The sequence below is a fragment of the Kogia breviceps genome, chromosome 4 (assembly GCF_026419965.1).
Source record: "Kogia breviceps isolate mKogBre1 chromosome 4, mKogBre1 haplotype 1, whole genome shotgun sequence".
In the NCBI taxonomy this organism is placed as follows: domain Eukaryota; kingdom Metazoa; phylum Chordata; class Mammalia; order Artiodactyla; family Physeteridae; genus Kogia; species Kogia breviceps.
Genome location: NC_081313.1, coordinates 88986050 through 90139482, shown reverse-complemented (window position 1 = coordinate 90139482; position 1153433 = coordinate 88986050). Strand labels below are relative to the sequence as shown.

Here is a 1153433-nt window from a genome sequence, read left to right as displayed (position 1 = left end):
TGGAGACCACTGTCAGTGCACACACAGCAGGGGGTGAGCCACAGCAGACATTGCCGGCACATGCACCAGGGGACGCCACAGAAACACAGCTTCTGGGTGCTGAGTCTTGCATGGACAGGCCATGGGCAGGAGTATGCAGCTGTTTGTTCCCCAGTGAGCGCACTCCAGCTTTGCCCACTCCACACTGAAGCTTGGAGCCAAATCTGGGGTGGACAGATTCTGGGAGACGTCTGCCACAGAGCAAGCCCAGGTCCCAGACAGCAGCATAGCTACCTCAATTCCTGTAGCCACAGCCTAGCACTAGGTCTGGGATAAACACAATGGAGAGAGGGACGCAACCTTGGGATGCTTCTGGGTGGAACTGTGGACACCTGCAAAGGTGGCACAAATGTTCACTGTGACTATATAGGCCTCATGTGCTTCAGTGCGTGGCACGGTATGCTCTCAAGGGCAACAGAGCCTGATTGAACCCTTAGTGCTTCTACTTCAATAACTGGGGAGCAGACCTTACCCACAACAGCTCAGTAACAGGCACGGAACAGAGGAGGCCCTACCCCACTTCCAGTGCCAGATCTGGACACCCAACACCAACCACATCCCCTATGAAAGGGATAGTGGCCAGCACACTGAAGAAAGATGTGGCTGGTATCCATACAAAAACCAGCCCTCAAACCAAAAATATTGGACTCACATAATCTACACAGGGATGCTCCCACATAAACCATCCCTTCAAGACCACAGTAGATAAATGTTTCTCCTAAATTCATAGAGACAGAGAAACTGAAGTCAAGTGAAAAAGCAGAGGAACTACTCCCCATTAAAAGAACAAGAGAAATCCCCTGAAAGAACAAATAATGAAACTGACTTCACCAATCTACTAGACCCTGAATTCAAAAAGGAGGTACTAAAAATGCTAAAGGAATTAAGATTATTGATAGAAATGCAGATCACTGTAACAAGGAACTAGAAACTATAAAGAGGAACCAATCAAAATTAGGCAATTCAATTGCTGAGATAAAAACCAATCTAGAAGCAATGAATAGCAGACTAAATGACACAGAAGAAAGAATAAGTGATCTGGAAGACAGAATAATGGAAATCACCTAATCAGAACAGCAGACAGGAAGAAAAATGAAAAAAAAAAGCAACATACATGATCTAAAGGATAATATAAAACATGCCAACCTACAATTCCAGAAGGAGAAGAGAGAGAGAAAAGGGGATCGAAATGTATTTGAAGACATTATGGATGAAAGCCTGACACCTAAAGAAAGGAAACAGATATCCAGGTACAGGAAGCACAGAGGGTCCCAAACAAGATGAACCCAAACAGACCCACACCAAGATATATCATAATTAAAATGGCAAAAGTTAAAGAGATGATTTTAAAGGCAGCAAGTGAAAAACAGAGTCAGTTACAAGCAAACCCCCATAAGGCTATCAGCTGATTTCTCTGCAGAAAATTTGCAGGCTAGAAGGGAGTGGCAAGATATATTCAAAGTCCTGAAAGGGAAAAACTTGCAACATAGGATACTCTACCCAGCAAGATTATCACTTAGAATAGAAGGAGAGATGAAGAACTACTCAGAAAAAGCAAAAATCAAAGTAATTCAGCAATACTAAACCTACCCTAAGACAAATACTGAAAGTTCTTCTTTAAATAGAAAAGAAGCAAGAATCTATAGGAAAGGGAAAATCACAACAGGAAAGGATTAAAGATCACTTAAATAAGCCAATAAAAAGATCTAAAAACAATCAAAAATTGTAAAAGCATTTATAACTACAATTAACAACAAAAGAATAATCATGAAAATGTAAAACGGGACATCAAAAAAATCACAAAATATGGGGGAGGGGAGTATAAAAATATAGAGCTTTTAGAATGTGTTTGAACTTGTGTGACTATCAGTTTAAGGCAAGAAGATATAGTTAAGGCTTGACATACTTGAGATCCAGGGTAACCACAAATCAAAAATATACAACAGATTCACACAAACCAGAAAGAACTCAAGCATAGTACAAAAGAAAACCATCAAACCACAAAAGGAAAAACAAAAAGAAGAAATTACTACTATAAATAAAATAGATAATCAACAAGGACCTACTGTATAGCACAGGGAACTATACTCAAAATTTTGTAATAATCTATAAGGGAAAAGAATCTGAAAAAGAATATATGTGTGTATAAAAAGTGAATCACTTTGCTGTATACCTGAAAGTAACACAACATTGTAAATTGACTACCATTAAAAATAAATAAGTGCTTAATATAAATTAAGAAAAATCTCAATTTAACCTACCAGCTAAAATAATGAGAAAAAGAAGAGCAAACGAAAACCAAATTCAACAGAAGGAAGAAAATAATGAAGATCAGAGAGGAAATAAATAATAGATCAAAAAATAAAAAGAAAAAATAAAATCAAGAGCTGGTTTTTGAAAATATAAACAAAGTTGGTAAAGCTCTAGCCAGGCTCACCAAGAAGAAATGAGAGAGGGCCCAATAAATAAATTAAGAAATGAAAGGAGAAATAACAACTGACACCAGAGAAATTAAAAAATCCTAAGAGAATACTATGAACAGTTACACACCACCAAATTGGACAACCTAAAAGAAATGGACAAGTTTCTAGAAACATACAGCCTGCCAAAACTGAGTCAAGAAGGAATAGATAATTTAAACAGACTGATCATTAGAAGTGAAATAGAACCTGTAATACATTTTTTATTTCTGCAAACATAATCCAGGACTGTACGGCTTCACTGGGGAATTCTACCAAACATACAAAGAATAATTTATACCTATACTTCTCAAACTACTCCAAAAGCTTGAAGAAAAAGGAACACTCCCAAAGTCATTCTATGAAGCCACCATCACCCTAATACCAAAACCAGAAAAATACAGTACAAAAAAAATTAAAAGCCAATATCTTTGATGAAAATAGATGCAAAATTTTCAACAAAATATAAGCAAACTGAATCCAACAATATATCATTAACCATGATTAAGCTGGATTCATTTCAGGGTCACAAGGGTGGTTCAATGAACACAATCAATGTGATACAACACATTAACAAAGTGAAAGACAAAAAACCTCATAATCAAGAGATGCAGAAAAAGCATGTGACGGCTAGAAGCCGCTTCACAAGCGGAGACTGCTGGTGGCAGAGGGGAAGCTTCAGAGCCACAGAGGAGAGCCACAGTAACAGGGTGCAGAGGGCAAAGCGGAGAGATTCCTGCAGAGGATCGGTGTCGACCAGCACTCACCAGCCCGAGAGGCTGGTCTGCTCACCCGCCGGGATGGGCGGGGGCTGGGAGCTAAGGCTCGGGCTTCAGTCGGAAGCCAGGAGAGGACTGGGGTCTGGCTGTGTTCACACAGCCTGAAGGGATTAGTGCACCACGGCTAGCCAGGAGGGAGTCTCAGAGAAGTCTGGAGCTGCCAAAGAGGCAAGAGACTTTTCCTTGCCTCTTTGTCTCCTGGTGCACAAGGAGAGGGGATAAAGTGTGCCGTTTAAAGGAGCTCCAGAAATGGGTGCCAGCTGTGGCTATGAGTGCGGACAACAGAGACGGGTATGAGATGCCAAGGCCGCTGCTGTAGCCACCAAGAAGCCTGTGTGCGAGCACAGGCCACTCTCCACACATCCCCTCCTGGCATCCTGTGCAGCCCGCCACTGCCAGGGTCCCAGGATTCAGGGAAAACTTCCCCAGGAGAATGCACGGCATGCCTCAGGCTGGTGCAACGTCATGCCGGCCTCTGCCGCCGCGGGGTCGTCCCACATCCGTAGCCCTCCCTCCCCCCGGCCTGAGTGAGCCAGAGCCCCCGAATCAGCTGCTCCTTTAACCCAGTCCTGTCTGAGCGAAGAGCAGATGCCCTCAGGCAACCTACACGCAGAGGCGGGGCCAAATCCAAAGCTGAACTCCAGGAGCTGTTCGAACAAAGAAGAGAAAGGGAAATCTCTCCCAGCAGCCTCAGGAGCAGAGGATTAAATCCCCACAATCAACTTGATGTACCCTGCATCTGTGGAATACCCAAATAGACAATGAATCATCCCAAATTGAGGAGGTGGACTTTGGGAGCAAAATATATTACTTTTTTCCCCTTTTTCTCTTTTTGTGAGTGTGTATGTGTATGCTTCCGTGTGAGATTTTGTCTATATAGCTTTGTTTTCACCATTTGTCCTAGGGCTCTGACCATCCATATTTTGGTTTTTGTTTTTTTTTACATTTAAAAATTTTTCTTCTTAATAATTTTTATTTAAATAACTTTATTTTATTTCATCCTACTTTTATCTTCTTTCTTTCATTTTGTTCTTTCCTTCTTTCCTCCTTTCTTTCCTTCCTTCCTTCCTTCCTTCTTTCTATTTTTTTCTCCCTTTTCTTCTGAGCCATGTGGATTTAAGACTGTTGGTGCTCCAGCCAGGCATCAGGGCTGTGTCTCTGAGGTGGGAGAACCAACTTCAGGACACTGGTCCACAAGAGATCACCCAGCTCCACATAATAGCAAATGGCGAAAATCTCCCAGAGATCTCCATCTCAACACGAACACCCAGCTTCACTCAACGATGAGCAAGCTACAGTGCTGGACACCCTATGCCAAAGAACCAGCAAGACAGGAACACAGCCCCATCCATTAGCAGAGAGGCTGCCTAAAATCATAATAAGGCTACAGATACCCCAAAACACACCACCAGACGTGGACCTGTCCACCAGAAAGACAAGATCCAGCCTCATCCACCAGAACACCGGCACTAGTTCCCTCAACCAGGAAACCTACTCAACCCACTGAACCAAACTTAGCCATTGGGGACAGACACCAAAAACAACGGGAATTACAAACATGCAGCCTGTGAAAAGGAGACCCCAAACACAGTAAGATAAGCAAAATGAAAAGAAAGAAAAACACACAGCAGATGAAGTAGCAAAGTAAAAACCCATCAGACCTAACAAATGAAGAGGACATAGGCAGTCTACCTAGAAAAGAATTCAGAATAATGATAGTAAAAATGATCCAAAATCTTGAAAATAGAATAGACAAAATGCAAGAAATACTTAACAAGGACCTAGAAGAAATAAAGAGGAAGCAAGCAATGATGAACAACACAGTAAATGAAATGAAAAATACTCTAGATGGGATCAATAGCAGAATAACTGAGGCAGAAGAACGGATAAGTGACCTGGAAGATAAAAGAGTGGAAATAACTACTGCCAAACAGAATAAAGAAAAAAGAATAAAAAGAACTGAGGACAGTCTCAGAGACCTCTGGGACAACGTTAAACACACCAACATTAGAATTACAGAGGTTCCAGAAGAAGAAGAGAAAGAGAAAGGGACTGAGAAAATATTTGAAGAGATTATAGTTGAAAACTTCCCTAATATTGGAAAGGAAATAGTTAATCAAGTCCAGGAAGCACAGAGAGTCCCATAAAGGATAAATCCAAGGAGAAACATGCCAAGACACATAATAATCAAACTGTCAAAAATTAAATACAAAGAAAACATATTAAAAGCAGCAAGGGAAAAACAACAAATAACACACAAGGGAATCCCCATAAGGTTAACAGCTGATCTTTCAGCAGAAACGCTACAAGCCAGAAGGGAGTGGCAGGACATATTTAAAGTGATGAAGGAAAAAAACCTACAACCAATATTACTCTACCCAGCAAGGATCTCATTCAGATTTGATGGAGAAATTAAAACCTTTACAGACAAGCAAAAGGTAAGAGAATGCAGCACCACCAAACCAGCTTTACAACAAATGCTAAAGGAACTTCTGTAGGCAAGAAACACAAGAGGAGGAAAAGACCTACAAGAACAAACCCGAAACAATTAACTAAATGGTAATAGGAATATACATATTGATAATTACCTTAAATGTAAATGGATTAAATGCTCCCACCAAAAGACACAGACTTGCTGAATGGATACAAAAACAAGACCCATATATACGCTGTCTACAAGAGACCCACTTCAGACCTAGGGACACATACAGACTGAAAGTGAGGGGATGGAAAAAGATATTCCATGCAAGTGAAAATCAAACGAAAGCTGGAGTAGCAATTCTCATATCAGACAAAATAGACTTTAAAATAAAGACTATAACAAGACACAAAGAAGGACACTACATAATGATCAAGGGATCGATCCATGAAGAAGATATAACAATTGTAAATATTTATGCACACAACATAGGAGCACCTCAATACATAAGGCAAATACTAACAGCCATAAACAGGGAAATTGACAGTAACACAATCATAGTAGGGGACTTTAACACCCCACTTTCACCAATGGACAGATCATCCAAAATGGAAATAAATAAGGAAACAAAAATTTTAAATGATACATTAAACAAGATGGACTTAATAGATATTTATAGGACATTCCATCCAAAAACAACAGAATACACATTTTTCTCAAGTGCTCATGGAACATTCTCCAGGATAGGTCATATCTTGGGACATAAAACTAGCCTTGATAAATTTAAGAAAATTGAAATCATATCAAGTATCTTTTCCAACCATGATGCTATGAGACTAGATATCAATTACAGGAAAAGATCTGTAAAAAATACAAACGCATGGAGGCTAAACAATACACTAGGTAATAATGAAGTGATCATTGAAGAAATCAAAGAGGAAATCAAAAAATACTTAGAAACAAATGACAGTGGAGACACGACGACCCAAAACCTATGGGATGCAGCAAAAGCAGTTCTAAGAGGGAAGTTTATAGCAATACAATCCTACCTTAAGAAAAAGGAAACATCTCAAATAAACAACCTAACCTTGCACCTAAAGCAATTAGAGAAAGAAGAACACAAAACCCCCAAAGTTAGCAGAAGGAAAGAAATCATAAATATCAGATCAGAAATAAATGAAAAAGAAATGAAGGAAATGATAGCAAAGATCAATAAAACTAAAAGCTGGTTCTTTGGGAATATAAACAAAATTGACAAACCATTAGCCAGACTCATCAAGAAAAAAAGGGAGAAGACTCAAATCAATATAATTAGAAATGAAAAAGGAGATGTAACAACTGACCCTGCAGAAATACAAAAGATTATGAAAGATTACTACAATCAACTATATGCCAATAAAATAGACAACCTGGAAGAAATGGAAAAATTCTTAGAAATGCAAAACCTGCCGAGACTGAACCAGGAAGAAATAGAAAATATGAACAGACCAATCACAAGCACTGAAATTGAAAGTGTGATTAAAATCTTCCAACAAACAAAAGCCTAGGACCAGATGGCTTCACAGGCGAATTCTATCAAGCATTTAGAGAAGAGCTAACACCTATCCTTCTCAAATTCTTCCAAAAGATAGCAGAGGGAGGAACACTCCCAAACTCATTCTACAAGACCACCATCAACCTTAAATTTCACTTAAGGAACTACTTAAGGTAGTTCCTTAAGAAATTACCAAAACCAGACAAAGATACCACAAAAAAAGAAAACTACAGGCCTATATCACTGATGAACATAAATGCAAAAATCCTCAAAAACATACTAGCAAACAGAATCCAACAGCAGATTAAAGAGGTCATACACCAAAAACAAGTGGGGTTTATCCCAGGAATGCAAGGATTCTTCAATATATGCAAATCAATCAATGTGATACACCATATTAACAAACTGAAGAAGAAAAACCATATGATCATCTCAATAGCTGCAGAGAAAGCTTTTGACAAAATTCATCACCCATTTATGATTAAAAACCCTGCAGAAAGTAGGCATAGAGGGAACTTTCCTTAACATAATAAAGGCCATATAGGACAAACCCACAGCCAACAATGAAAAACTGAAACCATTTCCACTAGGATAAGGAAGAAGACAAGGTTGCCTACTCTCACCACTCTTATTCAACATAGTTTTGGAAGTTCTAGCCACAGCAATCAGAGAAGAAAAAGAAATAAAAGGAATCCAAATTGGAAAAGGAATAAAGCTGTCACTGTTTGCAGATGATATGATACAATACACAGAGAATCCTAAAGATGCTACCAGAAAACTACTAGAGCTAATCAATGAATTTGGTAAAGTAGCAGGATACAAAATTAATGCACAGAAATCTCTGGCATTCTTATACACTAATGATGAAAAATCTGAGAGGGAAATTAAGAAAACACTCCCATTTACCACTGCAACAAAAAGAATAAAATACCTAGGAATAAACCTACATAAGGAGACAAAAGACCTGTATGCAGAAAATTATAAGACACTGATGAAAGAAATTAAAGATGATACAAATAGATGGAGAGATATACCATATTCTTGATTGGAAGACTCAACATTGTGAAAATGACTCTACTACCCAAAGCAATCTACAGATTCAATGCAATCCCTACCAAACTACTACTGGCATTTTTCACAGAACTAGAACAAAAAATTTCATAATTTGTATGGAAACACAAAAGACCCGAAGTAGCCAAAGCAATCTTGAGAAAGAGAAATGGAGCTGGAGGAATCAGGCTCCCTGACTTCAGACTATACTACAAAGCTACAGTGATCAATACAGTATGGTACTGGTACAAAAATAGAAATATAGATGAATGGAACACGATAGGAAGCCCAGATAAACCCACGCACATATGGTCACCTTATTTTTGATAAAGGAGGCAAGAATATACAATGGAGAAAAGACAGCCTCTTCAATAAGTGGTGCTGGGAAAACTGGACAGGTACATGTAAAAGTATGAAACTAGAACACTCCCTAACACCACACACAAAAATAAACTCAAAATGGGTTAAAGACCTAAATGTAAGGCCAGACACTAACAAACTCTTAGTGGAAAATGTAGAACACTCTATGACATAAATCACAGTACGATCCTTTTTGACCCACCTCCTAGAGAAATGGAAATAAAAACAAAAATAAATAAATGGGACCTAATGAAAATTAAAAGCTTTTGCACAGCAAAGGATACCATAAACAAGACAAAAGACAACCCTCAGAATGGGAGAAAATAGTTGTGAATGAAATAACTGACAAAGGATTAATCTCCAAAATTTATAAGCAACTCATGCAGCTCAGTAACAAAAAAACAAACAACCCAATCCAAAAATGGGCAGAAGACCTAAATAGACATTTTTCCAAAGAAGATCTACAGATTGCCAACAAACACATGAAAGAATGCTCAACATCATTAATCATTAGAGAAATGAAAATCAAAACTACAATGAGATATCATCTCACACCGGTCAGAATGGCCATCATCAAAAAATTTACAAACAATAAATGCTGGATAGGGTGTGGAGAAAAGGGAACACTCTTGTACTGCTGGTGGGAATGTAAATTGATACAGATACTATGGAGAACAGTATGGAGGTTACTTAAGAAACTACAAATAGAACTACCATACGACCCAGCAATCCCACTACTGGGCATATACCCTGCAAAAACGTTAATTCAAAAATAGTCATGTACCAAAATGTTCATTGCAGCTCTATTTACAATAACCAGAACATGGAAGCAACCTAAGTGTCCATCAACAGATGAATGGATAAAGAAGATGTGGCACATATATACAATGGAATATTACTCGGTCATAAAAGAAAACAAAACTGAGTTATTTGTAGTGAGGTGGATGGACCTGGAGTCTGTCATACAGAGTGAAGTAACTCAGAGGAGAAAAACAAATACCATATGCTAACATATATATATATATGGAATCTAAGAAAAAAATGTCATGAAGAGTCTTGGGGTAGGACAGGAATAAAACACAGGCCTACTAGAGCATGGACTTGAGGATATGTGACGAAGTGAGAAAGTGGCATGGACATATATCCACTACCAAACATAGGGCGGATAGCTAGTCGGAAGCAGCCGCATGGCACAGGGAGATCAGCTAGGTGGTTTGTGACCACCTAGAGGGGTGGGAGGGACGGAGATGCTAGAGGGAAGAGATATGGGAACATATGTATATGTATAACTGATTCACTTTGTTGTAAAGCAGAAACTAACACACCATTGTAAAGCAATTAAACTCCAATAAAGATGTTAAAAAGAAAGAAAGAAAAAGCTTTGACAAAATTTAGCATCCATTCATGATAAAAATTCTCACCAAAATGGGAACAGAGGGAACATATCTCAACATAATAAAAACCTTTTATGACAAACAAACAGCCAACATAATACTCAACAGTGAATACCTGAAAGCATTCCCACTAAATTCATGAACAAGATAAAGATGCCCACTCTCACCACTTCTATTCAACATAGTGTTGGCAGTCCTAGCCACATCAATCAGAAAAGAAAAAGAAATAAATAGTATCCAAATTGGAAGGAAAGATGTAAAATTGTCACTATTTGCAGATGACCTGTTACTCTATACAGAGAACCCTAAAGTCTTCACATAAAAGCTATTAGAACTAATAAATGAATTCAGCAAGGTAGCAGGATACAAGATGAATATACAGAAATCTGTTGCATTTCTTTACATTAACAATATCAGGAAGAGAAATTTTAAAACACAATCCTGCTTAAAATCATGTTAAAAAAATACCTAGGATTAATCTTAACCCAGGAGGTGAAAGACCTATATGCTGAAAACTATAAAACATCCATTAAGGAAAGTAAACATGATTCAAAGAAATTGAAGGATATTCCATGCTCTTGGATGGGAAGAATTAATATTGTTTGCTACCCAAAGCAGTCTACAAATTTAATGCAATCCCTATCAAAATACGCATGACACCTTTCGCAGAACAAGAACAAATAATCCTAAAATTATATGGAATCACAAAAGACCCAGAATTGCCAAAGTAATCCTGAGGAAAAAGAACAAAGCTAGATGAATAATCCTTAAAGACTTCAGACTATACTACAAAGCTACAGTAATGAAAACAGTCTGGTACTGGCACAAAACCATATATATACACACATTTATATAGATATACATTATGTATATAATGTATATATATACATTTTATATATTTAGTTATATATATACACACACACACACACACACACACACACACACACACACACACACACACACACACACACACACCAATGGAATAGAAGAGAGAGCCCAGAAATAAACCCACTCACCCCTATGGTCAATTAATCTATGACATAGGAGGCAAGAATATACAAATGTAGAAAAGACAGTTTCTTCAACAAGTGCTGTTGAGAAAGCTGGACAGCTACATGTAAATCAGTAAAATTAGAACACTCCCTCATACCACATACAAAAATAAATGCAAAATGGTTTAAAGTCCTAAATTTAAGACATGACACCATAAAAACTCCTAGAAGATAGGCAAAACATTCTTGGACATAAATCATAGCAATATTTTCTTAGATCAGTCTCCCAAGGCAAAAGAAATAAAAGCAGAAATAAACAAATGAGACCTAATTAAACTTAACAGCTTTTGCACAGCAAAGGAAACAATAAAGAAAATGAAAAGACAACATACAGACTGGGAGAAAATATTTGAAAATGATGTGACCTACAAGGGCTTACTTTCCAAAATATACAAACATCTTATACAGTTCAATATAAAAGAAAACTAACAACCCAATCAAAAAATAAGCAGAAGACCTAGCTAGACATTTCCCCAAAGAAGACATACAGATGGCCAAGAGGCACATGAAAAGATGCTCAACATTGCTAATTATTAGAAAAATGCAAATCAAAAGTACAATGAGATATCATCTCACATCAATCAGAATGGCCATCATCAAAAAGCCTACAAACAATAAATGCTGGAGAGGGTATGGAGAAAAAAGAACCCTCCTACACTGTTGGTGGGAATTGGTTGTAAATTGGTACAACCACTATGGAGAACAGTATGGAGGTTCCTCAAAAAACTAAAAATAGAGTTACCATATGATCCAGCCATCCCACTCCTGGGCATATATCTGGAGAAAACCATAATTCGAAAAGATACATGCACCCCAATATTCATTACAGCAGTATTTACAATAGCCAAGACATGGAAGCAAACTAAATGTCCACCAACAGAAAAGTCGATAAAGAAGATGTGGTATATATATACAATGGAATATTACTCAGCCATAAAAAAGAATGAAAAATGCCATTTGCAGCAACATGGATGGACCTAGAGATTGTCATACTGAGTGAAGTAAGTCAGACAGAGAAAGACAAATATCATATGATATCGCTTATATGTGGACTCTAAAAAAAATGACACAAATGAACCTATTTACAAAACAAATAGAGTCACAGATGTAGAAAACAAACTTATGGTTACTGGGGGGAAAAGGGGAGGGTGAAAAATTGGGAGATTGGGATTGACATATACACACTACTATATACAAAATAGATAACTAATAAGGACCTACTGTATAGCACAGGAACTCTACTCAGTGCTCTGTAATGACCTATATGGGAAAGGAATCTAAAAAAAAGTGGATATATGTATATGTATGACTGATTCACTTTACTGTACATCTGAAACTAACACAACATTGTAAATCAACTATACTCCAATAAAAATAAAATAAAAAACAATACAAATGAGTCTATATACAAAACAGAAACAGACTCACAGACATAGAAAACAAACTATGGTTACCAAAGGGGAAAGGGACAGGGGAGGGATAAATTAGGAGTATGGGAATAACAGATACAAACTACTATACATAAAATACTTAAGCAACAAGGATTTACTGTACAGCACTGGGAACTATATTCAATATCTTGCAATAAGCTATAATGGAAAATAATCTTAAAAAAATATGTGTATATATGTATGTATATATATATATATATATATACACACACACAGGTAGATAGATATAAAACTGAATTACTTTGCTGTATACCTGAAACTAACACAGTATTGTAAATCAACTATACTTCAATTCAAAAAAATCCAAAGAAGTTTAGTGTATAATCTATAAATTCTTGTATTGCTTAAAACTCCTTAATTAGTAAGTACAGTTCTTTCTTTCCCATATACCATCATATTCATCCCACTTAGTTCATACCACAAGGGTCTATAGCAGGGTTTTATCACAGTAGCACTTTTAATATTTGGGGCTGCAGAGTTATTTACTATGGGGGTGGGGCATTTTGTGCATTAAAAGCTGTTTGGCAGCACCTCTGGTCTGTAACCACTAGACACCAATAGCAGCCCCATCCCTTGTCCCCTATGAGTCCTGAAAACCAAAAGTAACCCGAGGGACGAAATCGCTCCTGGTTAAGAAAAAAGGTTCTATACTTTCATTAAACTTGATTTCCCCATTTCAAGGTTAATTTCTTAGTGATTTCTTTGAGATTGCTTCCAAATTTCGTCCAAGTGCTCACACAATTGGTCACAAAAGCTCTCACTTTTGGTCAGCCAGTGACTCTCAATTAAAATCGCCATGGGTCTCATGAAGCCTCTTTATCCCTCCTTACATTTCCATTTGCTGAAGTGGCAACATGAACAAGGGCACCCCTGTTTGTTTTTTATGTGATTAAGCAATGATATTTACCATCTTCCCCATGGGCTAAATGCAAAAAATGATAGGAAGTTATGAAAACCTGCTCTGCCAATGCCTATGTAGAAAAGACATATCTAGTAATAAATTCAGCTCACGCTGTGCTTCTCAGCCTTAGGCTGGCCACTTGAGACTTACAGTGTTTGTAAGGCTCCTTTTACTAATTCTAGCCATTTTCTCTGACGTAAAGTACGTGTTTGGAAACTTAGAGCAAAAGTCATTTAAAATTATCATCTTCTATAACATAAATTCATATATTTATATAGTTTTGCAAATTTTGTTGATGATTTGGTTACTTTTGAGCTACATGCATTTTTCATAGTGACATAGATTTCAAGGATAATTTGGCTTTAATGTTATTCAAGCTTACTTTTTCCTCCAATCATTCTAGCTAAGGGACCTATTTACATAATACCTAGTGCCTTGTTATTTTTTTTATTCCTGCTTCATTGCAAAGCCAAAAATAAACAAAAAGAAATGCATTTCCAAAGCATTTTTTAGTAGGAAGATCATTGTGGTATCCAACTTTCTAGTGAAATTTCCCAAGTCAATGCTATTTTTGAAAAGGCAGAGTCTTATGAATTAATGAACAAGATAGAGGTAAAACATTTTAGAATCACCAGTGTAACTTTTAAAATACATAGTCATCCTATTAGAAATCCAGTGATGCTTTGACCATTTACTTTCAAGTTTCTTTTTTTTTTTTTTCTTTTTTGTGGTACACGGGCCTCTCACTGCCATGGCCTCTCCCACCGCAGAGCACAGGCCCTGGATGCACAGGCCCAGTGGCCATGGCCCAGGCCCAGCTGCTCCATGGCATGCGGGATCCTCCTGGACTAGGGCATGAACCCATGTCCCCTGCATCGGCAGGTGGACTCTCAACCACTGCACCACCAGCGAAGCCCTCTAGTTTCTTTTTTAGGACATTCATAGCTTTATTTCATTGGAAAATTGAAGTTGAACAAGTGCTAAATTCTCAGGAAGACTGATTATAGGTAGCTTCCTGGTAGGCTCACTTCAGCCAAAAGTCAAAGAAAGAGAAATATAATGCTCAGAAATTGTCTTTCCATTAAGTTAAACAACTGTCAGTCATTTCCCATACCTGTTTGAGGGAGGAGGGTGAAAAGAAAACTAAAACCTAGTTATTCTTTAATTACCAAATAATAAATGTTTGAAGTCCCTTGAAGAAGAACTTGAAAACCAGTTACAACCCTTGCTCATGAGAATAGGGAGATGACAAGAGGAATAAAATAGCTCATTAGATGTTACTCCTAGAAGAGATCATAGAATTAATAATCTAATGCTCTCATTTTACAGATGAGAAAACTGAACACTTGAAATTCACCAAGTTAAACATGAGATATTCATTAGTTCATTCAATACAACTAAACTATGATGTAGGTACAATAATTTCTGTTGAATCATGAGGAAACAGAGACTTTTAGAGGTTAAGTAATGTGCCAAAATGTCACTTAAGTAAAAGATGAGGGTCTGTGGGCTCTTAAGCACCACACCACGGTCCCTCAGAGATTTGGCAAAATAGTGACAATAAGGAATATTACACAGGGCCCCAGCTCTTGGTGTTCTGCAGACAATACTATGATACCATTCTGAGGCTCTCTCTGTCCAAATATATAATGCCATTTATGAATATACACTAACAATACAGAAGTAAAAATGGAAGTATATAAAGTTGAATTGACAGTGCAGCTTTAGATGAGCTCTCAAAAGAATTGAAAAGTTAAAGTTCTTAAAAAGTTTGACAATTCATGAAATGTATGTGAAATCATGATTGTTTTTAGTAATCATTCAAGAGTGTATAGTAAGAGGCTAATCTCTATTTATTCCACTTTACAGTTATGATTATGATGGTTTGATAAGAGTAAATTATGCCTGGGAAGTGGAGGTGTAGCCAGTGAGAAAAGTTTTGGTTGTGCCATTTCTGTGTCCTTGCAGAGTTATTCAATTCAGGCAAATGGAGGTAGTTCCCTATTCCTTGAGTCTATGTCATTGTATTTGTCAACTAGATAGTGTTTGAACCTTGGAGAAAATCACTTTTCAAAAAGGGTTTTGGTAATAGTTGCAGCTAGATATAAGGGCCCAAAATTCAAAAGGCAAGTCTAGGATTTTAACTCAGCTTTCCAAGCTCCTATTCTTATGTCTGTAACAATTCTACATCAATATAACACACGTAATTTTTAGCACCACTTTACCTTGCAAGAGCACTGATGGTTTTATTAAAAACATGCCACTAGGGGGGAGACCTTCAAGATGGCAGAAGAGTAAGACGTGGATATCACATTCCTCCCCACAAATACATCAGAAATACATCTACATGTGGAACAACTCCTACAGAACACCCACTGAACGCTGGCAGAAGACCTCAGACCTCCCAAAAGGCAAGAAACTCCCCCACGTACCTGGGTAGAGCAAAAGAAAAAACAATAAACAGAGACAAAAGAATAGGGACGGGACCTGCACCTGTGGGAGGGAGCTGTGAAGGAGGAAAACTTTCCGCACACTAGGAAGTCCCTTCTTGGGTGGAGACTGCAGGTGGGGGTGGGGAAACTTCAGAGCCACGAAGGAGAGTGCAGCAACAGGAGTGCAGAGGATAAAGCAGAGAGATTCCTGCACAGAGGATTAGTGCGGACTAGCACTCACCAGCCCAAAAGGATTGTCTGCTCACTCACCAGGGCAGGCGGGAGCTGGGAGCTGAGGCTCGGGCTTTGGTCGGATCCCAGGGAGAGGACTGGGGTTGGAGGTGTGAACACAGCCTGAAGGGGCTAGTGTGCCATAGCTAGCTGGGAGGAGTCCAGGAAAAAGTCTGGAGCTGCCGAAGAGGCAAGAGACCTTTTCTTGCCTTTGTTTTATGGTGTACAAGGAGAGGGGATTAAGAGCACTGCCTAAACGAGTTCCAGAGACAGGTGAGAGCCACGGCTATCAGTGCAGACACCAGAGACGGGCATGAGACGCTAAGGCTGCTGCTGCTGCCACCAAGAAGCCTGTGTGCAAGAACAGGTCACTATCCACACCGGCCCTCCCAGGAGCCTGTGCAGCCCGCCACTGCCAGGGTCCCGTGATCCAGGGACAACTTCCCTGGGAGAACACACAGTGCGCCTCAGACTATTGCAACATTACTCAGGCCTCTGCCACTGCAGGCTCTCCCTGCATTTGGTACCCCTCCCTCCCTCTGGCCTGAGTGAGCCAGAGCCCCTAATCAGCTGCTCCTTTAACCCTGTCCTGTCTGAGCGAAGAACAGACACGCTCAGGTGACCTACATGCAAAGGCAGGGCCAAATCCAAAGGTGAACCCTGGGAGCTGTGTGAACAAAGAAGAGAAAGGGAAATCTCTCCCAGCAGCCTCAGGAGCAGTGGATTAAATCTCCACAATCAACTTGATGTACCCTGCATCTGTGGAATACCTGAATAGACAACAAATCATCCCAAATTGAGGCAGTGGACTTTGGGAGCAACAATATATATATTTTTTTCCTTTTTCTCTTTTTGTGAGTGTGTATGTGTACGCTTCTGTGTGTGATTTTGTTTGTATAGCTTAGCTTTTACCATTTGTCCTAGGGTTCTGTCTGTCTGTGTTTTGGGTTTTGTTTTTAGTATAGTTTTTATCACTTGTTATCATTGGTGGATTTATATTTTGGTTTGGTTGCTCTCTTCTTTCTTTCTTTTTTATTACTCTTTTAAAACTTTTAATAATTATTTTTTATTTTAATAACTTTCTTTTCTTCCTTCCTTTCTTTCTCTCTCTCTCTCTCTTTCTATTTCTTTCTTTCTTTTTTTTTTTTTTTTTTTGCAGTACATGGGCCTCTCACTGTTGTGGCCTCTCCCATTGTGGAGCATGGGCTCCAGACACACAGGCTCAGCAGCCATGGCTAATGGGCCCAGCCACTCTGTGGCATGTGGGATCTTCCTGGACCGGGGAACAAACCTGTGACCCCTGCATTGGCAGGTGGACCTTCAACCACTGCACCATCAGGGAAGCCCTCTCTCTCTCTCTCTCTCTTTCTTTTTCTTTCTTTCTTTCCTTCCTTCCTTCCTTCCTTCCTTCCTTCCTTCCTTCCTTCCTTCCTTCCTTCCTTCTTTCCTTTCTTTCTCTCTTTCTCTCTCTCTCTTTCTTTCTCTTTCTTTTCTCCCTTTTATTCTGAAACATCTGGAAGAGAGGGTGAGGTGGGAGAGCTGAGTTCAAGACATTGGTCCACAAGAGAACTCCCAGCTCCACATGACATCAAACGGTGAAAATCTCCCAGAGACCTCCATCTCAACACCAAGACCCAGCTCCACTAAATGACCAGCAAGATACAGTTTTGGAAACTCTATGCCAAACAACTAGCAAGACAGGAACAGAACCCCACCCACTAGCAGAAAGGCTGCCTAATATCATAAGGTCACAGACACCCCAAAACACACCACCAGACGCAGACCCGCCCAACAGAAAGACAATATCCAGCATCATCCACCAGAACACAGGCAATAGTCTCCTTCACAAGGAGGCCTACACAACCCACTGAACCAACTTTAGCCACTGGGGGCAGACACCAAAAGCAACAGGACTACAAACCTGCAGCCAGTGAAATGGAGACCCCAAACGCAGTATGGTAAGTAAAATGACAAGGCAGAGAAACACACAGCAGATGAAGGGGCAAGTTAAAAACCCACCAGACCAAACAAATGAAGAGGAAAAAGGCAGTCTAACTGGAAAAGAATTCAGAGTAATGATAGAAAAGATGATCCAAAATCTTGGAAATAGAATGGATAAAATACAGGAAACATTTAACAAGGACCTAGAAGAATTAAAGAGCAAACAAACAGTGATGAACAACACAATAAATGAAATTAAAAAATTCTCTAGAAGGAATCAATAGTAGAATAACTGAAGCAGAAGAATGGATAAGTGACCTGGAAGATAAAATAGTGGAAATAACTACTGCAGAGCAGAATAAAGAAGAAAGAATGAAAAGAATTGAGGGCAGTCTAAGAGTCCTCTGGGACAACATTAAAGGCACTAACATTCGAATTATAGGGGTCCCAGAAGAAGAAGAGGAAAAGAAAGGGACTGAGAAAATATTTGAAGAGGTTATAGTTGAAAACTTCCCTAATATGGGAAAGGAAATAGTCAATCAAGTCAAGAAAATGCAGAGAGTCCCATACAAGATAATTACAAGGAGAAACATGCCAAGACACATATTAATCAAACTATCAAAAATTAAATACAAAGAAAAATTATTAAAAGCAGCAAGGAAATAACAACAAATAACAAGGGAATTCACATAAGGTTAACAGCTGATCTTTCAGCAGAAACTCTGCAAGCCAGAAGGGAATGGCAGGACATATTAAAAGTGATGAAAGGGAAAAACCTACAACCAAGATTACCAAGCAAGGATCTCATTCAGGTTCGATGGAGAAATCAAAAGCTTTACAGACAAACAAAAGCTAAGAGAATTCAGTGCCAACAAACGAGCTTTACAACAAATGCTAAAGAGAAAGAAAAGTCCTACAATAAGAAACCCAGAACAATTAAGGAAATGGTAATAGGAATATACATATTGATAACTACCTTAAATGTAAATGGATTAAATGCCTCAGCCAAAAGACATAGACTGGCTGAATGGATACAAAAACAAGAGCCATATATATGCTGTCCACAAGAGACCGACCTCAGACCTAGGGACACATACAGATTGAAAGTGAGGGGATGGAAAAAGATATTCCATGCAAATGGAAATGAAAAGAAAGCTGGAGTAGCAATTCTCATATTAGGCAAAATAGACTTTAAAACAAAACAATCACAAGACACAAAGAAGGACACTACATAATGATCAAGGGATCAATCCAAAAGGAAGATATAACAATTGTAAATATTTATGCACCCAACATAGGAGCACCTCAATACATAAGGAAAATTGTAACGGCCATAAAAGGGGACATTGACAATAACACAATAATAGTAGGTGACTTTAACACCACACTTTCACCAATGGACAGTTCATGAAAACGAAAATAAATAAGGAAACACAAGCTTTAAATGAGACATTAAACAACATGGACTTAATTGATATTTATAGGACATTCCATCCCAAAACAACAGAATACACTTTCTTCTCAAGTGCTCATAGAACATTCTCCAGGATAGATCATATCCTGGGTCACAAATGAAGCCTTGGTAAATTTAAGAAAATTGTAATCTTATCAAGTATCTTTTCTGACCACAATGCTATAAGACTAGTTATCAATTACAGGAAAAAATCTGTAAAATGTAAAAACACATGGAGGCTAAACAATACACTGCTTAATAACCAAGAAGTCACTGAAGATATCAAAGAGGAAATTAAAAAATACCTAGAAATAAATGACAATGAAAACATGATGACCCCAAACCTATGGGATGCAGCAATAGCAGTTCTAAGAGGGAAGTTTATAGCAATACAATTCTACCTTAAGAAGCAACTCAAATAAACAACCTAACCTTACACCTAAAGCAATTAGAGAAGGAAGAACACAAAACCCCCAAAGTTAGCAGAAGGAAAGAAATCATAAAGATCAGACCAGAAATAAATGAATAAGAAATGAAGGAAACAATAGCAAAGATCAATAAAAGTAAAAGTTGGTTCTTTGAGAAGATAAATAAAATAGATAAACCATTAGCCAGACTCATCAAAAAAAAGAGGGAGATCACTCAAATCAATAGAATTAGAAATGAAAAAGGAGAAGTAACACCTGACACTGCAGAAATACAAAGGATCATGAGAAATTATTACAATCAACTATATGCCAATAAAATGGACAACCTGGAAAAACTGGACAAATTCTTAGAAAAGCACAATGTCCTGAGACTGAACCAGATAGAAATAGAAAATATAAACAGATCAATCACAAACACTGAAATTGAAACTGTGATTAAAAATCTTCCAACAAACAAAAGTCCAGGACCAAATGGCTTCACAGGTGAATTCTATCAAACATTTAGAGAACAGCTAACACCTATTCTTCTCAAACCCTTCCACAATATAGCAGAGAGAGGAACACTCCCAAACTTATTCTACAAGGCTACCATCACCCTGATACCAAAACCAGACAAAGATGTCACAAAGAAAGAAAACTACAGGCCAATGTCACTAATGAACACAGATGCAAAAATTCTCAACAAAATACTAGCAAACACAATCCAACAGCACATTAAAAGGATCATACACCATGATCAAGTGGGTGTTATCCCAGGAATGAAAGGATTCTTCAATATATGCAAATCAATCAATGTGATACACCATATTAACAAATTGAAGAATGAAAACCATATGATCATCTCAATAGATGCAGAAAAAGCTTTCAACAAAATTCCACACCCATTCATGATAAAAACCCTCCAAAAAGTAGGCATAGAGGGAACTTACCTCAACATAATAAAGGCCATATATGACAAACCCACAGCCAACATCGTCCTCAATGGTGAAAAATGGAAACCATTTCCACTAAGATCAGGAACAAGACAAGGTTGTCCACTCTTACCACTATTATTGGACATTGTTTTAGAAGTTTTAGCCACAGCAAACAGAGAAGAAGAAGAAATAAATGGAATCCAAATCGGAAAAGAAGATATAAAGCTGTCACTGTTTGCAGATGACATGATACTATATATTAGGAATACTAAAGATGGTACCAGAAAACTACTAGAGCTAATCAATGAATTTGGTAAAGTAGCAGGATACAAAATTAATTCACAGAAATATCTTGCATTCCTATATACTAATGATGAAAAATCTGAAAGAGAAATTAAGGAAACACTCCCATTTACCACTGAAACATAAAGAATAAAATACCTAGGAATAAACGTACCTAAGGAGTCAAAAGACCTGTATACAGAAAACTATAAGACACTGATGAAAGAAATCAAAGATGACACAAATAGATGGAGAGATATACCATGTTCTTGATTGGAAGACTCAACATTGTGAAAATGACTCTACTACCCAAAGCAATCTACAGATTCAGTGCAATCCCTATCAAACTACTAGTGGCATTTTTCACAGAACTACAACAAAAAATTTCACAATTTGTATGAAAACACAAAAGACCCTAAATAGCCAAAGCAATCTTGAGAACAAAAAATGGAGCTGGAGGAATCAGGCTCCCTCACTTCAGACTATACTACAAAGCTACAGTGATCAGGACAGTATGGTACTGGCACAAAAATAGAAATATAGATCAATGGAACATGATAGAAAGCCCAGATAAATACATGCACATATGGTCACCTTATTTTTGATAAAGGGGGCAAGAATATACAATGGAGAAAAGACATCCTCTTCAATAAGTGGTGCTGGGAAAACTGGACAGGTACATGTAAAAGTATGAAACTAGAACACTCCCTAATACCATACACAAAAATAAACTCAAAATGAGTTAAAGACCTACATGTAAGGCCAGACACTATCAAACTCTTAGAGAAAAACATAGGCAGAACACTCTATGACATAAATCACAGCAAGATTCTTTTTGACCCACTTCCTAGAGAAATGGAAATAAAAAGAAAAATAAACAAATGAGACCTAATGAAACTTAAAAGCTTTTGCACAGCAAAGGATACCATAAACAAGATGAAAACACAACCCTCACAATGGGAGACAGTATTTGCAATTGAAACAACTGACAAAGGATTATTCTCCAAATTTACAAGCATCTCATGCAGCTCAATATCAAAAAAACAAACAACCCAATCCAAAAATGGGCAGAAGACCTAAATAGACATTTCTCCAAAGAAGATATACAGACTGCCAACAAACACATGAAAGAATGCTCAACATCATTAATCATTAGAGGAATGCAAATCAAAACTACAATGAGGTATCACCTCACACCAGTCAGAATGGCCATCATTAAAAAATCTACAAACACGGGCTTCCCTGGTGGCGCAGTGGTTGAGAATCCACCTGCCGATGCAGGAGACACGGGTTCGTGCCCCGGTCCGGGAAGATCCCACATGCCGTGGAGCAACTAGGCCCGTGAGCCATGGCCGCTGGGCCTGCGCGTCTGGAGCCTGTGCTCCGCAACGGGAGAGGCCACAACAGTGAGAGGCCCGCATACCGAAAAAAAAAAAAAAAAAAAAAAATCTACAAACAATAAATGCTGGGGAGGCTGTGGAGAAAAGGGGACCCTCTTGCACTGTTGGTGGGAATGTAAATTGATACAGCCATTATGGAGAACAGTATGGATGTTCCTTAAATAACTACAAATAGAACTACCATATGACCCAGCAATCCCACTACTGGGCATATACCCAGAAAAAACCATAATTCAAAGAGTCATGTACCAAAATGTTCATTGCAGCTCTATTTACAATAGCCAGGACATTGAAGCAACCTAAGTGTCCATCGACAGATGAATGGATAAAGAAGATGTGGCACATATATACAGTGGAATATTACTCAGCCATAAAAAGAAACAAAGCTGAGTTATTTGTAGTGAGGTGTACCTAGAGTCTGTCATACAGAGTGAAGTAAGTCAGAAAGAGAAAAACAAATACTGTATGCTAACACATATATAAGGTATCTAAAAAAAAGGGGGGGGGGCTCTGAGGAACCTAGAGGCAGGACAAGAATAGAGACGCAGATGTACTAGGAATGGACTTGAGGACATGGGGAGCGGGAAGGGTAAGCTGGGACAAATTGAGAGAGTGGCACTACCAAATGTAAAATTGATAGCTAGTGGGAAGCAGCCTCACAGCACAGGGAGATCAGCTTAGTGCTTTGTGACCACCTAGAGGGGTGGGGTAGGGAGTGTGGGAGGGAGGGAGACACAAGAGGGAAGAGATATGGGGATATATTTATATGTATACCTGATTCACTTTCTTATAAAGCAGAAAGTAACACACCACTGTAAAGCAATTATACTCCAATAAAGATGTTTAAAAAAAAACCAAAAACCCATTCTTACCTGCTGAGTTCCTACTTTATAAGATCATTCAGTACTAATCATTACTTTTATAATTGTGAATATAATCATTGTTGCCTTTCTAATATTTGAAGTTTCTCCTTTTGTTTTTAAATTCATATTTTTATTCTTTGCCTCTCTCAAGTGGCCCTTTGTCTGATGTTATTGTTTTTGACATTGTTTCCTGAATTGCAAAAGTTTAAACCAACAAACAAAAATCATAATTCCATTGTCAAGCTAGTATCAGCTTTTCACTAAACTGTCAGTATTTCACAATATATAATTAAATTTTAAGTTCTGAAAAAAAAAAGTAGTGTGTATTTATCCATAATCCCCTTTATTGTAGCTTCTGGGTACATCCTGTACACTTCCAATTATAGTAATGAGAGTAAATAATTCCCCCTAATTTGGTCTTAACGCTCAACTGCTGTCACATTAATTGCTACCTTTCTGTAGCTACTGCCTAGTAATACATTTCTAGACAAGATAGACATTTTAGTGTCTAAATTCAGATATTAACTTAGCAAGTTTTTCATTTTTCAGTAATTTACCTTTTTTAGGTGAAAATTTTAAAATTCTGTTGTTAACTTAGTTCTTTATTATAATCTGGGCATATTTTGCCTTAGAGGCATCTCCAGAACTCACTTTTACCCAACGATGTTGAAAAGGCGGTTCCACAATATTTTAACATTTCTAGCTATAAATTCTTTCTACATCCCTAAATAAGATATTCCTGCCACCCCTACCACCCTCACCACCATGTGAAGCGGCAACTTGAAGATGGCTGTCTGCAAGCCAGAAAGAGGGCTCTCCCCAGACACCCAATCTGCTGGCACCTTGATCTTGTATTTCTCAGCCTTCAGAACTGTGAAAAATAAATTTTTATTGTTTAAACAGCAAAACAAACAAAACATGCCACTGAAAGGTGTAATGGAGTATTAATGCCAAGGTTGTAGATGCAGACTTGTCTGTTCCTCCAGGGATGGCAAAACACCCTTTGGGAATTGAAACAGGTATTTCCTGCTTCACTTGTCCCCTTAAGCTTACTCTGGATAAATGAATAACATGGCAACAATTTTAAAGAAGAAAAGAGTAAGCAGAAATGTTGACTTGGTGATGGTGATGGTGATGGTGACAGTGATGATGATGATAAAAGACAATGTGTATTGAACCCTTATGCCCTACTTTGGGCTAAATACTGTGTTAATGCTTCTCATTTAATTATTACCTTTTTGAAACTCTGGGTGTATGTACTATTATCTTCTTATAAATGAGGATCTAAGGCTTAAAGAGGCCAATGTACTTGCTTAAAATTGACCAGTTAGTAAGTAGGCTTTTTGAACCTGCCTTATTGTACTCCCAGGCATGCCTTCCTGAGCACTGTATGACAGTGAATATGCAATTATTAGCATGTTTAGTTAAGATTGAAAATGGTAACAGTCACAAGGATGATGAATAGAATGAGACTAAACACTTAAGAGCAAAAATTTTGTATTACTCAATTATGTATTGCTTAGAACTTAAAAGAGTATCTAGTCCATAGCAAGCTCTCAACATGTGTTTCTGAAATAATTGAATGAATGGATGAATGAATGATATTAAAGAGTGCTTAAGATATTTATATAAAAATGTATAGGGTTAGGGTTAGGGTAAAATAAAAATTAAAATTAAACTGTCATTTTTAGAGAAGCTTGTCATTTTGTTGTGCTGTGGTTGTAATGGTGACCCTGCTCTCATGGAGCTTACCATCTTCTCGCTGTTTTACATAGCTATTATAAATTCAAAAGGCTTGTATGTCATACATAACATATACAAAATAAAATGTAGTTTAGCCCCATTGTAACTGATATAAAAACCAGTATTTATAATACTGGAATCAGGGCAGGGGTGGGGAAAATGCTGTAAGAAAGAAGAATCAACTTGGTCATCTATAAGAAAACAATGCAGTTCACAAGTTACCTGACTGAAGGTTCATTAACCAAGTCTGTTATATTTTTTACTTACATATAAATTATTCTTATGAGCATACTGAAGCCTTTAGAAAATGAATTTTTATAGGGATTATAAGTAATGGCATATTTTTGATGTTATACAGCTATATTGAATCCTATTCATCTCTAGCTCTAAATTTTCATGTGGCTTTCCAAAAAAAGAATTCTAATAAAAAGCAATGGGTAGAGAACACATATAGTAGAATTCCTTCCAAAGTATACATGCTCCAACATGATCACTAGGTCATGAGACTTATGGCCCTGGAGGAGAGGAAAGGACGGTCTTGAGGAAGAGAAGATCCAACCCTATTCCAAGCAGAGATTGTGTGGAGAGTAAGATAGTTAGAAGGGATAAATTTAAGGGTGCTTGATATACTCACCCCTATATCATGGGATGGAGGTGGTTAAAAACATCCAGATAGATAAAGAGCCTGCACACATCAGGTTAGTAGTATTAACTCCTGCACTGCTGGGGAACTGGTAGTCAGTAAGTTGAAGGGAGAGGTGTTTTATGCATCCATTTCCAATGACACATGCAATCATGGGGTGGAGATGGGAAGCCAGGTATCTGGAGTTAGTACACTAAGTCCAAATTGCTAGAGAGGATTAAATCAACATCAGGGAACATTAGTACAGAAAGCACACCAGTTCATCCATTCTACAGTAGAAGCCACAGAGGATCCAGAGGGCATTGGGAAGATCTAAGGACCCAGTCTTCCCTCTACAGCCTTACACAGGTCATACCTCTCTCCTCCACATATTCAAACACCATCTTGGAAAAGAGAATCAGGGGTGGGAGGGAGCTATAATGCAAAGCAGTTATCCAAAAGAAACAAGTTAATATTTAAATGCTCTCTTGATTTCTTAGATTTGGATAATTTTTAAACTAAGTTAGACTGAGCTTCATCTTTGCCCTGCCCCAAGATAACCAGTAGAGGAGGCCTATTGAAGAAGGTCCAATTTATGAAACTTCAGAAACTAACTTTTCTCTTTAAATTAAAATCCTTGCAACACTGATATGAAACAGACATTTCAACACATAGATATAGATGGAGAGATAGGCAGTCTAAATAGCTAATTACCAATCTGATATATGCCTTCATTTATTCATTCATTCAACTAACATTTATTGACTTCCTTCTAAGTTCCAGATACTCTTTTAGGCACTGGAGTTATATAAAAGAATCAATGAACATGACAGAAAATATAGCATTCTACATATTAAAAATATGTGTGTCTGTGTGCATAAAACCAGTATCAAAATATGATATAGTTTCAGACAGGGATAAGTGAGGGAAAAAAACAAAGGAGACAGAGTGAGGAGGGAAGGACTATTTTAGGAAGGGACATTAGGGATGATCCTTCAAGGGATTTCAGCAAAATTGAAATGAAGAGAGAGTAAGGCATCTGAATTTCTGGGGGAAGAGCATTCCAGGCAGTGTTAATAGCAAATGCAAAATTCCTAGGGTAGTCATTCATGCTTTTTGCTAAATATTTCTGCTTCTTTCTGCTTGCAGGCACATAGCATCACTGTACTTTTTTGGCACAGTTGTGTTGTGGTGGGTCATATGGCAAATTCTGGCCAACGGACTGTGAAAGAAAATGATGTGTGTCATTCCTGGGCTGAAGCACATAGTAATTGGCTTGAAAATTTACAGTGCTTCTTTTATCCCCCTTCAGAACAATAGTTAACAATGTTCAAGATATTGAGTACTCTCCTTCTTATGGAAACACCAAAACCACAATTAAATGCTGAACAACCACAGACATAAAAATGTTGGAACCTACCAAAAAAGATACCCTACATAAGACAAAGAAGAAGCTACAATGAGATGGTAGGTGGGGTGCAATCACCATAAAATCAAATCTCATACATGCCAAGTGGGCAATCCACAAACTGGAAAACAATTATATCACAGAAGTTCTCCCACAGGAGTGAAAGTTCTGAGCCCCACATCAGGCTCCCCAGCCTGGGGGCCTGGCAATGGGAGGAGGAGCCTTCAGAAAATCTGACTTAGAAGCCCAGTGGTGTTTAATGATAGGAATTCCAGAGGACTGGGTGAAACAGAAACTCCACTTTTGGAGGGTGCACACAGTGTCTCATGCACATCAGGACCCAGGGGAAAAAAAGGGTGACCTCGTAAGAGACTGGACCAGACCTACCACCTAGTATTGGAGAGTCTCCTGTGGAGGCGGGGAGCTGCTGAGGCTCACTGCAATGACAAGGACACTGGCAGTGGCAATTCTGGTGAGTACTAATTGGTGTGAGCCCTCTTGGAGGCTGCCATTTTCTCACCAAGACCTGGTCCCACACAACAGACTGTAGGCTCCAGTGCGGGGATGCCACAGGCAAAACAGAGTGAGAACACAGCCCCATGCATCAGCAAACAGGATGCTAAGTCTTCCTGAACAGCTGCCTGATAAACACAGCCCCTGACATGGCACTGCCCAGAATAGGGACAAGACCCAGCTCCACCCACCAGTGGGCAGGTGTCAGTCCCTCCCACCAGGAAGCCTGCACAAGCTGCTCATCTACCAGGGGGCAGAGACAGCAGAAGCAAGGAGAATTATAGCCCTGCAGCCTGGGGAATGGAAAACTGCAATCACAGAAAGTGAGACAAAATGAGACAACAGGGGAATATGCCCCAGATGAAAGAATAAAATAAAACCCCAGAAGAACAACTAAGTGAAGTGGAGATAGGCAATCTACTGCAAAAACAATTCAGAGTATTGATACTTAAGATGATCCAAGATCTTGGAAAAAGAATGGAGGTACAGATCAGAAGATACAAGAAATGTTTAACAAAGACCTCAAATAACTAAAGAAGAAACAAGCAGAAATGAACAATACAATAATTGAAATGAAAAATACACTAGAAAGAATCAACAGCAGAATAACTGAGGCAGAAGAATAGATACGTAAGCTGGAAGACGAATGGTGGAAATCACTGCTGCAGAATGGAATAAAGAAAAAAGAATGAAAAGAAATGAGGACAGTCTAAGAGACCTCTAGGGCAACATTCAGTGCACCAACATTTGCATTATAGGGATTCCAGAAGGAAAAGAGAAAGAGTAAGCATCTGAGAAAATACTTGAAGAGATAATAGCTGAAAATTTCCCTAACATGGTAAAGGAAACAGTCACCCAACTCCAGTAAGGATGGAGAGTCCCAGCAGGATAACCCAAGGAGGAACATGCCGAGACAAATAGTAATCAAGCTGACAAAAACTAAAGCTAAAGAAAAAAATATTAAAAGCAACACGGGAAAAGCAACAAATAACCTACAAGGGAACTCCCATAAAGTTATCTGCTGATTTCTCATCAGAAACTCTGCAGGCCATAAGGGAGTGGCACCATAAATTTAATGTGATAAAAGAGAAGAACCTACAACCAATAATATTCTACCCAGCAAGGCTCTCACTGAGATTCAATGGAGAAATCAAAAGCTTTACAAACAAGCAAAAGCTAAGAGAATTCAGCACCATCAGACCAGCTGTGCAACAAATACTAAAGGAATTTCTCTAGGAAGAAAAGAAAAGGCCACAACTAGAAACAAAAAACTTATGAATGGAAAAGCTCAGCAGTAAAGGCAAACATAAAAGTAGGAAATCATCCAAACACAAATATGATATCAAAACCAGCAACTGTGAGAAGAGGAGAGCACAAATGCAGGATATTGGAAATACACTTGAAATTAAAAGACCAGTGACTTAAAACAATCTTGTTTATATATAGACTGCTATGTCAAAATCTCACAGTAACCACAAACTGAAAAGCTACAATAGATACACACACAAAAAAGAAAAGGGAATCCAAACACAACACTGAAGTTAGGCCTCAACTCACAAGGGAAAAGAATAAAAGAGGAAGGGAAGAAAAAAGACCTACAAAAACAAATCCCAAACAATTAACAAAATGGCAAAAAGAACATATATATCAATAATTAAATTAAATGTAAACAGATTAAATGCTCTAACCAAAGGACACAGACTGGCTGAATGGATACAAAAACAAGACCCATATATGTGCTGCCTACAAGAGACCCCCTTTAGAACTAGGGATACACATAGACTGAAAGTGAGGGAATGAAAATAGGTATTCCATGAAAATGGAAATCAAAACAAAGCTGGAGTAGCAATACTCATATCGTGGAAAATAGACTTTAAAATAGACTATTAGAAGAGACAAAGACAGACACTACATAATGATCAAGGGATCAATCCAAGAAGAAGATATAACATTTGTAAATATATATACACCCAACATAGGAGCACTTCAATATATAAGGCAAATACTAACAGCCATAAAAGGAGAAGGCAGTACCACAATAAAAGCATGGGACTTTAACACCCCACTTTCATCAATGGACAGTCATCCAGACAGAAAATCAATAAGGAAATACCAGCCTCAAATGACACATCAGGCAAGATGGACTTAACTGTTAGTTACAGGTCATTTTGTCTGAAAGCAGCAGAATACACTTTTTTTCTCAAGTGCACATGGAACATTCTCCAGCATAGACCACATGCTGGGCTGCAAAGAGAGCCTCAGTAAATTTAAGAAAACTGAAATCATATCAAGCATCTTTATATCAGATTAGAAATCAACTACAAGAAAAAAACTGTAAAAAAAAAAAAAAAAAACCACAAACACATGGAGGCTAAACAGTATGCCAAAAACAGCCAATGGATCACTGAAGAAATCAGAGGAAATTAAAAAAAAAATACCTAGGGACAAATGTAAACAAAAGCAAGATGATCCAAAATCTATGGGATGCAGCAAAAGCATTTCTAAGAGGGAAGTTTATAACAATACAATCTTACCTCAGGAAACAAGAAAAATCACAAACAACCTAACCTTATACCTAAAGCAACTAGATAAAGAAGAACAAACAAACCCCAAAGTTAGTAGAAGAAACAAAATCATAAAAATCAGAGCAGAAATAAATGACATAGAGATAAAGAAAATAATAGAAAAGATCTATGAAACTAAAAGTTGGTTCTTTGAAAAGATAAATAAAATTGATAAACTTTTAGCAAGACTCATCAAGAAAAAGAGGGAGAGGGCTCACATCTATACAATTAGAAAGGAAAAAGAAGAAGTTACAACTGAAACCTCAGAAATACAAAGGATCACGGGAGACTACTATAAGCAACTATATGCCAATAAAATAGATATCCTAGAAGAAATGGACAAATTATTAGAAATGTACACTTCCAAGACTGAACCAGGAGGAAATAAAAAATATGAACAGAACAATCACAAGTACTGAAGTTGAAACTGTGATTTTAAAACTCCCAACAAACAAAAGTCCAAGACCAGATGGCTTCACAGGCAAATTCTATCAAACATTTAGGGAAGAGTTATCACCTATCCTTCTCAAACTATTCCAAAAAATTGCAGAGGAAGGAACACTCTCAAACTCATTCTATGAGGCCTCTATCAACCTGATGCCAAAACCAGAAAAAGATACCACAAAAAAAGAAAATTACAGACCAATATCACTGATGAACATAGACTCAAAAATCCTCAACAAAATACTAGCAAACAGAATCCAACAAAACATTAAAAGAATCATACACCATGATCTGATCAAGTGTGATTTAACCCAGGGATGCAAGGATTTTTCAATATCTGCAAATCAGTGGTATACAGCACATCAACAAATTGAAGAATAAAAACCATATGATCATCTCAATAGATGCAGAAAAAGCTTTTGACAAATTCAACACCCATTTATGATAAAAACTCTCCACAAAGTGGGCATAGAGGGAACCTACCTCAACATAATAAAAGCCATTATGACAAACGTACAGCTAACATCATACTCAATGGTGAAAAGCTGAGAGCATTTCCTCTAAGATCAGGAATAAGACAAGGATGTCCACTCTAGCCACTTTTATTTAACATAGTTTTAGAAGTTTTAGCCATGGCAAGTAGAGAAGAAAAAGAAATAAAAGGAATCCAAACTGGAAAAGAAGTAAAACTGTCACTGCAGATGACATGATAGTATGCATAGAAAATCCTAAAGATGCTACTGGAAAACTCCTAGAGTTCATCAGTGAATTTAGTAAAGTTGCAGGCTACAAATAAATACACAGAAATCTGTTGCATTTCTATACACTAACAACAAACAATCAGAAAGAGAAATTAAAGAAACAATCCCATTCATCACCATATCAAAAAGAATAAAATACCTAGGAATAAACCTACCTAAGGAGGCAAAAGCTCTGTACTCAGAAAACTATAAGATACTGATGAAAGAAATTGAAATTAACAGAAACAGAACGATATACCAAGTTCTTGGACTGGAAGAATCAATATTGTCAAAATGACTATACTACCCAAGGAAATCTACAGATTCAATATAATCCCTATCAAATTACCATGGCTTTTTTCACAGAACTAGAACCAAATGTCTTAAAATTTGTATAGAGACACAAAAGACCTCAAATAACCAAAGCAATCTTGAGAAAGAAAAATGGAGCTGGAGGAATCAGGCTCCCTGACTTCCAACTATACTACAAAGCTACAGTCATCGAAACAATATGGTACTGACACAAAAACAGAAATATAGATCAATGGAAGAGGGTAGAAAGCCCAGAAATATACCCTTGCCCCTATTGTCAATTAATCTATGACAAAGGAGGCAAGACTATATAATGGAGAAAAGACAGTCTCTTCAATAAAGGGTGCTCGGAAAACTGAACAGCTGCATGTAAAAAAAAAAGACTGGATACTATGAAACTCTTAGAGGAAAATATAGGCAAAACACTCTATGACATCAACTGCAGCAATATTTTTTTTCAGTCGGTCTCCTAGAGTAATGGAAATAAAAACAAAAATAAATAAATGGGACCTAATTAAACTCAAAAGCTTTTGTACAGCAAAGGAAACCATAAACAAAATGAAAAGACAACCAACAGAATGGGAGAAAATATTTGCAAATGATGCTACTGACAAGGGATCAATCTCCCAAATTTACAAACATCACATGTGGCTCAATATCAAAAAAAAAATCCAACCAAAAAATGGGCACCAGACCTAACTAGACATTTCTCCAAAGAAGACATACAGATGGCTAAGAGGCACAGGAAAAGAGGCTCAACATTGCGAATTATTAGAGAAATGCAAATCAAAACTACAATGAGGTATCACCACACACCAGTCAGAATGGCCATCATCAAAATATCTAGAAACAACAAATGCTGGAGAGGGCATGGAGAAGAGGGAACCCTCTTACACTGTTGGTGGGAATGTAAATTGGTTACAGCCACTATGGAGAACAGTATGGAGGTTCCTAAGAAACTAAAAATAGAGCTACCATATGATTCAGCAATCCCACTCCTGGGCATATATCCAGAGAAAATCGTGGTTCAAAAGAATACATGAACCCCAATGCTCATTGCAGCACTGTTTACAATAGCCAAGACATGGGAGCAACCTAAATGTCCATTGATAGATGAATGGAAAAGAAGATGTGTTACATATATACAATGGAACATTACTCAGCCATTATAAAATGAAATAATGCCATTTGCAGCAACATGAATGCACCTGGAGACTATCATACTAAGTAAGTCACACAATGAAAGACAAATATCATATGATATCATTTATATACAGAATCTAAAAAAAAATGATACAAATTCACTTATTCAAAAAACAGAAAGACTCACACAGTTGGAAAACAAACTTATGGTCACCAAAAGGGAAAGGTGGGGTGAGGGATAAATTGGGAGTTTGGGATTGACATGTACACACTACTATATTTAAATAGATAACTAAAGTAACACAACATTGTAAATCAACTACACTCCAATAAAAATTTAAAAAAATAGATAACTAACAAGGACCTACTGTATAGCACAGGGAACTCTGCTCAATACTCTGTAATAACATAAATGGGAAAAGAATTTGAAATAGGTTACATGTATATGTATAACTGAATCACTCTGCTGTACACCTGAAACTAACACAACATTGTTAACCAACTATACTCCAATATAAAATAAGAATTAAAATAAAGATGTCAGTCATCAATGGCCAGATGATGGATCATTTAAAATTGGAAAAACTTCTAATCTGGTAAATTTTAGAGAACTCTCATTATTAACAGCTGTTTTATTGGTACCTAAGGAAAGACCAGATCAAAAGGTGGATATAAAGAAATATAATGTCTAACCTTAAGAAATCCCTTAATCTAAAACAAATAAACCAAATAAAATCCAAACAAAGAAAAAAAAATACTGAGTCCTTTCTCACCCTTGGCTCTCTTAATAAAAATGATGGAACCAAGAAGACAAAGCCTTCAGGTTTTAAGAATTTGAGATTTTTGGAGTTAATTCATTACTACAGAATATCAGCCTATCCTGGTGTGAGAGAAGTTAGTTTAGTCTGTTCAAACAAAAGGAAGCATCTGTGGGGCTGTAGGAGAGTAGATCCCAGAGGGATATGAAGGAAAATAAAATTAGGTAAATTTGGGCCAGATCAGGTAGAATTATGAGAGCCGTGGTTCCAGATTTGGACTTAGTTTACTGAGAGTGATGGGAAACTACTGTAGGGGATGATGAAACAAACACACACACTTAGCCTAATCTGTAATGCTTTGAAACTTATGTTAAAAAATGTAATGATTTCTTTCTTTTGAAGCTGATATTCAGCTTACCAGAAGTTTAATATGCTTTGATTAGAACTTAACAAATTATGAAACTGTGATTTAGGAGCTGAAAGGTTCTCAGCTTAATACCTTAGATACTTTATAACATAAAACAAGGATGCATCTAAGTATCTGTCCATTGGAAACATTCAGAAATTTATGGAAAGTATGAAACTAACCTGTTAAAAGTAAAATAAAAAACAAAAACTTTAAAAAATTTTCTCAGCTGTGTTAAACTTCTTTGGAAAAGGGTAAATTATAATTAAAACTATACATAGCTTTATGCTACAGAAGGATACACTTCTTATTATTGTTGCTCTGTTCAAAAGAAAGAGTTTGGCCACTTTATTTTTACTGTGAAGCTGATACAGCAGCCTTGATTTTTTTTTTCCTTCTCAATAAGAAAAGCACATATTCGACATGTCAATGGCCATGATTGCTTCAACCCAAGCAGAGATGTGGAAATTGAAACAGGGGCCCAGTGGAGCTCTTACAGCGCATACATGTAGGTGTTTCCGTGGTTTCCATTCACTTTGTAGCTGCCATATCAATTGCAAGGAAAATAGGTTTGATTGGATTTGGCAGCAGTTTTCATCTAACAATATTTTCAAGAGATGGGATTGTTCAGGGTTGAATTCCCAATTATTTCCTGCTGTAAGAAGAAGTTTAAAACAATGTCTCCAGCATCAAATGTAATTGGTTCTTCTATTGACTTGCGTTTTTAATGTTAAAATTATATTCCTCTGTGGGAAGAATTGACAGATACCATTCTTTCTCATGTATGCACTAATATCCTTGAAAACTGAGTGGGTCTTTTTGACAACTTATTTCTGTGTCTTTGAGATCAAAGCTCTTAAGAGTTCTGAGATCAAAGCACTAAGATGGGACACAAGATGTAACAAGAATAATATTTTGAAAGTATTCAGCTAAATAGATTGTGGATTTTATTCTCCCCCCACATATCATGTTCCTTTATCATCATTTAAATATTATGGTACTCAAAGAGAAGAGGGAACACTCTTTTTTATACCAGCATTATTCACAATTGTCAAAAGGTGGAAGAAACCCAAGTGTCCATTGATGGATGAATGAATAAACAAACTATGGTTTATACATTTAATAGAATAGTATTCAGCATTAAAAAGGAAGGGAATTCTGTCATATGCTACAACATGGACAAACCTTGAGGACAATACGCTAAATGAATAAGCCAGGCACAAAAGACAAATACTGTATGATTCCACTTATATGAGATTAAAAAGTAATTGGATTCATAGAAACAGAAAGTAGAATAGTGTTTTGCCAGTGCCTGAGGGGAGGAAGAAATAGGGAGTTGCTGTTTAATGTATACAGAGTTTTAGTTTTGTAAGATGAAAAAAATTACTGAATTTGTTGAACATCAGTGTGAATATACTTAACACTCCTGAGCTGTACACTTAAAAATGATTGAGATGGTAAATTTTATGCTATATGTATTCTACCACAATATATATATTTAAAGAGACGAGATGGTGAATATCATATCAAGAACGAGAAAGAAAGGGGATGTCTCTTACTGATAGAAAAATGAAGAAAGTAGACATTATACCACTGAACCCTGGAAAAGTTGGAAAAGAGAAAGAGAAGCATTGATATGAAGAGAGGTCAAATACATGTGTTCCTGTTTCTTCTCTGGGGATGTGACCTGACATAAGCATCCAGTAAGGGTACAGAACGAGCTAGGAGCATCAGGGCAAGCTTACCTGGGGTAGACAGGAAAGATACAGGCCTCTAGGAAAACGCCTCATCCTTTTTATACAGCATGGCACAGGGATGGTATTGCAGCATCTGCAAGGAAATAGCTGGATGGATGAATTGAGAATATACTTCTCATTTCTTTTTCTTGTGTGGGACTGGCTAGGGGTGGGAAAAGTTCCTATAGGCTGAGAGGGTTTCATAAAGGATGCTAAAATGATGTCCCAAGAAGCAGTACCTACAGATTTCACCTGAGAGACTCAGAACAGCACCACGATAAAGACTACGAGGGGCTTCCCTGGTGGCGCAGTGGTTGAGAGTCCACCTGCCGATTCAGGGGACACGGGTTCGTGCCCCGGTCCGGGAAGATCCCACATGCCGCAGAGCGGCGAGGCCCGTGAGCCATGGCCGCTGAGCCTGCGCGTCTGGAGCCTGTGCTCTGCAACGGGAGAGGCCCACGTACCACAAAAAAACATAAAAGAAAGACTACGCATTCTGAAGACAGTCTACCTTGTTTATTATTTCTGGTTTCTCTACCTTCTAGCTGTGTAAATCTGAACAAGTTAATTAACTTCTCTGTACATTAGTTTCACTCCTTAAGATGTAATAATAATAATAATACCCACCTCACTTTGTTCGAGGATTTAATGAGTTTGTACACACAGTCCTCAAAAATGTCAGTTATTATTATAATTATTACAAGTATTATTATTACTGAAAAGGGAATGGGAGGAAAGTGATCAAACCTATATTTGTCAACACTGCTTAAAGACACTAAGTCACCCCTCTTAACATGGCAATTCTAAAGCTTCCATCTTTTTCCATCTAAGTGAATATGGGTTAGGGGAAAACAGATGATCAGGTATAAAAAAAAAATTAAAAGCTAATTTTTTGTACTTTGAGTTTAGTGTGAGTAAATTTTTGATTCCACTATTTATGGGGTCCTCAAGTGTTCCTAATCTGTGTACCTGCACCTGATATTTGTGGGATTTGGGTGAAGGCTACAACTAGAGGCCCATATGCCATCTGCATAAATATTTCAATGATACAAATCAAGCTAACAAACTTAAAAGTTTTTTTTAATTTTAATTTTTAATTCTATTTTTATTTTATCTTTGGTTTGAAACCTACACATTAACAATGAACTGGAAGGCCAGGCTTGAATTGAGAATTAGCATGCAGTTCCATGCTAGAACCTGGTGGGGCAGAGAAAGTAGGCTGTGTCCCTTGCCTCTCGCCCACCCCCTTCTTTCCCACCATATGTCTCTGACCTGTACTGCAAGAGGCCTAATGCACATGCATTTTGTCAGCCACATCATCAAGCTCCATCTACATACACCTCTGTAAACAGACACCCCTTGCACACTCCTCAGGCCAAGAGTTACAGACATCAGCTACGTGGGCCACCCTCCCAGTACTTGAAGCATGGTCTAATTGGGGAAGGGGCCTGGGCTTTAGGTGGACACATCACTTTAGCACAATCAACTTCTTGCTCCATAGAGAAGACCTTGGCCAGAAGACTGGAGCAGTGTTTGCTCCTGGAGCCTAGAATAAGAGCTCTTCTTGCCTGCATCGGTGAGTGGCAATGTGCACCAGAAACTGATTCCAAATCCCTCAATTACAACTAGAGAGCAAAATTATCCAAAGTTAGAGCCCATTCCAAACCTGAAAGAGAAACAGTATACAGTAGGGGCTAAAAGATATTCAACAGATAGCGGAATGGAAGTGACACATAAGTTTATCTCTAATACCTTTCTTAAACTCAGGCATTTTGAAAATGAACCTCTTCTAAAAGGAGAAACCAAACTCCAACAACAGCAACTCGGGCTGTGAATGTGGTGACTGGAGATGTACCATTTTCCACTGATTATAAAAGCACATTTATTTTACATTTTAACATCTTGAAATTGGACTGTTTCCTATAATTGATGATACTTTACAATGGCCATCAGCCAAGAAACAGTTGTGACATGGTTGTCAGTGCCTGCGCAGGCACAAACTTGATCGTAGCTGTTCACCACCAACCCCTCTTCTCTTGTGTGCGTTGTTGGCTCTGTACAAGTTGCATCATATTGCTAGTTAAAATGTTTTCAAAAAGATAACACTAGGATTTGGCACTGAAACAAGTTAGCTTGTGTGCAGGAAGACACAGAAACGGAATAGCAGGGTATAACTTAGATGTTAGTGAAACAAATGTTCATTGTTGGAAGAATACCTACAACTTCAATGTTTGCAAAGTAACAATGAAGTGAATTATGGATCTTAACAGGAAGATAGGCACAAATAGATGAAGCTAGTGTAACATTTTGTTATTGAGTTTATTGGTTACCTATTGCTACAATAATGTTGGATAACATAAGGCCAAAACTCAGTGGTTTAAAACAACTCATTTGTCATGTGCATGTAGCTGAAGGTCATTTGGGGTTCAGCTGGCCTAAGTGAGAGTTACTTAGATGTCTCAGTTTCTTTCCTCTCTGTATGTTATGTGATTATATCAGAGTTTATTTATACATTTCCCTATTGATCATTGCTTCCAGTTTTGGCACTAGACATTGTCATACAAGATGTTTTGTGGACAAATATTTTCATTTCTCCAGGTAGATAACTAGTAGTATAATGTCTAGGCCATAGATAAATAGAAGTTGAACTAAACAAAAAAAACTTGAAGGTTTTCCATAGTTGGTGTATCATTTTACACCCACGCCATCAATGTATAAGGGTTCTATTTGCTCCATATCTTCACCAATATTTGTATGAATGAGTCATCCCACCATCTATTGGCCTGCAGTGTTTCTGATGAGAAGTCAGCTATCATTCTTAGTTATTCCTTTGTACTTAATGTGTTTTTCTCCCCTCTGCTTTAAGATTGTCTCTTTCTTTGGGGCTTTCAGCAAATTGACTATGATATGCCTAGATATGGCTTTCTTTATTCTACTCAGGGCCTGTTACTTGGCATTTGTTAGGCTTTGCAATCTGTGGATTGAAATTTTTTGTTAAATTTTTAAACTTTTCGGCCATAAAACATATTTTCTTCCTCATACTTTCATTTTTCTCCTTTTAGAACTCCAAATACACACTTATTAGACAGCCTGATAATACCCAGAAGTTGCATATGCTCTATTTTTTTCCTACCTTTTTTCCCACAGTGTCCTTCATTTGGAAATTTTCCATTGATATATCTCTAAAATTACTGAGTCTTTCTTTTATACTATCTAACTTATTTTAATGCCCATACAATGAAATTTTGTTTTCAAATATTATACATTTCAATTGTAGAAATTTGATTTTTTAATTTTCAAATTCCCACTTCTCTCCCCAAATAGTTCATCTCTTTAATATTTTATTCATCTTTTCCATAAGTTTCTTAACGTAATTTTCATAGTTAAGTCCTGGAGCTGCTAATTCTAGTATCTGATAAATTTCTAATTCTTTTATATTGATTTTTTTTCTCTTGGTAACGAGACATACTTTCCTGCTTCATCACATATCATAATGTTTTATTATATTCTGAATATTGTATATAAAATAACAATATAAAATTGTTCCAGAGAATGCAAGCCATTGCCCTGTTTGGCAGTTAAGGTGAGGGCACTGGCATTGTGTAGAGCCAAACTGGACTTGTGCTATAGCACAGCTTTAGTTATATTAATTAGTCCTTCCTCAATTTTTTTGTGTCACTACTGCCTTTTTTATCTTGCCCATATGTGAGCCAGGAGAAGGTTAAATTTCAGCTTAAGGTTTTTTGTTTCACTTTTGGATTCAACTTTGGCAGTGCTCTGGGATCTAAATAACACAAGAATATGTGATTTTTCTCTGCTTATCAGCCCCTCCTCCATGGCTGATTTCTTGATGGTATTTAAGTAGGGCAAAGTTATTTGACTAAGAAATCTATTTTTTGTTTGGACTCTTTTAGACTTAGATATCTTCTGCCATCTCAGTATCACCTAAACTCAGATTTTTAAAATTCTATCTACAATGTCATTATAAACATTTTATTAGCTTACAATGGCATTGTATCTTTCTAAAAACCAGGTATTATTTGAAATCACAGACAGGGTCCCAACCTCTACTAGGAAATGTAAGATATACAATGAACACATAAATGTAAAAGCCAAAGACCTTCAAAGGCAACATGAACTGTAAAACTGAGACAGCTCATCAATACAAATTGATTATGTAAATACAATTAACTTACTTTTTTCTTTTGAATTTTATTTTATTTTTTTATACAGCAGGTTATTATTAGTCATCTATTTTATACACATCAGTGTATACATGTTAATCCCAATCGCCCAATTCAGCACACCACCATCCCCATCCCCTGAGGATTTCCCCCCTTGGTGTCCATACGTTTGTTCTCTACATCTGTGTCTCAATTTCTGCCCTGCAAACTACGTCATCTGTACCATTTTTCTAGGTTCCACATATATGCAATAATATACGATATTTGCTTTTCTCCTTCTCACTTACTTCACTCTGTATGACAGTCTCTAGGTCCATCCACGTCTCAACAAATGACCCAGTTTCATTCCTTTTTGTGGCTGAGTAATATTCAATTGTATATATGTACCACATCTTCCTTATCCATTCAACTGTCGATGGGCATTTAGGTTGCTTCCATGAACCAGCTATTGTAAATAGTGCTGCAATGAACTATGGGGTACATGTGTCTTTTTCAATTGTGGTTTTCTCTGGGTATATGCCCAGTACTGGGATTGCTGGGTCATATGGTAGTTCTACTTTCAGTTTTTTAAGGAACCTCCATACTGTTCTCCATAGTGGCTGTATCAATTTACATTGCCACCAACAGGGCAAGAGGGTTCCCTTTCCTCCACACCCTCTGCAGCGTTTGTTGTTTGTAGACTTTCTGATGGTGCCCATTCTAATAGGTGTGAGGTGATACCTCACTGTAGTTTTGATTTGCATTTCTCTAATAATTAGTGATGTTGAACAGCTTTTCATGGGCTTGTTGGCCATCTGTATGTCTTCTTTGGAGAAATGTCTATTTAGGTCTTCTGCCCATTTTTGGATTGGATGTTTGTTTTCTTAATATTGAGCTGTGTGAGCTGATATATATGTTGGAGATTAATCCTTTGTCCGTTGATGCATTTGCAAATATTTTCTCCCATTCTGAGGGTTGTCTTTTCATCTTGTTTATGGTTTCCTTTGCTGTGCAAAAGCTTTGAACTTTCATTAGGTCCCATATGTTTATTTTTCTTTTTATTTCCATTACTCTAGGAAGTGGATCAAAAAAGATCTTGCTGTGATTTATGTCAAAGAGTTTTCTTCCTATGTGTTCCTCTAAGAGTTCTATAGTATCCAGTCTTACATTGAGATCTCTAATCCATTTTGAGTTTATTTTTGTGTATGGTGTTAGGGAGTGTTCTAATTTCATTCTTTTACATGTAGCTGTCCAGTTTTCCGAGCACCACTTATTGAAGAGACTGCCTTTTCTCCATTGTATGTCCTTGTCTCCTTTGTCATAGATTAGCTGACCATAGGTGTGTGGGTTTCTATTTTGTTCCATTAATCTATGTTTCTGTTTTTGTGCCAGTACCATATTGTCTTGATTACTGTAGCTTTATAGTATAGTCTGAAGTCAGGGAGTCTGATTCCTCCAGCTCCATTTTTTTCCCTCAAGACTGCTTTTGCTATTCGGGGTCTTTTGTGTCTCCATACAAATTTTAAGATTTTTGTTCTAGTTCTGTAAAAAGTGCCATTGCTAATTTGACAGGGATTGCACTGAATCTGTAGATTGCTTTGGGTACTACAGTCATTTTCATAATATTGATTCTCCCGATCCAAGAACATGGTATATCTCTCCATCCATTGGTATCATCTTTAATTTCTTTCATCAGTGTCTTATAGTTTTCTGCATACAGGTCTTTTGTCTCCCTAGGTAGGTTTATTCCTAGGTATTTTATTCTTTTTGTTGCAATGGTAAATGACAGTGTTTCCTTAATTTCTCTTTCTGACCTTTTGTTGTTGGTGTGTAGGAACGCCAGAGATTTCTGTGCATTAATTTTGTATCCTGCAACTTTACCCAATTCATTGATTGATTCTAGTAGTTTTCTGCTGGCTTTTTTAGGATTCTCTATGTATAGTATCATGTCATCAGCAAACAGAGACAGTTTTAATTCTTCTTTTCCAGTTTGTATTCCTTTCATTTCTTTTTCTTCTTTGATTCCCATGGCCAGAACTTCCAAAATTATGTTGAATGATAGTGGTGAGGGTGGACATCCTTGTCTTGTTCCTGATCTTAGAGGAAATGCTTTCAGTTTTTCACCATTGAGAATGTTGTTTGTTGTGGGTTTGTCATATATGGCTTTTATTATGTTCAGGTAGGTTCCCTCTATGCCCACTTTGTGGAGTGTTTTTATCATAAATGGGTGTTGAATTTTGTCAAAATATTTTTCTGCATCTATTGAGATGATCATATGGTTTTTATTCTTCAATTTGTTAATATGGTGTATCACATTGATTTGCATATATTGAAGAATCCTTGCATCCCTGGGATAAATCCCACTTGATCATCGTGTACAATCCTTTTAATGTGTTGTTGGATTCTGTCTGCTAGTATTTTGTTGAGGATTTCTGCATCTATATTCATCAGTGGTGTTGGTCTGTAATTTTCTTTTTTTGTAGTATCTTTGTCTGGTCTTGGTATCAGGGTAATGGTGGCTTTGTAGAATGAGTTTGGGAGTGTTCCTTCCTCTGAAATTTTTTTGGAAGACTTTGAGAAGCACGGGTGTTAGCTCTTCTCCAAATGTTTGATAGAATTCACCTGTGAAGCCATGGGGTCCTGGACTTTTGTTTGTTGGAATATTATTAATCACAGTTTCAATTTCATTACTTGTGATTGGTCGGTTCATATTTTCTATTTCTTTGTGGTTCAGTCCTGGAAGGATGTACTTTTCTAAGAATTTGTCCATTTCTTCCAGGTTGTCCAATTTATAGGCATAGAGTTCCTTGTAGTAGTCTCTCAGGATGCTTTGTATTTCTGCGGTGCCCGATGTAACTTCTCCTTTTTCATTTCTAATTTTGTTGATTTGAGTCCTCTCCCTTTTTTTCTTGATGAGTCTGGCTAATGGTTTACAAATTTTGTTTATCTTCTCAAAGAACCAGCTTTTAGTTTTATTGATCTTTGCTATTGTTTTCTTTGTTTCTATTTCATTTATTTCTGCTCTGATCTTTATGATTTCTTTCCTTCTACTAACTTTGGGATTTGTTTGTTCTTCTTTCTCTAGTTCCTTTAGGTGTAGGGTTAGATTGTTTATTTGAGATTTTTCTAGTTTCTTGAGGTAGGATTGTATTGTTATAAACTTCCCTCTTAGAACTGCTTCTGCTTCATCCCATAGGTTTTGGATCATCATGTTTTCATTGTCATTTCTCTCTAGGTATTTTTTGATTTCTCTTTGTTTTCTTCAGTGATCTCTTGGTTATTTAGTAACGTATTGTTTAGCCTACATGTGTTTGTGTTTTTTACCTTTTTTTTCCCTTTAATTCATTTCTAATCTCAAAGCATTGTGGTCAGAAAAGATGCTTGATATGATTTCAATTTTCTTAAATGTACTGAGGCTTGATTTGTGAGCCAAGATGTGATCTATCCTGAAGAATGTTCCATGCGCACTTGAGAAGAAAGTGTGATCTGTTGTTTTTGGATGGAATGTCCTATAAATATCCATTAAATCTCTCTGCTCTATTGTGTCATTTAAAGCTTCTGTTTCCTTATTTTTTTTCATTCTGGATGATCTGTCCATTGGTGTATGTGAAGTGTTAAAGTCCCCCACTATTATTGTGTTACTGTAGATTTCCTTTTATAGCTGTTAGCAGTTGCCTTATGTATTGAGTTGCTCCTATGTTGTGTGCATATATATTTATAATTGTTATATCTTCTTGGATTGATCCCTTGATCATTATGTAGTGTCCTTCCTTCTCTCTTGTAACCTTCTTTATTTTACAGTCTATTTTATCTAATACAAGTATTGCTACTCCAGCTTTCTTTTGATTTCCATTTGCATGGAATATCTTTTTCCATCCCCTCACTTTCAGTCTGAATGTGCCCTTAGGTCTGAAGTGGGTCTCTTGTAGACAGCATATATATGGGTCTCATTTTTTTTTTTTTTTTTTGTGATATGCAGGCCTCTCACTGTTGTGGCCTCTCCCGTTGCGAAGCACAGGCTCTGGACGCGCAGGCTCAGCGGCCATGGCTCACGGGCCCAGCCGCTCCGCGGCATGTGGGATCTTCCCGGACCGGGGCACGAACCCGTGACTCCTGCATCGGCAGGCGGATTCTCAACCACTGCGCCACCAGGGAAGCCCTTGGGTCTCATTTTTATATCCATTCAGCAAGCCTGTGTCTTTTGGTTGGAGCATTTAATACATTCACTTTTAAGGTAATTATCGATATGTATGTTCCTATGACCATTTTCTTAATTGTTTTGGGTTTGTTTTTTGTAGGTCCTTTTCTTCTCTTGTGTTTCCAAGTTAGAGAAGTTCCTTTAGCATTTGTTGTAGACCTGGTTTGGTGGTGATGAATCCTCTTAGCTTTTGTTGTCTTTTAAGCTTGTGATTTCTCCATTGAATCTGAATGAGATCCTTGAAAACTCAAATATTTTTTGTTGTGCCCCCAAAGAGGCTCTTTATCTATGGCAGGCCCACATCTCCACCCATCCACATTCAGACAAAGAACAATCCCACAGGTAGAGAAGTTTATATGGTACTCTGTTTATCTGTGTAGCACTTGACTTCCTCTGGAATTCAGTTCATCAAGGCTCTATTATATCTACTAATCTTCATTATCATTGTAGAAAATAATATTTATTTCATCCACTTTGTTGATGACGTTGTTCTTATCATGATTTGGAAGGAAATTTTTGGTTATTCTCCATATAAACTGGAAGTAAAAGTCACTTAAATATCTACCTTTGAACTTAAAATTACAATCCCAGTTTTATATTATTCTTTATAAAAATTACCCCAAACTGAATAAGCCTTATGGCACACATACCTAGCTCTCTCTTAAAAGAATTAAAACACTTCATTCAGAGTGCAGTTTTTCAAATCAAGGATACATTAAGATAGACATAAGGTAAATCCTACATGGACTCTGTATCAAACGTGTTTTCTCACTCCATCATCTTTCACCTTCTCTGCCACCTTCTATCTCTCTTTTTTTACTCAAGAAACAGAGGTAGAGATAAGGGGAAGAGGTCAGTACAAGGCAGAGTAAAGTCAGAAAGCAAGGAAGAAACCATGCTGGAGACAAAGAATTTGGGAGGATAGTAAAGAAAGAATTTTGAGGTATATTATAAGTTAAGCCTCTAGCAAATGTAGATGTTGCAGTTAAATTCATGTATTACAGTTTGCTGTGTTCCACATTTGAAATTCCAAGATGGCAAGATGGTGGAGGGGAGGAGGGTAGGCAGCCCACAGGGAGTGCAGTAGAAAGAGGGCTGGAGAGAGGAAGGTGAGGTTGTGGTCAAGGTGGAAAATAAGAAGGAAGCTTGATTGAAAAGTCCTTCACCCAGCCCACAACCCATATCACTGTTTTGGTCTTGTAACTAATTCTTCCTTGCCTTTCCTATCTCCCAGTGAGAGGACTTGCTTGAAGGTACAGCCTGTCCCTGATCAACACATTCCCCTCCTCCCACACTTCCCGTCCTCACCCCCCACCCCACTCCACACACAACTGAAAATCATTTAGGACATATCTTCAGCTCTCCGTGACAGGCCGAAACTGCACACAGAATAGTTCCAGTTTACTGTTTTTTTTAAAGGCTTTTGGGTTATATTAAGAAATAGAGGTTCCTAGAATATACAAAATTCAACTCAGTTTTGAATTCATTAGCTCAAATCCCTCTGTGTTCCTATTGTAATTCTTCCCTCCAGCATAAATAATTCCTCTACTTTTAACAAATCTTTGTAGCAGGTCTGCAGCTCACAAGCTTTAGATATCCTCTGATATCAGTTTTAAATCTCCTGAGCTATGAAATGTCCCTGGCAGCTCTCTGCCAAGCAACTGTTTTAGCTTCTGACAATCTATGGAGAGCTGAAACTACAGATCAAAATAAGAATATCGGGCATCATTAGTTATCCCAGAAAATCCTGAGGGGAAAGCGAGTGTTCTATCACAAGGCCACCATAGATTAGTAGGTTTTGTCTGGATGAGAGTAATGATAAAGAGGGCCATTCACATTGGGGGAAATCTGTCAAAAAGATTTTAACACCCAGACCTAGTTCTCTACCTTATGTTAGTTTACATAGACTTCCTAATTCTGCTCACAGTCTAAGAGATTTATTACTTAAATTTTTCTCCAGGAGGATTGGTTCAAGATGGTGGAGTAGAAGGACATGCGCCCACTCCCTCTTGCCAGATCACCCGAATCACAACTAATTGCTGAACAATCATCAACAGAAAGATGCTGAAACTCACCAAAAGAGATATCCCATATCCAAACACAAGGGAGAAGTCTCAATGAGATAGTAGGAGGGGCACAATCACAATAAAATTAAATTCCATAACCACTGGGTGGGTGACTCACAAACTGGAGAACAATTATATCGCAGAAGTCCACCCACTGGACTGAAGGTTCTGAGCCCCACTTCAGGCTTGCCAACCTCGGGGTACGGCAATGGGAGGAGGAATTCCTAGAGAACCAGACTTTGAAGGCTAGCAGGATTTGACTGCAGGACTTTGATAGGACTGGGGGAAACAGAGACTCCACTCTTGGAGGGCACACACAAAGTAGTGTGCACATCAGGACCCATGGGGAAGGAGCAGTGACCCCATAGAAGACTGAACCAGACCTACTTGTTAGTGTTGGAGGGTCTCCTGCAGAGTTGGGGCATGGCTGTGGCTCACTGTGGGGACAAGGACACTGGAAGTAGAAGTTCTTGGAAGTACTACTTAGTGTGAGCTCTCCTGAGTCTGCCATTAGCCCCACCAAAGGGACTGTAGGCACCAGTGCTGGGTCACTTCAGGCCAAACAACCAACAGGGAGGGAACTCAGCCCCACCCATCAACAGTCAAGTGGATTAAAGTTTTACTGAGCTCTGCCTAACAGAGCAACACCCAGCTCTACCCACTACCAGTCCCTCCCATCAGGAAGCGTGCAAAAGCCTCTTAGATAGCCTCATCCACCAGGAAGAATTACAGTCCTGAAGCCTGTGGAACAAAAACCACATTCACAGAAAGACAGACAAAATGAAAAGGCAGAGAACTATGTACTAGATGAAGGAACAACATAAAACCCCAGGAACACAACTAAATTAAGTGGAGATAAGCATGATATATTTAAAGTGATGAAAGGGAAGAATCTACAACCAAGATTACTCTACCCGGCAAGGATCTCATTCAGATTCGATGGAAAAATAAAAAACTTTACAGGCAAGCAAAAGCTAAGAGAATTCAGCACCACCAAACCAGGTCTACAACAAATGCTAAAGGAACTTCTCTAAGTGGGAAAACAAGAGAAGAAAAGGACCTACAAAAAACAAACCCAAAACAATTATGAAAATGGTCAGAGGAACATGCATATTGATAATTACCTTAAATGTGAATGGATTAAATGCTCTAAACAAAATACACAGGCTTGCTGAATGGATACAAAAACAAGACCCATCTCTATGCTATCTACAAGAAACCCATTTCAGACCTATGGACACATACAGACTGAAAGTGAGGGGATGGAAAAAGATACTCCATGCAAATGGAAATCAAAAGAAAGCTGAGGTAGCAATACTTGTATTAGATAAAATAGACTTTAAAAATAAAGACTGTTACAAGAGATAAAGAAGGGCACTACATAATGATCAAGGGATCAATCCAAGAAGAAGTTATAACAATTATAAAAATTTCTGCACCCAACACAACCTCAGTACATAAGGCAAATGCTAACAGCTATAAAAGAGGAAATTGATCATAACACAATAATAGTGGGAGACTTTGCTTACACCAATGGACAGATCATCCATACAGAAAACTAATAAGGAAACACAACATTTAAAAGACACAGTCAACCAGATAGATTGAATTGATATAGGACATTCCATCCAAAAACAGCAGAATACACTTTCTTCTCAAGTGTGCATGGAACATTCTCCAGGAAAAATCACATCTTGGGTCACAAATCAAGCCTCAGTACATTTAAGAAAACTGAAATCATATCAAGCATCTTTTCCCATCACAATGCTATCAGATTAAAAATCAATTACAGGGGAAAAAATGTAAAAAACACAAACACATGGAGGCTAAGCAATAAGTTACTAAATAACCAAGAGATCACTGAAGAAATCAAAGAGGAAATCAAAAAATACCTAGAGAGAAATGACAATGAAAACATGATGATCCAAAACCTATGGGATGAAGCAGAAGCAGTTCTAAGAGGGAAGTTTATAGCAATACTATCCTGCCTCAAGAAACAAGAAAAATCTCATATAAACAATATAACATTACACCTAAAGGAACTAGAGAAAGAAGAACAAACAAATCCCAAAGTTAGTAGAAGGAAAGAAATCATAAAGATCAGAGCAGAAATAAATGAAATAGAAACAAAGAAAACAATAGCAAAGATCAATAAAACTAAAAGCTGGTTCTTTGAGAAGATAAACAAAATTGATAAATCTTTAGCCAGACAAATCAAGAAAAAGAAGGAGAGGACTCAAATCAACAAAATTAGAAATGAAAAAGGAGAAGTTACATCGGGCACCGCAGAAATACAAAGCATCCTGAGAGACTACTACAAGGAACTCTATGCCTATAAATTGGACAACCTGGAAGAAATGGACAAATTCTTAGAAAAGTACATCCTTCCAGGACTGAACCACAAAGAAATAGAAAATATGAACCGACCAATCACAAGTAATGAAATTGAAACTGTGATTAATAATATTCCAACAAACAAAAGTCCAGGACCCCATGGCTTCACAGGTGAATTCTATCAAACATTTGGAGAAGAGCTAACACCCGTGCTTCTCAAAGTCTTCCAAAAAAATTTCAGAGGAAGGAACACTCCCAAACTCATTCTACAAAGCCACCATTACCCTGATACCAAGACCAGACAAAGATACTACAAAAAAAGAAAATTACAGACCAACACCACTGATGAATATAGATGCAGAAATCCTCAACAAAATACTAGCAAACAGAATCCAACAACACATTAAAAGGATTGTACACGATGATCAAGTGGGATTTATCCCAGGGATGCAAGGATTCTTCAATATATGCAAATCAATGTGATACACCATATTAACAAATTGAAGAATAAAAACCATATGATCATCTCAATAGATGCAGAAAAGTATTTTGACAAAATTCAACACCCATTTATGATAAAAACACTCCACAAAGTGGGCATAGAGGGAACCTACCTGAACATAATAAAAGCCATATATGACAAACCCACAACAAACAACATTCTCAATGGTGAAAAACTGAAAGCATTTCCTCTAAGATCAGGAAAAGGACATGGATATCTAGGACATGGATATCATGATGACATGATTTTTCTATACACAGAAAATCCCGAAGATGCCACCAGAAAACTACTAGAGCTAATCAATGAATTTGGTAAAGTTTCAGGATACAAAATTAATGAACAGAAATCTCTTGAATTCCTATACACTAACAATGAAAAATCAGAAAGAAAAATTAAGGAAACAATCCCATTCACCATTTCAACAAAAAGAACAAAATACCTCGGAGTAAACCTACCTAAGGAGGTAATAGACCTCTATTCAGAAAACTATAAAACACTGAAGAAAGAAATCAAAGATGACAGAAACTGATGAAGAGATATACCACAATCTTGGATTGGAAGAATCAACACTGTGAAAATGACTATACTACCCACAGGAATCTACAGATTCAATGCAATCCCCATCAAATTTCCAGTGGCATTTTTCACACAATTAGAACAAAAAATTTTACAATTTGTATGGAAATACAAAAGACCCTAAATAGCCAAAGCAAACTTCAGAAAGAAAAATGGAGCTGGAGAAATCAGGCTACCTGACTTCAGACTATACTACAGAGCTACAGTAATCAAGATAGTGTGGTACTGGCACAAGAACAGAAACGTAAATCAATGGAACAGGATAGAAAGCCCAGAGATAAACGCACGCACCTATGTCCAACTAATCTATGACAAGGCAGGCAAGGATATACAATGGAGAAAAGACAGCCTCTTCAATAAGTGGTGCTGGGAAAACTGGACAGCTACATGTAAAAGAATGAAAATAGAACACTCCCTAACACCATATACACAAAAATCTCAAAATGGATTAAAGACCTAAATGTAAGACTAGACACTATAGAACTCTTAGAGGAAAACACAGGAAGAACACTCTTTGACATAAATCACAGAAAGATCTTTTGTGATCCACATTCCAGAGTAATGGAAATAAAAACAAAAATAAACAAGTGGGACCTAATGAAACTTAAAAGCTTTTGCAAAGCAGAGGAAGCCATAAACAAGATGAAAAGACAACCCTCAGAATGGGAGACAATATTTGCAAATGAATCAACGAACAAAGGATTAATCTCCAAAATATATAAAAAGCTCATGCAGCTCAATATTAAAAAACAAACAGCCCAATCAAAAAATGGGCAGAAGACCTAAATACATATTTCTCCAAAGAAAACATACAGATGGCCAACAAGCCCATGAAAAGCTGCTCAACATCACTAATTATTAGAGAAATGCAAATCAAAAGCACAATGAGGTATCACCTCACACCCATTACAATGGACATCACCAAAAAATCTACAAACAACAAATGCTGGAGAGGGTGCACTGTTGGTGGCAATGTAAATTGATACAGCCACTATGGAGAACAGTATGGAGGTTCCTTAAAAAAACTAAAAATAGAACTACCATATGACCCAGCAATCCCAGTACTGGGCATATACCCAGAGAAAACCACAATTCAAAAAGGCACATGTACCCCAATGTTCATTGCAGCACTATTTACAATAGCTGGTTCATGGAAGCAACCTAAATGCCCATCAACAGACGAATGGATAAAGAAGATGTGGTATGTATATACAATTGAATATTGCTCAGCCATAAAAAGGAATGAAATTAGGTCATTTGTAGATACGTGGATGGACCTAGAGACTGTCATACAGAGTGAAGTAAGTCAGAAAGAGAAAATCAAATATTGTATATTAACGCAAATGTGGAATCTAGAAAAACAGTAAAGGGCTTCCCTGGTGGTGCAGTGGTTCAGAATCCACCTGCCAATGCAGGAGATATGGGTTCAAGCCCTGGTCCAGGAAGATCCTATATGCCACGGAGCAACTAAGCCTGTGTGCCACAACTACTGAGCCTGCTCTCTACAGCCCACGAGCCACAACTACTGAGCCATGTGCCACAACTACTGAAGCCCCTGTGCCTAGAGCCCATGCTACGCAACAAGAGAAGACACTGCAATGAGAAGCCTGCACACCGCAATGAAGAGTAGCCACTGCTCTCCACAGCTAGAGAAGAGCCTGTGCACAGCAACGGAGACCCAATGCAGCCAAAAATAAATACATAAATTAATGTTTAAAATGGTACAGATGAATTGGTTTGCAAGGCAGAAATAGAGACACAGATGTAGAGAACAAACGTATGGACACCAAGGGGGGAAAGCGGGAGGGGTGTGGTGGTGGCATGAAGTGGGAGATTGGGATTGACTTGTATACACTAATATGTATAAAACAGATAACTAATAAGAACCTGCTTTATAAGAAAATTAAAAAAAATTAAATTATAAAAAAGAACTACCCTCTCTCTCATGCCACATTTCCCCCTTAATATGAATTCAGTCAGTCCTGATGTACGTCATACAATGTATACGTGATAATAATAAACCTTCATGCACTGTTCCACAAAAAAAAAAATCTTTTTTGGGGGGGGAACAAAAAAAATTTTTTTTCTCCAGTATTGAATTACCAAGACTGATCCTTTTCTATTCACACCTATTCCTATTTTCTATTCAAAACCTATGTAAGGAGTCAGGCTGACAGTGTATGTCTTTATATCCATGAAGGCAGTGTGTCGAGAAACTGTCAAAAGCACAAAGTGAGTCATCTTATTTTTCTTTATATGAAAGCACTGCAGAATTTAAAGACATTAGAAGTCATCTGTTAAATTATAGTGAACAGATCCTGTAGTGGGCTGGAACTATTCCATGTGCAGCTTAGGCCTGTCAGGGAGAGCTGAAGAGATCTCCTAGCTGATTTTCAGTTGTGTGTGGAGTGGGATGGAAGTGAGGACGGGAAGTGTGGGAGGAGGGGAATGTGTTGATCAGGGAGAGGCTGTACCTTCAAGCAAGTCCTCTCACTGGGAGATAGGAAAGGCAAGGAAGAATTAGTTACAAGACCAAAACAGTGATATGGGTTGTGGGCTGGGTGAAGGACTTTTCAATCAAGCTTCCTTCTTATTTTCCACCTTGACCACAACCTCACCTTCCTCTCTCCAGCCCTCTTTCTACTGCACTCCCTGTGGGCTGCCTATCCTCCCCCACCCCTCCACCATCTTGCCATCCTGGTGTTTCAAATGTGGAACACAGCAAACTGTAATACATGAATTTAACTGCAACATCTACATTTGCTAGAGGCTTAACTTATAATATACTTCAAAATTCTTTTTCTTTGTCTACTATCCTCCCAAATTCTTTGTCTCCAGCATGGCTTCTTCCTTGCTTTCTGACTCTACTCTGCCTTGTACTGACCTCTTCCCCTTATCTCTACCTCTGTTTCTTGAGTAAAAAAAGAGAGATAGAAGGTGGCAGAGAAGGTGAAAGATGATGGAGTGAGAAAACACGTTTGATACAGAGTCCATGTAGGATTTACCTTATGTCTATCTTAATGTATCCTTGATTTGAAATATTGCACTTTGAATGAAATGTTTTAATTCCTTCAGGAGAGATCTAGGAATGTGAGTTGTAAAGCTTATCCAATTTGGGGGAATTTTTATGAAGAATAATATAAAACTAAGATTAAGATTTTTTAAAATTAATTAAATTAATTAATTAATTAATTTAAGATTAAATTAAGTACAGAATGTGTCAAAAGCACAAAATGGGTCACCTTAGTTTTCTTTTTATCAAAACATGGCACAACTTAAAGACATTAGAAGTTATCTGCTAGCTTATAATGAACAGATCCTATAGTGGGATTTTCTTGTCCTTTTGGCAATCATTCTCTTTTTCTTCTGGTCATAGGCATTTGGACTTTCTTTTGTAAAATTATCTTTCCTCCACTGTTTGTAGTTTTGGTGCAACTGTTAATCAGGGTAGTATACTGACCTCCCTTAGGGATAAGTGTCATTCACTTCAGGCCATCTGGACATCTGAACTTTGAGTCTTGAGTTCATGGATAGAAGAATAAAACTCACAACCTTTTAGAGATGTTACTTGTCATCAGCAGCATGTGGATAAAACTGTCACTCACCCCTGTCATCCAATTCCTCTGAGCTGTAACTGTTCCCACCCTGCCAGACCTAGATCTCTTCAGTCCTCTTAGAAATTATAGTACCTCCTCATACCCTTCTAATAAATTCTCTTTTAGTTCAATTAGCCAGACTTTGTTTGTATTGTTTACAACCAAAGAAAACCAACTCACACAAGTACACAAGGTTAGTGAGATGGCAGATGATTTTAAGAGTAATCAGCTACTCTATAATATGCCTCTGTTTTCCGAACAGTACAAACATTATTTTATTATTTGAAGTTCTGAAAGAGCTGTTTAAGTAGAAATTGATACTTTGTGAGACTGCAACAAGATGTAAATGATTTAGTTAGGAAGGAGTTTCAAGCAGCACCTGTAATCTACGTGGAGAAAGTGATGGATTAGTAAGGCAAGTCTGGTGTTCCTAAATCCAGAAGGGTTTAGAACTGGGATTACAAACTGAAATATCTGTAGGGAATGAGCAATGATGCAAATGAGTGAGACATCTGATATACTCTCACTTCCATGAAGAAATAACCTTGCCCATTTTTCTTTAGCTTCTCCTGTCTTTCTCTTCAGTTTTCACCTCAGATAGAGACACTTGTCCAGAGACATGTTGCTGAACTCTAAGGAAAACACCAATGCCAGTGTAGTGATGAATGGCAACTGAAACTCACCCTCTTTTTCAGAGAAACAATAGGATCATAAAGACTCAGGAAATGGAGAACATATGCCCTTTACATGGGGCAACCTTCCTGATTTTTTAAAAAGTAGTGAGAATTATATTATCAATATTTTTCTTAAATGTACAATCATCTGTTTATTATATATTGGTAACTAATTTGATTTTAAAAAAACATTGGGTCAGGCCAGGAAAAACAAGTATGCATTCTGTTCCTGGGCTATGATAACTGGTATAGATTTGAGGCATGTAAAACAATTATGGTGCTCAACATTCAAGCGAACAAAATATTTTTACAAATTAAACGCATAAGCTAGAACAAGCCACCACAGTCATGGAGTAAATCCCTGGGGGTGGCCTGGTGGATCCCGTAGGGCCCAGCCAGTGATGGAGAATAAGCAGAGAGAGGAAAACTTTTCTGGTGCTGGCAGCTCTGGAGGGAGTTTTGATGCACTTCTCTAGGCCAGACAGGTGAATCGCATGTGGGTCAGTAAGTGGTTTGATTGTTTCATTGTACATATTAGAAATACTTTTTTAAAAAAATAAATATTGACACTCCAAATTTATGAATTTATTCATTCTAGATCGTGGGATGCCCAAAGCTGAAAAAAGAATGTTGTATCCATGTCAAGTTGCTTTTAGATGACTGCATTTTACTACATGGGTTACCCAGAAAAAGGAACCACTGTTTTGCCAGTGAGCATCTTCAAAGAAGAGAATAAGATTGACATCACTGTTCAGATCCATTAGTCAAACTACAGTGGCTCTGGACAGGTAGTTTCCAAAATACATCAGCCTTATTTACACCCAACAGCAGCAACAGACAGTGGGTATTTTTCTACTGTGACACGAGGCTCCCAGATACTAAGGCAGAAAGTGGTTTTTGAAATGACAGAGTAAATTTCTGTATCCTAATAATTATAGAGGAGAAAGAAACAATCAACTTTTACTTAGGGACTAGATTAAAATAATTGAGAAAACAAAATAATACAGCAGGAAATCAACCGGTATGATAAACAGAGATCTTCCCAGAAGATATATGCCACATGGGTTTAAGTGTGTCTAAGAAAGTAGAAGATTCTGCTAATTCTTCAAAATTTTTGTTCGAATAAATACCACTGTAGTATTTACTGGTTTTAAGTGGTTCATTTCTTGTACCCTAGGCATCCTGTGTGTCCATATTTAAAATAAACCGAATTAATTTGGATTTTGGAAATATGCAACCTGAAAGTGGAAGAATTTGCTAACTTGACTTTTCCTGCTCATTGATGCACTGAGCAGGATGTGTGTTTTATCTGGTTTCATCAGGATTCACATATGTTCCCAAGCTTCTATTACCTAGGTGAAATACACCAGCTCTAGGAGAGTAAATCTGATTTCTTATTAATACAGAAAAATAATAAGTTATTTATGTGAGCATAATGGCAATATGGAAGGTAATATGTTCATTATCTCATTTAAATTTTAATTCTCATCATAATGTCAGCTAAATCATGGCATGTCACTTCTGCTTTTATATTTGAGAAAACTAAGACATAATGTTAAATTATTGGTTCAGTATCGTACATTTTATAGGTAGAACAGCTGGAATTTGATCTTATGTCTGCCTGATTCCAAATTGTACAGTTTCTACTCATCTATGCTGACCTGAGGCAGAATGAGTGAGAGTTGACAGATGAGAGGGGAATTGTTCTAAATAGGATAGTCAACATTTAAACAGGTATGATAGCACAGGGTTAAAGAAGGCAGGTCACAGGCACATGAAAAAATTTCCCTTTGTAGAGATACATGCCAGGGACTTGAGGTCAGGATTATTTTGTGTGTGTGTTCCTGCTTCCACCCCCTCAAAATACACAACTTAGTGGTTTTTGCAAAAGGCTCTCTGGTGAATGTGCACTGATCAAACATTAGTGTCACTGAATGTGGGGAGTTTGGGAAGAATAGCCTGACACTTGGATTGGGAGTTCACATATAATTAGGTAGTGGCTTTAGAATATCGAGAAAGAAAAGTCCTAGGAGTAGCCATCTGGTCAGAGAGAGCAAATAGGGGATTTGTTTTGAATATGCACTTGCATGAAAAGAACACTGGTTAATGTGTTGATTTGGACTGATGTAGGGGCTGCTGGAAATCAAGAAGAGCCTGTATGTTTCAGAGCTCACTGTCTCACTCCAGTGACACAAGAGGAAGAATAATGGGGAGAATCACAGGGCATGAGCGGAGGGGTGCACAGCTGCAAGATGACTTTCAGATTAGCAGCAATGAGTTTGGACTGATACTGGAAGAAGGCTAAAGTGGGTATTGTGGGGAACAAGGCCTGGACACACAACTAGCATTATCTTCGGGGATGGTGTGAAGGAGGAAGCAGCAGTGAAGCTGTGGTTAGTTGGCAGTGAGAATCAAACTACTTGAGGGTGGCCTTAGTTACTGAGTCTGACAAAGACTATCGTAAAGGTAGATGGCCATCCTGTACAGTGCAGAGAGATCTGAGTAGTGCCGGGGCAAAGAGGCAGAGAAAGGGAATTTGTGCAAAGCATAAGTCAGTCCTGAGGGGATAAAGGAATACCTGTGGGAAATATGTTGTTTTGTTGTTCTAAATGGGGTTGAGACAGAAGGGACTTAAAGTAACCTTTTCTCTTCTTCATGCCTCATTATTTTTTTAATAAAACCTATTATATTCCCCCATTAACATTTTTTTAAGTCGGTCAGTAAAAATACTTTAGATTTTCTGTGACCTCATTGTCTCCCAAAAGATTAAGAATTTCTGTAACTTAAAAAAAAGAAACAGGGCTTCCCTGGTGGCGCAGTGGTTGAGAATCCGCCTGCCGATGCAGGGGACACGGGTTCGTGCCCCGGTCCGGGAAGATCCCACATGCCGCAGAGCGGCTGGGCCCGTGAGCCATGGCCGCTGAGCCTGTGCGTCCGGAGCCTGTGCTCCGCAACGGGAGAGGCCACAACAGTGAGAGGCCCGCGTACCACAAAAACCAAATAAAAAAAAAAAAAAAAAAAAAAAACAACAACAACAACAACAAAAACAACTTATTTCACTGAAGTTTTGAAACAGGTTTGAAGCAAAGCTAACAAAAAGGAGGTGAGATGCTCTGAAGGGTTATTCTCGTTTGCATGTCACCACTGCTCAGTATTACAAGAATTCAGCTTTACACCTTGCTCAGGAAGTATCTTTATTCCTGCTGACAGTAGAATTAATGACTGTTATCAGAAGAAAATCAATTGACAAAAAAGTTTAATTCTTGGGCTTCCCTGGTGGCGCAGTGGTTGAGAGCCCACCTGCCGACGCAGGGGGCGCGGGTTCGTGCCCCGGTCCGGGAGGATCCCACGTGCCGCGGAGCGGCTGGGCCCGTGAGCCATGGCCGCTGAGCCTGCGCGTCCGGAGCCTGTGCTCCGCAACGGGAGAGGCCACAACAGTGAGAGGTCCGCGTACCGCAAAAAAAAAAACAAACAAAAAAACAAAAAAACAGTTTAATTCTTTTGTTGTCCTGCTTTTCTTTGTGCGTGTAAGCTTTTTTTTTTTTTTCTGGATTAAATGGCGTGTTATTCAGGGCTCTTCATGGCAGACCATGGAAGGTAAAGGGTGTAAGTAGTTCACAGAATCTTTGGCGGGCTAAGGAAACAGTCTTTAGCCTGAGCCTACAGAAATATACCCCACATTCACATTGCATGGTGGGCCACAGAGCTGCTTCTGCCACACCGAAGCCACCGTTATTGCTGCCAACACAGAACCATGCAGCTTTTGCTCCTGTTTTTATTATTTATTTATGTACCTATTTGTTCACGGTCAGTGAAATAGATAGCTTATATTCTTGCTGTGTCTCCAAACAACAACCCCAGGGACTGTAGCTATTGTTCACTGGAGAATTTCTATGAAATGGGAAGAAATCTCATATTTAAAGGTCTGAAGAGAGATTAAGGAATAATTTTGAATTTCTTAAATGTAGCCACGTGGATACATAGATATGGCCTTTTCATTATGTGGACACATTCTGAGACTATCACATCATATATACTTTACAACCTCATTAAGCATATAGCTCACAACCAAACTTAACCAAGGTAACTGGTGTGTGGCATGAGGGCTCATGGATTATGAAGTGACCTGTGCAGTTCCGGCTAGAGCAAGAAGTAGGGGAGGCTTGTGGACTCTGTGGCATCAGCCATAGCTCCTGCTCATACCCTCAAACCTGCAGGCACCCTGGGCATCTACAAAACTTGCATGCAACCCTTTCACAGATCTTCTGGAGTCCATGACTCAAGGTCAGAAGCCATTGTGTTAGAAGTCAACGTGTCAGTTTCATGTCATAATAATACTGAAATAAGGATTAAGAAGAACAATACACACCCATTTCCTTTCAAGGGAGAAATAAGACTTATTTTTAGAAATCGTTATTGCTTAATACAGTAAAGTCCTTTTCTTGAGAGATAAAAGTCAAAATAATTAATTTAAATCCAGAAGAAAAAGAACCTTATGAAACTGAATCCCAAAAATGTTACTTGTTTCAGCCACTTAACCTCAACATCATTAGGCCAAAAGAATGACGACTGACCTACCCTAAACAAAAGCACAGCTATAACTATGGTTTAAATGAAACAGAGTCTATTTTTAACTGATCATACATTTATAGAGTGCTTCTTAAGGACTCAGAACATATGGTCTGCATCTTTAAGGAGGGAAATAAGACTAACATACATGAAAATCTTAGCACAGAAGACAAGAAGTAAATTGTAGTTCATACTGTGAGAGCCAGAGTGATAAGCAACAGGCAAAACTTGACATTATAAGGCATATTCAGGTTGCAAATCAGAGTATAATTTATTGCATTCAGTTTCTCAAAGATTAGCATTTTATCTCTTGGGAAAGCATGTTCCCAAAGCAGTCATTCAGAGATGACTAATTGAATATTTAGACATTACACTCCTGGTATAAATAAATTTCCAAGGCTGAAAAACAAGGGGTAGAAGGAAAGAGAGTTCAAACCTATGTTACCCTCAATATGGCTGCCATCTTTACAATGACAGTTATCAATTCCCAGAACACTCATCAAATATGTTCTTCAAGTAGGGACTTCGATCCCAAGTATCATTTATACCCCTCCATAAGTCTCTACCTGATGGACTGACATCAGGAATATTTTGTACATCTGAACAAAGATACATGGTCCTTGTTCAAAGACATAAAACAGGAATGGTATAAATATGGTTCCTTCTGCGGATGGATATTCTTTTGTGTTATATGTCAGTTTTGCAAGTTTTTGTCTAGTAAAGAGCATGAATTATACTAAAGAAAAACTGACATGACCTCTTGGTTATGCAAAGTCGTCTTTGCATTTTCAATTAATTTTCCACTGATTTAAATGTCTCTGATATTCTATTTTTGTCACTCTTCTTAAAGACATGTCTCTGTGTTCTATAAGGAAATTTTCATAAGTGCTTATTGTGGCTTCACAGATACACCTGTGTCTTATTGCTACTGTAATAAATTACAAAAAATTTAGTGGCTTAAAACAACACAAATTTTGGACTTCCGGAAGGCAGAAGTCCAAAATCCGTCTCAAGGGGCTAGAACCAAGTTGTTGGAAGGACTCCATTCTTTCTGGAGCCTCTGGGGGAAAATCTGTTGTTTTGGCTCATGACCCTGCATCATTCCTACCTTTCCTTCTATTATCATACCTACATTTTTTTAAACTCTGACCTTCCTGACTCCTTCTCATGAAGACCCTTGTGATTACATTGGATCCACGTGAATAATCCAGGATAGTCTCCCTATCTCAACAGCCTTAATGTAATTACATCTGCCAGTTCCCTTTTTCATGTAAGGCAACATATTCATATGGATATCTTAAGGGGGGCAATATTCAGCCTACCACAATGGGAACAAACCACCAACCATTTATGACCTTGGTCTTTTTCTTGTAGAAGTTTGTTACATACATTAGCAACAATTTTGACCTTAATTTTTTTTTTTTTTTGCGGTATGCGGGCCTCTCACTGTTGTGGCCTTTCCCGTTGCGGAGCACAGGCTCCGCGGCCATAGCTCACGGGCTTAGTTGCTCCGCGGCATGTGGGATCTTCCCGGACCAGGGCACGAACCCGTGTCTCCTGCATCGGCAGGCGGATTCTCAACCACTGCGCCACCAGGGAAGCCCTTGACCTTAATTTTTCAGTGTCAGTATAAGATCCATTTTTTTTTTTTCCTACAGAGATTTGTTAATGACTGGGTAATGGCAGCATTATTTAGAATACAAATGAGCGAGAGGCAACTTATCCTAGCAGTAGTGGGTAGATAAAAAAAGGGAAAGGTGAAACAAAAGCAAATAAAAACAAATGAGACCTAATTAAACTTAAAAGTTTTCCAGAGCTAAAGAAACCATCAACAAAACAAAAAGACAACCTATGGAATGGGAGAAAATATTTGCAAATGATGTGACTGACAAGGGGTTAATATCCAAAATACACAAATTGCTCATACGACACAATAAAAAAAGAAAAAAAAATCCAATCAAAAAACAGGCAGAAGAGTTAAACAGACATTCTTCCAAAGAAGACATACAGATGGCTAACAGGCACATGAAAAGATGCTCAACATCGCTAATTATTGCAGAATGTAAATCAAAACCACAATGAGGCATCACCTCACATCTATCAGAATGGTTATCACCAAAAAGTCTACTAAGAACAAATGTTGGGGAGGATGTGGGCAAAAGGGAACCCTCCTACACTGTTGGTGGGAATGTAAATTGGTGCAGCCACTGAAGAAAACAGTACAGAGGTTCCTTAAAAAACTAAAAAGAATCACCGTATGATCCAGCAATTCCACTCCCAGGTGTATATCCAGAAAATATAAAAACACTAATTCAAAAAGATACATGCACCCCAATGTTCACAGCAGCATTATTTACAATAGCTAAGACATGAAAGTAACCCAAAGTGCCAATCAACAGACAGGTGGCTTAAGAAGATGTGGCATATATATATATATATATATATATATATATATATATATGTATATATATATAATAGAATATTATTCAGCCATTAGTAGCAACATGGATGGACCTAGAGAATAGTAGGCTTAGTGAAATACGTTAGAGAAGACAAATACTGTATGATATCACTTATATGTAGAATCTTACAAATAAAACAAATGAATCTATATACAAAACAGAAACTGACTCAGACATAGAAAACAAACTTATGGTTACTAAAGAGGAGAGGGAGGGGAAGAGGGACAGATTAGGGTGTGGGAACAACAGATACAAACTACTACACATAAAATAGATAAGCAACAAGGATTTCCTATATAGCACAGGGAATTATACCCAATATCTTATAATAACCTATAATGGAATATAATCTGCAAAAAAATGGAATCTCTGTATACCTGAAACTAAATTAATATTGTAAACCAACTACACTTCAGTTTTAAAAAAAAAGGAATAGGTAATGATGTTAGCTAAAGCTTGGAAATAGGGTAACTTGAAATGATTTTAATAAGATGCTTGGAGATAATTTGTGAATTTCATTTACTAGACTTCACTAGTCCCCTTTTCTGCAAATAATTGACAGTCTGTGGGAATCTGCAGCCTCTCTTGTGGTGAACTATGTTCACCTGAGGTGACAAGTTACTGAGAGAAGAACAGACTATCAATAATGGTTTTATATTTTTAAAACAATAATTTCCTCTCAGTCCAGACAGAAGCAACATGCTGTAAAAATTATATATCATGTAGCAACAGCTGAGAAATCAACATATATCACTATCAATGCTGCTTCTATAAGAGCAAAAAAATTACCATATCTAACAATAATTTTTACTTTAAAAGAGAGAAAAGGGGACCCAAAAAGAAACTAACTTATTCTTACAAATGGTTGGTTTAACACAGTGAAGAAACTGATGTGTAAATTGGCTTTGATGAATCCTTGTGCTAATGTGGTTATTTATTATGAGTTCCATTACATAAATTGGTTGCAAAATTATAACAAATGTTCTTTATTAATCTTACCTTCTCTGAGGCTAGAGAATGACTCAAGGCAATTATCTTTCATGGACTTCAGCATCATTAGTGCTGATGTATTGAGGAGGGCAGACAAATTGTAATAATACACAGACAAGAGAAACATGCCTTTTCTTTGCTTCTTACATGAGAGATGTTTTTCTCAGTACAGTTTTCTTCAACTCCAGTGAAATTCCTCAAGTAGTTAGTTTCTGGTATATTTGCAGTAACAGCAGATGTAAGAAATATCTTACATACTATGTTCTTTACGGTACGGTATTTGAAATTTAAACAGATGGCATAGATTCTGGTTATGAGGAACTTAGAGTTTACCCAGGATGGCACCAGTGCTCTCAGGCCACATTTGGCTACATGGTAGGAGCTTCGAGCATTTGCTCTGTGGTCCAGTGACAGATTGCAGAACTGTCTTACTGTTTTCCTCTTTGGCATGGGATATATAAATAACTGGAAGATAGTAGCTTTCTGGGAAAGAAAAGGAGCTATTTCTTCCAAGGACACTTTTATGGCCCAACATTCAAACAGAATCAACGAGTTAAAGAGTTATCCCAGGGGATGACCTGGAGCTACCTCTTAGTTATCAGAGGCCATTTTTTCAGTTGAGTTTTTTTCAGTTCCCTGATTCTCTTTTTCCTCTCCCCTATAGGCATGTTCTTGCCTTTTCAGCTCTCCTTACATCCCTAAGAGAGGAAAAACCAAAAGGAAAGAAAAATAATTCATTCTGTTAATTATGTATCTCTGACTGAAGATTGAAGGTGGGATTCAGTGGTGCAGGTGAAGAGGTGCTTATAAATCATGATTATATAAAAGAGTATAACAAATATAGGCAGGCAGATTTACAGTCTGGAGAAATCAGTCAGTTGGTATGCCTGCCTTTTCACTACTGAATTTTTATCGAGTACCAGTGATGTGTGAGCCCCTGAGCTGGTGCTGGGTACTAAAGGTTGGGGGATGGAGAGGAAACAATTCTACTGTACCAGCACACTTGTACCTGAAAACTTGCCTCATCTTGACGTCAGTTGTTCATCACTGTTGTGAATGCTTATAAAATGTATAAGTTAGAATTAGTTTTAGCAATGAAAGAGAATATCCAGTAAATTAAACAAGTTAGAAGTTATTTTATTTGTTTTTTCCTCTCTCAGGTGAATATTCGTAAAGGTAACCCAGTGCTTGTATAATGTTTCTTCTACTGGATTGGCCAAAAAGTTCGTTTGGGTTTTTCCATAAGAGGTTATGAAAAATCCGAACGAACTTTTTGGCCAAACCAATATATTCCTGTACTACCGGATGTGTGTCCTCTTTTCCTAAATTCACTTCGTGGTACAAGACGATTGTATCAGCTCTATATCTCATGCCTGCCTTTGAGTGAGCAGAACAAGGAACAGGATGGAGAAGAGCATGTTCCTCCCACTTTAAGAATATTTGTTGGAAGTTCTAGCCATAGGAGAGACCAGGAAATGGAGCCTTGATTCCAACTGCTCACATGCCCAGCTAAATACTGTGTATTCTGGGACTTTCACTTTCTGCTCAGGAGGTAGAATGATATAAAGAGCATTGCTCCTGTACTTAAAACAATAACAGCAGCAGCAGTGGTAGAAATGCTTAACAATCTGAATATTCATAAATTTCTTGAAACCAGCAGAGAACTGATGATTACCAACTAATCTGGAATCTAAGAAAAGCACATCTAAGACGAGTTAGGACATGAGAACTTGCTTTCCTGGGATAGATACTCTCTGTTACAGGTAAGAATTCAACTTAATATTTTAATGAATTGCTAAAGACCAACTTTGGGTGGGCAAAAGAATATGAACCCCTGGACACAAACACAGGAGAACTTGCACCCATCACAGGTTTATCTGCAAAGAATCAGATGCTCACACAAAAGATCAGCAACGATCCTAAAAATGTGTTCCTTATGGGCTTCCCTGGTGGTGCAGTGGTTGAGAGTCCACCTGCCAATGCAGGGGACGCGGGTTCGTGCCCCTTGTGAGCCGGTTCGGGAAGATCCCACTTAACGTGGAGCGGCTGGGCCCATGAGCCATGGCCGCTGAGACTGCGTGTCCGGAGCCTGTGCTCCGCAACGGGAGAGGCCACAACAGTGAGAGGCCTGCGTACCGCAAAAAAAAAAAAAAAAAAAAAAAAAAAAAAATTGTGTTCCTTAAGTTGCAGGCCTGGAGCAGCAATGGCACTGAAGGGAAGCATAGGTCATTCTCCCCTATATCTTCTATGAAATAAAAGATTTAAACCATTGGAGGGAGGGAGACAAAACCTGATGCTCTTAAGGCGCTGATAAAAACTCACTGATCCTGAGGGACGGGAACAAAACAAAACCTTTTACACTGGAAAGAGGGATGGAAATATTTGCTGAGCCCAGACCTACAGCTAGGAGTGGGGTAGAATCACCGAGAAAAACCTACCCCCGAGACTCAGGAACACAGCACCTGACTAAGATTAAGACATAAACAAAACAAGAGAAAATGTCACCCCTTCCCCAGGCTAACAAGCATTGAGTAACAAGTAACAGTGGTCTACTATTTGAAGAGGGGCGGGAACTTGCAGAGAGAAACTTTTTGAGGCACAGCACAAAGGAAAGACTTAAAATTGAGTGTGGAGCTGACACTGAAGAAGAGCCCTCTGGCAAACCAGCCCATATGCTACATAGAAAGTAATACTAGATAATTTGAAGCCTATCTTATACTGAGAATGATCATAGCAACAACTCCAAAATCCAGTTAAACTCCTAACAATAGTGACCCCACCACTCCCAACACACAGACACAGACACACACACCACACTAAGCCTAGCAGGAGAGATGTGTCTATTTCCAGCCCTAAGCATTTTTTATTTTTTTACCTCAGACTCTACTGTCCTCCACAAGATGGCCAGCTCCATATCTCACTAAAAAATTATGAGGCATACAAAAACACAAATAAAAACAATCCACTCTGAAGAGACAAAGTACCAACAGAATTAGGTTCAGATATGATATAGATGTTGGAAATATCTAATAAAGAATTTTAAATGAATCTCATCAGTATGGTGAAAGCTCTAGAGGAAAGGTGAACAGCATGGCAGATCGGATCAATAATTCAGCAGAGATAGAAAATATTAAAAAAAAGAACTGTTAGATATGAAAAGCAGAGTCACAAAGAATGGGTTCATCAGTAGACTCAATACAGCTGAGGAAAGAAACAGTGAACTTGAAGATGAGTCATTATAAAAATTGCTCAAACTGAAACATAAAGGGAAAAAAGGACAGACAGAGAACCAAACATAGGAAATGTTTAAAGAAATATTGAGAATTTTCTAGATGAGAATTTACAAAAATTAATGACATACACAAAATGATAGTTCTAAGAAGTTCAGCTAAGAGGGCAACAAGCAGGATAAATACAAATATAAATTAACAAATAAGGAAGCAGGCAAGCAAACAAAAACACCTAGGCATATAACATTCAAATTGCTAAAAACCAAAGAGAAAATCTTGAAAGTGACCAGAGATAATATATATATTATATACTGAGGGAAAAATATGGATAAAAATTACAGGCTTCTCCTGGAAACTACTCAAATCAGAAGGAAATGGAGTGACATTTTTTAGGTGATAAAAGTAAAAAAACCTGTCAACTCAAACTTCTATACCTGAACTCTATACGAAAACATCTTTCAAAAGCAAAGATGTTTAGAGAATTAATGGCAAGAAGATCAACACAAAGAAATGTAAAGGAAGTCCTTCAGAGAGAAGGAATATGCTATCCAAAAAAACTGAGGTCTACACAAAGAAATAAAGTGCCATGGAAATACAGTAAATGTAGTTAAATATAAAGATCATTTTGTCTTATTTTTTAATTGGTCATAACAGAGAAATGACTGTCTAAAGCAAAAATAATAACAAGGTATTGTGTGTTTATAGCATATGTAAAAGTAAAATATATGACAATAATAGCACAGATAATGAAAGGAAGGAATTGACAATATACTGTTGTAAGGGCCCTTTAATTCTGTAAAGTGGTAATAAATTATTTGATGTATCAATATACTGTAAATTCTAGGGCAACCACCAAAATATTAAAAAGGGGTATAAACAATAAGCTAATAGTGGTGATAAAATAGGAAAAAAATTTAAAACTAAAAAGAAGGTAGAAAAAGAGGGAAAAGAACAAAGAATAGATGTAACAAATAAAAAACAGATAGATGGATAGTAGTCTTTAATTCAAACATATCAATAATTATATTAAATGTAAACTGTTTAAAAACACCAATTAAAAGTTTTAAAATGTTACAATGGAGTAAAAAAGCAAGTTACAATTATATGCTATTTATGGTAAATCAATTTTAGTTATGAAAACATAGGTTAAAAATAAAGACAAAAATGGAAAAAAGATATACCATGTAAATACTAATCAAAAGAAAGCTAAGGTAGCTATATTAATAGCAGCAGAGAACAGAGTATTACCCAGAACAAAGAGATATATTACATAATGACAAAGGAGTTCTTCTAGAAGAACTGAATATTTGTATACCTAATAACAAAAAACTACAAAATATATGAGGCAAAATGTATGAAGCTGAAAGGAGAAAAAGAAAAATCCAGAGCTATTGTTCAGTACTTCAACACTCCTCTTTCAGCAGTTGCTACAACAAGTATGGGGTTGGCTAAAAAGATGGTTCAGGCTTTTCTGTTACATCTTATGGAAAAATCTGAAAGAACTTTTCGGCCAACCCATAGATAGAAAATCAGTAAGGATATAGGAGATCTGAAGAACAGTATCAACCAACTTCACCTAATTGATATTTCTAGAACATTCCATGCAATTACAGCAGAATACACGTTCTTTGCAAGCGCACATGGAACATCCCTCAAAATAGACCATATTCTGAACTGTAAAACAAACCTTAACAAATTTAAAGAAGTGAAATTATTCAAAGCATATTCTTAGGCCAAAACAGAATTAACTAGAAATCAATAAGAGAAAACTATCCAGAAAATCACAAGATATGTGGAAATTCATCAACTCACCTCTAAATACTAGGTCTTCCACTGTTATTGAAAGAGAGAGAATGTGATATCAAGGGCAACAAATAGTCTTCTCCAGATACAGTTATAGAAATGCAGTAATTATGTTGACAGAGTGACTCCATGTTAGGTCACTGAAATAAAAGTATTTAATGCAGTTAGGGGCTGAATGTTGTATCCCCCCAGATTCATATGTTGAAGTCACCTAATTTGGAGATGGGGTCTTAGGGAGGTAATTAAATTTAGATGAGGTCATGAGTGTGGGGCCCACAGGGTGGGATTAGTGTCCTCATAAAAAGAGGAGGAAAGACCAGAGCTCTCTCTATCTCTTGCCATTATGCGAGAACACAGTGAGAAGGCAGTTGGAAGCAAGTCAGGAAGCAGGTTCTCACTAGGAACTGAGTCAGGTGGCATTTTGATCTTGGATTTCCCAGCCTCCAGAACTGTGAGAAATAAATGTCTGTTGTTTAAGCCACCCAGCCTATGGTATTTTGTTAAAGCAGCCTGAATTAACTAAGATGGCAGTTCTTATTACCGAGATGAAGGGAACGGCCACTTCAATTTTATTCAGTCAACCAAATCATGTATGTATATCCTTTTAAAAAGTGCTGGACTTCTTAACCTTGTCTGTTCTTTCTGCTCACTGGATCATTTATCAAGGTTTTGGCTTCTTAATCTATGCACCACCATAAACAAAATGAAAAGACAACCCACAGAATGGGAGAAAATATTTGCAAAAGAAGTGACTGACAAGAGATTAATCTCCAAAATATACAAACAGCTCATGCGGCTAAATATCAGAAAAACAAACAACCCAATCAAAAAATGGGCAGAAGACCTAACTAGACATTTCTCTAAAGATATACAGATGGCAAAAAGCACATGAAAAGATGTTCAACATCACTAATTATCAAGGAAACGCAAATCAAAACTACAATGAGATATCACCTCACACCAGTCAGAATGGTCATCATCAAAAAGTCTACAAACAGTAAAAGCTGCAGAGGATGTGGAGAAAAGGGAACCCTCCTCCATTGTTGGTGGGAATGTAAATTGGTACAACCACTATGGAGAACAGTATGGATGTTCCTTAAATCACTAAAAATAGAACTACCGTATGATCCAGCAATCCCACTCGTAGGCATATATCCAGAGAAAACCATAACCTGAAAAGATACATGTGCCCCAATATTCACTGCAGCACTGTTTACAATAGCCAAGACATGGAAGCAACCTAAATGTCCATCAACAGAGGAATGGATAAAGAAGATATGGTACATATATACAGTGGAACATTACTTGGCCATAAAAAAGAATGAAATAATGCCATTTGCAGCAACATGGATGGACCTAGAGATTATCATACTAAGTGAAGTAAGTCAGACAGATAAAGACAAATATCATGTGATATCACTCATACATGGAATCTAATTTTTAAAAATGGTACAAATGAACTTATTTATAATACAGAAACAGACTTACAGATATCAAAAACAAATTTTTGGTTTCCAAAGGGGAAACGTGGTGGGGAGGGATAAATTGGGAGCTTGGGATGAACACACACACGCTACTCTATATAAGACAGATAACCAACAAGGACCTACTGTATTGCAAAGGGAACTCTACTTAATATTCTGTGATAACCTATATGAGAAAAGAATCTAAAAAAGAATGAATATATGTATACGTATAACTGAATCACTTTGCTGTACACCTGAAATTAACACAACATTGTAAATCAATTATATGCCAATAAAATTGTTTTAAAAATCTATGCACCCGGCAGAGTGCTGACCCAGCCTTCTTTTGGGAGGCAAGGGATCAGAACAGCAAGTGAAACATCAGGCTGCCGCAACTCATTCCGTAATACCACCTGGAGAATGACCTCTGCCACTTCTCAATATCAGGAACTCCTCAATCAGGAGAGCCTAAAAGGCTGATAGGTAGAGCAGACAAACCACTGTGAGGTCTTTACCATTTCTCTAGTTAGGCTAACAACGTACATGCCATGTGATGCATATGGAGGAGACACATGACATGCACCAAGCTCAATATATCCTTAAACATGCAAGCTCGACATGTTTCTTTCATCCATCCACCAAGCCCTTCAACATTTGATTTATCACTCTACCCCTGCCCAAACTCCTGTAAACTCCACCTGAGTAATGCCTGTGCTTTTGTGATCATAAGTGCAGTACAATTTGCATACTTTTATCTTGACTTGATGTCTAAATATCTTGATGATCAAGATATGTTCTTCCTCTGACAAAAACCATTTCTTTTAATTCTACTGAATCAATAGATTCTACTTTTATCAAGAAAATACCATATGTACAATCTTGCTAATTATGCTTGAGCACATAGTTTTAACTTTTTTCCAAAACCTCTAACCAAATTCATTTCATTATGATTATTTAACCTAAGATATGAGCATTCTCCATCACACTATATCTCCTTTCCAAATGATGCTGCTTATCATTTATTTGTTATTGAATAATATCTTTCTTTCCAATTAGATGATAAGCTCTATAAGGGCATGGATAGTCACTTTTATTTTCTGCTCATTTTGTTCCCAGCATTTGGCACAGTAAATATCAGTTGTGTGAATGAACGAATGCAGGATACATCCCACAGATGTTTCTCTCTCTGTCTCTCTTCACACACACACACACACACACACACACACACACACACACACACACACACACACACAATCATATGGGAGCCTCAGATTTCTCTGCTAATAGACACGTACCAGGCTTTCTCCAGCAGCATTTGACACAGTTATCTCATCATATTCATCAGATATGCCAATGCTTATTAGCCTCAGGGCATACTTATAAGCAATGCAGCAAAAAAAAGGCCATCCCTGCCATGACAGTTTATTGCAAAACAGAGGGGATAAAAGAAAGGAAGCATCTAGTGCTGCATATATACAGGCTAATAAACAAACAAAAGGTCTAAGGTACTGTGCCTCATTGTGACAGCAGTGTTTTGAAGACATTCCACTGGTTCTAACTCCTGTCAGAGGCAATGAATGCCTGTGGTGTGTGTGTGCTGTAACAGAGCTTGGGAGAACTGTGGCCAGTTCTTTGAAACTGTTAACATGCAAATGACAGCTGAATCTTCCCAAAGGTGAGCACTGCCAGTATTCAAATTCTCTGCTTTAGTCAAGGTCATTGCCTTTGTGCTATCACATTACTATCACCAAAGAACATTATTACTAAAATAGCACACGATCAAAACAGTGTATTTTAAGAGGAATTCAGAGTTCTGAGACCAGCAGAGTAAACGGAAGTTTGCTCATGTTATATATAACCAGGTTCTAATATCCACGGTGTTACTTTGGCTTTCCTGTGTCATAGGGGTGAGGTGTTCACAAGGGAATATCTCAATGTTCCCTTGGCCACTTATCACCCATCATTTGGTCCTGTCTGCTTCAAAATGTTCCTCAGAGGCAAAAAAACCAAAAAACAAAAAACAAGACATGCCAGGGTGTAATGAGAATGCAAGAGAGATTAATAAAATCTGACATGTTAGATTCTGCTCAGAATCTTCGTGCAAGAGATGTGATTTGGGACTGGACGCAACACCAAGCCAAGGTTGATCCATCCCCAGAGAGCAGTAATAAAGGGTCACTCTGCAAAGTGTACGAGGTGGCGGACTATGATGTCTTCCAAACCGTCTCAATTGCAGGGATTAGAGAAAACACTTTTAACCAAATAACCAATTATTCCTTCTATTAGGCAGTACTCTCCTGCAAAGGGATGACATCATTAAGTCCCTACAGTTTCCATTCTTACTTTCTGATGTTTAACAGAGATATAATGGTCATGAAATGTGGGAGAGGGAAGTAGCAAGGAAAGTGAGGAAGAGACAAAGTGGTTTAAGACATAAAAAGCTCAGTTCGCTATGGGAAGAGTCAGGGAAGAACAGTCATCTTTTATTTCTTAATATTCCCCCAAGGACAGGAAGTAAGATTCTGCACAAGTCAGTCCTTCTCCCTCACAGGGTGAATCCTTCTCTGACAGATGTACAAATGTACCAGGATTGCCAGCGTTTTGGGGGGTAGGATCATCTTAGCAGACACTTATTCTGTACCTGCTATGGACAGGTCTGACTTGCTCTTTACTTCTGTGGGCATTTTATTACGAATTTCACCGTGGCAATGGAAAGGATGAACCTGAGCTTCTTAGCAGTGGTAGTCAATGGCCTATTTATTTCTCGTGTCACTCATTTCCTGAGTTCCAGTAGAAACATGGTAATCTTGATACCTGTCTGATATTAGCATTTCAAAAAGAGCCGGCTTCTTGCTCAATTTATAGTACATACAGTCCTTTGAAAGACTTATTTTAATGCAAGGTCATGCAGTATGTTTGTGTGCAATTGATGTTGAATTTCTATGGCAGCTGAGCTTCATTTCAAAATCCAACGCCACCGTTAAAACAAACTCTACTTTTACTTCAGCACAAACTTTGCATCCAGAGTTATCAAGTGCCTTGGGTTTGTTTCAAAAGAATGTTTACAAACTCATTATCCTGTGGCCAGGGATGTAAGAGTTCTTTGCTCAGCCACATACTGGTTTGGTCTTTGTTGTTGTTAGGAAAAACACATGACCAATCAAACTGTATCTTAACCTCCTGGATGTCTTGAAAATCTTTTTTTTTTTAATGTTTCTGATGTTGAACACACTTCTGCTTTGAGATATCTTCCATCATCTCCTTTACAGTTCTCTCCTCCATCAAGATTAAGCTCACACTACAGTCTGACTCATTCAGTATGACAGCAGCCACTTCGAATCACTGCCATCCTTAAAACCCCTTGCTCATCTTCACCGTATAGGCCATCCTCTGCCTCTGCCTGCCCCATCCATATTCTCCATGCACTACCTCAATTACTACTGCCTAGAAGTCTTGGATTCTATTTATTTTTACTCTCCTTTGAAAAAAACTATTGTTTACATTGTCTCCACCCCCTCTGTATAAGATCCTTCTCCTATGGATGTAAAAGCCAAGTAGGGCAGTGAAGAAGACTACATGGAGTTTTGAAACCTGTGACCGAAAGATGTAGTGACTCTTGTGCATAAGTTTAGTGCATGAAGCCAGAAGAAAATTGTCAAAGCCCATCTCAGAGAAGGTTCCAAAAGTCAAATTTGTGATGGGTGGGCTAAAAGTTCTTCAAAGCAAGGGAGTTTGACCTTTAGATCCAAGGAGATGTTGAACAGTCAGAGAGTATAAAAGGGATAAGGTGCAAATCTGACCCAGTAAATGGGAGCTCAAGGAGAATAAGCAGAGGAGCTGGGCCACAGTATGCTGCTGGGTTTTCACAAGCATATAGAAGGATATTATTCTAGATTGACTTTTACGGATAGTTTCATTGATTAATGAAGACCATCTGTAAAATAAGTGGCAGTGGAATGTAACCAATCCTTGCCACTTCAATAGAATGTGAGATAAATAAAATCACCCTGGACTGGTGAGTTTAATCTGGATCTGTAAGTTTTTAAAGAAAAGGAGGAGGAGGAGGAAGGGGAGGAGGATGAAGAAAAAGAGCATGGCTTTTCCCCCTGCCAGAAGCCAGGGAGGAATACTGTAGGCATATGGAAACAGGAAATATAATTAAATGAACTTTGCACCATGCTATCTAGTCTCTCGTGATTCTTTTCTCCCTCTCTCTCTCTTTCTTTTGAATGTGATTATTAGTTGATTTGCTGATGACATCTTTTGTATTCTACTGGCCTGGGGATCTTGGAGAAAAGGAGAAGGTACAAGACAGCTGAGAGAAAAGGGAAAATGAGGCAGAAAGTAAGATGGAACTACTGAAGAATTTTGGGACAGTTGAAATCTTGCAACCTAATTGTTCTTTGCCAGAGTTTTCTTATGAGCATCTTTACTCACTAATAAAAGGCAGAACAGGGCAGGCTTATTGCTTATGATGGTATACATGGGCTACATTCAGGTCTCTGAATAGGGTGAATACTGTATCTTTTCTGCAGGGATCTTTTCATGAAATTCTGGGGATATGTCTAATGATTCATCAAATGTTTTGCTGCATTCCAAACCACTCTTGTTTGGGGGCAGGGATTCATATATCTCCTTCTCAGAAGACCAGAATCAGATTGGTTTGTCCTCAGGTAGCTGTTGACTCCTGTATGGTAACTCACCAGGGGACTCTGAAAGAGGCTCCCTCCCACCTGTTCCATCCCAGGGAAGTGCTGGGATCACAGAAGGCCTCCAGCCGACTGTGTGCTTGATCCTTAGTCCTAAAGAGGGACTAAGCCAGATGTCCTTTCCTTTTGTACAGAGACCTATTTGCCAGTCACCAAATCTAAAGGTTTAAAAAAGAAAGAAGCAGTCATTTTCATATCCAATATTCAATATCTACTTTAATTAAAATGGATATCTAAATTATTTAAAGGAGGTGGTTCTTTGATCATGAGTGCTTATTTCCAAAGACAGCAGAATTCAGCCTCCCCAAGTTCTAATTAAAGGTGATAGCCTGAATTAGCATGTAACTACTTGCTATGTTTGTCACATCACTAGTAAAAGTAGTTTCAATGTTCTCTTCTTGCTTAAAGAGATTGCTCCCACACAAGCAAAGAGCCTCAGCTCTCCCTTCCCAGAAAAGACTGGTGGATCTTGTTGCAGTCTGGAGGATTCCTGAGGAATACAAATGCTGATAATTATTTGGAAACAATCTAGAAACCACTTCAAAATTTCCCAAGCATTTAAAAACTCTTTCTCATTCTAATCTTTGCTGAAGACTGATTATTTGAAATTTGATGTCACTCACTTATTTCTACAACAGCTGAATGGCTCTTGCTAACTAGGCATCATTGAAATTTGTAACTTCTTTCCTAATGAACCAATACTTGAGGATTTAAAAAAGAGAAAAATAGTTAAGATTGATTCAGATTTTTTTATTACCCCCTTATAATTACAAACAAGGAAATCAGCTATTCCAGAGAATGATGTAATCTCATGGGAGCTGTGATTTGACAGGTTACATCCAAGGGAAGATGAGAATTGCAAGAAGGAGGAGTTTCTCTATAAGCCCTTGAAATAGTATCCCATGGTGAGCTGAGGTTCCCAATAGATTACAGAAGTACACAAAGGACTCAGGGGACAAGAAGAAGTTTTTTGTCTTCATTGTATGTTTTTGTGTGGCCCTTGATTCCCACACCCCCCTGCCCTAGAGATCAATGACTGTTTACTTCTCGCCATCATTATTCCTCTTCATCTGATAACAGCCTCTACCCCCTGCCCACAGGGGTGTGACCATGAACCAAGTCCGAGTAACATCCTTCTGGACAGAATGGTCAACATAGGATATGTTATCAAAGTAAGCCAAATTGGAGTGCTCCCTGGGAATGTTTTAAATTGTAGTTGCCAGCAAAGTACCCATTTCTTTCCAAATGGGCAGCTAAAAGGAAGTGAGCCAGGAATAGCAGAAAGCCATGTTTCTTCTGCTTGGAGGAGCTGAAGATTTAAAAAGCCACAGGGTAGAGACAGATTCATAAATGTACTTGACCTCCTAGTTCCAGATGTCCCAATGGCCAGCTCCCCACTCCTCTTTCTATAGTTCAATTATATGAGCAAATACAGTTCTCTTTCATTTAAGAAAATGTAGTTTTTGTCACTTGCAACCAAAGACTCCTGACCAAAACAATAACTTCAAATAAGAAAGAGGCTCACACTCCTGCTGCTTTGCATGTGAATTAAGTTTTATTTTGTCCAGCATATCAGCTCAGAATGGTATATTGTTGCAAGTGTAATATCTTGGTATTATTCTCTTGCTTAGTGTTTTTGCTGGCTGTCTCTGGAAATGGTAGCTGGGGTAAAGGCTGAGTGTGTTTGGGTAGGACCCGAGTTTTAAGCACCCACTGAGAAAGAAAACCTTTTTGTTCATGTAGCAGACACTGCCAATGCCTTTCCCCTGTCCCTCTGACCTTGTTGTTTTGGTGTGTTCCAGCCTCTTCTAACTGCCAGTATCTACATCTCTGTGCCTAAAATCTCCCTCAACCACTGCAGAGAGTTGCTCTTGTATACACCCCAACTGGAAGTTCTAGAGAATTAACATCTTCAGAAACAATGATCAGAAGTTATATAAAACGCTGGAGGTCCCTCATCTCTCAGGTAGCATAACTTGGAGGAATGCTTTGGTCACTTCTCACTGTTTCTCCATAAGATTGAACTCCAGTTGCCTACTCTGGGGGATGACTTAATAATACATTCTTTATTGTCTTCTTTCCCTTCCATGTGTCTCTTCTCCACTCTCAACCAATGTTTCCGACACTTCCTAAGTAAGCAACTCACACTTGGGTTCCAGTCTTAGAATCTACTACTAGGAGAATACAACCTAAAACAAGGCTTGAGAACCAGAAATAAATAATTTCTAGTCCAGAGAATGTGGTTTGAGATTTTTCAGGATAGGCATCTTGAACTTATTACTCCAAAATCAAGATGTTTTCAGAAGATAAAGGGATAAGAAATAGTTTTATACCAGAAATAAGCCCTTACTCCTATGGTCAAATGATTTTTGACAAAGTTATCAAGACAATTCAATGGAGAAAGAATAATCTTTTTAACAAATGATGTTGGATCTACTAGATATCCATATGAGAAAGGAAGGAAGGAAAGAAAATAAATTGTCCTCCTACCACATACCATATACAGAAATTAATTCAAAATGGATCACAGATGTAAGTGGAAGAGTTAAAACTATAAAACAATTTTAGAAGAAAACATAATTATAAATCTTTGTGATTTTGAATTGAGCAATGGTTTATTAGATATGACATTAAAATCATAAGCAGCAAAATTAAAAATAGATAAATTAGACTTAATCAAAATTTTAAAAAAGGAAAAACTTTTGTGCTTCAAAGAACACCATCAAGAAAGTGAAGACAGCCCACAGAATGGGAGAAAATATTTGCACATAATATACCTGATAAGACACTTTTATTCAGAGTTTATAAATAATTCTTACAACTCAAAATTTAAAAGATAAATAACCCAACTTAAAAATGGACAAAGGATTTAATAGATATTTCTCCCAAAAAGATATACAAATATCCAATAAGCACATGAAAAGATGCTCAAGATTGCGCCCCAATGTTCAGAGCAGCATTATTTACAATTGCCAAGATACAGAAACAACCTAAGTGTTCATCAATAGATGAATGGATAAAGAAGATGTGATACACAGACACACACACACACACACACACACACACACACACACACACAGAAGAATAATACTTAGCCATGAAAAAGAGTGAAATTTTGCCATTTGCAACAACATGGCAAATGAGAGTGTTATGCTAAATAAGTCAGACAGAGAAAGAAAAATACTGTATGATATCACTTATATGTGGAATCTAAAAAATGAAACAAACCAGTGACTATAACAAAAAAGAAAGAGACTCATAAATACAGAGAACAAACGAGTGGATACTAGTGGGGAGAGGGAAAGCAGGACAGGCAAGATAGGGGTAGGGGGTTAAGAAGTATAAACTACTGTGTATGAAATAAATAAGCTACAAAGATATATTGTATAACACAGGGAATATAGCCAACATTTTATAACTATAAATGGAGTATAACCTTCAAAAATTGTGAATCACTATGTTGTACACCTGAAACTTATATAATAGGGCATATCAGCTATATCTCAACAAAAATTTCTCAAAATCATTAGTCACTAGGGAAATGCAAATCAAAACCACAATGAGATACCTCTTCATAGCCACAAGTATAACTAGAATCAAGATGATGAATGATAAATATGTTGGTGAGGATGTGGAGAAATTGAAACCCTTATTCATTATTGGTAGAAATGTAAAATGGTACAGTCACCTTAGAAAATGGTTTGGCATTTTCCTCCAAATTTAAACTTAGGGTTATATGACCCAGAAATTCCATTTCTAGGTATATACTTAAAAAAATTGTAAATATATGTCCATGCAAAAACTTGCACACAAGTGTTCATAGCACCATTACCCATAATATCCAAAAAAATGGAAATAATCTGGGCTTCCCTGGTGGTGCAGTGGTTAACAATCTGCCTGCCAATGCAGGGGACACGGGTTTGAGCCCTGGTCCGGGAAGATTACACATGCTGTGGAGCAACGAAGCCTGTGTGCCACAACAACGGAGCCTGTGCTCTGGAGCCCGCGAGCCACAACCACTGAGCTCGTGAGCCACAGCTACTGTAGCCCATGTACCTAGAGCCCGTGCTCCATAACAACAGAAGCCACAGCAAAGAGAAGCCCACACACCACAACGAAGAGTACCCCCTGCTCGTCGCAACTAGAGAAAGCCTGCGTGCAGCAACAAAGACCTGACACAGCCAAAAATAAAAAAATAAAATGAGTAAATTTATTTAAAAAATGAAAACAATCTAAATGTCCATCAACTAATCAATGGATAAACAAAATGTGATCTAGGGAATATTATTTGTTTATATGAAAGGAATGAAGTATTGATATCTGCTACAACATGGATAAACATTGACAACATAGTACATGAAAGAAGCCAGACACATAATATGCATATTTTATTTTATTTTTTTAAAATACCCATATTTTATGATTCAATTTATGTTAAGTGTTCAGAACTGAGTCAAGGGCTGCGCCAGGGAGTGTGATATGGCTGTGACATCCTCTCCATGTTAACAGCCTGGATGGCCAGCAGACAAGTGGTCCCTTTCTTCCCTCTCCACTCTATGCGCTTTCCTTGCAGAATGTAGACTCCGTTAAAAGAGGAAAAGCTTCTTAGGAGAGAAACGTGGAGGAACTGCTCTAGCCTCCCTACCAGCAGCTCTATTAATGGATGTACCTTGTGCCATACTGTGCAAAATATGTGCTTTCTCTTTTTCAATTAAAATTGATCAGCATGACTAATACTAAAGGGCCTGGTGCTTTAAATCCACTAAGGATTAACATTTGGGTCATGTGGGAGGCCGAAACACAACCACAGAAGCTCTCACATGGAATTGCCCTAGATACTACAGGAAAAGCCCCAGGAAATGGGGTGCAGGGACCTCAGATAAGAAGTCAGTCTACTTCAGTATCTTTGCATGTTTCTAGCTGCTAGTTGTGATGATAGGCTGCTCTCACCTGGAGGACCAATTATCCTCTAAGAATCGCAGGTCAACATGCTATCAATCAAAAGAGGAAGTACCATCCATTGCTGTACTTACTATAATGGCTCAGATGTTAGGGGAGGGGACAGTGACACACGTTCATAAATATAAAATGAAAAGCTTCCTTTTATTTTCTTATGTCCAGCATATGAGAAGAAATTTTGCCTTTCTGGCTACTAGCCATCCCTCTTCATGGGAAGATTGATTTACTCATTTTTTCCTTTTGCTGAGGTTGGGAGTCGGGAGTGAGGGCTGCTATTCTAGCTTTGTCATCTCCTTTAATTTAACTTTGCATGACCTGTCAGACAACAGAAATGAATCTACATATTATTGTATGTTTAAGGAAACTGGAGACTGAATAGCAGAGGAGGCAATGAGAAGGAAGGTATATTAGTTTAATCCATGACTGCACAAAGAAACGCATGGTACAAGGAAATCCTAATTCCTTTAAAGAATGAATCGGAAATAACTCTTCTACGCTATCTCTGAATCTAGAACCGAGGCTGGCCAACTAGGAATACTTTATGAGATTGTATCTTAAGCACATTAATTTATCAACACCCAAAAATGTATATAGGACCAAAGTTTCTGAGAAATACATTCTTCTTACAGTGTTTAGTTTTGTGCAGTAACTATGTTTCATCACAGCATATTGGTGTTAATTTTATAGGCTGAATTTCCAATATGACTTGAAGGTGCAATTGTGGTGGTCATATCGCATTATGTTTTCAGCTGTATATATGACAGTTGCTGGTGAGGGAGAGTTTGGTGAAAGGACTGTTTTCAAGTGATGGACTTAAGTAAATGAAGGTAGAAACTGTCTTCCTAAGTGTTTCCCAAGCTAGTTTCAGCCTCCCTTTCTATAGAAGCAACTGTAAGGCACAAGTACAAACTCTGCAATCACAAATGCATAATGGGTCCAGTTCTTCCTTGACTGAGCATGGTCCACAGCATGGCCCGCCAGCACAGAAAGGTAAGTCAGCTCTGGGTTCTATTCAAGTTATTAGAAGCATCTCAGCTGATCTTCTACCATGTCCTCAAAGTGACCTTTCTTGTGACTCACATTTGAAACAATTTATGAAAACTGTTCCACATGTCAAACTTCATTTCATTCAATTTTCTCCTTGTTGAAAATTGACACTAAAGATGTTTTGTCTTTCAGAGCATTTTCCTTTGTGAGCTAAAGGCCTGATGATGTATAATCCTTCCTGAAGGTTTTACGGCAGGGCTTCACAAAGCAAACATTTTTCCCCTTATTTTATATCATCCTGACAAACAGAAATGCTGAGCCATTTAATTACAGAGCCTGCCTGACACATCCAGAGAGTCAAATATTCTAGTGGTGTCTAGCTGAAGGGGAAGAATGCACTGAATTCCCAGAGTTACTTGTCAAGACAATGACACCAAGGAAACTAGTAAATAATCTGGCGGGTCCAGAGGTGGATGCTACGATGTGCGAGAGTTGTCCCCATGGCTCTGTGTCAGCACCATTAGCCCTGCAGCATCTCATCCTGTGATAGTGATAGTTTGCTTGAGCTTCAGGCTGAGCATCCAGGAGATGATGGGGGAATAGGTCATAGAAACAAAGTTCAAGCCACAGGCCCATATATCATGAGCTGGTTTGGGCTTTACAGAGATTTCCAGATTGAGAGCTTGCACTCTTAATTCTCAAACTAACTCACAAAAAGAATCTGCACAGATGCAATTGAATATTCCTCTCTCAAACTCCAAGATGTGATAGACAGTCCCCAGGGCCAGGCATGAGTGCACTGAGGTATTATAACCTGTAGTATTTCAAGGCTCCAACACATAATCAAAATGTGTCAGGTTACTTTTATTTAATGCCCTTTCTTCCCTTTAGAATAGTTAATCCCTGTGATAATTTCCAGTCCATTTTACAGCAATAACTAAAATATGAAAGTCACTCTCTTGAACAGTTTTTGTTTGCATGCTTTAAATTTTTCTCTTTCTTCTGTCAATCACACAGTAAAAAGAAAAAGAAAAAAAGTACACCTACTATGAGGCAGCCACTAATCTAAGCACTGGGATTGAGCAGTGGAAAAGAGACAAGGTCACTGCCTTTAAGGAAATCGCATTCAAGTTGAGGGTTGGGAAACAAAATAAATACATAAAAAGATAAGATTATTTTGGAGTTGTAAATGTTCTGAATAAAATAGTTTACAGAATAGTTACAGTGGTGGAAGACTTTCTCAGGATAGCCAGGGAAGTTCACTTTGAAGTGATGATTTCTGACTTGAGATGTGAAGGATGAAAATGATGAAAGGAAGCAGCCATGAAATATTTGGGTGAAGAATGTTGCAGAAAAAAGGAATAACATGTGCAAGTGTCCTAAGACAGAAATGAGGGGAGATGAGCTTTGTGGAAAGAAAGGTCAGTGAGACCAGAACATAATGAATGAAGAGTACAGTGGACAGAGAGGACACTGGGGAGCTTTTCAGAGGTCAGATCATGTAATGCATTGCAGGCATATATTGTGAAAAGCAACAAGTAAAACTGTCTTTATTTACAAACAACAGACCCTGTATGCATAATACTCTAAAGAATTGACCCTAAACCCACTAGAGCCCCCAACCAAGTTCAAGAAGATATCAAGATATAAGATCAGTGCATATGACATTATATACTAGGAAAGAAAAATCCAAAAGTTCAATTAAGTAAACTACATTTGGGGGTTCCTTGGGGGGTTCCTTGGGGGTTCCCTGGTGGCACAGTGGTTGAGAATCTGCCTGCCAATGCAGGGGACACGGGTTCGAGCCCTGGTCTAGGAAGATCCCACATGCCGTGAAGCAACTGGTCCCGTGAGCTACAACTGCTGAGACTGCGCGTCTGGAACCTGTGCTCCACAACAAGACAGGCCGCGATAGTGACAGGCCCGTGCACCGCGATGAAGAGTGGTCCCCACTTGCTGTAACTAGAGAAAGCCCTCGCACAGAAACGAAGACCCAACACAGCCAAAAATAAATAAACAAATTAATTAATTAAAAAAAAAGAAAACTACATTCAAAATAACATCAAAAGGATTTAAGTGCTTATGAAAACTTTTAACAAAAAAGTGCAAAACGTGTACATTGAAAACTATAAAATAGTGCTGAGAGAAAATTTTAAAGATTTATATAAATTGAGAGACATACCATATTAGAGAATAGGGAGACCAAATAGCTTTAAGAAGGCTAGTCTGCCCGAATTGATCTATAATTCAATTCAATCCCTATCAAAATCCTATCAGGCTTTCTTATAGAAATTAACAAGTTGGTGTTAAAACGTATACGGAAATGCAAAAGACCTGTAATAGCTAAACTAATTTGGAAAAATAATAATTTTGAAGGATATACCACTTGATTTTAGGTAGTGGTGGTATCAGAACAGACAGTTACATTAATTAAACAGCATCAAGTGTTAGAAATATATCCTTATGTTTTTGAATAATTTATTTTTGCAAAGGTGCCAAATTCAATGGGAAAAGAATTGTATTTTCAGAAAACTGCTGGAACAACTGGATATCCATACTTTTTAAATAAGAACTTAAGTCCTTATCTCACACAACACACAAAAGTAAGCTCAAATGGATCATAGACCTAAGTGAAAAAGCTGAAACTATACATTTTTAAAACAGAATATTGGAGAAAATCTTTGTGAATTTACATTAGACAAATATTTCTTAGTTATGACACTAATTGTAAATTATAAAACAAATTATTGATAAATTGAATTAAAAAACATAAGCACAGTAAAAGACACCATTAAGAAAATGAAAAGGGAAGCCACAGAATGGGAGAAAATGTTTGTAAATCACATATTTAGTAAATGTTGTGTACCTTGTATAAATGTACAAAGATCTCTTACAACTCAATAACACAAAAAAATGTATTTTAAAGTGGGAAAAAATTTACATATAAATGGACAGCAATCACATGAAAAATTTCTCAATACGTTTAGACATTTGGCAAATGAAAATTAAAACCACAATGAGACAACACTATATAGTCACTAGAATGGCCATAAACCAAAAGACAGACAATCACAAGCACTGGGGGAGCATGTGAAGAAACCAGAAGATTCATCCATTGCTGGTGGAAATACAAATTGGTAAAGCCACTTTGGAAAACAGGTAGGCAGTTTTTAAAATTGTTAAACATACACATATCGTGTGATCCAGTAATTTCACTCCTGAGTATTTACCCAATAGAAAAGAAAACACATGACCACATCAAGATTTTGTCACCAATGTTTATAGCAGCATTTTTCATAATAACTCAAAAATGAAAACAATTCAAATACCTATGAATTGGTGAATGGATAAACAGTATGTAGACTATCCAAACAATGAATTACTATTCAGCAAAAGATCAAATTACTAATCCATGCAATAACATGAACATACCTCAAAAACACTATGCTATAGCACAGGGAGATCAGCTTGGTGCTTTGTGACCGCCTGGAGGGGTGGGATAGGGAGAGTGGGAGGGAGGGAGACGCAAGAGGGAAGAGATATGGGGACCTATGTGTATGTATAGCTGATTCACTTTGTTATAAAGCAGAAACTAACACATCATTGTAAAGCAATTATACTCCAATAAAGATGTTTTAAAAAAAAACAAAAAACACTATGCTAAATGAAAGAAGCCATATATAAAAGACTACATATAGTATGATTCCACTTATATGAAATTTCCATAAAAGACCAGTCTAGAGATACAGAAAGCTGATTAGTGATTGTCTGGGGCTGGAGGCGGGAGCAGAAATTAACCAAAAACATGCACGAGAGAACTTTTTAGGGTGAGAGAAATGTTCTAAAACAGGATTGTGGTGATAATTACACAGCTATGTAAATTTACTAAAATTTGTCTAACTGTACATTCATAATAGGCAAATTCTGTGACATGTCAATTATACCTCTATGAAGCTGTTTAAAAAAACCACAATGGTATTATCACCTGAAGTTATGATTATAACCTATATGTTAAGGATTAATTAAATTATTTTCATCAATTTTAGTTTCATTTTCCAAGATTAAATCCCAATTAAATATTTTGTCCCTATTCACTATGATGTTGATGCCCTTGCTATATATGGTTTCACCTTAAGTGGCCTTTTTCAACACCAATTATCCTCAAATAATCAAGAAGTTTTATATGTATATATTACTTCATAGTGTGCTACACCCATTAGGAATAGTTTAAAATACAAGTAACATGAAACCCAATTTTCAGCACTGTAAGATTAGGCTTTTTTGTTGGTTTGTTTCACACATCAGGAAGTCTGGAAGTAGGTGGCTACAAGTAGGTTCAGTGGCTCAACATGAAAAGAGACCAGACACTTGCCCCAGCTTCGGGTACCACCATGTGAGTGTTTAAAATAGCAATAAGAGGGGAGAGAGAAACACAAGAAGGAAAGAATAACTTCCCCAGGTAACTCCACTAAACTTTTGGTTACATTTAATTAATCAGATTTGGATAACTTAACCACATCTGCTGTGGAGGAGGCTGAGAACGACAATGGTTTCCCAGACTGTAATGAAAATGGAAATGGAGGAGAAGATTCAAAACGCATCAGCCTAGGCAATAAACAGTGACTATCACTTGTATCTGTAATGTCATTTGGAGAATATCAGAATAGGAGCTAATTGGGTGAGGATCAGCTCCCAGGATATAAGATGCTATTGGTAATTCATATAAGAAATGAAATAGGAACAAACATGTAAAAGAACCTCCCTTTGTATCATCTCTGCCTTCAGAAATATGATTACATGAGGAAGCCAATGCCACAATGTTAGTATAACACTATAATTTTATACAGAGTAATTTGTAGTCCAGAAAGTGACATAATTTGCCTAAAGCCTCCCACAGAAAACTAGCACAGCATGAAGACCCACCCACGTGTCTTGAATCCCAGTTTAGTGCTCTTACTTTCACACTGCAAGAGCTCTGTTCCTTGTTAATTTCTGATTGTTTTTATCTTGTCTTTTACTCCTAGATTATAAGGGGATGACGTTTTTCTACTTTTTTTTTTTTTTTTTTTTTTTTGCGGTATGCGGGCCTCTCACTGCTGTGGCCTCTCCCGTTGCGGAGCACAGGCTCCGGACGCGCAGGCTCAGCGGCCATGGCTCACGGGCCCAGCTGCTCTGCGGCATGTGGGATCTTCCCAGGCCGGGGCACGAACCCGTGTCCCCTGCATTGGCAGGCGTACTCTCAACCACTGCGCCACCAGGGAAGCCCATTTTCTACCCTTTTTTAACTCCCCTAGTTTTATCCATAGTTTTGAGCACGAATATCCTCAGCAAATATTTAGCTGAGTCATCATATCATAAAGATAACAAGAACCCTCAATGATTTAATGAAATGTATGAAAGAAAGGTATCATAGCTATGTTCAATTTTTATATGGAAATTTTCCATGATCTACTGGATGGTGTTCACTGAGAAAATTCAAGTCCTGAGGCATCTACTTTTAAAGACCTTGCTCACTAATGTTCCTGGGATGGATTTATTTAGAAGTACCATTTTTTTCTGTGAGTTCTCATATGTATTGCTGAGATTCCCTAGAAGTCTCCTGGTAATCGCCGTTGTAGAGATTTCCTTCAGGAAATCCGTTTGCAGAGCACTTTCTCTTTCTGACCTAACTTGCTTTTCTTGTTCAGAGCAGCCTAAAGTTCAGAGCAAAGAAGCCACTCTGGTTTTGTGCAACGAATATGAGTGAATCAGTCAGGCAAGGTAGCCTATATAAAATAAAATGCCTTCATACTTTTAGTCCCTGTGGTCTTGATATAGCAATGCAACATGGCACCTGGAACTGCAGAGTGTTTCAGTCAAATGAGAGAACACTGGTCTTGGAGTTTTGGAATGAAAGAATGAGCAATGAAAGCCAAGGCCCATGAGCCTGGTTTTAAAGAGTATTCATACGTGGGAGAACGTAGGAGCGGTGCTTACATTTGCAGACAATACTTTAACCAGTTCCCAAGTCTAGTGCAGCAATTTAGTGAGAGAGAAATCTGGTGGGTAAAGTATAGCTAAAGAATAAACATTTCAGTGCCAAGCCAGCACATTTGAAACATTGCAAGTCAAATGATCCTCCTATCTTTGTTTCAGAATTCAAACATCTGCATTACCTCTCAATGAAATACTTCCTAGTAACAGCAATAAATTCATGTTTCATGAGATAATTACTCAAATCTCATAACCATTGGAAACAATGTAACTGGTTTAAGTTCAGAAACACTTGAGAGGTATCAATATCCCATACAAATCATGCAACTTCTTTATTGCTGTAAAGCATCGCAGATCTGTAATTATACAGTATCATTAATCTCAATATTAAAAATGTCATTTCCATACTAAAGATAAAAATACAAAGAAAGTCGGGCTTACAGAAGCAGAAGACAAATTAGTACCTCAAAATAACAATCCATATTTATATCTGAATACTAACTCAATCACTGGAATCATCAGTTGTACTGAGGAAACTAAACATTAAATATATCCCTATGAGCTGAGCACATTCTTGAAGGAGCATCAGATTTAAAAACAAAAAAAAATTTGGAATATACAGAGATGACACACAGAAACTTTCTGAACGTCAGGGCTAGGACTGCTTTAATTTGGGGGTAATAAAACACTTATTGAACTTCTTGTTTTCCATGTAATGTAAGTGATCCACTGATAGATTCTTGTAATCATAACTAAAAGTCATCAGTTACCTGATAAAGTATGAACTCCCAGCGGGCACTCTCAAGCTTTCAGAAAATACTAAAAAGCCACTGTATTGATTTTTCCCTTGGCTCAGAGAATTATTCCCAGGATCATTTATTACCTCCTACTGACCACTTCTGGGTCAGAATACAGACCTTATATACTTCAGGTCTTTTATCTTGATAACCACCCTTCCACTTCTTGCCTTAATTCTTGCAGACATAGTAAGCCAGGTTTATACTGTCAAATTTGCGTATTACTCATAAACTTTACTGGCTATTGGTACTACCGTTTCTCTCAAACTCCTTAAACTCCAGGAAATACTAAATAATCTACTGTTTTCTTTACCCAGATTCTCTCTCTCTCTATTCCCTTCCAAGCTTTGGGGGAATTTTCCTCCCCCATTTTCTGTGGCCATGATGGAACTTCCCAATATATTTCTCCTCTCTTGGTCAAGAACATCATAGGACAATGATTGGCACACTGGTAGAATTATTTCCCAATATTTTATCTATGGTATTAGAAAGGAGAATTTGCTCTCTCTTTTCCACTGGATCATGAACTGTAAATATGTGTTACCAGAGCTGGGACAATCTGACTATATATCAAGTGCTTGGGATGACATAGAACAATTGGAACATTTATGCACTACTGATGGTAAATGGTACAACTGCTTTGGAAAATATTTTTTCAGTTTCTTAAAAAGTTAAACATACTCCTACAATATGATGCAGACATTCCATTCCTGGGTATTTACTCAAGAGAAATAAAAGCATATGCGCACATAAAAACTTGTATACAAATATTCATAACATCTTTACTGGTAACAGCCCCAAACTAGAAACAATCCAAATGTCCATAAACTGGTGAATGGATAAATTGTGATACACATACACATAGAGACATACACACACACACACACACTGAACTGCTACTCAGCAATAAAAAGACCTATTAATATACAAATGGATAAATCTAAACTATCCTGAGTGAAAGAAGTCAGATATAAGACAGTACATATTGTATGACTACATTTCCACACAATTCTAGAAAATTCCAGTTATACATTCTATACTTTACAAACAAACAGCCAAACTTTGTCCATGATGAAAGTCAAACTAGGCTGGAGAAACAGGTCTGTAGATAGTTGTGCAAGTGACCAGATAAGAAAGGTCAGTAACAGTAGAGTTGCATCATTCATTTGAATGGGAAGCAAAGGGGCTTGAGCTCTCAACCCCTCCTGGAGAATGGCAGGAATACCTGATATCATATCTTAAAAGCAGTGTAGCAGGAACAAAGGCACTGCAAGGTAGTATTAGGATTAATGTCTTTTGAGGAAGTTAGTCACTGCAAATTGACTAATATAATCTCTAGTGCTCTAAAGGAACATGGGAAGCAGGACGCTCACACACTTTGGGCCAGCCAAGCAGGGGGAATGTTGCAAGTTTTGAGAGTTCTTTGGTTTAAGAACCTAGGCTTGTCCATGTTCCTTGGCTAACAAGTGAGTGTTTTAATCGGCATTTAATCACTTGCTGTGAGCTTTAAGTAATCTCTTGTAGAAGAACAATAAAAATCATACTAACATGTCTAAGAGACCAAGCAGTGACACTTATTTTGGTGCTGCCTATTGATTCAGTTTCTCAGTGTGTGAGTTACATGGGAGAAACTTTTTTCCAAGACAAATACTCAGAAAAGTTGCATTAATTCATTCAGACTTCCAGAACACCTTACAGACTAAGGAAAATACTTGAAGAAATAGTGGGCTTGGGGCCTTAAAGAAGTTTCCAGATAGGGGACAAATGTCACACTAGATAAGATGTTAAGCACTTTTGGAATCAAATCTTTTCACCTCCACCTCTGAAACATACCCCAAATCTATCCATTCTCTTCACCTTCCAAGCCCCTTCAGATCTTACTGGCTTAGTGGCAACTGGTTAACCTGATTTCACTTTTGTCCACTAGCATCCATTAGCACAAAGAAACCAGAGAGCACTTCCTTGCTTACAACATTCAAATGGCTTCTCAATACATTTGGAATAAAATCTAAATTTCTTATCAGGACTTATGATGCCCCAAACCACTGGACCCTACTTTACACACCATCTCAGCCCTTACCATTCTTCTCTGTGCTAACTCTATACCAGCCACACTGGGCTTCTATCTGTTCTTTGATTATACCAAGTTCCTACATGAGGGCCTGCTGTTCCCAGGAACTGGAACAATTTTTCTCATATCCTCAAGTAGCTGATTCCTACTTATAAATCAACATTCAACTCAAAAATATTTGTTATTGCAGAAGCCTTTCCTGAACACTCAGTGTATAGTACCTTCTATCACACTGATTGTGTTATTGTCTTCATAGAACCTATCCCTATCTGAGACTGACCTTTATTTGTTTACTTATTTTTTGCCTGTTGCCCCCACTAGAATTAAGCTGTCTGAGAACACGGATCTTGTCTGTTTTAATTGTCACTGCATCGCCAGTGTCTACAACAGCGGCTGGCACATGGTAGATATTCACTAATTATAGAATAAATAAATAAATGAAAAGCAGAAGAATGAATCCCAGTTGCATTTATCCTTGCCTGGCAGTCCACTTGATGCAGAAATAGGATTAACCTATTTGCAGCCCCTTATGAAGAATGATTGCTCCTGACCCCCAGTGTCAAATCACTAATGACACTTAACAGATTATCCAAAATCAAGTATTTCAGTGCATACCATTAGGCTGATCCAGTACTTTTCATCAAGTTCAACTATTGGCTTATCATAATTAAATATCAGAGCTGAAAGAGATCTTAGATATACATTTTGAAATGTAACATTAACAACAACAAAAATAACAATAGGTAATGCTTACTGAGTATATACCATGTTCCAGTCACTGTTCTAAGTGCTTTATATGCATCACCATATTTAATTCTCATTACAGCTTTACAAAGCAGGTACTAATGTTATACTCATTTACAGATGAGAAAACCAATTCAGTAACTTGTCCGTGGCCCCACAGCTAATAAGATTCAGAACATAGCTGGTGTATGCATAGCACTCAATTTGCAAACTCATCCTTCCAGCCAAACAACAGACATCTTATTCATTATCTGAGCCAAAGTGTGGCCTCCCAACTTTTATAAGCGCAGTGCTCCAAGCAGGACCTGCCGACAGAGCAGTATTGGTGCCCAGAGAAAACTTCAGCTATTCTGATCTTAGAGATGATCTGTTCCAGCCTTCTTGTTGTACAGATAAAGAAATAAATGTCCAACCAAGTTAAGTAATTTTTCTGAGGTCACATAGTGTCAGGACGGAACCTGATGAGTCACTCTACTCCTTACAAAGCTCTACAAGTAGTCATGCAGGAATGGTAAACATTAGAGCAAGACTATTGATTTGGGGGTTAGAAAGAGTCACACTTAATGTGAAAAGATGACTGACCTGGTATGGTGGGCTGTTTGACTAAAAATGCCTAGAATCCTCCTAGCCACTAAATGGACCCTACTGCAGATATCTCAGACTCAAGTGACTTTCTCTCGTTTTGACTCATACACAGGAAAATAGCACCACTGAGAAAAGTATACAAATGTTTACTGAGCACTACATGCCCAGTGCCCTACTAGGTGGTGGTATGAGCTCAAAGGAAAGCAAGTGAGATGAAAATTGGTCCCTGTTCTCCTGCAAGGCAAAGCAGAGTGGTTTTCTCCTGCCAAGCAGAGAAGATAAATGCAGTGAATAGGAAGCAGGGATATTATGCTTCCAGGAACTGGTAATGGCCTTCAGACACACAGGCAGCTGTGCATAAAGTTTCCAGATGAACTGTTTAAAAACTACTTAGGGTGTATCTACTTTTCTTCATTTGTTCCTTTATTTGCAATTCTCCTGTTACCTTTTGGAAATCATTAAGAAAAAGGAGCAAATCAAAGTGGGCAGGCTCTATCTGAGTTCAGTTACAGAGTCAGCAAGATGAGCATAAATGCGTTTGGGGTGGAGCTTGTGCAGTGCAGAGGGTGGAGTTTGCTTCTCCCCAGCCACATCACCTAGTGCAGCCCACTCCTACCTGCCCAGGCCTTAAGATGTGACCCCTGATGGATTCTAGGAGTCTGACCTGCAATATCTGCTGATTCTACAATGGCAAAGGAGAATTCAATACCTGCTAAAGCTCTAGAGACCAGGAAGCTTTTTCTGCTTACCTTGTGCTTTATCTCCAAAAGTAACTGTAGAGGAAAATCTTAGCCTAATTTGTTGAATTAGGATGAATTCATAGATCAGTTGTGTCTTCAAAGAAGTCACCATTAAACCAAAAAGCCCGTGTAGTGTGTCTGAATTCCATAACGGTTTTTTTTTTTTTTTTTTTTGCAAACTATCCCCTCTGTAGCAAATGGCCATGTAGCTGTAGAGCCAGCTTAAAATAAATCCCCGTCAAAGTTGATTTCCCTATTCTCTTAAAACAGAGGGGAGTAAAATGAAGCCTGAAAAAAATGTTGCAACTATCTGACTCCAATGAGGAGAAGAGGAAGCCCAGATTGCCTCATTTTTCTTTCTTTTTTTTTTTTTTTTTAACTGAGTAGACCTGTTTTTCAAATTTAAAGCAAGTTGCCAAGTTTGACAGAATGGCTTCTTGCTTTATCCCTGCCAAGGTTTCTAACCCAAAGCAGCGTGAGTCACAAGGCAGACAGGAGGAGGACAAAACTTATCTTTCCTTTGTAACTTGGAAAACCAAAACTTAGAGCCAGAATATTTGTGATTTTTAAACTGGGAGCTTTGTGTTGGCTGTCATGACTACCCAGTGTATTCTTGAGCCTGAGACCTTTTCTTCATTCATTCAACAAGCATTTTCTGAACAGCTAGTATGTGCTGGGCATTGCATTCGGCCCCCAAGGATGCAGAAGTGAATGAATAAATAATGGCATTTGGCCTTGAGGAGCTCAAAATCTGGTAAAGAGAAGGACCTAAAAACAACTAATTACAATACATTGTGATAAATGCACTGAAGAAATATGCTCTTCTAATACAGGATGCTTTGGGAACATAGGTTAAAAAACTGCTAATTCTGCAGGCTGAGCATATTTGTTTTTGAATATGGTAGAGAGATTTGGAATCTTTCACAAGAAAAACACTCTGTTTCAAAATTGTTAATATCATTAGTTAGGAGTAATAAGGAGCCCTCAGTAGTTGTTAGTTTATTATTATTGACTTGTATTGGTGACCAATATGCTATGCTAATACTTAAGTTCTCACATTTTACCCATGAGAAAATTGAGGCTAAGAATTTAATAACGCCTTATACTTGTCTTCACATTAAATTTCTTCGGGGGAACTCAAGCCATTCAAACTTTGAAAATACACAAAGGAATTAATTTCTGCCATCATCATGGAAAAGGAGAGCTAAGACAAACTGAAGAACAGAGTACAAGAGTCTGCTGCTGCCCACCCAGAGGGCATAAAAAGAAGCTGAGGACACGGTCAAGAATTTCCATCAGCCCTAACATCAGCTACTCTGTAGGTACTAGACAGCTTATGGTGTGTAAACCTATCCCAACTGCTTCTCCCAGAATCAGTCTAAAGAGAAGAAGAAGACAAGGCAGAAATGGAAAAAGAAGTAGAAAGAGTGGCCAGATTCCATCAACTGCCATGATCTGGTTTCTCAAAGATTTGTGCTAGGGCATCTGGTTCTGCCCCTCAGCTAAACTAGCCATGTCAAAGGTTGACCACTTACAGCACAAGTTCCATGGTACTTGAGCCATCAATGCAGGAGTCAGTTGTGGTTGTTAAATGAACAAAGATACCTTGGATGGTCATCCCAAGGCCCAATATGTCAGTCAGATAAGTGGGGTGCATTCAAGGAACTGAAGAGAAAGCAAAACTGAAATTTCTTGTCTTGAAATTTCTAAGTCTTGTCCATTTTCTCTCCAGAATTTCTTGGATTCTTTTAGAAGCATCTTCCACTGTGACCTGGATATTTTGCCATTTTGATATTGAAATGTTCTCTTTTGTGATTTAGGATAAGCATTAAGAATCTAAATTTTCAGTCACATGTTAAAGAAATCATTTTAAAAATTCCAAAGAGATAATGGCATTGAAACCAGTTGTTTCAAGGAGCAGTTTGTAAGTGTTGGATTCAGAATGGTCCTGGTAGTCAGAGGCCTGTTCTGCCATTATCCAGCTGTGTTACCTTGGTAGTTGTTTTAACTCCTTTGTCACTTAACTTCCTTAACTATGAAATGTGGTATTTGGACTAGACTAATGTTCCCCAAATACAAGGTCATGGGACAGTTGCACATGGGTAATTTAAGAAATTCCCAAACTATACAGGTGTTTGGAGGTGAGTCCCAAGATTCTATATTTTTTTAAAAAAGGTAGGATGTGCGGCTAGTTTGGAAAACCATGAGGTTTCTTTCACCTCTGTCAAACAATGGTTCAATGAGGTGGACAAGCATGAAAAAGAACCTAAGAATAAATAAGTAAATTCACATTTTTCAAAGTGTTAATTCTGCATTAAAGCATAAAAAGTAGCAAACACTTGCATAGAATGTCATGCTGTTACTACCAAGCAAAACTATCTTCACTTCATCACAAATGGATACTTCTGTAATAAATTGTAGTCATGAGAGTTAGATTTTAGATGTTTTTTTCATTTTAAATGAGGTATTAATAGCTAAAATATTACTTTTTTTTTTTTTTTTGGTCACAGCCAAACAAAAGGCAAACCCAGAGATTGAGAGCAAGCAATTACGTGGGGGCTTGTGATGAAGGTAGTTTTATAAAGCCAAAGGCATTCCCAACCAATGAAGCAGGTGCCTTGATCAGCAAGCATAGTTAAAAAAGAAAATTGAATTCTTTGAAAACAGTTTGGAAAAGAACTTGGAAACCATATCCAAACAATGCTCTGGGGCTGACATTTCAAAAACGTATTTGCTCTTTATTCTAATCACTGTGGTACTTTCATTAAAGTGAAGGCATGACATATGGAACAGAAGATATTCAGTGAGATGAAGGGGTAGTCAGATGCAAATGGTTGGAAAAGGCCCAGAGATTACAATCTGGTTCACCTTACACATCCAATCTCAGCTCCATAAAGACTCGGAAGAGCTGTCATTTATGGAGAGCCTCTGGTAGAACAGGCACTGCATAGCTTTCCATTATCCTCAAAGACACTCTAAGTGAAGAAGATAAACCTTATCTTTTCTGCATGCTTTCACTATGTGTCTAAAATCTATAGTATTTACACACATAGTCAACCAATCAAAACTATCAGCAATAAGCAACTCATGCATGAAATGGTCTTTGTACACTGAAATCACAAATAACTGATAATGAGTTATTTTACATTCTAGAGCAAACTCATCATGTGCTGATGAATGGCATAGACTAGAACATACAAAGGCTCAAAGCAGAAAGCTGGTGGGAGGAGGTGGACTGAACAGATTACTTTTGTCTTTATGCCAACAGCTTCTTTTCCAGGAGAGGAAACAAACCCCCTTAAGTGGATCACTGATCCCACACAATACAAATCAAAACAAACAAACAAAAATGCATAATATCAATCCATCAAGAACTAATATGGAATCAGTCACTGATGCTTGGGCCTCACTGGCAGAGCATCTGAGCCTATTGTACATGTCCTGTCCCCAGCAGATGAATCCTTGTTCTACCGGAGTCCTTGTGTCTGTACCCTATCCTTCACCCTCCAGTGAGAGTAGCCTGGGGGTTACTATAGCACAGGATGGTCCTACAGAACAGGAGCTAGAGCTGGTTGCAGGTAATGGGAATGTAATTCTCTCAGGAGCATGCCCCCTGCCTTGCCCCACAGCCTGGTGCAAGACCCTTCTTCGGTGAACCCTCCCCTCAGGAGAGAGCCAGAGTGGAGGAGCCTTGGGGCTAGGCTTTGCCCACCTCTGAAACCGAAACTGAAGCCTTTCCTGAAGGTGTGGCTCTTTCCGAGGATCAAGCATGACCCTCAGTGCCATCAGGGCAGTAGGCCTCCTCTGATAAGGCTGGGGAAGCTGCACACCGGAGCAGCCCACAGCCTGCCAGTCTCTGATGCCGGTTCCTTTTATTTCCATGAAGCTACTTAATGAGATTCTTCATGCATAAAATTAATTTTTGCCCTCCTCTATCAGCTTTTACCACTAAAGGATTTACTTACAATTTTGTCAGATTTTATTTATACGTGCAATAAAGGGGGCCCGAATCATAATGAAGGATTTTATGGATAATGATGGGAGATACAAAGGGAAGCTGAGAGCGGGTGGCCATCCAGGCCCCCTTTGGATGCCAGGATGCATTATGCATGAGATACCCACCCGGCTCCACGCAGAAACGCACACGTGGCCCTGCCTTCCCAGAGAGATACCTCAAGTCAGATCCTAATTTGTTGCTGGGGGAGTGGAGGAGGAGCAGGGCTATTAATAAACAGTGCAGATAATTAGGCTTTAAGGGAATTTGGTTGTTTTTGCAAACACTAGGTTTGCTCTCAAACCCTTCACAAATGTGTCCTGAGCCACTGCTTGGCAGCCAGTGGGTTGCTGCATTGATTGCTCCCTGGGAAGCTGTCTGGAGTTGGAAAAGGAGCAGAGCTGGACAACATGCTCCTTGATCACTGAGCATGACCTTGTTCACTGAGCATAATCCCCCAAGCCCAGGCTCTGTGCCAGACACTGTGCTGACAGGATGTCACCTAATCGCCCAAACAGCTGGTAGGGTGGCTATTGTCATTCCCACTTTAAAGATAAGGAAACTAAGGTCCAGAGAGTTTCCATACCTGCCTAAGGTCACATACTAGTGTTTGTGGAATTCTCCTGCCCTCCGCCTCTGTTTGGGTAAAGGGAAAGTTGCTCTTTTTTCCCCCACTCCATTCTCAGCCATGAGCACTCCTAGCACAGGCTAGAAATTTCAGTCCAGTGTGTTCACAACAAGGACTAGATGGGGGGCAAGAAACCTGTATTCTAGTTCTACTCCCATTTTTATTACTAAATGCAGTGTGACCTTGAGCAAATCACTACACTTCTCTGGCCATTACATTATTCTTTTGCAAAACAAGATTATCATCTCAGGGAGCCTGTGCAGTTCTGGCATTCTTATTCTGGGACACGTCTCTCCACATAGCTGACAACAGAGTGTGTGCAAAGTGCATGTGTTAACTCAGACAGAGACTGAGCTCAGTTTTTAGACTAAAACACTTGGACCGATGCCACTGCACAGAGTTGGGATGGTCTCCGGATTTCCAAAGCTGGGAGTGACTGCCAAACTGCCATAGAACATCAGAGACTTTTTTCTTACTCACGCTTCTCTTGTCAACACTAGAGATGAAGAATCTGAAGGACGACCAAAATGAAAGTTGTGTCAGATGGCTAAGGGCTAGCAACTGGAGATGAACAGCACAGTGGTACAGTTTAGCCCTTTCCACGATGGGAACCTTGCCATGGAGTCCCAGAGGCTAGATGGGGACTTCATTTTCTGGAAAATTTGACTCTACTGGCACCTCATATTTCCAATATGGAAAAGACGTAACTGGCCATTTGAATCTCAGGGAGGAATTTCTGCAACACAGTGTGACCTCCCCCAGCCTGGGTTCTGTTTTTGACACTGCAACAGAAGGACGAGAGCCCCAAAACTTCATCCATTCAACAAGTACTTGCTGAGATTCTACTGTGCTCTAAGCTCATGCTAGGTGTCAAGGATAAAAAGAAAAGGAAGACACAACACTTTCCCTGAATGTGCTCACTGCCTAGTGAGAATGATGGCAAAGAGGGTATTGTGGGTGTTTGGAGGATGGTCATCTAGCTAAGGAGGGGTGGCTCACAGGGAAAGGTATGCATTGGAGTTAAGGCAGGAAAAAAAAGTTAATTCCAAAGAAGATAGGTGTTTGAGCTGAATCTTGAAGGATGAGTAGAGACTAGCCGGGCAGTTGCACAAGGGGAAGGTGTTCCAGAAGAGAGAAGAGTAGATGTGTCTTCATTGATCATGCCATGCTTAATGGGAGAAAGCAGTGTTTAAACAGAGTCAGGACGTTCTTCCCTCAGTGAGGTTTTCAGGAACTGCAATGTGGAATGTCTGGGTCTCTAATATACATCGCTTTTCCTATTCTAAATGGGCAGCTGTTTTCCCTCTCCTTCCTAGGAAACTGACTGTGAAATCTCTTTCTAGCAATCTCACTGTGAATATTCTTCAATGAGAAAGGATGAAGCAATGTTCTATTTCTAAAAGATAAAGAGGAAGAAAGGATGGGAGAGACAGAAGAAACAGGTCCAGTGAAGCCTCAACCACACCCAGATGCTCCATAGACTGAGGTGCCAGTTTCAATAAAGCCAAGCATCAATTCCCAAAGAAAGACCCAAGGGTGGAGAAAGCACAGAAGTAGCTTATCATGGCAGCAATATTCCCTAAGCAACTAGTAGTCCCGACATTGAGTCAGCAGTGGAAACAGAAAACGTAAGGAGGATAGAAAAGGCATCTTTGCTATCTTTCGAATTGTTAAGAAATAAACGTAAGAGACAGGAAGGAAATTGGTGGCCATGAGCTAATGGCTAGACCTGAGTAAAACCAGGTTGACCTTGCTATGGTAGCTTGAGAAGTGTTTCCCATGTATTTTGGTGAGGGCTGGAAGAAACTGAGCTTCACTGACACCCAGACTAGAGGTGGCACCAAAGGTGTGGAACGTGGGAGAAGGCACATGGTTTCCCTCTTTTAGGTCCATGTTCAGCCACAAAATGTTAATTGAGTAGATAGGGGAGGGTAAGGAGGTGCAGTATAGTGTCTAGACTACCAATCAAAGCTACAAGTTTGGAAGAAGTATTTTGTGTTTCTTCATTGACAAATAGCATCTTTATCTTCCCCTCCATGAACTATCTTATTACAAGAGTGGAAGCAGGGGTGATGAATAAGGTGGGGCCTTGTAAAAGAGACTTGATGGAAATAAGAATAACAAAGCATTGAGCAATTTCTTGTGACTCACATGCAGAGAGAAAATGTTTTCCTGGAAGAAAGCCAGAGGAGGGCCTCACGGGAAGTATTGCAGGCTTTTCTTTTGCAATCCCATTATTACTTTAATAGTTTTTTCTGATTACTAAAGTGATGGAGGGTCTTTGTATAATATTTAGAAAGTACACAGCAGCACACAAATGAAAATAAAAATCACTCACTATCTTAAAGAAAAGCATTATTAACATTTTAACTCTTACAGATCAAATAATTTTTTAAGAGAAAAACAAGAAAGAGGTGGCAAAAAGCTATGAGAACTTTGAGGGAATTCCTTGGTGGTTCAGGGGTTACGATACCTCACTTTCAGTGCCGGAGCCTGGGTTCTATCCCTGGTGGGGAAACCAGGATCCCGCAAACCATGCAGCACAGCAAAAAAATAAAAATTAAAAAAAAAAAGCTATAAGAACTTTTAACTCTAAATAGATGGCAAATAATTTAGAGACATAAAGCATTATCTCTATTAGTAAATATGTATTGAAATACATAAATTCTTATTAGAAACTTCTTTGCTAAAAATAAAAATAATTGAGACAATGTTATTTTGATATGGTGGTCTTTTACATCAAAATATTGACATAGCTTTATGATCAACTGTTATACACAGTGGAGGTCCTTACCATCATATCCCTGAGCCTCACTCTCCTTTATTCCATCCATTACTCTTTCCCTTTTTGATAGTCCAATGTTGATGTAAATGACACTGACTTGGCAAGGCTCAGGGATAGAGTGAATATCAAGGAAGGAATGAGGGTGAGTGCCAAGAATGATTTTTAGGCCAGATCAAAACTTTAAATAAATACTATTCTCTGCACTGCTCTTACACAAGTAAAAATGAGCAGAACTAGAAAGCCTCTCTTTTGAGTCTTAATAGGACAGATTTTTTTATTGGTGGCTTCCATTCTCCCCTCTTCCACTCAAGTTGAGGATGCTGTTGCCTATTGATAAGATAGGCTACCTCCCCCCTACCATAATGGTCTGTACCTGGTAACACAGTTTTTTTTCCAGCTGACCCTAGTCCAGGCAACACCTCACCTGCCCATTCATAGGTTGACAACTGGATTAAGCCAAGCCCAGATCTGGGCCCTGGGTTGTTTATGGAAAATCCAGAGAGAAATATTGCCATTGCTTCCCCTCATTGGCTGCCACAAATTCTAACCAGCTCTACCTTCATCAGACTCCATGTTCTCAGAGGATTTCCTGGTAGCAATGTTACTATAATCCAGTGAAGGACTGGGAAACCACAGTGACTCCATAGTTCCTGGAGAGAGGTAAGTACAGTTGTTCTTAGGAAAGAGCCCTGCTGTCCGCCACTCTGTCACCCGAAGATTGTTGTCTGTAATGTGGGTTCACTAGTAGGAAGCTTGTAAGGGAGACCCAACAAGGTAACATATAAGAAGGTTACCAAGAAGTTCAAGGGATTCTCTTTTATGAGGGCACCATTTTTACAAATTTCTAGCCATAGGGAAATCAGAGCAACATCTTTTCAATTTCCAGCCAAAGTTGGGACAAAAATTTCTTAACTATTCAGTATTCACACTGTGCTGAAGTATTTATCTCACTACATTTGCTCATTTGTTAATTCATTTATTCATATATACCCACCTATTAATTCATTTAATAAGTATTTATTGATCATATGATATGCCAATATCCTGCTAGTTACCAAAATGAATAAGGAAAATTGCTTTCTTAAAAAAAGCTCAAAATTTAATAGAGAAAACTGTAATGTATCAATAATAGCAATAATAACAAATAACACTCATTGAACACTTACTATATGTAAAGCATTATTCAAGTGTTTTGTGTGATTTAACTCATCCAATCCTCATAACAAGCCCATAAGGTATTTAATATTATTATTACCATTTTAGAGATCAGAAAACTGAGGCACATAGAGGTTGACTTGCCCAAGATCACCCAGATAAAATAGGGAGGCCTCTAGAGCCTATGTCTTGTTATTCTTCAGTGTGAAGTATGTTCTTTGGGCACATAGGGAGGAATCATTCTTTACTAAATCAGTGTCCATGCTTTGTCTCAAGGACTGAGATGAGAACTCTGTGCAACAGAACCACACCCTTAATCACCACAGACTTAACTCCCACAAGCCATGTTGAATACATTCAGGTCTGTGTGTGGAAGGCAAGAAGGCATGATTCCATGCTTGATATTGGGAACAGATGTGTCCCCAAATGACTCTGACTCAGAATTCTGCTTGCCAAGGGAATGAGTCTGAATTGTTTGTCCAACGAACAGATAATATGCTTAAGAAGAAAGCAAGTGTATTAGAAGAAGCTTTTTTCCAAATCATTGCTGGGGATTTGAAATCTTTGGCAGAGTCATTCCAAAGAATGAACCAGCCAAATAGCCACGTTTTATGGTGCACCCAACCCAAACAGGACATTATCTTGCTTATTGCTTTAAGTCACAGCTAGCCCGAAGGAATGAAAGGAATTTAAAAAACAAGAAAGGTTTGTGATATCAAGTTTTCTAATTCAGAAGCCCAGCTCAAAAATTTCAAAAAAAATCTGGATAATTCATGGTTAGGCACTGGGTATATCAGATAAAATTGGTATTTTCTACAAGGAAGGCAATATTTTGGGGGCTTTCTTTTGCTTTTTCTTTCTCTTTAATAAAAAACTTCCTTTTGTAGCTTAAGTCTTGATTTTTTTTTCTTCCATTTTTTTCTTTCAGGACCCTAAAAGACCATCAGTCTACCTGTTTTACTTTCAGCAAAATGCAAATAGGATATATATTTAGAATAACTTAGTGAATAATGTATAGCCTGAACAGTAAATTATTTACTTACTCCAGGCATACATATTTAGAATATGAACATAAATATTTTACAGTCTGTGCCACTGCTAACGAAAAATTAAATCAGCCTGCTCACAGCTCTGTTTGTACTGTACATACTCTCTACATCATCAATGACCTGTGAGCAGTCTCACACCATCATGGACTTTATGTTATTATACTTGCAGTATTTTCCAAAACATTCAGTCTTTGAAGCCTGTTTTAGTCTCTTCTCCTCCATACACTACCTTCTTGCTCTCACTTACTCCTTTCCTCTTTCTTGACCTTTCTCTAATCTGTTAAGAGTCTAGTTAGTCCTTTACCGATCAGCATATATTTATTGAGCACTGACCATATTTAATGCTTGCTAAGAATTGTAGATGAATTCGAGGAATTAACCTTGGGCCTTCCTAGGAGTTTGTATTCTGGCTAAGTTACATATATACACTGCAAACAAACAAGCAAACAAAAAAAAATGACAGAACACATTAAGTAATTGCTATTAATACTTTTGAAAAGTGATAGCATTTGAACAAACTATATGGATGCGATTTGGCTACTGTGGGAATTTGTAGAAACTGAGAATATATATGGAGAAGAATTTGTGACCTCTGAATAAAACAGTTTCTTCTGAATTTTAGAGCTACTCTAAAAACCTTAGAGCACTTACCGTCCAGCAGCAACTGGCATTATTATGCTCAAAAAATAGAATACAACTACAGAAAGGGAAGATTACAGTGACTGAAGCACAGGAATAGAATCTTTTGGAATTAAATATTTATTATTAAATATTGGACTGTAAAGCACAGGACAGAAGCAGAAAAAAACTTGAAATTATAGAAAACCATAAAAATTAGGGACAAATTGAATATAAGCTTATTTTACAAATCCTTGATATATTAGGACAGCTTTATGAAGGCTCTCCTCTTTGAAACCTGGGGTAAGTCAATATTAGGATAATGCATAGATAAAATTTCCTGAGTAGTTCCTACCATCTAAGTGTTTGACATACATTGTTGAATGCAATCCTCACAATAGTCTTACAAGATAACTGCTATTAGTATCATTTTAGAGTTGAGGAAATTGAGACTTGAGAGTTTTTTAAAAAACAAAACAAACAGACAAAAAAACAAAGTAGAGAAAGCCAGTAAATGACAGACATGAATATGTGGCTAATTTTTACACTTTTCACCTGTTTTTGAAAAAATTGAGCCCTTAGCCTTTGTTAGGTGGAAATGTCCTTAAATGTTTATTACTTCAAGCTTATTCATTGTGCTATTAAAATTTTCTATATTCTTACATATTTATTTTGTCTGCTTGATCTTTCAGTTCCTGTGACAGGTATGTTAAAAGTCTTTCTCAATTAAAGTGTGGACTTGAATATTTCTCTTGAATATTTTCTCTTAAAATTCTGTCACTTTGGGGTTTAAAAATATGAAATGGCATTAGTAAGTTTATAAAAAATTTAAACTGTTATATATTCCTGGTGAATTAACTCTTCTATCATTATGAAGTGACAATCTTTATCTCCCTTAATAATTTTTTATTATAGGCTATTCTTTCTGAAACTAATATGACTATCTAAATTGTCTTTTGTGTGTTTATATTACACTCAGCTCTTTTGAATGCTTTTAATGGGAAATGTATTCCCATTATTTAGCCTACCATGTTGCAAATTCAGAATGCTGTGATTTTATTTACTTATTTTTATTATAATATGGTCACTTAGATTACTTTCTTTTTTTTTTTTTTTTTTTTTTTTTTTTGCGGTACGCGAGCCACTCACTGTTGTGGCCTCTCCCGTTGCGGAGCACAGGCTCCGGACGCGCAGGCTCAGCGGCCATGGTTCACGGGCCCAACCGCTCTGCGGCATGTGGGATCTTCCCGGACCGGGGCACGAACCCATGTGCTCTGCATCTGCAGGCGGATTCTCAATCACTGCACCACCAGGGAAGCCCAGATTACTTTCTATTAGAATTTTTCTGATATTTTCTCTCCAATCTTCTTACTTTAATACTATCCCATACACACAAATCAATCAATGTGATACACCATATCAACAAACTGAAGGAGAAAAACCATATGATCATCTCAATAGATGCAGAGAAAGCTTTTGACAAAATTCAACACCCATTTATGATAAAAACCCTGCAGAAAGTAGGCATAGAGGGAACTTTCCTCAACATACTAAAGGCCATATATGACAAACCCACAGTCAACATCGTTTTCAATGGTGAAAAACTGAAACCATTTCCACTAAGATCAGGAACAAGACAAGGTTGCCTACTCTCACCACTCTTATTCAACCTAGTTTTGGAAGTTCTAGCCACAGCAATCAGAGAAAAAAAAGAAGTAAAAGGAATCCAAATAGGAAAAGAAGAAGTAAAGCTGTCACTGTTTGCAGATGACATGATACTATACATAGAGACTCCTAAAGAGGGTACCAGAAAACTACTAGATCTCATCAATGAATTTGGTAAAGTAGCAGGATACAAAATAAATGCACAGAAATCTCTGGCATTCTTATACACTAATGATGAAAAATCTGAGAGTGAAATTAAGAAAATACTCCCATTTACCATTGCAACAAAAAGAATAAAATATCTAGGAATAAACCTACCTAAGGAGACAAAAGACTTGTATGCACAAAACTATAAGACACTGATGAAAGAAATTAAAGATGATACAAATAGGTGGAGAAATATACCATGTTCTTGGATTGGAAGAATCAACATAGTGAAAATGACTCTATTACCCAAAGCAATCTACCGATTCAATGCAATCCCTATCAAATTACCACTGGCATTTTTTACAGAACTAGAACAAAAAATTTCACAATTTGTATGGAAACACAAAAGACCCCGAATAGCCAAAGCAATCTTGAGAATGAAAAATGGAGCCAGAGGAAGCAGGGTCCCTGACTTCAGACTATACTACAAGGCTACAGTAATCAAGACAGTATGGTACTGGCACAAAAACAGAAATATAGATCAATGGAACAGGATAGAAAGCCCAGAGATAAACCTACACACATATGGTCACCTTATCTTTGATAAAGGAGGGAAGGATATACAGTGGAGAAAACACAGCCTCTTCAATAAGTGGTGCTGGGAAAACTGGACAGCTACATGTAAAAGTATGAAATTAGAACACTCCCTAACACCACACACAAAAATAAACTCAAAATGGGTTAAAGACCTAAATGTAAGGCCAGACACTATCAAACTCTTAGAGGAAAACATAGGCAGAACACTCTATGACATAAATCACAGCAAGATCCTTTTTGACCCATCTCCTAGAGAAATGGAAATAAAACCAAAAATAAACAAATGGGACCTAATGAAACTTAAAAGTTTTGCACAGCTTGGGCTTCCCTGGTGGCGCAGTGGTTGAGAGTCCGCCTGCCAAGGCAGGGGACACGGGTTCGTGCCCCGGTCCGGGAAGACCCCACATGCCGCGGAGCGGCTGGGCCCGTGAGCCATGGCCGCTGAGCCTGCACGTCCGGAGCCTGTGCTCCACAATGGGAGAGGCCACAACAGTGAGAGGCCCGCGTACCGGGAAAAAAAAAAAAAAGTTTTGCACAGCAAAAGATACCATAAACAAGACCAAAAGACAACCCTCACAATGGGAGAAAATATTTGCAAATGAAGCAACTGACAAAGGATTAATATCCAAAATTTATAAGCAACTCATGCAACTCAATAACAAAAAAACAAACAACCCAATCCAAAAATGGGCAGAAGAACTAAATAGACATTTCTCCAAAGAAGATATACAGATTGCCAACAAACACATGAAAGAATGCTCAACATCATTAATCATTAGAGAAATGCAAATCAAAACTACAATGAGATATCATCTCACACTGGTCAGATTGGCCATCATCAAAAACTCTAGAAGCAATAAATGCTGGAGAGGGTGTGAAGAAAAGGGAACCCTTTTCCCACTGCTGGTGGGAATGTAAATTGATACAGACACTATGGAGAACAGTATGGAGGTTCCTTAAAAAACTACAAATAGAACTACCATATGACCCTGAAATCCCACTACTAGGCATATACCCTGAGAAAACCATAATTCAAAAATAGTCATGTACCAAAATGTTTATTACAGCTCTATTTACCATAGCCAGGACATGGAATCAACCTAAGTGTCCATAAACAGATGAATGGATAAAGAAGATGTGGCACATATACACAATGGAATAGTACTCAGCCATAAAAAGAAATGAAACTGAGTTATTTGTAATGAGGTGGAGAGACCTGGAGTCTGTCATACAGAGTGAAGTAAGTCAGAAGGAGAAAAACAAATACCATATGCTAACACATATATATGGAATCTAAGAAAAAAAAATGTCATGAAGAGATTAGTGGTAGGATGGGAATAAAACACAGACCTTCTAAAGCATGGACTTGAGGATATAGAGAGGGGGAAGGGTAAGCTGTGATGAAGTGAGAGAGTGGCAGGGACATATACACACTACCAAATGTAAATTAGGTAGCTAGTGGGAAGCTGCCGCATAGCACAGGGAGTTCACCTCTGTGCTTTGTGACCACCTAGAGGGGTGGGATAGGGAGGGTGGGAGGGAGGGTGATGCAAGAGGGAAGAGATATGGGAACATATGTATATGTATAACTGATTCACTTTGTTGTAAAGGAGAAATAACACACTATTGTAAAACAGTTATACTCAAATAAAGATGTTAAAAAACAAAAATACTATCTCAATAAAGATGTTGTACAATATTTTCTAGTTTGGGTGATTATCATCTGTAACCTATGACTCTGAGGTTAGCATGGCAAGAAATGTTTCCAGAGACTATAAATACACATACATAGGCACAACCTGTTTTCTCTTTCCAGTGGCTGAAGAATATGTCTTTTTCATATTTTATTTATGGAGATTTCTACTGTTTTCTCTCTATTAAACTTAAAGCATCTTAAACTACTCTGTTAAATTTAGAATAATCTCTTCAAGATCCCTAAGAAGTAAGTCACTGATGCCAAAATACAAACAAAATTTTGAGCCAAGCAAACAGAGCCAGCCAAAAAAAGAATCAAAGAAGTGAATGGAACTGCCAGAGAAGAGCTTGTCCACTCTCTGCTATCACTCTTTGCCTTCCTGTGCTGGCACCAAAAAGACAGGTCCTTGCCAAGTAGGTCTCCATTCGGTCCAGAATTAGAACTCAACCTGGCACTGCCAAGACTTTCCAGCATAGAGATCTTGAGCCATCATTTCCCACCTCCCTTTTCTTTAACATAATTGCATCCCTTAGTCATTCCGTATTTAGTTTGTTTCCTATATGAAATAGAAAACAACAGCAGCCTCACCAGGATGTTGAAGGAACTGTTAAAAAAAAATTACACAGATTCTGGAAATAGCAGAGAACAAATTACTAGCTTACAAAGTGACTTGGAATCAAATTTGTATCACTCCTGATCCCCCTTTGAAGGGTTAGATTACTGAGACTCCAAATCCTCAGGACTCATTTTGCAAACACCTAGCATACTTTCTAGTTCATCTTTCAACTTAGACTAATGCTTACCAGGTTTGCAATCATGTACAAATATGCAGGCATATACATTCATTCAAGTGTGCGTGCGTGCACGCACACACACACACACACACAAACACACACACACATGCACATTCCACCAACTATAGTAAACACTGTGGCAGGGATATAATTGTGTTATCATTGAATCGTTAATAATAAAATGGAAAATGATATTGAGTTCTGGATAGAAATATTTCAGACTTTGAATAGGACTAGTTTTCCTTGTAATCGATCTTCTACTTTTTTACAAGGCATAAAGAATCTGTATGTAGCTGTATTAATTAAATGAATACAAGTGCAGTTGCCTATTTTATCTAGAGAGAATTAAAGTGATTTGGGAGGATAGTAATAGCCTGTTGTCTCCCATGGATCCAGATGAAAGAAAACAAATTTTAGGCTGACACCCTAAAAAGGAACAATTCTCCACGGAATCAAGTTTTAGCCTGGCTTATTTCTAAACCAAGGAATTCAGCATGTAGTCTTTTAATAAATGGGCACTATGTACTCTAATTGCAGATAACTATGCCAGTGGATAGGGTTGAAAATTCTGTTAGCCAAAGAGAGAAAGAGGAAAGGATGTTGATGTTGCCATCCTGAGAACTTCTGCTTACAAAAGTCATCTAGATTAAAGCAAATTCTGAACAAAAATTTTGGGGCTTCTACAATGACATAGACAAAACTTTCTGAATGGACTATTTACAATGGACCCTGGCACTCTTCTTAGTACAAATGTTCATCAAACTTAAAGCAAGTTATAAATTTAAAATAAAACACTATAAATTAGAATTATGTGGAGTTGAAAATTGATTTTCTCATTAAAATAAAGTGGCATAATGAGAGTTAATATTCCTGAACAAATGTTTGCCACGGCTTTATCAAAATTACCATTAATATTCTATTTTACCAACTCTATGTAGTATACGTAAAGAAGATGAAGTTTTCTAATGTGCATGTAAATCAAAATCACAAGACCACTCAGTAGCCAACTTCCTCAAATTTAATTTACGAGAATATAGTATACCATGTAAAGTTCTTTTCTTCATTCCTCAGAGTTTTTTTAATTTTTACTGCCTCCAATCAGAAACCATCAGAGTCCTTAATCAGGATCAATGAAGGAATCTATGGTGGGGGATTTTCATAGTCAATTTAAGATGTATGGCTGCATTGAGTCATTCTAGAAGCTGTTCCAGGATTGTCTGTTCTTATTCTGGCTTATTTTTTTCACTGTACACTTACATATAGCAAATATAAGCATTGGGGATAAAGTTACTGGTCATTTTGTTGCTTTGGAAACAAAAATTTTATGTTTTCCTCAGTTGATATTTTATCATTATTAAGCAATGATTTACATTTCAATGAAAGATAAATCTCTCTTTAGGTATATAACTCATTATTTTATATTAATTGTTTTATTTGAAGAAAAGCCACAATCAAATGATTCCACTCATGCAGACAAATCATGTATGTCTGCTTTTCACGGTTTACCTCTGGGTCTTGCAATAAGAGGCCGCAAAATTCACTAGAGCTCTACTGTACTTTTTAGTCATTTTAACAGGATCTGTTACTATGAAGAAATGGCACTTTTTCATAAAAATATGTGAAAATTATATAGCCAAATCATACAGTGCTATTATATTAAATTATCATTCTTCAGAAGAGATAACATCATGCATAAACAAAAACATTGTCCTAAATTGTGAGATGTTTTTCTTAAATTTTAAATTTAATTTTATTTATTTTTTTATACAGCAGGTTATTAGTTATCCATTTTATACACATCAGTGTATACATGTCAATCCCAATCTCCCAATTCATCACACCACTACCTCCACCCCCCACCCCCCCCCGCCGCTTTCCCCACTTGGTGTCCATACGTTTGTTCTCTACATCTGTGTCTCATTTTCTGCCCTGCAAACTGGTTCATCTGTACCATGTTTCTAGGTTCCACATATATGTGTTAATATACGATATTTGTTTTTCTCTTTCTGACTTACTTCACTCTGTATGATAGTCTCCAGATCCATCCATGTCTCTACAAATGACCCAATTTCGTTCCTTTTTATGACTGAGTAATATTCCACTGTATATATGCACCACAACTTCTTTATCCATTCATCTGTCGATGGACATTTAACTTCCATGACCTGGCTATTGTAAATAGTGCTGCAATGAACATTGGGGTACATGTGTCTTTTAGAATTATGGTTTCCTCTGGGTATATGCCCAGTAGTGGGATTGCTGGATCATATGGTAATTCTATTTTTAGTTTTTTGAGGAACCTCCATACTGTTCTCCATAGTGGCTATATCAATTTACATCCCCACCAACAGTGCAAGAGGGTTCCCTTTTCTCCACACCCTCTCCAGCATTTGTTGTTTGTAGATTTTCTCATGATGCCCATTCTAACTGGTGTGAGGTGATACCTCACTGGAGTTTTGATTTGCATTTCTCTAATAATTAGTGATGCTGAGCAGTTTTTCATGTTCTTCTTGGCCATCTGTATGTCTTCTTTGGAGAAATGTCTGTTTAGGTCTTCTGCCCATTTTTGGATTTTTTTTTTTTTTTTTAATATTGAGCTGAATGAGCTGTTTATATATTTTGGAGATTAATCCTTTGTCCATTGATTTGTTTGTGAATATTTTCTCCCTTTCTGAGGGTTGTCTTTTCATCTTATTTATGGTTTCCTTGGCTGTGCAAAAGTTTTGAACTTTCATTAGGTCCCAATTGTTTATTTTTGGTTTTATTTCCATTATTCTAGGAGGTGGATCAAAAAAGATCTTGCTGTGATTTATGTCAAAGAGTGTTCTGCCTATGTTTTCCTCTAAGAGTTCTATAGTGTCCAGTCTTACCTTTAGGTCTCTAATCCATTTTGAGTTTATTTTTGTGTATGGTGTTAGGGAGTGTTCTCATTTCATTCTTTTACATGTAACTGTCCAGTTTTCACAGCACCAGTTATTGAACAGACTGTCTTTTCTCTATTGCATATCCTTGCCTCCTTTGTCATAGATTAGTTGACCATAGGAGTGTGGGTTTATCTCTGGGCTTTCTACCCTGTTCCATTGATCTATATTTCTGTTTTTGTGCCAGTACCATACTGTCTTGATTACTGTAGCCTTGTAGTATAGTCTGAAGTCAGGGACCCTGATTCCTCCAGCTTTGTTTTTTTCCCTCAAGATTGCTTTGGCTATTCAGCGTCATTTGTGTCTCCATACAAATTTTAAGATTTTTTGTTCTGGTTCTGTAAAAAATGCCATTGGTAATTTGATAGGGATTGCATTGAATCTGTAGATTGCTTTGGGTACTACAGTCATTTTCACAATATTGATTTTTCAAATCCAAGAACATGGTATATCTCTCCATCTGTTGGTATCATCTTTAATTTCTTTCATCAGTGTCTTATAGTTTTCTGCATACAGGTCTTTTGTCTCCCTAGGTAGGTTTATTCCTAGGTATTTTATTCTTTATGTTTCAATGGTAAATGGGAGTGTTTCCTTAATTTCTCTTTCAGATTTTTCATCATTAGTGTATAGGAATGCAAGAGATTTCTGCGCATTAATTTTGTATCCTGCAACTTTACCAAATTCATTGATTAGCTCTAGTAGATTTCCAGTGGCCTCTTTAGGATTCTGTATGTATAGTAGTATCATGTCATCTGCAAACAGTGACAGTTTTACTTCTTCTTCTCCAATTTGTATTCCTTTTATTTCTTTTTCTTCTCTGAGTGTCATGGCTAGGACTTCCAAAACTATGTTGAATAACAGTGGCAAGAGTGGACATCCTTGTCTTGTTCCTGATCTTAGAGGAAATGCTTTCAGTTTTTCACCATTGAGAATGATGTTTGCTGTGGGTTTGTCATATATGGCCTTTATTACGTTGAGGTAGGTACACTCTATGCCCACCTTCTTCAGAGTTTTTATCATTAATGGGTGTTGAATTTTGTCAAAAGCTTTTTCTGTATCTATTGAGATGATCATATGGTTTTTATTCTTCAATTTGTTGATATGGTGTATCACATTGATTGACTTGCATATATTGAAGAATCCTTGCATCCCTGGGATAAATCCCACTTGATCGTGGTGTACGATCCTTTTAATGTGTTGTTGGATTCTGTTTGCTAGTATTTCGTTGAGTATTTTTGTATCTATATTCATCAGTGATATTAGACTGTAATTTTCTTTTTTTTGTACTATCTTTTTCTGGTGTTGGTATCAGGATGATGGTGGCCTCATAGAATGAGTTTGGGAGTGTTCCTTCCTCCACAATTTCTTGGAAGAGTTTGAGAAGGATGGGTGTTAGCTCTTCTCTAAATGTTTGATAGAATTCACCTGTGTAGCCATTGGGTCCTGGACTTTTGTTTGTTGGAATATTTTTAATCACAGTTTCAATTTCATTCCTTGTGATTGGTCTGTTCATATTTTATATTTCTTCCTGGTTCAGTCTTGGAAGGTTATACCTTTCTAAGAAGTTGTCCATTTCTTCCAGGTTGTCCATATTATTGGCATAGAGTTTCTTGTAGTAGTCTCTCAGGATGCTTTGTATTTCTGCGGTGCCCGATGTAACTTCTCCTTTTTCATTTCTAATTTTGTTGATTTGAGTCCTCTCCCTTTTTTTCTTGATGAGTCTGGCTAATGGTTTACAAATTTTGTTTATCTTCTCAAAGAACCAGCTTTTAGTTTTACTGATCTTTGCTATTGTTTTCTTTGTTTCTATTTCATTTATTTCTGTTCTGATCTTTATGATTTCTTTCCTCCTTCTAACTTTGGGTTTTGTTTGCTCTTCTTTCTCTAGTTCCTTTAGCTGTAAGGTCACATTGTTTATTTGAGATTTTTCTTGTTTCTTGAGGTAGGCTTGTAGAGCTATAAACTTCCCTCTTAGAACTGCTTTTGCTGCATCCCATAGGTTTTGGATAGTTGTGTTTTCATTGCCAATTGTCTCTAGGTATTTTTTGATTCCCTCTTTGATTTCTTCAGTGATCTCTTGGTTTTTAGTAACGGATTGTTTAGCCTCCATGTGCTTGTCTTTTTTATGTTTTTTTCCCTGAAATTCATTTCTAATCTCATAGCGTTGTGGTCAGAAAAGATGCTTGATATGAATTCAATTTTCTTAAATTTACTGAGGCTTGCTTTGTGACCCAAGATGTGATCTATCCTGGAGAATGTTCCAGGCACACTTGAGAAGAAAGTGTAATCTGCTGTTTTTGGATGGAATGTCCTATACATATCAAGTAAATCTCTCTGGTCTATTGTATCATTTAAAGCTTATGTTTCCTTATTTATTTTCATTTTGGATGATCTGTCCATTGGTGTAAGTGAGGTGTTAAAGTCCCCCACTATTATTGTGTTACTGTCAGTTTCCTCTTTTTTAGGTGTTAGCAGTTGCCTTATGTATTGAGTTGCTCCTATGTAGGGTGCATATATATTTATAATTGTTATATCTTATTCTTGGATTGATCCCTTGATCATTATGTAGTGTTCTTCCTTGTCTCTTGTAACATTCTTTATTTTAAAGTCTATTTTATCTGATATGAGTATTGCTACTCCAGCTTTCTTTTGATTTCCATTTGCATGGAATATTTTTTCCATCCCCTCACTTTCACTCTGTATGTGTCCCTAGGTCTGAAGTGGGTCTCTTGTAGACAGCATATATATGGGTCTTGTTTTTGTATCCATTCAGGAAGCCTGTGTCTTTTGGTTGGAGCATTTAATCCATTCACGTTTAAGGTAATTATCGATAATGTAAGTTCCTATGACCATTTTCATAATTGTTTTGGGTTTGTTTTTGTAGGTCCTTTTCTTCTCTTGTGTTTCCCACTTAGAGAAGTTCCTTTAGCATTTTTTGCAGTGCTGGTTTGGTGGTGCTGAATTCTCTTAGCTTTTGCTTGTTTGTAAAACTTTTGATTGCTCTATTGAATCTGAATGAGATCCTTGCCAGGTAGAGTAATCTTGGTTGCAGGTTCCTCCCTTTCATCACTTTAAGTATATCATGCCACTCCCTCTGGCTTGTAGAGTTTCTGTTGAGAAATCAGTTGTTAACCTTATGGGAGTTCCCTTGTATGTTATTTGCCATTTTCCCCTTGCTGCTTTTAATAATTTTTCTTTGTCTTTGATTTTTCCCAATTTGATTACTATGTGTCTCGGCATGTTTCTCCTTGGGCTTATGCTGTACGGGGCTCACTGAGCTTCCTGGACTTGGGTGGCTATTTCCTTTCCCAAGTTAGGGAAGTTTTCGACTATAATCTCTTCAAATATTTTCTCCGGTCTTTTCTCTCTCTCTTCTCCTTCTGGGACCCCTATAATGCGAATGTTCTTCAATTTAATTTTGTCCCAGAGGTCCCTTAGGCTGTCTTCATTTCTTTTCATTCTTTTTTCTTTATTCTGTTCCGCAGAAGTGAATTCCACCATTCTGTCTTCCAGGTCACTTATCTGTTCTTCTGCCTCAGTTATTCTGCTACTGATTCCTTCTAGTGTAGTTTTCATTTCAGTTATTGTACTGTTCATCTCTGTTTGTTTGTTCTTTAATTCTTCTAGGTCTTTGTTAAACATTTCTTGCATCTTCTTGATCTTTGCCTCCATTCTTTTTCCAAGGTCCTGGATCATCTTCATTATCATTATTCTGAATTCTTTTTCTGGAAGGTTGCCTATCTCCACTTCATTCAGTTGTTTTTCTGGGGTTTTAGCTTGTTCCTTCATCTGGTACATAGCCCTCTGCCTTTTCATCTTGTCTATCTTTGTGAATGTGGTTTTTGTTCCATAGGCTGCAGGATTGTAGTTCTTCTTGCTTCTGCTGTCTGCCCTCTGGTGGATGAGGCTACCTAAGAGGATTATGCAGGTTTCCTGATGGGAGGGACTGGTGGTGGGTAGAGCTGGCTGTTGCTCTGGTGGGCAGAGCTCAGTAAAACTTTAATCCACCTGACTGTTGATGGGTGGAGCTGGGTTCCCTCCCTGTTGGTTGTTTTGCCTGAGGCAACCCAACACTGGAGCCTTCCTGGGCTCTTTGTTGGGGCTAATGGCAGACTCTGGGAGGGCTCACGCCAAAGCGTATTTCCCAGAACTTCTGTTGCCAGTGTCCTTGTCCCCATGGTGAGCCACAGCCACACCCCACCTCTGCAGGAGACCCCCCAACACTAGCAGGTAGGTCTGGTTCAGTGTCCCCTGTGGTCACTGTTCCTTCCCCTGGGTTCTGATGTGCACTCTACTTTGTGTGTGCCCTCCAATAGTGGAGTCTCTGTTTCTCCTAGTTCTGTTGAAATCCTGCAATCAAATCCCAGTAGCCTTCAAAGTCTGATTCTCTAGGAATTCCTCCTCCTGTTGCTGGACCCCCAGGTTGGAAAGCCCTGTGCAGCAACGAATACCCAACATAACCAAAAATAATAAAATTAAATCTTTTGACTTCTGAGATGACTCACTCACATGGCTGTAGGTAGGAAGCCTCAGTTCCTTGCCACATGGATCTCTCCTTAGGGCTGCTTGAGTGTCCTCATCAGACATCAATGAATTTAAATTCCAAACTGGAGTGTTGAGCTTAGACCTGACAATCCCATTCCTCTGTACTTATTTTTATTTTGTGTCTCATGGGGTACAACTATAAAGCAGAAGGTACAGCAGCATGGAGAGCTGGCTAGGCACTTGCTGCTAGAATGGGAAGAGTTATTTTCCTAGTTAAAGAGAGCATAACTGAGTTTAGGCAGAGCTTGGTGCTTGGAAGCTGAAGAGTGTTGTATTGGCTTCCTATGGCTGCTGTAATAAATTACCACAAAGTTGGTGGCCTAAACCAACACAAATTTATTATCTTACAGTTCTCAAAGTTAGGATTCCAACATGGATCTTACTGGGATAAGATCAATGTTTTGGCTGGGCTCTTTCCTTCTAGAGGCTCTAAGGGAGAATCCACTTTCTTGCTTTTTCTAGCTCCTAGAGGCTGCTGGCTTTCCTTGGCTCTTGGCCCCCTTCTATCTGAAAAGTCAGCAATGGCCACTTGAATCTTTCTTATATGCTGTCACTCTGACACTGACTCTTCTGCCTACCTCTTCAACATTTAAAGGACCTTTGTCATTATATCAGGCTTACTAGAGTAATCTAGTATAATCTCTTCATTTTAAAATCAGCTGATTAGCAACCTTAATTCCATCTGTAACCTTAATTCCCCCTTGTCATGCAACATAACATAGTCACAGATTTTTGGGGATTAGGACATGGACATCTTGGTGCAGGGGGTGGTCATTCTGCCTACCAAAGATGTGTCATGTTAGTGGGCACAAAACTGGGGATGGTCTGTGCATAGTGCCTTTTTAAATATGCAGTATTTTCTGGGAAGTCACAAGTTTAAACTGATCCATGAGTGTGGAGATTAAATAACAAAAGATAGAGGGATATAAACAACCAGCTAGTATTATAAGGCTATATTGAAGAGAAGGAAATACTTCATTTCTAATAGTTCACATCCTTCAATACAATGATTACACTTTAGAAATCCAGTCTAACTGTGACAGTAGTAAAGATTTGTGAAGAAAATATTCAGCAGAGTGCTATTGGAAATAGACAGGATGTCCAACAACAGGAGATTATTTTAAAGTATCATGACACCATTCATATGACTGCTTATTATATACATCCATAAGGTGCTATTTTGGGGAAAGAAGTTTTATTCTCAGCTCTGAGTGAATCCATTTTAACTCTCCCCATGTTTATCTCTAGTTTCTCTTGCCTTGATCCAGTATTCATTAACTTAACCACTAAATGCTAGTCTCTGTATTAGGTGATAGAATACAGTACTAAACATTCCAGATCAAGTTTTTATGGAGCTTACAGTTAAACACTAAACATAGACACTGCACAGGTAACCATAAATATGATGAATATTTCAAAAGAGGTGGTGAGAGATACTTGAGGAGAAAACAGGATGGAAATCTGTCTACCTTGCAGCCTCCCAAAACATAGAGACCTTATCTGCTGGCTAAGCCCAACTACCCTAACCTTACTAGGACTTAAATCACCTCTGCCTGCAGGTGGTACATTAACAGAGTTTGGTGCTTTAGAATCTATAACAATCCTAAAGGCATCACTTTTCTCTACCTTGTTCTTCATTCTATTGATACTTTATGACCCCTGACCATTTCCTTTCTAATTTTTCACCTGCTTTCAATAAATGTTACCTCATTGTACTTTATATAGCCTACAGTCTACTTTAAAATATTTCTAGAACAAGATAGGATAAACCAATCAGTATTTCAAAATAAGGACCATACCCACCAGATTAATGTGTTATTGGCAAATGGGCTGAAGACCATCAGTATATGACCCTGAGCAATTCGACCTTTGTTCTTCACCTTTTGCTTCTCCTTCCATCTGTTTCCAAAGCAGACAGGCACCCAGTTCTTTGTCTGGGATGTGGAAGTTTGCCCTACCAATCTTCCCCTAGGTCCTTGACTTCTCCATGACTTTTTCTTTCAGAGGAATGCCTAAATATGGACCTCTCTTCCTCTTTTTCAGAGTGACTGAGATTAGATTTGACTGATTTTTCTTGTATATTTCAGGTAGTCTCTAAATGTCACAATGCTTGGCATTGCATGAGTTCTAAATGAAGGTTAGCTTATTTTCCTTCACTTTGTTGAGGCATGCAGAGGAGACACTTCCATGGGACCAGTGGGTGAAATGGTTACCATGAACCCCAGCAGCTGCAGCAACTGAAGAATCCTGGGGTTTGTTTTGACAAGATCTACAGATTCCATCATTATTTACTCTCTCATATGGGAGATCCCTTGTACTATACCACCTCCAAAGTCTATCCAACTCTCCTCTCCTACATCTGAAAAAACTTTTAATGACACAGAAATATGTTTACCACATAATATTTTGTTAAAGAAGGAGAACTACAAACCATATAGAGCCCAATTTTCAGCAGGGGCATCTCTGCCCAAAACCTCCTTAAAATTAATTCATAGGAACCTTTTCCTGCACTTCCCCATACTATATACCATGATGATTGAAACCCTAATCTCAAAACCTTTTTAAATTTCCCCCAAAGCATTCATCCACGCAAGGAAACAATGGAGAAGTAGGAAGAAGGCACATGATGCAAACCATTTCTGGTCAAATTTAGGATATTTTGTTCAGATCCTAAGAGCAATGGAAAATCACTGAAATATTTCACTCACGATGATATTTGATATGTATTTTGGAAATATCATTCTGGTTACATGTGAAGATATGCTTTTGAGAACCAGAATGGGATAACATAGGAGCTTAATGTTATAGTCCAGGTAGACTATGATGGTGGCTTAGACAAGGGTAGTAGTAATAGCGAAGGAAAGAAAGAGATTTAACATCTTAAGACAATAACTTTGGCAGAGGTTGATGATGGATGGGGGATGAGGAATGAGGGAGAAAGAGATGTCTAGGATGACTGCCAAGTTTCTAGCTTGGTAACTATATTGACTGTGTGCAAGTGCCTTCACAAATCCTTTAAGGGACTCAGGAAAACAAAGCCTTTACAACTAATTGGATCCATCATTCCTGCAGCAGAGTAAGGATTCTAATTAGTTTTTTTGTCTTTACATATATGTACATAATAAAATCCCAATTATTCGAAGTATATATATATATGTTCATTTGTATATATGTGTACTTATACATATATGTACATAATACAAATGTATATGTATGTATATGTACATATATATACACACACATACATGGAAAGAGTTTAAGTAGGATTATGACAATATGATGATAATAGTGACAAAGAATGTTGAGGTTTTAAGTCATTATATTTTCTTCATTTATTTATATTTTTATTTATTTTCCAGAATTTCTATATTGAATAGAAATTATTTCTAGAATCAGAAAAACAACAAAATATGTAAATTTATTTTTTAAAGTTATTCTTTAAAAGGAAATGGCTTCTCTATGGCCATCTGCCCACATTCTTGTACTTCACCTCTTGGTGATTATAGCATATTTGTACATGTCAAAGATTTTCAGTTATAGTAAAATTTATCAAAGATGTAATGATTCTGCATTAGTTTTTGTTACCACTGTAACAAATTGCCAGAAATGTAGCAGCTTAAACAGTACACATTTATACTCTTACAGTTCTAGAGGTGAGCAATTCGACAAGGTCTCAGTGGGTATGTGCAAATCTGTGTTCCTTTCTGGGACACAGAAATACATTTACTTGCCTTTTCCAGATTTTAGAGTCCACTTGCCTTCCTTGGATCATAGCCTCTTTCTTTCATCTTCAAAGCTAGCAAAATAACATTTCTCTGATTCTTCATCTATTGTCACAACTCTCTCTGATCCAGCCAGAAAGGTTTCTGCTTTAAGGACTCATGATTAGATTGGATTCACCCAGATAATCCAGGATAATCCCCCCATCTCAAGGTCCTCAACCTTAAGTGTATCAATGTCCCTTTTGCCATGTTAAGTAGTATATTCACAAATTCTGGAAATAGGGATGTGGACATCTTTGGACAACTAGTATTCTCCCTCCCACAACTTCAAAGGAATAAACCATTTCTGATAACATACTTCTTGACTGAACTGTTTCTCAGTTGCTATGTAATTATTTAACATAGGATTTGTAAAGATGTATGTAAATAGCACTGCACACAATGAGGAAAGATTTCTTCTAATCCTAATTGCCCAACTCCCAGTGTTTGGCTGCCAACCATATTTCTTCCTCCTAATGTATTCACTGATTAAGGTCTTTATCCTCTGAGAATGGCATTTTTTGACTAACCATCTCAGATAACTTAAGCCTCTGAGTTTGACTGCTTGGGAAAATTTCTTTTCCATTTTGGATTTTTCTAAATTAGAAAAGATCATCACATGATGCCAGAAACCACCAAATGTAGGAGAATTCAAAGTGTAAGAGAAATTTGAGACTCAAGTCTCTAGTACCCCAGAAAAGAGAGCTTTAATAAACAAACAAAACAAACAAATAAATAAAATCACTGTATCCTGAATTGAAGTTGGAAGTTGCCTCAACATTTATCTGAGGGAGGTTGGAAGGGCTTCCAGGCTCTTTCCTGTGTAATCCTTTATAAATGGGTTAAAATGAACCTTTCAGAGGTGAAGAGCTAGACCATTAAAAACCACTTCCTCCGGTAGGATCTTATTTTCAATCCAATTGCAATAATTTTATCAGCGTGCCAATGAACACAGGTGCTGCCAGAGTCCATGTCTTTGCTGTACTTTTCTGTGTCACAGACAGATTTCCCTGTAACTAATCCCACACTGGCCAGTACCCCTCTTTTACGGTTTTGGCATTTTTCAATATGAATTTAGAAAAATCAAAACTTCCTCTCACTCCCTCATTTTCCCATTTGTAAAATGGTGTGACCATTTCCTGCTCTCTGAGATAATCTGCTCTGTCTAAAAGCCAAGCTCTTAATGAGGCAGCTGGCTCAGTCTCCCCCATAATCAGAGTGTGAGGAAAGCTTGCAAACTAGCATTTCAATCTGATGGTTAATTCTTTCAGGGAAGCTGTAGCCATGAAGTAAGGAGAACCATCTACCTCATTAATGAGTCAAGCAGAGAAGGTCAGATTTTCTAGCCCCTGAGTAATATTAGAGACATTTCCAGTTAAGTGTGCTTTTCAGGGATGTGTCTTATCTAATTTTCTTGAAAATCCATGATTTATAATGGAAATGGTGGTACCTTCTTCCTCCATCTCCTTCTCAAAATGATTCCCCCATGCAGATGTTAAACTCTGAAAGGCAGCTGCTGCCAGCAGCCCAAGAAACAGAGCCATATGGAATATTGAGAAATACGAAGAAGTGGAAGAGTGCCAAGTATCTTGACTTGTTCCTTTACTTCATGTTTTACCACCCCAGATGTTGGTTTCATTCTGAGTCAGACCTTGGTAAGTAAGCTCCAATTACAGACAGATGATTATTTTCCTAATATGCCAGGTTAACCAGGCAGACCAAAAATAAGCTGCTGAAATATACCAGGGTTATATGCAAAGTCTTAGCTTCTAGGCAAAAAATAAATTTCAACTATACAAGTTTCCATTCTCCTCCAATTTCCTCTTCCATCAAGCCTGCTACTCTTGCAGATTTCAATGTGGTGGTGAATAGTTACATCTCAATCTCATTGTTTGAGCCAAAAATCTAGTAGTCATCATCATTTCTCTTTTTCTCATTCCCTATACAAAATTCATCAGCAAATCCTTCTGGTTATATCTAAAAATATATCCCCAATCCAGCCTGTTTACAAAAACAATAAGAAATGGAAATCATTGATAAATTCAGCTGTGCCTTTCTCCTATGGTTCAGAGCTGATGATATAAAAAGCTGTTATTCCCTGATAGTAATGGGGATAAAGGGATCTCAAAATAATAGAAGTCAGATGATGATATTTATCCATCATAAGCGACGTAGACACAATTATTTAAATGAGAGGCATCCAGGGTAACCTAACACAGAGGTGTATGGAATGTAGAATTCTAGGAGCAAAACAGATGGTAGCCAAGAAGTTTATAGTTTAATTTATACATTCAAAATAAAGGAAAAGTGGAAGATTAGGAAGCTGAAGGCAGCCACCTCAATAAAAACTCATGATCCATTGCCCAAATTCTAGATGTGAGCCCATTTTTAGACCCAGAGCCCACTGGCTGAAGAAGAGGATTGGTCCCTAGGAAGAAGGACTGTGTAACACCACAGTAACGACTGTGATTTACCAAATTCTTCCCCAAAGGAATCAATGACCATTTACTTTGCTAATTGTATATGCTATGGACTGAATGTTAGTGTTTGCTCCCAATTAATATACTGATACCCTATCCCGCAATGTGATGGTATTAGGAGATGGGAAGGTAATTAGAATTAGATGATATCATAAAATTGGAGCTGTCATGAGTGGTATTAGTGCCTTATGAGGGTCACCAGGCAGCTTGTTCCCTCTTTCTGCTCTCTACTAGGTGAAGAGACAGTGAAAAGGTCCATGTGTAACCCAGAGGAGGGTTCTCACCAGAACTGGATCATACTGGCACCCTCATCTCAGACTTCCAGCCTCCAAAACTGTAAAAAACAAATTTCTTTGTGTATAAGCCACCCAGTTTATGGTATTTTGCTATAGCAGCCCAAACTAAGATAATACATTAGTGAAAGAAAATATTCAATACAGGTTCAACAGGTATCAAGTTGACATTTATACCTGGGGACTCAAAGTGTCATTATAGCCCTCCTGTTAGAGTGGGTTTTGTAGAGTAAGGAAGTAAACGGAGTCTTGGGTGGGGACAGCTCACGGTGGGTACGGTAGATCCATAAACCCTTCCAGTGGTCATTTCCCAAGTCCCTGAATGTAAAATGGCGTACTTGGTAGTTGATGGCTTGCTGTAATTTTCCCCTAGCCTGTAGGGTGAGAGCTATCATGAGGGAAGGCTAATTGGAAGTCTCTGAAACTACCCGCCACCACACATCCCCCACCAAGATAGTTAAGTTGAAAACAACAGTGCATATGGGATGAATGGAAGAAATTAAGGTCACTCTTAATGGCCCATAGATGGCCCGGGTGGTGACCACATCAAATATCCTTTTACTTCACCAGTGTGACCTACATAAGAAACACCCTGGAGGATGACAGCAGACAATGTCAAATTCGCCCAAGTCATAACCTCAGTTGCTGCTGCGGTATCAGCTGTGGTGTCTAGTAGAGCAAATCAGCATGGCTTCAGGTAGCTGGTATATGACCTCTGATATGGCAAATGAGATATTTTCCATCCCAATCAAAGGGAGTGCCTAAAGAAGTTTGCATTCATGTGAGATTTACAAAAGTATATGCCTACAGTCTCACCTTAGCCTGTGAATTCTCTTGCCCTCTACACAATATATTTATCAGGGATCTACACTATTTGGACATCCAGCAGCAAATTACATTGGTCCATATATCTATGACATCACATTAATCAAACTGAATGAGTAAGAATTGGCAAAATGTTGAAGGCCTTAGTAAGATACATATGCTCCAGATGGTAGGAGATAAACCTGACAAAGTTTCAGTCCTGTCACATCAGTTACCTTTTTAGGGGTTCATTAATAAGGGACATACCAGTACTTTACCATCTAAAGTAGAAGACAAATTTTTGCATTTAAAGACTCTAAATACTGGTTGGCTTCTTTAGGTTCTGGAGCCAGTGTATTTCACTCTTAGGAATACTTCTCTGATCATTTTTGAGAGGTGCAGATGGCTGCCAGCTTTAGGGTCCAGGCCACGAAAGGCTTCTGATGTAGGTCCTGGCTGTATGATAAGTAGCCCTGCTGCTCTGCTTATGCAGCTTGGTATATCCAGTGGCATTTGAGGCATCTATGGTAGAAAATGCCCTTTGACATCATGATAAGCCCCAGTAGCAGAATCGCAACACAAAACCTTAGTGTTTGGAGAAAGGTTATGCCAGGGTCTTGTTATTTGAAAAATAGCTTTCGGCATGTTAGCCAGTCCTGTGGGAAGCAGAATAACATCACGAGACATAAGTGACTCATGCAGCTGGACTAACCATCATGAGCTGGTTTCTCTCAGATCCACCCAAGTCATACATTTGGGTGGGCCCAACAGTGATTCATCATAAGATGGAAAAAACACATTTGAAAACTGGTGTGAACAAGGCCAGAGGACAGAAGTTGGCTGCATAGGCAGGTATCAAGAATCCCTATGACATTTACCACTGGAGCACCCTCTATCCCTCTCCTCACATGGCTGCATAGGAGTCCTTACGTACGACCAGCTAAGAAAGGGTCAGGGGGAAGGGGGTGGAATCCATGTAAGACTGATTCATGGATAGGTTAGCTGCATATGTTGGTACGAGCCAAAAATGAATTGCTGCTGCATTATTGCTCTACTGTGGTATGTTGCTGAAAGATATTAGTCAGAAGAAATCCTCCCAATAGGGGCAAGGCTTCAAATAGTGAGCATGGCCCTCCACTTTATATACAGATAGAAAAGTAGCCTGATATAATAATATATATTAACTCATTGACAGTGGTGAACGGCTTGGTTTGTTAATTTGGGAACAGGATAGAGAAAGATTGAAAGATTGTAACAAGAAAATCTGAAAAGAGGCATGTGAATATACCTATGGAAATAGGCACAAAGGTGAAAACCTTCCTATTGCATGTGAATGACCACCAGATTTTATCCACTATGGAAGAGACTGACCAATGAGTCAGACAGAATGATTTAGCCAGTTGATTTTCACCTATATCCATTACCAGCTGCTTCAGTACCTATTCCATAGGTATGTTAATGCAGTCACTTTGGTGGTAGGAATGTAGGCTACACATGTAACTCCCACTCACAAAGGCCAATCTAGTTTCTGCCACTGCTGAATGTCGAACCTGCCAAAAACAAAGGCTAATGCTGTATCCCTGATACAGCATTATCCCTCAAGAATCCAGTCATCAGTGGCAAGTTTATAGCATTGAGTCTCTTTCATTCTGGAGGAATCACTTGAAGAGTCAGCGTTTCATCTTGACTAAAATTGACATACATTCTGGGTATAGAGTTACCTTTGCTGTCCACAGGGTCTTAGCTAGCTAGCTTATCTGAGGACTTACAGAGTTTTGATTCACTGACGCAGGATCTTGTATAACACAGCATCTGCCTAAGGGTCCTGCTTTACAGCAAAAGAAGTATGTCAGTGGGCATATAACTATGGTAGCACTAATCCTATCATGTATATCAGCCCTCAGAAGCTGCCACTATGACAGAGAAATCAAATGGTCTTTTGAAGACACAGTTGAAGTGCCACCTTGGTTATGATACCCTGTGATACCCAGCCATCAGAACAGAATGTATACCCTGAATCAGCTGCCATTATAAAGTACTGTGTCCGCAGTATGTGAAATTAACAGGTCCAAGAACCAAGAGATAGAAGTAATAGGACTACTTAGCATTATTCCCAGTGACCTACTTGGAAATTTTTGATATTTTTCCGCACGATTCTAAGCTTTGTGTCTCGGATCCTAGTTCTCAAGAGGAAATACTTTTATCAGGAGACACAGAAAGAGACAAGTTAAACTTAAAGCTACATGTGCCACCAGATTATTTCAGGTTCCTCGTGCAGAGAGACAAATAAGCAAGGAAGAGTTAACATCCTGTCAGGGCAATTGACTCTAATCACAAGGATGAGGTAGGCTAGCTGTTTCACGGTTGGGGGCAGGGAAGAACACCTGGACATTCAGGTGATTCATGGGAGCATCTCTTTTTACTCCTTGCCCAATTTTATCAGTAAAGGGACAACTGCAGCAAACATGTCCTGAAAAGGCAAGATTGACTAGGGGCTCCAACCTTTCAGAGATGAGGATTTGAGTCATTTTATCAAATAATCAACCCAGACCTGCAGAGATGACAGCTGAGGGTGAGGAGAATCTAAATTGAGCAATATAGGACAAAAAATGGGTATGAATTGCATCCTGAGATGAGTATCCATGGCAGAAGGCTGTAGTTCATGCCACTCAACTTCTTCCCTTTCGTTCCCCAGGAAGTGAAACCAACCAGAATCCTGGAAATGCTGTTCCCTGATGGGATGAAAATTTTTTATGAAGCAAGCAGATCTGCGTATCACAATAAGTAGATGCTAATAACTCTTGTTGGTTGCCATCTCAGACCCTCTGAAACACTCCTTCCACAGCTGCCAAGGCTGTTGGCAGCCAAAAGCCCATAGATTAATTAGTCCCTTCCTGGAAAGTGGCCTCAGTTGATGGTAGTGGCATTTACCTCCTCCCCAGGAGCCAGCTACATCCAATAATTGGTCGATGTCAAGGTATAAAGGCCCAGTCCTCTTGGCTCAATTTAGGCCCATTTTGCAAGGTCTCAGAGTTCCAGAGCTCACTGTGGAGCAGGCTGAGGGCTCTGCTGTACCCGCATTGCACTTCCACATTTCCTCTAAGTGCTTCCCTCTGTACCTCACTCTTATTGTTCCCAAGAGCACCCACCACTAAACAGTTTACAAGTGAAACCCTGAGTCACGGTCTGTTTCCTAGGGCACCTAACTTAAATACATTTTATTACATTGTTAGTTAGTTGCTCCATACCCAAATTAAAGAGGTGACGAAAGCACAGGATCTGTACTCAGAAGAACACAGCTTGGACAGTGGTCTGGGTCTCATGTTTTAAGAGCGTCTGACAAATTTGAGTGCATAGGTTGATGAAATATTTAGAAAAGTATCAGATAAGGGTAGTTCAGGAGTTGAGAGTTTTAAACAGAGTACATTAGAACTAGTTAGATCAAGATAGCAATCTTCAGATACTTGAAAGACTAACGTATGATAGAAGAATTAGGGATTACTTATGACACTCCAGAACATGGATCCAAGATCAATGAATAAAAATTACAGGGCTTCCCTGGTGGCACAGTGGTTGGGGGTCGGCCTGACGATGCAGGGGACACGGGTTCGTGCCCCGGTCCGGGAAGATCCCACGTGCCGCGGAGAGGCTGGGCCCGTGAGCCATGGCCGCTGAGCCTGCGCGTCCGGAGCCTGTGCTCCGCAACGGGAGAGGCCACAGCAGTGAGAGGCCCGCATACCGCAAAAAAAAAAAAAAAAAAAAAAAAAAGAGTGGGTTTCAACTCAATATGAAAAAGACTATAGCGTTTAATAATTAAAAGCTTTCCAACAAATGAATGAGCTGCTTTGAAAGAGAATGAGTTCCTTGAACTGAAGGTAAGTAAGGAGAAGCTGCATGAACACCTTCATGGATGTTATCAGTGTAGTTTTTACATCATAAACTAAATGAACTTTGAGGCATATATTAGTTTTCTATTGCTCTGTAATAAGTTACCACAAAAGTAGCAGCTAAAATCAACACAAATTTATTATCTCACAGTTTTCATGGGTCAGGAGTCTGGGTATGAGTTAGGTAGGTCTCACCAGGTTAAAAGAATGGAGTCAACTAGTTCTGGGGTCTTACCTGATGCGTGGGGTTCTCTTCCAAATGCATTCAGGCTATTAGCAGAATTCAGTTCCTTGCAATTCTTGGACTAGGTTCTCATTTTCTTGCTGGTTATTGGCCAGGAGTGACTCTAAGTTATTAGAGGCTACTCTTAAGTCCCTGCCCTGTGACTCACTTTAGGCCCTCTCACATTCTCATGCTTCATATTCCCTTTCAGGAAGGGCCTAGGACGTTTTAAGGCTAACTTGCTTGGTCAGTCCCATCCAGATCATTTCATTTTTGATTATCTCAAAGCCAACTAATTCATAAACTCATCATGGGAATGATATCCCATATGTTCACAGTTTCTGTCCACACTCAGGGGAGAGAATTACACAAGGCATGTATACCAGGAGGGCTGGAATCTTGGGGACCATCTCAGAATTCTACCTACTCCAGTATGTTTTCTAGCTACAAAGTCCAGATTTCAAGTCACATGACCATCCCCAGATTCTCACTAAATTAAAGGTCTTCTGGGTTAACAAAGTGTGCCTCCTGGGGCTGCTTCTATAGTCTGGCATTAGCCTCAGTACTGACTGAGACAACCTGACCATCTCCAGATCAGTGATGCTTCAGAGGTTCCTGGGGAGGCTGGAGTGAGGTCTGAATCTGTAAAGCAACATCCATAGCTCTCCAAACTTCCATAACTGCCTCAGAAACATCACTGATCTGGAGACAACTTAGAATCACCAAAATATAGAATTTGGTGCTTAGATTTCTGAGCACCAAAATGAACAATTACTGAGCACCCAGAAGTATCTGGCACTAGTAGACACACATTTCTGGGAACAGACCAGAAATTTTCAGTGGTGAGACACGAAAAGGTCCAGTTCTCCTCTTTTTTTTTTCTTTCTCTCAGTTCTCAGCTTTCCATCTGGACACTAAGAGGGTTAGGATTTCGTGCAGAATTTTATCAGTAGCTCAACTGAGAACCCCCTGAAGAGAGGAAGGACAAAGTTAATGGGCAAGAGTTTGGAGATGGGAAGCCATACATGCTAAGAATCTGGCTGGAAACACCTCCAGGCCCTGAAGGAGCTGTTGCAGGGACAATTATCTGTCACCCACAATGGGCCAGCCTAATCTACTCTCGTTGTGTGTGGCTGCTACCTCCTGTGACTATGCCCCTCCAAATCAAACTGAATAAAACCTCATTTGGCTTCACCAAGGTGAGGAACTGGGAGAAATGCTGGCCCTCCTGACATTTTGGCTTCCAGTTCCTGTATCATTGGCCCTGAGAGAACTGAGCAGAGCATAGAGATCTTTATCTTTGCTCAGTGAGCTGCTCTTTTCATGCTTGAGCAGGAAATAAACAACCGTTTTAAGGAAGAGTATACTATTGGGCAGACCCAAAACAATGAACTATGCTTTGTTTAGAAATTCTAAGGATATACCCATCACATAGAATTATGACCAGATGAACACTGATCTACTCTAATATTCAATAGAATCACAGTGTGTTATTTTCTCAGATAAGCAATGAACATATTTGTGCTACGCTTTTTGATCTTGCCTTGAAATTTACACCCACAGAATTTGAAATATACTCTTCACTTACTTCTTTTTTATTCTTTGGGTATGTATGTTTGTGTGTAAAAGTCTGCATGTATGTGACTGTTCTGATAAAAAAAAAATCATTATAGAAAATACAGAAAAGATTAAAGAAAAACTAATAAAAGTTACCCATGCTTTATCCGTTTAGAGATAACCATTCTTAATGTTTTGTTATATCCAGCACATCATTGAGATATTTCATATGTATCATACATGCTGTTTGGTAGACTGATTTTTTTAATGTAAAAATATATCATGCATGAGACTGACAGACAGCAGGGACCATAAACTCCCAAAACCTCAAAGCAGCTACTCTTGTTATTACTGTTAGGCTTTAGCTTGATGCTTCTTTGTAGAATCCCATCTTCAGGGAATTTGACCATATCTGATAGGCAACAAGGGGCTATGTAAGTCCCTCTGGTTTAGGATTAGACTAACAGTCTTGTTGTTCCCTTTCTCCTGGACCCTTACACTCACCATGTACTTTTTTTTTTCCTACCATGTACTTTTAAGAGAGAGAATCTAGAGAGACAAGAGTTCCAAGAGCAAGTGTGAAAATTCAAAGAAGCCTTCTATGTAGACACTAGAATTACTGCCTCTTTTTTTGGCCATACCCAAAACCTCAGCCTCCAGCAGAATGGCCAGTGGGCTAGTAGCGGTCTTGTCCTATGGGTAGAGAAGAATCTTTGTACCCATACCCCCTTTCAATGCAAGAGTCGTCACATGCCATTTTAGGTGAGCATTTTCTCAATTAATGAATGTTTGAAGGCTTGCTTTTTCACGGTACAGTGTCCCACTGTTTGGATGTACCACAATTTAATCTACTGTGTTGGAGTATTCATTGTTTCCACTTTTTTTTCTTTATATATAAGGCTATGATAAATGTCTATGTACATTAGTCTTTAAAAATGTTTCCCTCATCATTTCAGAAGACAATCGAACAATTTTGTTGCATTCTGACAACTGACAACAAATTTCTTTCTTATGTAAACTGTTAAAAATACAATGCATTGTTCTAAATGACCTAAACAGAACTGTTTCTGGTGTTAAGAGTAGAGAAAATTAAAAATGGAAAGAGAACATAGAGAACTAATGTTTGGGAACCTCTTGGTACCAATCATAAACAAGCCTTTTACACAGAAGATATTAACTACTAACTATTCAAAGTTGTTGGAAAAAAAGAAGCTTTTATGCTTTGGGCTTAAATATATATATACTCAAACCAGTAAATTGATTATCAGTTAAAATGAACATAAATAATGGATACCAAATGAGAATAGGTCAGTGACATTAGTAGGTCAGTAAGATATACTTTATTATCCATTCAAACTTTTTGTAATCATTAAATAATTTTAAGTACCTAGTTGCTTTGACTCCCTAAAAAGTACCAATGGTTAAAATAGAGAAACCTGTACTTTCCTCTTTTTGGTGATCTTCCTTTGCTCCTTTTCAGAGTTCAACGTCATTCTTCGGTGTCATAAGGAAAGAGTTTAGAAACTCAAAGTCTTCACCCCTTCCCAAGTGGAAATAGATACTGATTACACTTGGGGGAAGGGCGAAGGAGACTATGTACCAATGATGAAACAGGAGTAAGAAAAGGCATATATAGCCTCAGAAGAATGTTCCAACCAATCAAAACCTAGATTTATATACTTAATAATGTAGTAGGAATCCTAAGTTTTCTGTCTATCTATGGTTCATCTGTTTATCTATCCACCTATCCATTCACTTATCCATTCAAGCATATATCTCTTGCCTACATCCCAAAGAATTTGAAGTGGTTCACTTGCCAGCTGTTACAGAAACTGTCTTGGTGAGAATTCATGAATACCAATCTTTCTACTAGAGCACTGATCCTGACCAATATTTTTGAATCAAGTTCAAGAATAACAATGACATTTTCATGTAATCCTTCTATTTTAAAAATAAGTTATTTTTAAAAATACTGTTTGAAGAGAAGAGGGAGAAAGATAGTGAAGAATACCTACTACTTCCTCTCACACTATGAACATTTACTTTTGACTCCCATATCTCAGATTTTCTTTTTTTCAGCAGACGAGATGCTGAGTATTTTACTCCTCTCTAGTTCATCTTAAGGATCATGCATTAAGAAGCATTGGAAGGGTAGGGTCTAGTGTAAAGCACTGAATCATCAGCATTATTGCTTAAGGTCTTAAGGTGTTTGAGTCTTCGGACACATCACTCATTTCTTGTGCCTGTATTTTCCCATCTTTAGAATAAGATGAATATGTCTTACCTTCCTTTAGAGTGTACCCATCCTGAGTCACTTGCTAGCATCAGTAAATTGCCTCTCAAGAAAGGGGTGTTTAGAAGAGTTATCCTAATTTTTAAAGGCCAAATGAAAAAATGGATTGGCTGAACTAAAAGAATAAATTTTTATGGCATCAGGAATAGCAAAAGGGCAGCACAGGGGCAGAGAGCTTTGGGAGGATTCTAGAAAGTAGAAACAGTAGAACTTTGGAGAAGAAAGTTCTGGCTCTGAGACTTCTCCAAGGCAGCCTTTTCTCTGGACTCTTCTCCCCATCAGGGCAAGGCACACTACAGCTAGCCCCTCTTTTGATTTCGCTCCTCAGGCCTAGTTTCTACAGGAAACCCGTCAAAATATATTCAAACTACAGGGTGAATGTCACCCTAGGGAGAAACTTTGGAAACAGACTTGCCTGTTTCTTAAACAGGTGGGTAAATTACACTCTCAAGAGCATGCCAAATAACCTCTCAGGGCTATTGGGAGTGGGAGAGCAGAGCAGGAGGTGGTTTCATATGTAGGTATATCTATAGCCAAACACTGGAAATAGAAAATACATATCCAAGTGATTATTAGTATGGTTAAACCTCATCATAACAGACTCCACAGACATGAAATTTCCTTAAAATAAGCATTCCTTGCTAGCTCTTCCCTTCCTGCAGCTTTTCAATATTACACCCACAGTGCTATAGGGTCCTGTCTAAAAATAATGCAGCATATGTTTATGTAAAAATACTGCACCATGAAGATAATAAGGGAGGACTCCCTTGAAAAGCTCCATGGGATAGTGAAAAGAGAGCTGGGCTCAAAACTGAGAGATTTTGGCTTCTACTTTTGATTCTACTTGTGAGTAAGTCTGAAGATGTGACCAAGTCAAATGACTTTCTAAGCCTTGATTTTTTTGTCAATAAGAATTTTTTGAACAGCATGCTCTCTAAAGCTCTTCTAGCTCTACTGTCATATGAGTCTATGATAGGTGATAGTGAAGGTTCTTTCTGGCACTATGATACATGAAGTCTTGCTTATATTTTCTATTTTATAAATTCCTTAAAATTATTAAATGAGAAAGTCACTTATTGGGGACATCCAAAAATAGCACTGGGGTAAATGCATAAAAATAAGCAAACAGGGCTTCCCTGGTGGCACAGTGGTTGAGAGTCCACCTGCTGATGCAGGGGACACGGGTTTGTGCCCCGGTCCAGGAATATCTCACATGCCGCGAAGCAGCTGGGCCCGTGAGCCATGGCCGCTGAGCCTTCGCATCCGGAGCCTGTGCTCCATAACGGGAGAGGCCCGCATACCACAAAAAAAAAAAAAAAAAAAAAAAAAAGCAAACACATCCATTTATATTTCTTGAAATATCAATTTAAATTTTAAATTGAAGAAGCCTTTTTTTCACTTAAATGGAAGACAAATCTCGGGCATGAAGATACCTCCAACTATGAAAGGGCAGATAGAAGAACACTACTGAGACAAAGAAAGTTGCCTTAGGGAATTTATTTTCTAATTATCAATTTATTAAAATCCAGTGGTCTCAAAAAGGGGCAATTTTACCCCAGGGAACATATGGCAATGTTTGGAGACATTTTTGGTTGTCACAACTGGTGAGAACCATTGGCATCCAGTGGGTAGAGGCCAGGGATGATGTTAATCATCCTACAAGGCACAGAACAGCCCCCTGTAACATAAAATTATCCAGGCTAAAATGTCAATTCTGCCAAGGTTGACAAACCCTGATATGATGCTCTCAAGACTACTAACCATATTATATTGAGCTTGAAATACTCAAGCTGACATTGAGAGCAGTAGCTTCACCATAAAATGGTTATTTTAGTTTTGCCTAGAGAGAAACCACCCTCTCAGATGAAATTCTCTAAAGGAATTAGGCAAAAATATTACTTTTGTGAATGCAGGCATTTATTCCTGTATTCTGAGATATAATCAAGCAAACTCAGCTATTTTGTGTTTCCTATATCACTATTTCATATCTTGATTTCTAAATATTCCTTTTCAATCTCTAGCAAAAAAAGCACCAAATATTAATTATAGTCATACTGAAAAATATTACAATCCAGGAACCTAATCAGATTTTCAGGCACTCCTGAGCCCTATCAAATCAGAAGGTATTAACGGAGATCCAGGCTGTGGTTTCAAGTACCCCATCTTCAAACTAGTTGTATTCTCTGTGTCTGATAGACTTTTGTGGTGGACATCAGTCTTCTCTATCTTTCAAATAAACACTGGTAGCTGACATTTACAAAGGAGAAAATGACTAGTCAACAATTAAAAAGGGAGTTTCTAAAATCTCCTGAAATAAAGGCAGGGGACTATTTGACCAGAAATCAAATGACTAATGTTACTCAGTCTTCCTTTTAAACCTATTGTCCTCTATTGATTACAGTGTGAGGGCTTGTATGCAAAGATGGCCACTATCAATTTATTACTTTCTTATACATGCATGCCACTTTCTTAACAGATGCAGTCTATTCCTTCACCCTCTTGAAATTTAGCTGGCCTGGGATTTCTTTGACTGGTAAAATACAGCAGAAATGATGTTGTGCCAGGCTGAGGCTGAATCTTTAGGAAGACTAGTGGTTTCTGCTTTCTCCCTCTTAGAACCCAGCCCTCATGCTCAGAGGATGCCCAAGCAGCTACACAGAGAAGTCCATGTGAACAAGAATCAAGGCTTCTAACCAACAGCCCTAGCTGACCTACCAGCTGACAGAAATAAACAATTTGTTTACCATGTGAGTAAGCCAGCTTATAAATGAATCTATCAGCCTCATTTGGGCCAACTGATATGGCACAGAATAGAAGCAAACTGACCACACCTAATCCTGTCCAATTACAAACTCATGAGCAAATAATTGTTTTATTTTTACTTTTTCTGAGCATTATTGAGGTAAAATTTCCAAAAACTGCATATATTAAAGGATGTTTTAATATATGTATACATTGTGAAATTATTACCACAACCAAGATAATTAATATATCATCACCTTATATAGTTATCTGTTTCCCCCCTGCCCCTTTGGTGAGAACATTTAAGATCTACTCTCTTACAGAAACTAAAAAAAAAAAAAAAAAAAAAAAAAAAATCCCATTTAAAATTATATCCAAAAAAAAAAAAAATCCTAGGAATAAACTTAACCAAGGAGGTGAAAGACCTATATGCTGAAAACTATAAAACATTGATAAAGGAAAGTGAAGAGGATTTAAAGAGGTGGAAAGATATCCCATGCTCTTGGATGGGAAAAATTAATATTGTTAAAATGGTCATACTACCCAAAGCAATCTACAGATTTAATGTGATCCCTGTCAAAATACCCATGATATCTTTCACAGGACTAGAACAAATAATCCTAAAATTTATATGGAACCACAAAAGACCTAGAACTGCCAAAGCAATCCTGAGGAAAAAGAACAAAGTTGGAGGAGTAACCCTTCCAGATTTCAGAGTATACTACAAAGCTACAGTAATCAAAACAGCATGGTATTGGCACAAAAACAGACATACAGGTCAATGGAACAGAATAGAGAGCCCAGATATAAACCCACACAATACAGTAAATTAATCTATGACAAAGGAGGCAAGAATATACAGTGAGAAAAAACAGTCTCTTTAGCAAAAGGTGTTGAGAAAGCTGGGCAGCTACATGTATGTAAATCAATGGATTTAGAACAGTCACTCACACCATACACAAAAATAAACTCAAAGTGGCTTAAAGACTTAAATATAAGACATGACACCATAAAACTTCTAGAAGAGAACATAAGCAAAACATTGTCAGATGTAAATCACAGCAATATTTTCTTAGATCTATCTTCTGAAGCAAAAGAAATAAAAGCAAAAAATAAACAATTGGTATCTAATCACCTTAAAAGCTTCTACACAGCAAAGGAAACAATCAACAAAATGAACAACCTATGGAATGGGAGAAAATATTTGCAAATGATGCAACCAACAAGGGGTTAATATCCAAAATATACAAATAGTTCCTACAACTCAATATCCAAAAAACGAACAACAAAATCAATAAAAAAAAAAAAAAAAAAGGGCAGAAGACCTAAATAGGCATTCCTCCAAAGAAGATATCCAGATGGCCAACAAGCACATGAAAAGATGCTCAACATTTCTAACTATTAGAGAAATGCAAATCAAAACCACAATGAGGTATCATCTCTTACCAGTCAGAACGGCCATCATCAAAAAGTTCACAAATATTGATAATAAATACTGGAGATGGTGTGGAGAAAAGGAAACCATCCTACACTGTTGGTGGGAATATAAAGGTGCAGCCACTAGGGAAAACAGTATGGAGGTTCCTTAAAAAACTAAAAGTGGAGCTACCATATGATCCAGCAATACCACTCCATCTTTTTCATCTGAAAAAGATGAAAACACGAATTCAAATAGATACATGCACCCCCATGTTCATAGCAGCACTATTTACAATAGCCAAGACATAGAAACACCCAAAAGCTCAACAACAGATGACTGGCTCAAGAAGAAGTTCATATACATATACAATGGAATATTACTCAGCCATGAAAAAGAATGAAAAATTGCCATTTGCAGCAACATGGATGGACCTAGACTTGTTTTCTTGCTATTGAGTTACTTGAGAACCTTATATATATTTTGGATATTAACCCCTCATCAGCTACATGGTTTGCAAATATTTCCTCTTATTTTATCCATTTTTCATTCTACATAACTAAGTTTTGGAATAGGTTTTATGCAGCAATCAAGTACCAAAACATACATCAAAGTCTGAATTTAAAAAAAAGATTCCTATTAATAACCCTTGTTAACATCATGTAAAGTATAATTTTATTTGTATGAATAGCAGCTGTCCTATGATTTATTATCTTTCTTATAAACTGGACTCTTTGGGAGCTTTGAGATGTTCAAATATATAAACCTTGCCAATTTTATAATCTACTGATGAGATAAGTACATGGCTTCTGCTAGGAAGCACATACATGTGGTTTTCGGTAGTATTCCAGGACCAAAATATTTCACACTCAGTTTTAGGTCCTCTCTGTGGTGGCATAGGCAAAACAAGGGCATGGCACTATGTGAATTTGGAAGGAATCCTTTACCTTTACCGTAACCCTCACTCACTTTACTTAACAAAGGAATAAACTTGAATGCACATCCTACTGAAACGCACAACTAGAAAAAAGTTGGTGTCGGGCTGTAATGTAAAGCCACTTAAATTTCTCTTGGTAGTAGGTAGTCAGCATTGCTATTTTCTGCTACTTTTAATTTCATGCTCACCACCCCTAAGCCAGTAAGCATTTAATCAGATGTCTCCAAACATCAGTCAATGCTTTATATTTTAAGCACAACTTAAGGAGCCTATATTAGAGTGAAAGCACCAAGAAATTTGGAAAGTGTTTCTTTTTTTTGCTTTGTAAGAACATTCAGAACATTAATAATTTTTACAAATTCTAGTTGGTTGTCCTGATGTCCTTTAAATTAGTATTTAAACCGGTAAAGTCTTACTTGATCAGGAACTAGAGTCAAATCTGACTGCTCCAGATCTGACTGCTCTAATTTTTATCAAATGCAAACCAAGTCTAGAGACCAGAGGTCTTAGACTAGAGCATCAGTCCCCAACCTTTTTGGCACCAGGGACCAGTTTAGTGGAAGACAATTTTTCCACGGTGGAGGAGGGGATGGTTCAGGCAGTAATGTGAGCGGTGGTGAGTGGCAGATGAAGCTTCACTCGCTCACCTGCTGCTCACCTCCTGCTCTGCGGACCGGTTCCTAACAGGCTGCGGACCAGTACTGGTCCAAGGCCTGGCCCACGGCCTGGGGGTTGGGGACCCCTGGCCTAGAGTCCTGTTTATCTACATCTGAAACTCCTACACTTCAGAAAAGCTAAAATATTGAAAGACAATATCTGGAGTAGACTTTTAATATAAACATGGAAATTGCATTTGTTTTTTGAATCACAGCTTCTTGAATATGGAAGGCACAGGGAAAATTACAAAGTAGGTGGCTTATGTCAGGAAAATGCATTCTACTTTCTAATGGCAATGGCCGGAGGCACCAAAGTGTTGAGCAGCAACTATTTCTGTTGATTCCTTTGTGGCCTCTGTGTGTGACCTGGTAGTTATTTGAACAGATGAAAACAGATAAGTTTCAATTCCACCCAGCTGAAGGAAGGCATTCGCGAGGAATGTAACCAGACTTTTATTTCAGGGACAAGAACTTGGTGTTACATAAAGCTTTGTGAAGTGTGGTTGCTACAATAGTTGGAATTGTTTGAAGGGAAATGTAGTGACTTCCAAAGAAAACTGAGAGAGAAGTCAGCAGAATGGATCACTGGTGTAGTTTGGACAAACGACAATTTCTGCTAAACCAGTCAGCTTCGAAGGGGGATTGCAATGAATTGGGTCATTTGAATGTACCTCATTCTACATGGACTAATCTCATTTTACATGCCTTCCATAGATTCGTTATGTGTATATCACTGGAATGTAATTAAACCACAAATAAGGAGGCCACTCAATGTCATTTTGGAAATAAAAATCATATACATTATAAATAACTGGAATAAATATTGTGCCTATTTGGTACTTGACAGAGCAGTTAGCCTATGACAATATGCACGTGTACATTTGCATATCTGTGTATATTTTGTGAGAAAGCCAATTTCTCTTGTGTTTTGTTTTTATTGTAGTAAGAACATTTTATTGTAGTAACATGAGATCTACTCTTTTACCAATTTTCTCAGTAACAATAAATATAGTACTGTTAACTATAAGCTGATTGCTCTTTTTTTGAACATTAACTGGATATTTAATATTAAGGAATAACTTCAAGTATCATGGAGTCATGATTATAATATATAATACGGTATATATAAAATATTATATTATTGTTAAAGGATCCTTATCTTTTAGAGATACTGAAATATTTATAGATAAAAAATGATATCTTGGATCTACTTGAAAATAATTAAGGGTAGGGAGGAAGTGGGCAATGTTATACAGCAGGGTCAGAAATGATGGCCCAGACCAAATCTGGTGTACTGCATGGTTTTTGGGGTTTTAAAAAAATATTTATTTATTTGGCTGCATTGGGTCTTTTTTTTTTTTAACATCTTTATTGGAGTGTAATTGCTTTACATCATTGTGTTAGTTGCTGTTGTATAACAAAGTGAATCTAAGCTGATTACTCTTTTAATTGGTTTTTCCACTTCATCATAACCAGCAGAATACAAAAGTTCTGTAAAATCAGGAAAACCACCTCTTCTATGACTAAACTTGGCATATTACCATCTGGGATGAGGCCATGAACACAACTGGTACTAACCAGGTATAGGAGGATCATGATGTTGGTGAGGAAAAGGGTTCAGTGCCCCACCTAGTGAGTGAGTGAATACTGCTGTGGACAGTGGAGTGTGAACTCTACGAGTGTGGACTCTGACCCGAATTTAAGCCCCAGCCCTGCCACCTTAGGAGCTGCGTGCCCTTGTGCAACTTCACTTCTCTGAGCCATTGTCTCCTTGTCTATCAAACAGATATATGATTAAATGAGAAGACGCATGTGTGAAGAATATTAACATATAAATAATTAAAGCCTTTTCCCCTCCTTTACCCATCAAAGACAGTGTATGAGTCAAGACAGGTTAGGTTTTTTATGATACAAAACAACCTCCAACTCTCATGCAGCCCTTTCATAAGTTCTCTGCAGACTGTGCTCTGTGGACAGGTTTCTGAGGAGCTGTCCCCCAGGTGTTAGCACAACATCAGCTCCTTTGATCTTATGACACCTTGATATCAACACATACTTCCACGATACCCAGCAGAACACAAGGCTAGAGCGTCAAGTACCAGTGGTGATGTGAAGACAGAGGCAGAGACTAGAGGGACATATGTACTAACCAAGGAATGCTGAAGATTGCCCAGAGCCACCAGGAGCTGAAATGGCAAGGAAGGATACCCCTTAAAACCTTTAGGGGCAACATGGCTCTGCTGACACATTAATTTCAGACTTGTGCCCTTTAGAACTGTGAGAGAATAGATTTCTGCTGTTGCAAGCCACACAGTTTATGGTAAATGTGTTGCAGCAGCTTTAAGAAACTAATAGAGATTTGAAGGCCAGTATCTCTGGCAACCTCCCAATACTTCTCTCTTTCTGTCAAGATGGGTGTCACATCTCCAGATATCATGTCTATGTGCAAGAAAAAATAATAGAGAAAGAATGTCACAAATACCCTTTGTCCCTTTAATTAGGAAAGTTAAAATTCTCCATTAAGTGAATCTCTCTAGCAGGCTTCCCTTATTTCTTCCTTAGCTGGGTCAGTAATAATGAGATGTTCCGAGTTTAAACAAACTCTGAGAAAGTGAAGGAAACAATCCCTATGATTGGCTCAGATCTATCAGGCTTCATTGCTTGGGAAAAGCATATTGCTGTCCCAAACAACATCTGTCTTCTACGAAGCAGGAGTGAAGAGGATAATGAATATAGGATAGGAATAAAGTGTCATCCAAATCAGTGTTAGCTATTATTACGGATCTAAAAATGGTGGGTCTTAAGATATTAGAAGAAGAATTTGGGGTTCAGGACTTCCCAAGCAGCATACCAGAGTACATTAGTTTGCCACACATGGGGTATAGGCTGTCACTGCTCCCCCAGAGACCAGGGCTGGTTATCTCTAGCATCGAGCACTTCATCTAATTACCCTAGCGGTACATTTAAATATAATCACGTTTTGTGTGTTGCATTATGTAGAAAGGCTTGGGATCATTTTTAATTGCTAGAGGGTGGCAGGGACTTCATCTAAACTCTTGGGAAAATCATAACACAGTCTAGAGCATAAAGAAAGAAGAAAAAAGGAATAGAAGAGTCAAAATACAAGAAGGAATAAAGTCCCCTGACCTCTTCATGCCTTCTGTGGTATATTTTCATACTCATAACTCCGATGAATTATGCCTCCAAGTATCCTAAGCCCTGCACATCCTCTTTTCACCTTGACTCTATGCCTGATAATGTGATTTGCTTTGGTCTTTGGGGCATCAAGAAACAAAGGCTTGGAAAGTGCTTGGGAATTGGGGTTTATATTCTTGGAATACTGTCACTACCATGTTAAGAAACTCTGGCTGGGGACATATAACTCAGCCAAGGGCCAGCACCAACCTTCAGATATGTGAGTGAGAACATCTCAGACCGGCAGTCGCTGTTGAGCCACCAGGTGACTGTAACCTAGACACAGGTTGCAGAAGAACCCCTCAGCTAAACCAGCCCAACTGCAGAACTGTGATCAAACATTTGGCTGCTGTTTTAGCAGACTAAGTGTGTGTAATAGTTAGTACGAGGTCATTGCTATTTCTCTCCCAACTTACCTCCTTCCATTTTCCCTTCCCTCATTCCATGTCTGCCTAAGGTCTTCTTGCTCTTCCCTGAACATGACAGGCTTATTTCTGCCTCAGGTCCTTTGACTGGGTGTTGCCTCCACCTGGGAAGCTTCAATTGCTTCATGGTTCATTTCCTCATTGCATTCAAGACTCTGATCCACTACTAACTCCTCAGGGAGGCCCTTGTTTACCACCATTTCTGATATATAACATACCAGTCCCTGTATGTTCCCTCTCCATTTCCTTTTTATACTTTATTTCTTCTTGAGATCTTATTTTGAAAACATATGATGTATTTCTTGGATTATGAGGTTATTTTCTGTCTCCTCCACAAGAATGTAAACTCCAGGAGGACAAAACCATGTCTACTTTGTTAATAGCTCTATCAGCTGCGGCTAGACTAGTTTTGGCATATGGTGGACACCTTAATAATGTCTTTTGAATGAATTAATAAATAAATTAAATGAAATTTATTAAGTGTGAATTTGGGCATGACCAGAGGGAATGAGAAGGTGATATTCAGAGCAAGGACTCATAGATTCCTTAATTGGAAATGTATTCCTAATAATTTTCATATAAGTGCAATTTTTACCCCTTTGATGTTTTTAATTGACATGTTGAATTTTAACCTCTTGCTTAGTGCAGAGCTCTTACAATATATTTATAACACTTTTATTTAATTCCAATTAAATATTTAGTTACATGTTTGCTATAATTTATACATAAAATTCTTAATAAAAGCTACTATTTTAAATGTACTTTTTTCTTCATGTGGTTATATACATTCTTCCTAACAAAATATCTCATTACCATTATTTTACAACTTCTTGAATGTAAAATTTCCAAGTAATTATGAAATTATACTTTACTTGTGTTGTAAAAGCTTCATAATTCTCCGCAGTCCTGTCAGGCTTGTTCAAAAAACATCTTTAATAATTATATATAATAATTCACTATTTCCATGTATGAAAGTCACATACCTTAAAATCCTTACTCTCCTGAAAGAACATGAAATGACAACCTGTGAGAACCCACTGTACATATCAGACCATCTGTGGGTTAAATCCAAGGCACTTCTACAAACATAATCTCATTCACAGCTGTTTTATCTTTAATGTGAACAGCAGTCTAACAATTTTATTATCTAGATCTCTAATCCCTAGCAGACTCTAAACAGAAAACTGTAGTTGAAGAGAATTGGGAGAGTCTGCTGAAAAAAGGCAGACTGGCAAATGCACCCTGCTCTGTCCTAGGTCCTTTAAATTGTTTGTGTCCATTCACACAGACTTATCCTTTGTTCTTAAATGACCAGCCAATGTCATCAACAGTCACATTTAACCAGGCTGCCTCAGTTCACTGACTCTTGTATCTTTACTGGTTCTGTCCATCCTGACACCCATCTCCTGTTGCCCTGGTGCCTCTAACAGTCTTATGGATTGACCATTACATCGCCCCCTCTCTCTCTCTCATTCTCTCTCTCTGTCTTCTTCTCAAACACACACACCTACACACACACCATTTTGGTGCTTCCTTTCCTTGTACAGTCACTAGGACTGCCGATAAGAGAAAGCCCCATCTCTGGTTTTAGTTTCTCAGTACCCACAGCAGTCAGCATACTTTTTCCCTCCCTTTCCAGTAGGGGACAACAGATTACAACAGAGAGAAAGAGTTGATAGGCAAATAGGGAGAAAGGATTCCATGAACACTTAAAAAACAACAACAGAAAAAAGTGAAGAAAACGTGTGTGATACACACACATATATTTTTATATCTGTCATGTATATGTGTATATACATACATAGATCCATATATACTACATAAACAAACATGAGCTGGGTTTTATTTTACAGTTTTTTGTGTCTGCTCTCACCACCGACCTTGTCATACCTCACAGCAACCTGGAACCACTCAGTGTAGGGACAAACGAATCGGTATAACATTCATATTGACCAGCACTAATGGTGTGCATGTGTCACAGCAAGCATGTGGCTTTTAAAAAAAAAAAACCAGAGCAATTGTTACAGGTCAACTCAAGTTAGTGTCATCCTTTACTGACTTAACCTGTCAAAGACAACATGCACTGAGTGGTTTGGTCCATATGAGACCTTCTCTGAAGACATGAAATGCTATTGTCCAACTTACCAGCATGCTCTGCAAGGGCAGAGACCAACTTATACCTGGCATCCAGCATAACATACAAATACTAGAAAACATACCAGGGGAAAGATCACATGACATGAGCTCAGCCCAATTACTGGTTCGTGAACACTGTTTGCAAGTTGTAGCCTGTCATTGCACAAAAGTGAGATGGTTCCAAGCATCCGCTTGAGCAAATAAGAATGTTATGCTTTCACAGTACAATTTAAGGGGGTGACAGAATTGTTACGAGATCCATGTTTAAGGACATGGACTCTTAAATTCAACAGGAAAAAAAGGGAACAGTTTCAGGAAGAGATAAGAAACATTTGACATGTTATTAAGGTATGAAGTAACATTTCTCTCCTAAAGTATGTCAGTGAAAAGAATAAAAGAAGGTAATGAAATATGTAATCTCCATTAGAAAGGTTTCTACCCATAAGCAGTTAAACATGAAAAAGTTTTGATGTTCAAAAATTCAATTATCTTAAGCTGAATAAATTAAACATCGTTGTGACTTGTCATGGTTTTTTAAATGGACAAAGGACAAAATAAAGCATACTATGGACCCTTCATTATAATATGACAAATTTGGCTAAAAATCAGTTCAGGCACCTTTACACATTTACTCACTTTCCTCCCTATGTTACCACCTATTCCCCTTCCCCCTAACCCCAACACACACTCAGCTCTTTTCTGTTTTCCTAACTTTGTCCCACTTATTACCTTCTTTCACCTTCCTCCAAGGCTCTGTGCTTTGCAAACTCACTTTTCATCTTCTTCTGAATTTCACCTCTTTTTTACAAATAATAATAACAATCATTTATTGAACACTTACTAGTTACTCAGATTTTTGCATTCAAAGGCCCATTTGATGTTCATAACAACACCAAGAGGTGGACACTTTATTGTGTACATTTCACATATGAGAAAATTAAGGCTTAGAAGGATGAAATAGTTCACTTAAAATAATACAGCTACTAAGTGGCAGAACCAAGATTTGAACCCAACTCCATCAAATTCCAAAACTCCTGGTCTTCACCACTCTGCTTTAAAGGCAAATTCCTTGCCATATTATGGCAGCGAATTAAATCAAACCAAGGCAAAACTACTGAGCATGTGAGTGCAAGACACCATTCTAGACAAGAAGGGCAAAGGTAGAGGATGCAGGAGAAATTCCCTTTGTGCTTGTCAGGATTCTGTCAGGAGACGGAAACCACATGGGTTACTTTATCAGAGAGAATATCATATAAACAGTGTCTAGAATAGTTAACTAGCTCTTGAAGAACCGAAAAATCATAATAAAATAAATGTCTCAGTATCACAAATGTAGTAGGACACATATTCTGCCCCTAGAACTGAAGGAGCAGAGGAAAACGTTTAGAATTTTTAAAACTTAGAAATTTGAAGATGGGGACCCAAAGATTTGCCACTCAGACCTCTGAGGAGGGGTCAGCCAGCAGGTGCTAGTGTCTCAACTCAGAGAAAGGCTGTGTGAGGCTGGTGACCAGACTTCTGCAGAGGGAAGATTGGCTGAGGGGAGCTGGATCTGTGCGAGGACACAATGTCACTGGTTCTGGGAAAGTGCAAATGTAAATCAAGTGCTCCTGCTAGAATGACCCACCACAGTTAAGATGCAGAAGTGTTCCTGGGGTGACACTGACAAGAACATGAAGGAAGCAGTAAGGTAAGTGTGCTTTCTTCCTTTTCCAGCCTTCCATCTCCCTCCAGTTTCCTTACTGGCAGAGTCTAACAGAGAGGCGGTAGGGCAAAGCAGATCCTTGCCTGTAGAGTCTCAGCACAAAGTAGAACATGAAAGTGTACATTTGAAACTGAGACAGAGGCTTACTAATTAGTACACCCTTGCGGCTTACACTCTAGCAGAATGACTTAAGCAAACTATCGTGTAAGGTATCACATAATTGCTAGGACACATAAAAGATGAGAGGGTATGAATCTTATCCCATAGCCTAGGGTGTAGGAGATATTAAATGTATTCTTTACGGGTACATTTAAATCCAATTCTGAGTTCCACTGCAGTCCTTATTGCAGCTCTCCCTTCCCCTAGGGTTTTGCAAATGTCATCTGCCCTGCCTCAGCACACACAAGGTTTGCACTGGTTTCTCCTAAGAGGCCCATTTTCTCCTTCTTCCCTCTGAGGCATAACCATCATTCCTTCAAAGAAATTATGCTGTTACAAAAGGGACAGAAACAACCTTTAGGTGTCTTCTGCTTTGGGTTCTACAAAAACATCCTGAAGTGGGAAAATACTAAGGGGCTGCCTACCTGCTTGGAAAACACTTCAGAAAATCAAACAAAAATTATTATTTAGCACACTGTCCTGTCACACAAATACAATGCCTATGGGTATAGAACAATTTAATACTATTCAAAGAAATGGAAGTGGAAAATGGCAAATGTGCCTGTTTTAAAGCACATCCCACTTCGTACCTACTGTGAACTGTCCTGAGTATATCAGTTCCTGAGAAATAGGCACTGAACCTAGAATATTCCTCCTGCTGTGCCAGGAAAAAAGAGCATATGAGAAAACTTCCTTCATGATCTAAGTTCCATTGATATGATTTACCTGTCCAATTGTAAATATTACTGAAAAAAGAGTAACAGTTCATAAAAAGAAACGAGATTGAGTTATTTTTAGTGAGGTGGATGGACCTAGAGTCTGTCATACAGAGTGAAGTAAGTCAGAAAGAGAAAAACAAATACTGTATGCTAACACATATATATGGAATCTAAAAAACAACAACAAAAAAATGGTCATGAAGACTCTAGGGGCAAGACAGGAATAAAGACACAGACCTACTAGAGCATGGACTTGAGGATATGGGGAGGGGGAAGGGTAAGCTGGGACAAAGTGAGAGAGTGGCATGGACATATATACACTACCAAACGTAAAATAGATAGCTAGTGGGAAGCAGTCTCATAGCACAGGGAGATCAGCTGGGTGCTTTGTGACCATCTAGAGGGTTGGGATAGGGAGGATGGGAGGGAGGGAGACGCAAGAGGGAGGAGATATGGGGATATATGTATATGTATAGCTGATTCACTTTGTTACAAAGCAGAAACTAACACACCATTGTAAAGCAATTATACTCCAATAAAGATGTTAAAAAGAAAAAAGTAATAGTTATTTTTTGTTTTAATCATCATTACGATTTTCAAGATGTATAAATCACTAGTTTCACTAGGGTGAGCATTCCCAAATGACAGTATTATTGGTGTCCATGAAAACATTTCCAATTCCCTGCTGTTTTCCTCAAAGCAGAACAGAGGCAGCCTGAAACTCAACTGAATTTCCAGTGCTAATTTCAAGGTCCTTGGGGATAATGAGCATGTTATTTGATTTATATATTAAACGTTATTTGCCAACTTGATTTGTGTTCTGAGATGCTGGGTGCATTCTAGAGTACACCAGGGTTAGAGCGTTACTTCAAGAGCCTCTCTTTAGGAAGGGCCTTGTGAAAGAAAGCAGGCTTATGATCTGCAAAACAGTTCCAGGGACACCAACTAAGGGCAGGTGCGAGGACTTGTAACAGTGCCGTGAACACTGAGAAATCACTTTCCAAGGCACTTCCCGTGGCTTCGAATGTCTGACGGTGCCAACTCAAAGTGCTGAATGAGATGTTAAAGTGTCTGTGCTTTGGGTGTGGTCTCTGCCAGAGATGACTTACGTTGCACCCCACAGAAAACCGGGCATAATAAGAACAAAACGGCTCTACCACAGTGCCAGGAAATGGGACCATACAGCACTATCAGAAACAAAACCACAGTCCACATGCCTCAGGACTTTTTTAGCACATAGCAAACAAGGGTGAGATCATGGTCCAAAGAAGTGGTATTTTCTACCTAGTTTTCAAATTTTGAAACATCTCCTCCCAGAATGATGACAAACCCCCAAGTGAAAAGGAGGGTACGTGACACATCTCTGCTTATTGTGTTTGCTCACTAGATTCTCAAACCCTTTTCGTCTATTACACATATTACTTCGAGATACTTCACAACAATGGGTGCTTATAAAACAGTATATCCATGAAAATGATTTTCTTCCACTTATCCTGACATCATAGAGAATTTAACTGTTCACAACACCAGCCTATCTCTTTGGTGTATTTGTGCAATCCAGAAGAAAATGAATGATGCTGTAAGACTTCTCAAACAATTATGCACAAAGATTTTATTTAGTCTTCTTGATTACAAGCAAATGCATGATGATAGCAACCCTTGAATCTTCTCTTCATTCGTTTTTTTTTCTAATAGAAGAACAGTGCTCCTTGTAATAAGGTTTCTCCTTCCTACCATCCCTCAGTGGCACCCAGGAAAAATAGTAAATTAAAGTTTGTGCCCATGAATCACTATGATTTTTCCAACCTCACTGAGGCAGAGAGATTTATGTGATGAAAGCAATAGCTTTTTGCAACCTGTCTTACACTGTGCACTGTCTGCTCAATAAGATATGTCTTTCTTTCATCCTCCATGTTAGGTAGTCTCTAAAGGTCACAAAAGCTAAATCCAAATATAATGACATCCAGTAACATTTCTATTGCCAAGAGACTACTAGCTGACTTTAATGCAGTGCGTTCATTAATGCAGAGTAGCATTTCTCTTAGCATTTATGATACTCCTGTGCATAGACTCAAATCAGTTTGTGTTTGCTCTAAAGAATAAGCTATTCTGAACTGAAAGAAAAATGAAGGTGTTAATGATCATCATCATCATCACAACGCTGGGCTGGATTTTGCTGCTGTTTTAGTTTGGGCAAGAAATTTCAGAAGAAATTACTCAATAGATGACTTTGTTTTAATCCTAAGAGCTAAACCCTATGTGTAGATTAAAAATATTTACTCCCATGGAAGTGGATATTACCTTACATAAAACTCTAAATTAAATTCTCAACAGAGCTGTTAGTCTAGGTGCTCATTAACCTGTAGGAGCTCAGAAATCCCAAGAACTGAAAGTCTGTTTCAGTCATCTCACTGGCACTAGGAATAACTTAAGAACGGTGTTGGAATTCTCTCCCAAAGCATTCAGAAAAAAAGGGAGAAGTTGTCTTCCTTGATGTTGCTATTTTCCCACCATTCTGAACCCAGTAATTTCTCTTGTTCTCTGTGCAATCCAACCTCTTTAGAGAGACTGGCCCTGGTAGCTGAGTTCTCACAAAGACTAAAATTAACTGTAATCACCTTTGTATAGTATATTATTTGAAATCCCACAGTGGCACAATGTAAATGGAAAACCTTCTTCTCTCCTTTCTTCATAAGGCCACAGACCAAATAAAAACTAAAAACAACCCCTTTCTTTTTCCAATGGGAATTTTTAATAGTAAAATGAAAAGATTCCAGCCTTCCTTTGCTGCAGCAGCTCCCATGCCTACCTAATTAATGACACTGTAAAGCTCTGGTAGTTGCACTCTGCAGATAACACATTAAAGTCTAGCTCTGGGTGAGAAATAACTTGACATCAAAGCGTCTCAAGAAAAACACATTCATTAGACATGAACACAACAAGAGAAGAAAGCTCAAGTTTGCCCTTGAAAGAAACATGAAGTGTCAAGATTCTGAGGTCACACTGAATCCTAGAAAGCCAAGGCAAACCTTCTATATTTGATAATGTTGCTTTGGTGTGAAGAGGGTGAGTATTTATGGAATTATGTCATATTTAACCTGAATCACAGGGTATGGTCTCTACTGAATACTCATGCTTAAGTTCCAACCCATCAAGTCCCCTGAGGAGAAATGAAAATGGTGATATCTGCTAATGATGCAACTTTTAGTCCTTCCAGGAAGGAAATAGGTAATGCAACAAACATTTCTCTGAGAAGAAAAAGAAGCCATTTAAATAATTTTGAGCTTCTCAGGAATCTGTGAAATAAGACACAGTGAGATGAATGAATTTGCTATTTCCTCAACTTGGTATAAAGGAGGGAGGGGGACTCAGAGCCAAGGATCCTAGCTGTCATTTCCATTTATATCTCTGGCTCATTAAAACATCCAACTCTTTTTCCTTGTCTTGGTTTCCATTGATTAAATTCTAAAATGTGTCTTTTTGTGGTAGTTCCCAAGTCACTCAGTCCTTCCAAGAGGCCCATGTAGCCCTATTCTGACCATAATTAAGCCCCTAAATAGTAAGTAGAAAACCGAAATATAAAACAGGTGTTTTAGCTTAAGTGAGACCTACGGGGTTGGTCAAATAGTTCGTTCAGGTTTTTCAGTAACAGCTTATGGAAAAACCCAGATGGACTTTTTGGCCAACCCAATATGTTTTCCAGGTCTCCCTTCCTTGTATGGTTCACATTAGTGTTGCCACAGAAGAATGTGCACGCCATGTGGAGGTGGGGTGTAGTAGCAGCCATTAAGCTCGAGCGGAGTCTCTAAAACTCATGCCTTCTACTGCTGATTTGATGGTTCACCTCATGGCGCCAGACAGCAGCAACTTGGGACTGTAGCCCTTCAACTGCTACATAATCTTTCATTTCATTTTTTCAGGTAACTGTGCAACTCTGCAGCCAAGGGCCCCAGATCTTTCTGCAGATCATCCCCATCATCGAGGTTAGATGTAGGGAGAGACTCACGTGAGTTCCAGTTTGTCCTTATGGATTCCATTCGTCCTGCAGATTCCAGTCTGTCCCTGCTTTACATCTAGCTTTTCCTTCCACTGCTTGTCCTGGGGACCAACAGTGAGTATACCCCCTCCCAGTTGCAGAAGCAAGAACCTTCCTTAGTGCTGTGATTTCAATGTTTATATCCCCCAACCCCACATTGATATGTTGAAATCCTAATGGCCAAAGCCATTGGTATTAGGAGGCCAGGTCTTTGGGAAGTGATGAGGTCATGAGGGCTCCCATTAGGTCATTTAGTGCCATTGTAAAAGAAGCCCAGAGAGAACCCTTGCCATGCGAGGGCACAGTGAAAAGGCACTGGCTATGAACCAGGAAGAGGGCCCTCAGCAGAATAAAATCATGCTGGTGCCTTGATCTCAGACTTCCCAGCCTCCAGAACTATAAGAAATAAATTTCTGTTTTTGTAACCCACACTTTCTGTGGGATTTTGTTATAGCAGTGTGAACAAACTAAGACTCTTTGACTTCTTTCCCTTCATGTCCCCTAGTGACTTCTCTGATCCTTTAACCATCCCTGCCAGACTTACTTCCCCAACTTTTCTCACAGTATTGTAATGTCTAACTCTATAATAAATCACTTATTTTAGGTCTTTCATTCCCTGATCAAACCCATCTCACAATTGTGTGTCAGGAATTTGGGCAGAGCTCAGCTAGATGATTCTTATGTCCTCAAGTGCTGACTAGGTCACTGGGTGGTATTCAACTGAGAGTTGGACTAGTCTTCAGGGTCCAAAACAGCATCAATCACATGAATGGCACCTTGGCAGGGGCATCTGGAAAGCTGAACTACACTCACCCCCTTTACATCACCATGTAGTCTCTTCCATGGGATATATGAACTTCTTACAAGGATGCTCAGGGCCTCAAGGGAGCAGGAAGCTGCCAGTCCTTTTAAAGCCTAACCTGAAGCTGGCATAACATCATATCCACTGTACCTCATTGGTCAAAGCAGTCACAAACCAGATGGTTGAAGGGGAAAAGAAAGAGACCCAATCTCTGACAGGAGGGATGCCAAAGAATTTTCAGTCATCTTAAATCCACCACAAGATCAAATTGGCCTTGTTTAAGCATTACATCTAGTTTGATTAGAATTAGGCCCTTCCCTCATATTTCTTCCTCACCCCTTTTTCTTCCTTTTTCCACATTTATTTACTTACCTACTCATTTATAGTTATTTCATGTGGTATTTTGAGATTGCCAAATCCTTTCAGGTGGTCATCTTCTACTTCCCAAACAAGATGATAAGTTTGGGAACAGGATTGGTTTCTCTCCTATACCTATCTCCCATCCCCAAGTGTCCCCAAATCTGTGGCCTCTGGGAAGTTCAGAGATAGGAAACCTAGTCTATGGGAGGCCTGGCAGTCAAACATGGTAGAGTCTCAGTGGCCGAGGAACTGGAAGCAAAGTGTAGTGTTAGACATGAAGTGAATGTCCTACCATGATAATTGACTGACACCGAGACAGTCAATGGCACCCTCTCACACATCAACCTACACCTCCTTTTATGTAGCTAAGAGTGTGGAAAAAGATTTCTTTCACTCTCGTTAAAAGCTTTGTATAATTTTTAAATTAATATCTACTATGAGTCTGAGTTTAAAGGCAATGAGAAAAGAAGCTTTTTAAAAAAATCTTTTGATTCTGATACCATTTTAAACTTACATAGAATTTGCAAAAATATTACAGAGCTTCCGTGTACCCTTTAACCCGCTTCCTCGAATAACATTTTACACAACTATAATAAAATGATCAAAATCAGGAAACTGTCATTGGTGCAAATCTATTAACTAAACTACAGACCTTATTCAGATTTCACTTGTTTTTATATGTTCTTTTATGAAATAAAATAAAGGTTAGATTTATGAAACGTCATCACATGTATAGATTCATGTAACTACAACCATAATCAGGATACAGGACTGTTTCATTTACCCAAAGAAACTTCCCCATGATACCCTTTTATGTTCACACTCTCCTTCACCCCTGTGGAAGACAAGCCACTCTACAGTGGAGCAGTGGGAAAAGGATAACAGCCAAACAAAGTTCCTTTCAGAGAAGGGAAGCATGAGAAACACCACAGACATTAATCCATGAAGTAACTCTACAGGGTGAGTTTTCTGAGGTCCCTCCACCTAGCCGTGAAAAAACTTCTTTAATTAGACCCTAATTCTGCTTTTGGAGAATGTCACAGAATGTTTTCTGCAGGAAGCAGACTTTAACAAGATTGTACCAGGAGGTTTACTAGAACATGCTCTTGGGAACACCACCTGTGGAGAAAAGCTAAGGAATAGGACTGAGAAGATGAAGAGGTAGACCTCCATCTACAGTCTTACTGAAAGCTTCAGCCTCCCAGTGGGGGATCCAAAAGACGGGATGTCTCTTCAGCACTGAGATGGGTTGAGAGAACTGGGCCTTTTTTTCCCACATAGAACTGTCACTAGACCTCAGAAGGTGTCATGACCTTGGGTAAGGCAATGGAGGGCTGTTATCCAATAGCACTCCCAACATCAGGGGTAATGAGTTTTATAATTTGGAATGGAGGGCAAAATGGATCATCCCTACAATCCCTATATGAGAGAAATTGTCTTTTAGACCTGGGGTTGCTGGACCATGAGGGCCCTGAAAATCTTATAGAGCACAGTGCACTCTCCAGGTAATTCTGGGCTTTGAGTAGGATGGGATAACTATTTCAGACTTATGGAAAGGAAAGAGGATTATGTCCACATAGAAAAAGATTTAATAAAGTAAAGATGTCACTTTTCTTACAGTTCTACTGAAGATTAAATGAAAGTCCTAACAGTTGTCAGTGAGGTACTTCATGAAATTTGACAAGCTTCTTATAAATGGATATAGAATAAAAATGGCCCCAAATAACCAAGACAATCCTGAATAAGAACAAGATAAAACAGCTCTCCTTTCTAAATATAATGATTTTTAAAAAATTATTAGGGGGCTTCCCTGGTGGCGCAGTGGTTGAGAATCCGCCTGCCGATGCAGGGGTCACAGGTTCGTGCCCTGGTCCGGGAAGATCCCACATGCCGCGGAGCAACTAAGCCCGTGAGCCATGGCCGCTAGGCCTGCGCGTCCGGAGCCTGTGCTCCGCAACGGGAGAGGCCACAGCAGTGAGAGGCCCACATACCGCAAAAAAAAAAAAAAAAAAAAAAATTATTAGGATTATAACATAGCATTAGTGCAGAGGCAGATAAAGACTAATGAACCAGAATATATAGCCCTGAATCAGACCCATGCATATACTGGAACATAATATATGATGGATCAGGATGGAAAGAATAAACCCTTTGATAAATGGAACTGGGGAAAGAATGAGTCATCTAAAATTAGATTAGACTTAAAAGAGAAAAGCATAGCTTTAAGGACTTTCAGAAGAAATATAAAATAATATCTTTATAAAATAAGAGTCAAAAGAATTTCTTAAAGTATATAGCCCATAAAATAAATGACTGATTGAATACATTAAAATTATGAACTTCTGGTTATCAAAATATACCACAAAGAAAATAAAAATGGGAGCTCAATAAAAACAATAAGAAAACCTGGTAGAAAAATGATCAAAGCAAATGAGTGAATGTGGATCAATAAGAATGCACATAGACTGCTGGTAGAAGTATTAATTAATAAAACAATACAAAAGATTATTTGGTACCATCTTACAAAGTTTAATTTTGGCTTCATGTGCATGAAAACTATAGAAAACTCATGTCATAATGTTCAAGTTTCTGATAGGCAAATGTTTTTAATAGTGACAAATTGGAAAAGAATCTACATGTGTGTAGGTAGAGGATGGATAAATTGAGGTGGACTCATACAATGGAATGTCACTTAGGAATGAAAATAAGTGTGTTATAGCTACAACCTTCAATTTGGATATATATCAGACCCAAAATGTTGAAAAAAACATGTATAATTTACATAAATTTTAAAACAATATATTCCTTAGATATATATTTAAATGAGTTACAACTAAAACAAAAAGTGAGACAATGCTAAACATGAAAATCATAATAGCAGTTAGTCCATAAGGCATTTGTGGGAATATAAAGAAGGGATACCTGAACTCACTGTGGCAGGGTAAGGTGAAAACTCACCCAGGAAAGAATCCCTGAAGACAAAAACACTTGAGGTGATTTCTGAAGAAATAAGATGTGCAAATGATGGGTAAAGGGAGAAGAATGGGAAACAGCAAGGAACTGAGAGGGAGATCAGGTAACAGTGGAAAAGTGCTGAGAATTTCACCCACTGTGATGGGAGGTGGGTGCAGTTATGCTGGTAAATGTCTAACAACAGGTCTCTAGGGGGAAAAATGTGTATACACACAATATATGGATATGTATATATACATATGTAAGTTTATTGTAAAATTTAATATGAATGATGTGTAGCCCACAATTTACAAATAACAATAATATTAAATACTCTATTGCTAATTCCTTACAGCCAAGAGATTCTCAAAAATTTTGCTGGGGGAAGGGGATCAAGATGGTTGAGTAGGAGGATGTGGAGCTCACCCCCCCCACAATAAACACATCAAAATATATTTTTGTGTGGAACAATTCTCACAGAAAACCAACTGGAAACTGGCAGAAGATATCCTATGCAACCAACACTGCAAGAAAGATCTCCACATAACTGGGTAGGGCAGGAAAAGAAAGTGGGGGGGGGGGCACAAGGACAGGACCTATGTCCCTTGGAGGAATCTGTAAGGGAGTGAGACCCTCACCCTGGGGAGCCCCCTTGCCTGTGGGAAATCTTCTGGGACAGAGGGGCTGGAGAAGCCTAGAATCTCCTCAAGAGGAATGCACGTGTACTGGCTTGCTAACAATCAGGGCAGAAAGAGACCTTTACTGGTGGCTGCAGCCTCTCCACATTTCCCAACCAGATGTTTGGTTTAGCTGTACAGAGACAGACCAGGGCACGTGGGGTGTGATCCAGGCTAAACTGTGATGACCATTGTCAGCGCATGCACAGGGATGATGGGTCTAGCCAGGCAGATATTGTCAGCTCATGTACTGGGTGGCACCACAAGAGTGTGTAACAGTGAAGCACTTTATTTCAGGCAGACAGGCCCTGGAAGAGGACTTGATATAACTAAGTATTAATATTGTTAAAATATTAAAACTAAAGGAACAAATAATCCTAAATTTTATTCAGAACCACAAGAAGCCCAGAATTGCCAAAACAGTCCTGAGGGAAAAGAACAAAGCTGGAGGCATAACCTTTCCAGACTCCAGACTATACTACAGGGCTACAGTAATCAAAACAGCATGGTATTGGCACAAAAACAGACACATAGATCAGTGGGATGGAATAGAGAGCCCAGACATAAACCCACACACCTACAGTAAATTAATCTATGAAAAGGAGGCAAGAATATACAGTGAGGAAAAGACAGTCTCTTCAAGTGCTGCTGGGAAAGCTGGACAGCTACATGTAAATCAACAAAATTAGAACACTCACTCACACCATATCCAAAATTAACTCAAATTGGTTTAAAGACCTAAATATAAGGTCTTTTATGACCTAATAAAACTTCTACATTTTTGGACACAAATTGTAGCAATATTTTCTTAGATTAGTCTCCCAAGTAGAAAGAAATAAAAGCAAAAATAAATAAATGGGACTTAATCAAACTTAAAAGCTTTTGGACAGCAAAGGAAACCATCAATAAAATGAACAAACAACCTATGGAATGGGAGAAAATATTTGCAAACAATGTGACTGACAAGGGGTTAAATATCCAAAATATACAAACAGCTCATGCAACTCAATATCAAAAAATCAAACAATTCAATCAAAAAATCAAACAATTCAATCAAAAAATGGGCAGAAGATTTAAATAGACATTTCTCCAAAGAAGACATACAGATGGCCAACATATACATGAAAAGATGCTCAACATTGCTGATTATAAGAGAAATGCAAATCAAAACCACATGAGGTATGTCACACAGACTAGAATGGCTACCAGCAAAAAGTCTACAAATAATAAATGCTGGAGAGGGTGTGGAGAAAAGGGTACCTTCCCCTTCACTCTTGGTGGGACTGCAAATTGGTAGAGCCACTATGGAAAAGTGTATGGAGGTTCCATAAAAAACTAAAACTAGATCCAGCAATCCCACTCCTGGGCATATATCCAGAAAAGACAAAAACTCTAATTTGAATAGATACGTGCACCCCAATATTCATAGCGGCACTATTTACAATAGCCAAGACATGGAAACAATGCAAATGCCCATCAACAGATGATTGGCTTAAGAAGATGTGCCATATATATATATATATATATATATACTATATATAGTATATATATATATACTATATATAGTATATATATATATATATATACTATATATAGCATATGTATATATATATACACACACACATATATGGAACTATATTCAATATCTTATAATACTATATATAATATATTAATATATATTATATATATATATTATATATATAAATATATATACACACATACATACACATATATGGAACTATATTCAATATCTTATAATAACCTATAATGGTAATAATCTGCAAAAAATATGTATAATTGAATCACTTTTTTGTACCCTGAAAATAATACAGTATTGTAAATCAACTATACTTCAATAAAAAAACTTTTGTTGAATTCTTAGCAACCTATAGTTTCAGTTTAACCATGATTTGACAGTGAGAGTAGCATCCCAATCCACTAATTTTACCTAATATTTATCGCCACTAAATTTGATGTGTGACTTACTTTTAAACTATTTTTCGTCCTTCTACAAATTTGATTTATTAAATAGAAAACTCTTTTGGCTTCAGCACTACCATATTTCAAACTTCACTCTTTCATCAATGAGGCAAACAACTTCTTTGCTGAATTAGATGATCGTGTTTAATACTGGAAGAATATTTCCTCAAATAAAGGTGCTATCCTATCCACTATGTAAAGGCTGTAAGCATAAGATACTTTTAAATTTAATCTGAATTATTAACATTTTCTTAAGTCCAGACAATCAACTGAACAATAAATCATCCCCTGATTTGTAGCATTGCCTATTGCCAGACTGAACACACTCCCATATTGGCTGATTTCAAGCTACCAAGGTAAAATCAATGAATGTGAATTTGGGGAAAGATACACAGTAGCACTCTGTTCTATGGTGCTTCCACCACGCAGATACTTTAGAGATTAGTAACCTCAAGAATTGAGTTAAGAAAAAAAGTGGTAACATAATTTTAAAACGGAAAGGTTTTCAGTATTTATCTTTAATCTTAAAGTAGTAGTTAACCTTTAAATAGTAGGTTTAAACATTTTAAAATAGTAGGTTTCTATAATTTACTTTTTAATAATGGCTGTGTTTAACAACCAGCTTTCAAAATTCCTGAAAATTTGGCGATTGGCTCTTCTGGTCTAGAACTAGTCCTCTCCAGCCCACCAGTTGGAGGACGGTCTGAGCGACAGTGAACAGGTTGGAAGCAGGAGCAGCCAAGCACCCTGTGGTAGAGCTTGCTGGCACCCCCGGGGAAAACAATGGTACTACAATTTTCTTGCGCTTGGATACGGTCATGGGCACTGAGTTCTGGCTAATAGAATATGAGTGGGAGTGATGTGCATCACCTTCAGGCCTAACTGATGGACCTCCCCACCCACCTCTCTCCCCAGATGAGATGTTAGCTCTTTTCTCATCTGCTAGCTTAATGGAGAAGATTCGGTGGTCCCAAAAGACAGAGACACAAGAAGCAAGGAACCTGGTTCTCTAATAGTCCTGTAGAATAGAATCACCTCTCACTTGACTCCTCCACCTACCCACTCATCCACATGCTGACCAGAATAGCGCCGAGATGAGCAAGAAAAACATTTTACTTTGTTAAATTACAGAGATTTCAGGACTTGGCTGTCAGAGCAACTAGTGTTTTTTACCTCAACAAATACAACATCAACGCAGAGTTTCCTGTTCTTTGCTTTGTTTTGTTCTGAGTTGAGAGTCTCAGCTTTGTTTTGTATCTATCTTCCTTGCTTCTCTATCACATCTTTAGGCTTAGGCTCCAATTTGGAGAATGTATTGAAGATCGGGGGCCAGAGCAATGGATCTTACTAAACAGGCCCCCACAGAGTGAAAATTATATTGAAAAACAAATTACATGTCAAGCCCACCTGGAGTTTGACAGCCTTTTTTAGGATAAACAGCTTCCAAGCCTGAGGATATGAAATTCCTTAGGGCCATGAGAGAGGAAGTGGGAAATCTTAGATACCCCCGGAAGGAAAGCATGTCCTTCAACAATAACATGTCAAGTTTTTATACTTGAATAGTGACACTAAAGGAAGTAGAAAATAAGACCAGGATAAAGAAATTAATTTTTAGAAAATCAGGCTTCCACAAAAAAACATTGACCAGTCTTCCAGGGGAGAGCTGTCCCTGCAGAACAGCCTATGGGCATTAGTCCAAATTCAAATAATTTCTTCTCCTTCCTCTTTCACCTCTCCAAGTAGATGTCGCACAGCCATATGACCTTTGAGTTATGTGCGAGACATTATACCTCTCTGCTTGGGGTGTCTTTATTTCTTTTTTTTTTTTTTTTCCTTTTACTGAAACTGCTTCCACATACCTTGAACAATATTATCTTTCACAGTCTTGGGTCTCCCTTTTTTTATCTTTTAGTAGGATCCTTTTAAATGTTTCCTGGCTTGAGTTATTTCTCTGTGTTTGCTGACCCTCTGCTTCATGGAAAGATAAGCACATCTCTCCTGAGCCTTACCTTGTTAGTGATCGCCAAACACAAACACACAGATGTGTCACTCTTTTATCTTCAACTATGGTGTCAGGCCCTCCAGTATCAGAACTTTTCCTGTGTTCTTTGAGCTCGCTTTTTTTTTTTTTTTTTTTTTTTTTGAGAATAAGAGGTAGGTTCTTTGCAAATAATCTGAAATTGAAATTAGTTCAAAGATTATTTTATGATATATTCAGATCCCAATTAACAGAGAGATATGAAATATTTAAAATGCTTCTTTCAAAACATAAGCCTCCTTTCACAGATGCATAAAATGCTAAATAAATATCCTTCCCCGCAACAGATTGCTCAGCAAAATTACTGTAATAATGCCATCTAATCAAGTCCTGCAGAGTATCTTCTTAAAACTTGCTATCAGGTTTCCTATTTTCAACATTTTTCTACCGTTGATGCTGTGTATCTGTGATTTTTCATCTGTATTATTTAAATACAATAAAAATCAAAAGCTCACCTCTCCATATCCATATAAAGAAATTCTAATATATAAGACCCAGATGCCATTATTTTGGGACCCAGCCTTCTACGGATTTTAAGGAAGAAGAACTATGAAGATGATCCATTATTTATGGCATCTATTACCTATTCATCACTTTTCTGGTAATTGTGCCTCAGTTCCTCTCTGAACCATCACTCTTCCCCCACGGTTAGCTCCCACACTTGGTAAAGGCTTGGCCATTGACTCCAGAGTTTTTATGTGCCTTAGGTCACATTCAATCAGAAGATTTCCCTGAGTGATTGCTACAGAGAACCGGCAAGTAACCTAATCAGAGATGGTGAGAAATGAGGTGGCTATTTCTGGAACTTGTATTAGTTTCTATATAGCTATTTCTTTAACTTAGGTCTCTCACTCAGGCTCCCTGGGATCATCTTCTATATACACTATGTGCACATTCTTGCCTTAGTCCTTTAGGGAGCATGAGGGAGCCTGGGGGTAGCAGGCTAACATACCTATCATACACAGTCCATCTTCCTCAGGGCAGCCACATTTAGCTTTTGAAATCAATTCATCCCTGGCTAAAAACATTCCAGTGGCTTTATTTTACTACAAAATAAAAATTAAAACTCCTTTTTGTGATAGTCTGCAGGGATCCATAAAATGTGACCCTGCCACCTCTGACCTTATCTTCTTCCAAACCTCCTCATTTACAGTTCTAGACACACCAGCCTTCTTTTTGCCCCTAGAATAGGTCAAGCCCATTTCTGTCTCAGGACGTTTGCACCTGCTGTTTATTCTGCTTTGAACAATCTTTCTCAGGATATTTTCATGGCTGTTTTCTCATTCAGGCCTAAATTCAAAAAACACCTTCCAAAAGTCCTTACCCCACCACCTTGCCTAGCTCACCTTATCACCAATTCTCTATCATACTTCTATGCTTAATGTTGTTTGTAAATATCTAAACTTGTTTCACTAAGATTCTCTCTTTCCCTCTGGACTGCCAGCTGAGAATAAAGTGCAGAACTGTTGTAGTATCTTATGGAAATGAAGAGAGAACCTGGAGGAGAATGGCACCAACAGGAAGAGTGTAGAGAATTGACACAGAGGAGAAACCAATCCTGGTGCTGTTGGTGGCTTAAACAGGATCCGAAGCCACCCTAGTTCTGCTCTTCCCAGTTAAATTATATATTAAATCTCTTAGTAGGTTTGAATTGGGTTTTCTGTCACTTGAATTTAACAGATAGTATGAACTCCATGGAAAAATCAGTGGGGATATCATTTAAAGACCAAAAAAGCACAGGATGCTCCTTGGAGAAATTGTTTCAAGTGTCTTAAAAGAATCATACCAGAGCAAAGAGTAGCAAAGCTAATAAGATTTGAAGATATTTGTCAAACAAAAATTTTATTTGGTATTTTGACATAAATTATCAAGGGTGTTGTACAGTGACCTTCCCTGGAGGTACTCTAAAAGAGTGTCTTACCTGTTTGAGGTGACTGAATTGGAATCAATCTGATGGTAGGGAGAATCTAAATGATCTCAGACTCCTTTTGACCCTGTGATACAAACAAAACAGGGAAAATGAAAGTTGTTGATAAAAAAGTAGGCATTTTTAGGGTAACACAATGTAATTAGCCTAAGCAAGGACACATACTTGGAGCATGAAGAAAAGAAAATGAGTAATAAAGCAATGCTATTAATTAGAGAGGGCAAACTAATGTCACATGATGGTGACTAGTCCAAGATGCCAGCAGGATATGCCGTGAGGGCCTCAGTATCACTTAAGTATATTCAGAAAGTCCTACTCTGTCATAAATGATCTCAACATTTTTAACATCTGATATCTGGAACCAAATGTCATTTCAGTAACAGATCTAATAATTATTACAACAATAATAATAACAATGTTTTGGAGCACTCTCCATATGTCAAGCACTGTTCTAAATACTGAACATTTAGTATCTGTTTTAATCTCTCAACAACCCAATGAAGTAAGTACTATTAATTTCTCCAGTTTATAAATGAAGTCACTTAAACAGAGACGGCATTTATTCTTTTGCTGGATGGAATGTCAGAGACCCAGGAAAGGATAACTAAGATAAGATGCATAAACTACAAAATATAAAATCAACTGAAGAATTTAATAGCCAGCAAATCTGGTCTTTACCAAATTTAGCTCTGATCATTTTTTTGGACCTCAGCTGTTGAGAGTATGTTCTTGAAGTTTAATATTATGAGCAAACCAGATAAAATCTGAAACTCTAGTTTTTCATAGAACTGGAATGTGGTAATTTATATTCAGCATAAGGCAAAAACTCTCAGAGAAGAGGCTGATGAAGCTGGGCTACTTGAGGAGACCAAATGGCAAGGAATACAATAAGGCCAGATTGTGTATGACAGAGGAAATGACAATATGCCAGTTAGGAAATAAAAATAGGGAAGTCCAAAGAACTTAATGCATGCAAAGGTTTTTTTCCCCTGCAAAAGAAGTCAATTTGAAAAGCTTCAGGGAAAATACAAGTTCTGTGTTGAGATGAGGTTTTAGATAAATGAAGAGCTTAAACTACTTTCAACTTGACATGGCTTGGTTTCAAGGTCTAGCGGTTCGTTATGAAGTACAGAAGACGTAACTAAAAGCACAACTCTTACCATGAACCAAGAGAGACCTAAAATGGTGAGGAAAAAGGTTTGATTGCAAACGTGAGTGCCATGCTTGCTAGCTTCCTCTGTTTTAAAGGGAAAACCCTTTTCCTCTTAAACTTTTACACTCCCTCATGCACAGGACATCTTTTGCAACAATCGCATAATTCTTCAGGGACAGCTCTGTACCCAAGGGAGCAGATCCCAAGGACAATACAGAAGAGGAACCCGAGGTGTGCACACCAATGAAGCTCTGGCTGGAACAGTAACTCAGGGATGCTCATTCCATCTACTTCTCTTAGCTTTTAGCCTATGTTGTCCTACATATGCCCCAGTGTTCAACAAGAGGTAGTGGGAAATAAGGTTTGACTAAAAAAAAAAAAATCTAATTTCCAAGAAACATTTTCAGGGTAAAACAGTAAATAACTGTCTTTCCGGTTGGCTGGTTGCAACAGTGCTCTGGAAAAAAAAAAGTGGTGTGAGACCACTTGAGATGTTCCTTACTTCTATTACTGAGATTCAGAACTGTGAACTTCCAGATCTCTCCACTGAGTCATTCACTCATAGGCCTAAGGCTCTGGAAACTTGGGTTGGGTTCTTTCCTTCTTTTAGACAGATAGGGTGTAGAGGTCTGCAGAAACTAGGGGACCTTACAAAAGCCTCAGTGGAAAGGACAGCCCGAAGCAGAGACCGTTAGAATCTTGAACTCTCCAGTTCTCAGCTTGGGGGTCCCAGGAACACATGATCCATCATTTTCACTTGTGCTTTTTTATTCTTCTCTTCCTATATTTTCAGTTTATTGTGATGAACACTAATAACCACCTATGAAATACCATAGTACAAGTACAGTAAATCCATTTGAAATACTGTGATATGATTCCAATCTGTCTGACTCCTTTTCTCGCCGTCTTCTGCTAACATACCTGGTGAAACTCTGAAGGTGCAGCTGGAGTCCTGCTTTTAGTCTTTTTTAAACATCAATTGGAAGCTGCAACTCAAAGCAATGTGACCCGAGGCCCTTCTGTGAATTAAATGGCCAGATTTCAAAAACTTGCTCGTGGCATCTGAATGAAGTTCAGGGCAGCTGGTCAGAAAAAGGAATTGAACAAAAGAAGGGCAAACTTAAACTCACTAAAAGAGCAGGCATACCAACAACAAAAGCAGGCAGACAATGGCACCGAGGTCAGGCAGAGCTTCCCAGGCCTCTGACAGAGCTAGGGCTCCTGAGAGTTTGGCAACAGTGTAACTAATTAGGGAGCTCAGGATACCAAGTGTCAAAGCACTATTTGGTCTCCCAGACATGACTTGGACAGTTTCATAGCTGTCACCTTTTCTGGGGACACCTTGAAACTTTCTGGGTCAACTCGAAGCCAATCTCCTTCAGCAATTCAGTGACACTTCTAGGAATGGCTTATGTGATTCTTTTCTTGAAAGGTGCCCTAGGGTTAGAACAGAAATTCTGCCCCACCTACCATTCCTTTCAATTAGTAATAAAGCAGCCTGAACCAACTTCTATAGGGCTCTGTAATATTCAAACCACCATTTTTTTCCCACGAGGGTCTATTTTGTACCCAAGACTGCACAAGTTGCTGTCACTAAAAATTTAGAAGTATTTCACAGCATCCCTGTAATTTACAATCTTTTTTTTGGACACAAGATTTACAAACCTGAAACAATGCTATAACAATACAATATTGTCCTGAAAACCAACTTAGCCTTAATGATATTCTATGTTAAATAGAGTTAGTCTCATATATCCTCTCAGAAAATGAAATTGTAGAGTGCAGGTCCATGTCATCTGTATCCCCTAGAGCTTGTAGCATTGAAGCTGAGCACTGCAGGTCTGCAATGAATAATGGATGGTTTGTAGGATTAATCAATTGGGAAGCTAAAATGCCTGTGTTTCTTCATGGGTTAGGTCCCCTGGTAGCCCTAGAGGTAGCACTAGGTGGAAAATGGCAGCAGCTTATACAAAGAACTTCATTCTGGGTTGCAAAAGGAAGTTTATCTTATTTTTGTCTTCCTATTTTGAAATCAGCAGGATGGCTTCCCCTCATGCCTGGGTGCTATCTGGTAAGTTAAGTAGGGAGTTGCTTGGCAATATTCCTGGCCTACTGTTATCGGCATCTGGCCCATGTCACAAGCATTCTCCTGCTGGATTCATCTGTCAGGAGGACAGATATGAAAGCACCTTGTAGCACAGAGAGTATGTTCGATGGCACCACACCTATATGTGCATGCATGGGCACACACACACAAATGACACAGGAAAGTACAAGACAATTGTATCAAACAGAGCAATTAGCTCAAAGAGAGTTTTTCATTTTTCCTCTCGCAGAATGGGGGGCAAGGGTGGAGGGAGTGCAATAGCCCCTCTCTCAGAACTCTTAGAAGAAAGTTGGTCGGCCACACGATATAACACACGTATTGGTCAGTTGGAGGAAAGAATCTCCCTACTTTCTGAACTTTATTGTAAAGGGAAATGCATACTAAAACTATGCACAAGTTTTGTCAACTCTAGTTGCATTTTACAGACTGTTTTTGCTAGTCCTATCTAAAGAAAATAATGAGACTCAATCATTCATCCATCTAACCAATATTTAATACCTACCCTCTGTATGCCAGGCACTAATTCTAGAAGCTGAGGATATAGTGTTGAACAAAAGATCCCTGTCCTCAAGGAGACTATAACTAGTTATAGTTTTAGTCATTAGTTATATCATTATAACTAGTGGTGTAACTAGTATATATCATTATAAATAGTGATATATCATTATAACTAGTGATTTCAGAGAATAAAAGCACTTTCTCTGAAGGAAATTAAACACTGTGGGATGATACTGGAGGGAGATATCTAAGGAGGTTGCCCAGAGCAATCCTGGATGAGGAGGTAACGTTTGCACTGAGAACTGAATTATAAGAATGGGAGAACATTCCTGGCAGAGAGAAGAGCAAACACAAAGGCCGTTACTTTTCTTTATTTTCTTTATTTACTTGTGAGTACGATCAGCCTGATACCTGACCCAGACAGTCTTCCACAGCGATAAAACTGTGTGTTAGCATGGCCTCCATTCAGAGGGGTTATCCTTTCAGCTGGCCCAAAGGCATGAGGGCCGAGGACAGAGACCCAGCAGAGAGACTATTTCTCAGCTTCCAAGGAAAAGAGAAACCATCAAAAGAGGAAGAATCACAACAGGCCAGGGCATATCTCTTACTCATCTTTGTAGTAATGGTCCCTGTAGTCCTGAGGTAATGAAAATTACCTTCAAGCATCCAGGAGGCAAAGGCCAATCAGTGACAGAGTATTAGATGCTTTTATTGGTCATAGAACACAGCCCACCACTGGAATCACAGCATGGCCTGGGCCAAGTTCAACTCAAAGAGATGGCCTCTCATGATCCAAGTTGAAATTAACTTTTCTTCCTCATTGTAACCTCCCATATAGGTGTGACAGAAGGAAAAAGACAGAGAGGCAGCTTGCCCCTGGGGCTCTAACTCTCTGACCTGACAAGTTTCTGATCCTTCCATATACTTGTGAGCTCATATAAACTTCAGTGTCATGGTTAAAAACAAAGAGTTCTGGAGTCAGGCTGCCTGGATCCAAACGCTGGCTACACTTCTGGCTGAGTGACCTAGAATAGGTTACATTATCTCTCTAAGCTTTGCTTTCCTCATCTGTAAAATAGTGGTTATATAACCTCATAGAATGGCTAAGAGGATTAAAAGAGATCATTCATGTAAAGTCAGAACACATGTACTACCTAGCACACAATATGCACTTGATCAAAGCCAGCAGCCATAGCAGTAAGGAGAAGAGAAAGAGGGACAAGTCAGTATCATAGTAATACTCACAGGCTCGGTACTCAGTACCCATTCATAAGCATCAAGAACACGTGGTTTCAGACATGGAAGCAACTTAAGCATCCATTGACAGATGAATAGATAAAGAAGGTGTATTATATACATAAAATGGAATATTAGTCAGCCATAAAATGAATGAAATAATGCCATTTGCAGCAACATGGATGGACCTAAAGTTTATCATAATGAGTGAAGTGAGTCAGACAGAGAAAGCCAAATATGTGATACCGCTTATGTGAAATCTAAAAAATAATACAAATGAATCTATACACAAAACAGAAACAAACTCACAGACATAGAAAACAAACTTATGGTTACCAAAGGGGAAATGGACAGGGAGAGGGATAAATTAGGAGTATGGGATTAACAAATACACATCACTATGTAAAAAATAGATAAACAACAAGGATTTACTGTATAGCATGGGGAACTATATTCAATATCTTATAATAACCTATAATGGAAAATAATCTGAAAAAATATATATATAGCTGAATGACTTTGCTGTATACCTGAAATTAACACAATATTGTAAATAAACTATACTTCAATTATAAAAAACGAATGCTTGTGTTTACTGAGCATGTTGGAACCTGAAACCAACCTCGAAACCCCTAAATTAGAGAAAGTGAGAAAAAAGTGTAACTTTCCCTTTTTATACTTTCAGCCATATTTTTAGAATACTCTAATAGGGCTCAAGGACTGAAAGTACATTTGTTTCAAATAAATATTAAAACAATTGCAAGAATTAGAGGAAAGGAAAGGTGTTTTGCATATGTCTGGCCATTCATCGTCATCCTGCTTTTGGATTGCACCCAGCCAGTGAAGGGAAGACAGAGCCCAATCTGAAAGACGGGTTCCCTATGAGGTCATTGCTGATTCTATTGCAATAGCAGACCTCCAGGAGATTATTGATTTTTCAACAATAAGCCTGAAAGGAAAAGAAGCACTAATCTAGCTCTCCCTGGATACTTGTAAACATTCATTATTTTATGCCCTTCTGTTCTCCCTTTCTATTGGGCTAAATTTTTTTCCAAAGCCAGAGATCAGGCCTACTCTTTTTATGATGCCAACAGCAAAGCTGATTTATATGGTAGTGATATTCATCTGATGTCACTCACCTGTACTTCTTTAGAATGGGGGATCTGGTGAATGCCTCACACCCATGAAATATTACATTGCTAATCTTTGTTTTCCAGTAGTCTGGCATAGTTTCTGGAACATTGGTTTCCACTAAAGTTTGTTTAAGGGAACATTTAAAATAGAAGAAGATATGTAATGATGTTAGGAGCTACCTAGATTTAATAACAATAGGAGAAATTTAATAACAATAGGAGAAAAGTAAACCCAGTATGTCAGCACATGCTGACATACTGTAGTTAATATAAGATTAAAAATAATATTCCAACTGGAGGTGAAAGGGTTAATAAGAGTTTATTTCTCATACACATAAGAAAAAAAGCATGGAAGTTGCCAAGCCTGGGCTGGAATGATAGCTCCATGGTCACCAGAGACTCAAGCTCTTTTTGCTATTATTAGGATCCAGCCCTCATCATCATAGTCCAAAAAGGCTGCTGGAGTTCCAGCTATCACAGCCACATTTTTGCATCTGTATAAGAAGAGTAGAAGGGAAGAAAGAGACTTCCCAGGATTTCTACGCAGCACATTTGCTTACCTTTCATTAGCAAGAACTTAATCACCTGAGTCAGCTAAATGCAGAGAAGACTATTGCCCATTGCCCACTTACTGGCTTCATAACAGTAGGGACCAGTATGTTTGGCAACAGGATCATAAGGATAATAACTCTAAATATAAAAATGTTTAGAAGCTTCCAGAGGATTTCACATGTGCCAGTGTTCTGAGAAGGCAGGAAGGAGGGCAGAAGAGGGAGAGCTGGCTCTTGGAAACCTACAGCTTAAAGTAGCAAGAGGAGCATCCAGCTCATCTGGGGCCTGTTCTGACGAAAACAGGTGCACTTATGGACATAGTGAGGTAGACTATATTAAAGGTAAATAGACAATCTTTAAATGGTCACTGTTGGTTTTTCTAGTACAGTTTATCACAGAGAAAAAGAAAGGGATTCAAGCAGAAAGCTCAGGTCCGAGTGAAGCTTCAGTCGTTAGCCTGTGTTCTGAATCTCTTTGAACTTGAGTATGACTGAGAGGGTGAAAAGGTGAAGGACCCTGACCCTGGTGCAATGCCAAAAGGGGGCAGGGAGGGCCCAGTGCTGCCTCTCTCCCTGCCTATCTTTGGGGTCTGTCATGGATCGTCTTGGGCCCTTCATTCTGGATCAGTCCCTTCCCAGACCTTCTGTAGCCCTGAATATTGTGACACTGTCATTTTTACAATGATAATTTTCAGCCGATGTTTTCTGTTGAAAGACTGAGAAATGGCCATCACTGTACATACACCACCACCTGCCCCCATACTCTCACACACTTCTTATCTCAGAGCAAACAGGTTTCTGGGAATTAATCTGTCAAATATTTTGAAAGAAGACTCCAAAGCCTGGTAACAAGGCTTCTCTTTCCCCAGTGAATATTCATTCCACTGGCAGCTATAACTGGGAGACAAGTATCACCTACATCCTCCAAATTCCTGGCAAGGAGAGGAGGGGTGTCTAAGACAACCAACAGCTGCAGAAGATGGCACCAGACTGAGGCTGTCCTAGAAATCTCTGTCCTCAGGGAAAATAACCCTGAGGCAGAGAGCAGCAGTGCTATTGTGAGGAAAATCATTTATTGAACGGTTGGACCCAGCTACAGGTTCAAATTAAGAATAGATGAAAATGGGAATGGCTGAGTTGGGGGTTATGTGTTTGGGTTTGTTGGCTTGGTTTGGGTATGACTATAAATTTTATCTCTAACCTCTCCTTTTCTACTCTAAAAACTGGGAATTATCCAAGGTATAAAGGGGTATGGACCAATAGCCTTAAATGAATTCTGTAAAACTGACCTATTCTCAGTGATGAAAAACCCCTAGCCTGCATTCCCTCGGCCCTTCAGCAGGTTTCTGAGGGCTCTGCCCTCAGCAGGCACTTTGGCTCAGGAAGGGGGTAATTTTGGTGCTTTTAGTTTACTGCCCATCTCATGACTTATAATACATTGCCTGAGTTTTGGATAACCCAAAGGTTTGGATAAGACCCATCACTTCTCTAACCCCCAGCTTTTCCTTTTGACAAAAATCAAGAATTCTCTGAACATTTTCTGTTCTATGTATTGCTGGAAGGCTTATAACAGTCATAGCAGGGATTCATGGCAAGGCGGTATTTTCACTATTTTTTTAGAACTCAGTCTGAACTTATCTCTGATGAGTCAAAGGGTGGGAGAGTTTTTAAGAGGTGGAATGGTGGGAAATCATAGGTTATCTGGATTCTATAAGGACCTGGGTGAGAGGGAGGTCAGGGTCCAAGGGGCAGAAAGAAGCCTGTCTAAACATTAGTCAAGCCGAGAAAAACATTAAGGTCACCTTGGTCAATCCTTACCATAACCTCATGGAATCATGTATCAAGATGCCCATTTTAGGGCAGAAGACCTAAATAGAGATTTTTCCAAAGAAGACATACAGATGGCCAACTCGGACATGAAAGGATGCTCAACATCACTAATCATTAGAGAAATGCAAATCAAAACCACAATGAGGTATCACCTCACACAGGTTAGAATGGCCATCACCAAAAAGTCTACAAATAATTAACGTTGGAGAGGGTGTGGAGAAAAGGGAACCCTCCTACACTGTTGGTGGGAATGTAAATTGGTGCAGCCACTATGTAAAACAGTATGGAGATTCCTTAAAAAAACTAAAAATTGAGTTACCATATGATCCAGCAATACCACTCCTGGATATATATATATATATATACATATATATCTGGAAAAGACAAATACTCTAATTGGAAAAGATACACGAACCCCAATGTTCATAACAGCACTATTTATAATAGCCAAGATATGGAAGCAAGCTAAATGTCCATCAACAGATGAATGGATAGAGAAGATGTGGTATATATATATAATGGAATATTACTCAGCCATAAAAAGAATGAAATATTGCCACTTTCAGCAAAATGGATGGACCTATAGAATACTAAATAAGTGAAGTAAGTCCGACAGAGAAAGACAAATATTATATGATATCACTTAAACATATACATGGAATCTAAAAAATAATACAAATGAATCTGCATACAAAACAGAAAAAGACTGACAAACATAGAAAATAAACTTACGGTTACCAAAGGGGAAAGAGAAGGTAAGTAAGGATAAATTAGAATTATGGGATTAACATATACAAAATACTATATATAAAATAAACAAGAATTTACTATAACACAGGGAACAATATTCAATATCTTATAATAACCTATAATGGAAAATAATCTGAAAAATATGTGTGTGTGTGTGTGTGTGTATATATATATATATATATATATATATATATATATATAATTGAATCACTTTGCTGTACACCTAAAACTAACGCAATATCATAAATCAACCATACTTCAACTTAAAAAAAAATTCTTTAAAAATGCCCAGTTTACAGATTAGGAAACTGAGGCACAGAAAGGTTGAGACTTGCCTTATTTCACAAAGCCTCACAAGTCCCAAGCCATCCCCAAGTTCACCTCCCTCCCACACCTCCCAATTTCTCACATATGTAAATTAATCTTTTCTTACTGTGGTTTGGAACCAGGTCAGCTGCATTATGTTCAAGTGCTGCCCTGATGAGAGCACCTTTGAAGGCTCAGCGCAAAGATAGTTTTGGGAAAATAGGGAGGAAAAAAGCATGGGCAAAGTATAGGAAAGGGTAAGTGTAGTCAGCCATCATCCCCCCAACCTCATTTCACACATGTACACAGTCTTCAACACCATGTTCAGAACTGCGCTGGCAGTAATCTAGGCAAAAAGGAGCAAAATCCTGGATGAGGTCAGTGGGAATAGGAACAAAATGGATGGGACAAATTTAAGGGATACATCAAAAGAGTGGCAGGAACAGAAAACAGAGAGGCTAAAAGAGATAGAAGGCAGGGACCTGTCTAACATGACATTAGTCCTAGAAAGGTGGGAACTAAAATAGTTGGGAGAGGGAACAAAATTTAAGGGGAAAGATGTGAATTAATAATTATAACATGGGGCTTCCCTGGTGGCTCAGTGGTTGAGAGTCTGCCTGCCGATGCAGGGGACATGGGTTCGTGCCTGGGCCTGGGAAGATCTCACATTCCGCGGAGCGGCTGGGCCCTTGAGCCATGGCCGCTGAGCCTGTGCGTCCAGAGCCTGTGCTCCGCAGCAGGAGAGGCCACAACAGTGAGAGGCCCGTGTACCACACAAAAAAAAAAAAAAAAGAATTATAACACGTTGTCTTTAAGGTAAACTGATGTTTATTACTTTGGAAATATTAGACCTACACTATAGCATAAAATGTATGCTGCTAATTTTCAGTTTTGAAGTGCTCATCTTCACAGTGATGCTGCAGATACATAATAAATGACCTTAATCAAAGAGGAATTTTCAAAGAGAAAAGAGCAAGATCAGGAATCTTAAAGAGCCACCATCTTTGAGGATCAGGGAAGGAGAGGCAAGAAAGAGAAAACAATAAGGGGGAATAAGGAACAGAAAAAGAATAAGAGAAATAGAAGAGTTCAGAAAGTATCATGTCATAGAAACCAAGGAAACAAGAAGTGTATAGAAGAAACAGATTTCAAAGAGTCAAATAGTGCAGTTAAGGAGAATTGTATTTTATAAGACAGAGGACTATACTGGTGACTTTCAAGAGAGAAGTCTCAATATAGTTATGAGGATGAAAATCAGACTCCAGAGGTTAAAGGAAGTGGTAGAAGCAAAGCACTGGGTCACAGTTAAGTAGTAAAAAGAAGAAAGTTTGGATGCTAGTTGGAAAAACAAAGATCTTTTTGTTTTCCAATAATAAGGGAAAAAATGTTGAGAACCTGAAGCATTAACCCTGGAGCCAGTATTTACAGGGGCTCCTATACAGATTACTAATGTGTACATAAAAAGTGTATGGTTCCGCAAGAATATTCTGTTTCTCTACCATACTTTGGTCCCATCTCTGATACACAGCATTCAAAATGGGGGAGCTCTAGCCTAGGGATTTTCAGCCTTTTGATTAGTAGAGAAGGGTGTTGCTCTCAGCCTGCTTCCCAGTCCAAGGCCCTGTAGCTTGTTACTATTTGAAGAGATTTTATTGTGGGCTTAGAGACAACTACAGATGACTAGTTAATCTTGATGTCTTAATCATTTCAGGCTGTTATAACAAGTTATCACAGACTGGGTGGCTTAAACAGCAATTTATTTCTCACAGTTCTGGAGGCTGGGAAGTCGAACATCAAGGTGCCAGTATATCTGGTGCCCTGACTGAAGACAGCCATCTTCTCACTGTATCCTCACTTGGCAGAGAGAGCAGAAAGGAAGCAAGCTTTCTTGTGTCTCTTCTTATAAAAGGGCTAATCCCATTCATGAGGACCTACCCTCCTGACTTCATTACTTTTCAAAGGTCCTACTTCCTAATACCACCACACTGGAAGTTAGGATTTCAACATATCAGTTTTGGGGATGATGCAAACATTCAGTCCATAGCACTTAGCAAGATGAGTCAGAGCTTCTGGGGATTCAAGGAAGGATGCTGATGCTCTTAAAATGGTTCAGGACATGGCAGTAGTTGTCACACTTGCAGGTGATGCAGAACATTATGTAAGAGAGTTGTTGCTTTGTCTAATGGGTTTCCCTGTGATAGGTAGCTGTTTCCAAATGGTGATCATTTGCTAGCTCTTGACAACCCCCAACTATTTGCTCTGAGGCTATCGGGCATATATCTTTGTCTTAATTAACCTTTTTGTGTACATACATCTTTCTTCCAGCTATGGCCAACAAATGCACTTGGAAGAAGGTAACATATCTTTCTATCCCTGCATTTCTGCACCCCTTAAAGCTATCTGCTTCTTTAAAGCAGGTCCACACCTGAACAACAGCTTAGTAGATTTATTCCAGTTCCTGCCTCTGATCAGTTCCTGTTCTTAACTGCTGTGTCCATTTCTCCTCCGTAGTTCTCCTGAGAGCAGACCTCCTCTCACCTCCACATCTCTTGGTTCTTCCATTTTATGTTTTCATTTCATCTCTCCCAGTAACCATCTTAAATCTGCTCTCCCTGGAACAACTCTCAATGATATCTCTGTTCTCCAGGGCCCAGAGTAGTCTGAGGGGCAAGGAACAATTAAAAGCAGAGATCAAATGTTTTCAATTACATGTTTGCTTTTGGCTATAATGGAAACAGCCAGCATATCAGTTCTGCATGTGCATGTGTGCATGGAGAATCTTTTAACCAAATGAGCAAAAACAGCAACTACACTCAAAATGCTATAAACTGGTATCAGAAATAAGTGAAAATAACTAAGTACAAAAAGTATATCTGATCCAGTCTTAGATAAAACTTCACCTGAACCATGTGATCTCTTCAAACATGCTATATGTAATTTCACATCAGAGAGTAGATCGAGGAACCTATGATATCAGTAGCAGAGATGATTTGCTAAATGTTCTGAGGATATTTGAAAAGTTAAAAGCTATTCAGGGGCTTCCCTGGTGGCACAGTGGTTGAGAGTCCGCCTGCTGATGCAGGGGACACGGGTTCGTGTCCTGGTCTTGGGGGATCCCACATGCCGCGGAGCGGCTGGGCCCGTGAGCCATGGCCCCTGAGCCTGCATGTCCGGAGCCTGGGCTCCGCAACGGGAGAGGCCACAACAGTGAGAGAGAGGCCCGCGTAACGCAAAAAAAAAAAAAAAAAAGCTATTCAGATTCCTATTTAAAGTCATGGCTTAGAACTGAGTAAGCTATGTTACTGCCCATACTCAAACATTGCTTAGGATGTTAATTATCTCCCCAGATTGTCAATGTCTTATAATGATGTGAGGCCCCAGTTTTTCTTGGGAGGGCAACGCGAAGTGGGGGGACTGCACAGGACACTGCTGCCCTGACCACATGGCATTAGGGAAAGGCTGATACCCTTGGTCTGGCCAAAGAGAGAAATGCAGTTTTCATAATTCTTTGTCTCTTTCACACATACACATTCTCCAAAGATCCGTTACTGTGCATGTGTTTCTCCTCTCCTTTTGAAAAGCTACATAATGAAAAAATATTTATACATTTTAAAATGTCTGGGCACAGAGTGAACCCTGTGTGCATCCTCTGGCTTTTGACATTGCTCTTTCTCTGAACCTTGAAAAGCCTGCATGAACCAGACCGCTGGCCGTTTGCCCTTAGACGTTCAGGCCCTGGCTGGTAGAGGCAGCTGGTGTGTGCAATTGGTTAATAGCTATTGCACAGCCCAGTGAGGCTGAAGAATAAAGGTGTCCCATGTGAACTTTCTTGCCCACATCTAAGGCTCTGAGGAAGTGCTTTTCAGAGTCTAGGCGGTGCAAGGAGAGTGCTGTGTGGGCCTGCCATGTTCCTCTGGCTGCAGGTGGGACCTGAATGAAGTGATTGTGCCAAACACTTGGCATTCCCTTGGACCAGTATGTAAGGTCTGTGCTTATTCCTAAGGCCAGACTCACCACAGCTAAAGTGACCTCCCCCAAAGCTTAATTCAGTCCATTATGGGATAGGCCCTGTGAGCTGATATCCACTGAGAAAGAGAGACAAAGAGAAAGTGTGGTCTGAGAGAGGGGGTACTTAAAGGAAAGGAGCCAGGGAGCAAGACAGACATGCCACTAAGGGTTGCTCTCCAGGACCTTCAAAGAACGGGTTAGAACTAAGATTGAAGATTCGTAGAGCTGTGCTGTGGGCAGCTGAGGTCTGAATGTGCGCAGACCAGCTAATGCAAAAGCAAAGAGTACAGCTGGACCTGGGAGCAGCACCCCATGGCTGTTACTGAAAAATTTGCAGGGAAATGTCAGCTGCACCTGCAAGCATAATTGAAAGGGCGGAGATGATAGTGGCATCTTACTTTTATTAACATAAATGAACACCAGGCTTTCAAATAGGGTGGGAATAGCAAGTATTAATCATACCTCTAATATGGTGGCTTGTGGCATTGGGGTGGGTGTGTGTGTGTGTGTGTGTGTGTGTGTGTGTGTTTTCCTGGGTGCAGCAAATAACAGTTGCTGCATTCTTTAGGGAAGCATTAATAAATTAAAAGTTTGGAACAGAAAAGTATTATCAGTGGGCAGGGAGTCCGGAAAAAATATTAAAATGAGGAAGGAGCTGGCGGCTGCATTGAGCCATGCTGGGAGCTATAAATATGGAGAGCAGAGGCAACCTCCTAAATGGCATCCTTCCCAAGCAGGCAGGCAGGCAGGCAGGCAGTGTGTGAACACGTGTCTGCTCCCAGCAGGCCTGCACAGTAACCTCTCTCTCCATGGCTGTGCACACTATCATAGAGCTGATCTCTCTAAGATGGAGATGCTCAAATTTGAGTGTTCCAAAGATCACATGGGAACTTACACAAATGCAGACTCTGAGTCCTGCCCACCCCCATCAGAGAACTGATTCAGTACCGATGGGACTCAGAAATGTGAATTTTTAAAGCTCCTCTAAACTTTAAGAAACACTCTTGTAGCCAATATAGAGGCCGATACTGGATGAAATTAAATGATAAATGTTTCCTTCAGAGATCTTACTATTTTCTTTCTTGAAGGCAATCTATTTACTGTCATCTCCCATGGACCACCATCCACATATAAAAAGTGGTTCAGGAAATTAGCAGCTGATAGACATTTACATCTTAGATTAAATTTAAGTCAACATACTATCTGAGGATCAATGTTGGGCACATAAATCACAATAAATGTTGATGCATAAAGTGAAACTGTTTAGAGAAAATAAACATACATCAAGGGATCCATAAAAGAAGATCAGATTCCTCTATATGGAATCATTAGTACATTTGCCTCCTTATTGGGCTGGGGACTGTCTTGGCCCATGGAGAAACTGGCCTCTATAAAACCCTACCACAGTGATTTTCCATCTACCCAGCTCTAGGCCACATGTGAAGCCTGCTTTTTTCCAAATTAAAGCAGGTTTTTATGCCTGCAGCCGCCAAGGGAAAACAATAAATATTAATTAACACCCTTTCCATTCTGTCCTCATTTGCTAGAAATCTAACTAAATTTAAGTAGAAGGGGAGCCTTGCTATTGTGGTCAATGTCACTGTGCTTTAGAACAGCCTGATGGTTGGACTAGGTAAGGAGGCCAGCAAGTTGAAATGACCTTTAATTTATCTAATTGGAGAAAAGAAAATATTTGTTGAGAAAGTAGTGGTTACTGGAGCCAAATAAAAATGTCCTCAATACTCCTGAGATGGCTTCTTTCGTTGTTTTCAAGAAAGTAAATGGGAATAATGATTATTCTATAAGTTAATATTTACTGAGCACATAATATGTATGCGCTGGCCACTGTGTTAAAGTTATGTAAATTTTCTCTTTTAATTTTCATAATTATTCAATGAGTATGTTACTTTTAGTATTCTAACTTTACAGATGAGAAAGATAATTGGATTTTTTTTCGGAGAGTGTCATTCCGCTGATTTGTAAGAAGTTGTACATAACAGAGTTCACCAGGGCCCAAATCTCCCTTATAAAATAAGCAAGGCAAAAAAGTTTGAGAATCAGATAGCTTAGATTACAACTAACGCAAAGCAGAGCAAGGACTCAAACACTGGTATGGTGATGCCAAAACTCATGTTCTTAAGGAGTGCCCTATATCGTCTCTTATGTTGTTTCACTGTTCGGATAAATCAACAATGGGGGATATTATAGTTCATATGTTAAGCGCATACATAGATCATTTTTTAAAAAGTCTCTTACTGTGTATATTTGGGACAACTACCATCAGATAAATAGATAATTGCTGTATTTCTTTGAAGTGGAAATTTTCTTAAAGTTGGGGCATATGAGGGAGTCAATAAACTATAATTTGATTTGTCTTTAAAATAGTGAATCATGGGCTCAGGGAGTTAGAAGCCACATTAGCCATCTTCTTGTAGGACCCTGGATCCAACCATGAATTCTGTCTGTAACATCCCCAGTGGAAAATCCTAGTAGCTCAGGCAACAGACACTCCTTTTCTTAGTCCCTGACTTCAGACTCTACTACAAGGCTACAGTAATCAAGACAATATGGTACTGGCACAAAAACAGAAATATAGATCAATGGAACAGGATAGAGAGCCCAGAGATAAACCCACACACATATGGTCACCTTATCTTTGATAAAGGAGGGAAGGATATACAGTGGAGAAAAGACAGCCTCTTCAATAAGTGGTGCTGGGAAAACTGGACAGCTACATGTAAAAGTATGAAATTAGAACACTCCCTAACACCACACACAAAAATAAACTCAAAATGGGTTAAAGACCTAAATGTAAGGCCAGACACTATCAAACTCTTAGAGGAAAACATAGGCAGAACACTATACGACATAAATCACAGCAAGATCCTTTTTGACCCATCTCCTAGAGAAATGGAAATAAAAACAAAAATAAACAAATGGGACCTAATGAAACTTAAAAGCTTTTGCACAGCAAAGGATACCATAAACAAGACCAAAAGACAACCCTCAGAATGGGAGAAAATATTTGCAAATGAAGCAACTGACAAAGGATTAATTTCCAAAATTTATAAGCAACTCATGCAGCTCAATAACAAAAAAACAAACAACCCAATCCAAAAATGGGCAGAAGAACTAAATAGACATTTCTCCAAAGAAGATATACAGATTGCTAACAAACACATGAAAGAATGCTCAACCTCATTAATCATTAGAGAAATGCAAATCAAAACTACAATGAGATATCATCTCACACCGGTCAGATTGTCCATCATCAAAAACTCTAGAAGCAATAAATGCTGGAGAGGGTGTGGAGAAAAGGGAACCCTCTTGTACTGCTGGTGGGAATGTAAATTGATACAGCCGCTATGGAGAACAGTATGGAGGTTCCTAAAAAACTACAAATAGAACTACCATACGACCCAGCAATCCCACTACTGGGCATATACCCTGAGAAAACCATAATTCAGAAAGACTCATGTACCAAAATGTTTACTGCAGCTCTATTTACGATAGCCAGGACATGGAAGCAACCTAAGTGTCCATCAACAGATGAATGGATAAAGAAGATGTGGCACATATATACAATGGAATATTACTCAGCCATAAAAAGAAATGAAACTGAGTTATTTATAATGAGGTGGATGGACCTGGAGTCTGTCATACAGAGTGAAGTAAGTCAGAAGGAGAAAAACAAATACCGTATGCTAACACATATATATGGACTCTAAGGGAAAAAAATGTCATGAAGAGATTAGTGGTAGGACGGGAATAAAACACAGACTTACTCGAGCATGGACTTGAGGATATGGGGAGGGGGAAGGGTGGGCTGAGACGAAGTGAGAGAGTGGCAGGGACATATACACACTTTCAAATGTAAATTAGATAGCTAGTGGGAAGCTGCTGCATAGCACAGGGAGATCACCTCTGTGCTTTGTGACCACCTAGAGGGGTGGGATAGGGAGGGTGGGAGAGAGGGTGATGCAAGAGGGAAGAGATATGGGAACATATGTATATGTATAACTGATTCAGTTTGTTGTAAAGGAAAAACTAACACACTATTGTAAAACAATTATACTCCAATAAAGATGTTAAAAAAAAAAAAAGTCTCTTACTGTGTATATTTGGGACAACTACCATCAGATAAATAGATAATTGCTGTATTTCTTTGAAGTGGAAATTTTCTTAAAGTTGGGGCATATGAGGGAGTCAATAAACTATAATTTGATTTGTCTTTAAAATAGTGAATCATGGGCTCAGGGAGTTAGAAGCCACATTAGCCATCTTCTTGTAGGACCCTGGATCCAACCATGAATTCTGTCTGTAACATCCCCAGTGGAAAATCCTAGTAGCTCAGGCAACAGACACTCCTTTTCTTAGTAATGCTTCAAGATCCAAATCAAGAGGTAGTTCCTGCACGATGATCTCCCTGACGGATGAGTCAGAATTTCTTTTAATAATTTTAATCAGAGTGTAGCTTACCTGAGATGATCATATAATTTTTTCTCTCTTTCTCTTATTTTCTTTCTAGCTTCACTGAGCTATAACTGACATATAACATTGTATAAGTTTAGGTGTACATTATGATGATTTGACAAGTGTATATTTTGTGGTGAGAACTTTTAAGATCTAATCTCTTAGCAACTTTCAAGTAAACAATACAGTATTGTTAGCTGTAGTCACCAACCTGCACGTTAGATCCCCAGGTGGCTGGGCTCCACGTTCACGTGGGAACACTGGGTGGGCTCCCTGCTCAGGCAGGGTTGCTGACTATGTTCTGATGTTAGGTGAGGCTAGCAGCTCACCTAACTGGGCTCTGTAATCACCTCTAGCCTGGTGGGGTTGCAGGCTATGTTCCCTAGCAGGGTGGTGGTTGTATTCCACGATTGGACAGGGCTGTAGGCTGTGCTCCACAATTGCTCCGGGTCTGATAGGACCTCAGACTGTGCTCCCAGGCAATGGTGCTGCCAGCTATACTCTGCACTTAGGTGGGACCACAGGCTGTGGCTGAAGCTGGGGAGGAGGGAACAGCCTGGGCTTCACTCTCAGGAAGGCTGTTGGCTGTGCTTCACTTTTGGGCAAGGTCACCAGCTAGGCTCTCTGTTTGGATGGGGCCCCCAGCTGTGTCCCACATTTGAGTGGGGCTGAAGACTGTTACACAGTCATTCGGGGTCTCTGTCTGAGTTCTGTGGTCTGATGGGGCTGCAGGCTGTACTCTGTAATTGGGTGGCGAGGCTGCAAACGTTTTTCAGCATTAAAGAAAGACTATATGCCTGACTTCACTGTTGTGTGGCCTTGAGTGAACAGAAGAATTCACTGGTGAAGCCATATGCATCATTGAAAAGTAATTTTTTTTAATACCAGATTTCCATTCCATTAACAGAACAAGATTATTCAGATTTTCTATTTCTATTTCTCTTAGCATTGTGATTGGAAATTTTTCACAGGTATTGTCCATTTTATTCAAATTCTTGAATATTTTGCCTAAAGTTTATAGCATTTCCTGTGTTTGTAAAATAAAATCTGTAGATCACTTTCTCTCTCTCTTTCTCTTTCCTGTCCCTCCTTCCATCCTTAATCATGCTTGATGATTAAAAGTTTATCAATTTCAGTAATCTTGAAAAAAAATTTGTTGATTTTCCTGTGTATTTTTTTCTATATCAGTTATTTCTGCCCTTACTGTATTTTTTTTTTTTTTTTTTTTTTTTTTTTTGCTGTACGCGGGCCTCTCATTGTCGTGGCCTCTCCCATTGCAGAGCACAGGCTCCGGATGTGCAGGCTCAGCAACCATGGCTCACGGGCCCAGCCTCTCCGCGGCATGTGGGATCTCTCCAAACGGGGGCATGAACCCACGAGCCCGTATCCCCTGCATCGGCAGGTGGACTCTCAACCACTGCGCCACCAGGGAAGCCCCCTTACTGTATTGTATATTCTATTTTCCATAGTTTTGATTTGCTCTTCTTTCTCTCATTTCTTGAAAGGAAAGGTGAATATATTTATTTTTATCTTTCCTATTTTTTTAAAATATATTTAAGCTAAGAATTTTCCTGCAAACACTAATTTAGATTTATTCCAAAAGTTTTGGTACTCTAATATACTTTGTCATTCCATATAAAATATTTTCTAATTTCCACTTTGATTGCTTTTTACCCATAGATGATTAAAAAATTCGTTAAGTTCAGTGAACATAGGGTTTTCCTCATTATGTTTTTGCTTTTGGTCCCTGGCTAAATCTCACTGTAGTCATAGAAGAAACTGAATAATTTTAATTTTTTTTAAGATTTTTTTATTTTTTTGATGTGGACCATTTTTAAAGTCTTTATTGAATTTGTTACAATATTGCTTCTATTTTGTGTTTTTGGATTTTTTGGCCCCAGGGCATATGGGATCTTGGATCCCACACCAGGAATTGAACCCATACCCCCTGCTTTGGAAGGCAAAGTCTTAACCACTGGACTGCCAAGGAAGTCCCCTGAATACTTTTAATTATTTGAACTTTTTGAAGCTTTCTTTTTGGTCCAGAATATAATTAGTTTTGGCATGTGCACATGAAAATGATTTGAATTTTATTAGGGCTGATTTCAGTGTTCTATGTATGTTGTTCAGATCTCCCATACCATTACTGAGATTTGTCTGTTTGTTAAATCAACTTTAATTAAACGAATTTTCTGCATGTCATTTTAGTTCTGCTTTGTGTATTTGTTCATTTTTGCTTTATCTATTTTGTAACTGTGCTATTGCATACATATAAATTTAAGATTGGGATATATTTCTGTTAGATTAACCTTCTTATTATGATAAAATACCCTTGCTTCTTGCTCTTTGTTATCTCTCAGTACAGCTATTTTCTTCCAGTTGGTGTTTGTAAGGTAAAATATTTTTCCAACCTTTGACTCTAAAATCTTCTATGTTATTATAAGTAATGTGTGTCTCTGGTCAGCAGCAAAAAGAGTTTTTAATTGTTACTCAGTCTATCTTAGATTTTTATTGGAGTATTTAGTCCATTTATATTTAAAGTAATTTCTAATAATAGTTGGGTTCATATTTACCATCTTATTATTCACTTTCCATTTTTCCCATTTGTTCACTTTTCCCTGATTATTGACTTCTTTGGGGTTAGTCATATATATTGAATATAAATATCTATGTATATACATATATATGTATATATAAATATATATATACTTCCACATTTTCTTAACTTTAGTCATATAGTCTTATACTCTTCTGTTAGCAGTAACTGTAGATGCTACAAAAATACACTTGAGTTATATAGTTCAATTCAGTTTATTACATTTACCACTTTGTAGTATTGTTATTTCCTCAAGACTTTTAAACACCTAACTTTTATTATTGTTATACATTTTAGTTCTACATATAATTGCAACTCCACAATCAATATTCATACATAATGAATATGCATAATTAATATATCTATCAATATATTTATCATATATTTATCTTTTATCCTTTCTATTTTTTATTCACTCCTACATTTCTCTGTTTCTGTTTGTGATAATCATTCTGCCTTACAAATTCTAAATCATTTTTTCTTTAACTGAAGGCTTATTGAAGAAAAGTTCTCTCAGTCTTTGTCTAAAATCACTGTGCTATTCTGAAGTATATTCTTTCAGCACACATAATTCTAGTTTGGCAGTTATATTCATTTAGCACTTTAAACATATTATTCCACTGCTTCTGACTTCCATTGTGTTTGTAAACATGTCAGTTAACAATCTAAGTAATGGGACTTTCTTCTCTGAATGCTTGTAAGATTGTTTTCCTTCTTTTTAGTTTTTTGTTTTGTTTTGTTTTACCAGATTAATTGTATATGCACACAGTTATTTTTCCTACTTCGGGTTTGCTATTTTTTAATTTTGAAAAAATTTAATCATTATCTTATTAAATATTACTGCTATACTATTCTGTGTTCTCCTTTTAGGACTCCTTTTACACATATGGTATATACTATATATTTTAAAGTAAATTCCATATGTCTTTTGCCCTCTATTCTGTTCTTTCCATTTCTTTTCCTCTGTGTGTCAATTTGGATGTTTTCTATTGACCTGTTTTAAACTAATTCTGTGTTCTATTGTATCAAGAGAGTTTCAGGTTTGTTTTTGTTGTTTAGTGCTAGGATGATTATTTGATTTTTAAAGATACGCTTTATGTATTGGGTCCTTTCCTCTAATTTCTTTAATATATTGTTTGTACTGGGTTGGCCAAAAAGTTCGTTTGGGTTTTTCCATAACATCTTCTGGAAAACCCCAAATGAACTTTTTGGCCAAACCAATAGTTATTTAAAATACTTTGTGCACTAACTTTGTTACTTTGATCATCAGAGGACTGACATGTATTTTCTGGCTTTTCTCTTAATCATTGGTCATATTACCTTGCCTCTTCATGGGGCTATTAATTTTTAATTGTATGCCGATATAATGAATAGACTTATCATAGATCGTTCAAGATACAGAAATCAATGAATGTTACGCACCACATTAACAAAAGAAAAGATAAAACCATAGGATCATCTCAATAAATGGAAAAAAAGAAGTTGATAAAATTGAGTATCCACTCATGATAAAAACTCTCACCAAGGAATTCCCTGGCAGTCCAGTGGTTAAGATTCTGCACTTCCAATGCAGGGGGTACAGGTTCAATCTCTGATTGGGGAACTAAGATCCCACAAGCTGCGAAGCATGGCCAAAAAAATTTTTTTAAAACTCTCACCAATGTGGGTACAGAGGGAATACACCTCAATGTAATAAAAGCCATTTATGACAAACGCACAGCCATCATAATACTCAGTGGTAAAAAACTGAGAGCCTTCCTGCTAAATTCAGGAAGAAGACAAGGATGTTCACTTTCATCATTTCTATTCAACATAGTATTGGAAGTCCTAGACACAGCAATCAGACAAGAAAAAGAAATAAAATGTATCCAAATTGGAAGGGAAGAGGTAAAATTGTCATTAATTGCAGATGACATGATACTCTCTATAGAGATCTCTAAAGACTCCACACAAAATCTATTATAACTAATTAGTGAATTCAGCAAGGCAGCAGGATACAAGATTAATATACAGAAAAATGTTGCATTTCTTTACACTAATGATGAAATATCAGAAAGAGAAAGTAAAATAAATTAATTAATTAAATAACACTCCCATTTAAAATTACATCAAAAAAATACTTAGGAATAAACTTAATCAAGGACGTAAAAGACCTATATGAAAACTATAAAACATTGATAAAGGAAACTGAAAACGAGTCAAACAAATGGAAAAATATCCCAAGCTCTTGTATTAGAAGAATTAATACTGCTAAAGTGGCTGTACTACCCCCAAAGCAATCCACAGATTTAATGTGATCCCTATCAAAATACTTGGATATTTTTCACAGAACTAGAAGAAATAATCCTAAAATTTATATGGAACCACAAAGACCCAGAATTGCCAAAGCAACCCTGAGGGAACAGAGCAAAGCTGGAGGCATAACCCTTCCAGACAATATTACAAAGCTACAGTAATCAAATCAGCATGGTATTGGCACAAAAACAGATATACAGATCAGTGGAACAGAATAGAGAGCCCAGAAATAAACCCACATACCTATGGTCAATTAATTTATGACAAAGGAGACAAGAATATACAATGGAGAAAAGACAATCTCTTCAACAAGTAGTGCTGGGAAAGCTAGACAGCTACATGTAGATTGATGAAATTAGAACACTCCCTCACACCATATACAAAAATAAACTCAGAATGGTTCAAACACCTAAATATAAAACATGATACAATAAAACTCCTAGAAAAGAACATAGGCAAAACATTCTTGGACATAAATCACAGCTATATTTTCTTAGGTCAGACTTTCAAGGCAAAAGAAATAAAAGCAAAAATAAATAAATGGGACCTAATCACACTTAAAAGCTTCTGCACAGCAAAGAAAACCATCAACAAAATGAAAATATAACCTATGGAATGGAAGAAAATATTTGCAAATGCTGTGACTGACAAAGGGTTAATATCCAAAATATACAAACAGCTCACGCAACTCAATATCCAAAAAAACAAACAACTCAATAAAAAAATGGGCAGAAGACCTAAATAGACATTTCTCCAAAGAAGATATCCAGATGGCCAATAGGCACATGAAAAGATGATCAACATATCTAATTATTAGAGAAATGCAAATCAAAACCACAATGAGGTATCACCTCATACTGGTCAGAATGGTCATCATCAAAAAGTCTACAAACAATAAATGCCGGAGAGGGTGTGGAGAAAAGGGAAGTCTCTTGCACTGTTGGTGGGAATGTAAATTGGTGCCAACCACTATGGAAAATAGTATGGAAGTTCCTTTAAAAACTAAAAATAGAGCTACCATATGAACCAGCAATTCCACTCCTGGGCACATATCCGGAAAAGATGAAAACTCTAATTGGAAAAGATACATGTACCCCAATGTTCATAACAGCACTATTTATGATAGCCAAGACATGGAAACAATCCAAGTGCCCATCAACAGATGACTGGTTTAAGAAGAAGTTATATATATATAAGGGAATATTACTCAGCCATAAAAAAGAATGAAATATTGCCATTGGCAGCAACATGGATGGACTTGGAGAATATCATACTAAGTGAAATCAGTCAGATAAAGACAAATATTATATGATATCACTTATATGTGACATCTAAATAAATTACAAATGAATCTATATATCAATACAAAACAGAAATAGACTCACAGACATAGAAAACAAATTTATGGCTACCTAAGGGGAATAGGGAGGAGGGGTAAATTAGGACTAGGGGATTAACAGATACAAACTACTATACATAAAATAGATGAGCAACAAGGATTTACAATGTAGCACAGGGAACTATATTCAATATCTTGTAATAACTTATAGTGGAAAATAATCTGAATATATATAACTGAATGACTTTGCCGTACACCTGAAACTAACACAATATTTTAAATCAACTACATTTCAATAAAAAAAGAATCATAGAGGGTCCAGATCATTTTATCTTTCACCATAGAGTGTTCTCTCCACAATTAAGGAAACAATGAAATATGATCATCTTAACCCATTTAGAAATTTATTAGGGACAAAACTAGATTTCAATCTTTATAATATTCAGTTCATTTCTGATTTTCACTGCTCCAAGGACATAAACCGCTCAGATTTTTTAATAGAACCCTCACAGGATTCTGCCGACTGAGCCCCAGAACAGTAAATGTTTTCCATCTCTGCCCTTTATAAGTTTCAGTCAATATATCCAGCACCCGAGCAAATGTTTTGAGTTCCTGACAGATGTTGTTCTTGATGAAAGCTCTATCACTGGCAGATCTTAGTTCCTAAGCACCAAGAAACTCTAGATACTTTCCTCTGTATTTTAGAAGCTTTTAGCTTAGCTCCCCTGCAGCTCCAGAACTTGTCTGGGAAAAACAAGTATCTGAGTCCCTTCAAGTTTCCAAATTGCCACATCAGCCCCATTAAACTGCTAAAAGCTTAGGTGGTTACTCTTGCCCCCAGAAGAGCCCTGCTGCATCAGCAAGACTAGTCCTTGAGTCATGCCCCAAATTGGCAGATGACTCAGGCTGAGAAATGACTGGAGGTAGTCAGCTTACTTCTCCCCTCTCAGAAGTTATGGTTTACCTCATCTCTGTTCCTTCTACAGCTCTCTCATGCAATCAGAAATTATGAATTTCACAATTTATCTATTTATTTCAAGCTGTTACAGTGGGAACATTACCCCATTAGCATCTACTGTATCTTACTTAGAAGCAGACGTCTACTATACTCTATCTAGAAGCAGAAAAACCCAAGTTAGGAATCTTTTGGTTGCAAGTAGCAAGCAACCCAATGCAAACTGGTTTAAGAAAAAGGAAATTATTTTTTCACCTAACTGAAAAGTTCATGTATTAGGCTGGCTTCAGCTACCGGCAATCTAGGAATTTTTTTAAAATCTCATTGGTTATAGTCAGTTATGTGCCCATTCCTGTCTCAGACATCACCCAAACTAAATGGCCTTAGATTGGGGGATGCATGATTCCTTAGAGCAAAATCTGCATCATGTTATTAGAAAAAAAATAAGTAGATTGTGGGCAGTGAGAGCAATTGCCCACTATGCCCGACCAGTCCAGCTCTCTTTCATCTGTCTTCTCAATTGCCATAGTTTCTACAAGCTATTTAAGCACTGAAATGCATTGTTTTGACTTGTGTATTGCTCAGATTAAGCTAAAATCTTGTTCTCAGTACTCTTTTGATATCCAGAGCACAAAAATTCATGCTGGGCTGCTAATAGATGCTTAATAAATACTTGTGCCTTGGTTAGTCCTGGGGTAGGTTACCTGACTGCATATCACACTGCAGATCAGCAACTGAAGAAGGATTATTTTGTTTTCAACTCTAATCATGTGCTAATAAGCACTGTCAGAAGAAAGCACTTTAAAATAAGATGTGGGTTATTGTTGTATATTTTATACAATAACGTTTTGAAGAAAAACTAAATGTGAAAATGGGTTGAGGATGCCTAGCTAATCCCTGAGCCATTTCACTGATGTGGAATATTGGCTTCAGCACGCCCGCATTTGCTGTGACATCACACATTCCAATTTTCCACCTTCCAGGCAGGCAATTATGGGAAAGACTTCAGTGCTGCTCTCTAAGAGACTACACTATGGGCTGAATGGAACTATGTCAGAAAGGCAGCCCCATTTCCTCCCAACTACTTGATGTGTTTCTCCCAACAAAGGACATGGTTTTGAATTCTTCCTTTCACCTGCTTGCCGCTGGAAATCGCATAAAAGGGTCTATGCTTTGAGCCTGAGCTTGAAACGAGAAACTGACTTAGTCAGTGGAGGGTTGGGATTAGCAGCTCATGCTGTTTCCAGTATGTGTGCAGATCTCACAGTGGCTGTGTTAACTAAAGCCATCTGAAAGAGGAAAACCTAAGGGAATTAATAAATTAGAGCAAATGCATAGTGTGACAATAAAGAGCATAGTCACCGAAGTCAGAATCTTGCCTCTGCCGCTGGGTGGCCCTGGGCCTCAGACTCCTAATTTGCATCATAGAGCTATTATGATTAATTGGAATAATGCATGTGAAATGCTTAGCATGATGTCAGACATAAACAATAACAAATAGTCATTATTGATATTTTTACTGAATTACACAGGAAACTTTAGGGATAGCACCACCAACTATCACCATGGTAATGAGCTAGCATGGCAACAGCTACAGATAAGTGCTACAGATAAGCAGAAAAGGCTTAAGGATTAGGCTTTTTGAAATGAGTCCATATATACTTTTTCTGCATGTTAAAATACCCAAACAAATTACTTTGAATGCCTGCAGACCCAAGGCAGAGGTTAACATTAAAAGTTAACCGCATTAATTAAGACAGGGGAAAAATTAGGAGTACATTCCTCTGAGTACCTGTGTTGCTCAGGACTAATACAGATGCCAAAGTCTCCTTAAACTGCAGCATACAATCTCTTATATTAAATGCTATTTTTTCCAAAAAAAAAAAAAAAATAGGAAGAAGCTATGTGGAAGGACTTGTATTTTATTTACTTAAATACCCTGCATCTATTGTTAATCCATAATTCATCCTAAACTGAAAGCAGTTAGTATCCAAGCTCAATCTATTTTCTCTGTTTCAAGTTTTGACTTCTTTCCTCTTTCCGTTGTGAAACTCATCCAAAAAAGCATTCTGTTCACCTAGTTATCACAGATAAATATTCATTTGTGACTGATGTGTGACATATATAGTACATGCCAGGCCCTATGCCACAGACATACGAATACAGGTCCTGCTCACAATCCACTTGAGGTGAAGGTAAGGAAATAATGCTTTAACACAATGAGAGAAATGTGCACTGACTGTGAGAAACTAATGGATTCTGAGTCTTAAATGATAGATGAGAGTCAGGCAGACAGGTCAAGAAGAGAGGATCTTGGCATGCCCAAATGTACAGAGGCAAGAAAGAGCTCAGCATGGAAAGAAACTAAAAACCATTTGATGTTACTCAAATAGGAAGTTCAAAGTAATCAGTGGCAAAGGAATTCTGGAGAAGTAGACGAAGGCAAAATAGTGAGGCGCCTCTCTTTTGCTTTAATAACTTTGAGCTCTTTTCTGTACATAGTGGGGAGTCACTGAAGGTCTTGAAGCAAGAAGTGGTCAGATTTCACATATTAGATAGATTACAGAGTGGAGGAGGTCATCCAAGTCTCTGGCCAGAGGCAACAAGATCAGCTATGAATCTGTTCCAATAATCCAGGCTAGAAACCTGAGGACCTGAATGCAGACAGTGGTAGTAGACAGAGAGGAGACTAGGCAAAGATATGTTTAGGTAAGATGAAACTTGAAGTCTTTCCAAAAGAACCTTTTTTGGGGGAAAAGAAAAATGAGGAAAATATTTAAAAGTGAAAGAACGATAAAGTATAAAAATATAGAAACCAATAAGTCTACATACTATGTATCCTAAGGTAGTTAAGTTATGCCAGCCTCATATTTTACCAGATACTTAAGCCTCAGAAAATTTCCTGGCCTCTATCCTATCTCCCTTTGATCCTGGGACAGACTTGGGATGGCACTGCAGCTAGCAATGGAGGCTCCTCCATTTTTCTCCTCTAAGAATCATGGATCAGGTCTTTAGGCCTTAAATCATGAAGCCATTACTATGCATCTTCACTGCCTCCTACAACTGACAGTCAGAATCCTAGGCCCTGAGCCCTCAAAAGAGAAAGTTGCTTCCTTATCTGCTTCCCAATACCTTTTCTTGGACTTTAGGACATTCTTCTTCATTTTTATATTTACTTCCAGCACCTGGCCTGATACCTTTCTTCAGAGTAGAACTTCTTGGAATTCCAATCAGAGAAGTTCTTCTTTGAACCCTGACCAATATCTTTTAATTCAGCACTGTTTAAGAGAAGCACAGTAAATGGTAGGGAGACAAGTTATACTCTTCGGCAAGTGTTTTGTTTAACTATGGTCCTAAACCAAGGTCCCACAGACTATGGCCCACAGGCCAAATCTGGTCCACTATCTGTTTTAATAAAGTTTTATTGGAACAGAGCCACACTCATTCATTCAAGCATTTTCTCAGTTGCATGTGTGCTACTGTGGCAGAGTTAAGTAGTCGTCCCCACGAATTGAGAACATGTGTCCCAGAACCTTAAAATATTTACCACATGGCCCTTTGCAGAGAAAGTTGGTTGACCCTTTTTCTAAACCATTATTAAGATTGATTTTTCTCAGTAGTTACATTTATTCTATAGTAAATGCCCATCTGCTTAGAGTCTTTGGAACTCTCTACCCAACTCTCTACTACAGCTGTTATGTCCCAACCTCAGTGCTTGTTTCCCATGTGAGGACAGTCTTCAGCTTCACCACCTCCTCACCCCATAATCCACCTTAGTGACCATCCAGAATTCTATCAATAAATTCTACAAATTTTCACACAAAATTCTTTTTTATATATGGTATCAATTTTTAAAATTTGCCTGGCAGCAGGACATGGAGGAGTACTGAGTGGTTAGGCCTCTATGAAATGGTGCAATTAGTTTTTCTCCTTTGTTTCCTTTCCTATAAGTCATATCAGCAGAGCAAAAGACATGGGAGAGCTGAAATACTTCAATTATCCATATTCCAGAAAATCAACTCATAGTAACTAAAATTTAGCTGAACCATTTTTCAAGGCATATAAAATGTCCTTGATTTCCTGTAATGTAGTAAGATAATATACATCTGCTTTTACTTAAAAAAAGTATTTTGTTAAGAGACAATATCATTTGATAATTCAGGACAAGGACTCTTTTGTTCTACCTTTGTTAAATCCTACCTTCATCACTCATTTGCTTACATCACTTCTTTGTACTTCAGCCTTTTCACCTGTAAAATAGGAATAATACTATTGTTCATCTAATAGTGTTTTATGAGGTAATATTTGAAAAATATTTAGGACAGTATTGTACGATAAATGCTATTTGTTATTGTATTTATTTTTCTTTCCTGCATTTTGTTTGCTGCTGTTCTCAAAATGATGAGTATTTCCATTCAGAAGAGAGCTTAGCTAGATTCTGGCTGAATTTCTCCTTATTTTCTCCTTGCTAGGCAGGCCTCTCTCACACTGCTTCCCTCTGATTTTGCTTGCTACACCAGCCACCAGACCCTCTCCTAACCCCTTCACACTTAACAGATCACAACCAAAGTTCGTACTCTTGGCAAGTGATCTCACCAAGAGTGGAATCAGAAGAGTGGAGGCGGAGAAGCCAAGACCTCAAAACAGTGGCTACTTGTGCACTTTTCCAATGCCCACTCCCCCCACCCCATGAGGTAGGGAACTGTGTCTTTCTTGTTCTCATCTCTGTAACAAACCCATAGAATGATGTCTCATAGAAGGTGTCCATGAATATTCATGGAAGGATGAAATAAACTGCACAGAGAAGCAGAGGCCAGTGAGGGAGAGAAGGATGAGGACTGAGTGCTGAGCCTTCACCAGTAGCTGTTCTGGCCTCATGGTCAATGATCAATATGGAAAATGACTACACCAGAGGGACATGGATTGCTGAAAGCATCAACAAAAGTTGAAGGTAGCAATTAAGCAAAAGTCAGGGGAATGCATTCTGGGAAGAATGGCTCAAGGCCAATTTTGGGTACTAACTCCAGATATATACATATGTATATATGTGTGTGTGTGTGTGTGTGTGTATATATATATATATATATATATATATATATATACATGTATATATATACATGTATATATATATATATAAATTAATTAGATGAGAAACACAGGTATTACCTTTAAGTTTAAGTAAATAAGTACCATTTATTCCTAATTTGTCTGGTAATGTTCCCACTCTTTTGGTGTTTGGTAATCCATTTGTGTTGCTAACCATTTACTTGCTATTATTAACTCAACATAAGCCTATCAAGTACATATTTGATACCACACATTCTGCCACAGATGGGGCATCTTTTAAAAATTGAGTAGCACATTGTTCTTGCTCCTGTTTTGAAGGAATGCCACTTGAAAGATAGAGATATTCAAAATGACAAATAATTCAACATGGTAAGTGCTAATCAGGGCAAGGAAGAAAGGCATTGGAGAACAGAGGAGAGAATAATTCTGCTCTCTGGCAAAGGAGACATCTATGACCACTTTACAAATAGGAGATATTTCAGTTGAACTTTGAAGTTGAAACTTGCCAGACAGTGAAAGAGTGAAGGAGTATGTCAGACAGATGTGGATAGGGTGGGACAAAACAAATTTTGGAAATGGCACATCATCTGAGTTCCTAGAATACAGTGTACTGTGTAGTAATAGGGGATGAGACAGGGAAGATGGTTGAAGGCAGATTGGTAAAGATTTAGTTGACACATGTATTGGAAGTCATCAGAGAGATTTCTAAGGAAAACGGTGATGTGCTGCATCCCAGAAATTTCAGCTCTGTGACTTGGGAAGATTCCTTGAGTTCTGTCTCTATGAGTTAGCTTCCTCATCTGTAGATCATAACAGTGGTTCTCTCTTATGGTTGTTGTGAGGACTAAATGAGTTAATATATGCAAAGTACTTAAAACAGTGCCAGATTCATATTAAGCAGTCTTTAAAAATATCTCCTATTATTGTCTTCAGGAGTGAACTTCTCATTTGCGACCCACTGTTAAGGCATTTTGGAAGATATACCATTTCCCTACTCCTAGGTCACCCAGAGCGGCGCACCAATAGAATATATGCTGTCTTGAGTACTGTTACTGTCAAGATCCAGTGCCAAAGTAAGAGCTGTGTTGGCTGCACATACATCAGGTGTCCAGAGCCCAGCATGTGAAATGACAAATTATGGGCCGAACCAGCTATTAATCACTCATGCCAAACAAAAGAGAAGGCTGTCTACAAGTTTCTGCAAGGTGAACCCTAAACCTAAACCAACATGATTTTATGCTGTGTTTTGCTTCCTTCAGGATTTCCTTCTGGAACGTTTTTTTAAAGAAATCTTGCTTATCAGATTTGTTGTAACTTTTAAGAAGCTTCTCCCTCTCATGTTTTTCATCACGCAGCTATCCTTCAACATCCTGAGCGCTGAAGTTCTAGGGATTGTCGGCAGAACAAATTGATTTCCTTTATTATATGAAATTTGACCTTTATTTTCTGCCATATTAGATTGGTATTTGATGTGGTTTTCCATTTTTAAAAGCACCAATATGGTAAAAAGAAACTATCAGTATCTGATATGCTAAATGCCGATTCTGGGAATTGACTGCCCAGAGGCTAACTTGGAAATAGCTATCTTTGTTTACCCACTGCAACTCCCTCAGTTGAGAAATTATCTCATTATATTGCTCATCTAGGTTACAGTCCAGAGAGCAGGCCCCTAAAATGATTAAGTTGGCAAAGTAATTCCATTTTAGCCCAGAACATTTGCATTTGCCCACATCAACACACCTTGGTGCTCCCCTTCCTGCTTTTCCAGCAGGCAATCTGTTCTACTCAGGTAGACCACAAGGACAAAGTGCCACCTACTTGTCTTTCTAGGGCCCTCAATATCTACCCTAGTCTGGATTTCACTGAGCTTAAGTGATTTGTTCTTAAATTAAAATGAGTGGTGAGATAACATCCTTGACTGGATTGTTATTTTATAGTGCTAATATGTACTAGACTTTGATCAACTTTTTATGCAAGAGAAGCTTCAAAATCAACAGTAGATTCAGGATAGAGTAAAACTAATTGTGTAGGTATAAATGACACATGTTAATATAAAGTACATTTCTAAATACAGCATTCAACTATTTTATTTATGTGCCATACATGAAAGGGATTTGCAACAGGATTGTTTTGCTCATTCATTGAATCATTTTATTTATTTACAATTTACTAAATCAATATCTGAGGAAAGCCACCCTACCAAAGAATTCTTTGCTTTCTCCTCTGCACTCTCATAGCTCTCTGCAAGTCACTTATTATACTATTTATTTTTAATAGACATATTTTAATAGATGTATTTTAATAGATAACCCCTAAATATCTCTCATCTTAAGGAAATAATACGCTGAGAATTTTTTTTGTGATGCTAAGAAGATTTTAGTGCAATTATTTTTACTGCAACATTATTTATAGTTAAAAATGTAGAAACAACCTAAATATTCAGCAATAAAGGATTTGTTAAATAGATGATGGCACGTGTACAGTAAAGTGCTATAAAACCATCTCAATGCTTATGTGAAGTTTTTAATGATGGCAAAATATTTATGATGTTAGTAGAAAAAAATGAAATATAAAACTTTATTGCTATTCCTAATTCAAGTTATACTTAAACATTCATGAATAAATTGACTGTTATTAATGATATGATATGTTAATAGTGATCCTTTCTGAATTAGAAAATTAAGAATATTATCTGTTACTTTCTTACATATGTGTATCGTAAGTATATATAACTTTCACGATTAGAAAACAAAACCACAGAGGGTTATTTTTTCTTTTTTTTTAGTATTATAATTACATTATATATGTCATACTGTGTTGTTTCTGTAAAGGAATCAGAAGAAAAACATTTTTAAATAGACTGGTTCTCTTGGAGCTAACAATTTAAAGAGGGATTCTAAAGAGACAAATGTGACAAAGAAAAAGGAACAATACAAAAGAGGACTAAAATTGAAACTGAGAAATTGTTCTCTGCAGGCTACTACCACTGGAAGAGTTAAGAAATATGGATTTAGTGGGAACTCAGAAGTAGGAAATGTTGCATGGAGACAGACTTAGATGGATTTGAATGGGTAGAAAAACGGAAGAGACAAGATAGTCAACCATCACGTAGAGTAAGTCCATGTTTTACCTTTGGTTTTAGACACCTTCATTAGAGGAGGGTTTATATTACATAGTCAGGGTTCAGTTAGAAAAAGAGAAGCTGTTCTATGTACTTAAAACAGAAAAGAATACAGTAGTACAGGAAATTAAGAGCTTACAGATTATGGAATGGGTTGGGCAGAATCAGAAACTCACATCCAGAGGCTAAGAAGCTGCAGAAAACCAGCAGCATTTCATAGTTCCTCCACACGCCTGTGGCAGGTGAATAGCAAACAAAAACAGAGATCATTAAAAAACTCATCTCTGTAAAACCCACAGTCTAGTGTCAGAGTAAGAATAAAATAGCTTCTGCCTCTCTTCTTCTTTCTAAATCTTGCATTGTGTGACTACTAGGCAAAAGGTCACTCTATCTAAAACACAGGCGTCAAAGTGGTCTAGAAAATGTAGTTCCAAGGCTTGTAGCCTATGCTACACAGGAAAAAGCAGAAAAGGCATAAGAATGAGTGCTGAGTCCCTAACTCCCTCCCCAGACATTTATCATAGATAGTTCCATAAATCATTGAAAGCCAGGGTAAGAGGCTTAGCCTTAAAAACAATAGGGTTCTTCTTTTTGGTGGTACGTAGGCCTCTCACTGCTGTGGCCTCTCCCTTTGCGGAGCACAGGCTCCGGACGCGCAGGCTCAGCGGCCATGGCTCACGGGCTCAGCCGCTCCACGGCACGTGGGATCTTCCCGGACCGGGGCACGAACCCGTGTCCCCTGCATCGGCAGGCGGATTCTCAACCACTGCGCCACCAGGGAAGCCCAACAATAGGGTTCTTCAAGCAGATGAGAAAAAAAAAATACCATGCTGGAAAAGTAAATTGGCTAAGGAAAACTATCTTACTGTGGCAAATATGTTTCGAGTTGCTTCATCAACACAGAGTAACATGAAATACACAAACAACCTCAAAGAACTAAAGGGAAATCAAAAGTGTGGTCAAAGTTACATGGGGTCAAGTTAAGGGCCATGTGCCCAAACCTCACTACAGGTCTGGTCTGGAGCTGTTTTCCGTGCATCAGGCAAGCACCCTGACCCTTTTAACCCGTCTATTTGCTTAAAAAATAAACTCAGTTAAGAAAACAAAAAAGCGTTGAATGCAACTGGTTTTTAAACTGTTGCTCTGGTTGCACCATGTAAACCCAGTTTAACAGCTTCTACAGTCAACTCTGGTCAAATGAGAAATGTCATACTCATGCACACCAGTCTCCCACGGTGATACTGTCACTCAAATACTATTTTCATATCATCCCATGTCTGGTTTTCAATATTTCTCCCAATGTGGTTTAGGAAAATTATATTTTAGATTTCTAATGGATTATGAATAGAATGAATTTTATATAAACTCCCACTTGCTGAAAGATAATTTCTGTTTAGAAACAAAGAAATTTCAAACAGACAGAAAGAAATGAAACACAAACTCTCTTCCCTTTTGGGTATGGGTGGAGTGAGGTAACTTTTTAAAATTTAATTTTATTTATCTTTATTTTATTTTTGGTTGCATTGGGTCTTCATTGCTGTACATGCACTTTTCTCTGGTTGCAGTGAGCAGGGGCTACTCTCCGCTGTGTTGCGTGGGCTTCTCATTGCAGTGGCTTCTCTTGTACAGAGGACGGGCTCTAGGCACGCGGACTTCAGTAGTTGTGGCACATGGGCTCAGTAATTGTGGCTCACGGGCTCTAGAGCGCAGGCTCAGTAGTTGTGGTGCATGGGCTTAGTTGCTTCGCGGCATGTGGGATCTTCCCACATCAGGGCTTGAACCCGTGTCCCCTGCATTGGCAGATGGATTCTTAACAACTGTGCCACCAGGGAAGCCCGAGGTAACTCTTTATAAGGGAGAAAGTCGTGTAGGATTTTGAACAATTTACCCTACTCTCCTACTATCCTGTCTTTACAACATACTTCTCTGTAAATTCTTTGGATGCAGATGGTGTGCTTTAGGTTTCCCAACACTACTGACCTCAGACACTTGCCTACAAACTCCTGTTTGATGCATAAATCTACTCTAATAGCCTCCATATCACTGCTGCTATGTCGTAAGTCCACAATGAGACTTAAAAAGATGGAAGTTTCTTAGTCTTGAATTTTATTATTTTAGAAGGTACTCAACAGCAGCGTTAAATGCAATGGATGAGGAAAAGGAGGAGTAGAAAGAGATCAAAGAAGGAAGGAAGGATGATGAAAGGAAAGTAAGTATGATGTAAAACTTTTACCGAGAGCTTGAACAATATCTTACCCAAAGGAAATATAATAAGACCTGAGATGAAACATGGAATTGGGCAAAATGAAGTCATATACATTTCTGACTAGACTCCATTAAAAAAGATCTGTGTTTGGGCTTCCCTGGTGGCACAGTGGTTAAGAATCTGCCTGCCAATGCAGGGGACACGGGTTCGAGCCCCGGTCTGGGAAGATCCCCCATGCCTTGGAGCAACTAAGCCCATGCACCACAACTAGTGAGTCTGTGCTTTAGAGCCCGCAAGCCACAACTACTGAAGCCCATGCGCCTAGAGCCCGTGCTCCACAACAAGAGAAGCCACTGCAATGAGAAGCCCGCGCCCTGCGACAAAGAGTAGCCCCCACTCACCACAACTAGAGAAAGCCCGCACACAACAACAAAGACCCAATGCAGCCAAAAATAAATAAATAAAAATTTTTTAAATTTAAAAATTTTAAAAATTTAAGAAATTGAAAAAAAAAAAAGATCTGTGTTTCACATGCCCATACTCAGAAAGCAAGGCTGAGACTATGGAAAATTTATAGGCTGTCTCCTAAAGTTGTTTTTGAAGACATTTTGAATCATGACAAATCTCTTGAGTGGAAGTAAACAGAAAATTCTATATGAAAAGTCATGATAAATGGATAGTGTTCTCTGTGATCTATAATTTCCTGATTTTTAATAAAAGTGTCCATATTATTGTCATTAACATATGTCTTATGACCTTATCTACTCAGCTCATCTATCAGAAACTACAATTAAAGTGGGCACTTCTGCTACTTTTGGAGAAATCCTCTCAAGTCAATTTTCCTTGGATCAGCCTTCAACATAAATTTTGACTCTTGTGGAGAAATTCAGTACAATGTATGCAGGCCCATAAAATAGGAAAGCCTATCTTTATCAAGGAAGTGGGGCGCTGCATATTTATGCACAATGCCCTATGTAAATCAGGAAACCACAAAACTAAAGGCATTAAAAACTCCAGGTCTTTCTACAGAACACTGTGTCTGGTGCATTTTTATGTGAAAAAAAGTTAAAGCTGAGACTCAAATTCTTCTGTATTGCAGCAATGCTTTTGCCTTAATAAAGATCTGGGGCCAGAAAGAACTGCCATCAATTCACAACATATTTTTCTTTCCAAAATTACATTTCTCTTATAAATATCCCTGGAAAACAACCTTAAGAATCCAATAAACCCTGAATCACTTTGCCAGTGACCTTATTTCTGGTTGAATGTTCTCATCAGCATCCTGGAGGAAAAACTGAAATTTGTGATATTTTGATGAGCCATGCATTTGAAACCTGTGATTTAGAACTGAGGGTTTTGAGAGACTTTCTAAACAGAGAACAGAGCTTCTGTACCCAGGATCCTCTAAAATGTCTACCTTTGCGCTCTTGTCACTCTGTTCCTTTTTGGAACAGAGTTCCTTTTCGGTCATCAACACTGACTGGAAAGAACTTTGTGGTAACACTATAATTAAACATCAGGCTTAGGTTTCAATGCACCAGGATGGTTTTTATCCCCCTTTCTGTGACCCTCCCCCAACTACTTTTCCACCCCACGGGGCAGCAGCTTTGCAAAGCCTGCCTTTATTGTCCACTTGGGTTGTATTTTTATCTGATTGGGAAAGACATACCCGCAGAGGCTTTGCTTTTTATCCTCTCCTATATTTCAAAGATTGTTTCTCCCTCAGTCCCGACACCAGCAATCCTTTGTGGTTTTTCTTGGACCTCAAAGGCTTAATGGTCTGGCACAGAACTTGAATCTTTGGAAATATACCCCAACTACCTCTAACAGCAGCTTCAGATAAGTTCAGGGAGCAGCCACTCAGAAAAGCAAAAGTGGTGCCCGTGGTTAAATGTTCCAGGGAGGTTTTTGTCTTTAAAATCAAGTGAATATATTAAAAGATGTCTTTAAAACCTGCAGCACTCACCCAGATAACATAGAGATGTTTCTAGATTCGCTGTGGGTAAGAAGATGAAACCAAGTTTAAAAGTTAATTAGTTAGCTCTCTTCCTGAATGTTTGGTGGTTCCTTCCCTGGGGAAGAGGGGGCGGGAAGAGCATGATTGGGGAGGGGAACTCGTATGAAGCTAGTTATTTGGAAGTCGGGTAATATTAAAAGACTAGTTACCTCACAGGGGCACAGATATAACTACAATCGATGTACTTAAGCAGTTATGATGAAAGGAGGCCTCCTGTTATTCTAATTAAGGCTCTCATTTGATACTTTTTTTAAACTTCAAATGAATTAAGCTACTATCTAAAATCCTTGCAGGTTAGTATTTTGTTTATTTCTTTGTCATGGATTATCTCTTAGGGAAGGCCTGACATGAGATGGGGGGAGGGAAAGAGGGAGAGAGGGAGAAAACTAACATTTATATGTTATCTCTGTGCCAAAAACTGTCTTGAACACTTTACAAATATTAACTTATTTAATCCTCATAACACTGTGCAGAATATTATTATTCTTCCCATTTAAGTATTCTTTATTTTGCTCCCAAATAAGGAAACTCAGGTAAAGAAAGGCAATTAACTTGCCCAAGACTGCATAGCTGGTCAGTGGCAGAGATGGGATTCCAACCCAGGAAATCTGACCTCAGAGTCTGAGCACTCCATCAGCTAGACTTCTGATAGCATCTTAAGGCTCTATTTTTAAGGCCTGCTGAAATCTAACACACACACACACACACCTCCCAGATGTCAACTGCTTAACACAACAAATGTCAGCTTCTCAATCATTCTGTGTCCCACGCAGGTTGTTAGGGAAGCTCTGCTCCTTGTCATCACTCAGGGTCTCACGCTGATGGAGGCTTCATCTTAAGATATGCTCCCACAAAAACCACTCCAGTGGGAAGGGAAGGTGGCAAGTCCCACCGTGGCTCTTAAAGTTACACATATCACTCCCACTCACACTGCACTTGTCAGTGTCAGTCATACGGCCACGTGCAATTTGGAGAGGACTGAGAAATACAATCCTACTATGTTTCCTCGAGTAGGGGCCATAAATTGGATGGAATCAGAGGCTGGATATAATGGGATACGTGGGATGAACAGCTCTAATGACTACCAGAACACCTCTTTGGGATCCACCCAGATCTCTTGTCTCAACAGTTCCCCTCTAGTCCTTTCTTTCCTTTAACTGGGAATTTATTATTAAATCTCCAGGAGAAGACCCACTTTCCTTAAACTTTTGGCTCTCTAGTACAGATTTATTGAGAACATTTTTGTCCATGTTACCTTAAAGCCCAAGGATTTTAAACATACAATTCACAAAGAGACTTAAAATTGATGGGCTTTCGGCTCTGCATTTCTTCCCTGTGGCAATGTGTGTAGGCTATTATCTGCTTGAAAGGGAGGAGGAACGTCAGTTAACATTTTGAAAATATTATTCTATCACAAGGCTACTAGATGATACTAAAATCTTAGAGTTCAGAGGTTGGTGCAGATTTTTCTTTACTTTTTCAGTCAAATCACCCTTCAGCTCATTAAATTCAATCTCAGCTGGAAATTTATGAATCTCTGCTCCTTCTTAGTCTCTCCCCCTCTCCAGAATTTACGTGCACTTTCTGCTCCCCACCTTCCACTGGCATCACTGTCAGGATCCGAGCTCTTAACACTCAGTTCTGAGCGGCAAGGGTAGGCCCTTCAGAGCCTATACATCACTGATGGAGGCTTTAGCAACTTCGAAGTGAAATTTTCTATGGCAGAAAATGAGCATTTCCCATGTTAGTAGTGATGGTCTTCTTCAGAATGTCCTAATCCTATTTTCCAGCAGGATTTTTATCCCTTTCCTCCATATGGCCGAGACCCCCTCCCAGGAGGAATGAGGTAACAATAAGCCTGCAGCCTACCACTGTGTCAAAGGACTTCACATGTCCCAGGTACATGATTAACTGTTCTCCACACCCACTGTTTGTCTCATCTCTCTAACACTAACACATTTCTGACCCATGAATTAAGTAACTGAATCGTGGGCACTAACTCAAATATCTAAGTAGTATTACCTAGCTCAGTAGTTTTAAATATGCCTAGGTCAGTAGTTTTAAAATACAAAGATGCTTTTCAAGATAAAAATATAGTTGAAAAAAGATATACAGATGGCAAACAAGCATATGAAAGATTCTCCTTATCATATGTCATCAGGGAAATGAAAATTAAAACAATGAGATATAACTATATACCTACTAGAATGGCAAAAATCCAGAACACTGGACAAGCCCAAATTCTAGTGAAGATGTAGAGCAACAGAACTCTCATTCATTGCTGATGAGAATGGAAAATGGTACAGCCATTTTGGAAGACAGTTTGGTGGTTTCTAACAAAACTAAATATACTCTTCCCATAAGATCCTGCAGTTATGCTTTTTGGTATTTATCCAAAGGAACTGAAAATTCACGTTCACAAAAACCTGCACACAGACATTTACAGCAGATTATTCATAACTGCCAAAACTTGGAAGCAACCAAGATGTCTTCAGTAGGTGGAAAGATAAATAAACTGTGTTGCATCCAGACAATGGAATATTATTCAGTGCTAAAAAGAAATGAGCTATCAAGACATAGAAAGAGATGGAAGAAACTTAAATGCATATTACTAAGTGAAAGAAGCCATTATAGAAAGGATCTCATGATTTACATCATGTCCAAATGCAGATCTTTGCAACTACTCTTAATCTGGAGATCTATGTACTAAAAAATATAGGATAGCTGACCCCTACACACCTAAACATAAAGTGAATACAGTCTTTATATGACATTAACAATGTTCCAACTCCCAGAGTCCAATCCATTCAAAGTTAAGAATGTTTATTGTCATCATTTGTACAATAGTACCTAAATAAAATAAATAAGATGAGCTCCATAAAACTCTATTAGTTTCTTTTATACTACTTTTGCTTACATCTGAATTTGTCCTAGATGTATTGTTCGTTGCTATACGACTTAATAGAACTAAGTGTATTTGATCATGTCTGACCATTTTTTACTAGAAGGGCAAATGGGCTATAAACTAGAGAAGTAGCATTATCAGTTACCACTTGCTCTGAGGCCCCCAAAACAGAGACTTCCTTGGAAGACTAATAAAGGTCGTGAGAGCCGGTCTAGAGGATGCTTTTGGTACTAAGCTACAGAACAAAAACTAAAACTTCAAAAATTGACATGGATTCTAAATTTCTGGAGAGTAGTTGTGTTTATAAGGACTTCTTTAGACTTCTAAACCTTCTAAATCTGTTTTAACGTAAAGTTCTTTTAAGAGGAAAGAAAGTGTATAGCACAATAGCTCCATGGTATAGTTATGTTTAATAGAGGTGCTGTTTTTTATGTTAGTTGTGGTTTATTTATTCTTTTCATTCACTGTGGTAGCTCTCTGTAAGAATTTTAGAGTTGTTTCCCAGTTACCCAGTGAAGCTTTGTTCATCCTTTGGTTTTTTTCTTATTGCTCCCTAATACATTTTCTAGCAGTGAGAATGGGAAAATCTCTTGGAAAAAGAAGACAAAAGCAAGCAGAACTAATTTATCTTCAATAATTATTGGCAAGAAATTGGGTAAGAGAGTCAATAACTTCTGTTAAATTTTCTGGGTCTCAATCTGGAATTATTTTCTTGAAAAGCTGAAATCCACATGAATTTTCCTGAACCCCAGCACCACAATACTGCATGGTAGAGAAAACGAGTCATTCTTCTGTATCAGTCATTCATTTTCTGATGCATGTCTTAGATTGGAATAAAGTGAGTCTCTTTTGTTCCAGAATTACAAGGAGCTATGCTAATGAGAATGAAACATTCTAGAGTTACATGAAGAGTTGATGACTTTAGAACACTGACAATTAAGTAATGGTCCAAAAAAAAAAAAAAAAAAACACCCACCAACCTCTGGACTTTAAAAAAATCTAGGCCAATCAACAAAAATATATCTCAAAAACACGTTGAATAAAAAATATATTACAGAGAAAAATATATACCATGTGATATAATTTGTTTAATTGTCAAAACACATAAAGCTACATACTATTTGTGAATACATGTGTATGGAGAGATATATACCAGTTTCAGCAGGGTAGTTATCTCTGAGGGGAGCACACAGTGGTTCGGAGAAGCATTAAGAAATGGCTTCAACTGAATCTGCAACATTTTATTTGGTGGGTATAATGGATGTTTGCAATATTATTCTTTATACTTTTCTATATGCCTCATGTATTTTATAAGTTAAAAACTTTACAAAGATTCAGAATGCTTTCCAAATAATCTGTCAACCCTGATATAAGCAGCAGGCACTGGATATAGACTAGCATAGACCCTAAAAGAAAAGTTCACAAAAAGGAACAAAAGAAGAATGATGGCGGGGAATGGGTAAGAATGAAGAGAAAGTGAATCTCATTAGCCTCACCTTCTATAGGTTTCATCAATTTCTAAGAGTCTTAGCCCACACTCACCCCCAAATCAGAGCACAAAACACGAGGATACGTGCAATCATTTAACTTAACTATTACATTATTTATTCTGGATTGTCTTACCCTTAATTAGCACTTGATTTGATCAGCAGTTGATCTAATTTGCGTGTCTGGCAAGGTGACCCAGACCTTCGATCCTGAGGCTTCAGAGTCCTCAGGTGCTTTACCTTGGGACTACTGCTGCTACAATTTTCAATGTATGATTATCACTGAGTTTAAAGGTATCAAAAGATGATTTGGTGAGTTTCCTGGATTTTAGACCTACTTCTTTCTGTCCTCATTTGTGTAGTGGTAACCCTAGATCCTCACTGGGACATAATGATAAAGCTCTTTGAAATTACCAGTAGGGTAATTCCTTTTTTACTGGTTCAACAGCATAAGGATCCCAAAATGTTCAAGTGGGAGTCATAGCTTCAGGCTTAATGGATCCACTACTGTATCCCTTTGTCAAAGCATTACTTCACCAGCCCTGAGAATGAAGACTTTTAATCTAGCAGATCCTAAGTTTGCATAGATGAGCAACAAATTCCCCAAGCGAGTCACTGGAAGAGACAGTGAGAGGGCCAATACTACTTCCACACATAGCTCCCAAATCCAGGTAGTTTAGCTATTGCATACATAGTAAAAAATATTCAATGTACAAACTGCATCCTTGAGGATAGGTCCTGTACCTTTTAGGGTGTGACACTCAAGCTGGTTCCTTAACTGAGCTCTTAATAAGCCATTCTATCATCCTATTAGGCAAGGTTTTTCCACATGATGTAGACAAGGCAGTAACAGGGGACCCCATGGGTGGTCATGCAGCCATAGTCATACCTCCTTTATGAGAAAAAGTATCCTGTGGTCTGAGGCAAAGTTATGCAGATAAGATGTTGGTAACTCAGGCATTCAAAGCCCTCAAAGAACAGTGTTGGCAAAGGCACTGCAGATGGAGAAAACAAACCCATAAATGAAATATGGGATGTGGATCGACAATTCCAGGGTTGAATGGGTCTGGTATAATCATCCTTCCCCTAAGTAGATATCTGCTCTTTCTGAGGGATGATATTAAATCAAGGGCTTAGTGTCGATCTCTGCTGGCAGGAGGGCAGTCAGATATCATCAGCCTTAGTGATAGGCAGCCATTATCACTACTCTGTTCACATGCCCATTGTCTAAGTACTAGGATAACCAAGGAAAAAGACTGGCTAATATCCACAAGATGAGTCATCTTATACAGCTGATATTTAGTGACTCCTCTGAGGTACATGCTAGTAGGACATGAGGCACAAATATTTTCAGTATTTCTGTCCATTCCACATGGGCAGAAAGTCTATCCACATGTCTCTTCCTTAAACTTGTTTCTGGTTGTCTAATCTTGCTCTTATAATATTCCTGAATAACTAAACTATTTACCATGGTACAGAAGTCCATGTATAACCATAGCTTAGCCCAGTTCTTTATTTATACAGCATGAACATCCAAGTACCTGGCTTGCAGCTCTGCCCACTGGGAAGATTTATTAACTTTTCTTCATGACCACCTGTGAGAAGGTTTAATGCAGTGATGATTCACTGTTGCCTAGTAGTTATATATTGAACTCTGTTGGTTGTTGAAGGAAACCACACAGAAACCATAAATGTTTTTTGAGACAAGTGACGTGGAAATTTGAACCACCTGTTCATGCAATTAATAGTGCCTCCTGACTCTGCTTGAACATTTCTACCACTCGACAGGGATTCTTTTTCACATGGTATACTGGGGAATGCTCTCAGGAAAAGGAGAGTGGTGGTAAAAGATATGTTTAACTTTTTAACTCCAGTGCATCAGAACATGACCTTATTTGGAAATAAGGCCTTTGTAAATATAGTCAAGTTAAGATGAGACCATTAGGCTCTTATGCAATATGACCCATGTCCTTATAAAACAGGGAAACTAGAACACAGAGACATACAGGCACACACAGAGAATGCCATGTGACGATTAAGGCAGAGATCAGGTGATTCATCAACAAGCCAAAAAACACCAAAGATTGCCAGTAAGCCAACAGAAGCTAGGACAGAGACAAGGAATGAATTCTTTCTCACAACGCTTAGAAGGAGCCAACCCTTCCACCACCTTATCTTAGACTTCTAGCCACCAAAACTGTGAAACAATATGTTCTGTTGTTTAAGCCACCCAGCTTGTAATGCTTTGTTATGGCAATCCTAGCAAATTAACACAGAGCATGAGGGAAATTTGGGGTGTGGTAAAAATATTCCTTCTTTTAATTAGTATGCGGATCCAATGAGTTAAAAACTCACTGAACTCTATACTTAAAATGGGTTCATTTTGTTGAATATAAATATTATTCTTCAATAAAGTTGATTTTAACAGGTAAAATTAATGGATTAGTTAATATTTCAAAGATATGTTGGCTGTTAGTCATATTTTGCTTTTCGTGCCTGTAGGCTACTTCGTGCCAGTTACTACTCTGATGACTAATTAAAAATTAACTCTGTTACTGTAAGAATGTAGGACGACGACTGCATAATGAAGTCAGGGAAGTTTGTCTGGAGCTCAGTGATTCACTGGGTGCCTGTTGGTGTTTCCATGTAAAGTAACAATTCAAGCAAAGCAGATACAAAAATACCTCCCTCCATTCCCCATCAGTTCTTCATAAACAAATACTGCAAATACAGAGAATTCTGGGTAACTACATTTAATTTTTTAAAAATCTCCAGGAGTCAGATTGCTGTTCATGAAGTTTGGGATGAGGTTTGAGGGAGGTAATAAGAGAAAGCTAGGACAAAGGAGGAACTAGAAAAGATAGTCTTTAATTAAAGGCTGGGGTTTTATATCTATCCAAAGTCAGGAGTTGTAGGGCTTCTTTGAATATAGTAGGAAATGAGATCTAGTCTTCTTATATAAAACTGGAAATGTGGATAACACTGTCCTGCCCCTGAACCTGGACCAAAAACATATCTTTCTACCACTCAGATATGATAGCAATTGCTAAATTATTCTTTATAAATTTTGGTACTTATGAATTTCTAAAAAAATGCTGGTGGAATAGTGATTCTAAATTCTAGTTGGAGGGATTAATAAGTTTAGTTTGGGACATATTGAGTTTATGGAGTGTGTGGGACATCTAAATGTCCAGCAAGCTTACCTAGAGCAACTTAAAGAAAAGCATAGCCTAAAGATATGCATTGGGAACCATGGAGGAAAGGGCTAGAACTAGATGATACCACTAAAGGAGAATATGTAAAATTAGAAGGACATTGGGCAAAAGTCAGAAGCCTGGGCTTCACCAACACTTGAAAAATTGGGAGGAGCATAAATAGTACAGACAGAGGAAGGCAACTGGGAGAAGTACAACACCAAGCCCACAGAGCAGGCAAGCAGGCAAAAAGGAAGCCTGGAAGCTGCAAATTGGAAAATGGTCACTGGAATTGGCTATTAGATGTTAGTTCATAATCTTCAAGAGCAGTTTTCAAAGAGTGTGGGAGGCTAAAAGCAAATCACAGCAAATTTAGGAGTAAAAAGTAAATAATACAGTTAATATTATAGGAAGAGAGGAGTAAAGACAGAGTAAGAAATTACATGAGATGAGAGTTTATACAGTGTCAAGTAGGAAACAGTGTCAAGATAGGTAGTTTGAGAATGGGATACATTTGAGTCTCCTAAAAGATGAGGAAAATGAGCCAGTACAGAAGATAATTTCATGATGTGGGAGAGGGAAATGTTTGTAAATGGAATGTCTGTATGGATGAGGAAGGAGATGGATTTAAGGGAACTGATGAAGAAATAAGCTGGGAGAAGAAGAAGGGTCCTTATTTTTAAGAACTGGATGGAAATCTGTCAGATGGATGTAAGTACAAGTAAGCATCTTGGTAGGGAGATGAAAGGTTATCTAAAAGAGAATGTGTATCGAGTCCTTGCAATAACTAAAGATACTTGAAAGTCATCGATCCCAAAGGAATGCTTTGCATGACAAAAGTCTATTTCTTTGATAAGATAGTCATATTACCTCAGCCATGCTAAATCCAGTACATTTAGAAAATGACTGTACATAAAAACATATTCACAAATAAGTCTCATGGGTAAAACTTTGTCACTAAAAAGTCCACATAGGAATATAAAACATGATTTTCTAAGTATATCTTTCCCAAAGGGACCTACTTGATAGAAGATAAAGTGTTGGATCATGGTGAGTCATGTATCCTCTATATTACAAAGGTTGCTCTTACAAAATAATATCCTTTCTCTGGTTAAATATATTAGATAAGGGGGATGTTGCCTATGCCAAGAAGCATTGTAGTTGCATGTTAGTGGGTGTATGTGGAAGAAAGACAGTGGTTGGAAGAAAGCCCTATCCTACTGCATTTCTATGTTTCTTACTGCTTGGATCACAGCAAAGAGACCCAGCTACAATCTCAGCCACTACCACAGAAATGGATTCTCCATTAGCTCTTCAAAGACCTAACTGAACTCTGTTTCTTGAACTCGTTTTTCTTTAGGTCAGATACCTAGTTACACTCCCTTTGTTAGACCATTCCTCTAATCCCTCCTATAGAGAATGGAGGCTTCCTTATTTGCCCACAAACAGTTAAATATTTTTGCCTATTAATGCAGAAATCATGCAGATTAAACTATATGCCATAAAGGGCAATGAAAAACAAGTTATAATGGTTGTTTCTTCGTATTGGCAAATAGCATTTTTAGTTAGTAAAAACACGTTTCCTGACCCCCGCCTTTACCTAGTATGTGACAATTTGACACGTAGTGTCAGTAAATCAGGCAGTTTACTGACCTGATTACAATGTTGAGGCCATCAATTATACTGTTATGTCCTTTACTTAGATGGATTGTATCAACATATCATGGGGAAAAGTGTTAGCAGCTAATGTAAAATAAATGTGTTGGCAGGTTAAATATTTGGTTCTTCAGTGAAACTCCCTCTCCTGTTGTTATGATGGTCTGTAACAATCAACAATTTAGTTGGGGATTGTGGGAGGCTCTCGTAACCTAATAAGAATGATACATTGCTGTAGGTCTGGTCTGGAGTTTTCTTTTTTCTTTTTTTACATCTTTATTGGAGTATAATTGCTTTACAATGATGTGTTAGTTTCTGCTTTATAACAGAGTGAATCAGCTATACATATACATATATCCCCATATCTCTTCCCTCTTGCGTCTCCCTCCCACCCTCCCTATCCCACCCCTCTAGGTGGTCACAAAGGACCGAGCTGATCTCCCTGTGCTATGCGACTGTGTCCCACTAGCTATCTATTTTACATTTGGTAGTGTATATATGTCCATGCCACTCTCTCACTTCCTCCCAGTTTACCCTTCCCCCTCCTCTTGTCCTCACAATTTCATACCATTTTCTGTACTTCCATACAGCCCAAAGTAGGAGTTAATTCATCCTGGACACAGTTTCCTATAACCCGCTGTTTTTGAAGGAATCATGTATGAAGCAAGTCTCCTGTCCAAGAGTTAATGCCTTACTGCCCCACCTGCCACGGAGGGCTGTGAGTCTGAGATATGATGCCCAGACCAAAAGGGATTATATGAGCAGACATTCTTCAGAAATAATGACTTATGAGTACCTGTCTCATTTCCCTTTCCCTGGTGATATCCCCACAAAGACCAGTTAGAAAGGATTCAGCAACTTGCAGGAAACAGAATTTGAGTTCTGAAACATCCAAAGATGAGTGAATGCCCCTTTTTTCTTCTCTGGAGCATTTCTAGTAACAATTTTCTTACCACAGCCTAGATGATGAGTAAGATGAACTCTAAAAAGAGTATCTTCTGAGCTACTTCTCTGTCTTGTGAGGTCCCCAAAGCAAAGCTACTGAATGATTTGCAGCTCATTGTAACCAGAATCTTCACAGATGTGGAACTATTGTTTTTTTTAATCCTGGAAGGTGTCAGATGGATGATGTTTATGTCTGGGGTCTTGATTTGAGATCACAGTAAGAGGGAGGCTAAAATGGTGGTGAGTCCGTCAGCCTCTGCCTTCCACAAAAGCATTGGAAAGCAGTTTTCTCAGTTTGAGCTGAGCAGAGTAATGTCTGCATTCTATATTATCTGGCCACCTTCCTGGGGGCCAAACAGACTTACCAGTTGAGAAAATTAGGGCAGAGCCAACATCTCTGCCTGCTGGGCAGTGAAGCCTCCAATGTTTTAACAAAAACTTAGAAGGAAGTCACCAGTTCTATCATGCTTCCTACATATCATCATTTATAAAATTGAACCATTTTATTATCCTATTTCCTGGCCTATTATTTATGGGGTATTTATTTCAGAAATAAAATATGGGGGCATCAAAGGAGGGGAGAAGGATCTTGTTTCCTTCCCTGTAATAACTATCAAATTAAGTCTTGGCTTTACCATTCCTGAAACAAATGAGTGTGATATTTACATCCATGTTCACAGTTCATTCTTTCCACCACTGGCAGGAACTAGCAAACTGTTAATTGCCTGGTAAGTTCCAAACAAGAATGACATGAAACAGAATTTCTAGAAAGTGAGGGAACATTCTAGCAGTTTCTGGTGAGGTGGCTAATTATTTTTTAGGGATGGTTTTAAGAATAGACCTGCTACTAACAACATTAAGACTGGATGGGACATCAACTTCAACTAGAAGAAAACAATACTCGTGAAACTTTTAATTAATTAAGAAATCTCCTCGCATCAAGACAGTTAAAAAGAACTAATATTCTCCTACTGATAGAAATGCAACTTCTCCCTCTTGCACAAGAGGGAGGAGATATGGGGATATATGTATAGCTGATTTACTTTGTTTTAAAGCAGAAACTAACACACCATTGTAAAGCAATTATACTCCAATAAAGATGTTAAAAAAAAAAGAAAGAAATGCAAGTCCTCAAAGCACATGAATGTTTCTTATAGAACATCTTGTACTAGCTTAGCAAGGCTATATATAGCTTTACACTCTGCTGGGTGTGCTGAGCTGTCTTCGGTCACTGTGCATAGGGTATCTTCTCCCTTCTCCTTCTCACCCCACTAGTTTAAAAACAAACAAGGAAAGTAAACAAACAAAAACAATGCTTTCCTCACCCACTTTACTGGTGAATAAATTTTCCTTCGTAGGACATCAACATTTCATTTCCCAATTAAAAAGATACCCAATCCAATACCTTTGTAAGGTAGACATCAGGACCTTACCTGAGATCTGGTTTTCATAGGCCAGGAGGCATAAGGGTAACTGTTTTGGAAGGATGGATGCCAGACTGTGGTGAAAATGAGAAAGAAACAGGAAGTTAAAGAATATTTAAGACAGAGTTTGGGCATCCCTCAAAGTAACCCAGGGCCAGATTTCACATTGAGAGTGGCTTGTTAGAGAAGTTCTTGGAGCATAGGCATTGTGGTCAAACACACTTTGGTCGAAATCCCATCTTTGTTGTACTGATCTATAAAACTTTAGGCAAATCATCTAATGTCTCTAAACCTCATTTTCCTCTTCTATAGAGCACATGTCAGCTACCTGGCCATTAATGGGTACTTCAGTAAATGATACCCACCATAGATACATCACTGTGTCAGAGATGCATAGAGACCCAGAGAAATATTCAGGTGAGAGACACTGACTATTCATTAGAAAATAGCATAGAATCTCCTACTGAGTGAAGTAAGACAGAGAAAGACAAGTATATGATCTTTCTTATATGAGGAATCTAAAAAAAAAAAAGCCAATGAACTTATCTACAAAACAGAAATAGAGTTACAGTTGTAGAAAATAAACTTATGGTTACTGGAGTGGGAAGTGGAAAGAGGGATAAATTGGAAGATTGGGATTGACACATACACACTACTATATATAGAATAGATAACAAATAAGGACCTACTGTATAGCACAGGGAACTCTACTCAATACTCTGTAATGGCCTATATGGGAAAATAATCTAAAAAAGAGTGGATATATGTATTTGTATAACAGATTCACTTTACTGTATACCTGAAAATAACTCAACATTATAAATCAGTTATACCCCAATAAAAAATTTAAAAAAAGAAAAATGAATTATACATACAGAGATTTTTTCCCCTAAAATCCTTAAAAACTTTTTGAAAACTTATTAAAATATTAAACTGGTTAAAATATTCACCTTTCTGACAGTGATTATGTGAAGATGTTTCACTCAGGCAACCCTGTGCAGAGGTATAAAACAGGGTATTTTGCTTCTGGACAGCTTAATCAAGATTATCTTAACCATACCCTTATCCTAATTAAACAGGGCTTCTTCCTGACTCTAGGTCCCTGACTTCCCTTTTCTTAGAGCATTTATTTTAGAAAACTTGTCATTGTAAATCCTTTCTCTGCCCCTTTGAATTGTATGTAAATCTTCTCCCAGACTCTTGTCAGTTTTACAACCCAGGAAATGTTTTTCTCAAGGACCTAGGAATCATTTTGAAAAGTAAACACTGAAGAATAAAGTGTTCCACTCTCCCAGTTTCTGTGGAGGGTAGGTTGAACTTCCATGGGTGCTAATTAGCAAACACAGGTTGATTAATCACAGGAAAAAATATTTGCAAGCTCAGGAACAACTAAATGTGCTCTCAAACCCTGGTGATCAACCTGCTCTCTCACATCATCCAGTACTTTTCCACTAGCTCACCCTCAGGGTTTAAAACCCTCTGCCATTTGTTCCAGTGAGGCTAAGGATCCAGATTTGCTCTGGGCTCTCTACCTCATTGCTGGGAATAGTATCAGAATAAAGTCAACTTCTGTCTGCTCATCTTATCCTGTGCCCATTTTTATTTTTCCTGTAATAAGCTCCACTCTGGCTTTGGAGCCTCCCTCTTGGTCATGAGTGGTCCTATCAACATCTAGTCTAGTACAGTTTCTAAAACCTTCAAGGAGTAATGAATTGCAGGCTGATGAAACTTGCAATGGAAGGGAAGTCCTTCTACACTTGGAGCCCTTTAAGGTACAAGAATGTCTATCCCCTAATATCTTCCTCTTGTGAGTCTACCTCCTGCTGGCCTCCAGGGGTGAATTGGCATAGCAAAGTGTAGTGGTGATGGTCTCATATTTGTTCCTAGTATGCATGGCCTGTTGCAATGTGACTTTGCCACCTCTCCTGTCAAGAGACGCAGTCTTCTTCTCCAACTCTTTAATCTGGGTATGGTCTTATGCCTTGCTTCAGTTAACTGGCCACTAGCCAATATGCCAGAAGCAGAATCTTCAAAAGTGTGCAGTGGGGATTGCCCTTTCTTGCATGCTATGGGACCCTTACTGCCTCCAAATAATGAAAAGCCATGGGAAGAGATCGCAGTCATCACAGCTTCTCCGGGTGAGTTCCCAAGCATCTTAGTGAGGCCATTCTAGTGTGATCTATTACATCCCCAAACATTCTGCCAGCCTACAGAATCATGATACATGATACATATCTGAGTTGCACTTTTAAAAAAATATAGTAAAGGCTGATAACATTAGGATGTTACATTTACTAAGAAAGCATGAATGAGTTCCCAACCATGAGAAATGATGAGAAATTAGCTGGAGAAGGAGGGGTATTCAAGGAAACATTCCTTCATATGGTGAGCTTCAAACCTGAAATGTTAGCTGGAATTTAAAAGAAATTTTTTAAAGTTAATTCAGAATCCCATAGAAAATCAATCTCTCTGTAAGACTAAAAATATCTTAGCTTTGAACACATTTTTCATTCTTATTAGACATGAGAGCATGCCCATTGATCTAGCAAGAGCAATTTGCTAATAATTAGGCTGGCAAGGCAGGCTTGAGATTATTACCAAAAGGGTGGGTGAGGGGCCCCTTTAGTTCATAAAAGTCACAGTCCTAGAGAGAGAAAAGATGAAGAAACAGCAGCAACCAAAAATGCCTCTGTTCCCTAAAATTCAGGTGAGATTAAACTCTATCACAGAAAAAAGTCAGCCCATGCAGTATTCAATGCCGTCTGCAGAGAAGAAACAGTCTTTAAGTTCCCCTGCCAAGAGATCCTACAAACTCTTACATTCCTTTCACACTACACTTACCTTTCCTCCTCCTCCTCTTCCCTTTTTTTTCTTCTTCTTCTTCTCCTTCTCCTTCTTCGCTTCCATGAATATAAACAATATGCACTTGTCCATATCTCCCATTAGACCTGAAGTTCATTGAGTGCAGGGCCTGTGCTTAATTCATGTTTTTATCTCCTTCAATAAAAGGTACAGAGAAGGTGCTCAATAAATGTGTGCTACATAAATGAATAGAAGAGAACAAGTTCTGTGTAATACAGGGAGCAATATCCAGATAACTCTGTTCCCGTTCCTAAGGGCTGAACAGGGAGTTTGGCAAACAGTGGCCACCTTTCTTCATATGAATTAAAGTTTATATTACAGAAAGCTGCAATAATGCATGAAAATGTGTCATATTTTTTCATGAGGGCACCTGAAATTCCTCTAGAAATCATGACATGATACATCTATAATATGTCTGTTTGAATGAATTCCTTTGAGTAAATTCCAGATAGTATTTGTTACTAGTATCCCTTCTTTTCATTTGGGAGAACAAAAGCCTCATCAAGGGACAGACTTCATGATGTTCCGAGACAAAACTTTCTGAGACAGCACATGCCTAACAAGCTACAACTCGAGGTAAATATTTTTTGGAAGCTCAAACTAATTAAAAACAGTATGGATGTTCCTTAAAAAACTACAAATAGAACTACCATACGACCCAGCAATCCCACTCCTGGGCATACACCCTGAGAAAAACATAATTCAAAAAGAGTCATGTACCAAAGTGTTCATTGCAGCTCTATTTACAATAGCCAGGAGATGGAAGCAACCTAAGTGTCCATCATCGGATGAATGAATAAAGAAGATGTGGCACATATATACAATGGAATATTACTCAGCCATAATAAGAAACGAAATTGAGTTATTTGTAGTGAGGTGGATGGACCTAGAGTCTGTCATACAGGGTGAAGTAAGTCAGAAAGAGAAAAACAAAATACCGTATGCTAACACATATATATGGAATCTAAGGGAAAAAAAAGGTCATGAAGAACCTAGGGGTAAGATGGGAATAAAGACACAGACCTACTAGAGAATGGACTTGAGGATATGGGGAGGGGGAAGGGTAAGCTGTGACAAAGTGAGAGAGTGGCATGGACATATATACACTATCAAAAGTAAAAGAGATAGCTAGTGGGAAGCAGCTGCATAGCACAGCGAGATCAGCTCGGTACTTTGTGACCACCTAGAGGGGTGGGATAAGGAGGGTGGGAGGGAGGGAGACGTAAGAGATATGGGAACATATGTATATGTATAACTGATTCACTTTGTTATAAAGCAGAAACTAACACACCATTGTAAAGCAATTATACTCCAGTAAAGATGTTAAAAAAAACCCAAAAACCAGTATTGTTTGCTTTCAGCTGGTTAATAGTGTGAGATTATTTTTACTGTTTCAGTTTGCTTATACCCCAAAAAAGAAAAAAAAAAAAACTATCCCTTTCCTTATAAAAGATTTATTTTTTATACTTTAAAAGAAAGAACCAAATCAACTCTATTTTGAAAGGCACATTAAAAATGTAAGCACAAAGCACAGGGCACATTTCACAGAAGATAGGAACAGCTACAATTTTTTTTCATCTAACAGAAGAAATCAAATGAAGCCAGTTTGCCTCTGGGGTTTTAAACATCATTACAATTCATCTTAATAATGAAGTTAAAATTAACTGAAAAAATACAAAATGGGAAAAAAAATCCCTCACATCAGTTACATGGGTTTACTCATCGGAAAATGGATAAATATAATATCCTTTGGGTATGGTTAAGAAAAAAATCAAAATAATCAGTATACAGGTGACCCATGATTGAACCACACCTTAGGCATTTTGTGTTTATGGAAACATAAACTAATGCATAACACACACACTTTATACCCATATGTAAACATATGTTCAGAATACACACATATATACCCAACAAAAAATAAATGCAGGGCTTCCCTGGTGGCGCAGTGGTTGAGAGTCCGCCTCCCGATGCAGGAGACACGCGTTCATGCCCCGGTCCGGGAAGATCCCACATGCCGTGGAGTGGCTAGGCCCGTGAGCCATGGCCGCTGAGCCTGCGTGTCCAGAGCCTGTGCTCCGCAACGGGAGAGGCCACAACAGTGAGAGGCCCGCGTACCGCAAAAAAATAAAATAAAATAAAAAATAAATGCAACCAAGAGATCTTTAAATTATATTAAAAAATACTACACTCAAGATGATCTACTTACCATGGAATTCTGTTTCTGATATCGCATATAACTAACCACAGGAACTCAGTTCTGCTTCATGTAAGCTTCCCAGTTGTCATTGTGGAATCTTTCTGTTGAGGAATGAAAAGACAGATGAAAAGGTCAAAAAGGTGCATCTCCACTCCACAGGGCCCTCAAATGTCTCCATGAGCACTCCTGCTTTGACTTCCATCCTCCCCCTCTGAGAGAAAGAACAAAACAGGTGCTTGCTCCTTGGAAATGGATAGGGGATTTGTTTTTTAACCAATTAAATCCTTTTCAGAAAACTAAAGCTGTCACATTGAGGATATAATGATGGTAACAATAATGAATTACAGAGCCAGGTTACACACTAGAAGATGCAGTGTTCGCTTGGCTATCAGTTGGGAGCTCAGCTTACTGATTCATATTCTTCTGTGGTACAGTTCAGAATTCAATCATTTCTCTTCAAACCAGCAAATTACAATATTTTGGTTTTCAATGAAACTAAAATCTGTAAGTTTCCTGAGGAGGTATGCAAAGTTACAAATTACAGGAATGAACCTATTGAGTTTTTGTGTATGGATTGCTTTTTTTTTTTTGGTTGTTTGCTGTTATTGTTGAAAGTGGGAGAGATAATTGACTTAATATTTCTTAATATTAAGCTTAGTATTTCTTCAGTGTTTTGGAGAAACCAAACATAAAGAGCAAAGTATATTAGGAAAGAGAGAAAGACCAAAGTCTCATGGAGTTTTTGCCTTTTCAAGTAAACAATTCCAGAAAGATTGAGGATGAAATGAAGACTATTTGTTCCTAACACGGAACAAATAGTCTAATTAATCTGACTTTTCACCCTGTCATTCTGATTCCTTTAAATATTTAGCCTTTTTTTCATATTACAAATGCAGAATAATAATGTGTCAAAAACTCACAATGAACACATTATTTGTTCCAAGATTTTACCATTGGTGACCCGGTTATATGTTTAATTGTAAGTATAGTTTGAGGAAACACTCCAAAATTTACATGCTACCTGTATAACTGAGTAATATATGTACAGAAAATAATACATGCACAGAAAATTTTCCCACAAAGTATTTATTTACATAACAAAAACAGAGATGACAACAGGTGGAGAACTTAACATGAATGGGGGGTTTGATATCTAAGTAAAGATTTTAAATGATTTAATACTACTCTCCAATGAAAAGATAAGGAATCATAGCAAGTGAGCAGTTCAGAATATATGTGATGGAAATCTATGGAATCATAGAGTTCTAACATACATACATAATGGCTTAGATGTCACCCCCAAGTTAAGAATAAAAAAGGTGCTTTGTATCACTCAACTGGTTATTTCATAGAACACAGTATATTCATTATATTTTCCTGTACAAGGCAGTTTAGCACAGTGGTATATGCATAGGTTCTGAATTCATACCGCTTGTATCCAGATCCTAGTTATTCACTTGCTACCTGTCTGATTTTGCACCAATTTATATTGCTTCCTGACATCAGTGTCATTTGTAAAATGGAGATAATTCTATCCATTAGTGTCCAATCAGGAGATAGGAATGCCATAGTAATGTGAAGGGGAAAAATTTAAAATAAAGGATTGACCATAGCAGGGTGTTGGAGTTAGGAAGGAATGGGGATCAAGCATAAGGACTCTAAAGAACATAGGAATAGCAGATATAAGGAACAGATTTCAGGGTGAGATTGAACACCCAAGGGAGCAGCTGCACCAGGGCTGAGATCCAGACCTCAATAGAGAGGACACATCCATGGCTTGCTGGATGACAGAGAAGTCACTGTGGTTTCTTACTAGTATAACTTGCTGAAAATCCAGCATCTTCAATTTACCAAAAACTTACTTTCTAGGGTTCCAAGTAAAGCTGTTCATGAGGAGGTGTCTCAGTGAAAACATTCCACTATAAAGGTGCACAAGGGGAGAGCCAAGGGAACCTGAGGACCATCAGTTGCTAGAGAAGCTGGACATGCTTCAGCAACCTACCTACTGAACACACTGAAATCAGAAAGCACCTCCTAAAGCCTCATAAAGGCTGTACCTCCTAATACTATCATACTGAGTACTAGGATGTCAACAAATAAATTTGGGGGGGGGACACATTCAGATCATAGCAGGCACCAATTTGTTTTCAATACTTTTTAAAACTCTGAAATAATAGTCCTAAAGATCACCTCACCTCCATGAATGGAATGAATAAGATTGTCACCTCCTTGAGGACAAGAATGATGTCTTCGTTTAATTGGGTACAATAAATCCTTGCTGTACTCTTGCAGAATGCAAGAGTTGGTGCAAAAAAGAAAATCTGGCTAATACATTCTTCGATCCAAAAGAGCCTTCAAAAGCCATGCATTGAATTACTCTGTCCCACATCTCCAGTAATGAATGCATGATACTAAAGAGAGTGTACAGGTATTTAGCAATAACTAATAACGTCTCAGAGAACTCAGTACGTGGAGAACTCTTGTGTAGTACATAAGTTTTTTCACTTACAGGGAACTTTTCCTCTCCTCCAATAGGTAACCATCCCTCCTCACTCTTTGCTCTTGACTTCCCTTCTTATTTATCTGAAAGAAAGGGCACAATCAGAAGAAAAATACTTATTTTCCCAGCATTACATCTAAGAACCCACAGAATCTGTACCCACAGACTCTGTTTACCTATTATTTCAACTTTTGTCCTGTCCATGCCCATTTTCAAAGGTCAGTTCCTCAAAATGTGCACTGGACCACACTCTCACCTATTCAAGGAGTGTATCTCCTCTTCCTCCCACATCATAATTCCTACTCTCTTTACATTTCTAATAACATACAAACATGCTATAATATTTCCTATTTTAAAAGTCTTTCTGATGCCCTCATACTTTTTATCAGCCACTCCCCTTTATAACAAGAATCCCTGAAAGAGTTGTGGGTATGCTCCAATTTTCTCTTTAACATTTTGATCCCACCACTATTTTGAAATTCCTTTAGTTGTAGTCACGATGACTGCATCTTGCTAAATCCAATGATCACTTCTGCCTTGATCTGTCTGGTCCTCCAGTACAATAATATTTGACAAAGTGAACATATTTTCCTTCTTGAAAAACTTTCCTCACTCAGCTTTAAAAATATCAAATTCATATGGAAATTTCCCCAGTCACTGATTATATTTGCTGACTCCTCTTTCTCTTAATGTTACAGTGCCCTAACCCTTACTCCTAAAATGGTTATTTCCTATCAAAATAATCTTATCCAGTTTGACTGTATATGCTGATGATGTCCACGTGTGTAACAACATCACGTACTTCTTCTCTTAGTTTCAGACTCATTTATACAGCTACCTTCTTGGTATTTAAATATTTGGTAGGAAGTTCAAAAAGAGAATTCTTGATTTCTCACACCTAAAACACAAATCTGCCCATCCCTATGTCTCTCTCATCTCAAAAATTGGCACTACCCTTTAACCACTTTCTAATACCAAGACGATAACCTTTGATTTTTCTCTTTTCTTATCATCCTATATCTAATCCATCAGCAAGATAGGGTCATCTTGACCCTATCTTCAAAGCATATCCTGAGCCCAACAGCTTCTCACCACCTCTACTTTTATCTCTCTAGTCCCAGGAGCCATCATTTTCTGGCTGTACTACTTTAATAGTCATCTAACTGGACTACCAGCTTCTGCTTTTTCCTTCCATAGTTTCTTGCCCCCATGAAGGCTAACATGAACTTTTCAAAGTCACCTTGTGCTCCATAGCAAAGAATAGCTAGTTTGAGAATCTAGTTTTTCTTCTTCTTGCCTTCACAACTGGAGTACATGTTACAGTTTCCCTTGCAGTTAGGTTTAGTTGTTAATGCCTTTTTAGCCAATGAAATATAAAGAGAAGTGATATTTACCACTGCCAAGTCTAAACCCCAAACCCTTCTATATATGATTCCCATGCTCTTTTGCCTTCTTCTAGCTTGATACAGTAAGCATGCAACTTGCCTCCATATGAATTTTGTAGGTAACAGGTAAGAGTAAATTCTTATGTCCTTCAGTCTCATAGTCATCCTGGATGCAGGGTATGACACCATCAGGACTGGAACAGTACTATATTTTCCCTTTATCCACAGAGCTGTGACATCTAGGAACACAAGCATTATGGCTCTCCCTCTGAGAAATTGTCATGTATTGGATGACTGGCTCCACTTTTTTCTTCCTTCTTAAAAATAATATAAAGAAAAAATAGAAAGTCAGAGTTATTTTGCTCTTGAGGCTTATATCCTTACCAGATCTCCTTACTTTCCTTAAAGTAAGGAAACTTTATGGGGAGATGCAGTATGGAAAACTCAGCTTTTGTTTCAAATATATTGATAAGGTTTGGTCTGGTTGTGCACTTCCAAAACACTTTGTACCACAAAATAATATTTGAGAGCTACAAGTAAAAACTCTTGATTCAAAATGTTTTAGTCTTTCTATGTTAGAATATTCCAAAGATAAAAATCAATCTCTACTCTAGAAACAGAGAATGATATCAAAAATTGAATTAAATAGGAAAGTAGTGACAAATTTTCACTTTGAAATAAACGTGTGAGACTAGCTGACAACAGGAGAGCAAGTTCAGAATCTCACTCCTCTAGTGGTATGGTTTAACAGGCATTTAGCTAGCTGAACAGGGCAGGAAAGGAGGGTGTGCAGCCTACACCTGAGAATGCACTGAAGTCACTAAAATTGTCATCGAAGACTTGAGGTTTCCTATCAAATTTGGGGATTTTTTTTTCTTTCAAGGTGATCAGGCTAGACAAATTTTAAAAATTGTCTCAAATGGCCCAAAGGCTAAGTGTTGGAAACTAAAAATAATCTCTGATAACATGAATATAAACTATCAAAATTTCTATGTCTGCACAAAACTTGGAGGTTCTCATTTCTCACAATCAAGTGTCCATTGGAGATTTTAAATCATTTTCATTTTGCTGTTACCAAGAAGAATAAAGTCTAACACCTGTGTCTTCAAGTAAACCACCAGACAGCTACTTAGGTTTAGAAAACATAATGTTACATCACCACAGTGCAGGATTAATACCTATGCTTTAGTGCCTAGAGTACTATAACAAAAAAAAAAACAGTAAATTACTTTTGATTTTTCGTTTGGTATTAGGATTTTTACTCTTACCCAATTCATTGCACATGTAACCAAAGGGGGAGAAAGCATCAACTAAATGGGTGTTTTAGATGTGCTGTAGAATTTATGCAGCTACAATGGACTTAGTAAATTAGACAGTAAAAGTTAAACTTTTTCCTCAAGAAAACTATGAACATCAATTTTAATCCAGATCCATGAAAATGAAAGGAAGGAAATTTTGGCATTAAGGTCTATTTGAATACATTCTATCTGAAGGGTGAAAAGCAAGGATAGAAAGAATATTTTATCTAATAAAAGATTAATGTGAGAACACTTCTCTGAGTGATAACTGCATTGCCTCCTCTCATATCTAATTATGCCTTTGAATCGCATTCAAACAGGAAGATACAAAGTTACCTTCAGCAAATATTTATTTTAATTGTTTAATAGTGAATACTTTTCTTGAGATGATTGAGTTATTTCTCTGAGAGATGTACAATCCATCTGTCCTCAGTGGAATATTGAAGATGAACAATGTTATTCCTTCGGAAGAAAGATTTGGAATATTGTAGCTACTGAGTTCAGACTGTTTTTGTCAAGAGAGAATTTTAAATTAAACTTATTTTGGCCATTAAATTATTCTATGCAGTTTTTGAATGGACCAAACTCAGGAATTAATCCACAGCTGTGGTCCGTATCTTCACATAGAAAGATATGAGGTCTTCTGTAACCTAATTTCTATACACCCATACAGAGCACTGAGAAGCTAGGGTTGAGATTGTCTTATCATCCAATCTCGCTTGGAACTCCAAGAAAATACATATACATATTAGTATCTCTTATAAGAGAGACAGATATCATCTAACTGCCCAGTGGTAGAAGTGGCAGAAATGATGGCAGTGGGTTATCCAGCAGGGTGGAGTACTTTGTTACTGAAATTGTCTAGAATTTATGGTACATAGTGATAATAAATTATAACCCAACTTTTAGTGGGTATTATTATTTTAAAATTCTCCTCACACACTGCACCCCTCACAGGTGCATATAGGGGAGACCACTCCACCACCACTACCTGGGTATATCATTTAGTATAACTACTTGATGCTCATTATGATATCGAATTCTCTCAGCCAGGGAAAGGAAACTCAGAGGGCAAGTAAACTGCCTCACACGGTTACCCAACTAGTTAAACAAACTACTACAGTTACCAACTATTTAAACAAGTCACTCAACTTATTCGACTAGTAAACGGCAGAGTCAGGATTAACACCAATTAAAACCAAGAACTTCCTGATGCCAAAGCCCGTATATTAACCATTAGTTAGGTTGTTCAAATGAGTCACCTGAATCTCCCAACTATCACCTCCTTCTTCATTCCTTAAACGTCACTTTCCCAGTATGGAAGTACTCAGTCTGACACAAAACTAACCAAAATGACATTTGCACCCTAACTTTCCTAGCGATGTGGGAAATGTTTTCTTATATGAGTCCTGCTGTAGGAAAGAGCCATGCATGTGAGACAGGGAGTATATTGGCCTTTCCTCCTCTGCCAAGGATGCAGAGAGAGGAGAGTGAGTCTGCAGGAATAGTGTACGCAAGAATAGTGTACATATCATCAAACTGCTACCCTACATGAAGCGTGCATCCTCCCTTAATTTGAGGAAGGTGTAGACCCCTCATCACCTATCTCAGACTCAGTTTACTCTCCCTGAAGTCAAAAAAACTTTATAGGAAGTAACATATCAGATAAAAGTGTACAGTGGATTTTTACTTCCCTTATTGTCTACTGATTTCAAAATTAAATTCATTAGAATATTTTCATACCACAACAATGAGATTAAATAACCCACGTTTTAAGAAACGTACTTATGAAGACTTCTATAATTTCTTCATCAGGCTGTAAACTAACCAGAGCACTCCCAAGTAGGTAGGTTACCTAAAAGGGAACGGATGTGTCCTCACAGCCAATATTGTGGGAAGGATATGAGGAACAAAGTCTTAGACCGAGGTGGAGAGAAACCTGCTTCTTTCTCAAGGAATGGCGTTATCTGGACTCCTAGATGTGAAAGTGCGTGGTGCACTTAAGGTGATGGTAGAGAGCCATGCAGCGATGAGACAGGAAATTAGCTCTCTGAGGTCCCTAGCTCAGGCCTGGGCCTAAGTCTGTGCAATAGTTGGGCTCAGTTAATATCATGTAGTTAATTAGGCCAAGATGCTGACCACAGGCAATCCTCTCTGTAGCTTGCGTCATTATCACTGATATGAGAGTCAGGATGCCGCGCCCTCGCATCTTCAGTTAGATTTCCCTAGTGTTTCTCAGTTCCCCCACAGTACTTCCCTACCTGATAACCAGCTTTAACACATGTGTTTCTGATCCTGAGTACCTGAGAGACAGTCAACAAGTCTTACTGTGCAGCCTTTACTTGGATCTCCATTTTCTACATTATAAGCTGCAGATTCCCTTTCTAAAACTGGAGACCTGGGCTTCCCTGGTGGCACAGTGGTTGAGAATCTGCCTGCCGATGCAGGGGACACGGGTTCCTGCCCCGGTCCAGGAAGATCCCACATGCCGCGGAGCGGCTGGGCCCGTGAGCCACGGCCGCTGAGCCTGCGCGTCTGGAGCCTGTGCTCCGCAACGGGAGAGGCCACAACAGTGAGAGGCCCGCGTACTGCAAAAAATCAAAACAAAACAAAAAACTGGAGACCTATACAACCCCTCTGGAAAGATAGTTGACAGTCTCTATCAAAATAAATAAATAAACACAACCTATGATACCATAATCCCACTCCTAGCTACACAGCCAAAAGAAATGTGCACTTATGTTCACCAAAAGACCTTCACACTAATGCTCATAGCAACACTATTTGTAATAGCTAAAAGCTATTGGAAACAATCCAAATAGAATGGATATATAAAAGGTGTTATATAAAAATAATGGATTACTATACAGAAATAAGAATGAACAAACTACAGTGTGCAGTAACATGGGTGAATCCCATGAATATACGAAGAAAAAATAAATAAATAAAGGCAGGCACAAAATAGTATAGTGCATGATTTCATTCTTATAATGTATAAATACAGCAAAAGTAATTTATGATGTTAGAAATCATGACAGTGGTTACCATGATGGAGAGGGATAAATAATGACTAGAAGGGAGCATAAAAAGGATTTCCTGATGTGCTGGTAATACTCTCTTTATTGAGAGATAGGTCTTTTTACATGAGTTTGTTCAGTCTGTAAACATTCATGGAACTAAATGTTTAAGAGATGTACACTTTTCTTAATATTACTATATAGTACTACAATACCTGTATTTTTAAAGTATACTTCAAACTCACACATTATAAATCAACTATACCTCAATAAAAATTTAAAATATATAAATAAATAAAAAGTATACTTAAAAGTGATAAAACAATTGAGCCTTTAAAAACCCGGAACTCTGCCTTGCTCTTGCCAATATCCTTCTCCCCATCCCAGGCCTCACCACCTTTTGTTTTTGGAGTCATGAAAAGACTGATGGACAAATCCTCTGGAGTGAGACTTGCTAGCCTCCCTGAACTGATAAATACTGCCCTTTGCCAAACACAAATCAACAGCTGGAATCAGGGTTGTCCCACTTTTATTACTATATAATATCAAATTCCACAGAAACCACATCTTACTTTCTCAGCTGAAAGACTAACGTCAGGTCAACCTCCCTCCATCCTTCTTCTTTCCATTTATTCACACAGTCCTTATTAAATTATCCTTTAATAATTTCACCTATGTTGGGCATTATGTTCAACTATGGGGATAAATGAATTCACAGTCCATATAACCTTCCTCTGCCTCACTTCATTCCTGCAGCTTCATAAGCTTCCCCTCAAACTAATCCACCTGATATGGCAAGGCATCTCTGTCCACCATAGTTCATGACAGGTAATCACAGAGATGCAGATGGACCATGGCTGTCATAGTGACTGAATCATTCAGTCAATCTATTCTGAAAGAGGTAAGAAGGTATGTGAATTAAATGAGTCCATTACATGATTCTAGTGTATGTAAATAAAATTTTCTTAAAAAAGAGTTAGAACCAGAAATGTACTTTTATTGTCTACTTGTAATTTATTTTTTCTTGTTTGGGAACTAAATGCCTAAGCAGTTTTTAAATGTTTTTTCCTCTCATTCCCATGAATTAGGGAGTCCAATTAAGTGGAATGTGGACTCCAGGAAGCATATTTTTAAGGCCTAAAAAATAGGAGTCCATAACATTTTTCTGTGAATTTATCAGCTTCATTAATTAACAACTTATTGAGTTTAATGTCAAGTAATAATACAGCACATTATGATTTCAGTTTTTCAGAATAACACACATAGCTATAAATATACCAACCTTTTGGGTAAAAGTCATGAAAATTGTATATTACCATGTTGCCAGTTTCAGTTTCATTCCCAACAAACCTAACAATTGAAAACTATAAAAATACTTTATATTTGTTGGAATATAGATTTGGACAATGTTTGACATATCAACACCTAATGGGAATTGTAAATATCCTTTTGAACTTATCACTTTTCAGGCCAGTCTCAGTGATGACTCCCACTTATATTATAAATAATTTTAGCACAAAAGAATAACAAGATTCTTAAGGTTACTGATTATCTACACTTGTTCTCAAAGAAGCTTTGACATTTCCAGTTACATATGCATTCACTGATACACTTCTGCCATATGCTCAGAAAAGATACATTTCCAGACATATAACCCACAGATGACAAAGATTTTACTTTACCTCCAATTTGATCTTTATTTTAAATTCCCTTTAATTAGTTTCAGGAATTTTTAGGCAACCTTACAAATGGTCCCCTTCCCTTCCCTCCCTTTCCCTTTCCTTTCCACAAACATTTACTGAGTGCTTCCTATTTTTCAAACATAGGTGATACAAAGACAAATAAGACTCTCTGATCTCTACCACTATAAAATTTCCACCAATCTACCAATTTCAAAACACGAGTTCCCTTAGGATTCTGGAACTTGACTGACTTTAGTTTCTAATGAGTAATCTAAGCTTCTTTTAAAATCCAGCTTTGCAACAGATTTTGCCTGTTCTTACATGTTGCAAGTGAAACAAAGGGTAAGCATTCTTCCATCATCTCCTTTCTTACAATATCTCTTTGACCACCATCCTCTTATCCACTCACCCATGGACTTTCATGGCCAGGTTGGTGAGGTGATTTCACTAAGAATCCCAAACTACTGGAAAAAGCTATACATCCTCCCAGAATCCCCAGAGTAATTTTTGTGCCAAGATTCTTCGGACAATTATATCTCACAGATGAGGATTTGGGATAAAAAGCAAGGCACAGAAAACTAACATTGACAATGTGATGAACCATACCACCTGCATCCTACTTTGGTTCTCCTCTACTTAGTCCTAGAACATCTATGGGTATCTGTTGTTTTAGAGATATAGTGATGAGAGAAAAAGCCTCTAATTTCTTAGTAACTATAAAATCATGAATAAATATGTTATAACTATCCCATCTGATTTTTCCCAATCAATTTTCAACTTGATTTCATTTCAGGGTTAGTACTAAGGATCATTTTATATGCAGAAAATGTCCCTGAACTGAATTTGTTGCCTCTCAGTCTCTCAACAGGCTTACTACTCCTGGATCAGAATTTTAATTGCACTAACATTAAGGGCTACATTTTTTTTCTGGTTAGGGGGCTGGCAATTAACACTAATAATATATGAGTTGTGGCACAGCCTTGAATTCTTTCAGTAGATTGATAGCTGCTTAAAGGAAAACACAGTGGTGATATATTTTTTTCTCTTTTTGCTTAACCAACAGACATTTATTTTGTCACAGCTCTGCAGGATAGAGATCTAAGATCAAGGTGTCAGCAGGAATGGTTCCTCCTAAGGCCTCTATCCTTGGCTTGTAGATGACCATCTCCTCCCTATACCTTCACATGGTCTTCCCTCTGTGCATGTCTGTGTCCTAATCTCTTCTTTATTTTTTTTTCAAATTGAGGGATAATTGACACGTAACATTATATTAGTTTTAGGTGTACAACATGATTCAATATTGGTATATACTGCAAAATGATCACCACAATAAATCCAGCTAACATTTGTCACCATATATAGTTGCAAAATTTTTTTCTTGTGATGAGAACTTTTAAGATATCCTCTCTTAGAAACTTTCAAATATGCAATACAATATCATTAACTGTCATCGCCATGCTGTACATTATACCTATAGGACTTATTTTTTAACTGGATCTGGTGATCACCTTCATCCATTTCACCAACTCCCTCCATCCTCCATTCCATATTTCTGGAAACCACCAATCTGTTTTTTGTTTTTAAGTTCATTTTTGTTTGTATTTTTGTTTCAGATTCCACATATAAGTAAGATCATACAGTATCTGTCTTTGTCTGACTTGTTTCACTTAGCATAATACCCTCAATGTCCATCCATGTTGGTACAAATGGCAAGATTTCATTCTTTTTTATAGCTGAATAATATTACATTGTGTATAAATACCACATCTTCTTTATCCACTCATCCATCAATGGACACTCAGGTTGTTTCTATATCCTGGCTATTTTAAATAACACTGCAATGAACGTGTGGATGCAGATATCTTTTTGAGTTGGTGTTTGCTTTTTTTTCAGATAAATACCCAGAGTGGAACTGCCGGATCATATGGCAGTTCTATTTTTAATTTTTTGAGGAACCTCCATATTGTTTTCCACAGTGGCTACACCAGTTTACATTCCCAGCATCACTGTGCAAAAGTTCTCTTTTCTCCACATCCTCACCATTACTTGTTATCCCTTGTCTTTTTGATAGTAGCCATTTAACAGATGTGAGTTGATAGCTCATTGTGGTCTTGATATACATTTCCCTGATGATTAGTGATGCTGAACACCTTTTTATGTACCTGTTGGCCATTTGTGTTTCTTCTTTGGAAAAATGTCCATTCGGGTCCTTTGCCCATTTTTTAACCAAACTATTTTTTTTTGTTTTTTGATATTAAGTTGTGTAAGTTCCCTGTGTATTTTGGATATTAACCCCTTGTCAAATACATGGTTTGCAATGGATGTGTTACCTAACCTTACTGTGGTAATCATTTCTCAATATATACATATATCAAATCATAATGTTGTACAACTTAAATTTACATAATATTATATGTCAGTTATATCTCAATAAAGCTGGAGAAAAAGAGAAAGGAAATAGGAGTATAGAACAAGCAGGACAAATTGAATGCACTTAAAAAATGGTACATTTCAATATAAATAGCAATTATATTACATATAAATGGAATAAGTGCTTCAATTATAAGAAAAATATGATCAGACTGCATAAAGAAAATTATAACCCTATGCTATTACAAGTGATGTCTAAAATCAAAAGATACAGAAACCTTGAAAAAAAAGACCCTATAAATGCTAATCAAAGGAAAACTGATATAACTAGATGAATATCAGAGAAACTAGACTATTAAGAGAAAGCATTATCAGTGATGCAGAGAAAGATTTCAAAATAATAAATTCAATTCACCAGAAAACTATTTATAATCTATCTAAAATTATGTCTTCAAAATATGCAAGACAAGAATTAACAGAACTAATAAAATATGTTCTAAATAAATGGAGAGAGAAAATGTTTCATAGATTGAAATACTCAGTATTGTAAAGCTGATGATTTTTTCCAAACTGATTTTAAGAATTAATGCACTCATAATCAAAATCCCAACAAGTATTTTCTGGAACTTCACAAGTGGATTTTAAATTTTATGTAGAAATGCAACCATTATCTGTAAATAAATTTTTTTTCAATCCCATATTTTATTTATACATCCATGTTTTAATTTATTGATTTTAATCTTCAGAATGATATTGAATAGAAGGATGTCTGCTGGACCTCCTTGCCTTGATACTGATCTCAGAGGAATCAATATCATTAAACTGATGCTATAAAAAACTTTTTTTTTTAATCAGAGTTAAGGAAGTTCTCTTATAGTCATTGTTTTCTACATTTTTCTATAATGAATATAAAATATACATTTTTCAAAAGTGTTTTCTACATCTGTTTAGATTATATACGGGTTGTCTTTTTTATTCCACTACTGCAATGAATTACACTGACTGGCTTTCATATATATGTATCAACCTTGTTTTCCTAAAATAAAGCCACACAGTCATGGCATACTATCATTTTTATGTATTGCTTGATGTGACTTGATAACATGTCATTTTAAAAGTTTTACATCCATGTTTATGGGTGAGATTGACCTATACTTTTTCTTTTAATGTCCCTGTCAGGTGTTAATATTAAGATCCTAACTTTATAAACTGAGTTGGCAAGTATTTCCTCCTCCTTCCCCCTTTATTTTTGGTCTCAGAGTTTTGTTTATTTTTCCTTTTTTTTTTGAGATTGTTGTTGTTTCTTAAATATATAGTAGAAGAAAGGTATGGTAAAATATCCCACTGTGAATATGATTTGTCTAGTTTTCCTTTTAGTTTTGTCAATATTTGTTTTATGCAACATATACGTTTAGAATTATTACCCCTTACTAATAAAACTAATATATATCATTATAAGATAACCTGACTTGTCTTTAATGATATTCCTTGCCTTTGTCTAATATTAATCTAGCAAGATAAACTTTCTTGTTAGCATTTGTATTATATATCTTTCTACCCTCTTTGCTTTCAAATGTTCCATGTCTTATATTTTATGTGCATCACTTGTAAGCAGCATATAGCTGTTGTCTCTTAATATAGTCTCACAATCTTTATTTTCTGGTAGCATCAGGTAGTTCATTTATATTGAATATCATGACTGATATATTTGCAATTAAATCTACATCTTACTAACTTTTTTCTATTTGTCTTGCCTATACTCTGTTCCTTTTTCTCTCCTTCCTTGTCTAATTTTGGATTGATTATCTTTTAGTATCCCATTTTCCTCTCCATTAAATCAGTAGTTGACCATCATTTACTCTTCTGACAGTGATTTCACTAGATTAAAACATTCCTCCTATCTTTACCAAGTCTAATGTTCCTTGCTACTCTCCCTCTTTTTCCATGTCAATTCAGGAACCATAGAACAACTATAGTATTTCTTCCATCTCTTGACCTACATGCTATTCTTGTTATGTATTTTAATTCTATATCTATTTTGAATGACAGTTGCCTTGATTTCACTGTTTTATATAGTAATATTAATGGATTTACCCTCATAGCTACAAGAAAAAAGTCCATATATGATAAACCCACAGCTCACTTAATACTCAACAGTGAAAAGTTGAAAACACTTCCTCTCGGATCAGCAAAAGAGATTGGTTCAAGATGGTGGAATAGAAGGACATGTGCTCACTCCCTCTTGCAAGAGCACTGGATTCACAACAAATTGCTGAAAAATCATCAAAAGGAAGACACTAGAACTCACCAAAAATGATATCGCACATCCAAATACAAAGGAGAAACCACAGTGAGACAGTGGAGGGGGGCAATCACAATAAAATCAAATGCCATAACTGCTGGGTGGGTGACTCACAAACTGGAGAACACATACCACAGAAGTCCACTCACTAGAGTGAAGATTCTGAGCCTCACATCAGGCATCCCAACCAGGGGGTCAGGCAACAGGAGGAAGAATTCCTAGAGAATCAGATTTTGAAGGTTAGCAGAATTTGATTACAGGACTTTGAAAGGATGGGGGAAACAGACATTCCACTCTTGAAGGGCACACGCAAAGTAGTGTGTGCAGCAGGACCCAGGGGAAGGAGCAGTGACCCCAGAGGACACTGAACCAGACCCACCTGCTAGTGTTGGAGGGTCTCCTGCAGAGGCGGGGGGTGTCTGTGGATCACTGTGGGGACAAGGACAGTGGCAGCAGAAGTTCTTGGATGTACTCCTTGACTTGAGCACTCCCAGAGTCCGCAATTAACCCCACCAAAGAGCAGGGTGGGCTGCAGTGTTGGGTAGCCTCACACCAAACAACCAATAGGAAAGGAACCCAGCTGCACCCAACAGAAGAAAAGCAGATTAAAGTTTTACTGAGCTCTGCTCACCAGAGCAACACCCAGCTCTACCCACCACCAGTCCCTCCCATCAGGAAACTTGCACAAGATTCTTAGATAGGCTCATCCACCAGAAGGCAGACAGCAGAAGCAAGAACTACAATCCTGCAGCCTGTGGAACAAAAACCACATTCATAGGAAGATAGACAAGATGAAAATGCAGAGAGCTATGTACCAGCTGAAGGAACAAGATAAAACCCCAGAAAAACAACTAAACGAAGTGGAGATAGGCAACGTTCCAGAAAAGGAATTCAGAATAATGACAGTGAAGATGATCCAGGACCGCAGAAAAAGAATGGTGGCAAAGAGCGAGACGATACAAGAAATGTTTAAAAAAGACTTAGAAGAATTAAAGAACAAACAGAGATGAACAATACAATAATAGAAATGAAATATATACTAGAAGGATACAATAGCAGAATAACTGAGGTAGAAGAATGGAAGACAGAATGGTGGAATTCACTGCCACAGAACAGAATAAAGAAAAAAGAATGAAAAGAAATGAAGACAGCCTAAGAGACCTCTGGGACAACATTAAATGCAACAACATTAGCATTATAGTGGTCCCAGAAGGAGAAGAGAGGGAGGAAGGACCCGAGAAAATATTTGAAGAGATTATAGTCGAAAACCTCCCTAAAATGGGAAAAGAAATAGCCACCCAAGTCCAGGAAGCATAGAGAGTCCAAGGCAGGATAAACCCAAGTAGAAACATGCTGAGACACATAGTAATCAAAATGACAAAAATTAAAGACAAAGAAAAATCATTCAAAGCAACAAAGGAAATATGACAACATACAAGGGACTCCCATAGGTTAACAGCTGATTTCTGAGAATAAACTCTACAAGCGAGAAGGGAGTAGCATGATACACTTAAAGTGATGAAAGGGAATAACCTAAAACCAAGGTTACTCTACTTGGCAAGGATCTCATTCAGATTTGAAGGAGAAATCAAAAGCTTTACAGACAAGCAAAAGCTAAGAGAATTCAGCACCACCAAACCAGCTCTACAACAAATGCTAAAGGAACTTCTCTAAGTGGGAAACACAAGAGAAGAAAAGGACCTACAAAAACAAACCCAAAACAATTAAGAAAATGGTCATAGGAACATACATATCGATAATTACCTTAAATATGAATGGATTAAGTGCTCTAAACAAAAGACACAGGCTTGCTGAATGGATAGAAAAACAAGACCCATCTATGTGCTGTCTACAAGAGACCCACTTCAGACCTAGGGACACATACAGACTGAAAGTGAGGGGATGGGAAAAGATATTCCCTGCAAATGGAAATCAAAAGAAAGCTGGAGTAGCTATACTCATATCAGATAAAATAGACTTTAAAATAAAGAATGTTACAAGAGACAAGGAAGGACACTACATAATGATCAAGGGATCAATCCAAGAAGAAGATATAACAATTATAAATATATATGCCCCCAACATAGGAGCAAATCAATACATAAGGCAACTGCTAACACCTATAAAAGAGGAAATTGACAGTAACACAATAATACTGGGGGACTTTAACACCTCACTTACACCAATGGACAGATCATCCAAAATGAAAATAAATAAGGAAACACAAGCTTTAAATGACACAATAGACCCGACAGATTTAATTGATATTTATAGGACATTCCATTCAAAAACAGCAGATTACACTTTCTTCTCAAGTGTGCACGGAAAATTCTCCAGGATAGATAAAATCTTGTGTCACAAAGCAAGACTCAGTAAATTGAAGAAAATTGAAATCATATCAGTCATCTTTTCTGACCAGAACGCTATGAGATTAGAAATGAATTACAGTGAAAAGTACGTTAAAAATACAAACACATGGAGGCTAAACAATACGTTACTAAATAACCAAGAGATCACTGAAGAAATCAAAGAGGATATCAAAACTACCTAGTGACAAATGACAATGAAAGCACAACGAACCAAAACCTATGGGATGAAGTAAAAGCAGTTCTAATAGGGAAGTTTATAGCAATACAATCATGCCTCAAGAAACAAGAAAAACCTCAAGTAAACAATCTAACCTTACACCTAAAGGAACTAGAGAAAGAAGAACAAACAAAACACAAAGTTAGCAGAAGGAAAGAAATCATAAAGATCAGAGAAGAAATAAATGAAATGCAAACAAAGAGAACAATACCAGAGGTCAATAAAACTAAAAGCTGGCTCGTTGAGATGATAAAAAAAATTCACAAACCATTAGCCAGACTCATCAAGAAAAGAGGGAGAACACTCAAATCAATAAAATTAGAAATCAAAAAGAAGTTACAACAGACACTGCAGAAATACAAAGCATTCTAAGAGACTACTACAAGAAACTCTATGCCAATAATATGGACAACCTGGAAGAAATGGACAAGTTCTTAGAAAGATATAACTTTCCAAGACTGAACCAGGAAGAAACAGAAAATACGAACAGATGAGTCACAAGTAATGAAATTGAAACTGTGATTAATAATATTCCAACAAACAGAAGTCCAGGACCAGATGGCTTCACAGGTGAATTCTATCAAACATTTAGAGAAGGGCTAACACACATGCTTCTCAAATGCTCCCAAAAAATTGTAGAGGAAAGAACAATCCCAAACTCATTCTATGAGGCCACCATCACCCTGATACCAAAACCAAACAAAGATACTACAAAAAAAAGAAAATTACAGACCAATATCACTGATGAATATAAATGCAAAACTCTTCAACAAAATACTAGGAAACAGAATCCAACAACACATTAAGAGGATCATACGCCACGATCAAGTGGGATTTAACCCAGGGATGCAAGGATTCTTCAAAATATGCAAATCAATCAATATGATACACCATATTAACAAATTGAAGAAAAAAAACCATATGATCATCTCAATAGATGCCGAAAAAGCTTTTTACAAAATTCAACACCCATTTATGATAAAAAACTCTGCAGAAAGTGGGCATAGAGTGTACCTACCTCAATGTAATAAAGGCCATATATGACAGACCCACAGCAAACATCATTCTCAATGATGAAAAACTGAAAGCATTTCCTCTAAGGTCAGGAAAAAGACAAGGATGTCCACACTTACCACTATTATTCAACATAGTTTTCGAAGTCCTAGCCAAGACAATCAGAGAAGAAAAAGAAATAAAAGGAATACATATTGGAAAAGAAGAAGTAAAAGTGTCACTGTTTGCAGATGACATGATACTATACATAGGGAATCCTAAAAATACCACCAGAAAACTAGAAGAGCTAATCAATGAATTTGGTAAAGTTGCATGATACAAAATTAATGCGCAGAAATCTCTTATATTCCTATACACTAACGATGAAAAATCTGAAAGAGATATTAGGGAAACACTCCCATTTACCATTGCAACAAAAAGAATAAAATACCTAGGAATAAAGCTACCTAGGGAGATAAAAGAGCTGTATGCAGAAAACTATAAGACACTGATGAAAGAAATCAAAAATGATACCAACAGATGGAGAGATATACCATGTTCTTGGACTGGGAGAATCAATATTTTGAAAATGACTATACTACCCAAAGCAATCTACAGATTCAATGCAATCCCTATCAAATTACCAATGGCATTTTTTACAGAACTAGAACAAATCATCTTAAAATTTGTATGGAGACACAAAAGATCCAGAATAGCCAAAGCAGTCTTGAGAGAAAAAAACAGAGCTGGAGGAATCTGACTCCCTGATTTCAGACTTTACTACAAAGGTACAGTAATCAAGACAATATGGTACTGGCACAAAAAGGGAAACACAGATCAATGGAACAAGAAAAAAAGTCCAGAGATAAACCCACGCATCTATGGTCAACTAATCTATGACAAAGTCGGCAAAGATATACAATGTAGAAAAGACAGTCTCTTCAATAAGTGGTGCCTGGAAAATTGGACAGCTACATGTAAAAGAACGAAATTAGAACATTCCTTAACACCATACACAAAAATAAAGTGAAATGGATTAGAGACCTAAATGTAAGACCAGACACTATAAAACTCTTAGAGGAAAACATAGGAAGAACACTCTTTGACATAAATCACAGCAAGATCTTTTTTATCCACCTCCTAGAGTAATGGAAATAAAAGCAAAAATAAACAATGGGACCTAATGAAAGTTCAAAGCTTTTGCACAGTAAAGGAAACCATAAACAAGATGAAAAGACAACCCTCATAATGGGAAAAAATATTTGCAAACAAATCAATGGACAAAGGATTAATCTCCAAAATATACAAACAGCTCATGCAGCTCAATATTAAAGAAACAAACAACCCAATCCAAAAATGGGCAGAAGACCTAAATAGACATTTCTCCAAAGAAGACATAGCAGATGGCAAAGAATCACATGAAAAGCTGCTCAACATCACTAATTATTAGAGAAATGCAAATCAAAACTACAATGAGGTATCACCTCACACTAGTTAGAATGGGCATCATCAGAAAATCTACAAACAACAAATGCTGGAGAGGGTGTGGAGAAAAGGGAACCCTCTTGCACTGTTGGTGGAAATGTAAATTGATACAGCCACTGTGGAGAACAGTATGGACGTTCCTTAAAAAACTACAAATCGAACTACCATACGACCCAGCAATCCCACAACTGAGCATATACCCTGAGAAAACCATAATTCAAAAAGAGTCATGTACCAAAATGTTCATTGCAGCTCTATTTACGATAGCCAGGACATGGAAGCAACCTAAATGCCCATGGACAGATGAATGGATAAAGAAGATGTGGTACATATATACAATGGAATATTACTCAGCCATAAAAAGGAACAAAATTGAGTCATTTGTTGAGACGTGGATGGATCTATAGACTGTCATACAGAGTGAAGTCAGAAAGAGAAAAACAAATATCATATATTAATGCATATATGTGGAACCTAGAAAAATGGTACACATGAACTGGTTTGCAGGGCAGAAGTTGAGACACAGATGTAGAGGACAAACGTATGGACACGAAGGGGGGAAAACCTGCGGTGGGGTGGGAATGGTGGTGTGCTGAATTGTGCGATTGGGATTGACATGTATACACTGATGTGTATAAAATTGATGACTAATAAGAACCTGCAGTATAAAAAACAAACAGAACAACTAATACTAAACTTTCTTTGGGTTATTTGTATGGAAATATGTTAATATAAATGTTTTAGACGTTACATGAAATTTCTAAAAATCTTATATGTTCTGGTATAATGTTATAAGTCATAATTCTAGTTATTACTTTAAAATGTATATCTCAGAAATAACTAAATTTCCTTGTCAATTGCATCATTATGAACTTTCATCAAAGCTTTAACCATGGTCATTTTTAAGTCTTTTGTCATTTACAGACAGTTCTGGGTGTACTCTGATGCTTTTGCAAAAATATTCCTATAAAAGGGTTTGATCCTCAAGGAATTCATGGAAAAGACTCTGACAAATACAGATTTCTGGTGACTGACTATACTGCTGAACTGAATGGAAAAGCATTTTCAGAACTCTAATGGAAAACTGATGAATTCATAAAAGTGCTAACAAAAGATAAAGATAAAAAAATTAATTACATGGGACTGAGTGAACTGATGAGGATGATTATAATTTTTGAGACTTTGTGTTTGAATGATAAATAAATAAATAAATAAATAAATAAAAATAAAAAGTAAAATTACAACAAATGGGCTTCCCTGGTGGTGCAGTGGTTAAGAATCTGACTGCCAATGCAGGGAACACAGGTTCGAGCCCTGGTCCAGGAAGATCCCACATGCAGCAGAGCAACGAAGCCCTTTCACCACAACTACTGAGCCTGCACTCTAGAGCCTGTGAGCCACAACTACTGAGCCCAAGTACTGCAACTACTGAAGCCTTGCACCAAGAGCCTGTACCCCACAACAAGAGAAGCCACTGCAATAAGAAGCCTGTGTACCACAACAAAGAGTAGCCCCCACTCACTGCAACTAGAGAAAGCCTGCACATAGCAACAAAGACCCCGCACAGCCAAAAATAAATAAATAAATATATTTTAAAAATTACAGCAAAAAGAACAAAATATGTAGTAATACATCTAATAAAGATGTAAAAGACTTACAATCTGAAAAGTATAAGATAGTGATGAAAGAAGTTAAAAATGACACAAATAGAAAGCTACATCATGATGGTGGATTGAAAAAAATTAATAATGTGAAAATGACCATATTACTCAAGGCAATCTACAGATTCAATGCAATCCCAATGGCATTTTTTCACAGAACTAGAACAAATAATTCTAAAATTTGTATGAAAACACAAAAGACTTCAAACAACCAAAGGAATCTTGAGAAAAAAGAACAGAGCTAGAGCTATCACATTCCCTGATCTCAAGCTAAACTACAAGGCTACAGTAATCAACCAGCATGGTACTGTCACAAAAAGATAGATCAATGGAACAGAGTAGAGAGTCCAGAAATAAAACTACATTTACATGGTCAACTTATCTATGACAAAGGAAGCAAGAATACACAATGGGGAAAAGACAACCTCTTCAGTAAATGGTTCTGGGAAAACTGGACAACTACATGAAAATAATCAATCTAGACTACTTTCTCACACCATATACAAAAATAAACTCAAAATGGAAAAAAGTTAAAACCTGAAACCATAAAGCTCCTAGAAGAAAACATGGGCTGTATGTTCTTTGTCATTAGTTTTAGCAATAGTTTTTGAATTTGTCTCCTCAAGCAAGGGAAACAAAAGCAAAAATAAACAAATAGGACTACATCAAACTAAAAAGTTTTTGCACAGTGATGGAAACTATCTACAAAATGTAAAGGCCACCTACTTAATAGGAGAAGATATTTGCAAATGATATATCTGATAAGGAGCTAAGGTCAAAAATATACAAAGAACTCACATGACCCAACATCAAAAGGACAAACAACCTGATTAAAAAATGGGCAGGGGACCTAAATAGACATTTTTCCAAAGAAGATATCCAGATGGTCAAGAGGCACATGAAAAAATGCTCAACATCACTAACTACAAGAGAGATGCAGATCAAAACCACAATGATATTACCTCACACCTTTCACAATGGCTATTATCAAGAAGACAACAAATAACTAGTGTTGGCAAAGATGTAGAGAAAAGGGAATTCTCATGCACTTTTGGTGGGATTATAAATTAGTGATGCTACTATGGAAAACAGTATGGAGGTTCCTCAAAAAATTAAAAATAGAACTGCTACACAATCCAACCATTTCAGTGCTGGATATTTACTGAAAGAAAAGAAAAACACTAATTAAAAAAATGCATCCCCATGTTCATTGCAGCATCATTTACAATAACCAAGACATGAAAGCAACCTAAATGTCCATCAATAGATGAATGGATAAAGATGATGTGATACATACACACCCACCCACCCCCCCACACACAGGAATAGTACTCAGCCATTAAAAAAAAAAGATGAAATATTGCCTTTTGCAACATGAATGGATCTAGAGGGTATTATACTAAGTAAAATAAGTCAGACAGAGAAAGATAAATACTGTATGATTTCACTTGTATGTGGAATCTAAAAAATAAAATGAACAAAGAAAACAAAATGAAAATGGAGTCATAGATACAGAGTGCAGATGGGTGGTTGCCAGAGGAAAGCAGGAGGAGGTGCAAAATAGTTGAAGGGGATTAAGAGGTACAAACCTCCAGTTATAAAATAAAATAAAATAAAGAAAAAGCCATGGGGATGTAATATACAGCTTAAAAAATATGGTTGATAATACTGTAATAACTTTGTATGGGGACATATTGTTACTAAACTTATTGTGGTGATCATTTTGCAAAGTACACAATCACAAATCACTATGTAGTACACCTGAAACTAATATAATATTGCACATCAACTGTATTTCAATTTTTTAAAAAGCAAAAAAAAAAAAAGACATCCTGTGACACTCAGCATTGGGAATACGTGATTATGCAAGAAAAAGTTAAAAAAAAAAAACAAAAGGGTAAGAAAGAGAGAAGAAAAGAAGAAAGAAAAGAAGAGAGAAAGGAAAAAAGAAAGAGATTGAAATGTACAAAGCCAATAGTAGTAGGTGGGAAATTCTCTGATTCATCAGACATGTAAAATCATAAATGGAAGATCAGATTCTAAATGATGCTTAATAAGAACAAAAAGTTTCTCTTATCAGGAATACATTTAATAATGGAGCATTATAAATAAACAATATATCTATTTTTCTTTCTTTATGGGAACTGTGTGAAATAAAATGTATCAGAATTTTGTGTTTGTAAAGTGTAAACATGCTGTAGTTCTAGAAACATCAATTTTGTGTGTGATGTTTTATGTATCTCAGTAGAAAAGATATTTTAGAGTATTTGAGGCATATTTTCCTGATAATATCTAGTGGTGTAAATGAAACAGTTGGTAAAAATTGGCCCCAAAAAGCAACTCAGAAATATTTAAAGGTTTAGAGATATGCTTAATAGTTATTTAATTAAAATATATAATTTGGATTTGGGGATATTTGTGGGGATTTTTGGCTTTCTTAGAAGTATTTTCTTCTTATTTTTTATTCTAATAAATATTTACTTTTAAACCTAACTTTGTATACAACATTGAATTCCTTCTTTTAAAAGAAGGACCAAAGTTAATGAGTTCCAAATTTCACACACCCTGAACACAAACCCTCCTTTTATTGGTTTATTCAGTGTTAATAAATACTCTGCTTTTGTTTGAACATAAATGTCTTTAACTCTGCATTTTTGAAAAAGATGTATTGGGTTTGAATTCTAGGTTTTGAATTATTTTAACCCTTTGAAGATATTTCTTTTTTTTCTGGTTTCCTTTCTTTTTTTTTTTTTTTTTGCTGCACAGCACGTGGGATCCTAGTTCCCCAAACAGGGATCAAACCCATGTCCCCTGCTTTGGAAGCACAGCATCTTAACCACTGGACCACCAGGGAATTCCCTGGTCTCCATTCTTTCTGTTGAAGTCAGCTGAAATTCCAATTGTTACCTCTTTTTAGATGAACTTTCTTTTTCTGGCTGCTTTAAGGCTTTTACTTTTTCATTGGATTTAGCAGTTTTACTATGCTATGACATATCCTATTTATTGTTCATAGTATCTTGAATCTGTGGCTTGGTGTCTTTCATCTTTTATCAAAAATTCCAGTTTTTTCTTTCCTATTTTTCCTGCCTCCATTCTCTTCTCTCCCTGGAACCTTAGAAGTATATATTAGAATTTCTTTCATAATATTTTCTGTATTTTCCCTCTTTCTGCCTCTGCACGCTTCATTCTGGACACCTCCTTCTGAAATGCCTTCCAATTCATCATTGTCCATTCAACTCTGAATATTTTTAACTCATCCCTTAAATTCCTAAATTTAGATGTTATATTTTTTCAGTTACAGAAGTTTTGTAATATGTTGCCTTTTATGTCTCCAGCTCTCTTTCAAGATTACCACACTTTACTTATTTCCTTAAACATGCTGAACAGAGTTATTTCAAAATCTGTATCTGATTTTTCTATTATTTGTATCACCCATGATTCTATGCACCACCTAGGTTATACTATGTTGTTATTCTTGGGTTTTGGCCACATTTTCTTCTCCTCTTGTATGTTAGGGTATTTTCTGTAGAATGCCACCCACTATATATACAAAAATAGTAGAGACAATTTGAGGCTTAGGATTATGTTTTTTGTTTTTTGTTTTTTTGTGGTATGCGGGCCTCTCACTGTTGTGGCCTCTCCCATTGCGGAGCACAGGCTCCGGAGGCGCAGGCCTAGTGGCCATGGCTCATGGGCTTAGTTGCTCCGCGGCATGTGGGATCTTCCCGGACAGGGCCACGAACCCGTATCCCCTGCATCAGCAGGCAGGCTCTCAACCACTGCGCCACCAGGGAAGCCCAGATTATGTTATTTTTTTATGAAGAAATTAATTTTTCCTGTGGCACAATGTTAGTGGCACTAGCAAATCAAAAAAGAAAAAAAATTAATTATTTCAAAGAACATAAGGATTCAAAACAAGTCTCCACCCCTGAGAGGACAGGGCTGTTTACAGCTTACTTTTACCCTCAAAGTATAAATATTCAGAGTTCTAACCTATGGAGTTGACCAAGGTCTCACCATCTTGGAAGGCCCTGAAGTCCAATTTTTTTTTTTTTTTTTTTTTTTTTTGCGTTATGTGGGCCTCTCACTGTTGTGGCCTCTCCCGCTGCGGAGCACAGGCTCCGGACGCGCAGGCTCAGTGGCCATGGCTCACGGGCCCAGTCGCTCCGCGGCATGCGGGATCTTCCCGGACCGGGGCACGAACCCGTGTCCCGTGCATCGGCAGGCGGACTCTCAACCACTGCACCACCGGGGAAGCCCTCCAATTTTATAATACAAGCCTCATGAGCCTGTCAAAAACTCTGCTTAAATGAAAATGAAATAAGAGAGATACAAAGAAGAATGGAAGAAATAAAAATGTCCCTATGCAAGGACTACAAGCTGTGTGGAAAGGCCCAAGGAATCCATAAGAAACTCTTAACAAAATCATAAGATAAAAGGTCAGCACACAAAAATCAATCAAATATACTAGATGTACAACTGGAAAGAAATGAAAAGCAACACTACTTAGAGTTGCAACAAAAATTAAATATTATTACTATAAACCTAACAAAACATGTATAGGAGCTCTATATTGAAATATTTAAAATGTTGATAAAAGAAGTAAAAGACAACCTAGATAAATAAAGAGACATACCATAATCATGGATGAGAAGATTCAACATAATAAAGAGGTCAAAAATCCCCAAATTCATCTATAGATTTAATGGAATACCAATAAAAATCTTAAAATAATGTTTTATAGATATGAACAAACTGATTCTAAAAGTTATATAAAAGGACAAAGAAAGTGGAATAGCTAAAACAATTTTGTAAAAGAAAACAGTGGGAGGAAGTGAATTTAACACTTACCAAAGACAGTGTAGTATTGATAAAGGGATAGCACACAAATCAATGGAAAGGAAGAGAAAGTCCAGAAATATTTCCACACAAATATGGCAATTTGATTTTTCACAAAGATACAAAAAATTTAATGATTAATTATAGTGTTTTCAATAAATGGTATTGGAGCAATTGTATATCAATACGCATGAAAGATTGTGAACTTTGACCTGAACATCTCATTTTATACAAAAACTAATTCAAAATAGATTACAGATCTAAATATAAACATAAAATTATAAAACTTTTAGAAGGAAGCAGGAAATATATTTATGACCTAGAGTTGGTTAAGAGCCCATAGACATTATACTAAAAGCAAGACCCATAAAGGAAAAATTTTTTTTTTTTTTTTTTTTTTTTTTTTTGCAGTACGCGGGCCTCTCACTGTTGTGGCCTCTCCCATTGCGGAGCACAGGCTCCGGATGCGCAGGCTCAGTGGCCATGGCTCACGGGCCCAGCCGCTCTGTGGCCTGTGGGATCTTCCCAGACCAGGGCACGAACCCATGTCACCTGCATTGGCAGGCAGACTCTCAACCACTGCGCCACCAGGGAAGCCCAGGAAAAAATATTTTTAATTAGACTTCATCAAAATTAAAAATTTTGCTGACAGGCACTGTTAAGAGAATGGAAAGACAAACCACAGACTGAGAGAAAACATATACAAATCATGTATAAGATAAAGGACTTGTTACTAAAATATATAAAGAACTCTTCCTTCCTTACCATGAGGTGGAATGAGCAAAGGAGAAAGAATACGAATAATACTATTTGGGTCTCCTCCTCAAGGAAGAAGTGTTTGCTGCCAACATTCTCTATTTTTTTCTTCTCTTAATCATTGAGTTTAATCATTAAGCCTGTGGCCAGCTGGGGCTGGGACTTTTGCCTTCAAGGGAGAAGAGCGAGCTATCAGGGCAGATACCTGCTCCCACCTTCACAAGACCACTCGTCTAAGATCACCACCACCACTGCTCTTTTGTGTATTATCCTAGGACACCTTGTAGACAGTTTAGACTTGGCTCTGGCATATTCTGAAATTGATCAGAAAGGAGAATTAATTAAATCAATTCCACTCTGTACTCAAGAAGGAAAATAAAACTCATTCTCTTCTCTATTGTGGTTCTCAAGTTACATCCAGCAACATTACCTAAAACAGCACATCATAAATCCTGCAATGAAATTAAATGACAACATGAAGATACTCCAATAATAAAGTGCCAACATAGAGATGCACCAAAATTGAATATAACCCCCTACCTATTATCAAATTCCCAGAGAGAAAAGATCAGAGATTAAATACCCTTGCAAATATAAGTCCAAAAACATTCAAGTCCAAAGGAATTGAACTTCAAAATGAAATTTTCTTGCTCTTGAAAGTTAAAAGCTCAAAAAGTCCTAAGAGCTTCCTCCCTACTTTTCATGCTGCTCAGTCTCAGTCAGAGGCATTCTCAGTGCCTGGGTGCAATTACAGATCACCTTGCATATTCCAGGCGAGATTATGTGCTCAAAACAGCACTTAGATACCAGACCATGCAGAGACACAAGATTATCTGAATAAAGAAGATGGGTGGAGAAAGATGTTGGTCACTTGTGAACAAACTCAATTTAGAAAAAATCTTGCATCAGACAGTTAATTTTGTCACTATGCCTTTACCATTATCTGGAGGAGGGGAAAGCATCTATCTACGCCTATTGCCTCATTTCCCAAAGAATGGCATTTGAGATATACTTGCCTTCTAAAGATTTTAGAATTTGCAGTGGTGGCCTGAGGTATGTATGTTTGGTAAAGCCCAAGCACCTTTACTGTAGCACAGAGTGGAAAATTCTCACAGGCACTCTCCATGGAGCATCAGAGTTCCAGAAACATCGTGCTTGTGTTACTTAAGCTAGGTTGCTTCCATCAAGAGACAATCAAGTCAGTGGGAGATACAGTGAGGTTTACAGGTACACAGAAGTTCCTAAGCATGTGGGCTGAGAACAGCCTTATTTAAAAACAAAACCTAAATGTCTTCTCTTTTGTATCAGATCCCTTTAAGCTGCACAAACGTTCTTAAACTTTTCTCCAAACCACCTTCTCCAAGATGAAGCTCCCATAGGACAAGTTGATTTTCTCTTTATTAATATCTACTTTGTTTCCCTGAGTCTGGTTGTTATTTTAGAATCAGTTACATTGGGAAGGGGCCTGCAGTGAAAGCAGCCAGGAGCGAGGCCTGCAGTCCTCGTGCCTCCCTAAGTACATTTAACCAAACTCCATTTGGGGTCACAGATGCATATATTTTGCAGTCTGAAGTCTCACCTTCCTTAATTGCTATGCTTTACCACTATCTTAGAATTTATGCTGTGCTTTTTGTTTTGCTAGCTTAATATGTTCAATTTCTCCTAATGAAAAATAATATATATTTTTCCTCCATTATAATACATTTTCATTCTGATCAAAACTATATAATAGGGCTTCCCTGGTGGCGCAGTGATTGAGGGCCCGCCTGCCGATGCAGGGGACACGGGTTCGTGCCCCGGTCCGGGAAGATCCCACATGCCGCGGAGCAGCTGGGCCCGTGGGCCATGGCCATTGAGCCTGCGCGTCCGGAGCCTGTGCTCTGCAACGGGAGAGGCCACAACAATGAGAGGCCCGCGTACCGCAAAAAAAAAAAAAAAAAAACTATATAATATTACCAAGTGAAAAGAAATAAGGATTTAAAAACTTGTAGAAGCCATCCATTTTAATAAAAATATCACAAATTTTAAATTACATTATATACATGTAACTATGTTATATATACACACACATATGTATTTAGTATTTTTCTTCTAATTCAAAAAATTGGTGACTAATTTGTTTTTCAAAATTGTATTCACTTCTGTGTTAAACTGTAATAAGCCAGTTAAAGAAATCCATAGAATCTGGTTGTAAACACTGTGACCTATTATAAGTCCTACAATGTATTATCCTAATATAATTTTATTAAAATAGAATTCCAGTTTTCTTAATAATGAAAATATATTTTGGCTCTGTATGCCTCTTTACAAAAATGTCTTATGTATACAAGTTCTCTTAAGCCTTAGAACAACTCTATGAGCTACTGTATTACTGTTCCCATTTTACAAATGAGTAAACTGGGATTCAGGGGTAGATTTTACACACTCTGAATATTTAATATGTGGCCAATTTTGGACTTGAAAACAAGTCTAATGACTCTTAGTTCTTTTCTTTTCCTGCAAGAGTAGTAAGACTTGGAGAATTTTAGGGAATCATCATTATCAGTGAATTATTTAGCTAATGCCTTAATAATGCTGTATAACAAATCACTAGATGAGGGCTTCTCAATCTCCACAATATTGACATTTGTGCTAGATAATCTTTGTTGTGGTGCCCATTCTCTTTACTGTAAGATGTTTAGCAGCATTAAAGGCTTCTACGCCCTAGAGCCATCTGTGGTAGACAGAATAATAGCTGCCCAAATATGTCCACATCCGAATTCCCAGAACCTATAAATATGTTACCTTTGCAAGATATGATGAAAGTGATGGGATGTTACTCTCAGGATCCTCTTTCATTTTATAATATTCATCTTAACAGACTGTGGGGGAGAGATTCTTCTACTGGCCTTGAAAAGTAAGTAGCCAAATGCTGAACTACCCATAGACTGGGTCACAAAGTAAGGAACCTCATATGACCTCTAGGACCTGAGATCATTCTCCAGATGACAGCCAATAATAAGCCAAATAAGTTTGGAAGCAGATTCTTCCATAACTGAGCCTCCAGATGAGAACACATCCTGACAATACTTTGCAGTCTTGTTGAGATGGCAGAGAACCAACATAAGCAATGCCTACAATCCTGGCCCATGGAAACTGTGAGATAATAAATGTGTGTTGTTTTAATTCATGAAGTTTGTGGTAATTTGTTATGCAACACTGAAAACTAATGCACCATGACCATGAATGAGACAGGCCTTAAAGCTATCAATGGTAGTTCTGGCAGGGAAAGCAACTCAGTATCCAGAGTAAGTATCTATTCCAGTGAGAACAATGTACTGCCTTTCCCATGATATAAATGGTCCTGTACAACCAGCTGACTGGCTCTCCTGGAGAACAGTGTCCTATCGGGCTCAGTGTTGGTCTGCTGTCGACAGGCTACACACTCAGCAGTGGCTAAAGCCCAATCAACCTTGGTGAGTGGAAACCCATATTGCTGAGTCTAAGGATAACCTCTAATCCTAACAATATGGACTCTGTGTGAGCCCACTGGGCAAGAACGGGTGGTTGAGGAAAGGGGCCTGACTGATATCCTTAGGACAGATCATGTGGCTTTACACAAAAACAGTGATTTTATTATCTCTTACTGTTGCTTTTTGTCAGGAATCTGGTAAGAACTTTGCTTCTTATTTGGGGTCTCTCATGGGGTTTCAGTCAATGTCAGCCAGGGCTCTATTCATCTGAAGGTTTGGTCTGTAGTGCCCACTTCAAAGATGGCTCACTCACATAGCTGGCAAATTTGAGTCATGACTCTGACCCTTAGTACCCATATTATTTGGGGATAGTTGCTCAAATTCTGTGAGCTCCAGTCTGCTTGGCTATCAAATAGAGATAGTAATATTTAATTTGTAAGGTTGATTTGAGAATCAATGATCACACGTCAAAGCACCTGGCAAAACTTATACTCACCAAAGGATACTGTTCTATCATAGAGGAGAGAAATGGGAGCTAATATTGGGAGTATGACTAGGAGTTTTTTTATGGGAGAAGAAAATGATTTAAAAGGCCAAATTTAAACAATTATCAGAAGGGGCCTCAAATATAAGAACCCAGATGGTCCCAGGAACCATTCTCTATCCCCCCCCCTTATCTCCTCAGAGTGCTTCCAGCCCCATTTCCTTTCTAATGAAATACAGAATAATGGTCTAGCAGGAAGGGCTCAGCAAAAAGGTCTGTCCATGCTTCCCAAGGGGTCAGTCTCCTTCTTTCCCGAAGATACACCAGAAATTTCTACATAGCTTTTTGCTCTACTTCACTCACTACTAGTGAAGTCCATGGTAAGGCATGCCTACCCCATGTAGAAGTTATTTTTTCCAGTTAAACTGTTATACCTGTTGCCCCTCGTGCTCTCCTATCTCTGTCCCTTTGCTCATGCTGTTTCTTCCATCTTGAAACCCTCCCGTTCTTTTCTTGCTAGAAAATCTATACTTGTTTCAGGGTCCACATCAAACATCACTTCATCTTTAGAGTTTTCCCTGACAAATTTCTCTTTCTTTGGATACCTCTTATCATATTATGCCTATATCAAAGTCTTATCAATGAAAAAATGTTGCCTGCCATATCAGTAAACAAAGGATGTTGTCACCATCAAGCCATCACATTACACCCACCCCTGACAGTGAACCCTAAAGGAACTCAGGATAGAAACAGGATGCCCACCATCTAGGAGTCAGCTGCTGCAGCCACCCCTAACGACAGTGTATCCTGAGAACACTCAGGATGAGAAAGCACAGAATACTGGCCCCAGATAGCTCAGGTGCATATCAAAGGAATGACTTCAGTGAGCCCAGACTCTTGCATCTTCCCATACATAGAAAAGTACTAAATTCCTTAACTTGAGATATCTGGTTTTCCTTATTTTTTTTCTTTATTTTTTTTAACATCTTTATTGGAGTATACAATTAACAGTAATCTTTTGAAGTTCCAACTACCTGGTCTTTGTTGCAGAAACTCCTATTTATCCTGGCTCCTCCCTTACCTCTTCTGAGAAGTCTCTCAGAGCTATCTGAGATGCTGTGTCCTGGGCTTAAGTCCTCAGTTTTGTCTGCCAAATAAAACGTGAAAAGATGCTCAACAGCACTAATTATTAGAGAAATACAAATCAAAACTACAATGAGGTATCATCTCACACCAGTTAGAATGGGCATCATCAGGAAATCTACAAACAACAAATGCTGGAGAGAGTGTGGAGAAAAGGGAACCCTCTTGCACTGTTGGTGGGCATGTAAATTGATACAGCCACTATGGAGAACAGTATGGACATTCCTTAAAAAACTAAAAATAGAATTACCATATGACCCAGCAACCCCACTAGTGGGCATATACCCTGAGAAAACCATAATTCAAAAGGACACATGTACCCCAATGTTCACTGTAGCACTATTTACAATAGCCTGGTCATGGAAACAACCTAAATGTCCATCGACAGATGAATGGATAAAGAAGATGTGGTACATATACTGAATGGAATATTACTCAGCCATAAAAAGAAATGAAACTGGGTCATTTGTAGAGATGTGGATGGACCTAGAGTCTGTCATACAGAGTGAAGTAAGTCAGAAAGAGAAAAATAAATATCGTATATTAACACGTATAAGTGGAATCTGGAAAAATGGTACAGATGAACCTATCTGCAGGGCAGGAATAGAAAGGCAGACGTAGAGAACGGACGTGTGGACATGGGGGGGAAGGGGAGGGTGGGATGAATTGGGAGACTAGGTTTGACGTATATACACTACCATATGTAAAGTAAATAGCTAGAGGGAACCTGCTGTATAGCACAGGGAGCTCAGCTCAGTGCTCTGTGAAGACCTAGATGGCTGAGATGGGATGGGGGGAGGTCCAAGAGGGAGGGGATATATGTATACATATAGCTGATTCACTTCATTGTACAGCAGAAACTAACACAACATTGCAAAGCAATTATACTCCAATAAAAAAATAAAAATATAATCCTCAGCTTTCAGGTTGTGCATTTTCTTTTCAGTTGACAATCTTATCTCCCATTAGTCTAGAAGCCCCCTGAGGTGGTGAATATGTCTTTCATATTCTCCACAATGCCCTGCACAGCATGTTCTTCCTAATATGTGTTTGAAATTTTATTTTGTATATTAGACTTTATCTCAAGAATTAATTCACATCTTTGCAGTAAACTGACATTCATCTTCAGTGTGAAAATCACAACAATGCTAAATATTTGCATTCCCATGAAAGTAAACATTGAATGGGAAAAACTTTCTTTTTTTCTCTTTTTCTTGTATTTGAAACATTTTTTTTTCTTTTTTGTGTTAGAACCAAGAATGCATATTTAGTTTTCTGACTCTATTTAATGCCTAAAGCATTTTAGTAGAATCACAATAGTCCTGGAAGGAACTTTAAAGGGTGAAGTAAGGTACCCTCTTATTTCTAAATGAGACTATAATTAACTCTCCCTAGAAAAGTGAATACATTTAGTCTCTTAAGAATTTGCTTTAGAAAAGAAATGGATTAGAAGGTAAGGTAGAGTAGGAAAACTCAGTCTTTCATCCCTGATTACCCCTCTCCTGTTCCAACAGTTCCTGTCTTTATAGTGATCATCTCTGTGAGGCTTTTTGTTGTTCTCAAGAAGAATATACTTGAGGAAAATACGAATTTTTTTCTGATAATTTTGATTGCTATCTCCCCCCTTCAAATTCAGAGAATGGCATTCCCTTTACAGTCTTTAAAATAGTTCCCTGGACCAGCACATTTGTCTCTAATAAGCATCAACTATTAGGCTGCAGCAATTTTTCATTTGGGGTTAAGTCACTGTATAGAACCACCATTGAGGCAAAGCAAAATGTTAGAATGTGAGGACCTTAGGGCTTTAAGAAGTCTTCTAATTCATTCCTGTGACTTCATGTATGAACACACAATCCATCACAAGGGAGACTCCTATGTTTCAAGATTTCAGGGGAAAAATCAAATCTCCATTGTTAACTGATTTCTAACTTCATTGGGTTATATGCCACAAGTCACTATGCTGTTTTCTGGTGGTAATGGTGGTGGTATGGTTTAATTTGGCTTACTTAAGTTAGATTTGTTTTGTTCCTTGCCAATCTCTTGTTTAAATTATTTAATTATTCTTCAGCATTTACTTCCTAATTCAAGTCCATGACATCAATACTTGCTCAGAAATCATGCTTGTCCTGATTTGCCTCTATATTGTCCTCACCCTCTTTGGGTACTACCAGAAAGCATAGTAAGTCAATATATGTGTGGGTGAATCTGCTACTATACTTTTCTCCTTGTAAGTAATTCCAGCTTCATACTTTTACTGCATGTATCCTACCTGCTAATGTTCACACTACAGATTTGTCAAAGCCTGGTCAAGCTTCAAACTAGATTCAGATGTTACGATCTCAAGTGAATTAACTGCTCCCTCTCCTGTGTTCCAGTTGCTTTTTTTTTTTTTTTTTTTTTTTTTTTTTTCGGTATGCGGGCCTCTCACTGTTGTGGCCTCTCCTGTTGGGACGCGCAGGCCCAGCGGCCATGGCTCACGGGCCCAGTCGCTCTGTGGCATGTGGGATCCTCCTGAACCGGGGCACGAACCCGTGTCTCCTGCATCAGCAGGCGGATTCTCAACCACTGCGCCACCAGGGAAGCCCTATTATATTCTTATTTTTAGACACATATCTGTTTCTTAACCTATTAAAATACCAACAGTCAAGACAGCAACTGGGAAAATACTTGTTTAGATTAAATGCTTAATTAATGTGAAAAAAACAAAGGATGCAAGAAAGAAAGAAAATTCATTTAGAACTGGAAGAGATCACAAAGATTATCAAGTTTAACCACATTTTACGAACAGGAAAAGTCAGACAATATGAAATTAGGTGAGCCAAAGCCAGATGCCTAGTGAGAGCCTGTTGCAGACATTTTGAATCTGGGGGCACCAAGTACTTATTTCCCAGTTTATTTGGTAAGAGCACTCTGACTTTAGATCCTTGCCCTTACAGAACTTTTACTTGAACTCTTAAGAGAATAGGAGATTTTCTATCTGCGAGTCTTGATCCTGGGAAGATTTAGGACAGGAGCTGTTGGCAGCCAATGTGTCACCATTTGGAGTGTGAAAATAAAGTCAACACAGAGCACACAAAAGCTTGAAGAGAGATTGGGTGCACTGCTTTTTAAATCCCTGCATCAAGACAATCCTGTAGAACAAATACCTTTCCTTTTTTACTTAAGTTTAACTTGGGCTTTATGACTTGGGTCCTAACTAAAATCATGCAGGGCTTAAACTAAAGTACAAGTCTTCTAACTCTTAACGTGTACGCTTTTCACTACCTCAGTATTGCCTGCTCCCCTCCCCAGTATCTCTTTCCTTTTCCTTTATCGATCAAACAACAAATCTTCTCTAGCAATTATGCCCTCAGGTTAGGAAGCTTCCAACTTTTAAAGAAAACCTTGGTATCTTTGCATGGCCCTGCACCTTATGGATGGAAGGATTACCTCACCATCCCTATGTAGCTTGATCCCTATTTATCCACCCCCAAAACGTGTTTGCTATTTAAGAAATAAAAGTACAACCTCCAATATTCCCAGAGCCTTCAATCTCATTTCAAATGTATTCCAGTTTCCATTTATTCAGAGTTGAAAACTACAGCCCTAGGGAACCCTGAATTCTGGTACATACATATGTATGATCTTATCAATGCAGAGGCAGAAATTCTATGCATCCAGAAAGCCCTGAGTCAGAGGTGGTTCCTAGATATTGTTGGAATTGATTTCCTCAAGTTAAGGTGACTTTTGTGACCTTACCACTGTAGCAGAAAGGGTCACATTCGCTCAGTGACTGATCTAGTGGCCATGTGGAAACACAGATCAAACTTTTGTCTTCCCTGGCTAGGTTGGTAACAGCTAAACTAAACCAGAGAAAAATCCCACATCCAGAAATCAGCACTGTACTCTGACATATAGTTAATATTTAAAAACTAAAATATAATTAAGTCTGCTCAAGTTTTCTGCTGAGCCTGGGAGAAACTTGCAACCACTGAAGAGGAGAGACGTGAGAAGCAATTTACATCATGGCAGTTCAAGATTCAAAAATATTTTACACCATAAGGTATATGTAGAATATTCATTCCAACATTGTAGGAGCAAGTGAATCAAAAGAGTCTAAGTTCCCACCAGTAGGAAACTGGTTAAGTAAATTATGATACATACCTCTGTGCACTTCTGTAGAGATATTAAAATGAAGACTGGTCTCTATGTCCTAATATGAAATTGTCTCTAAAACATCTTTTTTTTTTTTTTCCTGGGGTAGGAGGCTTTATTCTTTTGGCAGATCCTGTCAGTCATTATAGATATTGCTGCACTGTTAATAAAAAATATATGCTTCTCTGTAAAGCATCAAAAACAAAAAATTCAAGGATGAGATAGCTGAGGTCTTAGCTCAAGTATCTCCAAATACATTGTTGTCCATTCCCTGACCTTTCCGTGTGTTATTTCTTGGTTGTTTTCCGGATCAATGCCATTCTCTGTTTGTGAGCTTCTGTGGTGCAAACTTCTTTGAAGGGTCAAATTTCTTCAGAGCCAAACCCTGGGATCCACATGTTCCACTGGCGTTCTAGATGCAGTTGGACATCTTTCACCTCCAGGGTGCTGGACTTGCGATGCCGAGCAAGCAGGTAGGCTGCTGTCACCACGCTCTCGGTAAAATCATCGGCAATCTGCAGTAGTAACTCCTCCACATCTTCATCCAATTGCTCATTAGGATCCACTTCTCTTACTAAGTCTTGTAATTTCATCTTGGTCAATACCTGATTGTTTTCAGTGCTGAGACACCATCCCGTCCCAGTAGCGCCTGGGATCTTTACTGCTGTAGTGCTATTGGCCATGGAGCCTTGTGGAGGGGTGCCAGCTAGTTCCGGTCTTATTGATGAGAAACTGGACAGGTTGACGGGGGCTGAGGGGCCAAACTGGTTCGTAATCTAACGCGCTTTGTACTTCAGCTCATAGAGTTTATCGAGATCTTGTTTCTTTTTGGAGGTATGAGGACCAAACCCAATCAAAGGCAGCAGCATCTGTCTCCCCATGATATGCAGAGACTGCCCCAGTGAAGCACTCATCTCAGCAGCCAGTCTGATAAGACATCCTTTTTTTTTTTTTTTTTTTGCGGTACGCGGGCCTCTCACTGTTGTGGCCTCTCCCATTGCGGAGCACAGGCTCCGGATGTGCAGGCCCAGCGGCCATGGCTCATGGGCCCAGCCACTCCGCGGCATGTGAGATCCTCCCAGACCGGGGCACAAACCCGTGTCCCCTGCATTGGCAGGTAGACTCTAAACCACTGCGCCACCAGGGGAGCCCAAGACATCTTTTTAAGTGAAGAAAAGCAAGGGTCAGGAGAGTGTGAATAGGAAACAACTATTCATGTTAAAAGAAGGAAGTCAGAGCTCTGTGAAGGTGCCCATGAATAAATACATCAACACACACACACACACACACACACACACACACACACACACTTCGATATGCAGAGAATATCATCTCTGGAAGGATCCACAAGAAACTGCCATCAGAGATAGCCTCAGGGAAGGGGAACTGGAGTGCTGGTGGACAGGGTTAGAAGAGAGAATAACTTTTCAATATATTTCCTTTTGTGCCATTTGAATTTGTGTTACCACGTCTTCACATTGCCTATTAAAAAGAAAAATAAAGAGTATTCCAAGGTCTGACTTTGGTTTAGAGTTCAAAAATGAAAACATTAAGATTTTATATTCCTTTTTTCCCTTTAGGCAAAAGCAGGGCCCTTCCATCTTTGTTACCTTCTGAACAAATAGGCCATAGTATTTTTAGACTTTCTCCCTGGAGTCCAAAGCTCACAGTGTTAAAGTGACCAGGGAAATAGAGAAGAGATGGAGTCCAGGTTCTCTGTCCTAAACGTTTTCCAGTCATGGAGAAACAAGCTTTTTTCCTAATACTGCTATTTATACCAGTAGGAGCATGCACTGAGGTAATTCATTCTTTTCTACTAGATTAAAGAAAGAGGGCTTTTTTTCTTTCTTTCTCAATCTTGAAGAAGGAAAGATCTGTGTTCTTTTGCTCAAAGTGAACATGCCGCGAGCGGGGGCTACGCTTCGTTGTGCTGCGCAGGCCTCTCACTACTGTGGCTTCTCTCGTGACAGAGCACAGCATCCAGGTGCGTGGGCTTCAGTAGTTGTGGCACGTGGGCTCTAGAGCGCAGGCTCAGCAGTTGCGGTGCACGGGCCCAGTTGCTCGGCGGCATGTGGGATCTTCCTGGACAAGGGATTGAACCCGTGTCCCCTGCACTGGCAAGTGGATTCCCAACCACTGTGCCACCAGGGAAGTCCCTGGATAGTGGTATTTTTTTCCCCCATCCCTCCACCTCCTCTGAGGTTCTTAATGGTACCAGCCTGAGACTGTGGCTCTGTAACATCTAGCCTGAGTTCACTCCCAGACATGTGGAACTAGATCAGAAGAGTGAAATGAAGGACTAAGCCTAAGACTTTGTGGCTTGTGAATCCATTTGCTTAAGCTCCAGGTTCTCATCCCAAAGCCGTTCCTTAGGCACAGAGCTTAACTAACTGGTATCAGTTCTAAACAGACTCTAGCAGGTAACAAAATGGTCTAAGTAGAAACAGATTTGCGTGGCTCCTCTCTATTTCCTCTCCTCCTTTTTCTATCATCTCCTAATACTGTAGTGCTCCAAATGACAATAGATGAAGTTCCACTGTGCCCTAGTTAGTGCTTTAAAGAGAGCTTAGAAAGGGTAAATACAGTTCAAGTTGAACACTTTCCCAAAAGATATGTAGTTTTGGGGAAGTTCATTTCCAACAGTTGTGTCAGAGATGATTTCCACTTAATATATGGGGAAGGAAACCAAGATTCAAGACTAGAAGGTATATCTGTCAAGCTTAATAAGAAGGTGACAGCAGGACAGCCCCTTACACACTCTATCCTTGTCGGCACCACACCTCAGGCATCAGATGTGAGAAGAGACATCCTGTTATACACAATGAATATTAGCATTTCAGATCAAGAGAGTGGTAAGATTTCCTTGTCTTCAGATCACTAGTTCTCAAATCAGCCTTCACGGCGATTTCATATGCCTGATCCTTTCCCCTAGAAACTCTGCTTGGGTGGTATTGAGGGTAGCCTGGGAATCGTCTCTATAGGATTCTGCAATGCGGCTGTGGCTAACTGCGGATACTCAAGGACCGGGACCAGCTTGATGCCACGTCCCTGACTAAAAGGACAGATCAGAAAAACCTGGTAATTTATCAGCCTCTGTACTGATTAGCACTTTTCTGAGTGCAATACATTCTCATCACAGCCCTGCAGCGTTAGCAAGACAGGATATTCATCTCCATTTTTCAAATGTGGAAACTGAAAATCCAAGAGATTTCCCAAAGGTAAGGTGCACGATAAGTTAAAGGCAGATCTGGAATTCCAAACAAACCCTCTGAGGCCACTACAGTTTTCACTACAGCATTGCAGCTCCAGGCTTCAGGTCCCTGATGAACAGCCTGGGAGCTGGCAACTGTTTTACTTCCTAGAACCAAAGGAAAAAACGTGAAACCCAGGCTATAGCTAAAAAGTACAGCCACTTAATTGTATAGGTAAGGAAACTGAAGCACAGTGATTTGCCCAAAGTGACATAGCCAGCCAATGACAAGAAAAATAAGCAACAGTGGCATTACAGTTAATAGAGACCAAAAACAGAGCAAGATGTACGGGAACTGTATATCTTCTGCTTGGGGTTTCAATGATGTCAAGTGATTACTGCATAGAGAGCTGCTGTGTATTTGGAAGACTGCCCAATGCATTGAGAAATGGACCATGGCAAGGGTTAGCCATACAAATCACTGAGGTCACCTTGCATGGTCTTTATGAGCGTGCCAGCCAGTCTGTGCCCCTGCCTGTGTGTGTGTGTGTGTGTTGGTTAGTTGCCAAGGGGGTGCTCAAGCAAGCAGTAGCCTATATACATTTGGCAAAGGTAAAGAACAAAAAAATCTCCCCAGAAAGTGTTAGCCTAATTATATAGCCAGTCTGTTTCTCACCTGGAGGTAAATGCAGTCTCCACAATCCCTGACAATTGTGATAATCATTCATAATACAGGAATGAGGTGGGGAGAGGCCCCCCCATTCTATCTAATTTCTCTAACGCTCTAGCATAGCTAGAGATTAACCCAACTCCTATAAAACAGAAACAAACTTCAAATCCACGTCAGAGCTCCCGGGAGAGAATGATTTACAAACTGCCAGCAGAACATTGGTGTAAACAAGATAATGCACGTAAATTCCCAGCAAGTCAATTAACATTCAGTTATTCAGAACAGGACCTGACCTTGATGCTTGAGGATCTGAACAGAAGGCAACCAGCAGCTTAAAGGAAAATGGCACCTCTTCCACTCAAACTGTCAGGTCTCTAGGGTTCAAAGGCTCAAGAACTCTTCCTCAAAAGGATGCACAAAAGTACAAAAACTGCCTCAGCACAACTCTTGTATTTCAGAACTGATGTCTTTTTGCCTTTGAGCCCACAAACACTTTGATGGGCTTTGATCTAAATATCTGAAGGATCTAAGTGTAATGCTGCATTCCAGAGGCATCTCTCCTTTCAAGACCTTTGAGGGTTAAAAAGTCTCAAAATGAAGAACTGCACATGTTTCTTTGTATATTTCTTCAATTGCTAATTCAAAGAAGAGGTTTTACTTGTAATTGCTATGCTTATTAGCATTATCTGTGCTTTCTGGGGATGCTTTTCCTTGAACTTTGGGAAATGATCAACCGGAGTCTTTCACAGTGCTTTGCAACTCCAGGCACCCAGAAAAGGTGCGTGACCCATTTGAGTCCATGGGAACAGACCTGTTCAAACTCTAATGCACACCTGAGTCTCCTGGGACCTTGTAAAGGGAGATTCTGATTCAGTAGGTCTGGAAGGAAACCTAGGATTCTGCCTGTCTAATGAGCTTCCAGGTGGCACTGATGCTGTGGTCCAAGGACCACACTGTGTGACGCTGCCCCGGAGCACGTGTCTGAGGAGTTCCTTCCACAGAACAAGCAGTTCTTTAAAAAGGGGTCCTTCTATCATTACAAGACTCAGCCATTTGTAATAAGAGATGTTACTAAATAGTATTACAGATCGGGGGCCTCAGACTTGTCCGAATCAGGTACCCTAGACATACAGGTTAGAGGAATTCCCCCAACATCAATTCTTTGGCGCCCATGGCCCTCTTTTGGAGACAGGTGTTCTGAGTATTTTTGTGTGTTGTTTGCAGACTTCATAGTTGTTCACACTAGGTAAATTTGATGGAGATAAACCAAATTCCTGTGGCATTAATGACCCATACTTCTGTTAGACTACCAATTGATAAAGAAAACACATATAAAAACAGCAGATGTGTACTATTCCTCCTCTCAGTGGTTGCAGAATCAACTGGCTGGACCCTGGGTGTACGCAAAGTAGATTCTTCATTAGACACAGACAAGGCAGCTGGCTGCTGGGGAGAAATCTGATTGGTACCAAAACAATGTTCTCCATAGAGTTCTTCTCTAGTGTGCTCAACAGACACTGTCCAGGCAGCACTTTGTCTCATTTCCAGGCTCTCTTTCCCCAACAGACAGACAGACAGACAGACAGACACACACACACACACACACACACACACAATTTCCTAGGCAATTACCCTGGAATCATTTAAAAGACTCTGTGGTACCATCTGTCTATACTGTCTACTTCCCATCCCTTCCCAGGATTCCAGGCCAATAATGACAATAAATAAAAATAACAACAATAATAATAACCACTGGTTTAATCCTCATTACAACCATTGGAGATAGGTACTATTATTATTCTCATTTTATGGATGAGGCCTCCTGGGCACAGAGAGGATAAGTTTAAGCAATTTGCCCAAGGTCACACACCTAATACCAGGGGTACAAACACAAATAGTCTGGCACCAGCATCCATGATCTTAACTACTACATGATAATTTGTCCATAGCCTTTAAATCACTTTACGAAGAAAGAGAGACAAAGTCTTATTATCCTCTTTATCTTTTACAGTGGATGGCTCATTAAAACCAGAGCCAAAATAATTAGCAACCAAATAAATTGGTTTCCTTTCCAAGAGAGTGTTTTCAAATACTCCCCTGAGGTGAGGGAAAATATTTGCATTCTGTCCCTGTTGGCGGGGTGTGTGCAGTGAAGTGCATTCTTTTAGAATGGGTGGATCCTTTAAGGAAGCACATAAGAAGAAAAACAAGACAATTGTTGCCACAGTAAAATATATTGATTCTTCTTATCCCCTTATATTTCAATAAGTTTTATCCTCTCACAGGGCCTTCAGGTTGTACTGTCTTTGTGAAACTTCATTTATACCACCCCCGTCCTTTCTCATTTTCTTAACAACTGTGGCCAATATTATTAGACTCTCTCTGCATGTCGTTTGAGTATATGCATCATATGTTTTTCTTTGTTTTACATATATTATGACCTTTTCCACTTGATTCTAAGAATTTTGGTTTAAACACTTATTCCTAGAATACCATATAATAATTTTGGCTCTTATATTGAGTATTGGATATGTTCATGCTTTATTGGGCAAATATTGCCACTGTCCTTCTGTAACACAGGGTAACAAAGCTATAGTGATTAGCTTAGGTGGTTAGGTGGTGGTTAGTGCATCAGTTTAGCTGTACTCTCCTCTATGCAGCTTAGATATCTGTACCATGACAGAGTTACCCTTGACAACTCAAAGCCCAGCTAAACATCTCGTACCAATGCATGATGGTCATAAGGATACTGGGCAAGTGATGTAGGCTAGAACAGAGCAAATTTAGGAATTGTAGGGCTGAGAAAACAAACTCAGAGTTCAGGCTCCATGGATAAAGTCTCAGGAGGGTCACCTCTGTATATGAAGGGCAACATTTATTGGTAAAGTTTTGATTTAGGCAGTGAAGAAATCTTGCCCTTGAGGCAGAATCAGAAGCCCAAGAGGACACAATTAGCAAGTGACAGAGCCAGGATTGAAATCCAAGCAGCCCGACTCCACAGCCATCACTTTCAACCACCATGTTCTACTGCCCACTTGGTAAAAAAAAGAAATTTAATGAATCCTCCCATCCATAAAACAAAGCCCAGTCTTCAGAGTCATCTACGTAATTTCTTCCAGCTGTGATCTCAATCTACATTCTAAATTTTTTTCACTTAGTTTTATACACTCCAGAATGGTGGTTTTCTACCTTGGTTGCACATTAGATTTATCTGGAGAACTTGGGAAAATCCTGATGCCCAGGCTGTGCTTCAGAACAAGTTCATCAGAATCTCAGGGGTGCAGCACTACAAGCAGTATTTTTTAAAAATTCTTGTAATTCCACATGCAGCTGAGTTTAATAACCTGTGCTTTATAATTTAACCAAACTGACTACATATAATTTTCTACCTCCACCTCTTTGTTCATGTTATTCTCCACTTAGAGTATTTAGAGTATTCCATCCCCACTCACATTTTACGATTATTTTTCTACTTCTGTGAAAAATGTCACTGGAATTTTAGTAGGAATTGCATTGAATCTGCAGGTAGTTTTGTCCTATGGACATTTTAATAATATTAATTCTTCCAAGCCATGAACATGGGATATCATTCCATTTATTTGTGTCAGTGGGGAAAGGATAGTCTCTCCAGTAAACGGTGTTGGGAAACCTGAATAACCACATGCAAAAGAATGAAATTGAACTCTTATCATACAACATACACAAAAATTAATTCAAAATGAATTAAAAACTTAAACATAAGAATTAAAACTGAAAAACTCCTAGAAAAAAACATAGAGGAAAATCTTCCTGACATATGTCTTGGCAATGATTTTTTGGCTATGACACTGAAAGTACAGGTAACAAAAGCAAGAATAAACAAGTGAGACTACATCACACTAAAGTTTCTGCACAGCAAAGGAAACCATCAACAAAATGAAAAGGCAACCTATGGAGTGGGAGAAAATATTTGCAAACCATATATTCAATAGAGGGCTAATATCCAAAATTTATAAGAAACTCATACAACTCAAGAACAAAAATGACAAATAACCTGATTTTAAAATGGGCAAAGAAATTGAATAGACATTTTCCCAAAGAAGGCATAAAACGTGGAATCTAAAAAAATGTCACAAATGAACTTATTTACAAAACAGAAATAGACTCACAGACACAGAAAATAAACTTATGCTTACCAAAGGGGAAGGGGGGTGGGGAAGGGAGGAATAAATTACGAGTTTGGGATTTACAGATACACACTACTATATATAAGATAGATAAACAACAAGGACCTAGTGTATAGCACAGGGAACTTTATTCAATGTTTTGTAATAATCTGTAATGGAAAAGAGTCTGAAAAAGAGTGTTTATATATGACTGAATCACTTTGCTGCACATCTGAAACTCACACAACATGGTAAATCAACCACACTTCAATTTTTTAAATGAATAAGTAAATAAAAGAAGGCATACAAATGTCCAAGATGAAAAGGTGCTCAACATCACTAATAATCAGGGAAATGGAAATCAAAACCACAATGAGATATCTCCTTATACCTGTTAGGATGGCTATTATCAAAAAGTCAAAAATTAGAAAGTGTTGGTCAGGATGTGGAGAAACTGTAACTCTGTTGGTGAGACTGTAAATTGGTATAGTGACTATGAAAAAAACAGAGCTTCCTCAAAAAATTAAGAATATAACTACCATATGATTCAGCAGTCTTACTTTTGTGTATATATCCAAAGAAAATGAAATCAGTACCTTGAAGAAATATCTGTACTCCCATGTTCTTGCAGTATTATTCACAATAGCCAAGATATGGAAACAACCTACATGTCCATCGGTGGATAAAGAAAATGTGGTATACATATACAATGAAACAATTCAGCCATAAAAAGAAAATCCTGCCATTTGCAACAACATGAACTAAGCTAGAAGACATTACGCTAAGTGAAATAAACCAGACAAAGAAAGACAAATACTGTATGACCTCATCTGCGTGTGAAATCTAAAAAAGCCAAACTCATAGAAATATACAACAGTGATCACCAGGGGCTGGAGACTGGAGAAAATGGGAGGATATTGGTCAAAGGGTACAAACTTTCAGTTATAAGATGAATAAGTTCTGGAGATCTAATGTACATCATGGAGACCAAATGTACGGCATGGAGACCACAGTTTATAATGTATTGTACACTTGAAATTTGCTAAGAGAGTAGATCTTAGGTGTTTTCACCACAAAAAAGAAGGTAAATAGGATAGGTTAATTAGCTTGATTGGGGGAATCATTTCACAGTGTATACATATATTAAACATCACATTGAACACCTTAAATATATATAACATTTATTTTTCAATCATACCTCATTAACACTGGAGGAAAAAAAAAAAAACCTGTGGGCTTTAACCTTAGAACAATGGAACCCCTTAGAGGGTTTTAAGCAGTGGTGTGATGTGGATTAGAATTGCATTTTGTTATGATGAGGCTGGGGTAGGGGAAAAGAATTTGAGAACAAGTTAGGATAGAAGCAGAAGACCAAATGGGAGGCTATGACAGAGTGTAGTGAAGAGGAGATGACGACACAGATCCCCAAAGCAGCCATAGGATAAAAAGAAGATGTTAACATTGACAAGTTTTTATGAGGATGAATCAGTAAAGGATTACTGAAGGGTATTTGACCTAGTTTAATGTGAAATTGCCAAGAGACATAATGTGATGCACATTTATCCTTGTTTCACAATTCTTGGAGTAAGGTAGCCCCAACAAATGAGCATCAATTTCAGTTCACCTTTGTAAACAAAGAGTTTGAAGATATTTAGACTGAATATGAACATACCTTGCCCATTTTATCAATAAAAACAGTCCATGCTTCTAAAATTCAAGATGATGAAGTAAAAAACAAAAGTATTATTCTCCCTCAAGTACAAAACCAAACCTCACTTAAATAGGGATTTATGACTTTTTCCCCCCCATTGGAAAGGAGTAGCTTTTGAAATTTTGATTTTGGTCAGCTAAAAATGTCATTGCCAAAGGCTCCCAAATATGTTTCTCCTTGGGGAAAAAATAAAACAAAAGCAAATAAATGACTTACTGAAGAGATATAAAATGTATTTTACAACCCATTCTCTCACCCAGTGTCAGCATTCTGTTGATTTGGGGGGACAAAGTAGTCCTTAAATGTGCCATAGAGAGAGCAGAATTTATAATGCCCTAAGTCTTTGATACCTAAAGGAGTTTGAAAATGAGAATGCACTGCACTTTTACAAGCAGAGGCAGAGTACTTAAATGCCACTTTTTCAATAGCACCCAGAGGTTTTGAGAATTAACCACCTCCAAAAATATATTATGTGTTCTCTGAAGGAAAATTAAAATACAAATCAAAATTGTTGGGGAAAACATTAGTGCCTTCCAGCTGCTGAGGGGTCGCACATATGTGCTGTGTTCACAGTCCCTGCAGGCCTAAGGCCAGTAACCCAGAAACATTTCAGCACAAGCCAGCATACAAGGGGAAGGCCAGAGGGTCACCTCCCTGGAGGGGTATCAAAATCTCCTCCCTTCAAGCCCTCTCTCTCTAGCAGCTCCCTCACTCCCTGCCTACACAGAGAGGTTAGAGAATTTTCTGTTTCTCTGAAAGCTCAGTTCTCCCTTTCCTCTCATACTTACCAACATGGCAGCTTTGCTGTTAGTTACCAGGCTGCCTGTCATACACCAAAGACTGTGTTGGGAGTGAGTCTGATTTGGTTCAAAGGTAGAGCAAGTAAACACATGGCCTTTTGTAAATAATTTAAATTCCAAAGTTGACTAGAGAAAGAGCCAGGTATATACCCTCTTTGGAGCTGTATAATACATAGTAATATAACTACTGTGTAATACACATTACAATAAATTGTCATCAGAGTATAATGCTGATGTGAGCAACTTCTGATTCTCTCTACCCTTTGCCATCACTATTATCTAATTTTACCCTCAAATTCAATATTTACAGATCCATCTATTCAGCTAACATATACTGGAGCCATACTATGTACAAGACACTGTACTGGATTCAGTGACAAAATTCAAGATGAATAAGACCCAAACTTTTAATAAAGGAGCTTACAGTATAGTGTAGAGGCTAAATCCCTTGACTTCTGGAGGGAAAACAATCTGAGTTTAAATGTCAAGTCTGGTTGTTAAGCTTGGGCAAGCTTAGTAATCTCTCTGAACTCTGGTTTCCTTGTCTGTAAAATGAAGATAATAATAAAATATGTCATGTAGGGTAGGCATGAAGAGAAAGAGACTTGGAGCCACAGAGCCCAGCACAGAGAATGGAAAAGTCAAATCAATCTGCCGTCAGGATCACCAGTTCAGTAAGAGCCGAGAGTAGCCTGGCAATGTTTTTTGGGATAAGAGTATGCACAGCCTTGAATGTCAGGCAAAGAAATGTGGACTTCTAGGGTATCCCTAGAAGTTTTTTGTGTGTGGGAATAGAGATGTGGATAAACCTATACTTCAAATGTATAACTTCATACGCAATGTGACAGAGGAACTGGAAAGAGGCCAGGAGCAAAGAAGTCAGTTAAAGGGCAAGTAAAGGGCAAAAGCACAGGCCAGACCACAATGGATACCCTCAATGTAATCATGAAAAAATTGAGATAAACCCAAATGAAGAGACAGTCTACAAAATAATTGGCTTATACTCTTCAAAAGTGTCAAGGTCATAAAAGATAAGGCAAGATTCAGGAAGTGTCACAGATTATTGAGAATCAAGGATTCATGACAACTAAATGCAATGTGGATCCTGGAACAGATCAAGGACATTCATGGGAAAACTGGTAAAATTCAAATAAAGACTACAGTTCAGTTAATAATGTTGTACTGATGTTAATTTTGATAAATGTGTCATGGTTAGGCAAGATGTCAATGTTAGGGAAGCTGAGTGAAGGGATAAGAACTTTCTGTATTATTTACGTAACTTTTTTCAAACAAAAAAGTGGGAGTTTTTGTTTTTGTTTTTTAAAGTCTAGGCAAGAGACGATAAGGATCTGAACCCAGGTAGGGGTTCTGAGAACTGGGAGAAGAGGAAGCAGAACTGCTAAGAGTTGGATACTGACTAGGGTTGGTAGGGTGATGGAGGAATCACTGAAAATCTGATTCAAGCCTCAGTGACTGAGAAATTATCAGAGTTTTACATTAAGGAAGTCCTGGGAAGAAATAGGTTTTAAAGGAGGGGTAATGAGTTCTATCTTGCACACGTTGAGTTGTAGGTGTTGAGAGGTTTACTGTAGATGTTGATAGGAAATGATATGAAAGACAAGGGGAAAGGTGGGGTTAGAGTTAGAGACTTGGTCTATATACATCCAATATACAGATAATAGTTGGAAATACGGGAGTGAATACACTTACCAAAGGAGCAGGGAAAAGGATGAAGACAGACACTTTTTATTTTTAGGAAATATCCACATTTAAGAGGAAGATGAAAAAGAGAGGAACCACATTAGAGCTCCATTTCTTTCTTTAGGAGAAAGCTAATTTCTAAAAATGTAATAGATTTGGAGTAAAATGAGGTTTTGGAAGACATCAGTTTGTACCTCCATAATGGAGGTAATTAGTGATAGGAATTAAACAAAAAGAAAATAGAAAATCAAGGATCATATGCGAGTGCTTTCAAATAAATAGAAAAACTTAAAGACCTATGTTAATGAATTGATCCAGCTTGGGATTTGAAATCTCAGTAGCATGTTTTAAAAGAATTTATCTGTGCTTTTTACCATTAACATTAAAAGGTAAAGCCCCATCTCCAACATCCTTGTTTCCTGTAGAATTCCACTAACCATTTAGATGAATAAGAGATTGCAAAATGAGATGAGCTCAGATAGTCTGATTGTCATGCATTTTAGGAAAAGCTGCTCAAGAACAGTAAGATGTTTTAAGTTTTCCTAAGAGTTCCCCCCAGACATATTTAAACATGTTTGCCCATATTTAAGCCTCACAAATCATAAGTTTATACTTCAGTGAGCCTGTTTTGAAAACAAATGGGCTCCAGTTTTCCAGCTTCCTGATGTAGCTGGAGAGTAGCCTCTCTATAAACGCTCCCTTTTTAGAGAGTTGCTCCTCCTCCAATTTTAAGTGGTTCTTAAGGCTCTTGTCGTGTTCCCTTAGCCCTTGACCCCTGGGCCTCAGTGTGGTCAGCCAGAGCTCTTCCTTGGGATTTAAAACAGCAACTGAGGAAGTTATTTAGACTCTGTGGTGATGAAAACTGAGAGCTGCAAGCCTTGAAACTTGGAAACTTTTAGCAGCCATGCTCTCTGCAAGTCTGTACTTAAAAATAATAATAAAGCCAAAATACAGATTAAAGCTGGGATGTGAAATGACCCAAAGGCGTTCTGATGTCACGTGATTACCCAGTTCCAGCTGTTGCTGAAGCACAGAAGTATCACTGCTCACTCTCAACTCTACACATGAGCACATTATCTACTCCAAGAACCTTCCAACAAACTCCCCTACTTTGCCCAAGGTAGTTAGAAGTGGATTTCTGTCAGTTGCAACTGTAAGAGTTGAGACTAATACTAAGGATTATGCCCGGCTAAGAGGACTCTGCTCTGGGTTATTCTTTTTAAACCATTTCTAATGAGTCCTTGTACCCTAGGATAGGATTTGTTTGTTAAATTTGAACTCTTAAAGGCAGGGGCTTCCCTCCTTCCTTCCTTCTTTCCTTTCTTTCTTGGTTAGTACTGGGGTCAAATACATCCTCTGATATCTAATCTAGATAAGGAATTCTGGAACTATGAAAGCATCTCTCTATCTCCAACATGACTCTGCATGTGGGATTTGGTTTTCAGAAGAAACAGTCTTATTTTTAAAGACAAAGAAAAAACATATGATTTGTGGTACAGAAAAAAAAAAAAAAAAAAAAAAGTTTTTGAGCCATCCAAAATTGGATGTGAATCTCTCCTCTGCCACACACTAACTTTGTGACCTTGACTAAATTGCTTAAATTTTCTGAACTTCTAATAAAAACTTGCACTGAACAGTTTCCAATGTGCCAGGCATTGTGCTAAGCAATTCATAGGCTATCCTTACGAGGCAGCTACTGTTATCCCCATTTTATAGATGAGGAAACTGAGGTTTAGAAAAGTTGTCACTTACCAATGGACACTGCACAGCGGACTCAATGTTATACTTAACCACCAGGTGACATTATATGACAATGTCTGTCTCATGAGAATGTTGTAAAAATTAAGAAGATATTGTAGGTACTGTGTCTGGCATTCCAAATGTGGCAGTAGCAATTATGATTTATTCCCAAGAACCAAGTCTATGTTTTTCTCTTTTCCTTTTTCATATGTTCAGCTCTGTAGGAATCAAATATTGATTCTTTTGAAAAACCTGCAACAGAATCTGGTGTTACTTGGGCAGGGTATTTTTGCTGTTGTGTTGTTTTAACATTCACATCAAGAAACAATAGTCAAATTAACCCTTCTATAGACAGTATCTACCCACTAAAAGTGGGTTAACCAGTAGGGTCACTAGCTAACAGCTGTACAGCCCACGGGTTGGGTACTGACCTTCTCTATTCAGAAAGACCACAGGAGCCAGAAAAGAGAGGTGGACGAGGCCCAACTGGCTGCTCAAGGAATTTATTCCCAGCTTCCCCGAGCTATTCTCACACTGCCTCCTATTTTACCTCTTCATGCCTTTGGGTTTCACTCCAGCCCCTGTTCACTTGAGCCCAGAGAATGCAGGGCTTGCATTGGAAACAAACTTCTTTCCACAGCTAAGCAAATGAGTAAAGGAAGATATGGTATGGGTTCATGTAATCAGGCAGTTTGTCTCTTTGAAGATATGAACAAATTTAATGACCAAATTCCCTTGTCCGTTATAGACTAAATTGTACCTTCTTCTTTCCTATCTTGCTCAGGATTTTTCCCCTCAGCTGTGCCCCTGGTACATGTGAAAATTAAAAACTTTCTTTCCGACACTCACTATCAAATACTTTCTCTCTGTGCTCAGATCTTTGGGACAAGGTTTCACTCTGTTACCTGATTTCACACACAAAAGTTGTCCACATTTCCCTTTCTAAAGAAATAAAGGGAAAATGTAATTATAGGTTCTGTCATATCATCTGCAGTACAACATTAGTTCATTATAACTGTCACATAGGCACCATTACATTTCAGTGGTGACCATAGAGATGACAGGGCAAAAATGTCCCTCATTCTTCTTGTCCTTTAAAAAATGACTTGTCATGGGCTTCCCTGGTGGCGCAGTGGTTGAGAATCCGCCTGCCAATGCAGGGGACACGGGTTCGTGCCCCAGTCTGGGAGGATCCCACGTGCCGCGGAGCGGCTAGGCCCGTGAGCCATGGCCACTGAGCCTGCGCGTCCGGAGCCTGTGCTCCGCAACGGGAGAGGCCACAGCAGTGAGAGGCCCGCATACCACAAAAAAAAAAAAAAAAAAAAAAAAAGACTTGTCATGAAGAGGTTGTTTTTTTATTAAAATAATTCATCTCTTTTTCAACTTTTCTATGTTAAATGAATCACTGTCATTTGACAATGACATTTTTTGGCCAATATGGACTCAGACAAACTACTTAAATAAAAATTAATTGAAGAAATAGAAATTATTTTTATTATATAGTACTACTGCTTATTCTACAGGCAATTCTAATGAAAGCCTGAAACATAAATTCAGATTTCTGACCCCCACCTGACATTATCAATAGTTATGTTTACATGAGTGTATCTGTGTTTGTATCAGACAATGTATTCAGTGTTGAGACAGAAGAGTGGAAATACTGTTATCAGGTTTAGGGAATGAGACTCAGTTTCTTCATTTATGAAATTGGGTGATAATGTCTTTATAGATTTAATATCAAGATTAGATTTAGTATCATAGATATATCCCAAGGCATTCAGTTTTGTTTTTTTTTTTTTTTTTTTGTGGTACGCGGGCCTCTCACTGTTGTGGCCTCTCCCGTTGAGGAGCACAGGCTCCGGACGCGCAGGCTCAGCGGCCATGGCTCACGGGCCCAGCTGCTCTGCGGCACGTGGGATCTTCCCGAACCGGGGCACGAACCCGTGTTCCCTGCATCGGCAGGCGGACTCTCAACTACTGCGCCACCAGGGAAGCCCGGCATTCAGTATTTAGCAAACGTTTTCTCTTCTTATGTGGCATATGTCTATGTTTAATGCTACCTAGACACACACATACTCACTAAATACCTAAAGGGTATAATCAGAGATTTAAATGTGGAATTACTGACTCAGCCAAACCTCAGAAAATTATTCAAGGTCATTCAAGAGATGCTTCAGTGTCATCACCTTCTGCAAATAGCAGTCCCCTTGGAAGGTAGTGGTGAAATTTACTGAGGCTTCAATGACTTTGGGTTGATGACTTTGAGAAGCAAGGAAGAGGATCAGAGACATTTGCCAACTGTATTTAGCTTATCTCCAGTCCGAACAAACAGTGCTATTCATTTTGAGTGACCATACACAGTTCTTTGCATTTGGGTTGTGCTTGTGTAGCCATTAAATTGACTCTCTAGGAACAAATGGGAAAACAAATCAGCAACAGGCTATGCTTCTGTCAGTTTCTATCAATTTCAGCTGGCACTGTCTTTCCATTTTTGGTCTCCAAGAGAACATGTGACCCACTGGGCAGATAACTAATTTGAGAGTCACAGCAAGCAGGTAACTTAACTTTTCAGTGTTTCCTCCAAATTTGCTCCTACAAGAGTGTCATGGGTAATGGGATGAGATTTTAAATCAAAAAGACTAAAATTGGAATCCCAGGTGGACATCTCATGGACTGAGTAACTTTAGACAAGTTATACAACTTTCTGAATACCAGTTTCCTCATCGGAAATATTTTCTACCACAAAAACTTGTTCTTGGGCTTCCCTGGTGGCGCAGTGGTTGAGAGTCTGCCTGCTGATGCAGGGGACACGGGTTCATGCCCCGATCTGGGAAGATCCCACATGCCGCGGAGCGACTGGGCCCGTGAGCCGTGGCCGCTGAGCCTGCGCATCCAGAGCCTGTGCTCTGCAACGGGAGAGGCCACAACAGTGAGAGGCCCCCGTACAGCAAAAGAAAAAAAAAAAAAAAAAAAAAAAACTTGTTCTTACGATTTCATGTTCATGTTGTGCAATGCACCCATTGTAGGCCTGGCAAATGGTAGCCAGTTGTTAACAGCCTATTTCTTACCAACTACTATTAGCATTTTCATCTATTCTATGACACTGTGCTAGGTAACTGCTGTATCTAGTAATATTCTGACCTAACAGAACAAAAGCATGGAAAGGTAAATGTCCTCAGAAAGGAACACTGATTACATTTATTAATCAAAGATTGTGTTCACACAGCTATTGAAAACTCAAGATTTTTGCATGCTCTAAAGCCATCTATATTTAATATATTAAGCAAAATATTCAGCAAATGTTATACTTAGATTTTACCAATAAGAGGACTTTTTACACATCTGCTTTGTTTACATGATATTGAAACATAGCTAATAATTTCAAAAAAGGTAGATTGTAATTAAGGATCAATTTTCATGTCTTTAATACAGGAGTAGTAGTGCTTACCTAATAGGGTTGTTTTGAAACTTAAGATAATGTCCAGAAAGTGCTAAATAAAACTTAAAGTATACTATAAGTTGTGAGCTCTTTTACTATTAAGTCAAAAACGGTCATTCTTTGTAATAGCAAAGTACCAACTTAGTAATTTGCTAATTGTTCCTCCAAATTACATTGATTATTTATGCATGACATTTTAAGTAGTTAAAATAGATCTCACAACAAGAAACATTCCTAAAATGGTAAAATGTAGCAAAACACTTTCCGGTATTCCAGAGGACATCCTAGTTTCTAAAAAGTCAACATAAAGTTATACAATGAACAAAAATAGCTAGATTTGTAAAAAGTAGATCAGTGGCTGGTGGTGAATCAGATTCTTTTGTTTTGCAGTATTTATAGTACAGTGTGTTGAGCAATCACTTCTTATACAAAGCCCCAGATGCCTGATGAAATGTGCAAACAAGATTCTGTCTGCTCTGAAGCAGTTAGAGACTTTTGCACAAACGTTTGGTCTGTCCCTTTGGTCCTAAAGTTTGTCAACTTTCAGCTTGTAGGTGTAATCTGATTTCTAAAATCTTCCAATTTAATCAAACATATCCCCATATCTACTCAAATTACCAGGAGCAATACTTTTAATTATGAAAGATTTATTCCCTGGACCCATTTGAAAATGTGATGAAAGCTACGGGTATTCTCTGCATATACACACACATACCCACAATTTTGAAGCCTGCTTCAGGAATCAGCCGGCCAACATAGCAGAGATTAAGCACCCCTGATACAGAAGAAGCAGGTGTGTGCTTGGGAGTTCGGGAAGGGCAAATGGTGAGTTTCATCTATATCACATTCGTCTCTATATACCTAGTGACTAACCCAGTGGCTTGCCAAGATAGGTTCTCAGTAAATATTGGATCAATAAAAGAATGTGTGAAAAATAAAGTGTAAAGACTAGGTAGAGGACAGTAGAAGAGCCTTGATTCTCTATTTTATAAAAGTATAACCAAATTCTCCCTTAAAAAATATTCATTCCCTATACGATAGGCATTCTCTTAAGCTCTACTGACACTCTTTTGGCACTGTTGCCTTAGTCTAGGGGCCTGGAAGAGTTAACACAGTTTCACAGCAAAGAAAGAACTTGTGTCTGGGATATATGAGTCTCTAGAGATCACGGGTTTTCCTTGGTTGAGCAGAGTGATGTGTCGATTCTTGACTCATTCATAGGTAACACTCTCGTTTGCTGGGCAGTGACATCACAGCCATTTACTGCAAATCGCAGAGGACTGAACATGCTTTCTGCTCCCTAGGACTGTCTGACAGCTCCTGGTATGTGTATAGAGGAAATCACTCACTAACTCACCATCCTCCCTTTGGGGCAGGGACATTTTCTGAGATGCTATTTTAACCACCTTGATTGTTACACCTATCTAATTGTTTGTCTGTTGATAGCAACCAGCCCTGGAATCTGTGTCAGCTTTTCCTATTCCCCTGACACCATTGGTATTCCAAGGAAACCCCAAATCCCCAGAGAAGATGTAAACAGCCTCTTGTTTACGAATTTGTACTGTGTACAGCTGTGAACGTGAGGAGAAAGTACAAAGCAAAGATGTCTCTGGAAAGCAGAAGAGAAAATAAACTTTCCCCAGAGACTATCCACCATGGCAGCTTCTCCTTCACCCCTCTCTTCAGCCTTCCCCTCATTTCCAACACAAAAGTACATCATATTTCTAACTTTCCCAATACCTTTGGCTACCAGAAATTACAATGACAAACCAAGCAAACAGCAGTAGATATAAATAAGGTTGCAATTTGTCCTGATTATTTAAATTGTAGGTGTCAATTCTATGCAGGAGTAGCAATATTCCTTTCATACCCTCAAAATTCCACGAGAAGGACTTCCAAAAGTCTAACAGATATAAACCACAAGTTGATGATTTTTGTGATCAAACGTTCAAAGCAGAAATAACTTCTCCCTCTTGCTGATTTTTCATATTCTTTTTTTCTCTTTTGCGAATACTCAAAGTCATTAAGTTTTCTCCAGGTATTAATACCTACCCATCTGATGGTGTTTAAAATGGGATAGGACTAAAAATGCTTGTCTTTTCCTCTCTCTATGGAATCTCTACAACCACCTAACTCCAAAATGGCGCTAGGCTAAGAAAATAAGCAAGCCAAAAGACTGTGTCAATTGTCATTTTCCCTTTCATTTAAGATGCAATTTAACAGCTGAAAGTGAAAACTGAGAAGAATGAGACATTATTTTTATTCAGTACTTTGTAGCAGCAAAACAATGTTAGACAGCTGCCTTGAGGAGACACAGCAAGCTTATTTATTGTGAGAGGCAATACAAAGACTGCTGGGAAAAAAATAGCAAAACCTGTGTGTTCCTCCAGCCTCTTAGATTGTTATGATTTTAATGTGATAATACTTCCTTCCCTCCAAATGTTCACACACACATTCTTGTGTGGATTTAGTACACAATGTCACTAAATGGGATTGCACCTAGTAGTCCAGTTCACAGGGTCTAGAGGGTTAATTTTATTCTCTTTCACTTAAAAACAGAATTAGATATCATATTATTATTCTAACAATGACAGTTCTGAAGCTCCTTGGGCCTGGGTGTCACTGCCAGCCTTAAAGGGACAGGCTGCAAATGACCTTGGTTTGGGTCAGTCTCCAGAACATCTATTTTCAAGGTGCTCCCTCAGGTTCATCAGCCTTTATTCACTAGTGTCCTTGACATAGAACACAGGCTATATAACCCTAACCTGTCTATGAAGATAGAAGGGATTCCGTCAATAAATCTCATCATACATAAATACCTGAGGATGTCCCAACAGACCACCTGAAGAGCAAGTTCTGAATTTCAAAGATATGCTTCCTGATTCTAAAATTACAGAGCTGATGGTGAAATCACAGAAGGCTTCTAGGGAGTAAGGAGGAACTTAAGTAAAAAGGTACACTCCTGATTATAAAACAATGCTGATTGCAGCTGTGAAATGTAAACTTTGAAGACAAAGAAGAGACACTTTACAAAAGCACAGCCTCCTGCTTTCATATTTGGCATGTCCAGAGAAACGAATTTAAAAGAAATGAGATCATTCAAACATATTCAGGGAAACCAGGCGGTTTATAAAAGACTTATCTAACTTCACCCAGCTAGTGATGAACATTTATTTATTAAACAAACCTATTATACTGAATGGATACTAAGTAACAGACACTGTATTAAACATTAAGCATATAGAAATAAAGATCAAAATCCAGACCTCAACAGATCTATAAAAAAAAAAGAATGTAGATTAATGGTTGCCTAGATTCGGGACAGCAAAAGTGTGTCATGGGGAGTGAAAATAGTGACTGTTAAGTAAACTGGTATAAGGTTTCTTTGGGGCATAATGAAAATGTTCTAAAATTAAGGTGATAGATGTAGAAACATCTATCTATCTGGTTTATCTATATATAAACCAAAAACCATTGAATTGTACATCCTAAACATGTGAACTTTACAGTATATAAATTGTATCCCAATAAAGCTATATTTTATTCACTAAAAAAAGCCAGACCTCAAAAGTTCAGTATATAATTTGAAAGACAGATGAATAGATGCAAAATTACAATCTAAAATTGACCAAATTTGTCAAAGCTTCTGTGAAATCATCTCCATTGACTGACTAAATAAATTGTCTATATCCTTAAAGATAGGATATACTGAACTAAATGATTTATGGAAAAACCTTGCTAATGAGGAAAAATGAATACACCAAGCTTCTTCTGATACCATACCAATCAAAGAATAGAGGAAATTCTGAGAAAAGCACAAGATTCTAATCACATTCCTGGTACTATTTCAACAATTTGGCCAAGTATTTAATATTTCTGGCTTTGTTTTTTTAGCCCTTAAATTATTGTAAAATATTTCTCAAGTATTAGCTGATACTAAAATAATATGTGTATTAAAATTGTGTTATGATAAAATGTTTCACATCTTAAACTTTTACTGTGTGAAATTTAATCCTTTGATGATTCAAAAGTTCAGTTATCACTATAATGTCAACATATAGATAAATGGCGGTAAATGCACACTGAGATTTTGGTTCATTTTGTTTATCACTGTGTTGTGGTGCTAAGCAACTGCATCAGTCAAGGGCTCAAGAAACAAACAATGTATTCACATTGGGACGTTCCAAGGAAGGTCAAAACGCTATTTACATAGCTGCTGGTCAGTGCAGAAGAACTACAAAGGATAGTGCAATAATGAGAAGAGAGAGGGGTTACCAGAACCCACAAGAACTGAGGTGTATAAAAGAGGCCTCTCCCAGTCAAGGGACACAGTCTTAAGCAATCCTACAGGGACTCCCAATGACCGAACCTAACTGGAATCCATAGCCTTCTGAGGCAGAGACCAGGATGGAGAATGATGAAGAGGACCTGGAGTGCAATCAGAAGATATCTAGCATGGTCAACCTATTTTTACCTCCAGTATCTCTTCTTATCCTTTATCCAGATGAAAAGTGTGTCAGCTATGGAAAAGTGGGATGGTTCCTCAAAAGTTAAGAATAGGACTACCATATGATCTAGCAATCTCACTTCTGGTTTTATAGCCAAAGGAATTGAAATCAGTATGTCAAAGAGATACCTGCACACCCATGTTCACTGAAGCATTATTCACAACAGGCAAGATATGGAAACAAGATAAAGGAAACTTAAATATCCTTTTATGGAAGAATGGATAAGGAAAATTCCATAATACTGGAATACTATTCAGACTTTAAAAAGAGGGAATTCCTACCATTTGCAACAACATGGGTAAAGCTGGAGAGCATTATGTTAAGTGAAATAAGCCAGACAGAGAAAGACAAATACTGTATGGTATCAACTATATGAGGAATCTTAAAATTTAAAAAAAATTTTTAAAGCAATTTCATAGAAACAGAGAATAGAATAGTAGTTGCCAGGGACTGGGGAAGGGGAACATTGGGTGATGTAGGTCAAAGGGTATAAATTATCAGTTACAGGGAGAATTAGTTCTGAGGTTCTCATATGCATGGTGACTATAGTTAATAATATTTGTACACTTGAAAGTTGCTGAGAGTACATATTAAGTATTCTCACCACACACACACAAAAGGGTTAATTATGTGAAGTGATAGATGTGTTAATTAACTTGATTTTGTGAATCTAGTGAATATGTATATTGAATCACCACAATGGAGACTTTAAATATACATGTAAATACTTGTCAATTATTCCTTAATGAAGTTTTAATTAAAAAAAAAAAAGCATGTCCCCAATACAGAGGTTACACAAGGTTGCATTAGTTAACACATTAGAAAAGGCTCACGTCAATTTAATCAACTCCCACAGAAACTTGAAATGATAATCACCATTCGTGTCCATCATATGAGAAAGAAGAGAAAAATATGGGAGAAAAATATAATTGTAGAACAAAACGTCACTGCTGTAGCTAGTCATAATAATCTTCTACCACCCTGTCCCAAGTTCCTAACATCTCCACTAAGACTTCAGCTAGACAAATACTCTACCTAATGGTGTGGCCCAGACTTTTATTTCTACAAAATCGAAGACTTTAGTGGTCTTATCTTAATTGGGTTTCTGCAGTTTTCCATTGACCAGAACTACTGAGTATAGACTATTGACTACACAGGTAAGAAATTCTCCATTCAAACCTCTGGGCCTCCTGCCACTCTTCACTCTCACTGAGTAGCAGAAATCATATTTCTTCCTGGTAACTGGGACAATCATCTCAGATAAAACAGCGACCCTCTCCTCTGCCACAAGGAACTCAAAATGACCAGAGTGCCTAGTACAGCAGAACAATGACTGCTTTCTGATGAAATGACTCCTCCTTTTTACCCTAAGTCCTCCAAAACCACCAAGGCCAAAATTGTAGATACGGGGAGCAAATGTTTCCCAAGTGGGTTGTTAAGAGTAACAGTGAGAGAGGTCACTCTCATCTTCACATTTTGGTACCAGGAGCTATGGATTCTGGCTAACAGAGATACGAATGCATGAGAAACTAGCTCAGAGTGATGTCTGTTCATGATATCTACCACATCCTATCATGTCGCACCTCAATCTCACAAGGTGTTTCCTAGCTAGAAACGTAACTGAACTTTCAGAAGACTATCCCAGCGCTCTATTAAGTCAAGCACTTCTCAGTGATAAAACAAATGCTGAGACCATGGGAGTGTGCCTGTGTTTCCGTACTTACTCTGCTGTAAAATGTGTCCTCTGGCCAGAGGGGATATCATGAGGTATACTACGGGAATGAAGAAAATACTCCTCAGATACATGAATGGGGGGCTGAGCATTTCTGAAATATTAATTGTAGCCCTGTAAGGACTAAAAGCTATGCCCTCCCTATCTAGAGACTGGTCAAATATGACTAGCACACCACCAGGTAGCTGGCTGGTCCTCCCTTGAAAATGGTGCCTTATCAGGAGTTCAGTGTTGGTCTCTGTTGTCGGTAGTTTGCACAGTTAGGAGTGGCAGTAGCCATTTGAGGGAAAGACCACAAGTTTGAATCTATGTATACCCTCTATCCCTGCTACTCCAGATACTTTGTACTTGGACTCACTGGAATAGAAGTAGGTGGTTTGGGAAAAAATGGCATCCACAGAAAAGAACATCTTCATCTCTGCACTGGATGTCCTCTGATGGGCATTATGTGGAACATGAATATCTTCACATGCTGTACCCATTCTAAGAGATCCATGCACACACCTCTCTTTCAGTCATACTTAAAACCAATTTTTCAACTTTGTCCCTGGCCAGTGAGCCAGCCCTTTAGCTACAGCCCATGAATCACTGCATTTTAGGCTGTCTTTCTTTCCACACAAAATATACAACCAGATGTTCTATGAAAAGTTCTGCTCACATGGAAGATTCCTGTTCACCAATGTCTTTCAGGCCTTCCTGAGTAAGACAGGAGTGCAGCAGCCAAACTCTTCTTGCTGGTATTGACATACTATACAGATAAATCTATAAAGTGGGATTGTGATTTTTCTCCTCAATCCACAAGTCAGGAAACCAATATGGAAGTTTTATTTCCAATTACTAAGCATACTATATGTTTTACAACTGGAAAAATAACCTGAGTAGGGGTTCATGTTCTTACTGGACACACCTTGAGACAGACACTATCCAGGACTCCCTATAAACTGAGCTCTATAAGGTCCTACAATGACTTGTGAATGAGAGAGCTATTTTGAGTTTCTGGGTACTATTTTAAGTTCAGAGCCAGCACTCAGTGAACCCCAGAAAAGCTGAGTTCCATTCTCTGTCATGCACAGTCCCCCTGGTAAATGGCTTCTGGAACAGTTGGAAAATGCTTGTGGGTTTGTTACACAGTCATTCCTCAGAGGGACCTTACCTCCCCTTTACTCAAAGGAATCTGGGGCTGTGCACTGACTTAGGAAATGGATAATTTCCACTTAGGGTAATTCAAGTTTGTTTTCTTCCCAGCCAAACTAAAATTTGGTTTTTCCTATGTATTTCAAGAAGGATTTTACTAGGCTGCCCACCTATTTCATTTCTAAGGAGCTACTGCCAGACATTCCTGCAGGTCAGAAATCCTCTAATAACCATTTTAAACATGATTTTATTGTAGTAATTGCATCACCACCTGTTCTCTACAACTCAATATGATATTATTCCCATTGAGATAAAAAAAAAACCCAATGTCACTGAAATTTCCCTACATTATATCTGGTCTACAGAGAACTGGCAATTCAGGGGTCTTCAAGGATGGTGGCGTGCTCCTTACCAATGATTTCTTAATGCTTCAATGAAAAGAGTGCCCTCCATGTAATCTCCGAGTGTACGATTGGGAGTGGCTGAGCAGGTTACACATTATGCAGGTGTATATATAGCTGATTCACTTCATTGTACAGCAGAAACTAACACAACACTGTAAAGCAACTATACTCCAATTAAAAAAAAAATGCATTCCAACATTCCCATTTCCTACAGCTTCAGACTCCTACCTCTTCAGAATGCTGGAATGCGGATTGCTAGCATTTTAACCTTATTATCTATAAGCCAACTTTGGGTACAGCTTTAGGTCAGCCAATTCAGCAAACTATATATGTCTCTACCAAGTGTTTTAACCAAAACATTATATTATGAATTCCAAATTAGTACACTCAGTTCCATGAATTCAGCTTCCTCTGATTCTGTTTCATCAGTTTTGCTCAAACACCCAAAGAATCCACTCCTTGCTTACTTTCCAGGCTACCAATGATAGAGAATGGCAAAGTCATTTGCTCTTTTTTTAGAAGTGTATTTCCTTTTTAAATATTTAACTTTTCAATTTTGATATAACTTCAAAAAATGCATTAAGGTTGCATGAATGGTATAAAGAACTCTGATATAACTTTTACCCCGACTCAACAGGTGTTAACCTCTTACCTTATTTATGTATGATTTTGTTTCTCTTTCTCTATGTGGACACAACCTCATACACATTTTTCTCTGAATCATTTGCTGTTTGAGAGGAAATTGCAGGCATCATGCATGTTACCCCAAAATACTTCAATATGTATTTTCCAAGAACAAGGACATTCTCTTCCATAAGCACCATACAATTATTAAAATCAGGAAATCTAATTTCGATACAATATTGTTATATAACTCACTACCTGTATTTGAGATTTGCCCACTTATCCCAATAATGTCCTCTACAGATACTTTTCCCCAGATAATGAAATATATTTATTGTTGATAAGTAAAGTTGTCTTTCTTTATTATTGTGGTGAGAGCACTTATAAACTACTCTCTTAAATTTTGAAGTGCCGGGTAAGTACTGATAACTATAGACATAATGTTATACAGCAGCTCTCTAAAACTTATTCAATTTGTAAAACTGAAACTTTATATTCATTGGGTAGTTCCTCCCCATTTTCCCCTCCTTTCAGCCCTTGGCAACCACAATTCTACACTGTTTCTATGAGTTGGACTATTTTAGGTAATTCGTGTAAGTAGAATCATGCAGCATTTGTCCCTCTGTGACCAGTTTACTTCACTAAGTGTAATGTTTTCCAGGTTCATCCATGTTGTCACCTAGGGCAGGATTTCCTTCCTTTTTATGGTGAATAATATTGCATTGTATATTCAGACCACATTTTCTTTATCAGTTCATCTATCAGTGAACATTTAAATTGTTTCTATATCTTGCCTATTGTGAATAATTTTGCAAAAAAGCATGGGAGTATAAATACCTCTGAGAGCCTGATTTCAACATAGAGTCAGAAGCAGGATTGCTAGGGCAGTTCTATTTTTAATTTTTTGAGGAATTTCCATACTGTTTTCCATAGTGGCTGCACCATTTTACATTTCCACCAACAGTATACAAGGGTTCCAATTTCTTTACATCCTCACCAACACTTGTTGTCTTTTGTTAGTTATCCTAACATCCTAGCTGTGTGGTGATATCTCATTGTGGTTTTGATTTGTGTTTCCCTGATAATTAGTGATGTTGAGCATCTCCTCACATACCTATTGGTCATTTGTATGTCTTCTTTGGAGAAATGTCTGTTCAAGTCCTTTGCCCATTTTTAAATCAGATTACTTGTTTTTTAGCTATTGAGCTGTAGGAGTTCCTTAAACATTTTGGGTATTAACCCTTTATCAGATATATGGTTTACAAATATTTTCTCCCTTTTTACAGGTTCCCTTTTCATTCAGCTGATTATTTCCTTTGCTATGCAGAAGCATTTTAGCTTGACATACCCCGCTTGTCTATTTTTGCATTTGTTGCCTGTACTTTTGGTTTTATAAACAAGAAATAACTGCCCATACCAATGTTATGAAGTTTTCCCCTACATTTTCTTCTAAGAATTTAGTTTTAGTTCTTATTTTTAAGTCTTTAATCCATTTTGACTTGATTTTTTTTGTAAGGTGTAAGATAAGTGTCCAATTTCTTTCTTCTCATGTGGATATTCAGTTTTCCCAACACCATTTTTTGAAGAGACAGTCCTTTCTCCATTATGTATTCTTGGCACCCTTGTTGAAGATCTGCTGACCGTATATGCATGGGTTTATTTCTGGACTCTCTATTCTGTTCCACTAGTCTATATGTTTGTTTTTATGCCTCCATCTTTGTTCTTTCTCAAGATTGCTTTTGTTATGAGGACTTTTTGTGTTTCCATATAAATTTTAGAACTGTTTTATCTTTTTATGTAAAAAAAAAAAAAACACCATTGGAATTTTCATAGAGATTGCGTTGAAGCTCTAGATCACTTTGGGTAGCGTGGGCATTTTAACACCTTGAAGTCTTTCAATCTATGAACATAGGATGTCTTTCCACTTATTTGTGTCTCAACTTTTTTCATCAATGCTTTGTAGTTTTCAATGTACAAGTCTCTTACCTCCTTGGTTAATTTTATTCCTATTTATTCTTTTTGGTGCTATTGCTGATGAAATTTCTTTCTTTATTTCTTTTTGTATAGTTAATTGTTAGTGTATAAAAACACAACTGATTTTTGTACGATACAAAATCTACTGAATTCTAATAGTTTTTATTTTTGTGGAGTCTGTAGGGTTTTCTATGAATAAGATCATGTCATCTGCAAACAAAGATAATTTTACTTCTTCCTTTCTGATTCGGATGCCTTTTTTTTTTTCCTTGCCTAACCGTTCTGGCTAGGACTTCCAATACTATGTTTAACAGAAGTGGTGAGAGTGAGCATCATTGCCTCTTCCTGATCTTACTGGAAAACTTTAGAACTTTTCACCATTAAGTATAATGTTTGCTGTGGGATTTTCATATATGGACTTAATTATATTGAGGTAAATTCCTTCTATACTTAATTTCTTCTATACCTAGTTTTTATCATGAAAAATGTGTTACATTTTATCAAATGCTTTTTCTGCATCTATTGAGATGATCCTGTGATCTTTATTCTTCATTCTATTTTTTCCTTCACTATATTAATGTGATATGTTACATTAATTGATTTTATATTGAGCCATACTTGCAGCCCAGAATTAAATCTCACTTGGTCATGGTGTATGATCCTTTTAATGAGCTGTTGAATTCAGTTTGCTAGCATTCTGTTCAGGATTTTTGCAGCTATGTTTATTAGGGATATTAGCCTATAGCTTTCTTTTCTTGTAATATCTTTGTCTGGCTTTGATATTAGGGTAATGTTAACCAATGTTAACAAATTGGTTAACCTAGAAGAAATTCATTAATTCCTAGAAACATGCAACCTACCAAGACTGAATCATGATGAAATAGAAAACTTGAACAGATCAATAACAAATAAGGAGATTGAATCAATAATAGAAAACCTCTCAACAAAGCAAAACCCAGGAACAGATGGCTTCACTGGTGAATTCTACCATTTTACAACCCTTCTTAAATTCCTCCAGAAAATTTAAGAAAAGGGACCACTTCCAAACTCATTTTATAAGGTCATTTATTTTCACAATGTATAGGCTTTGTGGGGGCATGGGGGAGCAGTCCTGGGCAATGTTGGGACCTAACTCTCTTCATGGACCACAAGGCAATACACTGAGGTAGATGCTAAAGAAGACAGACATCAGGACTCCCTTGGTGGCACAGTGGCTAAGAATCCTCCTGCCAATGCAGGGGACACGGGTTCGAGCCCTGGTCCAGGAAGATTCCACATGCTGCGGAGCAACTAAGCCTATGCACCACAACTACTGAGCCTGCGTGCCACAACTACTGAAGCCCGTGTGCCTATAGCCCGTGTTACACACAAGAGAAGCCACCCTGGTGAGAAGCACATGTACTGCAATGAAGACCCAATGCAGCCAAAAATAAATAAGTAAAATAATTTTTTTTAAAAAAGAAGACGGACATCAACTTCTGAGGCAACTCTAACACTGCCTCAGGTGAAAACTGAAAACCTTTAAGCAGAGGAGGGCTAGTTTCCTCAGATGGGGAAGGGGTAAGAACAGGCTCTCTCTTCCATCAAGAGAGGTTCAGGGAAATTCAGAAGTGAAAATTTCTCAGCCTTGTTCATGTCTAATCCCATTCAACTTCTCAGGCTCTCAGCCCATCTCCACCAATCCCCTTATTTTAGTATAGGAGACTTGACAGTGCTGTGTGTTTAATTAGCATGGCAACTCATCATCCGGCACAGTCAGAACCCAGGCTTAGTTGAGAGACACAGCAGCCCAAAGTTCACTTCACAAGGAAGGGACCAAGCAATATGATCTCACTCTCCTCCTTCCTCTTATCTCCTATGGAAATTCTCTTTTGTCAAAACACAACCAGAAACCAGAGGAAAAGAGAAGCGTGTTGATATAGTTCATTCAGGCCACCCTCCTGGACAGAGAGCAGAGTGGAGGAGGGTAGGAAATGGGTCTGGAACAGGAAACAACAGATGTTCTACACAGCACCAAAAACCCAACTCTAGCTAACCTACAAAAGGTGAAGATTTTGAAAAATATCCTCTGGGACGTTAGAGAACTAGACTCAGAAAGGGAAGAAATAGAGACACAGATGCAGAGAACAAACGTATGGACACCAAGGGGGGAAAGTGGGAGGGGGGGGGGTGGTGGGATGAATTGGGAGATTGGGACTGACATATATACACTAATATGTATAAAACAGCTAACTAATAAGAACCTGCTGTATAAAAAAATAAATAAAATAAAATTCAAAAAAAAGAAAAACGAAATGAAAGGGAATCAAGACTAGAAATAGAAACTATGTAACATTCCAGTGAGGATAACCTATGTCACTTTGCTCTAAATTCAAATTCTAGAGTGGGACTAGAGGTTTAGCATGTGCCAAATTTAGTTAAGAAGGACAGGACCTCTAGTTCAGTGCCGTCAGATTATACTCAATGGATAAGAAGTAATATTCCAAATGAAAGCATAAGAAAAATATGCCAGACTGCCACAAAACAGCAATTGCCTACTTTAAGTATGGAGGGATCCCCTGGTGGACACCAAAGGCAGTCTGTGGCTGCACTCCAGGGAAGGTCTGCTGTTTGCAATGTAGCTGCTCCAACCACACAAGCAAATGGAAATGGAATAGTAAGCAACAGTTTGAAAGTCTAGTCAAGGTGGGATTATTCGGATACTCTCCCCACACTGAACATCCATGGTGCTTCAGGTAATCTCTCATATGTTTCTCACTTCCACCTCGGATTATTTCAGTTTAAGAATGTGTCACATCATTCCTACTCACCCACATCGCTTGTGAGGCAGGATCCAGAGTAATTTGTTTTTATATCCCCCTTGCACCTAGCTTAATGCCTTAAGCATGAAACTCAATAAATACCAACTGAACAGATAAATAAATGAATGAAAAAAGCAACCTCTTGAGCCATCCAAAAAATATTAAGTTTGATTTAGTTTGAAAGGCAAGTATATTTTACTGTGTCTTCCCATCCTTTACTCATGATATATATGCTATGTTTTTAAGGTGAGAACTTGCTTACAAATAATCCAGTCCAGAAAATAAGTGAAAGAAGGTTTCAGTGTGGACTCCTATAGCAGGTGGAGACTCTGATTGAAGTGACCATTTCATTTCTACTGTCTCTGGGAACCAAGGGAAAATCCTTGGTGCAAGCTTCCTTCTCTCTTACCAGATCTCTCTAGAGGATTTCTCAAAGGAGCAAAAGCTCTATGATTTGTTTCTTCTGCTGAGAAAATCACTCTATGTGAGTCTTCTATCAATGTTTATATTTTTTTAAAAAAACAGTTTTAGCTTATCAAAAAACAAGTTAGAATTAGCTAAAGTTATGATTCAATTGATGACCCACAGCATCTTCTGGTTGAATTTTAAATGACCAGAGTTTAAAAATAGTCTTTTAATGGGACAAAAGCAGCTTTATTCCCATCCTAAATTACTCAACCACTACAATATCTCAAACAAAATTTTAAAAAATAAAATAAAAAGGAAAAGAGAACACATGGTGACATACAAAAAAAGTTCATTGAGTTTAAAACACATTACACTGGTCACTTTTTACATATAAACACTAGCTGTGCCCTTTGGTATCTTGCCATTATGTACATTTTGCCATGGTATGCCACTTTGTATATACATAGGCTAGCTGTGCCATTTGGTATCTTAAAGGAAGGCTTACCTAAGTAAAATACTAAAATTCTAATATATATTTATATATACATATATATATATACACACACACACACATACACACACACACACACACAAGATCTAAACAAATAATTTTGAAAGAGGAAATAGAAGCCCACAGAGTTAGTCAAAAACATTTAATTCACTAATAATAATAGAAAATAAAATTGAAACAGTAAGGCAACATTTTGCTATTAGGCAAAGAATTTTTTTTTTTTTTTTTTTTTTGTGGTACGCGGGCCTCTCACTGTTGTGGCCTCTCCCGTTGCGGAGCACAGGCTCCGGACGCGCAGGCCTAGCGGCCATGGCTCACGGGCTTAGTTGCTCCGCGGCATGTGGGATCTTCCCGGACCAGGGCACGAACCCGTGTCTCCTGCATCGGCAGGCGGATTCTCAACCACTGCGCCACCAGGGAAGCCCAAGAATTTTTTTAATGATAAAAAAGTAATTGCTAATACTGGCAAAGATTCAATAAAGTAGGAACCCTCAGACACTTCCAGTTGGAGTGCAAATTACAGTTTGACTTTAGGTATCAAGAGCCTTAAAATATCAATATCCTCTGACCCATTTAATCTCTTTGGGGGATTCACCCTGGGAAATGATTCTAAACGCCTATGATACAATTTGTAAGCAGGTATTCATTTTGCCAAGCCTCTCCTTCATTAAAATTTTATAAAAGGCCAAATTTGGTTGACACCTCCCTTGTGTGCCTTTCACCTCCTCACTGACTCTCATTCCCTTCCCTCAAGTTCTCAGAGCCTTCTAATTCTTATTCCTTGGCTGTCCCCCTCCCCTTACTAAGGCATAAGCTATAGACTAGGAGAGGTGTTAGACTGAGAAGAGAATAGACGTGGCTAACTTCTCTGAAATGACACTCAATTCTCTAATCCCACAACAGCTACTCTGTCTACTTAACTCAAAGTCTTGCTCATACTGGGCCTTGTCAGGCTCACACTTGCCATATAGAAAGAAAAGAAATAATTGATGGAAAACAGGGGATATGAAAATTATTTCCAAGAAATAAGGAATAATGTAGACCGGGGGACAATCAGGTACACACACACACACAAAATCCCTGAACATAATTTCACCCGGAGCACTAAAACCATGCCCACTGGCACCTAATTGCCTTATCCATTTGTGCAGACCATCATTTCCAAAGTTACTTTCTTGACTGAGTATATGTGTGCTGCCTTTGGCATTCTTTGTCCCTACAAAGATTGGAGAAGATTGAAAAAGGAGGATGTAATCTGAGGTTGGCCTTTGGGTTTTAACAAAAAGGCAGAAGTGCAGTGCTTTGTAGCAATTCAAGGAAAAGTAAAAATTTATTCCTAGAGCCAGAAGCCTAACATTCACTATGGGAATGTATTGGTAGAAGTAGGGGTGCTGACTGAGATTGTTTAGCATGTGTCTACACAGACCCACACCTGGTATTTGCAGGGTACAGGGCAACACTAGAGAGAGGCCCCAGCTCACAGGACACCTGCCATTCCACTCTCCCACTCATCACATGGTGAGGGACCACACAAGCATACCTGGGACACACAACCCAGAAATCTAAGCCTTATCCACACACCCCTGAAACAACTGTCCCTTCTCCTCAGACTTAGAGAAATCTGGTAAAAATGCACACAAAATCAATGGAACTGGATTTGGAACCAACTGATATCAGGTTGTGGTAGCTTGAGTGTGTACTATAAGGGGAGAGTGGGTTTTAAGTGGACATGTCCCCTTGGTCCCCAGTGAACTACTCTCCCTGTGGGGAGTGAAGCAACCAGAAGAAGACTAGACGGGTTGCTACAAAAGCACTGAGCCTAAGGCAAGAGTCACAGCAGTGGAGGTCTACAAAAGTCTTGGATTTATCGTACACTCATTCTTTCTGAGTGTGGAAGAAAATGTCCCTACCCTTGTCTTGATGACCCATAGTTATTAATTTCTTTCCATTCCTTCATTCTGATGGTGATGACAATATGTTGGCAAGTTATTCAATATGGTAACTGATGTCCTAATGGGGTTTGATCTTGAAGGTTTTATTGGATTTTCTCACATACAAAACTAAGAGGATTATCACTCTACCTATAAATAACAGGCCAAGCAAATGACAGAAGAGAAGGAATCATTGCCCTTAGGCCATGTACCAGAAAGACATCAGGAAGAGGGGTGGGTAGGAGGGGCGATTTTCAACGCCATTAGTTTGTTATAAATAAGTGTCTATCCTGGAAACATTACTGTTATGTGGAAATCATGGCCACATGTTTTTCTGGGTTCTGAGGACCCTGTATACTTCATAGCACAGTCAGGGAAAGCATCAATACACACATCCAGAAAATATGTTGAGAAAAACTGAATATACATCCCTTTGATATACAGGGGTATTCCACTACCTCCAGTAAAAATGTTAAATTGCTGCACTGGGAGGTCTGCCAGTTCCCAGATAGCTTGGAGATGTCTGATGCTCCCTGAGCCACAAATTTCTCCTGCCTCTGTTACAATTTTCTCCCACAAGTAGAGCTGTGGCATGATATAGATTTAAATAAGCATAGTTCTTTTACTGTGTCATGATGAGTCATTGACACACAGGAAATACATGGTGATTAGACTGGAGCAACAATTCAGAAAATCTTTCTCTTGATAACTGGTCTCTAACTTTACTTCTTAATAATAATCTATAATGCCTAGTCATTTTTTTTTAATGCTACCAGCCATGAGCACTCTATCCTTGAACCTAATTTTACACCGAATGGTGTTCTGGAGACAAAGCCCCTTCTGATGGCCAGCCCAAGCCTCCTTGCCTTTAATTCATCATGTAGCATTGCACTTAAAGTTCAAACTCGGGGCTGGATTTCCAAGTACGATTATGTTTCTACACTCAAAGCACGCAGTTATGGCTGGATTTGCACAGCGGTCACCCAGTGGCTTCAGGGGCTTGCGAAATGTAATCAGGGAGTAATGTTGTGTGTCAGCACACACAACAGTGAGGTCCCTGGGGCCAGGTGCTACATAAATACAAGGTATTAGAATACTTTGACCTGTAGGGGTGGATGGTACTTTGATACATCCCCATTATACTGTATTGTGACAGGCCTCTGCACAACAGCACAAGACAATCAGCAGCTGAGTTTATCTTGCTACATAAACTCAGCGGGAGGCAATGTTACCTGTGTTGTAAGCTGCCTTTCATAGAAGCCATGATTATATCCATCTCTTATTAATTTCCCTTTGCACAAGTGAAAATATGCAGTTCCAACTGCCTCTCTTTATTAAACAGATCCTGATAAGCTTCAAATGATCCATACACTCTTCTGTGCTTTCTCTGAATAAATGAACATTTAGGAAGAAACAATTGCAGTCAGATTCTTCTATAGATTAGATCTTATTAGCTCAAGAGATAAGTCTTGACTGTGTTCACTTTAAATACGGGGGCATTAAGAGATCGCCTTAAGAACAGAATATGTAAAGCAGAAGCATCTAAGTGATCTAGCTGAGTATCATATTCCTCACCTACATAATAGCTAGATGATAGGGATCTTGGTGTAACTCTAACCAATACTGAATCTGTAATAACAGAAACACCATAACACTATCTCCTATAAATGAAATTTCAGATGATAGCAGTATACAACAGTTATTTTTATTTATTTATTCATCATAAGGCCTTGTGAATTTTTAAAGGACAAAAATCCTGGCTTATTCATGTTTGCAGAAAATGTACTAGACTAGCCTTTTAATATATGTTGACTAACAGCAACAGAAACTGTTTAGAGCCCATCACCATCTTCATCAAATACCTTGGCAAGGGAAGAGAAAGTAAGTGAATGCGTTACCCAGCATTCCATAATTACCCAATGTAGAGCCAGAATTGGAATCAGAATTACAATCAATCAGACTGTGGGAAGAACAATAATGGGATCTATAGCAAGATCTGTATTGCACTCCTTCTTCACTCTTTCTGCCTCTCATCTGTGGGTGCACAAGCACACTTTTAAACACGGTGCATATTCCAACTGGAGACTAGAATGCAAGTGGAGTCGTACCTTCAACCAGAATTTTAGGAAGAATGAGTTACACAGTCAGCTGATAGCAGAGTTATAAGCTACTCTAATTCAAAGGTCAATGTGAACATGTGAACCCAGAGACTTATCATTCAACATCAATAACAAGATAGTCCATTTTTTAAGAAGAAGTAGAAATATGGGCATTAACAGGGACAGAGAACCTCCAGGGAAGCATTTTGGAATATGCCATGAGGTTTAGCAATAGTAGGTACGTGATTTTTTTCCCTTGGGACTCAATAGTAAGCCCCATATAAATGTGCCCTTCCAAAAGTCACCTTAATTTAAAATGTTAGCTCCCACCAGAGAGCAAAGCTTTGAGTTGAAATCTAATTACTACACCTTTCTTTAAATGAATGGATTTCATAATAAATGACCTCAATAGCAGACAAAACATGACTGAAAAGCTACACTTCCCAGAAAGTTGTCCTGACTAAAAGTTCAATGTTCCTTCTGTAATCAGAAAGCTGACCCACCAGATAAATGTGTTAGCTTTCAACATGACCCTGCATTGATTACATTTTGCCCAAACTCAGGGAATTAAATGGAAAGAAAGGAAGAGTAGATTGATTTTACTTTGTTTTCAGCTGAATTGACTTATTTGTCAGATTGCTTTGAATAAAAATTTACATGTTATAATTTAGACTTTATCTGAAATACAGAAAGTTTATTTGTAGTCAAAATGGATTTTAGTTCTTGGGTTGGCAATGGCTTATATTCATTAAATCAGCAATTTTTATTTGCTGTGCAGTTTATCAGATAATGATTGCTAAAAATGATAACAATGGTGAAACAGCACTGTTTGAGTATTTAGTCATGGGTAGTTTAAAGCATTAAACCTAGGAGTTACATTTACATACACATTAGATTCTAAAAAAGTTATATATGCCAGGGGTGGCCAGTGGGAGAAAAAGATACGTATTTCTAACCATTAAAATAAAACCAGAGAAATAGCCCTCAATGCTAAAGATGAAGTAATTGAGCCATATAAAGATTAAGTGGCTTTTTTCAGAATCATATCACAAGTTAACAATACAAGCAGGACTAGGATCTAATCTTCTAGATACTATTAAAATAAAATAAAACCAGAGAAATAGCCCTCAATGCTAAAGATGAAGTAATTGAGCCATATAAAGATTAAGTGGCTTTTTTCAGAATCATATCACAAGTTAACAATACAAGCAGGACTAGGATCTAATCTTCTAGATACTAGACTAGGTCAAGGGGTTTATCCACAGAATATACATTCAATAAATATTCCTTTTTTACAATTAATTTTTACTGGAGTAGAGTTGCTTTACAATGTTGTGTTAGCTTCTACTGCACAGCAAAATGAATCAGCCAGACATATACATATATCTCCTCCCTTTTGGATTTCCCTCCCATTTAGGACACCACAGTGCATTAAGTAGAGTTCCCTGTGCTATACGTGTGTTCCCATCAGTTGTCCATTTTATACATGGTGTCAATAGTGTATATGTGTCAATCCCAGTCTCCCAATTCCTCCCACCCCACCCCTTTCCCCCTTGGTATCCATACATTTGTTCTCTACATCTGTGTCTCTATTTCTGCTTGGCAAATGAGGTCAGCCTCTTCAATAAGTGGTGCTGGGAAAACTGGACAGCTACATGTAGAAGAATGAAATTAGAACACTCCCTAACACCACACACAAAAATAAACTCAAAATGGATTAAAGACCTAAATGTAAGGCCATACACTATCAAACTCTTAGAGGAAAAGATAAGCAGAACACTCTTTGACATAAATCGCAGCAAGATCTTTTTTGACCCGCCTTGTATAGTAATGAAAATAAAAAACAAAAATAAACAAATGGGACCTAATGAAACTTAAAAGCTTTTGCACAGCAAAGGAAACCATAAACAAAAAGAAAAGACAACCCTCGGAATGGGAGAAAATATTTTCAAAATAAAGCAACTGACAAAGGATTAATCTCCAAAACATACAAGCAGCTCATGCAGCTCAACATCAAAAACACAAACAACCCAATCCAAAAGTGGGCAGATGACCTAAATAGATATTTCTCCAAAGAAGACATACAGATGGCCACATGAAAAGTTTCTCAACATCACTAATCATTAGAGAAATGAAAGTCAAAACTACAATGAGGTATCACCTCACACTGGTCAGAATGGCCATCATCAAAAAATCTACAAACAATAAATGCTGGAGAGGGTGTGGAGAAAAGGGAATCCTTTTGCACTGTTGGTGGGAATGTAAATTGATACAGTCACTATGGAAAACAGTATGGATGTTCCTTAAAAAACTAAAAATAGAACTACTGTATGACCCAGCAATCCCACTACTGGTCATATACCCTGAGAAAACCATAATTCAAAAAGAGTCATATACTTCAAAGTCATTGCAGCTCTATTTACAATAGCCAGGACATGGAAGCAACCTAAATGTCCATCAACAGAGGAATGGATAAAGAAGATGTGGTACATACATATAATGGAGTATTACTCACCATAAAATGGAATGAAATTGGGTCATTTGCAGAGATGTGGATGGACCTAGAGAGTGTCATACAGAGTAAAGTAAGTCAAAAAAGAGAAAAACAAATATCATATATTAATGCATATATGTGGAATCTAGAAAAATAAATACTCTTTGAATGAATGAATGACATGCAATGCTTTACAAATAAATCCTTACCCTGCCATTAGGGATTTAAATTTTAGTCTCCTAAATCAAAAGCAGAAATTATTACCTATACTAAAGATTAGATAGATTGATTGATAAATAGATAGTAAAAAGGGAGGTTCAGGGAAAGAGAAAGAGAGGGAGGGAGGGAGGGACAGTGAAAAGATCAATGGTTGCCAGGGGTTAGGGGAGGGGCAGGGAGGGATGAACAGGCAGTGAAAATATTATGTATGATACCATAATAATGGATATATGTCATTATGCATTTGTCCAAACCCAAAAAATGTACACCAAGAGTGAACCTTAAGGTAAACTAAAGACTTTGGGTGACTATGCTGTGTCAGCGTAGACTCATAAGGTATAACAAAGGTCCCACTCTGGTGGGGGATGTCGATAACGGGGAGGCTGTGCGTGTGTAGGGCAGGGGGTATATGGGAACTCTCCATACCTTCCCCTCGGAGAACATCTCTAAACAAATTAAATCTTAAAATACTGCCATTTACAGCAATGTGGATGTGCCTAGAGAATACTACGCTTAGTGAAATAAGTCAGACAGAGAAAGACAAATACTATATGATATCACTTATATGTGGAATCTAAAAAATAATACAAATGAATGTATATGCAAAGCAGCAAGAGACTCACAGACATATAGAAAATAAACTTGTGGTTACCAAAAGGGAGAGGGGTGGGGAGGGACAAAGTAGGGGTGTGGATTAACAGATAAAAACTACGTTTTAAAATAGATATGCTACAAGGATTTACTTTATAGCACAGGAAATTATACCCATAACCTCGTAAAAACCTATAACAAAATATAATCTCCAAAAATACTGCATCACTAAGCTGTACACCTAAAAGTAACACAATATTGTAAATCAACAATACTTCAATAAAAAACAAACCTGGTGGCTGAAGATTAGCAAAGAGGGGTGCATGGCTGCAGGTAAGAGTGTAGGATCAAAGGTGGCCATGAACTACACATCCACTTCCTCCCAATTCCAGGATGGTTTTCAAGCCCCAGAGGTAGATTCAGAGCTGAAGAGAAGAAAAGAAAGGAGCAGAAGCTTGAAATACCTTAGTGCACGCTCTGAATCGACTGAGAACCAGGGTGGGGGAATTGAGATACAATTCAAGCTCAGTTATAGGAAAAAAAGAAAATTAAAGTTTGCACATTTGTTTATTGCCTGTCAAATTTATGTCTGCTGCACCCAGCAAATAAAAATGGTTGTACTTTGCCGTTAGTGGGTTAGAGGCTCAGGCTCATACACATCTTCCATGGCAAGTTTTCTCAACCTGCATGCTATCAGTATTTTAGGCCACATAATTCTTGGTTACGAGAGCTATCTCACATACTGTAGAGTGTTTAGCAACATCTGTGGCCTCTACCCACTAGATGCCAGTAGCAAACACATTCCCCAGACATGACCAAAATGTCCTCTGGGAATGAGAGGAGGAAACTGGCCCTTGTTGAGAACCACTGTTCCAGAATATCCCCAGCAACGCTGAGAAAGAAACCACAGAACTCCATGGAGCAGCTTATGAACAACAGATGTAGCCGATTTCTCATTCACAAATGTGGAGTTGAAGCCAAGGTAAGTAAATTGACTTTTATTCCGCCTCGATGTAAATTAAGGAAAGAGCCAGGATTATAACAGATTTTCTGACACTAAATTCTGTGCTTGGCCTTTCTAGAGTCTGAAATATCTTCAGAAAGCTAGCAGAGAACCTGACACATAGTAGCAATTCTGCTTACACAGAATGAAGGGTTTAGCTATTTGGGCCATGCCATGTCACTGGACATTTCGGGACCAGTGAAGAACAATGACCCAAGCCTTAACAGCATGTGGCAAAGACACTTCTAGAAGTCACCCTGTACCTTGCAGTACTGACTCTAACACTCACCTGCACCTCTATGAATCCAAAGTCAATGCAGAAAAATATCACTGGCCAATTTTTGTCTCAATGCTGATAGTCATGCTGTATTTCAAGGCTTTGAAGATGGTAAACATGGGATGACATTTTATATTTCCCAGGGCTTGTGGATGATGGAGCTGTTGAAGCAGCCACATGTTTCCCCTGAGTTAGGTCCAGTCTCCATTATGCAATACAAAGCTCCCCTAATAGTCGTTATCTGAACAGCACACCTTGAACCTTACTCAAATGTGCTCATGTACTGTTACTGCCAGTGTGTTGTCATATTTCTCCGACAGAATTGTAGGTGGCTCTAAAACTGCTAATAGTATTTCTCTGCTTCTTTTATGTTTTCTATTATGTCTACCTGGCACAGTACTGGACACAAAATAGCAGATGCTCAGATTTGAAAACTGCTAACCATAATTCTATAGAAATGTCTTTAATTTGTTCAGAAACTGGGTGCCCTAAAGTCCATAGTCTTTCTCCCACAGAAAGGCCAAAAGCTGTGATTCTATTTCCTATCCTTATTAATGTGTAGCTGGATGGCACATTATCTGACATCAGAAGCCAGTGGCAACTTTCCAATCTGTGTTTCTAATAGAGATAAATGTCAAGCAGAGGTGGCAAACTGGCTGAGAGCCCACCAAAGGCAGCCCTAGGGTAAGTTCTGTTTGGCCGTTTATTAAAGGCTGCACAGTGAATACAAGCAGCTTGGCACCAAGCCCACTTCACAGTTACTTAACTTCTCTGTGCCTCTGTTTCGAAAAATACGAAAAATGGAAATAATAGGAGTTCCTACTAATGAGGTTGCTATGAAGATTAAATTAATACATATAAAGTTCTCAAACACACAGCACAAATCAGCTTCTCCATAAATATTAGCTATCATCATCATTATCATCACAAAGTCTATTGGAAGGGATCATACCATGAAACACTTGCTTATCAGCCTTTCCAAGGACTAAAGAGTCCTTGAAACCATTTAGCAACCAAATAACCAAACACATAGGCTTAAAGTATAAATTAATTAAAATGCTAAACTCTTACAGATGAAGATTGTCATAGAATTATTCATCACTCAAAATATTAAAAAAATTATATTTTAGTATTAAATGACAGTATTAAATGATATGAAAAGCCTTTATTCTTCCTAAGTCTCTTTGTTAACTCCAACTCAATTCTGCAAGTTCTCAGGAGACACACTTCCATTACAAGCCACCTTAAATTAACCCCAGGCCTCAGCCACCCCTGGTACCCTGGAGCTCCTCTGAAAGACAGAAAACAGCACTATTTTCTTATCTATTTTTAGAAGGAGGTGATGTATACCTAGAGAAAAGACTGTAACCATTAAAAAATTATTAAAATATACATAGTCCCAACCTTCCTTCCCTCCTGCTAAAGAAAGTTCTGTAGTTTCTCCCACTCCTCTGCCCTCTGAGCAGAGAAGCAAGGATAGTTCCTGCAGAACTCTAGCAATGGTTAAGAGGCAGAACCAGAAAAACAATCAAAGAAAAGAGCTTTTGCATCAAAAATATATATTCCCAATTTTTTTTTTTAAAGGACTGAATGGCAACCGAACAAAAAGGAGAGGTGATTTTGAAGAAGAAAAGAAAATCTCTTGGCTCGTGTGTGCTGGATGCTGGGGTATAATTCAGTTGGAAGATGACATTTAATGATGGAGAGTTTGGGGGTAACAGCAGCCATTCATGCAGCGGCTGTTACAATGATATACACTGGGGAAGATTTCTAATGTGTGTATGTGTGTATTAACATACAGTTCTCTCTCCTCCCATTTTCCATGTGATCTTTCCTTAAGAAGAGTAAATTTAAAAATTTCTTCAAATGTGGTTTTCTTTCAGACTGTTTGCCTTTAAATCAACACCTAGAAAAATACCTAGGCCACGTAAGACTTTTCATGACGGGTTCTACAAGATATCACACAATGGTCAGGGAGGAATTACATTTGACTTGTAAAAATACCCAGGAGTACATATTTAATCAGATTTCAAAGAAGGTGGCATTGTGACTGATATTTAAATTATAGAGGATGATTCTTTTGGAAATGGTTGCTTGGCTGCTGCACTGAAGTTTCTGACAAAGCACCACAGGAACTCTAGGAACCACTGGAGAAGGACTGACATGGCTTCAACCAAAACCCTGGACGGAAGCTCCAGAGAATTCTCTGTGCCTAATGGTTCCATTTGTGCTTTCATAGGAGGCCGTGGCAGCAGCAGCTTTATTAGCAGATCCAGCCAGTGCAGCTCCATGGGCTAGAGCCCAGCTGATTTCTCCCTCCTCTGAAGTGCAATACAAATTAATTTGCCAAAACATCCAAGAGTCCTCTTTGTACTAAATGATGCATGATTAAAAAAACACACACTGGCTACATTTGCCCTGGCCAGATTCATTATCATGATTTGCTGAACGTTGATGAGCCCACCACTATTTTTGGGTGGCAACAGCTCCGTTAAAGCCGGAGAGGATGCTGGAAATGCACCATGCTGCCGCTTCTGGAAGGCAAAGCTTCAGATTTATTTGTTGCCATTTTCAAACACAATATTTCAAAGCCCTCTAAAGGCTTGGGAGCACAGGCTTCCCTAACAACACTATCAATCCTAAACCCCACATATACCATGGTCTCAAGTGATCTAGAAGATAATAATAATAGTACCATAAAGTAGCAGCTAAATATCAGCCAAGAGAAAAAATTTTGAACACACACACATACACACACACACACAGAGACAGAGAAAGACTATGTAAGAGATTAGTCACAGCTTATAAAACATTGATGACTTTTGGTTACTGTGCTTTACTCCTGCAAATGGGAGAAATTCATGCATAACCTATACAGTAGGATGCCTTTAGAGTAAATGAAAGCAGCTGAATAATACAGTTTCATTCGACTTTGAGACTCCTTTCATCATACATAACTATCAGGCAAAGCATTGCTGCTCATAGCCCTTGGGTTGATTAAGTTGTAAAATGAGGCCTGTCGTGTGTGTCCCTCAGAAATTCTCAAGAGAGGGATTCACTGTATCCCTGCCAGTCCCCAGAAAGCTAAAGTCTGGAGAGGGACAGACATTACTCAAGCAATTCCTCCTGACATAAGGATCTCAGGCTCCCATTTTCAAGAAGACTGAGATGCCCTTGTTTTCTTACCTACACCCTTGTCTGCTTTCTGAAAGGAAAGGCCATAGCAGGCTTTTACTCCGGAGGCCGTGAACGTCTCCGTTATAATTAAAAAGTACAATGCCAAAGTTAGCTCTGCCTCTAGCAAGACAGAGGCTGTGTTATTCAAAGATCTTTGTCTCCTTCCTTATAGATCATCAAATTTTATTTTTTTAAATGCAAATATGAAAAACCCCTACAAGGCAGAACAAGCACTGTGTTGAAGAAAAGTCAATAAAACAATTTGCTCTTCAAGGGAGCAGCAGAGGTAATTTCCACTTTGATCCTCTGTATCTGCATCCTGGTTTGTACTTGATTTATTCAACTTCTGAGAAGGAATCTCTGCATTCAACTTTTTGATTAAAGCCTGTTTTGTTGGTTGAGGGCAAGAGCTTTCAATTATCCTCATGAAGAATGCCGTTACTATATTCAAAAAAAAAGAGTTGCCCCTAAGCCCTGGGATAGGAAGAGTATAAGGGTGTATCAATTCATAGAGATGACATGAACTCCTTATAAATCACTTGAACCTGTGAGTCAGGGAGTACATTAGAAGTCAAAATGAAAACTGCACAGAAGCCAAAATGCATGACTTTATGCAAAGTTATTCAAAGAGTTCTAAGCATTTTTCTTGCCAATTAGACAGCTCTATATTTAAAGAATTTTATAATCAATTCAACTTGCAATTTATAAAAGAGGAAACTGAGGCCCACACACATTAATTTACCCCAAATTATCCAATTTACCCAATCTTACCTGCTAGTGGTAGAGCCAGCTTTGCCTCCTAACTCACAGCCATTCATTCATTCACCATGAGACGGCAGTAGAGAGCTCTTTAAAATCACTGCATGCTGAGGCCATGGACAAAATGTCAAAACATCAAGATGATGTGGTCTAGTGATTTAAAAATGAAATCAATCATCTGTATGTTTAAGTGGCATAATTCCAAATAATCAACTGACTAAATGTTTAAAGCTTGGCCGTCACCTAAGTCTTTGTACACTGCTAGGGTAGTTTTAACGAATTGCAGTTTCCCTGTATTAAATGGGGCTCCTCTTGTCCTTTCAGGCTCCTTCCTTCTCAATAATTCAAAAGAGTCTGTGTCTCCAAAAAGTGAAAAATCATTGCCTTTTTCATGATTGCTAATAAGGTTAATTACCAACATCTTATGGTTGAAACTAGGAAAACATTACATATTGTCGGATTTCTTGAGGAAGGAGGAAACTGCTGACTTGCAGTATCATATTCTACATCAGTGATTACCTCTAGGTGACTCATTATTCTAAATACATTTACGTAGTAAAAAGCATGTGTTGTGTGATTAGCTGTAACAGAGATGTATCATGTAGAGTAGGTTGGTAGTCAAAGAACTCATGAGAAAGAGAAACTCTTAGAAGCATTTTGGGAGTAGTAAAAAGCATGTGTTGTGTGATTAGCTGTAACAGAGATGTATCATGTAGAGTAGGTTGGTAGTCAAAGAACTCATGAGAAAGAGAAACTCTTAGAAGCATTTTGGGAGTAGGGGAATCACAAAGGTTTCAGAATGGACCCTAACCAGCAAAGGAAAAGCATCTGAGGAAAGTGAAAACATGATGGTGATCACAAGCAAGAAGAAGCAAGCTATGCCACCCCTTATGACCTTAATGGTGTAGTGCTGTATACCTACCTACAGTCAGCAAAATTTATCAACCCCAGAGATTTGGAGAATCAAGCCCAAGTATCAGGAAGGCATGCCTTTGGGCGGGGGGGTGGCACAGAAAGGGCACTCCCTTATTCAGCCCTCGTAGGCTAGATGTACGTAGCAGAAGTTCTAGAATTTGGCAGAATATTGCAAGGAAGCTTTCTTAGATTAATTAATATTGCTTATGTTCAATAAACTTAAGGCTGTGTTAGAAGTCCTTTTCAGATATTTCCAAGAAGGCTGGCAGAGAAGAGAGGAAAATGCTGAGACATCAATATTCATGAAGTTAATTCTCTGAGGGAATTTGCAGAGGAATCTATTGATACTGATATGGAACTCATCCCTATCTACATGGCTAGCATGTCTCTGTCTCTAGACAACACAGCTAGTCATCAAGTCAGCCAAAGTTTACTGAGAACCCACTTTGTCCCGGAACTTCCAAGATGCTGAGATTAAAATATTGAAACATTATCAAGTTAAAATGTGATTACCATTACCATCAACTGTTTTGGCCAATCCTCAAGACCAAAATCCAGACAAGTCCCAGGTTCAGAAACACCTTCCCATTTCTAGCTCTTTTGCTTTCACAATGAATTTTTAGACTTTGACCATTTCCATCAAAAGAAATTTCACTGCAGCTTCCCCCCAGCCTTCTGGAGGTAAGGAGTCTTACTATTTGTGCATATTAAAATATACCGTGAAATTAGAAAACAAAAGAAATACAGTTGACCCTTGAACAAGATTAGGAACATTGACCCCCAGCACAGTTGAAGATCCGCTTGTAAATTTTTTTTCTCTAACATCTTTATTGGAGTATAATTGCTTTACAATGGTGTGTTAGTTTCTGCTTTACAACAGAGTGAATCAGTTATACATATACATATGTTCCCATATCTCTTCCCTCTTGCGTCTCCCTCCCTCCCACCTTCCCTATCCCACCCCTCTAGGTGGCCACAAACCACCTAGCTGATCTCCCTGTGCCATGCGGTTGCTTCCCACCAGCTATCCAACCTACGTTTGGTAGTGTATATATGTCTGTGCCACTCTCTCACTTCGTCACAGTTTACCCGCCCCCGCCCCCAATATCCTCAAGGCCATGCTCTAGTAGGTCTGTATTTTATTCCTGTCCTACCCCAGGCTCTTCATGACATTTTTTTTTCTTAGATTCCATATATATGTGTTAGCATACGGTATTTGTTTTTCTCCTTCTGACTTACTTCACTCTGTATGACAGACTCCAGGTCCATCCACCTCACTACAAATAACTCAGTTTCGTTTCTTTTTATGGCTGAGTAATATTCCATTGTATATATGTGCCACATTTTCTTTATCCATTCATCTGTTGATGGACACCGAGGTTGCTTCCATCTCCTGGCTACTGTAAATAGAGCTGCAATGAACATTTTAGTACATGACTCTTTTGGAATTATGGTTTTCTCAGGGTATATGCCCAGGAGTGGGATTTCTGGGTCGTATGGTAGCTCTATTTGTAAGGAACCTCCATACTGTTCTCCACAGTGGCTGTATCAATTTACATTCCCACCAACAGTGCAAGAGGGTTCCCTTTTCTCCACACCCTCTCCAGCATTTATTGTTTCTAGATTTTTTGATGATGGCCATTCTGACTGGTGTGAGGTAATACCTCATTGTAGTTTTGATTTGCATTTCTCTAATGATTAATGATGTTGAGCATTCTTTCATGTGTTTGTTGGCAATCTGTAGATCTTCTTTGGAGAAATGTCTATTTAGGTCTTCTGCCCATTTTTGGATTGGGTTGTTTGTTTTTGGTTAATGAGCTGCTTGAGTTGCTTATAAATTTCGGAGATTAATCCTTTGCCAGTGGCTTCATTCACAACTATTTTCTCCCATTCTGAGGGTTGTCTTTTGGTCTTGTTTATGGTATCCTTTGCTGTGCAAAAGCTTTTAAGTTTTATTAGGTCCCATTTGTTTATTTTTGTTTTTATTTCCATTTCTCTAGGAGGTGAGTCAAAAAGGATCTTGCTGTGATTTATGTCATAGAGTGTTCTGCCTATGTTTTCCTCTAAGAGTTTGATAGTACATTTAGGTCTTTAACCCATTTTGAGTTTATGTTTGTGTATGGTGTTAGGGAGTGTTCTAATTTCATACTTTTACATGTACCTGTCCAGCTTTCCCAGCACCACTTATTGAAGAGGCTGTCTTTTCTCCACTGTATATCCTTCCCTCCTTTATCAAAGATAAGGTGACCATATGTGTGTGGGTTTATCTCTGGGCTTTCTAGCCTGTTCCATTGAACTATATTTCTGTTTTTGCGCCAGTACCATACTGTCTTGATTACTGTAGCTTTGTAGTATAGTCTTAAGTCAGGGAGCCTGATTCCTCCAGCTCCATTTTTCGTTCTCAAGATTGCTTTGGCTATTCGGGGTCTTTTGTGTTTCCATACAAATTGTGAAATTTTTGTTCTAGTTCTGTAAAAAATGCCAGTGGTAGTTTGATAGGGATTGCATTGAATCTGTAGATTGCTTTGGGTAGTAAGAGTCATTTTCACAATGTTGATTCTTCCAATCCAAGAACATGGTATATCTCTCCATCTGTATGTATCATCTTTAATTTCCTTCATCAGTGTCTTATAATTTTCTGCATATAGGTCTTTTGTCTCCTTAGGTAGGTTTCCTCCTAGATATTTTATTCTTTTTGTTGCAGTGGTAAACTGGAGTGTTTTCTTAATTTCACTCTCAGATTTTTCATCATTAGTGTATAAGAATGCCAGAGATTTCTGTGCATTAATTTTGTATCCTGCTACTTTACCAAATTCATTGATTAGCTCTAGTAGTTTTCTGGTAGCATCCTTAGTATTCTCTTTGTATAGTATCATGTCATCTGCAAACAGTGACAGCTTTACTTCTTCTTTTCCTATTTGGATTCCTTTTATTTCTTTTTTTTTTCTCTGATTGCTGTGGCTAGAACTTCCAAAACTAGGTCGAATAAGAGTGGTGAGAGTGGGCAACCTTGTCTTGTTCCTGATCTTAGTGGAAATGGTTTCAGTTTTTCACCATTGAGGACGATGTTGGCTGCGGGTTTGTCATATACGGCCTTTAGTATGTTGAGGAAAGTTCCCTCTATGCCTACTTTCTGCAGGGTTTATTATCATAAATTGGTGTTGAATTTTGTCAAAAGCTTTCTCTGCATCTATTGAGATGATCATATGGTTTTTCTCCTTCAGTTTGTTGATACGGTGTATCATGTTTATTGATTTGCGTATATTGAAGAATCCTTGCATTCCTGGAATAAACCCCACTTGATCATGGTGTATGATCCTTTTAATGTGCTGTAGGATTCTGTTTGCTAGTATTTTGTTGAGGCTTTTTGCATCTGTGTTCACCAGTGATTTTGGGCTGTAGTTTTCTTTCTTTATGACGTCTGTCTGTTTGGTTTTGGTATCAGGGTGATGATGGTCCCATAGAATGAGTTTGGGAGTGTTCCTCCCTCTGCTATCTTTTGGAAGAGTTTGAGAAGGATAGGTGTTAGCTCTTCTCTAAACGCTTGATAGAATTCGCATGCGAAGCCTTCTGGTCCTGGGCTTTTGTTTGTTGGAAGATTTTTAATCACACTTTCAATTTCAGTGCTTGTGATTGGTCTGTTCATATTTTCTATTTCTTTCTGGTTCAGTCTCGGCAGGTTGTGCATTTCTAAGAATTTGTCCATTTCTTCCAGGGTGTCCATTTTATTGGCATAGTGTTGCTTGTAGTAATCTCTCATCATCTTTTGCATTTCTCCAGTGTCTGTTGTTACTCCTCCTTTTTCACTCTAATTCTATTGCTTTGAGTCTTCTCCCTTTTATTCTTGATGAGTCTGGCTAATGGTTTATCAATTTTGTTTATCTTCTCAAAGAACCAGCTTTTAGTTTTATTGATCTTTGCTACCGTTTCCTTCATTCCTTTTTCATTTATTTCTGATCTGATCTTTATGATTTCTTTCCTTCTGCTAAATTTGGGGGTTTTGTGTTCTGCTTTCTCTAATTGCTTTAGGTGCAAGGTTACGTTGTTTATTTGAGATGTTTCCTGTTTCTTAAGGTAGGATTGTATTGCTATAAACTTCCCTCTTAGAACTGCTTTTGCTGCATCCCATGGGTTTTGGGTCATCGTGTCTCCACTGTCGTTTGTTTCTAGGTATTTTTTGATTTCCTCTTCGATTTCTTCAGTGATCACTTCGTTATTAAGTAGTGTATTGTTTAGCCTCCATGTGTTTGTATTTTTTACAGATCTTTTCCTGTAATTGATATCTAGTCTCATAACGTGTGGTTGGAAAAGACACTTGATACGATTTCAATGTTCGTAAATGTACCAAGGCTAGATTTGTGACCCAAGACATGACCTACCCTGGAGAATGTTCCATGAGCACTTGAGAAAAATGTGTATTCTGTTGTTTTTGGATGGAATGTCCTATAAATATCAATTACTCCATGTTGTTTAATGTATCATTTAAAGCTTGTGTTTCCTTATTTATTTTCATTTTGGATGATCTGTCCATTGGTGAAAGTGGGGTGTTAAAGTCCCCCACTATGATTGTGTTACTGTCGATTTCCCCTTTTATGGCTCTTAGTATTTGCCTTATGTATTGAGGTGCTCCTATGGTGGGTGCATAAATATTTACAATTGTTATATCTTCTTCATGGATCGATCCCCTGATCATTATGTAGTGTCCTTCTTTGTCTCTTGTAATAGTTTTTATTTTAAAGTCTATTTTGTCTGATATGAGAATTGCTACTCCAGCTTTCTTCTGATTTCCATTTGCATGGACTATCTTTTTCCATGCCCTCACTTTCAGTCTGTATGTGTCCCTAGGTCTGAAGTGGGTCTCTTGTAGACAGCATATATATGGGTCTTGTTTTTGTATCCATTCAGCCAGTCTGTGTCTTTTGGTGGGAGCATTTAATCCATTTACATTTAAGGTAATTATCGATATGTATGTTCCTATTACTATTTACTTAATTGTTTTGGGTTTGTTCTTGTAGGTCTTTGACTTCTCTTGTGTTTCTTGCCTAGAGAAGTTCCTTTAGCACTTGTTGTAAAGCTGGTTTGGTGGTGCTGAACTCTCAGCTTTTGCTTGTCTGTAAGGGTTTTAATTTCTCCATCAAATCTGAATGAGATCCTTGCTGGGTAGGGTAATCTTGGTTGTAGGTTTTTCTCCTTCATCACTTTAAATATGTCCTGCCGCTCCCTTCTGGCTTGCAAAGGTTCTGCTGAAAGATCAGCTGTTAACCTTATGGGGATTCCCTTGTGTGTTATTTGTTGTTTTTCCCTTGCTGCTTTTAATATGTTTTCTTTGTATTTAATTTTTGACAGTTTGATTATTATGTGTCTTGGCGTGTTTCTCCTTGGGTTTATCCTGTATGGGACTCCCTGTGCTTCCTGGACTTGATTAACTATTTCCTTTCCCATATTAGGGACGTTTTCAACTATAATCTCTTCAAATATTTTCTCAGTCCCTTTCTTTTACTCTTCTTCTTCTGGGACCCCTATAAATCAAATGTTGGTGCTTTTAATGTTGTCCCAGAGGTCTCTGAGACTCTCCTCAGTTCTTTTCATTCTTTTTTCTTTCTTCTGCTCTGCAGTAGTTATTTCCACTCTTTTATCTTCCAGGTCACTTATCTGGTCTTCTGCCTCAGTTATTCTGCTATTGATCCCATCTAGATTATTTTTAATTTCATTTATTGTGTTGTTCATCATTGCTTGCTTCCTCTTTAGTTCTTCTAGGTCCTTGTTAAATGGTTCTTGCATTTTGTCTATTCTATTTCCAAGATTTTGGGTCATCTTTCCTATCATTATTCTGAATTCTTTTTCAGGTAGAGTGCCTTATTCCTCTTCATTTGTTAGGTCTGGTGGGTTTTTACCTTGCTCCTTCATCTGCTGTGTGTTTTTCTGTCTTTTCATTTTGCTTATCTTACTGTGTTTGGGGTCTCCTTTTCGCAGGCTGCAGGTTCATAGTTCTCATTGTTTTTGGTGTCTGTCCCCAGTGGCTAAGGTTGGTTCAATGGGTTGAATAGGTTTCTTGGTTGAGGGGACCAGTGCCTGTGTTCTGGTGGATGAGGCTGGATCTTGTCTTTCTGGTGGGCCGGTCCACGTCTGGTGGTGTGTTTTGGGGTATCTGTAGCCTTATTATGATTTTAGGCAGCCTCTCTGCTAATGGGTGGGGTTGTGTTCCTGTCTTGGTAGTTGTTTGGCATAGGGTGTCCAGCACTGTAGCTTGCTGGTCGTTGAGTGAACCTGGGTTTTGGTGTTGAGATGGAGATCTCTGGGAGATTTTCGCCATTTGACATTATGTGGAGCTGGGATGTCTCTTGTGGACCAGTGTCCTGAAGTTGGTTCTCCCACCTCAGAGACACAGCCCTGACGCCTGGCTTGAGCACCAAGAGCCTTTAATCCACATCGCTCAGAATAAAAGGGAGAAAAATTAGAAAGAAGGAAAGGAAGGAAGGAAGGAAAGAAGGAAGAAAGGAAGAAAGAAAGAAAGAAAGAAAGAAAGAGGATAAAATAAAATAAAGTTATTAAAATAAAAAATAATTATTAAGAAGAAAATTTTTTTTAAGTAAAAAGAAAAAAACAGGATGGTCAGAACCCTAGTACAAATGGTGAAAGCAAAGCTATACAGACGAAATCTCACACAGAAGCATACACATACACACTCACGAAAAGAGAGAAAGGGGATAAAAATAATATATCTTGCTCCCAAAGTCCACCTCCTCAATTTGGGATGGCTGTCTATTCAGGTAATCCACAGATGCAGGGTACAAGTTGATTGTGGAGCTTTAATCCGCTGCTTCTGAGGCTGCTAGGAGAGATTTCCCTTTCTCTTCTTTGTTCACACAGCTCTAGGGGCTCAGCTTTGGATTTGGCCCCGCCTCTGCATGTAGGTCACCTGAGGGCGTCTGCTCTTCGCTCAGATAGGACGGGGTTAACAGAGCAGCTGATTTGGGGGCTCTGGCTCAGTCAGGCATGGGGGAGGGAGGGCTACAGATACAGGGCAAGCCTGCGGTGGCCGAGGGCGGCATGAGGTTGCACCAGACTGAGGGGCGCCTTGCGTTCTCCCAGGGAAGTTTTCCCTGGATCCCGGGACCCTGGCAGTGGCGGGCTGCACAGTCTGCTGGGAGGGGACGTGTGGAGAGTGACCTGTGCTCACCCACAGGCTTCTTGGTGGCGGCAGCAGTGGCCTTAGCGTCTCATGCCTGTCTCTGGGGTCCGCGCTGATAGCCTCGGCTTGTGCCTGTCTCTGGAGCTCCTTTAAGTCATGTGCTTAATCCCCTCTCTTCGCACACCAGGAAGCAAAGAGGGAAGAAAATGTCTCTTGTCTCCTAGGCAGCTCCATACTTCTCCTGGACTCCCTCCCGTCTTGTCATGGTGCACTGACCCCTTCAGGCTGTGTTCGCACTGCCAGACCTCTCCCTTTGATGGGTCCGATGCCTGAGCCTCAGCTCCCAGCTCCCCATAAAAATTTTATAATGATTTATTCATTATCGTATAGGCTAGGCTACCATGAGGCAATCCTATTGATTACACTAGGCTACTTTAAAGCAATCATGTTGCTGCTTCTTTGTTATCAATCCATGAATCATTTACCCTGTAAATAAATATGAATTTCTGTTTCACATTATCTTTTCATTTTTTATGTCTAGTGTTAGTAATATTTATAACACCTGCAGTGTTTTGTATCATATAAGACAATATTGATATAGGTATGACAGACAGTTCATCTTGTGAACTGATGATATAAACTTATGTTATCAATAAATACAGTACAGTACTATAAATATATTTTCTCCTATGATTATCTTAACTTTTTTTCTAGTTTAGTTTATTATAAGAATACAGTATGTAAGACATATAACATAAAACATATGTGTTAATCGACTATGTTTTTGGTAAGGCTATTAGTAGTTAAGTTTGGGGGAGTCAAAAGTTATAGGCGGAGGCTGGAGAGAAGATGGCGGAAGAGCAAGATGCGGAGATCACCTTCCTCCCCACAGATACATCAGAAATACATCTACACGTGGAACTGCTCCTATAGAACACCCACTGAATGCTGGCAGAAGACCTCAGACCCCCCAAAAGGCAAGAAACACCCCACATACCTGGGTAGGGCAAAAGAAAAAAGAATAAACAGAGACAAAAGAATAGGAATGGAACCTGCACCAGTGGGAGGGAGCTGTGAAGGAGGAAAGGTTTCCACACACTAGAAGCCACTTCACCAGTGGAGACTGTGGGTGGTGGAGGGGGAAGCTTCAGAGCCATGGAGGAGAGCACAGCAACAGGGTGCGGAGGGCAAAGCGGAGAGATTCCTGCAGACGATCGGTGCCAACCAGCACTCACCAGTCCAAGAGGATTGTCTGCTCACCCGCCGCGATGGGTGGGAGCTGCGAGCTGAGGCTCAGGCATCGGACCCATCAAAGGGAGAGGTCTGTCAGCGCGAACACAGCCTGAAGGGGTCAGTGCACCATGACAAGACGGGAGGGAGTCCAGGAGAAGTATGGAGCTGCCTAGGAGACAAGAGACATTTTCTTCCCTCTTTGCTTCCTGGTGTGCGAAGAGAGGGGATTAAGCACATGACTTAAAGGAGCTCCAGAGACAGGCACAAGCCGAGGCTATCAGCGCGGACCCCAGAGACAGGCATGAGACGCTAAGGCCACTGCTGCCGCCACCAAGAAGCCTGTGGGTGAGCACAGGTCACTCTCCACACGTCCCCTCCCAGCAGACTGTGCAGCCCGCCACTGCCAGGGTCCCGGGATCCAGGGAAAACTTCCCTGGGAGAACGCAAGGCGCCCCTCAGTCTGGTGCAACCTCATGCCGCCCTCGGCCACCGCAGGCTCGCCCTGTATCTGTAGCCCTCCCTCCCCCATGCCTGACTGAGCCAGAGCCCCCAAATCAGCTGCTCTGTTAACCCCGTCCTATCTGAGCGAAGAGCAGACGCCCTCAGGTGACCTACATGCAGAGGCGGGGCCAAATCCAAAGCTGAGCCCCTAGAGCTGTGTGAACAAAGAAGAGAAAGGGAAATCTCTCCTAGCAGCCTCAGAAGCAGCGGATTAAAGCTCCACAATCAACTTGTACCCTGCATCTGTGGATTACCTGAATAGACAGCCATCCCAAATTGAGGAGGTGGACTTTGGGAGCAAGATATATTATTTTTATCCCCTTTCTCTCTTTTCGTGAGTGTGTATGTGTATGCTTCTGTGTGAGATTTCGTCTGTATAGCTTTGCTTTCACCATTTGTACTAGGGTTCTGACCATCCTGTTTTTTTCTTTTTACTTAAAAAAAATTTTCTTCTTAATAATTATTTTTTATTTTAATAACTTTATTTTATTTTATCCTCTTTCTTTCTTTCTTTCTTTCTTTCTTCCTTTCTTCCTTCTTTCCTTCCTTCCTTCCTTTCCTTCTTTCTAATTTTTCTCCCTTTTATTCTGAGCGATGTGGATTAAAGGCTCTTGGTGCTCAAGCCAGGCGTCAGGGCTGTGTCTCTGAGGTGGGAGAACCAACTTCAGGACACTGGTCCACAAGAGACATCCCAGCTCCACATAATGTCAAATGGCGAAAATCTCCCAGAGATCTCCATCTCAACACCAAAACCCAGGTTCACTCAACGACCAGCAAGCTACAGTGCTGGACACCCTATGCCAAACAACTACCAAGACAGGAACACAACCCCACCCATTAGCAGAGAGGCTGCCTAAAATCATAATAAGGCTACAGATACCCCAAAACACACCACCAGACGTGGACCGGCCCACCAGAAAGACAAGATCCAGCCTCATCCACCAGAACACAGGCACTGGTCCCCTCAACCAAGAAACCTATTCAACCCATTGAACCAACCTTAGCCACTGGGGACAGACACCAAAAACAATGAGAACTATGAACCTGCAGCCTGCGAAAAGGAGACCCCAAACACAGTAAGATAAGCAAAATGAAAAGACAGAAAAACACACAGCAGATGAAGGAGCAAGGTAAAAACCCACCAGACCTAACAAATGAAGAGGAATAAGGCACTCTACCTGAAAAAGAATTCAGAATAATGATAGGAAAGATGACCCAAAATCTTGGAAATAGAATAGACAAAATGCAAGAACCATTTAACAAGGACCTAGAAGAACTAAAGAGGAAGCAAGCAATGATGAACAACACAATAAATGAAATTAAAAATAATCTAGATGGGATCAATAGCAGAATAACTGAGGCAGAAGACCAGATAAGTGACCTGGAAGATAAAAGAGTGGAAATAACTACTGCAGAGCAGAAGAAAGAAAAAAGAATGAAAAGAACTGAGGAGAGTCTCAGAGACCTCTGGGACAACATTAAAAGCACCAACATTTGATTTATAGGGGTCCCAGAAGAAGAAGAGTAAAAGAAAGGGACTGAGAAAATATTTGAAGAGATTATAGTTGAAAACGTCCCTAATATGGGAAAGGAAATAGTTAATCAAGTCCAGGAAGCACAGGGAGTCCCATACAGGATAAACCCAAGGAGAAACACGCCAAGACACATAATAATCAAACTGTCAAAAATTAAATACAAAGAAAACATATTAAAAGCAGCAAGGGAAAAACAACAAATAACACACAAGGGAATCCCCATAAGGTTAACAGCTGATCTTTCAGCAGAACCTTTGCAAGCCAGAAGGGAGCGGCAGGACATATTTAAAGTGATGAAGGAGAAAAACCTACAACCAAGATTACCCTACCCAGCAAGGATCTCATTCAGATTTGATGGAGAAATTAAAACCCTTACAGACAAGCAAAAGCTGAGAGTTCAGCACCACCAAACCAGCTTTACAACAAGTGCTAAAGGAACTTCTCTAGGCAAGAAACACAAGAGAAGTCAAAGACCTACAAGAACAAACCCAAAACAATTAAGTAAATAGTAATAGGAACATACATATCGATAATTACCTTAAATGTAAATGGATTAAATGCTCCCACCAAAAGACACAGACTGGCTGAATGGATACAAAAACAAGACCCATATATATGCTGTCTACAAGAGACCCACTTCAGACCTAGGGACACATACAGACTGAAAGTGAGGGCATGGAAAAAGATAGTCCATGCAAATGGAAATCAGAAGAAAGCTGGAGTAGCAATTCTCATATCAGACAAAATAGACTTTAAAATAAAAACTATTACAAGAGACAAAGAAGGACACTACATAATGATCAGGGGATCGATCCATGAAGAAGATATAACAATTGTAAATATTTATGCACCCACCATAGGAGCACCTCAATACATAAGGCAAATACTAAGAGCCATAAAAGGGGAAATCGACAGTAACACAATCATAGTGGGGGACTTTAACACCCCACTTTCACCAATGGACAGATCATCCAAAATGAAAATAAATAAGGAAACACAAGCTTTAAATGATACATTAAACAACATGGAGTAATTGATATTTATAGGACATTCCATCCAAAAACAACAGAATACACATTTTTCTCAAGTGCTCATGGAACATTCTCCAGGGTAGGTCATGTCTTGGGTCACAAATCTAGCCTTGGTACATTTACGAACATTGAAATCGTATCAAGTGTCTTTTCCAACCACACGTTATGAGACTAGATATCAATTACAGGAAAAGATCTGTAAAAAATACAAACACATGGAGGCTAAACAATACACTACTTAATAACGAAGTGATCACTGAAGAAATCGAAGAGGAAATCAAAAAATACCTAGAAACAAACGACAGTGGAGACACGATGACCCAAAACCCATGGGATGCAGCAAAAGCAGTTCTAAGAGGGAAGTTTATAGCAATACAATCCTACCTTAAGAAACAGGAAACATCTCAAATAAACAACGTAACCTTGCACCTAAAGCAATTAGAGAAAGCAGAACACAAAACCCCCAAATTTAGCAGAAGGAAAGAAATCATAAAGATCAGATCAGAAATAAATGAAAAAGGAATGAAGGAAACGGTAGCAAAGATCAATAAAACTAAAAGCTGGTTCTTTGAGAAGATAAACAAAATTGATAAACCATTAGCCAGACTCATCAAGAATAAAAGGGAGAAGACTCAAAGCAATAGAATTAGAGTGAAAAAGGAGGAGTAACAACAGACACTGGAGAAATGCAAAAGATGATGAGAGATTACTACAAGCAACACTATGCCAATAAAATGGACACCCTGGAAGAAATGGACAAATTCTTAGAAATGCACAACCTGCCGAGACTGAACCAGAAAGAAATAGAAAATATGAACAGACCAATCACAAGCACTGAAATTGAAAGTGTGATTAAAAATCTTCCAACAAACAAAAGCCCAGGACCAGAAGGCTTCGCATGCGAATTCTATCAAGCGTTTAGAGAAGAGCTAACACCTATCCTTCTCAAACTCTTCCAAAAGATAGCAGAGGGAGGAACACTCCCAAACTCATTCTATGGGACCATCATCACCCTGATACCAAAACCAAACAGACAGACGTCATAAAGAAAGAAAACTACAGCCCAAAATCACTGGTGAACACAGATGCAAAAAGCCTCAACAAAATACTAGCAAACAGAATCCTACAGCACATTAAAAGGATCATACACCATGATCAAGTGGGGTTTATTCCAGGAATGCAAGGATTCTTCAATATACGCAAATCAATAAACATGATACACCGTATCAACAAACTGAAGGAGAAAAACCATATGATCATCTCAATAGATGCAGAGAAAGCTTTTGACAAAATTCAACACCAATTTATGATAATAAACCCTGCAGAAAGTAGGCATAGAGGGAACTTTCCTCAACATACTAAAGGCCGTATATGACAAACCCGCAGCCAACATCGTCCTCAATGGTGAAAAACTGAAACCATTTCCACTAAGATCAGGAACAAGACAAGGTTGCCCACTCTCACCACTCTTATTCGACCTAGTTTTGGAAGTTCTAGCCACAGCAATCAGAGAAAAAAAAAAGAAATAAAAGGAATCCAAATAGGAAAAGAAGAAGTAAAGCTGTCACTGTTTGCAGATGACATGATACTATACAAAGAGAATACTAAGGATGCTACCAGAAAACTACTAGAGCTAATCAATGAATTTGGTAAAGTAGCAGGATACAAAATTAATGCACAGAAATCTCTGGCATTCTTATACACTAATGATGAAAAATCTGAGAGTGAAATTAAGAAAACACTCCAGTTTACCACTGCAACAAAAAGAATAAAATATCTAGGAGGAAACCTACCTAAGGAGACAAAAGACCTATATGCAGAAAATTATAAGACACTGATGAAGGAAATTAAAGATGATACATACAGATGGAGAGATATACCATGTTCTTGGATTGGAAGAATCAACATTGTGAAAATGACTCTTACTACCCAAAGCAATCTACAGATTCAATGCAATCCCTATCAAACTACCACTGGCATTTTTTACAGAACTAGAACAAAAATTTCACAATTTGTATGGAAACACAAAAGACCCCGAATAGCCAAAGCAATCTTGAGAACGAAAAATGGAGCTGGAGGAATCAGGCTCCCTGACTTAAGACTATACTACAAAGCTACAGTAATCAAGACAGTATGGTACTGGCGCAAAAACAGAAATATAGTTCAATGGAACAGGCTAGAAAGCCCAGAGATAAACCCACACACATATGGTCACCTTATCTTTGATAAAGGAGGGAAGGATATACAGTGGAGAAAAGACAGCCTCTTCAATAAGTGGTGCTGGGAAAGCTGGACAGGTACATGTAAAAGTATGAAATTAGAACACTCCCTAACACCATACACAAACATAAACTCAAAATGGGTTAAAGACCTAAATGTACTATCAAACTCTTAGAGGAAAACATAGGCAGAACACTCTATGACATAAATCACAGCAAGATCCTTTTTGACTCACCTCCTAGAGAAATGGAAATAAAAACAAAAATAAACAAATGGGACCTAATAAAACTTAAAAGCTTTTGCACAGCAAAGGATACCATAAACAAGACCAAAAGACAACCCTCAGAATGGGAGAAAATAGTTGTGAATGAAGCCACTGGCAAAGGATTAATCTCCGAAATTTATAAGCAACTCAAGCAGCTCATTAACCAAAAACAAACAACCCAATCCAAAAATGGGCAGAAGACCTAAATAGACATTTCTCCAAAGAAGATCTACAGATTGCCAACAAACACATGAAAGAATGCTCAACATCATTAATCATTAGAGAAATGCAAATCAAAACTACAATGAGGTATTACCTCACACCAGTCAGAATGGCCATCATCAAAAAATCTAGAAACAATAAATGCTGGAGAGGGTGTGGAGAAAAGGGAACCCTCTTGCACTGTTGGTGGGAATGTAAATTGATACAGCCACTGTGGAGAACAGTATGGAGGTTCCTTACAAATAGAGCTACCATACGACCCAGAAATCCCACTCCTGGGCATATACCCTGAGAAAACCATAATTCCAAAAGAGTCATGTACTAAAATGTTCATTGCAGCTCTATTTACAGTAGCCAGGAGATGGAAGCAACCTCGGTGTCCATCAACAGATGAATGGATAAAGAAAATGTGGCACATATATACAATGGAATATTACTCAGCCATAAAAAGAAACGAAACTGAGTTATTTGTAGTGAGGTGGATGGACCTGGAGTCTGTCATACAGAGTGAAGTAAGTCAGAAGGAGAAAAACAAATACCGTATGCTAACACATATATATGGAATCTAAGAAAAAAAAATGTCATGAAGAGCCTGGGGTAGGACAGGAATAAAATACAGACCTACTAGAGCATGGCCTTGAGGATATTGGGGGCGGGGGCGGGTAAACTGTGACGAAGTGAGAGAGTGGCACAGACATATATACACTACCAAACGTAGGTTGGATAGCTGGTGGGAAGCAACCGCATGGCACAGGGAGATCAGCTAGGTGGTTTGTGGCCACCTAGAGGGGTGGGATAGGGAAGGTGGGAGGGAGGGAGACGCAAGAGGGAAGAGATATGGGAACATATGTATATGTATAACTGATTCACTCTGTTGTAAAGCAGAAACTAACACACCATTGTAAAGCAATTATACTCCAATAAAGATGTTTAAAAAAATTTTTATGGCATACAGTATTACATCACATTCATAATACAGTATTAAAAACATTGCCAGTTTTTTTTAAAAAAAACCCACTTACCTGTGATGATAAGCTGATAGGCAGATTCTCCAATTATAAGAGAAAAGTATACTGTACAGTAATGTAATTCTTTAAAAGCAAAACTATATAACCATAAGAACACTAACATATTATTAATTTTATATTAAATATCACTCACTTTATGCCTATGTTAAAATAGGCTATCCACTTTAATACAAATCTCACACATGATGTTCTTCTGCATGTATATTTTTGTATGTCCTGAAAAAAATCTACATTTAAGTGGACCTGCACAGTTCCAACCCCTGTTGTTCAAGGGTCAACTGTACTATGGATATATATGTGAAGGGTATGAAAGATAAATACTACCCTCAATACGAGTGAGCACTCACAAATCAATAAGAAAAAATAAAACGCAGTGCAGTCTTTCTGAGTTGAACACTTTTTCACCTTTGGAATTCTTAAATTAGTTGTCTGTGTAAGGGTATATAAAAATTTTAAATAAGAGGTTTAATTCTCCCTGTTGAAAATAAAGGATGAGATTACCTCTCTTCTTTTTCTTAGACTATTCACTTTAGATAAGGTAATTTTAAGTGCTTTCTCCTCCTTTTGCAATATATACAAAACCTTTTGAAAACTAGATAGACTTTTTGTCATCTTGATAACCCCAAAATGCCTTTGTCAAGAACCTGGGAGCTATCTCTTTGAAATGCAAACATCAGGAGAGATAGCACCCCTGTCTGCCAGTTTCTGTGGGAAGGTAGGGACATAACTTGGGTGGGCACTTTCTTCCAAGTTGTCCGAAAGGTATGAAGTTTGTTTTTCTTCGGGATAAAGCTAATGAACTAACATAGATGGTTTCCCCAATTACCACGTAAAGTTAGGGTGAACTGAGTGTGACAAATGGTGCTGTCAAGTCCTCTTATTTGAGGACTAGTTATGGTTTTTCTTGAAAACATGTATATATAATGAGTGTAACGGTAGTATAGGATATAGCAAAGTGGACAGTCTAATTACCACTGTAAATCTGGGAAGGAGGTAAGAATACCATTTCCTCTATAAAATAATAGTAACAGTAATAACCCTCCCCACACACTGGTAAACATCCTAACAATTTGCAGTGGATTTTATAGCCCTCATTTCATTTGATTTGGGAAACAATTGTATGCGGAAAGGAGGATAGGTGTGATTATCCCACACCAGAGATATGGAAACCAAGGCTCTTAGGACTTATAACTTGCACAACATCTGGCAAACAGAAATAAATAGACACAAAGACTCTGACCTTTTGATTCTCATTCTGGCACCCCCTCATTTCCTCACATTATTTCCTAACCCTTAACAATGGAGAAAATGATAGCCACATTCTCGTACCCCCTCATTTCCTCACATTATTTCCTAACCCTTAACAATGGGGAAAATGATAGCCACATTCTCGCACCCCCTCATTTCCTCACATTATTTCCTAACCCTTAACAATGGAGAAAATGATAGCCACAAAGCCTTTCTCCAAATGATTTTGTTGCTCACAGTTTCAACCAAGGGACTGACTCAATCCTACCTTGACTTTCAGAGGTTCCTTGTCTGTGTCCTAGACCTGCTTAGTCTTCACTTGCATCTGACTGACCTGATGATGACGTGAATTTGCCACATGGGATTCCTGATGCCTCCTCTCATTTAGCTGCCCCTGTCCTCCAGTTAGAACTCATAGGTGTGACGGCATCACAAACAGACAGCATATACTCTTCTCAGTGTCTCCTTTTCCTAGTTAAGAAAGAAGGGGGAAATTTTATAAGCAGAGATTCTTAAAAGACACAAGAAGGTGGGATCTAAAGAGTGTGGAAAAAAGGAGTCAATTCAGTACTTTTACAAGGAGGTGAGAGGTTAGTTGGAAAAACAGGATATGTATTTGTATTCATTCAATAAACATTCACTGAGCACTTTTTGTGTACCAGGCATCAGTTGTGCAATAATGAATAGGATGTGGACCCTACCTCTGGGACTTCATAATAGAGTGAGATAGAGACAGAGAAGCAAGTGAATAATTAATATAATTCCATTTTATAAGTGCTTCAATAGCAACATCAACTATTAATAATTATCCAACTAGAAATAGCATATTCATCCAAATAGAAATGAATAGAAAGTTTCACAAAATTCTACAATCAAATAATAAATGTGCCCAAGATAAACACTTCAAAAAGTGAGAAAAGTAAATAAACAAAGCAAGTATTATTTTGGACTTAATAGAGGAGCCTGAAAAATATTGAGAGTTAAATCCTTTAAAGCTACCATGTTCATACCATAAGCCAGACCCTGAGCTGTGCTGTGAATGCAAAAATTGAATAAAACAAAAGGAAGCAGACATGTAAACTCACCATTATAGAAGGTGTGATAAATGCTATGACAGAGCAAACTAAATAATGCTATAAGAACAGAGAAGAGAATTTAAATAAAACAGAGAAGTCAAGAGGAATTCCCAGGATGTATGATCCTTAAACTGAGTTTAAAGGGTGAAAAGGAGTTTCCTAGTTGTTAGGGACTGAATGTTTGTGTATCCTCAAAATCCATACGTTGAAACCCTATTCCCCCATGTGATGGCATCAGGAAGTGAGGCTTTGGGGAAGTAATTAGGTTTAGATGAGGTCACGAAGGTGGAGCTCCTATAATAGGGGATTAGTATCCTTATAAGAAGAGGAAGAGAGACCAGAGTTCATTCTCTCTCCCTCTCCCTCTCTCTCTGTCTAAGTGCACAAAAAGAAAAGGTCATGTGAACACACAGTGAGAAGGCTGCTCTCTGCAAGCCAGGAAGAAAGCTTTCACCAAGAACGGAGTCTGTCAGCCCCTTGATCTTGGACTTTCCAGTTTCCAGAACTGTGAGAAATAAATGTCTGTTGTTGAAGCCACTCAGTCTACGGTATTTTGTTAGGACAGCCCAAGCTGACTGAGAAACCAGGCTAAAATGGAGAAAAGAAACCATCTAGGAAGGAAAAAAAAAAGAAGGAAGTGAAGAAATCACAGATGCTCAAGATAGCATGCCAGGTTTGAGTACTAAAAGAAGGTTGTCATGATTAAAGGGTAGGCATGTATATGGCTTAGTGCAAGAAGAGGAAGCTTCAGAAACAGAAAGCTCAGGAGAGCCTTAAATGCTAAAGTGGGCCCTTCATGCTGAAAGCTACTGAAGGATTTTAAACAAAATAGGATTTATTCAGAATTGCATCTTAGCCTACTCTAGAGGAGGGCTACAGGATGGAGGCAAGGAAGAAGTTAAGTGGGAAAAGGAGTGGACACATGTTCTTTGCTTTAGGGACTAACCTTCCCCAGTTTTATAACCCTGGTCAAGCCTCATGGTTCAGGTGGGCTGATGGGTCCTCCCCCAGCCCTAGGGATGGACAAATGGCTTCTTTTGGGGCTAGTTAGAATACTCTTTCAACAACATTTAGGACAGGGCTCAACATACTAGATACGCTTAAAAACATTATTGAATATTATTAGAAATAGCATTGAAGAAGTGATCCAAGGAGTTCCTGGATTCCTGAGGCTTAGGAGTTGTAATTTATGGTACTATAATAAGCAGCACTGTAACAGGAAGAGATAAGGAGGCAGGTGTCATCATTCAGTCTTCAAATTAGCATTTATTAAGTGCACTCTGCATGCCAAGTGCAAAAGGAGGTGTTGGAATAGGGTTGACAGAAATATAAATATGAATAAAACACAGTTCTTGGCCTTAAGTATCATACTTTTAACAAGGGGAAACCTTTATTATTCAAGATCAAAAATTTTAAACACATAAAATGGTACAAATAAAGGAATATGGTCATCCAGAAAAAAAAAAAACAGGTAAATTGTAGCTGTTGCTGCAGGAATCAGGAAAAACTGTGAAGAAGGGATAGTTTTTGAATTGAGCCTGGGATGGATGAAATTTGGACAGATGGAGATGGGGACAAAATTAGCATTCAATGGAGTCAAGGAGGATGAGATTAGGGTCATTAACTTGAATCCCAAGATGACAGAAAAGAAAGAGTTGCACAAGACATTAAAATTACTTAGGAAAAGGAAGCAAGCAGAGGTAGTGGGAGACAATAGTGTAATCACTTGAAGCATTCAAATTTTAAGAATCAGAATCAATGGTTCAGAAGGAGCTCTGGAAAGCAAGGAGACTTGTACATGGAGGGAGAGAGGGACGCAAAGTTTCTACAAAAAGAGGAAAAAGAGGAGGAAGGCACCAGATGAAGGACTGCCTCTCCACAGTAAAAGCAGGGTCCCGCAAGCCACGGCAGAAGAGCAGGCACAGGAGAGAGTAAGCAGAGGAGCCTGTATGCTGGTCACATCAGGATCCATGTAAGCCTCAGGCTGAAGATGACAGGCGCAAGCAAATTGTTGGCAGAATGCGAATGAGGTCAGCAGAGACCTGCAGAGTGGAGCAAAGACACCTCAACCAACAGGGAGAGTTTGACTTACAGAAAGACAATCATTCATCTTCTCATTCCTGCTGGATCCCTCCACCACTTTGGTTGCTCAGTCTACAATTCCTCTTTGCACTAGTAAGCAATCACATACACAGTGAGGTAGGATTTAGACTTCTCTTGCTGCATTTCTTTTACCCTGATGTTAGCTTTCACATATTGGAAGTTAAGCTTACTGCCATGCTGTAACTGTTGTAACTGTCGATGGCAGAAGGTCCTTGGCATAGTGAGCTTCTGCAGGCAGCAGTTGTCATCCATGGGCTTCCCTAGCTCCTAACTCACCCTTGAGCTGCCCCACCTTACCACCCTCATCCTTTTCAGATGGAACCATTTTCGTCTTCCATAAAGCACAACAGCTGGTATTCCAGTCTAAAACTCCCAGCTTAAAATCCTAGCCGGCTGGTATTTCGCAACACTGATAAACACCTGCAGAAAATAAGGAGTGAGACATCGAGGGAAGGAAAGTAACATTATGGTGTTCCTCCTAAGCACACTGATACATTGCTATTTCTATTTTATCTGAATCTTACTAAATGCTGCAGCAAGAATTATGGAATAAATCTAGTGTAGGAAATGTTGGGGGAAAAGAAATTTTGAAAGAGAAAATGTTGGGGGAAAATGGAGAAAGAAATGGGGAGTATAAGATCAAATCCTACCTTGTTTAGGAGAATGAAATGAAAAGGAGGAGAAGAGAGGAATGAGACTTAAACCTACACAGCTTCCCTCCCTGTAGGGAAGTGGTGTGTGGTACCTAAGGCATGATCTGAAGTTGAGGCCTTATGAAGATGTGTGAGAAGACCAGGTTAGTCCAAGCCATAGAGCCGCTAAGAGAGTCTGTAACGGTGTTTTTCTCAAAGGGCATAAGAACAGGCAGTTGCCTCAGTAACCCAAGGGGTAGCCAAAGAGGCACCAAGTTGTGTAAATGTGTCAATGACCCAGCTGGCAGAGCGGGCCTGAAGGAAGAAATGAATAAAAAGTAGAGCGGCAGGAGAGCAGAAAAGGCATTTTGTTACTGCTGTTTTCTGGGTCACTCATGACTGGGCGCTTTAGATATTCTTACTCTCTTAGAAAACATACCCCAGTGACTCACCGGATGCCATAAGCAGTGCAGAGAGGAAATGCGCTTCCATTCTTGCCATGCTGTTGACATAATGAATTCAAAATGTGAAGTTTCACCATCATTGCTTGATGAAAGGTGATGTCACGGCAGTTGACTAAATCCAGTTTTCTTTAAAAGGCATATTTATGAATTTGATAGTGCTACATTAAGTCCCCTGAAAATATTTCTAAATCTGCATATATTTATTTTTGTGTCATAATTGATTTATTAGCATTTGTCTTCTCAAGTTATTTTAGAGTATTTTGTGTGTTTTTAAAATTATTGATACATTTCCTCATAACTGGGCCAAAAACACTAATTTGGGAATTATTCTCAATAATCTCTACTGATTTTGGGATATTAGTGAACAGGGCAGGATGAGAAGCTTTTATCTATTTTCCTCACATAAATGAGGACAGAAACAAAAATGAGCAGTTCGAGCCAAGCAATTGCCCAGGGAGCCAATCCAATTTCTTTTATAATTTTAATCACACAAGTAATAAAAGATTTCAATAATACAAAGCAAACATCTCCAGTTACCACAATACCCAATCCCATTTCACTCTTTGGAAGCATTCACTATTGTTAGTCTGGTGTTTACCCTGCAAAACTTTTTCTATGTGTTTATACATACATACATACATACATATATATATATATATATATATATATATATATACACACACACATATATAAATGTTATTTAATCTATGTGATGCTATATGCTTTCTTCATTAATATACCTTTGAGATATGGTTAAGTCAAAACATACTAATCTACTTCTTCCTTTTTAACTGCTACGTATCATTTGTACTCGGGTAACACTAGTTACTTTAACAAATAAATCCCCAAATGTCAGTGGCTTGATATAGTAGAAGTTTATGTCTTATTTACCAACTGGTCCAATGAGAGTGATGCAGATTGACAGGTTGTTTTCCTCCATTCAGGAACCTAAGCTCCTTCCATCTGGTTGCAAGCCATGTCCTAGTGTCTTCTGATTATATTCATCCTATAAGCGGAAGAGCATGGAGAAGGTACATGTACTTGTTAAAAAATATAACCTGGAAGTAACCCATATTCCTTCCACTAATACCACACCACTAACTTCAAGGCAGATTTAGAAATTGCTAATTTAACTCTTCTGCCACTGATAGGTTTTCCCTAGCTTTTGTTCTCACAAGCAGTGCTGCAATGAATGTCTTTGGCCTGCCTTTGTAAGTACATGGACAAATATTTCTCTAGGGTAGAAAAAAGAGGTATAGAAATGATGGCTCAAAGAACGTGCACAGTTCTTGTCTTAATGGAGACTGACAGACTGCTTTCCAGAAAAGACTATCCCCATGCATACTCCACCAACAATGTATTATTTCCCTACATGTCACTACTACTATCTGTATCAATCATTTACATTCCACCAATATGATAAATAAACATAACTAATTGCTCTAATTACATTTCCAAGATTTCACAATTATGTTGAGCATCTTTGAATATGTGCATTGGCTATTTATATGATTGCATCTATGAAGTGATTAGTCATAACTTTTGCCAATATTCTATTTGGCTGCAGGTAAAACAAAATGTTAAAATGGAGCTAACACAGTGCAGTTTTGACCAGGGCCATTAGACAAGAGCTCAACCTCATTTACATCATAAAGTGAGTTGTGAGAAAGCAAAAGCAGGGACTTTCAAAATAGGTAGCTGATAACCAATTTGGAGATTTAGCTGAACACCCACCGGCCAATCCACAAAAGAACTTGGAGAGGCTGAGAAAGAGTGGAATACTAGAAGGAATAGAAGGGAATTCTGAGGAATGTTTAAGAGAGGTGTAAGAATAAGAGATATGTTTCTCTTGCTCAAAAACAGTGAAATGGGCTTTAAAGATGCCCTCCCCTAACCTAAGCCAAAACTTAACCCTTGTCTCGAGCTTGGGGCAAAGGGGTCCACAATCAACCTCAATCACTCCTGAGAAACCTAAAGGGAAGCTGTTGTGGGGAGCCAGCCACTTTGCAGGCAGAAGAGAAGGAGGTCCCTCCTTAGAGTTTCATGGAACAAAGCATAGATGTGATTTCCCTGTGCCAGGAGTGTTCCATCAAAAGGGGAGAGTTGGCTTGAAGCTATCTTAAATCCTGTTCCACAGGCCACTGGCAGGGGTCAAGGAATCCTAGCAGAGAGAAGCTAGAAGTACATTACTATACGGCTCGAGGCTGAGGAAGGAATAAGAAGTAACTTGCCTGAAGAACTCATCTGCCATTATCAAGGTGAACTGCCAGAGAGCATATCTCAGTGATGGGGTGGGAGATCTCCAAAAACTCCATGAACGGAGTGTACTCCACACTGTGCTGATGCCAACACATGACAATATCAGTGAGCAAGAACATATGTATATACCCCTTTCCCACCCAATCTTTCCCTAATTTCAACCCTGGAGGAGCCACAGTATCCTAGGAAGTGGGAGAAAAAGAGGAAAGCACAGGTTGAGAGTATTGGAATTATGGGAAGGTTTACCCACGTACTAACTCCTGTGTAGGCTCCTGAAGTTTATACTTTCTACATCATCCAGGTTAAAAACCTCAAGGACAGTGGCAAGGTGAGACCAGAAAAACAAAGCAGGATGCTCTTCCAAAGTTGCCAAATCAAGTTTTAGCACTAAATTTGTACCAAACTGCAGTGTTCATGAAGATAGAGTGGTACTAGGAGAGGAGACACACACGTGTCAGTTTGCAACAATGAGGAGGGATGTGAAAGGAACAAAGAGCAGCCGCTCCTCCCAGAGAGGGAGAGGGCCACATGCTCTGTGGGCTTCTCAGGGAGACTCTTTCTGCCCAGTCTACTTCCAAGTGCTCTGAAAAAAAGAGAAAAAGAACTTACCGTAAACAACCAAAGGGATATGAGTTTCCAAGAAGGTACGATATTGTTAATTATGTGAATTCAGTGGACACATAGTGTCTGCCTACATTTGATATCCTTTCAGCTTGATTTAGTGTGGTTTTAAAGGTGCTAGTATATTTAAACTGCTTAGAAATGGGAATGCTCAATAAATGATATTATTATCATTATTATTGTTATTAAAAATAATTAGATTCTGTGTGAACAAAAACTATCTGGTAGACAATTTTGGTCAATGTTCCTATAGTCACTGAGTTGCAATGTAAGTTCCTATTTCATTAAAAATTGTCATTGTTGTAGTCTCCTGGAAATATGTGTGTATGTGTGTGTGTGTGCGTGTATAATATTTCAAATGATTGCTGAAATAACCCAGATGAACCCATATTATCAAAGCAGAACTTATAATTCTGCAAGGTAGAGATTGCTGCATTACTGTGAGAGCCAGGTGTTGATGTTAATAGTATACCTCAAAGCCACCTATTCTTCCCTAGTAATTGTGTGTTTTAAATAGCCATGAAAGAATGGATATAGAGTAAAGCAAGCTGGAGAGAGCTTTACTATGGGTAATGAGAAGCCAAGGCATAATAAACTCAGGCAGGGAGAAGTGATTCCAAACAAGAAGACTGCACCCATGCAAAAACAGACTTGAGTGCAATAGGTGACTGACAGTCTCCAGCTAATCATGAGTTTCCAGCAACTGACGGCAGCAAAACCCAACTCTATTCAGAGTCACTGGTCCCCAGGGAGACTCCTCTGGACAAAGAGGCCTGGCAAGGCTGCCTGCTCCGGTGGAGGCAACTTAGAGCAAATGATGGGCAGGGCCAGGAACGGAAAGTCTGGTAGATGTGCCATCATGGACTCGTGTGGATTTCTTCTTTCACTCTGCTTGCCGAAACTGGCCAGGAAGAAACCCTGGAATGCTCAAAGCCTTCCTGGTAATTGAGATCAGTTTATCTAAATGAAGGGGGAAATGGCACTGATTTATCTAGTACTATCCGTTTGAAGAAAAGTAGTAATAATCAGCATAGTCACCTCTTCTTGGCAATTCAGAAAAATTTCTGAGATGCCAGAAACTCAAGTTCTTAGGAACAGGGCTTCCTAGAAACGTCAGATATAGGAAACTAAATGTCTCCCACTTATGTCTAGAAGGTGAGTATTGTGGGAAGAGAGAAGGGACAAAGGCACCAGCCACAACTAGATCAAAGTCTAGCAGACCTCACTAGCAGGCACATAGTAGGCACTTCCTTAATATTAATGTTAACCGTTTGACCCACAAAGGCTTTATTTTCTTAATATTTTATATTTGTCAGCATAAACTTGCTATGGGACAATTAAGAGGTGGTGGTTAATCTCCCAGAGTCTGCAGACAGGGACATTGAGTATTCTTACTCAGTGAACAGGCAGGCCATCACAAGAGACCCTGTATTTTCCAATCTACAATCTCGATATGTACAGAAAGACTCACTTGCCTTCTATATGGGCTAGAATAGAATTCTGCCCAGTTAGAGGCCCAGCAAAAGCAAGACTGAGGGGATAGAAGGTGTGGATAGTGGAGGAAAAGTGCCTGGAGAACTTTGAGCATGGTTCAGAGGTGATCAGACAAGGTGGCACAATCTCTTTGTCCTTTCTACAGGCTCACCTACGCTGCACTGTGTTATCAAGGATAGACATGTTTAGCATGGCAGTGCTATATGATCATAACACCCATCTCATAATATACAGCATAAGGTTTGTGAGTGTTTAGCAAATATTTTTTTGAAAAAAGAAGGAAGAAAGAAAGGAAAGGAGGGAAGAAAAGATGTAGGGAGGGAGGGAGGAATGGAGGAAATTGTGGAGAAAAAGAAGAAAGAAGAATTACATTGCCTTTGAAATCATCTAGTGCCACTCTCTCATTTTGCAGATGAGTTAACTGAGACCCTAGGAAGTTGGCCAAAGAGAGAGCAGAGTGGTGCCCGAGTCACTGTTGTGCAACTCCGATCTGGCTCTCACTCTCGCTCTCCCCCATGTGAGGACACAGCAGTGAGAAGGCAATTGTCCATAAGCTATGAAGAAAGCTCTCATCAGAACCCAACCATGATGGCACCCCAATCTGTACTTCTAGCCCCCAGAACTGTGAGAAAATAAATTTCTGTGGTTTAAGCCCCCATGTATGACATTTTTATGGCATCCCAAGCTAAGACACACATATATGTGGAATTCAACCTTACACAAACCACAACAGTCTTTTTTCTTCATTTCCCATCTGGAATACCTTTTCTCATATCCATCCTCCTCCCTACCACATGCCTGCAAACACACTCTATTACAATTATGCACATTCTCCTTGGCCCTGTTTGCATTTCATCACCTTCTGAAACTTCCCAGATCCTGTCCCAGTCAGAATGAAACTGCCATATCTTGACCTACCTAAAATCCAAGATACTATAGAACTGTTGCCTCTTATTAGATTTTCAGGCTATTCAGAAACATGTCTTACTATAGCCCTCACTAGGCTTTCAGCTCCCAGAGGGAAAGGGTCTGGGTCCCATTCATCTTTCATGACTTGTTTTGCCTAGCATCATGTCTGACCCCAAGCAACTTCTCAATAAGTATCTGCTGAATTAAATGGAACCAATGATTGAGCACTTATTCAGTCCATAGATGAGCTTTTTCCCAGCCAGAAAAGAGACTTGCAGGTCCCAGAAGAGTTAGTATGCAGTCTTTCCTCCTCTAAGATTTAAGAAACTGCCTGCAGATTTCACCAGCCTTCCAAGAATCAGGAAACCAATGACAACAAATGGTGTTGTCAAAGGGCCAGGCCACAGTGGGGAATGCACACACTGTGGAGGCACCAATGGCTGGTCCACCGGTGCAGTGGCCACAGGAGCTTATCAAAGCCACCTCCACATGCCCCCCCTAACCCCCACCCCACCCCCCGTGGATCCAGTTCAGCCTTGGGCAGAGGGCAGCCTGCTGATTTCTGTCCTCACTCCTAGCGTGATGTCCGTGTCTGTCAATAAGGAGAGGAAGGGTGAATTATTTCAGTGCTGGCCTGCAAGGCTTAGAGAGGAACGAGTAGCCACTTGTACTCCTGCAAGATAAGGGAGGAAGAGGAATGGCGAAGCAAGAATAAGAGGCTGGCAAGCCAGGGGTGCACAAATGAGCTGAGCTCCAACTGTGTGGGGAAGGAAGATGGAGAATGACATGCTGCATGTGGAACGCATCGTTCATTTTAATTCCCAGAGGCAGGTGGAACTATCCAGTATTAAAATGTGAGGTGGGCATAACATCACTAGGCTTGCAACATATACTTTAACACTCTGGCTGAGAATTAGAACCCTGAACTGAATTATAAGCTCAGAAACACTCTGACTGGTGCTTCTCGTGAAGTGCTGTGATACATGATAAAACTCCTCCCGTCAGTATGCTTCTTTGTCTTATTCCTACCCCTACCTCCACCATCCTTCTCCCCTTCCCTCCTGTGAGGGCTACCATTTCCTCCTAGAACAGCCAACTCAGTTAATGTAGCAGAACAGATGAAAGTCTTGAGAACGATGCTGGGAACCCTGGGGTAGAAAGATTGAATAGACAAGGAGAGAAAAAGAAGAGAAACAATCAAAGTTAATCTAAGGCCTGAGAAAGCTACTTTGACATTCTCATTCCTGCATTATCTTTGCCTGGCAGCTGCACCTGGTCACCTACTTTCATCCCTGACATAAACAGTCCATATCTGCAATTACCAATGCCCAGGGAGCCAGCATTAGTATGCTGCATGCGGTCTGAGAAAAGGTGTAATGCTGGGCTTCCTCCTGCCTTGGAAGTCCCTAGCAGACAGGCCCAGGAACATAGGGAAAAGAGATACAGAAAAATTGAGCATCTGTTGGGAGGCCAGAGCCCATATCTGATGCATTGGGGTCAGATGGCTGTGTCAGACTCAAAGTGGAGGTGAAGAGAGGAGGAGACAACATACAGCTGGTGGCTGAGACTTACTTTTTAAAAATTGGTCTTAAAGAATTAACAACAATAAGACCTTTGGGCTAACTTTAGGGGTAAGTAAAATGGTAATAAAGGGGAAGGGAAGCCAAGCATATGGGGACAAAAGGGGGAAAATTGTGAAGGAAAAACGATTGAATATTCTCTCCCCTTTATTCTCATATTATCAGCTGATATTTTGTCATCACTTCTTGGCCTAATTAAAATCACATGCCATTACACTGAGCATAGAAAAGTCCAATGTATCCCACCCAGACAGACGTCTGTCTTAATAAAATCAAGCTCTCTAAACATCTCAGCTTTATGCAGTAACTAAGTCTTATAGGAGGGTGGGAAACTTTTAAAAGTCACCCAATGATAAAATGATATGAAAGAAAATTGGTAAGAAATATATCAGAACTTAAATGTCCAATAATAGGGGCTGGCTAAAATCAATTGTAATATACACATTTACTAGAATACTATGCAACCAGTACTTTAGTTCTATAGTTTTGAGCTAGTGATATAATTTCACAAAACACAAGCTTCATAAGGAAACTGTTATAGTGTGAGAGTAGCTGAAACTTATAAAACAAGATTTTGTTTAATAGTAGGTAGCAGCGTTTCTGGCCAGGATGGGAAAAAGTCAGTCCTTGCATCTATATCATGGGCTTGCACAAAGGCACAAACACTGACTGGCTACTTAGAGCAATTAACCCTAATTCCTCACTGAGGACTAGAGTCCTGGCTCTGATAAACTCTGGGAGATTCTGCAGAGAGTCCTAGTTTGCTCTTGCAATATCTATTTTCTTTCTTTCCTTACAAAATGAAACTTCATTTGTTCCAGTACAGTAATGTGTCCTGCTAAAAAAAAAAAAAATTAAAAAGAAATAAAAAATCTTCCCACCTCCTTGGCACATAAGTTGTCTCTAGACAATGAGATCTAAGTGAAAGGCAATGGATAGGACCTCCAGGAAAGCTCTGTGGAAAGGAGCTGTCAGTTGGTGTCTATTTTTTGCCCAAGTGTGATGCTGAAGTGGAGGCAGCAAGCATAAGGTCAAAATCCCCACAGTAAGGGTGACGGAGTGGAAAGACAAGGATCACCTGGCCCTCAGCTGGCACTGGGAACCACAGTACCTATTCTGTGCCATCTGTCTCCAGACTTCTTGTCACACACAAAGAAAGAGAATAAGAAAAAAAAAAGTTCTTCGGGTTTTCTCTGACTTGCATCCAAGTTTGTTTCTAGTTTTATAGGAGCTATCCATCAAAAACTGGGAGAAGGAAAATCCTCCTCTCCCTTCTGCCCAAGCCCCAACAAGAGAAGCCAAATGAAAGTTTGTTGGTTGGTTGGTAACATACTGAGTTGAATACTGTCCCCATAAAATTTCTGTCCACCTGTGAACCTGACCTTATTAGGAAATAGGGTTTTTGCAGATGTAATCAAGTGAAGATGAAGTCACACAGGATTTGACTGGTGTCCTTATAAGAAGAGAGAAGTTTGGACACGAAGACATATAGGGGAGGATGCCATGTGAAAACTGAGATAGAGAGTGGAACAATAAACATACAAAACAAGAAATGCTCAAGGATGGCTGATAAGTACCAGAAGTTAGGAGAGAGGCATGGAACAGATTCCTCCTCAGAGCCTCCAGAAGGAACCAACCCTACCAACACCTTCATTTTGGACATCTAGCCTCCAGAACTGTCAGAGAATAAATTTCTATTGTTTTAAGCCACTGAGTCTGTGGCACTAGGAAACTCATACAATTGGTTGGTCCCCTATTTGAAAAGATATATTTGTGTACACCATGTTTCTAGAATGGGAAATTGAGGAATATTAAGAAAACTGAATTATCATCCTTATCCCTATGAGGCAGGTCAGAGTTCAAGACTCCCTGGAAAATTTTAACTGTTTATTCTGTCCTCTCTCTTATGGATGTGACCAAGAACAGGAAAGAATCTCAGTTTTGCATTTAAAAGTAGAGGCACTAGGGGCTTCCCTGGTAGCGCAGTGGTTGAGAATCTGCCTGCCAATTCAGGGGACACGGGTTCGTGCCCCGGTCCGGGAGGATCCCACATGCTGCGGAGCAGCTGGGCCTGTGAGCCATGGCCACTGAGCCTGAGCGTCCGGAGCCTGTGCTCCACAACAGGAGAGGCAAGAGCAGTGAGAGGCCTGCGTACCACAAAAAAAAAAATAAATAAATAAAATAAAATAAAATAAAAATAAAAGTAGAGGCACTAGAGCAATTCTCTGAATGAGACAGCTCTGAATGTTTGGTGATAAGTTAAACAAACACAAAAATTACATAATATGAATAATCTAAATGAACAATCTACAGTACATCGCTTGTTGAGTACCCAAATTACATGTCTGAATAGAACTTAAAATGTACTAAGGGGGGGAGCTTTGAAGATGGCGAAGGAGTAAGATGCGGAGATCACCTTCTTCCCCACAGATACATCAGAAATACATCTACATGTGAAATAACTCCTACAGAACACCCACTGAATGCTGGCAGAAGAACTCAGACTTCTAAAAAGGCAAGAAAATCTTCATGTAACTGGGTGGGGCAAAAGAAAAAGAAAAAAAAAGAGGCAAAGGAATCAGGACGGGACCTGTGCCTCTGGAAGGGAGCTGTGAAGGAGGAAAAGTTTCCACACACTAGGAAGCCCCCTAGTTGGGGGCGATGGTGGGAAGCTTTGGAGCCTCAGGGGAGAGGGCAGCAACAGGGCTGTAGAAGGCAAAGTAGAGTGAATCTCACACAGAGGATCAGTGCTGACCAGCATTCCACAGCCTGAGACTCTTGCCTGCCCTCCTGGGTAGGTGGGGACTGGGTGCTGAGGCTCAGGCTCAGACCCCAGGGAGAGGACTGGGGTTGGTGGTGTGAAGACAGCCTGAGGGGGCTAGTGCACCACAGCTGAGGGAGTCCTGGAAGAAGCCTGGGCCTGCCAGAGAGGCAAGGGCCCACTGTCGCGGGGTGCGCGAGGAGAGGGGCAGGCCTGCCCTAGGAGTTTCTTTCCCTGTGTGCTCACAGATAGCAGGGGATCACCTACACAAGCTCCAAGGGCGGGTACAAACCACAGCTGCTATCTCGGACCCCAGAGGTGGGCACGACAGCTACCACTGCCACCGCTGCCACCAAGGGTCCTATGAGCAAGCTCAGGTCACTATCTGAGCTTCCAGGGACCCTGTGCATCCCGCCACTGCCAAGGGTCCTGCTATATGGAGCCAAATTCCCTAGGAGAGCGCATGGCACACCTGAGGCTGTTGCAACTTCCTGACAGCCTCTGCTACCACAAGCACTCCCCACACATCCCAATTGTGACTGCCATATCCCTCCCTCTGCCTGGCCTGAGTGAGCAAGTGAGCCCTAATCAGCCACTGCTTTCTCCCCGTCTTACCGGGACAGGGAACAGACACCTGAGAGGGGCCCACGTACAGAGACAAGGCCAAAACCAAAGCTGAACTCCAGTGATGGTGCAACCAAAGAAGAGGAACAGAAATCTCTCCGTGCAGCCGCAGGAAGAGCAGATTAAAACCCCGCAATTGGTTTGGTAAAACCTGCATCTGTGGAATATCTGAATAGACAACAAGTGTTCCCAAAATTAAGGCTGTGGACTTTGGGAGCAACTGTGGACTTTGGGGCAAGTACACACAGGTGAGGTCAGAGTCTGAGCTGCTTCCACAGGGCCCACAGCAGGGACACAGACCTACCTAGAGTTTGCTTTCTATTTATCATTTGTTTTTGGTGTTTTGTTACTTAGTTTAGTGTTGGTTTTCATTCTGAGGTTTATTTGTTTGGTAGTTTTCATTTTTGTTTTCTCTCTTTGTGTGTGTATGTGTGTGTGTGTGTGTGAGTGTGTGTGTGTGTGTGTGTGTGTGTGTGTTTGTCTGCTTCATTTTGCTTTTACCATTTGTCTTGGGGTTTCTTTTGTTTCTTTTCCTTTTTTCTTCTGTGCCGTGTGGCTTGCAGGGTCTTGGTGCTCTGGATGGGGTTGTGCATGAGTCTCTGAGGTGGGAGAGCCGAGTCGAGGACATTGAACCACCAGAGAACTCCCAGGCACAGGGAATATTAATCAGTAAGAGTCTCCCAGAGGTCTCCATCTCAACACCAAAACCCAGCTCCACCCATTAGCAAACAGGCTGCCTAAAGTCATACTAAGCTCAGAGACACCTCAAAACACACCACCAGACATGACCCTGCCCATAAGAGGGACAAGATCTAGCTCCAAAAACCAAAACGCAGGCACCAGCACCCCCCACTGAGAAGCCTACACAGTCACTAGACCAATGTTGCCCACTAGGGGCAGACAACAGAAGGAACAGGAACTAGGACACTGCAGCCTGTGGAAAGGAGACCCCAAACACAGTATGTTAAGCAAAATGAGAAGACAGAAACACACAGCAGATGAAGGAGCAAGGTAAAAATCCACCAGACCAAACGAAGAGGAAATAAGCAGTCTACCTGAAAAAGAATTCAGAGTAATGATAGTAAAGATCATCCAAAATGTTGGCAACAGAATGGAGAAAATACAGGAAACGTTTAACAAGGATCTAGAACAACTAAAGAGCAAACAAACAATGATGAACAACACAATAAATGAAATTAAAAATTCTCCAGATGGGATCAATAGCAGAATAACTGAGGCAGAAGAATGGATAGGTGACCTGGAAGATAAAATAATTGAAATAACTACTGCAGAGCCGAATAAAGAAAAAAGAATGAAAAGAATTGAGGACAGTCTTAGAGACTTCTGGGAAAACATTAAATGCACCAACATTCAAATTATAGGGGTCCCAGAAGAAGAAGAGAAAAAAAAAGGGACTGAAAAATATTTTGAAGAGATTATAGTTGACAACTTCCCTAATATGGGAAAGGAAATAGTTAATCAAGTCCAGGAAGCACAGAGAGTCCCAAATGGGATAAATCCAAGGAGAAACATGTCAAGACACATATTAATCAAATTATCAAAAATTAAATACAAAGAAGAAAGTTTAAAAGCAGCAAGGGAAAAATAACAACACACAAGGGAATCCCTATGAGGTTAACAGTTGATCTTTCAGGAGAAACTCTGCAAGCCAGAAGGGAGTAGCAGGACACATTTAAAGCGATGAAAGGGAAAAACCTATAACCAAGATTACTCTACACAGCAAGGATCTCACTCAGATTGGACAGAGAAATTAAAACGTTACAGACAAGCAAAAGCTAAGAGAATTCAGCCTCACCAAACCAGCTTTACAACAAAGGCTAAAGGAACTTCTCTGGGCAGGAAACACAAGAGAAGGAAAAGACCTACAATAACAAACCCAAAACAATTAAGAGGAGGAGCTTCAAGATGGCGGAAGAGCAAGATGTGGGGATCACCTTCCTCCCCACAGATACATCAGAAATACATCTACACGTGGAACTGCTCCTATAGAACACCCACCGAACGCTGGTAGAAGACCTCAGACCTCCCAAAAGGCAAGAAACTCCCCACGTACCTGGGTAGGGCAAAAGAAAAAAGAAAAAACAGAGACAAAGAATAGGGACGGAACCTGCACCACTTGGAGGGAGCTGTGAAGGAGGAAAGGTTTCCACACACTAGGAGCCCCTTCGCGGGCGGAGACTGTGGGTGGCGGAGGAGGGAAGCTTTGGAGCTGCGGAGGAGAGCGCAGCAACAGGGTGCGGAGGGCAAAGCGGAGAGATTCCGCAGGGGATCGGTGCCGACCAGCACTCACCAGCCCGAGAGGCTTGTCTGCTCACCTGCCGGGGCGGGCGGGGGCCGGGAGCTGAGGCTCGGGCTTCAGTCGGATCCCAGAGACAGGACTGGAGTTGGCGGCGTGAACACAGCCTGAAGGGGGCTAATGCGCCACAGCTAGCCGGGAGGGAGTCCGGTGAAGTCTGGAGCTGCCGAAGAGGCAAGAGACCTTTTCTTCCCTCTTTGCTGCCTGGGCGCGAGGAGAGGGGAGTAAGTGCGCCGCTTAAAGGAGCTCCAGAAATGGGCACAGAGCTGCCGAAGAGACAAGAGACTTTTTCTTGCCTCTTTGCTTCGTCGGGCGCGAGGAAAGGGGATTAAGAGCACCACGTAAAGGAGCTCCAGAAACGGGTGCAAGCCGCGGCTGTCGGCACGGACAGTAGAGAAGGGTGTGGGACGCTAGGGTTGCTGCTGCCACCACCAAGAGGCCTGTGTGCGAGCACAGGTCACTCTCCACACCAGCCCTCCCGGGAGCCTGTGCAGCCCACCACTGCCGGGGTCCCGGGATCCAGGGACAGCTTCCCCGGGAGAACGCGCGTCGGGCGGGTACAGCATCACGCTGGGCTCTGCCGCCACGGGCTCACCCCACATCCGTGCCCCTCCCTCCCCCTGGCCTGTGCCAGAGCCCCCGAATCAGCTGCTCCTTTAACCCCGTCCTGTCTGAGCGAAGGGCAGACACCCTCAGACGACCTACACGCAGAGTCAGGGACAAGTCCAAAGCTGAACCCCAGGAGCTGCGTGAAAAAAGAGGAGAGGGGGAGGTCTCTCCCAGCAGCCTCAGAAGCAGCGGATTAAAGGTCCACAATCAACTTGAAGTGCCCTGCATCTGTGGAAAACCTGAATAGACAACGAATCATCCCAAGTTGACGAGGTGGACTTTGGGAGCAAGATATACTATTATTTTCCCCTTTTCTCTTTTTGTGAGTGTGTATGTGTGTGCTGCTGTGTGAGATTTTGTCTCTATAGCTTTGCTTTCACCATTTGTCCTAGGGTTAGACCGACCTGTTTTTCTTTGTTTTTTTTTAATAGAAATTATTCTTCTTAATAATTATTTTTTATTTTCATAACTATACTTTATCCTACTTTATTTTGTCTTCTCCCTTTCTTTCTTCCTTTCTTCCTTCCTTCCTTCCCTTTCTTCCTTCCTTCCTTCTTTCTTCTCTTTCTTCCTCCCTTCCTTCCTCTCTTCCTTCCTCCCTTTCTTCCTCTCCTCCTTCCTTCCTTCCTTTCTTGCTTTCTTCCTTCCTTCATTTCTTCGTTCCTTCCTACCTTCCTTTTCATTCCTTTCTATTTTTTCTCCCTTTTATTTTGAACCATGTGGATTAAAGGCTCTTGGCACTCCAGCCGAGCACGAGGGCTGTGTCTCTGAGGTGCGAGAACCAAACTCAGGACACTGGTCCACAAGAGACCTCCCAGCTCCACGCAATATCAAATGGTGAAAATCTCCCAGAGATCTCCATCTCAACACCAAGACCCAGCTTCACTCAAGGACCAGCAACGAACAGTGCTGGACACACTATCCCCAACAAAGAGCAAGACAGGTCTACAGACCAATCCATTAGCAGAGAAGCTGCCTAAAATCATAATAAGGCTACCAACATCCCCAAACACAACACCAGACGTGGACTGGCCCACCAGAAAGACAAGATCCAGCCTCATCTACCAGAACAGAGACACTAGTCCCCCCAACCAGGAAACCTACTCAACTCACTGAACCAACCTTAGCCACTGGGGACAGCCACCAAAAACAATGGGAACTACGAACCGGCAGCCTGCAAAAAGGAGACCCCAAACACAGTAAGATAAGCAAAATGAAAAGACAGAAAAACACACAGCAGATGAAGGAGCAAGATAAAAACACACCAGACCTAACAAATGAAGAGGAAATGGGCAGTCTACCTGAAAAAGAATTCAGAATAATGATAGGACAGATGATTCAAAATCTTGGAAATAGAAGAGACAAATTGCAAGAAACAGTTAACAAGGATGTAGAAGAACAAAAGAGGAAGCAAGCAACGATGAGCAACACAATAAATGAAATGAAAAATACTCTAGATGGGATCAATAGCAGAATAACTGAGGCAGAAGACCAAATAAGTGACCTGGAAGATAAATGAGTGGAAATAACTACTGCAGAGCAGAAGAAAGAAAAAAGAATGAAAAGAACTGAGGACAGTCTCAGAGACCTCTGGGACAACATTAAAAGCACCAACATTCGAATTATAGGGGTCCCAGAAGAAGAAGAGTAAAAGAAAGGGACTGAGAAAATATTTGAAGAGATTATAGTTGAAAACTTCCCTAAAATAGGAAAGGAAAGAGTCAATCAAGTCCAAGAAGCACAGAGAGTCCCATACAGGATAAACCCAAGGATAAACATGCCAAGACACATAATAATCAAACTGTCAAAAATTAAATACAAAGAAAACATATTAAAAGCAGCAAGGGAAAAACAACAAATAACACACAAGGGAATCCCCATAAGGTTAACAGCTGATCTTTCAGCAGAAACTCTACAATCCAAAAGGGAGTGGCAGGACATATTTAAAGTGATGAAGGAAAAAACCCTACAACCAACATTACTCTACCCAGCAAAGATCTCATTCAGATTTGATGGAGAAATTAAAACCTTTATAGACCAGCAAAAGCTGAGAGAGTTCAGCACCACCAAACCAGCTTTACAACCAATGCTAAAGGAACTTCTCTAGGCAAGAAACACAAGAGAAGGAAAAGACCTACAAGAACAACCCGAAACAATTAAGTAATAGGAACATACATATCGATAATTACCTTAAATGTAAATGGATTAAATGCTCCCACCAAAAGACACAGACTGGCTGAATGGATATAAAAACAAGACCCATATATATGCTGTCTACAAGAGGCCTACTTCAGACGTAGGGACACATACAGACTGAAAGTGAGGGCATGGAGAAAGATATTCCATGAAAATGGAAATCAGAAGAAAGCTGGAGTAGCAATTCTCATATCAGACAAAATAGACTTTAAAATAAAAACTATTACAAGAGACAAAGAAGGACACTACATAATGATCAGGGGATCGATCCATGAAGATATAACAAAGTAAACATTTATGTACCCAGCATGGGAGCACCTCAATACATAAGGCAAATACTAACAGCCATAAAAGGGGAAATCGACAGTAACACAATCATAGTAGGGGACGTTAACACGCCACTTTCACCAATGGACAGATCATCCAAAATGAAAATAAATAAGGAAACACAAGCTTTAAATGATACATTAAACAACATGGACTTAATTGATATTTATAGGACATTCCATCCAAAAACAACAGAATACACATTTTTCTCAAGTGCTCATGGAACATTCTCCAGGGTAGGTCATGTCTTGGGTCACAAATCTAGCCTTGGCAAATTTAAGAAAACTGAAATTGTATCAAGTATCTTTTCTGACCACAAGCTATGAGACTAGATATCAATTACAGTAAAAGATCTGTAAAAAATACAAACACATGGAGGCTAAACAATACACTACTTAATAACAAAGTGATCACTGAAGAAATCGAAGAGGAAATCAAAAAATACTTAGAAACAAATGACAATGGAGACACGACGACCCAAAACCTATGGGATGCAGCAAAAGCAGTTCTAAGAGGGAAGTTTATAGCAATACAATCCTACCTTAAGAAACAGGAAACACCTCGACTAAACAACCTAACTTTGCACCTAAAGCAATTAGAGAAAGAAGAACAAAAAAACCCCAAATTTGGCAGAAGGAAAGAAATCATAAAGATCAGATCAGAAATAAATGAAAAAGAAACGAAGGAAACAACAGCAAAGATCAATACATGTAAAAGCTGGTTCTTTGAGAAGATAAACAAAATTGATAAACCATTAGCCAGACTCATCAAGAAAAAAAGGGAGAAGACTCAAATCAATAGAATTAGAAATGAAAAAGAAGATGTAACAACTGACACTGCAGAAATACAAAAGATTATTAGAGATTACTACAAGCAACTCTATGCCAATAAAATGGACACCCTGGAAGAAATGGACAAATTCTCGGAAATCCACAACCTGCTGAGACTGAACCAGGAAGAAATAGAAAATATGAACAGACCAATCACAAGCACTGAAATTGAAACTGTGATTAAAAATCTTCCAACAAACAAAAGCCCAGGACCAGATGGCTTCACAGGTGAATGCTATCAAACATTTAGAGCAGAATTAAAACCTACCCTTCTCAAACTCTTCCAAAATGTAGCAGAGGGAGGAACACTCCCAAACTCATTCTATGAGGCCACCATCACCCTGATACCAAAACCAGACAAAGACGTCACAAAGAAAGAAAACCACAGGCCAATAACACTGATGAACATAGATGAAAAAATCGTCACCAAAATATTACCAAACAGAATCCAACAGCACATTAAAAGGATCATACACCATGATCAAGTGGGGTTTATTCCAGGAATGCAAGGATTCTTCAATATACGCAAATCAATCAACGTGATACACCATACCAACAAACTGAAGGAGAAAAACCATATGATCATCTCAATAGATGCAGAGAATGCATTTGACAAAATTCAACACCAATTTACGTTAAAAACCCTGCAGAAAGTAGGCATAGAGGGAACTTTCCTCAACATACTAAAGGCCGTATATGACAAACCCGCAGCCAACATCGTCCTCAATGGTGAAAAACTGAAACCATTTCCACTAAGATCAGGAACAAGACAAGGTTGCCCACTCTCACCACTCTTATTCAACCTAGTTTTGGAAGTTCTAGCCACAGCAATCAGAGAAAAAAAAAAAAGAAATAAAAGGAATCCAAATAGGAAAAGAAGAAGTAAAGCTGTCACTGTTTGCAGATGACATGATACTATACATAGAGAATACTAAGGATGCTACCAGAAAACTACTAGAGCTCATCAATGAATTTCGTAAAGTAGCAGGATACAAAATTAATGCACAGAAATCTCTGGCATTCTTATACACTAATGATGAAAAATCTGAGAGTGAAATTAAGAAAACACTCCCATTTACCACTGCAACTAAAAGAATAAACTATCTAGGAATAAACCTACCTAAGAAGACAAAAGACTTGTATGCAGAAAACTATAAGACACTGATGAAAGAAATTAAAGAAATTAAAATTAAAATAGATGGAGAGGTTCTTGGATTGGAAGAATCAACACTGTGAAAATGACTCTACTACCCAAAGCAATCTACAGATTCAATGCAATCCCTACCAAATTACCACTGGCATTTTTTACAGAACTAGAACAAAGAATTTCACAATTTGTATGGAAACACAAAAGACCCCGAATAGCCAAAGCAATATTGAGAACGAAAAATGGAGCTGGAGGAATCAGGCTTCCTGACTTCAGACTATACTACAAGGCTACAGTAATCAAGACAGTATGGTACTGGCACAAAAACAGAAATATAGATCAATGGAACAGGATAGAAAGCCCAGAGATAAACCCACACACATATGGTCACCTTATCTCTGATAAAGGAGAGAAGGATATACAATGGAGAAAAGTCAGCCTCTTCAATAAGTGGTGGTGGGAAAACTGGACAGCTACCTGTAAAAGTATGAAATTAGAACACTCCCTAACACCACACACAAAAATAAACTCAAAATGGGTTAAAGACCTTAATGTAAGGCCAGACACTATCAAACTCTCAGAGGAAAACATAGGCAGAACACTCTATGACATAAATCACAGCAAGATCATTTTTGACTCACCTCCTAGAGAAATGGAAATAAAAACAAAAATAAACAAATGGGACCTAATGAAACTTAAAAGCTTTTGCACAGCAAAGGATACCATAAACAAGACCAAAAGACAACCCTCACAACGGGAGAAAATATTTGCAAGTGAAGCAACTGACAAAGGAGTAATATCCAAAATTTATAAGCAACTCATGCAGCGCATTAACAAAAAAACAAACGACCCAATCCAAAAATGGGCAGAAGAATTAAATAGACATTTCTCCAAAGAAGATATACAGATTGCCAACAAAAACATGAAAGAATGCTCAACATCATTAATCATTAGAGAAATGCAAGTCAAAACTACAATGAAATATCATCTCACACCAGTCAGATTGGCCATCATCAAAAACTCTAGAAACAATAAATGCTGGAGAGGGTGTGGAGAAAAGGGTACCCTCTTGCACTGTTGGTGGGAATGTAAATTGATACAGCCACTGTGGAGAACAGTATGGAGGTTCCTTACAAAACTAAAAATAGAACTACCATACGACCCAGAAATCCCACTCTTGGGCGTATACCCTGAGAAAACCATAATTCAAAAAGAGTCATGTACCAAAATGTTCATTGCAGCTCTGTTTACAATAGCCAGGACATGGAAGCAACCTAAGTGTCCATCAACAGATGAATGGATAAAGAAGCTGTGGCACATATATACAATGGAATATTACTCAGCCATAAAAAGAAATGAAACTGAATTATTTGTAATGAGGTGGATAGACCTGGAGTCTGTCATACAGAGTGAAGTAAGTCAGGAGGAGAAAAACAAATACCGTATGCTAACACATATATATGGACTCTAAGAAAAAAAAAAATGTCATGAAGAGATTAGTGGTAGGATGGGAATAAAACACAGACCTACTAGAGCATGGACTTGAGGATACGGGGACGGGGAAGGGTAAGCTGTGATGAAGTGAGAGAGTGGCAGGGACATATATATACTACCAAATGTAAATTAGATAGCTAGTGGGAAGCTGCCACATAGCACAGGGAGATGACCTCTGTGCTTTGTGACCACCTAGAGGGGTGGGACTGGGAGGGTGGGAGAGAGGGTGACGCAAGAGGGAAGAGATATGGGAACATATGTATATGTATAACTGATTCACTTTGTTGTAAAGGAAAAACTAACACTATTGTAAAACAGTTATACTCCAATAAATATTTTTTTTAAAAAGAAAATGGTAATATCAACATACATATCGATAATTACCTTAAATGTAAATGGATTAAATGCTCTAACCAAAAGACATAGACTGGCTGAATGGATACATAAACAAGACCCATATATATGCTGTCTACAAGGGACCCACTTCAGACCTACGGACACATACAGACTGAAAGTCAGGGGATGGAAAAAGTTATTCCATGCAAATGGAAATCAAAAGAAAGCTGGAGTAGCAATTCTCCTATCAGATAAAATAGACTTTTAAATAAAGACGATTACAAGACACAAAGAAGGACACTGCATAACGACCAAGGGATCAATCCAAGAAGATATAACAATTGTAAATATTTATGTAGCCAACACAGGAGCACCTCAATACATAAGGCAAATGCTAACAGCCATAAAAGTGGAAATTGACAGTAACACAATCATAGTAGGGGATTTTAACACCCCACTTTCACCAATGGACAGATCATTCAAAATGAAAATAAATAAGGAAACAAAAGTTTTAAATGACACATAAACAACAAAGGACATTCCATCCAAAAACAGCAGAATAGACTTTCTTCTCAAGGGCTCATGGAACTTTCTCCAGGGTAGATCATATCGTGGGTCACAAATAAAACCTTGGTAAATTTATGAAAATTTAAATCATATCAAGTATCTTTTCTGACCACAATGCTATGAGACTAGATACCAATTACAGGAAAAAAATATGTAAAAAATACAAACACATGGAGGCTAAATAATATACTTCTTAATAACCAAGAAATCACTGAGGAAATCAAGAAATACCTGGAAAGAAATGACAGTGAAAACACAATGAACAAAAGCCTATGGGATGCAGCGAAAGCTGTTCTAAGAGGGAAGTTTATAGCAATACAATCTTACCTCAAGAAACAAAATCATCTCAAATAAACAACCTAACCTTACACCTAAGGCAATTACAGAAAGAAGAACAAAAAAAAATCCCAAAGTTAGCAGAAGGAAAGAAATCATAAAGATCAGATCAGAAATAAATGAAAAAGAAATGAAGGAAACAATAGCAAAGATCAATACATGTAAAAGCTGTTTCTTTGAGAAGATGAACAAAATTGATAAACCATTAGCCAGACTCATCAAGAAAAAAAGGGAGAAGACTCAAAGCAATAGAATTAGAAATGAAAAAGGAGAAGTAAAAACGGACACTGCAGAAACACAAAGGATCATGAGAGATTACTATAAGCAACTATATGCCAATAAAATGGACACCCTGGAAGAAATGGACAAATTCTTAGAAAAACACAACCTTCCGAGACTGAACCAGGAAGAAATAGAAAATATAAACAGAAGAAATACAAGCACTGAAATTGAAATGGTGATTAAAAATCTTCCAACAAACAAAAGCCCAGGACCAGATGGCTTCACAGGCGAATTCTATCAAACATTTAGAGAAGGGCTAACACCTATACTTCTCAAACTCTTCCAAAACAAAGCAGAGAGAGGAACACTCCCAAACTCATTCTACAAGGCCATGATGACCCTGATACCAAAACCAGACAAAATGTCACAAAGAAAGAAAACTACAGGCCAATATCACTGATGAACACAGATGCAAAAATCCTCAACAAAACAGTAGCATACAGCATCCAACAGCACATTAAAAGGATCATACACCATGATCAAGTGGAGTTTTTCCCAGGAATGCAAGGATTCTTCAATATATGAAAATCAATCAATATGATACACATTAACAAATCAAAAGATAAAAACCATATGAACATCTCAATAGATGCAGAAAAAGCTTTCAACACCCATTTATGATAAAAACCCTCCAGATAGTAGGCATAGAGGGAATTTTCCTCAACATAATAAAGGCCATATATGACAAATCTACAGCCAACGTCATTCTCCATGGTGAAAAACTGAAACCATTTCCACTAAGATCAGGAATAAGATAAGATTTCCCACCCTTACCACTATTATTCAACAGAGTTTTGGACATTTTAGTGATAACAATCAGAGAAGACAAAGAAATAAAAGGAATCCAAATAAGAAAAGAAGTAAAGCTGTCACTGTTTGCAGATGACATGATACTATAAAAAGAGAATCCTAAAGATGCTATCAGAAAACTACTAGAGCTAATCAATGAATTTGGTAAAGTAGCAGGATAAAAAATTAATGCACAGAAACCTCTTGCATTCCTATACACTAATGATGAAAAATCTGAAAGATAAATTAAGGAAACACTCCCATTTACCACTGCAAAACAAAGAATAAAACACCTAGGAATAAACCTACCTAAGGAGACAAAAGACCTGTATGTAGAAAACTATAAGACACTGATGAAAGAAATTAAAGACGATATAAACAGTTGGAGAGATATACCAAATGTGAAAATGACTATACTACCGAAAACAATCTACAGATTCAATGTAATCCCTACCAAACTACCAATGGCATTTTTCACAGAACTAAACCAAAAAAATTCACAATTTGTATGGAAACACAAAAGACCCCAAATAGCCAAAGCAATCTTGAGAAAGAAAAAGGGAGATGGAGGAATTAGGCTCCCTGACTTCAGACAATACTACAAAGCTACAGTAATCAAGACAGTGTGGTACTGGCACAAAAGCATAATATAGACCAATGAAACAGGATAGAAAGCCCAGAGATAAACCTACACACCTATGGTCAACTAATCTATGATAAAGGAGGCAAGGATATACAATGGAGAAAAGAAAGTCTCTTTTTTTTTTTTTTTTTTTTTGCGGTACGTGGCCTCTCACTGTTGTGGCCTCTCCCATTGTGGAGCACAGGCTCTGCAGGCGCAGGCTCAGCGACCATGGCTCACGGGCCCAGCCGCTTTGTCCATTGAAATCAATGGACAAAGGATTAATCTCTAAAATATATAAAAAGCTCATGCAGCTTAGTATCAAAAACACAAACAACCCAATAAAAAAATGGGCAGAAGACCTAAATAGACATTTCTCCAAAGAAGATACACAGATGGCCAAGAGGCACATGAAAAGATGCTCAACATCACTGATATTAGAGAAATGCAAATCAAAACTACAATGAAGTATCACCTCACACCAGTCAGAATGGCTGTCATCAAAAAATCTTCAAACAATAAATGCTGGAGAGAGTGTGGAGAAAAGGGAACACTCTTGCACTGTTGGTGGGAATGAAAATTGATACAGCCACGATGGAGAACAATATGCAGGTTCCTTAAAAAACTAAAAATAGAACTACCATATGACCCAGCAATCCCACCACTAGGCATATACCCAGAGAAAACCATAATTCAAAAAGACACATGCACCCCAATGTTCATTGCAACACTATTTATTTTACAATAGCCAGGTCATGGAAGTAACCTAAATGCCCATCAACAGATGAATGGATAAAGAAGATGTGGTACATATATACAATGGAATATTACTCAGCCATAAAAGGGAAAGAAATTGGGTCGTTTTTAGAGACATGGATGGACCTAGAGAGTGTCATACAGAGTGAAGTAAGTCAGAAGGAGAAAAACAAATATTGTATATTAACGCATATATGTGGAATCTAGAAAAAAGGTACAGATGCACCTGTTGCAAGGCAGAAATAGAGACTCAGATGCAGAGAACAAACGTATGGACACCAAGTGGGGAAAGAGGAGGTGGGATGAACTGGGAGATTGGGATTGACATATATACACTAATATGTATAAAATAGATGACTAATGAGACCCTGCTATATAGCACAGGAAACTCCACTTTGCTGTACAGTAGAAACTAACACAACATTGTAAAACAACTATACCCCAATTTTAAAAATAAATAAATAAAATGTACTAATATTTAAATGATCAACAATAAAAAATGATTAAATAAATATGGAAACCAGCATCAGTGGAATACTTTTATAACTGACACGGAAAATTGTTGGAATGAAATAATGTCTAGGTGAAGAACAAAACTGGTTACAAAGCAGCATTTATATTATGTTTTCGTTTGTTGTAAAGAAAAATATAAGATGATAGAAAGTCAAAAATAAAGAAATTGATAAAGTACCAGTAGATCTCCCATCTGAGAGAAGCTTAAAATTAATATGACTTAACTAGACCCAACTGTGAGATTTTGCTGATGCCTCCAGATCCAAGACAGAGTGTGCAGTAACCCAGTACTTTACAGGACAATGACCAGAGAACATTGTTTTTAAAGAAGAGGGCTGGTAAGAAGGAAAATATGCCTTCTTCAGCATGGGTTTAAGTAATGTGAACTACAGAAGATTAATGTTTATCTTCAGATGCAGGTAATAAATAAGTCTCCCAATACCTGGTAGAGCAGTGGGTTGAGCCAGAATAGGAAGAATCATATTCATCTTCAGTTATGGGACTGGAGTCCTCCATGAGGCCTGGGACTCTGAGTGTTAAGGAACGTTAATGTTTATCCGCATGAAATTCTGGACTGCTAGACTCAAGAAATGAGAGTTTGCTGTGGCTGGATGGAGTTTTCTGAGGGTAGATGGCAAGCTTGATGGCCTGACAGAACTAAAAAGAAGCTAATTAAGGTAGTCACAAGGACCCTGTGGACTAAATCAGGACAAGCGTTATCCAAACTCCCTGAGGCTGCAGAGTTCAAATATGTGAGAAGAGAGAAATCGAAGTTGTAGCCGGGAAGCCAAGGAGCTGAAAGTGTTCTATTAAAGGGATGCCAAAGGAGGAAAGCAGGTCAGTGATAGAGAGAGAGGGAAGAGGTATGAAGAATTAGGTTGAACAAGACTTTTTTCTTGCAGGTAGGAGTTGGAGGAGACGATAACAAGACAAGACTTGCTTGGACTGCTTGGCCCTGAAGCAATTCTCTAGCTCTGGAATACAGCCTCCTCCACTACCTTCTGATACGCACCAGGCCTTTCCCACCGCGCGCGCGCGCGTGTGTGTGTGTGTGTGTGTGTGTGTGTGTGTGTGTGTGTGTGTGTGTGTGTGTGTGTGTGTGTGTTGAGTTATAGCAATGTCTGCCCCAACTAACCCACCAAAACTGAGTACTGGTCTACTCTTGCTTGATGATGTTCTGTTCATCACCTTAATTGTATAGAAGAAACATGTGAAGCCCAGGAGTCGGTGGAAGATCCAGAAACCGATCCAAGTTTCCCTTACGTGCAATGCGGTGCCCTCCCACCTGTCCAGGTTGCCTCTCCTGCGTCTAGTAAAGTACCTTAGTTTGAAGGATGTAGGCATTGTCATTGGAAACTGAATTGGAGTTCTCATGTGAAGGAAAGCCTACAGATGTCAGGTTTCTTGTAGATAATAAAGATTGCTCACAGAGTAATTAAAGGCTTAAGAATAAAAGTAGATTGTGAAGAAATTATAGAAAATATAACCAAGTTTAGGCAAAAAGGTTGAGGCAATAAATGCCTTTGCTTTCTCAGATTAACATACCCATTTGGCAATATAAGATCACTTAATGAAGACCTAGAGGCCATCGCATGTAAGATGAAATATTGACGATGGTCATATATATCACCAAAGGCTGAAAACTGAGAGGATCACAAAAATAGAATATGGAAGAGAAGTAATTAACGTCAATAATTCGTACTACTTCCAGATGGTCAAACTAAAGGGCTCTTTTTACAAGTCAGACTATAAACTATGCAAATTTGCCAGTAAAAGACATCACTAAAGATTGAGACTAGAGCTTATACCCAGTGTAAAACGTTAAATAATTCAGAAGCAAGTTCTTATCTGGAAACACAGAGAACTACAATGACAAACAAAGAGAACTTACTTTCCCAGGTCTCAGCAACCTATGGATATAGAGGGACCCACATAAAAAAATTTTTAAACCTTCCAATTACACTGCTCTGTACTCTTCATGCACAAGACAAGGTTCATAGGGTTCCCTAATCTTAGTTATATCTACCTTAGGCTGTCTCATGGGAGGTCACATGGTTTTTCTTCACCCATGCTCCTCATTATTCTGGATGCCTGCCCCAGAAAACTACCTGAAATCAGTGCCTGGCTGTTTACACTGCACCTGATGTCAACGAGGGAATAATCAAGTCCATCCTCATTCAGTCACCCTGCACCAAAAACACCATACCGGATTCTTCAGGGGCAGGAGAATTCCCAACTTTTCTCCAATTTGTGTGACTATGACAACCATGCCACAGAGCAGTACATCTGAGCTTCCCTCATGGAAAGGAGTGCTTCACCCTGTGCCTGTAACCCTTCTCTCCTTTAGACTCAGACGTAAGTCTGTGGGCCAGGAAGGGAGAGCAGTAACTGAAAGAAGCACCATGCTATATTCCCCATCTTCATCTCTACTGCAGGTGCCCATGGGATCCTTTGAACAGGCCATGTCACCCTCACACATGCACTCAGGTAACAGAGTGGGCTGTGCATCCCCTCCAAGTGCATTCTTATGCCCTGAATTCCAGCAGTGCTCATGGTTCATTCATTCATTCAGTCAGTCAGCAAATATTTATTGAGAGTCTACACTATGCCATATAGTAGAAGTGCAATAATGAATAAAGGCAGACCTGGTCCCTATACTCACAGAGCTTACAGTCTAGCTGGAGGAGCAAACATTATTCAAAGAATGATACAAATTGACATAAATGCACAACTACAATGAGAGAAGTAAATGGTGCTATGAAAGAGCACACAAGGAGGAAAATCATCTACTCATAGAGAACAAAGAATGTTCCTGAGGAAGCAAGTAAAGAGTATATTAGGTGAGGTGAGTGGGAGGCGCACTCCAGCCCTAGGGAAGAAGAGTGGAGGAAAGGTTTAGGTAGTAAAGGAGTTCAGACTCAAAAGAGTACTTTCCCCATACATGTTGATTCAGTTAATATTATTGATAAGCACTGGGTAGCACTGCTATAATTATGTTTTTAAAAGATATAATCTTTGATGGCAAAGAGCTTAAAGTCTAATAGGAAAGATAGGAAAATTAACTTCTACGGGACTGTGATAACTACGACGAGAAAGTTATACAATAAAGGACTAGGGGATCCCTCATACTAAAGGGCCAGGCAAGACTTCCTAGTGAGAGGTCAGTGGGAAAGATGGAAAGGATGGGATTTTCAGGAAGAGCAAACAGACTCGGCAAAAGCACAGAGGCATGAAACAGCAGGACCTACTCAGGGATCCACAGGAAATTGAGTTTGCTTTATGGGAAGGGTGTGAGCAGGTAGAGACCAGGATGTGACAGGAGGTGGGGCTGGACAGGCAGAGAACCAGAGACCCTAAGAGAAGAGGCCTTGTGTGTAACACGAAGGCATTGGAACCTTGATTGAAAGGGAAAAGGGAGATAATGCAGGATTTATGAACTATTTCCTCTTTTATTTCATTTTGCTTTCTCTCCCACTACTTCCAATGGCGAAATACACTGATTTCAAAAGAAAACCAAAAACCCATAGTGACTGATCCTGACTCTACTTCGTCATTTTCACAGGTTTATTTCCCCTGCTGGATGTTAGCACACAAAATCCCCAGGTGCTTTGCAATGAATGTTACATTTCCCCCAGTTTAGTAAATCAGATTTTTTTTTTCCTGATTTATTTGCTTTCATTGCACTGCTTTCTGTTTTGGTGGGCAGTAAGCCATTCTGGCACTGAGGTAAAATGAATATTTTTAGCAAATGGGTGACCACATGTGTGATATAGATAGAGGACAGCAGCTCGGAAGCGGTTGTTTTTTTTAAAAAAAATATCATGATGTATTTGTTAAACATCAAAAATGAAATAAATATTAAAAGATAGCCTTACTCTTAAAACAAGCTGAACATCTTAGAATACAGATCATTTTTTATTTAAATGTTTAATACAATGTCAGTCACATTACAAAAGAATTTATTAACATATTTATGTTGTAACACTCTGGAAGCTACTATCCACTGAACACTTTATAAGTTGCATCTACTTCTCCTCTATCTCATCTCATCCCTTTCCCAATAAACCAGAGATAAAGCACTATTCTGAACTTCATGTTTACCTTTACTTTTAAAAATCAGCTTTATTAAATGTTTATCTCTAAAAATGTTGCTTAACTTGTGTGCTTGAACATTATCTTAATTATATCTTACTGTTTAGGATCTTTTAGAACTTCTCTTTTACTTGACACCATATTACTGAGATTCATAGGTGTCTGAGTATGGCTGTAGATTGTTCATTTTCACTACTGTATAGCATTCCATTGTGTAAATGTAGCCCAATTTATATAGCCATCTCTTGATAATGGATTTTTAAAAATTCTAGTTTGGGCTATTACAAACTGTTTGCTAAGAACCTGTCTCCTGGGCACATGTACAAACATTCCTAAAAATTAAAAAAAGCTGAAAACCTTAGAATACAGATCATTTTATATGTTAGGTATATATTAGGTATGGATTACTCAGTTATAGTGTGTTTCCATGTTCAGATTTCCAAGAAAATCCCAACTTGTTTTCCAAAGTGATTTTCTAATTTATCCTTCCAAAACCATTATATAAGAATTCTTATTGATCCATATTCTCTCCAAGACTTTGTGAACTAAAGCAATGAAAGTGAAAAGTGAAAAGAAAAAAAAAGAAAAACAGATTTAGGCTGTATTTAGGAGACAAAACATACAAAGATGTCATGGGTAAGAAGGAAAAGTCAAGATGACTCAATCTTTACTTATTATTATGTACCAATGTAATAAGTATAATATTTCAATTTGATTGTAATTTTTATTTCCCTGATTGCTGAAGAGATCAAACACCTTTTTATGGTTATTGGCCATACACTTACATGTCATTTACCCATTTTTCTATTTTATTTGTGTGTGTATGTTTTTCCTATCAATTGGTAAAAGGTTTCTTTTTATAATCTGCATATTAAACTTTTGCTGGTTACATGTGTGATAAATACATTCTCCTACTTTGTTGTCTTTTCATTTCCTTTATGGTTTTTTTGGTAAATAGAAGTTATTTAATATACTAAAATTAATCATTTCTTTTATGGTTAGAAATTTTTATACCCCATTTATCAAAACCTTCCCTTTCCCAAAACTAGAAAAACATTCTTCTATATTTCATTCTTAAAGTGCTTATCTCTTTAAGTTGAATCTTGTGTATGGCATGAGGCAGGAACTCAGTTTCAGTTTCTGGGATGGATATCCAGTTGTCCCAACACTATTTATTGCACAGTTCTTCTTTTCTCCATTGATCTTCAACGCACCCCATGCTAGATGTTTTCTGTGGCCCATGGCACCCATTGATTTCCCCTTCTTGCTCTCCCCTTCATCACAAAAGCTAGAAACCTAGGAAATGAATTCTCCAAACTTCTTTGCCAGCAAGGTTTGAGATGTGGTTTAGATGCTCTCAGAGAAACGCACCTATGAAATTTGGAAAACAGGAGGAAGAGGTGGAAACAATTCATTCCCAGCAACAATGGCAGAAGAAATACAGACCTGGGTAGGTAGGAAGATTTTTTTAGGAGCCAAATGGACTCAGAATTCCTACGCTAGTCACCTGTCTTGGGGTTGCAATTTGGAGATGCTGAAGGAGCGTCCCAAAGTTTGCTGACTCCTGGGTAGCAGCCAAATATTTCTGACTCTCTGGATGGTTGTAGCAGTGAATTATAAAGTTAATTCACCCTGGTATCCCAAACATTTGTACTTCTAGCCCTTCAATAATTTACATAACTCTATTGCCCTGTTTAAATCCTTCCTACTTGAAATACTGAATAGTTTCTGTTCCCCCTATTTTGCCCTAAGAGATAGCCCTCTGTCAAAGATCATTGTTCCATTTATAAGTGGGTCTCTTGCGTTTTCAATTATGTGTTGTTGGTTTGTCTACCCATGAGGCAATAACACTTAATTATGGCTTTCAAATAAACTTTGGTATCAATAAAGCAAGTATTTACACCCTAATCTTCACAAATGTCTCTTGTTCTTAGCTCTTTGCTATTCTATATCTACTTCAGAGTCACATTTTAAAATCTATTTTTTAAAGAAAAAGGTCATAGTTTTTATTAGACTTGCATGAAATCTATAGAAAAGTTTTGGCAAAATTAGCACGGATCCACCTTTTAGAAGCATCATTCTAGTAATGGTAAGTGTATTAGGTTTGGTGGGTTCAAACCAAAGAAAGAAAAGACCAGCTAGAAAGCTATATAGGCAATTAGTGAAATAAAACAATGACAATGAGAAGGAAGAGATTTATTCTCTGTTCAGGAGATAAAACATGCAAAGATGTACTGGCTAAGAAGGAAAAATCAGGAATGACTTAGGTTTTCTTCTGGGCCTCTGGGTGCTATTAAGTACAGAAGCCGTCTGCTTAGGAACAAGGACAATATGACTAGTTTGGAGCATATTGAATTCTGGTGACTAAGAGATAATCAAGTGAATGAGAGCCTATGAAACTATGCAGAGAGGAATGAGCTGTATATTTAGTGTTATGAGTCACCCATATGAGTGGTTGTGGAGCTTAGTGTGGAAAAACATACTCACACTTGAGAAGAAACCTTTGGGGACCCTGTCAGTTTAGGGGGATCACAAGAAAAGGAGCCAATGAGGGAGATTAAGAGGAGTGTCCAGAGACATAATAGTAAAAGCAGAGAAGAAAACTGTTAGGAAAGTCAAAAGGTGAGAAGTTTAAGAGGAAGTTGTTAACATTGTGAGATAATTTAAAAGAAGAAGAAAAATATCCACTGGATTTAATTACATGAAGTTAATTGGTGGAAATAATTTCATTGCTGTTTTGGGGACAGAAGACAAATTGTTGTCAGAGGAACAGTAAATGGCCAGTGAGGAAGGGAAATGGGGAATGTAAATGGCTGTTCAAGAAGTTTGGCTGCAAAGGGTAAGAGATATACAACAGTAGCTAGAGGGTAATATGGCGGTCCGAGGATTTTTTTAAAGAACATGTTTATATTTGAAGGGAGCAAACAGAATATAAAGCAAAGTAGATGGCTGATGGCCCAAGGTCTCTGTCTAGTCAGAAGACAAACTCCAAGACAGGTAGTTAGGTAGGTGAATTAGACTTTGGCAGTGAGAAATAGCAAAGACTGTGAAAGCATGGGTCTTGGTGGAAATACATGTTATAGGTGGCTTTGGGTTGTGGGGGTGAGGGACTTCTTATTTTTCTGAATGAATAAAAAGGCAAATTTATGTGCTGAGAGCAAGAGAAGATGGGGCAGAGGAAGGAATTTGAAGAAAGGAATGAAAGTTCGGAATAGCCATGAAGACAAGAGGGGAAAGCAGCTGACTAGCTGCATGGAGAATGACTCCAGGCAGCACTGAGAGTCCAGCTAAGGTCTAGGGGTTTGTGCAAGCTCCTGCTGATCTTTCCCAGTAGAGCACAGTAACCTGGGGACAACGTGCTTCATTTTATCCCAAGCCCTGTGTACAGAATCCTCTATATTAGAGTGAAATTGGATACATGTCATGTGATCTCACTTGACATTTATTGCAAACTGGTGTAGGCTAAATTGTAGCTAAGACTGCCACAATTAGACCCTCAGAAAACAGAAGAGAGTTTGAAGGATAGTACGTGGCAGACTAAAAGTACAGAATATGCGTGTAGGAAGATGTTCTTTACCTTTTGCTGCTTTGGGCTACACCAAGAGGCGCTGACATGTGGCCAGGAGCAACAATTATTCTTTAAATAAGGTTTTCAAGTTGGACAACACTATTACTAATGTCAACTGAAAAACGTGTGGGAAAAACCACCATCCAAAGGTGGATTCATATAGGATGGTGATTAGCCAACTCCAGCCAACAGATCAGATATCCTGCTCTTTAAGAAACTTAATAAAACTGTAGGACTTGTGATTTTGCTCTTCCTCTAGGCAGAAATATGCCAAGAATATACACAGAGAAAATAAATAATTTTGAGCTTTCATAAGAAACCTCAAGCTAATGTGGAGTTATAGACTCTCAAAGTGAACCCAGGGATAGGCTGGTTCAGCATGCAGCTAATATTATAAAGATTCATTGCCAGGTGCTTGTCTTAACAAAGATGAAACACCTATCATATGACCTGGAGGGTTTTTTCCTCTAAAATGCACCCTGGAGAATGGAGAGAAAAGAGCAAGTTATTATTTGATGTGCTGATAAACCATCTGTGAAGTAGAGATCCATCAGATGTCTCATGAGAGGCAATTCTAGAAGGTTCCAGGGGAATGGTTTGATACTTTGTTAATCACTGAGATGCCAACGGCACAGCTGTTATTAGAAAATGTAAAGGGTTGGGACAGAGAGTTCCAGGGGGGAGCTGTGAAGCACCAGAGCTTATCTTGTTGCCCTGGATGTGAGGTCAATGGGCATCTGCTACAGTGGCCCATGGGACAGTATTGGCTGAGCTGGTCAACAGTCACCCACACAGCAAACTAAAAATTATTTCCCAGCTGAAAGGGAGATTGAAATGACTAGAAGAATGCTTCTCTATTCATTTTATCCTGGGCACATGTGAACTGCAATCTATAGTAAAAATTAAGCAGAAAAAAGATACAAAAGTGTTGAGAGGAGTCAGACCTGTTGAGAGGCTGATGGTAGAAGAAATGTGACTCAGGAGAGAAAAAGAAAGAGAAGAAATTCCTTTGTCTATCCCTACTTAGGCCTCTCTCCTCTTCTTCTACTTCTTTGTTATGGGCAAATTCCTTGTTCCCCTGTGTGCCACTGGCCAGGAGTGAGCCATATTGGAATAACATTTCTAGAACTTGTTGCCAACTTTCATCTGCTTCTCCCAGAACAAGGGCTAGGAATAGAAGGGAGCATCTTTAATCTGATTATAGATTATAGAAACCTTCTACAATAAATGTCATATTTAATAAGAGGCTTCTATAGTGACATATTAAAAACCTTCTTCCTGCCAAAGATGAGGAGCAAAACAAGGAAGTCGTTATTACTGACTCTTTATCACTCACTGGAGGTGCTAGGCAGTGCAATCAGAAATAAAAATAAAACATAATAAGTCTCAGAAACTGTCTTAGTCTTTTTGGGCTGCTAAAACAGAACACCACAGACTGGGTGGCTTATAAACAGCAAAAATTTATTTCTCACAGTTCTGGAGGCTAAAAGTCCAAGATCAAAGCACTGGCAAATTGGTGTCTGGGGAGGGCCTGCATCCTGGTACTCTCATGGCAGAAGGGGGAAGGGAGCTCTCTGGGATCTCTTTTATAAGGGCACTAATTCTGTTCATGAAGGCCTGCTCTCATGACCTAATCACCTCCCAAAGGCACATCCTCCTAATACCATAATATTAAACGTTATGAATTTGGAGGGGGAGATACAAACACTCAGTCTATAGCAGGAAGAAAGAAAACTGCTCTAATTCACAGATGTTGCAATTATGTTCACTGTAAACTTCTTAAACTATAACCAACAAATTAATAAATTTAACGTTTCTCACTATAAGCTCAATATTAACAATCAGTAAATTATATATATAATAGAAGCATATAATTAGGAAGGGTTTTTAAGTCAGAACTTTTGCAATAGAATAAAAAAAAAATCCTCAAATGCCTAGAAACAAATTAAAGGAAAAATGTGTAAAACTGCCATACAGAAAAGTAAGAAACATAGTGAAAAAAATTTAACACCTAAATACATAGAAGGATATATCACATTATGGATTGGAATAAGCATTATTATAAAACTTCATTTCTTCCCAGACTGATTCAGTACAATCCCAATTAACATTCCAGCTTTAGGGATGAAGTGAGAGTGGCATGGACATATATACACTACCAAATGTAAAATAGTTAGCTAGTGGGAAGCAGCCACATAGCACAGGGAGATCTGCTTGGTACTTTGTGACCACCTAGAGGGGTGGGATAGGGAGGGTGGGAGGGAGATGCAAGAGGAAGGAGATATGGGGATATATGTATATGTATATGTATATGTATAGTTGATTCACTTTGTTATAAAGCAGAAACTAACACACCATTGTAAATCAATTATACTTCAATAAAGATGTTTAAAAATAAATTCCAGCTTTATCTGTGGAAATGGCAAGAGCCAAGAATAGGAAAGAGTATCTTGAAGAAGGACAACAAAATGAGAAGCTTTATAGTACCAGATATTAATACACTACAAATCTTTAGTAATTAAGGAAGCACTGTGCACATGGATAGACAATTAGATATGAGTGAAACAGAATAGAGAACCTAGAATTAGAATTGAACTTACACGATCTCCTGATATTTGACTAAAGTGCTACTATAATATGGTAGGGAAAAGATGGTCTTTGCAATAAATGGCACTAGATCAATTGCACATACACATGAAGGGGAAATGCAACTTCACCCCACTACACATTATACACAAAAATCTATTCCAGATAGATTGTGGATCTATATGTGAAAGATAAAACAACAATTCTAGAAGAATATATAGAGAATATATTAATGAACTTGGGGCAAGCAAAGATTTACTAAACAAGACACAAGTAAATTACTAGTCATAATAAAACATACTGAAAAATTGGACTGTATTGAAAATCATGTGTCAGTAACTATTGAAGCTGGATGTATACATATTCTACAAACCAGAAATTCTTCTCCTGGGGTATACCCAATAGAAATATGCATATATGTTCACCAAAGATATGCACTCAATGTTCTTAAAAATATTATTCACAATAGACTCAAACTGGAAATAACACAAATGTTCATAGACAAGAGAATAAATAAGTGTGGTATATTCCTACAATGGCATATTATAGAACAATGATAAACAAAATTTCTATTACATGTTGTAACTTGGGTGAATCTCACAGACATAATATTGAGGAAAAAAGCCAGACACAAAAGTGCACATATTACGTGATTCCATTTTTATAAAACTGAAAAACATGTTAAACTAATTTATTTGCAGAGAAGACAGAGAGTGGTTAATTTATATGTGGTGTAATTACTAAGAGTTGTCTTGAGGAAGACTGTGGAGTTTGTAGTGCTCTAATTCTTGATTATGGGCATGTCTACTTTGTAAAATTTCATCAAGCTATCCACTTAAGACTTCATTATATATGGGTTATATATCAGTAGAAGTAATATGCAAAGTATAAACTACAAATAGAAGTTAGATTTCTCTCTCTCTCCCTAAGACTTCAAATGCTTTCTCATATGCAAGCAAGATGAACATATATACCTCCTGCTTTTATATAATTATGAAGATTTGAAAAATCCATATGTGTTGTTGATTGGTATAGTGGGGTGTAATGGAAAAAGAATGAAACATCTAGTCCAAGTACTTGATATCTCATCTACCAGCCTCATGACCTTGATAAGTATCTTAATTTTGTTAACCTCAGTTTCTTCATTCATAAAACAATGGTAATAGTACTCCAACTTCGATATCCTCCTTTAACCAGTGTGGAAAACAATTTTCTTTTCACATCTTACCCTAAATTCTTGTTCTTTTTGAAATCTTTTCCTATCCTATTAAAGTCCAAGCAGACTTTAACAATCCTTCCCTGCTTCCCCATCTACACTTTGTACATACTTACTTTACAGTATTAGATTTTGTTAGCTTCCACCAGAACGGAATATGTAGAAGCTTCTAGAAGACAAGGATGGTGCTTTTTCATATTTTTTATCCTTGGAACCTAGCCCAATGCCTGACACGTCAGTGCTCAATAAATACACGATTAAATAAAAGAATTAATGAATTAATTAATAGGTTTGCCTTACCTATCTAACCAAGTACTGTAGCTTGTGAATTGATATGAATGAAAGGGAAATGCTATATATATGTAAATTATTGTATTCCACTGCACAGGAATAAGTCACAGAATTGTGTCCAGTTTGTCTTATTTACTCATAAAGGAATATAGAACATACTAGTTGATTTTTTTTTTTTTTTTTTTGGCTGCGTGGCATCTTAGCTCCCTGACCAGGGGTCAAACCCTTGCCCCCTACAGTGAAAGCAGAGAGTCTTAACCACTGGAACACCAGGGAAGTCCCTTGAACATACTAGTTGATTTTTGAAGAGCTATTTTAACTGAAGGGTTTAAAAAACATTCTCAGAGCCTTCACTGAAACTTGTGAACTCTGAAAAGGCAGACAACTGACTGAACAAAATAGGAATCCAGACAGAAGTGACAATAAAACACTTGTCATGGAGACAAAAGCAATGTTTAAGACAAGCAGCCCTCAGGTTTGAAATGCAGTCTCACTGTCTACTGCAAAACTCAGCAGATGGGTAAATAATGTGAAAGGAAACCAGCATGTCCCGCCACTACAAATGAGGCAATTAGACTATCTGTTGAACACACATTTATGAATAGCAGTGCTGAAAAGCCTCTTTAGAAAAAGTTATCTGTTTCTTTTGTACAGAAATGTGTTGCCAAACTGTCCCCTCTTTATGTAGATTGTGGCCTACCTTTTTGCTTTTTTAAAATTTATGGTATATTGGCTAATTTATATTTTTTATCTAAATAAAATAGAAGAACTCTGGACAAACTATATCACATCAGTATTACCATCAATGCCAACAGCAGCAACATCATCATATTTTTCCTCCAGACCATTTAACATCACTTTTCAGAACCCAGCACAATAAAAAATGTATGGGAAAGAGCTTAGCTGACTCCAGGGACTGGATCCGAGCTGTAGAACACTTCACCTCCAAGTCAGTAGTTCAAATCCAGCCTGGAGCGAAGAGGATAAAAATATTTCCAGGTGTTATGTGCGTAAATCAAGTTTAAGCCTTGATGCAGCTCCCTGAGGCAAAGGATCAGCAATATATTTCAGCATCTTGTTCACAGCCCTGAAGCGAGAACAAGGTCTACAGACCCAGGAGACTAAATCAGCTCTTTATCCCAACATCCAGAGGCATTATTTAGGCCTCACTCAGTGTCCTATCGGCCCCTCTCCAGAGGTGCCAAGAAGATTTTCACTTAACATGGCTTCCAAACGCTTAAACCATTACCTCCCACCACTGGGATGTGGGAAAGCAAAGCTGAGAATTTATAAAGAAAAAGCTATTCCCTGTTTTGCTTCTCAAAGAGCAAGATGATTCAGAAAGAGCAAGGGAGGGGGGGAGAAATTTAAATTCAGAATTACATACTTTCATGTACGTGGCCATGAATGCATAATAATTTCCCTGATAAACTTTAAGATGTTGCCCAGGGAAAATATTCACCCTATTATGAATGTAATGGAGTTTCTATAAATATGACACACAACCTCCTTGCATACTGAATTAGATGCTGGAAACATTGCTGAATCACAAACACCTGTTTCTGAATTTCTGTAAGAACATCAGCTATTGAATCAAAGTGATCACCAGTGGTAGTAAATCATAACAAACTCAAGCTAGATATACATTATGGGTGAACAGATACATCACCAAGCAAATTAAAATCTTGATATATTACCACTGTTAAAATTTGCCAGACACAATTACATAGACCCTTACATTTCTACTATCACCTCATGCAATTCCTAATGTTTTATTCAGTTCCATTTTCTGAGATAACCTTATCACTTGACTAAAGTAGGTGGTAAAAAGGAATGATGGTCTGGCTATGGTTTGATCAAAAGGAAAAATCCCTAGGCTGCAAATCAGTAATTACTCAGAGGTCTCACCCAGATTCTGCCATCACTACATTGCATTAAAATGTCAACTATCTGGTCTATCTCTTCATCTGCAGAACAAGGGTGGCAAAGGGGAATAATGAGGAATTCTGGAAGTTTCCTTCCAGCTCTACATTCTAGAAAATGTGAAACAGGCTTTTAAGAGCCTCTTTAAAAAATTAGTTATTGTAAATCAGCTCTATAAGGCTTTCTTAAGAGATATTAAAGATATTAAGAGATATTAAAATGTTATTTCTATGCATTAAGTTTGTATTTTAAAAGAGTGTATTTTAAAATACAGCATTTATACTGTATTTTAAAAGAGTGAATAGTATATATTAATTACCAAGTGATGTCTAGGAATATTTTTTCTTCAGTTTACAAGTCTATCTTTATTCCAGATATAATACTGTAAATTAAAATATGTTGGAGTCCAAGAATGTCACTTAGTCACAATCAAACAAAAACATTAAAAATCTAAACAATTAATGCTTGCCTCAACTTGGCAAATCACCTGCTTCACATTTCTTAATTTCCTCATTTACTCAGCCAATCAATCGGTGTTTATTTAACACCCAGTATATGCTGCATACTCTGTCAGATGCCACAGTTATAAAGAAAAACAAGCTGCTGTTCCAAGGAGCTTACAATCTCCTGAACAATTTGACAGGAAACAGAACATAATCTGTCTACTTATTTACCCCTGAGGAGGACCAGCAAACAAAACTCAATTCAGTAAATCAGGAAGAGATGGTGATTACACATAAGTTTTTTTTCTAAGCCAATTACCATTTATTCTGTGCTAACTTGGTGTCAGGAATAGATACAAGTATTGTCTGCCTTTTGTAGGTGTGTGGTGTCTCCATAGCATTTGTCTTTGGGCTTATTCTAAAGCCACTTAGTTGTTCATCCCTGTTTTTATTTTTTTATCCCACTTTAACCCATGCTGTTTTGGGGTATTTCATGTATCACTTCAGTCTGCTTGAAATCATTTCTAAAAAAAGTCAGTGTATAAATAAATAAATCCAGACACTACCAAATTTATACAAATATTTAATTCCAGAAGGCTTTGCACAACTTTAATTTTTCATAAGTCAAAAAATATCTTCCTTTCTTTAAAATCTTAATTTCCAATTTTAAATCGCCCTTCTTATGCTAAGGAACTGTTCCTGCACTCTGGATGCACTTGGTCCTTCCTCTGTCATGATTAAAATGAGACAAAAGAGGGGAAGTAATTACCCAGATAAAATTGTGGTGACGTGAGCTTATTCAGAGAGTCTGCACTGAAACGGAAACAGGAGACTTGAAGCAAAGGCCAAAGAAGTTGCCGTCAGCTTTATGCATTCACTTGGAGACAGTCCTCATGCCTGTGTTTCCAGTTATAAAACAAAATTTTCTCATCTCTTAAAATGCCATAATGCCCTTTAGAGTAACCCAGGGAGACACTGTCAGGAACTCTCAGACCACTGCCATATGTGACCTCATTTTCCTTCCGCATGACCTAGGCTCACATAAGGATCATTCTAAGTGCCTTGGGTAGACTACAAGCAATGAGCTCCTGGGGCAAGGAATGTGTCTATACACTGTTAACTTCCAAACCTAGAACAGTGCCTGGTGTAGAGTTAATGCTTGATCAATGTTCAGGATTAAAAACCAATATGGCTCCAGATGACAGTTCATTCAATCAGAAGGTTCCAATGCCTATAACAAGTTCAGAAATATATGAGGGCATAAGAAATTTTTGTTCAGTGTTTTATGATGGGTACATGGGTTTTATTCCTAACGAATGCTTTGCTGATAAACAAATGCTTTTCTGAAAGTGTATCTTCTTAGGCCTAAATGATTCTAACTTCTCTGAGCAGGTTCAATAAATGCTGCAAAGATGATGAAATTATCATAAATTGGTTCCATAACTCACCCTTTCTATAAAGTTATTAATACTAAAATAAGCTTGGATGGGGAAGAAGAAGCAGGGAGTAGGGATGAAAAGAGAGGTTTCCTTTTTCTGTAAATTTCTGCACCATCCAGGTAAGTTATTAAAATGCTTATCCTTAACTGGATCAAAGCATTATTTCCTATGTAAACTTTCAAAGGTGTAACTTTCCATTAAAAAATGTCATTTGATTCAGTGTGACTACCATCTGTGGAGATTTAAGACTATGTGTATAGACTACTCACATACTTCAAAAACATTTTAGAAGCTAAAACATTGGTAAAATAACATTTAAATGCTGATTAGAATACAAAAATTTAATGGTTCAGAATAAAACTGCATTAATGATGAAAAGCTCTAATGGAGCTAAGAGTATAGAGCAAAGACTCAAGGAAGAATTAAGGTTAAATCAAGAGTAAAATGAATCCTTTTGCAGCTGGGATGACCATTATCCAGCAAAAGGGAAGTCCAGGCACCTGGCCTGATTCCAAGGGATGAAGAAAGTGCTTGCTGTTGTGGACGAGGTCCAAGTAAAGCCACTAGCCTGGCAGACCTACTGTTAGGCTTTAAACATCTGGTACCAGTCTTCCCCTTCCCGTGGCCTAAGAGTTGATGCATAGGATTTACTTAAATATGAATAGTTCAGAAAAACAAATATTGTATATTAATGCATATAGGTAGAAAAATGGTACAGATGAACCTATTTACAGGGCAGGAATAGAAAGGCAGACGCAGAGAATGGACATGTGGACACGGGGGGTAAGGGAAGGGTGGGATGGATTGGGAGATTAGGTTTGACATGGATACACCATCATGTGTAAAATTGATAGCTAGTGGGAACTGCTGTATAACACAGGAAGCTGAGCTCAGTGCTCTGTGATGGTCTAGTTGGGTGGGATGGGAATGGGGGAGGGAGATCCAAGAGGGAGGGGATGTGTGTATGCACATGGCTGATTCACTTCGCTATGCAGCAGAAACTAACACAACATTGTAAAGCAATTATACTCCAATAAAAAAAAATTCAACTAGTTTATATTCTGGACTTCATGGGAGTCTGGAGTCATTATAATCAAATCAACGGGACTAAGAATTTTTTGCTCAGTCTAAGCTGCACTGTCAGGTCAATCAAAATTTCTGGGCCATTCTATCCAGATCTAACTAAATATCCTGGAGACTGGAGGAAGGGGGGACAGCAGGGTGATAAAATCAGTATTTCTAGCACAGACCAGACTAAAAGACAAATATGAAGCCGAAGCCCATTCTTGAAATATTTTATTGTTAGACTCACAATCATGGTCTTAGAACTAACTACTAGAAAGCACCATGAGCAATCAGGAGTCTCCTTAAGGTCATACTGGAAAGAAAATGGAGCCTATTTTGAACTAATTACATTGAAAATGACATAATCATTTTTAATTTGTCATATCTGCTTACCCCTTTCTTGGCCCCTAACTCTCATACATAAATGATGCAGAATCCTATGTGAACACTTTTTTTTTTTTTAAGGGAAACAGAACAAAAGGCTTTTTACTAAAAATTTTACAAAAATACTTGATCTTGTCACAGGCCTGTAGTTTGCCCAACAAACATTTATTGACTATCATGTGCAAAGTTTAGTGCCGACAGCTGCGAAGAAGAAAAAATAAAAATTATATATATATATACAGTGCCTGCCCTCATGAAGCTTGTGTTCTGATGACAAAGATAATGAAAAAATAACTATAAATATAGGAGGAGGGTCAAAAATTGGATAGAATATTAGGGGCATAAGTAACAAGGGAACCAGCCTCTTCTGTGTCCAGGAGAAGACCTGAAGTTTAAGCTGAAATTAGAAAAGTGAGAATGAACAGTGAGGCAGTTCATTAGATGAACAGTGGGACTAAGAGTTTCCAGGCCAGGGAAATAGCACATGTGGATTCCTGGAAGCAGGAGAAAGCAGGGCAGACTCCAGGTGCTGAAAGATGGTACCATAACTAGAATGTGAGAACAAAGAAGAGGCTAACAGCTCTGCAGTGCCCAATGCTGAAGTCCTGGTAAGCCATGGTAAATTATTTCAGACTTTCTTGTAAGTGCCTCAGAAGCCAGCAAGGAATAAGGAAGGATGGCTTAGTGACACCTATTATCATTTCCAGAGGAAAGAAAATTACTACTGATGGTAACCTGCGTCTGGAGACATGTTTCAAACATAGTTTCATTTAAAATTTTGCAAACATATTCACATTTTTGAGAAAAATAGCAACAAAGGAAACTTTCAATGAACAGTTGCCTATAAATCAAATTCAAATGCAAATGTTCCACTGGTTTGCTTTTCCTCTTTAATATCCATAAATTTTAAGATGAGCCTTCATTAGGAAGCTATGATAACGGATAAAAATGAACATACCAGTCGGATCAGATGCATTTTAGTATTGGTATCGTGATGGTGAAATGGGACTTGACTGTTATTTAGGATCCTTATTGTTAGCTTCTTTCATGCTTTCATGCTTTAATCCAATCAGCCAGAACAACTCTTCCCTCGGGGTAGTTAGTAAATTAGGTGCAAAGTGAGGTGTTTTAGCTCCTAACCCCAAGGGCTACCCTTAGAGCACTGGGGCAGTCACCTGGAAATCCCAGCTTTGACTAGCTCTATTTATTATGCTTATGTTATTTGTTCTTCTAGGTCTCTTCCTCTGGGAAAAGACTCCCAACACACAAACAGTCCCCTCATCCTGCTCAAAGAGGAATTCCTTTCACTGGGGACACAACTTTTCATTCCATAGCCAAAGCTTTTAAGACAAAAGCTCCCAGAGGAGGTAAGAGTTCTAGGTCAACTATTTCAAGGAGGCTCCTCTACAAGCCTTCCCAGAGTCCTCAAAGATCTCTCTTTACTCTGAAAGCCCTTCCTTACACAATCTTTTTCTTGAACAGGAAGGGACTGCAAACAAGGGGAAGAGAGATTCAAGGTCACTGAGTGTCTTGGGGACGGGGAAGGAAGAGACAGAAATGTTTGTCTGGATCCTGGCTCAGGAGGGACTCCTCACTTTCCAGAGGTAGCCCTCTAAGAAAACCATTGGTTTGGTTATTGCTAGGAATATCCTCCAAAATAACAAGAAATACCCAGAGGTTTTTCACCCACCTGGCAAAATTTATGCCAAGACTATTATGGTCACTGAAGGGGGAACAAATAATGTCTTGCCAGGAAATCAAAGCAGGAGAAAAAAAAAGTGCCCCCCCCCCCCACCGTGCAAACTGCATCACTGTAAGTAGGTGTTTGGCTTCACTGTATTTCAAATTAAAGTTTCCAATACAGTTTTGTTCTCTTCTTGAAAGGGCTAATTATACTGATGTTTCCAAAGAAACATGTAATTGTTTCAGTGGTTTTATTAGCATGTTTTCCAGAGAGCTGCTGTGAACTAAAAGCAAGACCAGTTTCATTCAAATAATATTTGGTTGTTTTATTTTGAAACTCTGAAAATAAGAGTATTCATATTTATAGATCCCTGTGTACACATAGAGATGGACAGAGAAGCAGCCAATGTCTGCCTTTGGCTTTACTTCCAAGGAAACTAGAGGAATTACTCATGCACAAATAAGTACAAATAGCTGTCTTTGCAATAGTATGGAACAAACTTATGAAAAGAGAGATTTCAAGTGTTAACAGTGTGCAAAGGCATGTATTTGTTTAGCTGTTTATGAGATTTGTGAAATTGCGTTTTTTTTTTCCTTTGGTGGTACAGTGCAAACAACATTGACTGCCATATATTAGCATCAGAAACTCACCATAATAAAAAGAAGGTTTTTCTCACTGGGGCTTTGCAATCAGGGCAGGCAGAGAAAATTCTACAAATGAGGACCCTTCAAGGGAAGTCTCTGCTCCTTTTTCCCAGAAGACTGAATTTCTGAACTCTAGCTGGAGTGCTTCAAGTCATTTTAATTGTGACGATGACACAAAGGGAGAGGAGCAGTTTCCAAGACTGGGGTTGGGTTATTTAGGGACTTAGAGGCCAGTGTCTTACACGGAATTGTACTAGGAATGGAAAAGGCAGCCTAAACACACTGGGGCCTAGTATCCCCATAGCTCACCCCACTTAGCATGGGGGAAATGCTATATTCCCAGAGGATCTCAAAGATACAATACTCAAACTCAAATTATAACTAAGCCCTGATAGACCCAGGGAAAATTGTTGGCAATATAAAATCACCTAAAATGTTACACACCATTTTGTCCATTTTGAAGTTTAGATGGTTATTTTGAAAGTACCCTCCTAATAATCTCAATCATTGATTGAAAGAAAAGGACAAGCACTGAAAACCCATGCAGGAGGAAAGACCTAGTGGCCACCAAGGGGAGCAAAGGATGAGGGCGAATTGAACTTAACCAGCAGTCAAAGGTTGACAATATAAAGTGAAATGGCCCAGATTTTTTTAAGTTATAGGACTGTTATCTCTGAGGTATTTAGTTCTTTTGAGGTTAAGCCAATTTTTGGAAATAAGGAGGCCTTCTGTTGTTTTTGTCTTCCCAATAATCATTCTTCTTTTCTCAGTTTTCCTTTGGGAGCAACCTCTCTTGCACCCAATACTACTGTAAGATGTGCTGAGGACTAGCCCACTCTGAAGCTCCAGGATTGGGCATTGATCCACTCCTGGGCAGTCAGAAGATTTGGGCCCCTTGGCTACAATAACTGGTTCAATAATATGCACACACACACACACCACACACTGGACCTATAAGAGCATGGGAGTGAGTTGTTGGATTTTCGCCATAATTAGGAGGAAAGATCTTTCTCTGGGAAGGTGGTGGGAGATGGTAAACTAAGGAGATATGAGTTAGTAAATCTGACAACAGAGATGACCAAGGCTAGAGAAATTATTATTTTGCTTAAGCAGTTTGAATAGTTTCCTGTCACTTGTGATCTATGGAATAATGACAAACGTAGGAGGGAAAGTGGGGTGTCCAAACTTGATAAAGGTTGGGGGGTAGGGGGACAGAGCACTCTGTTAAGAATCAGGGACCCCAAGATCTTATTCTCACTCTACTACTATGTGATTATGTGTGAATCACAGCCCCCCATTTATGAAATTATGGAAAGAACTGGAAAGTGTTAAGTCCTAAACTTTTTATAAAAATCCCATTCTTAAATCAAATTTTATCCACATCCCATTATCTGAAATAAATCATAATAACAACAGCAACGATAAGAGTGCTCATTGAGCATGCACTCTGCAGACATCTTAGTTCTAAATGCTTCCTGTGTATTTTACTCACCTTAATTCTCACAAAATCCTATGAGGTAGGTCCAGGGAAAGAAAGTTAAGAACAGAGGGATTAAGAAACTTCATTCCCCAAGGTCATGCAGCCATACACGGTGGGTCTAGGAGAGGACCCAGTTCCAGGGTCTGTGCTCTCAAGCACTCCACTTTTAACCAAAGCTCTTCCTCTGCTTTTAACCCAAGGGAGGTGGACAGTCTAGAAGCCCATTCCTGAAGCTTCACTTCGAAACCTTAAGGCTCTGAAGGGTTTGATAACTGCAACATTTTTTTTTTTTTTTTTTTTTTTTTTTTTTTTTTTTTTTTTTTTTGCGGTACGCGGGCCTCTCACCGCTGCGGCCTCTCCCGTCGCGGAGCACAGGCTCCGGACGCGCAGGCCCAGCGGCCATGGCTCACGGGCCCAGCCGCTCCGCGGCACGTGGGATCCTCCCGGACCAGGGCACGAACCCGTGTCTCCTGCATCGGCAGGCGGATTCTCAACCGCTGCGCCACCAGGGAAGCCCAACTGCAACATTTTTGACAGCTAATATTTATCCCAACTCAAAATGTTTGCTTACATATATATACACATATGCTCAAGCATACTGGGCCATACATGTTGCAGCAACCAGTCCTAAGACAATCTGGACAACATTCTGAGGACACCTCTACAAAGCCCCGAAGGGATACTCTCAGCAGTTCAGTGACTGATCCCATTTGGGGGCAGCAGGAAGTCTCAGAGCCAGTTGTCAGGAAAACCATAAAATGGAGAATGTTTGACCTCTGTCAGTATTGTACCTTCTTCTCCCTCACATTTTTTACTTGAATGTATCACACCTGAAATTACAGACAACTTTAGAAGACTGGAAACCAAAACAAGCTCCTGGCCACCACTTCTGTAGACCATGTTTTCTGCAAGATCCAGGCACTTGGAGCTGTGCTCATTGCACTTAAGGACTTAGGGTGGGGGAATCTAGCCACCAGGTGGAATTACAAGACCAGGAAACAGCAGAAAGCTGGAGATGCTTATTTGGCAATAGGTTACTGTTGACATCCTGGGTGTGCTGAAATGCTTACCGAGCAATAAGAGAAAAGAGTCAATGATTAGAACAGCAATATTTAAGTGCTAGTAAGAGGTAGAAACTTAAGAACGTTTGGTCAGAGAGGTAGAAGAAATATGTTTTGCCTCAATGTGGAGAATTGAGTTCCCCTCTTTTTTATTTTTTCACCCCTTTCCTGAATCTCTACTCTCATTCCAACCAGCTGCCCAGTAGGTGGTTATGTTATGTGTTTGATATATGCTCTTATATCTGCTTATATTATTAAAAAATGTAGAGTCTTGTTTTATGAATAGGTTAGCTTTTAGTTTACATAAATATTTTTGTGTTGAAATCTTTTTTATTTCTTACTTTTGCCAGCTAATTCTTTTTATTTCTTTTGGTGAGAATCAAATTGGTATTTTACATCAAATTCATGGCTTCCTACTCTCATGTAGCATTCTATAGTTACACTTAACACATTTAAATTTCCCATTTCCATAATGATGTACTCGCAGGTCTCTATAAGCAAACATGCTTGTTCCTGCTTCATCTTACAGTATCTCCTCTTATCCCCTTAAAGGTAATCATTATATGTATTTTAAATTCTTGATAACTCTCTTCCATCCATTCTGCTTCCATATAGGCTGTTTTGTCTTTTTTCTTGGTTATGTTGTTTGATTACTTAGCCTGTGACTTTTTCTTCCCCTGGAGGTATCAGCTATCTTGATTTGTAATGTGTTCACAGTCTGGGTTTGAACACCTCTCACTGTTTTCTGCTTATCAGGTGGTACTGTGCCTGAGAAAGCCACTCCATTCCTCAGGCCCAAGCACTGCTCTTCTCTGAAAGGTTTTACCTTTCCGCTATAACTGCCTAGACCTGAAAGTGTGAGGAGGTAGAAGAAGAAAATGCCTGAAACTGAGCCAGTCAGCCTGCATCTGTGATTACCTGCTCCAAATCCCACCCTTCTCCTAGGTTTTTACCCCTCAATCCCCTCCACCACCAAAGTGGGGCTGGTGTTGAGATGTTTTCCTATCCCACTATGGTGGGGAAAAAAAGCACCCATTAGCCATTCCAGGCAGTGTGACAGCAAAGTGCACATCGGGACACTTCCTGACTATGGCACCTAGCCTTTCTCTACCTTTGCTTGTCATTTCCTATACTTTCTGTCACAATCGCACTCCCTCTTCCAGGATTTCTCACAGTCTTGTTTTCATTCTCGGGACTCTCCAGGGTTGAGCCATAGAGCCATCCAGGCAGTTGTGTTAACTCTGTATCTTGTCAGGTCCAAGATACAATCAAGGACTGGGTTCATTTCCCCACTAGACTCTGTGTCCCTCTGAAAGTAGGCACTGGGTAATTTTATATCCAAACTACCAACTCCTAGATCAATGTCAGTTGAATTACAGAAACCAAAATAAGTTTGTTGAGCGTTATAGGTTGAATTATATCACTCCCCAAAAAATGTATGCTGCAGTTCTAACTGCCAGTACCTCAGAATGTGACCTTATTTAGAGACAGGGTCTTTATAGAGGTGATCAAGTTAAAATGTAGTCTTTAGGGTGGCCCCAATCCCAAATGACTGAAGTCCTTAAAAAAGGGAAAATTTGGACACAGAGAAAGAAATGCATAGAGGGAAGACAATGTGAAGAGACACAAAATAAAAACAGCTGTCGACAAGCCAAGGGGAACAGATTCCTCCCTAACAGTCTTCAGAAGTAACCAACTCTGGGACGCGGACACCTTGATTTAAGACGTCCTGCCTCTAGAGCTGTGAGACAATAAATTTCTGTTGTTTAAGCCACCCAGTTTGCAGTACTTTGTTACGACAGCCCTAGAAAACTAGTATATACAATGAAAAAATACATAAAGGTGTTGAACAAAAGAGGAGAAGGAAGAGAGTACTACAGCAGCATCTGAGGTGGGAGGGAATTTCAAGGAGGCAGATACAATCCTCAGAGCCAGATGCTGCAGACGGTTTAGTAGCATGAGGCAGAAAAATGTCCTTGGACATGACAGTTGACAGTTTTCTTGTGCTTTGTTTCTTAATGTTCTCAGTGAAATCGTTCTTAGTGGGATGGTGAAGGCAGAAGTCCAATTATAAGGGGATGAGAAGTCCAAAGAGAAGTGAGAAAGTGGGAGGAGGATACAATTCTTGGAAAGTTTGAAAATTACAGAAAAAGGAAATAAATCTATAACTTACAAAGTATTTTTCTGAAAGTTCTAAACTGAAGTCTATTTGTGGGGTGAAAAGAAGACACCAAAACAAGGAAAGGTTGACAGTACAATAGTACATAATTAGACGGCCTTTTCCAGACTGCCTCTGCTTAGGCATAAACCACAGCACTAACGACAGATTCCACTTTCATCACTGCTAGGTAGGCAAACCTTCTTCCTGACATATCTACAGAATTTTCCTACTTCTGTCAGGCCTCAGAATACAGTTGCCAACTATCTGTATCAAAAAGTAAATTAATAGGGGAGAAGGGAGCCTCCTGTAGAGCGCACTTTACCCTGCTCCTTGCACACCCTTCACTTCTCCCTCCTCTTGCCCCAGAACATGAGTCTATCTGTATTCCATCTCTTAGGCACTCGTTCAAAACTTCATTCCAGCTCAAATGGTAACTAGCTGGCTGGCAATGGCTAAAGGCATGATGGTCTCTGATATAAACATACACACAAGTACACATGGGAATCTGAACTCTTGGAATCCAAAGCCTTCTGGCTCCAAAGAATATAATTCTAAATGATTTTTTTGGAAGATAAGAGTTTGGGGCTGGTGATATTTTAGGGTGGGGCACTGTCTTAGCTTAGGCAGCTGTAACAAAATACAGCATCTTAAATAACAGACATTTATTTCTCACATTTCTGGAGGCTGGGAAGTCTAAGATCAAGGTGCTGGCAGATTTAGTCCTTGGTGAGGGCTTGCTTCCTGGCTTGCAAACGGATGCCTTCTCCCTGTATCCTCACATGGAGAAGACAGAGAGCTCTAGAGTCTCCTCCTCTTCTTGTGAGGACATTAATCCTATCATGGGGGTTTCATCCTCAAGACCTCATCTAAACCTAATCACCTCCCAAAGGCTCCACCTCCTAATACCATCACACTGGTGATTAGGACTTTAACCTGTGAATTGGCAAGGTGGGGCACAAACATTTACTCCATAACGGGCACATATATAACCTCGTCTAAATAATATTCAATACCTCTTCTCCTTAATCCACATTCTCTGTCTTTACTGGGAATTCACTAATTGCCAGAGGTGGTATTCTGACCTGTCTTTGAGATGTCAGAGGCAAGCACGAAAGGAGACAGAAGGCAACTAGAGAGGATTTTGCAGTCAGAAACTACTGGGTCAAATTTCTTATCCCACCACCTATTAACCAAGTAAACTGAGAAGAATTATCTAGCATTGCAAATCCTCAATGTCCTCACTTGTAAAATTGCATAATAATAATACCTAAGTCTAAGAGCTGTTATTATGTTTACTAAATGAGATAATACAAATACAGTCCTGGTAAATTTAGGTGAATTGATGGAAGGTGTGAATGCCTGATGAGCACATTTGAGGAGCACATTTTGATGAGGGAGGAAACACAGGCAGGGTGGGACCTCTGGGACTACATGGAATAAAAGTATTAGAAGAAAAGATGCCAGCTGCAAAAGGTAAATTCACCTTTTTGCTGATATGACCTGGCCTCCCTGGATAAGGTAAACACTGAAGAGAGAGTGTAATTAATGAACCAAGTGCAGTGGGATACAGCCCACCCAGCCACAGCTACTGGGAGGACAGAAACAGATAAATGTCGCAGAAAAGTCTAACATCCTAAATTCCAGCGACCAGGAAGGCCACTTCCCTCGAAAGGACAATACTGCCCCTGCCAGATTCAATCCCTCCTCCAACATTGGCTCCAACTCAGCCTTCTGCAAATCAAGCCACCATGGCAAAGTCTAACGAGATTTAAAAAAAAAAATCCAGATTCCATGGCATCTACACACCCTTACATAGATTTCCACTTTTCCTGACTTGCAGAGCACACAAGAAGCCTCATACTCATGTTTATAATGCAATTGATCATCCTTATTTTTTTCAGTATGAAAAGAAGAAATAATACTGTCTAGAGAATTCAGTGATAAAATTCAAGGTCAGACTGCAAGTAGTCATTTGGAGCCAAACTATCAAATCTCTTTAAATAGTGAGGTCAAGTGGAGAGCTTGAGTTTTAGAATATGATTCCCAGTTTTATTACCTAGCAATTGTTAAATCCTGTGTAAGTTAAATTATTTCAACCAATACTTATTATCTACATAATATGCTACTTAATCTCTCAGAGTCTCAGTTTCCCCAACTGAAAATGGGGGTAATAATCGCTATTCCTAAGGTTGTAAGAGTTGAATTATAAAAGGCGTATATGACTAAATGACATTTTGAGATAGTAACTTTAGATGTCTACCCACCTCATTCTAGGTATCCACCTGTGTAGTATCACTTAAAACAAGACAAATGAGGGCCTATCCTATCCTAAAATACTTAGTTTTCTCTCCCAACAAGCAGGGAGAAGGCTCTATGCATACGGCCTAGGAGGAAGTATATAGTGTGGCAGAAACAAAATTTGTTTCCTTATAAAATATTTGCCTTCATGGCTTTTGTTTCCACAGTCTTAATCCCCAACAGTTGAGGATGGGAGAAAGATAGATTTGGGGGGTGGGAGAAACATGAAGAGAAAAAGATTTGCCTCAGGCTAGATTCTCTAGGGATTAAAGGAAAAATAGAGAGATCCTAGGGTAGTGAGGAAGGTAGACTGGGGCCCAACCACGCACTAGGGTCAAAGCAGAACAAAACAACATATGGTTTCCTGATGCCTCTATTGCAGATGGAATCCTAAGGAACCTCAAAAAAGGTTTCTGTGTCCAAGAGGGGTAGAGATAACTGTGTACATGTATTGGTCATGTGGATGAAGCTGCTGGATGCCTTAGTAGTGGATAATTCAGAGACCAGACAGCTTAGTTCCTGACCCACCAATATCTAGGTACCGGGTAAGTCTCTGAGGACACTGACATGACCTTAGGTAGAAAACACCAAAAATCACTGGGTTTAAGCCTGGCAGGATGGAAGCTTACAACAGAAAGTAAGTTGACTCGTAGACAAAAGAGACTACACTTCACACCCACTAGAATGGTTATCATATGAAATATATCACTGACCACAATGCTGTGAGACTAGATATCAATTACAGGAAAAAAATCTGTAAAAAATACAAACACATGGAGGCTAAACAATACACTATTTAATAACCAAGAGATCACTGAAGAAATCAAAGAGGAAATAAAAAAATACCTAGAAACAAATGACTATGAAAACACAACGACCCAAAACCGATGGGATGCAGCAAAAGCAGTTCTAAGAGAGAAGTTTATAGCAATACAATCCTACCTTAAGAACAAAAACATCTCAAATAAACAACCTAACCTTACACCTAAAGAAATTAGAGAAAGAAGAATTTAAAAAACCCAAATTTAGCAGAAGGAAAGAAATCATAAAGATCAGATCAGAAATAAATGAAAAGGAAATGAAGGAAACGATAGCAAAGATCAATAAAACTAAAAGCTGGTTCTTTGAGAAGATAAACAAAATTGCTAAACCATTAGCCAGACTCATCAAGAAAAAAAGGGAGAAGACTCAAAGCAATAGAATTAGAAATGAAAAAGGAGAAGTAACAACTGACACTGCTGAAATACAAAGGATCATGAGAGATTACTAAAAGCAACTATATGCCAATAAAATGACAACCTGGAAGAAATGGACACATTCTTAGAAAAGCACAATCTTTCGAGACTGAACCAGAAAGAAATAGAAAATATAAACAGACCAATCACAAGCACCGTAATTGAAACTGTGATTAAAAATCTTCCAACACACAAAAGCCCAGGATCAGATAGCTTCACAGGCGAATTCTATAAAACATTTACAGAAGAGCTAATACTCATCCTTCTGAACTCTTCCAAAATATAGCAGAGGGAGGAACACTCCCAAACTCATTCTATGAGGCCACCATCACCCTGATACCAAAACCAGACAAAGATGTCAAAAAGAAAGAAAACTACAGGCCAATATCAGTGATGAACATAGATGCAAAAATCCTCAACAAAACACTAGCAAACAGAATCCAACAACACATTAAAAGGATCAGACACCATGATCAAGTGGGGTTTATTCCAGGAATGCAAGGATTCTTCAATATACACAAATCAATCAATGTGATACACCATATTAACAAATTGAAGAATGAAAACCATATGATCATCTCAATAGATGCAGGAAAAGCTTTCGACAAAATTCAACACCTATTTATGATAAAAACCCTCCAGAAAGTAGGCATAGAGGAAACTTACCTCAACATAATAAAGGCCATATAGGACAAACCCGCAGCCAACATCATCCTCAATGGTGAAAAACTGAAACCATTTTCACTAATATCAGGAACAAGACAAGGTTGCCCACCCTCACCACTATCATTCAACATTGTTTCAGAAGTTTTAGCCACAGCAATCAGAGAAGAAAAAGAAACACAAGGAATCCAAATCAGAAAAGAAGAAGTAAAGCTGTCACTGTTTGCAGATGACATGACACTATACATAGAGAATCCTAAAGATGCTACCAGAAAACTACTAGAGCTAATCAATGAATTTGGTAAAGTAGCAGGATACAAAATTAATGCACAGAAATCTCTGGCATTCCTATACAACAGTGATGAAAAATCTGAAAGTGAAATTAAGAAAACACTCCCATTTACCATTGCAACAAAAAGAATAAAATATCTAGGAAGACACCTACCTAAGGAGACAAAAGACTTGTATGCAGAAAATTATAAGACACTGATGAAAGAAATTAAAGATGATACATACAGATGGAGAGATATACCATGTTCTTGGATTGGAAGAATCAACAATGTGAAAATGAGAGATATACCATATTCTTGGATTGGAAGATTCAACATTGTGAAAATGACTCTACTACCCAAAGCAATCTAGAGATTCAATGCAATCCCTATCAAACTACCACTGGCATTTTTCAATGAACTAGAACAAAAAATTTCACAATTTGTATGGAAACACAAGAGACCCCGAATAGCCAAAGCAATCTTGAGAAAGAAAAAGGGAGATGGAAGAATTAGGCTCCCTGACTTCAGACTATACTACTAAGCTACAGTAATCAAGACAATATGGTACTGGCACAAAAACAGAAATATAGATCAATGGAACAGGTTAGAAGGCACAGAGATAAACCCACACACATATGGTCACCTTATCTTTGATAAAGGAGGCAAGAATATACAGTGGAGAAAAGACAGCCTCTTCAATAAGTGGTGCTGGGAAAACTGGACAGCTACATGTAAAAGTATGAGATTTAGAACACTCCCTAACACCATACACAAAAATAAGCTCAAAATGGATTAAAGACCTAAATGTAAGGCCAGGAACTATCAAACTCTTACAGGAAAACATAGGCAGAACATTCTATGACATAAATCACAGCAAGATCCTTTTGACGCACCTCCCAGAGAAATGGAAATAAAAACAAAAATAAACAAACGGGACCTAATGAAATTTCATAGCTTTTGCACAGCAAAGTAAACCATAATCAAGATGAAAAGACAAGTCTCAGAATGGGAGAAAATATTTTCAAATGAAGCAATGGACAAAGGATTAATCTCTGAAATTTACAAGAAGCTCATGCAGCTCAATATCAAAAAAACAAACAACCCAATCCACAATGGGCAGAAAACCTAAATAGACATTTCCCCAAAGAAGATATACAGATTGCCAACAAACCCGTGAAAGAATGCTCAACATCATTAATCATTAGAGAAATGCAAATCAAAACTACAATGAGATATCATCTCACACCTGTTAGAATGGCCATCATCAAAAAATCTACAAACAATAAATGCTGGAGAGGATGTGGAGGAAAGGGAACCCTCTTGCACTGTTGGTGGCAATGTAAATTGATACAGCCACTATGGAGAACAGTATGGAGGTTCCTTAAAAAACTACAAATAGAACTACCATACGACCCAGCAATCCCATTACTGGGCATATACCCTGAGAAAACCATAATTCAAAAAGAGTCATGTACCAAAATGTTCACTGCAGCTCTATTTACAATAACCAGGACACAGAAGCAACCTAAGTGTCCATCAACAGATGAATGGATAAAGAAGATGTGGCACATATATACAATGGACTATTACTCAGCCATAAAATGAAACAAAATTGAGTTATTTGTAGTGAGGTAGATGGACCTAGAATCTGTCATACAGAGTGAAGTAGGTCAGAAAGAGAAAAAGAAATACCATATGCCAACACATATATATGGAAAAAAAGGTCATGAAGAACCTATGTGCAGATGGGAATAAAGACACAGACCTACTAGAGAATGGACTTGAGGACACGGGAGGGGGAAGGGTAAGCTGGGACGAAGTGAGAGAGTGGCATGGACACATACACACTACCAAACGTAAAACAGATAGCTAGTGGGAAGCAGCTGCACAGCACAGGGAGATCAGCTCGGTGCTTTGTGACCACCTAGAGGGGTGACATAGGGCGGGTGGGAGGGAGACGCAAGAGGGAAGAGATATTGGATATATGTATATGTATAGCTGATTCACTTTGTTATAAAGCAGAAACTAACACACCATTGCCAACCAATTATTCTCCAGTAAAGATGTTAAAAAAATAAAGAAAAAATGTGAAACATAATAACATTGAGAATGTGGAAAAATTGGAACCTTCACATATTGCTGATGGGAAAGTAAATGCTGCTTTGGAAAACAGTTTGGCAGTTCCTTGAAAAGTTGAAATGTAGTTACCATATGGCCTGGAAATTCCATTTCACCTGATAGAAATGAAAACATACGTAACATGAATGTTCAAAAAACTGCACACAAATTTTTACAGCAGCATTATCCATGATAGCCAAAATGTGGAAACCATCCAAATGTCCATCAACCAGTGAATGAATTAATTGTGATATATCCATACAATGGAATATTATTTGGCCATAAAAAAGAGTGAAGAACTGATTCATGCTTCAATGTGGATGAACATTATGCTAAGTGAAGGAAGCCAGACACAAAATTTCATACATTGTTTGATCAATTTATATGAAATGCCTAAAACAGGCAAATCCACAGAGACAGAAAGTAGAATAGAATCTTCTTCTGGGGAGAAGGGGAAGTAGGGGGTGACTGCTAATGGGCATCTGATTTTGGCATGGGGAGTGGGGATGAAGAAAGTTTCCGGAATTAAACAGTGGTGATGGTTGCACAACTTTGTGAATATGCTAAAAACCACCAAATTGAACACTTTAGAAGGGGAAATTCTGTGGTATGTGAATTGCCATCTCAGTAAAAAAAAAGAATATGGTATGTTTGTATATTTGAGTTATAGACTCAAATTCACAACTGCAATATATATATATATATATATATATATATATATATATATATAAAAGACACTTTTATACAGACCTAGAGCATAATAGGATTTCAATAAATGTGAGCTATTATTCGAAACTAACTCAAGGCAGGATCTGATCACTACAAAAGCGTCAACATTGCAATTTCCCACTAGGTACAAACTGTTAGTCATCTTGAGACAAATTAAAATTCTCTTGGTTTCTACTTCCCAAAGCTGAAGAAATGTATTTCACTCAATATAGGATCCTGATCTGGGGTAAAAAGTTGCTTTTCCACACCCCCAGCGGTTCTTGAAGAGCCTGCCCAGACAGCAGTGGTAAAGGAAATTTAATCTAACTCATCCCCACTTTATACATTATCATGACTGAAACCCTTTCTGTTCTGATACCCAAAGACTGTCCTAGAAAGGAAAATATTTCCACTTCAAAGTTTCCTGATACTATCATATGGGCAGAAGAGCAGGAGGCTTGACTTAAAGGATCAATGTTTTAAAGGGACTAAGAGAGCAAGAGTAGACAAATGAAAGCAATAAACTGAGAGTCAGAACAGCACAATTGACATAGACAGCTCATGCAGTGATTAGGGAGGAAAGAAAATGTCCTTGGAAATGCCCTTCCTGGTTCAAAAACAAGCTTCAGTTCTCCTGAAGAGAGGGAAAGACTTAAAATAAAGACTGTATCACAACGCTGAGATGAAGTATGGGTCCTTTTCTTATGATTGTTAAATGTACAGTCCCCTTATGATGGGAATAATGTTACTACCCTGGAGGGGCCTCCATTATGATGCATACTGGCTCATATTTTCATTTAGAGCAAAAGTTCTTAAGAGTATGACTTATCTCTGAAGGAATAAAAAGGATTTTGCAAAAAAAGGAGTAGTCAACATCATTATGGGGCATTGACATAGTAACCTGCTTGCAAATGATTTTTAAAACTACTGCTAACAATATACCTCTTGTATATAGTATTCTCAACAAAGCCACCTTGGGTAATCAAATTAATACAGGGAAGTGGAAAGGGAAAGGGAATAGGAGAACCTATACCATTACCTGCAAGGACTACAATTAATACAAGTACATTAAATAACCCAATGGGACCACTGGACAGCCCTGGGCAATGAAACAGTCATTTAGTTCTTTATTGTGGTGTGTAGTAGAGCAACATAATGGGGGACAATAGTATTACTAAGAAAAGAAAGATGCAAAGACTGAAAACTCAACAATGGAGGTACATCTGTGTGCTCAACTTGGGAGAAATGTTCTTTTCTTTACCTCTGATCAAATCACAGCACAGTCACATACAGACCCCATGTTCAGAATGACTAGTCAATGGAAAACCAAACTCATTGTTATCTAAGGTACTGTAAAACTTACCTAAATGAGGAAGTCACAGTTATTGCTATCAAAGAGCACAAAAATAATATAGGAAAATGTTGGCAATAAGTTGGAAAAAATCATGACATACACAGAAACACATCTCTCAATTTAAATGCTGCCATGGGTAAAGGGTGAAGAAGTCAGATCCACTGGACACTCCCAATCAGTGAATGCTAGTTCTTACCAATGAGCAAGAGGCCAGATTTTGTGTATCTAGGAAGTTGAGTGAATCAGGCCCTCACCTCTAGTTACATGCTTTGAGAAACCAAGAACATAGGAAGTGTTGCAGAACAAAACCCCACACTGAGCCCATCTAGCCACCTAATCCAATCCCTCCAATTCTCCTACCACTGCTCAGGTCACTAATGGATGATAACTTTCCCTGGTGAGTCTCCTCTATTCACACAGCATCCTCCATTGAACACTAATGGAGAGTGTTCACTCTGAGCTAGTAGTATCTAACACAAACTCTCTGCAATCTACCCTTAACCTGATCCTCAACCTCTCCTGGTTGCCTTGTAAATAATATACAGACCCACATTCAGTCCATTCAACCAAAAGTAGAGAACTGGATTAGGCAGCCATAGACATTTTTGACATTCTGTATGACCACTTCCTGGAGTAACTGAAAGGGTAAGAGCTAAAGGACTTATTTGGGAACAAGAATCATTTTTTTAAGAATGTACTAAGCCACATCAAAATTCCACTAGGAAAACATAAAGAGGGGCTGTCCAAACTCTGCCTATGACAGTCTCAGGAAAGCCATGTGGCTGATCCATCTATGGCTTTAAAACCAGACTGACTACCCATGCATCATGCACCTGCCAGCCCACAAGGGCGATCCTCAAACACCAGCCAATGTGCAGGTTGTCATTCAGATCTATCTCCCACAACCTCACATTCCCTGATCAATTCCAATTGTTCTTGCTGTAATAATGTCTTCCCAGCTCTACCAGTGGCTCTATAACCCCAGTTATGATCCTTCCTTTATCTCCTCCAGGTTTGGCATTTACCTCAGTGGGTGGTCTTCCAAAGTTGATAAGAGCCTGCATCTCCAATTCCCAGTCACTCATGAGTACAATCAGCCTCTTTCATCTTGGCCTTGTCCTGGCTACTCTGTCAGTGTTCATCTCAGTCATCACTTATTCCTTCATGAAGTCAGGGAAGATTCAGGCACTAAAAAACCAGAAGGAAAAAAATTCCAAAGAGACAGTGAATACCAGCAAAATGAGAAGAAGAAACAGCAATTATGAGTTATTAGATTTGATGACTGAGAGTCTACCAGGTGACTGGAGGGTGAAGGAGTGAGAAGTTAGTGAGGAATTAGACATAGGAAGTATACACTAAGCTTTTAAGAAGTAAAGATACAGAGAGAATAATGTCTTGAGATAGTATTTGGATTAAAAGGGGGGGTTTTGAAGACTGCAAAGACTTGAGCATTATATGGAGGGTTTATTTTGTAAAATAAGAAGGGCCATTATCAGACGTGCAGAGATAACAGAAAACAATGTAGAGAAATTTTTACAAAGAAAAAGGGAAGCTGAGGGAATTCATGTTCACTTATCTGGATATCTTTAAAGTGAGAGATAAGTCATCTTCTGGGAATAAGGGAATCTGTAGCAGGGTCAGTATCTGTCTGCAGTTGCCAGTCAAATAAGATGAATAAATAGTCTGCCAAACAGTTGTAAGGATCCAGTTACAACTATAGAGTATTTGAGAATGCAGTAGTGATTTTCCTCAGTAATACTCAGAAGACAGATCAGACATAAGGAGACCAGAAAGCACTGAAGATTGATCCGATGAGGACTGAGGGATCTGAAGGTTCTGGTAAAAGGCTCTGTTACTGGCTATAGGCCATGAGTCCACACAGAAAGTGCTAAAAGGAGATGGACCCTGAGAACAGGCAAGGAGTTCATGGGGAAGCAAATTCTAGATTCAGAATGACTAAGTGAAAGGGGAAGAGATGAAAGAACAGGAATTGCCACCAAAGATAAATGGAGACAAAGATGATTGGAGTTTTGTAGGTGAAAGGGCTATGAAGCAAAGGTGATAAAAAGGTCTCAGTGGAGTATGAAAAACCCTTGAAAAGCTGATGCCAGAGGGGAAAAAGGAAAAAGGGAGACCAAAAGGCTGATACTGAGGAAGACAGGAAACTATCCCCATGAACCCATCACCTAGCTCCAACAACTGTCAACATTTTGTCAATTTAATAGGGATCTTTAATCCTTATCCTCAATATGGCAGGAAGCCCTTGGCAGGGCTGGAGGGAAAACACAGAAAAGAGGAAAACATTCAATAGCCTTAAAGTCAACTAGATAATCAAGAGCACGCTGTTGATAGAGTTCTGTGAGTTGACGCTGACATTTTTCTAATTGATACAGATGAAGAGTTATGAGTATGGTAGTGTGGCAATATGTGGTGACAGGTCTATAGCGATCCAGAAAAACCCAGGCTGTCGTTTTATATCTTTATCTCTTCTTTCTCTCCTTCAGTGTGTGAGGAATTAGGTAAATGCTATCTGGATAACTAATTCAATTTATTTAATGGTATGTTTGTTTTTGTAAATGGCATGTTAAGTATAGTGTGTCATATCAGACAGAAAAGATATGCAAACCAGATTTTAAGTTCAGTATTACTGGGATTTAGAGATCATGATGGGCAATCCTGAAGCATGAGAAAAACATCCACCAAGTGGTTTAAAAATTATTTCTAAATTCCTCCGTTATTTATTCCACCTGTTCTCTGGGTTGTACATGTATATATTTAACATTGTTCTAGTTTTGTCAACTCTTTGATAGTTTTCTCAGGGAAATACTTAGTGAGTTCAATCAATAACCATTCTATTGCTAAAAATTGGCCTTCTGTGAAAAAAAGTTTTGACTGTCATTCATGCAGAAAGAATCCTTTCCATGTGTCCTTTAAATTTCAAGGCAAGGGGCCTTCCCTGGTGGCGCAGTGGCTGAGAGTCCACCTGCCGATGCAGGGGACACGGGTTCTTGCCCCGGTCCAGGAAGATCCCACATTCTGCAGAGCGGCTGGGCCCGTGAGCCATGGCCGCCGAGCGCTCCACAATGGGAGAGGCCACAGCAGTGAGAGGGCCGCGTAGGGCAAAAAAAAAAAAAAAAAAAAAAAGAAAAAAAAAGAAAGCAGTAAGTTTAACAATGCTCAGATCCCAGATCTGGAAGATGTTTGAAATCGGACCAGTTAAAGTGAAAAGACCTGGTTGACCACCCAAGACATTCAGTAGAGAATCCAGATATGTTCCTCCTCAGACATAAGACTAAAGTAACCCTAGAATAAAAGTTCTTCAAGATACACTTTAAAAACTTACAAAACCATCCTAAGAATCAGGATTACTTAAAAGCTCACTTGCCTGTCAGACTTTTCAAAGGAAGACAAAAATAAAACATATTAATCGACATAACATAATCCATCATCCAAACAAAAACGGAGAGAAAAGTAACTGGAAGTTTGTACCTTTTGACTGCCTTTATCCAGTTCCCACTCCCCCACTCCTACTGCCTCTGGTAACCACAAATCTGATCTCTTTTCCTATGAGTTTGTTTTTGAAAAATAATTGACTTATAACACTATGTTTGTTAGTGATCACTATGCTTCACATAGTGATCTGATATTTCTATACATTTCAAAATGACCACTACAGCAAGTTTAGATAAGACACGTCACCATATGAAAATTACATAGTTATTGACTACGTTCCCTACACTATACATTTCATACCTGTGATTCACTTATTTTGAAACTGGAAGTTTGTACCTTTTAATCTTCCTCACCTATTTCTTTTCTCCCCTCCCCTATGGCAACCACCATTTTGTTCTCTGTATCTATAACTCTGTTTCTGTCTTGTTATGTTTGCTCATTTGTTGTTTTTAAGATTCCACATGTAAGTGAAATCATACAGTATTTGTGTTTCTCTGACTTTATTTCAGTTAGCATAATGCCCTCCAGGTCCATCCTTGTTTTCACAAATAGCAAGATTTCACGCACGCGTGCGCACACACACACACACACACACACACACACCCCACATCTTATTTATCCATTCGTCTACTGATGGGCACTTAGGTTGCTCCCATATCTTGGCTACTGCAAATAATGCTGTAATGAACACAGGGGTGTTTATAATTAGTGTTTTCTTTTTCTTCAGATAAATACCCAGGAGTAGAATTGCTGGATCATATAGTAGTTCTTTTTTTATTTTTCTGAGGAATCGCCAAACTGTGTACCATAGTGGTTGCACCAATTTACATTCCCACCAAGAGTTCACAAAGGGTTGCGTTTTCTCCACATCCTCACCAACACTTATTATTTGTTGTCTTGGTAAAAAAAAAAATTCTTACAAGAGTGAGGTGCTAACTCATTTTGGTGTTGATTTGCATTTCCCTGATGTTTAGTGATGTTGAGTATCTTTTCATGTGCCTAAATGGTTCCTGAAGGGAATCATTTCTGTATCTTAGGAGGCTAAGATTTATCAAGGATGGAACAGGCAAGAAAAATAATCACTAGGTAACTTGTCTCTATGCCTTCAGCCCACAATCAGCTCCATTCCAGGCATTTAAAAACAAGAACAACAACAAAAACATGTGAGAATAAAGACAATGCAGAGGGATTCTCATGTGCAAACAGGGAGGATTTGTTCAAACTAGAGAAGAAAATTTTGTTAAAAATACTGCAATAGATCAGAAAAATAGCTATGACATCTCTATAGTGTACATCTGTTTGAGTGAAATATATTATTTTTTTATCTTGACATATTTATTGTTTCTTATTTAATTTATTGTGATGGCCAGAACTGGATTTGCTTTTCCTACAGTGGCAGGTAATTTGAAAATGGCCCTGCATTCTCTCCCAAAAAGAAGAGAACAGAGAAGGGAGGAGAAAGCACAGATTAAAATTTAGAGCAATAAAAATAGAATTAGCATAAGAAAATAAGTAAATTATAAACCACCACCATCCCACAAAAAGGGAACTAGATTATCCCAGGAAAGTAATACAATTAGCTGTCTGTTTTGTTCACTGGTAGCATGAAAATATCTTGATAAATCTAACTAGATCTAATTTTTAGGCAAAATGTTACTGTTAGGTACATGGTTACAAAGTTACTAGGAGTACTAAAGTTACAAGGGCTTCCCTTCCAAAATAAACCCATAGAAATCGTTTATAAAATGTATTTTTAAAATTATAATCATATCACTGAGTGACAGAGAAAAGAAAGGAAAAAAGGAAGGAAAGAAGGTACAGAGAGATAGAGTAAAGGATGGGAGGAGGGAGAGAGAGAAAATTAAGAACTTTTTTGGCAATAAATTTGAAAACTCAGATGAAACAATTTTATAGAAAAATATACATTACCAATACTGATAACACAGACTTTATAAAAAAACTTAGTGATCTTATACCAATTTAAAAAATTAAATTAGAAATTTTACAAACCTACCCACAAATTAAGCACCAAATCCAGAGAGATGTAAGTTTTTATCCTCCAAAATTTTCAAAGATTATACCTTTACCTTAGGTTAGCAGAAGGGAGGGGAAAGAAAATAAAAATTCTTTTGAAAATAATTTCTTAAAAAACCTAGGCTAATTACTAAAGCTGTGCTAAAAAAAAAGGAGAGAAAAAATATGAACTATTCAGATAAAAAAGACATTTTATCTTCAAAGGTGCTACTAAAAGATTAAAGCAAATTTTCAACAGAAATAATGAAAACCAGAAAACAAAGGAACGACATACAGCCAACCTAGAATTCTAAATCTGGAAACAATTTTCAAAATTGAAGGCAAAATAAATACATTTTTATTACAAATTTTTTAAAAATTATTACCTGTAGACCTGCAATTAAAAATAAAAACTAAAAGCATTTGTCAAACACATGAAACAACAGAAATAAAAAAGAAAAAAAAAGGAAGAACAATGAGAGAAGTAAAAATGTGGATAAATATAAATTACTATTAGCTGTGAAAAAATTAAAATGTTTTGTGGGAATTAAAATATATCTAGATTTAAAATGCATGACAAAATATGAGGCAGAAAGGGTGAATTAGCTGAAGTGCTCTAATGTTCTAGAATCTTAATGAAGTTGTAAAATAATATTAGCTTGTTGCAAAATGAATACACATACTTTAGTCTCTAGGCATTGAAAAAGAACAAATAATTAAACTATGTAGAGGGGAAAAGGAAATAATAAAAATATATTTGATTAATCCAATAAGGGAAGATTTTAAAAATTAAATAAATATAAAGCAAAGAGATCAAATAATTTAAACCCAAATATATATGTAATTATATAAGTATAAAGGGATTAAATATTACAACTTAAAAAGTAAGATTATCATCTAATTTTTGTTTGGCCTCACCACGCGGCTTGTGGGATCTTAGTTCCCGACCAGGGATTGAACCCATGCCCCCTGCAGTGAAAACATGGTGCCCTAACCACTGGATGACAAGGAATTCCCTATCATCTAATATTTTAAAATACAATATCTAACTGAGTTGCTTTAAGAAACAAATTCAAAATATAAGGGCAGAGAAAGGTTGAAAGCAATAGGATGGCAAAAGATGCACCAAGGAAACCTAAACACAGAGTCAGACAAAGAAAAGTTTAAGACAAGGACGCTACCAGAGATTCAAGGAGCATTTTATAATGATAAAGGAGCCAATCTACCAGAAAGAAAAAATAGTTCTACATCTGTATTCATTCAAAAACATAGCTTCAAAACATCTATTGATAGCTTGGCTATCAATGAAAGGTTGACATTTGGAGAAAAAAAAATCTGCCAAGATAAAGGAGAAATTGATAGTTCTATAATCCTAATAGCTGATAAAACAAGCAGTTAAAAAAATCAGTCAGGATATTGAAGATGTGAAGAATATAATTAATACAACTGATCTGATTGATATATGTAGATCATTGAATCCAGCAAGTGAACAATATGAAATTTTTGAAGTGCAGAAATGAAATATTTACAAAAATAGACCATTTGCTGCCTCATAAAACAAATGTCAACAAACTGCAAGGGATTTAAACAATTTCAGAGTATTTTTTCTGAATATAAAGATCAAACTAGAAATAAATTTTAAAAGTTTGAAATAAGTCACATGAAGATAATTAGCAAAGCTCCCGTTGTTTGAAAACTAAGCAGCACACTTGTAAATATCCATATATTGAGAAGAAAACTGTTAGTTTGCAAAGTAGTCCCCATATATAGAGGGCAAGGAGAGACCAAAGAAAGAGGCAGGCCACTCCAGAGTGGCAGGTGACAGGTTTAATAAGCAAGGAAACATACATAGGAGGGGTGTCTTAGGCAGCTGCAAGATGAGTAGATCTCTGCTCCTGTCCACCTGAATTTTTAAAGCTTATTTGGAGACCTTAACAGGGTTCAGTCACATATATCAATACCATCCTGATGGTCTCAACACCTAATTCTCTCAAGGCTGCGTCCCTGAAACTGCTTCCCACTGTGGGGAATGGTGGGTGGAATGTAAATTCCAAGGATGGGGAGGAGGTGAGGAACCTCCAGTTGCCCAGATCCAGTTCACAGGTCAACTGGTTGTCATGTCCTCTAGATGACCTCCTCCAACAAAACACAAAAGATATCAGAACAGATTTTTTTAAATTACGAAGATATGACGTATCAAAATTCTAAACTTGTAGGATGCAACTATAATGGTACTGCAAAGAAAAGGTACAATCTTCAAAAGATAGACTAGAAAAGAAAAGGCTAAAAAACTCAACAATCTGATTTTTCAATTCAAAAAGCTAAATAAAAATTCAAAAAGCTAAATAAAGCAAATCTACTCCAAAGAAAATAGAAGAAAAAGCATAGTAAAGTTCAAAATTCAATGAATTTTAAAATTTAGATAAAACGACAACTTCCTTGAAAAAGAGCACTGATCAAAACAAAACAAAAATGAAATTCTAAATAGTTTGGTATCTATTAAAGCAATCGAATTCATTATTTACACCTTCTCACACAAAAAAAATACCCCAAGACTGGGTGAATTCCTGGGTGAATTATTTCAAATATTTAAAGAACTAATGCCAATATTATACAAATACTTTCAGAGAAGAGAAATAGTAAATGCTTTCAAATTCATTTCCTGAAGCCAGCCTAACCTTGATATCAATATCTGATAAGAACACTATAAGAATGGAAAATTACAGACCATATATTCTAAGAAGCTTAGATGTAAAAATCCCAAACAAAACATTAGAAAATCCCACCCAGAAACAAATAAAAATGGTAATACATCACAATCAAATGCAGTTTCAGGTAGGCAAGAGTGGTTTAACATTAAAAAATGTATCAGTATAATTTCCCATATTATTAACAAAAAAGTAGAGACATACAATTATGTGTAAACAGAGGCAAAAAAAGCATTTGACAAAAATTCAATATCCATTTATTATCTTTAAAAAATTGTGAGCAAATTAGAAAGAAAAGAGAACTTCCTTAATCTAAGTTATCTACAACAGTCTAATATCATACATAATGAACACTTTCTCCCTGAAGTGGGGAATATGCCAGGAGACTCACTAACACTGTTTTTGTCCAAAACTGATTGGAAGTTCCAAGCAATGCAGTGAGGCAAGATGAAATCAAAGGTGTGAAGATTGGAAACGGAAAGCTAAAACTGCCATTATTCACAGAAGATACTATTGTGTATATAGAAAATTCAAATTAGTTAACTGAAAATCCAGAAACATTTGTGAAGAATTCTGAAGTGAATTTATATAGGTTTGAAAAAAATCCTCCATGAGTATTTTAATTTCTGCAACGTCTAGTCTGTCCAAGCAAGGAGGCAAGTTGGAATAGCAAAGGCCTTGGAAGCAAGAGATAATGCATGGTTCTGGAGAGATTTAGACTTAATCTCTCTGAAGCCATTTGCTTACATTCCTGGATAATAAAGCCAATCTCTCTCTCTTGAGGGGAGAATGGGCAGGTTTGTAGCAGCCTCCAATGAGCTTAGGTGGTTCTAATACTCAATATTGCTCAGCTGTGACACAGACCTGTGTGGGCAGCATACCCCAGGCCCACACTGACTTATTCCTATGGAACTTAGGGAGGAGGAGCTAAGGGAACTGATGTAAACATGTTGTGCCATGAGTAATAAATCATCTACATCCATTTTGGCTCCTTCCCTTACTGATCAAATTTGTAAATATGTGGCAAGCAACTCTTAGGAACTGCTTGACCGTTTGAATTAATATATAATGCAAACAAATTTTACATTGGCACTGAAATATATCAAATGCCTAGAATTATATCTAACAAAAATATAGGAAGACATCTACACTAAAATATATGAATAATGCTAACAAATTAAAGTTCTAAGTAAATGGAGGGATTTATCATATGCATGTTTTGTAAAGTTCAACACTGTGCATTTGTCAATTATCTCAAAATTAACCTATAGATTTAAAGTATTCCCAAACAAAATCCTCAAAAGTTGCTCAAATTAATAGGCTTCTAAAATTCTACATTTCATATCAATTCTAAAATGTATATGAAACTGCAAAAAACCTACAATACAAAGACAATCCTGAAAAATATGAGCACTGGGAGACTTGAAGATACAAAAAACAAGAGAATCTATAAAATAGACTAGTAGAATACAATAGATTTCTGAAGATGACACTGTAGTGCAAAGAGAAAGAATTATCTTTCAAAACACTGTGTTAATTAATCCATACTAAAGTATGAATTTAGAACCCTACCTTGTACCTTAACACACACACACACACAAATGATTTCAGATGGATTACAGACCTAAATGAGAAAAATAAGCAAAAGGTTTTCAAGGAAACATAGAAGAATATATATCCATGACTTATGAGTAATCAAAGATTTCCTAAAATAGGACCCAAAAAGCATTATTCCTAGAGAAAAAAATGATAAAATTTGACTATATTGAAATTAAATACTTCTAAGTAATTACGATAATGAAGACAACCCACAGAAAGAATGAGAAAAGATAGTTGAGATGAATAGATACATAGATACATACATACATATCGATACATACATCAGTCCAGAAAAGGATTAATATCAAGAATACACAAAAGACTTTTACAAATCAAAAAGAAAGGATATAGGGGGAGATAGAGACAGAGAGAGGGAAGAATTTCACAAATGAAGATATCTAAATATCTAATAAACATATAAAAATATACCCTTTTTATTCATCATCAGGGAAGTGTAAATTATTACCCATGATGTGATATCATTATAAACCCAGTACAATGGCTAAAATGTACCAAGCATTGGCAAATATGTGGAGAAACTGGTCCTCTCATTATCTGTGGATGGGAGCATAAGTTTTCTAATCACTTTGGAAAATAGTTCCAGTACCTATTAAAGCTGAACATGTTGATACCCAACAATTGCACCACTAAGTATATACCCAACAGAAATGGTACACAAGTTCCCTAAGAGACAAGTACAAGAATGTTCTCAACAGCACTACTTGTAATAGCCAAAAATGGAAACAGTCTGAATGTCCATCAGTGATGGAATAGATAGGCATTTTGGTATTGTCATAAAATAAAAGGTGAGATAGCAACAAAAATAAACTTCAGCTACTAGCAACTACATGGATAAATCTCATATGCACAGTGTTAAGCAAAAGCAGCAAGACACAAAAATAACTTAATGTATAATTATAATTACATAAAGTCAAAAAGCAAGCAAAATCAATCTCTAGTATTAAAAGTCAGTATACCTTTGGAGAGAAAGATGACTGGAAATGGGCAAGAGGGGGGTTCAGGGTGTTAGCAATACTGTTTCTTGACTCAAGGCGTTGTGAATATTTCTCACGCAGTATGCTTATATTTTGTACACACTTCTCTGTATATAAATATTTCTTCTTTCTTCAATAAGAAGAAAAAAAGAATCATATTTCCTAGTATCCTCTACTGACAGGATCTAGAAACAACCACATGGTAGCAATCAGCACCTCTACTGCCCAGACTGTGGTCTCAAAATACCAATTTCAACTAAAAGGATCCAGAACTTCTTAGAGATAGGTATGATTTCAAGTCTGGGACAGAAATGCCCAAGATGAACCTGGAATATCTTGTCATAACAGATGCCCAGGAAGCTGTAGATGACAACTAGGGTCCTATCCAAAGGACTCAGAAACCATCATGTTTGTCTAAAGACGGAACCAGGGCCAATTATATAATTTACAGGGTAAAATGACATTGCAGGGGCCCTTGTTCAAAACACAGGAAAAAAAAATTGGCATTAAAGGGACTAAAATATAAAGCTTTTTTCTTTCTTCTACACTCTCTTAACTTGTTATGGAATTTTATTTGATATTTAATGTCATTCTAAGCAATGAAAAATTAAAAATTCAGATTTGCATGAATTTTGCCATTCATCTTTATATTGTCCAATTCCAGTTTTAAATGCAAATATAAAGGCATTTTACTCATATGCAGAAACACTTGCCTTCTTTACACACTAGAAGCACCTTCTTATTTGAATGGAAAGTGGAGCTCTCAGGGCTGTCAGTGGTCCACTACTCAGTCATAGACCCTACACACTTACCTTGTATTTGCTTTGAGTCTCACAGAGCTCCCACATATCATATCATGGGTCTACTCGTAAGTCTGTGCTCATGGCACTGGAAACACTATAAGCAAATGGGGTCACAGGGAACAGTAGACACAGATGATGCACATACCTCCTCTGCTCAAGTGCATGCTCCATTGTCACATCGGACTTTGCTTAGAAAACACAACTTCAAAGATAAAATTATTAAGAATTTAAAGATAGCAACAGTGGAGCATTAAATCAAGTCTGAGGCCTACAGTGGGTTGAATAATGGACCCTCAAAAACATATGCCCATATCCTGACCCCCAGAACCAGAGAAAGTATCTTATTTGGAAAAAGAGTCTTTGCAAATGTAATTAAGTAAAGGACCTTGAGATGAGATCACCTTTGATGGAGCCAGGCAATCAGGGAAAAGAAAAATCAAACCTGAATCTGATCATCTAGCTCTAACTAGCAATTTATAGGAAAAACAAGGGCCAAAGAAACATGTTAAAGGATGCCTTGAAATGCAGTCAGGAACTATCAGATTGTTTTTGTGAGAAACTCAACAGTTCACACGTTTGCTTGTGTTTCTTTTTTTTTTTTTAATAAATGAATTACAAAAGAAACAAAAAGAAGGAGCAAAGACCTATAGATTAAAAGAGACTTGAGACACATGAACAAATAAAAATATATGGCTTCAATTTTATTTTGATTCAAATAATATATTGTTTTCTTAAAAAGCCCAATATATTTTTAGGTGGAACTTACTTGGTAAACTGATCTTAAAAATTCATAGTAGAGGGCTTCCCTGGTGGTGCAGTGGTTGAGAGTCCGCCTGCCGATGCAGGGGATGAGGATTCGTGCCCTAGCCTGGGAAGATCCCACCTGCCGCGGAGCGGCTGGGCCCGTGGGCCATGGCCGCTGAGCCTGTGCGCCCAGAACCTGTGCTCCGCAACGGGAGAGGCTACAGCAGTGAGAGGCCCGCGTACCGCAAAAAAAAAAAAAAAAAAAAAAAAAAAACCAAAATAACTATTACAATTAAAATAGTAAATATTAGCAGGAAGGATGGTCTGAATATTCAACGGGTGAGTACTGCAATCAAATAGAGGACTTCAGCACTAATCTAAAAAGCCCCTGCGTGTACCAGATACTAATCCTGTAATTTCTAGATCATAAGTGGGTATGAGGAGGCAAGTTAGGGTGATGGGGAAGACATATTAGATCCCGCTCCCCACACATAAAATTAAACTCTAAATATTTTAAGAACCTAAACATAAAAAGCAAAGAATTTAACAATCCTTAAATAAGAAAAAGAAAAACCTAAAAAGGAAAAGATTAACAATTCTGATTATAGTGAAATTTAAACTTCTGCATAAATTGATACCATACAGAAAATATTTTAAAGGCCCAAAGATAGGGCAAGGATATTTACTATCACACACATATGTGCATGTTTAAAAACAAGAGATCCATTGGAAAAATGGGCAAAGATTATGAATAGGAAAGCCAAATTGTCAAGAGCATATAAAAAGATACTCAGACTTCATTGTAATCCAGTAAATACAAATTAAAACAATAAAATACCATTTCATAACAATCAGATAAGCAAAGTATTTTCAAAGTTAAAGACATGTAAGTTGAGCTATATAAAACTGCCATATTTGTATGTTTAAAGTGATTAGATACCAGCAATTTCACACGGTGCAACCAATATATACCCTATGACCTAATATCTCCCCTCCTGTGTACAACCCTTGTCAATCATGGTTCTGTGAGAAAACTAAGTCCTACAGAGAATAATTTGAGTAACTATTTTCTCAATTCTCCCAGGATCCATAGCTAGTTCCCTTCTAGATTCATGAAAGAATTAATTCATTACACATGGTGGATGTTTTAGAGCAGTAGGGCTTAATTCTCTCTCAAAACTGTAATTGAGAAGGGATAAAGAGAAACTCTTTTACAGGTACATAATAAGATATGTATTAGGATATTCAATGTATTAGGATATTCAATGAGCTTTGTTTATAACAGCCCAAAATTTTTTTTTTAAAGAATAAATATTCAGGGCTTCGCTGGTGGCACAGTGGTTGAGAGTCCGCCTGCCGATGCAGGGGACACGGGTTCGTGCTCCGGTCTGGGAAGATCCCACATGCCGCGGAGTGGCTGGGCCCGTGAGGCATGGCCCTGAGCCTGCGCGTCCGGAGCCTGTGCTCCGCAACGGGAGAGGCCACTACAGTGAGAGGCCCGCGTACCGCAAAAAAAAAAAAAAAAAAAAAAAATGAAGTAATAGAAAGAATTCCTATTGTGATTAAAGATAAGAACAATTGCTGTCACTTATTTAGCACTTACCACATGCCTGACACTGTGTTAAGCACTTTACCTGGATATCTCATTTAATCCTTACAGCAAACCTATGGGAGGTACATCATGGCCTCCTCATGAATTAAGACCAAAGGCCTTGCCCAAATTTCTAGCCAGAGTCAGCACAGTTCCAACAATAAATCGTCTCCTCCATGGTGACAAAATAAGGACAATTGAATTCAATGAAGGTATTTTAAATTTTCTGAATTCATCTATTCAGTCTTTCATTCTCTTAAACATTTGTTTGTACTCACTGTCCAAGCTCCATCCCTTTCAACCTGGGTAAGCTTGGGCTAATTAGTCAGATTGTTTTTAACTTGATTACCCTACTTGTAAATGGAGAAAATGATAATACCCACCTTTTGGGTTGCTAACAGGATTAAAAACATAAAATATTTTGAACAGATGCTAACATAGCACTCAATATATCTTGATAACTCTATATTTACTCATTCATGTATTCATTTGCAATGAACTATTTTACCATGCGCCAGACTTAAGAGTTGGCCCTGAGGATGCAGAGATGAGGAATGAAACAAGGTCCATGACCTCAAAGCATTTCTCATCTAGTGGGTAAGATGTTCGTATGATGTAACATATAAATGTGATGAAGGGGTGCAAGGGTGAGACTCAAGACCAAATAAGGTACAGAGGAACACAAAGGTGGGTCGTGTCACATGTGGAGAATGTCAAGAATGTTTTCAAAAAATAGAGTTGAGGGCTTCCCTGGTGGCGCAGTGGTTGGGAGTCCGCCTGCCGATGCAGGGGACGCGGGTTCGTGCCCTGGTCCGGGAGGATCCCACATGCCGCGGAGCGACTGAGCCCGTGAGCCGTGGCCGCTGGGCCTGCGTGTCTGGAGCCTGTGCTCCACAGCAGGAGAGGCCACAACAGTGAGAGGCCCGCATACCAGAAAAAAAAAAAAAAAATAGAGTTGATGTTTGAGTTGATTCTGGGAAAATTCATCAGTTTTAGCCTAGCAGAAAGGACAGGGGTCCTAGATAGGAAGAGTGGAAGAGCGTTCAAGCACAGGAGAGTGCATGAACAAAAACAGGCAGTTGTGATGTTGGAGAGAGAAGAGAGATACTAGTGTTGAGGGAAAGAATTGAAAAGGCCCTCAGGGACCAGAGTGTAGAGGACCTGGTAGGCCTCACTAGGTTTGGTTTTTGTATCCTAAAGGAAATGGGAAGATACTGAAAGATTTTAAGCACTGTGTGGAGATTTGCATTTGGGAAAATAACACTGGCAGCTGAGATTCTGTGCTCACATGTTTTTTGATCATTTGATTCACACTTCCCTCCCCTACAAAACTACAGAGTCTGTTAAGGTGCAGATCACCAGTCATGCTCAACTTGATAAACACCCAACACAGTTGGTGGTAGGATCGATCTCAAAAACATTTTTTGTTTGTTTGTTTTTTTGGTGCCCCCTCTGAGGTTCAAAAATATTTTTTAAATAAATGAAAAAGGAAATGAGAATAGAAGCAGGAGGCAACTGAAATAGTCCAGGTGGAAGATTATTAGGATCTTTTATATCATGTCAGTGGCAGTAGAGCTGGGGGTGGATATGAGAGATGCCAGAGGTTGTATATAGTGAAGTACTTAGAGATACAAAGGACTTGGAAAATAAGGAAGAGGTGTCAGCCTGGGGAATTCTATCTTGGGTGACTTGATGAATGGTGGTTGCTATTGACTAAGCCCAGAAAAACTAGGGGGGAAGCAGCCTTGTCCCCATGGGAAATGGATCTACATTGTGATGGGGGGAGTGGAAAGACAATATAAAATTTATTTTCTTTCTTCTTTTACAGTCTTATAAAGAAGTAAAAAATATGAGAAGACATTTGAATGCAGATCATTGTTCCCATGGATATAAGGTTCTTATGCATATATTTTAAAAGACTATTGCCAAATGGGAACAATATTTGAAAAAAAAAGAAATGTGGTAATAAGGAAGGAACGGGAGAAATTAAAGAGAGAAAACTAAGACACAAGCATTTGAAAAATTTCAACATAATGGGGGGAAATTAAGGTGGAATGAATTATAAATGTGAGATGAAATTTGTGTGAAAGAAACATCAAAAGGAAGAGTGAAGGCTCTATTTAATAACACTTTAACCGAAAACGGTGACTAGGCATCGCTTTAATTTAATGGGTGCTGTCAAACTTTCAGTGGTGGCAATTTTCCAGGCCTTTCAATAGCGTTAATAGAGATCTGGATCCCAATTTGGGTGTCCCCTGCTCAGATAACTGAGGAGTGTCATACTGGGAGAGGAAGGCCGTACACTGTCACATTAAGGGAGCTCTGATCCTGCTAGATTTTAAGCAACTTTCAAAATTGAAGCCTAGGTGCTGTCTCTGGAATTCTGCTTACTATTAGTTGCTCAGTTAAGAGACTCATACCTTCTTTCAACTAAAAGGGTCAATAAGATGTATCAAGCGATGATCGTATCAACATTTTTTTTTCTAATTTTTAAAAGCTCTTGGCCAAGCTTTATTTTCTAAGACTTTATACACATCTACCTTCTCTATACAGGTTACTCTAATTTTATGAAAGAAAAGTAATTAAATTTTTTGTCCTTCCCAACTTTAACTCCATTTCTGCCCAGCTCCCACACAATGGACATTGAAGCCTCCATAAATTGCAGAATAAATATTGATTGGTACAGTCCTCTTTACTGTGGGAATAATGCTCTGTGTTACCACCCATACCTGTTTTAGATTTATGTTGGGAAATGGTACCCCGCCATGCTTTCTAGGTGTGGATGTGGGACAAATATTATATATTTAGTTATGAGAGCAAAACTGCTATCTTTTTCTCTTCCTGTGATGCTATAGCAGCTTATATATGGGGTGATTTCTGGACAACTGTATGCCTATGCCCATCTTTACTTTGAATACAATTGAAATAAGCCAGATCCTACTAGTATCAATGTTACCTCCTGAGATCATTGTTTAATGCACTAATGGACTTTAGGATTTTATTTAAAAGGTGGCAGTGTAGTGAGAAAAGAGTGTATCAAATAATTCTCAAGGATCTCCACACACTGTCCTGACAGAGAAATGACAGCACAGAAAAACAATTCCCCAAAGTGCCCCATGAAGCTATGTGTTCTTAGTGGCAGTCATGATTCTGAGCACTCAGGATGGAATTTCAGCAGTCAGCTGGCTTATACACCCTGGACTAGAAGAAGAAAGCATGCAGATCCTAACCTTATCTCTAGATGTGGATATAGGAAAAGTTCAGCAAAAGATGTTCAGTAAAAGCTTAGAGAGCTGGCATGAGGCTGTTCAACACAAAACATGAAAATGTGGGCCCCAAAGGACCCCAAATGAAATTTCTGCAGTAATAAAATTTCTCTCTCCCACGGTTACACATGGAGACCTTTGTGAGCCAGCTAAACTTCAGCCAGCCTTTCCCTGCAACATTAGGAATACTTCATGAAATGTCAGGATATGAAGTATCATGAGAAGAGGGTAGCAGGATCTTGTTTGATTTTTTTATTCACTTATTTGTTATTTATTTGTTTTTCCTAAATGAACTCAGACAATTACTCACACTTTTCATTAGAGAATCAACTTAAATGAGTGAGAGGGAAGATCCTAGAGAAAAATCCAGGGAAGTAATTTCCTTTGAGTTCCTTTGCCAGGTGCTTCATGTACTTCTCCCTTTCAAACCACACTTTTCTTAAGGGGTAGGTATCAGTTTCCTCATTTTTCAGACCCAGAACCTCGGACTGAGGTAGGTTAAATGATCTTCCGAGGTCACCTGCTGTTGAGTAGGGACATAGGAATAATACCTCAGGTCTCTCTGACTCTACCGTCTCATCATACCCCCCATATGGTGCACTGTTGAGGATCGTATACGAAGAGCCCTAACTGGACTTGTGTATTAGAATACTTTACACTGCCATGATAGCTCTCCAGGGTCTGTACTGCTGTGAGGACTGTGAAAATGTTTAGCTAACCCATGCCCCATGAGCAAGACATTACATGGCACAAATGACAACAAAGCTAGTGACACATGACTCAGAAATCATGCATTCTCATCTGTGTTCTCATCTGTGACCAGGATAGTTGCTTATTCATTCATTTTGTTTTCTCTTTGCTTGTTCCAGATGTCGTGAGAAGGTGGTATAGGAACCAAATTTGATTTGCAGACAATTTTTGTTTGAACCTCCACCACCCTCAATTCTGCACTGTGTTTGCAATGTTTTTAGTTGCCAATGCTTAAAAAATCAAGAGCTCTCACATGCAACAAATCAATTTCCTGCTTTCCTTGAAAAGTCCGGATTTGGCAACATTATTTCTCAATGCCCATAAGGCAAAGGGAAGCCACAGGTACATGCACTTTGAAAGAGTTTGGTTCTATTTCATCACAGTGCCCACCCAGCCCACTTTGCTCATTTGTATTTCCCACCTGCATATCCCCTATGCCCTTTAGAGTATGTTTTACTCCACTCTTGGAAAAAACATGTGGAAGTAGTTCTGAGACTGGGGCAGGATAAACAAGTTTCTTCACAACTCAGAATGTTAGTGTGCCCAACAGGACGAAGAAATTATTTTGACTCTTCTTTTTAGGACATTCTGAGAGCCCATGTGATTAAACCTCTTGTCCCTACTCTGTAACCTGAAAAATATCATACAGCCCTTTCTTGAATACTGCAGGGAAACCTGCTCTTTTGTTAAACAGCTACAATTCTTGGGAATCTTCTCATTAAATTGAGTCTAACTATGGTCCCCCTGTAAACTCTGCCTCTATTGGTTCTACCTCCAGTTCAGTTCTTGGGGGTCCTCTTCACCTGACAACTCGTCAAATATTTGGGGACAAATCTCATACCTTCTCTAAGCCTTAAGCACCTGATGTTTCCTATAAGAAGACCCTTGTGTTTCCTACAGTGGGGTGTGCATGGTTTCAACGTTGTGTGGCAGGGGAAGTGATGTAGAACTCTATCAGAAGGGAAGGATGATGCCTAGAGCTCTTCTTTTTATATCATTGTATTTTAATAACATGAAAGTTCTGACAATGGAAAATAATTTTCCAAGCTCACAGTACTGGATTCCCTGAGGGGTTTACTCACAAGGATGCCTTAGCGAGCACAAACTGTCTTAACCTCTGAACTACATAAAAGTTCTGCAAGTTTTCAATTTCACAGTATGTTTAAGATATTTCAGTCTTGTTGATAAGCATGTGTTCACACAACCTCAGTTCAAAATTAATCTAAGATGACGAATTCTAAATTGCTGCTAATTTTCCAGGAGTGAATTTCAGGAGCACGTGTTTGTGACAAATATCTATTTGTGATAGTTCTATCAAAAGGAATATAACCACACATGATACTTGCCAGACAGGCTGTGAACATCAAAGACACCCCAGGTCAGGCTAGGACAGGTAAAAATGTTGATGCGCAGGAGGTAAAGATTAGAGAGGTTAGAGGGACAAGGAGATAGTTACTATTCTTGCATGTGTGTCATTTCACATATGACAAGTATGAGTCTAGTTTTTAATACATAGTTACTATTTACATGCCCTTTAGGAAGTTAAAAATCTATGAAAGGAAAGTCAGTGATCCTTTAAAATAAAAATTGTGCACAATAGAAATTTAGAATGAATTAGTAAAGGCTTCTTTCTACTTAGAAAACATCAGAGGGATGTTTTTCAGGCAAAAGTTGGGTGACCATAACTCTTCCCTTTCAATAAGATTTTGTCTCTGGCTACTGCTAAAATCAAGTCTCAAAGGCAATTTAAGGATGAAAAAAACAGAATCCATCTGAGTTAAGCGAAAGAGTTAAGGCAGTAGGTTTCCTGAGCTGAGTTTATTGCAATTCCTGAACCAAAGTGCTGGCTTCTAGGATCTCTAAAAAATACAGTAAAAAAATCAGGTTATACAAATTTCATTTTCTGGTAGCGAATCATTGCACCAAATTTTAGCAGGAAGGTACTGGCCATCTCTGAGGTTCAGAGAAGTCATGGACACATCTAAAGTCACACAGCCAGTAAATGGCAGAGCCCGTATTTAATGTCAGCATGGTCTGACTATGAGGATCTATAATTTTTAATAGTTTTCTCAACTGCACAGAATTGATAACACTCAATTCCAGGACTGCTGTTTATACTCTCACGGAAACAGACTATCTTTTAAGATTGCAGGTGTAATACGAGCCTCAAGTTTCAGGGTCTACAAAATAAGCCTGAGAATAATGGAAGTATGAGAAAAAAGAGCAGGAGTAGCTGCACAACTCCAGGGAGTACCACTCGCCCACTTTTCTATGTAACAGGAATTATATGATACAATGGACCTGACCCTGAAATGGATCCTGATGATCACTTAAGCACTGAATCAAGGCCCTCCTAGCAACAGTTCTAATCTTAGACCTAGTCAATTAGGGGAGCCAATACAGAATAGTCATAGAGCACATGGAATTTATACATTTACTTTATAAGACTCTCATAAATACTAGACAAGGTGATGGATATAAAGTATCTTTGTTGGGCTTCCCTGGTGGCGCAGTGGTTGAGAATCCGCCTGCCAATGCAGGAGACACGGGTTCGTGCTCTGGTCCGGGAAGATCCCACATGCCGCGGAGCAACTAAGCCCGTGAGCCATGGCCGCTAGGCCTGCGTGTCCGGAGCCTGTGCTCCGCAACGGGAGAGGCCACAACAGTGAGAGGCCCGCATACCGCAAAAAAAAAAAAAAAAACAATAAAGTATCTTTGCCATGTTGAAGATGTAACAAGCACAGTTTAATGTTAGCTCTCTTCCTCTCCCAACTGTTTTTACTACATTAAATCCCCACTTAAGTTGGACATTAGACATTAAATTGTTAGTAATTCCAGTAAATGTGATTAACTCAGTTAATTACTGTTCCTCTTCTTCATCCACTTCTACCCTGTTATGCTCAATTGCAGAAAAAAAGCAAGAGAGAGAGAGAAGGAAAACTGGAAGGAAGGAAGGAAGGAGGGAGGGAAGGAGGAATGGAGGGAGGGAGAGGAAAAAGAAACAATCAGCACAGAAAATCTCTAGCCACATGCACAATCTCTTTCTCCCACCTGCCTGGCTGCCTATGTTAGAAACATGGACTAGGAATTCTAGAAAAGGTATGCATTTCTCTGTATTATATGGTTGAAAATAAAAGAAACAAAATTCAAAGAAAAAAAGAATTTTAAAAATTTAATTGTATTTTTTTAAAAGATGATTTACTGGATCACAAAACCCAAGCATGGAAAAGGTACAAGTGGTGTGCCAGGTTTGGTGGAAGTAGAGTGTCCCCAGGAGCACAGGAATTAAACAAGGTAAAGCCTACTCACTCTCTACCTTACAATCTCTCCCCATCTCAACCACTCCACTTCTACTCATTTCTCATTTTGGCTTCTATCTTTATTGACTTCATTCTCTTAGCTATACTTCACATTCTGCAGCATCTGACATCTTTGAAGTCATATCTTTGCAGTTCATGGTAAAAGAGGGAATAGAGAATTCTCCCTCCCAACTTCAGCAAAGAGCACTGATTATATAAGCGTGGTTCACAGGCCTACCCATTAGGCCAGAGGGGAAGGGTCTGTAAAAGCCACTTCTTACAAAATCACTTTGAGTGGACGAGGACCAGTTCTTCAGAGGAAGTGGGTGCTGCTAACAAAGAAGATATACTGTATGAAAACAAACAATGGTTGTTCAATCCATCTACTTTCCTCCCTTTGAGACTGTAGCAAGTCTTAGGTAGCATGATCTCTCTCTCTTCAGTGGGTCCCATCATGGTCCAAGCCTACAAATTCAAAGTTCCTTCTAAGCATTACGCAAAGACAGAGACAGACTCCCTAAAATCTCAAGTACCAGAACACATAGAACATATCTCCAGAAAACTAAAAAGATGCATTTTGATTCCTACTCTTACCCAAGTTTTACTCCTAATCTTCCTGGAGGTTTCAGGAAATGAAATTATTGCTCAAAAAGAATGTCTTCCAAACCTGTGTCCCAGTGTGGAAAATGATCCCACCACATTCCAATCTCAGTAGGCTGTATCATCCAACAGTTGTATCTGTTTGTTTTCATCTCTCTGAGTATTGGCCCCATACTTTCCCCACCCTGCACATCTAAAGCTCTCCCTGGAGGAGACTGAGGTGAGTAGGGTACTCAAAGAAGCCCAAGTGAGTGGCTTTAGGTCATGTTGATGTCCATTAGGACAAGGCACCACTATTCTTCACTCCCATTGTCAGTTCACTGGAACAGTAGGCATAGTAATAAGCAAGGTAAAACTGGTGTGTAGCACAAACACATGGTATACTACCTTTGCAATGTTGCTCAAAACAAAGATATATATATATATATTTTTGTGTGTGTGTGTGTGGTACGCGGGCCTCTCACTGTTGTGGCCTCTCCCGTTGTGGAGCACAGGCTCCGGACGCACAGGCTCAGCGGCCACGGCTCACGGGCCCAGCTGCTCCGCAGTATGTGGGATCTTCCCGGACCGGGGCACGAACCCGCGTCCCCTGCATCGGCAGGCGGACTCTCAACCACTGCGCCACCAGGGAAGCCCAGAACAAACATATTTTTAAAAATCAAATGTTTAAACACACTATATCAATCCAATATAAAACTATGACACAGATGTAGAGAATGGGCTTGAGGATGCAGGGAGGGGGAACGGTAAGCTGGGACAAAGTGAGAGAGTGGCATGGACTTATATATACGACCAAATGTAAAATAGATAGCTAGTGGAAAACAGCCGCATAGCACAGGGAGATCAGCTTGGCACCTAGAGCGGTGGGATAGGGAGGGTGGGAGGGAAGGAGACACAAGAGGGAGGTGATATGGGGATATATGTATGTGTATAGCTGATTCACTTCGTTACAAAGTGGTACCTAACACACCATTGTAAAGCAATTATACTCCAATAAAGATGTTTTTTTTAAAAAAGGTACAAATGAACTTATTTACAAAAGAGTAGTAGAGTTGCAGATGTAGAAAACAAACTTATGGTTACCAGGGGACAAGGTGGGGGGAGGGTTAAACTGGGAGATTGGGATTGACATATACACAGTACTAAATATAAAATAGATAACTAATAAGAACCTACTATATAGCACGTGGAACTCTACTGAATACTCTGTAATGATCTATATGGTAAAAGAATTTTTTAAAAGAGTGGATATATGTATAATATATTTATAACTGATTCACTTGGTGGTACACCTGAAACTAACACAACATTGTAAATCAACTATACACCAATAAAAAGTTTTTAAAAACAAGAACTATGACAATGGTTCTTTCCTGTATATTTTTAAATAATAAAAACATAGGGTGGGAGGGAAACGCAAGAGGGAAGGGATATGGGGATATATGTATACATATAGCTGATTCACTTTGTTATACAGCAGAAAGTAACACACCATTGTAAAACAATTATACGCCAATAAAGATGTTAAAAAAAATTGGAAAAGAAGAAAACACCTACAATATACCACCTCAGCACAATCATTATAATTCTTACTGGTGTTCGTTCAGTCTTAGGCATTGATTTTAAACTGCCCTAATAATTATTCTTTATATCCCTAAATTTCATTTAAAACCAATCTTAGAAAGACTTTGTTCTGAAAACTCATGGGACTAATCAAATCACTGATAATTATGCATGGTGGCAATAGAACTTCTTGTCTATGTTAGCATAGTGGTGAAGACAAATCTTAATCTGCATAATTTCCAGCTTCAGGCAAAAAGATTGGGCAAAAATGTATAGAACAAAAAGGTGAAGGTGGGAGATATCAGCAAAAGGATTTGATTTTACTTGAAACTTTTTTTTCAAAGAGGTATATAATCACATAGCCATCAAAGTGTGTTTTTCAATTGTGTGCAGGGCAATAGAGGTCTCTTCCAGTCTTATCACTAATGGTGTCGAGGAAGGGTTGTATTCAGATGAGGTGTGAAATTGATTGTGCCTAGTCTCAAGACTGAATAAGTGATTAAAAGTTCGAACCATATAGAGGGCCACTTATTTCTATCCCAAGGGAAAGTTCTGGGTGGAAATGGCACTGTTCCTGCAGCCTAGGCTAGTTTACCTTCGACTGTGTTTATCTGTCTTCATGCCCGTTCCCCTCTGTAAGGAGTAACAACCTTCAAGCCCGGATGGCCATTCGGTCATCTCTGCCCATCACCTCCTTCCCACCCACAAGGACTCAGTGTGGTCTGCTCCTAGTTAGGTGCTCTTCGAACTCATCAGTCAAACACCCACTTCCTCATCTTCCTCATCAAACTGGCTTCTCCCCTAGCAGGTCCCATCCTACCTGTATAGGACAGCTCCACTATTCAAATTCCTGAGGCAAAATCCTATAAACATTGTTAATTTCTTTCTCTTTCCTTTCTAAATAGCAAATCTACCTGACTCTACTTTCAAAATATGTCAGAAGTTACCAGTTCTCACCACCTTGCTGCTCCTACCCTGGCCCAGATGACAGCAATAGCCTCCTAACTAGCCTCCTTTTCTGCCTTTACTCCCGCACCTTTTCCACCTCAACACAGCTTCTTTTCAACAAGGAATCCAAAAGCTAAGTCAGATCATATCACTTCTCTGCCCCAAATCTTTACGGTTCCCACTGTAAGCAGAATAAAAGCCAGAGTCCCTTCAGTGGCCTGCAGGACCCTATGTTTACTAACTGTCCCTCCACTATCTCTCTGATCTTATCTTCCACTACTCTGCTCTTTCTCAAGACACTCCAGCCACACTGGCTTCCTGGCCTTTTCTGGAATATGGCAGGCACATTCCTGCCTCAGGAATTTAATACCTACAGTTTTCTTGGTTACCTTTGCCCCCAGGTACCTGCATGGCTCACTCTCTCATCTCCTCTAGGTCTTTGCTCAAATGTCACCTTCTCTGCGAAGACTTCCCTGCTCACTCAATGTAAAACCAAAACTCCGTAACCCATCTCCCTACTTAGTTTTTCTTTGTTACATCTATGATCATCTGACATACTAGCTTAATTATTATAACCTGTTTATTTTTCCCTACTAGAAATTAAGCTTTATTAGGGCAAGCATTTTGTTTTGTTTGCTGCTTTACCCTCACTTCCTGGCACATGTTAGAAATAAATATTTTTTAAAAGGATGGTTGAATAGATAGATGGATGGGTAGATAACTGAATGAGTGAATTAATGAATATATTTCATCTTTTGTAAGCAACTCTATTTTTGGACCCAGGTGCTTGTTTTAAAAAGCTATTATTAGCTTTAAAACAGACAAATAGATCAAATAACAGAATAGAGAGCCCAGAAATAAGCCCACACACTTATGGTCAATTAATCTATGACAAAGGAGGCAAGAATACACAATGGAGAAAAGACAGTCTCTTCAATAAGTGGTGTTGGGAAAACTAGACAGCTACATGCAAACGAATGAGATTAGAATATTTCCTCACACCATAAACAAAAATAAACTCAAAATGGATTAAAGATCTAAATGTAAGCCCTGAAACCATAAAACTCCTAGAAGAGAACATAGAAAACTCTTTGACATAAGTGGTAGCAATATTTTGGGGGGTCTGTCTCCTAAGGGAAAAGAAAAGTATAAATAAACAAATGGGACTTAATTAAATATAAAATATTTGCATAACAAAGGAAAACATCAACATAAAAGACAACCTACTGAATGAGAGAAAACAGTTGCAAATGATTTGACCGATAAGGAGTTAATATCAAAAAAATATAAACAGCTCATACAACTCATTAAACAATAGGCAGAAGACCTGAAAAGACACTTTTCCAAAGAAAATATACAGATGGTCACAAAAATGCTCAACATCACTAATCAGAGAAATGCAAATCAAAACCGCAATGAGATATTACCTCACACTTGTCAGAATAGCTATCATCAAACAGTGTACATGTAACAAATGTTGGAGAGGATGTGGAGAAATGAGAACCCTAGTACATTGTTGTTGGGAATGTAAATTGGTGCAGCCACTATGGAAAACAATATGGAGGTTCTTCAAATAACTAAAAATAGAACTACCATATGATCCAGCAATTCCTGTTGGGTATATATCCGAAGGAAACAAAAACACTAATTTGAAAAGACACACACCTCAGTGTTAGCAGCATTATTTACAATAGCCAAGATATGGAAGCAACCTTAGTGCCAATCAACAGATGAACAGATAAAGAAGGTGTGGTATTTATATACAACAGAATATTACTCATCCATGAAATTCTGCCATTTGCAACAACATGGAAGGACCTAGAGAGTATTATGCTTAGTGAAATAAGTCAGAACAGGAAAAGACAAATACTCTGTTATCACTTATATGTGGAATCTAACAAATAAAACAAATGAATGTATAAAACAAAAATGAAAAAGACTCAGATATAGAGAACAAACTAGTGGTTACCAGTGGGTACAGGGAAGGGAGGAGGGGTGAGATAGGGGTAGGGGATTAAGACACACAAACAACTATATATAAAATAAATAAGCAACAAGGATATATTGTACAGCACTGGGAACTATAGCCATTATTTTGTAATAATTTTAAATGGAGCATAATTTATAAAAATATTGAATCACTATGTTGTACACCTGAAGCTAATACTGCAAAGCAACCACAGTTCAATAAAAAAGATATTATCTTTAAATTATATATAGCAAAGTAAATCATGTTGAATAACCTACCCAAATCTTAAATCTAGAGTCTTGATGCTAGGATATCTGACAAATGAACAAGGGCTCTTTCTATGCTTCTAATTTTAAAGCTCCCCTTGGGTTAAACTTGAAATTTGGGAAAAGATTAGGCTTGTATAGTTTGGGTGAATAATCACCTCCTGCGCACATCAGTTATGACAAGCAAAGAAAGAAGAAAAATTCAGGACAAAAAAAATTTACCCTAATCAGTTTCAGGACACAAAACAAATTAAATTCCAACCAACTAACCAAAACAAAGGAGAAGGAGGCAGAAAAAAAATACACATCGAGAGATGAGTATTCTTGCTTAGTTTTTTACGCTGATAAAAATTAAATTTTCAGTACTTTATTTTGCACTGTAAGGATGCAGACTATGTGCAACGAAATGCCATCCTTTTCCAATTTCTGATCAATACTATTTCATGGCCTTTTAGGATTAGTAGATACTACAATTGGTTTCTCAGGGATGTGACTAATAAGCAAGAAAAGCTGACAGATGGCTTTAATGCAGATGGCTGCTTGAAAAAAGACGATCTTCAGAGAATGTGTCAGATCTTATCATTTTGTGACATGATGACATTCTTTATTGGGGTGAAGAGAAGGAGGGCATATATTGGTTTAAATCTTTTGCTTTGTCACTTTAAGGTTATAGAGAGGAAGCACATGGCCAAGGTATTTGTAGTTTGTGGTTTAGGCTTGGATGCTGCCCCCTTTCCCACAGATCCAGGCCATTAGTCATTCTTCTTTGTTCTACGAGTCAGGGTTGCCCCTCCTCTCTGGGAAGCTGCTCTTAGAGTCATGTTACTCTGAGACTTGGAACTAGTGAGTTTATCGTGACAGGGAGAAAGGATAAAAATTAAGGATGGGAGAAGAACATGAAAGAATTGTTTCTCTCCTTATCTATCATCACATAAGTATGTGTTATGTTTGTGAAGCAATGTACTATACAGGGCAATTGGGAGGAACTGAACAGGTACATGGAAATGATTATTGCTTCAAAGCCGATGGAGAGAAGTGTGACAAAGTGAGTACCTGGAGTTAATATATTTTATTCTTTTTATCATCCCATAATTTTGTATTGGGAACTAACACAATTAGAGAGAACTGAGCAAGAATATGAGTAAATGTAATTTCCAAAAACGTGTTCAAATAGCCAAAAGCAAAAAGATACAAAATATGGTATCTCTCAAAACACCAGTAGGACATTTTATTAATTTACTCCAAATGTACATAAAAGTCTTTCAGGCTATTACATTGATGTATTCATATATAAATATTGTTGTTTTGTAGTTTTTCTAAATAACCGATAAAGATTAATTTTTCCCTCACCCCTCCTCCCATCACCACCTCACATACACTCACATACATACTTTGTTGCAGGTGTTTGGATTTATCTTGTATTTTCTCTGCATTTCCACTTTCCCCCATAACTTATGTCTCCCCACAGATTGCATTCACAGATCTTGTTTAACTAATTTCAGTTTTGTTCTCACTGATGTAGAAGAGTCTATTTTCAGCAGTTCTTAGAATTGTGATAAAAGGCTCACATCTTCGGGCTAATTATTCAGGCATTAGCATAAGTCCTTATCGTTCTCTAAACACTCTCCATCACTTTAGTATAGACAAGACTTCATTGTAATCTACTCTTTTTCCTGTTATGCTTCTGGGTGGATTTTGCCAAACTAGTGAATGAGCCGATGCTTTATTTACCTGAGGGCTTTCCACCATCACTATCTTACTTAAAGTTACCAAAACCCTCCTTGATTAGTTCTTAAACCATCCACTGTCCTTCCCTACATCACTTCCGAATTCCTTATTTCTCATTGGTCACTAATAGAGGAAATCGGTTATTTTGTAAATAGCAATGTAACTTCTCATAAGTGAAAATAGTTAAAATGTTGTACCCATATTACCATTATCTATATTGTAATATTTTGGATTAGAACAAGAAATTGTGTGATGAAGTAGAAAAAACAATGGATTTAGAGTCAGATCTAATTTCTAGGGCCAGATATGCTATTACCCAGCTCTATGACCTTGGCTAAGTCATTTAGCCTACAGGCCTCATTGTGGGTTTTTTTAACATCTTTATTGAAGTATAATTATTTTACAATAATGCGTCAGTTTCTGCTGTATAACAAAGTGAATCAGCTATATGTATACATATATCCTCATATCCCCTCCCTCTTGCATCTCCCTCTCACCCTCCCTATCCCACCCCTCTAGGTGGATACAAATCACTGAGCTGACCTCCCTGTGCTGTGCGGCTGCTTCCCACTAGCTATCTATCTTACATTTGGTAGTGCATGTATTTCCTTGCCAGTCACTCACTTCGTTCCAGCTTCCCCTTCCCCTTCCCCGTATCCTCAAGTCCATTGTCTACATCCGCATCTTTATTCCTGTCCTGCCCCTAGGTTCTTCAAACCATTTTTTTTTTTTTTAGATTCCATATCTATGTGTTAGCATATAGTACTTGTTTTTCTCTTTCTGACTTACTTCACTCTATATGACAGACTCTAGGTCCATCCATCTCACTACAAATAACTCAATTTTGTTTCTTTTTATGGCTGAGTAATATTCCATTATATATATGTGCCACATCTTCTTTATCCATTCATCTGTAGATGGACACTTAGGTTGCTTCCATGTCCTGGCTACTGTAAATAGATCTACAATGAACACTGTGGTACATGACTCTTTTTGAATTATGGTTTTCTCAGGGTATATGCCCAGTAGTGGGATTGCTGGGTCGTATGGTAGTCTATTTTTAGTTTTTTAAGGAAACCCCATACTGTTTTCCGTAGTGGCTATAAAAATTTACATTCCCACCAACAGTGCAAGAGGGTTCCCTTTTCTCCACACCCTCTCCAGCATTTATTGTTTGTAGATTTTTTGATGCTAGGCCTCAGTTTTTGCAACAGAATATTGAAAGGATTGTATCAGACCAGGGTTTTCAAATTGTATGAAACTATTTTCATATAGTAAGAACTTTTTTTTAGTTCAATATTTCATTTCATTCAACAAAGATTCACTGCATGCCTATCCTATGTTAGGAAAATAAGACAGGATAAATGATCCTGAATTCAGCATCAGGAGGAAAAAAGAGGCAGAAAATACAGAAGAGGGGGTAAGGGATGGGGAAAATACAATGACAAGGTATAAATATTGAAGAACTAAAATGAGAGAAGAGACAGCAAGGGTCAGGGCAATATTTGAAAAGATGACACAGGTGTACCTTGGAGACATTGTAGGTTCAGTTACAGACAAACAAAATAAAGCAAATATTACAATAAAGCAAGTCACACAAATTTTGTGGTTTCCCAGTGCCTATGAAAGTTATGTTTATACTATACTATAGTCTATTAAGAGTACAATAGCAGTATGTCTAAAAAAATGTACATACCCTAATTAAAAAACAATTGTTAAAAAATGCTAACCATCATCTAAGTCTTCAGCAAGTCATAGTAGTAACATCAAAGATCACCATAACAAATATAATAATAATGAAAAAGTTTGAAATATTTCAAGAATTACCAAAATGTAACACAGAGACACAAAGTGAGCAAATGTTGTTGGGAAAATGGCTCCAATAGACTTATTCAATGTAGGGTTGCCACAAATCTTTAATTTGCAAAAAATGCAATATCTGCAAAGTACAATAAAACAAAGCTCAATAAAATAGAGTATGCTTATATCTGAAATTTTTCAGGGACTAATCAGACAGCAATCCAGAGTCAAGAAACCTACTGTATCAGAAATAGAATAAATTAAAATAAATTCAAAAAAAGTACATTATATTAAAATTGCTGAAAATCAACAAGAAAAAAAACAATTTTTTAAGCTGGTGGGGTAGGGTGGGAAAGCCAGGTCATATGCAAAGGCATAAGTTAGACAGCTGATTTCTCAGCACATCAATGGAGTCCTGATAATAATGGAATAAAGCCTTCAAAGTGCTAAAAAAAAAAAATGCCTGTCAACATAAAAGTCTGTATCCTGTGAAGTATCTTTCAAGAATGAAGTAACTAGATTTATCATGGTGATCATTTTATAATATATAAAGGTATTGAATCACTACATTGTATACCTGAAACTAATAAAATTTTCTAAGTCAATTATACTTCAATTAAAAAGTGAAGTAAAAATAAAGACATCTATCTATCCAAGAGAGACCATCACTAGCATACCCTTACTAAAAGAAAATCTGAAGGAAAGTAATTCTAGATGTAGGATCTGAAGTGCAGGATGGAATAAAGTAAACTAATATTAATCAACATTGACTGTATAAGATAGTAATAATAATGTTAATTTTTATTGTTTTTAGGTAGACTTAAAAATACAACACAGTAACAAGAGACAAGAGGAGATAAATTGAATTAAACTTTGAAAAGAATTTGTACTACTGGGAGGAGGGTCAAGGTTGTGGTTAACTTTAGACTTCAATAATTTAAGTATATTTGGTAAAATATCTAGGGTAACTACTAAAAGAAAGAAACAGAACGTGCAACTTCCAAATGGGTACAGGGAAAAACAGAAGATAAAAATTACTCACTCCATCAAGAATAAAAGGCAAGAAATGAGAGAAAAACAATCCCAGAATAGTCCTGGCATATAGTGATAGTTTTAAAATATTGGCAGAATAAATGGCTGCATTCATGAAGAAAAGAATGAATGAATGCACATGCTGACATTCCTATACTGAGGAGAGCAGGTCAGAAGATACCAGTTCCCAGATACTGCCTAGTTTAGAGGTTGTGATTTACAGATAAATGGATAAATGAGGTTGCTAGAGTCACAAAAATCAGTATTTGTCCGAAAACTTACACAGCCCCTTGAAGTTTTGAATGTGAATTCTCATTCTTTTTTTTGTTGTTTATTTTGTTTTTTTTTGTGTGTGTGGTATGAGGGCCTCTCACTGTCATGGACTCTCCCATTGCAGAACACAGGCTCCGGACGCACAGGCCCAGCGGCCATGGCTCATGGGCCCAGCCACTCCGCGGCATGTGGGATCTTCCCGAAACGGGGCACGAACCCGTGTCCCCTGCATCGGCAGGTGGATTCTCAACCACTGCACCACCAGGGAAGCAGGGAAGCCCTGAATTCTCATTCTTACATCTACAAGTGGCATCCCCTTGAGGTGAGCCAGCTAAAAAACAGCATCTGCATTCCACAGCTCTGATATATGTTTGCTGGTACCCCAGGATTTCCCCATTCTCACATGTTTAGGCAAAAGTCATTTTAATTTTTCACTTCATTTCAGTATTTCTGAATGCTACTTACCATGTAAGATTGCATTTTCAGACTGCCTTGATCAGTAAAGGATTTTCGGTTGTGCTGGCCCATTTCTCTACTAGATCCCCAGGCGGAACAGCTGCAAAACTTAATCTAGCTTTTGGTAATAAATTCATTCACCTTATTAGTATGCAGCTCAGGAACTCTAAAGGAAAATGAATACTGATCTTTTTAAAGAGAGTGAATATGGAACAGTCTGATCCCTGAGAGGCTCCAAGAGATTGAAGTTGTTCAAGTCTCACCCCTGGGCCTTACAAGGGTAAAGTCACACAATCGGGGGCAATTTGACTGTCCTGCCAATCAAAGATGCTGCAGCGAATCTCACTCATTCAAACTGATTAGCCAGAGGGACTTACCTTAGGATGGTAAAAAGAACACTGTACTAAAAATCACCAGCTCTGCTCAGCCTCTTAATCTTTCTGGGCCTCAATTTACTCATCTGTGAATTAGGATGAGTTCAAGCATAATCATCTACAACTTTGGTTCTCAAACTTTAGAGTGCATCAGAATTACCCAGAGAGCTTGTTCAAACAGACTGCTGGGCTCACCTCCAGGGTTCTGGATGTGGCATTTCTCAGGTGGAGCCTAAGAATGTGCATTTCTATCAAGTTCCCAGGTGATGCTGATGCTGCCGGTACAGAGACCACACTTTGACACTTTGGAAACATTGATCTCTACAGCCCTTTTTAGCCTCCTTATTATTCTCTAGAGTAGTGTAAAATTCAAATTATGGAAATGCTTATTTTAATATTAAGTTTATATGTAAAATAAATTTTACTAGTTTTTATAAGCACATGTATTATCAGACCATACTGATACACTGTATTTAAGAATCATTTATAATTACTCTCTTCGTTTGTCTTTAATAGTTAACAAGAAGACTTGGCACACAGTTTATTTTTCTCAACAACTGAACATTTAATATGCAAGGTCAATCCTTCAAGCACGCAGTAAAAGTGGTCACTTATGTGTTCATGGGTACTAGAAAGAAATATTCATTTTCAAAACTATACTTGCTTGACCAGTTCCTTACTTCTAGAATGCATTTATTCCTTTGGATAAAGACTTCAGTTCTATTAAAATGCAAATGTTCCAGAAAGTAGTAAAAAAAAAAAAAAAAAAAAAAAAAAAAAGAAAGAAAGAAAGAAAGAAAGAAATCTTATCAGTCAATTGCCTATTACTGCAAGTGTTTTTATCAAAGTATTTCAAAAGCCCCAAATTTGATAGGAGGAGGAAGATGGAGGCATAGGCATGATTCACCAGAGAGAGAGGTGGCATCATCATGGCAGGAAAAGGAGATGCTGATTGGGAAGGTTCAACACCGAAAAGTTCACCAACATCATCATTTTGCCTAGGCCTTGACTTGTCTATATACTTAGCAAGGCCTTCTCCCTAGTGGGCAAAGTCAGGTCCAGTGATCTTAAGTTCATGATGTGGAATCCAAATGAATGAAGCTCCATGGATTCAGATTTGCCTAATAACAGATGGTGTACTTCAAATTCATGCAGTTCCCTGGATGCGTTGCTGATTACAACTATATAGCTCAGTATGGTATTGTGTCATCTGAATCATAGCCTCCTTATCCATTTGGTAGAAATGATTAGGCCAATGGTCTCTGCAATTAAGGATGGAAATCCAGAACCCAATCATTCTCTGTGTCAGAGAAAGGAGTTCAGCATTACAGACCCCTAGGTCTATGCTATAAATGAGAACAAGCAGAATGAAATTTAGTATCTGTGTGTTCTCCCAAGTTCTTACTACGTTGCTACTTATTTCTATCTAAATGGAAAGCATTAAAACATTTCAGAACTCCCAGGGCATGGATCGTCTTAGGCTACCTATCTATTTGAACCAAAAATACACTCTCTTACAAGCAAGGCAAATTTGTGAAAGGAAAATAAGCAACATGTAGATCATAAAAGAAATTAGAGAATGCATAAATCAGACACTCAAAAACATGAGTTCCTATGAAATAACATCACAAAAGCTGGCCTATGTATAGCTAACAAAGATGATATACTGTGTGATCTTGCCATGACATTGTATCCACTTATCATATCATTAAGGCAAGGTATATTTCCAAGATAACAAAATGAGTTGACATTTAATTTGATTTCAGTAAATATGGGTTAGAATCCCTGCTGCTACCTAACTGCTCTAAAATTAGATGCCAGTGACATGATCCTGAGAAGGATGTCTTTAACTCTGGGTAGCAAAGCCCTTGAGCTGCTGAGTTACAGGGATTCTTTCTGTTAGCTGCCATTTTGCTTTGTACACAATTCTGTCACCATGATGTGAAACCTGTGGGGCTGTAAGTACCAATTATTGCCTCCAATTGTGCAAGACTTTTGGAGCTGGACTACCAGAGTTTAAATGCCAGCTCTGCCACTTAAGAACTGTGACTTTGGCAACATAACTTAAATACTCAGTGCCTGTTTCTTCAACTGTAATCTGAGATAATGCTAGTATCAACCTAATAGTATTACTGTGAGAATTAAATTATTTAAAGACTAATACATGTAAAGCATTTAAAACGGTGACTCGGGCTTCCCTGGTGGCGCAGTGGTTGAGAATCCGCCTGCTGATGCAGGAGACACGGGTTCGTGCCCCGGTCTGGGAAGGTCCCACATGCCGCGGAGCAACTAAGCCCGTGAGCCATGGCTGCTAGGCCTGCACGTCCGGAGCCTGTGCTCCGCAACGGGAGAGGCCACAACAGTGAGAGGCCCACAAAAAATAAAATAAAATAAAATAAAATGGTGACTGGCACAAAGTAAGTGCTAAGTAAATGTTGGCTGTTAAAATTTATCATTTCTTTGTTCCCTATATCTATCCAAATGTATGTATGAGCTCCCCTTGGGAATGAAAATTCTCATTCAGAGAGAAACCAAACCATTCAAAGAGAAAACTCTGTCCTTAAAAGATGCCAACATACAAGGGACTGGGTACCTTCAGCACACACAAGAGAGTGGACCAAAATGGAGAACTGCCCAAAGACTGACTACACCCCAGAGCCAGAGCATGCTCCCTCCAGCTGCCTTGCCAAAGCCTGTTCGAGCACCATTAAAGGGTCCTATGGATCACCCATGTTACAAAATATGGGTTGGGGAGACTGTGTGCTCTCCCCTGGAACCTTACTACCCCATTCACCAGCAAAAGGGAGCCCATTTCCCCAGGGAATCTCTGTGCTGCTAACCTGTGAGCCATGTATTCACACTAGGTCTCTTTTGTCCCTCCACCCAAACCACTGTACATCTTCTTCTGTTTAGGTTCAATGACCAACAATTTCTTATAATTCATGTTGCTAATAAAAATTGCTACCTGCTGTTTAGGACCTGCCATGTGCTGTGTGCTGCTTTGCTCCAGAACTAACACTAACTCCGCAAGGCAGGCAACTGCTGTCACCATTCTAGAGCTTCAGAAACAGGCTCGGTGAGGTTAAGAAACTTTCCCAAGGCTACAAAACTATTAAGTGGCAGGTGTGGAATTTGATCATAAATTCAACTAGCTCCAAGGCCCATATGCTCTTTCCCCAAATTATGGGGCCTTCTACCCGGTGCCGAGCTGACACCCTCAAGCTCTCTCTGTGGCCTCTGGTGTGTGGTTTGGGAACATCTTTTGGTGGTCAATGAGTATTGTACGATCCTCACAATTGCTGGGGTAGGCATATGTATGATACCTATTTCTAACTGCAGCCCAAACTGTCCCTCAGCTTGCACTAGAGAGAAAGCTCCTTCTTTTTTTGCGGTATGCAGACCTCTCCTGTTGCGGAGCACAGGCTCCGGACGCGCAGCCTCAGCGGCCATGGCTCACGGACCCAACCGCTCCACGGCATGTGGGATCCTCCCGGACCGGGGCACGAACCCATGTCCCCTGAATCGGCGGGCAGACTCTCAACCACTGCTCCACCAGGGTAGCCCAACTGTCTTATTCCTGATGGAGATTTGTTAACCTTCCTGAGCTAGACTGAAGTTTCGGGATGCTTAGTGACAACTGGGACAGCTGGGCAGTTCGTGGGTTGAAGGGGAAAAACAGGGGATGATAAATCTCTCATATCTGGGAGGGTCCTACAGTCAGTAGCATGTGCCTTCCTCTCCTGCTGGCTAGGGGTGTGGTTCCTGTTCTCAGCTTAACAAGCAGTCAGTGTGTGTGAGGCACTGCGCTAGGCACTTGACAAAGATCTTCTCATATAACCCTCACCACCAGACCTACTAGGTACCAGTGTCCTCATTTTCAGAACAAAGAGCTTAGACTAAGTAGCTTTGCTCAGAGACGGTAACTGATAAGTGGCAGAGCTGCACTGAACCCGGGGTCTGGCTGACTCCCAGTGCCTGCGTTAGCAATCACCAGTGAGGATACTTCTGATCGCACCCAACAGCAGATAGAAGGACCTTTCTTGGGCTTCCCTGGTGGCGCAGTGGTTGAGAGTCCACCTGCCGATGCAGGGGACACGGGTTCGTGCCCCGGTCCGGGAAGATCCCACATGCCGTGGAGCGGCTGGGCCCGTGAGCCATGGCCGCTGAGCCTGCGCATCCGGAGCCTATGCTCCGCAACGGGAGAGGCCACAACAGTGAGAGGCCCGCGTACCGCAAAAAAAAAAAAAAAAAAAAAAAAAAAAAGAGACAATTAAGAGTAAAATATTACTCTTACTAAGCTTTTTTCTATTTGTGATGCTCACTCAATTCACCATACATTTACTGATCATAGGTACTGATTTGTTGGGATCTATATACGTATAATCTATCAGGTATATATATAAATATAATGTATATTTATATATTATCATGATATATGTATACATATCATATATGTTTGTGTCTATGTTTATGTGTGTACATGCATGTGTACTTGTATGTTATGCACATAGACATATACACACATACATAGTTTTAGAGGCATAATTTCAAAGGATTTTAAAATGTCTACCTCAAGACCTATTCTTAGGAACTTAGGCAGACTTGGATTTCAAAGGAACTTCCCTCTCTGTGAGTTAGTATTAAAACAACTGGGCCCTCCTTTTTTGGAGTAAACTGTTCTTTATATCTCCTCAGGCTGAACTTGGCTGTAAGGTCACACAATCTTGTTGAATCAGCTCAATTTGTCCATTTAAGCTTTTCCAGTGATGTGAGTTTAAGTGAGAGCAATTCAGACCTTATAGGTTGCTCATGTCCTCGGGTCCTTCTGGCCCTAGATCACTGCCGACCGCCTCCACCTACTCCACCCTCTCGGTTTTTATGGGAATGTTAACGATCAGCCCCTTGACGCTGTCTACCTATTTGTAACTCTCCTGGGTCAGTATCGACTTTAGAATGGCAGGGGCTCAGGCATTAAAATTCAGGCCCCATATATTCCACCTACTGGTATAACTAATGCCCATTAACCTCACCTGAAATCATAGAGTTCAGAAAAGGCAGAGAGGAAGCTACAGTTCATTTAGAGAGAGTTAGCTGAAGCCCTCCAGCGCAGGGTCCATATTATCTCATGAAGCCTACAGTAAACCAAAGCCCATGCAAAGGCCACAGGATTTATTTTTACTAGAATTGTCTCCTGATCTACAAGGAGCTATAATAGCAAAATAGCAGGGGCTGGAATATTTTACAAGCAAAGTTTTCTACTCACAATAATTGAGCTGTTCAAGCTCTCTCTCCACCTTCCTTGTCTCCTTTGCTCCTAAATGTTCCAGCTCTGAACACACATGCAATTTCTGTGTTTGTGTGTTTAGGTGTTTGAGAACAAATTTCAAATAGAGAAAATTATGAGGAATAAGACAACAAACAATCCCACAACATATTAACTGTTAGAAAAACAACACTGACCATTGAAAATATTTGATCTTATATGCTTTGGATTTTTTATTTTGTAAAATAAAAATAGACTACATTGAAATTTTCTTTGACCTTCCTCTCCTAATGCAGACACCCATTAGCATGAATTGCATGTATACTTTCAGTCCATTTTTAAAAATTCTTTAACATACATACATATGCCCATTAAAATGTATATAGTATGTACATATATTTAAAAGTTACATAAACAATATCATGCTGTATTATTCTGGAAGTTGCTATTTCCACTCTATATTGTGTTTCAGTGATGTATACATGATATATACAGATCTAGTTGATTCTTCTTAATTTCCCCAGGTCACAGGATAAGTTTGTGTAGGAGAAATAAAACCTGCCCATTTTACTACCTAGTTGTACAAGCGGCTAGGTACTCCAAAATACAATCAGCATACAGCAGTGGCCTTGAAAAAAGTGTCCAGTTAATATTTATCAAATTATAATACTGACCAAGAGTGTTCATCATATACTACGCTGAGCTAGACAAATTAAAATCACGAAGGGTTACCTACCATTACCAAATTCACAAATGAGTTGAAAATGCAACATTAACACTTGAAATAAATAAAAGATAACGGAGTAGATTCTTAAGGTATGTTTTGAAGGACAAAATCAATTCGGAGCTAGGAGAGATCACTGTGAACAGGAATAGTTAGAGAGGTCTTCTTGGTAGAGGCAGTAGTTGAGACAGGCAATGAAAAGTGGGGAAAAGTTCAAATATCATAAGAGAATACGAAAGGTATTAAGGATTGGGAACATTATGAAAAAAAGGTTTACAGGTTGGAATAAGTATGGAGCGAGTAAGATAACCCTGAACGGAGGGGAGAAAGATATTAGAGGGAGGATGAGATAAACATGCAGAGAAATCTGAGAGCTGTGCTTGCATAATTACCCACATGGAGCCATTTAAGGATCTCCCTGCAGGATTGGCTCTGTCTGCAGCTCCTGGAATGTTCCATGCCCTCTAACATCCTTGCACCTGTGAACATACTACTCCCTCAGCAGGAATGCCATTTCTATCTCTCTGTCTTCAGCTTTCATCTCAGGCAGCACACTCACAAAGCCTTCCATGACACATGCCCTAGTCAGGATTAGGCTCCCCTTCTCTCATACTGCTTCAAGATCTTGGGCTTCCTTCTAGCACAGAATTTGTCAAACTGGGTTGTAATTATGTTTAGTTGTCTTCCTCACTGAATTACAAACTCATTGGGAAGGACTTTGACTTACTTATCTTTTGGGTCCAGATTGTTAGCCCAGTACCTGTTTCACAGATGCACTCAATTAACATTTGAATGAATTAAAACCTTAATTAATGATTAATCAAATAACTATGGGTATATTCATTTAATTTTATGTATTTTAAAATATGTATATGTAAATAGTACCCACTTAGGCTTAAAAAAGAAATCATTATTTTGATGCCTCTTGACTTTTAGAATACTTCCCATGAGAAAAAACACATTACAACTGGTGGCAACATAAAATACTATGAAAGATAAGCCCAAGTTCTATTGGTCCTGCAGCTCTTCAGAACTCAAAACATTTTCATCTATAGAAAAGAAAAACTATGAGCACTTTGATATAACTGACTATGACACTTCAATCATGTCATCTCCAAACGGATGTGTCCCCAGCAAAGCCCATTAACAAATCCCAGGAAATAAAAATAGAATCTGAGTAATAAAGTAAGGTCTAACCTTTCTTTCCTGTGAACTCGGTCCAGTTTCACTTGCTCACAGGGTGTTGTGTGCGGAGGCCTTGCACGCATCGCTTCAGGCCAGAGCTCCTGGCGTGAAACGGTTGGACCCACACCTCAGCTCGGCAGGCTGTGTGCACAAGCACTGCCCACGGGTAAGATGGTGGCAGCGGACCGGGTGCAGAGGTGCTGCACCCGGCACTGCTATCTGGCGTTTGGAGAACAGCACACCTGCGCCTAATAGGCAGGAACCCCACCCCACCCGCCAGCCCCACCTTCAGCTCTCCCAGCTGAATCCTATAAAGCAGCCTCACCCATGGTCTGCAGGTACTCTAGAGTGCAAGGTCGCACCTCTCCATACTTTGATCAAAGAATGAAACTTTCCTTTGCTTCTGAACCAAACTAGGTCTCATTCTGTTGGCTCCAACAACACCAGGCTGTAACCACTCTGAACGACCTAGCCGATGAAGGATATAAGGTGTCCAAGAAAAAGGCTCAAACTAAGGTGACCTACATAGGCTTCATTCTCACAGAAGGTTAGAGAAGCCTACCCCAGGAGCCTGGCCCCTCCTAAAACTAGAAGACATCTTAGATGTTTCCTGGGGAGGCCAGGTTTTTGCCACATATGGATCCCTAACTAGGGTCTAACAGCAAGGCCTCTACATGGAAAGAAGAAAGGAAAGGGTGATGATCCTTTTGAATGAAATTCAGAATGTGAAAGGGCCTTTCAAGAATTGAAAAAGCAATTCCTTCAGGCCCAGATTTAGCTAAACCATTTGACCTTTACATTTACAGAGAGAAGGGGGATTGCCCTCAGGTCATTAGCTGGAAAACTGGGACCCCTTGCTCAGGTGATTGCTTATTTCTCTAAACAATTGGATGGAACAGCTGAGGGATGGCCTCCCTGCCTCCAGGCAGGAGCAGCTACTACCACCCAGCTAAACAAGGCTGAAAAGTTAACATTTGGTCAGCCAATCACTATATGGACTTCACCAGGTTCAGGCTTTAGTAAGTTCTAAGGGAAGGGAATGGCTGTCCCCCAGAAGGTCGATTCATGGTCAGGCTATGCTTTTAGACAACCCAGTGGCTACCATAAAAACCTGTCACCTGCTAAATCCTGCCACCCTCCTACCCACAGATACGGGGCACCCAGAGCATGATTGTATAGAAACCATAGTCACGATCTATCCCAGTCACCTGACCTAGGAAGTAAGCATCAACATCAGGGCACACTTGGGCCTATAGGCAAAAGACCTAGATACCTTCATTTTTAGGAAAAAATTGACACATGGCCATTTTTCTTTTGCTGATATTTGGGCCATGTATCTTAAATTGTCTGGCGTCCTCTGTCTCCAAAAGGTTAGACAAATGGTGGTTGCTCAAGGATACGAATAGTTAGGGCTGAAGCCTAGTGACCATACACACATCTAAAGGCAGCTGAGGAGAAGTTCTGCTCCTCCACCCAGGTTAGTACGATGCCCAGACCCAGCAGGAAGTAGTTATAGAAGATGAACTTCACCCCTCAGCGCCCCTCAAGAATGAGGAGCAGGACAAAAGACAGAGGAGGCATTTGACACCATTAACAATTCTCAGGAAATAAAAATAGAATCTGGGTAATAAAATAAGACCTGACTTTTTTTTGTTTGTTTTGGTTTTTGGTGGTACGCGGGCCTCTCACTGTTGTGGCCTCTCCCGTTGCGGAGCACAGGCTCCGGACGCGCAGGCTCAGCGGCCACGGCTCACGGGCCCAGCCGCTCCGCGGCACGTGGGATCTTCCCGGACCGGAGCACGAACCCGCGTCCCCTGCATCGGCAGGTGGACTCTCAACCACTGCGCCACCAGGGAAGCCCAACCTGACCTTTTTTTATTCTTTTCCTTTGTGCTTCGTCTAGTTTCACTTGCTAACAGGGTGCCCGGTACAGAGGCCTTGCAATCGACACTTCAGCTTGGCAGACCGGGTGCAGAGATGCTGCCCTCGGCACTTTGACCTGGACCGAGGGGAACAGCACAGCAGCGCCCTGCCCCCCTCCCAGCTGAGGCGATCCCCATAAAGCAACCCCGCCGAACTCGGTCTCTTTCTATCGGCGAGGACCCTTGTTGGGGCCTGACTCAGAAAGGTTGGTAGCAATTGAACTTCCTGGGCCATCACAGGGTTGTTTGAGGACTGGTTTAGTGAAGTGCCTAGAACAGGCCTTATTCCCAGTAAGTGCTCCATATGTGTTTTAATTAAACTCCCTGCATATGTTAGGGTTTTCCATCACACTTAAAATACTATCGTAAGTCCTCCCCGACGGCTTACAAAGCCCTACATGATCTGGCTCCTTCTCTAACTTCATTTCCCATGACTTCCCTGTATCACCAGTTTCCGGTCATTCCCCAAGCACACCAGGTATGTTCCAGTCTCAGGGTTTTCCATGCTGTTTTCACTACCTAGAATATTCTTCCCCTAGAGAGCAGCCTAGCTTGCCCCCATCGCTCATTGGGGTCTACTTAAATTCCCCCTCCTCAAGAAGCCTTCCCCAACACCCTATCTAAAACTGCACCTTCCATCACACCACCTACTCACCCTACTCCATTTTGCTTCTACCACTTCTCAGGACCTGACAGTCTTAGATTTCTCTGTTGTGTTGGTCACTGTCTGTGTCCTCCATGGAGGCAGAGAGTTTACTTTTGCACCGATACCCTCAGCACCCAGAAAAACAAAATAGATGGATGAATAAATGAACAAATGAATGCATGGTCTCATTTAATACTCACAAATGTGTGAGAGTATTGTCGTGTCCCAGGTGAGAAAAACCAAGGCCTAGTAAGGAAAATTGATCACCCAGGATCAGCTGTGTTCTCTCCTGTAGTTTTAATCATGACAGTGCTGCCATTTGCATTTGGCTCCACACTCAGCCAGCCAACTTCAGCCACACCCAGACACCTGCACCCAGCCCACAGTGATGCTACTAGCACCTGTCACCTCCTGGCAGGGAAAGGGAGAGCAGTCCCCCGTGACCTCTGCCACCTCGCAGCCCACTCAGAGTGACGGCCACATCAGAGGGGCACACACAGTTCTGCTGCATCCTTCCCTCATCAAACATTCATGCCATTTCTCCATCACATCGGTGCCTGCTGATCCACCACTTTCTCTCAACTCCCAGCTCTCTCTCTTCTTGATCTTTTCTGGAATAGGGAGTTGTAAATAGATAATCTCCTTTGATGCCTTTCCCTAGCTGCCTACCTTCTTCAATAAAAAGGCTACTTCCTTCTGCCAGAAATCTCTTGGTGGTTCCTGACCTTCTGTGGTTTGATCTTTTCTCAGCCTGTCTTTGCAATTCCCTCAAACCTAGTTTCCCTTTCAGTGTCTGGAATACTGATTTATTTTGAAAGAGCACCATCAGCTGTGTCTTCTCTGCTCTGTAAGTTAATCAATAACTGAGTCCAACCCAGCAGGGCATCAACTAATATTCCGCTTCTGCTCAGCCCAGCCTTCCAACTCTGCATTGCCCTGGGTTAGGAGGTCATTGCGTTCCAGGGCCTGGGAGGGGCAGGGCATACCAGGAAGCAGAAATGCAAGAGCAGATCAATCAATCTGCAGAAAGTAGGGTAAACCCAACTTTCTTTTGAGGGTAAACCTTTACTCTGTTAGCTTTTTCAAAAAGAAATATAGAAAGAAAAATTCACGCTGCTTCCACTCCCCCTATTTCCATGGAGCCCTGAACATCCTGTGAAGAGATGTGATAGCTAGACACTTCCACCCCAGCTGAAGGGACTATTTCAGGCTTCATCTCCCACTTACTTCTCCAAGCCTGCAATCTGTGGGCTTACCAGGCTTTTCACTACATTGGCTTCAAAACCTAGAATTTCCCTCTCTGCCTAGCAATTTCAGGTTCATGACTGAAGCAGCCACATCATGTTTTGAGGTATTAATTTAAGTAGATTTCCTCCCTGTGCTTTCCCCCTTTTCTTCCCTCATCAAAGCAGGTAGCCGGCTTTTTGATTCATTGCCTTAGGGCAGGTACACAACAGAGTGCAAAACAGGATGGCTACCAGATTTTCTGCTTTGAGTTTCCTTAACCTGAAACTCACTGAGAAGGAGAGGGCTGCTGGAAGAAGTGGAGAGACTTGGAGAGGTAGCGAGGGCAGTAGGGGATTCCCCTGGGCTGCAGGGAAGAGAGAGAGCTGCAGGTGCCCAGAGAAAATGGAGAACTACATGTTCCTGCTCTGCAGTGGTGCCTTGGTGCACAAAGGCCTAAGAATGAGACAGGTCCATGGGCACCCAAGGGGTAGGACCCTAGGCACAGACAGCCTTGGCTTCATCAAAGCTGCCCACATCCCATGTGATGTGGAAACAGAGAGCTACTGGATGTCAGGAGACACTGAGGTTTTGGATATTGACGATGCCAGCCATGAACACAGTGGACTTAAAACTAGAGACTTCTGTGGGGTTGTTTTTTGCAGGCATCCTGTAAGCCCGCACTCCACCTCAAGCTTTCGCTCCATCCCAAAAGAAAGAAGGAACCCCAATGACAGAGAGGGAATGTGCCCCCAATTGAACAGGAGTGGACACTCAGAGTCCTAATCAAGTTGGTCTTCAAAAAACAGTGATTTTTTTCTCCCATGGCGTCTATTAGAATGGGATTCATAAACAGCTTTAGACCATCCTCCCGGATTTTCAATATGCTTTCACCCAGATGCTCTTCTTAAACCTACTCAGACACTCATCAGTGCCAGAAACTGGTACTGGGATTTCATGCCCAAACCTGGCCTGCAAGGCTCACTCCTCCTTATCTGTGGAGGAGAGGAGGCATCTTCAAGCAGACAACTTAATTTACTAAGGCTCACTGTGTTAAGTAGTTCATTTTTCGTTTTCATGTCATGTAGATACCTTGAATCAAGCATCCCCAGCACTCAGTTAATGGTGTCTCCCCAGAGCAAAAGCTCATAGTTATCCAACTCCTTCTTTCTCCTCTACATAGAATTACTTTCCTAGGGATATTCTATTAGAAATGTCCTTCAGATCTTTCCTCTTCTCTTTATCTCCACCACCACAGCCTTATTTAGGATTTTCTAATCCTTGCTAATGACTATCTTAATTAATACACCATGGCAGACATTTAGTGAGTATTTAAATGAATACTCAATAACAATGAAGTAAAGAACCATACAGCATGTATTTTATTGCCTGAACTTAGAGTCAATAATTTCTAATATTTATTGATATTATTGGAATTTATTCTATAGAAAGAGCTTTACATTTAATAAGCATCTTAATTTTACCATTTTCTAACGTGCATTTGTTATCTTTGCATGTTTAAACCTTGTTTTATCCAAATGCTAACATTACTTGAGGTAAAATGTCATGGTCAGGGAATCTGTTACAATATCCAGTCTGTCAACTACTCATCAGCCTTAATTCAGCTTGGGAAGCCAACCAAGGTCAATGATTGCTACCAAATAAAATCAATGCCCCAACAACCACTGATTTGCAAAAGTGCTCTCAAAAAAAAAAAAAAAAGTCGATACTAGAACTAGGATGGTTATTCTTTCTTGGTGGAATTGCATTTGAACAGACAACTTGCCAGAAATATACATTCCTTTTCCAGCACTACAGCAGTCAGGAAAAGGGGATTGTTTCAGTGGATGTAAATTCATTAGGTTATAGTGAAGATGGCAGGCTTTGTTGATTCATGGCAGGAAACTTGGACATAATAAGTTGTGAGAACCTATAAAATATGACACTGCCATCCAGCAGACATGGCAGCGTAGGGTGTGTTGGCAAGCCTCAACAAGCAAACCTCCAACAGAATCCTCCAACAAGGAGAGAGACCAGCCTTCTCGTGCCAGAAGAGAGCACGTAAGGAAAGCAGATGCTTCACTGAGAGCCCCATGCCTCCACTCTTCCAAGCTTGGATGTAACAAGTGACATTTTCAACCTTCATAAGGGAGAAGGTAACCACTGCGTTACCAAATGATTCTTTACTTTTAACTCATTTGCTATCTATTTATACTGTTTCAGGAAAGTGGCAAAACTGATTTTCTTGGATTTTACATAGATTTCTACTGCAGATGTATTTGGAATCAATTTTCTGTTGATTCTTCATAGCCACAATAGTTAGCTCTTGTCAGTATATCCTTTTCCTCTGGTTTGTTCCTATGCTCTCACCATCCTAATAGAACAAATGTTTTATCTAATGTTTTACTTTGTGTAACTCCAGAGCTACAAATGACTCATGGGCTTCACTTAGGACATGCTGCCGATGGACTAGCTGTTCTCCTTCATGGACCTCTAGCTAGGCATCCAGCAGCCACAACAGTCAATGCATTCTGACCTGTCACCTCCATCCCCAAGCATGCAATGAACCCCTAGGACTTGCAGTCAATGTTTGAGAATCATCTTCTGTGATTGTATTTCACCCTGTGCTACCTGAAGCAGAACTCATTATCTTAAAGTTTCCTCATCTAAAACTTACAGATATATGTTGGTTGTTTTTTTTAATTTAGACTATGTTTTAGGAAAGGGGACATCTGCTGAGTAAGTGCTTTCATGGGGAGAAGTTCTTTGTACCTCAACCATTCCACTCCCTTAACAAAAATGGGTCCTATGAAGATAAAACCCCCAGTTTTGAGAATTAAAAAGTAGAAATCCTGGGTTTGCTAAGAATCAGAGATTTTAATATCACTTAGGAGGGAAGGTATGGCTCTTCTTCCCTCTCCCTGTTTCACAACTCCCCCTTCCATGCTTTCTTTCTTAATTTATACCTCTTGAATTCAAATACCTTCTATAATACTTTGTCAGAGTGTCTTAGGCTTCTGAGACCAGGAGAATAATGACCCTGGTCAGAAACTTGACTGAGTTTGGAAAAGTACATATAAATCAAGCCAAACATTTTTGATAAACTACATAAAGATAAATTGACTGGTAGATAAATTATGGCTAGATATGGATTTATTAACACAGGCAAAACTTCAAGCACACATATCAAAATGTAGCAGCACTTATCACTAAGAAGTATATTATAAGTGATTTTTATTATCTTATTTATGCTTTTTTTAAGACTTTTTTTTTTTAGGGAAGTTTTAGGTTCATAGCAAAATTGAAAGGAAGGCACAAAGAGGTCCTATACAATCCCTGGCCCACACATGCCTAGCTTCCCCCATTATCAACATCCCTCATCAGAGTGATACATTTGTTATCATTGATGACCCTACATTGATACATTATAACCATCTTAAGTCCATAGTTTACCTTAGGGTTCCCTCTTGGTGTTGTACATTCTATGTGTTAGACAAATGTGTAATAACATGTCTCCATCAGTATGGTATACAGAGTATTTCCACTGCCCTAAAAATCCTCTGTGATCTGCCTATTCATCTCTCCCCTCACCTCCTTTATTTTTCAGATTTTCTACAATGAGAAACTGTAATTTTATGAAAAAAAAGTTGTATAGTACAGTAAAACTGGATTGGTCCAAAAAACTTTGAAATGCTGGATCAGATTAGAACCTCCACTTGGACTTCTAACATAATTACTCAAAAGAAAATGGGAGAAACTGCTTAAGTTCTTAAGTCTAAGTCCAAAAGTGGGCAGTATCACTTCTGGATCACTGTATTCCATTGGACAAAGTAGTCACAAGCTGGCCCAGATTCAAGTAGATGAAGACAGTGGAAGAATGACATGTTCATACAGGCTGAGAAGGAATTGAAGGCAGCTGGTTCTCAAGACAAGCTACCTCATTCTAGTAGAGGAGTCTGATTAGGATGGGAAGAAGGCACAAGTCTCAGGTAGTGTTGACTCCTACCTGATTCTTCAGAGGGACTCTGGAGAGAAAGTCATGTCTCAAGGTACCTCAACCTGAGGGAATGCAGCTTTCATTGAACATGTTTTGACCAATAACTTTCAATGACCAATAACTTTTTTGACCAATAACTTTTTCAATGCACCCTTTTGACCAATAACTTTCAAAAAGTTATTGGTCAAAAGGGTGGGTGAAACCAAGTGAAAAACAAGCAAAGGATATGTATAGACATTTATCCAAGGAAGATATGCAAATAGACAATAAGTACATTAAAAAAAAGTTACACATCATTAGTCATCAAAGAAATGTAAATTAAAACCATAACAAGATACCATTTCATAACCACTAGAATGGCTAGAATCAAAAAGTCCAATAATAACAAGTGTTGGTGAAGATGTAGAGAAATCAGAACCCTCATACATTAATGGTGGGAATATAAAATGGTGTGCAGCCACTTTGGAAATTGGTCTGCCAGTTCCTCAAACAATTTTAAGAGTTATCTATGACCCAGTCAATTCTGCTCCTAGGTATATACTCAAGAGAAATGAAAATATATGTCAACACAAAAACACATACATGGATTTTTATAATAGCATTATTCCTTGGTGCCAAAACATGGAAACAACCCAAATGCCCATCAGTTAATGAATTAATAAACAAAATGTGGTATATACATACAATGGACTATTATTTGGTCACAAAAAGGAATAAAGCACTGGTAAATGCCCCAACATGGATGAACCTTGAAAACTTTACACTGAGTGAAATCAGCTGGTCACAAGATACCACATATGATCCAATTTATATGAAATGTCCAGAATAGGAAAATTAGAGAGATAGAAAGTTGATTAGTAATTGCTTAGGGATGAGGCAGGGATTGGGGATAGAGGAGTAATAGCTAAAGGGTAGAGGGTTTCTTTCTGAAATGATACAAATATTCTAAAACTGACTGTGAGGATGGTTGCACATATCTGTGTATATGCTATAAAACATTGAACTGTACATTTAAATGAGTAAAGACGATGATATGTGAAATATATTTCAATAAAAAAATTTTTTACCTGGTCAAAAACAAAAATGGGGGGGCATAATATAAATTCCTGGGTACCTCCAGTTCGCTGTGGTTGGTACAAAGTGACTGGGGGTAGCCCAAGAGTGGTCCTCAGAAGAACTACCATAAATAGCCCTTGAAAATGCATTGAAAATGTAGGGGCAGAGAGGGGAGAAGGCTCACAGGAATGGTAAAAAGAGATCTCAGGGAATGTAAATTGGATTAGCTTGAGGCCTGTACCCATTCCTTAACCAATTACCAAAAGATACAAAATTCTGATTGTTCAGGTCTGGGTCCTGTACCCACTCCAAATCTAGATGGAGGATAGGAGAAGAGGGAGCCCCTAATGGAAAAGTGCCAGAAAGGAAAGGGAAGCTGGGAGGTCACAAATGACCATGCCCACTGGTCTTATGGTTCACTCTAAGAAATTCTAAACGTGGAATGGAAAGAGCTGCCTCAGAAGTGAAGAAGCTTCTCATGCAAGAGGTATGCAAGCAGAGCAGAGGTGTGGTTGAACTGGATGGCTTTACGGTAGACAGCTTCAAAAGAATCCTCAGTGACTCCCACTTCTTAGTATCCACGCCCTTGTGTGATCCTCTCCCCTTGACTATGGGCTGGTCCCTTGTAGAGGAGAGGATAAGGTGGAGGTGATAGGAAGTTGCTTTCGAGATTAGGTGGCTTCCATCTTGGGGGTCCTCTCTCCCTCTCTTGACCTCTTGGGTACTTGCTCTCTTACTCTGAGGGCAGCCAGCTGCCATACTGTGAGCATCTCTATGGAACCCTTGCAGAAGGAACTGATGTCTCTGGCCAGCAGGCAATGAGCACCTGGGACCTGCCAACAGCCTTATCTATGAGCTTAGAAGCAGATCTTCTCCCCTAGTTGAGGCTTGAGGTGATGCCAGGCTCAGCTGATACCTTGGTTGCGGCCTTGTGAGACATGCTGAGCCAGAGGTCCCCAAACCATGCTGGTTTCTTGACCCACAGAGGGTGAGATAATAAATGTTTGTTCTCTTTAACTGCTAAGTTTGGGGGTAATTTGTAATGCAGCAATAGATGACTAGCACAGACTCTAAAGCCCATTCTCATCTTAATATTACATTAGTTTGAAAATGTATTTTATCAAAGGGACTACTGTAGTGGTGTGAGAATGTATGTGCCTGTGTGTGTTTGTATGTGCTTGTATGTATTTTGAAGGGGAGGCCAAGAAGGTAATGTATAGATAAGGAAAAAGGACAATAAGTTCAAGGCCTCCTGCCCTTTTTGATGTTGCTGTGTCCTGGCTCTCCCTAGCAACACATTGGCTTCTGTAAACAGAACTTGTCTCATCCTTCAGAACGAAGAAAACTGTTGCTGTGACAATGGTCACAAAAGAACTAGAGCTTTCCCTCTTCACCAGGCTTCATGCCCTATGAGAGACTGCAGCCAGCCCCTGCATTTTAGCAGGCCAAATTAGGCCCCAAATAAATTGTTTAAAGTTTAATCAGCATCATTTAGACTTTTTTTATGATTATTATGGGAATGATCAGGAGCTTCTCAAGTACCATTTATCCCACTAATTCTATTCTTTGCTTCACAAGAATACATTAGCTTTTTTTTTTTCTGTCCAGAAATCTATGACTGCCCATTCTAAAGCCATAAATTAGACAGGAAGCTTTTCTATGCAGAGGTCAAACCTAGATCACTACATGGCTTTTATTCATGCCAAAAGCACACAGTCTGCCTTGTCCTGGAGAGAGGGGCCTTCCCACAGCAGGAGCTACAGAAACCCTGTTGACACAATCAGAAGCCCAGTTTTGCTCCTGTTTCCCTCCTGCCCCCAACAATTAGCCTCACTCAGAATGTCAGCTTGCCCTTATTCTAATGGCACACAGTAGCAAAACAAGAGCTGGCATCGTAGAGCAGTAAGTGAGGGTCTGTCTGGGATTCTTCTCCCGCAATGATTCTCAAGTAACCCTTCCAAAGAGGTAGAAGGCATCACCTTCATCACGTGAGGCCTCTCAGGTAAGGGCTCCTAGAAACTGACCCTGGGGTGGTTAGAAGTCATGCAGGAATCAGGAGTGCAATGGTCCAAGGGTTTTTCAGACCTGCTGTTCAGATGGGCAGGTGGTGGGGCCACAGCACTGATTTCTGTTCCAGTCTGTGTGAGGATGAGCCCAGGGCACCAGCAGATCATCCATTTGGGGATCCATCTGGGGCAAAGGGCTAAAAGGTAGGACCATTCAGGGTCCTGGCCCCACCAGGACACAGCAGAGCTGCCAAAGAAAAGAGGTTCTGGGGCTTCCCTGGTGGCGCAGTGGTTGAGAATCTGCCTGCCAATGCAGGGGACATGGGTTCGAGCCCTGGTCTGGGAGGATCCCACATGCCGCGGAGCAACTAGGCACGTGAGCCACAACTACGGAGCCTGCGTGTCTGGAGCCTGTGCTCCACAACAAGAGAGGCCGCGATAGTGAGAGGCCCACGCACTGCGATGAAGAGTGGCCCCCGCTTGCCACAACTAGAGAAAGCCCTTGCACAGAAATGAAGACCCAACACAGGAAAAATCTTAAAAAATAAATTAATAAACTCCCACCCCCAACATCTTCTTAAAAAAAAAAAGAAAGAAAAGAGGTTCTGCCTTTGCAGTCAGGAGTCCAGCTAACAGGCAGAAGGCCCAGTAATGCAGAAAAAATATTTGTCTGGGGACAGGGGGCCTGGATTCCAGTTTTGAAAAGTCTTTCTTTAATCAGCTTGTCTTGGTCAAGGCTTTTTACGAAAGTATAATTAAGTAAAACCCACTCAAATTGGGTTAGGCCAAATAGGGTCCTGTGTGTACGTCTTACACAGAATCCAAAGGAAACAAGCAGAATCAAACCATAAAAGAAACTGGAACTAGAAACTAAAAAGCCATGAAGAATCAAGACAGCTTCTCTCTCTCTCTCTCTTTTCACGTTCTCTCATCTAGTTATGCTGTGTGGCTATGTCATTTCTGTTCCTGCTTTTGCATGCCCACAGAAGTTAGCCCTCCAAGAGTAGGTGTCCCAAGTTCAAACAACCAGCTGAATGGACAAGTATTGCTGAATTTCATTTCCAAATTCCCAGGTGAGAAACTATGACTAGACAGATGGGGTCGGGGGCCTCATCCTGGTCCAATCAGCTGTGGCCTGGAACTGGGGTTGGAGGGTGGGAGTCAGACGGTACTGTATGAAGAGAGCCGTCAGCAGCAACCCCTGAGAATCGAGGAAGGAGGGTGGTGAGGGCGTAGGCACCAGGAGGGGCTTCTTGGGCAGGATACACCATCAAAATGCACCTGCGCTAGTACATAACCTGCTTGAATTCCAATCCTTTGGGGAGCTTAAACTTCTCTTCCCTAAAGTCCTCCCTGCGGGTCTTGAGTTCTGTTCAAGAAAGACATCAGCCTTGCAGTAAGATAACATTTCCTAACGTTTGCCCTCAGGAAGAGCAGATAGTCGCTGCACCAAGGTAGTAAGCACTGCGGTCACAAAGGTGATAGGGCACTGCAAGGGCAAGTCTGAGAAACTAGGAGACAGATGATGTTAACCATACTCTTAACCACGTTGCCTACCTCTCTCCAGTGCCTAAAGGAGGAGACAGTAGGAGTCTGAAGGAGGTGCTTTAATTAACCTGTTAAAGCCCTAAGGAGACCAATGACAGCATTATCACGGCACTAAATGGATCAGAACTTCCAAATGTCCTACAAAAGTGATTGGATCCCCAAAGGCCTAGAAAGAGTTAGTGTGCCACCCTAAGACCAGCTTGCTACACCACCAGAGCAAACGGAGCACTGAGGAGAAGGAGACTGTGCAGCTGGAAGAGGTCCCTTCACAGGAGCAAAGATGCATCTCTAGCTCGTATGGAGACATGTGCCCCATTTCATATAAATGGACCCTTTTTAGGGATTTCTTACTATAGTACATTCACGTTGGTTTACTTCCCATTTTAGCCTATAAATCATCTCTTTTTCACTCCCCTGTCTTCCCACAAATGGTTGAGAAATTATAAGACCCAAAGACACCATCCTTGGACTGGGGCTTCCTTCAGTGTCAGTCACTTTTGAATCAAATACATTTAGCTGTTGTCTTGCTATTTTTCTAACTTACTGTCTTCAGTAAATGCTTCAATAAAACAGTCTTTTTATTATTCTGATGGAATTCAGCAAACAGTGTCTATGGGACTTTTGTTTTTGTGAAGTACTCTGTTGCCAGGATACCCAGGGTGAAGATGTCAAAAGAAGACACATTGAAAGGACAAGCTATAGTGAATATCCCAGAATCAGCCCCTTGCATACTAATCATTCTGATTCACCCTATGCAGTTTCTGTTTGCTATAGGAAAGATCCTAGAGTCCATAGTTTCTAAATAATAAACTATCTGGAGAACAGAAAACATGCATTATTAAGGAGGGCAATGCATGCTTAACTCCCTTCTTTTTCCTTTTATTCTTTCCTTTAAAATGTAGCACCAAGACCATCAGAGACAAATTCTGGTATTTCATTAATGCAAGTCAGGGGATGAAAGAGAAATAGATTTCTACACTGACAACTTCAGGAAGAATTTAAAATAGAGTGAAAAGGATGAGAAGAATTAAAGCTACTTCTAACAATAGCAGAAAGACTCCATGATCACGTAATTATTTAAAAAGCATATATTAAGCATTTTGTTAACAAGAAGTTTTTAAGCACCTTCTAGGGACATCATATAATACTAAATAAGGCCTTCCTTAGACTTAAACTAGATACATTTGAAATAAGATAGATGTAAATTTCTATATCCAAATAAATAAAGACAAGGCAATTCTACAAGTTGAGAATAAAGAGAGTTGAGATTGTCTTGGCAGTAACTCCCAAGGCTGTAGCAGACAACAGATATATTATAAGCAAATAGTATGATGTTTCAGGGGTGGGGGGGACAATTTAATGTTGGACTCACTCAATAATATTATCCTGATCACATGAATATATTGTAATATTAGAATGTGGGCTAGCCATGCTAGATGATACACGAAGTATCATGTTAATGCAGACACAGTATTTCAAGAAAAATGGGGCTAACTACATACATTCCAGATGAGACCAACAGCCTTGGTGGAGATGTGGAGGAGGGCTGACCAGAGGGAAAATTCTAGAAACTACTCTATCAGAATAATCACTGAAGAAACTGAGGATGTTTAAGCCAGGAGAAGAGAAGTTCACAATGTTGGTGAAAATGCTACTGACATTGCAGGAATCACCAAAATCAACTCTAAATAAATCCATCTTGACCAAAAATTGGCCGAACAAAACACTAGCATTGTTCTCTCATCATTCAACAGTGAGAACTTGAATGCTATATTTCCCCAAAGAAACTAGTCGGCAGTCACCCCTTCGGCCATTCACTGCTAAGTCCTAGCACAGGGCCTGGGGTCTAACAGCTTCTTGCTTTCAGAGGTGCCATCACAGTCTGTGTCTGGGGACTGAGCTTGGTTCTGAAGGAGTCTCCTCTCTTGGCCAGGTGCTTTTATATTCAACAGAGAAGGAGAAGGACAATTCAGAGGGTTATTGTCTTCTGCAGGGAAGAGGTTTCTCTCTGCCAGTGACAAGTTCTGAGAGAGCCTCAGAGTGCTGGGAGCTGTCACTTTGAACCTGAGTTTTACCTCAAAGAGACACAAAGCAACCACAGATTCTGAGCCTCCACTTATGGAAATCCATTCCAAGATTTCTGCCCAATTTTACAGCGTTCGTCCAAAGAAGGGAGTAGAATATAAAAATCATTCTTTTCGAAACGAAACAATCTTTTCCACAATTTGTGTAGAAATATGCTGCAAATACCAGAAGTGTATCCCACCTGAGACTACTTAAGGTGTTTCTAAAGGAAGAAATTTCTGCCCTTCCTTCCTTCCTGCTGCCAGCCTGGCTTTTAAAATAATTTGAGTACAATCATGAACAAGAAGAGGGACCATCAAGACTTCCAGAAAAACATCGGGCCATGAAAAATCAAAAGAATAATAGTCAGCCTACACCAACAGTATGGAAAAACCAGAATTTTTATATTGAAAAATCCAGGTTAATTTATATACTGGGTAGACCAGCATATCTTACAGAGTGACATAAGGATTAATTGCATTGATTATACTTAAAGAGTGCTTACTACTTATCATTAAAATGATTATGAAAAGAAGTAACAGTTCGTTGTGACCTGATAGCAGCATTTTAAAATAGTTTCTTAGGGCTTCCCTGGTGGCGCAGTGGTTAAGAGTCCGCCTGCCGATGCAGGGGACGTGGGTTCGTGCCCCGGTCCGCGAAGATCCCACATGCCGTGGAGTGGCTGGGCCCGTGAGCCATGGCCGCTGAGCCTGCGTGTCCGAAGCCTGTGCTCTGCAATGGGAGAGGCCACAACAGTGAGAGGCCCGCGTACCGCAAAAAAATAAAATAAAATAGTTTCTTAGCTTTTCAATGCATAACTTTAGAAGGTTCATGCCTTTGACCCTATGATTCCTCTTCCTTAATTTTCACACTAAAGAAGTAATCCCAAATGCATACAAAGAATGATATTTCAAAAAATTGAAAAAAATGAAATCTAACATTTGAAGAATAATTATATAAATTTCAGAAAAATTCATCCAATGGAATTTTAATATGATAAAATTATAATATGAGCCAAAAAGGGTGGGAAGGGATAGAAAACTGTAGAAATATGACCAAATAAAACATGCCAAAACAGTGGATGCATTTGAATGGTAGAAACACAGATAATATTTCCCATAATAAACATGATGAGGACCATTAAGTAAAGGCATGTTAAAGGCATAACTTCTCCTGTAGTTATCTTTATTCTAGGTAAAGTGGTAAATGGGTCAAGAGAAAGGAAAAAATAGAATCTGGTTGTGTCTAGACCTTTACATCTTGCAGGTGCATGACACTGGTCACTTTAATTCATGTTTAACCAGCTGAAACCAACTGCCTCAGAATAGTTGTGTCTGGACCAACTTTTCTGTTGGTCTTGCCAGCACAGCAATCTGCCACTTTTTTTTTCTTTCAAATTAATTTTTTCTTCTGTTATTGGAGACTGAAGTCCCGGAGACCTCACCAGCCTTTCCACAGAAATGCCATGTTTCCTGAGGAAGCTGAGTTTGCTTCAACAGAACACGAGAAGGACTTCCCTGGTGGTGCAGTGGTTAAGAATCCACCTGCCAATGCAGAGGAAATGGGTTTGATCCCTAATCCAGGAAGATCCCACATGCCACGGAGCAACTAAGCTTGTGAGCCACAGCTACTGAGCCTGAACTCTAGAGCCCACAAGCCACAACTACTGAGCCCGTATGCCACAACTACTGAAGCCTGTGCACCTAGAGCCCATGCTCTGCAACAAGAGAAGCCACCACAATGAGAAGCCCGCACACCACAATGAAGAGTAGTCCCCCACTTGCCACAACTAGAGAAAGCCTGTGCGCAGCAATGAAGACACAACACAGCCAAAAAAATAAAATTAAAATAAATAAATAAATAAGAGAGAGAGAGAGAACACGAGAGATGGGCTGGGGCATAGGAAAGTATCAAAAGCCTCAATGCATGAAATACACTTTGAAACATCAAACGTGCCCTGGAGGATCCAAGTACAATTATTATGTACCCCTGAGTGGAAACAATTTCCATGCTACTTTTAAAATTGGCATTCCTGTGTCTTGTACCAGAATTACTTTTAATTCATTTCCTCCTTTGCCCTCTAGCTCTCTTCTTCACTTAATTCTCTGTCCTATTTCCATCACAAAAATTTGTTTCAATTGTAGCTAGGTACAATCCAGCCCTACCCTCACCTCAGGTGAAAAGACTTTGTCCTTAAACAAACTTCATAACTCCCTGTTGGGTTTCAGGCACACTTCTGGATGTTTTCACTTACACATATATTGACCCAGTTAATTCTCATAAAAACACTGCTATTATTTCTGTTCTCTAGATGAGAAAACTGAGGCTCAGAGATTTTAAATTACTTTTCCATCAGTCATGGAAAATCCAGGGTGTAGAAGAAGATTGTTAATTCTAAACCTCATTTTTCTACTCTACCAAAATGGATGTTTCCTGGATGACATCTGCTCTGGCTTCCCTAGAAATAGTACAACCATAAAATTTACCATACAAATGGGGACAGCTTTTAGAGGGAAAGGAGAATTGTTCAGATTGTACTGGGACAAACTGGCAAAAATTTGGACCAGTCAGGGAAAACTGGAATAGTTATCCTAACTAACGTGGGAAAGGTACAAAAGGTAGCCAAGAGCCTCCTACAGTCCACCAAACAAACAACTATGTGTGTAAGGAACATGTCACAACCTGACAAACAAAAAGTTGTCAGCTAAATGGGAGTCATTGAGCCACTGATGTGTCCCAAGGAACCATACTTAACAGAAAATGGGCAGGGACAATTCAGTCAGTGAAGTCACACAAAATAATCATGCCTGAAAGGAAGCCACACTATTGGGATATCATTAAAGACAATCAGGAAGAAATGGACAAATTCTTAGAAAGGTACAGTCTCCCAAGACTGAACCAGGAAGAAATAGAAAATATGAACAGACCAATCACAAGTAATGAAATTGAAACTGTGATTAAAAATCTTCCAGCAGGGCTTCCCTGGTGGCGCAGTGGTTGAGAATCCGCCTGCCAATGCAGGGGACAGGGGTTCGTGCCCCGATCCGGGAAGATCCCACATGCCGCGGAGCAGCTGGGCCCGTGAGCCATGGCCGCTAAGCCTGCGCGTCCGGAGCCTGTGCTCCGCAATGGGAGAGGCCACAACAGTGAGAGGCCCGCGTACCACAAAAAAAAAAAAAAAAAAATCTTCCAGCAAATAAAAGTCCAGGACCAGATGGCTTCACACGTGAATTCTATCAAACATTTAGAGAAGAGCTAACACCCATCCTTCTCAAACTCTTCCAAAAAATTGCAGGGGAAGGAACACTCCCAAACTCATTCTATGAGGCCACCATCACCCTGATACCAAAACCAGACAAAGATACTACAAAAAAAAAAGAAAATTACAGACCAGTATCACTGATGAATATAGATGCAAAAATCCTCAACAAAATACTAGCAAACAGAATCCAACAACACATTAAAAGGATCATACACCATGATCCAGTAGGATTTATCCCAGGGATGCAAGGATTCTTCAATATAAGCAAATCATTCAATGGAATACACCATATTAACATATTGAAGAATAAAAACCATATGATCATCTCAATAGATGTGGAAAAAGATTTTGCCAAAATTCAACACCCATTTATGATAAAAACTCTCCAGAAATTTGTCATAGAGGGAACCTACCTCAACATAATAAAGGCCATATATGACAAACCCACAGCAAACATCATTTTCAATGGTGAAAAACTGAAAGCATTCCCTCTAAGATCAGGAACAAGACAAGGATGTCCACTCTCACCTCTATTATTCAACACAGTTGTTGAAGTCTTAGCCACAGCAATCAGAGAAGAGAAAGAAATAAAAGAATTCAAATTGGAAAAGAAGAAGTAAAACTGTCACTGCTTGCAGATGACATGATGCTATATATAGAGAATCCTAAAGATGCCACCAGAAAACTACTAGAGCTAGTCAATAAATTTGGTAAAGTTGCAGGATACAAAATTAATGCACAGAAATCTCTTGCAATCCTATACACTAATGAAAAATCTGAAAGAGAAATTATGGAAACACTCCCATTTACCATTGGAACAAAAAGAAAATACCTAGGAATAAACCTACCCAGGTAAACAAAAGACCTGTATGCATAAAACTATAAGACACTGATGAAAGAAATTAAAGATGATACCAACAGATGGAGAGATATACCATGTTCTTGGATTGGAATAATCAACATTGTGAAAATGACTATAGTACCCAAAGCAATCTACAGATTCAATGCAATCCCTATCAAATTACCTATGGCATTTTTTACAGAACTTGAACAAAAAAATCTTAAAATTTGTATGGAGACACAAAAGACCCTGAAGAGCCAAAGCAGTCTTGAGGGAAAAAAAACGGAGCTAGAGGAATCAGACTGCCTGACTTCAGACTGTACTACAAAGCTACAGTAATAAAGACAATATGGTACTGGCACGAAATCAGAAACATAGATCAATGGAACAAGATATAAAGCCCAGAGAGAAACCCATGCACCTATGGTCAACTAATCTATGACAAAGGAGGCAAGGATATACAATAGAGAAAAGACAGTCTCTTCAATAAGTGGTGCTGGGAAAACTGGACAGCTACATGTAAAAGAATGAAATGAGAACACTCCCTAACACCATACACAAAAATAAACTCAAAATGGATTAAAGACCTAAATGTAAGACCAGACACTATAAAACTCTTAGAGGAAAACATAGGAAGAACACTCTTTGATATGAATCACAGCAAGATCTCTTTTGACCCACCTCCTAGAGTAATGGAAATAAAAACAAAAATAAACAAATGGGACCTAATGAAACAAAGATTTTGCAAAGCAAACGAAACTATAAACAAGACGAAAAGACATCCCTCAGAATGGGAGAAAATATTTGCAAATGAATCAACGGAGAAAGGATTAATCTCCAAAATGTGTAAAAAGCTCATGCAGCTCAATATTAATAGAACAAACAACCCAATCCAAAAATGGGCAGAAGACCTAAATAGACATTTCTCCAAAGAAGACACACAGATGGCCAAGAGGCACATGGAAAAATGCTCAACATCACTAATGAGAGAAATACAAATCAAAACTACAATGAGGTATCACCTCACACTGGTTAGAATGGGCACCATCAGAAAATCAACAACAAATACTGGCAAGAGTGTGGAGAAAAGGGAACCCTCTTGCACTGTTCGTGGAAATGTAAATTGATATAGACACTATGGAGAACAGTATCGAGGTTCCTTAAAAAACTAAAAATAGAATTACCATATAATCCAGCAATCCCACTACTGGGCATATACACAGAGAAAACCATAATTCAAAAGGACACATGAACCACAGTATTCATTGCAGCACTATTTACAATAGCCAGGTCATGAAGCAACCTAAATGCCCATCGACAGACGAATGGATAAAGAAGTTGTGGTACATATATTCAATGGAATATTACTCAGCTATAAAAAGGAACAAAATTGGGTCATTTGTAGAGATGTGGATGAACCTAGAGAGTGTCATATAGAGTGAAGTAAAACAGAAAGAGAAAAATAAATATCATACATTAACGCATATATGTGGAATCTAGAAAGATGGTACAAATGAACTGGTTTGCAAGGCAGAAATAGAGATACAGATGTAGAGAACAAACGTATGGACATCAAGGTGGGGAAGCAGGGGTCAGGGGGTGGGATGGGGATGGTGGGATGAATTGGGAGATTGGGATTAACATATATATACTAATATGTATACAATAGATAACTAATAAGAACTTGCTGTATAAAGAATATAAATAAAATAAAATTACCAGAAGACACCAAGAGACATTTTAGAAAAGTCTTTTGGAAAATCAAAACCAATAATCCACGTTAAAGCTGGAATCTCTAGTAGGATCTCCAGCAGCTTAGGAAATTGACTGGGTTATAATTAAATCTATATGTATCCTAGTTCCTGAAGAGTAGCTGTGTGCAGTCACTATCTCCAGAATAGCTGATCCCAGTTCACTGAGCACTGATGGGTTTGTTCATATGTTTTCACTCATCACACCCAAAATAGTGCACCAGAGGGAGGCAACATCACACAGTAGTCAAAGACCTGGAGTCTCAGGGCTTCCCTGGTGGTGCAGTGGTTGAGAGTCCGCCTGCCGATGCAGGGGACGTGGGTTTGTGCCCTGGTCTGGGAGGATCCCACATGCCGCGGAGCAGCTGGACCCGTGAGCCATGGCCACTTTGGCTGCACTTCAGGAGCCTGTGCTCCGCAACAGGAGAGGCCACAACAGTGAGAGGCCCGCGTACTGCAAAAAATAAATAAATAAATAAATAAAAATAGACCTGGAGTCTGGACTCAGAGAACATGATTTCAAATCCTGGTTCCACCTCTCATTAAATGTGTGATTGCAAGCATTACTTAATTGCTATAGGTTTCAGCTTCTTCCCCTTCAAAAATGGGCAAGGGGTAATAATGGTGCTTACCTCAAAGTGGGGTTTGAGAGTTAAGTGAGTCAATATATGTGAAATGGTAGAACAGTGCCTGATAAGTACTATATACCAAGTAAGTGTTGATTCTCATTATGGATAATAGAAACACATGGATTGCTTCTCACAATTGGACAAATTGTTCATACTTCTTGTTGTTTGAATCCCTGCTCTGGAAAGAAGGTGAGGCAGCTAACAAAAGTAAAATACAGTAAAATAGCATAATTTTCAAGCGGGAGCAAAAGAAGTAAAAGCAAGGGTGGAGCTAAAATTAAGCTAGCGTACTTACTGCATTTTTTTTATTGTGAGTTGACCTCGCAAAGGAAAGACAATAGTTAGACAGAGACATAGGGAAGGTGCATCCTCATGTATGATAAGCCTTATAGCAGATGCTACAGTCTATTCTTAAATAATTTTCTGGTTGATGTGTCATTATTGCTTCCTTTGAAGTGAACATTTTTGCGGGTGTTGTTCTCTTTCCTTTGCATCACTGATCCTTAATGCTCATGCAGAAATGTATAGCAGGGATGAGGAACCACTACTGGAGAGAAGATAGGGAGAAGGTGAGGAGGTGGAAGGTTAGAACAAAGGCAGAAAGTGCAAAAGGCAAGGAGAAGAATCAGGGCGTCTAAGGGGCTTACAGTACTCCCTCCCCAGCCCTAGAAAGATGTGCCCTATATACGCCAGAGTCCTCTGGGGCTCCCAGGATCTACAGGGAACTCCCAGCCTGACCTCTGCTTCCAATTAATGTTGCCCATTAACATTTTCATAAGGTGATGCATTTGTCTTCTGAATATGGTAATGATCTGAGTTCTTCCTTGTATTGGGAGAATTTATTCACCAAAAGTGTGTGCTCCAGGAACCAATTAGGAGAGCACTGTCTTAAAGAATTTTACTGTGGTTTGATCATCAGGATTAACTTCAGTATAGGTCATGTTTATATGTCACAGAAACAAGGAAGTTCTTGATATTCTAGAACTGGTTGATTACGATAACAACTCATGTTTAGACTCATGAAACTAGAGGGGACCTTTTAGGGATCATTGAATTCTGCTTCCTTATTTTGCAGCTGAGATGAAATAACTTTCCTCAGACCACCTTATACTAATCTTATTAGAGTAAGGGTAGACGCACAAAAGTCAATTTTTCTGTCAGAAGAGATTATTGGAACACAATGCATGATTTTCCTCATGTATCAGTTTTGTCAGTGTCTGAGCATCTTTCCTGCTCTAAGCTGCTGTCTCGGGGGGGCTAGATGTGTCAGGATGTTCACTACAGTTGCTCTGAGGGGGCCATTCATGACCCTCTGTTGATTCCTTTCTGGCTGCCCAGCTGCCATCTGTCAGCATAGCCATTTTTATTTCTCATGAGAATCAGCTATGACTTGAGGTGAATTCCTAATCCTCAAGGGGAAACCACATCACCAAGATTACTACACTGGGAAGCATAATTTTGTTCAAAATTTAATCAGTCAACTTTAGCTGGAGAATCAGAAGGTAATTCTGTACTTGTGTGCATGAGCATGAGCTTTACACCACCTATTTTTCTGACTTCTTAGAAACATGGTGGCAAAAGAAATGGCCTCTGGAAATAGACTGCCTTGGTTATCAGCTACATGATCTTAGGCTAACCTCGCTAAGCTTCAGTTTCCTTATATGAGAATAGAGACTCTAACAATAGTACCAATGACATATGGTTATTGCAAGATGTAAATGAGATAAACCAAGTAAAGCACTAGTACATGTAGGCATTAAATAAAGCAAAAGAAGTATCTCAAGCCTGGGGAGAAGACAGACACTCATTTAACATAATAAGGCAATTAAAAGAGATGCCAAGCTATCAGGAGATTAACCTTTGTAATGCAAGGCATCTGACTGTGTTTTTTTAGATATTTCACTCAGAGAAAAGACCTCCAGGCTTCTTCTCCCTCCCCTTCTTTACCCTCATGACTCTACGCTTTCAAGGCTACCACTCCCTCCCCCCCCACACACATTTCATTCAGAAAAAAAAAAAAATACTGGATTGAGCAAAAAATGACTGATCACCCACGTTTTGAGGCTGGACACAGGAAAAGGCAGAAACACGAGGGGTGGGGAGCAAAGGGGTTAAAAGCACTGAGAAACTGTAGGGATTGCCATAAGGAAGAATGAGGGAAAGCCATCCATATATCTAACACCCCCAAGAATCTAGAATTCAACTTGCGGGCAAATTGAATAGATGAAGGAATCTAATTTTGCTTCATGGGCCAAGTGGGGATTGGGCAGGGGAGTACATGCTGTTTTTCCCCATCTCTACCTCCAACTTCTAGCAAACACTTGGATTTCTCCATTTGGAACTCGGGAGGTAGAGAGAAACAGGTACAGCGTTTAGCAACCATCATAGTAATAGCTGACTCAAACAAGAATTATCAAAGGATGATAAAAAATAATTGGGTAAAAGTTTGATGGAAAACAGGATGCTTATGTAGTTTCCAAATACTAACTACAAAGAAGAAAGTGTAACTTTACAGTGGATGCCTCATAACCACACAATCCAAGCTAACATCATCAATAATGAGACAATGGATATTACCTGCCTCCTGATATGATGCATTAAGATGGATATCACTTGTGTAGTATTGTGTAGTATTCCTTCCAAAAATGCATAACCTGAAAGTAATCATGAAGAAAGAGTCAGACAAACACAAATCACTGGGCATTTCACAAAACAACTGGCCAGGTACTCTTTCAAAATGCCAATGCCATGAAGGACAACTAAAGGCTGAGGAACTATTCCAGATTAAAGGAGACTCAAGAGTACAATAAGTGATCCTAGATTTGATCCTGAATCAAGAGAAAAATGATACGTATAAGAGCTCTTATTGAGATGAGAGCTAAACATGAACTGCATATTAAAGACTACTGTGATATCAGTGTTAAGTTTCCTGTACCTGATCATTATATTGTGGGTATGTAAAAGAATATTCTTGTTTTTAAGAGATACACACAGAAGTATTTAGAGGTAAAAGTTATGGCATCTCAAATCATTTAGCAAGTTTCATAAGAAGGAAGAGGAGGATTAGGAGGAAAAGAAGTATGTGCACGGGGGTGGTGGAGCATGTAGAAAGAGAGAGAAACAAAGCAAAGATTGCAAAATGTTAACATTGGTGAATCTAGGAAAAGGGGTAAGGAAGTTCATTACATTATACTTGCATCTTTTGGTAAGTTTGAATTTTTTTCCAAACAAAACATTATGTAAAACATTAGAGAAAAAGAGAGAGCAAGACATATATATAAGACAAACAACAAGCTGATTGCAAGATGGACTTTCTATGGAAGGTACCATCTCCTTGCATGAGAGGCACGTGGTCTGCGTCACTTGGGGTGCCTGGCTGAGTTCCCATATTGTTGCAGGTTCCGAGGGTGTGACCACCAATCATTGTGCTTTCACGGCAAAGACAGATTGCTGATTTTGTGTGGACTTAATTCTTTTTGAATTTACTAAATTTTTTTTTTTTTAAGTAAAACTCCTCTTAATGTTACCTACTGATCAGGAAGAATAGGTAATCGGTTAACTGTAAAAAGTTTATGAAAGCAGCAAACCATTTTCAAAAATTATGCATACATGGCTTAAATACTTCTTTTCCCTTGAAACTTTGTGTACTTTCTTTGAGTGGGTGTTTGCCAGTTGGAGTTGCATGTTGTCTTTCTTGCATCAAGTACATTCATACAACCCATACATCACCAATTATTTCCAGATTTAGTTTCTTTAAAGTTGAAAGTGCATTTCTTCTAGATGTTTACTTCTTTTCAATCATTTACAAGTGTCTCGTCCACTAATTTTACATAGGCTTTTTAAGCACTTGACTTTATCGAGTTCCTCCAGAGCATTCAACTTATTTTTCATAGGAAAAAAAGAACCTCTTTCCTTACATGCTATCATCAGTTTATGTAATATTTAATTAAATTCTATAATTACAATCTGAAGCACAACTGGGAGGAAGAAATTTGGAAACAAATGCAACTGGGTCTTGGTTAGCACACAGGCATACAGCTTACTCAGGAAGAAGAACAAGGGCATGAAGCTGAGTTGCCGACAGGCTATATGCATTCAGTGGCCATGAGCTCCAGCCAACATGTGTTAGAGAAGAAATGGAAGAACACCGGTAATTTCCATGGGGAGTTGGGTGTCACTACGTAGAGATCATTAAAAGATTTTCTGTATTTACTGACTTTCAGCCAGCAAAAAAAGATTTGATACTCCAAGGATAAAAATAGCCTTCTGGTGATGAATATTAATTCTCTATGAAATTTACCACATATCAGAGAAACTAAAATTAGGAATTTGGTTACATACAGAAAATTGAGTGCCTACTATGTGCCAGGCACTGTTCTATGTACTAGGATACAGAGCTTCCAACATCATGGGTCTAGTTCTGTGGTGGGCCTGCTGGGCTCGGTTTTTCTACCCCAGCAGAATCCGCAAAAAAATGCTTGCTTGACTGAATAAGCAAGGAATTAATTCAAGGCTGTCCTTTTTCTCTTCTGAGGAACTGGAAGGATGAAAAAGAGGGAATTTTCTTACCCTGTGTCGAGTTAAATGATGTTATCATTTGCCACATATGCAACATGTTGTTTATGGTACAGTCAATTGATCATGACGCCTGAAACCAAGTGATAGATGGGATATGGCTGGAGCGGCAGCAGAAAAACAAGGAAAAATAGGCACAATTAACATATGGAGACACACTGATGCAATTTGGCGTCTTCTTTTACTTAAGCAATTTTCTAAATTTGAGATGATTCCTTTAATTAATCATAGAGCCAAGGCTTTTCAGTTTTCAGTATTTATCTTTACCTTCAAATTACATCGAAAAGACTGCTGCTGCTTTTAATAGAAAGAAACTTGCCTTCAAGTGGGAAAGCAACTGGGAAGTTTCCTGAAATATTTGAGTTAAAGAAAACAGCTATAGGTTCCAGCATTGATCTCTGCATTGCCCACCCCCCTAACTGGGTCTACCCCTCTCTTTGCCTGTAAATTGTATCCACGCCCCTCCTTCCTCGGCTCCCATCCCCACAGGCAGGCCGTCCCCTCTGCAGACATACATCCACCTCTAAGCCCGATGAATAAAAGTGGCCCTGCTAAGAGTGGCTTCCTCCTTCTTCTCCCTGAATTGAATCCTATTCTTTGCTAAACGCTCAAATCAAGGCTCCCTTCCTCTGAGCAATTTTCTGTCCCCGCTCCTATCTTATGGATACATAAAACTGCATCTCATGAATACTTTTTAGGAATGACCAAGTTCAAACTCTTTTATCAGAAGAAAACCGAGACTGGAAGAGAATGAATAGCACAACCCCTGTCATATGGTAGAATGGGAGCAAAACCCAAAGTATCCTCTTTCTCAGCTAAGGGCCCTTTCTCCTCTCTTATTTTTATTACTTTAGCACTTACTCATATAGCCTCGGCATAACTGCTCTGAACTTGCTTCCCTCAGAATCCATCTGATTCAGTTATGTGAAGCCTACCCACCCAATTAGCATGCAGGTTCCTTGAGGGTAGGGATGGTGCCTTTCATGTCCTGGCTTGCAGAGTGAGAAGACACTGACTAAAGGACAGCTGAATTTAATTAGCTAAATCTCAAACCAGACAGCATCAGATGCTTCCTCCCAGAAACCTCCCAGTGCCCCAATAATCTCAGCCAGCACATGTCTTCTGATTGCATTTCCAGGCCCCCCCTGTGCTTTTGATTAACTTCTGTATTTTTCAGCCGTTGCAATGCCAAAGCATCCATTTTGTTTCCCCAGGTGGGATATAGAACTGTAGGTAACAGGCAGTTAATAAGCTTAACAGGTAGGGACAGAGGCTCATTAATGGTTGCTCTGTGATTTGTGGCCAGTTCCCCCAGCACCTAAATCTTGAAATAAATATATTCAGAGACTCCGTTATTCCGGAAGAGGACATGGATCATTTTTCTTTCATTAACAATGAGCCACTACAGCAACATTTTTATTTATATGCACACTTCCAAGCCTAAAAGCTTGTCCCTTTAAACCTGCTCGCAGTAAATTTTGATCAGCCCTTGATGAAAGAAGACTTATGGATCAGAGACAACCTGGTAACCATCTGTGCCCAATGCATATTAAAGGAAATGTAAATTCACAAAAGCCTCCCCAGCATATATCAGTTTATCCACTCTGGGAAGACAGAGGATGATTAGATAATCGTGGACCAAATCTCCAGATTCAGCAGGGCCATGTTAATGAGGAACTTTGCTGAAGTACACAACAGGGAGGTACCTTCAAAAAAAATTTCTAGCTAAAGGGTGTGTCCAGTTATCCTTTCTCTGGTTATCTATCTGACGTGGTAGACACTTACAGAGGTCCCTGTCTAACCATAAGATCACACACACACACACACACACACACACACACACACACACATACATCTCTGAGCCATAATGAACATGGGTCTAGGCAGCCATGTTAATATTATATGACCTCCTCTCTACTGCCACCACCCACTCTCCTCCCTCCCCCTGCTGCCCTAGGTCCATAGCCTTGGACCTGCTTTGGAATCAGGCTGCTAGGCCTATCTATGATCAAAACTTGGGTAATCGCCATATCCCGCCCTCTGAACCGTTTGAATTTACTCTAACTAAATTTCAACTAATCAGATTTTTTTTTCTGTGACTTTGGAAGTGGCACTGAGAGGATCAGCTCTATTGTTTGCCTGAACTGAGGGCTTTGTAAAATTCGGAGCTAAGAGGTGGCCGTCTTCTGCCATGTGCTGGAAGTAACAGCAAAGGTTGGTGCAGTGAGGGAAGAAAAAAGCAGGTACACAGTGACAAGCGGGGAGCCAGAGCCTGGCAAGTCTCAGAGGGAGGCGGAAAGAGAAAGAAACTGTGTTGCATTTTGGACATTTTCCAGGTGCTGGGCCCAGCCAGCCCTGGGCCCATGCCTAGCCTTCCCTTGAGTTTCAGGCAGTAGCCCCCGTTTTGTAACATCAGTCCTTCATTCTGTTTAGTTTGTGTGCAATCAAAAAGAGCTTTGAGGAAGACCCCGGGCCAGGTAAGGGCAGGGTCCAATCCAGGCTTCCTGGCCAGCCCTCAGCAAAGTCACGCTGGGCTGGGAGCTTGCCACCACCTGGCCTGACCAGTGCCTGGCCTATTTCAGAACCAGACCCTCCTGCTGCCACTGAAAGAATCTTTTCAATGCTCTGTCTTTGCCTGAGGCACGTGGAGCCAGAAGACTAAGGCACAAAGGAGGAAGGAGGGAGCCTCCGGCAGAAGTAAAAGCAAACCAGGAACTGCTGTTGAAAACTGCATCTCTCCCTGGCTGTTCTCAAGCTGTAACCTGTTGGGACTCCACCGAAGTGTTCTCAGCTGAATTCTGTCGTGGGGTTAGGGACAAAGCAGCAGCCCCACTTCCCTACAATGGACAGTCAGCCAGTCACATCTAAAAGCTGTAGGGTTGAGTGTTCCAGTGTGGCTGGAACACAATCCTCCCACCAGAAGGAAAGAGAGGTGGGCAACTCCCCATCTCCCCACCACAGTGAAGGTCTGCCTGCTCTTTCTTTAGAAGTTATGATAGGCTCAAGGATGTATTGTACAACATGGGTAATATAGCCAATATTTTGCAGTAATTGTAAATGGAAAATGACCTTAAAATTGTACAAAAATTAAAAAATTTAAGACATCCTGACATGTGTGCCCCTGATATGATCACTAAGAAGAGCACATCGCCCCACAGTGTGCCTGCCATAAATGGATCACCTCATCCTAACCTTGAGAACACTCAGGCTAAACACAAATTGAGGGGCCTTCCACAAAATCCCTGTATTCCACAAAAGTGTCAAATCACAGAAGACAAGGGAAGAACAAAGACTTGTCAAAGATCGAAGAAGACGAAGGGAGACGTGACAACAGACTACAACATGGGATCCTGAACTGGATCCTAGAACAGAAAAATGACATTAATGGAAAAACGGGTGAAACCTGAATCAAGTCTGCTGTTAATAGCACTGCACCAATGTCAATGTCTTAGGTTTGATAACTGTGCAATGGTTAGGTAAGATGTTAACACTAGGAGAAGCTGGGTGGGTGGGAATTCTCGGTACTGTTCTCCCAACTCTTCTCTGAGTCTAAAATTATCTCAAAATAAAAAGGGTTTTAAAAAATCTGAAAAAAAAAATAGAAGATACTTTATACACTATCCCATTTTCAGTGAAAATTCTATATCCAATCTGGTCAAAGTTCCATCTTTCCTTAGCTCCAATACATGTTCTAAGTCTCTGATCACTGGACTCAAATCAGTACCAAAAGAATTTCACTTCCCCCAAACAAAACGGAAGCATGTCCACCCACAGGTCCCTCCAAGGCAATGCCATCCCCCATTGCCCCATCTTTACCCACCATACTTCCTCAATAAGCCTCCTCGTTCCTTCTGGAGACCGCCAGAGCAAGAGGGAGAAATTTAGTACCACATAGGACACTTTATCCTTGGAGTGCTAAATACAAGTTAAGACTCGTGACTCTTTTCAGCTCTAATCACAGACTAATTTCTCTGATAAAGCCACTCCAGATTTCGATTCAGCTCACACCCTTGGCATCAGGCCTCGGAGCTGTTCCCAGTCCAGGCTGCATAGCACATCCTGTGATCTGAGCTCAGGCAGTCACCACATCCCTCCCCCACTGAACCTTTTAACCTGTTTTGTTTTGATTGTTTTAAAATCCTGCCAAACCCATTAGGGCTAATGCTCAGCTGAAAGCAGCCACGACCTCCTGTCAGTGCTTGGCATGGCAGGGCTATCCGAGACAAGGAGGAAGCTCAGGATCTTCTTCAAAAGAGGCCAGAACCCTCTGCTTCCAAAGTAGGGGGAGCAACAGTGGAAAAAGCACCTCCCGCCTAAACCTCTAAAGTCTCCTCTCCCCCTACAGCTCAGTCCTCAGCTCTCTGAAGGATTGGAGCAGCTTCAGAAGCATCAGCGGCCTCACGATTCGCGCAGTGGTTGGGAGTCTGCCTGCCGATGCAGTGGACACGGGTTCGTGCCCCGGTCCGGGAAGATCCCACGTGCCGCGGAGCGGCTGGGCCCGTGAGCCATGACCGCTGAGCCTGCGCGTCCGGAGCCTGTGCTCCGCAACGGGAGAGGCCACAACAGTGAGAGGCCCGTGTACCGCAAAAATTAAAAAAAAAAAAAAAAAAGCCCCACCAGCAGCTCTCTCTCTGAGTTTGTAATCAAAGCAAAAGCACATCAGCTCGGTGCTTTGTGACCACCTAGAGGGGTGGGATAGGGAGGGTGGGAGGGAGACGCAAGAGGGAAGAGGTATGGGAATATATGTATATGTATAACTGATTCACTTTGTTATGGGGCGGAAGCTAACACACCATTGTAAAGCAATTATACACCAATAAAGAGGTTTTAAAAAAAGCACACCTGTGTTTTGGCAGCTTCAAAGGGGTTACAAGTGGGGAGTGAATGCCACATGGTTAAGAGAGAAGCGCTTTGAGCCTATGACTGCTGCAGATGCACCCCAGCGTTCTGGCACCATGGATGCGTAGTGACCTTGAGGGGTCACCTAGTGGACTCTCGACATAGCTGGTTTGCCTTGAAACAAGGGTACCCTCAGGAACTCAGTCTATAATTAAAGACACTCACAGCCTGTCTTTCCAAGGCTTGGATTTGTACCACTTCTCTCTAACATTGAATCAAAACTTCCTGCAGCCTCCCCTTTGTTCTTGGCTTCTGGAATGTCTGTCCCTCCCCCAGCTCAAATCTGGCACATTCTCTAAGACCCAGCTTTAGTTACTTTTTCTCTAAGGCTTTCTTGGCTGCCTACCACAGCCCTCAAGTCTCCTCCTACAACCCTTTCAGGAGGTTGCACACAATTCTACAGTCATTTTAGATTCCTTTCTATTGTTCTGAGTCATTATGTCTGCGTTAATATTGTGTCCCTCAGTGTCATGAGCTCCTCCAGCCCAAATCATTTTAGTACACTCTTGGATTGCATGATTGATTAGAAGGAAAGAAAATCATAAAAACAGTGACAGTGCACATCTCAGGGCATGGTTTCCCAGCCACCCTCCTTATTATGTGCACTCTGCATCACGAGAATGAAGCGCTGTGTAATTTCCAAAGGTCAGAGCAAGGTGACTGTGGTTGGCCACCAAAGGTCTGGCGAGCCATGACCATCTGTATGTCCCTGCTGTCTATTTCTATGTAATCCTCCCCTCAGTGAGGGAGTCTGCACTGCAAATGGTGGTGGCTTCCAATCCATAATTACAGCATCTTTCCTTTAGCCCCAAGTGTGGATCAGTTCTGGGTCCCTGCCTTGGCAGCCACAGGCCTTATCCAGCTCTTATCAACTGCAAGAAGTAGTGACAGGACCATAAGCCTCCTACAGCTGCAGGAAGGGACCACAGGTGACCGTAACCACCAGAAATGACCAAAAGGACTCTGCCTGTTTGCTTCACCTTGGGTGTCCTTGGAGGGCCAGGCCTGGCTGAGAGAAGAGTTGGGGAAATCAGAAACGAGGCTTTGTAATGTAACGCTGAGGAAAGCTAGCCCTATGGACTCCCAGAGGTAAAGAGTCCTGAACAATAGGAAGACAGCAATCCCCATCAACACCACACTCTCAAGGACCCACAGAGACGTGCCCCTGGCTATGGCTTACCAAGAGTCCTACCTTCCCAGGGAGCAAGGGGCAGGGCCCACACTGGCCTTGGAATCCCTGATCACTCTCAGTAGTGGAGAAGGAGGAACAAGAAAGAAAATTCATTCAAAGTCAGCTCCTAGCAGAGTCCATATAAGATTAAAACAAAACTTTTTAAGTCAGTTTAGAAGGATCTAGGAGCTCAGTCACTGGCTAATTTCTCTGCACCCAATCCATCATGGACAATCAATGTTTTGGCTCAAGTGCTTCTAGACTGAGGTATGAAGTAAGGAAAACATTATATCTTTTATTTTGTCCTGACGAGGGGAAACCAATTTTCAGGGGTAATACTGCTGAGGAAGAGGAACATAAGCATTAAAAAAAATGAGGTTAAAAAAATCAAAATAAATACATCCAAAAATGCTTCTAAGACTTCAAATATCATCCTAGCATATACATTTGACAGAGCTGCATTTGCTCTAGGAGGGCTAGACTTCTTTTTCCTGGAAACATCCTGTTCTCTGCCCACCACCGCCCTCCCATTCTGCACTCCGGGACTTCTGTAGACCGCTCAGCCCCTCACCACTCACACACCAGCCCAGCAGCTCCAATGGCTGTCAGGAGAATTGCCTGTTATCAGGCTTATGTGAGATTAAATTTAGTCATTATCTTGGAAGACAATTATCTCATGTTGACAAAGTCCCTCAGAGTTCACTGTAGAGAACTTTAATTTCCACATTCAAATGAGATTTGAATTTGATCAGGCATCAATTAAACACTGTGCATTACACAGTGACCTCACTTCTGAAGAAGACACACTACCTGCTCTGGGCTTGTTCAGCTCTAAGGTTTTATTTCCTTCTAAAACTCTAGTCTGAGGTTATAGGGCAGACTCGGAAATAATGGGCAATACATTTACAGTAATACACATGGGTTTGATTGCTGCTTTTAAGAAGAGCCATAACATTCTAAATTACAGGCTAACTTTCCTGGGTCAGCTCAGTCTCAATGAGGATAATACCATGTGGTAGTTAAGAGCAACCAGACAGACCTGAATCCAAATCTCACACCATTACTTTTAGCCATGTCAAATCAGGCAAGTTAATTAACCTCTCCATGTTCAGTTTCCTCATCTACAGCATAGGAAATAACAATGAGATTGATGATTATAAAAGGCATAGCACAATGCCTGATATAGAAGAAGCACTCAATAAATGACAGCTGCCATGTTCCGTACCCCTCTTAGGATATTAATCATTTTCTACATTCAATTATTTTTTTATTTATTCAATCACCAAATATATGTTGAGTACCTACAAACCCACTGGGGAAGATAATAGGGATAGAAAAATAAAAATATGTGGCCTCTGTCCTCAAAGAGCTTATAATTTTGAGGTGAGACATACTTCTTAGCAAGCTTATGAGACTGTATACACAGTGTTATGAGCATATTGGAGAAGGAGCTTTCAAATTTGACTGAGGAAATCAAGGAAAGCTTTATAGAAGCTTTATAGAAGAGGTAGCTCTTAAACTCAAATTTGAAAGGTAAGCATATAGTAAGGACACAAATGCAGATAGGCCATTCCCTTCAGAGGAAGTAGCTTGTGCTGAGTCTCAGGGGCTTGAGAGAGTACAGCTCACTCAGGTAACTCTAAGCTGGTCCATCATGCCTGGTGAGGAGAGGTGAAAATAAAGGTAAAGGATAAAGGATAAAGGACCACTGTAGACTCTCAGTAAGGAAGAAATTACTTTAGCAGTTTTGCACATTGAGGACAAGGCCCAGCTCTTATTCATTTGTACCCAGCACAGAGACCTGCTGTGGTGGTTAATTTTATGTATCAACTTGAAAGGGCCACAACATGCCCAGATATCTGGTTAGGTATTATTTCTGAGTGTGTCTGTGAGGGTATCTTCAGAATAGATTAGCATTTTAATTCGTGGACTGAGTAAAGCCTCCCCAAAGTGGGGAGGCATCAACCAACACACTGAGAGCCCAAGTAGAACATAAAGGCAGAAGAATATTGCATTCACTCTGCCTAAATGCATGAGTTGAGATATCAGTCTTTGCAGACTGGGACTTACACCATCAGGCGATCCTTGTTCTCAGACCTTTAGACTCAGACTAGAATTTATACCATTGCCTTTCCTGGGCATCCAGCTTGCAGACAGCATATCATGGGGCTTCTCAGCCTCCATAATCATATATGTATCTATATCTATTTTTTTTTTTTTTTTTTTTTTGTGATATGCGGGCCTCTCACTGTTGTGGCCTCTCCCGTTGCGGAGCACAGGCTCCGGGCGCGCAGGCTCAGCGGCCACGGCTCACGGGCCCAGCCGCTCCGCGGCATGTGGGATCCTCCCGGACCGGGGCACGAACCCGTGTTCCCTGCATCGGCAGGCGGACTCTCAACAACTGCGCCACCAGGGAAGCCCTCTATATCTATTTTGATATCTATCTATTTCACCTATTAGTTCTGTTTCTCTGGAGAAGCTTACCTGCACATAGCAGATGCTCAATAAATGTTACTTGAAAAAAAATTAAAGAATAGAGCATCCCAGGATTACTGTCTCACTTTCAGGAATTGGATCAGATTTTGAGGGGGGGAGGATTAAAAGGGGGGAAATGGAAGTTGCCACATAAATCTAGTCCAAAACCTCGGTATTTTCCCCAGGGAAAGCCAAGACCTCACATGTTAGATCCTAGGACATACCTAAGCATACTTTTCCAGCTATGGACTAACATACACTCAGTTTATACTCAGGTGACATTGCTCTCTGAACATCAACATTTCCACCCCCAAAACGGGGAGCAATTACTGTAGGGTAAGTCAGTATCTTTGGTAAACAAACAAACAAACAACAAAAAAAAACAAACCCAAGCACCCCAAGCACCTTTCAAAACAAAGGATATATATGTATGGTTCAGGAATTCAGATGAGCCAAGACCAGTCCTCTAGTGTGCAAGCACATCTGAAGTGGGAGCAAAAGAAGGGCTGGGATGGTGGGGCAGGGAATACAGGAGATCCCCGAGGGAGGAAGACGGCGTCTTCCGGGTTCCTCTGGGGAAAGGAAACCAGAATGGACCCAGGTGCTTGTCCTCATTCACTAAGCACTGCATTTCTTCATTAACCATTTTTCTCTGCATTCACCGTGCACGTCCCTATGGACAGAAATATTACCTAAATAGATGTTCTGTACTTTGCTTATCGTTGGCACCCAAATAAATATTGAATAATAATGAAAATTGTACCTATATAAGTACCATCCGTTTAGCTACACAGGCCACAGAGAAGGGGCCTTATGAGGTGCCAGTTTTGGGGATTCACCCACTTACTCCTTGGCTCTTCAAGATTACACAGTAAATACAGTAAACCAGAGGCATAAACAATGTGTTTTCCATATTCATTGGTTTCGGTAGGCACTGACTGAAAAGTAACTTTAGGATCTGGGTAAAAGGGCAGGGTAAGGTGGCTGGTTCTAAGAGTTCAAGGGAGCAGAACCCTGTTAATTATGAGGAGAGGAGACCAACAATGCTTTGCTCGGTGGAGTGTCCCATGAAGGGTTTGTCAAGATCACTTTCCCAGAGAAAGAGTGACTTCGATGCTGTTTCCTTTGATTTTTTTTGTTCTCTCTAAGTTCTTCTGTGGAGAGGATTCATAATAGAAATTAACTTCCAAGGGAAAAGTAGCAGCATTCGGTAATAATTTTTTTTTTAAACTTCATTTATAGTCTGTCCTTTCTCTGACCTTCAGCATGAGTTAGAAGGAGAGAGCAGCAGACAGAAGAAATGCATTTTGAAAGCTGGAGAGTCCTTCGTTGTTCACTTGAAAGAGTTAAGTCTGATTCTCCCAGGCCTAACACATCTTCCTGCCTGTGCTCGATAAAACAACCAGGCTGCTTCTTTCCAAGAAATAACCATTTTTGCCACTCAGTGAGACTCCTTTTTCCTTCAGAAGGCCTCCTTGGCAATGTTAGCATGCATGTGAGCTCTTATTCTCACGTGTTGGTCAAGACGACGCTTGTTAATTAGATTCCACGGTGGCTTGGGTGAGTGGTCAAAATCACCTTGCATTTGTCTCATTAATAACTTCACACTTGGAGTCAGCCTTCCTGCAAGTCACAGCTGCCCAGGGAGGCTGATCTGGGAAGAACCAGAAAGAGCCCACAACCCTTGCCCAAAGATATCTGCACCAACCAGGAGCTACAGGGCTAGAAATGTTGACATTTTCAACTTGTTTTCTGCACAGGTAGCATAACCTTTTCAAAGAGTTCTGTATTTTCCATTTGGCAAACATACGTTAAGCATCCTTCAAGCATGCACAGGCATTGTGGGAGACTCTGCAGTACGATAGCCTACACTATACAGAGTCCACATGGAAGATGGATAAGTATCAATAACCATGTCTAGGATGAAAAGTATAAGTGTCTTAAGAGAGTTTCAGGTAAAATACTTTGGGGAATTCAAAAGAGGAAGTTATTGATCACTTCTGACTCAGAGGATCATTAGACATTTGAGTTGTGCCTTAAAGGGTGGGTATGGTTTGCACCTAACTGGAAGGCATTCTAGAGGCACTGAAATTTGTGAGCTTTTTTCCTATCTTTTTAACAGTGAATATCCTAAAATAAATAAGTGATTTTGTCTTTCAGATAAATTTTCTCTGTGGCAAGAGAAGTCTGAGACCAGCAAGTGTTTCATCAAGCACCACACCAATCACTTCAAAGGAAAGGGCACCAAAACAGCTGGACTGGTGAACTTCCTGGATTCACATATTTACTTGCACCAGGCAAAACTTTGATATAAGTGATAGAAACTGATATTTTCCAGTAACTCCTTTGGGGGATATATGATCTCACAGTAGCAGGGGGACCAAAGTCCTGTCAATGGCTGGGTATGGGGGCTTGGGGAAGGACTGGCCTCAGTCTGGAAGTATATGTAGGAAAGGTGGGCTAGCTATGGTCAATCCAAAGTCAGCAGGTGCGATGTCACAGAAAACATGGGGCACAAGGTTAATTCTAGCCGTTCCTTGAGATACTGAGACTAGGCTTTTTTGTAAAAATCTTTCTTTTTTTTTTACTTCTAGTTGTGATAAAATATACATAACATAAAATTCACCATCTTAACCATTAAAAGAAATTTTTATTGGAGTATAGTTGCTTTACAATGTTGTGTTAGTTTCCGCTGTACAGCAAAGTGAATCAGCTATATGGATTAAGCTCATTCACATTGCTGTACAACCAATATCTACAACTTCATTCACCTTGTGAAACTGAAACTTTACACCCATTAAACAACTCTGCATTTCCCCTCCCCGCAGCCCCTGGCAACCACTATTCTACTTCCTCTCTATAAATTTGACTACTCTAAGTACCTCATATAAGTGGAATCAAACAGTATTTGCCCTTTATGTGACTGGCCTTTTTCACTTAGTTAATGCCCTCAAGTTTCATCCATGCTGTAGCATATGTCAGAATTTCCTTCCTCTTTAAGCCTGAGTAATATTCCATTGTTTATCCTTTCATTCATCAATAGGCACTTGGGTTGCTCCCACTTTTTGGCTATTGTAAATAATGCTGCAATGAATGTGGGCACATAGGTATCTCTTCAAGATCCTGCTTTCAGTTCTTTGGAGTATATATATCCAGAAGTGAAATTATTGGATCACAAAGTGATTCTACTTTTAATTTTTTGAGGAACGACCATACTGTTTCCCGCAGAACTGTACCATTTGACATTGCCACCAACAGTGTACAAGCATTCCAATTTCTCTACATCTCGCCAACTCTTGCTATTTTCTGGTTTTTTGAAAGTAACCATCCTGATGGGTATGAGGCGGCACAGAGACTTATAATATTGTGCCCAGCGGACAAACCTGCCTCTGCAGGGAGGGAGCCATTAGACAGGAGAATTGGTGCAGCTTCAGTCTTAAAATAGCGATGCCCCTCAGCAAGCCTACAAAATAAGGCAAAAGAGAGGCTCCCAAGGAAGGGTTGCCTGCCAGCCTGCCTGAGTCAGGCCCACTTTGAAACTCCTGAGATATGCATGAACCATCCGCCATCTGAAGCTATTGTCCTGTAATTCAATGGAACAGTTTCAACAGGAAAGGCCTGCATTTGGCAGCATTGTGAAAGGGGAACATATTACTCAAAGAAGCAGTCTTAGGAGGTGAAGGCAAAATGCCCAACCCCTCCTCCGAGGCTTGAGGTACAAGCACAGGGCAGTGCCACAGGCATTGCCAAAGGAATCCCAACCAATGGGAGGCAATGTGAGAGACTGAAGGTGTAGCTGGTTCTATCCTGAGCTTAAAACAATCTATAGGTCCTAGAACTGCGATTTTTTTAGTGATACCAGATAATATAATTAGCCCACCATATTATACTATGAACTCTTGGAGGGAGGAGCGTACTGAATATTTTTTAGAACACTGGCATGAATGTTTCTGAAGGGGACGAACTGGATTTGAACTGCTTTTCTGGCCCATTTAGAGAAATCCCCAGGATTCTGAGTAAAAGCTTCAACCACAGAAATGTGAATCCTTTGAATGTAGATGGGCCCCTTTTTTGCTGGCACCTCTACCCCTGAGCCCTGAGATGACACTAAAATTTCCCCCAAATGTCACTGCTCTTAAATAGGCCAACATCTCTCAGCCAACTTGAACTCTGTCCATCCATGGCCAAAGTGTCCAGATGCTGGGCTCCATCAGTGTAATCTGAAAACACAAGCATCCAAGCAGTTCTTACCCTCGTTCATAATGATATTTTGGGATACAATCTGCTGTTTAAAACAGCTGTTGTTGATTTACTTGGGACACATGCTGATTTTACGTCAAACAGAATGTCACGCAAACTTCTCAAGGAGTCCTAGCGAAAAGAAAGAAGAGCACAGAAGATAAGAACAGCATTTATAAACGTTTGCCTACATTTGAATTCCCTGTATAAAAATTTTCAGACATTCTGGGAAATAATGTGCCTATCTAACTGACTTCAGATTTCCTATTTCATCATGAATGCTCTTATGCTTATGTGAACCAAAAAGGAAAGGAAAAAATATCTTCTGACAATGAAGCACTAGTTACACTGAGGAAGCCTCTAATAAATACTGAAATAATAATGAAAAAAATTATGACAATTCTTTATTTTCAAGGAGGGACCTTACCTCCCCAAGTATTCTCTTTTCTGTTCAACCTTCCTTTAGTCCCCTAATCTCAACCACTTTTCATCATCTTTTTCTTTCCAAAATGAAACCAAATTTATTTGGTTTAACAAAGACTTCTTTCTTTGTAGGTTTATTGAGCACAAATAACACAGACTGTGATCAATTTGAGGATATAAATAGAATGGATCTTTTAGCTTCCTATCAGAAAGACTGCCAGATATGGGCACTTAATAAATTCCTAAATAATCAATTAAGTTGAATGAAGAGTTGGTTAGTGCTCCAGAAGGAATCATCTGAGGGACTTTCTGAGTGGAAGTTTGTCTCTGCCTTACCACTATGCCCTCTCTCCTGCAGATAACTGTCTACTCCTATGGCTCAGCCCTGTACTCAACCCCTCACCTTGCCATTGGCCATCAGTAGCCTTCCACCTTCCAGCTACTGAGCCTCTTTGCTCTGTCATTAGGTATCATATTTGTCTGTGCACAAGGCTATCAGTTCTGCTTTCTTCAATGTGCTGGAACCATCCCTGACCTGGATTACTCTTTTTCCAGCTCACTCTCTTCCATTCTCAAGTTTAATTGTTTCAAACCGCAGTCCTCATACTGACACATCTGTGTTTCAGGAAGGTGACCAAAAAAGAACCGGGTTTTTTATAGTTTCACCAAAAAGCCAATTCCAAAGCACATCCAACTGGTCAATTTCCCTTATGATCTATGATACACTGACATATGTAGGACTCCTTAGGGAGAAAAAACAAACAAACACAGAAGTTATAAAGAATCCATCACTAAACAAACACTGCTACTCAGATTCACTATGAGAATAAAGAATAGCATGTTGGAGCTATCCAATACAGCAGGCACCTTCTGATTCCATAAAGAAGACCTGGTCTACTTATGCATCAAAAATTCAACATAACAAAGCAATTTTGAAAAATTTCAAAGGTGTGGTGAATTAATCAGAGGCAAAAAAATCACTATGTAGCATGTCTTAATCTATTCAAGCTGTTATAACAAAATATCACAGTCTGGGTAGCTTATAAACAACAGAAATTTATTTCTCTCAGTTCTGGAGGCTGGGAAGACCAAGATTGAGGTGCTGGCATGGTCACATTCTTGTGAAAGGCCTCTTTCTGGTACATACCCAGCACCTTCTAGTTATGTCCTCATATGGCAGAAGGGGTGAGGGAGTTCCGTGGGATCTCTTTTGTAAGAACACTAATCCCCCAATGTAAATTGGTACAATTATTATGGAGAACAGTATGGAGGTTCCTTAAAAAACTAAAAATAGAGCTACCATAGGATCTAGCAATCCCACTCCTGGGCATATATCCAGAGAAAACCATACATGCACCCCAATGTTGAAAAGATACATGCACCCCAGTGTTCACTGCAGCATATTTACAATAGCAAAGACATGGAAGCAACCTAAATGTCCATCAACAGAGGAATGGATAAAGAAGATGTGGCACATATATACAATGGAATATTACTCAGCCTTAAAAAAAGAATGAAACAATGCCATTTGCAGCAATATGGATGGACCTAGAGATTACCATACTAAGCGAAGTAAATCAGAAAGAGAAAGACAAATACCATATGATATCACTTATATATGGAATCTAAAAAAAAATGATAAAATGAACATTTACAAAACAGAAACAGACTCACAGACTTTGAAAACAAACTTATGTTTACCAAAGGGGAAAGGTAGGGGGAGGGATAAATTAGGAGTTTGGGATTAACATATACACACTACTATATATAAAACAGATAATCAACAGGGACCTACTGTATAGCACAAGGAACTCTACTCAATATTCTGTAATAACCTATATGGAAAAAGAATTTGAAAAAGAATGGATATATGTATATGCATAACTGAATCACTTTGCTGTACACTTGAAACTAATATAACACTGTAAATCACCTACACTCTGATATAAAAAAAATTTTTAAAAGAACACTAATCCCATTTATGAGGACTCCACCCTCATGACCTAAGTACCTCTCAAAGTCCCCATCTACTAATATCATCACCTTTGGGGTTTGGAATATTAACATCTGAATTTGAGGGGAACACCAACATTCAGACCATAGCACAGCACCACTATTGGCTAGGCTTATCCTAGGTACTGAAGATCCAGTAGTAAACTTTAAAAGTCCCTGCCTATCGGGAATTTACATGTATTTGGGAAGACAGAGAAAAGCAAGTAAAGACAGTAACTAAAAGACGTACTTTTAGGTACTAATAAATGCTCTGAAGAAAATATAATCAGGTTGAGGGATTGTAGTAAAACAGCAGTGGGGGCAAGGACTGTTTTAGGTTGGATGGGCGGGGAAAGAGTCTTTGTGCAAACTCTTTCAAAGATCTGGAAGAGGGCTTCCCTGGTGGCGCAGTGGTTGAGAATCCACCTGCTAATGAAGGGGACATGGGTTCGAGCCCTGGTCCAGGAGGATCCCACATGCCTCGGAGCAACTAAGCCCGTGTGCCACAACTACTGAGCCCGTGCTCTAGAGTCTGCGAGCCACAACCACTGAGTCCGTGAGCCACAACTACTGAAGCCTGTGTGCCTGGAGCCTGTGCTCTGCAACAAGAGGAGCCCCTGTAATGAGAAGCCCACGCATGGCAACAAAGAGTAGCCCCCGCTCGCCACAACAAGAGAAAGCCTGAGTGCAGCAGTGAAGACCCAATGCAGCCAAAAATAAATAAATTTATTTTAAAAATAAATAATAAAGATCTGGAAAAGACTCTTCAGACAGAGGAAAGAGTAACTGCAATAATCCTGAGGAGGAAATAAGCCTGGTGTGTTCATGGGACCTAAGAAAGTTCACATGACCAGAACAGAATATGTAATAGGGACAGAAATAGAAAATTAGATTAGAGAAATAGGAAGAAGCCAAAGTATATGGGACTTGCTGGCCATGATAAAAATTTTGATTTTATCCTAGGTATGATAGGAATATACTGGAAGATTCTGAATGAGAAGTGCCAGAATCTGACTTAGGTTTTAAAAATACAATTGAGGCTGCTGTGTGGAGATTGGATTTGGGTCAGTCTCAAGCAGAAGCAAAAAGATTCATAAGGAGGCTTTTGCACTAGTCCAAATGACTGTTTATGGTGATACAATAGAATAGTAGTTTTGAAATTGAGGAACAGTTAGATTTGAGGTGTAATTTGAAGAATAGACAGGATTTTCTGATAGATAAGATCTAGAATATGAAGTCAACAAAAGATTAAAAGGTGGCTCCCATAGTTTTGACCTGAACAACTGAGTAGATTTATTGTACATGCTAAGTTTGAGAAATTTATTGAACATTGGAGATGCCAACAAGGCACAATGCTGTGAATTTGGAGTTCAGAGGAGGGGATGAGGCTGAAGGCAGAGGATATACATAATATTTAAAGACATGAAACTAGATGGAATCATCAAAGAATATAAGAAGACAGAGATAGACATGAGCCCCAGTGTACCCCAAATAGTGGTCAGAAAGAAGAGGTGGAACCAGCAGAGAAGGTTGACAAGTAGTTGAAGATACAGAATGAATATCAGAAAACTGTGATGGCTCAGAAGCCAAGAGAAGAGTGTTTCAAAAACAAGAAGTGAAAATTTGTGTCAAATGATGCTGAGCACTCCTAAAAGATGAGAACTGTAAGGTGGTTACTAGAGTTAGCAATAGGGAAGGGACTGGGGACTTGACCAGGAGTGGTGAGGACAAAACACAAGGGAATGAATTAAGAAGAGATTCAAAGATGAGCAAGTAGAAGCAGAGTACAGACAACTGTATTGGAGTTTCTGTTATCAAGAAACAGTGAAAACAGTTTGAGCAGTGAAAATAGGATGTAGGTGAAGGAAGACATGGGACTTGGGGTTAAGTTTTCTCTCCTTGCTGTTTATTTTAAGATAGGAAGTATTAAGAGTATTTGTATACCTATGGGAACAGTCCAGTAGAGCGGAGAAAATTGATTGTATGTGCTATGGACTGACTGTGTCTCCCCAAAAGTCATGTGTTGAAGTCCTATTCCCCAATGTGATGGTATTGAATATTTGGAGGTGGACCCTTTGAGAGTGATTAAATTATAAGGGCAGAGCCCTCATGAATGGGATTAGTGCCCTTATAATAAGAGGCACGAGAGAAATAATGTCTCTCCACTATGTGAGATACAGCAAGAAAGCATCTATCTGCAAACCAGGAGAAGTGCTCTCACCAAGAAATGAGGCTGCCATCACCTTGATCTTGGACTTCCAGCTTCCAGACTGTGAGAAACAAATTTCTGTTGTTTAAGCCACCCAGTCTATGGTATTTTTCTTATAACAACCCAAACTAAGACAATACAGGATGGAAAATGAAGAATTGCTGGGGTTTAATTAAAAGAGGATAAGCTCCAGTTCCTAAATGAATAGAGGCATTGGCTTTGATAGGACAAATGCTTTTTTTCCAGAATAAATATACTAATTGCTTCCATTTTTTTCTCCTTTCATATGGGCTACATATGAAGCATAGGTATTATTTATTTCCCATTTCACCAGGAAAATGAGACAATATAGTTAAGCAACTTTGTCTGAAGTCAAATACCTAATATCAGTATTAGAGCAGGGTTCATACTCTGAGCTTCTGAAGCCCCATCCCTGGGAGGTCTCCCTGCTTCTCCATACAGCACGTGTGTAGGTGACACACAATGGAAATGCCACTGTCAGGGGGATGAGTCAAAGCCACCGGTTTAGTACCTTGTGGAAATTAAGTAAGGCAAACTTTTGACAAATTCATTCAAAATGAATGTCTTCAACTTTGAGCTGCACTTGTCTTTTCCCCAGTCAGACTAGCCCAGAGACTCAGTACTGACAGATGCTCATTACGACTTACCAACAGGGCACTACTATTCCTTCTCTTCTGCCAGTCCTTCCAGATGCATTTCTTCCCAAATGGCAGGCTTATCAAGGATATAGTGTATTCTGCTAGCAAGTAGCCAAGTGATGGACCAGAAACATATTAGACAGCAGAGGGAAGATGGTCTGGAATTATCAGTTTGCTGAGCCTAATGCTCAAATGCGTAATTAACAGCTGACAATAGTTCTGGGTTGGGCACAGTCTTGTAATGGTCAGATCAAGGCATCATCTATAGTACTTAAACCTGGGCATTTGCGATTCTTCTCCCCTTAATTAGGAAGTTGGAAGCTTTCTGTCTTAAACAGCTTTTTCTTTTCCCTTTTTTTTTTTTTCATCTCTACCACTACCTAACTTGCCCTTTAAAAATATGCTCAGCTTCTTCCAAGGATAAAACCAGAGTGAGAGATAAAGAGGATATGAATCTGAAAGGTAGTCTTTGCTGTTTTGCTACATCTGCTTGAAATTCCACAGCTGGCATTGAATCCTAGAGATTACTGGATGACTAATGAGTCACACAGTTTCCAGTCTTAAATGTGCTTGTGAAAATGTTCAGGGATTTGACCACAACTTTTCAACATCAAGAATGAGAGGTGTGAGAGCTCTCAGACATCAGCTAGCTCATCTCTTGCCAGGTCTGGATTTCTCCCTTCTGGATGAGATTCTAGCAGATGCTTTAGCTAGTCTTGTTTTAAATATCTTAAATGACAGCACTCCTTCCCCTTTCCACTGAAAGGCTATTTGACAGTCCAGTGGATCTTATCTCCAGACTGTGTCTTCCAGAAAGTTGCCTGAAATTCATTTTTTGTTAATTTCTTAACATAACTCACGTTTATTCACGTTGGCAACTCACCTGTGAGTAGCCTCTCTCCCTCGATGGCAATTAAGCGAGTAAATCTACAATGGAGAGATCATCAGCCAATCACTTCCCTCTACTCCTTTTTCCTATTGGTTACACCCAGCATGCTGAGAAGTTTTGGGCACTGAACACCCAGTGGTGGTCTGTGGCTTTTACTGTCTCTTCAATTATCACCTCATCACTCTCAGCCACTGCATGGAATGTTCCCATCTACCAGGCTTGGCAGGGGATTCAGTCATCAACACAATGCCGTTTATCACACTGATTCCCTCCCTGGCCCTGACCTCACAAGGATTCTTAACAAATTCCACTGTCAGTGATTGCAGGGTGGGGACAGTCAGCAGAAGGTACCCACTGCAAAGGTGGTCAAGGTAGAAGACTTCTCCCACCTCCCTCAAGTGGCTCCCTGTTTCCCACTGCCACAGTGTCCTTGTCCATTCTCATGACAAGTCCTCTGGACTCAAATTCACTGATGCTTTTCCTTCCACTCATCCTCCTCAGTCTAGTCACTACATGTGGCTATCTTTCCAAATTTTCTCTGAACCCATTTCTCTTTCTTCTTCCACCTTACAACTCTTGTCCCTGAAATACATTAATCACTTTTATCTTTCTCTCAGGTGATAGACAACCCTGTGAGCTACATAAGACAGACAGTATTTCTTTCAACTTTTCACATACTGGGAAACTGAGATATTATGGTCAAGTGACTTGTCTGAAGTCAAGCAGCTATTATCAGTATCAGAGCAGGACTCCTACCCTGAGCCTCTGCAGCCCCATCCATGGTTCTCCCTGCTTTTCCCCACAGCACATTCCATTGTGTGTTCATGACACACAATGGAAGCAGTCTTTGCTATTGGCTCCCCTGTTTTCCTAGGAGGTACTTCATACCTAAATATATTTATTTTAATGCCATAAAGAATCAACCTTCTAACTTTCCTTTTTATAAGAATTGGGTATTCTGGATGTTGTTTTAAATGGTTAAAAACAAAGGAGCAGTTTCTTCCAAAGTTATTTCTTTTTTTGTTTGCATTTAGGCTAAATGTGTTTCACTATCTAGAAATGCTTCAGTACCTTATATGATGACTGAAAAGTAATTTAATAGAATTTACATTTTGAATCCAAGAAAATCCCATTAGGCTAAGGATTTATAAAGACAATTTTATTTTGCTCAGTTCTTGCTTGAACTAGACACCCAACTTGCCACAAGCAAACAAAAAGCTTCTTTTGTCTTCCTAAACTGATGTCACTTGAGTTGTTCTGTTCTGCTTTAGAATCCACAGGACTAGAATGAAAAAAAAAAAAAGAAACAGAAACAAAACCAAACCAGCAGTAACTGGAAAGCGAACAGGATCAGGAGGATGTGACTAACATAACCTGCATACTGCTTACTAAATTGCTTTGAATGTCCACACAATATGAACTACTGGTCCACTTCAGTTTCCACACTGCATTTTAAGAGTTTTTGCTTCACTACTCTGGTTTAATTTCTAAAAAAAACACAGGATTTCAAAGTTATGGCCAACTGCTTATCCCAGGCAAATTAAATTAAGCCCCTGGCATGCAACTAAAAGTTTGTTTCACCTAATTGAGCAGTTAATGGGTATGGATGAATTTGAGGTACACATAAAAATATTGTTTTCAAAGAGCCTTTCTGATTAGCATGCTCTGAAATGGGCAAAGAAAAGTATTTATGCAGCCATTTTTATAAGCACGTTCAAATCCATTCGTTAAGCTCCAGGGAAGATTTTGAAGGACTCTGTCCTGTCTTTACATGAAGTGATCTACTTATTGCTGAAAGAGAACTAAAATCCTTCACCAAAGACATTCTGACATTAGGCTGAATCAACACCCAGCCAGTAGAAAATGTGCTCTTCCCATTACCAGTTTGTGTCTTCACTCGAGAAATGAGTGTGTCTCCATTCCTATGAAACTCTATTGTTTCATCTGATAAATGGCCCTCATCTAATAAATGGCTTTAGTGCTACTGTGCCACTAAAGCAGCTCTTCGTGGGATAGAGGAGCAAAGAAACAAATAGCTGGGGAGGATTCTCTGAAATATTAACATTCTGGAACTTGTTGCATTAATTCCCTAGTATTTTGCTCTGTTTGCTTTTGTAGTATTGAATGTCAGGGCAGATGGCTGTTTCTCCCTATGAATCTCCTTCTTCAATATTGTCTTTTTAAAATAAGCTTTTGTTAACAACAAAACCATATATGTATTATTTTCTACATCTAGAAAAGACATGCAAAAAGACACCATGCTTCTAGAATTCACATGCCATTTTAAAGTCAGTTAACAAAACCTTACAGACACTATTTTAAATGACAGCTATCACTGTGACAAATTTGCCTCAAATTCTATTATTCCTGTACATCTACAACCTTCTGAGGGTCTTGTGTTTGTCTGTTTGTTCACTGTAGTTCTGCTTTTCTGTTCAGCTCTCCTGCTCATTTATAATGAAAGAACAGAGGAAATACTCTGGGGTGGAGAGTAGGATACAAAAGGCACACGGATTATGTCCCAGCAGCTACATTCCCTGAAAACTGAAGTCAGGTTGTCATGGGGATAATTCTCTAGCAAATGCTTGACTCGATGGCCCTCCATGCGTTTACTTCATTTGGTCCATAGGTGAACCTGTCACATCACATTTACAAGGAGCAATAAACCTGTTTCCAGTACATCCTGAACCTTAAGGGAGCTCCTACTAAACACATTCTCTATCCAAGTAATCTGTTTTCCATACCTGTGTCCAGAACTGATTGTCAGAGATGCAAAAGTTGCCATCTTCATACAATTTGGCTCTTCTTTTGCTGAGCTAGGAGCATAGCATCTTGTGGACACTTTCAAGTTTCAGAACTGTTGTGCAGTTCAGTTGAATTATATCCCCCAGCCCTACCCCAAATTCATATGTTGAAATCCCCAGTACCTCAGAATGTGACCATATTTGGAGACAAAATCTTTACAGAGGTAATCAAGTTAAAATATGGGCACAGTGTGGGTCCTAATCCAATATGACTGGTGTCCTTATACAAGGGGGAACTTGGAGACAGATACATATAGAGGGAGGATAATGTGAAGACACAGGGAGAAGACAGCCATCGACAAGTCAAAGAGAAAAGCCTGGAACAGATCCTTCCTTCCTTCACAGCCCTCAGGAGGAACCTGTCTTCAAGATACCAACATCTTGAACTTATAGCCTCCAGAACTGTGAGAAAATAAATTTCTGTTATTTAAGCCACCTAGGTTGTAGCACTTGGTTATGGAAGCCCTTGAAAACCAATACAGATAATCATTTAATCATCTACTTCCTGTGCTCATTTTATAAACAATCAAGACTGACCTGAAAAGGCTTCCACATCTACTGGTGGGAATCCCTCAGTCTGGCCATTGAGCAATCTTTATAACAAGAAATTCTAATTTTTTGGTGCTGCTCATCAGTCTGCTGCAGATTAAATTCATTCTTATTCCTGGCTTGGGCAAGAAAATTTCACTTTTGTTTGTCCCATTAAGGTGCAGAACTTTTCTTCCCACAAATTAACATTAGCCCAGCAAGTAATCACTCTCCACACTGAGATCAAGATTCCAATTCCATTCTCTTCTGTGTGTAAAAGTAACAGATGCTAATTACACATCATTTTATTGTTCATTTACTACCTCAAAATGCATAGCAAATATAACCTTCCCTTTGTATGACATATGTACATCCATGAACCATATGCACACACATACACACACATTTATCAATCTACATTCCCCCTGTCTACAAACTCTTGCTATGTACCCAGAACTGGCCCATCCTGGAAGTCACAGGTAGAGCTCTCACCTGGAATGGGAGGGAAGAAAGGAAGGAACTTAACACATCTATACCACCTACTATATGTATATAAAGTTAAGACATATATTATCCTAATTAATACTCACAACAATGTTGCAAAGTATGTACTATTACTTTTACAGATAAAACAAATGAACTCAGGGTGATAATGGTCACTCACATTTAAGTGTCCTGGCCAGGATAGATACCTTTCTTTTCCCCCAAGTCTTCACTGCAATCCCACCCATGCATGTATATCCAGGCTTCCTCCTCAATCAGAGAAAACTTCTGACAGGTCCAGAAAAAGAAGCACTGTTCAGTCCTCATGACCACAGCAGAGTTTCCTCCTTGAAAGCTTCCATGGCAAGACCATTAATTGGAGCCAAGAGCACCTGGAGGCAGGAGATCTCTTCTCCCCACCTGTCAAGACTTGGCTCACATGCCATCCATCTCACAGGACCAGCGAGTGTTTAATGGAGCTGATTGGGATCAGTGGAGATTGGTGTTTAGGCCATTCTCCAAGACCTCTAGAATGGCTGGGAAACATGCCTGTTTTTGGCAAGCAGTCCAGTGCTTATCGTGGTTTTATTTTTAAATAAACCTCTCTGACACATTTTTTAGTTCCCTGTTCTACTGAAAGCTCTTTCAGTTATTCAGATCAATTCAATCAGAATTTATTGAGCACCTATTCTGTGCCAGACAGAGCAGGGTATAAAAAGATCACTAAGATACAACTCCAGGAACTTGAGGAATGAGGAAGAGGCAAAGACGAAAGCTATGAAGGGTTACAGAAAAAGAGCTATAGGAACTAAGGCACAGGAGGCATCGCTTCTGGTTGGAAAAAAGACACCATGCATAAGGAGCGAGCATTTGATACAGAACTTTAGGAATTCAGTCATTCAGTCATTTAGTCAGAAAAGACCTAATGAACATCTCTCATGTGCCAGGCATGTGCTAAGAACTGGAGATGCAAGAGGGACACAGTCCTTGAACTCAAGGGATCTGCATTCTAGGGAAGAATTAGACAAGGAGCAAGTAAACTAATTAATTAATTATAGCTTGTTATGGACATGAGAATTGAATCAGTAGAATGCACTGATAGCATTAACCAGGGCAGGTGGTGCTGGTGGCAGGGTAGGGTACCTACTTTGGCAAAGTGGACATGGAAGGTTTTATTCCAGAAGTGAGTTTTAGTGGAGATCTGAGGCATGAGGAAGAACCAGCCATTTGAAAAGCAGGGATTAGCATGATCAAGATTCTGTGAGCATTAAGTGAAAAGTTCTTAAAAAGAAAAACAATTTGGGATTATCAAGAAAGACTCAAAAGTCAGTGTGGCCAGAAAATGGAAGCAATGGGACAGCCAGCTTGAGAAGGGGATGGAGAAATAGGTGGGGTTCAGGTCTTGCAAGACATTGGTCATGGGAGGAATCTGGATTTTCTCCCAATTGTAGAAAGACCTTTGAAGGGTTTTAAGCTGGGCAGTGGCATGAAGCCAATTTGCATTTTGAAAAGAAAGGTCCTCATCAACCAGAGGGCAGAGAGCAGAAGCAAGAAGAACTACAATCCAGCAGCCTATGGAACAAAAACCACATTCACAGAAAGATAGACAAGAAGAAAAGGCAGAGGGCTATATACCAGATGAAGGAACAAGATAAAACCCCAGAAAAACAACTAAATGAAGTGAAGATAAGCAAACTTCCAGAAAAAGAATTCAGAATAATGATAGTGAAGATGATCCAGGACCTCGGAAAAACAATGGAGGCAAGGATCGAGAAGATGCAAGAAATGTTCAACAAAGACCTAGAAGAATTAAAGAACAAACAAACAGAGATGAACAGTACAATAACTGAAATGAAAACTACACTAGAAGGAATCAATAGCAGAATAACTGAGGCAGAAGAACGGATAAGTGACCTGAAAGACAGAATGGTGGAATTCACTGCTGTGGAACAGAATAAAGAAAAAAGAATGAAAAGAAATGAAGACAGCCTAAGAGACCTCTGGGACAACATTAAACTCAACAACATTCACATTATAGGGGTCCCAGAAGGAGAAGAGAGAGAAAAAGGACCAGAGAAAATATTTGAAGAGATTGTAGTTGAAAACTTCCCTAACATGGGAAAGGAAATAGCCACCCAAATCCAGGAAGCACAGTGAGTCCCATACAGGATAAACCCAAGGAGAAACATGCTGAGATACATAGTAATCTAATTGGCAAAAATTAAAGACAAAGAAAAATTATTGAAAGCAGCAAGGGAAAAATGACAAATAACATACAAGAGAACTCCCATAAGGTTAACAGCTGATTTCCTAGCATAAACTCTACAAGACAGAAGGCAGTGAATGATATACTTAAAGTGATGAAAGGGAAGAACCTACAACCAACATTACTCTACCCAGCAAGGATCTCATTCAGATTCAATGGAGAAATCAAAAGCTTTACAGACAAGCAAAAGCTAAGAGAATTCAGCACCACCAAACCAGCTCTACAACAAATGCTAAAGGAACTTCTCTAAGTGAGAAACACAAGAGAAGAAAAGGACCTAAAAAAACAAACCCAAAACAATTAAGAAAATGGTCATAGGAACATACATATCGATAATTACCTTAAACGTGAATGGATTAAATGCTCTAAACAAAAGACACAGGCTTGTCAAATGGATACAAAAACAAGACCCATCTATATGCTGTCTACAAGAGACCCACTTCAGACCTAGGGACACATACAGACTGAAAGTGAGGGGATGGAGAAAGATATTCCATGCAAATGGAAATCAAAAGAAAGCTGGAGTAGCTATACTCATATCAGATAAAATAGACTTTAAAATAAAGAATGTTACAAGAGACAAGGAAGGACACTACATAATGAGCAAGGGATCAATCCAAGAAGAAGATATAACAATTATAAATATATATGCACCAAACATAGGAGCACCTCAATACATAAGGCAACTGCTAACAGCTGTAAAAGAGGAAATCGACAGTAACACAATAATAGTGGGGGACTTTAACACCTCACTTACACCAATGGACAGATCATCAAAAACGAAAATAATTAAGGAAGCAAGCTTTAAATGACACAATAGACCAGATAGATTTAATTGATATTTATAGGACATTCCATCCAAAAACAGCAGATTACACTTTCATCTCAAGTGCACACAGCACATTCTCCAGGATAGATCACATCTTGGATCACAAATCCAGCCTCAATAAATTTAAGAAAATTGAAATCATATCAAGCATCTTTTCTGACCACAACTCTATGAGATTAGAAATGAACTACAGGGAAGAAACGTAAAAAACACAAACACATGGAGGTGAAACAATACATTACTAAATAACCAAGAGATCACTGAAGAAATCCAAGAGGAAACCAAAAAATACCTAGAGACAAACGACAATGAAAACAAGATGATCCAAAACCTATGGGATGGGCTTCCCTGGTGGCGCAGTGGTTGAGAGTCCGCCTGCCGATGTGGGGGACACGGGTTCATGCCCCAGTCCGGGAAGATCCCACATGCCGCGGAGCGGCTGGGCCTGTTAGCCATGGCCACTGAGCCTGTGCGTCCAGAGCCTGTGCTCCACAACAGGAGAGGCCACAGCAGTGGGAGGCCCGTGTACCGCAAAAAACAAAAGAAAACAAAACAAAACAATACAAAACCTATGGGATGGCAGGCCGGGAAGATGGTGGAAGAATAAGATGCGGAGATCACCTTCCTCCCCACACATACATCAGAAATACATCTGCACATGGAACAAATCCTACAGAACACCCACTGAATGCTGGCAGAAGACCTCAGACCTCCCAAAAGGCAAGAAACTCCCCCATGTATCTGGGTAGGGCAAAAGAAAAAAGAATAAACAGAGACAAAAGAATAGGGATGGGACCCGCACCAGTGGGAGGGAGCTATGAAGGAGGAAAGGTTTCCACCCACTAGAAGCCCCTTCGCTGGTGGAGGCTATGGGTGGCAGAGGAGGGAAGCTTCGGAGCCGCAGAGGAGACCACAGCAACAGGGGTGCAGAGGGCAAAGAGGAGAGATTCCTGCACAAAGGATCAGTGCCAACCGGCACTCACCAGCCCAAGAGGCTTCTATGCTCACCCGTCGGGATGGTCAGGGGCTGGGAGCTGAGGTTCAGGCTTTGGTCGGATCGCAGGGAGAGGACTGGTGTCGGCTGCGTGAACACAGTCTGAAGGGGGCTAGTGCACCACAGCTAGCCAGGAGGGAGTCCAGGAAAAAGTCTGGAGCTACCGAAGAGGCAAGAGACTTTTTCTTGCCTCTTTGTTTCACAGTGCACGAGGAGAGGGGATTCAGAGTGTTGCTTAAAGGAGCTCCAGAGACGGGCGCCAGTCGCGGCTATCAGCACAGAAATGAGAGACAAGCATGAGGCGCTAAGGCTGCTGCTGCAGCCACCAAGAAGCCTGTGTGCTAGCACAGGTCACTCTCCACACCTCCCTTCCCGGGAGCCTGTGCAGCCCGCCACTACCAGGGTCCAGGGACCCACGGACAACTTCCCTGGGAGAATGCATGGCGCACCTCAGGCTGGTGCAACGTCACGCTGGCCTCTGCCACCGCAGGCTTGCCCCACACTCTGTGCAGCTGCCTCCCCAGGCCTGAGTGAGCCAGAGCCCCTGAATCAGCTGCTCCTTTAACCCCATCCTGTCTGAGCGAAGAACAGACGCCCTCTGGCGACCTACACGCAGAGGCGGGGCCAAATACAAAGGTGAACAACAGAGCTGTGCGAACAAAGAAGAAAAAGGGAAATTTCTCTCAGCAACCTCAGGAGCAGCCAATTAAATCTCCAAAATCAACTTGATGTAACCTGCACCTGTGGAATACCTGAATAGACAACAAATCATCCCAAATTGAGAAGGTGGACTTTGGAAGCAAGATATGTTATTTTTTCCTCTTTTCCCCTTTTTGTAAGTGTGTATGTGTAGGCTTCTGTGTGAGATATTGTCTGTATAGCTTTGCTTTCACCATTTGTCCTAGAGTTTTGCCAGTCCATTTTTGGTTTTGTTTTAGTTTAAAAAATTTTTTTTCTTAATAATTATTTTTTATTTTAATAATTTTATTTTATCTTACTGTATTTTATTTTATCCTCTTTCTCTCTCTCTCTCTCTCTCTCTCTCTCTCTCTCTCTCTCTCTCTCTCTCTCTCTCTCTATCTTTCTACTTTTTCTCCCTTTTATTCTAGGCCATGTGGATGAAAGGCTCTTGGTGCTCCAGCCAGGTGTCAGGGCTGTGCCTCTGAGGTGGGAGAAAGAACTTCAGGACACTGGTCCACAAGAGACCTCCCAGCTCCATGTAATATCAAATGGTGAAAATCTCCCAGAGATCTCCATCTCAACACAAAGACACAGCTTCACTCAACGACCAGCAAGCTACAGGGCTGGACACCCTATGCCAAACAACTACCAAGACAGGAACACAACCCCACCCATTAGCAGAGAGGCTGCCTAAAATCATAAGGCTACAGACACCCCAAAACACACCACCAGACGTGGACCTGCCCACCAGAAAGACAATATCCAGCCTCATCCACCAGAACACAGGCACTAGTCCCCTCCACCAGGAAGCCTACACAACCCACTGAACCAACTGTAGACATTGGGGACAGACACCAAAAACAACGGGAGCTACAAACCTGCAGCCTGCGAAAAGGAGACTCCAAAACACAGTAAGGTAAGCAAAATGAGAAGACAGAAAAACACACAGCAGATGAAAGAGCAAGGTAAAAACCCACCAGACCTAACAAATGAAGAGGAAATAGGCAGTCTACCTGAAAAAGAATTCAGAATAATGATAGTAAAGATGATCCAAAATCTTAGAAATAGAATAGAGAAAATGCAAGAAACATTTAACAAGGACTTAGAAGAATTAAAGAGGAAACAAGCCATGATGAACAACACAATAAATGAAATTAAAAATACTCTAGAAGGGATCAATAGCAGAATAACTGAGGCAGAAAAACGAATAAGTGACCTGGAAGATAAAATAGTGGAAATAACTACTGCAGAGCAGAAGAAAGAAAAAAGAATGAAAAGAACTCAGGACAGTCTCAGAGACCTCTGGGACAACATTAAACACACCAACATTCGAATTACAGGGGTCCCAGAAGAAGAAGAGAAATAGAAAGGGACTGAGAAAATCACTGAAGAGATTAGTTGAAAACTTCTCTAATATGGGAAAGGAAATATTTACTCAAGTCCAGGAAGCACAGAGAGTCCCATACAGGATAAATCCAAGGAGAAACATGCCAAGACACATATTAATCAAACTATCAAAAATTAAATTCAAAGAAAACATATTAAAAGCAGCAAGGGAAAAACAACAAATAACACACAGGGAATCCCCATAAAGTTAACAGCTGACCTTTCAGCAGAAACTTTGTAAGGAAGAAGGGAGTGGCAGGACATATTTAAAGCGATGAAGGAGAAAAACTTACAACCAAGATTACTCTACCCAGCAAGGATTTCATTCAGATTTGATGGAGAAATTAAAACCTTTACAGACAAGCAAAAGCTGCGAGAGTTCAGCACCACCAAACCAGCTTTACAACAAATGCTAAAGGAACTTCTCTAGGCAAGAAACACAAGAGAAGGAAAAGACCTACAAGAACAAACTCGAAACAATTAAGAAAATGGGAATAGGAACATACATATCAATAATTACCTTAAATGTAAATGGATTAAATGCTCCCAACAAAAGACGCAGAATGGCTGAATGGATACAAAAAGAAGACCCATATATATGCTGTCTACAAGAGGCCTACTTCAGACCTATGGACACATACAGACTGAAAGTGAGGGGATGGAAAAAGATATTTCATTCAAATGGAAATCAGAAGAAAATTGGAGTAGCAATTCTCATATCAGACAAAATAGACTTTAAAATAAAGACTGTTACAAGACACAAAGAAGGACACTACATAATGATCAAGGGATCAATCCATGAAGAAGATATAACTATTGTAAATATTTATGCACCCAACACAGGAGCACCTCAATGCATAAGGCAAATACTAACAGCCATAAAAGGAGAAATCGACAATAACACATTCATAGTAGGGGAGTTTAACATCCAACTTTCACCAATGGACAGATCGTCCAAAATGAAAACAAATAAGGAAACACAAGCCTTTAATGATACATTAAGTAAGATGGAGTAATTGATATTTATAGGACATTCCATCCAAAAACAACAGAATACACATTTTTCTCAAGTGCTCATGGAACATTCTCCAGGATAGATCATATCTTGTGTCACAAATCAAGCCTTCGTAAATTTAAGAAAATTGAAATTGTATCAAGTATCTATTCCAACCACAATGCCATGAGACTAGATATCAATTATAGGAAAAGATCTGTAAAAAATACAAACACATGGTGGCTAAACAATACACTACTTAATAACGAAGTGATCACTGAGGAAATCAAAGAGGAAATCAAAAAATACATAGAAACAAATGACAATGGAGACACAATGACCCAAAACCTATGGGATACAGCAAAAGCAGTTCTAGGAGGGAAGTTTATAGCAATACAATCCTACCATAAGAAACAGTAAACATCTCAAATAAACAACCTAACCTTGCACCTAAAGCAATTAGAGAAAGAAGAACAAAAAAGCTCCAAATTTAGCAGAAGGAAAGAAATCATAAAGATCAGATCAGAAATAAATGAAAAAGAAATGAAGGAAACAATAGCAAAGATCAATAAAACTAAAAGCTGGTTCTTTGAGAAGATAAACAAAATCGATAAACCATTAGCCAGACTCATCAAGAAAAAAAAGGAGAAGACTCAAATCAATAGATTTAGAAATGAAAAATGAGAAGTAACACTGACACTGCAGAAATACAAAAGATCACGAGGGATCACTCATGATCTTTACAAGCAACTCTATGCCAATAAAATGGACAACTTGGAAGAAATGGACAAATTCTTAGAAATGCACAACCTGCCAAGACTGAACCAGGAAAAAATAGAAAATATGAACAGAGCAATCACAAGCACTGAAATTAAGACTGTGATTAAAAATTTTCCAACAAACAAAAGCCCAGGGCCAGATGGCTTCACATGCAAATTCTATCAAACATTTAGAGAAGAGCTAACACCTAAACTTCTCAACCTCTTCCAAAATACAGCAGAGTGAGGAACACTCCCAAACTCAATCTACGAGTCCACCATCACCCTGATACGAAAACCAGACAAAGATGTCACAAAGAAAGAAAACTACAGGCCAATATCACTGATGAACATAGATGCAGAAATCCTCAACAAAATACTAGCGAACAGAATCCAAAAGCACACTAAAAGGATCATACACCATGATCAAGTGGGAATTATTCCAGGAATGCAAGGATTTTTCAGTATATACAAATCAATCAACATGATACACCATATTAACAAATTGAAGGAGAAACACCATATGATCATCTCAATAGATGCAGAGAAAGCTTTTGACAAAATTCAACAACCATTTATGATAAAACCCTGGAGAAAGTAGGCAGAGAGGGAACTTTCCTCAACATACTAAAGGCTATATATGACAAACCAACAGCTAACATCGTCCTCACAGTAAAAACTGAAACCTTTTCCACTAAGATCAGGAACAAGAAAAGGTTGCCCAGTGTCACCACTATTATTCAACAGAGTTTTGGAACTTCTAGCCACAGCAATCAGAGAAGAAAAAGGAATAAAAGGAATCCAAATTGGAATAGAAGAAGTAAAGCTGTCACTGCTTGCAGATGACATGATACTATATATAGAGAATCCTAAAGATGCCACCAGAAAACTACTAGAGCTAGTCAATAAATTTGGTAAAGTTGCAGGATACAAAATTAATGCACAGAAATCTCTTGCAATCCTATACACTAATGAAAAATCTGAAAGAGAAATTATGGAAACACTCCCATTTACCATTGGAACAAAAAGAAAATACCTAGGAATAAACCTACCCAGGTAAACAAAAGACCTGTATGCATAAAACTATAAGACACTGATGAAAGAAATTAAAGATGATACCAACAGATGGAGAGATATACCATGTTCTTGGATTGGGTTAATCAACATTGTGAAAATGACTATAGTACCCAAAGCAATCTACAGATTCAATGCAATCCCTATCAAATTACCTATGGCATTTTTTACAGAACTTGAACAAAAAAATCTTAAAATTTGTATGGAGACACAAAAGACCCTGAAGAGCCAAAGCAGTCTTGAGGGAAAAAAAACGGAGCTAGAGGAATCAGACTGCCTGACTTCAGACTGTACTACAAAGCTACAGTAATAAAGACAATATGGTACTGGCATGAAATCAGAAACATAGATCAATGGAACAAGATATAAAGCCCAGAGATAAACCCATGCACCTATGGTCAACTAATCTATGACAAAGGAGGCAAGGATATACAATAGAGAAAAGACAGTCTCTTCAATAAGTGGTGCTGGGAAAACTGGACAGCCTCATGTAAAAGAATGAAATGAGAACACTCCCTAACACCATACACAAAAATAAACTCAAAATGGATTAGAGACCTAAATGTAAGACCAGACACTATAGAACTCTTAGAGGAAGACATAGGAAGAACACTCTTTGACAAAAATCACAGCAAGATCTTTTTTGATCCACCCCCTAGAGCAATAGAAATAAAATCAAAAATAAACAAATGGAACCTAATGAAACTTAAAAGCTTTTGCACAGCAAAGGAAACCATAAACAAGACAAAAAGACAACCCTCAAGAGTGGGAGAAAATATTCACAAACGAATCAACAGACAAAGGATTAATCTCCAAAATATATAAACAGCTCATGCAGCTCAATATTAAAGAAAAAAACAACCCAATCCAAAAATGTGCAGAAGACGTAAATAGACATTTCTCCATAGAAGACATACAGATGGCCAAGAAGCACATGAAAAGCTGCTCAACATCACTAATTATTAGAGAAATGCTAATGAAAACTACAATGAGGTATCACCTCACAGCAGTTAGAATGGGCATCATCAGAAAATCTACAAACAACAAATGCTGGAGAGGGTGTGGAGAAAAGGGAAGCTTCTTGTATTGTTGGTGGGAATGTAAATTGGTACAGCCACTATAGAGAACAGTAAGGAGGTTCCTTAAAAAACTGAAAATAGGGCTTCCTGGTGGCACAGTGGTTGAGAATCCCCCTGCTGATGCATGGAACACGGGTTCGTGCCCCGGTCCGGGAAGATCCCACATGCCGTGGAGTGGGTGGGCCCATGAGCCATGGCCACTGAGCCTGTGCGTCCAGAGCCTGTGCTCTGCAACGGGAGAGGCCATAACAGTGAGAGGCCCGTGTACCACACACACACACACACACACACACACACACACACACACACACACAAAAAAATCCCTAAAAATAGAATTATCATATGATCCAGCAATCCCACTACTGGGCATATACCCAGAGAAAACCATAATTCAAAAACACACATGCACCCCAATGTTCATTGCAGCACTATTTACAATAGCCAGGTAATGGAAGCAACCTAAATGCCCATCGACAGATGAATGGATAAAGAAGTTGTGGTACATATATACAATGGAATATTAGCCATTAAAAAGAACGAAATTAAGTCATTTGTTGAGACATGGATGGATCTAGGTAGTGTCATACAGAGTGAAGTAAGTCAGAAAGAGAAAAACAAATATCATATATTGATGCATGTATGTGGAACCTAGATAAATGGTACAGATGAACCGGTTTGCAGGGCAGAAGTTGAGACACAGGTGTAGAGAACAAACGTATGGACACCAAAGGGGGAAAACCATGGTGGGGTGGTGATGCTGGTGTGCTGAATTGGGCAATTGGGATTGACATGTATACACTGATGTGTAAAAAATTGACGACTGATAAAAACCTGCAGTATAAAAAAACAAACAAACAATAAAAACAACTAATACTAAACTTTCTTTGGGTTATTTGTATGGAAATATGTTAATATAAATGTTTCAGACATTACACGAAATTTCTAAAAATCTTATATGTTCTGGTATAATGTTATAAATCATAATTCTAGTTATTACTTTAAAATGTATACCTGAGAAATAACTAAATTTCCTTTTCAATTGCATTATTATGAACTTTCATCAAATCTTTAACCGTGGTCATTTTTCAGTCTTTTGTCATTTACAGACAGTTCTGGGTGTACTCTGATGCTTTCGCATAAATGTTCCTATAAAAAGAAAAGAAAAGAAAAGAAAAGTCAAGTCGGACCACCATGTGGAGAATGGGCTGGAGCTGGGAGGGGAATAAGCAGACTGTAGCATTGGTCCATTTGAGACAATGTGTTTTATAGAAGGATGAGGCCCGGAGATACAAAGGTAGATAAATTTGAGACATATTTTGGAAAAACAAACAACAAGAACTACTGGATTTAGGTAGGACAGGGCATTTAAGTAGACAAAACCACATAAGCACAGATTCAGAGGAGAAAAATGGTGGCTCTGTGTGGGTTTCATTGAGACTAAAACAGCATAACTCTTTCTTGTAATAGAGCCCTGGGTCAAGGAATAGCATTATCCTCACTCCTTAATTGCAGCTTTACTCCCCACCCCCGCACCTCCACTCTCCACATATGACTCATTATAATAAAAAAGTAAAGGTTGCTGGAGTTCACAGACACCTAAACAAACATTGAGGCCAACATTCCCCAACATGTAGTCTGTGTAATACTTGTTATACTACATGCTTCTTGAAAAAAAGAAAGGGGGTTTGTCATCAAATAATTTTAGAAAATGACTTTCACATCCCCTTCCTAGAAAACTACTATGCACATTGGCATACTAAAGACTCTGAGATTTTCTTTTTTTTAAATACAACAATCTATTTACTTTTGTTAACAGTTAACCCATTTTTCCCCCAAACGGATAGGACTTTGGGTCCCTTATTCCATAGTACAACCCTAGGGATCCTGTAGAACCACTGACCTGGACCACAGGACCAGCTGCATAATTTGCAGGGCTCAGGGCAAAATGAAAACGCTGGCCCCTTATTCAAAAATCATTAAGCATTTCAAGTCAGTGACAGCAGAGTACCAAACCAAGGGTAGGGCCATTTAAGTACGGGGTTCTGAGGGACCGCACAGATCTAGTACAACCATGAAGCCAGCCTTGAAGATCCATCATCTTCAAGTAACAGAGAACAACCCAGAAAAGTGAAGTGGCCTCCCCATGATCTCTCGTTAGGTCAGTGGTGGCACAAGATCTGCCCCCTGGGCCTTGTGATCATTTACAGTACGCCAGATTGGCTTCTACAGGGTGAACCAGATACTATGGGAGATGGATCTTATTGCTACATCTGTAAGTCATGTCACTCCTCAGCCAGGCACTTCAGCAGGCTCCCTACCACCCTAAAGGACCAACTCTGGCACAGCTTACTTCTCATTTGCTACTCAAGCCAATTTCACTGCTCTTTCCAGTCATCACTCTGGTTTATCGAAACTGGTCACAGAACCTAATTACTACCCTAACAGCAGTGTGGGAATAAAGTATGGCTTATAGAAATACTGTGAACTGCCTGGCTACAGATGAATAAGAAAGCCAGGTTAGAGGAGTGGAGGAGAAGACCATGATTATTTGACTCTTCCCCTGTTTGTGAGAAAGAACAAATATTTCCTATCCATATTCCATAAACACATAACAAAATATTTTGTAAAGAGCTTGTGCCCAAAAAAGAAAGTGCTCTTTCTCCCTTAAAGGTAGGGAAGCTGAAGAAGTCTATCTGGAAATAGAATGAGCAAATAGTAAGGAAACTCCAGTGCCCTGTGAAACTATAAAGTGGGTGATGCCTAGTTCTCCAAGAGTAAAAACAGGGAGTGCTTCAAGGAAAGGATATTAATGAGCTCTAGAACAGACTGCCTTGAAATAGACATATTTCAGGGACAGAAAGGAGAGGATGCAGGTAGATAGAACACACAGCCTGAAAAGGAATAGAAAGTCTTAGAGAGAAGAAATGGGGAGTTTCTACTGTTTTTCCTGTTATATTAGTTAGCATTCTCCAAAGAAACAGAACCAGTCTGTACAGATGGAGAGACAGAGAGAGAGAAATGGCTCAAGTTATTATGAAAGCTGACAAATTTCAAGATCTCAACAGGGTGAATTGGCAAACTGAAGAACCAGGAGAATCAATGATGTAAGTTCTAATCCAAAGACCAGCAGGCTCAAGACCCAGGAAGATACAGGGTAGGAACAGTTGGGGACCACTATGTGAAAAGGACCTACCTGAAGAACAGAGCTGAGAGAAGAACAGAGCTGAGAGATGAGGAGAGAGAAAGAGAGAGAGAGAGAAACTGAGTCCTGGTGACATGGTTTGGTTTGACCCCCTCATTCAATTTTGCTTGGACTTTTCAGTGGCATGAGTTATGTGAGTTAGTTACCTGAGTTTCATTTCATGTTTAAGTTGATTTAAGGTAAGTCCTTTTCTTTTATAAGCAATCAGTCCTGACAGATGCTGTGAGCACATTATGCTCAGAGAATAAGCCAAGGGAATGGGCCTCCCTTATCTAAGGAGCAGAGAGCAAGCAGCTGGCAGCTCTGCTTTCCAAATCATCCTTTTAAACTAAGTTACAGTGTCACTGAAGGCAGATGAGTGAGTTGGACTTAGCTCCTGAGGCTGAAGCTAAATCTATAAACTACTAATGTCACACTATTAAGTGGAAATCATTTTGTTCCTGAAATTCTATCACTTTGACCATGAAAATCATCTGGTGTCATTTAATATGAGCATATACAGTGTACTGTCAGGGCTGGAATGGGGAGAGTGAGCATAGAGCTCAAAATCCAAATACTATTGCTTTGAGTGATAGGAACAGAATTTGGGACCCTGGATGATTCCAGGGATGAGTTAGAGGTACAGGTCAGGGTTATTTGATGTCAGCAAGATGGTGGGATAGGAGGCCCTAAACTCTCCTCTCCTCAGACACATTGATTCAACAACAACACATGGATCAATACTCTTTGTGGGAAATCAGAAACAAGGTGACAGGTTCCTACATCCTGGGCAAGTACAAATCCAGCCACACTAAAACAAATAGGACAACCAGAGAACACCCTCCCACCATCATTCCCACCTCTAGTAAAGGGTCATATGATCAGGAGGGAACGCCCAGCTCCAGGATTCTCCTTAAGAAGCAAAAGAGTTAGACCACACACCTAGTGTCCCAACTTCTCTCAGTGCTACCCAAGAGCCTGGTTTGAATCTTGCCTGTCTCAGAGAGTTAACAGGATCTGGCATTTGCTAGTCACTGGAGTTACAGAGAACAAAATGATTTGAACTGGTGTACAAGGACTCACCACAGCTCTTCCCTCCAGTTCAGCACATAGTGACAGGCAATAAACCCCAGCTTCTAGCTTCTCCCTGAGGAGTAAAAGAGGTGAATCACACATCTAGTGTCCCAAGTTTTCATAGTGCTGCCCAAGGAATTGTCTTCTCACTTGTCTCACCTGTACTGACAGGACCTGGCATACTCTAGGTTCCTGGGGGCTGCTAAGAATAAAGAAAGCAGGTTGGACTAGCACAAAAGTTTGAAAGGCCTCCAGAATCTCTATCTGGACTTATTGGAGGGTCTTCTCCTGTACAAGGTCAGTCCATGAAGGCTGGGAAAAGTGGTTGTTTTATGTAATGCACAGGCACAAACACAGAGACTCAAGGAAAATAAAGAAACAAGAAAATGTGTCCTCCCATGACCTGCCCCTCAAAAGAACAAGATAAACCTTCAGAAACCAACCATAATGAAATGAAGATATATGATTTACCTGTCCAATGGAATTTTTTACAGAAATAGAAAAAAAATTATAAAATTCATATAAAACTGTAAAAGACCATGAATAGCCAAAACAATCTTGATAAAGGAGAACAAAACTGGACGTATCACACTTCCTAACTTCAAAATATATTACAAAGCTACAACAATTAAAACAGTATGGTACTGGCATAAAGACAAACATATAGACCAATAAAACAAATTAGAGATCCCAGAAATAAATCCACACATATATGGTTAACAGATCTTCAACAAGAGTGCCAAGAACACATAATGGGGAAAAGACAGTCTCTTCAACAAATAGTGTTGGGAAAACTGGATTTCCACATGCAAAATAATAAAATTGTACCCTATCTCATACCATACACAAAAATCAACTCAAAATGGATTAAAGACTTAAACATAAGAATTGAAGCTAGGGCTTCCCTGGTGGCGCAGTGGTTGAGAGTCCGCCTGCCGATGCAGGGGACGCGGGTTCGTGCCCCGGTCCGGGAAGATCCCACATGCCGCAGAGCGGCTGGGCCTGTGGGCTGTGGCCGCTGGGCCTGCGCGTCCAGAGCCTGTGCTCCGCAATGGGAGAGGCCACAACAGTGAGAAGCCCACATACCACAAAAAAAAAAAAAAAAAGAATTGAAGCTATAAAACTCCTAGGAGACAATACAGAGGCAAAACTTCATGACATTGGTCTTGGCAATTATTTCATGGATATACCACTAAAAGCACAGGTAACAAAAGCAAAAATAGACAAGTAGGACTACATTAAACTAAACAGCTTCTGCACAGCAAAGGAAATAACAGAGTAAAAAGGCAACCTATGGAATGGGAGAAAATATTTGCAAACTGTATCTGATAGGAGTTAATTTCTAAAATATTTAAGAAACTCAAACAACTCAATAGCAAAACAAGCAAAACAAAACCAAAAACACAAAAAAACAGAAATGGAAACAAACTAATAACTTGATTTAAAAATGGGCAAATGACTTCAACAGATATTTCTCCAAAGAAGACATACAAATGGTCAATAGGTGTGTGTATATATATGTATGTATATATAAGGTGTAGATATATAAAGGTATATATAAATGTACTCAACATAAATTAATCATCAGGAAAATGCAAATCAAAACCACAAGATAGGGCTTCCCTGGTGGCACAGTGGTTGAGAGTCCGCCTGCCGATGCAGGGGACACGGGTTCGTGCCCTGGTCCAGGAAGATCCCACATGCTGTGGAGCGGCTAGGCCCGTGAGCCATGGCTGCTGAGCCTGTGCGTCTGGAGCCTGTGCTCCTCAATGGGAGAGGCCACAAGAGTGGGAGGCCCGTGTACCACAAAAAAAAAAAACAAAAACAAAAAAAAAAAAAAACAAGATATCACTTCACACCCATTAGGATGGTTATTATCAAAAAAACAAAAGACAATATATTTTGGTGAGGATGTGGAGAAAGCAGAACCCTCGTAAAGAGTTGGTGGGAATGCAAAATGGTGCAGCTACTATGGAAAACAGTACAGAGGTTCCACAAAAAAATTAAATATAGAACTACCATATGACCCAGCAATTCCATTTCTGGGTATTTATCCAAAAGAATTGAAATTAGGATACAGAAGAGATATTAGCACTTTCAGATTTGTTGCAGCACTATTCACACTAGCCAAAATATAGAAACAATCTAAATATCCAAAGATGGATAAATGAATTTTAAAATGTGGTATATACATGCAGTGGAATATTATTCAGCCTTAACTAAAAAGAAGGAAGTCTTAACATATGCAACAGCATAGATGAATCTTGAGGACATTATGCTAAGTGAAATAAACCAGTCACAAAAAGACAAACCTTGCATGATTCCACTTATATGAAGTAGCTAAAATAGTCAAATGTATAGCAGCAAAGAATAGAATGGTGGTTGCCAGTGGCTAGGTTGGGGGAGAGGAAATGGGCAGTTGCTAATCCGTGGGTGTAAAATTTCATTTACGCAAGATGAATAAGTTCTATAGATCTGCTGTGCAATGTTGTGCCTACAGTTAACAATATTATAGTATTTTACACTTTAAAATATGTTAAGAGGGTAGATCTCATGTTAAGTGTTCTTGCCACAATAAAACAAGGTAAAATAGGAATTTCAACTCCAAAAAACAAAAAAAGGCAGCAACAACATAGGATGGGAAGCTGGAGCCACTTGCACGTCAGTGCTAACTTCAAACAAATCCATGTTGATTACTATGCTGTTTTCTTCTTTTCCTCTCTCCTCCCCCCTCCCTTTTCTTTATTTTTTTCCCCCACAATTTTTGAGCCCTCTACTGTTCCAAGAACTATGCCAATCACAAAGTTTATGAAAACAAGCACTAAAGAAGTTCACAAGCTGGGATTAAGAAGGTCATGGTGGTGGGGAGAGGGCAAAACATGCATCACTATTATACTACAGTATGAACAGTGTTGTAAGAGTGACACAAATTGCCTTGAAAGCACAGGGAAGGAGTGACTCATTTACCATTTGTAGGGTGTAATCAGGAATGTTTTCCAACGCTTTGGGTCTCAGTATTAGGGGAACAGTACTTCTGAAAAAATAATTTCTATTGCTTAACTTTGGAACCTTGTAATTGGTCACATTTTCTTCTCTGCTTTGACTACTAGGATGCTCAGTACCAATACATGGTCTATATTCTAAAGTAACTCTAGTTCATTATGACTATTATTTCATAACTTAACCTGAACACTGGATATATCTTATTTTTGTAATGTTCTCATTTATTTTCATTCTGTTGTGTTTTGTACATTTGTGTAAAATATTCCAAAGCCTTTGGTAATGAAGCATGCATAAAGAAATTATGTCCATATATGCCTTAGTGAGTAATTTTTAGTTATTTAAAATAAATAATATTCTTAAATGATAATTTGAGCATTGATAGTAATTCTTTTATAGTAACCCTATGATTCTTATTTAAATAAATAAAGTAATATGTACTGCTTAAAGAAATGATAGGTAAATCAATAGGATAAAATAAACAGCCAAGAAGTCAATATTAGTATATATAATAATTTAATGTAAGATAAATGTAGTATCACACCTTTGTGGGAGAAAATGAATATTCAATAAGTAGTGCTGGGATAATTAACTCATCTTTGAAAAAAAATAAAAGTTTACCTTAATCAGATAAAACTTTTGATGGTTTAAAGAGTGAAATGCTAAAAATTAGCCTCAAACAAATGAGAAGAAAATGTATTTAGAATTTATCAGATCTTGATGTTTGCAATGCCTTTTAAGGAATTAATAAATATAAAAATCAAAACAGAAAAGGGCAGTAGAATTGGTCATAAAATATAAAACTTTCTATATGAAAAAATACCATAAACAATTTTAAATGGCAAACAATATACTGGGAGCTGTTACTTGACATGGAATATGCTGGCTCAATACTTAATATCTTAAACATGTAAAGAAACAAGAAGAAAAGAGCCCTAACATGGTTATAAAAGTGAGCCAAGGGCTATAACAAAGAATTCAGAAAAGGGAAAGACACAAAAGGCCATTAAGAACAATATATTAACACATTTGTCTCTGTAATCTCAGTTTTTAGGATTTTACCTAAGAAAACAACCTGTGGTGAGTCAGATTCATGTTATTAGGATTTGGATGGAGCATTATGTAGCATAGTGAAAAACTGGAAATATCCTAAATGTCCAGTGATAAAGGAATCATCACATAAATTTCAAAGATAATGTAATAAAATGGGAAAAAAACTCATAAAACTTTCAAAAATAACTTTATAAAACTAATAATTTTAAAAATAACCTTAAAGTGCTAAAAACTATGATTCCAAGATGAGATATGTAAATAAATATAATAAAATAACAGGTAGTAGGAATATAATGAATTTTCAAAGCAACTTTTTTTTTCTCAATCTTCTACAATGAGTATATGTTAACTTTACAGACAACAGAAAAGGTTCTTAAATATTGAGGAATTTTAAAAAGAAAAAGGAAAATTCATTTCTTTTGTATGCTTTACTGATTTTCAGAGAGAAAGAAGAAGAGAAATATATTTAAGAGGAGTGTATTTAAGCCTCCTGTTCCCAAAGCAAGCTCAGAAAATATAGTCCCTCAAGCTTCCATGTCTTATTCAGAGACACAGGCATTGAACATGGTCTTACATGTCTTGAATACAGTCATGGCCTCCTGCAGCGGCTTGTGGTAGGGGGCAGGGCAGCAGCACCTTTCCTTTGCAGATGCTCAGTTCCCTGGTCTTCTTGCAGCCTTTTCCAGCAGGGCCAACCTCACAGAATGAGGGAGGGTCAGAGGTTATACCTAAACTTGGTTTAATATCAGACTAGGTGCTAAGGAGATGGATAAATGCAGGCCTGGCTGACAGGGACACTGCATAGAGTCTACGCAAAAAAGCCTGTACTTTGTCATCTTCCAAGCCCGGGTGCCCTCCAGGTTCCCCTTCCTCTCTGTCTCCTCCAAGTTGAGTGACAATAGCAAAACTACTTAACCTTCTTGAGTCTCAGTTTCCTCAACTATAAAATAGAAATGATAATCTCTGCCTCATGGTGTTGTAAGCAGGGCTTCCAACCAGGCAGCCCTCAATGCTTCAGCTCTACTGATTGCTAAAATATTAAAAATTTTCAGTACAAGTTGGTAAATAATCACTGCCCAAGCCTCTACAGTGTTCCCCATGGTGCCTACTCACACTTCTCTATAATCTTCCAACTAAAGACACAGAGGGGCCTCCAAGTCCCTGCTCCAGCCCTGTTTGAGGGTGCCATTTGAATCATCCATGAAGTTATCTTATTAGTTGTTAAATGTTTTGAATATCATTCCTTGTTGTGGGAATTAAATATGAATGAGGTGATTCACATCCATGAGATTAATATAGACTGCAGAGATTTGGAGATTTTTTTTCAAGATGCATATACTTGCAGTAACCGACCCAGGTCAAGAGGATATTTTTGCTCCTTGGGACCAAGATACCTCCCCTAAAAAGGTAAGGAAGACTTGAGGAGAGGGTGAAAGAGAAGTGAAGAGTATGACCCAAAAGCAACTCTCTTGGCCTTTAATCACTGCCTATTCCAAGTTCAGAGGATTGGGCAAGTTCAACCATTCATTAAGCCTCATTATGTAATCACCAGAAGTGACCTTCCTTAGCCTTGTTACTTTGATATGAAGAAGAGAACTAGTTTTTTTTTCACAATAAAAATAGTTTCTCTGAAGAGAAAGTACATGGCCTCAGATTTCAATAGTCATCTGAGAGTTTCTGACACTGATAAAGTTTAAGTGTTGAACTTATGGTCTGTCTGGTTTCAGGGCTGGGCTGCCAACTCTTCAGAAAACAGAGGCGCTAAGAAAGAAAACCCTTAGTTTATGATTCTGGTCTTTTCTCCAGGGTATTTTGTCCATTCCTTACAAAGACGGACCTAGAACAGTCTGCTCAGATATATTTCATGAGAGTGATCACTAATTCTGGTAGATACCCCTCATAATGGACAATCCACACTCTTACCCTTTTCCAAAGCATTTTTTTGCCCTTTCATGAGATAATATTGAGAAACCTTCTGGATACTGATGATCTAACACAAATTTGTTAAGAAAAAATATTGTCTACATTTTCTAGAAATATGCACATTAATGATACCAAAGTGAGTACAACTTACATAGAATTACTTCTTTCATGTTCTTGATGTAAATGCTACAAAAACATAACATGTGATATTTAACTGGCCCAGGTTCCAGAGACATTGTTATTCAGTTGGAGTGAGAATTATATTAATCTGAGTGTACTTAAATGGGATAGAATTCAGATACTTTTCTTTCACGTGCTAGGTTTCCTGTTAAAAAATGTGGCTTTCTTAACACTATATGTTTTGCTCATTCTCGGTTGTCATTAAGTCCTGGGGAAAAGAGAACAATCCAAATTCTTGTGCCCATGTCTATTCTTTAGGCACTTAATTTTGCACACCTGCTCTACCAATTTGGAAACCTGATACTCAAAAGGCTCCAGTGCCCCTAAAGACAATTTCATGAACTATTACTGTTCTTTTCCTCCAGGTAAAAGGTGCTTTTACCTTGTGAACCTCATGACCAAACTTTGGATGAGGGCAACCTGCACTTTTCACAGGTGTTCTTATTTGTGACAAAGGACAAATTAAGTCTCCAAAAAGACTCATCTGCTAGCTTTTTCTGATGACTTCTATTTCAAGGTCTTCTCTCTCTAATTAGCCTCCCCAAATGGACTGTTTAATGCATAACTAATCTTGAACTTGCTCTTTTCTCTGACTGAAGAGAAAATTGCACTTCATTTGTTGAGCTATGGTGCTTATGTTGCACATTTAACAACGAGTGATATTTTAGAATTCTAGATGGCAGCTGTTCAGAGTTTTCTCATTGGCACTATTAGATTGGGAATTACTAATGGTGAATATATAAGCCCTCTTTAATATGCAATCTAATTAAAATTTTTCTAAATATTTAGCTTCTTAAATTCAAATTGTTTTCCAAAGTATATTAGTCTAATGTGAACAAGGAGTATTCTTTTTCTGATCCAGAGGAAAGTTGAAAGGATTTATAACCTTTATCATGTAGCCAGATAAATCATTGATGACAATATAATACAGTGTGTTGATCTTAACATCTTCCTAGCTCTGTATTAACATCATTTTATCTATTTCTATTATTTTCTTTTCAACAGTAAATAAAATACTTCAAAAATATTTAGTCTGGAAAAAAAAAAGCCATACTTGTTTGTGTTGTTTTACCAAAGTCATTTTTTTAAAGTTTGTTTTTATTTGTCATTCTACTGCAAGTAAAGCAGTGGAACAAAATAAATATACACAAGCTGAAATACTACAAGTAAATAGAGTTCACAACATGATTCCTTTCAATGCTTGATGCCACACTTAAGTAGCCAACAAACAACAGTGTCTCTCCTGTCCCTACAAGCAGACAGAGTTCCCTTGAAGCAAATAAGAATGTGTGGGCAAAGAGCACAGCGTATTGGAAAAACTTCCTAAACTTTTCTAAGAAGTACAGCCCTTACCTTTTTAAAGGAGCCTTGAGTTGAAAAGAAAGTGGGAACAAAAGCTAAAAATCCTTAGGTTTGGGGGTGGGGAGATATCAACCAAGGAAATAAGAAATTGAGAAGAGTCGCAGAATCAAAGAATGAAAAATGGTATAAAACAGGTGCTCTAAGGTGTACTTCACAGAAGGAGGGGGCACTTCTCAGGTGGAAGAGAAGAAGAGAAAGTCCCAGACATAAGGAAACAGAGAGTCGCTTGAGTGCTCAGAGTTACATACATACCACATCCCACTGTACAGATCTGCCTCCAACTGAACACAACAGGAAACTAAAGTGGATCTTGGGCTTGGTTTAGACTGAAGCTCTAAGACAATAGGCAGAAACTGCTCCCAGATTACAAAATGATGCACCTCTGCAAGACTTGTATCACACACGGTCCAAAGCCAGTCTTGCCTTTTTCAAAAGAAGGGTAGGAAATGGTTGAAATGGATGCCTACCAGGTCGCTAAAGGAAAAAATGGGCTGTGTTTGGGGAAGATATTGTATTCAAAGATGGAGATGTACCACAAGATATTCAGGGACTGTGAGAGGAAGCCAGTGATTGGTAAAAGCTTGTGTCCGCATCAAGGGAAAGGTCAGTGAGAGACTACCAGCAATGGAGAGGGTTCCCAAAGAACCCAGGAAAATGTCCCATGACAAAGTCAACTTTAAATGTCTACCACTGATTAATGCCAGTCAATGAAGACCTTCCCCCACTCCCTTGCCTCTCCTGCTTCCCTCTTACCTTGTTAAGGAGTTGGAGAGTCAGGCAGAGAAGAGCTGGCAGCAATGAAGCCAATCACATCCTCTTCACCTTCTCACGCTGGGCTCTGACAGGCCAAAGGTGGAGGAAGGGAGAAATTATAAATTTGAATAAAATTTGGAGTTATGAGTGGAAATCCAGGTGATTGAATTGAGACTACTTTGCAGATAAAATATTTTAATTTTCTAACTGTGACCAGAAAAGTCAGTGGTATCTATCTCCAACTTTATTTGCGGACAGAAAAGAACCAGCTTGTGGAGTGGGTTTGCTGCAGCAGTTTTGAGAGAAAAAAAAAAAAATTAATTACTTTACGTTTGTTCCTTAAAAGTCCTGTTTGTTCATTGTAATGGTAACATAGAAATGCATATAAACAGTTAAACAAGTAGGTAAAAGAATAACAGGTTGAAGAATAACACTAAAAAATGAGAAAGCATTCCACAGAAGAGATGAAGAATTAGGAAAGACTGAAAATCTGTTGGAGGCAGAAAGAAAAATCTGCACTGCATTTAGGAAAATATAGAAATGGAACTAAAGAGGCTCTGATAACAGTAACTGGTTCATAGTAACTATCTTTAAAAAAAAGAAAATTGTCTCTGGGCTGAAAGCCTAACTTCCTTCTCTTGAGGAAAACAAAGTAAGAACAATCTACTGATGTGGAATAAGCATTTCTCACTCAATCCTTAAATCAGAAGGGAGTGACATTTTGGTGGTGGGACAACTGGTCTATGTTTTGGGGCCATGTGTACCTCCTGTGTAATGCAGGAAATAAACTTCCTAATATAAAGTAGTCATGTGTGAGTTTGGGTAACAAATCAGTTCTCCCAGAACCTCATAACTAGAAGTGTGCTTTCCCTGGTTCCTTCAAATGCCATGCTGGCACCCTCTGCTCAAGTTTCAGCTCTAGGTGTAAGGTCATACTTGTGACTTCTTTCTCACCCTAGGCCTCTTCTGGTCCACCACTTCTTTCATTTCTCATCCCTGCCAGGGATATAGCACATGGTAGGATATGAATAAATGGGGTGATATCTAAAGCTCAGCCCTCTAGACACCTTCCTAAGCCATTTCTAAAATGCTGTCTGGCACTATGCTAGATGTAGTGTCATGCCAACTGTGGGGATGCTCTGAAATATATGCTAGGATAAGCCACTGTTCTGGAACATGTTTCTGCCATGTATTCCAAGAAAGTACAACCCCAAGGGGGCCAGACAGCTGGGATATTAATGTCTGATGACTCGTATTTCTTCTCCTTTCTGTACTCAAACACCTCCTCTCAAAAATGGAAGGGGCTTCCCTGTTCCTCTCAGGTGGAAATGTCCCTTAGAGCAAATGTCAGTCCTCTCTACACTATGGCTTAAGATAAAATGCAGTGATCCAGATTCCCTAGGCTTAGGATTTGATTTGTGAAAGGAATTTTGGCAAATTTAAACAACTTTTTTTCCCCTCTCAACAAAGCCTGGATTTCAACACTGTAGTCTCACTGTGAATTTTTTTAAAATATGGTTTTCCACTCACCATCAAGAAATGACTTATCTGTTCCAAACTCCCATGACATGATGAAGTCCATTGATTTATTAAGTACAGAGCCACATGACTTCTGGGAATGAAAAAATGTCATTTTAATGTTTGCAAAAATATTATTCCTGTAAAAATAATAATCTACATATATCTGCCTTTGGGGAATTGTGAGCTAAGAAAATAATTTATGCAAGTATAACCATTGCATCTAGGGCCATAGATGATAAACTGCTTAAGACCAAATATGGCTGAGTTTCTACAAATTTGGATTTCTTGCAGATGCTAGAATCATAGAAACATAGGGAGTAGAAAACTCTGTAGAGATTATTACAGAGAAATTTGGTACAACGAGAGATGACTTCCCCTAGGAAACCAACGAGATTAGTAGTATCTATTCTTTTACAACTTGACCCCAATCTAGTACTCCAGCCATATTTCCCATTCCTCACCTGTGTCAACCTTCTCTTTCAACAAAGCCTGCCAACACATGGGCCTTCAGATCCATTGATTACATTCCTATATTTGTGTCTTTGGTCTAACAGTCACTTCAATCCGAATGCCCCTAAGTTAGAGCTTTAAAGAGCAAATCCACGAGGATTGAGTATCACAAGTCTTGCCTCCTTATATTCCCATCAAACGAGGGAATCTTGTGTTGCTATAAGAATGGAAGTACAATATTTAGTTAGATTTCCCCAAAAAAACTGGACAATTGTGGTATCATACTTTGAGGGAAAAAGAGATATGTCCAATTTCCATTTGCTATAGTTTGTCTATTCCTTTCAAAAGGACATCTGAGTGGGAGCCATAAAGCTGAGTCTGGCTCCGAGGAGAGGGAAAAAAATGGGAGCATAAACACTGAGCAGGAAGCAGGGAGGCCATGGTTGTTACCATAGTGATGAACATCCAGTCCGGATGGTGCCGTTGCCGGCTTGCGCTAGTGAGTGGGAGAAAAACCACCTTCCTTCTGGACTAGTGGAGCTGAGGACAGAAAAATCTGAGTTGACCAATTTAACTCTCTACTTGAGAGCTTAAATTGTGTCTCTGCAGATATGGCCAATGTTTATTAAGCACCGACTAAGTGGTTGGCAATGTGCTGGGTATTTAACAGGATTTAATGTATGTAAATACCCAAAGTTAGGGACTAACATCCCTATTTTAAATATGAAGAAAATAAAATTTCAAGAGGGTAAATAACTTGTTATTTAATGACCTAGCTAGTAAAAAGGCAGGGCTAAGATTTAAATCCAGGTCTTTAACTTAATTTAATCATATTTACTTTCAACATAAATCTATTTCCACCAAGCCACAACTATGCCTATCAAATGACAAGGCAGGAAAATTGTGTCCATTTGAATAATGCAAACTTAGGAAATCCATGGTTATTCCAAGCTTTGACATTTTAGTTTTCCTTCTCTTGCAAGTTTCTCAGAAAAATAATTGATGTTAAAGCTTTCTTTCCTTCATTTAAAACTGAATTAGTTTTCTGATAACAAATTAAGAAATGATTCAAAATGACAGCTTTCAATGTATTTTGTATTAATGTGACAGTATCCATGATTTACTAACTGCAAACATCATCTTATAGATAGGCAAAGGTCATTGAATGATCTCATTTGTTCTTTTTCTTCCAAAATAGGGGAACCTTTGAATTTTTAACAACAATCACTTATTACTGGTAAACATAATAAACAATATCAAGATATTAAAGATCCTAATAGTTCTATTCCCATTCCCATCCCTAACCTAAAATAATAACTGTTGGCACTTGTCCATTTCGAACAGTTATGCACAGTGTAGTGATTCAGAGTGTAAATTCACACTCCAGCTTTACCACTTATTAGCTGTGTGACTAGGCAAATTAACTTCTTAGACCTCAATTATTTATGTGTAAAATAGGGATAATAATACTACCTAAACACATGTGAATGTTGTATGGAATAAACGAGATAATGAGATAAATTATGTTAACTGTATAGCACAGTACTTGGCACACTGTAGCACTTTATAAATGGGTGAATACATATGCATGTATCTCTCTTTATACATTTTACAGAAATGGATCATGCTATACATATTGAACTATAATTCTCACTTAACAAAATATCTTGACATATATCCATGTCTGTATGTAAGAAGTCACCCTATCAAATGCTGCAAAATACTTTATAAGACAATGTGCCCTCACATGGCCTTTCCTCAATGTGTGTCTGTGGAGGGAGAGAGAGCGAGCTTTCTCATATCTGTTTACAAGGGCACTAATCCCATATTGGAGGCCCCACCCTCATGACCTCACCTAACACTAATTACCTCTTAAAGGCCCAAATATCATCACTTTGGGGGTTAGGGCTTCAACATATAAATTTGGGGGAGATACAAACATTCAGTTCATAACACATTAACAGAGGGACAAATTTTTAAATTGTAAGTGTTGATATGCATTATTAGAGTTTCTACAATTTACACTCCTATCAAAATATGTGAGAGTTCCCATCTCTCTACATCTTATCATTAACAGTTTTTATAACTCATTTTATTATTTGATAATCTGATAAAGCACTATATTTAACTTTGGTTTGCATATATTTGATTATGCATGAGGATAAACATTTTTTCATATATTTATTGGTGAACCATATTTCTCCATTTGGGAATTTCCAGTATATATCTATTGTTTATTTTTCTATGTTAATATTTTTCTCATTGATTTCCATGAGTTATTTATACACAAGATATTAACTCTTGTCTGTCAATACGTATCCACACCATACTTTTCCCATGGCATCCAGTCTTGACCTTTCTAATACTCACTATACTCTAAATTGTTCAATGTGATTCCTTACTTACTAAATCACAAGTTTCACAAGGTATGATCTGTACTTATCTTATTCAGTGTTTTGTTTCCAGCACCAACTACAGTGTCTGGCCCATAGCTGGTGCTCCAAAGCTGTTGAATATATTAATGAATAACACATATATTGCTAATATTTACCACTGTATATTGTTTTGTTTTCCTTTTAACTCTATTTCTGACATCTTGGTCACACCACTTTTAATTTTTATTATCAAATTTGTCGGGGTGGGATAGAGAGGGTGGGAGGGAGATGCAAAAGGGAGGAGCTATGGGGATATAGGGGATATATGTATATGTATAGCTGATTCACTTTGTTATAAAGCAGAAATTAACACACCACTGTAAAGCAATTATACTCCAATAAAGATGTTTTTAAAAAAATTTGTCTAATTGTTTTTACAGCTCTCAAGTTCTTATCTTGCATAGAAATGCCTTCTTCAATCCTAAGTGATTAAAATAGTCTCCTGTATTTTGTCTATTATATGTATAGTCTTAATTTTTGCAATTAACTCTTTAATCTGCCAATTATTTGTGTGTGTGTTTGCGGTAGATATACAATTTCATTTTTCTCTAAATAAAGACCATGCTATTTATTGAATGATCTACCTCTTTAACACCAATGTGAATTGCAATCCTTATATTCTTTACAAGATGTTATATCTGTATGTTTTGTTATGTGATAAGGCAAATCTCTATTTTTCTTCTTTAAAACTTTCTTTCCCAGTCTCCTTCAAGGACACAGCCAGGTAACTATGTTGTCAATTTATCAAGTCTCTGTTGAGTCAAGTCAATCCCTAAAAGGTAAGCCAATGAGCAGGGCATTGGATCAGAAAAAATTATCTTTCAATCAGGCTGCCTTCATTAGTTTTACAGTTTTAAGATGCACAGCTTTGAAAGATCCATAATCATACCTATCTGACCTGCTTCACAGTTATTATGAGAGAAAAGAGTGCAAATTAATCTGCATATTAATAGTGCTCTAAAAATTAGAAGTTCCTAAGAAGTGAAAATTATTCATATTCTCCATTATTGACAAGTATCCAACCATTTTGTCTTGAGAAGACTTTACTCAAATTTATTGGAACTAGATGAATAACTTTCTGTGGTAAGTGGTGGCAAATCACTAAAAACATTTTCCTGTTTTTATTCCAAGTCATACTCTAAACTGCCACTGGATACGTAATCCCACAAAATGAATCAAATACCAAAGGGGTTCCTGTCCAGTTCTGTGCTTCTCTCTTTTTGGCAAAGTGCTGTGTCTGCCACAAATCAACATAATCCTGCAGCCTTCCATTCTCTGACAGGATCCCAGGGGAGACTGGGGAAAGCCCTGTGTGCTTCTCCAGACAGCCAGTGGGAAGGTTAGATGTATTCTGAGTACTATATTCGTTTCCTGAGGCTTCTGTAACAAATTACTTCAACTGGGTGGCTTAAAACAACAGAAGTTTATCCTCTCACAGTTCTGGAGGCCAGATGTCTGAAATCAACCTGTCGACAGGGTCACATTCCCTCGGGAGGATCTAGAGGAGAATCCTCCCGTGACTCTTCCAGCCTTCGGTAGCTGTCAGCGTTCCTTGACTTGGGGTCGCATCTCTCTGGTCTCTGCCTCCGTGGTCACGTTGCTTCCTCCTTGCTGTGTTTTCCATGCTGTCTCTTAGAAGGATATTTGCATTAGATTTAGGGCCCACCCAGATAATCCATCTCATCTCAAGGTCTTTAATTCAACCACATATGCAAAGACCCTTTTACCACATAAGGTAACATAGCAGGTTCCAGAGATTAGGATAGGGACAAATCTCTTGGGACCCCTCCCCATCCCCCACTTCAACTCACGACAAATGCCTATGTCATAGAGATCAGGCTCAGGATGTGCAGTGCTTTACCAACTTGAGACCTGACAGGACATAACTGACATTTGCCAAATGGAAGTTCATTCCTAAATGGTGGGCATGAAGTTCTGACGTCTTTCTCTTTCTAAAATATACTTATAGCTACTCTCACACTCAAACTTGACTCAGGTTGAATTCAAAGATATACATCTACTTATTTCCTTGCTGCTCCCACTACAAATCTTTATGCTTTAAAAAGAAAAGAGTCAAGACAGGATCACCAAACTAACACATTTCTTGATTCAAACAAATACGACGCAGCATTGGAACAAGATACAGGCCCCATCACCAGCCTTCTCATCAAATCCTCTTTGCGTAAGGCAGTAGCTCAGGCACTTATCACAAGGCAGCTTGTATTTTTTTTCCTAAGCAGTCCTTTCCCTTAATCTTTCAGGGTAAAGCTACACCAGGACTGACTTTTCACCACAGATGGCAAAAGACTAAGATTCCTTGAGATTTAAAGTGATTTCTTAACTTAGTCCTTCAATGGAAGAATCTCCTGTTCCACAGGTCCCTGCACTGATCTGAAGCCCACAACATGTAGGAGCTGTTGGTGCTGACTCACAGCTTGAAACTCAATGGTTTTTACATAATTTTTTCGGGATTTTTTATATTACTCTTCACATTCAGCCTTCAATCTCCCTAGAAAAAGCTTCAGGCTTAGGTGGTTTCAGTGGAAGGAAACCCTGGCATTCACAAAAACAAAACAAAACAAAAATAAGTTTTTGCATTAAACAGAATATTCCCATTCTGAAACATCTTTCTACCCAAAGGTGCCATACTCCAAACATGCAGAAATAGGACTTCAAAAGGTTATTTGGCAAGAGCTGTGAGCGTTGCCATGGAGAACTGGTAAAAATGCATTTTATTTGATCAGTTAAAATAGCTTTTTGCAAACCAGAAAAACTGTTTAGGAAACCTTTTAATTTGGAAGCTTGGCAGTGTGGCTTTAATGAGCGGATCAGGAAGAAAGATTTCTTAGGAGGTAGAGGGACTTTTCCAAAGTCACACAGTTACTTTTTGCAGAATTGAGACAAGAATCTAGATTGTCAGGCTCCCAGTCTAGTGCTCTTTCCACTACTGCTACCACATTTTCCATTCTTTTATAGTTAAAATGTTCTCAGTATTCACTGAAGTGACAACTCTGGGGATTCCACATCAAGTGGATTCTATAGTCAGATAGATAAAAGGTCTACTTTTTTCTCTAAAGGACCATCAGCAAATATTTTCAGCTTTGTGGGCCATATGGTCTCTGTCACAACTACTCAATTCTGCCTTTGTAGCCATACAGTACCCATAAAAAGTATGTAACAAATGGTATCACTGTGTTCCAGTAAAACGTTATTTATACAAACAGGCAGTAGGCTAACTTTGACCTGTGGACCGTAGTTCTCAGACCCCCACTAGACCAAGACTGGAACTGTATTTCTTTAGCCTTCACCTTCCTCTTCTGTAAAATGGGTATAATAATAGTACAGCCTTTATAGGGTGGCTGTAAGGCATACCTAAGTATGCCATGTATTTACAGTGCCTGGTACATAACACTCAATAAGTGTTGGCAATGATTATTATTATCATATTTTACTTCCAGCCATGCCTTCTGAAAAAGGAAGAGAAAAGGGAATCAGCATTTAGTAATCCTTTCTTTTCCCTTGTCCTCTGACAATATTTGCCCACTCTCACGAGCCCCCGCTGCTCTACAAACGTTATCGGTAGCTGATTGTCATAACCACACAGATGGCAACACCAGACCCTACAGGCCCGAGACAGACAGTTTGCCTTCTATTGGGAACCACGGCAAGTTTGGAACTCCTAAAGCCTCCTGGCTCCATGATACCAGGTGCTCAAGTAGGTAGCTTTCTTTTTAAATGTTGAAAAACTTTCATTTTCATTGTTTATTTCTAGAGATTTTAATGAAGCCAGGTGAATATTTTCAAAAACCAGTCATTTTTGCTGGTGCCATCTTGTCCCTTGTGTTTCCTTCTAATTTGAAATGTTGTCCTTCAAAGGGCTCCATGTCCCCCATACCTGTTAAAGCTGTAAGAACTGGGGCTACAACTTTGTTGAAATCTCAATCATCTCTCATCATGCAAACAGGGTGGGACTCAGGATCAGTTGGGCTAGTCTTTCACCTTATGTAGTTTTTACTGACTTACAAAACCTCATCATTACGTTTCAATGACACAGGCCCAAGAGACTGCATATGACAAAGTTCTACTAAACTTTAAAATATTAGCCCCTTTTAAAAGTATTTTAATAATGTGTCTCATTAATTCTTTGACCTCTTATCTGGGTGACAAATACTCTAGCATTTATAGCTGACAAATTAAATTGTAGAGACAGTCCTGAAGTAGTTTGACTATGGACTAATAAAAGGAGCTAGTTACTTTGATACCCTGTAAAATGGTTCTGTCCAAGCTTAGATTAGATGCTACTATTTCACTAATAAAATCACTATAGAGTTCTGAAGTCAACAGTCTCATACACAAGAAACTTACATTTCATAATTGCCTTAATCAGGCATCACGTGGCTACAATGAAAAAAATCAATTCAGACATATGTTTCCCTTTCTTCACAATTATTAAGGGTCCCTGAAAACTACACACATGCTTCTTTCCTTTCACCTTCTTAAATGTGCTTATCAATCGATATTAATGTGCATGCTACCACATCTCCATTTTCTTCTGTAGAGTCTGAAGTCTAGATACATATTATGGGGAGCCTTTAAATTATACAAAAACATTTCCAGTATAACTTCCAATAATTTTCCTTCACAAAACTTCCACCAGACATGAGATTTCTTGTTTTCATGCTGTTGGTGTCATGCCACCCTCCTCTCCCACATGTAGTTGGTGATATATCCTTCCAGGCTCAGCTCAAATCCTCCCACCTCCTCCTCTTCTCCCCTCATCACTCCATATGGAAGCAAAGTCTATGTGCTCTAAGTATCTTATCATCTGTGCCGCCAATGCTAACATGGCCCTCTTGCCCTCTGGTCTTCTAGCACCTTAACTCCATGCAGGATTTCTCTCCCTTACTAGACAGGAGGGCAAGATTATTAAAATCCCACTCCCCCAGAGCCCAGCACAGCTACCCTGAGCAAATGACAACTCCCATGAATGTTTATTGAAAGCTCAATGCAAAATCTAACACCAGTTGCCTTCAGGCTCTATTAGTGGGAGCCCACACATTCAATGAAGATGAATTTGTAGATTTTTCTTAAGAAAATAGATTTAAACTTCAAAGTAATCTTATTAACTGCACTTTAAAAATCCATCTAGGAAGACAAAATAAATAAATAAGTCAAATCACTTTTTTGGAAAACTCACTTCTATATAGCCAGCCCCAAATGATTTCAATCCTACATGTGACAAGGACATGCATCCCAAGAAATGCGAGTGCTCTGATCTGCTCCAGTGGTGGGGGGAGTTTTGGATCAAAACAAAGGCCTCCTCACAACTTCAGATCATGTTCTGAAAGTCAACCAATTAGGGCTCCATTTGGTTTAGTAAAAGAGTTTTCACACATCCAGACCCTAGAGACACATCTTGCTTGCTAACATTGCCACTTAGATTTGGGACCAGAAAATAAGCCCCAAGGCTAAGCTTATGAATAAAAAATTGGAAAGCTACATAGAGCATGGGAGCCAAGAACACTGGGTTCCATGTAAGGCCCTTAAAATATGCCCTTTAAAATAGCACTGTTACAATTTCCTTCCTTTGCCTGGTTTGGAGATTCAGAAATTCACTTACAGTCCTTCAAAGATTTAAATCTATTTGGAAAAATCTTAAAATAGTTAAAGAATTAGCTGACATACTTCAAAGAGGCTAGCCTCCACCGACTCATTGCTCCCACCCCAGCCCCTTGGTTCTCTTCCCCTCTGCCTCCAGATTTTGCTTAACATTTGGTTAACGTAAGGTTCACCTTACTACACAGGAGCCAGCCCCAATTCCACATTTGAGTTGACACTCTCTGAGGGCATATGCCCAAGGAGCTCTGCAGTCTTCAGGCATTTTGTTAGCACACACATCCTGGATTCATTTTGCATTTTAAAAATCCTTCTCATCTTATATTTGAAAAAATGTCTACACAATATCATTACAAAGTTTTATTTAACATTTTGAGCAAATGTGCAAGGTGGTGGGAGCAATAGGGACAAAGTAAGAGGCTGTGTTCTGAGAAACTGACTTTACAACTAAGCTTTAAGTCAGGCAAGTACACATGTACCCATTCAAAACAAGAGAGCATGGTGCTGAGGCAGTGGGGAGGGGCATCAGTTTAAATGCTTTCAGCTCTTTGTAACGTAACACTAAACTAGAAGTGTCTTAAATACTAAAGTGACATTACTTCATATAACAAGAAGATGGGAGTTGGTTCATTCAGCAGCTCAGCATCATCAGCTCTATTCGTTATTTGGTCATCCAGTTGACTTTTGTCCTCAGGCTTGTCTCTGCAGGGTTGCAAAATGGCTGCAGCAGCTCCAGCATCAACACTTACACAAAACTGCCTTTGAACATTGTTGCATGAGGGTAAGATGCTCTCCCCTTTTGAGGAGGGAGGAGTCCTCTCCCAGAAGCCCTCAACAGACTTCCCATCATAGTTCATTGGCCAAAATTGTGTCACAAGTCAATTCCTAAATCAGTCATCAAGCCTAGAGAAGGAAATCATCATGACTAATTTAGACCAATCACAATTCACCTCCTGAGGCTTATGACTGTCTGATATGTGAATCAAATCAGGATTTTATTAGCAAAGAAGCCAGAGGGCCAGTAGCTGGTTGTTAAGCAACAATATCTTCCATAAAGAGGTCACATCCTTTAGGCAAATTAGGAATGCAGCTTGAAACGTTTATACTTTAATTTCTGGTAATGGGACTTTTCAGCAGGAAAATAACATGAATACAATTAAGATGTAGGGGACTTCACAGCCTTCTATTCTGAAAAATGCGATTTTTGTTTCTTAACACTTAATGGTGATAAACATTTTCATCAATTTATTGAACACCTATTTTCTGAATGTCTGCTGTTCCAAGTGTGGGGATAACAAGGCTGAACAAACAGCTGGGGTTCCTGCCTTCAGTAGCGCTTATATCAGTGAGGGAGGCAAACTGACATGATTTCACACTTGGCTCTGTTAGGAAGAAAAGAAGCAGGGTAATAAAATACTTAGTGAAGAAGTGGAGGTAGGACTTGTATAAATTGGCTGGTCCAGGGAGATTCTTGAGAAGGTGACAATGAACCAAAGCAGAATAACAAGGAGCCTGCCCCAGGAAGGTATGAAAGTAGAATCACTGAAGCAGAGGGAACAAGTGCAAAGCCCTGAAGAAAAATAATCATAACAGTGTATGAAGATTCCCTTTTCTCCACATGCTTGCCAACACTTCTTATTTCTTGTTTTGATAATTGAATTTTTGATAACAGCCATTCTAACAGGCGTGAGAGACTTTGTTCCTTGCAAAATGTTCTAGGCTGGAGCTTTAGTATGCACATTAATCCTCTGGGGGTCTTGCTAAAATGTAGATGATGATTCAGCAGGTCTGGGGGTGAGGCCTGAGATTCTGCATTCCTAACAAGTTTCCAGGTAATGCCAATGCTTCTGGTCTGAGGACCACACTGAGTAGCAGGATTGTAGTAGAATGTGCCCTTAACTTGCATTTTAAGTTGTATTTCCTACCAGTATCTTATACCTAACCATGTGCTCCAGACCAGTGTTAATACTCTAGACACATGCTGCTATTCAACTAGAATAAGCTATTCAGTTCCTTAGTTGCACTCACCACATTGCAAATGTTCAAGAGCCACATGTGGCGAGTGGCTACCATACTGGACAGCACATGTAGAAAGAACCTTGCCATTATCACAGAAAAGCTTTATTGGACAGTGCTGCTCCATACAGAAGGAACTATTTCTAGTTCTTCAGGCTTGCTGTTACCATGTCTTTCCTCATTCTGGTGTTTTACGGAGTACACGCACATTGTTCTACCTCCTAAAGTCAAATGCATCTGTTAGGAACTATTGATATTTCAAGCCTACCTCTTCTATGAAAGCTTTCCTGAAATGGAAGCCAAGTGTGCTTTCTACTTCCTTTAAGTTTGCACATTTGTTTTCTCAGCAATGTATTTCGTACTGTATTTTGCCTGCCTAGAATCCACAGTATCCCAGTATCCAACTCCCTTTCCTCTGGTTGTAAAATCCCATTTTCTATGAGGTGGGGGTGATGAGAGGACTATTTCTCACGCTTTTTGCCCATGGGGTTCAGTTGAACCTAACTCTACACTTAGCCACCATCATTAGGATATGAGCAAGATGACAGCCAGTACTGTCAATCCCAGGACATTTGCTGAAAATGTGGATGAAGGTGCTCTTACCAATGGTGTCACTAAGCCAGCTGGGATGCAAGTCTGAGTCTGCTGGTAGCCATCTTGCCATCAAATGTGCAGTCCTTGCCTGAGAAGAATAACTCAGAGGAAAGTAAAACAAGAGAAAAAAAACATATCCTGGATGACATCACCTTATAGTTGGCTACAGCTGTATTTGGAGTGCTGTCTACCCTACTGGGGACAATAAATCGCCTGTTTTTGCTTAAGCCAGTGTACATTGAAGGAGGCTCATCCATTACAACCTCTTCAGGCATTCTCTATATAGGCTATATGGCAGTGTATGTCATAGAGTCCTCCTCCCACTCCGCATTTGGGCCACTACTTCAACTATTCATAGCCACAATCACCCTTAGTTGGTTTCACATCAAAGCTTTGTAGGAGGAATGTGAACATATGCCCACCTAAATGAAATTTTCCTTTACCAGTTTTAACATTCAAATGATTTTGACATGTTGACAATCAAATATGCAGCCAAAAATAATTTTCACTATCTGATGATGAAATTAGTATTTTTGTTAATATTTCTCTAGGGTTTTATAGCTCGGTATATACGTATTACAAATTGATTAATCTCTTTACTTTTTAAGTCATCCAAAACAAGTCCAAACTTCCTAGTTAGCATGTATCATTTGCCTGGGTAACCCATACGTACCTCAGGGATATTTATCCCTCCCCCTCCCCCCACCCCCGGCTTTGAAGGAATTCTCCCAAAACCACTAAGTTGTGTGTTGGTCTGGGCCAGCAGGCTGGCGGAGTGTCTCCAGATTCCACTCTTCCAACACACCTTATCTTCCGGATCAGCTCACATGGACCCTCTTCATTTCACATCTTGGCTTACTCTCATCTTATCCTGGAATACATAGAACATGACCACAATCTCACCCTGCTCATTGGTTCAGAAGGTCCCACAGGCACGGAGTTCCTGGGAAGGTTCCTGGACTCCAACCTCAAAGCTGACCCCAAACCCAGACGTGAAACTCGCTATCACCCCCACCTGCCACTTGCTTGCTAAAACTATCTTTTCTAACTAGAATGGACTGAAGAAGGAGCGATTCATTCATAATGGAAGAAAGCACAAGACCTCACCGCTCCACCCTACCCCTCAAAATATTTTAATATATCTTGTTTACAAAATAGGACTTAAGAACTACTCTAGAGGACCATGTACATGATAATATTTATCTTTTATTAGATATATTACATATTCCCAAAAAGATATAAAATCTTCCAAGAGAAAATATCAAAACCTATTGATTTCAGGGTAAGCAACATAATCAAAATGAAAGTAAAGAATTTCTTCCAGACAAAGGAATGTGAAAACATTTCAGCACAAATACAACAAAGACATGGGAAGGTAATTACAATGTTTTACATTTTACAGCATTTTGTTTTAATCAGTATTTGTAGAAAACAAGGATGCTGAGTTCTCAAACACTGTAGTTATAACCACAAATTAAATTTTCAGAAAAAAAATAAGAGAAAGTAATGAACTACTGAACATCTGCAATAATAAATGTAATAAAACATAAGCAAACAAATATGCCACTGAGATCACAACTGAAGTGTATGATTTTTAGTGTGTGCCGGGGACACTAAATTATTTAATCAGTTCTTGACCACAACCCAAAGCAAAAGCATCCTCTCTTCATTTCCCTGATGATTTATTCTAAAAATAAAAAGCAGAAACTTGCTGGTAAAAGAGAATTTCTGCTTTACCTGTGAGCAGCTGGTGGCAACACACAATGAATAAGACCCCAACTAAACACGGGACAGATCCATCTTAAACAACCGGGAGTGGCAAAACCACTATTATTGCATCAAGATTTTTTTATTTCAATTGATCAGAAATTTCAGAACAATTAAGCACACCCACTTAAACCACAGAACACAGTGAACTCCTATAAGAAGGTTCTACATTTAAGACGCAACGAAAATACTGATCTCATTCCTGGGATTTGCTTCTGGTAATCCTAACATCTGTAGATGTCCACAAAAAGGAAGCTTTTTTTTTTTAAGTTGTTTATCCCCCCCAAAATGAGGAAGGAAACTTACAGTACATGTTTATTGCATGAAATTACTCCCTTGTAATATCTTGATCAACACTAGTATTGTTTCCTTAATAATTAAAGGAGAAAGAAGTTTATGAATTTAACATAACAATAATCTTAGGAGCTGCATCCTGACTGAAAATCCAGATGATAATCAGACTACATGATAAAATAGAAATTGTGTTTTATTTCTATATGAAGATGTTGGAATGGCAGGAGGTATAAAGGAAGTTTAAAGTCAGATAATACTAAATCTATTAGTTAACACAAAGAGAATTTTCAGAAGTGCACATAGTCAAGAATCCTTTCTATGCTAAAACTGAATCTTCTAAATGTTGCTAATGTTGCTGTTATTTTAATGTCAAGTTCACGATGATCCCAAATAAATTTTATCAAAAGTACTGTAATGGCACATAGGTTTAGAGCTTCACTTTGAGGTTAGCACGTACAAAAGTCTGGAATTCATTGAACAAACATACTCTTTAATAAGATAAATTATGATGAGCTACATGTAAGTGGGTTTCAAAACAGGGTCTATTTTAAAGCATTCTCTCTTCAAAATGGTGAACTCCTGTGAAATGGAAACAGCATGTGGATTCTGCATGTTACAAAATCCTTGCTTCACGTTGCAGTCTCCTTGGCAGCAGCATATTTTACTTAACAATATTTTTCTTCCTTCTTTTGTTTTCTGACATCTCAGTACATTCAAATAGTCAAAATGTTTAAAGTAACATCACCACAAATTTAATGAAACAGATCAGAACGTGGCCAGCATTGTCAGGCAAAAATTATACAATTTATGTGTCATAGAAAGTACCCACCCCTCCACCTCCCCCCAGCCTCTTCCCTTCCCCCAACCATAATATGGACACCAAAAGATTTAACAAGACTTATAAAAAAATAAGGCACATTTATTCTGATACGATAATTTTAAAATAGAAAACCCCTTCTCAGAACATCTGTATTCAAATGAGCTGTGTAAAAAGACACCTTGTGGTACCTAAAAGAGGTCATGGTACCTATGGAATTGCTTCTTCTATTTTAGTTACAATGGAATAAATTGCACCTATCCCACACTGTCAAGTAATGAAAATATGCCTCTTTGTCTACTACTCAATGATTCAAAATCTGATATTTCTGGAAATACTTACACAAGGTAGGAGGGGAGGGGTCAAGTGGTACAAGTGGTAGAAAAACACATAGTCAACTATGTATAAGGGTTGATGGATTGCACTTTTCCACATATTTCAACACACAAAATTTTTCTAACATGTACGAATGATTGCAACCATTTTGGCCATTAGCTATTACCCACCAGCTTTTTATTCCATTTTGGTAAAAATGGGTATTTTTGTAAGACTAACAAAGGGTCAGCAACATGAATACTTACAACAATCTCTTCACAACCCCCAACACAGATATAATTAGTTAACATTTAACCTGAGATACAATCTGTTGAGAGGTTGTCTTTAGACATTTCTTTGTTTGTTGCATCAATTCAGACTGATGATGGTAGTTCATGAAAGGAACTTAAAAAAAAAAAGTTTATAGCATGGCTTTTTTTTTTTCCCTCTCTTACTGTACTGGTTTAAAAAAAAAAAAAAATCACAGATTTCATGTCCTCACAGTAGCCAGAAGCTAAAATAATGTGCTTCTTTATTGCACGTCAAAGCAAGAAGTGGATAAAAGCCAATGCTTCCCAATCCAAATCTGAAAGCCAGGTTCACCTCAGCTGGATTCGGAATGTGCTGATTTCCATGGGACTCAAGTTGATCTCACTTATATTTCGGGCGTCTGGAGGTGAATGCATCAAGGATAATGACGAAGGTATGAGACTTACAACAGTAAACTTGTTAAAAAGTTTCTGTACCAATATCTAAAAAGTAAATGATAAAAAAATTGCACGTTTAGAACGACTTTGAAGAAAGATTAGTAGCGCATCTATATATTCAGTGGGAGAAAAAGTGAAAAGTATGTTTGAAGTTCCCTTTTAATGAAAAAGAAGGGGAAGGGAAGGGCGATTAAATCCACCTCTACATACTTGAACGTGGAGACTAACCCTGGAGGGAGACACAGGAAACTGTAACGGGAGACAATGATGGGCTCTGGATTCCTTTTCTGTTGCTTGAGAACACATCAAGTGCAGGGGCCATTTTTTCAATAAAAGAAAGGACATCTATAGGCCAAGAAGCTTTAAACACATCTATATCCTCTTTCAGTCAATACTTACCCCTAACAGTGGTGCTCCTCCAACAGCTTCCCTGTGACCAAAGAGCTGGGAGATAGGACACAGGCTGCCACAAGGAAGGCCCATCATGTCAGTGAGTCCCATTTATAGGGTGGGGAGGTTGTTTGGAAAATACTGTCCTCACTTCTGGCAGGTTACTCTAATATGTCTCTCTGGATTGTATAACCCCCTAAAAGCTCAATGCCTTAATGTTTGAGTACAAATGTTCACAAGCAAGTATTCTCAGATCATCACTAATAAGGGAGAGTGCAAATGTAATGAAACAAAGATATCAGTGCTTTCTTATCACCAACCACATACAGGGCGAGGCAACAGAAATGCAGAAGCTTATCTATCTAAGCAGATTTAGGCCCCCCTACTATATTTTCTTTTCTTTTTGGATCCTATGCACATACTAATTTTGTAGGGCTGGAACTGAATCACGTGAGTCCGGTCTACACTATGTCTATTAGGTTTTGGAGAAGAGCTGGGTCCCCTGAGCTGACTTGGTGGAGGAGACCCACCAGTGTGCTAGAATCAGCCCAAGCATCTTCTTGTAGTTACAGCTAGCTCAGAGCCACAGGCATAAGACTGGAGGTTCATTTGCTTCCAAGGAGAGTTCTCTGATGAGAACTGTCAGCAAGGCCGACTTGAAGAGAAGTCAGAAATGCGCAGCCACCAAGCAGTGGTCAGCCTGAGGATTTGGTCTGCAGAGTGTGGACTCATATGCAAATCTTGCTTAATCAGAAGATCTAACCCTGCATCTTTCCCCTGGGGAAACAACTGACTGGAGCTAAGTACAGCTGCCCTGGGGTCTTTGGTTGAATTATCACGCTGGCAACAGTCTCACTGCTCCCTCTCTTCCCATACTGCAGGCCAGCACCCCATTTTAGTTATTGTAAAACTTGCCTTGGCCCCTGTAGGACTTGGGTTTGCCATCGCTGAACTGGACCATACATGAGCATGTCCGAGAGAGGTGGAAATGGGGAGATGGGCAGGAAGAAGGTGCTATGCAAATTGGAAATGGAAGGCCTAAGAATCGATGAGGGCACTGTCTTCAAACGTGTACATGTTTGCCTAAGCATTTTGAGGGTGACAAGGAGAAGAGACAGAACGTTGAGAAAGGGCTTTCTTAAGATGGGGAAACTTGAACTAATTTGCAGTTGAGGGGAATGAGTCAGCGAAGAGGCAATGAAACATCTCATTGTCAAGATTATCTGCAGAAAGTAAGGATTTCAAAGCATACTAACTCAACAAGCAAAAATAAGCTTTCAGCTCACCTTTCCCTGGGTAGTGGAACAAAGCAGCCCCGTGTCTCTGCTAGAGAAGCAGCAATCAAACCCCTTCCTGTGGAGGATCAAGGCTGCCTCGCTGGAATGCTTGCCATCCACCTGCAAATGAGCAGAGCGCCAACACATCACGGTGACATGAAGGCAAATACTGACACTACTGCATACCCTTGATGTCAGTGTCCCCAAACCACAAATGCTCATTTTATTGAAAAGTGAACTCAGGCAAATCCATTTCCATTCAGGTTCCATGCTCACTGTGCCCCCCACCGACCCCTCGCTACACTCCCTCCCATAAGGAATCAGGTGATATTATGTTCTAAGAGTCCCTGTGAAGTCACTCAAGCCTTGGTTTCCTCCATAGTTCCTGAGGACGTGGGTTATCTTTCGTCCACATATTATATACCATTTTATCAAAGTTTCTTCAAATAAAGCATTTTATTTTATTTTTAATAAATCCATCAACTGAATAAAGTATACCTGACTTTGGTCCTTATCTTGTCATTGAATCATATATCATCCATCTTAAAACTGAAACATGCTTCTTCGTTGAATACTAATTTTTGCTAATTGCATTAACATTTTTAATCTTTAATGTATTGGTTCATTACTTTTATATAAGAGGCATTTAAATTGAATTAGTTATGCTTATCACTTGCTAAGCCAACCACATTTATTAGATTGATATATCATTTAAATTCACATTACAGAAGCTATTCTTCTTGTGCAGGCAAAAAGGAAAATACTAAACATGACAAGTCAGCTACAGGGATCAGTATACAGTTTCTTGCAATAAAATTTCTTGTACCCATTTAAGTAACAATGTCACAAATGCTTCAAGTCCTTGAATATTTAAAATTACAACTATTTAATACATTTTATGTTTTCTAAACTGGGAAAATGTTTATGATAAATAAACTGAATTAAAAATCCTTGGAAAAGTTAAGAAATGCTTATTTATTCCAAGGAGAGTCATGTGCTGCTTGGCACTGACACTGTGACGAAATTGGTCCCTTTTTCTTTTTTGTGGACACAGATATGAATATGCCCATGTTCTTGATCATCCTTACTAGGGCATAAAATTTTTAATGTGCTACAGAGACATCTTTTCTGAATAGCTGCCAGCATTCCCATCACTGATTTGATTTTAATGTGACTGAACAACTTAAAGCTGTCCTCACCTCAGATTCTTGGCTGGAATAACCTGTTTTATGACATTTTACACTGGTATTTTGCAGTGGTACTGCTGAAATTTTGTTTGAAGGGAGAGAAAAAAGTCATTTAAGGGATTCTGTGAGTCATCACAGGACCACATGATACACACAGTAGGTTGAAATCATATGATAGAGATTTCTAATGAAATTTCAAACAATTTCACAGTCCCAAAATGGCACTAAAAGAGCACATAAGAAAACCCTTTATTTATTATATACAGAAGGATAATAGTTGTGCCAATTGTGAAACCTTGGAATAGTCAGTCCTTTATTCTTCCTAAATGTCAGTTTCCTTGTCTGTAAAATGGAGCTAATGCATGTCTACCTCCTTCATGGAGTTATGGTACGGGTTAACCCATTGAAAATACTATTTAAGGTAGCCCAGCTTATAGGACAGAATGTGCTAGCTAAGGAGCTGTAGAAATGAATGGTTCAGAATCTGGGCTGGGAGTCAGACAGCCTAAGATCTGTATCTTAGTTTTGCAATTTACTAGCTGCTGATTTCAGCAAAACAGTTTTTCCTTTACCATAAAAAAAAAAGAGAGAGAGAGAGATGAAATGAAATGAAATAGCGTAACAAGGACTTAGCCTAGGGTTTGGAGCAGAGGAAGCCCTCAGTATATTGTTATTGTTTCTATCAACATCATCCATCAAATAAATAGTGATTATTTTCATAACAGTTACAAATTAAACAAGATTCTCATTTAACTTCTCATTCACAAATTTCTTTTATTGACATCATAACTGTGTACCTAAGGAATCAGAGAAGCTCCAAATTATATGTCCACAATTATACATCAAAATCATAAAGGAACCCTGATTCAAATTCACAAATTAGATGCCCTCTTAGACTCCCAAAGCACTTATCACTATTAACCTAAAGCATCTGGCCGTCTTAACTCACTAGACTATCCTTAAAAAAACACTGATAAGCAGGCATTGCTAAAATTCCTGCAACACATTTGTTCTTGAATAATGAACATGTAAGGCCTTTAGCAGACTGAAGGTGACAAAAAATTGGGAAGGGAAACACTTTTGGAATTCTGCCACTGAATTCAATAAGAGATTGAAACAAACAATACAAAAGTAGAGATTAAAGTCATAAAAATTAATTTTCACCAATGGGAAAAAGTTTTACTTTCTCTAAAAACCAAAACTGTATCACTATTCATAAGGGCTAAAACACCAAATGAAATGGCATTCATCTTGTGTAAGTTTTAAAAATCAAGTATTCATGAAAGTATCAGTTTTCAAGCAAAAATACCTGAGGCAAAGCAGCAGTTTTTAAGTTTCAAAGTCTGCCTAAACATTTTATTTCCAAGAAAACTGTTTTTCAAAGTAGGGAAACTGAATTTAACTTGAATATGTGTACAGGAAAACAGATACCTTCAAGTAGTCACACTATATACTCTAGGAGAGTAAACAAATTTTGAAAGACCTGTTTTTATATTCATTAACACATTAGTAGCATTCAGACCTCAGAAAAGAAGGGGAGGGTGTGGGGAAGAAAACTTACAAATTTTGAATTTGCACCAAGCACTGTGCTAGGTGAGCTTCAAATGAAGTGTCTTTGTAAAACAGTTCAAATCACCATTGAGACTGAATCCCTGCTTGGATGTTCCCAAGTTGCACCAGGAAAATCCACTGTAGAACTTATTTCAGGGGATAAACCAACATCTAGCTCCCAGACTAAGGGGGGCCTATGAAATGTCTCCAGCAACTGGGGGTACTGGTGGGGAAGGTGATTTGGCTTACCAAATGAAGCTATCAGGCTCAGAGAAAGCTAGACTGGAGGCAAGGTTTGGTTCCACCACGAACCAGTTAAGTGACTGAGTCTATCCTCTGAAAATTCAGGTAACTAGGTTAGACTCATGACGAACTCCTTTGAGGATCCATCACAGGGAGGATAATAACAGTAACTGCAGCTAACACTTATTGAGCACCTGCTGTGTGCCAGTCGTGTACAGAATGCTTTTCATGGATTAACTCATTTCATCTTGCAACAACCTTTGAAGTAGTTGAGGTGATATACAAGGTGTATTGCTCTCTTTAAAGGTACAGGAACACCCCTATCACAAAACATTCCCTCTCATACTCAAAGTGCAATTATCACTAATGACTCTACAACAGCCCTTCATGACCTTTCCCCATCAATGGCTGGTGAAACCTTCTACAGGTGTCACATCATTACTGAGTAGACAAGAAGAAAACAGGCAGTGTGTTCCCTAACATTTTTAGCACTAGTGCTCCCCTCGTCTTCCCAGGCAGTATAAGGTTCTGAGTAGGGAGCTCTGGAGTCAGGCTCGCTGTGGTGTGGATCCCAGCACCGTCGCTTACTGGCTGTGTGACCTGGAAAGTTACCCCATCCCTAGGTCAGTCAGTTTTCTTTTCCACACGATGGGGCCCAAATAGTGCCTACTTCCACAGTGTTGTCGTGAGAGCTAAACAAGGCTCATGTAAAGCACTCAGGGTAATGCCGGGCATGGAGACACTTCTAGGTACATTGTTTTGGAAAATCTGAGGAATCAGTAATAAACTATATAAGGAATACACATCACAGTGACATCAAGATTTACTTTGGCAATACACTTCAATCTTCTCCAATTTATTAAAAAAAACAGTGCCAAGATTTTCACTTCATTATTGGTAACAATCACAACTGCTTATGACTGAATGATCGCAGTTGAGAACCTTTATTTGTCAAGCACTTAGTGCTTACTACGTGCCAGATGCTGCTCTAAATGCTTTACAAACATCAACTCATTTAATCCTCTCAGAACATCTCTAAGGTGGGTACTATTACCATTGCGCCTTGTTACTCGTGAGGAAACTGGGACTCAGAGAATTAAGAGATTTGCTCTAAGACACCCAGCCAGCAAGTACAAGGAATGCACTCAAACCTAGGTGGTCTGACTCCCAAGTCTGTACTTTCATAACTACATTCTCCTGCCTTTGCTCTAGCTGTGGATCGGTGCTCAGAGATACTTAGCTTGAGGATTGCTTTTGACTTAATATAATGAAAGGCTATCAACTAAAGGAGATCACCCCTCTGATTCGAGGCTGGAGAAAGGGAGTATTCATTAATGGTTCCAATAGAGCTAAAACAATGATTTACCAAAACATATTCAGGAAGAAAGGTTTCGAAACTATCATTTCTATCCATCTACAACCCTCCCACCTATCCACTCATCCCATTTTGAGACAGGATTTAAAGTCATTCTGAAAATTACACACACATATGACAGTCTCTTCTAAGAAAAGGAAGAGCCAAATGTTCCTCTCCTGAGGTGGATGAGAACTCTGCAAAATGTGAGAGCTGAGCTACTCGCATCTCACACCAAAAGAAGCTGGATTTGGGGATTCCCTGGTGGCGCAGTGGTTGAGAGTCTGCCTGCTGATGCAGGGGACACGGGTTCGTGCCCCAGTCCTGGAAGATCCCACATGCCGCAGAGTGGCTGGGCCCGTGAGCCACAGCCACTGAGCCTGCGCTCTGCAGTGGGAGAGGCCACAGCAGTGAGAGGCCCGTGTACCGCAAGAAAAAAAAAAAAGAAGCTGGATTTGCTCCTTAGAAAAGTGAGGGTCACAAATCTGTAACGCCTGGAAACTGTGGTAAACAGCATATGTACACACGTTGTTTTCTGAGGAAGAGAGGGGTCATAACTTTGACCAGATTCTCCAAGAAGAATGTGACCCCACCCTTCTCAGAGGATGTGTAAGTTGTACACAGATAAAGGCAAAGCTAAACACCTGGTGGGAAAATTACTCCAACTTGCCCAGATTCTTTGAAAATGCCAAACAACACTCATATTTCAGTTCATTCTGGCAGCTGGGAAGGTTAGAAAATCTCACACTGTGTTATAAGTCCTGAGACGGGAAATAACCAGTAGAAATTCATTTTCCAGGGCACTCGTTAAAAATGTCAATAACAGTTATCCTGTTTTAATCAACAAGATAGCATGACAGAAAGAAAGGGGAAGGTGAATAGTTGTTCTCAGATATGTACACAACAAAGGACATTTTTTCCCACAATTTTCACCTTTCCAGGAGCTAGGGAGATCAATAAAGCACCAATCAATTCTTATAAGAAGGGCAAAATAAAGTAAAACCTTAAACTGTCTCTTACAAGAAAAGGAGGGGGTGTTATAAACTAGTTGAGAGAGAAAATCTTATTCAGTAAGTGGTGCTGATGTTGAAACGACTGGTTAACTATTTGTAAGAAACAGTTAAGCACAAATCAAAATAAATTCCATACAGAGTGAAGAGTTAAATGTAATACATAGCTATAGATAGAGAGTATAGATATAAAGATATATATCTAAAAATAAATTAAATAAAAATATATCTAAACATAAAAGCAGTGGAAACAATCTGCAAAAAAAGTTGAAACAGATATCATTGTTCAAAATATCAAGGTAGAATGGCTCCATGAAGCCTAGCTGAACAGCTTAATCAAGTTCCTCCTCATCTCTGGAATGTCAGCATTCCAGGCTGAACCTTTCACTGTAGCCTGACCCATGATCCATCCTCCCATGAGATTCTCCCAGCATCTGCTCTACCAAGGCTCTCTTCTCCCTAAATCATTACCCTTTCCCGATGACACGGTTTTCCCGTTTAGTGCACTTGAGTGGTACTCTTATTCCCCAGTTTTCAAATCTTTATAGAATCTTCTTTTTGTATCGCAAACTGTTGATAGTGCAAGAAAAGACGGTGACAAAGAGAAGAGAGTGGAGGCCAGGCACATAGGATGAGAAGGCTAACATTTAAATTCCTAGACAGGGGTCTTCCCTGGTGGTGCAGTGGTTGAGAATCTGCCTGCTAATGCAGGGGAGCCCTGGTCTGGGAGGATCCCACATGCCACGGAGCAACTAGGTCCGTGAGCCACAACTACTGAGTCTGCGTGTCTGGAGCCTGTGCTCTGCAACAAGAGAGGCCGCGATAGTGAGAGGCCTGCGCACCGCGATGAAGAGTGGCCCCCACTTGCCACAACTAGAGAAAGCCCTCGCACAGAAACGAAGACCCAACACAGCAAAAATAATTAAATTAATTAATAAACTCCTACCCCCAACATCTAAAAAATAAAAAAATAAAATTCCTAGACAGGGGCTGGAGCATGCTGGGCCATACAGCTATGAGGCAGGGTTTTAAGAGATGTTTGTTTCCCTCTTCATCTGACTACAAATATATGACATATAATTAACTTTTTTCCAAAAAAATTTATAAACTAGAAAAGCAAGAGATGCCTATGTAAAAATAAACTCATCTACCAATATAAAACAATTTCTGAAAAATTGGACTTTTTTTTTTTCCCGAGAAACTGGACTTTGAGAACAGATTTAGTAAGTTTTAAAAGGTCAAATACCACCCTCTGAGGCTATGTTCAGCACCCAGGTTCAGAAGACTTGGATGTGGCTCCAGATTCTGACATGTACTGCTGGGTAGTTTAATTTTAATCATTTAATTTCTCTAACCCATACTTTCCTAACTTAGCCAATGGTGATAACTCAGCAATTTCTAGAATCATGAGGAGAGTTATTAAAAATTACTAATTCCTAAGCTCTCCACACCAGACCTACAGAATCACAATCTCAGAGATGAGGGAATTTGTAAGTCTCTTCTTGTAAAAATCTCTTCAGTATGATCTGGACACAGTGACTTGGAGAATGATAGCTCGAAATGCTGAATCAGCTCGGTCGTTAGCAAACCTCCAGCCCCCACCTTGCTTCTCTCACTATTGCTTGAGTCCATAACCCCTTTTTCCACAAGGAGTGAAGGAGACTGAGGCTTAGAACTGAGGAACCTTCAGACAGCAGCCTGGGCATGGGCAAGCAGAGGTGTCCTTTGTTACGCAGCTGATGGGGGAGGTCAGAAGGGAAGACAGATGTTCCCTTATCATGTCAAGGGGGTCCTCAGACACTTTTCTCTTGGAAATACTGTGAGGTGATGGTTAGGAAAATGCTTGCTTAGATATAGGCCAATGTAGACCTCTAGTCTTGCTTGGAAGCAGCCAACATCTCTGTTTACACAATTTCAATGGGAAAAATGCACTGCAGTCTCTAAATGAACAACTTATTATTGTATGCTGGAAGCTGCCAGCACACAAAAAAACAAGAACACAATCCAAAATGATTAGCTCTGGCTTCTGGATTGAGTTATTTTTGTCTTTCTTTTAGTATAATCATGGAATTATACACTTGACACCTTTTAAGTATCAAGCTTTCTTTGAATGAATACCTACATTAGCTTCCTTCAATGATTACTTTCCTGTTATCAGAGGTTAGGGGACAGAGAGCAATTCTTTAAAGTGTCCCTTCAGATTACTGCTACGTTTTTTCTTTTCCCCCTGCAATTTTATTATTTATTTATTTATTTTTTACATCTTTACTGGAGTATAATTGTACTGGTAAGTTTTTGAACAACTGTTAGAAATACGTGCTAAGAGTCAAAGACTAACATAGAACTGACAGCAATTTATGATAATGCAAAAAAGCCCCAAATATTCAGTTCTGATCACGTGTGAGGCATTAACCTATGACTATGGTTAGGCATTTCAGTCTTTATTCTTCCTGGTCAAATTGTTACATTGCTTTTATTCCCTCTGCTAAAACTCCAGTTTGCACCTGCGTTGGCACGTACTGTAAGCATCATCAGGATAACAATGTATGTCTACAAAGCACTTCTGTTTTCAAAGGGCTCTCACAGCACTATTTCATCTGTTTCTCATACTAGACCTGAAACAGGCATATCTGATATCAGGCCCATTTTATAAATGGTAGCTGAGTCAGCAGTCACACAGCCAGCAGGGAGTGAAGGTGGTTCACCTTCCAAAGGTGAGAAGGCCAATGGGAAGCCAGGTGGCTACAGCCAGCAAGGCCAGTCTGCAGAGGGACTGAATGCCCAGGGGTCTAGATCAACTTTGTAGGCAATGGGATTTTTAATCCTGAAAGTGATTAGATTTGTATCACAGGAAGCTAGCCAACAGCAGGAAGAATGAGAGGAACAGGTAATCATAAAAAAGAGGTGATCTGGAAAACAAGCAAAAACCTTGGAGGGTAAAACCCTACACTCACCGATTCTAGAGTCAGCTGGTGCTGCTTCCAGAAAATAATCACGGGAAAGAGTCATCTAAAAGTGAGGCTAAAAATTCTCCATGGCCGCCACTGACCCCAGAAACCCCTGGATCCCCCAGCTGGCTAATGTCCATCCATACCCTGAGGTGGCAGCCTGAGGCTCAGAGTCTGGTGTCTCCACCCTATCCTTTCATTCTCTTTAGCCCATGAATGAATGACAGGTTACCTCAGGGAGGCTGTCCATCTCTAGTGCGTTCTTTCCCTGAGTCAAAAGGTAGACCCACAAAAGACCATAGCAGAATCCGAGAAAGAACACTCACAAGATCCACTTGTCCAACAAACTGTTACCAAGCCCCTACTAGGTGCAGGCTCTGTTCTCGGCAGGGGGATACAGCAAGGAATCAAACAACAGCCCAGTTTTCATGGCTCTTCCATTCTGACCAGCATCTCCTGCCTTCAGGCCTTCCACTTGCTCCTAACTCTCCCCGACCACTCTACCCTGAGAAATCTGTGTGAGTTTCTTATTCCCTGACCTCCTTCGGATTTTTACTCCATTATCACCTTTTCTGCAAGGCCTTCTCCAACCACGCTATTCAAATCACCTTCTAAAACTGCCCTTCCCTCCTTCTTCCCCTTCATTATAACACTTATCATCATCTAACATACGTTTCTCTTATTTTTTCATCTTTAATTATTTTTCTCCTCTCACTAGAATCTAAGCTTCAGAAATGCAGGGGCTCTTGTCTGTTTAGTCCATGACTATACCCCAGTGCCTTTAGCAATAACTGGCATGTAGCAGGCATGAAATAAATCCTGAAGTTCACTCACGTGATCAAACAAGCCCTTTTGACACAGATACACACACATAGGCCTCTAACATTCACTTGTATTCATTATTATACATGTATACATGTATAATACACATGTATTTTCCTACATAGTCAGGCCTAAGTTCTGTATCTTGGACATATAGTTTTAAAGCCCTAAATGTCCAAATTTGTAGGCATCAATCCTTCCTTTGTTTGGTTCTCTTCAGTTCTTTTTCTCGAGCTAAACATTTTTTTCCTCTTACACTCTCTTCCAACATGAACACTCTTCTTTTCGCACTCAGGCCATTTATTATAAGACATTTCCTACAGAATCCATAATCACTCACTATTTCCAGCTAAGTGGATATCAATCCACAAGATGAAACAGATTTATAAAACAAAAATGATGTCAAACCTCTCATCTTTTCTTCTTTTCAAATGCAGTCTCTGACTTTAAAAGTAGGCATATAGGTAAACTCAAGCAATCAAACTGTGTTAAAATTCCATACCTAATAAAATCTTCCCTTGTTTCTTCCTCTGAGGTGTTTTTATATCTCACCTACATAGCTGGATTCTCAATGCAAAGATTTGGGGTTTTTTAGGATTTTTTTTGTATTTTTAGGAGAAAAGATATGAATGTACAAAGCCTCTGGTACAGAAATAATTACACACTATACTTTCTGTTTCTCTAACTCCTGAGAAACACTGACTAATAATGAGAAACAAATGGAAAATGCCAGTAGGGCTGATCTTAAGGCCTGGTTCTCCCACCTACTAATTATGTGACCTCAGGCCAGCCTCAGCTTCCTTATCTGTAAAAAGAAGCTGATATTCCCTGACCTGCTCACCACACAGAACTTTTCTGAGAATAAAATAAATCAGTCTAAGGAAACACTCTAAACTACAGAGCAACAGTCAAAGGAAAGGTATAATGATGTTGCCTAAAGGTGAAGTCCTCTTAATCATTCTTTGAAGCAGAGTAAAATTTACAGTTTTATTCCTCCCAACTCCTTACACCAAGTATACTACAAAAAGTAATTTTTTATAGGTATATTTTGGGATATACCTTTGACTGTATCGTCCTCAGATTAACCAGATGAATGTCACAAGGCAAAGATGACATTAATGGAGAGAATTCACCCAGCAGCTGAAGGGTGGGTACAGGAACCTTTTCTGTCATTGGAAAGATAGGATGATTCAGGAAAGAAGAAGTTATGTGGCTAAGGAGGGAAGGATAACTGACCGACTTCTTTTCTTCTTCCTATCAAGAAAAAACAAAAATGCTTAAGAGTTATATATTTGCAGTTCTTACAGTATTAATTGAATTATCAGACAGGGCTTAAACAGGAAAAAAATATACAAATATATTTATACTTTGATTTCATTTTGAAATCAAATTTGAAATCATTTATAAAATATAAGTTTTATAAATAAGTCTTAGACAATGCACAGCAGATTACCAAGTTCAGTTCTAAGAAAACAAACGGTGTCCACTTAACTCCCATGTTGGGAAATATCTCTTTTCCATTGCTTTAAAACTAAAAATCCTGACAACATTCTCCACAAACATTCTAGGACAAGGTATAACTTTTGATGAAAATTCTCTCTCAACCTACCATAAAACTCTTAAAGTAGATGGGTTGGGATGTTCATATATCTTATACATCGTCAAATGCTATCTCTTCTCCCTCAGGTTTTACCCATCACCTTCTTATGGTTTCATTTATACACTTAACTAGACTGTAAAGTTATGTATTGATCCAAAGTTATGTTTTATAAATGTTACCCACTGATAGGATTTTTAAAAAAAACTCAAAAATAAATAAGTCTTTAAAATAACACAGGTAGCATAACTAGATCATCTGTTTTCTTTAAATTTGGTAAAATCATTGTCAGTTGCTTCACTTTATTCCAAAAATAGAAACTACTATATGTGTTATAGAATAGTTATCACACATTTACATGGTACACAATTATTCACTATAATTTTAAAATACTTTAGTCTTTGCTATGGTGTATGCTTATAGACAAGTATTTCAGCATGTTCAAACATTAAGTAAATCTACCTGAACTAGGGATATACATATGGTAGATGACATACACAATTAATTAAATCAATGACTAAGTAGAACCTTAACCAATAATGCCTAAGGTGTAAAAGCAGACACAGAAAAGCACTAAGAAGAAAACATAATTTATGTAGAAAGGTCTTTTGATCACCAGCAACATTTAGAGAAAATTTAATTATATATCTTATTTTTTGAAATGACTATTTCACTGATATCTTCTGATTTTGCATTTTTTTAATAGAGGGCTCAAATAAAAGGTTTGGCTACTTATCTGTGTGAAAAGATAAGATTTACAGAAGATACAGAGCTTAAAATTCAGAATGTCAGATTAGCATTGAACAGAGGGTGTTAGCAAAGAGTGAGGAGCATCTTGCCAGCAACAAACTGTAGATATCATTACAATTCAGACTATGAAGAGAGAAAAGAAAATTTTTCAGAGGCAACAGGGGGACACAATATTAAGATACTGACAAAAAATATCAGGTATAAAAAGAGTTGTTAAAAAAATTTTATCCATTCCACATTCCTTTTTTTTAAGGAAAGATTAAATAAAGCATATAAAATAATATTCTTCAACAATATTGAAATTTAATGCAGTTTGTAGAATAGCATGAAGAGAGAGGGAACATTTTCAACAAGAAGCTTTAAATGTACTCAAAGATCAAAGGACTTCATAATTTAGGTCAGGATTACTGACAAAATCACTTTTGAGTAATAAAAGATAAAAGCTTTTTAAGGCAGGAAAACACCTGCCTTATCAGATTCTGGAGGCATTAAGTCCCCTCTAGGTCAAGAAACATTCAGAAAAAGCTTTCTGGCTTTGTCCTATGCTCTTGGAGGAATCCTTGGATGCTTCAGTGAGTAGGTAGGGTACTTCTTGATAAATTATCTATACCTTAGTAGCAGTGATGTGCATATTTACTATTCCTCCAAAACCAAATCAGTTCTGACCTTCAGTGCTTCCCCCACATTGACCATACATCAGAATCGCTTGGGGAACTTTTAGAAAACATAGATCCCTGGACCCGAACCCAAATCTACTGAATCAGAACCTCCTGGGGTGGGACCCCGGGAAGGTAAAGTTAAAAGCCCCCCAGGTGAATGTCACATAGTCAGTCCCACACCGCTCTGTTGACCTGTGCTAGGAACTGCCACCCCAGACATCCTCCCAACCTTTTAGAAGAAACAAAGCTCCCTATGGAATCAAAAGTATAAGCCTCACCCTTTAACTTGTTTGGGATTAAAAAAACCAAGATGCAGACTCGAAAACATGTTAATGAAAAGTCTTGTCAAATGACATAATGTCATGAATGTAAGCACTTTCAGCATTCAAGAACCATGCTATTTATTGTCTCCTAAGCAAGATAAAGAAGAGAAGTTTATATAAGAGTTGTGGTTCGGTGTCAGAAGAGCTCCTTGAACAAGTAACACTGCTGGACGCTGACCAAGTCAGGTGTGGCAAAGTCTCAGGGAGAGCGCCATCATTCACACACTCTTTGAACATACTTATAGCAGTAAGGGGCTAGCAAGATATTTAACTGTGGAGCTATCACTAATCTTTTAACCATAACCCTGATGATAAACCCAAAGTTTATAAAATATATTTGCTATAGGAAATTTTACATGTTCATTTAAGCTATAAATGAATTTCCCAGCCTTATAGTAACTAATACACTACTCTAAATATTATTTGGTTTCTTGTAGGTTGGAAGGTTTCAGACTGTACAGGTCTGGTTTTCTCCCTGCATCCTGTTCAACATTAAAAAGAGTTTCTAGCACATTCTGATCCAAACCACATCAAGTTGAGATCTTCTCTATTGGGTTTCAGCCCTTATTTCATAAGTCAGAACTTCTTGCCAGGCTCCTTTGTGCCCTTCATTAAGCCCAGTTGAGTTCTCTGATTCCTAAACATCGCAGGTTTCCATTTCGTCTATATCAAAACCTGCTAAATTATTAAGAAAAAGATCGTTTTTTTAGTCACCTTTGTTTATTCAGAATGACCTGACACACAGTGAGTACTTGATAAATGTTTGTTGATGATTAATTTATTAATTATTACATTAACAAACAATGCAATATAAATGAAAGAGAGAAAATTACTGTAGGGGGAAGGATGGGGTAAAAAGACAAAGAGGGAGAAGGAGAGAGAATGAATGAAAATATGTAGACCTGTAAGATTTAGAGATAAATATCATTTAGCACAGAGCTGAAGCCTAGTACTATATGGGCCAAGCTGGCCTATTAGACATGTTTTGGCAGCTCTGTATGGTATTAAAAAGTTGTTTGTTTTTCAGCCACCTCTCAAAAAAAGAAAAAAATCCAAGAGATTTCACATTAAAATCATCAACACAACAATAACAGAAACTCCCCCCAAAAGGTAACTGTTTTTTTTTAACCCAAACACTTGAAAGTGAAGTCACACTGGGTCCCCACATTCTCATGTGGAAACATCATCTAGGGCTGAGCTGTGGCTCCTAAGTGGGATGTGTCCATCTTCATGTTCACCACAGATCCTCTGGTCACCTAACGTAAGCATTTGCCCTCAAACCTGACCAACCTCCCTCACTCCATCACTTCCCTGAGCCCTGTCAGCATTTGAGTTTTTACCTGATCTCTCCAACTTCCTCTCCTTATATGTAAAGAACTGGCATCCAGAGGTAAAATGACCCAGTTGTAACACATGAACACTTCCTAGTTCAACGCCCCCTTTACTATTATACTAGTCGCCAGCAGAAAGGGGGTAGGAAGTAAGGGTCAAAGAAACAAACCCTGAAGAGTAATGCTGATAAGACAGTTCCTATTTTCCACTTCTGCTGAGCTTTGAGCACTATTCCCATGGATGACAGTCAACCTCACACAGCCACAGTGCTCCACTGGGCATTTATACCAGTGATTATTTATCATTCCAGTCTTGTTCTCACTGCCTCTCTGCAGAACGCCCAAGAACAGGATGCTTTCATTTAGTCATCCAGGATTATTCCCATGAGGCTCAAAGCTTCCCACTAAAATGTGTTCCCTTCCAGGAAGTGTCTCCCCACCTCAGTTTCTACCATTGATATTTTAGTCATAAGTCTGAGTTAAAAATAAAGACAATTTCTAGAAAATTTAAGTTACATGATGACATATTAACATTTCTTAATCAAATGTCTTTTTAATCAATTTCACTAGAAATTAAAATGTATTTTCTCTTCTCTAGTTCATTTCTTATTTAAAAGAAACTATTGATTTAAGCCCAAGAATCTATAGTTGAGCAAAAGAAAAATTTAACCAACACAGGATTATAAAAACTTTGAATCAAATTTAAATCAATTACTACCCAAAGAGTTCTGAATGAGAGTAAACAAATTATTTAACTTCTAAGTGAAAGCTTTATAGATCTGACATGAACATTTTTATTGCCATAGTTAACAGAAGTTGTGTAAATTAGTGTCTATAGAGAGAAAAATCGTCAAAGCCAGAAACATTTCAGAAGGAGCAAAAGATAGTAGCTGCCAGCACTCAGACAATGATTTTTATATAAAGTTTTAATCCTAAAACTAAGCTATCTTATCAGTAATTTATTTAAACCATGAGTCTCAAGAACTGGTATAAATCTTGACATCTAAAATGGATATTAAAATCTTTTCCTAAAAGATTCTAAATACTGGGAGAATTCTTTGCCTTAATTAGCTGTTGCCATTTCATTCAATCAACTAGTATTTTATTTATAGAATGCCTACTATAGGCAAGGAGGCCCTGTGGGGCACATGCAAATGAGGTAGACAAGTCCCTAGAATCTAGTAGGGGGAATAGAACATGCATATGGTGACAAGGCAGTAAGCAGTAATTTCGATAAATACAGTGGTGCAATGTGCTATCACAGCTCATTCATTTGTGCATTTGTGTATTCATTCACAGAACATACACTGGGTGCTTGCTCTGCTAAGAATAATCCTAGAAGCAGATAGAGACATAACCCCTACTCCCAGTGAGTTTACGGTCCAAAAGAGGAGAAAAACAATGATCACATAATCACACAAACACAAAGGAGAGATGCATGGTTCTGAGGGAGCGCAGAAGGGCATTTGACCTAGTCAAGCCGAAGCAGCTGATGAAGTAGGCTCTGATCTGAACTATTACTAAGAGTCGCTGGGCAGACAGATTGAAAGGCGTGTGCAAAGGTGCTGTGAGGGCTGGGTGCAGGGGAAGTACTTATGACTGAAAGAAAAACCAGCTGGCCCAGAGCAGAAACAGGGAAAGCCATGTAGATGAGGATGGGGCACAGGCAGGGTCCATACCACGAGGAGATCTGTGGGCTATGGTAAGGATTTGGCTTTTACACTGAGAGCAATGAGAAGACATAGTGGGGTTAAGCAGGGCACAGGGAGGACAGATTTGGTTTTGAAAAAAAAAAACACTGCTTACTGGGTTAAAAACAGATATGGCAGAAAGAAGAGACAAGAGTGGATGTGTATAGGCTACCTCCAGGAAACACATGATGCTAGTTTAGATTAGAGTTGCTGAAGTAATCAAGTTCATAGATTTGAAATATTTAGGCAATGAGAGAGCCAAGCACTGGTGATGACTCTGCTGTGAGAAAAGAGCAAGCAAAGGACAACTGTCTATCAGAGATGACTCCTAGGCATCTGGACTGGATGGAAGGTGGTGCTAGTTAAGAGAGGGAACACTGGAAAAGGGTCAGGTGTGGGAGAGAGATCACAAGAATGATACTGGATATGTCGAGCTTGAGATGCCCTTAAAAATATAGAAAGAAATGCCAGGAAGCAACCAGATAGATGGGTCTGGAGGTGAGAGGTGAAACCAAAGCTGAGGGCTTGTATTTCTGGGTTCCACTTGATGCAGAGGAAGACCGTACAAAATGAGAAAAGGAAAAGGCGTGGGGCCAAGGCTTGAGGGCTCTAATATTTAATGGCTGAATAAAGAGCTATGAGAGAGACAGAGAAAGAACTACCCCAGAGGCAGGAGGAAAATCAAGTAAGTAGAGCACCATGGAAGCCCTCGCTAGGCAGTGTTTTAGGATATGACAATGGTCCATGTCACATGCTATTGAAAGGTGAAGTAAGATGATGACTGAAAACATCCACTGGATCTAGTGACACTGGCAAGAGCGTATGATGGGGGCTCAAACCAGACTGAAATGAACTGAGTGTGAGAGGGAGGTGAGGACACAAACTCACCTCATCAGCTCTGGCTCAGTGGGGTAGAGGAGATAGTGTAGGGGAAACGGAAATGAGAGTCTGAGCGAGGGCTGTTTTTTGTTTTTGTTTTTCATGAAAGAAAACGAAGAGCATTTAAAAGCCAACTGAAAGGCTATGAGGAGCAGGGACAGGGAAGGAGGGAGGATGATTAACAAAAGGATCCTCAGGAGGGAGACTGGGGTCAGTTCCAAGGACACTGGAGGGACTGGGCTATGAGGAAAGAAAGGTAACACAAGGGAAGAAGGACAAGGTGGGAGTAGATGCTTGGTATCTAGAACAGAGAGCCCTATGAATGGCTGTTCTCTCTACAGAATGGATGGTGAGGCCACTGGCTGAAAAGAGTAGAAAAGATATGAATGGTCAGTGTGGAAAGATGAAAATCAGAATAAGTGAAAAAGGGCCATGTCCAGGGCCATCTGAGGTAGGTAGTCAGCAGTCTATGGGGGGCTCTGAGATAACTTTTCTGCCACCTGAAGGAGTATACTGTCAAGTTGGTTCATGTCCAATCAAGCTTTTGCCAGACTCTTTTACATGGAATGCTGGATTTTTGCTTTGAGTAATGAAAACTGAACAAGAAAGCACACAAGTAAATCTACTTTCAACAGATGAGTCTAAGACTAGAATGAGTAGACTAAGGTTTCAAATAAATTTTATTAATCAAACTTAATCTCCTAAGTACATGACTAAGCTCTATCCTTTAAACTCAATGCTTATTTCTTCCGAAGTAATTTCAGGAAATTTCACCCAAGCTGATTCCTTAACATTATTTTACATCTACAAAATAAGCAAAACTAAAAAATAAAATGGCTTGAATGTAAATCTTACATGAGATATATAACTGAAGTTCTGTTCTTTTGTGAATACAGGTTAAGTCTATTACAAAAATATCTCAATATTGGAAAATGCAAAAAATAAAAAAGTATAAAGTCATAATTTTGGATGGCAAAGAACAAACAACATCAGAATATGAGAACTTTTTTCCTACCATATTCATGACACTTCTTTTTTCTAGTAGTATTCGAAATAAATTAGCTGTAATCTTGTTATCATGGACACCTTGCTCAAGGCCACGATTATCATCTTGCATGAGTCTTCGATCCATGATAACTTCAATCTGACCTACCAAACAAACAAACAGGCTAGGGTTATTCATTGAGAACCTCATAATACAAGGCAGGGTCTCGATTGAAGTTTTTCCTCCAGTCAGGGAGACAGACCTATACAACCCACAGTACCATGGGCTTCCTCTCGATAATAGCTCAAAGCAACTAGTATAAACTCATAAGACAGGATTGTATTTCTCCTTTTCTTTATCAGCTTCTAGTAAAATCTAATAAGAAATTTAAAAATGGGACAGAAGTGATCAAAATTAAAGTGAAACTTACAAAAAATTAATAGAAACAGTAAATTAAATCCTCCAAAAATTTAGTGGCTGCATTTGGAATTTAAAAATGTTTATGAGGTTCATTAAAAAATGTACATCACACATGGAGTAATAAGACAAACACAGAAGGACAGAATCTAAAAAGGATTTGAAGTAAAATTTTAGGTTACTTGATATGCTGTGATTCCCTGAAGCCCTAGAATTTGAAGACACCCACCACGTACCCCCTTCTGTCTCTGATACTGTTAGTGTGTCTTTTCTCCTATAGCCCCCAAAATTGTCATATTTGGTTCCTTTATTTGCTATGCAATAATTCTACAACTCCTTTAGTTTAAGTTGTAAGCTAATGGTTAGGTTATGAAATTACAAACTAAAAAAAAACTGAAAAAAATCACCCAGAGACATATTTATATGCTTTAGATTATACTCCCCCCAAACCCACTAAAGTTATATGTGTTTAAATATATATATTCATCCATCCATCCATTCATTCATATTTGCTACTGTATTGAGCAATCATTTGGCGTAAAAGGGAACTACGTAAGGATTTTAATAACTATTATGCTTACATAGTCAAACCAACTCTGTTTAGTTTCTATCTTCTCAGTTTAGGTATCCAGTACATAAAATTAACAGTGCTGGTTAGAATTTTCATTGTTGTTTTCTCCATATTTCATAAGACAATTGTCCAGAACATGCTCTTCAGGTACTGGGGCTAACTGTCCCCATGCCTATCTAGAATTTGATCTCTTCACACGCAAATTAGTATATCAATCTCTTGGTCATTTCTAACTCTTCTCTCTGCCTCCAAATGTTAGCCCATATACTATGTGACACTTAGTAACTTCCTGGCCTGTACTCAAATTGTTTTTATGTCAATAGCTCTCTTGATCAGGGAAGTGAGATAATACTGTATGGTTCATGACTGCTTGAATCCTAAGGTCTAGTCCCCTATTTAAGTAGAGCCCAATTTTGAGAATTTAAGGCAGAGTTTAAAAATGGGTAGCTCAGGAGTCATCTCTGACACAGAGGCTTTATGTTCTGATTTTTAAAAAATTATGTCACAAGTTACAGAATTGGCAACTTCTCATAAAATTCCAGACTTCTGGGTTTTTCTTCAAAAACTGAAAAATTTGGCAACACTGGGCCCCTTTCCCCATGGCAACAAGTAGCTGACACCAAGCCGTGGCCACCCCAGTGTACAGGGGGGATGTGCTCCACAATTCACTCAAATCCCAGCACTCCCCATTGGAGCCCCAACATGAGGCCATTATTATTTTTATAACTGTATTCATGTCTTCATGACATCTCATGATTTTGTCTAATGAAGGCCACAAAGAAAAATGATAAGTAGTAAGGTTTTCTGTGTGTGTAAGTACAGAATGCATGTATATACCTAATATAAATAGTGTGTTTGTATGCATATGCCCAATATAAAATGAATATGCCAGGCATCTGTACACATTTATTATCTGCCTGGCTCTGTAACATGTTTGTCTTAGCAACTCTTAGTATGTAAGAAAAGAAGAGCAATTGACATGTATATGATAATTAAAAATATGTATTATGAGGGACAAAGCCTCCCAATAGAAAATTCTAAAAAACGTCAATCAGCGTCTACTATCTATTTTCTCTTTCTCTCCATTTCATTCTCTCTTTTGGAATCTGTAAAGTCATGTCTGTCACCTCTTTATCCCCATATCTGTATCATCTCTACTCCCTTTCTTCTTTTCAGGTGGTAGTGTCCTAGAAGGATGGGATTCAGAGAAGGACCTAAGTTTGAACTGTAAATTTCCACCTTTGCAAACTTGGTTAAGTTATCTGAACTCTATCTAAACTTAGTTTAATTTGAGTCTGAATTTCCATTCCAATCAGTCACAATAATGACAGACTTCTGCAAACAATGAGCCATCAGGAGAAGTAAATTATCTTTAAAAATAATCAGTTTCATGGACTTTTAGGTCCCTCTTTTTACATCTGAAGATTAAGGAAATTTATTATTTTACATTGGTCTCACAAAGCTCAAAATTAACTAACAGTCTGGTTCTCAAAAGAAGAAAGCTTGTGACTGGGGATGATAATTAATACATATGACCAACAGAAAGAGTATATACTGGGGAGTGCAACTTATAAGAACAAAAAAGAATCTAAACAACACACCACTTTTCAAACTCGAAACACCTAAAGACTGAGCAGAGAGCAGGGTCAAGCGATGCTCAGCATCCTGGACATATGCCATTGTAGTCATCGGATAAACATTCGCCTGAAGAGGCAATTTGCTCAGTGTCATTCTAGGTTGAATCTGTAAGACCAAACAGTTCTCGTTAAGGAAAAAAAAAAAATCAAGTGATATTTACACATGTACTTAAAAAAATTACTATCGACTACAGATGGTTTTTCTTCCAAACAGAAAAAGGTACAGCATCTTTCTTGTCCAATAGAACAGCTAACTTAGAAATGAAAACATTCTTCAAAACAATATGAAGAAAAATCATGAGCATCTTAGAAAACAATTTTTAAGTGAGAAAGGTAGAACTTGTCCAGATTTTTAAAATAAGCATTAGTACTTAAATTCAGAATAAAAATCCTTAACAAGTCTTCTAGCTCTCCAATATTTGCATAAAACAAATTATAAAGGTATTAAGGATTCATTTCTCACTTACATCTAATATACTGCTTTTGTAATGAAGGCTAAGCATAATAGCTCTCTATCCCCTTTCAAGAAATATCTCTTATGATTCTTGAATCAGTTTTAATAAATACCACACATCTCCTCACCAAATCCTCCAACATACTATGTTATAATAATCAAATGCATATTTATATTTAAAAACTATTCAAGGCTTACTCTTCTTGTTTAGTTTCAATGTAGATAGTTCCAAATTCCAATTTTTCTTGGTCTAGTATCTGAATGCATGAAATACAACTCTAATTTTATATTTTGAGAGACTGACAATGCACTAAGCTGATCTGGGTCAAGGAGACTCACTCAAACCTCAGGAGGAGATATCAAACAGAGACTCTGTTATCACAAATCTTATACCACATAAAAATGCCATCTCTTCTTTTAAACTCATGAAAGTTTGACATGAAACTCAGGAAAGGAGAAGTTCAACGTAAACATAATAGTTAACATGTACTGAGTAACCATTAATGCCAGGCACAGTATTGAGAATTTCACAGATAAGATATTTAATCTTCACAACAACCCTGCAGTAGGTCGTTCAACTTACTGGTTCTGAATAGTGTCCCCCAAAATTCATGTTCGCCCAGAACCTGTGAATGTGATTTTACTTTGAAATATGGCCTCTGCAGATAAAATCAAGTTAAAGGATTAGGGTGAGTGATAATCTAAAGAATGGTGTCCTTACAAGAAATGGGGAATTTGGACACAGAGAGAGACATTCAGAGGCACAAGACCATGTGACAGCACAGGCAGATACTGGAGTGATATGTCTACAAGGCAAGGAGTACCAAGGATTGTCTGCAAACACCGGAAGCTAGAAAATGCAAGGTTATACTTCCCTAGAGCCGATGGAGGGAGTGGGGCCCTGCCTACATCTTGATTCTGGACTCTTAATGTCCAAAACTGTGAGAGAATAAATTTTTGTTGTTTTAAGCCACCCAGTTTGTGGCGGTTTATACCACAGCCCTAGGAAATTAACAAACTGGTGGAAAAAAAACTTGTAAAATGCTAAAAAAAAAAAAAAAAAAAAAAAAAAAGGAAGGAAGGAAGGGAAGCTAGTTAGCAAGAAATCTCCAATCCTGATCTTCCTACTCCATTTAGTTGTATACTTAAAAAAAAGACATTTAAAACTGTCACAATTGGGTAGCTGTTACCCTCACTCCCCACCTGTGGGTCTAGATTTCTAGTTTGGCTCAAGTAACTACTCTTTTCAAAGCTTAAGAAATGGTCTATTCTAAAAAAGAGGAAACACTTAGGCTATAGACTTAAAAATAATATTTTCCTATTTATTAAAATGTTCAAAACCTGTAAAGAAAATTTACAATTTTATTAATTTTTACTAAGTTTTTTCATTCACGTATACACCCACACATATATATTACTGCTTCTGTAATACTTTAAGAAAAGCCTTTCTTTTGTACACAAGGAAAATGAATCACCGTAAAGCCAGGGCTTCATTTGAAAACCAAACAGCTGTAGAAGAATTAACATGTTAATTCAAAATGTATGCTGCAATTTTTATGCTCTGAAAAGGTTTAAATTTAACTTTTGCAGGAAATTGTAGAAGAGAAAATTATCACAATCCCTTCCACTCATTCCAGTTGAAAATCAAACTAACAGCATTTGTGAAATTATTTCTATTCGTAGCTAGAAATTTCTAAAATGCTAATGCCTCAAAAACATGCTCATGTTTCTAATAGTATTATTTCAAAAATATTTTGTTTTACACATACACTGAATACAGAGATTTAGGTAACAATCAAAAGAGCTCTAGTAAATTAGAGAAATGACAATCTTAAAAATTTTTATGAATCAATTTTCCCATTACTATTTCAAACTATTTCATGAAAATTTTGACTAAATACACACCTACTCACATTTCTAAACTGATGTTTTTATTTGTATATCTATGTACGTGTGTGTACATATATGTACACACACATATACATCAGTAGAGTTTTCCTGAAATTTAAAAGAGCCTAGTATTAAATCATACATTTAAAAACATATGTGGAATAAACTAAATATACATAGACCAATTCCTAATGAGGAAAAAAAAAGATATACTCCATCAGTCCCTAATTGATATTTCCTTTCTATTAGATAAATTCATATATATTTTAGCATCAAGGTATTTAACATGTGTAATGGTCACTAAATCTTCCTTTGAAAAAATAAATCCTTACAAATAGACATTTCACAAAATAGTCTTGCAAATATTTATTCTAACCTTGAAAATATGGTTGAATACAGAACCTAAAAGTGTCTGTTAAAATTCAGTTTTATTTTAGAAATAATTTGCAACCTTAAGCATATTTTTTCAAAGGATCCAAAATTAACTGGCCCATCATCACATATAAACGTTACATATTATAACCATTACTTAAACATTTTAAAGGGAAATTACCTGGTATCCATTTAGGTCAGTATAAAATCTATTTTGGTTGTTGATGCTAGAAGAGATTCTCATTGCAATCTCACGGTTATGTTCTTTTCGGATGTCCACAATATTAGAAATTTCCACAGACTGTCCTTCTATTCCTAAAGTTAAAAGAATATATACATTAATAAAAAATAATTGCCCCGCTTTTCTTAAATATACTATACAGAACTCTTTCTAACGTTACAGGTATTTTCCTGTTTCCTACTTCCTATCTTTACTATCTCTCATATGCCAAATGGTGTCACAATTCACCTTTTTAAAAATCAGACAATAGAAAACATTTATTCAGGGGCATATATAACTCAACAGAAGGATGAAGAGGCTAGAATGAGATAAATGTAGATGAAGTATAACATGCAAATGATTCCACAATGAGTTCCAGAGGGGAAAGAGGACATTAAATGAGAAAAGGTCAGCCACACTACAGGCCAATCCACCACTCATGTGCACTGCCACTCCCCAACAGAGCCATTCAAGCCTACTTCTTCACCAGGCTCTCCTCACACACTGGAAATTATGAGCAGTGAAATTTACACCCCAGTGGTTCAAGAGACAGTATATTACTGCCCATGATCTATAGCCAGGAAAAGAGACAGAAGGTCCAATGCAATGATTTATGGCTAAAACTGGTATTACCATATTAGTATTTGTGGAGTATAATCTGGAGAGCTCCCCAGAACTTAAATCAATTTAAATTGAGTTTAGCATCTCTTAGGATCCCTTGTTATGGAGTGATTCATTTTGCCCTTTACTATATAAAGCAGAGGAGAGTTTGAAGAAGTCCCAGATGTCTTGAACATTTTTATTTTTTTGGATAAGCCTAAAGTATTTACTAATTTCTATTTGTCATGCTACCCTAACTACACCTTCAGGTCCTCAGTGAACCCTTGGGTTTATTTCAGAGCTGGAGAGAGGAGTTAGGAAAAAACCCAACACTCTTAATACATATAGAGTGGATATAAAAGATACTGTAGGATCTTCTAAGAAAGAGAACGATTAGGAAAGTCGTCAAAGAAGAAAGATTGGCCATATCCTATTTCATACAGCTGAAGTTTTTTTGGGTTCCAAGAACCCTGGACGCTTAAACACCATTGTTTTTCATGACCCACCTCTCCCCCTTCTCACACACAATCTGTCACTCTGCTGAGAACCAGCGTACTCTTTAGAGAAAGAGGGCTGTGTTCAGAAAAGCAGGGAGGGGAGAAAGAGAGTGAGGAAGACTTTTTCCAGGAGCCAAGAAGAATCCCCAGAGTTTAGACAGCAAATAGAAATGAAGTTTGGATCTGTGGGATTTGTGAAAAAAATGTAAATGCAGCTGGCTCAGGCATTATAGGTTTATGTGAAAAGTACAACTGGAAATTGTACACCATAAATAATAATATGGTAACAATACTAAATGGGCTGCAGTTTCCATCAATATAATTTTCAGAATGCTCACAGAAATTCTCTTCTGGTAGATGTTGTCCTTCCAACTCAACAACGTCAACCAGAGCTAACTTCAGTTTCTTACTATGAGAAGCATGATCTCCATGGGTGGGGGAAGGAAGTGCCATTTTTTTTTCCTGCTTTATAGCCACAGTCTGAACCACTAACCTCTGCTAATTAAATGCATACATACATCTCCTTCTGAGAATTACCAGAAGAACCTGCCAACATAGCTGATACAAACTTCTTCACCGCTATTGGGAAGTTTGGGGGGTGAAAAAAAAAAAGCAAGCACATATGCTGGTGATAGAACAATAGTTTGTTCTTTGAACTACGAAATGCATTATTTTAAATGCAAACTTTCCTTCCAGTATACTTACATTATCCAGAATATTTTTCTAAAACCAAATGAATTGTACATAAAATTTTAAAAGACAAGCATCCACAAATGAACCAAAGATGCCCCAAACCCAAAATGTAGCACTAGAGATGCTAGTATTAATGCAGCATTAGGGAAAACAGTATATGGTAAGTGACTCTACTTTACTGAAAGCATTCATAGGATTTTTAGTACTGCTTTATGTTTTCTCCTCTCTAGATGGGACTATCTTATCTTATCTCAGGGGTCAACAAAATACATGAAATGAAATAAAGTCTTCACAAAGGAGACCATCATTAACTTCAAGGTATTTATCTCTGGAAAACATTTACGAAAAACATGCCTCGAGAAAAAATTAGTAATTTCACATTATCTCTAGCAATGATAAATTATTTCCATTGAGAAAATCATCTTTCTCAAGCTCAGTATTATGCTCAGATCCTGTTGGGGCAACAAACGCTTAAAGCTCCTTTAAAAGGAGCCTCGGGCTTCCCTGGTGGCGCAGTGGTTGAGAGTCTGCCTGCTGAGGCAGGGGACACGGGTTCGTGCCCCGCTCCGGGAGGATCCCACATGCTGCGGAGTGGCTGGGCCCGTGAGCCATGGCTGCTGAGCCTGCGCGTCTGGAGCCCGTGCTCCGCAAAGGGAGAGGCCACAGCAGAGAGAGGCCCGCGTACCACAAAAAAAAAAATAAAAAAAAAGAAGGAGCCTTCATGTCCATTCACAATTCAGCAAGACATTAATTTAAATTCTGTGCCAGACTAGACTTAAAATAAGTCCAGACTTAATATACTTATTGTGAACAAATCAAATGAAACCTGTAATGGTAATAAAAGCAAGGAGGTATCCCTGAGTTCTCAAAGAAAAATAATTATTTTTAAAAGAAGAACATGTGTGACAGAGAAAGAAGACTGCTGACTTTTCCTACTCTGTGTCAAGAATTCCTAAGATGTGTCAGTCCCAAAGAAGCTCATGGGACTGAAGGCAGAACTCCCCAGGAAGCAGAGGTACAAACCCAGTGGTCCTAGTGATATGCTGGATCTTTGCAGGATGTGGCAGCAAAAGATACTCTTACTAAAATGGTTCTACCTGAGCATAGATGGCCAGGGCTTTCTAAATCCTTCTAGTTTTTCTTCAATCCTGGGAAAGAAAATAGCTCCTATTAACAAGAGTAGTCCACGGAGGAGGGGGAGCGGGTGTGAGGCCATTCCCAGGTTTCAACAGAGAACTAAGTGCCCTTTTGCTAGCACCTCACACTCTGTGCCCTTGGAGAAGAGAGGATGGAGATTGTTTATCCTTACTAACACAGGCAACGCAAAGTAAAATTTAGCCAGTCCACAGGTGAAAAGCTGTAACAGAGAAGCCAAACCAGTGTTTCAGAACCCTGGAGTTCTTTAATTTTTTCTCCCTAGAGCCTATGAGCTGCTCACAAACACAGACTGTCTTACACTCTATCTCATATTTCAGGTTTTTTTTTTTTTTTTTTTTGGTGGTACGTGGGCCTCTCACTGCTGTGGCCTCTCCCGAGGTGGAGCACAGGCTCCGGACACACAGGCTCAGCGGCCATGGCTCACGGGCCCAGCTGCTCCGCGGCACGCAGAATCCTACCGGACCAGGGCACAAACCCGTGTCCCCTGCATCGGCAGGCGGACTCCCAACCACTGCGCCACCACGGAAGCCCCATATTTCAGTTTTAACAATGTTTTGGGCAGGTGGTCAGTGCCGAATCACTGTTAAACAGAATGAGTAAAGATGTGAGAGGCTCTCCCTCATGATGTGGAAGTTAACTGGCCGGGAGAAAGCAGATGGGCTATAGATAAGGTTCAAACAGATAAAAGATGAGTAAGTACTTTCATTTTGAGCAAACACGTGCATGTTAGAAGGTCAGTTCCTCAGGTATAGGGACCATGTCTTATTTATCTTTATGCTCCTAGCACATAATAGGTACACAAGAAATGAGTGAAGGGTTCAGCTGCATGGGGGAATGACAACAGCTAACAAGTACCAAGTGCTTACTATGTACCATACACGTACTATAGGTTTTACATATAATCATTCCTGACCCTAAGCCTAGGAGGAAATTATATGCCCCAGATCACAAGGCCTGGCAGAACCAGGACTAAATCTCTCAACCATCATGTCTCAATAGCAGACCAACTACTGGAAAATGGTGAAATTACTTTGGGACCAAGGATTGGGAAAAGCTTTGTAGGAATCCTTAAGTAGAGAGGAGAGCTCCAGATTATTTTCAAACAAGGAAAGAGGGCACTGATCTGGGATCTGATATGCTGCAAGAGTTACTGAATTGAGTGAAATAAGATTAAGGGACAAGGCTTGCCAGAACCCAAAACTTCTTTAAAACAATACAAAAATCTCTTTTAAAACGTCAGTCACTTTAGAAGCCAATAAAGTAATATATATTAAATATTAGAGACACATACCCTAATTACCTCTCTTATCTACCTAAAATGAACATTAATCACGAGCACAAGCATGTTTACAGTGCACTGGTGCCAAGAGTAAAAAAAAATGGGGAAACATGCTAGATGTCCATCAACAGGCAAATGAATAATAAAATCAGGTACACCCATGCTATGGAATGCTGTGTAGCAAATGAAAAGAATGAGGCAACTGTCTGTCCCGGCAGAGAAAGATCTGATGGGAAAAGCAAACAGAGCGTTTGCACAGTATAATAAACTTTATGCTGAAACAGACACAAACATAATACTATACATTTCTGTAGGGGTGTGTGTGTGTGTGTGTGTGTGTGTGTGTGTGTGTGTGTGTGTGTGTGTGAGAGAGAGAGAGAGAGAGAGAGAGAGAGAGAGAGAGAGAGAGTGCAAATATCTGTATTACCTCTCTTGAGTAGTGGATGGGGCCAGACAGATTCCAGACAGACTTTATGTTATATCCATAATGTGTGAAATATTTGTCAAAAGAGTATGTGTGTAAATAGACACACACACACATACATGCATATAATTTGCATTTTATACATAAAATAATTTTAAGCATTTTTTTAAAAGAATATTTTCTAAGATGGCAGGGAAAAATGAAACTAAGGAGGCAAGGGATCAGGGTTGGAAGGCAAGACCTTCTTGACTCCGTTGCTCAGCACTGGTCTTAAGGAACCCAAGAAACATACTCCTTTGAGTATGGAGAGAAAAAGTGGAGGGCGCCTCTAAAACATCCCCTGTGCCTGCAAGAAGAGGTGGAGCAAACATCCAGAATGGTCTAACGACTAAGTCATGCAGATGGAAAGGCCGGGTTCATGGCTCTGAGCAGCAACTGAGGGCCTCTGGAGAATCCTAGGCATATCTCCTCTGCACAATCTACTCTCTTCACGTCAAATCATTCTAAAATCTACCTGGACCAGCCTAATTCAGCCCTCTCTACCTGCCTAGATCACCTTATTCTAACGATTCTGAAATGGAAGGCATACTTTTCCAAGGAATATAAATCGGACGTCTCTCTCACGACACTGAAGTAGTTATAGGAATGAGAGGCAGCAGCTTGGGGAAAAGAGCAAGAGAGAGCCCCTCTCTCACTCCAGCAAGAATCCAATATTTTATTAGTGGCACTCAATGTGTGCTTAGGACAAGTTATCAGATCAAGATGGAAAAACAGCAACTGGCCGACACCAACCTGGGAAAATGAAAAGTGATAGTGAGAGCCCTAAGAGAGGTGTTTAAGCCTTCAAACAAAAGTCTAAATGAAGTGTGACATAGATAGAAAATCAAATGTAAAATAAATCCTCAAAAAACCCACCCAAGATTTAAAGCAAGGTCTTCAGTGACTGTCCTTAAAATGTGTGCTCTGGGGCAAAAATGGAAGCTTGCTATCAACCTGCTGTCCTCATCACTTTTCCTCAAATCTGTATCTGAACGGAGAGAGGGACTGAGCCCTCATGTCATAGCAGAAGTAGGACAATAAAAACTGTCATGAAAAACCAGGGCTTCTAATTTTGAATATCTCCCCTTCAATTTTGGGGGTATTTTGTTTTGTATTTAAATGATCAAAAATATAAGAATAACTCTCCTAGTGTGCATTTACTTTGTGACATTGCTTTTGTAAACTTATCCAACTTAACTGGGAGTTGACACATGATTATTAATTAACACACACTGCTTAGTTTGACACATACACTTAAATGAAAATTCTCACAACAATGATAAATTTAGTATGTCAACATGTAGATAATGTTTCTAAAGAGCAAATATTATCATGACTATATTGAAAAAAAAACTGTACTCCCATCTGAAAGTACCAAGAATAGAAATGGTAGTAATTCCTACAACTGGATGACCTTTTTATCCATGTTGACTAACTCAACTTATCATCCATTACAAGATCTAATTTATCCTCTGAGGTACCTGCTGATTTCCAGGCCTGTAAATGTTCATGTTGATTATTTCTCCACAAGTGAAAATTTTAACATCTGCTTTCAGGAATACACAGTTTAGTAAATTTCATTCCAAGACTCAAATTTAAGAAAATAATGATGCATCACTGTGTTTCATTTATAAAGCACTAGATAAATAACTACCACTGCTTACTGATCAACATATGAGCAGGCACTAGTCTGCATACTTTATGCTCTTCATTTCAATAATTCCCACAATGACATAAAAGTAAATGCATAATAAGAAAGGTATAGCATTTTGATCACACAGATTGCAAATTCTGGTTAAAGATTCTACCAATTAAGTATGATATATGCGAAAAAAACCTAATAACTGAAACATACACAATAAAACTGGGAATCTGTCTTTTTTTTTTTTCTAATAAACACTGATTTTAAAAAACAACAGGTTTTTTAGAAGCCCTGTTTTGGAGGAACATAACACCTATATCAGTAACATTCTTTTAAATCCAAAACAGACATGGTCTAACTAAACTGGGAGGTGAATAAACAGCTCATGACCCACAGTCCAGACTTGGGCAGGTCTAGTACAGAGAAGGAAGGATGCTGGAGTAATCTCAGTGGTCTGCCTGGCTCCATACTGACAGTCACTCTGGAGTTGCCTACTTCCTGTTCTTGCAAACATGCTCTTTTCCAAGGTGCTTTTAGATAGGAAGCTCAGATTCCATTGAAACAGACCTTCCATGGAAGCATGTGGTTCTTCCTTTTCTTTTTTTTTTTTTTAAACTACACTTTCACTATTCCTTCTCCTAGCTTAACCAAAAAAAGATAAAAGAAAGAAAGAAAGAAAAAAAAAAGGCAGCAGCATGCCTCTCACCCACCCTAACTCAAGTGGGGCTGAACAAAAACAATTTGAAGTATTGGTGTCTGATTGAACTTCAATGACCAGGGAACAAATATTTTTGCAAAACACATGGTTTTCCAATTGTTGGCTCTCAAGAAAATTGAAGGTTACCTAATAAAGCTGTCAGATGTAGATCATTAAAAATAATTGATTCATGTTTGGCAATAGATCGCTGCGATTTATGGAATATAACTCAGAAGCAGTTCAAGGAATTAAATGGCATTCTCATAACTAAACTCCTTCAATTTCCACCTACTTATTTATGTTAGCAACATTCCTTTGCCTTACATTTATAAGAACAAAAAGAATAAAATCAATGCTGAAACCTATCTCTTCTAGCAATAAGTAACATTTACCAACGAATGCATAAACATTTAGGATACAAAGGGTACAATTCATGTCATTAAGAAAAATGTTTCTATTAACGTTTATAAAATAAATGATCAGGGGCTTCCCTGGTGGCGCAGTGGTTGAGAATCCGCCTGCCGATGCAGGAGACACGGGTTCGTGCCCTGGTCCGGGAAGATCCCATATGCCGCAGAGCAACTAAGCCCGTGAGCCATGGCCGCTAGGCCTGCGCGTCCGGAGCCTGTGCTCCGCAACGGGAGAGGCCACAACAGTGAGAGGCCCGCATACCGCAAAAAAAAAAAAAAAAAAAAAAAAAAAGATCAAAGTGGTAATATATATAGATCAATTATATATTTTGATCAATCATATACTATAACAATTTTTTTTTTTTTTTGCATTACGCAGGCTTCTCACTGTTGTGGTCTCTCCCGTTGCGGAGTGCAGGCTCCAGACGCACAGGCTCAGCGACCCTGGCTCACAGGCCCAGCCGCTCCGCGGCATGTGGGATCCTCCTGGACCAGGGCACGAACCCGTGTCCCCTGCATCGGCAGGCGGGTTCTCAACCACTGTGCCACCAGGGAAGCCCTCTATAACAATTTTTATAACTCAATCCAGAAGAAACTTAATACTTCGAGTTTTAGGATGACAGAATTTTAAAATATATATATATATATATATATATTTATTTATTTAAAACAATATATACATATATATTTCTTTCAGAAGAATAATGAAAAGTTGACCAATAATAAGACCCTCAAGCATAAAGTATTATATTAAGATAAAATTTGGTGGAGGAAGTAGAATGGAAATATGAGTTCAAGGAGAAAATAATGATGAAATTTGACTGTTTAAGAAGAGTTTGTTGAGGCTTTTTTAAAATGCATGATTTGGGCTTCCCAGGTTGTGCAGTGGTTGAGAATCTGCCTGCCAATGCAGGGGACATGGGTTTGAGCCCTGGTCTGGGAAGATTCCACATGCTGTAGAGCAACTGGGCCCGTGAGCCACAACTACTGAGCCTGTGCATCTGGAGCCTGTGCCCCGCAACGAGACGCTGCGACAGTGAAAGGCCCGCACACTGCGATGAAGAGTGGCCCCCGCTCGCCGCAACTAGAGAAAGCCCTCACATAGAAACGAAGACCCAACACAGCCAAAAAAATTTAAGATAAATAAATAAATAAAGTCAGAAGCTCTTAAAAAAATGCATGATTTAGTATCAAATTGCTACCCATTAGGGGCTTCCCTGGTGGCGCAGTGGTTGAGAATCCACCTGCCGATGCAGGGGACACAGGTTCGTGTCCCGGTCTGGGAAGATCCCACATGCCGCGGAGCGGCTGGGCCTGTGAGCCATGGCCGCTGAGCCTGCGTGTCTGGAGCCTGTGCTCCGCAACAGGAGAGGCCACAACAGTGGGAGGCCCACGTACCACAGAAAAAAAAAATTGCTACCCATTGGATATGCTTATGTTAAAATGTCAATATTTACAGTATACCAAAAATAAAACCCTTTGCAAATATTTAAATGTATAAAGGAAAACTAGATGTCAAATTACAAATATGTAACGGACACAGATTCTTCAAATTCTTACAGGAACAAGGGAATTTGATCTCACCCATACCACTTCACACTTTCTGATACTCTTTTCCTCTTTTCTGCCCATTCAAGTGACTTTCTCTAAGACCTAGCATCTCAAAAACTCACTTCCTTTATCAAATCTTCTCCAAATCCCTCAACCCTCCAATGACCACTCTCTCAGGCCTGCACATCCTTCCTAAGGAGATATAACACTTATTGTGTGTCAGGCTTTATGTACATTAACTCAGTTAGTCCTCCAACACTCCTATGAGGAAGACTCTATTATTGTCATCATTTTCCGGATGATGAAACCAACACCATGTAGGTAATAACCTGCACAAGGTCAAACACCTGGTAAGCGACAGAGCTGGTTTGGGAGCTGGGAATGAAATGTACATGGGCTGACTCTGTTTAACCGTCACTCTTCCCTGTGTTTCCCATTCCTATTCCCTTCATCTGAGTTTAGTACAATACATATTTGTGGGAGATGATCCTATTTCCCGCTAAGGAGCTATGCCTTCAATGCAGCAGCTGCTGTCAAACAGTCCCCAAGATAACCTCTGAGTTCTGAATTTGTGTAACCAGAATGTGCTTATAGTCCCTTAAAATAACCTTCCTTTTCATGCCTGTAGGGAATAATCAGATTTGACTCATAGCTACTTATTTCATTTTTTAAAAGTTCCAATTAACAGGACAAAAATCCTTAGCAGTCAATTGCATATTATGATATTCCAAAAATGTTTTAATTACGTAAGTCTGCCTAGCCATAACTTACTTAATGCTTTTTACTCTTAAATCAAACTAAATATGGAACGTAGTCCTGGGAAAAATGAGAGATTGATTACAAACCATTTTAATAGCCTCATGAATCTTTTTATGGAAATAAAAACAACTTCAGCGAAGCTGTGAGACCTTGTTTATAAGCGGAAGGACTCCAGGGATGAGGGCCCCAGATTCAAGCATCCTTAGAAGATGAATTTAGAAGCAAGGAGTCAAGCACCAAAGAAACTTGATGTGAAAACAAGTGTTGTTAAGACTCTTTGACGGTGATACCTAATTGACCATCTAGTCTTTCTCTCCTAAGAAGTTAAAGAACAAACTCAAGGTCACTCTAGTTTGCTTAGAGGCGAAACTAAGGATTCAGATCTCTAATTCTAATCTCTAATTCTAATGTGATTCTCTTATATGTTTAACTGGATACAATTCATTTTGACTCCCTAAAAGTCAAGGGTCATGTTATGAATCCACTTAGATTATATATTCAAAACAGAAGAAAAACAAGCAACCTGTCTTTGATTGCTAAATATGCCCTTGGAAGGAAATTATCAGTCATTTTAGCCAAAGGAAAGTCTTTTCTTCCATACTTCTAGATGGCAGTTCATTACATTTTACCCCCAGACTACTGTGTACTTTCTTTTGGAAAGATCCATTACATGCAGTACGCTCATAATATGCTGGTGGAAAACAGGCAAAAGTATTTACTGCATTTAAGATATTTCTCCTCAGGGTTGAAACATGGTTTACAAAGACACACTAACTCACAAACACCTGCCTAGGAGAACATAGTCCTGAGGGGGAAAAAAACCCTTGAAGGTATATATTAACAGATCTGGAACCTGAACCTTGTGCCAGTGAAAATGAACATGATACATTGGTAACTCATAGCAACCTAATTCTTCAAAGTAGCAGTTTATGTCAGAAAATAGCACCAGTCTAATAATTACAACTCTGAAGACAAATGAAACTACGGCTCATGAACGTCACTTACTGATAATAATATCACGGCAAGATACGTATTTTTTGTGATGGTAAAATAACAAATTACTATAACACAAGGTGGTACAGGGTTTTCGGCTTGTATTATATTCTATCTTCTAATCCAAGATTAATGATAAAAGTTAAAGCAGCATATCTGGTAACATTTACAGCTTCAATTTAATGAAAGACGATTACACTACAAGAAAAGTTAATCCCCACCTCTCCCACCTTTTCCTCCAGAAAAATGTTATTTTCTACAAACGAAATAAACTTTTAGAAATCATAAAATAGTCCTAAAAGGGCATTTCATTAAGTTATGGTCACCATAAAAAGGATTTATTTAACTTGATATAAGGCAAAGCATGATGTTTCATTAGGAATCTCTGAAATTGATCTGATCTTACGAAGCTTTTAAAGCTTATGAGCACAAAATTTCCTCTAATTTAATATTGCTAGAAACCTTTTGAATGTAATGTCTGAACAATAATGAAAATAAAAAGTGTTTTTAATAGGTTAAATGATGTTAAGAGAGAGACTTTAAACTGTACTGATTATTATTTTCAGAATCTGGAGAGAACACAAATAGAGAAACTAAAGTTAAATATCAAACCAAGAACAAAACCAGAAATCAGGCTGCACCCAGGCCTCCCAACTCAGTTTGTTTCAAAATCAACAATGATCACACAGTTTATGTAATTTGGGAAGTGTTGGTTGATTTTTGTCCTTGACTTTGTTTTCTGCTGAAGCTTAAACTGGGCAAAAGTCACTTTATGGAGAGAAGAATCAAAGAGTAACTAAAAACGGAGATTGAGGAATTTAAATATATTTTGTCAGGTTTGCATTACCTTAGGTTTTAAAAGAATGTTTCAAGTAAATGGAATTTGATGAACGGATACTCAGTAAAGACAATCCATAATAAAACTCATTTTCTGTTTCTTCACCCTTCTTGCTCAGAGATAATAAAATCTTTTGTGTGATTAACTGGTTTAGTAAACATACAATTTCAGTATGTAATCATAAAATATTAAGTCTCCCTCCCTCCAACCCCCACTGATCATGAATTTGGTACTAACAACAGGCTCTAGTCATTAATACTCATCCAAATAACCATATCCACTTAGTTTAAAGGAGGCAAAATTAGTCTATGTCTGAAAATAGTTTAATAAGTTAAGTTCAAGAATAGATATTTTTGTTATCTTAAGAAATTTAAAACCAAAGCCAACCTATAAAAGCTTGGAAGTTGGCTGAAGTATTCGTAGCACCTAAGATCAAAAGTCAGTTTGTCTATGCATTTTGATCAATCACTTAGAAGCCTAGTTTACAAGAGGCCAAATTTCCAAAGAGCTGTCAAGTTATTTCTTAGTACAGATGCTTTAGCGCTGCATAACCAAACCCTTTTCAGGTAGTGTGAACACCTGAAGAGTCAAATACCCTGAAGATTTCACATCTCTGTCACAGGCCTGGGTTAGTGATTTAATTAAAAACCACTAAGACAGGATCCAGACAACCTGTGACCTCACGCAATAGTGTATGAAAGAAAAGGATAGATGGAAATGGGTCACAGAGGCTACCAAGAAAAGGCTCCATCTCCACAACTGGGCTTTTTTTTTTTTCCCCAGGAGCTCAAATACAAACATGGGAGGCTATATAGTTTGGAAGAAAGCCTTTCAGGTTATCTAATAGCTCCATTTTTCACAAACTGTAGTCTTGCTGGGGAAAAAAAATGCTCTGGGCTTGAGACTTCAAAAAGAAAGATGGATCTGCCACTTTGAATAGTTACATATGCTGGTTTCAGGTTCAGTCCAAGCAAGTACAGTAAAACTCATCTGAACAGCACTTTAAGTTAACTTCACATTATATCTAACTTATTTATCTGTCATTTCCCACAAACTTCTGAAGCTTCCTGCTTCCAAGCTGCAAAAATCTAACATCAGGAAAAAAGGCTTGAGCTCAAGTTTATTCTACCCACTGAGACACCCAGAGGCAATCTGAGGTCTGCATATTTATTTTTTATTATTATTTTTGTTATGTTAATACTCTTAGTTCAAAGTTAATACTCCGCTCAAAACAACCTCTATTCCTTAACTGACTAATCAGAGCCAGCACTGCCACCTTGGAGAGCTGGGGGTCAGTGAATTCTCTGTGGCCCCTGCTCCTGCTAAAGGGCTGTTCGTCAGCCACTGGGCATTTCTGACTGCTCAGTAGGGGACAGGAGGGAAAGGGAAGAGGAGAAAAGACAAGCATTTAGTTCTGATGAGTGTGTGTTTATTGGAATAAGTAAAGGGGCCAAGTCAGAGCCTATTAATTTCCAAATTGGCCACTGAAGCATGACGGCAAGCTAGGCTACAGCCACAAAAGCAGAAGAGGGCTCTCTAATTTACAGAAACCACCCTTTGATATGAGACCCAGATCCATGGCCAACAGAAGAAAACTCAGAAGTTGCATTGATGGACAGATGCAATTAAACAGAAGCAAAAGCAATTAAGCAAATACACCTGTTGAGAAGTTGGAATTTTTCTGATGAGTTGCTTCAGCAACTCTGAGACACAGCCTATCCCTAAATATAACTGATGAAAAGCAATACTAAACCAAGCCTGATGATGGAGATCTGTGCCAAACGGTGCCATGTTATATTCAAGGAAGAACTTCTCCATTAAAACACAATAGTTTTAAGCAAACTTAAAAGTAGATAAGCACATCTCCTGTGTGATCATGCTATTTTCTACCCATAAAATGAAAACTTTGGCCATAGCTGAAGATGGAGTTTTAGGGCTCTAAGAAACAGTAAACAATGGCTTATGCAAGAGTACAAAGAGATAGCCAAAAATAGTGTTTCTGACTTAAAGGTTTTGGGAAACTAAATAAAAGATTATTTCAAAACTACAAACTTTCTTGTAGGTAGCAAAGTGATTTCAGATAATTGCAAAAACACAAAGTTAGTGTCTAATATGAGTTTACCATCTTCTACAAGACCTTTTACTTCTTAATTCAACATATGAATCATGGGTAATCCTGAAAACATTATCACATTACTACCTAAGAAATCACATGAGAAAGTTTGTCCACACCTGAAATTCTACCAAAAGGCAAACATCATTGAGATTTGAAGTTTAAGAAAGTTAACTAAAAACAAAATCAAATTTAGACACTGAAATTCGAAAACTGAACTTAATTGTCCAGGAAATTCCCTGAACATAGCAGCCTTTGCTTTCCCACAATACCTAAAAAGTAAACAGTGCCTGCCCATTCATTTTATCACTGGTTTTGAAATGCTTTATTGTCTACCTGTCTAAAGATTCTGGGAAAGAATATTTTCCTTTTCTAATTTTTCATCTTAGCTAACAGCAACAAAACATTTAAAATGGCATTTTTATGAGGTCCTTTTTAAGAGAGTTGATATAATGGTAAATGGCCTGGTTGTCAGGAGTAAACTTGTGGTTGGAAGAGTACTCCATTCTAAAAACAACGAATTCAAAATCAACCAACAAAACTGTACAATTCTGATATTGTTTGGGAACCACAGCTCCACCTAAATCCTATGGAAGGACCAGTGCCACTGTCCAGTTTAGTTTCTAATGAGATCAAAGGCCTATTTCTTATCACTTGATTAACAAAGAAGCTGCTTCAATACTGTCCTAAAAGCAATAAAAGCTGCCCAATTTTATGCTCTACAAGCTAAAGAGTCATAAACAAGCAGAGAACATTTTTCTTTTAAAGTTAAATTCTAGTAGTACACTATGACAATACATTCTATATTTAAGGCATGCTGTGTGTGTATGTGTGTGTGTGTGTGACAGAGGTAGTCAGTGATCCATTAATTGAAAGCCACATTTAGCATAATTTCCATTTTATAAAATAAAACCACTATACTGTTTTTAGATCTGAGAAATGAGCACATGACTTAAGACAAATACTGCAATAGGAAAGAGAAGATATACAGAAGAAAAGAACAAGTATATGTAAAGTGTTAAATGTTTTACCATTTTTGATTATCAGAGAGTAAATACTACATTTTAAATCATATGATAAGTCTGATGTCAAGGTTAGATAGATGACTGTCATCTCTGAAAACCAACTGCTAATTTATTAAAACCAACAAAAGAAAAGCAAGAATTCAAGAATCAGTATACATTTGTTTCACATCTGCGTTTCTCTGTTTTCTTACCATGTATGTTGTACAGTCGAACTCTGTGGGTAACATGTTCAAAAAAGCAAGTCACGTCCGAAAAAAACCTTCCATGTTGCACTATGACAAAGGGTGGTGTTGTGTAAACATAAGGCTGAGGAGGAAATCACATTTTTAAGAAAAGTATTTTGGCTTTTAGTTTTTCCAAGGAATGTTTATTATAGTTTCCAAACTGGCAAATGTATATCACCTGATATTTGTAATTTTAAGTGAAAAACAAACCTTATGAGGTATTGGAATATGTGCGTGCTACAAAAATTGAAATATAAGGTTTTGCATTAGACAAAAACTGCTGAAAATAGAAAATAAAAATTTTACAACCTGATTGGCGTAGAAGATCTACAAACATTTCTCCCAGATATAAAATGTTCTAATTAAGATCTTTCTACATTGTCCATATGTTATTTATTAGAATGAGCAATTGTTCTATAGCAGTGACATTTTCTCAGGCAAACATTTGCTATAACCATGGCTCCCTAATGTTCAGGGGTTGGGAAGGTGGCTAGGATGACTACAGGGAGTCATCTTAAGCAAACAGGAAGCAGGATTCAGAAACATAGTTTAATCACAGTCAGGTTTACTACTCTAACACTGCCCTTTTACTCGAAAGAACTAGCTGAATATAAAGCCAACTTCCAAACTCGGAAAAACTATGGCAACCACTGGTTTAGTTTTCATTATTTAGAATCTAGACTAAAGAAACTATGGGAATAAAACACATAACTTATATGACACAGATACAAAATTTAAAGCATTTATGAAGAATTTTATTTTCTTAAGTATCACACCTTAGAAAGCTCAACAATAGCATAAAAAGCTAGGCTTGCAATGTAGCACAAGATTTTCAGAACTGTGTAATTTTCTTCCAAATTTACCACTTTGGCTAGAGAAAAATATTCTGAAATTAATATAATGCTTTATAGTTAACAAAGTTCTTGTACCTAATTACCATAAAGCTAGAAAGTAATGGAGGAGAATAAAACCTAGGACGGTGATGTCCGGGCCTTTTTCTGATAAACTCAGCTGTCTCTTTCCCTGATGTTCTTTTATTTCTTCTTTGTAAACATATGATGATTCTCTTTATCCTTCTATCTAATATTAGAGCTATTTAAAGATAAAATCATTTAAAATAAATTAGTAATTATAATTGTCCATGTATAATATTCTATAGCATAGCTACTTTTTCTTTTTTAAAGAAAATGTCAGTCAAAACAAAATGCCTGTCTAATGACAAAAGCTGTTAAGTGAGAAAACACTGATGTAGCTTATACTTAGAATCCACTGCCCATACTGAAATGCCTACTATGAGCTGTAGCTTACCTTTAATTACTCAATGATTTAAAAAAACAGAAACAATGACAACTAGAATCCTGAGTGTGGCCTACACAATCTCTTAAAATCTATATTTGATTTTGGTTAGCAAGCTTTCCTAGAACAAAAGTAACTTTTTCAGGAGACAGGACCCTAGGCAACAAAATATGGAGAATATTTAATTTATCTTAAAGTGGAGAAAGCCTATGTAAGTGTAAAAGCAAAGGAAGAAACTCTAAAGAAAAAAAATACAAAATTGACTCCACAAAAATTAAAAATTACTACATAACAGAAAAATAAAAGAATTAACAAACTAAATGACATATTGAGAGCATAAATAGGATATAAGATTGCAATAAATAGGAAAAGGGATTAATTTTACTATATATAAAGAATACTTACAGATCCACAAGTCATATCGATAGAAAAATGGTTAAAGAACTTAAATAGGAAACTCATAAAAGAAATATGAAAGATAAAGGCATAAAAAAGTTCAACCTCGCTAATAATCATAAAAATCTTAATAGTAAAATATTTTTCACTCATTATTATAGGTAAAGCATTTAATATGGCTAATTCTCAGAGCTTAGAATAGCATACTAGAGAGCTACTCTCAAAAAAACATTGGTGGGAGTGAATATGTATGCCATCTTTCTAGAGGGAAGTATAAGTAGCACGTATACGTCAAAAGCCTTAAAAGGCTTCATCCACTGACACAAAATGACTCTTCTGGAAAGTTATTCTCAGGAATTAATTAGCACTGTACAAAAAGAATTCTACAGAGAAAGCTTATCACAATGTTACAGTAGTAAAGTACTGGGAGAAAATGTACATAAGCAACAATAGGAAATTCTTTTTTTCCCACATATATACACACACATACACGTTTTTTGTGTGAGAACACTTAAGTTCTACCCTCTTAGCAAATTTCAATTATATAATACAGTGCTATCAACTAGCTACCATATTATACATCAGACCCTCAGACCTTATTCATCTTATAGCTAAAAGTTTTTAAACACAAAAGTGTATATTAAAACTGTGTTTTCAAAGAACATATCAGATTGTGAGCATTGTCACAATGAAAAATAAAATATGTTCATGTAGGAAGACAAAAACTTTAAAATGGGGGAAAAAAGATATACATAGAATAAAAGACAGTAAAAATATATCAAAATGTTGGCAGGGGTTTTCATGGGCTTGTGGAATAGTTGGCAAATTTTATTGCTTTCTTCAGTTTTCTGCATTAAATGTGCTAAGATTTGCATATACTACCGTTACAGTCAAGGGTAGGAAAACATTTTTTGTTTGTTTTTTAAGGTGCTAAAATTTAAGGAGAAAAATGGCTCAGTGGTCAATCTATTTTTCTCATATGGCTAGGAATTTTGTGTCTATATATATGCCATGCCACATATGTACACAACAACACAGCAGCATCCTAATCTTAAATCAAATCTAGTTTCTTTCCATAGAAAGCATTTGTCCACTGTAGCATCCTAACTGAATTCCAACCCTGAAAAATTATTTGTTCATCTAACATTCAACTAGAAATTGCTAAGTGTCAATAATGATATATATAATGGAGCCAACTCATCTATTCCTAATAGATAACAAAATACTGAGATGCATTTATTTTGTTTCTCATTATTCTTTCAGTAAGTGCTTATTCACTGCTCAGCTCACCAGCACTTACCTTGGCTTCCCCATCTGGTAAGAAGAGGTAGGCACCACTTTTGTCCTTTTTACTCGTGGTTCCATACCATGAAAACTGCACTTTTACTTCATGACTTTTACCATCTCCTTTATTTATCATTTCCTAAGGATAAAAAAAAAAATTTAAGGTAACTCACAATTAAGACATTAACAAGTTGTATCTAGTTACATGTATATGTCAATTTCAAAAAAAAAAAAAAAAAAATTACCTGGCAATAAATTAAAAAATGATAACATTCAGCCTCTAATATTCACAATTCTTAGATAAACACTCAAAATTTTATACTTAACCTTAGGATTTAAAATCTTTGCAATAGGAACAAAAAGAACACATTTCGCCAAGGAAGAAAGAGATACACAAATTAAGACATTAGACCAGTACTTCTCAAACTTTCTGTAGTAAAGGAGTGGATTTATTTTTATTTCCAATATGCATGGAACAATACTTTTGTAAAGTACAATGAAAGTGAATTACTAGAAAAATTAAAGTGATATGCCAAATATACACTCAAATATTTTATTATTAGATTCAATAGGCATAATTTTACTCAGCCAAATTACTTTAAAGTTTCCATAAACATTTCTAAACAGCTACAGCTTCCATACTTATCTTGTGGACAAATAACAAACAGTCCACTGAACAGCACCACCCACAGACCGCACTTATAAGGAGCAAGTGGTCACTGTGGACCACAAGGAGAAGGTACATATAGCTCATCTATCCTTTCTCCCAGAGAATCTGTGTCCACTTTTCCCACTTTGCAGAAGTAATCTGCATATATTAGAGTAAAAGTGACAAGACTTCTATAAATTTCAGAACTATTCAGAACATACCTCCATAAGCCCAGAGTGACCAAACCGCAGCTTAATAAATGAGTTCTCTAGAGTTATATCTTCTTGAGCACTTTTTATATTATTCATGTTGAAAATTCCTTTATTTGCTGTATGACCATTATATAGGACATATTCAGCTAAATGTGGAGTTGAACTTGCTGTTTCCAAAATCTTATATACTTTCAGTCCCAATGGTGGCATCTGTGCTAGAAAAGAGATCTTTACAAGATAAAGGAGAGAATTTATTAAACAGAAATGTATCTACTGAAAGGAAACCATATATACTTCTAGTAAAAAGGAGAAACTACCGTATTTAAAAGAGAATATAGTACTATTCCATAAACATGTTTTGATAACTTATGGGTAGAGTATCCACATCTCTGTTTATCCAGGAAAACTAATAACTTCAAGTGGGTAAGACTATCAAAGACATTACTGCTTTCATCCAATATATGAAATTATGTAACCATCCTCAATTGTCCTACGGTGCTCATAACGGATGCTCAGACAAGGAAATTCTCCATGAAGGTAAGGGCTTATTGTGAACAATGATTTTACCTAATTGTTAGGAATCTTTTAATAATACTATAATATTTCAGTACATTAAAAATAAAAATGGTAAGTGTAACAATATAAATATTAAGCACATTAGTTCAATCAACACCAGCCATCAAATGCCTGGGGTCCAGCAGACACTGAACAAGCCATGGAAGATGCACCAACCATGAGACATGACTCCTGCCTTCCAGGAGCTACTGTTCTATTCTCTAAATGGGGTGTTTCCTGTAAAGTCTGACTAAAACTTGTGTTATACTTTCCTTTCTATCTAAAGGATTATGAATTTATAAGAGCAGCCAGCAACGGCTTTTAATTTTCTTTTAGAGTTCCTAGCTTATGTCTGTATCTTTAGAGTTTGGAGTACAATTTAAATTATACTCCAAACTCTAAAAGTTAGATCTTTCCAGTGATATGGGGGTTCAGTTTAATATTGCTTATTTTAAGACATTTTCCCCAAAAAATGTCTATTATTTGAATCCAGAGTTTTTCCATAATTATCTCAGAAGAGAAGCATCTTACTTATTTTAGGAAGTCTTTCTTTCATGGTATATTAATGTCACCTTTGCAGTGAAAAGGTGAAAGTATCCCAAGTTATTTAGAAGGATGGTATTTATCTCCATTTCAATATTTATAACTGTTATTAAATTGAGTTAGACAAAAAATTGAAAATTTTATGAGAAATGATTACTTCATGACTTCAGAAACAAGTTACAACAGATACACAAAGATATACAATATACATACTAATAACGTTCTAAAAATAACATACAATACACATACTAACAAAGATATTAATATTTTGGAAAACACAGGATCTAATTTCCTTTAGTGTCATTTAACTCACTAGTTAAACCCTCTGGCATTTACAACTTTAACCACTTTGCATACACCAACTAGACAGCTCTCATATATATTAATACATATATAAACTATATACCGGCTATGCTTTTTTCATGTTGCCTCTCTAAGTTCTATAGAAAGCACATACCTCATAGGCTGTCTGTGAAACAGTACTTGCTGTATCCCACACTGCACTCATTTGAATTTCCACGGGCTTTCCTGAAGCAGAGGATACTTGCGCTGCTGGGGAGCTCACACAGACTGATACTATTGAGTTTCGGTCTTGTTCTAAAGGATTGTAGACCACAAGATACCTGCAAAAACAGTCACTTTACTATTGGGTTCTCAAGATATTTGAACTTTTCCACATTATTTGTGAGATTTCAGGCCATAGACAGTCATAAAGCCAACACAAGGAGAAGAATTATAAGAAATAGTCTGGTAAAACTTTTGGAGAACAGGCAATTTCATCACAACAAATACCACACAGTACAAAGAGTAATGAAATAATGACTCACTTTCTAAGAATAAATGTTATACAAATGAAAGACATTAACACAAGTATAATTAAGTTATTTCTATGTCCCAGAGAATGACTTATATACATATGGTTTTATTGGTCTTTCTAAAATAACCAGCCCTATACAACTAATATCGTGATCCCTGCCTAAACTCACTGAACAAGAAAATACATAAATTATCTGTTTGCATTCTAGTCACAACTAATTTCAATTAAAATTGATTTAGTTCATTCATTTTAGATCACTAAAACAGTGAAATGTACGGCTATACATGCAGAATCACATAATTCACATATATATTTTATACACAGGGGCCCTTATTATCCAAGGGAGTTGGTTCTACAGGAAAGGTCATTTGAAGTGAATCCACTTAAAATAGAGGCTGAAATTTTATAATAAACAGTGGTAAAAAAACTGATTGGAACTTGGCTAGAAAAGGGAATAACGACTATTAAAATAAGTTTAGGCAATATTTGCAACTAAGTACAATTCTTAGAATGAAGTAGGGTTTTCGGCAAAATTTTTCCAACAATATTTTATATTAGTACATTATGACATCCTTCACATAACATTTCATTTTTATAGGATGGTTTTAAACATAACTATATTTATAAAAAATATTCAAGGACTTAATCATTTTTCCAAAAGTTCTCTCTCAATTCTTTGATATTTAAATAATTGTCAGTTGAATCCCCTAACATCCTTGGTTTTCTCAGTAACATAACTCTGCTGGATCCTCACTGCTTCATGGCTTTGCCTGTGAGTAAAAAAGTTCTATATCATCATGTCACAGACTTCATGAATTATGCACTCTTTGTAACATTTATGATTTTACTTTATATTATCTTCAAATAATATAAGCAGTATTTCAAAGAGGATATTTGACTAATAATATAACTGATTCAATGTGAATATTTTCATGATCTGAAAGATTTTGCTTTCCTACACAATTTTGTAACTTCAGGAATACAGAAATGAGTAGGCAGTCAGTCAACAACTTCTCCATCTTACCCATAGGGATATCAGACTTGGTCCAAGCAAGCTAGCATTGTTTATTTAGTGCATCAGAAAGCCTAGCAGTGCTCTTTTATCCTATATGTGGCCTGTATACTTCAACTGCATTGCAAATGGTTTTTCAGGAAATAAAATTAATACAGTGGCCAAAACTAAAGTGAAGGATAACAGAAAAGCACGAAGGAAAAGAAAGAGGATGTAGCATAAAACCTATAAAATGTTTGACTTATAAATTGTTTATCAGCTGAAGCACTTTTGATTGACACAGTTACTGTGAGATACCAAAATTAACAATATATGACAATAAGAACGTCTCTGGTTCCTATTAGGCTTGTAGGATATACATTAGGATCACAAGATCTAACTTATACCATTTACGTTCACTGAGATTCCACATGTATACGAGAAAAGAGCAGCTGAAGCATGCAGTCAAAAAAGATGTTAAAAAAAATAAAAATAAAAAAAAACATATCTACAAATGGCACTGAAGCCTCAAAGTACTAGACAAAACCCCATTTTTATCCACAGAAGCAATTCTCAAGGAGAGCGAGAGTACTGCCCCATGAGAGGTGTGCTTAACAGACTTACCTGAAGGAATCTATCAACCTATTTACACCCTCCCACTGCCCTCCACCTGAGCTTACACCTTGCCTGATTGTTCTATCACAAACACACCTGGAGAATCACAAATGCCAGGTTTCATTGTTATCAACTAGACTATACTATATTCCTCAGGTACACTGGAGAAGAAAAGCAGTTGAGGATCACTCACGTCCAGCACCAAAGATGTTCAAACCAGCATCCCAGAAATGAGTGACTTACTACTGAACCCCATGTGCCCAGAGGCTTAGAGCCAGTATGTGAAGAACTCTAGAACACGTAGTCTGAAGACTTACGCCAGTCTCTGAATTCTGCAGAAGCCGTGAGGCAGACCTAGGTACAGAGCCCAGAATTCCCACTTCAAGTTCTCTGATGCTCTACTACCCAGAGCTGGCTATAAAGGCTCTGATAATAAAATACAATGTGTCCAAGCAATAAATTAGGCAGCAAGCATCCAAAACACTGATTCTTCCTAGTGAGGAAGAAAATTACTCAAATTTAAAGCAAATAATTTCAACCATACATTTCGTTTTGTACAATATTAAATAACTTTTTATAATAAGCTGTGAACTAGGTTCTGTTTTGTTTCATTTTCATAGCTAATTAGTATTTGACCATAATGATGTTTCTACTGTACTGAATGACTATGTAATTATCATGCCAGGAATCTATTCAAAAACTAAATGTGTAGAGTATATAATGAGTATAAAGCTGCACTAAGAAAATAATTTTTTAACATAATTAGAGATTCACAGCATGTTCAAGTGCATCACAGCACACATTTATCTGATACACAAACTTCTATGTACATTTCAAGTAGAGTACAGAGAAAGCATTATCATACATGAATTATATTTCCTTGGGAAATAAGTACAGCATCACAAATTAACTAAATTTTCATTGTCATTATCATGTTTAGTAGTCAAACATTTGTTACACTGCCAATATCTCCAAACATGAATCCTTTTAAGTCAATCAATTGTGAACGGAACCAGGAGGTTTCACATCATAATATCATACTCACTTATTAAAAATTAATATTATTTTATCCACACTAACAGATGAAAAGAGTAAAATATTGCTGAAAAATGGGGTTAGTTAATTTCTATTTTACCTTGGAAGTAACTATATAGGAAGCTCAGAAATATTTTTTCCCAATTTCCCCTATATTTGCATTAGCTTCTTATCTATCATCTGTCACCAAGTCACATCCAGCCTCCTAGCTCGCATTATGACATTAAGCCCCTGCAACTTGCCTACAGGCAATTATCTCAATTTTCTATATACAATGAACAACCTTCACCTCATGAAGACAAAGCACTCCTATGTTACCTGCCAATCAAATGAGAGGGCAAACTATGATCTACTGTGGCTGAGAGAAAAAGGAATGGAGAGAAATGAAAAGACATCTGTACACTCATGTCAAACTGGGAGTCATTTTAGGAAGAACTATAATTCCACTGTAAATGTGGTTCTGTCCTTGAAGATTCTAATGAGGAGGAGTATATTTAGAATTTCCTCACCCCTTTTGTAGAAATGATTCATGTGATGTTAAGAAAGACAACTGTGGCATTCCAGGTCCTCTCTCTGAGGCAAATCTAATCAGTGCCTACTATGAACAAAAGACTAGGACCATGTGGACTTCCTTCTTGGACTGGACATAGGGCAGAATGAAGGTAAGATGCCTCTTGGTGAGAGTGACGCTGGAGTTACCACTTACAGAGTGTTTCCTGTATGCCGGGGTTCAGTCCTCAGGCCTATAATCCATGAGGCACAGCCTTTCATCCTTCACTGGACAGATAGGAGAGCTGAGGTTCAGGGGGACTAGGTATGTTGCAGAGGCGCAAGCAGCTACAAGTGCCACAACAGGCTTAGAACTCAGTCCTACCCCTATTACCATCTTCTTAACCATCCTAACCACTTTATTCACAGTCCAAGCTTATAACGACCATTTTGACAACTGCGGTTTCCTGTGGAGATTCCCTTAGTTCCTAATTCACTTGAGAAGAACTTTGTCTTCACTGATGCCAAAGATCCCCACAGATCTTCTATCTTCAGAAAGCTCAGGATGAACAAAGAACTATTTACATTTCAGTACATTTTATCTGTGAAAGAAAATTTATAAACTGGAATGCTGGCATAGAAAATATCTTGTAACATATACTAAAGAGTTTATCTTATGACCTCACTGTATGAGGAAAGCAAAAACAATATTCAAAAAAACATTTAAAAAATACTACATACATTTATGGCTGTGCAAAGAAGACAGAAATGAAAAATATTTGCAAGTTTCCTGTTAAGTGCAGTTTAAAACCAATTAAGCAAACACCAGGTTATATGAAAAGTAATTGTAACTTCATGTGCCTAGTGTAGTACCTGGCATGGAATAACATTCAATAAATAGTTGATGAATGAGTAACACACAAAAATCCCAGTAGTAGAATTTATCATTTGTGACTAATACCTACTAGTGTGGAGCTTTATGGATTTATCAAGTCATTTTCATTTTGATTATTTTAATTCCTTAAAAAATAGCATCGACAAGCTATGCAATTAACCCCTTTGCAAAGATGGGGGAAATGAAAGATCCAAGATCACAGAGAAAGTTAAGAAAAAAGCAAAGAGTAGAGCTCAGTCTGTCCAATTCTTAATCAATAACAGCATACTAAAAAATTCAAACAATATATTCATCTTCTCTAAGTAGCCTCATTAGTGGAGCATCATCTAAAGAAGAATAGTAACCTTTGTACAGTATTCTGAATACGAAAATATATAGTTTTATATGTTTACAAAAATTGCACTTTCTAGATATGAACTTTTCATATAGTCTACCTAGTTTTCCAGGTTTAAAACATAATGCTTACCATATTAGCCATCAGGAAAAAAAATTAAGCTATTAAAAACAAAGGGAGCCTTTTTGAGATACATTAGATCTTCAAAAATCATGATTAGTTCTGTGAGTCCTTAGCTCTGGAGTCAGATACATTTAAGTTCAAAAACCCACTACAGCACTTAGAATTTGAGAGGCTTTGGACACGTGATTTCATTTCTTCAAGCCTTAATATCTTTATCTACAAAATCAGGAGACAAGATTGCAATTAGGGTTAAATGATAAAATGTTTGGAAAATCACAGAGCTCAGAGCTCAGACCTGGCACAAAGTAGAATCTCAACAGCAATTAAATCTCTCCTTTCCCTTATAAGACCTTCCTGGTGTCCTGACCAGATACCCTGCTACATAAATCACACGAATGGTGGAATGAATGTTTTAATTAACTCAGGTCACTGATCTGCCTTATATGCTTTCTTACGTAAGGCACATATAAATCTAAATGAAAGAAATTAACAAAACCACACATGTTATAACATAGATACCTTGAAACAAGAGTTCAGATAATATGGGGTGGGGGTGGAGATAAATAAAGAGATGCACAGAATCTACACACGTACAAAGTAACCACATGGCATGTGGCTAAATTAAAAAGCAAGAAAAAATAAAAAAGGACAGAGAGAAGGACTCCTCCTGGTATGTGTAGTTATAAACTTATGAATGTGACTACATAGTCCCTGTTCTGAATATCTATAGTCTAGAAGGGGAGAAAGAGAAATTGTTGAGTTCAATATAATTGGGTAGGTAATAATACAAAACTATGTACAGTGTGTCTTGTGATACACACAAAAAGATGGCAGTCAGGATGATTAAGAATTAATCAGGAGAGCATTCAAAACAGAAAATTAATTAATACAAAATGAGCAAAATGTATATACAGAAGTTGACAGAACTTTACTGAGAGACATAAAAATGGATGAATGAAGAGACATACTTTTCTAGGTGAGAAAACTAAAATACTGCAAAATATACAACTCTTCTAAAATTAATTCATGAATCTTATGCATTGCCAACCAAAATCCCACTGAAATCCTTTTATTGGGAGAAAGGGAGCAAAACAATCCTATGATACATCTACAAGTAATAGAAGGGCAAGATAAATGGTTAAACAAATGCATTAAAACAATATGCCAACACTTATTCTAGATGAATTAAAAAATTTAAAAACAGAAAAAATGATACAAAATCAGTAAGAAAAATAAATATAAAATTTGTGGTACAAATTCTCTTTTTAACCATAACAGAAAAATACAGCAAAGCAGAAGACTGGCAGATTTGATAACAAAAAGCTTAGAACATTTTCTATATTAAAAAATAAGATTAAAGAATAAAAAAATAAAAGGAGATCAAATTTGGGAAATCTGTAAAGTGCTCCTACAAATCAATAGAAATATAAACACTCAAGTGGAAAAAATGAGCATTTTTCTTTCACCAAATTGAAGTTGAAAAATAAACGATGCTTCCACTTCCAGGAGAGATGAAGTAGTTGACAAGAGCTCTCACTTCTATGCGCCAACTAGAAAAAAACAGGATAAAATACAGTAATCATCTGCTTGAAGGCAACAGAGAACTGTTGAGGAGAAAAAGAACTACAGAGAAGAGAGTTGCCTTCTCTAGCCATTTTCACCCTGGGCTGTGCCAATTCTCAGCACAGGAAAGGCTGAGTTCCCTGCAAAGCCCAGAACAAAGCCTACAGAAGTTTTCACTGTGGTGGCAAAGAGGCTAAAAGGCACTTGGTGAGGATGTAGAAAGCTTCAAGTGCACAGTTGGCTTTCTCATCAGTCCATGTGCCAAACACTGGGAGCTGCACAGAAAAGGAGGCTTAAAATCTAAACAGAAAGCTTCTAAAAAGTAGAGCAGAGACATATCATGAGGTTTTAGAACCCACCAGGGAATAGGGCCTACAGAATATACCAGGCTATTAGTTGAAAACTTAATGAGCTAGATGAAGAAGACAATGAGAGAATTAGCCTCAGTTTAGCACAGTCCTTGATTGGAGTAAGAGTGAACACTCTCTAGAAGATAGTTTCTAGAGCCTACAAGTTTTTCTACACAATGTTTAGCACTTAATATAAAAAGTTGAGACATGTGCAAAGACAGAGCCACATGATTAAACAACAAAAAGAAGAATTAGAACCACACATGATCTGGATATTGGTGTTAACTGATAAGCCTTTAAAATGATAATTACTATGTCCAAGGAAAGAGGAAAACATGAATACAGTAGATGAAAAGATAAAGAATTCCAGTACAGAAACTGAATACGTCAAAAATTAACTGAATGAAATTCTAGAAGGATAAACATTTGAAATTAAGAACTCAGCAGATATGTTTAACAACAGAGTAGATTAAGCAGAAGAGAAGTTAAACTGTTAACAGAGATACTTCCTCTAGATTCTGGGATTTTTAGAGAACATCCTGCAACTACTTTTTAGACATCTAGATATAAAACACTATTCTACAAAAAGTACGTAGTTTTAAAATAATCAGAAAAATACAACTACAAAAACATGCAACTTTTTAAAAGGTCAGGGAGGGAGAGATAGCCAAGTAAAAGTAGGGAAATACACTCTAGGTAGAGTGACCATAAGAATAAAGGCATAGATATATAAAGAAAAAAAGGACATTATTTTCAGGACATAGAGGTCATTCAATATCACTAGAATCTACATAGTAAAGCACATGTCTAAAATGCCAATATATGGAGCTAGAAAGAGAGATAAATCTCAAATCACAGTGAGGAGTGAGGTGTCTTTAAGTCATTACAAATTGCTAAAAACCTTATTATATGGGGTATGGGAAGTGACTTGAAGGTTTAACATGGTCAGATTCATTTTTAATAGGTACTTCTAGTTGCCAGGTAGAGTAAGGATTTAAGGAATCAAGACTCAAAGGAGGAAGACCAAGTAAATAGCTATAACAGCCAAGGTAGAAAAGGTGAAAACCTAAGTTACAGTAGTGGGTAGAAATACAAAAAGAGGAACAAGTCTGAGAAACAGGTAGGAATTCTTATTAATAGGATTTTTTGGATTCCTTGGAGAAGAATGCATAAGCCAGAAGGAAAAGTCTGTAATTCCTATTTTCCAGTTAGGTGGCATAGATATGGTAGTGCCACTAACCAAGATTGAACCCCTAAGGATGGATGGAAGACATATCAAGATGAAGGTGATAAATCCAGTATCAGACCTCTCGAACTTGAGGTACCTGAGGAACACCTACATAGATTTATTCTGATGTTCTTAAATTAATTATCCCACTTATCCACTGGAAATACACTGGTTTCCAGGTATGGTAGGCAGAATAATTCCGCCGCCTTCCCCCGCCCCAGGATGTCCACATCCTAATCCCCAGAACCTATGAATATGTTACCTTACATAGCAAAAGAGACTTTGAAGATGTGATTAAATTAAGGGTGTTGGGATAGGGAGATTTCCTGGATTATCCAAGTGGGCCCAATATAATCACAAGGTCCTTATAAGAGAGACTGGAAAGTCTAACAGAGAAGGTGGCCACGTGACAACAGAAGCAAGAGGTTGGAATGTGTGTGGAAGGGGACACAGGCCAAGCAATGCAGGGGACCATTAGAAGATGAAACAGGCAAAGGACCAGATTTTTCCCTCAGAGCCTCCAGAAGGAACAAGCCCTGCCAATACTTTGTCAGCCCAGTGAAACTGATTTTGGACTTCTGACCTCCGAAACTGTAGAAAATAAATTTGTGGGTTTTTTTGAGAGACTAAGTTTGTGGTTATTTGGTACAGCAGCACTAGGAAACTGATATACCAGGTTATACTATTCCTCTTGAAAATGAGGGCCAACTTCTGGTTTCACATCACAAAGACCACCATACACAAAAAAGAAACTCTTAAAAAAAAAAAAAAAAAAAAAAAAGAAACTCTTGAATGCTGGAAAAGGGGGCAGGGGTGGGGGTGGGTGAAGGGCAATGAGAAGAGTTTGGGGTCCTTGGAACTGGGCCCAAGCAAAGACTGAAGTAAGTGTGTCTAGCCCTCTGACCTGCTCTCTCATGGAGGACTTCCTCATACTTTCTCATCTGCTGGCTACAATGTTTGACGTGCCCAAATTCACATTGTCCCTGTGCAAGTGCCCACAGATAACAATAAGGAAAAAGCAGAGGAGAAAACCCCCAGAACTGCACTTTGTAAAAAGCAAATGATTGACAGTCCCTTACACTGACCAAGGTGGTTATTTTTAACCTTTTAAAATTCTACTTATCTTCTAATCTTTAAATGCCTTATACAGACACCATTCACTGAAGAAATGCACATACTCACAAGATTTTTAATATAAGTTCCAAGGCCTCCCAGTTTAAAAACGTTTCTATTCCTATAAAATAGGCCTTCTTAAATAGGCAAACATTTAGCTGTTTTCCCATAAAAACCTCTCTAGAAACTATACAATAACAATCTAATTTATCTTCCATGACCAGATACAGGAATTTATATTTGCGAGAGGAAAAATAAAACATGACATTTTATGGAAGCTTCTAATTGATTTTGTAACATATATTATTTGGCCTCATTTAAGAAGAAAAAAATTCAACACTAAAGAACACAACACAATTTCATTTCAGCAATCAAAATTAGGATTGCACTTGAATATAGTAGTACATAACTGTTACCTGAATTTCCTAACACATGAAAGTTTATTTCAACATATTTTTCTACATTGAGGAGAAATAAATTAAAATTCACAGACAAAACTATTATAAATCTATCATCGCATGAAAGTCATTCACCCAAGGGCAAGATTCAAAAGGAAAGTAAACAAGTGTACTGCAGGGTGATCGAATCTAGTGTGAAGATACCCTTTATGTAACAGTAAGATGATAGTAGTACTTAAAACTGCTGTTGTCAACTAAGGTTTTGATTTCTGAAAACACTTTACAAAATCCAAGAACTCCATTAAATATTACTGAGAAGAGTTCTCAGTTTAGATGAAAAGTATGCAATTATTAAGAAAATATTCTAGAAAGCTCTATGTTAGAAGACATTACTTTGTGTAGAGAATTATGTTTGTTTATAATACTAATAGGCAAAGCAGTAACTCAAAAATAAAATTTTATATTATTAAAGGGATATTTTTTGCTACTTTTAACTCAAAGTAAATTTGACTTGGTAAGTGGCAGAGAGTATTCCAGATGTTAACAGTAACAACAACAACAATAACAGTAATACCAAACAGCTAGCACTAACGAGCCTTTAGAACAGTGCCTAGCATACAGCATGTGCTGTACTTGAATTAACTCCTTTCAGCTTCACAATCAACTTATCAAGTTCTAAAATCATGCTCATTTTATAGATGTGTAGACTGGTTTGGTATCCAGCTCATGGTTCACAGCCATTTAAATGGTAGAGCCAGGATTCAAATTCAAGCAGTCAAGCTTTAAGGCATCTTGGAGGTAGGGTAGGTGGCCTTGCTCTTCTCCAGTGGGTAAGGGACTCAGAGTGTATATGGTAGAAGCACAGAGTCCCACCAGAGTTTCATTTCCCCAAGTCTCTCTGAACTCTGCTTCATCAGAGGGCTCCAACTCCACCCTAGCAAAGAGCCCTCACTCTGAAAGCCCCCAACCAGCTGTAGTGGCAGGACTGGGGTAAGGGGTTTTCTCTGAGGTGATGAAACTGAGGCTACTTATCAAAGCTGCTCTAATAACAACATAAGCTCTTCTTTTAGTAGTTCTTACTTTGTGTAAGAGGCAGTGGGAGAGGAATTGTTACATTACAGGTCTTCATTTTGCAATACTGGTGATATTTTGGAAAATAGTTTCCTTATCCTATGTCCCAGTTACTGAACAAACTTGGTTATTTTCCAGATTTGAGTGCTCTACCCCCAAACTTCCTTTCCCAGTGTTCATCCAAACGAATGCTTAATAAATGATTTGTGTTGTAACAGACAAAAAAACTAAATGTCAGTTGGATGTAATCCTGGGGATTATCTACTTTAGTCCCCTCTCACCCAAGACATATTGCAAATGGAACTAACGTTTCAAAAAAAGAAGGCTGGTTAGTGACAGAGGTGGGACAAGAATGAGCCCTCTGACTCTCAGTCCAAGGCTCCCTTCGCAACACTGTGCTCTTTCCAGGCATCTGACAGTGAGATCTGCCCAAAGCTCAATGGTATAGAAGCAAAAGAGTATCATAAATGTTCGAATTTATAGCTGCAAATGCAACTCAATACTATAAATTAAAATCTTAACCCTCAAAAGTAGAACTACATATTTCAGGCTTTCCTACACTGAGAAAAGCATTTCTAAAAGCATAAATAAAACCACAACCAAAGTAGAATTAACATGTAATTTTATAACTTTTTAAAACAAAATAAGGTTGAAAAATCTTGCAACTATTCCCAGTGCATAAGAGAAAATAGCAAGTCAATGAAAAGGCTAAATATTCTTTTCCAACTATTCTAAAATTTTTGATACTAAAGCAATAAAAAGAAACAGACACAAAAATTGTACATAATTTGGCTGACCCCAAGAGTCTTGTCACCAATTAAGATGCTTTCACTCTGAGTTTTGCCTAAAACAAAAACACCATCTGTTTTACCTAAAACATTAAGATGTTCTATTTTCTTGTCAATTCAGATATCACATCTGTAGCCATTTTCTGAAAAGATAGCAAAAGACATTATATTTATGGGTGACTGCATAAGGAATGATGTTCAATCAAAATGTAATTTTCATCTACTAGAAGAAAATTTCATTTCTCCAATGACTATAACGTCTTAACTTTGGAGGAATACATAGTACATAAACAGGCTGATTTTTACATATAAAAAGATCTTAAAAGTTAATGCAGTAAAATAAGGTTATTTTGTTGTGAAAGACAAAAATGGCAAATACGTTTGAATTCACTTTGACAACGAAAACCTATCTTGTGTGAGGCTTTCAGGTGAAGAGAAAACAACAACTTTTTAATGGTGCAACATCTCTTCATGCTAGTGAGCCATCATGTAAGAGGTAAAAATATGAAAACAACAAAAACACAAACCATTCTCTCTTTTCAAAACACTTTTACACAATATCAGTTCTGAGAAAGACACCCTACAATCCAGTGAAGCGACTGAAGAAGATACAAAACACTAGAAAAAACATCACTCATAGTGAAGGCAAACACCATGTCACGTGGGATAAAGAACACATTTCGAAGAAAAACACACAAGCCATCCAAACACCTATAGTACTTTGAGCATACATTAAGTACCTACAAAATATCAAAATCTAAAACCCAAGTATGTTTTATTTGAAAAGTACCCCAATTTCACAGTTAATTTTCTTGCCTAAAAAATATAAAGCTACTCTCCAAATAAGGATGAAATAAATAAGTCCAAAGGCTCTATTTAAAATGTTTCTTTTACCACAAAGTTGTGAAGTGTTCTGAAGTCCAAGATGGGCTTGAAGCCCTCCCTGACTTTTTCAGGATCAGGATACCTTCACTAAAATCCTTTTCCTTGTTCCTCTTGTAGTGCACGGTTTATTAATCTGCATTCAGAAGGAAAAAAAATCTGGTTCAGAAGAATGGAAGACTTTGAAATATGCCACATCACTTCAGTCTGTGCTCTGAACTGCTCTGAGTAAATGAGCTTTGTGTTAGCAATTTCAGAAGACATGATGGACACACTGGGAGGAAGAGAAGAGAGAGGACAGAGGACTAAGTGTGCACAAAACTAGAAAAAATAAGGAATCGCTCTCACATACTCATCAATTCTCCCCAACCCAATACAAATCACTCAAGAAATCATTCATGTGCCAGATATTTAATTTACTTTAACACTTTCACAGTGCATGACATAACTCCAACTAATGGGGAAAAAAACTTGGGTGCTACAAGCAGTAACACAGAACAGAATCACTCAAACTTTGCATTATCTGGCAGACACACCAAAACTAATGCCAGTTCTTCTTTGACACTATTTCATCTCCTTTACAAGATTTTTCTTACATTCTACAAAGTTACTTATTTCCAATATCTCAATTGGAAATTATTATAGTCCTTCTTAGATCGTAGGTGGCAGTCTCCATGCTAACTCTGCCTTCATATTGTAAGGTATCAAAATAATATCATAAACCTACATATAGAGGCACATATTACTGTTCCCCATCTTCTGCACTTTCTTGATTGTGGTCCTTGATGGAATAATTGTAAGATGTTGTAAGCAATGTGCAAAAGTCACTTTAATTTCATTAGACAAACCACACAACTTAAACACCCTGTGTAAACTTAATTCACTGTATAATAATCTGACAACAATAAACTAGAACCACACAGCTAGTTAAGAAAGTTTGATTTAAAGTATAAACAATAAAAAGGCAATTAAAACAGACTAACCAGGACATTTAGCAGGTGTTCACTGAACATGTAACTACTTTGCCATTGTTTTTAAACAAATAAACCTTAAAACAATCATTTAAAATACAGTCTGTTCAACCACTTCTACAAATGAAATCTAAATCCAACAAATCTAAAATAATTTTGTACGTAGGAACAAAAATCACAGCAGACTAAATTATAAGGGCCTGGGAAGAACTTGCATTTTTCAAGTTTATGTAAAATTGATGAAAAGAATGGTTTAAGATACCATACCCTGAAAACACTAGGAAGACAAATTCCACATTGTGACTCTTTAACTTTTTGAGAATTCAAGAGTTTTTTAAAAAAATATTTTCTGGTCTCTGTAATAAATTAAGAGATAAGTTGTTCTCCTCAGTCTTCATGTTACCCTAATTTTCATCATTTTGCAGAGCTTTTTCACGTGTTTCCTATGATAACTTTCCATTTACTTATCCTCATAGAAATAGATATCCAACACAAGAGGGAGGAGATATGGGGATATATGTATATGTATAGCTAATTCACTTTGTTATAAAGCAGAAACTAACACACCATTGTAAAGCAATTATACTCCAATAAAGATGTTTAAAAAAAAAAAAAAAAAAGAAATAGACATCCATCCAGCCCCTGTGTATGAGAAAGGTACCTCTTGGTCTTTATTGTGGTATTGCTTGAAGTTCATCTCTTATTTAGAATTAGTTATTTGACAAATATTTTTTGAGCACCTACAATGTACCAGGTATTTGCCAGGGGATTCGAAAGAAAAAGAGCTAATACTTTAGCAAGGGTGATGCACAACCAGAAATAAAGGAAATAGTTTGTTAATAATGTCTGAAGGATGTAAAGAAGATGCAGTAATGGAGAAAAGAATGAGTGAAAAACAGGTTCACATGCATCGATGCAGCCTGACTGCAAGTTCCCAGAAGGCTACTATCCAAGGGGGCTATTGTCTGTAGCATTCGGTCTTCTACACCAGCGCTGCTGCTCTGAACAAATGGAGGGCTTCTTTCTTCAACAAACAGTATCAGGTACTCTTCTGGCCCATGCCACCACCAACAATGATTTCCTTGAGTGGATACTGCCCCAGATCAATGCTCTGTCATCAGTTCCCCATTTGCTCCTGCCTATTTTATTTCTGGCAGATTCAGTCTCCAAACTGGTTGTAAAATAGAGACACAGTGAAAGCCATCAATGTGATTAAGGTTGGCAAAAGATCCATTAACTGAAAGAGTTAAAGCTGACTTGGAAGTAAAAATTAAAGTAGGACATCTTTAAGATGCATGTATGTATATGTGTGTATATGTGTATGTGTGTGTGTGTGTGTGTATGTGTGTGTGTGTATATATATATATATATATATATATATATATATACTTTACCATAAAACATACAAATGTGTATCATGCCCCAGTCTACCGATGTAAGAGCAAAGCTTCTACTTGGATTATGGGACCACTAATTGGCATTCTGTGTCATATTTTCTGCATAACCATACATATGATACATTATCTGTGGTTTCTAGCTTAGTTTTTCTAAAGTAGAACAAGAACTTAAACACTTAAAAACGTAAAGCAATCTGAGTGCAGATTGCTTCTACATCTTTACAATTTCTTCCCAAATCTTTTGTAGTCATCTCGTCAGTATTTATCAATGACTCAAAGCACTCAACTTTATATTAAAACAAAATCTTTTTGCTTAATTCATCAATTTAATAAAAATCAAATTATGAGAGAAAAATAACAAGAAAAACTGATTTGGGAATGAGTAATTGGTGGTAATCACATAACTCAACGGAAATACTGGAGAGAAAGAAGTGTGCCAGCTGGCTAGCTAGTAGTCTATTAGCAATAAGGTCAGGGTGCCATGGGCACAGAAAAGAAATGCAGAGTATCAGTGGATCCAGCTGGTCAATTAAGTAGAGGTTTTTTAACAGAGATCTTAGGCAAAGAGGATGAAAAGTAAAGAATAGCTACCTATCTAGCTATAAAAAGTAGCACCTTCCTTATAGAAAAACATTTGTCCATTTTTCTTGTTGGTAAAGTACCAGAATTTCAAAGCCTTGGGGGCAGACATTATGGAAAGGCAAAGGAATCAATCTCCACACCTGCTTTTAGAGACCTGTATGGTGTCTTTATTTCTGTTTATCATTGGTCAGTGACTAACTGCATTTCTTAGTCCAGTTCGATCAGCGTTGCAGTTTGAGGTTATCTTAGATTGTGGCGATAGGGTGACTGTCAAATCAAGGTTTTGGTGCTCCTCCGATCGTTTGTCATCTTCCATGTTTTCATGAGTTTTAATAAAAAATTGAGAGAGTCAGTCTCAGGGTTCCTAGTCAGCCATCATATAAAATGGAAGTGTCAACATTTTTTAAAAAAACATGTAATAGGTGTTATTTCATCTAAGTCAATGTGAGGTTGAAAGAGTATTTCAGGAATTAATACCCATCATTCCTGATATAATAAAATAAATAGAAATAATAAGGGTGGGGAGAATAGTGTGGGAAACGTGGAGTCTTTCCTCCTACTCTCTCCCCAAAGATCTTTCTATTTCCCTGAAAAATCAGGGAGAAAACAAACCAGTGAATGACTGACTTAGAATGGCAAACTCCAGACAAGGTTATTTATTTTGCTTGCCAGACATGACTGTTCATTCCAAAACTAGTTCCAACCACTAGGCAAAGAAGTTTTAACATAAAATTAACTAATGAACCATGGGGAAGGTATCTCCAGTTTCCTAAGAAACTTCTGGTTGTTTAAATAATATACTATATTCCACTCAGTCTTCTGGGTAAAACATACCCTCTAAAAATATTCCAGATTACAAACAGGCTGAAACGTGTTTCTGGATAAACAGAGAACTGGTCAATATACATCTTGAAAACAGTCATAATTAACAAAACACAACTCAGATGGAATATAGATGAAAATACACAAATATCCTTCACAAGCAATTAATATTTAAACAGAAAAGTATCTCAGAGAAGAGTTTAGGAACTCATCCTTCAAGTCCAGTAATGACTATTAACTCATAAATGGACTATGCAATTAATACCCACATAGACCTAGACTAGAATAGCTCAGTTTTTTGAGTCTCCAGTACTGTCAGTTAATAATTCCCCCATTAAAAGAGAAGTTCTAAACTAGTCTTCTCAGGAAAGGACATTTGGGCTGCTCTCAGAATAACAGAACCTCTGGAGGGTACAGTGTCAAACCCTAGTCAAATCATGTATTCTATTATCACCTTGAATTCCCATGGTATAATTTTAAAATGCAACACACCATTTTCAAGAAAAAAAAAAGCTCAATCTTCTTGATTGTATCCATTTATTTTTCTGCTAACTAATGTGAAGACACTTCTATACTAGCTTTCTAGTACATGATAAGACTTGAGCTTGAACATTACAATCCATGAGAAACAAGCACAGTCCTTACACTAATTATCACTGCTAATGCTTTTCCATCTCCCCCAAAGAAAAATAGTGAATATTCCAAACAATAAAAATAAGGGTGTGAACTTGGTTTCTTCACTTAAAACTTATGTTTAAATAACTGGTAGAGATGTTAGATACTTTCTTACTTACATTCTGACTTGGTATAAAAATAGGTTGATGACATAGTGACCAATCAGAGAATGCTCTAAAGCCTTGAATCCCATCACACTAGCAGATAATTACTACCAGAAGAACTGTTTCTGAGAACAATATTAAAAATACAAAATGTAGAATCAGGCAAATACTCTTACGTCAACAACAATAAAAAAAGTCTTATGATCTGATAAGGCAACTCATTCAGGTATTTGGGAGTATCTTTTGAATCCACTCATTCTGAAGAGCCCCCAAGAATGCAAAGTTCATTCTATAAGAATGCAATGATGGTGAGATGCAACCCCCAATTTTTCAAGTCTCATAGTATGAAACTCTGAAATCTCAAATGAGCAGCTGTCTAAATGCTGAGCAAACTCAAAGCTATATTGAATTACTGCTTATTTTTACTTGTATTAGTATTTAGTGGATTTCTGTCACTCAACCTACAAATATTAGATGAAAGAATCAATTGGGGAGAATATATACCAGGATACTACATTTTCACATAGAATATGGTTCACATAGAATGTGAACCATATTCTATGCATATCTGGTATCTGAAATTTAATATTCTCTTCAAGCAATAGTAAAATATATTACAACAAATCTTTATTAAATTCTTACTATGTTGAATATCATACCATAGGCATAGTGGTGGACATAAATGACAGAAATAATTCATATCCTTGAGGAGTTTACAGTCTAGTGGGATTAACTTCAAATAATTATACTGGCAGAAATAAGCCAACAACAATTCTCAGCCATATGGTTGAGCCGTGTTGTACCTGATTTAGATGAAAAATTGGAGCCACTATCATAATGGGATGAGATCTTGGGCATCTTGGGAGGAGGGTGAGTTTATTTTATTTTGCACATGCGAGGTATGTGAATTGGGGTGGTCAGTGGTGAACTGTGGTAGATAATCCCCAGAGATGACTGCCATCATTCCCTCTGCTTCCTGCACATGCTCCTCACATCAAGTAATGGAGAATAATTCCCCTCTCTTATATCCTGGATGGCCTTAGTGACTTGCTTGACTACTAGAATGTAGTAAAAATGACCTTCTAGGACTTTCGAGTCTAGGTCCTAAGAAGCCTTGCTGTTTCTAGCCAGGTAACTTTTTCAGAGTTCTGCTTTGGGTAGATTCCTCAGATAGCTACATAAATTATAGTTAATAATTCAGGCACAGAGAAAGGCCTTGGGGCAAGAAGCCATTGCAGTAGTTCAATCAAAATATAAAGGATGGCTTAAAGCCAAAGTAACAGAAAGAGAGGAGAGGATGGATGTCAGCAATGAGTAAAGCTAAAATCCAAAAGACTCTACAATTGATGATACTTAAGGAATGAGAAAAGACAGAAGTCAAAGTGTTTTCTGGGGTTACAGAACCTAGACAGCTAAAAAGAAAATGATGCCCTCAATCAAGATTAGAATCCAAAAGAAAAGCATTATATGGAGAAAAACAGAGGAAATTAAATTAGAGGGGCAGGGAGGTCATCCAACAAACGAATGGCAATACCCCAAGTGATGGGTCATCGGGTGCCTTTTCTGGAGTTCTGTCCTTTTTAAATCTGGCTGATACTCTGAAGTCACCTAAGCCTAGAAAACATTGACTTCATTTGTGTCTCCACATGGTTAATGGTTTCTTTTCAAATTAATCCCTTCTTTTCCTAGCCAAAAGAAACAGATGTAGGATTCCTTACCAATAAATACCTTGCTAAAAATTAAAAGCATTTAAAGGTAAATTTGTAATAGTGGTTTGAATAAGTTACTCTCAAACTAAAAACGTATCTATTACTTGAAAAGTTAAACTTTCAGATTTACAGATGCAATCTCGATGTAACTTTGATTACATACTTGGTGGCATTTCAAATTATCTACCATTAAAAATAAGTTCCTTTATACCTTGTCAAACCACGTGACTTACAGACCTGTGCTGTGGCAACATTTAATCCTGTCTTGCCTGAACAGATGGAATACTGAAAGAAGACTGAAATCTCTTTGACTGTCTCAGATTTTACCTTGCATCCTCGGTGTTCTCCAAGTCCCTAATCCTGTAAGTCTTTGTATTAAGTGTCCTTATGGTTGGTTTCCTTAGGCAATTGTGAATGTAGAGAAACAGAAACATCTTTGAACATTTAAGGATTATTTAAGGCTAGACAATTTATGACTTGTCCAGGGTGCCCTAACTTTTAACTTTTAATCACATCTGCTTTCTATACAAAGGCTAAGAATGTATTCACTATACAGCTCACATAACCTGTGAACTAAATTAGGCACACTGACATGTACTATGTCACTTTCAGCAGATCATGGACTACTTTTTAAATGCTCACAAACTAAATCATGTTAGGTTATAACTGTAATGTTGCCAACAGCATGATCAAATTCATTTATATGTATTATTTAAACTGTGTGGGTTTAGACCAGTGTTTATCAACCTTTTTTTATTACAACCTCCTTAAAGATTCTTTTTAGACATTTTTTCCTAATCATCCCTCTACACAATTTTAATACTACACACAAAATGTTTATCTGTTACGTACTATTATCTGCTCTATCTGTGCTTTGCATATTAAAAAAAAATAAGTTTTTTCCACCCCCCCCCCAAGAACCAATTCTTAGCCTCCTAGGGAAGACATCTCCCTATTGAGAATGCATGTTTTATTTAGATTAATAACATGTTATTCAAATAAGTATTATTCTTATAAGCAAAATAAAGCTAAGCCTTAGAGCATCACAGAAGACTCATGAAGGATAGAAGACTGAGTCATGGCCACTCTTTTGAAACTGCCAATTTAAAGACTGAGAAGTACAGACAATTATTTAACTTTCGGTACCTGCAAAATAAAACTATCAAAGGTTTCCATTACAAAGGCCATCATTAGTTCTCCATTCTTCACTGATTTTACTGAAAGATCAATAACTCAGAAAATTTGTGGCTAACAAGTAAAAAATAGATTTTAAAACCAAAAATATAAGTGGTTTTATTCATGAGGTTCTAAAGTTCAAAAAGGAGAATAAAGATAAAAATAGGAATCTGACAATCCTAAGTATTCCCAATTCACCTAACTACGGAAGCAGGAGCATTGACATTTGGTAGAAAAGAACTCTGAAGATATAATATTAAAATGAAGAACACTATTTAAATACAAACTGTTTAAACGGAAATATCAAAAAGTGACTGTTTTCCTAATAGATTCAAAAAGTCTATTTATGTTTATCTTTAATTAAAACTCTTCAATATTAAAAGCTCAAAAATATGTCTGTCCTTAATTAATAACCTCTATCTCTAACCTTCTTCCTCTGGCATAAGTAAGGCTGAATTATCACTTACGTCTGCTAAGGCAAGGACAGAGCACAGAGCATAATGAGTCCTCTGACTCATGGCCCCATCCCCACTGCATCCCACCCACCTTAACATGTACCCACAGGAAGACTAACGGACTGAGGATGGAGCATGAATTACTTATAGCAAGCATAAGTTATTCTTAGAGTCAGCAAAAAAGAAGATCTTCCCCCACCAAAATAGAAAAAGATAAAAAAGGTAATAGATAAGAGGATTATGCCGAAAGCCAAATAGATTTACTGACACCACAGTTTATTAGGGACACAATATATAAAGAATGCCCATACAACCCAAAATTCATCAAAACATTACTTATTTTAAGACAAAGAAAATGTTTTGTAATTTTACAAGTGATTTTTCTTTCAATATCATTATCCTTTCATCCTAACTATGGCCTGGCAATATGAAAGCTTTAAGACTTCAGCAAGACTAAACTTAAACTTTCTTTTCAAATTAATCCCTTCTTTTTTCCAGCCAAATGAGATACATGTAGGGTTTCTTTAGTATTACTTAAGTGATACTTTAGTATTATTAAAATATACTTACCTTCCTGTTCTAAGGTTGACCTATATATGCTTTAAGTTTCTACTTACTGAAGAAGTTTAGTCAGCTAAGGCTCTAGTCTATGTTTAACTGAAATCTCAACTTTATTAACAATTACAAAATTTCTGTAATAACTTTGATTCCATTTATTTTAAAATAATTTTAATAAAGTGTAAAATCATGAATTACATTTTACAATTACTCTTGTATTCTACAATTTATAACAGGTGATACTTAATTTCTCAATTTAGGTAGCAAAAAGTTATATTACAAAACTACACTGTGTATCTGCATACACTGGGTCCTGACTGACTGACTGATATTTGCTCATTAAAAATGGATAACTTGGTTAAATAATTGTCAATAATTCTTTGTAAATCAGAGGCAGTCATCAATTAAATGCCCGTTTTAGGTCTACTGAACACCCTTCCCATTTACTTAAACATAAATCAACAATGCGAAAATGAGGCAGTTTTACAAGCACAATGACAGTTATCTAGTAAATAATTTACAGTAGGAACCCTTATCTTCTAATAGTAATTACATCTCTTCTTTCATTTAAAAATACAGGATCAGAGATTAATGAAAACAAGGTAAGTAAATAAAAGGGTAATCAAGAAAGAACATACTCTAAAAATAATCAATATTATAAATATAAGGTAATTTTTAGAATAAAGCTACATATTTACCATCCAACATCAAGTATTCTGTAAGAAATATTGTTATAATAGTTTATTCAGCTATCAATGTACCAAACGCCATGTTAGCTATTAACATTGAATACACACAGTCATGGGAGAAAATCCGTTTCTTCAAAACAATTGTTTTAAATTCGTAAGTTGATTAAATGAAATACTGCCTTACGATATATGCTGGGTCCAGAACAAAATCATGAAAACCCCAAAAAGTTAAGTCATAGAAGTGGTCAAAGTTTATGAGAAATTAAGCTATTTACCTTGGCTCCGCACTCAGACTTATTACATTTTTTTGTGGCAGAGAACTTTGTGTTCTTTGTTTCAAATCCTATAAAAATGAACAGAAATTTTTAATTTACTTTTAAAACTTGTTTCAAAGTTAGCTATGTAATAGTACCTTAAAAAGACATGAATAGGGCACAGTAGGAAAAAAAAAAAAACACCTCTTTCCAGCTATATGAAGTCCATCATAGTTCAAAACAAATAACTCTTGTGTCTGTGCGCATGTATTGTGTATTTAGATTTCAAGTACAGCGTATGTTACGGGGACTAGAGTCCATAATGAGCAGTCCTAACAAGGAATCAAATAAATCAGAATTCTAGAGATAATTCTACAAAAAGTTTTATTATGTTACTTTTGTGTCATATGTTTCATATTTTTAAAAAATGTAAGTCTGTTCATTGCATTTTTACTTTAATATGAAAACATATGATCTAGGAGCTGCTATTTAAAGCTAAGGAAAGTAACAATTATAATGTCCAGTTACCTTACGATATCATATTAAGTGTTCTAAAAGCCTGTATGCTTTACATACCTTGAAATAAGTTCATTATTTTATTTTTCATGCTTAGATTTAGTGAGAATAAAATACACACTATAAATCAAATAGAGTCACACTTATGGGAAAGAACACACAGGTAATTTATATAAAGTGATACAAATTCTTTCAAATAATGTAAAAAGAAATAATTATATTTCAATGTCTCTTTTTATTAAGCTTCTCACTCCCTTTTCCAACCCAAGAACAAAAGAATCACACAGTTTTATTATGAAAATAGAAGATATCAACTAACCATTTCTAGGAAGGTATCTAAAGAGTAAGAGTCGTATGAGCGTTTGTCCTTCAAAATAAGCAGCAGTGCAGAATGTCCAATTATCTTCTTTAAATTCATCAATGAATGAAAGAGTCTGTGAACCAAAAATTTTACTAGTCTGGGAAGTAATTCAAAAATCTCTACACTGTATAAAAAAATAAATAAAATAAAATTCCCCCCCAAAATCTCTATACAATATTTTCCTAGAGAACAGACTTGTGGTTGCCAAGGGGGGAGGGGGTAGGGGAGGGTTGGATTGGGAGTTTGGGATTAGTCAGATGCAAACTATTATACAAAGAATGGGTAAACAACAAGGTCCTACTGTATAAGCGCATGGATCTATATATAATATCCTGTGATTAAACCATAACGTTAAAGAATATGAAAATATATATATGTGTGTATAACTGAATTACTGTAGAAATTAACACAACATTGGAAGTCAACTATACTTTAATAAAAACATTTTTAAAAATCTGTATACAATATTTTCAGTTTCTTTAATTATGGCCAAATCACTATCACCTTTATCCTGTATTCAAAGTGAAACCTATAATAAACCTATGATGAATTGGCTCTTTTTTTTTTTTTTAACCCTGAATGAAGTACTTAGGGATAAAAAAAAGTTAATCAGAAGGTATCACTGATAAGGATTCATTTAAAATAAGAAAACTTTCTGGACACACCTGAAACACATAAACTTATTCAAACTACTTATATTCTACATGAATATCATGCCAAATAATAACAATAGCCAGCATGATTACCCCAATAGCTCTAAGGCGTTCTACCAAAAAGCAATGATTTGATACTTTACTTTAGAAAAATCTTTAACAAGCATTGAAATAATGACAAAAGAAGACATGAGATTAACTCTCATTCACAAAAAAATTCAATCAGTATACATATTTCAAAGAATTTAAATTCCTGAAGAATTCAAATAGATATTTTGTGAATTTAGTTTCATGTTCTTATTCAAAAGAACTAGAGAAAAAAAGTATTTCACAGTTCCAGATAATGAAATTGTCTTTGTCCTTATTATATTTCTTTGTCATTGAAATTCTTAACTGTATTCAAATTGTATAATTATGTCTGAGGAGCCAAAGGGATGCTTATGAATCAACTGTTTCAAGATCAATTCTGGAATAGAATCTCGGTACATTACCAGCTATTGGGGAAGCACTACACATAGGGAAAAAACTTGCTTTTTTTCCCCAAGTATAATCTTACTTTTTTAAAGCTTTAGAGAGCAAGCACCTCTAAGTAAACTCATATTGGAGAAAACTGTAGAGAAACTTTGCTAATCATGTTTTCAATCAACCATTAGAATGAATGTATTATGTTTATAGAGTGATTATATTATTTTCCCCAACACAGGAAGCAATTTTGGATCTATGTGTTAAAAACATTTTTGTTGGCATGCAACAACAAAAAAATTGTAAAAGAATTAGATAGAAATAACTTTTTCCACAGCATTAAGATCAAAGATGTAAGCGATCATGATAAGTTATGAATTAAATGCATTTACATAGTAAATCTGTAACCATAGTATTAAAATTTTATGGATTTAAGTTCAGACCATCATCCAGCTAAATTTCTCAGTCTATTCAAATGTTTTACTAAATAGTAGTAAGTGTTCTCACCAGACTAAAAGACCATATGCATGAATGAATACAATTCAGTTAGAAAAACAACTCCTTCAATCTAAGTTTATTTTTATTATCTACATGGCTATCTTTATGAGGTCGTCTGAACATGCAGAATAAGTCACGTTCTCCATCAGCTAAAACTATGTGTTACAGTGTATTAAAGAGTCCTAATTAAACTGAGTGAATGTCACGAATCAATGTTCGTGTCCTAAAGGCACACACGCAGTCTTCTTATGAGATGACCGCTAAGGACAGGCACATTTCCCAAACACTTTCTCAGTATGTATAAAGCTATTTTATTGAAAACAAAACAAAGCTAAACACAGTAAATAAGTCTGGGGAAAACGGGGTAAAACAAAATTTTACATGTTTCAACATTTCATCAACGTGGTATTTCTCAGAGCCTCTAATTTCCTAACCCGCCCTTATTCTATTATGAAACAGTTCAGGAAACGTCACTTTGGAAACACAGTTTTCTAGTTTGCTACCATTTCTGCAGTCTAAAGCAGATGTTATCATGTCTGTTATTCAACAGTTTGATCTACATGTTAGGAGTCTCGTTCTTACCCTCTGTTCATTTTCTTCTCCTACCTATCTTTATAACAACTTAGCAATTGACAGAATTCTTAATCTTTCTGTAACTGACCTCATTACCATTCCTTCTTCACACAGCCCCACCATTAACCACTTTTAAGCTGAACATCCACATAGACACTGCCCAGTCTAAATCATTTTTTATGCTATGATTAGAATTAACATCCAAATATGCCATGATGTATGCTTGCTCTCCAGTTTATAATTACATAAAGATTCAATCTACTGTTGACAGCATGACACTAAGAGTCACCCTTACATGGCAGAGAGAGCTAAAAGGGCCTGGAGCCCTGATGGCATTGTGGAGCTGTCACACCTGAACCAGTGACCTGCAGACTTCTTTCACATGGCCTACAAATAAGCAGGATAGGATTAATTCAGTTTCGAGTTGCTATTACTAGCAGCCAAAGGCGGCCCCTAACTCATACAGTTGTTCACTGGGACATTTCTGCCAACATCTGAAAAAAAAGTAGTCAACAATCCAAGGACAAGAGACCACCCAATACCGGCTTCCTCTTTATTTATAATTCTCTAACTTGTGTTTTGAAATTTCCTACTTAAAATGTCTGTGCTAATGACTTGATAATTGTTTATGACTTTTCAATGAAGTGTGAAGTACTCACAAAGCAAATTCACAAATGTCAAGTACAACTTGAGAATTACTGTGTCTTTTTTCTCTGAGATGCAATTTTGTATGGGGATGCTTTTATAAGCTAAAAGCGACACCAAACATATGGAGGAACTAATGACAGGCCTTCTGGAGAGGTTATAAGACAGAAAATGTTCTGTAGCGCAAAAACCCAATGACCTGTACCCAAATCTCTTTCAATATCGCAGCCAGAGAGATAGCAAGTAGGCAGTGGAGGAGGATGACTTCTCTATTTCCTCTTAGGAGCTCTGCTCTGGTCTGATTCCCGGCAGCCTCACTTTTAAACTCTCAATAAACCAAGAAGACAGGAACAGGTGAAAAAGAAAATTAGAGTATCTGACCTTACTTGCAAAAATGCTTTCTGTGGAAGAAATAACATCATTATCATACAATGAGTTTTTCCTACTTTAAGCCCAGCTCAATCTCAATAGATGGATGCCAAATACATTTGCCATAAGAAAACTGAGAAGATATTCAAGGTGCTACCTTGAATATATTTTTTTAAAGACTCAAGTCAACTAATGAAACCTCAAGAATACTTTTTCCCCAAGTTTCGTGAAAGGCAGTCAAAATACTGTAACTAAAAATTTAATTAACCCTCATTACAATTAGAAGTATCAGTTGTGGATCAATTTTTTAATGACTTTATGTGCTATGTACACTTTCCACATATGACAATACCTATAAAAGAGATTCACTTTTTAAATCTATAATCAGAACATATTTTTAATGATTTAAAAATAATATCAAAGCATAATCTGGAAGAAATACTAACCTAAGCTACAGTAAAACAATAGGTAAAACTCCTCCCCCAGTGTGGGAATCTCCTCTGCACTGATCCTAACAAATGGCAGCCTCAACTCTGGTATGTTGATGGAAATCTCACTATCACAAAAGGTAAGCTTATTGGGAAGCACTGTTTACAAAGCCCTTTGCTATTCTGAGCCAAAGGCTGTACTCATTGTTTCTGATCTGCAATATGAAAATAACTGAGTTCTACTCCATCATTCATCTGACAGACCATCCAAGAGCTAAAGATGGCTTTGATATCAATACCCAGCTCATCGCTTTTCATCCCAATTCCTTATATCGGCCATATATGACAAGGTTTCTAGGTCCTTCTACTTCCTGGCTATTCTTCTAGGCTTACACTTTTTTGTCAATGCCCCTATCAAAAAATGAGATATTCAAGAACAAATGGATATGAAATAGGATGAAATTAAATAGCTATATAATGAAGTGGAGTTCTTTATCTCCCTGGATTATAACTATGATTTACTTGATACCAAATCCTTGGTCAAGAAGTAACCTCAATTACCACCACACTGTACTTGGGGAAAAGTGGGATCGGTTTTTTTTTTTTTTTTTTTTTGTGGTACACGGGCCTCTCACTGTTGTGGCCTCTCCCATTGCGGAGCACAGGCTCTGGACGCGCGGGCTCAGCGGCCATGGCTCACGGGCCCAGCCGCTCCGAGGCATGTGGGATCTTCCCAGACCGGGGCACGAACCCGTGGTCCCCTGCATCGGCAGGCGGATTCTCATCCACTGCGCCACCAGGGAAGCCTAAGGGATTGGTTTTATAATAATGTTTTACTACTCCATTTACAGAAATGCACTACAATAAAAAGTTGGGACAGCCAGTACTTTGTCAACAGATTTCTTGAAAAATTGGTGACTCTGAAATTGGTGGTTTTTCTACAGCAAACCTTATAAGGGATATAATTATTAAAAACTTCATCAAAACATAAGCATTTTGGGCTGTCAGCATAACTGAAAATGTCTTCTTGGTGTGACACATGTAGCTTTGAAATTGGTTTGATTTAGTGTGCTTTACTTCAATAAAAATTCAGTATTACAATTAAAAAAGACACTTCATCAAAAGATAAAAGCTTATGACCTGAAATTTTAAAAGATTTTGTTTTAAGTCCACTTTTCAATATATTACCTGGTACCATAATCCACAACCACCCAATCTTTTGCAGTTCCTGTGATAGCATCATGATGTTGAAATAGTCCCAAATTCCTTCTTGCTTCTGTCAGCATCATATAATGGGATGATGAAAGAAATTTACTTATCTTGTATTGCTGAGCTTGTTTCAGGGCGAAATAGTAAAGAATTTCAGCAGCCCTAATTGCATAAAACAGTCATTAATTTTTATTTCAAAACAAACATTTTAGTTTACTACCTAAAATAGGTGGCACTGATACATTTTCAAATGTGGTTTTTTTAAAATCCATGATTTCAGTACAATTTATAAGACAGATATTGATAATAAACATTTCTATAAAAACCACAAGGTATCCACCTAATACATCTAAATTCTCAATCATCAAAAAACACCATGCCTCAGTGATATAAGGAAGAGAAGCCAGTACCTGTTGGCAGAAAGATATGTCCATTTACATATAACAGTGAATAAATATCTCAAAGCAGTAAGAACTGGATAAGTGTTTCCATCCTTCTCAGCAGCTTAGACATATACCATAAACTTCATCACCAGAAAGCCATTTACTCTCACATAGGTACATTAAGAGGAGAGATGGTGGGGAAATGCATGGCCACATGAGTGTTAGACTAACAGTAAAGGAGAAGAAGAAAATGATGGCCAGACAGTTCAGACAAGACTTAGTCTAAGTGTTGAATGATAACATACAACAACTATAGATAATTTAACATTAGAAACTGAAAAATGATAAATCTTATGCCATCTTTTCTTAGTATTTTAAAGTAAAGAATAAAAATACTTTAGCTTAAGGACAGTTATGAGCAATAATATGGGGGTTTATAATTTTCATCTTTAATGTTTTTCATCTAAGGACATGGTTCAAGATGGGTTTCTTAAAAGTTCTTTAAAAAGAGACATGCCTTGATGGAGTGAAAAATATAAGAAGATTCTTTACCACAAACATGTTAAGATGATGGAGAGAAAAATTAAGGCAGCATGAAAATGTATCAAGGTATCAAAAAACAAGGAGAGATTCAAAGTGCTTAAGAAAAAAAAGAATTCATTTGAATTGTTGAAATAATTAAAAGAAACTAAATAATCTCCACTTTATAAAATTATAAGCCTTCTGAAATTCATGGCATGAGAATCACTACACTGGAATTAAGGAAATTGTATGTATATGTATGCATATATATCCAGAGCAAGTATTCCTGGTTATGGAAAGAATACATAAACATATTCCAAAATGTAAAAAAGTGGATTTCAAGAATATTTTTTCCTTTGTACATTTCTATTTTATACACATTTTTTACAAATGAGCTGAAGATGAAATATCATTTTCACACAATTAACTTACTTTCAAATAATTACATTTTGAAATTCAACTTACTATAGGTTTATTGTTTTATTTTAAAGCAGCAGAATTATCAAAATATATTATCAGTAGTAATATATTTAAGTAACACCTTAAACAAGTTCAATAAATTAAGATTGAACCAATATTCATAACTCTTTGCCACTAAAAAATACTTGACACTTAAAAATTATGAATACCATAAAGATAACTAACATAAAGATAACTAAGATTCTATTGGGTAAGAATGAAGAAATCTCTGTAATATATAAATGTATTTTATTACAAATAATGTATATTCATCTGGCATGTTTGTGAATATCCCCCAAAAGAGTCAAAGGTTAGTCTTTTTAAATAACAGTTACTGTTAGTTTGTGGGAACAGTAGCACAACAACAGTAAAAATAATAAAAACACACACTACTATACCAAAGTACAACTCTTAAAGAAATTACTGATTTTTATAAAAAGTCTGTCCAAAATATATTCAATATACAGTAGTACACAGAAGAGGGTAGGTTTGATATAAATTTTTATTTTTAATACCAAGATTCATCATGAAAATCATGATGAATTCATCATGAATTCATATTTTGAACTTAACTGACAATGAATTTGTCATGAAAAAATTACTCTCCTGAGCTACACACATAGAAAAAGCCTCAGGATTCCCTTGGGGTGGTTTCTCTTTATCAAAAAACAATGAGACTCAGTTACATAGAACTGTACTCTCCACTATGACAGCCACTAGCCACATGTGGCTATGTATATTAAAATTCATTAAAATTAAATAAAATTAAGAGTTCAGTTCCTCAGTCACACTGGTCAAATTTTAAGTGCTCTATAGTTACATGTGGCTAGTGGCTAGCATACTGCATAAACAGTGCAAAAATAGAGTATTTCTATCACCACTGCAGAAAGTTCTATTGGATAGTGATTGAAAAGAACTGGATAGTGCAGGGTTAGAGTGTTTTTATGTTTTTCTAATGACTTTCCTGTCGTCTCCATATCTGTTTACTTTTTCAACCAATCACTCTGCCTCCATCTGTTCTCATCTCTTTCAAATTTTCTTCTTCTCAGCAGAAAATCATACCTATACAAATGTGTTTCAAATAAATAAATAAGAACTGAGATGGAGTCTCTAAAGTTCTCCCACATATAAAGTACATTGGTTTTACAGTATGTACTTTGAGGCCTACATTTTGGCTACTGAGAGACCCTATTTGCTCCTTTTGACCCTTGCCCCTGTTTCCAACAATTCAGCTTGCCAGGTTACTGACCTGCACACACACGATGATGTCACTGAATACTACCATGGTGTTCAAATAATATAAATAGTTTAATTAGAAAAATATAAAACACTGAATACAACTACCAGAAAATCTAATTACATAAACTACTTTTCCTTCCAGAATAAAAGCCTCTGTAATAATCTGATTATGGTTTGGAGACACATCTCTGATTGCATTAAAATTTCACAATTACATTAAATGCATCCTAACACTGCATAAATGCTGTATATTATGCAAAACTCTACAGATAGGTTATGATAACATAAAAGAAGTGAAAAAATAAATGTAGCTATCTAAAGGTAACTGTACCTTAAATGGGATTCCAATATCCTATCCATTCGTTTGTAAAAGGGTCTGGATGTAAAGTAGCCACTCCAGTAATGATCATCTCTGTCAGCATAAGTGAAAAAATCTCCACTTAGAACCGGGAACATTGACTGGCTATTCTTTCTATTGGCTGCATCTTCTTTATCCAGTGCATCAAAATAATCTGATAAAGTCCCAAACTGTATCTAGAAAGAAAAAAAAAAGGTATATTTCACTTATTCACACATTCATCTCTACCTTAAAATTGCTTCTAGCACTGAAAGGAAAAGTTACTAATAAATATTTAAGACATGCTTCCAAGTTAAGATAAATACATAGCTCAGATTTACTCAAATGCAGGGGGGAAAGCACTCAGTGACTTTCTTTTACTTGTATCAAGTCCCAAATTAAACTAAGAGAAAACTTGTACACCTATGCAGTAAGAAGAGTTACTTAGAGCTACAAATTTGTGGATCTGAAAACTCCTTACATATCCGTAGAATCTTCAAGTGTGCAAGGATCAGGATATGGAATAATCCAGAGATGAATGGAAAGTGGGGGAAGCAGCAAAAATGAAAGACACGTATTTTGAGTAAAATGTTCCAGAAGTCTGGAAAAACAGTTTTGTTAGCTATTAAGTATTTTCATATATCATATGCACATACCCTCCCCTGGCTTCCCCTTCTCCCCAGTTTGTGTTCTTATAATGGAGAGAAGAAAGACTGAGAACAGCAGGTCATTAAAAAAATGGACTTTCTCTACCAGCAGGTAACAATGAATATAGGTAAAACACAAAGAGGGAAAAGAATTGCAAGGCTGACTGCTCAAATGAAAAGGTTTTTCTGACTAGTGACTCAAATTACTAGTACATAAATCCATTTTTATGAGCCCAAACTATTCTATAAATCAAAGGAAAAAAGAAACATTATATCAGACCTCATAAACAGATATTAAAAGGCAGTGTTGCTAGAAGTAAACAATTAGACAATTAAATAGGGAATGTGTTCTTTTTAATAAGATGCTAATTTTGCTGTTTCTGACCTTATGAATACATACATACATACATACACACACAGATATTGAGAGGCATTTTGATTCAGTGTGGCAGAAAAATAATTAAAGTAGTCAAAAAGAGTTAGTGGCACTCCAACAGTTATTAAGAGCAGCACAGAAGCTGGATCCTGATGATGCGGGTTTGAATTCCATCTCTACCACTTATGCAACATGTGATTTTGAGCATAGTATATAATGTCTCTGGGTCTCTCTGTGTTACAGCTAATAGGGTTCTAAGTAAAATGCTTAGAAACATGACTGGCAAATAACAGTATAAGTTTTAGCTATTATTCTTTCATTGCAAAGGCAAAATATCAACCAGAAACATAACAATGATATTAGTAAGATAAATGTTATTATAATCTAATTGTGATATAATAAATTTTGTAACAGCAAAGTGTATGTCTATTTCCAAATCCTTATGCTTACATTAAAGAAAATCAATTTTCAACTATATTATCTACTCTTATCTTGGCTTCACCAAATATAGTGTTTCTTGGGCAAGTTAATCTATTTGTGCCTCAGTTTCCTCATGAGTAATTATAGTACCTACCAGAAAATGTTCGGAGAATTCAATAACTGTTAAAGTAAAGCACTTTACTTGAGGGCATTATGATAAGTAGATAAAGAGAAAGAGAAATACTGTGTATCTCACTTACATGTGAAATGTAATAATAATAATAAACAACTCAGGAAAAGAGAGCAGATGTGTGGTTATCCGAGGTGGTGAGGAGGGAGCAGGAATTGGAGAAAGGTAGTCCAAAGGTATAAACTTCCAGTTATAAGAGAAATAAGTACTAGGAATGTAGTATACAACATGATGACTATAGTTAACACTGCTGTATATGTATGAAAATTGTGAAGAGAGTAAATCCGAAGAGTTCTCATCACAAGGAAAATATTTTTTCTTTTTCTTTTTTTTATTATACCTATATGAGATGATGGATGCTAATTAAACTTATTGAGGTAATCATTCCACAATATATGTAAGTCAAATCATTATGCTGTACACCTTAAACATAAACAGTGATATATGTCAAATTATATCTCAGTAAAACTAGAAAAAAATTTTTAAATAAAGTAAAGCACTTTAAAAACTTAATTACCAAATCATAATCTTTCAATACATTTTAGTTAATATTATGTATTACTCCCTAATCTCATTACCAGGAAGCAGAATGTAATTACTAGGAAGCAGAATATGTGTGTGTGAACAATGCAAGAAATGAGTGTCACAAATACAAGGAAATACAGCGTTAACTTGAGACCCAATAGGTACAGATGAGCTCAATAACCAATGCAATATTGAGGAGAACAAAACTAGAAGAATTATACTATCAGATAGTAAGATCTATTGTAAAGCTGTAGTAATTAAGACAGTATGAGATCAGTCAGATAGACAAAAATGAATAGAAAGTCTAGACACAGACCCACACATACATTCGTCTCACTCACGATTAATGATAAAGATGACACTGCAGTGCAGTGGGCAAACTGTGGTCTTCAATAAATGGTGCTGGATATTCACATGGGCAAAAAGTATCTTGATCCCTCCCTTCACACAATACACAACAATCTATTCCAAATATACTACAGACCTAAATGTTGAAGGTAAAACAATAAAACTTCTAGAGGATAGCTTCAGAAGAAATGTATTTTCATGACCACGGGGGTAAATAAAATTTTCTTAAGCGAAACATAACATGCACTAACCATAAAGGAAAATACTGCTGTATTACATTCAATTAAAATTAAGAATTTCTATTCATCAAAAGACAGCATTAAGAGAGAGAAAACACAAGCTATACAGTGGGAGACAACACTTTTATCTGAAAAAAAGACTCAATTCAAAATACATAAGAGAACTATAAATGGTTAGGAAAAAGACAGATAACCCAATTTAACAAAAAAAAAATCATCAAAAAACTTAAATAGGTACTTCACAAAAGAGGATATCCAAATGGCAACAAACTTATAAAAAGAGAATCAACCTCATTAACTACCAGAAATACAAAATAAAACCATCACATCTATCATAAAGGATTAAAAAAAAAATCCTGACAATACAAAGTCTGAGTAAGGAAATGGAGCAATTGAAACCGTCATACAATGCAATATCCAGTGCTTCTGTTTTGGAATCTTGTTTGGCAATATCTAGTGATGTTGAACATGTAAATTCCCAATAACCTCAGAACTCCATCCCATTTTATACCCACATAAACTCATACACATGTATACCAACACATGCACAAAATGTTCAAAGCAGCATTATTGTAATAGACAAAAACTGGAAACAACCCAAATGTTCATCAACAATAGAATGGATAAATGGTGGTATATATATATCAAATGGATACTAGAAATACTATACAGCATTGGGACTTCCCTGGTGGTCCAGTGGCTAAGACTCCACACTCCCAATGCAGGGGGCCTGGGTTCGATCTCTGGTCAGGGAACTAGATCCCACATGCTGCAACTAAGAGTTTGCATGCCACAACTAAAGATCCCGCATGCCACAACAAAGATCTCACACTTGGCAAACGAAGATCCCGCATGCCGCAACTAAGGCCCGATGTAGCCAAATAAATATATTTTTAAAAAGAAAAAAGAAATACTATACAGCATAAAAAATTAATGAACTACTGTTATCACAACATGTAACAGTAGATGGATGAATTTCAAAAACATAATGTGGAGCAAAGAGCTAGACACAAAATAACACATACTTAAGATTCCCTTCTCATAAAATTCAAGAACAGGCAACACTAATTGCAGTGATAGAAATGAAAATAGTGGTTACTTTTGAAGGAATTGGTAATGACTTGGAGGACATCTGTGGGACCCTTCCAGGGGCTATAAATGTTCCACATCTTGATGTGGATGGTGGTTACATGGGGGGGTTACTTATTTTTTAATTTTTTTAATTGAAGTACAGCTGATTTACAATGCTGTGCCAATCTCTGCTGTACAGCAAAGTGACTCAGTTATACACATATAGACATTCTTTTTTTTATATTACATGGGGGTTTTAAAACTTGAAAATATTCTTTGTATATTTAACGGTTTGTGCACTTCTATGTATACGATACATCAACTTTTAAAATTACTTTAAAATTGTTCTAGTGGGCAAACAAAGGAGGAAATAGGTAAAATACTAAAAGCAGGATTCAATTCTTCAGAATCATGCAGTGGATCCTTTTGCAGACCTCAAAACCATTCCCCAAGAAGATATATTTAGAGATAAGATCCCCACATACATATGGACTCTTCTAATCAAACGTCCATGTATGCACTTTATCTTTGAGATTACAGGAATGATTTAAATATAGGCCCGATGCTCAGAGTTTATAACATGGTAGAAATTCAGTTTTAAGTATCTTGAGTAACCTTAATATTTTATTTAAGTGTATTTATTTATTTAATATTATTTAAGTTTACTTAATAAATTTGAATTCTCACTACATAAAAGGTGGTATATCATCACCTTTCTAATTTCCTACCAGGTATATCACTTCCTCTCTAAGGTATTTTCACATATCTTTTACTGTCTTAAAGGTTCATATGTGAATATAATAAACTGTTCGATAATTCATTTTCTCATATAGGGTTCAATATATGACTCTTATTTGAATCCTGACTTACACAACGCATCTGTTAAAAAGAAAAAAAAATGCTTTTGTGAGATCAGGAAAATTTGAATCTATCTGGATATATGATATTAAATTACTATTAAGTTTTTAGATGTGATAATGGTATTATGATCATATTTTTTACACCGACTCCTTTTCATTTAGAGATACATACTGAAATCGTTATAGACAAAAATACATGACTGCTGAGATTTGCTCCAAAATAATTTGAGAGAGAGGAGTGAGATGACAGTGGGGCACAGCTGAAACAAGAGTGACCTTGAATTGATGAATGTTATAGCTGAGTCATGGATATGGGAAACAGGAGTGGGGTGGAGGGAGGAATTTACACTATTCTCACAACGTTAGGGTACATAATAGATTTTCCATAGGGGGGAAGAAAGAGCAAGAACAACAGACAAATGATTAATTTTAGAAGCCTTGTCATCTAAGAAAAACGCTACTGTAGTCTCTGGATACAAGACGTTTGTTTGCAAAATTCTTGACATGTGCATCTGCCAGTCACACAGCTAAATCACAGGATGCAACTGTAAGAAACAACACACTTTCAGTAGGAAAGGAAAACAGGGCATCGCTGGAAAATGAACATCACAACTTAGTAGGTACATGTTTTCAACTACATAAAGTAATGCCTCTTTAATCCTCAATGAGTGGAAAGAAAGGGACAACTTTAGAAATGGAACTGTAATATAATTTTCCTCTTCATGAATTATACTTTTATAGAAGAACTACATATTCTACGAAATACTGGGATGTGGGACAAAGAAACTAAGGCTATTGTGTTTCAGCATCTTTCAATAATGAAGGGTCAACTTCAAATACAGTCTCATAATAAAATATTTTCTCATTACCTTAACATTATATTGAGAATGAGAATTCATATAATCAAAAAGCAGTTGGTAATTCTTGAACTGATGATCCCATTCCGTGCGTTCACAGTAGCGGAAATCATCTCCTAGGGGGGCCAGGACAACTGTGGTACGGAAAAGCTTTGACTTCTTTCGGTACTGATCTAGAAGCATCTCAGCCCTACAAAAGAAAAAAGGAAAATACTGGTAAGAAAAGAACAAGGACGTAACTCATTAAAAAGTGTATTATATTAAAATAAAGTATTGTGTATTTTACCTATACTCTATCTTAGCATAATTTATGAGGCAGACTTTTTAAACTACCATAGTGATTTTCTTTATCCATTTAAAATATTCATAAATTCTTATCAGAGGGAAAAACCCATAGTTTTCCAATGGAATATCCTTAGAGAAATAAAGTCACATACCAACTTTGGCATATAATTACTGGGGGCATCAGTGCCCTCCTAAAGGTCAGCCACAGATATTGGCTCCCAGATAGCCTGTCATAAAACAATTTAGTCCAAGAAGACAGGATTTCTCATCTATATAAACTTTGAAGTTTGCTTTGACTTAATTCCCTTTCTCTAACTTAATCTAAAATTGCCTAATTAAACATAAAAAGATATTTAGAATGAAGCCAATTATAGAACTATATTTCCTTTTCTAAAGGAAGAAAATCAACTCACTTAACACCTTCCATCAATAATCTGAGTATTCGTCACGGTGTCCTTCTTAATACTGATCAACAGATAAAGCTTAAGAGTTGAATGAGCTATTTTGGTTTCTAGCTCTCTGGGCGCCAACCCATGACTCAAAAGGTCAGCTAAACACAATGTGCTGCTGTGCTTTATATATTTCATATTCTCGTATTCTGTAAAAAACCCTTTGGGAGATGCTGAATTGGAGAACCATTTGAGGAAGTCTGGGAACACAAACTAAGAGGAAGGGCTTCTGAAAGTGAAATTAAACAAGCAGATGAACCCAGAGTAGTTCTCCATATTTCTAATGCCAAAGCTTAAAAAAACAGTGATAAATGACAAATACACTTTTTTACACACTATTCCAATTTTCAATTCAAGGATTATCCAGAATTAGATTCTAATTCACAACATTAAAATTTATGAAGAAATCTCAAAGAATATCAATGATGGAAAGAGGCATTTTGTAGAAATTATGAAAAAAATTTAACTAAATTTAGAATCTCATATGATTTTTTTATATTGATAGTCTCTACTTATATTTATATTAAAAAATTTAACATTTTGTAAATATTAAATTAGCAAAAATTTAATAAGTTGGTGGGTAAAATGTAACCATAATATTCTTTTTTTAAACTTAATTTTATTTATTTTTTTATACAGCAGGTTCTTATTAGTCATCCATTTTACACACATCGGTATATACATGTCAATTCCAATCTCCCAATTCATCCCACCCCCACCCCCACCCCTTGCCGCTTTCCCCGCCTGGTGTCCATACGTTTGTTCTCTACATCTCTGTCTCAATTTCTGCCCTGCAAACCGGTTCATCTGTACCATTTTTCTAGGTTCCACATATATGCGTTAATATACGATATTTGTTTTTCTCTTTCTGACTTACTTCACTCTGTATGACAGTCTCTAGATCCATCCACGTCTCTACAAATGACCCAATTATATAACATATAATACTCAGTTTTCTGAGATTAGCATTCAATATAGTACTTAATTTTTACTAGTAATTTACTAATATTCCACATTTTCCAAAAACAAGTTTAGATTATTACTTACAATTAAAAAACACACATACAATGAGATTAATCACACAGAAAGATATATAAGACCAAAGAAATACAAGGAAAAAATATATACATAAATCACCTATATAAGATATACTATGAATGAGCATCCAACTAGAGCCCCCAGGCAACCAGCATAAAAAAGGGTATGCAATCATTTAAATGCATCCCAAGGTTTACTACTGTAAGATATACCATATTTTGCATGTATATGTGTAAAACACGTAAGAGGAAAGAAATCACAAACTCTAATTAAGTGCCTTTTCTATTCAGCATCTATCCTAACTCCCAAGCTCCTGCTCAGAAAGTGTCAATGCTGGGAAAGCCAAGGGACCAACCTAACCCACCTGGCAGGTAGTGGGTACTCACTAATGTACAGTAAACTTATGACAAATGCACTGACCAACATTACATTTAAAGATGCACAGCTGCAATTTGCTCTTCACTTATTCTACCACGTAAGAAAGAGCAACTTAACTAGAACAAAGAAAAAAAGAATTACCTGAAACATCAAATCACCTGACATGTGAATCATCATCACATGTAAAATATATGGTACTAGACCAAAAACTGAACTTGTTGAAGAATGGTATTTCTTTATCTGCAAAGTAGAGGAACCTGATAAACTGAACTTATTAAATGTATCACCTGTACCTTATAGTTAAATTTCATTTTCTTTAGGAAATTAAAAAATCAAATGCCATTAAGCTGGAATACCCATGTCTGACCTTTGTTCATCACAACATCAAATGGAAGGTGATATCTGCACGGGAATAACCAGCAGGGCTAAGACTTCAAGACTTGTAAGAAGTTTAAAAAAAAAAAAAAAACTATGTAGGTATTATATAGATTCTTTCATCCGTATGTCCCAGGTGCCTGGAAATCACTTTCAGAATCACTGGAACTGACTGACCACAAGGTGTGTTCTTGGGGGGATGGGGGGTAATCTTTGAAGGGTTCTATGACACAGTGACGGGATTACACAAAATGGTTCTCAGGTACTCTAAGGAGCACCCAAAAAAGAAAAAACGGGACTCAAAATATCTATGAGTGCACTGGGATTCCAGTTACCCTTCAAGAAGTCTCCTATCCCTGACCACTGGAGCTGAAAGGAGTGTAAATACCATTCAGTTACAAACAGCTGTTTTCCCAAGTAGACAGGCAAGAATTCGCCCCCCTTCAAACACTCACACACACACACCGCCCCAATCCACCACCACTTCCTTTCCACTACTCCTTTTGCTACATAATATACTGGATTACTCTTTTAGCCTAAGTAGCCTGACCCTAGAAAGCAGGCTGTTCAGGGTCTCCCATTGATCCTCACTTCTCTAGGAATCAAGAAAATGAAACCAGGTTGATCCCAAACCTTGGACAGTTTTTCAAAACAACTAGGAAAGCCAGATTTTGATACAAAGGATCCATGGTTTCAAGAAGGCTGCCAGGCTAAAATACTTTTGTATCTGCCAGTGAGAGGCTCACACTGGAATGTTTTCTTTATGGCCACAAGGACACTCAATGCAAAGAGACCCAATCCCACCTTCATCCTCACACAAACTTTTTTAAAAGCCTGTTTAAGAATAAAGAGATTTGAGCCCAGAGCAACGATCTTACAAGGCTATATTATTTTTCTAGCAGAGTTGAGTGGTTTATATTACAGCACAATGTTTTATTTTAATGCATTACATGCCACTAATTTTAAAGTGAAGAAATTAAACTTTAAAAACACCAGAATTAGAAGTATAGGTAGCTTGGTTTAATGAGATGCTTCCATCATTAGGATAGTTTTCTTCTAAGAAAAAAAAAAAATTCATTCCTTTGATTTTTATTTAAAAATCTTTAAGTATAAATATTGCCAATTAAAGTTTTCTTTAAGTCAAAAACATCAGAAAGATGCAGACGTGTATTCATCAGAGCTGGGCATCATTCACTATTACTGAAATTGTTGTTAAGGGAACAGATAATTACACTCGTTATGTGTTCCATTTCAATAAAAGTGTTCTTGCAGTTGGGCTGCTCTTCTTACCAATTTATACCATAGAGACCGTAAGTTTTATTATCAACAAAAGTATATGAAATCAATCAAACACAGTAGAAGGCTTTCATAATGAGGGCAAAGGAGACAGTAATAACAGTGTATTATAGGTTATCCATTGTATATTGATCTACTATTTCTCACTTTCCATTAAGTTATAACATACAAGACAAATAGTCAAGGCTCTGGTATTTTTAAGTTGCTTTAGATATAGTTTGAATAGCTTATAGCTTATCCTTGAACAAGGATAAGCTGGCTACTAAAAACCATTTTTTCAATCCTTCAGCAACAAGCCACTGATGCTTGCTTGTTCAAGATATCTTACAAAATGCATATTTTTTCGTACCTGTTCTGGAGATTTCCAAGATATATTGTTTCTGGGGGGACTCCCCAGGGACAACCATATCTGCCTCCAGGAAGTCGTTTAAAATCAAACTGGCAGCATATTTTAGGATCAGGTCCACAAGTGTGAGGGATGTCATAGCTGTAGAAGGGCATCATGTGGCAAAAAATATCTGTGACAGATCCCAGATCTAAAATAAAGAGCCAACAGACCTGCATTTATAAATTTTGTTTTCTCTAAACTGTTCAAATTTCCAGTACTTTATACATACATAATGCAAGCTCTACCCTAAATCAACAACCCCTTCAACTACTAGAACACACACCCCAGCAGCGTTTAATGACCACCAGCCAGAAGGAAGATACTCACATCTGTCTCTATCTATCTCTTTTATCTAAACTTAGCTGAGACAGAAAAGCCCCGCCATAAAGCAGCATCTGCTGACCTGGAAGGATATGAACTGAGCAGAGGCAAAAGTTATAACCGGCTCATCCAAAATTATGGCTGTGTCTGTCCCTGGCTGCCAGCGCCTGCCACGTCTGCTCCCACCTCAGGTAATAGGACACTCTGAGAGAGACCGTTAGCGGCAGAGACTGCGTGAGAAGAGAGGAAGGGAGTAAAAAGGGGATCTGGAAGAATAAGGGAAGAAGAAGGAGGGGGTTGGGAAGATACTGGGGAAATACTGGTTTTGTAGTGATGAGAAAGAAGTGTACTCAGGAGAGTTTTGTGGAGTCACCCTGATGTTCACCAATAAAGAGCCAATGATGCTTTTCTCCATGGAGGCAGAGGAAAAGTAAAAGTAATTTTCAAAAGCAAAAAGAAGAATCAAAACAAAGCAAACAAAAAAGATACAGAAAACGAGCACTGGTTCCTGACACAGAATTGTTTTTAATTGAAACCTCAATGCCAGTATGTGTTGATATCACTGCTTTCAAGAGGTCAAAAGCCTCCCACCAAGTAAGACTGAAGGACTTCGATAAGAGTTAAAAGTGGTATCTTTTTATGATTCTGACCTGCAAATACCTCTTCCCCTTTACGTATGGATCTCCAATTCTCAGCAATGCATTGCTTTTATAATAAAGACAGACAACAAGAAAAAACAAACAAGCAACATGTACATTTAAAAAAATTGAAAACAACTGCTTCATTAAGAACCAGAACACACAAAGAAGCTCAACTTGATTCCAAAACATCATTTTAAAGCAACATGTCCAAATCTATCAGGTAAGTCTTAAAATATTCCAGTTTTCTCTCATACTCCATTTAGTTAAAATAATTACAAGGTCTTTTCCAAACTTTAAAGCTACTATAATCCGTACATTTGTGTGCTGTAAGTTGTTTCACTGAATCACATTCATGATTGTGACATCATGGATGCTGGTCACTAATGCTTGCTATCTGCACAGAGGCTGTTACAGTCCCAGGACTTACGGCAACTTCCTTTCCTTTCTGCTATGAATCAAGGACATACTCCACATCCTACTACCTCTCTTCATGCCATACTATTTAGCAGCTCATTTACACATTTCAGTTTATCTGCTGTATTTGGTGGTGTTTGTCTATTATCAAATTAGACTATAATTTTCTTATAAGCAAGATTTCTTCTTAACATGGTATTAAGTACATAAAAGTACTCAGTAATTTCCTGGTGATGGATATTTATGGGCAATTTGAATGTAAGCAATAGTTTAAGTAGAGCTTCCTCATATTAATAATCCTTTTTATTAAAAAATTAATATGCTCCTTTGCATTTGATCAAAGTATATAGGATGCAATCCCCTACAAGCTATTGTTTTCCCTACAGATTAGGTTTAATTTTCCAGGATAAAAAATTATATAGCTAATATGTTTTCTTACTGAAAAAAACAACAGTACACATAAAGATACCATCTAAATTTACAAATGACTTTTCCAAAACACTTAAGGAGGGTCTAGATTACACAGAGAAGCAAGTAGGATGTAATGCAGTGATTTCTGAACATTGTCTTAGCAATGAAATCCTTTTTTCAGATGAAATTTTACCAAGAACTTAATACTGATGGTGGTATATACTAGGGGTTAGGGACCTGGGCTTTGGAACAGCACAGAACTGGATTCAAATCTCGGCTCTGTACTCACTACCTGTATGATTTTTGGCAAATGGCTTCACATATCTAAGCCTCCATTTCTTCACCATTTAAAAGGGATAATTATAGAAACTAATTTAAAGAATTATAAAGATTCAATGAAAGAGTGAATATAAAGCATCTAACACCATGCATGGCCCATAATAAGGACCCAATAAATAAAATTAAGTAAGAAAATAAGGGGTTCTGAATTACCTGGGGGTTGGGAAAGGCAAAGGCCTCTCAGGAGGCCTAAATCTTGTCACCTCTGCCCCAGCAGAGCTGGAGAAGTACATCGAACACCTGCGTGCCCACAGAACAGTGTGAAAACAAGCGACACAGGTAATAGGAGGGATAGGAGGGCTGTTCTAGTAGGACAGGATTAAGGTTTTAAAAGGCAACTCTTACTAGATGCAGAGACAGGAGAGACAGAAGGAAGAAACACTGGCTGAATATGAGATATATGACTGGACATTAGTTCTAATGCACATACAACTTTGTGATAAAACAGGTACTTTTTAAAAGAGAAGTGAAAGCATTATTTGCAAAAGACTAATTACTTGTATTTATTTACTTCCATTAGGCTTAAAAAAGAATCTACAATGTTCTATAGATAAATATCTTCACCAATGCTTAAAAGACTCCTGACACAAATACATTGAAAAAACAATTATGTGTATCTTTAGGCAACCATATTTTCAAGACTGACACTCTGAATAAAACCTGTAACAGCATGAGTTCATAACTCCTGTGAAATAACATCTAGGTCAAGTGAGATCTTCAACTTTCATCAAACCCTACATACCCCAATTCTGTCTCCAAAAAAACTCCAGCGTTTTATGCAATGCAAAATGTTTTTTAACTGCATAATGAACTCTCTGGATAAGCATGTGAGAAAATCCAGCACGTTTTAGAAGATAAGCCATTGTTGGTGAATGTCCAAAAGGATCGATAGACCAGCCAGACCGAGGTTTCACCCCTGTTGATAAAGAAAATGTGTTATTGTTTTAAATTGATAAATGAAATAGAAGAAGTCACAACACATTTAGACCCATCAGAGTTCTTTTGGTCTCCTGGATTCTAAAATAAAGGGGCTGCCCAGCATTACCCTTAGTGAGCATTCCCAGCAGGACTCCCTGAGAGGAGGATTCTGCCATGGCTGTGTTCTCCTGGGCAGGGTGAATAACACTGGAAGTTGGAGGTGAAATAAGCACACTGCCACCTGATAGATATTAGAAAGCTACTGCACTCAGTGGAGCCAGAGAAATAGCCAGGACCAACTCACTGCCCTCTAGGATCTAAGTCCTGTCTTCTGTGGAGACGCATAACCCAGCAACTCACTGGTACGTAACCTAAGTCATTTCAACTTGCACTCCCCAACCCCAACATTAAGGGATTTTAGACTATCTTTTATAGCTTACAATAGTCCCAAATCATCATAATATATCACAGCAGAAATGGCCAAAGTAACTGTACCGTATTTCATTTAATCTTAAGACATTTTGATGCTGGTGCTTTCTACCAAGAATGGGTCAATAGAATTTTTCACATCTGACTCACACCGATTCTAAGAGTGAAGCCCTAAAGATATATCTCAATTTCACAGAGGATAAAATATAAAAAACATAATAAATGCACAGATTAGAATTAATGAAATAAGATTATTCATTGGGCATTATACAAATCTGATCTTTTATTTATTCAGGATTCTCAAAGAAGGCTTCTACAAACAACCTATAAATCGACATAAGTAATATAATTGCACACATTTTTTTCACTCAAACACCTGTTTAGCACCTTGCATATGCCGAAGACTAAAAGAGGCCCTAGGATTACAAAAATGAGTTAATCTTGATCCTGATTCTAGTTGCAGAGATTATGATGCAAATAGGTATAACACAGGATAACAGAAAAGAGAACAGAGAGAACTCAGTAGAACAATATTGAAGATTAACACATAGGTGAGAAGCCACCAAGGAGACTGAGAAGGAAAAGTCAGAACTGTCAGAGGACCAAGAGTATGTGTCAAAACTCAAAGTGACCATATAATTTGTCCATTTCACATATGTAATTTACCTCCAAAAAGTTATAAAGAAATCTTGAACTCTATTTAGTAATTTTGGGTTTTTGTGGTAGTATATAGGTTTAGCAATTCTGAAACTTTCATGTATTTCAAGACTGAGTAAATTAGAATAAAGGAGCCAGGTTATACACTGTTAAGAAAAGGAACTATAGAATATGTAAATATGAAAGAGCAGAACCCTATGATACTGAGTTGAAATAGGACACAATAGTACTAACATGAATAAATATACATATATACACACAAATATATATTTAAACAAACTCTATATATACATATACACACACATTTCCTAGCTCAGTGCAATAACACCTCAGTACCAAACAACATTATCTTTGATCCCAGACTTTGACCTCTAAATGCCATGCTCTATTAAAAATAACCTTAAAGAAATTACTTATTCCAGGGCTGAGGCTAGGAAAGTACAAGATAACCCTGGAACATATTCTTGGGGCATAAATTAAAGAAATGGTCAAAGAGTCATGGGAACATATAAAAATAAATCAGGAGATAGTTGAAGGGGCTTCCACTGGCCAAATGCAGGACAACTGGGGAATCAAAATAAATAATAATAGTACTGGACTATAACCCATTGAATAAAATAAGAATCCATGAGCTCACAAATAAATTGAAAATAAAAAGGAAAGCTCTTCCTTTTAGTATTAACAGAATACTAACTGATAATTATAGAAGCAAAGATGGAATTAGAAAATCATCAATGGCTCCTAAAACTAAAACATTAAAGTTTGATGAGGAACAGGATATTTACCTATTCTCAATGTATCTCCTACAAATTAGTTATGAATTCGAAAGGCAGGAAATGTAACAGTACAGTAAAGAAAATTAAAAGACACAACTTAAACAAGTGATCAAGAATAGCATCACCAATATGGGGACAAAGAGATGACCAGTACCTTCTGACAGGATGCATTGAGGACAACAGAAAATAACTACACTGATATTTTAGCAAAATAAATTAGGTTAGATTACATACATAGATCAGATAGATAAATAAGCTAAAGCTAATCATAAGGAAATAGACAAACTCAAATTGAGAGACTTTCTACAACAGAGGTCTGCACTCCTCAAAAATATCAACGTCAAGAAATCCAGAGAAAGGCTGAGGTCTGTTTCAGGTTAAGGAGACTAAAAAGACATGACAACTACAAGCAATACATGATCCTAGGTTGGATCCTGGATTGGGAGGGGAAAAAGTAGCCTTTATTAAAGAACATTATTGAGACAATTGACAAAATTTGAATATAACCTGTGAACTAGATTGTAGTATTGCTAACGCTCCTGATTTGATAACTATCTTCCGCTTATCTAAGAAAACATCCTTATTTCTTATGAAACAACACAATGAAGTATTGAGAGACAAAGGGACAAGATGCCTCCAGCTTACCCTCAAATCGTTCAGAAAAACATGTATGTGAATCTAACTAGAGTCCCTTGGTATCCAAAGAAGATTGGTTTCAGGACCCCTGAAGACACCAGAATCTTTGGATGTCAAGTCATATAAAATGGTGTAGTAGTTGCATATAACCTATACACATCCTCTTGTATACAGGCATACCTATGAGATACTGTGGGTTTGGTTCCAGACCACTGCAATAAAGCAAATATCACAATATTTTGGTTTCCCAGTACATATAAAAGTTATGTTTACGGTAGTCTATTAAGTGTACAATAGCATTATGTCTAAAAAAAATGTACACACCTTAGTTAGAAAATACTTTATATGTGGAGAAAAAAGAACCCTTGTGTTGGTGGGAATGTAAATTGGTACAGCCACTATGGAAAACAGTATGGAGAATTCTCAAAAAATTAAAAAGAGAACTACCACATGACCCAGCAATTCCACTCCTGCGTATTGATCTGAAGAAAAAACCCACAAATTTGAAAAGATACGTGTATCCCCATGTTCACTGCAGCATTATTTATAATAGCCAAGATATGGAAGCAACCTAAGTATCCACAGATGGATCAATGAATAAAGAAAATGTGGTGGTGTGTGTGTATATATATATATGTGTATATATATATATATATATATACACACACATATATATAATGGAATCCTATTCAGGCATATGAAAGAATGAAATCTTGCCATTTGTGACAACACTGATGGACCTTGAGGACATTTTGCTGATGAAATCAGTCAGACAGAGAAAGACAAATACTGTAATGATTTCACTTATATGTGGAAGCTAAAAAACAAAACAAATGAACAAACATAATAAAACATAAACAGAGTCACAGATACAGAGAACAAACAGGTGGTTGCCAGAAGGGAGGGGGCTGGGAGGAGGAAAGAAATAGGTGAGGGAAATTAAGAGGTACAAACTTCCAGTTGCAAAATAAATGAGTCATGGGTATGAAATGTACAGTGTGGGGAATATAGTCAATAACTATGTAATATCTTTGCATGGTGCCATATCTAGACATATCGTGATGATCAATTTGAAATGCATAGAAATATCGAATCACTATGCTGTATAACAGGAACTAACATAATGTTGTAGGTCACATATACTTCAAAAACAAACAAACAAACTTATAGAAAAAAGAGATCAGATCTATGGTTACTAGAGGTGAGGGTGGGAGGAGAAGGAATTGAATGAAGACAGGCAAAAGGTAAACTTCCAGTTATAAAGATAAATAAGTACTAGCAATGTAATGTACAACACGATAAATATAATTAACACTGCTGTATGTTATATATGAAAGCTGTTAATAGAGTCAAATCCTAAGAGTTCTCAGACAAGAGAAAATTGTTTTTTCTGTTTCTTTAATTTTGTATTTGTATGAGGTGACAGATGTTCACTAAACTTGCTGAGATAATCTTTTCACGATGTATGTAAGTCAAATCACTATGCTGTATATCTTAAACCTACACAGTGCTGTATATCAATTATATCTCAATAAAACTGGAAGAAAACCAAAACAAAATAAAACTTTATTGCTAAAAATCAGCTAAGCATCGCTAGCCTTCAGCAAGTCATAATCCTTTTGCAACAGAAACAAAGATCACTGATCTCAGGTCACTATAACAAATACATTAACAATGAAAAAGTCTGAAATATTGCTAGAATTACCAAAATGTGACACAGAGACACAAAGTGAACAAATGCTGTTGGAAAAATGACATCAACAGACTTGCTCAACAAAGGGTTGTGACAAATCTTCAATCTGCAGAAAACGTAGTATCATCTGTGAAGCACAGTAAAATGAGGTATGCCTATAATTTAAATCACCTCCAGATTACTTATAATACCTAATACAATGTAAATGCTATGTAAATAGTGATAAATACAATGTAAATACTATGTAAGTAGTTGCCAGGCATGGCAAATTCAAGTTTTGCTATTTGGAACTTTCCAGATTTTTTTTTCAATTATTTTCTGTCCACTGTTGGTTGAATCATCAGATGTGGAACTGGTGAATACAGAGGGCCAACCCTACAGGATATATAGGAGACGCTCTCAAATACTATCATGCGACTCTATAAATTTGAAATGAAATGAAATGAAGCTATAAAATTTTAAAAAGGTGTGTTGTCCCAATAACTAGGACAGAATAAGCTTACAAACACGAATAAAAATCAACTTGAAAAGTTAGAGATGTCTGAGATCTCATCATCACTGATGATCTTTTCCATATCAAAATCACCTGATACACAGGAATAGCAACCTAGCTGCAACAGATTAAAGAATCCCTGAGAAGTAATGATGTAGAAGAGGAAGAACGTAAACTACATTTTAAAAAACTGATAAGAAATGAGGTAGAAGCTAGGGAGAGACATAGAGGGGACCCCAGTATCCTTCTAGGATTTTCCTTGGTATAAGCGAATCTTTTTTTTAAAGGGGGCAAGTGACAAACTTAGGGGGGAAATGCAGTATACGAAAAATGCAAAATTTTATAAAGAGGGTACATATGCCAATAAAACCAGGAAAGATTTTGTGTTTTCATGTAAGAATAAGACTGTCAAAATATAAAAAAGTAAAAACAAGAAAAATTACAGGAAGCAATCATTAAAAAGATCACTCAGTTTTTGGCAAATCTAATAGACTTAAAAATTAGAACATGAGCAACATGAATAATATAATTAATAAAACTGGATTATTCCAAATATATCTAATATTAAAGCTTAAGAGGAGTCAGAGAACAGTTACAAAATGGATATTTTAGGCAAAAGATAACCTTAAAAACTCAAACTTAGTTTCTAATGGTCAAATTTATATAGTAAAGTTAGTAAAAGCAGAAATTAACCACCAAAGACTAAACAATTTAAAAAGTATCCCATAACCAAATTAAAAACAATGTCCAAAACAACACGTTGTTCTAAACTGTTTAAACAAAACTGAGAACACTACTCTAATTTACAAGGTGCAGTCAAGAGTTACATTTGTCAAAACTCAAACTCTACAGTTAAGATTTATGTGTTGCACTGCATGTAAATTACACATCCATAAAAGCTAAACATAAAGAAAAAAAATCTACAAAAATTGAGGTTTATAAAGTAAATATTTTGGCTTAGAATATAATTAAGTATTTAAGAAAAGTGGCACTGAGTAGGGGGTTCCCAAGTCCACTCCCAGATTTCAAGACTTAAGAAAACTTATAACACTAGACATATAGTCATACACACAGCTATGATTTATTATAGTGAAAAGATACAAAGCAAAATCAGCAAACAGAAAAGGCACAGAGGGCAGAGTCCACAGGAAACCAGGCACAAGCTTCTAAGAGTTCTCTCCCTGTGGAATCACCCAGGATGAGTTAATTACTCCACCAGTGAATGGTGACAATACCTGAAATGCTGTCAACCCAGAAAGCTCACTAGAGGCTCAGTATCCAAAGTTTTTACTAGGGTCTGGTCATGCAGGCACCCTCTGTCTAATACATAATATGATTCTAGATTCCCAGAAGGGAAACAAGTGTTTAGCATACACTGCACCGTTTGTACAATTTAAACACAGTGAGTCACTCATCATTTAAGAAATCCAAGTCCTCAGACACCAGCCAACAGCCAACTTTGCAAGCAAGATCTCTCTAAGGATAGCAGTTTCAGATCTGCTATGTTAACTCTTTTCGGCACAGGTATGATATCTGCAACTTACTCTATAACAATCACAACAATAACATATGGAAAGAGGAAAAAATAAGGCAAATGTGTCAAAATAATGACTGGTGAATCTGGTTGGGGGCCTTATGGGAGTTCTTTGTAGTATTCCTACAACTTTTAAGTTTGAAATTATTCCAAAATAAAAAGTAAATAAAATACTAATGGGGGTGGGGGTATTTTATCCCTAACAGAATACTGTAAAATAATAAAATATTTAGAAATAACTTCAATAAAAACATGTATATTTACCATAAACTACAAAATTATACTGAAAGATATGAAATATTTGAGATCAATTACATACCATGTTGCAGAATGCAAATATTCGATATCACAAAGATTTCGTTTAGTCCCATGTTCTTATGAGTTGTATGAACATCTGATTTTATCATTTCAGAATACCCTTTCCCACTTTTTGCTGTAAGGATCAGGCAAGGCTGACCCTGCCCCAAACCACTCTCCCCCCATGATCATTTCCATCAAATTAACCAGGCCTCAGTGATTTCAGCTCCTTTAACTCTGGCCTCAGTAAACTGGTTCAGAGATAAGCACCTAACCCAAAAGTGGGTCAATTAGGTAAGGTATTAAGGAAAACTCCTCCTCATTGTTAGAACAAGAAGATCAGAGTCCTGGTTGTCTATGGCAGAGTCAAGAGACAGTATCCCAACAACATAATCTGAGTCCTCTGGATCCAACCTTACCTGAAGCTACCCTATCTCTAGAATTCTCAATGACAAAACTAACATTTTTCTTTTTTTTTCTTTGCTTAAGCTAGTAAACTAGGTTTTTGCCTTTTATGATCAAGTGACTTAACTAATATATAATTAAAATCCCAGGGGGATCGTTTTAGAAAAAAAATACTAAAATTAATAAACAGGTAAAATTGATAAAATAATAGGTGAAACAAGGTAGATGACCCTAAGAGTTACCATATTATATCTATGTAACTGAGTTTACGATCCAAGAGACATCATAAATCAATAAAAAAATAAATTATTCAGTAATAATCAGTGCTAGAAAAATTAGTTATTAAAAAAATAAAAAGCCCCATCTCACATTCCCCAAAATTAATTGTCCAAAGTAGTCCAAATGAAAGCGAAAGATACGAATACATACCTAGATTTTTTTCCAGCCACTGATGTCCTTCAATTAGTTGGTCAATTAAGGCAAAATAATGTGGAGCAGCTTCATCAGGCATAACCCAGCCACCTGTCACAATTTCAAACTGACCGTTTTCTAGTAAACTAGGGAGAAAATAACATAAGAGTTTACATTAACATATATAAGAAAAGTTCAAATAAAAATGTAAGACATCATAAACATTAGAGACAGCCTTTAAATGTAACCAGTATTTACACTAGTTGTTAATTTTTTTTTTTTTTTTTAAACCAGTGGATGAATTTCAACTTTGAGACCCTGGTGATAAAGTGTCCTTAGTAAAGTATCTGCCCCTCCTGCTCTAGGCAAAGCCACACAGGTCACTCTGGAAGTTCTATTTCATAAGGATATAATCTCCCACACTACTTCAAAGATTCCTGATGTCAGTAGCCACGTCTGATTTACTTCTGGATCTTGCCGAGCACCTAGCAAATACCTGAGTATATGCTTGATGAGTGTTAATTGGAGGACTGTCATTTTAAGCACAGTATTTGTTTCATTACACCTATGCTGAAAAATCAGGACTTATTTTAGTACTTCTGACACTGATAAGTTAATCATGCAAACTACAGAAGTAATAAAAATACAAGTAAAGCTAGTAAATATCACATGTTTCTGGGAATACAGAAAACATTATAAAGCACCCTGCTCCAGTCAGTTAAAATGTAGGCTATATAGTTTACCTTTCATTATTGAGCCAAAAACTCTAACATTATCATTATCTGTTCATTGAGTACTCTCTTTTTTGTTGCGGTACGCGGGCCTCTCACATGTGTCCTCCTCTCCCGTTGCGGAGCACAGCCTCCGGACACGCAGGCTCAGCGGCCATGGCTCACGGGACCAGCCGCTCTGCGGCATGTGGGATTCCCGGACCGGGGCACGAGCCCATGTCCCCTGCATCGGCAGGCGGACTCTCAACCACCGTGCCACCAGGGAAGCCCCATTGAGTACTCTTTACCACAATACTATACAAAGTAACTAGACCACAGCCCTGGAGAACTGAATTGTTAAAAGAAGACACCTTCCTCAGAGACAGAAAAAAATCATCAACTATTAAAAATTGGAAGAACTACATGAGGAAGTGTAAATGTCAAGAACTTAAGCAGGCCTTTTAAGTGTCACAGACTTCTGAGTTTGCAACAAGGTGGTTTTGAAAACGATGTAAAATTTCAGAAGCAAAAGCAGCTTTAATAAGGATAAACATCACTGATGCCTATAGCTAACAGCCAAGCACCAAGCCAAATTTAGTTGAAACAGACCAGAGGCATAAAGAATAAACATTTTCCTACAAAGCATGTAACAGAAGCCACAGCATTAACAGAACATCCAATTTTTTTCAAACATATGCATGTTCATAGAACCAATGACAGAGTGGATAATGGACACAATTTCTAAAAATAAATGAATACATGAATGATTTCCTTATATAAAATAAAAAGATATTAACTACATCTGTATTACCATGGGGATCACCAAATAATACAATTTCATATGGAGAATATGATGGCTCATTATATAGTGTCTAAAGAAACTCCAATGTCCAGTCAAACCTAAGATCAAGAACTTATAAGAAAGAAGCTGGAAATTTCTAAAAATTGTATTTCTTTAAGAACACAACTAAATCCAAGGCTATTTTGTCCCACTCTTACTGCCTATGGGACTTTGCTTACAGTTAGTTTTCTTGTCTTTCTGGTGACTGCCTAATTTAGCCACACCCTGGAAGCCATGGACCAGTCCCACCCCTTACGCCTATGAGCAGTATTTGGAAGCCTGAGATGTCAGGACAGACTTGGGACTTAATCTCTAGTCATCAAATATAAAAACTTGACCTCCTTATCTCAGTATTCCAATAAACAGATCTTCTGGAAAATATCAGAAATAAATTGGTCAAAACAAATTCTTTGCTGCTCTTGAATAGAGAATAGAAACTATAAATTAAGTAATCTGAATATTAAATGGAAAAAAGTCACTCCAATGATGGAATTTCTCACCTATATCAGTTTTATTTTGCTACATATTCCCTGTCCCATAGGCATAAACGGGCTCCAAGAAACAGCCAACCAAGCAAAGAATGACACATATTATATTTCCTCAGCTCTATCTGTGAATAATTTATCCCTTCCCCCTCCGCATGATGCCTGAGATGCTACTGTGATTGTGTACAGAGTTCTTATCTGTACACAATGATTAAAGACTATCCTATCTATTACTATGGGGGAGGCATGAAAGCCTCTCACTCATTAAAATGTTTTTCAGAATTTTCTTATCTATTTTCTCCTATCTTTCCCAACCTGGCTGGTCCTAGCTGCCCTCATTTCTCAGCTCAAATAAAAGTCTCTGGGACACCCACAAAGTCTCTGGGCCACACAGCCTAAATCAACACTCCTACTGTACCACTCTATCACACAATAGTATTTTTCACAAACCAGAATGGCCTTGTTCATTTACTGCTTCCTCTCCCTCCTCACCCCACCCACCATTATAACATAAGCTCCAAGAGAGCAGGGACCAGGACACGTTGTTTTGTTCACTTTTGTAGGCCCAGCACTGAGAAGCTTACTTGGCATTTAATGGGTACTCTGTTGTTAGATGAAGATGGAATGAGTGAATGAGATTCTCAGTTTAAAATTAGTAGTAACATAAAGTTTGTTATTAGATGAAGTTCACAGACATTTGCAAAATAAGTTGAACAGGGAAGGGTCAGTTAAAAAGGAGTGTGAATAATATAGGTATAAAGTGACATGACCTGGAATATGATTCGTGTAGGAGAAATGAACGAGGAGGGAAAGAGAGGAGATGCTTCATGAAGCATCAGTGGGAATCGAGAAATATCTGGACATAGAAGAAAGGATTCAAGTATGAACAACTTAGGGTTTTGATTCCAGGGGTCTAATGGGGTGGTGGTGTTAATACACATAGACAGTGCAGTTCAGTTGAGAAGGGAATCATTTTGCACTAATAAATATAAATTTGGATAAGGCTATTTGATGTGACGGTGAGGCAGCCAAAAGGACCTAACTGAAAAAGAAAACTAAGTTTAGGGGAAAAGGCCGATATAAAATTAAGTTTTGGAGGAATGAAACAAAGATGAAATAGAGAAGGATGGGAAGTCTGGAGAAAACAGTCAAAAGGAGAGTTAAGGACCAAGCAGAAGGAAAATATAAGAGGAAATTGAGGTGAAAAGAAACGTTAAAGATAAAAAGAACAAATCTGTGACTATGACCTGAGACATTCTAGAAAAGAGTAATGAGGAACAACCTGCACTTCTCCTTGGTAAAAGGCGTTTTTATAGTTTAAAAAGCTCCCATATAACTGTGACTTACTCAGAAATGGACACATCAGTGGGTCAGAATATAAAGCTGAGAAATAAAATTTTAAAATATTTATATTATTAAAATAGCCATTAAGTTAGTGGGGAAGAATGGATTGCGGTTTATTTTTTTTAATCTTCAGTCAGAGTGATTTAAAACAAACTCATAAGAAAGCCAAGATATTATGTCGTGGAAGCCAAAGGACTGATATTTGAAATGGCTCAAACAGGTTTTTAATAAAAACTACATAAGGAGGTCACAAGAGGCATAAGTGATGTCATAATAGCAGGCCAGAAAGAACTTAGGTTTTAGTTTTTCTTAAGAAAGTTTCTCTAATCAGGTAGAACACAATAGAAGAAAATAGACAACATGATTTAAGATATGAAGCAATGTGACAATGAGTGGACACCCGGCCAAATAATCAGGTTAGTGAGTACTCCTATTTCTCTCAACTGCCTGTTCTCCCTAGTCTATACATATGAATGGTGAAAACCAGATTATAAACCAGACATTCTTACAGGCAGGAAGGTCAGGTTTGATATAAAATATTCAGTGTGTTAGGCAGAAACACATGCCACTTGACCAGTTAAACAAACAAAAAATACACATGCACACATAAAAACTGCAGAAGTGCACAAATTTGCCATATATACCCCTGATTTCTAGAACATATGTGATAAGCACTTAAGAAGCACCTGAAGAATGACAGGAAAACAAAATGGTCCAAATATACATGAGGAAAACACTGACCTAATGACTGAAAAGCACAGCCACCATCATCATCAGGTAGTGATAGGTACAAAAAGTAGGCCTGACAGTCTTACAGAAACAACACTCCAGGAAATACTGAGAAAAAAATATATAAGCAATAGCAGAAAAGCTGTTAGCCTACAAAAAGTACCATATTTAAAATCGCAATTGTTAGCAACGCAAAATAAAGTTAAGACAGACTGCAAGCTGTACATTCGACACCTTCGTAATTTTAAAAAATCAGGTAATGGGAAAAACCTATAGAAAAAGTTACTTAGAATAAGTACAGGTGCTTCCAAGGATTTCCACTCACTTAGTGCTAAACGAGCATGAACTGAGCTATTTCTCTGAAATTGTCAGGGGAGTACAACAACAAGGACCTACTGTATGGCACAGGGCACTATAGTCAATATCTTTTAATAACCTATAATGGAAAAGAATCTGAAAAAGACTATATATATATATTATATATATATATATATATACACATATATATATACACATATATATATATATATATATATACACACACACATATATATGCATAACTGAATCACTCTGCTGTATACCTGGAACTAACACAACACTGTAAATCAACTATACTTCAATAAAAGGTTGTTTGTTCTGAAAAAAAAAAAAAAGAAAACAGGCATACTATTTATACTACTTTTAGGGAGAGCAATGCTTATTGTTCTAATGATAAAAGTGAAAGGATGCAGAAAATTGTAAATAAAAGTTACCCAGATCTAATTCCCCAATAACAACCACTATTTTAACTCTGAAAAAAAAAAGGGAAGTACAAAATCAAAGAAGATGTGCCCACCTCATAGGGTCTATTGCTTAATTTCTACCAAGAGACGCTCTGGTTTCTGGCAAATTTTTTGCATGAATGCTCGTCCTAATATTTTCTAATAAATAAGAGATCCAGAAACAAATGAAAAGACAGGGAAAGAAAGGGAGAGAAAGGAGTATATATATGCAGCAAATCCAGAAAATAGGAAAACAGGCACTAACTTTCACAATTAACAACACCCTTATTTTACTTTTTTAAATGGTTGATTTGTAAGCCATTATGTACTTCTGTTTCTACAATTTCTCTGCTTGAGAACTTGATATAAAAAACTTAAGAAAATACTGATCAAAATTAAGCTGAGCATATCTGTCACAGCTCACTTTGCCCAAGATCCAGAATTTACATTTATGAATTTATTTGCCAAGCACAAGAAGTTGCAAATCATTTTCTCTGAGTGTCACATTTTCCCCTATGTAGACACATCACACATTTGAAATCTGGTCACACACAGAAGGATAGACTCAAAGAGCTTTTTTCCCTAATGGGGAAATTGTTACAGATAACTTAGTAGCAAACAATGCATCATTTAGCAAGCTTCAAAGAATCACAAATTAATTTCACATGAGAAAATGAGTTGAATTTGTATGGGGAAATATGAAATAATACAAGATGATGTACAGTGATTCATTCTTTTTTTTTTTTTTTTTTTCCGGTATGCGGGCCTCTCACTGTTGTGGTCTCTCCCGTTGTGGAGCACAGGCTCCGGACGAGCAGGCCTAGCGGCCATGGCTCACGGGCTTAGTTGCTCCGCGGCATGTGGGATCTTCCCGGACCAGGGCACGAACCCGTGTCTCCTGCATCGGCAGGCGGATTCTCAACCACTGCGCCACCAGGGAAGTCCCCAGTGATTCATTCTTAAATAAAAAATTAGTTAAATGGAAAATTAAAAAAGATGGAGGCTCCCAATGAATCAATTAATAGTCTAATAACATTTGCTCATCAGATTATCTGACTTGTATGCCTTTCATGGGGAATATCTAATAAGAGTAAAAATAAGATTTGTTTTAAAAACCCCTCACATAACAATTGGGGAAACTCATAATATACCTCATAGACACCCATCTTTAGAGAGTATATGAGGGACAGATGGCCAATGAGTCATCTCCTCATTTCTTCCTCAATTCATTCCAGCCATACCCTTTCTTTGAGTTTGCAGTCCATGCTCTCTGTCTGGAATGTTTTTCCTCCCAGTATTTACCTCACTGGCTCATAGCAGTTCCATCAGGAGCCTTCTCTGGCCACCACACTCCACCCAAATCCCACCTAAGTTGTTATCCTTCATAAAATCCAAAACTTTTCTTTCATAGCATTTATCACAAAATTTAATAACACATCTGCATGTTTACTGTCTTTGTCCCTCAATAGACTGTAAGCTCATGAAGGCAGGAATCATATCTGTTTTGCTCACCATTTAAATCTGGGTGTTCCTACTAGAAAAGGGTAGCAACGACCCAAAAGAAAAGCAAACAAAAGATATGAAGCAGATATTTCAGAAATAACTAGCTCCTAAAAATGAAAAAAAAGTTTAATATCACTCATGAGGAAATGCAAATTAAAACTTCAATGAGATCAAAAAGTTCTGTAACGTGATGTCAAGGATATTTACAAATAGGTATTGTTACTTAAGGCTGGCAATAACTATCAAATTTTAAAATGCATATATACTTTTACCTATGTTCATAAAAATGAAGTCAGAAAATACATAAAAATAAATAAAAGCACTGTACAGTCAGCCCTACATATCCGCAGGTTCTGTATCCACAAATTCAATCAACTTCTGAAGGAAAATTTAAAAAAGAAAAATATTTCCAGAAAGTTTCAAAAAGCAAAACTTGAATTTACCACACACTAGCAACTATGTACATAGCATTGACATTGTATTTACAACTAGTTACATAACATTTACATTGTATTAAATATTATAAGTAATCTCAAGATGATTTCAAGTACACAGGAGAATGTGTGTAGGTTAAATGCGAATACTACTCAATTTTATGTAAGGATTTGGGTATCTGGGGCAGGTTCTGCAACCAACCCCCTGAGGATTATCAACGGATAACTATATACCCTAAAGATAAAGATACACTCTATGCATTCACAAAAGACCAGAAACAAAACTACAGGGTCATTAATCAGAAGAAGTTATATAAATTAAGGCCCACTCATAACAAACACTTTTATATAGTCTTTAAAAAGAAAGGTTCCTGAAAGGTTCTCCAAGATATATTAAGTTTAAAAACCATGGTACAAAACCCATTAGGAGCTATTATCAAAAAAAAAAAAAGAAAAGAAAAGAAAAATAGGAAACAGGTATTGATAAGGAATGTGGAGAAACTGGAAAGCTCAGGTACTACTGGTGGCAATGTGAAATGGTACAGCTGTTGTGGAAAACGGTATGGGAGTTCTGCGAAATATTAAACATAGAATTGCTATATGATCCAGCAATTCCACTTCTGGTATAGGCACAAGAGAACTGAAAGCAAGGACTCAAACTGATATTTGTACACTCACATTCATAGCAGCATTTTTACAATAGTCAAAAGGTAAAAACAATCGAAACGTCCATTGATGAATGAATGAAAAAACAAAACATGGTATATTCATGCAATGGTTATTCAGTCCTAGAAAGAAAGGAAATTGACACATGCTTCCACATGGATGAATCTTGAAGACATTATGTTAACTGAAATAAGCCAGACACACAAAAAAACAAATATTGTATGATTCTACTTATATGGGGTACCTAGCATAGTCAAATTTATAGAGACAGAAGGCAGAATGGTGGTTGCCAGGGCAGAGGTGAAGGGGAATGGGGAGTTATTAATAGGTATAGCATTTCAGTTTGGGATGATGAAAAAGTTCTGGAGATGGTTATGGTTGCTAGACAATGTGAATAGATGTAATGCCACTGAATGTCACACATAAAATCATTAAAATGGTAAATTTTAACTTATGTACATTTTACCACAATTTTAAAAAAAGACGCACTCAAAAAAAAAGCACAATGTGCATGGCATGCTATCATTTGTATAATATGAATGTGTCTTTGCACATATGTACATGCACATATTTTTCCTGTGTATCAATAAATTAGATAAGCATCTGGTCAAAGTAGCTGCCTCCTGTGAGAAGAGTTAGATGCCAAGAAGACAGGAGTAGTCAGCACCTTACCTTTCATTGTATACCCTTTATATATTCAGGCTTATATTAAAATATGAATTAAATAAAAATTTTTTCTAAACTATAAATGTTATACTACCCTGATTTCTCCTAAGCACTAAAAAGAAACAAAACTATAGCATAAAATAGTCATGAAATTTTATTTAATATTTCTTATATTAGACAATTGAATTAATAGTTTCTGTTAAGTTTTAATAATTAGATATACTTTAAATATTTCACTGTATAGTAAATATTACTTCATTTTCTCACTTTTCTAAAACAAAATAAACTGTTCATTCAAATAAACCAGAAAATATATGAGGTTGAAGAATAAAATTTAAAAATCCACTCAATATCTTGCTATAAATGCATAAAGGGTTATGGTAGGCATAGTTTTTAATCAATTTATTTCACTTAGTACTATATACGATGAACATCTTTCCATCTTAATAAACAGACATATATAATTATGTTTATGGATGTATTATATTTTCTAAAGTATTCATAATTGAGATATAACAACACATAATATACATGTGTTCAGTTTGATGTATTTTTACAACTGTTTATACCTGTTACTACCCAAAACAACTGATATCTGTACACTCAAGACATAGGCTATTCCCATAAACTCAGAGAGTTCCCTTCTGCCCCTTTCCAATCAATTCCTACCTTACCCCCCCACACACAAAAAAGACATTCTTACTTAGTGATTTATATCACAATAGGTTAGTTTAGTTACTCTCAGACTTCATAAAATGGAGTCATACAATACTCTTCGGTGTCAGGATTCTTTTGCTAATGTGTTTGTTAGATTCATTCACACTTCTGTGTATTTCAGTAACTCATTATTTTTCATTACTGAGTGGTACTCCATTGTTTCAATATGGCACAAAATTTTAATCCAATAACTTATTGATGGACATTTGAACTGTTTCCTGTTCACCAATGTTTTGGTGAACATGTTTTTACTTTTCTTGGATAAATTCCTAGGAAGGAGCTCCCAGGTCACATGATGTATATTTAACTTTGGAGAGAATTCCAGTTGCGGCACATTCTTTTCAAGCCTTGGTGTTGTCAGTCTTTTTGATTTTAGCCATTCTAAGGTGTTTGGGATAGTATCTTGTAGTAGTTTTAATCTGCATCTCCCTGATGACCACATATTACTCAGCCCCTGCATGCACACCCTCCCCTGCACTGCTGCAGCCTAATAAACTTCTTTCAGGTGTTTGAACATGCCATGTTCTTGCTAATCCCTGGCCCATAATCACAATTCTCCTCTCATAAGCTGGAATTCCTTCCCCACCTTCTGCCACCCTCTTTATACCTGGCTAGTTCTAACAGCCTTTCAGGTTTCAGCTTGAATACCACCTGCTTCAGGAAGCTTTCCAAGACCCACTTCTTGCTTCCATAGAAGGAAATGCTTTATTCTGAGACTGTGTTAATTATATTGTCTTCCTTGCTCTGCCCTGAGAGTTGGGATCAGGTAAGTCTCACTCACTTCCTGTATCCCTGGAGTCTAGCACAGTCAATATTTGTTGAATAGATGATGGAGAAAATACAGGAAGGCTTTGTAGATGAGGTAATATTTCAGCTTAGTACTGAAGAATAAATAGGACTGAGATTATCCAATGTACAAAAGGAAAAAAATATTCTCAGCTAAACTCATGGGCAAGTTCCTAAGAAGCAGGAAATAACCTGTGACTGAGGACACCCGCGTGGCTCAGCATGCCTAAGAGTGGGGTGTGAGGCAGGAAGTGATATGAGGTAAGGGTGGACAAGCAGGGAGGAATCAGAGGACAAAAGCAAGGATGTGCCAGGCAAAGGAGGCTGGGCTGTACCTTTTGACAATGAATTGTCACTAAAGCATTTGAAAGCCAAGAAGAGACATGGGCAGACTCATATATTAGAAACCTAATTCTGTGGGTGAAATGGAGGACACCTGGCAGTGGCAAAGCTGGAAACAGGAAGACCAGTTGGAGGTTTTCATTAAAGCAGGAAACAAGAGTAAGGGGGATAGAGGGGGGACACTTAATTCCTGGGGGACCTTAGGCACATTCCTTACCAGCTCTGCATTGGTTTCCTCAGCAGTAGAATGAGAATAATGAAGGATCTTAACACATAGGAATGTTACGGGATGGGCTGAATGAATATATCGAAGTGTTTAGAACAAGCCTCCTACATTCAGTACAGAGCGAGCATTCAATAGTCTTAGCTGTTACTGTTACCCTTAACCAGGGAAGAAGAACGAAATCGAGGTTGGATCTTTAGATATGGAAGCAGCCCACACACCTGGAAATTAAAACAACAGTGTGGCAGGGCATGCAAAATGAGGAGAACCAACGGTGCTACCCCACAGATAAGAACTGGGATATTTGATGTTCAGCAATGCAGGACTAGAACCAGGAGAGAAAGAGCTCTGGCTCATAGAAGACAAAAAAAAAAAAAACGTAAAGAATTTTAAGGAGAATGGTGTGGTCAGTGTCAATGCTGCAAGGAAATCCTCCCAGATGACTGAAGAAGTATCCAACAGACAGAGCGGCTGAGAAGTCCTCATGGCTTTTGCCTATAGCTGATGTAAACAGAAGCCAGCAGCTGAGTGAATAAGAGGTGAAAGCAAACCAAAGACACCTCAATCCAGATGAACTGGGACTGGAGAGGGTGGGGATGGGATACATACTTTCTAAAATAAATGTACACCACTGCTTCAACTAGTAGAATCAAAGTTATTTTAGACACTGGTTTGATTCCTTTGAGAGACTGCTTGGATTCCTTTGATGATACGCTATGTATCTTTAGGCTCTAAACTAAATCCAAATCTGCAATTTACTCTGAACATCACAAGACACACTGTAACTTCTCACTGCTCTGCAAATTTTACAGCAGGCATTGGTTAAATAGCACAAAATCTGACCTGTATAAAATGTATAATAATTTAGCTAGTATAAGAACTTTAAAGCTTCTTTTTTTCTAGTGAACTCATAATGCATGTAAGTTTGCAAAATGTAAGTTTGGATTTGTATTACTTAAGAAAGTAATCTCAAACTTTTCTCTGATTTCAATAAGCAGAGATAGTTATAAGGACAGGGTAGAAGGTTCACTTAACTATAAACCTAGGAAAAAAGAAGTAAGAGAATGGTAGATTAGATAAAGACTTTGCGGTCTCAGCAAAGCAACGAAATCCAGCAATGCAGTGAAGACACAATATCTAATGGTACCCTTCCCCACTCACACATTTGGAGCCTTATTTTATACCAAAAGGTCCACACAGAGAAGCTGGTCAAGATTCTGGCAAACACATAAACTGTCCCAGGTTCCAACAGCCCAGTGCGCTTCTCAATTGAACACTGGTCTCAACAGAAGAAGCAGATGCAATGTAAAAACTCTTTCAATGTCTCAGAGCCCAGAGAGGAAAAATGAATATGTAATATGCTGGGTGCTAGTCAAAGGAAACGCTAAGGCTAATGTTTCAGCTGTTTGACTCTGAATAGGGTTCACATTTTGATGTATTATAAACGTCATGCAGTACTTAACTGCATTTAGCCAAAAAGTACTCAAATAGAAAGCCTAAAAAGTAAAAAGAATGTTAGCATACCAGTCATTTTCAAAATAAAACAAGCGTAGATGGAAAATGTGCTGATTAAAACAAGGCAGTTTCTTTTAAATCCACTGGATATGTGTTACAAGCAGGAACCATGACTATACTTGATTAAATTACTCTGAGTCACACAAGATAAAAAAGCTAGATGTTGTTTGCATGGATCTCCCTTTAGTTAACTAGATTTTCATTTTTGAAAGCTGATAGAGCTGAATATTGCTGCCACAGGGGGGAAGAATCAAACAAGTCATTGCTAGCATAGATTATGAGGATCACTTGAGTTATGTTTCTGTTAAGTTCCCACAATCAACTGATATTCTTCAGGGACAATAAAAGCTTACACAGAACTCTGCTAGAATTAACAGGTTCTTCTCTTCAACAGCTAGCTTGCAAATTTAGGTACAGATATTTAATCCACAGACTCATCTTCAAAAAGAGAAAAACAAGCCATTGCATAAGCATTACAGTAGTAGTCAAAAAAATTCTATCATTAATGCCACTTAGTACAAGCTCAGAATTTTAAATAATACGAGCAAACCTATGTATCTATTAAGTTTTTCTGTTTGTTTGTTCTGTTTTTTCTGGAACCAAGCTCTCCAACAAAGGATTTGAGGAGAAATATATCACCTAGCTTTCTTGGTCGCAAGCAACACTGACTGACTCTGAACAGGAAATGTATTGGGGGACAGTCCTGGGTACACAGAATTGAGAACAGGCTAAAATCCAGGCTTAAAAAAGGACTGGAAAAAAATGAGAGGCCATGCTACAGGCATGACAGGGTCCATGACACAGAACAGGAAGAATCTTGCAGATGCACCAGTGCTGTGAGGGCTGACCTGCAACCTTCCCTCCATTCTGCTTCTCTTCTTTCCAACTCTTACCCTCGCTTCACTCTAAAGGCTTAAAACCCTGGGAAATAATATATTGATTAGCTGATCTCAGATTATAACTGACCTATCTGACCTGGGGCAGGACAATGAAGGATCTGACTTCTGTGTTTGGAGACCATTTCCTAAAAGGAAATCAGGTGAAATGGATGGGAAACCAAGTGTTCTGTTAGAAAAGGAAGGGCTTTGAGCTGAGTTACACTCTCTGTTTTGAAACAAATTCCAGGTGTGGATACATGTTATTGCTCATGGATGAATTTAAAAAAAGGAAAATGCTTAGACTTACAGACAACAATATAAAGAACCCAGAACTAAAGGATAATTTAAAAGCATAGTTAAAACCAAGCATTTGAAGCCAGAAAAGAACAGGCTCCACACCATCAAGAACAATGTGAGGTGGGAAAGAAAACAAAAAACCTTGAGGAAAACCTCACATAATGCAGTAAATACAACCAAAAAATTAAAATTAAAATGCATATGCCAAAGAGAGACCAGAGACTTAACAACTAGATAACTGAATTCTAAAACAAATGAAATAAAACCAGTAATTAATTAGTAAGAGCAAAAAAACATAAGCTGAAAAATATTTTGAATTAATAGATGGAAAATTTAATAAGTTATACATACCTAGATATATTGCAAAAGTTTGCAATTTTAGGGATCAGTGGCACTGTTTCTCAAAAATCTAAAGAATAAAAATTGTGCAGTTCATATTCTCTGACAAGACATTAAAACCACCTTTTAACACCTAAAGTATAACTGGGAAAAAAATAGGAATTTGAAAATTTTCCTAACATACTCAAGGTCAAAGAGAAAACAATACACACAGAATATTTAGGAAAAAAATAACATAAAAATGTGAAAGCTAGTAAGAGCAGTAAAAAGGCAAACACAGAGGGAGAAATGCTCCTTGTTAAAATAAATCAACTGGCCCATTTAGCATTAGTAAAAAACAGGTAGAAGGAATTAAATAAAAGCAGAAAAGTCAAGAGTAAATAACAGTAAAATATAAATATAATAGTTTTGGGGGGGTACAAAACCAAACAGAGATAGTAAAAGCTTTAGCTGATCTAATTAAGATGAAGAAAAAAATCAGGTTCCCCCAAATAATAAGAAAACAAACAAAAACAAGCAAACAAAATAACTACAGATGCAATAAAATCTTAAAATCTGAACAATCTGAGTAAAACACTATAAAATTATAAGAAACTAGGAAGTGTTATTTGTACTCAAGGAGCAATATAAGACCTAGACAGATTAAAAAAATCTGTTTTAATCTCTAAACTTAGTAAAAGAAAAAATATGTATAGACAATCACCAATTCCACAGGGTTTCACAGGGCAGTTCTTAATTTTTGAAACACTGCAAACCAGTAGGTAACTCGTTTTAAACGAACGATTTGTGTGTGTGTGTATGTTAACCTAAATTAGCTGCTAACATTTCAACTTAAAAAGTCAAGACATTTTATGTAACATTTTGGAATTCCAGCTTGTCAAGAACAAGTGGAAGAATATCCTGACAACTCTGGTTCGCGAGGCCACACATGGCAGGAGTGGGAGAAGAGGCAGTCCCTTTGGGTATGGCAGTTACTACTGGTGCATTCAGGGTCCTGAGCCTACAGCCTTCAGTTATGGTACCTTCCTGGCCACTCTTTTTTATTTATTTTTTTAACATCTTTATTGGAGTATAACTGCTTTACAATGGTGTGTTAGTTTCTGCTTTACAACAAAGTCGATCAGTTATACATATACATATGTTCCCATATCTCTTCCCTCTTGTGTCTCCCTCCCTCCCCGCCTCCCTATCCCACCCCTCTAGGTGGTCACAAAGCACCAAGCTGATCTCCCTGTCCTGGCCACTCTTATAAGCATTTTTGGGCGGGGGGGTGGGGAATGTCTGATAGATAATAATGAACAACCAATTCTCTCCAAATTACCTTTAAATGTTTATGTCAATATCTATCAAAATACCCCCTTTTTTTTTGATAGGGTAGGAAGAATTTAGCAAGTTAATTCTAAAGCTCTCTGGGAAAATTAAATGGTCACTCATTAAAAGAACTTTTCAATAAAGAGAAACAAGAAGAGATTTAAACTGTCTGTTATTGAAACACATAAGGCTGCAACAATTACAGTTAAACAGAAAAGTACATGAAAGAGGTCAGAAAGCCCAGAAATCAATGCATATTGAAATACAATAAAGATGGCACTTCAAGTCAGTAGAAAAGAATGGACTATGTAAGTCTTAGGGAAGCAGCACAGCACAACGTGCAAGGGAACAAACAGCCTGTGGGGCTGGACAGGCTGGACTGGATGGTAACTAGTGCAGCATGTGCAGCTGGGTGACCCTGGATGATAAGTGTCCTCATCAGTAAAATCAGGATAGTCATTGTATCTACTTCACAGGATTGTTTAGAGGATTATCAGTTATCATTTGCAAGGTACTTAAAACAGGAAGTAATACAGTAAGCACTGTATATGTGATGTTAAATAAGTAAAAGAAAGCAATTTATGCTAAGACAATCCTTAAAGTCCTGGGAGCAGGGAGGAGGGAGACACGGGGAGGAAAATCTCCCATCACACCACATTAAACAAATAAACTGGAGGATATAAAAGTGAACAATAAAAAACTAAATTGGGGAAGAAAAGACTATCTCATCTCTTGGACTGGGGAAGCCTTTTTAAATGTGACAGCATATTAAACATGACAGCAAAGTCAATCAAGAAAACAGATTAATACATTTGACTACATAAAAATTTTTAAAGTCTTTACAACAAACACTAAGAATTAAGAAGAAATATAAAGCTTCAGGAAAAATAAAGGTTGGTAGGTGTATATAAATATTCTTACAAATCAGTAAGAAAAAGTACATGATCAAGCAATTCAAAAAAAGCTCTGCCTGTATATATGAGAAAACATGGAACACTATCACTAATCAAAAATTCACATTTTTCACCACTTAAATTGGTCAAAGTTTTAGAAAAAATTATATTGTTGCCTAATATGCAGAGAAATTGGTACATTTCTATACGGAAGATTGAAGAATACACTGAAACCACCCTTCCAGAGGTCACTTTCATTATATGCTTCAAAACATCTTTAAAATATTAAGCCCTTTTGACCTAGTAATTCCGTTTCTAGGACAAAGCTAGAACATAAGAATTTCAATGGAAAAGTTTCAAGTCATTTTTTCAGAGATGAACCAGAATCAAGGAAAAACAGAATGAGAAGAAATATTTTAAGTTTCAGATATAAAGCTAAGAATTTTCACGTTCTAAAAATTCAACACCTGTTTCACTGTATAATTAATGTTTAATATTACCAAATTTTAAAAAAACAGTTTTAAAAAACAAACCTTTTAACAGCATCCTTCTTCTGAATATCTATAGTTTCCCACCACTTTGAAAGGTAAGAGATCTCAGACCACATAAATTTCCTCCGTGGGTCTTCTTTCAACTTGATGACCATGTTATTAAAAATATACTGAGTCTTCTCTCGAAAGTAGTCATCAAAAGTCTTCAACCAACCTAAATTAAGACACAAATATACCACAAAGGTCTGATTCATACGTCTGATTTAAACTCAGTCACATTCCATTGCATTACCCTTGCATAACCTCACGTTTCATTCATATAAAGACATATTTAAAAATTTAGCAAACGTTTTCAAGTTAATGAAATTCTACTTGAATGGATGTGAGACTCAAAAAGCCACTAATATTGAAATGATAAAAATACTCTGAAAACTGTACAAATTTAGATATCAATGAAAAATGAAAAAGCCAAAAAGCATTTCATATGTAACAATTATAATATCTAATTCAACTATTTATAATTTATCTCTAATTTAAGGAATTTTTAAAATTAAAAAAATCTGAACAGTGTTGACAAGTTGACAGTAATATTCTCATAATATGGAATCAAAATCTTATCCTCTCATACCACATCTAAAATTTCCTATCCATTAAGTAACCTAAACTAAGAAAAAGAAAATCACAAGTACAAACTCTACCGAAAAGCCAGCAGCAGAACAATAATTAAACAACAAATATGTACACATCTATGTAAAGTTGTTTTCAAAAAAGAATTGATGTTGACAACTCAGTTCTTTGACTTTTCCTACTACATCTCAAAGATCCTGGAAACTATCTAAAGACATCTGCAATTCAACTATGAAGAAATATTTTTAACAAGACCCACAGTTCCAAATACAGCCCCATCCAGCAGAGTAATAAAGCAACGTGATGAGTGGCTGAAGCGAAACATTCACAGCCACCAATTCCACCTACTGGTGGGACACAAAATATACCCTGCTGAGAATAACCTCTTATCTATGAAATCTAAAAGGAAGGGGAGTTTCTATAGAGACAGGCTTAACTACTGTGCTATTGTTACCAAGCCTCAAGCACGTGGGAAGTCTAAAATACAAGGTATACAACTGGCTATTTCTTTTGTCTGTCTACAATTAAGTGAATATTCAATGCATACTGTATTTGCTGGCAAAAAATAACAAAAACCTAGAGGGTTGAGCCGGCAATATACTATTTTGACAATGCAAATATGAGCCTCTATAGGGCACTGCCAGTGTGACTATATTTCTCCCTTTTGCTTTAAGTGAAATCTATTCATTCTACAGTTATTTACTGAGCACCTACAAAGTGATGAGTATGAAGCTATGAGCCAAATAGGAATATAATGTAAAACATTCTTTATAGGCCTTTCTTGATCTGGGGCACTTTTAAGCTGGTTTGTCACCGAAGAATGCTACCTGAATAATTCAACTTTTTCATGTTTTAATAAAAAGCCTGTACCTACAGAAAACGCAAAGATGTCTCATGAAATAGTGGTTTACAAAGAATCCCATCTTGCTTCACAAAGGTACAACCTAGATCCTGCCCCAGAGCACTGAGGCCAGGACCCACATCTGGATTCCAGGGACAAGCAAAGAAAGTTCAACCTATCCTTAAATGGAGATGCCCGAACTCCCTGCTGACCATGCAGCACCCCTGAGACACAAAAAATATAAAGTGCTCAGACCTGAGCCCAGTATATAATATAGCACTTAATAATAATATAGTAGCTGCTGCTACTGTTATTATTATCATAATCATCATCAGTCTTTAATTGCCCCTTCCACATCTCTACAATCAAACTGGGTCAAAGGAGAAATAAAAGATATTCCTAACATCTAATTTTGAAAAGTATACAATTTATTTAAAACATTAAATAAATTGCTGCACATCTTAAACATACTGGTTACCCACCACTTCAATTTGCATAGAATTCAATTTATGTCCCCATTATGGGCTGAGTTGTGCCCCCTTGAAACACATATGTTGAAGTCCTAACACCCAGTAACACCCACTTCAGAATGTGACTGTATTTGGACGTAAGGTCTTTAAAGAGATAATGAAGGTAAAATGAAGTCATGAGAGTGGGCCTTAATCCAATACAGGCATAACTTGTGTTATTGCACTTTGCTTTATTTTGCTTCACAGGTGTTGCATGTTTTACAAATTGAAGGTTTGTGGCAACCATCCATCAAACAAATCGATCAGTGCCATTTTTCCAACAGCATTTGCTCACTTTGTGTCTCTGTCACATTTTGGTAATTCTCATAATATTTCAAAAATTTTAATTATTATTATATTTGTTACCATGAACTGTAAGCAGTGATCTTTGATGTTGCTGCTGCAGTTGTTTTGGGGGGTGCCACGAACCACACCCACATAAGACAGTGAACTTAAACAATGTTCTGACTGCTCTACAGGCCATTCCCCATCTCTCCCTCTCCCCTACAGCCTGCGTATTCCCTGATAACAACACTGAAATTAGGCCAATGAATAACCCTGCAATGACCTCCAAGTGTTCCAGTGAAAGGAAGAGTCACATGTCTCTCACCTTCAATCAAAAGCTAGAAATGATTAAGCTTAGTGAGGAAGGTGTGTCGAAAGCTGAGAGAGACCAAAGCTAGACCTCTTGCACCAAACAGTTAGCCAAGTTACGAATGCAAAGGAAAAGTTCTTGAAGGAAATGAAAACTGCTACTCAATCAACACATGAATGATAAGAATGCTAAACAGCCTTATTGCTGATATAGAGAAAGTTTTTGTGGTCTGGATAGAAGATCAAACCAATCACAACCTTCCCTTAAGTCAAAGCCTAAAAATCCAGAGCAAGGCCCTAACTCTCTTCAATTCTATGAAGGCTGAGAGAGTTGAAGATCAAGAAGAAAAGATTGAAGCTAGAAGAGGCTGGTTCATGAGGTTTAAAGAAAGAAGCCAACTTCATAACATAAAAGTGCAAGGTGAAGCAGCAAGTGCTGAAACAAGTTATCCAGAAAAATCTAGCTCAGATAATGAATGAAGGTGGCTACACTAAACAAGAGATTTTTCAATGTAGATGAAACAGCCTTCTATTGGAAGAAGATGCCATCTCAGACTTTCTTAGCTAGAGAGGAGAAGTCAATGCCTGGCTTCAAAGCCTCAAAGGACAGGTTGACTGTCTTGTTATGGGCTAATGTAGCCGGTGACTAGTGAAGTTAAAGCCAGTGCTCATTCACCATTCTGAAAATCTAGGGCCCTTAACAATTAGGCTAAATCTACTCTGCCTGTGCTCTATAAATGGAAGAGCAAAGCCTGGATAACAGCACATCTGTTTACAATATGGTTTACTGAATACTTTAAGCCCATTACTGAAACCGTGTACTCGGAAAAAAAGATTCCTTTCAAAATAGTACTGCTCATTAGCAATGGTCACCTGGTCACTCAAGAGCTCTGATGGAGATGTACAACGAGATTCACATTAGTTTCATGCCTGCTCACACAACATCCACTCTGCAGCTCATGGATCAAGTAGTAATCTTGACTTTCAAGTCTTATCCTTTAAGAAATAATTTTCATAAGACTATAGCTGCCATAGACGGTGATTCCTCTGCTGGGTCTGGGCAAAGTCAACTGAAAATCTTTTGGAAAGGATTTGCCATTCTAGATGCCATTAAGGACCTCTGCGATTCATGGGAAGAGGTCAAAATATCAACATTAACAGAATTTTGGACTATGTTGATTCCAACCCTCATGGATAACTTTGAGGGATTCAAGACTTCAGCAGAGGAAGTCACTGCAAATGTGGTGGAAAAAACATGAGAACCAGAATTAAATGTGGAGGCTGAAAATGACTGAATTGCTGCAATTTCCTGATAAAACTTTAAGGGATGAGGAGTTGCTTCTTATAGATGAGCAAAGAAGTGGTTTCTTAAGATGGAATCTACTCCTGATGAAGATGCTATGAAGACTGTTGAAATAACAACTAAGGATTTAGAATATTATATAAATGTAGTTGATAAAGCAGCAGTGGAAAGGTTTGAAAGGACTGACTCCAATTTTTAAAGAAGTCTTACTGTAGGCAAAACGCCATCAAGCAACCTTGCATGCTACGGAGAAATCATTCATGAAAGAAGGAGTCGATGCAGTAAACTTCACTGTCGTCTTTTTTTTTTTTTTAAACATCTTTATTGGAGTATAATTGCTTTACAATGGTGTGTTAAGTTTCTGCTTTACAACAAAGTGAATCAGTTATACATATACATATGTTCCCATATCTCTTCCCTCTTGCGTCTCCCTCCCTCCACTATCGTCTTATTTTAAGGAACTGCCACAGTCACCCCAACCTTCAGCCGCCACCACCCTGATCAGTCAGCAGCCAGCAACATCGAGGCAAGACCCTCTACTGGCTGAAGACTCCAATGATGCCTAGCACTTAATAAGGTATTTATTAATTAAGGTCTGTATGTTGTGTTTTTTTTAGACAATGTTATTGCATTTTGAATACAGTATAGTGTAAACAAAACTTTTATACACACTGGGAAAAAATTCACGTGACTCACTCTATTGCAGTGGTCTCAAACCAAACCTGCAATACCTGCAAGGTACCATGCATGTCCTTCTAAGAAGAGGCATTTAGGGCACAGACACACACAGAGGGAAGACCATGTAAAGACAAAGGGAGAAGAATGATCATCTACAAGCCAGGACAAGAGGCCCATAGAAGAAACAAACCCTGCAGACACCTTGATTTTGGACTTTTAGCCTCCAGAACTGTGAGGAAATAATTTTCTGTTGTTTAAGCCACCTGATCTGTGGTACTTTTTTTTTTTTTTTTTTTGCGGTACACGGGCCTCTCACTGTTGTGGCCTCTCCCGTTGCGGAGCACAGGCTCCAGACGCACAGGCTCAGCGGCCAAGGCTCACAGGCCTAGCTGCTCCACGGCACGTGGGATCTTCCTGGACCGGGGCATGAACCCGTGTCCCCTGCATCGGCAGGCGGACTCTCAACCACTGCGCCACCAGGGAAGCCCTGTGGTACTTTTTTAAGGCAGCCCTAGAGAACCAATATCACACTAGAAAAAATAAGTGTTATTACTATTTAAAATATGAAGATCGCAATGCAGAGAGAATCTACTTTACCAAATACCATCATAATACTTAATATACATCTACCTCCGTATTGCAAGACTGAGCTGAAATCAAATGTAAGTAACATCAATTTGTGTACCATGTTATTATATGTACTCAATAAGGACCATCTAAATTACTAAATGGCTCTACTAGAATTATGGTCCCTAAGACATCACATCTATCTTCTACCTAAATTTTAACAAAGGTCAAAATTAATCCCTAATTATTTGACTGATAACTCAATTAAAGAAAGGAACTATGAACAGAGGAATGCCTCCAAAATTAATTCAATAATAAAACACTAGAAACCTAGCATAAGAGGCAAATTTAGAAAAAATAGTCTTTATGAAGATTAATAAATGAAAGCGTTTTTTTTTTAAATACAATTACTTATTTTCATCAGTTATACGTTGTTATGAACTCAGGCCATTTCAAAGAATAGTTTATCACGGGAGTTTTCATAGAGGAATCACAGTGACTGATTAATCCATTCTGCTTTCAACAATCATGCAGAAAATATGTCAAAGGTATTTACGTGAGCCAAAATACAAGCTCAGAGATGTCAACTTAAAAGCCTTGCATAAAACTCATCTGTAATAGATACTACTATCACTACAATACAGCACAATTAATTAAGAATGAACTGAAAGATAGCCTCTTGCAGTTTTCAATATTGAGTAATATAACAGTAAATTAGCTTTTACTGCTCTTATACAATAGCGTAATCAAGTATTCCCTTTTACATTGAATTGGCTCTTTCTTTTCCTAAATTACTGTAAAACTCCAATTGTATATCAACATGAGACCAATCACAAAGATAGTATTTTACAAAAAATTGTATGGGATGAATTTTTGTGACATAAAATTATATTCCTACCTCTCGATTGAATAATCTTGGGACATTCAGTTGCAAACTGATTTACTTAAGTGGTCAATTCACAGCCTTTTTCTTTCCCTTGAATACACTTGGAAATTGAACCAGGGCTAGAACAGCATTAATACTTTTCAATTAATTCTTTTTCATTCTAACAACACTATCACCCACGAAACACCTAATCACTATTTTAAATAAGTGGGGAAATATTAAAAACAAATAGTACACAATTAGAAGTTCTATACAGCCAGCATAATTCCAAATTCACTATCACTATTTTATCATAAAATTTTTTTACGTTCTAAAACAGAAAACTAATAAAGTTGAAAACTCTACTGCTTATTTTTAATGTGCATACACAAATACACACCTAGTAACTGTTCACTAACAAAATACAATGTATTTTTTAAGTTTTGGACCCGATCTAGCTTTGAAGTCTACAGAATTCGTGGAGACCTGATCCTCTTAAGGAACACTTTGTTTTATTTGGTTCAAGGGCATACACAGTACCACCCTTAGGACCAGGGCAAAGACTGCCTCACCCTGAGCACTGGACTCAGAGGGATCTCCCTATTCTTCCTCTGACCACATCCCTTTCCACATGATAAATCCATAGGACAAAGAACTTGCCCTCCCACAGTCTGTCCTACCAAGCCCTGCCCTTCTGAGTCCCCGAGACCCAGAAATCTGTGTCCAAACATCCCCAAGCCAGCCTTCTGAGCCTCCCGGGGCCTTCTATAATGCCTTTACCTGCCAGGACAGTTGAACTTGCAGGTCAAACAGTCGAACTAGCCTGGACAGTAGCCAAGGGGCTGCACTTTGTAAGGGCATAGGAAGAGCGCTGGGGTGTCTGCAAGAAGAGCCCCTCCTGGGTTAGGACAAGGCCAGGTCTGGGAGGAGCGGGGGCTGGGCCGCCTGGAGGCTGGCTCTCCCCACAACACCAGCACATTCCAGTGGGGAAGCAAGCCCAAGCAATCTAAACCCACACCTGGCCTTCCAGATCTCTGAGCTATTTCTCAAGGCAGTAGGAAGAGACCTATTTTATTTAGCAATGTATTAGTTTGATTTATAACTTTTAAATGTTTAGACAGTGTCTGAGGGCCTCCGTGTACTTTTGCCCCAGGTCCTGCAAATTTTAGAAGCAAGCCTAGACACATGCTACAACCTGAACTTCAAACGAGTCAGTTCTCATGAATCTAGCACCTGGTACAGTCTACAACAGCAAGAGTTCAGTAAGTGCTTGATAGATGAATGAAGTGTTGTGCCGAAAGCACTGGAAAAAAATACAAGTGGAGTATAAATACAAACTTACTACTTCAACTAGAAATGAGACCAAAGGTCAAAGATACCACATACTATTAGCTCTGCTATGTTCATTCTCTGTTCTGATACTAACCTAATAATCTTTGAACAATATCTCTAAGTTTCTACTTTATATTTAAAAAGGCTCTGTCAGCCCTAAGATGATTTAAAAACACACATCCGGAAAAAGGCATGCCCCCTCAAATCACTGTTACACTGTTATGGTTTTAACTGCTACAATAATGATTTTTTTTTTTTTTTTTTTTTTTGCGGTATGCGGGCCTCTCACTGTCGTGGCCCCTCCCGCTGCGGAGCACAGGCTCCGGACGCACAGGCTCAGCGGCCATGGCCCACGGGCCCAGCCGCTCCGTGGCATGTGGGATCCTCCCGGACCAGGGCACGAACCCGTGTCTCCTGCATCGGCAGGCGGATTCTCAACGACTGCGCCACCAGGGAAGCCCCTACAATAATGATTTTTTAATGAGTACATTAATTCCACTCAGAAGTTAAATAGGTACCAACTGTTAAGAAAACGTAAAAAGATTCTGAGTCAAAAATAATTATATCCAGATAATAAACATTGAAAAAATACAACATGCTTCAAGTTATTTCCATTTTAACACAATATTCTCAAATTTAAAAATACAAGTAGAGTTCATTAAAAAATCTCCTTTATTTTAGTAATTAAGTTATTCTATATGGACAAATGATCAAGTTTCTTCTATCACTTGTCAAACGCTTCAATATTCAACTGCAACATCCAGTCTTACACTTAAGGGGTCACATACAACTTTAATTGGTATTACCATAACTCACATGCTGATTAATTTTAATTCCAACATTTCTATTATAAAATAAGCTTATTCCCCCCCCCCCATAAACTGTGGAAGAGTTTTAATTAACATTCTGTTCGGGTTTATTCGTTCAAACACAAACCAAGCATCTAATAAGGGCAAAACGATAAAGCTAAGCTAAATGAAAACAGATTCTACAATGAACATATGAACCAAATGCCGTGGGAATAAAGAAATGGTAAATTCCTACCAGAAGGACAGAAGAGAGATTCTTAAATTAGATGTCATCTGGTTAGAGAGAAAAGGTGGAAGTTCCAAATACGGAAGAGAATATGGAAAAGACACTAAGCCATGAAATTGTGTGTCAGTTTCAGGTAGCAGAAGGCAGTTGGGTATGGCTGCACCGCAGCTTACATGGTGGGAGCATGGTGAGATAAATAGAAGTAGGGGGTCTGATCACAGAAACCTTCTAAACGATCCTTGTTTCTCACCAGGAACTTAAGAGGAAGGAAGTTAAGGTATTCTGAGCTGTGTTTTCAAAAATAACTGGACTGTGAGTATAAAGGATAGACTAACAAGGTAAAGTAGAAGAAAAACAGGAAATGAGGTCACTGCAATAATTCTACTAAAATATGGTAATTGATGCAGTGGAAACAAACAGAGGGAAATAAGAGGCCAAGGAGGCAAAATGAAGCACGTTTACTAATTGACTTAAGTTTCCAGAAGAGAGTAGAGGGAGAATCAAAGATGAAGCTGAGTCTTTGGAAACCTGCAAACCTGCTGATTCCTCTAAATGCTTTTAAACTCAGATTTTCAAAATAACCCAACCTTTTTGCCAGGTGATTCAGTGTCATCTAATAGTTTTTAAAGCATATCAGCTTCACTTCCATTAACTTGTTTGAGATACAGCATTTTTTTTGAACCCATGTAAGATGCTGTCACTGGAAATTCTATCCCACATCACAAGAACCTATTTGCATTACTATTAGGACAGCTGGGGTTTTGTTCACGCCGTAGCTGTATATGTATAATGGCCAAATGTGACCTCTTACTGTACTGCTTTTCTAAATGCCCTTTAAAAGACCTGCATACCTTGATACCTGACACCTGCAACTGTGAGATCAACCTCAAAAATATTTTCTAGGGCTGTGCTAAAGTTACTTCCCTCTCTTGTTAAGAATTTCATCCATGACTATCTACTCACACCAAATGAGGACACTTCAGGCCTAATAAGTCCTCTCCAAACAGAGTTTGGTTGTCTATAATATGAGAGACATGTATATTCCTTTGAGGCATTACTCTTAGGATATGTGAGGAGTCTATGTACTTAGCCTTATGAGTAAGCCAATACTGGGCAAATAATCAAAGCTTCTAGAAGAAACCATTTAAAAGCTGGAAAATATGGCTTCTCAATCACTTTCTAATTGTAAAATATGTAGCAATGAGGAAAACCACTCACCATTTCATGTACTAATTTAGTATTTAAGGACAAAGACGTCTGTTTCAATAAGGATAGAAGAGAAGAAAAAAAGGATAGGAAACAGTGCAATGCGAAATCTACTTTTGCAAGAGAGTTACTAAAATGTTTTACGTGATTAATAATACTAAAGTAGATGACATTTGGCTTGGAAAAACTTAAAAGCCTTTCCTCCTAAAAGCTCTCCTATGGGTTCAGAAGTATTACCTGCAAGAGGCAATATTTAATGGTTACAAGTTCTGATTCCAGAACCAGATGGCTTGGGTTCAAACCCAGCCCTGCTACTGACACATTACTTATCCTCTCTTCTGCCTCAGTTTTCTTATCTGCGTAATGAGGGTAAAAATAGGTTTTTTTGTCATAAAGTTGCTGAGAGGAGTGATGGATTCCATACATGTAAAATACCTAGAACAACACCTGGAACATAGTAAATTCCCATAGTGCCAGCAATTATTTGTGTAACCAGCATACTGGTGAGCTCTGATGCACCCAGGATTGATGACAGACAAAAGTAATCAAAATAGGGGAATCGGGAAATGTTTAATGATCACCTACATCAGGCACTACCTGACATTTGCACTCCTAAGGAATACAGTCCAGTCAGAGCCCAAACAATCAGACTTTTTCCCTCTAAAAAGGAACCTCAATACACCAATTCTAGAGATCTCTTAAAAAGACAACTCTAAAGAGCCATGTAAATATTTAACATTTAAATGCCACAATTTCTTAACAATTAAGATTGCCCGATAAAATACAGGATGCCAGGTTAAATTTGAACTTCAGATAAATAATAAATGTTTAGTATAAGTGTGTCCCATACAATATTTGCAACACATGTAAAAAATTATTCATTGTTTATAGGAAATTTAAATTTAACGGAGCAGCCTGTTTTTTTTTTCCCCCAGCTAAATCTGGCAACTCTATTAACAACCCAAAGTTCACATAAATGTGCTAAATTAGGTAATGCCCATAAAGCAAGAAGAAAAGAAATACTAGCATCATTTGAACTAAATAAAGTATCTTAAGCGGCAGTATAGAAAATGGAAAGAACATGGATCTCAGAATCAGGTAAATCTGATATCCAATTCACTCCTCTGCCCATTTATTTATGACTGACTGACCTGGAACAAATAACTACACTTCCTCTAACCTTACTGTCCTCACCTGGTAAACAGGGTTTAAATTTACCACTTCTCAGGGTTGCAGGACAGATTCCATGAAGTAACACACACCAAACACACCCTGAGGCAGGATGGGCAATGAATGTCATAGTATCTTAGCTTCAGAAATGCAAATTTCCCATCACAGTAGCCAAAACCAAAGAACACGCTTTATCCCACAATAACTAAACAGAAAAATATACTCCCCAAACTGTGCCCGCGTACAAAGCTCTCCTTCTCCTGACCATCTCATTCCACTAGGCAGGTTCCTTTGGCAGCCTGAGTTCTGTCCCCACTGCCTTTCACCTACATGGGCAGTACTCAACCATGGCAGGCCAGAGCTGGTTTCTTCTGACTATGCTTAACAGTATTTGAACAGAAAAGCTGTGAAATAACATTATACTGTGATGTCCTCACATGTTTTTGTTCTTTTTCACAAACTTTTTAAGAATAAGGATACATAAACAAATTCATTTCAAATTATCATATAATATTAAATGCAAATATCTGTTCTCTTAATTTTCAAAAAAAAAAAAGGCTGAAAATCCTAATCACTCAATCAAGTCAATAAAAATTCTGCAGAAGAACTGAAAATGCATGAAAGAAAATTATTTTCCATTGTGACTCTTGGGCCTAGGTCTTCCTTCTGTTTTGGAGTCATACCACACGGGGGATTATTTTCTAACACTCATTTTACAGACTGCTTAACTAACATTATGCTGTCCAATTTTTCATTTAGTATACCTTATCTTTTCTCTACACACTGTGATTTCTTTGAAGGAAAATTAACTAAATATTTCAGCAGTTTAACTAGTGGGAAGCGAAGAATTAAGATTGTAGATACAAAGGTGCTGTAACTGTGTTTTAATCAGCTTATTAAATACAACATGAACATGTATCAATCAACTAACATTTAATTTCATGGTCTATGATTCAAAACTTTTCAAAAGCATAATGGTACAAAATTATCAGTATTTACTTAACAATTCCTTTCCAACTTTGTTTTATCTCATATAAACCATGTAAAATATTATAATTGTTACATGTCCTTATGGACTGGAAGAAGACATAATTAGGAATTTTATTAATATACAAATATAATTTGAAATTTATCATTCCAATTTGATCCCCAAAGAAAAATATATCCACATATAAAAATACAGCTACATAATTTTTTAAGTACGGTGACTAAATATAGGAATCTTCTAAACTCTATCCCCAACAGACAACACTTCACTGATAAACTACTGAGCTAAAGTTTGTTTTAAATTGTTGCGGCAGAAAATGGAAACAAATCTCTATAAATTTCATTTAGAAAGTAAACTGCCTTAATTGCACATTCATTTAGGAGTATGATACAAAGATTTCCCATCAGAGTCACACTTTGACTTGGAATGTATGTGTACATACTTTTCTTCTCTGCTGAAAGAGTGGTTTTTCATGATCTGAGTGACTCAGTTTTTCACAGAATACTTTAGTTTATCTAAATTCTACTCTTGTTAGGAGCAGTGAAAATTATTAAGAAAAGTCAGGTTCTTCTCTAGCATTTTGCTTGATAGCAAAAATTACTTTGGTTTTAAAAGGTCTGTTTCTGACCATTATTTTTGTCTCAAGTGGAGAAGGGCCTGAGGGTAAGGGTCATTAACATCTTTCACTAAGACAAAAAGATTCAACTGTGGTTGCTAGGATACCAACAGACAGATTCACTTATTACAGTCAGGAACAGTTATTCATAATGTCTTCTCACAAAACAACATACTAACTGCAACAGGAAGGAAGCTTAATGCAAACAAAGTCTCAAGGGCAGAGGCAGTCCCTGCCCTTTAAGAGCTTAATATCATGTTACTGGTATTTAAAAGTGCATTTTAAATAAGCTATTTTTTAAAGGAATGGAAATAAGTAGACAGCAGGAAGAAGTAAAGGAGGGAAGTTAAACGTATGGCCAAAGAATAAGTCAACTGTTTTATCTGAGTCTGCAGTCACATTCCTTTGTTCATTAACCTATTTAACTAAATGAGTCTGTACTATGTACTGATTACTGTTCTAGGCATTAGCACCCCAGTGGTTAATAAGACAAAGTTTGAGCCCTCATTGAGCTTACACTCCAGGAAGGAGACCAAGCAGAAGTTAATATTTGTGCCTATAGGCAAGCATGAATGCGTGTGTGTGTGTGTGTACACAGTGTGAAAAGGGCACGGAGGCAGGTCAGTGAAGGCCTTACATATATTTAGTGATTACTACATGCCAAGTGCTAGGCTAGGCAATGAGGACAGAGTGTAACAAGAGACACATGTTTTCTGTCACTCAGGTTTATCTGGGTGGGAGATCCAGGTAAACTAACAGGGAAGTATTCTGGTGCCACTTCTGCCTGTGTAACCTTGGCAAGTTGGTAACACCTTCATCATGAATAGTGGCACTAACCTTCAAAAGTTATTGTGAACATTAGATGTTTATAAAACGTTTGGCACATTGCCTGGTAAACTACAAATTTTATTATTTCAGTTAAGAGCCCACGTTATAGAATAACAAGAAATGAGATAGATGGAAATTGAGGATGGCAGAATAAAGGAAAGGATAATAAAGGTCTGTAAAAAATCAAAAAGGGAGGAGAGTTGGGTTCACATTAGAAGCTCTTTGTAAAACACACTGCTAAGTGTATTTATAAGCCTACAAGGAATAGTATACAATGGAATCACATCACATACCCAATTAAGTGACAAGAATTAAACCATACATGATTGGCAGAGCAAAGAGGAGGAGAGAACAATTTAAATAATAAAAGTGGCTCTGCCACTATCTCACTCAATGAGGGACTATTTCAGAGTAAATGAGATTTACAGAAAAAAAAATCTGAAGTCCTACAGGCAAGTCTCAGATCCCACATGTAAAGTGTGAGCACCTCACCTCACTGAGTGAGTCCAGATATAAACAAAGACAGTGTGTTTTTTCATATGTGTCCCCTACATGCAAATGTACTATTTAATCTGGTGCTCAAGTGGATAAATAGCAATAGGAATTTTTATTAGATGTGATTTTCATCACTTGTACTTACTTTATAACTAATTCTTGTCCACTATATGACCTCCATTTTATAGATACACAATTTTCTACATTTTATAGATAAACAAACCCAAGGACATCAGAAGGTCTACTTCATTCTGCCTGGCTCCAAATCTCTGTAGCCTTTATTAAATGCCCAGGCAACCCTGAGTTTTGATTTGAAGGGAAAGGCTAAGATTAAGGAGGAAGATGATATAAAACATATAACAGGAAAAGTTAATAAGACTAATAAGGATTTTTAGGAAAAGATAAAGTCATTAACACCAAAGACAAGGAAAACAAGTCAGAAGCTGATGTGTAGTAACTGCTCATCACAAATTTCCAGAACAATATTGATCTCACATATATTATACCTCTTTGCATACTAAATATTGAAGTATACTGGAAATTCAAACATTTCAGCATCCAAGCTCTATCTCCCAGACTATCTCTCACACCCAAAAGCAGGGTGCATGCATACACACACACACACACACACACACACACACACACACACACACACACACACACAAAGCTTCACCAAATTATTTGTCTTGACATAAAGTAACAAGTTCTATTGTCTTAGAAACAGAAAGAAATACATAACAATAAAGTAGTTGAAAATAATATAAGTATGACAAAATTGAAAATTGGGAATAAAGAAAAAAACCTTCGAAGTAGTAAATGAATATGGTACCTCTGATAGTAATAATGAAATTGAGAAAAATAACAAATAGAAGCAAAAGTAAGTCATTCAAAAGAGGTCTTTGGAAGTATATTCCAAAAAAAAATCCTGCAACTTAATTCACTGGGCATTTACTCAGTGCCTGCGTCCTCACACTAACAGAGATAAACATCGAATCATATTTCCCATCATCATTTTAGCAACTTCCCTTTACCTTGGGAGGAAAATCTCTGGCCCCAGTAAATAACAAAAGTTGTCATGTGAAAGAATAATAACATTAATGATAATGACAGCAGTTATTCTAGGGCTGTGTAACATACCTTTAATATTTTACCCTATGAAGTAAGTACTTTAGCCTGATTCCACCTGGGAAAAAACTTACTCTCATGTTAAGAAGCTGGCTTAAAGTTGTTTAACACTGTTGGGATTGGGACTCACTCTCATGTCTGCTTAACATAAAGGCTCTTAACCACTTTATACTGTTTCTACATTTTAAAGATACAAAGTTTCCCATGAGCACTCTGCGTTTTCTAACATAGAGTTTATGGACATGAAATAATTCTCCCACACAATATGTAAGAAGTAACTAAAATGAACTATCAGTGCCTTAAAATACATGTAACTTTTCATCTCCCAAAGCTCAGACCATCGTGTGTTTATTCCTATTTCATACTATACAAGTATTATCCTTGAATGGCTCATAAATTGATAAAATGAGAACACAACTACATATAAAATAAATATGTTATTGTTAAAAGTCAGAGAATAATGTCTCAAAAATTTGAGAAGTGGGTTATACCAGATTCTCATTAAAATACTCTGGGCCTACAAGGGCTTATTAACCTCTAGATTTTTGAAGTACAAATTTTACCTGGGTCATTATGGGAATGAGGCACCACAAAGACTTGAAGAGGCTTAGTATCCCATTCATCAGCTTTATAAGTAATGTCAAATCCTTGCTTCCAAACTCCACCATCCGGATTGTCAAAAGGAATTAGACTGTAAACATCTAACATCTAAAAATATGAGACAAAAAAAAAAGTTAAATTTAATCATGTATAACCATTATTAATTTAAACTTAATGTTGGAAATATTTGCTCAAAACTACTCCTTGCTATACTCTGTAAATATATTTTAAAAGATAAAACTATTTCTGTAGACATTAACTAAAGAGTTTAAAGCAGAAAATATTTAATCACCATTCAAAGGGTTAAAATGCTATTTGTATTATATAATTAACCTGATAAATAATCCCCTTCCTCTTCTGCTTCTAATATAAAATATCTCCATTCAATTCTTCTTCCCTTGCTTTACTTCCAATACAATTTAATAGAAAATGATGGGAACTGAAGAGCAAACAAAAAAAAAATTTCATCATGATCAAATATTTTAGCATTTTCAAACACATTATTGAAAATTATTTTATACTTTGTCTTTAAATTATAATCAATCTCCTCTGTTTTAAAATCTGTATCTGAATGGAGATGGATCTATAGCTATTCTTTAATTTTGCCTATGTATGTTTACCTTTTTAATTCTAAAAATAAAATTATAACAGGGTCAACTAGGTTTTAAAATGGAAGCATTTTTTACATTGAGATTTAGCTTTTAGTGTTCAAATATTTTCTAAGTTTCCAATGTAGTGTTCCTTCTAGATAATAATCTATTTAGACACAAAGGAAAAATATATTACAAGAAAACAAAGCCAAACAAACCTAAAAACTTATTTTCCATACTCTCTATAATAGTAAGTGTAACAAAGAACACAAACCTCCTTTGGTAAAATTCAAACTAAAAAATTACATCCTAATAAATACATAAATGGGTTACAATTTTTTTAAGATAAGCAATTTATATAAAAAAGTGAATACAAAGTATTTTAAGACAATAATATATCTTTCACTTGGAAGTTTATAATTAAAATAAAATACTCCCAAGGATGAGAACAAATCTTTGGGAACCAGCTGGATAAGAGGATGTGAGAGCACTCTCTGCTATTCCTTCCAGGTTTTTCTTGGGCCCTGCAGCTTTCCCAGTACCCTGCTGCCTTGCTCTGTGGCTCCTTTCTGTCCAGCTCAGATTTAGACCCTTCTCCTCCCCCCCAAAAAAGATTTTATCATTTCCCCTTAAAAGGTACTTAATTAAAACCTAAACAAAGCCAAGCCTCACAGAAATAGATACCCCTTCAAAGCACAGGATCGTGATCCTATCTGAACCTGGCCACACAGTAGGCTGATGAGGGTGTAGGCACGCAGCCCGGGCAGCTCCACTGTCCCCAGCTTCCGGCGTGGCCTGTGAGCCATGGCCTCGAGATCATATCATGTTCTCTGTCCCCAAGAGTTAATGAAAACTTCTACCCTGAAGCAAGGCCAGAGCCAACTCCTTTTGTCCAACTTTAAAATATTCACACCCCAGGGTCCTGTCACCAAGTTCCAGTTTCCAGTCTAGGTACAACAGTAAAATAGCTCTTTGCCAATCTGTAGAACAGAGCAAACATGAGTGACACACCCAAAGTTTAAGAAAGGCAGAAGTCCTTTCTTACCTTAGTTTTCAACTCCCCTACCCTCTAGAACAGTGCTACCCAAGAGAAATATTATGCAAGCCAAATACATAATTTAAAATTTTCTAGTAAAATGAAATAGTTAAAATTAATTTTGATGATATATTTTTTAACCCGATTTATTCAAAATTTTACCATCCCAACATGTAATGAATGAGCAAGATATTTTACATTCTTTTTTTTACACTAACGCTTCAACACTTTGTGTGGATATTAGTACACATCTTAACTCAAATTAGCACACTTGAAGTGCTCATTAACTGCAGGTGGACAGCAGCCTCCATCCTGGACAGCACAGCTCTAGAACATTTCCCTTCCCTGTCACAAAGGCATATTCAGTAAAAAGAATCTAACCTTACACTGTGGGAAACCTATAATGTAGAACAGATACATACTAAGAGTAGGGCTTTTCTGGTACTCTCCAAAGGAAGGTAAAAAAAATCTCTTTGGCCACATTGAAACCTCTGAAGGTCTTCAACTATTACAGAAAATAAGACCTTAGAAGCATACAGAAAAGGCCATAGTCAGGAAGTATAAAATAAGAAAAATTAGGAGAAATACAGAATTACAGAAATTTATCACTAAAAAGAACATTAATGATCATTTGACTAATCAAATGATTTTACAAAAATAGAAACGATAATCCAGAGAATTCAGCAACTAAGAACAGATACCAGATCAAATCTAAAATACCAAAACCAAATCGAAGCCCAGTGATTATTAACGAATGCATACATTACCTGCACATCTGAACTCTGACTTCCACTTTGTGAAGCAAACAGACAGTCTCCAGGGTCAACTGTGAGAGACAACTGTTTCGATGGCAGAAGAGGTGAGCCGGCACCTTGGCTGAAATTGCCCTTTGAGCTTTTCGAACCGTCCTCCACAGACTCACTCAAATTGATGACCGAGTCTCTAATATTTGAGATGATCTCATTATTCTCAGCTAGCAAACGTTCCAAATGGTCTATTTTTTCTTGCAACATTGAGAGCTGGCCCTACAATAAAAAAGAAAAAGGCGGCTATATGCAACTCTAATATAGCTCTGCTGAGACACAATTTTTTTTTTTTTTTTGTGGTACGCGGGCCTCTCACTGTTGTGGCCTCTCCCATTGCGGAGCACAGGCTCCAGACGCGCAGACTCAGCGGCCATGGTTCACGGGCCTAGCCGCTCCGCAGCATGTGGGAACCTCTCGGACTGGGGCACGAACCTGTGTCCCCTGCATCGGCAGGCGGACTCTCAACCACTGCTTTACCAGGGAAGCCCACACAACATTTTTTTAAAACTATGTGCCTGACCAAGAGGGCACCTACTCACCCTTCACTATCCACTTTTATAAGTGGGATCACAGAATGCGTGAAGGCATAACAGCTGGCTGTTAAAACACCAATTTACAGCAGAAAATCTTCTCCATGGCTGCAATCTTTGTTCAGTCATATTTTAAAATGTGCAACAGAAAGACCAAAAATATTGGGGGCTATATTTCCTATTACCCCAAACCCAGCCCTAAAAGATCTTCAGGTCTCTAAAATCACTAAGTACAACACCATATTATACTCAGAAGTGAAATTTTAAATTTAACTATAATTGATTCCAGTTACTTATAAGAGCAAAAATGTATGAACCTAAAAAAGATCATTCCATTTCAATCAGTAACACTAGTGAATAATCCTAAAGAAGAACTATCATCAATAGAAAAATCAACTAGTCAACTCTTAATTAGCTATATTATGAAAAAGATTGGCATGAACCTTCCCCAAGCAACTGCACTTTAAGTCATTTAGATTGCTTCTACTATACTACTGTGTATCTTTCGGTTTTTTAAATTGATCCTCACATGTAGAGGGGCTTGCCACCTCTAAACATAAACCATGCTATATAGAATAACCCTTCAACTTATGAGAGCAATGACAATCTTTGTCTTGTTCACTCCTGTATCTTGGGTCCCAAATACATAGTACTTATATGTTTATCACATGGCCCTCACATTTCTTCAACTCAACAATAATTCTTTAGTGAACACCCACTGTACAGGCATAAGGCTACATGCTGGAAAGACAGATGTGCATTAGATATGGGTCCCTGTCTGAATACACAAGGTGACATTGCTTTTGTGCCACAGCAATAGCAATAGCTTGTGCTATGACCACAAAAATGTCCACATTGAGGTTTAATAAAATATATGCATAGAAAATAAACAAATCCGTACACCCAGAAACAAAAATTCTCTCACCAGTAAATAACAGGAAGACAGAAAGGGGGAAGGAAAAGAAGAAGAAAAAACACCTACATGTCCCAAAGTGAAGGACTGGTCAAATGATACATTTAATATCATGAAACAGTTTTCAGTCGCTAAAAAGTTAGGAATACAAATTTTTTAAAAAAAGAAATATTGGGAAGTTACTTTCAGGAGATACAGTGAAGAAAACCCAGTTTTAAAATAGTATGTATGAAAAATGTAGTATGTATGACATGACTGATCCTCTTTTGATAAAAAATACATAAGGAAGGCCATAATCAAGATGGAAAAACCTGGTTAAGGGTATTTATACTCTTCTTTAGTCTGTTATGAATGGTTGTGGATTTTGTAATGGGGAGGCCAAGAATAAGAAAGATTCAAGTTCCAGGTATTGGCCAGTCCAGCAAGGGGTGGGGAGAAATCAACAGAGTGCTATCTACCAAGAGAAGACCACTTCAGCAAACTGTGAGAGAGGTGACAGAAGTCTGAAGGGACTAAGGGAGATATTTTGGAATAAGTAAAAAAGTACAGTAAGTCCCCTACATACGAATGAGTTCCACTCCAAGAGCACGTCTGTAAGTCCAATTTGTTCCTAAGTCCAACAAAGTTAGCCTAGGTACCCAACTAACACAATCAGCTATATATTGATAGCACTGTACTGTAGTAAGTTTATAATACGTTCGCATCTTTGAAAGTTCGCAGCTTGAAGGTTCGTATGTAGGGGACTTACTATAGCCAAGATGAGAAGCAGACCAGCAGGAAGGTACCTTGAGGATGAGAGGGAGAGACAACACTGGAGATGAATACCCAAAACCTAGACGTTGAAGAAACAAAGAGCACAGATGGCCATGGACCTCCTCAGACCTGAAAGATGCTCTCACAGGCTTCTCTACTTAGACACATGATAGAAAGAGCCCCCTACAGGTCAGAACTGTAGTCCTTTAGGGCAACTGTCACCTCTAGGGTGGGGTGCCATGTCCTGCAAGGGAGAACTCAAGCCTGTTCATCAATGTATAGAGAAGAAGAAAGTGCAAGGTCTTAGCAAAGAACTCAGCCTGCAAGACAAGCCTCACTTCCCCCCATGAAAAGCAAGAGAGAGAATATGGATCAGTCCTTGACTAGAAATGGCAAAGCAAAGGAAACTTGATGGATCACTGACACACTAGTTCAGGGTCCAAAGTAGCTAGCTGAACCACGGAGGTTGCCGGTCAGCAATTGAGCAATATTACACTACAAATCTTTCTTTATAGGCAGGCACACATCCATATTGGTCAGATTGGCTCTTGTGGAAAGACCAAAGGGGACCCCTTGGCCTAACCCAAAGTTCACCCAAAGAAGCTAAAATTATTTGAGAGTTAGGTACACAGCTGACTAATCTGTATTTAATTTCCTAAACGGACATGCTATCAAAGGCTGTCTGAAATAAGGGAAAAACTTTTCTTCACTCATCACAACACCCCAGACTGAGGCTTTTTGAAATCACTACTGATGAGTTTCAGTGAATATTTCCAATACTGAAGATACAAGCCTACTTCAGTGATGCTTGCAATTTCTACTGCAGCAGGTAACAACAGTAAATCAAGTTCCTCTGAATCCAAGCAGAATTAGAACATGTTGCCTTGTCTTGCCTGCAGTAAAGCTACACACCTCCATAAAATAAAACCTTAGCTTAGTCTAAAATACCACCATCCCAGAGCTTTTAAAGATGTTACGTGTTTTATCAGACACTTATAATGCATAAATTAATTCATGGGTGCCCATGTTTCTCCAGATCTTTCTGTACTTTCGGGAAAGATAATTTGGGAGCCATGCACATAGCAAAGCCACCTATAGCTTACAAGAACACACTGAGAAAAAAGAGCCTCCTTTTGCGAATATTCTCACTATGGCCCCAGTCCCAAAACCCATGGATGAGAGTATTATACAAAATAAACATTACAGGCGATGCATGTTCCATGAAAAAAGATCCTTCAGGCACTAAAGATGACTTTCAATCTCACTGTAGCTTTAAAGATATAATTAATGATCAGTACCTGGAATTCTGTACTGAATTAGTAAGTCCATGGAGAAAATTGTGGCCTAGAGATATGTTAGCATAATGGTCTAATGAAAATAATTTTTTAAACTATATTATGCAGTGGAATAAAGTCTTGCTACAAACAGCTAAAATTCTTGAAATATACATACTTCCATAAGCAAATTCTGCACACACGACAGAGAATCATGATATGACCTTAAAAAGACACACTTGTAGTCTGCATTAAAGTAACAGAAATCATAGATAATGTTTCAGTTATGCTGACAAGTCAAAGAATGCTGGTGGTAATATTGAAAAAGACAATTTTCTGTAGGGCAAGAAAATCACTTGTGAGAAAACCACTCTATTCTTTGATTTGCTAATCAGTTCTACAGGGAGGCCACAGTGTTTCACTGCCAAGGAGTGGGGAAGGAGGTCATGATATTTGATTTACTCTGCTTCTGGTGAAAAAGAAAAACTGAAGAAAAAAAAAAATCACTGATAGCAAAGACTTTTGAGAGAGAAAATTTAGAGCCTACTACAAGCAAACCAAGATCAGTACCCACACCGCCCTATGAACAAAATCAATCTATATACACCTAACTGCTAAATCCAAAAACTTATATAATTATTTGCCCCACATAAGAAATTAGCTGCTGGGATTGGCATCACTGTAATCACTCAAGCATGGCTGAATGTGCATATCATTCTTCCTTCCTGTTACAACTAAAAAAAATATGTGCCTCCCCGCCCCGCTTCAAAGACCAACACTCCACTGGTGAGCTCCAAACCCATCTCTCTCAATTGCTCAAAGGCTGTATTCTTTTGGTTAAACTCCCTCCAACACTGCTTCATCAAACTCACCTTCTAAAAGCAACTCATCCTCAATAGTATAACATATTATATTAGGTCAAATTATATGAAATTGCCATTCTCATAAGCCAAAAATAGTCCAATGTCACCAATTTCTTATGGTTCAACTTAACACTATATCCTATCTAAAAAAATAAACTGGTGATCCCCTTGGCCCCACCATTCCCTTCGAGGGCCCCACCCCCTTCACAGACAAACAGAGGTTATCAACAATCTATACATCCCCCTTCCTTACAAACTCCCATTCCCACATCTGGCCATTCCAATCAGCATCTGCCTACCATTCCACCAAAACTGCCCCTGAAAAGCCCCCAAAGCCTACCATGTTATCAAGCCTCATTAGCCAACACTGTCCTTACTCATCATCTCGAGGAGCATTTGGCCCAGTGGACCACTCCCTCCTCCCTGAAATATTTTCTTCACTTGCTCGCAGCACAGCATGCTCTTGGTTTTCCTCCTGTCAACTGTTTATCAGTCTCTTTCTCTTCCCAGTATCTAAACAATGGAGGCCCTCAAAGTTAGCTCCTGAGAAATCTGCCTTCTCTATACTGTCTTAAATGATCTCATCTACTTCTTGGTTTAAATTCCATTTTCTGTACTGATGTCTCCCATATTTATATTTCCAAATGAAACCTCTTCTCTGAAAAATAGACCCATATATCCAAATGATTACCTGACTTCTACACTTCAGTTTCAAACTTAGGTCTGAAAGATTACTTTCCCCAAAAAGCCATCTTATAGGCCTCCAGTCTTTACTAAGTAGCTTTTATGTCTACCTCGTTGGCCACTCCTGAAATCCTCCTCACCCTGCTCACACATCCAACCCACCTGCAAGTTCATTCATCCTATCTCCAAAATATTTACTGAATCCATCTACCTCTCTCCTTCTCAACTGCTACCACACTGGTCCAAGTCACCAACAATCTCTCCTAGCCTAGTATAGCAGTTAACTGATTTCCTATATCCACATCCTTCAACCATGCCCTACTCAGTTGTAATACATTTATTACAATCCAGTGCTAGTTTCTTATCACACTTAAAAAAAAATTAAAACACCTCACACTAGACTCAATAAGGACCTGCACATCTATCTCCCCACGCTGCTCTTTCTCTCTCTCCTCCAACTTAGCTTCACCCTGATCTTATCTCAGTTCTAAACCTGCTCCTCCCCACCTAATCAAGACCTTGGTACATGTTCTCTTTACAGAATGCTCCAACTCCCTTCTGCTCCAAGTGTCCCCTCTGCATAGTCTTCTCCAGCCATCCTATTGAAAATAGGCCTCCTCATGTTATACTCTATGTCAGCTTATTTTTTGTTTCTTCCACAGCATTTTTACCTATTTTATTCATGTACTATTTCCCCATCTTCATCACTAAATGAATCACTATATTTAGAACAAGCACCACAGCTGTCTTACTCATCATTGTACCCTGATGCCTAGCACAACACCTGGTACACAATAGAAATGCAAATATTTACTAAAAAAAAAAAAAAAAAAAGACAGAAAAACAGTGTGTAACATTTTTCCTAAGACAAGGAAGTAGTAAATGTCATTTTTTGGCACATATACCTATACCAAAAATAATACAAATAAAAATGAAACTAATAATTTTTAAAGAAAGAAAATCCAGAAAAACTCTTCACTGTAACCCAAAAAGTAGGTAAGAAAAGAATCAGGAGTCCTAAATAATAGGGTGATCTTCATGGACTGTTTGGAAATGAAATAAAAAATGACCCATATTCAGCCACATAGTGACAATCATGACCTTGTGAGTAGAGTAAAATACGTGGCTCCTTTCCTAGGGCAAAGATTATGGATTCTGTACAGTCAAATCAAATGTTTTCAGATTTCACAACCTTCAGTAACCATGGCTCAATGGGCTATGATTTTCAACGGACGTGTGGGGGGCAGGGTAGAGGGAGTTTGGATAAAGAACTGAGACGATTCTAGAATCCTTCTTACCATGGTAGTGATATGATATCTTCATTCAACCAAATCAAATATATAATTAAGAGAACTCTAGAGGAAATATTATTACATGTATATTATATAACCACCAATGGCAGAATGCAAAAGAAACAAAACTTCACCCAAAGAAACAAAACTTCACCCCAATATGTGTGTGTGTATATATACCTGAAACTCTAGATCTATACCCTCTTTCATTTATGCTTTTCCCCCCTTTAAATTTAATTTTGTTAGATTCAGCATGTCACTCCATCACATCAAGATTTTTCTGCACTTGGATTCTGTCACTGAAGTGTCCTTCATGAAGTGAATGTGGTTGGGTGAACAAGGCTCTAACAGTGACCATTAGACTCATTGGAAAGGCTGCACAAAATTACAGATCCCTGGGATTCATCCTGAAATCTCAGGTAGGGCCCCAGAAACTGCAATGTTAATGTTCCACAGGTGACTCTGGTGATTAGCCAAGTTTGGGACCTATGGCTCTGACATCATGCATTTTGGTGAAATACCTAAGAGAATGCAGCAGACAATAAACCATTTGGCAAGTCATCCCTCAACTCCCCACAGGGTGACACGAATTCACAGACCTGCACCCTATGATAATCTGTTTAAATATATATTAACTCTCCTCCATCTCATGCTCTAGGATATTATACCTTACCACATTTTTATTTATTTATTTATTTATTTATTTGTGGTACGCGGGCCCCTCACTGTTGTGGCCTCTCCCGTTGCAGAGCACAGGCTCCAGACGCGCAGGCTCAGTGGCCATGGATCACGGGCCCAGCCGCTCCGCGGCATGTGGGATCTTCCTGGACCGGGGCACGAACCCGTGTCCCCTGCATCGGCAGGATTCTCAACCACTGCGCCACCAGGGAAGCCCCACATTTTTATTTTTAAATAACAGCAAATAATGATTACTTTTAATGACTCCTTTTACCATACAAAGGTAAAGGCAGTTTAGCTAAATAGTTAAGCACATGGGCTCTGGGTCAGACTGTTTGGGTTCCAATCCTAGATCTGGCATTTACAAGTACTGTGACCTTGAGGAAGTACAACAGCTTAACTGTGGGGAGCCTCAGTTTCATTATGGGCTAAATGCAGTGCTAATACCCATTGCTTGGAATGGCTGTAAATGAACTTAGCACAGAACCTGCCACCAAGTAAGCACTCAAGAAGATATTACTGCTGCTACTGCTATAATAAAAGTTTGGCTTTCTAAAATTACTTTGAAGGGGAACAACAACTGTGATTAAGAAGAGACTCTAAAGCCAAGTCAAGATAGTAGCATAACCAAAACAGCAGCATAGGAGACCCCAGCCTCCATCTTCCCACAAAGATCACAATTAGACAGCTATCCACAAACAAAATAGTTCTGGGAGAGCTCTGGAGTCTACTTACAGAATTTCAGCAACACAGTGGAACAACAACAACAAACTGAGAATACCACACAAAAAAAGAAGGAAAGCAGCTTCATTTTGCCTGCATCATGCCATCCCCCAAGCCAACATTGTTCAATGCCAAGAGGGAACTCCACAGCTAGAAAGAGTTCCCGTTGCTGAGAAAGAAAAGTGGGTAAGTGATCAGCCTCCTCAGCCCTTTGGAGCACTGTACAAAGAGACACATAGAGACACCTAGGAACAAGGAAGAAAAGCAGGGGCTACCAATAGCAGTCACACAGTAGGAGGTCACAGTGACCTGCTCAACACAGAAACCCAGCAGCTTCCATCACTGAAGAAGGAACCAATGGCCAGCACAGTAGTCACAGAACCCCTGCAGATTTCACCAGTTTTCACCCCACATGTGTTCACATTCATTGACTCCAGCCACCTGTGTCCCTTCCTGCTTTCTCCACACCCATCCCCTCTGGAGCCCAGGAACCACGTCAGCAGCCAAACCAGGCCTCTGTGGCTGCTCAAGTGCAAGATTCCAGCCTAGACCCCTGTTACCATGGGAGCCCCTCCAGCTGTGCACTTGCAAGCTGCCACCAATCTGATGCCTATCACCAGCCTCCATCACCTGCACACACCCAGGAAGAGACTGTGCAGCCATGGGAAAGCACGCCTACCACAACGGCCCCCACAGCTGCTTGTGGGTGAGGATGTGGTCCTGTCTTCTGTCACCGGCAGGCAACACTGTGCCCACCGGCAGCTAGACCTGCCAGCTGTGCACCTGCACACCCCCAGACTGCCCCTGTCACCAGCCTCCACTGCGGCGTGCTCATGGTGAGACCGAGCAGTCACAGTAGTACACATCAACCACCAGGGGCCCTGCAACTACCAGTGTACCCACAGTTGGCTCCAGCTTTGCTGCCTGACTTGTAATGCCACAAATACATGTACATCTGCAACCGGCCCTGCCACTATACTGGCCCCTGTAGCTGGCTCCCATGGGCAAATGTGTGCACACCACCAGCTCTGGCCATCACTGCTGTCTGCTCTGATACCTAGCCATCAAACCTAGTGATGCCACTGAGGACTCAGACAGCCCTTGCAGCCACTGAAAACACCCTGCATCACTTAACAGAGACCACACATACCAATGTTGTGAAATCCAGTGGCCTGAGCCAAAGAAACATCACACTGACCCCCAAAACTTATGCAGCCACACACCCCTGCACTTGAAGCTCTGCACCACTAGACCTGGGGTAACAGCATGCTCCAGCATGCCCCCACCCACAGGTGAAAGGCTTCTCTTACCAGTCAGTCCATAGTTTGGAGGAGGTCACTGCTTCTTCAAATGCAGACACCTTTACTAGGCTACAGGGATCACAAAGAATCAGGGAAGCATGACTCCACCAAAGGAATACAGTAAACCTCTAGTAACTGGTCTCAAACAAATGAAGATACGTTTGTTGGAATTGCCCAACAAATAATTCACAATTGTTCAAAAGATGCTCAGAGAGTTACAAGAGAACACAGATAAGCAACATAACAATATCATAAAAACAATATAAGAACAAAATGAGAAGTTCAATGAAGAGATGGAAAACATATATAAGAACCAAACAAGAAATTTTCAAGCTGAAGAATACAATGATCAGTAGAGAGCTCTAACATCAGACTTGACCAAGCAGAGGAAAGAATAAGTGAGCTCAAAGACAGATCAACTGAAATCATTCAATCAGAAGAAAAAAGAAAAAGGAATGAAAAGAATTTTAAAAGCCTACATGTTCTGTGGGATACCAACAAAAGAACCAGTTTGCAAATTATTGGAGTTTGGGAAGGAGAAGAGTGCAGAAAGCTTATTTAATGAAATAATGGCTGAGAACTCTCCCAAACTGAGGAGAGATTTGGATATCAGGTTCATGAAGCTAATAGGTCACCAAACCAAATCAATTTAAAGTGATCCTCTCCAAGACACAGTTTAATAAAATTGACAGAAATCAAAGACAAAGAAAAATCTTAAAAGCTGGAAGAGAAAAAAAAGCTTGTAAAGCTCAAGGGAACCCCCCAATAGGCTACTGGTGGATTTCTAAGCAGAAATCTTATGGGGCAGGAGAGAGCAGGATGATATATTCAAAGTGCTGAAAGAAGAAAACTGCCAACCAAGGATACTTTACCTGGCAAAGCTGTCCTTCAGAAATGAAGAAGGGATAAAGATTCTCCCAGACAAACAAAAGCTAAGGGAACTTATCACAACACCTGCCTTACAAGAAATGCTGAAAAAAGTCTTCCAGCTGAAATGAAAACATACTAATTAGCAACATGAAAACACAGAAAATACAAAACACACTGGTAAAGATAAGTATATAGTCAAATTCAGAATACTCTAATACTGTAATATAGTACAGTGGAGTGCTAACCATTTAACTCTAATAAAAAAGTTATACATATATATACATATATACAATGGAATATTACTCAGCCATAAAAAGGAACGAAATTGGTTCATCTGTAGAGATGTGGATGAATCTAGAGACTGTCATTCAGAGTGAAGTAAGTCAGAGAAAAACAAATATCGCATATTAACGCATATATGTGGAACCTAGAAAAATGGTACAGATGAACCGGTTTGCAGGGCAGAAACTGAGACACAGATGTAGAGAACAAACGTATGGACACCAAGGGGGGAAAGCAGTGGCGGGTGGGGGTGGGGTTGTGATGAATTGGGAGACGAGGATTGACATGTATACACTGATGTGTATAAAATTGATGACTAATAAGGACCTGCTATATAAAAAAATAAATAAACTTCAAAAATTCAAAAAAAAGTTAAGGAAAAAGCATTATTAAAATAACTAGCTACAGTAATTTGTTAATGGATACACAGTATAAAAATAGGTAAATCATGACTTCAAAGGGGGGAGTAAAAGGGTAAAGTTTTTGTCTGTGATCTAAGTTAAGTTATCCTGGTAAAATAGACTGTTATAACTATAAAATGTTTTATGTGAGTCTCATGGTAACCACAAAGCAAAATGCTACAGCAGATTCACAAAAGACAGAGGGAAGAGAATCAAAGCATACTGCTACAGAAAATCAAGTCACAAAGGAAGGCAGCAAGGCAGGAATAAAGAACAAGGGAACTACAAAGCAGCCAGACAACAAGATGATATTAGTAAGTTCTTACCAACCAGTAATTACTCTAAATGTAAATGCACTAAATTCTGCAATCAAAAGACAGAGTGGCTGAATGGACAAAAGCAAGACCTAACTATATAATGGCTACACAACACTCACTTCAGCTTTAAGGACACACACAGATTCAAAGTGAATGGGTGGAAAAAGATATTCTGGGCAGTTCCCTGGTTCCCTGGTCTAGTGGTTAGGATGTAGTACTTTCGCTGCCGGGGCCCAGGTCTGATCCCTGGTTTGGGAACTAAGATCCTGCAAGCCATGTGATCCGGCCAAAAAAACAAATAAATAAACTAGCAATTAAAAAAAAAAAAAGATATTCTGTGCAAATGGAAACCAAAACTGAACAGAAGTAAATATAATTTTATCAGACAAAGTAGACTTTAAGACAAAAATGGTAAAAAGAAACAAAAAGGTCATTATATATTGATAAAGCAATCAATTAGTCTACAAGACATAAGACTCCTAAATACATATGTGCCCAACATTGGAGCACCTAAATATATTAAGCAATTATTAACAGACCTGAAGGAAAAATACGCAATATAATAATCGTAGAGGACTTCAGTACCCCACATTCGACAATAGACAGGTCATCCAGACAGAAAATCAACAAGGAAACATTGGACTTGAGCCACACTTTGGAACGAATGAACCTAATGGACATATATAGAACATTTCAACCAATAATAGCAGAATACATATTCTTTTCAAGCACACATGGAACATTCTCCAGAACAGATGATACGATAGATCACAAAGCAAGTTTAGCAAATTTAAGAAGACTGAAAGCACATCAAGTATCTTTTCCCACCAGAATGGAATCTAACTAGAAATGAACTAACAGGAGGAATGCTGGAAAATTCACAAATATATGGAAATTACATAAAACACTCCTGAATAACTAATGGGTCAAAGAAGAGACCAAAAGGGAAATCAAAAAATACCTTTACACAAATGAAAAGGGAAACACGGCATACCAAAACCCAGTAAATGCTGCAAAAGCAGTTCTAAAAGGGAAGTTTATAATGATAAATGCCTACATTAAGAAAAAAGAAAGATCTCAAATAAACAACGTAACTTTACAACTCAAGGAACTAGAGAAAGAAGAACAAACTAAGCCCAAAGTTAGCAGAGGAAGGAATTAACAAATATTAGAGCAGAAACAAATGGAAAGATATCGCTTGTTCATGAGTCAAAAGAACAAATATTGTTAAAATGTTCATATTACCCAACACCATCCCTATCAAAATTCAATGCAATCCCTATCAAAATTCCAATGGCATTTTTTCAGAAATGGAAAAAACAATCATGTAATTTGTATAAAATAATGAAAGATCTCAAAAAGCCAAAGCAATACTGAGAAAGAAGAGTAAAGCTGGAGGCATCACACTTCCTGATTTTAAACTGTACTACAAAGCTATAGTAATCAAAACAGTATGGTACTGGCATAAAAACTGACACATAGGCCAATGGAACAGAATCAGGAGCTCAGAAATAAATCCTCACATATATGGTCAACTAACATTTGACAAGGAAGCCAAAAATACTCAATGAGGAATGGATATTCTATTCCATAAATGATATTGAGAATACCAGAAAACCACAAGCAGAAGAATGGAATTAGACCCCAATCTTATACCGCTGAAATGGATTCAAGACTTAAACATAAGAACTGAAACTGTAGAACCCCTAGAAGAAAACATAAGAAAAATGTTTGACACTGGTCTGGGCAACAATTTTTTGGATGTGACCCCAAAAGCACAAGCAACAAAAGCAAATATTAGTACGTGGGACTACATCAAACTAAAAAGCTCTGCACAGCAAAAGAAATAATCAACAAAAAGGGAACCTATGGAATAAGAGAAAATATTTGCAAACATGTATCTAATAAGGGGTTAATACCCAATATATAAAGAATGCATACAACTCAATAGTTTAAAAAAAACTGATTAAAAATTGAGCAAAGGAATAGATATTTTTCCAAAGCTGATACCACAATGAGATATCACCTATCACCTCATAATGGATAAAATGGCTGTCATCAAAAAGACAAGAGGTAACAAGTGTTGGTGAGGGTATGGAGAAAACAGAACCCTTGTGCAGCCATTATGGAAAACAGTATGGAGGTTTCTCAAAAAATTAAAAATAGAACTACTATATGATCCAGCAATGCCACTTCTGGGTATGTATCAAAAGGAAATGAAAACAGGATCTCAAAGAAATGTTCACTGAAGCATTACTCACAACAGCCAAGATACCAAAACAATCTAAGTGTCCATCAACAGATGAATAAAGAAAATGTGGTACATGTGTACACACACACACACACTTTAGCCATAAAAAAAGAAGGAAATCCCCTATTTGTGATAATACAGATGGGCCTTAAGGACATTATGCTAAGTGAAATAAGTCAAAAAAATACATATACTATATGGTATCATTTACATGTGGAATCTAAAACATCATAGAAACAGAGACTAGAATGGTATTAATAGTTACTCGGGGCTGGGAGGAGGGGAAAACGGGGAGATGTTAATCAAGGGTAAAAACTACCAGTTATAAGATGAATAAATTCTGGGGATCTAATGTATAGCACAATGATTACAGTTAATGATACTGTATACAAATGTGTTCCCACCACAAAAAAGAAATGGTAATTATGTGAGGTGATGGATTTGTCAACTAATATTATTAATCACTTCATAATAATATACATGTATCAAAGCATCATTTGTACACCTTAAACTTATATAATGTTATACGTCAATTATTTCTCAATAAAGCTGGAAACTAAAATAAGATAAAAAATAAAGCCTAGCCAAATTTGAATTATGGTTCCACTATTAATGGCTGTATAACCTTGGGCAAGTTACATAATTTCTCTGTGCCTCAGTTTCCTCATCTGTAAAATGGGTATCACTAATAATACCTAACTCAAAGGATGGTTATGAGTGTTAAATTAGTTTGCATACACAAATCAGTTTAAATAGTACCTGGTGTGGCAGGCAGAATAATGGCCTCCCAATGATGTCCATGTCCTAATCCCTGAAAACTGTGAATCTGTTACTTTACATGGCAAAAGGAACTTTGCTGATGTGATTAACTTAAGATTTTTGAGATGTGTAGACTGTCCTAGAATATTCAGGTAATCCTAACATAATCACATGGGGCCTTATAATGGAAAACAAGGTGATGGAAGAGTCACAGTCAGAGGAGATATGAAGACAGAAGAGCAGGTCAGAGTGATGCCAAGCTAGAAGGGGACCTTTGAGCAGCAAATGCAGGCAGCCTCTAGAGGCTGGAAAAGGTGAGGAAATGGATTCTCCCTTAAAGTCTTCATAAGGAAATCAGCCCTGCCAACATCTTGATTTTAGTCAAATGAGACCCTTTTCAAACTTCTGACCTGCAGAACTATAAGATAATACATTTTTCTTGTTTTAAGCCACTAAGTTTGTTGTGATTTATTAGGAAAGTAATACACCTGGCAGAGAGCTGTCCTATATAAAGCTCAGCAAGTATCCTTACACTTGAAGTCCCTGTTAGTGGAAGTCTGCCCAAATGCCCATCAGAAGAGGTGGAGAGCTGGGAGCCTAAGGAGCTGAGAGCCCATACAATGGAGCAAGGAAGGTGAGACCATATGATTTTATAAGCTGTTTCCCAGGGGCATATTTTGATCTAACAAGACTATATACTATCTTTGAATAAAGGAGGCAGGAAAAGACATTATGGTTAAAAATATTTTTCAGGGAAAGAAACATCCATGTCTTCATCCTGGACAGTTTTGGGATCAATGAACAAAAAGTGTTTTAAAGCTATCCTGGTGCTGTAGTGAAGCAGTGGAAGAAGAGGTTACTGCAGTTTGCCAGGTAAACACGGAGGTAGCCAGGGCCGAGCCAAGGCAGCAGAGGTGGAGGAATGTGAAAGGATTTGACAGGACAGATGAACTGGGCGGGGTGGGGGTGGGGGCCTGGGGGCCAAGAAAAATGGCCCCTTATTTTTGCTGAGACAACTGGGAGGATGATGGTTTTTGCTGGGGAACTGGGAGGATAGTGGGTGGCATTTTAAGAAAACAAGGAAAGTTGGGGAAGGTACAGAGTGAGGGGCAAAGGTTCCATTCTGGAACTATTATATAGCTCAACGGTGGTGTCACACTGACATGTAAGTCTGAAAGTCAGGAGAAATATAAACTTGAGTGGTCAGTATAAATATGAGTTTCAGGCTGTGGGAATGAACGGGATTACCCAGAGAGAGAGTGCACAGATCTGCCTTTTATCACTGTAAAAGGCTTACCAGGCAATTCTCACACATATCCAGTTAAGAACCACTGCATTAAAGCTAAATATAGGAACAGTGATCTGGTAAAAGAGAGTCTGTATTTCCAGCAGGGGTGTCACCGTTATTGTCTTAGTTTCACATCAGTCAGCTGCTATGCAACTATACAGAAAATTCCTGCTATTCAGTCAGATCTCAGGCACGGGACAGGAAAGCATTTTGGTTTGATAAAATGACAAGTCACCCAAGTAACCACTCCACCCCTTAAGATGTGCAGTGCTGAGGCCAGAAAGAGTGTGAACTAAGGCTGTGGCCATAGTTATGTATGTAACTCTACTACTCTACCAACAAGCCACAAACCACAGTTACAAACGACCTTTCAGCGATTTGCCCAGACCTGGAGCTGATCATGCCTGAATCTCTTCCAAGGTATTGTCTTTGTGCTTCTATTTGTGCATTCAAAGAAATAAATGCCCTCACCGTGGGAGCACAAAGAATAATTACATAATACCCTGCCAAAACACAAGAGCCAAGGCACTCTTTGCCCTGGAAATCATTCATAAATCTCACACCTGCCTAGGTTTGACAGTAACAAAGACTACTTGGATGTAGGTATATGAATAGAGTGCCAAGTGACTGTGAAGGGAAGAGCTGGAACTCCAAGTTCACCATCCCTTGCTTCCTTCAGGGAACCCAGAAGACTCCTCCTGGCTCCATGTGGGTAACCACTCTGCAGCTGCTGGAATCACTACAGAGGATCCCAGCCCTGACCCAGAAAGAAAACAGGCCACAGTGGTTCTCCCCATCTTTGTAATCCCATCCTCTCACCACCTCCAAAGTACGGTCAGGATTCCAGTTGCTGGCAGCTTTCTGTGGGCTCCAGGAAACAGCTCTCCTTCCACCCTATGGGTTTCCAGATGTTTACGGAAATTGGAACCCTATCATCCCCATCCACAGCAGCCCAATGCAGTTGCACAGGAACCACCTCCTGTTGAGGCCACATTTTAGGCACCAAGCCACTGTATAAAGTGAAATTCTGCAAAACAGGTATCTTTTTAAAAATGATTATGAGAACAAGGCCTTGCAAGGCAGCACAAAATGTTTACATTATAAAATATTTTCATACAGTGCAGTTTTATTACTTTCAAATATAGTTAATAACTGCAATTAAGTAGCACTAAGCAAATTAGGTGTTGACTAATAGAATTCTTTAATTCAGCACTTTGCAAACTCTTCCATGGGACATTACTTCAGTTTTGCAACTTTTTTAAAAAAATCATACTAATTTTTCTCCTAAAACATATATTATATTTTAATGAAATTTCTATCCTTACACATAGTACTCTGAGATAATATGTCAACAATGTATCCCACCCAAGAACATGCATAAAAGTTCATGGGATACACTTTCAGACTGCAACAATTCCCAAGGAACCAGGATCATACTGTCATGCATTCATCTGATCAAAGACTTCTGGTCTGTTGTTAATCTATCTTATATTTTTGACATATGCCTATCTTTGTACACAAGGGTTATTATGCACAATCCATTTATACTACCTAACTCATTCTCCATGAAGGAATGGCAAATATTATATTTTAGGATCTGCTAATAAAAGTTCTATCGACATATTATAATTTTACACAAGTAATTTTGAGGAACACAATTTTAATGTAAAAAGAAAGTAACTGTCAAAAATGGAAAAAACAAATCAACCTAAACAGTGTTAGCCTATTAAAATAAATGCAATTGACATGTCTAAGATGGTTTTTCATACAGAAATAGTTCTGGGGAATCTCTGAAGGCAGGATTGTATTAAGTAGATAATCAGCCTACCTTCAGTCTTGTTTATACTATTCATTTCCTGAATAAGCCCCTCTATTCCTTACAGACAAGAGACATGTGTTTAGGGAAGCCCCACCTGAATTATTATAAATTCTGAATTTCCTTACTTTTCTTTACAAGCATCAAATATACTAAAGTTTTACAAATCCTTTCCTAGTGACTTTGTAAAAATCGGTCTGATAGAGAACAGACTTGTGGTTGCCGAAGGGGAGGAGGGGGGAATGGGTTGGGAGTTTGGGATTAGCAGATGCAAACTATTATATACAGAATGGATAAACAACAAGGTCCTACTGTATAGCACAGGGAACTATATTCAACGTCCTGTGATAAGCCATAATGGAAAAAAATATGAAAAAGAATGTGTATATATATATATATGTATGTATAACTGAAATAGTTTGCTGTACAGCAGAAATTAACACAACACTGTAAATCAACTATACTTCAATAAAATAAATTTTAAAAAAAATTGGTCTGAACCAATTGATCTACAAGGGCAAGGGGGAGCATGATAAATACCACAGCCACAAGAAAAGCAATAGTAAGGCACAACGTAACATAAAAGAATATAAAATAGCAAACTTCTAAATATCATACTATCAGCTATCAGAGATGAGTTAAAGATATTAAATTCTTGGGTTCTTCAAATTTTTTTTCCCTTAAACAGTTATCGGTTAGATCTCCCCTGAAAGTCACAAGAAGTATCGGGGTTGGCCAAAAAGTTTGTCCAAGTTTTTCTGTAACATCTTATGGAAAAACTCAAATGAACTTTTTGGCCAGCCCAATATCTTGCATCTTGAGTGTTGTCATTTGGCCCTACAAATTTTCACTAATTGGTTTGGGACAAAAAGAGTTCTTCTTCAGGTCTGGGGTGAGGGACATGGGGCTAGCCACCATTCAAATGGGACAGGCTCTTCTTTGCTATAAACAACAGGCCATTTGGGGGTATCCTCAGAAATCTGTTTGATCTTTACAACAACCTTGAGCTATGAGGCCCCTGCTTAGAGTGCTGCCTTTTGGTCTTTAATAAATCTCTCTCTTCCTCCCTCTCCCTCCCCTCCCCCATCCCCCAACATACACACCCCCTACATGCACACACACACACAGAGTAATCTATTTTTTGTTCTTATAACCTAGAAAAAATAATTTAGTCCCATAATTTGGGCCAAAGGTGAGATGGGTCTTTTTTCATTTCCTACTGAAATGCTTCTTTGTAATCCTTCCTTATGATAGCCTTATCTTTTCTGAGGTATGCTGACCAATGAGCTGGTTTCTGACAATTTGAATACAAGATGCTGCATTTTATTAACATCTGCTACAGTAATCTTAATCTGCTAAGTAATCTTAATCTAAGAAGCATAGCTTTTGGCTATAAGAAATGTTACTTGGCTCTCTGCTCTCTTCTCATAAAGTCCCAAGTGAGCTCATTCATTCTTGACTGTGCTGATGATACCAGATCAGCATCTCCCTTCCCCGATCTTTCTCTCTGGCACTCCAGCCCACTTGGCTATTTCCACTCACATCCACCTCATCATAAACAAAACTGAACTTGGCTTCCCAAACTAGCTTATCCTTCCACCTATCCCCTTCTGCAAGCAGTACAAGCAGTCTCCAAATGCCCCAAAGGAAAAAAGGTGGGAGAAACTTTTTTACTCAAGCCACCCATCATTACCCTTTGTCAAATCTGTTAGAAAGCCGATGCTTCTTCTTACAAAATGTCTCCACATTTTCCCTCTTCCTCTTGATTCCAGCCAATTCAATACTGGTACAGGGATTTACTGCCTTATGTCTGTATTACCTCAAACAGATTCTCAGCTGCCTTCCTGCTTCTGAGTCTTCCTACACACCTGCTACCGGAATAATTTAGATTTAATATTCTCTTAGCTCCCTTCCAGGTCTAAAATTTTCTATGAAATTAATTCTCCAACATTGGTTTTCTCAAGCAGCTTCCTGACATACTCAATAACTTCGAATGGTTTACCACCATCCAATTCATAACTCCTCGCACTGGCTCTCAGGAAAATTCACAATCTGATCCCAAACTACCTGCTGTGTTTTCCCAATTAATCTTTACAAGCTCCAAATATTATAAATCAAACCAACCTCCTTACCTCTTCTCATGGTGCCAGGCTCCGAGCCTTCAGAAACATTGCACTTCACACTAGGAATGTCCTTTCTCCTTTCAAAGTCCTACCCAATCAGAAAAGCCTAGCTTCTGTCCCATGTCCTTTGGTCAGTTGGAGCTAGGCCATTACACGAACTTAGTTCTGAATTCTCTTTAAGGCCTTTGCCCTTATATTAAGAATATAAATTAAGATCATGGCCTCTTGTTTTATTCTTAGTTCCTTTAAACCCAGAACCTACAACAGTGCCTTGTACATAATAGATACTATATAAACCTCCATTCATTGGTAATAGTTAGCATTTATTGAGCATTTGCTACATGCCAGGCACTGTTCTAACTTTTAAAAATTAACTCTTTTAAAGAATAATTAAATAACACTCAACTGTCTCTAATTGTTTCAGAAATGACAGTTGTGTCTCCTCAAATAACTAAGAAGCTCTATCAAAAAGCAAATAATATATCTGGCATGTCTATCACAATTTCCATAGTACCTAACGCATAGTGAGTCATCAAATATATGCTGGCTGTAGTACAACAGAAAGATCATTGAATTACAGGATAGCAAGTATGTCCCATGTATGCTATGACTAGTTATGGGACCTAAGCCAAAAAACAAAAACAAAACTGCTGAGATCCAGTTTACACATCTGTGTCCTTATCTGAAAAATCAAAGACTAAATTACCTAACCTTGGAAGGGCCCTCCAAAAACTCTATGACTCTTTCCTATTATGACTTTTCTGGGGTACTGATGACTGCTAAGAGAATGACTACCTCACTGATTCTAAAAACACAAATTCAGGACTTCTTTTATGCAGAAAGTAATTCTGAGAATGATTCAGACTGTCAGGCTTCCATCTTCTAATGCTTCACAGGTAAAAATGTTGCCACAAAGGCCAGGACCAATAAATTCCAGATTCCTCCACACCTGCAGTAGGGAAAAGAGGGTAAAGCTGCAAAGTACACCTTCAGGCCCAACGTACAGCTTCATCCTGAAGAGGAAGAGCTTCCCATTACAAAACTAAACACCATCAGACCTGGAAGAAACATGTATTTAGAAGAAGAAAAACATTGGCAAGTTTCCCGGCTCTCCAGACTCCTGATTCAGGACAATAATATTCACTGGTAGGATCGGGTCCCATTTGGGACCTGCTCTGCCTTTGTAAAAAGCATTTGATTTCGCTGGACTTCTGAAGGAAACTACCTGCAAAGGAAGCCAGTTCGGAAATCCATTTACATGTGAAAAATGCACACATGCGTATATTTAAAAATGAAAAAAAAAAACACTTAAAAGTTGCACTCCATGAGACGCATTACACTCATTTTGTTCAGAGGAAGTGTACTACATTTTAATGGTGACAGTAAAGTCTTTGAGGACACAAATGGGATGGTGGCCTGTGCCACAGGAATGATGAAAGTCACACATAATCATTAAGAAGCATGAAGAAGGATCAAAATTAGCAGGAATTAATTACTCTTGGATAACCAGAGTAGCACAGTGCCCCTGCAGACATCCTGGTAGTCAGTTCTTTGCCTTCAAGCTGAGCAGTCGTCAGGGTCCCAGAGATGACTGCCAAGTTCCGGCCTAGATCTATGGTTTTTGCAGAAGATACCTTTTGCAGAAGGACCTGGGCTCTCCTTCCACGGTACTAACCAACCCAAGCAGTCAGATTAGGCTCAGAATTCAGCCCATCTGTGAATTACAGCAAATCCAAGACACAATAAAGTAATGGTCCTCAATCTCAAGACTATGGATCAATTTTGCTTAGTTCATGCCCTAGAACCCTCTGTCCCAGATCTGTCCCAGAGTGAGAAATCTTCAGGTGATAGAAGGGAAACAAATTAAACATGTCAAGCATGCCCATGCTCTAGCACAGAAGTTCCCCAAGGACCCTTGGAAATCTATGAAACACATAGACAACACAAGTTTTAAACCACACTCTCAAAACACAAACTAAGTTGGAGTAATGCTTACCTAATAACCAGTTTACAAGAATTTTGTTTGTTTTTAATTAACCCACCTCTGCTTCAACACATCTAACCACACTATTTGCCTCCAATGTTAACAACAGAGAAATACGGTTTAAACCAAGGGTTGGTAAACTTTTTCTGCAAAGTGTCAAACAGTAAATATTTTAGGCTTTGTGGGCTACACTTTCTGTCGCAATCTCTCAACTCTGCCCTTGTAACACAAAAGCAGCCAGAGATGATTCGATTCACAGAGGAATGAGTGTAGTAACCATGTCATGACATATTTAACCATTTTAAAATGTAAGAATCATTCTTAGCTTGTGGCCCTACACAAACAGGTGTCAGGCAAGATTGGGCCCACAGTTAGCTGGCTTCAGCAAACTTCAAGACCAGAGGCCTTCGGACAAAAGGGAAGGAAGGAGAATATTTGCCCAGAATTTCATTCTTTTCCTACCCCTACCTCCACCCCCTTTCTTTAAAAAGGCTGTTTAGAACAAAATGAAATGAACAGGAAGGAAGTCTCCATCCACTTTATTTTCCAGTTTCTTTCCCTGCTTTTTCTAATCTCAAAAAGGAATACAAAATGCAGTAACCAGAATCATCAGAATTAGCAGAAACAAGACAAGTAATACACTGAAGAAAGTAAATATCTTGCTGAGAAAGTTTTAGACAACTCAAATTATTTTTACATATGCCTTCCATACTACCTTATTACTAATCAATATATTTTATTTTCCTGTGCTCAAAGGCAATGGGAATAAATCTAGACTACTGCTAAACTCTAACTAAGCTTGTGGAAAGTAAAATATGGTCTATTTACTATCACTTGACCAAATGCTTTTCTCAGAATAATAAGCATATCCAATTTTTTAAAAATTAAGTTTCATTATAATAATCTTCCATTTTTAACTTCCATATGAACATAATCTACCCCTGTATTTTCTATAACATACTGCAATGTAGAATCCTAAAAATATAAGCGACTTTTGGGCATCTAGTGAAAGGATACGTTTCAGTCATCAAAAAAATCCTAGTTATCCTTGAGTATTAGAATTAAGCCTTTTGACTTAAATACAAGACATGACACCATAAAACTCCTCGAAGAGAACATAGGCAAAACATTCTGTGACATAAATCGTACCAGTGTTTTCTTAGATCAGTCTCCCAAAGCAATAGAAATAAAGCAAAAATAAACAAATGGGACCTAATCAAATTTATAAATTTTTGCACAGCAAAGGAAACCATAAACAAAACAAAAAGACAACCTATGGACTGAGAGAAATTATTTGCAAACAATGTGACTGACAGGGCTTAATTTCCAAAATATAAAAACAGCTCAAACAACTCAAAAAATAAACAACCCAGTCAAAAAATGGGCAGAAGACATAAACAGACATTTCTCCAAAGAAGACATACAGATGGTCAATAGGCACATGAAAAGATGCTCAACATCTCTAATTATTAGAAAAATGCAAATCAAAACTACAATGAGATACCACCTCACACCAGTCAAAATGGCCATCATTAAAAAGTCTACAAATAACAAATGCTGGAGAGGCTGTGGAGAAAAGGGAACCCTCCTCCTATGCCGCTGTTAGTGAGAATGCAAATTGGTGCAGCCACTATGGAGAACAGTATGGATATTCCTCAAAAAACTAAAAATAGAGTTGCCATATGATCCTGCAATCCCACTCCTGGGTATTTATCCAGACAAAACTATAATATAATTCAAAAAGATACATGCACCCCTATGCTCACAGCAGCACTATTTACAATAGCCAAGACAGGGAAACAAACTATATGTCCATCTAAAGATGAATGGATAAAGAGGATATGGCATACGCACACACACACACACACACACACACACACACACACACACACACACACACACACACACACACTAGACTATTACCCAGAAATAAAAAAAGAAATAATGCCATTTGCAGCTACATGGATAGAACTAGAGATTATCCTACTAAATAAGGTGAGTCACAAAGAGAAAAACAAATACCATATGATATCTTTATATGTGGAATCTAAAATATGACACAAATGAACTTATCTACAAAACAGAAACAGACTCACAAACATAGAGAACGGACTTGTGGTTGCCAAGGGGGGGGGAGGGTTGGACTGGGAGTTTGGGACTAGCAGTGCCAACTATTATATATAGAATGCATAAACAACATGGTCCTATTATATAGCACAGGGAACTATATTCAATATCCCATAATAAGCCATAATGGAAAAGCATATGTAAAAGAAGATACACACACACACACACATATATAAATGAATCACTCTGTATACCAGAAACTAACACAACATTGTAGCTCTACTATACTTCAATTAAAAAAAAAAGAATTAAGCCTTTTGATCACTCCTTCCTAAAATGCAAAGTGCTAACAAAGTGCTATGGGTATAAAGAATAGGCCTTTGGCTAGACTGCAGCCAAAGTGGTTTTCAACAGGGTTGCTTTTTTACCCCCGGGGCACATATAGCAATGTGCGGAGACACTTTTGATTGCTGCAAGTTGGGGAAAGGTGTTTCTGGCATATACTGGGTAGAGACCGGGGATGCTGCTAAACATCCTATGATGCACAGGACTGCCCCCCACATCAAAGAATCCAGCCCCAAATGTCAGTAGCAAAGAGTTTGTGAGGCAGCCAAAGGTAGAAATATACATGTTTAAACTAGCATTCTTCAAGGTTGATCTTTTCTTTAGATATAATGTGTTAAATTTACAAATTTAACATGAAATATTTACTAGATACGTACTATGCGCTGGTCTGCATAGAAGTATTGCAATACAAATAAAATAGCATTACCTTAAATACACTGTCTCACAGAAAAGCTACATTGTAACCTCAAGACACTGAGTGTACTTAAATCAAATCATTTACTTTCTCCCTATCACAAGGCAAATTTAGCAATATTCAAGCACTAGGTCTCAACTCCATTTCAGAACAATCGACCCTCAAACTTGTTTGAACCTAAACACAGTTTCAACCTTAAAATTAGCAGCTTTGGTGTAACACCTATAACTGAAACAGAAACCCATTTTAGCTAAAATGGTCTACACTTCCTCTCCTGATCAACTTACTAATAACAACTGTGAAAAGAAGCAAAATTTGCTCTTTACAGTTCCTCCTCCTCTCTTCCACATGTGCTATAAAAGCTGATGCTACCAGGAACATGACCACCAGGATGGAAGGGGTCAAAAACAAAATGAGGCCTTTATAATCCAGCAACCAGAGATTATATCCCAGCTGTTGAGTATCCTCCCATTTTCTTACGATCTCCATGGAAGTGAGGGAACAACAAGGGAAAACTAAGACTGCTGGACTCAAAAAACTAAGAGTAAAAACAGGGAGTCAGAAGCAGCTACTGAACTACTCTTTCTAGGACAATCTCAACACTTAGTCCAATCTGTCAAAAAAGGCCAAAGTTTTAACAGCTATCACCAAAAGCAATAGCTGACTCAAAATAAAAAACAACAAATAAAAGTGGTAATTTTAGTCAGTGTTTTGCCCACAGCCCAGATATCCTTTAATGCTAATTAATGAGTCACAGAGAAAATCCCCTTCAGATAAACAGGATTGCAACATCTCCCAAGCAAAAGTATCTGTTTAGGTCCTGACAGCAGTGCTGATCTGGGAATAACACATTCAATTCAATTTTAAAAATAATAAACTTAAGCCTTCAGACCAGATGCAGTCACGACTGTCTGTCCTAGTTCATGTATAGGAAGACTCTTGAGTCAGTGAAACATGCTGGCAGGAGGAGTCCTGAAGGACTGCTGGACTCTACTCCGGACAGGGTGGAGGAAACCAGCCCTTTTCAGGGGCTTTCATGTTCTTGCACTCATTTCTCCTAAATCCCTAGTTGTCACCATGGTCAAGGTCAAAGTTCCATCACTTCCCAGAAGTCACAACTCTCAAACAGCGTACACTAAGGAATGAAACAAACTCCCTTCTACACACCTGCACAAACTGCAACAAGAGCTATTGTTTATAAATAGAGCGCACTGGAGTGTGGAGAAGCAGGAAAAATCGTATTTTTCTATTTATTATTCTTAAGATTCACAGATTTCTAAAAGCAAGATAAAACAACTGAGGGACTGAGGTCAACTTTAATTAAACATATACTGTGTTGAACTCTTAAGAAAGTACTAGAGATGTAAAGTGTTTAAGCATGTTTTTATATGTGTATTATATTTTCACAGTAAAAGTTTTTAAAAAAAGACATAAAAGTCCCCACCTACCAATGTCTTTCAATCAAATACTTAAAAGACATTCACACTTTCTCACTTGATAAATGTTTTCTGGGCACCAAGATAAAATCTGAACTTCACTTTCACATTCTCCATCACTCACGATCTCTGAACTTTCAAGGGTTAATATGAATTGCTATGATCATATGCTATACTAGTTATTTAAAGATCGATCATTTGTTATACGAAACCTGAGTCATTAACTCTCCAGATCCAAACATAAGACATTAATAAGCCATCCTCTCATACACAATGTAGATAGTAAGCAACTTGTGAAATCGCTTGTAGGAAGTGATGAAGAATTTCAGGAAGACCTTAAAAATGTTTCTCCTTTCCATCTGCTTGAATTCTTACATTACCTCAAAGCATCTTCAGGGCATTAGGCCCTGGCCAGCCTCTCATTCACAGTGGAATTTTCATTAATTTTTCTAGCTGAGATTTATTAACCCTAAAATACACACAAGCTAAAACAGACAAAGCCACCTGTTGCCTCAAGGCCTCAAAGGAATCCCTCCCAGAAGCACAGGGGAAAGCCTTCCAAGGACTATCTCAGAGGCAGGCAGCTGCTCCAGCGTGGGAGAACCTGGAGCACCCAGAGTTGGACCCACGTCCACCCCAGAGTCTGGCCAAGTGGTGGAAAACACAGACTTGGAGGAGGAGGCAAAAAGAAAGAAAGCCAGAATAACAGCAAATAGACTGCTCTCAACTGAAGATGGTTTTAAAGCATATCTTGTTTACACGATGGACCATGTAAGGTTCCATGTTAACTGGAAGAAACTAAAATGGACAATTTAGAGGAAATCAATCCCTTTCTAGAGAAATCATTCTACTAGACACCAAAAATGATTTATAGTGACTGACTAGCTTGGCTCTATTAAAACTAAGGAATTCAATACCCAAACTCATCAAAGAAATATAATTTAGCGCGACCTAGCTTTGCTATGCTTGGTGTTCTCATCAGATTAAGATTTACATAGGAGTTAGGAGTAGTGAAAAAATAAAAATCAACTCAAATGCCAGGATGCTATGCTGCATAATGGTTTTCATTATAATGTTTAGCTCTCAAGTGAGCTAGAAGACATTATGGGAGAGATATAAATCTCAAGCATTAAACGTTTCATAAAAAGGTGCACATTCGGTGCTCTGGAACTGAACCTGCAATATCTCTGAGGTATGCGTGTACCCTATGACCCAGCAATTGTACTCCTGGGCATTTTTCAGAGAAATGAGGGCTTATGTGAATGTTTATAATGTTCATAGCAGTTTTATTTGAAATAAACTGCCCCAAGCTGGAAACTACCCAGATGCCCTTCAATGGGTGAATGGTTAAACAAACTGTGCTCTATCTATGGAATACTACTCAGCAATAATAAGGAACAAAAGAAAAATGAAAAGATAACAACATCAGCAAAAAATAATAGGGAACAAACATGTAACAACCTGGATGCCTCTCCAGAGATTTAGACTGAGTGAAAAAAGCCAATCCCCAAAGGTTGCACACTACATGATTTCACTTGTCATTCTTGAAATGACAAAATTATAGAAATTGAGAACAGGTGAGTAATTGCCAGGGGCTAGAAGGGAACAGGGACAGGAGGAAAATGGTTGTGGCTATAAAAGGGCAATATAAGGGGTCCTTGTGGTGATGGAAATATTCTGTATATTGACTGTATCAAGATATAAATATCCAGGGTGTGATACTGTATTACAGTTTTGCAAGATGGTACCACTGGGGGAAAGTGGTAAAGGATACATGTGATCTCTGTATTATTACTTATACGTGCATGTGAATCTACAATTATCTCAAAATAAAACACTTAATTTTTTTTAAAAGGCATCAAAAAAAAAAAAAAAAGAAGCACATTCATGAGGGCTTCATAATAAAAACTCCTTTAAAAAAAAGTCATAAACTAAGGAGCTGCAGAGCATAATACTCTATTTTCCACAAGCACGTTGGGGGACTAAACAGTAGGCAAAGGATTACTAAAGGGGGCAGTACAGCATAGTGGCTGAGAGCTTAGACTCCAAAGGCTGCCTGTTGAAATCTCAGCTTTTAGCTGTGTGACTTTGGGCAAGTTACTCTCTCTGTACCTAAGCTTCCTCACCTACTGGGTGGTGACTGTGTGAATGCAGTTTACCATGTAAGACTAAGACACACAGGCTGATATCTGACATACAAGAGTTAGGCTTATACAGCATTTATCCAGTCCACCTGCATGGGGATTCAGTGGCTCTCCCAAACTAAATCAGCAAAGGTGCCTTTTGCACCAAAAAGCCAGTACTGAAAATCTGAGAAAGGCAAACTAAAGTATAAAAAGTCCCACCTTCCAAACCCTCTCCCCTTGCACACAAAACAGAATACACACAGGGCCTTCTCTTCCAGCAGCCACTGTCACTTTCCATTAAGTGCTTTATGTTGTAAGCAGAACTTCAGCCCCTTGACAAGGACTAGGGCTGGATATTAAAATATTGGAATTAACTTCGCCTAAGATGTCCCAGTAACCAAATGACTCACTCACTTCTTTAGAAACAGTAAAATGTCAAGGTTGCCCCAGATGTGTGCATAAATCATTGCGAAGTGTTCATCAAGCCAAAACCAAAGTACGTTACTCAAGATAACATTTTAAGTAAAATCTATCAGTTTTTATGGTTTTTCCTGTAATGGAGAAAATTCGAAAAAATAGGATTACTGGGGGAAAAATCACAGTAAGTTAAGCCCCAAAATTGTACAACATATTTTTTTTTTTTTTTTTTTTTTTTTTTTTTTTTTTTTTTTTTTTGCGGTATGCGGGCCTCTCACTGTTGTGGCCTCTCCCGTTGTGGAGCACAGGCTCCGGACGCGCAGGCCCAGCGGCCATGGCTCACGGGCTTAGTTGCTCCGCGGCATGTGGGATCTTCCCGGACCAGGGCACGAACCCGTGTCTCCTGCATCGGCAGGCGGATTCTCAACCACTGCGCCACCAGGGAAGCCCTGTACAACATATTTTTAAAAGGCTTAGAACTCCTCCGTTTGCTCTGGCTTCAAAGGGTTTACCCTTCCTCCCTCCTGCCCCTTTTTTCAACTGTTTTATCCAATCTCATCAGCAAGCACTGGACAAACTCTAAACTATCCCATAGTGCTTATCTCACTATATTTTCTCTGTAATACTACCTAAAAGCAAAAGCTTTTAAATTTTTTGGTACATCTGTTTACAACCAGACTTTTAATACCTCTCCTCTGCAAAGCATTTTGAATGCTCTGTATTGATGACACCATCCACAAAGGGGTCTTTTTTTCACTTTCATAATAATTCAGGTAAAATTAGTAGTCTAATTTCATTAAACTCAAGCCTTTTGTCCTAGCGTTTCACAAGAACAAAAGGCAAGAATATTCTTTGGTCATTTACACTGTCACACAAAAGAAAAACAAACAAACACCAACTTGTTCACGTCCTACGTTTCTCTACCCTTGAGTGAAGTAGTTGATAAATCAGCTTGTCAAGGTTTTGAGTTCTTCGGTTCATTCATTACAGGGGATACTACCCAATACCCAGTTTTACTAAAATTTCTGGATCGTACAGGTCATTGGCAAATAACTTGAAACAAATCGCACACGCGGTATATTCTCCCAAATAGAACCGATTGTCTCCATTTGCTTATTTTTAGTAACTTGAGATAAAAGACTTAAGACGGGTCGTTTTCCCAAATCGTTTGACAATTTGACCGCTGGCTCGGGACTGAGCGCCCCATAGCTACAGGCTGGAGTATAACAAGCGCTTCCCCACTAGGCTCCCTCATCTGCTCCAAACAAACCCCATGTAATAGCTGAAGAATGACGACACTAAAATCAACCCCACAGATTCATACCTTAGAGGTCTGCAACACGGAATAAACTTTTTTTCCTCAAGCAACAGTGCAGTTAAAATAAATAAATAAATGTAACACCCAGATGGGGTTTGATCCATTCCCGCGACTGGGTGCGCACAGGGGGTCTGTGCAGCTTAACCCTGTGTGGGCCTAGGGGCTCACCAACAGCTGTCAGGGGGCGCTGCGCCGGCGAGGGAGCGTCTCACGCCGCGCCGGTTCACTGGCCAGCAGGTGACCACCCCAACAGGCCCGGGTGCGAGTGCGGGAACACGGCCACTTCCCCTGGGCGCGATCCGGCCACCGCACACCGCCTCGTACTTTGTTAACTCCGCGCGCCCGGGATGAGGTGGCTGCGGAGCCCAGGCTGGAGGAGGATCCAAGCCTCCTCCAGTTTGGCCTCGCCCTGTCGGAGTGCGGAGCCTCGGCGGGAGGGAGAGGTCGCGGAGCAGCGGGTAACTACGGGCCCCCACCCCTACCCTCTCGGAGCCCCGTGTCCCCACTTCCTCGGTCCTTACCTGGGGAAAGGAGCCCTCGCGGCGCGGACTCTTGGGGTAGTCTAAGTGACCCCGGTCCAGCATCAGGTAGAGCGAAAAGATCACCACACAAAAGACAGCGCTGCCAAACACGGTGAACTGGCGGCTTAACTTCATTTTTCCTCGACAGACTCGGGGCCAGGGCACTGTCCTCACCCGGAGGAGAAGGCGGACTGTGGACTCCTGGAAGCGGCCGCCGGAGGCTCCCTGCTCCCGGGCTCGTGCTCTCCGCGCTCTCCGCTGCGGATGCGGGTCCGGGCGGCGCTCCGCACCTTACCTCCGGCACCACCACGCGCCCTTGGCCTTCGCCCTGGCCCACCGCCCTCCCTGGGGCCGGGCGTCCCTCCTGAGGCGGGACTCGCCTGCAGCCCGGAAGGGGCCCGCTCAAACTAGATCTCGAGTTCAGCGCCGGCACCCGGCAGGGCGCGCGGGGCAGGCGGAGGAAAGGTCGCTGTCTGGACTTCCTGCCACCGTCGCCCCGACCAAGTCGGCAGGAAAAGTTTTCTCGACCAGGGCAGGCGTGTCCTCTTCACCCGGGAAGTGTGGGCTCGGCGGCTCTAGGGTCGGCGGTGCGGAACTGGGTCCGAGGAGCCGTGGGGAAAGAAATAAGGTTGGGAGGAGCCGGGCCCCACAACTTAGCGCCGGGACAGCCGGGCCCGCCCCCGTGGCACCGCCCCCGCCTCCCCCGACTGAGCCCCTTCCTGCTGCCGCCGCCGCCGCTGAGGCCGGGCCGGGGTGCACCCCGGGCGCGGGGACGCACGGGTCCTGCAGGAGTTTCCTCCGAGCGCGCGTCCGCCCGCTGGCGCCTCCCGCCCCCCACCGCCCTTTTCGCTCAGCTCTCGGACCCGGGCTGCGCTGGGAGGGCGCAGGGGGCGGGCGGCGGCGGCACGCGGAGGAGGAAAAGGAGAGCAAGGAGATAACCTTCCCCGGAGAGAAGCCCGCTCCAGCTGCAGCCGCGAGTCCCCTCCCTCCCTCCCGCCCGCCCCGCAAATGCGGAGATGGCGGCGGCAGCTGCGAAAGGAAACGCCGGTTCTCCAGCGCCACTCGGCACTCCTGCACCGCCCGCCACGAGCAGGAGGAGACAGCGGCGGTGCAGTGGCCGCTGGGTCAATAGACGCCGGCAGCCCCGGAGCTGAGCAGGCGGCAGGCCCCGCCTCCTCCCGACGCTCCGGGATGAGGGGGCGGGCTCCCCGGCGCCCAATCACAACGCGCCGCTCGCAGGGCCCGCCCCGCGTCGGCCTCCCGGAGCCCCCCGCGGTGGGAAGACCTCAGACTGCCTTTGTGACCTGGGAGGCAGTATTGCTCAAGTTGAGGCCCTGAGAGACCCTGGGGCGCTAGCAGCCCAGTTCTGCTGCGCTTTCTCCCCACTTACTTTTCACTGCCCAGGTTTCCTGTCCTTGAGGTCCCAGGCCTGGGGTGCCTTGGACGGAAACTCGGTGAGGAGAAGGAGGCTGCGAATTCTCTTCAGACTCATCTTTTCCTCCGCGGCTTTTGGTGACGTCTGGGGAAACCTGAGGGAAAGGAGCCTGCCGAAGGACCCTCCAGACAGGTGTAGACATCTGGCTACAGAAATCTATGAGGGGAGCCTGCTTGTGCCGGTTATTGATTTATTGCCTCGCAACTCCAAATTCACCCTTTTTGACTGCACTGTGAAAATGGATCTGGGCCTTTAAAGTAAGTTTTCCTTTGCCAGCAGGGGCTGAAGCTTTGTCCATAGAGGATGCTGAAGAGACCTTACAGAAAGAAAAGTATTTTGCTGCCTGGTTTTGGGGCATTGGTAGGTAGGCTCTTGGAGTATACCTGGCTTTCTTTCTCCAAGGCCGAGCTCCTATGCTGCTCAGGGGCCAGCGGTTTCCTCTCACGTCCCCAACTCTAGTGAGTTTGTAGTAGAGGGGCTAAAGATAGACACTACCTCGTGAATAGCTTTCTGGGCACCCTGGAGGCAAGATCTGTAGCCAATTCCGAGGGCCGATTTTTCACAAAGTGTGGCACCACAGTGATTTCTCTGCCATTCAGTGATACAGGCTGTGCCGTCTCCAGTAATTTTTGGTTCTTAGCCCTGGGAAGGGCTGGGGGAGCTCTTCTTTGAGAACTCTCTCTCCTAGTCCAAGGGTTAGTTATAAGGTTAGCTCCTTATAGCTGCTCTTTTTATATTCTCTAGGGTTCTCCTCTTAGGAGTGAATCTCTCGTTACTCCAAAACCCTGTTATAGTTAATAATTCTTTTTATTAAACTTTATCTGTACTCCCAAGAGATAGACCTGCAAAGATGGGATTAGGAGTTTGGTTTGATTGGGCCTCTGGGCTTGAGCTCAGTGCTGAGTTCCTTGCCAAAGTGAACTAAGACGCTAATAATTCATAGTACACGGGGCATCCCAATTAACTAGTCACCTGTGGCTGATTGTGGTGAACTACCAAATTCCTTGGAGCCCCAACTGGCAGCTACACTGGACTGTTACAGCTGTAAGGTAACTATAAGGACTAGGGTGTGAGATGTATTCTTTTGAGTTCCTTTGAATGCTTTTTTTTTTTTTAAGTTTTTACAGTTTTATTGAGAAATAATTGACATACACCATTGAATAAGTTTAAGGTATACAGCATGATGGTTTGCTTTACATATATTATAAAATGATTACCACAATAACTTTAGTTCTCATCCATTATCTCATATAGATACAATAAAAAGAAAAATGTTTTTTCTTATAATGAGCACTTTTAGGACCTGCTCTCTTAACAATTTTCTTTATATTATACAGCAGTATAAACTATCATGATCATGTTGTACATCACATCCCTAGTACATTTTTTTGAATTATAGTTTTTTTTATACAGCAGGTTCTTATTAGTTATCTATTTTATACATATTAGTGTATATATGTCAATCCCAATCACCCAATTCATCCCACCACCACCACCACCCCGACCTTGAATGCTAAAAAAAAGAGAAATGACAAGCACAGTTCCAAGTTATGGTATGAGAACCAGAGAGACAGACTCCATACAATTCTAAAGGAAGCTGTTACTAATTGTAGCAACAAAATGATATTGCTGAAAATCAAAACACAAAATTTTAATTTTCACGTTACTGAATTACAACTTATGTTGAATTCATGGATGTGCAAGTTTCTCATGTAAAAGTTAGGGTGCTGTAAAATAATAGGATCCCAAAAACTTGGAGTGGGTTAGACCCAGATGAAACTGACAATCTTGAACCCCCAAGTCACTCTGAGCCTCTCTTACTAGTGGAAGTAGGTTGCCCTCCAGTTTCTGAAGAGGTAGGCTTCCTCTGCTTGAAAACTCACCTGGGGCAGATGCCTTGAGAGGAAATTCACATTCTCTTCAAAACCCACAGTAATCACCCTCTACTACAGTGTACTCACAACTAGGATCAAATTTCAACATGCTCCTGGGGTATAGGTGCACACTATGATGGAGGAAGTAGTAACTTACACACCAAAGTAACTACAAGACTTTGATACTATATAGACAGAAACCTAGAGAACATGTGGGAGTGGATTCTGAGGGTGTTAGACCATGGAGGATGGAATGTAATACTATACTGAGCCAAATTTATTGTTATGGTGTTTATTATATGTGTCAGCTCATGCAGCTAGAGGTGGGTCTAGCTCATGCAGCTAGAGCTTACTTGGCTGGCTGACAGAAACTTGGACTAAACAGTTGCCTAGAGTTTGTGAGGTTGAAATGCTGGAGCTTCCCTGACATGATGTGGAACAGGGAATCCAAAAGTTTAGGAAAATGTTACATTGTACTTATCATATGTAATCTGCATGCACATCCCCCAGCTGTGTTCCATGCAGAGGCCCAGAAGATGCTCCTTCAATGAAGAATTGAGAAATACATTAGTGAGAGGAAGACATGCATCTTTGAAAATCTCTGTGGATGTTTCCTTCTGTAGGCCATGTATGACTATAGAGGATGCCACTATTGAGGTGCACTCACTGATAACAATGGGAATGACGGATCCCAAAATAGCCCATACCACCAAATGGTGGCAAAATAGCACAGACCACATCTGCCAGCAGATGTGGTTACATCTGCCTTGTGAAAGGGCAACAGGTGTGTACAGGCAGTCAGTGCCTTGGCCCACAGAGATGTCCTAGGAAAAAAATAGATAGGCAACCTAATAGAATACTACTTGATATTTATTAATAAGAAAAGCTCTAAATCAGGTAGCCAGTATCTGACCTGAGTCACCACAGTGGACTCTCACTCAGTTTTTAGACCTATATCAATTCACAGAACCAGAACCCCTTGATTGAAGGAGAGTCTGTATACTCTTTAGGAATTACCTTGCACCACTGTCACAGTACACATTGTAAATGTTCCCTCAACCTTGTCCCCCAAAAATGTGTGGCTATATACTAGAGTGGCAGTACATTGGAGAAAAGGATATATGGAGATCTTTTGAGGTTTTCTAGACATCAGATCTGAACTGATGCTAATTCCTAGGGACTCAAAACACCACTGTGATGCTTCAACCAAAGCTGGAGTTTATCTTGGTCAGTAGCTAGATGAAGTCTTAGCTCATATCCAGCTCACAGTTGGTGGTTAGGTCACTTGATCCACACACCAACTGTCTGATTATTTTCTCAGTTCTAGAACTGATCATATCCCCATTTTGGCTTTCTTATCCATAGGATGAAGTCCATTATAGTAGGAAGTGCTAAGTGAATGTGCCTAGAAATCTCACTCTCTTCCAAGATAGTAAAGCAATTAAAGTTGTTACTGGGTCCAAGCTCACGCTGCTTGTGGCATGACAGGCCAATGAATCAAGAGACGATTTATTGGGACAAGGAATAGTGACTTTACTCAGAAAGCCAGCAGACCAAGAAGATGGTGGACTGGTGTCCCAGTGAACTATCTTGCCTGGGTTAGGATGCTAGTTTCTTTTATAGAGTGAAGAGGAGGAGGTGAGGAGGTAAAGTAAAAAAAGCTGATAAGTTTTTGCAAATATTTCTGGGTTTCAGCCAGACTCTGGAGGGGATGTGTTAATTTCTTCTTTGCTGCAGCCATTTACAGGTGAGCCTGGTCAGGATGTTTCCTGTGAGCTAAACAAAGGTATTTAAGCTTAAGTTCTGGCATGGGAGGCTGGGTTCCCAGAGATGGGCCCTTATGCATCCTTTAAGCTGTAGGCAACATCCCGTAAGTGATTAACTTGTAGTAAAAGCAGTAGAGTACAAATGTTAAAGTAAAAGAAACAGATCAAATGTAGAGTCACATTTGTTCTTCCCTGTTACAATGTCATCATAAAAGACTTGAAAAAAAGCAACGGTGCTAATACCTATCACATTCTCATTTAACTCACCAGTTTGGCCAGTGCCGAAGTAGATCTTGAAAAATGACTGTGGACTATTATAAACTTAACCAGGCGGTAATTCTAATTGTGGCCACTGTCCCTAGGTGCAGTGTTTTTACTGGAACAAATCAACACAGCACCTGGCACTTGGTATGGCGAGCTGCGTCTGACCAGCAGAATAACAGTCGCCACACGCTAGATTCTTCTCGTATCACACTTTATTGGAGTACAGCTTGGTTGAGGAAAGATGGAAGGAAGACGCCGCAGCCTTAACGGCAGCTGCCTATATAAGATTCGGGATACTGTGCAAGTCTCTGATTGGTTCATATCGAAGGCATAATTACACGTCGCCTTCGGACTGGTTACTGCTCTAAAACCTTGTTAGCATATCTCAACGCATGCGCACTGGCTACAGGATGGATGACTCAGCTTTTTCTACCCTGCTTTACGGCAACGCTTTGCCGCGCCCCACATCTCCCCCTTATTTATTTACTATAGCACAGTGAAGTTTTGCCGGTACACATGCTCACACCATGGTGTGCTCACGGTTCAACGGCAGTTTTCCACTGGCACATCCATGACACCCTCCTGCGTGCAATGCCATCATAGGGCGGCAGGGTGCAAGGGCTGTCGATGGCACATCTACGACACCCTCCTGCGTGCAATGCCATCATAGGGCGGCAGGGTGCAAGGGCTGTCGAGACCTAAAACCAGAGCTCCCTATGGAGGTGCAATGGCAGCAAGGCCTCTCCGTGCAAGGGCAGTCATCTGGGATTATTCAGGGCAGAGAGCCAGGCTGCAGGGGAATCACCTTCACCGATAGCCAAAAGCGCCTGAGTGAGCAGAACCTTATCTCGACGCGCTCGGATACGAATTCGACAGACCAACCAGAGACATAGCACAATCCCAAACAGGCAGCAGGCTGCAAACGTAGCTACTCCCACCCACTCTTTGAAAAAGGAGAAAGCAGAGGAAAGCCAAGAGGTAAAGTCCCCGAAAGTAACTGGCTCCAGTTTGGTAGCATTAAGCCGCAATATTTGAATCTTCCGATCACTCTGCTTTTATTGAGTGCATGATCATCCATTGTTGCATCATCCGTGCGACACTCGGCATCCCTTTCGAGTTTCTCTTCCACGCTCCGTGTCAATCTTGACGGCACCCAAATCGGGTCCTGATCCTGTGGAGAAACACAAAGAGATCCCCTGGATCGAGCAATAACGCGATCCGGGCCTTTCCATTGGTTGGATAACACATCTTTCCACATCACTGTACTATATTCTTTATGAGTCAATGCCACATGACGCTCTGCAGCAGTTTTATCATCATCATGCACATTCAAAAAATTTATAGTAAATAAGGCAAGTGATACAAGCGCGGAAGCTCGTGCCGCAGCGGGGGCATATAATGGCTGACGAGCACACGGGGAACTCCCATACTGTCCCCGTTCATACTCTGCAGCTGCCTCTTCTTTGGAATTCAATTCTTCCTGAGATAAATGTAAAGCTTTAAACTCATCTAAGAGCGGATACAATCTTGGCGCCGGCCCTTGTTTTTCTGCTTGTTTTTCTTTTCTTCTTCTTGGATTTTTAGGCCTATTTACAGTAGTCCCTACATTTTCGCCTTCTGACGCACTATCTTGACACATACTAAGAGCCTTGCGTCCCCTTTGAATTATATCCTCACATCCTCCCCCTTTGAGACACGAGCGTATCAACCTCCACAACGGGAGGGTGCACCGAGAAAGCTCTCCCAGCTTACTGTGCTCAGTTAGATCTCTGCCGAGTTTTTCCCATGATGGAACAGTCAAGCTGCCAGACACTGCAAACCAGGGTGCAGCGCCATCAATATCTTGTAATAACTTGCTTATGGCTTTCTGTGACAGCTTAAGTCCCCGATCTCTCAATAAGGCTTGAATGGGTTCATGAAACTCAATGGCAGTTTCGGCAGATGAGCTATTCCCCATACCGCCGTTTCCTACTGAAAGCAGCTGGAGAACACTCGAACTGTTTACCGACCAGGGGTGCGCACTCGGCCACGCCGACAACACACAAAGGAAGAACGCGAGGACAACAAAAGGAACAAAAGTGAAAGCGAAAATTTACCTGACTGGACTACTCACCGACGGTTCACTCCGACGGTTCACTCCGTGTGTCGAGTTCTGAATCGGTCCTCCATGCGAGGTGCAACGATTCCCGGGTTTCGGCACCACTTATGGCGAGCTGCGTCTGACCAGCAGAATAACAGTCGCCACACGCTAGATTCTTCTCGTATCACACTTTATTGGAGTACAGCTTGGTTGAAGAAAGATGGAAGGAAGACGCCGCAGCCTTAACGGCAGCTGCCTATATAAGATTCGGGATACTGTGCAAGTCTCTGATTGGTTCATATCGAAGGCATAATTACACGTCGCCTTCGGACTGGTTACTGCTCTAAAACCTTGTTAGCATATCTCAACGCATGCGCACTGGCTACAGGATGGATGACTCAGCTTTTTCTACCCTGCTTTACGGCAACGCTTTGCCGCGCCCCACAACTTGGTATACAGCTACTGACATGGATAATGCTGTCTTCTCTATACTTACTCATAAAAACCACCAGAAGCAGCTGGCTTTTACCTAACAGGGCCAACAGTATGTTACTATGTCCTGGCTTGAACCACTTACCGCTCAACAGGCCAATAAATCGAGACAAGTTATTGGAGCAAGGAATAGCAACTTTATTTGGAAAGCCAGCAGACTGAGAAGTTGGTGGACTAGTGTCCCAAAGAACCATCTTTCTCATTAGAATTCAGGCTTCTTTTATACTAGAAGGGGAGGGGGTGTGGTTAGTTGTTGCAAACTTCTTGGTGTCAGAATCCTTTGTTCTTACAACTGTCCAGGTAGGTCAGGTCACAATGTTCCTGTAAACCCCCAACAAGAAATGTTATTCTCTGTTCTGCAACTTTTTATCTCTATGTGAATGGAAAAGTGTTATACCCTTAAACATCAGAGCCTTGAGAATTGGCTATCCTGTTTATTTCAAGCTATAGGCAACATTCTTAACTTGTAGCAAAAGTAATAGAATACAAAGGTTAAAGTAAAAGAAACAGATTAAATGTGGAGTCATATTTGTTCTTCCCTATTACAAGTATACCTCCACAGTATTGCCTCAGGGACACATCAATTCTCCTCAATATAGCCTACAGAAATATTGATCATCTTGACATTCCACAAAACACCACACAGGTTCGTTTTGGTTGTTTATAATGACAACAGTATGCTGATTGAATATGATAAGTAGGAAGCAGCAAGTATTTTATATACCTTAATAAGATTTGTTTGAACTAGAGGGCATCAGGTAATAATCAGGAGTGTGAGATGACAACTCTGAAGTGGTCCTGGCAAGGCCCATACCTCAGGGGTGGGATATGTTCTAGAATGGTACAAGCTATACAAGGGAAAAGCCACTAAGAGAGAAATCCAAGCAAATGGTGCTGGTTAGAAATTATAGGATTGGAAAAAATAGTGAAGTGAGTGCTGCAGACACCAGTCATACCAATCATGTGGCTATGGAAGGAAAGCAACAGTACAACAGGTGGAAAAGGAACACCCTAAACCCCAGGAAGTCAAGAGTCGGGGGAAGACTCATTAACCTCTCTTGGCTCTTACCTGTAGGACACCTGGCTTGGTATCTCAGGATGCTTTGGTAGCTGAATACCCATTCTTAACTTAGATCCTAGATCCTTAGATCTTAAACTCAGGACTGTTGACCTTTCAGCTGGATGACTTCCAGCCACAATGACAGAACGAGATTAATTTTCTGGACGTTAATAGGGTTCCACCTAGCCTGAGATTATTCAGTCCCATGTGTTCTCTATTTACCAGCTTAAAAAAAAAATTCTCTTCTATGCTTTCCCCAGACCATTGCTCATGCTCTGAATTGGACTGATAGCTGTATCTATCACTCCCTCCTGACCCTACTGTCAAATACTTAACAGATGTTCCTTTGGACACTGAAAAGTCAAACCTTGACCCCCATGTCAGCAAAATGCTGTTGCTGAAGTCACTATAAACCTATTAGCAAAATCTAGTTTACCTGGAGCAGTTCTTACTGTAAAGGCCAGGCTGATCGGCTGTGACAGCCAGATTGTTCTCCTCAAAAGCACTGTAGCCTGCTTTGCCGGAATAATGTAGGTTTAACCAAGGGGTTTGTCCATCACAAGGGACACGAAATTGACTCACTGCAATAAATGATACTAAACACTCTTAATACAGTTTATGCCCCCAATACGGTACTACCTCTAATGTGGACATCAGGCCTGTACTTGTCTAACAAAAACCAGTCTGAACTCTCAAATGTAAGTGGTTATAGACAATCACATTTCTCTGGACCTCCTGCTGGCCAATGAAGGTAAAATATATTCAAATGCCAGCACCTTTTGCTGCACTGATATTAATAAATCAGGGCAGGTGGAGCGATCTATCTCCTACCTTAGAGAGAAAGCTGTGTGGCTCTCTAAGGTCTATATCAGTGGTACCTGAGATGTACTTACCTGGCTTGGCACTGGTTGGGAGCCTGTTTTGCAATTTAGCCTTCAAATGGGTCTGATCATCCTGCTAGGAGTCAGAAACATGGCTACTCTCATGTGAGGTAGCCTAAGACAAATAGAAATTATTTGGTTCAAGCACCTGCAGTTAATCAGTAGAGTTAATTAGGTAATCTAATGGGTGGCTTGAATTCCTGAAAATAATTCTTTCTTGGATGCATGAAAGGTCAGGGATGGAGTTACTGAGAGACAGCTCTGCTACCACATGGCTTTATGTAGGCCAGTCAGGCAAGTCTGACCAGAGTCTTCCTGGAATGCCCTGCAATTCCTTCTCGACCAGGGAGAGATAAGCTTCTTGTGCGGAGCTGCCAAGAGACTGCCATAAAACCATTTCTCATCCATCTCCCTCATTTCAGCTGAGCCTAGGACTTTCCGTCTAACTCCATCTTCCTTCAAATACAGCTGCAAGCTTCTGTGTAAGTCTAGAAACTGCCTGGCTATAGTTGAGATGGCTTCTCAATAGTAGATCAACCACCGCTCCTGTCTCTGTCACTGGGTCCCTCCAGTTCAGTGTCATTCAGTGGGACTAGAGATGTGGGGAGGTAACACCATCCTGGTGTTGTTTTTGCTGTGCAAGTAATATTGTCTAAATCCAGTTGAACCCTGTGGTCACCTTAATGGCTGAATCTCTCAAAGTGTGGCAAACCAACCTAGAAGCTTTCATTGTGATCCTTGTGGCTCTGTTAGCCACTGCACTATTGCTTAGGGGCTGCTCAGACACTTGTTACTTAGAAGGGTAGGATTTTCCCAGTCTGAAGAGTGGATTAAGCCAGTGTAATTCAGGGGGAAATACTCATGTGAAAAAGTAGGGGTGAGCAGAAGCAAGTTTTGTTTTGTTTTTGTTTTTTCAGTATGCGGGCCTCTCACTGTTGTGGCCTCTCCCATTGCGGGGCACAGGCTCCGGACGCGCAGGCTCAGCGGCCATGGCTCACGGGCCCAGCCGTTCCGCGGCATGTGGGATCTTCCTGGACTGGGGTACGAACCCGTGTCCCCTGCATCGGCAGGCAGACTCTCAACCCCTGCACCACCAGGGAAGCCCAGAGGCAAGTATTTGATATATTGGGGCAGCTAAAGGTGGTAGGGATGAAGTAGGTAGAGAGAGATTGAAGACACAGGAAAAAGAAGAGTTCAGTAATATATCAAGGTAGTAGAGAAGAAGATACAGTGATGGGGACCAATAGCTTGGTAGAGAGAATCACTCTGGAAAGGAAGACACCCCCTTCCCTGAGACCAAAGAAGCCTCCTCCCTATCCTTTTCTATCATGGCGCTCCCATTATCTTCTGGTCTATCTCTTACCAGGTCTTCTATCTTGTCCTACTGTCACAACTTTCCCAACTGCCTAAAAATCCTTCAGTGGTTTCCCAGCACCTTCACATTTGATACTGATCACATTAGTATGGACCCTAAGTTCCTTCAAGTTCTGACCTCTGCTTTTTTATTTTTAATTTTAAAAAATATATGATTTTTAAAGGTTACTTTCCATTTATAGTTATTACAAAATACTGGCTGTATTTGTTATGTTGTAAAATACATCCTTGAGCCTATCTTACACCCAGTAGTTTGTACCTCCCACTCTCCCATCCCTATGTTGCCCCTCCCCCTGATAACCATTAGTTTGTTCTCTTTATCTGTGTCTGCTTCTTTTATGTTTTATTCACTAGTATGTTGTATTCTTTAGATTCCACATATGAATGATATCATACAGTAATTTCTCTGTCTGACTTACTTCACTTAGCATAATGCCCTCCAAGTCCATCCATGTTTCTGCAAATGACAAAATTATGTTCTTTTTTCATGGTTGAGTAGTTTTCCATTGTATATGTATACCACATCTTCTTTATCCATTCATCTGTTGATGGCCACTTAGGTTGCTTCCATATCTCAGCTATTGTAAATAATGCTGCTATGAACATTGGGGTGCATGTGTCTTTTCAAATTAGTGTTTTGGGGGTTCTTTTGGTTATATACCTGGGAGTCTGACCTCTGCCTTTCTATCCAGGCTTATCTCCTATCGCACTTTCGCACACAACCTTTACTCCAGTTATGTTGAACAACTTACCTCTCTCTAATGGGCTAGGCAGACAGGGCTGCTATGTATGGTTGTACAGACTGCACATGGAACATCTCCAAGAAGTGCCATACATATTGCTGATATTGTCAGTTTGTATAGTTATTAGAACTATTTTCTGGAAGATGGCAGTAGACTGTCCTATTCTAATAAAATTAATATAACAGATTTCTGACAAACAGAAGTAGAGTACTACCTAGAAGAAAGTGTCAGTTTTATAAAAACTTGAACAAAGTTGTACCTCAAATCCTTGGTATAAGTTTTTATGTTTAGAATGTCCTTCAGCTGCCTTGTCCACCAGCAAACTCCTACTCATTCCACATAAGGAAACTCAAACACTATCTCTCTATCTCTTCAAATATTGTCAGGTATTTTTTATAGCTACTTATCTCATGGTCTAGAAGTATTTGTGGTTCTTATCCCTCCTCTGAATTATCTAGTAGTGGGTTTTTAATATCCATCTTTATTCATTTTATCCTGAATGAGCACATGAGGTGTTCTGGATCAGAGGCAAATTTCTTATTATCCCACAATAAGTAAGAACTGCATACTCCCCTCTCCCAGTTTGCCCCAGGCCTTACCCCTGGGACCACGAAGTGATGAAAAAGAATGGAAATTTCCGTATATGAGTGGCCAGATACTCTGTAGACAAAGGACAAGGGGAAATGATTTTTCTCTGCTAATAAAGGTAAAGGAGGCAGCTGTGCCCCTCCTCTCCTGGAAGGGTCTCCTCCTTACTCCAGATGTCTTCAAACTCCAGGAAAGTCTTCATTCCTAGTTGAAATTTAAATAACTAGAAAGATAACACTCCAGTCTCCCCAGCACCTTCAGAACTAACCTAGGTGCCTTTCCCAGGATATAATTTTTTGCTTTGGGGAAGATAAGAGAGGTTTTATTAACCTGTTGGATCATAGCAGTTGGCTCTGTCATTAGGAAAATAAGCAGCTACAGATCTAATATTTATAGTATGAGAAATGTATCTAGGAAAAGTGAAAGAAAACATTCTCTGTAGTGCATACATTTCTGTGCCTTAGGAGGCTAGAGCCTCTTACAGGAACACTAAAAAAAAAAAAAAAAAAAAAAAAAAAGACCAACCAGGAAAGTTTTATTTTCCCATTTCTAAAGCTTACATGAGTAAGGTCTCATGTCATAAAGATTTCTTCTGATTCCTTCTCCAGGACACACAGCCTTTGTCATTTTGGGAGAGTTACATAAAATCTCCAAAACTCTATTTTCTAATGTATCCCATTGAGATAATAATAGCTATTTTTCAGCATTTGCTGCAGGAATCAAGAGGTAACAAATGACATGTTGGGAGAGCATTCCCCAGTTGCCTTCCATTTTCTCTGGGAAATGGAAAAATGGGTTCCATGAAGGAGTGAATAGGGTAGAGAACATTTGAAATTGCCACCATTGGAAGTGGAGAGTGGAGTCCACATAGATAAATCGGACAACATTCATTTGTTATGGAACAAGTCAACAATTTTCTCTCCCTGGCTTGAAAGCGCAAGGAAAGTGGACTCTGAGGATGACCCATGAATGGCGCATTCTACCAGGATTCAAGAACAGTGGCCATACAAGGAGAGCTCAGGGCTGAGAACATATCGTATTCTGCCCTTTTCCCTCCCACATAAATATATGTTTGCAGTGGAGGTTTGTTAAAATAAGCACTCAATGATAACTTGAATAAGAAAAGAGCCTGGGGTGAGGTTTCTAGGTGTGAGGTCTAGCACCATGCTTCTGGAGATGAGAGTCTCAGGTTATATTTGATAATATCTGAAAAATCTATCTCTTCCCCTATCAACTTCTGCTATAATCTGTCTGAGGTCTTCAATGGCCTAAATATATCACATCTAGGGTGAAAGTTTCGAAGGGAGTAGAAACAAAGTTCTAACTTCTAAGACCTTAGAAAAGTTTGTAGTTATGATTGCACAAAACTGTAAAGGATGGAGGGTTCAATTTTTTTCTCCCCTCTACCTGTTGGGAAAAGCAATCTGCCAAGCGTCCTGAGCATCTCTGTACATTATTTCTGGGTATGCCAAGGATGCAGAGCCCAGACTACTCTTTACTTGGGTCATTTATCAGGGTTGGATTTGCAGCAAGCAACCTTGAGCAAACAAGTAATAGCTTCCTCCCAAAGAGTAGGATTGCTTACCAAACACTATAAAAGCAGTAAATTCCCCGAGTTCAATATTTCTTGGCTGTGACAGAAAACCACTGAGTATGTGGCAGCCACCTGGACCCCTCCCCTTAGACCCCATGGGATTTGAGGGACATAAGAAACAAGTACCAACATCATGCTAATGCTGCTTTGACATGCTCCTTTGTCTCTAATCTAGGCATCATCTATTTTCTGCTGGCATCCATGAAACAGTAACAGGCACCAGACTCTTCACATATCCTGAAACTACTCACCTACCTAAGAGAATCTTGACATTATTGGCATAATCTCCACCAACCTATACCTTTCCTCCCATGAAAGGAAGCTGAGAGACGGGATGAGTCAAGTAACATAATAAACTTCTGAGAAGGTAAGGGATAGAGAGCTAATGGAAGAATACCTTTTTTCATAATCCTTCTCATTCTTTGAAATTATATATTGACTTATTTTATGTCTGTCTCTCCCAGTAGAATGCAAGCTCCTGGAAGTCAGGGACCTTTTTATTTACCACTGTATCTTAATGAGTAAAGTAGTGTCTAGAAGTGTTGAGGCTTAATAAATATTTGTTGAGGTAATTAACAGATTATCTGGGCCCTGAGTCACCAGTTGGGATGAATTGGTAGTACTCACAATAGAAGTCTGTTTGCTGTTGAGCTGAGCTTAAAGATATTCCTCTTGTCTTTGTGAATCAGCGACAAATCTTTGTGTTCCTACAAGGTTTTTTTAAAGTCCTTTAAAGAGAATTTCCCCCAAAATTATTTTGCTAATCACCTCAGTCACCAAAGGACATCCCACATGGGGTCAGAAAGAAATGAACTCTGTTTAGTGAGTGACCATTCAATGCTAGATACTTTGCTTGTGTTACCTCATTTAATTCTCACAACTCTACAAGATTAGTATACTCATATCTATTTCATATATATATATGTGTGTGTGTGTGTGTGTGTGTGTATACATATATATGAACTTAGATACAAAGAGGTTAAATAACTTGCTTAAGGATGCATAACTACTAAACTAGCTTGTTTTTTCTGGTTTCAAAACCCATCCTCTATTTGCTATAGCATTCTATAGAGTTATAATACTTTGCATCTTGTGTTATGGTGAATAGATTTTCCAAAATAATATCTAGGATGTTTATCAGTAGGATTCAGTGTAAAAAAAAATAGAAACTATTCTAAGTATTTTAAGCAGGAAGGTATTTAATAGAGGGTACTTTCAAAAATCCATGTCAGAATTGGAGAAGTACATTAACAGACTAGGCCTGTAAGAATGAACGATTCCAGCATAATACAGCGTTGACCTATCAGTGGAGCTATTATTGCTGAGGATGACTGGAACACTGGGTTTAGAAACTTAACCCTATGATAGAAAGTGGAGTCAAAAAGCTACTGCTCTCATAGCTGCCACAACTGCTTATTGTCTTTCAGGAGGCTGAGTAATAAACTATGGAACATTGCTCTAGAAAAATGATTCCATGACCTTAATTATAAGAGAAATACAGTCAGAAGTGGTCAGAAGGTTGCCTCAACTTCTCTTATGTTTTCTAAATCTTGCACAAGTATACCTAACTGGCAGACCTAATTCATATCCCTAGCTCTAGGTGCAAAGAAGTCTAGGACATGTTTTAAGCTTCCAGTCTCTGTATTATGAACACCACTGTAAGAGGATGGTAGAATGGACATTGGGTGAGCCAACCTGCAGTACTTAGCCCAGGCAGTATTTGGAGAAATACAAATACTTCTACAGAGAGAATGGGTTAAAATGTTCAAAACTGACTCTGTCCAGGAAAACCTATATGATATGATTATTTATTTGAACTCCAAACTCCTAACATGCAACTCTTAATGGTTATGATTTATCCTAGGAAAAATGTTCCCTATGCACATTAAGGCCAATAATATATCTAAATGTACACATATCAGAGATGAGAAAATTATTTGTGATGTGGGATTATTACTTTCATTTTTCTATAGCCTTTTGTTTGCTGACACTATCATTGGCATGAATTTTCAGAAGAGGAGGCTTATTTCCAGCAGGCCCCAGGCCTTTCTCTGGGTTCTTTTTGACTCTGATTTCTCATATGCCAACACAATACTCACATAGGAAGGGCTTAACAATTTAGTACTCTAAAGCTTCAAAGACACTTAGCACATCTAAACATCTTACATGAAGGCCCCAGAGAAGTAAAAAGATTTGCCCAAGATCTCATGGAGACTAGACTAGAAGCCAAGTTCTCTGGCTCCCTGTCCAAAGCTTTTTTTCATCACAACATAACCAAGCCTTGGATTGTATGCTTCCTAAATACAGTGATAGTGTGTGTGTGTGTGTGTGTGTGTGTGTGTGTGTGTGTGTGTGTGTGTGTGCGCGCGTGAGAGAGAGAGAGAGATTCCATTTATATCAAGTTCAATAACAGGCAAAATGAAGCTATACTTTTAGGGAAGCATATTTAGATGTTAAAGTATGAAGCAGAACAAGGAAATGTTAACCATAAAAGTCTGATTAGTGGTGGAGGTGGGGAGTTGTTACTGGAAAAATGCAATGGGGATTTTGGGGATGATGGCATTGTCTCAGGAAACTCAGTTTTGTAAAATTCAAGCTTATTTTTTTAACCCAGTATAATGTATTTGACTTTTTTGTCTTTAATAACACTTAGTACTCACTGTATGAAAGAACCAGGCTATGTGCTTTCCATGGATTATTTCATTTAACTCTCAGTAGAACACACTAATAAAGGCACTATTAGTATGCCCATTTTATAGATGAGGAAACTGAGGCATAGCCTTTATTAATCTGTCCAAATCCACACAGTTAGGTAGCAGAGCTGGTATTTGATTCATCAGGCCCCAATGTCAGGTGCTTAAGTACTCTGCTAATGCTAGCCAACAGAAATTTTGTGGGTGAGTCTAATTATAGACCCCTTTATTATCATTATTTCATAGTCATAAAAGTTATAGTTATGAAAACCACATTAATAAGAGAAAAAAATCTGGTTGCAAAACTATACACATACAGAACTATGATTACATCTATGTTAAAAATATATATGCATAAGTATAAAAAGACCAGAATATAAAACACTAAGTTAGGATGATGAAAATATAGGTGCTTTTTCCCCCTCTTTTTTGTTTTCCAAATTTATTGTAAAGTAGCCATATTAAATTTATAATGGGAAAATATGCTCTAAAATAAACTTCCCGTTTACCTGAAACATAAAATTTCATTTCCACACTCTTCTTCCTGCAGCTTTGTATAATCTTTTAGAAGCCTCTTCTGTTCAATGAGTAACTTCATTACTAAATTGATGGCACTGGATCATTCTAGCTATGCAAATCACAGACCCACAGCCAGCTCAGGAAAAAAATTACATTAAAAATTAAAGCAATGTGTGGAGATGTGGAGATAATGTGCTTACAATTATTTCTACATATTTAATATTTATGCAATTACAAAGCCAGTCATGACAAATCTTAAATATTGAGTCATATTCCTTTTACCCTCTAATATTTTTGACCTTGAACTGAGACTGCCAAATAATATATAAAAAATGGCTGTGGGAGAAGCATTTCTTTTGGCCTATAAATGATAAATGCTTTTTTCTTAGAAAGTGATCTCATTTCTTCCTAGCCTTTGTTTATTTTCAATGCCTTGTATTTTTTTTACTCTGTTACATTCTGATCACCCTTGAAAGCGCTGGGCTTTCAGTCTTCCACAGTTTGGTTGTATTGTTTTCTGGCGCTGCTGCTGCTGTGATGTGTTTTCTGTCACAGGAAATTTACAGGCACATTAGCCTACTTGACAGGCACAATGAGCCACAAGGCTCTCCTAAGGAGAAACAACCATGTGCTGTGATGAGGTTTTCTCGGTCTCTCCATCCCACCTTCCCTCTTAAAACCTTAGTACCCCACCATGATTCAGATACAAGTTCCCACCACTTTTGCTTGTAGGTATCACCTTGGATCCTGGATTTAACTCTCTGGTTCCTGGTGATAGCAGTGCATTGGTTCTGCAGTAATTAATTCATATTTCGGCAACAATCTGACTATAGCAGTTTGTGGATAAAACCCAGGTCTTCACTTAGAGCCATATAGATACCAAGTAAGGAACGGGTGGGAACTTTTCTGTTCCTGTGATGAGTCATTGACACAAAGGTGTAAAATAGCATCCAAAAACTATACAAAGGAAAAGCACTATCATTACATTTTATGGAAGGCATTTAAAGAGAAAATTCTAAAACACTCAATTTACTTTTCTCCATGTGCCATAGAAAAATGGTCAACAAAAATCAATGACTTATTAAAAATTCAAAAACATAAAATGAAACATAAATGAAAGGGTAAACTGTTTCCTTGGCAGATTCCAAATAAATTAGAGTACTACCCTCCAGCCACTAGGGAGCCAAAGGCCTGTGCATTTTAAGTTTAATATAGATTATGTTGCCGCTGAGGGAGTAAATCTGCTAAGATATAGCAGTTCTGATAAATTCGGACCCTGACTTCATGCCAAGCCATCTCTTCAATTTATGATCTTCCAGACCTTTTAAATAACTTTTGAAGGGTGATTTTATTTTGAGAATATTCCCTTTATCCTTGGTATATTTAACTATACACATGTAACTATGTAACCTACAGAAATTATTAGAAGAATAGTCCAAAATCATATGTAAGTTTCTTGCTTGATTCTCTGTCAAGAAGCAGACATATTTACCAAGCCAATCCATAGCATTGGTCTGAGCTGCTCTATTTATAGAATGAATAAATACATAAATGAACTTTGCATTATCTGGAAACCAGGAATAGGTGGTTTCCTGGTAGATTTATTTTTTAGAGAATTAACTAGGAACATTGTTAGTTTGTCCCTGTCCTAGTCATTTCAGGCTTCTGTAAAAATATAGACTAGGTAGCTTACAAACAGCAGAAATCTATTGCTCACAAATTTGGAGGTTGGAAATCTGAGATCAGGGTGCCAGCACGGTCGGGCAAGGGCCCTCTTCCAGGATGCAGGCTTCTCATTGAGTCTCTAAGTGGCCGAAGGGGCTAGGGAGCTCTGTGGAGTCTCTTTCATAAGAGCACTAATCCCATGCATGAGGGCTCTACCATCATGACCCAAGCACCTCCCCAAAGCCCTACCTCCTATACCATCAACTTCGGGGGTTTAGGATTTCAAAATATAAATTTTGTTGAAAATGAACTAGTCAGGCCATTGCAGGCCCCCTTTCCTTTTTTCTCTTTCTTGGGGCCATGCTCTCCCAAAGGTTTCAGTATAGCCAGCTGCAGCTGTGTTCTCACCTATGCCCTCAGTCCCTCCCCATCCTTAAGAGGACAAATGAAAGTTTTTTGGTTCTGGCAGCCTGGTGGTCCTTGGAGAGACTGACTCATTCCTCAGACTCCTAAGAGTGAGAGCAGACCATACTTTCCTATCTTTAGATTGACTCTTCCTTAGTCTGGTTTTCTGCAATGACAGTGGTTCTCCTCTCTCCCTTTTGATCCTCTGTAGCGTCTCCAAGGATGAGAAGAGAGACGTAGTTTTCCATGTTGTCAGGATGACTAGAGGTCTTTCCAGCTAGTTCAGAGCAATGGCACAGGCACCATTAATTTTGCCCACCATCTGGAAAATACAGAATACCTGAAGAGCAGGAATTATTTATCCTCACACAAAGAAAACCAAGTGCCAGTCACTGGACTTTATATATAGCCATTCTCCATCTAAATGTCTTTAGAAGTAGAATTATTTAATCTAGGGTGATTTGAGTAAGATTCTTTCTGAAACAAGAGGCCAATTTAGATAAAACCCAAGGTGTCTTTAAACTTATTTTTTGTTTGTTTTGTTTTTTACCTGAAAAGGTCATAAAAAATGGATAAATTTTCATAAATAATGTAAATTTCTGTCTTCATCTAGTGGGAGATTTCCTCTAATTTTAACACTGAAATGTTTTAACAAATAATCATCAAATGCCTATTATGTGCCAGGCAGGCACTGTTGTAGGTGCTGGAAATATAGCATAATGTATACATTAAACCTTCAATGTGAAGACTGCATACAGACGCTGAGAATTCTTCAGGCTCTCTGATGAATCCATTCACATTTTCTGTACCCATTCATACTTTAAACTGTAGTCAGGTGAGCTCTCCAAACTGGGTTTCATTTGCCTCCCTGATCCCCTAGGACTAAACCAAAGGTATTAAATCCCAGCTCCTTCATCCCCAACCCCAGCCTAGTGGATGCATTTTCACTGGATTGAGTGTATCCAGGAGTAGAATTTTATCAGGCCCCCCAAGGGCCTGAGGAGTTTTTCCTTCAGTAAGAAGTCTTTCCTGAAAGTTGGCATCCAGGTAGATTAACTGACAAAAAGGACCCTAAAACATGGAAGCATTTGCCAGTCTGGACATCTACACTGATAGCTGTCTGGGGAGCTACTACAAAATGTATGGAGGGAGAAAATTACTCATTTGGAATCCTGGCTGTCAAAGAAAATCCAAACCCAGGAGCTTTTCTCCTAAGAATCCCTATGACATTTTATTCTTTAAATAAACCTTGTCTTCCTCTCTTTAGGTAAGAGATTGACATTTTAAGATCAATCATGCCTCTGCTTTTCAGGGTTGGTAGACTTAGAACAGGATAAATGGAAATTAAGCAAAATTTCCCTTTTTTTTCAATAAAAATGCTCAAAACAGCTATATTTGAACTCAGTATAAAAGAGGGATGCTCTTCCTCCAGTGGTCATTCTCATTACTATGGTTATCTCAAGACCTTTTGATGTCAAAATTTCACCCTGTTTTCTCTAAAAGAACCATTCTGGGGCTTCCCTGGTGGCGCAGTGGTTGAGAATCCGCCTGCCTATGCAGGGGACACGGGTTCGTGCCCCGGTCCGGGAAGATCCCACATGCCGCGGAGTGGCTGGGCCCATGAGCCATGCTGGGCCCGTGAGCCATGGCCGCTGAGCCTGCGCATCCGGAGCCTGTGCTCTGCGCAACAGGAGAGGCCACAACAGTGAGAGGCCCGCATACCACAAAAAAAAAAAAAAAAAAAAGAACCATTCTGAACATATGCCTGATGTTTGAATAGCAGCAGAAAGCAAAGGAATCTCATAGTATGTTTTTCTCCATCATAGCCAAGGATGCTTTAGTGCTTCTGATATAGTCACAGGTCACCAGCTTTTCTAGCCCCTCATCGTCATAGGGTGTTTCACCTTGTTATTATAGGCTATAGTTGAACTCTTTCCTCCTGTGTATATTATTCAACAGCCCCCTTCTTGTTCATAATGGTCTTGTTGCAATTGGCTAGCCTCTCTGAGAAGCAGATTTGTTCAGTGTTTTTAAGTAAGTTAAAATGATGTTTTTAATTATTAAGGTTCTCAGGCCATTCAGTTAGTCAATACATGTTTATCATGAGTCTACTACGTGCCAGGCATTGGAGGAGGTGTTGGGTACTGTAGAATTCCAGGGAGCATGCTCTGGTCAAAGGAGCAACTAGATGAGGTCAGGAGGTGCCATTCTAATAGAAACAGCCTTATCCCTGACATGTGTGACCTGGGCAAGGCCGTCAACCTCTGGGATTCCAGTTTTCTCACATGCAAAATAAGGGGTGGACAGAGCTTCTCTAACTTCAGACCCTAAGATTCTGTGATTACTTCTGGTTTGGTTTACTCATCGCCCTGGAAACCCAGTAGCCTCCCAAAGGTGAATGCTTTTATAAGCCTTCCCAAAGGGTCCTAATTCTAACGCAAGGAGCAGTTTTGTGCTAAAATGAATGCTTTTCAAAGACCCAAGAAGACATTTAAAGACAGGGTACCTATATGTTTTTCACTTTACTGTATATTTGAGCATATTTTCCCCAAAAATGCTTACCTACTTTCTATTTGCTAGGTAGTATAAGGGAATAATTTCCAAGTGTGGAGGGTCATTTAGAATTCCAAACACCATGGTCTAATCTCTCCAGGATAATAATAAATCAAAGATACAAAAACAAGCGATGAGTCCAGATAATTCTGCACTTAAAATAGTGACAGTTCATCAGGGCATGTTAAAACTCCCTAATTCTGTGCCATTTCAGTAGTTCCAACTGTTTTCAAAGCATCTGAGACTGTTATTGCTATGTATTTATTTGTATTGACAACAAAATGAATGCCTCCTTATTTGCAAGCCACTAGATAGTCTTCTAATATCATGTGAGAATTAGTTTTTCATCTGTTTTCTCACTATATGACATGTATTTTATAAAATGTTTTTTAAAATGCATCTCAATTTGCAAAGCATGCAATGGTTTTGTATTGGGACCAGGCAGATTATTTGAAATTCTGCATGATTCCCCGGTTTCTAACATAAAAAAGCAAGGGAAATAAAAGAAACTTTGTATTGCTTTTTAGACCTGATCTTCCTGCATTTGTGGTTAGTTCATTTCAATTTTTTGTATCAAAAGAATATAGTAACTTAGCATACACCATTAATCAGAAGGAGGAGGTTTCCTCTTGCTGTTTCTTAAAAAACACTTCACATATATATCATACATTAAAAAAAATTTTTTTTAAATGAAGAACAGGTAGTAAGGTATGAGTTATACTGAGTAGCTCTCTCTATTTCCCTGACTTCCTAATAACATTTCATAACTTTCTCTCCTTTCCTCCTTTCACTATAAATATCAGGGCTGATGACTGACTTTTACTGCTGCCTTTCATGCAAACTCCTCAGGCTTGCAAATCAGCTACTGATTCCAGGAAGCATCTCCCTGTCTCCTGCCCTTGCTCACACAGTTTTCTAATCGAGCTAAGGGGCCACAGAGGATCCACAAACATTGTATAGCATGTTAATTTGAATAGTAAGACTCAAAGGGTGGATGTTAGACTCATTGCATCAGCTCATTTCAGTCCCCTTGGTGCATGGCACAAGGCAGCCCTCCCCTGAACATTTTGCCTATTGAGAGGTTGGCAAAAGGGCAACCTGGACAGGTGACAAAAATGGAGAAGGAAAATAGAAATGTTTGCTGAAAGCCTTCCTGCAAGCAGAAATTCTAATCCTTACTTCAAATACTGTTGCTCTTTTAAAATGACATTTCAAGGTACTTTACCTCTCTAAAATGAGTTATCTTCCCCAATAATGATCCCGTATAACATTCTATTATACCTATCCTCTAACTTTCTCATAGTACTTTATACTCACATTCTTGTTCTGCCTGATCAAAACTTATGAAGCAGGTTTAGTGGATATGTTGGGTGTGTGTGTGTGTGTATATATGCACACATATATATCCAAATGCCATGTTGATTTAGAAACATAGAAGAGTGGAATAATTAACCATGGTAATTAGCATTTTTGAGAACATACAATGTGCCAGGGACTGTTCTCTCTCTCTCTCTCTCTCTCTCTCTCTCTCTCTCTCTCTCTCTCTCTCTCTCTCTCTCTCTCTCACACACACACACACACACACACACACACACACACACATTCTCATTTAACATAATTTGAGGTAGAAACTGTTAGCTCCATTTTCTAGGTAAGGAAACTGAGACACAGAGATGTTAAGTGACTTGCTCAGGGTAACACAGCAGAGGGTATCAGAGCAGGGCTGCTAACCCAAGCACTACACTCCTTTGCCTAAAATTGAGATGCTCCACATAGCCCCCAAAGTGACACAATATGTGTTTTCTTTGGGAAGTTGGTTCCAAACATTATCTAAACTTGAGTGTTACTGCCAAACTTCTGAATTTTATGACAATTGTATCCCCTCAAAAAGTGATAGTTCTTAGAGTTATAGCTCCTGGAAACAAACTTTTAAACCTCAGGTTCTTGGACTGTCTTGGGTATTACAATAGCACATTGGCTATTAAAATTAAATTCAAAATAAATTAATGTAAGGCCCCCAGTTGCACTAGCCACATTTCTAATGCTCACGTGGCACGTGGCTAGTGTCCGCTCTGCCAGTCAGCACAGCTATGGAACATTTCCACCATGATAGCAGCAGTGCTCCAGGAGACACATAACTGAGGAGTTACAAAAGAGTAAATGATCCTTGAGTCCCGTCTAGAAAAGGCACTGACATGTGTTTCCAAGGAAGAACATTTATTGAGTGCCTGCTCTTGGCCAGGCACTGTGCTAGGTGCCAAGGGTACAATGATCCATACCGACTGATGAGGCAAACATGATCTCTGCCCTTCCTGGACCTCACAGTCTCTGTCTGAGCCAGTCACCAGAATGAGCACTTCAGTGATAGGGAAGGTCTAACATGCTAGGAGACATAGAAAACCTAGAATATGTGGGGTTAAGGGTCATAAGACTTTCTGGAGGAGAGAGGAGTCTAAACTAAGGCCTTGACTTTGAGAAAGCTTAAGAAACAAATACAAGAGGAAAAGCGTGTTCTGATCAAAGGAACAGCCTGTGTGAAGACTCATAAGGGAAAGAGAGCATGCCATGCTTTGGAGAAGTTTAAAGAAGTCAATAAAATTATTTATTCTGTTTCTTAGGATCAGAGCTTGAATTAGAAAGAAAGAAAAAAATTTTTTTGCATTGTCTGAATTACTTGGCACAAAGGGAGGGCAGTAGAGAAAGAAAAAGCAGAGGATAGTTCAGAGCAGGTATGCAGGAGCCAGAAGTGGCTAGTAGCTATGCCCCCCACCAAGTGCTCCAGTATGAAGAACGTGCTTGGACAGCAGCCTTGGAGTGATAACAACATGGCAGCCATTTTAGATGGAGGGCATGTGCCAGATACCCTGCTGGGCAGTTCAATAGCATTATTTTACTCAATCCTCATCATAAGCCTAGCTATTTTCCTACATTTACATAATTAGAAATTGGTAGAGCAACCCATGAGATAGAACAACCCAAACTCACAAACTCTTTATTTATTTGCTTGAATACCAAGCTGTATAGGCTCCCCAGTTATTGCTTCTTCCCTGTCCCAGGCTAGTACCACCTGAGATGACCAGCTAGAGGAATGGTTTAACTGACATGAAGACATGGAAGCTAAGCCAGAGAGTGGAACTAAGAAAACCTGTGCTGCAGAGAATTAGTTTCCAAAAAAGAAACAAGTGACTAGGGAAAATGCCCTATCTCTCTTTCAGAACTAATTCCTATAATGATTAACCATTTACCACTAGTGATTAAGCCCGATAGAAGAATTTTGGTTTTTAGAATTTTCCAGAAAAGCACTAAACTAGGAACACTTGTATTTGTCATCTTATCCAGCAATATTCAGTCTGACTCAAAACATTTATGACTTACAGTCAGATAGTTCAAGCCAACTTTCTTCACAAACTTCCCTCTAAGATTGCCTCAATCTGTTGAAAACTGTTTTATGACTCAGCCCAGCTAAAATTTCAGCAGCGCATATCTTCGGGTAAAATGCTTCATTCACATCAAGCAGTAATTAAATGTGCAGGGCATGAAATAAGCAGCAAGTTTGGCTTCAGAGCCATCTTGCAATCGTAAATGATCCAAGATAGACCATATGCCTTTAAATCTAGATGACTGTATATGTATCCAAGAGAAAGCTAACTGCCATTTCTGCATAAGAGTCATCAAAAGATGAAAAAAGACAGATTTATGTAGCTTGTATAATAAATGTATGTTAATATATATGTCCATTGAGGTTTGATAAACTGCCCTTAACTTTCCCTATTGCGTTCTTGATTCCATTCTTCTAGAGAAAACATTCAAATTGACAACTCAAACCAACAGTATTCTTCAGTAGCTCATTGCATTGGACTGGGGTAGCCATTTGGACAGAGTTTTCCTCTCTCTAGCAAGGGTTGCCACCCTCTTCTTTTGGCTTTTTAAGGAAACTTCCCCCCACTTCACACTGGGACTATCCACCACTGTGCCACCCTGACTCCTGCACACGCTCACAATGCTTGGGTAGGGGGGTGGGAAATTGGTTCAGTCATGAACATGTGCCATATGGAGCATGCCCCACTCTGAATCTTCCTTGGGCTTGCTGTAGACACATGGGAAGGAGAAGTCTTCCATCCATGGGCTTGCTAAGACAGGAGGATGTGAGAATGGAGCCGCTGGTGTCATCTTGCTACCGAATGAAAAGAACCTATGTGAGAACAGTCAGGCAGGGTAAAGCAGAACTGGGAGATGGAGACAGAGTCCTAACCACATTGTTTGGTCTCCTGTATTCCTTCCTGTTTGATGTCACTACATGAGTACTGAATGAGTTAAGCAGTGTCTGGTAACACAGGAGGTGCTCAATACATGTTATTTGCCATCTCTTTTCCTCCTTCTTTGACTTTGGCAGCTGCCAGACAAGGATTAAAACCATCTTTGGCAGCCAGCACTTCTGTTTCTTGCTTTTAGAGGAAAGCCAATCAGACAGCCTGGAAAATGATGAGCACAAAGTCAGCACCCTAGAGCAATGCAAGCTCCCTCTGCATCTGACAGATGTCTCTTTGGAAACAGCCATTCTTTGCTCAATGCACTCTCATAGCTTAGAAAACAGCCCAGCCGTACTCAAGCTGGTACAAAAATGGCACTTTATTACCTAGGGAAGGAAGGAGATGACTTGGTCAGACCATAAAGTGGGAGCTACTACAGGAAGCAGGCTTGCTACATAACCACCTCAGAATGCAGTTTTCCAATGGCCAATTGGATGAAGGTACCAATCTGTGCTTGTTTGGCTCTTTGCCAGTGGCACCATTCTGTAGAAAGCAGGCAACCCAGACTGTTAAAAATATAGAACTTAGCAACCTGACACAGTGTTTAATCTCATGAAAACCAGACATCATGGTGGTTATTAGTGCCAAATATTAAGTGATATAAAATTCAGTTAAGATAGGGCAAATAAAACCATCACTACTGAGTGATGTTTGCAAAACATGCATCCTCTCACCCCTGCACAGTTTTGCGGAAAAACTGCTTGCACAATAAATGCTGGTGGTTGGTTGATTATCAAAATGAATTGTTTATGTGATACAATCCCTGTAGTATGAAAGTCTTAAAAGTAATGTCTGAGACCTTACGTTTGTGATATTTTCAGACTCAATAAGCAATGTCATAAAAAATCGTAGAATTTAGAACTGGAATGGATCTTATAGATGAACAAGTCAAGGCTCAGAAAGGTTTAATGAGTTGTTAAATGGCAAGGTGGGGGCCTTAAGCCCTGTCTTCTGGTTTTTAGTTGGACATCTCTGTCATATGGCATTCACTCACAGATGATAGCACAGAACATGAGAGTTGGGAAGGATCCTTTACATCATCTAATCCAACCTGCTCATTTACAAGTAAGAAAATGGGGCCCAAAGAGATGAGGTTCTCTCTGAAGTTCAGTAAGGAATTAGGCTAAAAATTTACTGACTCCTGGGTAAGTATTCTTTTTGAAACTTAGTTTGGTAAGTTTGACAAGTTATCCCAGCACTTAATTTCTGTCAGAGGGCAAACAAATTAACAAACACCCAGTAATCACCAGAAAAATCTGGCAGGGGTTAAAGTCTGGCAATAAAATTTTTTAGAGAAACAGGGTCTCTTAGTCAAGTAAGTGTGTGGTAAAGTATAAATAAACAACTGAGCTGAAAGACTATAATCTGCCAGGTGTGTTGTGGTATTTTATTTTTCCCATAGTCACTGAGATCTGAAAGCTGCAGCTATTTCTGATAATGAAACCTTGCTGGCTTCACTAAGAAGGCCTTTAAATGGCCTACAGTGTCAAGTGTTTTCTCTGTTCCTGGTTTCTAATTTATTCTGGTACGGTAGATGGGGTTAAGCGAAGAGTATTTGTTTTGTTGTCATAATTTGAAGTTCACTGCTTTCTAACTTCCTGTGGGATGTGCGTATACCAGGTGGAGTCTGCAAAACTGTCGATGTCTCTCTCTTCCCCATCCACCACCCCCGACTCTCTCTCTCTGTGTCTCTGAAAATTCGAAGAGTTAAGTCATTCTATCTAAGGAAGAGGGGGAAGGTGAGAAGCAAGCCTCTGAGTTGCCTGTCCGCCTACAGAAGAACATTAACATTGTTAATCAGCATTACAGGCTTAGCTTTGCTTCCGAGGGAAATGGTAGGTAGAGACAGAAAATGTTTTAATCCTTTCCAAGCAATGTTGTCCTTGATGATAGCCAGGAAGGAGGGATTTTTTTCTTTTCATTTATACCTTTTAGCAATCTTGTACAGTTTTGAGTTACTAACAGTAAGAAGCAAACTTGTCAAATAATGTCATGTCAGGTTAATGAGGAATTATCAACTGCTTGCACTGTGCCCAACATTGTCCTAAGCCCTACATGTGAGGCAAAAAATAATATTGTCTTTGCCCTTGAAGAGTTCACTGTCTTCTTAGAACAACAATATTTAATAAAAAAAACAATAAAATGTTGTTTTTCCTTGGGTAGAGTGAATTCTGGTACAGATGACCCTTTTCCAGTGGAGCATGACTTGTGGAAGTGGTCAGAAGGCCAGGGAGGATAAGAAGGTTCTGATGAACCCAGGATGAACATGAAGGCTGTTTCACGTGACCTCATGACTGGAGTCATCTCTTTTTATTTTATTTTTTTTCTTGTTTGCTTTGGCTTCCTGCAGCGAGGACTCTTTTTTTTTTTTTTAACATCTTTATTGGAGTATAACTGTTTTACAATGATGTGTTAGTTTCTGCTTTACAACAAAGTGAATCAGTTATACATATACATATGTTCCCATATCTCTTCCCTCTTGCGGCACCCTCCCTCCCACCTTACCTATCCCACCCCTCTAGGTGGTCACAAAGCACAGAGGTGATCTCCCTGTGCTATGTGGCAGCTTCCCACTAGCTATCTAATTTACATTTGGTAGTGTGTATATGCAGTGAGGACTCTTGAGGCTGCAATGTAAAGGGTCCCTCACCCCACACTCTACCACTTGGTCTGTATGTGGTCTGTTATGTGGCTTAGAAAGTGGTGGTCTCAAAGCCTCAGAGAAATGGTATGAAACAGCCCCTTGGTAATCTTGCTTGAAATACCTTTGGCCTCAGACCCAGGGACTGTTATGGATCTGAACAGATGCTTTCCTCTGATCCTAAGTGATTAGCCTTAGATCAAACCTGCAGTCTCGACTGTCTTATTATGAAGAATGAGATGTGGTTTTGGTTGGTGTTGTTTTCCTTATATTTTTACTTCCACAGCCTACATCTTTATCTTTTATGCAAATAACTCCCTTGATGGATCCACCCTATTTGTTCTTCAGTTCTATTCTGATTTATCTGAGTCTTGGGTAAACAAAGCTAGGGCAGCAGTCACAACCCTAGAGCAAAGAATAGTCAATCGACCCATTAATCCTGTTGGAGCAAAGTAGATGTACCTGCTAGCTGTTGGTTCTGAACTGCTTATCCCATTACAGTTACTAGCAAGAACTTGGGAGACACACTCAAGCTAGTGGGGGTTCCCAAATAAGTTATTTAACTTCTCACAGTCTTTGCTCCCTTATGTCTAAAACAGAAACAATAATAATCCTACCTCCTAATGATGTTAGGAGGATTAAATGTGGTGCTACACACAAGGTGCTAAATACTGTGAATAAGCAATTTGGGCTTTTATTTTTATCATTATCCTTAACACTGATCTTAAAGTCCTTTCAGTTCAATTTACTGTATCAAAAAATGCTGGGGGTGAGTCAGAGGAAGGCCACAATGTGCTCTGCCATTAGTCAAAGAAGAGGGAATGCTGAATTTAGCCACTGACCCATAACAGTTGAACTCTAGCAGAACTTTTACTGTTCAGTCAGCAGTAGAATCATACCATATGATAAAAAGAGCAGCAAAGTACCTACTACTACTTCTCACCCTAACAAATCAATTATTATTTTTTATGTTCTTTTTCAAGTTTATCCATCGTCAAACATAATTTTGCAGTTGCATGTGTAGCAGTTTGGATTCATTCAAAAAAGCAAATAAATCCCCTGATGAGCAATTATTGACTGCCTACTAAGTACCAGGCACTATTTTAAGGTGCTGAGAACACAAAGAAGAAAACACTGTGAAAACTGATAGTCAATCTAAATAAAATATTGGGTTTTGTTTTGGTAGTGTTGCTAGAGAGGAATAGAGGAAGAGTCAAGAAACAGAAGATAATGCATATTTCAGAGCTGGTAGTAAAATAGAGAAGTGACTGGAGAATGCCTGACCAATCCATGCATAATAGCTGAGCCCATTCTAAGAGGCATAGGAATATCCTGCATTAGGAGTCATTTATGTTACAGAAAAGGTAAAAATAGGAGTGATACAAAAAAAAAAAAAAAAAGAAAGGAGTTCGTGTGACACATGCATCGTGGGATAGCTGCAATAGTGATGACTTAAGAAATAAATAAAAATAAGTAAAGAGTAAATAAAAGTATGAAAAGGGACTATTTATGAAATTGAGGCCATTAAGGAAATGAAAGAGATGAAAACTCAACTCATACTTAAAGATAAACTTGTTCGTATTCACTATTAGCTTTATGTTGGTAGGTACCACAAAATGGGGGGATGTCAACCATAAAAGAGAACTCTATCCATTAATAGAAAGGTAAGAAGTCAATTTCCACTTAAAAAATTGTATAACACCCAAAAGCAGCAACAACAAAAATCTCTACAAAAATAAATAAGTGGGGGGCATTTGGCACATTTTATAGGAGATTTTTTAAATCTTCTTTTGCACTTTGAATTATCTTGCTGCTATTATTCCGTTTCTTATGGGAATCACACAGACAATTATGCAATGTACACAGGCTAAGTTGAGATCTTACTGATCCATGGCCTTTTTGATAAGCATTCATTGTCATCAAAAAGAAAATTATATAATTGGCCATCAAAATAATAAATTTTCCTAAATTGTATCAAATTCTCACCCAGAAATGAAAGCATAAGTGTATTTTACTGCCAAAGTCCTGATGCTAGGAAGCTTATTGCTTTAGTTAACTGGTTTACGGAACACTGCTAGAGAAGTAGAGTATGAATCATTAATGGGACAGAGGCTGGCATGGGTTGGATATTGGTGAATTTCAAGTCTTTCCTCTGGTCAGTAGATATCCATTACTCAATAATAGGATGGACAATCCATGATTTTATTAAAAGTAATCTAACATATCCCATGCTTTTGGATTGGAAGAATTAATATTGTTAAAATGGACATACTACCCAAAGCAGTCGACTATTTTATGTGATCCCTATCAAACTTCCCATTACATTTTTCACAGAACTAGAACACATAATCCTCAAATTTATATGGAACCACAAAAGACCCAGAATTGCTAAAGCAATCCTGAGGATAAAGAACAAAGCTGGAGGCATAATCCTCCCAGACTTCAGACAATACTACAAAGGTACAGCAATCAAAACAGCATGGTATTGGCACAAAAACAGACATATGGATCAATGGAACAGAATGGAGAGCCCAGAAATAAACTCACATAGCTACAGTCAATCTTTGACAAAGGAGGCAAGAATATACAATGGAGAAAAGACAATCTCTTCAGCATGTGGTGTTGGAAAGCTGGACAGCCACATATAAATCAATGAAGTTAGAACACTCCATCATATCATACACAAAAATAAACTCCAATGGCTTAAAGACTTAACTATAAGATGTGATACCATAAAACTCCCAGAAAAGAACACAGGCAAAACATTCTCTGACATACATCATAGCAGCATTTTCTTAATTTCCCAAGGCAATAGAAAAAAGAAAGCAGATAGAATCTCATCAAACTTATAAGCTTTTGCACAGCAAAGGAAACCATAAACAAAATGAAAAGGAAATCTACAGACTAGGAGAAAATATTTGCAAATGATGCAACCAACAAGGACTTAACTTCCAAAATATACAAACAGCTCATACAACTCAATAACAAAAAAACAAACAACCCAATCAAAAAAATGGGCAAAAGACCTAAAGAGACATTCCTCCAAAGAAGATATCCAGATGGCCAATAGGCACATGAAAAGCCACTCAACATCTCTAATTATTAGAGAAATGCAAATTAAAACTGCAATGAGGTACCACCTCACACTGGTCAAAATGGCCATCATCAAAAAGTCAAATAATAAATGCTGGAAAAAAATAAAAAATAAAAATAAATAAATGCTGGAGAGGGTGTGGAGAAAAGGGAACCCTCCTACACTGTTGATGGGAATGTAAATTGGTGTAGCCACTATGGAAAGTAGTATGGAGGTTCCTTAAAAAACTAAAGATAGAGATACCATATGATCTAGCATTCCCAATCCTGGGCATATATCTAGAGAAAACTCTAATTTGAAAAGATACATGCACCCCATTTTTCATAGCAGCACTATTGACAATAGCCAAGATATGGAAGCAACCTAAATGTCCATCAACAAATGAATGGGTAAGGAAGATATGGTATACATATATATACACACACATACACGCACACACACACACACACACACACACACACACACACACAATCGACTATTACTCAGAAATAAAAAAGAATGAAATAATGCCATTTACAGCAACATGGATAGACCTAGAGATTATTACTAAGTGAAGTAAGTCAGAGGAAGACAAATATCATATGATATCACTTATTTGTGGAATCTAAAAAAATGATACATATTAGCTTATTTACAAAACAGAAATAGACTCACAGACATAGAAAACAAACTTACTGTTACCAAAGGGGAAAGTTTGGGGAGGGATAAATTAGGCATTTGGGATTAGCAGGTACAAACTACTATATATAAAATAAATAAGCAACAAGATCCTACTGTATAACACAGGGAACTATATTCAATATCTTGTAATAAACTATAATGGAAAAGAATCTGAAAAAGATCATATATATGTATATGTGTGTGTGTGTATGTGTATATATATATATATATATATATATATATATATATATATATATATATATATATACACACATACATACATATATATATATATATAACTGAATCACTTTTTGGTACACCAGAAACTAACACAACATTTTAAGTCAATTGTACTTCAATAAGAAAGTAATCTAGGGCTTCCCTGGTGGCGCAGTGGTTGAGAGTCCGCCTGCCAATGCAGGGGACATGGGTTCTTGCCCCGGTCCGGGAAGATCCCACATGCTGCGGAGTGGCTAGGCCCGTGAGCCATGGCTGCTGAGCCTGCGCGTCTGGAGCCTGTGCTCCGCAACGGGAGAGGACACAACAGTGAGAGGCCTGTGAACCGCCAAAAAAAAAAAAAGAAAAAAATAGTAATCTACCAAAAAAACCCTCAAAATATCTTGAATGTTAATAAATTGAAGACTAAAAATTATAATACATCCAATGCAATGCAGTACTAATCAGCTATTAAAATAACATGTACACCCAAATGTATTTAAATATTTTACAGAAATCACATAATTAGGATGGATAGATAAGATGTAGATACTAAAGATGTAGAAAGATATTCAAGGTAGCTACTAAGTGAAAAAATAATTCTAGTTATGTAATGGTATCATATGTATACCTTTTTAAAGGGAAAATACATATATAAATATATTATTTCTGGAAGGATACACAGAGATTGTGAACAGTGACTACCTCTCGGAGTGAAACTGTGGTGAGGTGTATTTATACTTTTCAGTGTGTATATATTCATATTCTTTAAGTTTTTAGACATGAGAATGAATTACCATAATAGTAAACTAGTTTAAAACTGAGAAAAAATTAATAAAAAACTGTAAGGACAGTTAATGGCAAATATCAAATATATCAAAGAAAAAAAACTGTATGTTTAACAAAGGGAAATCATTTTTTGGTCAAAAAAGTGAGATAAATAATTTTCAATGGAAATAAATTTATTTCATGGTTCTAAAATAAAACAACCAGAAAATAAATGCTGAACAATACAGTAAACACATTAGTTGCCATGTGTTAACACCACTAAATTACCAACAAAACTGTGAAGCTAATGGTTCCCTTTCAGTCAGTTGCTTTAATTATCAAGAATCAAATATATAAATGAAACTTGAGTCTCCCCATGAATATGCATCTAAAAGACAGAAGGCTTCTTCCCTTCTTCCTAACTGCACTCACTCACAGCTCTGCCATCACTGTCAGCAGATGCTCACTACTGAAGGGAAATTTAATTTCATGACCCACTTAAAATATTGACATCTAAATGTAGATATTCCTTTCATTGGAATAACTGCTGTGACCGTACCCTTACATGGTAAAGACAAATTCAAAAGAATATATACATTTTGGAGTGTGTCAAATGGTAACTTAACATGTGGCGTTTGGAAAGGATAGGCTTTGGGGTAGTAGGAGGTATCTCCTTGCTTTACCCATTTTGGGCCAAATCATACCTGTTATCAGATGTGTCTACTGCTTCACTCCTTTCAGGATTCATGTTAATATCACAGGGGATTCTTGTAATGCCGAACTTTGTGATGACAGTGGAAGGGGCAAAATAAGAATGGCTGAAACCACACTGGGGAGTGGATATATGGGATCATAAATAGGTAATTAGGCATACAAATACGATATGGTCTGTCAGTAATCCCAGATTATTCTCATTAAAGGATTGGTGAAGTCTTGAGCCTGGTCCCATTTGGATTCTCACCTTCTTCCATGTCTTCCACTGATCCTCATCCAAGTCCTTTTACTGTTACCAGTAACTACTATTATTAATGATGATTCTTGTTACCATATATTGTGAACCTAGCATATGTCAAGCACTGTGCCAACCACATTGCATGTATTTTCCAATTTCTTATAACTCCATAAGGAAGTAAGGGCTCAGAGAGGACACACAGGTAATAATTGTGAAAGCTAAGATGGGAACCCTGCTATACCGCTTAGGGTTCTGGGTTGCAAACAGTAGTTCTCATTCTGGTTAACATAAAGCAGAAGAGTAATTCATTGAAAGGATATCAGAAACATCACAACATCTATGTGTATCCTTCCAGACACATGTATATATACATGTGTTTTTCCTCTTTAAAAAAAAGTATACTATTACACTGGAGAAATAGGCTTAGAACTAAGCAGACGGTCAAAGGAGAGCCTAGGCAGTCAGAAGCTCAGCCCAAATTATGCCACTTGTTCATAATAGAAAAAGAAATGTAGACAGTGAATGGCCATGAAGGAGAATGGCTGAATAAATTATGATGGAATTAATTGAATATAATGCAGCCACTAATCAAGATGAATAACACTCTCCCTGGTACCTTGGATAAATTTTCATAACGAATTGCTGATTAAGAAAAGTACTTATACCAGAAGTGATTGGCTGAGGTGGGAATGGCAGGGAGGGGGTGCAGGATGAGGGTTGATGGAAGCAATCAAAGAAAGGCAAGGAAAAATATCTAAGAAGATACACCATATGTATATGATTATATTTCTACATTTATGTAAAGTTGTGTTTATGTAATACATGTAATAAATAATTTTTTAAATGCTAGAGGAGGGTCTGGTTAGGATTCTGTAACTGCTGCTGCCACCATCAACATGAGCTCTCTGCATCTGTACCTTCTCTGCACTCTTTGCTCCAGAAGGAGAGCAGCTAAGGATGGAGAGTATCTGCCTTGGTCTGGGCAAGTATATTAGTCAGCTCAGGTGTATAACAAACTACCACAGGCTGGGTGGCTTAAACAGAAATTTTCTTCTCATAGTTCTGGAGGCTATAAGTCCAAGATCAAGGTTTGGCCAAGTCCAGGTCTGTGAAACCTCTCTTCCTGGCTTACAGATGGCCTCTATCTCAAAGTATCCTCACATGACCTCTTCTTTGTGTGCCAGCAGAGATTTCTCTTTTTCTCTCTGTCCCTCCCACTCTCTTTCTTCCTCTCTTCCTCTTCTTATAAGGCCACTAGTCTTATTAGATTAGAGTCCTAACCCATGATTTCATTTAACCTTAATTACCTCCTAAAGACCCTATCTCCAAATACAGTTACATTGGGGCTAGGATGTCAACACATGAATTTTGTGGGCACACAATTCAGTCAATAACAGTGAACCAGCTTCTTTATTTTTCTTCCATCATGGAAGTCTAGGTCCTGACTTCCACTGGACTTACACATGCAGTGACAGATTCTCCAAACACCCAAAAGTGGTTTGGCAGAATAGACATTTGACAAATATGCAGATATCTGACTCCAAAACCTGTGTGCACTTTTCACAATTACAGGTTGCTTTCCCTGCAAAGAAATTCAGTCTCTGTTTCAATGATGTATGTTCAGGCTTTAGGTATAGCATCTTGAGCAACTGTATGTCTATTGCATTAGCCACCAAAGTTCCTAATTTGCTATTGTACGGATCCAAACTTAATCTGCAGTGTAATTGCTTTTAGGTATTGGGGTTGGGAGAGAGGCATTTGAGAGATATCTTTTATATGTCTATGCTTTCTCTTTTTGCTTGTTGTGATAATGAGAAGGATTATTCAGACCACCCTGCCTTTTGGAGAGAAAATATTAATTCATACTTGAAAAAAATTCTTTTTCTGAGCAAGAGTTATTTTTCTTATCTCACACATCAAATGCCTCCTGGCTACAGTCATGTGAAATTTTGCTATTTAATTATTTCATATCCACCTTAATGGATTAAGCCACCATGCCTAGAAATTATTATTTTTCAGGACACCTTGGTAGGCCAGAAATCCAAAATGACTCCTTACTGTCAAATTCAAACATAATCATTACAAATGCATAAAAATTCTTAAATCTTGGAAATCTATTGAATATATGCAACAGATGTTACATAATGGATAGTAAAATTCAAAGCCATGTTTAACAAAATGCCTCTGAAAAAAAGTGAGCCAGAAAAGTGCAAAGGAATATAAATACTATGCTACCACTTGTGTAAGAAGGGAAATAAGAAAACATTTACCTATCTACTTATCTTTACAAAAATAAACATAGGAAGGTATTGTAGACTGTTTTGTGTCCCCTTAAAATTCATATGCTGAAGTCCTTACCCCCAGTATCTAAGAATGTGACTGTATTTAGAGATAGGACCTTTAAGGAGGTAATTAAATTAAAATGAAACCATTTGGGTGGGCCCTAACCCAGTCTGACTGATGTCTTTAAGAGGAAGATATTAGGACACACAGAGAGACACCAGGAGCTTTCATGCACAGAGGGGGTTGGCCGTGTGAAGAGGCAGCAAAAGGGCAGCCAAGCAGAGAGGCCTCAAAGGAAAACAACACTGCTGGCACCTTGATCTTTGACATCCAGCTTCCAAAACTGTGAGAAAACAAATTTCTATTATTTAAGCCAACCAGCCTGTGGTATTTTGTTAACGGCAACTCTACTGAACTAAAACAGAAGGATAAACCAGAGAACAATGAACTTGGTTACTTAAAATGGGGACAGTAAATACGATGAAAGGAACACAAAATGGAATTCCACTTCTTTCATTATACCTTTTTGCATAGTTTTGACTTTTGGAAGCATGTTAGTGTTCTACAAGTTGAAAATAAAATTAATTTGCCAAGATGAAAAAACTACAATGGAAAACCACCTACCATAAACAAACACAATTGTATTTCAAATGCACGTCATAACTACACTGAACGGGGTGGGGGGGAAAGTTCTAGTCAAAGTAATTTATAAACACAGTATTTGACTATATACTCTCAGTCTTGGTTGGGGGATGGGATGGAGTGAGTACTGCAAGCAAATTCTGAGGTCTTCTTACTAGGTTTATTTATTTGTTTTGTAATATTACGGAAAAAAAACAATTTTGGAACCATTTTAGATGCATTGCAGAGTTAAGCAAGATAATAAATATACTGATGACGTTAAGAGCCAGTATTCTCACTATGAAAGAAGAGACCCACATATATAGAGCTGAGAAAGATAAAAAATATTTCCACGGTGATGAATTAGAATTGAAGAAATGAATGTGAATTCATATTTCTAAAATATGTATATGTATGTGCACAGGCATATCTAAGTGCATGTGTATATGCATATATGTATACATATGTATATATGATTATATCTATGTATATGCATATATTTCCTAGCCCTGGCCACATTGGAATAAAGAGACCACAGTCAAAATGAGCATACTTAGCATGCTTATTTTGGTGTCTAACATTCCTTTATGTAAAGTATCCAGGGCTTCTCAGAGAAAGAGCTGTTTACAAGACTGGAGCAGAATAGTTACAAGATTAACTTATAATATTTTGTCATGCCAGAAATAAAGGAAGTGATTAAAAAAATAATAGAGGCCAGTTTGAAGGAAATGACACCTGCCAAATCTGGGACAATTTTAGTGCTGAAATAACTGAATACAGTAATGAATTATAAACCAATTATAAGATAGGAATCCATGTGTTCATACTGATAATAGGTAGATAAATCGATAGAGGATAAGGAGAGCTCTTGCTTACAGTAGAGTGCTGAATGTAGAGTGGCAAATGTGGAGGGAGAGCTGAAGTTGGATAAATATTAATTCACAAAGATTGGCCCAGGTTAGAATCACCAATAGATGCTGAATATAGGGGTAATTTTTATGGGGAGCAGGATATTTGCATGGTCTTCAAGAAATCCCCATAGGTTGCTTATTAGTTACGAGGGAAAAAATAATAACTATGTAGTAAACAAATAGTACAGCACCTTTGCCATGTAATCAAAATTAACATCACCAGGGAAGGGCAAATATACATCATTCACTTCTAGATATGATACATTGAAAAGGATACAACATTGCTTATGTGATACTCTGGCCAGTAATGTATAAGCTGAATCAAATCAGAGGAAATATCAGACAACCCTAAATGAGAGATATTATTGTATATTTTCATATACTTCCAAAAAAATCAATAACATGAAACACTGTGGAAGCCTGTGGAAATATTCCAATGAAAGGCTGATAAGTAAATGCAATATTTGATTCTAGGCTGGATCCCATACTGGAGGGAAAAAATGCTATAAAGATGTTATTTTGTTAATAGGTAAAATTGACATGGGGATAGTAGACTAGGTCTAAGTGTTTTTTCATTGTATATTTACTGAAGTTGAAGACTATATTGTGGTTACTTATGTAAAAGAATATCCCTAATATTATAAAATACACACTGACGTATTTAGGGATAAAGAACATGATATATACATTTTACTCTCAAATTGTTGACAGGAAAATATTTTAAATGTAAATATACATATATATGTATATACACACACAATGGATGGGTAGATAAATAGAAAGCAAGCAAGCAAAAACAAAGCAGTGGAGTAGAAGAATATTAACAGTAGGTGAATCTGGGTAAAGTGAATGTTGGTATTTTCTGTAATATTCTTGTATCTTTATATAAGTTTGAAATTATTTCCAAATTAAAAGGGTGGGTTTTTGTTAGTTTGCTGGGACTTGTTTACTTGTATGTTTGGGAAAGACACTTTAAGAAAAGGGATTTTTCATCTGAAGAGTTTCCTGTTTAAGAATCCATCTTCTCATAGTGAACTGTTTTTCTGTCTTTTAGAGGACACTGACCTGTAGAGAAGATGGCAGTAATTAGGAATAAAGCTAAAGATGCTGGTTATGAGTACTATTTTGCTCCAAGAAAAGATATTTTTTCTTATACTGAGAAGTCGTTAGCTCAAGGATGCATAAAATTCTAATGGGAAGAATATAAAATTGCAAGTATAGCAAATTTATTTATAGCTTTAACATTTTACTTTAAATAAATGATAATATGTAAGAGAAAACAAACTACTTTCCAGAGAATAGGTATGATATCTTGGAGAAAAAAAGAAAAGGAAAAATTACAGTGCTTCTTTAGAAACCATCATTTTCCTCTAGTACTTTCTCCTTTAAGTTGTGTAAGGAATAAATTCAGTTCTCTGCTTCATTTTGATTGTTCACAGTCTACTTTGCTCATGTCTACCTTCCTCTCCTCACTGTGAGTTAGAGATAATGCAGAGATTCTCTGAATGCCAGGAACAGCAAACCTCCCCACCTGCTGATATACCTAGATTTGTCTTATTTCAGTTACCGGACCATGTGATTGTAATTATTTTAAGCCATTAATTTGTAATTGAACTAGTCCCAAATGAAGAGCTAATCTCTAAGGTAGTTCTGTTAGAATTTTTACAAATAGTCATATTCAGGTACATAAAATTGATTGTAATGCTACAAACCTCGTAAAGACTACAGTGTCTGAAAGACATTTTATAAAATATGTATACTCTCACTCTATACTTTAGAATTTATTTTACTTGTAAAACTTTTTTGTTATGGAAATGTTCAAACATACACAAAAGTAGAGAGCATTATATAATGATCTCCCATACACCAATCACGTAGCTTCAACAATCATCAACATATGCACACTCTGGTTTCACCTATTACCCCACTTTTTTCGTATCTCATTCCCCACTGGATTATTTTGGGGGCAACTCTCAGATATTATTTCATTTATATATACTTCAGCATGTAGCTCTTTGGAAAAAATATCATTATTACCCTGAATAATAATTAAAGGAAATTTTAAATTAAAACTTTATTTTCAAGTATTTGGTTTTTTCCTTCTTTTTTTGTCATTTCTTCATGATCTGTCTCTTTGATCTCTAACCCTTTCTGTACAATATTGAGACATAAAAAGGCAAAGGCATTTCTTAAAGTACAAGAAACCACTCCCAGCTTATAAATAGTTTACAGTTATGCTCATAATCTAAAGCTACTTGTCTTAAAATTTTTTTAACTGTTTATTGTAAAATGAAACACAGATACAGAAAGCTAGATAAATGTACAGCTTAATGAATTATTACAAGGTTACCTCAAAAGCCTCTCCACATTAATTATCTCAACATCAGCTGTTCTGTCCCTCAAAAGCAACCACTACCTTTATAATTATCTCCTGCATGCTTTGCTTTATAGTTCTGTCACCCAAGAGTACAAACCTGGACCCTATAGTTTTAACCTTGCCCATTTTTGTTTAATTTGATATACATTTTTGAACCTACATGTCCTTTAAGACAGGCTACATGCTTTTCCCATTGAATTTTCTCTACCTTCCCCATCCATGAAAAGTAATTAGGTTTTAAACATTCTTTCCTTCAATGTACCATTACTATAACTAAAATATATTCAACTAAACACAAAAAATTAAAAGCAAACACTTTTTTCCTGATGTAAACAGGCAAATTAGTCCAAAATACTTTGATCTAGATTGAGGTGGGAGGTACAAAGCACATTCTTATAATTTCAGCCAACATTAGAAAGGCCAACAGTAAGTGTTTCATTTTATTTTGAATAACTTCTGGTGGCATAGTTTCCTCTTAGTTGTCATGACAATATTCACATTCTTTACAATGTGGAAGCAATTAGAGAGTACCTGGGAGATTAGAAGGAAAAAAAGAAGAAAAACTTCTAGACAAAGGTGTTTATTTAGGATAATCAGGGTGAAATAAAGACTAATACCTTTTGTGCTGGAGAGGGTGTGGAGAAAAGGGAACCCTCTTGCACTGTTGGTGGGAATGTAAATTGATACAGCCACTGTGGAGAACAGTATGGAGGCTCCTTAAAAAACTAAAAATGGAACTACCATGTGACACAGCAATCCCACTACTGGGCATATACCCTGAAAAAACCATAATTCAAAAAGTACCAAATGTTCATTGCAACTCTATTTACAATAACCAGGAGATGGAAGCAACCTAAATGTCCATCATCAGATGAATGGATAAAGAAGATGTGGCACATATATACAATGGAATATTACTCAGCCATAAAAAGGAACGAAACTGAGTTATTTGTAGTGAGGTGGATGGACCTAGAGTCTGTCATACAGAGTGAAGTCAGTCAGAAAGAGAAAAACAAATAGCGTATGCTAACATATATACATGGAATCTAAAGAAAATGGTCAGAAGAACCTAGGGGCAAGACAGAAATAAAGATGTAGACCTACTAGAGAATGGACTTGAGGATATGGGGAGGGGGAAGAGTAAGCTGGGATGACGTGAGAGAGTGGCACGGACATATATACACTACCAAATGTAAAATAGATAGCTAGTGGGAAGCAGCTGCATAGCACAGGGAGATCAGCTCCATGCTTTGTGACCACCTAGAGGGATGGGATAAGGAGGGTGGGAGGGAAGGAGACACAAGAGGGAAGAGACATGGGAACATATGTATATGTAAAACTGATTCACTTTGTTATAGAGCAGAAACTGACACACCATTGTAAAGAAATTATACTCTAATAAAGATGTTAAAAAAAAAGACATACATTTTGATCACTTCTGGGGAGAACATTTTTCTGAAAATCTTCCACCTCTACTTTTTTATTTTTTTAACCAGCTTTATTGGAGTATAATTGCTTTACAATGGTGTGTCAGTTTCTGCTCTATAACAAAGTGAATCAGTTTTACATGTACATATGTTCCCCTGTCTCTTCCGTCTTGCGTCTGCCTCCCACCCTCCCTATCCCACCCCTCTAGGTGGACACAAAGCACCGAGGTGATACCCTTGGCTATGCGGCTGCTTCCCACTAGCTATCTATTTTACATTTCGTAGTGTACATATGTCCATGCCACTCTCTCTCTCACTTCGTCCCAGTTTACCCTTCCCCCTCCCCACCTCTACTTCTATTGATTAGGGCAGCTATGTGATTGAAGAAAATTATAAAAAAGGGCATACATTAAAATATGAATTCCCATTTTGTATTCTGTCTCTTCACTGTCTGTTATGCTTACACATCATAAGGTAAAATTTAGAAACGTAGCTTATGCTGCAAAAAGGGTATCCATTTTAGAAATGGTGTCAGCAAAAGCTTTCCTCCAATAAGACAGTAAATAATTGTAAGATATTTTTCTTCACTTATATTTCATAGTCAGATTTATGTTAGAAAGAAACTGAAAAAAATCTCTAGCAGTAACAGTCATATTTGGTAAATGAGAATAACAGTAACATTACTGTTTGTAACTTGATTCTTGTTAAATGTTTTGTATCTTGGTGAGAGTGATAGATCCTAGAATTTCATTCATTTGTTACCCTTCAGTTTTCCTTCCTTCTTTATATCTAGGCTTTTAGAAAAATAACCATGTGTCATTGATTATCCACTAGCTATAATATAATCATTAATATGAAAAGTGATTGGTTTTATAAGACCTGAAAGAATAATCCAGATTTTAAAAAGTCTTAAACGTTCTAATAAAATGCACCATTGTTTAGTTTTGGTTATATTTATTACCCAAAAGAGAATTAGCTGGAGAAATAACTATGCTACTATTACCATGAATTTACATCAATGAGTTTTTATGTTAACCTATATTTTTTTCCATCAATATTACATATGGCAATGAAGGTTCAACTGAATAAATATCTATCCTTGTGAAATTGTGAGTCATTCATTAAACTATGCTATAAATTTAATTCTCACTGAATCATATAACTTATTTTTCCTTAAAAACTTAATGATTAGAAGTCATTGTTTATCTGTGCGATCTTGATATTACATTAAGCTCTTGAAGAGCCTAGCAAAGATGTGACCTCTGTCCTAAGTTTTATATATCAAATTCCTTAAAGAGGAGAAACAATGACCTCAAGATTTGGTCACCATTTCTCAGCTGTCAAAAATGTCTTTTCTTTCTGGTGGTAGAGAAATATCACATTGCACTGCTTTGTTTCAAGGTCGTCTGTCAAGAGTCTCAATCTACCTGCAAGTCTTGATGGATCTTAAACATCAATAAGTGGCTAATTCCTACCTTGCAATATAAAACTGAGTCTGTTCTTATGTCATCTAATAAGACTATGAGTGCTTTTTTAGCAGTGTTAGCAGTAAACACTCAAAAGCATCACATCTAGTTCTCTTTTCTTTCTCTCTTGAGAGTGGACAGAGATGTCTCCTCCTCAGGAATAGAAACTCTCTGGCATCACCTCTTTGTCAAACAGCTCTCCTCCTAATGAAGGAATAATATTTCTATATACAGAATCTTTAAAAAATATGGGTTTTTTGGTCCCTATTGTGAAAGAGACACTATTCCTGCCTGGACTGTCCATAAAACATCCCTTTTGTGTGCGTCCTCCCTATTTTCATGGAATTTAAGGCATTCTTTTACATTGATATACCAAACAGCCATCTGGACTACACAGTAGTGGGCAGTTTATTAAAGAGAAGTTTTAAATAGGAAACTGTAAGAGCCTATTTTATTCTTTACATTGCAAGTGTAAGGACATCAAATGTCAGTGAATTTATTTTTGTGTGATTCTGGGTCCCTTTTTGTGGAACATAAGCTCAACAATTCTTTGTGAAGTTTAAACCCTCATGTCCATGCCCAGGAAGCCTAGATAGGCTAGGATATGACCGGACAAGTTATTTAATTCATTTTCCATAATTATCATTAATGCTAATCATTATAACATTTTGTGAGGGCACTCTGTTTTAAGTATGTTGGCACTGTGCTTCACATTTCCCTTTTTGCCATTATCTTTTATCCCACAGAGGGTCAGAAAATTCATTTGTTTATTTATTCAGCCATCAGATATATTTATGGAGGACTTTATACATGCAAGGCACTCTTCTTAGTGTTAGAGAATATTCAAATGAGTTTAAGAAAAGGCCCTTGCTTTCAAAGACCCTATGCTCTTACAGAGACAGTAAGACCTGCTTTCAAAAACCCACAATACAGAGCAATGCTATTTGAGTGGTAAAGGAAGGGAAACATGTATTGATCATCTAAATGCATTCACATATGATCTCATATAATTCTTACAGCCATCCTCCCCCAGGAGTATTATTATCATTGTTTTGGGGGGTTTTTTTGCTAGAAAAATGAAGAAATTGCTGAAGGTCATGGAATTTTAAAGTGGATCTGAGTCCAAAGCCCACCTTTATTCTAGTAGGAGCACAGTCTTACACTTTCAGGAAAGGAAAAGGTCACTTTAAAATTTGGTTGAATGGGATAGAGGATGTTCCAGGAATAAAGCACAGGGAAGGGAGTAGGGTGGGAAAGGAAGGATTCACTTGGGGAACTGCAGGTAGTAGTGCTGGTAAGTAGTGCTGGAATAGGAGGCTAGAACTAGCAGCTGTGGGTCTGAGGAGTAAGCGTATTTAGTGGTGGACTGTGGAGGCTGCACTTTCTCCTGCAATCAAAAGACCACTGGAAAATTCTGATTAAGGACATCTGCCAGTAGGGTTCAGAGGGAATAGATGCAAGCTATTCTGTCATTACCACTGCAAGCCACACTTCTGGTTTCTGGGTTGGCCCAGGAAGCTGCCAATTATACTTTTTGTGGTCTGTGGTGAACATATTCACTCCTTCCTGTGTGAGATGCACAGTTCCTTCTTAGTTCTAAGTGTGTCATGGAGAAGTGCTTCTATGGCTGACAAAAAATAGAGGAGCAAGGCAAGAAAAAGGGGAGATTTAAACTCATACTGCAGTGAAAGTAATGATTTTATTCTCTGATTAAAGGACAAGAGTAAGCTCAACTTTTTTTTTTTTTAACATTTATTTATTTATTTTGGCTGCGCTGAGTCTTAGTTGCCGCACATGGGATCTTCACTGCAGCATGCTTAGTTGTGGTATGCGGGATCTTTAGTTGCAGCATGCAGGTTTCTTAGTTGCGGCATTTGAACTCTTAGTTGCAGCATGCATGTGGGATCTCGTTCCCCAACCAGGGGTTGAAGTTGGGCCCCCTGCATTGGGAGCACAGAGTCTTACCACTTACCAGGGAAGTCCCTAAGCTCAACATTTTTTTGTGCATTTTTTGATTTCACAATAAGGCAAATGTTTGTTCTGGCAGGATGAGTGAAAGAAGACTCTGAGGTCATGGCAACTTCATAAATACCCTTCAAAAATGCATACTTAATAAAAGTTCTAAAAGGTCTAGGTAGGGAAGAGTGGAGGGCTTAAAAGGGAATGGCATTATCGATGCTTCTGTAGCATATGGTTAGAGGTTGAGGGTAGGAGTTCAGTACTAGGAGACACAGATATGCCCAGATATTGTAGGATTGCCCAAACCCTACACCTAAACTACCTTTGATTGTCCTGTATTAGAGAGTAATGTTTATCCTCCCTGGTTGCACATTAGAATTACCTCAAGAGTTTTGAAACAAAACTACTCATACCCAGGCCCTACTGCCAAGAGGTCCTGAATTACATGCTGAGATTTTTTTTTCCTTTTTTTAAAAATTGAGTTTAATTTACAGAGAATAACACATGCAGATTTTTGGTCTACCATTGATGAGGGATCCAGTTTTGAAATTGAGATGCCATAAAATTCAGAGATGTACAGTCTTTGACCTTCAAGCAGCATATTGAATACCTATAGGGTAAAAGAAATTCAGAGACTTAGAAGAAATGGAGATGATTATTAAAATTAGCTTTAAAATATATTCTGGGCTACATTTACTCAGAAGGTACAGTTTGACCAGAGTCGCAATATATAATTTTTTTAAAATTTTCTTTTTTGAGTATACACACTAGAACACCAAATTAATGATGCACGTCAATGAACTCTGAGAAGACCATGCAGCCAGAAGATATTTTTCCCTTGTGATTCACCCCACTGATATGACCTTAAGTCCTGTTATGGAGGAATAGGATTGTATGAGAAGAATGAGTGCAGAGGGCTGCTCTTGGTGGTATGATCTTGTCCCCAAAGCTTTAATAGAGACCCTTACTTGGTCCTGTTATTATATGGAGAGAAGGTGGGAGAGGGAGTAACACAGGTAATTCTACCAGCACCAGCCTGTCTAAAGGAAAAACACTTGACTGGTGTCATGATTCCAAGAGAAACATCCTCTGCATGGAAAAATACCAGAGAATACTAAAAAGTCAGATTCAGAAGAGCATGAAGGAAGGACAAATAGAACCAGAAATTTAAGGCATTATTCAGTTTTCCTTATCACGATTAAAACTGCTTCTGAAACGTTGATAAGAGGGAGGATCGGAAATTTTATCACTATGAAAAATAGTGATTTGGTAAACATGTAAGCACTTAAACATGCAAGATGTAACTTTATTGTTCGATGTTCATTTCTGGCATTCTTTCTGGGAGAACGACACACTAAAACCTAATTTATGGAACCAGTTTTTGGCAGCTCAGATTTTAAATTCTTATTGGTAATTGAAAATAAGCAAACTAACTCTCTTTTTTTTTGGTAAATCCCTTTGGTTCTTTATTAAGCTTTCTATAACTGTTTGTCATACAAGATTTGAAGCATTTGGCCAGATACACCTCCTGACACAGACTAGCATTTTGAAATTGATATGCATATATAGAGTGGACAACATCCCCAATTATATTTAAGATATAGGGTTCTCCCACGATAGAGCTGAAAATACCATAGTTTTAATCTTTCATTCTGTTAATGTAGTGTATTACATTTAGTGATTTGTGTGTGTTGAACCATCTTTGCATCCCAGGGATAAATCCCACTTGATCATGGTGTATGAGTCTTTTAATATGCTATTGAATATGGTTTGCTAGTATCCTGTTGAGAATTTTTGCATCTATATTCATAAGGGATATTGGCCTATAGTTTTCTTTTCTTGTAGTATCCTTATCTGACTTTGGTATCAGGATAATGCTCACCTCATAAGATGAGTTTGGGAATGTTCCCTACTCTTCAGTTTTTTGGAAGAGTTTGAGAAAGATTGGCATTAATTCTTTAAGTGTTTGGTAGAATTCACCTGTGACACCATCTGATCCTGGGCTTTTCTTTGTTAGGAGGTTTTGATTACTGATTCAAAATCTTTACCCATTATTGATTTGTTCAGATTTTCTATTTCTTCCAGAATCAGTCTTTGTAGATTATATGTTTCTAGGAATTTATCCATTTCTTTTGGGTCATCCAATTTGTTAGCAGATAATTACTTACATAGTCTTTGGATTTCTGTAGTCTTCGCTTTCATTTATAACTTTATTTATTTGAGTCCTAGCTTTTTTTGTCTTGGTTAGTCCAGCTAAAATTTTGTCAATTTTATCTTTTCGCAAACTAATTCTTAAGAAGGCAGAGAAACTACACATGATCTCCATTTCAACTAGCATTAGGCCTAGGAAAATATTTAGTAGTAAATTTGAACATTCTCATTTCAGAGATGTGTTTAAAATGGGTGAATAAATCATGTATAAGTTTAGTTAGCTAAAAAGATATTAGTATTTTGAAATGTAAGCATAGCAATGAAACATCATTGAGTCGTCATTTCCCCTCAGTGCCCCATATATATAAATGGGCACTGAAGGGAATAACTTTTAAGAGTTTCCCACATGCCAGGCCACGCTCTGAGAAAAGTTCATTATGTGGTTTATCTCATTTAATTCTCACAACACTTTCATGGTGTGGGTCCTGTTATTATTATTCCCATTTCACAGATGAAGGAATTAAGAAGTTAAATAACTTATCCACCTCTCAGGGGCAGAGGCAGGACTAGAAGCCAGGCAGGCTGTTTCAGACTCAGGGATATGCACAGAATTAACAGTCACGTGCCCATGTTCAGTGCACAGCATCAAAAATATAGTCCAGAGACCCCAGTGGAACCTGTTCAGAGGCAGGATAGGAAAGGTGGGGAACTAAAATCCATCCCTGCTTCACCTACCCTCACCCCTTTGATGAGTCCTCACAAGAAGCATCAGACAATCAGGTAGTTTTCTTCTCTGACCTCTCTCCTCCCTTCAAGCAGCTGATTCAAAGTGATAAGAACAACAGTCACAGTAGCAGACAGGGACAGTAGATGGGGTCTTCTCTGCCGGTCACTGCATGAAGCGGAGGACATTTCAGAACATCGTCCACACCAGGCCCCAGGTAGACGGCTGTGTCTGGGCTTAGATAAGTGGTTCTGAGGAGCCCCCTCTATCCGTGAGCATCTTTGTCACTGTGCCCTTAAATCTGGTATTCAACCTCTGAACCAAAAGAATGTATCCAGAGAAATAATAGTGATAAGTAAGTCGTACATAATTCTTACCAACTGCATGCCACTGGGTCCAAGCACCTTATATACACAGCTCCCTTAATCCTTGTTCCAATCCTGTGAGGTGGGTCCCGAGGTGACCAGCTTATTCCCGTTTACTTGGAAGTTCCTCAGTTTGAGCAGTGAAAGACCTGTATCCCAGGAACCTCCTTAGTGTCCGGCAAGCTGGGGTGGTTGGTCACCCAAGCAGGTACTCCTACAAATAAAAAATAATGGGAGGCACAGGGAGGTTAATGGACTTCCTCAAGATCAAAGACATAGCAAGTGGCAGAGGCAGCACTTGAAGCCAGGAGGTCTGGCTCCAGAGCCCTCACTCTTAACATCTAAGATATAAATGGTCTCTCTATAATCAATAGTATTGTAATAACTTTGTATGGTGACAGATGATAACCAGACTTATAGTAGTGATTATTTTGTAGTGTATAAAAATATCAAATCCCTATATTGTACGCATGAAACTAATATAATATTGTAAGTCAATTATACTTTAATTTAAAAGAATTTGTAACAAACATTTCACCAAAAAAAAAAATATATAAATTGCTCTCTCTTGAGAACAGGGGAACCTTAGTGATGGACAAATAACAATGATAATAATATCGTCCCAAAGGTATTTGAGCTGGGAAATTGGAAAAGGGAAGAAACATTATTGGGACACTGTGCTAGTCAGGCCCTTCGGTTAAATGATTTCATTTAACCCTCACAACAACCTAGTTAGGTATCATTATTCCCATTTTATGAATGAAGAAACACAGGCTCAGGAAACTTAAAAGCTTTGCTTAACTCTACAGGGCTAGAAAGCACAGCAATGGATTTCAAATCTAATTCTTGCTGTCTCTGAAGTCAATGATTACTTCATAACATCTGACTGGCTCTAACACAAATGTGCACTTTACAGTTTACAAAGCTTCATCACGTGTATCACCTTTTTAATTTTTTATTGAAGTATAGTTGATTTACAATATTATATTATTTTCAGGTGTACAACATAATGATTCAATATTTTCATAGATTATACTCCATTTAAAGTTAATATAAAATATTGGCTATATTCCCAGTGCTGTATAATATATCCTTGCAACTTATTTATTTTATACATAGTAGTTTGTACCTCTTAATGCCCTAATTCTGTCTTTCCTCTCCCCTATTCCTTCTCCCCACTGGTAACCATTAGTTTATTCTCTATATCTGTGAATCTACGAATCTGTCTTATTATATTAATATGTTTGTTTTATTGTTTAGATTTCATGTTAGAATTTACAAAGTTGAATGATATGATTATTATGTATCATATAAGTGACAACATACAGTATTTGTCTTTCTCTGTCTGACTTATTTCACTAACATAATACCGTCTAGGTCCACCCACATTTTTGCAAATGGAAAAATTACATTTTTTTAATGGCTGAGTAGTACTTCTTTATATATATATAATATGTATCATACTATATATTATGTATATCATATTGATATATATATATATAAATACCACATCTTATAAAATCAGGAACAAGACAGGATGACCACTCTCACCACTTCTATTTAACAATATTCTTACATATATACTATATCTTCTTTAACCATTCATCTGTTGTTGGGCACTTAGTTGCTTCCATATCTTGGCTATTGTAAATAACGCTGCTATGAACATTGGGGTGCATGTACCTTTTCAAATTTGTGTTTTCATTTTCTTTGGATGTATAACCAGGGGTGGAATTGCTGGATCATGTGACAGTTCTATTTGTAATATTTTGAGGAACCTCCATACCGTCTTCCATAATGGTTGTACCAATTTACCTTCCCAACAACAATGTACTAAGGTTCCCTTTTCTCCACATCCTCCCCAACATTTATTATTTGTTTGACACTTTAATGATAGACATTCTAACAGGTGTAAGGTGATATCTCATTGTGGTTTTAATTTGCATTTCTCTGATGATTAGTGATGTTGAGCATCTTTTCATGTACCTGTTGGCCATCTGTATATCTTCTTTGGAAAAATGTCTATTCAGGTCTTCTGTCATTTTTTTCATCAGGTTTTTTTGGGCTTTTTTGGATTTGGGGTTGTATGAGCTATTTATATATTTGGATATTAATCCCCTATCAGTCTATCATTTGTAAATATGTTCTCCCATTCAGTAGGTTGTCTTTTCATTTTGTCAATGGTTTCCTTTGCTGTGCAAAAGTTTTTAGGTTTAATTAGGTCCCATTGGTTTATTTTTGCTTTTGTTTCCTTTGCCTTAGGAGACAGATCAAAAGAATATTGCTATGATTTATGTCAAAGAGTGTTCTGCCTATGTTTTCTTCTAGGAGTTTAATGGTTCCTGGTCTTACATTTAGGTCATTAATCCATTTTGAATTTATTTTTGTATATGATGTGAGTAAATGTTCTAATTTCATTATTTTACATGTAGCTGTTGTAAAGCTTTGTCATGTAAAGCTTTTTGATTCTAGCACCATGTTTTGAAGAGACTGTCTTTTCTCCATTATATATTCTTGCCTCCTTATTTGTAGATTAATTGACCATAAGTGCATGGGGTTATTTCTAGGCTCTATATTCTTTTCCATTGATATGTGTGTGTTTTTGTGCCAGCACCATGTTGTTTTAATTACTGTAACTTTGTAGTATAGTCTGAAGCCAAGTAGTATGATACCTCCAGCTTTGTTCTTTTGTCTCAAGATTGCTTTGGCTATTCAGGGTCTTTTGTGGTTCTGTATAAATTTTAGGATTATTTGTTCTAGTTCTTTGAAATCTGTCATGGTTGTTTTGATAGGGATTGAATTAAATCTGTAGATTGCTTCGTGTAGTATGGCCATTTAAACAATATTAATTCTTCCAATCCATGAACATGGCATATCTTTCCATTTCTTTATATCATCTTCACTTTCCTTCATCGGTGTTTTATAGTGTTCAGAGTATGGGTCTTTCACCTTCTTGGTTAAGTTTATTCCTAGGTATTTTGTTCTTTTTGATGCAATTTTAAAGGGTATTTTCTTGCTTTCTCGTTCTGATAGTTCAGTATTTGTGTATAGAAACACAATGGATTTCTGTATAATAATGTTGTATTCTGCAATCTTGCTGAAATCGTTTATTCTAATAGTTTTTTGTGGTGTTTTTTGGCAGAGATATGAGGGTTTTCTATATATAGTTCATGTAATCTGCAAATAGTGACAGTTTTACTTCTTCCCTTCCAATTTGAATGCCTTTTATTTCTTTTTCTTGTCTGATTGCTGTGGATAGGATTCCCAATACTATGTTAAATAGAAGTGGTGAGAGTGGTCATCCTTGTCTTTTTCCTGATTTTGGAGGAAAAGCTTTCATTTTGTTGAGAATTTTCACTTCTATATTCATCAGAGATATCGGCCTGTAATTTTCTTTCTTTGTTGTGTCTTTGGTTTTGTTATCAGGGTAATATTTACCTTATAGAGTGAATTTGGAAGTGTTCCCTACTCTTCAGCAGTATTTTTGGAATAATTTGAGAAGGATAGGTATTGGCTCTTCTTTATATGTTTGGTAGAATTCCTCTGTGAAGACCTCTGGTCCTGGACTCTTATTAGCTGGGAGGGTTTTATTATTATTATTATTATTATTACCGATTCATTTTCACTGCTAGTGATTAGTTTATTCATATTTCTTCCTGATTCAGTCTTGGAAGATTGTGTGTTTCTAGAAATTTATCTATTTCTTCTAGGTTGTCCAGTTTGTTTGCATATAACTGTTCATAGTATCCTCTTACAATAGTTTTTGTATCTCTGTGATATCAGTTGTTACTTCTCCTCTTTCATTTCTTATTTTGTTTATTTGGGTCCTCTTTCTCTTTTTTTTTTTTTTTTTTTTTTTTTGATGAGCCTGGCTAAAGGCTTATTAATTTTGTTTATCTTTTTAAAAAGCCAGCTCTTGGTTTCATTGATCTTTTCTATTAGTTTTTTGCTCTCTATTTTATTTATTTCCTCTCTAATGTTTATAATTTCCTTCCTGATGCTGACTTTGGGCTTTGTTTATTCTTCTTTTTCTAGTTCCTTTAGGTGGTAGGTTAGGTGTTTATTTGAGATTTTTCTTGTTTCTTGAGGAAGGCCTGTATCACTATAAACTTCCCTCTTGGAACTGCTTTTGTTATGTCCCAAAGATTTTGGAAATTTGTGTTTTTATTTTCACTTGTCTCAAGGTATTTTCTGATTTCCTCTTTGATTTCTTCATTGACCCTTTGATTTTTTTAGTGTAATGTTGTTTAGTTTCCACATGTTAGTGTTTTTCCCATTTTTTCTTCCTATTATTGGTTTCTAGTTTCATATTGTTGTGGTTGGAAAAAAATGCTTGTATCACCTTCTTTGATCCTCATGAACTCACTGAGGTAGGCATAGCACTAATAACATTTTCACTTATATATGAAGACACCAAATAACCTAAAGGTTACATGTTCTCCTGAGGTGACACAGGTATCATGTGGCTGAAATGACCTAGAAGTTGAGTTTTCTGAAAAGTTAATGTTATGGAGTGAATGTTTGGTTTGGCCCAAATTCATATGTTGAAATGTAATCCCCAGTGTAATGGTTTTAGGAGATGGAGTCTCTGGGAGGTGCTGATGTCATGATGGTGGGACCCTCATGAATGGAATTAGTGCCCTTATAAGAGAGACCACAGAGAGTTCTCTTGCCTCTTTTGCCATGTGAGCATGTGAGGACACAGAGAGAAGATGGTGGGTTATGAAAGAGGAAGTGGGCTCTCCTAAGACACTGTATCTGGTAGTGCCTTGATTGTGTACTTCTTAGTCTCCAAGACTATGAGACATCTATTTCTGTTGTTTGTAAGCACTCAGTCTATGGTAATTTGTAATAGCAACCCAAATAGACTAAAGCACTTAATGTTCTTTCATTGTTTCTTCCTAACTTTTTAAGAGTATATTCTGTAGGATAGTCATGAACCTATGTGACAGAAATAAATGGGTAAGGTTATGGGTGTAAGAATGAGGGTAGAGCAGATGGTGAACTCCAGCCCCAGGAATTAAAGTCACAGAATGAGTAGGCTAGGATGCAAATACTATTGGAATTTCTAAATAGGCAGGCAAAGAGGGGCCAGGAGGAAATAGGTCTACACTTTTTTTGACATTTCAGTAAAGGCCAGAACAAATTTTACATACTATATAAAAAAACTCTTCTGTCTCCAACTCATTCATTCATTCAGCACACATTTAGTGAGTCCCTTAGTGAGTACTTAAGGAGGGGGATACAAGGGTGAACAATATAGATACAGGAGAGCTGGAAACACAGGTGTGGTGGGGAAATATCACCATATGCCAGTCCTGGCTCTCCCCGTAGCAGCTGGTGATGAGGGTAACAACTACTTGGTGTAAGTTTGTCCGATTCATGGTGTAAGTAGTCCCAACTGTGGCCCCACCTGTGGCTGATAGTTATTTGTTCAGAAAATTTGTTCAGTTCTCCAGGCTTGGCACAGCACTAAAACTACCTCCCATCTTACCCACCTTACCCTTATATAATTAACAGCAGGAATTATTCCTTACAAATTCTAAAGGGTTTTAAAGCTAGGAGTGTGTTCACAGCACTAGGAGGATAGCGTCAAAGTTGGGAAACTATTGGGTAGTTTGGGGTTTTGACCAGAGTGACAGAAGTGTGGACAGGGGAATCAAGTAATGTGCCAAAGCATGTCTGTGGAACTCTATAGAAAGAAAAGCTGGAGCATATTCAGAACCTGCTGAAGATCTAGAAGTGTACCCCCACTGCAAGAGAGGGACCACTTCAGCAAGTCTGATTTCTCCACAGCTTAGATTTACTCTTTCAGGCCCATTTTCTCATATAAGATCTTTACCTGAGAGATGTATCCATGAAGGTGGGTCAGTAGATCACACTTGTCTGCATTTTGCTGAGGATATATCCTCAAAATTCTTAAAAAGTGTTTTGGGGAGATCTAGGTTCAAGGGGTGAGAAACTTGCTGGAGAGAATATATTTAGGTGAGAACCCAGAAAGCAGAGTGGGGAAAACACCAATGCCTCATGAATCCTGCTTCTTAATTTTTCCTGGGGCTGGTGAAATATGCACGTTTTGAGCTATCAGCAGATATAAGGTGGCCATGATGATAAAATCAGGTCAAAAAATAAAGTAAGGTATTTTGGAAGGATTTCTTACCTCCTATCTTTTCTAATAACCCTGCAAAAGATATTTGCCAGCAAATAAGAGTTTACAGCTGTTAAGGCTCCCATAGAGATTACAGGTTAGTCTGGCAGTACTCTGCAGTACTTAGCAGCATGTGTGAAATTACTCATGGAAATGCTTCTCATTTTGTGCATTTTATTTATTTATTATATTTTTAACCATGGTATGAAACTGAATGCTTTCTAGATGCAGTAAAGTGAACCTCCAGATTGCTTTTCAGTGATAGTACAAAACTTTCTGCCCACCTAAGGAAGAAAAAACATTACAAGTGACATTTGGTACTACATCAAAATACCTGAAGTTCTGCTCAGTTGGAAATTATTTATGTAATGCTTGAAGGTGTTTGGTAATAGGAAAATGTTGCAAATTTGTAATGAGAAATTGGTCAAATGAGTTGGTGGTGACAATATATTTAATTCTTTTTTAATGCAGACTATAAACAAGACTCAGTACTTTAAGATTTTTACTTGACAGATAACAACCAAAAAAAACCCCAACAACCTGAGTGTGATTGGATTTCAGCCTGGTCTTCTCGAGGATGATCCCGTGTCTATAACAGAAGCTGAAAAGATGGTGGTAAAGAAAGGAAAGTGCAGTTTCACTGTGACATTAATGGTTCCAGTATTTCCATACAATAATTTATCAACATCTATTTGCCCATAGCATCCACATAATGTTCAACTGGTAAATACTACAACTAACAGACACTGCTGAAACAATACATTGTAGGAAATTTTGGGCAAACTGTGATGGCTTCTAAAATCATGTCTCATATAATAAATTCACTTGGATGAAAGTATATGCGAATATACTTCAATGCATAACCCTGTTTTCTAATTCTTGATTACAGGACCTACTTTCTTTCCTTTTTCCCTTCCTATCACTGGGAATTACAGTTTGACAATATAACAAATGTACCTCAAGATTTAGTAGGTGCTTCTTTTAGAGGCTAGATTTTTCTCTTCTTCATAGATTTATTACCATACCATTCCCAACTCTTATCCCAAATGACATTGAGTTTCAATGCTCAAGGAATCTAAGTTCCTAATTAAAATTAGGGTAAAAAAACTACCCTGAAGGATCAGAGACCCACAAAAAAAATACAGCTCAAACAACTTAACTCTAGTGCCTAACAAATATTTTCCTACTTTTGCTTCCTTTAAATTATAAAACCAATATAAAACCAATATTAAAGAAAATTTTGAAAAAATTAAAACTCAGCTATTATCCTGGATGCCAACAAAATTACTTTCAGTTGTGCATTTGCTATTGCATTCTTCAGCCCAAGGTATATGCATTTTACATAGTTGTCATTAAAGCATATACTCAAATTTTTATTACTTTGATTATATTCATTAAAGTCTTTTAATGGTTATTTGATGGTTTTTTTTCATTACTGAATATCCAATAAGTGCCTAAAACAGTGCCTGGCATAGAGTGGGTGTCATAAATAAATACTTTCATAAAGGATGCAAGAAATGTCGAAGTGCCTGGATGCTCTTGAAAAGGAGAATATGTGATGCTTTATACTAAACTGGATCCCCTTAGCTTCCAGATGGAACAGAGTAGCAGCTGTTACTTGTGAGACAAAGTGTGAGTTGATGAATCACTCTATCCTTTTCACATGTTTCAAGTCTCTCCTTAGGCAGGATGCACCAGCCTCAGGCCTGACATGAGCTTTGGGTTCTGCCAGTGTGGCCTTGGACTTGTTTTTGAAGACTGTGCATGCCATTGACCTTCATGGCTCGAAAGGGACAAGAAGGACACCTTCTTCCTTTGCAACTCGTGTTTTCTTTCTTTCTCTGATAGTGAGATTAAGCAGTCCACCCTCTTGGTAGCTAAACAGGACAGTTGAAAGGAGAGGCAGGTCATGGTGAGGACCGGTAGGGCTGGAATCCATCCCATTTTAGTGTGCTATAACATGGGAGATGAAGATGGCCTTCACCCGAATGGCCCACATTTTCCCAATGCCAATGAAACTCTCTTCTTCAAGGTGGTCTCCTGTGGAGGCTGCCTAAATTCTAGCCCACTGTATTACAAGGTGCCTGAGTGTACTAGAGTCATGGGCACAAGAACATTCCTGCACACTTTCTCCCCTTGCCTGGTTCACAATTAGAGGGGTGCATAATAAGAAAGTTGCTAAACTGTTCTGATAACTTTCTGTTGGACAGAATAGCTCAAGATCATCTCAGATACTATCTTAATGGACTGACCAAATTAATATAATCTTTCTTGGTTATTTAGTGGAAAGAGCCTGGACTTTGGATTTAGGCAGATCAGTGTTCAAATTCTGGCTCTGCCACATAATACGAGGGTTATAGGACTTAAGTCACATGAATGAATTTCTTAGTATCCAAGTGTCCTGTCTTGGAAAATGGGGAGAATAATTCCAACTTAGCAGGGCTTTGTGAGTATTAAATAAGATCACAGATATTATCATTTGAAGTAGTGTTAATAGCATATGGTAGGCAGTCAATCCGAGTTTTTCTCTCCTTTCCAGCCATCAGCTAAGGCCCTGGTGGAGTCTGGTTATTTAAGCACAGCCCTCTGTTTCATTAGGAGCAGTGGTCTTCTAGTTTTAAGATAGTCATAGAAAATAGAAGCCTAAAGCTATTTCAGAAATGGTAGAGGTTTTCTAGAAGTCCCCAGTGCCAACTGTAACTTTGTAATTATATGAGATCAATTTGGAGACTTGACTGTCCTCACTGCCTGTGTGTAGTTGATCTAACAGAACACTAGGTTCAACCAGAAGACACATCCTAGGCCTTACTTAACACACAGAAAGCAACCCAACAGCAAATCCCACAGAGCTCAGATTTCCACTGATAGAATTCAACCGTAGATATAAAATACATAGTGCTTACAAGGCAAAGGAAACACAATCTATCAAGATGGAATAACCAAGCCTGCCCCTCACAGCCAAAATGAATGTGATCGAAACAAGCTTCTTTGCAGATTCTTATTTCGGATTCTGACATTTTCCAACAGTTTGTTTAAAAGTTTTCTGAAGTAACTGAAAAGTACAATAATTGTATTTTTTGGCAACATAGAATTCCTAGGAAAGCACTTGAAATGTAGCAGCTGCTGGCATAGGAAGAGGAGACTGCTTGATTGTAGATATTCTGCTAGAGATTTAAAAGTATTTTTTGCACTGAAGAATTGCAACTTAATTATCTTACTTTACTTTAGCACCTTCTTTGCCTTCAATAGCAAATGCTGATAATTTACCAATCTACCAAAAATTCTTGACCAACCTAGTCATCTCAGAATAAATAATATAAGGTTTTAAGAAAATGAGTAAGCATAGGTGGCTGTCAAACTGTTTGATCTTTTCCTATCTGATAGGTGAAATATTGTATCTCCTTGTATCAACTACCCTGCCAGATGTGAACAGGTCCTCAGCTCTCCTCTCTGGCATCTCTGTAAGTCTCCACAGGAGACAGGTGCTAGGCTTGGCAGCTGACATCCTGGCAGCTGATGTGGGGTTCCTTATCATGTCTGCAGCTACTCGATGGGGCACTTGTTGTCCGCACTGCCTTCAGGCAGTGGTCCAGATGGTCTTCACAATGCTGTATGGATCAGGGAAGGTCTAGAGACAGGGCAGTAGTGGCCTTGTGTGTGGTGCGGGGACTGTTGTGTGTCGGGGCTGGAGAAAGGAGGTTCAGATGGAGAAATGTTCCTCCCTCATACAGTTTTCTCTGCTTCCGCCAGCATCTATTCACTAGAGATTGTAGGGCAATCACACCTGCGGAACTGCTTCAGCTTTTTTGCATGCTGCAGGTAAAATAAGAGAAGACAAACAAGGAGATGCCCTGCCTTGGGGCGAGGTGGGCCTTTAGGTCACTTTTTCCTATCACCAGCACATAAGCAGGTCGGAGACACTATCCTGCAGAACTTATTTGCAAAAGCATCATTTATTAAGTTTCCTGTATTAAAATAATTTCTGTTTTACTAGATATGTGACCCAATTGTTTTTTGTTCCCTGACATATCAATTTCTTCTAAATTTTACTGTAAAACAGATTGTGCCCTTCATCAAGTGACACATCTTAGCAACCATTCTTTTGGTCTGACCAAAAATTGTTTTCTCCTCTTTGCTGTATAAGAATTTATCAATACATTTGAAGAGTTGGTTTAGCATTCATTAATTCATTCAGTGAATGATTTATTGAATACTTATTCCATTCCAGTCATTATGCTAGAGGTCTAGGAGTAATAAAGAAAAATAAAATGTCCCTGTTCTCAAGATACTTATGGTCTAGAGTGCTTTTCCCAAAGTGTGTTGCAGAGAAAACATTCCTGCAATTGCTTCACTACCCTTTCTCTCTAAGTCTCCCCCCCCCACCCCCCCCCCTCAGATGAAACACATTTGGGAAATGCCATACACAGGGTGCATCAACATATTCAAAGTTCTGGGTGTTTGGTGATAAAGAATCCTATTTAATTTTATTTCATTCAGATAAATTTAGATATACCTTTTGTGTAATACCTATTGACAGTCCAAGAAACTAGCATTTCTCAAACAACCAGTGGTAATGCTTTTCTGAACATCATTCCCATTCTGGTGGAGGAAGAATTCTCAGATTTCCCAGATATATTATTGAATTCAGAGTTTTTAAGGAGATAATGTATATTATATATTTGAAAGAGTTGTATGTAAGTTCCAACTATGCATTATTATCCCATATAATTGCATTAAAAAACACTGAACTCCTGCAAGAAAGGTTTAAAGGATTGTCCTCACAGATCACCTTTCCCTGAAACTTTATCATGGTTGTTCACTGGTTTCCTCCTAAGTATGTAGGTCTCCAAGCGCTATAAATTATCTGGGCCTTTGGTATAATTAATAAGATATCAGGAAGATCATATGTTTAGTTGCCTGGCATGGGTTGGAAGCAGGGGTCCCCATCCTTTTTTGGGGGGTAGGGGGGACAGGGCTTCCTGTTTTCTAATGCCCGGACCTCATGGAGGGATTCGTGATAGCATCTGGCTCTGTCACTTTTCCCGCTTGAAATACTCTTGAGCAGCTGCCCCTCACAGCGGGGTGGCTGCAAGTGGCTGGCTGGGGAGCCCTGTTGTAAATGACAGCTGCAGGGTGATTTTGGTCATGGCTGCCAAGAGGCAGAAGTCGAGTGGAAACATTATAGAATTTTCATTATTCATTGTGGCAGTGTGTTCATGGCCAAACAAAGAGGGCACCAGTTGAATACAGAAAAAAAAAAAAAATTGGATCCACTTTCTCGAAAGCCTCACTGATGCCCTTCCATTGCCAGAAAGTGGAACAAGCAAAACAAAACTGGAGACACATTGAATATTTCAGCTCTGGCCTATTCTGCCTGGTTTATATATTCTCAGCCAGAGGAACTGAATAACAATACTACCACTACTGCTAACACCTACCATTTATGGATTACTTACCAGGTGCCAGACACCACCACCTATAACCCTTATCTGAATTTCTCCTCCCAACACACTTATGAAGTAGCTGCCTTTTTACAGATGAAACAACTGAGTTGTTGAGAGGTGTCGCATAGCCAGCAGCTTGTGAGACAGACTCAAACTGATACCAATTCAAACAGGGACTTACTGGAAAGTCCATGCCATTGACTTACAGCTGGGTGAGTTTCTGAAGTCCCAGAACAGACTGTCGTTCTGGGACTTCAGAATGATATTGCTTAAATGGCTGTCGTTTAAATAGACATGGCTTTTCTCAGCACTCTGATCAGATCACAGCACTATTACAAGGTGGTAGGTAGGTCCAAGCAAGGTGAACAACAGGAAACAAATTGAGTGATCAAATTCCATTTTTGACTGCTAAAATTCAGTGTAAATTCTGCACCTTTGTAAATAAAGCTAAGATATTGAGTAATCTTTGTGGACATGAAAATGACTACCCGGTATATATCAATTTTGTAAAATCTTAAACCTTAAATCTTCCTTTAAGATTAAGGTGGCTTGATTATTGTTTCTTTATCTCAAGCACCATCTTGTCCCCTGACTGCACCGACTGAAATGAAGATCCATCAATCCCTAGTGCCCAATGGAGGGGACAGGGTTGGGAAGTGGGATATATGTGTGAATTGGGCCTGAAGTTTGTGGAATACAGTGGTTACGGGAGGCAAATCTTGGAAATGTCATGATTCCTGTGGAAATGGAAAACCATGTGAGGGAATGCTGTTCACGTTTCCATCCATGTTGAAGGTAGTGTATTAGTGCTGAGAGGTGCATTTCTTAGGAGTGCTTTTCCCTCTAAATACTTCTTAGGATTTTCTTTATGGCTGCTCAAAGACTTTTATTTCCTTTCTTTTAGAGATTAAAAAGGGATTTTATTTTTAAGGAGCTCAGTTCCAGAGTGAGATGTACAGGGATGCCCTCTTCCATCACACAGCTCTCATAGGAAAGAGAGACTGTAGACCATTCTTTTCATCATCCAGCCATTGTAGATGGGTTGATGGAAGTATAGGAGGTCTTCAGAAGGCCTTTTGACAGAGAGATCAGAAATTACTTCTCCGAGGTGAGGGGCTCGGTTTGGATGTAATTGTGTTTTTCTCAACCTCCCAGTTCTCACAATTCATCCTGATCTCTTCATCACCAAGGTTTGACATAGAAGTTTCTTTTTCCATCAGGCTAAATGCTTGGGACTGTTGCTCACCATTCTCACTGCAGCCAGTGCTAAAATTTGGTCAGTATTTGAGATAAACTTTTATTAGAGTGTTTCCATTATGATGCTTCAAGGCCATTACGTCAAGGAAAGATACACATTGATCTTGTTCTGATTTAATTGCAGAAAGGAAGGTTGGTTTTATATGCCACTTTCAGGGAAAACAGAGCTTCATATCTATAGTTACAGGGTTTCATTTTGTTGAAACCTTCAGTTTCTCTTAACACTGCTGAAATTATAATGCAGTTTCACTTTATGAGGCTCCTGAAATGGTGGCTCCAGTCGCTGCCTGGTTCATCAAATTGATAACAACGTGGACAATATGAAGTGCTGGGAGTCAGCTCAGCCAGATTCACAGCAGTAGTTGATAGGATGTGCACACTCTGTCTTAGAAGTCTACTTCATAAAGGTGCGTGCTGCTACCAAGAGGATTTCTCTCCCCTCCTTGACCATGTTGCTTTTCTCCTTAACAACAGCTCCCCGGGGACCCCTTCCCCCACTGATCATGTCAACATTAAGTCCTGGACGTGGTGCTCTGATTATCTAACCACCTCTATTTGCATCTCTTAAGCCTTTCCCCACTCTCTTAGCCCAGGTCAGCACAGTGTTGGTCACCTGGCAAAAGCTAGACCCAGGGGAAGTGAAGGCAGTGTCCTAGCCTCCTCTCCCATTCATCCAGCATGTTTGCCTGTAGTTCTACCAGAGCCCCACGGGCTCTCGGAGAGGGGCTGAGCTGAGGCAGCTGCTGCTGCCACCACTGCATGTACCTCAAGCACGATCTTGCTCCCTGATGCACTGACTGAAATGAGATCAATCAACCCCTAGGCCACTGGGTCACTGGAACCAAATTACCTTTTTTTTTTTCAAAAAAGAATTTTTCACTTGAAAACAAAGTGAAGCACAAACAAGTACCAATGCACAGAACCTGGTAAGTTTAAGACCTTTGTCCTAGCCTTTTGCACTTCAGAATCCATATTTCCTATTGGACTGGCCTCAGAGGTCTGTTTCCTCAGATTAGGAGAAAAGATGATTACCACACAGCAAAGTAGTAATCAATTCCACTTGTCTCCCAAGTTTCTCTTAGTGCAGTTCTAAGATGTGTCCAGAAGAAGCCCTTTCCAAATTCATCATTAGCCATAAGACAGCAAAATTATACATTCTACAAACATATCAGATGTTATTTCAATCTAGGTATTTAAAAAGTGGTCCTTTTCTCTATCCCCTCCAAACATGAGCCTTCACATCTTGTTTCATTTAGGAGGGGTACTCTGGCACTTTAAGTTAGCTTTCTTCTACCCTTTGAGTTGACTGAAACCCCAACTCTTTCAGAAGATTTCCTTTGGTGTCAAGCCTGGCTTTAACTCCTCCTTATTGTACTCCAATTGATTGGTCCCAATAATGGAAGAACCTCTGAAGATGTCTGTGTCAGTTCTTACTTCATTCCTATAAATAATTGGGGGAGGGTGTCCATCATACAATGCATATTTGTGTTTGTATATTTGATGTCCTACTGAGGTTTTCCACTCCTTAAAGACAAGGGCTATGTGTATTTAACAATCTAGAGCTGTGACATATATATCTGGGAACTTTACTATTTGCTGATAAGGATGTGGAATTCAAGAATTAGGAGGTATCTTGGTCATAACTCGGAGTCAGTACTTCAGAATAATGAATATCTCTTTTTAGGCACAATAGATTGACTCTAGGAAGTTGACATTTAGAGATAATACAATACCATTTTGAAAAGGAAACATCAAAAGGGATGCTAATGAGAATCACTGTTGAGATATATCCCTTTTATAAAGTTTCATGATATCTGTACCTTTTATGGCAAATATTACTTTCTATTTAAAATTATAGTTGAAGGTACAGACACAGGAATTCCTGAGGGCAGGATTCCTATTGAAATCATCTTGATAATGTTCCTCATATTCTCATAGGCACTATGTCTTGCAAGTGTTAAGTACTCAGTGAACTTCTCTTGAATTAATGGAAATGGGGTGGGCTGTGGAGCTCTCATGGAAGGGGTGCTTGCTTTATGTGATATACCATCTGTATAGCGGGTTTGGACACGCTTTTTACAGGTCAAGACCCCTTACTACACCCTCTTGCCCCCTTCACCCTTCCCTCATCCTTATCTGAAGGGTCAATTCCTATAGAAAAATTTCATGAATGTTATTTTCAACTTTTAAACTATAAATGCATATGGTGTAGAACTAATCCTTTCTTCATACTTTTGTTCCTTTCTCTTTATCCCTCTCCTTTTGTTCTTTCCACCCCCATCTCTTTCTTTCTGAAACCCTTCCTCCACACTGATTCACTTTCTGTCTACAGAGATGAACATCAATGAGATGAGAAAGAAATAAAATAGATAAATATGTATCAGGCAGGATGGAATATGCAACACAGTTACTGGTCCTGTCTTTGCTCTGTGTAAACTTTAATGCCTATTTTGTAGGATATTTATTTAGGTGATTTTTTTAAAGAGTAATTTATTTTCATAAGAGGCTTTCCAGGTGGGTGATTAAATGCAGTGCAAAATGACAAAACAGTTATGGGATGTTCACTATATTCCTGGGTAACTGAAACAAACTTAATTCCTTATTTCCTTTCACAAACACTTATTAAGTACCAACTACATTCCTGGCAACGTGGAAGACACTAAGCATATAAAGCTGCTAAGACATGATCCTTGCCTTTAATGAACTGTACTGAGTGGAAAGGTGAAGAAATGACAAAATTTCACCTCAGAAAAGCCCAGGATAGTATTAGCTCTTTGGTCAAATTTTCTAGGAAATTTTCTTGTTTTGTAGAAAAGAACTGCATGAATCTTCTTTTCCAGCAGAGGGGGGGGGGGGGGGGAGACAAGCTCTTCAACCCCAATGTCATTTCAAACTTATGACTGTTAATACAATAGCTATTTGCTATTATTATTTTTACTAATCACACAGAGAATGGAAATTATGATGTCATTGGGCTGTTTCTACCTGCTGCTACAATTTAACCTGTTTAGTTAGCTCACTGGTCCTTAGTCCTCACAGAGCATCAGAATCACCTGGGCAGCTTCTAAATAGACCCACCCCCGAGATTCTGATGGAATCATCATAGGGAGGTTTTCAACTACTCCAGGTGATTTCAGTGTGCAGATTGGGTTGAGAAATGCTGATTGAATTGGTTGGTTATTAATTAGCTGGATCACCCTTTCCCCTCATAAAAGTAAGTTCCTCAAAAATAGCAGTAACAACAATTAAAGGAATTTAAATAGAAGGGGTTGGGTTGGTAGAATTCAAACTTTTATTCCATAAAGGGAGGAAACAAACTAGTGCTTTAGGAAACAGAGTTTTTCCTGGCACGAATTTTGAGAGAAATTCTCATGCTTGATGACAAAGTGAAGGAAGGTCTTTTTTTAAAAAACCATTTTGTTGAGGCTTTATTGAGATATATTTATATATACCACTTGATGGCTTTGGAAATAAGTATACACCTATAAAACCATCACCACAATGAAGGCAGTTGTTTAAGAGATCATAGGGCTATGGTTTTAATGTGTAGCCCTGAGGTCTTCTAATGATGCATAGACAGAGCTTAGACTTTGATACCTGAGGAGTAAACAGGTAACATTATCCCTGCACCTCATCGTACTGCATACCTTGAGGACATTACCTTCAAACAACTCTTCATAGAAGGTGGTATTAGGCACATCAAGACTCTACTCCCTAAAGAGGGCCTGAAATAAAGAATCTTTTCACTACTAAGTCACTGGCTTTGGAAACCATGCAGATGAGTAGGGGATAAGGATATTTTATGATGAAATTAAAGCAAAATTTCCTCTATGTGGAAGGTCAGGGCTATTTGAAATCCAAATCAAGATATTTCTTAGGAAGGTGGTCTGAATTCCTTATATCACTTGAAACAATGCTTGAGACCCCATTTTCCACACTGGAGAGTAAGCTAAAATAAGTTTGGACCTCAAAACTATTTAGGTCCACACTAAGCAGAATATAAAAGAACTATTTGTCATATACTATCTGTCTATATAAAGAGTTCCTTCAAACCAATAAAAGAAATTCAAACGTATTAGAAATGGGGTCAAAGGCTAGGCACAGACAGTTCACAAAAGAAGATAGACAAATGGCTCTTTAGAAAAGATGGAAAATGATCAACTTCACTTATAAGAAAAATACAAATTAAAATTATTCTGACATATCTTTAAAAGAAATCTCTCATATTGGTAAAGATCCAAAAATTATACAGACTTGGGGGAAACAGGTACTCTTATACGTTACCAATGGGACTGCAAATTGACATAACCCTGGAAGACAATTTGTCAGTACCTAACAAAATTACAAGCCACATATCATTCAATCCAGCAGTGTGCCTTCTAGAAATTTAACCTTCAGGAATGTACAATGTCACTACTGCAGAAGTATCTGTAATATCAAAATTTGGATCAATTTATATGTCTATATAATAGTAGCATTATATGGTACATCCATAAAACAGAACACTATGAAGCCAATAAAAAGCATGGGGGGCTGTTTAACCTACTGATTAAAGATGGTCTTCAAAATACATTGTTAAGGAAATAAAGCAAGACATATGCCCTTTGATTCTTTTTGAATTTTAAACCATGCAAATGTATGTAACATTCAAAAATAAGTGAAAGGGCTTCCCTGGTAGTGCAGTGGTTGAGAGTCCACCTGCCGATGCAGGGGACACAGGTTCGTGCCCTGCTCCGGGAAGATCCCACATGCCACGGAGCAGCTGGGCCCATGAGCCATAGCTGCTGAGCTTGCACGTTCGGAGCCTGTGCTCTGCAACGGGAGAGGCCACAACAGTGAGAGGCCCGCGCACCACAAAAAAAAAAAAAAAAAGTGAAAAGGCTATGGTTTCCAGTTTCAAAAGCAATCACAGGAATAGGCAGTAGTATACCTGAATGAAATCCCATCCTAAGGCAAAATGGCCCATTTGTGTGCCTGCTGCCTCCATGGGTACAAGTGCAGTACCAGGTTGTTTTGCATATTTACCAACTCTATAGAAATATTCATTATTGACCACTCCTACATTAGAGAATGCAAGTAAAAACAATAATTGGAGTTTGGCTGGTCTGGTTAATGGGAAACTCACCCCTCCATCACTGCCAGCAGGGTTGAACATATTGCTTTCCTGAAAAGCTCTCCCACATACCCCAACTTACCACTCTTTGCCCCTAACTCCTGATTCTCCCGGTCTTAGCCTACACATCTCTTCTTCCAGAGAGTATTCCCTGACCTCTTCCCCAAACATACTGGGTTGGGTTTCCTTCCTGTTTGCTCTCCAGTACCCCTTATTAACTATCATAGTGACCTGTATCCTTCTGGATGACAGTAATCTGTTAACTTGTCTTTTTCCCCCAAGACTCTAAATTCCTTAATGGACAAGGACTGGACCTTGCTCACCCAATGCTGTATCCTTAACATCTGTGATAGAACTTGCCCAATGATTTGCATTCAATAAATATTTATTCAATGAAAGAAAGGGGCATTTTTGTCATCGAGGGTCACTCCTAAATCAGGATAAGAAAACCATTCTCTCAGCTCTCATTTATTTTTGGAGAGCAGAGAGAATAGGTGGGAAGACAGTGAATTTCTCAAAAAATAATATAAACCCTGCAAAGCCATTACAATGTAAGTTTATAAAAAGTAACTTTAAACATATCTTTCTTTTATGTTTAAAAAAGTCTCATCATGTGTCTTGATTCCGGCAATTGCATATCTCTGTTTCTGCAGGAAGAATGTTGACAGTGACTTTGCTGTACACTTTTCTCCCTTTCCCAGGATAACCTAGACAGATAACCAGGAGGCCCATCTCTGAGCTGATAGTTTGAATATCATTCTCACCATTTTTGCATCCATTCTTTTCAAACAAATGTACCATTAATTTGAAGCATGGTATTTTTGGAAGTTAAATAAATCTATGGGAGAGCACTTAAAATTAATGTTTTGAATTATTGTCAGAGGACCTATTTTCCTCCAACCAAAGCTTATGCATCAGCAGACCAAATGCAAGTCATGACAGGGCATAGAGCCAGTTTCTCATGCTTTCAAACTTTAATGCAGACAATAATACTTGAATTTTATGTGTATATACACATGCACCCTGCCCAGTTTGGCTGCTGTTCCCTAAAAAGCTGGCTAGTGTATGCCTGACCAGTGACTCTAGGCATGGCCAGAAAAGAAGAGAAACCTCGGCAGGTAAAAGCTGTAGTACCTAGAGCAAAAATTAACATTCATAAACCCTTCCTGACATCTACCTTTAAAATTAAACCAACTATATTAGGGAGGAGAAGAACATTTTGTGGGTGAGTCCTTTGCTATACTGAGAATATCTTGCATTCCTAAGAATAGGAGTTAGTTCAAAAGCCTTACATTTGGTCCTTCAATTTAAACATGGGATTTGCGTATTACTCTCATGTATTTGAAATTTCTGTTTCCTTAGAAGGGAACTTTTCAAACTAACTTAATTGTCCTTTCTTGGATGACTCATCTTTGCGATGGGAATGCAGTGGAAAAGATAAGGGATGTCTTTATTAATATCAAATAATCAAAACTAACTTTCTTTCAACCATCTTTACAGTGGTTCCTCGGTATCCATAGGGGATTGGTTCCAGGACCCCCTTAGATACATAAATCTGAGAGTTTTGATATCCCTTCTATAAAATGACATAATATTTACTTATAACCTATGCACATCCTCCTGTATACTTTGAATCATCTTTAGATTATTTATAATGCCTAAAAAATGTAAATGCTATGTAAATAGTTGTAAATGCAATGTAACTGCTATGTAAATAGTTGCTGGCATACGGCAAATTCAAGTTTTGCTTTTTGGAACTTTCTGGAACTTTTTTTTTTTAGTATTTTCAGTCCTTGGTTGGTTGACCCCAAAGATATGGAGCCTGAAGATATGGAGGGCCACTGTACTTTTTCCCCTGCTTTACTTTCAATCAAATTTTGGTACTGACTTCAGCTACTACCAGAGGGTAATTGCAGGACAAATGAAGAAAGTGCCTGACCCTTTCCTCTGCTTTTCCTCATCCGTCAGGAGAAGGTGGCTCATGCCCTCTAGACCTTGGCAGGATTGTACCTTCTTCTTTCCCCACTACCCGCTACAGGAATTTGTATGTTGCATGGAAGTTGAATAAGTGTTTTAAAACAAGCAGTGTGATGGTTGAAACTTGGAGTAGAGCCCATTATGAGTTGAAAAGGATTCCCAGCTGCTTTTTCACTATCCCAAATCCCAGCTGTAGCAGCACAGAGGGGACTCCATTTCTTAAGCCCTGTATGTATACATATATATTCACATCAGTGCATATGAGTGCATGACTTTGAAGCAGTTGGGAAGCCCTGAACTTTAGAGATGAATTAATTTTCTTTGTGAGACAGACCTGAGTAGCTACAGGTACAAGGTAAATACATCGTACTTCTCTGTTTATTAAACTGTAAAGATTCTCAGCATGATTTCAAACATTAGGGGCATCAAAAGAAATCAAAAGCATGGGTCTTCATGTCAAAGCAGGTAAAGGCATGGAAACAAAAAGATAATTCAAGATAGGTTGAGTATTAGCATACATTGAAAAAAAGAGCAATGAGGTTTAAAGTAGATTCAAAGTTAGTGTTTAAAGCGAATCCTTCTCTCTGGCCTGGAATAACATAGAGTAAGACTGAATTTCCTCCTTACTGGGAGAACTGATTCTCATAAATATATGTGGAATTTCCTTTTAAGATTGTACATAAGCAAGGGAGAGTTAATTACAATGAAATGAAAAGGAGAATTTGGAAGTGCGGTGTAGAGAGAAAGCAGTGCTCTTCTAAACAAATAAGAAAATTAAAACTTTGGGTATCCATCACTTTTCACTAGATTAACTGCTAATAAAGCTCAAGAGACTAATTTGAAGACAAAGTCAGAGTTACAGGAACACTGTCTCCAGCTTTTAGACTGCACTTATGTGATAACCAATAAAGTCCGTCATTTACCATTTTGGTATCAAAGTATAAGTCAAAATAAAAGCATCCTATCCAACATCCCCATCATCAAACATGCCATTTGTATCTTGACCTGAGGTCCTCATCATTTGGCACTGGTCATAACCCACGCTGGGTTTCTGAGTGCTTGAATGAATAACCTCAGGTTTCTGTAATGAGCTTTAAATGCCATTCTTCCTCAGATCCTGGGCTTAATTTTTGTTCTCTTTGTTTACTGGCTCACCCAAAGTCATCATTATATGTCAGTTTAGGAGCTTTTGAAACGTTGTCCTCCATGGGATCATTCACATCCTCCTTGAAAATCCCAGTACATGAAAGAAGTCTTAACACCAAAAGAGCAAACAACAAATTCCTCAACAAGCAACAAGGAAAAATCATAACAAAGGCTAAAATGACCAAATGTCTAAATGTCCTCAAAAAACCTGGGCAGGATGGAAGAGGAAGAAAACAGTTTGGGAAAGGCGTTTCTGTGCCTAGAAAGAGAGGGACAATGTTTCAGCCTTAATTGCCCATAATTTTCTCTGCATTCATTATGCTCATTCACAAGCCTAGTATTATTTTGATATCATTATTCTGTGGATGGCCTTCTTTTTATTTTTTAAAATACAAGAAAGTGACAGAAAGAATTTCAATACGAGCCTGTCAGGCAAACTGTTCTCTTTTCAGAGGAAGAGAGTGGTTGAATCTATGTCAGCAGAACTATTCATTCCACACTATTTCCCTAGAGCTAGAAAACCAGTGTCCATTGTGTGACTTACACTCACCCTTGTCCTCAATATCGACAGTGGGGTCAAACTTGAGGTCTGATTCCTGAGTCCGTGTTGGGCCACAACTCTGTGGCAGCAATTTTATGATGAAAGGAAAACACGCAGCTGCCTAGGATTTAGAGCTTTGCTCAAGGTCAAAAGGGGCACCTTCATGTGACAAGCTTCCTGTGAAAAGCCCAGGGCACCAGAAGAATCAAAGCTATTTGTTAAGGCATATCAGGCAGCCAAGAGCATCCATTAAGCTCTGTTTGTAGAGACTTTAAGGAATTAAAATGAAATAGAAGGTATGGCCCCCTTCCTTTTAGGAGTGTGAAATTTAATGGAAGAAATAAAATACATAGGCAAGAACATGAGACAGTTACAAATGAAAATAGATAGAACACTTACAGGATAGCAGCGGAAACATGCAAAGAATGGTCACTGTTAATTGGACATGTACAGAGATGTATACAGTTGAGCTAAAACAGCCTGGGTATGGATGAAAAAAAAGTCTTTATAACCTTCACAGTGTGAAAAGTAAGATTTTAGAAAGATATTTCAGCCTTGGGTCAGACCACTTGATGACCCACGCCCTCTCCAGGCTTCGGATCCTAGGCATCTCCCTCCACTCTTTCTGGTGTTGAGACTGACTTAGACCCTATGCCAAAAAATGAAATAGGAGAGGAGTCAGACGCTTGGGATGGGGTGGAAAAGGGGTTAAAAGAATGTAGAGGAGGGGCTACATGGAGAATCTGCCAACTATTGATAGAGTAGACAAGTGCAGCTCCCCAAAAGGCTAAAAATGTGTCCCCATGCCTATAGGTGAGGCATGGAAACAAGCTGGCCAGACTAGAGACACTCACCACACTTTGGATTCTGTCCAGTAGATTATATTACTTGAATCTAAGGTAAAGACTATATTACTTGAATTTAAGGATTCTTGGTAACATTTGCCTAGGGATATGCCACTCTCCTATCTTCCCACACCTCACCCCTGGTCTGTAGAAACACTCAGTTCTTCCAGAGTGGGAGATGGAGAAAGTCAGGGCAAGCCATGAAGGATCACTGGCTTGCCCTGGCCAGTAAAGAAGGCCACCTGGCTCTCCTACCTGCTCCCTTCCTTGGACGAGGTGGAAGGCCCAGGTTACAGAGATGTGGACATATGTTAAGTATAAAGTGTGTGACAGAGAGAGAAGTTGGCCTGATCAGGGATGCTCATGGAGCACAGGGAACATGACTTAACAAATTGACCTTTGGTTGCCTTTTCTGATGTATGGCCCCAAACCTTTCTGTACAGGTTGCATAACAAGCTGGCTTTCAGTGAACAAACATAGCAGATTATGCTAAAACCATACCACTTTTTATTTGTGTTGGAATTTCATCCTAAACATGATGGTTCATCCAGTGTACAACCCCCCAAACCTAAGCCTCAGAGAAGGGAGAAGGCCTACAATTCCTCAGGTCTCCCTCTTCCCCAGGCTTCACTGTGAAGTGACATTCTTTGTCCTAAACTCTATGTGAGGAAATGGTATAAAGTGTCCCATGAACCCTCTCTAGGAAGCTTCTATTTCCACAAACCCTTCCTGGTAAACCTTCACTGGCTTGCATTAGAATAAGTAAGAATTCTCATTATGGCAAAAAAGTATATGTTAACTGGTCGCTAAAAGTATTATCCAATTTATCTCCAAAGAAATGTCCCAAAGTGACTTCATTGACAGGGTTCTTCCTTTCCTGTTGCCTTTTTATACAAAATTAATTCTTTCAAACTGCAAGCATAGATAAAATTAATTATCTATTACATAGATCAAATGTAATTAGAAAGGGTGTACTGAGAGAGTTATATAGACATTCTTGAAAAATTGCACCTATCAGTACTCCATTTTTAAAAAATAAATTTATTTATTTTATTTATTTATTTTTGGGCTGCGTTGGGTCTTCGTTGCTGTGCTCAGACTTTCTCTAGTTGTGGTGAGTGGGGGCTACTCTTCGTTGTGGCGTGCGGGCTTCTTATTGCAGTGGCTTCTCTTGTTGCAGAGCACGGGCTCTAGGCACACGGGCTTCAGTAATTGTAGCTCGCAGGCTCTAGAGCCCAGGCTTAGTAGTTACGGTGCATGGACATAGTTGCTCTGCAGCATGTGGTATCTTCCCAGACCAGGGCTCGAACCTGTGTCCCCTGCATTGGCAGGCAGATTCTTAACCACTGCACCACCAGGGAAGTCCCAGTACTCCATTTTATAAGTTATTACTGTAAAAATTATCTTTATGTTTTCTTTCATGATATTAGCATTTTAGAAAGCAACTTTAAATTAATCTTTACTAGGGATATCATGGGGTAAAGAACTTATACTAGCAATGAATGAATGTTTCGCAACTTCTGCTTTTGCAAAAATGAAACATTACAGTGACATCAGGAGTAATGAATTGCAAAACAGTAGTGGCAGAAATCCTGGAGATCTTTCACAGGAGGGTTAGAATTACCACAAATTTCCCTTCTTATCACTAGCAGCCTTCAACCCATTGTGTGGGTGAGAGCTTTGAGCTCAAGTGAGGACCCTACATCCCCGTGTAGAGAACTGTATGTGCAGAGTGGGTGTCAGGAAGTAGACCAGAATCCATATAATTTTCTTCACAATTAAAATTTCTTGCTAGCAGTTTATAAGTGGATTCATAAAAGGTTAATTTTACAGAGAGCAGGAGGGAAATAACTATTAAAAACAGGACAATCACAATTCACCAAGGTACATATATTGAGCTGTGGATTATAGCTGTAGTATGAATGTGGCCATCTACAATTAATTGAAAGGAAATAATTTCCTAATTAGTATTGCCACCCATCTAGAGCCTGAGGTTAAAAAGTATAAATAGTAGGAAAGGGAAAAAGAAAGGAAAAAAAACTCTGCACACCAATTTCATGATCTTTTCTATTTTTAATGTTCAGCCAGGTTAAAGTAGCTCTAAAAAATTGAGATCTACAGCCTAAAAATGTAAGTATAGAATTGGTTCCCTTTTAAAAAATTAGATGATTGATTCTCTAAACATTTGGTTGCTAACTAGCACTTGTCTCTGGGATAGAGTCTTACTACATGGTACTGAGGAGATATGAAAATCAAGAAGGGCTGAATTTCACTCCATGTTTTTTTCAAGTACCTAAATATGGAGCACTAATCCTTTGAAGCCCAATCTATTCTTCCTCCCTTGCGGAGAGGTAAAGGATGTGGTAGAAAGAACACAGGTCTTTGTGTCAGAAGGTGGAGGGTTCAAATCCACGCCTAACTAGCTCTAGGCCTTGGGCAAATCACTTAATCCCTCTAAGCATCAGTTTCCATATCCTTACAAAGGGGATAAACCTATCATAGATGCCTATCTTAGAGGTCATAATGAAGGTTAAATGATATGGCACAAGCAAAACTGACTAACAGAGGGTAGCAGACCACTTGGTTTGAAGGCTGCAGCCCAAAGCCGCACATCTACACACTGCCATAACCTGTGGAGTAATAATAAAAATGACAACAGTGGAAACGACATCTACTATCTATTGATCTGTGTGTTAGGTGCGTTTCTTTTCTTTTTTTCCTCTTTGTATATATTTAAAGTGTACAATATGATGATTTGGCATATGTATACACTGTAAAATATTCACTACAAACAAGGTAAGTAATATCCATCTCAGGTGCCTTTCTAAGCAATAGGGATAGAGAGTGATATAGCGGGAAGAGTATATACTATATAAAATCTCATTATATGTATTTTACACATGAAGAAACCGAGACACAAAGAGGTTAAGTACTATTAACTTATTAACTTTTAAGGTTTTTCAGCTATACAGCCATGCGAGCAGGACTCCGACCCAGTCTGGAGCGAAGTTTTGTACTTATAACTTCTCTGCTAAGCTCTTTCTTCCCAGAATCCCCAGCTAAAAGCTGCTGACAGCTCATTGACTCTAATTGGATTATGTGCCTCTTCTCGAGCCAGTCACTGTGGGCTGCTGGGAACAGAATATGCTGATTGGCTTAAAGCAATTAGGACCCACCCTGGAGCTGGCAGTGTGGTCAGTGCATTGACAGCAGCTGGATGAGGGGTGCCAGGAGTACTTGCCAAAAGGAACTGTTAAAAAGAGATGAATACTAGGCAGCAAACATTAAATGTTCTCTAAAGGGGTTTGGATATAAACTGTGGTTGGAGACTCCCAATAAGCTTACAATTTAGAAGGGAAGAAAAACAGGTATGAAGGCACTCAATAACACTCCTTAATACATCAGATTGCTCACTGTCTACATGGCATCAGGGTGCCTGCAGGTGGGCACTGGCTGGTAAGGCCCTATTCCTTGTCTTCTCCTGTCCTGTATTGTTCCTTGCCTATGTTCATCCATCCATCCATCCAACAGATACCAGAGCATCGAACTTGTGCCATGCATTGGTGGCACTGGGAATAATGGGGTGAACAGATGGGTACAGTTGCTGCTCACATGGAGCTCACAAAACACTGGAGGGGGCACAGCCTGTGAGCAACAGCCCTTCCCTTGCACCTGACTGGGCCTCTGAGGCGAGGAGGTTCTGCACGAAAGGAAATCTGAGGCACAGAGAAGTTCACTGCCTGTTCAGTATCCCAGAACTAAGTGTGAGAGATAGGAAGAGTCAAGAGAGACTTAAACATTTTGTGCCTACCCCACTGCAAAGAATTTCAATTAACTGTAAAAGGAAGAAACTGGAAGACTAATTTTGGCTAAAAAAAAAAAGCTGTGAGACTTGAGTTGGTGTCCTTCATGGATCACATCTTCCCCATCATGTAAGAAGCCATTGAGATACTTGCATATTTACCTGTCTCCTACCTGCCATGTGGCTGACAGAGTCTTGGTGCTCCGGCCTGGTGTCAGACCTGAGCCTCTGAGAGGGGAGAGCCGAGTTCAGGACACTGGACCACCAGAGATCTCCCAGACTCATGCAATATCAATCAGCAAGAGCTCTCCCACAGATCTCTGTGTCAACGCTAAGACCCAGCTCCACCCAACGGCCAGCAAGGTCCAGTGCTGGATGCCCCATGCCAATCAACAAGCAAGACAGGAACACAGCCCCACCCATTATCAGAGAGGCTACCTACAATCACATTAAGTTCACAGACAACTCAAAACACACCATTGGATGTGGCTCTGCCCACCTGAAAGACAAGATACAGCCCCACCCACCAGAACACAGAAACCAGTCCCCTCCACCAGGGGGCCCACACAAGCCACTGAACACCCTCACCTACTGAGGGCAGACACAAAGCAACGGGAACTACAAACCTGCAGCCTGCAAAAAGGAAACCCCAAACACAGTAAGGTAAACAAAATGAGAAGACAAAGAAATATGCAGCAGATGAAGGAGCGAAGTAAAAACCCACCAGACCAAACAAATGAAGAGGACATAGGCAGTCTACCTAAAAAAGAATTCAGAGTAATGATAGTAAAGATGATCCCAAATCTTGGAAATAGAATGGAGAAAATACAAGAAACATTTAACAAGGACCTAGAAGAACTAAAGAGCAAACAAACAATGTTGAACAATACAATAAATGAAATTAAAAATTATCTAGAAGGAATCAATAGTAGAATAACTGAGGAAGAAGAATGGATAAGTGACCTGGAAGATAAAATAGTGGAAATAACTACCACACAGCAGAAAAAAGAATGAAAATAATTGAGGACAGTCTCAGAGACCTCTGGAACATTAAACACACCAACATTCACATTATAGGGGTCCCAGAGGAAGAAAAGAAAAAGAAAGGGTCTGAGAAAATACTTGAAGAGATTATGGTTGAAAACTTCCCTAATATGGGAAAGGAGGTAGTCAGTCAAGTCCAGGAAGCTCAGAGAGTCCCATACAGGATAAATCCAAGGAGAAACATGCCAAGATACATATTATCAAACTTTCAAAAATTAAATAGAAAGAAATATATTAAAAGCAGCAAGGGAAAAGCAACAAATAACATACAAGGGAATCCCCATAAGGTTAAGAGCCAATCTTTCAGCAGAAACTCTGCAAGCCAGAAGGGAGTGGCAGGACATATTTAAAGTGATGAAAGGGAAAAACCTACAACCAAGATTACTCTACCCAGCAAGGATCTCATTCAAATTGGACAGAGAAATTAAAAACTTTACAAACAAGCAAAAGTTAAGAGAATTCAGCACCACCGAATCAGCTTTACAACAAATGCAAAAGGAAGTTCTCTAGGCAGGAAACACAAGGGAAGGAAAAGACCTACAAAAACAAACTCAAAACAATTAAGAAATTAGTAATAGGAATATACATATCAATCATTACTTTAAATGTAAGTGTATTAAATCCTCCAATCAAAAGACATAGACTGGCTGAATGGATACAAAAACAACACCCGTACATATGCTGTCTACAAGAGACCCACTTCAGACCTAGGGACACATACAGACTGAAAGTGAGGGGATGGAAAAAGATATTCCATGCAAATGGATCAAAAGAAAGCTGGAGTAACAATTCTCATATCAGACAAAATAGACTTTAAAATAAAGACTATTACAAGAGACATAGAAGGACACTACATAATAATCAAGGGATCAATCCCAGAAGAAGATATAACAATTGTCAATATTTATGCACCCAACACAGGAGTTCCTCAATACATAAGGCAAATGCTAACAGCCATATAAGGGGAAATTGACAGTAACAGAGTAATAGTAGGGGACTTTAGCACTCCGCTTTCACCAAAGGACAGATCATCCAAAATGAAAATAAACAGGGAAGCTTTAAATGACACATTAAACAAGATGGACTTAATTGATATTTATAGGACATTCCATCCAAAAACAACAGATTACACTTTCTTCTCAAGTGCTCATGGAACATTCTCCAGGATAGATCATATCTTGGGTCACAAATCCAGCCTTGGTAAATATAAGAATATTGAAATGGTATCAAGTATCTTTTCCAGCCATAACGTTATGAGACTAGATATCAATTACAGGAAACACACTGTAAAAAATATAAACATGTGGAGGCTCAACAATGCACTACTAAATAACCAGGAGATCACTGAAGAAATCAAAGAGGAAATCAAAAAATACCTAGAAACGAATGACAATGAAAACATGATGACCCAAAACCTATGGGATGCAGCAAAAGCAGTTCTAAGAGGGAAGTTTCTAGCAATACAATGCTACCTCAAGAAGCAAGAAACATCTCAAACAACCTAACCTTACACCTAAAGCAATTAGAGAAGGAAGAACAACAACAACAACAAAAACCCCAAAGTTAGCAGAAGGAAAGAAATCATAAAGATCAGATCAGATATAAATGAAAAAGAAGGAAACAATAGCAAAGATCAGTCAAACTAAAAGCTGGTTCTTTGAGAAGATACACAAAATTGATAAACCATTAGCCAGACTCATCAAGAAAAAAAAAAAGGAAAAAGACTCAAATCAACAGAATTGGAAATGAAAAAGGAGAATTAACAACTGACACTCCAAAAATACAAAGGGTCATGAGAGATTACTACAAGCAACTATATGCCAATAAGATGGACAACCTGAAAGAAATGGGCAGATTCTTACAAAAGCACAACCTTCCGAGACAGAGCCAGGAAGAAATAGAAAATGTAAACAGACAAATCACAAGCACTGAAATTGAAATGGTGTTTAAAAGTCTTCCAACAAACAATACCCCAGGACCAGATGGCTTCACAGGCGAATTCTATCAATCATTTAGAAAAGAGCTAACACCTATGCTTCTCAAATAGTAAAGGGAGGAACACTCTTAAACTCATCCTATAAGGCCACCATCACCCTGGTACCAAAACTCGACAAAGATACTACAAAAAAAGAAAACTACAGGCCAATATCACTGATGAACATAGATGCAAAAATCCTCAACAAAATACTAGGAAACAGAATCCAACAGCATATTAAAAAGATCATACACCATGATCAAGTTGTGTTTATCCCAGGAATGCAAGGATTCTTCAATATATGCAAATGAATCAATGTGATACACCATGTTAACAAACTGAAGGATAAAATCCATATGAGAATCTCACTAGGTGCAGAAAAAGCTTTTGACAAAATGCAACACCCATATATGATTTAAAAAACCTCCAGAAAGTAGGCATAGAGGGACCCACCTCAACATAATAAAGGCCATATATGACAAACCCACAGCCAGCATCATTCTCAAAGTTGAAAATCTGAAACCATTTCCACTGCAGTCAGGAACAGGACAAGATTGCCCTCTCTCACTGCTGTTATTCAACATAGTTTTGGAAGTTTTAGCCACAGAAATGAGAGAAGAAAAAGAATTAGAGGAATCCAAGTCAGAAAAGAAGAAGTAAAACTGTCACTGTCTGGAGATGAAATGATACTATACATAGAGAATCCTAAAGATGGTACCAGAAAACTACTAGAGCTTATCAATGAATTTGGTAAAGTAGCAGGATACAAAATTAATGCACAGAAATCTCTGGCATTCCTGTACACTAATAATGAAGAATCTGAAAGAAAAATTAAGGAAACATTCCCATTTACCATTGCAACAAAAGGAATAAAATACCCAGGAATAAACCTACCTATGGAGACAAAAGACCTGTATGCAGAAAACTATAAGACACTGATGTAAGAAATTAAAGATGATACAAGGAGATGGAAAGATATATCATGTTCTTGGATTGGAAGAGTCACCATTGTGAAAATGACTATACTACCCAAAGCAACCTACAGATTGAATGCAATCCCTATCAAGCTACCAATGGCATTTTTCACAGAACTAAAAGAAAAATTTCACAATTTGTATGGAAACACAAAAGACCCTGAATAGCCAAAGCAATCTTGAGAAAGAAAAAGCAAGTTGAAGGAATCAAGCCCCCAAACTATACCACAAAGCTCCAGTAATCAAGACAGTATGGTTCTGGCACAAAAAGAGAAATATAGATCAATGGTACAGGGTAGAATGCCCAGAGGTAAACCCACGCACATATGGTCACCTAATTTACGACAAAGGAGGCAAGAACATACAGTGGAGAAAAGACAGCCTCTTCAATAAGTGGTGCTGGGAAAACTGGACACGTACACATAAAAGAATGAAATTAGAACACTCCCTAACATCATACACAAACATAAACTCCAAATGGATTAAAGACTTAAATGTAAGACCAGACACTATAAAACTCTTAGAGGAAAACAGAGGCAGAACACTCTATGACATAAATCACAGCAAGATCCTTTTTGAGTCATCTGCTAGAGAAATGGAAATAAAAACAAAAATAAACAAATGGGACCTAATGAAACTTAAAAGCTTTTGCACAGCAAAGGATACCATAAACAAGACCAAAAGACAACCCTCAGAATGGGAGAAAACAGTTACATTGCAAACAATGTAACTGACAAAGGATTAATCTCCAAAATACACAAGGAACTAATGCATCTCAATATCAAAAAAACAAACAACTGAATCCAAAAATGGACAGAAGACCTAAATAGACATTTCTCCAAAGAAGATATACAGATTGCCAACAAACACATGAAAGAAAGCTCAACATCACTAATCATTAGAGAAATGCAAATCAAAACCACAGTGAGGTATCACCTCACACCAGTCAGAATAGCCATCATGAAAAAATCTAGAAACAATAAATGCTGGAGAGGGTGTGGAGAAAAGGGAACCCTTTTGCACTGTTGGTGGGAATGTAAATTGATACAGCCACTATGGAGAACAGTATGGAGATTCTTTAGAAAACTAAAGTAGAACTAACATACGACCCAGCAATCCCACTACTGGGTATATACCCTGAGAAAACCATAATTCAAAAAGATTCATTTACCACAATGTTCACTGCAGCACTATTTACAATAGCCATGACATGAAAGCAACCTAAGTGTCCATCGACAGATGAATGGATAAAGAAGATGTGGCACATGTATACAATGGAATATTACTCAGCCAAGAAGAAATGAAATTCTTTCAACTATTTGTAGTGAGTTGGATGGACCTAGGTTCTGTCATGCAGCGTGAAGTCAAAAAGAGAAAAACAAATACCATATGCCAACACATATATATGGAATCTAAAAAAAAAAAAAATGGTTCTGAAGAACGTAGGGGCAGGACAGGAATAAAGACGCAGAGGTAAAGAATGGACTTGAGGACACAGGGAGGGGAAGGATAAGCTGGGACAAAGTGAGATAGTGGCATGGACATATATATACTACCAAATGTAAAATAGATAGCTAGTGGGAAGCAGCTGCATAGAACAGGGAGATCAACTCAGTGCTTTGTGACCACCTAGAGAGGTGGGATAGGGAGGGTGGGAGGGAGATGCAAGAGGGAGGGGACATGGGGATATATGTGTACATATAGCTGATTTACTTTGTTATACAACAGCAATGAACACACCATTGTAAAGCAATTATACTCCAACAAAGATGTTAGAAAAAATTCCTGGAAGTCGTATCAGTGAGAAAGAAACACAATTTCCTGAATTGGCTTTCTCTCTTAACTACCTCTGTAATTGCCCTTTCCTATTATTTTGTACCCTTGTAATACAGTACCTTCTTAACTGGTGTCTCTAACTTTTGTGTCTCTCTTCCCTAATCTTTATTCCACATAGCAAATAAAAAATTATGTTCGTGAAGCACAAAATAAGAAAAAAACAAAATGAAACAATGGATTGGCCACTGCCACAGTTACAGTGTAACAAGCAGTCACAATAGGGAACTGCAGTTAGGAAAGTGCAGGGTGTTGTACAAACCCATATCAGAGGAATCTAACCCAGGTTTGGCATCAGGGGACGTTTTCAGGAATAAATGGCATTGAATTTGAGACTCAAAGGAAAAAGAGGAATTGGCTAGACAAAGGTGAATGCAGATAAGACCTCCCAAACTCTGTCCTATAAATACTCTGGCTAGCTCTTTTCTGTAAGCCTATAGCAATGGGCTTCCTCAAAGCCTTCATTAGAGTTCTTCTAAAGAAATTTAAAATATGAGATTAATTGAATTGATTTACATATGCTTTATGTTGGGTAAGACTGTGCATTATTGAATCATGTTCTGGAAGCCCTAGGGTTCCACAGAGGTCTTAGGGGCTCACTGGATAGAGGTGAGGGGTGGAGATGGAGGATCTGTTCCTTTCAGAGGCAAAGAAGCTGAGCGGGGAGACTCCGGGATCTCCTTTCCCTGATTTGACCCGACCAGCTCTACCTTTATGCTTTATATAGTGGAAAATTCAGGTACATATCATTGGAGAGCTTAAAAATAAAGTTTGAATAGCTCTGAGATAGAATAAGGATTTATTAGAGTTCCTTAAATTTATTGTTTTGGAACATGTCCTTGTATGCCAGCGATCAGGTCCTTACATGGGAGTATAACCATCATCATGATACAATCTCCATGAGGAAGTTCTGATTTGACTTACATATTTCAAATTATAATACCTTTTCTGGGAAGGCAGGACCCTATAGAACTATCTGGATATAGCAAGTAAGACATGAGAGGTTCTAACATATGCAATCAGATTTCAATGAGGAAAAAATGTAGACTTCTGCTGTGAGTGATCTGTGATGCTTTTGCAGAAGGGGTGGACTCTGAACCAGGATTTGCTGGATTTAAACAGTCATAGATAGGAAAGAGGAGGGCTCTCCATATAAAAGGGGAAAAATGGAGAAAAACATGGGGTAGGAATGCAAAGTTCTGTTTGGAGAAAAGTAAGGTAAATAATATTGCTGGAACCTGAGTATTGTGTGGACGAGTTACATGAGATTACACTGAAAAGCTAACTTGGGTCAACATGGTAGAGGGCCAAGAATGACAAATAATTCCCTTCCCTCCTCAGGGCCTTTGCACTTACTGTTCTCTCTACTTAGAATGTTCTTCCTAGATCTCCAGATGATCAGGTCCTGCTCATTATTCAGGTCTGCAAACAAAGTCATTTCTTCCAAAAGGTTCACCTTGACCAACTTGTTAAAGCAATTCCCTCTCTACCTAGCAACTCAGTCTACCTATTACTGCATTTCATTTCTTTCATAGCACTAAATTACCTTGTTCATTTGCTTACTTGTTTACTGCCTATCTTCTTACTAGAAGGCAAAAGCCTTGAAAACAGGAATCTTTTCTATCTTGCTCACTGCTGAATCCTCAGCACTGTGCAAGTGCCTGGCATGTAGTGGGTACTCAATAAATATTTGTTTAGTGAAAGATTGTATGGGTTGTTCTTTAGTCAGTGGATAATGAGGAGCCATAAGATTTTTGAATAAGGAGATGAATCCGAGTGGTATTGGAAAAAAGTTAATTTGACAGCAAATTTTAGGATGGAATGAGGCAGTATGAGATTAAGGGCAGGGAGGTTAAATAGGAGACTATTTGAATAGTCCAAATAAGGATAAGATCCTGAACTCTGGCAGTGGCAAATGGGCATGGATATGCGGGATAGATGAGAGAATTGCAAAGATCAAGGGCATGTTACTCGAGGACTGATTAGATATGGAGGGTGAGGGACAGCTGGGAATTAAGGTAATAGTGATGCCTTACTTAGAAAGAGAGACTTTGGGAAAAGGAACTGATTTGGGCAGGGTTCAATCTGAAGCATCCTGAGCTTTAATTAACACAGCATTTGGAAATGAAGTATGAAATCAAGTAGACAATACATGCCCTTGCCTGGAAAGAGGAGCTAGGAGAGGAAATAAAGATTTGGGAGTTAACAACTTAGAAGTAGTAGTTGACCCCTTGATAGTGAATAAGGTCTCTGAGGGAAGGTATAGAAAGAAAAGAGCAGAGGGATGAGAATAGCAGCATGGAGAGCAGTTGTATTTCAAGGATGAAGGAAAGGAAAGGAGACATCAGGAAAGGGGGTGGGGGAGGGGAGGAATTCTAGAAGGAAAAAGCAAATTAGAATGAGATCATTTCAGAGTGGTCACAGGATGCCAAAGACAAAGGATGAGGACATGCACATTGAAGATAGAAACCTCCCACTCTGTCCCTTTAATGGGAAGAGCAGTGTTCAATGCAGTCTACAGTTTATCATCACCAAAACCCTCTACCACTTTGCCACTCTTCCTAGAATCCCGCAGCTACCTACATGTAAGTTCTGCATAGCTCCTCAGCAAGCACACCTGTTCAAAGACCTGCCGAAATTTTAAAACCGAGTTGCTCTTTCCTCTATGTGATTTTTTTCCTTTAATATCCAGTACTTTATAGTTGAGTCTGAATCTCTTAATTACTAGACATCAACAGCAGAATCATGCAAATCACAATAACATAATAATGGTCCATAATAGTTCATCATTTGCATCTACTCTCATTAACACTGCTATTGCTTATCATCACTGTGTACCTAATACACAGGATATAAGAAGAAAAAAAAGATAATGATTTCTTTCTTTTTTCAGAGTCATGGACTATGTTTCTAGGCTTCTGTGGAATGTGTCTATATGCCTTGTTTTTTTACTAAGGTCTCGCTGAATTTAAGTGGAAGTGGAATCTATGGTACAGAAGAAAACTTGATAGCACAAAAATTATGCAGAGGCATAACTAAGGAAATTAGAGCTTTCACCCTACCTTCAGGATCCCCCTACCTAGAGTCAAGTTATATGAAAACCACTGCTGCCCTACAGGACTTTAAAAATGAGAGTGATCAAACATCTTCTTGGTCAGACATGTTTGTTGAGCACATGCTACGTGTATGCACAGAAAGCGTGAAGAATATGAAAAGAAAGCACCAACCTTGCGCCACTCATAGGCCTGGGGAAGAGCATGCCTGGTGCAGTGATGATTATGACGTGAGATGAAGACAACTGAGCAGCAGTCTGCAGCCTGTGCCCCTGAGCCCTAGGAGTGTTTTGCAGTCAGGCTGTGGGCAGCAAAAGGTTAGGCAGATAGACCATCAATCAGGGCCACTAGAGCCAAGACAAAAGCCAGAGAAAAATGAGGTTTCATTTCATGGTCCTGGATTTTGGGCTCACGACGTGTGGGTCACTAGGGAACAACATGGATTTGAATACAAAACACTATGGACCGGAGTTAGGCAGCAACTGGATTAAATTAGTTCTTCTGGAGAATGAACACCAGCGGGGACAACAGGGAAACCAAGACCTAGTGCCCAAGAAAAAAATTTTTAGTTCCCATATTGGAAACTCTTGGTATTGATCCAATAAGCATGCAGGACAAGGACGTATTTTGGTATTTAAAAATTAGGAAGGACATAGTTGTCATCTAGAACATTTGTCTATTTGAGGTCTTCCATGAGTCACTTGGGGGATTTTCTACTCTGAGGTTTAGGTAAACTTTCCTCAAATCTCCATGCTCACAATTAGAGATTAGTGAGGACTCACCACAACTGCTATTCATTTCCAGGCTTGTTTCTATTCTCTATCTCTACTCCTGCATCCATTATGTAATTTAGGTCCTCACCAAACCAAAGGTGCAATACCCCAGTCCCTCATCAATTTTCATAAGAAATCCAATCACACAAAGTATATCATAACTTTTGTAGCTTTATTGAATATTTTTTGGGACAAGAGGCAGGGGGCAATCATATCTATTCATTTATTGAGCACCTGCTATGTTTTAGTTATTGTTCTAAGTGCTATGTATACAGCAGTGAACAAGACAGACAAAATTTCTGTCTTCCTGGAGTTTCCAGTCCAATTGGAGAGATAGATAATAAATTCCATGGAGGGTGTGACCCCCTGCCAGCTTCCCGTTCCCTAGCCATTCCACCCTCCTCTTCCACTAGAGCCAGTCTGTCATGCTCTGCAGCTCTCTGAAGCCATTGCACTGATGTGGGACCCCACGGCCTCACCAGGTTGCTTTGTCTTTCATGGTCCCCTAGCCTTGGAATTTTGGCAGACAAAAATGTCTCCATCTTGTTACACAGGATTCTTTAGTTCAGTGGAGCTAGAACTTGGCAGGTCCTCTGGCCACCCAGCTGCCAGCTGGGAATTTAGGATGGTGGATGGGACAATGCGATGAACATAGAAATTTGAGATCAGCCAGTTCTGGGATCAAATCTCTGCCTCTTACTTGTTGTGTAGTATTGAATATGTTCCTTAATCTTTCTAGTCCTTCATTTTTCTCATCTGAAAAATAGAGCAATTAGTAACATCTTCTTAATATGGGGGTAAAGATTAAGTATGTTAACAAAGTTTCCACCACAGTAGAAGTGCTCACATATGACTGTTTCATTTCCTTTGGGTTCTAGAGACATTCTGAGGTATATAAGGAAGAGGAATCAGTCAGACCTCGGGACCAGACACAAGAACAGTCATATGGGCAATATGAAAGAAGGAAGGTTAGCGCTTACTGCACTTTAAGGGGGGCAACACAGACATTCATAGGTCACCCCTAGAACCCTCTGATGAACAGTAGGCTGACCCTCTCCAGTGTCATGAATTAGGTGGGACACTTAACTAAACACCTCCTTCCTTCAGACCTTGGGACTGAGGTGATAGCTCTCACTCCTGCTCCAACAAGATTGGCTTAAGGTGGAACTGAAGCAAAGGGGAAGTCATCAGAAGGCCCATGGGTGGGGGTCTGGCAAAGACAGAGGTAGAGCAAGCTGAAAAGCCACTCAACACCATGAGGAGAGTGGAGACTGGATGTCCCATCTGGTAAGGATCAAAGCCATGAGATACACCCAAGAGCAGAGGATGCCCAAGGTGGCTGGGTTGGAAGAACTCTGACATCTGTGATAGGAGTAAGCACCTGGCTCTTAGGGTATGCCCATCAGGGGCTGGAAAGCTGAGATGCTCAGACTCCCTAACTTGCAAGGGCTCTGAAATGTCATTGAGCCCAGGGGTCCCAAACATAGCCCCTGATCTAGCACTACTGAAGAGCAGGTGCCCATGTTTGAGCCATTTAAATACTTCTCAGGTGATTCTTGTGTCTTGGGGTGGAGACCAGAGGTTCTACATGTCTAACTGCCTGTGCTGCCAGTTCATGGACCATGTTTTGAGTAGCAGGGTCCTAGACTGACTTCCCAGCAGATGCTTGAATCTTGAATCTTCTCTACTGTATTACTTTGACCTATCCTTGATTATCTCCTGTGAAATGAATCTCTCTACCTCTGATGAGGCCCATTCAAACTTTATCCTTCCTGGTTAACAGCTTGTGTGTATATGTGTTTCCTAAGTCCTGCTATTGCTATTTCTAGGCTATTTTATCCTTTGGCAACCATGCCAGAAAGTCCTTACTTATGTTTTTCTACCATTTATTGTTTTAAAGGTTTTAACATTGACTGTAGATTTTTGGTAGAAAATATGGAAAATAAAGAACTATAAAGAGAAAAATTCATAATAATGCTACCACCACCAACTAGAGATACCCGCTATTGAAATGTTGGGGTGTTTTCTTCTAGTTCTTATTTTACTTGGAAATCGGATTCCTCTGTTTTTCTGCCTTAGAGTCTCAGAGAACAAGGCTCAGGCCTGTCCCTCTTCTCTCTGACAGCTTCAGGCAGTGGGCGGCAATCCTCCTCTGGCCATGGCTCCAGTGCCTGCTTTTCCCATTGACTGCAGCCCCCACTGCTCCCAGGAGCGAAGTTTGGCAGAGATGAGAGGGAAGTCTACTCAGGCCCTCTGGGGGAGCTGGCATTGCTGGTACTCACTGAGCTCAGGGCTATTTTTCAAGTCATCAGAATGGCTTTACAATGAGCCATTCTATTTCTTTCACTTGATACGGCTTGTCACCAAGAAGCAAACATTTTAAGGACTCTGTGACCACAAAACAGAATGTTTTTCACTTGGCAAAGTCAGTTGGCTCCCAGCCAATTATGTCCTCACCCTCATTCAGTTTCATTAGTCTTATGATCAACTGGGTATGGGCTCATGGATGCAAATCCTATCTCCATTATTTCTTACTAACTCTGAAAAGCTGGACAAGTTACTTAGCCCCTCTATACCTTAGTTTCCTCATCTGTAAGTGAGAATAATACTACTACTATCCCACAGAGTTCTTATATGGATTAAATGTGTTAATCCACATTAGGCTTTTAAAATGGTTCTGACTCATGAAAGAACTCAATAGATGATATCTAAAATGCACACACACAAACAGCCACAGAGTCAAGTTAAATGGGTAAGATATATTCAGATAAGGAGATAAGCTTAGTACTTATTTCCATATTTTAACCTTGAGAAAGACCTGGCTAAGAAAAGGTTCACAAAATGCCCAGAGCCAACTGTGATAAGGAGTATGTTCTGCCTCAGAAGCCACAGCAGAGGCTGCCACCTATGTTCCTGCACCTACTCAGAAGGGGCTGCACTCTGAGCTTTTGTGCATAGCAACTGGGACGGAACAGGTGCTCAGTAAAAGTTGAGCAGTGATGACCACTGTCACCACTTCCCTCACTACTGCTAGTTCTGCCTAGGGGGCAGGCTTAGAGATGGCCCAGGATACAGGAGGGAAACTGGGAAAATGGTAATATTTTTTAGTTAACACAGGTTCTCCCTAGGACAGGACATTGAGGATTCCATGTTACTCCCTCTGCATGCTGCTGAAACCTCTGGCCAAACATCGGATGCTCTGAATCTTGAGAGCCGTGCTGAATCCCCAGGGAGTCACTGGCTCCTCTCTGGGCAATTAGTGCATTGCTGCAATTGTGGCTGATTTTCTAGAGAGTCACTAAATGGCACCCTGATGATTAGAAAAAGATAATGTTCAACCCTATACACCTAAGTTCCTATTAGAGAATTACTTAGATGCTGGAGAAAATCTGGCTCATTAATAAATAAATTCATTTCTTTGTTTCCTAATCCAGACTATAAATGGCTTACCCCATACACTGATCCTTGAATTTATAACCCTTTCTCTTTTTCCCCCTCTTTATTGATCCCTTTATTTATTTTTTAACAGCTTAATTGAGATATAATTGATATATAACATTGTCTACAGTATAAAGTCTACAGTATAATGATTTGATATTTGTATACATTGCAAAATGATCACAAGTCTACTTAATATTCATCACCTTACACTTCTTCGGAATTACATAGATTAAAAAATATATATATATTTTATACAGTTCAAAATGCTTCCTAATTTCCCTTTTGATTTCTTCTTTGGCCCATAAGTTATTTAGAACTGTTTTATTTAATAGCCAAATTGGGAGGAGGGAGTTTCCAGAAATATTCTGTCATACTTTGTATAACTTGGATCATTTTTAACTGTATTGAGACTTATGTTATGACCCAGAATATGGTCTGCATGTCCTGTGTGCACTTGAATATGTTTTCTGCTGTTCTACAAATGTCAGTCAGGTCAAGTTGGTTAATACTGATTTCAAATATTTTGAATACTTGTCATCTTGTTCCATCAGTTACTGGGAGAGAGGTATTGAAATGTCCACTATAACTGTGGATTTTTCTATTTTGCCTTGAAGTTCTATCAGTTTTTCCTTCACGTATTTTGATGCTCTGTTATTAGTTCATTAATGTTTAGGATTGTTATGTCATGTCAATAAATTCATCTCTTTTATAATTACAAAATGATCTTGTTCCAAGTAGTATTTTGCTGCTCTGAAATCTACCTCATTTGATGGTAAAATAGTAATAGTATAGTAGATAGTAGTTATTCCAAATTTCCTTTATATAGCTTTAATCTGGGTATATCTTTTTCCATCCTTTTAACTCATGTATATCTTTATATTTAAGGTAAGTTTCCTGTAAGACAGCATTTATTTAGCTCCAACAATCTTTGCCTTTTAATCGAGGTGTTTAGGTCATTTGCACTTAATGTGATTATTTATATGATTAGATTTACATACATTATTTTGTAATTTGTTTTCTATTTTTCCCATCTCTTCTTTGTTCTCTTTTTCCTTCTTTTCTGCCTTATGGGAGATTATTTAAGTTGTTTTATGATTTCAATTTATCTCCTTATTTAGATTATTAGCTATAACTCTGTTTTATTATTTTACTGGTTGCTTTAGGGTTTATAGTACACATCTTTAACTTGTCACAGTCTACTGTCAATTGACATAAACCACATATGGTATAAGAACCTTTAAGCAGCACATTTCCATTTCTTCCTTTCTGGTCTCTGTGCTGTGGTTGTCACATACTTTACTTCTTATATAAGCTACACATTATATTGAAATTATTTTTGTTTAAACACACTTATTTTTTAAAGACATTTAAATAATAAGGAAATAAATTATATATATTTACCCATGTAATTACCATTTCTGGTGTTCTTCCTTTTTTCTGTACATCTATATTTCCATCTGTTATCATTTTCTTTCTGCCTGAACTTTATTTTTAAATTTTCTTATAGGGTATGTCTGCTGGTGAATACTTTCAGCTTTTTTTTTTTTTTTTTTTTTTTGGTATGAAAATAATGATATTTTGCCTTTGTTTTTTAAGGATATTTTCACTGAGTATAGAATTCTTGGTTGATAGTTTTCTTCTTTCAGTATTTTGCATATGTTGCTCCACTCTTTTCTCACTTACATTGTTTCCAATGAGGACTCTATCATCTTCATCTTTGTTCCACTTTACATAATGTAACTTCTTCCTCTGGCTGCTTTTAATATTTTCTCTTTATCCTGGTTTTGAGCAGGCAGTTATGATGTGACTTGTCATTTTCTTCATGTTTCTTGTATCTGAGGTCCATTGAACTTCTTGGATCTATGGATTTATAGTTTTCATTAAATTTAGAAAATTTCCAACCCTTATTTCCTCAAATATTTTTGTCCTCCTACCTTCACCTTCAAGACTCCAATTAAACAAATATCAGTCTGCTTGAAGTTGTTCCATAGATCAATGATGCTCTGCTCATTTTTTTAAAAAAAATATCGTTTCTCTGGTTTTCATTTTGGATAGTTTCTGTTGCTGTGTCTTTAAGTTCAGTAATCTTTCTTCTTCAATGTCTAACCTGCCAATAACCCCATCCAGTATATTTTCCATCTTATACATTGTAGTTATAATCTGTAGAAATTTGATTTGGGTCTTTGTTATATCTTAACTCTTTGAACTTATGGAATAGAGTTATACCTGTTTTAATGTCCTTATCTGCTAATTCTAATATCTGTGTCTGTTTAGGTAGATTGATTTTTCTCCTTATTATGGATATTATTTTTCTAGTTTTGTTTTTCCCCCATTCCTGGTAATTTTTTATATATGCCAGATCTCATGAATTTTATCTTTTTGGGTGCTAGATATTTTTGTATGCCTACAAGAACACTTGAGCTTTACTCTGGAATGTAATTATTTAGCAATTGTTCGATCCTTTCTGATCTTGCTCTTAAGATTTGTTAGACAGAACTGGAGTAAGTCCAGTTTAGGGCTATTTATTCCCACTACTGAGGCAAGACTTTTCTATGTATTGTTTTTAGTTCTCCATGAATTCTGAGGTTTTCCGACCTGGCTGGTAAGAACAGACACTATTCCCAGCCCTGTGTGAGTGCCAGATGCTATTACCTCTAATCTTTTTGAATGTTTCTTTCTCTTAGCTCAAATAGTTTTGCACAGGCATGCCCTGCTCAAACCTCAACTGAGGCAGACCGTCTCCAGATCTCTGGAATTTCCACGCTGTGTAGCGCTCCTCTTTCGTACACTATGATCACTGATCACCTTGATGTCTCTAGACACACAGCTCCATCTCTTCAATGCTAGGAAGCCACTGGAATCTAACTGGGTTTCCTCTCAGTGCTCCACAGCCTGGAAGCACCTTCTCGGCAGTAAGCTGGGGCAATTGTAGGGCTTATCTATTTGCTTCCCATCTCTCAAGTATTACTTTGTTGCCTTCCATCCAGTGTTTTGCAAATCATTCTTTCATATATTTTGTCCCTTTTCTGGTTGTTTAATATGGGAGGGTAAGTCTGGTCCCTGTTACTCTATGTTGGGTGAACGTGAAAGCCACTACCATTTCTTTTCAAATCTACTCTGATTATTTCCATTTAGTTCACAGGTTATCCAGCCTCTCGCCATTAAGTACAGTCTACTGAATTCCTGGGATATGATCATTTGCATCTAGCTTTTGTATGAATCTCTGGGAGTTACTTTAGAAATTAACTATATGATTTGGAATGTGTTTTATTTCCCTAAGGTCTTTGTTTCCTTCCTTCACCACTTAGCTGATGCCTCTCTTCTAATGGGTTCTTCCCTTACATTTGTTACATATGTGTCAACCAGGCTAATTGTTTATAGCACCAGAGCTTTTAAGTTGTTATTGATTTTTTATCAATTAAATAAGAAATATGTTTATGAAACCATTTATTTGATTAAGTGTGTAATGGCTGATGTCCTTGCCTAGTGGACAGAAACATCTGAGGGGATTAGGAGACAAATATTTCTGAATCATATTAATATGACAATCAACATCATAAACATAACCAAAATAATATTTATTGAGGGCCTTATTATTATTGCCCAAGTACTGAGCTGAGATTTTCTTCCACCACATTATCTTAATTACCTTTACCTCATAAGGTAGATATTCCCCACCTCATTTTTGCAGGCAAGGAAACTGAGTTTCATAAAGGTTAAATAATTGCTAAAAATCATTTGGTCAATAAATAATATAGCCAGTATTTAAACTCAACTTCTCTGATTCCAAAGTCTAAATTCTTTCTCTTCCAACATACTGGCCCAAGAAGAAATCAACCCAGTGCTGATCACTAGACTTTTCTACATATACTCAGTAATGTGCCAACTGCAGAAAGACACATTAAAATCCTCTCAAAGAAACTGCAATCTCAAAATCCTTTGAGGTAGACACTTTTTATCAATGCCTTTCTCTCAACCTGAAATCCTTTAGCAGCAAATAACTTAGCGACTACAAGTAATAAAGGCAGTGAATGTGATGCAACTTATTTCTACTTAGAAAAAGGTTTATTTACATTATCTATAAAGTTAGAGTCAGCCCCCAAATAAGTGCCATATGAATTAAACATTTAAGCATTAAAAAAAGTAATAAAGTATCAAAATGAAATTAGATACATTTTAAAATCTGAATTTGGGAGACGCCCTTCTAAGAAACAAAATCCAGAGACTAAAAAGGCAAATATCTGACAGATACAATTAATTTTTAAATTTACATCTGTACCAAAAATATTCCAAAAATTACCGCAAACCCCTCCAAGCAACAGAACTGGGAGGAAATATTTGTGTCACTTGTTGACAAAGAGTTAATGTTCTTACCTGGACTCTCCTCAGCATTACTCCCTAATGGCTCTCAGCAGAAATTTCAAGCTGAGGCCCTTACTGCCAGGAAGCTTTTCTCTCAGGCCACCATCCCTCTGGTTAAGTTCTTGGGTCTATCCTCATCCAGAATTCCTAGGATTTTGAAGAGAGTTAACCAAGTCTGTCTGGGTTGAAACTCTGGCTTTGCCATTTACAAGCCACATGACAAGTGGACAAGTCATGTAGCCTCTCCACATCTCAGTGTAACTGCTCAATGGGGATAGCAAGAGTACTGAGTTTATAGCATTTTTGTGAGAATCACTGGGCATTGTCTTTGATATATAGTAGATGTTCAGTAAATGGTAGCGATTGCTCCCTGTTACATCCTCAGTGCAAGAACATCTGGCACATAAAGACACTCAATAAGTGTTTGTTGAATAAATAAATAACTTCTAAAAACTAATCAGAAGAGGACACACCATAGAAAAATAAGCAAAGATATGGTAGGAAATATACAGAAAAATGCAATGTCTGCAAATACATGGAAAGAGGCTCAATCTCAGTAATAATGATAGAAATACAAATTAAAACAAAACCAAATTATCTTTTTTTAACCTTCTGGATTGAAAAAAAAAGCTTAAATGACTGATTATATCCAGTGCAAGCAAGGTTGTGGGGAAATCTTCCTATACATGGTTGATGGAGTAGAAATTAGTAGAGCAGCCCTAGAAAAATATTTGGCAATAATTTTTAAACTTTAAATACACACATTCAGCAATGCCACTTCTAAGTATCTAGCCTACAGAAACAATACATGGATATGGAAAGATACTTCTTTAAGGATGTTCATTACACATTGTTTGAAATTTGAAACATCAGAAATAACCTAAATGCTCATAAGTTAAGAACTGCTTAAGAAATGGTGATACATTCATATAAATAAATGAAATAGATCCAACAAAGTTCCATGATATATATTCTTTGTTTAACATCTTTATTGGAGTATAATTGCTTTACATTGTTGTGTTAGTTGCTGCTGTATAAGAAAGTAAATCAGCTATATGAATACATATATCCCCATATTCCCTGCCTCTTGCATCTTCCTCCCACCCTCCCTATCCCACCCCTCTAGGTGGTCACAAAGCACCGAGCTGATCTCCCTGTGCTATGCATTTGCTTCCCACTAGCTATCTATTTTACATTTGGTAGTGTATATATGTCAATGCCACTCACTAACTTTGTATCAGCTTACCCTTCTCCCTCCCCGTGTCCTCAAGTCCATTCTCTACCTCTGCGTCTTTATTCCTGTCCTACCCCTAGGTTCTTCAGAACCATTTTTTTTTTTTTAAGATTCCATATATATGGGCTTCCCTGGTGGTACAGTGGTTGAGAGTTCACCTGCCGATGCAGGGGACATGGGTTTGTGCCCCAGTCCAGGAAGATCCCACATCCCGTGGAACAGCTGGGCCTGTGAGCCATGGCCGCTGAGCCTGCATATTTGGAGCCTGTGCTCCAGAATGGGAGAGGCCACAACAGTGAGAGGCCCACGTACCACAAAAAAAAAAAAAAAAAATCCATATATATGTGTTAGCATATGGTATTTGTTTTTCTCTTTCTGACTTACTTCACTCTGTTTGACAGACTCTAGGTCCATCCACCTCACTACAAATAACTCAATTTTGTTTCTTTGTATGGCTGAGTAATATTCCATTGTATGTATGTGCCATATCTTCTTTATCCATTCATCTGTCGATGGACACTTAGGTTGCTTCCATGTCCTGGCTATTGTAAATAGTGCTGCAATGAACATTTTGGTACATGACTCTTTGAATTATGGTTTTCTCAGGGTATATGCCCAGTAGTGGGATTGCTGGGTCGTATGGTAGTTCTATTTTTAGTTTTTTAAGGAACCTCCATACTGTTATCCGTAGTGGCTGTATCAATTTACATTCCCACCAACACTGCAAGAGGGTTCTCTTTTCTCCACACCCTCTCCAGCATTTATTGTTTCTAGATTTTTTGATGATGGCCATTCTGACCAGTTTGAGGAGATACCTCATTGTAGTTTTGATTTGCATTTCTCTAATGATTAGTGATGCTGAGTATCCTTTCATGTGTTTGTTGGCAATCTGTATATCTTCTTTGGAGAAATGTCTATTTAGGTGTTCTGCCCATTTTTGGATTGGGTTGTTTGTTTTTTTGATATTGAGATGCATGAGCTGCTTGTGTATTTTGGAGATTAATCCTTTGTCAGTTGCTTTCTTTGCAAATATTTTCTCCCATTCTGGGAGTTGTCTTTTCGTCTTATTTATGGTTTCCTTTGCTGTGCAAAAGCTTTTAAGTTTCATTAGTTTCCATTTGTTTATTTTTGTTTTTATTTCCATTTCTCTAGGAGGTGGGTCAAAAAGGATTTTGCTGTGATTTATGTCATAGAGTTTTCTGCCTCTGTTTTCCTCTAAGAGTTTTATAATGTCTGGCCTTATATTTAGGTCTTTAATCCATTTTGAGTTTATGTTTGTGTATGATGTTAGAGAGTGTTCTAATTTCATTCTTTTCCATGCAGCTGTCCAGTTTTTCCAGCACCACTTTTTGAAGAGGCTGTCTTTTCTCCATTGTATATTCATGCCTCCTTTATCAATGATAAGGTGAACATATGTGCATGGGGTTTATCTCTCATGATATATATTCTTATGGATATATATTTAAAGAGAGAGCAAACTGCAGACCAATATAGTAATAGCTAATATTTGTTGAACACATTAGACAGCATGGCAGACAATCTACATGAATTATCTATTTGATCATCAATATATATGTAAACCTCTATGGACTTCCGTTTCTTCAGATGTAAAATAAGTGATAAGACCAGATAAACTCTAACATCCTTCTCATCCTAACTCTAAAATGCTACTTATACTAAGACACTTTTTGAGAGCCATCTAGCCTTGGAAAAGATTGAGCATGATGGTACCTCTGGAAGTTGGACAAATTGATGTCTCTTCATGTGGAAACTCAGTAGTACATGATTGTGCTTCCTGAAAAATATTCACAATCTTTTTCTCAAATGTTAAACAAAATGAGACCATTGCTAATTGGTGAAGAATGACTTTCTTACATTAAGTGAAGTGGCTTCCTCTTGAAGTCTACCTATAAAGCAGAGTGAGCTCAGGTCTACTAACTATGCAGGGGATACCAACCACATGTTCTCCTGAGTGTCTAATTGTAGATGAACAACTTTTTTCTTCGTCTCCCCAGTTGCACAGAGGCTTGCCTCCCAGTAGTCCTGGGACTGTGATGTTGGCAAGTGCCAGCTTTCACACTGACAGCTGGGCAGTGGAGAGTGACAGAATGAGACATAACCAACTGTGAGGCAATTGCATGCCCCTAGCAGACTCTCACTTTGGGTCTACTCACCGTCCATACCAGGGATGTACAAAGGAGTGCCCATAGTTCTGAACTGTGGAGAAAGGGCAAATTTAAGTTGTGAACATGTGTGGAATAGTGTGGGAGTATAAGAGAGTGAGTAGTGAATTCCAGATTTTGACTACATGCTTATATTTTTAGAAGAATCTTATCTTTTGTGGAAACTTAGTAAAAAGGTTACTCTTACAACTGCTCTGATTTTAACTTTTTTTTTTAAGGCAGAAGTATGTTCTGACACTGGATTATTATCTGAGCAAAGCAATGTGTTTATTAGTAGGTACAAATTCAAAGTACAAAATAAGTTCTGATTTTTGCCTATTTGATAGAAACTCTTTATCAAATAAAAACACTTACTGAGTAATCATATCCTGAACACTGTCACTCCAGTTATATGATATGCTGGGACTTATTTGGATACCATTAGTAGCACTGGTGTGAACAATGGCTGTCAGAGAAGCTGGAAAAATTGGAATCATCTATTCCAAGAAAGGATGAAAGCCCACTTCTGGCATGTGTCAGGCAACTGGAGTTATCAATTTGGAAATTAGCGACTACCTGCTCCCAAGATCAGAGAAGTGCACCCTCTTACATGGGGTGCAATAATCCAAACATGGTGTTTAAAAATTAAAAGGAAGGGAGGGCAGGAGAACAGAACACAAGTGTATTCTACTCTATTGGAAATATTTGTTTTATATGCAGATTATTATCAACCCTGACTCTCACAGCAGAACTAATATGCAGATATTGTATCAATAATCAGGTTTCTACATTATGCCTAAAACCAGTTGCTGTCTTTTGAACCAAAGGCTGAATAAAGGCCAGTAAAATCACAAATTAACATTATTCCTGAAAGATTTTTTTCCAAGGGTTAATAGATTAGAATCTATAGTGGACTAACCCACCTATTCCTCATGCAAGATATTGGCTTTGAGAACTGCAGAGTGCAGGTTGAGTATTTGGCTGATTTACTACATCTTTGTGTTCAACAATCTCACTATCAAGTAAGAAACATAAATATACAGCTCTAAAATGAGACAGAAGCTCTACGGGCCTCCTCTGCCTCTGACATTGGCTACACGGACCTTTGACCACTACAAAGACGTAGCTTGCTGCTACTTTGAACTCATAGCCAATGCTCTGTTTCATACTTTACCATCCTCCAATACCAGCTTCACTGGAGGGGATAAAATGCCTTGCTCCCATTCATGTGCTCCTCCATTTCATGGGCCAGAGGCAGGGCTTCCTCATACTCTATGGGGCTTTCTCCTCAAGCTTAGGAGTAAACCCCAAGAAGAGAAAGGGCTGGAGGCCGGTGTTGGAAAGGCAAGAGGACAAGCTTGATGATGCATATGTGCTATTTCATGTAAAATTTGTCTTTAGAGGTGATGTGTCTCCCTCAGTTCTAACTTCCTTGGAGTGAAGTCCTTCCTATGAAGGTTCACAACAAAGTTATTCCCATGAGGCTCCTCTGTTTATTTGGGAAAGCCCACCCACCTCCTGAACATTGCCGAATCCCCCAGGTATTCCTGGCCTGTACTCTTACACTGGGATCTCAAACAAACAGTAAGAATTATGAATAGGAGAATATCTGAGTTATGAATTCCTCTGCTTGAATTATGGAAAGGAGAATAATTGAGGGAAATACTGGTTACTCATTTCATTTTGAAAAGGCTAAATTCTAATTAAAAAATTAATGCCCCTCCTAGCCAATTTGCTTAAATGTTCTGGGTTTGCTGAAAAACTATTATACCTGTTCTTATTTCTCCAGATGGAAGAATTCACTACTCTTCAGCTTTTGCCCTTCCATTTCAAACACAGACTGTCTTTCAGAGGTGCTCAGGAAGACTGATCCATTAAATTCCCCAGTGCTTTCGGCAGTGGCCCCACTCTAGAGTGGAAAAGAAAGACACAACCGTCCTTTTGTCAGAGGGAGACAAGAGAGAAAAAAACCAACAACCTCCAGAGATTGCTTTCTGAACTTAAGCTTTTATTTATTTCTGTTGCATCACCAAATGATTTCAATTCGGGGTAGTATTTTAATACAGAAAAAAATGTAAAACTCTAGCATTTTTGACATTTGAGATTATGCTGATTAGCTGGCATATTTTAAAACATATCAAATAAGACAGGCATCAGTGTTTGACAAATTTTTACACAAAATGGATTGTAAGAAACAAGTGAAAGGGAAAGTGTCAACAAATTTTTTCGTAAAATTTAAAAGACAAATGCACAGAATTGCAGTGGGTGTATTAACTCCATGTAGAATTTAAAAGGACTTTTGTGGTTTATAATCCTTTTAAGATTCAATCTGGAAAATTGCTTTGGAACAATGAAAACATGAAATCAAATCATAAAGCAGGCTAACGGATAAAGATTATAACACAAATGGACATATTTTATCCTGTCTGTTCAAAATGAGAGCACATTTCTATTTCTTTTATAAGCACAAAGAAGGGTCTACATTGATTTGCTTCACAATAGTCATGATTTCCTTTGCAAAATTTTAAGTAATTTTAAATCTCTAATATGATCATGTTTTTTTAATGTTCACTATTGCTTATTGGTTCAGTTCTTGTAGATATACCAAACTCCCCTCAAAACCACAGAGGTATTGATGGTCATACAGCATGGGTGTCACAAAACAGCTGTTGCAAGTATTGGATCGTAAGTGGGGTTTTTAGGGCTTTTACATTTTATTCTGAAATTATCATATTTGGGTTTGAATTCTACTGTTAATCAGTATCTGCCAGGCACAGACTAGATAGACAAGATCAGAAACCACATCTTCTCATTGAGCTTTATTCCTTCACTATTTCTGTGAAACTTTTCAGAGCACATTGAAATTCTCTGCTGTAGTCACCATGTGACTGGGTTTTAATGTATGGCTGCATGTCCCAAGGGCAGAGCAAATTATGCTACCTGAACCCTTTATCTGTAAGCAGCAATACCACAGGGCTATGTAAAATAGAAGACAGATTTATTTAGACATAAACAATGTAAAAAATACTATTCGTTACAAGAAACATAAAATCCAATATCCCAATAAATCTAGCTGGCAAGCCTTACCTTATTGCTAAATGATTGCACAAAAGAACAAACTTTCTTTAATGTTTCCAGGTTGACAAATGCAATATGTTCTGTCTACAGCCTCCTAACTTTCAGGAGCTGTAAAATCCTTCCCTCTTGGGTGCCAATATTTCCGAGGAGGTTTACAGGATTTCAGAGTCTATCCTGTTGCAGCTCACGGAGGCCCTGGCCTTGTATTTATCCCCTGATATTTATGAAAATCGTGGACACTACCAGAGTGTAATGTTATAGAGTTGTTTATATTTTGTCTTAAAATTATAATCAGTTATAAAAATGATCTGGGCCAGCACATCTCAGACATTAATGTCCATATACATCACCTGGGGATCTTGTTTGAATGCAGAATCTGAGTCAGTTATTTTGGGTGAGACCTGGGATTCTTCATTTTGAACAAGGTGTAGCCAATGCTGCATGTCTGTGGACCACATTTTGTGTTGCAAGAATCTGTATGACCTCATTTTCAGAAGAGAAAAATCTGACCCAAACTGGATTTAGAAACTTAAATTTCCACAGATACTTAGGACCGTTGTGTTGGAAGATTTATTAAACTCTTACTATGTGCAGGCCTGGGTCAGGCAATAGGGGTACAAGATGAGGGTATCATAATTCTGTCCATCCTCATGGAGCTTGCAGGGGTATGGGGAGCCAGGGCAGAGAAAGGGAGAACTTATGCAGAGCTCACAGCTGGAGCCAGAAGTCACACTTCCTCAAGTCCAGTCTATGGTCCTGCCTAACCTTTCAGACTCCTGCCTTCCTTCTGGCTCTCTCATGTCCTACCTACCTTCTCCCGACATTCGAGGCCTCCCATTGCCTGCACGTTCTCCAAACTGTATTGTAAATCTCTCCATTCCAGAGGCCTAGTCAAGAATGACTAATTGTTCCTAATAAAGGATGTGAGTATTATCCTGTAAGTAAGGTGGAGCCCTTGAAGGGTTTTAGGAAAATGGTCCTAGAAGAGCTAGAGCTTGGTCTGTGCTGTTGAGTGTTACATCAGCAGCACCTAGGACAGTGTCCAGCGGTAAGACTTCAGTAGGCATTGTTGAATGAATCAATGTGTAAATGACTGTTTGTTTGCATGTTGTGTAGGCTTACTACTTGAAGTGACAGGAATGGATTAGGTGAGAACACTCTTCTATGTGAGAGTTAGGCAGAATGGATTGACCACCTGTTCTGTGCCTCTATACTAATCCCCGAGGCTGACCTTGTTATTTAATTTTGTGAAATCATTCTCATAATCAGAGAGCAGTAACTACAAACTGGTTTCCATCTGGATTTGAACCCAAAACTCTCTAACTCCAGCACTTTTATGTTTTAGCCCACCACTACTTCAAAACATGTTATATATATGATGCTTATCACAGTGCTGTGAAAAAGAAATTCATATTGGATACAAATATAAAATGGCAACAGAAAGTACGGCAAAATGATTAAATAGTAGGCTTAGGAACCAAACAGATCTGATTTCAAATTCTGCTTTTTTCACTTAATAGTGAACTTGGGCAAGTTAATTACCCTCTCTGAGTCTGACTTCTCTTCTGTAAATGGTAGTAACAACACCTGCTTCACAGAACTCTGTCAGAGAAAAAGTACAGTAACATAATGTAGGAAAAGAGTATAGCAGAGTATTTAGCATATACAAAGAGCTCAGTACATGGAAATCCTGTTATTTATTATTATTGTTGTTAACAAATGTGCAAAATTTTACTTGGAAAGATATAGACTGAAAAATTAAGGAAAATTCTTTTCAGTTAGGATGTTGTGAATAAACTAAAGATTCTCAGAATAAAATGCAGGATAGTTTATTCCTGATGACTTAATTATAATCTTGCCTGAGGACCATGATCTGAAAAATGCTTTCTAGCTACACAATTCTGTTTTTTTATGTTTTCTCAGATAAATAAAGAGGACAATCATAATACTGATCTACTTCATAAATTTTGTAAAGAATGCCACACTTGAGTGTCTTAAATAGTTTGAAAAATGCAAAGTAACATACATATTCTTATTAGTAAATATCTTTTCCTCTGATGTCCAGTCCAAAACTACTCTGGTAAGCCACTGACTGAACAGTCTCTCTATCAGGCACTTGTCATTCAGTACAATGGAAATGCCCCCAAATAGTGTAGGAATATATTTGGGGCAGTTTCCATGGCAACATGTAGACTGCTTTAGAATACCTTGAGTCTGTAAGACTTAGTTCTGTTACAGTCAAGGTAATCAATCACAATATTAGACCAACTTGAAGTATAATTCAAGCCAATTTCCATTTTTATTGAGTACATCATACTTCATATAATAATTTTTCTTCATAGTATGCTTTCACCTTATGTGAAAACCCAGATAACTTGCTCCATCTGGTAACTACCATCCCACCATTTATGCCTAACCACATCACCTAGATAAATATTTATTTCTTAAGCATCTCTCTTTCTTGAAAATATTTCCTTGATGATACTTGCCAGACCAAAATTTTGGAATACTGTTAAGTTTCACTGTGAATTTTCTATTCAAGAGCAAATGAAAACCTAGCTTTAGTAGTATAACTTTTTCAAGAAACAGTGGATGCTCATTTGATGAGAGTTGCATAATATTTTCTTTGAACATGATTTTCAGTTAAACTGATTGATAATTTCTACTCAGAAATCTAGTTATATAGATGAAATCCAGGACAATAAAATCATTAACATATTAACAATGCATTTTCCTAGCTGAGAAGAAGGTACAATTAACTTTTTGATTAATCACATGACAAAAAGGAGGGCTATCCAGCATAATGAGTGCTGACAGTCTGGGTCCTCAAAAGGAACAATTACAGAGGGGACCTTCAAGATGGCAGAGGAATAAGACGTGGAGATCACCTTCCCCCCACAGATACATCAAAAATACATCTACATGTGGAACAACTCCTACAGAACACCTACTGAATGCTGGCAGAAGACCTCAGACTTCCCAAAAGGCAAGAAACTCCCCATGTACCTGGGTAGGGCAAAAGTAAAAAGAAAAAACAGAGACAAAATATAGGGATGGGACCTGCACCTCTGGGAGGGAGCTGTGGTGCAGGCTTCAGAGGTCAGGTCCCAGGGATAGGACTGGGGTTGGCTGCATGAACACAGCCTGAAGGGGCCTAGTGCACCACAGCTAGCCAGGAGGGAGTCCAGGAAAAAGTCTGGAACTGCCTAACAGATGAGAAACCATGGTTTCAGGGTGCATGAGGAGAGGGGATTCAGAGCACTGCCAAAACGAGCTCCAGAGACGGGCGCAAGCCACAGGTATCAGTGCAGACACCAGAGACACGCATGAGACGCTAAGGCTGCTGCTGCCGCCACCAAGAAACCTGTGTGCAAGCACAGGTCACTATCCACACCTCCCTTCCCAGGAGCCTGTGCAACCTACCATTGCCAGGGTCCCATGATCCAGGGACAACTTCCCCAGGAGAACACACAGTGCACCTCAGGCTGGTGCAACATCATGCCAGACTCTGCCACTGCAGGCTCGCCCCGCATTCTGAGCCCCTCCCTTCCCCAGGCCTAAGTGAGCCAGAGCCCCCTAATTAGCTGCTACTTTAACGCTATCCTGCCTGGGTGGGGAACAGATGCCCTCAGGCGACCTACATGCAGAGGCGGGGTCAAATCCAAAGAACCCCAGGATCTGTGTGAACCAAGAGAAAGGGAAATCTCTCCCAACAGCCTCAGGAGCAGCGGATTAAATCTCCACAAACAACTTGGTGTACCCTGCATCTGGAATACCTGAACAGACAATGAATCATCCAAAAATTGAGGTGGTGGACTTTGGGAGCAACTGTAGACTTGGAGTTTGCTTTCTGCATCTAATATGTTTCTCATTTTATGTGAACATAAAACTAAAATAGTTTAATATTTGAGCTTATTATCATTGGTAGATTTGTTTATTGATTTGGTTGCTCTCTTCCTTTTTTCATTTTTCTATATATATTTATTTTTACTTTTTCTCTTTTTGTGAGTGTGTATGTGTATGCTTTGTGTGATTTTGTCTATATAGCTTTGCTTTTACCATTTGTACCATTTGTCTTAGGGTTCTGTCCATCCGTTTTTTTTGTTTTGTTTTAGTATAGTTTTTATCACTTGTTATCATTGGTAGATTTGTTTTTTGGTTTGGTTGCTCTTTTTCTTATTTTTAAATACTTTTTAATTTTTTTTATTCTTAATAATTTTTTTATTTTTTATTTTAATAACTATTTTATTTTATTTTATTTTATTTCTTTCCTTCTTTTTTCTTCTCCCTTTTCATCTGAGCCAAGTGGCTGAGAGAGTATTGGTGCTCAGGCCATGTGTCAGGCCTGAGCCTCTGAGGTGGGAGAGCAGAGCCAAGTTCAGGACATTGGTCCACCAGAGATCTCCCAACCCCACATAATATCAAATGGCGAAAGCTCTCCCACAGATCACCATCTCAACGTGAAGACCCAGCTCCATTCAAGAACCAGCAACCTTCAGTGCTGGACACCCTAGGCCAAACAACTAGGAAGACAGGAGCACAACCCCACCCATTAGAAGAGAGGCTGCCTAAAATCATAATAAGGTCACAGACAACCCCAAGTACATCACTGAACGTGGTCCTGTCCACCCTAAAGACAAGATCCAGCCTCATCCACCAGAACACAGGCACCAGTCCCCTCCACCAAGAATCCTACACAACCGACTGAACCAACCTTACCCACTGGGGGCAGACACCAAAAACAATGGGAACTACAGACTTGCAGCCTGTGAAAAGGAGACCACAAACACAGTAAGGTAAACAAAATAAGAAAGAGAAATACACAGCAGATGAAGGAGCAAGGTAAGAACCCACCAGACCAAAGAAATGAAGAGGAGATACGCAGTCCACCTGAAAAACAATTCAGAGTATTGATAGTAAAGATGAACCAAAATCTTGGAAATAGAATGGAGAAAATACAAGAAAGTTTTAACAAAGACCTAGAAGAACTAAAGAGCAAACAAACAATGATGAACAACACAATAAATTAAATTAACAATTCTCTGGAAGGAAGCAATAGCAGAATAACTGAGACAGAAGAATGGATAAGGGAGCTGGAAGATAAAATAGTGGAAATAACTACTGCAGAACAGAATAAAGAAAAAATGAAAAGAATTGAGGACAGTCTCAGAGACCTCTGGGACAACATTAAATGCAGCAACATTTGAATTATAGGCATCCCAGAAAAAGAAGAGAAAAAGAAAGAGACTGAGAATATATTTGAAGAGATTATAGTTGGAAACTTCCCTAATATGGGAAAGGAAATAGTCAAGTCAAGGAAGCTCAGAGAGTCCCACACAGGATAAATCCAAGAAGAAACACGCCAAGACATGTATTAATCAAACTATCGAAAATTAAGTACAAAGAAAAAAGTAAAAGCAGCAAGGGAAAAGCAACAAATCTCCATAAGGTTAAGAGCTGATCTTTCAGCAGAAACTCTGCAAGTCAGAAGGGAGTGGCAGGACATATTTAAAGTGATTAAAGGGAAAAACCTACAACCAAGATTACTCTACCCAGCAAGGATCTCATTCAGATTCGATGGAGAAATTAAAACCTTTACAGACAAGCAAAAGCTAAGAGAATTCAGCAGCACCAACAAAACCAGCTTTACAACAAATGCTAAAGGAAGTTCTCTAGGCAGGAAACACAAGAGAAGGAAAAGACATACAATAACAAACACAAAACAATTAAGAAAATAGTAATAGGAACATACATATCGATAACTTCATTAAATGTGAATGGATTAAATGCTCCAACCAAAAGATGTAGACTGGCTGAATGGATATGAAAACAAAACCCGTATATATGCTGTCTACAAAGAGACCCACTTCAGACCTACGGACGCATACAGATTGAAATTGAGGGGATGGAAAAAGATATTCCATGCAAATGGAAATCAAAAGAAAGCTGGAGTAGCTATACTCATATCAGATAAAATAGACTTTAAAATGTAGAATGTTACAAGAGACAAGGAAGGACACTACATAATGATCAAGGGATCAATCCAAGAAGAAGATATAACAATTGTAAATATTTATGCACCCAACATAGGAGCACCTCAATACATAAGGCAAATGCTAACAGCCATATAAGGGGAAATTGACAGTAACACAATCATAGTAAGGGACTTTAACACCCCACTTTCACCAATGCACAGATCATCCAAAATGAAAATAAGTAAGGAAAAACAAACTTTAAATGACACATTAAACAAGATGGACTTAATTCATATTTATAGGACATTCCATCCAAAAACAACAGAATACACTTTCTTCTCAAGTGCTCATGGAACATTCTCTAGGATAGATCATATCTTGGGTCACAAATCCAGCCTTGGTAAATGTAAGATTATTGAAATCACATCAAGTATCTTTTCCAACCACAACACTATGAGACTAGATATCAATTACAGGAAAAACACTGTAAAAAATACAAACACCTGGAGGCTAAACAATGCACTACTAAATAACCAGGAGATCACTGGAGAAATCAAAGAGGAAATCAAAAAATACCTAGAAACGAATGACAATGAAAACATGACGACCCAAAACCTATGGGATGCAGCAAAAGCAGTTCTAAGAGGGAAGTTTATAGCAATACAATCCTACCTCAAGAAACAAGAAACAACTCAAATAAACAACCTGACCTTACACTTAAAGCAATTAGAGAAAGAAGAACAAAAAAACCCCAAAGTTAGCAGAAGTAAAGAACTCATAAAGATCAGATCAGAAATAAATAAAAAAGAAATGAAGGAAACAATAGCACAGATCAATAGAACATGCAGCGAGTTCTTTGAGAAGATAAACAAAATTGATAAACCATTAGCCAGATTCATCAAGAAAACAAAAGAAAAAGACTCAAATCCACAGAATTAGAAATGAAAAAAGATACTTAACAACTGACACTGCAGAAATACAAAGGATCATGAGAGATTACTACAAGCAACTATATGCCCATAAAATGGACAACCTGGAAGAAATGGACAAATTCTTAGAAAAACACAACCTTCTGAGACTGAGCCAGGAAGAAATAGAAAATGTAAACAAACCAATCACAAGCACTGAAATTGAAATGGTGATTAAAAGTCTTCCAACAAACAAAAGCCCAGGACCAGATGGCTTCACAGGCCAATTCTATCAAATATTTAGAGAAGAGCTAACACCCATCCTTCTCAAACTCTTCCAAAAAATTGCAGGGGAAGGAACACTCCCAAACTCATTCTATGAGGACACCATCACCCTGATACCAAAGCTAGACAAAGATACTACAAAAAAAGAAAACTACAGGCCAATGTCACTGATGAACATAGATGCAAAAATCCTCAACAAAATACTAGGAAACAGAATCCAACAGCACGTTAAAAGGATCATACACCATGATCAAGTGCAGTTTATCCCAGGAGTGCAGGGATTCTTCAATATATGCAAATGAATCTGTGATACACCATATTAACAAATTGAAAGATAAAAATCATATGATTATCTCAGTACCTGCAGAAAAAGTTTTTGACAAAATTCAACACCCATTTATGATAAAAAACCCTCCAGAAAGTAGGCATAGAGGCAACTTACCTCAACATAATAAAGGCCATATATGACAAACCCACAGCCAGCATCATTCTCAATGGTGAAATGCTGAAACCATTTCCACTACAATCAGGAAGAAGACAAGGTTGCCCACTCTCTCCACTATTATTCAACATAGTTTTAGAAGTTTTAGCCCCAGCCATCAGAGAAGAAAAAGGAATCCAAATTGGAAAAGTAGTAAAACTGTCACTCTTTGTAGATGACATAATACTAAACATAGAGAATCCTAAAGATGCTACCAGAAAACTACTAGACCTAATCAATGAATTTGGTAAAGTAGCAGGATACAAAATTAATGCACAGAAATCTCTTGCATTCCTATACACTAATGATGAAAAATCTGAAAGAGAAATTAAGGAAAAACTCCCATTTACCATTGCAACAAAAGGAATAATATACCTAGGAATAAACCTACCTACAGAGACAAAAGACCTGTATGCAGAAAACTATAAGACATTGATGTAAGAAATTAAAGATTATACAAACAGATGGAGAGATATACCATGTTCCTGGATTGGAATAATCAACACTGTGAAAATGACTATACTACCCAAAGCAATCTACAGATTCAGTGCATTCCCTATCAAACTACCTGTGGCATTTTTCACAGAAGTAGAACAAAAAATTTCACAATTTGTATGGAAACAGAAAAGACCCCAAATATCCAAAGCCATTTTGAGAATGAAAAATGGAGCTGGAGGAATCAGGCTCCCTGACTTCAGACTATACCACAAAGCTCCAGTAATCAAGACAGTATGGTACCTGCACAGAAACAGAAATATAGATCAATGGTACAGGATAGAAAGCCCAGAGATAAAACCACACACATATGGTCACCTTATCATTGATAAAGAAGGCATGAATATACAATGGAGAAAAGACAGCCTCGTCAATAAGTGGTGCTGGGAAAATTGGACAGCTACATGTAAAAGAATGAAATTAGAACACTCCCTAAAACCATACACAAAAATAAACTGAAAATGGATTAAAGACCTAAATGTAAGGCCAGACACTATAAACCGCTTAAAGGAAAACAGAGGCAGAAAACTCTATGACATAAATCACAGTAAGATCCTTTTTGACCCACCTCCTAGAGAAATGGAAATAAAAACAAAAATAAACAAATGGGAACTAATGAAAATTAAAAGCTTTGCACAGCAAAGGAAACCATAAACAAGACGAAAGGACAACTCTCAGAATGGGAGGAAATATTTGCAAACAAAGCAACTGACAAAGGATTAATCGCCAAAATATACAAGCAGCTCATGCAGCTCAATATCAAGAAAACAAACAACCCAATCCAAAAATGGGCAGAAGACCTTAATAGACATTTCTCCAAAGTAGATATACAGATTGTCAACAAACACATGAAAGGATGGTCAACATCACTGATCATTAGAGAAATGCAAATCAAAACTACAATGAGGTATCACCTCACACCAGTCAGAATGGCCATCATGAAAAAAATCTAGAAACAATAAATGCTGGAGAGGGTGTAGAGAAAAGGGAAGCCTCTTGCACTGTTGGTGGGAATGTAAATTGATACAACCACTGTGGAGAACAGTATGGAGATTCCTTAAAAAGCTAAAAATAGAACTACCATATGACCCAGCAATCCCACTACTGGGCATATACCCTGATCAAACCATAATTCAAAAACAGTCATGTACCACAATGTTCATTGCAACAGTATTACAATATCCAGGACATGGAAACAACCTAAGTGTCCATCGACAGATGAATGGATAAAGAAGATGTGGCACATATGTACAATGGAATATTACTCAGCCATAAAAAGAAGCGAAATTGAGTTATTTGTAGTGAGGGGCATGGACCTAGAGAGTGTCATACAGAGTGAAGTAAGTTAGAAAAAAAAAATACCGTATGCTAACACATATATATGGAATCTAAAAAAAAAATGAAAAAAGAAATGGTTCTGAAGAACGTTAAGTGCAAGACAGTAATAAGATGCAGATGTAGAGAATGGACTTGGGGAGGGGGTAAGGTAAACTGAGACAAAGTGAGAGAGTGACATGGACATACGTACACTACCAAATGTAAATTAGATAGCTAATGGGAAACAGTTACATAGCCCAGGGAGATCAGCTTGGTGCTTTGTCACCACTTAGAGGGGTGGGATAGGGAGGGACAGAGGGAAATGCATGAGGGAGAGATATGGGGATATATGTATATGTATAGCTGATTCACTTTGTTATAAAGCAGAAACTAACACACCATTGTAAAGCAATTATACTCGAATAAAGATGTTTAAACCCCCCCCCCCAAAAAAAAGGAACAATTACGTTCAAATCACTATTTAACTTCTAGGAAAACCTTTCCATCATACAGTGAATTATGCCTTTAGAATACATCTCAGTTGTATATCTCAGACCACATTGGACAAATACTAAAGCCTCTGTGGGCAGCTTTAAGTATATTTGCCTGTAGTTTGTGTATCAACTTTAACTCCTTCCCCTCTCCCCATGGACAGCCCATAAATGATAGTTGAGATTTTTTTTCTCCTTCTCTTACCCCTCTTAAAAAAAAAAAAGGAAAAAGGAAAAAGGATAAAAAAACCCTGCTAAGTTTGAGAACTTTGAAATTTTTCCTGATATTTTATAACAAGATGAAAAAACTATTTGTCAGACTCCCAAAACTCTTTGGGAGTTTGGGGTAAGCTGATGCAAACTATTATATTTAGAATGGATAGACAGCAAGGTCCTACTGTACAGCACAGGGAACTATATTCAGTATCCTGTGATAAACCATAATGGAAAAGAATATTAAAAAATAATGTATATATGTATAACTGAATCAGTTTGCAGTACAGCATAAATTAACACAACACTGTAAATTAACTATACTTCAATTAAAAAAACAATATTTGTCAGAATTCCAGAGAAAGTGCTTTTCCCAGACAGTTGAGGCAAGAAAGTAGACACTATTTTGGTATTACTCAGGGTCCTTTGATTGAAGCTCTGCTGACTTAAGTAAAAAAGAAATAAATGGGGTAGCTGAGAGAATTGAAGAGGAAAGTCTTTAGAAAGGAAAGGAACAAAGGCACCTAAGAGGCAGTTTCTTGAGGGTGCAGCCATTCAAACACTGGAAGATGATGGCTGATTGGCCCAGCTTATGTCCTGAGGCTCTTCTACCAGGGACTCCAGGATACCTTGATTGACAGTTTGCCCAAAATGGCATGCGTTGGGTGTGAGAAGGGAAATAGAGGCACTATTAACAAAAGAAAGAGGTATGGAGAATAAGAAGTCAAAACAGGTATGAAGGACTCTACAACTAATCCTGGGCTCCATGCGGGATGGAGGGTGTCACATGGCAGGAACACACGCTTTGGAAAGGCAGCAAATGACAACTAGAAGAGAATCTCAGAAAGAAAATGTAAATGAGCAAGGGACGGGTTGTGTAGGCAGTATTAGGATGGCACTGAAACGTACAATGTGATTTTTTTCCTCAGATCCCACGCATCTTCAGGGAAACTCCTCAAATCATGATATAATTATGATTACATTATAATTAGTAGGTTTGAATTTCTTGCAGAAGTCAGAAAGATGCAGTTCTCTGAAGGTGTGGTGCAGTGAGCAGAGTGTAAACATCCAATGATGATTCAGAAGGGAAATTCAAAGGATTCCTAGAGAAATACAGTTGGGACTGTGCAGAGACTGTGAATATGATGAGACGTGATTAGATGAGTTACATATGTCTTCCAGTGACAAGGAGGAACAGCCTGTATTTGGATGACTCTTCATTCTTAACTTTACAATTGTTTCCAAGTAGGAAGAGGTCCAGAGCCATCCAAGTGAGTCCAGATCCAGAACCAATTGTCCAGGTACTCAGCCTGAAAACAGTGTTCACACAGGAATAATCATATTTAAATTAACATCAAGAACACCTTTGAAAGAATGTGAGCAATATTTGGCATTAGAAGGGAGCCTCTTGAGTTTCATTTTAATAGTAGTGTATAAGTTTTGAATAGATGTTATGTGTTTGTTACTAACTTGGGTCCTTGGATTCTTTAATCAATAGAAATTGGTAAGAGGCCAGATAAGGAATTCAGGCCAAGCTTTATTGGGACTCATGCTGCAGCATAAGGGAGCAAAAACAAATACAGTTTCCCTTGCTCACTGCCGGAGGAGGACAGCTGGTTCCTTAAATGGGGTGAGGGGAGGGGAGGATGGGTAGGTGGGGCTGGAGGAGTGGCTTAGGTGGTCTGCCCACCCCCTTGGTGGCACTGTGTGCAAGGATCACGCACCGTATCATGCTTCTGCTCCCAGCACCTCAAAGTGGCAGTTGGTTTGCGTCCTTTTTGTGTCTTTTTTTGGGAGATATATTTTTTAAGAGATTTTATTTATTTATTTATTTTTAACATCTTTATTGGAGTATAATTGCTTTACAATGGTGTGTTAGTTTCTGCTTTACAACAAAGTGAATCAGTTATACATATACATATGTTCCCATATCTCTTCCCTCTTGCGTCTTCCTCCCTCCCACCCTCCCTATCCCACCTCTCTAGGTGGTCACAAACCACCTAGATGATCTCCCTGTGCCATGCGGCTACTTCCCACTAGCTATCTATTTTACGTTTGGTAGTGTATATATGTCCATGCCACTCTCTCACGTTGTCACAGCTTACCCTTCCCCCTCCCCATATCCTCAAGTCCATGCTCTAGTAGGTCTGTGTTTTATTCCCATGTCTTATTATTCATATGCATGCAGTTACTTTTAGTCTCATAGTTTCTTTGTAGTCTGTTGCTCGGAGAGACATTTGTTTAGGTGCAAGTGCTCCAGTAAAGGATCCCAGGTCCTAGCCTGTCTCGTATTCAAAACTCTGTTCTTTGTGAACACAAGTTAATGGGGACCCTTCTACATGCCCTCTGTCCAGTCATCACCATCATGCCCCTCCATCCTCAGTTTTAAGGATATGGTGATAGCTCTGAGTTATTTATTATACCCTAAACAAAATTCTGTTTATCCCCATTGTATTTGTGTGGAGTATATGAATTTTCCTTCGGGCAGTACATGGGACACTAGGCAAAGTATTTACCATGGGGATTATCTGCTTTTCTAATAGGCATGTAATAAATTACTGAAAAGGGTTGCTGAGGGAACCTCTTGGCTCTCCATTTCTGCAAACCATAGGTAGACAACTTTCCATTTTTGACAGGTTTCAGACACTAAGATCCAACCTTTTAGACTGTAGATACCTTCACTATTTGCTTTATTTTATTATACCAAAGCATCCTGCTAAGAGCATGTTAAGGCATATTGCTTTAAACTTAAATTGGAGTATTTTTAAAGTCCGCTTGTGATTCCCTCAATTAAATGTAACATGTCACAAAAATAAATGAAAATTCCTGGTCTGGGTCATTCACCTGGATGAACCAAACAGATGATTCAAGTCTCCTTTTAGTTCTATCATTCTATTAAATGTAAGTGTCAATATTAAGCTTCTATGTTGATTTGAGGTGTATGAGTCTTGGCATTTAGAAAACAAAGGTTGAATAGTTATATTGGATCTATGGGATGAAGAGAAAAACATCCTGATTGGTTACTAGGAAAATGACAAGATCTTTCGAAACTCTTAAGCACTATTTTTAGTGGTCTGGTACCCAGGTTTTCATTCAGTCATGAACACCCACCAGTGTTTACCTAGACACAAGTTTTTCCAGAACCATTAAATGGTGCCTGATCAACAAATTGTTCTCTTGGTTTAAGCAAATTATCTTTTTAAAGCATTTAACCATACCTTTACATGAAACCTGTAGTTGTATGTAAAAGTTGTTTCATATTTTCAAAAACACTGAAACTTGCTGGATACTATATGTCCTAATAACAAAACATAAACCATCTCTGTATTGGAGCTGTGGCCTACCATAGAAGACAGTACTATGTTCTGATGAGTTTTTGAAAGCCCAAATGAATTGTTCATAGAGGCAGCAAGGTTTGGAAAAGGACATGCTCCACCTCTTCTTATTCCAAATATATTCCACTTAGTTACCTCCATCTTGATTCTTAGTCTAGCTAGGAAGAAAAATCTTGGTCCAAGGTTGTACCAATTTATGTGCTGCAGCTAACAGACTAATAATTTGCCACTCCTTCAAACCTATATTTCCTAAATATTATTTTAATATTTATTTGAAGTTTCTTGGGGGGAAGGTGGAAAAGGTGGGGTTGGGGGCAGGCTCAGTCCTCCCTCAGTTTCCCTAGGCAATTCAATTCCAGCCCAAACTTGCATACCCCATTCAGCAAAGGACACCCACTTTGCTTTGCATTAAAGTCAATTGCTCACCATCTACTGTTATTCAGGCATACTCTTGGATATAGACTTGATGTTAAAAAATAAAGCAGAACCCAATAAGATACAAAGAGAAACCAATGTTATTTTTTTCCTCGAGTTCCCTTAAATCCTCTCTGTGCACTAGTTCTTTCCCTGTCAGTGGATGAAATCCTGGCTTTTATGTTCACTTGTAGATAATGTTTTAAAAGTCCTCCAGGAACTTCTCGTCACAGCACAATATCAGTTATTAAAATGTTCATTCCAATATAGTAGTCAAAACTACAAACTTTAATCACATGGAAATCTTCTCTCTTCTTCTGTATTAGGCTACTTCTAGCTGAAAGCCTATGGTGGTAAAATGGATGCACATTCAGCCTCTTTATTCTCTGACTTGCACTTCTGTTAGAGCACTCCATTTGCATTCGCATGACTGACTTCTTCTCTGGGGGTGGGGTTAGACAGAAACGCTAGGTAGTAGGAAAGGCCTATCTTGGTGCTGTTGTAATAAGGCATTGGGTTTCTCTGGGCTTCGTGCACGTTCAAGGCTGACCTTTTCCCTATCGGGTGCTTCTGAATGATTTTTTTTTTTTTTTTTGATATTTACCAACTGGAAATATCCAGCTGCATTTCATGTAATTTGGAGGTCAATCTCTTTCTACTTGCATCTCATGATTCCTGGTCATTTGCACGTAGTTGATCTCCACTGTTGGGAATGTCATCCATCCTCCAGGCTGTCTTTTCAGGCAAAATCCAAAGCACTTCCCAAAGCAGCCTTCTTTTATCTGTCATACCAAGGCACACTTGGGTCAGCTTCACTTCAGCACCATGACAGCCTTGTTCTCCACATAGGCCACATAGGAAAGGCTTGATCACAGTCTTATTCAAGTCTTGGCTGAATGCCCTGTGATTCCCAAAACAACAGGAGATAAGCAGCCATGTGAAGAGCTGTCCAGTGCAGTTTCTCATCTGCCTTCTATCTTGTGAGAAACTGCCATGAGACCACTTCTCATCCATCTCCCTGATTTTAGCCAAGCACAGGGCTTTCCACCCACTTCTCCCCTCCCTCCTTAGGGTACAGATATAGGCTTCTGTGTGAGTCTATAACACTGCTTGTCTGTAGTTCAGGATTGGCTCCTTGACATCAGACTGGCCACTACCCACATAACCCTTCTTATTTGGTATCATCTCCACCCCTGTCCTGTGGGAGAGAGACATGGAGAACTGACACCCTGGTGACCTTGAATTTGCTACATAGTAAGAATCTACCTGAATCCACTTGGGCTCACCGTCACTTTACCAGCCAAATCTCTGGAAGTGTGGCAAGCCAAGAAGTGGTTTCCATAGTGACCCTTAGGACTTTTATCTGCCTGCTGCTACCCAGAGACTGCTTAACTGCTTGACAGTAGCAAGCCAACCACAGTCTCTCACTTTTATACTTTTCCAGTCTCTGTTCCTTGCAAACTTTAGGGACATAAGTCAAACTTTTTAAGTAGTTTTCCTGACATTCTTCTTCCTGAGGTAGAGGAGTAGGACACCCTACCACTCCAACATTACTGAAGATGGGGCCATAGTATTCCAACAGCTTTCTCCCCAAAGCACTGCCCTCCCCAGTATCTTCAACCCAAACCTGTTTATGTCCTCAAATGTTTGCCTAAGTCTTCAAGATTGGTCAACCTTCTTTGTATGCTGTTTAGCACTTTATTTTGGGCTGTGAGCACAGCTTGACACCTATAACCTATTGTTTTATTCTCAGTTTAAATGAAGACAGAAAGAATTCTAAGCAAACTCTTTGGCTTTGACATCAATCCTACATAACATATTCAAATTATTCCTTCTAATAGCAGAATAAACAAAAGAAATTTTGCTTGAAAACAAAATCATGTTTATCCATTTTGTTACATTATTACTGATGCTTTACCACCCTTTACAGATTTCAACTCTTGGTAATGTCCTAACTGGCCACCACTTAATCTGGCTCTGGAACCAACCATTGAAAAGGTTAAATTCTAGGAGCCATGCTTTGTTCTAGGCCACCAAACAGGCAGATTTAATTTAGAGAATGCTGAATGTTTAATGTTCACTTTTCAGTTCCTGTGAAGGTAAGGGTTAACTTCTGAGCACATCAATCTCAATCACAAAGTTGTTGAATTTATAACCCTCTTGTTTGCCTTAATTAAATAACTGCAAAACCCAGAAATTACACAAGCTTTATAAGAGCTTGAAGCCCTGGGAGCTTTCATATACCTTATTTGTCTCTAGCTAATTGTATCTGCAGCAAAGCCTCTGAAGTATGGCTGTCCCTGGGAAAAATTGTGAAATAGCTACTTTGATATCATCACCTCTGGGGCCCCGTTTTGTTGCCTTCTCTCCCCTCAGGAGCACTTAATACTCTTTTTTTTATTATTAAGGTATAAATGACATATAACATTATATTAGTTTCACATGTACAACATAATGATTCAAGATATATGTATGTATATATATGTATTGTATATATATATGTGTGTATATATATATATATAGCTAAATGGTCACCACAGTAAGCCTAGTTACCATCCATCACCATACAAAGTTACAAAAAAATATATTTTCCTTGTGATGAGAACTTTTAAGACTTACTCTCTTAGCAATTTTCAAATATGCAATATACAATACAGTATTATTGACTATAGTCACCATGCTGTGTATTACATCTTCATGATTTATTTATTTTATAACTGTAAGTTTGTACCTCTTGACCCCCTTCACCCATTTCTCCCACCCTCCAACACCCCCATCCCCCTTACAATCACCATTCTGTTTTCTGTCTGTGAGTTTTATTTTGTTTTATTTATTCATTTGTTTTGTTTTTTAGATCCCACATATAAATGAGATCATATGGTATTTGTCTTTCTCTGTCTGACTTATTTCACTTAGCATAATACCCTCAAGTTACATCCATGTTGTCGCAAATGACAAGATTTCATTCTCTTTTGTGGCTAATATTCCACTTATCCATTTCTTTGTCCATTCATCCATCAATTGACACTTAAATAGTTTCTGTATCTTGACTTCTGTAAATAATGCTACAATGAACATTGGGGTGCATATATCTTTTTAAATTAGTGTTTTCATTTTTTTTGGATGAATACCCAGAAGTGGGAAATGCTGGATCATATGGTAGTTCTATTTTAAATTTTTTGAGGAACCTCCATATTGTTTTCCATAGTGGCTACAGCAATTTACATTCCGATCAACTATGCACAAGGGTTCCCTTTTCTCCACATCCTCTACACCACTTGTTATTTGTTGCCTTTTTGATAATAGCCATTCTGACAGGTGTGAGGTGGCATTTCATTATGGTTTTGATTTGCATTTCCCTTATGGTTAGTGATGTTGAGCATCCTTTCATGTGCCAGTTGGCCATTTGTACCTAGTGCCCTTATAGTTTCACTAAGATATACCCTCTCAGGGCTGAGCCCTGACTCAGAACCCCACACTCCCCCACTTTTCTACTAAAACTCACCTATTATGCTCCTCACTTGTTCTGACAGGTACCTGCCTTGAGCTTATAAAGAGGGTCCTGGCCTCCTTGCTTAGTTTCCTCTCTTCTCCTACTCAATCCATATGTATTCTTTTGGATTTTTACAAGAATATAGGGAAAGAGGGGGAGGAGTGAGACAGGAGATAATAATGAATTTATCCTAAGATGGTAATAGCCCATAATAACATTTTATTACTCACTCCCAGGGTATTCAAAGAAATTAGACCCTAATGGTAAAATTTTCGAACATTGCAGGATAGTGGAAGAAGTGCATCCTGAGGCTATGAACCTTCACATTAAGCCAAGAAATATATATTTGTGCCAAACTTCTGCCTTTGCTTAAAAATATGGCTTTGCTGAAAAGCTCTCTCTGAGACCTTTCTATAAACCATTTAACTTATTTGACAAAACACACGCTTGTTTATATTATTATTATTATTATTTTGCATTACACGGGCCTCTCACTGTTGTGGCCTCTCCTATTGCGGAGCGCGGGCTCCGGATGCGCAGGCTCAGCAGCCATGGCTCACAGGCCCAGCCGCTCCGTGGCATGTGGGATCTTCCCGGACCGGAGCACGAACCCGCGTCCCCTGCATCGGCAGGCAGACTCTCAACCACTGCGCCACCAGGGAAGCCCTATTATTATTCTTATAATAAAAATAGACACCGGGGCTTCCCTGGTGGCGCAGTGGTTGAGAATCCGCCTGCCGATGCAGGAGACACGGGTTTGTGCCCTGGTCCGGGAAGATCCCACATGCCGCGGAGCAACTAAGCCCGTGAGCCATGGCCGCTAGGCCTGCGCGTCCGGAGCCTGTGCTCCGCAATGGGAGAGGCCACAACAGTGAGAGGCCCACGTACTGAAAAAAAAAAAAAAAAAATAGACACCGATTGCTGTAAACCTCTGAATTAGCAGATACTGTACTAGGTATTTAACACGCATTAGCTTCTGTATACTGATAATTGGCTTCTAGTGTATTTTCTTCTTCAATAGTAATGAATTTTCAGGCAAGCACATGGTTTTCCACCTTGAGACAATTTCTCAGCCTACCTTACAGGCAGGTGGCCATGTAACTAAGTATTTTTCATAAGAATGTGAGCAATGCAATGTTCAATTTCTGCATCACTTAAATAAAATTTTCGTGTCCTGTGTTGTCTCTCTTGCCCTTTTTCTACTGGATGACATACAGATGTGTCCATAAACTAGCTTGGCCATGCATATAGAACAAGAACCCTGGGAACTCAGAAGCAACACAATGAAAATTACCTGGGCGCCTGACTCTGTGTGGAACAGAAATATCTAGTTATTCTGGACCAACTTGACTTTTAACAGAGATAAAAGTAATCTTGTTTGAACTGCTGTAATTTTTTATCTCACTCTTAGAGCACTTTCGCGTATATTCTAAGTAATATCTAAACATAATTCTGCTTTAACGTAATAATTCCCATGAGGTCTGTATTATTATCTCTATTTTACAATAAGGAAAGTAAAACTAAGAGGTTAAGTAAATGTATGAGTATAAAAGTATAAGATAATGCAGTAAAGAAATGGCTGAACTGGGATTTAAGTTTATATTTGGCTCCAAAGTCAGGTACTTTCCCACTCTCCTATATTGTTTATCTATTTCTAAATTAATTTGTATATGTAACATGACTCAATGTGTTTTTCTTAAAAGAAGTCATGGTAATTTTTAAGGTGTCCTAGATTTTTATACCAGTAGATGTGTACAACACATATTAAAATAAAGAAAGCACTTATACACAAATGCATCTCAGTATGTTATGCAGCATATTTAATTCCATAATCCATTTCACTTGGTCTCAGAGGGATATTGCTGTGAACCAATAATTCTGAAACTTTTTAGTCCCAGAACTCCTTTACACTAAAAACATCTTGAGGACCCCAGGAATCTTTTATTTATGTGAGTTATATCTACCATTACTTATTGTATCTGAAAATTAAACTGAAGCATTTTTAAAATAATTATTGATGAATTTATTTAAAAATGATTAAATACATTGCATGTTACCATAAATAACATTTTAATTAAAATCATCTATATTTTTCAAAATAAAGTTAGAGTTAGGACATCGTTTTACATTTTGCAAATTCTTTAACATGCTGTTCAATAGATGACATCTGCATTTTCACATCTACTTCTGCATACACTGTTGTAATATGTTGCTTTGGTTAAAATATACTAAGAAAATGCAGCCTCACATAGATATACAGTTGAAAATAAAGAAGTATTTTAATAGCCCTCTCAGATGGAGATGGATAGTGGATATTCTTCTTTGATAACACACCAAAACTCAACAAGTAGTAGCTACTTAAAGGTGAGTTGCAAGGTGGCATCTGAAACCATATCAGTGAACTCTTGGTAGTCTGTAACATTAAAGTCCACTGTCTTGTCCTTTGACCGGATCTTTAACCCATGTATGATTTTGTCATGTCATGCACTAGTCATTTGGAAAATATTGGTTCACTGAGTTATGCAGATCTTCTAAACTTTGACACAGATCATTATCCAATACAAAATGTCACATTACTTAATATCACCACCAATCTCATTAGAAAAGTCTTTTAATACGTATTAGGAAACTGTCAAGCTCATAGTTTAGATAAAAGTTTTTCAAAATGTTAATTTTTACTTAAAAGCTTGGATTTTTATCACTGTTAACATATAGTATCAATTATTTTTCTTCAAGTGACAGGCTCATTTTGTTCATTTTGAAGATCATGTCTGCCAAATGCCCAAGTCTGAACAATGAGGGTTTGTCAGTCATTCTTTCAAGTAAAAATGATGTTCTATGTAAAACACTGGCTAGTTCATCTCACAACTCAATGACAGAAGTGCTTTCCCTCGAGGCAGCATCATACTTCTGTATGTAGCAGAAGCACTTTACAGATGTACTTGCCATTTTGTCACACAGAATATTAAAATGATGTATACTCAAGGATTAATATTTAATAAAATGATAATTTTTACTACTTCATCCGGACATTATTAAGTGAAAGTGGCATTTAAATTTTATTTGTATAATGTGGGTGCATGGTGGTGAAGAACATACTGACTCAGACTAGTACATCTTGGTGACCTGCTTTGATTCTTGCTAAATTGCCAGCAGTGTTACCCACCATTACTTTTGCACATCCATAGAAATTTCATCATGGTGAAAAAGCCAAACAATGTTTTGGTATTATTACAAAAATAACATTGATTTCACAGAACCCCTGAAAGGCTCTTGGGTAACTTAGAGAATCTCTGCAGTAAACAAACATACAAAGTGCAGCAGCCAAAGGAATCTCAAAATGACTAAATTCCTTTATTTGTATTTTTTAAGAACTGTGAAATAAACATATATTTCACTAAATGCTTCTAAAAGTCGTTTTCCCCTTCCATCCAAAGCTCTCATATTGCTGCTACTTTTGAGCCTTTCCAACCTGCCAAAAATCTCCCTCCCTAGTCACTGCCCCTGATCCTTTAATCCTTTTCTATCTACCTCTTACCTACTTAATCTCATCTTAAAGGCTCAAAATAACTGGTTCAGAAATGTGAGGAAAAAGAAGAAACAGATCATGGGCAAACTATAATCCTCTACTTATTGGAAAGGCAGTTGGAAAAAGTTAAATGTTCATATATTAATTTTTGTTGCCACATGTAAAATATTTTTGAGAAGCTGATAGTTATATACTATGTCAAATATTAACTGTTTATGTTCAGTATGATCTCCATCCATCCAAACTCTTCCCTGTATTATAGTGTCTGAATTCTGGAAAATACGATGCTTAAACTCCCTCACTGCCTCCTTTAAATTCTTCCAATAAAGGGTATCTTGCACAAAATTTGGAAGGCAGAAGAGAGGACAGCCATTATTCTCCCCCAGCAGTGACTGGTAGATGTCTTAGTTGATAGTAAGACATGAACTTTACAGATGCTTCTGCTTGAGCTTTTGTGAATTATCTACCTTGGTACTTCAAGTAACTGTAATCACTAGTTACTTACTGTCCTTCCTGGATTTCCAAATTTCCTCAAAGCCATCAGTATGTTACCATGAACCTTAATTGCCGCAGTCCTCCCAACAATTTTGTAAGTTTGTAATTCACTTTGTATTTAATCATCCCTTCCTGTTATAAACTAAAGAGGTAAGTGCTTTCCTGGCAAAACCCTGACTGATAAAACAGTGTTTGGTTCCTGAGTTCCCGGATGCAGAAACCCAAAGACAGGAATCTGGGATTAGTTATCTGACCTCCTTAGATTAGAAAGCAGTTAAGACTTCATTGCCAATGAAAAATGGAATACTACTAGTCCATAGAAAGCAGTGGCAAAATAATTATCTGTAGTTTTCTGGAATGAATTATTTATTGCAGAAAAGCCTTCAAGAGACTATTAACTGTTACAGGAGGATTTTAGAGGGAATAAGGACTGTAAGGATGACGGTATGGGCTGGTTTCTTCTACATAAAAGGTTAGGACTTCAAATTCTCAGCTCAAGGCGCAGAGAACCAGAGAGCTTCTAAGACTGCCCTAAAAATATCTCTTATAGCCATATGGCTAATGTATATTTTCTTTTTATCCTGTAGATTGCACAGTTAGTTATAACCCAGATGGAATTCATAGACTTGCCAGGTCTCTTACATAAAAGTTTGGGCATTGATTGAGAAGGAACAAAATTGGAATGAGGACATTTGGGTGGATCCCAGTGACTCTGAGAGTCACCAGCATCTAAATCCCACTGAGCTGCCCTTCTTCCCTGTTTGAAAGTAGCCTTCCCTAGGCTAAAGATCCTGAAAATTTACCTTTCACAGGGATCCAGATTCTCTTCATGGTCTACCTCCACTACTTACTGCCCCCAGACTTATAACTATAGTCAGAGTCCAGCAGATCCTGGGAGGATATCAGAAACCTGGAAAGCATTACTGGGAATGGAATCTAATGGTCTTAGACAAGAGAAGAAGAAACATAATTTCGGGTATAGACAACTATGTTGGTATGTGTGCAATTACCATAAATTGATGGTAACATAGATATTCTAAATTCATGGTTTAGTTTGAGTGACTAGGAACAGCCCTATAAAGAGTTTGCTTGATTGGTTGATCAATAATGGTCTTCATTAAGGAAATTGGTACAAGAAGAAGAAATTCAAAGGATTAGGAAGATAAAATTGCTGGCATGGATTAATCATCTATAACTGGCTCATCCACCCCTTACCATGGCCCCAAGGAGAGTCCGGAGAACACTCCCATCGTGAAAGTATTGAAAAGTATATTAGTAAGGGAAGCACCAGCATCCTTGAAACTCTCAGTGGAGTCTGTCCCTTTTCAGATTAGGCATGAGAGTGTAATAATAACAGAATGGCTACTGGAAGTTGCAGAGGCCAATTGACAGCACTTACCGGCCAGAGAAACAAGGTAGTCAAGATTATTGTACTGGACAACAGGCCAAAGCTCTAATCTGAGTGACCTTATCCACAGAGATCTTTGGCAGTGACTTTTGATCATAGTGTCCCTGGGACTGAAATGGATTATCAGGCTAATAAATCCTTAGTTCATTTGTCAAATCAAAAAAATTAAATCTAGTGGACAGATATCTGACTAAAATATCCACAGTAGAGAATCATGGACTCACCAATCCTCAGATCTAAGCTAGTTAACAGGGTCCCTTAAAAGAAGGGGAGGCTGGGACCTTTGAGGAAGGACCCAGTAAGATTGTAACAAAAATGTACTATGAAATTTCCTTCTAGCTTTCCCCAGAAGGAAATGCATCCATTTATCAGGGTGATTATATACTCTGGAGAAAGGAAAATACTCAGATATTTCCAGAATTTTGGACACTGGCTCTGAAATGACCCCCAAAATTTCAGGTTCCACCAGTTAGTGTGAGGACTTAGGAATGCTAGATAATGAATAGAATTTTGGCTTACGTTCCTCTCTCAGAGGGCCCTAGCTTTGTGGTTATTTCCCAAGTTCCTAAAAGTATATTTGGCAACTGGTAGAACTCTCACTTCCTGACTCTTCAAGTGAGGGTTATTATGATAGAAAAGGCCAAGAAGAAGTCCCTGGAACTGTCCTTTTCTACCAAAGTAGTAAATTATTAATAGTTCTACAACCCTGGGGGAACTTCAGAGATTAATATTATCACCAGGTTTGAAAGATACAGGGGTGGTGATTCCTATCACATTCCAATAAATCTCTCCTATTTGTCTTGTGCAGAAGAAAGATGAATTTTGGAGCTTTTGAAGAAAAACAGTAGATTATCATAAACTTAATCAGATAGTGACATCAATTACACCTACTGCCTCAAATGTGCTATTTTTTCTGGAGCAAATTAACACATCCTTTGGCATCAAGTATGCCACTATTGATCTGACAAATGCTTGCTTCTCTATATCAATTCAAAAAGGCCACTTGCTACAAATGGAAATGCTGTATTAAGCCTCTGACAAATCCAGATAAGAGAATTACAGTGCAACCTTTGAGGTTTTAGAGCAAAACATGCTCTCTTCAACAGATAATTCTTCTTTTGAGAAATAACTCCTGGAGTAAATCTGGATCCAAGTAAAGACTGAATGACAGATCATCAAGCAACCATACAGTATGAGCTGCCCATCATGAACTGGAAGTTGTTGAATTCACTGAGCCACAGTGGGAGTGCGCAGCGTCACTCTGTAATCAGGTGGAAGTAGTATAAGCGAGATCATGCTCAAGCGAGCCTCCAAGGCAGAAAAGCTACGTGAGCAGTTGGCTCCGATTCTCACGGCACCTACTTCTGCTGCTTTGTCACCTCTCCCTTGACTCATACCTACAGTCTTTGGGGGAATTCCCTATGATCCTCTGGCTGATAAAGACACAACTTGGGCCTGATTTTGAGATGATTCTGTAGGGCATACTGGCACCATCCAAAAATGGAGTGGCACTACATTTTAGCCTTATTCAGGGGCGGCCTTGAAAAGCATAATGAAAATGGTCTATAATGGCTCTAAGAAGGAGCCACCAAAAGGATGAGATAGAGGTATTCATATTAGTCTTCCTGAAGCCCATATAAAATATTGTATTTTATGCATCAGAGCTTACAGCTTTAGTATAATCACCCATTCACGCCTGCCCTCCATGGTACCTCACTCTACCACTTATTTCATTAATATTCACTAAATGCTCTCCCACCTTCAGGACCTGGTTCAGTTGTCTCTGAGTGACCTTTCCTACCCTATCCACAATGCCACCATCTGATTGAAGCCCTTTCAGATTTACTAATTATCGCTCTCTCTTTATGTATCCCATTACCCCATATGATTTCTTCTATATCTTCCTCCCATCTTACAGTTTATACCAGTATCCCCTAAAACAGGGACCCTGCATTCAAATGCTTAAAGAGGAGAAACAGATAACTTAAATGAGTGATGAAAGCCTACTAGTTGCACAGTTAATATATTGGGTTATTTTCACTCCTTAACAGAGGATGCTCTCCTCCATTTTTCTTAAAATGTGGTCCTTTGGAACTTTCATTTCCCACTTTTTATGTAGACATATGTACAAAAAATTTTCTCGAATATTACTCAGCCATAAAAAGAAATGAAACTGAGTTATTTGTAATGAGATGGATAGACCTGGAATCTGTCATACAGAGTGAAGTAAGTCAGAAGGAGAAAAACAAATACCATATGCTAACACATATATATGGAATCTAAGAAAAAAAATGTCATGAAGAGATTAGTGATAGGACGGGAATAAAACACAGACCTACTAGAGCATGGACTTGAGGATATGGGGAGGGAGAAGGGTAAGATGTGATGAAGTGAGAGAGTGGCAAGGATATATATACACTACCAAATGTAAATTAGATAGCTAGTGGGAAGCTGCCACATAGCACAGGGAGATCACCTCTGTGCTTTGTGACCACCTAGAGGGGTGGGATAGGGAGGGTGGGAGGGAGGGTGACACAAGAGGGAAGAGATATGGGAACATATGTATATGTATAACTGATTCACTTTGTTGTAAAACAGAAACTAACACACTATTGTAAAACAGTTGTACTCCAATAAAGATGTTAAAAAAAATTTTCTCTAGTAGTTTTACAAACTCATTGATAAATGGCCACTAAGACTCAACCTTAGTGTCAGGAAAAAAGAGGGACTGGTGAAGACTATGACAAACTGTAAAACTCACACTCGACAAAATGAGGAGGCTGCCACTCAGCGCCAGGTGGGTGTGCCAGGAATGTGGGACTAGCAATGCCAGATGTTAAGATTTTTCTGTAGCAATTGGAGAGTTAGGTTTTTATATGAAGTCTCACAATTTCATTGTTAGTCTCAAATTTGCTAAAGCAGTCTGCCAGACTGGGCCTGCAAGCACCAATATGCAAGTTCTGCCCTGTTGTACTGTGAGTTCCTTGAGGGCTTGGAAGGAATCTTATTCACTTGTGTATACACAGAACCCAGCACAAGGACTGGCCCGTAATACCTTCTCCTTAAATTTTGGTTAACTTTAATTAGATTTAAAAAATCTAATAAAATTGTATATTATCTAATTCTACAGGTAGAAATCCTTAAAGAGATTTTTTTCTTTTTTAAAAGTTTTTATTAGAGTGTAGATGATTTACAATGTTGTGTTAGTTTCAGGTGTGCAGCAAAGTGAATCAGTTCTACATATACATATATGCACCTCCTTTTTAGATTCTTTTCGCATATAGGCCATTACAGAGTAGAGTTCCCTGTGCTATACAGTAAGTTGTTATTAGTTATCTATTGATATTTTATATACAGTAGTGTGTATATGTCAATCCCCATCTCCCAATTTATCCCTCCCCCCGTTACCCCCTAGTAACCATAAGTTTGTTTTCTACATCTGTAACTCTATTTCTGTTTTATAGATAAGTTCATTTGTACCCCTTTTTTAGATTCAACATACAAGCGATATCATATGATATTTGTCTTTCTCGGTCTGACTTACTTCACTCAGTATGACAATCTCTAGGTCCATCCATGTTGCTGCAAATGGCATTATTTTGTTCTTTTCTATGGCTGAGTAGTATTCCATTGTATACATGTACCACAGCTTCTTTATCCATTTGTCTGTCGATGGACATTTAGGGTGTTTCCATGTCTTGGCTATTGTGAATAGTGCTGCTATGAACATAGGTGTGCATGTATCTTTTTGAATTATAGTTTTGTCCAGATATATGCCCAGTAATGGGATTGCTGGGTTATATGGTAGCTCTATTTTTAGTTTTTTAAAGAACCTATATACTGTTCTCCGTAGTGGCTGTATCAATTTACATTCCCACCAACAGTGCAAGAGGCTTCCCTTTTCTCCACACCCTCTCTAGCATTTATTGTTTGTTGACGTTTTAATGATGGCCATTCTGACTGGTGTGAGGTGATACCTCATTGTAGTTTTGATTTGCTTTTCTCTAATAATTAGTGATGGTGAGCATCCTTTCATGTGCCTGTTGACCATCTGTATGTCTTGTTTGGAGAAATGTCTATTTAGGTCTTTTGCCCATTTTTAGATTGGGTTGTTTGTGGTTTGTTTTTGTTGAGTTGTATGAGCTGTTTGTATATTTTGGAAATTAAGCCCTTGTTGGTCTCATTGTTTGCAAATATTTTCTCCCATTCTATGGGTTGTCTTTTCCTTTTGTTTATGGTTTTCTTTGCTGTGCAAAAGCTTGTAAGTTTGATTAAGTCCCATTTGTTTATGTTTGTTTTTATTTCTATTGCCTTGGGAGACTGAGCTAAGAAAACATTGATATGATTTATGTCAGAGGATGTTTTGCCTATGTTCGAGAGGATCTTTTTCTAACTCCTTTCATAGACAAGCAGAGCGTAACATATCACTTGTACATAATAGATGCTCAAACATGTTTTAAGTTGTTGAAGGGAAACACATCAAGTGTTCATTAACAGTTTAGTTTGTTTCACTTATTAGATGAGTAGCAAGATATCACCTAAGATTTAAGGGTAGAGAACATTAAGACGGATGATTTTGATAAGGAGAATTAAGTCAAAAGAGGTAATCAATGCTGCCCTCAGCAGGTGTAATGGACCATCTCAGTGATCTCTGTGCAAGAATGGGGATGTGGGAGAACCCTGAGTCTTTGGGGTATTTGGTAACACAGTAAACCTGACTTACTTGATATCTGTAGCTTGGGGGTCGCAGTGAGGCACAAAGCTCTGCTTCAGCAATACCGGCAGCTCTGGGGCTGTCACTGCTGGATGTCACTTCTCAGGAAGACTGTTCCTTTATGGTGGCCACTTTAAACATCATTTAAATGTCCATTCTGAGAAAGAACCATAATATATGAAAAAAAAGTTTAGAATAAAAAGCTAAAGAAATAGACTTGCTTTTTTAATTTTGCAAGTTGAAAAACGTTGCCCAGAGTTATAAATGTTTTCAAAGATTAACAATTCAGAAATAGTTGTTTTTGAAAATATTAGCAAGCAGTGCATTTACAAGGGAAACCAAATAAATAATAACTGCCTATCTATTCACGTATAGGACATGTAACTATAAAAAATGTAACTTTAAAAAATGAAGACAAGAACTATTTTATATAAACTAAAAAAATGACTGATAATTTGCTGAGTAAATATTGACTTGCATCCAATTTATTAAAAAAAGATCAACTGTGAATATTTCCTGTTAAATTATCATACCATACTTTAAGTGATGTATTTGCCTTGTCTAATATATAATGAAAACATTTTTGGCAAACATTTGCCACATATGTTAAATAATGCATTTTAAATTTATGATAATGATACTATTTTATTATGCTTATACAAAACTCGTATGAATTTGAGCAGCATTTAGAATATAGAAAATTTAACAAGCCAAACTTTACTTTCAAAATGCCATTAGATAGGACTTTAATCTTATTTCTTTGAGATAACCAGCCCCCTACACTTCCCAACACACAGTTCTAATACTGGATAAACACGAAAATATTCAGTTGTATATAGAACTAGGTAATAGTTCCTAGTATATGAACTTAGATCAAAGTATTTATCACCTTACAGTAGTGATGCTATCATATAAATCAGACCACATATTTTATAAAAACTTATTCATTCAATAGTATTTACTGAGTACCTGTTATGTGTTGGAATTAATATATCAGTGAGCAGATTTTTAAAAATTCAGCCATGTGGAGCTTAAATTCTAAACCAATGCAATGCTAATATCCCCATTCTGCATTTTTTGGTATGTTAAGTATTCTGAAATTAATAATAATTTACATTTACAAAGTATAGTGTTTGACTTTTCAAAGTACTTCCAAATATGTTCTCAGTTGATTTTTACACTTCCTTGGCCTTGAAGTAAGCTTGACAGATGTTACTACCTCAGTGTTACAGATGAGGAAATTGTAGATGATAGATTCACACAGCCACTGTCCTAAGACTAGTCTCATCTCTCTCCAACCTGCACAGCTGTGGGAGCATGAGAATAAGGCAGAATGAGAGAATGAATAGGGTAAAGGAGTTTGAAGTCATTGCCATGGAGAGAGGAAGCTAACTGGAAAAACATTAAGAAGCCAGGAGCAGCTGAAATTGATTACTGTGGCAGCCACTGACTATTCATCAATACTCATATTTGGTTCTTCTCTCTCCTGGCACATGTTAAGATTGCACTTCAACTTCTTAAACTCAGCTATGGCTACCTGAATTCCTTTGGCCAATATAAGATGAATGGAAGGCTTTCAAAGCCAGTGCATTTGTCACCATGTCTCCTTCTCCTCTGCTCCAGTGATCTAGGAAGCACAATCTCAGATGTAGCCCCCATTCCCGTGAGTCTCTGAATGACTAAGATGAGCAGAATCCCATTCTGGACTTGTAGCATAGACAAGAAATAAACTTGTATCAAGCCACTGATATTTGAGATTTGTTGTTTATGTTTTGCTTTGCTTCATCTTGTTTCATTTTGTTTGTTACCACAACATAACCTTGTCTATCCTGATTGATAGAAAGCATGGGTTTATACTGATATCAATTTGTCTGGTTATGTAATTTCTTTTTCTACAGCTGTCTCAGCAGCTCAAATATAGGTGCAAATAGCAGGTAGTGAATTCATCCGAGGTTGGGATTTTGTCAGGTGACTGGAAAACTATGGACCATGATATCGAAGCTTGATTGGAGGACATCAAGCAGGAGAAGGCCCATGAGTAGAGAGAAAGTAGATGGGTCAAGGGACTGGCTATTTTGATGAAGTGGTTGAACAATTATAGAGAAAGTAAGTGAATAGTCAATCTTAAAAAATAAGGAGCTGTGATTGAAGCATAGGATGGTATAGAGATTTGGGATGTGGCAAAATTTCAGGTCATGACAGGGTACAAGTTGTGAAAATGGAACTGAGTGGCTCAGCTGGAGAGAAGGAGATGTTTGAGCAAACAGCAGTCATGGGCCTGAGAGGCTGTGTGCCAGGGGCCAGCTAGCAACATACACCTTTGAATTCCATAGCACAATCGCAGGAATTGAGAGACAGAGGGAGACGGTGAGCTAGTTGCCAAAGTCACCACTTAATGAGTGAGGAGAAGCCAAAGATGGGGATTGAGTCCAGTTGTCATGAGCTTCACAGAGACAGGAGTTTGCATTTATAAGATACTAGAGGCAGAAGTAATGGGCTGCACACCCTGCTTCCAGTGCTGAGCTACACAGTGTGTGGAAGAGAAGACACAGCCTCCACTCAAAGAGGTTGCAGGACCAGTGGTTTTATAGGGTGATAGCCAAATGTCTGTGCAGGTGAAAGGATTGAGGGAAGGTTGCTTGAAGAAGTTGAGGATGTTGATTATGATTTGGGGCCATGGAAAAGGTGTTGTAAAGTGTTAAAGGAGAGTTTGGTGGGGAAGAACAGGAGATTAGAGCAGGGAAACCAACAAAGCATTATTAGAACGAAAGTTAGAGGGTGAAGCATAACTAGAAAGGTGTCCTTGGGCAGTAACCAAGGAAAATAGGCATTGGATGCTGGGAGGACTTAGGTGGCTGTGATATTGTAGTTTATAATAAGAAATATACCTGGTATTTAGTCTTCCTCCCTGTTTCTTCCCCAGAGCCTCTAAAACACTTGGAATTTCCTAAGACTTGAGAACAGCTATGGTGTCTTTTGTTATGTTAATGAGGTGGATTTCAGGAAACACCTAAGAATGAGGGCTGGGGTACCATAAAACAGCCATATGATTAGAGGGTTGGAACTTTCAGTTCTACCCCTAACCTCCCAGATGGGAGAGGGGCTGGAGGTTGAATCATTTGGCAATAGTCAATAAATTAATCAACCATGCCTATGTAATGAAGTCTCTATAAAAACCCAAAAGGACTGGGTTGGGAGAGCTTCCAGGCTGGTGAACACGTGGGCCTAGAGAGGGCGTGGAAACTCCTCAGCCCTCCCAACATACTTTGCCCTATGCCTCTCTTCCATCTGGATATTAATCTGTATCCTTTATCATATCCTTACTAAACTGATAAACATAAGTGTGTGTATCCCTGAGTTCTGTGAGCCTCTCTAACAAATTATCAAACCTGAGAAGGGAGTGAAGGGAACCGCTGATTTATAGCCAGTTGGTCAGAAGTACAGATGACAACTTGGGCTCACGGTTGGCATCTATAGTTGGGGATGGAGGTTGGTCGCATCTTGTAGGACTGAGCCCTTAACCTGTGGAGTCTGATGCTGCCTCTGGGTAGATAGCATCAGAATTGAGTTGAATTCTCAGATACCCTGCTGGTGTCTGAGAATTGCTTGCTGCTGTGTGGGAGCCCCACCTACCTCCACTCCAAAACACACATGTAGGAATTGGGTCCAGGAACCCCAAAAAGAGCTGTGGAGAGGTTGGAGCCAGTTAGGACAGTCTGTGTTCACTTGTGGGTTGGCAGTAGCTTTGTAGTAAGAAATGCACTTTCCTTTTTTGTGGGCATGGACCTCATACAGGCTTAAAGCATGTACCTGTCAAGGGATGCTCCAAGGAGACCAATCTTTGCTATATCCAATCTCACAGAAAATACTCAGAACTAAGTCTTGAGATTGTTTTGCACTGGTTGCTAGAATCCAGAGTCTCCAGAACAATCAGGTAGGAAGTGATCCATCCAAACCCTTCTCGTTTATTAGATGAGAAAACTGAGGCCCTAGGAACTGCCCAGCATTGAATCTGTAGTTTTTCATAGAACTGAGTCTATAGCACAGGTCTCCTGACCCTTGCACTAGCTCTACTCTAAATGTTGAGCCTCCTAGAAGAGCAATGTCAGGCCACTGTCACATAGTGATAGTTCATATTCACAGCTAATGCTTATTGAGAGCTCACCAATAGCCAAGCCCTGTACATGGCTTCTCATTCTCCTGACAACTCCATGTGATGTAGGCACTAGCATTATCCCTATTCTACAGAGATGGAAAACAAGGACTAAAGAAGTTAAGTAACCAAGGCACATAGCTACAAATTGGCAGCTTGGGATTTGAACTCCCATCCTTCCCTCCAGAGACCTTTCCCTCAACCAATATAATATGCTTTATCATTCACTGTTACATGTGTTATGGCTTGCCCATCCCCTCCTTTTCAACAGAATTAGAAAAATAGTTTCCCCCTGCTATATATAGTCCCATATGCCAGCACCTGCTCTGCTCAGACACCTATTTAGCATGTATGTGCAAACACCTGTTTTGAGACTGACTCTTCTTAATCATCCTTGGCTATCAGTTTCTGAAGCTACCCACCTCTGAGGAATGATGCAAGAAAGGAGAAGAATAAAAATAAAAGGGTGAGGCAGTGGGTTTTTAAACTTTATTTTGATTTGTGAAATTACCATTATTATCTAAAAATAATACCTGTCTCCTCTTTCACTGTAAGAAAGTAGCAGAATGACATTATAGCTGCTTACATCTGTGGAATTCTTAGGCAGTCTAATTCTATAGTATAGGGAGAGCTATACCAAAAATCAGCTTTGGGATAAAACTTGGGAGATGGTAGAGCAGACTTCACATATCCAATATGCCTTGTGTTTCCTCAAGTCTCTTCAGAGATGAAGATCCTCTGACTATTGGAGAGAAGGCCTCTTGGTTGCAGACTTATCCTGCTCCTTGGCACAGGGTGACATTTATTAGGCCAACATTTTGTGAATTCTTCCTGTGTCCCAGGCATGTGCTAGGTGCCCTTTAGGAAATCACACTTACCTGGGAAACCAAGTGGATGAATAGAAACTTGCAGCACCATGTGGTGATTTCTACATGGCGACACATGCAGAGTGCTAGGGAAACCCAGAGGAGGGGCTTGGGCATCCCCAGAAAACTTCTTCCAAGAGACATCATGGAACCATAATGACACGAAAGCAACTGTTTCCCTTCAGAGGAGCCAAATAGCAGTACCATCAGGGGATTTATTAGTTTTTATTCTTTGAAATAGGCAGGGTCACATATTGATCATGAATAGATGTTTACATGCAGACCAGGTTACCTGCAGAGCACGCTAGAGGAAAATTGGTAAGGCAGGGATCTAAATCCATTCTCCCAGCCTTGTCACAATGAATAAAGTTACCTTCTTTTGTTCCCCTGCCACTCTGAAGCAGTGCAGGGTTGCCTCTGAATTGTTTTAATGATGTGCTGTTTTGTTCCTGTGAGTACTCCGTACTTTAGGTGCCAATTCACCCTTTCCTCTCATTAAGAAGAGTCAGGGAAAAAGAACAAGAGGAATGGCTGAACAATTGCAAATCCAGCATATTGAAAAGGTCACGGTACTACTGCATACTATTTTAATTTCTAAATGTTTTAGGCATTGTAAGTCATTTTTGACATTCCATTCTACTGACAAATACTAAAAAGGGGCTGGGAAAGGGCACAAATTATTTCATCTGCTTGTAAAACATAATGATAAGAGTAGGAAATGGTGCCCAATTAATCCACGTTTTTTGTAGCATTTCACTTGGAGGCCTGTTTTGGACATGCCTTGCTGTGAAAAAGCTAACAAGTATGACCTAGTGTTGTTTACCACAGTAATAAAGTAGAAACTAGGCATCCCTCTAAATAAGCTAGCATTTTAACTTTCTCTTCTTCTTATATACATTTACTAGTTTTCCTCAAACATCTATTGAGTGACTGATTTACTTTCAGGAAACTTTCAACTAGAACACTAGTAATTAACATTTACCTAGAGTTAGCGCTTTACAAAATGCACGTGGCAGACACTGTTGATTACCTTATCCAACCTTCTTTTCCCAGCTCTCTCCGGCTATAGAGGCTGAAAAGCCAAATACTTGTTTAGCCTCCCAGGTGTAGACGTGACCATGCCACTTAGTTCTGGAGACTATACAATATAAGTGCAAGTCTGCTGAGAGAGTTCTGAGAAGATGGGAACAGACAAAGTTCATAGATACTTCTCCCTTTTATTTCTGCATGTAACTTGGCAATATCTAGAGATCCAGCAGCCAGGCTGTGAGCATGAAGTAATTAGCCCACTTTGCTAAGGAAGTTGAAATGGAAAGATAAAAGGATCCTGAGACACTGGTGATGTCATGGAGCTGCTATACCTGCCGACTTTCCTGCAGATGTCTCGTTATAAGAAAAATAAAATGGTTTATTTGTTGTTTAAAGTATTAGAATTTTAATTTTCTGTTGCTTGTAGCTGAAAATATTTCTAACTGATAAAATGCTTTTATAGACAATATCTCATTTGAGCTTCATGATAAATCTGTAGTAGTTTCTCATTATCCTTATTTTACCAATGGAGTGAGGGAAATTAATGGAGTGTCAGTTAAGAGCACACTAGAAAAAGGCAGGCCAGGACTTAAGTACTGGAAATCCCAAATTCTCTGTGCTTTTTCCACCATTCTTCTATCCCTAACTGGGATAAGAATTTGAACTTTCATGAGAAAGGAAGACAATCCATTAAACAGTTATTTGATCTGTCTATTAAGCAACTTCAGGTTCTTCTCTCCCTCTTCAACTGCTAAAGTATTAGACAGTGCATCATGCTTTTGCTTCCTCTGTTTGAGTGTCTTATTTGCATAATATTTTTCCTGCAAAGTTAAAATTAAATTAGAGCTAGGAATATGAAAAATGTCTCTGAGTGTAGAAAACACCAATGAACCTTTCTCATAAACAGAAAGATGGACAGTATTATGAATATAGCTTTTGGAATTGAAGGTAGCTTTTTTTTCCTTTTTAACTTAAAGGTGAACAGTCTCAAAATGAGCATTTGATTCTCCTACAGTTCACACTGTTGGTGGCCCATCCCCAATCCTTTCTCCTTTACCTTGCTGGCAGAGCAAGGTGTTTGGGTTTCTATCCATCTTCCAAATGACTAAAGAAAGGGATCCTGTCCCCAGCTATAGGGCTTCTGTCAATTAATCATAGCAGCTCCATTCCCCTTGCCAGTGTTGGCCTAGGGTGGACATGTGACCTAGTAATATAACATAAGAAAAGGTCTAGAAAAGATGGTTTCCACTTTGTCTGGACATTATCAGACTGGCTATAACTCTTACCTTATGACAAGACAAATCCAATTCACTATGAATGGTGGAGTGACAAAATGGAAAGAACCTGGATACTTCATGATAGTATGGAGCCACTGAATTTAACCTTGGAGTGTCCCTACCTTTGGGCTTCTTGTTGTACCAGAAAAATTTTTTTTAATTATTTAAGCAAAGCTGAGTCAGCTGAAGGAGTAGGTAACTGCATAGTTTCCTGATCTCAGTGGACATTTGGCCCTATTTGGAAGCACAGCAGGATAGTTGCCATCTGTGGCCACTGGGTCCCAGACAACATTGGAAGACTCCTTCTAGGCAAGGCCTGAAAATTTCTCTGCATCTTGTTTCTCCCAGGTGGTCTGAACGTTCATGACTGCTGTAAACAGTAGCCGTAGTGTGACCCCAGACTGGAGACATTCAACAAAGACAAACTGAAAAATCTGACCAAATTAATGTGAACTGGGTTTTCTTAAAATAGAATTGTTAATGCTGTTAACTGAATTGAGTGTGTTCTGGAAAATGCTTCATGTTGTACACCAACGTCTAAACATTTATCTTTTTCAGAATGAATAGTACTTTGGGATTTGCTCTCTGGAAAACAGTATTATGTAGAATATAAGTGTCTGGGTTCTGAGCACAGGCTGCCAGAATTCAACTTCCATATCTCTCATTAACCAGATGTGTGACATGGAGCAAGTTACACTATGTCTCTGTGCCCCAGTTTCCCCATCTGTAAAATGGCTATAATAATAGCACCTACCTTGTGGGAGTTTTGTGACTGTCTATCAGTTTTCATCGTATAATAGGCTGTAAGCCATTGTTAGCTCTTTTTGTTATTTGCTGAGTGGATTGCAAGCATCCTCTCTTTCTTCCCTTTTTGGGTGATAAGTAATCCTTTTGCTTGAATTTGGGGGGTTTTCCATGACTCTTTCTGGAAAATTTTGACTCTAACATGATTTCCTAATTCCTTCAGAATGATAGGAGAAAATAGTGTCTTGAAAACTAATTATGCTATATTCTAATTTTTTATAATTAATATTGTTGCTACTAATACCATCACTACTCAAAAAAATGCTTTTGATCACAGAATCCTTATGATTTGTAACCTGGTTAACAAATCCTGGATTATCTTAATTTTTAAGGCTAAGTGATACTGATTTCAGTAAATAACTCCAATAATCTCCCTGTCTTTAGCTCATATTTCTCAGTGACTCAGTATTCTTGTGGTAGTTCTCATTCACCTGTACACTGTAATTTTAAAATTCCCCCTCAAAGTGCAGCTAAGACCCTCACAAATGCTTTCTCAGTGTGTTGTCTTTCCTCAACAGTCTAGTATTTTATTCTTCTTTGCATATAATTTAATTTTACTCTTTTTAGAGAATTATCTCTAAATATCCTGTGAGCAAAAGATTCTGGAAGGAAAATTATGGTACCTGGGTTTTCTTTTTTAGCATTTGAACTGCAGAATTCTACAGCAGAATACATACTCTTGTTTGTTACAGGCACCTTCTCTGCAGAAAACAGTAATCATGCTTTCAGATAAGGCCACTGGATGTATTGGTGTTTAAGTCATAATTATGATGTGAAGATTAATCTCTGACTTTCTTGCTTAGATTTTTCTTTGATATAGCTTCACTTTATTTTTTTCATAATTTCTCTACCAAAAATAAACTTATAACTATAGAGATCCTTTTCCTACATAAAAATCCTTTACTTATTTATTCATTCAGAAATTTGCTGCTTTCTCTAGCAGAGACACAAAGATGAAGAGAACATAGGCTATTTTCTATTATTTTCTATATTAATAAAACATTAATAATGAAAATATTCATGATCACCTCTTAACTATTAGAGTACAGAAGGATGGCATATACAAATACTACTTAAATGAAATGAAAATGTTTTATTAAATCACTAGCGTTGGGCTTCCCTGGTGGCGCAGTGGTTGAGAGTCCGCCTGCCGATGCAGGGATCACGGGTTCGTGCCCTGGTCCGGGAAGATCCCACATGCCGCGGAGCAACTAAGCCCGTGAGCCATGGCCGCTAGGCCTGCGCGTCCGGAGCCTGTGCTCCGCAACGGGAGAGGCCACAGCAGTGAGAGGCCCGCATACTACAAAAAAAAAAAAAAAAAAAAAAAAAATCACTAGCTTTTACAAGAAATAGCTTTTTCTAAATGTTAAGATTAAAAAACAAAAGCTGTACTCTATTGTATTTAAATGTCCTGAAGAAAAATCAGGGGCTGATTGAAGAATGATTCCAAAAGAAGTTCAGATTAAGAAGATACAAACTGGTTGCCAAAGGTAGAAATTCTATTCATGATAAAGTGACAGAAAAGGTGAAATAACTTTAAAATCATGCAACAGACACATAAAAGGGGAAGCAGAGTTACAAATTACAAATATTTTTTAATAGAAGGAACAGAGAAAAATGGCCACATTTTCCCCTATGACAGAGTGGAAACAGCTGAGAGAACCTGAGAGACTCAATAGATAACAAATAACATGAGATTATTTTTGAGAGATTTAGAACATTAATTAAAGTCACCATCCTAGAAGCAAGAAAAACTGGCTACAGGCACAGTTCTAACTCCAGAGTGAGTTAGTCCCAGAGGATCTGATCCTAGAGGAAGGAAGAGAGAATAAAATGATGGTGATGATGATGATAAAGAAGAATAGCTACCTTATAGGGCACCTCTTATTTAGCAGGCACCGTCTCTGTGCTTACCTATCATTTCATATACTTCTCTGAATGATCCATAGAGACCATTGTTCCTAATGTTTTACTATAGGATAAAACCAAGGAGCAGAGTGGTGATGAGATTGCACAAAGTCTCTATTAGATTATAACCTGTGGTTTGGTAATTCCTCTAACTTGGGGAGGAATTACTTGGGACACCCCTTCAATGCTTCTCCACCCCTTCTTTCCACCTCACTTGTAACTCTGCATCATTTGGAAGGATACCCTTCCAGGTCCAGCCAGAGTCAGTAAGGGGACATTTATAAAATACAGCAGACCTCTCAGGATATAGGAGCTTATCTCTGCCTGTACAAGAAGCAGATAGATCCTGATGCCTGTTGAAGCAATATTCATGCAAAATTATTGCAGCTACCAAAGAGCACAGATCTTATTCAGGGTCTGATCACCCTGTCTGTGGATTGAGAATTGATGATAAAACCTTGTCAACAATGTTACTTTGAATTCACAGAGAACCTTTCATCTGCTTTATAGTTAAGGCTTTATAATAGGGCTTTATAGTTAAGAGATGAGTGATTGCCCAGATTTTTAGCAAATTCTATGTTGGAGTTGAGAAAATAAATTACAGTTATGGATTTCCATATCATATTTTATGTGCAGTATATTTACAATAATTCCTACTTTCCATCCTGTACCTTTTTAACTATATAATAAAGTTTAAAGCACTACAGTCATTCTTTTAGTTGACAGTTGGCAACATAGTTTTGCACATTTTAAGTTTCTATAAATTAATAAAAATAATAACAACTAATGTTTGTATAGCACTTTCAATTTATAGTTATCTTTTCCAGGCAGATAAAAATATTGTTTCATTTTTCAGATAAGAAAACCAAGATGGAAGAGTTTAGTGATATACCCAGGTTCACCTAGATAATAAGAGTTAAGCCTGGTCTTTCCAAACTGTACATCATAAGATTTTTCTCCTGCCTCACACTGCTCTCAGTTCCAAGTGTGTGATATATTCCTTAGATTTTGAGTTAGCTCCTCAAGTCAGCAGTATTGCCTGGAAATAGGTGTTCACACTGTTTGTTTAATGACTACTGAATAGGAAAGTGTTTTTACTCAAGTTTCTATTTAGTTCATTTCCATATTTCCTATCAAAAGCACCTTTCTGCAATAAGTAGAGGCCTACCTGTATAGACAGAAAATGAGGTCCAGGGAGGTTAATTAAGTGCCTAGAGCCATATAAGAGATTTACTAGCAGAACAAGAAACACTGAGCTCCAATTCTGTCTAGTCTGAGTTGATCTTTGCCTTTCTCAGTGTAAAATGTCAGTCTCTGTCTAGCCTGCTCTGTTTTTCAGTGCATGCGCTTGCCTGGTCAGAAATGTTTGCTTTCTAGGATGCCTAGCCGTAAGCACATTTAATGGAAGAGCATGACATATACTATATAAGAAAGACAGTATTTGTTGTTGACTGTTTTCCATTTGAGTCTCAAAATCTCAATCTAACCGGCTGGCAAGAATTATTAATGATCAAGTTTCAGGCAAACAACTCCATTTTAAATAATGCTCACATTTTTAAAAAATTGACTTAAGAAAAGGAACCAGATATAGATTTTAAAAGTAAAGGTAAATAATTTCATGTGATTGCGTATAGATAGTGGCAATATACCGTTAAATGTAAGACACTATTTGGCTTTGTATAAAAAATAGGATGAAAAAATTGGGAATAAGTATGCCTGGTAAAAAAAAATTCCAGCTCTATGAGACATAAAAATTCATATGTAAATAACAGTAGGAAAAAAATGCATCTTTTTCATAAGCAGATAATAAAATCATATCTTAATAGAGTAAGTAGCAATCAAGATGACCCAAATTAATTTTCTAAAAAAGAAAAGTTGGGAATTTATCCTAAAATTTTATTAAAAATAACACTTAAATAATGATGAAGTATAATAAATTTAGTATGTCTTTTTTTCCTCTTATTAGTGAACTAGAATTTACACATAGAATAAAAATGTCATGTCTCCTGTGGCTTATTGATTGCTTTTCTGCCAGTCACTTTTATTTTCCTCTAACTGAAATTCTATTAAAAATGGTGTCCGGTATAAATGGAATTTTACTTTTTTATCAAAGGAAGGCGATTTCATTTTCTATCTCAGAGAGAATCCAATGTAAGACAGAGCCAGCATAATTACATACGTACTTTTATAACTTCAAATCATAATATTTTGATTTTGCTTTACATCACACACTTTCCCAACTGGTGGGCAGCTTCTGTTTTTAGCTTTGTGGATTATATTAGTAACAGGGGAAAGAGTTATCATACACATTGTGAAACCAATGAAACCAACATTCTGAGTCATTTCAGGATACAATAATACATCTGTTTGATAGTCTTTGACTTGCTTTGTTATAACTCTTTGTACTCGAGGTGCAGTGGCACTTATAATTATTTATAGCATGCTGGTGCTTAGGCAGCAGTGGCAGAATATAAGTACAAGTTGGCTATCAGGAAAGGAGAAGGACCAATGAGGAAGATAGACACCAAGATATGAGTCAAACCATATGATGCTAACAGAGGTCCACATGGTCGGGACAATCAGGGGAGCAGATGACAAAAAAGCAGGAAGGCAGCGCAGGGAACACCTGGAGAACATTCCCCAGGGTCAAATAAGGTTTAAGAGAAGAGGCAACTTCCTACTTCAGTTTTAGGAGTCAACTGTTCTCATGGGAGCTAATTCTTCAATACAGTGCATATGAATCCCCTGGGGATCATTTAAAATGCAGATTCTGATTCAAGAGGTCTGAGATGAGGCCTAGGGTTTCCATTTCTAGCAAACTTCTAGATGATACTGGTGCTGCTGGTACAGGGATCATATATTATACAGCAGAGTCTTGCACTAACCCAGAAACAAGCAAAGCAGATAACTGGAAAGCTAGCTAGAGTGAGGAGCATAGCGTTGGGGAGCAAGTGTAGTTCCTAACAAAGGCAGTATTTGCAAATTTAATGTATTTCAGGTGAAAAAGCAAGCTTTGTTGGTGGCTGCTTGTTATATGCTGAATTGCCCCCCAAAAAGATACTGTTGAAGTCCTAAGCCCCAGTACCTCAGAATGTGATCTTATCAAATAAGAAATAGGGTCTTTACAAAGGTAATCAAGTTCAAATGAGGTCATTAGGATGAGACCTAATCCAATATGACTGGTGTCCTTATAAAAAGGGAAAAATTGGACACAAAGATAGACATGAACGATGTGAAGACACACAGGGAGAAGGTGACCATGTGACTGGAGTGATACATCAATAAGCCAATGAACACCAAGGAATACCAGCAAACACCAGAAGCTAGATGAAGCAAGGCAGGATTCTCCCCTACAGCTATCATAGAGCCTGGCCCTGCCAACACCTTAATTTCAGACTTCTAGCCCCCAGAACTGTGAGACAGTAAATTTCTGTTGTTTTAAGTTATGCAGTTTTTGATATTTTGTTACGGCAGCCCAGTACATGGCTAAATAATAAGAATATTGACTTGCCACATTATTTTGAATTGAAGTATAACTGACTTACAATGCTATATTAGTTTCAAGTATACAGCATAGTGATTCAATATCTTTATACATTCTAAGTCTAGTTATCATCTGTCACCATATAAATTTATTACAGTATTATTGACTATATTCCCTATGCTGTAAATTACATCCCCATGACTAATTTGTTGTATAACCTCTTAATCTCCCTCACCTACCTTCAGCCCCCACCCCCAACCCACCACTGGCAACCACCAGTTTGTTCTTTATATCTATGACTCTGTTTTTGTTTTATGTTTATTTGTTTGTTTTGTTTTTTAGATTCCACATATAAGTGAAATTATACAGTATTTGTTTTTCTCTGACATTTCATTTAGCATAATACCCTCTAGGTCTATCCATGTTCTCACAAATGGCAAGATTTCATTCTCTTTATGGCTGAGTAATATTCCACTGTGTATATACACCACTTCTTTATCCACTTATGGGCACTTAGGGTGTTTCCATATCTTGGCTGTTGTAAATAATGCTGCAATGAACAGGGTAGTGAATATATCTTTTCAAATTAATGTTTTTATTTTCTCCAGAAAAATACTCAGAAGAAGAGTTACTGGATTGTATGGCAGTTGTGCTTTCAACTTTTTGAGGAACCCACATACTCCATAGTGGCTGTAACAATTTACATTCTCACTAACAGTGCATAAGTGTTTCCTTTTCTCCACATCCTCACCAACACTTGTATTTCTTGTCTTTTTGATAATAGCTATTTTGATAGGTGTGAAGTGGTATCTTGTGATTTTGATTTGCATTTCCCTAATGATTAGTGATGTTGAACATCTTTTCATGTGTCTTTTGGCCATCTCTGTGTCTTCTTTAGGAACATGTCTATTCAGGTCCTCTGCCGATTTTTTTCATTAGGTTGTTTGTTTTTTGGATGTTGAGTTGTATGAGTTCCTTTTATATTTTGGATATTAACCCTTTATCAAATATATCATTTGCAAATATCTTCTGCCATGGAGAAGGCTGCCTTTTCATTTTGTTGATAATTTTCTCCACTATGCGAAGATTTTTAGTTGTAGTCCCATTTGTTTATTTTTGCTTCTGTTTCCCTTGCCTTGAGGAGACATCCAAAAAATATTGCTAAGACCAATGTCAAAGAATGAGCTGCATATGTGTTCTTCTAGGATTTTAATGGTTTTAGGTCTTACATTTAAGTCTTTAATTCATTTTGGGTTTATTTTTGTATATGGTGTGAGAAAGTAGTCCAGTTTGATTCTTTCAGAAGTAGTTGTCCATTTTTCCCAACTTATTGAAGAAGCTGTTTTTCCCCATTGTATGTTCTTGCCTCCTTTGTTGTAGATTAATTGACCATATAAACATGGGTTTATTTCAGGGTTCTCTATTACCTTCTATTGATCTATGTGTCTGTTTTTGTGCCAGTTCCATACTGTTTTGATGACTGTAGGTTTCTAGTATAGCTTGAAATCAGGGAGCATACCTCCAGCTTCAATCTTCTTTCTCAATATTGTTTTGGCTATTTGGGGTCTTTCATGTTTCCATACAAATTTTAGAATTATTTGTTCGAGTTCTGTGAAAAATGCTATTGATATTTTTATAGGAGTTGCACTGAATCTGTAGATGCCTATAGTAGTATGGTCCTTTTAACAACATTAATTCCACCTATCCAGGAGTGTGGCATAGCTTTCCATTTCTTTGTGTTGTCTTCAGTGTCTTTCAAGAATGTCTTATAGTTTTCTGAGTATAGTTCTTTTACCTCCTCAGTTGGATTTATTCCTAGGTATTTTATACTTTTTGATGCAATTGTAAATGGGATTGTTTTCTTCATTTTTCTTTGATAGTTTCTTGTTGTATAAAAATTACAATAGATTTTAGTAGAGATTTCAGTCTCTATTTCATTTACTTCTGCTCTGATTTTATTATTTCTTTCTATCTACTAACTTTGGGCTGTTATTTGGTTTTCTTTTTCTAGTTCCTTTAGATGTAAGTTTAGATTGTTTATTTGAGATTTTGTTTCCTGAGATAGGCTTATATCACTGTAAACTTCCCTCTTAGAACCACTTTTGCTGTGTCCCAAAGATTTTGGATTGTTGTATTTCTGTTTTCATTTGTCTCCAGGTAATTTTTTATGTCTTCTTTGACTTCTTCAGTGAATTATTGTTTATTAAGTAGCATATTGTTTAGCCTCCATGTGTTTGTGTTTTTTGCAGTTTTTTTTTTCTTGTAGTTGATTTCTAGTCTAATACTGTTGTGGTCTAAAAAGATGCTTGATAAAATTTCAATCTTCTTAAATTTACTGAGACTTATTTTGTGGCCTAGCATGTATATGATCTATTCTGGAGAATGTTCCATGTGCACTTGAAAAGAAAGTGTATTCTACTGCTTTCAGATGGAATGTTTTACAAATAAATAAATATGCATGTGTGTGTTATATATACACACATAAATATATATTTATCTGCTCTAATGTGTCATATAAGGCCAGGGTTTCCATATTGATTTTCTGTCTGGGTAATCTATCCATTGATGTAAGTGAGGTGTTAAAGTTCCCTACTATTATTGTGTTACTCTCAATTTCTTCCTTTACTCCTGTTAATATTTGTTTTGTGTGTTTAGGGGCTCATGCATTGGGTGCATATATATTTATAATTGTTATTTCTTTTTGTTGGATTTATCCCTTGATCATTATGTAATGTCCTTCTTTGACTCTTATTACACTATTTGTTTTAAAGTCTGTTTTGTCTGATATAAGCATTGCTACTCCAGCTTTCCTTTTGTTTCCATTTGCATCAAATACTTTTCTCCATCCATTCACTTTCAGTCTCTGTGTGTCTTTAGATCCAAAGTATGTCTCTTATACACAGCATATATATGGGTCTTGTTTTTGTATCAGTTCAGCCATTCTATATCTTTGATTGGAGCATTTACATTTAATGTAAATAATTACATTATTGATAGGTGTGTTCTTATTGCCATTTGGTAACTGTTTGGGGGTTGTTTTATAGGTCTTTTTTATTTCTTCTTTTGCTTTCTTTCCTTATGATTTGATGCCTATCTTTAGTGTTATGTTTTAATTCCTTTCTTTTTTGTGTGTTTATCTTTTATAGATTTTTCATTTATGGTTACCATGAGGTTCATATATGACTACATATAACTATATATATAACTATATGTATATATATATGATTATTTTAAGTTGATGGTCTCAAGTTTGAATGCATTCTAACAATCCTGCATTTTTATTCCCCCTCACAAAGTTTAATGTTTTTGACACCATATTTTTTTCCCCATTTTTTGCTTTTTTTTAAATTGAAGTATAGTTGGCTTACAAGGTTGTGTTAGTTTCTGGTGTACAGCAAAGTGATTCCATTTTATATATATATATATTCTTTTTCATATTATTATATTTTCCATTATGGTTTATTACAGGATATTGAATATAGTTCCCTGTGCTATACAGTAGGACCTTGTTGTTTATCTATTTTATATATAGTAGTTTGTACCTGCTGATCCCAAACTCCTAATTTATCTGACCCCCACCCACCCCCTTTCCCCTTTGGCAACCATAAGTTTGTTTCCTATGTCTGTGAGTTTGTTTCTGTTTTATAAAGAAGTTCATTTGTATCATATTTTAGATGCCACATGTAAGTGATATCTATGGTATTTTTCTTTCTCTGACTGACTTCACTTAGTATGATAATCTGTAGGTCCATTCTTGTTGCTGCAAATGGCATTATTTCATTCTTTTTATGGCTGTGTAGTATTCCATTGTGTATATATATATATGCCACAACTCCTTTATCCATTCATCTGTCAATGGACATTTAGGTTGCTTCCATGTCTTGGCTATTGTAAATGGTGCTGCTATGAACATTGGGGTGCATGTATCTCTTCAAATTAGAGTCTTCTGTGGATATATGCCCAGGAGTCGGATAGCTAGATCATATGGCAACTCTATTTTTAGTTTTTTAAGAAGCCTTCATACTGTTTTCCGTAGTGGCTGCACCAATTTACATTCCCACCAACAGTGAAGGAAGGTTCCCTTTTCTCCACACCCTCTCTAGCGTTTATTTTCATAGACTTTTTGATGATAGCCAGTGTGAGGTGATATCTCATTGTAGTTTTGATTTGTACTTCTCTAACAATTAGCAATGTTGAGCATCTTTTCATCTGCCTTTTGGCCATCTGTATTGACATCCTGTTTTATACCTTTTTGTTTCTTGTATCCATTAACTACTTATTGGAGATATAGATGAGTTTACTACTTATGTCTTTTAACCTTCCTAGCTTTATAAGTGGTTGATCTACCACCTTTACTGTATATTTGTCTTTACCAATGAGAATTTTCCTTTTGTAATTTTTGCTTTTTTAGTTGTGGTCTTTTCTTTTCCGTGAATAGAAATTCCCTTAAAATTTATTGTAAAGCTGGGTTAGTGGTGATAAACTCTTTTAGCTTTTTCTTGTCTGTAAAACTTTATCTTTCCTTCAAATTTGAAGGATACCTTGCCAGGTAGAGTATTCTTGGCTGTAGGTTTTTTTCCTTTCATCATCCTGGACAGGAAGCCTGGGCTGGGGAGACTGGGGTGGGACTTGGACCCCTTGCTCCTTGGGGAACATGTCTACAATTATGATGATCTTCCCATTTATGGATCACCTACCTGGGGGTGTGGGTCTTGACTATACTGTGCCTCTGCCTCTCCTACCCATCTCATTGTGCCTCCTTTTTTATATCTTAAGTGGTGGAAAATCCTTTCTGGTAGTCTTCAGCCCATTTTTATAGATAGTTGCTCTGAAAGTAGTTTTAAATAGTTGTAATTATGGTGTGCCCATTGGAGGAGGTGAGTTCAGGCGTCTTCCTACTCAGCCATCTTGGCCACACTTTGACTTGACACATTTTTGAAAAAATATTCAATGAGAAGAAAACTAGACATAGAAAGATTTAGTTCATTGCCCAAGGTATTTAACTACTTAATAGAAACGAGGCCTGGAAACTGGGTCGACTAGTTGTTAGTCGATGCCTTTCCATTTCAAGAGGCTTCTTCCCAAGAGCATATACAAAGGGACCAATCAATAAAGCAACATTTCCCAAACCTGTGTTCTGCAGAGCCTTTTTCAGGGTTTTGTTAACAGGTGCTACAAAAAGTTTATGGCTAAATTGCAAAACACTTTAAATTCAAATACACATTAACTTAATTAAAGATGTAGGTAAAACCAACAAAACCCAAACCATTAGAAGAATTTATGAAGCATATTAAATGTGACGAACCAGCAGTTCCCTAATTTTTACAGCATAGTATACTTTTCTATCCTACTCTTCTTAGCATCCTACAGAATACTACTTTAGGAAATGCTGGATGAGAGGACAAAATTCATTGCAAATGAGAAAATTCATGTTAACAAAACAGCTACTTTAAAATTTAATTGCATCTTACTCTAAGTTTTCCAGAACACTACCCGAGTTGTTTGTTGTTGTTTCCTCAAGGCAGGAAAGCTGATGCCTTCTGGGATGAATTTAAAGAGTGAATTTAAAGGTCTATCCTGAAAGTGAAGTAAGAGATCCATCAGAGTGACATGGGCAAAATGGAATCAAGCAAAACTGATAGCGCTTAAGAAGAAAAAATGAGAACAGGAAAATCAAATATTTAAGGCCTATCTATGAGGTTACAGTATTTCTTCAGAAAAACCCCCATGAGCACAAAGAAAGATTTTTCACATTTCCTGTACTTAATATCACTGGTGAAGAAAAACCACTGCACAAGTATGCAATGGTAACACATTTTCAGTATTATATTGCATATCTGTTGTACCTCCCAAGACTACCATGGACACTGGGGCAGATACAATGACACCACCCAGGGGGCACCCTTCACATTGTGGATGATGCAGATTTGTGTAATAATTAGAACAATTTTGGCCATAAAATTCCAATGAAATAAGCAATATATTATAACAATTGCAAACAGATGAAAGCAAAATATCCTGAGGAAGGGGGCCCTTTTTCAAAGCCACCAAGGAGTTACCTGAGTTAGTAGCAACACTAGGACATTTTCTCACAACCTATAAAATTCAGAATTTTCATTTCAGCCTGGAAAACTGTGTGATACCACCATTTAACATTAGGATGACAAAAGAATGCCATAAGAAAAGAGATGTTTCTCCATCCAGCATACTTTCATTTTGTGTGGAGACCTGGGCCATGTGCCATCATCCCTTAACCTGAGGAGCTAAGAATCTAACTAGACATGAAGAATAAGTCTCATTTGGGGAAATTCATGAATTCTTCAAAAGTGTTTATTCTAGGTCTATTCATAAGAATTGCCTTGCTAGGCAATAGAAGCAGTTGATACACAGAATTGAGTTTTAAATGCCATTTTCTCATATAAGGACAGTATATTTTGAAATGTTAAAGGTGAGAATTTTATAAATTATATTACTCATTCAAAAGTGAAACACTAGGGCTTCTCTGGTGGCGCAGTGGTTGAGAGTACGCCTGCCGATGCAGGGGACACGGGTTCGTGCCCCGGTCCGGGAGGATACCACGTGCCGCGCAGCGGCTGGGCCCGTGAGCCATGGCCGCTGAGCCTGCGCGTCCGGAGCCTGTGCGCCGCAACGGGAGAGGCCACAACAGTGAGAGGCCTGCGTACCAAAAAACAAACAAAAAAAAAAGTGAAACACTAAAATTAAGTCAGTACATTCCAGATATTATCTTAACTGTTGGAGACATCAGGATCAAAACCGGCACAGTTCCACTTCCTTGGAGCTTATAGTCTAGTGAAGAAGACAGACTAGACAAATTGTCACACAAATAAAATATAACTAAAATTGTAAAAACTTTAGGAAATGAAATTACGGAGTGGTCTAAGCACTTAAGATAGAGGATCTCCATGAAGATCGGGGAGTCAGGATAGCGTTTCCTGAGGAAGTTATCTTTAAGCTGTGATGTGAAGATTGAGTAAAAGTTATATAGAAAAGGCATGAGGAATGAGAGTTCCAGGCAGTGAAGAGATGTGTAGATGCCCTCAGGCAGGGAAGACCTCGGGTGTTAGAAACAGAATAAGCCAGAGTGGCCACTGGCTTATTATAAGTGAAAGAAAAGGGATTGATTAGAGGGGGCAGGTGAATTAGATTATGTAGTTCCTTCTAGGTTAGGCTAAAGATGTTAAATTCTTTCATGAGAGCAAAATGAAGCCTTTGAAGCTTTTTAAGCAGGGAATAGATACCAGCTTTTTTAAAACCTGCTTTGGCTGCTGTGTGCTGGAGGATTGAAAGAGCAAAGAACAGAGCAGGGAGACCAGTTGGCTATTGTATTTGTTCAAGTGGGAGATGATAGTTTAGTCTTGAATGATGTCAGTAAAGATGGAGAGAAGTGAACAGGTTAGAGATATATACTGGAAGTAGAATCTGTAAGAAATATAATTAGATATAAAATGAGTTATTTGTGCTAATAAAGACACATGAGTGAAAATGGGACAATCCCCGAAAAAGTGTGTATTTACACAGTGTTATATGTAATTTAAATGATGATATTTTATGTTTCTATGGTACATGGGAGTTTACTAAGCATTTTCTCAAAGATGAAAAATATTGAGCACCTGCTATGAGCTAGACACTATTCTAGGCATTGAAGATACAGATGACATGGCACAGACAAAATCCATGTCCTCATAAACCTTGCCTTCTGATAATGGAGGCAATCACTGAAGTAAGAAAAAAAAAAAGGTAATATCAAGTGGTAATAATGTTTATAAGGTAAGGTGAAGGAGTTGGGGGAAGGAGGACAGGGCTCTTCTGGCTACTTTGCTTGTCAGGGAAGGCCTCTTTGATGAGGTAACATTTGGGTAGATATCCAACTGAAGTGAAGAAATTCAGCATACAAAGACATGGGGAGAAAATGATAGGAGATAAGGTTGGATAGTATAGATGATGTCCTACAGGACCCTGTTGTCAGGGAGTTTATTCACTAGCATCTTCCTTATGAAATGACTGTAGTCTGGCTGGGTTCTTCCACCAAAGATCACTGATCTCTCAGGGTGGTCTCCTATACAATTAACTCTGTCTTCTTTCAGGACTGAGGATGGAGCAGTCTTGCTCATGCCAGCCCTGGTTTCTCTGCTTTCCATTACCATGCCCACATCTTTGTTAACTAGTCTTTTGTAAATAAACCTTCCTCAAATTATGCTACTATGTGTAACTGTTTCCTGTTGGAACTCCAGGTGATACAATGTTCAATAAATGTTTAGATAAGAAGTTAGATGCAATGATATGGTCCAGATATGCATTTGGATTTTAATTTTTTTTAGATAATCCACACTTATTTTATAGACATTTATCCAGAGTTAAATGTACTAGGGAGATATAAACACCTGCCCATTATTTTCCTTGAGTGCTTTAGTTTTCTTCTATTAACTTTAGTTTAAGGCAAACATATTTAAGATAACTTTAGATTTCTCAGTAAAAACTCTTCAAATTTTGCTTTGGTTTCTGATTTGGAACATTGAATACCAAGTCATTTTCATTTCTGCTCTAAAATTTTAGGTTTTTCCTCAAGTGTTATTCCATGTGAGAATTGCATCTGATATAAAGAAACAATTTACTGATGAAAAATTGTTCAACCTAACTGATAACCAAAGAAATACATACACCAAACAATAAAATTAGCCAAAATGTTTTAAAATTGTAATATTTACCATTATTTAGTGATGGTGCAAGGAAGCAGAGAATCTCATAAAATGTCGATGCTAGAAAACTTTGACAAAACATTTCTACGGGATGATTTGGCAATGAAAAGCCTTAAATTAAACCAAACCAGCAAGTTTACTTCTAGGAATTTAATCATAGTAAATAATCGGAGATGTATCCATAGATATTCAGTACAGGGTTATTTCTAATACCCCACCCCCCAAAAAAAGGGAACATAAATGTCTAATAATATTGGGAACAAGTTAAATTATGGTACATTCATATGATAGAATTCTATGCATCTATTAAAAGGAAAAGAGTAGTCAAAGAATAGTCTCAACCCTGGTTCTGCCTTGAGATCAGCTGGGAAACTTTTTAAAAATACCCATGCCTGGGTCTCTCTAAGGAGAGAATCAAATCAGTAGACTGAGAATAAGACCCAGGTTTCTGTATTTTTAAAAATCCACACAGGTGGTTGATTCTATTGAAGAATTTAAAACCATTAAATACAGGACAGTATATAACAACATGGGAACATGTTCCAGACATAATGGTAAGGGTAGAAATCTTGTTATAATACAGTAAATCCTACTCAAATATAGACCAAGAAAATAAATTCTAATAATAGGTAGGTTTTAACCTCTGGGTAGTAGTATCATAAATGATTTTTCTTTTCTTTTTTATCCCTCCATATACCTTCTAAATATTCTGTCACAAAATTGTATTCTTTTTAATTCTTAGAGAAAGCGTCTCTTCTTAGTTCAGTTTGTCTTTTGTGCTTGCTCAAGATCTTTCACTAGCTTCATTCCTATCCCTCAATTCTCATTACCTATTTTTAACTAGTTGTAGAAAACTCCTGCTAGTTTCAGGGACATTTAAATCCTAATTCTAAAATGATACATTTTTAATTTGTTTGTTTTGTAACAAAGCAAACACTTTTATCTCCATGGGACACTGAATTTTTATGGACTGGACACTCTTCAGTAGAATCACAAATGTGATCGAACAAGAAATGCTTTGCTTGATTTTTTTTTAAGAACATAGTGTTCCCAAGGAAATAGCCATCACTTCCTTGAATATACATTTAAGAGACTCAATAAAGAACAAAGGAAATGTAATCATTATAAATATTAAAAAGTATTTTCCTATAATGTGCTAGCTTACAACCTGCCTTTCTGATGAGAGAAATAAAAACTTCTATAAGATTGTCTGTTTCCATTAATTAATTCTGTCTAAATTATGCTATTTATTATTTTGGATTTAAAATTTGGAAATGGAAAATAACCTTGCCATTCTGCTACCCCTTTAATGGGAAGTGCTCTTATCTAAGTCTCCCCATTAGTTTTATTCAAACAAAATTTTATGGAAGTAATACACACATACACAAACATGTAAAAATCATAATTTTTCTAGCTGATTGATTTCTGTAATATGAACACACCTTTGTATTTACCACAAAAATCAAGAAACAAAGTCTTCACAGCACAAGAGAAACAACCCCTGTGCTCCCTAGCAGACACCAACCCTTTCACACCCCAAAGGTAACCACTATTCACACTAATACCACAGATTAGTCTTAAATGTTTTTGAATTTTATATGAATGGAATTATATGCTATTTACTCTTTTGTGTCTTTTTTCCTCAACATTACATTTGTGAGATTAATCCATGTTTTTACACATATCAGTTATTTGTTCTTTTTCATTGCAGCATAGTATTTCTTTATAGAAATATACTGCAATATATTTATCCATTCCACTGTTGATGGACTTATGAGTTATCTCCAGGTTTGGACTATTATGAGTGATGCTGCTCTTAACTTCTTGTATATGTTTTTAGCATGCATATTTGTGTATTTCTGTTAGGCATGTATGTAGGAGTTGAATTTCTAAGTCAAAATATGCAACTGTTCAGCTTTAGGGTAGGCTGCAAAACAGTTTTCCAAAGTGCTTGTACCAGGAGAATATGAAAGTTCCAGTTGTTCCACATCTTTTCCAATTTGCCATATTGTGAGTCTTTTTAAAATTAACCAATCTGAGGGTTATATGTGGCATAACACTGTTGTTTTATTTTGTAAATATTTCCCTAGTGATTAATGATGTTGGGTAATGACGTTTGTCATAAGTTTATTTAGATATCCTCTTTGGCGAATTACCTATTTCAGATTTTGCCCATTTTTTTAAATTGGTCTGTCTTTATATTTTGAAATATAGGACTCCTTTATATATCTATTTACAAACCTTTCTTTGTTTTTATGTACTGCAAATATATTCTCCACTCTGTGAGTTCATTTCTCTTTTTTAATTGTTTCCTTTGATGAATAGAATTTTATGTTAAGGAGGTCAAATTTCTCAATCTTATCTTTTATAGATGGCATTTTTTTCTGTACTGTTTAGAAGTTTTCTCATCCCTCAAAGGCATAAAGATATTTTTTCTATATTATCAATCTAAAACCTTATTATTTTACCTTTATTATTTAGGCCAACAACCCATCTTGGGTTTATTATTTGGAAGTGTGAGGTAGAGGTAATGACTCATTTTTTCACTGTTATCCATTGACTCACCACTAATTTTTGGCAAGAATATTTCCCCCCATTTCTCTGCATTGACAACTTTGTAATAAATCAGATATCCATATATGTGGGGTCAATTCTGAACTGTATTTTGTTTCATTTACCTATTTGTCTATCCTTGCACCAACATCACCCTGCCCTAATTACTATTCTGTCATTTGCTCACATAAGTCCTCCAGTTCTGACCTTCAAAATTGTCTTGGCTATCTTAGGTCTTTTATATTTCCACTTATGTTTTATAATATGCTTGTCAATTTTCACCCCTCAAAAAATCACACACAAAAAAATAGATTTTGGTTGGGATTCAATTGATCTGTAAATAAGATAAATTACATCTTTATAATATTGTAGCTTCCAGTGCTTGAATGTGATATATCCCTTTATTTACACCATATTTATTTTCTCTAAATAATGTTTTATAGCATGGACTTGAGGATATGGGGAGGGGGAAGGGTAAGCTGTGACGATGTGAGAGAGTGGCAGGGACATATACACACTACCAAATGTAAATTAGATAGCTAGTGGGAAGCTGCAGCATAGCACAGGGAGTTCACCTCTGTGCTTTGTGACCACCACCTAGAGGGGTGGGATAGGGAGAGTGGGAGGGAGGATGACACAAGAGGGAAGAGTTATGGGAATATATGTATATGTATAACTGATTCACTTTGTTGTAAAGGAGAAACCAACACACTATTGTAAAACAGTTATACTCAAAGATGTTAAAAAAAATAAAAAATAAAAGCTTAACCTTCAAAAAAAATAATAATAATGTTTTATAGTGTGCATGTGTGGGTGTGTGAGTGAGTGTTTATAAGAGTCTTGTACATCTGTCTTTAGGTTTATTTTCAGGTATTTGAATTTTATGCTACTTTAAATATTCTTGAAATTTTGTTTTCTAATTGCTTGCTGCTTATATATAGAAATAAAAAATGTTTTTTTGTATAATGCTCTAGTATCAAGAAACTTCTGTATTCACTTATTAATTCTAATAGTGTATCTATAGATTCTTTGGGGTTCTCATAGAATATAATCGTATTGACTGTGAATAATGACAGTTTCTTTTCCAATCCTGACATCTTTTACTTATTTTTCTTGACCTGTTGCCCAGGCTAGAACCTCTAAAACAATGTTGAATAAAAGTATAGCTAGCAGATATCCTGGTCTCATTCCCAACCTCAGGGGAATGCTTTTTCTCTTTCACTATTTAGTATGATGCTATCTATAGGCTTTTTTAATAGATAGATTTAATCAAATTAAGGTAGTTTCCTTCTATTCCTATTTTGCTAAGAGTTTTTATTTTGAATGGGTATTAAATTTCATCAGATGTTTCTAATTCATCTACTGAGATATCGTATAATTTTTCCTCTTTGGTCTTTTAATGAAGTGAATTGTACTGATTAATTCTTGTATAACTAAACCAAACTTACATTGTTAGCCATGCTGTATGTTTCCTTTTGTATATCACTGGATTTGGTTTGCTAGCATTTTGTTTAGGATTATTTTACATCTATGTTCATGAAAGAGACTGTAATTTTTCTTTTTTGTAATATTGTTATAGGATTTTGCACTCAAAATTATGCTGGCATCAAAAAATAAGCTGACTGTTGTTTTCTGTTCTCTGGAAGTGTTTGTATAAGATTAATATTATTTTGTCTTTTAATGTTTAGAAGAATTCATTAGTGGTACCATCTGGGCCTGGAGTTTTTTTGTAGGATGGCTTTTAAATAGAAATTTGATTACTTAAATTAGATATAGGAATATTCATATATTATTTCTTCTTACATCATGTTTTGAAAAGTTGTGTTTTTCAGTCACCTTGCCCATTTTATTTGACTTTTCAATTTTTTGGCAAAAAGTTAATACTATTCAGCTATATGTTTGTAACAAATGAAGAATCTATAGTGATGTCACCATTTCTACAAGTGGTATTAGGAATTCTCTTTCTTTCTCTCTCTCTCTCTCTCATCATTCTTGCCAGGGGTTTATCTTTCTTATTAACCTTTTCAAAGGACTAACTTTTACATTTGTTTATTCTCATTATTGGATTTATTGCTATTTCATTATTTTTTTTGCACTTTTATATATTATTCCTTCCTTCTGCTTTTGGGGGCTCTACTGATGTTTTCTTTTTCTTTACCTTTTGAGGCAAATACCTAGTTCATTGATTTTCAGCCTTTCCTTCTTTGAAATACATGCACTAAAAGCTATAAATTTACCTTTTAACATAAGTTTTAGCTGCATTCTACAAAATTTGATATGTTCCATTTAATATACTTCACTCCAAAATATTTTCTAATTTTTATTGTGATCTCTTTAACCAATGGATTTTATATAAATATACTTTAAATTTCTGGGCATATGGTGATTTCCTATTTTTTAGATAGATTTTTACCTTCATTTCACTGTGGTCAGAGAATATGCTCACTATTATGTTCTTTGAAATTTGTAGAGACATGTTTTATGGTCTAGCATAGCTCAGTTTGTAAATAATTCAAAAGCACTAGAATATAATTTATATTCTGAAGTTTTGGGTAGAGTTTCCTAGATATACCAGTAAGTTCCATTTTTTAACTCATGTTGTTAAATTATCTATATTCTAGCTAACTTTTGTATGTTTCTTCAATCTATTACTGAGAGATGTGATTAAAATCTCCCTCTATGATTGTTTCTAGTTTGGGATGATTACAAATAAAACCACTGTAAACATTCATATACAGGTTTTATGTGAACATAAATTTTTATTTAACTTGGGAAAATAAATGGGAGTAGGATTGCTAGGTCTTATATTAAGTGTATGTTTAATCTTATAAGAAATAGAAAACCTTTTATTTCCCCAATTAGCTGTACCATTTTTCATTCCCACCGGCAATGTATGAATACCAGTGGCTTTAAGTACTTCCTTGCAAGTATTTGGTTTTGTCTCTTTTTCTTTTTGCCATTATAACTAGAGCGTGTAGTATCTCATTGTGATTTTAACTTACATTTCCCTAATGACTAAGGATGTTAAGCATTTTTCTTATACTCAATTGTCATCTGTATTTGTTTTAGGTGAAGTCTCCTTTCAAATCTTTTGCCCATTTTTTAATTGAATAATTTGGTTTTTTATTATTGAGTTTTGAGACATCTTTACATAAGCTGGTTTCAAGTCCTTTATCAGAAATGTGATTTACAAATATTTTCCCTCATTCTTTAACTTCACTTTTTATTCTCCTGAAAGTGTCTTTCAAAGAGTAGGTCTCAATTTTGAGAATGTTCAATGTATCAATTTGTTCTTTGATGAATTGAGCTTTTGATATCGTAGCTAAGAAATTTGTGCCTAACCTAAGCTCACAAAGACTGTCTTCTATTTTTTCCCTGGTAACTTTAAAATTAAATCCCAGACCTTGTTTCTGAAAGATTGTAGAGATAATTTGAGGCTCTAAATGATGTCATCTTCCTCCTAGAGAGAACATACTTTAGCTTCTGTTAGGCAACTAGGTTAGAGGCAGATCATTTTAATCTAATTGCAGATTAAGATGACTCAAATCTTGATTTCAGTTTTTGTGAAGGCAGGTATGTTCCCTGTTTGCCCTGAAGTTTAAGGCTTTATGGGACCTCATTGAAAGCGTACAGTTTTTATCAGCCCTCCTCTCTGGTGGGCCCTAAACCCAAATTTTTGTCTCATCAGCCTTGTGAGCCTGCCAAAAACTCTGCTTAGTTTTTCTTCACTTCATCCATTGTTTATAGATCAGCAAATGGCTTGGGAGAAATGTTCAGCCAAATGTCAGGTTCTCTCTGTTCTACCCTTCTCTTCAGCATTATAGCACCTCAAACACAGAGAGAAACTTCTTGGAAGCTCTTGGATGGCTTCAAGCATTTTTTAATGCAGCTTTCACAATTTTAGTCAGTGAGAGGTTTGGTCTAATATAAGCTAGTTTGACATAGTCTAAAGCAGAATTCCTCCCCATCAATTTTTCACATTGACTGTTCTAGAAGCATAGTATTAACTCAGTCTCAGAGATTAACTTTCCTTTCTAGCAATTAGCGTATTTTGGGAGCTAAGTCATTACAAACATATAGGTTCACATGGATGTGGGAAATGACTTCATTTCCCTGTGGAAGCAGAGGTGAAAAGAGTGATTCTGTCTCCAGTGTTCTGGGAGAATGTGTTTTACCAACTTAGAATGAGATAAGCTGATAGTTAACCACCTGCACAAGCTTAATGTAACAACTTTCTTTGCCTAAGTAGCATCAAAAATTTAATTACTTTCTCCTGCAGTCATTTTATGTGTTTATCTCCCCACAACCTTATGCCCTCGAAAGGGTTACCACTGGCAAACACATCTGTCAAGTAATATCTAGCATTTCATCCAGGACTTGATAGTGTGGTTCCCTAGGATGATCCAGGATGAAGGAATTTGTCTTCCAAGTGTCAGATGAGAAAGATAAAGTTTACACAGTCAACATAAAATCTTTGATAGCAGCTCAAAAATAAGTGAAATAAGAAATACCAGATATAAGTGCATATGTACCAGCTTTCAAAATCAAAAGTAAAATCCTTCTAAGAATCCCAAATGGAGATCCTATAGAGCTTGTCAAGAGCTGCACCAACAGTTGGACCAAGTCTAGTGAGATTAGGAGAAAAGTAAGTGAAGGTAAGCTTTATACAAAATACAGAAATAGAAAAAGAAGAAGGAGAAAGGGGGAACTCTTAAAATGAAAGGAAATGTTTAGATTATAAGAAGAAATGAAAGGTTTAACTTAATAATAAGCAGCTTGACTAAGATAAATGGCTAAAACAAAGATTCGTGAAGTATGGATATTCTGAGCTTTCTAAACTGAGTATCTTTAAAGGATGGGTAACACATATGATCTGTGTCCATTTGCTCCACACACAGAGTACAAAATCTTTGGGATTAATTGACCAAAGGAGAAGTTTCGAATTCTGGCTCTGGAGTGACCTTGGGAAAGTCATTTATTTTCTCTAGGCTTCTGCAAAATGGCAGATTTTTTTTTTTTTTTTTTTTTTTTTTTTTTTTTTTTTTTTTTTTTTGTGGTACACGGGCCTCTCACTGTTGTGGCCTCTCCCATTGTGGAGCACAGGCTCCGGACGCGCAGGCTCAGCGGCCATGGCTCACGGGCCTAGCTGCTCCGCGGCATGTGGGATCTTCCCGGACCGGGGCACGAACCCGTGTCCCCTGCATCGGCAGGCGGACTCTCAACCACTGAGCCACCAGGGAAGCCCCAAATGGCAGATTTTTAATGAATTATCTTTTAGGATCTTAAAGGTCTATATGAGTATAACCCAGCTGTAATTTTTGATATAAGGAAGTATTGGACTTACATTTTCCTTGACATTTTGCATTCAATAAAATTTACTATGGTGGTATTTAGGCTGCTTTTAAAAAAATCATAGAAATATGGATTGTACAACATATTCTTTTTTCTTGATCATCAGTCATTTAATATATACAAATCAAACTGTAAATACAAGTACATACAATTTTCAGAGAACCTGGATTCATAAGCCTAATTGGCCATGGAAGTCGTTACTTCAGACTCATACTGAGCTAAGTTTTGTGGATACTTTCACCCCCTGTGTAGTTGCTTTTGGATGAGTGTAGATTTACTTCTTTCAAGAAGAAAAGAGACTTTATCACCAAATATTTATGTTGAAACTAAAATTTCCTATCAGCAGTTTTAAAAGATACAATGTTAACCTATCCTTTACCTGGTGTTGCCTTAACTCTTTTTTTGTTATTATATTTCTAATTTGAAACAAAAAATCTAAATACTGAAGTTATAATAACTAAAAAGCAACCTATAAAACTGATCCTAGAAACTTTCATGTTTCTTTCAGAGATGTTTTAGTAATTTATCTTATTTTTAAATTCCCACCCGCTCACTTAAAAGGCAGCTAACATTAATGTATCTGCCTGCAATTATCTTAAAATTTCACAAACACAATTTAGTGAAGTTTGGAGGAGGCAGGGGTCTTTGAAGACAGCACAGGCCAAACCTAACATCACACAGTTAAGAATCAGAAACTCCAAACATGTAAGTTGCTTATCCAAGAAAACACAGCCTTATTATATATTAACAGCGTCCTGTTCTCCTGACTCTGTGTTAACTGCTTCTAGCATTTTAAATGTGTTCTATTTTTAAAACACATAGTGTTTACTGTGTCCCAGGCATTGTTCTAAAGCAGCTTACAGAACTGATCTCAGTGACTCTTGAAACAGCCCTATTAGGTAGGCACCATCCTTGCTTTATAGATGAGGAAACTCAGGTGTGAAGTTAAATAACTCACTCCAGGTCATCAGCTGGTAAATGGCAGAATCAAGATTTGAACCCAGGCAGTCTGGCCCTAGAATCCCTGGCAGCCTTCAAACACAATGTCATGCTTGCTCCTGGGTGTGAGGAATAGGATATGGACCAAAAGAAATAAAGCTAACCTCTTCTCTCTGCTTGACCTTTTCCAGCAGGCTCTTGAGGAATTACAGGGGTTGGCCTAAGCTAAGCCTTTCATTCCTATACTCAACACACCTTTATTTGTACCAATCTTAATTGTGCCCAAAAAGTGATGTGTGAGTTGTCTGTGGGAACCACTAATTTCACGGGCACTGCATTGTCCATTGGTAATGGAAATTGCCCTCTTCCCTGACAGGACCTGGGGCTCTCCATGGAGAGTCTGGGGAAGCTTGGCTGACAAATGTAGTAAATGAATATTCAAGAGCTAAACTGGTAAATTGTCAGGTGCCCAAGTGTGGAGATTGGCTAATTAAAGTGAGAGTCTAAAAGAGAAGAAAATGCTAACTCTTGTGTGTTTAGCACAAATATGTGCTGAGCGTGTTACCTACATTAGCTCATTTAATCCTCATAACAATCAGAGGAAGTTAAAAACTACTATCTTCTTTGAAGTAGAAGTCTTAGAGTCTGGGAGGGTTACTGTTTTGTCCAAGATCTCACAGCTTCTGTAAACAGCAAAGGTGGGTCAGAACTCTTATCTGAGACCCAAACAAAGCCCTTCCTATCCCACCTTACCAAATGCTGCATCAGGACAGCTGAAGGAGCTGAGCTTAAGGCAGACATGCTGTGGACTCTGGTACGATGATAAAGAACACAGTGTTGGCTCTTTGCCAGGGTTAGCCAGGACCAGAAAGAAAGCAAGAAGCAAGGTGATATGGCTTATAAGCTGTGGCTGAGTGCATAGGAGTCAAGAAGCCAGTGTTTAGGAGTGTGGCCAAAGCAAGAGGCCACAGCTAGGATTTCTGCCACAGAGACCAACTGAACCAGCTTCTTGGAGACTGAAGGCTATTTTTTATAAATGCAGTTGAGCTCTTCTTGGGAAGACCAGGTAGACATCAGCAGGGCAGCCATACTGTGGAGGGAAACCTGATAAACTGTGCTGAACTTGAAGGGCCCCAATATGTAATTGAAAGCACTACCCACATCTGCAGTAGCTTTTACCACTTGGACTATATGTAACAGAAGGGTTGAAGTGGGGATGTATTGATTTGGTGCTTCAGGTTTTTGGACTAACATTGTTTGTTCATTTTTACATGATTTCTCTACACCAAGTAATTGCTATATACCCTTGAGGGTAGGCACTGGGTCTTATTCTTGCTCTCATGCCCTTACTTCAATGCTTTTTTTAATGGTTGAGAGCAAAATAAGTGTCAGATGAATGAATAACTCCTATTATGTTTTTTTAAAATTGGGGTATAGTTGCTTTATAATGTTGTGTTAGTTTCTGCTGTACAGCAAAGTGACTCAGCCATATGTATACATATATCCCCTCTTTTTGCTGTTTTTTGTTTTTTTTAAAAAATTAATTAATTTATTTATTTTTGGCTGCTTTGGGTCTTTGTTGCTGTGCGCGGGCTTTCTCTAGTTGCGGCGAGCAGGGGCTACTCTTCCTTGTGGTGCACGGGCTTCTCATTGCAGTGGCTTCTCTTGTTGCATAGCACGGGCTCTAGGCCTGCGGTCTTCAGTAGTTGTGGTGTGCGGGCTTGGTAGTTGTGGCTCGCAGGCTCAGTAGTTGTGGCTCATGGGCTCTAGAGCACAGGCTCAGTAGTTGTGGCACACTGGCTTAGTTGCTCCGCGGCATGTGGGATCTTCCCGGACCAGGGCTTGGACCCATGTCCCCTGCATTGGCAGGCGGATTCTTAACCACTGCACCACCAGGGAAGCCCTATCCCCTCTTTCTTGGTTTTCCTTCCCATTTAGGTCACTACAGAGCATTGACTAGAGTTCCCTGTGCTTTACAACAGGTTCGTATTAGTTATCTATTTTGTACATATCAGTGTATATATGTCACTCCCAATCTCTCAATTCATCCCACTCCCTTCCCCCTCCTTGGTGTCCATATGTTTGTTCTCTACATCTGTGTCTATTTCTGCCTTGCAAACAGGTTCATCTGTACCATTTTTCTAGATTCCACATGCATGCGTTAATATACTATATTTGTTTTTCTCTTTCTGACTTACTTCACTGTGTATGACAGTCTCTAGGTCCATCCATATCTCTACAAATAACCCAATTTCGTTCATTTTTATGGCTGAGTAATATTCTACTGTATATGTGTACCACATCTTCTTTATCCATTCATTTGTCAATGGACATTTAGGTTGCTTCCATGACCTGGCTACTGTAAATAGTGCTGCAGTGAACATTGGGGTGCATGTGTCTTTTTGAATTATGGTTTTCTCAGGGTATATGCCCAGTAGTGGGATTGCTAGGTCATATGGTAATTCTATTTTTAGGTTTTTTAAGGAACTTCCATACTGCCATACTGTTCTCCATAGTGGCTGTATCAATTTACATTCCCACCAAGAGAGTTCCCTTTTCTCTACACCCTCTCCAGCATTTATTGTTTCTGGATTTTTTTTTTTTTTTTTTTTTTGTGGTACGCGGGCCTCTCACTGTTGTGGCCTCTCCCGTTGCGGGGCACAGGCTCCGGACGCGCAGGCTCAGCGGCCATGGCTCACGGGCCCAGCCGCTCCGCGGTATGTGGGATCTTCCCGGACCGGGGCACGAACCCATATCCCCTGCATCGGCAGGCGGATTCTCAACCACTGCGCCACCAGGGAAGCCCTCTGGATTTTTTTAATGATGCCCATTCTGACTGGTGTGAGGTGATACCTCATTGTGGTTTTGATTTGCATTTCTCTAACAATTAGTGATGTTGAGCATCTTCTCATGTGCTTCTTGGCCATCTGTATGTCTTCTTTGGAGAAATGTCTGTTTAGGTCTTCCACCTATTTTTTTGATTGGGTTGTTTGTTTTTTTGATATTGAGCTGCATGAACTGTTTGTATATTTTGGAGGTTAATCCCTTGTCTGTTGCTTCGTTTGCAAATATTTTCTCCCATTCTGAGGGCTGTCTTTTCGTCTTGTTTATGGTTTCCTTTGCTGTGCAAAGCTTTTAAGTTTCATTAGGTTCCATTTGTTTATTTTTGTTTTTATTTCCATTACTCTAGGACATGGATCAAAAAAGACCTTTCTGTGATTTATGTCAAAGAGTGTTCTTCCTATGTTTTCCTTTAAGAGTTTTATAGTGTCCAGTCTTACATTTAGGTCTTTAATCCACTATGAGTTTATGTTTGTGCATGGTGGTAGGGAGTGTTCTAATTTCATTCTTTTACATGTAGCTGCCCAGTTTTCCCAGCACCACTTATTGAAGAGACTGTCTTTCTCCATTGTATGTCCTTGCCTCCTTTGTCATAGATTAGTTGACCATAGGTGCGTGGGTTTATCTCTGGGCTTTCTATCCTATTCCATTGATCTATATTTCTGTTTTTGTGCCAGTACCATACTCTCCTGATTACTGTAGCTTTATATCGTACTATGTTTTGCATACATTGTACTTTAATTATACAACCAGTAGCAAATCAAACTGAGGCTATGTAACATCAGCTATTCTGGTTCCTGCCTTTTTATCCATATTTTACAGAGACAGGAAACTCTGAGTTTGCATTTAATATTTGTTCAGTGAATGAATGGAGTGCCCAGCTTAGTTGTATTTATGGTGTTCACGATCACAGTGAACCCTATGAGAGCATTTTGTAGTTTCTTGCCCGGTTTATGGCATTGTGCTTAGGCACACATTTACAGTAAACAGAGCCCTTCTCTGGATTTCATGAAACCAAACTGAATTTGAGATGCTCTGAGACTTATGAAAGGAGTTACTTTTGTTAACTATTTGATAAGCCAGAGACCTTTTTAAAGAAAAGTTCTCCAAACAATTTTTTGTCCCAAGGCCAACTTAGTTTATGGCAAGGTACTACATATGAGATGAATTCTGTCATTCTATTATCTCCTTTAAAGACAAAATTCCTCAGGGAATAATAGCAAGCATACTCCAGCACCTCTTATAGCCTCTCTGTGGCTTACCAAGAAAATCTACCCTCCAGTTGCATCAATTCCTGTCCTGAATAAAACTGGATTTACTTTTAAGAAATTGAGCACAGTTAACAAACATCTGCTATTAAAACTTAATGCTAAAAAAAAAATGAATGCCCATCTAAATGTTCAGTTTGTTGCCATAATCTTTTCTAATTCCAGTCTTAAGTAGCCTAGCTCTCAGATTCACATATTAGGGGTAGAACTCAATAAATATAACAGGAAAGAAGGTTTTGCTCTGAGAGACTATAGCAACTATTTCCTTAATAAATTAACTGAATCTGTTTTCATTGATGTCTTAACTAACAAATTATTCAAGATCTTCCTTCTAGCAAGTTACTGAAAAACTAAATGTTATAAATATTTGTAAGATTTCCTAAACCTAATGTAAATTCATGACACAGTGATTAATGAAGCCTCAATCTAGCTTTATAAATATAACCTATGGCTAGCATTGCCAAAGGTTGTTCTAAATTTAGCAACAAATTAAAAACAAAGAAAATGTAACACATACAGACAATATATTTTTCTCAATGTGACTGCATAAGACAAGATCTATTACAAAACTACTCATAGGATGCCCCCCAAAAGATTTCATGGTTTGTTACCAAACCATGTTCAAGCAATTTTATTTTTTAACTTTTTTTAATGAACTTCTATGAAAAGAAATAAATAATAAAGCATAAGCCTTTGTGCAGCACTAATCCATGACATAAAAAACCTGCCAGACTAAAACTAAAAAGAAAGCATTGTCATAAACATATAAAATGTAACTTTCACTTGGGACAATTTAGTAACTAGGATAAACAATTTTAGAGACCCATAAACCAATATAATAAATTAGGAGTTTGGGATTAATGTATACACACTACTGTATATAAATTAGATAAACAACAAGGACCTTCTATATGGCACAGGGAACTCTACTCAATATTTTGTAATAACCTATATGGGAAGAGAATCTGAAAAAGAATGGATATACATATATATATAACTGAATCACTTTGCTGTACACCTGAAACTAACACAACATTGTAAATCAACTATACTCCAATATAAAATAAAAATTACATTAAATAAAACAATATGGCCTAATTTTTTGCCCACTGAAAAAGTGGTTATTTGGGGGTAATCCCTGTGACTGACTAGCCTTGAGGCAATTAGGCGATTGTTATCCCTAGAGTTGAAGCTACTCTTATCTCTAAGCCACTTATTCATTTATTTAACAATTATGTATTCCAGTATCAACCCCATGGTGGGGCCTGGGGTACAGCGAACAGGAAGGTGTGCCCTCACTCACTTCAGGGAGCTCACAGTATAGGGACCCACTAACTCAGACTGACTTCTGAGGCCCCAGAACACAAGGACTGCCTGGAAGGCTTGGAGCTGACTCCAGCATCAGCCCTGCATAGACGCAACAGGAGCAATTTTACCCATTTTACAGACAAGAGAATCACAGGGATATTCCCAAACTCACACTGCTGGTTGGGATGGGACATGTGTCTGTTTTGGCCTTGGCTAGAATCTGAGAGGGTTACTCCCCTTTGATCCATCACATGGGGAGAAATGCTTGAGATGATCCAAAAGTTCAGGGTTTAGAGTTGAGAATAGAGACACCACTCTCAGATATATGGTAGGTGAGAAAAGGACCTGAGATTAGGTGAGGTAGAGATATAGATCTAAGAGCTGTGGAGTGATCCTGAAATCTGTGAGTATAAAGAGCAAATAATAACAAGATGACGCAGTGCTACCTGACAAGAATAAAAATAGCATTTACTATAGGCCTGGCACTGCTGTAAACATTTTGCATACACTAATTCCTTAAAACAAAAAAATGGAAAAATGAAAACCTGTATGATAGCTTTAATCTCCACTTTATAGATGAAGAAAGTAAGGCACAGAGGAGTTAATTAACTTTCTCAAGAGGACACAACTAGTTAATGACCAAGGTGGGATTTGGAACCAGGCAATTTGATCCCAAATTCTATGACCTTAACTATCATGCTATACTACCTCTCCTAAGAAAGTCAAAAGCTCTAGAAAGATATTTGTCTGCCGCTCAGTGTTCTTCTTCTCCTTCAGTGATTATGGTGTACACAGTGACAACAACCATTGATTTCTATTTCATTGCACTATTGTGGACTTGTATACGTGAATAAGGTTTCTTTTTTTCTTTCTCCTAGGAGAGGCTCACTGTAGGTTGTTGTTACATTCCATTCACTAACAATTATCTCTGCCCTAAATGCATATTTCTTGGTATTCTTTTCTAAGAATTAGCCTTTTTAGCGCGGGGCCGGGCGGGAAGGACGGCGAGGCGGCCGGGAGGCTCCGAGTGGCGGTCGACATGTTTCGGGCGCCGGAGAGCAAGGGAGGCCGGGCCGGCTCCAGGGCCATGAAGCCCCCGGGAGGAGAGCCAAGTGATCATCCAGAAGAAGCTGCACCTCCACGCAGGCCAGACAGGATGGCATCTAATATTTTTGGATCAACTGAAGAACCTCAGAACATACCCAAAAGGACCAATCCCCCTGGGGGGAAAGGAAGTGGTATATTTGATGAATCCACGCCTGTGCAGACTCGACAGCGTCTGAACCCCCCTGGTGGGAAGACCAGTGACATTTTTGGCTCCCCAGTCGCTGCTACTTCACCCATGGCACACCCAAACAAACCCAAGGACCACGTGTTCCTGTGTGAGGGAGAGGACACACTGGACCTTAGAGCCACAGCCAGCGCCTCCCCCAGACAAGAGCCGGGTGAGCCAGGTGGCCCAAGAGAAGCAGCCCGCGCCCAGGAGCCTGCGCCCACCGTTGACAGCCATGAACCCAGGCTGGGCCCGAGGCCTCGCTCCCACAACAAAGTCCTGAACCCGCCTGGAGGCAAGTCCAGCATCTCCTTCTACTAAGACGCTGCTGCGTCCCCCATAGCCAGACAAGAAACTCGAGAGATAGGATTTCAAAATTATAGTTTCTTTAGGCTGAAGGAGCGGGGTGGGGAAGAGGGTCTGTTGGGTGGACACCTGAAGCTGCTGCTCCAGCTTCACTGCCATCACAAGAAGCCGGAGACCTCGCCTCCCGGAAACCAAGGGAGGAAATGTGATCCCTGGTGTGAGAGGAGCTCTCTGGTGGGTGGGCAGGGAGGTAGTACCAGGCAGGTGTGCCTGAGGCGTGGGGTCTTCACGTCCTTGGTGTGTTGGCTAATTGGGTATCTAGGAGTCACTAATGCAGCAGCAGAGTTTAAAGCCTTTGAGAGAAATCCAAAAACCACGTGTCCGTTACTGTGGGATAGAAGAGCAAGACACACTGAAACCCTAGCGGGGTGGGGAGGGTGGGTATCTGGATAGACCCCTCAGATCCTGATGCCGTTTACCCTTCATGGACACGGTCTCTGTTTCTGGGACTTCGTCCCCAGTGTTTTTCACTTCAGTTCCACAGATTTTCTTGAAACATCTTCATTGCTTTTCCTCAGCAGCTGTCAACAAAAAACCAAAATGTTTTTCTCAGTCTTATGCTTTATGGAAAGATTTTGTACCCTGATCTCCCAAGGTGCCCCGCTTCTGCCCTCTTAGTCCTTGGCCAGATCTTACATAGAAATCTCTCCCTTTCGTCCACGAGAGCCTGGTTTTGGGCTCTTTACAGGCAGTTTTGCTTGTGAATTGTTCCTTTTTTCCTCATCAGCCTTAAGTCTAGGCCTTTGCTCCTCACTAATGATATGGACAGTTCCCTTCACCAGCAACACTTCCTATCTACAAGGCCACTAACTTTTATAGGACTTTAAAACTACCCAGATATATCCAGGTAATGGCATTGTTTAACTCCTTCATGTGTCTTCCTTTATATTCCTGCTGACAGTGGGAAGAAGAGATGCTTGAGAACCTTGGGTTCTTAGGTTTGGATTCTGTCATAATAGCTCAAGACCCGTTCTCAAGTACCTGCTTTACATCAGTAACTGTTGACTCTGGTCTGTTTCTGACACCTTTCTAGAAAAAAAAGTCTTGCACAGGTGCACCAAAGAGGAAGGAAAGTGTTCTTAGGCCGCCCTTTATAAAGCTTTGCAGAACCTCTGGATCATATTCACAGTTTCCAGACGAGTCTTAGAGACCTTAGGCCAAGAGATTAAATAGTTCGGCAGTAAAGTCTCAACTGGCCCATTCCATGATATTTGCCAGCAAAGATAATGGGCTGGCAAGAATCGTGCTGCTGTAATCTGTCAGGTGAAAGTTTCTCCCATTGAGCCTCTAAAGGGCTATGGTGTTGGTTCCTGTACTGCAGTCTCGTGGGACCAACAGTTTGGGTTGGAGCTACTGGTCCAAGTGCCTACAAAGCTAATGCAGGTGCTAAAAATGTCTTCATCGTTAAAATGTAGTCACACTCCCAGTGACCTGGACGCTCAAGTGCCTGCAGGAGCTCCCTGCCAAGCTCCACATCCTCCACCGGCGCTGGGGGGGTTCACACGGTGCTTTGCCAAGCAAAGACACTTTGCTTTTCTGTCCCCCTGCTGACTTTGGAGCCGAGAAACACTGATTCCATGTGACTCTATCAAGTGCTTCCTATCTCCTCCATCCTTCAGATGGTCATTTATAGGAAAGTTGTCTGGAATTCATTTTTTTCACATTAAAAAATGTCATAAATGGTGGTTAGCTTTTTTTTTTTTTTTTTTTTTCAGGTTTTGGGTTATACATTTATATCTGAATCCAGGTTATTCTTGTCTCCTTTTATCATCAGTCACTGAGAGCACTTTTGCATCAAAAGCCTGAAAACACTATCTTTCTCTTAGATCTCGATGTAATAGATTTTCATTTTTTAACATAAGATTGAATTTTTTTTTCCCTTCTGATTGCAATAGGGAAGAATAAATCTGACTCCATATTGGATCCTTTTACTTTTTTTTTTTTTTTAACATCTTTATTGGAGTATAATTGTTTTACAATAGTGTGTTAGTTTTCCCTCTACAACAAACTAAATCAGTTATACATACACACATGCTCCCACATCTCCTCCCTCTTGCATCACCCTCTCTCCCACCCTCCCTATCCCACCCCCCCAGGCGGTCACATAGCACAGAGGTGATCTCCCTGTGCTATGCAGCAGCTTCCCACCAGCTATCTAATTTACATTTGATAGTGTATATATGTCCCTGCCACTCCCCCACTTCGTCACAGCCCACCCCTCCCCCTCCCCATATCCTCAAGTCCATGCTCGAGTAAGTCTGTGTTTTATTCCCGTCCTACCACTAATCTCTTCATGACATTTTTTTCCCTTAGAGTCCATATATATGTGTTAGCATACGGTATTTGTTTTTCTCCTTCTGACTTACTTCACTCTGTATGACAGACTCCAGGTCCATCCACCTCATTATAAATAACTCAGTTTCATTTCTTTTTATGGCTGAGTAATATTCCATTGTATATATGTGCCACATCTTCTTTATCCATTCATCTGTTGATGGACACTTAGGTTGCTTCCATGTCCTGGCTATTGTAAATAGAGCTGCAATGAACATTTTGGTACATGAGTCTTTCTGAATTATGGTTTTCTCAGGGTATATTCCCAGTAGTGGGATTGCTGGGTCGTATGGTAGTTCTATTTGTAGTTTTTTAAGGAACCTCCATACTGTTCTCCATAGCGGCTGTATCAATTTACATTCCCACCAGCAGTGCAAGAGGGTTCCCTTTTCTCCACACCCTCTCCAGCATTTATTGTTTCTAGAGTTTTTGATGATGGCCAATCTGACCGGTGTGAGATGATATCTCATTGTAGTTTTGATTTGCATTTCTCTAATGATTAATGAGGTTGAGCATTCTTTCATGTGTTTGTTAGCAATCTGTATATCTTCTTTGGAGAAATGTCTATTTAGTTCTTCTGCCCATTTTTGGATTGGGTTGTTTGTTTTTTTGTTATTGAGCTGCATGAGTTGCTTATAAATTTTGGAAATTAATCCTTTGTCAGTTGCTTCATTGGCAAATATTTTCTCCCATTCTGAGGGTTGTCTTTTGGTCTTGTTTATGGTATCCTTTGCTGTGCAAAAGCTTTTAAGTTTCATTAGGTCCCATTTGTTTATTTGTGTTTTTATTTCCATTTCTCTAGGAGATGGGTCAAAAAGGATCTTGCTGTGATTTATGTCGTATATTGTTCTGCCTATGTTTTCCTCTAAGAGTTTGAGAGTGTCTGGCCTTACATTTAGGTCTTTAACCCATTTTGAGTTTATTTTTGTGTGTGGTGTTAGGGATTGTTCTAATTTCATACTTTTACATGTAGCTGTCCAGTTTTCCCAGCACCACTTATTGAAGAGGCTGTCTTTTCTCCACTGTATATCCTTCCCTCCTTTATCAAAGATAAGGTGACCATATGTGTGTGGGTTTATCTCTGGGCTCTCTATCCTGTTCCATTGATCTATATTTCTGTTTTTGTGCCAGTACCATATTGTCTTGATTACTGTAGCCTTGTAGTAGAGTCTGAAGTCAGGGAGCCTAATTCCTCCAGCTCCATTTCTCGTTCTCAAGATTGCTTTGGCTATTCGGGGTCTTTTGTGTTTCCATACAAATTGTGAAATTTTTTGTTCTAGTTCTGTAAAAAATGCCAGTGGTAATTTGATAGGGATTGCATTGAATCGGTAGATTGCTTTGGGTAGTATAGTCATTTTCACAATGTTGATTCTTCCAATCCAAGAACATGGTATATTTCTCCACCTATTTGTATCATCTTTAATTTCTTTCATAAGTGTCTTATAGTTTTCTGCATACAAGTCTTTTGTCTCCTTAGGTAGGTTTATTCCTAGATATTTTATTCTTTTTGTTGCAATGGTAAATGGGAGTGTTTTCTTAATTTCACTCTCAGATTTTTCATCATTAGTGTATAAGAATGCCAGAGATTTCTGTGCATTAATTTTGTATCCTGCAACTTTACCAAATTCATTGATTAGCTCTAGTAGTTTTCTGGTAGCATCCTTAGGATTCTCTATGTATAGTATCATGTCATCTGCAAACAGTGACAGCTTTACTTCTTCTTTTCCTATTTGGATTCCTTTTATTTCTTTTTCTTCTCTGATTGCTGTGGCTAGAACTTCCAAAACTATGTTGAATAAGAGTGGTGAGAGTGGGCAACCTTGTCTTGTTCCTGATCTTAGTGGAAATGGTTTCAGTTTTTCACCATTGAGAACAATGCTAGCTGTGGGTTTGTCATATATGGCCTTTATTATGTTGAGGAAAGTTCCCTGTATGCCTACTTTCTGCAAGGTTTTTATCATAAATGAGTGTTGAATTTTGTCAAAAGCTTTCTCTGCATCTATTGAGATGATCATATGGTTTTTCTCCTTCAGTTTGTTGATATGGTGTATCACATTGATTGATTTGCGTATAGTGAAGAATCCTTGCATTCCTGGGATAAACCCCACTTGATCATGGTGTATGATCCTTTTAATGTTCTGTTGGATTCTGTTTGCTAATATTTTGTTGAGGATTTTTGCATCTATGTTCATCAGTGATATTGGCCTGTAGTTTTCTTTCTTTGTGACGTCTTTGTCTGGTTTTGGTATCAGGGTGATGTTGGCCTCATAGAATGAGTTTGGGAGTGTTCCTCCCTCTGCTATCTGTTGGAAGAGTTTGAGAAGGATAGGTGTTAGCTCTTCTCTAAATGTTTGATAGAATTCGCCTGTGAAGCCATCTGGTCCTGGGCTTTTGTTTGCTGGAAGATTTTTAATCACAGTTTCAATTTCAGTGCTTGTGATTGGTCTGTTCATATTTTCTATTTCTTCCTGGTTCAGTCTCGGCAGGTTGTGCATTTCTAAGAATTTGTCCATTTCTTCCAGGTTGTGCATTTTATTGGCATACAGTTGCTTGTAGTAATCTCTAATAATCTTTTGTATTTCTGCAGTGTCAGTTGTTACATCTCCTTTTTCATTTCTAATTCTATTGATTTGAGTCTTCTCCCTTTTATTCTTGATGAGTCTGGCTAATGGTTTATCAATTTTATTTATCTTCTCAAAGAATCAGCTTTTAGTTTTATTGATCTTTGCTATTGTTTCCTTCACTTCTTTTTCATTTATTTCTGATCTGATCTTTATGATTTCTTTCCTTCTGCTAAATTTGGGGGTTTTTTGTTCTTCTTTCTCTAATTGCTTTAAGTGCAAAGTTAGGTTGTTTATTCGAGATGTTTCCTGTTTCTTAAGGTATGATTGTATTGCTATAAACTTGCCTCTTAGAACTGCTTTTGCTGTATCCCATAGGTTTTGGGTCGTTGTGTCTCCATTGTCATTTGTTTCTAAGTATTTTTTGATTTCCTCTTTGATTTCTTCAGTGATCACTTCGTTATTAAGTAGTGTATTGTTTAGCCTCCATGTGTTTGTATTTTTTACAGATCTTTTCCTATAATTGATATCTAGTCTCATAGCGTTGTGGTCGGAAAAGATACTTGATACGATTTCAATTTTCTTAAATTTGCCAAGGCTAGATTTGTGACCCAATATATGATCAATCCTGGAGAATGTTCCATGAGCACTTGAGAAAAATGTGTATTCTGTTGTTTTTGGATGGAATGTCCTATAAATATCAATTAAGTCCATCTTGTGTAATGTATCATTTAAAGCTTGTGTTTCCTTATTTATTTTCATTTTGGATGATCTGTCCATTGGTGAAAGTGGGGTGTTAAAGTCCCCCATTATAATTGTGTTACTGTCGATTTCCCCTTTTAAGGCTGTTAGTATTTGCTTTATGTATTGAGGTGCTCCTATGTTGGGTGCATAAATATTTACAATTGTTATATCTTCTTCATGGATCGATCCCTTGATCATTATGTAGTGTCCTTCTTTGTCTCTTGTAATAGTCTTTATTTTAAAGTCTATTTTGTCTGATATGAGAATTGCTACTCCAGCTTTCTTCTGATTTCCATTTGCATGGAATATCTTTTTCCATCCCCTTACTTTCAGTCTGTATGTGTCCCTAGGTGTGAAGTGGGTCTCTTGTAGACAGCATATATATGGGTCTTGTTTTTGTATCCATTCAGCCAGTCTGTGTCTTTTGGTGGGAGCATTTAATCCATTTACATTTAAGGTAATTATCGATATGTATGTTCCTATTGCCATTTACTTAATTGTTTCGGGTTGTTCTTGTAGGTCTTTTCCCTCTCTTGTGTTTCTTGCCTAGAGAAGTTCCTTTAGGATTTGTTGTAGAGCTGGTTTGGTGGTGCTGAACTCTCTCAGCTTTTGCTTGTCTGTAAAGGTTTTAATTTCTCCATCAAATCTGAATGAGATCCTTGCTGGGTAGAGTAATCTTGGTTGTAGGTTTTTTTCCTTCATCACTTTAAATATGTCCTGCCACTCCCTTCTGGCTTGTAGAGTTTCTGCTGAAAGATCAGATGTTAATCTTATGGGGATTCCCTTGTGTGTTGTTTGTTGTTTTTCCCTTGCTGCTTTTAATATGTTTTCTTTGTATTTAATTTTTGACAGTTTGATTATTATGTGTCTTGGCGTGTTTATCCTTGGGTTTATCCTGTATGGGACTCTCTGTGCTTCCTGGACTTGGTTGACTATTTCCTTTCCTATATTAGGGAAGTTTTCAACTATAATCTCTTCAAATATTTTCTCAGTCCCTTTCTTTTTCTCTTCTTCTTCTGGGACCCCTATAATTCGAATGTTGGTGCGTTTAATGTTGTCCCAGAGGTCTCTGAGACTGTCCTCAGTTCTTGTCATTCTTTTTTCTTTCTTCTGCTCTGCAGTAGTTATTTCCACTATTTTATCTTCCAGGTCACTTATCCGTCCTTCTGCCTCAGTTATTCTGCTATTGATCCCATCTAGAGTATTTTTAATTTCATTTATTGTGTTGCTCATCGTTTCTTGCTTCCTCTTTATTTCTTCTAGGTCCCTGTTAACTGTTTCTTGCAAATTGTCTATTCTATTTCCAAGATTTTGCATCATCTTCACCATCATTATTCTAAATTCTCTTTCAGGTAGATTGGCTATTACCTCTTCATCTGTTAGGTCTGGTGTGTTTTTATCTTGCTCCTTCATCTGTTGTGTGTTTTTCTGTCTTCTCATTTCGCTTATCTTACTGTGTTTGAGGTCTCCTTTTTGCATGCTGCAGGTTCGTAGTTCCTGTTGTTTTTGGTGGCTGTCCCCAGTGGCTAAGGTTGGTTCAGTGGGTTGAGTAGATTCCCTGGTTGGGGGGACTAGTGCCTCTGTTCTGGTGGATGAGGCTGGATCTTGTCTTTCTGGTGGGCAGGTCCTCGTCTGGTGGTGTGTTTGGGGATGTTGGTAACCTTATTATGATTTTAGGCAGCCTCTCTGCTAATGGATGGGGCTGTAGACCTGTCTTGCTCTTTGTTGGGGATAGGGTGTCCAGCACTGTTCTTTGCTGGTCCTTGAGTGAAGCTGGGTCTTGGTGTTGAGATGGAGGTCTCTGGGAGATTTTCACCATCTGATATTACGTGGAGCTCGGAGGTCTCTTGTGGACTAGTGTCTTGAGGTTGGTTCTCCCACCTCAGGGACACCGTCCTGGTGCCTGGCTGGGGCGCCAAGAACCTTTAATCCACACGGCTCAAAATAAAAGGTAGAATAAATAGAGAGGAAAGAAAAGGAAGGAGGGAGGGAGGGAGGGAAGGAAGGAAGAAAGGAAGGAAGAAATGAAGGAAGGAAGCAAGAAAGGAAGGAAGGAAGGTGCAGAGGAAGAAAGGGAGAAAGGAAGAGAGGAAGGGAGGAAAGAAGGGGGGAAGGAAGGAAGAAAGGAGGGAAGGAGGGAAGAAAGGAAGAAAGAAAGGGAGAAGACAGAGTAGTATAAAGTATAGTTATTAAAATAAAAAATAATTATTAAGAAGAAAAATTTCCTTTAAAAAAAAAAAAAAAACAAAAAACAGAAAAATGGGTCGGTCTAACCCTAGGACAAATGGTGCAAGCAAAGCTATACAGACAAAATCTCACACAGCAGCACACACATACACACTCACAAAAAGAAAAAAAAGGGGAAAATAATAGTATATCTTGCTCCCAAAGTCCACCTCCTCAACTTGGGATGATTCGTTGTCTATTCAGGTTTTCAACAGATGCAGGGCACTTCAAGTTGATTGTGGAGCTTTGATCCGCCACTTCTGAGGCTGCTGGGAGAGACCTCCCCCTCTCCTCTCTGTTCGCACAGCTCCTGGGGTTCAGCTTTGGACTTGGTCCCGCCTCTGCGTGTAGGTTGTCCGAGGGCGACTGCCCTTCGCTCAGACAGGACGATGTTAAAGGAGCAGTTGACTCGGGGGCTCCAGTTCACTCAGGCTGGGGGGGGGAGTGGCACGGGGGCGGGGCGAGTCCGTGGTGGCAGAGGCCGACGTGACGCTGCACAGGCCCAAGGCGCTCTGTGCGTTCTCCCGGGGAAGCTGTCCCTGGATCCCGGGACCCCGGCAGTGGCGGACTGCACGGGCTCCCGGGAGGGCCGGTGTGGAGAGTGACCTGTGCTCACACACAGGCCTCTTGGTGGTGGCAGCAGCAACCTTAGCGTCCGACACCTGTCTCTACTGTCCGTGCCGACAGCCGCGGCTCGCGCCCGTTTCTGGAGTTCCTCTACGCGGTGCTCTTAATCCCCTCACCTCACACCCGAGGAAGCAAAGAGGCAAGAAAAAGTCTCTTGTCTCTTCGGCAGCTCCGCGCCCGCTTCTAGGGCTCCTTTAAGCGGCGCACTTAATCCCCTCTCCTCGCGCCCAGGCAGCAAAGAGGGAGGAAAAGGTCTCTTGCCTCTTCGGCAGCTCCAGACTTCTCCCGAACTCCCTCCCGGCCAGCCGTGGTGCACTAGCCCCCTTCAAGCTGTCTTCACTCTGCCAACTCCAGACCTTTCCCTGGGATCCGACTGAAGCCCGAGCCTCAGCTCCTGGCCCCGCCCGCCCCGGCGGGGGAGCAGACAAGCCTCTCGGGCTGGTGAGTGCAGGTCAGCACCGATCCTCTGTGGGAATCTCTCCGCTTTGCCCTCCGCACCCCTGTGGCTGAGCTGTCCTCCGCGGCTCCGGAGCTTCCCCCTCCGGCGCCCGCAGTCTCCGCCCGCGAAGGGGCCTCTAGTGTGTGGGAGTCTTTCCTCCTTCACGGCTCCCAACCACTGGCGTAGGTCCCGTCCCTATTCTTTTGTCCCTGTTTATTCTTTTTTCTTTTGCCCTACCCAGATATGTGGGGAGTTTCTTGCCTTTTTGGAGATCTGAGGTCTTCTGCCAGCGTTCGGTGGGTGTTCTATAGGAGAAGTTCCATGTGTAGATGTATTTCTGATGTCTCTGTGAGGAGGAAGGAGATCTCCGCATCTTACTCTTCCGCCATCTTTAAGCCGTCTCCTCGTGGTTAGCTTTTAAGCTCAAACACACTAACTTGTTTAACTTACAATAAGATGTTCCAAAGGTAGAAATGAACTGCTATTTATAACTTTTTTTAATATACAAGAAAATGATTTGTGAATTCCAAATTGGATTGCCAAGAAGACCCTGACGTGCTGCTGGCCCTCGGGGCTTCAGTCTCACTGTCAGTTACATGAGGGGAAGAGCTTTCTAGATCTGTCCCCTGGCAGGGACTTCCGGAGCAGAGCTGGGGTTAGAGGCCTGGGGGAAGGAGGAAAACAACCAGAGCAGAGCCTCTGGGCAGCAGTGACCACATCACCTTACTTTTCTTCCCATCTTCCCTCTTCCTTTCCCTCCTGGGGGCCGTGGGCATGGGTTTAGAGAGCCCTGGGCAGTCTGGTCACTGGGAGGAGCAGCAGAAAAGTTTTTGCTCCTTTGAACCTGATGGGGGAGGCCATTAGCATTTGGAAAATGCTCTGTACATTGGGAACTGCCTGTATTTGGAAGCTTCATTAACTCTTAGCATCCTTTTCTCAACCTCCAAGCTGCATTGAGAAATTACTCATCTGTATTTTTATTAAGCCTTAAAACTTTATGTATTTGGTGCCAACTTTTTGTAAAGCTGTATCAAAAACAACAAACCTGTGCTCACATCTCTATGTAACTTTGAGAGGAGCATTCTGTTATTTTTCAAGGCAGGAATGGGTGTAGCCGTTGAATTAAACTTAGCAGTCACGTAAAAAAAAAAAAGAATTAGCCTTTTTGACCTTCAAAATCAATAGTGTCTTACTGCTCCAACCAAAAGACACAGGCTCACTGGATGGATACAAAAATAAGACCCATATATATGTTGTCTACAAGAGACCCACTTCAGACCTAGGGACACATACAGACAGAAAGTGAGGGGATGGAAAAAGATATTCCACAGAAATGGAATTCAAAAAAAAGTTGGAGTAGCAAAACTCATATCAGATAAAATAGACTAAAATAAATAATGTTACAAGAGACAAGGAAGGACACTACATAATGATCAAGAGATCAATCCGAGAAGAAGATATAACAATTATAAACATATGCACCCAACATAGGAGCACCTCAATAAATAAGGCAACTGCTAACACCTATAAAAGAGGAAATTGATAGTAACTGAATAATAATGGGAGACTTTAACACCTCACTTACACCAATGGACAGATCATCCAAACAGAAAATTAATAAGGAAACACAAGCTTTAAATGACACAATAGACAAGATAGGTTTAACTGATATTTATAGGACATTCCATCCCAAAATAGCAGATTACACTTTCTTCTCAAGTGTGCATGGAACATTCTCCAGGATAGATCACATCTTGGGTCACAAATCAAGCCTCAGAAAATTTAAGAAAATTGAAATCATATCAAGCATGTTTTCTGACCACAATGCTATGAGATTAGAAATCAATTACAGGGGACAAAAAAGTAAAAAGCAAAAACACATGGATGCTAAATAATACATTACTAAATAACCAAGAGATCACTGAGGAAATCAAAGAGGAAATCAAAAAATACCTAGAGACAAATTACAATGAAAACACAACAATCCAAAACCTACTGGATGCAGCAAAAGCAGTTCTAAGAGGGAAGTTTATAGCAATAAAAGCCTACCTCAAGAAACAAGAAAGATCTCAAACAATCTAACCCTACACCTAAAGGAACTAGAGAAAGAAGAACAAAATCCAAAGTTAGCAGAAGGAAAGAAATCATAAAGATCAGAGCAGAAATAAATAGACACAAAGAAAACAATAGCAAAGATCAATAAAACTAAAAGCTGGTTCTTTGAGAAGATAAACAAAATTGATAAAACTTTAGCCAGACTCATCAAGAAAAAGAGGGAGAGGACTCAAATCAATAAAATTAGAAATGGAAAAGGAGAAGTTACGACGGACACCACAGAAATACAGAGCATCCTAAGAGACTACTACAAGCAACTCTATGCCAATAAAATGGACAACCTGGAAGAAATGGACAAATTCTTAGAAAGGTATAACCTTCCAAGAGTGAACCAGGTAGAAATAGAAAACATGAACAAACCAATCACAAATAATGAAATTGAAACCGTGATTAAAAATCTTCCAACAGACAAAAGTCCAGGACCAGATGGCTTCACAGGTGAATTCTGTCAAACCTTTAGAGAAGAGCTAACACCCATCCTTCTCAAACCCTTCCAAATATTGCAGAGGAAGGAACACTCCCAAACTCATTCTATGAGGCCACCATCACCCTGATATCAAAACCAGACAGTGATATTACAGAAAGAGAAAATTACAGACCAGTATCACTGATGAATATACATGCAAAAATCCTCAACAAAATGCTAGCAAACAGAATCCAACAACACATTAAAAGGATCATACACAATGATCAAGTGGGATTTATCCCAGGGATGCAAGGATTCTTCAGTATATGAAGATCAATAAATGTGAAACACCATATTAACAAATTGAAGAATAAAAACCATATGATCATCTCAATAGATGCAGAAAAAGCTTTTGACAAAATTCAATTTATGATAAACACTCTCAAGAAACTGGGCATAGAGGCAACCTACCTCAACATAATAAAGGCCATATATGACAAACCCACAGCAAACATCATTCTCAATGGTGAAAAGCTGAAAGCATTTCCTCTAAGATCAGGAACATGACTAGGATGTCCACTCTCACCACTATTATTAAATATAGTTTTGGAAGTCCTAGCCATGGCAATCAAAGAAAAAGAAAAAAAAGGAATACAAATTGGAAAAGAAGAAGTAAAACTGTCACTGTTTGCAGATGACATGATACTATACATAGAGAATCCTAAAGATGCCACCAGAAAACTACTAGAGCTAATCAATGAATTTGGTAAAGTAGCAGATACCAAATTAATGCACAGAAATCTCTTGCATTCCTATACACTAACAATGAAAGATCAGAAAGAGAAATTAAGGAAACAGTCCTATTCACCATTGCAACAAAAAGAATAAAATACCTAGGAATAAACCTACCTAAGGAGTTAAAAGACCTGTACTCATAAAACTATAAGACACTGATGAAAGAAATCAAAGATGACACAAAGAGATGGAGAGATATACCATGTTCTTGGATTGGAAGAATCAGTATTGTGAAAATGACTGTACTACCCAAAGCAATCTACAGATTCAATGTAATCCCTATTGAATTACCAGTGGCATTTTTTACAGAAGTAGAACAAAAAATCTTAAAATTTGTATGGAGAAACAAAAGCCCCGGAATAGCCAAAGCAGTCTTGAGGGAAAAAAACAGAACTGCAGGAATCAGACTCCCTGACTTCAGACGATACTACAAAGCTACAGTAACCAAGACAATATGGTACTGGCACAAAAACAGAAATATAGATCAATGGAACAGGATGAAAAGCCCAGAGATAAACCCACGCACCTATGGTCAACTAATCTATGACAAAGGAGGCAAGGACATACAATGGAGAAAGACAGTCTCTTCAATAAGTGGTGCTGGGAAAACTGGACAGCTACATGTAAAAGAATGAAATTAGAACACTCCCTACCACCATGCACAAACATAAACTCATAGTGGATTAAAGACCTAAATGTAAGACTGGACACTATAAAACTCTTAGAGGAAAACATAAGAAGAACACTCTGACATAAATCACAGCAAGATCATTTTTGATCTACCTCCTAAAGTAATGGAAATAGAAACAAAAATAAACAAATGGGACCTAATGAAACTTAAAAGCTTTTGCAAAGCAAAGGAAAGTACAAACAAGACGAAAAGACAGCCCTCAGAATTGGAGAAAATTTTTGCAAATGAATCAAAGGACAAACGAATAAAAGGAGATATATATATATCCAAAATATATAAACAGCTCATGCAGCTCTATTTAAAAAAAACAAATAACCCAATCAAAAAATGGACAGAAGAACTAAATAGGCATTTCTCCAAAGAAGACATAGCAGATGGCCAAGAAGCACATGAGAAGCTGCTCAACGTCCCTAATTACTAGAGAAATGCAAATCAAAACTACAATGAGGTATCACCTCACACCAGTTAGAATGGGCATCATCAGAAAATCTACAAACAACAAATGCTGAAGAGGGTGTGGAGAAAAGGGAACCCTCTTGCAGTTTTGGTGGGAATGTAAATTGATACAGCCACTATGGAGAACAGTATGGAGGTTCCTTAATAAACTAAAAATAGAATTACCATATGACCCAGTAATCCCACTACTGGGCATATACCCAGAGAAAGCCATAATTCAAAAAGTCACATGCACCCCAGTGTTCATTACAGCACTATTTACAATAGCCAGGTCACAGAAGCAAACTAAATGCCCATCAAGAGATGAATGGATAAAGAAGATGTGGTACATATATACAATGGAATATTACTCAGTCATAAAAAGTAATGAAATTGGGTCATTTGTAGAGACATGGATGGATCTAGAGACTGTCATACAGAGTGAAGTAAGTCAGAAGGAGAAAAACAAATATTGCATATTAATGCATGTATGTGGAACCTAGGAGAATGGTACAGATGAATCGGTTTGCAGGGCAGAAATAGAGACACAGCTATAGAGAACAAATGATGGACACCAAGGGAAGAACGTGGTGGTGGGGGGGTGGGATGAATTGGGAGATTGGGATTGACATGTATACACTAATATGTATAAAATAGATAACTAATAAGAACCCGCTATAGAAAAAAATAAATAAAATAAAATGCAAAAATGCAAAAAAAAAAGTCAGTAGTGTCTTAGACTGAGCATAGCTCAGAAAATCAAAACAGTGGGCAAGTATGGGAGTGTCATTGCCTATGAAAAATGCTATGACCCTAGTGGCACTGTGGCCACACAAAATGGTATTTGCCTGTGTGGAAAGCAAAGGACTTTGCTCTAAAATAAGAGGGCTAGAATTCTTTTGGCTTTTAAGAAATGGAATTTATAATATCACCAATAAGTCCAGGGGCAGATGAGTTTCAAGTAAACTGAGGTAAGAATCATTGTGTATGAATTTGCTGGTTAGCCAGCCATGGGTCCATCTTAGCACCAACCGCCTAAATCTGATAGGCTGAGAGTTATGAAAGAATGGCTCCCAAAGGATAACCAAAGTACTATTAAAAAAATAAAAATTAAAAATAGGAGTGTACGTGGGGCAAATACAAACGAACAGCAGGCCAATATGGGAGCCCAGTCTCCACCCTTCAGCTTGAAAAACAGACCAACTTTCCTAGCAGGGTAGTTTTATGGAGAAATCTGGATTTAGCTGATGATTTTTTCGGAGTAAACTAGACAGTACAGAAGAGGGACGAGAAATGACATTTTTGAGCTCTCTAGTGCCAAGGACAGGGCTAGGTAGGGGTTTGCTCATCTCTCCAGAACTAAATCTGGCTTTATCACAGTTTCCTTTCAAAATTATCACATGAGACTATATTGTTATTCAGGCTGAATTACTGTATTGATACTCTGAGTTCCTTAATTGTGTTCAGGAAAAATAAACAACCGTGTGGGTTTTAAAAAATGAATATTTTTGGCTTCCCTGGTGGAGCAGTGGTTGAGAATCCGCCTGCCGATGCAGGGGACACGGGTTCGTGCCCCGGTCCGGGAAGATCCTACATGCCGCAGAGCAGCGGGGCCCGTGAGCCATGGCCGCTGAGCCTGCGCATCCGGAGCCTGTGCTCCGCAACGGGAGAGACCATAGCAGTGAGAGGCCCGCGTACCGAAAAAAAAAAGAATATTTTATCAATTCAGCAATGAATGTGAAAATGGAAAAGTAATTATATTTTAAATTTCATACTGGGCCTGTGTCAAGTCACCAGAGATTGTATCTAGTTGGAAATTAAGTTAATGCCATGATATTTGGCAACTCAGAAATACCATTTTTTTAATGTCCTCATAAGACTTCATACAAACACTTGTGTCTACATATTTCAGCTGTTCCAGTTCTTGTCAGTCTGACTTGATTAGTTACAAAATTCGAGTGTTAATGTTGGAAGAAGACTTGGAGAATTTACAGATGAGAGACCAGAGACCCTGAAAGCTAGAAATAAAATTCAGGTCAACTCATATCAGGGGAAATAATTCAATGTAAACCAACAAGTTTGAGCATTTAGCCATAGTCTAAGATTAGGTCTATCATACTGGTAAAGTATGAGATCATATTTTTCTTATATAGTTTTTGAGTCCTTTTCCTTTGAGAAAAGTAGGTTTCTCATCAAACCCTAGGCTTTTGTTGACTTATAAACTTACACTGAATAAAAGGAGAAACAAAGTACCCACCCCACCTCACCTGCTGGGCTACATACACAATAATATAGTCTCTGTGGTTAGAGGTCAGTGAACTGAACACATCCCTATGGTCTGTGGTCCATCTTCATGGCCTCTGGACTGTGGGCTGAGCCAGCACAAGGCAGATTGTCTTCTCTGAGGAATACCTGAGCTTGATGCACGTCCTTCATATTTGACTCCAATTAGCCTACCCTCTCAGGCTAACCCTACACAGAGGGACTATTCTTACAAAGCTTTCAGTATACTTTGAACACAGTGACAACTGCTTGTGGCATCTGGGCAATCAATGCCGTGCATACCTGAAGTCACTCTTGAGCCATGTCCAGTTTTTGCAGAATTATGCAACAGAACAATCATACAACTCTGCTTTTTCACCTCTGTTAAATTTCTTTTGCTACCCTTATCCTTTATCCTGTCATTGGTCTGAAATAAGAAGAGAAACAGGGACTCTTAAAAAGAAAATAGCCTTCAAAACTTCATTCCTACGTTCTTGCTGTTTTGACTAATGACATAGCTGCTAATAAGATTAGTGCCTTCCCTTCTGTTCATTTTCTAGCAGAATTAGTTGCTGCTTTTATACCCTCTGCTGCTAATTTTGCTGGCAAATCTCCGGAGGATTCTAGCCTAATTTTCTGCTACTAGAAGCAGAACTGCTGTTCTAGTAGGTCACCTAACATTATTTAATTCCTTTAAATCCAAGGAAGAGTAAAACCTATAGGAGTAATTCAGACACAAACGTCAAATACAAATTAGGAACCAATTTTTCAGACAGGAAAATTGATTGCCTCGAACCAGATAATTACTATTTCCCATAATCCTTGTACCATAGGGTTGTTGTAAGAAGTAAATTACATGTGTAGGTTTACACATTATTAATAACATCATATATAATTTATAGTCCATGGCAGTATATTACATTATATTATATTATGTTATATATTCAAATATAACCTAGCACTGTGCCTGCCATATTGAAATGTCATAAATTTTACAGTTTTTAAAAGCAAATAGGAACAAGTTAAGGTTTATAAATATGCATCTAGGCCATCTTTGTTTATTTGGAATTTAAAATATGTAGCCTATGGATTATACAAGCAACTTCCATTTTCTTGTCTCCTGTTGATTCCCTTTTTTTCATTTCTTACACTTTGGAAACACTGTCAGAAGGAAAATGAGAAAAGATAGTGTTAATGCATTTAAAATTTCTCCAGACCAGCACTGTCAATGGAATGAGAGATGCCTTGACATGTATTCTCCCACCAGGGGTAATGAAAAGGGGGGAAAGGTAAGGTCTAGGGACATCCTAGGATACTAGTGGGGAGGCTCTACTTGGTATCCATTTCATCCAAAACCCAAGGCAAAGTCCTGAGGAAGGAGGGGACTGGGGATAGGGGCTCAGAATGAGATAACAAGAAGGAGAAATTTAAACTATATCAGGGGATGTAAGTCAAAAACAGAAGAAACTGGGCCAGGTGGAGATGATAAGATCACTCATGGGACTTCTGTGCTAAATTTAGATAAATGTCTTTATCTTTCTAGAGGTGAGAGCCAATGGCAAATATAGTACAGTGGAATTTCCCCTCAAGGCATTAAAGGCACCAGTCAATCTCTGGCAATACCCTTGACTTGATCATCGAATGAGAGACATTTGGGCTATTAACAAAAGAGTAGATTTTTTTTTTTGAAGAGAAACACACACACAAACAGACACACACACACACTCTACTCCATTGGTAAGGCATGGAACCACAGCTAATTTATATTGAATGATGTGAGGATTGTGGCATCAGGGTCATTAACAGGATAAAAGCTCAATAACGTGATAGCACAACTCACAAATCTGCACTACCAGATGCCACAAAATGATTTTTAATTGACATAATCGGCTAGAATTGAAAGCACTGTACATTAACTAGCCTATGGACTTAATCATTTGGGAAGCCTTGTAATTGAGGAAAGCAGCAATTAATGTTGGCTGGTTACAAAGTTTTATTTAAATTTGTAATTATTTAGAATTGATTGCAGATTATGTGGAAAGATACTGGAAGCTTAAGTGGACACCACAACAAAGTAGTATTAGTAGTAGTATTAGTAATAGTGCAACCAGCTGTACTCAACAGAAAGGAAATAGGACACAGAAAAACTGGGGTCTTGGCTGAGTATTAATGTTCACAGAGCAAGCTCCAAAACTGCATTTTTGAGCAAAATGTTTTTCTGATACTCTTTGGCCTAAACCATGCTTTAGTCATGGTGTTATGACTCATAATATATCAAAGTCATCTATAGTCTACTATATTTGCTAAGAATAATAAATACCAAACTTTATAGTTGATTGCCCTTTTCTCCTTAATAAATTAGAGGGGATTCAAGATTATCCCTAGCCTAATGCCATTATCCCTTGTTAACATTTCATATACACTCTTTTTTTTTTTTTTTTTTTTTTTTTTCCGGTACGCGGACCTCTCACTGTTGTGGCCTCTCCCGTTGCGGAGCACAGGCTCCGGAAGCGCAGGCTCAGCGGCCATGGCTCACGGGCCCAGCCACTCCACGGCATGTAGGATCTTCCCGGACCGGGGCACGAACCCGTGTCCCCTTCATCGGCAGGCATACTCTCAACCACTGCGCCACCAGGGAAGCCCTCATATACACTCTTGAGTGAGAGAGACAGAAGTTGCCTAAGGAATGAGACAGTTTATGTGAGGTGAATATAGAGAATGAGGGTGGGGTAGGGGGAAAAAAAATAAGGGGAAAGAGCATTTCCCCAGTTTATCTGCTCATGGGATAGACCCTCATTTTCTCATGCAATGCTTACTGCATCTCCTCAAATTCTGTGGTACACATTTGTCATTTTTTTGGCTGACCAGTACCTGAACCCCTTTCTTTTTCTTTTTTTTTTTTTTTTGCTGTATGCAGGCCTCTCACTGTTGTGGCCTCTCCCGTTACGGAGCACAGGCTCCGGACGCGCAGGCTCAGTGGCCATGGCTCACGGGCCCAGCCGCTCCGCGGCATGTGGGATCTGCCCGGACCGGGGCACGAAACTGTATTTCCTGCATCGGCAGGCGGACTCTCAGCCACTGCGCCACCAGGGAAGCCCTGAACCCCTTTCTTATTTCGGGGGACCCCCATGGTATAAACCAGACACAACTCCCCCTTGAAGAGGAAAACACCTAAAAGACATTCTTCCAGTCACCCCTATGGTCAGCGCACAGACACAAGACATAAGCTTGTCCAGTCTGATGTGCCTGCCCTAGGCATGATTCAGAAGGTGGTGACATATAGAATCAGGGACTGCAAGGACTCAGTGCTAGCAAGGCCACAGGCAGAGACTACGGGCTTTGTGGTCTGGTGGCATCATCCTGGCTCCAGAATCTGAGGAGCTGGATGTACCATCTGCTGCCTGTGCCCACTGCAGCTGTTCTAGAGAGTTCTGGGGCTTGGTGTGGAGCATTTTTTCCAGACTATGTGGCCTCCAAGCCTGGTTCTCAAGTTTTCTTGGAGGTTTTGTGATCTGTCCAATATCCTTTAATTAAATAATTTCCTGCTTGAATCAACCAGAGTTAGTTTCTGTTGTGTGCGATTGCAAACCTTGAATGAAACAAATGACCTTAGGAAACACTGTTCTGCATTATTTTCAAAAATAGTGATAGAAAATGAGTTCTTACTGATTACAGAAGGAAGATTAAATTTTTTTAATGGATTAAGCTAAGATTAACTGAATGTTACTAGTAACTGGCACTGTGGCTTAGGTTTTATTATATAGTTATTCTTTTTACAGCTTGACAAACAGAAAAACTATTACTCAGAAAGCTTTGCCTGAAGTCAGTAAGCAGGAGTCAGAATTCAAATTCAGCTCTAATTCTTTTGCCATATGAAGGAAACAAGGCTAAGTAACATTAGCAACTTAAATTAAAACGTACAAATTATAGAGTTATGCCAAAACAATCAGGACACATGGTTTATGGTGATCACATGTTCTTGTAGCAAATATCACAACATATAAGCCATGGTGGGTGAAAAGAGAAGGCTTCTGAACTGGCTTAGTAATTGCTTGAGTAACTCTGCTTCACCTACACAAAAGACAAAAGGCAGGGTACCAGAGTTCCCAGTCTTCCCCTTTTTCTTCTCCCATTATCTCATCACAAACTGAAGGCAATTAAGAGCAGTTAGTGCTGAGAAAGACAGAGGAATGTGTTAAGGAGATAATTAACCCCTGTGTAAAGTCAACCAGTTATGAATTAGTTTGATTGTCCAGAGTAGTGAAAAGTGCCTAGGGTACCCTGTCGGTATCAAAAAAAGGGAATGGTTACTGTAAACTCATAATTAACAAATTAGAAATAAAATGATCTGTTTGGTACTTAAAATTGATTTTGCTTTTAACCATTGCTCTAAATGGGGTGTTAGTTACTTTAAGGTTAAAAAATATAGACAAAGAACTATGTGCTGTTTTATAAGTGAAGTAATATAGTTAGTGTAAAAAGCACAAAAGTAAGGAATGAGTATTGTAGCTCGGCTGGCCTCCTGTGTCCAATCCTGAAGAAAACCTGGCCATTGGCCTCTATGCTAAACCAACTGGCAGACAATGGGCTCAAAGAAAACAATACTTAAGGATACTCAGAGAAGTGTCACTTTCTTCTCCTCCTCACTATTCCTTCTTCATTTCTCCATTCTTTCTACCCCTTTTCCACACTGTCCCCCCATAGGTAAACAGTTTCTTTAGTGTTAGGATTATACTCCCTTTTTTTTGCACAGATTAACAGATGCATCTATATTTTCTCATACCCCCTTCTTTCTTACGTGAAGCGGAGCTCATTATATATATGAAGTATATATACATGTATATATATAAATTTGGTCATGTTGAGAAAGTATTTTATAATTCTTAGTTTTTAAAATTTATTTCATTGAAGTACAGTTGATTTACAATGTTCTGTTAATTTCTACTGTACAGCAAAGTGATTCAGTTATACATATATATATAATAGTTTGCATCTGCTAATCCCAAACTCCTAATCCACCCTTCCCCCATGCTTCTCACCCTCTTGGCAACCACAGGTGTGTTCTCTATGTCTGTGAGTCTGTTTCTGTTTTGTAAATAAGTTCATTTGTATCATGTTTTAGATTCCACATATAAGTGATATCATATGGTATTTGTCTTTCTCTTTCTAACTTACCTCACTTAGTATGATACTCTCTAGGTCCATCCATGTGGCTGTAAATGGCATTATTTCATTCTTTTTTAGGGCTGAATAATAGTCCAGGTTATTATAATATACCACATCTCCTTTATCCATTCATCTGTCAATGGACATTTAGGTTGTTTCCATGTTTTGGCTATTGCAAATAGTGCTGCAGTGAACTTTGGGGTGCATGTATCTTTTCGAATTATAGTTTTCTCCAGATATGTGCTTAGAAGTGGGATTGCAGGATCATATGGCAACTCTATTTTTAGTTTTCTGAGGAACCTGCATACTGTTTTCCATAGTGGCTGTACCAATTTATATTCCCACCAACAGTGTAGGAGGGTTCCCTTTTCTCCACACCCTATCCCGCATTTGTTATTTGTAGAGTTTTTAATGATGGCCATTCTGAGCGGTGTGAAGGGGTACCTCATTGTAGTTTTGATTTGTATTTCTCTGAGCATCTCTTCATGTGCTTGTTGGCCATCTGTTTGTCTTTTGAGAAATATTTATTTAGGTCTTCAGCTCATTTTTCAATTGGGTTGTTTGTTTATTTGTTACTGAGTTGTACGAGCTGTTTGTATATTTTGGAAATTAACCCCTTGTTGGTCACATCATTTGCAAATATTTTCTTCCAGTCCATAGGTTGTCTTTTCATTTTGTTTATGGTTTCCTTTGCTGTACAAAAGCTTATAAGTTGGATTAGGTCCCATTTGTTTATTTCACAATTCTTGTTTTTGAGTGTTTTTATTGTGAATTGGTTTCTAACTTTGTCATAGATTTTTCCAGTATCAATGTAGATAATCATGTGATTTTTTTCTTTAGCACAGTCGAGATAGTATATGATATTAATGCACTTCCTCATATTGAAAATGCATTACATTCATTCATTACATTTATTCTTACATTCCTAGAATAAATCCCACTTGGTCATGGTGTATTTCTTAATGTGGTATTGGATTCTGCTTGCTAATATTTATTTAGTAGTTTTGCATCAATACCAAGAGGATACTTGGGAGTAGTTTTCTTTTTTTGTATTGTTCTTCTTTGCCTTTCTTCCACTTCCATTACTTTCTCTCTAACCATTTTTACTTTCTTTTTACCTTATTCTCTTATTTATTTTCCTGCCTCTTTTGTATGCCTATTAGATTTTTATGTCTTTTCTTCCTTGGGCCCCTTATATTCTTTTTATTTCTCAGATTTTTTTGTCTTTTTAACCCATTTCTTTCCTGAACTCAATCAGCTCTTTGTATTTCTTCAAAGTTTTATCCTTTTCTGTCCTTTCAGTTTTTAATTTCTGATTCAAAGGTTTTTTTTTTTAATATCTTCAAATGCTTGAATGAGAATATATGATTCTGTTTGGACTGTTGGCTCACAAATCTCTTCTGCCTCTCATGGGAGGTGGGTTGTTAACTCAGCTGATATATGTAAAAAAAAAATTCCTGATTTTTTTTAAACAACTCTATAAATTTGTTGATATTGCTTTTTATTTTTATGGTATTGTAGCGCTTTATAAGATTCCTGGCTTAATGGCTGTATCTTTCAGCAATATAGCAAGGTCCGTGTGTTTTTTAGGGGTTATTTTGTTCATTTTTTTAGTAGTGGGAGGGAAGAGTTGTAAGTCATCCAGTGTTGTATTTCTTTGATTGTAGGACCCTAAAACTTCTGCCTTTTGCTTTATTTTCCCTCGATGGCCCAACAAAGGATGTTTCTCCTTTCCTTTTTTTTCTCCCCTTAACTAATATGTTTTGAACAATACCCTTTAAATAACTCTTGATCCTTTTAATCACACATATTCTGAAATTCTTTCCATAGTGAAAAGACTTCCCTTTCTATGTTGTGCTCTGCCTGGATACTGTGATAATATTTTCATAGGGAAGGTGGATTTAGTCTTTTTGATAGTAGTTTTTGATGAACTTTAAGCCCCTCTGCTAGCTTCCCTTTTTGACTTTCCTGGAGTTTTCCTCAGTCTGCCTTTGCCCACTACAGAGCCTCATGGTGGTACAGGGGTCAGCAAGTATGAGGCATCATGCACTGGGATGTGGTGATTTTTCTCTTTTTAGTCACAGACATTTTAAAGTTTTGGCATTCTCTGTCTTTAAGTTATGCTGAAGAAATTGTTTAATGCAGATGTGCGTATCCTATCTTGTTGTTTTGAAGCCTTTGAGAAAGAAATATCAGGATGCAAGTAGTTAGGCAGCTGTTGCTGTCTTCAGCTACCCAGAAGTCCCCAATAATAGTTGTTTTGAAGTTCTTGTCTGCTAACTTCAATTACATGGATCATCTGTCTGTTTGCTTTTTGTTGGTTTTGTTCCTCTTGATTACCGGTCATATGACTTTGCCTCCTCACATGTCTAGTAACATTTGATTGCAGATAGGATGTTTTGTACAAAAGACCCATAGAGGTTCCAGTTATTATTATTTTCCACAAGAAAAGAATTTTCCCTTTCTTCTTGCTATGGATGAATTGTGTCCTCCCAAAATTCTTATACTGAAGCTCTAACTCCCAATGTGACCATATTTGGACATGGGACCTTTAAAGAAGTAATTAAAATTAAATGAAGTCATATGAGTGGGGCCCTAATCTGTTAGGATTAGTGACCTCATAGGAAGTAAAAGAAATATTCACCACCTCCACCCCCTCTCTGTTCTCATGCACTGAGGAAAGACATGTGAGGGCACAGCAAAAAGGCCACCATCAGCAAGCCAGGAAAAGAACTCACACAAGAATCTAATTAGCCAGAACCATGATGTTGGCCTTCGCAGGCTCCAGAACTGTGACAAATAAATTCCTGGGGGTTTAAACACCCAGTCTTCAGTATTTTGTCATGGCAGCTCAAGCAGACTAATACACTACTATTAGGCAGAAAATGGAACCTAATCAGTTAAAACCAGTCAGGAACTGGACTCGGGTAGAGTTTTAGTAAGATTCAGTTTACTTCTGGTTTAATCATTTTCCTTGTACATGACTATCCCAGGCTTTTCACTTTAAGCATGGTGGTTCTTTGCCTCTTCATTACTGAAAGCCTGCAGGAGATACATTTCTTCCCTTGAGAAGTTTTAAGCTTACTTTTTGGCTTCCTGTCCCATGCAACTTCAAGAGTTGACAAATGTCCTCAGAAAGAGACTGGCTATGTGTTTGAGACAGGCCTCTTCCTAATGAGAATTTGTTTCTAAGCTCTGTGAGACTGTGGGAGATTTCAATACAGTGGGGAGACCCAGGCATGCATTTGGGGCTCCTCAAGTTTCCAATGCTCCAAGATTATATTCCAAGATTATAAAAGCTTTGCTGGTTTCTCCTCTTCCAGCAAAGTCCCTCCACATGGGTCAAACCCAAGCATCAGTGCATCTCCAAGACTGACAAATGCCCCAAGAGAAAAATAGCTGACAATCATGAGGTCATCTCAATTGTTCTCTCTCTCTAGAAGTTTAATTCATTTAGTCTTCATTGCCTTCACAGCTCTCTAAAGTTTTGAAAATGACTCGTGTAATATTTTGTTTATTCAAGTAAGAGTATTGACCTCTCACATTCTGCTCAGAAGCAGAAGTCCTTCTCCACATATTTCTAATATTTACAACTCTGCCCTTCCAAGAGGATCGAACAGAAGTGGAGGGAGATCAAGATGGTGGAGTAGAAGGACTCTGAGCTCACAGCCCCCCACAAACACATCAAAAATACATCTGTAAATAGTAGATCTTTTATGGCTGTAAAGAAAGATCCACGCAGAGTAAGGTAGGAAGAGAGGAGCACAATCAGGTTGGAACCCACACCCCTAACAGGGGATACAGAAGAGGAGGGGGATATCACAGGCTAAGTGATCCTCTCTGGAGAGTGAGAAGTCCAATTCACATATTAGGCACTCCAGCCCTGGGGTCCAACACCAGGAAATCAAATCTCCTTAGCTGGTTTGAAAACCAGTGGGGCTTACCAGAGGGCTATAAGGAACTAAGACGCAGATCAAGAAGAGAGTGCACACATGCTTGATTACTCCTGAAACAAGGTGGAGAAAGCAAATTGAAAATGGCCTGGGACCCTGGCTGGTTTCCTGTGACCACCCCAGCATGCACCCCATCCCGAACCAGGTGCCTGCTCCAGGTCCTCTTGCTCTGGCACAGCTCTGCACTAGGCTGGAGGCTGTCTGCTGTTGCCAAGGAGAGTGCACACTTGGGGTATAGAGCCAGCTCGGACACAGCCCTGCATCTGAACGAAAGGAGGGCAGCCATTGCCAGTGTGCACAAGGAGGCCACAGACTGGGAGCCACCTGAGGCTTTGACTGGCATGCTGGGAACACCCTAGAGAATGTCCTCACCTTCACTGGGCACTTGTTGCAACCCCTTTGCTCAGGCACTGTTCTCCACTAGGGTGAAGATACCATTGTTAGGGGGGTGGGAATGCATGCACCAGGAGGAAGCAAAGTCAACTCAGACCTGGCCCTGCCTTTGAATGGAGCAAGGGCAGCCATTGCCAGAGAGGGCACAGAGGCAGTGAATTGGAAACTGCCTGAGGCTCTGACTGGCTTGCTGGGACCGTCCCAGTGCACAACCAGGCTCATACCAGGCACTCACTTGAGACCCTCTTGCTCAGGTGTTGCTCACCACTAGGGTGAAGTGCCTTTGCTGGTGGGGAGAGCACACACTGAGAGGGAACAGGATCTACCCAGACCCAACCCTCAGGGTTTCTGCTCCAGCACCTTGGGCCTATCCCCCTAGGATAGTGATGGCCATTGAGCATGAGAAACCCCAGCTCACACAGGGCCTGGCTCTGGCCCTGCCATCTCCAGCCCTACCTCACACCAAGGTGATAGCTGCCAGAACACCCTGGGGGAGGATGTGACCCATGCTCACTTTGGATCCAGCTCTCTATGCAGATGGCATAGGGACATTCCCACATGAGGACACCCCTTGAGATTTGGGTAGATAACTTCATCACCTAATTTCATAGAGACAAAGTTAAACAAAATGAGAAGACAGAGGAATTTGTTTTAAATGAAAGAACAGGGGCTTCCCTGGTGGCGCAGTGGTTGAGAGTCCGCCTGCCGATGCAGGGGACATGGGTTCATGCCCCGGTCCGGGAAGATCCCACATGCCATGGAGTGGCTGGGTCTGTGAGCCGTGGCCACTGAGCCTGCGCGTCTGGAGCCTGTGCTCCACAATGGGAGAGGCCACAACAGTGAGAGGCCCGCATACCGCAAAAAAAAAAAAAAAAAAAAAAAAAAAAAAATCAAATGAAAGAACAAGAAAAAAAAAAACCCTAATGAAATAGAGATAAACAATTTACCAGATAAAGAGTTCAAAACATTACTAACAAAAATGCTAACTGAACTTGGGGAAAGAACAGATAAACACAATAAGAATTTTAACAAAGAACTAGAAAATATAAAAAAAGAACTGGCCTGAACTGAAGAATACAATAGATGAGAAATACACTTAGAAGGAATTAACAGCAGACTAGGTGAAAGAGAGGAATGAATAAGTGATCTGAAAGATAGAATAATGGGAATCACCCAATCAGAACAGGAAAAAGAAAAACAAATTTTAAAAAATAAGGATGTTTTAAGGAACCTCTAGGACAACATCAGGCATACCAACATTCATATTATAAGGGTCCTGGAAGAAGAAGAAGAGAGAGAGAAAGAGGCCAAAGAGTATTTGATGAAATTATGGCTGAAAACTTCCTGAAGCTGAAGAAGGAAACAGATTTCCAGGTACAAAAAGCACAGAGAGTGCCAAACAATATAAATCCAAAGAGATCCATACCAAGACATATCATAATTAAAATGGCAAAAGTTAAAGAGAATTTTAAAAGCAGCAAGAGAAAAACAAGAGTCACAAACAAGGGAACCCCCATAAAGCAATCAGGTGATTTTTCTGCAGAAACTTTGCAGGCCAGAAGGGACTGGCATGATATACTTAATATGCAGCCATTAAGGGAAACAGTATGTGGGTTCCTCAAAAATTAGTAATAGAACTACCATATGATCCAGCAATTCCGCTCATGGGTATATATCCAGTGAAAATGAAAACACTAATTTGAAAAGCTACCTGTACCCCAATGTTCATAACGGTATTACTTACAATAGCCAAGGTATGGAAACAACCTAAGTGTCCATCAGACAGATGAATGTGTAAAGAAGAAATATATATACACAATGGACTATTACTCAGCCATAAAAAAGAATGACATTTAGCTACTTGCAGCAACATGGATGAATCTGGAGTGTATTATGCTTAGTGAAATAATTCAGACAGAGAAAGACAAATACTGTTTGGTATCAATTATATGTGAAATCTAAAAATTATAACAAATGAATAAATATAACAAAGCAGAAACTGACTCACAGTTACAGAGAACAAACTAGTGGGTACCAGTGGGAAAAGGTTGGGGGGAAGGGCCAGATATGAATAGGGGATTGAGAGGTACAAAATACTGTGTATAAAATAAATAAACTACAAGAATATATTGTATAGACATTATTTTGTAATAACTTTAAATGGAGTATAATCTTTAAAAATATTGACTCTGTTGTATTATATATCTGAAACTAATATAATAATCATCTATACTTTAATTTTTAAAAAAGGATCTAACAAAGTGAATACATGTTTATTGGAATGGGTGACTAAATAAATAAATAGAGCCAATTTTGCCTGCTTCTTGATCTTAACTGGGCCAAGTTTGCCACTTTCTTGGGAAAGACAATGTTATTCAGGTGATACAGCAAAAGTACAATGGCCAAGATTCAGGAATATGTGGCAAAGGGAATGCTTTTGCAGGATGAACCTGGACAGTGTAGATTCCTGTTCTCAGTCTTTATTTTTACCAGTTTTTGGTTTTCAAGTTCTCCTATACAGCCCCAACATCGCATGTAGTAGGTGAGATATTTACTTACTAATTTACCATCTGTCTTCCCAACTAGACTCCATGGTGGCAGAGACTTTGTCTTGCCGGCTAGTTCATCCTCAGTATCTAACACAGTGCCCGACATACAAAAGCTGCTCAAATCATTTGTATAAATGAATGAGTAAATGAATGACTATCACAAAGTCATTTCACAATCTGGCTTGTTAGCAGCCTAAGCTGGCTAAATGCATAAAATAGAAGTAAAAAAAGGCAGTGGAAGTAATTGACAATAATTAACATTCATAGACAATATGGCTTTTAGAAACCTGAGAAGTAATTTAGCAATCAATAACTTTGGTCTAAAAGAAGCAGAATCTCAAGGATATATTCTATTTTACAGTCCAAAATAATAATTATTTATGAAATTACATTGCCCCCAAAGCCCTCAAATAAAATAAAATCCTGTCCATCAAGTAAGAAGAACTTTGTAGAAAATGAACCACAAGCAAACCTTCAAAATATAGATAACCTTGAAAATATTTTCAACTTCCAGTGCTAACTATAATTATTAGCCACTTGTAACCTGGCATAGGAACATCATCAATAGTTATATTTACACATACCAATGCCAATAATATTATACAAACCCAACCAAGGGCAGAAGTTATTTTGAGGAAACTAGAGTTAACCTTGTATATTATTTATTACTTCATTTTTCTCCTTTGGAGAATATCCTTTCACAAGGTCTTTATGTCAAAGTAGCATAATTTTCTTAAAAATCGCAAGGCTATTTGATACAATTGAGTCTTACTAAAAATCTGGGGAAAAAACAAATCAATTTTAGGATGTCTTTAGGTGAAATAATAATAATGAAAAATATTATAATGTGTGAACATATACATTTTATTTACGTGTTGTTGAAAATGTTCAACAGCATGATAATTGGCCATAGGGGATGAGTCATGTTAAATAATCCAAAAACTCCATTCTGTTACTGTTTTATTTTCTAAATCAATCACAAATGAAGCAATCATGAGAGGAGCCACAGAGTGTGGAGTAAAGCATATAGGCTTCGAAATTATGAATTCAAATCTTTGCTCTAATATTACTAGTGATATAACTAACTTCTCTGAACCTCATTGTCTTCACTTGGAAAATGGAAGTTATTGAGAGAGCTCAGAGGAGTCATCTGTAGTACGGGAAGTTAACTAGGGTTAACTAGTAGAAAGAGCAGGAGTTGATCTAAGAAAGGAGAGGAGCTATGTAGATCAACCAGGGCACAGGCAGAGACAAAGACAAAACAACACCAGAAAGAGGCAGAACAATGACCTGATATTCATTCTTGTAACCACAGAATGGGAAAACTCAGGAGCAAAGTAGGACTCTGCCCAGGTAGGAATAAAGGTCTTGGTCAAACCTGCACAATTATGCCCTGCATCAGGTTGCCCTAAAAATAGGATACTTAAACTTAAACTTAAACTTAAGCTTAAACTGCTTACTCAAAATTCAATCTATAATTTTGGGAGCCGAGGAGTTTTCACATAAATGCATTAAAATAGCACGGGGACTTTTAGAATAAAGAAAACAAAAAACACTCTACTAATTGACTTTCTTATCCCTCTCTGCCATGAGACAGTGAGAATGTGTCTTGCTAATCTGTGTGTACAAAGTCTATAGTTCCTCAAAAATTCTGTTGTTGTCATGGTTGTTGTTGAATGAAGGTATAAAATGAAACAGAAAAACCTACTGAGACATGATATCTACCTTGGGGATTTCAGATGTAGGGCTCCAGATATCTTTACTTTTAGAAACCATTCTTCCCTTTTCAGTTCTAAATATTAAGGAAACCGTACAAAACTACATGCTCATGGAATCTCACTGAAACCAGAGGTGTTTTGTTCAGGGGGAACTGGCAAGATTAAAGAGATTATGAAAAAAGACTAGAGCATTAGGATGAACTCAGTGTACCATGTTTATTGGATCATTTTTAATGGCTGTGATCTTTAAAGTAAAAGATTGCATTTTATTATAGCAACTGAAAATGTCATTAACCTTGCAAGCATTTAACTGTTTTTGGTCTCAGGATTTCATAATAGAACTAACTTTTCATTAAGAAGTAAAATTTTGTGTCAGACAGAGAAAGATAAATACTATATGATTTCACTTATATGTGGAATCTAAAAAATAAAACAAATGAATCTGTATAAAACAGACTCACAGACACAGAAAACAAACTCATGGTTACAAAAGGGGAGGGGGGAAGGGACAGATTAGGAGTATGGGATTAACAGATACAAACTACTATATATAAAATAGATAAGCAATAAGGATTTACTGTATTATATTCAGTATCTTGTAACAACCTATAATGGAATATAATCTGCAAAAGAAAAAAAAAAACTAAATCACTATGCTATACACCTGAAACTAACACAATATTGTAAATCAACTATACTTCAATTTAAAAAAGAAATAAAATTTTAAATCATTCTAGGCTATGTTTTCTCCAAAACCTATTTCAATTGCTCATTAAATATCAAGAAAAGGGACAAGGCTGAATCTTGTGGACAGCACAGCTAAGGATTTATAGGGCTAAATGGCTACTATCCCTAATAATCTATAATTTTTCAGACAAAGAGATACAGAATCACTGAGAAGAAAGGTTGGTTGCTATTTTCCTGAATTAGAACTCTTAGTAACAAGTAACAGAAATACACATCAAACTGGTGTAAGAAGAAAGTGAGAGCAAGAAAAAGAAAGGGGGAGAGAAAATCAAAAGGAATTTATTGATTTAATTACCAAAGTAGTACAGAGGTATCTCTCACTTTAGGCATGTCTGGGTCCTGGTTTGAGACGATAATATTAGGATTCAGTTTTCCTCCATTTTTTTTAAATCAAATTTTCTCTTGTATTGGCTTAACTCTCAGACAGGCTCTTTCTGCCTTGTGCCCCTTATAAGCTCTATGGAGCCTTACATCCTCCCAGCTTCAAATCAAGCAAGAAAAGAAAGAAGGAAGGAAGAGAGAGAGGGAGAAAAGAGAGTTTCTTTTTCCTTGTTATCCCAACAAAAATCCCCAAATTGAGTCTTATTGGTCTAGCTAGGGTAATGTGACCAACGACATCCAGGATGTGGAAGCATCTTTTTGGTGAGTTTTCCATTGTATCATATATCACCGCAGAAGAGATCAGAAGGTACAGGAGAGGGGGTGAAGCCCTATCCAAACCTGATGCTATTTGTTTATAATTACTGTAACTATGTGTGTGTTTCTTCTAAGTCCATACCTGGCATCTCCATCATTCATGTTTAAATTCTGCTCTTGGATAAATTATTTCTAAGTAGTCAGTCAGCTTATATTATGCCAGTGATACACACCTAGCTTTATCTCTTTCTTACACTTATCACAACATGGCTTGCTATATATTAAAATTTGACCCTGCAGGGAACACCATGATAATTTGACTTGTTGCAGGAAAGGAAAATGTGTGGTGTCGATAACATCATTGGGAAGATGTGTGTTAGTTTGCTGTGAGGGATGAGTCTGATTCCTCCATGCATGGGGCTTAATTGGATTTTAAAGTTTGCTCCTGCTAAAGCACATCTATGGGAAACTTTGGGGCATAATATAAGCTTGTCTTTCTTTTATCAACAGATAAAAGGAATAAAACATGAGTTTATTTAGTGAATTTGTCTGCTTGCGGACATACTTCATGGTTCATGGCACAGATGGGCAAGGGTTAGTAAAGTGGTCACATCAGCAATGCTGTCTCAAGGAGTTTCTGAAGGAAGGACATTAGCACCATGTAGCATGGCAATGAGAAGAACGTGGATTTGGAATTATAGAACTGAATTTGTGTCTTGGTCCTACAATTACTACTTGTAGGGCACTGGATAATTTACTTAACCATCATTTAAGTCTCCGTTTCTTTTTTTTTTTTCTAGTTTTATGAGATATAATTGACATACAAGTTTTAAGTTACACAGCATAATTATTTGACTTACATACATCATGGAATTATTGCCAAAGTAAGTTTAGTGAACGTCCCATCATCTAAAGTAAAAAAAAAAAAAAAAAAAAAATGTTTTCCTTGTAATGAGGTCTCCATTTCTTTACCTATAAAGTGAGAATATCAAGATACATCCTACTTAACTGTCTTAGTTCAATAAGGCTGCCACAAGAAAATACCATGGACTGGGTGGCTTATAAACAACAGAAGTTTATTTCTTACAGTTCTGGAGACTGACTGTCTAAGATCATGATGCCAGCATGCTTAGGTGAGGGCCCTCTTCTAAGTCTCAGACTTCTTGTTGTATTACCACATGGAGGAAGGAGCTAAGGAGCTCTCTGGAGCCTCTTTTATAAAAGAACTAATCTCATTTACGAGTCTCCACCCTCGTAAAAGTGACCTAATCACTTCCCAAAGGCCAAACTTCCTAATCACATCTTCTCTGTGGTTAGAATTTCCATATTTGAGTTTTGGAGGGACACAAACATTTAGACAATAGCACTAACTTACAGGGCCAATTTGAGGTTCAAATGGAATAAAGCACTTATGTTACACTTATTCATCCCCATGTCTTACCTATAAATGAAATGCCTAACAGGCTGAGTCTTGTTCAACTTTGTGAGTCTCAGTACCTAACCCTGTGCCTGGAGGTCAAAGTATACTGAACAAATGTTGCATGAACAGATAAATCAATGAACAAATGATCAAACAGAGGAATGAATGAAAAGAATGATGAATGAATGATAGCCATGGGACAGAGAGAAACAGAAAACTATTGTTCAGCACTGGCTCAGGGAAGTTCTGTGATTGAACAATATTTTAACAATATCTCAGAGCTTAGCATCCCTATGTTTGATGCTGTATGCTTTTTTCTCAGCTTCTCTTAGTAGAAAAAGAAGCTGCCTATCAAGAGCTGGAAAGAATACCAAATCTGTTAGTGAAGAAACAGCCAAGAAAATTACTGCTCTCCTAGCTCAAAGAGAAACATTTATTAAAAGTAAGACATGGACAAGAAGTAAAATGGAGAACTTGAAAGAGTAAATTGTATCATAATTAACACTTAGTAATCCCTCTACCCTTTAGGGGATGACTGTCTTGTTGCAGATACCCTTGATTATTTAAAACTTTTCTCAAGAAAACCTTTGAAATTCCTGGAGATGACTTTTTAACCTTTTTATGAAGATTCTTTCCAACACCATTCAGAGTCTGAACAAATTTATATGATAGAGCATATATTATCTGTAGTTTAGGAAAATGGGAATGGATTTAGGTAAACCTGGGACTATTCTGCTTATTTACAATGACATCAATTGTGGGGGGCTTCGCTATGGAAAAATATTCTGTATGTGTGATTATGTGGTCTCCAGAATTATGCGCTCTGAAGTTTTGATTTCATCTTCATTTAATCTTTCTTTGTTTAATCATTTGCAGTGAAGAAAAATGCTCTCTGATTACTGTTTTAAAATCCTGGCAAACATAGATTCCAATATATATATAAAATAGTGTATATGTGTTTGAATGGGGTACTAAATATTGCCAGGGGAGGGGAGGAGTGCAGGAGGATTTTGAGACAGGTACTATAATATATTATATTCTTCTTGGTTCTCCTGATTAAACATACCCGTGTTCTATTACTCATGGCTATAACCACATAGAATGCATTATAGAAGCATTCTCACATGTTCATCCAGCCACAAGTACAAGCGTGAAACAAATTTCCACTAAGAACTTTTGCAGTTGGTGTCAGGGAAAAGAAATACATGGAACTAGAAAGCAGTCTCCAACTATGACCACATTTGGATTTTCTCTGAATACCTTGTAAGAGGGGGATGTTTCTCAGCTCTGTTCTGAAGATTTAGGACCTGGAAGCAAGGGGGAGAATACAGAGACTGAATCTTGGTTTCCCCCAACTAAAAATATTTTGTTTTCAGCTTCCCAGCCCAGAGTACAGGGAAGAAACCAAAATTACCACTACAATTTCTAAACTGGTAGCAAAGCTAATAGTTTACCCGCACAGTGAGGAAGGATGAGGATCTTCATTGCTTCTTCCCATTTGGGAGCATAATCACTCGCCCTGTGGGTTTGCTGGAGAAGACAACCAGTAATGAACTCATAACAGAAATAAACGTAGCAGTCCAGTGGAAGTGGGAAAAGAACATGAGCTGAGAGTTCAAGTACACTCAAAAAGCAAATGGCTTTTAAACACATGAAAATGAGCTAGATCTTTCTGATAAAGAATATAAGACAAAACTATAATGATATACCATTTTCATGTGGCAGATCTAGTAAAACCCAAATGTTTTCTGGTTCATTGGATGGATGAGGGTGAAGGCGCTATTGTTGGTGGAGATCGAAATTGATAAAATTCTTTGGAAGTCTATTTGGAAATATCTACCAAAATTTAAAATGAACAGAGCAAAATTCATAAGGCACACACGTCTCTAGGACTTTTCTTACAGGCATAATCATGTTAACATGCAAAACCATATGTACAATGATACAGATCTTCCTTGACTTATGATGAGCTTACCTCCCAATAAACCTATCATAAACTGAAAATATTGTAGGTTGAAAATGTATTTAATACACTTAACCTACTGAACATCATAGCTTAACCTAACCTACCTTAACTGTGCTCAGAACACTTACATTAGCCTACAGTTGGGCAAAATCATCTAACACAAAGCCTATTTTATAATAAAGTACTGAATATCACATGTAGTTTATTGAATACTATACTGAAAGTGAAAAAGAGAACGGTTGTATGGCTACAGAATGGTTGTGAGTGTATCAGTTGTTTACCCTTATGATCTCGTGGCTCACTGGGAGCCATGGCTCGATGACACTGCCCAGCATCATGAGAGAGTACTCCACTGCATATCACCAGCCCAGGAAAAGATCAAAATTCAAAGTACAGTTTCTACTGAATGCATACATATTGCTTTCGTGCCATGGTAAAATTGAAATAATGTAAGTTAGGGACATCTGTATTCGCTACCACACTGAACACTCTTTATAAGAACAGAAGAATGCAGACAATATAAAGATCTGATGATAGCAAAATGCTTAAATAAACTAAATGCCTGTACAATAGAATACATGCAATCATTAAGAAGAGGGAAGTTCTGATAAGGGCTGATTTCCAAGATTTTTTGTTAAGTGAGATAAAGTAGATACGAAAGATTGCAGATATTTTGCCACCTTCCCCCATTCACTGTGCTCCAGCCATACTGGCCTTTCTCTCTTCCAGGTTTGCCCAGCTCATCTCAGCCTACGGCCTTTGTACTTGCTTATCCCTTTTGTCTGGAATGTTTTGCCAATTTTCACATAACTGTCTTTTCTGCTCATCTTTCAAGTCTTAGTGCAAATTCCTCCTCCTTAGACCAACCTTCTGGCTGCTAGTAGCTATATCTTATTGAAAGACAGCCTATTTTGATTGAAACTGTGTGATATTACTAACATGTTGGTGGAGTCCATAATTGCTAGAGTGCCTCACGCTGTCACTTGTATTGAGTCACCGTGTGTGATTTTCTTCATAGGACTTAGCACTGCTTGAAAAACATCTCATTTTAAAAATTGTGTTATACGTTCATTACTAAACCTTCCCTTTTGCACACAGTACAACTTGTTAAAATTTAAGGTTCATAAGGACAGGAATGTTGTCGTATTCATCCCTATGCCTTTAATACTTAGAGCTGCACCAAAAACAGCTCAATGTTGAATGAATGAGTGAATAAAGGAAATACCCATATATGCAAAAAATGTTTCTATAATGTACCCAAGAGATTGTTGGGCTGGTTTTTCTAAGGAAGGAACAGGAAGGAAACTCATGTTCTGGTTTGAGCGTGAGAGACAAACTAGATGAGACACTATGCCTGACCTAGGTCTACTCAATAGGCAAGGAGATGTTACTTCACCCTTGTAGGGCCATCAGTATAATGCCTCCTTAATAGCCTTCATTTCTTGTATGAAGAATTGCATACCTGCTATGAAAGCAGAGTTGTTACTCACATCGAAAATCAAGGAATATTTAGAAGATTTTTCTCAGCTCCAAGCCCATCTTCTATACTGGTGGACTTAGATTGCTCAAACTACATCTCCAAGACTCCCTACCATCTGGCTTTCTATTAGGTTCTGCCAATGGGAATCACCAGGGGATTATTGGACGTAGTAAGGAGGGATCGAGGAGCTTGTTTTCTCTTTTCTACTCCCCATCAAAAATCTTCAATAATAGCTCACAGTTGTCTGCAACTTCCACCTTTTTCCAACACTCACAGTTCCAGTCTCACCATGTTGCCTACTAGTTACCAAGCTGAGACCCTTGGTAGCCCTAGTAGGAGGCACACTGCCATCTCTTACCAACTGTGCTACTCCTGAGACCTGGGAGAATCCACTTGGCCATGCCCCTCCTCAGAGGTTCAAGCACCAACTGCATGGAGTGTCCTCTCAGAGGCCCAAGCACTAGCTCTGTAGGTCCCATACTCCTCACTCATAGATTTTGGTTAACGACCTCTTTCCTATGTTCTCCAGGCCTGAGAGTGGGAGCTCCTTACTCCTGTCATTCATTTCTGGGCACCTCAGCATCCTCCTTTTGCTCTTTCAACTTTCTGACTTCTGCATAACCAGTTGCCTCTCATTATAACTATTATGTTTTCTGTTTTCCTTCCTGGAAGGAAGTACTTGTTCTGGAACTTCTTCTCTTGTTCTGTATTCTTCCCCAGGGTGATCTTGGTCTATCTTGATTTATTTATATCCCTCAACATGCATATACAACTTCCTATTTTCTATTTAACATCTTGAAGTCTAAAAGACAACTTAAATTTATTTTGTCAATAAATGAACTCCTGGTGTACCACTCTGCTCCTCTGTCAGAATTCTCTATCTCAGTAAATGGTACCTCTATCCATGCATTTGTTCAATCCAAAATTCTAGAAGTCATCCTTGCTCCCAATTATTCACATGCAGTGCATCAATATGTCATGTTGGTTCCATCTCCAAAACTACACACCTCTCTATTCCTTTCCATCTCTATGTTATTGCCCTAGTCTAGATCATTATCTGTCACTTTGGCTATTACAGTTGCCTTCTAAGTGGTTGCCATCTTTCAACTCTTGCCTTCGTAGAGTCATTTTTCTACATCATAGCCATAATGTTTTTTAAATGTAAGTCACAATGAAAATTAAATCCAGACTCCTTACCATGACCCTGTAGGATCTGGTTCCTGCCAGCACTTCTAAGCTCATCTCCTATCACAGTCTGTTTGCATTACCTGTGCTGTAGACTCAGAGGCCTCTTTTCTGTCTCATGACATATCCATCTCTTTATGGACCGATGTCTTTTGAATTTACTGCATCTTCTACCAAGAAGTTTCTTCTACTGGTTGTTCACATGGTAATCCTCATATCATCTTCAGGGAGACTTTTTCTACTTTTTCTAAAGTAGCCTTTCTTTCCTAACTTTCTCTCTATTATGAAGTCCAATTTATCTCCTTCATACTCTTATCTTGGTTATTGGTCCTTTCCTTTGTTTGTTGTCCAACTATAGGTAGTAGGAGACTTGCTGTTCACTGTTCCATCCCCAGCATCTCCCGCACCTTGAATAGTCTCTATTCCCTAAAAAGTGCTTAGTAGATATTTGATGACTAAATTAATGAATGAATGTTTTTAGTATCCTCTTGTTTAAAATACTCCAACATCAAAGTCCTTATATACTTTCAAATATATAAAATTTTCCACTACATTGGAATGAAAATCTATAGGATTAGATTCGTCTTCCACCTACTATATTTTCCTATCACACTTCCTAGGAAATTTCTTGAGTAAAAGCAGCTTATAGGTTCAAGACTTGATGACATGGCTAGCACGTTCTTGAGCATGTTCCTGAGCATGTTCTCAGGATAAATAATACTTGAATATAAGTCAAAGATGAAGACACACCAGAATGTACAAGATTTTTGCAACAGCAAGACTCATGGCCTTTAAAAATATGTAGAACAAGATGAAACAAATGTTTTCAGTAGATGTTCAGGTGCTCTTTTCTAAAAATAACATATGTAACCACAAATCAATGTTTAAAGCCAGATGGTTAATGAAGGCCAGCCAGGAAACTCCCATAATTCACAGTAATGAGTATGGTAATGAGCTTCTATTATAAACCAAATTGCAGCATAACACACTGTATTTATCAAAGAACAGTAATTTGATTGTTTCATATTTTTCAAAGCTCCAAAGGTTAATTTATGGGAAAAAAATGTTAGAAAGCCTGATTGATGGAGCTAATCATGCCCAATTAGTCAAATGGAAGTTGGCCTAAATTTTATTAACAAGACCTGTTTGAATGTCAGATATTATCAGAAGGGAAACAATATTCAAATTCAAATGAAAATTAAGATCTTTCAAAACAGGAAAGAAGTCCCATTACTCTGGTTGAAAAGAAATGTTTTTTCCTCAACTCTTTGATGTCTTTACAAATAGGACCCTAGGAAATGTAGGTTCTGTTGAACAGAATGCTTTAGGGACTTGGCCACTATAGAAAAATGCCATGGATTAAATTTTATTTTAGTGTCCAAAACAAATGTTTACTTTTACACTTAAAGTTCACCTTCATCTCAGATATGTAGTCTGAAAAGGCATTCCCAGTTACCTAAAGTGACATGGGCAGGAACACATTGCACACACAGACCATTTTATATTATTTCATTAACGTGTTCTACTCTTGAGTGACGTGTCACACTGGGCCACCTTCTTGTGAAAGGATGGGATGTTCAGGGTCAAGAATTGAGAAAGCCAGGGTTTTAATATCCATCATCATTTCCATCTAATGTGAAGTTGGCTGCTCACACATATATGTTTGGAATATTAGCCATTACAATTGATGTGTATATTTGATGCTTCATATTTTTATGTTATTTTTATTACACTATTATTTGGTCTTAGGAATTCCAAACCACACTTTTCCACAAAATGTGACAAGTCTATAGACAGACATGCTTGGACAAATTCTGTTGGACAAATTCTGATCTTTAATAAGATTTCTGAATCGACCTCAGTTATATTTACTGAGGACTGGAGGTTCGTTTTCTGAAGTATGTAAGACAGAGGATCTCTGATCTGGATGAAAAAAGACAAAATTGAAGGTGTGAGTACTATATTGAAAATTGAAGAATTATGTAAATTAGCCATTTTCTCCCACTCAGCTCCCCATATGCTGGTAGCCAAGCCTTCATCATCCAGGGAAGAGATTAAATGTCTCTGGAAAATAATACCAACTCAAGAGGAAGTTCCAAAGATGCCAACATCAGAACTTTCCTGAGTAAATAGCCCAAACTGATCACTCTAAATGAAATTCACAATCTATAAGGCCTGCTAATGCACTCAAAGGGTCCAGTGAGCTATTAAAAATACTACAAAATACGAAAAGACAATGTATGTCAAATGTGAGAAGACAATAATATATATACATATATAGGAACTTCCCTGGTGGTCCAGTGGTTAAGATTCTGTGCTTCCAATGCAGGGGGTGCAGGTTCAATCCCTGGTCAGGGAACTAAGATCTCCCATGTTGCATAGTGCAGCCAAAAAAAGAAAGTTAAAAAAAAGTATATATATATATATATATATATATATATATATATATACATATATAATTATATATAAAGTATTAAGACATAGGAGACGACAACAATACTATAAAATATGAGAAGACAATAATTAAGGGTTATCAGACATTGGAAGCCAGCATATAATTTGAAAGGCAAGAGACCAAAACAAATAAATTTAAAGCAACTTGCAGACCACAGAGACTATGCAAAAATAAGAAAACCTGATAATAAATACAAAACAGCATTAGTATCTACAGAGAGATGAGAAATCATGCAACCAAAAACACAAACAGGATACTAAAGAAATAGATTCCAAAGAAGAGCTTTTACAAATGAAAAATAGCTAAAAATGAACTCAACAGAAGTGTTCTCAGGAAGAATCTTGCGAGAAAATTTAGACAATTGTTGAAGAGTGAGAGGTTGAATAGTGATTAAACAGATTGAAAATGAAGCAAATGAAAACAATTATAACTCTAGGGAAAACACAAAGTTGTACAGGGAAGGAATAGTGCTCATAGTTTACTACATGTCTCAGCTAAAAATAGAATTTACATCATCATAATAATGTATTAATATGCAATATTAATTTAACCAAAATTACAATATAAATCTACTAGAAGAAAAGGGAATGAGGACGCTGTGCATATGTGGAGAGAGAAGGAGGAAGAGAGGGAAAGAGAGATGCAAGTCTCAACTTTATAATGGGAAGTCAACTAACAATGCCAGAAACTGAAAAATCAAGAAGTAACAAGAATTCTACATAGAGTCATGAAGCTAAATGACAATGTAATGAGGTGAAAGAGATGAAAGTGATTAATTCTGGGAAGGGCACAAGTTGAGAAGGATTGGAGCAATGCTGTGTTTCATAGCAAATCTTGTCAACTATTGGAATCTATAGATATTATATATGATTAATAAAAATGAAAACTAAAAGGTAAAGAGGACGAGGCAAGGGTGGAGGCAGTGATTGCCCTCAGTGAACAGTATATACAAGAGAAAGAGATCTAGGCTGGTGATGGTCAGTGCATCTTCATGTGTCTCCAGACTGGTCACACTGGGAAGATAAAAGGTCAAAGACCACATGGTGAGTGGAGGCACGTGACACAGAACAAGAGTCATCAATAGGACTTAAGGATTCTTGGCCTCCGGACATGTCTCATTTGTTAATTCTAGACTCTGCCTCTACGTAGATGGGTGACCTTGGACAAGTCAGCTAAGCTCTGCAAGGCCTGACAGCCCAGCTGTTTCTCATTCATTTTGTACTCTTCAGAGCTTGTAGCAGAGAGATTTCAAGAGAGTAAGCACCCAGATGCTTCTTTACAGATTATTTGGATTGCTGTTTTCTTTGGGAAAATGTTCCCTATATTTAAACAAATAAGTGAAATACTTTTTTGTAAAATAACGTGTTTGGAAACTAATAAGACATAGAGATAGTTCCAAGTAATCATCACATGGAGCTTTTTACGTAATACCCCAGACATGGCTAAAACACTTTTACAATTTCTCTGTTGTAATCACCTTCAAAAGCCAAAACACTTAAAAAATTTTTGTGACTATTTTTTGAACTACAAACATACAGACTTTTTACTGAAAACTTTTAAAAATACAGAAACACATGCAGAATCAATGTTAATCCCACCACTTAAAAATAATCACAGGGCTTCCCTGGTGGTGCAGTGGTTGAGAGTCTGCCTGCCGATGCAGCGTACGCGGGTTCGTGCCCCGGTCCGGGAGGATCCCACATGCCGTGGAGCGGCTGGGCCCGTGAGCCATGGCCGCTGAGCCTGCACGTCTGGAGCCTGTGCTCCGCAACGGGAGAGGCCACAACAGTGAGAGGCCCTCGTACTGCAAAAAAAAAATCATAATCATAATCATAAAAGTTTGGGTATATACTCCAGGTTTTTAAAAATCTATCTAATGTGCATGTATACGTTTTACAAATTTGGAAATACTCTGCATGTTTTGTAACCTGATTTTTTTCAATTAATATTTTGTAAATATTTCCCCTTGTCATTAAATATTATTGTCACTATCATTTTAATGGCTTCATAGTGTTCAATGATGTACAGCAATTTATTGCCAGATTTATCTAATGTTTTCCATAGTTTGTTTTTGTAAATAACACTGTAACGAATAATCTTGTACATGAATTTTTGTGTACATTTATTTATTTCAATGGAGGTAGAATTTCAATTCCTAGAAGTTATCTTATTTCTGGAGGTAGAATTTCCAGAATAAAAGAGAATGTATATTTTTTAAAACTCTTATTACTACCAAACTTCTCTCCCACTGACACTTTCACCAGCAGTCCACATTTCATATTTTTGAATACTACCCAAATTGACAAAACCTGATTTTTGAAAATAAATTCCTCACTAGGTATCATACATCCACCCATAGATTATAAACTCTTTGAGCGTGGAGACCACTTCCTAAAAATTCATCTTTTGTATTCTCCAAAACCTCAAGAAAAAGTAATTTTGTATTAGTATGCAGTAAATAAGATAAGTCATCAAACTGTGTGACACTGTTTGAGTCAAAATAATATGACTATGAAGTAATAACATTGATTGGGTATATTGCCAACAGACTCTGAAGCACAAATATATCCTCATTCATGAGCATAGAGAATGACTATCATAAAAGACAAATGGCAGATACGTGGGGTTTACCTGTTTTCTCTGATGGCTTCTTCAAATTGATGGTTATTTTTTTCAGATTATTCAGAGGTGATACTCATTTAAAAAATACCCAAAGAATAGAACATACAGATGATGACAGAAGTTCATGCTGGTTAGTGTTGTTTTAGACATTAATGAGACAAAATTAAAGTAAATGTATAAACATAGATGAATAAAGTAGACCTCAGTGAAAACCCTCAGGGAAAAATAAGCATTACTTTTGTTGTTGTTTTAAGTTCTCCTTTACTAAAAAAGATCCCAGTTGGATTCTAAAAGTAGCTTCCAAGAAAAGCTTCCTTCAACTGCTGTCTAAAAGTGCTGCTATTCAAAGATTGTTCTCAACATAGAGATGGGTATTCACAGTGTTTGCACCTAGGCAGGACAAACAGAAGCTAGAGTTACACCTTTCCAGGCCAGGGGAGAGGTGGTTAGAAATCAGGCACAGCTATTACAGATGACCTGTATCAGGTCCATGTAAAAGGCCAATTATCTCCCTCAAATTCAGTGGAAATAGGGCTCTGCTCCTCATAAATCTGTCCAGCCTCTGAAATGCCTTGGAGTTTCACCTTGCCTGGCCTCTCCAATTGAGGGCATCATTAATAACTCACCTGGGGCTCTCCCTCACAGTTGGGTTACACAGCAACTTATATCACTGGTAACTTCTCCCCTTCATCCAACACTGCCTCCCAGGTCATGCCAGCCTAGGGTACTATTGGAAGAAACCAGGGTCACACCTTGGTGGAAAGGAGAGAGCAGCTGTTTTCATGCCTTCTGCACAGGCAGAGCAATGGCAGGCTGCACATCCGGAGCTCAGTCTCCAAGGCACAAACACACAAAGAGATGGGCTTCAAGGATGTCTCCCATACTGTCTTTAAACCTCTGTGGATAGTGCTGAGGTCTCTGAACTAAATTTTGTCCTACAGTCAAAATTGTGAAGAGGACAAAGTTTGTATTCAGTTAAAAAAAAAAAAAAAAAAAAAGACAAACCGGAGACTCTTCAGTACCTATTCCTGTTCAAGTGCCATACTAGATATTTTCACATTTCTTAGCTCATTTAAATCTGATAACTTCCAGGGAGGTGAGCTAACTATTTCCACTTTAACAAATGAAGGAAATGAGCTAAAAGAGGGGAAACAATATATCCAAAGTTAACCAATTAGTAAATATAAAAGCCAGAATATAACCTTGGGTCTTATTAATTCTAAAAGCATATTTAACATACCCTCCCTATTTCCTATTTCTTTCTTGGTGTTCTCTCTTTTCTGAGCTCTTCATATTCAAACTGATTTTCAACCAGATATGTTAGCAGGGATTTAATAATATAATTTTAATATATATGTAATAATAAAATTTTTAGTTTGGGTTGCATTTGAATAGGAAGCAACCATGGGATGAAATTTTAATGGTGAAATTTTAGATCAGTGACAGTTTGATAAAGGATGTATTTTAAGATTATAGTCTCAGAAAAGGAGGCTGAATTTTCTAATGTGACACCTAAAAGTCTCAGTTCTACAGGATCCTGAAGTCAAGGACCACATGTTTTTGTCCACCTCTGTTGTAGTGACATGGACAAACATGATCTTCTGATAAGAATGATGAAAACCTTTTGGGGTTTCAAGGAAAAAATACACGTGAAGGAGGAGATGGTAACAGAATAAGAGTTCCTCTGTATGAACATCACTATAATTTACATCTTTCTCCAGCCTCTCAAAAATATCACGATAAACATAAACCTTCACCCATCCCTTTCAACCCTTAATTCATTGACATGAACACTCAACATAACTGAGTAGTGGAAATAAAACATTTTTCTTGTCACTAGTTAAAGAAAACGTGTTATATGATCTCTTTGAGTATATGTTCTGGTAATGCTGAGAGAAATTGTGAATTAGAAGTAAAAGAAAAAGTATTTTTTCCTAAGTTTTATAGAAAAAATGGTAGCTCGGAACTTACGTTGAATATGCAACTTGAGAGTTTACAGAGCAGATATTCAGCATCCAGATAAAAGAGTACTTGAGATCTGAGCCAGCAGAGAGCACTTGGTTATCATCCTCAACAATCAAAACAAACCTCCAATGAACATCTAGTATGTATAAAAATATGTACTAGACAGCGGAAAAATAAAAGGTAGGAGGTCTTACCTATTTTGGGAGGCAGACTATGCCTATTGACCTGCCTACACGTTAAAAGTGATCAAAGCAAAGTGGATGCCATTTAATGAATGTCTTTCATAAATGACCTCAGTTTATCCTGCATCTCCATGATGTTACATAATTATTCTCACTTATGAAGATTAATCTGTTGTATTCATTCACCTTTTAACTTTATTTCCTAGCATGGAAAATATAACCAGAGTTTATCACAATGATTAATAAATAACTCACTTTATAATTTCTTTTAAATCTTTTTATTTTAAGATAATTTTAGGCTTAGAGAAGAGTTGAAAATAGTACAGAGTTCTGTGTCCACTTCATTCAGTTTCCATTAACACCTTACTTAACCAAAGAGATAGAGAGTATTGATCTCTAAACTAAGAAATTACCATCGGTACAATGCTATTAAACAAGAGACATTGTTCAGATTACATAAGATTTTTCTACTAATGTCCTTTTTTTCTATGTCCCAGAGTCTAATTCAAGATTGCATTTGGTTTGTCATGTATACTTAGTCTGCTCCAATCTTTGACACTTCCTTAGTCTTTTGTTGTCTTTCATTAACTTTAGGCTTTTGAAGAGTACTGGTCAGATACTTTGTAGACTGTTCCTCAGTCTGGGTTTTTTTAATGTTTTCTCATGCTTAGACTGAGATTATGCCTTGTTAGAAAGAATATCACAGAAGTGCCCATCATCACTGTACCATATAAGTGGGTACCTGTGGATATGTCTTGGTTGGCTGAGGTTAATCCTAAAGTTAATCTTGCTTAAGGCTGTGTCTGCCCAATTTCCCTACCACAAATCTACTATTTTTCCCTTTGTAATTAATAAGAATTTATTTACATATAATAAGAGATACTTTGAAATTATTCAAATGTCCTATTTCTCCTTAAATTTCACCCACTAAGCAACTCACTTTTGAAGGAAAAGCAATGTAATCCATACATAGGAGAACTCTACTCGTGACACCAAAAGCCAGAAGATATTGGTGGTTGTTATGATTATCCTAAGCTAGAGAATCTTAGAAATGCTAAAGGCAGAGCATATGAAACAAAAGCACCCACAAAAAGGCATAAAGGATCAAATGATTTGCCATTAGTACCAAAAAACCTCTCTTTTCAATAATTCAAGGGCAGAGCTAAAATAAAGAGATAAAATGTGAAGAGAAACAGAAGAAATTCCAGATGGATTCCATGGTTTTCAGAGCTGCATTATCATTTATATATCTTAACTCATTTTCATGTCAGTAAATTATATGGTTCACAGATGGAATAAAAATCATATTTCCAATGTTCCTTAGATGAAATTCATAAAGAGTCATGGGCTTTGGGGTTTCTGAGTCATTAAACTTTAGCAGACTATTGAATGCCACTTGTTGTAGGATTGTTTTATTAATTTTCCTTTAACATTCAATTATAACATTTCAAAATCTATATTCAAGTTGCATTATAAAATATGCCTTCCAACTTATTTCTATAACAACTTCCCTAACCATAAGAGAAAAAAAAAAACTCATGAATCCTGTCTTTATAGAACTGACTTGACCCTCCAAGAGTCCCAACTACATTATCTATAGTATATACAAAGGAATATTACTATTAGATGTTTATCATACCAAGAAAAAAAAGCAATTTGAAGTTAATTCATGTAAAATTCCAAAGTACCTATATTATTAATGAAACAATTATATATTGTTTTTTCTGATTCAATAATAACATCAATAGGCAATATATATTTAGTACTTTATATGAGCCAGTCACTAATCCAGCTACATGGATTATCTCATTTAATTGTCACAGCTTTATGAGATGTCAAAAATTGTGAAGGGTTTGAGATTTCTACCCTATTTGGAAGTTCACAAAATAGCCTACCATACTTTTATAGATGGTGGCAGAAGACATGAGACTCTTGGGTCAGAGACATAGGACTTTATTACCCACAGAAATAACAAAAACCAGAGTATCAGCATTTTCTTGGGCCAGTTCTCCAAGCCCCAGTTCCCACAGGTCAACATGAAGAATACACAGTGGGTTACATTATGGAAGAGGAGCCCTGAATTTAGGGAACCTGAATCCTTTAAAATAGACAGTAAGCATGCTACTCTTTGCTCCAGAGAGAGACACTATCACTGTCTTTCAAGGGTATTTACTGTGCAGACATCCTTGAACAGTTAGTCCAGAACAAAGGCATTCTGTGCCTGTACTTGCAGTACATGTAGAAATGTAGGATAGTTATGGAGAACTATCTCACAACATGATGTAGGTGCTATCATTATTCCCCTTACAAATGAAGAACTTTAAGCTTAGAGAGAACTGCATGAATTTAGGAGCTATTCAAAGAATGGGGCTGGGTGTAAAGAAGCACCCAAGGTAAACTTTCTGTAGGTGTTTTGAAAAATAAATTGTGCTTCCCTCTCTGTGATGTCACTTTTAAAATGTAAATATTAACTTCCATATATAATTTCACATCTACTTTGCTCGAGGAAATATGTCACAATAGAAAAAACAGGAGCCCTGAAGACAGACCATGTCAAGTTGGAATTTTAGCTCAATACTTACTAACCTCTCTGAGGCTCAGTTTCCTCCTCTGTGAAATGGGAATCCCTTGTAAAGTCATTATAGGAATTAAATGAAATCATGGATGTGAAGCTCCCAGAACAGAATTCAGGCACATACAGAGTGCTCAACAATAGAGAGCAGTAATGATGTCTTGTAGGATGATTATAAGCAAAGTCCTCTTTCTTAGCTTTTGTTGCTCTCAAAATTTGGGAAACTCAACAATAAAATCAGGAGATTTTTAAGGCCTGTTTTTCCATGTAAAATCTTTTTCAGGCATTGGGGATGTATCATATTGAATTTAACTTTTTTTTTCAAAGATTAATTTCAAACATCGGGTAAAAACTCTTTAAGATGTCAAAGCATTAGCTTTTAGCATTAGAATGGATGTTGTTCTTTTAAAAGTTCTCCTAAAGTTTTTTAATGACTCAGTGCAGGACAGCTTGTCATTTTTCCTAACACAATGTGAATAAAATACAAATGTATGGTAGGAACCAGAGTTGGAAGGAGCTCAGTAATCTACATTTTCCATAATGTGTGTCCTAGCGATCAACTCAAAGGGCCCTGTGACTTTACATAGGGAACTGTGCTGTGTCAGAGACAGCTTAGTTGATATTTTTTCCATTCACATGGAGAGGTGTTGGAAGATGAAGTTGCATTTTACATTCACTTAAAAGTTATGCCACAGCCATTAGATAAAAGCAAGAATAATTGCCTGCTCAGTGGGCAGACTGCTACAGAAGAAAAAGCACACTCATCAAACAGTTGTGTTTTTCAGCTTTGGCAGATGGAACATCACATTCTTTGGTGAGTTCCTCCACCCTGTAAAATTTAATGATTTGCCCTCCCTGCAGATTGCTGAACAAATTATTGTCCATGATAGCTTGATATCAATTTGCTTTTGAAAGCCTCTCAACTTTAACTAATAGTTGCAACCCAAATTAACAATATCCAAGGAAGTATGGAAATTGTGGGTGCATTCTGGTAATTCACTCCAAACTAAGCTTGTTATCTGCATGAGATACAACCGTGGCTCCATGAATAATTCTCAGAAATGTTGAATATAAAATGAGCACTGGGTAGGATAAACAGTAGTTGAATAATACTTAAACTCCACCATCTGGTATTCTAGTATTTTAATGTGAGCTGAATTTCGTTTATTAGGTGTTTATTTGCTATTCTTTCTGTATGGATTATTTTCTTATGCAGAGAGAGCTCCATAAATTGGGGAGTGGTAAGAGTTATGATTCAGGACGGTTTTCTTTTATAGTAATTCTATTAAAGAGAAACACAATGTCAGAATCTCAACCATTTCCCAAAAGGGAAACTGAAGAATTCCTGAAAAAAAATATTGCCTTAATTCAGAGCCCTTATTTGTAAGACTTCATAAGTTTGGTGGGTGTAGAAGGAGGAAGAGAGTTACTCAGGTAGTAGGGGAAAAAACGAGTATGTGGTAAAAGCAAGATGATTAATAGTAGGAGACACAAGGCAGGATCAAAAAATGATAACGAATATACAGTAATGGTCTTTGGGAGAAAAATAAGAAAATAAGAGAGAATTTTTGAAAAATGAAATGGGTATCATGAAAGGAGGATTTAAAGGGCTTATCATGGTGAAAAAAATCAATCAATGTTATTTCCCCCAAAAATGTTATACTAAACTATTCCATTGACTTAAACTGAAATTTGCATGAGAATTATTTTTCTTCTTCCTGATGTGAGAAATACAATAAAAAGTTACACAGAAGAAGCAGGAGGCCATAATAATGACATTTACATAGCTCCTTACTCTTTACCAAAATACTTTCACATGCATTATCCCCTTTGATAAACACAAAGCTCTTTATAAGGTAGGTAGAACTGCTTTTATCATTCCCATTCTACATTTCACCAACAAGCTCAGCTGAGGAGTGACAGTATCTTGAAGTCAATTTTATTTTTCAAAACTCTCAATTTAATTGTTATATTTCTAATTAGCACTAACCAAAGTGTCAAGGATATTCTGGGTATATTCCAAGTAGTACTGTGATCTGCTTGAAATGTACCTTCCTTCTGACTTCAAATTCAATTCTTACTTAATAACACTACACCACCTAAGGAAACCTGGCTCTGCCACCAACTGTAAAAAATACCGTGAAGTAGTCCCTTAACTTCTCTAAGCACCAGTCTCCTGATCTAATGTGGATAGAGTAATTAACATTTTACAATGCACTTTTGTCTCCATCATCTCACTTAATGTTCACAGCAACTGTGTAAAGTAAATATTTCCATTTTTCAAAATAGAGTAAATTTAAATTCAGAGTTGATAAATGATCTACCCAGGAGTATGCTGACCATAAATGTTAGATCCACTCAAGATCTCCAAGCTTTGAAATCTGGGATTGGGTTGGTTGCTCTTTAAGATCTCTTCCAGTTCTATCTTCCCTCCCTTCAAAGACTGCCTGGGAGAATCTGTTGTTATTTACATATCAACAGTATTTTACTGGTAAATTGTATAATATTTAGAATAAAAAAGAAATAAAAATCTAGATATTAAAGTACTTCCTGACACTCCTTTCTACATGTGGTGGGACGAATAAAAGAGGAACAAAAACCTTTCTGTACCCTCAAAGTACATGCTCTGGTTGGGAGCATAATATATAAAAATCCACTGCCAGAAAAGAACCACAAAGTCCTCTGAGAGTCAGAGTGGGGAGGTCACCATAAGCCTTAAGCCACAGGATGGCTGAAACACTCAGAGTTTAAAACAAGAAGACAGAATAGTAACCCAGAACTATCTTACGTGCTGTCTACATTATTAGCATATTTCTTCACTACCAAAAAGAGAATGTGTTTTCTTGTAAATGATAATAACAATAATATTACTGTCATCTTTATTATTACTCAGTATCAATATATTCCTTCTAGCAAAATTAAGATAGGCAGCATTCATTCAATACCTGAAATATGATGAAGATCTATATTCAAATCCAGAGAATCACAAATACAGAGAACATGTAGATTTCAGGCACTACCTTCACCTTTGTCTTCAAAATCTTTTCTTCTGTTTTGTTGAGTCTTTATCAAGATCTGCCAGAAAGTCATTCAAGTGACCCATTCAAATTTTTCTTTCTCTTTGTTTAACTTCTAAAAGTACTAAAGTAAATCATTGGAATGAATAAAATGAAAAATAACAGAATGGAAAAGGAACAGAAACAATTAGTCCCTGAATAAGTGAGATCTGAAGAAGTTTTCTACTACCCTTAATTGTGTGTTGTTACTAAGTTGTATCTTGTGAAACATTGCCTCAAAACCAAAACAACTTGCTCATTTATACTTAATTTGTAACAATGTACATACTGCATATTTTCTCCATGAAACTAGTAAGATGGATGTCAGGGCAGGTCTTGGAAGATATTGAAAACTGAGAATTGGGTAGTGGATTGCTCTGGCAACAGATTAAATAAGTAATGTGTGTGCATCAATTCCAAACATTCTTTTCATTTAAATTTCAGCACTGCACCAAACAACAGGCAACAGTGTAAGATGAAGTACGACCAAAGCAAGAAGGAAATTATAATAATGTAGCTTGCAAACAACTTCATTTCAAATAACATCTTTCATATAAACTGGTATCCAAAGTGCTTTACTGAATAAAATAGTACAAGAAAGTGGACAGCATGGGGTATAAATTACAGAAAACAGTGGTGCAAGGATATTATATGAGGAGCAAATTAAAACATTATTCCATCATAAAGCCAAGAGCAGTGGTAGAGAGTGTGAAGAGGTACCGCAAAGTGTATAATTTTTGATTAGGTGTAAGAAACTTGAACATTGATAAGAAAGCCATTTTTCTCCCGACTTACATTTTTTAAATGAACTGCTCTTTTCGTGGATAGCTTTAAGTTGTGGATTTGATACAGCTGAATCTGGGGATTTTTAACTTGACTATTGCAATCAACCAGAAAGAATGAGGGGTTCTGTGTGAAGAATCAAATATCTTCCCAAATGGGCTGATTGTCCAGAAGTGGCAAGTCTACAGGTGGCAAAAATTCTCTTCCAGGCATTTATAGCAGGGTAGTTTAGAGCATGGGCATTGTAAGCAGACCGATCAGATCCATGCCTTAACTCTGTCACTTAAGAACATTATGGACCTGGACACTTACCATATAATCTGTCTTTGCCTCAGTTTCCTTATCTCTAAAATGAGAATTACTCTAAAACTATGTAACAAGATTGTCATAAAGATGAAATAACAAAATTCATATGAAATATTTAGCACATAGTCAGTGGCACATCTATTTAAAATGTTAGCTACGCTAAATATTAAATATGAAGAGGAGGTCTGAGTCCACACAGGAACTCCAGAACCACCAGTGAGGACCTCTAGATTTGTCAAAGCCCAATGGTATTCAGACAAAGTAGTCAGGATTCATTTCAGAGAACTCCCCACAAGGGTGAGTCACTCACATACCCATCCCCAGGGGTTCGACAGCAGAGTCCAGGCATTCAAGGGTATGAATCACTGAGGTCACATGACTTCTGGCTGGTGATCAAGAATCTGAAACAACAGAAAAGTGAGTGACACTCAAAATCTGGTAGAGGAGGAGCTTCAAGATGGTGGAAGAGTAAGATGTGGAGATCACCTTCCTCCCCACAAATACATCAGAAATGCATCTACATGCAGAACAACTACTACAGAACACCTACTGAATGCTGGCAGAAGACCTCAGACCTCCCAAAAGGCAAGAAACTCCCCACGTACCTGGCCATGTAGAGGACAGGTTCTTGGTGCTCCAGCCAGGCATCAGGGCTGTGCCTCTGAGGTGGGAGAGCCAAGTTCAGGACACTGGTCCACAAGAGACCTCCCAGCTCCACATAATATCAAAAGGCAAAAATCTCCCAGAGATCTCCATCTCAATGCCAAGACCCAGATCCACTTAGCGACCAGCAAGCTACAGTGCTGGACACCCTAGGCCAAACAACTAGCAAGACAGGAAAACAACCCCATCCATTAGCACAGAGGCTGCCTAAAATCATAATAAGGCCACAGACACCCCAAAACACACCACCAGACATGGACCTGCCCACCAGAAAGACAAGGTCCAGCCTCATCCACCAGAACACAGGCACTAGTTCCCTCGACCAGGAAGCCTACACAACCCACTGAACCAACCTCAGCCACTGGGGACAGATACCACAAACAATGGAAACTACAAACTTGCCTCCTGTGAAAAGGAGACCCCAAACACAGTAAGTTAAGCAAAATGAGAAGACAGAGAAACACACAGCCGATGAAGGAGCAAGGCACAAACCCACCAGACCTAACAAATGAAGAGGAAATAGGCAGTCTACCTGAAAAAGAATTCAGAATAATGATAGTAAAGATGATCCAAACTCTTGGAAATAGAACAGAGAAAATACAAGAAACGTTTAACAAGGACCTAGAAGAACTAAAGAGCAAACAAACAATGATGAACAGCACAATAAATAAAATTTAAAATTCTATAGAAGGGATCAATAGCAGAATAACTGAGGAAGAAGAATGGATAAGTGACCTGGAAGATAAAATGGTGGAAATAACTACTGCAGAGCAGAATAAAGAAAACAGAATGAAAAGCATTGAGGACTGTCTCAGAGACCTCTGGGACAACATTAAACCCACCAACATTTGAATTATAGGGGTTCCAGAAGAAGAAGAGAAAAAGAAAGGGACTGAGAAAATATTTGAAGAGATTATAGTTGAAAACTTCCCTAATATGGGAAAGGAAATAGTCAATCAAGTCCAAGAAGCCCAGAGAGTCCCATACAGGATAAATCCAAGGAGAAACATGCCAAGACACATATTAATCAAACTATTAAAAATTAAATACAAAGAAAAAATATTAAAAGCAGCAAGGGTAAAATAACACACAAGGGAATGCCCATAAGGTTAACAGCTGATCTATCAGCAGAAACTGCAAGCCAGAAGGGAGTGGCAGGACATATTTAAAGTAATGAAGAAGAAAAACCTACAACCAAGATTACTCTACCCAGCAGGGCTCTCATTCAGATTTGACATAGAAATTAAAACCTTTACAGACAGGCAAAAGCTAAGAGAATTCAGCATCACCAAACCAGCTTTACAACAAAGACTAAAGGAACTTCTCTAGGCAGGAAACACAAGAGAAGGAAAAGACCTACAATAATAAACCCAAAACAATTAATAAAATGGTAATAGGAACATACATATTGATAATTACCTTAAATGTAAATGGATTAAATGCTCCAACCAAAAGACATAGATTGGCTGAATGGATACAAAAACAAGACCTGTATATACGCTGTCTACAAGAGACCCACTTCAGACCTAGGGATACATAAAGATTGAAAGTGAGAGGAAGGAAAAAAATATTCCATGCAAATGGAAATCAAAAGAAAGCTGGAGTAGCAGTTCTCATATCAGACAAAATAGACTTTAAAACAAAGAATATTATAAGAGACAAAGAAGGACACTACATAATGATCAAGGGATCAATCCAAGAAGAAGATATAACAATTGTAAATATTTATGCACCCAACATAGGAGCACCTTAATACACAAGGCAAATGCTAACAGCCATAAAAGGGGAAATCAACAGTAACAGAATCATAGTAGGGGACTTTAACACCCCACTTTCACCAATGGACAGATCATCCAAAATGAAAATAAATAAGGAAACACAAGCTTTAAATGATACATTAAACAAGAGGGACTTAATTGATATTTACAGGACATTCCATCCAAAAACAGATTACACTTTCTTCTCAAGTGCTCATGGAACATTCTCTAGGATAGATCATATCTTGGGTCACAAATCAAGCCTTGGTATATTTAAGACAATTGAAATCGTATCAAATATCTTTTCTGACCACAATGCTATGAGACTAGATATCAATTACAGGTAAAGATATGTAAGAAATACAAACACATGGAGGCTAAACAACACACTACTTAAAAATGAAAAGATCACTGAAGAAATCAAAGAGGAAATCAAGAAATACCTAGAAACAAATGACAATGAAAACACAGTGACCCAAAACCTATGGGATGCAGCAAAAGCAGTTCTAAGAGGGAAGTTTATAGCAATACAATCCTACCTTAAGAAACAAGAAACATCTGAAATAAACAACTTAACCTTACACATAAAGCAATTAAAGAAAGAAAAATGAAAAAAAACCCAAAGCTAGCAGAAGGAAAGAAATCATAAAGATCAGATCAGAAATAAATGAAAAAGAAATAAAGGAAAAAATAGCAAAGATCAATAAAACTAAAAGGTGGTTCTTTGAGAAGATAAACAAAGTTGATACACCATTACCCAGACTTATCAAAAAAAAATGGAGATGACTCAAGTCAATAGAATTAGAAATGAAAAAAGAGAAGTAACAACTGACACTGCAGAAATACAAAGGATCATGAGAGATTACTACAAGCAACTCTATGCCAATAAAGTGGACAACCTGGAAGAAATGGACAAATTCTTAGAAATGCACAACCTGCTGAGACTGAACCAGGAAGAAATAGAAAATATGAACAGACCAATCACAAGCACTGAAATTGAAACTGCGATTAAAAATCTTCCAACAGGGTCTTCCCTGGTGGTGCAGTGGTTGAGAGTCCGCCTGCCGATGCAGGGGACACAGAGTTGTGCTCCAGTCCGGGAAGATCCCACATGCCACGGAGAGGCTAGACCCATGAGCCATGGCCTCTGAGCCTGCATGTCTGGAGCCTGTGATCTGCAATGAGAGAGGCCACAACAGTGAGAGGCCTGCATACCACACACACACACACAAAAAAACTTCCAACAAACAAAAGCCCAGGACCAGATGGCTTCACAGGCGAATTCTATCAAACATTTAGAGAAGAGCTAACACCTATCCTTCTCAAACTCTTCCAAAATATAGCAGAGAGAGGAACACTCCCAAACTCATTCTATGGGGCCACCATCACCCTGATACCAAAAGCAGACAAAGACGTCACAAAGAAAGAAAACTATAGGCCAATATCACTGGTGAACACAGATGCAAAACTCGTCAACAAAATACTAGCAAACAGAATCCAACAGCACATTAAAAGGATCATACACTATGTTCAAGTGGGGTTTATCCCAGGAATGCAAGCCTTCTTCAATATATGCAAATCAATCAACGTGATACACCATATTAACAAATTGAAGGAGAAAAACCATATGATCATCTCAATAGCTGCAGAGAAAGCTTTTGACAAAATTCAACACCCATTTATGATAAAAACCCTGCAGAAAGTAGGCATAGCGGGAACTTTCCTCAACATTAAGGCCATATATGACAAACACACAGCCAACATCATCCTCAATGGTGAAAAACTAAAACCATTTACACTAAGATCAGGAACAAGACAAGGTTGCCCACTCTCACCACTATTATTCAACATAGTTTTGGAAGTTTTAGCCACAGCAATCAGAGAAGAGAAATAAAAGAAGCCAAATTGGAAAACAAGAAGTAAAGCTGTCACTGTTTGCAGATGACATGATACTATACATAGAGAATCCTAAAGATGCTACCAGAAAACTACTAGAGCCTATCAATGAATTTGGCAAAGTAGCAGGATACAAAATTACTGCACAGAGGGCTTCCCTGATGGTGTAGTGGTTGAGAGTCCGCCTGCCGATTCAGGGGACACGGGTTTGTGCCCCGGTCTGGGAAGATCCTACATGCTGCGGAGCGGCCGGTTCTGTGAGCCATGGTCCCTGAGCCTGCATGTCCGCAGCCTGTGCTCCACAATGGGAGAGGCCACAGTGGTGAGAGGCCCGCATACCACAAAAAAAAAAAAAAAAAAAAAAATTACTGCACAGAAATCTCTGGCATTCCTATACACTAATGATGAAAAATCTGAAAGAGAAATTAAGAAAACACTCCCATTTACCACTGTAACAAAAAGAATAAAATATTTAGGAATAAACCTACCTAAGGTGACAAAAGACCTGTATGCAGAAAATTATAAGACACTGATGAAAGAAATTAAAGATGATACAAATAGATGGAGAGATATACTATATTCTTGGATTGGAAGAATCAACATTGTGAAAATGACTCTACTACCCAAAGCAATCTACAGATTCAATGCAATCCCTATCAGACTACCACTGGCATTTTTCACCAAACTAGAACAAAAAAATTCACAATTTGTATGGAAACACAAAAGACCCTGAATAGCGAAAGCAATCTTGAGAATGAAAAATGGAGCTGGAGGAATCAGGCTCCCTGACTTCAGACTATACTACAAAGCCACAGTAATCAAGACAGTATGGTTCTGGCACAGAAGCAGAAACATAGATCAATGGAACAGGATAGAAAGCCGAGAGATAAACCCACGCACATATGGTCACCTTACCTTTGATAAAGGAGGCAAGAATACACAGTGGAGAAAAGACAGCTTCTTCAATAAGTGATGCTGGGAAAACTGGACAGGTACATGTAAAAGTATGAAATTAGAACACTCCCTAACACCATACACAAAAATGAACTCAAAATGGATTAAAGACCTAAATGTAAGGCCAGACACTATCAAACTCTTAGAGGAAAACATAGGGAGAACACTCTATGACATAAATCACAGCAAGATCCTTTTTGACCCACCTCCTAGAGAAATGGAAATAAAAACAAAAATAAACATATGGGACCTAATGAAACTTAAAAGCTTTTGCACAGCAAAGGAAACCCTAAAAAAGACAGAAAGACAATCCTCAGAATGGGAGAAAATATTTGCAAATGAAGCAACTGACAAAGGATTAATCTCCAAAATTTACAAGCAGCTCATGCAGCTCAATAACAAAAAAAACAAACAACCCCATCCAAAAATGGGCAGAAGACCTAAATAGACATTTCTCTAAAGAAGATATACAGATTGCCAACAAACACATGAAAGAATGCTCAACATCATTAATCATTAGAGAAATGCAAATCAAAACTACAATGAGGGCTTCCCTGGTGGCGCAGTGGTTGAGAATCCTCCTGCCGATGCAGGAGACGCGGGTTCGTGCCCTGGTCTGGGAAGATCCCACATGCCGCGGAGCAACTAAGCCCGTGAGCCATGGCCACTAGGCCTGTGCGTCCGGAGCCTGTGCCCCGCAACGGGAGAGGCCACAACAGTGAGAGGCCCGCATACCGCAAAAAAAAAAAAAAAAAAAAAAAAAACTACAATGAGATATCATTTCACACCGGTCAGCATGGCCATCATCAAAAAATCTAGAAACAATACATGCTGGAGAGGGTGTGGAGAAAAGAGAACCCTCTTGCAGTCTTGGTGGGAATGTAAATTGATACAGCCACTATGGAGAACAGTATGGAGGTTCCCTAAAAAAACTAAAAATAGAACTACCATATGACCCAGCAATCGCACTACTGGGCATATACTCTGAGAAAACCATTATTCAAAAAGAGTCATGTCCCAAAATGTTCATTGCAGCTCTATTTACAATAGCCAGGACATGGAAGCAAACTAAATGTCCATCAACAGATGAATGGACAAAGAAGATGTGGCACATATATACAATGGAATATTACTCAGCCATAAAAATGAATGAAACTGAGTTATTTGTAGTGAAGTGCATGGACCTAGAGACTGTCATAGAGAGTGAAGTAAGTGAGAAAGAGAAAAAGAAATACTGTATGTTAACACATATGTATGGAATCTAAAAAAAAACAAATGGTCATGAAGAACATAGAGGCAAGACGTGAATAAAGATGCAGACCTACTAGAAAATGGACTTGAGGATATGGAGAGGGGGAAGGGTAAGCTGGGACAAAGTGAGAGCTATTTAACAAATTACTCCCAATCTTGGCACCTTAAAACAACAAACATTTGTTATCACACGATTGTTGAGGTCCAGAAATCCAGAAGTAGCTTAGCTTTGTGATTCTGGCTCAAGGTCTCTCATGAGATCTCTGTAAAGCCAAGCTGCCATCCAAGGCTGCAGGATTGTTTCCAAGTTTATCTATGCAGGAGATTTCAGTTTCTCACTATGTAGGTCTCTTCATAGAACTGCTCATGAAATGTGAACTGGTTTTCTCTAGAATAAGTGATTCAAGAAAGCAAGAGAGATGGAAGCAGAAGCCACAGTGTCTTGTATAACCTAATCTCAGAAGTGACATACCTTTACTTCTGCTGTATTCTATTGGTCACACAAACCAGCCCTGGGGTAATGTGGAAAGGAACTACACAGGGCGTAGTTCCCTGCCAAGAGGCAGGGAGCCTTGGGGCTATCTTGGAAGCAGGCTGCCACAGCCACTCTTGAGTACCTATTCTTCAACCCTGGTTGGTCCTGGACATGCTTAGCCTGCTGATGACTGTAATCCAGTTTGTCTCTATTTTCCTGTTCTTTCCAAGCTAAACTGCTGTAAACTACTGTGTGATACTGAAGTTTTCCTTTCTCAAAGCACAAACCAAAATATTTACCCTATTATATATAACTGAAATACTTGAAGGGTTTTATCTGTTCTTCCAAATAAACTGGATATGTTTATTGAAAAACATTAGCTACCAGAATTCCAAGGTCATATATCTGTAACTGACTGTATAGCATCTAGCATGTCATCCTAGTTTTTGAGAAATTAAAAATAATTATGGTTATCATCAATAGATGAAGATTCAGAGGAATGCTAGCTAGCCTTGAATTTTCTTTCCTCTGGGTCTTTGCATTCTGTTCATTTTCTGTCCATTTAAAATAGCTTTCTACCCTTTCTCAAAGTATTCATATTATTTTTCATGGCCTAACTTCAGAGACAGGTCCTTCAGGGAGCCTCCTCTGATCTTTCATTCCTCTCTTCTTCGAGCTACATTTACATTTTATCTGATTTCTCTCTTTCAGTTGTTTACCCATCAGTGAGTAAGAGGGCACAAGCCGCTGCTCATATGATCGAACTTTGTAAAGGGGTAGTACCAGCAGCGAGTCTTTTAGCTCAGGGGTCCCCAAACACTGGGCCATAGACCAGTACCAGTCTGTGGCCTGTTAGGAATGAGGCCGCACAGCAGGAGGTGAGCGGGGGGCAAACAAGCGAAGCTTCATCTGTATTTACAGATGCTCCCCATTGCTCACACTACTGCCTGAACTCCACCTCCTGTCAGATTAGCCGCGGCATAGGAGCACGAACCCTACTGTGGACTGCGCATGCAAGGGGTCTAGGTTGCGTGCTTCTTATGAGAATCTAATGCCTGATGATCTGAGGTGGAGCTAAGGCAGTGATGCAAGTGCTGGGGAGCGGCTGCAAATACAGATGATCATTAGCAGAGAGGTTTGACTGCACAGAGACCATAATAAATCAATTGCTTGCATACTCATACCAAAACCCTATCAGTGGCAAGTGAAAACAATCTCAGGGCTCCCACTGATTCTGTATTATGTTGAGTTGTATAATTATTTCATTATACAATGTTATAATAATAGAAATAAAGTGCACAATAAATGTAATGCTCTTGAATCATCCCAAAACCATCCCTTCCCACCCACCCACTCTTGGTCCGTGAAAAAATTGTCTTCCATGAAACTGGTCACTGGTGCCAAAAAGGTTGGGGACCACTGTGTTAGCTGGCGAGGCATGATGACCCTAACCGCACAGATTAAGAAATTGCCAAATCACTGATTTTAAAAAATAGCCACCAATTTCTCAACAGGCATAGAAGGGTTCATTCCCTAGGATCCTATGGTAACATGTTTCTCTTCATGGAAGGAGGGGATGTTTACCTTCCTGCAGGTCTCTGATTATCTGTGAGACAGCATGACCTTTTCAATCTGTTTGCTCAGTGACTTTACAGACTCTCAATCCAAACATGGTTTCAGCTTTGGGCAGAGCCTAGCAGTTGCCCTGGCGGCAATGGGGTGGGACTGACCTTGGTTTCCTCAGCCTTTACAAGCTCAGCACTTCTCAGGGACTGAAATCCTGAACTTTCTGATTCCGTGTATTGCATACTCTTACCTCTTTTTTTTATTTTAAAAACAATGTAGCAGCTTTCAAGAACATTTGGGGAAAAAAAAGACTGGGAGAAACAATAACCCCAGCTCCCAACTGCATAGTGAAGAGATTCTGTGAGTTCTAAGTCTCTGTATTCTATGTGTTTAGTAAAGGAGTTCAACTTTCCTAACCTCTTTTCTTAAAACCATGGTGCAGCGCGTGTACACAAACGTATACACACACACAAACTCTTAATCTTTTTTCCCTTTTAAGGACTCTGTTTCCTCATTCTCTTAGTTTCTTGGACACAGAAATGAGCAGCACATGATATGTGCTCCCTTCCAAGCCTTTGTCCATGTGTGCATAAAGTTTCACATAGTTGCATCATAGTGTGCGTACAATTTTCTACTCTTTCTTTGGCATTTAACGTAAAACCATAAGTACTATTTCAGTGTTGCTGCATAGCCTTCGTAATTCAGGGTAGGGAGTTTTGGTGTCTAACAGACCTGCGGGCAGATCTTACCTCTGTCATTTAGTAATTGTATTATCTTGGGTGAATAACCTCTCTGCAAATCACTTTGGCCCTAAATAGGGTTAACAGTATATGCCTTGTGCTCTCAGGAGAAATAAATGAGTTATGGGACACATAATCTTAATGCTGGCCTGTACTAAATGTCCAATAAATTTAGCTAAAAATAACCTTCACAAAATATAAATGTTTAGGTGGTATAGTATCCCATCAAATAGAAAATGGAAGTTATTTTTGAGATATAACCACTCTAACACATGGTCAAATGCTTATTGTGCACCCACAATCTCTTTAAATTCCAATATCGCATTTGGCAACATAAACATATATCGAATTGTCATGTTGTACACCTTAAGCTTGCATAGTGTTTTATGTCAAATATATCTCAATAAAGCTGGAAAAATAATTCCAATTGCAGCCACTTGAGTCTAGTGCTCTTCTATTGTCCCCGAGTGCAGTGGCCTCTCTAATTACAGGCCTTTCATGTGGGAATGTATTTCAGTTGATTCCTGTGTCCTTTCCTTCCTTCATCCTGGATACACATTGCTCCTAACGAAAATATTCACCTGCTGGCGTTTATGTTTACATTGAGAATATTCACGGGCTGATCGCTAGGTTTTTTCATGTGATAGTCAACACTGAATGTGATATGAAGTAGAATTTCAGGATGTTTGCAAGACAGGAAAATAAGCAGTTAAGCACCCAGTAAATGAATAGAGAGGCTTTGCAGAGATCAAACATGTATTAATGAGGAAATTGTCAACTTCACAGGTTCTGTTTGAATCCTTGTGTTATTTGTGAAACCAAGGAAACAGGAAGCATGAATTCTGCTGAGCACTGCAGAGAGAGAGGGGTGCTTTGGCCAGAAAGTTCTTCTCTTAATTACTAAAGCTCTGTAAATAAACAAATAGCACTGATTTACATGTAAAGTTTTCTTATTATTATGTATAGATATGGTTGGTCTTTGTGGTAATTAAACAATGAACAGTGAAACTTTACTAGGGTTAGGTTTTGTTTTGTTTTGCTTTGAGGAGAGAAGGAGTGTTATGATTGGGATGATATATTGGCCAAAGGGCTTAACTGTAATGTACAGAATCCACTCTTGCAAATTTGAGTAGAAAAGGAATTGATGAGAATATATGAGATAGTTCACAGAATGTCTGGTAGGGTCCAACAATAAATCTGAACCTCCATGAGCAGTAGCCAGCCACTCTTTTTCTAAGCAGAAATACCATTGACACTAGAGGTTGGCACTTATGATGCTCAGGACTGGATTCCCAAAGCACTGCCATTCCCTGCCCCCAAGAACTGGATTCTTCCACCTCCCAGAATGCCAAAAGACCAATATTCCTAGGTGCACCTGCCTCCTCACATGCTCCCTACAGATCTGTCTTCGGAGGATTGTCTGTTTAGAGGAAGCTAGGTCATGCCTGCCCTCTAATGCAGGGAGTTTGGGATTGCAGGTTTTCTGGTTTTCTCTTTGGGAAGGTGAGACATAAAATGTGGGAAATTATCATAATGTAAAGAAAGTGCTCAAACATGGCAGGTAGCTCAAGTGATGAATGTACATTACAGGCCTAGTCATTTGGAGTGTTCTCTATACACTGATTGTGGATTGCTGTGCCTGAGGAGAAGTTTCCTGCCGCCAAGTACTTTTCAGCTCTCTGGAGATGGACTCCACATTCCTCAGATCCGAGGATTGTTCAGACCCTTTGCTGCCACAAAGAAAAGTTGCCATTCATGAAACATGTGCCCTGCTTCATCCATTCCTCCCCTCACCAGCATACCCAGTGTTAACATAGTGATGAAGATAAAACTGATAAAATATGTGTGTGCGTGTGTGTGTGTGTGTGTGTGTGTGTGTATGTGTAGATGTATTCGACATAACATGTTGCCATGGAGGAACTTATGATCTCACCTCTGCTTTATGGTTGGATATAATTGTGACAAAAGAAAAAGGAGTAAATTGTTTCTTAGAAATTTGGTGGCATAAGTGGGAAATAGGATGGATAAGATAATTAGAAAATTGTCTTGTAATGCAAGAAAATGTATAATTTCACCATTATTAGGCATGTGATCCTAAGGCAGAATGCTAATTAGTCACTCTAATTGGAAATATAGTGATCAAAATAGTCAATATTTCCAAATAATAACTGTGGGGTAGTTATACGGGAGGAAAACAAATCTGTCCTTCAGTGGTATATTTAGAAACCTTATCAATCTTTGACATTCATAGCTAAGAAGTATTCAATCTGTTTTGTTAAGTCTAATTGTAGGCCAAATAATTAGTGTATGTAGAGAATTAATGAAGATATGTCAAGGTAATCATAAACAAGCTTTGAATAAGTGATTCTACTAATGATGAGTTTCTCACTGAAACTCAACTGTATGCACTGAAAATGTTCTAATACTGTTTAATATATTTTATAATATCTTTTAAAATTATAAACATAGTATGTTTATTGGAGAAAATTTAGAAATATAGATAAGCAAAAAAGTAAAAACGAAACCTTCTCATCTTGTGATTTAGTCTGCTTAGACTATCATAACAAAATAGCAAACAGTGGGTGGCCTAAACAACAGAAATTTATTTTCTCAAAGTTCTGGAAGCTAGAAGTCCCCGATCAAGGTGCTGGCCAATTTAGTTCCTGGTGAAACCTTTCTTCCTGGCTTGCAGATGGCTGCCTTCTCACTGTGTCCTCATGTGGTAGAGAGAGAGAGAGAAAACGAGCAAGCTTTCTGATGACTCTTCTTATAAAGGCACTAATCCCATCATGAAGGCCTGCTCTATGACCTCATCTAACTTTAATTACCTCCCAAAGGTCACATCTCCAAATATTATCACATTGGAGGTTAAGGTTTCAACCTATAAAATGGGGGGTGGGGGACACATCACAATTCAGAATATAACCCCTGTTGAGTATTTAAATTCTATTTTTCTGCATAAGAACAAAAAAAATTTTGTAGAAAATGAAAATGATTTGTAAGTCTCTCTTTTTCCTTTAATACTGTTCTGAGAATATCTTCCCACTTAATTGTATAATTATGTAATTAAATATGTAAAAATATTTTAAATATCTTCAAATATTATTCTGTAACATTAAGGTTAATAGTAACATAAAATTCTACTGTACGTATATATTCTAATTAGTTTCCCAACTCACCTACTGATGGAGGTTTATTTTTTATAATTTTAAAATATTTTAAATACTGCTATAAAGAATATTCTTATAATCATTTCTCTGTTGTAAGCCTGTAATTATTTTGAGTAGTGTAATTTCTGGGGCAAATGTTAGCATATTTTAAGGCTTTTGATAGCATTGCCAAATTTCCCTTGAGAAAGTTTATTCCAAATATATTCTCCACTAGCAATCCAAGAAAAGCCTGTTCTTGATGTCTTCATCTTTAACCTGTATTAACTCAGGGAGTCATCATTTTTAAAATGTTACCAAAGATATGACAGTGTTCTTTTAATTTAATTTTTTAAATTTTTTAATAAAAGGTTTTACACAACCTTTACTCTTAGAGGTTCTGTCTATAATTTAAAAGGTCTTCCCCACTTCAAAATTAGCTTTCACAAGTATTTTAATCTTACACTTTAAAAATCTTTTTGTGTGTACATTTACATTTTAAATACATCTTGAATTCATTTTAGAGTTAAAAAACTTTTCTGAGTGATTAGCAAGTTGTCCCAATGTTTTCTGAAATTGAGTACAAGTAGGCATAAAATTTTGTTATTTCCTACACAAAGAAAAAATTCTAATTAGTGAAATATAAAACTGGGCCTCATTTTAAAGGGTCCTTCACTATAAAACTGTCCTCTTATGAATTAGACTCTGAGTATCATATTATTATAAAGGGCATATGGATTGAATCCAGCCAGCTGTTGGTAATGTTATTTTTAAAACATTATGTGAAGATGACCTGTGTTAAGTCCCTGAATAACAGTCCTGAAAATTAAATCTCCACATACACAATTTGGCTCGAGCATGGGAGATTGTACATAATTTTTTCTGTAATCATACCTCATTCTAATCTTGAAATCAGCAACACAAGACTATACACATAATTAATTTTGATATAGCAAATTGATCTTTGCTGTTTCTTGACATTTCCAACAAGGGTTTTTTGCTATTATAATTCTTTAAACAAAAATAGCTATCCAATAAAATCTGTAAGTGCATTTTCCAATTCACTTAGACTTCAAACTGCCACTAGATGGGGTCATTAAGTCTAACCAAACTGAGTCCAATATTAATGTAATTATCTTAAAGCAAAAGATCTCTAGCGTTTTAGCACTCCAATGCTGGTAATTATTAACTCATCTCCAGACAACCATGATTTTAGCTGAATTAAAATGAATGCCAAATTTATTTCTTTAATAAAAATTTGTGCTAGTAAATATTACCAGTTGGCTTTAAAAGCTTTCTTCTCAAGATGAGCATACAAAAACCAATAACATTATTACATATGTATTCACAATAACCAATTAGAAAACGTATTATATGAGATAATCCCATTCACAATAGGTACAAACAATATAAAGTACTCAGGAATAACGCTAACAACAGATGTGCAAAGCCTTTATACAGAAAATTATCAAGTATTATTAAACAGCATTAAAAAGTCCTAAAAAAATGATGAGGCATACAATGTTCATGGATAGAAAGACTAAATAATATAAAGATGTCACTTTCTGCATATTGATTTACATATTACATACATTTACAATCAAAATAGCAATACAATTGTTTGTGTAAGTTAACAAGCTAATACTAAATCTATACATAGTAATACATGACTTGATACATAGTCTGTTCAATTTGAAGAAGAACCATATGGCAGTAACTTGCTTACTTGACCAATGGAACAAAATAGAAATCCAGTTTAAAAAAAATCCATGATGGCATCCCAAAAATCAAAGGAAAGAGAATTAAAATGGGAAAACATTAAATCTAAATAAAATTAAAATTTTATCTCACATGAGTGAGATAAACTCCAGGACAACTAAGAACATAGATATTTTTAATAGTAGCTTTCTAACTGTAAGAAGAAAATGTAGGATTTTTTTTTTTAAATCTCAGGATAGGGAAAAAGTTTTTAAATAAAACATTAAAGGCACAAAACAAAAAGTGATAAATTTTCCCATACTAATTTCTGTGCATCAAAAGATAACACAAAGAAGAAAAGACAAGCCCTGAACTGAGATATTTGCAACACATACATTCTTCTTACAAATAAATTTTTTAAAATTCTATTTTATTTATTTTTTATACAGCAGGTCCTTATTAGTCATCAATTTATACACATCAGTGTATACATGTCAATCTCAATTGCCCAATTCAGCACACAACCATCCCCACCCCACTGTGGTTATCCCCCCTTGGTGTCCATACGTCTGTTCTCTACATCTGTGTCTCAACTTCTGCCCTGCAAACCAGCTGATCTGTACCATTTTTCTAGGTTCCAAATACATGCGTTAATATACGATATTTGTTTTTTTCTTTCTGACTTACTTCACTCTGTATGACAGTCTCTAGATCCGTCCACGTCTCAATAAATGACTCAATTTCGTTCCTTTTTATGGCTGAGTAATATTCCATTATATATATGTACCACAACTTCCTTATCCATTCGTCTGTTGATGGGCATTTAGGCTGTGTTAGCATACGGTATTTGTTTTTCTGACTTACTTGACAGACTCTAGGTCCATTCACCTCACTACAAATAACTCAATTTTATTTCTTTTTATGGCTCAGTAATATTCCATTGCATATATGTGCCACATCTTCTTTATCCATTCATGGACACTTAGGTTGCTTCCATGTCCTAGCTGTTGTAAATAGTGCTGCAACGAACATTGTGGTACATGACTCTTTTTGAATTATGGTTTTCTCAGGGTATATGCCCAGTAGTGGGATTGCTGGGTCATATGGTAGTTCTATTTTTAGTTTTTTAAGGAACTTCCATACTGTTCTACATAGTGGCTGTATCAATTTATATTCCCACCAGCAGTGCAATAGGGTTTTCTTTTCTCCACACCCTCTCCAGTGTTTGTTGTTTGTAGATTTTCTGATGATGCCCATTCTAACTGGTGTGAGGTGATACCTCATGGTAGTTCACATTTTCATTTCTCTAATGAGTAGTGATGTTGAGCAGCTTTTCATGTGCTTCTTGGCCATATGTATGTCTTCTTTGGAGAAATGTCTATTTAGGTCTTCTGCCCATTTTTGGAGTGGGTTGTTTGTTTTTTTAATATTGAACTGCATGAGCTGTTTATATATTTTGAAGATTAATCCTTTGTCCATTTATTCATTTGAAAATATTTTCTCCCATTCTGAGGGTTGTCTTTTCGTCTTCTTTATGGCTTTCTTTGCTGTGCAAAAGCTTTGAAGTTTCATTAAGGCCCATTTGTTCCATTACTCTAGGAGGTGGATCAAAAAAGATCTTGCTGTGATTTATGCCAAAGAGTGTTCTTCCTATGTTTTCCTCTAAGAGTTTTATAGTGTCGGGTCTTATATTTAGATCTCTAATCCATTTTGAGTTTATTTTTGTGTTTGGTGTTAGGGAGTGTTCTAATTTCATTCTTTTACATGTAGCTGTCCACTTTTCCCAGCACCACTTATTGAAGAGGCTGTCTTTTCTCCATTGTATATCTTTGCCTCCTTTGTCATAGATTAGTTGACCATAGGTGTGTGGGTTTATCTCTGGGCTTTCTATCTTGTTCCATTGATCTGTGTTTCTGGTTTTGTGCCAGTACCATATTGTCTTGATTACTGTAGCTTTGTAGTATCGTCTGAAGTCAGGGAGTCTGATTCCTCCAGCTCCATTTTTTTCCCTAAAGACTGCTTTGGCTATTCAGGGTCTTTTGTGTCTCCATACAAATTTTAAGATTTTTGTTCTAGTTCCATAAAAAATGCCATTGGTAATTTGACAGAGTTTGCATTGAATCTGTAGATTGCTTTGGGTAGTAAAGTCATTTACACAATATTGATTCTTCCATCCAAGAACATGGTATATCTCTCCATCTGTTGGTATCATCTTTAATTTCTTTCATTAGTGTCTTATAGTTTTCTGCATACAGGTCTTTTGTCTCTGTAGGTAGGTTTATTCCTACGTATTTTATTCTTTTTGTTGCAATGGTAAATGGGAGTGTTTCATTAACTTCTCTTTCAGATTTTTCATCATTAGTGTATAGGAATGCAAGAGATTTTTTTGCATTAATTTTGTATCCTGCAACTTTACCAAATTCATTGATTAGCTCTAGTAGTTTTCTGGTAGCATCTTTAAGATTCTCTATGTATAGTATCATACCATCTGCAAACAGTGACAGTTTTACTTCTTTTCCAATTTGTATTTCTTTTATTTCTTTTTCTTCTGTGATTGCTGTGGCTAGGACTTCCAAAACTATTGAACAACAGTAGTGAGAGTGGACATCCTTCTCTTGTTCCTGATCTTAGAGGAAATGATTCCAGTTTTTCACCATTGAGAATGATGTTTGCTGTGGGTTTGTCATATATGACCTTTATTATGTTGAGGTAGGTTCCCTGTATACTCACTTTTTGGAGAGTTTTTATCATAAATGCGTGTTGAATTTTGTCCAAAGCTTTTTCTGCATCTATTGAGATGATCATATGGTTTTTATTCTTCAGTTTGTTAATATGGTGTTTCACATTGACTGATTTGCATATATTGAAGAATCCTTGCATCCCTGGGATAAATCCCACTTGATCATGGTGTATGATCCTTTTAATGTGTTGTTGGATTCTGTTTGCTAGCATTTTGTTGAGGATTTTTGCATCTATATTCATCACTGATATTGGTCTGTAATTTTCTTTTTTTTTTTAGTATCTTTGTCTGGTGTTGGTATCAGGGTGATGGTGGCCTCATAGAATGAGTTTGGGAGTGTTCATTCCTCCACAATTTTTTGGAAGAGTTTGAGAAGGATGGGTGTTAACTCTTCTCTAAATGCTTGATAGAATTCACCTGTGAAGCCATCTGGTCCTGGACTTTTCTTTGTTGGAAGATTTTTAATCACTGTTTTAATTTCATTATTTGTGAATGGTCTGTTCATATTTTCTGTTTCTTCCTGGTTCACTCTTCGAAGGTTATACCTTTCTAAGAATTTGTCCATTTCTTCCAGGTTGTCCATTTTATTGGCATAGAGTTTTCTTGTAGTAGTCTCTTAGGATGCTTTGTATTTTTGCAGTGTCTGTCGTAACTTCTCCTTTTTCATTTCTAATTTTATTGATTTGAGTCCTCTCCCTCTTTTTCTTGATCAGTCTGGTTAAAGTTTTATCAATTTTGTTTATCTTCTCAAAGAACCAGCTTTTAGTTTTATTGATCTTTGCTATTGCCTTCTTTGTTTCTATTTCATTTATTTCTGCTCTGATCTTTATGATTTCTTTCCTTCTGCTAACTTTGGGTTTTGTTTGTTCTTTCTATAGTTCCTTTAGGTGTAAGGTTAGATTGTTTATTTGAGATTTGTCTTGTTTCTTGAGGTATGCTTGTATAGCTATAAACTTCCCTCTTAGAACTGCTTTTGCTGCATCCCATAGGTTTTGGATTGTCGTGTTTTCATAGTCATTTATCTCTTGGTAGTTTTTGATTTCCTCTTGATTTCTTCAGTGATCTCTTGGTTATTTAGTAACGTATTGTTTAGCCTACATGTTTTTGTGGTTTTTACGTTTCTTTCCCTGTAATTGATTTCTTCTTTTTTTTTTAATATTCTTTTTTTTTTTATTGCTGTACACAGGCCTCTCACTGTTGTGGCCTCTCGCATTGTGGAGCACAGGCTCCAGATGTGCAGGCTCAGCAGCCATGGCTCACGGGCCCAGCCACTCCATGGCATGTCGGATCTTCCCAGACCGGGGCACGAACCCATGTCCCCTGCATCAGCAGGCAGACCCTCAACCACTGCACCACCAGGGAGGCCCCTGTAATTGATTTCTAATCTCATAGCATTGTGGTCAGGAGAGATGCTTGATATGATTGCAATTTTCTTAAATTTACTGTGGTTTGATTTGTGAACCAAGGTGTGATCTATCCTGGAGAATGTTCTGTGCCCACTTGAGAAGAAAGTGTAATCTGCTGTTTGGGATGGAATGTCCTATAAATATCAGTTAAATCTATCTTGTCTATTGTGTCATTTAAAGCTTCTGTTTCCTTATTTATTTTCGTTTTGGATGATCTGTCCATTGGTGCAAATGAGGTGTTAATGTTCCCCACAATTATTGTGTTACTGTTGATTTCCTCTCTTATAGCTGTTTGCAGTTGCCTTATGTATTGAGGTGCTCCTATGTTGGGTGTATATATATTTACAATTGTTATATCTTCTTCTTGGATTGATCCCTTGATCATTATGTAGTGTCCTTCCTTGTCTCTTGTAACATTCTTTATTTTAAAGTCTATTTTATCTGATATGAGTATAGCTACTCCAGCTCTCTTTTGATTTCCATTTGCATGGAATATCTTTTTCCATCCCCTGACTTTCAGTCTATATGTGTCCCTATGTCTGAAGTGGGTCTCCTGTAGACAGCATATATATGGGTCTTGTTTTTGTATCCATTCAGCGAGCCTGTGTCTTTTGGTTGGAGCTTATAATCCGTTCATGTTTAAGGTAATTATCAATATGTATGTTCCTATGACCGTTTTATTAATTGTTTTGGGTTTGCTTTTGTAGGTCCTTTTCTTCCCTTGTGTTTCCCACTTAGAGAAGTTCCTTTAACATTTGTTGTAGAGCTGGTTTGGTGGTGCTGAATTCTCTTAGCTTTTGCTTGTTTGTAAAGCTTTTGATTTCTCCATCAAATCTGAATGAGATACTTGCTGGGTAGAGTAATCTTGGTTGTAGGTTCTTCCCTTTCATCGCTTTAAGTATGTCATGCCACTCCCTTCTGGCCTGTAGAGTTTCTGCTGAGAAATCAGCTGTTAACCTTATGAGAGTTGCCTTGTATGTTATGTGTTGTTTTTCCCTTGCTGCTTTCAATAATTTTTCTTTGTCTTTAATTTTTGCCACTTTGATTACTATGTTTCTCAGCATGTTTCTCCTTGGGTTTTTCCTATGTGGGACTTGCTGCACCTCCTGGGCTTGGGTGGCTATTTCCTTTCCCATGTTAGGCAAGTTTTCCACTATAATCTCTTCAAATATTTTCTCTGGTCCTTTCTCTCTCTCTTCTCCTTCTGGGACCCCTATCATGCGAATGTTGTTGCATTTAATGTTGTCCCAGATGTCTCTTAGGCTGTCTTCATTTCTTTTCATTCTTTTTTCTTTATTCTGTTCTGCAGCAGTGAATTCCACCATTCTGTCTTCCAGGTCATTTCTCCGTTCTTCTGCCTCAGTTATTCTGCTAATGATTCCTTGTAGTGTAGTTTTCATTTCAGGTACTGTACTGTTCATTTCTGTTTGTGTGTTCTTTAATTCTTCTCAGTCATTGTTAAACATTTCTTGCATCTTCTCAATCTTTGCCTCCATTGTTTTTCCGAGGTCCTGGATCATCTTCACCATAATTATTCTGAATTCTTTTTCTGGAAGGTTGCCTATCTCCACTTCATTTATTTGTTTTTCTGGGGTTTTATCTTGCTCCTTCATCTGGTACATAGCCCTCTGCCTTTTCATCTTGTCTGTCTTTCTGTGAATGTGGTTTTTGTTCCTCAAAAACAATCCACAGGATTGTAGATCTTCTTGCTTCTGCTGTCTGCCCTCTCGTGGATGAGGCTATCTAAGAGGCTTGTGCAAGTTTCCTGATGGGAGGGACTGGTGGTGGGTAGAGCTGATTGTTTCTCTGGTGGGCAGAGCTCAGTAAAAATTCAATCTGCTTGTCTGCTGATGGGTGAGGCTGGGTTCCCTCCCTGTTGGTTGTTTTGCCTGAGGCAACCCAATACTGGAGCCTACCTGGGCTTTTTGGTGGGGCTAATGGTAGACTCTGGCAGGGCTCATGCCACGGACTACTTCCCAGAACTTCTGCTGCCAGTGTCCTTTTCCCCACGGTGAGCCACAGCCACCCCCCGCCTCTGCAGGAGACTCTCCAACACTTGCAAGTAGGTCTGGTTCAGTCTCCACTGGGGTCACTGCTCCTTTCCCTGGGTCCCGATGCACACACTACTTTGTGTGTGCCCTCCAAGAGTGGAGTCTCTTTTTCCCCCAGTCCTGTCAAAGTCCTGCAATCAAATCCCACTAGTCTTCAAAGTCTGATTCACTAGGAATTCCTCCTCCTGTTTCCAGACCCCCAGGTTGGGAACCTGACATGGGGCTCAGAACTTTCACCCCAGTGGGTGGACTTCTGTGGTATGTGTTCTCCAGTCTGTGAGTTACCCACCCAGCAATTGTGGGATTTGATATTACTGTGATTGCACCCCTCCTATCATCTCATTGTGGCTTCTCCTTTGTCTTTGGATGTGGGGTGTCTTTTTTGGTGAGTTCCAGTGCCTTCCTGTCGATGATTGTCCAGCAGCTAGTTGTAATTCTGGTGTTCTCACAAGAGGGAGTGAGAGCATGACTTCTACTGTGCCATCTTGGTTCCTAATCCCAGATAACTTTTTAAAAATAAATAATCCAATATAAAAATGTCAATCGACAGTATAGGAAACCTGAGTGGCAACAAACATAGGAAAAGCTGTTTAAATTCACTGTTATTAGGGGAATGCAAATTAAAACTGCAGAAAGTCACCTGTTCCACTGGTGAAAGTTTAAAAATCTGTTAACTGTAAGTTTTGTGATAATGTGAAGAAACTGTAACTCCTATACACTCCTGGTAGAATGTAAATTGGTCATTATTCCCTAGGGCAACTGGTCAATATCAAGTAAGCTTCACAATGCTCACCTTCTACTACCCAGCAATTTCTCTTCTAGATAAATATCATAGAAGTACCATCTTTTGTAAAAACAAAAATTTGGAAACAACCTAAATGTTCTATTGGTAGGTGAATGGATAAGTAAGTGTGGTTTTAATGGTGTTACATTATTTACCAATTTATATAATGTTTAGAAACATGACAAACAAGAGTTGTTTATGAAAAGTTATTTATTTATAAAATCATTTAAAAATTCTGGGAAATAAATATCAAGCTCGTGATCATGTTATTTCTGGGGAGGGTGGAAAGGGAGACAAAGGAAACTTCAACTGTTTCTTTCCATTTAAAAAAAAATCTAAAACAAATAAGGGAAATGTTGAGATTTTATAAAGTTGGGTAACAAATAGGTGGGTATTATTTATATATTTAAAATAGTTCATAATTTAAAGAAAACATTTCACTTCAACATTCAAGTTTTATTTTTAAAGAAATAAGAAAAGCATTCTGACATGTCAGTTCAGCTATCCCTAACAGTCTTACAATTATAGTTGTTTTTCAATGCTATCTTATTTTTATATTTAGGGAGCAATATTAATAAAATATAGAAAGTGAGTTCTGTTTTGTTGCTTTTTTTTAAATGATTACTTCTAACACTTTCTCACAAGAAATAGAAATTTCATTTTGGTTTTTCTTTTTGAGAAGCAGTAACATCTCTTCCTACCTCTAGAGGCATGCAGACTATTAAAATCATGTTTCCAGAGCCCTATAATATCATTGGAGGTTTTTTTTTCTAGTGTATTTTCTGTTATCTGCTTGGTTATCAGAGCCACTAATCTTACAGCTACTCTAGCCCAATCAAAAAAAAAGCCAAGAAAAAGAAATTATAATTGTATCCTTTGTGCAACAAAGATACAGTTCTGCTGGCCAGATTCCTCCATCTCATGCTTCATTCTGTTTCACGCCAGTACCTGCCATTTTAATGTAATAAATTTAGGGCCCCATTTACAAATAATCATATTAAATTATAGACTGAGTAAGTAGAAAAAAATTCTTAACCATAGCTCTCCAGGAACTAGGATCAAATGGCAGGAGCTACTTCTCTCACACTGTTATCAGTCTTCACTAAACAAAATTAAATAAATTTTGTTTTAGCTTCAATAAATTATAGCCCAGTTACCTGAAGTAAAGTGAGGAATGTTCTAGTGATTCATTTATATTTCATAAGAAAGAAAGCTGACAGTTTGATCTCCTCCTACATATCTTTTCCCTATATCAACTATCCTCTGTATTCTTTTGTTCCTCAAAATATAGAATTCAGATGCCTTTGATCTGATCCAGGGAAAATTTCAAAGTATAAATGCTAACTTTGTTCCCCACCTTGGAAATTTGCAAACAAAGGAGGAAAATATGAGACCCAATAGAGAAGACGGTGCTTATGAGGAAGAGATAACATTTTCCTTCCCTTTTAAAAATTGCTTTTAGGGAATACTCACTTGCTTAAAATGTATATGGATGTCAGTTTTTCAACTGTGGCTGAGGTTTAGAAGAACATGAGCTGCATTTCCCAGCTTCTGGTTTACATGGTATGCTAAGTTAGGATTAACTCTAGGTCAAATTTGCCAGTTAGAAATACTCTAAGATTTTCCCATGGAATTAATTATTTATAATCTTTTTCTGATTATTGTAGAAAATTTGGAAAATACAGTTTAGTTATGTTTTCACTTAGTATTGCATTGTAAACACAGCATATTAAATAAATGCAAATGTTTAAAAGTTTTAACATTTTTAGATTTGAAAATGGATCCAAACAGAAATAAAATTTTCAATAGAATGAATAAGCATGCTCTAGTCATATTTCACTGGAATAGTTGGATATAAGTTGATCATTCTAAGAAGTTATCTACACAAATCAGGCTTGAAAATACTTGTGAAAAATCATTTGTCTAAATAAATTTTATTCTTTTAAAATATTAAATTGGGCTTTTTTTCTTCCAGTTTCACTGAGATGTAATTGATATGCAGTACTGTATAAGTTTCAAGTGTACAGCATAATGATTTGACTTACATATATCATGAAATGATTATCACAGTAAGTTAGGTGAACATCTGTTATCTCATATAAATACACAATTAAAGAAAAAGAAAAATATATTCTTCCTTATGATGTTAAATCTTAGAACTTACTCTCTCTTAACTTTCATATATAACCTACAGCAGTGTTAATTATATTTATCATGTTGTACATTACATCCCTAGTACTTATTTATCTTTCTTTAATGAAGTATAGCTGATTTAGAATATTATAGATGTACGACATAGTGATTCAATGTTTTTATAGATTATACTCCGTTTAAAGTTATGTGGACAGACTCTTTAGGTCTATACACATCATTGCAAATGGAAGAATTTTGTTCTTTTTATGGCTAATATTCTATTGTGTCTATATACACCAAACATTCTTTATCTATTCATATGTTGATGGACACTTGGGTTGTTTCCATATCTTGGCTATTGTAACTAATGCTTCTATGAACACTGGGGTGCATGTATCTTTTATTTTTTTAATATAAATTTATTTATTTATTTTTGGCTGCATTGGGTCTTCATTTCTGTGTGCGGGTTTTCCCTAGTTGTGGTGAGCAGGGGCTACTCTTCATTGCAGTGCACAGACTTCTTATTGCAGTGGCTTCTCTTGTTGTAGAGCATGGGCTCTAGGTGCGCGGGCTTCAGTAGTTGTGGCATGTGTGCTCGGTAGTTGTGGCTCATGGGCTCTAGAGCACAAGCTCAGTAGTTGTGGTGCACAAACTTAGTTGCTCTGCAGCATGTGGGATCTTCCCAAACCAGGGCTTGAACCTGTGTTCCCTGCATTGGCAGGAGGATCTTAACCACTGTGCCACCAGGGAAGCCCTATCTTTTCAAATTAGTATTTTCCCAGGAGTGGAATTGCTGGATCATAGCGTAGTTCTATTTTTCATTTTTTGAGGAACCTGCATACTTGTTTTCAATAGTGACTGCACCAATTTACATTCCAAGAGTGTACAAGTGTTCCCTTTTCACCTCATCCTCCCCAACATTTGTTATTTGTACACTTTTCTATAATAGCCATTCTGATGGTTGTGAGGTGACATCTTACAGTGGTTTTGATTTTCATTTCTGTAAGTAGTTAGCAATGTTGAGCATCTTTCTGAATCCTTTGAAAAAATGTCTAGTGAGGTCTTCTGCCCATTTTATAAATCAGGTTGTTTGTTTTGTTTTTGTTTTGATATTGACTTGTATGAGCTGTATATATGTTTTGGATATTAACCCTTTACTGGTCCTATCATTTGCAAATACTTTCTCCCATTCAGCAGATTGTCCTTTGCTTTGTTAATGGTTTCTTTTGCTGTGCAAAAGCTTTAAGTTTAATTAGGTCCCATTTGTTTATTTTTGTTTTTGTTTCCTTTGCCTGAGGAGACAGATCAAAAAAATTAGTGCTAAAATTTATGTCAAAGGGTGTTCTCTCTATGTTCTCTCCTAAGAGTTTTATATCTTATATTTAGATTGTTAATCCATTTTGAGTTTATTTTTGTATGTGGCGTGAAGAAACGTTCACATTTTATTTTTTTACATGTAGCTGTCTGGTTTTCCCAGCACCACTTATTGAAGAGGCTATCATTTCTCCATTGTATATTATTGCTTCCTTTGTCATAGATTTATTGACCATAGGTGCATGGACTTATTTCTGGGTTTTTTATTCTGTTCCATTGATTTATATATCTGTTTTTGTGCTAGTACCAAGCTGTTTTGATTACTGTAACTTTGTAGTATAATCTGAAATCAGGGAATGTGAAACCTCCAGTTTTGTTCTTTTTTCTCAGGATTACTTTGGTAATTTGGGTCTTTTTTGGTTCCATACAAATTTTAGGATTATTCGTTCTGGTTTTGTGTAAAATTGTCATGGGTGGTTTGATAGGGATTGAATTAAACCTGTAGATTGCTTTGGATAGTATGTATATTTTAACAGTATTAATTCTTCCAATCCAAGAACATGGGATATCTTTCCATTTCTTTGTATCATCTTCAATTTTCTTCATCAATGTTTTATAGTTTTCAGAGTGTAAGTTTTCACCTCCTTGGTTAAGTTTATTCCTAGGTATTTTAGATGTGATTTTAAATGTGATTTTTTTCTTGCATTCTTTTTCTGATAATTCATTGTTAGTGTATAGCGAAGCAACAGATTCCTGTGTTTATATTGTATCCTGTAACTTCATTAAATTCATTTATTAGTCCTAGTAGTTTTGGGGTGGAGACTTTAGGGTTTCCTATAGATAATATCATGTCATCTGTGAATAGTTACAGTGTACTAGTTCCTTTCAAATTTGGATGCCCTGTATTCCTTTTTCTTGTCTGATTGCTGTGGCTAATTCTTCCAATACTATGTTAAATAGAAGTGTCAAGAGTGGGTATCCTTTTCTTGTTCCTGATTTTAGAGAAAAGTCTTTCAGCTTTTCACCATTGAGTATTATGTTAGCTGTGGGTTTGTCATAAATGGCCTTTATTATGTTGAGATATGTTCCCTCTATACCAACTTTGATGACAGTTTTTATCATGAGTGGATGTTGAATTCTGTCAAATACTTTTTCTGTGTCTATTGAGATGATCTTGTGATTTTTATGCATTCTTTTGTTAATGTGGTGTATCACATTGATTGATTTGAGAATATTGAACCATTCTTGTGTCTCTGGAATAAACCCACTTGATCATGGTATCTGATCCTTTTTATTTATTGTCGAATTCAGTTTGCTAATATTTTGTTGAGGATTTTTCATTTGTTTTTGTCAAAGGTATTGGCCTGTAATTTCTTTTTTTTTTTTTTTTTTTTTTGTAGTGTCTTTGTATGGTTTTGGTATCAGGGTAATGGTGGACTTGTAGAATGAATTTGGAGTGCTCCATTGTCTTCAGTTTTTTTTTGAATAGTTTGAGAAAGATAGGTATTAGCTCTTCTTTATATGTTTGGTAGCATTCCCCTGTGAAGCCATCTAGATCTGGACTTTTATTTGCTCGGACTTTTAAAAAAAATTCGATTTCTCTACCAGTGATCAGTCTTTTCAGATTGTCTGTTTCTTCCTGATTCAGTCCTGGAAGACTGTGTGTTTCTAGAAATTTATTTATTTCTTCTGTGTTGTCCAATTTTTTGGCATATAGCTTTTCATTGTATTCTCTTATGATTATCTAATATTTATATCACTTGTTATTTCTCCTCTTTCAATTCTTATTCTGTTTATTTGGGTCCTTTCCCTTTTCATCTTGATGAGCTTGGCTAAAGCCTTATCAATTTCGTTTTTCTTTTCAGATAAAACCTGCTCTTGGTTTCATTGATCTTTTCTATTTTGAGGGGGTGGGTCTTCATTTTATTGATTTTCTCTCTGATCTTTATTATTTCCTTCCTTCTGCTGACTGGGATTTGTTTGTTCTTATTTTTCTAATTCCTATAGATGGTAGGTTAGGTTGTTTATTTGAGTTTTCTTGTTTCTTGAGGTATACCTGTATCTCTACAAACCTCTTTCTTAGAACTGCTTTTGCTTCACCCCAGAGATTTTGGAAAGTTGTGGTTTTATTTTCATTTGTCAGGGTGTTTTCTGATTTCCTTTTTTATTTATTCACTGACCCATTTGTTTTTTAGTAGCCTGCTTTTTAGTCTCCATATGTTTGTGTTTTATCATTTTTCTTTCTGTAATTAATATCAAATTTCATACTGTTGTGGTCAGAAAAATGCTTGATATAATTTTTAGCCTCTTAAATTTGTGGAGACTTGTTTTGTAGTCTTTCATGTTATTTACCCTGGAGAACATTACATGTGTACTTGGTAAGAATGTGTATTCTGCTGTTTGGGGATGGGACATCCTGTAGATATCTATTAAGTCCAACCAATCTATTTTATTAATTAAGATCACTGTTGCCTTAATGATTCTATGTCTGGATGATCTGTCTGTTGATGTAAGTGGAGCATTAAAGTCCCCTACTATATTGTATTTTTGGCAATTTCTCCCTTCATGTCCAATAATATTTGCCTTATATATTTAGTTGCTCCTGTATTGGGTGCATATATGTTAACAAGTATAAAATCCTCTTTGTACTGCTCCTTTAATACTTATATAATGCCCTTCTTTGTCTTTTGTTATAGATGTTGTTTTAAAGTCATTTTGTCTGATATGAGCATTGCTACCCCCTCTTTCATGTCATTTCTGTTTGCCTATCTTTTTCCATCTCACTTTCAATCTGTGTGTGTCTTTAGCTCCAAAGTGAGTCTCTTGTAGGCAGCATATAGATAGGTTTGTTTTATAGGTTTTTTAATAAATTTTTTAGTTTTGGCTGCATCGGGTCTTCATTGTTGCACACGGGCTTTCTCTAGTTGCGGCGAGGGGGGGCTACTCTTCATTGCAGTGTGCGGGCTTCTCATTATGGTGGCATCTCTTTATTGCAGAGCATGGGCTCTAGGTGCGTGGGCTTCAGTAGTTGTGGCATGCAGGCTCAGTATTTGTGGCTTGCGGGCTTAGTTGCTCTGCGGTATGTGGAGTCTTCCCCGACCAGGGCTCGAACCCATATCCCCTGCATTGGCAGGCGTATTCTTAACCACTGTACCATCAGAGAAGGCCTGATAAGTTTGTTTTTTATCCAGTCAGCCACCTAATGGCTTTTGATTGGAGCATTTAGTCCATTGATGTTTAAAGTGATTATTGAAAGGTATGTACTTATTGCCATTTTATTACTTGTTTTCAAGTTGTTTTTGTAGTTCTTCTCTCTTCATTTCTTTTTCTTTTTGTTTCTTCCCTTGTAGTTTGATGATTTTAATTAGTAGTGGGCTTTTGTTCTTTTCTAGTTTTGTGTATCTATTGTAGGTTTTTGATTTGTGGTGACCATGAGGTTCCTATACGTTGGCTTATAACTGTATCTACTTTAAGTTCAAGCACATTCTAAAAGATCTACATTTTTTACTCCCCTCCCCCACATTTGTATTTCTACTGTCATATTTTACATCTTCATGCTTATCCCTTCATTGTTTACTGTAGTTATAGTTGCTCTTACAATTTTTGTCTTTTAATTTTCGTACTAGCTTATTCTAGTGATTGATCCTAGCCCTTACTATATATTTGCTTTTCCTGGTGGGATTTTCCCTTTTCTTTAGATTCTCACTTCTTGTTATAGCCTTTTTTTTCCACTTAGAGAGGACCCTTTACATTTCTTTTAGGGTAGGTTTAGTATTAATGACCTCTTTTAGTTTTTGCTTGTCTGAGAAGTTTTATATCATCCTTCAGTTCTAAATGTAAATCCTGATAGGTGGAGTATCCTGGATCATACATTCTTCCCTTTAGCACTTTGAATATATATATATATATATATATATATATATATATATATATATATATATATTCTTATATTATAGTTGGCAGATTTCTTTTTTTTTAAGAAGCTCATTCCTTTATTCATCTAATTTATTTTTTTGGCTATATTGGGTCTTTGTTGCTGCATGCAGGCTTTCTCTAGTTGCAGCGAGTGGGGGCTACTCTTCATTGAGGTGTGTGGGCTTCTCATTGAGATGGCTTCTTGTTGCGGAACATGGGCTCTAGGCATGCAGGCTTCAGTAATTGTGGCACACGGCCTGAGAAGTTGTGGCGCATGGGCTTAGTTGCTCTGTGGCATGTGGGATCTTCCCAGACCAGGGCTTGAACCCATGTCCCCTGTATTGGCAGGTGGATTCTTAACCACTGAGCCACCAGGGAAGTCCCACTTTGAATATATTTATCATGCCAGTCCCTTCAGTCCTCCAAAATGTCTGCAGAAAAATCAGCTTTTATGTGGGGTCCTTATAGCCTTATGGGGTGTCCCTTGTATATGACTCTTTGTTTTTCTCTTGCTGCCTTAGAATTCTCTTTTTATCTTTAACTTTTGCCATTCTAATTGTGACATATCTTGCTGTGGGTCTGTTTGTATTCATCTTGTTTGGGAACATCTGTGCTTTCTGTACTTGAATATATATATGTCATTCTTCAGATTTGGGAAGTTTTCAGCCATAATTTCATCAAATACATGTTTGATCACCTTTTCTTTCTCTTCTTCTGGGACTTCGATAATGCAAATGTTGGTATGTTTGCTGTTATCCCAGCAATCATTGTTTGTTAAGATTGCTTAAACTGTTTTTATTTTTAATTTGTTTTTCTTTTGCTATTCTGATTGGGTGATTTTCATTATTCTCTTTTCCAGGTCACTTATGCATTCTTCTGTATCACTTAGTCTACTATTAATACCTTCTAGTGTGTTTTTTATTTTAGTTATTGTATTCTTTAGTTCTGACTGGTTCTTCTTTGTATTTTCTAGCTCCTTGTTAAAATTCTCACTATGTTCATCTATCTTTTCTGTAATTTATTTAGCATTCTTATTACTAATGCTTTGAATTCTTTATCTGGTAAGTTGTGTATTTCTGTTTCATTAGCTATTTTTCAGGGGTTTTCTCTTACTCTTTCATTTGAGACCAGTCCCTCTGTCTCATTTTGCTTAACTTTCTTTGTCTCTATGAATTTAGTGAAACAGTTCCCTATTGTGGTCTTGAAGGGATCTCTTTATGTGGGAGCATCCTTGTACCCTTCTTGTTCTCCAGTGCTTTTGGTGGGAGAGCTGGATTTCACTTGAAAACAAGTCACATCTTTCTTCAGGGTTTGCTGGCATCTGTAAGTTTGGTAGGAGGTGGGGCTGAAGATGGGCTAGGGCCAGAGCCAAGTGTGAAGCAGTGTTTCCCCACTGCTCAGTAGCCATAACTGCCCTATTGGGTGTGGTGTCTGATCCCAACTTGTTGGAGCAGAAGCTGTGTGGGTCAGGTCCGAGCTGGCTCTGTTCCTTTTAAGTGTATGTTCTCCCCTCTCCCAGCAGCAGCACCCTTGCCCCTGAGGGGACCATTGTTGGAGCAAGAGGGGTCCATGCAGGCTTTTGGCTGGTTAAGAGGTGGGGGCTGTTATGGGCAGCTGCAGACAGAGGTCCAAACTCTCTCTAATGTTCCACCTGTGCAAGTGCCAGCAGTAGCTGCCCTCACCCTGCTCAGACACAGCCTCAGGCCTGAGTCTCCTTTGTTCCTCACAACCAATCACTTCCCCAAGCCTCCATTGCCCCTGCCCCCTTGTGGATCTGCACTGAGGGACATGCAGCCCTGCATAGGCTCTCAGTGTGTATGGGGCAGGGACTGTGCTATCAGAGATCAGTATTACCCCTGATGAACTCCCTGTGTAAGCACCAGCACTGGCTGTCCCCACCCCCCTCTGACACTTCCCCAGGTCCAAGTCACCTCTGCATCCCATGGCCGAGCTCTATCCACAGTTGTTGCAGCCCTCAGTCCAGTGTTGACCTGTGAGGTGAAGTTAGCAGGGCTGGACTGTTTGCTCGGCTCAGGCTGGGGCACATGCTGGGGCTATCACGGGAAACCTTGCAGCCACTGAAGCACTCCTCAATCTGCTCTCTCCGCCCTGCCTTGAGGGCAAGCCAGTGCAGAGTCCAGGCTTTGCACAGCCCTCCTGTTAGTCCCAGAACCCCTCCAACATACCAAGGGGGCTCATATTCCCTGAATTGGACCCCAGAAATGTGGTGCCCAATATTTGGCTCAAACCATTCACTCCCCAGGGTGGATCTCCTGCTGTATAATTTCCCTTTTCTTCTAAGTCTCCTCCTAGGGGCACAGGTACTGACCTGATTACTTCTCTTACCTTCCTATTCCTTGTGGATCTTTATTACAGCCTTGTTTGTACAGGAGTCTTTCTGCCAGTTTCCAGTTAGATTTCAGTGAGAATTGTTCTATTTTTGACATGAATTCCATGTCCTCCTACTCTGCCATCTTGATCAATCTCCTGAAATTTGTCCTGATGAAGTTCATTACTCATTTATTGAAAATTAACTTAGAGCCAAATTGTTCTTGCTCTTCCTGTCTCCTCCAATTCTTTTTGTCGCAGGATTGAGGAAAACAGTTAACCTCCTATAGAGACATAAAGAAAGATAAGTTTGGGAACAGTATATTAAATTCCATTTAGTGTTCTTCCCCAAGTTACATTAGAATCCTCACTTGTCTAGCACCCTGATCCAGTGGTTGGTTGTAGGGTGCATTTCAGTGTTCCCTCAAATGCTGGATTGTTTTGTTTTCACTTCCTGGAACAGTACAGACAGTCCTTGTTCATGTCCATAGTGCTTTCCTGGAAATCATGCCATATAGAGATCTGTGGTAACACAGATCACTTTCTCTCATAAGATTAGCATCGTAACTGAGGATCATAGTCCTAAATAAGAAACACAAAAACTTTCCACTTAATTTGCCATAAAAATAAAGTTTCAACAATGAGATATATCTATAATATTTAAACAGTAAAAATCATACTCCACATCTCATAAAATGGGCTCCCATCTACATTGATTACACAGTGAGCAAATGCAACTATAGCACTTTTTAAAAAATCAAATTCAGCTATAATATATTTATCATAAATGAATCATCATTAATTTTCTGTTCCTTTTTAGAAAGTGTAGGATAAGTTGTGGTTGTTGGCCCAGATCTTTTTTAAAAGAAATCCAAGGGGCCTTCTCTGGTGGCGCAGTGGTTGAGAATCAGCCTGCCGATGCAGGGGATACGGGTTCGTGCCCCGGTCCGGGAGGATCCCGCATGATGCGGAGCGGCTGGGCCCGTGAGCCATGGCCGCTGAACCTGCGCGTCCGGAGCCTGTGCTCCGCAACGGGCGAGGCCACAACAGTGAGAGGCCCGTGTACCGCAAAAAATAAATAAATAAATAGAAATCCAAGGTATCAGCAAATGTGTCTCTACTTTTTTCTTTGTAAATATCCATATACAGTCATTGAAAATCACTCCATAGAGTAGAAGGAAGAGTTTAGTGAATGATTTTAAGGATGATTATAAGAAAAAAGATGACAATGACAATGGTGAGGACCTCCCTTGAAAGCATATTTTCCCTTTAACCTGTCCCAGTGTCTTAACTTATTCAAAGCTGCCTTTGTGGCTGTTTGGAGACAGATCAACACATTGCTGCAAGGATCTTACATCATCTCTTTCCCTGATCTGTTGGCACTGCCAACATGATTTTCTCTTTCTGCTCTGCATTAAGAAAATTTAGGTAGAGGAAGGCATGAGAAATGGATTTGAAAGATGTCTTGATAGTAAATTCAACAGAACTTGGGTAAAGACAGGACATGGTAGAGTAAAAATGCCTTCAAAATCTTTACTACTCCTTCCATTAAGAGACTGCTTCTCTCCTTGAATCTCAATACTCTTAGTGCCTTGCTTGATCAGTGTGGCAAAGGTGGTATTCTGAGACTCGTGAGCCTAGGTCATAAAAAGTCTTGCAACTTCTTCCTGGGCCTCTTAGAACAATCCTTTTTGTTATTCAGTGACTGTGCTGTGATGAAACCCAAGAAACCCAGCAGGGAGATCCACATGGAGAGGAACAAAGGCCTCAACCAATAACCCAGCTAAGCTTCCAGCTGCCAGCCAGCAGTATCTCACTCAGTGTAATTGAACCATCTTGAGCTACACCAGCTGACATCATGTGGAGCAGAGGAAAACTGACACTGCTGGGTCTTACCCAAATTGCAGATTTAGGAGCAATTAATAAAATAATAATAAATTATTTTTGTTTTATTAAATTTTTTACTGAAGTATAGTTGATTTACAATATTGTGTTAGTTTCAGGTGTACAGAAAAGTGACTTAGTTATACATATATTTTTTTCCGATTCTTTTCTATTATAGGTTAGTTGAATATAATTCCCTGTGCTATACAATAAATCCTTGTTGTTTATCTATGTTATGTATAGTGTTGTGTATCTGTTACACCCATACTCCTAATTTATCCCTCCCCCACTCTTTCCGCTTTGGTAGCCATAAGTTATTTTCCACGTCTATGAGTCTGTTTCTGTTTTGTAAATAAGTTCATTTGTATTAATTTTTAGATTCCACATATAAGTGATATCATATAATATTTGTCTTTCTCTGTCTGGCTTACTTCACTCAGTATGATAATCTCTAGGTCAATTCATGTTGCTGCAAATGGCAATATTTCATTCTTTTTTTTTTTGACTGAGTAATATTCCATTGTGTATATATACCGCATCCTCTTTATCCACTCATCTGTTGATGGACACTTAGGTTGTTTCCATGTCTTGACTATTGTAAAGAGTGCTGCTATGAACATTGGGTGCATGTATTTTTTCAAATTGGAGTTTCATCTTTTCTGGATATATGCCCAGGAATGATATTGCTGGATCATATGATAACTCTATTTTTAGTTTTTTAAGGAACTTCCATACTGTTCTCCATAGTGGCTATACCAATTTACATTCCCACCAACAGGGTTCCCTTTTCTCCACACCATCTCCAGCATTTATTATTTGTAAACTTTTTGATGATGTCCATTCTGACTGGTGTGAGATGATACCTCACTGTAGTTTTGATTTGCATTTCCCTAATAATTAGCAATATAGAGGGTCTATACCTGTGCTTCTCGGCCATCTGTATGTCTTCTTTGGAGATATGTCTATTGAGGTCTTCTGCCCATTTTTGATTGGGTGGGTTGTTTGTTTTTTTTATTATTGAGTTGTGTGATCTGTTTGTATATTTTGGAAATTAACTCCTTGTCAGTCGTATCATTTGCAAATATTTTCTCCCAGTCCATAGTTTGTCTTTTTATTTTGTTTATTGTTTCCTTTGCTATGCAAAAGTTTTAAAGTTAGATTAGGGTCCATTTGTTTATTTCCACTTTTATTTCTTTTGCCTTGGGAGACTGATCTGAGAAAATATTGCTATAATTTATATCAGAGAATATTTTGCCTATGTACTCTTCTAGGAGTTTTATGGTATTTTGTCTTATATTTAAGCCTTAAGCCACTTTGAGTTTATTTTTGTATACGGTGTGAGGCAGTGTTCTAACTTCATTAATTTACATGAGGCCATCCAGCTTTCCCAACACCACTTGCTGAAGAGATTATCTTTTCTCCATTGTATATTCTTGTCTACTTTGTCAAAGATTAATTGAGCATAGGTGTGTAGGTTTATTTCTGGGCTCTCTATTATGTTCCATTATCTATATGTCTGTTTTTGTGCCAATACCTTGCTGTTTTTTTGATTGCTGTACTTTGTCGTATTGTCTGAAGTCTGGGAGGATTATGCCTCCAGCTTTGTTCTTTATCCTCTGGATTGCTTTAGCAATTCTGGGTCTTTTGTGGTTTCATATAAATTTGAGGATTATTTGTTCTAGTTCTGTGAAAAATGTAATGGGTAATTTGATAGGGACCACATAAAACTGTCGATTGCTTTGGGTAGTATGTCCATTTTAACAACATTAATTCTTCCAATCCAAGAGAATGGGACATCTTTCCATCTCTTTGAATCAATGATTGTTGTTGTTTTAAGCTAACAAGTTTTAGGGTTTATACAGAAATAGATAACTGGAAAAAGAAGAGAGGCAGGAAAGGTAAACAAATTCAATGTTTCAGGCCTAGATTAAACAAGAAGATAATACATTATCCAGGAGAGAAAGCAAAGGAAAGTTGTGAAGATAGAATATTTGATTGGAATAGTGTGGAAAAACTTGGGTGTATGAATGGTATTGTTAGAGACCAGTAAAAATTATAATTTGAATTTAATCTTGTTTACATTTATTAGCCATGGTATCATATCTACCTCTATAAAATCCAGTTAAATCTAGAGTGAACTACAATTTTATTTTAAAATATACAGAGCAAGAAGTGGATGTTTTAAGAAAAAAATGATGGACTATTGTTAAGTAATTTGACTAGATAGTATATAATAATTACCTTTAATAGGATATGAATTGTGCAAATAGTGAATCAGATCAATATTGGTCTTCACTTTTTCCCAGAAAGGAAATTATCTTAAAATCCATGAAATAGTGACTTTCAAAACTACTTTGAGGGCTTCCCTGGTGGCGCAGTGGTTGAGAATCCGCCTGCCAACGCAGGGGACACGGGTTCGTGCCCCGGTCCTGAAAGATCCCACGTGCCGTGGAGTGGCTGAGCCCGTGAGCCATGGCCACTGAGCCTGCGCATCTGGAGCCTGTGCTCTGCAACGGGAGAGGCCACAACAGTGAGAGGCCCGCGTACCACACACACACACACAAAAAAACTACTTTGACTTTCTCTCTGTCTTTGGCAGGTTTCAGGGGACTTCCAGATGTTGTATATCTAATCATTGTACTGCAGAGGTCATTTCTTTTTAATATATATTTATTTATTTATTTTTGGCTACGTTGGGTCTTAGTTGCAGCACACAGGATCTTTCGTTGCAGTGCACGGGCTTTGTTGCGGCACACGGGCTTCTCTCTAATAGTGGCATGTGGGCTCCAGAGTGCATGGGCTCTGTAGTTGCGGCATTCAGGTGCTCTAGTTGTGGTGCTTGGGCTCAGTAGTTGTGGCACATGGATTTAGTTGCCCCACGGCACGTGGGATCTTAGTTCCCTGACCAGGAATTGAACCCATGTCCCTGGCACTGGAAGGTAGATTCTTAACCAATGGACCACCAGGGAAGTCCCCCAGAGGTCATTTTTATGAGAATGTGTGATCCTAAAAATAAGTCTCAAGAGAGTTCTTATATTTCAGAGAAATCAATATATATATAAAATCTATAAACAAGGTATTTATCTATTAAAAGGTGTTGGCTAGAATTATGCCTATATGTAGATTGCATTTAAATGCTCTACTTGGTCATACAGTGTAGCATATGTAGGCCTCTTTTTTCTCTAAAAGTAGGTAAACTCCTAAGCACATAATTTTTTTTTAACATCTTTATTGGAGTATAATTGCTTTACAGTGGTGTGTTAGTTTCTGCTTTATAATAAAATGAATCACTTATATCCCCATATCTCCTCCCTCCATGTCTCCCTCCCACCCTCCCTATCCCATCCCTCTAGGTGGACACAGAGCACCAAGCTGATCTCCCTGGGCTATGTGGCTGCCTCCCACTAGCTATCTATTTTACATTTGGTAGTGTATATATTAGTCCATGCCACTCTCTCACTTCATCCCAGCTTACCCTTCCCCCTCCCTGTGTCCTCAAGTCCATTCTCTACACCTGTGTCTTTATTCCTGTCCTGGCCCTAGGTTCTTCATAACCATTTTTTTTTTCAGATTCCATATATATGTGTTAGCACACAGTATTTGGTTTTCTCTTTCTGACTTACTTCACTCTGTATGACAGACTCTAGGTCCATCCACCTCACTACAAATAACTCAATTTTGTTTCTTTTTATGGATGAGTAATATTCCATTGTATATATATGCCAAATCTTCTTTATCCATTCATCTGTCAATGGACACTTAGGTTGCTTCCATGTCCTGGCTATTGTAAATAGAGCTGCAATGAACATTGTGGTACATGACTCTTTTTGAATTATGGTTTTCTCAGGGTATATGCCCAGTAGTGAGATTGCTGGGTCGTATGGTAGTTCTATTTTTAGTTTTTTAAGGAACCTCAATACTGTTCTCCATAGTGGCTGTATCAATTTACATTCCCACCAACAGCTAAGCACATAATTTATCACTTTAATCCATAACTTTGGAGATGAACTATTGCTGGAAAAGCATGAACCTAATGGTTGGGTAGAAGTACAACTTTCACCCTTACTTTTAGCTCATACTGTTAAATAATTCTGGAAAATGACTTCTATCAACTCATTCCTTTTACACTCTATCCATTTTGTTAAGGAGGATTATGGCAACTATTTATGCATCAAAAAGTTTTGAAGACATAACTCATAGCATCTCTTTAGTGAATCAAGAGTCAGTGTATTTTTACAGCACTTAACTTTTCATAGAATGACTTTTACCTTTTCCTGAAAAGGTCAAGATAGAAAAAATATTGGAATCTCTTAGCTGCTCTCCAATCAACTGTATATATTCTTTGTATGCATGGTGCCTGGCACATCATAAGAAAGAAAGGAGAAATGAAGGAAGAGAGGCAGGGAGGGCTCCCTTGGAAACCTGCTTTTGCATCACATTAACAATTAACCTGAGACTGTTCTGCTCAGTCTTTGACTGTGATTTACAAAGTGCAAATACACACTTGTATCTGTAGGATAATATGTCGTAGACTGGGGAGATGTCATTCCAACAGGGGAAACATTGTTTGAAATACTAAGCATGTCTCTTCTCTCACTACCATTAATGATACCTGGATCAACAACAGAGACCTCATGGCATGACTTTTATTAGGGCCATGTCCTATTAGCCATGCCCAAAATCTAGACCTTGCTAGGTCCCACTGCTGAAGATATGACAGAAAAAGGAACATAATTTACCATTCTGCAACAGTGATGAACATAGAACTGGGTAGAGTTTGGCTTTAACTTACTAAGCTATAAAGTTTTGGTTTATATATAGCATATATATATTAAAAAATATATACATATATATATTCTGTGCTATATAATATCAGAACAGCTATTATCAGGAGTGGTTATAATAAGCATCATAATAACTACCACTTAGTGAGTGACCACAAATCGAGGCACTTGGATAAGCTTTTTTTAAAATTATTGTGCTCAATTAATTACAACAGCCCTGCATGGTAGTGTTGTTCTGCCTATTTTGAGGATAGGGAAGTAGAGGTTAAATAACTTTGTAAGGAGTGGATCCAGTTATTTCAACTCCATCAGGCACCAAACCTCCTTCTCATTCCACAATCCTCACACATATTCAAAACCACTATATTCATTGAAACATTTTTTTTGTGTGTGTGTGTGTGTGTGTGTGTGTGTGTGGTACGCGGGCCTCTCACTGTTGTGGCCTCTCCCATTGCGGAGCGCAGGCTCCGGACGCGCAGGCTCAGGGGCCATGGCTCACGGGCCTAGCTGCTCCGCGGCATGTGGGATCTTCCCGGACCAGGGCACGAACCCGTATCCCCTACATCGGCAGGCGGACTCTCAACCACTGCGCCACCAGGGAAGCCCCATTGAAACACTTTTGAGTGCCCACTACCATAAATGGTATTTGGTGTAGAGTACATGTGAGTTCCCAAATTTATTTATAGAAAACTGCCATTGAAGTTTTCCTGTGGAAGTCCAAGCCCTAGAACTTATTTCTTCTTTCTTTATCAAAGTCAGTTTCATGGATTTATAATTTATGTAAGACTATTCAAGTTGCCTGAATTTGAGGACTCTAAGAGCAAATGTTGGATCTCAGAATTTCAGGACAGGATTGATTAATTCATTCCACACTGACTGTGCAAGCACTGAGTTTGACACTGAGTATACAGAAGTAATGATGTGCAGATAGCCTTGACCTCGATGAACCCACCGTGATACCTTTCCTTTAAAGTCCAATGAAACAAAATGCAGTAATGTTATGAGGGTGGGGAAAATGTATTAAAGAGAACAAATGACACTAATCATTTGGAGGTCCCTGAATTGCTAGGTCTGGAAATTGTTGAACTGCTAAATTCAACACCAGATTGTCTTGGGGCAAGTAAAAACATTGATCTGTCCCAGGACCGGCACTTAGACTCCCTCTTTCAAAATAAATGCCAAAATATCATTCTATTATGAATTCCCAGACAGAAATGGAGGCTCACTGATGCACTTTAAATTCCATCAAAGGATTAAAAAGGAGAAGAAATATAAGAGAAGCTTTGGACATGGTTGGGTACCCTTAGATATTGTTAATACATCTTAATTCTGCTCGCAAACACTCTTTATATTGAATAACAAGAAGAAATTAAGATGTGGTATAGTGAAGCATGCTTCGCCAGAAGCTGTTTAATCCATAACCTATGACATGGACTTTCTTATCTATTACTTCTTTTTGAAACCTTTCTCTGCTATACCCCTGTATAACTGTAAATACATCATCCTATTTATTCCTCCTGCTCTATGCTTCCAACTCATGTCTCCTTCAAGTTAAGGAAATAGGCTTCCACTAGAGTAAAAATATTACTGACAACTCCAAAGTGAAGACAGTTCTAATGGGAAATACCTTGGTACCATTGCAGGGGGCTACCAGCGCGGCTGTTTCTGGCAATCAGTTAGGAACTGGCAGATGTTAAATTGACATATGTTAGGAAATAGCTTTCAGAGACTCATGTTTCAAAACGTAAAAAAGAAAAACAGATGACACCTTTTTTTGGCTTAAACTGGATAACTAGAAAATCACACCGGATGTGTTACGATGTTTCCCTTTAGAAATATTTTCTGTTTCCTAAGAAAGAATGAGCAAAAGCAGAAGTGACATATGTGCTCCTCAAAGTGTGCTTTGGTCTTCTTTTATAAATTTAAATTTCTATTGTGATTAAAATATTTGACCAAAAATAATGGGTCAAAAATCAATGAATTCAGTATTTATAGATTTTATAAACTGATGAATTATTCAGTTCTTCATAAGGATTAGTTTGTGGGAGATCTAAATAGAATCCTAAGGGAAAACACATCATGGAGAAGCCTGAAATATGAAAATCAATTGAATGAGATAACTTATTCAATTCAATAAGAATCGAAATGTTAATCTCACTTCCCTGACATTTTTATCTTAAATGATTCATTCTCACATAGGTAAGGTATTAACACAGAAAAACATACTTAGGTTGTTGGCATTTTCACTGTACAGATTGCAATTTGACAAAGACATTTATTGGTTTTGCCTGTTTTGTCATTGCTCTCCTTCAGGTGACAGCACCTCTAATATATATTTGAGGAACCATCCCTTTTCCACACTCTATGTAGCTGTTCTCCACACCTGGGCGGACTGGTCTCCAGGGGTGAGTAGTAATCTGAGATTGGCCAATCAGTAGATTCTATTCTCATAGCTGCAACGATTGACTCAGTGTTTGGCACATGGCTCAGGTTAGGCCAGTAAGACACATCCATGGAACTCTTGGTAAGGTCATGAAAAAAAATGGACTTCTCTTCCTATTGGAATTCAGCTTGTTGGATATAATCATTGAGCTCCTAGAAGACATCTTGCCACCATGAAAGAAGGGTCTATTCAAGAATTAAGCCAACACAGAGGAAAGCAAGGGGATGGGGGAGGAGTATACAGGGGAAAGGAAGAGCAAGAAAGAGGAAGAGAGAAAGAAAGAGAGAGAGGGAGAGACTGAGAGAGACTAAGTCCTGATGGTACCTTTTTAGCCTGTGCATCTAACCTATTCTTGAACTTCTCAATTAGTTAAGCTAATTCCCCCTCTTTGCTTAAGACCAGTTTGCACTGAGTTTCTTTCATTTGCCATCAAGAGAGCATGAAGCTACATGAGAAATCACTTTAGACTGGGGGAATTAGGGATGTTCCATGGAGGAAATAGTACTAGGCAGAATCTTGAAGGAAGCTAGACTGGAGTAAGCAGAGATGGAGAGAAGGGCATTGCTGAGTGCAGCTGCCTGATCCAAGGCATTGGGGTCAATCTGAGAAGGGATGTTGCTACAGGGTCATAATCTCAGGATCCATGAAGGACTCCACGTTGGCTCTTAGTCCCAGTTACCCCATCTAGACCCCAAACATCCTTGTTGACAGCACAGTATTCCATGAGGTGGGATGTACTCTCCTAAACAGAATGGATGTGCTTTCATGTGAGGAGACACACAGCCTGGAGCCTGCATGAATAGACACTGCATACAGTAGTAATGGAGACATAAGCAGAGGGACCAGCCTGCAAAGCTGGGAACCCCACATCCATGGTCTGAAAATCCTGGCCCAACCAGCATGGGACCTTCAGGACTTCCCTATAAATATATTGGTTGCTCAGGGAGAACTGTGGAAGTCTAGATTGACTGGAAAAAGGTCACCACTGAGGATGGTGGCTTTATAACATTTTTGAGCAGAGTAAGAAACATATGTTATATCAGAGCACATATACAAATAAACCAAATAAAAGTTTACACAATAGGACTTACTTTCACTACTGGTTATGAACCCTGAAATTTTCTATTTTATTTCATTCTATACTCTATCTCTTTCCTTCTTTTTTTGAATGCTAGTTGAACCTACTAAAGTGATTTCATGGCCCACTTTCAAACTAGCAGTTTTAAAAACACTGACCTAAAAGAGCTGTTGGGAAGTACCAGCAGATGTCACTGTAGGTGACCACACCTAGCTGCAGCAGGTGACCATGGCAATGGCAGCTCCCTGCCAAGACAGCATCAAATTTAGTGTGTTTATTGTCATTTATTTTTTTATAGGCTATGTAGTAATAAGGTTCTACATTCCAAAAATGTAAAAGGACACACAGGGAAAACTCTCCTTCCCATTCCTGCCTCTCAGCCCTCCTCAAGGGCAATCAGTGTTACTAGTTTCTTCTGTCATCTTCCAAAGATATCTTCTGCATATACAAGCATAAACATACATTCTTTTTCCCCTTATTTTACGTGAAGAATAGCATAATTCAGGGCTTCCCTGGTGGCACACTGGTTAAGAATCCACCTGCCAATGCAGGGGACACGGGTTCCAGCCCCGGTCCAGGAAGATTCCACATGCCACGGAGCAACTAAGCCTGTGCTCCACAACTACTGAGCCTGCGCTGTAGAGCCCATGAACCACAACTACTGAGCCAGTGTGCCACAACTCCTGAAGCCTGCATGCCTAGAGCCCGTGCTCCGCAGCAAGAGAAGCCACTGCAATGAGAAGTCCGCGTACCACAACAAAGAGTAGGCCCCGCTTGCTGCAACTAGAGAAAGCCCACGTGCAGCAATGAAGACCCAATACAGCCAAAAATAAAATTAATCAATTAATTTTAAAAAACAGCTCTTAAAAAAAGAGGATAGCATAATTACAACATTGTTCTGTGCCTTTCTTATCTCCCCTTAGCATATCTTACTGATTATTCCACCAATACAAAAACAGAAGGCATCTCCATTCTGTTTGTGGCTGCATAGTATTTCACTGTACCTTGTGCCATTATTTATTGAACCAGACACCTACTGACTACATATTTAGGTTGTTTTCAATATTTTGCTCGTACAGACACTGATGTACTGAATAATTTTCTGGCTCATAATTTTCCCCATATGAGAATATTGATGCCAACATGCTTAGAAGTGGAATTCCTGAGTAAAAGAATATATACATTTATAATTCTGATAGATATTGTCAAATTGCCTTCCAGAAACTACTTTTCTAGTTTGTACTAGTTTTACACTTGCATGTTCTTAAAAATAGTGTTATTTAAGTTTCCCAGTGTTTGCCAATGATTTGGTGAAAAATGATATCTCAATATGGTTTTAATTTACATTTCTTTTATTATGAAAATGACTGATCATTTTTTCTATATACTTAAGAGCCAAGGGTATGTCTCCTGTTACTCTTTTTTCACTTCCTTCACAACCACTTTGAAGAGCAACCATCAGCTGACAAGTAAAGCAAGCACTAGTACTTGGCTTGGCTTGTCTAAATAGCAAGTAACTGTATTTATTGAGAAAATACTATATCCTTGAGAGCACTGTGCAAAGTACTTGGAGTAGAAAAATGTATCCTAGTTATCATTAATCTGTGTGGAGACAACATAATTATTTCAGCTGCTTTCATAGCTGATACACCCTAAAAGGCCAGACAACCCCTAGTCCGATATCAACCACTGGATCAGATGAAATAATCTGCAATCTAAATCCAAAACATACTACACTAGGTGATGGTGACTCAAAGATGAACAAGACAGAGTTTTGAGGGGAAAAAATAAATAAAACATTAAAGCTATCTGTACTGAAAATTGTTCCTGGTACAACAGAGGATAAAGTTGGGAGTGGCCAGTTCTGCTGGAGTGACAAAGTTCACTGAAGGAGTTGTTGCAGATAAGCCCTCAGAGCCCTTTCTTGAGAGGTCTGCTTGGTTACAAAACCCTTTCCACCTTGCCATCCTTGCTTGCTTGAGTTCTCATAACTTATCTGATTTTTCAACAACTGAATGCTAGCTTTGTTCATTCCTTCAAATTACTTGCCCCATTTGCTTTACATTGGTCACTTATCATCCTTCTAAGTTGTAACCATCTGAAGGCAAGGATTAGGTCTTACTTATGCCCAAGCCTGTGCAATGTCGGCATTCAGTAGATACTCTTGAATGAGTGAAAGGAAGGGTGAATGGATGAGTACATTCCTTCCAAAATGTCCTGTCTGGTGACAATTACCCTACTCACCACATTATTGATCAGCCAAAGCCATTCTTTGCAGGTGCAACACTCTGCAGATGTCAAAGCCAGCCCTGACCCCTGCTCAGAAGCCACTGAGGGACCTATCTCTCTAAGGGTGTGAATTATGGAACAACCCCTGATTACGGAATACTATCAGGACCTAGATTATCAAATGGCTATATCTGGGTCAAGGAGATGTTACAGTTTTTATAATATCTCAAAGAGTTATTTAATTCATAATTTTGGAAAAGACAGGTAAATAATAAAAATGTTTACTGAACTGCCAGCTTAGGTATATGGTTATGTATATATTACAAATGTTCCCTAGGATTTGTTTATGAAAATAATGTATATGTATACTATAGGTACAGTCTTATTAACTAGTAATCTCATTTTACCTGGGAGTTACATGCATATAATTACATATACATATATAAATTTAAAAAAATAAACCACTAAAACATTTCCTATAGGTGCCTGATCTTCAAAGGGACCACAACCTTGGACCACCAGCTAGAAGGCCCATGACTAGTTGTTTGAGCCTTAAGTTTAAGGACCCCTCCAGATGTCTCCCACATTTCTCTTATTATGCTGCCCATCTTGATTCCAATGGCTATGCCGGCCATGGGAAGCCTTAACCCAATTTGGTCCCTTGAATGGTACTGGCCACACAGTGTTCCATGGCTGGCTCTCTCTGGGCTCCTCTGACCATTGGGTTTAATGATTTCTGTGGCTTATATTTTAGTACATTGCAAAACTATGTCTTCTGTCCATGTTTTGAGAGTAGGAGGAATAGCTTACAGAAGAAGCTACTTTCTCTGAGTTCTTTTCCTCTTCCCTATAAAAATTGCTTTTAGTTCCCCTGTCCAGTTATGACTTGGTAATAACTAAGGCTGCTCTCAGGAATTAACAAACAAAAATCTTTATCTTTTGGCTATTTCTGAGTCAATGGGAGCTCAAAGCTCAAAATGTGCTTTTCCCCTTGTTTCTCAAGTTAGATTTTGCCATCAGTGTTGTTAATAGCAATGTGAGATAAGAAATCTCTTTTGTGGAAATTTTTTTTTTTTTTTCCGTACTAGGGCCTCTCACTGTTGTGGCCTCTCCCGTTGCGGAAAGCAGGCTCCAGACGCGCAGGCTCAGCGGCCATGGGTCACGGGCCCAGCTGCTCCGCGGCATGTGGGATCTTCCCTGGCCGGGGCACCAACCCGTGTCCCCTGCATCGGCAGGCGGACTCTCAACCACTGCGCCATCAGGAAAGGCCTGTGGAAATTTTTTAAAGCTTAATTTTCTTGTTTCTCTGTTTATCTATTTATTTATTTATTATTTTGGCTAAAGTAAGTTTGCCTCACTTCCAACAGTAGTTACTTTTCAGGGTTTTACCTGTTACTTATTTGAGACTATAAAGGGTCCAGGAGCCACGCTGAAACTCATAAATATTGTACCAATGCTCAGACCTGCCAGGCCAGCTACTGTATATAACCCTTATGTTACACCCAGTAGGTCAACCCACAGATCTCAAATGACACCTATGTGGTCCATTCCAAGTGCCCTGTGAGGCAAGGAAGAGTATAGGTATGTTAGATATATGGCCATTGATTCTCTTTTGTACCCAGGATGTCTTCACATAAATAAAGCAAACCAACAGCAAATATCTCAGCCTTCTCTGATTGCACTTTAAAGTTTGGAAGAAAAACTTTTGTTTTAAAAAAATTCATTCTGGTGAAATTCAAAATAGCCTGAAACTATAAAATTGGGGGAAATTTGGGTTCTTATTTTAGGTTAAAAATGCTCCCAGACGAGAGAGAATTTTAAGTTATGAAAATACCTCATTTATCTCTGTGATGTTTATAGAGTATTTTTATTAGATATAATTTCATTTTTGTTAATGTAGCTTCTCAACTCCATCAAATGCTTAATGCAGTAAACTTTTAAGTTTTATTATCAGTGGCATGCAAACCATTTTTGATGGTAATATTTTTAAAAGCTACACAAAAGTCACGGCTGGAGACTCTCTCTCTGCTTGGCAATACTAAAAACTGATATATTCTTACATCTGCAGTCCCTCCTTATTTGCAATATCCAATTAAAATAAAACAAATTATGACATTAAATCTTGAAAGCAATAACACACCAGGGGTGTTCACAAATCCGATGACTGGATGGTCAATTGTATGTGAGTACATGGTTGGTTGAAACATTTCCATCATAAACAGAAGGAATCAGAGATGAGTAACAGCCTAATTTGGTTTCAGTCATAGAGTTCTCCTTTTCCAAGAATATTTGGTACTAGTAAAAGTACTTTCAAAGGGTTTACACTTGAAACTGTGGCAAAGGCAATGCTTTGTGTTCACCTAGTCTATTTCATTTTCTCTTCCTGAACACAAGAAAAAATAGCATGTTACAACTTTCCTTATGGATGGTTGTGGCCATGTGGCTAATTCTGGCCTGAAAGTGGAGTGGAAGGTGCCTCTACCACAGCAATGATGGCCACCTGTTGAGATGGCAAACCCACAAGACAGGAGCTGCCTGAATCCCTGAGTCACTACATGGTGGACAGTATCATTCTTGCATTAGCATTTTATGAACAGGAAATAAACCTTTGTTGTGTTGAGTCATAGAGATTTCAGGATTCATTTACTACTGCAAGATAGCCTAGCCTGTCCTAAGTGTCCTAATCAGAAAAACAAATTTTCAATATAAAAGTAGAAAAATTAATTGATTGGGACTTTATCTTAAAAAGAAAAATTATGGAAATCAGTTTATTTTCTCTTATGGCTAATAAAATTTAGATTATAATGTTATAATTGTGCTTAAAATGGAGAATGAATCAAATGTTAGGCTTTTGACATTTTTTTCCCCTTAAGGACTCATATATGCCTACTAGACTTCAAAAGACTACTCTAAGGTTAGAGTATGTCCCTTTATCACCCTTTGGGACTATATAATATAATACACAACCTAAGGATTTCTCTTAGGTAAAAGTGTGAAATTTAACCATTGGAAGGTAGTCTTATTTTTAAAAAGTTAAAAACTGTTAACTTCCTGGAAAATTCTTTTGGAAGTTTTAGAAAAGTTGTTATATAAACAAGTATTTTACATACTTCTTAAAAAGAATAGATACTATCAATTTTACTGAACTTCGGGGAATTTCCTAACTCTAGATTTTAATTAAAAAATAAAAATAAATTGGAATTTATTTTGGGTGGCTCAGCTAAAATCAGTGAAAAACAATCTATTGTTTAGCTACAAATAAGCCCAGAAAGGGGGGTCTGACAGGTTAGATGTCTTCCCAAGACCCCACACAGGGGGTTTGATACAGAAAGAGAAAGTGACTGCAGCAAATGGCATAGAAACATTTTGAAAGCTTGAATACACAGAAATTATAATATGTAACCAGTGCGTTTAAAAAGTGTCCATATAGGCAGGGCTAAGAACCCATAATGTTAGAATATACCACATACAAAACAAGAAAAAAAATCCTTAGCCTATCTGATGGGATATTTTGGACGCAAATACTTTGACAAGTATTCCTTGGAAAATAGAATAATTCTATCATTTTCATTATTTCATTTTCCCAAAGGAAAGTTGTGTTTTTAACATTCTTCATTCTTATATAAACTCCATGATGAACATAAAAATTTGATACCTCATTAGTACACATAAATCTTGTATTCCAGGTGCACTTCATTTGCTTTAAAATAAAAGGATTCCAGAAGCTTTGTGAAATCAAGAAAATGCCTTATACAATTGGAAAACATCCTCTGTTTTCCAATTCAGTATAATAAACAAAGGAAAAAATTATTTTCACAAGAATTTAATGTACAAATTTCATGCAAGTGTTGATTAGATCATTTGACCCATTAAACTCAATTTTAATTTCATATAAAAATTTTAGAAGTTTGTATATTTTGTTAATTTGATATGAACATTAATGAGTTACAATTAGTCTAATTAATGTTAATTTAATTCACTGAATATATATTACATTAACATAATTCAAAACTCAGTAACTTTAGAAGGTATGCAAAATGTAAAAGTCAACCTTCCATCCATATTCCTTATCTGCCCAGAGCCTACTCTCCTCTGTAGGTAACCACTGTTCTTAGATTTTTATGAATCATTCCAGTGTACTCTATGTGCACTGAAGGAGATACAGATATAAACCAATGATTGTTTTCACTTCTTAGCTTACTTGTTTTCTCTGCAGCAGTGAACAGGGCTCACTATGCTCTATGTCTGGAAACAGTGGTTCCTTGGCTTCTCTACTGTTTTTTCTTGTATCTCTCTAGCTGTTCCTTTTCCTTCTCCCTTGCAGGCACGGCTTCCTTTGTTATGTCCATTTACAAACCAATTCTTCTTTTTTCACATGACATGTTCTTCCCCAGTGAAGATCATCTATTCCCATCAGGGAGTAAATAAAGGTATTGGCATCAAAGTAATTTGTGGACTAAGAAAGTCTTTTCAGAAGAGATTAGTCTGCAGGATAAGGAGGAGTTAGCTAGAAAAGAAAAAGGGTAAGGATATTTCTAGATGGAGGGAAGAGTATACATATCTAGAAAGACATATAGATAAAAGAGAGACAAAATTTGCAAGTCTAACTTAATAAATATTTGCTGTGAATATTGAATGAAAGAATAAATATTATAAAAGGATTTTTTACCAGAAAAAAAGTAATTATTTTGCTAAATCAGCCATGCAAATCATACAACCTGAATAAAATTAAACTAAACCTATAAGAACTGGATCTGTGAGTAATTTGAATGAATAAAAGTGAAACTATCGAATCCTCTAACTAGTAAACTAGTGTCTCAATCTGCTGGTAATTGTCAACATAGCACTCTGCTTTAGGTCAGCTTGATGTGTGGGAAGCTCGTCTGGACAGCTTTGCAGATTGACAGTCTGTGAAACTCTCTCCAGATGCTATAAAAGATTTTGCAGCAGAACCTTAAAGTATACTTCACCACAGGATGGAAGACCTTCATTTTTAGTTGTACCACTTTTTAAGTCTATCAACCATAAGGGCATGTCAAAATCCAGTTGCTTTCAAATGTAATACCCCAATGACACATTGAGTGGTGTGTATTCCCTTTGTGGATACAGTTTTTAAAATAAACATTTTCATTTTCTTAGACTTCTCATTCTCTCAGCAGAGAGAATAGAATAGTCTCTCAAAGTTACAAATTCCAAAAGCTGGAATGAAAAGAAGCCACTCTCAGCCTCTCTGCCTCTGTGAGGACAGTATTTTGTCTATGTAGGTCATGGGATTTTTGCCTTTAACAGAATACTTCCTGTTGTTTAATCTTTATGTTTTTGTGAACTGATTGTTTCCGTGTCTGTAAGATTCCTATAGCTGCATCAACAATGACTAAGAGCTTGAGGAGCAGTTCCCTGTGCAGAGTCAGAACTTCAACCAAGTCCTGTTGTTCCATTTCTCTGGATCGCATCATTCTCATCTGTGCTAATATCACAGAACTGTTAAGAGAATCATATAAAATAAAATTGCTTCTTTACATCATAGAATGCTATCATAGAGCTGTTGTAGAAATCTCCTAAACATACAGGAATTACCTCCTGTTTGGGTTAAATTTCTTTCTACTGCAATGAAAAAGAATGAACAGGATATCAACAGATAGAGCATTTCATACTCCCTTCATTCCCTGTGAACTCCTAATTAATAGTTGCTCCTAGTTCTTTGTCTAATGGTGAGAATCTTGTCTGAACTGTCCTGAGCCCCAGAGCTGAGGTCTCTTAGGTGGCAACTGGGGAGTATATGACAGAAAATGTTTTTTCATAGTTCTAAATCCAAATCTCTATCACGGCGGGGGGCTTCCCACATAAAGAAGGGTATATTCTGACCCTTTTTATTATTTTCCACAAGGTAAAACTGTGACCTCAATGAGAAATTCAATTATAGATTCATTGCAGGAATTGCACAGATATTACCCACATACTCACACTCCAGACATACAGCCTCTTTTTCAGAAAAGGGCCCTGTGACCCTGGGATACTTTGCTGAAAAACAATGGTCATGAGCTAATAATTCCATGTTCCCATAAGAAAAAATATCATCGCATAGAAACACCAGAGGTCTCAAGCCCATTTGGGAATTTTTAGGAAGCTCTCTCATAATAAGTAGTATAGCATGATTGCACAAGAACTGCCCCAAAGTAAGTAGAGCTGGATTCTAGTCTGGTCATCCTACTCTGTATTATGTAACTCTGACAAGTCACAATTTTTGCAGTGTATGCTTTTTTACCAGCAAAACAAGTCCATATTATCTCCAAGACCCCTTACAACTCCAACATGCCATGATTTTTCTCATTACAGCTGTTTTTAAATACATAAATGCTGATGTCATGTATTGGAGGGGAGAACAAAACAGAGTTTGACATTGAAATTATTGCCCTCGGTCATCCATACTTAAAAACTTAAGGTCTGAATAAGCATACTTTATAACTTTAGCATACCTAAATGGTCAAAATTGTAGAAAGGTAAATAAACAGTCTCATAAAAGCAATGTTATAAAGAATCTGTTTTATGGAACAAGATTAAATTTTTTGCAAAGGAAAAACTAAAAAAATAAACAACAGAGTTTGAATCTCTCTCTGTTTCAATGACTTAACAAATTACAGTTTTTAATCAGAAAGACAGAATCTTTAGTGGGGATAATGAAGGACCGATAATGATTTTCTCTTCTTCATGCAAACGTAGAAGGATGTTATCTGCATAGAGGCTAATTTTGTACACCACTGAACCAGAACAGATCCAATGACTAAGCCTGAACATCTATCTCAGTGAGATTGCAAAGGGCGTTGATGAGAGAGGAGGTGAGAGGAGATGAGGTCTCTGTATCAAATAAATTATCTATTTGCATCTGAAAGCCACAGTGTCTATTCAAATGCCATGTTTTTGAAAGGGACAAATATTCCTTGGCTAGTTCAAAAGCTATGAAGCCATTTTGTGGGTTCTATTCAATAGAATAAAAGGGAAGAACCAAGAATTCTAAGTTCAGTTCAGGATTGAAATACTCCTAAGTGTCAGCATGCTGCTAAATATATGCTGCATGCATAATTTCCCAGACATCACTGACTATGTCTCTCAGTTTACTGATAACTTTGAAAAATTAATTTGATTCATTATCAAAAGTTGTCAACATATTATTTTAAAGTAGTGACATCAGAGTTTAAGTATAGGGGAAGTCATCTTAGAAAGGTTGAACTTAACAAAAAAGCCTTGATTTTCTCCATACAAAGATAATCTTAATAAATTAAGATAAAAATTTTTTTAATTAAAATCACCTGCAAGCCCACCAGTCCATTAATATTATCATGTGTTTTCCTTTGTATTTTTTTCATATATAGGTGGGGTTGCTTTTTTTTAAAACAAAAATGGGACCATGGTGCACATACAGCTTTTTAATTTGCTTTTCTCACCAACCCTGCATATTAAACATCTTCATAAATCCCTGAATTTTCATGTATAAACAGTTTCAAACTGGCACTTTGAAGAGACCTAGAGCTTCCTCTGAGATTCCTGAGGTGTTTTCAGGGTTTGGACTGTGGCTGAGTGGACAGAGGGTGCCTCCCCACCATGACCCCATCCCAAATCCAACCTTCATCAATAGGAGATTTTTTTTAAAATATGCTTTACTTTAAAAAAAAAAAATCTCTTTAAAGGGCTCTGATACTAAAAAGAAAAATTAAAAATCACTGCTCTATATAAATTTTAATGTCTGTAATTTTGGGCATATACATATATATGTATATCATATTCTGATTAATAGATCCCTTTTGACATAGTAGGTAAGAGTCACACTTCCTAGGTTTGAATCCCAACTCTGTCACTGACCAGCTGTGTCACTATAGTGGTCTTAAAATACCCACAAATTCATTGACACTCCTGCCATAAGTATAGATATAGATAGATATTAATCAAGAACCTGTATTAATCAGAATGCATTCAACTTCAGTGACAAATAATCCAACCCAAAATGATTTGTGTGAAAAGAAAAAAAAAGGAATTTATTGATTGGCTTACATAGCTATTCATATTAGCTTCAGGCAAGCCTGGATCCAAGTACTCATCAAATCTCAGTCTGTTTCTAACTCTTGATCATTCAGTCATCCTCTCTTTTATGCTAACTTTATTTTCAAATTTATCTTCTTGTCAGGGCCCCTGAAATTTCTAGGTTTATATCTACCAGTTTTACATTATAGTCAGAGTTCTTACTTGTAACCACAGACTCTGAGTCTGAGGATTAAACAGAAAGTGAGTTTATTAAAAGACTACTCTGTAGGCTACAGAATGGTAAAGGCTAAAGAACCATGCTGGCAGCCAAGCTTCCAACAAGAATGGTCTAAAGAAACTACCGTGATGCTGCCACTGACACCACCAACACTGGGTGCTTTGTTTACACCGGTGTCAAAAGCTCAAATGCAGATGGTAGTAAGGCCACTGCCAGTCCAGAACTCAACCGAGCAACCACTGCCACCCTCAAAAGCCATACATCTTAGTCGTTATCCTCGTCAGTCAAATAGGGCCCCCAGAGCTTCCTTCCTTGAGTTGTTGACTTCCCAATCAAAGTTTCACGTGACAGAGTGATTGATGGAGGCATATAGGTCATATGCCTGTTTCCTCACTGCTAAAGAGACTGGATTTTCAGTGTTCTACCTTGGTGAGGCTGACCTCATAAAGTAGAAATTCTGTGAAACTTGGGCATTTGTTCAAAAATGCTGGGCCAAAACCACGATGAATATCCAGAAGAACAGCTCCAGGGTAGAGTGACTGTGCAAGAGTTACTGGCTTAAATACAGAACCAATTGCTCTATTATCCACACCCAGAGCATAGTTTGACTTCAGCCTTGTCTCCTCTCCAGAGTCAGAACATTAGCCTGTGTGAACCAAAACCAACATGGAGTGGTGTCTTCTTTCCAGAATCCTCCCAGCAGGCAAGCTATTTCATACAACTAACGTATCGTAAGCTTTAAAATAAGTGCCACGTGAGAAAGGAAGTTAACCTGGCAAATGGTCAAAACATAAAATTGCAAATGAGTTAATGACATTTCATAATTTTAAACTTTGCCTATTTGAAAAATAGTTGAGATTCACCACTATCTCATACATGAAAAGTTTAAAAAAAGAAGAAGAATGTGCAGATGCCAGCATCTGAACAATTTTTAGCTGATAACATAGTTCCTTTGGTATTGTTAACATGCTTGGATCTCTCACTCAGATATGTGCTATGGTCTTCACAAAAAGGTTTTAGGACATTAATCACTCATTCTGGAAACAAATTTACCCTCATCTGATGCTGATTGCTATTATACAGTTAATAAGATAAAAATGCATCAAATATTAAAAATCAATTAAGTTACAGAAAACATGATGAATGATCCAAAAGGATTGAATGCCATCTAGAATAAGAACAAATTTTTGCTTTGATTATTTTATGGATATATCTTTTATAATTAATTTAACTTGGCAACTCAACATTTTTGCACCTGTCTATTGCATTTCATAATATAAAGATAAATTTCTAAGGCTATTATCCCTGCTTTTCTTACATGTTTTTCTCCATATGGAAACAAATTGAAAGTGCTGTGCTTGTCAGAAGCTAGATTTGGTGTGTATAGAGAACTATATATAGAGGTGGCCCTCAAGAACTTAGAAATGAAGGAAATGGATTGCTTTATGAGACAAACTGTAAAATGAGCATAATTACCATATCTTTGATGGGCAAATTATCCTGCAAAAGAGATAACTTTCTAGCCCTTCAGAACTATAAAGTTTGGATGATGCTTATAACCATACCTGTCATGTCAGCCCAGGAAATCCAGAAAAGGAGAGTCATGGAGTGTAGTTTGTGATCCTTCCCTGCACACACAAAGGAGAGTTATCAAGGATAACATTGGCAGTGTACATTTCAATGGGTTCTTAATGAGAGGGAGTCTTAGGCATCATACTTTGAATACTGTCTCTAGGGCAAGACTATGTCCATGGAGATTTGGACACATCAGCCCTGATAGTAACAATCATTGGATTTATCTATTGCCTGTTGCTAAAGTTTTTATGTTCAGATAAACTTTTAATCACATAAACTTGATTGATTATAGAGAGGGAAAAGCTCTTCATTCTGACTGTGGGTCTTCTAGTTCCCATGACAGTTGTTTTTCATTTTTAGTTAGTAAATTCACATTCTGATATCTCCTGCAATCTCCTGGGCAGCTTATGTTAAATCAGTGTCACAGGACTTCTAGAAATTGACCATTATCAGTGGCCTCTCCCTGAGCCCACTTGCAAGTGCTGATCTATCTGGGAATTTCTATACTTGATCCTAAATGAAGCCACCATGGCTACAATATTAGAAACCAAATCAAGGTCTGTAAACCAGTTTGCTAAGAAAAACAGAATTGGGGATGTCTGATATCACAAGGTGGATTTCAACATCCACCACTGTGTAGGCAGCCCAATCAACTGAAACCTACAAATGAGCATAGTCTCAGAGCCTGGAACAGATAGATGTATGTGGCTCAAGCAGCCCTTGAAGTGAGATGTTCCTCCCTGCATAACTGTTAGTTTTATGGTGAACAGTGTGTGTGTGTGTGTGTGTGTGTGTGTGTGTGTGTGTGTGTGTGAGAGAGAGAGAGAGAGAGAGAGAGAGAGAGAATCTAAATAGATTTTCCTGATGTCTGACCTAGAAATCAAACTAATACCAGCTCATAATTGTCACTGTGGTGGCCACTGTGATAGGCATCAATCATGCAAGTAAGAAAGGGGGAGCAGGGTCGGAGTATCTCTCTGTGTAGCTGTGTATCATATATCCTGGGACTGACCTAATAGAGGATCCTGATATATGTACAATTCCCCAGCCAGCATTGCTGCCTCCATTATGCCCCCTATGGTCACTATTACCCTCTTTCCAAACTCCCAAACCTAGAAGGGGACTGTGTTTCAATTTCAAGCTGTCCACGGACAGAAATTTTCTCAAATGTGGGTTTTGCCACAAGTCAAATAACAATTTACTAGCTGACATTAACGGAGTGCTTGGTAAGTATCAAGTGGTTATGACTGACCCTGTTAACTAGAACTACTGGGATGGAGTGGGGTGGAAGAACACTTTTTAACAAAAGGTTAAAGGCTATCTACAAAAGAGGAAAGATGTTCTGCAAAGACAAAATTAGAAATGTTTTAATTTGTATTTCTCTAATATAAGTGAAATTGAACAGCTTTTCACATATTTAACAGCAATTTTTATATCTTTTTTTTGTGAATTGCCTGTTTCTCTCTTTCCCCCATTTTTCTAATGATTTTTTTATCCTCTCCCCCTCTATTTTTTATCTTATTTTATTTTGAAAATAGACGTTGTTTTAGAACAGTTTTAGTACTAGTTAGATATTCCTTACGATATCCCACTACTGGCATTTGTCTTATGTTTTCCTCATAATAAGACTGTAGTCATAGGTTAGGGGGAGGAAGACCCCACAGGTCAAGTGTTGTTTTCATCACATTTCATTGAGAGTATGTACTACCAGCAAATGATTTATGAATATTGATGTTGATCTTGATCACCTGGCTGGGGTGGTATATGTCACATTACTCTGTTGTAAAGTTACTCTTTTTTCCCCACTTTCCATACAGTCCTCTTCAGAAGGAAGTCACTGTGCACAGACTGCCCTTAAGGAGTGGGGAGTTATGCTTCCCTTCCTTGAGGTTGGAGTATCTACATAAATTATTTGAAATTCTTCTGCACAGATTTGTCTCTTCTCTCCCATTTGTTACTTTATTTAATCGTTTGTTTCTATCAGTATGGACTCATTGATATTAAGTTTCCACTCTGGGCTATAATCCATACTACTTTATTTTCTTGCTCAAATTGTTCCAACTTTGGCCAGTAAAATCATGGGTATGGAGATTTCTCTTTTAAAAGGTTTTAAACTACTAATTCAATTTCTTTGATAGTTATAAGACTAATTATTATATATTTTATCTTTTGGTGTTAAGGAATTTGTCCATTTTATCAAATTATTGAATTTATGTGTGTAGGGGGTTATTTTAGTGTTCCTTTATTCTCCTTTTAATTTCTGCAGAGTCTATAAATATCCTGTCTTGAATTCCTCATATTGATAGTTGGTGTCTTCTATTTCCATTTATCAGACTTGCTAGAGTTTTATCAATTTTATTAATCTTTTCAAAGAAACAGATTTTAATTGATTTTTCTCTATTGTTTTTATACTTTAAGTCTCATTAATTTCTGGTCTTTATTATTTTTTAATGCTTGCATTGGATTATTTTGTTCTTTTTCTAGTTTCTTGAGGTGGAAGCTTTATTTATTTGAAACTTCTTTTCTTATAGTATAAGAATTTTAATACTATAAATTTACCTCTAAGCACTGCTTTAGCAGTATCTCACAGATTTTGCTAAGTTGTATTTTCATTTTTATTTAGTTCAACATTTTTTATTCCCCTTGAGAATTGTCCTTTGAGTAGTGAATTTAGGACTATGTTTTAAATTCCAAGTGTTTAAAGATTTTTCTGTCATTTTTCTTTTATTGATTTCTAGTTTAATTCCATTATAGTCAGAATGCATTTTGCATGACTTCAATTCTTTTACAGTTGTTAAGGTTGTTTTATGACCTAAAATATGATCAATCTTGGTAAGTGTTTGTGCACTTCAAAAGAATGTGTTTTCTGCTGTTGTGGATGGAACACTTTATAAATGTTAACTAGATTCAGTCGGTTGATAGGATTCAGGTTCTCTCTGTCCTTGCTGATTTTCTTTCTACTGGGTCTATTTTACTGATTGGAGAGTGTTGAAGTTTCTCCTCCTTTCTTCAGTAACAGAACTTCCAAATTATAGCCGGACATTTCACTGCCTAGCTAGAGGTCGCATTCTCCAGCTTCTTTGCGGCTGAGTGTGAACTTGTGATTAGTTCAGGCAATGGGATGTGAGCTGAAGTGATATGTCACTTCCTAGTTATACCAAAAAACAATGCAACTACCTTACTCTTATCCTTTCCCTTTTTATTTGTCTGGGAAATGGGAAGAGCTAGAGCATAATTATCTTCATCCCACAGATGGAAACCGCATGTTGAAGATGGCACAATAGCCTTGTACTGCCCAACTTTGGACTATTATGTTGAGAAAGAAATATGCTTTTATCTAGTTTTAAGCAACTCTGCTTTGAGGGGGTTTGTTACTTCTATTTAGCTTATGTACTACTAGATACCAAAATGTAATGAATTATATTTATATATTTCATCATGTATAAAAGCCAAAAATACAATTTTCAGTGAAAAGAAGTTGTTGAATGATTTATACAGGTTATATAAGTGTGAAAATATGAAAAAGAAAACTACGTATTGTTTATATATGAATAAATAAAATTATAAAATGTATGCACAGGAATGATACATTCAGGTTAGGAGATATATCTAGGGAAGGTGGGAGGGAAATGAGATTAAAAATACTGCACTCAAGGGACTTTGTTATATTTTATTTATTTTTAAAAATACTGAAGTAAATAATTATATCAATAAATATAATTGCAAAACTGTATGGTATACATATATGTTCATGATAAATTTCTCTAGATTTTTATAAATGCTTGAAATATTTCACAACTAAAAAATAATTAAAAATAAAAGCCTACATGGAGAAAGTGGTATTACCCTTGAAGGATATATGGGATTTACACAGTCATATTTTATCAGTCTATATTAGTTTCCTACTGTTGCTGTAACAAATTGCCACAAAATTAGTGGCTTAAAACAACACAGATTTATATCTTACAGTTTTGACGGTCAGAAATCCAAAATATGTCTCACTGGACTAAAATGGAGATATCAGCAGGGCTGCGTTTTTCTGACGGCTCTAGGGAAGAATCCGTTTCCTTACCTTTTCCAGCTTTTAGAAGCTGCCCACATTCATTGGCTTATGATTCCTTTCCATCTGTGAAGCCAGCAATTGTGGGTCACATGTTTCTCTCTCTTTCTGATTCTTATGCTCCCCTCTTCCCCATTTAATATTGTGTGATTACATTGGGCCACCTGGAAAAATCTCTTCATCTTAAAATCAGCTGATTAGCAATCTTAATTTCATCTGCAACCCTAATTCCCCCTTGCCATGTCATGTACTATATTCAGAAGTTCTGGTGATTAGCTTGTGAACATCTTTGGGGAGCCATTATTTTGTTTACGACAGAGGCCATCAGTATTCTTTGTTTACAAGCAATAGAAATTGTCTCTAACTTAAGCAGATAGATAATTTATTAGGTGGATAAAGGTTTAGCTCATAGAATTACAGAGAAGCTGAATAATTTTGTGTTGGAATGGATGTGAAACAGAGCAGCTCTGGATAGCCAGAAAGTAGGAAATGTTTGACAATCTTTTTAATAGACACTACTATCTTGATGAATAGTTCCAACTATGTTTATTCTTATGCTTCTCAACATTGAAATTCCAGGGAGAGATAGATTCTGACTGGCTTTCCATAAGTAATGTATCTACTCCTTAGCCAGAGTGCGGATGAATACCTTGATTGAAGGACCCACAAAAATTGTATGCAATGAGAGGAAGTTCTTCCCCAATGAAAAATCTAGATATTATTATCAGAAGAAGGAGAAATGTATGTTAGGCAGGCAAAATAAGAGATGCCTCCTGTAGTAGGAAAAAGTATTCTGAGTAATAATAGCATTGTAAGCTAGTTGTAGTGGAATCACAATAAATTATATATATTATCAATAAGTTTAGTTTGGCTAACATAGAGCGTGTAAATAGCCCTTCCAGGATAACAACAGGAAAGTAGGCTCAGCTGTGTAGAACTGTCCCTGAGTGTGCTGGTGAGAGATTTTACCCAAGGTCACAGGGCATAGACAGCTACCAAATGCTTTAGGATTGAGGAATACTAATAGCCACTGTAGTTAAGCAATCTCAGGTCAATGGCTTTGGGAACAAACGGAGTAGCAAGTTCGATTCAAAATACAGTTATGCCACTAATAGCTAAGAACAAATCTTACCTAGTTATTTCCATCTCTCTTGCATTAGAAACAAAGTTCCTAGTTAGTGAAAGATAAGTATGATTTCCTAGAAATCAATTATTTCTTCAGATCTTTGGGGAAGAAGGCAAGATGAATGATTTTCTGTAAAGATGTATCTAAAAAGTCCTACACAGAGACTCAGCAACCTCCCATAATGACAGTCATAGAAGCAAGCATACACAAAACCTTCTTTATCCTACTCCATTAATTTTTGTCTTTCAGGCCCCTTAATTATCTACCTCATCGTTCTTCCTACCCAGTAGCCATTTTTTCCCAGTTATTCAGTAAAGGAATTTGTGCATTCATCCTAGCCAAATCCTTAACTAGAATATGCTCCACACAAAATTGTTACATGATTTTCAAAGCACCTAATTTTAAAAGTCACACATTTGAAGGTTGATGTTTAGGCTTCATAAAGAAAAATTGCTAAAGTAAGTAATTTGATGCTCAAAAATATTTGCAACTTACATCCACGACAAAGATAAAAAGAATTCCTGGCCAGAACTACTACTCCTCAGGAATCCTGGAAGCAATATGAAACTCAAGCTGTGAATCTGAAAAGGAATGTAAAGTATTAACAAGTACTATCAATGTACCATCATCATTGACTAGAAATATTTTCCCCTTGCTTCTGAAACATCATCCATTTTTATCTGGATTATAACAGCTCCTCTTCTGTCTCCCTTGTTTTGTTGGCCAGTGGAATAGATGAGTCATTTCACCATCTGGGCTAGAGGAAAAGGAGATGTATGGCGAATAAAGCTGAATATTATCTGCATAATGATGGCCCTGCAGTCCAAAATATCTCTCTTTCTCAGTGTCCTCATCTACACTTAGTCTTTCTTCAAAACAAAATTAAGGGGTATTCTACAAAAGCAATTTCTGGCTACTTCTTCCCACCTCTAAGTCAACATTTCCAAACTTTTGGCAATATAAACTCCAGGCAGCATTGACTTTTCAAAGGCTTAGTAATGGCTGAAAAGCCTGGATTAAATTAATTTAGCAAAACAAATACACCATATTTTTGGAGGTGCCATTCAAATTTCTTCATAACAACATTCCTCAAAAGCAAAGTCAGAACTTGAAGAGATAAATGTCAGTCTTTGCTTAGAGGTAGAATTAGGGTTGCCCAAATGTTGCAAGTTTTCAGTTCATCGTGTGTGTGTGTGTGTGTGTGTGTGTGTGTGTGTGTGTGTGTACATTCATGTATACTTTGCTAAATGCCAGGATACAGCGGAGAAAAGAAAAGACATATATCTTGTCTTCATAGAGTTTATAGAGGAGTGTGATCAAACACACATACTATCTATAGAATATATATGTATTTCTAGGAATATAAGACCTGTGTTTAAAATACAGGTAATCATATTTTGTTTGCGTAAGATTACTTTCTTTTCATGAGTTAATGCAAGCCACATGGTTCATAGCTTTATACTGTTGTATTTATATATATACACATATATGTTATGCTCTATTTTCAATTTTTAAAATACGACGAAGAATTTCAGTTATCTGAAGAAACAAGCCTACTAATAAAATAATAGCTTGAGTACTGACAAGCATTGCTGAGGAAACGTGACAAATGCTGTGAAGAGTCTGTTAAGTTATACAAGGTACAGTTGAGGGAATTGGTAATGTTCAGTATGAAAAACAGATGACATGTGTATACAGAATCTCAGAAATTTAGAGATGAAAGGGGCTTTATTAAGATAATTTAATCCAAATATTTCATTTTGCAGAAAGAATGATATGGTAACTTATTTTAGACTATGGAATTGGTCAGTGGTAGAATCAGGATTGCAACTGAAATCCCACAAGAGTTCAGTGTTCTTTCTTCAGTTTCATTCTACATTTCCATGGCAGCTGACTTTCAGTTTTGGAAATGCTGTTATCATCATCATCATCAGTCAGTCAATCATTATCATCACTAATATTTGTTGAATGCTCACTCTGTGTTGGTTACTGATCTAAGCACTAAATTACTACCTTATACCTCATAATAACTCTCTAGGGTAGATGCTGTTATAATCCTCATTTTTCAGATGAAGAAAATAAGAATTAGAGAGGTCACCCAGCTAGTAAGAAACAAAGTCAGGAATCAAATATTGGTCTGACTCCAGTAGTTAAAATAAAACTTTTAAGTATTGCACTCTATTCTGAATAACTAGAGTCATCAGATCTAGGACTCATGGGTGGATGTTATAAGAGAGAAAAGTTCATCTTATATGAGGAGGAAATGTCTAACATCACACTACTAACAAGTCCATTGGAACAAAACCCCATTTCAATGAGCTCCCTAAATACTGCAAGGGTTCAAATGGATCTTGGGGAAGGATTTCTGCATTGAGTAAGAAGCTGAACCATTGATATCAACTCTTTCTTTTAAATCTTCAGATTTTTTATCTTTCAGAAATCATTTGATACAGTGTTGTAGATCTCACAGCCTATTTATCTCTGCATTTTGCTGTTACTATAATTAGAAGAATCTATTTTCTAAGCATATTTAAGCATTCACGTTTCTAAAAGTTATGCCAAATATTGGTTCTGAATATCGGCTGTGTACTCTGAGGAGGCCATTTATTACTTCTTTTGGTTACTTGGAAACCAAATTTCTTTGCTGTTTGAGGAATTTCTTACTATACAAATCCTAAGGGGAGGCAGAGCTTCCCATTATAGTAGCAGAAAATGCCAGATACCTGCTTTCCTACTCTCTACTGGAACATGACTTAGGCTCTGGTAATCAGATGCCCCCTCCAGTGACTGACTCAGGAGCTGGTGATGTAAAGAAGTATGGTCAGGGAAGAATTCTTCTGGCAATAACAGCAACCAGTTTTCACAGGCAGAGTTGCCAAGGGCAAAATCCAGCACTGGTGCAGGCTGTATCATCCAGTGCTCAGTGGGGTGGCAGCAGTGTACTGATAGCACGGTTATGTGGCATATCTCAGGCTATGATTCTGCATGCCCAACCTCTATTTGTCCCTGCCATTTTCCCAAGCTTACTTCTCCAGTCTTCTATACACTTCTGGGAACTACCCAATATATATTTTTAATTGAAGTATACTTGATTTATAATATTATATTAGTTTCAGGTGAACAACTTAGTGATTCTAATTTTTAAAGATTATACTGCATTTCAAGTTATTATAAAATATTGGCTATGTTCCCTGTGTTGTACAATATTTCCTTGTAGCTTATTTATTTTATGCATAGTAGTTTGTACCTCTTAATCCCCTACCCTGATCTTGCCCCTCAACCCTCCTCACTCCCCACTGGTAACCACTAATTTGTTCTCTATAACTGTGAGTCTGTTTCTGTTTCTTATATTCATTTGTTTGTTATATTTTTTATATTCTACATATAAGTGATAACATACAGTATTTGTCTTTCTCTGTCTGACTTATTTCACTAAGAATACTATTCTCTAGGTCCAACCATATTGTTGGAATGGCAGAAATTCATTCTTTTTTGTGGCTGAGTAATATTCTATTGTATATATTTTTAAAACACATCGTCTTTATCCATTCATCTGTTGATGGACACTTAGGTTGCTTCCACATCTTGGCTACTGTAAATAATGCAGATCTGAACATTGGTTTGCATGTATTTTTTGGAATTTGTATTTTCATTTTCTTTGGATATATACCCGAGTGGATTTTCTTGATCATATGGTAGTTCCATTTTTAGTTTGTTGAGAAACCTCCATACTGTTTTCCACAGTGACTGCACCAATTTATATTCCCACCAAGAGTATACTAGGGTTACCTTTAATCCACATCCTCACCAACATTTGTTATTTGTAGTCTTTTTGATGATAGCCATACTGACAGGAGTGAATTAGTATCACATTGTGGTTTTGCTTTGCATTTCTCGGATGATTAGTGACGTTGAGCATCTTTTCATGTGCCTGTTGGTCCTGTGTGTGTCTTCTTTGGAAAACGTCTATTCTTGTCTTCTGCCCATTTTCCAATTGGGTTACCTTGGGGTTTTTTTTTTTTTTGATATTGTGTTATATGAACTGTTTATATGTTTGGATAGTAACCCATTATTGGTCGTATCATTTGCAAATATTTTCTCCCTTATAGTAGATTAGCTTTTCATTTTGTCAGTGGTTTCCTTTTCTGTGCAAAATCTCTTAAGTTTAATTAGGTCCCATTTGTTTATTTTTGCTTTTGTTTCCTTTGCTTTAGGAGACTGATCCAAAAAATATTGCTATGATTTATGTTAAAGAATGTTCTGCCTATGTTTTCTTCTAGGAGTTTTATGGTTTATGGTCTTACATTTATATATTTAATCCATACTGAGTTTATTTTTGTAAATGGTATGAGAAAATGTTGTAATCTCATTCTTCCACATGTAGCTGTCCAGTTTGCCCAGCACCACTTATTAAAGAAACTGTCTTTTCTCCACTGTAATTCTTGCCTCCTTTGTCATAGACTAATAGAATAAGTTCATGAGCTTATTTCTGAGCTCTCTATTCTATTCCATTGATCTATATATCTGTTTTGTGCCAGTACCATGCTGTTTTGATTTCTGAGGATTTGTAGTATAGTCTGAAGTCAGGAAGTATACCTCCAGCTTTGTTCTTTTTTCTCAAGATTGCTTTGGCTATTCAGGGTCTTTTTTGGTCCAATATTAATTTTAGGATTATTTGGTCTAGTTCTGTGAAAAATGTCATGAGTGTTCTGATAGGGATTACATTAAACCTGTAGATTGCTTTGACTAGTATGTACCTTTTAATAAAATTAATTCTTCCAATTCATGAACATGGGATATCTTTCCACTTATTTGTATATTCTTCGATTTCCTTCATCAGTGTCTTATAGATAAGTTCATCAAATCCATTGTCTACAACTTTTTCTCTCTCTTCTCCTGGGGACCCCTACAATGCAAATATTTGTACCCTTCATGTTGTCCTAGAAGTCCCTTAAAACTGTAAAATTATTGTTGTTCTTTTTGCTGTTCTGAATGTGTGATTTCCATCATTGTATCTTACAGATCACTTCTGCATTTTCCCATATCACCCAGTCTGCTATTAATTCCTTCTGGTGTATTTTTTATTTCATTTATTGTATTTTTCAATTCTGACTGGTTCTTCTTTCTTTAGTTCTGACTGCTTCTTCTTCATATTTTCTAGTCCCTTGCTAAAATTCTCACTGTGTTCACCTACTCTTTTCCCTAATTCACTTAGTATTCTTATACTAATGCTTTGAACTCTTTATCCGAAAAATTATTTGTTTCATTAGCTGTTTTTTCAGGGTTTTTCTGTTGTTCTTTCATTTGAAATAAATACCTTTTTCCTCTCATTTTGATGAAGTTTCTCTTTCTCTATGAAATTAGGTAAAATAGTTACCTATTGCAGTCTTGAAGGGGTTTTCTTATATGGGAGTGTCCATATACAGTCTTTGTGTATCCAGTGACTTTGGTGGGAGAATTGGATCTGGTGTGAGCATGAGTCATGCCCTCCTCCAGGGTGTGCTGATGGCTCTCACTTTGGTAGAAAGTGATGCTGGATCTGGAGGGACTAAAGCCAGAGGCAGGTGTGAGCCAGGGCTTCTCCTCTGCTCAGTGGTCAACACCACCCATCACCTTATGGAGGCAGGGTTGGGTCCCAAGTTGCTGGAGCAGAAGTCTTTATGGTTGGGTCCAAGCTGGCTGTGTTCTCTGTAAGAGTGTGCTTTCCCCCATTGTAACACTGACACTTTTGGCCCAGAGGGGAGCAATTCTGGAGCAAGAGCATCTGGAGCAGGTGCTCATTGTGGAACGGGGTGCAGACTGTGTCAGAATCCTGGATTGCTCCTGATCTACTGCCTTTATAGGCACCAGCAATGGCCACCCTTACCCCATTCGGAAGCCATTCTGGGTCCAGGCTTGTACTGTGCCTTACAATTCCACACTACCATCAGCTCTGTCAGCCCTTACCTTAATGTGGAGCTGTGCCACAGAGCAAGTGTGGCCAGAGCAGGAGCTTGGCTCAGACTGGGGGGCACACAGTGGCAGTCACAGGAAAATGGCCAAAGTACTGGGCAATTTCCATCTGCTTCCTCTGCCTTGTTTTGGGAGTAAGCAGATGTTGGCTCACCATTCACAAGAAGAGTCTAGGTTTCTAACAGCCCTCCTGCTAGTCTCACTGGTTTTCAAACCAGCTAATCAAACCCATCTTCCAGGTTTGGATCCCAGGGCTGTGGTGCCCAATATGGGGCTCAAACCACTCATTCCCCAGGGAGGATTCCCCTCTTCTTCTGTGTTCCCTGCCAAGTGTTCAGGTCCTGACCTTTCTACCTACTATGTGTGGATTTTTTCTTACAGTCTTGATTGTGCAAGAATCTTTCTGCCAGTCTCCACTTTGTTTTCAGTGAGCATTGCTGTACATATAGATGTATTTTTGATGTGTTCATGGGGGGAAGGTGACACCATGTCCTCCTCCTCCACTATTTTGATCTCCACCCCAGTTTCTTTTTCAGTACTTTCACTTACCTCTTTAATTAACCACTTTGGGCTAACTATAGCCTTAACTTATACAGTCCCCAACATAAGGAAACAGAATTCATCACTTTCAATTTAAATATATACTCTCTTTCTCTTACAAGTATGAATTCATTAGAAATTAAATGAATCCCTACTGTTTTTAGTACTCCTTGCCAGGCAATGCTGAAGACATATCTGAGTATAAGATCCAGAGGAACACTTTTAGGCTTGAATAATCTATTAGATCAAAGAGGTTTCTGTTTTTGTTTTTGTTTTTGCTGTACACGGGCCTCTCACTGTTGTGGCCTCTCCCGTTGCGGAGCACAGGCTCCGGATGCGCAGGCTCAGCGGCCATGGCTCACGGACCCAGCCGATCCGCGGCATGTGGGATCTTCCCGGGCCGAGGTACAAACCCATGTCCCCTGCATTGGCAGGTGGACTCTCAACCACTGTGCCACCAGGGAAGCCCCAAAGAGTATTTTTGAAACAACATATTATCTCCTCTTCCTCTTGAATCTACATGAAAATAATATTTCTTAAAATTTATAAGTATAAACCTTAAATTATGAAGGTAATAGGGGAAGGACATCAGCACATGAGAGACTTCAATTAATTTATAGGAAATGGAAATCAAATGGAAAATGTAACTGATGGAACCAGTCAGAAAAAAGCTAAAATCTCAAGGATACTTAGAAGGAGTTATAGCTGATGTGGGAAATTAGCAAACTTAAAAGAACTTCAGATATACTTGGTATTCAGCAAGCTAGATATTAGAAGTATGAAAAGTAAGATATGGAACTGAAAAAAGATCATTGAAAGCTCTATATAAATGCTAAGCAATAGAAATATACTTTGAGCCACATATATAATTTTAAATATTATAGTACCCAAAGTAAAAAAAAAAGTGAAGTTAATTTCAATATATTTAAATTAACCCAACACATATCTAAAATACTAATATTTCAATAAGTAATCAATATACAAATTTTAATGAGTTTTCTTTTTTGTACTAAATATTTACAATCTGGTGTGTATTTTATACTTACAGCCATCTTAATTCAGACTAGCTACATTTCATGTGCTCAGTAGCCACATGTAGCTAATGGCTACTATATTGCACAATGTAGCTCTACATGAAATTACATGGGGAAAAGTAAAACAGTCAAGTGTCCATCTCCAAGACATAATAGTTAAATATTCTTACACTCCCCTGAAGAGATTGAATGGCCCTGAAGCAATATTTTGGCATTTTAATATCTGTGATTCTCGCAGCAAAAGAGCTTCCTCCGCTTAAAGACAAATAAAAGGCTGTCTTCCAGTCAACAAGCCCCGTTCATATTCACAGAACTTACAATTTACTTATTATTTTCAAATCAGAACACAAATCAAGGGTCATCATATATGTAAAGAAAGCTTGTAATAAAAGGGAGAGGAATATTGAGAATAAAAAATACTATAAATAACATTGAAGGAAACATAACAGAAGGGAGCTTTAAAAAAATTTTAAAAACCTTTAATTAGAATTTTTGGGGTCAGCAAGATGGCAGAATAGTTTTCTATCATCATTTCCCCCACAGAACATTGATTCTGACATCTACCCATGGATAAGAGCACCTTTGTGGGAGTCCAGGAGTCCAGCGGAGAAGTTTCAGCACACCATTGGAACAAAAAATCCAAGAATAGATGTATTGAAGAAGGTACGAAGAATAGTTCCACTTTACCCATGATACCCCTTCCCCAAGGCAGCACAGCTCAGTGCTGAGAGAGGTCCCTTTAACCAACAATTTCTCCTACAGGGGAAAGTGGGAGCATAGTGAATGAGTACCGACAAAAATGAGACAGATAGATGTATCTATCTATGGAATACTATTCTGCCTTTTAAAACTTGCCATTTATACATGTGTGAACCTGGAGGACATTATTTTAAGTGAACTAAACTTGACACAGAAAGACAAATACTGAATGAACTCATTTACTTGTGGAATTTCAAACAGTCAATTCATAGTAACAGAAAGTAGGATGGTGGCTACCAGGGTGAGAGGATAGGGGAGATGTTGATCATAGGTACAAACCTTCAGTTATAATATAAACAAGTTCTAGAGGCCTGATAAATAGGCCTAATATAATATATGGTGACTATAGTTAATAATGATGTATTGTATACTTGAAATTTGCTAAGAGGTTATATTATAAGTGTTCACACACACGCGCATGCACACACACATAAAGTAACCTGTATGATGTGATTACTATGCTAATTAGCTTGATTGTGGTAATCACTCCAAAATGTATATGTATAGCAAGACATCAGATTGTATACCTTAAACATATACAATTTTTATTTGTCAATCATACTTCAATAAAGCTCAGTGGGGTGGAATTAATCTTTGGAAAGATTCAAGAAAAGACTACATCCAAAAAATAAGAGCAGTATGGCATAAAAAAGGAAGAAATCTTAGAAATAAAAAATATGATGGCTGAAAAAATAATTCAATAGGAGGAATTAACATTTACAAACTCTTAGAAAACTGAAGAAAATTTTAGAGGATGAAAGAGTGAGAGCAAAGAATTGAAATATATCTAGAGAGAGAACAAAGAAAAGAGAGTGAAGGAAATTATCAATTATAATAATATTTTTAAAAATTTCCCTGTGCTCAGATTTGTCTTGATACCAAAATTTACCCAGTGCCTAGCACGTGAATCAAAATAGACCCACAATTTAGAACAAATTGTTGTAAAAGTTTAGAACACAAAAGATAAGGGAAATGTGCTAAAAGCTTCCAGAGGGGATAAACTACAGGTCACCTACTATATCATTTAAAAACAGTTTCAGAAAACTGAAATCCACTCTAGTAAAATTTCTTATATGATAAATAATGGCTGGGAGGAAGGGCTGATGAAATAGGCTCTGATTTGGGCATCCAAGAACTATACACAAAGTCGCACTGAAAAGCTGGACCACCAAAAGAACTTCTGCCCTTGCCATGAACAGAAAAAAGAGTTTTAGGAGCTGTTTTGCAATTCAAAGAAATGATCACCTTAGTTCCCAGCTCCAGAACTGCATCATCTCCACCACAATCGACACCAACAAAATGGATATCTCACCTCCTAACTCTGGACTGCCACAAAACTTAAGAGCAGACACCAGGATTTCGGCCACAGCTGGTAGAGATAAATCCAATTCTTACAACCTGGGTTTACAGCAGAAATAAACAGAACAGTAGAAGGCTAGCATTGACTTGTGAGATTCACTTTCACCTTAAAAATCTCACATGAGTGCATGTAATTGGCAAAACCTAAATCATATCTGTAAACTTAGCAGCAATAGCATCTAAGAAGGAGAGTGCTTAACTTTCCAGTTTTCAGATATCTCAGAAGGTTGTAAGGAAAGCTGAAGAGGTCAATAATCATTGTCTGTCATACTACAGCCCCCGCTTTCTTCTTTTCATACTTAAACTTTCACACAAAAACAGCTACCACATAACTGCATTCAGTCTTTCTAGGAAAGAGAACCAAAGTCTTATCAGTCACTGCACCCACTTCTCAAACCAATATTGATGTTTTGAAACCCAGTGATTCTCAAATCCTAGCCTGCATTTAATTCACCTGGAGGACTCATTAAACACACAGTGCTGAACCTCACCCCCAATGTTTCTGATTCAGTAAATGTGGGATACAGCTTGAAATTTTGCATTTTCCACAAGTTCCTAGGTGATGCTATTGCACGTGTGCAAGTTCAATAGGTTGAGAACCAAAAGTGTAAGATTTTTTTTTTAGGTCTTAAACCAACATTCATATTTGCTCATCATAGTTCTTTTTTTGAATTTTATTTTATTTACTTTTTTATACAGTAGGTTCTTATTAGTCATCAATTTTATACACATCAGTGTATACAGGTCAATCCCAATCACCCAATTCATCACACCACCATTCCTCTCCCACACCGTGGCTTTCCCCCCTTGATGTACATACGTTTGTTCTCTACACCTGTGTCTCAACTTCTACCCTGCAAACCGGTTCATCTGTACCATTTTTCTAGGTTCCACATACATGCGCTAATATATGATATTTGTTTTGCTCTTTCTGACTTACTTCACTCTGTATGACAGTCTCTAGATCCATCCACGTCTCAACAAATGACCCAACTTTGTTCCTTTTTATGGCTGAGTACTATTCCATTGTATATATGTACCACAACTTCTTTATCCATTCGTCCATCGATGGGCATTTTAGGTTGCTTCCACCTGGCTATTGTAAATACTGCTGCAATGAACATTGGGGTGCATGTGTCTTTTTGAATTATGGTTTTCTCCGGGTATATGCCCAGTAGTGGGATTGCTGGATCATATGGTAATTCTATTTTTAGTTTTTTAAGGAACCTCCATACTGTTCTCCATAGTGGCTGTATCAATTTACATTCCCACCAACAGTGCAAGAGGGTTCCCTTTTCTCCACACCCTCTCCAGCATTTGTTGTTTCTAGATTTTCTCATGATGCCCATTCTAACTGGTGTGAGGTGATACCTCATTGTAGTTTTGATTTGCATTTCACTAATAATTAGTGATGTTGAGCAGCTTTTCATGTGCTTCTTGGCCATCTGTATGTCTTCTTTGGAGAAATATCTATGTAGGTCTTCTGTGCATTTTTGGATTGGGTTGTTTGTTTCTTTAATATTGAGCTACATGAGCTGTTTATATATTTTGGAGATTAATCCTTTGTCTGTTGATTCGTTTGTGAATATTTTCTCCCATTCTGAGCGTTGTCTTTTCGTCTTGTTTATGGTTTCCTTGGCTGTGCAAAAGCTTTGAAGTTTCATTAAGGCCTATTTGTTTATTTTTGTTTTTATTTCCATTACTCTAGGAGGTGGATCAAAAAAGATCTTGCTGTGATTTATGTCAAAAAATGTTCTTCCTATGTTTTCCTCTAAGAGTTTTGTAGTGTCTGGTCTTACATTTAGGTCTCTAATCCATTTTGAGTTTATTTCTGTGTTTGGTGTTAGGGAGTGTTCTAATTTCATTCTTTTACATGTAGCTGTCCACTTTTCCCAGCACTACTTATTGAAGAGACTGTCTTTTCTCCACTGTATATCTTTGCCTCCTTTGTCATAGATTAGTTGACCATAGGTGCGTGGGTTTATCTCTGGGCTTTCTGTCTTGTTCCATTGTTCTATGTTTCTGTTTTTGTGCCAATACCATATTGTCTTGATTACTGTAGCTTTGTAGTATAATCTGAAGTCACGGTGTCTGATTCCTCCAGCTCTGTTTTTTTCCCTCAAGACTGCTTTGATATTCGGGGTCTTTTGTGTCTCCATACAAATTTTAAGATATTTTGTTCTAGTTCTGTAAAAAATGCCATTGATAATTTGATAGGGATTACATTGAATCTGTAGATTGCTTTGGGTAGTATAGTCATTTTCACAATATTGATTCTCCCAATCCAAGAACATGGTATATCTCTCCATCTGTTGTTATCATCTTTAATTTCTTTCATCAGTGTCTTATAGTTTTCTGCATACAGGTCTTTTGTCTCCCTAGGTATTTTATTCTTTTTGTTGCAATAGTAAATGGGAGTGTTTCATTAACTTCTCTTTCAGATTTTTCATCATTAGTGTATAGGAATGCAAGAGATTTCTGTGCATTAATATTGTATCCTGCAACTTTACCAAATTCATTGATTAACTCTAGTAGTTTTCTGGTGGCATCTTTAAGATTCTCTACGTATAGTATCGTGTCATCTGCAAACAGTGACAGTTTTACTTCTTCTTTTCCAATTTGTATTCCTTTTATTTCTTTTTCTTCTCTGATTACTGTGGCTAGGACTTCCAATATTATGTTGAATAATAGTGGTAAGAGTGGACATCCTTGCCTCATTCCTGATCTTAGAGGAAATGCTTTCAGTTTTTCACCATTGAGAATGATGTTTGCTGTGGGTTTGTCTTATGCGGTGTTTATTATGTTGAGGTAGGTTCCCTCTATGCCCACTTTCTGGAGAGTTTTTATCATACATCGGTGTTGAAATTTGTCAAAAGCTTTTTCTGCATCTATTGAGATGATCATATGGTTTTTATTCTTCAATTTGTTAATATGGTATATCACATTGATTGATTTGCGTATAGTGAAGAACCCTTGCATCCATTGGGATAAATCCCACTTGATCGTGGTGTATGATCCTTTTCATGTGTTGTTGGATTCTGTTTGCTAGTATTTTGTTGAGGATTTTTGCATCTATATTCATCACTGATATTGGCCTGTAATTTTCCTTTTTGATAGTATCTTTGTCTGGTTTTGGTATCAGGGTGGTTGTGGCCTCATAGAATGAGTTTGGGAGTGTTCCTTCCTCTTCAATTTTTTGGAAGAGTTTGAGAAGGATAGGTGCTAGGTCTTCTCTAATTGTTTGATAGAATTCACCTGTGAAGCCATCTGGTCCTGGACGTTTATTTGTTGAAAGATTTTAAATCACAATTTCACTTTCATTAGTTGTGACTGGTCTATTCATATATTCTGTTTCTTCCTGGTTCAGTCTTGGAAGGTTATACCTTTCTAACAATTTGTCCATTTCTTCCAGGTTGTCCATTTTATTGGCATAGAGTTGCTTGTAGTAGTCTCTTAGGATGCTTTGTATTTCTGCGGTGTCTGTTGTAACTTCTCATTTTTCATTTCTAATTTTATTGATTTGAGTCCTCTCCCTCTTTTTCTTGATGAGTCTGGCTAATGGTTTATCAATTTTGTTTATCTTCTAAAAGAACCAGCTTTTAGTTTTATTTATCTTTGGTGTTGTTTTCTTTGTTTCTATTTCATTTATTTCTGCTCTGATCTTTATGATTTCTTTCCTTCTGCTAACTTTGGGTTTTGTTTGTTCTTGTTTCTCTAGTTCCTTTAGGTGTAAGGTTAAAGTGTTTATTTGAGATTTTTCTTGATTCTTGAGGTAGGTTTGTATAGCTAGCTATAAACTTCCCTCTTAGAACTGCTTTTGCTGCATGCCATAGGTTTTGGATCATCATGTTTTCATTGTCATTTGTCTCTAGGTATTTTTTGATTTCTTCTTGGATTTCTTCAGTGATCTCTTGGTTATTTAGTAACGTATTGTTTAGCCTCCATGTTTTTGTGTTTTTACGTTTTTTCCCTGTAGTTCATTTCTAATCTCATAGTGTTGTGGTCAGAAAAGATGCTTGATATGATTTCAATTTTCTTAAATTTAGTGAGGCTTGATTTGTGACCCAAGATGTGATCTATCCTGGAGAATGTTCCATGCCCACTTGAGAAGAAAGTGTAATCTGCTGTTTTGGGATGGAATGTCCTATAAATATCAGTTAAACCTATCTTGTCTATTGTGTCATTTAAAGATTCTGTTTCCTTATTTATTTTCATTTTGGATAATCTGTCCATTGGTGTAAATGAGGTGTTAACGTTCCCCACTATTATTGTGTTACTGTTGATTTCCTCTTTTATAGCTGTTTGCAGTTGCCTTATGTATTGAGGTGCTCCTATGTTGGGTGCATATATATTTACAATTGTTATATCTTCTTCTTAGATTGATCCCTTGATCATTATGTAGTGTCCTTCCTTATCTTTTGTAACATCCTTTATTTTAAAGTCTATTTTATCTGATATGAGTATAGCTACTCCAGCTCTCTTTTGATTTCCATTTGCATGGAATATCTTTTTCCATCCCCTGACTTTCAGTCTATATGTGTCCCTATGTCTGAAGTGGGTCTCTTGTAGACAGCATATAGATGGGTCTTGTTTTTGTATCCATTCAGCGAGCCTGTGTCTTTTGGTTGGAGCATTTAATCCATTCACGTTTAAGGTAATTATCGCTATGTATGTTCCTATGACCATTTTCTTAATTGTTTTGGGTTTGTATTTGTAGGTCCTTTTCTTCTCTTGTGTTTCCCACTTAGAGAAGTTCCTTTAACATTTGTTGTAGAGCTGGTTTGGTGGTGCTGAATTCTCTTAGCTTTTGCTTGTTTGTAAAGCTTTTGATTTCTCCATCGAATCTGAATGAGATCCTTGCCTGGTAGAGTAATCTTGGTTGTTAGTTATTCCCTTTTATCACTTTAAATATATCATGCCACTCCCTTCCAGCTTGTAGAGTTTCTGCTGGGAAATCAGCTGTTAACCTTATGAGAGTTGCCTTGTATGTTATGTGTTGTTTTTCCCTTGCTGCTTTCAATAATTTTTCTTTGTCTTTAATTTTTGCCAATTTGATTACTATGTGTTGCAGCATGTTTCTCCTTGGGTTTTTCCTATATGGGACTCGCTGCGCCTCCTGGACTTGGGTGGCTATTTCCTTTCCCATGTTAGGGAAGTTTTCCACTATAATCTCTTCAAATATTTTCTCTGGTCCTTTCTCTCTCTCTTCTCCTTCTGGGACCCCTATCATGCGAATGTTGTTACATTTAATGTTGTCCCAGATGTCTCTTAGGCTGTCTTCATTTCTTTTCATTCTTTTTTCTTTATTCTGTTCTGCAGCAGTGAATTCCACCATTCTGTCTTCCAGGTCACTTATCCATTCTTCTGCCTCAGTTATTCTACTATTGATTTCTTCTAGTGTAGTTTTCATTTCAGTTATTGTATTGTTCATCTCTGTTTGTTTGTTCTTTATTTCTTCTAGGTCTTTTATTAAACATGTCTTGCATCTTCTCGATCTTTGCCTCCATTCTTTTTCTGAGGTCCTGGATCATCTTCACTATCTTTATTATGAATTCTTTTTTGGGAAGTTTGCCTATCTCCACTTCATATATTTGTTTTCCTGGGGTTTTGTCTTGTTCCTTTATCTGGTACACAGCCCTCTGCCTTTTCATCTTGCCTATCTTTCTCTGAATGTGGCTTTTGTTCCACAGGCTGCAGGACTGTAGTTCTTCTTGCTTCTGCTGTCTGCCCTCTCCAGGTGTAAGATTTAGAATAAATTGTGTCACAGGCTGTAATTGGTATATTATTTGTAATCTCTTTTTCAACTACCTATTTCATTTTTCTTTTGCCCTCTGGGTGGTCAGAGTTCTTTTTAACTATTTGGTGAGGAGTCTCAAAACAAACTTGGAACACATGGTTGTAGATGACTCAGGCTTTTCCAGGATGGGTGATTTAATTACAGTATAAAGGAGTACCTCTCCCCCATCCCCTTTCTCTCTCACCAGTAGGTGGTCCTTATGTCTACAGCAAATATCAATAGACTTCTCTTGAGTTACTCCATAACATTTTAGGCTTTATCTGTTACATCATCTAGTTTTGCTTAATTAATACAAGATTTCTTATAACAAAATATTGTAAATACATGGCACTGACCTAGCAGTTGGTCAGCAAATGGTAAAGTATCTGATAGTAGATGCTAGAAAAATGCAGATCCATGTTATGCAGTCTCAAAGCATTTGGTTAAAAAAGGGCTATCACTGTGGTAATTTGGGAGGCAGATAAGGTGCCTGCAGAGTCTAAAAATTTTGAAAACAGAATGTTAGAGGTGTGTGCTGTTGCCAGGGACAGTTTATCAAAGTATAAGATGAAAGAGATGAGCTCAGGCAAGAAAATGTTGTGTGCAAATAGAAATAGAGAAATTCCTGAAGTTTGGAGCTGCAAATTACTGGAAAAGTGGAGTTCCACTCTAAGCTGTGAGATAAAAGACTGAGAAAGGTTTTGATCAACACAGGCCAATTAAGACTAATATTTAGTCTTTCCCATCCAAGCCTGATGGCCTCAAGGTAATCACCATTAAATGGAAATAGAGAGGCATGGAGAAAGAAAGCAAAGAATTAAACAAGACTTGGGAATAAAATCTGGGAGAGAAGTCTTGATGTGGCTAATATCACCTAATACTGCATGGAAGAAAAAAATGTCAAAAGTTTAACATTTGAAAGGAATTTTATTGATAAAGAACCATGATTCTAAATGATGGTTCATGACTAAAAATATGTTCAAACTTTAAAACAATCATCTGGTGTACTTCTGGTTGCAACCACAATTGATAATCATCCATAAGACTAACCTTCCCACTGAAGGTAATTATAAAAATGGGGAAAATATATATAACAATGTTTGAAGGCATTGAAGAGTTACCAATACAGGTAGGAGTTAAGAACCTATGATTCTTGAGAGAAGTGAAACATATGGGAAGCTTCACATTCATCCTGGATTTTTCCTTGAGAGCATTTAACATATTGTGGTGCCAAGTACTAGATTTCAAGCCAAAAGTGACATTCTTAGTACACAAGGAGACAAGAAGTCAGAAGACAGAGGGCTGTGCATAAATGATATTATTACCAATGGTTTACACAATCCAGAATCAGCATTCCAGGAAAATAAGATGGGTGTTTTCAGTTACAAAAAAAAAAAGGTGTGAAGAATGGAAATGCATTTTGTTAAAGGGGAAAAGGGTAGTTTTGTCCTAGAGCTGGTTGTTTCTGAATGGAAAAGAAAATAGGGGACGGATTAATATGGATACAGAAAGTTATGGAAGCTTTGTGGAAGAGGAACACTGAGGGAGTTTTGTGCTTGGTCAGGATTGGCTAAGATAAGATTGAATCTAATTAAGAAAATTGATTTAAAGGTAAAGTGGTACTAAACCTGAATTTGGTTTTCTCTCTAAGAGGACAAAGTTTTCTTAAAATATTGAACTGCTTTTGATAAAATATTGAACTGCTTTTGATAATAGGTTGTGTGAGTTTCTTTGTATTTAAGTGATTTAATACAACCTATGAGATCTTTCATTGTCACTTTGGTTGAGTGAATGGATAATGTTTCACATTGACGTATGATCCTATTTGACCGGGTGTTTTAAAACTTGTTGATATTTTTGACAAAATTCCTAAACATCAAATTTTAAATAAAGTTCATTTGACTTCTAGCTAATTTTGAGGTTTTCCAAAGGGTCCCTGAAACATCTCAAAATATTTGTTCTTTTTCTATCTCAGAGAGAAATATTAATGTAATGAAGCTTATTTGGTATGTTGAATTACAAGGGAAACATTATTGAATGAGTGGTGATAAAACATCTTTGGTTGTATCATGTGGGTAAATGTTATTAACATAGATATTCTAGAAATTATATGGAACTCCTAAAATTCTGGTATGTCCTGGTAAAATGTTATCAGTCATATTTCTAGTAATTATCTTAAATTGCTATATGTCATAGCAGTAGCCAAGTTTCTTTTCGATTGCATTGTAATCAGTTCTTTAACCTTGACTTTTTAAGTCTTTTGTCATCTATTGTTGTACTCCGATGCTTTTGCAAAAGTGCTTTATCTTCAAGAAGATTCATAGAAATGACTTTTTGACAAGTACAGGTTTCTGATAACGTTTAGATCATACCACTGAACTGGGTAAGGAATTAAAGAATTCTAATGGAAAACCTGATGATATTAAAAAAACTATTAACAGAAGATTAAGATCAAGGATAAAGGACTGAACAAACTTATGAGTATGGTTATAATTTCTCTTTCTGTCTGAAATATCACTGTTTTTTAACCTGTGTTTTCCAGATATAAGGAAAGCTTTAAATTATACCTCAATAAATAGAGTTGAAACATTTATCTTTCCTCTCTACCTGATCCCTCCAGAATTTGGAAACTCTTAAGTTCCCATAAGCTTTCTCAGGCATAAGGAAGGCCAATTTCTGAAAGGTGCCAGAATCTCAAGGTATTTGGCAACCTCCAGAAGAGAAGAATTCACCCAAATCCATCACCCAAATGTATAGATATCACAAGTGGAATCTATGACACACTCCTGGTGTGACTTTCCTGGCCTTGAGAGTTTTTGTTTTTTTAAAGTTCAATCTGAGATTATTTATGAAAAGTTCCAGCACAGCCAGTTTGAAAAAGCCTATGTCATCAATTAGCCTGACTTATTTTACAAAACAGATTAGTCTTAATTTGGCTATATTGGGTAGAAATGAGGGTAGTTTTAGGGAGAAAAAGATTATGTTTTAGTGAATATTAAATTCTAGTTTTGTTAATTGAGGTCTGTATTTACTGGCTAAGACTCACTTTCTAGATAGCTCCTTGTAAAGTTTAGTTATTAAAAGGACACTCTAAGTTTGTTTCTGAAGCTTATCACGGTGATCTAACTTTGGCTGAAGGTCGAATTCACCATGACCTGAAACCAGGAGATTATGCATACTGGAAGAGATTTCACATAAAGGACTCTCTACAGCCATCTTGGAAGAAACCATCTTAGGCCTCTCCTGGATGAACTGCAACTCCTGTTTATGACACTTGACTACAACTAAGACCAGCACTACCAGGGATGAGAAGAAGATGACATCTGAAGTATACAGCTAACCCAGGATACCGGACTAGGTCTGTATACTGATTACTTTGATAATTGCTCATGCTTTTGCTTATAAACCAAATGTATTTCTTCTTTGTGCTCAATCTTATGAAAGTTTCAAAAACTAATCAAATTGCTGGGTTTATGGCCAATTACCTATGTCCATTACTCCGTGTTTGCCTTGGTGGATTTCTCCTCTCCAGGGCTCTAACTACATGGCTCTTAGAAATTTTTATTTTAAAGGAAAGAACTCTAGCACCACTCAAGCTAATGTTACCACCAATATAACTGAGACCCTCTTACCCAGCCAATTAATAATGCCTATTCTGAACTTGGCCATAAATACTCATTTTCATTAGATATTGAGTATTGGGTGGCTCCTGACAGGACCTAATGGATTTCTGGAACAAGTTTATGACCTTGGCTTTCCCCAGGGTGCTTAGGAAGGTATATAATTGGTGAAACAGCCCCTGCCAATCTGCCTTAATGCAGGCACATGGGGCTTGATCAGTTTTCTAATAGTACGATCATTTGATCTCAATATTGTTCCTTCACGTGGAATAGAAGATATCATTATTCATATAAAGGCTTTAACAAAATTCACTCAGCAAGCTTTGAATGATAGTAATCAAACCATTAGCTGCTCAATTTGGAAGTCTCCATGATGAAAAAAGCAATCTTACAGAATTGCATAGCCCTCAATATTTTAGCTACTTCCCAAGAGGGAACTTGTGCTGTAATATGTACTGAATACTGCATCTTTATACCTGACAAGTCTTCAAATGTAACCAGTCTTATGACCCATATGAAGTGTCACATTTCTGCTCTGAACAATCCTCTTCCCAGTTTAGGGGAAACATTAGGAAAATGGTTTGATTCAGGAAGATCTTGGCTTAAATCTTTGCTAATGATGTTGTTGATACTACTGGCAATTTTAGTTACGGTTTGTGGAACTTACAAGGTAAGAGTTTCTTGCCTTTCACGCTATGTGTCACTTGCTCATACTAAGATAATGATGTCTAAATGACTTGAAACTATAGATTACACCAACAGTTCTCTATAAAATAACGGACATATACAATGCACCTGTGAGAAAAATTGGTTTAAGTCTTACTGGACAACCTAAAATTGACTGTCAGTCCTTGCCAAACATTCTGCTATTATAATCCCCCCAAAATCAGAGAACCAGGCTATTAAGACTTGGCATCGGGACTTCCCTGGTGGCTCAGTAGTTAAGAATCCGCCTGTCAGTGCAGGGGACATGGGTTCAAGCCCTGGTCCGGGAAGATCCCACATGCCGCAGAGCAACTAAGCCCGTGCACCACAACTACTGAGCCTGTGCTCTAGAGCCCGCACGCCGCAACTACTGAAGCCTGCACACCTAGAGCCCGTGCTCCACAGCAAGAGAAGCCACCACAATGAGAAGCTCATGCACTGCAACCAAGAGTAGCCCCTGCTCTCCACAACTAGAGAAAGCCTGTGCACAGCAACCAAGACCCAATGCAGCCAAAAATTAATAAATTTATTTTAAAAAAAAAGACTTGGCATCAAGGGACATGATGACGCAGTGCAGGCAAGCAACCACCCCAGAAAATATTTGCTCACCTACTGCTTTCTATCAAAAGTCTAATGATCAAAAGGGAGAAATTGTGAAATAAAATTCATATTTTATGACAAGAAACATTTAACCATAAAAAAAGTTTTTTTCTTTTCCCTTTGGCTTCCTCTCTCCCCTCTACTGTGCATTATATATTGACCAAACCTCCCCCATCAGCATAAATATCTGCTCAACCATAAAGAGCAACATTTTCCTGGCATCAACAAGACAACTCCTTAAAAGATAACATTGCCTCTTGATCTTGTAAGGGACCATGATGATGCTTAGACATGGATTATGTAAACCTTCAATAATACATCATTTAATGCACAGCCCTGTCTCAAAAAGCTTATATAACTGTGCCTTGAATTCTAATGGGCGGATTATTCTCAGAGCTTTCTGAGTTGCTGTTCCCTGGGTTATAATCCTCAATTTGTCTTGAATAAAATTTTCCATTTCTTTCTTATATTGACTGATTAATTTTTCATCAGCAGTGGTGTGTGGCCATTGATGATTCCGTTTGGTTAGCTTCATGGTCATCTAATGATTAGATAGAGATTTCCTTAGATGCCTTGAATCAGTATGTCTCCCAGGGTTTGTTGAGGGTATGTGTGTGTGTGTGTGTGTGTGTTTTGGGCAGGGCTTCAACACCAAGCCAGGCAGTTGACAGTTTTCCCTTAGCCTTCACTTCTTGCTTATGCAAAGCCTCAAGGTCAGCCTTAGGTGGATGTTTAGGGCCTTCTCAGGTCTTTCCTGAGCTTATGCACTACTTAGCAGAGCCCTGGGCATGTGTGTGAGTTTCTGGCTTCTCATGAATATGTTGGAGCTTACAAAGTTCCTACAGACAAATCTCCAGCTTTTCCTTTTAAGCTTTCTGGTTAACCTATTGTCTGCCCCAACCTGTTTCCACTGCCTAAGGTGTGGCAAAGTTAATCAATTCCCTTTCATTGTGTTTTTTGTTTGTTTGTGGGTTTTTTGTTGTTTGTTTTGTTTTGTTTTTTACAAACACTTCTGGGGAAAAGCCTTTTCCCCAGAAAACCACTGGTTTGGCTCTGAATCAAATCAAATCAATATAGACTTGCAAGTGAGATCTTCTGGGGAACCACCAGATAGGTTAAATGATGACTCTTCTCTTGGAATTAGGCTTTGGAGGAGTTCCAGCCTCATTCTGCCTTGTCTGGTATCTGCCAGGCTGCTCCTTTTCACCATGATTGTCAACTATTGTTTTTCAGTGCTATAGTGGAGTTGGAGATGATGGGATTAGATTAGAACAAGCCAAAACATTACAAACCTTGCTCTTCTTACTGAGATTCAGCTGTTTTCTTGAATAAATGCTTCCTGGGTTGCTGCAAGCCCTTGCTTGATTTCCACAGTTCTGAAAAAGTTGACTGACAATTTTTCCAGTTTTCTCATTGCTTTTATGGAGAAAAGAATTTTCAGAGGTGCTTACATCTCCATTTTTGCTGATGTCACTCTAAGGATATATTTTGAATTCAGGTCCTCTCACTCGTTTACCAATCCTCCTTCTGTTACATCTGTGGTTCTCCAACTTTGTGTGCATCAGGATCACCTCAAAGGCTTGCTAAGATACGGGTTGCTTGGCTTCACACCTAGAGTTTCCAATTCAGGTCTGAGGTTGGACCTACCTGAGAATTTGCATTTTAAAAAAGTTCCCAGGTAATGCTGATGCTGTTGGTATGGGGATCACTCTTTAAGAACTACTGCATTACATCCTGTGGTACCTTCAACTCATTGCCTTAGGGAGTGTTTCCCACCTCTGAAATCAATAATAATACATATGTCATTAATACATATCTCTCTCTATATATGTAATAATATAATACATAAGCCAATATAAATATGTATTTAGTACTTACTACATGCTAGGCATGATATGTTTCACATTTATTAGGTTATTTAGTCTATAGTACAACCGGTCATGAGTAGGCTTTAATACGTTCCACATATTTAAACTGGAAATTGAGGCCAGAGATCTAAGAGTCCAGAGGCACTCAGCAATCAATGCAGGAGCTAGTATGAGAGTATAGTCTTTTGATTCTGGAATACATGCTATAAGCCTCCACAAGGGTGTTTCTCCAAGAGTAACATAGATCACTTCTGATGCCTTGGATAACTTTAGTTGTTACATGCATGCAGGATTAAAAACAATGACTACATAAGTGAGAGAGTGATTCCTATTTTGGTTCTATTTTTCTATCCTTTGATTACATCATGATAAAAATGCCATTTGCCTACCTGCTTTTTAAATGTTTCTAGTGCTTAGTAATGCTCCCTTTTTACAGGGAGTAGTCTTTAGGCTGAGAGACCTTAGTAGAAAAAATACTCTCTATCGCCAGAATTTAGAAACATTGTTTTATGTTCACTTTTCTTTCAGTTACTTTCAGCTTAGGAGAGGTGACACAGGTTTTCCATTAATAGTAATTTATAAAAGTTTTACTCTTAAAGAAATTGAAGGAAAGACACATTTATTTAAAGAAAATAACAAATACTACTGCGAGTGATATACACAGATATGGTATGAAAGAGATTGAAATTTGGGGAAACCCTGCCCCAACCAACTGGTTAGTGTACCCAATTGAATCAGTATGCAACAACCTAAAAGGAGATCAAAGAAATGTGATTAAAGTATCAATTCTCTTTCAAAGAAGGAGAGACTTCGATGGAGAAAGAGCCACAACTTCTAGAGCAACATGTGTAAAGCAGAGAAATATCAAGTGGGAAATGGTTTCTGGGTAAGAAAGGTACTACAGGAGTGGGCTGAGAGTTAGTTTGGCTTCACAAAATGTCAAGCAAATTCTCATAGTCCAAGTTTTATAGAAAATCTTGGATAATTTGTTTTCATCAACAGCAAAAAAAATGAGTCTTGGTTCACTGGCAGGAGATTTCGCAGTTGCCAGGGACAGCACAAGAAATGGGGTTCTTAACTCTTGGCGGAGGGGATGCGATAAATATATCTTGGGCATTGGGCATGTGTGCGGAGGGGGTGAAGAGGTGAAGAGAGTTGGGGGTAAGGTGGGAGGAGAGTGGTACTGCAATCAGAGAAGCAGACACGTTCAGGATGAAAAAAGAGGACGTACGCAGGACGAAGAAACAATTTAGCATCAGTGACATGACTGACTAAACTGTTATCCTTGTTTAAATTAAGCATTTAATTTAAATTAAATTAAGGTGTCCAGGGACTACAGCTGTTGTTATTTATTTTGGTTGCATGTGATGTTACTTCCTGGCTTGACAACCCATCAGCCCCAAGGTGCAACTGGAAGGCTCTGGTCAGGCCATGGCTATTCAGAGGAAACGCAGGCATCCCCTATAACCCGCCCCCACTCCCAAAAGAATGAGAAAAGAAGGGGCAGGCGACTGGGGAACTGCGGAGTGGGAGGGGAGAAGGCACTAACTATATAGTGCGCAGGCAAGGTGGGCAGAGAGGAAGACCTGCCCTTCCTCCGTCTGCTATTTTCTCTTGGCCCACCCATATCTGAACTGCAAAGGTTTGAACTTTATGCCAGGAGACCCTAATCTTGTTAGTTAGGTTTCCAGTCAAATTAGGATTGATTTTAACGCCTCCATCTTGGTTGTTGCTGTTGGAATTTCTCAAAGTCTAGCTGCGCCAGTTCTTCCTTTAGCTCTCCGCTCCCCTTCCCTTTCCCTGAGACCCCGCCCTTTTCTCCCAGCCCAAACCACAAAAGGCCTGCTGTTCCAGCCCTAGCGTGGTGCCCCGCCCCTGCCCCCCAACGTCGCAGTGCAGCAGGGAAAGGAGGCGGCGCCAGGCAGGGGTGGGTTTCGTCCTTCCGCTCTACGGCCAATCGGTGAACTTGCCCCTGGGCGAGAAAGGGGGACCAGGGTGTAAAGACAGTCCAAGTGTATTTCCCTTTTTCTGCCACGTCCCAACCATTGACGTGAGCCCACTCCTCAGGTTCCGATTGGGTATGTGGATTTTTCCCGCAGAGGTCCTTTAAGCTTATTGGTCGACTCTGTTTGGGGGCGGGGCTTTCGTTCCCTCCTCCTTCTCCTCTACCGCGGCGCAAGGGGCGGGACGCGCCGCGGCCGCTTCTGCTTCCGCCGCCGGCGCTGGCGCCGCCGCCGCCGCCGCCGCAGCAGCCGCCGCCGCCAGCCCCTGCGCGTTCGGCGGGGGAGGAGTCGGAGGCGGAGAAGAAGGCGGTGGTGGCGGGTGGAGGATCGAGCGCTGTTCTCGCTCCGGAGCCGCTGCACAGTTCGGTGAGGGTTTTTTTTTTTTTTTTTAAATCTGGCTTGTTCTCATGTTGGGAAGGTGAGGGACAAGGCGAGGAAATTGTTGCCTTCACCTCCTCCGTTTCTTAATTTCTGTCCTCGAGAAGGAGTGGGGCCTGTCCCTGGCCCGCCGCGCCGGCCATGGTGGGTGGGGTTGATGGCTGGGAGAGGCCTTCTTCGCCTTCTGGGCCCTGTCCAGCCCGAACCTACGGCCACGCTCTTATCGGTGGCCGCAGCGTCCGCTGCCTCCGGCGATGGCATAGATTGGTATCGGGATCTCCACCGGCCGCTCTTTCTTGCTGCCTCTTCTGCTGTCCTTGGTGCCTTGGCCAAGGACCCTGCTGCCTTTCTCCCTACAGTCGCGACTGTGTTAGAGGAGTGTGTCCCCTACTAACACCTCTCACCCACCCTCTCTGCCCATTTCCAGTCACCCTGTGTAGAGCTGATCCATCTTACGCCACAGGCCTGCATCAGCACCCCTTCCCCGAAAAACCTTCCGTTGCCGTCGCTCTACTGACTGTATTTTCATTTTTCCCGATTGCCACCGAGGCTGTGTTACGCAGACACCCTGTACAGACCGTAACAATCGTTCTCCCGATATTAGCACCATTCCATCAATGCTTCTCCCAGTTAGCTCTGTCAGGTCAGAGCACGCCTCTGGCGTATGCACCTTCAATTTCGGCCTCCCTGAGATTACTGCTTGTTAATCAATTTGCGCACGTTCAAAATGGTGAGTTTAAAGCCGCTCAGACCAAGTTGAAGAAGAGGGGAGGAGGTAGTCTTTTTTACTGAGAGGAAGAATCTATTTAGGAGACTTAACCTCTCCAGGCTTTTTTTTTTTTTTTCTTCTTTTTCTTTTTTAACATACGCATAGGCACTGCTTTGAGTCTGCTGGTTCGGGGAAGTTTATGATTTTTTTAAAGGCTTAATATGTTGTTATTTTTATCATAACTGGTAAGTTAAATTTCTTTACATTGGCAGCCACCTCTGGTGAAAACTATAGATCATTTGCAGAGTATGTAAATAAACATGAAGATAAACGTTTTAAAGATTTTTATAAACGTTTAAACTATTTTTCCCATGTCCTCTGGAATTTATCATTTTATATGAAATAACTAACTTTAAAAAATTAATTAGGCATACGAACTAGATGTAAAATTCAGCAATACAGAAAATGAACTATTAAGTAAAATGTGAACGTTTCCTTTCATTCCCCAGTCTCATTCCAGTGTCTAGAGTTAACAGTATTGTACTTCTTTCTCATGTACACTTTAAAACACATATGCATACATGTAAAGTTGGGGGAGTTTGGTGGGGTATACCAAACACATTGGTATATCATTTTCTTTTTTCACTGAGTTACGTATCTTGGCCATCTTTAGTTGTTAAACCTAAGTCTCCCTGATAACTTTTTAAAAGCTAAATGATATTTCAATAGCTTCAATGGGCTGTAATTTACTTAACCATTCCCTTACTGAAAGACATTTGAATTAGTTTCTTTTTTCTATCACAAATAATGCTTTATTTGAAGCCAACTTTTACATTTATTTGTTTTTAATTACAAACTTTAAATCTTAAATTTTAGAACTTCAGACAGTATGGAAGGTTGTAAGGTAAAAAGTATACCTTCCACTTCCTCTTCTAGTTCTGCCTTCATCCTAAGAGTCAGCTGTTCAGGAAACTTCCTCTTTATGTGATTATTTCTGGAGCATGGATTCCTAGAAATGGAATTGCTGGGTTAAAAAGAGAATGCATATTTAAAATTTTGATCACCATTTCTCCCTCCTTATTACTCTTTTTGAAGTTATTCTTGACTCTTATGCATTTCTTCTCCAAATGAACTTTAGACTCAACTTGTAAATTAAATTAAAAAATCCTCAGGTATTTTGAATGAGGTTATATTGAAATTTTAGATTAATATGGGGCAAACTGACCTTAGTGATACTGAGTCTCTCCCCTCAGAAATATGTGTATGTATGGTATGTCTCTACATTTTATTCACACCTTGCTTAGGGAAAGTTTTATAGTTTTATTCCCATATGTATGACATTCCTTCTTAGTATTCCTAGCTATTTTATGATTTGATAGCTCTGGTGGATGGAAACTTTCTAGTAACATTTTTTCTCTTTTTTTCCCCCTCCAGTTACACAAAAGCTTTTGAATTTTTTTCTGCTTATCATGTATCTAATCACTTTATTGAGTTGATTATCTGAAAATACAGTTTTGTGGCTTTCTTTTAAATTTTATAATCTGTGTGTTTTCCTCATTGTTTTGGCTATTATACATTTTATATAATGTTAAATAATAGCAGTGATAATTCAACTTGGTGTTGTTTCAGACTTTAAGGGATTGTTTCTGATGTTTTAGCCATCAATTATGATGTTTGCTGAAGCTTTCTGATAAATGGAGAGTATAATAGGTTAAAATGTGTTCTTGTATTCTTAGCTTTCCAAGATGATTTTATTGTTGTTTTTCATTTCTGATGACATTTTTAAAAACCATAAATGGGTATTGAATTTTATTGATGTTTTTGACATCTTTTGAGTGGTTGTATAGGGGCATCACCAGTATTCCCTGGTTAATATTTTCCCAAGAGAGCTCTTTTTTAAAGAATCAACTTTATTGAGGATAATTTACGTACAATAAAATGTACAGCTCGGTGTGTTTTGACATATGTATACACCCATGTCTCCACTACCACAATCAAGAGTAGAATATTTTCATTACCACAATAAAGATACAGAATATTTCTGTCATCCCCCAAAGTTCCCTTCTGCCCTTTTGCAGTAAGTCACATTTTCACCCTCAGCTCTAGAAACAGTTTGTCCTCTTTTTCTCACTGTAAATGGGTTTCATTTGTTCTAGAATTTTATATAAACAGAATTATGTAATATATATTCTTTTGCATCCATGTCTTTTTCTTTCACTATGATGTTTTTGAGGATAATCCATATGTTTGTATGTTTAGCTGGTTCACCACTTTTATTGCTGAGTAGTAGTTTATGGTATTGATTTACCACAATTATTGACCATTTCACCTATATATGGATATTTGGATTGTCTCCAGTTTGGGGTTGTTATTAGTAAAGCTGCTATGAACATTCATTCATGAGTTATTTTGTGAACATATGTTTTCATTTCTCTTGGGTAAATACTTAGAAATGGATTTGTTGGGTTGTATTGTAAACAAATGTTTAATTATAAGAACCTGCCAAACTGTTTCCCATTTTACAGTTCCAGTTGCTCTACATTCTCATCAACACTTGGTTGTTTTAGTCTTTTTAATTTTAGCCCTTCTAGTGAATATGTGGTAGTATGACACTGTATTGTAAATTTGTATTTATCTGATGATTAATGATATTGAGAATTTGTTCATGTGTTACGGTCATTTGTATGTCTTCCTTTGCGAAGTACGTGTTCAAATATTTTGCCCATTTTTCAACATTGAGTTGTTCGTCTTATTGAGTTGGAGGAATTCTTTATACATTTTTCTATACAAGTCCTTTGACCTACACAGATGCATATACAGAGAGTGCAGTCTGAAGCTTACCTTTTCATTTTCCTAACTGTTTAAAATAGAGGGGCTTTTAATTTTGACTAAATTCACTTTGTCAGGTTTTCCTTTTATGATTTGTGTTTCTGTGTTCTGTTTGCTCAGTGCAAAGTTACGCATATCTCCTCTTATGTTTTCTTCTACAAATGTTATAGTTTTTATTGCAAAGTGTATCATCTATTTTGAGTTAATTTTTGTATATGGTGTGAAATAAGGGTCAAGTTTATTTTCCCAATTCTAGCACCATTTTTGGGGAACACTTTCCTTTCCAACATTGAATTAACTTAGTCAAAAATCAGTTGACCATGTATGTGAGTCTGTTTCTGGACTGTCCCCTTGATCTTTGTATCTATCATTTTGCCAATGCCACATTGTCATGATTATTGTTGCTTTATAGTAAGTTTTAAAATCAGGTAATGTAAGTTCTTTAGCTTTATTTTTTTTCCAAAATCATTCTGGCTATTCTAGTTCTTTTGCTTTTCCAAAAAATTTTTTTAAAATGACTTGTTGGTTTTTACAAAGAGCACTGAGGGGATGTTAATTTAGATTATTTTGAATGCATGGATCCATTTGGGAAGAATTGACATCTTAATATTGAGTCTTTCAATCAATGAACACAGGATATCTCCATCTATTTTGTTTTAATCAAAGATCTTCGGGCTTCCCTGGTGGCGCAGTGGTTGAGAGTCCGCCTGCCGATGCAGGAGACACGGGTTCGTGCCCCGGTCCGGGAGGATCCCACATGTCGCGGAGCAGCTGGGCCCGTGGGCCATGGCCGCTGGGCCTGCGCGTCGGGAGCCTGTGCTCCGCAGCGGGAGAGGCCACAGTAGCGAGAGGCCCGCATACCGCAAAAAAAAAAAAAAAAAAAAAAAAAAAAAAGATCTTCATTTTCCATCATTAGCATTTTATAGTTTCAACATATAGATGTTCATATTTTGTCAGATTCATATTCAAGTATTTCATCACTTCTTATAGTATTATAAATATAATTTTCCTAAGTTTCCGTGTCCAGTTGTTCACTGACAGTATTTAGAAATACAGTTTTGTATACTGACTTTGAACCTGGCAACCTTGCTAAACTCACCTATTCTAGTAACTTTTTTTTTTTTTGTAGATTCTTTTGGATTTTCTCATGTAGATGGTTGTATCATTTGTGGATATAGAACAGTTTTGTTTCTTTTGTTTTCAGTTTGTGTGTAACCATCTCCCCTACCGCCCTTTTTTCCCCCTTATTGTGCTGGTTAGGCCCTCCAGTATGATGTTGAGCAGGAGTGGTGAGAGTAGATATCCTTGTCTTGTTCCTGATCTTAAGAGAAAAGCTTTCAGTCTTTCATTATTAAGTATACTAGGGCCTTTTATCAGGTTTTATAATATACTACATATTATTATATTAAGTATAATAATCGTTTTATCAAGTTAATGATGTCCCCATTCTGTTTCTAGACTGCTGAGAGTTTTTTAACCATGATTGGACATTGTGCTCAAATGTTTTAACTATACTTGTTGAGATGATCTTATGGTTTATCTTCTTTGGTGTGTTAATAAGATGGATTACATTGATTTATTTTCAGATGTTGAGTCAACCTTGCATTCTCTAGATATGCTTCACTTGGTTGTGATGTATTATCATTTTCATAAATTGGTGGATTAGATTTGCTAATAAATTGTTGAGTATTTTTTGGTATCTGTGTACATGAAGAATACCTTTTTTGTGTAATATTTTTGTATCAGAATAATGCTGGCCTCATAGGTTTAAAGTGTTTATTCCTCTTATATTTTCCAAAAAATCTTGAATAGGATTAGTATTATTTCATAAATGTTTGTCAGAGTTTGCAAGCTAACTCATTTGGGCCTAGTTTTCTTTGTTGAAAGGCTTTAAAGGGTAAAGTTAATTACTTTAATAGGTATAGGATAGTTAGGGTTATTTAATTTTTTCTTAAAAACTTGCAGTCTTTGACTATGTGAGTCACCTACTGTATGAGCTTTAGTAGTTTGTATCTTTCAATGAATTTGTCTCTTTCATCTATTAATTGCCATGAAGTTGTTTCTTTATTGTCCTTTTAATGTCTACAGTATCTATAGTGGTGTCTTTTCTTTCATTCCTGATATTGGCAATTTGTCCCCTCTTTTGTCTTTAGTAGTTTGTTTCCACATTTATCAATTTTGTTAATTTTTCCAAAGATCCAGCTTTTTGTTTTAGTACTCAAAAAACAAATGTTTTCAATTTCATTGATTTCTGCTCTTTACTATTTCTTCTTGTGTGCTTTGGATTTAAATCCACTGTTACAATTTTTTAAGGTATAAGCTTAGGCTATTGATTTGAGACCTTTCTTCTTTTCCTTCTAAGCACCACATTAGATGGTCCCACAATTCTTTTTTTAATTAATTAATTATTTATTTATTATTTTTGGCTGTGTTGGGTCTTTGTTGCTGCACGGGGGCCTTTTCTAGTTGTGGCGAGCGGGGACTACTCTTCTTTGTGGTGCGCAGGCTTCTTGTTGTGGCTTCTCTTGTGGAGCACGGGCTCTAGGTGCGTGGGCTTCAGTAGTTGTGGCTTGCAGGCTCTAAAGCTCAGGCTCAGTAGTTGTGGTGCATGGGCTTAGTTGCTCTGTGGCATGTGGGATCTTCCGGGACCAGGGCTTGAACCTGTGTCCCCTGCATTGGCAGGATTGTTAACCACTGTGCCACCAGGGAAGCCCTGGTCCCATAGATTTTTATGTTGATATTTTCTGAGTTCTTATGTGACTTTCACATTGACCCATGGGTTGTTTAGAAGTATATTGTTTAATTTCCAATTATTTGTTGATTTTGCTTATCTCTGTCTATAATTGATTTCTATGCTTAATTTTGTTTTAGATGGAAAGCATACTTTGTATAATTTTGTTTGAATTCTTTGAAGTTTTATTACTCAGAATATGGTAAGTCTTGGTAAATGTTCCATGTGCAATTCAAAATAATGTATATTGTGCTGCTTTGGGGTGGAATATTCTATAAATTCTACATTCCATATTAAAAGCTAAATTATATATTTATATGAAATATTCTGTAATTGTCAGTTGACTGGTGGTGCTTGTTACGTTTTCTGTTTCCTAACTGAGGTTTTGTCTACTTGTTTTGTTGGTCACTGAGAAGAATTGAAGTCTCCAAGTATAATTGTGGATTTGTCTATTTCTCCTCTTTGTTCTAACTATTTTTGCTTCATGAATTTTGAACCTCTGTTGTCAGATGCATATATGTTTAGGATTGTTAAGTCTTCTTGGTGAATTGACCCCTTTATCATTATATAGTATCCTTCTTTGTCTCTGGTAATATTTCTTCTTCTGCAGTCTACTTTATCTGATATTAATACTGCCACTCCATCTTTCTTTTGATTCATGTTTGCATGATTAAACAAAAACCTTTAAAAGCATTTATTTTTTTTTAAAAAAGCACTTTAAAGGCACACATAATATGAAAGTAAAAAGATTGGATAAATATTGTTTGCAAACACTCACCAAAAGAAGGCTGATGTGCCTATATTAATATTGTACAAAATAGACATAAAGGAAAAAGTATAAGAGAGAACAGGAAAGTATCATAATAAGTAGGTCAGTTCATCAAGATGACATAATAATCCTAAGTGTATGTTTACCTAATAACATAGCTTCTGAATATAGAAGTTAATATAATTAGCAGTAAAGATAGGTATGCATTCATAGCTGGAGATTTTACATATACATTTGATGTAACTGATAGAACAGTTATATAAAAATAGCAGTATGGAAATAGAAAATTTGAATGACATGATTAATCAACTTGATATAATTGACATTCATAGAACATTTTATCGAAAGACTGAAGACTATACCTTTTTTTTCAAGTGCACTTGGGACATTTGCCAAAATATTCTGGTCCTTGAAGTATGATCAAATTTCACAGAATTGAAATTATACAGTACATGTTTTCTGATCACTGTGTAATTAATTACAACTCAGTAACAGAAAATAGCTAGCAAGGCTCCAAATGTTTGAAAATTAATCAAGACATTTCTAAATAGCCCATGAATCAAAATGAAGTCACATGGAAATTAGAAAATATTTTGATCTGAAAAACAGCAGAAGTATTACATCAGAGCTTGTTGAGTGTAACTGAAGCAGTGCTTTGAGAGGACTTTATTGCTCTATACAGGCATGCTTCGTTTTTATTGTGCTTTGTTTCATTGCACTTTGCAGTTACTCTTTCTCTACAAACTGAGGTTTGTAGCAACCCTGCAATGAGCAAGTTTATCGATGCCATTTGTCCAACAGCATTTTCTCACTGATAGTTAGCACTTTTTTGGCAGTAAAATACTTTTTAATTAAGTTGTGTCTGTTGGGATTTTTTAAACCACAATGCTATTGCGCACTTAATAGACTACAGTATAGCAAAAATGTAACTTTTATACACACTGTGAAACCCCCCAAAAATGTACTTCCTTTGTTGCACTGATCACTTTATTTTGGTGGTTTGAAACTGAACCCACAATATCTCTGAAGTATGCCTGTATGCATATATTAGTAAGGAAGAAAAGTTCAAAATCAGTGGTGTAAGCTCACAACTGAAGGGAGCAACAAATCAAACCCAAAGAAAGCAGAAAGAAGGAAGTAGTAAATATAAAAGTAGAAATCAATGAAACAGAAAAATTTACAGTTTGTTGAGAAGACTTTTAAAAACTAATAAACCTGTAGTGACTGATCAAGAAAAAATTGGGGGACAACAGAAAATACCAATACTAAGAATGAAAAAGTGAAGCATCACTACAAATTGTATAGATATTGTTAAGGAAAATTATGAAAAATTTATATTAGTACATTTGATAACTTGAATGAAAGGTCATAATCTTTGAAAAACAAATTGAATTTATTAAAAATTTTTCCACCAAGAAAACCCCAGGCCCAGATGGCTTCACTGGTAAACCTCTCAAACATTTAAGTAAGATATAATGCTAATTTTACACATACTTTTTCGAGAACTGAAAAAGAATACATTTCCCTGAACATTTTATGATTTTTGCATAATCTTGGTAGGAAAAACCTAACAAGAACATGAGAAAGAAGAGATAATTACAGGCCAATATTTCTCAAGAACATAGATACAGAGATAATCCAGTGATACGTAAAAAAGATATCACAGATTGGTTCCAGGAATACAAGGTTGGTTTGTTGTTTTACAATTAATCAATGTAGTCCATCTCTTTTAACAGTGTAGAAGACTCATATGATCATCTCTGTAGATAGAGAAATCATTTGACAAAAGTCACCATCTGTTGTGTTAAAAATCCTCATCAACTTAGGAATAGAAGAAAACATTTTCTGGATTATCAACAACAACAAAAAAACTCCTACAGCTAATATTATACTCAATGAAAAACCTTGTTTCATGTCCCATATCTTTTTTTCTATTTAACATGCTGGAATTCTAACCAGTGCCCTCAGGATAAAAAAAGTTAATTTTAAAAAATGGAAAAAAATTTTAAAAGTGTTTACCAGCAAAGTTTTAGAATAAGTGAATTTAGCAAGTTGACTGGATACAAGGGCAACCTGCAAAAATTAATTGTAAGTTGTGTGCTAGCAACCAAAAAGTATGAAATAAAATTAGGAAAGTACATTTAGAATAGCATCAAAATATGTAAGATCCCTAAGGATAAATATAATAAAAACTTGGGCAAAACTTCTACACTGAAAAATATAAAACAGTGCTGAGACATTTTAAAATATTTAAATAAGTGGAGAAACATTCAATCTTTATATGGTAGGAACTCAATATTGTTAAAATGTCAATTTCCCCCAGGTTGAGCTATAGGTTCAATAAAATTTCAATTAAAATCCCAGAATTTAAAAACTTTAATCAAATGGATTCCAAAATTTATATCAAAATGAAAATGTCTCAAGACTTGCTATAAAGTTACAGTAATTAAGACAGTGTTATATTAGAACCAGGTAGACAAAAAGACCAATGGAAGAATATGAGTGTCTAGAAATAGACCTTCACATATGTTGTTTCTTGGTTTATGATAAAAGCTCCACTGAAGTTAAGAAAACATTTACTTTTAGTAGTGTTAGATAAATTGGATATTGGATATTTGGGAAAAAATGAACCTTGATTTTTACCTGATACTATATTCAAAAGCTCATTTGAGTTGGATCATAGAACTAAATGTAAAAGCTAAAATTATCAAGGTTCTAGAAGAAAATCTAGATGTATATCTTCATCACCTAGGCAAAAATTTCTTAAATAGAACATAAAATTGATAAATTAGACTACAATCAGTTACAAATTTCTGTTCATGAAGACATCATTAAAGAGGCAAGCCACAGACTGCAAGAATATACTCACATTAAGTAAATCTGGTGAAAGACTTGTATCCAGAAAAATATAAGTAACTCTTAAAAATCAAAAAGAAAAGGCAAACAACACGCTTTTTAAAATATGCAAAAAAGCAGGCAGATCTTCACAAAAGAAGTTATCCAAAAGGCCAAGGTGCATAGGTAAAGGTGCTGTACATCAGCGGTCCCCAGCGTTTTTGGCACCAGGGACTGGTTTTGTGGAAGACAGTTTTTCCATGGACCGGTGATGGGGGATGGTTCAGGCGGTAATGCGAGCAATGGGAAGAGATGGGGAGTGGCAGATGAAGCTTGCCTCTCCCGCTGCTCATCTCCTTCTGTGCGGCCTGGTTCCTAACAGGCTGCGGACTGGTAGTGGTCCACGGCCCGGGGTTTGGGGACCCCTCCTCTACATTACTCATCAGGGAAATGTCACAATGAGGCACCATCACACCCCTGCCAGAATGGCTGAAATTAGAGACTGACAATATCAAGTGTTGCCAAGGATGTGAAACAGTATCAAGTGTTGCCAAGGATATGAAACAACTGATACTCTTATATATTGCTGGTGGGAATGTCATGTTGTTTCAGCTACTTTGCAAAACTGTCAGTATGTGTTATAGCTAAACATAGCTCTGTACTGTGATCCAGTAATTTCAGGTCAGATGTACCCAAGAAAGGTAAACAAAACAAAACAAAACATGTACAAGGATGTTCATAACATGAATGAACCCCAGAAACATTGTGTCAAGCAAAAGTAGACACACAAAAGAGTTCATGATGTATGATTCCACTTTTATGAAGTTTAAAATAGGAAAAACTAAACTGGGGTAATAGAGGTCAGGAGAGTGGTTGCCTTTGGGTTGTGAGGAGTCAGTGTCTTGGAAGGAGAGAGATAGAACCCTCTGAAGTGATGGTATATGATTTACATCTTGACGTAGGTGGTAGTTATTCAGATATATACGTATGTAAAAATTCATTGAATTGTAATGTATACTTGAGTTTTATACTTTATTATATGTAAACAATTCTTCAACAAATGATTGCAGAGTGAAGGAAAATAATTTAAAAGTTTTTATCATGAAAATTTCCAAACAAATTTCAGTAGAGTACAGGGAACCGCCATGTACATATGATCTTGCTTCAGCATTTTGCCATGCTTGTTTCTGTATCTCCCCAACCCCCATTCACATATGTTCCTTTTTTTATTTTTTTGGTGGTGCTCACATCTAAATGTCTATCACAGATACATTAATTTATTCTGAGCATAATTTGTGTTTTTTAACATCAGATGAAATTTGCTACCTTTTTGTATGCATAACATTTTATTTTTTATTTTCCTTATTTCCTGTACCCTTGTTTTTTCTTTTTCTGGCTCACTGACATGAAAATAAATCTGTGCAGCTTTGTTTTTTTAATTGAAGTATAGTTGATTTACAATGTTGTGTTAGTTCTCTGCAGCTTTTTTATTCTGAGCTGATTGACTTGCACATCTCAAAAGAGGGTAGGTTGAGCAGCATCCTCATTTGTGACACATTTGAATCAGAGATCTTCCTATCTAAATGAGAGGTAAATTTGAGGAATGTTCGTCATCTTGTTTTTAAATGAATTGATACTATATTTTTTCATCTTACTTTTCTTTTGTTAATCTTTTTCCTCCTTAGCCAATTACTCTTCCAGTAAAACACAGAAAATATTGTTCTTGTGTGTTGGGTATTGGGTGTATGCTCATTCAAGTCTTTCTTCAAAGATTGCTGTTGATAGTCTTAAAAAAAGCCAGTATTTTGTTAACACTTTTTTTTTTTTAACAGAATGAGAAGTTTATAAACACTTGGTGAGATAGAGGGTTTACCAGAACAGAATTTGAAAATACAGTTTTTTTACCTACTTAAATATAACATTTTGGGATTGTTTCTGATTATGTATATTTTATGTTTGAGTTATGTTTTGTAATGTAATTTTCACTCTACCAATGATGAGTTTACTGTTCCTCTTTTACAGTGGTTTACAAAAAAGTTTTCAGAGAAGAGTAGTAGTTAATCAAGTATAGCCTTCTATCAGGTTACCTCTTGTAACTAGGAATAACAAACCCATTTCATCTTAGAAGTTTAACAGTTGTACCTTAAAATTTCTCTCTGATTTAGGTATTTTCATTTCTACAGCTGTTCCTTGCATAATTTGCCAGTCATAGCCTGGAAGTTTGCTTGTGTAGCAGCTTGTAACTTTCAAGTCTTGTGCTTGATAATAGATTACTTGATTTACTGCAGTTAGTTTTAGTAATGTGTCCAGTTGCTTACAGTGATATATGGGAGTAATGTCACCTCAGTCCTTATTTATTGTTTGCTAGTTAGACGTACTGAATATTTTGCAGTTGTATATATGTATAAGCAACCATTTGTGCTTGTGGATAGAAAACATGAAAAATCTAGAGATACATTAAAAATAATATGTAAGCGTGAAACAGAATCAAGTGCAAACTTACATTGTTCAAAATGGATACTTTATTAATCTCTTGGGATATTTACTTTGCCTTAGCAGCTGAAAGTGGAAGGATGAGATAATGTTAGGAAGCTAGGTTTCAATGTAATTGGTTCCAACATATATGCAACAGCTTTCTAGTGGCATTTGTCAGAGTTTGTCATAAACGCATTTTATCATGATGTGTTTATTTCTGAATATATAGGTCAAGTGTGGTAATAATTACAAAAGTTTGTACGACTAAAGAATTATCTTACTAAAAGGAAATGCAGGCTAGATAATTATAAAAGTTTGTTTTAAGAGGAATTTTAAGAAACATTTCTAGGGCACTTTGGAAGCATATATGTAAAGCTAAATATGGGAGAATATAAAATAAATATTCTAGTGGGCTTGGAGGAGTAATCAAGACTTCCCTCTTCAAATAGTTGGATCAAATTGTATTTGTTTCTGAACTAATTTTTTGTTTTGTTCTGTTTTTATATAACAGTATCTGAGTTCTAGGTGTCCAACATTATGATTCAACATCTGTGTTCATTACAAAGTGATCATTACCAAAAGTCTAGTTACCATTCATTACCATATATTGTTGGTGGGAATGTAAATTGGTGCAGCCATTATGGAAAACAATATGGAGATCCCTCATAAAATTAAAAATAGAACTATCATCTGATCCAGAAATTCCACTTATGGGTATTTATTTGAAGAAAATGAAAGCACTAACTTGAAAAGATATATGCACCCCATGTTCACTGAAGAATCATTTACAATAGCCAAGATATGAGAACAGCCAAAGTGCCCATCAGTGGATAAATAGATAAAGAAGATGTGGTGTGTGTGTATATATATATATATATATATATATATATATATATATATATATATATATATATATAGGGACATTAGCCATTAAAAAGAATGAAGTGTTGGTATTGTGACAATATGGGTGGACCTGGAGGGCATTTTGCTAAGAAATCAAACAAAGAAAGACGAATACCATGTGATCTCACATGTGGAATCTTAAAAAAAAAAAAAAAAAAAAAAAAAAAAAAAACCCCGAACTCATACATACAGAGAACAGATTGGTAGTTGCCAGAGATGGGGGTTAGAAGCAGACAAAATGGGTGAAGGGGGTCAGAAAGTCCAAATTTCCAGTTATAAAATATGTAAGTCATGGGCATGTAATCTACAGCATGTTGACTAATAGTTAATAGTACTATGTGGCATATTTGCAAGTTGCTAAGAGAGTAGATTTCAAAAGTTCTTTCCATAAGAAAAAAATTTCGTAACTGTATAGTGACAGATATTAACTAGACTTGTGATTATTTCACAATATATATAAATATTGAATCATTATGTTGTACACCTAATACAATGTTACAATGTTATATGTCATTAACACCTCTGTTTTTTTCTTTTTTTTCCAAGTGAGTTTTTTCTGCCTCCCAGCAAATGGATCACAGTAGTATAGATACAGGCTTTCAGTTGAAACTTTTCCTCTGCAAGTTCAACTGATTTCTCTCTCCTTCTGCCTAAAACTTCATCTAAATTATTTAGATGTAAATTCTAAAAGTAAGTGTTCCTGATCCAGTAGCTTTTCAATGAGTATCTACTAGGTGATAGGTGGAGTGTAAGTGCTAAGCAGTAATTCTGACACTGTCAAACAAGCAAAAGACCAGTATAATTCATTTTGGTACTGTTATCCCTAATATGGCATTTTCCAAGCTGAGAATAAGTAGATCTTTTAAAGGGAGAAAAATGTACTTTCATGAGATGGTATTAGAAAATCTTCATTCTGGTGATAGGTGGAAATATAAGAAAATTCCGAATCTAAGTACACATAATTGAAATTGCTTGTATTTATCTTATACAGGATAATTTGTTATGCAGCAGTAGACCTAGCAGCTCAGAACATTTATTATCTCATAGTTTCTATGGGTCAGAAATCTAGGAGCCGCCTGGCTGGGTGGTTTTGGATCAAGGTCTCATGAGGCTACAATCAAGATGTAGGCTGGGACTGCAGTCATCTGAAGCCTTGACTGGGGCTGGAGGATCTGCTTCCAAGGTGGTTCATTCACATGGCTATTGCCAGAAGACCTCTGTTTCTTCTGACTTTTGGCAGAAACTGCCAGTTCCTCATCACGTGGACCTTTCCATAGGACTACTTGAGTGATCTTATGGTGTAGCACCTGGCTTCTCCCAGAGAGAGTGAGCCAAGAGAGTAAGGAGGACGCCACAATGTCTTCTGTGTCTGAATCTTGTACATCACACAGTTACTTGTATCATTTTATCTTCATTAGAAAAAAGTCACTATTATAGCCTACACTTAAAGGGAACAAATTAGGCTCTGCTTTTTGAAGGGAGAAGTATCAAAGAATTTCTGAACATATTATAAAACCAGCACGTTATTCTAACAGAGGTATGGTGATGTTACTGAAGTGAGTGGGCTACAGTATTATACAAGCTGGTCTATTAGTTGACTACTCAGTGGTGTAGGAGAACTATGATTCTGAGGGCAATTCAAGGTGTAGGCTTAGTATGTATCAACTTCAGTATATATTGTGTTCATTTAGATATATGAACACTCGTTATTCTGTTTGCTTAAGTCTTTTGCTTTATTACTATTTAATTTTTTAACATATTTATTAAAGTATAATTGCTTTACATTGTTGTGTTAGTTTCTGCTGTACAACAAAGTGAATCAGCTATATGTACACATATATTCCCATATCCGCTCCCTCTTGTGTCTCCCTCCCACCCTCCCTATCCCATCCCTCTAGGTGGTCACAAAGCAGCCAGCTGATCTCCCTGTGCTATGCGGCTGATTCCCACTAGCTATCTATTTTACATTTGGTAGTGTGTATATGTCAGTGCCACTCTCTCACTTCGTCCCACCTTACCCTTCCCCGCCCTGTGTCCTTAAGTCCATTCTCTACGTCTGCGTCTTTATCCCTGTTCTGCCCCTAGGTTCTTCAGAACCTTTTTTTTTTTTTAGATTCCATATACATGTGTTAGCATACAGTATTTGTTTTTCTCTTTCTGACTTGCTTCATTCTGTATGACACGCTCTAGGTCCATCCACCTCACTACAGATAACTCAATTTCGCTTCTTTTAATGGCTGAGTAATATTCCATTGTATATATGTGCCACATCTTCTTTATCCATTCATCTGTCGATGGACACTTAGGTTGCTTCCATGTCCTGGCTATTGTAAATAGTGGTGCAATGAACATTCTGGTACATGACTCTTTTTGCATTTTGGTCTTCTCAGGGAATATGCCTAGTAGTGGAATTACTGGGTCATATGGTAGTTTTTTTAATTTTTAGACTTTAAGGAACCACCATACTGTTCTCCATAGTGGCTGTATCAATTTACATTCCCACCAAAAGTGTAGGAAGGTTCCATTTTCTATACACCCTCTCCAGCATTTCTTGTTTGTAGATTTTTTGATGATGGCCATTCTGACTGGTGTGAGATAATACCTCATTGTTGTTTTAATTTGCATTTCTCTAATGATTAGTGATGTTGACCATCCTTTCATGTTTGTTGGCAATCTATATATCTTCTTTGGAGAAATGTCTATTTATGTCTTCTGCCCATTTTTGGATTGGGTTGGTTTTTTTTTTTTTTTGATATTGAGCTGCGTGAGCTGCTTGTATATTTTGGAGATTAATCCTTTGTTAGTTGCTTCATTTGCAAATAATTTCTCCCATTCTGAGAGTTGTCTTTTCATCTTGTTTATGGTTTCCTTTGCTGTGCAAAAGCTTTTAAGTTTCATTAGGTCCTATTTGTTTATTTTTGTTTTTAATTTCCATTTCTCTAGGAGGTGGGTCAAAAAGGATCTTGCTGTGATTTATGTCATAGAGTGTTGTGCCTGTGTTTTCCTCTAAGAGTTTTATAGTGTCTAGCCTTACATTTAGGTCTTTAATCCATTTTGAGTTTATTTTCGTGTATGGTGTTAGAGAGTGTTCTAATTTCATTCTTTTCCATGCAGCTGTCCAGTTTTCCCAGCACCACTCACTGAAGAGGCTGTCTTATTTCCATTGTATACTCTTGCCTCCTTTATCAAAATAAGTTGACCATATGTGCGTGGGTTTATCTCTGGGCTTTTCATCCTGTTCCATTGATCTATGTTTCTGTGTTTGTGCCAGTACTGTACTGTCTTTATTACTGTAGCTTTGTAATATAGTTTGAAGTCAGGAAGTCAGATTCCTCCAGCTTCATTTTTCTTTCTCAAGGTTGCTTTGGCTATTCATGGTCTTTTGTGTTTCTATACAAATTGTGAAAATTTTTGTTCTAGTTCTGTGAAAAATGCCATTGGTACTTTGATAGGGATTGCATTGAATCTGTAGATTGCTTTGGGTAGTATAGTCATTGTCACAATGTTGATTCTTTCAATCCAAGAACATGGTATATCTCTTCATCTGTCTGTATCATCTTTACTTCTTTCATCAATGTCTTATAGTTTTCTGCATACAGGTCTTTTGCCTCCTTAGGTAGGTTTATTCCTAGGTATGTTATTCTTTTTGTTGCAGTGGTGAATAGGAGTGTTTCCTTAATTTCTCTTTCAGATTTTTCATCATTAGTGTATAGGAATGCAAGAGATTTCTGTGCATTAATTTTGTATTCTGCTACTTTACCAAATTCATTGATTAGCTCTAGTAGTTTTCTTGTTGCATCTTTAGGATTCTCTGTATAGTATCATGACATCAGCAAACAATGATAGCTTTACTTCTTCTTTTCCGATTTGGATTCCTTTTATTTCTTTTTCTTCTCTGATTGCTGTGACTGAAACTTCCAACAATATGTTCAATAATAGTGGTAAGAGTGGGCATCCTTGTCTTGTTCCTGATCTTAGAGGAAATCGTTTCAGTTTTTCACCATTAAGGACTATGTTGTCTGTGAGTTTGTCATATATGACCTTTATTATGTTGAGTTAGGTTCCCTCTATGCCCACTTTTTGGAGAGTTTTTTATCAAATGGGTGTTGAATTTTTCAAAAGCTTTTTCTGCATCTACTGAGATGATCATATGGTTTTTCTCCTTCAATTTGTTAATATGGTGTATCATGTTGATTGATTTGCATATATTGAAGAATTCTTGCATTCCTGGGATAAACCCCACTTGATCATGGTGTATGATCCTTTTAATGTGCTGTTGGATTCTGTTTGCTAGTATTTTGTTGAGGATTTTTGCGTCTGTGTTCATCAGTGATATTGGCCTGTAATTTGAGAAGGATAGGTGTTAGCTCTTCTCTAAATGATAGAATTCACCTGTGCAACCATCTGGTCCTGGGCTTTTGTTTGTTGGAAGATTTTCAATCACCATTTCAATTTCAGTGCTTGTGATTCGTCTGCTTATATTTTCTATTTCTACCTGGTTCAGTCTTGGAAGGCTGTACTTTTGTAAGAATTTGTCCATTTCTTCCATGTTGTCCATCTTTTTGGCACATAGTTGCTTGTAGTAATCTCTCATGATCCTTTGTATTTCTGCAGTGTCACTTGTTACTTCTCCTTTTTCATTTCTAATTCTGTTGATTTGAGTCTTCTCCCTTTTTTTCTTGATGAGTCTGGCTAATGGTGTATCAATTTTGTTTATCTTCTCAAAGAACCATCTTTTAGTTTTATTGATCTTTGCTATCATTTCCTACATTTCTTTTTCATTTATTTCTCATCTGATCTTTATGGTTTCTTTCCTTTGGCTAACGTTGGGTTTTTTTTTTCTTCTTTCTCTAATTGCTTTAGGTGTAAGGTTAGGTTGTTTATTTGAGATGTTTCTTGTTTCTTGAGGTAGGATCGTATTGCTATATACTTCCCTTTTAGAACTGCTTTTGCTGCATCCCGTATGTTTTGGGTCATCATGTTTCTAGGTATTTTTTGATTTCCTCTTTGATTTCTTTGGTGATCTCATGGTTATTTAGTAGCATATTGTTTAGCCTCCATATGTTTGTATTTTTTACAGTTTTTTTTTCCCTGTAAGTGATATCTAGTCTCATAGTGTTGTGGTTGGAAAGGATACTTGATATGATTTCAGTTTTCTTAAATTTACCAAGGCTTGATTTGTGACCCAAGATATAATGTATCCTGGAGAATGTTCCATGAACACTTGAGGAGAAAGTGTATTCTGTTGTTTCTGATGAAATGTCCTATAAATACCAATTAAGTCCATCTTGTTTAATGTGTCATTTAAAGCTTGTGTTTCCTTATTTATTTTCATTTTGGATGATCTGTCCATTGGTGAAAGTGGGGTGGTAAAGTCCCCTACTGTTACTGTGTTACAATTGATTTCCCCTTTTATGGTTTATAGCATTTGCCTTATGTGTTGAGGTGCTCCTATGTTGGGTGCATAAATATTTACAATTGTTATATATTCTTCTTAGATCCATCCCTTGATCATTATGTACTGTCCTTCTTTGTCACTTGTAATAGTCTTTATTTTAAAGTCTATTTTGTCTGATACGAGAATTGCTACTCCAGCTTTCTTTTTATTTCCATTTGCATGGAATATTTTTTTCCTTCCTCTCACTCTCAATCTTTATGTATCCCTAGGTCTGAAGTGGGTCTCTTGTAGACAGCATCTATACGGGTCTTGTTTTTGTATCCATTCAGCCCCTCTATGTCTTTTGTTTGTTTGTCTTTGTTTTTGTTTTCTTTGCAGTACACGGGCCTCTCACTGTTGTGACCTCTCCTGTTGCGGAGCACAGGCTCCGGACACGCAGGCTCAGCGGCCATGGCTTATGGGCCTAGCTGCTCCGCAGCATGTGGGATCTTCCTGGACCGGGGCACGAACTCATGTCCCCTGCATCGGCAGGTGGACTCGCAACCACTGCGCCACCAGGGAAGCCCCCTCTATGTCTTTTGATTGGAGCATGTAATCCATTTACATTTCAAGTAGTTATCGATATGTATGTTCCTATTCACATTTTCTTAATTGTTTTGGGTTTGTTATTGTAGGTCTTTTCCTTCTCTTGTGTTTCTTGCCTAGAGAAGTTCCTCTAGCATTTGTTGTAAAGCTGGTTTGGTGGTGCTGAACTCTCAGCTTTTGCTTGTCTGTAAAGGTTTTAATTTCTCCATCAAATCTGAATGAGATCCTTTCTGGGTAGAGTAATCTTTGTTGTAGGTTTTTCCCTTTCATCACTTTAAATATGTCCTGCCACTCCTTTCTGGCTTGCAGAGTTTCTGCTGATAGATCAGATGTTAACCTTATGGGGATTCCCTTGTATGTTATTTGTTGCTTTTCCCTTGCTGCTTTCAATATTTTTTCTTTGTATTTAATTTTTTATAGTTTAATTAATATGTGTCTTGGCGTGTTTCTTCTTGGTTTTATCCTGTATGGGACTCTCTGTGCTTCCTGGACTTGATTGACTATTTCCTCTCCCATGTTAGGGAAGTTTTCAACTATAATCTCTTCAAATATTTTCTCAGTCCCTTTCTTTTTCTCTTCTTCTTCTGGGACCCCTAAAATTCGAATGTTGGTGTGTTTAATGTTGTCCCGGAGGTCTCTGTGACTGTCCTCAATTTTTTTCATTATTTTTCCTTTATTCTGCTTTGCAGTAGTTATTTCTACTATTTTATCTTCCAGGCCACTTATCCGGTTTTTTTGCCTCAGTTATTCTGCTGTTGATTCCTTTTAGAGAATTTTTTATTTCATTTATTGTGTTATTCATCATTGTTTGTTTGCTCTTTAGTTCTTCCAGGTCCTTGTTAAATGGTTCTTATATTTTCTTCTGTTTCCAGGATTTTGTTTGTTTTTTTGTTTGCGGTACACGGGCCTCTCACTGTTGTGGCCTCTTCCGTTGCAGAGCACAGGCTCCGGACATGCAGGCTCAGCGGCCATGGCTCATGGGCCCAGCCGCTCCGCGGCATGTGGGATCTTCCCGGACTTGGGCACGAACCCATGTCTCCTGCATTGGCAGGCAGACTCTCAACCACTGCGCCACCAGGGAAGCCCTATTTCCAAGATTTGGATCATCTTTACTATCATTACTCTGAATTCTCTTTCACGTAGACTGCATATTTCCTCTTCATTTGTTTGGTCTGGTTGGTTTTTACCTTGCTCCTTCATCTGCTGTGTATTTCTCTGTCTTCTTCTTTGCTTACCTTACTTTGTTTGGGGTCTTCTTTTTGCAGGCTGCAGGATCATAGTTCCCGTTGTTTTTGGTGTCTGCCCCCAGTGGATAAGGCTGGTGGAGTGCATTATGTAGGCTTCCTAGTGGAGGGGACTGGTGCCTGTGTTCTTTTGAATGAGGCTGGATCTTTACTTTCTGGTGGGCAGGACTGCATCAAGTGGTGTGTTTTGGGGTGTCTGAACTTATGATTTTAGGCAGCCTCTCTGCTAATGGGTGGGGTTGTGTTCCTCTCTTGCTAGTTGTTTGGCATGGGGTGTCTAGCACTGGAGCTTGCTGGTCATTGAGTGGAGCTGGGTCTTAGCATTGAGATGGAGATCTCTGGGAGAGCTCTCGTGGATTGATATTATGTGGGGCCTGGAGGTTTCTGGTGGTCCAGTGTCCTGAACTCAGCTCTCCCACCTCAGAGGCTGATGCCCGACACCTGGCTGGAACACCAAGACCCTGTCAGCCAGGTACGTGGGGAGTTTCTTGCCTTTTGGGAAGTCTGAGTTCTTCTGCCAGCGTTCAGTAGGTGTTCTGTAGGAGTTGTTCCACATGTAGATGCATTTTTGATGTATTTGTGGGGAGGAAGGTGACTTCCACGTCTTATCTTCTCTACCATCTTGAAGGTCCTCTTTTCTTACTATTTTAGATTTTTAGTTTTCTGAATTAGTTCTACTACCACTAGCTTTCATTTAATGTGTGTAAGTATAAGAGTTGGAGTTAAAATATAAGTATTTCCAACTCTGTGTCTCTTTTCATTATATTTTCATATTTCCATCAGAGATAGGAGCATAGAATTGCCATTCATTCATTCATCCCTTTTTTGACAACTGTTTAAATTCGTGTCGTTAGAGAATATAAAGACACAGTGTGTTTAATAAACATAATGCACTTAAAGCAAGGTCTTTATCTTTAAATTCACCACAGTCTTTCAGTTCTGCTGTGGGAAGTGTACACCCCATACCCATGCTTTTCCTTGTATTCTTTTGAAGGTTGTTTCCATTGCCTGTCTAGAGCTGCTGGTGTACTATCCTAGTTAAAATGATAAATAATGATATCTAGGTAAATAACTGGAAGATCTAGAATTAATACTTCCCTGATTAACTCCTTTAATTCTTAGACAGCAGCATATTTATGGAGTTTTTTGGGTTTTTTTTTTTTTGGTTATTGTTTTTGTTTTTACAATTAAGACGTATATGAATTTTAAAAATTATTGTAGAGAATATTGGAAGGCTGGAATTTAAAGCAGATGAAAGCTACCATTCTGTAAATTGAAAATGAGAAAGAAAAGTTTAGAGACAAAGAATTAAACTACGTGGGCCAAATACAGTGAAAATAGGATGGAAAAGAAAAAGGACATCTTTGAGACAATCTAACGAAAGCCTTTAAATTAAAGCAGTCCTACTAGGGCTATGCAGTAGAAATTTTTTAAATGGCCTAAGAAAGTCCTTGCAAAATTATAGAATACCATTTATTAAGACAAAATCCTAATTATTCTGAAGAGAAAAATTGGTTTACGTACAAAAGGATGAGAAATAAACTGGCAGAACAGTTTCTTAACAGCAACGTGGGATACTTAGAAAACATTGCCTTTTAGAGTTTGTAAAAAATGATTTTGTTTTGACCTATATCCAAAGTGTAAGGGAAAGATGAAAATATTTTAACATGCAACGACTCAATGTTTACCTCCTTACATAAAATTCCTGAAACAATTACTTGAAGATCTTCTAGTAAAGACAAAACAAACAAATGCACACCCCTTCCCAAAACAAACAAACAAACAAAGGAAAACATGGGTTTCAAAACAGGGGACCTAACTCAGAAGTACCATCAAAAGTTAGCACAGAAGTAGTTGGATCTTGAAAACAAGTAGACTAAATTTATATCAGGATGTTGGAGGGCTCCAAAAGGAATCTTTTAGAAGGAAGTGGATTCGTGTTGAAGAAAAGTATGATTAAGAAACAGTGATTTTCATGATTTTGTACTCGTAACAGCACTCTCTCTTAACATCACATTCTGATCAGGCATTTATACCCACTATTCTACCAAAGGTGCCCTGTGTCAGGAACTCCAGTAATTTTCCATGTTGCTAATAAGTCTAGTGGTCAGTTATAGATCCTTGTCATACTTTACCTTTTAGTAGCATTGGCACAGTGGATCAATTCTTTGATCTAAAGCACTGTCTTCATTTGACATCCACACTCCTGGATTTTTTTCTTTTCTCTCACAAGCCCCTCTGACTGGTCGGTTTTCCTGATATTTCTTTTAACCTGGCCTCTTAATTTTGGATCATCTTAGGGTTCAGCCCATGAACTTCTTTCCTTCTCCACGCCTACTTAGACATCTCTTCCAAGTTCAAGCCCTTTTGAATATTGTCTATATCCTGATAACTCCCAAATTATACTGGCAGTTCAGAATTGTCCAGTGAACTCCAGCGTCCTATTTAACATTTCTACTTGAATATCTAATAGATATGTCAAATTTAACATATCCAGAACTAAACTCAAGATACTTTCTCCAAACCTATGTCTTCCACAAATTTTCCTTTTAGTTCATGGCAACTCTGTTTTTCTAGTTGCACAGGTTATAAAACTTAGAGTCAACCTCAAATCCTTACCTTCTTTCATAACCTATATCAGAAAACTTTATTGGCTCTACTTTCACAATATAGCCAGAATCTGACCATTTCTCACCACCTGTTTTTACTCTGATCCAAACCACTGTGATCTCTTGTCAGTATTTCCATAGCTTTCTAGCCAGTCTCCCTTCCTTTGACCTTGTTCCCCTTCATCTAAACACAGTAGCCAGAGTGTTCCTTTTAAAACAGAAGTTCTCTTCTCAGAACTGTTTGGTGGTTTTCCCTCTCACTCAAAATAAAACCTACATTTCTTCTATTATCCTGTAAAGACCTATGTAATCTGTTCCACCTTACTCCCTTCTCCCTAATTAACTTTCTAACCTCATCTGTTACTTTCCCTCTTCCTTATTCCATCCGACTTCTTGCTAAGGTAAATTCTGGAAATTCTCACTTCAGTATCTTTTTATTCTGCTGAGAATGTTCTTTCCCTAGGTTTACACGTGGCACCCTCCTCACAGGTGTTTGCTCAAATGATCCCTTCTCAGTGAGGCCTTCCCTAACCACACTACTTTAAACTGCACACCCCTAGCAGCTCTTTATTCTCTGCTCTATTTTGCTCCATAGTATTTATTGTCTAACATATCTTTATTTTTTACTTATTTGTTTAATGTCTATACCCCATACTGCAGTTTTAGGAAGGCAGGAATATTTGTCTATTTTGTTCATTGTTGTATCCTCAGCACTGAAAATAGTGCCTGGAATATTGCCTTATTTCAAAGAAAAGGCTTTGGGTAAAATACTCATGAACTTAAATCTATGCCCGACCTTTGAGTCTGCCATGTATTATACTGTGAATCTGTGAATATTCAAGTTAATTGCAGATTATTTTTCTTACTATTAAAACACTATTAATCAGAGCTTGTGTTTTTGCCAGTATGGTAGAGTTATTTTCTTGATATTCCTTTACCCTTTATCTGTTGTTTAACTGTCTGACTTTATTTAGCTATATTAGAACATTCCTGTACAACGTATTGCTGAATTTATAATTTACATGGGAGAATGTGTGTACTTTCATGTATGTTAATTTATAGCTATACATGGCTAGATAGATAACATACACAGTTAAACTAATTTTCAGAATTATCATCTTGTAACAACTTTAAGATGGTGGTAGGCAGTTTAGCAATAACTTGTGTCTAAGTAATTAAAGTATTTAATTAAAAAGCTAAGCTCTTGAGAAACTTTAAAAAAAGCACAGGTTGCAACTTTTAAAATTATAAATAAATGGATTAATTTCAAAACAGATGAAGTCTGTATACTTAGCATGGTAAATTTTAGTTTTTCTAATTTAGAATGGGCTTTTCTTAGGGATTAAAATATCTGAATGATCAATTGACTATTGTAAAGAACAAGTGTATCATTTTTATACATATTAATTATTAATTGTCATAAGCCACTATACATTTTTAAAATGAAGTTTGTACTTGTAGGGTTAACGTCTTTTAACAATGCCAGGGCTAAAGGAACTTTAGTGCTTGATGGAGAAGCAGATAGTGTGCAGTAGACCACCAAACAGTTTGACCCCAATCAACACTTCTCCCAATATATTTGCTTATTTACTTATAAATTATTTATGTGTTACTATCATTGTCAATCTTAAGGATGATATATACTTAAGGCAAGGTTTTTCAAGAGGAGATCTAAATCTCTTTTCAAATAGCCATCTTCATAGTTTTGAGGTTTTTTGATTGACTTGTCAGATCCAATTGTGTTTTTCTCTGTTATTATGGGCTAGCTAAGAACTTCATTAGGAGAAGTAGGATTAGTTTTGCTATTTTTTTGTGCCTGTGTTATTACTATTTTGCTTAATCCATGGTTTTTTTGTAGGAATCTCCTGCAGCTTATCCATTGTGTGAGTAAAAACTAAATCACATCCATAATTCCACTGAACTGGGCACACAAAAACTGCCATATATGTCACAGTATACTGAAAAAGAGCCAGCAGGTAAGCAAGGTGTCTCTGTCAGTTCCTCTACATTGAGAACTTCATATTTTTCCTTCCAGATTCATTGAGTACCATATGTGATGTGTGATCATGGTCTTACTTAAGGCTAGTTTCAATCCATGTACTGAATATTTATAAAGCTTAATTTCTAATTTTTGATACAAAAATGAGTATAAATAGAAACTCATATTTTCTTTCCATACCCTCTTGGCATCTATTGTGCTTTTCACTTTGGAGACTATTCTTTTGGAGGTGTTGTTAAGGGTACTGGTTCTGGAGTCATAATATTGGGTTATTGGACAAGTTTCTTAAATAATTCATTTTAACCCTAGTTTTTTATTCTTTAAAATAAAATACAGTATCCACCTCAACAGGTTTGTGAGGGGTTGAAGTAACAATGTAACACTTGGTATCATATATTATAATGTTATAAATGTTTGTTTTTGTGCTTAAAAGCAATTATATTTCCTATTCTAATGCAATAAAACAAAAATGTGTAACTTTTTCATTTATTGACTGTTCTGTATACTGTGAGAAAATATTTTGTTTAGTTCCTACATAATATATATAAAACTCAATTGACTAAGCAAACTTTTGCTATATGTATATATGAGATAATGTCCTACTCAGTAAAAGATGCTACTGTTGCTACTATATATCCCTCAGGCATCAGAACTTAGTATTCAAGTTGTTCAAATGTTGATGGCTTTTTCTTTTCATACATACCATATGTATACTATTGGTAGTTTTGAAAAGTTTGACTTGGCTCACCACTGTTTTCTTCTCAGAGAATTTTACCTGACCCTGGTCTTTGGGATATATTTTATTGTGGTCTCGTTAGTTCTTTATAATAGTACAGATACCATTTAAAGAAATTACTTGTTACCTTTGACTGGAATTTATTCACTTTTAATGTAATTGAAACCATCATATCATGTGCATGCGAGTAACTCACTCAACAAATATGTATTGAGCACTTAGACATAAGGTACTTTGAACTTGGAGAATCATTCTCCAATCCTTAAGGAGCTTTTACAGTATAGTAATTCAGCAAGTGGAAAAAATTTGGGGTAAGTAATGTTATAAAAATCTGAAATACCTTAAAGGAACCAAACTTTAAAAGGTATTTTGGGGGATAAGGGGGTCACATAACTCTCATAATGTAGTATTTCATGTTTTCTTTTCAAGTATGTTTTATATTACTAGTAAGGGGCACTCTATGTTCAGTAGCATATGATTTGGCAATATATGTTGAAACATTACCCCAAATGTCAGAATAAGAGTCATTGCTGTGCCTCTTTTATTTTTAACTCTGTTTTTCAGCAATGGATCAAGACTCCAGCAAGGCGGCCTGGCCCAAACCAGCAGGAGGATATCAGACAATCACAGGCAGGCGATATGGCAGAAGACATGCATATGTCAGTTTCAAACCATGTATGACCAGGCATGAAAGAAGCTTAGGTAGGGCTGGTGATGACTATGAAGTGTTGGAACTAGATGATGTTCCAAAAGAAAATTCCTCAGGTATGCAACATGGGATTATTTAAAAGCTATTAATAACCATGTAAGAATTACTCTTGTAGTATTTTAAATAGTGAGTGGGTTTTATGTGTGTTTCTGAGTATAAATGCTATACATTTCCTATCAAGAAATTCATTTCAAAATTTTCTCTTAACTTAGTAGTATATACATTTAAACCTAGAAAAAGATAGAATATGGCCAATCATTAAACTATAACTACATTGTCATGGCAGTGATTACATGTTGTCACATACTTCAGCCTGAGGAAATCTTCATCTTTCAATCCAAAAAAATTTTTAATGTGAACTGAGTATATTTTTCCCTGCATATTACATTTAAATAGCTTTTTGTTGTTTTATTTGTATCTCAATAATTTAGCTTGGTTAAGTTGATTCTTTTAGAATCATATAAAAATATAAATGTCAAGTAATACATAGTTATTTAATTAAAATTTTCTAATTATTCATTAGTTTGAAAAAGTATTTTGTAGGTATCCATGTACTATAACTACACATTTTTGGACTGGAATGTCATCTTCCTCTTGTCCTGAGCAAACTTGATAATTCTAGGTTATTTTTTTTACTGTCATTTATATACAAGAATCTGAATTATTAGCTAAGCTCACTGTTAAAGCAGGCTTTTTGTGATATGACAAGACTTCCCTTCAGTTATTTATAAATTTTTGTTCTAGCAGGTCTTAGCATCTTCATTTTTTGTTATTACATTAGTGGTGGTAAAAGATAGTCATGTTTAAAGTGATTTGTAGAGTAGATAGGATTTTACTCTTGTCTCAGAATTCTGACAAACTATGACAGAGAATCAACATATTGACTCTTGTTGTTTTTCACTGATAGCTGTAACATAGTTAAAGTTAACTCATTGTAGATATATTTTAACAATTCATTTTGGGGATAGAAATCTAATATTATGTATCTAGGGACTGAGATATAATCTTCTGAATTGACATAAAACACAGTAGAGTCTCATTTCTTTTAGATCTATATATAGCCTGTTTTTATATCTATATAACCACCTTTTAAAAACTACATGTAATAAATAATTTAAGTCTGAATTGCACAGTCCAACAACTGGGAGGGCAGATTGGTTACCCTGTGACTTCACTTATGCCTCTCATTGTTAGTCTCTCATTAGCCTCTCTTTTAAATGTCTTTTACAGAATGTTTTAGGTATTAGGATTTAGGTGAAAAACCTACAGAAGACATCTGAGGGAGAGGATATTAAGAGGCTACACAGTGGCATAAATGAACTCATAGGGTAACCAGTCCACCCTCCCAGTTAAGTTAGGAAGCCTAGAAGCACCTGTCAGAGAGATTCACTCATATTCTCAAATAAGTAATAATTAATGTGATTTCTAGTTAAAGAGTCATTATTAAATAAAACATTATCTAAATTAATCCCTCTAAATATGTTTTCTTTTGTTCCCTATGAAGGTTCCAGTCCATTGGATCAAGTTCATTCTTCTTTACCCAGTGACCCTTTATTTGAAAAAACTGAAGCAGAAATTCCCATTTGTGATACAGCATTGAATCAAACCATTGAGAGCAGTCCATCCTTTGCTGCAGTACATCATAGCGAGGAAGGCAGGGAGACCTTAGGAAGCAGTACGGATCTTCACAATCATTCTGAGGGAGAATATACTTCAGGAGTTTGTAATGCTTCAAGTGTCCAAAATGGAGTTACATTGGTTCATACTGACTCATATGATCCAGATGGCAGACATGGAGAGGATAATGACCGTCATCAGCTCTCTGCAGACATTGTGGAAGGTGGTAGATATCAGGAAGCATTGGGCAATACAGTGTTTGAGTTGGAAAATGGAGAGGTAGAGGCATACACTGGTCTTTCACCGACAGTTCCCTCTTTTAACTGTGAATTAAGAGATGAGTTTGAAGAGGTAGATTCAGTAACTTTAGTGAAAAGTTCAACCGGTGATACTGAGTTTGTCAATCAGAACAATCAGGAATTTCAGAGGTCCTCTTCTGAAGATGAAATGGTTAGAAAGAAACAACAAAATAATACTAGCCAGGAGAGACAAAGAGAAAATTCAGTTGAAGATTCAACCTGTGCTCCCAGGCATATTTGCAGTGAGCAAAATACCAGTGATAGGGGCAAAAACCAGGGAAGTTCTCCTGAACAGGTAGTGAGGCCCAAAGTTAGGAAACTGATAAGTTCAAGCCAGGTGGACCAAGAAACAGGTTTTAATAGGCATGAGGCTAAACAAAGAAGTGTTCAGAGGTGGAGAGAGGCTTTGGAAGTTGAGGAAAATGGCTCAGATGACCTCTTAATAAAATGTGATGACTATGATGGAGAACATGATTGTATGTTCTTGGATCTGCCTTTCGCAAGAGTTACCCAGAGGGAAACAGAAGATAACCAAATAACACCAGAAAATGGAGCCACAGGAAGGCAAGAAGTTGTGGATAACACGTTTTGGAATGGCTGTGGAGAGTATTACCAACTGTATGACAAAGATGAAGATAGGTAAGGTTTCGTACTGTGCTTTGTGAGATGGTTTAGTGAGCAAAGTGGTTTATTTCTAGTACTATGATATTTGGTGGATGGGCTGTCTGACATGGTCAGGGAATTAGATGTTTTGACTTACCAAATATTCTTATTTACTGAGTGGTAACCATACATTTAAACTACTGGTTAGTTTTTCACAGAAACTCTGAGGGATTTCAAGAGTTTACAGAAATTATAAGTTCAGGTAATGGTTATTCATTATTATAAAAAGGTAGAGCTACTAATTATTTCAGTTCATGGTATTTCAGTAAATAAAATGCAAGATAAACATTTATTGTATTTAAAAAAATTTCTAAGCCAGTCTGGGTTTAAAAAGTGATTAAAATCAGAAAATTTTGATTGTTAATATTACATTAACTTTGTCAGTATTTACTAATATCACCTGTTTATTCTTCCTGTTGCTGTTCCTGTCACTGTTTATTTTTTACTTAGCATTTAATTTTCATTAACAACTTTATGTGGTACATTCTATCATTTTCTGCATTTTTAGATGAAACTGAGGCATAAGAGCACTTACTAACTTCCTAAGGTCACAAAGCTAGTAAAAGGTGGAGCTGGAATTTGATTATCTACTTATTGACGAACTCCAGGCTCTGTGTTCACCACTATAATTTAGTATTTTCAAGAGAACATACAACTTTTTGTACAATAAGCATTCTGATTCCTCTTACATAGATTCCTTTTTTTCCAAACTGTAGGACAACAGAAAGAACAGAGAAATGGAGAATTTCTTTGTCCAACTGCTGACTTTTCATTACCCCAGAGTCACTTTCACCTATCCTTTTAAGCTAGTGGGAACCGTTGCCATGCTCAATTACAGTGCAATTTCAAGATTTTATTAACTTAAAGAAATAGTTTTTTTTAACTAGAAAGTACTACAAGGGAAGAAATTTATCCTTTTGAATATGAATGCATTTTATGTATTTTATTTCATATCATAAAGTTAATAAAATCTTTTTGATTTTCATTGATGTATGAATTAAGCTTCCATAGTATAATATAAGTAACTTGTAGAAACAATTAAAATATTTCTACTGATATCTTGAAGTTTGTAAACTTCAAGGGTTAGCAGACAATATTTATGTAACCTACTATTTTCTTTTTTTTTTTTTTTTTTTTTGCGGTATGCGGGCCTCTCACTGTTGTGGCCTCTCCCATTGCGGAGCACAGGCTCCGGACGCGCAGGCCTAGCGGCCATGGCTCACGGGCTTAGTTGCTCCGCGGCATGTGGGATCTTCCCGGACCAGGGCACAAACCCGTGTCTCCTGCATCGGCAGGCGGATTCTCAACCACTGCGCCACCAGGGAAGCCCTAACCTACTATTTTCTAAGCTAAGAATAAAGTTGGTTAAGAACTTGTGCCTGGGACTTCCCTGGCAGTCCACTGGTTAGGATGCTGCACTTCCAATGCAGGGGCCACAGGTTCTATCCCTGGCTGGGGAACTAAGATTTTGCATGCCATGTGGTGCGGCCAATAAACAAAAATTTTTTAAAAAAAGAACTTGTGCCTAATTTGTTCCTGTTATTTCAGTTTAGGTCCACAGTCTTTTATCCAAAATCCGCAAAGTTCTAAAAACAGAAACTGACAACAAAACCTGACCTAATATTAACTTACTTGATGACAGATCTAGATCTAAATTAAAACGAGGACTATTTTCAAGTATTCATACATTTTGGTACAGACATATGAAAGTGTTTGATTTCTGGGTGCTGGCTTAGACCCCACTGGGAATTGTTAAGTAGTATTTCTAAGTATTTTTTTTACTACATTTTGCTTTTTTGAAGAAAATCATTTAATTTGGCTGTGTTTTCTCCATTATAGTCACTAATCAAAAAGAAAAGCTTCTTTTGTTTGCTTTTTATAGTTAGGCCTGATGTCATCTCATGAAGTTGATGAAATATTTACACTGTTTTCCAACCTCAAGAAAAAGGGTAGTTTTCTTGGCTCTTGGGTTTTTTAAAGAAATTATTTAATTTATTTTTTAACATCTTTATTGGAGTATAATTGCTTTACAGTGGTGTGTTAGCTTCTGCTTTATAACAAAGTGAATCAGTTATACATATATACATATCCCCATATCTCTTCCTTCTTGCGTCTCCTTCCCTCCCACCCTCCCTATCCCACCCCTCTAGGTGGTCACAAAGCACCAAGCTGATCTCCCTGTGCTATGCGGCTGCTTCCATTAGTTATCTGTTTTACATTTGGTAGTGTATATATGTCCATGCCATTCTCTCACTTCGTCCCAGTTTACCCTTACTTGTCCACATATCCTGAAGTCCATTCTCTAGTAGGTCTGTCTTTATTCATATCTTGCCCCTAGGTTCTTCATGACCATTTTTTATTTGTTTTTTAGATTCCGTATATATGTGTTAGCATATGGTATTTGTTTTTCTCCTTCTGACTTCACTCTCTTGACAGACTCTAGGTCCATCCACCTCACTACAAATAACTCAATTTCGTTTCTTTTTATGGCTGAGTAATATTCCATTGTATATATGTGCCACATCTTCTTTATCCATTCATCTGTTGATGGACATTTAGGTTGCTTCCATGTCCTGGCTATTGTAAATAGAGCTGCAGTGAACATTGTGGTACATGACTCTTTTTGAATTATGGTTTTCTCAGGGTATATGCCCAGCAGCGGGATTGCTGGGTCGTATGGTAGTTCTATTTTTAGTTTTTTAAGGAAAGCCCATACTTTTCTCCATAGTTGCTGTATCAATTTACATTCCCACCAACAGTGCAAGAGGGTCCCCTTTTCTCCACACCCTCTCCAGCATTTATTGTTTCTAGATTTTTTGATGATGGCCATTCTGACTGGTGTGAGGTAATACCTCATTGTAGTTTTGATTTGCATTTCTCTAATGATTAATGATGTTGAGCATTCTTTCATGTGTTTGTTGGCAATCTGTATATCTTCTTTGGAGAAATGTCTATTTAGGTCTTCTGCCCATTTTTGGATTGGGTTGTTTGTTTTTTTGTTATTGAGCTGCATGAGCTGCTCGTAAACTTTGGAGATTAATCCTTTGTCAGTTGCTTCATTTGCAAATACTTTCTCCCATTCTGAGGGTTGTCTTTTGGTCTTTTTTATGGTTTCCTTTGCTGTGCAAAGGAAACTTTCATTAGGTCCCATTTGTTTATTTTTGTTTTTATTTCCATTTCACTAGGAGGTCGGTCAAAAAGGATCTTGCTGTGATTTATGTCATAGAGTGTTCTGCCTATGTTTTCCTCTAAGAGTTTGATAGTGTCTGGCCTTACATTTAGGTCTTTAATCCATTTTGAGTTTATTTTTGTATATGGTGTTAGAGAGTGTTCTAATTTCATTCTTTTACATGTAACTGTCCAGTTTTCCCAGCACCACTTATTGAAGAGGCTGTCTTATCTCCATTGTATATTCTTGCCTCCTTTATCAAAGATAAGTTGACCATATGTGTGTGGGTTTATCTCTCAGTTTTCTATCCTGTTCCATTGATCTATATTTCTGTTTTTGTGCCAGTACCATACTGTCTTGATTACTGTAGCTTTGTAGTATAGCCTGAAGTCAGGGAGCCTGATTCCTCCAGCTCCGTTTTTCTTTCTCAGGATTGCTTTGGCTATTCGGGATCTTTTGTGTTTCCTTACAAATTGTGAAATTTTTTGTTCTAGTTCTGTGAAAATTGCCAGTGGTAGTTTGATAGGGATTGCATTGAATCTGTAGATTGCTTTGGGTAGTAGAGTCAACATTTTCACAATGTTGAATCTTCCAATCCAAGAGCATGGTATATCTCTCTATATGTTTGTATCATCTTTAATTTCTTTTATCATTGTCTTATAATTTTCTGCATACAGGTCTTTTGCCTCCTTAGGTAGGTTTATTCCTAGATATTTTATTCTTTTTGTTGCAGTGGTAAATGGTAGTGTTTTCGGCTCTTGGTTTTTAAATTGATTTTTTGTTGTTGTTGTTAATAGTAGCATTGTTTTCTTTGCCTAGAATGATTCTGGACTTTTAAGGGTTATAGAGTATTGTCTTAGTATATTTATTTATAAGTTTTTTCCTTGAGTGATAATGTCAGCACTCTGAAAAATGACAGATTTTTTACAAGCAGAATATACAGATGAGAAAAACACAATTATAGAAACTTTTTTTTCTTTTGACTTTTTAGTAATATATTGACTTATAGAACCTGTAGTTGGGTGTACTTAAATGATGGAACTAATTTTAGAGTATTCTTTAAGACACATTGAAGTGGCGGAAACACTTACTGTTCTGTTTCTATTTGTTTGTTTTTTAAGGCTGTCATCAAGGATAAAGATTCTACCTAGGATTCTGATTATATATGTATCTGTAAGCCTTAAGAGCTATTTTAGGACCTCATTTCAATAGTCTGTATAATCGTGGGGAGTAATTCTATTTCTGTGCTACTGTTTCCAGTTCCTCTACCCTTACTCTCTGCAAAAGATCACAGTTCCAGAATGCCTTTTAATATGGTGCCAGATAAATGTTGAAATTTCATAGCTGTACACTCCTGTTTAGTTTCATTTTGCCACTTGTTCATCTTCCTAATGTTTTACTGTAGTTCTGCTAAGTTCTGGTATTTGCAGATTGGAGAAATGGGGAAACACAGTGACTCTGACCAGTACCTTGAGAAGGAAAGTATAAATAGCTTCTGCTTTGAGTCTGTGAGGGTTTGTTTGTATTTTCTCTGCTTTGTAAAACTTGAAGATGATATACTTGAAGAGTTTTCTTGTCATGTTAGTATTATAATAGCTACAAATAGAACTCTCTTATAAAGAACATAAACTAAAATTTACTGTGATATTTCAAGGTATAGGAATTTTTGGCCACTTAAAAAGTATATAGTTTATTCTTTACAAGTGAAAAAATATTTTAATGAATGTATGACCTGATTCCCTGAAAAATTCTAAATGATCGCATCTGAAACATTACACTCTATGGGATAAGCATTGTAGCTGATTGCATTGCTCTGAGCTGTTTGACGAGAACTAAACGCCACCTTATTAAATTACAACTGCAAGGGGAATTTTAACAGGCAGCGTATAATTACCAGACTTGGAATTAGACTGGAGAGTTAGGTTAATACCCTGCTCTTTTGAAATATACCCTGAGAACTTTAATAACTGTTTGAGGACAAGATCTTGAGTTTAAAAGAACCTTTTAGCCATGCCGGCACATTTTAACCTTAGGCCTAATTGCTGAAGAGAGGTGTGCTATCTGCTGACCACTTCTTATAGTACTTGAGGTCTTTTGCCAGAGTTTTTCTGTCCCTAGGCCTTAACCTTGCTTAAAAGGTAAAAAACCTTACCAAAGATAAAAATGTCAGGACAACTTTTTTGTTGTTGATTACTTTGGGAGAATAAAAGGAATATTGGTTATTTAGTTGATTAGGATTTGATATACTTAAAAAGGATTTATTGAAATCCTCCCAGGGGTCACATTTTGTTTCATGTACTCTGTAAATACAAATAGTAATTATTCCTGTTGCCTTGGTGTTCACCAGCTTTATGAGGAAGACAGAATATACAGATAATTATCATGAGGCTAAATTAAGCTCCTTTCCTCTTCTGTATGTTTGCTGAAAGCCATGAAGAAATCTCCTCTGATCTCGCTATCTCCCAACAAGTAAAACATCTATGAACAGCCAAAACAAAGATCTTTAAGCACATGCTCTAATATTTTAGGAAAACTTTATATCTTGTTTCCAAGTTCATAGACCTTTAAAACGTGTAAATTGGGGATAAATAACTTCATTCCTCAGGCATGCCAGGGAGTCATGGATTACAATATTTTGAAATTAGGGGAAAAGATCAGAAAGTTGTGAAAGGCAGGCACAATTTAAAAAGAAAAACCAGGGACTTCCCTGGAGGTCCCATGGTACTGTCAAGGGCTCGGGTCCAATCCCTGGTCAGGGAACTAAGGTCCCACAACCTATGTGGCACAGCCGAAAAAACAAACCATTTGGGCCTTATTTACTAAATTAAGTAGACATAAATTTGAACAGCTTCCATTTTTATTACTTTATTACAACATAGTTCAGTGTTAGTACTAGTAAAAAGTCCCAAACTGCTTAGATTATGTTTAGTATACTATTTTGGAAAATGCAGAGAATTATATAATATGTTTTAATATAATTTCTTTCCAGAGTATTTTCAATAAAATTCAAAAAGTGTTTTTGATCCACAGCTGGTCAGATAAGAAAATTATCTAAAATTTCTCTCTTTCCTAAGCTCCTATATAGTTGAGTTTTTGTGGATGTGATAAATATCAGAGAAGACAAACAAACCAATTCCTGGGGGGACTTAGGGAATACGAGGTTGCTTTTGGCTGGTTTTTACTTCTGTATCTTATTTCTACATAGATTTGTACATAAAATGTTTTGTCTAGAAACCACATATAATTTTATTTACATGAAAAAGGTTTTTCGATTCACAATTGAATCTGTAAAGAGTATAATACTTGAGTAAGTTATAGTTTTCTGCTCTTGCATATAGCTCTAAATGTTAATGGGAGACAGTACTAATGAAAGACCATATAAAAGTCACAGTGGTATTTTAGTTTTTACTTTGAAAAATTTTAAATGTTTAACTCATATGCTTTTATAATCAAGAACAAATGTGTCCTCGCTAGTCCATGACCATTTTTTGTCTGTTTGTTCTGTTGCTTTTTCTCCTTGAAAAGTTATTTTAAAATCTTTTCTCTTTTTGCTTTTAGTTCCTTATATTCAGTGGATAACTTTGTCTCTGCTTTCCTGGAGATACTGAAATAATTAAATGTGAAATTTCTTGTTTTCCTCTCCTCCATCAGAATACATATTAACATACTAACGTATTAGAATATGTTGGTATTGGTTCCTATTTTAAATTTCTTCTTCAATGAAGAGAGCTGACTTTTCTCATTCTGTGCCTGCAGTCATATCTGACACCTTACATACCTGCTACTTTTACTCCTGGGTTCCTTCTCTAAATTTTCTAAATCCTGGGGGCAGCCTTCATTGATCTTGCTCCCTCTTTTAACTACTTTCCTGTTTATATTTTCTCTTCCATTGCTGAATTTTCAGAATAAATGTTCCACATCCACTGCTTCTATTCCTTCACTATCCACTATTATTAAATGCCTCAAAATCTAATTCCCTGTATTATTTCTATATTCTCCCATGTTAACAGTGACCTCCCAATTAACATAGCCAATTGATTTTTTTCTCTACCCATCTTCTTTGACTTCAGTGCTACCATTGAGCTGTTTGCTCACCCTTTTCTGCTCCATGGTTTCTCTTCCATTGAACTATGTTCGATGCTTCTTTGCTGCGTCTTCTCTGCGGTCTGCAAACTTTTTTTAAAAGGTTGACCAGATAATAAATATTTTAGGCTTTGTGGACCAAAAGGCAACATTGAGGATATTATGTGGATACTTGTATGACCATTTTAACATTTTTAAAAATCCTTAGCTTCTGAGCCACTAAAAAACAGACGGGTGGACGGATTTGGCTCCTGCTCCAGGGCGTAATTTGCTGACCTCTGGTATAAAGCTGTTGGGTGACCAGGAGGCTGATACTGCTATTCAGTAAGACAGACCAGAGGATGTCAAGTAGATTTTCCTTGGTAGAGAAAAGAGGAAAATGGTGGTGTGCTGGTAGGAAATCCAAATGAAATTTCTAAGCAAACAGCTTATATAATGAAAGAAGTAACTACCTTTATTAAATGTTTACCATTTTCCAAAAATTGTGCAAAACATTTTCTCTGTGGTATTCATTTAAACAGCACTGTAGACCTGAAAAGTAAATATTAATATCCTCATTTTACAGATGAGGAAAAGTGAGCTCAGGGAAGTGCATTCATTGCCCACGCTTGTACTAATAAGTACTGAGCAGATCCTAACCTAAACTCTATCAGACTTCAAAGCTTGCTCTTGCCATTGTGGTGTTCCACTGCCACAGTGAAAAAGGCTATCATATGTTGTAGATGGAACTTTCACCTGCTGTTAAATGTAGTATTTTGTTTCTTCAGTAAAGAAATTGCCTGTGGTAGGTTGTTTGTTTTTCATAGTAAAAAATCTTAGCCATCAATTCAGTTTCCTCTGACTAGCCCTCTGAGCCAATTTGGACTTTTAGAGCTACAAATTATTAATAAACATTAAGTTTGAAATTTGTCATAGATAATAATGTTCAGAATGAAATATTAATAGGAAATTATTGATATATTACTTTCTATCACTTATATCACAAATGTGTATTAATTTCGGGGGAACGAACTTTAAAGACGATTAATTGTTGGCCCTTTTTTTTTTTTTTTTTTTTTTTTTTTTTGTGGTACGCGGGCCTCTCACTGTTGTGGCCTCTCCCGTTGCGGACGCGCAGGCTCAGTGGCCACGGCTCACGGGCCCAGCCGCTCCGCGGCATGTGGGATCTTCCCGGACCGGGGCACGAACCCATGTCCCCTGCATCGGCAGGCGGACTCTCAACCACTGCGCCACCAGGGAAGCCCTGTTGGCCCTTTTTAAATAAACTGATACCACTGAAAGTTGTCTATGTAAAGTCGTTCGATAGCACAGTCTTAGTTAACTTCCAAGAGCTTACAGGTACTTCACAATTCAGACAGATCTTAGATGCTTTTCTGGGAAAAGGAACTATGATTTTGCACTTAGAAAAATACCTTTAAATGCAGTGTTAAAGAAGCAGCTGCACTTTAGTGGTTTAGACTGAACGAATAAGAAGGCTAGTCCATGAATTAATTGAAAAACAAAAGAAGCAGTGTTGTAGAGGAAGGTCTTGAAAGAGTGATCTGGTCCTGAAATGGGAAAAAAGGTGAAGTGATTGTGAAGACATTCTTGGTGGTGGGAGGAATAGTTGTGATGAAAATTGGTATTTGGGGGACAGCATTTGGAATAGAGCATATTGGAAGGAAAGAGTTGGATGTAAAGATATACTCATAACTGGGATCAGATGTAGTAAATCATAAGTGCCATTCGAAGTTCAAACTTTTATTTTCTGTAGGCCAGTATTTTTTTTAAGTGGGTAAAATATATTAAGTGGCACACAGACAAGTGTTTTTAATTTTTATCATTATATATTTATATTAATGTGAATCAAAAAATATATAGCTAGCACATCAAATTTGGAACTTTATGGATATTGCTTAAGAGATAACTAAAATGTATTTGAGTGAAAAATAATGTTGTTTAAAAAAGATTTGATAATGCTGGTGACATTATTTACTAAGCACTGTTAGAATGTTTTCTATATATTAACTCATTTATTCCTCAAATGAACTCAGTGAGATAGTGGATACTATTATATTTACCTGATAGGTGAGGCAATAAAGGTACAGAGAGGTTAAGTAACTTTTTCACAGCTAATAACTGGTGCATTCAAATCCAGGCCAGCTGACTCCAGAACCTGTGTTCTCAACTGCTGTACCTTAAGACACAGTGTTAATGTACAACTATAGCAAAAATTGTGAGGACTGTAGGCAAATGGCTTAAGTTTATGAAATGCAGCTTTAGTAGAGAGGAACTGTTGAAGATTTTTGGAGTAATGTTATAAATGTACTGTTTGATATAAATGGAAGTGATAGGGATATTCAGAATGTGTTCTTTAAGTGAGTTGAGGGAGTTGGGATTAAGTTTAGGGACACCAGTTAATAATTGATTGTCTCAATATAGGTTTGGAGAAAAACACTTGAACCAAGGTTTTTTAGGGGAAGTGGAGAAAAAGGAGCTAGGATATAAGAGCCATTGAACAGAAAGAATGGAAAGTAAAAAAGGACTTAAATGTGGGGAGTTTGTGAAGAGTCAAAGATACGTGGTTTCCAGCTTAAGGGCAGGATAATACCATTAGATAGAAAATCAAGAAAGGGGGCTTCCCTGGTGGCGCAGTGGTTGAGAATCCGCCTGCCGATGCAGGGGACACGGGTTCGTGCCCTGGTCCGGGAAGATCCCACATGCCGCGGAGCAACCAAGCCCGTGAGCCATGGCCGCTAGGCCTGCGCGTCCGGAGCCTGTGCTCTGCAAGGGGAGAGGCCACAGCAGTGAGAGGCCCGCATACCGCAAAAAAAAAAAAAAAAAAAAGAAAATCAAGAAAGGGACTTAAATGGCCGATGAATTTTGTTATAAAAATATAATTTTTAAAAGGAGGCTGAAAATCTAAAAATGTTTGGTGGGCAGTTAGTGGTTATGAAAGCTTAGTATGTTGATCAGCGCTGGTGATATATATTTAAAAGTTATCTACTTCGAGGTGAGTGGTATGTGTAATGAGTAATAATGATGTAGGCCAGGGGCCTGTAAACTTTCTTAAGGGGCCAGATAGTAAATATTTTAGGTTTTGCTAACTAAGAGGCAAAATCTAATATAAATAGGTAAAAAAAACATTTTTAGCTTACATATCATAAAACAAACAAACAAAACAGGCAGCAGGGCCAGATTTGGCTAAAAGGCTATAGTTTGCCAGTCCTTGACATAAGCTTCTTAAATATGTTGACTCTTTATCATAGACATTCTTTTTCTATTGAAATTTGGAGATATTCCATCAGTTATTTCATTAATTTAGAAAAGTTCAGAAGTTTCATATGTTATCTTTCTGGACAGGATCAATCTCTGAGAGAAATGTTTAAAAATGAAATTCGCTTTTAAGTAGATGTTAAAAATTGCCAGAAATTAATCTAGAAATCCAACCCTACTTCTTAAAAACATTTCAAAACTGGAGTTGGTAATTTTAGCTGTGAATTTGAGAAGCTTCATAGTCAAGGAAATTTAGCTCAGTGAGCTCCTTTAAAACTATTTTCTTTGTTAGATTTTGACACTGATACAAGTCTGGAAATGATTTACTTGATCTTAGATTATTCTTTGGGTCACAGAAAATTTTACAGAATGTAAGCAGTTTTGGCTCACACCCAGTGAAGGAACACCTTTTATTTGCTATGCCAGGGCTATGTGCTATTTCTTCTCCAGGATGTTTGGGCCCTGAAAATTGGAAGTTGATTTTATTTTTTTTACTTCTGCTAACTTCTCAGAGCTCAGATTAATGCTGCTCTTTGTTAATTGCATCTTGATCTCTTGGGTTTATCTGCCTGTAGAAGGAGACAATACCGATTATCACTTCCTTTCAAAAAAGTAAATTAAATTTTGTTATTTTGGGGTTTCTTAAAAGTCAGTGCACAAAGGGTAATATCTTTAAGAGAATTCTTGACCAGAATGGTTGATATGGTTAGAAAAAGCATTTAAGATTTATTTTCAACAGTGTTAAGTAATATTTTAGCTTCTGGTAAGATGTCTGATGCTTTGCAAGTTGTTGAATGTAACCAAATTAACCAAAGTTAAATACGTATACTATCTAAAAGTAATTCTAAGGAGATTTTTTTATTAACCCTTTTATCACACTTTTTCATTCCTTATCTAAATATTCTCTTGAGTTGAAATTTATTTTGTGTTCACAGTCCTACCAAAGGACTTCAGTAAAGCTTTGTCAGTGCTGCTTTTTATGAATTGAATCTCTCTCCACTGTAAAGTATTTTTTGTGAAAGGAAGAAAAAAATAAGCTTTTAAAACATGGTAATAGTGAAAATTTATTCATAGAGGATATGATATCAGTTGTCAGTATGTAATTAGAAAGTTGTTTTAAGTCAGGTGAGTAATAACTCTATTATTTATTCCAGATAGCATTTAATCTGGCATTACCGAATAAATTACTGAAAATTTTGTGTAGAAGTATGTCTAAAATATAAAGAACCTGTGTCTAAGCACCACGAAATTAGTTACTTTAATGAAGAAAATAATAAATTGATAATTTCATAACTTGCCATATGCTATATTCATTTGAAAAAGTTACATTCTGCTGAATATTTATCTCTGTATTTATTTTTTAAATATGTTAAAATTTAATTGGCACCTGATGAAACATGTAAAGCATCAGTAATCCACTCTCTACCACGATGCCTGGTTAACACTCCAAATGATAAATGCACTTGTAATGACAGTATATTTCTGTTCTAAATTTGCAGTTCAGAATGCAGTGATGGAGAATGGTCTGCCTCTTTGCCTCATCGATTTTCTGGTACGGAAAAAGATCAGTCCTCAAGTGATGAAAGCTGGGAGACTCTGCCAGGAAAAGATGAGAATGAACCTGAACTACAAAGTGATAGCAGTGGTCCCGAAGAGGAAAACCAAGAATTATCTCTTCAGGAAGGGTATGTTAACAGTAAGATTTGTTATTTTTATGCATACTGCACAAGAGTGTTATACATCACATTCAGATGTTGGATATGCTATTAATTGCATCTACAAGCCCTATGTAGGACCGGTAGATCCTGCTGAATTTTGTTATGCTTTTGGTATTTTCCAAAGAACAATTAAATTGAAAATAATGATAATTGCAGTGTCTTGTCTTAGATACAGTATGTGTTTCCATTTTGCTTTATTAAAGAAATCTTGGACATTTAAAAGATCATTTTGGTAAGTCAGGTATGAGTGAATCAGAGCTGCCATTGCTATTCAGTGAAGATAGTAGCAAGGGAGAAGGGAAGCCCTCAGAAGGAAATCAGTGATTTTTTTCATGGAAATGCAGGCAGTAGGAAAAGTTGAAGTTTTACTGTTTCTCTCTAATTGCATTAGATGATATCTCCAGAAATTAGTGGTTGATGATATATATCTTTGTCTTTTCCTAACTTTAATGGGAATGCTCTAGTGCAGGGCTTGTCAAATTTATATTATGAAGGGCCAAATAGTAAATATTTCCAGTTTTGTGTGTCAGTCTCTTTTGGAGCTATTCACTTCTACTGCTATAGTGTAAAAGTAGCCATAGACAATATGTAAATGAATGGGTGTAACTGTCTTCCAACAAAATTTTATTTATAAAACCAGGAGGCAAGCTGGAAATAACCTGTGGGCCATAGTTTACCAGCCCTTTCTCTGCTAGTATTTCCCTAGTAAGAATGATTCTGGGTTTTAGGTTGATTTCATACATATACACACACACATACACAATTTTTTTTGACTTACATCACACTAAGGAAATTTAAAAAAAAAATTTTTTAAATTGGGGTATCATTGCTTTACAACGTTGTGTTAGTTTCTGCTGTACAGCAAAGTGAATCAGCTATATGTATACATATATCCCCTCTTTTTCTGGATTTTCTTCCCATTTAGGTCACCACAGAGCATTGAGTAGAGTTCCCTATGCTATACAGCAGGTTCTCATTACTTATCTGTTTTATACATATTAGTGTATATATGTCAATCCCAATCACACTAAGGAAATTTTACCCTGTTTTGTATTTTATAGGTTTCTGGCAAGAATGTTTGTTGAATTTTATTAAAGTCTTGTTAGCACCAATGGAAATGATATAATGATTTTTTACTTTTGGCCTAATGATCATGAGCAATTATTCCATTACTAGATTTCCTAATATTCAACTACCCTTACTACTTCTGTTAACCCAACATGATCACATGGTCATCATGGTTTATTCTTGTTTTAATGAGCTGCTAGATTCTGTTTGCTAATATTTTACATAGGATTTTTATATTGAGACCTGTAAGTATGAATTGCCTCTAGTTGTGTTCTGGTTGGGTTTTGTGTTTTTAAAAATTTTTTTCTTGATAAGTTTGATACTCGCTTTGCTAAAAGACCATATATATATTTGTGTGTGTGTGTGTGTGTGTGTGTATCTTTTGGTGTTTAAATAGCTATTTATTCCTTTCAAGACTGTTAGTATTTGCTTGTGAAACCTTCTAGGCTTGGTATTTTGTTGTGAGGGAGTATTTCTTTGATAATTAAATTTTTTTTCTATGATAATTGGTTGGCTCTAATTTAGTCTCTCAAGGGACATATTTTGGTGAATATTTTTTCTTAGGAAAAAACTATTTCAACTTGGACATTAAAATTCTTACTTCTCAAAAAGTATAAATTTCCAGTTTGAGATTACTTCTGTAAGAAACTTTGGAAATAAAGCATATTAGAAAATTTGTAAAGAAAGAAATGTAAGAACATAATTGGTTTTGATAGTGGTAGGTTGAGATGGCATTTTTTTCCTCTTCCTAACTTTATGTTTGATCATCTCTAATCACTATTAGTTAGTTTACTAAGTTTTATTAAATTTTTCATATGTAATTTGTGATAGTAACTATTCATGCAACAAATATTTATTGAACATATAGTATGTGCCAAGCATGGTACTGTATCCTGGGATTATATCAGCGAGCAAGACAAATAAGATTCTCCCTTGAAGTTTACATTATGGTGGGAGAGTCAGGTAATAAACAAGATACAAATATGATAAATTGCAAACTGATAATTACTGTGAAGGGAATAAAACACTAATGTGATAAAGTAACTGACAGGGGCTTACATTAATTAGAGTGATCAGGGAGGACTTCTCTTAGGAATTGACTTTTGAGCTGAGCTCTAAAAGATGAGAATTAGCGGTTAGTTGAAGGAGAGCTTTCCAGGCAGAAAGAAAGATGAGAGCAGAGGTACTGAAAAGAAAAGGGCTTGGCATGTAAGAATGTAGTGGGGCTGAAGCAGATGGGTGGAAAGAATAGTAGTATGAGATGAAGCTGGCAGGAACCAGACTATGCAGGACATGTAGCATCTGGAATTTATTCAGAGAGCAGATTTTAAATGGGGAATTAACTGATTTGATGCACATTTTTAAAGGATCACTCTAACAGCTTTGTGGAGATCGAATTGGAAAGGGACTAAAGTAAAAAAGAGAGTGAGAGTGGATTAGGCTGTGAGGGGATGGTAGTGAGAATTTAAAAAGGTTTGAGAATATTTTTGAGTTATAAATATTAGGAAGGATTGGGTGTGAGATGAGGGAGAAATCAGTCAGTTATGCCTAGGTTTTTTGGTTGGAGCATTGGGTAGATGTTAATGTCATTGACTGAGATGAGGAAGCCTGAGGAGAGGACTGGGAAGTAGGAACTCCTTTTTGAAATTTTAAGTGCCAGTTAGACATGCATTGTAGATGGCAGGAGGCACTTGGATATTTAACTTACAAGTTTAAGGAAAGTATCCTGAATTGTAGGTAGATGTACAGGTATATGTATAAACAGAAACACATTTGAAAATCATCAGCTACTTGCATTGATATCCTACAATAATAAAACTAGTAATTTGATTTAAAAAAATAGAAGTCAAGTAGTGAAGGGGGACAGAACTAAAATGCTGGACAGCAGTAGTATTTCAGTTGATGGGGGAAGATGATGGGGGAAGATCAGAGTTGAAGTGTATAGTTTGGGAGAGGTCTGAAAGTTAACTGTTGACATAAGTTAAATTTGTATGGTAAAATTTCAAGGGTAACAACTACAAGATAAATGCAGAGTATATGTATTGAAAACCAGTAGAAGAGGAATTTAAGACATGGAAAAATAACATTTAAAGTCAATCCAAATAACATTTTTTTAAAAAAAGGAAGAAAAAGCATGAAAAAGGGAAGAAAAATAGAGATGAAAAAAGCAGGATATAAAAAAAAGTCCCAGGGCTTCCCTGGTGGCGCAGTGGTTGAGAATCAGCCTGCCGATGCAGGGGATACTGTTTCGTGCCCCGGTCCAGGAAGATCCCACATGCCGCGGAGCGGCTGGGCCCGTGAGCAGAAAATGATATTTCAGGGAAACAGTAACTAAAAGAAAATGGACTAATTATACTAACATTAGCAATTTAGACTTAAAGACAGAAAAAGCATTAATGGGGAGAGTGAAGGTCACTATGTAGTTAGTCCAATTTACTAGTAAAATGTAGCAGTTTTAAACTTGAATGCACAGACTTAAAATATGTACATCAAAATTAACCAAACTAGAGAATACTGACAGATTTTCTGTCATATTAGAAAATTTTTAAATACCTTTCTCAATTAATAATTCATGGATATAAAAAATTAATTGCAGAGTTGAACAACTTACTTAAGCATGCTTTAATGTATGCTGTGGAATACACAAACACACAAAAACTGAACATGTACTAGATTGCAAAGTATAGGTTAACATATTTCAAACAATCAATATCCTGGAAACCATTTTCTCTGACCACAGTGCAATTAATTTAGAAATAAATAATACAAATATAAATTCTTAATATATAAATATACTTTATGTGTATATAAAACCCTCCATGCATTTAAAATTATCCATCCTTTTAAAAAAGCAGTAGGACAAAGAAGAAATCATACTAGAAGTTTAAAATGCTCACCAACTCAATGATAATGGAAATACCACCAATCAAAATCTGGAATTGCAATGAAATTGATATTTAAAGGGAAATTTACCTTTATACATGCTTATGTTAGAAAAGAACAAAAGCTGAAAATGGAGTAGCTATGCATTTAACTTAAAAAACAGAAAAGGAATATTAGAATCAACAAAGACACTAAGGAGATAAGAATTAGAATTAGGGAAGATAAGAACAAAAATCAATAAATCAGAAAACAGTTACGATAGAATCAAAGAAATCAGAAGCTGATACTTTGAAAAGATTAAGAAAAAGAGACATTCTACTTGATAGTGAACAGGAAAATAAAGATGACACAAATAAATAATACTGAAATACAAAAGTGGACACACCTGCAAACACAATAAAGTTTGTATAGACTTTTTTAAAAAGAGTACTATGAACTTTATACCAGTAAATTTGAAAACTTAGAAGAAGTTGACAAATTCCTAGAAAAATAGAATTCACCAAAACTCACTCAAGAAATAGGAAACCTAAATAATATGATAACTATTACAGATACATAATCAGTGGTTTAAAATCTTCCCATGGAGAAAACAGCTGATCCAGGTGATTTTAGAGCTGAATTCTCTTAAACTAAACTTTCAAGGATCGTATCACACTACCCTTCGAGAGAATGGAAAAAACTATTTCTCCAAGTCATTCAAATAAGGCCAATATAACCCTAATACCAAAAGAGTTTGTGAAGAAAATTATAAACCTATTTCACATTAAAATACACCTCAAAATCTTAAACAGAATTATTGGAAATCTGAATTTGTAAGTGTATTTTTTTAACATATAAAACTCAGTTACCAATCTGAGTTTATTCCAGATATGTAAAAGTAGTTTCACATTGAATACCTGTAAATGTCATCACCAAATCATTAGCAAAATACAGGAGAAAATTCATATGATAAATTCTGTAGATGCAAGGGAAAAAAAATCACTTAGTAATGTTCAGTGCCTCCTTATAATAAAAATTCAGAAACTAAGATCAGAACAGAATTTCTTTGCCCTCATAAAAACTATCTAAAAAAAATAGAAATCATTTCAATAAGGAAGCATTTAAAAAAATTCCCCCTTAAGATCAGGAGCAAGACAAGTTGTACCATTTCTGTAGCCATTGGGTGGGAAGTATTAGCATGGCAGGATGGGAGAATAATAAAAGGCAGAAAAATAAAAGAAGATGTAAAGGAAGAGACACTGAAAAGGAAAGAACCAAACTAGGAAAATATAGTATAAAGTCTTAACGTGCAGAATGTATAAAGAACTAGACATCTGTAAGAAAAACTGACAGTCTGATTGCAAAATCATCAAAACATTGAGCAGGTAATTCAATGAAGAGGAACTATTAATGGTGAATAAAAATATCAAAAGATGCTTACTTAGATCATTAGTAATCAGGGGAGTGTACATTAAGATTACAAGGAGGTATCATCCTTTACCCATCTGATTAGCAAATATTAAGAAATATGACAATGTCAGGTGTTTTGGAGGATATAAATCAATTCTTACACACTGCTTGTTGCGGTGGATATTACCCAAGTATTAATTAATAAGAGAAAAATTAGTGGCATATTCGTACATGGAGTGTTACACAGCAATGGTAATGAATCAGCCACAGCTACATGCAAAAACATGGATGAACCTTAAAGATAGAATGTTGAGTGAGAACAGCCATTCCTGGGAAAATGTGTATGATACCTATTTCATAAAGCTTAAAAACAAGCAGTAGTAAATATTTTGTTTAAATATGCAAAAATAGTGAAAACATCTTTCAAAAAGCAATGGAAGTGGGGTTTCCCTGGTGGCACAGTGGTTAAGAATCTGCCTGCCAGTGCAGGGGACACGGGTTCAATCCCTGGTCCAGGAGGATCCCACGAGCTGTGGAGCAGCTGGGCCCATGCGCTGCAACTGCTGAGCCTGCGCTCTAGAGCCAGTGAGCCACAATTACTGAGCCCGCGTGCCACAACTGTTGAGGCCCGCACACCTGAAGCCCCTGCTCCACAACAAGAGAAGCCACCACAATGAGAAGCCCGTGCACCGCAATGGAGTGGCCCCTTCTCGCTGCAACTAGAGAAAGCCCACGTGCACAGCAACAAAGACCCAACGCAGCCAAAAGTTTAAAAAATAATAATAATAAATATTTTTTTAAATGTTTTTTTAAAAAAAGCAATAGAGAGACTTCCCTGATTGTCCAGTGGTTAAGAGTCCTCCTTGCAATGCAAGGTACGCCGGTTCAATCCCTGGTTGGGGAACTAGGATCCCACATGCCACAGGGCAGCTAAGCCTGCACACCACAACCAGAGAGCCCACGTGCCACAACAAAAGATCCTGTGTGCTGCAACCAAGAACCGACGCAGCCCCAAAAAATGAATAAATAAATAAATATTTTTAAAAAGAAAAATGCAGTGGAATGACAACAGCATCAACAAGATAATACCTTGTACTGTGGTCAGGCCAAGGGGATAGGAAAAGTATAGAAAACAAGGTATATGCTAGTCAGTGGTAATATTCTAGTTCCTGGCTTAGGTGGTGGGTTTATGAATGTTCAGTATAATATGCTTTATAACTAAAATAGATTGTATATATTTTGCATTTGAAAAAAAAGAAGTTAAAAAATAAAGGGAATTGAAGGTGAGAAAATGGAGATACCCAATTCTTTACTAAAGGGAAGGGATTACAGGTGGATTTTGGACCTAGAAAAGTGTTGTTCTTGTTCTCACCCCTAAAAACCTAAAAGCATGATTGTTTGCTTGTAGAATGTTCAAGAAGAAAGTAATTAACTGATAATTATAGCAAAGGTAAAGAAGTTCTTGAGAAGATAAGATGAGAAGGGATCCAGAGCTCAGGGAGAGTGTCTATAGGAGCAGAGACTCCTCCATTGTAACTAGTGGGAAGGTAACAGGTAGATACAAGTGTAGGTGAGTCTGTAGATTTGCTGCTGGGAAGAAAAGATGTCTCAAGTGACTTCAGTATTCTCATTGTTACTAGATGTTGAGAGATGGGGAGGATAGGAAGGTGAAATTTAAGAAGAAAAAGGTGGGAAATGGGCTTTCAGAGAACCAGGCAACAGACTTACTAGGTAGACACTTAGTAATTGCTGGACAGTATTAAGTGTCCATTTGAGATTTATGTTTTTGAATTTAAAGTTAAATTAGAGACATCACACTTTTGTATTTTTCTTTAGGCTTTTCCAGCTGTTATGGTGACTTTACAAACTTTTAATGTAAATACTCTTAACATTTTTTAGTAAAAATTTAATAATAAAATTATTCTATTAATCACTGCTAAATATATTAGAATAAAGAAACAATTCTTCAAATTAAGTGCTGGGAATCCATCTTTGCAACTGGATGCCATGGAATCCATGCAAAGGATTTGCAACAGGGTACCATTGATTTTGTAAGCTGTAATTCCCTTTAGACTTTTTTGACTCTAAGTCAAATTTCATTTACTTTACCTCCACGATAGGGATTAGAAATCTTAAACATTTGCTATACAATTAGAATTATTAAAAATGAGCTTATATCTAAAGCTTAGCAAGTACTTAAATGTATGTGTGTCTTGAGTTATAAAATGAAAACCGGTTCGTTAAATACCATTTAACTAAGAATGTTTATTATGCTCTCCAGAATTTTATAAAATAAATTTCTTATAATATAGCTATATTATTTTATGGAAGCCTTAGCCCTTTAAAATGTTGGTATTAACCTGAAGATTTAATATTCTGTGCTGTTTTTAATGGATACTCAAATTGCTGATTTTATTAGTTAAAGGAACTCAGATTTGTAAAATCAAAGTAGTTAGTGTTTTCAGGGATTTAATTTGATTTGTCTGCCTTTCATTTTCCTCATTTCTAAGGAAATTCTATGATGCATAATTATATAATAGCATATTTTTAAACTTTTTAACGAAAATTTCTTTAAGATACCCAGTAGTATTCGTTTATTGGTATATCTTAATACTTTTAATATTGCTATTCCAGTAATGTTATTAAATTTAGTTTCTGTTATTGAAGAATAGAGATCTTTAATCATGAAGCATAAATCATAAAGGGAGCAGCAGTCTATTTATCTGAAGCTTTGAAGTAACAGTATAACCTGTAATTAAGAGAATATCATGTGGGTAGTCTTCTAGGATTTTCACTGGATGTAGGTTGTGCAGATACCTGATGGGGCATTTTTGGCTTCCTGTTATGGCAGCAGCATTCCTTTCCTCCAAACTGTGCTGAAATTGATCAAAAAGAAAAAACAGATTGGCAATTTCCCTTCCCAGGTGGAAATACTTGTGAGGTTGGTAATAGTGGCAGTAGGGCTTCTGCATCTTCCATCTACTGGGTTACTTTTTTAGACTTGACCATTTGGAGGTATGATTAGATAATGTGTCTTTTTAAGTCTCATAAATTACTGTGTAACATTGTAATGACATTTTGTTGATTTTGAATTACCAAAATAAAGAAAGGGCCTTGGAGGTCTAAATTTTTGTGAATGTGTTACATATGGTGTGTGTGTTGTATGGGCATATGTGTATATATATAGGGAGGAAGAAAACAGAGATTGCTGAAGTGTTTTCAAGATTTTTTTAAGCATCTAAACTTACATTATACACTTACATTCCCATGGGAATATTTGTGTCTCTTGTTAGCTACATAAAATGAAAGATACTTTTGACCCCATTGTTCAGAATCACTTTTTTTTTTTTAATTTAAGATCAAAATTTCTTTTGTTATACTATCAAGCCAACTCTGGCCCAGCACATGGCTATTCTTCAGCCTGATAAGTTCTGTGTTAAATGGTGAATGAACTTTATGTAACATGTTGAAAGCATATGCTACACAGCACTTAATTTCTGTTTCGGTAACTGTGTTATAATGAGTCGTGAAAGACAGTCAAATGTTTAAGCAAAATATGTAGCCAAGAATTGTTTATATAGTAAAAGTATTAATGACATTATTGTTTATTGATTCAGAATTATTTCTTATTTTAGTTTTCTTCTTTGAATATTAAAAAACTCATAAATTAATGTTTCTTATACTGAATCATTTTCACCAATGTATTTGAGTTTTATGTTACATATCTGAAGTACAGAGTAACAGTCATTTTGATGGCTGTATAATAGGAAACAGAAATGTATTTAGAAATAACATTAGAAATAACAGACATTTCCAAGGGCTATTCTGGGCTTAATCTCTAAATTATTCGACTTTTAAAAGATTATTTTTCAAGGATTTATTATTACATTTGCAACACAGAGAGAGAGAGAGTACCTATGATGTGTCAAGCACTTGTTACAGGAAGTGAGACTACAATGATGAGAGACAACATTGTATTCCCTTGAGAAGTTCCCAGTCTAGGAGAAGACAAGTGAGTCACCAGAAGAGTTACGGTACAGTGTGGCAAGTACTCTCATAAAGGTGTGAAGAGAGATGTGCTGCTTAGGAATTTTTAGTTTGATTTTGTATTTTAAAACCATTTGAGGCTTAATTTTTCATTGGACCTAATTATTCACGAAAAGAAAGCATCTACTATCTTTATGTATTAGATATTAAAAATTTAACCAAATGAGCACATTTTGTTATGCTAATTTCTCTGATTTTACGAGACTAAATCTTATAAATGTGTTATTCTGAAGTGTAGTTTAGGATCTAAAATTAAAGAAACATTTATGAATTTAGCTATACAAAGAGATACTGTTTCTTTGTATTTAAAATGTGTTGATTCTTGTATGTGGGCATTGTCTGCATCTCTTTCATAAATATTTTTATCCCTCAAGTTAAATTTGCACATTAGAATGAATAGAATTCTAATTAGAGTTGTTCTTCAAGTTGAATTACATAAATTGTTGTATAACATTATTTCTCATCTTAAAACCCAAACTAAAATAAAACTTTGCCAAGACTATAATATTTAACCTCCTTTTGATATAGTAAAAGGTATTTTTTTTGTTAAATAAAATGAAAAAGGAAATCCTACCAGTATAATTTATTTATAAATGGTCATTGCAGCCTTGAAATACCTTTTTTTCTTATATATTATAATTATTAATATTTCTCATTTTGGTCTTTGTGTCCAGATTTTTGGTGTTATGACTTTTCTGTGTTTTCTTTAATGTGTGTGTTGTGAAATTTAACAATTTGTTTATCTTTGGATTCAAGGTTTTGCATAATGTTTAAAATGACACTGAGGTTTTCGTAAAAATGTCTCTCCTGATTCTTCTAGTACTTTTTTTGTTTAGTGGTGTTGAGGATGGACATGCATTTTTTAAAAGTAGATCTGGAATTTATTTAAGGCTAAATAATGACATAGAGATTTAACTCCCTCCCTCCAAGTGGATACCCAGTTGTCTCAATATCATTTATCGAGTGATCCTTTTCCTTATAGTTTTGAAATACTCTTTCATCTTTCTTATTTTCTTTATTGATTTCTCTGTCCCTGTTTCTGTGAGCTTATTTTCTAGTGGGAGAATGACTAACAGTAAACAAATAATAAAATGATAAGTAAAAGTAAGTTCTGTAGTGAAAACAAGAAGAATGACATATAGTCAGTGACTGGTGATCTACTTAAAATGAGTGGTCAATACAGGCTTCCCTGAAAGAAGTGACTTTTACTCTGAAAACCAAGGAAGGAGGCTGTGCAAAACTCTGGTGAAAGTACATTTCAGGTAGAGGAAATGGCGCCAAGGTGAATGACCTCCATGTGCTCCAAGAGAAGAAAGAATAGTAGGAGTATAGTAAATGCGGGATGGGGGAAGAGTGGTGAGGAACATAGGAAGAGTTGGAAAAGAGGGCTGAGGGGAAACCATGTATTATGTAGAGATTTGTCGGCTGGGCTGAGCACTTGGGTTTTATTTTAACTGTGAAGGGAAACTACTCAAGATCAGGGCTTAAAGTTTCAGATTGTCTAGGATTAGTTTTTCTTATTTTTCTCTTGCAAAAGAGGGAATATAGGAACACAGATAATATGTATATCAAATAAATAGGTTATTATGTAATTAGGAGCTATTTCTATATACATGACTCTATAACAAATTTGCTTCCCTTTTAAATAATTTTACATTTTAAAGAAAACAGATGTTTAGAATCATCTAAGTACCAAGAATTTAGAACTCAAAGAATAAAGTATCTACTTGCACTAAATAGAACTCTTTAAAGAAAAAATTTGATGTTTTGTTTTTTAATATTTTCTAATTTCTCTTATTTATTTATTTATTTTTATTTTTGGCTGTGTTGGGTCTTCGTTTCTGTGTGAGGGCTTTCTCTAGTTGCGGCGAGTGGGGGGTCACTATTCATCACGGTGCGCGGGCCTCTCACTGTCACGGCCTGTCTTGTTGTGGAGCACAAGCTCCAGACACACAGGCTCAGTAGTTGTGGCACACAGGCTTAGTTGCTCCACGGCATGTGAGATCTTCCCAGACCAGGGCTCGAACCCGTGTCCCCTGCATTGGCAGGCAGATTCTCAACCACTGTGCCACCAGGGAAGCCCTATGATGTGTTTTAAAAATAATATTTTTTCTTCCATTAAAATGTTTGTATTAGAGAACAGACATCCTTGGAAGAAGGAGAAATTCCTTGGTTACAGTACAATGAAGTCAATGAAAGCAGCAGTGATGAAGGAAATGAGCCTGCCAACGAATTTGCACAGCCAGAAGCTTTCATGTTGGATGGTAACAATAACCTTGAGGATGACTCCAGTGTGAGTGAAGACTTGGATGTGGACTGGAGGTATGTAGCACAGTGTGATTACCATCCTTAATTGATCATTGAGTAGAATTTGTTTTTGATTCTGAATTATGAAAACTGAATCTCTGATAATCAGCTAAGAAATATCTCAGTTTTCTCATCTGTCAGTCTTCCTCTCCCTCAAAGCTCATTTCAGATGTCGCTTCATACGTGAACTTCTTTCTTACTCCAGTCAGTGACCTCTTCCTTCTTTGACTGTTAGCTCTATGGAAGCTCACCTTATATCCTAGTTATTTATACACTTAGTGGTTTGAGGTTTCCGACTTTTAAATTTGGCTCTAAAAAAAATATTTTATACAACAAATACATGTCATGTATCCCAATCTCCTTAATATAACACTTAGTATAATCCTTTAAAAATAAAAAGTCCATGATGAATACTACCTGAAGAATTTCAAAACCTGTGATTGAATCATAAGACTGTGGTTTTCCTTCTCCATATGTAAAATATGGAAAATATAATTGTACCTTCTCAGAGATGTTGAATGTATTAAATTTACTTTATGCTGACAAAGAACAGTGAGCTTCAAATAAAAGTAACATATAAATTAAATGGATTATAGAATTGTTATGGCTCATGATATAATGATCAGAATTTAATTGTTTTGGTTTATAAACTTAGACTTATTTTTCAAGTGTGCAGTAACCCTCTGGAAGCAGCTAGTTATTGAGATGTAGAGGGAATGTTCCAACTAATCCCTTTTTGTTACTTTTTCTGGAAAAATCATGACTTGGTACTACCCTCGTTTTCATCTCTGCACAGATATATTTTTAAGAATTTGTCTTGTTTTTCCAGTTAAAATTCCATTACAGAAAATTTAGAAAAATAAATGTAAGAAAAACTCATTCATACCCCTGGTATGAATACCCCTGGTAACCCTGCAGATTTCTAGAACTTATGTTTTTAAGGCCTGCTTTGTGTCTTCAGTTTCTCTTTCTGAGTGTTTAGTTTCTTCTTTGTACTTCTCCAAATTGTTCCAGACATGAAACTCAACATCTCCATGAATTCCTCCTTACTGTTTTCTTTTCTCACTCCCCAGGGGAAGAAAAAAATTATATGTTCAGAGCAGACTCTTATTGACCATGTTGTGGAAGTAGAAGTGGGGTTTCCTCACAGCCACACAAACAATTTGTAATTCCATCCTAAATATTCTCTTCCAAAACCTATTTTCTGTCTTCCCAAACATTGTGGAAAATCAGTGGCTTCACCTAGTCCTAGTCTTGGTGATCTTGATACCCCCTTCATTTCTTCCCTCTTTTATGTCAGCCCATTCCCCTGTTACTGAGCTCCTTGTTAATTCTGATGTCTTCTCTGATGACATACAAAGTCATTACAGTGCTCAGCAGGTGACAGAATTGCCTATTTAGTGTCATCTATGTGTGTTGGGAGGCAGTTATGGTTTTATATGAGGAATTTTATTCTTTTGCACATTTTTGAAATTTTATGAATATAATTTTTACAGCTCCATTATATAGGTGCTCCATCCTATAGACGCACTAAAATTTAAATATTTCCCCATTGAAATAGTGCAGTAAACTTCCCCCCCATAAAACTTGATCTGTACTTCAGTTTATTTCTTTAGGACAGATTAACAAGAGGTGACATTACTGAGATGTGTGATATTTTTTTCAGATCTCGATGTATTGGATATATTTCCAAATAACTTTCAAAACAGGTTTCACATAAAAATTTTTTTTTCTCCACTTGTGTTTGCAGTCCATTGGTCCCATGAGCTTTTTTTTTTTTTTTCTTATTTTACTTATTTTATTCTTGGCTGTGTTGGGTCTTCGTTGCTACACGCGGGCTTTTCTCTGTTTACAGCGAGCGGGGGCTACTCTTCGTTGTGGTGCGCGGGCTTCTCATTGCAGTGGCTTCCCTAGTCGCGGAACACGGGCTCTAGGCATGCGGAGAGTGCAGGCTCAGTAGTTGTGGCACATGGGCTTAGTTGCTCCGCAGCATGTGGGATCTTCCCGGACCAGGGCTCGAACCCGTGTCCCCTGCATTGGCAGGCGGATTCTTAACCACTGTGCCACCAGGGAAGCCCTCACATAAAAATTTGAAGGTATAATCGAGGTCTTTATTGAACAAAATTTAGCTTAAATTTGAAAACTTCTAATTCATTGATGATCTTTCTGGATATGGCTGTTGTATTAAGATTTTAGAGACATTGCTGATTGTTCCAAAATTTGGGAACTTCAAAGTACTTTTTTTCTTAATATGGAAAACAATTTAGCATTGATTTTAAGACAAAATTTTTGAAGCTTACTGTTCTGAATTTTGTCTAGATATGGCAACACCTCCTTATTTTCTTTTGTGGTACTCTATTCAATTTATGTGGTAGTAGCTAAATGTTGATAAGGTGAAAATGTGGTTTGATTTTCATATTAAAATAGCATGTCATTTTGACAACTAAAAGGAAAAGCCATGACAAACAGCAGCAATTCTTATCTAAAGCCAAAATTTGACACACTTTATTTTCAGTTTTGCCACTGCTTAGGAAAAAATTTAAAGCCCTTTGGTTTTTTTATTTTAGCTTAAAGGAAAATGGAAAAAGTCCTCTATCAAAAGTTTGTTTGTTTATTTGTTTTGATTAAGTCACAGAAATATTGTAGAATAACCAGAGAATATTTCATAGATTGGTGTGGTAGGAGTTGATGTGGAGAAAACATAGATTTTGGATTTAGACATATCCCAAATGTACCATTTATTTATTCTTTGATAACAACTTAAGCTTTCTCTTGGTTAGAAATTGGGGTTATAATTATTATTTTTTAATAATTATTAACCTAATAAGAAATCAGGGTTGTAATAATTAACCTAATAAGATTGTGAGAAATTAATTCTTTATGGATATAACCATGCTTTAATAATAGAATTTTTAAACTCTTTTGAAATTATTTCAGACTTACAGAAAAATAGCAAAAGTAGTACAGAAAATTCCCATATATCTCTAAGATTCTCTAAATGTTAACATTTACCACATTCGTGTTACCATTCATTCTTTCCTTTCTTTATATTCATATTTTTTTTCTGACGCATTTATGTATAAGTTGCAAACATGATGCCTCTTTACTCATAAATAGCCTAGACTGAATTTCATAAAAACAAGGATATTTTCTTATATAGCATAATAAAATTGTCAACACTGATACAGTACCATTATCTAATCTACAGACCTATTCAAATGTCTATAATTGTCCCACTAATGCCATTAGAGAAATTTCTTTTGGTCCAATCCAAGACCACTATGTTAGTTAACACGTTTCTTTAGTTTCTTTTAATCTGGAATATTTCCTCAGTCTTCTTTGTCTTTTATAACTTTGACATTTTTAAACGTACAGGCCATTTATTTTGTAGAATGCCCCTCAAGTTGGTTTTGTCCAATGTCATAATTAGATTCGATTTACACATTTTTAGCAGGAATACCATTGAAACAATGTTCTATTCTTCTCAGTTCATATCAGAAGGCACATGGTGTTGAAATGTCCCATTACTGATGATGTTAATTCTGATCACTTGGTAAAGGTTTTATCTTTCAGATTTCATCACTGTACAGTTGCCATTTTTAGCTTTACATAAGCGTCTAGTGGGAAAATAACCTGTTTCCTATCAGGCTTCCAAGTACTAGTTTTAGTGTCCTTGGTGATTGTTGTCTGAGACAGTTATGACCATGGTGTTTACCAAATGAATGATACTAGAATTTTTAATATTAGCTGATTATTCTTAAGTTAACAAATTACAACCAAATACCATGCTCTGAGTGTCTAGATTTGTTTAGCCTAGAGAAGAAAAGAATTATTGGGGAATAGTTGACTCCAATCATTTGAAGGAGTTTTCTGCGAAGGGATTGTGGGCATAGTTTATGTTGCTTCAGCAGGCAGAACTAGAGCACTTACTTCACATAAGTTTCAAATTTCTATTAGGGCTCTCGCATACTGCATGCACCTGCTTAGAAAGCGGTATGTTTTCCACATGGAGGAAATGGTTCTACTGTTTCTTGAATGCCTACTCTGGTGCCATCTCTGTGCAAGGCACCTGTGTGCATCTACTCATTTAATTTGTTTTACAGATAAAGAAACAGTAACAGTTAAATAATATTTTCATACTGTTTAATTATGACTCAGTTAAATGTGACATTAAATTCCTATCTGACTCCAAGACTCTTCGTCTTTGCACTACATTTCACTGATAGATGAATGAGTTCTAGTATTGCAGAGGAGGTTTATTCAGTAATCTTAGTTTTAATTCTAATTCTAAAATCTGTGATTGTATGAAAATGTGTGTTCCTTCGTACCATGTGATGTCTGCTGATTTCTAGATACGACTAAGCTTTAATATATTCTCCATAGGAATACTTCTGTATCTCTGGGCAATAGATTTGTAACTTTAATGGTGGCACAAAGATTGACATCATAACTGTTTTGAACTCGCATGTGTAACTGGATTTTTCTGACTATGATATTCAGTTTCTGATAGAAATGCAAAGTCAACAGAAGTTTTCCTTTAGGTAGACAAAATAAGCTCAGTTTTGGAGATCTTGGATTTGAGGTGGTAGGAGTTCATTGAGGTAAAGTGCCCCACAGAAAACTAAAAATGTAGGTCAAGAACTCAAGAGGGATTTTGGAATTAGAGGTTTAGGAATTATCTGTAGAAAGGATAATTGAAGCGGTGGACTTGAATGTAATTGCCAAGGGAACAAGATTTAGAAAGAAGAGGACTGAGGATATACTTACGTTTTCTGAATCTTGAAATAATTAGTATTTCTAAGACTAGAGAAAAATGAGGAACCCATGTATATGTAGGCATGGAGGAAACAGATAAGGACCAGATTAAGACATAATATTTTTCTTCAAGGGGCTTACAACCCTTGAGAAAATAATAATAATAATAAAAATGAGCAGTTAAGAGCTAAATCTTTTTCAAACTGAATAATAAGGGAGGAGCCCTCGTTTTTAGAAGAATAGTAGAGAGATTAATGAGATAAACTTGAGAAAATAAAATTTTCTTAAGCCTGAAGTAATTAAGCAGTACAAGGTAAGAGACTTTGACCAATGATAGAATTAAAATAAATGCAGTATTCTTAACATGTTAAGAATACTGCATTTATTTTAATTTAGATTGGAAACTAAAATAAAGGGGAAAGATATGGTAAAGAATTAGGAGGGAAAAAGTACTACCTTTATCCCAGCTATAAACAGTTCCCAGAGCTAGAACTAGAAACATAGAGAATTTTCTTACAAACTTTGTGCAGTGAGTGTGGCAGCCTATTGGGAATGGGAATGGTATCTTAACTCCTTATGCTTAGCATTTAACTTTTCTGTTGGGTTCTTCCTGCCCCTCACCCCACAAGATTTATATTAAAATATTTTAAGGTTTTCTGCTTGTAGCATCTTTATTGGCTTGTCAGTATGCTAATATAATTATGTCTTCACTATAAAGAATTCCCAAATCACGGTTGTACTTTTTTTTCCAGCCTCTTTGATGGCTTTGCAGATGGACTAGGAGTTGCTGAAGCTATTTCTTATGTGGATCCTCAGTTCCTCACTTACATGGCACTAGAAGAACGCTTAGCCCAGGCTATGGAGGTATTTTAGTGCTTATTTTAGTTCTCTGGTACCCATATATAGGTTGGTGAGATGCCAAGTGATAAAAATTAAAGGTTTCTTTAACTGCTTTTAAGAAAAGCTGAATAATTTTCTTATCAATTTAATAACAATTACTGAATAGTGTATAGAAATTGTACTTGACATCCTGCCAATTTGCCTAAAATTACAATATTTTCCAGTTTTTACTACAGAACGTAAAGTGTTTGTTTTGCTTGTATTTAGAAAATGTTCTTCCTCTATAGAATTACTGTATACAGGTCTGTGAATCTGAATATTTTATACACACACACACAGGTATATTTGTTAAATGCAATTAAAGATCTCTAAAGATATATTACAAATCACTTCCCTTTTTTGGTTCTTATGGCTTCTAAATCTATCTAGCTGCTTAATATAGTTAGAAAAGTTATTCCCTCTCATCCCCACACACATACACAGGTTAATAAATATGGCACATTTGGTTCCTATTTGTCTTGCCTTCTTTGCTTTATTTGACCAAAACACAAAAACTTGTTCATAATTGTATTTGCCTATGGTCAAAAGCCCAAGCATTTTTATGTTTGGGAACTTCCACTGCACTAGTGGATTTTTGTTGTAAGAAGTCTTTCTTTAAATCACTATTTCCACAGTGATTTCCAAAGTACAGGAACAGTAATAACGTAAATGAGTCAAAAGTGAGAGAACAAAAATGAAAGAGGGAACTTCCAGGAACACTATAATACCATTTTATCTTGAAGTGTTATGAGATTAGAAAGCCCACTTTAGATTTATAAATTAGGCATTAGGTAGATAGAGAGATCCAGACCTATTTATCTACACATACATATTCATGCACAGGTACACACACAAGTTAGCTCTGCATTGGCATCACTTTTTTAAGTGTGTGTAATCTTCCATGGAGATCATTGCTGTCAATTATGCATTATAGTGTATGTTTTTCTCAAAGTGACCATAGCAGAAATACTTTGTATCATGGTGATCATTTTGAAATGTATAGAAATATCAAATCACTATGTAGTGTAATGAACTAATACAGTGTGGTAGGTCAATTATACTTCAAAAACAAACTCAGGAAAAGAGATCAGATTTGTGGTTACTAGAGGTGGGGGGTTGGGGGGAGGGGGAATTGGATGAAGGTAGTCAAAAGGCATAAACTTTCAGTTATAAGATAAATAAGTACTAGGGATACAATGTGCAACATGATAAATGTAATTAACACTGCTGTATATTATATATGAAAATTGTTGAGAGAGTAAATCCTAAGAGTTCTCATCACAAGGAAATAACTCTTTTTCTATTTCTTTAATTTTGCATCTATATTGAGATGATGGGTGCTCACTAAACTTATTGGGATAATCATTTCATGGTGTATGTAAGTCGCATCATTATGCTATATATGTTAAACTTACATGGTGCTGTATGTCAGTTATATCTCAATAAAACTGGGAGAAGAAAAAGAAAAATACTATGTACTAGAAGAAAAGTCAGAATATCGTGAGACAGGATAATACACTTAGGACTTTTACCAGATTATATAACTTGCCTTGCCAAATTCTGACACATGGGAAACAGTGGCACAGCATGATAACCTGCATCAGGAATAGAATATATAAAGATTAAGGATCACTAACTTCCTGAGTTAAAGACATTTTACGTGACCACATGGAATATATACATCAATATTAGAGTCTGGTTTCACAGTGGTTAAATAGTTTGTTTCCATTATTATGCTAGTGGTTTATGATTCCTACAATATGGAGATGTCTTTATAAAGAAGTTTTGAAAATTAAAAGTTTTATTATTTATTACTAATGGGAACTGTGACATTTGATTGGCATCTTGAAAGAAGAGCGGGAGAGACTGGTCATGAGAGGTCATGCTAGGTGAAGGCATTAGCAGAGTGGACAAAGACAAGAGGAAGGAAAGAATGTAGTATGTCCAGGGAACATAGAGTCTCCACATTGTTGCCTCCTGCTCTTAGGAACCCAGTGGCACTGCCACTTTCAGTTTTTCTTACCCATCTATCCTTCTGTTTCAGATTAATAGCTTTAAATGTCTCCCTTTGCCCGCAGCATAACAGCTTCTTCAGATTTAGTGCTCGGCTTTATTTTATTTGAATTTGATTGAGACATTCTTCTCTCCTAGAGGATCAATACAGTTCCTTCTTCCTGTCACTCTCTAGAAATCTTTATTTTTCTAGCATGCACTTATTCATTTTGAAAAATGAAACTGAAATAATTTATAATTTAGGATTTTTCCTTTTAAATTTAACACTAACATTCTTTCAGTAAAGCAAAAACAAGTAATAAGACAAACTGAGTGCTTTGATTTGTTTTTTTTCTCAGCAGCCCTGTCTCTTTCTGGCAGTGGTTGTTTTCATTTCTGTTACTTTTCCAGTACTAGGCGGATCTTTCTTTTCAGGGAGTAGATACTGGTGAATATATTGGCAATAAACATTTGCCTCATATCTCTGTCTCAGATATGAGGGCAAAATATTTAAGATATTTAACTGTTTGAAAAAATGATTTTAAAGCTTTTTACTCACTCCCAAAGAAATCTTGGGGGGAAAAAAGTATTCCTTTGCACATCTTTACATTGACATCTAAAATTTTTTGGCATAAATCCTAAGTAATATTATTTACCCTATTATATCACTTTTGCAATAAAAATATGTTCAGGAATTTAAATGTAAAAAAAATTGGTTTAGATTGAGTATAAAATTGTATCGATCAAAAACGAGCTGTTATAAAATTTGATAAATAATTACTTAAACATAAAGTAAAATTTTACTAGAAATGCATCTCTTAATGAGATAGAAGCTTTTTTCCCTTCCTAATTACTTTGTGAGTGAATTTTATTCCTAGAATGAGGCATAATTCAGCATCAACTTTATTTCTGTTTTTTATCTTTATGAATATAAGTTGAAAAACCTTATTCAAATAAGTAAATTGGTAGGGATGGAAGGAGTTTATCATAGCATTGTCACTGAATTCTCAGGTATTTACCAAAATCACAAAAACTTGGCAAGTTGTTTAGATCCTCCTATTTGTTTTGAAAGTAGAAAATTGGAAGCCATCTACAAAGATTTGTTATCAGTCATTATACTTCAGTTTGACCCCAGTATTTCAGATTGCCCCTTTTTTTTTTTTTTTTTTCCTCGGTACGCGGGCCTCTCACTGCTGTGGCCTCTCCCGTTGCGGAGCGCAGGCTCCGGACGCGCAGGCTCAGCGGCCATGGCTCACAGGCCCGGCCGCTCTGCGGCATGTGGGATCTTCCCGGACCGGGGCACGAACCCGTGTCCCCTGCATTGGCAGGCGGACTCTCAACCACTGCGCCACCAGGGAAGCCCGAGATTGCCCCTTTGAATAGGGAAGAAGTATGCGTTTATTTATAAAGTAGAAAAACGATGAGAATAAAAAGGAATGTGGGAACAGGAGAGCCAGCTGTATACTGTGACTGCAGGTGAATTGTTAGACAGATTCCTTTGAGGAAAGATTACATAAGAAAGTTAATTGAAATTGAGTGAAATTGAGTCTCTTAAGACTCTCCATGCCCGTGGACCCCTAGGAAAGTCTTTACATATTTTCAGAGTACCTCATTTACACTAAGATGTAGGCCTTAGGAAGATAGTACATGAGGTAAGTGCATAGGCTTTTGAGTTAGATTGATTCTTTTAGACTATGTGACCTTGGATAGTTCACTTAACCTCTTTAAGCATCAGGTCCTTATCTACGAGATGGGAATAACAAAATTTACCTCATGGGTTATTGTGAGATTGTGTTAAATCACTTAGGAAAATACTTGGTGCCATGGTAAGCTCTCAGTAAATGGATATATTCAAAGATATATTCAAATTAGCAGTCAACCAAGTAGTAATCATCTAGCAAATCTGGATTCAGTGGTCATTCAAAATCAGTATTAAATCATTTGTTGTAAGTGTTGATTCTTTTAAAACTAAATTATGTTTTATTCTTTAGAAACTAGATTTTGTGCTGACAAAATCTTTAAAACTAGATATATTCCAGTTGGGCTGTTCGGGCCATCGAGTTGTCTTCCTGACATTTGAATAAATATTGTACTAAGTTATAGGCAGATTTTTATGGATTTTCATAGCAGTGGCTATAAAATTGTCTCTCTTGCTCTTGTTGCTTATAAGTGATCCAAGATCACCTCAAATATATGTCAGTACAAGGCAATACGTTATTTTTACATATATTGAAATTTCAGGTATTTATTAGCACTGCAAATATGCAGATAGTCTCCAGAAAGGAATAAGGAACCCATTGACACAAACATGTATTAAAGCATAGTTAGCCTGGAATAACCTACCCAAGTGGATCTTCCTGTAAATAGTATCTCTTCTTTTTGTTTATGTGTAGCACAGATAAGTTCTTGCAGAGTCTGCCTTGAGAAGTACATAGGGAATTGGAAGAGATTCATGATTATAGCTACAGTTAGTTATTCATGAGTCAGAAGGGACAAATAATAGGCTCTTACTTTCCATTTCCTACCTCCTGATGGGAAAATTTAATATAAAGAGTTACTAACTGTAACAGGGGATTAGAGTAAAAAGTGATTGTTTAATAACAAATAAAGATTATTCTAAAGAATATAGAAAAAGTACAAATAAGGAACAACTACCACTCAGGATCACCTAAGGAAGAGTTCACACTCTACTTCAGGGCTGGGATCCGTACCTCGATGGAGATGCCATAGCTGTGGCTCACTGAATAGCTAAGAAGTCACTGTGATACTGGGGTGGCAGAACTTGTTGAAAATCAGCCCTGAAGGGTGATGTCTAACTGGAAACCCTCTACTAAAGAACTGTCCAAGGTGGGTGCTGGAGGAAGCTACTGGCCATATGCATTGCAAGAGCTAGATGCTGGAGAAGCTGTGTACATTGCAGGAGTCTGGTGCTGGAGAAAGCTATGCATGCCGCAGAAGCCTGTCAAGGCTTCTCACCAGGATCAGAAGCAAAGCCCTTTTCCTCCTGCACTGTCTCTTCAGCATCCTCTATGAACAAAGCTTAACATCATGACAACTGTCAGAAGGGAATATATTTAAATGGCCCAAACCCATTTTCACAGAGCTTACAAAAACAGTGAATTTAGATCTGAGAAGCAATAACTGATTATTGGAATAGTCCATATTTTTGACTACTTGGATTCTGTATACTCCTTTCTACACACATTTCAACTGCCATCCAACAACAGTACAGCTATATTTCTACCTAACAAGATACAGCTATTCTAACAAAAGAAGAAGTTTTCACCTTTTCCCCAGAATGAACAGATGAACAGTCCCAGAGTCATTGTATTCATCGCTGGCTATATTAATTACTTCATAAATTGTCAGTCATACTGAATATTCTCTTATATAAAGATTAAATTGTAAAGTTGACTGCTATATAAAATAAAAATGGGAAGGACGGAAAAAAAGAAAATGGTTAGTAGATACAGATAAATATATACATATAACAAGCAAATAGAAAATATGCAAAGCTACTAGTGCTTGTTTCTGTATTTGGTCATAGGCTGTAATTCATAGCTATAGTGCCTTTCTTCCTTATTTTCTCTGTCATCAACAAGAATCTAACCTGGTTGGGATTCTTCACTTGGTGGTGTGACCCAAACCTACATTTCTCAAGAGTCTGTGTCCTCAATCATCCTGCCTTTTTTGGCTGCTGTAGTTTTCTGGTAACTTTATACTCTTGGTTATAGAAGTACTAAGAGATGTATACTTTATACTTGAAATTATCACAGGATTTTCAAGTAGAGGAAGGCTGGTTTGTGGAGGGTAAGCTACTCCTACTGGTGCAAGGAGGCTCAGAGTGATATGAGGATTCAAAATAGTCAGTTTCATCTGAGTTCAACCAGATGTCCCCATTCTAAGTCTCAGAATCCTGTTTTTTAACCAATCAGTGATATAACTTTTGAGAAACTTGACTGAGAATTAATTTAATTTAAAATGTATGTTTGATTTTCAGAAGTAAGAGATTTTTTTCAGGGCTATCATGGACATGCTCTGGTTCTCATACCGTGCTTTACTTTGAGAGTTAATGGGCCCAAGTCTGTCACTTTCTCTTTGTAAGCGTGCCAGGAGCGCTCAGAAGGATCGATCCCACATCACAGTTTTTATAGTCATCATTATTGCCATTAGGTCAGGTGCAGCAACCACCTGGGTTCCCAAGACATGTGCTTTAGTTAGCACTTCATTGTGTTTAACCACAGTAATAGTTTAATTTTGATGCTACTGAAGACCATGGATTGATAGCATCCCTCTTCAGTTGGTAAAGAGCTCAGCAGTGAGCTCAAGCCCCAAAGCTCAACCAAACCAATCCCATTCTTACTTCATGGAATCATGCCTGATACCAATTCTGTATCAGTCTGAACTCAGGCACAAGGGAGAAAACAATTAATTTGAACGGGGTAAGTTTAGTATAAAGAATTACTAACTATAGTTAGGCTACTAGGAAGTAAAGTGAATTCTAAAGAATATAGGAATAGCAGATTTAAGGAATAGCCTTAGGGCTGAGATGAAGCACTCTACCTCCCCACCCACCAGGGCTGAGATCTAGGCTGTGTTGATGGGGACACAACCATGGCTCTTAGAGAAGTGTTTATGCTATTATGCTGGCAGAACTTGCTGGAAATCTGCCCTCTGGATCTTGGCAAAAATCTACCTTTGGAGTGCTAAAGAAACTATTCACAGTGAAGAGACTAACTGGAAGCGCTCCTGCTACAAAACTACCCAAGATGGGTGCCAGGTGAAGCTGCTGGCCACCTTATACTGCAGCTGTCAGGCACTGGGGAAACTACATGTGCTTCCGGATCCAGGTGCTGGAGAAACCTTTCACGCTTTAGGAGCCTGGTGCAGAAGCCGTCTGTGCTCCAGAAGCCCACAGCAGGGAAGCCTCACACACTGCTCCCAACAAGCCCACTAGAACTAAACAGCCCTTTCCTCCTGTGATTTCTCTCCAGCACCCTCTCCTGCAGAGCCTAAGATCATGGTAGCTGACAAAGGAAATATCTTTAAAGGGCCCAGATCTATTTTCACAGGATGGAAATGAAAGGTGAATTTGTCAGAGGCAATAATTCTATTACTGGCACACTGTTTTTCTTTTTGCAATATCTATCTGCAAATCCAGAGTCAAATTTGGTGTTCAATGTTATTAACTATGTTTATTAACTTTCATTACAGTGAATTTTTTTTGCTCACTGTTTTTTTAGTCCTGACTTTGCTTTGGCCTTGGCCCTATCCTTTATTGTAAGTCATCTCAAATCCTTTTTGGAAAGACAGTTGCTAAAATATCTTGGCTAGATCTTGAGGAGTATACAAAAGATTATGTTTGCCATCCAAGAGAATGCAATGTTAACCATCAGGCAGAATCCTATTCCTACCCAGGAAGCCTAGTTTGTTTATTTTTTTATTGTGATAACAGTCACATAATGTAAAATTTACTATTATAACTACTTTTAAGGATATAGTTAAATGGCATTATATATAAACAATTAACCACATTCCCTCCTTTCCTCATGCTGTGGCAACCATCATTCTACTGTTTATCTTATGAATTTTACTACTTTAGGTACCTCATATCAGGTATACAATATTTATCCTAATGTAACTGGCCTATTTCACTTAGCATAATGCCTTCAGTGTTCATCCTTGTTTTAGCATGTGTCAGAATTCCCTTCCTTTTCAAGGCTGTATTCTACTCCATTGCATGTGTATACCACATTTTTCCAGCTTTATTGGGATGTATTTGATGTGTAACATTGTGTAAGTTTAAGGTGTACAGTGTGTTGATTTGATACACATATATTGTGAAATTATTATCACAGTAGGGTTGTTAACCTCCATCACCTCACATAATTACCATTTCTTTCTTGTGGTGAGAACATTTAAGATTTACTCTTTTACCAACTTTCAAGTATATAATACAATTTGTTATCTATAATCACTTTGTTACCTTGGATCCCCAGAACTTACTCATCTTATAACTGGAAGTTTGTACCCTTTGACCAGTAACTGCCCATCTCCCCCAACTCCCAGTCTCTGGCAACCACCATTCTACTCTCTGCTTCTGTGAGTTCACCTTTTTTAGATTCCATGTGTAAGTTATATTATACAGTATTTGTGTTCCTCTCTCTGACTTATTTCACTTAGCATAATGCCCTCAAGTTTCATCCATGTTGTCACAAATGGCAGAATTTCCTTTTTTCTCATGGCTAAATAATATTCCATTTTATAGATAGATAGATCTATACACACACACACACACACACACACACACACACACACACCCCACACCTTCTTTATCCATTCATTCATAAGTGGATGCTTAGGTTGTTTCTATATCTTAGCTATTGTGAATAATACTGCAGTGAAGATCCTGCTTTTATTTCCTTTAGATAACTATCAAGAAGTGGGGTTGTTGGATCATATGGTAATTTTATTTTTAATTTTGGGAGGGGAACTTTCTGCTGTTTTCCGTAGTGGCTGCATCAATTAACATTCCCACCAACAGTGCATGAGGGTTCCCTTATCTCTACAGCTTTACCAACACTTTTATTTCTTGTCTTTTTCATGATAGCCATTCTAACAGGTATGAGGTGGTATCTCATTGTGGTTTTGATTTACATTTCCCTGATGATTAGTGATACTGAGCGTCTGTTAATGTACCTGTTGGCCTTTTGTATGTCTTCCTTGGAAAAATGTCTGTTCACTTCCTCTGCTCATTTTTTTATTGTTTGTTTTCTTAGCTCTTAAGTTCCTTACATGTTTTGAATATTGATCCCTTATCAGGTACATAATTTATAAATATTTTGTCCCACTTTGTAGCTAGGCTTTTCATTTTGTTGACTGGGTTTTTTTCCAATGCAGAAGCTTTTGAGTTTAATGTAGTCCACTTACTTATTTTTGATTTTGTTGCTTATTCTTTAGTTGTCACATCCAGAAAATCATTGCCAAAACCAACGTCAAGGAACTTTTCCTCAGCGTTTTCTTCTAGGAGTTTTATAGTTTCAGGTCTTATGTGTAAGTCTTTATTCCATTTCAAGTTAAGTTTTGTGAGTGGTGTAAGGTAGGGGTTCAGCTTTATGCATGAGATTATCCAGTTTTCCCAGTACCATTTATTGAAGAGATTATCCTTTCCCCATTGAGTATTCTTGGCTCCCTTATCAGTTGTTCATATTTGCCAGGGTTTATTTCTGGTCTCTTGATTCTGTTATTTGGTCTATATGTCTGTTTTTATGCCAATACCATACTGTTTTAATTACTATAGTTTTGTATACAGTTTGAAATCAGGAAATGTGATGACTTCAGCTTTGTTGTTTGCTTTGGCTATTCAGGATCAGGATCTTTTGTGGTTCCATACAAATTTTAAGATTTTTTTCTATTTCCTTGAAAAATGCCATTGGAATTTTGATAGGGATTGCATTAAACCTGTATATTGCTTTAGGTAGTATGGACATTTTAACATATATTTTAATTCTTCCAATCCATGAACATGGGATGTCTTTGCATTATTCATGTCTTCTTTCAGCAAAGTGGTATAGTTTTCAGTGTATAGATCTTTCACCTCTTTGCTTGAGTTTATTCCTAAGTATTTTATTAAATTTTTTATGCTGTCATGAATGGGAGTTTTAAAAATTTCTTTTTCAGATATTTTATTATTAATGTATAGAAACACAAGTGATTTCTATATGTTGATTTTGTATCCTGCATCTTTACTGAATTTGTTGATTAGTTCTAACTTTTTTTTTGTGGAGTCTAGGAATTTCTATATTTATAAGATCTTATCTGCAAACAAAGACACTTTTACTTCTTCCTTTCCAATTTGATACCGTTTATTTATTTTTCTTGCCTGATTGCTCTGGCTAGGATTTCTGTACTATGTTTAATAGCAGTGGTGAGAGTGGGCACCCTTGTCTTGTTCTTAATTTTAGGGGGAAAACTTTCCACCTTTCACTGTTGATTATGATGTTAGCTGTGGGCTTTGTGTGCCTTTATTATGTTGAGGTATGTTCCTTCTATACCCATATGTGAAAAGTTTTTATCATGAAAGGATGCTGTGTTTTGTCAAATGAGTGTTTTCTTTTTCTTTCTTTTTTTTTTTTGCATCTATTGGGATGATCATATGCTTTTTATCTTTTCATTTTATAAATGTGCTGTATCATATTTATTGATTCATATGTGTTGAACCATCCTTGCATCCCAGGGATAAATATCACTTGATCATGGTGTGTGATCCATTTATGTGCTGTTGAATATGGCCTGTTACTATTTTGTTGAGGATTTTTGCATCTATGTTCATCAGGATTATTAGGCTGTAACTTTCTTTTCTTGTACAGGCATACCTCGGAGATATTGCGGGTTTGGCTCCAGACCACCGCAGTAAAGTGAATATCACAATAAAGCAAGTCAACAAATTTTTTCATTTCCTAGTGCATATAAAAAATTATATTTACACTATATTTTATTAAGTAGGAAATAGCATTATGTCTAGAAAAACAATGTATATACCTTAATTTTTAAATACTTCATTGCCCAAAAAGCTAACCATCATCTGACAATGCAAGGTTGCCACAAACCTTGAATTTGTAAATAACACAATATCTGTGAAGCGCAATGAAGCAGAACTCAATGAAACAAGGTATGCCTCTTGTGTCCTGAACTGGCTTTGCTATCAGAGTAATGCTGGACTCATAAAATGAGTTTGGGAGTGTTCCCTCCTCCTCTTGAAAGAGTTTGAGAAGGATTGGCATTAATTCTTTAAATGTAGAATTTCCCAGGGAAACCATCTGATCCTGGGCTTTTCTTTTGGGGGAGATTTTTGATTACTGATTCATTCTCCCTACTTGTATTGGTCTGTTCAGTATTTCTGTTTCTTTATGCTTCATTCTTGGTAGGTTTTATGTTTCTCTTCTAATATATCCAGTTTGTTGGTGTACAGTTATTCATGATAGTCTCCTCTGATACTCTATATTTCTGTGTTATCAGTTGTAATGTCTCCCCTTTCATTTATTATTTTATTTGGGTCTTCTGTCTTTTTTTCTTAGTCTAACAAAGGCTTGTCAGTGTTATTTTTTTCAAAAAAACAGGCGTTAGTTGGTATTTTCTATTTTTCTGGTCTCTACACTTATTTCTGCTCTGATCTTTGTTACTTCCTTCCTCCTGATAACTTTCAGCTTAGTTTCTTTTTCAGATATTTTGAAAAAAATTTTCAAACTATTTCTACTTCCTTGAGGTGTAAAGTTAGGTTGTTTGGTATATTTCCTTTTCTTAATGTAGGCATTTTTTTGCTATAAACTTCCCTCTTAGAACTGCTTTTGTTTTGTCCTATAAGTTTTGGCATATTGTGTTTCCATTACTGTTTGTTTCAAGATATCTTATGATTTCTTCTTTGCCTCATTGGTTGTTCAGGAGTGTTTTGTTTAATTTCCAAGTATTTGTGAATTTTCCAGTTTTCTTCCTATTTTTGATTTTTCATTTCTTGCCGTTTTGGTCAGAAAAGATAATTGGTGTGATTTCAGTCTTTTCAAATTTGCCAGGACTTGTTTTGTGACATATATGATCTAACCTGGATGATGTTTCACGTGCATTCAAGAAGAATGTGTCTTCCGCCTTTGTTTTATGTCTGTTAGGTCCATTTTACCTAAAGTATAGTTCAAGTCCAATATTTCCTTTTTGTTTTCTGTCTGGATGATATCTCCATTATTGAAAGTGAAATATTGAACTCCCCTAATATCATACTGTTGTCTAATCTCACTTCAGATCTGTTTTTAATTGCTTAATATATTTAGGTGCTCTTTTTTTGGGTACATATTCATTTATGATTGTTGTATTCTCTTGATGAGTTGATTCTGTATCATTGTATAATAATTTTCTTTGCCTCTTGTTACCATTTTTGGCTCAAAGTCTCTTTTGTCTGATATAAGTATAGCTGCCCCTGCTCTCTTTGGTTTCCACTTGAATGGATTGTCTTTTTCCATCCCTTCACTTTGAGCCTATGTGTTTCCTTAAAGCTGAAGTGAGTTTCTTACAGGCAGCATGTAGTTGGGTCTTGCTTTTTTTTTCATTCACCACTGTATGCCTTTTGATTGGATAATTTAGTCCATTTATATTAGAGTAATTATTGATAGAAAAGAACTTACTAATGCCTTCTTATTATGTTGTCTGGCTGTTTTGTAGTTCCCTTGTTACTTTCTCCCTCTCTTATTGTCTTCTTTTGTGACTTGGTGATTTTTTTTTACCTTTTGTGAATCTAATGTAGACTTTTGCTTTGTGGTTACCATGAGGTTTACATAAAACATCTTAACAGCCTACTTTATGCTGATAACTTAATTGCCTACAAAAACTCTACCCTTTTATTTCCCCACTGTTATGTTTTTGATGTCGTAGTTTACCTTTTCTTATATTGATTATTCATTAACAAGTTATTATAGTGTAATTATTTTTAATACTCTTGTCCTTTAACATTTATTTTAGTAAAGTGGTTAATATACTACCATATTACGATATCAAAATATTCTGAATTTTGACTATATATTGAATATTTATCTTTACCAACCACATTTTGTTCATCCATTCATCTGTGGATACTTGGTGTGTTTCTACCTTTTAGATCCTGTGATTATAGGTCCTATCTGCAGTTCTAACCTAATTGTAGCCATAAGGGCTAATCAAGCCACAAAAGGATGAGGGTGACTCATACTAGATGGTCATATGATTTGCTGTTCTTTCCATTCCTGTTAGTGACTTTTTCCAGACATTTGAATCCTAAATAAAGTTCACAACCCAGATAACCTAGGAATACAGGCATACCTCAGAGATATTCCAGGTTCAGTTCAAGAGCACTACAATAAAGCGAGTCACGCAAACTTTTGGTTTCTCAATGCATATGAAAGTTATGTTTACACTATACTGTAGTCAAGTAAGTGTGCAATAGCAGTATGTCCAAAAAAATGTACATACCTGAATTTAAAAACACTTTATTGCTAAAAAAGGCTAACCATCATCTTAGCCTTCAGTGAGTCATAGTAGTAACATCAAAGATCACTGATCACAGATCACCATAACAATTATAATAATATTGAAAAAGTTTTAAATATTGTGAAAATTACCAGAATGTGACACAGAGACGTGAAGTGAGAAATGCTGTTGGAAAAAGTGGCACTGATAGATTTGTTTGAGCCAGGGCTGCCAGAAACCTTCAATTTGTAAAAACATGGAGTATCTGCAAAGTGCAATAAAATGAGTTGTGCCAGTACTAGTGAACCAGTAATGTGGGTGTGCTGACTCTATGCCAGCAGTAGATACAGCCATTCAGTAATGCATTATTTGCTTCCCTACCTTGAACATCTTGTAACCTTGGGCACATTTTATCTTTCATGAGTTGAACCTGTCCAAAGTATATATTTTCTTTCATGTTATAGATCTCACACATAAGCTCATAAGTTGGAAGAGGTAACCACTCTTGAAAATATAAGTATGATGAGCAAGTAAATGGTTATTGAGACAAGATAGATTTTTGTTGTACTTGTGAAAAGTAGGGATTTTTTTTTTTCCTGTGTTTTTTGATTTTTTGGTTTGGTGATGGTTCCTTTTGGAAGGAGGCAAAAAGGGCAGGGACTGAAGCAAGATAAACCAGTAGGAAGAGGATAATGGTGGATATAATTTTGGAAGATACCTTTAAAAATAGTTTTTCATTACTGTTTTAAAAAGTGTTTCCTAACAAAGAAATGCGACTTTTCATTTTCAGACTGCCCTGGCACATTTAGAGTCTCTTGCAGTGGATGTTGAGGTGGCCAATCCACCAGCCAGTAAGGAGAGCATTGATGGTCTTCCAGAGACCCTTGTTCTTGAAGATCACACTGGTAAGGGCAAAGTTGATCTCTAATGTTGAACGACACTTTGCATATTCAAGTATATTACCAATGCACCTAGAAGATAAAATAGTGACTATCAGAAACTTTCATTAGATTTTGTATGAAACCTAATTCAAACAAACTTTTACCTAGTGGAATTTTTTAATTTATCAAGTGATAGGCTGGGACAGCTTTTCTACAAAAGCAATGTTTATTAAATTCCAAATTGTCATGTATTAAGCTGAAACACTTTTGCCAATTAATTCACCAAAGTCTGGTTCTTTTGTCTTTCATAGGTATTGTCTATGAGTTAATATGTTGTTTTTCAATTTTATTAAAATTGAACTTTATGGGATTGATAAATCAAATTATTTGTTTTCAGCTATTGGTCAGGAGCAATGCTGTCCAATCTGTTGCAGTGAGTATATTAAGGATGATATAGCAACAGAGTTACCCTGTCATCATTTCTTTCACAAACCTTGTGTCTCAATTTGGCTGCAGAAGGTGAGTTGCAGATTTACTTTTTTAAAGTTAATAGTTTCTCCTACAAGTTAATAATGATAGTAGTGTCTTTTAAAAGCCTATGATATTTAGCTATTTACTCGTAGTAATTTTTAATTCAGTGTTTAAAATTGGTTACCTTTTAATGATTACAGATTAATGATATATCAAACTATTTTACCTTACTAACATTGTCTAAAAACAATATAGGCAAATGATTTTAGGATAAAGCTAATTAGATCTTTGATTATATCCCTGAAATTTGATGTTTTCAAGAATATCTTAAGCAAAGAAGCCTTTAGGACTACTCAGTACTATAACAGTGTACAGATATTTTGCTAATATGAGATGGTATCTTTAAAAATGTATATGAGGAAAAGCAACAGGATCCTACCATATAGCACAGGGAACTATATTTAATATCCTGGGATAAACCATAATGGCAAGGAATATGAAAAAGAATATATATATATGTATAACTGAATCACTTTGCTATATTGCAAAAATTAACACATTGTAAATCAACTATACTACAAGAAAATATTTTAAAAATTAAAATGTATATGATAAATATTTAATAACCTACCAAGCACCTCCTATTCAAATTTTTATATACTGTTTTTCAATGTTTACCCAATAATTTTTAAGTATATTTGAATTAATTAAGAAAAAAAAAGTTTTACTTAAATCTTCTCAGTGAATTCTATTCTTGCATAAAGGATATTTACATGCAGTTCAGTAGAAATTCCCAAATCACATTCCCAGCTTAATTACTTATGGATATGGCTCCCTTTCTTCTCTATTACCACTCCCTTCCTTCTCTCCTCTCTTACTTTCTACCCTCTCCTTGCTCCCTCCTTTTCTTTCCTTTCTCTTTCTTTGCTGTTGCTCCCCCTCTACTGCAACTTCATCTTTGTCAAAACTCTAGTTAATATTTAAAATCCAGTGTAGAAATGTTCATGATTCCTTTATAAAATCTAAAGTTTCTGTCTAGGCTTTCCAGGCCTTCTGTGATCTAGTCTATCTCATCAGATTTACTCCTCCGTACATTTACTCATTTTTGCTTAGCCTGGTGTGATCTTCCCCTTACTGTAAGAATAGATGATCTAGGTAGGTCTGCTTAAATTCGACCTTTTCTATCCTTAATATCCTCTTTTTTAAACTCCCACGACAGTATCAGAGCCTTAAGAAGGATCTAGTTTTGTCTGTGCCTGCTTTGTGTCACGTATCGCTGGATGATTGATGTGTGTTTTCCCATTTAATCCTAACAGTAACTCTGGGACATATTGGTATCCTTATTCTCATTTTCCAATCATTGTTATTCATCCAAGGTTACACAGCTAGTGTGTGGTTGATTGAGACTGTACTCATATATTTGACTCTAAAATGTTGCTCTTTTGGCCCCATCTGTATGGCAAGTGCACAATAAATGTTTGCTGAATTAGATTCTTGAATTGTAAATATTATGTATGTTGTACAGTCTTGAATTGTCATTGATTTTGCTTTAACCCAAGGTAATAATCTCTTTAGTCTGTCTCCCGTCAGGAAGCAGATTATTATGAAGCCTTTCCTCTAGGGAGAAGGTTTCCAAGTTCTAAATCTTTGTCACCTTCAACAGCCTGATTTCTTCAACCTTTTTTCTATCAGGGAGATCTCTGGGAAAAAGACAAGATTTGTGAGGGGATAACATATTGCCAGATGACACATCTCTATAACCTTCCATTGGTCCTAAAATAATGTACTCCCAGTCTAACTGTTTTCCCTGTTCCACCTTCCCTCACTGATTTATCATTTATAAGGCACCTAACTCTCCATATCTTTTTGAAAAGGAAGTATATGGCTTATAAAGGAGGTCTGAGGTCCATCTGCTTTGACATATCTGTGCTACACTAAAGTGAGGCTTTAGTATATATGAGGAAGATCCTAGGGGGATAATGTGGTGTAATAAATATGTGAATTAATTAAGTCTCTGGTTTATCTAATATTTGCATTCAGTTCAGGTGAAGACATGCCCTGTGACTCCTTGCTCACCCTTGTAGCACCAGTGCCAAGTGGAGCATGTAGTAGACTCTTAATTAATACTCACTAAATGAAAGATGAGTGACCTAAAAGATACAAACATGATTAGGAGACACTGTTTACCCTCAGAGAAATTGAGTCTGATTGGGATGAAGAGGAAATAGCATCAAAATTTTCCCTCCCTGTACTGTGTGGAATTGAAGTTTATTTGGTTTTGTTTTTAAGTTATTTGACTTGTTTTGAGGATAATGATACTGTTCTGATACTTTGTAGCAGTTAAGATCTATCTTTTCCATTGGCTGTGAACTTGTTTTTTTCTCCCCCCAGTCAGGGACCTGCCCTGTGTGCCGCCGTCATTTCCCACCTGCTGTGATGGAAACACCGGCAGCTGCTTCCTCTGCGCCTGATCATGATGCCCCACCTGCAAACGACAGTACTGCAGAAGCCCCCTAAACCTGAACACTTGAATGAGATCGGTCTATCAAAGTAAATCTGCAGCTCCTTCTAAAATATGATGTGCAAATAATTATATATAAATATATTTAAAATGCTATATATAGTCTATGCCATAGTTTAGAAAGAGAATATTAACCTTTCTAAGCTAAATTTAGGTTTGCAGAAAGTACTAAACATTTTCAATCTGAATGTTGAAGTAATACATTCATTTTCTTTAGTTTAATATGTTATTAATTGTAATGTCAAGCTTATCGATTAACTTTATCCAGAAGAAATAATCATCTGTGTGGCACACATTATTGGTTTTGTCTGAAGTACTGCCACTAAGTGATTATAATTAAGCTTTCCTATTTGCATCAAATGTGAAGATTGTGGTCACAACAGTAGTAAAATTTGGTTTCGTTGGAAATAAAAAAGAATTCTAAAGCATGCTTTTTCATTGGTCCCTTTGCTTTTGCTTCATCAAAACCTCTTGGTTCATAATACTGAGTGGTTTTATAAGAAGATAACCTACTCTTTCATTTTTGTTTAAAATTAGGACTTTTTAGAATGCCAAACAAAACTTCTGGCTAGGGCATCACAAAATTTTAAAATCTTAAATGTAATCTCCTTAAAATGGTTAGGTAGTAAAATAAGTTATTATATTTGAAATGGTGGATGTGCTTAAAGTAAGGTTAGTAAAGCATATAAACAATTTCATGTGCTTGGTACAGTGAGATGAATTAGATGGCCTTATGAAATCCTTTCTGTTTGGTTAAATTATACTTGAAGGTCCAGAACACAGCACACTTGTGTAATAAATACTGGATATAGTTAAAGGTAATTTTGGCTCTGAAATATTTTGGAATGTCTGAAAACAATAATAAAGTGTTTTAAAACACTCATTCTGTTGTATCCTGAAGGAAAATCTGAATCCTTAAAAAACTGGAAGATTAATTGTGCTGTCTTGTATAAAGCATAAAACTGATGGGGTCCAGGACAGATTTGGCCATACCTTTTTACAACATATCTAAGCCTTACTCTGTTATAATTTATTATCTTAAAATATTGTTGAATAAGGATTAGTCATATTACATTATCAGCCTTTGTTTCTTTACACTAATTTATTTTGGGAAAATTATTCACCTGGAACTAAAATAAAAACAAGTAGTTTCAAATTAAGCCATGGGTGAAAAAGGAATTCATTGTATGATTGCCTAGTTACTGTATGAACAGAACTGAACAGGTAACACAGTTCCGTTCTTAATTTCCTTTCTCTAAAAGAGAAAAGAAGATGCTGACCTCACATTTATCCTCTGAAAGAGATCTGTTCACAAGCTTTTACAAAAGTGAGGAAATCAGCTTTCCTTACTTTACTTTTTTTTTAATGGGAAATTTGACCCACAGGGTCAGCTTTGTAATTATGTAACCAAACTAAGAGTGCACAGCTTTCTGTTTAGGTGATCACACCAAGTAGGCAAGTATGTATCAACATGGACATAATATTTAACTTACAGATGTGATTAGGTATCAACACCAGAGAATAATGGGTGTTAGAATGCCACATTTGAGCAAGTAAAATAGTAAAACACGTAGTGAGTGTACATCCATCCAAGTAGTACAATGATAATTTAGTTTAGACACATAAAAAGAATGTTGATATGGCTTCCCAAATGCAAAATTACATTTTATTTGTGTAATTTCTCTGCATATTTATATTCCATCTCTTTACTTCATTCTTAAAAATAAATGAATTTTCACTGTTGGCACATTTGAGGCTTAAATATAAGGAACATAACACTTGCATTCTAATTTTTGCATATATTGTAAATGTGTCTGGTACTTACAGCAAAATACTGTGTATCCTTTTATGGGTAAAACAAAACTGAACATTGCATGCATGTAATGTGGTGACTTTGTAATTTAGGGGTTCTTTGGGGCTTCTGTGACTTTGGAAATGCTTACATTCAAGCCTTAATGTTGCATTAGGTAGCATGTTTTCCTTCTGATGTATATAGTCGCTGTTGTATAAACTAATCTTTGCTTGTTTTCTACTCTGTGATCTTTCCATACCATATTTCATTGATGATCAGTTAGTGTCAAGGAGTCACATCAAATTAAAATTAATTCTCATGTGTATATTGTGGAAATTTGTGGCTAGTGTGATTTTTATTGTTGTTGTTTGTTTCCTTTAAATAATAATGATCAGTTGTGACACTTAGTGGTTAAACTGACATTGTTACAGATTTTTCTGTAATAAGCCACACATTATATTTAGGCAGTATAAAGGGACCTTGGTTTTCTTCTCCTAGATAGCAGCTGTCCCAAAGAAAATATTTCTTCTTTGGCTGTTAAGATTTAGCTGTTATCTGCCAGTTGTTAAGAGGTTTTGGTTCCAAATTCAACCAGCAGTGTTGAGAGCTGAACTTAAGATAGCTGTTGTACTTTTTGCTTTCCATCTGTTTCTGCCCTTCATTCTTGGCTCCCTACTATCTGTAAACAGCTGCTATGAAGGAGAAAAGTTGAATAAGAGTTGGCTTAAAAATTCTTTTAAAAAGAAAATTGAGGTTTTAGAATTTTCATTGTAACAAGCTGATATAAGCTGAGGCTGACAAGTTAGGACACCTAAATATTGTTTGATCACGTCTTGGCTCCTTTTGAAAAAGTAAAGAATATATGAAGGTAAATTAGAAATATAAATAATAATAAAAGTATTGTTTCTCTTATTTCTTTATTCTATGTTAAGTGACTTGACCTAATAATTTTATTTTTTTAAACGTCTTCTTTGTTGTAATTTGAATGCTGATATTTAAAGGTAGATCTATGTGGTTTTCTTTCGTGTTTCTTAATTGTTTATCTCTAAGCTAACTAACTCTTATTTGTGATCTGCATTTATATATAAACTGTTAAATATATGTGAACTGTTTAAATGGAATGCAAGTTTTTCAAAATCCCAGGTCTAAACGTAATGATTGGTTTATTGTTCTACAACCCCAATCCATCATTTTTCGTGTAAATCATAAACAATAAACAGGATATACTCAGTGGTCATTTCTAATATTTAATTGTGTAGTCTTATCACTTCTATAATGTAACCCCCTGGAGGATTTAGTGTTTATAGCAAAGTACACAGCTACTAAGGAAGTCTGGAATAGGCTCCTGAGCACATGATTTTATACTCCTTTAACTGTGATCTAAGAAGGAAAACCCTAAAAGAGACCTCAGCTATACAGAAGTGGTTGATGGACTTCCAGAGTTGGAGCCACTCAGCACCCCTACAAGGGTTGGATTTCATTAGAAAAGTATCACCCAAATGTTCCTATAAAATAGCACATATGTGAAGGTAGGCAGAAAGGTCCTGTCTCTTCTGTGTGGCCACCTCTTCCTGTCTTCCCTCAGGCTTCACACTTTTCTCAGATCTTGCATGATATCTATTCTAAACCATCCTGGCATTGGCTATTTCCATCCCTCACTTAACATGTGTTGCTCATGGGCTTCCCAGGTGGCGCAGTGGTTGAGAGTCCGCCTGCCGATGCAGGGGACACGGGTTCGTGCCCCAGTCTGGGAGGATCCCACATGCCGCAGAGCGGCTGGGCCCGTGAGCCATGACCGCTGATTCTGCGCGTCCGGAGCCCGTGCTCCACAACAGTGAGAGGCCCGCGTACCGCAAAAAAAAAAAATGTGTTGCTCAGAACTAAACACAGTTCCTCTGTTGTCTGACTAGAGCAAAGTCCAGAAGCATTATTGCCACCATCAAAGCGATTCTCATATGACTGTTATGACTTGTGTATGTTGATATTATTATCATTATTAGACAAGCGTATCACATTGTTGTCTCTTGCTAAACTTCAAGGTATTGCTGGTAAGCCAAGTCTGTTCCTAATAATTACACAGTTTCTTCTTAACCTAATTGGACTACATTCATCCTTACTAAATTTAACTTGTAAAGGTCCATATGAATTCTGATTCTTCTCTCATCCTGTATCAGTCCCAATTTGGATGAAGCATGCCTTTGGTGTTAAGTGGCTTTGTCCAAGTTACTGATAAATACTGAATAGAACAGGATGAAATACAGACCCTCTTGAGAATGCCACTGTAGACTGCCCTCTAGATGACTTTGATCCACCAGTGAGTACTCTGGGTACAGTTGTTGAAGCAACTACCAGTCACTTAAGTGCTTTGTTTCTTCATGGTTCCTAAAAGGACGCTGTGAGAAATTTTGTCCTGTTTGGTCGACAAGCACTATGGAAGTAGCCTAATCTGCTAGTATATTAAATCAAGAAAACGAATGAAGTTAGCTGGAAATGCTTCTCTCTTAGTGAAACCATACAACTCCTTTTCTAACTGCTCACATGACATCTGTTAATCTCTAGAATTTGATAAGTGATCAATGTCAACCTCATTTTTCTAATTTTTGGAATCTTTTTTTCTCTCAAAAATTAATGATATTTGAAGTAACATGACCTTGACAAGTCACTTAATCACTCTGCTTCTGTTTTCTCTATAAAGACTGTGAATTAAAGTTTCAGTACTCCTGTTTGTGCATGGGTAAAGGTTTGAAAAAAATGTTCTTTGTTGATATGCGAAGTCATGGGGAATAAAAAAGCATCTTAATCACCTCTCAGGAGCAGAAAGAATTTGACATGGAAACTTTATTAAATCAAAAGAAATAAAATTTAATTAATGTCAGTTTTACTAAAAGGCTACATGCCTGGATATGGCAATTTATTCCATTTTGTATTCTTAGTTTATAATCAATATGCAGTTTTTTAGTAACTATTAGAGAGGGGAGGTCTTTATCTTATTTTTTTGGAAAGATAATACCTCTTAGCCATTCACTGTCAGTAAGAGAAATTATGCAAGCCACCATTATTTCTTTTACTTTGATTATAAAACAGCAATTCTTCTTAATAAGATTCACTGAGAAAAATGCACTTTTACATTATAAGAATAGTTCCCACTTATGAAGTGCTAAATATTAGACATTGTGTTAGGCTTTCTGTTTTAGTTAATCTTCATAATGAATCTGCAGTGTAGTTTATATTGTCCCAACTTTTACAAATGAAAATAATGAGTGCTGGTTCTTAAAAAAGAGCCTGAGGGTTCTGTGTAGTTCATGCCACCTTCCTGGGTAGGAATAACCTATATGATCAATGTTAATATTTACTAAGTTGTTTGAAATGTAGTCTGAGTTTTAAAAATGGGAAAAGTGGGGGGGTCTTTAAAATTCTGAAAAATATTGTTTTTCCTTTTTGTATTATTTTGCTAAATTGTTATAGAGAGACATTTTTGCCTTAAGTAATATACTGCTGACCAAAGTTATAATGTCCTACTTAGTGAAGTTTCTTAGTCACCATTAAGATCTGATGAGAACTTCCTACCTTTGCCGTACTATTTGGAATCCTAAATTATTCTGCAGAAACTCTCTCTGGCCTGAGAGGTGTGTGGCATCCTCTTGTGTCTTCAACCAATGAGACCTTAACTAATGCAGATATCTGTCTATAAACAACTAGCCCTACCCTTTCCAAAAGTCTCTGCATTTCTTCCTTCAGAAGCCGTGGACATTTGCCCTCACAATCACTCAGAGTGGAGAACTTATCCCCAGACTGCTTCATCATTAGGAACAAACATTTGACTCGGTTTCATTTTGATTTCAGTCCTTAACATGGTATTTTAAATTCTTTCCAGGCATTTAAGCTATGCCCTAGTTCTCTTGTCTATTCTATTTCCATTTTCTTGTTAAAAGACCTCAAGTGCTACAACCATTATAAGAGGCTTCACTGTGTATCACCATTGTGATGAGCCTTTGGCCTCCACAAACAATTCCTCCTCCTGACCTGGAGCAAGGATCCTTCAACCCTGATATTGCAGTACCCTAGGTTGGGTGCCACTAAAGAATGTCAAAGTTTTTATTTTAGTTTAAATTCACATTTAAGGCAGATGAGGATAGGAATTGTGGAGCTTATAAAATCAACCTTGTCTGGAAAGCAAGCTCTAGCCTAGATTGGATGATGATGACTCACAAGTGAACCAGGCTTATAGTCCAATCTAAATGAGTAAATAGCACCTGAAAGAAGATGTTTAAATTTTTTAATAAAAATTAGTTGGCTTATAAAATAATATATTACACACATCAGTCTGACGACCTCCCTGAATCTGTGGAAACAACACTTTCATTATATCCAACAAATTAAGTCCATATGCTAGCTGCTGTTTAACAAATGTTTATCAAGTGCCTAATCTAGCACAACTGTTAACAAGATCATCAAACTCCCTGGCCTCCTGGAGTGTTCCCTGTATTGAGGAGACTCTATTACACGTTTTTCCCAAAGCAGCTGGATTCACTGTATGGGAAGGAGTTCATCTTGGCCTGGAGGATGCCTGTGATTATCCAAGCAAGAAACAACCAAAGCAGGAGAAAGAATAACATGTGCTGAGCCCCGCAAGGTGACTAGCTACCGGCAGCTACCCTCATTACCCAATGATCTATAGCTGTGTTACTGTATTTATAGGTTGAAGATCTCTTAGGAGGTTATATGCCCTATGGCCCCCAGCAGGTCATGATATCTCACAACCAGAGAATTCGGAAAGATTTTTTTTTTTCCCAGAGATGGGGCTGGCCATAATGGAGAGAAGCAAAACTTAAAAGTGTTTCACCTTATTTGTGTTGTATTATTACCTTTGCTTCCTACTCCCTGTGCTCTAAGGCATTTAGACATAAGCAGCCAGTGTGTTTTTCCCCAGAAAATGGAACATAAAGCAGGCAATTCTGAGTCATTGCTTTCCTGCTGGATTTTGTAACCATGCTGGAGGACCAGGGCTAACATACCCTGAAAACTGTCTTACTAAGGGCTGGACAAGGAGTAAGCACCACTGTCAAATTTGCTACACTGTGATTACCACAGAAGCTGAATGAACTGGGCAGCAAGGGCACTAAACGCTATGCAGATGCACAGTCGTGTTAGGACAGCCCCTGCCTGACTCAGCAGCAGCACCATGGTACACAGAGGTGCCACATCTACGCATGCCAAGGCTCGCTCAGGGAGAGCAGAAATGTTGCATGATCCTTTGCATTCTTGTCTCCTCCCTACCCTCACTGCTGTATAACGCATTTTTCTCCCCCAAGTCAGGTCCCGGAGAAGCCCCTAGGGCTTATTTAATCCTTCTGTAGGTGACACTTTATAAAGAGGACGCAGAGTAGAAGGCTGCATTAGATGGTGCCTGCCATGGCCACCCTACTTGAAGCATCCCTTCTCATTGTCCAGAGCTGCAGAGGGTCTGAGAATTTACCCTGCTTGTAAGCTAACACATTTCATAGATTCTGGCTGAATCTATGGGACCCCTGGATCAGAGACAAAGGGTTTTATTTCTCATGGTACAGTGGGCAGCATGAGCTGCATAATCGCCTAAACAGTTCCTGTTGCCCCCATGTCCCTCACGCACGATGCAGAGCTTGGCCCAGGTGGACGCTGCACACACAGTGAGTCTGTAGCACGGATGAGAAAATTCGGACTTACGAAACCCTAGTCTTATAAAGGGACTGCTGGTAAGCCTGCCTAACCTTGCCCTGGAGAAAGACATTATATGTTATCTTGGTCAGGAAACAAATCTGTCCCCTGACCTGGGGGGATGAGGGAGGGATAATATATATCTCTTTTCTAGGATTTTTCTATACAGACTCCAGTAAAGAACAAAGCTGTCAATGCCTCTTGCTCAGAAGACATGAGAAACACAAGAAACCCATGAATTTTCTCCCAACACCTGTAGACCCTGCTAAAGGGATGGGATACTGCAGGTCAAGAAACCCCACTCACCCCAGCCACAGCTGATTTGACTGATGGGGGCATCAGACTCAAGGCCCATCCATTCAGAGGTTGGCCAGTGGCCAGGGGCTAAAGGTTAGGCAGGCCAGCTGGTCCCCTCACTCATTTGCCTATTTTGGTTGGGAAATAGGCAATTCCCCGTAGGAAATGGGAGATGAATTCAGCAAAAGGGTTGTACGAGGAGGGATTGAAGTTGTGAGTAGCCACGGTCATGCTGAAGTGATGAGGCAGCAGAAAGTAAGAGCAACTAGAAACTATGAGTGGGAGAAGATATGGGAGAGTGGATTGGGAAGAAAGGCAACTGCAGTGGAGGGCAGGAAGTAACGAGTAAGCCTCGTTACTGTGGACACTAGAACGGAGAAGCAGTCATAGCTCCTTACTTTTCATCCCCATCTGCTCCCCACACCAAAATGGGCATCCGTTATAGTAATGCATACACAAGCCATTACTGCAGAGAATTTGAGTCTTCAGTTGAAAAAGAACTCAGGTTATAAGGAACAGAGAGGTACAGAAAGATGTCGTAGCACAGTAAATTGGCTATCATTTATTGAGTGCATACTATATGCCAGGAACGTTTGTAGGTAGTTTTACATGCATTATCTTAGTTAATCCTAACAAAAATTTTTAGATGTAGACTCCTAATCTCCAAAGGTCATAGAAAGGTTCAGTAGCTGCCAAGGGTCACACAGCTGGTAAGTAGGGGAGTCAGGATTCCAATCCAGAGCTCTTCACTGCTTTGTTCTGTTGCATCCTGCATAGGCAAGTGAGTTAACACTCAAGGTAAGAATAAATGAAGTAAATTTCAGCTTCAGTACTGATAGTTCTCACAGACTTACCTGCAAGTTCAAAGCCTAACCTAACATTTGGACCAAAAACTACTCTGAAGTTGGTAATTACCCTTATCAATCAGCCCAAAGAGGCTGAGAGGAGCCTAAACATAGTAAACAGCTTTAGTCTCCTACCTGAAAAAAGCAAAAGATCTCAGCAGCTGCAGAAGTTTATGTTAGTTTCCAACCCACTGCAGAGAGAATTCTGCCTCAATCGTTCTTCTCGTGTCAGTCCCTGTGGTACCCACAGTACCAGTGACCACTACGCACATCTCTAAGTAAGCAAGAACAATAATGTGGTCAAGGAAGCCTGTTATTTTTCACACTGGTAAGGCCTGGGTAGAAAGCAGGTTGTGATTGAATGGGGATAAATGTCAAGTCCCTACTATTCTTCAAGCTAAATCTACTCCACATGGTCTTGTTCTGTCCTAATTAGCCTCTGTCCCAGATAGCTAATCCTTTTGGTTAATGAGTACCCATGGCCTCATCATCTCCAGTTACAGATACCACGGGAAGCTGGGAGAGCATTGCCCAAGCAACTTGGCAGAAGGTGCTTTACTATTCATAGACTGCTGTGCTTAGAATCAATGAGAACTTACCAGTTAAACCACCAACATATTACCTCGCCTAAGGAGGAAGCAGCAGCTTGCCCATGATCGTACAACCAGAAAATGCTGGAGGTAGGACTTCAAGGCACGTCTCCTGACCATGCCCCAAATTTCTCTTGCTTTCTGGCCCAGCGTCATCCTCTGGTGAATCAGGGCAGCAGCAAGATTAGATCAGAAATAGGTTGTATTTACCTCCAAACCTGCTCCGTGCGTAGGTCCTCACCCGCGAGCGGACAAAGTGAGAAAAGAATGACAAATAAGCAGACGAAGACTTTTGCTTGTGAATTCCTGTTTTTATTCTTCCATTTTTGGACCTTTTTAAGTTAGGAAAGACTTGGGGTGAGGAGGTAGGGGGAGAGAGAGAGTAAACAGAGTGGCAGAGCGGGGAACAAGAATGAGACAAAAAAATAAAAGCAATGTCAGTGGTTCTCTGGCTTCCAGCACCTGCGGGAATTTCTCAGTAGGTGTTCCGCGCTCTTGCAGAGCACAAACGTTAAACTTCTAAGGGGTTTTAAAATACAAATGTCACGAGTTTAAAAAATTAATTTTAATAACATTGCAAAAATACCTGCGAAATTAAAAGAACATATAGCAAATCCCTATATACCCATCATCTGTCTGCAGTGGATTTGACAACTTAAGAACTATTAACATTTTACCACATTGACAAAAAAATGCTCATATGTATATTTATGTATAGTAGTCGTTCCTTTTCCTCAAAACAGGGCCATGTCCCTGGGAAAGTTGTTTTGACATCAACCTCCACTACCTGATTCATTCTCAGAGGCCCTTCTAAAACCACATATGTCTCCCACCGTCAAGGACCATAAATAGGCTTTGTGTAACTTGTCAACTCTGATCAGTTTGCTGGAGGGAGTACAGTTGAATCCAGGCTCAGAGAGAGAGAGTGCCACGATTGGGAAGGTTTGTCCAGCTCCAGTGTGGGAGGGGTGGCTTGGGGGCTGAGAGCTGTGCTTGCTCCCAGCTCTACCTCTCTACGCCCTGCCCACCCCCCCCAAACCTCTCTGTTCACTGTGGGATGTGCCACAGCTGTTCAGCCCAGCAGCTAGATAAGCTTCCTACCCTGTGAGCTTTAAGAGACTGCGCTGTTGTAATGCTCTGCTCCCAAATCACTGTAAAAGCTGAACTGCACTGCATTCAGGAAGACATGTCTTAAAGGATTTAGTTTATCCTTCTCTGGTTGGACTCCCTCTGCAGAAAATTCTACCTCTAACCTCTGGCCTGTTTTCCACCGTGGCTCCTCCCTGGAAAGTCTGCAGAAGGCCTCACGGGAAGCAGTGTTTCTTCAGCTCCAGGCAGGAGGTGAAGTGCATTTCATCTCTTCTAGACTGGAGCCTAGCCTGCCTTTGCGTTTCTGACAGCTTGCTTTGCAGGAGGCCCTTTATTACAGTGAAAGTACAGGGTGAAATTTTGAGCTTTTTAAGGATAACACTGATTAATCATCCCTAGGAGCTGGTGATTGCTTCATGGTCCTGAAGTAGGGAACCTGCTGGGTAAAAAAAAAAAAATCACATTGAAGGGAACACTCTGTCTTGTAAATTGAGTAATAGCATTCTCTGGTGTTAAAAGTAAGAGATGATGTTACAAAAGTGAGGATAAGCTTCATTGCATGCAAGGAGCATATTTTTTCTTTTCAAATGGAAATACTAATTTCAGGTTGCTCTGTGCAGACTTTCTTGAGCCTGAGAAGAGGGAAGATGAGGCCATATTTACACAATCCAAGTTACAAGGGAAGAGAAAAACACCTCAATCCTGCTTGTTACTCCAGAGGTGAGAGGCACTAGCCTCTTCTACTCTTCTCTCTCCCTCCCTCCCTCCTCCCCTTCCTCCTTTTACTTCTTTCCTTCATCAGCCAGATTGGCTCAGTTGAAATCCGAAATTCAACCATTTACCAGCTGTGAAATCTTGGGCAGTTTACTTGACCTCCATGTGTGTTGCCTCATCTATACATCAGGGATAGATAGTATTTCTCTTGTACGGTGGTCATGAAAGTTGCCTGAGTCAGTACAGTGATACTGGAGTCTGGTCAGGCCCCTAATAACTTTTAGGGGGGAACACTTCTTCCCCACTCCCCATGTTTCCCTCCACGGGGCAGGAACTCCACTGCTGGGACACTCGCAACCTCTCTCGCTCTCACTTGCCGGGCAGTGGCTTAATCCGGTTAGAATCAGGGCGAGTAAACCGGCATGCTTGTCTCAGCTTCTCTTCATCTCTTGGAAGTGAGTAGTCGCCTCTGCCCTTCCGAGGGCAGTCCTCCTACGAGACTGGCTCTGGCCCAGCGCTGTAACGGCGGCGCCATCAGGCTAATCCCAGATTCCCTATTGAGACAAGCGGTGCTGCGCTTTGCCGTAAGTGAGGGTCCTGCGCCTTGGTGTTGCTTCCTCAAGGCATTCCTGGTCCCCCTCCAGGGCCTGGGGCTGGCTGGACAGGCCGCGACGTCTGGGCAGGTATCCCGGTGGGCCCCAGACCCGGCATTTTCTCCCTCACCCTCTACCATGCAAGTGGGCACAAAGAGCCGTGGCCCGGCTCTGGTCCCAGGAGGACGACCTGGCCAGCAACTTTCTCCTGCTGACTGACAATATTTCTTTTGAAAAAGTGGACAAGAAAGATTAGGCCGCCAGAATCATGCTGATCCGCAGTGCCTCTCACTCACATCAGAGAGGGGGCAAGTTCAAGTCTTGGCTTGAGCTGCATGTGTGGGCCTGTGTCACTGAAGCCGCCTGTTCTATGGCACTTAAGGTGGGGGCCAGCAGGTGTCCTTTACGCTGTTCCACTCCCACCCCTGGCACCCAGGGCAGTCACCCACCCACAACAGGTCGTCTCTGGGGTGGCAGTGCCATCTCCTCTGAGGACACTGGAGACCATTGCCCCACCACACCAGTGGGACCCTTTCCACCCGTGTCTCCTGCCTCCAGTCGTGGTGACATCGTGGTTCTCTCACAGGTTGGTCTTAAACTGTGCTGGATGAGGGAGGGATCAGCATTTCTTGTACGGAAGGAACTGCTCTCTCCCACCATCTGACACCCCTTCTCCCTGTTGATGGTGTGGAAGGGGTCTATATGGAAAGAGATCACATTAGAGGAATGAAGTGATTGCAGCCTAAGGAGTTCAAGAGAGGATGTAGTTGGAAGATACACTGTTCTGTTTATGCCATAAAATTCAGAACAGTACATTTAACGTATCTAGAAGATGAATTATTGTTCCCATTTTCCTGACTACTCTGGATAAGACTTGCATATGTGGTCATCATCAATGAAGCACAATAACAACCTTTGATGGAGTCTTTGGAAGCCAGTATCCACAGGCCACACTTTGAGCGATACAGTGGCATCAGGAGTAATGATGTAACCAGCATTAAATAACGGAAGGAGGAACCTGCAGAAGCAAGAAGACCTATGTTTCAATACAAACAGGTTCTGAAAGCCATGGCTTCATGAGTAATAATGCTATTGCTATCATTTCCTCCTTATGGGCGATATGAAATTAGCCAGGAACGTTGCATATGATAATAAAGAACATGGATAAATGGTTCTTGAACCTGGACGGGAAGAAATGGTGCCTGCATAGTATGAAAAATATTCACATGCACTGATGGATAATAAATATGTAAGTACATCTTCTTTTCTCATTATTGGTTCTAAATCTTGATTGATGAATCACAGTACCTCACATGGGTCCATGAGTTTTATAATATATTTTTAATCAAATTATTTATCTAGACAAGGGCCCAACAAAAATAACTTTGGAGGCTTGCACACCTTAGGGGTTGTCCTGGAGGAATGCATTTTCTCATAGAAAAAAGCTATTCCCCCATCTTACCTTTATCAGTAACAGAGGTGCTATTTTAGCCACTAACTGCAACCCTTTTGTCTTATTCCTCAGTTTGTTTAGAATTTGGTCAGGAAAGAGGGGTGCTATTTATTCAAGCCCTCTCAAAGTCCTCAATAGTAAGCACTCCAAGTTAGTTATTATCATTTTTTAAGCATTCAGGTTACATTTTTTTAACATTGAGGTAAAACTGACGTATAACATTATGTTAGTTTCAGGTATACAACATAATGATTCAGTATATATATGTATTACAAAATGATCACCACAATAAGTCTAGTTAACATCCATCATCACACATAGTTACAATTTTTTTTTCCTTGTGATGAGGACTCTTAATGTTTGCAAATATTTTCTCCCATTTAGTACATTGTCTTTTCATTTTGTTGATGCAAAAGCTTTTTTTTTTTGCAGCAGCAGCAGCTTTTTGATTTGACGTAGTCCCACTTGTTTATTTTTGCTTTGTTGCTTTTGCTTTTGGAGTCAGATCCAAAAAATCATTGCTAAAACTGAGTCAAGGAGCTTACCGCTTATGTTTCTTCTAGGAGTTTTATGGTTCCAGTTCTTACACTCAAGTCTTTAATCCATTTTGAGTTAATTTTTGTGTACAGTGTAAGATAAGGGTCTAGTTTCATTCTTTTGCATGTGGCTGTCCAGTGTTCCCAACACCATTTATTAAAGAGACTGTCCTTTCCTATTTGTATATTTTTGGCTCTTTTATCATAAATTAATTGACCATGTATGAGTGAGTTTATTTCTGGGCTGTCTATTCTGTTCTATTGATCTATTCATGTGTTTTTATGCCAATAAAATACAGTTTTGATTACTTTAGCTTTGTAATATAGTTTGAAGTTAGGGAGCATTATGCTGCCTCCTTTGCTCTTCTTTCTCAAGATTGCTTTAGCTATTCAGGGTCTTTTGTGGTTCCATAAAAATCTTAGGATTGTTCTAGTTCTATGAAAAATACCATTTGAATTTTGATAGGGATTATTGCATTGAATCTCTAGATTTCTTTGAGTAGTTTGGACATTTTAACATTATTAATTCTTTTTTTTAAATATCTTTATTGGAGTATAATTGCTTTACATCGTTGTGTTATTTTCTGCTGTATAACAAAGTGAATCAGCTATATGTATACTTATATCCCCATATGCCCTCCCTCTTGCGTCTCCCTCCCACCCTCCCTATCCCACCCCTCTAGGTGGTTTCAAAGCACTGAACTGATCTCCCTGTGCTCTGCAGCTGCTTTCCACTACCTATCTGTTTTACATTTGATAGTGTATATATGTCAGTGCCACTCTCTCACTTCGTCCCAGTTTACCCTTCCCCTCCCCGTGTCCTTAAGTCCATTCTCTACATCTGTGTCTTTATTCCTGTCCTACCCCTATGTTCTTCAGAACCATTTTTTTTTTAGATTCCATATATATAACACTATTAATTCTTACAATTCATGATCATGGATGTCTTTTCATTTATTTGTGTCTTCTTCAACTTTTTTCATCAATGTTTATAGTTTTTAGTGTACACCTCCTTGGTTAAATTTATTCCTGCTATTTTATTCTTTTCAATGTAATTCTAGATGGGATTATTTTCCTAATTTTTCCTCCTGATAGCTTGTTATTAGAATATAGAAACACAATAGATTTTTGTATATGATTTTGTATCTTGCAACTTTATGTATCATTGATTAGTTCTAACAGTTCTTGGTGAAGTCTGTAAGGTTTTCTATATGTATTATTATGTAATCTGTAAATAATGACAGTTTTACTTTTTCCTTTCTGATTTGGATGCCTTTTATTTCTTTTTCTTACCTAATTGCTCTGGCTAGGACTTTCAGTACTATGTTGAGGAAAAGTAATGAGAATGGGCATCCTTGTCTTATTTCTGATCTTAGAAGAAAAGCTTGCAGCTTTTTACCGTTGAGTAAGGTGTTAGCTGTGGGCTTGTCAAAAATAGCCTTTATTATGTTGAGATACATTCCGTCTATAACTACCTTGCTGAGAGTTTTTATCATAAGTGAATATTGAATTTTGTCAAAGGCTTTTTCTGCATTGATTGAGATGATTATATGGGTTTTAAGCCTTCATTTTGTTAATGTGGTGTGTCCTGTTGTTTGATTTATGAATGTTGAACCATCCTTGTATCCCTGGAATAAATCTCATTTGATCATGGCGTATGATTCTTTTAATGTACTGTTGAATTTGGTTTGCTAATATTTTATTTAGAATTTTGATTTCAATGTTCATTTGGGATATTGGCCTATAATTGTCTTTTCTTGTATTTTTTTCTGGTTTTGGTATCAGGATAATGCTGGCTTCATTAAATGAGTTTGGAAGTGTTTTCTTTTCTCTTTTTTTTTTTTTCTTGGAAGAGTTTGAGAAGGTGTGGTATTAATTCTACTTTGAATGTTTGGTAGAATCCCCCAATGAAGCCATCAGGTTCTGGACTTTTGTTTGTTGAGAGATATTTGTTTATCAATTCAGTTTCCTATCTAGTAATCATTCTATTTAGCTTTTCCATTTCCTCATAATTCAGTCTTGGAAGGTTGTATGTTTCTAGGAATTTATCCATTTCTTCCATGTTGTCCAATTTTTTGGCATATAATTATTTATAGAAGTCTCTTATGATTCCTTGTATTTCTGCATATCAGTTGTAACATCTCCTGTTTTGTATGTGATTTTTACTTGAGTCCTCTGTCTTTTTCTCTTGATGAGTCTAGCTAAAGGTTTGTCAATTTTGTTTATCGTTAAAAGAACCAGTTCTTAGTTTCATTGATCTTTTCTCTTGTCTTTTTAGTCCCTAGTTCATTTATTTTTACTCTGTTATATCCTTCCTTCTACAAATTTAGGTCTTTTTTTTTTTCTAGTTACCTGAGATGTAAACTTCATTTATTTGAGGTTATTTTTATTTCTTAAGGTAGGTACTTACCACTGTGAACTCTCTTAGAACTGCTTTTGCTGCATCCCACAAATTTTGGTATGTTGTATTTCCATTTTCATTTGTCTAGAGGTATGTTTTTTTATTTCTCCTTTGACCCATTAGTTTCTCAGTAGCATGTTGTTTAATCTCCACATATTTGTGAAATTTCCAGTTTTTTCTTGTAATTGATTTCTTGTTTCATATCACTGTGATCAGAAAAGATGCTTGATATGATTTCAGTCTTCTTAAATATGTTAAGACTTGTTTTGTGGCCAAACATATGATCTATCCTGGGGAATATTCCATGTGCACTTGAGAATATGTAATCTTCTTCTTTTGGTTGAAATGTTCTGTATATATCTATTAAGTCTAATGTGTTGTTTAAGGCTGATATCTATTCATTGATGTAAGTGAGGTATTAAAGTCCCTTACTATTATTGTATTGCTGTCCATTTCTTCCTTTAGGTCTATTAATATTTGCTTTATATTTTTAAGTGCTTATATATTGAGTGCATAAATATTTGCAAATGTTATATCCTCTTGTTGGATTGACCCCTTTATCATATGTAATGCCCTCCTTTGTCTGTGATTACAGTCTTTGTTTTAAAGTCTGTTTTGTTAGATATAAGTATAGCCACCCCAGCTTTCTTTTGGCTTCCATTTTCATGGAATATCCTTTTCTATCTCTTCGCTTTTAGTCTGTGTGTGTCCTTACATCTGATATAAGACTCTTATAGGCAGCATATAGATGGGTCTTATTTTTTTAATCCATTCAGCCACTCTCTGTCTTTTGCTTGAAGAAGTTAATCCATTTTTTAAATGTAATTATTGATAGATATGTACTTATCCATGTTTAAAACTGTTTTCTGTTTTTTTATTCTTCTCTTGCTCTCTTCCCCTGTAGTTTGATGACTTTCTTTAGTGGTATGCTTAGATTCCTTTCTTATTATCTTTTGTGCATCTACTATAGATTTTTGCTTTGTGGTTACCATGAGGCTTACATATAACAATGTATGTTTATAACAGTATATTTCAAATTGATAACAGCTAAAGTCTGAACACATTCCAAATCTCTACATTTTTCTCTCCCCTACCACATTTGATGTTTTTGTCAGATTTTACATCTTTTTATCTCGTGTATCCCTTAATTATTATACTTATTTTTACTACTTTGTCTTTTAATTTTCATACTAGTTTTATAAGTGATTAATCCACTACCTTCACTATATATTTACTTTTACCAGTCAGATTTATACATTCATATGTTTTCTTGTTATTAATTAGTGCCCTTTCTTTTCATCTTAGAGAAGTACTTTAACATTTCTTTTCAGGTAGGTTTAGTGGTGATGAACTCCTTTAGCTTTTGATGGTCTGAAAACTCTTTATCTGTCCTTCAGTTCTGAATAATAATTTTGCCAGTTAGAGTATTCCTGGTTGGAAGTGTTTTTCTTTCAGCACTTTAAATATATCATGCTTTCTGTTCTGCAAAGTTTCTTCTGAAAAATCTGTTAATAGTCTTATGGGGGTCCCCTTGCACATAACAAGTTGCTTTCCTCTTGCGGCTTTTAAGATTCTCTTCTTGTCTTTAACTTTTGAAATTTTAATCATAATTTGTCTTGGGTCTCTTTGGATTCATTTTATTTGGACCTCTGCAGGCTTTCTGGATCTGGATATGTTTCCTTCCCCAGGTTAGGGAATTTTTCAGCCATTGTTTCTTCAGATAAGTTTTCTGCCCCTTTCTCTCTTCTGCTGGGAGCCCTATAAAGCAGATATTAATCTGCTTGATGTTGTTCCATAAGTCCCTTAAGCTATCTTCACTTTTAAAAATTCTTTTTATTTTTTGCTGCTCTGATTGGGTGAGTTCCACTGCCCTGTCTTCAAGCTGACTGATCCTTTATTCTGTTTTATCTAGTCTTCCACTGAACCCCTCTAGTGTGTTTTTCAGCTCAGTTATTGTATTCTTCAGGTCAGTGACTTCTATTTAGTACTTTCATATATTTTCTGTCTCTTAGTTGAAATTCTCAGTGTGTTCATCCATTCTTCTTTCAAGTTCAGGAAACAACTTTATGACCATTACTTAGAACCCCTTATCAGGTAGATTACTTATCTCCTTTTCACCAAGGTTTTTTCTGAGGTCTTATCTTGTTCTTTCATTGGAATATATTCCTCTGTTTTCTCATTATGCTTGACTCTCTGTGTTTGTTTCTATGTAGTAGATAAAACAGCCACCTTTCCCAGTCATGAAGGAGTAACCTCATGCAGGAGATGAACCTTGTTCAACCTTGTCCTAGCTCTTTGTTGTCCCTTGAACCTTTGGGGTTGTCCAAGTAGTCTGTTTTATTTTTAATAGCTTTCAATTTTTGAGGGTGTTCCAAGACCTGTCAGTGTCCCAGAGGGGTGGAATCTCAACACCTAGATTCAGGCTGATTGGAAGCCACAGCTTCAGGTGGCAAACTTAAAGTATGCAAATATATACAGTCCTGTGTAATTGCAACTGTAAGCCCTGCCAGCACCAGAGCAGGCAATCTGTAGTGTCCCCTGGATGATAATCACAGAAATCAGGGCTTTACATGATCTATGGGCTCCTTTCTGGGAGGTACCAGCAAGGTGTAGTGAGGCAGAGGGAAAGCACAAAGATGGTGTCCTCCGGCCTATGTTCCCTGAGAGCACTTCTCTAGGCCCCTAGATGTGTGCCAAACCTGAAGTCTGCCCCTCAGGCTGATGCTCCAGTGTAAGCAAATAGGCCTCTTTCTTAGAGAGGCTGGGGGTGTATTTCAGTCAGCTATCTGTGTAGTACCTTGGAGGTGGTAGCCTGTCAAGAACTGTCTTTCTGATTGTTACAATCCCCTTGGACACAGGAATGCAAGATCCCCTGATCTCCAGAGCCTGGTGATGAAAGGGCATCCCCTGGGCTGCAGCTGTAAAAACCGAGGCACCAGATTTAAGAACTGGGGCATCAGACATGTGTGAAAGCTCCCCTTTGGGAGATGCAGACAGAGAGCGCAAAGATGACACCTGTCAGTTGGAAGATAAAGATGGCACTTGCTGAGAAAAAAACAAAGATCTAGAGTAAAATAAAAATAGTAATATCTGCTGGCTTTAGCAAGGCAGAGAGAGAGTATAAAAATGGCACCTGCCAACTCCTCCATCCCCAGAGAATATCCCAACAAGCCTCTGCTCCTCTGGCTAACACTTTAAGATTAGCAAATGAATCTCTTTCACATGAAGTCCGGGCACATTTCAAATGGCTGCTTCTGCCCTGAGACCTGCGGTGGGTGACAGCATGCATGAGCCCTTTAGGAGGTGTTTCTCAGTTCATTACAGCCCTTTGGTTCTCATGGAAACGAGGCCCATTGGTCAGCTGTTTTAGGGGCTTGTCAGTCGGGTGCATGTCTTAAAAATTGAGGTGTCTGTGTGAGATATGAACCTTTCACTTCTGAAGGAGAAGCTCAGGGTTTGTGAGTTCCCTCCTGATTGTGGGTCCCTACACTGGGAGTGCGGTTCATGGTGAGATTGTGTCTCAGCCTCTCTGACCCACTTCAACGTGGCCTTTTTCTCATTTGCCACATGTGTAGGAGTTGCTCAGCTAGTTTACAGACCTTTTTCTGAGGAAGTTGTTCCATGTGAGGCTGTAGATATAGTATGTCTGTGGGAGGAGGTGAGTTCAGCATCTTCCTACATTGCTGTCTTGAACCACTTCCTCAGTTTGCATTTTTTTTGGTTGTTTGGTTTTTATTTCATAACCATAAACTTAACTTTGCAATTCAGCTGAACTTGGAGGGGAATAAGGAAAATATGGAACCCAAAGAAGTGCAATGAGAGCACAAAGATTATAGTATATTTTGAGCAGATGGGGATGAAAGGGTGTTCTCCTGAGCTACAGAAGGAATGGTCTGCTGGTTAAGATAAAGCACAAGTCAAATTTTTTATTAGATTTGTCCACAGTCAGCAATGGTGATCTTCTTGCTGGTCTTGCCATTCCTGGACCCAAAGCGCTCCATGGCTTCCACAATATTCATGCCCTCTTTCACCTTGCCAAAGATCACATGCTTGCCATCCAACCACTCAGTCTTGGCAGTGCAGATGAAAAACTGGGAACCATTTGTGTTGGGGCCAGCATTTGCCATGGGCAAGATGCCAGGACCTGTATGCTTCAGGAGGAAATTCTCATCATCAAATTTCTCCCCATAGATGGACTTGCCACCAGTGCCACTATGGCGTGTGAAGTCACCACCCTGGCACATAAATCCCGGAATTTTTCTGTGAAAGCAGGAACCTTTATAACCAAAGCTTTTGTCCCCAGTGCTCAGAGCACAAAAGTTTTCTGCTGTCTTTGGAACTTTGTCTGCAAACAGCTCGAAGGAGACGTGGCCCAAGGGCTCGCCGTTGATTGCGATGTCAAAGAACACGGTAGGGTTGACCATGGTTGGGCAGCGCGAGAGGTTCCGGTGTGGCGGCGTCTGCAAAGCCTCAGTTTGCATTTTATGTTTCATTTTTCTCCTTCTCTTCCATTCTCAAAATCTTATAAACTCTTCTCTGAGCTCTGCAAGATCCCTGGATTTTTTGTTGATGTTGTTGTTTGTTTTTATGATTATTCCAGAGACCTGGACAATAGCACAGAAAGAAATCCCCTTCTTTCTTAATATCCTTCAGTAGTTTGGACTGAATGAAAATTCTTTGCTTCCTAGCCCTCAACTGCAGTGCTCTTGAGGCCCATAGACTTAACCTGGGCCCTGACTTGAGGGAAAGATGACAAGAGAGGTGTATTCATGGGTTAAAAAACAAGATGCCCAGAAAGAAGTGTATCTACCTAAAGCATTTAATTAAAAAGGTCAAGGGTTATAGGAATGAAGGTATTCAACATAGCAAAATTGGAAACAAACTAAATGTTCACTAAATGTAGGAAGGACATGATAAAGTAAGTCATTGCTAAACCAATCAATAAACCAATATGGAGTGCTTTGTCATTATGTTAGGGAGGCCAGGGAGAGACAGGGAATAAGACTTCTGTGAAATAAAATAAAGAGCAAAGGAGGCAATGCAATTTTATAAATGTATATCTTGTGATTATAACTAAGGAAAATTTAACATCTGAAAAAAGGATGGGAATAAAGTGATAATAGAGAATGTGTTAAGAGTAATTGGATTCTATTTCTTACTGCTTTAAAAAAATGTAATATAGTTATATTACTTTAATATAATTTAGTAAATGCCTTCTTTCTAAGGGAGGGTCAGTCATTGCCTTTCTTCCAGCAATCTGCAGCCCCAGGGTCCCCATGCCTGAGTCACGCTAAGCAGTCTTGTCTCCTATGACAAGCCTTGCTCTTTTCTCTCTAATTTGTTGTTTCTCAAAGTATGCTCTTGGTATCATTTAAAACAGTCTTTAGGGGTGGAGCTTAGGAATCTGCCTTGTAAACAGATTCCTGGGCGATCCTCATTGCTCACTAAAGTTTAGAGCCAAATTTTTTTCTTTTAGGCAGAAGCCCTCAGGAAAAGCACACAGGGATTTCTGTGATCTATATTATTTCTTAAAGCAAACTGAATCCTGTGAAATTATGCCATGTGTGTGTGCTTAGTTAAAAACTCAGTGAACAGAGTGTTATTTATCCTCAAAGACTTTTCTTTAGAAATTTTTATTTATAATTTAATAATTTCTGCTTAGAATATTATCTTTTAAGCAAGCTGTCCTGTCATAGGATTGTTATTTGCTTTCCCTCCACTTTGAGGCCTGCCTGCCATAGTTAGGACTGATTGACTACTCAGGACACAATTCACTGGGTTCTTGATCACAACAAAACAGAAGGCATAGGACTCTGGAGTCCTAAGCCTGGCCAAAGTGTTTCAGTTTTCCTTAATTCTCTATTATTTTAGTGCCATGAAATACCCAGTCATGATGCCACTGCTTCCAGCCCTCAAGCTAAGGGTGGGATCCTCCACTGTCCCAACAGTCCTGGGCCTCCAGGCAGTGAGGTGCCAAGAGGAGCAGGCCTGTCCCCTGTCACCATGGAGCCTCTGCTGCACTACAGAGAGGAAACCCTGCTGAAGTGGGGCATGTTCTCACACTTTAGAGACTTCACTCAGGCAGTGAATTTCACACAAGGCAGAAATTGAGAGCATAAGGTTTCACCCAATCAAAATTGTATTTTATCTTTTTAAGTAGGGTAAGATACCTTCTGTAGAGGCAAAAATTTCCCTAATCTTTTCCAGAAACATAAAAAGTAAGCAAGGATATTTTCTAAGACAAATGAGGCTTTTTCCTGGCAATTTACGGCTCTAGCCTGAACTCCTTCCTTACTGCTATTTCTAGGGTGGGCTCCATAGGCCTCGAGGGCTCTGCTCACGGAGAAAGGCCAGGCGCACAGGCTACGGTGCAGCCACTTGGTGCCACGTGGCGTTGTCAGGAGGTCCCTGTACTCATCCTGCCAAGTTCTGCTAAAATAGAGCTCCCAACACACAAATTCAGACTTCCCTCACCTCCTGTGTGTGTAAATAAGCCTACTGAGTTATTAAAAAACTCATGCTTTCCTTCATAATCATTTGTAATTTCTGTCCAGGATAAAATGATCATCCAGATTTTCACAGAATTCATGAATAATAATCAAATCCACTAATAACCCACTCTCCTAAATAGCAAGGGTTCCATTAAGTAGTGTGCTGAATAAAAGGCCCAGATTTATTTTCAAAGCTTTGAAGATAAATTATGAAGCCTCCCAGGACATGAGCTTTTCTGTAGCAAAAGAAAAATATATTTGAGGGTCAAGTTGCTAAGGCAGCTAAGGAGGCCATACCCATGGGCCAGGAGGCCCTCTGAAGTATGCATGCAGTTATCCTCTATAGGGTACAATTAGTGTTGAAGAACCCAGCTGAGGTGCCCCCAAGGCTGGGCCAATGGTAGTGGTTCCCTAGGCCTGTTGTCTCTCTTAGCCATTAAGGGGGAAAGTACTTGCTCTGTGCTGGAACCTGCTTCTATAAAGACATTCATAATCCCTTCATCCCTTACTCTCAACCAAAAGCTTAAGCGAGGACCAGACTACCACTGGAAACCCTTAAAACTTCCTTCTCTTTCTTTCTTTCCAATCAAAAAGAATGGTTCACTTTTTAGTACCAAAGCTATTCTTTAAAGCACAAAAAATTTACTTAAAAAAATGTAAAGCTTACCTCTTCCTCTTTCCTTCCTGAACAATTGCAGTCCTAAAGCCATTAGGTAGAGCAGAGGGAGGGAGGTATAGGCACCAGGGTGAGGGGAGCCATGTGGCCCAGAGTGGGTGCCCAAGTCTGAGAAGGGGGAGGAGACGCCTCCATAGCAGCTCAGCATGGTGTGTCCAAGTGCCACAGGGTGGGGTATTGGAGCCCAGCAGGTGTGGAGAGCGTCCCCGCAGAGGAGGGCTCAGCAGGGTAATCAGATCCGAAGCAGTAGTGGGGTTGCTGCCAGAGAGAGTCAAGGCCAAGCTGGGTGAGGTGGGCGTCCATGCAGAGGTAGCCCTGTGTAGAGAGCCAGAGCCCATGAGGTGAGTGCAGGGTGTACATGGTGGTGGCAGAGACAGGAGATTGGTTACATCCAGGGAGATTGATAAAATAGATAAATATACTAATGATACAGAATCCAGATTTTTTACTCTCAGTGAGAAGGGAGTTACAAATGTGGAGAGGGAGAAAATGAACCCTCTGGTATTGATTGGAATTGGATATGTCAGTGTGAATTCATGGTTTTCAGTATACACAGACATAGAAATACAGATGTAAGTGCCTGTATGTGTGTGTGCATACAAACGTGCATTGCTTACCTCTGTCCACTGAGATGCCAGGAGTAGTGATAATCCTAATACCCAGATCTTGGTCTCTAAAAACCATCTTCCACTAAAAGGGACCAGGGCTTATTGGAGAAATGGCTGATTCTAGGGCTGGGCTAGGAGAAGTACAAGGTGAGCCTAAAACACCTTGAGTCAGAAAAGGAAGTGATCAGAGAATGATGGAGACAGGTCACAAAGTCTCAAAAGGTTCTAGAAGTAGCTCCCACTGGCCAAATAGAGGACAATTTGTGCATCGAATTAAATAATGATCATGAAAGACTATAACCCATTAACCAAAATAGGAAACTATGAATCTGTTCAGGTAATAAACAAATAAGTGAAAGTTTGATTAAAAAATAGTATAATTACATAATTTCAAAGTATTTTTCCATAAAACACTTTGCAAAAAGATAACTTTGCAGCGGAAACATCTGGCAGACACCACCTTATCCAAGTTGTCAAAGTGAACAAACCTCATCAGTAATGAGACAAATTGAGATCCTGTGTCACCTGATAGGTGGCCTTCAGAAGAAGTTCTGTGATGTTCCTGCTAAAGATGCACAACCGGAGTCTAACTATGAAGGAATATCAGAAAAACCGAAGTTGAGAAACACTCCAAAGACAACTGGCCTGTCATCTTCAAAAGGTTCAAGGTCAGGAAAGTCAGAAAAGCTGAGAATCGGTTCCAGACTAAAAAGGACCTCAGAGACATGATCATCAAGTGCAATGCATGGTGCAGAACTAGACCTTTTTGCATAAACTGGAGTGAGGTCTGGGGCTTCGATGGTAGCAGTGCATCGTCCTCAGGCTCCTCAGCGTGGTGCCTCACAAAGTCGCTACAGCATCTACAGCCTCACATCCTCCTACGTTTGAGTCTAAATCGAGAGAGGTCTTTTCAGTAGCCTCCCCAACAGCCCAGAGGTGCAATATGATTGCAGCCACGTTGGTCATACCCATTACTCTTCAAATCACTGTGACCAGAAGGAAGTGGTGCTGTAATTGGTCAGGCTTGAGTCATGTGTTTGAGCACAAGCCCACCGCTGGAGCCTTGGATGGAGTTGCATAGACCTATAGATTGATAGTGGGGAAGGGGTGGATGCCAATGGAAAACAGGGGCAACCACAAGAAAGAAGGCGTGATGAATACTGGGAAGGCAAATGTCCACAAATGTCCGAAATGTCACCCACTATGTGGTCATAAAAACCTACAAATCTCTTCTGACACTATTAATTTACTTTCACCATTGTGCAGGTTTTGAAAATCTGTGATTTAAATAAACGCTTGGCAGTTTGGCAATAGAAAATAATTCCTTCTTATTGTCAGTTACCCAATACTTCTATCTAATTTCAATATAAATCCTAGCATATACTTGAATTAGTAAGCTACACTCTCTGTTTCTCCATACAATTTCAATCATTTTGTTCACATGTCTTTCTATATCTGTAAGGAAGCATGGTCTGATCAGGAGTCCAACATATTTGTTCTCTCAGAGCGCTTTAAAAATCAAACATTTTCTGTGGTTGAGAAAGTAGATAGTAAATCGCTTTAACAATTTCTGTGTCCTAGCTTCTCATTATATTTGAATTAAGTCAGTCTCTATAACCTGTTTCGAGTTTTTCCATACATTTCTCAACCCCACACTTACAAAGGGATAGGCTCTATTTGCCTATGAATACTAAATAGAAATATATAGGCTATTTTCCTAAAGTTTTGGGCCTTAGCCCTTCCACTATTGAATATTGTCATTTAAGATTTCATGAGTTATAGTGTAATAGTGCAATAGTGTCATACCAGATTTCCCCATCTTGAGTCCCTTCCATTTCTGATGAATAGATAAGTAAATGAGACTCAGATCCTTTGAGTCCAACAAAGGAGATTCTAAAGAGCTTTAAAAGTGAAACTGATGTCATCAAAGCAGTTTCCTTTTTTTCCCCTTGTATTTGCTGTTACAAGAATATCATATTGAGATCATCTTTAGAGTTTTAAATATAAATTTAGCATTTAGTATTTAATAAACTTATAGCTACGATGATGTCAAGGTTTGGAATAACTGTATTAAAGTCCAGCTCAGAAAACCTACTTGCTCTACCCCCATCAGATATTATGTATCATTTTCTATCTTTCTGGTTCTGATATTTGCAATGATTTTAGTCATAATTAATTACTAATACAGGATGGTAGTTATTAGTGATGTTTCAGATCCTTAGAAATAGATTCAGCTGAGTGCCCAGTATTTTTCTAACAATTTGTGCAAGCATTATTAAATCGTCTATATAGCATTCTGCCTCTCCTGAAACAACAAACTTGAAAATCTTTAGTTTTTCAAAACAAGTTTCAAGAGGTTTCTGGTAAGCAGATTGTTGTTTAGAACAGATGGGTTACCTACCTATGTTTCAACACTGATAACAGGTTCACAAATATTTTTCCCCTGGCCTAATCCAATCCTCCATTTGTATTCCCTATAGATAGTTTGACCCAGGGAAAGTCAGAAATCAGAGAATGTGAATGCCAGAAGCAACTTTAGAGATCATGTGAGAAACTTCACGATTGATGGTTTGACTTTTTTTGAGAATTTGAGGAAACACATGAGCAAACTCCCTGAGAACATGCACATTAAAACGTATATGCAGAACTCCTTGGATCCCAGAAGATGAATCTGGATTTCTTGGGTTTGGACTGTCATTGAAATAAAGTGACTTGCTCAAGACCATAGAACAAGTTGATGGAGTTGGGACTTGAGCCTGAAATACTGGGGAGTCCTGACTACCCCAGAGTTCACACAGTTGGCAAGGGGGGCTTAAAAGAAAAATATTATCTAATGGGCCAAACAGTCATAAAGTTATTCCCCATTCAAACATTCTGCTCCATTTAGGGTTGATTCCCACCAATCACATCAATGTCTTTGTTTTTCAGACTCCAGGATTATTGGTTGTTTGGAATATCCAGCAATGCACTGTTAATATTGTACAATGCACGTTGACTGCAAAGTGAAAATGCACATCTTGTGAAAGATGCAGGGTTTCTTGAGGTTGATGGAAGTGAAAACTGCTCAAAGGCACATGTGCTAAGACTTTGATAAGTGAAGCCCTGTTGGAGTCAGACTAATTGACAGCTGAGAGGAGAAGAGGACAGGGAAGCCAACTAGCTAAGCACCCAAGTAAATATTTGGATATGAAAGGGTTAAAGGAATCCCCTGGGGAGACCAAGGAAGCCCTCACACATTTTTGTTAAATGATCCTCTTTGTGGTCATGTTGTGAAAATCAAGCATCAAATGAAATATGGCATATGCTGAAGTACAGTTTTGTTGGAAAGTTACAGCAAAATCTTCACAGTTCTTAATTTCATTGACTTCTATGGAAACTTGTTTTCATCATTTACTGTGAGATGTTGGTCCATATTTTATGTGAGTTCAATTTAAATTGCTGTTTTCTTTCTCTTATCCATTATCCTTAGATAATGAACATGTCCTGTATTTCAAGGACATGCTTCAAGAAGGAGGAACTTCTCTTACGCCTTGATCTTTACGTTTTTCTGATTCCAAATCACAAAGTTCCTTGAGGACTGTCATTTTGCAATTCTCCTTCCAGGATTTTTTGGTCAGGTTCATAGATATGGAGTGTCAATGATGACCTCTGGGGAATAAAATTGTTCTGCTACAAATTGAGTAAATTTTGATTAACTGGGAAGAACTTTTCTGAAACTCCATGTGCAGCGTAACTCAATATTGTTTTGAAAAATGAGAATGTCATTGAAACCAAAGGGCATGGACATGAAATAGATGAATTCTAGGTTATTTATTGAATGCCTCTCCTAGATAGAATTTTATAAAGTCCTATGTGGTTTGAATAATTTGTTACTATTCATGCTTCTGTTCCCAGACATTTTAATCATTAATGATTCTGCAGCATAAAACACCCTCCAAGACATTTTTACTCTGTTCAGTAATTTAAGTATGAATTATAAAATTAACCTTTATAATTAAATTGTTCAGGTTTATCCAGCAGGGGGAATTACTGTTAATTTGAACAGCTGATCAATTTCTTATTGGGACTTAACAATGGCAATTAAATTTAAGACTCATATTTAGGCATCTCGCCAAGCTGTTAAGATCTCCATAGTTTTTACCCTGACACTTTCAAGGCTGAGTACCAGTGGTAACATAGGGCTGTTGGTAGGGTGACCATATAATTTAGCCAAATTGGGGCACTTTTGAGAGGGGTACTTTTAAGAAATACACTGGGACAACAGCTGTGCACAAGGATTATCTCAGTTCACAAGGACATACGGCCACCATGCCTACTGATGGCCTGTTTGCTATTGTTGCTTAAGAGTCAGGGACCCCGGCCTTTCATTATTTACAAAGCTCCCAGTGCACATTCAGCCCCGTCCACCTGAGACCCAGGTCCTGACTCATCAGTACATGCTGCCCCCAGAGGCAGCTTCCCCAGAAGGCAAGCTTTGCTGTCAGAGGGTCAGACAGGGTCCTGGCCTTCCAGACACCCACCTCTACTTCCTTCCTTGTCCTCGTTGGTTGAATTCTTTCTAAGAGGTCAAGGCTGAATGACATTCCAAGCATGAAAATGGGATAAATGCCATCTAAGCAGAGAACACTGAGCTCTGTGTGTGTTTTGTGTGTGTGTGTGTATGTGTGTGTGTGTGTGTGTGTATTTGTGTGTGAGAGACAGACAAAAATGCTAAACAGCTAACTAAAATGTAATCTTGTTATGAGTCCTGCCTTTTTACTGACTAACGGTGTGATCTCTCACCTCTTTAAGTCCCAGTTTCTCCATGTGTAAAATGGAAATTATACTAATCTCTATCTAATGTGATTGTTATAAGGCCTAAAGGTCTGCTTATTGTCCCCACGTCTAGTTTCCCCTTCTTCCTCTTAGTAGTAGAATTCACCAAGTGTTAATTGGACACATTCTCCAAACCAGCCATTACATCTACCAGGTTCTCATGCAGCTCTGGTGAAGGTGAAGTGTGCAACTTCCCCCGTCACGTCTTCACAAGGAACTGAGGGCCCTCCTCTCCCCTCCCCTCCCTCGTTCCCCCTTTCCACGGGCTAGGAAATGGCAACAACTGGAACAGCCAGCCTAGACCCATAGAGGGAGGGTATACCTTCCACCTGGCAGAGACACTGACTTCAACACTTACATGGAGAAAAATCAGTTTATCTTAGTTAAGCCACTGTACATTGGGGCCTCATAATCACAGCCATAACTTATTAAGCAGCAGTAGTGGGTTCGAAAGCTCAATAGGCTTGGGGTCAGAAGGTGTGTGTTGTGGTCCTGTTCTGTTGTTTGCCTGTCTTGAGCATCCCTAAACTTTACTTTTCTCATCATGAAATATAAGGAGAAATAATACAAAGGTAGGTGACTATTAAATAATAAATAAACACAACATGCTGATTACTTTTCTTTCTGAACCAGGGTTCATCTCCATGAATTCATTCATTCATTTGGCAAACTTTTAAGGAGTCCAGCACTATCCAAGACACGGGTTATGTAGCATTGCATAAGATGCTGAAAGTTTGTAGTCTTCTTGTGGACGGAGAGTAAATAGACCAACAGGAAACATTATGTAGTGATGAGTGTTATGTAAGACAAGGTGATGTTTTATTTATTTAAAAACTTTAAAAAAATATTACAGATGTTTTTTTTTCTTGTTTTTTTTTAAAAATTTTATTTTGTATTGGAGTATAGTTGACTTACAATGATGTGTTAGTTTCAGGTGTACAGTAAAGTGATTCAGTTATACATATACATATATCTATTCTTTTTTGAATTCTATTCCCATTTAGGTTATTACAGAGCATTGAATTGGGTTCCCTGTGTTATTCAGTAGGTCCTTATTGTTATCTATTTTAAAATAGTAGTGTGTATATGTTAATCCCCAAATCCTAATTTATCCCTCCCCCCACACCTTTCCCCTTTGGTAAACATATGTATGTTTTCTAAGTCTGTGAGTCTGTTTTGTAAGTAAGTTCATTTGTATTTTTTTTTTTTTAGATTCAGCATATAAGCAATATCATATGATATTTGTCTTTGTCTGACATACTTCACTTAGTATGATAATCTCTATGTCCATCCATGTTGCTGCGAATGGCAATATTTCATTCTTTTTATGGCCGTTTAATATTTCATTCTATATATGGACAACATCTTCTGTATCCATTCCTCTGTTGATGGACATTTAGTTTGCTTCCATGTCCTGGCTATTGTAAATAGTGCTGCAATGAATATTAGGGTGCATGTATCTTTTTGAATTATGGTTTTCTCTGGATATATGCCCAGTAGTGGGCTTGCTGGATTGTATGGTAGCTCTATTTTTAGTTTTTTAAGTAACTTCCATACTGTTCTCCATAGTGGCTGTACCAATTTACATTCCTACAAACAGTATGCAGGGTTCCCTGGTTTTCTTTTCTCCACACCCTCTCCAGCGTTTATTGCTTGCAGACTTTTTGATGATGACCATTCTAACTGGTGTGAGGTGATATCTCATTATGGTTTTGATTTGCATTTCTCTAAATAATTAGCAATGTTGAGCTAATTATTCATGTGCTAATTATTTCATGTGGCTCTTGGCCATCTGTATGTCTTCTTTGGAGAAATGTCTACTTAGGTCTTCTGCCCATTTTTTGATTGGATTTTTTTTTTTTATATATTGAGCCACATGAGCTGTTTGTATATTTTGGAGATTAATCCCTTGTCAGTCTCATCATTTGCAAATATCTTCTCACATTCTGTGGGCTATCTTTTCATTTTGTTTATGGTTTCCTTTGCTGTGCAAAAGCTTTTGAGTTTAATTAGGTCCCATTTGTTTATTTTTGTTTTCATTTCCATTACTCTAGGAGAAGGGTAATGTTTAATAGATTGATTGGGGTGCCATTATGGGACATGGTCAGAAAGGACTCTTACATTTCTGTTGAGACTGAGTAACAAAAGAAGCCTGTTTGTAAAGACTTGGCGGGCAAGGATTCTAGACAGAGGGAACATGTAGAGCAACAACCATGGTGGGAAGAGCATAACTTATTCAAAGACTAGAAAGAAAGCCAGTGTGGCTAGAACAGAGTGAGAAAATGGCGGTTAGTAAGAGAACAAGTCAGAGGTAGGAGAGGCTAGATCATTTGTTCATACAGCTCATGGAATTAATTCCAAGCACAATGAAATGTCATTAGAGGTCTTTAAATAGGGGTGATACAAAGATAGCAGCACCTCAGACTTCCTCAGATGCCAATGCTACAACTAAATGCAGACAACTAATACCTATTTTACACGTCAAGCAGCTTCTTAAAATAGGAGAATAGCTAGTTCTAGCTACTAGTCATCTGAGAACACATGGGGGTGTTATCAAGAGAAATGTTTAGACCCAAGTCAGTCACCATTGCTAAGTCCTTTACTGTCATTATTATTTACAGTTAATAGCTTAGAATTTGATGTCAGAAACACTTGGCTTTGAATACATCTTTTCTACCACTAGATAGGTTATCTTAGATAAGACACACTACTTCTTGGAGTTTCATTTATCCTCATCCATAAAATGTGGAAAATAACATCCATCTCAGCAATGTCATCATAAGGCTTTAGTGAGATATTGTGTGTAAAATGCCTGATACATTGTAAGTACTCAATAAAAAGCAGTATATATATTTAGTTTTTGTATGGTCCTAGGATTCATTGAGAAGTCACTAGGTTAGCTTGTCACTCCAGAGGTGCTGAGGTGTGGACTGAAGACTTCAGGACTCCTCTCCCCACACCCACCCCACTCCTAAATCCTGTTAAAATCCTCTTATTCTTCCCCCCACGCCCTTCCCTCAGGGGTCATGCTGACTACCCCCTCCTCTGACTCTCTGCCATGCTACTACTTTGAGCTGAGCTTTTGTTTTACGACATTCCATGTGGTTATGCCTTCTTTCCCCTGTTCAATTAAGAGCTCCTTGAGAGAAGGAACTATTGATCATTCTTCACCAGTGTTTTCCAAGGTGCTTAACAATATATAGAAAGTGCTTAACAAATACATGTTTGATGAGTAAATGAATGAACAAAGATCTGAATTTGAGCATTTGGTTAGTCACCTCTGCTTCTCTAAATCCCCATTTACTAAGTATCTTCCACTCACCCTGGGATCCATTGTCCATCTTTCTCCATCCTTCCTGTGACCTAGGAGGCTAAATCAACAGGCTCCCTTGTCATCTGCCTTCCGACAGGTTTAGCTGATGGGAACCACTGGCAGGAGACTGGAGGAAAGGCAGAGAGTGAGGTCTGGACTAGGAAGTGCTTTTTGTACATCTACTGTTTCTGGGGTCCTATAACTGCTTCATCCATCTAAGGCCTAGAGGTGGTGACTCCCTGCTGTTGCTAGTCCTGTAAATTTCCTTACCACTTCCCATCACCCTGCACACACCATTGCAAGTAGTCCATTAAAAAAAAAAATCCCCTCAAATTATCTGCTTTGGATCGGCCATTTTTTCCCCAAGGACACTGATATAGTTCATATATATCATGTCAGGTAGATCTAAATGTGTTCTATTCTAGATTAGGACTTGGACATTTTTGGTTTGGGGAGAGCAGATCCTACCACTTCCCTTGGTAAACTTCTATTGTTTCACAATCACACCAAATTGCTCTGAACCTGCTGTAACTTGGGCAAACAAGTTATGATGAAGCTGTCCATTGTCTTGAGGAACTTAAGCAAGTTGTTCAGAGAAATTGCAGAACTTAGCAGACATGAGCCATTGCTGACAGTTAAATGTTTTTAAGAAGAGTAAGATAAAATGTCACTTCATGGAAAAAACTAAAATTAATTTTAAAGTGTATATTGTGCATGACTTTTTCCTATTCTGAGTTGCCAGGCTGTGGGTGTTGAAAACTCTTCAGAAGATTTGGTCTGTCATGTTTAGATGGTGGGTGGCAAAAGAAATTCTAGGTTAAAAAAGAATACAAGACATTCACTACATTATCTCTTGTTTAAATGTGAATTGTAGAATGTTGGATCCAAAAATAATATGAGCTGGCACAGTCAAGGCTAGTTGGCAGCTCCCACGGAGGACAGGTTACCTGTGGAATGGCATGTCCAAACCATCCCCCTCCTGGCTTTCAGGCCACCACCTTGATCACTCTTGCACTAATGCACATGAAGACAGGGTATTCTCTATCAAACACAATCTTAGAAGTGGCCAAAGTAGGCTCAATAAATTAGAATTTCTATAAGAAAAAAGCAATAAAATATTTTTCATTTGCAACATTGACGTATCCAAAGAGGAGGATGTTTACCAATAAAGTTAAATGAAAAAGCAAAATGAGGAGATGAAAAGATTTCTGATTGGTTTACCTGGGATATTGCTTTCCCTTGACACCAGCTCAGTAAACATCTATCCTCAGTTCCCTGATTTCATAACATGGAGCTTCTTGGACACTCCCATGGAGCACCTAGATATTCTGCACAGTGAACAGCCCTTCTGCACTTTGCACACCACCCATGCTTCCCTACCACCTTCCCAGCTTCCTGCAGGGTGGTACTCAGTGGTCTGTGGCTAATGATCTCCACCAAGTGACCTCTCCCCAAGGCAAGCACAGCTCATAGACCGCAATTCTCTTTGGCCCTCATCACTCTGGGAGTGCCCTGGCCAGGGTTTCACTCCCCAGAGGGGAGGGGACCTTGTGTTTGGTCAGGTGGACCAAGTGCATGCAAAGTCTGAAAAGAAAGTAAGAAGCACCTATGAGTTGGCCACTGATCTCTCAGCTTCCAAACGAATTATTTTTCTGATTAATTCATTCAACAGAAGTTCTAGGCATTGGTGATAACGTCCTTGAGCCAATCAAACAAATTTAATTCTCTCATTATGAAAAAGAGAGTTAGATAATAAATGAATAAACAAAACAACTACAAAAGTCCAATCACCTTCTTCCCTGGTTTCAAAAAGAAACAATGAAAATGAAGTTCGTGAAAATTAGAGCCAGGCCCTGGGCCACAACACTACTACAACCCCTGCCACCAGATGCAGACATACCTTCTCCCCGAGAGACACTGAAGCTACACCTGAGAAAGCAGTCAAAACTGCAGATGCATTTGGGTGCTGAAAGTTAATACAAAATTTAGGGCTGCAAGAACCTCTGACCTGTAGATAGAACTCAGTCCTCTTGGGCACATAAGAGCCCATGTAGTTTCCAGAGATTCCTACAAGGAATGCATGTACCATCAGTAACATATTCCAGGTGTGATGACCTTCAGTGAAAAGGTGCTTGTCTTCATGTCTAAACCAAACTCGTTTTGTCTTGCACTATTCTCAGGAGGAATTGAGACCAGCAGTTCACCTTCTATAAGAAAATAAACTTTCCAGGTCACCTGAAGACCAGACACTGGGGAGGAGGTGCACCAGCCACAAGGAACAGGCGGAGCCCTGATGATGTTGGAACAGCCCTGGGGCTGAGTGGATGTAGTTCATCCACTGAAGTCTTGAACCCCTCAAAGTCATCCATGAGGATTGGAATCAACTTCTTCCAAACTTCTATTAATATTGGTGAGAAACAGGCTTGGGGAGATTTGGGCTGTACCTGGGTTTCACAACCAGCAAGTGACTGAGGCATCACTTCATCCAGTTCTTCGGACTTTAAACCCTTCTGCTCTTTCAAATTTCAGGTGCCTGCCACAGGAATAGAAATTGAGATCGAGATAGGATTGGAAGAGGGGGAAGCAAGCCGTGTGGCTAGCAGGGTCTTGGTGCTCCGACCAAGTGACAGTCCTGTGCTCTGAGGTGGAAGAGCCAAGTTCAGGACATTGGTCCGCCAGAGACCTCCCAGCTCCATGTAATATTAAATGGCAAAAGCTCTCCCAGAGACAGCCATCTCAATTCTAAGACCCAGCTCCCCTCAACAACCAGCAAGCTACAGTGCTGGACACCCTATGCCAAACAACTAGCAAGACAGGAACACAACTCCACTCGTTAGCAAAGAGGCTGCCTAAAATCATAATAAGGTCACAGACACCCCCAAAACATACCTGGACATGGTCCTGCCCACCAGAAAGAAAGTATCCAGCCTCATCTACCAGAACACAGGCACCAGTCCCCTCCACCAAGAAGTCTACACAACCCACTGAACCAACCTCAGCCACTGGGGGCAGACAACAAAGACAATGGGAACTACGAACCTGCATCCTGTGAAAAGGAGACCCCAAACACAGTAAGTTAAGCAAAATGAGAAGACAGAGAAACACACAGCTGATGAAGGAGCAACGTAAAAACCCACCAGCCCAAAAATATGAAGAAGGAATAGAGAGTCTGCCTGAAAAAGAATTCAGAGTAATGATAGTAAAGATGATCCAAACTCTTGGAAATAGAATGGAGAAAATACAAGAAACGTTTAACAAGGACCTAGAAGAACTAAAGAGCAAACAAACGCTGAACAACACAATACATGAAATTAAAAATTCTATAGAAGGAATCAACAGCAGAATAACTGAGGCGGAAGAACAAATAAGTGAACTGGAAGATAAAATAGTGGAAATAATTACTGCAGAGCAGAATAAAGAAAAAAGAATAAAAAGAATTGAGGACAGTCTCAGAGACCTCTGGGACAACATTAAACACACCAACATTTGAATAATAGGGGTCGCAGAAGAAGAGAAAAAGATGGGCAGAAGACCTAAATAGACATTTCTCCAAATAAGACAGACAGCCAACAAACACATGAAAGAATGCTCAACATCACTAATCATTAAAGAAATGCAAATCAAAACTACAATGAGGTATCACCTCACACCAGTCAGAATGGCCATCATCAAAAATCTACAAACAATAAATGCTGGAAAGGGTGTGGAGAAAAGGGAACCCTCTTGCACTGTTGGTGGGAATGTAAAGTGATACAGCCACTGTGGAGAACAGTATGGAGGTTCCTTAAAAAACTAAAAATAGAACTACCCAATGACCCAGCAATCCCACTCCTGGGCATATACCCTGAGAAAACCATAATTCAAAAAGAGTCATGTACCACCATGTTCATTGCAGCTCTATTTACAATAGCCAGTACATGGAAGCAACCTAAGTGTCCATCGACAGATGAATGGGTAAAGAAGATGTGGCACATATATACAATGGAATATTACTCAGCCGTAGAAAGAAATGAAATTGAGTTATTTATAGTGAGGTGGATGGATCTAGAGTCTGTCATACAGAATGAAGTAAGTCAGAAAGAGAAAACCAAATACCGTGTGCTAACACATAGATATGTAATATAAAAGAAAGAAAATGGTTATGAAGAACCTAAGGGCAGGACAGGAATAATGATGCAGATGTAGAGAATGGACTTGAGGACTCAGGGAGGGGAAGGGTAAGCTGGGACGAAGTGAGAGAGTGGCATGGGCTAATATATACTACCAAATATCAAATAGATAGCTAGTGGGAAGCAGCTGCATAGCACAGGGAGATCAGCTTGGTGCTTTGTGACCACCTAGAGGGGTGGGATAGGGAGGGTGGGAGGGAGATGCGAGAGGGAGGGGATATGGGGATATATGTGTATGTATAGCCGATTCACTTTGTTATAAAGCAGAAACTAATAAACCATTGTAAAGCGATTATATTCCAATAAAGATGTTTTCAAATAAATAAACTAATTAATTAAATGGAAAAGAAATAACCTTTCCTATGAGTGTAGGTTAACAGCACACAATTCCTTAAAAATTCCTTCCTTTTTCATTTCATGCCTCTATTCATATTAGTGGAAATATAAGATTTTTGGCAAATGAGTATTACTTGGAAGGGAGTATGCGACAGTTGTCAGTTTACCACCCCTTGGAGCAATCCTGGCTGATCCAAGGCCAAGGAAAGCAAAATTTAGGCATGGAAAGAGAAGCAGATATCTGGTGCCAAAGTGTTGGTATTGTTCCTGCTATCATAGTGTTGTGGATATTTGAGTAAAAGTTTGATTTGGAATGACATCTTCAGAGTTATTTGTTATGAGTAGCTCTCAGTGCTGGTTGCACATCTGAACCACCTGGGGAGTTTATTAAAAGACAAATAATTAGGGCCTTCCCTTGAGTATTCTGATTAGTAAGTATAGGGCCCAGGAATCTTCAGTTTAAAAAAATTTCTTCCAATGATTTTAAAGTACAGTCAGCACCAAGAACCACTGATTGGGGCAAATTTCACCCTCCAATAGAGAAGAATATCTGTGGTTCCTCATGGAAACTGCAGTGCCATGGAGTTCATAAGGCCGTTCATTCCTCTCAAGGACAAATCTAGGTACAGATTACATCTTAATATTGGAATGCTAAAATCAGTCCTTTCTGATTTCCCCACTCTGACCCTGACCCTGTTCCCAGAAACAGCACAGTACCAGTTTTCTCCCTCCTTTTCCCTTAGCCATTTCTTATTGTGACTGGAGGGAGAGAGGAGAGAAGGCTTCTCAGCAGCTTCTTCATTCTTTACATGGAAGAGTTTCTGGACTCTTCGGGACAGTGCTAAGAATGGTAAAAGTGTTTGGAATATGGTCCCCTGGATGCCATGTTTGTTGGGACTGTAAGTTTCTTCAGTAATATTCCTAGTGACACCCACACCTCAGAATGGCCTGCACACCTTAATTCCTTCTTCTCCTCTCCTTGGACGTCAGTACTTCCATCTTCTCCAGGACACACTTTTGATTGGATTCATCATGCCACAGGAAGGGCTGTTCAAGTCCTACAGCAGAAAGGTATTCAGCGAATGCATAAAAGGTCTGACAAGGTGGGAGAGAAGCAGGGAAATGTCACACTTAACTGCAGGATACATTATGTTCATCAGAGGTGTTTATACTAAAAGGAAAATAAAACTTTGATTGCATGTAAACAGAGAACCCTCAATGTAAGCTAATAAATGCATTAATGCTTCATGATAAGCCTGAATCCAATAACACATAAGAAAATATCTCCTCCACATTGTGGAGAGACAGAGTTGTCAAACCAAGCCTGTAAATTTTCAGCAACAGACACATCCTGTGCTTTTACCTGGTAATTGTATTAAAACAATAGAGCTTTTTAGCATTGCTTTTCAACTAATTGAAAATACTCCAAAGATGTACTGTGAAAAGACAAAGGTGCGTGTGAGTGGAATGGAATGGAGTTACTGAAACAAATGTGGAGACTGATTGAAGGCACACTCAAACTGGATTTTACCTCAAGTGCTGGGATGGTTCTGTGAACTTTAGCTAAATATCTTTAAGGAAAAATGCAATCTCAACATCCTCGTGTGTGTTTCTGTGTGTGTGTGCATGATCCTGCACACGTGCCCATATGCACACAATGTTTTATTTTTAATTAAGAATGAAGTATTTCTGCACATGTTAGTTAATCAAAATACATAGAAATTTTAAAAATAAAGATGCTTTTTTTTATGGCCAGCATTACCTGTTATAGAAGAGGGAACAAAGAGGTTGAGGAAGCCAGACAAAGCTGCTATACCTTTGCTATAGACGGACTGGTTGTATCTTTCCTAAATTCATATGTTGAAACCTAATCACCAGTGTGATGGTATTTGGAGATAAGGGCTTTGGGAGGTGCTGCATGCATGAGGCTGGCACCCTCATGAGTGAGATTAGTGTTCTTATAAAAGAGACCCCACAGAGCTCTCTTCCGCCTTCCACCATGTGAGGACAGAGAGAAGAGGCTGTTTATGAACCAGGAAACAGGCTCTCACCAGACACCAAATCTGCCAGTGCCCTGATCTTAGACTTTCCAGCCTCAAGAACTCTGAGAAGTAAATTTCTCTTGTCTATAAGCCACCCAGTCTGTGGTATTCTGTTAGAGAGTCCTGAACTAAGACAACCTTCCTGGTTTTAAAATACAGCTCCACAGTCAGTGCCCTCGAGTAAAGTAAAAAGACATGGCTGGTACTTAGCTTTGGCTACTTACAGAACAGCATAAGTCTACGGTGGTTGTTCAACATGAGACAGTATAATCACGGAATAGCTAAATACAATCTGTTAAATTTTTCCAAAAGCAGCAGAAACAGGAGCATCTGTCACACTGCCTGTTATTAATACATGATGTACATAGAGGTGTATAGGTACCTACAAAGGAATGGGGCATATCAACATAAGGCAGGGAAACAGATGGCATGCTCCTTTTGACATGTTTTCTTGTCAACTTTGGTAGAACAAATGCTCCTGCTATACTTTAATTTGTAAAGTACATATTTATCTTTAAAGTGAGAATGTCTACCACATAAAGAACAGAATTTAATAGCGTCCAATATTTCTTAAAAATGATTTGTCTCTTGTGCAGTACTTTCTGAGCCAAGTAACCAATTTTATTTGGAAACTGAAAAATGACAGAGGATTATTTTAAAGCAGTTTTTCTACTCCTGCCCTGTAACCTCTGAAGAAGTCAGGCCTATGATGATATACACAAAGAGCAACAAAATTGTCATCATCTATATTTATTTATCGAAGAGGACTATCTAATCAGACGTTAGATGTTGCCTTTGTGGCCAAGATTCTGAAATGGATGTGATTATTCCATCTTACTACTTTTAGAAATATGATTTACAGCTCTCTTCTGCTTATTTTTCACTCGGTATGTCTATTATGTTTCCTTTTAAAGGTTGTATTTTTTTAAAAAATTTGACTTAATGTAAAACCAGAAAAAGAAATTGGCAGGCTGGCAGAAACAATTTGAGGTAGAGAATCTATTTAGGGGACGTAGATTTCAGATACATGACTGCTATTGCTCCTGGGCCTGGATATATTTTCTTCATTTCTGTGGCCTGTGGCCACCTGCCTTAGGGAGGTCCAGAGAGAGGCCTGGATGTCGTGACCCAGAGCCTGGAGCAGAGGAGCAGTTCCCTGAGCTTCTGTAATATTCCATTTGGCCTTCTGATCTCTAACGTCTGTCATGGTAGCTAGACCCGACAATAGTCCAGAACTGTGCAGCCTCCTTCCCAATGGGTTCCTTTTATTTATTTATTTTTTCTAAAAATTTACTGAATATTGCTCATGCTACTTTTATTTATTTATTTTTGAATTTATTTATTTATTTATTAATGGCTGCATTGGGTCTTCATTGCTGCACGCAGGCTTTCTCTAGTTGTGGTGACCGGGGGCTGCTCTTCATTGCAGGGCGTGAGCTTCTCATTGCGGTGGCTTCTCTTGTTGTGGAGCACAGGCTCTAGGTGCGCGGGCTTCAGTAGCTGTGGCACGTGGGCTTAGTTGCTCTGCGGCATGTGGGATCTTCCCGAACCAGGGATAGGACCCGTGTCCCCTGCATTGGCAGGTGGATTCTTAACCACTGCGCCACCAGTGAAGCCCCTCAATGGGTTCCTTTTAGTCTTCACTTCTTGACATCTAAGGAAAGACTGCCTCTGATCCATTTAAATACCTGCTCAGAAACATCCAGTGACTAGTCACTGCCAGAATAAAACTCATCCCTGAGACCAGACTATGGGGTCCTACCCCATTTGAACGTGACTTTCCTCTCTGTGCTTATTTCCCTGTACTGCTCCTGAAGGGTTCCATGTATTTTGCTGAGTGGAAAATCTGCCACAGTTTCCCTTCTCAGCATCTCCATGTTTCTTCCTATGCAGTCCCCTTTGCCAGGAAGGGGCTCCCCGCACCCCACCAAGATCCTACCTGTTCTCCCATTCCAGCTTAGCCTCCACCTCCTCTATAAAAGCTCCTCTGATTCTTCAAAACAGAAACAGTCTCTCAGACTAAAGGCCCTTTTTTAACGTCGGTCGTGGCCATTGTATTGGTCATCTGTGTGCACACCTGTCTTCTCCCTCAGCGAGGAGAATCTTGAGGGCAATTGCTACATCTGTTGTCTTCTCATTTTTCTCTTGACCCAACACAGTCCTGGCACAGGGAAGCTGCTCTGGAAAGGCTGGCTCAATCCACTGTTCAGTAAAGTTCCTGTTCCCAGTTTGGGGAAGTTGAGATGACGAGTTCTAGCCTAGAGAGTGCTAAAGGGGTGAGAGCAGCTCTTGGATGAGTGCCCGTTGATGCTGTAATGCAGACACACCTCTAGGGGGCGCCACAGTGTCACCAGCCACACACCCTTGATACACTCACAAACCGTTCCTGTGATTTTCTTCCTGAGGTCGGCTGTTCCCTGGACTGAGGCAGTTTACAAGGTCTCCTGGCCTTCCTCCTCTGGCTCTGCAAGCATGACTAAAGCCTACAGCAACTCAGGTGAAATACAGCAGCAACGGCAGATGTCTCTGTGGGTCTCCTTTCTGGCAGGAAACCATGAGTTCATTTGAACTGCTCGCTCCCCGTTGTGCACTGTTCAGTAGCTCTGGATGCGAGGCTGCTGCTTTCCCCCTTCACCACCATCTCTTGAATGTAACCCTCCAACTCCTCCTCTCCAAACCCACCCCACCACATGGTCCTTTGTCAAAATTGTGGCTTCTGGCAACTGAACCTCTTTAAGCTCTTTTCTAAGGACTAATTTTCCACTGAGCTGTGAAAAAGCATGAAGATAGTAAACAGAGCTGTAGACATTTTATCAGAAAAAGACAACCAGCTGAAACTTGCTTATAATTAATACACTTTTACTTTTTTATATCCACCTTGCTTACATTAATTTATTCATACAGTAATGAATAAGTTGAGCACCTACTATGTGCCTGGCATTTTCTCAGTAGTTGGAATACACGGTGAAGAGACACAAAGAGGCAAACATCCTGCCCTCATGGCGAGGCTTGGAGTTGACAGACAATAAGCAATGAACTTAGTAAATTAGTAAATTACATCATTTACCATAGACCAGAGGATGGAGCAAGAATTCGGGGTATCGGGAACTCTGCGACAAAGTGTTCAGGTAGTGAGGGCAGACTTGATGGAGGTGGCGGGAGAGCCCCGTGGGAAGCGGGGAGGAAGAGCGGCAAAAGCATAGGGAATGGAGAGCGAGGACTTCAGGCGGCATGTCCCTGGAGTGTCTGAGGAACAACAGGGAAGCCGTGAGGCTGGAAAACAGTGAGCAGGGAGAGTAGATGGAGGTTTGCATGATGTTAACGGGAGTATGGCCTTGTACACCACTGTAAAGATTCAGGGATTTTAATTTTTATCAGAGTAAAAACCAGTTTCCTTTACTGTAGTACCAAAGAGGGAGTGCTTTGAGGTGCCTGCCCTAACCCAACACAGGACATCTATCTTCACTCACTGTAACGACTGTCATGTAGAATGACCAGTTCTGCAAACACACCCTGCTTTAACCCAACACACAGGTATTCTCAGGTAACCCCAGAAGTTAGACACGGGAAAGAAGAATGAAAGTTGCTGGAGGTGGAGAGAGATTTGCAAGTCTAGCGAAACATTTTTTAAGTACCACAATGTGCAAAAAGTGCTTTCTAGCAGAGAGAACTGTGCAACAAGACATGTTGCACAAAAAAAGGCACAGTCACAAAATGGTTACCTAAGTGCTTAGGAGGGAATGAGAAGGAGGTCGCAAAGACCAGCATTTACGGCCTCGTGTGTCTATGTTCCAGAGCTCTGTCTAGGAAATTAAAAAAAGCAAACTGTAACAAAAACAAATTCATGACCGTCATTCAGGTATTACAGAAAGCTACCTGGATAGAAGTCATGGCTACAGAATCATGGTGGAGACAAATATATTGGCAAGTGTGAAGGTGTGGTTTGTAAATCTAGAAGTTATGACTACTTATAGAAATTAACGAAGCTGGCAGTGAGGTGATGTGGAGAAAGGACATGTGACTGAAGGTAAAAGGGGAAAACATAGATGACAGCTAACCTGCCCAGTTCCGTCAGTCAAAAAAAAAAAAGTTTGCTTACAATTTAGCATATTACGCTTGATAAACTAACCAGAAATTCAGAGAGAAGGCTGATACCCTTATTTTGGCATGTTGCTTGGAAACTGTCATCCTTACTTGAATGGGTGAATTTTAAGGAGGAGAAAAAAAAGTGCTGCCAAGCCAGTCTTGGTTCTTCCTTCCTGCAACAAATAGCACAGGGTGCTGGGTCATATTTCTAGCATCAGTGTGGGCAGAATTGTGAAGGGGGTGATGTGTGTCCTGAAACTTTATACTCTCCCAGTTCTCACTTCCTTAACACTCCCACCCCTTATGATCTCATTCAGCATCACAGGGAGCTGCCTCCTCAGCCTGTCAGCCTCTGCCCTGTCCCAGCCGAATCCCTAGGAGGTCAACAACATGAGACGTTGACAAGAGGTCGAGGGAGATGTAGGTTGAAAGGTGTCCATTGGACTCAATGACAAAAAGCAAGAGCAGTAGTGTTCACGGAGCTCATGTCCGGTTGTGTTTGGGTTGAGGAATGAAGGAGAGAGGTAAGGAGTTGGAGCCAGTAAGTGTAAGGAATCCAAATGTGAAAAGAAAGGCATAAGAGGAGGCATTTGAATTTTAAGACAGGAGAACATGGAGCATATTTAAATGTTAATGGAAAGGAGCTAGTTGCAAGGAACAGGTTGATGGTGCAGGAGAGGAAGGGAACAATCAATAGCACAAGGCCCTGAACCCGGCTGGGATTTTAATACAAGATGATTGATGGTCCTGCCCTGGTGTCTGGCCTGTTGCTGAGATCCAGCAAACACGTGCGTGTGGGGAAAGGTTTCTGGCTGCCCCCTCACATTCAAGAATCTTGAGCACTGGAGCCATTAAACAAAGCTAAGAGAAAAGGCAGGTCGTCTGCATGTAAAGTTATGTGATTGTGAAAAGACTCCCTGTGCTCTACTACATGTGTAACATTTTCTTAATGTTCTCGGAGGTCTGTGACTAATATTATGATAAACCACTCTAACCATTTCTGAAAGCCATTTCCACATTAACATTATCCAATTGATTTTCATTATCTTGGGAACGCTTTTTTCCTCTAAAGATCTATTGCATCTGCTCTGCCTTTAATTGTTTTAAAAACAAACGTCATCTCCAAGCAAGACGTTTACAGAGACATAAATTAGTTTGGCCCAAACCCAGAGCTCTATGTGGTTTCAAGAGAGCTCAGCTCTGACCAGCAAAGACCTGAGCTAAAGAGATATACTGGTCAGCATTGCTGTTCAGTTATATCAATGTTAACAGTTTAATTTTCAAAGGGAATCTCACAGAAAATGCAGGTGGGAAAGAATCTCCTGGAACCATCCAAATGGGGACTCTAATTAGTCCTGGGATTCATATTCCCATATGTTGTTTAATCTTGTGAGCTTTGGATGCTCCTTACCTCCCACCTAAAAGTAAGCATGCATAATAAATAACCCAGGCACGATGGCAGCCTGGGCCTCTGCACGGGGACGCTCGGACTCAGAGCCCTGCCCTGCAGTGCGGTGGAGAGATGCCGTTCCAGGCTGTGAGTAACCAGCCGCCAGCGATGTGGGGCACATTGATGGAAAGTAGAAGACTCTTAGCAATCAACTAAAGATTCAGTACTAAAGTGAGCATTGAACAACTGCATACACAGGAGCTAAGAATTTTCTGAATATTAGTAAAGAGTCTGGCAATAAAGAAGATAATAAAATCATTCACGGCACACAGATGAACACCAGTAGAACCTGGCAAGTTTAAGAGACTCCCAGACCCAACCAGAACAGACCAGAAGAGGTGCAAGTCCCTGGTCACAGTGGACCAGATGTTCTCAATCATTCCTTAGTGACAGTGCTTTAGACATTGACATGAGACCCTGCTGGATGGTGAGTACAGCTGTCGACACTGACACTATGGGGTGTTACATGAGGTTCTCATTGCGCTGTGGATCCAGCATCCCCATCTCTCCCGTTAAGAACCTGCTTCAGCTACTGTGAGGAGTAACAGCAATCGCTGGATTGAGTGCACTCAAGCTTGTTGTTTCCAGCCAGCTTCTGTCACTTGTATAGAATCGGCCTTATTTCTAAGTGTGTTACATGTTACACTAGATATTGATTTCCATTTTTCAGGAGAAGGCTTTCCTCCTAAAGCTCAGTGAAGCATTTATCGTTCTTTTAAGAACACCATGTTTTTATACCTACAAGTAATGTCAAAGATGGGTCATGTTGCTTTATGGGTTCAAACATGATATAGGCCAATAAAGAAGGCAGTTTCATTGTATTAAAAGTGGCCTGGGCTCATAAAGTGGATACTTCAGAATAGGCTTGATCTGAGACTAGACCGACTCTTATTGCAAGACACTTTTCTAATTTTCTTAAAGCATTTTGCCGGTCTGTTAGATAAAACACTCCCAGCTATTTGGTTTAGGAAAGTACTTGGATGAATCTCTTGTATGTAAACTGTTGCTTTGGTTTGCACCTCGGTGAAGGTTATTGATGGTTTGATCTAAATGTGGTCCGTCCACAGCCACTCGTGTTGGAGACTCAGAAGCTGCCTGACTTGGTGTGAAGCACGTTATGCCAGACCCACTGAATTCTCTTAAGTGCAGCTATATGTAGCTCTGAATTTTAGAAACAACTGGACCTGGAATCTACTGGAAGCATGTAGGATAGAGAGGCAGCCCAGAGGGTTACAAGTGGACTACTCAGAAGACCCTGATACCAGACTGCCAGAATCCATCCTTCAGCTTCTCTGGCATTGGCCAGGGCTTTCTCTGAAAAGGATTTGGCTTGTATTTTAGACATAAGGGCAAAGCTGTCCAAAAGAATGCAAAAAAATTATCTTGATTTGGGTTCTTCCAGAAGCTGACCCTGAGACAAACTTAAATGCAAGTCGGTTATTTGGTGGGTGACACTAGGACCCCAGGTAGGAAGTGGGGAAGTGAGATAGGGAGAAGAAAGAGGCCAATAAAGGGTGTGCCTCAGGCCTATTGCCACTGCGGAACCAGGGCTCAGTCCTACCTGGGATTTGGGGGACAGTGTGGAACACACATCAGTCACTTCACCTTGGGAGGAGGGCAGCGAGGAAGCTGGGATATTGATCCATCAACTCCCCATTTTTCATTGGCTGAGGGCTGCTTCCTGGTGCACAGGTGCCTGCAGCAAGGAAGAGAAAGTGCTCAGGCAGAGAGTGGCAGGCAATGGCAGTCAGGCAGCCTTGGCGTGCAGAGGAGATGCTGGGGGTGTGGACAAAGAGTATGTCTGCATCTTGGGCCACCAGATGAGTGGGAACCAGGTCCCTGAATGGAGAGAAAAGACCCTGTTTTAGTCTGTTCAGGCGGTGGTAATGAAATTACCATAAACTGGGTGGCTTATAAACAACAAACATTCATTTCTGACAGTTCTGGAGGTTGGGAGTCCAAGGTCATGGTACCAGCCCAGTGGGATTCTGGTGCAGGCCCTCTTCCATGTTTCAGACTGCTGACTTCTCTCCGGGTCTTCGCAGGGCAGAAGGGGCCAGGGCGCTCTGTGAGATCTCTTTTATAAGAGCACTAACCCCATTCATGGGTGCTCTACCTCTCAATACCACCTCCTAATACCATCAGATTGGGCATTAAGATTTCAATATATAAATTGTGGGAGGACACAAACATTCAGACCATAGCAGACTGACCCCAAGTAAACTGCCTCAACTGGAGAAAGCTAAGGAAACGGTCTTCCTCCTTCTTCTTATTCCTCTATACCACTGTACATCCACTCATGTCTAAACGTTCTTAAATGGACAGTACCATGTTCTGTCAAGCATGTGAAATAAACAGGACTCTCTTACATTGCTGATGGGAATGCAAAATGGTACAGCCACTTCGGAAGCCAATTAGCAAGTTCTTATAAAATTAACATACACTTACCATATGACCAGCAACTCTACTCCTAAGTTATTACCCAAGAGAAAGACCTAAAAGTACACATCCACAAGAAGACCTGCAAGGCAGCTTTAGTCATAATCTCCCCACCCTGGAAAGAACCAAAATGTTCATCAACTGTAAACTAATAAACAAATTGTGGAACAGCGATTCAATGAAACACGTCTCAGCGATAAGAAGAAATGAAATACTGATAAGTACAACAGCATGGGTGAGTCTTACAAGCATTCTGTTAAGTGAAAGAAGTTACATACAAAATGACGTTCTGAAAAAGGCAAAATTATAGAAACAGAAGGCAGATAAGAATTTGCCAGGAGCTGGGAGTGGGAGTGAAGTGAACTTTACTGTGTGCAAATTATACTTCAGTAAACTTGCCTTAATAAAAACTGAAGATTTGGGGGTGGGATGGATAGCCAGACAGTGGCAGGAGAGTTACTGGATCAATTCCCGCCTCGGGGGAATCAGAGAGAGAAGATAAAGGGGAGACCCCCTTTCTAGAGTGGATATGGAGCACTGACTGGGATCCTCAAAGACGCTCTCGTCTCACAATTGTCTCTTGCTAGACAGTTTCCCACCTTAGCAGAGATGGGATGGGTGCTCCAAGGGCTCCTGAGATTCCTGAGGCTGTGTGTCCACAAAACCTCCAAGGGGCAAACTGAGCCAGTCTAGGGAGGGTGCTGGGAGAACTGCTGACCGGGGTTCCAGCTCCAGCTCCGCCCAGAAGACAGCCAGTCCCTTAGTCCCTTTACCCATGGAGCCTGTGTCCTCATGGCAACACGTGCAATTCTTGTACTGGATGGCATCTTTCAGGGTGACTCCAGGTTGGCTGTGGACAACATGAAAATCGGCTTGTTTCAGGTTCTTTGTTCTTTGATTTCCACCTACTCACGTGGTCATTCATGTCATAGACTGAAAAACCTGGGAAAACTCAAAATAAATGGAAATGGGGGTCTCTGGTCAAGAGTCGAGCATCACTTTTTAGGGTCACAGATAGTCTTAGGTGCTGTGAGCCGGGAAACTCAGCTGGAAATTTTGTCTTGAATGACTATGTCACTTATTTCCATCCTGCCTCTGACCTAGACTTGAGTTGAGGGAGGAAAACGTAATAGTCTGTGACAGTGATTGCCAACAGGGAAATGTCAAGAGGAGAAAAGAACTCCTATAAACAGCAACACAATTTTCTTAGAAAGGAGGCAATTTGGGAGAATTTAGTGGAATTCTAAAAGGATGATTGGATGTAAACCTCTATATGGCTCTGGGCATCGCATTTCTTATCTGCACCTTTGTGTTATCTTCTCATAACAAGCAGAGATTATAAATGTAATCTCCTAATGAATACGCCTTTTTCATGCATTGTAACCCTTCAGTTAGATGTTGCATCTTATCTATTTAACCTAAATTCAGTTTTGCTGGTTATATTTGTAGGTAGCACAATATTGAATGCAAAGAGGCTTTTCCAAATATACAACCCCGTACCATTGCTTTCTTTTGCTGCTTAATAGAAAACTATTTCGCTTTCTGTAGGATTTGGGGTTTGTCTTGCTTTATCTTTCTTTCAGTCTTTCACGAAAGTGAGTGAGACAAGGTATTTGAAACGGTGCGCACTGAAGATCCAAGATCACTGGTCTGGCAGCAGCTCTGCCCGGTTCTCAGTGTTCACACATTTGACAATCTCCCTTTATGGATTAGAGAGGGGGAGCCCATCCTTCTCAGCAAGTGATCCTGTGAAACTTCCGTTTGTGGGATTGGTGCATCATCACAGGAGATTGGCAGAAGTGTTCTTGCACAGAGGAAAGGAAAAGATATGTAACTTCTCACATTATGACAGAGGCTTGCTTTAGAAGGAGAGAAAGAAGGAAGAGAGAGAGAAAATGAAGGAAAGGGAAGAACAAATTTTGAGGGAGATGAGATCCAAACATCTGAGGTACGTCCACAGGTAAATTTTATTTGGAGTTACAGCTTTGGAGAGTAACATTCTTCCTTCATAATCTTCTATGCTTGAGTACAAATACATAAAAATCTCCCTTTAAATGTGTGGGTATGTGTGTGTTAATAAAAAAATAAAAATCTCCCACTCTCTTACCTCCTCATGGAACAGAGTAAAAACAATATGTGTTAAGACCCGCTGTGGCACCAGATCCTGCAGAGTAGAGAAGTACTGACTTCAGAATTGGGGTCCTAAAAATAAAATTTGAAATTAGGAGGCTTAAAATGTAGCAATGGTTGAGAAGTATGACAGCTGAAGAGTTTGCAAAGACTAATGATTTGTCAGAAGTAGAAGGATAAATAAGAATGAGTTGTTTGCTTGCATTTTTCTCCTTTCATAATGCCAATCAACAGAGTCACTCATAAGATAATGAGCAACTTCAAAGAAAGACACAGATATCTGAATTTGCAGCTCAAGCACCTAAGAATGCAAAGAACCTTCAAAGAAGATAAAACAGTGCTATGTTCTCTGGAGAAGAGGCGTCCAGTTCTAGGGCATTGAGGGTGGCAAACTTTATGGAAATATTCAACTCATGTAAATGGTACATAGAGCAGACTTGTCTCATACAAGTGTCTCATTGTATTAAAAAAACAAAAACTTTTTTCTGTTTCCATTTAAATGTATTTGGTAGGGCCAGTTCCTTCCCTGGAGCTGGGTATCACATGAATTTCCTGGTGACTGTCATGTCATACAGGTCCTCCAGGTATTCTAAATTTCGGCACGGTATTTAGAAATTACAAGCCCAGTCCCTGTAATAATCAAAACTATGAACTTGATTTAAAATTGAGGCATCTCCCCACACCAAGCTTGGGCCATATCTCACTGTTATAAATGTCACCCTCTCGTACATAGCCTGGCCCGTATTATTGCTGACTCTCTCATGGGAACTAGAGACCCTTCCTCCCTGACCCCTTTGCCTGGAACTGCCCCTTGCAGTCCCCTTGATGTGGGTGATTTACTCTCATGATGTGTCTTGAACTTCGGAGGTTCGCCTGTAGCTTCGTTATCCTGAGGGAACTTTGCCCCTCCAGGTGGCCCCCTTGAACAGGGCTGAAGTTGCCTCTGCCCACAACTCACAGCTGGTCCATGGGAAGCCTGATGGGTAGGCGCTGCAGGATTAGGCCTTTCCTTTGTAGCTGCCCCTCACCCCTCCTTCTACCAGCAGAGTAGGCATATTTTGCCATTTAAATTTGATAGCCAAAGTTAGATGCCAGTCCACTGTGACCACCCCCACCCCCAAACTGCAGGGGGAGAGTATTACCCTTTCTGATGAAAGCCCAGCACCCTTGCTTTCAGTTGAACAGGAAGGAGGAAGGAACCACCACCCCTGGCTTCTAGGGCTGAGCTGGGGCTCAGAAGTTTCCTTCAAATCTAACCTCCAACAAAATGCTTCACACACATAGCCATGGAAACCTCTACTTTTAAACCCATCCCGATTTTCCAAGACAATCTCCTTTACTAAAGCCAACTGATTATGGACTTTAATTAAGTCTACAAATGTCTTCATAGCAACACATAGATTAGCATTTAATTGTATTGTGCTTGACTGTAGCCTAGTCAGGTTGACCCACCACAAGTACCTACATCACAGGTCATTGTAAAGCTTAAGTGACAGCTGTAAATCACTTAACAGTGTCTGGCGCACAGTAAACACTCAAGTGTTAACTATCAGAACTATTATTAGCTATGTGGCTTTGAGCAAATCATGTAATTTGTCTAATCCTTGATTTCTTCATGGGTAGAATGAAAGCACTGGAATAGAAAATCACAAATGCTTCTTTCATCCCTTAATGTCTATGATTTTTGTCTGCATTAAGGGAAAGGAGACTAAGAAGGCTGAGATTAGGAGGGGAAGCAAACTGGAGTGAAGTAGGAACAGAAAAAGGAAGAGGTCATGGCATAGAAGGAAGAATGTAAACAGTAAGAAGATTCCTAAGCCCCAATGGACACAGGAACCTTGTAGTGAATAGACTCTTCTAAACGGTGTTGAGTAGACTAGCCTGGGTCTATAGCCACCCTGGTTCCTAGGAGCCCTGGTCCCTAGGTGCCCTGGCCTGACCCCGAGAGACTCTTATCAGAAATGGCAGTAAAAGCCCAACTCTTCTGCACTGTAGACTTATTCAGGCAACACTCTTTGAGGACCTACTGTGTGCCAGGCCTAGGCACCCACTACGTGACATGACAAACCCAGGGGAAGCTGGCTCCAATTCCTCATTAGCAGGAAACACTTTAATAATCACCTTTACTCTTTCACAGCATCATCTCCACAAAAAGAGTTATTTCCACTTTAGGGCCCCCAGGTTATATGCCAAGCTGGGGGCCTGGGGACAATTTAGGCAAAAGCACTCAATGGTCCCAGTTCCACCCAGTTTGAAGGTGCTGTCAACCTTGAAAGATAGCACCACCTAGTACTTTACAACAGAAACAGTTTCAGACATTTCCTCAGGAGAAAGGATAAAGCTATTCTGCTCCCTCAGAAAGCAACAGCTAAAGCCAAGTCAAAACAGGGGAGAACCTACCAATGTGTCCCCTGAGAATAGCTGAGGTGCTTGGCCATATTGATAGTCTTCAGTCAGATCCCCTTGTCAGAAGGAAAGATGGAACTAGGGTTAAGGCCATCATGAAGGGCCCAGAGAAGGAAGGAAAAGCAGAGTCTCTTGTGGACTCCTAGAGACATTCTATTAACGTCTTGGATGGCAATTCCATCCAAGAATGTACTTCACACAAAGTCCTAGAAAATTACAAGCTGGATCTTGCTTAACCTAGCAAGACAGGGTGGGTTTCTGGTATTTGGGAAATAGCCAGAAAAGTGTGGCTGCCAGCAAACTGAAGATTTCCCATCTTGGTTCCTGTTCTGTGAAGCTCCAGTTTCCAGTGTCCACTGTTTTAGGGTAGTTTTTCTCAGAGCAGTATGACTGATTTAGAAAGGTAAAATCTAGAAATTCCATGATTTGTTTTTTGCAGGTATTCTTTTTAATCTGTTGGCCTTATATTTGCCTCCACTTTATTGTATAATACTGACTTACAGAAAGAAAATTGTCACCTAATGGTTTTTTTGTAAATAATATTATAATTCTGTAAATATTAATGGTATGTTGTTATTGTTGTTATTATTTCTGGTTTCAGATAAGGAAGTGCAGGCATTTTATCTGAATCCAACTCTAACATTATTTAAACAAGACTATAAAGCATTATTCCATAACAACAAACTTGATTCTCTCCTCTCAGGTGAGAAAGCAGATTTTAAAAAACATTTTTATATTTTTAAATATTTTATATTTCTACATTTTTGAGCACATATTTTGGGTTTGAGCTCCCTTTGCACAGCTGCCTAGATAGTTTATGTGGAGTCAAGGCAGGAATCCTGACGCTAACTTTTCCCCATGGCTTCTAAGGCATCTTACAATGAGTCACCGTGTTCCTTATTTGCCTCTTCCTGGACAAGGAGTTCATTGTTCCTCTGTTGCAAGTACAATGTAATCCATTTATAAAAAATTTATATTTACATCACACATTTTAAAATACTGGATATATTTTGGTTTTCTACTTACAATTTTAGGATTCTTATTGCAAATGAATTCATTGCATTTTCTCCTTTTGCAAGGTTGAGGTGAAAACTAATGACACAGATAACAGATTATTTTTCCTTTGGTAATTAGAAAGCCTTTAGCTTCATTATTTAATCCCCAAGGACAGGGTAAGTGATTACTCTGTATGAATGAATTGCAGTCTACAGTTGCATTTTAATTAAAAAATTTTCACAATATGAGAGATTTGTTAAGTAAATTTTAGCAGCACAAATGCCTGAGGACATAGGGATTGTTTTAAAGATTTCTATAAAATTATTAGTGTATCACACTGTGATTCTCACAAAATTTATCTTTTATTAAATCAATTTACAAAGGGAACACTATTTTCCCATAGTTATATTTTGGTGATATTTATATTCTGATTTTTTTTGTTCTGCAGTCAACAGATCATCAGATGTGTAAGGAAATGCCCCTTTGACTTGAGAATTCCACTTCTAGAAATTTTTCTCAAGGAGGTAAGGGCCAGGAATTCGGTGTTTCTAGGACACATTTATCCCATCGTATATTTGGGAGCCTCCAAGGACTGGTGAGTGGACTTATAACTTCAATTTCCCCATGCTAGGCCTTGTTACATGTTGTGCTGTGGAAACTCCTGAGGGCACTGTAACAAGTGATAAAAATCACATCTGGCACTGGTTTTGGTGAGGCGTTTTAATCAAATGCAGGCCAGATTAAATCTGTTCTGCAAGAGACCCGGTGCCAATTTAGCTGTTACCTGATCAGTGAAACCAGCTGAATTGTTAAAGATGTAGAGTCTGCGATTAGAAGGTGGGTAATTGGGTAACTGTCTGTTTGCAGGACAAGCCAGATCTGTATTGATCAAGAAGGGAAAAAGTCTGAATTGATTAACATACTTTCTCAGCATCAGTAAACTAATGGTTGGTTCTAATGTAATTCTCCTTCCGTTCCTCAGCAAGTGGCCAAAAATAGCTCAGCGAAGGGGCTGTGGAGAAAGAGAAAGTGTTTATAAATCAGGAGCTTTCGCTGTTGTTTGGGGAAAGCTGGTAATGAGAAAGTGGCAGGATTTCTGTCCCAGGCAGAGAGTGTCTCTACCCCTTGAACACTGTATAGTAGACTTCAACACAGCTTTACACTGAAGCTTCAGCGTTGGATCTGTGGTTCCATGTTCTGCTCTGAAGTGATTTCTGCTGGGAGCAAATGTGTCGAGAAAGAGAAAGCTTTCTGGTATCAACAAACCTGTCACTCAGCTGCCGTGCCACAGGGGCTCTCAGGACAATTCCTCCACAGGGACCTGACACCTGAGGCATGTGCTCTGGGAAGCTGAGGGATTGATACGTTGGGAATTCTCTCCCTCTTCTTGAAGCAAAATACACCCAGGCCTGTGCTCTCTCTTCCCTGAGGACGGGGCACCTCACCGCAGAATTGGTAGACAGAGGTAACATCTGTAAATTCCCTTACCTTTTATGTCTCCGTTAACGAACAGGGGAAAACCTGCCCATAGTTGTCCCAGAGAAGGTTGGAGAGCTGAGACTGCATATGGACGTGGGTCCACAGCTGAGACCTGAGGGCACCAGGAAAACGTGGGTCCCTCCACCTCCTGCCTTAGAACAGAGCCCCTGCAGACCTGCAGTGAGCCAGCTGAAGATGGGGGCAACCCATCTGGGTCTTTCCCTCCCACAGCCCCCTCACTGTTGAAGAAGCAGCACCAGTGTTGGGGGCCCTGACTCCACAGGTGAAGAGCCGCACTGAGGGCATATGAAGCCAGGAACAGAGGAGATACTCAATCTGGACATGACATGGTATCTGACAGAATGAAGAATGTGGAGAGCACATTGACAGTATCTCTCTCTCAGTGTCCTGTGACTCCTAGCTCATGGCAATAAAACCAGAATCAGCTTGGTTTGCTCCAGAGAACAGAGGAAGCTCCAAGGTTGATAAAACCTAAAACAATAACATTTTATTCTAATAGAAGAATTGGGATGGAGATGGCAAAAAATAAATAAACAGGTAAATTGGCGGGGGATGGGGGACTTCACTAGGTTGTTTCTCTGTGGGTTTAATGCCAACCAGAACAAAACGTACTGCAAGCGTAGCACTTGGTTTTACAAAGGACCTCCTTATTTGAATGCAGCTGGGAGAGAGGTGCGAAAATTCCTGGACCCAAAAGTTCTGAGTCTTCATGAGTACTGAGTCCACAGTTACCATCCCCCTTCTCCACACCACTGTTCATCCAGTCTTCACTGACCCCAGACACGCAGTGATTTTGCCTGCGCTCGGGGAGACATCCTCAGGCATTTGCCACGTTTGTGGCTTCTCTAGAGTGTGTGGTTGCACAGCTGTGCTCGTGGACACGTTTCTCTATGTGCACAGGTGACAGCAGCCATGTCCTCGCCTCTGCTCACTGCGACCACCACCAAATCCACCTCTAAAGCTGCAGAGAGGGATGTAGATGCAGAAGAGCTGAGCCGTCACATCACAAACAGCGCTGTCTTCCCAACACACCCCAACCTCCTTCAACAATAAGCAGAAGCTCTTGGGGCACCTCCATTAACCTTGAGGAGCTTGGAAATGAGCTCCTAAGCCTTGTCTAAGTGTTTTTAGTGTCTCATGAAGGAACCTCTGCCCTCTACAGGTTTAACCTTCACAGCACACAACAAGAAGCATATTTAATGAGCGTCCCAGCAGTGAGTGTAAATTACAGCAAATGCCCTTTTCTTGCTTGGGTTGCTGCTGTTTTGCTTTTGGAATATTCAGGATTCTAGCAGTGTGAAACTTAGAATTTCTTAGGAAGAATTTGTATAAAAGGCAGGAAGATGCATGTTGTAAGTACAGATAAGGGTTTTCATTCCAACTTCCAATACTGGCATCCATTCTTCTGCTAGGTTAAAATTTAGGGCTACTCTGTTTACATAAACATTCTCCCCCGTCGAAACAAGAAACTCATGTATTTCTACCAGCTGTTGTCAGTAGTCAATCAACTGCATTAATGCCTCTGAGGTGGGCTAGTGGAGATTGATTAGCTCTGTCACTCAGGAGATAGGCATGAAAGGAAATGGATGGCTAATGGCAGCAGAGGGAAGCCACAAGCAGAAACCAGCTCTGTGGGCTATCGTTATTCAGTGCAGTTAGGCAGGAGCACCCTTGAAGAAAGGCTACTACTTCCTAGAGGAGTGAGGAAGCCCGCTGGGCCCAAGGCTGGGGAAGGGAGGGGCTGACATCAAGTCAGGAGCCAGAACCAAAAGTGCCGACCACAGAAAGCCCTCGGGAAGCTGGGGCTGGCTGTTGGAGACATGGGACTATGTCAGAGAGAGGAAAGAGAGCAAGGGAGGTGGCAACGAGGGGCCTAGGTGGGGGTGCTGCAGGGCAGGCTGGGCTGTCTGTCCAGACAAGGAGACATTCAAGAGCTGGGAGCAAATCCCCTGTGGGGAGGAGGGGCCCGGGAGCCCTGTGTCAGTGTGGACCTTGTTGAACAGCTCCCCCATCAGGTGATCCCCTTGGGTCCGCACTGTGCTCCCACCTCTAGCCAAACAGAAGGCAGAAGCCAAGCCACTTCTCTCACTGGCTGTGGAGCAGCGCGTCCTGCAGTGCTGGTGGCCAGCCAGCCGCTGGAAGACGAGGACTGATGTTAACACCCATAGATTTGTGTATCACCAGCAACCTGGGAAACGATTTGCAGCTTACTGGATGACTACCTTTTCCAGGGCACACTTGTTCCCAGGTGACATAAAGGGATGGTGGTGGTGGCCCTCAGGACAGTGACACTTTCTCTGCCCCCCGCCATCCCCCTGGTGACAGATGGCAGCAGCCTTTGGAAGCCAGGTCGTTGGAGACACCCCAATGGGAGTCTCATTTTGGTGTGGGGGGGTGCTTTATCCTGCCCACAAGGAGGAGAGGGTGCATAGAGAAGGATGTTCAAATCATATTGGGAATGGGGAGCTCTGGAAACTTTCTTAGAATTGTATTAACGTGCATAAAAGAGACTTCTTAATTCTATAGACCTACGTGACTGAGGTGGAAAGAGCAATAGGTTTGGAGTTGGGACATACTTGCGGACATCAGAGCTGTGAGTTAGTCACTTAACATCTTTACGTTTCTGAGGCTCAGTTTCTCCATCTCAAAAATGGGCATAATAATACTTAATCTTCTTCTCTCACAGGATGACTCAGCTATTGATGAACATGGTGATGATGATGGTGTTGTTGATGACAATGATGATAGTAAGTAACAGGTGTCACTTACATAGCACCTACCACGTTCCAGGCAGTGTTGTAAGACATCTATTAGTTCTTTTAGTCCTCATATCCCTCCTATGAGATAGGTACCCATATGATCCTCCTTTTACAGAAATAACGGGTTAAGTGACTTACTTGCCCACAGCTGTACAGCTAGCCAGTAGTAGTAGCAAAGCAGAACTGAACCCTGTGCAGCCTGGCCTCAGGGCCTCCCCTCATCACCTAACTTTTCTAAGATAATCTATATGTAACTATCTTGGAAATCTCTTGCCTCCGGAAGGCAGGCATTTAGCATGTGTTTCATAAAGGAAGGCTTAATGAAACATTTAATGGATACATAAAGTGCTAAAATCATATAAGTAGATACTGTCTTTATTAGGACTAGAAATTGGGCAGGTCTGATTCCTACAATCAAGGGACAAAATCTGAATTCTGCTCAGGCACCAAAACCATCAGGTAGGAGATGAGTGCCTGGCCGTGGGGGGCTGTAGGACGTGTGTGTGTGGCGGGGGCTGCAGGCAGGATGTGTGTGTGTGTGTGTGTGTGTGTGTGTGTGTGTGTACGGGGTGGGGCTGGGGCCTGACAGCCCAGCACTGGGTGTGGGAACGCGTTGGTGGTGCCTGAGACCGAAGAGGGAGCGTCCAGGCCTGAAACCCTTTTCTTCAGCTGGCTGGCAAGGGAGATTTTTCATTCCAACAGGCCATTGGTTCTGATTGATGAAGAGAGTAGCTTCCGCTAGGAGAAGCTGACAAAGGCAATTTACGAAGGGGCTAGAGAAGGAGCAATTGAGCTGTGTGCTGCCTCGCCAGATATCGCTGGCACAGTCCCGCGGGCCTTGGCGCAGCCCGGCAGGCACATGTGAGCGCTCTATGTAACTGTTGCGGCCACTGCTGTTTTACTCCTCCTCGAGGACCCGGATCAATGGCCAGCCACGCAGAGGCCATCCATCACCCCAGGAGCAGGCTGTGAGTTATACGAGGCCGAAATCCCGGCGCCGACTCTGCGGACAGCCTCCCTTGCAGAGTCTGTGATGGGCGTGTGGGCCTCTCCGCAACCACGCAGGAGATGCCCCTGGGAGGGGACTAGGGTCCAGGCCCAGGTCCGAGACCTTTCCCACAGCCTAGTGGCTGCTGATACCTTTTCTGACGGGCAGGAAATGCTGCAGAGGAGCCAGCTTACTTCCGCCAAGAGGCCTTTTTTGGGAGCACTGTGTATCCCAAGGACCTTCCATCCCCACAGGGTTTGTAACCTATTTTGGTCCACCTAAAATGATAAAGAAACATCGTTTATCCCATCTCCTCATTCAGTAGCATCCATCCCTACCTCAGTGACTTCTACCCCCCAGTTGGGGGAGGTGGCACCTGAAAACAGAGTCACTCCCAGCTCCTGCCCCTCCGTCAGTCTACACATCCCATCAGTGATCAAATTCAGTAGGTCTTGCTTCTACATCTGTGGTTTCAAATGCTTCTTGTGGCCCACAGGAAGGCATGCATTGTATGTGGCAGCTCAGCATACCATACAACACAATCACACACACACACACACATACCTGAAACAACCGTTTCAGGAAGCAATACCTACCCATCTTAGACGCAAAGTCCTCTGGTAGCATTTATGTTTATTTATTTATCTATTTATTTACTTTAACAGGAGAAATAAAACAAGTTTATTAACATTTATACCTCCTGTATACATGGGAACTACCCAGGAAAACTGGGTAAAACTCCCCTCTGGTAGTTTTTATTTAGTTCTATTTCATTAAAACAATTCTAGTCATGACTAAATTCATTCCCACTAATCAGTCAAGACCCATAGTTTGAAAACTACCATCCTAACAGTCTATCGGATCTAATCCCTCTCTCCATTGCCACCAGTAACACCTAAGCCCAATGTCCCATCATCTGCTGGGTGGATGACCCCAACAGCCTCCAAACTGTTCGCCCCTTGGTCACTCTTGCTCTCCTTCAACCCACTCCCAATCTTGACACATAGCCAGAGTGAAATTTTCTGAAGACAAAGTGTGATCATGCTGTTTCCATGGTCAGAACCCTTGTTGCTGCTGTGTAAAGTTCAGCTCCTTTACTACACCCCAGCCCCCATATCACATGGCCTCCACTTACCTCTCTAACTTCTCTTTGGTCATTCCTCCCTCACTCTCTTCACACCAGTTGTCTGAATTTCTTCCATGTCCTTGAACTTGCCATGCTCTGTGCTGGGTCTGAATCTTTGTACAGTTGTTGTTTCCTTTGTTTGGAACAGAGTAGCTGTTAGGTATCAGCAGCCACTCCCTTCCTTCCATTTAGTGTAGTGGTCTAGGTCGACAGTAAGCAAAGGTGAGATGTCAGAACTTCCTTGGGGTAATATAGAAGAAGGATTTCAAAGACTTGGGGATATAGGAAGAAATGCTACAGTAACTTAATCATGTGCTACTGGCTTACTTGCCCCTATGTCCCCTGAAAGATCCAGAGGACACCTCCTTCACCACGGTGTTGAGTAATACATGGGTAAGGGAATGTTTGCATGGTGGATACTGTTGGTGCCAAATCCCCTTCATGAGGCTGGAACATCTATCGTCAGCTGCTCTGAGTCCTGGCTACTGCCTTCTCCATAGAATTCCCCTCCACTGAACAGAAGCCATTCGCCTGAGAGCTTACCCCACCCCCATTGCTCTCCTAAGCAGGCAGAGGCCAAAGACTGATGGACACAAAGAATCTAAGGCAGGTACCCTTGCCCCCGGGTGCTACCAGCTCTGTGGTGCAATGCATACTTCAGCACTGGGGACCAGGCTGAAACTAGTGTCCAGCCAAGACCTCCTTGCTTAGTTTTCTTGCCCTGCTCTATCCTGCTTCTCTCACTTCCCTTCTCCTGAGACCACTCACCAATAAATTATTTTCACAAATAAATCCTGGCCAGGCTCTGATTCTAGGTAATCTGAGCTATGACAGCTCACAACTTTGAAAAGTACAGAGATGGCTATCCTCCGAGGACCAGGATGAAGGTGGAGATGCTGACATTGAAATAGCCTCCTTGGTTTCCATGCGGATGTTTAGATTCCTGGGTAGGAGAGGCCAAGTAGCAGCAGTTATCTGCCAGGGGCAAGGTTGGCATGGTTTCTGTCATGGGCAAACGGCCAGATGGCATATCAGAATGGTTTGATTCTCAAGGAACTTCGTTGGTGACTGATTAGTCACAGAGTCCCTAGAAATAGGATGGATGGGTGGCCCACTAAGGCACTCCTGAAATTGTGTAGCTGAAAAAAGTCTGCGCCCCAGAATAAAAGCTAGCTTGAATTATCATAGGGGATCAAGCCCCCTCCCCTAATTCCCAAGCCTGAGATGGTTTGCAGATCTGAAGCTCCCTGAGTGAAGGGGTGTGGCATAACCTTGAGGAAGGACCTGATGACAAGGTCACAAAAATGTCCTCTAAATCTCCCTTTTAGCCTTCTCTAAGGGACCTGCAGACTTTTACCAGGGTAACTGTATACTGGTGGAGGAAAATGCCCAACCGTTTAGGGGATCATTGGTCTTGGCTCTTAAAATGCCAGTGTGGTCTACTAGACAGAATGTGAGGTCAACCTGGAAATGGTGTTTTGGTACAAGTTCATATTTTGGTCCATGTCCACCTCACAATGTGTCTGATGGCTCCATTCTACTTCCCAGGCACTTGAGGGTGTAATTAGAAAAGATGAAATTAGCAACTGGCAGACTCTCTCTATTGGCTCTCTGTCCTGTGGAGCAAAGTTTATTTTTTAGGCAAGGAGAGTAAAAGCCCTTGGAATAGTTCCCATTGTACCAAAATAGGAAACCAAAAGCATGAATTCTCAAAGGCCAGCTATTTACATGCATCATTTTATCTAATGTGCTGACCACACTGTGAAACCGGCATCACTGGCATCATCTTATATATGAGAAACCTGAGCTGCAGAGAGATTGAAGATTGTGTTCCTAGAAAAACCTCTGTTTCTCAATTCCAGGACTTTGCTACCCCAAGGTTGTTGTCTGGCCCACTGTGGCCCCGTTTCCACTTCCCCATATCATAAATGTTCAAGGCTCTGGAACTGGGTTTTGGGAGTGGCAGGGGGGCTTCAGAGAAAATGCTGGCCACCTGTGCTCTCTGTGGCCCCGAAGCTGGACAATGAATAGCCAAAGGGAGCCTTGAAACAGGACAGAAAAGCGCTGGCTATCATATTAGTTATAGCCACTGGGCCATCACCTTCTATTTCAGCTCAGGTAATCTGAGAAATTCTAGAAATGAGGTAACCTCCAGTGAAAACTACTTGTATTGTGGCAGACTTCCTGTTAGAGACCGAATCGTGTCTTCAGCAAAATTCATGTTGGAGCCTTACCCCAATGTGACTGTACTTGGAGATGGGAGACTGTAAGGAGACAATAAATGTTAAGTGAGGTCATAAGGGTGGGGCTCTAATTGAATAGAACTGGTGTCTTTATAAGAGGAAGAGACGCCAGAGCTCTCTCTCCCCACAGGCACACCACTGAAAGGCCATGTGAGGACATAGCGAGAAGATGGCCAACTGCAAGCCAGGAGGAGAGCTCTCACCAGAAACCAAATGGACCAGAACCTTGATCTTGGACGTCTAGCCTTCAGAACAGTGAGAAAGTAAATTTCGTTGTTTAAGCCACCCAGTTTGTGGCATTTTGTTATGGCATCCCTAGCACACTCAGACACTTTTCCTTAGCCCAGCCTCTGCACAGCCACGCTGTTTGTCCACAGACGCTGCCTGTTTGTCAACCCCCGGCACACAGTTTGTCAAGTACTTTACTCCTGATTCAATTTCTAGCAAGATTGGTGCTGAGGACTCATCTTCTTGAATAGATCTTATTATTATCATGAAAGGTTATATTCTATACTTACCTTCTGCTTGAAGACTGTGAGGACTGCAATGAATTTTTCACTAATGCATAATTAATACACACTGATTCAATTAGTCAGAGCCCCCCCTTTTTCTTGCTAAAAATATTTACATTTATATTAGAAAAGCAGGGAATGTGAGAAAAGGAATAAAAATCCCCCAGCACTTTTCAGATCCTTTTCTCTCTGCTTTATCAGATGTGTTTTCTCTCAGCCCCTGAAGTTTTTCAGCTCCAAAATGCTCCAGGGCACAAAGGTCTGTCTGCTGTGACTTTGCCAGGGGATACCCTCTCCCAAATGAGAAATCAGCCTTTCAGCCTAGACACACCCTTCTTCACACCCACACTCAGGCACCCCTCACCTTGTGCTTATTCTTATACCTAAACATCTCTTCAGCGTGACATTTTTCCTCTAGCCTACAGCCCTCATCTGCTCATTCCTGGACCTTACAAGACTTTCCAGTCCATCTTTCCAGCTGCTGTTCCCTCCCTTGCAGCCACTTTCTACACTGTTGCCAGCAATCATCATTCTAAAATCCCTTCAAGAGTTCCCTAGAGAGGAGGTATGCTTTTTGCCTTTCAGCATCTCCTACCCCCCAGCTTAGGGGGTGGGCACGTGACCCAGGTCTGCCCCAGGTTACCCCGTCCCTGCTGACTGGGTCATAGATGCCGGACCAACCCCAGCAGAGCTCATCCAGATTTTCCCCCCAGAACTTTTGCTGGAGCTGTGAGGAGAGTGGCATCCATTTCTTTCTAAAATCATTAATCCCCAATGATCCATCACTTGAGGATCAACTATGTGAGAATGACCAAGATCAAGGAAATCTGAGCCAAGAGACAGAGAGAGGGAAGGAAATAGGGTGGGATGGAAGGGAGAAGGAGAGGAGAGAGTGATGGTTTTGCTGTCATCTGCAGCCCAAAGTCTGGATGAACATTTCTTTATCCTAGAATGTAGCACCCTCTCAAGGAGTTGGCCCTCTCTGCCTTTCCCTCCTTGTCCCTTTCCCTCCTCTCCATCAGGCCCCCATCACACAACTCTGCTTCAGGTCTCCTGGGTGCGATGTTTGATTTCAGGCCTCCATGTATTTTTGCTGCTGTTCACCCTGCCAGGAACATGGTCTCCCAGTCTCTGCCTGGCTCAGTCCCTCTTCTCCTTCTTTCAGACCCAGTTCGAATATCACCAGGCAGCTCCCTAACCTCCCTGCTGCCCCCATGGATGAAAACCTCATCTGTGCTCTAACACTCCTATGGCTTGTTCTGTTATTGCATTTATTAAACCATAATTGTATCCAGTGGGTTGAGGACAGGGATGCTGTTAAACATCCCACAATGTACAGGGCAGACCCCAAAACTAAGAATTATTGGACCCTAGATGTCAGCAGTGCTGAGGTTGAGAAACCCTGCTATAAAGTGAGTGCCCCGAGATCCAAAGGAAAAAGAGTCTGACTGTTGCCATATCCGAGTTTTCAGCACCAATGTGAGATCTGTCCTTAAAAGACTGTCTTCGGAGTCCTGAGGAAAAAGGAATTTAAAAGGAATTTAGTTCCAGAGTTCTGTTTTCAGCTGAACTGTCAATCAAGTGCGTGTGTGGCTGGTGGGGAGTTTGGGGTGCATTTTTTAACCTGAAAGCACTTGTAAAGTTTACCGGCCCCCCATACATTCATCTGAAAAAATTATTTGAGATTGTATTCCAGAAAAACACAAGTAAGGAATCCAGAAGATTAATGGCATCAGAAACAAGAGACACAGAGAGTTGAGTATGTACCAGAGGATGTGAAAAAAGTTGGAGAAAGTAAATAGAAATGAATCCATTAGACCTTGATGCACATAGAATCCTTGCTCAAGAGGACAGTATAAATTCAGGAGTCACCAGCTCATAGATGTAAATATTTAAAGCCACATAAATATTGTTTAAGTTATGTTAGAAGGTCACCAGAAGAATAACAACAGAAACATAGCAGTGGGGAGTGAGTGAGTGCCAGGCATGGGGACAGATTGTTTAATGCCCTGCTCTCTGGTTAGCTTTTTTTAAAAAAACATCTTTTTTGGAGTATAATTGCTTTACAATGTTGTGTTAGTTTCTGCTGTATAACAAAGTGGATCAGCTATATGCATACATATATCCCCATATCCCCTCCCTCTTGCATCTCCCTCCCACCCTCCCTATCCCACCCCTCTAGATGGTCACAAAGCACCAAGCTTATCTCCCTGTGCTATGCAGCTGCTTCCCACTAGCTATCTATTTCACACTTGGTAGTGTGTACATGTCAATGCTACTCTCTCACTTTGTCCCAGCCCACACTTCCCCCTCCCCGTGTCCTCAAGTCCATTCTCTACGTCTGCATCTTTATTCCTGTCCTGCCCCTGGTTTCATCAGAACCATCCCTCCCTTTAGATTCCATATGTATGTGTTAGCATATGGTGTTTGTTTTTCTCTTTCTGACTTACTTCACTCTGTATGACTCTAGGTCCATCTACCTCACTACAAATAACTCAATTTCGTTTCTTTTACAATATTCCATTGTATATATGTGCCACATCTTCTTTATCCATTCATCTGTCGATGGACACTTAGGTTGCTTTCATGTCCTGGCTATTGTAAATAGTGCTGCAATGAACATTGTGGTACATGACTCCTTTTGAATTATGGTTTTCTCAGAGTATATGCCCAGTAGTGTGATTGCTGGGTTATATGGTAGTTCTATTTTTAGTTTTTTAAGGAAGCTCCATACTGTTCTCCATAGTGGCTGTATCAATTTACATTCCTACAAACAGTGCAAGAGGGTTCCCTTTTCTCCACACCCTCTCCAGCATTTATTATTTGTAGATTTTTTGATGATGGCCATTCTGACTGGTGTGAGGTAATACCTCATTGTAGTTTGATTTGCATTTCTCTAATGATTAGTGATGTTGAGCATGCTTTCATGTGTTTGTTGGCAATCTGTATATCTTCTTTGGAGAAATGCCTCCTTAGGTCTTCTGCACATTTTTGGATTGGGTTGATATTGAGCTGCATGAAGTGCTTGTATATTTTAGAAATTAATCCTTTGTCAGTTGCTTCATTTGCAAATATTTTCTCCCATTCTGAGGGTTGTCTTTTCATCTTGTTTATGCTTCCCTTTGTTGTGCAAAAGCTTTGAAGTTTCATTAGGTCCCATTTGTTTATTTTTGTTTTTATTTCCATTTCTCTAGGAGGTGGGTCAAAAAGGATCTTGCTGTGTCTTATGTCATAGAGTGTTCTGCCTATGTTTTCTTCGAAGAGTTTTATACTTTCTGGCCTTACATTATGTCTTTAATCCATTTTCAGTTATTTTTGTGTATGGTGTTAGGGAGTGTTCTAATTTCATTCTTTTACATGTAGCTGTCCAGTTTTCCCAGCACCACTTATTGAAGAGGCTGTCTTTTCTCCATTGTATACTCTTGCCTCCTTTATCAAAGATAAGGTGACCATATGTGCATAGGTTTATCTCTAGGCTTTCTATCCTGTTCCATTGATCCATATTTCTGTTTTTGTGCCAGTACCATACTGTCTTGACTACTGTAGCTTTGTAGTATAGTCCAAAGTCAGGAAGCCTGATTCTTCCAGCTCCGTTTTTCTTTCTCGAGATTGCTTTGGCTATTCAGGGTCTTTTGTGTTTCCATACAAATTGTGCAATTTTTTGTTCTAGTTCTGTGAAAAATGCCATTGGTAGTTGGATAGGGATTGCACTGAATCTGTACATTGCTTTGGGTAGTATAGTCATTTTCACAATGTTGATTCTTCCAATCCAAGAACATGGTATATTTCTCCATCTGTTTGTATCATCTTTAATTTCTTTCATCAGTGTCACAGTTTTCTGCATACAGGTTTTTTGTCTCCTTAGGTAGGTTTATTCCTAGGTATTTAATTCTTTTCGTTGCAATGGTAAATGGGAGTGTTTCCTTAATTTCACTTTCAGATTTTCCATCATTAGTATATAGGAATGCAAGAGACTTTTGTGCATTAATTTTGTATCCTGCTACTTTACCAAATTCATTGATTAGCTCTAGTAGTTTTCTGGTAGCACCTTTAGGATTCTCTATGTGTAGTATCATGTCATCTGCAAACAGTGACAGTTTTACTTCTGCTTTTCTGACTTGGATTACTTTTATTCCTTTTTCTTCTCTGATTGCTGTGGCTAAAATATCCAAAGCTATTGAATAATACTGGTGAGAGTGGGCAACCATGTCTTATTCCTGATCTTAGAGGAAATGCTTTCAGTTTTTCACCATTGAGAATGATGTTGGCTGTGGGTTTGTCATATATGACCTTTACTATGTTGAGGTAGGTTCCCTCTATACCTACTTTCTGGAGAGTTTTTAATCATAAATGGATGTTGAATTTTGTCAAAAGCTTTTTCTGCATCTATTGAGATGATCATATGGTTTTTATCCTTCAATTTGTTAATATGGTGTATCACATTGATTGATTTGCCTATATTGAAGACTCCTTGATTCCTTGGATAAACCCCACTTGATCATGGTGTATGATCCTTTTAATGTGCTGTTGGATTCTGTTTGCTAGTATTTTGTTGATGAGTTTTGCATCTATATTCATCAGTGATATTGGCCTGTAATTATTTGTGTGACATCTTTGTCTGGTTTTGACATAAGGTTGATGATGGCCTCATAGAATGAGTTTGGGAGTGTTCCTCCCTCTGCTATATTTTGGAAGAGTTTGAGAAGGATAGGTGTTAGCTCTTCTCTAAATGTTTGATAGAATTCACCTGTGAAGCCATCTGTTCCTGGGCTTTTGTTTGTTGGAAGATTTTTAGTCACTGCTTCAATTTCAGTGCTTGTGGTTGGTCTGTTCATATTTTCTATTTCTTCCTGGTTCTGTCTTGGAAGGCCGTACTTTTCTAAGAATGTGTCCATTTCTTCCAGGTTGTCCATTTTATTGGCATATAGTTGCTTGCAGTAATCTCTCATGATCCTTTGTGTTTCTGCAGTGTCAGTTGTTACTTCTGCTTTTTCATTTCTAATTCTGTTGATTTGAGTCTTTTCCTTTTTTTTCTTGGTGAGTCTGGCTAATGGATTTTCAAGTTTGTTTATCATCTCAAAGTACCAGCTTTTAGTTTTACTGATCTTTGCTATTGTTTCCTTCATTTCTTTTTTTTTTTTTTTTTTTTTGTGGTATGCGGGCCTCTCACTGTTGTGGCCTCTCCCGTTGCGGAGCACAGGCTCCGGACGCTCAGGCTCAGTGGCCATGGCTCACGGGCCCAGCCGCTCCGCGGCATATGGGATCTTCCCGGACCGGGGCACGAACCCGTGTCCCCTGCATCGGCAGGCAGATTCTCAACCACTGCGCCACCAGGGAAGCCCTCTTCATTTCTTTTTCATTTATTTCTGATCTCATCTTTATGATTTCTTTCGTTCTGCTAACTTTGGGGTTTCTTTGTTCTTCTTTCTCTAGTTGCTTTAGGTGTAAGGTTAGATCGCTTATTTGAGATGTTTCTTGTTTCTTGAGGTAGGATTGTATTGCTATAAACTTCCTTCTTAGTGCTGCTTTTGCTGCATCCCATAGGTTTTGGGCCGCCGTGTCTTCATTGTCATTTGTTTCTAGGTATTTTTTGATTTCCTCTTTGATTTCTTCAGTGATTTCTTGGTTATTGAGTAGCATATTGTTTAGCCTCCATGTGTTTGTATTTTTTACAGTTTTTTCCTGTAATTTATATCTAGTCTCATAGCATTGTGGTCGGAAAAGATACTTGATACGAGTTCAATTTTCTTAAATTTACCAAGGCTTGATTTGTGACCCAAGATATGGTCTATCCTGGAGAATGTTCCATGAGTACTTGAGAAGAAAGTATATGCTGTTGTTTTGGGATGGAATATCCTATAAATATCAGTTAAGTCCATCTTGTTTAATGTGTCACTTAAAGCTTGTGTCTTCTCTTTTTATTTTCATTTTGGATGATCTGCCCATTGGTGAAAGTGGGGTGTTAAAGTCCCCTACTATTATTGTGTTACTGTTGGTTTCCCCTTTTATGGCTGTTAGCATTTGCCTTGTGTATTGAGGTGCTCCTACATTGGGTGCATAAATATTTACAACTGTTATATCTTCTTCTTGGATTGATCCCTTGATCATTATGTAGTGTCCTTCTTTGTCTCTTGTAATAGTCTTTATTTTAAAGTCTATTTTGTCTGATATGAGAACTGCTACTCCAGCTTTCGTTTGATTTCCATTTGCATGGAATTTCTTTTTCCATCCCCTCACTTTCAGTCTGTATGTGTCCCTACGTGTGAAGTGGGTCTCTTGTAGACAGCATATATATGGGTCTTGTTTTTATATCCATTCAGCCAGTCTATGTCTTTTGGTTGGAGCATTTAATCCATTTACATTTCAGGTAATTATCGATATGTATGTTCCTATTACCATTTTCTTAATTGTTTTGGGTTTGTTACTGTAGGCCTTTTCCTTCTCTTGTGTTTCCTGCCTAGAGAAGTTCCTTTAGCATTTGTTGTAAAGCTGGTTTGGTGGTGCTGAATTCTCTTTTTTTTTTTTTTTTTTTTTTTTTTTTTTTTTTAACATCTTTATTGGAGTATAATTGTTTTACAATAGTGTGTTAGTTTTCCCTCTACAACAAACTAAATCAGTTATACATACACACATGCTCCCACATCTCCTCCCTCTTGCATCACCCTCTCTCCCACCCTCCCTATCCCACCCCCCCAGGCGGTCACAAAGCACAGAGGTGATCTCCCTGTGCTATGCAGCAGCTTGCCACCAGCTATCTAATTTACATTTGATAGTGTATATATGCCCCTGCCACTCCCCCACTTCGTCACAGCCCACCCCTCCCCCTCCCCATATCCTCAAGTCCATGCTCGAGTAAGTCTGTGTTTTATTCCCGTCCTACCACTAACCTCTTCATGACATTTTTTTCCCTTAGAGTCCATATATATGTGTTAGCATACGGTATTTGTTTTTCTCCTTCTGACTTACTTCACTCTGTATGACAGACTCTAGGTCCATCCACCTCATTATAAATAACTCAGTTTCATTTCTTTTTATGGCTGAGTAATATTCCATTGTATATATGTGCCACATCTTCTTTATCCATTCATCTGTTGATGGACACTTAGGTTGCTTCCATGTCCTGGCTATTGTAAATAGAGCTGCAATGAACATTTTGGTACATGAGTCTTTCTGAATTATGGTTTTCTCAGGGTATATTCCCAGTAGTGGGATTGCTGGGTCGTATGGTAGTTCTATTTGTAGTTTTTTAAGGAACCTCCATACTGTTCTCCATAGCGGCTGTATCAATTTACATTCCCACCAGCAGTGCAAGAGGGTTCCCTTTTCTCCACACCCTCTCCAGCATTTATTGTTTCTAGAGTTTTTGATGATGGCCAATCTGACCGGTGTGAGATGATATCTCATTGTAGTTTTGATTTGCATTTCTCTAATGATTAATGAGGTTGAGCATTCTTTCATGTGTTTGTTAGCAATCTGTATATCTTCTTTGGAGAAATGTCTATTTAGTTCTTCTGCCCATTTTTGGATTGGGTTGTTTGTATTTTTGTTATTGAGCTGCATGAGTTGCTTATAAATTTTGGAAATTAATCCTTTGTCAGTTGCTTCATTTGCAAATATTTTCTCCCATTCTGATGGTTGTCTTTTGGTCTTGTTTATGGTATCCTTTGCTGTGCAAAAGCTTTTAAGTTTCATTAGGTCCCATTTGTTTATTTGTGTTTTTATTTCCATTTCTCTAGGAGATGGGTCAAAAAGGATCTTGCTGTGATTTATGTCGTATAGTGTTCTGCCTATGTTTTCCTCTAAGAGTTTGATAGTGTCTGGCCTTACATTTAGGTCTTTAACCCATTTTGAGTTTATTTTTGTGTGTGGTGTTAGGGATTGTTCTAATTTCATACTTTTACATGTAGCTGTCCAGTTTTCCCAGCACCACTTATTGAAGAGGCTGTCTTTTCTCCACTGTATATCCTTCCCTCCTTTGTCAAAGATAAGGTGACCATATGTGCGTGGGTTTATCTCTGGGCTCTCTATCCTGTTCCATTGATCTATATTTCTGTTTTTGTGCCAGTACCATATTGTCTTGATTACTGTAGCCTTGTAGTAGAGTCTGAAGTCAGGGAGCCTAATTCCTCCAGCTCCATTTCTCGTTCTCAAGATTGCTTTGGCTATTCGGGGTCTTTTGTGTTTCCATACAAATTGTGAAATTTTTTGTTCTAGTTCTGTAAAAAATGCCAGTGGTAATTTGATAGGGATTGCATTGAATCGGTAGATTGCTTTGGGTAGTATAGTCATTTTCACAATGTTGATTCTTCCAATCCAAGAACATGGTATATTTCTCCACCTATTTGTATCATCTTTAATTTCTTTCATCAGTGTCTTATAGTTTTCTGCATACAAGTCTTTTGTCTCCTTAGGTAGGTTTATTCCTAGATATTTTATTCTTTTTGTTGCAATGGTAAATGGGAGCGTTTTCTTAATTTCACTCTCAGATTTTTCATCATTAGTGTATAAGAATGCCAGAGATTTCTGTGCATTAATTTTGTATCCTGCAACTTTACCAAATTCATTGATTAGCTCTAGTAGTTTTCTGGTAGCATCCTTAGGATTCTCTATGTATAGTATCATGTCATCTGCAAACAGTGACAGCTTTACTTCTTCTTTTCCTATTTGGATTCCTTTTATTTCTTTTTCTTCTCTGATTGCTGTGGCTAGAACTTCCAAAACTATGTTGAATAAGAGTGGTGAGAGTGGGCAACCTTGTCTTGTTCCTGATCTTAGTGGAAATGGTTTCAGTTTTTCACCATTGAGAACGATGCTAGCTGTGGGTTTGTCATATATGGCCTTTATTATGTTGAGGAAAGTTCCCTCTATGCCCACTTTCTGCAAGGTTTTTATCATAAATGAGTGTTGAATTTTGTCAAAAGCTTTCTCTGCATCTATTGAGATGATCATATGGTTTTTCTCCTTCAGTTTGTTGATATGGTGTATCACATTGATTGATTTGCGTATATTGAAGAATCCTTGCATTCCTGGGATAAACCCCACTTGATCATGGTGTATGATCCTTTTAATGTGCTGTTGGATTCTGTTTGCTAATATTTTGTTGAGGATTTTTGCATCTATGTTCATCAGTGATATTGGCCTGTAGTTTTCTTTCTTTGTGACGTCTTTGTCTGGTTTTGGTATCAGGGTGATGTTGGCCTCATAGAATGAGTTTGGGAGTGTTCCTCCCTCTGCTATCTGTTGGAAGAGTTTGAGAAGGATAGGTGTTAGCTCTTCTCTAAATGTTTGATAGAATTCGCCTGTGAAGCCATCTGGTCCTGGACTTTTGTTTGCTGGAAGATTTTTAATCACAGTTTCAATTTCAGTGCTTGTGATTGGTCTGTTCATATTTTCTATTTCTTCCTGGTTCAGTCTCGGCAGGTTGTGCATTTCTAAGAATTTGTCCATTTCTTCCAGGTTGTCCATTTTATTGGCATACAGTTGCTTGTAGTAATCTCTAATAATCTTTTGTATTTCTGCAGTGTCAGTTGTTATATCTCCTTTTTCATTTCTAATTCTATTGATTTGAGTCTTCTCCCTTTTATTCTTGATGAGTCTGGCTAATGGTTTATCAATTTTATTTATCTTCTCAAAGAACCAGCTTTTAGTTTTATTGATCTTTGCTATTGTTTCCTTCACTTCTTTTTCATTTATTTCTGATCTGATCTTTATGATTTCTTTCCTTCTGCTAAATTTGGGGGTTATTTGTTCTTCTTTCTCTAATTGCTTTAAGTGCAAAGTTAGGTTGTTTATTCGAGATGTTTCCTGTTTCTTAAGGTATGATTGTATTGCTATAAACTTGCCTCTTAGAACTGCTTTTGCTGTATCCCATAGGTTTTGGGTCGTTGTGTCTCCATTGTCATTTGTTTCTAAGTATTTTTTGATTTCCTCTTTGATTTCTTCAGTGATCACTTCGTTATTAAGTAGTGTATTGTTTAGCCTCCATGTGTTTGTATTTTTTACAGATCTTTTCCTATAATTGATATTTAGTCTCATAGCGTTGTGGTCGGAAAAGATACTTGATACGATTTCAATTTTCTTAAATTTGCCAAGGCTAGATTTGTGACCCAAGATATGATCAATCCTGGAGAATGTTCCATGAGCACTTGAGAAAAATGTGTATTCTGTTGTTTTTGGATGGAATGTCCTATAAATATCAATTAAGTCCATCTTGTGTAATGTATCATTTAAAGCTTGTGTTTCCTTATTTATTTTCATTTTGGATGATCTGTCCATTGGTGAAAGTGGGGTGTTAAAGTCCCCCATTATAATTGTGTTGCTGTCGATTTCCCCTTTTAAGGCTGTTAGTATTTGCCTTATGTATTGAGGTGCTCCTATGTTGGGTGCATAAATATTTACAATTGTTATATCTTCTTCATGGATCGATCCCTTGATCATTATGTAGTGTCCTTCTTTGTCTCTTGTAATAGTCTTTATTTTAAAGTCTATTTTGTCTGATATGAGAATTGCTACTCCAGCTTTCTTCTGATTTCCATTTGCATGGAATATCTTTTTCCATCCCCTTACTTTCAGTCTGTATGTGTCCCTAGGTCTGAAGTGGGTCTCTTGTAGACAGCATATATATGGGTCTTGTTTTTGTATCCATTCAGCCAGTCTGTGTCTTTTGGTGGGAGCATTTAATCCATTTACATTTAAGGTAATTATCGATATGTATGTTCCTATTACCATTTACTTGTTTCGGGTTGTTCTTGTAGGTCTTTTCCTTCTCTTGTGTTTCTTGCCTAGAGAAGTTCCTTTAGGATTTGTTGTAGAGCTGGTTTGGTGGTGCTGAACTCTCTCAGTTTTTGCTTGTCTGTAAAGGTTTTAATTTCTCCATCAAATCTGAATGAGATCCTTGCTGGGTAGAGTAATCTTGGTTGTAGGTTTTTTTCCTTCATCACTTTAAATATGTCCTGCCACTCCCTTCTGGCTTGTAGAGTTTCTGCTGAAAGATCAGATGTTAATCTTATGGGGATTCCCTTGTGTGTTATTTGTTGTTTTTCCCTTGCTGCTTTTAATATGTTTTCTTTGTATTTAATTTTTGACAGTTTGATTATTATGTGTCGTGGCGTGTTTCTCTTTGGGTTTATCCTGTATGGAACTCTCTGTGCTTCCTGGACTTGATTGACTATTTCCTTTCCTATATTAGGGAAGTTTTCAACTATAATCTCTTCAAATATTTTCTCAGTCCCTTTCTTTTTCTCTTCTTCTTCTGGGACCCCTATAATTCGAATGTTGGTGCGTTTAATGTTGTCCCAGAGGTCTCTGAGACTGTCCTCAGTTCTTTTCATTCTTTTTTCTTTCTTCTGCTCTGCAGTAGTTATTTCCACTATTTTATCTTCCAGGTCACTTATCCGTCCTTCTGCCTCAGTTATTCTGCTATTGATCCCATCTAGAGTATTTTTAATTTCATTTATTGTGTTGCTCATCGTTGCTTGCTTCCTCTTTATTTCTTCTAGGTCCCTGTTAACTGTTTCTTGCAAATTGTCTATTCTATTTCCAAGATTTTGCATCATCTTCACCATCATTATTCTAAATTCTCTTTCAGGTAGATTGGCTATTACCTCTTCATCTGTTAGGTCTGGTGTGTTTTTATCTTGCTCCTTCATCTGTTGTGTGTTTTTCTGTCTTCTCATTTCGCTTATCTTACTGTGTTTGAGGTCTCCTTTTTGCACGCTGCAGGTTCGTAGTTCCTGTTGTTTTTGGTGGCTGTCCCCAGTGGCTAAGGTTGGTTCAGTGGGTTGAGTAGATTCCCTGGTTGGGGGGACTAGTGCCTCTGTTCTGGTGGATGAGGCTGGATCTTGTCCTTCTGGTGGGCAGGTCCTCGTCTGGTGGTGTGTTTGGGGATGTTGGTAACCTTATTATGATTTTAGGCAGTCTCTCTGCTAATGGATGGGGCTGTAGACCTGTCTTGCTCTTTGTTGGGGATAGGGTGTCCAGCACTGTTCTTTGCTGGTCCTTGAGTGAAGCTGGGTCTTGGTGTTGAGATGGAGGTCTCTGGGAGATTTTCGCCGTCTGATATTACGTGGAGCTCGGAGGTCTCTTGTGGACTAGTGTCTTGAGGTTGGTTCTCCCACCTCAGGGACACCGCCCTGGTGCCTGGCTGGGGCGCCAAGAACCTTTAATCCACACGGCTCAAAATAAAAGGTAGAATAAATAGAGAGGAAAGAAAAGGAAGGAAGGAGGGAGGGAGGGAAGGAAGGAAGAAAGGAAGGAAGAAATGAAGGAAGGAAGCAAGAAAGCAAGGACGGAAGGTGCAGAGGAAGAAAGGGAGGAAGGAAGAGAGGAAGGGAGGAAAGAAGGGGGAAGGAAGGAAGAAAGGAGGGAAGGAGGGAAGAAAGGAAGAAAGAAAGGGAGAAGACAGAGTAGTATAAAGTATAGTTATTAAAATAAAAAATAATTATTAAGAAGAAAAATTTCCTTTTAAAAAACAAAACAAAAACAAAAACAAACAAACAAACAAACAAACAAAAAACAGAAAAATGGGTCGGTCTAACCCTAGGACAAATGGTGCAAGCAAAGCTATACAGACAAAATCTCACACAGCAGCACACACATACACACCCACAAAAAGAAAAAAAAAGGGGAAAATAATAGTATATCTTGCTCCCAAAGTCCACCTCCTCAACTTGGGATGATTCGTTGTCTATTCAGGTTTTCAACAGATGCAGGGCACTTCAAGTTGATTGTGGAGCTTTAATCCGCCGCTTCTGAGGCTGTTGGGAGAGATCTCCCCCTCTCCTCTCTGTTCGCACAGCTCCTGGGGTTCAGCTTTGGACTTGGTCCCGCCTCTGCGTGTAGGTTGTCCGAGGGCGACTGCCCTTCGCTCAGACAGGACGATGTTAAAGGAGCAGTTGATTCGGGGGCTCCAGCTCACTCAGGCTGGGGGGAGGGAGTGGCACGGGGGCGGGGCGAGTCCGCGACGTCAGAGGCCGACGTGACGCTGCACAGGCCCAAGGCGCGCCGTGCGTTCTCCCGGGAAAGCTGTCCCTGGATCCCGGGACCCCGGCAGTGGCAGACTGCACGGGCTCCCGGGAGGGCCGGTGTGGAGAGTGACCTGTGCTCACACACAGGCCTCTTGGTGGTGGCAGCAGCAACCTTAGCGTCCGACACCCGTCTCTACTGTCCGTGCCGACAGCCGCGGCTCGCGCCCGTTTCTGCAGCTCCTCTACGCGGTGCTCTTAATCCCCTCACCTCACACCCGAGGAAGCAAAGAGGCAAGAAAAAGTCTCTTGTCTCTTCGGCAGCTCCGCGCCCGGTTCTAGGGCTCCTTTAAGCGGCGCACTTAATCCCCTCTCCTCGCGCCCAGGCAGCAAAGAGGGAGGAAAAGGTCTCTTGCCTCTTCGGCAGCTCCAGACTTCTCCCGAACTCCCTCCCGGCCAGCCGTGGCACACTAGCCCCCTTCAAGCTGTCTTCACTCTACCAACTCCAGCCCTTTCCCCGGGATCCGACTGAAGCCCGAGCCTCAGCTCCCGGCCCCGCCCGCCCCGGCGGGCGAGCAGACAAGCCTCTTGGGCTGGTGAGCGCCGGTCGGCACCGATCCTCTGCGGGAATCTCTCCGCTTTGCCCTCCGCACCCCTGTGGCTGAGCTGTCCTCCGCGGCTCCGGAGCTTCCCCCTCCGGCGCCCGCAGTCTCCGCCCGCGAAGGGGCCTCTAGTGTGTGGGAGTCTTTCCTCCTTCTCGGCTCCCTCCCACTGGCATAGGTCCCGTCCCTATTCTTTTGTCCCTGTTTATTCTTTTTTCTTTTGCCCTGCCCAGATATGTGGGGAGTTTCTTGCCTTTTTGGAGGTCCGAGGTCCTCTGCCAGCGTTCGGTGGGTGCTCTACAGGAGAAGCTCCACGTGTAGATGTATTTCTGATGTCTCTGTGAGGAGGAAGGAGATCTCCGCGTCTTACTCTTCCGCCATCTTTAAGCCGTCTCCCTGAATTCTCTTAACTTTTGCTTGTCTGTAAAGGTTTAAATTTCTCTGTCAAATCTGAATGAGATCCTTGCCAGGTAGAGTAATCTTGTTTGTAGGTTTTTCCCTTTCATCACTTTAAATATGTCCTGCCACTCCCTTCTGGCTTTCAGAGTTTCTGCTGAAAAATCACCTGTTAACCTTACCAGGATTCCCTTGTATTTTATTTGTTGTTTTTCCCTTGCTGCTTTAAAATTTTTTTCTTTGTATTTAATTTTTGATACTTTGATTAATATGTGTCTTGGCATGTTTCTCTTTGGGTTTATCCTGCATGGGATTCTCTGTGCTTCCTGGACTTGTTTGACTATTTCCATTCCCATGTTAGGGAAGTTTTCAACTATAATTTCTCAAATATTTTCTCAGTCCCTTGCTTTTTCTCTTCTTCTGGGACCCCTATAATTCAAACGTTGGCACATTTAATGTTGTCCCAGAGGTCTCTGAGAGTGTCCTCAATTCTTTTCATTCTTTTTCTTTATTCTGCTCTGCAGTAGTTATTTCCACTATTTTATTTTCCAGGTCACTTATCTGTTCTTCTGCCTCAGTTATTCTGCTATTGATTCCTTCTAGAGTATTTTTAATTTCAGTTATTGTATTCTTCATCATTGTTTGTTTGCTCTTTATTTCTTCTAGATCCTTCTTAAATGTTTCTTGTATTTTCCCCATTCTGTTGACAAGATTTTGGATCATCTTTACTATCATTACTCTGAATTGTTTTTTAGGTAGGTTGCCAATTTCATCTTCATTTATTTGGTCTTGTAGGTTTTTACCTTGCTCCTTCATCTGTAACAAATTTTTTTGTCGTTTAATTTTTTTAAAATTTTTATCAGTGTGGCTGTATTTCTGTCTTACTGCTTGTTTGGCCTGTGGCATCTAGCACTGCAGTTTGCAAGCAGTTGGATACAGCCAGGTCTTGGTGCTGAGATTAGGTCCGCCAGGAGGCCTCACTCCGATTAATATTGCTTGGGATCTGAGGTTCTCTGTTAGTCCAGTGGTTTGGACTTGGAGCTCCCATGACAGGAGTTTGGGCCCAACTTCTGGCTTGGGAACCAAGATCCCACAAGCCGGTCGCTATGGGTTCCTCCCACCCCCTTAGGTGTCTGTGTTCCCCCACTGGTGCCTAGTAGGTGCCCTAGTTGTGCATAGACACAAATTCTGTGTCTTCCTAGTCCGCAATCCTGACTCTGCCCCCTCTAGTTAGCTTTTTAAAAAAACATGTGAATGTATTATTTGTGTAATAAAATGTTACTAGTTGAAAAATATCCATTTAAAAAGTAAAATTCTGAATCCCTGTGACTCTGAATATGAAATGAATCTTTATAAGAGTTCTTATTGTTTATTATTTCAGGGAAAGGAAGAGAGTTGGGTGCAAGCCGCATGGCTATGACAGGGAATGGTTACATAAGTTATGATACATCTACTCCATTATGTAGTTATTAGAATAATGGGCTTATTGAAAACTAAGGTAGAGATATGAAAAATGTTAGGAAATAATGTTAAATAAAGATGTGTGTGTATATTTTGTAAAATTATGCCCATTTGGAAAAAGGCTGGAAGGAAATTGGCCCTGTGACAGCAGGGCCTGTGTGAGAATAATGAGGTTATAGATGATACATAATACATATTTTTTCTTTTACCCATTTGACCATTTTCTATCTATAAAGTTACTTTTATGATTAAAAAACAGTTTCCCTTAAAAAGAGTACAAAGGTGTTGTTCTCAGATAGCCCAAAGATGTCAAGGCACACAGCTCTGGTGACTCCTGTTTGGAGGAGGACCCTCTGTCTCCTCTTAAACAAGAGATTAGAAAACTACCAGCTTTTAGATACAAAAGAAAGCCATAGGGTTTCTATCAACAGACAACATCTGTGATTCTAATTTCTTTCTGGATGAATGGAAAAATAAGAGTTTGGGATCCCGTGTGAGTGTTTCTGCGTGGGGCTCAAGGAGTTAAGGACGAGGATGCTAGTACAACTGCATGATCAAGAAAATCCAGTGGGTGTTCAGTAGGAAATGCAAAGTAGCTACTGGAGGGAGTTTCAAGAGATTTTGATCCAAATTAGTCTGAAGTTTTGGAGTCTGTTGGCAACGTCCGGGGTGGGTTTGAGCACAGAATAAGATTAAAGTTAATTTAACGTGGTCATGTAAAAATATGTGTGTTGAGGGGAATGAAACCGAGGCTGTGTGGCAGACCCTGCTGGCTGTTCTCAGAAGTATCCATTCCCCCTTCTTCTGTAATAATAGAAGCCCCATTTTGTAGCTAGGCATAGGGTTTCCAGGAAAAAAAAAAAAAAAAAGGACTATATTATCTACCCTCTTGAAGTTGGCATGAAAATGTGAGAAAGTTCTAGTCAATGAGATGGAAGCAGAAATGGTGTTTGGCATTTCTGAGAAGCGTCTTTCTTGTCCATGCTTTCCTTCCTTCTCTCTGACTGGAGTTTGAACATGACAGCTGGAGCTGGGACAGCCACCTTAACCACAAGGTGGCCTGGGGAATGGGAGCTCCACATGGGTGAGCAGTGAGGTAGAGGAAGCCTTGCCCTCCCCTCCCCTCCCCCTGCAGAGGCCTCATGCATCTTCTTGTCCCCCAAATTTTGGACATACGTATGGAGAAAAATGAACTTCTGTCTCGTTTAAGCCACAGCATTTGGGGCTTTTGAAACCACATCTTAATCATACAAGGGAGATGGCATGAGATTGTTTAACAGTACTGCTTCAGGGTGACCATGATCTGCCTGATGTCAGGTACCTCTTTAACCTATCACAATCAGGAGCTTGCTTAAAAATACAAAAATAAAGCCCCACAAAATCAAAAATTAAATAGTCTCCTAGACTCTCATGACCACAGAGAGGACAAAGGACACTGTGGCTCTGGGGTGTCTGGCCTCCATCCCTGGCAGGGCTTTGAGGAGTGAATGGGGGTGGGGGTGGGGGGGGGGGAGGGGGAGGGGTTGCAGAGCCCCATGAAGTTAGCGCTTGAGGGACTCAAATGCATTTGGAGTCAGCATGCATTTTGCACTCGGGGGGACCTGATGCAAAATCACATCAGTCCTGTAACTCTTAGTGCCAAGTCTGGGTGTAGGCAGTCTCCATCTATGCTTTTCCTCTCTCCATGAAGTCTCAGGTTTCCCTGTCAGACTATTACAGGGGCTCAGTGAGTCAAAATATGCAAACAACTTTCCTTAGAAAATGCCACCTTTGGGGCTTCCCTGGTGGTGCAGTGGTTAAGAATCCGCCTGCCAATGCAGGGGACACAGGTTTGATCCCTGGTCCGGGAAGATCCCACATGCTGCGGAGCAGCTAAGCCCGTGTGCTACAACTACTGAGCCTGCGCTCTAGAGCCCACAAGCCACAACTACTGAGCCCACATTCCACAACTACTGAAGCCCATGCACCTAGAGCCCATGCTCCAGAACAAGAGAAGCCACCACAGTGAGAAGTCCGCACACAGCAACAAAGAGTAGCCCCCACTCGCCACAACTAGAGAAAGCCTGCGTGCAGCAACAAAGACCCAAAGCAGCCAAAAATAAATAAATTAATTAATTAAAAAATAAAAAGAAAGTGCCACCTTTACAAATAATGCTACTGATTATAAAGGCTCCCTAAATTATCCTACTAAATCAAGGTGATCAGACCTTGTTCAGAACTAAGGAAAAAAATAGTGCAAGAATTAGTAATGATTGTAACATCCAGTCATCAGATAAAAAGCAACAAGCTGCACATTTTTTTGTTTTTTGATATCTTAAATCCTCCAAAGAGCCTGACCAAGCCTAGAAGAAGGGATGGCAAGCATTTGAAAGAGAACAAATTCCAGTGGTGCCTGGAGAAGGCTAATCCAGTCTATTACAAATGCAAAGGCTTTATGGAAACCTTAAGAACGTTGAGTAAAATTTAGCCGAACTATGCCCTGAGGCCCCTTATTTTCCCTGAAAAGTCAGCGTGGACTAAGGTGGCTGGATCTTCAAAGCGGATGAAAGGAAAAAGGCTTCTGGGGAAGAGGAAGAGGCCACAAAGAATGTTCTGGACCCTTCTGCAGGTTTCTAGGTGAATCTAGAGGGTTAAAGTAACCCAGGAAGTCTGGGACAAGATGGCAGTACTTATTAAGTGATTTGCAATATTTAGTAAGGTTATGTTCAGTTATTATAGTAATTTTAATTTTTATTTGAGTGTGGGAAAACCACCATTCTACCTCAAAATACCCTTGCCTCTACCTGACACTTGCTTCATGGCTGTGAGGACGTCCCAGAGCCACTGAATCAGCACCTGAGGGAGACAGACCAGAGGCTGTGTGTAAAAACAACCTTCTGAAGGCTGTTTGCAAACCGACCCTACCAGCAGAGTATTACCCCATCGACACCAACACTGCAAGGGAAAGGGAAGTGGAGAGGGGAGGAAAAGGAGGCACAAAGGAAACTAAACCACAAATGGAACCAATATTAACCCCAGCAAAACGCTGGAGGCCTGGCCAGCTGCCATAGTTTCCAAGGAGTGCTTACTCACAGAAACCTCACAGCATGCCTGAGGGAGAATCTCCTTCGATCAGGTGGTCGGAGGAGACTTTGGGGCCAGAACTGAATCAGTGGAGTCTCCTGAGGTTCAGTGCTGGCAGGTGTTCAAAGAAGACTGTTCTGCGGGCCCAAAGTTTTATCTCTTTCACTCTCTGAAGGTTGACACGCCATCTCATTGCTCAACCGGTTGCAACCTTTTCCAGGCATTTTGAGAACCATTTCCCTGAGTCCTAGTCTCCCCTAAATTAATTACCTAAGACCTAGCATGGTCTGTGCTCTTATGCTTCATGGTCTCTGTCCTTCCCTCTTGTGCAATGCTTGTTAAACCTGAGGTAGTAGAAGCAATTGAAATCATTGGTTCAGGTGAGAGGCTTGGATTATTTGTGCATTTCCTGAACTATGATTGGCTCTTGGGAATTAAAACGCTCTCCCCATTTGCTGCTTATTTCTTCCCTGCTGGTAGTGAGTTCACTGTCTCTGACCAGGCACCTTGGGGACTGGGGAGCAGATCCTCAAAGTCCATCTCTGTGATAGATGAGGACTCCTAGGGCCTCAGAGCAGCTTTACCCTCCATCTCCCCTTTAAATCTAAGGCTTATTTCCAGCTCTGCCCACTGGCCCCTTCTCCTCCCTGGCTGTTCTCATGACTTTCACACCCCTGCAAAGGGATGCAAATAAGTCTCCCTTTCCTGGCAAAGCAACCTGACTTAGGGAATAAAAAAGGCTACAGATTGCTGGCTGCTTGGGAGAGGTGGCATTTCACAGCCACACAAGTCTCCTGATGCATTTCTGGGCTGAGATTTTATCACCATTTCCCAAAGGATCAGGAGGAGAACAAACTCCCATGAATGTTATCGAGATCACTGTGGGCAAGAAGACTCGGTTAAGGCAGCTCAACAATCCCCAAAGAGGCCTCAACAGCAGCGATCCACTCGGTATGGGCAAGAATACGTTTGAAGGAAGAATAAGTGTGAGACACTCCAAATCCTGGCCCCGGACTGTTAGAGGAGAAATCTTATCCAGAAAGCTAGATAGGAATACATTCTTCTAAGGTAGGTAAAGCACCTTAGAACAATATAATCAGCCAAGAGAAATCAAAAAGCCCTGAAAAAGGTTAGTGTCGAAGAGAGGCAGAAGCATCAGACTCAAAGCCAATAAACTGAAAAGGGGGATTAAGAACAGCTGGAGTCAGCACTTATTTTCTGCATCCGTGGAGACTTCTGAGAGGTAGATGAAAGGTTTTTTTGGTTTTTTAAAATTAATTTATTTATTTATTTATTTATTTTTGGCTGTGTTGAGTCTTCATTTTTGTGCAAGGGCTTTCTCTAGTTGCGGCCGAAGGGGGCCACTCTTCATTGCAGTGTGCGGGCCTCTCACTGTCGTGGCCTCTCTTGTTGCGGAGCACAGGCTCCAGATGCGCAGGGTCAGTAGTTGTGGCACACGGGCTTAGTTGCTCTGCGGCATGTGGGCTCTTCCCAGACTGGGGCTCGAACCCATGTCCCCTGAATTGGCAGGTGGATTCTCAACTACTGTGCCACCAGGGAAGCCCTAGACGAAAGGTTTTAAAAATTAAAGGAAAAGGCCAGGTTGAGCCGAGCTGTTTCTTTCCTTCGGGTTGAACAAAGACTCCTCTTTTGTTTCTGGCTGACGCTGGATAACCCAGCATGCCTCCGGAGTACTGAAACGTGGGAGTTCTGAGTGCCAATACCTGGGACCGTGCAAGGCCTGAAGGAATGGGGCTACTTGGTCACGCGTGCAAGTGTGCCTCTGAGCTGCTGGGATCCCCAAATTGTCTTTCCCAAACCAGCATCGGTTGATTGATATGACAGAGTGTGGTTAGGCCTCCCAAACCCAGCAGGCCCAGGATCAATTTACACCTTTGTTTTGGGGCCCAAGGCTCCAGCCAGCATTCCTGAAAGCTGCCCTGGAGAAGGTGGCCCCCAAGGAGATTCTTGCAGCAGCTGCTGGATGCTCAGGCACGCGGGGCTCCCCCCATATGAGAGCAGATTGTTATGCGAGCACCACAGCCTGACAGGCCTTGTGTCTCTCTATGGCCTCAGAGCATTTGAGCACATCTATGTCAGGCCCTCTGGTGCACCTGGAACCTGTCGGTTGGCTGACAGGATGGGTGCTTTCTGAAGCACGAGGGTCAGATCTGAACGTGCTCAATGATGCTCTTCCTGCGGCTGTTGGGAAGAATCCCGCTCCCTTCTCCTGCTCCTCCACTTCTCACTCACAGCATGTGGCCAGGGCGAGCAGCGTGGTGGATGACAAGGGACACCATCAGATGCTCTCCCGAGGGCAGGCGGTAGGGGAGCTCACTGTGGTCCGACTCATGTTCCTCACTCTTGGGCTTTGGAAAAGGCCCAGCCTGTTGGCCGACTGGTCTCATCTGCAGAATAAAGGGGGACTGAAAGACATCTTCTCCAAAGATTCCAAGGCCAAGGGGGGGGGGGGGGGCGGGCATGACCCAGCTCCTACCCACTCCTCCCTCATGCAGCCCCGCAGGAGGGGATGTTTCCTCGCCATTGGTGGGGTTGGGACCAGGACCCCGGCTCTCTGCTCTTGTTAGTAACTCATCAGTGGCACAGCTAAGAGCAGAACCCAGGCTCTGGCCTGCAGCTCAGTATCTTTCTAGAACATCGAAACTTCTGAACTAATGCCAGAGTCAACCCACAAAACAAATGCCATGACATATGGAAAAGCCCTCTATAAACTGTAAAGGTCTCTATAAACCTCAGACTCTCTTCTTTCTAACTTAGCACCTCTGTGTCTCATGGTGGCATCATATGCTCTCTTATACAGAGGTAAATGTTCAGGCTTTTGCTACCCTCCTGCTCCCGTTTCTTCTTGGCTAAATGCTGCTTCTTGGGCACCTGGTTATTTCATCAGCTAGGAAATCATCCTAGGCTTAAAGGCCAAGTTGGACAATTTACTGAATATAGAGCAACCGTTGAATAATAATCTTCAAATAAATTAATTTAGACTCAAATTTCAAACCTGTGCTATATACAAAACTCAAGTCTCAGCATTTCAGAACTGATGGAGAATTTTAAAGAGGAAATATTGGATTCACAAACGACGTCCTGGAGAAGTGATTCTCTAGACAGAGCAGCGTTTGGCTTCCCTGTGGGTGAGACTCAGGGACTGAGCGGCGTTCTGTCCTCCAGCTACCAACTGAATTGTGACTGACTCATTTATTCTGAAAGAAGCCAAATGACATTAACAAGCTGATACACTCAGCAAAAGCAGTCAGGTTTGATTCATCTTGAGATCATTATTTTTCCTCAGGGCTTTGTTCAGATTTATTTAGGGGACCCACATAAGAACTTGAGCCCAGAATTTAGTGCTAATTATACAAGATGGGTGGTCAAGCCAGAAACACTGGCCGCAACACTGGGGCCCGATGGGGAGAAGCATTTCCTAGCTGCTCTGTATTTGTAAGTGCCTGTGCAGAGCCCCCAGGGAACTCCCAGGCAAGGCAAGGAGGAAAAGAGGCACCTGGGGTGGGAGGCACACAGTTGTGGAGAAACAGATAATGTTAGATCTGGAAAGGAATTTATATTAGCGGCGGCTGGGGAGAAGGGCCCTAGAGTTACCATGGCTGCTAGATGCCAGACATTGTGCCACATGGGTTGGATATTGTAGGGGTATTAAAGTGATCAAATAAAATATTGCTGGAGGCCTCCCCCACTGGCCCCTCTGCCCCCGTATTTCCTTTACATCTGCCCTTTATCCCCATTCAGACAGCAGCTGGACCACTTGGGAGTCTTTTCCTCAGAGAAGGGTTATTACTGCAGAAACGAAGGAAAAGAAACTTCTACATCTCAAAAACCTGGGCCCTGCAGGTAATCAAGAAATTCTTAAAACGTGTGAAACGCAAGGACAATGCTTCCCAGCTCTGAGCCTGCGCAGAGACTGGGAGCCTAAAAGGAGAGTGATTAGTGGGTAGACGCTGGTGGGAGCAGATGCGAGCCCTGTTGTGTCTCCACTCCTTCCAAGACCCACAAGGGCAGAAATCCACACCAGTTAGAGGCATTTGGGAACGCAGGGCCCCTTGCCCTCAGGCAACACTAGTAGCCCTGTGTGGCAGAGCGGAGCAGCCAGGGTGTGTAGGAGAGCCGACTGAGAGGGACGCAGAAGCATAGTACAGAGCATCACTGGGTCGGCAGGCGCCTTTTCGGACAGAATGAGAGGAACTCGTGGTGTATCAAGGTCTGGATCCTACGTGAATGGAGAGATATTCCATGTATGGTGCAGAAGACTCAACATTATTAAGGTACTGATTCTAACTATAGCCTTCAGTCCTTCCATCTGTCTCCCTCACTCACCCCTAATACAGACTCTTCAGCCTTCCATTAACCTTGGATATCTTCCCCGTATTTTAACTCCCCCGACTTGATTTCCTTCTCTAGCTCTGAGCTTCCTTCCAGTGTGTCCTGATGGAGCAACAGGTATGTAGCAATACCAATCCCCTTGGCCTCCTGGGGCTGGAGCCCCTGGTCAGTTGTGTCCAAGAGCAGGCAGTCTCCATTCACCCCCATGTGCCACCAGGTGCAAAGAGTTAGGAAATACTGCCTAGATCTCACAGTCTTTCACTTCAATCCCTCTAGCTTTTGCTCCAAACTCTCTTGGCTTCCACTGTGCTTGCCCTGCCATCTCCCACCCCTTTATCCATCTTCCAGGCTGTGGTCTCTGCTCCTGCCCTACACTGAGCACTGCTCTGTGCTCCACATTCATGATCACCAGCCTTAGCTGGGCTCTTGATGCTGGAAAAGCCTTCGCTGGGCCTGAGCCAGTTATCTCTCCACTTTTCTCAGGTGCTTTTTCATTCTCAGTTGCCTTTTAAAGGTCCGCTCCTCCACCACACCACCCTTTCTTCTTGACAAATAATCTTACTTGGCACTTGACTGAAAAGAGAAAAATTGAGGCCATCAGATAATAACTTCCTTGGCTACCTCCTCTGACAGTCAAAGTTTACGGTGTTGGCGTACAAATTGGGAGATGATTCTCCATGAATCTCTCAAGTTTCTAGATGATGAGGTATAACAGCCAGTTACTATGTTTTCGAGAATGTTTGTTTAAACAAGCAGCCTTGGAAAGATAGCAGTGTCTATTACATTACAGGTTTATAAAGATGGAGACATCCCCCTCCCTTCCTCAGCAGATTTGTTTGCATTCCGGGGTAATCTCTCTCTCTGGAAATGAGGATGGGCAGGTTTTCCAGAAACACTTACATGAGATTGGGGCTTGCTAATCTCAGGCCTGCATGCACCCCACTGCATGTGCAGGCAGCACTTGGCCTGATCTTTTCGTTCTGTGGGAATCGGGGTTTGGAGAACAGGTGCAAGATATTACTCTGCCTACTACTATTGCTGTGAGTAATAGGGTTTTTTTGTCTTTGTTTTTTAATTGAGCTATAATTAACACATAACATTATATTAGTTTCAGGTGTACAACATAATTATTTGATATTTGTATGTATTGCAAAATGATCACCACGACAAGTCTAGTTAACATCTGACAGCACACATAGTTACAGAAATTCTTTTCTTGAGATGAGAACTTTTAAGATTTGCACTCAGCAACTTTCAAATATGCAATACAGTATTACTAACTACAGTCCCCATTGCTGTACATTACATCCCCATGACTTAACTGGAAATTTGTTCCTTTTGACCCCCTTGACCTATTTCTAAGACCCCCCTGCCCCCAACTCGGCCTTTGGCAACCACTAATCTGTTTTCTATGAGTTCATTTTTTTTGGTCCTCCCTTCTGCCCTTCCCGCCCTCCCTCCCTTCCTTCCCTCCCTTCCTTCCCTCCTTCCCTCCCTCCCTCCATTCCATCCTTCCTTCTCTCCCTCCCTCCCTTCCTTCCCACATATAAGCAAGATCACACAGTATGTCTTTCTCTGACTTATTTCACTTAGAATAATGTCCTCAAGTTCCATACATGTTGTCACAAATGACAAGATTTCATTCTTTTTTATAGCTAATATGCCATTGTATATAAATACCACATTTTCTTTATTCACTCATCTATCATTTGGATACTTAGGTTAGTTCCATGTCTTGGCTATTGTAAGTAATGCTGAAATGAACATGGGGGTGCATACATCTTTTTGTGTTAATGTTTTTTTGTATTCTTTGGATAAATACCCAGAAGTGGAATTGCTGGTAGTTCTATTTTTAATTTTTTGAGGAACCTCCATGCTTTCTTTCCATAGTGGCTGCAGCAATTTACATTCTCACCAACAGTGAACAAGTGTTTCCTTTTCTCCACATCCTTGCCAACATTTATTATTTCTTATCTTTTTGATAGTAGCCATTCTGACAGGTGTGAGGTGATATTTCACTGTGGTTTTCATTTGCATTTCCCTGATCATTAGCAATGTTGAGCCCCTTTTCATGTACCCATTGGCCCTGTCTATGTCTTCTTTGGAAAAATGTCTATTCAGATTTTCTGCCCATTTTTAATTGAATTATTATTATTATTTGCTATTGAGTTGCATGAGTTCTCTATATATTTTGGATATTAACCCCTTATCAGGTACATGATTTGCAAATATTTTCTCCCATTCAGTAGGTTGCCTTTTCATTTTATTGATGGTTTCCTTTGCTTTGTAGAAGCTTTTTAGTTTGATAAAACCCCACTTGTTTATTTTTGCTTTCGTTGCCTTTGTTTTGTTGTCAAATCTAAAAACTCATCACCATAACCAATATTAAGGTGCTTACTGACTGATTTTTTTCTAGTTTTATGTCATCAGGTCTTCATATAAGTCATTAATCCACTTTGAGTTAATTTTTGCGTGTGGTATAAGATAGTGGCCCAGTTACATTCTTTTGCATGTGGCTGTCCAGTTTTCCCAACAACATTTATTGAAGAGACTATTATTTCCTCATTGTATATTCTTGGCTACTTAATTGGTCATATATGCGTGGGTTTATTTCTGGGCTGTCTATTCTGTCCCATTGATCTATGTGTCTGTTTTTAATGCCAATATCATACCATTTTGATTACTATAGCTTTGTAGTGTAGTTTGAAATCTGGGAGCATGATGCCTCTAGCTTTGTTCTTCTTTCTCAAGATTGCTTTGGATTCTCTTTGTTTTGGCGGTACGCAGGCCTCTCACTGTTGTGGCCTCTCCCATTGTGGAGCACAGGCTCCAGACGTGCAGGCTCAGCAGCCATGGCTCATGGGCCCAGCCGCTCTGCAGCATGTGGGATCTTCCCGGACTGGGGAATGAACCCGTGTGCCCTCCATCGGCAGGCGGACTCTCAACCACCGCGCCACCAGGGAAGCCCTGCTTTGGATTCTTGGGATCTTTTGTGATTCCATACACATTTTAGGCTTGTTTGTTGTGTTTCCGTGAAAAATGCCATTAGAATTTTGATAAGGATTGCACTGAATCTCTAGATTTCTTTGGGTAATATGGACATTTTAACAATATTCTTTGAATCCATAAGTATGCTTATTTTCCCATTTATTTGCATCTTCAATTTTTTTCATCAACATGTTATAGTCTTTAGTGTACACCTCTTGGATCTCCTTGGTTGAATTTATTCTTAGGCATTTTATTCTTTTTGATGCAATTGTAAATAGGATTTTTTTTTACTTCCCTTTTGGATAGCTTGTTATTAGTGTACAGAAATGCAACCAATTTTTGTGTATTAATTTTGTATCCTGAATTCTTTGATTAGTTCTGACAGTTTTTTGGTGGAGTTTTTAGGGTTTTCTATGTAAAATGTCATGTCATCTGCAAATACTGACAGTTTTACTTCTTCTCTGATTTGAATGCCTTTTGTTTCTTTTTCTTGCCTAATTGCTCTGGCCAGGGCTTCCAATACTATGTTGAATAAAAGTGGTAAGAGTGGGCATCCTTGTCTTGTTCCTGATCTTAGAGGAAAAGCTCTTAGCCTCTGATCATTGAGTGTGTATTTAGCTGTGGGTTTGTCATATATGGCCTTTATTATGTTGAGGTACATTTCCTCTATGCCCACTTTGTTGAGAGTTTTCATCATAAATGGATGTTGAATTTGGTCAGATGCTTTTTCTGCATCTATTAAGATCATCATATGATTTTTATCCTTCATTTTGTTAACATGGTGAATCACACCGATTGATTTGTGGGTGCTGAACTATCCTTATATCCTTGGAATAAATCCCACTTGGTCATGATGTATAATCCTTTTTAAAGTACCCTTTTCAGAAATCCTGCTGAATATTTTACTGAGGATTTTTGCATCTATGTTCATTAGCAATATTGGCCTGTAATTTTCTTTTCTTGTGTTGTCCTTGTCTGGTTTTGGTATCAGGGTCATCCTGGCCTTGGGGTTGGTGTTCTTAAAAAGGGACAAAGGCATGTAAATTGGCCCCTCTGGATGGGCTATATCAGTTGGGAATCATGACTGACAGACTTTGTGTGCCTGAAATCTGTCCATCCTCCCATACTGACCATGACTCCTTAATCATTTCTTTAACCATAGGCCCTAGAGTGTTGCCTAGCAGTCCTCTAATTATCCCCAGATAGGCCTGAATCCTCCAGGGACATGATTTCAACTGGAGCCAATGCCTGAATCCTGCAGGGAATGTGTTTTAGGCTTGAGCGTGGCCCTGCCACATACAGATTAGGTAACTGAAATTTGGAGGGATGTCATTGCTTACTCATGGCCCCACAGCTGGGGAAGCTTGCTTTTTCATGTGCCAGGCCAATCTCTTCACCTGCTTTGCTCTCGCCCAGTCCCCAGCAGCCAGCTTCACTGAGTCCTGTAAGCACCCAACTGCCTTTATAATCAACTGGACAAAGTAGCCCAAGATGGCTGAACTTGGGCTGATGAGATAATGAAAGGAAAGCAGCTTATAGTGAAATATCTCTGTATTTGAGCAGAGTCACATTTCTGGCTCTGAATTACATTGCTAGTATCTTTCCATATAGTTCAATTCCAATGGGCAATAATTTTTTATTTTCCCTACATTCCCTTTTGATGTATTTTCTGGAAATCTACCTCTCTTCATCCCCAGTGCATTGCATGCATCCTAAATAAATCTCAATTTGTACGAGTTCAACATTACAAAGTTAATTTTTCAAAAAAAAAAAGCGGGGGGGGGGCCTTTATGTGGCAGATAGGGAGGCAGTGTCCAGCAGGCTCCCTTAGAATTGGTGACTACACCTCCCAGCTTGCCTAGGATTGTCCTGTGGTCCCAGTTATTAAGAGAATCCCCTTTCACTGTCAAGACAATCTCAAACTTTTATGGCCCCCAACCTTTGACCCTTCCAACCCCCCTTTGGCATCTGTGAGCCAGTGATCTGAAGGCATTGCTTCACTTTGTGGGCAAGAAGGTTGGGTGATTCTTGTGAATTCTGTCAGTCAACACCCTTCCTTGTAGATGTTCAAACATAGCAGGTCCTCGAGAGTGTCCTGAGCTAGCGTTGCTTTGGGGATGAATGAGGCAATAGATAGGATAGGTCCTTGAAACGTAACTCGAGCTTTACTTATGTGAGTGGCTGTTATTGTTATAACTAGCGTAAAAGAGCTTTAAATGTGTTCATAAGGTGAATATGTTCCCTTATTTCCAACAGTGATGTAAATTAACAGGATCTCAAGAAAAAACATGTGACAACCACTTTCTCCTCCACCTCCTCTCTTCTCCCTCCTTCCAGCACTTGTAGAATATTCCCTCTGTGAGCTGTGATGCTCTCTTACTTTCCTGGGCTTCTGAGCAGCCTGAGACCAAAGAGTGGTGAGCCCAAGGGCTGAGTCACATTAGGAGACAGATAATGGAATCCAGGGCTGCCTCAGGGAGCTTAGAATTGGGGCAGCAGATCTTAGAAGGACAGATGGAAGGGGAGAAGAGGATGGGGGAAGTATCCAGCATGACATACACCACTGGAAGAGGCAAAAGCATTTAAAATTTTTCAGAGAACTAAGCCAGGTGGCTTTCCTGCTGCCCATTCTATTTTCCTCAAACTAGGAGCATATTTTGCTCTAATAAATAAGTAGTTGTCAATTGCAACCATCCTATAAGCCGTTCTCAGCGCATTGACCTTTGTATTCAATACAAGACAAATCTCCCTCCTGCCCTTACTCCCTACACTGAGGCTAAGCCCCTCTTCCCCACTCCTGCTTCATGGAGGGGTGGGTATGACAGTGGAGCAGCGTGATTCTTCTAGACACATGAGATGGTGTTGTTGATCTGCTGGCCTTGCAGAGGCCCTTGTTCATTCTTCCTCTCTTAGGGATCTCCAAAGCCAGAAGAAAGATTTATTCCTAACCTCATCATCTGGGTTTCTTAAAAGCATTTCCAAACTATTATAGATAGGGAGAAAGTATCCCATCCATAAGAGATACAAAAATACTAATTTCCTCCCTTTAAAATATGTGCTTCTGAAGAAAATAGGAGCGCAAATAAATCAAGAGAGTGTACCATGGCTCTCTGTCCACAGTGCTTAGCTGGCGAGGAGGTGGGGACCTGTGGACGTACCCGAGACAGACAGACAGACCTCTCATTTAGTCTCCTGGTAATCTCCAGTGTCGAGGCTCTAGGCTTAGTTTTCACCTCTTCACTGTCAACTTCTTGCCAGGAAAAATGCTGGGGAATAAAAACAAAAAAAGAAAAAGATTTTTAAAGCAGGCATCCTAATGTATCACACAGAGGAGGGTCAGGGGAAGCATCAAGGCAACACAATTCTTGATGTGCTTCTGAGTGAAACAGCCTTGCATTTGATCTTTAGTGAGAACAATACCATTATTTTTTAAAATCTCAAGACAGAAACATCCCTGACCGTTGTCATGTTTTGCTTCGCTGTCTGATATTTGACAGCAAATTATAGGGATGGAAAAGCTAGGGCTCTTGTAAATCAGCCGATCAGCAGTTCAAAACACAGAAACCAAAGAGCTGGCTAGCCAGTTTGGCTATTCGGAGCACCATTTTCCTAGTGTATCTAAGAGCCCCATTCTTGTAGAGGCTGAGAGGAGTTAGGGTGGTATGTGTGAGCTGCCCTGAGAAAGGAAGTGCACTCAAACAGCATCACACAACGTGGGGTGAGGGTCCTTGGGAGTGAGGGAAGCCAGTTTCTCAAATGCCGGTCATTTGCACATTGTGTTACTGAGTCATGTACCACCTGGATTGGTACTTATTTTATTCTGTATAATTTTTTTTTCACTTAGTTTATTTAAAATGGATGTTATCTCATTGGTGTGATGGGCTACTTATAATTTTTATTATTGCATATTAAAATAAATATGTACCTATAAATATGATATGCCACCTAAATCATCTCTAGGATTACCTAGTGGCTCGCATACCACTTTGAGGAAATATCAGGTAGGCTGGGCCCCTGTATGCACAGAGGGCCACAGCAGTAATATTGGGTGTCACGAGCATTTTTCGGTTTCTAACGTCTTGCACTTAGTTGCATGCCCCCTGGCTATCTGGGTCTGCCAAAAGCATTAGCTTCTCAGTGTTTGACTGGAATGATAGCAACTCAGGTATAGCACTGCTGATTTCATGGGAAAACCTATTGACTACTTTTTAATGTGTGCAACTGATCTGGATAGACACAATTTTTCAAAATGTGCATGTCGGGAGGATAATAAAGATGAGTGTTTAGTGGTGGAAAGTTCAGTAGTCACTGGTTCAGATCACCCCTACTCTGTTCAGATGAAGAAACTGAGCTCTGGGGAACTCCAGGAATACACATTGAGAGGGCCCTGAAACTCAAGTACCCCGACCTGGTCATATTCTCTTTGCTCTGTGTCACCCACCTCTGCCACTTCCCTCTCTTTCTCCCCAGGGCCAAAGGCTCTTGACCACATCTGTATTAAACAAATGGCCACAGCTCTTCCCAGGGAGTATCAATTCCCTGACCTCAAAAGAGTCACAAGGCTAGGGAATGTGCTAAAGGTACCATTTGAATGGATTCAAATGGTGGGGTCTGTGTCCAACATGGGGCGATGGGACCCTGTGTACAGGGACCATGAGGATTTTCCTTAATCCTTGTTTGCCTTCAGTGCCAGACCGGGGCCTGTATCACAGAAATTGTTCCCCCAAAATGGTTGAATACATGAATGGAAGGGTGAGTAAATTAAATGGAAATGGAAAGTGCCTCCACTGTGTCATCTACCGCTCTTCATGAGACCCAGTTCCCCTACACAACAAAGCAGTGCTGGACAACCCCCCCCCACCCCACCCAGTTACCTCCCAAGGCAAAAGTCTGGTTTGTTTTGTTTTTTTTTGCGGTACGCGGGCCTCTCACTGCTGCAGCCTCTCCCGTTGCGGAGCACAGGCTCCGGACGCGCAGGCTCAGCGGCCATGGCTCACGGGCCCAGCCGCTCCGCGGCATGTGGGATCTTCCCAGACCGGGGCACGAACCCGCGTCCCCTGAATCGGCAGGTGGACTCTCAACCACTGCGCCACCAGGGAAGCCCGGCAAGTCTTTTGATGTCAGTACTGGGGGTAGAGCCACGCAGGGTAGGGATGATGCACTTGTGCATACTTAGCCTGGAGAAAAGAAGGGGGCATGACAGTATTTTCAAGGCTGTGGTAGACCTAACCTAAGGTGGCCCCCAATGAGTCATTCCCTTTTAGAGTAACCTTCCGTGAGTATGGGTGGAACCTGTGGGTTTCTTCTGTTGAACAGAATATGTGATGCAAAAGTGATGGCAGGTCACTCTCTTGATGAGATTATTTACATGGCAAATGCTGCTCCCATGATTATGTTTCATTATATAAGACTCTTGTCTTTGAAGACTGGAAAGAGAAATTCTTCCACTGGCCTTGAAGAAGCAAGCTGCTGCCATATAAAACTACCTGTGAAGGGGATCACATGACAGGAAACTGAGTATAGCCATAAAAAGCTGAAATCAGCCCCTGGCCAACAGCCAGTAATAAAACGGGGACCTCAGTCCTACAGTTTTGAGGACATGAATTCTGCCACCAACCTGAAGGAGCTTGGAAGTGATGCTTTTTTCATTTGAATCTCTGATGACACTGTGCCCTGGCCAATGCCTGACTGCAGCCTGGTACGGCCCTGGTGCAAAGGACCCAGCTAAGCCATGTCTCCTGATGGAAACCATGAGACGATAAGTACATATTGTTTAAAGCCTCTAAGTTTATGATAATTTATTATGTAGCAATAGAAACCGAATACAAACGACTTCTCTTTGTCAGATCCTATGCTAGCCATTTTCAAATGTATACTCACATTTAATTTTCACAAGACCCATATGAAGTAGGCACTATAATTTTACAAATGTTATAGATGTGGAAACTGACAAGATTTGAACCCAGGTAGACTTCCAGTAACTAAATAATTATGACTAGACCCATGGTTCCCAAACTGTGCACTGAGGCACCCCAAGGTACCATAGACATTCACAGGCACCTCACAGGATATTTTAAAAATTTGAGGGAAACATCTTTTGACTATTGTGTTAATTACCAGCTCCATGTAGCTTATATTTTCAACATTAGATCATATTAGTCTATTTGATTATGTCATATCTTGTGAAGCTTGATTTCCAGTGGTTGCTACAAGAAAAAGCAAGTACTGAATAAAAATTGGTGTGGAACAGAGAATGAGGGGTGGTTAAGTCCAATCTGATTCCAAGGTCTGAGAAGCTGTGCAGTGCCCAATAGGGCACACATCCCATTAGTAAGTAATTGTGGTTATTTAAGAACAAAATCAAAAATTTGTTTTCATTCAGTTTATGTGTATTATTTCAAGCTACTGTGTTGTTAAGATATACTTATTAAGTTGGTTTGGAGTCACTCCTTATTAAATAGAACTTCCTAGTATTTCTTTTGGCCTAGATGTTGTGAATAAAGTTAACTATGACGTGCAGGACCCTGAGAATTGAGACATTTGGGAAGCCCTGTGTTCAGCAATCTGGTCTTCTAGACGCTTCCAGGGCTAATTCCATTTCACCCTAGAGGCTGGGACTAGAAGCAGAGGGCAAAGTTATAGGAGACTGATTTCAGATCACAGAAGGATGGACTGTCTGACTACAGGTGTGGTCCCACACCCACTTGGACCACACCTGTGTTAAAGGAGGCCTCCTAGAGGGTGAGATCTGTGTCGAGGGAATCATTCCAACAAAGGCTGGATAAGAACTTGTGGGCCACACAGATGAGGAGATTTCTATACCTGCCTTAGGTGGGAAGGGAAGCCAGAGTGTTACCAAGGTCCCTCTAAGATCCGGGGATCCTGGGCCTCCATCCACCTGATTTCTGAGAGTCTCTGCTTTGAGCAGCACTAGTGGTCTCTGTTCTTCCTACAGCCAGGTGTTTCTAGGGAACCTGGGAACTAGAGCATCTGGGTGTTGGAGGGAGAACAGCCATATTAGCCCAAAGGCAGGCTAAGCTGCCATGATCAGGAGGCCCAAAGTACCCAACAGAGGCATGGATAAGGTAGCAATGTATTTCTCTATCAAGTTCTGGGTATAGAGGAGGGTGGTCTAGTATTGGAGGAGAGCTTAGCTGTGCTTTCCATCTCTTTGACCACGGAAGCTGCTCCGCTTGTAGCCATCTCCCTGCCAACAGGAAGTGGACAAATGGAAGTGGAGTGCAAGCAGCTTTCCCTTTAAAGTCAGGACCTGGAAGTTTCCACATCACTTCTAGTCACATCCCACTGGCTCAGACTTAATCATAAGGCTCAACCTTGCTGCAAGGAAGGCTGGGAAATGTAGTCGCTAGCTGGGCAGCCATATGTTTAGCTAAAACTAGAGGAACTCTATTTCGAAAATGAAGAAGGGGAGAATAGATACTGTATTAGTCTGCTAGGGCTGTCATGACAAAGTTCCACAGGACTGAGTGGCTTAAACAACAGAAATTTATTTTCTCACAGTTCTGGAAGCTAGAAGTCCAAAATCAAAGTGTTGGCAGGCTTGGCTTCTTCTGAGTTCTCTTCATGTTCACACAGCATTCTCCCTCCAAGCATATCTATGTCCAAGTTTCCTCTTCCTATAAGGACACCAGTCCTATTGGAGTAGGGTTCACGCTAATACTCTCATTTTAATTTAATTGCCTTTTTAAAGATACTTTCTCCAAATACAGTCATATTTGGAGGGTCTGGGTGTTGGGACTTTAACATATGAATTCGGTGGGACAGAATTCAGCCCATAACACATGTTGAAAGGCAATTCTCAGCCTTCCAAAAAGGCCAAGGCCTCACAGATACCCTGGCTGTACTGGTCCCAGAGCAAGATTTAAGATGGAGAAATGAGAGGCAGAGAATGTCCTAAGCCACCTTTGTGAGGTGCTGTTAGGTCAGAGTAGTTAGATAGAGATGCTTAAGAAAATGGGCTCTAGTATACTTAGAGAACACAGAGTCCACCAAAACTCACCGTAACTCAAGACATTTTTAAATCTAGTTGGAATACAATGGATTTTTTGCCTGCAAGTTACTGTTATCTCTATAAGCATTTTGAAGTGGAAATCTTTGGAGAAAGTTGAGGAAAGGTAAAGGGAATACTTTATGGAGCACTTCTGGGTAGTAAGTGCGACTTTAGGCCCCTTTACACATACTGCTCTTAATTAAAGTGCACACCAATAGGGTGTGGGTGTTATTATCTTTATTTTGCAGGTGGCGGACCCAAGGTTCAAAGAGACTGTTATCTGTTTAGCCCTTCACAGTGTGTGGTGGCGCCGAGATTTGAACTTAGATCATTTGATGCCAAAGCTCATGTAATTTTTAATAGACCCCACTGTCTCATTTACTTTGAGGTGACAATAATTGATAGCAGAACTTCCCCTAACAGAAGCCATTGCCAAGATGAAGAAAGAATCAGAGTGCCAGGCTTCTAGAGCTCAGGGGAAGGGTTCAGGAGACTGAAACGCTGATCACCCTGCCGTCCCACCCTTCCCCATAGTAATTTTGCCCAGAGCTGGCCTGCTTGGGAGGTGGAAGAGGAGACTTACCAGAGCAAAGTGGGTAGGGTTCTTGCAGTCTCTTCTGTTCCTTTGCATGATGTTCTGGTTATGTCAAGAAGGCCCCTGTAGCCATTTCCAAGGACGGCCTATGGGGAACTGGGTAAATAACCACTCTCTGGGGCTATACCATTGCTGAGCCTCACTGAGCAGTGTCTTCTTGGCAGAAGTAAGGATGGACATGTCTCCTGTTCTGGCGCAAATGGGATCATTCCTAGTTCCCGCACGCGGGGGGAGGGGAATCCCACTGAGGCTTGGCTGTGCGTGCCGGAGAGCCAGGATCTTGCCAGCCCCATCTAGTGTAGGATTGTGTACCACACAACAGGCAAAGCCCGGGCTGAAAGCCAGAGAGGACTCAAAGCCGAAGATCACGGGTAGTTCCCGCAGGCTCGCTGATTAATTAACATCTCGCTTCTCCCAGGACACTTGTTTCTCAAACCAGCCTCCTCTTGACGTTCTTTCTACTTCTGTTATTATCCCGCGCGGCTTTCCACAGAGATTCGGATTTCATTAGCGGTGTCAGCCGATCCTGACAGCCAGCCCATCCACGATTTAAAATTCGCGGCTCTAATTTAATCTCTTCTTTGATGTGTCTCCTTTAGAGGCAGCGTAATCAGTTGGGTTTTCTTGGCTGCTGTTCATAGTCCTAATTTTTAGCTTTGGGGCCAACGTATTTGCCCTTCCCTGGCCTTTCCCCAGAATAATCAGTCTTAACAAGCGTTCTACCTGAGAAAAATGCTTTCTCTCTCTCATCTCTCCAAATATTCTGTCCTCTCATAAATTCCTTACCCCTCTGGTTCACTTTGCTGCTGGCATCTGGTAGACCAGCGCCCTGCGTATAGGGCCGCCTGCACAGGAGGTGGTTGCCCTCGAGTTCCTTGTCCTGCTGGTGGGTGTTCTCTTTCCTCTGGCAGTTTGGGGCCAGCTGGACAATATTTTTAAAAATAAATTTATTCATATATTTTTGGCTGCCTTGGATCTTCGTTGCTGTGAGCAGGCTTTCTCTAGTTGCAGCAAGCGGGGTCTACTCTCCATTGTGCGCGGGCTTCTCATTGCGGTGGCATCTCTTGATGTGGAGCACGGGCTCTAGGCGCACGGGCTTCAGTAGTTGTGGTGCGCAGGCTCAGTAGTTGTGGCTCACGGGCTCTAGGCGTGCGGGCTTCAGTAGTTGTGGAGCACGGGCTTAGTTGCTCCGCGGCATGTGGGATCTTCCCTGACCAGGGCTCGAACCCATGTCCCCTGTGCTTACTTTTGAAGGGGAGGGAAAACGTGCGGCAGGACTCAGCTGAACAATGTATCAATTTTAGGTTACTGAGCCTTCGGAAAACTCTGGTAGGAGCTGGGGATTCCTTTCCCCAGGGTCGTGTTATCACTTCAGCTCAGTCACATTTCTGAGCCAAGCATTTCACAGCAGCGCCCCTTCTTCCCCACCATCGCCATCCTGTGTGCCTGGCTGAAAAACTTTGCCCCAAGGAGAGGAGGCTGGGTGGGGGGAGGAAAGGAACTGGGGTGTGTGGGGATGGGCAGGGGAGGAGGCCACAGGGACACTGGGGATGGCTCCTTGGGACTATTCATGCACAGTCCTCGATGAGTGAGTGAGTGTGGGTGAGTGTGTGTGTTTGGGTATGTGTGAGTGGATGAGTGGATGTGAGTGTATATGTAGGGCAGAAGGGAGGATAAAGATGTAGCTAAGATAGAAATCTCACTCCTTCCAAATTTCAAGGTGAATGTCCAAGAATTCAACCACCTGCCTTTTCTCTTTTCTCCTAAAGACCTTAGGAGTGGATTTCAAACATGGGAGGGCAGGAGAAATGAGGAGCTGGTCAGCTAGATCCCCGAAGCCTTTATTCCTTCTATGGACAAACTGTCTTCTTTTTAAAAGTTTCATTGTCTTGAATAGGTTATATATTTACATGTTTCAAAGAGTGAAGTAATATTAAAGGTGTGCACTGACATGCCCTCATCAACCTCCTCATTTATCTTTCTAGTGTTACTCTAGACAAATATAAGCAAGGAGAGACTATATGTATTCTTATTTCTTCCTATTTCTGAAATAAAAGACCACATACTATATGTAAAGTTCTTCATCTTGCTTTTAAGAAAGCATTTATGATGACAGATTTCAAACAAACAGCAAAGTTGGAAGACTTTTAACAGTTGTAAGATCAACCATATGCCCATCATTTATATTCTATAATTAACACTTTTCTATACTTGTTTTATCACATACCTATTCATGTTTTCATTCCTCTACCCTTCAGTTCATCTTTAAAAAAATGTATTTCAAAATAAATCACAGACATCATCACACTCCTATATAGTTCAGTATGAATATTATTAATTAGAGTTCAATATTTGTTGACTTTTCTCTTTTGATATAAAATTTACAAACAGTGAAGTGCACAAAGCTTAAGTGTATACCTACTGATTGTGACCAATGGATGGCCCTGTGAAACCCAACCCGCTACCACGATATAGAACATTATGATTTCCCAACCATGTTCCTGCATGACTTTTAGTCAATCTCTATCCCCACCCCAGAGGCAGCCACTGTTCTGATTTTCTTTTTCTACCACAGAGAAGTTTTGCTTAACTTCACATAAATGGAATCATATAGTATATACTCCTTTATATAAAGCTTTCTCCATGTAGCATAATGCTTTTAAGGTTTATTCATGTTGTGTTGATCAGTAATTCATTCTTTTTTATTGCTGAATAGGATCCCTTTGTATTGGGGTATCTTACCCCAAAGACCACAGTTTATTCATCCTCCTATTGATGGACACCTAGTCTCTTTCTAGTGTTTGACTACTAACACTCTATAAATATTCTATTTTTTGTTAACATATGACATATGTTTTCATTTCTCTTGCATGAATACTTAGGGGTAGAACTGGCAGGTTGTAGGGTAGGAGTATGTTGCACCATTTTACACGCTACCAGCAGTGTATGAGAATTCCAGTTGCTTCACATCTTTGTCAATAGTTGGTATCGTCAGCCTATAATTTTAGTCATTCTGGTAGATGTGTTCTGGTATTTAATTTCACTTTAACTTTGATTTTCCTGATAACTAATGATGTTGGGGGCCTTTTCAGTGCCTATTCACCATTCACACATCTTCTTTTGTGAATGGTCTCTTTCTTTTGCCCATTTTAAACAAAAAGATTTTTATTTTAAAAAGATCTTTTATCCATTAAAAAAATTGAGTTGTCTTTTATTATTGAGTTGTTAGATAAGTGTTTTGTGATTATTTTCTCTTGGTTTGAGGTTTCCTATTCATTATCTCTTTTTGATGCGTGTAAGTTTTTAATTTTGAAGTCAAGTTAACAAAATTTTTTAAGGTTTTTGCTTTTTCTATCCTAGAAACTTTTAACCACCTCCTCACTGAGTCACAAACTCTTATATTTTTCTCTAAAAATTATGGTTTTAGCTATTATTTTGGGCCTATGTATCATCTCAATTTTTGAGTATCCTTTGAGGTAGGGGTCGAAGCTCTTTGTTTTTTGCTTTTTTTTTTTTTTTTTTCCATATCCTGCTATTTCAGGGCCGTTTGTTGAGAACATTTTCTTTCTCCCATTGTATTTCATTGATGCCTTTGTCAACAATTGAGGATATAATTTGAGGTCAATTTCTGGGCTCCATTGTGTTCCGTTTATCCTTTTGTCAGTCCTTATGCCAGTATAGCCATCTTAGTATAAGTCCTCCTACTTTGTTCTTTTATAGGATTGCTTTGGATATTCTAGGCCCTTTAAACTTTCATATATATTTTAGAATCTGCTTGTTTTTTTTTTTTGCGGTATGCGGGCCCCTCACCGCTGTGGCCCCTCCCGTTGCGGAGCACAGGCTCCGGACGCACAGGCTCAGCGGCCATGGCTCACGGGCTTAGCCGCTCCGCGGCATGTGGGATCCTCCCGGACCAGGGCACGAACCCGTGTCTCCCGCATCGGCAGGCGGACTCTCAACCACTGCGCCACCAGGGAAGCCCTGCTTGTTTTTTTAAAAAAAATTTTTGAAGTGTTGAATTTTGCTGATCTGAAAGGAAAGAAATGGTATTTCAATGTAGCCTTCATTTTCATTTCTCGTATTAGGCGTGAGTTTGAGTATTGCACAGACGTTTTAACAGCAGTGGCCTAATGCTTCAATAGAGGGAAGAGAGCTGGGTCAGACAAACTCATGACAGAAGTATTTATGAGAGGACCAGTGACTGCCCAGCTTCCACTCTGTTGCCTGGCCAGCCCTGAGGTCACTGGACCATTTTCATGACTTTCATTTCTGTTCTTGCTGTCCTAGTCCACACTTGTGAAGCATCTCATCTCTTCCAAGGGACAGAGGAGGCTGTATGGCAGCTCAGCCAACAGGCAGTTTAAGAATACATGTGGAAATATTGACAAATTCAGGAGGATTGAGCAGGTGACACAGTCCAGACTTTTGGGCAGGGGATTTGGAAGTGGGAAGGAAAGCTCCATGCCAAAAGTTCCCTGCAAGCTGTCCAAGCTGGGGCGTCTGCTTAGTACTCCCCAGTGCTCTGTGCACTCTCTCACCAGCTCCTTTGGTCCCTCGATTTGCCTGGACCAACATAGCCAAGCATGTTGTAGCCTGAGTGCTGGAATTAAGGTCAACAAAGTATCATGCTCAACACTTTGAATCTAGATGTTTAAGCAAAGTTCTGGTCATTATTGAGAGAAAACAAGAAGATGGAATTATTTTCAAATTAGAGGACAGCCTTTCCAAGTGTCCTCTCTGTCCCCTAGGCCTGCCAGATAGAGATCGTCCTCTTTAACATGAATGGAAGTTTTGAGATGATTTCCTGAAAGACATTTTAGAACTAGAGCATGTCATTCCATGGGTCCGCTCTCCCATTTCAGCAGAAAACTCTGCTGTCTGCACATATGACACATTTATTAGAGAAACAAGGTACTACAAACATTGTTTCCCTATAGGAAAAATATTAAACCAATAAATTTTTATTATGTTATATACATATATATATAGTGTATAAGAAATAAAGAATAATAATATAGATATAATGTAGAGATCATCCACCCTGAGAAATAGAGGATGAAGAAGACTTTTGAAGACCTTACCTACCTCTCCTGAACCTATTCCTCTTCTCTTCCCCCATAGAAAAGCACTATTTGGAATTTTGTGTTTATTATGTTATAATGTTAACTGAATACTTATTTATCTCAAAGCAATATTATAAATTGTATATAAAGTTTTGATCTTTATGTAAATGGGCTCATACTATATAGATTCTTCTATGATTTGCTTTCACACTCAATTTTTTTTAAGTTAGGTTTACTGAGGTATATTTACATACAATAAAATTCACCTTTTAAAGAGCACAGTTGAAATGTTTTGATAAATGTGTACAGCTGCATAATAACCCCCACAACCAAGATAAATAGTATTTCAATCACCTTATAAAGGTTCCTCATATCCCTAATAGTCAATCCCTCCCTCTGGCAACAAATGATCTGTTTTCTGTCACTATGATTTTTTTTCCTTTTCCAGAATATCAAAGAAATGGAATGTTACAGTATAAAGTCTTTTTTTCTAGTTTTATTGAGATATAATTGACATACAGCACTGTATGAGTTTAAGGTGAACAGCATAATTCGACTCACATTTATTGTGAAGTGATTACCCACAATAAATTTAGTTAACACCCATCATCTCATACATACAAAAAAGAATGAAGAAAATGTTTTGTTTTTCCTTGTGATGAGAACTCTTAGGATTTATTCACTTAACAGTTCTCATATATAATGTACAGCGGTATTAACTATAGTCATCATGTTGTATATTACATTCCTAGTACTTATTTATCTTATAACTGGAAGTTTGTGCTTTTTGACCACCTTCATCTAATATCACCTCCCCCCAATTCCCACCTCTAATAACTGCAAATCTGGTATCTTTTTCTATGAGTTTGGTCCCTTCTCTATTTTGAAACTGGATTACTTGGGTTGTGGTTTTGCTATTGAGTTGTATGAGTTCTTTGTATATTTTAGGTATTAACTCCTTATCAGATATATGGTTTACAACTATTTTTTGGCATTCTGTAGGTTGTCTTTTAATTGTGTTGATCATTTCTTTTGTTGTACAGAAGATTTTAAAATACTTTGACATAGTCAACTTGTTCACTTTTAATTTTGTTCCTTGTGATTTAGTTGTATCTCATGTCCAAAAAATCATTCCCAAGACCTATGTCAAGAAGCTTTTTCCCATGTTTCCTTCTAGTTTTATGGTTTCCAATCTTACATTTAACTCTTTAATCCATTTCAAGTTAATTTTTGTGAGGTGTAAGATAGGGGTCTAGTTTCATTCTTTTACATGTGAATATTCAATTTCCCAGCACCACTTATTGAAGAGACTTTCTTTTCTCTATCTGAGTATTCTTGCCCCACTGTCAAATATTAGTTGACCATATATGCATTGGTTTATTTCTGGGCCCTCAATTCTGTTCTATGGATCTGTGTGTGTGTTTTTATGCCAGTATCTTACTATTTTGGTTACTACAGCTTTATAATATAGCTTGAAATCTGGAAGCATGATGCTTCCTGATTTGTTGTTCTTTTTCAGTTTTTCTTTGGCTGTTCAGGATCTTTTGTGTTTCCATATACATTTTAGGATTGATTTTTCTATTTCTGTAAAAAATGCCGTTGGAATTTTGATAGGGATCGCATTGAATCTGTAAATGGCATTGGGTAGTATGGACAATATTCTTCCGATATGTGAATGTAGGATAACTTTCCATTTACTTGTGTCTTCTTCAATTTTGTGCATCAATATCTTGTAGTTTTCAGTGTAGAGATCTTTTACCTCCTTGGCTAAATTGATTCCTAAGTATTTTATTGTTTTTGATGCAATTGTAAAAGGGATCATTTTCTTTTTCAGATAATTTATTGTTGGTGTATAGAAATGCTACTAATTTTTCTTTGAATTTTATTTTTTTTTTATACAGCAGGTTCTTATTAGTCATCCATTTTATACACATCAGTGTATACATGTCAATCCCACCCCATCCCCCACCACTTTCCCCCCTTGGTGTCCATACGTTTGTTCTCTACATCTGTGTCTCAATTTCTGCCCTGCAGACCAGTTCATCTGTACCATTTTGCTAGGTTCCACATATATGTGCTAATATACAATATTTGTTTTTCTCCTTCTGACTTACTTCACTCTGTATGACAGTCTCTAGATCCATCCACGTCTCAACAAATGACCCAACTTTGTTCCTTTCTATGGCTGAGTACTATTCCATTGTATATATGTATGACATCTTCTTTATCCATTCATCTGTCGATAGACATTTAGGTTGCTTCCATGACCTGGCTATTGTAAATAGTGCAGCAAGGAACATTGGGGTGCATGTGTCTTTTTGAATTATGGTTTTCTCTGGGTATATGCCCAGCAGTGGGATTGCTGGGTCATGTGGTAATTCTATTTTAGTTTTTTAAGGAACCTCCATACCGTTCTCCATAGTGGCTGCATCAATTTACATTCCCACCAACAGTGCAAGAGGGTTCCCTTTTCTCCACACCCTCTCCAGCATTTGTTGTTTGTAGATTTTCTGATGATGCCTATTCTAACTGGTGTGAGGAGATACCTCATTGTAGTTTTGATTTGCATTTCCCTAATAATTAGTGATGTTGAGCAGCTTTTCATATGCTTATTGGCCATCTGTACGTCCTCTATGGGGAAATGGCTATTTAGGCCTTTGGCCCATTTTTGGCTTGGGTTGTTTGTTTTTTTAATATTGAGCTGCATGAGCTGTTTATATATTTTGGAGATTAATCCTCTGTCCGTTGATTCGTTTGCAAATATTTTCTCCCATTCTCAGGGTTGTCTTTTCATCTTGTTTGTAGTCTCCTTTGCTTTGCAAAAGCTTTTATGTTTCATTAGGTCCCATTTGTTTATCTTTGTTTTTATTTCCATTACTCTAGGAGGTAGATCAGAAAAGATCTTGCTGTGATTTATGTCAGAGTGTTCTTCCTATGTTTTCCTCTAAGAGTTTTATAATGTCCAGTCTTACATTTAGGTCTCTAATCCATTTTGAGTTTATTTTTGTGTATGGTGTTAGGGAGTGTTCTAATTTCATTCTTTTACATGTAGCTGTCCAGTTTTCCCAGCACCAGTTATTGAAGAGACTGTCTTTTCACCATTGTATATCCTTGCCTCTTTTGTCATAGATTAGTTGACCATAGGTGCGTGGGTTTATCTCTGGGCTTTCTATTGTGTTCCATTGATATATATTTCTGGTTTTGTGCCAGTACCATGTTGTCTTGATGACTGTAGCTTTGTAGTATAGTTTGAAGTCAGGGAGTCAGATTCCTCCAGCTCCTTTTTTTTTTCCCTCAAGCCTGCTTTGGCTATTCGGGATCTTTTGTATCTCCATACAAATTTTAAGATTTTTTTGTTCTAGTTCTGTAAAAAATGCCATTGGTAACTTGATGGGGATTGCACTGAATCTGTAGATTGCTTTGGGTAGTGTGTACTCATTTTCATATTATTGATTCTTCTAATCCAAGAACATGGTATATCTCTCCATCTGTTTGTGTCATCTCTGATTTCTTTCATCAGTGTCTTATAGTTTTCTGAGTACAGGTTTTTTACCTCCTTAGGTAGGTTTATTCCTAGGTATTTTATTCTTTTTGTTGCAATGGTGCATGAGATTGTTTCTTTAATTTCTCTTTCTGTTCTTCCATTGTTAGTATATAGGAATGCAAGAGATTTCTGTGCATTAATTTTGTATCCTGCAACTTTACCAAATTCATTGATTGGCTCTAGTAGTTTTCTGGTGTCTTCTTTAGGATTTTCTATGTATAATCTCATGTCATCTACAAACAGTGACAGTTTTACTTCTTCTTTTCCAATTTGGATTCCTTTTATTTATTTATTTTTCTTCCCTTCTATGTTATTTGTCATTTTTCCCTTGCTGCTTTAAATAATTTTTTTTTGTCTTTAATTGTTGCCGATTTGATTACTATGTTGACATGTTGCTCCTTGGGTTTATCCTGTATGGGACTCTCTGTGCTTCCTGGACTTGGGTGGCTATTTCCTTTCCCATGTTAGGGAAGTTTTACACTATAATCTCTTCAAATCTTTTCTCTGGTCCTTTCTCTCTGTCTTCTCCTTCTGGGACCCCTATAATGCGAATGTTGTTGCATTTAATGTTGTCCCAGAGGTCTCTTAGACTGTCTTCATTTCTTTTCATTCTCTTTTGTTTATTCACTTCTGCAGCAGTGAATTCCCCCATTCTGTCTTCCAGGTCACTTATCCGTTCTTCTGCCTCAGTTATTCTGCTATTGATTCCTTCTAGTGTAGTTTTCATTTCAGTTATTGTATTGTTCATCTCTGTTTGTTTGTTCTTTAATTCTTCTAGGTCTTTGTTAAACATTTCTTGCATCTTCTTGATCTTTGCCTCCATTATTTTTCCTAGGTCCTGGATCATCTTCACTCTCATTATTATGAATTCTTTTTCTGGAAGGTTGCCTATCTCCACTTCATTTAGTTTTTTTTCTGGGGCTTTATGTTGTTCCTTCATCTGGTACATAGCTCTCTGCCTCTTTATCTTGTCTATTTTTCTGTGAATGTAGTTTTTGTTCCACAGGCTGCAGGATTGTAGTTATTCTTGCTTTTGCTGTCTGCCCTCTGGTGGATGAGGCTATCTAAGAGGTTTATGCAAGTTTCCTGATGGGAGGGACTGGTGGTGGGTAGAGGTGGCTGTTGCTCTGGTGGGCAGAGCTCAGTAAAACTTTAATCCGATTGTCTGCTGATGGGTGGGGCTGTGTTCCCTCCCTGTTGGTTGTTTGGTCTGAGGCGATCCAACACTGGAGCCTACCCAGTCTCTTTGGTGGGGCTAATGGCAGACTCTGGGAGGGCTCACACCAAGGAGTACTTTCCAGAACTTCTGCTGCCAGTGTCCTTGTCCTCATGGTGAGTCACAGCCACCCCCTGCCTCTGCAGGAGACCCTGCAACACTAACAGGTAGGTCTGGTTCGTCCCTTATGGGGTCACTGCTCCTTCCCCTGGGTCCTGATGCGCACACTACTTTGTGTGTGCCCTCCAAGAGTGGAGTCTCTCTTTCTCCCAGTCCTGCCGAAGTCCTGCAGTCAAATCCCGCTAGCCTTCAAAGTGTGATTCACTAGGAATTCCTCCTACCATTGCCTGACCCCCGGTTGGGAAGCCTGTCGTGGAACTCAGAACCTTCACTCCAGTCAGTGGACTTCTGTGGTATAAGTGTTCTCCAGTTTGTGAGTCACCCACCCAGCAGTTATGGGATTTGATTTTATTGTGATTGTGCCCCTCCTACCACCTCATTGTGCCTTCTCCTTTGTCTTTGGATGTGGAGCATTTTTTTTTTTGGTGAGTTCCAGAGTCTTCCTGTCAGTGACTGTTCAGCAATTAGTTGTGATTCCAGTGTTCTCACAAGAGGGAGTGAGAGCACGTCCTTCTACTCTGCCATCTTGAGCCAATCTCTGGAAATGCTACTAATTTTTTGTATGTTAATTTTGAATCCTGCAACTTTATTGAATTTGTTGATTAGATCTAACAGCTTTTGGTGGAGTCTTTGGAGTTTTCTACATGTAGAATTGTGTCATCTGCAAATAGAGACAATTTTGCTTCTTCCTTTCCAATTCTGATACCTTTTACTTATTTTCTTGTCTGTTTTTTTTTTGGTTAGGACTTCCAGTACTATGTTTAATAAGAGTGGTGAGAGTGAGCACCCTTGTTTTGTTCCTGATCTTATAGTAAAAGCTTTCAGGCTTTCACCATTAAGTATGATGTTAGCTGTGGGCTTGTCATATATGACCTTTATGATGTTGAGGTACATTCATTCTATGCCTAATTTAAGACTTTATCATAATTAAATGTTGAATTTGGTCAAATGTTTTTTCAGCATCTATTGAGATGATTATATACTTTTTCTTTCATTCTATTAATGTGATGTTTCACATTGATTGATTTGTGTATATTGAACCATCCTTGCATCTTACGGATAAATTCCCCTTTTAATATGCTGCTGAATTCAATTTGGTAGTACTTTATTGAAAATTGTTGCATCTCTATTCATCAAGAATATTGGTCTGTAGTTTTCTTTTCTGGTGGTGTCTTTTTCTGACTTTGGTATCAGGGTAATGCTGACCTTATAAGTTTGAGAGCATTCCCTCCTCTTTGATTTTTTGGAAGAGTTTGAGAAGGATTGGCATTAATTCTTCTTTAAATGTTTAGTAAAATTCACCAGTGAAGCCCTCTGTTCCTAGGCTTTTCTCCATTGGGATTTTTTTTTTTTCTTATTGATTCAGTCTCCTTACTAGTAATTAGCCTGTTCATATTTTCTCTTTCTTCCTGATTCAATCTTGGTAGGTTGTATGTTTCTAAGAATTTTTCCATTTCTTCTAGGTTGTCCAGTTTGTTTGGTATATAGCTGTTGATAGTACCATCTTACGATCCTTTATATATCTGTGGTATTAGTTGTAATGTCTCCTTTTTCATCGAAAATAGTGTTGATTTGGGTTTTCTCACTTTTTTCCTTGTTTTTTTTTTTTAGTTCTGTCATTGTATTTTTGAGTTCTAGGACATCTGGGGTTGTTTTTTTTAATGGTTTCTATTTTTGTTGTTGTTGAACTTGTTTTGTTAATTTATTGTTTTCCCAATTTTGTTTAGTTGCTTATATGTGTGTTCTTGTAGTTCAACAAACTTCTTTAAGAGGATTATTCTGGATTCTTTTTCTAACAATTCAGAGATATCCATTTCTTTAGAGTCAGTCACTGGGGCTTTATTAGTTTCATTTGGTGGTGTCATGTATACTTTTTTGTGTGTGATTCTTTATTCCTTATATTGGCATCTGCACATTTGAGTAAGCAGTCTCTTCTTTGAGACTTTACAGGTTCATGCTGACAGAAATAGTTCTTCACCTGTCATCTCAGTCTGGGTTTCTGCACCTGTCTGCTAGTCATTAGGGCAGTGGGGCTTGCTATTAGGGTCTGTTTATGTGAGAAGCCATTGCCTGAGCTCTGAGGTCAAGTAGGGATGAGGTGCTGCTGGCTGAGATCAGTTGGATAGGACTGCTGGCTTTGTTCCCTGCCCAAGTAAGGCTGTAGGATGAGCTCCACAGTACCCGAGTTCTCTGGTCAAGCTTACTAGATGCCTGGGACTGGGTACTATACTGAGCAGTAGATGAGGCTATGAAACCTTCCCTGCCCTTCCAGGACAGCAGGATAGGACCCAGGGCTTGCATGGCTCATTGCTTGGGGACCCAATCAGTCAAGACTGTGTACTGAATTCCTTGCCCAGATGGAGCCACTGGTTTTGCTCTGCAGAGGTGGAAAGTCACAGGCTATGCTCTTTGTTCAAGTTCTATTGTAAACCAGGCTGTTGGATGGGTCATGCAACTTCCTGAATGCTGTGTTTAGGTTCCCTGGTTGAGTGGGTTGAAGCAATAGGCAGAACTATGAATTAGTTTTCCTGCCAGAATGTAGTGGGAGAACCAGCTACAGGGCTGGCAAGGCTCTTTGTTTGTAGTCTTGACTCAAGCTGACTCATGCCCAAGTTCCCTGGCTGAACAGTGCCACTAGTTTTGCTCTTCAGATGATCAGCTCTGCCTGCCGTACTCTCTGCTTGAGTGTTGCTGGGCTATACACCTTCCACATATTCCCAATCAGGCTTTCTGGCTGGGAGGAGCCAGGAGCTACACTCAGCAGCAGGTCAGGCTATGAATCAGGTCTCTTGTTTGGGAAGATCAGGAAGGCCTGCTCCAAGAAGCTTTCCAGGTATTCCCAATCAGGCTTTCTGGTCAGGAAGGGCCACAAGCTACACTCAACAGTGGGCCAGGCTATGAATTGGCTCACATGCCTGTGTAAAGCAAGGGAATTCTCTAAGTCCAGTAAGGCTTTTTGTGGTTTTGACTCAAGCTGACCCACTCCCCAAGTTTCTTGGCCAGAGCCGCTGGTTTTGGTTTGCAGAAGATCAACTCTATCTGCCATATTTTGTTACTGAGTGTTGCCGGGCTCTGCAGCTTCCAGGTGTTCTAGCCTGGCTTTCTGGCCAGGTCGGGTGGGGAGCTATCACTCAGCCCTCCTGCCTTGGTGGGGGAAGAACAGACTTCAGGGCCAGGAAGAAGACCTGAATCAGGCATATGTGTACCTCACCAAGTTCTCTGGTCAAACTGTGCCACCGTCCTGGCTCTGCAGATAAGCAAAGCAGCTGGTTGGGACTACTACTTAGACACTGCAGGTAGGAACTTACTTGGTCTGCCGAGGTCAGAGTGCCAGTTGTTGCAAGTCCCTCCCCCACTTCTCCTTCAAAATCAGTTTCCTGGTGGTCAAGCCCTGCAGATTCCCTGTGCAATCCCCATGGGGCAAGACTGGAGGGAATGGGGCTCCCAAGAAGTGACCCACAAGGCTGGGGGAGGTAGATATCCACCATAAGCTCTCTTTTCCCCCTGGAGGAACCCATGGGCTCAGGGGAGGCCTATCAGCATGGTGCTGCACTGGCCTGGGGCAGGGGCGATGTGGTCAGTGTGTAGCCTCTCCTCACTCTTCTACATGCAGTCTGTCTTGCTCCCTGTAGTGCAGAGGGTGCTTCAGCCTCACCCCTGTGTTCTAGGATTCTCTCAATGGTGTCTTGTCCATGAGCAGTTGTTAGTTGTTCTTGTGAGGGAGAGAAAAGTCAGGAACAACCTTTGTCCTTTGTCAACATCTTGGTGATATCAGTCCTTCACTATAAAGTGTTTTGTGTTAGGCTTTTCTTTTTCACTTAGCATAAAGGCTTTTGCAAACAGGTTTTTGTGTGGTCTTTTGCTTTCATTTCTGTTGGGTAAATACCTAGAAGTGGATTTTTTGGGTCATATGATAGGTATATGTTTAAATTTATAAGAAAAGGCCAGGACTTCCCAGGTGGTCCAGTGGTTAGGACTCTGTGCTTCCACTGCAGGGGGCCTGGTTCGATTCCTGGTCGGGGAACTAAGATTCTGGAAGCTGCACAGCCAAAAAACAAAAAAATGAAAGAAAAGAAAAGGCCAAAGTGGTTTCTATGCCATTTTTCATCCCTGCCAGTAATATATGAGATTTTTCAGTTGTTGAACAACCTTGCCAGTGGTGGTAATGTCAATCTTTATAGGTTTAGCCATTCTGCTGGCTGTGCAGTGCTATAAGTTTTAATTTTTATTTACTTGATGACAACATTGAACATCTTTTTATGTGTTTATCGGTTATTTTTCATTTTTCTTTGGTAAAATGTTGGTTCAAATATTTTATTTTCACCTAGGTTTCACTTGTCTTTTCATTTTATTAAGAGTATCTTTTAAAAATCAATTTTTAAAAAATTTTGAGAAAGTCCAATTTATCATTTACGGTTTGTGCCTTTTGTATTCTATTTAAAAATTCTTTGCCTAACTTAAGGTCATAAAGATTTTCTCCTGTGTTTTCTTTTAGAAGTTTTATAGTTTTATTTTTTATGTTTACATTTATGATCCATTTAGAGTTAATTTTTATTTCGTGAGAGGTAATGGCAAAGGTTCTTTTTTGCATAGAGATATTTAATATTTTGGCACTCTGGTGAAAATCAATTGATCTTATATACCACGTATGGATCTATTTTGGAATCACAATTTGGTTTCATTGATCTCTGTGTCTATTTTTATGCAAATACTATGCCGTTTGATTTCAGTAGCTTTATAGCGAATTAGGTGGTGTAAGTCTTCTTTCTCTGTTTTTTTCAAAAATTTTGGTCTTTACACATAAATTATAGAATCGACTCAGCAGTATTTAAAAGTGGCCTGCTGGAATTTTGATTGCATCATTTGGGGAGAATTGAAAAGTTAATACTGAGTGTTTCAATCCGTGACCATGATGTCTTTCTCCACTAATTTCTGTTAGCAATCACTTGTATTTTTTAGTGTACAGTTTTTACATACCTTTTATTAAATTTATCCTAAATATTACATTGTTTTGGATACTACTGTAAATGGTTTTTTGAAATTTCAGTTTTCAGTTGTTTGTTGCTAGTTTATAGAATCAGACTGATTTTGTATGTTGACATTTTATCCTGTGACCTTGCTAAATAAACTCAATTATTGAGTTCTAGCAGCTTTTTTGGTAATTCCTTAGGGTATTTTACATGTTGCTGCTGAGGGTCATGTTGCTGCAAATAAAGATGAGTTTACTTTGTTCTTCTCAGGTTTTATTACCTTTTTTTTTCTTTTTCTTACTTTATTATACTAGCTATAACCTCCAGGGCAGTGCTGAATAAACATGGTGAGAGTGGATATCCTTGCCTTGTTCCCAGTTTTAGGGGAAAAGGCGTTACTTTTTAAAATCATTAAATATGACAACTATACATCTTTCTTTTTTTATTGAAGAGTAGCTAATTTACAATGTTGTGCTAGTTTCTGGTGTACAGAAAAGTGATTCAGTCATACATATCTATCTATCTATATACCTATTGTTTTTCAGATTCTTTTCCATTATAGTTTATTGCAAGATATTGAATATAATTCCCTGTGCTATACCATATGTCCTTGTTTTTTATCTATTTTATGTATAATAGTGCATATATGTTAATCCCAAACTCCTAGCTATAGATCTTTCATAGATAACCTTTATCATTTGAGGATGTTCCTTTCTATATCTATTGTGTTAAGAATTTCTATCATCAGAAGCTATTGAATTTTTGTCAAATGTTTTTCTCCATGCAATGAGATGATCATATAGATTTTCTTTATTAGTCTGTTGACATGGTTCATTATTACTATTATTTTTATTGTTGAACCAACCCTTACAGTCCTGGATTAAAACCCATTTGTTCATGCTTTATTTTCCCTTTTACATATTAGTGGATTTGATTTCTTAATATTTTGTTACAAATTTTTCTATCTATGGTCTTGAGTAATATTGGTCTGGAGTTTTCTTAAGATGGCCTTGTGTGGTTTTGGTATTAGTGTGATGCTGGTCTCATAAGATGTCTTGAAGTATTTCCTCCTTTCTACATTCTAGAAGTGTGTAATATCACTGTTATTTCAACCATCACTGGTAGAATTCATCAGTGGAACCATATGGTCCTGCAGTTTTCTTTGTGGTTGAGTTGTGTTTTTTTTGTTTGTTTGTTTGGTTTTTTTTTTGCGGTACACGGGCCTCTCACTATTGTGGCCTCTCCCGTTGCAGAGCACAGGCTCCGGACGCACGGGCTCAGTGACCATGACACACAGGCCTAGCCGCTCCACGGCATGTGGGATCTTCCCAGACTGGGGCATGAACCCATGTCCCCTGCATCGGCAGGTGGACTCTCAACCTCTGTACCACCAGGGAAGCCCTGTGGTTGGGTTTTTAACTACAAATTCACTTTAATTGACCCTTGAACAACATGGGTTTGAACAATGCAGGTTCACTTATAGGTGGATTTTTTTCAATAATAAATACAGTAGTACTACCCTGGTTGGTTGAATCTACAGATGCAGAACCATGGATACAGGGGAACTGCGGATATGGAGGAACCTCCTATACAGAGGGCCAACTACACATTATACGCAAATTTTTGACTGCATGGAGGGTCGGCATCCCTAACCTCCATGTTGTTCAGGGGTCAACAGCAGTTTTGCTATTCAGGTTATCTAATTCTTCTTGACTGAGTTTTTGTACGTTGTGTCTTTTGAGGAATCTGTTGATTTTAGTAACTTGGAAAACTTATTGGCATAAAGTTATTCATGATGTTTCCTTATTTTCCTTTTACTGTATGCAGAGTCAGTAGGATTGTCACCCTATTTCATTCTTGATATTAGTCATCTGTATCTTCTTTCTTTTTTTCCCCCTTGATCAACCTGGTAGAACTTTGTTGTTTTTATTGATTTTTTTTCAAGAAATTAGTATTTATTCTCACTAATTTTTCTCTTTTGTTTTCCTGTTATCTATTTCATTGAGTTCTGCTTTTTATTATTTCTTTCCATCTTTTTATTTTGGGTTTAATTTGCTCTTCTTTTTGTAAATTCTTTAGGTCATTAATTTGAAATCTTTCTTCTTTTTTAGTAAAAGCTTTGGATGGTATGAATTTCCTTCTAAGCATTGCTTTAGCTGCATTCCAGAAAACTTATTATTTTATTTTTCCATTTTCTTTGAGTTTAGAGATGGATTTTTCTCAGCATACATGTCCCCACCCTGATGGCAGACCACTTCTACATCCTCTTTTTTTTTTAACATCTTTATTGGAGTATAATTGCTTTACAATGGTGTGTTAGTTTCTGCTTTATAACAAAGTTAATCAGTTATACATATACATATGTTCCCATATCTCTTCCTTCTTGCGTCTCTCTCCCTCCCACCCTCCCTATCCCACCCCTCTAGGTGGTCACAAACCACTGAGCTGATCTCCCTGTGCTATGCGGCTGATTCCCACTAGCTATCTATTTTACGTTTGGTAGTGTATATATGTCCATGCCACTCTCTCACTTTGTCCCAGCTTACCCTTCCCCCTCCCCATATCCTGAAGTCCATTCTCTGGTAGATCTGTGCCTTTATTCCCGTCTTACCCCTAGGTTCTTCATGACGATTTTTTAAAATTATTATTAGATTCCATATATATGTGTTAGCATACAGTATTTGTTTTTCTCTTTCTGACTTACTTCATACTGTATGACAGACTCTAGGTCCATCCACCTCACTACAAATAACTCAATTTTGTTTCTTATTATGGCTGAATAATGTTCCATTGTATACATGTGCCACATCTTCTTTATCCATTCATCTGTTGATGGACACTTAGGTTGCTTCCATGTCCTGGCTATTGTAAATAGAGCTGCAGTGAACATATTGGTACATGACTCTCTTTGAATTATGGTTTACTCAGGGTATATGCCCAGTAGTGGGATTTCTGGGTCGTATGGTAGTTCTGTTTGTAGTTTTTTATTATTTATTTATTTATTTGCGGTTTGCGGGCCTCTCACTGTTGTGTCTTGTCCCATTGTGGAGGACAGGCTCCAGACGCACAGGCTCAGTGACCATGGCTCATGGGCCTAGCCGCTCTGCGGCATGTGGGATCTTCCCAGACTGGGGCACGAACCTGTGTCCCCTGCATCGGCAGGCAGACTCTCAACCACTGCACCACCAGGGAAGCCCTATTTCTAGTTTTTTAAGGACCCCCCATACTGTTCTCCATAATGGCTGTATCAATTTACATTCCTGCCAACAGTGCAAGAGTGTTCCCTTTTCTCTACACCCTCTCCAGCATTTATTGTTTCTAGATTTTTTGGTGATGGCCATTCTGACCGGTGTGAGATATCTCATTGTAGCTTTGATTTGCCTTTCTCTAATGATTAATGATGTTGAGCATTCTTTCATGTGTTTGTTGGCAATCTGTATATCTTCTTTGGAGAAATGTCTGTTTAGGTCTTCTGCCCATTTTTGGATTGGGTTGTTTGTTTTTTTGTTATTGAGCTGCATGAGCTGCTTGTAAATTTTGGAGATTAATCCTTTGTCAGTTGCTTCCTTTGCAAATATTTTCTCCCATTCTGAGGGTTGTCTTCTCATCTTGTTTATGGTTTCCTTTGCTGTGCAAAAGCTTTTAACTTTCATTAGGTCCCATTTGTTTATTTTTGTTTTTATTTCCATTTCTCTAGGAGGTGCGTCAAAAAGGATCTTGCTGTGATTTATGTCATAGGGTGTTCTGCCTATGTTTTCCTCTAAGAGTTTGATAGTTTCTGGCCTTACATTTAGGTCTTTAATCCATTTTGAGCTTATTTTTTTTGTATGGTGTTAGGGAGTGTTCTAATCTCATTCTTTTACATGTAGCTATCCAGTTTTCCCAGCACCACTTATTGAAGAGGCTGTCTTTTCTCCACTGTATATTCTTGCCTCCTTTATCAAATTTAAGGTGACCATATGTGCATGGGTTTATCTCTGGGTTTTCTATCCTGTTCCAATGATCTATATTTCTGTTTTGTGCCAGTACCATACCATTTTGATTACTGTAGCTTTGTAGTATAGTCTGAAGTCAGGGAGCCTGATTCCTCCAGCTCCATTTTTCGTTCTCAAGATTGCTTTGGCTAATCAGGGTCTTTGTGTTTCCATACAAATTGTGAAATTTTTTGTTCTAGTTCAGTGAAAAAAGCCAGTTGTAGTTTGATAGGGATTGCATTGAAACTGTCTATAGCTTTGGGTAGTAGAGTCATTTTCACAATGTTGATTCTCCCAACCCAAGAACATGGTATATCTCTCCATCTATTTGTATCATCTTTAATTTCTTTCATCAGTGTCTTATAATTATCTGCATACAGGTCTTTTGTCTCCTTAGGTAGGTTTATTCCTGGATATTTTATTCTTTTTGTTGCAGTGGTAAATGGGAGTGTTTTCTTAATTTCACTTCCAGATTTTTCATCATTAGTGTATAGGAATGCCAGAGATTTCTGTGCATTAATTTTGTATCCTGCTACTTTACCAAATTCATTGATTAGCTCTAGTAGTTTTCTGGTTGCAACTTTAGGATACTCTGTGTATAGTATCATGTCATCTGCAAACAGTGACAGCTTTACTTCTTCTTTTCTGATTTGGATTCCTTTTATTTCTTTTTCTTCTCTGATTGCTGTGGCTAAAACTTCCAAAACTATGTTGAATAGCAGTGGTGAGAGTGGGCAAGCTTGCCTTGTTCCTGATCGTAGTGGAAATGGTTTCAGTTTTTCACCATTGAGGATGATGTTGGCTGTGGGTTTGTCCTATATGGCCTTTATTATGTTGAGGAAAGTTCCCTCTATGCCTACTTTCTGCAGGGTTTTTATCATAAATGGGTGTTGAATTTTGTCGAAAGCTTTCTCTGCATCTATTGAGATGATCATATGGTTTTTCTCCTTCAATTTGTTAATATAGTGTATCACGTTTATTGATTTGCATATATTGAAGAATCCTTGCATTCCTGGAATAAACCCCACTTGATCATGGTGTATGATCCTTTTAATGTGTTGTTGGATTCTGTTTGCTAGTATTTTGTTGAGGATTTTTGCATCTGTGTTCATCAGTGATATTGGCCTGTAGTTTTCTTTCTTTGTGATGTCTTTGTCTGGTTTTGGTATCAGGGTGATGGTGGCCTCATAGAATGAGTTTGGGCGTGTTCCTCCCTCTGCTATCTTTTGGAAGAGTTTGAGAAGGATAGGTGTTAGCTCTTCTCTAAATGTTTGATAGAATTCTCCTGTGAAGTCATCTGGTCCTGGGCTTTTGTTTGTTGGAAGATTTTTAATCACAGTTTCAATTTCAGTGCTTGTGATTGGTCTGTTCATATTCTATTTTTCCTGGTTCAGTGTCAGTACGTTTTGCATTTCTAAGAATTTGTCCATTTCTTCCAGGTTGTCCATTTTATTGGCATATAGTTGCTTGTAGTAATCTCTCATGATCCTTTGTATTTCAGTAGTGTCAGTTGTTACTTCTCCTTTTTCATTTCTAATTCTATTGATTTGAGTCTTTCCCCCCCCTTTTTTTGATGAGTCTGGTAATGGTTCATCAGTTTTGTTTATCTTCTCAAAGAACCAGATTTTAGTTTTATTAATCTTTCCTATTGTTTCCTTCATTTCTTTTTCATTTATTTCTGATCTGATCTTTATGATTTCTTTCCTTCTTCTAACTTTGGGGTTCTTTTGTTCTTCTTTCTCTAATTGCTTTAGGTGCAAGGTTAGGTTGTTTATTTGAGATGTTTCCTGTTTCTTAAGGTAGGACTGTATTCCTATAAACTTCCCTCTTAGAACTGTGTTTGCTGCATCCCATAGGTTTTGGGCTGACGTGTCTCCCTTGTCATTTGTTTCTAGGTATTTTTTGATTTCCTCTTTGATTTCTTCAGTGATCACTTCGTTATTAAGTAGTGTATTGTTTAGCCTCCATGTGTTTATATTTTTTAGAGATCTTTTCCTGTAATTGATATCTAGTCTTATAGTGTTGTGGTCAGAAAAGATACTTGATACGATTTCAGTTTCCTTAAATTTACCAGGGCTTGATTTGTGACCCAAGATATAATCTATCCTGGAGAATGTTCCATGAGCACTTGAGAAAAATGTGTATTCTGTTGTTTTTGGATGGAATGTCCTATAAATATCAATGAAGTCCATCTTGTTTAATGTATCATTTAAAGCTTGTGTTTTCTTATTTATTTTCATTTTGGATGATCTGTCCATTGGTGAAAGTGGTGTGTTAAAGTCCCCTACTATGATTATGTTACTGTTGATTTCCCCTTTTATGTCTGTTAGTATTTGCCTTATGTATTGAGGTGTTCCTATGGTGGGTGCATAAATATCTACAATTGTTATATCTTCTTCATGGATTGATCCATTGATCATTATGTAGTGTCCCTCTTTGTCTCTTGTAATAGTCTTTATTTTAAAGTCTGTTTTGTCAGACATGAGAATTGCTACTCCAGTTTTCTTCTAATTTCAATTTGCATGGAATATCTTTTTCCATCCCCTCACTTTCAGTCTGTATGTGTCCCTAGGTCTGAAGTGGGTCTCTTGTAGACACCATATATATGGGTCTTGTTTTTGTATCCATTCAGCCAGTCTGTGTCTTTTGGTCGGAGCATTTAATCCATTTACATTTAAGGTAATTATCAATATGTATGTTCCTATTACCATTTTCTTTTTTTTTTTAACATCTTTATTGGAGTATAACTGTTTTACAATAGTGTGTTAGTTTTTCCTTTACAACAAAGTGAATCAGTTATACATATACATATGTTCCCATATCTCTTCCCTCTTGCGTCATCCTCTCTCCCACCCTCCCTATCCCACTCCTCTAGGTGGTCACAAAGCACAGAGATGATCTCCCTGTGCTATGCGGCAGCTTCCCACTAGCTATCTAATTTACATTTGGTCGTGTATATATGTCCCTGCCACTCTCTCTCTTTGTCACAGCTTACCCTTCCCCCTCCCCATATCCTCAAATCCATGCTCTAGTAGGTCTGTGTTTTATTCCCGTCCTACCATCCCATTTTCTTAATTGTTTTGAGTTTGTTCTTGTAGGTGTTTTCCTTCTTTTGTGTTTCTTGCCTAGAGAAGTTCCTTTAGCATTTGTTGTGAAGCTGGTTTGGTGGTGCTGAACTCTCTCAGCCTTTGCTTGTCTGTGAAGGTTTTAATTTCTCCATCAAATCTGAATGAGATCCTTTCTGGGTAGAGTAATCTTGGTTGTAGGTTTTTCTCCTTCATCACTTTAAATATGTCCTGCCACTCCCTTCTGGCTTGCAGAGTTTCTGCTGAAAGATCAGCTGTTAACCTAATGGGGATTCCCTTGTGTGTTATTTGCTGTTTTTCCCTTGCTGCTTTTAATATGTTTTCTTTGTATTTAAGTTTTGATAGTTTGATTAAAATGTGTCTTGGCGTGTTTCTCCTTGGATTTATCCTGTATCGGACTCTGTGCTTCCTGGAGTTGATTGACTATTTCCTTTCCCATATTAGGGTAGTTTTGGACTATAATCTCTTCAAATATTTTCTCAGTCCCTTTCTTTTTCTCTTCTTCTTCTGGGACCCCTATAATTCGAATGTTGTTGCGTTTAATGTTGTCCCAGAGGTCTTTGAGACTGTCCTCAGTTCTTTTCATTCTTTTTTCTTTATTCTGCTCTGAAGTAGTTATTTCCACTATTTTATCTTCCAGGTCACTTATCCGTTATTCTGCCTCAGTTATTCTGCTATTGATCCCATCTAGAGTATTTTTAATTTCATTTATTGTGTTGTTCATCATTGCTTGCTTCCTCTTTAGTTCTTCTAGGTCCTTGTTAAACGTCTCTTGCATTTTGTTTAGTCTATTTCCACGATTTTGGATCATCTTTACTATCATTATTCTGAATTCTTTTTCAGGTAGACTGCCTATTTCCTCTTCATTTGTTAGGTCTGGTGGGTTTTTATCTTGCTCCTTCATCTGCTATGTGTTTTTCTGTCCCCTCATTTTGCTTGTCTTACTGTGTTTGGTGTCTCCTTTTTGCAGTCTGCAGGTTTGTAGTTCCCGTTGTTTTTGGTGTCTGTTCCCAGTGGCTAAGGTTGGTTCAGTGGGTTGAGTAGGTTTCCTGGTTGAGGGGACTAGTGCCTGTGTTCTGGTGGATGTGTTCTGGTGGATGAGGCTGGATCTTGCTTTCTGGTGTGCAGGTCCACGTCTTCTGGTGTGTTTTGGGGTGTCTGTCGCCTTATTATGATTTTAGGCAGCCTCTCTGCTAATGGATGGGGCTGTGGTCCTGTCTTGGTAGTTGTTGGGTATAGGGTGTCCAGCACTGTAGCTTGCTGGTCGTTGAGTGAAGCTGGGTCTTGGCGTTGTGGTGATCTCTGGGAGATTTTTGCCGTTTGATATTACGTGGAGTTGGGAGATCTCTTCTGGACCAGTATCCTGAAGTTGGTTCTCCCACCTCAGAGACACAGCCCTGAAGCCAGTCTGGAGCACCAAGAGCCTTTAATCCACACGGCTCAGAATAAAAGGGAGAAAAAATAGAAAGGAAAGAAAGAAAGGAAGGAAGAAAGGAAGGAAGGAAGAAAGGGAAGGAAGGAAGAAAGGAAGGAAGATAGAAAGAAAGGAAGAAAGAAAGAAAGGAAGAAGATAAAGTAGGATAAAATAAAGTTATTAAAATAAAAAATTATTATTAAGAAGAAAAATTGTTTAAAGCAAAAAACAAAAGAAACAAACAAAAAAAAAACCGTGATGGTCAGAACCCTAGGACAAATGGTGAAAGCAAAGCTATACAGACAAAATCTCACACAGAAGCATACACACATACACACTCACAAAAAGAGAAAAAGGGGGAAAAAATAATATATCTTGCTCCCAAAGTCCACCTCCTCAACTTGGGATGATTCATTGTCTATTCAGCTTTTCCACAGATGCAGGGCACTTCAAGTTGATTATGGAGCTTCAATCCACTGTTTCTGAGGCTGCTGGGAGAGACCTCCCCCTCTCCTCTTTGTTCACACAGCTCCTGGGGTTCAGCTTTGGACTTGGCCCCGCCTCTGCACGTGGGTCGCCAAGGGTGTCTGTGCTTCGCTCAGACAGGACTGGGTTAAAGGAGCAGCTGATTCAGGGGCTCTGGCTCACTCAGGCCGTGTGGAAGGAGGGGTACAGATGTGGGGCGAGCCTGCGGCGGCAGAGGCCAGCATGACTTTGCACTAGCCTGAGGCACACCATGTGTTCTCCTGGGGAAGCTGTCCCTGGCTCCCGGGATCCCAGCAGTGGCGGGCTGCACAGGTTCCCGAGAGGGGTGGTGTGGAGAGTGACCTGTGCTCACACACAGGCTTCTTGGTGGTGGCAGCAGCAGCCTTAGCGTCTCATGCCCGTCTCTGGGGTCCGCGCTGATAGCCGCGGTTTGTGCCCGTCTCTGGAGCTCTTTTAAGCAGCGCTCTTAATCTCCTCTCCTCGCGCACCAGTAAGCAAAGAGGGAAGAAAAGGTCTCTTGCCTCTTCGGCAGCTCCAAACTTCTCCTGGACTCCCTCCCGGCTAGCCGTGGTGCACTAACTCCTCAGGCTGTGTTCGAGCCACAAGTCCTCTCCCTGGGATCAGACCGAAGACCGAGCCTCAGCTCCCAGCCCCTGCCCGTCCCGGCAGGTGAGCAGACAAGCCTCTCGGGCTGGTGAGCCGGTCAGGACCGATCCTCTGTGCAGGAATCTCTCCGCTTTGCCCTCTGCACCCCTGTTACTGCGCTCTGCTCTGCGGCTCCGAAGCTTCCCCCTCTGCCACCCGCAGTCTCCGCCTACGAAGGGGCTTCTAGTGTGTGGAAACCTTTCCTCCTTCACAGCTCCCTCCCACTGGTGCAGGTCCCGTCCCTATTCTTTTGTCTCTGTTTATTCTTTTTTCTTTTGCCCTACCCATGTATGTGGGGAGTTTCTTGCCTTTTGGGAGGTCTGAGGTCTTCTGCCGGCGTTCGGTGGGTGTTCTATAGGAGCTGTTCCACGTGTAGATGTATTTCTGATGTATCTGTGAGGAGGAAGGTGATCTCCACATCTTACTCTTCCGCCATCTTCTCTTTTCTCATAGTTTTCTGATAGCATCTTTAGGATTTTCTATGTATAGTATCATGTCATCTGGAAACAGTGACAGTTTTACTTCTTCTTTTCCAATTTGGATTCCTTTTATTTATTTATTTTTCTTCTCTTACTGCTGTAGCTAGGACTTCCTAAACAGTGTTGAGTAAAAGTGGTGAGAGTGGACATCCTTGTCTTGTTCCTGATCTTAGAGGAAATGCTTTCAGCTTTTCAGCATTGAGTATGACGTTGGCTGTAGTCTACAGCCATACCACCCTGAACACACATGATCTCGTCTAAAAGTTATTTTAAATGCTTCTGTGATCTTACAAGTTTTAAAGTAAATGGTTTTTAAAGAGGTAATAATATATCTTGCTAACGTACTTCTAACGTCTCTCTCCGAAGCCTAGGAACTTCACCCCTGATTTTTTAGCAGCCCTGCAGTGAATTGAATGATATTAAAGGGTATCATTATTAAATTCCTCCAGCTTCATTTAAAATAGTAAAAAAACAAAAAATAAACCAAAAAAGCTGCTATGAACATATATGTAAAAGTTTATGCATGAAATAAACCTTCAGTTATCTGGGTTAAATGCTAGAAGATGATTTTAAATTACTGATTTCAGCTCTTTAATAGTTACAGAACTATTTTGAATGCTATATTTTCTTGAGTAAGCTTTGGCAAGTTATATTGTTTCTAGGAATTCATCAATTTTGTTTAATTTAGGTTATTTTCAAATTTATTATCAGAGAGTTCACAGTATTCACTTACTACGTTTTCAATCCTTGCTGTTTCTGTAGTTATTTATATCTACTATTTTGTTCCTAAGATAGTTTATTCTTTTTTTCTTCGTGAATCTCATTGAAGAACGAAGTCTTGGCTTTGTTTTTCTATGTAAACAGTATGTCAAACATATCAGCATAGGGAAAGAAATTAAAAAGCAGCCTTCTTTTTTGTCTTTCATTATTCCTTTAAAATTTATCCAGTTAAAGAAAGCCTTCCATTTCCCCTGGATGGAAATGCAGAGAAGCCTCATAACTCAGGGTGTCTCACCCATGGCACTGTTAACATTTGGGCCAGAGAATTCTTTAGTGTGAAGGTCTGTCTTGGGCATTGTAGGATGGTTAGAAGCACCCTGGCCTCTACCTATTGGATGCCAGTAGCACTTACCAATTGTGATGAGACAAAAATATCTGCAGACATTGTTAAGTATCTCCTGGGGGGCAAAATTGCTTCCAGTTGAAAACCACTGCTATGACTCTTATGTTTAATCTTAGAAAAGAAAGTTCTAGAATCACCTTATTTCTAATCTTTTAAGTTGAATGCTTAGCACATGAATTTTCAGCCTTTTTTTTTTTTTTTTTTTTTTTTTCGGTTGTCAGGAAATTCAGTAAAATTTATTGCCTCGTTGTAATGAACAGATTTTAGATATCTGGTTTCCTCTCTTTTCTCTTTATAATTGGACTTTGTTTTTATTTATAATTTTCCTCTTTTACCATATGCTTAACCTTGTAGATGACTTCTAGTCTTCCCAAATTAGTACTTGAGGAATATACTTTAATATACACCAATGATTATTTTCATTGGAACGTCTACTCTGGGGTAAACAAGTGTGAGGGTATCCTGATATAGGACTGATTTCAAGCCACGAGAAAGGGTTTGAGAAAGAGAACAATGAAGCAAAGAGAGGAGATACGCTCTTGTGAATCTGCTGGTCCCCCATTTCTAACTTTCTATATGCATCAGAGTGACGTAGAAGAGAGGCTGGATTTAGTTTATTATAAAAAGAAATTTAGGAGTTAAATTGGCTGGGGCAGATGGCTGCCTGTCCCCTGATTTGATTGAGATTAAAGGTTCAACCATAGCTGATGAGATGTTCCCATCTCTGATTGGTATTCTCTGAAAGACCAATGAAGTGTACAGTTCTGGAATAGAAAAAGCCTGGTTTCTGGGATTTTGGCTGCTGCAACAGGAGCTTCAGTGAGGGACATCAGTGAGTAAATCCTCCCGCTTTGCCCACTCACTCCCTTTCATAACGCACATACAACCTCAGTGTGTTCCTTCGAGTCCTGCTGTGCTGTATTACTGTGTCATACTCATTCCTTGACATTTGGCAGGGGGACAGAGGGAAGGCTTCCAGAGGCTGCTTGGAAAATTAAATTGGGATAAAAACCCCACAGGCTTAAATTATTCATTGGCTTTTACCCAGATCTAGAAGGAAACGTTTGGGGGCTGGATGTGTTTGCATGAAAGGGAAAGATCCTCTGAATATGGTACAAGACCAAGCCCTAATGAAAGGTGGGAAGAGGCCAGGAGAGAATAGCTTCTAAGGTTGTCAATATCTCCACTTCCTATGACATTTATTTTTCTATTAATTCTTGGCATTTATACTGCTGTGATAGATCAGTTAGCTTCTCACAATGTTCTAGTCCATTGACCTTATCATTTAACTATCCTATGGTACCACTGTCACCACAGGGAGACTGCAAAAGAAACGAATTACCTAGGTCCTGAGCTGGGGAGACATTAAAAGGCTTAGTTTAGATAATCAGCACATTAGATGACTGAACCTTTAAGGAATTTTCCTTTTTCTCATCACTCTGGAGTTCTGACAGCTACACTGTGAAAGCAAGAGAACAGAACCTATCTTGCACGGTGCTGGTGTTCAGAGATTCTAACCCCGAGAAGACTTGGGAGATCACGGAATCCCAAAGCTGGGAGGGGCCTCGCCTTAGAGATCACTGTATCAGCCAGGATCCTTGGCTGCAGGCAACAGAACTGCTCTATGGATAGCTTAGTAAAAGGGAATGAGCTGGAAGGCCATCCGGAGGCTCCAAGGTCAATAGGAGGCTAGAGAATGAGGCTTGGGAATGGGAAGAAACCAAGGGTGCTCTGGAGGACTAGGGCAACTTTACAGCAATATTTTCCTAGGAACAATGCCTTCCAACTCTTTTTTTTTTTTTTTTTTGCGGTACGTGGGCCCCTCACTGTTGTGGCCACTCCCGTTGCGGAGCACAGGCTCCGGACGCGCAGGCTCAGCGGCCATGGCTCACGGGCCCAGCAGATCCGCAGTATGTGGGATCCTCCCGGACCGGGGCACGAAGCCGTGTCCCCGGCATCAGCAGGCGGACTCTCAGCCACTGCGCCACCAGGGAAGCCCCCAACTCTTTCTTCTGTCCTTCAAGACTCAGTTTTGCGAGAAAGTATCCAATTGGGTAAAAGATTACGGATCGGTCCTTTGGCTTCCATAGTGGGAAGGCACCATCTGGACTACATTAAATACTGAAGAAGGAATCAGGATGCTTTTAGAGAAGCAAAATTTTTTTAAGAAGTTTTAATACTGAGTAAAATAGGTTGGATTTAGTCCAACCTGTTTTACAGTTGAGGAAACTGTGGCCTAGATAGTGATGTGGCTTGTTCAAGTTTACAAACTAGTGAGAGTCCCACCAGGGATGAGAACATAGGTTTCCTAACTCCCAGTTTGATGCTTGTTTCGATATCAGATGCCTTTGGAAGTAGCACCAACAGCCTGATTCAGTTGCAGTCACGAGTTTGGCCTAAGTGTGCTGGGTCAGTCCAATTGTAGCAGATTTGGGGAGTTTCAAAATACACTTCATTTACACTGTTTTTACCTGAAGGAACAACCACTGATGCTTTAAATTAATGGAAATGGAAACTAGTTCTTACATCCATGTTTTTTTTGCAAGCAACATCACTGCCATCTGCCTAAAGACATCACTAGCCAGAGGGGGATGTACAGTGAAGTCTAGGACTTTAAATACCACGAGAACTCCAGGGAATTTCAGAGATGCTATTCATCCATCCTGGGGACTGGAACTTCAGTCCAATAGCCGACCTTCCTTGGTGATGGATGCACCTGGTCCTAATTAACTGAAGTCAGTAAAAGCACAGGTTGTCTGGGCTGCTGTGTCGGAAATCAAACCTGCCGTGTCAGAAATCAAACCTGCCAGAGATGAGGATGCAATCTCAGACAGACAACTAAGAGTTATGGTGAAAGGATTCACCAAGGGCCAGAAATACCCAGCTCCGGTCAGCCAGAGTGCTGCAGGAGCAGGGAGGTCAAAGAGAGTTATCTGGATTCATTTTGCTTGTCCTAAGATGCTTGGGGGCTGCCCCACAAACAGTAAACATGTTTTTGAGAGGGGAGTGGTTACCTCTTCCAATCCAAGATCAGGGAGGGGGAGAGGGCTTGGTTTAACGCAGGGGAAACTGTGTAAATAACAGCATGCTGTTTTAGGAAGGTTATCGATTTGCTGACTGAAGGGTAAACAGTAGTCCAGCATCATCTTGGCTCTGTGACCAGCTCAGTCCTGTACACCAGCCAGGCAAGGATGCATGCCTATAACTGCCGTGCAGCAGCAGCTTTCAGCTTCTCTTTCCAAAGATCCCTCTCAGCCACCTTTCTCCCCTAAATCCTTTTGTTATGTCTAAACAAATCCTGTTATGAAACAACAACAAAAACCCTGGCAAACAGCCCATCCGCACAGAGAAATGGGACTTGAACTATTTTTCAGTTTTGATTTCTAAACAGAGGAAACAGTGATTGGACTGTAAGCAGCACACAC

General features: G+C 38.4%; 3 protein-coding genes and 2 pseudogenes across 7 annotated transcripts; 2 read left to right on the top strand and 3 right to left on the bottom strand.

Moving 5' to 3' along the window:
* Positions 1-247483: 247483 nt before the first annotated feature.
* LOC131754606 (transcription initiation factor TFIID subunit 12 pseudogene) lies at positions 247484-247804 on the bottom strand (annotated as a pseudogene).
* Positions 247805-494694: 246890 nt separating this feature from the next.
* On the bottom strand, positions 494695-655041 carry MAN2A1 (mannosidase alpha class 2A member 1). Of its 2 annotated transcripts, none has more exons than XM_059060613.2 (22): positions 654415-655041; positions 624629-624886; positions 622199-622343; positions 606899-607070; positions 590944-591071; positions 583419-583592; positions 580512-580698; positions 576354-576531; positions 570803-571005; positions 567848-568030; positions 562990-563104; positions 562176-562243; positions 540528-540693; positions 538982-539200; positions 538128-538250; positions 535103-535217; positions 520155-520288; positions 517222-517363; positions 514663-514796; positions 507477-507671; positions 497312-497422; positions 494695-495680 (listed from the first exon to the last, which is right to left on the bottom strand). In XM_059060613.2, exons 1-22 carry the CDS (start codon positions 654547-654549, stop codon positions 495528-495530), a joined length of 3438 nt encoding a protein of 1145 aa, XP_058916596.1. In that variant the 5' UTR covers positions 654550-655041; the 3' UTR covers positions 494695-495527. The 2 variants fall into 2 exon arrangements, with proteins under 2 accessions (XP_058916596.1, XP_066887528.1); XM_067031427.1 differs by lacking the exon at positions 654415-655041 and adding an exon at positions 643795-643863.
* Positions 655042-668902: 13861 nt separating this feature from the next.
* PJA2 (praja ring finger ubiquitin ligase 2) lies at positions 668903-1031397 on the top strand. Of its 4 annotated transcripts, XM_067031429.1 has the most exons (12): positions 952771-952839; positions 959261-959322; positions 966649-966792; positions 977797-977914; positions 979238-979438; positions 980887-981937; positions 993968-994153; positions 1005710-1005895; positions 1011388-1011499; positions 1025286-1025400; positions 1025774-1025895; positions 1028239-1031397. In XM_067031429.1, exons 4-12 carry the CDS (start codon positions 977884-977886, stop codon positions 1028362-1028364), a joined length of 2130 nt encoding a protein of 709 aa, XP_066887530.1. In that variant the 5' UTR covers positions 952771-952839; positions 959261-959322; positions 966649-966792; positions 977797-977883; the 3' UTR covers positions 1028365-1031397. The 4 variants fall into 4 exon arrangements, with proteins under 4 accessions (XP_066887531.1, XP_058919135.1, XP_066887529.1 ...); XM_067031430.1 differs by lacking the exons at positions 952771-952839; positions 959261-959322; positions 966649-966792 and adding exons at positions 668903-668932; positions 909806-909897; XM_067031428.1 differs by lacking the exon at positions 959261-959322 and having other exon boundaries at positions 952754-952839.
* LOC131756237 (jupiter microtubule associated homolog 2-like) lies at positions 818574-819256 on the top strand. Its single transcript, XM_059063155.2, has one exon. The coding sequence runs from the start codon at positions 818619-818621 to the stop codon at positions 819171-819173; it is 555 nt and encodes a 184-aa protein (XP_058919138.1). The 5' UTR covers positions 818574-818618; the 3' UTR covers positions 819174-819256.
* A 16846-nt stretch (positions 1031398-1048243) lies between the features above and the next one.
* LOC131756238 (peptidyl-prolyl cis-trans isomerase A pseudogene) lies at positions 1048244-1048802 on the bottom strand (annotated as a pseudogene).
* Between the last annotated feature and the right edge of the window lie 104631 nt (positions 1048803-1153433).

Coding starts and splice junctions, on each gene's coding strand:
- MAN2A1 (XM_059060613.2), bottom strand. CDS start 654,549: ATGAAGTTAAGCCGCCAGTTCACCGTGTTTGGCAGCGCTGTCTTTTGT. Junction 583,593..590,943: donor GTGGCTGGAAAAAAATCTAG/GTATGTATTCGT, acceptor CTTTATCAACAG/GGGTGAAACCTCGGTCTGGC. Junction 514,797..517,221: donor TGTTTCGAGTTTGAAAAGTG/GTGTGTTGTTTA, acceptor TTTGTTTGGTAG/GTCAGATTGAAGTTATCATG.
- LOC131756237 (XM_059063155.2), top strand. CDS start 818,619: ATGTTTCGGGCGCCGGAGAGCAAGGGAGGCCGGGCCGGCTCCAGGGCC.
- PJA2 (XM_067031430.1), top strand. CDS start 977,884: ATGTCACAGTATACTGAAAAAGAGCCAGCAG. Junction 979,439..980,886: donor TCCAAAAGAAAATTCCTCAG/GTATGCAACATG, acceptor TTCCCTATGAAG/GTTCCAGTCCATTGGATCAA. Junction 1,011,500..1,025,285: donor GCTTAGCCCAGGCTATGGAG/GTATTTTAGTGC, acceptor TTTCATTTTCAG/ACTGCCCTGGCACATTTAGA.